Source organism: Culex pipiens, chromosome 2 (genome assembly GCF_016801865.2).
Source record: "Culex pipiens pallens isolate TS chromosome 2, TS_CPP_V2, whole genome shotgun sequence".
Lineage (NCBI taxonomy): Eukaryota > Metazoa > Arthropoda > Insecta > Diptera > Culicidae > Culex > Culex pipiens.
The window spans coordinates 9544889-10544059 of record NC_068938.1 but is presented as its reverse complement, the minus strand read 5'-3'; the positions used below and the strand labels follow the sequence as shown (position 1 = coordinate 10544059).

Genomic DNA, 999171 nt, shown 5'->3' with positions numbered 1-999171 from the left:
AGTAGATTGTAACAGTTATATTTAAATGTTTGTTTTTCTATCAATTCTTCTTTTGAATAATTTCAAGTGTTTTAATAGATAATGTTATGCATTTCAATTGAAAACTAATTTAATGAATAAATGGATGACATATTTTTTAAATCTTTTTGTATTTAAGGATGAGAAAATTGACAAGTTTCACGTAATTTTCCAATTTTGCGAATTTCATGCTGTCTGTGAAATCGGCAAAATTCATAAACCCTATTCATGACCTCAGAAGCTATTTTGCATTATTGGCTAGTACACTTTATTCAAATTCAAAATTACCGTTTTTTCAAGTTTCTCTACATAAAAAACCTTTTTGCGCAAAAACACTTAATTTTTTTTTCTTTAATGTTTAAGACGATAAAAATACAACTTTTGCTCTATGGCCCAGCAAGGGCATAAACATAAAGTGTTGCCAATTATTAAAAAAATCTTCGGTTTTTTGAAAAAAACTCGACCACGATTTTTGTTAAGGTCATTTTAGAATGAAAAAAAAAACTATTTTAAATAAAATTTGTGTAGTTTTTTTTAATAGTACTCATGGTTGCTCAAGTTTAAAACCACTGTTCAAATACTGATATTTCAATGATATATTGCTGATCTTGATTTAATTGTCATTATATAATCTTTCTGTTATTTATAAAATAATTAATTTCGGAATAACATTTGAAAATGTTAAAATATGAAAATCTTAAAGTCATGCACCGTTTTTTTTGAATAAAAGTCAATTACTCACGATATTTTCAGCTTAATAATAAGCTGAGTAAGCTTAATTTATAAGAAGCTTAACATGCTTCTGGTCTGAAATATATAATGTTGAAGACATTCAAATTTCGTAAAGCAAAACAAAATCATTATTAAACATAATTCCTTTCAAATCACCAGGTGCATACGGCCCTCAATCCCCAAGCTCCATTCCCATCCTCGTAACATCCCGTGGCCGTGAGATTGCTGTCCACAGATGTAGGTTTGGGAAGTCAGCCACAAAAACACTGACTTCTGGCTGCCGTCCAAAACAGACCCACTAAAAATTAACGCGAATAAAATCGAGCCTTCTGCCTGAACCGAACGTTCACCAACCAACCAAATGGTACCCATAAATTAGTTTCACACTCATTAAGGTAGCTGCTTCTTTACTGGCGAGCTCCTCAAGTGTGCGGGAAGTAGGTGGGGGGATGGGGTCTGATTTTATGATCTGAGTTCGATCGTTGAATGAGCTGTTTTGTCTTTTCCAACTTCATCGTCGAGTCGAGTCGCGCTTCGGATGCACCCTCTTGCAACTCTTGAACTTGGAGGGTCTCTCCTCCAACGAGCACTACACTATCGCTGCCCGGAGATCGGTTCTCGTTATAAATTTAAATGAGATCACTATCGGAGGTGCAATCTTTGGAGCCTTGGCTAACCACTAGCTCGGCGCTGCGCAGCGATGGACGACCCCGGCGCAGATCGTCGGATGCTGATGTCTACCGTTGCTGGGATGGGGTAGCGGTGGACCGATTTCCTCGGAAATCGGGTGACGAGATCTCGACGCGTATCACGTATATTATTGTGGATAGAGGCAGGCCAGGCAGGTCGGCGGTTTGGTTTTGGTTGTTCGAATGGATTAGGCTCTTGACACTCGCAACGTCGTTCAACGCCGTAACTCGAGAGATACCTCCCAGGTTGATGGACCACAATGATGGGAAGGGGCTGCTGATGGACGACGCGAAGACTTGAGTGACAAATTTCGACACGCGCAGAACGTCGGCATTGTCGTCGCGGAATGGAAACGGCAACTTCATGGGTGTCAATTTATGTCGTGAATATATCTTTTTTGGAGAAGAGGAGAAGAATTTAAATTTTAACAGGTTCAGAGTGGTTCGATATACTGAAGAGAAAGGTCTAACACCTCTGCGAGACATGATTTTGTAAACAAAATTGTTATAAGTAAATTATTCAAAATTTGTTAACTCTTATGTGACTCTGGACAAGGATTAAATAATAAACAATATTTGAGCAACGTTGTTCCACAATTTAAATCATCGTCAAGATTTACCCACAAATAAACCATCAAAGTAACCTTTCCCCTCGACAAAGTTCCACTAAACCAACCAAACAAATCATCCCGGCAAAAAGCTTCCACCGCCGTATAGTTACATCCATTTGCCACAAAACGGACCTCGTATCTCGTAATCAAATTGCATTATGCTGCTTTTACGACCGTTTATCTGTGCTAAAACTATATCCCTCCTCTACCTAGCTCAGCTAGGCAAGCTTTTTCGGGAGAAAAAGCCTCGTTCGCGTGACTTTGCCAGTCGGTGTGTTGTTTTTGGTAATTGCTCCAACTCTTGAGCGTTCCGACTTTGTTGTTGTTGTTGTAGCTAAGTAATAAAATTAGCCGAAAAATAAATTTCAGACCCATTAAAAAGTACCCCAGTTGCGAACTCTTGGCTAGAGATAGACGACGGCCGACGCCTCGTGTAAAAAGTGCCAAAATTGTTCGTCCGTGTGCAGATATCTGCAGTTGGTTGGAGTTGTGAAGCTTCGACGACGGTGGTGGTGGACGTCCGCAGGTAGAAATACTACAAAATATAATTAAAATAAACATGAATGAAAAATATGCCGCTATTACGTGTCCAGGATGCCATATTAATTTGCATAATATTTGTTGGGAGTGCGCTGCTGCGCTCTCTCACCTAGGAAGGGGGATGCACTCAAACGAAAGAAGTTGGACAGAAAATGTTGCGGGAAAAATTATCACCGCACTCTTGAAGTGGGCAACGAAATTAAACAGCTTCGTTTTCGACTATCTGAGCTTGTATGACTGGTTTATGCTTTTCTGTCGAAACCAGATCATCGTGGCGTAGTGGTAAAAAGTTGGATTAATAATCAAAGAGCTTGGTTTCGAATCTCAGTTTTTTGTTTTTTTTTTTCATTTATAATGTATCTTGTTCATAGAATCAACCAAAAATTTTATGTCAGCATGTCTTTTTTTGATAGACTGGTATAAATTTTATTTTAGTCCCAAAAAATTAAAAGAACCTCAAGGTCAAATTTCAAGCTCAACTTTCAAAATTTGTAAGCCAAAGGCCACAAAATGCTTTATATAGTATTACTGTTATGCTATTCCCGAAAAATTTCAAAATATCAATTTATTTATGAAAATACGTTACACTTCTTTTTTCGATCAAAGACCCAAAATTATGAATTTCCAAAAAGTCTAAATGTGTCCCATTTGATAAAAAATACAAAAAATTACGTAAAACAATTTATTTGAAATAATTTGTACAAGTTTTTTCAATGGAAATCAGAATTTTCAGCAATAATTTGTATAAGTTCATAAGCTCTTTAAATTTCAAATATTTCATGAAAACAAAATATCAAAAAAAAAATCGTTTTCTAAAAACTTTCAAAACACTTAGAAAAAATTGAGTTTGAAAACATGTTAAGGTGAAACGGGACGCCAGTTCTTGGACAAACCTATTGTAAACTTAAATCAATTTCTTGAATTTTGAAATTTTTTGAAGGGATGTTTACAAAATCATAAAATAAAATTTGCAATGGATCCACTTTAGAATTGTACAAAAAAAAAAAAAAAAAAATAAAATAAAAAGTTCAGAAAAAAAAAATTAAATAATACTGAAATCCATTTTTCCCCAATTGTCTCATAAGTTCTTTAAATTTTAAATAGTTTATGAAAACTAAATATAAAAAAAAACAAATCGTTTTCTAAAGACTAAAAAGTCTCAAAACTCTTAAAAAATTGAGTTTGAAAATATGTTAAGGTGAAACGGGACGCCAGTTGGAGCGAGTTGTGGCGCTTTAACCACTGCAAATAGTGTCCAGGGCATTTGTGGAAATACATTGTCCCATCCCCGAGGGTCCCGGAGCACCAAAACTTCTTAGCATGGTGCTCCCAACGATTAATTGCTCTTAAAAATAGGAACGTGAGCGGGGGATCCCTACGTTTCTTCCTCCCCTGTAGATTCAGAACTGTATTGCTGTTTGAACATTCGTGCTCAAACTCAATCCACTTCAACGAATCATCTTTGCGGTAAACTTTACGCAGTTGGCCTGGCCGCTTTAACGTTTTGTGATGTTTCAAGGCAATTTATTGCATTGGGGCACTGCAAATGTTAATAATGACAAGAGGATGCTAGGCGTTAATCAACCTAAGGCATTTTCCAGGATACTTTTGAAAGACTGGCTGCGCTAGGGTTAGATTAGATTAGATTAGATTAGAGGTGAAACGGGACGCCAGTTGTTGGACAACCTCTGTTTAATTTAAATCAATTTCTTGAAATTCGAACTTTTTTGAAGAGATGTTAAGAAAAACCTGGAAATAAATTTGCAACGGATCAATTTCTGAACTGTACAAAGTTTATGCTGAAATTATTTTTTTATTTTACCAAGTCTCTTCAGTTTTTTAAATTCAAAATATTTGAATTAAATTAAATATTCAAATCGTTTTTAAATACTTAAAACTCTAAAAACTGTCAACTCAAAAATTGGCTTTGAAAACATGTTAAGGTGAAACGGGACGCCAGTTCTCGAACAACCTCTGTTCAACCTGAATCAATTTCTGAACTCGACAGATTGCTTGCTTTCTGTCGATTTATCGTCTGCAACAGACCGAACTTGCTTAAGTTACGGCGTTTTCCTTAAAGGTGCTTTCAAAAACTCGAGTCGTGATTTCAATATTGCGTGGCCCTCCCGTTTCACCTTAAACTTCTGAAATTTCTAAAATTTGTTTAAAAATTCCAAAAGTTTCAAGAAATTTTTAAAAATGTTAAAAAAGGAAAAACTTATTAATTTTTTCACATCTTCTATATATATAAAAAAAATCGACGGTTTTGTTCGAACACGAATCAGTTCAATACGGAGCGTCGGATCGAGGTGCTCTTTGTTGCGTTGGGTTCGTATAAACCCAAGGAAGGTTTATACGCGAACTAATTGACACTTTGGCCACTCTGAAACCGATTCCGGAGCATCTGTAGAATGTATTGGAAATATACGTAAACTCAAATTTTGATCACGGAGGCTGAATAACACAGTAAAAAATAATGTAAATTTGGAAGCTGTAATTTTGGAAGGTTGAATATTACCTCTTTTATGATGAAATTTTAACTCAATCTAGACTGAAAAAGTGGCATTACACCAGAAAAGTGGTAAAATTACACATTTCCAGAGGTAAAATTACACCTTTTTTCTGACATAAAAGATGTAACCCTTCCCTGATGTAATATTACCATGATCTTTTTTTCTGTGAAGCAAGAAAATCAAAAACGTGAACGAACAAAAAACAACTTGTTAAAAAAGGAAAATTTTAAAAAAAATAAAAGTTCTTAATTTTTTTTAACATTTTTCTTAAAAAAAAAATCTACAAGATAAGATAAACTTAATTAAAAAAGTGAAAATAATTTAAATTTAGCCACCACTAGTTAAAAAATAAATAAAACTAAAACGTATAAGTTAAAATTGTTGAAATCCCCCTAAAACTTGAAATAAAATTTGCAATAGCCTTATCTGATTTTTTTTTTGCAAATTTGTCTCAAAATAAGATAATTCTTCTTTGGGTGTAGTTAGATTGGCAAAGCGAAGAAAAAAGTGGGGTTATCTCAAGCAGCTTCGCTGCAGCCGGCAGTTATTTCCCTTTCGTTGCAGGATTTTTTTTTCGGGAAGAATACTTCTGCCACTATCGCAGACGAATTCGACCGGGAAAGTGCTTTTTAAGGGTCTTAGGTTAGACGATTTCAGTTATAAAAGGCGTAAATATTGAATGCTCAAAATTTGAAAATGCAAATTAATCTATTTTTATGGAACTTTATCAACATTAATGTGATACAAATGGTATTAAATTTACACGAATTAGATTTGAAAGAGGGATATTGTTGATGCTTCACTTTTTTAAGATGACAAGGGAAATTCTCCAAAGTATTCTCAAAAACTAGGACTAGGATACGCTCTAAGCAAGCGATGTGACCAATAGAAAAATTTGATCAAGAGTTGTAATTTTACTCCTCAAGGCATGTAACCGAACTATAGGACTCTTCTATTGAAGTATAAAACGATAGAGTTGCTTAAAATATGAACCCCGCTGGGAGTGACTGCAAGCTTATCTGGTCTATCTTTGCACCTGCAAAAATATGAATATTTTTTCTTCCCACCTTCTCTCAACCCCTTCTGGACACCCGGAAAAGGCACCTCTCGCAGGAAGTGAAGATAGCGTGGAAGAGTCTTTGGCCTCGCTGCCGGCGTTGGTCTATCCGCCCTGGCAAAAAAAGAAAACTTCTTCCGAGCAAGTTTCAGCAGAAGATAAGAGAGCAGCACGTCATGCAAGTTGCAACCTTCGCGGTGAGCTCATAAATTATATCGACCTCAAGGTTCTTCCTTTTTTCGGGGCCTAGATGTGTGTCAAGAAAGTCTCCAAAGACGATAACACTCTTTCACAAAAATTGATAGTCATTTTTTGAGAGAATTCTCCTCACTTTCAGGAATTCGCAAAGAATTCCACAATCGTGGCACAAATCTGGTCCCAAAAGTCCCCATTCTTCGAAAAGCTGCTGCTGCTGTTGGGGGTCGAAGTGCACACAACAGCGCGCTGATCCGGGATAACCGTTGCAAGAATCCGTGTGTCCTCCCCCGAGGGACACCTTTTCCCCCGAAAAATCACACAAAACATATGTGCAATTTTCGAGTCCGAGTTCGTTTCGAGTGTGAGTGGGGCCGGCCACCACAACCTTTCGCGCCAAATCGGTTCCGAGCAATCTCGCGCGCTCGCGAGGTCCATGGCCACCGAGCTCGGCCACTCGGGCGGTATCAGTTTTGGCAGATCGCAGCCGGACCGCGTTCAACAGGGCCATCTCGTGTAGACCGACCGCGACTATTGGAGGGGGTGGTGGTATATTGTGGCAACATTATTAGGCCAGCAGCCCGGGCGCGCATCGGATCCTCCCGGATCCGATTGCATATATTGCATGCGAAAGGAAGAGGTGGCAGTGGAGGTCGAAAGTTGCGGGCGGATTGATTTGGAAACTCTGGTTTCAAATTCGGCTCGATTTAAGGAAAACTAAAAAAATGACACTTTTCATGGCAGCGTTGCTTGGAAGGCACATCGATGGACAACAGACATTTTTTTCCTTTCCCCATAGCATCGTTGCTTGGGTGGCACATCGACGAGGAGTTTTCATTGTGTTTTGTGAGCAACTTAATTTATCGTAGAACAAACGTTCTGTTCTGGTGTAGTTTCATAGCTCGAGAAACCGGTCGATTCGTCGTTGTGCCTTCGGAGCTATACCGTTATGAACGATACATGAACAATCACGTTATCTGCAAATAAGAATTTATGGAGCAGACTTATCACCATGCGTTCCCTTCCTTCAATCTTAAATTGCGAATCTTCTAAGCAAAATAACCAAATACTATACGTTTTTACCGATTTTGAAGATTCTGTTCTGCTTTTTTCGTCACAATTCTTTCAAGTTGTCGATGTGCCACACGAGCTACGATGCTACTGGGGATATCGGTGATATCTCTGCGAATATTTTTTCGAGTACCAAAATTATCAAATATCATGCGTTTCCATCAGTCGAAAATTTGCATGGTTAGTTTTGTTCGGTGATTCTGTCGATGTGCCACCCGAGCAACGATACTATGGTGAGGGCTTGAAACGAAATTAAATTTTAAAACAACGGTATATCGTCGATTATCGAATTTTAAGAATTGACATCAACGTCTTCAAGGAATGAAACACTCTTATAATTGTCTTTTCAAGAAACTTGACAATTTTTTTTCGAACCGCACTGTAAAAGTTGACACTGACCACATGGTTCTTCTCGCTGGCGCGAATGTGTGGCAGCATTACGCCAACCAGATTCGCGCCTGATGCGGTGGTGGTGATGTCCGGTGTTCAGGTCAGGGCAAAAGAAACGGAGATCCTCCTCCAGAAGAGGTTGGATTTGCTTAGCAGTGTGTGTGTGCGGAAAGGATCCACCAGCGATAAGGAGGGACCAACACCAACACCAAGCTTGCACTGTGGAGGTGCACGATTGTCGATAGCAATAAAAATAAATAAAACATAATAATGGGATATGCTCTTATTAAAATAATCAATTGTGCTATCGAAAGCGTGCAGGATAGTAGGACTTGAAGCGTGAATCAAGCAAATTTGGTTGGTTTTTGTTGAAAAATATTCGAGGGGAATAATTAACACAGTAAGTAGAAAATGTTACGGAAAATTACAATCTGTTTACAAGTCAGAAAAAGTTGTAAGTCTATAAAGATAAGTAAAATTATGATATTTTCGCGCAGTCCATGAATTTTGATAGAATCTATATCAAAATAGTTTAACCAGAAAAATGCAGGTCGCCTCAAACTAGTCATAAAAATGCCAACCGGTTACGAAATTACGGAAAAAGATTGAATACAATAAACCTAGAAGTCGTTGGCCGGCTAAGAAATTAAAGAAAGTTTTGAATTAGACGTAGGCCGACTAAGAAGTTACGGAAAATTATAATCTGTATCCAAGATAGAAAAAAATAATAGGTCAATAAATGAAAGCAAAAGCAGCAAGCTGGCAACGAAGTTATAATTTTCTTTATAATCTGTATCGAAATATTTAAAAAATAAAAAGTTGCCGGTCGGCTGCAAAATTTTGAAAAAATACAATTTGTATCCAAATTATCAAAAATTCCGACCGGCTACGAAATTATGGAAAAATATATTCTGAATCTAATAAACTTAAAATTCTGAATCCATAAACTTAAATTTGAAGGCCAGCCATGAAGTTGCAGGAAGTTATTATCCTTATCAAAATTAGTGAAGAGAGTTAAGCCGTCTAAGAAGTAACGAAATAATATAATCTGCCAACGAAATTATGAAAAATATGATCTCTGCTCTTTCAAAATACAATTTTTTTTATTAAATATAGCAATCCAAACAAACAGAAAAGTTGTAGGATAACAATAGAATGACATTAAGTAATCATCAGTTTCAAAAATTTTAAAGAGACGCAGGCCGGCTAAGAAGTTACGGAAATTATACTCTGTATCCAAGTTGGAAAAAGTCTTCAATAAAAGTCAAAAAGCAGGTGAATGGCTACGAAATTGCTATACTTTGACACAATCTATGAATTTTGATATATTTCTATCCAAAAAGTTCAAAAATCAAAATGTCTGCGAAATTTTCAATAATTAAAATTTGTATCTAAATCATTGAAAATGCCAACCGGCTAGGAAATTACGGAATAATATAATCTGAATTCATTAAATATTGAAGTCGTAGGCCGGCCATGAAGTTGCAGGAAGTTATTATCCTTATCAAAAGTAGTTAAGAGAGGTAGGCCGCCTAAGAAGTTACGGAATAATATAATCTGTCAACGAAATTATGGAAAAATTAGTATTTATGCTCTATCAATATAAAAATTCATAATTAAATAGGACAATCCAAACAAATATAAAATGTGTAGGCTAACAATTCACTTCAAAATAGCATAGCATAGCATAGCATTGGTGTCTACCCGTAGCTGCTACTTCGTTATTGACCAGGACCCCCAAACATTGCTCCGTGGACCACAGATGAAAAGTAGGAACCAATCATCACCCCTTCGCAATTTTCAAAGGTCCCTATCGTGCTGATCAATACCGACGCCGGCCACGACCAGTGGTAAGACACGGGGAAGTGGATGGGAATGTTAGTCCGATACTTGAGTGATGGGACCGCCAAATCGACTGCGTCTCCGACAAAGTATCACATGAGTTTTGAGGGGTTAGTAAGATGGGTATGAGGTCAGGATTCACTGTGGTAGGTGATGCGACCATGAGCAATTTGTTTACCGGTTGAAATTTTAAAAATCTTAGGCAGCCGGCTGCGGAAAGATACCTATCTAGGGATTTAAATATAGTATTAATTCGACCGCGATTCTCCAGAAATTCTCCGTCGGCGTGCCTTCCGATCAACGGTGATGTAGGAAGGGCTTCATTCATAAAAATTATTTTATATCATAAGCCTTAAAACATATCCGTCGACGTGCCTTCCGATCCTCGATGATATGGAAAGGACTTAATCCAGCAATACGACTTGCTTGTCTCAAAAAACAAAAATCGGATCGTTTCTATCGAAAACTATATAAAGAGAACAAAAATAAAATTCATCGGCCAACGAACGCGCGAACAAAAAATAAATGAAAAAAGAAGAAGAAGAAATCCAATCACCCCATGTACACAAATAGCGACACAAAAGAGACGGAAAATAGCACGAAAAAACAGGACTGAGCGTCCACACAGGCACCGCACTACTGATGCCATTATTTAATTAAAATGACCGATCACCTCATGCACTCGAACAGCGACATAAAAGAGACGGAAAATAACACGAAAAAACAGGACTGAGCGTCCACACAGGCACCGCACTACTGATGCCATTATTTAATTATAATGACCAATCACCTCATGCACTCGAACAGCGACATAAAAGAGACGGAAAATAACACGAAAAAACAGGACTGAGCGTCCACACAGGCACCGCACTACTGATGCCATTATTTAATTAAAATGACCAATCACCTCATGCACTCGAACAGCGACATAAAAGAGACGGAAAATAACACGAAAAAATAGGACTGAGCGTCCACACAGGCACCGCACTACTCGCTAACAATTCGCTTCAAAATTTGGAAAAAGACGTAGACCGGCTTAGAAGTTACTGAAAATTGTAATCTTTATTCAAGTTAGAAAAAGTCTCGAAATAACCTAACAAATCTAGTCTGAATCCGATCAACTTGAAAGTTGTTGACCGCCTATGATATTACTGGAAGTCAAAATCAGTTGAGATATGTAGGCCGGCTAAGAAGTTACGAAAAATTTTAATCTGCCTGCAAAATTATGGAAAAAAATCATCTATGTTCTATAAAAATATAAATTTATAATCAGATATAACATTTCTCTTCACAAATCGAAATGATTGCCCAGGAATGCTGTCCTGTCAAGTGACCACCGCCCGTCTCAACAAGTTTCGAGTTGACCAACCTGGTCAGCCTGACTGACTGACGAGCGAGTGATGATTGAAACATCTGATTAAGGGGTGGCAACTTTTACGCGATTTCTTTCAAGCGTGCAAAAGTGGCACATCAATTTGCATTTCTGAGCGACTTTTTTTCCTCTTCGGCGAAAAACCCCTAAATCAACGTTCCTTTTGCAGAAAAAAAGTACGACCACCGTAATTGATGGTAATTTGGTTTTAAAAGCACCAAACTTATGGGCTCTAAACTGGCGAAGAAACTGGCTGGGTTTCGCGATAGTTTCGAAAATCATTATTTAACGGATCTCCCTTCGATAATTCGATAATTTAGTGCAAAAGCGCTTTTCTCGCCGTCGTCGTCGTCGACGACGACTTGCCGAAAACTTGCCAATAAAATATATGCAAATCTATTTTTGATAACAAAATTTATACATTTTCTCGCCTCGATGCCGTCTTCGGACCTGCTGCTGTACAGAACGTTTTCTGTAATAGTTCGTTCGGATTTTTTTTGCGCCAAAGCCGGCTTCTCCCTGACGGTTTGGTGTTATTCTAGTTGAGGCCAGCGAAAAAAAAAGTGGAAAACTGTAAGTGTTCGGGGACGGTTCCGCCGACAAAAGTGTGGAGAAAGAAAATGATCGAAAGCGATGCAGTGGAAGAAAATCCTTTCGGAATTCCATCCGGTGTGTCTGCATTGCGCGTTTCTAACCAAATGGGTTTTTTTCCCTTCTCTTCTTTCCGGAGGGTAATGAATCACCCGGGCTTCGATTTGCGGATGAGAAAACGGACGAGGACTTTCATCAGAAATGTCCTTCCCTCCCCCGTCACCACCCCCTACAATTTCATAGAAGCGACATTTGTTCCGCCAAAGGGTTCGAGAAAAGTCGTAAATATTTCACGGAGCTTCCATTTCCACCTTTTTTACTCGTTCGACACCCACTAGAATTGCGCTACTATTAATTGCTACCAGGCCTGATATCGACCATCTGCGCGCTTACTAACTCATCAAATGGCCCAAAGGGGTCCTCGAAAGCCGCAGGACACATCGCGGAGAAGTGTACACCATAATTAATAAACCCCATTAGACAATGATGGGGCTCCTTTGTGTGTCCTCATCCATCCTTCCAGCGCGCGTTCGACGCATCTCATTGATGGATGACCAGCTCATAAACATAAACGCTGCTGCCGCCGCCAACCGTACGGTGCGCAATTCGTCAATGGTGGTGGCGAAAGTCAGGGTAAAGGGTTCTATTGTTGGCTGTTATAATTAAGCGTTAGCTAAAACGTTATCCATCAATTTTCAGTTGTTAGTTTTCATTAAGTCGTCATCAATTAGTAATCAGTTGTAATTCACTAGCCTTGAGCTTTGAAGCATTTAGCTTTAGTTAGTCTTTAGTCATTAAGCGTTAGCTTTCTTCTGATATTAATTTTGCCGTTAGACGTTAGTCCTCAGTCATGAGGCATTAGTCAATATCCGACCGTATGTCGTTCGTCTTGAGTCATTAATCGTTAGTCGTCGTTAACCGTCTGTCGTTTAGTCTTTAATTATAACCGATAGTCTTCTGCCGTTAGCATTGTGTCACGAAGCGTTAGCTGTTCTCGGTTGTCAACTTGTCAGATGTCTGAGGCCAATTTTCGTAACCAATAGTTTTCAGCCGCTTGCCATTAGCGTTGAGTTTTGGAGCGTTAGCTCTTATCAGCCATCAGTGATCAAACTTTAACCGTTAGTATTTTTGATGAGGCTTTTATCATTAGTCTTGCTTAGCTGAAGCGTTAGATATCTTCATGAAGCATTTACTATCGTCAGTCATTTAGTCTTTAGACCAGAGATGTAAGCCTCCAGTCGTTATTTTTAAATCATGAGTGATTATTTTTTCAGAAGTCAATACTTAACCGTAATTGTATGTAGTCTTCAAACTGGAACCATGAAGCGTTAGCTGTTACAAGCTTGTCTTCAGCAGTTTTTGTCAGTTTTTCAAAATTTTCCGAAAAAGTCACGATTCAGTAAAAATATTAGTGAAATGTTACTCTTGTTAAACATAAAATTAAAACAATCAAAATTTAACTTATTTTTTTGATGGTAATTTTTCCAGTTTAACTAAAATGGGAAACAAAAATGCTCAATTTTTTGTCTGATCGAAAAAAGACATAAAAAAATATTTCTTGAATTATCAACGTTTTTGAATATTTTTGGCTGCAACATAACTGTAATTTCATGATACTTTTTGATTCAAAAGTTTTTAAAATCTACCCCTTTAAATTTTATTTTAATTCAATTAAATTCATTAGTGGAAATTCAAGTTGAAATAAGTTTATTTGAAGTACATAAAGAGTTTTGAAAAATACAAAAAAAATATAATAAAAACCTTATTTAAAAAATACATGAAAAATCAATTTTCATATTTTGCAATGTAGTGTTCCAGTATTTTAGTATTTTCTACAGTTAAAAAAAGTATTTTTTTATGAAAATTGAAAATTTGATGGCTGAATATTCCCGTTTGTGTGTGTTTTATAACAAAATACTAGGTGAAAAATTCACAGGAACTTATGAAAATTTTCCAGTTCCTGTTGTAAAACTACTCTTTTTTTAATCAGAAATCATCGTGTTTGTTTTATTTTTTAATTTTTCAATTTATGTATTTTGTGTTTTTATATTTTAGTGTTTAAGACTTAACTTTAAGTATTTTAGTATTTTTGTATTTTAGTATTTTAGTATTTTAGTATTTTAGTATTTTAGTATTTTAGTATTTTAGTATTTTAGTATTTTAGTATTTTAGTATTTAAGTATTTTAGTATTTTAGTATTTTAGTATTTCAGTATTTTAGTATTTTAGTATTTTAGTATTTTAGTATTTTAGTATTTTAGTATTTTAGTATTTTAGTATTTTAGTATTTTAGTATTTTAGTATTTTAGTATTTTAGTATTTTAGTATTTTAGTATTTTAGTATTTTAGTATTTTAGTATTTTAGTATTTTAGTATTTTAGTATTTTAGTATTTTAGTATTTTAGTATTTTAGTATTTTAGTATTTTAGTATTTTAGTATTTTAGTATTTTAGTATTTTAGTATTTTAGTATTTTAGTATTTTAGTATTTTAGTATTTTAGTATTTTAGTATTTTAGTATTTTAGTATTTTAGTATTTTAGTATTTTAGTATTTTAGTATTTTAGTATTTTAGTATTTTAGTATTTTAGTATTTTAGTATTTTAGTATTTTAGTATTGTAGTATTTTAGTATTGTAGTATTTTAGTATTTTAGTATTTTAGTATTTTAGTATTTTAGTATTTTAGTATTTTAGTATTTTAGTATTTTAGTATTTTAGTATTTTAGTATTTTAGTATTTTAGTATTTTAGTATTTTAGTATTTTAGTATTTTAGTATTTTAGTATTTAAGTATTCTAGTGTTTTAGTATTTTAGTATTTTAGTATTTTAGTATTTTAGTATTTTAGTATTTTAGTATTTTAGTATATTAGTATTTTAGTATTTTAGTATTTTAGTATTTTAGTATTTTAGTATTTTAGTATTTTAGTATTTTAGTATTTTAGTATTTTAGTATTTTAGTATTTTAGTATTTTAGTATTTTAGTATTTTAGTATTTTAGTATTTTAGTATTTTAGTATTTTAGTATTTTAGTATTTTAGTATTTTAGTATTTTAGTATTTTAGTATTTTAGTATTTTAGTATTTTAGTATTTTAGTATTTTAGTATTTTAGTATTTTAGTATTTTAGTATTTTAGTATTTTAGTATTTTAGTATTTTAGTATTTTAGTATTTTAGTATTTTAGTATTTTAGTATTTTAGTATTTTAGTATTTTAGTATTTTAGTATTTTAGTATTTTAGTATTTTAGTATTTTAGTATTTTAGTATTTTAGTATTTTAGTATTTTAGTATTTTAGTATTTTAGTATTTTAGTATTTTAGTATTTTAGTATTTTAGTATTTTAGTATTTTAGTATTTTAGTATTTTAGTATTTTAGTATTTTAGTATTTTAGTATTTTAGTATTTTAGTATTTTAGTATTTTAGTATTTTATTATTTTAGTCTTTTAGTATTTTAGTATTGTTACTATTGTAAGTTTTAGTTTTAGCTGTACACCCAAAATTCAGAATCGAGATAATCGCTCTCTCAAAATTTATTGAGGGCTCAGTGCCAAAATCGAAAGAATAATGGTACCAACTCACACCATCATAACAAATGAGTTCATTCGTTAGTTGAATCAATAAATCTCCAACAAGTGTCATACATCGACTTCTGACTTCTCCATTGTTACCAAGCTGTGGTGGCCGAGGCAGCTAAGTCATTGGATTGGTTTGTCAAAGGTCTCTGGTTCGATTCCCGCCCATCTCGAGCTGTGTTCTCTGCGTCCGTGAATGGTACCACTATTCTCTCGACTCGAGACCATCATTCTCACGGACTAGCGCTGCCAGTTTTGGGTGTAAATATATAAATTTTTCAAATTAAATTTCTTTTTTTATTTTTTTGTTTCATTTCTTTTGCATTTTTGTGTTGAAAATCATTGAATGTAAAATTTTGGAATTTTATCTTTTGTTTGTTTGTAGTCTAGTATTTGTGATTTTTTTTTGTATTTTTGAAGTTCAGTTTTTTTTTGTTATTTGTTTTTTGGTTTTAAATTGTTATTTATTTTAGTTTTCTTTTATTTAAATACCAATTTTTTGACTTTAAAAAAAAATGTTTTTGATTTTTTTAAGTCCATAAATGCATAAATGTCTCACGTGGTGGGTTGGCATTTTCAAGCAATCTGGTCTAATTTTTTCATTAAATTGTTTTGGTAACATGGAAAAAAATTGAGAAATTATGTAGTCTAATCGTTCCATATGAATAAAATAACCGCAAAAATGTCCCATTGTATCTCATATTGTAAAGAAGAATTGGTGGGACAAGTAAGCGTTTTTGAGGCAACTGTAATGAGAAAAAACTTCACTTCACTTAGGATAAATTTGGAAAAAAATGTTAAAGTTATAGTTCTGCAAGCATCTCAATTTAAAGGTTCTGCCAAAATTAGCTCTCCTTACCCTTTTTTGTAACAATCAATAAATGCCAACCCAACAAGCCGAACTCTACTTATCACAATCCGGCACGTCCAACGCGCTTCGTCCTTTGGCCTTTCGCTAACACAGAGTGAATGTGCAGCTCGCCTAACAGCTCTACCAGGCCTCCGATATCCACGACTCCGTTGCTTGTCCCTAACAGCAGAGTCTGGATCCCCAGAAGTGATAGATCCAGTCGCGCGACACCGACCCGCCGGGCCAGCGGCTAATAAAATATTATTATATGATTATATAAATCTAGTAATTATTACGTCTTTATCTGACCACCAGGATCGTGTGGCGCGCGCGTTCGTTGAACGCAGCATTAATATGTTCGATGCAATGTTTCATTTTGGAGTCCGGTTTTGGTGCGTGGTTTACGACGAGGAAGTGTTTGCACAAATCTGCCGGCGGCCCTCTAGGTCCTCGGAATTATGGTGGACAATACCGTTGCTTGAGTCCAGCGGAATCGATCCGGGGGAAGATTAAGATTTATCGTGGACACAGAGCGTCTCGAGGATTGAGATATTCCAGCATCCTCTCCCCTCTTGCAACACGGCACGGTTTCGAGTTTTGGAAGGAAGTTGAACCGCCAAGCCAAAGTACGATTATATTATTGATGACCGTCGCTTATCGAGCGGCCATATAGTGGCCCGATAATGATGCTTGATGGTCAGCAATTTTGTCTGTTAGTTGTTGGTCTGTAGCTGAGAATACAAATCATCGCCACGACATCATGTTCAGGGCAGGGGGGGACCACACACAAATTCGACCGACCGAAGATTCAAATCTCGCGCGGCGTGACCCAGGCAGGGAAAATTCATACCTGATTTCGCTGAAATCGACAAGCGTCGCAATGTTCGACTTGTTCTTGTTAACGAGACCACCACCAAAAAACCGAAAAGCGATGGCATCGCGTTGATAGGCGGGTCGAAATTTCGGGGCGACGACACTTTTTGGGGCGGGAGGAAACACGAGTTGGCACGGCGGCAGCATCACACATAACATAAATTTTCAACGCGTCCGATTTGCGATTGGCAGCCGACGATAAGCTGCCAGGCATATGCTGAATTCGAAGTGAGTTGGACGAGGAATCTCCGCAATTGCTGGTTGGTCATTTTGAGCGAATTTGTTTGAGATTTGGAGGCAAGATTGTCGCGTTGTTGCGTTCGACCACCAGATGTCACTGCTCTTGAGGGTTAAGCTTGCATGCAAGCTCGCTTTCGCGCATTGCACGCAAGAAGCAATCGGAAATCGCCAATCGTTAGGCAGTTTGACAAATCAGTTGCTAATTTTTTGTCCCTACACTCTGCTCTTTTGCACTGCCTGCGGCAAACTTTTGCCGCGGTGATATTTGTTGGGTCCATATCTTCCGCGCAGAACCCGCGATTTCCTCCCCACCCTGTTTTAGTGCACCACGTGGAAAAAGAAGTCCCGCAACAAAAAAACCTTCTCATTTTTCCGCTGCATTTGCCACCGGGAAAGTTGTTTTTGTCGCTGCTTCATCATATTTTTTTCGGTTATCTCTCCGCTTTGGAGGTTTTCCTCCCCCCCCCCACCTTCCACGTGGGAATCTGCCCCGTTTTTATGCAACCGGTAGAGCGCGCGCGACGCCCAATGCAGCGCTCGTTTTTTTTGCGCTTCGCGCGTTGCCTACCCTGCAGGCGTGGCGTTGGCGCGCTCACTTTTATGATTGATGTAATTTTAAAACCGCTACCTGCGCTATCGGGACGTTATCTTTAATTTTTATGAGAGTTGCAACCCTCATTTTGGCCGGCTTTGCGCTTTTTTTTTTTGCTGGGGTTTCGGGTGTGTGTCCATTGGAGTGGTGGCCGCCGGACTGGAAGATACCGATTTTTCCGGACCGCCGCCGCGGAAATGTGGCCGCATGCAGTGCTCTCTCTCTCTCGCGCGCTAGGACATGAGAAGGGCTAGGATTTTTCCTGGGCTATATAATAATTTTGATGGCGAATAAAAGCGAACGAGCAGATAAGACAGTTTGTCGCACCCGTCGTCGACGACGGCGGAGTCGTTTGGGGGGCAGAGTTGCCAGGTGAGTTTTAGAACTGGGAAATTGTTGCCATCTTCACTGATGCTTAGTTTTAAATTATGATAAAGTCATTTGGATTATATTTTTGAAACAAAAAAAAGTGCAAACAAGTTTTTTTCACAAATCTGATCAACAAACACAAAATGTAAATTTGGCAACCCTCTTTTTCCTGTCCGTCACAGAGTTCAGAGTGGGTTTGTGGATGAAGCTTCACAGGAATTTCAGTGTTTGAGTGAAGTGTGGGATTCTAGCGAAGTCCATCTGATGGTAATTAGTGACATTCCGGAGGCGATTTTGGATTGGATTTTGCTTGGTTTTATTTCAAACTTTAGAAATTATTATTTTGTTGTGTTTTCGAACAAATTATGAAGGAAAAAATTATAATTGAAGAAACTGGTATCAGGCGGATATATATGACATTTCGTCGCCATCGTGCTAACTTGTCGTACGTGCATTTTGGGCCAAATTGAGTTAAGAACGCCATTTTGTGCAGCTCACAATGCCTCACCTTTTGACCTTCACAGATCCCCAAAATTCGATTTCAATCCTGAGATATTCAACAACAACCGAAAAAACTCCGTGCATTTTTGTCACTTTACACAGTAATTCCTCGTTCATCATGTTTTTCAAACTGTATAACTTAGGGCGTCCAATTTTCCCGGGTTTTGAATTTCCCGGGAAACGGGAAAAATATTTTCGAAATCCCAGGAATTCCCGGGATCCCGGGAAATTTTTAAAACAGTATTAAAATCTATGTTTTCATTATATTTGCATGTTTTTCAAGCTTAAAATCATAGAATTAGCTCAATACTATTCATTGGTGGTAATCTACCCTTCAACCTAAAAAAAGATAGCAGTTTTTAGATACCTTGAAAGATTTTTTTTCTTCTTTCTTGAGCTTTGGTTTCTTATTTTGTATCTTATCCAATGTGATTCAAATTAAATTAGTTTCTTATAAATACATTATTTTTTACATGTCATGACTAGAAACGAAACGAAACTATTGGCACTACGCCCCCGGGGCATGGCCTTCCTCTAACGTGGGATTTCTGCTCCAGCGCCTCTGACGAGACAGGAGAAACCGCGACCGACGTTTTACTTCACCATCCGATAGAAGCTCAGTGGATAAGGCGGGAATCGAACCCGCGTCTCATAGCATCATCGGGATCGACAGCCGAAGCCGCTACCCCTGCGCCACGAGACCCACATGACTAGAAAAGCCTCTTTTTAAATGTCTAAAATAACAAATAAAAAGACAACAAATAAAAATATAATATTTAAATTTTGGATAAGTTTAGACATGCATGTTGTATATAAAAAATATTAATCAAGTTGTCTTAAGGTCATTACCGCCAACTAGGGGAAAATCGGGACTACAGTCTAATTAGGTACAGGAGATTTTAGAGCAGTTCATTTGGAGATCGGTGTACTAATTGTTTTGCTCTGTTCCTGTTTTAACCGAAATCAATCAAAATAATTAAAACATTATGCAAAAACAATGACTAAAACAGCTGTCTTGATTCGATACATTTGTCTTGATTTGCCAAAAATGTTTCATGAAAAATAATTTAAAATGATATTATTTATTAAATTTAAAATCATAAATATAACTAGTCTTTCCAAAAATATATAAAATTTGATAAAAAATATTTAGATCGCTAGGCAATTTACGGATCGGTATTTTGTTTTACAAGTTTGCTTCATAAGTCAAATTAATGCTGATACCTTGTTTGGATAGGACCTATAAACATAACATAACAACGAGAGATGACTCTCATGCCCGCATAGCGTGCGTGACGATGTGATAATGTTGACGACACCAATGCTATGCTATGCTATGCTATACCTTGTTTGGATAGGTCCTATAAACATATGAAAACATAAAAGCTTGTAGGACCTTTTAAAAAAAACCCTGGATATATGCTTAATATATATTTTTTTATCGTTGTTCATCTATTTCAACAACAAAACCTAAATTTCCAGAGATTTTTTTTATATTTTTTCCTATTTCGGGAATTCCCGGGAAAAAATACAAAAAATCCCGGGATTCGGGAATTCCCGGTTCTGGAAAAATCCCGGGAATTTTGTCCCGAGAATTCCCGGGATGGACGCACTAGTATAACTTTATATTACGCTCCGCGTTCTCCGAGCACTCAACCTTAACTGATCCAGCACTTACATCAACATGCGACAAAAGGCCAAAGGGATTTCAGGTCAGGAAAGTCAGGATGCGTTTGACGCACGTACAAGCTAGACTACCGTAAACATTTGTAATTATAACTCGGGACTCCAGCAACCAACTTCAACCAAACTTCGGGATGCACAGAATGGTCAGCCAAACAAAACGTGTTTGTTTTTGTTTACATTGCGTGCTCTCGTTTTTGTATATTCAAGGTCAAACATTAAAACGCATTTTTCTCGGAACGTCAAAATGGCGGGTGCGACAAGATAGCACGACGACGTCGATTTGTAGATGTGTGCCCCTATTAGAATTGAGCAAATTTTGTCTCTCTCCATGTATCAAAACTATTCGGTCATTCACGCGTGCTTTGCTGGATCAGTTAAGGTTGAGTGCTCGGAGAACGCGGAGCGTAATATAAAGTTATACAGTTTGAAAAACATGATGAACAAGGAATTACTGTGGCGTGTCTTGGGTGTTGTAGGATGCATGATACTATTATCATGCTTTTATCTGTGCATGACTAAAAAAAAAAGTTCAACTTATACTAGCGAAATCCCCAAAAAGAGTCTTTGTACACCAAAGATACAACCAAAACAAAATTTGTATGAGAGCATACTGGAAGTTAAATACGTGCCAACAGCACCAACAATGTGCGACGACACCAAAGGGCATGTGTACCCATCAGCAATCCCATACACGGTGCCACTACCGAAACAAAACAACGACCACGAGCACTTCGACAAACTGCGCGATCCGACCGTCATGGAAAATGTACGCCTCTACCTGGCATACCTGAAGGACGCTCCACCGGCCGTCAGTTTCAAGGGAACCAGCGTCCAGTTGTTCCTGGCCGGCGAGGGCATCCCGACGTATCCCGGCACGCTGTTGCGCATCTTTGTCGGGTATCACATGTCCCTCGGAAGCACCAGAACCTGCGCGTTGGCCGACCTGGAGACGCTGAGCCGTTACGTGGCCGCGAAGAGAACAAAAGAGCTGCAGGAAGCGCGCGAAAGTCATCAAAAGTTTTACTATTCCTGACTTGGCGGAAAGTTTTTTACTATTCTGGTTTGGAAAATACTTTTTTTCTCATTTTCAAAAATCAAAATCAAATCTTTCTATCTTAGATATATCGATGCCAGTGTGCTCTTTTGTACTAAGCTTGCTGGGATTCCTACCTAGATAGTACAAAAGAGCACACGGCCATCGATATAGTATTTATGCAAAATAAAATTATGATTACAAAAAACAAAAATTCTCAAAAAAAATTATCTTAAATGAAATTTTCTTCGAAAAGACCACACCCAAAATATTAATACCTAGCTGCACGTTGGGCACAGAAAAAGTTTTATTATGTTAATGGTAGCTTAAATTGACAGAACGAGAAACTCATAATTGAATTAAAAGCTGCGAAAACCCGTGACAATGCCTGTGTGATGAAATAAATAACAAAATTTCGAGATTTTTCAATGCAGCTGAAAGGATCACTTGTGCAAAAAATAAAATAAATTCACGCGCGCTGATTATTCAATTAATATTCGTTGTCGGAATACACAATACAAGCTGTTCGTTCCAATTACCAAAATACTAAACACTTGCACGGAAAGTCAAATAATCATAGGAATAGGTAATATTCATCAGGAAATGGTGTCAATAAAAATGTGTAATATTACGTAAAAAAATCTAAAAAATCTAAAAAATCTAAAAAAACTGGCTGTTGACAGGCCAATTCTCTACCAAATGCGCTGATATTTGGTATGAGAGTCCTTATGAGTATCCACTACAAGGAGAACCTCGGTTTGCCGTAATCTGAGAACTTTTTTGTTTGGTTGAAACACCCTAATGAATATTCATCTGTTTTTGACGAATTTCCGTCAGGTTCACATTTTTATACATTTTTAAGCAATATTACTCAAAAAAGAGGTTATATTCAACCAACCAAAAATATTCAACGTTCAAAAATTAAACTTTTTTTTCTGTGTAAGCATGAGCATGAGCACGAGAGACCACCCATGGTTGCCCCTCCGTTGCTGAACAGAACCGTAATATCCTTTCAGCACTACTGATCATAGGCTTCGACGATCTAGTGGTTTTTCCCTTATCACCAGCATGTATGACAGCAAGCGATTCGAAAAGTATGAAGATCTGTCAAAAATATTGAAATTTCTATTGCGCAATTCTCACTAACTTGTACTTCGCCCTAAATTATTGCTATCGATCGCACTATTGCGACTTGTCAAACTGGCATGGGAAATTTTAATTTTCTCAAAAAATGATCAAAGCGAGCCGATGTTGCTCACCTGTCAATCGCAATTTCAAAGTGCGAATGTCCAGTTTGGTGGAAACTGCGACTGGAAATGTAAATAAACAACTGCTGGTTGCCTAGTTTTTGGAAATTTTGTTGTCAAAAGTGCGAGAGAAAAGTGCGGGCCAAATCCAAGTTACAGTGCAAGGATCAATAGTACTGAAATAGTATTTTTTGCAACTCCGCTGTAAAAATGGCAACTTTTCCTGTCCTTCTGGAGAAACGAAACGGCCTACTTTTCCTCACCAAAAATAACAGAAAGGAAAATTAATAATTTTCAATACCAGTGCTGAAAACTTCTACCTTTCAGCTCTGAAATGGGTGCTGAAAAGTTGAACTTTTCAACACTATTATCGAAAAGTAACATTTTTCTTTATTTATTTTTTTTGAACGGTGAATTTACTAAACACATGAATGTTTGACATAAAATTCCATTCAAGAAGCGTTTTTCGGAATTGCAAAAAATGTTGTAAGCAACTCGTTGCAAAACTTGTTTTTTTCAGCACTCCTCGTAATTATCTAACTCGGTAAACCTCGTTGGAAAATGTACGACTCGTGCTGAAAAAATCTTCTTTTTGCAACTTGATGCATAAACTACTAGGGGAACTATACCCTTTCTCAGCCTATTTCTATTATCGGCCTATCAGCACTTTGATCATGAATTACAGCTTTCATAAAGTGTTTTTGACTGTTCCAAAGTAATGAATAGCTCAAATAAAAGTGAGCAAGCAACTCTCCATTGTTGATACATCTGAAAATGTTGATTTAATAGCGGAAAACGGAAAAGTGATGAGAATTGGTCGAACGGCTTAGAGTGATTAGAATGGGCATATTTCCCCTATTATGTTCAAAATCGCAATGTTAAATACATGTTGTTTCGGAATGATAAAAACTGCTATTCTTCCATGCAAAGTTTAAAAGTATACTTATGGCAACACCTTGATTTAGCTCAAATTAGTCAGTCCTTTTCTGTGGCCGTTCACGTTGCTTTGTGATTTTTGCTTTGTTGCGCATTTTTGACACTGTATAGGATGACGTCAATGCTAGACAAATCGCAACTTTTGATGTTTTCAACCAATCTTTATAAAATTTTCAGAGTGTGTCCGGAATAGCTTTATAATTGGGATGGTGACTTTAATGGAGTCGAAATTCCGATTTTTTCAGATTTATTTTAGATTCAATGGAGTAGTTAATTGTGTTATTTTTTTACGATTTATTTCTGATTCAAGCATGAAATTATAGGTATTTTATTCTAATAATTTGATATTGGCGAATGACGAGTGACATAGTCGAAAGGCTCTAAAAGTGCTAAATGATACGCATTTGCATGCAACAATTTGTCGTCGCTCGTGTGCTATCTTGTAACACGTGTAGCACGTTATTATAGCCAAATTTCAATACAATTGATATATTTTTAACCAACTATGGGACAATATGTACTCCTGTATAAAACTTCAGTCAGCGATGCTTCCTCGGCAGGTTCCAACGGCATTCAGTTTGGCACTTTTGCCAAGTATTTAGTCAGCGTACAGTTTTATGGTTTACAAAACTGAGGAGATGAATGAACTGGGCGTGGTCACGATTGAATGTATTATGTTTTACTGTGAGGTAAACATTTTATCAGCTTCTTTTATTTCCTAATTCGTTTGGGAAAGAACAGCCTGTAAGTAAATTGAATCATGTATTTTTTTTTATAAACTCACATAATAATGATGACTCACTGTTTCGCAATTTTGTTGTTTCAATGCGTCCAGATCGAATAGAGGGTTGAATTCCGAGTTTCCAAGTGGCATGTGATAATAGATGAAATTTTATCCGCCCGTCCTTTTTAAATCGTCTTGATTGGCTACTTGTATGACTGTTGCATTTTCACACAGTGCTTGTTGCTGCAGTTTTAATGTGGCCTTTTCACACAGTTCTTGTTGAAGCAGTTTTAATAACACAGGCTGCATAGCATTGTGTTGAATAATGTCTGGCACATTTTCACGATTACGTTTGCTATGGCGCTTACGCCACTTAATTATAAAATACCCAGCGATGCAGCATATCAAAGTCAGCAAAGCTAACAGCAATATGATCGCTGTATGAAGATTTGCTTCATGTTTGAAATGAAAATCCGTATGTTCATCTTGCTTATCCGTAATGTTTTTAAGAGCTTTATGAATTGACTTTTTCGGAACTTCAGTGGTGGTGAATAAGTTACCCATCTTCCCGGATCACTAGTTCGTTCTACACTGAATGGTTCCCTCGTGAAATTGATCAAAATTAAGACTAGTACAACTACAAAGTGCGGGTTGACCAAACTGTCACCAACACAAACCAGACAATTTGGCCTATTAACGAACGATCCGGTCCATTAAGCTGCGAGTGATGCTTTAAGAGTGACGTCATAAGAGTGAGAGAAAGGAACATACTCTTTGTGAGAGGAGTAAATTAGAGTTTTATGTTGATTATGTTTTGAACAGGAGTACAAATGTTGTCCCAATATCTCCAGATTTTATCGTTTTATATTGGTGGTCATTAGTATTTTCTTTGGTTACATCGTTTATCGTTAAATATTTTAGATAATATATTATTACCGTGACGGCACCAAGGAGGGCATTAGTTCTACTGAGTTACATTTTTGAGTTTTACCGGGAGTTTTTTTTATTCGGTAAGCACAGGATCCTTGGTCCTTGGAGAAATTGCATGCAATATATTCTTAGGCATTCTTACGATGTTGGTAGCGTAGTAAAGTTGTTCATATTTTCTGGTTGTACGTGATGGATTTATCATGGGCAACAAACATTGTAGCACTTCATAACCATCCTAAAGCTCTGTGCTCTTCGAAATTTCTTCAAATGCATACTCAAAACCAACTTATGTGCTAACTAATATATTTCTGACACGTACCAGTCAATTTAGCCAATCAACAGCTAACTCAATATGGCTTAAATAAAAGCAATGTGTTTCTGTATAGGTGAGTATAGTAGTGAGATGTACAATTGAATTGCAAGATGTCTGATTTATTTTTGCAAATGTTTGACCGTGTTCATTCTGCGAAAAAGTTACTTTTTTGATATTTATGAAACATTACGTCGTTGAAAATTTCATGAACATTGTTAACCGATTATTAATAGTTATAGGCATTGTGTCCCATCCATTCAAGAAATAAATCTAACCATCTAAGTTTATCTGTAGCAAACTGGGCATCCCTGCACGCTCCTGGTTGATTTTCTGATGACATAAACGATTGAGCTTCCATATGATTGAAGGCGGTTTGAATGTTGTCTAATTGGTAAAAGACAGAGGATTCTGTTAGAACATTCATTATTAATATTGTACTATACTGCCCCTGTTAGCATAAATGTCCCATATGTTATTTTTTATCACTTTCGAGTTAATGATTAAGGTTGGTTCAAAATCATGAGGTCTTTTGAAAAGCTAAAAATATCAATTTCTTTGTTCAACATTCAATTGTATTATAAGGTGTACAATTTCGCTCTACAAAACCAGAGAACATCCAAAGTCAACTCGTTGCCAACGATCAACGATTTTCTCAGCATACTGTTTTTTTTTGTAAAATTGACATTTTTACGAACATGGGAAGTATGGCATGTTAGGAAGTAACAAAAATGACTTTTTGGCGGGCATTCAGGGGCTGGTTCCGGTGGGCGTACTGAGCCCAAATCAAAAATATGAGCTTGATTGGAAGTAACAAAAGTCGGTGCTCCGCCCTTCAATTTTAAATGGGATTTAACCCGCAACAATATTTTTTGCTCAAAAATGTCTATTTCTGAGGCACTTTGGCCAGCAATGCGTTTACCAAAAACATCACTGGCGTGTAGGCCAGATCCTTGCGCATGTTTTGGTATATATGACATTGAAGTTTAGAGCATCCTCGAGCTCTATACAGGGCTTCAAAGTTTGGCATTTTTTCGAAAATTCGCGACGCCCGAGACGTCATTTGAATTTGCTGGGGCTATTTTTTCGAAAAAATGCCAAACTTTGAAGCCCTGTATAGAGCTCGAGGATGCTCTAAACTTCAATGTCATATATACCAAAACATGCGCAAGGATCTGGCCTACACGCCAGTGATGTTTTTGGTAAACGCATTGCTGGCCAAAGTGCCTCAAAAATAGACATTTTTGAAAAAATGTATTTTTACGGGTTAGATTCCATTTAAAATTGAAGGGCGGAGCGCCAGCTCCTGTTACTTCCAATCAAGCTCATATTTGGATTTGGGCTCAGTACGCCCACCGGAACCAGCCCCTGAATGCCCGCTAAAAAGTAATTTTTGTTACATCCTAATGCCATGTACTTACATTTTTTGCGTAGTTTCCAGAATTTCCTCAAGAGTAAAAGTTGCGCCGACCTTCACGCACCATCTGCAACTGACACATTCTTTTGTCGACAGCGTGGCGTCTAAAAGCATTAAGATCGTTTAGAGCTTCGGATTCAGAGTTTCCCAAGGATGTGTGGTACGAAATGAATATGCGCAACAGTAGCTCGGAAGATATCGGAAGTCCGTGGGCCACCAGACGTAGTTTGATGTTCGCCAAAGTGTTTCCGTCATAACAGACGTACGAGGGTTGATCTTTAAGGAATGCTAAATATAGTCTAACATCATCAATTACAGCGGGGTCACCAAGTATTTCGGTGAAGCCTTTTACATCGACGTCTGGGTTGGATAAATCTATAATTGTTGCTTGATCTTTTTCAAGCGAATTGATTTTGCCCTTTTCTTGTTGATGCAGCTTCGGTGGCTCAGGTTTGTGCTGAATATGTGTTGTCAAATGTTTTTCCGCTGAGCCTTTTACATCGACGTTTGGGTTTGATAAATTTATAAATGTAGGGTATTTATTTTCAAACGAATTGATTTTATCCTTTTCTTGTTGATGCAGCTTCGGTAGCACATGATTGTATTGAATAAGTTTTGTCACATTTTCACGTTTAATTTTGTTACGATTGATCCTTTTAATACAAAAATATAGCACAATTAAGCAGAATACCAAAGCCAATACAATTTCCGCCAATTTTATAATAACATCCAAATTTAATGTATGACTGATGTGAAAATTCGAATGCTGTTTTTGGTTTCCCGAAATTTTTTCGAGAGCCGAATCCACCTTGGAGTTTGTGTAATAGAAAACCATTTTCACAGGTCGCGGGTTCGTTTGGAACTGACTTGCTCCCGCTTCAAATGGTCAATATCAAATACAAGTACAACTATATTGGGCTGACTGGACTGTCACCAACACATGGCAGACAATTCGGCCTATCAACGACTAGTTCTATGTAGCTTTATGCATGGCAATCGTCGTCGTTCGGCCATACTGATAACGATGATCTACATTTTTATGTGTATTCTCAACTTTTGTGTCAAGTCAAGATAGTAGTTTGATCACTCGAAAAAAAGAGCAACATCGCATTGGAAGAGTAAATTTGACTGAACCAGCGAGAGGAGCAAAGTTTTGGAAATGGATGCATTCAGTTTCTTGCTCCGAACTCAACTGTACAGATACCGGTGTGATTTCTTGCTGGTTCGGTTAATTCGGGGTCGATAGTTGCCTCTCACCCCACTTGGCCTGGATTCGATCCCAGACGGTCCCGGTGGCATTGTTCGAGACGAGATTTGGCTGATCACGCCTTCCGTCGGATGGGGGAAGTAAATGTTGGCCCTGGTCTAACCTAGAGGTTAGGTCGTTAGCTCAATTCAGATGTAGGAGTCGGGGAAAACAACCTGCCTCGGTAGTGTCGCTGGTTGGCATTTGGACTCACAATCCAAAGGTCGCCAGTTCGAATTCCGGGGGTGGGTGGGAGCTTAGGTGTAAAAAGAGGTTCGGATTGTCTCACCGCTTCAAACCTTCAGACACCTAGTTTCGAGTAGGAATCTTGCATAGAGAACGCTACGGAAATATGCTGTAGAGCGAACAATTCGATTTATTTTTATTTCAGATAGGATATTTTAATAATAGAGCATCAAGAAAGGTATTTTCAAAATGAAATCGCAAAAAAAAAAAAAAAAAACTCTAGCATGTCGCACCTGTCGCTTGTTCGTTGTTCCAAATTCAATGCACGCATGTTCACGAATTTGGGTACTGACTTTTCTCCGTGCACAAATTAAGGGGTTACATACATGTAGAAAATCACAAAATTTTATATTACAGAATATTTGTTGAATCCACTCAAAAGATGATTAATAATCACTCCTGAAAGTTTCATGAAGATATTTCGTCGCTCGCTAACATTTCAATAAGCGCTATGTCTCACGCAAAGCCTATGTTTATGACGCTTTTTGAAATGTTAGCGACGATTTCATGATTAAATTGAGTAAGAGATGATTTAAGCTCAAAATTTTGCCATGCGCAAAGCGGGCTGTCAAACTTTGTTGGCGTTTTGCCTTCCTCACTGAGGTAAGGCTATAATCCTGCTCTAAAAATGAACTTCGTATAAAAACGTCGTAGACCCACCTTCATGTATACGTATCGACTCAGAATCGAAAACTGAACAAATGTCTGTGTGTGTGTATGTGTGTGTGTATGTGTGTGTGTATGTATGTATGTGACCAACAAACTAGCTCATGTTTCTCGGCACTGGCTGAACCGATTTGACCCGAACTTGTTGCATTCGACTTGGTTTAGGGTCCCATAGATCGAGTTTTATACAGATTGAAGTTTCGATAAGTAGTTCAAAAGTTATGTATAAAAATGTGTTTTCACATTTATTTGGATCTCACTTAACTGTATGTAAACTATGTCCGGGTCCATCATCCGACCCATCGTTGGTTAGGTTATCAAAAGACCTTTCCAACGATTCCAAAACATTGATGATCTGGCAACCCTGTCTCGATATATGGCCACTTAAGTGATATTGATATACTTTTTTGGAGCCGGATCTCACTTAAATGTATGTAAACTATGTCCGGATCCACCATCCGACCCATTGTTGGTTAGGTAATCGAGAGACCTTTCCAACGAGTCTAAAATATTGAAGTTCTGGCAACCCTGTCTCGAGATATGGCCTCTTTAGTGATATTGATGTACTTTTTTGAAGCCGGATCTCACTTAAATGAGCATGAGCATGAGCATGGTTGACTGCCAATGAGCTGCTACTCCGTTATTGACAGATCAGCTGAAGTTAAACAATGAATCAAAAATGATCAGTGGGAGCCAAACATCCGTTCACTGTTTAAACCCTGAAGACCCCGACTTTATTAGTCAATACCGGCGCCCTCCCAAGAAGCCTGCAGTTCAACAAAAGGGAGGAATGTTAGTCCGATAGTTGAAGTTGCAGACTCATCAAGCACATAGTTTTTCGCTATATACTTGTTGATACCGCTTGAGACCGTTGAATCCACAGCATCTCCTTCAAGCATCACGTGATTACTATTTTTTGGGTTAGTAGGATAAGGTATTTGCTTTTCGATGCCTCCCGAGCTACGATGCTATGGGGAGGACTTTCATAACAAACCCGTCGGCGAGCCTTCCGAGCAACGATGCTATGGGAAGGTCTTTCTAATTAGCACACCAAAACACTCGCGCACAGGTATTTAAATACTGAATAAATGTAATTTTTCATCACGATTACCCAGACGACATTGATGATATAGGAAGGACTTTTTTACAGTCATTTACAGTAATACTTAAACTTATTTTAATGCAACAATTCACACGACGTCGTGCCTCCCGATCAACGATGATGTAGGAAGGACTTGAGCAAGCCAATCAGGATGAAACACGAAATAAAATTCTTTTCTATTCACACACAATGCCACATAATTGACCGCGCGTCACCACCCAACAAATTGAACTGATTTTTTTCTGCTTGTGGGCAAGCCAACCTGGATGAAACACGAAATAAAATTCTCTTCTTTTCACACACAATGCCACATAATTGACCGCGCGTCACCACCCAACAAATTGAACTCTTTGAAGCCGGATCTCACTTAAATGTATGTAAACTATGTCCGGATCCACCATTCGACCTATTGTTGGTTAGGTTATCAAAAAACCTTTCCAACGAGTCCAAAACATTGAAGATCTGGCAACCCTGTCTCGAGATAAGGTCCCTTAAGTGATATTGATGTACTTTTTTGAAGCCGGATCTCACTTAAATGTATGTAAACTATGTCCGGATCCACCATCCGACCTATTGTTGGTTAGGTTATCAAAAAACCTTTCCAACGAGTCCAAAACATTGAAGATCTGGCAACCCTGTCTCGAGATATGGCTACTCGAGTGATATTTATGCACTTTTCTGAAGCCGGATCTCACTTAAATGTATGTAAGTGATGTCCGGATCCATCATCCGACCCATCGTTGGTTAGGTTATCAAAAAACCTTTCCAACGAGTCCAAAACATTGAAGATCTGGCAACCCTGTCTCGAGATATGGCCACTTAAGTGATATCGATGTACTTTTTGGAAGCCGGATCTCACTTAAATGTATGTAAACTTTGTCCGGATCCATCATCCGACCTATTGTTGGTTAGGTTATCAAAAAACCTTTCCAACGAGTCCAAAACATTGAAGATCTGGCAACCCTGTCTCGAGATAAGGTCCCTTAAGTGATATTGATGTACTTTTTTGAAGCCGGATCTCACTTAAATGTATGTAAACTATGTCCGGATCCACCATCCGACCTATTGTTGGTTAGGTTATCAAAAAACCTTTCCAACGAGTCCAAAACATTGAAGATCTGGCAACCCTGTCTCGAGATATGGCTACTCGAGTGATATTTATGCACTTTTCTGAAGCCGGATCTCACTTAAATGTATGTAAGTGATGTCCGGATCCATCATCCGTCCCATCGTTGGTTAGGCTATCAAAAAACCTTTCCAACGACTCCAAAACATTGAAGATCTGGCAACCCTGTCTCGAGATATGGCCACTTAAGTGATATCGATGTACTTTTTGGAAGCCGGATCTAAAAAATAGATGAAACTTGTGTACAGCCATTGTTGTGAGGAAGGCTTCAACCACATAGGTGGATTAAGTTAGTTTTTCTCTAAACCCCGAGTTGGTTTACGGGTGCCACGATATCTCGAGATGGGATGGACCAAATTGGCTGAAATTTGAGGTGAAGACTCCCAAGATGTACCCCGTATGCATGACGAAGCCCAATTTTTAAAATTTGCTTTTTAAAAAAATACAAAAATCAAAAACTAACGGTTTTTTTATATGAAAAACACAAAAATAATTTTATCTTTTTCTAAAATAAACTTTTTGAAAATCAGGCTTCGTCATGCACACGGAATCAGTTTAACGAGTCTTCACCAAAATTTCGAGCCGATTTGGTCAAGACAGTGTTGAGATATCGTGGCACCCGTTTTTGAAACTGCTAACTTGAAATTGCTATATCTCGGCAATGATGCAACCAAATATCTTCAAATTTGTTTTGTTAGTAGGTGAAAATGTATATTTTAATGCCCTGAAAAAAGAATTAAAAAAAATTTGAAGTGTGTGCTCATACTAACCTCTGACTTTTTTTGCTGATATACATGTATGTAACCCCTTAAACCAACTGTCGTTCCGTTTCGTTCTAAAATGGAGCATTTTTATTCAACAACATGAACTTTCTCTGCTCAGTCGGGTTGACGTACTCGACTAGATAGGATCGTCTCTGCCTCAGTTTTTGACCACGACCGGCTTTAAACTGACTGTTTGGGATCTCCAAACAGGGCAAGTTACACAAGTTGATGAATTCAGCCGGCATTGTAATTTATTGTTTTTTTTTTAAAGATAAAATAGTTACCGAAAGTAGGTAAATCTTTACCAGTTTCAGAAAGGAACACCCTTACAGAGGATCAGGACTGGCATTTACATAGTTTTATTTATTAATATCATCACAATCAGTATTTGGAAATCCTGTCGGTAGAAACGGAGACATTTTTTTCTTCCTGTCCGTCCTAAGTTCAATGTAGCTTTACAAGACTTTTAGTGTTCAACACAAGTGTTTGTGTGAAGTTTAAGTTTTAAGGGAAGTCAATCTGATGGTAATTAGAGATTTCAAGTTAGTTTAAAAAAAGATGAGAAATTTAAAGATCAACATTTTTAATAAATCTTTATACCTATTTTTTTTTGCTTTGAACGCCAATTTAAATTGAACCAAATGTGTTTACTACCACTCCAAATTTAACGAATTCCAGAGTCCGAAGTCCGAAGGCCTCTTGCGTAGGCTATGCTGGTTAGTTCGGCTGTAGCATTAAAATGTAGATAGGAATGCTTTGCTTGTTCCTGATATGAACAGTAAATTTCCTTGGTCAAATTGCTCAAAAAATTGTGTTAAAAAATTATAACAAAATCAAAAGATTAAACTGAAGAAAGGTCTAGATGTTTTTTAGTTCACAGAAAAAACAATATGTCAATAAATATCTTTTTTTTTACTGTGACAACGTTCCAAATTGAGTCAATTGCTGTTAGTATCGTTCCGAATGGAACCAGTTCTAAATTTTCGACGCCTGTATAGGCAACTTGCTACTGCTCTACAGATCAGTCGGAATGAAGTACTCGACTAGAGAGGAACGTCTTCGTTATGTTTCTCAACCCAAAGTTCCAGCTATGAAGTTTATTGTCAGAGATGTTGTACACACATGAATAGAAACTGTCAGAAATCCAACGTTCCGATAATCCGAAAAAGTGGAATCTTCAAAAGTGACGTTACTACTAGAAATCGCGTTTCAACCTCATAAAATGTGCAACTCTATCAAAAGGAAACTGCATCGGCTGAATCCGCGGATCGTCGTGCTTTGGAAGTTTGCGTTGGACGTTGCCGGAGAAAAAGATCCAACGCGCCACAGGAATGGCGGGAAAATCATCAACACATTTTGAGTTGGTTTTGACTACTGTGGAAGTTGTAGTGTGAATGGTAAGTTAAAAGTACGAGAGAGAAATATTAAATTTGAACAAGTAGTCACTGTTAAGTTTGCGCAAAAAGTGTCAACAGAGTGGATTTACTAAGGTCTGTGATATATCCACACATATTTCAAATTTACAATTGCTTGAGATTATTCGACTATACTTCTTCTAAAAACAATGTAAATTATATTTTGTTTTCGAAAAACAATACAAATTGAATTGAAATCTATGAATCGAGGATCTGTCTGATACTTGCTTCTACGACGGTGCTAAATGACCTCGTAATTCGACCGCCAGGTTCTCTGTCATTCTAAAATGAGGGCTAACACCACCCAATACCGCGGGCTGTGATAAGCTGTATAAGCGTATCCTCGTATTATCGTCCGGTACAAATTATACTTTCTATTAATTTTGTTGCCGGCCATACGCAGATTTCAAACCCAAATATATATATACATGACATTTTTTTAAATAACTGGACACAAAACATCTAAATCGTGTACATTTTTTAATCGGTCTGTATGATCGATTGCATTTCGATACATGGAAACGTGCGTGTCATTTAATTAGCGCCGTTTTACGTCATCACGACTCAAGCGAGTAGCACGTGGTCATCGCCTGACAGGCAGAATTTTGAATAATTGTTTTCAACTGAATCAAGAAATTCATTGAACCAAATTGGCAAAAGTTCTGACCAAATATTCCCCTCTTCACAAACACAAACTACTCCATGATCGCGCGTTGCTTGTGATAGTGTAAACAGCGTATAGAACCCAATCTTGAGAACTGCATTCCGACATGGCCGGCGTCATTGATCGCCAGGACTAAAACTGTATTGTTTAGAAGCTTAAACATAATTAGAAAAAATAGCCTGAACATAAATTTGGAATTCAAAATCAAATTTAAATCCAAAAAATCAGATCATATTTTTTTTTATTTTGCTGATTTAAATTGGCTATTAAAAAAATGGGAATCAACTAAAATCCACACCATTTCTAGTCCTATGTGACGCGATGAACGATATGATTTCGTCATAATTTTTATGCAGTTGGACAAACCCCCTCAGCATCGTACAGCCGACAAGATACACAAAACTCAATTCAATTAACCTTCGTAGTCGCTATGTATATATCAATTGCCGAAACATAGATAGTTGTACGCTATTTAACTAGCTTAAAGTTAGACTACACAGGTGTTTGTATGTTTCGATTTTTTATAAAATTATGGCGATATGCCAAATTAAATTAAATCCAAAATATCTATTAGTTAAACATTATAAAATAATTCTGCATTTACCTTCATGAAGCAGTACAGCGAAGATCACATTTTCAGCTGATTATGATGAGCCCACCTATCATCATCATCATCATCATTAATGGTGCGTTTATTCTATTAACACCATCGCGTTTCGTCGTTGAGCCCCACAACATCATCATAATCAAATCGCGAGAGCATAGACACCAACTCGCTCGTCATCAGCAGCATAAATATGAGCGTTTAGCTCTTAAACGGTCATAAATTCAACACAACACACACAGGCACGCACAACCACGGACACCTGTTCCTTCGCACAGACATAAGTGTGGGCTTGGCAAAATCTCTCTAATCGCTAACCCAGGTGGTCCTCTTCTGTTCCTCTTATCGAACGGAGGTGAGTCACGAGGTTGGATAACGAATCGTCGGTGTAATGCTGTCTTGTTGCAACATTTCAACAACACAAAATCAGCAAATAGGGGAAATTCTCGTAAGTTTGGCAGGTTAAGCACTCGCTCCTAATTCCATCCAATTTGCTGATTTCACTTTTTAAACAACTTATTTAACAAAACTTTTGATATAAACTTGCTTGCTCACTACTTCTTGAGCTATTTATTACTCGATTTCAGTTGAAAACACTTTTAATAAGCTGTAATTGAATGTCAAATTGCTGATATGGCAACATTAAAGGCACGCTGGAATTAACTGCTGTTCCCCTATAAGCACATAATTTGAACAGTACTAGAAACTCGATAATCAGAAGCCAATTATCCAAAGCTTCGAAAATCGAAGTTCGATTATCCGAAAGTCAAGTTGGTGTGACGGTGTGACAGGAAAGTATGCCAACCAAGCGATCCCTCCTCTCATCGGCTAATTTGCGTTTTTCGCGATGCGGTGAGGACGCTTATTTTATTAACATTAATTTATTATTTACGAGGATCTTGATGCATGCCTTTAAAAATCTAAACATCCCGAAAAAAGGGTTGGGTGTCATAAACTTGCAAGGCGACAAGAAGCTTAAATAATATATTTTAATAATATAAAGTTTGAGAAAAGTGCTAATTGTGTAATTTAACCGTGTTTTGTCAGGTGAAAATTATTAGCGTGTGCACCACCCATGCCTACTATGTTTTGAAACTGTTGGCAAGCAGTTGAAAAATGTCGTGATGTTTCAGGGAACGCTGGAAGAGATTTTTCAAACCAGAAACTTTTTTTTTGATAAGGTCCAATAAAAATGTAAACATTGAGTGTATCTCGCCTACTACGATTGACACTGACATAAGGTGTGGGAGAATGCACTAAATAGTTACAGTTTTTTATTGGACCCGCAAAAAAAAAAAAATTGGCATTTGTAAAGTTCTCCAAAACTATGAATTTTGTCATAAGTTAGGCAAACTGTATTGTAAATAAATTTGTATTATATTGAAATTAATCATTTTTTTTTGTAAATATATATGTATTGACAAACTAATATATCGCAAATTAGGAAAACCATTTTGTGGTAACGCATATACCACGCGCAATTCCATTAAAACCAAATGGTTTGTTTATGTCAAATAATCACTCAAATGCATATAAGCAAAGTGATGTACAATCAAATATAATCAAATTTGAAGAATATCAGCCAACCAACGAGCACAAGGTTGTCTGTTGAGTCATGAAAATTTGGACGGTTCGCGAGCACTGCGGCAAGTCAATTCAATTTGCAAGGAACAGGCGTAAAAATCCGTGATTGTGTCGGTGCCGGTTTAGACTAGTGCTATATGCACATGTATACTGTAACAAAGTGTGCTCCCAGTTGAGAATTGAGGTTGGAGTTGAATAATTGGGCAGAACATACGAGCGGTTCTATACTAAATAAGATTGGGTACATGAGAAGTCCGGGGTAAAAGTGCGTACTAGATAAAGGTAAACACCTTATTGTAAACAAAATTATGAAAAATATGTTGATGCGGGCTTTTAACATCAGCTAAAGCACTTTGTCATACTTTTTGCTATTTAATTTTGACTTAAAATTTGATTCTCATTTGTTACTATTTTTGCTGTTATTGCAAAGTGCGTAATCATGTAAACTCATAAAAAACCCAAAATATTACCAATATCTTTATTTTGACACTTTGGCTCAACTATGAAGGCAGATTCGGATTCAGCGAGTAAAATTACATGACAACACGTAGTTGGACAATTTTCGAATATCGTCCATCAAGAAAAGAAAAATATCTCTGAAATATTTATGCATAGTTAGATTTTCTGAAAAATTAAAAATCTTAAAGTTGATAAATGATTTGCAATGGCCTTTTAACATTATTACTAAGTAAATTGGATCGTTTAAGCAGGCGTTCAATGGTTCTGATATTTTTCTATTTTAAGCTCTATATAGTGTTTCCTAATTAAAATTCATTCCAGCAACAAAGATAGAATTTGGCAACACCATAGCAACTGTCTGTTATAGCCGAACTTGTTCATCTCTAAATGTCTGTCCAGCGTTTTAGAAACCACCAAAATCATCTTTGAAGAAACAATTTTATCGCAGGAAGTTTGCCTACACGTCCATGTTACACGTCCATAATATTGAAATTGATCGCAAAAATGGCTAATGTGCTCAAAAAATGGCAAGAATCGAAATAGTGACTTTCACCTTGAAAATTGATACTTTCCTAGGCTTGGAATACCCAGTTTTCGACAAATCGAGTTCATACTTTGTCCTTAGAATCCCTGTTCATTACATAAACCGATCCAAAGAAAAGTAGTTCTTTTGACCATGCTCCCTTCACAACAAAACCGAATGCTAAAATTGTGCGTTACGCAATGATAAACGAAAAAAAAAAAACAAACCAATCGAGATCATTCGAAGAGACTGAAACGGGGGCTCGATCAAGTAGAGTTTCCGCGAGAGAAAGCTCTCTGCTCGCGAGAATCACACACATTTTGGCAGGAAGGGATGATTTTGGCCGTTTTTAGCGTGACATACTTTGTGGATGACGCCTATTACGTATTTTAGACATACAAAGTGCGATGGATTCGCGAGAGAGAAAGCTCTCTGCTCGCGAGAAGAAGCTTCACTTTTGTTTACAGAAGAGCATAAACTAAGAAAAAAAAGTGGAAACATATGGTCGGTTCCGTACGACGCCGGAATCAACGTAAACACGGTTCTTTGAAGTATAAACAAACACGAAACATGCACTTTGAGTCATTTGGTAGATTTAAGTACATTTTAGTATGGCGAAATATTAGATTAATGAATGTGTCAAGGATAAAAAATAAAAAAATAAATGAAAATAAAACAAATCAATAATTGATATAATAAAGTAAATATTTTATTTGGTTTCAATGTTGTATTCAACTCGGACAGGGTAATTGATTCAATCAGCACATACATTGTGCGGTGCATGTATATGAAATTCACGCAGACATTCTGGCACCCGCAAGATGGCGACGATTTTGGATTGCGCAATAGTTGCGTGCAATGTGCGTAGACCTGGATTCATAGTAATTGCGATACGTTTTTGTGAATATTTTAACAATTCTGGAGTAAATATTTTTTTTTCTTATTATCTATTGGTTAAATATTTTGGGGAGCTTTATAAATTATTTTAACCTGAACGTTTGGTTCAATTTTTTTCGATGTTCAACTTCAGGCACTTTTGAATGTTCTAAGTATTTTCCTAAGTTTCATCTGATTGATTCGGAACTAACCTACTGATGGCGTGTAACTTTGGTCAGCGATGCTCCCACGTGGTTGACTTCCCGACGTCATTGGATTTGGTGCTTCCAAATAACTACAGATGGGGGCGTGTCCTTCAAGTACACCAAATGGAGAGTTTTTTTTTGAAAAGGTCCTTTAAGCTATTGTATTTTATTAGCTTATAGGACCTTTTCAAAAAAAGCTCTAGAAATACAGTCTTACATTTTATATAATCGCTTCGTTACGAAGTTAGATCAATTGGTTCAGGTCATAATTCGTACGTTTCATTATTTGGCATGATGGTTTTCGGCATCTAATGTATTTTAAATTGTCATGAATAGAAGAAACTCCGTTAGAAAGTTTTCACTTTTTAAAATTATTTTACTTACATAAAAAGAATTGGTTTGATGAACGAGTATTGCAATTTCCAGAATTTCCTCAGCAATAAAATTTTTGGTGACATTCACGCACTTTTTGCATGCGCAACATGTGTTGGTTGGTAACATGGCGTTTGTAGGCGATCAAATCGTTTTGGGCTTCGAATGTCGAGTTTCCCACGGACAGATGCAATGCGATAAAGATGCGCAGCAGTAGTTCCGGCGATGTTGGAAGTCCTGCCAACGCCAGACGTAATTTGATGCTGGCCACGGTGTTACCCTCGAAGCAAACGTACGATGGCTGATCCTTAAGGAAGGCCAAATACAGTCTTGCATAATCCACTACTGCAGGGTCACGAAGTTTATCCACTAGTGCACATATATCGATGTCCGAGTTTTTCGCGTCCCCTCCTTCCTGGCAAGTCTTTGGTAAGACGACATTTTTTTTAGCAATACCTGGCACAATTGAAGGGATTTCAACCCCCTCCAAATTGTTGAATGGGGGTTTGGCGTAGTTGTTTCCCATCCTTGTAGCTCTCTGGTTGTTATATCACTGACTGCTCCCGGCGAGAACTTATCTGCATTTAAACTATAACGTTGTCACCAACACATACCGGGAAATTTGGCCAATAAACAACTACTAGACTCATGTAGACTCAAGTGATGATCACTCAAAAAAGACCAACATCGCATAGCGACACAGTAAAAATAATCATGGTGAAATTACATCTGGGAGGGGGTACATTTTTTATGCCAGAAAAATGTGTAATTTTACAACTTTTCTGGTGTAATGTCACTTTTTCAGTCTAAATTGAGGTAAAATAACATCATAAAAGAGGTAATATTCAACCTTCCAACATTACACATTCCAAATTTCCACAATTTTTTACTGTGAAGCGTAAATTTGACTGAACCAGCGAGAGGAGCAAAATTTTGGAAATGAACGCACTCAGCTTCTCGCTGCGAACTCGACAGTACAGCTACCGGTGTTTTTTTTTCTGGTTCAGTTAATATCTCAATTCAGTTAGGCTAGAACTATCGTGGCATTCCAATCGGTGCGAGAGTGTCAAGAAAGCAATAAATTTTAATTAGAAAGTGAATTCGGTTTTCTGCGGTGTACTTTTAGTTTACAAATAAATATTTTTATTTGTTACTTATTTTTTAAACTTGTTTTTTTAGGAGGATCATGATTCAGCAGCCGCTAAAAAAACTCATCGTGGAGAACACAGCATACAAAAGCATGGCCGCATGGTCAGCCCGGCGGCAGCTCGTGCTCAGCAAGGTGTCTCATTTGCATACATATTTGTACGCTGTGAGAGTGGATCCACGCTTATTCATCTTATTTCCAAATTTTTGCTTTGGCCTGAGAAGGTGGGTGAATGAAGAAATTTACAATTTTAGTTCACCATATGTTTGTGATAATTAGTTGAGTTAAAAAATGAGGATATTCTGAAATTAAATTTATGAAATTGGTTTATGATTATTTCGTACCGAGTTGATATTTTTTAATTCAAGCTTAACTGTTTGTGTTTAAATCGTAAAAAAAAGTATCGCTTTTCCGTTTTTGCCTTTAGAAAATTTGGGATAGTAAAAACTTTTTTTTGTAATTTACACGGTTTACGGTTTACATTTATGTTCAGTACTCACAATTATGCATGTTTTGATCAATTTGCTTTAAAAAATCAAATTTATCTTTTTATTCTTTTTTTTTAATCTGCTTAGAAAAAGATATTCAAATTACACAACTCGACGTTTTCCGTGAAGGTACCATGCGCACCCTTATTTATCTGTGAGGTTGCTTAAGATGATTCTATAGCATTTATACCCGAAATTAAAAATTTAATTTACTGACGGGAGATTCAATAAAATTCAAATCTGTCGATTGAAGCATGTCCAGTAGAGCGTCCCAAAAAAAAATGAAAAGTTGTCAAATCTTTGCTGCTCACCCCTAGAATGATAGATTAGGATGTCAGGAACAATGTTTTCATACAACAAAAAAAAAATCCCAAAAATGGTTTACAACTCGCGCGTGAAGTTTCAATGAAAAAAGTGCATTTTTCGTGTATTTTTCAGAAATACGCATAACAATAAGCATAAGCATAAGCATAGGTGCCCACCCGCAGTTGCTACTCCGTTATTGACCAGGACCTCCAGAAGTTACATCCACGAGCAGTGGAAGATGAGTGGGGGCTATCTTTCCTCGCTTCGCAACTTCTCAAAGGTCCCTATCATGCTGATCAATACCGGCGCCGGCCACGACCAGTGGTAAGGTCACGGGGAAGTGGATGGGAATGTTAGTCCGATACTTGAGTGATAGAGACCGCCCAATCGACTGCTTCTCCGACAAAGTATCACATGAGTTTTGAGGGGGTTAGTAGATGGGTATGAGGTCAGGATTCACGAGTGGCAGTGATATGACCATGAGCATTTTGTTTATCGGTTGAAAATTTCAAATCTTAGGCAGCCGGCTGCGTAAAGATAAATAATTGATTATTTCAAAAAGTTTTTTAATCGAACGCGTGCCAACCGAGCAGTAGTGCTATGGGCTGGACGAACTGAAACCAATGCATTCAGCTTATAGTGAATTTTACGGAGATCATTTAGCTTATTTTAACGTTCAATTTATGTTCACACACAGCCGAGATATTTGCATTTTAGTGAACAAAAAGCGACGAATTTTCAAAATTCTATAAGCGTTTTTAGCATAAATCATGGGCTACTATGATTACAAACGATATTTGTTAAAAACATTTCATGAAAAAACATGAGATTTTCTCACAATGTGACGTAAACGACATATTTAGTAGTACTGCTCTGTGATCTTCTCGATATGAACAAATAAAGCTCTAATGGGTAACTATTATTGAAACAATATGTTTTTTATAAATGTTTTTTTTTTTTCATTCGAATTCACATGCAAAAAAATCACGTTAACAGCTTGGAGATATGAACTTTAATAAAATTAATTTTGTTTTATGATTATTTGTCGTTTACGTCATATTGTGAAAAAATCTCATGTTTGGCTGCAATTTTTTTTGGCTCGTCTTGGGGAGTGATTTTTGAATTTTTTTAGCTAAAAAAGTACAAAATTTTCTCCCTAAAACGCTCTGCCATGCCCAAACACAAGCTTTTATGGACTATGTCTGTACAGGAATTTGTTCAGGGGACATTAAACTATAACTTGAAGTCCAAGGCGACCAAATTTGAATGACTTTATTATAGAGCGTCCAATTTCCCGGGGTTACAAAATTCCCGGGAAACGGGAAATTTTCAACAAATTTCCCGGGAAATCCCGGGAATTCCCGGGAAATTTGAAATTTGAGGAAAATTATTCTGATCCTGCTTCTGATCAATATTTTGCTACCAAATTGTACAGAACAGCAACTTTAATGGTCAAAATGAGTATAAGGATCAATTAATGGCTTGACTGCTTGTTTTTATCGATATTTTTTAATCATACAACTTTAAGAAAATATATAATTTTTCTAATTTTAAATGCCGGCCTTTAAATCGTACCAAATCAAAAAAATATCATGAGTATTTTTTTTGTTGAGAAATATTACTTTTTAAATCAAAGTGTTTGATCAGTGAGTAAAATCCATCCTCCTCAACCATAAAATTGCTCTTAAATTTTCGCAGTGAAAAATTCGAGGGCAGATGTTCAAGAGTAATATTGACAGATAAAGCTGACATAAAAAAAAACATGCAAAAATGATGTTTTTCAAGGCCAATAAGACAAACTTTTAATATATAAGAATGTAATATAAGAAAAAATAAACATGTTTTTCATATTTAACCCAAATATTTTTCAGAACCCTCTTTGATTTTTTTTATTAAATCAATTCAATTTTTATCCAATTTGATCACGGTAAACCAAACACGTTTATAAAATCTCATATTTAATCTTAACCTAACATCTTTTTTTATTAAAAAAAATTGCTATCCACAAGATGGTAACTTTTGTTGTCCAACAAATATGCAAGATCTATCCGCAGTTCTGAATGCTTCAGAAATAAAATTTATCTTAAATACATCTTGAAATGAAATTTACAGAGCTGATTAATGCACTATGAACAGTAGATTGAATAGAATAATATCAAGTTAGGTTCTCACATTATTATTTTTTGCAAATTTTCTAAACATTGTTGCAAAAAAGTCAGGAAAATGTATACTTTCACTTGAATTTCGGGAATTCCCGGGAAATTTACAAATTTCCCGGGAAACGGGAAATATTATTTTTCGGGAAATCCCGGGAATTCCCGGGATTTTTTTCCCGGGACGGGAAATTGGACGCTCTACTTTATTATGATTGTTATGCGTATTTCTGAAAAATACTCGAAAAATGCCCTTTTTTCATTGAAACTTCACGCGCGAGTTGTAAACCATTTTTGGGATTTTTTTGTTGTTGTATGAAAACATTGTTCCTGACATCCTAATCTATCATTCTAGGGGTGAGCACCAAAGATTTGACAACTTTTCATTTTTTTGGGACGGCCTAATGTCCAGGGAGCCCAAGTCTATCATACCTTGATAAAACTGAAGCGTTTACTGACAAACTACAAACTACAACTACAAAAATGTAATTATCTATGATTATGATCTATTAATCAATGACAACAGAATCTATAATGCTCAGTTTTTTTCAGGGCATTTTCCATTTACTACATCATTCTACTCAGGACATCAATACCATCCCAGGATGACGGAGCGTATTCCCGGACCAGCGAGAAACCACACTTAAAATTATAATAAATAACTTTATGATGTGTGGAGAACCGGCGGCACGTGTCCACCTGAGTGGCATGAAGCCGGGTATGCAAATATGACATACCAGAGGCGCTTTATAAGGAAGCGCCCTCGGCCCCAAAGCTCGACGTCCGACCCGGGTCCGGATAAATTGGGATAATTGAAAGTAATAAGGTGCGCTGCTAACCCCCCCCCGCCCCCCGTTGCGAGCGGAAGAGGGGCCATAAATAATGAGCCGACGACGGTGGACAACGACGACGACCGCGCGGCTACCGGTGTTGATGAAGCGGACCAAGGTGGAGGACACCAAGTCGACGATGATGAAGAGACCTCGCGGGATAAAGATGCTGGCAAGATCAACCGCGAAGACGGAGACCAGTGCAGAAGCGATCGTCGTACAAAACTGGTACACATCATCATCATTATGTTCTGTCCAACTGGCTGCCGGGTGGAGGGGGGATGCTTGGGAGACTTGGGCTGGTGCAAGCGACGAACCCCCGAAGGAGTGCAGAAAATCAAGCCGAAAGAGGACGGGCTCGGCGGTGGTGACTGGTTGTTAGTTTGAATTAAACATGCTGTCGTCGGTGGAGACATGCAAATGAACAACGACCCGAACCCGGACGGGAAAAGAGAGGAGTAACGCTGTGTGTCTTGTAGGTACACATGTTGTGCTTTCATGTTTGCATGTCGTTGTTGGATGAACGGGGTTGCCTTGCTGGTGGTGGTGATTCGTGAGTTTGAGAGAAGAAAGCCACCAATAATTAAGTGGGCGCGCGAAGGATCTCATGACAGATTGAGGCATTCCTTCTGGTTGGATGGTTGGATCGCTAGCTGGTAGAGCCGGTCTCTGGGGAGGACATTGATTTTTCGGGATTGATATACCACCCCGCACCTCTTGGGACGATGGTGCATTCCGTTGGCGAGAGGGTTCACACTGGTGCTCTCTTTGGTTGGAAGGGGATCAGAACGAGGGAAAAAGGTGATCGTGAACCGTTATGGAAGATCGTGATTTGAACGGGTTGGTGGTTGAGGAAAAGTAAATGTTATTTTTTGGAGGAATATTAGGTTCATACTCTTTTGAGGTGAAAATTGTAACTAAGTGTATTTTAATAAGCAAAAAGAACAGTGTCTGGTTGAACAAATGATATATAAATTGAAATCCCTCATTTAATTTTTGAAATGTTAAGTTTTCACAAGAGTTAATGTTAATGACTGAATGTAATTAGACATTTTATATTTGTTTGTTTTGAATGTTTTTAAACCATCAGTAAATCTCCGAAAGGGATGTTATTACAGCAAAAAAAAAAATAGGCTAAATGAGTCTTTTATCATAAAAGTTTACCATACACTGAAATAAAAAAAAGTACCAAATTCCTAAATTCTAGGAATTTTGCCTTCTTAATATATCCTTATTAAGTAATCTAAAAAACCCAATTACTAAATATGAAAAGGTGGCAAAATGTGTTACTTTTTTTAAATTTCAGTGTACACTTTTTTATACAAGATGTTTATTTATAAATTTGCAATCAATTTTGTTAACATTTTATTCATTGACAATTTTAGAAATATTAAAACTATAACTTTACTCCGTTTTTATACCACTATTTTTTTGTTGAAATTTTTAAATGTTTGTTTTTAAAGTCGGAAAACCATCTGTCAAATTTAACGATAAAAACATAATTTTAAAAGAAGTCATTTTGCATCATTCGTGAGTTTTCATACAAGTTTCCATACAATTTTACATTTTGGTCATACAAATTGAACGATTTGGTTTATTTGGCAAAATTGTAGGTTATGATTGAGTTTTTTAATAAAAAATAAACAGGAACACGGATAAGCTCCCAATCTTTTTATTTGACCTTTTATCTCTCAAAGTTGAATTTCCAAGATACAAAAAAGCAAAGTAATCCACTTTAACGACCCCCGGGTCTTTTTAGTCTCTGTTGCAAGTTTCTGCTCATTTCTAGGCGTCCGAAGGTTATGTGTGGTGAGTCATTCAAAAACCCTTTTTTACGCAAATGGACCGACGTTTTACTTCCCCATCCAATAGAAGGTCCAAGATACGTATTTTGTAATTTTCGATTCGTTTTGATATGTTTTGTGTGACTGGTTCCAGAGTTATGATTTTTTGAAAAGTAATGATTTTAGGGAAAAACCGAACATATTGTCATACAAAATTTGTAGAATCATTTCTAGATGCAAAATCTATTTTTAAAGTTCAAGTTTTCGAATTATATGCATTTTTTTGGCAAACATATAGCGAAGATAATATGCATTCCTGCGAAAAATATATGCAAGAAGCTTCGCAACCATTTTTTTTTTAATTTTTCCATAAAACTGGCGGAAGCTGAGATACAGTATCTTCAAGTTTAAATTTTGTGAAAAAAATCTTAGTGTTTTACCTTTTAACTAGTGATTTCTTGAAATCTATTTTTTTTTTATTTTCTGCTCCTTTCAATACATTTTTAAGAATTGTTTTCATGTCAAATTTTATTCAATTAATAAAAACACGCAAAACTAGAATTCCCGTAAAAAGTGATTTTTAGCGAATAACTCAGCTGGGAAAATCGAACAAGTTAAAAAATCAAAGTTTTAAATTCATAAAAAAAATATTTTTAAGAAATATTTTGTATTTATTTCGTATTTTTTTGGTGATTTTTTTATGTTTTACGATTTCTTACTTCTTGGAAGTGTTTAAAAAAGTAAATATTCCGTGGTCACACGACGGCATTAAAGTCACCTTGATTGTTTTCATAAGAAAATCGAATGTAATGAAAAATCAAAAAATAGAAACAACTTTTCTGAATCTTTGTTTATTTAAAACATATTAAAGCACCGTACGATCGGATTCGGCCTTTAAAATAATAGAATTGCGTAAATATATATTTGAATCTTTATTTATCAAAATTTCAAAATAAACATAAGCGAAGTTTTGCAGTTTACTTAATGAAATATTGAGTTTGTATTTCATTTTTAATGAAAACAAAGGTTGATAAAGCGATTATTGCAAATCTTAAGGTTTTTATTGTTGATTCAATTTTAAAAATGATAAAAAATAGCAATGATTAAGCTGCTGAAAAAAAAAAATATTATGTTTTATTAAATAAAATATTTCCGGAAAACAAAGTTTTTCTTTTTTTCAATATCACAATGTCCAATGTTGAATGCAGTCCAGACTCGATTATCTGAAGCCTCGATTATTCAAAATTTAGATTATCCGAAGGTTTGTATGGGATTTCGGATAATTGAATCATGACAATATTTTTTGTATTTTTGCCTTCCTCACTGAGGTAAGGCTACAATCCTGCTCTAAATTGAACTTTTTATTTAAAGCTCGAAAACCCACCTTGATGTATACATATCGACTCAGAATCGAAAACTGAACAAATGTCTGTGTGTATGTGTGTGGGTATGTGTGTGTATGTGTGTGTGTATGTGACCAATAATGTCACTCAGTTTTCTCAGCACTGGCTGAACCGAATTTGACCAAACCAGTCGCATTCGGCTTGGTTTAGGGTCCCATACGGTGCTATTTAATTGTTTGAAGTTTCGATAAGTAGTTCAAAAGTTATGTATAAAAATGTGTTTTCGCATATTTTCGGAAGTTGAATAAATGGCAGTAAACTCAACCAAACATAGTCATGTTATTCATCGTTAGTTAGGTAATTAAAAGACCTTTCCAACGAGTCCAAAACATTGGTAATCTGGCAACCCTGTCTCGAGTTATAACCACTTAAGTGATATTTATGTACTTTTTTGTAGCCGGATCTCACTTAAATGTATGTAAACAATGTCCGGATCAATCATCCGACCCATCGTTGGTAAGGTAATCGAAAGACCTTTCCAACGAGTCCAAAACATTGAAGATTTGGCATCCCTGACCACTTATGATACCACTTATGAGCCCTTGAGTGATATATGTGTTTTTTGTATTCCGGAACTTAACGAAATTAGACGAAATTTGTGTGCAAACCAATCATATCACATATCACCCATTGTTGGAAAAGAGTGAGGAAGGCACCAACCGCATAGGTGGTTTTTTGTTTAACATCAAGTTCAAGTTTTGCGACCCCGTTTTAGTTAATTATGATTTTTTTTATTGCCTTTCAAAAAAATGCATTTTTCAATATGTTATCACCGCCATTTTGGCCGCCATCTTGGATTTAAAAATTTTAAATTATTTTAGAGGAGTTTATGGGACAACGAAAAAAATTTTGTTCGTGATTCGATTATCCTAGGTGAAATTTTTCCGAGGCCTTCGGATATTCGAGTCTGGAATGTAGTTGTTCTCATCATGTTTTTGCTTTAAAATCGACAAACCAAATTTTTCCAAATTTTAGAAATCATTTTCTTTTCCTGTGAACAAAAATTGTGGATATAATATTAACAATACTGTCCATAAAATACAATTAAAATAAAGTGCCCACGTGGTCTGTGGATGGGCCCTTATGCAATAATCTTATTTTTAACAAATACTTAAACTAAAAAAAATCACTAGACTGATTCGAAAAACAAGCGATAAGTTAAAACAATCAGCTATCAAGATTGCTACAACTGATGAATAAATCAGCCACATCTTGTACAACTAATTATTCTTCACACCTTACCAACAGCTTTTTTCTTCACACAAATCTTCTCCGCATGTTCAGCAGAAAAAAGTGCACTTCCTCCAAAGCCACACAAATAAAAAGCGGAGTGCCAATTCACAACTTGCAACGCTTGTAAAACACATATCCAACTGACAAAGTTAGGCGTTTTTTTTCTTTTCCCGCAAATCCACTGGCAGCAGCAGCAGAACTCAACTCTGGCGGTGACCACCCCAAGAATTGAAAAACTCATCCTGTAAAACGCCAACCCGGTCGCATTGAAATGTCTATTAGCTGTTGGCTGGCTTTGATCACCAACCTCTCCACCAAACCAACCAACGTTTGTTCTTTTTGCTTGCATTTCCACTTATTTGCTTGTTGCGAATTTGTTTTCCCGCGATTGGACTCACTCTTGGTTATTTTTTTTTTGGTTGGTTTGTTTCACCATCATCACACTGATATAATAGGGTGGTGCCCCAAGGGGGGGGGGGGGCACATCCGCTCCACGTGTGATCAATTGATACTGGACCAACGTGCCGCAGCTTGGATCGTAAAGTTACACGATCTGCAGCTTGCGCGGTCCAGAAATGAGAAGAAAAACAAGTTTCCCCTTCTTCTGGTCAAAGATGTGCACTTTGAATCATAATATATGAAGGGAAACAATAATAGTAACACCAAGATAAGGACACGCACACACACACTTGCGCATGAGCATTCGCACATTTGGATATATCTTGGGCACCTTATTTTTTCCAGGAATAAGCCAATCCGGCGAGTGAGCACTGAAGGCAGAAGGCACACTGTCTGTTTAAAGTAAAAAAAAAGTACAAGATATTCCCCGACCGATAGGTTGTCGATTTTTTCTACCAGATTAAGATTATTATTTATGTTTTGTTTCCTTCCCCGGGTATGGGATTGTGGCGGTACAGTGAGAGTCCGTTTATAGATCACATTCAAAGACTTCAAAAATTCAACACTATTTATTCGTCAAAAAACATAACTAAGTTCAACTCCCAAAAACCATCCAACTCCAAGTTAAACTTGTTTGAAGATACCGTGGATATTTTCCCTTATCCCCTTAAAAAAGGTGGAGCAACAATTCCCGTCTTCCAAATCCCTTTCTTTGTCTTGGCACGTGGTGGAGATGGGAGTTCAACTTATCAGAACTAAGTTCTGATAAGCTGATAAGTTTAACTCTCATCTCCACCGCGTACCAAGACAAGGAAAAGGATTTGGAAGACGGGAATTGATGATGCTCCACTTTTTTTTAAGGGGATAAGGGAAAATCTCCACGGTATCTCCAAATAAGTTTCGCTTGGAGTTGGACGGTTTTTGGACGGTAAAAGGTCTAGGATACGCTCTAAGCAAGCGTTGCGACCATTGGTACAATGTGGATATTAGTGGATAAAGTTTATATTCAAATCTCAAAATTAACAGTCTTGTAATTTCGACAACTGATGAATCATAATTTAACTAAAAGTGTCCTATAATCCCAGACCGTCTGTCCATGCCCCGATTCCGCGCAAGACGAACCGGCGACTAACAATCCGCTCCGAACGCCGGCCGGCCGGCGGCTGCCAAGCCAAGTCCAGTCCCCGCCAAGTCTGAGCCGGTCCCGCGAATTTCTTTCCAATTCATAATTGTCATTTCAATGGTGGCCCTCTGGAGAGGTGCGTTGGTTTTCGTCGTTTCACTGCAATCTGCTTCACATCTCTCTCTTTTCGGAGTAGTCCATAGTTTGTTGGATCGGGACCTCTTTCCGCGAAGATCATCGCACTTGGCGGCGGCATGGCTTTTGGATCTGCCCAAAGCGGACAACCTGGTTCGATTCGTTGGGATGCAAATTGGGACTCGCCGATGGACTTTGAAAGAACGCGGGAGACATTCTGTCATTCTGAAGCGAAACTAACTAGAATTGCTGGAACGAATAAATTTGTTCGCAATTTAGAATAACAGGACTTGTTCGGCGCAGTTTCGAAGTCACGTTCATCAACTCTCTCGCTATCTCTCGCCCCACTCTCTCAAGGGAGTTGATACATCCATCTCCAAGGCCTGTTCCGGGGACCAACCCTCGGAATGTCGCGTGATAGCGCTGGTGCCACGTGGTATAGTTATAATTTCTGATGTCCGAGATTCGCCCACTGATACCGAGTGCCACCCACAAAAAGGGGGCCATCCAAAAGTACCACCCTATCGTGTGGTCAACCGGGAGCTGCCACAACGTCCGGCCACACACGTGTTTGGTCGGAAAATCAACGGAAAAACCAGAAAAAAAATTGTTGGACCTTTTTTTTGGGTGGTCACAGCGATACGGAAGAGGAGGACAAAAATGGCTACTTGTTACGAGTGTGTGTGCGTGGTGGTTCCAGTGGGTGTTATCTCAGGCACAGCCTCGCGCTAGGGCGAGATAAAAACAATACGACACATTAAAGTATTATGCTTTATAATGGCGCTGGAGGGATATAAATGTCCCCTGGAAGAACTGGGCCGATTTGGGGTAGGCATGTCAACGTTGGAAAAATTTAAAAAATTTAAGAAATTTAAGAAATTTAAGAAATTTAAGAAATTTAAGAAATTTAAGAAATTTAAGAAATTTAAGAAATTTAAGAAATTTAAGAAATTTAAGAAATTTGAGAAATTTAAGAAATTTAAGAAATTTAAGAAATTTAAGAAATTTAAGAAATTTAAGAAATTTAAGAAATTTAAGAAATTTAAGAAATTTAAGAAATTTAAGAAATTTAAGAAATTTAAGAAATTTAAGAAATTTAAGAAATTTAAGAAATTTAAGAAATTTAAGAAATTTAAGAAATTTAAGAAATTTAAGAAATTTAAGAAATTTAAGAAATTTAAGAAATTTAAGAAATTTAAGAAATTTAAGAAATTTAAGAAATTTAAGAAATTTAAGAAATTTAAGAAATTTAAGAAATTTAAGAAATTTAAGAAATTTAAGAAATTTAAGAAATTTAAGAAATTTAAGAAATTTAAGAAATTTAAGAAATTTAAGAAATTTAAGAAATTTAAGAAATTTAAGAAATTTAAGAAATTTAAGAAATTTAAGAAATTTAAGAAATTTAAGAAATTTAAGAAATTTAAATTAATTTTGAATTTTGTTCAAAAATAAAAATGAACATCCCTAAAACCCCAAACATTGTCAAAACATAAACAATTCGCCCGCGGTGAGCTACTACACATGATCATCACTTGCCAATAAGTGTCCCCTCTCCCGAAATGCACTTTTTTTTAAATATTTATATCGAAACCACCTTAATCTATCCCCAGCCCCTCTAGCTCTTCCTGTTGCCATCAAAATAGGCGCACAACATCAACAAATTCAAGTTTATCCCCAAAATTGGAGCAAAAAAGAGAGAGAGAGAGCTACAACATTTATCACAATTTTTTCGGCATTTTGAGCGAGCGTGCGGTTTTGTGGGGAAAAGGAGGGGGAAACCCGCGGAGAAAAATCAAATAATTTATAAAAATATTATCACAGCTTTGCGACACACACACACACAAACATTTATGGCACAACACTTTTTGTCGCTTGAATGTGTTGCACTTGTGTGTGTGTGTGTGTGTGGTGAAATGTTCGTAACTGGGTAACATATCTCAGTTTTTTGCCTTTTTTCCTTGTGTGTGATTGTGTGCGTGTGTGTGTGTGATCTGAGTAAGTGCCAGTTTCGAAAATATTTGTAATTTATTAAAATTACTACAGCCTTCAGTGCTGGGATGTATGAGTGTGTGGTCATTTTTTGGAGCTTTATCAAGGGTGTATTAAATTTTTGTGGTGAGGAAAAAATGGGAGTGAGAGTACATGCACTTATCTGCATCTGGATACTGAACTTGGTGATTGATGCTTCAGGAGATTACAATAACCATATGGGAAATCCTTGAAATTGGTTTCGATGCTTACCTGTAATGAAATGGAAAGAAAATCCGTTAAAAAACGTATGAAACCTCATAAAGTGTAATTTTTGTGAAATAATTGTAAACAAGTGATTTTTCCCAAAACAATTTTGTTTTTGGGGATTGAATATTAAATATTCAATTCTCGAATATGAATTTATTCATTTGGCATACACTTTGTGAAGAATTTTCAGTTGCTGAAAAGATGTTGGCAACACTGTCTAATCTTATGAATACTTGAGAGAAATCAATGGAAAATGACTTCCAAACCCGTTGTTTGTTCTACTCGAATTTATTTTGGAAAATCTTTTCGAAATGTCAAAAACTTTGAAGATCTAGCAACCCAGCTGCCAACTTATTTTGCCATTTTTAGACATTTAGTCACGTAAAAATGTCTAAGCCACAAGTAACGCTAAATATCTTGATGAATTGACTCAATTCCATCAAACCCAAACCAGAAAACAACTGTAAACAAACAACTCAACTCACTCTATCGCTCACACGTAGGGATTCAATTTTGTCACAGCCCCAACACAGTAAACGGTCAACGCGCTGCTGCCATAGCCGATCGCTCGCTTCCGATAAGACCCCCCCCAAAAATGTCCTCCGGAACGGCACCTTCTACGTGGCGACTTCCAAATAACGGCCGTACGGAACCAGCCCAGCTAGTTAGTCAGACCGCGTGGTGTTGCAAGCAATTAAAATGTATCGTTTTTTATTGCCATCCTACCCCCCGCCTCCTGGTGAAGCGCTCCCCGGGAGGGCTGTCCTACCTCTCTCGTGTTCGAAGTCGGCGTGCTGGAAATAAAGTCATAGACGTAATTTGAGCGCAACTTCCAAGTGGCTGGTCGCTTGATGAAAGGTTGTCCCGTCGTCGCTTTCGGCTCTTCTGGGTGATTTTATGGCGCGAAATATGATGATTATTACAGTTTTCGGGGACCCCAAGCGGTGGCGCAGTGCAGCAGCGCGTGATTTTGGGTGTGATAAATTTTGCTTCCGTTAAAAATTCGAACGAATCACGAAGCCCCATGAGGTGCACATAAAAATAAAAAGCAGTTGGCACGCAGATATGCCGGCGCTGCCGCCGAAAAGTAGTGCGGTTTAACGATTCTGGCCCGATAAGGTTGCATTGCCCGGGCGCGGTGTCGTAAACCTGCAGGTCCGGACATAAAACTGACAGTTTTGGCCTGGGACCCCGCGGGTTTGCCGAATGACCTTAAAAGTTCTTTGAAGTGGCCCGTTGAGATTCAATCAGCGCGGGTTGAAAGAGTACACGTTTCGCTGGAGCACGTGTTCTAAGTGGGTTGTCCGTCTTCCATATTGATCGTGCTCTAGAAGTTCTTCTTCGTTGGAAAGACTCTAACCCAGAATATCCATCATCTTTGATTAATGGCCAACGAAATCTTAATTAAGAACTCAACCGATACTGACAACGAAGAGAGACGAATTTCCGGCGCGAATCCTTTTCCGAACATCATTTTTTTTCTTCCCCATTTGCACACTGCAGAAGCGCAATACCGACGACGACGACGATTTCCAGCAGCAGCATCCTTCTCCTCGAGAGTGTGGTGTTACATCGCATTCCATTTCCGATGAACATTTGTGCGAGATTTGCATATCTGAATTATGTTTTCAATCTTCCTCGTGCCGCCGCCACACCACCAACCTAACCTCAAAATCCCACCATCCCGAAAAAAAAACCCGTAACCTTCAAGGAAGACGACAAATCGAGTCTTCTCCCGGGGAGTGAGAAAGAGTTGCGTCCGATTGCCGAAACGGAACCGAGCTGAAGAACTTCTCCCTCGGAATACCAACCAATCATCTTGCGCTCATCAGCTGGTGCTGGTAGTTCGAGGAAATGGAACCACATTATCGATAGTTTGTCGCGGAGCGAGCGGAATTTCGCCGGTTTAAGGTACACATGGAAGGCAAATCACTGGCACTGGCATTGAAGAATCGTGTAAGCATTTCGTGTTCTTGGATACACGCCTCCGGAAGATGGATTTGCCTTGGGAAAATATTTTAAAGAAATAGTTAAAGATTTAGGTTGCTCTAATAACACAACTCGAGATTTTTGAAGTTGGTGTCAGCAGCCATGCCAGATATACAGATTGATCTGTATTTTACAGATTTTTCGATCCCAAAAATTCCAAAAATCTGTATATATAGATTTTTTCAAAATGGTTATATTTGAAAGTTTCAACAATTTAGTAATTAATTTATGCTTTAATATGATTAAAAATAAACGCTTCAATTTCAAAATCATCTTAAGTTCGAAATCATCTTAATTTTCACAAAATTTACTTCGTTATATTTTTTTTGAATTCTCATTTCTAAACATTTTCTGATTCAAAAATCAAATTAACATTCAATTTGTTACTTTTATCCTTTAAAATTTACACAAATATTAATGATTTTTGGTAAGCAATCTTTTTTTTTCTATTTTAAATATATTGCACTTTCTTTCAAACAAAAAACATGTTGCTTCTCTTTTCGATTATTTTTTATCAAGCACAAACAGTTACGAATAATCAAAATTAAATAACAGCAAATATATATTTGTTTGCTAAATAACAAAAACTATGTTTTATCTCGACAATTTTTTTTTAAGCGTAACAACCTGCCGAGGAAAATAAATAAATAAATGAACATTCCAGCTTTATCTATACTAGACAAGATTTGAGAGATAGACCAGTGTCATAACATTTCCAAGTTTTAACAATTTGCAATGCTTCGAAAAAAATATTACAATCGTTCTGTTGTGTTATATAATGCAACATTGAAAAAGATAAATTGAACTGATGATTAAACAGATGATGATCAATTAGAGTTTAAATTAACAAAATTCGAATTTTATTCTTTCTCAATTCAATAATTCGATGAAGTTTTATGTCAAACCTTCCGCAAAATTTCAAAACCATTCTTGCCTCAATTTATATTTACTTTCAGTTTAAAATTTTTGAGTTATTTGAGATAAAATTCATTCAAAATTCGATTCATGTGGTGTTATATTTATTTTAAATTTGATTCAATTGTGTTATGTTTGTTTGAACATTTGCATTAAAAAAAATATTTACTAACTTTTTAACGACATCTACATCAATAATTTTTAGAAGGGAAATATAGCGAAAATTCAAAAATTTTAGATAAAATCTTAAAACTAAGGCTATTTTTTTCTGTTTGAAAAGAATTCTTTAAAAATGAAGAAAAATGAAGTTATTCCAAATTTTCCCTATACCTATGATGCTTCAATTTGGTCCAGGATTGATGACTTGATCTGAGTTTAATTTTGAAATTGGTCTGAAGTGCTCCACATAATCCTACCTGATGTTTATGTTGATTTTTTCTGGCATTTTCTGCTTCGTGTTTTTCAAATAAATAAAAGTTGTAATCTAAATTTAACAAAGGAATGAACGTTGAAATATCTGGAGTCAATTTTCCAAATGGGTTTTTTGCTTTTTGGGTGTTTTTGAACACCCCTGACTCAAGGCGGTTTCAAGAACATCCAAAAAGCAAAAAATCGATATTTTTACAAAAGAATGAATGTTTAAATTTTAACAAAGAAATGAAAGATTTTCAATAATTCTCCGCCAACTTACACAGTAGTTGCCCCGACCCCTCTTCGATTTGCGTGAAACTTTGTTCTAAGGGGTAACTTTTGTCTCTGATCATGGATCCGAGATCCGTTTTTTGATATCTCGTGACGGAGGGCGGTACAACCCCTTCCATGTTTGAACATGCGAAAAAATACGTGTTTTTCAATAATTTGCAGCCTTAAACGGTGATGAGATGGAAATTTGGTGTCAAAGGGACTTTTATGTAAAATTGTACGCTCGATTTGATGGCGTACTCAGCATTCCGAAAAAAACGTATTTTTCAACGAAAAAAAACACTAAAAAAGTTTTAAAAACTTTGCCATTTTCCGTTAAACGACTGTAAAAAATTTTGGAACACGTAATTGTCTGCTCTACAACTTTGTAGAACATTGTTACACTCTAAAAAATAACCCTGAAAAGTTAGAAAAAACACGAAATTTTAAAATGAAAAATATTATTCTAAATGAAAAAATTACCCTTCTGGGTCAATGTAGATTCGAAAAGTACATTAAGTTTCCCATTAATTGACATGTTCCAAAAAAATTTACAGTCGAGTAACGGAAAATGGCAAAGTTTTTAAAACTGTTTTAGTGTTTTTTTCGATGAAAAATACGTTTTTTCGGAATTCTGAGTACTTCATCAAATCGGGCGTACAATTTTACATAAAAGTCCCTTTGACACCAAATTTCCATCTCATCACCGTTTAAGGCTGCAAATTATTGAAAAACACCTCTTTTTTCGCATGTTCAAAAATGGAAGGGGTCGTAACGCCCCTCCGTCACGAGATATCAAAAAACGGATCTCGGATTCGTGATCAAGGACAAAAGTTATCTTTTAGGACAAGGTTTCACGCACATCTAAGAGGGATCGGGGCAACTTTTACCGATTTCGTGTGAGTTAGTAGAGAATTACCCAAATCCGAATAAATATTGTAGGTATTAAAAGTGAATTTAAAGTTTAAATTTTAATTGAATTTATATAAGAAAAAATATAAAAGAAAACTTGTTCATCTTTTTTTCAAGAGAACTTAACATGAGCCATTTAACATGAGCAGTTTGGTGTTAACCGACTTTATGAAGATTTGTAGAGTCCAGACTCGATTATCCGAAGTCTCGATTATAGGACTTCGAACAAATAAATCATTTGCAATTTTTTTTGTATTGTTTTATTTTCTTAAATTTAGCATCAAATTCGAGTTTTGCGACTCTTTTTTTATTCGAAGATCCGAAGAATCTAGTTTGGACTATATTCATTTATCCATTCTGACTATCGTAGGCCGGCTAAGAAATTATGGAAAAATAAAATCTGCATCAGACTAGCTTTATTTGTAACAAAATAATGAGCATTTGAAAAACATCTAAATTTTTAACATGATCAATCTAGAATCATATTCAAAAGATTCTTTTCTTTTTTTTTTAAATTTACTAAACAACACCCTTAAAGTCCTAACGAAGGACAATGAAAAGTTTGGTTGAAGTGTCACCAACTAGCAAAAGAAAGTCCTTCTGGGATACATTAACCGTTACTATCCTCCTTTCTTTTTCAATCACACCTTCTCTTGTTTGAGACGCCACACACAGTGGGAGAGCCCTTGGCACACTTGTTCATACTGATTTTAAGCCATACATTAACCTTTTTATGACCTGTCATTTAAATAGGTGGGAGAGAAAAGTGGCATAACACAGGCATAAACAAGGACACTATTGAATAATAAGCACATTCTTGGAAGTAAAGGGATTCAGGTAGTGCCCTTTTGAGATCTTGAAAGGTTTAGGTTGATTTCCCACAGTTTTTTTAGGTTGAACTTAAAATTGCAAAACAAAAGTCTTCAAAATATCAATCACTTGAAACCTAAAACAAAGCAAAGTTCTCATTTTAATCCCCGCAAGCAAGCAAACTAGTACCTTTACTCTAGCATATCGCACCCCACGATTTACGCCGCGCGTTTTCCTTATTATTTCCTCACACCACCACCAGAGTGTGTTAATTAATGTTTATTAGCGTAATTTATGCGCCTTAATCGCCATCTGAAAATCACACCTCTCGGCGACGACGATGACGATGGGCCCTTTTTGCATAGCCACCAGCACCTTGTCTCATGCTCTCTCTCGCGCAAGTACTTATTTTATCTCCCCGACTCACAGCATGCAAATCTCGGCTTGGCTGGTGCTTAAGCTTAATGCTTAAGGTGTCTACACGCGCACGAGAGTGCGAGAGAGCGAGCGGGAAAGAGTTTAAAATTTTATTGAGTATCATTTTAATATATGCCTCGATGGTTATCGCGCGACGTATGTACATATTAATTCGCGGTTTAAGCTTCTACTAAGTCGAGGGAGAAAATCTGCGACGGCAGACTTAAGGAGGAACCCCCCGTCGTGATCTCGCGGAGGTGTTAAGTATAGGGTGGCACAAATGAGGCGTGCACAATTTTCACACCTTGAGGGAGAAAAATAGAAAGCATGAAAGGATTTTCCTACCCCTCCCGTCCTCGCAAGAAGCCAAAATCTCAGCCAGGGAAAAGGTCACCATTGAAGACACTCGCAGGCTCGTCACGACCTGATGAAATAAATTTGCAAAAATTTACAATATACCCAAACACTTTCACGACCTCGTCTCGTCCTGCTCAACTCACCGATGAACATCGTCGAACCGACCCTCGGGGACGTTACCAGGCGCGCTCGGCCCGGAGATCGGTCCGGTGCTATAAGATCAGGTGATTACGGGACGGTGGTGGTTTCGCGCGCCCGGCCGGGACCTGGGTGTTCGTGTGTGTGCACACCAAACTTATTGCAAACGCGATCGTATGCGGTGCGGTGTGGTGTTGGTAAATAATGATGATGCAGGACGGGAGTTGGGAGAAGTATTGTAATATTAATATCAGTTTTAAATCACAAAATTATCAACCAAAGTAACTTCAATGTAAAATGCAATCAAAATAAAAGGATTTCTTCTTGGAACTCAATTTGGTGAAAGCACGATTTTGTGAACTGTTTAAAAAAAAAAGGCTTCTGTGATATTGTCAACTATTTTAATGATTTTGTTCATATTTATAGTCATTTTCAAACTGTAGCAAAACTATGACCATTTTTATGACATTTTGTGGCACATTTTGATAATCAAAATTGTATGAGCAATTCTCTAATTTTTTTTTATTTTCTTTTAGTATTTTTGATTTTGATGAAATTTTGTGTGTATGACCAAAGATGTTATTTTATATCATTGATTCGTCCATACAAGTCTCCAAAAACGTTGTCAACCGTTCATACCGTGTACTTTCAGAATGAATTTTTTAATCCATTTTTGAAATGAACTTTTCTTTTCATATAAAATATAATTGCGCAAAATAACCATTTCTCTTTTTTAGATATGTTTTAGAGGGCAAAAATGCCATCAATTGAGTAATGACACAAGTTGGTCAAATTTCTTTTGGCATTGTTGCCAATTTATGGGAAAAACATGATTTTCAAAATATTGAAATCTAGAGTTTTTTTGTTCAAAGATTCAATAAATAAAATTATATTTTTTGCTTTTTGGGTGTTTTAAAAACTTTCATTAGTCAAGGGTAGTCAAAAACACCAAAAAGAAACAAAATGTTTATCGGATTACAGAAACTCCAAATTAAATAAAGGCTCAAAAACTCCTATTTTTGACCATATAAATTAATAAAGATGATTTGATTTTTTTATATATTTTTATTTGAGAAATTCACAAAGTTTTACGATAATTTAATTTTATTTGTAAAGTTCTCGTCTTTAATTTTTTGACGCTATGATGGTAATGTAGAGAAAATTTTATTTTTCCTGTTATTGCCTTTCTTTCAGAGGCTGTATCTTTTTGATATTTTTGGAAAAAATATTTGCTGGTATAGTCAAGCATGCTCATGACATACACATGTAAAATGAGTTACGTTATTAGCAACAAAGAAATTTTAGGTGACTGTGACTTGAAAACGGAGCACGACATTTTTTTTTGTTTTTTTTTTGCAAATTAGATTTTACATCTTAAAAAAATAAGATAATTTTTTTAACGTTTTAAAAAATCATGTTTTTTCGAAAAATTGGCAACACTGACAAATAAATGTTGATCAACTACATGTAACATAGCTCATAAGATTGCTTTTTATCATCTTAAACATATCCATGAATCAGATTTTTTTGAAAATTTTTATTTTGCGCGTTTATTTTTTGTATAAAAAGTCCAATTTAAAAAAAAGGTTTTTAAGAGTGTACGAAATCAATCCGAAAATTCGATCGCAAGATAAAGATTTTACATATTTTAATAGCCTTTCCTTTTGGTTTATCCAAGAAAATTACAAACCAAGTTATATACAAATAAAAAAAAATGCAACACACCCAGACATACACAAAAAATAGCTTTGGAACGAATTTTAATAACATTTTTTATACCTAAAGCTTTTGGAAGCATTTATGAAATTTGGACTATTTTGCACAAATTTTGCATAGTTCATATGAACTCAACTCGATCAACTCTGGTCCATCATTATGTCTTTGGAAAATAACATAATACTCTAGAAAACGGGTTTTAACGCTGATTTAAAAAAGATATTCATTTTGCCATTTTAAATTTGGATTACTAATGAATCATTTTCCTTTAACAAAATATATTATTTTGATGAATCATTAGTTTCAGCAAAATTTTGTTTTGTTTTGAATACACCATCAATATTGATATTTTTAAAATGTTGTCATGCTTTGGTTGAAATTAAAAAAAAAATCTGGGGTTTTTTTTTATGGTATGATATGATAGTTAGGCTTTGATTTGCTATGCTATGCTAATTTGTTATTTTTTAAAAAATTATTTATGGTAGCTTGGAACATGTTCAATAATAGAATTATTGACCATGTTTGCAGTTTCTTCAAAATAATTAGTTTTTCATTAAATTTAGGTAATTTCTAACAATTCATGCAACATAATTAAGATATTATCTTTATTTCAAAAATATTTTAATTTTCTTCAAGATGAAACCTGATAAAACAACTTTTTGGTCACTAGTTTTGAAATTATTATTATAATTATATTAATTATTATCTGGGTAATTTTACACTAAATTACAGAGCAGTTGCCCCATAACTTTTCCGATTTGCATGAAACTTTGTCCTACGAGGTAATATTGATTTCGATAATGAATCCTAGGTCCATTTTTCGATATCTCGTCACGGTTTGGCGGTACTACTTCTTTCTGTTATGAACATAAAAATATGTGTTTTTTAAAAGATAATTTGCAGTCTAAAATGGTGAGGATTTGAAATAAATAAAATCACTGATTTTTCATCAAAAAATAGAAAAATAGCTTTAAAACGACTGCCATTTTTCGAACCTCAATTGTACAAAATCCGATTTCGTGTGAATTGGCAGAGAATGACCCTTTTTACGAATCACAATATGGCACAGTGAAAAAACATTTAATAATATCAGGTCCTGAGCCACCTCCAAACTGCATTATATTTTCAAATTGCAATTCAAAATTGTTTAAATATGTTTAAAATTTTAAGACCATCAATACTCAGGTTTGTTGTAAATCAATTTTGAGAAACCTCCAGAATCAACGACAAAAATCGTCTCGTTCAACCACAACTCAAAGCACTGATATTTTTTCGTACACTTGAAAAGTTTGAAGTGCTGATCAAGTGTCTGGAATGCGAGAAGGACAAACACGATCGTTGAACCTCATGCGCAACCGATTTACTTTGGACCTCAGCACATTTTTGTTGGCCGGCTCCTAGAAGTAAGTGACACCTTTGTTCGACGAATTTGCTTCAAGTGTCGATGTTTGGTATGCTATTCAATTTTCTTGAAATATTGGAAGAACATTGTTTTGAAGTTGTTGCTAACCATTTTTGCGGCTGAAAAAGTCCCCTTTTTTCCAAAAGGTGAATCGTTCCGCCCAAATCAGTTCTCATCTCGTTCGCTGCATATGCACAATGCGCATAAAACAACAATACCGAGAAATCACCTCCTTCACCAACCAACCCCGACCCCGTCGAACCCAAAGTGACCATCCCGGATCGAGGTCGCATCCTCTCGTTCCTCCAACGAACTCTTACTCGAAACCTCGACCACCACCACCGCCGCCGCAGCACGAGGCAAATCAATGCAAAAGATCAAAATAAAATTAAAATGCGAACGATTTAGCGATTTAACAAGATAACACCCTTTTTTTTTGCTTGTGCTCGTTTGCTTGGTTGGTTTGGGAAACCGCGAAGCCGGGTCGGGTTGTGCTGCAGAACATGTTGGGAAACAAAGAAAAAGTAGCAGTCTCGATGTTGCAACTGCTGCATCATCAGCTCGGAACACGCATCGCGGTGGGAGTAGGGTGGTCAATTTAAGGAAAATTGAGAAGGTTTTTTTTTATTTTTCCCGGATTTTTTTTTAGTTAAGATTAAATGGTTTTCTTCAGTAGATCTTTAAGTTTGCTACTTTTTTTTGGCCACCCTAATTGCAAACAAGACCACTCGTTGCAGAAACGCATATGGTACCCCTGAGGACGTGAGAGGACTCTCCGGGTCTGCTCTCGGTGGTTATCCAAGCGTTGGCGTTGAAGATCGGTCTTCCAGAAGATCCACCTGGCTCTGCTCCGTTGGTTGACCATGATCGATACTGGTAAACTGTACTTTTGTTCCCGTGCCAACTTTAAAAAGCATTTTTGAAGATTAAAAATTCATATTTTTTTAACTGCTCTGCTATAGTTATACGACTACTCTCGCTTGGGGTAATCTCCCGATTATCACCTCTTAGAACACATTAAGCCGACCTCTCTTCCCCCTCAAATCGCACCAAATTTTTCCCAATAACTCTCTTCGTGGCCACGGAACCGCGCGATAAGCATCGGCAACACAATGTGAACCCACGCCGAAAATTATAACCTTGGGCGGCAGGAGAGTTTCCGAATAACCCCTCGGCAGGTCATAAAAATATGAAACAAAGCCGCAAGAGAGCAAGAGGTCCAAGGCGCGATATAGATAGCAATTATAACCTTGTTATTGCCATGAATCATGATTTTGGTTAGAGCGCGCGGTCACTATCTTTGCCTCGACTTCCCCCCCCCCCCTTTCAGAAAACGGGGGTTTGTGGGTGGGAGGAAAACTAACGTCTAACAAAAAAACAAAAAAAGAGCATGCGATTAAGTGGTCAACTTTACGCGCCCAACGGGGTCGTTAGACAAATTTTTATTTCGCTGGTCGATCTTTTATGATGGCTTTTTTTTTCGCTTCTCTCTCGCCAGCTGATAACGGACAGAAAATCGCGAGCGCACTAAAAGCTTGTAATAACTTGGATGGGGAGTGCAGGTTGAACAGATTTTTGGTTGAGGTATGGAATTTAATCTTGCGATTTTTTTGGCTTTGTCGGAAGTAGTAATAACATTTCCAATACTAATTTCATATAATGATACATCAACTGAAATTACAGTTTTTTAAACTAAAATATTCCATTACCTATCTATAGAGCAATTCCAGCTCAAATCAGGATTTTTTCTGGAACTTTTTTACCCGACCCTCTCCGATTTCAATGAAACTTTTTAGACATGTTATCCTAGGCCTATATAAGTCATTTTTGTGTATATGGAGCCAATTGTACTCAAAAATGATATTTGAGAAGGGTGTATGTTATTTTAATATTTTTGTATTTTGTAATTTCAAAATTACTGTATCTCAAAGCCGTTGCATCGTATCAAAAAGTGGTCAAACACAAACTTATAGGAAATTGGACTGGCTTTCTGAAAAAATACAATGAAAGAAAAATACGCACTCCTCTGAGATTTTTTAATTTTAGAGTTTAAAATTTAAATTTCAAGGTGACGTCACGATTTTTTTTCGTTCAAAATTTTTGAGGAATTAGCCTAAAATATTACAAAAAGACTCATAAAAAATGCAGAATGGTATGTCTCTCCTAAAAAAATACAAAAATCATTTACTTAAACTGTTTTTTTGAAAAGTGGTCTACACGTAAAAATTTTGAAAAACCGACAATGAGAATCGATTTTCCAGACAATTTTTCATAAAAGTCTTCATATTGACCATTGTTTTAAAAATAAAAATGTTGAAAAAAAGGTTTTTTGATGGTTTTTGGCAATTTGTATATGACAGACTTGATTTTTCAGTCTCGAAAATATTTTTACCGATAAGCTCGTCGAATTTCCTATAAGTTTGCCATTGACAGCTTTTCAATTTAACTCGTTTTAATATTTACGTAAGCTTATTTACTATCCAGGTATCTACCACACTGAAAAAAATACACTTTTTCAGTTATGAGCAATGTGATTAAGCCTATATCTGTAAGCCCATACATCATTCCTATTTAAATTTATCAAATTCTCCTTTTTGCCTTCCTCACCTTACTGATGAAAGGCTATAAATTAAACGAAAAATGAACTTCTTAATTTGACGTCCTTGACCCATCTTCAAGTATACATATCGACTCAGAATCAAATTCTGAGCAAATGCGTGTATAGAGATGTTGATCAAAAACTTGTCACTCCATAATCTCCGGACTGACTGAACGGAATTTGACCGTTGTGGCCTCATTCGATCCGTAGTGATGTTTAGTTAAGTACTTCAAAAGTTATGCTAACAAGACGATTATGGATAAAGTTTGCAAGATTCTAGAGTGGTTTTCGAAATAAAACCCGGCATGTTATATATTTTTAGAAAGGTTTTTAAAAGACCTTTTCAACGAGTCCAAAACATTGAAGATCTGACAATCCTATCAAAAGTTTTAAGCACTTAAGTGTTATCTATACACTTGTTGGTGCCGGATCTCGGAAATTTTGATGAAACGTAGTTCGGATCTAGCATGCGACCCATCGTTGGACATTTCCAACAAGTCCTAAAGAATGATGATCTGACAACCCTATTTGAAGAAATGAGTGATAGAGCCTAACGTGTCAAACTTGTTAAAGGGGAATGATGATTTTTTTACTAAATGTATTCAGTGAGTAAGGTACAAAACACCTTAGGTTGGATTAAGAAACGTTTTAGAATAATAATTGGATTGTTTGTTATTCATTATCAAGATAAAGTTTCCAGTATCTTCCCACAACTAAATTTAACAACTAAACCAAGAATGGTTTTAAAACATATTAAAACATTTTTCCAAATTTATAATCAGCGATGAATTCATGTCCTTGCAACAATGCCAAGATAATAATTATTATCAAATAATGAATTTAAAAACGAGTCTTAAAAGTTGATTTGAAGATTTGTGCATTGTGTATAGAAACGTTTATACTATCTGAATCTCTTTACAAAACCAGTTGGTACAAAATCGCACAGCGATCTGCTATGCGAACTGTTACGATCCCTCGATTCCATTTCCGAGAAAGTACCTTTTTTTCATTAGGCCACCTACCACCATCAGCTCCAAAAGGTCGGCGGTGCCCTGTTGCGCCTCATCGCCCGGGAAGGATTGTGTGATTCCAGAAACATATCACGAAAACCATTTTGCGCGCCGCGCGATTTCCATTCGCGATCTTGTCCGCGCAACTTCCCCGCCGACGAACAACAACAACAACCAGCCAGGGGCAGAGAACTACAACGACGATAATAAAACATTACCTAATTAAGGTCTCGGTGGCTCCCGTCGTAAGGTAACCTCGCGCAAAGAGATATTTTCAAATTAAACGTGATGTTGATCGCCACGGCGGCGGGGGTGGTTCTGGGCGGCCACACGCATTCACTGTTTTATGAGATGGTGGTGACTTGGGGATCGCTACAACAAGCTCCACCGGGGAGGCCTTATCTTGGCCCGATGGTCAAAAACATTCACCCGGGGACGACCAACGGTGTAGGTCCTGGACGTGATCGTCGTGGTGCAACAAAGTGTCTAGAGAGAGAGTTCAACTAGGGTTAGCAGAAGCAGTACTGCTGAAGTGGTCAACGCGCGAAGAATTGCCGCAATGCTCTTCAAACGCGAAACGCGCGGCCACGTAATCGCTGGCGATCGATCTTCACCAAACGGTAGACAACGTTCTCGGGGCCCGGCACAAAGAGCAGACCACCGCAGAGATACTAATCACTTGCAAATTTCGACGGATTCCGGTAGCATTATACGCGCGCGAGGGCCCTTTCATGCGTTCCCCATTGTATGCAAATGTCCCACTTCTTTTCGGGGGAGGACACCGCGCGGAAGATGATCCTCGGGAGTTGCAGTTCTGTTTTGGTTGAATGCAACTGCTGCACGTCGAATGCAAACATGCCGCCACCACGCCACTGCACTGTACAGTCTGCAAGATCGGGCCCACCGATACGCAATTATGAAAGGTCCCCGCGCCGAAAAGGGGGCCACCTCAACAAGCCTTTTACTCGATTCTCGATCCTACCACGGTTACCTCACGAGTGGACCTAAAGTTTAATGGAATATTTATCTCCGAAATGGAGACTCTCGCGTGCTCGGCTTATCGTGGAATGAAAGTAACACACCGTCCTCCATGGACGACCTCCTCCCTACCCAAGTATCTCTTCTGGGAGGGCTTCGGGAAGTGATTGATCCGTCCTGCGACCAGACGATCACGCTGGTCTCTAAGCTTGAAAAATTGATCGAATTGATCGGTCTCGATGAAGAAGGCGGCGGGAGAGTTTTAATAAACGCCAGACGCAATCGCTCGATCACGACCACTCAACACCTCTTCTGGAGAGTGGTGGTGCTCGATTAGCTTTGAATTTTGAGAAAGGCAGCTACTTGATGGGAAACACGAGCACCGACTCGGTCTAATCCGGTAATAATGGAAACTAATCAATGTTTGAACTAGTCTGTTTTTTGTGGTTTGGTTCTGGAACAAATTGCTTGGAATTCGGCGCATTAACTTTGAACCCACAAGATGATAGTGAGGTACGAGACCTCTGCTATTCTTAAAAATCGCTATAACCAAAGTGTCAAAGATCATAAAGTCGTCAATTTATGGCTTATCCCAGAGTAAGCACGAACAACCAGACAGAGTGACTATGCGGCACAAGTAGTAAATAAAGAATTATAAGAATGGAAATCGTTGTTTGTGTCTTCTCTTGGCAGAGACCTTTTTGACACAACGTTCAGGAGAACATTTGAGATTGCTCAGTTCCGATCTGGATATGTGTTGCTTTTTTCTCAGTATCAATTTAGATTAAAAAAAAACTCGTATCGAAAATTGTTATGATGTATTAAGTACTTTAATAGTTATGCTAATAAATCATCTCGGCTAAATCTGACGAAACATTCCAAGATATAAACTCAATTTTAGAACATTTCAAGACCGATTGACTTCCAAGACAACTTTTTTGTGCATGATATTAGGCAAATGATTTACCAATGAAACTTTATTGTTTGGCAACACTGTCTTAAGATATTCAGAAAAACATAGAAATGTAAGCAAATCTTAACTAAAATCATAAAATTTAGCTTGAACATTACCGCCTTAATTTGAAGAACAATAACGAAAAGTCATAAAGTCAGACAATCTGGCAACACTATTAAAAAAACAAAAAAAAAATTGTTGAACATTTTAAAGAAATTTGTATATAAATTAGGCGCAGATCCTAATTAAATGTAATTTGTTAGGAATTCCAAAAATCATTTCGGTTACCAGATTTGTTCAAAAATTTGGCAATACAGATTCGATTATCTGATCTATCCGATCTACCGCTTACGAGGCGGTAGCGTCACCACCACATGAAATATTGAAACAATACATTTCGTAATTTAATAGGCAATTAACTATTCAATAGAGTCGAAGAACTCGATATATTGGCCATCTATATGTTTACATGATTTTTTTTTCGATTTTCGTCTATTTCTGTGTAATTTTTTTCACCGCATTAATTTAGGTAAAATGAAAGAAAATGAGGTCAATTTACACGTTAAAAAATTAAACTTGCTGTATTTCATACATTTTGTTAACTTTCACATTATAACGTCTGTTGTGTGTTATCTTGAGATTTTTGAAGATTGATGGCTATTTTTGCCAAAATTATGAATGATGGAGTCAAATTTTTGAATTGAATGCTTGAGAAACCATTTGAAAACAGACATGACATTCAATATAAAGATTTAATAATTTCACACAATTTTATTTATTTAACAAAAAAATAAAATTGAAGATTTTTTTTTATGGAAATTCTCAGATTTGTTATTTCATCAGGAAATGAGAGATTAGTTCATCAACTGTCATAAATTGTGTTTAGACGAAACCCTAATTCTTGAGGAAGGTCTTTACCAAAAACAGATGAATTTAAATAAGTTTTTTCAACTTTTCCATCAATTTTTATCTAAAGGAGTCCACATCATTGTAGAGTGCTAATTTTCACCTTCTCTACCTACTTGTTAAAACGCATCAAAAAAGGAGAAAAAGAGTGCCCATTGAGAAGTGTGTGTTGGCTGCAAGTTACTCTTCAGGGCCGATGCAAAAGGGCCTTCTGCGCTGCACTTCTGGCCGGTCGCCGTTGTTGTTGTTGGATAAATGCGTTCCAGAGCCTGAACCTTTTGCTTGCCTTGCCAGACTCGTTATCGGATGCAGATTCATCTCGATCGATTGTTATGCTTTCTCATGCTTGTTTGTCTTCTCTCTCTCTTGTTTCGTTGCTTCTCATCTCCTCGTTGTGGTGCACTATGGAATCTCTGAAAGTTGGAGGAGGGCAAACGGAAAACGAGGTAGATTGCGTAATAAATTGGGAAATTACCGAAGGAGGGTACTGTCTCTTTTCTATGCAATTTATGCAAACCATGTGTGACTTTCTTCTGCGTAAAACAATTGCCAACCGTCAACATCAATCCCGAAGACAACGAAGAGAAACAATAGCGCACCAAAAACGAGCATCACTTCTCTCGGAGATAGTGATCCTTGTGCGCAGAGAAAAAAAAACCGAGAAGAAGAAGCAGCATCACATCCTCTTCGTTTCTTCAATTTTCCCGGGCCGAACGCGCGAACCGAGCAAAACAATCGTGAGATATTTATTGCCCTTCGATCGTCGGCCCGCGATATCGGTTTTCAATTGGTGCAATCGTTTGTTTCGAGAACTTTATCACCGGCCAGCGATCTTTTCGCGCGTCCGCATTTTCAGCTGCGTTTCGTGGCTGCCGTTGCTGATCTTCTGCAGCTTCTCACTTGTGTGTGTGTGTGGTGGGTGCGGGGTGGTGGGGACTCGGTGCGATTCGCACATTTTCTCCCTTCCTCGGGATTGGATCTCCTTCGAGAGAGAGAGCAAGCGATTCTCTAGAAAATATCAGAAATGATAGTTTTCATTTGATAGTTTTTTTTAGCGATCACTGATTTGTTAGAAATAATTATTTCTGACAACATTTAGTGTTGATTTTAGAAAATACTCAATACGCCGCCATTTTGGTTGCCATCTTGGATATAAAAATTCTAAATCAATTTAGAGTAGTCTAGGCGTCATACTTAAGCCCAACAATAAAAAAATAAGATGATTATTCGAAGTGATTTTTCTAAGGCCTTTGTATAATCGAGTGTGGATTTCTCAAAAAAATCATTCTTGTTTAATTTTCTAGAGAACGACCAATCGCAAAAGGATTGTGGAGGGGGAGGATGCTGCCGCTGATATTGCCGCTGACCAGCGAGGGCGCGGGGTCACGGGACATTCCGCCACGATGTAGCTACATAATTGTGGAAATGTACATTTTGTGCATTTTTATAGCCGGCTACAAATTTATATTTATCGACTTGGTTCGGGGTCGGCTTGGGCCGTACGTGAACATACCGTTTCGTGGACACATCTTCGGAGTCGAAGAAGAAGAAGTGGAAGAATCGGTCGATCTTTTGTTTTTTTCCCCGTGCCTTTCTTGCGTAGAGTCGCGGTCACACTTGCGCGCGCGCGAAAGGACCACGAAGAAGCGACGAAGATCTCCTCTCCCGGCAGGCTTGATTTGAAAATCGCATTGTTTTGCGGTCGCGGTCGTTTTCGGGGGAATCTTCGGGCCAGACCAGCATCTTCGAGCAAAAGGGCCGTGTTAGACTCTTTGTCTCTGGCTGTTTGTGGTTCGCCAGGGGAAAATGGCACACCAGAGATCGGACGGAAACGATACCGGGCAAAAAGCACTAATTGATTGCATTCTTCGTGGCACTTGTTTGTCAGTTTATATTTGAAGGAATGTTGAGTGTTTTTATTTCGGCGGTTTGTCGGTTGTCGTGTTCTGTTTGAGGTAATAAAAATGTTCGATGAGCTTGCGAATTAAAATTGCTTTTGATTGGGCTCAGCAGTTTATACTTAAAGCAAACATACATTTGTTTAACCAGTCCACATAGGGAAACGGCAGATTTTTCCATTGGGCACCTAATGTTGGCATATCAGCACTTTGACGTTCGATTATTGCTTCTAAATAACTTTTTCAACTGATATCAAGCAAGCAAGTTTCTATAAAAAAAATTGCAATTATTATTTGTGATATTATGAGAATCTGCTAATAGAGCAATTCTCTACGAAAACGGTCTTTTTTCTTAAATTTTAATTTTTGTATTTTTTAATCCGACTGAAACTTTTTTGGTGCCTTCGGTATGCCCAAAGAAGCCATTTTGCATCATTAGTTTGTCCATTAAATTTTCCATACAAATTTGCCAGCTGGCCATACAAAAATGATGTATGAAAATTCAAAAATCTGTATCTTTTTAAGGAATTTTTTGATCAATTTAGTGTCTTCGGCAAAGTTGTAGGTTTTCCTATTAAAATTTTTGTCACTAAAACTTGATTTGCGAAAAAACACTATTTTTATTTTTTTTAATTTTTTGATATGTTTTAGAGGACATTAAATGCCAACTTTTCAGAAATTTCCAGGTTGTGCAAAAAATCTTTGAGCGAGTTATGAATTTTTGAATCAATACTGATTTTTTTCAAAAAATCGAAAAATTGGTCGCAAAAATTTTTCAACTTCATTTTTCGATGTAAAATCAAATTTGCAATCAAAAAGTACTTCAGTCAAATTTTGATAAAGTGCATCGTTTTCAAGTTAAATCCATTTTTAAGTGACGTTTTTGAAAATAGTCGCAATTTTTCATTTTTTTAAATTAGTGCACATGTTTGCCCATCCTTGAAATTTTTTTTTTGAAAAGCTGATAAAATTCTCTCTATTTCGCATTTTTGAACTTTGTTGATACGACCTTTAGTTGCCGAGATATTGTCATGCAAAGGTTTAAAAACAGGAAAATTGATGTTTTCTAAGTCCCACCCAAACAACACACCATTTTCTAATGTCGATATCTCAGCAACTAATGGTCCGATTTTCAATGTTAAAATATGAAACATTCGTGAAATTTTCCGATCTTTTCGAAAAAAATATTTTCAAAATTTTTAAACCAAGACTAACATTTTAAAAGGGCGTAATATTGAATGTTTGGCCCTTTTGAAATGTTAGTCTTGGTTTAAAAAAATTGAAAATATTTTTTTCGAAGAGATCGGAAAATTTCACGAATGTTTCATATTTTAACATTGAAAATCGGACCATTAGTTGCTGAGATATCGACATTAGAAAATGGTGTGTTGTTTGGGTGGGACTTAGAAAACATCAATTTTCCTGTTTTTAAACCTTTGCATGGCAATATCGCAGCAACTAAAGGTCGTATCAACAAAGTTCTAAATTGCAAAAAATAGAGTGTTTTCTCAGCTTTTCAAAAATATTTTTTTCAAAAGTGGGCAAACATGTGCACTAATTAAAAAAAATGAAAAACTTCGACTATTTTCAAAAAAGTCACCTAAAAATGGATTTAACTTGAAAACGGTGCACTTTATCAAAATTTCACTAAAGTACTTTTTGATTGCAAATTTGATTTTATATCGAAAAATGAAGTTGAAAAATTTTTGCGACCAATTTTTCGAATTTTTTTTTTAAATCAGTATTGATTCAAAAATTCATAACTCGGTCAAAGATTTTTTCTGAAATTTCTGAAAAGTTGGCATTTGATGTCCTCTAAAACATATCAAAAAATAAAAAAAATAAAAATAGTGTTTTTTTTTGCAAATAAAGTTTAAGTGACAAAAAAAAAAAAATCACCAAAATTTTTTTTACCTTGTATCATTTTTTCCAGTGTAGTCCATATCCATACCTACAACTTTGCCGAAGACTTCAAATCGATCAAAAAATTCCTTCAAAAGATACAGATTTTTGAATTTTCATACGTCATTTTTGTATGGCCAGCTGTCAAATTTGTATGGAAAATTTAATGGACAAACTAATAATGCACAATGGCTTCTTTGGGCATACCGAAAGCTCCAAAAAAGTTTCAGTTGGATTAAAAACTACAAAAAAAAAAAAAATCGAATGACCGAAATCTGAGAGAACTGCTCAATAAACAAAATTCCCACTGTATAAATCCAGTTCGAATGGTAGTTCCGAAATCGCAAAAAATGTATTCAACTCGTTGCGAAACATGGTATTTTCAACACTTTTCGTATTCATCCAATTTGATAAACATCGTTGGGTCTTTACCCATTATCTCTTATTGATTTTTTTGTAACCTTTTGCTTTTATTTCAGAATGAAAAAATCGGAATTCTTTAACAGATGTCATCACTATTTATCAATATTTATTATTATATTATTAACGAAATCGTTTCTCATGCATATATTTTGGTACTAATAAGCTTTTTTTTTCTAAAATCGAGTCTAATATTTGAAAAATGACGCTAGAATTTAAAATGCCGATTTCACGGTGTCTGCACAGAATTTCGAGATATGATTTTTGAAAACAAAAACTGGGCTTTTCGAAGCGTCACGCGTGAAACGGAAAAAAGACGAAATCGGGGAAAACGAAAATCTGCTTTTCACTCAATGCAGTTTCCTGCATAGATAATCATCTTTAGAATGATTGAAACAGTTTTTGTTTTTCGCCAAAAAAAATCGTTTTAAGTTTTTTTTTAAATAAATGATTGTTAAATAAGTATACTTATACACATTGAATTTCATATCACTTTTTTCATTGAAATGTTAAAATCGTGGCGAAAATTTTAATTTGATTTTTTTTATTTTCAGCAATGTTCGTTAAAACAAACTTTATGTTCTGTGATTCAAAATAAAATTTAGTTTTAATAAAAATGTCCTGATTAGAATAAAAATGTGATAATTCTGAAGTCCGTTTCGAGTAAATATTTATACAGCAATTCCCCACGAAAACAGCATGGAAAAAAACAAAAGTCCTCGGATCGGGATCAAAATTTTTTTTGGGGGTTCCCTGGCCGAAATAATTAGACCCGTATTTTTTTGTTTGTCCATTAGGGTGACCTACGCCGTGTTAGGGTGGTCTGAAAAATTGCCATTTTCGTCGATTTTCGCAAAAACCACTTTTTTCGAAAAATCATAACTCCTCGCCATTTTAATCGATTTCAATTGTCATATACGCAAATGAAAGGTGATAAGTTGGCCTTTCAAAAAAAAATAGCAAGAAGTTTCAAAAATCTAGCCTAACATATGAAAAGGGCGTATGAAACTTTAAAACGCCGTTTTGATGGTGTCTGGACCAAAGAGCCTATGTCTGGAAATATTTTTATCGGATTCCCCGGACATTTTTACATAACATACTAAAAAATTGGAGGAGTTCATTAACAGGATTCCGAGATATGATTTTTTGAAAATAAAATCCGTGTTTTTTGACGCGCCGCGCGCAAAAACCGGAGAATGACGAAATTGGCAAAAAATCTACTTTTTTCACTAAAACTGCGATAACTTTAAAATTTTAGCGATGACCTATGCATGTCTGGGTACCAAAAGTTGCATCTCTTAATTACAAAAAATTTGGTATCCAAACATCGCTGAAATTTTAAAGTTATCGCAGTTTTCGTGAAAAAAGTAGATTTTTTGTCAATTTCGTCATTTTCCGGTTTTTGCGCGCGGAGCGTCAAAAAACACGGATTTTATTTTCAAAAAATCATATCTCGGAATCCTGTTAATGAACTCCTCCAATTTTTTAGTATGTTATGTAAAAATGTCCGGGGAATCCGATAAAAATATTTCTAGACATAGGCTCTTTGGTCCAGACACCGTCAAAACGGCATTTTAATGTTTCATACGCCCTTTTCATATGTTAGGCTAGATTTTTGAAACTTCTTGCTATTTTTCTTTGAAAGGCCAACTTATCACCTTTCATTTGCGTATATGACAATTGAAATCGATTAAAATGGCGAGGAGTTATGATTTTTCGAAAAAAGTGGTTTTTGCGAAAATCGACGAAAATGGCCATTTTTCAGACCACCCTAACACGGCGTAGGTCACCCTAATGGCCAAACAAAAAAATACGGGTCTAATTATTTCGGCCAGGGAACCCCCAGAAAAATTTTGAGCCCGATCCGAGGACTTTTGTTTTTTTCCATGCTGTTTTCGTGGGGAATTGCTGTATATTGAGCTAGCAAACTTGATGGAATTAATGCATATTTTCATTTATTGAAAAATTCAGTAGTAAACAAATATTCGGTTAAACTTAACAAAATTATTCACGAAAATTTATAATTTTGCTCTCTACTACAATAATTTAAAAAACGTTATTTTGTCCTTTTAACACAATAAGAGATTTGTTTTTGGATTTGTTGAATTATCACAAGTTGAGAATAAATTTTGAATGTTTTTTATCTTACATGTTTGCTTTGAAGTGGTTCCACTTTTCTGTCTAACACTGTTGAGATATTAAAAAAAGTTAAGTAAGCTAAAAACCGTTTATTCCACAGTTTTCCACATTGTCGATTCTTAACATTTTATGAACAGTTAATGATTTTATTTAAGAGAAAGATTAAAATAAATAATTGATATTATTCTTGTCGAAATGATTTTATCCTCGGTCTTACTAGGTGGTTACGCAAAATTTACTCTATTTTTTTGTGAAATTACTTCAAAAAGAACCCTCTGAAAATTGTTATTTTAATAAATACATAAATTGAAATGCTTATATGTTAAACATTTCCTCACATTCGAGTTATTTACCATTTAATAAGCGTTCAGTACTCACTTGAACTCAGTTACTATTATTATCCACAATTTACGTAATCCGAAAAATCGCAAAACTCACCTGAAAATAGAGAAGAAAAATGCATAATATTAATACCTTGCGTCACCTCACCACTAAATTCACTATAACTAATAGTCCACAGATCTCGCACCCAACTCCATCACTGTCTCACAACTTGGTCACAGAACCTTCGAGAGGGTGTGAAAAATGCTTCCACCTAATTTGATAATGACGAGTAAAGTGAATCAACTGCCGGGGGTTTGTCGTCGCCCAGCTCGTTCGCCTACTTCCGAGTCAAGTTTCGCGCAGTTCTTTCTTCTTGCTCAGGAAGTCGCCTTTTAACGGGTGGGTGGTGAGGGGGGAAATGTGGGTGCAAATTGTCTACAAATCACACACCACCAGCGACAGATAGAACAAGGAAGACGTTGGTGGAAAAGAAATAGAGAGAGGAACCATCGTTCGTCTCCTCATGCTCAGAGCTTTTATCAGCATCACTCCTGTTGCCTTTGGTTTTTCCGGCGAGAAAAATCTAGCTAGAGGATGTGTATTTGTGTGTGTGTGGGAGGAAAACTCCCGACTGCCGGAAAAGCAAGAATGAATAACTTTTCCTCCTTTACTATTATCAGCAAAACACTCTCAGGTTGGTTTTCGTCCTTCAAGGAAGATCGGGATTTTCCTCCCAACCCCCCATCTTCTTTTGTTCTTTTCGTCGGGAAAACTCACAACAAACACACATCGTCGTCGTCGTCGTCTTCGTTGGTTGTGTTTGCTATCAGTCGGTGAGATCTTAAACTCCACACACCGCAGAAGAATTGGTCTCGTTTTTCCCGCCAATTTCCTCGAGCCCTCCCTGCTGCTTATGGGTGGCTTCAAATTCAAACCTCCGTGTGTGTGTGAATGTGTGTTTGGGTGATGTTTATTAGGGGGTTGATTATGTGCGGAAAGTAACTTGCCCGATTTGGCCGCGGCGACAATCAGCGATCATGATATTTAAATTGTGCGCTACGTGGTGCCGTTTTTTTGTGTGGAAGGGTAATTTTTTGCTCATTTATCAAACAAGTGGCGAATTTTGTTTGCCGAAGGAAATGAGGCTTTTGGCGCACGGTGGAAGTTCGACGGCGAGAAGGAATTGTTGAGTAAACAATATCAAGTAGCTTTGGCTTAACTGACCGAAAAAATTGCTTGTTTGCACGTTGGATTAAAACTGGAGCGATTTATGTTTATTTAGCAATCACAAAAAGTAAGACTGGATATTGAAAGTCGCCATAGTTTTCCAAGTTTAATGGCTTGACAGATAATTCGATAATAAACTTTCTGAAACTTCTTAAAAAAATATGATTGCAAACAGATTTATCAATTTTTCAATGTGAGAAGATGAGTTGATTTAAGTTTAAATCATTCATAAGCCGGAGAGAGAGTCTAAATAATCTTAAAATTTCGACAATTGTCATTCAATTTATTGACTTATATCGATAAAAAAAACAAGATTGAATAATTTATTATAAATTTCAAAAACTATATACATTCATGGTTTTATCAGTTTCTTAACTGTCAGCAAAAAAAACAAATTATTTATAAGTTCCTGGTAGGTGTTTATAATCTCATTATTGATATAATAAAAATTTTATGCTTTTTTGTTTTTATTTATTGTTAAATTTATTTTATTTCAAATTTGTATTCCTATCGAAATTTCCCCAAAAAATACAATGTCAAAAAAATAAATGCACAATATTAAAACTTCCATAGAAAAAAACTGGTACAATCGATTGTAAAATATTAAGGATTTAATCGCTTCTCGGCCTAAAGGCTGAGATCAGAGTGTGTTTTAAGGATTCAGTCAATAAGGTGTATTTTGTTCTTTTTCAATCAAGTGGAGCATTTTAGACTTTTCACATTTTTTTTTAAATATTGGGACCACACATGAAAAATTAAGAAAGAAAAACTATGATTTCATGAATTTATTGAAATTTAGATTCTTTTTGTCGTGCTATTGTTATTATTAGGCTTAGTGATTTTTCACGCTCAGAAATTGCAAATTTCACGGGGACTTTAATTTCAAAACGCCAAATTTCACGGAAATTTCGCGGAACGTGAAACATATAAAAATAGATATGAAAATTTTATGTTAGACTTACAAAAAGTACTCTTTATGCTCTATTGAATATTATTTTTCAATAAACTAAAAAAAATCATGCCACGTTAAGAAAACTAATTAAAAAAATCTTGAAAAAAATGATAGGCATGCGTATTTTCATTTATTGAGCTGCCTTTTTGATGTTCGTAACGAAATCTTCAAAATTTTATTTAAAATCAGAAAACGAAAAAAAATAACTTCCACGGAAATTTCCACCCAAATAATCAAATATCGCGAAAATCAAACAGCCTCAGAAAAAATCTGAAATGTTCTTAAAATGTGACTTTAAAGATAAAAAAAAAAAACATTTTTTAAATCTTGAATAAACCAAGCTTGAACCTTTCAACTTCTTTTAATAATATATCTTTCAAAATTCAAATTAAATAATAGTTAAATTTTTATAACGGCGAATGACAAAAATGATAAATTTAGTTAGTTTCCTAAGAAAACCTGACAAACTATTGTTTATTGCATCAAGAAAATAGCAATCTATTTTCTCAATATTTTCTTCCTCTTCTCTGATGGAATTACATTTATCAATCTATTTTTTTTTGCTCATCTGGTTATATCATTGACCGGAAAAAAGGGAAAGACGACTATTTTCACTGATTGTAACTTTTAAAGGAATGTTTTCTTTTAATTGATTTCTAAAAACAATTCAATACAACTTTAAAAAATCTGTGCAATCTTTAAAAAAAATCACAGTGACTAACAAGTTTTGGTTGAAAGAGACAAAATTAAAAAAAAATCCGAGAATATTTTTTTCTTTAAATAAATTTGGTTAACATTGTTTAAATATTCACTTATCAGTGAATGTTGTATCAATTTCATGTTAATATTTGTTTAACTAACAATTCTTCAAACGCTTTTCAATTGAAATCCAATGAAATTTACTTTAAAGGTCTTTATGAATGAAATATTTATTTTGTTGTTATTTTATTGAATTGATTTGAGAAAATTGATAAATTTCACGGGATTTCACGGAAATCTTCAAATTTTACGATTCTCACGCTCTCCGCGAAATCGTGAAAATTCACTTACCCTAGTTATTATATATTTGTATTATTTTCAGACTCGAAAAAAAATAAAAATATATTTTTTTTTATCTTTTTTTGATATGAAGATTCTTTTTCTGAATTAATTGGAGCTTCTATTGTTAAAGCAGAGTAAATTTAGATTACAATTCTACTTTGGGTTTCTCAACTAAAATATAGAGTTTAATATTATTTTTTAATGAAATTATAACAGTATATCGATTTATTCATTGAATTTTATTTAAGAAATTAATGCTTTGGTGCCTGTTTCCATTTTAATAAATGACGAATATTCAACGTTTTTTGATGTGACAAAATTTGCCAAGTAATAAACTGCCGCTCTAATCTAGTCCGTCCCATGTGTAAAAACAGCAAGCCGAGAAAAACGCAGGTCAAATTTGTCCCACTCATAAGGCTACGTGTTAGGATTTCACGAAAAAGTGGATTTTCTTCGTTTTTCTGGAACAAAGTACTAAATTTTATTAGGTTTTTTGATAGTTCACATGATTTCGAACCAAACTGCATCATTACCTAAAAAATGACGAAATGACATATGGGACGGACTTGATTCGAGCGGCAGTAAACATAATTTAAAGATAAATTTATGGTAATTTCTATACACAAACATTTTTAAAAAAATTCAGGACTTTCTTGTTTGCTCTTAAGTAGAATATTGATTTTATTCTTAAATCAGTATTTCAATAAATAACAATGAATCTTCTTTTTGAATAACATATTACCTTATCTGGAATTATCATTAAAACAAATGATTAACTTTTTTTTCCATTCGAAGCAAATTAAAGCCGAAAGGCAAAAATCTGTAAAAGCGAGCACTGCTTCTCAAAAATGTTATTAATCACCTTATTGGACCTTTGACAACATAAAAAATAAAAATCAAGAGATAATGTATTATTATTCATCATAAGTTCGAATTATTTGATATGATTTACGGTGATTTGAAAAAAAAAGAAAAATGCGTAGATGAAAATGCTTTGAAATTCATAAATATTCTCCTTCCGTTATCAATCTTCTTCCCAAAAACTCATAAAAATCGCACATAAAGGAAGCTTTATGACTTTTTAATCAATCTGGCAAAGTTGGTCTCCTCCTTCCAAGATAACCCTGCCCCCATAATCAAAAGAACCTCCCCAGTGTGCATCATCAGCCCGAAATGAATACGATAATGTTCCTTGTTGTTACCTCCCCCTTGCTCCTCCCACCATATCCCAAGAGTGACTTCCCGTTCAACTTCTTCCCAAAAGCAGCATACTGAAATTTCTGAAAATTATCATGTACCAAGAAGCCTCCAAGCACCAACAACCCAACACCATCACCAGCAGCAGTCAGCAGTTAATATGATAATAACAATAACAATCATAAACGTTAATGTAATCATATCTCTGGTTTGCGAGCCCCCCGACCTCCTGCTTCCTCTTACAATTCTGTAGGCAAAACACATATCACAGCAGCAGCATCCAATTGCTTGTTGTGGTGGTGGTGGTACTGCATCACACAATCAAGTGCGAACACACACACACACACCCACATCGGCGCGAAACACGAAACGTGATAAATTAAATGTTGGTACACACTTCGAACCCCGGTGTGTGTGTGTGTGCTAAGAATCATAATGACATAATAAGACGCCGATTGTCGGTCGTCGTCGTCGTTGGTGTGTGTGTGTGTGTGTGTGTGACTTGTGTGGAAGTGTGCGAACGCGGACTGCAAATATATCATCTCCTTCAGGACACGTGTGTAAGGATTGCAGGGGAGAGAAGAGTACGTGAAAATAGCTTTACACAGATTAATTATAGAATTTAAATCAGTTTTAGAAAAACATACAAAATAACCCAATCATTGAAAGCAAAATTGCTTTAAAACTAAGAGTTTTGAATAAATGAAATAAAATTTAAAAAATTAAAAAAATAATGAAATGAACACACACACACACACACACACACACAACCAGAGACATGTTTGAAGTTTGAATTAAAAATGAAATTTAAAAGATCAAAATAACAGTTCATTTTCAACCTCCCACAAACCCCTCTCTCCTCTACGCCCATTATTCCCAAACGGTTTATTGTTAACTTTTGCCTATCTTTGGGCGCCGACGACGACGAAGTTGTGCTGCGGATTCCGACAGGTCCGGGGTGCGCCCCGGGAATGGGAAGGACGACCTGGCCACGTGTCCTGGGCGTCGCGCGACATCGTCGTCGTTGACTTTGAAGGGGAAATGGCAAACGGGCTTCCGTTCGCGGCTCTGGATGTTGTTGTTGTTGTGTTCCTCCCACGCTTCAGCGGTTCAAATCATCGAGATAAACTTTATATGTGAAATATGGCCGCCCTGGTCCACACGTGTTTGTGTGAGTTTGCGGGGGAGGCTTAATATATGTAATTTCAGACGTTATTGTGCAATTCGATGAATTGTTGTGCAAATGAACTTGTGAAATCTTAAGAGATTCAATTTGATGATTTCAAAAATTTACACTCGCCAATAAAAAAGTTCAAATCTCCCTAAACCCCTCGTAAAAGAAACCCTCGCAACCCCCCAATCCATTATGACGGAAGATTACGACTGTCCCACAACCCGTTATCAACGGGACGCCACCTTGTCCCACCCTCTCCCTGCAGTAAAATTTCAATTTTTTCTAACCATCCCCCACAAGAATTCACACCTAATCTCGCCGTCCGATATGTAAATCTGACTTTTTAAATAAACATCACATTTGGCACCACAACCAGCAAGTGTGGCCAGAGTTTTGAATAAAAGTCAGCAGCAGCAGCTTATCGGTGCAAAGGCAAGAGGAACCCCGTTACCGGAAGGTGGTCTTGCCCAGACTTGGACTTGAGGTCGGAGAAAAAGATGATGGCAGAATTTTGGACCGAACCTGTGCTGTGTGGTGGAAGACTTGGAAAGGGCATTTTCTAGCTTGTTCCTTGTTTTGAAAGAGTTGAGCGGTGTGTTGACATCGAATTTATTGAAAAAATTAAGTTTGAAAAATTAAATAAAAATCTAATTTGACATGCTGGCATCACTGGAATTGAGGTTCGTCGCTTATCGTTGCACAAATCTTTCAAAGCAGAATTATCTTTATTTCTAAGGTGAAAAATATTCAGAAATTAATGATAAAGTGTTTTCTAAAATAAAGATTTTCAGCTGAAAGACACTAGCAAAATTTTAAAGCATAAAATAATAACTAGAAAACTTTGATAAGATTTGCTAGTTTGACGAAGAGGGATTTGTAAACTATTTTATTTCAAAATTTAAACAGCTGAGAACAATTAATTCTGCCTTTTCGGGATGAAGCCACACAGTTAAAAAAATGGTAATATTACATCTAAGAGAGGTCATTGTGTGTAATTTTACATCAGGAACTGGTAAAGTTTCTGTTGAATTTCACATTTTTATAATTATTTTAGGTAAAATTACTCAAAAATTAGGTTACAATCTGCTTTTTCAGGAAAAAGTTAAAAAAATAAAGGAGTTAATTACTTATACACTTTTTTAAGCTGTTTGACATAAATGAATTTGAAAAAAGGGAAATTACTCAAAAAATATACAAATTTACACACGGAGGTAAAATTATGTTTTTTTTTAACAAAAACTTTCTAAATTCCTTCAATGAATTTTATCATGAAGTTTATGTAATCTTAAAAACCAAGGATTGACTCTTCTGATACTTTTGGATAATTTTTCCAAAATGCAAATTTGCATCTTTTTCGATGTAATTGATATTTACCATGTATGCCTTAAATCTTTAAATAAATTCAAACAAACAAAAACAAGCAAAAAGTTTTGTTAAATGCATTTGATATATTACTGTCGTGTAATAAGGCTGTTACAAGTGTGATTTGAAGTTGTTATCCCTCGGTTTTGGTCAAAGTCAAAACGGGGTAAAAAAAATAAAAAAAAAATCCCAGAAATTAGCTAAACAAATTTGAAGAATGATTTTCGAAATTTTGTAACAAAAAGTATCACAAAATGCTTTTAAAATCATACAGTCATGCCTCTATATAAAATACGCAAAATATCAAATATTTTATGGAAATATATTTGCAAATTTGCATTTTGGAAAAATTATCCAAAAGTATTAGATGAGTCAATCCTTGGTTTTTTAGATTACAAAGACTTCATGATTTTTATCATTGAAGGAATTTAGAAAGTTTTTGTTCAAAAAAACATTATTTTACCTCAGTGTGTAAATTTGCATATTTTTACGTTTGAACTATAAATTAAAAATTTGCAGAGAGAATGAAAATCCTTTTTGAATAAAAATGCATGAATAAGCGTTATACAATATATTCTGCATGATTTACAATCGATTTTATCAATGAAAGTTTTAATTTTAGCAAATTTTTGGGAAAATCTTGTAGGACAAAAATTTGAAATAATATTCGGGCTCGGGAACTTGACATTTTAATTTCAAATTTTTTATATATATTTCAAAATAAGCCAATTCTAAACAAAATAATGATTTAAATTAATTTGGAATAGTTTTTTGTGCAAGCATAAAAAACAACGTTATTTTTGTGGAATATTTTAAAGAGACATTTTTAAAATATTTGCCTTATAAAATAAATGCCAAATATCTAATTTATCAAATAAAATCTCTAAACTCGAAACTTATGAAAAATTATTAAAAAAAACAAAATTTATAAATATGGAAAAAGGCTTTTATACATTATTTCTTCAGTAGAATCCTAAAACTATTTTGTCATTGATATTATCATGTTTTTTCGGTAGAAAATCGACATATTTTGAAGTTATGAAGTTTATTTTAAAAAAAGTTAAAAAACCATTTTACCTAAAATATGTGTTAAATTTTTACCATGATCAAAATTCACCAAAAACTGATGAAAATTCATCAGTTCCTGATGTAATTTTGAACTGTTTTTTACATAAATCTGTCACCATTCCCTGAATAATATTACAATACTTTTTTTCTGTGTAGTGCTGAAAAGTCTAACTTTCCAGTACTCTGTTTACCGTGTCAAAAATCAAAACTATTTTGAAATATTTTATTTTAAGATACAAGTGCTGAAAAGATAATTCGTTTGAGTGTTGAAATGTGAAATTTTCTAGCTCTTGTTTTGAAAGGTAGTAGTCCCGTTTCGTTATTCCAGAATTACAGGAAAAGTATAGAAATCATGAATGTATTTTAAAATATTTGCAGTTTTTTTTAATTTTCTAAGCAATTATAATTTAAAAATTAGTATTGGAATTCTCGTTTTTTTTTTAAATTAAATGTTTAAAAATATTGAAAAATATCCCAAAAAATATATGAATTTTGAAATAAATAAAATCAAAGCTATGCTAACATGATTGCTGTTTTCTTTTTTTCATAACTCGACAAAATATTCTAAAATAATCAAAAACATTACCACCGCTCCACCAAGATAAAGGGGGATGGTGGCGTCTAGTCTTCTCTTCCTTATTCCGAAAGACGCTCGTCGTCGTCGTCGTGGAAGGAAATAGGATAAAACACATATAAGCGACTGGCCAGCACTGATAAGAAACTATATGGGTGCCACAACCCTCCACTCCCCTTCCCCAGCAAAACCCCTTCTTCGCGCATCCAACCACACTGAAACTCACACGTACAAACACACATACACACGCAAGAATAAGGAGTTTTTCGTTTTATGTTTAAATTTATGAAACCAAGTGACGCTGGTCTTCGTCACTTTGTGACCAAGGAAGGAAAAGAGGGGGGAGGGGTCGCTTGGAAAAACTCTTTCAAGCCACCCCCTCCAACCACGTGGGTGGGTGGTTGTCTGTCTGTCTGTCTGTGTGTGTGCGGTTAGGATATGTTGAAGCTACAATTTTTGACATTTAGCTCTTTTCGCCTTGCACAACATTTATGAGGGTAAGTTTGGGCTCCCCGCGGAGCACCCACCTCTCCCCTTCAGGGGAGGGGAATTTGCACATGTCATATTTCGTTCTTTATTGACTTTTATTAGCATTTATTATTTTATGATGATGTATGCTTTTCTTCGCCCGCAGCTTCCGATAAGCGTTTTTTTTCCAGAGAGTGTCTCAAGTTCCCAAACTAGAGTGGCAGAAACGATTCCTGCGAAACATCCGTGCTGGACCAAGTCGGAAGTCGAAGGAAAAACGCAGAAGAAGACCAAGTTGGAGAAGCTGCACTTCTGGTCCTTATCAGCCACTGCACAGATGCATAAACATCTTCACACTCGAACCTCTTCTCGAGCAGAACGAGAGCGAGAGACCCATAGTAAGGAAACAAATTTTGCATAAAAGTCCATCGTTATCCTACCAACTCTTTCCTCATCCCCCTCACCCTCACCTTCTTTCCGCAAAGTCCGAATTGAAAGCGGTGGAGGGGGGGCGAAAGCTTTTGTAAAATCCGAGAAATAGAAATCTTGAAGCTTCCAGCAATGGCAAATGCATATCGTACTTTTCCGGGCAAACTGCAGTTGCAGCACCCTCACGCTCTCGTTCTTTGCGCAAATAAAGGCGAATCCTCGCCGCCTGGAAGCTGTTGTTATCGAGCGCCAAGTGGGGCGAATAAAAATACCACCCACCACCCACAAGTCCTAGGAAAAACTCTCGAAAAAAAAAAGAAAATAATATGAAACAAGCGAGAAAGAGAGATAATAGTGTGCGAGCGCGCGCGCAGCTTTGGTGAGCTTTTCCGATGCTCCCCCCGCCCCCCTCTGCCTTAAGGGGGGAGGGGGTTGAAGTCTTATCGCTGGGAAACATGCACTGCCCAGGCCACCTCCATCTCCCCGCACTGTACACTGGGAGGGATAGTGCCGGGGTATGATGCGCTTAAAAGGGGGCGAGCGCCACACTATCAAAGACGCGATATTTTATGCATTTTCCTTACGGCTTTCCGGATTGTTTGGCTGGCTGAACGCTGTGTTTATCTGGCGAGTGGGAGTTTTTTTTTCTCGGGCGGTTTTTTTTTGTCTGAAAGAGTTTTTTTTAGGGATTTGTCACTAGCCTGGAAGGGACACTTTATGATTTGTTCTGTTGTGACATTTATCAGATGCAGATTTGCTGAAGAAAATCAAGAGAGAGTTTGAGGTTTGTTTAGCGATTGTCCACGATCCATACAAAAAAGGTATTTTTTGTATGGACAATTGTCCACGAAGGGGGGGGGGGGGTAACAGATTCTCCAAAAAGTGTCCACGTGGTTTATGGATGGTCCCTTACCCATGGGTTCATCTTCAAAAAAATTTCATCTGTCAAAAAAAAGTACCGGTACCGAGACTTGAACCCAACACCTTCGGCATATTGAACCGTGCCTTTGCCGTATGGGCCACCACGATTTGGTGACTAAGTGACGGTCATTTGTCCATATAAGCCACTCAATAGGATGAACTGTTCCAAAGAACGAATAAACACGAGAGAGGACTATGCTCTCGCAAAATAGCACTTTCCTCACGTTTCTTTTCGTGAGGACTATCCCTTCGTAGGTGTAGATAAGGACTTTTTGGAAAAAATGGCCGGGAAAAATACTCATTTTCGGTACACTAAGCATTCAGACCAAATATCATGATTTTTGTAGTGTTCTGCAACCAAAACCTAATTTTTAGAGAAGTCAACTAAGGTGGGATGCTTTTATTTGAGTTTTTTATCACTAAGAAATAGTCAAAACACCTAATGTTAGCAGTAGTTTAAGGTCAATATGATGATAAGCCGACAACAGAAATGGGCTGAGAAAGGATATATTTCCCCTACACGGAAAATAATATAGATTTTTTATTTAACTTTTTATTACTAAAATAAATCACCAATTAAACATGTTTTTTTTTTATATTTTATGAAGGAAAAGCTCTCCAGATTTTTAATTCAAAATCTAAGACTTTTATTAAAAAAAATTCTCAGTGTCATCCATTTTTACAAAATGCAATATCTAGTAAACAATTTCTTCAATTAAATGTTTCCCGAATATATATTGAACATTTTCTTTTAAATATAAGACGATTGAGTAAACCATTTATTAGAGATGTATATTAAAAAAAGAATTATGAAATTAATAGAGATTCACAGATTTAAAAAAAATAGATTTGATATTTGGAGGATTAGGCCGATGCAAATATTTTTTGTAGCATTTTAGAATAGTTGTTTTGCAATCATTAGTATCCAAAAAAATTAAGAATTGAAGAAAACAAAAATTTTAGCGAAAACATATTTTTTGCGATCTAGTCATCGAAAATTTTTATAAATTCAAATGATTTTTTAATCAAACCAAACATGCTAAAAATGATTCTTAATGCAGGGGAATGCATTTTAAATTGGTTTCTGCTGGTTGCACTCAAATTTCCTTTGAAATTTTAGTGTTTTTTTGAAAAAAAAAAAATTTTTTTGCCCCCTGATTTTTCGAGCCAATTTTGAGGGGGGCAGCCTATGAGTATTAGAATATTCAAGGATTTGAATATTTTAAAACATTTTCTCATTTAATGATTTGAAGATTCGACAATTTTTCATTAGATTTGATATTTTGAGAATATTGAATATCTAAAGATTCAAAGTTTCAAATATTTGAAGATTTGAAGATACGAATTAGATTTGAAATTTTAGGAATTTTGAATAAATAAAGATGCAAAGATTTAAATATTTGATCTATATTCGATACTTTGAGAATTTCAAATATTTAAAGATTTGAAGGCGTAGAGATTTAATGATTGGAATTACATTTTATATTTTGAGAATTTTAAATATTTTTTTGCAATTCCGTCGTGAAACTACTTACTTTTCTTGTCATTCTTGAACGACGAAATAGCCTACTTTTCTGTACCAAAAATAACAGAATCAAACAACACTTTTCAAAATAAATGCTGAAAAGTTCTACTTTTCAGCACTTAAATGGGTGCTGAAAAGTTGAACTTTTCAGCACTTATTTTGAAAAGTAACACTATTCAACATTTTTTTGATTTAAACGATTTATTGACAAAATACATAAAAATTTGACATAAAATTTCACTCAGTGTGTGTTTTTTTAGAATTGCAAAAAATGTTGTATGGAACTCGTTGCAAAACTTGATTTTTTCAGCACTCTTCGTATTTATCCAACTCGGCGAACCTCGTTGGATAAATGTACGACTCGTGCTGAAAAAATCCTCTTTTTGCAACTTATTGCATAAACTACTATTAAAGATTCAACTGTTTGAAGGTAACCAAAACCAAAAAATATCTGAAGATTTGGTGATGTAAATTAAATTTGATAGATTAAAATTTTTAAATATAATTTGTTTTTTTTTTTAAATACTTTAAAAAAATAAACTTGAAGATTACAACAAACATTTCTGGCGAATGGATTTTCAAGAAATTGCATTCTTGAAAATAGTCTATTCTAAGAAACGTTATTCTGAATAATTGGGTAAAACTAAATTTGAATGGTTGCTTTACTCCGATAAATAGTAAAAAATAAACTCTGTACAGCACATTAAACAAATCTGTAGAGAAATGATTACCTCCATAAAGAACACTATCTATAATGCATCTGGCTAGGAAAAAAGTTTTTGTCATATTCCTGATGCAAAAGTGGAATAGAAAATCAACCATAAAACGAGGCCCGACCATGAAAAGCACCTTAATCTTTCATTTTGAGATACTTTAACAGCAGGGACAAATGCAAAGGCTTGCGATAAGAGTGGTAAATTTGAAAAGGATCAAATTAGGTAAGGTTGGTGTTTGTTTTTTATAAACTCCAATCATTGAACTGAGTTGTTTTTTTCGCGCCGGTCCATTTCTCAGCAAGGATTCGGTGCCGGTGAAAGACTTGGGCGCCAAACCATTAGAGTAAAAACTGCCCTAAATATCGAAATGAATCGTAAAAAACATCAGAAAATGTGTGTTTTAACTTAAAACGTCAAACGCTATCCTTCCGTTAATATCAAACCCATTTCCCGTTATCGCGTTTGACAGATAATGCCCCGCTGGGAACCTTACTTAAACTTGAGTTCACCACTTGACATCTCAACATGGGAAGGGAATGCAACACTTGAAAGTGCATCGTCCTTGTTCAAAAGGGACGAAACATAATTGACGTGAAATGGGTGTTTTTCTTCTTTGAGACAATTTTTTTTCCGTCAGTACTCAAAATCTCGATATGCAAACAATCTGGAAACAACCAGTTGAACAGTCTCAAAATGTGATTTATGTCACGCAGCTCAACAGGACGGATTTTCCGTCGATGGTCTTCGCCAAACAAGTATAAATATAAAAGTATCGAAAAGTATTAAATTTTATATCCGTTCGCCCACCACAATCCAACCAAAAATAGGACACCCTTCCGCGGACAAAGACAAGCTTCTTTCGGGCAGCCGATTAGATTTATTTATTCATCGACCGGTGATAAACAAAATTCAATCAGAAAACTGTCATAAATATGAGGGATGGATGGAAAATGGCTTATGCGAGTGTGAGGAATTTGTGGACCCAAAAATGGCCGATAAGGCGCTTCCGAAAATCGAGTGGATGGCGTATAAAAATAAAAATTATGATACACCCCCTTCCTTCCATCTTTTTTTTTTTGGACTTGTTTAAGGGTTGGACGCGCACGTGGTCTGCGCCCGGGAAAACCCGAAGATTATGATAATATTCTAATGTGAGGGGGAGGATAGCAAAAATGTCCGCGAAAAAGGAAGGATTGAGAAGCGAAGAAGGAAAAATCATTTTCCACGGATCAACTTTTTTTTCTTGTGGACTTTGCGAGGGATGACGACGGTGACGACGATGGTCGAAGATGGGGCCGGGATAAAGACCATGAGCTTGCATAAAATTGGCGCGATATTTTCCTAGGGGGGTTTGGCTTTAAAGGTGATGCAGGGAGGTTTTTTTCCAACTCCAAGAAAACACAACAAATTTAATGATGGTTAAAAAGTGGCTCGGAAGAAGATAAGGGTGCAAACTTTTCTTTTCACAGCCGTTATCGGACCATATTTCGTCCTGACCCTGATGCTTTTAGCCCCCCCTCACAAGGATGATGGAAAAAAAGGTTGGACATGTTTGTGTCGGTGCATCACCAACACCACCATGAGCAGGAGATAACATACCTCGGAACGACCGGTTGTTGGCGCGAGCTCCAGACATGCAATAAATCATAAATTCTGCAATCTTGATAAAATAATGCATAATAAATAGAGAAAGAGAGCGTGGTGAGGTTGCGTTTTCTCTTCTCTTCTATTTGTTGATGTAGACTTAAAAATAAACACGTGTTTGGGAGATTGGTTCAGGCTGGCATTAGAGCAACAGGGTATTTATTTATCGTGTTTTGAAAATAAACAGAGTTTGGATGAAAAAGGACCCGCAAAAAAACTATGTTTATGACCGCAAAATTGTTTTGCTGTCTAGTTTTAAGGATACGATGCGAGACTATTAAGACAACAAAAAATAAAACATATTTATATACAGATTTACATCTCAAATCTGTATCAAACCCGCTAGCCGGCTGCGAAATTATGAGAAAGTATAGTCCGTGACTTGGGTTATACTGATACAGCATATCTCGGAGGCAGGTTTTAGGTGGTGTTAGCCCTCGCGCTGTTTCAAACAACGTCTAGAAGATAAAGACTAGACGAGTCTATACAAAAAAGCTGTAAAAGCAGACAAAAATGCAATAAAATGAAGGGACATATGATTTCACAAATTAGAAAAAAAAAAACGTCAAAATGCCCTAATTTTTAAACAACCACAAAACTACTCTACTCATCCAAGTATGCCACGTTGAGTGCCTATCACAGTCGGGGTTCATTTGACCGATTCTTAGCGAAGCTACACCAAAATGTCACATTTTTAAATTTTCAATATGATTTTTAATATGAAAAAAATCATTTTTATTATGATGCAATAATTGCAATGTGCTTTAAATGCGTTTTCTTACCTTAAAAGCCAAGAACATTGACCAAAAGTGGTCTGCAAGCCATTGTACGGGAGAGGAGTTTTTCATAAATCTGCTCCTTTCGTAGTCCCGTCTCGAAAAGAAATGGCTGGCAAAAACTCAAATTTCATCCAATTCTTTCAGTTCAAGGAGCAAAAGATTCGTTTTTTAATTTGTGATAATGTGTAGAAGAGCAAAAGTTTTTAAAAATCAAACTGGCAAAACTGTAGCGATTTTTGTAGTGTGCCTTTTAAAAATCCAGTTTTAAGAAGTTGTCCCGTCACGCTACATTTTTATTTCAGGGGAAGCACAGGTACTATATGGTTCATTCTGCATGATATTTCTTTGTAGGAAAATCAATTATCTTTTCAAATATGTAATAACATTGGGGGGTTTCTTCTTTTATTTTGCCACTACAGCTAAAACGCTGAAAAAAACTTGGATTTTTTTTTTTCAAAAGGAGCCGAAGAATCGGTCATTTTATGGTTGATCCTTTAGCTTTTTTGCACAAGAAATGAACTGCGTTTTGTTGAGCTGAAAAAGAGAATGCTTATCTTCAAGATGAAAAAGGATTTTCTTCTCGAAATAAGAAAATTGAGCAACTCTCTACGCAATCGGCCGATTTCGACCATTTTTATTTTTTGTATTTTTTTATTTGATTCAAACTTTGTGGGGGCCTTCCCTATGACCAGAGAAGCTATTTTGTGTCATTGGTTCACCCATACAAGTCTCCATACAATTTTGGCTGCTGTCCATACAAAAATGGTACGTAGATATTCAAACAGCTCTAACTTTTGAGTGAATTTTCTGATCAGGTTTTTTTTTCACAAAAATTCAATTTCCCAAAATATATATTTTTTGATTTTTGAAATTTTTTGATATGTTTTAGGGGACAAAAACCCGCAACTTTTGAGCCATAGAAAACCATGGTCACAAAGTCTGCCGCCGAGTTATAATTTTTTGAAAAAATAGTGATTTTCGGAAAAAAAAATCGAAACTTCATGCAAAAACAAATTTGACGTAATTTTTTAATGTAAAATTGAATTTTCAATCGAAAAGTACTGTACAGATTTTTTGATAAAGGGCTCTGTTTTCAAGATATAGCCATCGAATGTTTGATTTTAGCGAAATATTTGCAGTATTTTGATTTTTGAAAATAGTGACTATGAGTATAAAAATATTATTTTTTTGAAAAGTTCAGAAAATTTTCTCTGAAATGGTCTAAGAGACATTGAATATTGGACCTCTGATTGCAGAGATATAAATCTCGAAAATCAAAAAATATGTATTTTGGGAAATTGAATTTTTGTGAGAAAAAAAATGATAAAAAAATCCGCAATTTTTTTCCCTTGTACCTATTTTTTTCTCAAAAGTCCTCAACAATACCAACAACTTTGCCGAAGACACCAAATAGATCAGAAAATTCCAATGACACAAAATAGCTTCTTTGTTCATAGGAAAGGTCCCCACAAAGTTTGAGCCAAATAAAAAGATACAAATAAAATCCATTTCAGGTTTTGGTAGAGAATTGCTCAATATTTTTTCTTCTTTATTGAGTGTTTTGAAGATTTTTCAATAAAAAAAAATCTTTCATTCCAAATTTACAAAATTGCTGCCAGCAAATGAAAAATACACACTTTTGCACAACCAGTCAAAAAATTTCTTCCTGAGACGAGAGATTATCTCATATCCCTTGCCAAGCTTTCAGAGCATTAAAAGGTTCAGACAATGCCGGATTTGTTTATTATTAATTTCATATTCGTTTGATTGCCCGGCCCAATGTGTAGGTAGTCCTTCAAGAAAAGTCAGCCGGCTTTTGCAAAGAATCTGCACCACATCTTGGCGATAGAAAAGCTGCTTTTGCAGAAGCTTCCAACTCTTCTGGGTCAACGTCTAATCTCGACACCCTGGAAGACGTTCAGGTCATCCTTCTTGAGGTCCGAGATCCTGTTGTTGTTGTTTGTCCTCAGAACTAGAAGGCAGGAATTTTCTTCCTCATTTGATCCGAAGCCCAGGGAAAAGCTCCTTCCTGCCAGTTCCAAGACTGGAGCGTGTGGCCATTGAACGATATGGGGAAAGATAAACACACGATAGCTGAATCCATAATTTAATTAGAATTTTAATGCTGAGATAAGCGTTTTGTCAGAGTGGTGTGTGCTTTCCTTGTGGTGGTCGAGTTCTTCTTATGAGCCTGGCCGGGACACACGATATGGTAAACAATTTCTGAGAAATGTCGGAGCTTCATTTTGCGATAGCAACACAAGCAACTCCTTGGCAAAGACGTTTTAGTTTTGACTACAAGTGGGTGGGAAATTTAAGAAAACACCGGCTTAGCCTGGCCTAAATCACACTTTGGTTTGGGAAGTAGTCCGGCGATAGAAATCATTCATTTGCTGATATTTTCCATTTCAATTAGAAACTTTAAGGTTTGGGACGTATCCAGTACAAGATATCCCGTTGGAACGAAAGGGGTTCAGTCGTTTAAACATTTCTTTATGACTGAGAATTTGTCTGACGATTGCTGTTTTTGTGCTATTTCTCAGCAGTTTGCGAGTCCGGGTCCTTCTTTGGAGAGCGGGGAGTACACATCACATCTCTGTGTGGGGGTGTTGCAAAAGATAAGAAAGCTGCAGACTCTCCAGTTTTTGCAGATGAATCCACCACATACACACGTGTGAGGATGTGGGAATGCTTGGCTGCGGGTCTTCTGATAAGCAAAAATATACCATCACCACCTTGGAACAATTGGCTCGGACACGGGCAGGGATCGTCCCACAGGAGAAATCCGGTGAGATATGGCGAGCATTGCTTATCCTGGACTCGGTTACGACAACTCCAAACGATAATCTTGGTCAAACTGCGTTGAAATTGCAAAACAGCAAGTTTTATAACTCAGCCAGATAAGTCCGTATTTATTTGCATTTCATTGTTTTGACAAACTTTTGGTGCGAATGTGTTGAGCAACGATAGTTCAACTGACGAGCTCGACTTCTCAAAAATCAATATTTAGAAACGAAGATTTATCCCCAAACAAACGCAAGAAAGTCATCTGCAGCATCCTCAAACAAGCGGTGAGAACGATGCAAAAGCACCTGTTTATCCTGTCTCGGGTACGTGACAGCGTCGTCAGAGTAGATCGTTAGTAGCTCCCCTGCTCCTGCTACGAACACAGATTAATCTGCAAATCCCCAACTGCTGTGCCAACGCACAACTTTCGGGACTCCCGGCACGAAGATAACTACGCTTCTTGACAACATCCTTCCGGCAGATCCTCCCACCAACATTCGCTTGTTTCAAACGGTTTAAAAGCCAATTATTGATTTCCGACCCTCCGAGAAAAAAAAACCCAAAAAATCTCTCAATTTTTAATAGCTTTATCATCGCCTCCTACCTCCTCGCCTCAAAGTTCTCCAAGCATAAAAAAATGTCACGTCCAAATCGCATAAAAAAATGACACGAGTTTCAATAATCACCCACACTCACTCATCAAATGCAAATTTCCGGATCGCAAAAAAAAAAAGAAACTTCGCTCGCGCCCACCCAAAAGGTCGTAAAATATAATCTCATTTCGACCAATTTCACGCGGTTTGACGGGGGGAAGACACTTTTTTTACTATGTCGATGAGCTGCAGTTGAGTGAATCGTTAAAATTGATTAAGGGAAACACTTTGAATGCGCGCACAGCCCTCCCGCACCATGAGTGAGAGGGAGATAATGCCTTGTTCTGAATGCTCCAACAAAGGCGTGTCAAACGAGGCGTGTGGTGGAAAAAAGTGATCTGGGGGATTTGCTGTTTTTTTTCCTTGGTGGAAACTGTCATAAATTTTCTCTTAATTAAAGGGATTTGATCAATCACTGTGGTGGCAATTGTGGGCGGACTGTAATTAAATTTATGATTGTAATTACCTTTTATGAGCACATGAAATCTTTAATTTATTTAGAATGTATTATTGATTATCTTAAAATATATTAATACAATGCGACGTTTAAATATATAGATATTTTTTATTTTGTTAAAGGGTAATTCTCCGCCAACTCACACAGCAGTTGCCTCGACCCCTCTTCGATTTGCGTGAAACTTTGTCCTATGGGGTAACTTTTGTCCCTGATCATGAATCCGAGGTCCGTTTTTTGATATCTCGTGACGGAGGGGCGGTACGACCCCTTCCATTTTTGAACATGCGAAAAAGAGGTGTTTTTCAATAATTTGCAGCCTGAAACGGTGATGAGATAGAAATTTGGTGCCAAAGGGACTTTTATGTAAAATTAGACGCCCGATTTGATGGCGTACTCAGAATTCCGAAAAAAACGTATTTTTCATCGTAAAAAACACTAAAAAAGTTTTAAAAATTCTCCCATTTTCCGTTACTCGACTGTTAAAAATTTTGGAACATGTCATTTTATGGGAAATTTAATGTACTTTTCGAATCTACATTGACCCAGAAGGGTCATTTTTTCATTTAGAACAAAATTTTTCATTTTAAAATTTCGTGTTTTTTCTAACTTTGCAGGGTTATTTTTTAGAGTGTAACAATGTTCTACAAAGTTGTAGAGCAGACAATTACAAAAAATTTATATATAGACATAAGGGGTTTGCTTATAAACATCACGAGTTATCGCGATTTTACAAAAAAAAGTTTTGAAAAAGTTGGTCGTCATCGATCATGGCCGTTCATAGTCACCCGCGACAGACACGGACGACGAAACGAAGAGAAACGCAAAAAGTAACTTTTTCAAAACTTTTTTTCGTAAAATCGCGATAACTCGTGATGTTTATAAGCAAACCCCTTATGTCTATATATCAAAATTTTTGTTATTGTCTGCTCTACACTTTTGTAGAATATTGTTACACTCTAAAAAATAACCCTGCAAAGTTAGAAAAAACACGAAATTTTAAAATGAAAAATTTTGTTCTAAATGAAAAAATGACCCTTCTGGGTCAATGTAGATTCGAAAAGTACATTAAATTTCCCATAAAATGACATGTTCCAAAATTTTTAACAGTCGAGTAACGGAAAATGGGAGAATTTTTAAAACTTTTTTAGTGTTTTTTACGATGAAAAATACGTTTTTTCGGAATTCTGAGTACGCCATCAAATCGGGCGTCTAATTTTACATAAAAGTCCCTTTGACACCAAATTTCTATCTCATCACCGTTTCAGGCTGCAAATTATTGAAAAACACCTCTTTTTCGCATGTTCAAAAATGGAAGGGGTCGTACCGCCCCTCCGTCACGAGATATCAAAAAACGGACCTCGGATTCATGATCAGGGACAAAAGTTACCCCATAGGACAAAGTTTCACGCAAATCGAAGAGGGGTCGGGGCAACTTTTCCCGATTTCGTGTGAGTTGGTAGAGAATTACCCTAAAATTTTTGAGGATTTTCGCTATGACCAGAGAAAACAATTATCTTCATTGGTTCGTCCATAAAATTAACTTTACAATTTTTGCAGCTTTCAAAAAAAAAAAATGACATTTGAATATTCAAAAATAAGTAACGCAGGAAGGAATTTCTAAGCGAATTAGTATCATCAGAAAAGTTGTAGATTATTTTTAGATTCAGAAAACAAATAGTTACACTCTAAACTAAATTTACCCATCTCTTCAATTTACTTTTTCACACAAATGACATTCTAAAAAACTTATTTTTTATGTGTTCTGGTGGACAAAAAGCCACTTAGAAGTATGGATAGATAACATTTCACAGAGATAAGTTTTTTAAACAATTCATGATTTTTTTAAATGCACACTAAAAAAATTGGAATATTACATTTGACGTAATCATTGAATTAACCTATTACTGAATCATGTAAACGTATTTTCGCTGTAATATTATGTATATTCTGACGTAAATTGATTAAATTCTCAAGGGCACACATCTACATTATGTGAAACCTAAAATTACATGACAAATAACCCATTGTTAAGATTTATTTGATGCAAGTAATAGGAGCATCAAATTTAATGTAATTTTACATCAAATGAAATTATAATTTTAAAAATGTACTAAAAAATTTCAGAGTTGATTTTCAGAAGCATAATCAAATTTGCATTTAAAAACTAAGGGAAATTCTCGTATGTTTCGCAGGATAAAGCACTCGCTCCTAATTCTATCCAATTAGCTGATTTTTACTATTTAAAAAACTAATTTTACAAAACTTTTGATAGAAGCTTGCTGGCCCTTCTGGGTTAATGTAGATTCGAAAAGTACATTAAATTTCCCATAAAATGACATGTTCCAAAAAAATTTACAGTCGAGTAACGGAAAAAAACTTTTTAGGGTTTTTTTCGATGAAAATACGTTTTTTCGGAACTCTGAGTACGCCATCAAATAGGGCGTCTATTTTTACATGAAAGTCCCTTCCCTGAAAAAACACATCTTTTTTCGCATGTTCAAAAATGAAAGAGGTCGTACCGCCCCTCCGTCACGAGATATCAAAAAATGGACCTCAGATTCGTGATCAGGGACAAAAGTTACTCCTTAGGACAAAGTTTTACGCAAATCGAAGAGGGGTCGGGCAACTGCTGTGTGAGTTTGCGGAGAATTATCCATGCATACAAAAAATTAAAAAAACGGACAATTTGGTACACAAATGCCCTTCAGCGATCAGACTGTCAGACATATATGAAACACTCTTTTATCTATACATGAGTCTAAGTTTTTTTTTAAATACCATAAAAGTTTTAGACTAGAATTAGAACTTTTTTCAGTAAGTAAACAATAGGAGAAAAAAACAGCGATAACAAAATAAGTTTACTATTCCAATGATCCGACATCCTTCGCTCCTCATCCTATCCAAACAAAGATATCCTGCAACACCTATGCAAATACAGGGTGGACGAAGGAAACGAGAGGAAACACTTTCAGTTTTGCCCATTATTTGCACAATTCACCTAATCGCTTCCTCGGCATCTTTTCTCGATGGCACGCCACAAGTCCTTCCTTAAGGACAACCTCCCGCACGTAGGTAGGTTCCAGATTCAACACAATATTCCAAAACAACAGCAAGCTTCCTCCATCGAAGCTTATCTCGCAGCCATAATTATTATAATCGTGTGAATGAGAGTGAGTTTGGTCCTCCTGCCTCTTTGGCGGACAGGATTAGCGCGAGAAGCGCGACTCCTTCGGGAAAGGATATTGCTGCTGAGTCAGCGTCACATACACACAGACAGTTAGACTAAGTCACTTTTGCTGGGTAGGTGTGATTGTGTGTGCGAAGGCGACTTTCCAGAGATAAAGACGATAGAAAGTAAACATAATTTATACCGAAAGGAAGCCGAGGCATATTCTACTCCGCCAGGATATGTTCGGGAAGTTGGGAATCTCGGACGCGAACACACACACACCGGCAATCACCGGCTAACATCTCCGGCGGCAGGGTGTTTGTCGAACGACAGTCTGCTGGTGCGATATGAGGAAGAAGCTACTCCAAGGATGTGAGGCTCACTAGCGCGCTCAGGCTTGGCCTAGATGAGATAAGACGGGAAGGCCCTCTTCTTTCCACACAGGACGACAACGACCGAGAAGGCGCGAGGTTCCTCGAGGTAATGTTTGCTGCTGATGTTGCTCCAACCAACTATAATCTATGAGTCCTGTGGCCTTAACCCAACCTCCCACCGAAAAAGACACATCTTCGAGGAGGACGAGGACGATGATGGGGTTTACTCACCAAACCACACGCCAAGATGAGCATTCAAAAATATAAAATTAATGGTTTATAAAGTTTTTGGAAAATATAAGGCGCTTATCGGGGCGTCGTTATCTCACTCCGGCACACCACATGAGAGAGCGCACGAGAGCAGCAGACGCTCCAAGAAAAGGATGTGTTCTTGCAGGTTGTCAGAGTCAGCAAAAACGAGACCGACGTCGCCATAGTCCTAGGGAAAGGGTTAATCTTGAATATAAAATATATAAACATGCATAATGAAGTGTGAAAATATAAGAAAAATCAGCTTCTTTGCAGGCAAGGACAACGCTGGTATGTTGTTTAGGGGTTTGAGGCATTATTTTTTCCGGTTAAATTGCTGATATTGCGTTGAGTTGAGAAAAGTTTGGAGGGGGGTCGTAAACAGGCAACACGAGTGTGTAATATTGTGAGGTGTTGCCGTCATCGGCGGCGCGGTAATGAAGAGTTTATCTAACGTGAGCTCACTCAATTTGGAGGAGATTATCATGTTTATGTTCAAATTTGTAAGTAAGAAGATTGTAGCCAAACGGAATAATTTGAGTTATTTGAACACAATGTATATTGAGAAGAAACATTAATTCACTAACATTCTTCTTCACATGTCTTTGTTTATTTAAATGTTAATTATCTATTTAATTTGAAACTGGGAAGAAGAAAATAAACTAATTGTAATAAATTTTTATTAACAGAATTTCGATAGGATTTCAACTTGTTTGAAACTTGATTTTTGAATGCTAACGCATTTTTCAATTTAATATTTCTGTGATAGCACTGCACATTGGGGTGTAACAAAATTATGTTTTGAAACTAGTGCGTCCATCCCGGGAATTCCCGGGACAAAAATCCCGGGATTTTTCCAGAACCGGGAATTCCCGAATCCCGGGATTTTTTTATAATTTGTCTCGGGAATTCCAGACAAAAAACAAACAAATTTTGGTCTGGAAATTCTGATTTGGTTGTGGAAATATATGAACAGTTGAATACCTCAGAATCGATAATTATTTTAAAGCATTATAATTTGTATTCGGCATATATCCGCATTAATTTAGTTTATTAGGGCAAACTGTTTAAATTTTAGCTTACCCATCTGCAAAATGCCTAGCGCTTTAAATATTTCATATTTGATTTTATATATTTTTAAAAGGTTGATATATCTACTTATATTTATGATTTAAAAGTTGAAAAAAAAAAATCAAATCAAATTATGTTTCATCAGGCACTGGTATGTGGGTATATGATTAGTATTTTTTTGCATGATGTTTTGAATTACTTTGGTTAAAACAGGAACAGAACAAAACAATGTCACAGAACACCGATTTTTTAATTTATTGTTCTAAAATCTCCTTACCTATTTAGACTGTTTTTTCCTAGTTGGCGGTAGTAACTTAAAAATAATTTGTAAATAGTAGTTTATGCAACAAGTTGCAAAAAGAGGATTTTTTCAGCACGAGTCGTACATTTATCCAACGAGGTTCACCGAGTTGGATAAATACGAAGAGTGCTGAAAAAATCAAGTTTTGCAACGAGTTCCATACAACATTTTTTGCAATTCCAAAAAACACACACTGAGTGAAATTTTAAGTGAAATTTGCATGTATTTTGTCAATAAATCGTTTAAATAAAAAATAAAAAATGAAAAGTGTTACTTTTCAAAACAAGTGCTGAATAGTTCAACTTTTCAGCATCCATTTGAGTGCTGAAAAGTAGAACTTGTCAGCATTTATTTTGAAAAGTGTTGCTATTCGATTCTGTTATTTTTGGTACAGAAAAGTAGGCTATTTCGTCGTTCAAGAATGACAGGAAAAGTAAGTAGTTTCACGACGGAATTGCAAAAATATGTTTTTTGAAATTGTTTTTTTGTGAAAGTCAAACATTTTAGCACTTATATCAATAAGTAAAATTTTCAAATTTTTTTTTTAATTTTAACGGTGAATTTATTTAACACATGGATGTTTGCAAAAAATTCACTCGAAAGGCGTTTATTCGGGATTGCAAAAGATGTTGTAAGCAACTTGTTGTAAAACTTGATTTTTCCAGCACGTCGTCTAGATAACTTTTTCAAAACAACAAATGCGCCAAGAGTTTCCTTTGTACATAGGACCTTTTGAAAAAGTAATCGAGATTTATCCGATAAATGTACGACTCGTGCTGAAAAAGTTTGAATAACATTGTAGTTCATTTAAAATCCAAAGCACAACAAAGAACAAAAAAACTTATTTCAATTTTATATAGGCTTTTTAAAAACTGTCGTTCTTGTATAGATTGAAGTGTACCCGGGAAATTTGGACGCCCTATTTAAAACCTTCAACCATAATTTTCAAATCAGTGAAGCGTCAATGGTTGGTTAACTACATCTTATCTTTAAATTTCTTTGTTTAAAATATTTTGAAGTTTTACTTTCTTTTATTCGAGATACCTATCCATTTTCTTGCATTGAAGAAATTACCAAAGCAGAAGAGTGAGATTTACTGCCACATGATTATTTGAGACAAATTTTTATTGCACTTGAAAGAGGCGTCAGTTTACCTCTAATCTGTTTTTTCACAGGCAAAAAATAACAAGCATACTTAAATTGCAAGGATTAATCCCGAAATTGTTTTATGACTGGAAAGCCCCCAGATCAATTTGCAATGAAAACAGCTGCCCAACATTTGTAATATTGCTATTGGAAGGGGAGGGTATGGCGCTGATTTAAAATTTTGCTAATTGTCATGTAGAAGAAATGAAGACAAAGAACAACAAAACCATTTCCTGGAAAAAGCAAAACAACACGGAAAGAAAATCAATTCTCAAAATCGTGAATTGTGTTCATGAATCGTGGTTCTCAAACGAAGGAACATATTAACGTTTATTTGTGATTTGTGATAAAATCTACATTTTTGATAAAATAAATTAAATTTGTGATAAAATCCACAAACGAATTGGTGCAAAGCAATTCAATTTGTTTCTGAATAAATTGCAAAAAAATGGAAATAAACCCATTTCGTCAAAATGAGCATCAGAACAACAAATTCATCAACGTGTCCCCGGCAATAAAATCATCAGATGAAAGTAGCAGATAACACCAACAGAATTAGATCACGTATTTGATAAAAACTACCCCCACAAAGGCAGTAATGTATTCACGACCATATCCGTCAAACGCGAAATTGACTCTTCCCCCTTTCAGGCAGCAACTTGATCCCGTCTTGGAAACTCAAAGTGCAGAATTTTATTTTGCGCACCACTCAAAATGATGACTCAGTTGGGAAACTTTTTGCCCTGCGACCGACAACCACGACGATTAACAGCAGAGCAAGCAGCACAGACACGAAAAGCATGTAAACTATGCCCTCAGCCGTGAACGTGGGGTGGGGTGTGGAGGCTTATGTTTTCTAGATACAGCAACTAATATGCGCAAACAGGCACAAGTGTCGGCAACGATGCACCCAGAATTCGAGTTGAAGTCAATCGAAGAAATTTAAGAAATTTTAGAAATTTAAGAAATTTAAGAAATTTAAGAAATTTAAGAAATTTAAGAAATTTAAGAAATTTAAGAAATTTAAGAAATTTAAGAAATTTAAGAAATTTAAGAAATTTAAGAAATTTAAGAAATTTAAGAAATTTAAGAAATTTAAGAAATTTAAGAAATTTAAGAAATTTAAGAAATTTAAGAAATTTAAGAAATTTAAGAAATTTAAGAAATTTAAGAAATTTAAGAAATTTAAGAAATTTAAGAAATTTAAGAAATTTAAGAAATTTAAGAAATTTAAGAAATTTAAGAAATTTAAGAAATTTAAGAAATTTAAGAAATTTAAGAAATTTAAAAAATTTAAGAAATTTAAGAAATTTAAGAAATTTAAGAAATTTAAGAAATTTAAGAAATTTAAGAAATTTGGGTTGATTAAAAAAAGCAAAAATCAATCGAGTTCCAGATCAGGGTGCCAACTTTCGTCAAGTGTCCCTCCAAAGTCCACACATGCGGAGGACGCCCAGGAAATGCTCGCACAAACAGCTCACATTTTTTTCTTCCTTCGCGCCCAAGTGTTTCATTTCGGGCCGCATTCTTATGTAAATAATAATTCAATACATAACTACACACAGAGTGGCCCTAGCTGACGATACTGACTGACTGACTGATGCTGATCAGGCAAGAAATTCTCGACAAAATTGCGTCGCGTTCCCAGCGATTCGTTCAGTTCTGGTGCGGCCTCCAGTGGAGGCGCCTGTCCGAAAATTTAATTTAGTACTTTTTTTTTGTTGAATTGTTTGAAGGTTCACCCACGACGCAACGAACGGGGTTTTACATAAGGACGAGGAGTGGTGTAGAAGGATCGTGCAAGAGGGAGCGTGTAGAAAAGTCGTAAATTTTACGACCTCCAGGATCTCTGGATCTCGCATCTGTGGCGCGTCCACAGAATAAAAGATTATGCGAGAAACTATTTTTAGTTCAGTTTGAAGTGAGTAGCGGAGCAGGGTCGACATGATTCCCGCGGAAGTTCTAGCGAGCGATCCGGCCATTCTGGAGAAGGCCAAGGAGTTGAGTGTGCGCCGGATTTGTCGGTTATGTTTGAGCGAAGAGGACGCTTTGGTGGACATGGATGTGGTGTGGAAGATGAAGATCCTGAGTTGTATCCCGTTGGTGACGATCGGCAGTGATAAACTGCCCAAGTTCATATGTGAACCCTGTGGAAAGTTCGTGAAGAGGTGCTTCGAGTTTAGGCAGTTGTGCAAGAAGGCGGAACAGTTGTTGGTTTCGTACCCGTTGACCGGAGGTTGGTCCGGGGAACTTGTGATTCCGCGGTGGCTGCACGACAAAGATCATTTCGAGCAGGTTCAAGTTAGCAAGAAACGGAAAGCTGTTGAGGAGCTGGTAGTACCGCAGGTTGGTAGTGTTCGAGTGAGATCCCACGAATCGATGTCGCTGCAATCTCCTACGATTACTCCCGGAACGGTAGAGCAAACTATGCAGGAGATGATGGTTGACTTACCGTCCCGCCAAGAAGTGATTGATTCGTTTCCATCAGTTACGCCAACCGCAACTTACGCAATCCCAGTTATTCAGAGTCAACCAGTGAGTCCTCAATACCCGTCAAGTATGCTACCCTACAATTCGCCATCCCAGTTCAGCCATCGCGCCCAAAACATCACGCCAGTTAATCAACCACCCCAAAAGATCCAGCGAACCAACAGTATTCAAAACGTGCCTCAACTACTCCTTCATCCCGGTTACACAATGCAACAGCACAAACCGCAGCTGCTGAACCAACCTCAAATTCAATCCTGCAACACTAACTTGAACAACATGAACAATATGCTGGCGCAGTTGTCCAGCTATCCACAACCTGTAGTTCAGCAACAACAACACCAGGCACAATTGTCCTACTCCGAATTGGTAAATCAGCTTCAAAGACCTCCACTTTACCACCAAAGCCAACAACTTCTGTCAACATCTATGAACCATCAACAACAACCGTCGATTACCATGACTCTAACCAGAAGTCAGAATTTCAATCAACAATCGATTCCCATGACGCCTACTAGATGTCAAGTTCCACCAGAGTCGCTTTCCATAACTCCAGTCAGAAGACAAATCACGCCAGCAATCCATCAACAACCATCGCTTCCCATGGTACCTTCCATGAGCCTGAACTACCATCAACCTTCAGCGCCCATGACACCGTCCAGAAATTCTAACCTCTATCAAAACCAACAACAACAAAATCCCTCACCAAATCAACAACCCCAACAACCACAACAGCCGCCCAACAATCCGGTCAATCTCTGGTGTCACGTATGTAACTTCAAATTCCTTACCGTGGACCACTACCAATTCCATATCCGCAAGCACAGTACGAGGCCGCTTGGTAACCTTACCGGCGGGCTGCCCGGCCGCCTCAGGACCTGCCGGTTTTGTACCGCCCCAAAGTTCCCGACCCAGGGTGACCTGGTGCAGCACCTGAAGCTGCACGAGCGGGTCGGCCTGACGAAGGCGTGCGACTTTTGCGCCAAGTACTTTGCCGACGAGGAGCGCCGCAACGAACACTACAGCAAGGACCACGCGGACGTGGTGCGGCAGACGTTGCGGCTGAATGATCAGTGAATCAGTGTGAAGAGATTTGTTTTGAGTGAAAATGTGATATTATGTTAGGTGAATGAAGTATTATAATTTTAAATAATATATTATGACTTTATTTGATGATTTAAAGATGCCGCATTTATTCTATATCACAATTCCCTAAGTCTTATTAAACAATAGGAAAGAACTAAGCCAAAGAAAATTTTGAAAATCAAGCAAAACAATGTAAATGGGCCAAAAAACAGAACATCTAATTCATTAAGATTGCGCAACATGGCCGTTTTATTTACAAATCCGTATTGGTCTATTTACAATGTTCTGCTTGAAATATTGCATACCAATTGACTGACTATTATTGACAGCCTCAAAAAGCACATCCTCTAAACTTCCCATGATCAATATAGTAATGTAACAATAACACTAAATCTCTACAAACAAAATTATCATATAAGAAATTGCATGCAAGTTGCATGCAGGATTTTGAGTCCGACTTCCAAGAACTGTGTTTTTTCCTATCCATCTTCAAGCTGGTAGCATGTTGAAAACCCAAACAAAAGCCATAAAACTAATTTATGACGATAGTTTCTGAATCTAGCTGGGACAAGAAAAAGTTTTGACAAACAGTGAATATTGCAGCCAGGGACAGGTAAGCATACTGATTCGATTGCGTAGATGTATAATTCATTAATGTCATCCCTTTTTCTTCGAGGAAAAATGGGAAGGAAGAAGGTAGATAGTTTACTTTGAAGCAATTCTCAGGGACTTTGGTAGACGATGAATAATCGTATAAATACAGAAGCAAATTTCCATCATCCTTTCGTTCATACAAGTTTTCATATTATTTAGGCTGCCCAGATTATGGGGCTTTTTTTTCAAAACCTCGCTCCACAAGCTGAATATTGTTCCTTGAGCTATTCGGTCACCATTTACCTATTGATACTGAATGGTGAATTTTTTAAAGAAAAAATCGAAAAAAATTATGAAAATCCCAATTTTCTTACGGTTTTGTCTGTAGCGTGCGCTGCTTTTATCAAAATAATTCCATAAGAGAGAAATTGAAAATGTAATGCTTGAGAAACATTTCCGATTGACCTGGTGTTTTCGGCAAAATTGTAGTTATATGCTTGGAAGAATCGAAAATTAATGATTAAACTACAAAAATTATCTTCTTTTTTCACTTGGCTGCTACATATTTAGAATAAAATACAACATATATGCAATATGCATGCCTAATTTAGCATTTTTTATCAGACATATACGTTTAGGACATACACTGGAGAAAGACGTAACACTTTAGGAATTGTTTTTTCGTGAAGGTTTTGATGTTTTGCAAACATTTGACTGTCGCATAACTGTAGTAATTTATAAAACATTTAGTGATACTATTGGTCTATTTTTTTGAAAATCAGGTTTAAAATTTGGAAAAATATTTATTCTTGAAATCAAGTTTTACTTGTTCAAAGGTCTTACACAACTATGTTTTGATCGGCTTACGCTTTGTATTTCGTCGATTTCTGTGTAGTCAAAAACTATCATAAACATTTTATTTCTTGATAGCAAAAAGCAAAAACATCTGATTAAAAAAAATGTAATCTTTGACCCCCCCAAGTGGGTCTAAAAGATGGAACTACAGCTTAAAATATATGTCCAAGGCAAATTTTCAGAAGTAGATTAATTATAGATGCATTAACCCTAAGTTATACCTGAAAAGGCAATTCCTTTTTTTATTGTTTAGCTTTTATTTTATTTGTTTAAATGATTTTTGTCCAGTAAATATTTTTTAATAAAAACCGTTGAAAATTGTTTATAGAATGCCGAATTGTATCTTTAATTGACTGCAATAATTAATTTTGCATTGAAAAATAACAGATTGTCAGATGGGAATTAAATTTACCAAAACATTTTTTTGCAGATTTCTCGAGGATAAAGAAATATGGAAATATGGATATTTATTTTAAATCCAAATCAAATATTTTTCTACAACGGTTTGAAGTTAAAATTCTGAAACCTGAAACTCAACTTATATGAAGAAAGGGTCAAAATTTGTCAAATTTAAGTTTTTTTGATCCTTCTAAAATAAAATCCGATATCGAAGAAACGAATTCAAAAAATGCTTAAAACTATTCATCTTCACGTCTTATAAATGCTCTAGACAATGTTACAACGTTTAAGCATAGAAATTATCATTTTGACTAAAATTACTCTTAGCTTTAAGAAGAATGAAATTACAAAAGCCGACTCGGTCCTATCCAGGTTTCAGTACCGAAAACCTAATAAAAATATTTTTATGAAAATAAAAAAAATATCATTTTGACCAACTTGTGTTTGAATTACGTTTAACGAGAAGCGGATTCAAAAACACCCAAAAGGTAAAAAGCAAAAGTTTGATCTATTAGACCTTTTAAAAAATCCTAACTTAAAAATTGTTAAATGCCTGTACAACACTTGATGTGTGTTTGTTCAAAAATGTAATTTAAATTAATTCAAATTATGAAGAGGAAACAAAGTACCAGATTTCACATTATTCAAGAAGTACAAAGAAGCCAGCAAGAGTTAAAATGTATATTGACGTTTGAAATAAATACTAAACATGCGTTTGTATTGCTTACAATCTACAATAACTTGATGGAAAATTGTCCTTCGTCATTTAAAATGTGGCTTCCGGCAAATCTAAAAGAATTAAAATTTGATTAATAATATATTTCAAAGAATGGTTTTCTAAAAAACATACTTAAAATTTCAATAAATGGCACAAAACTCCAAAAGGCAATCCAAATCAAATCGTCACATCCGCCCTATCGTAATTAATCAGCTGCCGCTCCCCACCATTGTGCGACTTCTTGTGCGCCCAAAACGACGCCTTGTGCACCATCTCGCCACACTTGGGACATTTCCGTGTGGGGTTATCGATCACGATGGACATCCTCGCCCCACCGCTTCGATTCTGTGGCGACGTGTGGTACGTCCGGTAGTGCGTCTCCAGCAGGGTCAACCTCGGGTAGAACTTGTCGCAGAGGTCGCAGTCGAAGATCTCCTCCGGGGTGGCGGCATCATCCGGGATCGCGATGGGTTTCTTGGGGGTCGTCGCCATGTTGCGATCTGCCACTACGGTGTCTTCGTCCGAAATTGGTTCGCATCCTGCGTAGATGTCCAGCGGTTGATCTTCGCCGTCGGATATTGGGTCGTACTCGCCGAATATGGTGTCCAGATCTGGAGAAGCGGGGGTTTCCGGATCGGGGGAAGCGGGGGTGTCCGGCATTCCAGCGATTTGGCGAAGCTGGGATTCGAGGGGGTCTTCATCGTCTTCGGCTCTTGGGGTTTGTGGAACTACCTTGTTCCGGTTGAGGATTGTGCTCCAGTTATGCTTGGATGAAGCGGACTTGCTGGGTGTTTCGGGAGATACTGTCAGCATTCGCATCGCTTCCGCGAAGCTTGGCTGGGGTGTCTTTGGCCTAAGAGAGTCGATTCGTGCTGGTTCTGGTGAGCTCGTTAGATCGAAGATTTCCAAGGATGGCGACTTCCGTGGATTGTCTACGTCGAAGCCAGTCACCAAACTACGCATTTCGCTTCCATCGATAGATTGAGCTTGCTCAAGATCGTCAGCTAGTAGCATTTCTTCCATTCGTTCGCGAAGTTCTTTGTTCGACACAAAACTGCACGTGTCCAGGGAAGAAGAATCCGAGTGCTCACTTGGACTTGGACTTGTCGATCGACTTTCGTCGGAGATGTCCAATATTTCAGAATTTGATACAGTATTCTCCTGAATGCTGATTGGCTCCTCTTCAGGTTGAACCTGCTCCTCGTTCTTGTGCACATCTTCACAAACCTTAGTACCACCAGCATCTTCTTCACCGTACAAGTCCCGCGTCAAGTCAACCAACAGCTCGTCGTCAGGTTCATCCGCCAGTTGCCAACCTTCGTCATCCAGATCTAAACGGAACTGCTCCACCGAAAAGACATCATCAACACCACCAGCATCACTCGCCACGGGTTCATCACACACCAACTCCTCCACCTGAACACCCACATCGACTCCAACAGCCCGTCGCTCCTCACTATCAAATCTCACCCGCTCAAACTTTTCCAACAGCGGCACCTTACTATGCTTCGAGGCCCTCAACAACAGCTCCGCCCTTCCACACTGATCCCTGAACAGCGCCAACTTCTCCATCAACTTCAAACACTCGGCGCAGATCGTTGCCGGAAGTCCGTCCTCGGGATCGACCTCCAAACTCAAACACGCCATGATCTTGAACGCCAACTCCACATCCTCACAAACGTTCACCAACTCCTCCTCCTCCGCCGAGGACCGCAGACAAAATCTACAAATCCTAATCTCAAACTCTGGACCATCCATCGCCGATAGAGTACAGGCGCAAACTGAGCGGAGTTCTAGGCCGCGCGTAGATCGTATCGAAAATTTTGAACACAGAACTCGGAAAGGGACATCCCCAGCAAATGAGGGTGTGAGGGAGAGGGGGAAAAAGTGTGTGCGATCCCTTTCCAACGCCCAGGACTGTTCATTTGTTTTTATATACAGCAATAACAGAACGAAGCATTTTTGTTTTGGTTTGCATTCTTCGACTGTGTGTGCCTTATGTACATTGGGAAAGTGCTAGCTGGAGATTTTTTTTTTGTGTATCAGTTTCACTTGCCACATGTGGTCGTGACGACGACAGTGGATAGCAAGTGATGAGGAATTTGGACTTACTTGCAAATTGTGTTATTTGAAACGGTCGCAACTTAGTGTGTTAGCAGCACACCCAAAACTAAAACACATTTGACTGTCGTCGAAAAATTAAAGAAGCAGTGAAAATTGAGCACTTGAAATTATTGTTCACAAAAATAATTTTAAACAATTTTTATTTTTATTTCTTGGCAGAGAATATATCAATATCAATATAAATTGATTTTTTTTATCAACAAAAATAAAATAAATAAAATAACAGAAATTGATTATTGTAATAACAGAAAATATTATTGAAAACCGGGCTATCACTCACAAATTATTCTCTGTTTCGCAGTCAGGATTTTGATGATTTGAAAAAGTTTTACAATGTCAAACATACCTGCAATGGAAAAGAAAGAAAACACAAATTAGTAATCGAGATTCAATGGTTGCGGTCTTGGTTGAAAACTTTCATTTGTAAACAACTAACCCTCATTCATTTCCCGTAATTAAATAATCGTGATTGACATAAATTGACATGTCAATTTATATTATGTTAACCAGGTTGGATATTTTTCAATTATATAAAGAATATTTTTGTTTTATTAATGTTGTTTTCCAAATTAGATGATTTTTACAAAATGTGATAAAAGTTTGATTTGTTTGAATTACAGCAATTGTGCAATAAAAGAAAAACTAGGCTTCTATTATTTTTTATAATAATTTATAAAAGTGCCCTTACCTAAACACAAATAAATTAATCATTTTAACCAGTTGAACGTTTATTTAAACCCTCTTTAACAATTTTTTTTGAGGGTCTGAATGTTTTAGGCGTCATCCATAAAGTATGTCACGCAATAATCGGCAACAAAATATTTTGAACAACAATCATATACAGTCCAGACTCGATTATCCGAAGGCCTCGGAAAAATTTCACTTCGGATAATCGAATCACGAAAAAAAATTGTTCGTTGTCTAATTTTTGATTGTTGAGCATAGGTATGACCCCTTAACTACGCTTAAATTATTTAGAATTTTTAAATCCATGATGGCGACCAAAATGGCGGTTATGCATTTCATTTTTTAAAAGCCAATCAACTATTAAAATTTGACTATAATGGGGTCGTGAACACAAATTTTATGTTAAAAACAAGAAAATGAAAAAATACGATTTTTTTGTTCGTGATTCGGTTATTCGAAGTCCCATACAAACCTTCGGATAATCGAACATCGAATAATCGAAACTTCCGATAATCGAGGCTTCGGATGATAGAGTCTGGACTGTACAAACTTTAAACATTATTGTGTTTAATTGTTTCATACTGCCCAGTATTTATTTATTTTGCTTGATTTTTTTTTATATGGACTAAATAAACTACATTATTAAATTTAATTAATTGTTGTTACTAACAGTTCAAAACTGAGTCTCATAAAATAACTAAACATGTACAATTGAAATAAAATTTCTTGTACCGCCCATTTTTTTTAAAATTTTTTCTGGTGTAACATCAATATTGCCACGTTTTAAGCAACTTTTGTTCTAAAAAAATCTTTTGCTTTATGTTTTTTTTTCAGTATATTTTTTGTGTTTTTAAATGCATATAGCATTAATCTTGTTAAGCTGTTAATATCGTTAGGGTGGTTCCATACACTTTGTAAGACGTTTTTATATAAAAATATCTCTAGTTTGGGTTTGTTCAAATATTACGTCCAGAGATTTTCTGGTTTGAGACCCCCCTTCCCTCCCCCCTGTTTGTTTTTAGAGCTTTAAAAGTGCCCAGATCATTAAATTTTCTCCAAAATTTAATTTTTAATTGCTCGTTAAAAAAACTCTTTTTGAGCGGTTGCTCTGATACTGTTATCAAAATTGAACGTAGAAAGCAAAGATTACGAGATAAAATGTTGGTGTTATCGGCAAAGATACTTGTATTGGCATTGCCTACAACTTTCTTAAAAAAAAAACCCCAACATATTCATCGAAAGTTTGATTTTCGTGAAACACCCTAATTTTCAACAAAGCCAAACCAACAACTCGTCTGAAGATACCAAAGCTCTAAAACGTCTCAATTTTTCAGAAAACCCATTTTTAATTAATTTTGAAATGTGGACCACTCTGCAATATTCCAAAAAAATTAAATTGATAAAATGATGGTTTTTTTTGGTTTGCGTTTGATAATTAAAATATTTGCACCGGAAAAAGTACTTTTCGAAGGATTTGTTCGAATTGTCAATCTAAATGAAAGTAACAACTTTTTTGGATTTTGTTTGTCAGAAAATGCAAATGTTTAAAGCTTGTCACAATCCAATACAGACTGAATAATAATAGATTGTTGAAGGATAAAATCGCCCAATAAACAATTTTACAAAAGTAATGCTCAATTTGAGCTACTTTCAAGATTCTCCGGTCATTCTCTCCTTTGTATTATCCCAACTATTGTTCCCTTGCCTTCTGTTGTCTTCCTCCAACACCCCAATCAGTGTATTCGTACCGTTGTGTCCGCGTTGTTAATCTACCATAAACATATCAAAACTTCTCCAAATGATGTCATCCCCCGTCAACCTAAAACACGACAACGCCGCCCTAGCCCGGAACTACATCCGGGCGCTTCACCTCACGCCAATGTGCCGCTTTTGCTTCCGTGAGGGCCCCGAAGCCAAGCTGAGCCGCATCAGCGATTCCCCGCTGCGGGACGCCGTGCACGAGATGTTCCCGCCATCGCTGTACGGATTGACGGAGGAGGAACTGCCCGACTGGTTCTGCGGCGTTTGTCGGAGGTCGCTCAATTCTTCGAAGAAGCTGCAGAAACGGGCGGTTTTCTCGCAGCTGAAGGTGGAAAAGGGGGAGACGGTGCGGAAGCGATCGGTGGATATGGCGACGGTCGTTCCGACTCCGATTGGGAGGAAGGTGACGAAGCAGCGGTTGAGCTTCAGTTCGTGCGTTTTGACGCCGGTGAGGAAGGATTGTGCGGAGGATTTGGTCGAAATTATTGACGACAAGCGGGTTCCGGACAACCTGACCAAGACGCTGTCCCAGGAGGAGCAACTGTCAGCTTGTTCAATCGCGAGGACAAACTCGGAGGAAGACTTCCCAATCAGCCTGCTGGATCCGAGCAACCCGTGCCCGCACTGCCGTCTGCTGTTCGCCACCGGTCAACAGGTGGGCTGGCACACGCGCGTTCACACCGGTCGCGGGCTGCTGCGATGCCGGCTGTGTCCGCAGAAGCTGGCCAAGGTGAGCGTGTACCTGAGGCATGTGACGCGACAGCATGCTGCGATTCGGCGGACGCAGTGCGCACTTTGTGACGAGAGTTTTGGAGGGAGCTGTAGGGTGGTTCACGAGCAGCGGCACGAGCGCACGCGGATGAAGTACGCGTGCAGCTTCTGTCCGCTGATCTTTAATCGATTCAAGGGCTTGCGGCAGCACCGCCAGCAGATGCACAACGACTGGAGGTTGATGTGCAGGAGCGGGTGCAGCGTGACGACTGATGAGTAATCTTTTTTGGACGGTTTGTTTTGTTATTTTATTGATTTGACCCAATTGTACATAGAATAAATGACGCGTTTTTAAGGCAACTTTAACTGTTTTGAATGCAAAGCTGGAAACTCGATTTCAATGCCTACCGATCAGCGATGTTATTGAGAGGACCTAAACAATCGTTTTGAATTTTGGTAAGTTGCCGTGCCCTCTAAGCTGCGATGTTAAGAGAAGGTCGTAATCGTGACAACATGCGACTCAAGAGAGTGGACTTTTTCGTCGGTGTGCCTTTTGATCAGCATTGATATGAAAAGGACAACTTTAAGCGATGCGTTTTGCTTTATTTTCGATATGGAGGTCGCGAATTCACATTGTTCAAATGCTTATCTTCACACCATTTGGTTCTTCTGTCCTCATCCCGTCTAGCATCGTGTGAGCCAGGATGCCTTTATCAAGAAGCGGACACTCTGTACACACATATTCAACAAAAAAATCGAGCAGCTTTCTCGGAGAGACACGTGGAGTGACATACACGTGCTCGCGCGCAAAAAGATGATGTTGCATATCTCGACTGGTGCAGCATCCTCCTCAAAGCTGCTGTTGGAGTTGAGTTTGTTGGAAAAGAAATACAGCACAGCACAGTGCTGACGCTGACTTGACGCTGCATTCCGGAACGACGTCGTCGTCGACGTCGTGATTTCCATACTGGGTTGGTGTTGAGGGTGGTCGACTAGGGGAAATTGGGGCCAGTGTCCATGGCTGGTGGGCACCAGCCGCGCCAGCAGATATGTCTGTCTCTGAGCTCGCAGCGCCACACCAGTATCTGTATATTTATTCTTTTATTTTTTGTGAAAAATTCAATTTTTATGCTAATGCGATCTATAAAAACGTCGGTGGTTGGTGGGGGAGGAAAAGCGCAAAACTCTTATCAGCTTCCTTCCATGCGAGAAAGTGAGATGATAGTGTGGCACTGGAATCACCAACTAAGAGGGGGGAGGGGGGTTGAAGTTTCGTTCGGAAAACTTCCTGCCATCAAGAATGCAAGGAAGTGCAGTTGGATGGTGGTGCAGGGGAGGCAAATGATGGATTGCGGCAGCAAAAAAGTGCATATCGGTTTGGAGAAGAAGCCACTTTGGAAAGATACTCAATCTTGAGCTGGCAGTGATTGTCGGATCAATAATGATAGTTTGCGAAAAAGGGGTGGTTTTTCGATTGTTTTGGAATACAAAATAAGTTGAAAGAGATCCAAAACATTGAAGAAAATCAAAAAATTAAATAGATAAAATCGTCTAAAATAGCCCTTTCGGTATCATTGTCGTTCAGAAGGCACGTCGTCGGGCTAGTTTGTTACATTTGCTCTTGTAAAGGGCAAGTTGACATTCGATTTAGACAAATCTAACGAGTTCGAGCTATTTTGCTGAACAGAACCCAAACAACATTTCTTTAGCATCACAGCTCGGAAGGCACGACGACTATTAAAAGTTGAAGAAAATTATGTCTCACCATAATAAACTCCTTCTCATGTCACGATAGTGTCACATCGTGCAACCAACCAACCTGCTGACACTATCCTTGGGTGCCTGTGTTTCGGTTGTTGTGCCACAGAGCAGATAAGCGAGCAAAAGACCTGGCAAAAGCCAACCTACCCCGTCGCTGAAGCGTATTAATCACGGTGTTGAAGGATTTGTGTAATAAATTAAACCCGCGGGAATGCCAGCCCAAACCCCCCGCTCCGGGAGTCACTTCCGGAATTCCTTGGAAAGGATTGATAGCAACCCTCTCTTCAAACACCAAAGTGTGAAAAAAGAAAGCTTCTTCTGGAAGAGCTTGCTGCAAGCACGTGGATAACAATTTCCATTTCTGGAGATCTGATAAGCATTTTGGTTGTTACTTTTGCGCTCTCCGCCGTGAAGATCTGACGCGAAAACACTTAAAACTTTCAACAACAGCGCACACAATAATCATAAATCTTCGCCTCGAGAAGGTGACGACGACGACGACGACGAAATTAAAAACCAATTAACGTTAATTTGATACGAAAGGTGTGATATCGCGACACGTTTTGCGCGAAAAAGCCCCCCCAAGGTGGGCTAATCCCTTCCTTTTTCGCATCTCTGGTAGAGGTGATGATTTGTCTGATTACGGGACCCGATGACGCGATGAGGTGTGGCGAGATGTTGGATGGTGTGGGAGATTTCTTCGTTGGACGTGAGCGTTAAGCAATGTAATGTTGTCCTTTTAATATCATTGCCGATCTGTTGGCACGTCGGCGGCTGAGATCACTACGTATAATCTGGTAACACCTCAGGTCGTTCATTGAACATGACCTTAAAAGCAAACTTTTGTCTATATTTGAACTGATGATAAGGTCTAAGCAACCGTCAAGGTGATTTGATAGAACAGACCCTCAACAATTTTTTAATGGGATAAGGGAAATTCTCCACTGTGCCCTACGTAAATTTCGCTTGGAAATGGACGTTTTTAGGGAAGGTTAAAGGTGCACTTTTTGTTGTTTTCATTTAATTTCTTTATTTCTGATTCAGTGTAGCTTTTGGCAGTCAAACTTTTTCCGCCCCAAAATTAAACCTTCAAATCCCCCCATTTTCCTCCCCCTACAAAAAGCTTATCTCGCCGGAACCGTACCAAGAAAAATTGCATTCGCTTTAATCATCTTTATCTGGAGCCCATGTCCGTGCCGGGCCCGGCCTTGCGCTTGGGACCGACGGTTGGTCGGAACCGCTTTGTAGCGATTAAGGAACAGCAGTTTTTGGAAAGTTTTCTCCCTCGGATATCCCTTCGAATCGCGCAAGGTAGACGGAGATGGCGGGAAAACATTTCAACTATTATTTAATCCACCTGAAAGTTTTTCCCTCTTCCCGGTGCTTTTTTTTTCTCCTAGTGAGAAGCGATAAGAAAATTTTCACCTTCCGTTTTTCCCGAATTTTTCTCCGCAACTATTCGCCAGAGTTGGACCTTTTTGGTCTTGGCTTTGGTATGCAGTGGCAGATTTTCCTCTTCAGCATCTCTCAACACTTGGGCAGATTGGCCGCGTGCGATGCTGCTGCTGCCGGGTGTAGTTTTCCGAATTTTCCTTTTTCCACGAGCATCGATATGCGGAACAGTGCCCAGTTGGTCGTTTTGCACTATCAAGAAAAAGAAGAAGAAATGGACGAAGAAAAAAGAACGGAATTGTGCATGATAAGGTTGCCTCCCAAGTTCTGGCTTAGGATTAAGAACCTTGGAGGAGCTCTGAGCTGAGGGGGTTTGCGATTTCAGTTTAGAAAGTTTTGTTTGGAAACAAGCGTATCAGTAGGAACACGATTTTTGCCCCTATCGCAACCAGACGTTCGTGCAGGTGGAAGTTCGTTGCTCGACGAGATTTAAAAAACAATAATAAAACAAACAAACTAGTCAAAGTGAAAAAAAAAATCTTGAAAATTTAGAATAATTTTCTTTTTATCAAACAAAATTTCAAAGCAAACAATTTAAAAACACAAGAAATAAGATTCAAAAGCCTAAAGAAAAGTAGAACGAACAAAAAGAAATAAAAATAAAAATTTACAACAAAGAGTAAGACAGAAAAAATTATGCAAAGCAATCAAAATGAAAACTAAAATGATTTATAAATAAAGAAAACAAAAAAATAGTATAGAAGAGACAACAGCAGAACAAAATGAACAAAATGAACAAAATGAACAAAATGAACAAAATGAACAAAATGAACAAAATGAACAAAATGAACAAAATGAACAAAATGAACAAAATGAACAAAATGAACAAAATGAACAAAATGAACAAAATGAACAAAATTAACAAAATGAACAAAATGAACAAAATGAACAAAATGAACAAAATGAACAAAATGAAAAAAAATGAAAATAATGAACAAAATTAACAAAATTAACAAAATGAACAAAATGAACAAAATGAACAAAATGAACAAAATGAACAAAATGAACAAAATGAACAAAATGAACAAAATGAACAAAATGAACAAAATGAACAAAATGAACAAAATGAACAAAATGAACAAAATGAACAAAATGAACAAAATGAACAAAATGAACAAAATGAACAAAATGAACAAAATGAACAAAATGAACAAAATGAACAAAATGAACAAAATGAACAAAATGAACAAAATGAACAAAATGAACAAAATGAACAAAATTAACAAAATGAACAAAATGAACAAAATGAACAAAATGAACAAAATGAACAAAATGAACAAAATGAAAAAAAATGAAAATAATGAACAAAATTAACAAAATTAACAAAATGAACAAAATGAACAAAATGAACAAAATGAACAAAATGAACAAAATGAACAAAATTAACAAAATGAACAAAATGAACAAAATGAACAAAATGAACAAAATGAACAAAATGAAAAAAAATGAAAATAATGAACAAAATTAACAAAATTAACAAAATGAACAAAATGAACAAAATGAACAAAATGAACAAAATGAACAAAATGAACAAAATGAACAAAATGAACAAAATGAACAAAATGAACAAAATGAACAAAATGAACAAAATGAACAAAATGAACAAAATGAACAAAATGAACAAAATGAACAAAATGAACAAAATGAACAAAATGAACAAAATGAACAAAATGAACAAAATGAACAAAATGAACAAAATGAACAAAATGAACAAAATGAACAAAATGAACAAAATGAACAAAATTAACAAAATGAACAAAATGAACAAAATGAACAAAATGAACAAAATGAACAAAATGAAAAAAAATGAAAATAATGAACAAAATTAACAAAATTAACAAAATGAACAAAATGAACAAAATGAACAAAATGAACAAAATGAACAAAATGAACAAAATGAACAAAATGAACAAAATGAACAAAATGAACAAAATGAACAAAATGAACAAAATGAACAAAATGAACAAAATGAACAAAATGAACAAAATGAACAAAATGAACAAAATGAACAAAATGAACAAAATGAACAAAATTAACAAAATGAACAAAATGAACAAAATGAACAAAATGAACAAAATGAACAAAATGAAAAAAAATGAAAATAATGAACAAAATTAACAAAATTAACAAAATGAACAAAATGAACAAAATGAACAAAATGAACAAAATGAACAAAATGAACAAAATGAACAAAATGAACAAAATGAACAAAATGAACAAAATGAACAAAATGAACAAAATGAACAAAATGAACAAAATGAACAAAATGAACAAAATGAACAAAATGAACAAAATGAACAAAATGAACAAAATGAACAAAATGAACAAATTAACCAAATTAACAAAAAAACGTCTCCTAACGTTCGCAGCACCTAAGAGGTCCTAATAAAAATAAGTGATGAGTAAAAAAACAGACTACCTACAGACTTTTTGTCAAGATTATACAGACACGGCCTTTGAGGAAAATGGCATCCCTCTACACGGCTTTTTCGTGGCGATCAGACTCGACCAGTTGAGGTTATGTGAATCAGACCATTTTTTAAACTGCTTGTAGTTTAAGATAGGTAAGTCAAATCTTGAAAATTCTTACTCCATCTAAATGGTCTTCTCATATGCTTTCTAAAAATATATAACATTAGGATGTAACAATAATGACTTTTTGGCGGGCATTCAGGGGTTTGTTCCGGTGGGCATACTGAGCCTAAATCCCAAATATGAGCTTGATTGGACGTAACAGGAGCTGGCGCTCCGCCCTTCAATTTTAAATGGGATTTAACCCGTAAAAAAAGATTTTTTGAAAAATGTAACTTTTTGAGGCATTTTGGCCACCAATACGTTTACCAAAAACATCACTGGCGTGTAGGCCAGATCCTTGCGCATCTTTTGGTATATATGACATTGAAGTTTGGAGCATCCTGGAGCTCGGTACAGACCTTCAAAGTTTGGCATTTTTTCGAAAAATCGGCCCCGGCAAAAAAGATATGCGTCGCACCTCGCGACGCCCGAGACGCTATTTGATTTTGCTGGGACCGATTTTTCGAAAAAATGCCAAACTTTGAAGGTCTGTACCGAGCTCCAGGATGCTCCAAACTTCAATGTTATATATACCAAAAGATGCGCAAGGATCTGGCCTACACGCTAGTGATGTTTTTTGTAAACGCATTGGTGGCCAAAACGCCTCAAAAAGTGACATTTTTGAAAAAATCTTTTTTTACGGGTTAAATCCCATTTAAAATTGAAGGGCGGAGCGCCAGCTCCTGTTACGTCCAATCAAGCTCATATTTGGGATTTAGGCTCAGTATGCCCACCGGAACAAACCCCTGAATGCCCGCCAAAAAGTCATTTTTGTTACATCCTAATATAACATGTGAGGGTTTCATGAAAAATCACCCTTTTACCATAATTTTACTTTAATATGAAACAGTTTTTTTAACATAACTTTTTAAATACATGATAAAACTGCATGAATTTAAATAGCAATTTAGGGGACGTTAAGACGGATCGATTAAAACCATTCCGGCCAAAATCGATTGAGCCTATGACGAGATATTCCAGTGACATTGATTTGGTACACATGTCTACGTACAGCCAAACACACAGACATTTGCTCAGCTGGTGATTCTGAGTCGATATGTACAAATGAAGGTAGGTCTAGGAGGTCTAATTAAAAAGTTCATTTTCCGAGTGATTTTATAGCCTTTCCTCAGTAAGGTGAGGAAGGCAAAAAAACAAAAATAACAAGTAAAGAGTGTAAAGAGTAAAGAGTTAAGAGTAAAGAGTAAAGAGTAAAGAGTAAAGAGTAAAGAGTAAAGAGTAAAGAGTAAAGAGTAAGGAGTAAAGAGTAAAGAGTAAAGAGTAAAGAGTAAAGAGTAAAGAGTAAAGAGTAAAGAGTAAAGAGTAAAGAGTAAAGAGTAAAGAGTAAAGAGTAAAGAGTAAAGAGTAAAGAGTAAAGAGTAAAGAGTAAAGAGTAAAGAGTAAAGAGTAAAGAGTAAAGAGTAAAGAGTAAAGAGTAAAGAGTAAAGAGTAAAGAGTAAAGAGTAAAGAGTAAAGAGTAAAGAGTAAAGAGTAAAGAGTAAAGAGTAAAGAGTAAAGAGTAAAGAGTAAAGAGTAAAGAGTAAAGAGTAAAGAGTAAAGAGTAAAGAGTAAAGAGTAAAGAGTAAAGAGTAAAGAGTAAAGAGTAAAGAGTAAAGAGTAAAGAGTAAAGAGTAAAGAGTAAAGAGTAAAGAGTAAAGAGTAAAGAGTAAAGAGTAAAGAGTAAAGAGTAAAGAGTAAAGAGTAAAGAGTAAAGAGTAAAGAGTAAAGAGTAAAGAGTAAAGAGTAAAGAGTAAAGAGTAAAGAGTAAAGAGTAAAGAGTAAAGAGTAAAGAGTAAAGAGTAAAGAGTAAAGAGTAAAGAGTAAAGAGTAAAGAGTAAAGAGTAAAGAGTAAAGAGTAAAGAGTAAAGAGTAAAGAGTAAAGAGTAAAGAGTAAAGAGTAAAGAGTAAAGAGTAAAGAGTAAAGAGTAAAGAGTAAAGAGTAAAGAGTAAAGAGTAAAGAGTAAAGAGTAAAGAGTAAAGAGTAAAGAGTAAAGAGTAAAGAGTAAAGAGTAAAGAGTAAAGAGTAAAGAGTAAAGAGTAAAGAGTAAAGAGTAAAGAGTAAAGAGTAAAGAGTAAAGAGTAAAGAGTAAAGAGTAAAGAGTAAAGAGTAAAGAGTAAAGAGTAAAGAGTAAAGAGTAAAGAGTAAAGAGTAAAGAGTAAAGAGTAAAGAGTAAAGAGTAAAGAGTAAAGAGTAAAGAATAAAGAGTAAAGAGTAAAGAGTAAAGAGTAAAGAGTAAAGAGTAAAGAGTAAAGAGTAAAGAGTAAAGAGTAAAGAGTAAAGAGTAAAGAGTAAAGAGTAAAGAGTAAAGAGTAAAGAGTAAAGAAAAAAAAATAGAATTTATAAACATAAAATCGGTTTTAGCTACTTTCAAAATAGCAAAGACAATGAGTTTCAAATTTACGACTTATTTTATGATTTTCCTAAGAGAAGATCCAACTTGAGTCTTCAACCTCACTTCATTACCATTAGATGAATTTTTCAGTGGAGTCACAATTGCACACACAACAAAAACGTGTCATTTCTGCCCCAATCAAACACGCACCAGGACAGTTCTTCATCATCTTGACCACTTGCGATTTGTGCTGCTGCTGCTGGGTGATGGTTGTTTGCTCAAACAACGACCACCAAGAGATCGTAATTTCGATAAGCAGTGTAGCAAAACGAGAAAAAAAATACCCGAGTGACATAAACCACACCAGTGCCGTCACTTCAGGTCATCCTGCCACCAGCCGGAAAGTGAAACCATAAAAAAGAGGCAGCATTTTTAATTATGATTATTTAAAACACATCAGTGTCATTTATCACACACCGTCCATTTTCCTCCCGGCGATGGCTGGCTGGCTTGCGACGACACCAACAAAAGCATTCCAAAACGCAATCTTCATCTGTGAATTTTCCACCCCCTCCTCAAGGAGGCGGGGGGAGGGACGGTGAAAAACTGCAATAAAATATTCATTGCACAGAGAGTGTGAGTGCCATAAAAAAAATACAAAAAACCAAAGTCAAATAGAAAAACGAAACGTGGCAGCAAAGGAAAATCTCTCGACTCTTGTTTGAACGAAGGTATTTGCGTTTCACACTCACACACACATACTCTCGAAACGAACGAACGGAAAAAAATCTCACTTTGATAAGCTTTCCAAGCAAGCAGCTCCATCTAGCACTAAAGCAGCACTAAAAGTCAACACTACTGCTAGTGTGCTTCTCTCAGTGAATGATTTTCCATCAGAGAGGAAAATGGTTGAGGCAGGGCAGGGAAAATCGCACACATAAATCGTGGCAGTAATGTATGGTTGCGAGATAGGTAGATTTATCTGGGGAACTTTATCAGGTGCCGCCCTAGTCAGTCAACGAGGTTGTTGGCGTTCTTCATTTAACGAAAAGAACTGAAAAAATAAAATGTTTGATTTTCGAAATAGATTAGAAAAATGAGTTTGGAATAGACCAAAATAGAAAACAACAAAAAATCATATTGATTCATTCAGTCACAATCACTCTTCCATCGTTTATCGTCCCTTCCATCCCAATTTTTCACCCCCACCCCCAAATGCCAGTAAATGTGTCTGCCTGCCGAAGGTGAGATGAATTGTAAATCTATGCAATCGAAGGAAAAGGGAAATACACCAACCAGACAGCAACCGGCTTTTTCGCGCGCGTATCTCTCACTTGCTCAAACTCCCACCCTGCCAGGAATTCTTCTCACACTCCTGGGTTCGGGATTTTGTACTGAGGCTGATAGTAAAACTGACTGGCTTTGGAATCTCCTGCTGGGGGTGGGGGTAGACTTACCGGCTCTGAATGAAGGACCAGGAGAAGTTGGTCAACATTTAGTAAAATTATCAGCAAATAAAAAAAGAAATTATTTTTACTATAGAATTAACAAAATACAAAGTATTTGTTCTCCCTTCCAAAAATTTCCATAAAATTCAAGGGAAAAGAATTGTTACATAATTCTGAAATTTTTATTGAAAAAACTTGTACAATCGATTGTAAACTATTTGGGATACATTGTTTAACGAATTATTCGTCAAATTTATTTTTTATCAAATGGGGAAATTCAAGACGGTTATAAATGTATAATTTTGGAAACACTTAGCCCACAACACTGAAATAGAAGTAGGAAAATATACCCATTCCCATCACTCTAAACGGTGGTGTCTCAATGATGCTCGATAATTCAGGGTGTTCCTTGAAATTAACTGAAATCGATTATGCCAACCAGTAGAGCAGCTTATTCGAATATTTCTGTTTAATTTGATTTAATATCAAAAGTTATTTTTATTACTTTTACCAGCATTTTTCAAAAATATTTTCAATGTCTATTCTCGTCTGACAATTGAGCCCGCGCAATTTTTATTATCAGACAACTTTGTTAATAGATATTTTCCAAAATTGTTAAAATAAGCGTTAAATTCGACAAATTATCTCTCTTTCAACTTCTACCAGGGTCGAGGAACAAAAACTAAAAAATGTAACCGCCATACAATGCTGAAATCATCAAAAACATTACTATTGTCAAGATTTTGTTTTTTTTTGCAGAAAAATATTTTTACTCAAGGTGTTTCCGATTGATTGTAATCAAAATCATAATTTTAAGCAACATTATTCAATGGCCAATTTCACAAAATTTAAATCGAAGGGTCAATTTTTTTTTAAATTATTTAACTATCTGGCCTCCGTTTACATAGTTTGGCCAAGCTTCAATTATTCAAACTAAAATTAATAACATTTTTATTTATATTTTTACTTGAATAACGTAGACCCACGTCAAACGGTCGGTTTCCTAAGTCGTCTCTTCGGAGTTGGTTTTTGTTGTACGATCTGTTGTTCTTCTTCTTGAATTTTTTTTACAGGGTTGAAATCTGATGGGAAAAGACAAATTCTAACATTTATTCTTAAATATCAGAATATGGGACTTTTTTCAAACCCTCGCTCCACAAGCTGAACATTATTTCTTGAGTTATTTTAGGACTCTGGGCCAAATATGAGCAAAATCGGTCAACATTTACTCATTCTACAACTTTGTGGAACATACCAAAGCTGTAAAACTCGATCCTGAAAAGTTATTCGTGATTTTTATATGTAATTTTGGCATGCACATTTTTTTTTTCACCGACTTCTTCTCGGGTATCACCAAGTTTATCTTTACAAATTTTAATTGAATTTTAATTTTAATTTATTGAAATTCTAATATTTTACATAACGTTTTATATAAAGGATTTTGTGATACATTTAGTTTAAAATCAAAAGAAACATCTTGAAATTGGTTATTTTTCTCCCCTTTGACAATTAATAGGGTAAGGGGACAAAAATCATTAACTTGTAATAGTCTAATCCAGTGGTTCTCAACCTTTATTGATCCATTCCCCTCTTGGCTGAATTTTAGGAACATCTTTCCCCATCAACTAATGGGTATCATTGCACAAATGTCATAATTATCAATGTTTGCAGAAACTTTACATTTTTTCTTCACTCGCAACAATTTACACATAGGGGAACAGCATCTGATTCCAGCGTGCCTCTAATGTTGGCAGGTCAGAACTTTGACATTCAATTAAATCTAATTAAAAGGGTTTTCAACTGAAATCGTGTGATAATTAGCTCAATAAGAAGTGAGCAAGCATGTTTCTATCAAGAGTTTTGCAAAATTAGTTGTTGAAATAGTGAAAATCAGCAAATTGGATGGAGTTAGGAGCGAATGCTTAACCTGCCAAACATACGAGAATTTCCCCTACTTGCAGCATTTTTGAAACGAATTTTCACTATCTGTGCATATTTAATGGAATGCAAAAGCTCACGAAAAATCTTTTTTTTAATAATCTATTTATAAATGTTCCTGTATGTTGCAAAAACTAACAGTTTTAGTTTTTATCAATCACAGACAGAAATCATGACTGATATTTTATTTAAAGAAAAATCCAAAAAAGACCTCGAATATTATTTACAAAATTCACAAATATATTTTATAAAAAGCTTCCCAGTTTAAAAAAAAACCTAAACTTAACAAAACCAAAGCAAAATTGACATAAAACAAAAATATTTTCAAAAATTCTCATTTTGAATGGAAATGAAAATTAGCTTGAATTTATTTAAAAAATACTGTGAAAAATTCACAAAAATTTATGCATGAAATTCCATTCTTCAAAAATTGCTCATGTTTGACAGAATGCAAATATTAAAAAAAATTACGGTATTATTCAGAACAATTTCACGGAGTTTTCTATCATTTTCGACAAACTTTTTTGAATTTTACTTTTTGTCAGCTATATTTTTGAAACACCTGCAAAGATGAAATCTAAAGAAATGCTGTTGTATTTTATCACAGAAATTCCCACACCCAGAACTGGGCATCGGCATACGAGAGAATAAAGAGCACGATTCTGTGTGCGGACGGAGAGGATAAATCCCGAAATTACCGAGAGTACTTTACTCATGGTTCATTTTCCAAAAAAATTCATTTTTCAAAAAAAAAGTACCGGTACCGAGACTCGAACCCAAGACCTTCGGCATATTGAACCGTGCCTTTGCCGTATGGGCCACCATGGTTCGGTGACTAAGTGGCGGTCGTTTGTCCATATAAGCCACTCATAGGATGAACTGTTCCAATGAACGAATGAACACGCGAGAGGACTATACTCTCGCAATATAGCACTTTCCTCACGTTTCTTTTCGTGAGGACTATCCCCTCGTTCTTTAACTTTGGGTGCATATATTTCAAATATATTGTGAACTTCAAAGGTTATAAAAATACAAACAAAGATTTATATATTTTTTTTATAAAAACGCATTGGATTTCTATTACATCGTCATTCCCCCCAAGAATGGCCAAATTCCCCCCCACGGTGGAATTTCTCACTGGTTGAGAAACACTGGTCTAATCAATTGGCCATCGATTTGAATCAAAATTCAAAATTTTTTAGTAAAAACTACAAATTTGATTGAAATTTGTTTTTTTTTACAATTGCTCATGTTTATCTAGCTTTATTTCAGTCAAGTTATAAAATAGATCCTTATTATTTGTTTTGTTTCCAAATTATTGAACAATCGCTCCAAAATAAAAAAAATATTAAATAAAATTTAAAATACCTGAGTTTTGTAACCTCTGTGAAAAAAGAAATGCAAATTTTTTTTTTTAAATTTTAGCATGCCAATTTTTATTAAAGTTTTAAAGAAAAAATATTTTTAAGGTAAGTTTTAAGACCTTTTCTGTCTTAAAGCTAAAAACTTCAAATTCTCAAATGTTTAAAAGGTGAAAAAAGATTGAAAATTAAAAAAATGTTTCCAAAAAAGAATATAAATAGTTGAAAATTCTCTTTTTCAATCATTAGAAATAGAACTAAATTTCGAATATGAAAACACCAAATTCTCCTAAAAAGGTATTTTTGAACAATTCTTGATAACTTAAATAGTTAGTGAAGCATAACTATGAAAATGTAGCTTATCTGATTTTGATTTTATGGTTTTAAATCTCAAAAATATAATGATTTTCTTTAAAAAAATTAATCTGATAAAGCTCTTTTTTTATTATAGACAATTTCTAATCAGGAGCCAATTTCCAGTCATTTTTATTTCGTTAACATTTTTCCAATATTGGATAATGTATAAGAGACCATATTTATTAATGTTTTAAGACATATATTAAAAAGCCAATGAAAACTTAGACTGTCAAGGCATCGAAACTAATTTTAATTACGAATAACAATTTTTTCCATTTTTATAATGAAACTTGCCCTACTGAAAATGAGTTTCCCAAATGAATGGATGGTCTAAACTATCCAGACTTAATGTCATTCCTACAGACCTAATTAGGGTTTGTTACTTCAAGTATTTTTTGACTAATTCAATTTCCTTAATCTTGTCAACAATTAACACCTTCCTCCTATTCCCAACCCAGCATTGGCATTGGCTACATTCGGAAAAACGCAACCCACCAGCATCAGCACCATCGCCACCCAATCTCTACGTGAAAAGCACTGGCAACCGACCGAGAGGGAGAGCGATGCCGATAAGGAACGAAAATTTATATTCTGAATTCGAAGGGGAGATTTTCCCAAATGGGAAGCGCCTGATAAGCAAACTGCGCGCTCGCTCGAGAGAGAGAAGATTTGCGCGCCACGTTTTTTTTTTCGTTCGCTAGAGCTCTTCTTGCGGGTGAGACGGGCGTGTTTGAGAAATGTCGTGTGTCGGGCGACTTTGTTTCGATTGCGATTTTAAGTTTGAATTTAAAGCATTGGTTCGACATTATTGGCGGCATTCGGTCGGCCGTGAAAAGTTTGTCGCGAGAGTGATGGAGTTTACGCGTTTTCTGGATTATTGTCGTGTTTTGATCGGTTTATTTTGCGGTCGGTGGTGGCGTTTCTGGCCATTTTTTTATTTTCTATCTTGCTTGCGCCGTCGTGAGTGAGAGCGAAAGCGTTGTGTTAGTGTGACCTGAGCTGAACACCGGTGTTCTACTTGCATGCAAGTGTTTTGCAAGGTTGTTAGTGCGTTGACAGCCCCGGTTGAGTGAGATGGTGTTGGTCAGCCGATGACTCCCCCTTACCACCGCGTTGTGTTGGAGGAAGAGAGTGAGGGTGTTTTCATTAGCTGCCTGGCGGACGCAAGGAGTGAACTTCTTTGGACGCGATCCTTGGCGATCGGCTCGGGGAGCGAGAGACAACGACGCAGGCTGGAGAGTGCAACTGGCGAGAGCAGAGCCCAAGCTGTTCCACCTGCTGCTAAGGGGAAGTTTGAAGAAGGGAGCTACTGCCAGAGGAGCGCAGGAAACTGACGATCAGTACTGTTTGTCGTGCGAGGGAAGAGCTCGCGAAGATCAATCTCTCAGCGATGCCTGTCGTTTCATCATCCTGAAAACTTGCCTTAGGGGTTATTCAAATATTTCATTCAGAGTATTTCGAGATTTCTGAACCACCCTCCCTTCTGTTACGCACTTTTCCTATCTTTAACATGGCCTTCACAATCTGCAAACCCCCTTCCCTCCCTTTATTCATGGACTTAATTTGTGAACAACCCCTTACAGTGCTTCCAGATTGTATCCTTTTCAGAGAATTCAAAAAATGTTTCATGGTTGATTTTTTTCCCGCGTTTCTTATTTCCATTTATTCTTCTCTTCTTTATAGTTATTTCTTCTGGAACTATCAAACTTCTCTTTAAATCTTTTATCTCAGTTTTTCTTACTATTATTTCTTACAATCTCTACATTTCTTCTAATCAAAAAAATGCTGTGCTGTACTCTACCTTATTTCAATCAATAACGTATAATTTTTCAGCTAATAATGAAGGTAATTCACTATATAAAATATTACTATTGATTATATTCATTGATTATATTTACTTTATATCATTACACTAAACAAACCCTACATAACACCAATGCAACTATAAATCGGAGCGTTTGGTACGGTATGTCCACGCATCCCTCCTCCCCTGTAGATTCTGTGAAATGTGATCCGTTCACAGAATCCTCTCTGCGGTAAACACAACGTAGTAGGGCTGGCCGCTTTAATTTTTGTTTTACATTTTCGGGTGTTCTCGGATGTACTGCAATTATTAATATTGACAAGAAAAGTGCTTGGGGCGTAATCTAATCACAAGACTTTCCAGCATGCTTTCATCGGACTGGCTACGTTTGTGTTAGATTAGATTAGATTAGATTAGATTCGTTCGCTAGAGCTCTTCTTGTGAATGATCTTGAGTTTGAGGCTTTGCGCGCGCGCCAATCACGATAAACAAATCGAGAAACCGAGTCCGAAAATGGATCCATTTGACAGTTGGTGGTGGTGTATTGGATTGGCCACAGATAACGGCGAGGGAGGCCGGTGAAATATTGATCGACTTGTGCTCCCAGGTGAGTTAGCGAACTTACTTGATTCGTGGTAAAGTCTCAGCAGTTTCGGGTGCATCACTTTGACAAAACGATGGTTAGCCTAATCTGGAAATTCTTGGAAAAGAGCACTTACTGGAGGGTTCTTTGCTATCGCGCGCGCACTTTGGTTTATCGATCAAACTCCACCGGCGGAGCGAGAAGAACTTTCGAAAACAGTCGAAACTGCCAAATACGACGAATCGAACTAAACGTCCAGCAAGAAGAGAGGCGACCAAGAAGGGAGCGATACAATCGATTCCAAGTGCTAGATAAGAGCTTCGACCAGAGTTTGGAACTATCGGGAATCGAAAAGACATTTTTGGAGAAGTTGGGGCTAGGTGGGTAGCAGGGGAAGTGCGGTATGTAAATGTCCGACCAAGAAGTTAAGGGAGAGTCCCATTGGGCACCATCACCGGGGAGATAGTGAAGGCTATGAGGCATTAGATAACGATTCAAACGACTGTGGCCGTGGCGCGTGTGGAATTGCCATTGAGAAGAGCTTCTTCGTCGGGCTGAAGCGGAGAGATATCGAAGATAAGCCCCGCGCGAGGACCCAAACGGGAAGAACGAACGGAGATAATGGGACAAAATATTCATCATCGGTCGCGGCCTTTATCGCTGTTCAAACAAATATTATTAACGGTGACAAGCGCCGATAATGTTCGAAAATGGGATTGGAGATGTGCGTGTTGTTTTGCTTCGAACTGTTCTGGAAGGTTGTGCTTTGGGCGAGGGTGTGATGTAATTTTGGAAATTATTGAACAATTGTCACGAATCAGGATTGTCTAAAACATCTAAATGATACGTGTTTCAAACTATTCTGTTGAAATATTATTTTTATCCATAGTTCATTGATATTAAATAAAATAAAATTAGACCAACTATTATATCTTAAGTTATTTTTAAAAAGGTCCTATAAGATATTGTGTTTTATATCTTTGTAGGACCTTTTAAAAAAACTTTAAATATATTTTTATCATAAGAAAACTATATCAAAGGAAAACTTTTTCAAATACATTTTCGAGCAATCATGTTTAATTTGTGTTCAAGCAAATTGAGAAATTGATGAGCTGTGGAAATAGATTAAAATTTTTATTTATATCTGTTTTTGTAAATAAAATGTAACACTGTGTTGAAACATGATAAAATTTGAACAAACAAAAGTTTTGTTATTGTTTCCTTAAATTGTTAAATAAATAACTTGTTTTTGTAGTTAAGATTTTTCATGTTGTTTATTGGATAATTTTTACTGCATTATAAACAGTTCATTGCAATGTTTTTGAAATTAAACCTGTGATTTATAATTATAAAATTTAATCAATTTTTCAACTTAAAGATCGATAAACTGAAACTATTGAGCTTGTTAGAAATTTACTAAAATGTGGTAGAGCAATTCTCTCAAAATAGAGCAATTGTTTTTTTATTTAGATGAAATTTGTGTAATTTTGCATCATTAGGACATCCATACAAAAAGACTATTGAAATATTTAAAAATCTGTATCTTGAGAACGGTTTGGTTGTTCGATTTAGTGTCTTCGGTAAAGTTGCAGGAAAAATTTAAATTTACTCATTTTTTTACTGGACTTTCACACAGATAATCAGATGGCCCAAAATAACAATTTTTTAACATTCTTATTTTTTTTTATATGTTTTAGATCATAAAAAACACTTTTTGAGGTTTGGCATAAGTTGGTCAAAATTCATATGACAGTGTTCCCAATTTTTCGAAAAAAATCATGATTTTTGTAAAAAGTTGAAAATAGTCGATTTTTGAAATTCTATTTTCATTTGACGCGATTAATTAGAGCAGTTCTCTCAGATTTCGGTCATTCGATTTTTTTTTTGTATTTTTTAATCCGACTGAAACTTTTTTGGTGCCTTCGGTATGCACAAAGAAGCCATTTTGCATCATTAGTTTGTCCATATAATTTTCCATACAAATTTGGCATCTGGCCATACAAAAATGATGTATGAAAATTCAAAAATCTGTATCTCTTGAAGGATTTTTTGATCGATTTGGTGTCTTCGGCAAAGTTGTAGGTATGGAAATGGACTACACTGGAAAAAAATGATATACGGTAAAAAAATTTTGGTGATTTTTTTTTACTTTTTGTCACTAAAACTTGATTTGCAAAAAAAACAATAATTTTTTTTTTATTTTTTGATATGTTTTTAGAGGACATCAAATGCCAACTTTTCAGAAATTTCCAGGTTGTCATAAATCTTTGAGCGAGTTGTGAATTTTTAAATCAATACTGATTTTTTCAAAAAATCGAAAAATTTGTCGCAAACATTTTTCAACTTCATTTTTCGATGTAAAATCAAATTTTCAATCAAAAAGTACTTTAGTGAAATTTTCATATTTTAACATTGAAAATCGGACCATTAGTTGCTGAGATATCGACATTAGAAAATGGTGTGTTGTTTGGGTGGGAATTAGAAAACATCGATTTTCCTGTTTTTAAACCTTTGCATGACAATATCTCAGCAACTAAGGGTCGTATCAACAAAGTTCAAAAATGCAAAATATAGAGAATTTTCTCAGCTTTTCAAAAATATTTTTTTCAAAAGGGGGCAAACATGTGCACTAGATTTAAAAAAATGAAAAACTTCGACTATTTTCAAAAAAGTCACCTAAAAATGGATTTAAGTTGAAAACGGTGCACTTTATCAAAATTTCACATAGAAAAATGAAGTTAAAAAATGCTTGCGACCAATTTTTCGATTTTTTGAAAAAAAATCAGTATTGATTCAAAAACTCATAACTCGGTCAATGATTTTTTGCACAACCTGGAAATTTTTGAAAAGTTGGCATTTGATGTCCTCTAAAACATATCAAAAAATAAAAAAAAAATCAAAATAGTGTTTATTGCAAATCAAGTTTTAGTGACAAAAAGTTAAATAAAAAATCACAAATTTTTTTATTTAAAAAATGTAAAGTGCAGCTTAAAACTTACTAAATTTTACCTGACGTTCAGCTTGAAAATTACTAGAAGCTTCAGTAGTGCTGTTTTCAGTAAATATAAGTGCTGTTTTCAGTAAATAAGCAAACCTCGGAATATGGTGTCCAAATATTGAAAAGTAACCTGATCTGATTGAAAGTGGATATAATGTTAGAAAATTTATTTAAATCAATTTACTTTAGATTGGAAAGCGTTTTTGGTGAAAGAATCAAAACATGAGTTGGTTTTTATTCTTTATTATAGAATTTTTCAGACGGCGGCTGGTTGAACTCTTTTAAACAGGATTTGTTGAAAAATTAAAGGTGTTTCATCGCAAAAAGAAGTGATTTTACTTGTTTGCTTCTTTGCTGATATTTGTCAAAAAAAAGTCAAATCTAGCCAGTTTTGATACTAGCAGCTGCACAAAATCTTAAAGAGCAATTCTGGAGTTTATTTTTGAAAAGGTCATATAAACCACATTTTCAATTTTTGCATTTTGGGTGTTTCTAGAACCGCCTTGAATCAGGAGTATTCAAAAACACCCAAAAAGCAAAAAAATGAAAACTTGGTTTATTATGGTTTATTATTTGGTTTAGAACCTTTTCAAAAAAACAAAACTCCAGAATTTTGTCTTCTAGTTTTTTCCTACAAATTACTGTATACTAGTTTTTTTTTCAGTTTTTGCGAAATTTTCTGATAATTAGAAAGAAATTTTACAAAAAGCTGCAGCAGAAAAAAAAACTAAAAAGTTGCGCTGTTAATTTTTAGTTAAATTTTTTAAACAAACGAATAGGAATATTTAGTTTGATAAAGTTCGATTTCTAGAAAAAATCTTTAATCAGTCCAGAACCGGATCGACTCGCCTACTGTTACTGCAGAGCCACCACAACATTTCAATTTATCTCTCTGTTTGCCCATATGACATTGCACTTTGATAAGGAAATCCCTATTGGTAATATAGCACCACATTAGTCTGATACAAAAAGTACGATTGTTTATCACTGCCTGGGGCTCGCGTCGCTCGGACTAGGTTATCTTGATAGGATACTGATAACGGAGAACCTGGACAGCGGGGAATGAAGCGTTACTCAACGCGCCCTGATAAAGTCGCAAAATAGATTGACATGTTATCTCATCGCTCGGAAGGATAAGATAAGGTGGAAAAACTTTTTAAACATGCTTTTTTTTCGACGTTGGTTGCGGGTTGGGGTGATAACGATACGCTGAGGCGTACGCGCCAAACACCTGGTTTTAACCTAAACTAACGGGTTGAAAAATTACGGCTGACAACAATCAGGTTCGTGGAAGCCGCGGTGCCATCATGGCACTATTTTTGTAGTGTTTCAAGCAAAAAAAAAAAAAAACAAAACAAAAAACTGGGCAGATAGCGCACGGTTTCGCAATTCCAAAGTGGCACGATAGTCGCATTTCGAGCGCGCTTAAACTGCCCGATAAGCAGTTGACAAACTTCGAATGCAAAGCAACAACAACAAAAAATGTGTGCGAGTGCGATTCAGAACAACTAGGCAAATGCTAACCGACTAACTAACTAACGCGTGCTGATAAAGTCTTTGTCGTTGTCGTCGTTCGAAAAAAAGCAAACACACACATTTCGCCTGCAAAACGAATAACAATCAGCAGCATGTTTTTACTATTGTTTTACGCGCGCACTCTTAAAAAAATGACGACTTTAGTGCGCAATTCGCAATACTCGCGCGCTACCTCGCAAAAGATTACAGTCAGAAACTAAAGTCATTTCAGCATGTTTAATTCCAAAACCTGGGGGCCGTCGCCGCCGCCGACCAGTCCTAGGTGAAAAGATAAAGAAATGCTGGTTCGGAGTTTTTATCAGCTTTTTTTTCTGTCGACGACGACGACGTGTATAGAGCGTTATAGTTTCAGGTTCCAGGTTCTTTTGTGCTTTAGTCTACCCTTCCCGGCGTTTCCCCCCTTTTCCACCGAACCTTAAGTACTTCTTTATCGTTTTGCTGTGGCGGGCTGCTGTCGAAAGGTATAACGTTTTTTTCTTGTGGTTGGTTCCGTTTGGCCGCGAGAATTTTTTATTGCTGTTTGACGGAACAGATTAGAGAGAGTTCCACCGCCAAAATTTGAATATCGCGCGAAATGCAGTAATGGCCCCGCACGTTGGCTATGCGCCGCCGTTATCAAAGCGTTGTACCTTAACCTGGAAAGTTTTGGAGCGGCACACTTATCGATATGACAACGGTTGTTGGTTAATTTAAATTATTTATTCATTTGAACCTGGTTAACGTCATGATTCGAATTCCCGGACGCTTCGAAACCCGGACACTTCATCTCTTTTATCAATTATTTGGATATAAATTCGCATTATGAATGTCAAAACTGTGTTATTTGATGAATTCTAACATCAACTTTCATTTCAAGTTTGTTTGAACGCTGCAGTTAATGTCAAAATAATTAAATAAAATAAAATTATAAAATTACCAAAAATGCGAAACATTTCACGTGAAATATTTCACAGGCGTCCGAAGCACCGGGAAGGCAAAGCAGAAATTTATGGTTTTGATTTCCTTAAATTCTAGCAAATTTTTATATAAAATATCGATTGTTTTGATGTTAACAGCTTATTTGAGACCTAAAGAATGCCATTCACTAACATTTCAGTCCAAATTTGTGCGATTCATTAGCAAAAATGAGTGTCCGGAATTCGAAGCAAAAGTGTCCGGATTTCAAATCAGCTTTTCTCAGTGTCCGGGATTCGAAGCACAACAAGTCATTTCAATTTTCAAATTCTGATGAAAAATTGTTAGAAAAGACATATTTTGCATGCATTCTCCTAAAAACTGTCTGTTAATACTACATCCTGATGATATTTCTTCATTTCCAACTCATTACATGACTTTTTGTCAGTTAAAACGAAAATGATATGCTACTAAGTGTCCGGATTTCGAATCATGACGTTATTATCTATTTTATTGCTTTTGGAAACTTTTCAACAACTTTGCTGATCTTTTCTAAAATAATGAATTTATAATTCTCTTATGAATTTATAAGAAACATTTTATCGAAACAAATTGAGAACCGTTAAGAAGAACAATGAGGGGCGCGTCTGATAATATAATCCATATATTTTTTCTTAATTAAAAAAAATGTTCGTTTAGTTTTTCACAACAAACAAAACTTCACAGAGTTAAGTGAAAAATAACTCATAAAAATGATGAAACTGTCTGAAGAATGCAAAAAAAAGTGATTTTTAAGATAAAAAAAACTTTTTAGATGTTTTAAAAGAAATAATTTTGTTTAAAAGAATGTAAAATCCTACTTAAAAAATATTACAGCTGCTTTGTTTCAAGAGACTGCTGTTGCTCAGTAGAATATAAAATACTTATAACACATAAGTAAAAAACTAATTTTATTGTACAATTCAAAGAAATAATGTTTACATAAAAGTAAAATCTCATATACTTTTTAAAACCTTTTCGTTTTAAAAGAACTGCTAATGTTCGAAAAAGAGGGTGAGGAGCGCGAAACCTGGGACACAAGCTTCGACAATTTTTAGGCCTCTTTATTTCCGGGAATTTTTGTCGAGATTCTAAGGAATTTAGATACCTATGCTGCTCATGTTCGCATAATTTTTTTCAAATTTTATTTATTTTTTACTTTTAACCATACATTTGACTTCTGCGACCCCATTTTAGTCAAAGTTGAATATTTGATTGCATTTTTAATCAAAAAATGCATTTTTCAATATTTCAGCCCAGCATTTTTGGCCGCCATCTTGGATTACAAAATTCTCAATCATTTTAAAGTTGTTTATGGGTCATACTTAAGATCGACAATCAAAAATCCGAACAATCAAATTATCTGAAGATTCGATTATCTGAAGGGATTTTTTTTTTTCGAGGCCTTCGGATAATCGAGTCTGGACTGTTTTTCATTATCTAATCACGACATCAAATTATTGAACCAAAAATAAAAAAAAAGTTAAAATTGTTTTTGAAAAAAAAAATATTTTCTAATAATAGCATTTGTTTAAAAAATGCTAAAAATACAGAATAATTTCTTTTTGGCCAACCAGTCTTATTTTAGAAAACTACTCATGTTGAACATAATGTGAAAAATTCCAGAAATGCACAAAAAATATCTTTTAGCAATTCCGTCGTGAAACTACTTACTTTTCCTGTCATTCTTGAACGACGAAACAGCCTACTTTTCTGTACCAAAAATAACAGAATCGAATAGTAACCCTTTTCAAAGCAAATGCTGAAAAGTTCTACTTTTCAGCACTGAAATGGATGCTGAAAAGTTGAACTTTTCAGCACTTGTTAGGAAAAGTTATACTTTTCAACATTTTTTGATTTGAACGATTCATTGACTCAATGCATGGACATTTGTCCTATAATTCTGTCCAAATGGTGTTTTTCGGAATTGCAAAAAACGTTGTATGGAACTCGTTGCAAAACTTGATTTTTTCATCACTCGTCGTATTTATCTAACTCGGTGAACCTCGTTAGATAAATGTACGACTCGTGCTGAAAAAATCCTCTTTTTGCAACTTGTTGCATAAACTACTATTTAAATATTCCAAATGACTTTTAATGTTTGACGAAATTTTCAAATTCACGTAAATAACGTAAACTTTTGATTAATTGACTACATTCTACCTTATGGAACTTAATAATAACAATACTCTATTAAAAAATATAAAAAATTCTATCATAATTCGACTTAAATTCTGTCCAGATTCTTACTTCATTCGATCTAAATTCGTTGTTCTTCCAACATAAAAAAATCTAAAATTTCAAGGCTAAACTGAGGAAAAAGAAGCTTCAGCTTAGAAACATGGCATTTCTATAAATATGCCTATAATAATTGCGTTTATTTTTTCTTCAAATGAATAGCAAAAACTGGATTTTGCTAAAACTCAAAAAAATGAATATCTATAGTAATCTCTATGTTTTGAATCGCTTAAAAGTGTCGCGTTTTATACAACATAGAAAATTACGGATTTTATTCCACTGGTACAATAGATTTTTTTTACCAATAGAGCAGTTCTCTAGGATTTCGGTCATTCGATTTTTTTTGTATTTTTTAATCCGACTGAAACTTTTTTGGTGCCTTCGGTATGCCCAAAGAAGCCATTTTGCATCATTAGTTTGTCCATATAATTTTCCATACAAATTCGGCAGCTGTCCATACAAAAATGATGTATGAAAATTCAAAAATCTGTATCTTTTGAAGGAATTTTTTGATCGATTTGGTGTCTTCGGCAAAGTTGTAGGTATGGATACGGACTACACTGGAAAAAAATAATACACGGTAAAAAAAATTTGGTGATTTTTTTATTTAACTTTTTATCACTAAAACTTGATTTACAAAAAAACACTATTTTTAATTTTTTTTATTTTTTGATATGTTTTAGAAGGCATAAAATGCCAACTTTTCAGAAATTTCCAGGTTGTGCAAAAAATCACTGATCGAGTTATGAATTTTTTAATCAATACTGATTTTTTCAAAAAATCGAAATTTTGGTCGTAAAAATTTTTCAACTTCATTTTTCGATGTAAAATCAAATTTGCAATCAAAAAGTACTTTACTGAAATTTTGATAAAGTGCACCGTTTTCAAGTTATAGCCATATTTAAGTGACTTTTTTGAAAATAGTCGCAGTTTTTCATTTTTTTAAATTAGTGCACATGTTTGCCCAGTTTTGAAAAAAAATATTTTTGAAAAGCTGAGAAAATTCTCTATATTTTGCTTATTTGGACTTTGTTGATACGACCTTTAGTTGCTGAGATATTGCAATGCAAAGGTTTAAAAACAGGAAAATTGATGTTTTCTAAGTTTCACCCAAACAACCCACCATTTTCTATCGTCAATATCTCAGCAACTAATGGTCCGATTTTCAATGTTAATATATGAAACATTTGTGAAATTTTCCGATCTCTTCGAAAAAAATATTTTTGGAATTTTCAAATCAAGACTAACATTTCACAAAGGCCAAACATTCAATATTACGCCAAAAAATAAAAAAAATTAAAAATAGTGTTTTTTTGTAAATCAAGTTTTAGTGATAAAAAGTTAAATAAAAAAATCACCAATTTTTTTTTTACCGTGTATTATTTTTTCCAGTGTAGTCCGTATCCATACCTACAACTTTGCCGAAGACACCAAATCGATCAAAAAATTCCTTCAAAAGATACAGATTTTTGAATTTTCATACATCATTTTTGTATGGACAGCTGCCGAATTTGTATGGAAAATTATATGGACAAACTAATGATGCAAAATGGCTTCTTTGGGCATACCGAAGGCACCAAAAAAGTTTCAGCCGGATTAAAAAATACAAAAATTAAAATTGAAGAAAAAAGACCGATTTCGTAGAGAATTGCTCAATAGTAATATAGTAAACACTTTTTAAAAAAGTTGTATAATGGCTTATTGATTTTTTTTAAATGAGCCACCAAAATAAATTAAAGATTTTCAAGTTGTTTGTATGTTCGTCGATGTTTTAAAACGCAATGTTTACGCAAACTAAAAACAAATAAAGAACAGAACAGAACGTATTTAAATATCTGTTTCAAAAAAGATTTTTTTTTCTAATCCAATATTGAGCAAACCCACTTAAATGTTAACATAGAAATTTTAAGTACAAGTACCTACTAAAAACGTGGTGTGACCGTTTCAACTATTGTTTGACTACACAGAAAAAATGGTAATATTTTTCAGGGAATTATGACAGATTTTGTGTGAAAAAAGGGTAATGTTACATCAAGAACTGGTGAATTTTTACCAGTTTCTGATGAATTTTTATTTTCAAATTAAAATTACTCAAAAAAGATGTAATATTCAACCAACCAAATTTTGAATCCTCAAAAAGTTATTTTTTTTTTCGCTGTAATTGCTTTTTGGTAACTCTCTTGGAGTTTAGAAAATTATTATAGTATGAACAATAAGTTGATTGCTTTGCAACTTTTTTCCATTATCATAAATTTTTCAATAATTTTGAGATTTCCAAAATAAATTATCATTTATGCCCTGTTTCTTTCATATTATTTTCATCTTTCTATTATCAAATCGGCATTAGTCAGCCGAGTCAAGAACAACTCACTCTGCTTGAACGAGTCTAGAACACCCCCTCCACAACCTTCCCGCAACATCCCTACCCTAGTTCGCACAGTCTCTCTCGCTCCCCCTATGCCATATCAGATTTGACCGGCTTGTCCGGAGTTCGCGAGCCCGGTCTCATATCTACAGTCCAGTCCGGCCCGGCCGCCGCCGGTCCGCCGATTGTAGATTACACGACCCGGGCCACATCGCCGTCGTCGTCGTCGCCGGCATCTGATGTAGCGCTGTGTGCCTGTATGAGTGTGTGCACTGAATTTATATTTCAGCAAAGATAAAACTCTATATCCGGAAATAGAATGCCAGATAAGCGCGAAATGCGATGTATGCGACTAGCGACGACGACCGCTGCGCTGAAGGAGAAGGAACTCCCGAGGAGGACCGGCTGTTTTTGGCCGGACCGACATACAACGGATGACACAAGATTGACCGGCGGAGATACTCGACGCACACCCGGAATTTTCGAGGGCTCCATCCTGCCGGCCGGTCACTTTCCGAGAAATTCGCCCAAAAGTGTCCCCGGCGTTGCACGTGAGTGATTGTGACTCCCCTCTGCCTCTGAATGGAGTCCCGGAGATAAGCATCAAAACCCCGCGCGGGCTCGCTCCGACTAGGTCTGGGTGAACTCCCTCTTGGGGACGTGGATCCGGTCGGGCGGACGGAGTGGAGTCGTGGAGGACGTATCGTAGTTATCGTAGCTGGAACATCTCTCATCCAACTCTCGCCGGCCAGCCAGCCAGGGCAGAGGGTTTCGTTCGCGAACGCTTCCAGAACGTTGACTGGGCTGGGGTTGCAGTGCAAGACTCAGTTTTTGGTCGCTTAGCTGGAGATACAGACATAAATATTTATGCATATGATGTATTTGCCGGGAATTTCATAAATGTATTTATTATCTGCTTAACCCTCCTACCATCTGCGGAAGCTTCAGTTTTTGGAGGGGGATGGAGGGGAGAACCGGGTTCGGTTGGAAGGGGGTTTTGCGATATGGTAAAGATATGACAGGCCAGATCGCTTGTAGAGAGTCGGGGAACCGGGATTTTTCGTCGGTCAGGGCCCGGCAAGGTCTGACGATGACTGATGGGAGTTGCTGGCTGAGCTGCATCCATTGGAGTCGTGGTTGGAAAGTTCAGCCTGCAAATTTACAGTGAGGTGCAGAGAAGGTGCGGGGATCGATGTCCGGTAATGGTTCAAAGTTGGCCGAGCAAGTTTGGGAACTGTAATTAAGGCCCCCGTCTCGTGACTCGCGCGCGCGTGGTTTATCATTTTTCATATTTGTTATATTATCGTTTTAAAAAATCCAAACACATCACGATTTAGAGAATTTTCTCAGCTTTCTAACTACGGGTTCATTTTTCAAAAAAAGTGAGTTTTTCTTCTCCATCGGTGCTTTTTAGTAAAATAGTTTTTCAAAATTCTGGGGTATTTCAAAATTTATCGCGATGACCTATACTTTTTTATACACCAAAATGTTCGTTGGGATGTGGGCAACATATGTCTAGAACATTGTTATAATTTTTGACCAAAATATATTGCCGTTTTTTAGTAAAAACTATAGCGCGCCATCACCATATTTTGAAAATATTGAAAAAGCTGGTTTTTACCTTGGAAGGCAAAAATCTTGAAATTCAAAGCGATGACCTATACTTTTTATCGATGGAGAATGTTCAGAAATATCCTAGAATCAATTTGTAGTACTTTAAAAAATATTTTAGTACATAAAAATATTTATTTTGGGCAAAATATTTAGAAAAATCATGTTTTTTCAAAGAAACTCAAATATTTTCCAAGTTTTTCTCCAATATCTCTAAATTCAAAGCGATGACCTATACTTTTTATCGATGGATAGTGTTCAGAAATATTCTAGAATCAATTTGTAGTACCTTGAAAAATATTTTAGTACATAAAAATATTTATTTTGGGCTAAATATTGAGAAAAATCTATTTTTTTCAAAGAAACTCAAATATATTCCAAGTATTTCGCCAATATTTCAAAATTTAAAGCGATGACCTATACTTTTTATGGATGGAAAATGTTCAGAAATATTCTAGAATCAATTTGTGGTACTTTGAAAAATATTTTAGTACATAAAAATATTTATTTTGGGCTAAATATTGAGAAAAATCTATTTTTTTCAAAGAAACTCAAATATATTCCAAGTATTTCGCCAATTTCTCGAAATTCAAAGCGATGACCTATACTTTTTATGGATGTAAAATGTTCAAAAATATTCTGAAATCATTTTGTAGTACTTTGAAAAATATGTTAGTACAAAAAAATTTTTATTTTGGGCTTAGTATTGAGAAAAATCTATTTTTTTCAAAGAAACTCAAATATATTCCAAGTATTTTGCCAGTATTACAAAATTCAAAGCGATGACCTATACTTTTTATCGATGGAAAATGTTTAGAAATATTGCAGTATTAATTTGTAGTACTTTAAAAAATATTTTAGTACATAAAAATATTTATTCTGGGCAAAATATTGAGATAAATCTCTTTTTTAACAGAAACTCAAATATTATCCAAGTATTTATCCAATAAATCAAAATTCAAAGCGATGACCTATACTATTTATTGATGGAAAATGTTCAGAAATATTCTAGAATCAATTTGCAGTACTTGAAAAAATGTTTTAGTACAATCATTTTTTTCCAAAATCAGCCTTGGCGTTCTCGATTTCGAGATTCCTACTCGAAACTAGGTGTTCGATGGCTTGATTGTTGAGGCAATTGCAAACCTCTTTTTACATCCAAGCTTCCATCTATCCCGAGATTCGAACTGATGATCTTTGGATTGTGAGTCCAACTGCTGACCAGCGACTCCATCGAGATAGGACCCAGGGAAACGACTTCTGGATTGAGCTAACGACCTACCCTCTAAGTTAGACCGGGGCCAAGATTTACTTCCCCGTCCGACGGAAGGCGTGATCAGACAAATCTCGTCTCAAAAAATGCCACCGGAACCTTTTGGGATCGAAACCAGGCCGCCTGAATGAGATTCAACCAGGTATACCCCTATACCACCGGTCCTGGCTTTTTCAAGTATTTTTCCAATATCTCAATATTACAAAAAACTTACCAGTAATTCAACAGAAGTTTGATTTTTTTTTAGAAACAGATGAAAATGGCCTGTAATGTTTCAATTTCATAACAATTACAGAGATTTAGAAAAGGTTGCCAAAATTGCACAGAATTTTTCATCTAAAAATTACTATTGATTTTTCTTCAAGTGCATTTGCGTTACCTTGCCAAAACATTTTTTTTTTTTTTCAAAAAATGTGTTGCTCAAGCAACATATATTTTTCTCAGAAAAATATATTTGAACATATGCTAACATGCACTTTTCAAATAGAATTGCTATATAAATTTTTTTCCTTTAATCTTACACTTTTTATTGACTGAATAACCAATTATGCAAAATTGTATGTGTGGACAAATAAAATTTATGAGGAATGAGTTTCCCCAAACGTTGGAATTCCTCATGATGAATGTATACAATTATATGCCATGTTTTTTTGCGATATATTTATGCTACAAATGAAATCATTAATTAATCCTAACAGAAATAAATAATATATTTTATAGTAAATAATCTTCCAGCCAGAAAAAAATATAGTTTAATATAGAAAATAATAATTTCAAAAATCGTGAACTGCTTACATGAATTTGAAAATTTACACAGAAAAAAAGTTGAATTTTGGAATGTTGAAAATTTGGTAGGATGAATATTACCTTTTTTTGAATAATATTACATAAAAAATGTGTAAAAATGTGAACCTGATGAATATTCATCAAAAACTGATGCAAATTCATGATTTTCTGGGGTAAAATTAATCATTTTTTTACACAACATCTGTCACCATTTCCTGATGAATATTACCATAATTTATTTTTTTTCAGTGTACGAAGAAACCTTTTGCTGGAATGTTGCAATTTCTCCATACTTATGAAAATCTTTCTTAGTAAATTTCAAAATTTTGCGAGGTATCATGTTAAACTTCACAGCAACTGGATAGAAACATGTTGCTGATTTGACGAGCTCTAGCTCGTTCAAGTACAATTATGGTCCAAATTCACTCATCTTTTGTTCCTAATCATTCTTATAAAAATATTTCTTCCAAATTATAGAACTCGAACTATACTCTCAAAATATATCTATATATTTCAATGAACAATTTAGCAATATATTTTCCAAAGCTAATATTTTTGTATCAAAATACTTTTCTGAAAAAACAGGGTTGTTACGGGAGAGTCGAAAAAAAATCCGCGCCAAATCCGCGCCGACCTATAATCCGAAACCGCGCGAAATCCGCGATAAATAAAAAAATATCGCGACCAACATTTAAGAAATTTTATTTTTTAATGAAGAAAACTAATTCAGAAACTATTTGATAAAAAAAAACTCGTTTTATGTTTAAAGGCTCCAAACGAATGAAAGCAATAAATCTATTTAAAAAAAATACCTCAAGAGACGGCCAAGGCAAGGGTCATGAAAAAATTTCAAAATAGAAAATACAATACTTAAAAACCTAAAATTTAAATTCAAAAATATAAGCTCAAAAATAAATCAAAATCTAATATTTTAAGATGATAAAATTTTTAATTTCGAAAGTCAAAAAATTCAAAATCTAAGAATTTTTATACAGTTTTTAATCCAAAATCCTCACTTAAATTTCACTCCGAAAGAAATTTAATTTCCGATATTTAAAATATTTTTTTCTCATAATTCATAAAATCTTTAACATAGAATATGACTTCAAAAATTGTGGCATTCAAGAATTTAAGAATTTAAGAATTTAAGAATTTAAGAATTTAAGAATTTAAGAATTTAAGAATTTAAGAATTTAAGAATTTAAGAATTTAAGAATTTAAGAATTTAAGAATTTAAGAATTTAAGAATTTAAGAATTTAAGAATTTAAGAATTTAAGAATTTAAGAATTTAAGAATTTAAGAATTTAAGAATTTAAGAATTTAAGAATTTAAGAATTTAAGAATTAAAGAATTTAAGAATTTAAGAATTTAAGAATTTAAGAATTTAAGAATTTAAGAATTTAAGAATTTAAGAATTTAAGAATTTAAGAATTTAAGAATTTAAGAATTTAAGAATTTAAGAATTTAAGAATTTAAGAATTTAAGAATTTAAGAATTAAAGAATTTAAGAATTTAAGAATTTAAGAATTTAAGAATTTAAGAATTTAAGAATTTAAGAATTTAAGAATTTAAGAATTTAAGAATTTAAGAATTTAAGAATTTAAGAATTTAAGAATTTAAGAATTTAAGAATTTAAGAATTTAAGAATTTAAGAATTTAAGAATTTAAGAATTTAAGAATTTAAGAATTTAAGAATTTAAGAATTTAAGAATTTAAGAATTTAAGAATTTAAGAATTTAAGAATTTAAGAATTTAAGAATTTAAGAATTTAAGAATTTAAGAATTTAAGAATTTAAGAATTTAAGAATTTAAGAATTTAAGAATTTAAGAATTTAAGAATTTAAGAATTAAAGAATTTAAGAATTTAAGAATTTAAGAATTTAAGAATTTAAGAATTTAAGAATTTAAGAATTTAAGAATTTAAGAATTTAAGAATTTAAGAATTTAAGAATTTAAGAATTTAAGAATTTAAGAATTTAAGAATTTAAGAAACTAAGAATTTAAGAATTTAAGAATTTAAGAATTTAAGAATTTAAGAATTTAAGAATTTAAGAATTTAAGAATTTAAGAATTTAAGAATTTAAGAATTTAAGAATTTAAGAATTTAAGAATTTAAGAATTTAAGAATTTAAGAATTTAAGAATTTAAGAATTTAAGAATTTAAGAATTTAAGAATTTAAGAATTTAAGAATTTAAGAATTTAAGAATTTAAGAATTTAAGAATTTAAGAATTTAAGAATTTAAGAATTTAAGAATTTAAGAATTTAAGAATTTAAGAATTTAAGAATTTAAGAATTTAAGAATTTAAGAATTTAAGAATTTAAGAATTTAAGAATTTAAGAATTTAAGAATTTAAGAATTTAAGAATTTAAGAATTTAAGAATTTAAGAATTTAAGAATTTAAGAATTTAAGAATTTAAGAATTTAAGAATTTAAGAATTTAAGAATTTAAGAATTTAAGAATTTAAGAATTTAAGAATTTAAGAATTTAAGAATTTAAGAATTTAAGAATTTAAGAATTTAAGAATTTAAGAATTTAAGAATTTAAGAATTTAAGAATTTAAGAATTTAAGAATTTAAGAATTTAAGAATTTAAGAATTTAAGAATTTAAGAATTTAAGAATTTAAGAATTTAAGAATTTAAGAATTTAAGAATTTAAGAATTTAAGAATTTAAGAATTTAAGAATTTAAGAATTTAAGAATTTAAGAATTTAAGAATTTAAGAATTTAAGAATTTAAGAATTTAAGAATTTAAGAATTTAAGAATTTAAGAATTTAAGAATTTAAGAATTTAAGAATTTAAGAATTTAAGAATTTAAGAATTTAAGAATTTAAGAATTTAAGAATTTAAGAATTTAAGAATTTAAGAATTTAAGAATTTAAGAATTTAAGAATTTAAGAATTTAAGAATTTAAGAATTTAAGAATTTAAGAATTTAAGAATTTAGGAATTTAAGAATTTAAGAATTTAAGAATTTAAGAATTTAAGAATTTAAGAATTTAAGAATTTAAGAATTTAAGAATTTAAGAATTTAAGAATTTAAGAATTTAAGAATTTAAGAATTTAAGAATTTAAGAATTTAGGAATTTAAGAATTTAAGAATTTAAGAATTTAAGAATTTAAGAATTTAAGAATTTAAGAATTTAAGAATTTAAGAATTTAAGAATTTAAGAATTTAAGAATTTAAGAATTTAAGAATTTAAGAATTTAAGAATTTAAGAATTTAAGAATTTAAGAATTTAAGAATTTAAGAATTTAAGAATTTAAGAATTTAAGAAGATTTTTTTAAATTTTAGAATTTTAGAATTTAAAAGCTTATGAATACTAAAATTATTTTAGATTTGAGAAATATTTTTTTGTTATTTTCTATATTGTTTTGAATTTGATATTTTTTAGTTTTTAAATTATGACTTTTTAATTTAGATTTTTTTTAAATCTTCAAATTTTTGATAACTCAATGTTTTGGTACTTTAAATTTCAGATTTAAAAAATTTTGAATTTAATTTAGTTTTTAAATTAAAATTTTAGACATTTCGAAAACAAATTAGTAGGTATTTTGATTTTTTTTGTTAATAAAAACTATTAAAACAAAAAAAAGTTTCGGATTTTTGAATTTCTTCAGCTTTGAATTTGGAATGTTCGGATTTTTTTTATTTTCGCCAAGAATGTTTAAATTTAGAAAAAAAAAATATTTCTACCGATTAAATTCCATCTCAAATTCTAAAGTGGAGGCCAGCTTCTGTTACGTCCAATCAAGCTCATATTTGGCGCCCACCAGAACAAGCCCCAATAATAGTTTTTGTTACACATTGTAATGTCTATATCTTCGGGAAAAGTTTGAAATATTTGATTTACAACATTAAAAATTGAATAAATCCAGTATAAAAGTAAAAATAAATAAGGTTAAAAACCATTACTCAAAACTCAAATGAAATTAAATATTCAGAGCCGGAGATGTTAAGAAATGACAAGAAACATATAAAAAATAATTTCTACATAATCTTCATCTTCATTTTTCGACGTTTCGTACTAAGACAATACAAACAAACAGTTTCAGAAGAAAATTCAATTAATAAAAAATATGAAATTCTTGCACCCAAAGGAAAAAAGCAATTTGTCGTAATTCCTGATAATATTTTTCTTAATAACTTGAAAGTAATTCTATCACTCTCAATTAACTTATTCATCAAAATTGCCATCCGCGCGAAATCCGCGCCTGAGCAAAATTAGCCAGCAAATCCGCGCCAGATCCGCGCTGTCCGCGCGAAACGCGCCATCCGCGCGATCCGCGCCATCCGTAACAACCCTGAAAAAAGGTCATTGATTTAAATTTTGAGTTAGGCCGTTGCAAATATTTTGAAATTGAAAGCCATGGTATAAACATTTGAATAAAAAAAAGTGTTTAAAAATGCATCTTCAACTTGCCCAGTTGTTTTGCAATCATTAATTTTCAAAATATCAAATTTTTGAGGAAAAAAATCGCAAAAAAAAACTTGTTGCGGTACTGTTCGTCAAAAGTTGATTAATTCAAATTAATTTTGAACATTTTTGCTAATTGTACTAAAATATTTTTCAAAGTACTACAAATTGATTCTAGAATATTTCTGAACATTTTCCATCCATAAAAAATATAAGTGATCGCTTTGAATTTTGAGATATTGGCGAAATACTTGGAATATATTTGAGTTTCTTTGAAAAAAATAGATTTTTCTCAATATTTAGCCCAAAATAAATATTTGTATGTACTAAAATATTTTTCAAAGTACTACAAATTGATTCTAGAATATTTCTGAACATTTTCCATCCATAAAAAGTATAGGTCATCGCTTTGAATTTTGAGATAGTGGCGAAATACTTGGAATATATTTGAGTTTCTTTGAAAAAAATAGATTTTTCTCAATATTTAACCCAAAATAAATATTTTTTTTTTTAATATTTTTATGTACTAAAATAGTTATCAAAGTACTACAAATTGATTCTAGAATATTTCTGAACATTCTCCATCCATAAAAAGTATAGGTCATCGCTTTGAATTTTGAGATATTGGCGAAATACTTGGAATATATTTGAGTTTCTTTGAAAAAAATATATTTTTCTCAATATTTAGCCCAAAATAAATATTTTTATGTACTAAAATATTTTTCAAAGTACTACAAATTGATTCTAGAATATTTCTGAACATTTTCCATCCATAAAAAGTATAGGTCATCGCTTTGAATTTTGAGATATTGGCGAAATACTTGGAATATATTTGAGTTTCTTTGAAAAAAAAATAGATTTTTCTCAATATTTAACCCAAAATAAATATTTTTATGTTTTTTTAAATATTTTTATGTACTAAAATAGTTATCAAAGTACTACAAATTGATTCTAGAATATTTCTGAACATTCTCCATCCATAAAAAGTATAGGTCAGCGCTTTGAATTTTGAGATATTGGCGAAATACTTGGAATATATTTGAGTTTCTTTGAAAAAAAATAGATTTTTCTCAATATTTTGCCCAAAATAAATATTTTTATGTACTAAAATGTTTTTCAAAGAACTACAAATTGATTTTAGAATATTTATGAACATTTTCCATCCATAAAAAGTATAGGTCATCGCTTTGAATTTTGAGATATTGGCGAAATACTTGGAATATATTTGAGTTTCTATGAAAAAAATAGATTTTTCTCAATATTTAGCCCAAAATAAATATGTTTATGTACTAAAATATATTTCAAAGTACTACAAATTGATTCTAGAATATTTCTGAACATTTTCCATCCATAAAAAGTATAGGTCATCGCTTTGAATTTTGAGATATTGGCGAAATACTTGGAATATATTTGAGTTTCTTTGAAAAAAATAGATTTTTCTCAATATTTAACCCAAAATAAATATTTTTATTTTTTTTTAATATTTTTATGTACTAAAATAGTTATCAAAGTACTACAAATTGATTCTAGAATATTTCTGAACATTCTCCATCCATAAAAAGTATAGGTCATCGCTTTGAATTTTGAGATATTGGCGAAATACTTGGAATATATTTGAGTTTCTTTGAAAAAAATATATTTTTCTCAATATTTAGCCCAAAATAAATATTTTTATGTACTAAAATATTTTTCAAAGTACTACAAATTGATTCTAGAATATTTCTGAACATTTTCCATCCATAAAAAGTATAGGTCATCGCTTTGAATTTTGAGATATTGGCGAAATACTTGGAATATATTTGAGTTTCTTTGAAAAAAATAGATTTTTCTCAATATTTAACCCAAAATAAATATTTTTATTTTTTTTTTTAATATTTTTATGTACTAAAATAGTTATCAAAGTACTACAAATTGATTCTAGAATATTTCTGAACATTCTCCATCCATAAAAAGTATAGGTCAGCGCTTTGAATTTTGAGATATTGGCGAAATACTTGGAATATATTTGAGTTTCTTTGAAAAAAATAGATTTTTCTCAATATTTAGCCCAAAATAAATATTTTTATGTACTAAAATATTTTTCAAAGTACTACAAATTGATTCTAGAATATTTCTGAACATTCTCCATCCATAAAAAGTATAGGTCATCGCTTTGAATTTTGAGATATTGGCGAAATACTTGGAATATATTTGAGTTTCTTTGAAAAAAATAGATTTTTCTCAATATTTTGCCCAAAATAAATATTTTTATGTACTCAAATATTTTTTAAAGTACTACAAATTGATTCTAGGATATTTCTGAACATTCTCCATCGATAAAAAGTATAGGTCATCGCTTTGAATTTCAAGATTTTTGCCTTCCAAGGTAAAAACCAGCTTTTTCAATATTTTCAAAATATGGTGATGGCGCGCTATAGTTTTTACTAAAAAACGGCAATATATTTTGGTCAAAAATTATAACAATGTTCTAGACATATGTTGCCCACATCCCAACGAACATTTTGGTGTATAAAAAAGTATAGGTCATCGCGATAAATTTTGAAATACCCCAGAATTTTGAAAAACTATTTTACTAAAAAGCACCGATGGAGAAGAAAAACTCACTTTTTTTGAAAAATGAACCCGTAGTTAGAAAGCTGAGAAAATTCTCTAAATCGTGATGTGTTTGGATTTTTTAAAACGATAATATAACAAATATGAAAAATGATAAACCACGCGCGCGCGAGTCACGAGACGGGGGCCTTAATTCATAATTCGTAGTGGAATGGACTCTTGTCGCTAGAGATTGAGTTTATTGGTTGAAATCTGTGGATTTACTGGATATGTTCTTTAGTTTTGAGTTTTCAAGGGTTTTTGAGGTTTACAAGCTAAAAATCTAATTTAAAAAAATGTGAAAAAAACTTAAAACATTGACTGTTATAAGAATTTCAACCAGAAAGTTTTGTCCTCTATACTTTATCTCTCCAAGAATCAAGCTTCTCTATTTCCGAGAGTTCGAGATACCACGAGGAGATTGAGATCTGTACTCTACAGACATTTAGTTCTAATGATGATGTAATGCTAATGACTAACTCTCGATCTCTGCGCTACAAATCTTATCGATTCAAGTGCAAGAGACACATCTGGTGCTTCGACCACAGTCGCTCCACAACAAAGACATTACGACAACCTTTCAAACGTAATTCCAGCGAAATCGACCCACCAACTGAACCGGACTGGAATGTGTACTACACACTCGGGGTTTCTCTCTTGATATTATCGTTGCTGCAGCAGCAAACCCAACTGCCACCCTGATATATCGCGGCGGCTATGTCCAAGTTCCGCGCTATCGCGCAGGTGTTCTACTTTGGAGGTTAAGTTCTCCTCCCGGTGTTCTACAGAAAAATAAAACTTTTTGAAATGCACACACCACCGTCCTGTGAACCAGATAAGACAGTTTCCCTCATGCTTATTTTTTGTTCAGTGTTTGCAACTCAAGTTACGAACAGATAAGTTTAGAACAACTTGGCTCCGAAACAAAGAACACGCGATGACTAATTCGTCAAACGACCACGAACAAGTCGGACTCGATAAGCAATCGCCACAAAACTTATGATGAGGCAAAACCAGCTGGAACAGTTTAAAAAACACAGTGAGTTATCGGTTACAATATACCTGGCTTGAACGTTACGTTGCTGAGGTGTGACAACAATTTATATTTATAAACATTCGCGCTTTTTGTTGTTGTTGCCAACACCACACCGGGGTTTGAGTGCGCTTATCTATGCAAATTTTGCAGCTGCCAACACCGGCCAGGCCAGGCCAACAGCAGTTGATTCGATTGGTTATCTAGGGCTTACCACCAAGTTGACGAGTTGACGTGCGTTGATTGGATGAGGTGGAAACATGTTGTATAACTGACTCCTAATTTAAAACCCTTTTTACAAAACAATAATGTGTACAATAACCACTTAAGTGCTCATAACATTTGATAGGGTTTCCAGATTTTCAATCTTGAAATGGTCTTTCGATTATTCATCCAACGAAGGGTTACGTGGTAGATCACGACATATTTTCTATCAAAATGTCTTAGTTCCGGCTTGGGAAAAGGGTATGAATAACCCTTAAGTGCTCATAACTTTTCTTGGGGTTATCACACGTTCAGAATTGAATTGGCTCATTGGAAAGATCTTTAAAATACCATTCTAAAAATAATATCTGATTAGTTACAATCGTATTATGCAAAGACCAGAAAAATTAGAGTCTTGATAAAAGTATTTGCGAAAATATTGAGCATGAGCATGAGCATGAGAGATCACCCATGGTTGCCCCTCCGTTGCTGAACAGAACCGTAATATCCTTTCAGCACTACTGATCATAGGCTTCGACGATCTAGTGGTGTTTCCCTTATCAACAGCATGTATGAATGCGCTGAAAAGATAAAACACCATGATTGCTAAAGCAAGATCAGTTGCGAATAGGTAACAGTCATTGGCCACCAACGGCGCCCGCCATGTCAGTTTGTAGATCTCGATTTTAAGGGACGGGAATGTTAGTTAGCGCAGGTTGCTACTAGGGCAGCTGATTTACTCTGTGCTTACACCTCACAAGCGCCAGGAACCTGAAAATTGGTTAGTAGGATAGGGTGTTTGGTCAGGATTCATCATAGAAGATGATGATGCGACCCAAAATCGTAGTGTTTGTTGAAAGGTATTATGTTTTATTCTCAAGGCAAGCAATCGGATGCTGCGGATGAGACATTTCCCGTTTAACTGTTGTTAAATTTTTAATGAAATGGTTTAATCTTAGACAGCCGGCTGTGGAAAGATAAAACCAAATAATATTTGTTTATAGTATGAGGTGTTAAACGCAATGCTGCCATGATAGCGTAGTCTGATTTTTAATTATATAATCATTTAGTCCATGAATTTGTTACGGAATAGACGCGACGAACTCAATCATCAAGTGCCTTCCTATCTTCTTTCTATTAGCTAGATTAGGTATTGATTTTCGTTGCCTCTCGAGCTACGATGCTATGGAGAGGGCTTAACACACAAACAAACGACGTCGAGCCCTCCGAGCTACGGAGCTATGGGAAGGTCTTTTCAACACAAAAAAGACTAGCGCACCACACGACGTTCTTGATGAATCAAAATAATTTTGTTACGCGATAAACCTAACGAACTCGGATCGTTTTTATCGAAAACTATATCACAATTCACGACAAAAATGCGAAACAAAAGGCACACACAAAAAAAAATCACTTTTCACTCCGAATATTTTTTTACGACCACGCGCTCCCTTTGCCAATTATGCACTGATGACGCTGCATTTTCAGAGGGTAATCTTCTCCTCGAAGCGCACAATTCACGACAAAAATGCGAAACAAAAGGAACAAACAAAAAAAAAATCACTTTTCACTCCGAATATTTTTTTACGACCACGCGCTCCCTTTGCCAATTATGCACTGATGACGCTGCATTTTCAGAGGGTAATCTTCTCCTCGAAGCGCACAATTCACGACAAAAATGCGAAACAAAAGGAACAAACAAAAAAAAAAATCACTTTTCACTCCGAATATTTTTTTACGACCACGCGCTCCCTTTGCCAATTATGCACTCTAAAAGTATTTGCGAAAATATTCAAGAAAAAGTGAAGTGTGGGCCAAAAACCAAAATCAAAAAAAAAATAGTAACGATAAGAAACACCCACTCAAACAATGCAACAAAAAATCCTTCTGAAATACAGAAGACACTACCAAAATGCAATAAAAATAAACGCATTATTTCCACTGCTAGCAGAGGGGGGGATCATCTGCAAATGTGCATGTGTGAAAGGTGAAACCTGATAAGGGCTTCCAGTGTTGTGTGTGTGTGTTTGTACTGCTGTTGTCGCTGCACGGATGGTGACAATAACTTTGTGCCACCCCCAACAACAATGGACCCCCCACCACGTGTATCATTCTGTAACTGTGTGCGCTCTAAAGTGCTTTACTGCATTATCAAACGTGCTGCAAGCAGGCAGGAGTTGTGCATAAAATGAACAGTGATATAAAAATGAGTTCAAACAAAAAAAAAAAAAAGGATTGTAAAATGAAAAAACAGAAAAAATGGCAACAATTGCCGCTCCTCCTCCCGCGAAATGGCAGCACTGCTGCGGGTTGGGTGAATTGCAGCTTGTAATAATAACAGCGCACTGGTTGCACATTGAATTGGCGCGATAAGGTGAAGGGGGTGCTAGTTAAAAAGGTTGGAATGAGATCTGCCACTAATTTGATAATGTTATATTGTTTTACTTCTGCACTCATTTATCCACGATTTTTATCACGGTCAAGTCACTTTCGAATCGCCACACGGTCGCCGGGGCTAATTCTAATCGTGCCTTTGCTACCGGTTGATATCTCGCGTAGAATTGCCATTTTTAAAGGGCTTTTTCCTACTCTCGGTTAGAAATACCTTATTTAGGTTGCTGCACGATTCATGACTTTGATAAATTTGAGAGAGAGAAAAAATGGCGCGACTATGACCAACTCACCTGGAAAGAAAAAGGAGAAGAAAAAAAGATAAAATTAGAAAAAATATGAACCACACTATATAATTGCTTGTGCGCGGAATCGTGTTTATGGTCGCGCGATATTTAATCGGTTATTCGTGTGGGAGAGACTAAGGCTAGACAGAGAGTGTGCAAAAAACAATCGAGGAATAGAGAAGGAAAATAAAAAAAAGCTTAAAGGGTAAAAGGAGTTAATTGGTTTGTAGTTTTACTGAAGTTGGATCAAGCCACCCCACAAGCAACCCCGTCACACCCCCCTTCAAGGTGGTGATAATTGGATCAGCAGAAACGATTTTTTAATCGTTAATTACTGCCACATTACAACATGTTAATGGTTTTGCTCCGCTTCTGCACTCTAGTGAAGCCCATAAAGCCCAACTCGAAACACCTTTCCCATGAGTCATCCCGGAGTCATCCGTGTCTCGAATTGGTCGATTTTCGGATCATTCCGGAGGCGCCCAGTTTTTCGGGCCCTTATCTTATCGAAGCTGATTTCGTCTTTCTCGTTTCCTTGGCGGTGTTATCTACTCCAAAATGGAAAAGGACACGCAGAATAAGGGGAAGGAACAGGAACAGAGTAGACGAAAAAAAAGCCCTTGAGCAATTTCCGCTCCTAATGTTGCCGCAGCGGAGACCCATTAATCTGATAAAGTTTTAGGCATTCTGGAGTGGGGTGAACTAAGGTGACGCTACTCAGAGGAAGGAGGAATTCCGATGGTCTGAGAAATGAATTAGATGGCTGATTTTGAATGAAACAAATTTGGTGATGTGTACATAATTGAGAAGGGATTATTCAAACCTTTTTTTAAACCTAACTTCTTTTTGATGGATATAATTTAATTGTCAATGATTGTTTTTTTTCTTCAAAAAATTATTAGGAAATCTCAAAAGATGGCTACTTGTATTGATTAAAATAGAGGATTTCTAAAGAAAATAAATTCATAAATCTTTTTATTGGTACAGGATTTTTTTATTCGATTTTCAATAAAATTCCTAATTAAAAAAAAATTGAAAATTGATATAAAATTAAATAATAAAACGTTAAACTAATTTTAAATGTTTTAAAAATTTTACAGTTTGATCATAATCAAACGTAGTGTTTCATTTAGTAAAAATTACAGTAAAATAATGAAAACGTAGAAAATTGTTATACAAATTGCATAGACTGGAATCAAAAACATCCAACAATCAAAAAATTAAATTCATTAAATATTTTAAAATTCAAAATCGATACAAAATAGAAAGTAATGAAAGATGAACTTTATATTTTTATTAAACTCGTACTGTCTAATGTTTTTAAATGATTTAAAAATATTTGAGTAGATTAAAAAAAATCACAGAAATAAATATGTTTGTTAAGTGAACTAAGAGAGTGTAGCGTCTTTATTGTAATCTATGATTCACTTAACCCAGTATAATGTTTCGATAGCGTACAAAAGCAGATTTTATAATTTTGTTTTGAAGACATAATGTTTTTTTTATTTAATGAAGACAATACACATTGAATTGGATTAAGCAAAACATTTGGAAATTTGATTTGGATTTTTTTTAGAATATTCATTTTTATAGATTCAGGTTTTCCCCCTCGCCTGCTTCACAAATTCTCTTGAAATCAGAAGGCAAAACGAATAATTATATCAAAACGAAATGAAATTCCATCGAGAAAACATGTAAACCATTTAAAATATTTATTTTTCTATTTTAATCAAATAGTGTTTTTTGCAAATTTTGAATTTTGGGATCACAAACCTTTAAACCGACCGATAAAAGACCTACAACTTTAGAATTACACATTTTCGATAAACTGTAATAATAATTAAAGCAAATGAGCTTTAAATCTAAAATTTAGTTACTTTACTTCCTTCTCTCGACCTTGACCTGAGCCGAGGAAAAAAAAACACTCCCAATAAAAATTGCACCAGCCTTATTTCACAAAAAAAAAGTTTTTTAACAAATTGCGATCTCAAAATCTCTAAAACAATTTGAAAAGTTGTATGAAACACATTAGAAACTATTTTGAAAATAAATTTTAAATCTTTGAACAATATTGAATAACAAAATAACAGAACCAAATCGTTTTATAAGATTTTTTTCCAAGGTGTTAATGAATTTATGAAAATATTTGTTTATAAACCATGTACTGCCTTATTTTTTTTAAGATTTTTTTTTACCGTGTCCATTTTGAGCGAAAAACTGTACTTCTCTTGTTTTATTTTTAGCATTTAAATTTGCATTTATCTTGTTTAGTTTATTTTTGATAGTATTTGGCCTATTTTACCAGTTCCTATCATACCATTTTGTCTAACTATTTTTTAAATATTTATACTGTAACTTTTTCAGTTTATTGCTTATTATTCACATTTTCTGCTATCATTTAAATTGTAAAACAAATGCGTAGAGGCACAGTCTGGGACACTACAAAAATTACTGCATACTTATTTCTACTACGAATACAGGAAATGTTAGTAAAAAACCCCGCCAAAGTTGACCCCTAAAAAAATGACATTTTTAAAAACATTGGCAAAGTCACATAAAACATGTCAAACTTCCAACCCTAAAATTTTCAAAATTTAAGGAGTTATTCTTCCCAAATGCTTGTTACAGATCGAAAATTGTTTAAAAAAAAAGATTTTCGACGAATTTTAAGATTGAAGCCCGTCTAGAGGCGGGGTTGGGTTGTACAGTCCAGACTCGATTATTCGAAGCCTCGATTACTCGAAGTTTCGATTATCCGAAGTTCGATTATCCGAAGGTTTGTATGGGACTTCGGATAATCGAATCACGAACATTTTTTTCTTTTCTTGTTTAAAACATCAAATTCGAATTCTGCAACCTCATTTTAGTCAAATATGAATAGTTTATTGCCTATTAAATAATAAAATGCATTTTGGGACCATCCATAAACCACGTGGAAACTTTTTTGGGAATCTTTTAACCCTCCCCCCCCCCCGTCGTGGCCAATTGTTCATATAAAAAAATACTTTTTTGTATGGATCGTGGACAATCGCCATAATCCCCCCCCCCCCCCTACAGTGCACTGCAGTGTCCACGTCTACACCGCCATATTGGCCGCCGTCTTGAATTTAAAAGTTTTAAATCACTTTAACGTAGTTTAGGGGTCATATTTAAGCTCGACAATACAAAATTGGGCAACGAAAAAAATTTTTTTTTGTAATTCCGTTATCCAAAGTTTTGATTTTCCGAAGTGAAATTTTTCCGAGACCTTCGGATAATCGAGTCTGGACTGTAGTTTGTAGAAGGTTAATTAAAATGTTAGTTTTTAGTTCTGTGATTTGAAACAACACTAAAATATAAATAAAAGTAAAGATTTTACATATTTTTTTTGATTTTTATTTAAACAATTTAAGCTTAACATGATTGTTTGAAACGACTTCCCGAACACGGGCAAAATAAAACCTTCAAAAAAAAAAAAAATGATCAGAAGAGGATTAAAGAGAAACAACAATTAATAAAAATAAAATTCAAGATTATTAATGAAACTTTGTTAAAAAAAGTTTCAAATTTTGAATCAGAAAGATGATTTCCTACAAAATTGTAACTGTGCCAAACCCAAGAACAATATTTTGCAAATTTCCTTTGTTTCAACGTTGGAAAAAAATCTCAATCCCCGCAGAAACCATTTACGACCGATAATGACTGTTCCCCTCACTCCCCATCAGAGTAAGGGAATACTGATAGCAACTCCCTGAAACCGCCCGACGAGAGACATTAAAATGAAAAAAGTATAACTCAAATCTTATCTTCCTGTCCTAGGAGGAATGAAAAAAAAACCCTCGCAGGGTTCCACCGGAAAGCAGAATGGCATTATAAAATCTCGAGGAAAAAAATTCAAAACAGAACACACGCACGTTTCATTCATGCAAATTCCCAACGCCAAGAACTTGCCATCGAGCGCGCGCAAAAACCAAAAAGCAATTATAATTAAACACATGATTATCACGCGGAAAACACTCTCGGCAATTGCCCGCGACTTGGTACTATGTGCTCTTATGTTGATGTTCTATGCCTCGTCGTGTTATTACAGGTGCCGCGTGTTGGGTATTCCTCGTGTCCATGTATTGGTAAAGGCGCCAGCAACACCACCACCGCCGTCGTCCTCCAATTTGCCAAGGAGTCCCACAGACCAAGATTGTCGTCGAGCAGGAGGTAGTTAAGGATTATAAACGCCGCAGTAATCCTTATCTCGGGTCCCTTTTCCCTTTGCCTACCCGATATTGCCCGGGTAGAGTGTCCTTTTACACATCATGTGCCGAGCTGTGCGAGTGTTGGTGAGTCGGCGAAACCACAGCACACCCCCCGGAACGGAGACACGCATAATGCTGTTTGAAAGTGACGCTTAAGGGGTTGCCTAACATTGAGTTGCGTGGGAAAAAAGTTTTGGGCGAAAAAAAGTTTGCGCCTTCGAGATTCGAACCCAAGCGGTGCGCGAAATGTAGCAGGGATTGCGCCCTTACCAACAGCGCTGCACGCGCTTCGCGCGCTACAGGCGCTTGGACGCAACAACGTTCAATTTAGCGAATATTGCGATTTTCAACTTGCAAGTGGTGTAACCCCTTAAAGAAAGGATCGACAAGGTTGGTGGATGTCGGCATCGTCGTCCGACTGCCGTATTGGCTGCGATATAGCGATTGTTATCGGAGCTGCAGTCACCAGTCACCAGACGAGGGCGCAGAACCAGCGTAGAAAAAAAACATCACATCCTTATCAGAACGCTACACGCTACACAGCTCACCCGGTCCGGTTCTTGGGCCAGCTGAGAAGAGAAGGGGCGGGTGAACTGGAATTAAAACACAATTAAAGTCATAAAAAATAATAGACTATTGATTTTTTTGCAACTCATTCCGCCGTTTTCAATTGAGTTCACGCAGCGTGCCCCTCAATTACGGCCACTATTTTTGCCATAAACATATTTTCACAATAAATAGCTTAATCCCCGCTCCGGTGGCAAAACAGGTCTACACGAGTAATGCGCCGAAAGCAGCCATTAAACAAATCAAAGTCCATTTAAACTTATAATAAATTGATCCAATAACAATAAAGCAGAAGCGGCGCTCACGAAATTTAGTTATAAAAATAAACCCTTCCCCCCAAAAAAAGCAAAACTTCAATTCCCAAATTGAGCTCTCCCAGAAACAATATGCCGCAGCGAAAGAAAAACAAATAATTTTTAACCGCCAAACATAAAACTAAAAATATTTGCTCTACCCCGTGCCGTGTCTCGTTCTCGTTTAGCGTGTCCCGAATTGGTCGTATCCCGGCGCAAATAAATAAATATCTAAATTGCAAAACAATAACCTACCCATTACGGTCGCTTCGGGCCCCAGCTCGACTGTCATAGCCAACTCGATTCGTCCGCGTTTGTTTTTGTTTTCCTTGTGCGACAAAAAATATAAATTCTACACTCTACCGTGGCGCGCACTCACTGTCACACTGTCGTTTGACAATTGTTTCACCACAACAACAAAGATGGCGGTCGGCCGCCCGCGCTCTTGCACACAAAATTTGTTTTCACCTCGTTTTTTGTTGTTATTATTTCATTTCGGCGATAACGGCGGTACGCGGTGTGTGCTCACGGCCCGGGAAGCGATCCGCGTGCGGATCTTGCTCCGGGAATCGACGGGTGGACCGTACGGGGTGGTCAAAATCGCGAGGTGGCAGGAGCTTGCTTTTTTATTTTGACGTTTATGTTTTTATGATGACTCGCCGCGCGCGTTGCTGCGTTTATGACTCATTGGTCGATATGACGGGCGAATCGCATAAAATGTGTATTTTTATTTATTGAATGCAGCGAGAATTTCGGCGGACGGTGACTGCGCTTTCGACACTTTTCTTCTTCTTCTTTTTTCTGCAGGTTGGGTATTGTGCAGTTAAAAACTCATCGCCAACTGCGATGATGCCGGAGACGGCGACAACACGCGAGACGCGAAGATTCAAACGGTTAGATTGTGATGGAAATGCTGATTTTGTTTTTGCTCGCGAGCGTTCACTCCGCTCCGCGCTCACTGACAGATCCTCTGCCCGCCGCCAACTCGCCGGTCTATCGGACTTTTTATCGCTTTCTGCTGAGTAACAACTTTGTTCACAATCTTCTCACTTTTATCGCCAGAAAAATATTTCAACTTTAATATTTATTACAAACATGAATAAAATTCAGGCATGGTCTCCATCGCGGCTCCTCTTGCAGAACAAAGAGACACGGCGAAAAAAGTGCTCCGCGCAAATAAACTTTTGTTTGACAGGTTGTCGGCGGGTGGTTGCACGTGCGAACCCCGACCAGTGGAACGCTATAAATTGCAACACTTTTTTGCTCCACTGCGCGCCACCAACACACCCAAACTTTGCCACACATACACACTCACAACGCTGCGCGAGAGCGAGAGAGCAAAACCCAATTCAAAACAGAACCGAGGAAAAACACCTCCACGGGAAAATCGCACTGTTGCGATAAAAGTTTGACATTTCCGTTTTGATGGCTATCGCGAACGCTGCGCGATTGATCGTTTCGGCCGATTACACGTCAATCAAGCTCGGGCTTCTTATCGTGATCACGACCGCTCTTCGTGACCCAAATCTACGCGCACACACACTGTTTCTAGCGGTTTCCTCCCTTCAAAACTCCCAAAACCACTCCGATTCATTCACCAAACGTCACGCTACGCACCAACTGTCAAACGCGACCGTAAATGTCAAACGCGTCGCGCTTTCCGAATCGTTGTTTCGCCGCAAACGCGAAGCCTACTGCTGTGTTTATGTGTGCTGCACACACCGAGAGCGACTAAAAACTAAACCTACGTTTGGGTTTCGTATTTTTTACAGCCCCTTGCGCGTCGTTCATTCTGGCCATGCTGGCTGCTCTCTCTCTTGTAGTGTTTCGCTCTCCCGCTCTCGCGCGCGCTCTCTCACTTTCGATATCACCGTGCGCCCGAAAAAGCCATCAATGGCTTCCCCCTAGCGAGAGAGCGAGGAGTGTTGCGGGACGCACGCACGCAAGGGGGTAGACACTAATGACTGTGTGTCGCCAGTGCTATCTCATGACAACATTCATTCCCTCCCCTTGGACCTATACCAGTCGCATGTCTGGTGCTGCTGCTGAGCGAGAGAATCAGCTTATCGTCTGGCGGATCGAGCGCGAGATATCATTCACAGACACAACTCTGTAGTTTCCCCTCTAATCAACACACCAGGCCTGCTTAGATGATGATGCTGTGGCGGTGACCGCGGAGTTCCCACCCGACCGTCCTCATCCGGCACGTGACTTTTCGAGGTAGGGAAATTGACACCCCACAAACTGGGAGAGTGCATTTACAAGGAGACCAGAAGTTAATCGGTCATGAGCACGTCCAATTTGGTCCCCTTAACCGGGTTGACACATACGGAGTTAGGAACCAAGTGTTAATCCCCTCTCTTATAAAAATCATAAATCCGGTCAATATTGGAAAGTGACGTGACTTTTGCACCGGGATGGTGATATTTTATTTGTCTCTTCTTTTTTTAATCAGATTTGCGGGGTCGCGTTGATTCCCACCACACACGCAATGATGATAGGGGTGTAATAATAAAACGAGCGGTGCGTGCATCAAATGATGCATCATTGAGTTTTGCGAACAGCTGAGATTATCGAGGGTTGTGGGACTACACAGAAAAAATGATGTAAATTTAGAACGTGAACAAATGCATGGTGTATGTAATATAACTTCAATTTATGTTGAAAATTAAACACAGAAAAAAATGATGGTAATATTCACATTGTTCACACACACACACACAAAAGAGGCAGTATTACACATTTTTAAGGTAAAATTACACATTATACGCTGCAAATGTTTTTTTACGGTGTAAGTGGTTATATTTTTTTGTATTTTTGATTTAATGTTATTGGATCAACCTTCAAGTTACTTTTGAAACCATATTATAAACCTATTACAGTACAAACTATGTTTTTGGATGCTCTATCAAATTAATGGTCATAGCGCTCGTTTAGGGCGTATTCCAGACTACTTACCTTCAAAAAATTATCAATTTCTAAGCGATTATTTGGGGATATTGTGGAAAGTCTCACAAGAGTGCAACTTCTGTAGCTACTTTAGCTTTTCGTAATTAGTGTTTATCCATTCCTACACGGAGAAAAATGAGTTCCGCAAATCGTCAACTTACGATCATGAAATTGGGAACCACGAACTATGTGTGGTGTGGTAAATTGAGTTTTTCAAACATATTTTTTCAGTCTCCATAGTTCGAGTCAAAGAGACTGTCTGTCGATATTTTTAATGTTTTGATAAATGTAAGCTTGATCGTATACTATTAATATTTGTTTTCAAAGGCGATCAAATTATTTTATATTAATTTTAAAATAAGGCAGCTTAGCTGAATGAAACTTATTTGTTTTTTTTATTTGCAAAGTTTATGATTGTCCCGTACAATAAATTTAATCTTTCTTCTCCACTACCTTCATAAGTTAAATTAATACATTATTATGTTGAATGTTTCATTAAGCACTAAGTATTATATTTTAACTCATTTATTTGAAATTTTTGGAGATAATATTTTTCGGGACAATCTATAAATTTTCTAAACCAAGTTAGGCCGTTGCAAATATTTTTCACAGTTTATGCCCCCCCCCCCTTCTTCAAGGTTGGCCTGAATAATCAGGGGGCAAACAAAATATTTTTTCGAAAAGCTTCAAAATTTTAATGAAAATTAAGGTTTAATCAACTGAAAACCAGTGCATTTTATCCCGCGTTTATAATCAAATTCAGCATGTTTGAACTCCTTTAAAAACATTTTAAATTTTCATGAAATACCAATGAAAGTTTTTTTTTGCGAAAAAAAAATTCAGTCAATACCTCGATATTTTCAAACCTAATCATTGGAAAGCAACTGTACGCCTGTAAAATGCATTTTAAAACACTTTTTCATCAAAATGTTGAAACCTAGGCTTGTAATTTCAATTTTTATATTTTTTAATTTCTTTGCCAACCCCTCCCCCCCCCCTCACTCGACTTTGGTCAGAGCCGAGGGACTTAAACTTCAAAAAATATTTGCAACGGCCTTAAAAGCAAAAAAAAAAAAATCGAAATTTCTTGTAAAAATGATCGATTTATCAACATATTTTGGAATCTAAATACTTTTTTAGGGAAATTTCAGATTAAATCCTTAAGAAAATTTAATTATTTAGTTTTTATGGTGTCAACCTTTAAAAAAATCAACAATTCAATACTGTGTTTTTTTTTAAAAAAGGAAAAAGATATATTTCCAGACATTTTTATTCAAAGATCCTATAAGATATGCTATAATTTTTGTTTATAGGACCTTTAAAAAAACTCGATTTGTAGGGTTTTTTTTAAGTTTTGCCTTTTGAAAGTAATCTGGCGTATTATATCAAAGAACTCTTAAAGCATGGTGACAATTATTTCCCCTCTCGATCATTTCACAATACTCATGCAGTCCTTGGAAAAAAATCACTTCGAATAATCGAATCACATTGTTTGTAGTTTGTGTCGTATTTTTGGTAGTTGAGTTCAAATATAACTGAAAAACGCTGTATATTGATTTGAATATTTCAAATCCTAGATGGGGGCCAAAATGACGGTGATAAAATATTGAAAAAAAAAAAAATGGTAATGTAAGAGGAATTCATCTACTCAAATGGGGTCACAGAACTCAAAATTAGGAAAGTAAAAATTAAGAAGAAAATTTTAAAAAGAATTATACTTATTATTGTTGCATTCTCAACAGTTGAGTACTTTTTACCTTTTTATCAATTTAATATTATCTAATTCTTTGCCCCAGAGTTTAAGAGAAACTTGAAAAAAATCGTAGAAGTTTTGTTTTTTTTTTTCACAATTACATAGTTGAAATTATGAAACTTGTGATTTTTTATTTCAAATTTTAGGCAGAGACAAAATCTTGAGTTTTTTATGGTTCCACAAATATTTTTTGTTTGCTTTTTGATTATTTTCAAAAATACCCAAAAATTTACATTTTTCTCTTGGACCTATTAAGAAACCTCAGAAACCAAATCATGGATTTGAATTTTTCAAATCCCATTAGAGAAGTTAAGGGGTCATACCCATGCTTGACAATCATAAATAAGACAGTGAAATTTTGTTTATAATTTGTTTTCCGAAATAAAAGTACATGATCATTTTTTTCTATACAAAAATAAATCGTCTAATGTACCAATAAAATATTTCAAATGATTTTATTGAAATTTTAAATCATGATTTGACTCATTGTGATCCTTTTATTCTACGCCTCACATCTCAAATTATTCCATCTAATGTTAATCCAAAACGCACTAAAACAACACAACTCAAAAGTTAGATGCCCGCGATAAAAGTGAGATTAGCCTCGTTGCTGCTGCTGCTGTGGGCCACTTCTCCAAAAGTGCCCAGCGAGTGCAACAAGGGCACTGACTTTAATACACGAAAACCAAGCCATCATTGCCATGCCAGGCCGTCGATCAAACCAGCCTGATAAGAAATTATTGTAGATCGCCGCGAGCGTTAAGCCAACTCTAGAACAACGGCAGCTCTCTCTCTAATGCAGCGTTTAGAACTGTGAGCAACTTTGTAATATTTACTCACTAAACTGCTACTGCTGGCTCGCGAGGAGAGCAGAGAGAGAGCAGCCGAGCAAATTGGAGCTGCGAGCACGTTTTGTTGTTTGTTTGGCTTTGCTGCCGGTTTTTGCTGAGCTTGGTGGGAGAGTAAAGTCTGCTGACTGAGCTGCAAGAAGGTAGAAGGAAGTGGCATGGGAAGGAGGTAGAAGGAAGGGGGAACACAGAAGAGAGAAGGCTGGAAATGATCTCCAAGTGTTGATAAGATTTTATTTATTGATAAAATTTTTATACCCAGGCAAAGCACAGGCTGGCAGGCGAACGAGGCAAACGAAGCACTGAAAGGCTGGCTGGTTCTGTGAGTTAAAGTGTATGTGTGTGTGTGTGTGCACACAGAGATGTTTGTCGTTGATAAGGTTTTCCGTAGCCCGGTGTGTGTGTTGGTGAATAAGAGCAAGCAGCAGCAGCAGTGTCGAGAGCACATGCATTGGAAGCACTGCCATCGGTGCTATAAGTACCAGCACTACAACAGACAGTAGGGCAGTTCAGCGTCGAGAAGCAATTCTATGGAAAATAATGATATTTATTTTGGAAAAATGTGGATAACACTAGATATCCACAAAACAATGATCTAAGTTATGTTTTAACAAACACTTAAACGCTTGTACATATTTTTTACTCTTTTCTAAATCATCTGATTTTTGACAGAATTGAATTGATAGCTTTTGACGTTCCGGTAGCCAACGATCTAAATTCAAAGCCTTTAAATAACATTTGTACCAATTTTGTTGTTTGTCAAAAAATCTAAACCTGTAAAATTAAAAGCCATTACTTTATTAAAAATGCATAAATCCATGTTGTTTAATGCATTATTTATCAATAGTTTATTATTGATCATACAAATTTTGATAAAGGGAAGACATTAACATCAAATAAAATTGGCATTGGTATCTTATCGAAACACCTTTAATGCCAATTTTATTAAATGTTAATGTTTCCCCTTCATCAAAAATTTTCTCAAGGGTTCGTCGCTCAAGGGTTCGTTAAAAAAATACAGCCATGAATAGAGAGAGGGGGCGGGGGTCTAGGGTGTTTTGCAGCCCCTGTTGAAAATGATCAAAATGTGTTTTTTTATTTCCAACTTTTTTTCAAGCTCAGAAGCTTTTTTATTTTCTTGCACATTTAAAAAAAACCTTTTTTAACTTTAAATATTTATGCATTATGCTATATTACAGTGAAACATTTTAAATATTGACTCAATCTAACTAGACTTTTGAATCAGACAAATTTCTGTTAGTTTGCTTGAAAAAAGAATAACCAATGTTTAAGCCTCAAATTATTTGAATTTATACTGTAAATCTTAAATCAAGTTTTAAATGAAAAATGCGCGTATGAGATTAAAAGACAACGAATCTAAATTATAGCAGGTTCAATATCGTGTAAAGGTCAATTTTTTTTTTGTTTTATTTTGTTTTATTGAAACCAAAAACAGATCTCGTAATTAAAAAAAAACGATTTTGTGGCATTCTAAGGTTGTTAAAACGATAACCTTGTCGTGGTTTGATAACGATAACAATACTTCAATCGTAATCACCAGAATGATAACGAGAGCAGTATATGAAAATCTACATATTTTTTTGAAAATGTAGCCAATTGTTAACAAAAAACTTTCTCAAAATACGGTTTGCATTGAATAACTTTATTAAATAATTTGCAGTACGGGGTTCAAAGGTACCGTAATCAATGTTGAAATTTGTATGGCTCAATCTCACCCCAGGCCCATTCGAGTTTTTAGTGTAAAGTTCTGAAATTTTCTCAAAATGTTGTTTGTTAAATACATTTTTTGCCGTGTTTTGCAGTATCAATTGGCGTGACTTTTTGTTTTGTGTAAAAAAAATAACAATTCAAAATGTTTTACCCGTCTGCAAATATTTAAAATTTATTTATTTTTCTTAAAAAAAAAGAAAATGATAACCATTAGAAATACAAATTTATCAAATAAAAAATGCATTGCAAAAATGCAAAATGCCTATTTTGAAAAATTAAGAAAATGTTATCGTCGTAAATCGTAAAAAATAATGTGTTTTCAAAGAATTGTAAAAATTTACTGTGTTTACGTAAACTTGGCTACATTATCAAAAACTATGTTTTATAAGCAGCTTGTTAAGTCTGGAAGGATTTTTTCTCAATAAATTCATTCTAATAAGCTAATTAAAAAAACTTTTTTTAAATTTAATAAACACATTAGCTTATAGGACCTTTACAAAAACTCTAGAAATGAGTTATTGTCGATTATATTATCGAAATTTAAGAACATAGCCAAAATTGTTGACCCTTTCACTGTAACTTTGATTTTGCCCGCACATTTCTCTCGCACTTTTGACAAAAAGATTTCGAAAAACTAGGCAACCAGTAGTTGTTTATTTACATTTCTAATCGCAGTTTTCACCAAACTGGACTTTCGCACTTCAAAATTGCGATTGACAGCTAAAAAGCAAGCGACAACCTCGGCTCGCTTTGATCAGTTTTTAGAAATTTTTGAATTTCCCTTGGCAGTTTGAAAAGTCGCAATAATGCGATCGATAGCAATAATTTAGTGCGAAGTCCAAGTTAGTGGGAATGGCGCAATATGTTTTTGATTTATATATTTTAGGGGACATTTTCAAAATTCCAGAAAGAACCAAAAATGAGTCCCCAGAGATTTTCATAAAAGAAAAGCATTTTTTTCGAATAAAATACCTCGGAAAAAATAATTAGTCCAAATTTGTAATGTAAAATCAAATTTGCAATTTGATTTTGATGTGAATTTTAATTAAGTGCACCGTCATTCAGTAGAATTAACTTTAGAAAAATCGCAGATTAAAATTTTTAAAATCAGTGCCCATGTTCACCGATTTTTGAGAAAAATATTTTGAAAAACTGAGGAAATTTCAAACATTTTGCTTTTATGAACTTTTTTGATACGGCCTATGGTTGCTGAGATATGGCCATGCAAAGAAGAAGAAAAGAAAAATGAGATTTTTTTCACGGTTTTGTCCAATTAGTTAAATGTTATAATTAGTAATAACATTTTCGAATGGGCTTAAACACTTAGGTTTCAAATTTTCAATTGTTACGCACGATTTTGAAATAATTTTAGTTGAAAACAGCCGAAAATTTCACAAAATTTTATGTTTACTTTCAAAAATTGAAATCCTTCCTAAATTTAATAAGTTTAACTTGAAAATAAAAAAATAAGTGAGTCTGAAAAGGAAAATTGGACTGAAAATTCTGGGTAAGGCCAAAAGTGCAAAACATTGCGATTTCCCAGAGAGCTCCCCTCTTAAGCAGTGTCCAAGGTTTTTTGGAAGAACTCATCGTCGCCGTCTTCGTCATCATCGTGGTCGTCAAGAGTGTTGAAACGAGCGCGAGTTTGAGCATTGTGTGAGGCTAATGAAAACAAGCCATCAGACCAGCTGAGTTGAGCTCTCTCGTGGAGGATATCACGATGTTAAGGAGAGGCACTGATTCAAGAATGAAAGACCAGATATAGAGGCGATGCGATCGCTTCCAAGTATCAATCCGCTACAACACTGTTGTGTGACTCTGTTTTTGGAGGAGAGCTTTGAATAATCAATATCTCGTCCATCGCAAACTCGGCCACGCCAACAACAGTGTCTGGTGCGCTAATGAAGTATTCGTTGCTCTGGCTTGGGGAAGGTCGGCTGGAAGCAGCAAGTAACAGCAAGGTGGTGTGAGATTATAAAAATCAGATTGTCATATCAAGATATTACGCGATGACGAAGAGTTCCATCCAAGTCGAGAAGGGGGGAAAAAAAAGTGCCAGACCGTGGACGGATGGATTGAGCTTGAACCAGCAGGTCGTGACGCTTTGAGGTTATGTCGTTGTTTGGGCGACCTACAACTGTAGTCAGTGCGGATTTGAATTGACCAAAATAGGTACTTTTACCCTACCCACCATACTTGGAACAATCCGAATCCGGATGGCTGAATCACGAGAAAGCGAGAACACTCCCTTATCAATCCTTAATCTGGTTCGCGGAAAGGCCAATGCGTCTGCTCCATCCTTCCAATCCTCAGCCCCAGTCGTTGGAGCCTCGAGCACACTGGAAAAAGCGGAAACAGCACCGACTCCAGCAGATCTTCCCGACCCGATACGGTTCTTCGAGTTTGAAGAGTTGGTCCGGGAATAATACGTATGCAGGACTACAGCGGACGAACGAGTGCTCCTGGGACACAATCCAGATTTGGCGAATTTCGTGTGTTCGTGTGATCCGTATCGACAGTCCCGGGGACTCTCGGCACACAGATCTTTGTCCATTGTTTGCCAAGCTAGCGGCTAGCGGCGGTTGCGTTGACCTACAGCGAGATAAGAGTTCAAAAGAAAGTCCTCGCCCGAAAAAGTTGCTTCTGGATCAGGGAGGGGACTCCAATTTTTCGAGATGTGGGTGGTCGAATCCTGTTAGTTACTTCTACTAAAGCTCACACGTGTGTGTGTGTGTGTGTGTGTTACGTCGCGACGCCGGGAGATGCCAACGGAACGTTTCGTTATCGCACCAGAACCATACACTTGGCCCGTACCCGTTATCGGATTTGTCCGATCAACAATTTATACACAATGAATGGCCCACACTCGCTCACTCACTCACTCCGTGATCCGGACTGGACCGAAGGGCTGGAGCTAGGCCACGCGTTGGTCGGTGGATTTTTTCGTCGCGCGTTTTTCGCGCCAGCGGTGTGATGGTGTGTTGGTTTGTGCTGTTTTTCTTTTGTTTTGAGTGAAAAGGAGCGAGTGTTGTGGAGAATTCTGGCTCATGGCTGTGTAAAAATCAGGGTTGGATCCTTGCAAAAAAAAAGAATGATTTTTGTTATCAATAAAGAAATCACATTTGATGGAAAAAATATAAAATGCAGGTATTTTTCAATTTTTATTTTCGACTGAGTGATGTTAATCTCTATTTTTTCGGCCACCGAAATTTTGATTTTTATTGAAGAAATAAAAACTCAATTGTAAATATTTCTTTTTTTTTCACAAAAATATCCTACATTAAAAAAAAGCCCCGGTTTAAAACCCGTTCCTTGTTCCTTCAAGTGTTTCTAGATTATAGTTTTTTTAGTGACTACTTAAAACTCAATTTAATTATTTATTCATCAAGATGAACTTATATTTCAAAAAGCATGAAATGATTTGGGCAAGTTATTGTTTAATAAAATTTTTCTGTGATAATCTTTTATTTATGAATTTCTTGAATATATTTTCAATATGTTTTAAAATATTTTAAATCAATTAATCGAGTTTTTTTTTTGTTTTGTGATCCACATTTTTTTTTTAATTTCAAAAGAATAGTGAAAAAGGTTCTCATGTTACCAAGTTTGTTGAAGATGTGACAGTTTTATGTTTGTCTAAATAATGTTGCGATTTTTTTTTCAAAGTTTCCCCTTTGAATTCCTCTAAAAAATTCAACTGTGTTGCGAGGAGTTAGCTGATCTATAAATCGAGCAGTTGTAGAAGATTCGTTCATGAAAATGCCTTGGAATCTTAACAATCCAACTGTTTTAAAAATCCATTTCAAATAGTTTTTCAAAAGATTTTGATATTGATTGAACTAAATAAATTGTTAAAATAAATGTTTAACTTACAGTTAAGTTACTGAAAACTGCAGTGATCTCAAAACATGAAAATATATTTTCTGATCGACTTGGTGTTTTCGGCAAAGTAGAAGTTTTAGAAAAATAGGAACATGGAGAATTATGGAAATATGGAGGAGAGAAACTGGCGAGGGCGCTTCACTGCGTGATCTCCAAGATCTGGGAGGAGGAGAAGCTACCGGAGGAATGGATGGATGGTGTCGTGTGCCCCATCTACAAAAAGGGCGATAAGCTGGAATGCGGCAACTACCGCGGCATTACGCTTATCAACGCGGCCTACAAAATCCTCTCCCAGATCCTCTGCCGTCAGCTGTCACCCCACGCAAGGAGGTTCGTGGGGCCCTACCAAGCGGGCTTCACTGGCGCGCGCGCCACCACGGACCAAATATTTTGTCTCCGACAAATCCTCGAGAAATGTCGTGAGTACAACGTGCCCACACATCACATCTTCATCGATTTCAAGGCAGCGTACGATACAGTCGACCGCGAGCAGCTATGGCAGATTATGCACGAGAACGGGTTTCCGGATAAACTGACTCGACTGATCAAGGCTACCTTGGATGGTGTGATGTGTCACGTGCGAGTGGCAGGGGAGCTAGCGGAACCCTTCGGATCACGCCGAGGGCTGCGGCAAGGTGATGGCTTATCCTGTGCGCTTTTTAACATCGTTCTTGAGGGCATCATTCGAAGGGCGGGCATTGAAACGAGTGGCACGATTATGAACAAGTCTTACCAGTTGCTTGCTTTTGCCGATGACATCGACATTGTGGCAAGAAACCTGGAGACGGTGACGGATGTCTACACCCGACTGAAGGTACAAGCAAGGCGTGTAGGACTTGGCATGAATACGACGAAGACGAAGTACATGAGAGGAAGGGGTTCGAAGGATGTCGGCCCCCCAAGTCTCACCCCTCTAACTGTGGATGGTGATGAGTTGGAGGAGGTGAGCGAGTTCGTGTACTTAGGATCGCTGGTAACCGCCGACAATGACACCAGCAAAGAGATCCGGACTCGTGTTTTTGCTGGAAATCGTGCGTACTTCGGATTACGGAAAACCCTTACTTCGGATCGAGTGCAACGCCGCACGAAGCTGACGATGTACAAAACACTGATTAGACCGGTAGTCCTCTATGGCCACGAGACTTGGACGATGCGGCAAGAGGACGAACGTGCCCTTGGAGTTTTCGAACGGAAGGTGCTACGAACGATCTACGGTGGAGTGCAGGTGTCTGACGGAGTGTGGCGACGACGCATGAACCACGAACTGCACGCGTTTCTTGAAGAACCGACCATCGCCACCCAGGCGAAGATCGGGAGGCTCAGGTGGGCCGGCCATGTCGCCCGAATGGACGAAAGCCAGCCTGTAAGACTGCTATTTGACCGCGCTGAACCAGCTGGCGGAACAGGCAGAAGAGCAGGGAAACCGCGCGCACGGTGGGGAGACCAAGTGAATGGTGATATCCGGAAGATCTGTAACCTGGGAAATTGGAGAGTAGCAGCACAAGACCGAGAAAGATGGAAGCGTCTTCTTGCTACAGCACGCGTACCTGGTGCGCTATGCTGATTGGTATGGTATGTATGGAACATGGAGAAAAAATCCCGATTTTGTAATTTACTTTATCAGTAAGAGTTGAATTCCCCTAAAACTTTCGAAATTTATTATAATTTTGTGCGGGACTAAAAAGGCATTTTTCAAACAAGTTTTTTTAAATAGAATAAAAAACATTGCCAAACAAAATTTTATAATTCAGTTTAGATTCAAAATCAAATTTTCAAATGTAATTAACTTTATGATTATTGATTGATAATGTGCATAGTTTTCGAGTAAAAGGCATTTTTAGTTATTTTTTCGAAAAGTGTTATTTTTTTTTACTTTGACCATGATTGTTGAAAAACCCGTTTAAATCTGTGAAAAACATTTTTTCTGTTTCATCTATTTATCACTCATTTTTAAAATCGCGATATTTTGGAAACTATTGGTACCATTTTCAATGTTAAAAAAATATATCTTCTGTGAAATGTTTTGCTCTTTTAAATTATCTTTTTTAAAAAAAAAATCTAATCTAGTCTTACATCAAAAGAGGGCTACCACACATGTTTTGGACTTAGATTTTTAAATTTCGAAATTATTTTTCTTAAAAAGAGCAGTAAATTTTACAAAAGTATCTTTTTTCACATGTATTTAAATCGAACCAATAATTCCAATATCTTTTTTTTTAATGTAACGTCATGATTCGAATTCCCAGACGCTTCGAAACCCGGACACTTCAACTTGTTTTATCAATTATTTGGATATAAGTTCGCATTATGAATGTCAAAACTACGTTATTTTATGAATTCTAACATCAACTTTCATTTAAAGTTTGTTTGAACGCTGTAGTTAATGCCAAAGCAATAAAATAAAATTATAAGATTACCAAAAATGCGAAACATTTCAACGGAAATATTTCATAGGCGTCCGAGCCACCGGGACGCAAAGCAGAAATTTTTGTTTTTGATTTAATTAAATTTTAGCAATTTTTTACATAAACTATCGATTGTTTTGATGTTAACAGCTTATTTGAGACCTAAAGAATGCCATTCGCTAACATTTCAGTCCGAATTTGTGCGATTCATAAGCAAAATCGAGTGTCCGGAATTCGAAGCAAAAGTGTCCGGATTTCGAATCAGCTTTTAACAGTGCCCGGGATTCGAAGATCAACAAGTCATTTTAATTTTCAAATTCTGATGAAAAATTGTTAGAAAAGACATATTTTGTATGCATTTTCTTAAAACTGACTGTCTATACTAAATCCTGATGATATTTCTACATTTCCAACTTATTACATGATTTTTTGCCAGCTATAACAAAAATAATATGGTACGAAGTGTCCGGATTTCAAATCATGACGTTATTTAAATCGAACCAATAATTCTGAGATATCAGGTTATCAGGAATGAGGGTTAGTAAGACGTTAGAGGATTAGAAGACTACTATTTCACAAAATTCGTACATTAAGAAGCTCAGCAACTGGAATCCTGGAGAAACAAATAATTCTAAAAAATAGGGGTTGCTTTTCCTTTTTTTATTGCAAAAAATAGAATAAAAATAATTTTTTATTATGTTTTCCAAGGATTTTTTTACATTAAAAAGAATATAATTTAAAACCGGTGCAGCATACAAAAAAGCCATTTCTGATTACAAATTGAGTTTTGCATCTAAGCATAATTTTTTGAAGTTTTGCCTGGTAATTATTTCGATTCAAATAAAAAAGGAAGATATTTTCCGTGTACCCGCACAAATGCTGTCCTCATAAAAATTGAAAATCGATTCTGTATCTTAGGAAGGATTTTTTTGATCGATTTGATGTTTTCGGCAAAGTTGTTGGTTTTGATGTTGCTTTTAAGATAGGTACACGGAAAAAGAGTTACCTTCTTTTTTATTTGACTTTTCATCAATAAAAATGCAATCCGGTACGAAAAATAAGAATTTTTGAAAATAATAAATCGAAAAAATTGTTAGACAAAAAAAAAATGCATTGTGTAATTTGCAATCGAAAATGATTTTATTTTTATTTTCGATATTGTTCACCGTTTATGTATGAAAAACTAATGATGTAAATTTTTTTTTGCAAGTTTTCATCCTAATAAAAAAATATTAAATTAAAAAAAATTAAAATATTTGCTACATTTTAGAGAACAACTTTAACTTTGATTCAATGTGTAATTTAAAATTATTCATGCTTAATTGTTAATTGAATCGTTTTTTATGGTTTTGATGAAAATCATTTCCGAGCATTGCGTCTAGATTCTAATGAAATTATCCCTATAAATTCCTTAGCTACAACCCTGCCTCCTCACATAACCTTCGACGAAAAAGGCCGAAAAAAGTCGCCGTTATCTCTCTCATTGGTCCTAGAACCCCCTCTCGTCCTTTAACTTTACCTCAACTTATCCGTCCAAATCAACACTCGGTCCGTCAAAAGGACTACAACGGCGAACGATTCGAGGGTCATTTCCACGCAACCCACAACCACCCCCTGATTGCCACCCTGCATTTCGTTTATCTCTGGCGTGGCGAGTTCGCGTTCGCGTTCGTGGGGGGCTGATTGATGGAAACTGATAGCGATATTATTATATTTTACAACGGTTCAGTGAACCGATTGGGGGAGGTGTAAAAGTGGGGAAGGTTTTTGGGGTAAATGGGGACATCACTTTTTGCGGTGTATTAGTTGCTGTGTTCAAAGAATTACTGAAGGTTTCAAAGTACAAAAATGTCTAAAAAATATGAAATATGAAATTTTGCTATCTTCCAGAACTCGGGTCATTCACTGTCTCCAAAGGACATCTCTTCCCCCTCAAACTACCTCCTCCACCACCACCATTAACCGGCGAAAGGACCACCAAAGCAATGAAAACGAATTGAAGCTTTTTCCTCTCCTTATCAGTTTTATACATTTTCCTATATATTTTCGGTCTTATCAGCTGGCAGCGATGAACGTTGCGATACCGACCTCCCACCAACCCTCAACTTCCTTCCGGCGGTGATGGTGGCACGTGGAAATCCAAACAAAACTCACACAGCGACAGGCCACCATCAGCTGGTCCTGGTAGTATTAGTGCACTCTCGTTCCGAGCGAAAAGCAGTAAAACCTCGACCTTATCAGATCGACTTTTCCGTATTTTCCCGCCAAAGTGCTGCTGCTCCACGCGAGGGGGGGACTCGAAGCGATAGCGACTTGGCCAAAAATTCGACTCGACTAGCCGAGAAAGGGAGATCCGTCGGAGCTGATATCCTTGGCAAAGTCCTGAACTCGCTGGCGATGCGATGGTGGTAGTGAGTGTCCTTCGCCTCTTTTTCGTTATCTCCTCGCAGCCCATCGCTTTTCATCACACAGGAAACGAAGCAGCAGATAGCAGCGTGGAGATAACGGCCGTGAACAACAGAGTAGAGTGTAGAGTGTAGAGTGGAGTGGTGCACTTTGGGTCTGCGGGAGTTACCTCGTGCTACCACTACTAGTATGTATAGTGTGTGCACTGCTCCTTCACTTTTATGTTGATGCCAGTTTTTGGTTCGTCGTCGTATCTATGCTCTTTCCCGATAATGCTGCTCAGGATCTTGGAGTGGGTTTGTTCGTGTAGTGAGGCACGGAGGGAATTTTCTTATTCAGTAAATAATGTTACAATTTTTTAAACAAACTTGAAACTGTACTTCTGTAATTGTAAAAAAAGTTATCTAAATTTGAACCATAATATCAAGCTTAATAACAATGCTCACGTCAGTTGATGTTTAAATTTGGAATAAGTACGACGCATTTTTTGCTTTATTTTTTCCAGGATAAATAACGGTAGAAAAATGTTTATAAAATCATTTTAAAATTTCAATTGATTTGACACTCATCTTTTAAATGGCCAATATTTGAATATTTTTTTGTTTTTGGGAATTCAACTTCAGGTAAAAAAAATCCGAGGAAGTTAGGAATATATTATCTTAAAATTGATGACGATGACGATAGTAGTCTTATTCTCGAAGGTGTCATTTCAACATCATCGTCATCACCGGATGATACTAATATTTGCTACCGTTATCAGGGGTGACATTAAGTCTGGGGGTGAGATTGGGTCATACAAAAATGCTGAGATTTGTATAGCCCAATTTCACCTATGATGACGGTATTTTTTTCAATTTCAACGTTAGCAAATGTGCTGGTTTTAAATTCATATATTTTTTTAATGTTATTTAGGTTCAATTTTTCGGATTGGAGTCCTAAATTATGAAAAATGAGTATCTAATCTTTTTTTATATAAAAAATATATATATATTTTATATATATTTCCTCCAATTGAAAAACAAGTTTGAAAATATGTTTCGACATACCTACTTGAATTTAGTTTTGACGAACCACTCAATATTTAGTGAGAATGATATTCCAACGTTTTCAATCGATATGGTTATCGTTTATATTTTTTTTTCATCCGGCATCATTGAAATACGTTAGTTAAATCGGTAATATCTATAGCATTAAAATAAACTAATTTAAATGACATCTTTTCTTTACTATTGATTTCATTAAAAAGGTCAGAAAACTTCACAAAATTTAAAAAAATTGTTTTCGAGATATCGTTGAAAAAAAACCAGGGATAATTGAGCAACACTAAGAATATCTCATTTATCTGTTCTGCATGGCTATATTTCAACAACAAAAGGCCGCATCAACATACTTCAAATAAGGCCGTTGCAAATATTTTTCAAAGTTTATGTCCACCCCCCTCCCCCCCCTTCCTTTTAAAATTTGTCCAGGGGTCAGAAAATATATTTTATGAAAAAACTTCAAAATTTTAGTGAAAATAGAAGTTAAATCAGCTAAAAACAATCTAAAATGCATTTTCGGCATCGATAATCATATTTAGAATAATTGGGCTCGATTACAAAAATTTTGAATTTTTATAATGTTCCAAACAAATCATCAATACTTTGATATTTTGGAAACTAATGATTGCAAAACAACTGGACAGCTGTTATAAAAATTTCAAAACATTTTTTTATTCAAATGTTGAAACCATGGCTCGTAAACTCAATTTTAATTTTTTTTTTTTATTTTTACAATAAAAACTCGGATGAGATCGGGTAAAAATTTCTAAATTTTCTGATACGTTTTGATTAAGAATAATGAAAACTAAATGTCCCATGTCATTTTTGGACGATTCTGACATTTTATCATTTTGAAGCTTAATTTTACGTATATTTTCAGAAAAACACATAAAATCTAGTACTTTGTTCAGAAAATCCTTGAAAACAACACCAAGTCTGTTTGTCCCATCGTTGAACTTCTACGCATAATTGTCCCACCAAGTATTTTCTATCACGAAATCATGAGTATTAAGAAGCATTTCATCTTGTGTACCTGTTTAGCTGTAAGAGGATTACAAATAAGGGTGATAAAATGTTAACCGGGGTGATTAGAGACATATAGGGCGAATAGAGACCCACGGGACAATTATGCGTACACAGCAAAAAATCCGATGGTAAAATCGCATGCAAAAGCATGCACATCACCTTCGTCAAAATAAACACTTAATATTACACACTGCATGTACATTTTTTGCAAAAACCAAAAAAAAGTTGGAACCGACGGGATTCAAACCCAGCACCAACAGTAAGGACTGGCGCCTTAGCCCACTCGGCCATCAGAACGATGAAACGTTGTGAGGATAAACGCATATATGAGCTTGACATTTCGGTCAAGTAGGTTTCCCATACTGATGGGCTACATATTTTTGGGTGTAAAATTACATCAAATTGCAGAAAATAATGCAATATTTTTTTTACAACCAGGCCTTTTACAGGCAGCTGGATTACTCCTTTTTTAGCTGTGTAGAAACACAGAAATCGATCAAAAAAAAAAATCAATCGCGTTTTTCCCTTTTTTGAACATGGGACAATTATGCGTAGAACGGCAGTACTTCCAATAATAATCCTCAAAAACTAAGGGGCTGAAAACACATTTTAGCTGATACTTGAATTGTTTGTTTACTATTTATAATACATTTTATAACGCTTTTCAATTGTTTTTTTATGCCTATTGCTAATTTTGAATTTTTGGGCAGCAGATACAATAGAAAATGTGAGGGCCTCGTGGCGCGGTGGTTAGCGGCTTCGGCTGCCGATCCCTAAGTTGCTATGGAGCGCGGGTTCGATTCCCGCCTTATCCTCCTGGCCTTCTATCGAATGGAGAAGTAAAACGTCAGTCCATTTGCGTAAAAGAGGTTTTGGGTGACTCACCACACACAATCTTCGGACGCCTATAAATGAGCAGAAACTTGCAACAGAGACCAAAAAAGACCCGAGGTCGTTAAAGTGGATTACTTCGCTTTATACAATAAAAAATAGGCTTTTAAAAATTACAGTAGACAAAGCTGGGCATGAAATTTAAATGTTTATTTTGCTCAAAAGCATAATTTCAAGTTAAAACTTTTAATTTTAAACACAAGGTATCACAAGATGCTAATATACAATAGAATTTCTTACAATAAAGTGGCAGCGAATGATCAAGAAGGATAAAACTGTCAGTAATAAATTAAATAACAATAAAAACTATCTTGAAGATGCTACAAATTCGATAAAAATCACGTCTTCTGAAAAATAAACAATAAGCCATTACAATTGATAAGAATGGAAAATCAAACAGTTTGCATTAAAGTAATCAAGTAATTCAAAGTAATCCACTTAAACAAAATGGTACGATTTCATCTTATAAAAGTTTATAAACTATATCTTCTCTACAAAGGCCAACGCAAACTTAATTTCGAGTTCTGCGACCCTATTCCTGCTAAATGTGAATGGATAAAGTGATTAAGAATTTTTAAATCCAAGATGGTTCCCTGTGAAATTTGAACGGTTAGGGTAACATCAACTGAATTGTTGAAGCCGGACGATATTTCCCTCCGTGCCATCCACTTTGCTATCAGCTCAGGATGGAGACACACCAGACAACGAACCGAAAGATCCATTCACTAGCGATAGCGAAAAATTGTATAAGGATTCGATTCGTGAGTGGTGGTGGTGATGGTGGCCTTCGAAGTACCACCGGACTTGAGCAAAAACAGATCGCACCATCATCATGCGGGACAATCTCTCTTTTTTCGTCAGTACAAAAATACAAGCATACACACATATGCATGCCACACACTCAAACAGAGAGATCTGAAGATCCGAAGGACGACGACGACGACGACGACTAGCCAAAAACCGTTCCGATTCAATATATATTTTATTTTATTCCCTTCGTTCGTAATCAGCCAAATAAAGAGATAACAACATTTATGTGTGCTGGTCCCATCTCTCCCTCTCTCGCTCTTTCACTACTTATCTTTCCTTTTTCTGTCTCATTTCCCCATCTTGAGCTCGAAGAGTTTATGCGACTCCTCAAGTCCTGGAATGCTTTTAAGAGATTCGGGCTATCTCTGGGACTGTTTTTTTCTTCTGTTGTTTCTTGCTTCCTTTTCCAACTTGAATGTTTTTTTGCGGATTTTTGCAAACTTCTCTCTCTCACACACACTCAGTTTCAGTCTCGTCGATCCCGGTGTGTGGTGTGTTGAGGTGTTATCTCCGAGCTGCAACTCAAGGACACTATCGGCGTACGAATGAGAGTGGAGGATGTGTGCGAATATTTTTTTTGTTGTTGCTAACTACCTCCTGTTGGTTGGATTGCATAAAATTGGATCTGATCTCGGAGGACTTTTGCGTGTGTGTGTGTGTGTGTTTTGTTGCGATTGTGTGGTAGGACTAGACGAATTGGAAAGCGATTTGGGAGAATCAGTTTCGAGTCGGAATGGAAAGAGGCTATTTTTATCGCACCGGGGCCAGACATGTAAGCGATTTATACACGCAGGGGAAGCAGACAGAGATTTTTACAAATTTGAGAGGTGTTTAATAAAATTTGAGTTGAGAAAGGTATCAGGATTTGAATATTTGAATAACAATTTTTCATGTTTTGTAGAAAATACTTGTTTGCTGACTATTTTTTGTTTATTTCTAATTCTTATTAAAAATATTTTTATATGTTTTGAATTCAGTATCATTCATTTTTTTATCCGTCCTTCAATCATAACTTTTTCAATATGCTTATTCCCCAAACTAACACAATTATACTTTTTGATTTCAGTGTTATTTGTTTATGTATTTTTTTGTGGGACTGTACATTGGTATTTTATGAAAATTTAAAATGTTTTCAAAGGAGTTCAAACCTGCTAAATATGATTATAAACGCGGGAAAATGCATTTTAACTGGTTTTCAATTGGTTATACTTTAATGTTCATTAAAATTTTGAAGTTTTTTCGAAAAAATATTTTTTTGCCCCCTGATTTTTCAGGTCAATTTTGAAGGGGGGGCGACATAAACTTTGAAAAAAATTAGCAACGGCCTAATATTTACATTTCTTCAAACTAAAACTCAGCAAATGTTAGTTGAAAACATTGTCATCAGTTTAGTGTCATTTTAGTCTACTAAAAAATTAACAATCTCACATAAAATAAGTCAAACATGAACAAAAATCATGAGGCCTAAAACATGTCCGCTGATTTAAAAAAAAAACCATCGATTATAGTTCCATAGATCATAAAGGGGAGAGTGCATGGCCCGGGAGCGCTTTTTTGCTCATCATGGAAATGCTGCCAGTAAATCAGATTTGATTTTATTAACTCAAATTAATTTTGAGAAAAGCTAAAAAAAAGCTAAAAAAAATTCAATATTAATTAGTTTTGGTTTAAAAACTTTGAAAATATTTTTATCGAAAAGATCGCAAAATTTCACGAATGTTTCATATTTTAACATTGTAAATGGGACCATTAGTTGCTGAGATATCGACATTAGAAAATGGTGGGTTGTTTGGGTAAGACTTAGAAAACATCAATTTTCCTGTTTTTAAACACATGCATGGCAATATCTCAGCAACTAAGGGTCGTATCAACCAAGTCCGAATAAGCAAAATATAGAGAATTTTCTCAGCTTTTCAAAAATATTTTTTTCAACAGTGGGCAAACATGGGCACTACTTTTAAAAAATCAATAACTGCGACTATTTTGAAGAAATAAAAATCTTCGAAAAAATAGTTGGTTAGTAGAGGGTTAAGTTAAAAAAACAAATATAATTACCTTTTATTTAAAATTAAAGATTTTTTAAATTTTTTTAAAGAATTGGTTTTATATTTAAAATGCAATTTTCAATTGTTTTTTTCCTTATTTTTTGATAATTTCAATAAGATAGTAGAAAAAACAACTTTAAACATAAACAAAGAATTTAAAACTAGTATTTTGTTTAACCAATTTGCCTAGGGACAGATCTGAGGGACTAAAACCGTCAAAAATATTGATAATGGCCTGAACATTGTTTAAAAAAACATGCTGTTGAAGTATGTGTTTTAAGTTTATTTTAAAGATGAATGCTGTCTGGAGGCTGTTTTATTGTACACCCAAAATTCCGAGTCGAGAGAATCGTTCCCTCAAAATTTATTGAGGGCTCAGCGCCAAAATCGAGAGAATAGTTTTACCAACTCACACCACCATGAAAATGAGTTCATTCGTGGATTGATACAATAAATCTTCTACAAGTGTCATACATCGACATCTGAACACTCCTTAGACACTAAGCTGGGGCGGCCGAGGCAGTTAAGTCATTGGGTTAGTATGTCAAAGGTCAATGGTTCGATTCCCGTAGTTGTCACTTTTGGTTTTTTGTTTTGACGGATGAACTTTTTTGCAAATGAACCTCGAGAGAATTATTCTTTCACCCATCTCGAGCTGTGTTCTCTGTGTCCGTAAATGGTACCACTATTGTCTCGTCTTGAGGCCATTATTCTCTCGGACTAGCACGGCCCAGTTTTGGGTGTAACAGAATTAGATAGAGTTTGCTAAACTTTTGAAACTTATCCTATTATCTAAAATAAAATTTTATTCCGTTGGGATTTAAATACATTTGTTTTTTTTTTAGTTTTCACAATTTTAAAAATGTTGTTGCAACTTAAAAAAAGTCATTGACAAAATTTATCCATCATTTTATCTTCATAGGAGATAAAATTGAAAACTGTCAAATTGGATTTTTTTCTGACTCCAATTCTAACCAATTACCTTATTTAGACCGTTGCTACCGATAATTGGATAAATAAAAAAAATCCCAATTTTTTAAGTTTTACAATTTTTGCGATATTTTTTTTATTTTTAAACAAAATGTTTTTATTGAAAATAATATTACAAAAATTCAAATCAATTTAAAGCAACATTTTAGTAAGAAAAAACATTGAAGTTAGTAACTGTAATTTGGTTAAAATTAACAAAAAAAAAATCAGATCATCATGTAAAACCTTCTCTATTCTTTGAATTCTTTAAAATACCAAGTGCTTGCAGCTTTTTAAGATTTTACACAGATAATTTTTCTAAGCAATTTACTAACGGTTGCAATAGTAATCTACCTACAATACAAAGCACTAATAGAGCCGTTTAAAATAGCAGATTTTATCTGAAAACGATTTTCAGATTATTTGAACGTTTGATTGCTCAAAATGACTTACAAACATTTTTTTTCAACTTCATGAAAACAAAACGCATTCAACCGATACAAATTTGGCAAACATAAAAGCATTCAAATTTCCCGGTTGATCCGATGGTTTAAGGTACCGTAACCTGCCATCACCTAGCGCAGACCAGCAGACTACTTTGATGACGAGATGATGATGGTCCATATAATCCGCTTCACTTTTTCGCACTCATCGTCGTCCAGCAACGGCAGCATCACCTCCTCCTCGCTGGGGGAGGTAATCTTTTTAAATGGATCAAATTTAATTTCCGTTTTCCCATTAAAGATGAGCTGTGTTATAACTGACTCTTTCGCTTCCTCCCGTTTCCCTTCCCCTTGAATGTTGTCCTTCACCTCTCCGACAAGCCAAGCCAAAAAAAAAAAGGATCAGGACTTGGCCGCGCGCCACTTCATAGATGGCTATTTCAAAAGAGATAAACACCGTCGTATAACTGCCACTTTTCGCCGCGCCACTCTCGGTCGTCGGTGTGTTCTGACACTTGAAGGTTTCCCGTTTTTTTTTTTTGCCGGGGTGATTATGGCGGTGGTCCTCGTTCTATGCTAAATCCAACCCAGCCACCTCTCCGGTGAAGGTGTAGGCGGGTAATCCTCCCCTCTTCGAAAGGGATGTGACTGTAAAAATGATAAACGTTTTGTTGCCTTTTCTGCATCACATCTTGGACATTACTGAAAGTCATCATATTTTCCATTTCCGGACCATTACAGGACGGATGATACTTTGAGGAAGCATTCTCGATTTCAAGATTAGTTCCTGCTTCCCCCCAAAAAATAAACGTCGGACAACTATCAAAAAGGCATTCCACCGTCGTTTAACCTAATTGTCAGCAAGTCTCATTTTTATTCAAAACTAACCCGGGTTTTGCTCCCACCCACAACCACGCAGCCATGAAGACTGTTTGAGGATTAACTCTGAGGGGGGCGATAAGCAGCAAACCTGCGCCTGGTCGCACATTAAAACCTCGTTCCCGCCAACACCGTTCCGTTTAATGGCTGAGCTGGCGGTGGTGAGATTCGGAGTGACCATTTTGGTTTCCCCACTTTCCAGGAGATGGGTTCGTCACGCGAAAAACTGGAAAATGAAACGACGTCTTAATGACCAAATGACCGACGCGTCGCGGTGCCGGCTTTGTTCAGGAGGGTGGGTAGTTAACGGTTGAAAATAGAATTTGAAATGCTTATTATTAATTATTATTTAAGATAAATTTACAACACAATTTTAGGAACATTTAAAGTAACAATTGGTAAATTATTTTAAAGGGAAACATATAAGGGTAATTCTCTACCAACTCACACGAAATCGGGAAAAGTTGCCCCGACCCCTCTTCGATTTGCGTGAAACTTTGTCCTAAGGGGTAACTTTTGTCCCTGATCACGAATCCGAGGTCCGTTTTTTGATATCTCGTGACGGAGGGGCGGTACGACCGCTTTCATTTTTGAACATGCGAAAAAAGGTGTTTTTCAATAATTTGCAGCCTGAAACGGTGATGAGATAGAAATTTGGTGTCAAAGGGACTTTTATGTAAAATTAGACGATTAGACGACGATTTGATGGCGTACTTAGAATTCCAAAAAAACGTTTTTTTCATCGAAAAAAACACTAAATTTTTTTTTTAAATTCTCCCATTTTCCGTTACTTGACTGTAAAAAATTTTGGAACATGTCATTATATGGGAAATTTAATGTTCTTTTCGAGTCTACATTGACCCGGAAGGGTAATTTTTTAATTTAGAACAACATTTTTCATTTTAAAATTTCGTGTTTTTTCTAACTTTACAGGGTTATTTTTTAGAGTTATTCACTGTGTTTTTTAAAAGGTTAGATTAAACACTGAAATAAAAAAAAACTACAAAATTCCAATATCATAGGAATTTTACCTCCTTTCCTTATTTAGTCATTCGAAAAATCCAATTACTAAATGAGCGAAGTAGGCAAATATCCTAGAATATAGGAATTTAGAATTTTATTTTTATTTCAGTGTAAATGTGCAAATTAAATTGATTACGTAAAATTGACATTTAACAAGGATTTTTAGAAAATTTGATTTTGAAAAAAAAAATCTAAAAAAAAATGTTTTGTTCATTAAGTTATAAAATAATTTAGATTACTTTAAAATTGCATAACTTTTGTATAAAAAGTTTGATCAAAATTATTCAATGATTTATAAATTGAATTTTCATAGACATACAAAGGAGAATGGGCAAATTTGTATGGGAGCTGGTCCAAGGATGTACACGAACGGGAACAACTTTTTTCGAAAGATCTCGCCGAGACATGAAAAAAAGTCTTCTGGACCAACTCTCCAAACCCCGGGGTTCAAAAGTTACAAGTTGTTGAAGTTTGAGCATTTTGGGTTAAAATGTACAAAAAATCGTATTTTTGCTATTTCTAAAATCTTTGATAAAATCTCTGTTTCATTATGGATTTCGATTTTCTTGACTTCATTCGACGCGTATCAGCAAAAACTATGAGTTCTGATATGTCTTAGCATGATTGAAACATGATTTCTCTTGTTTTTATCCGTTTGAACCGTTTGTGCAAGAGGCATCCCATAGAAACAAGTCGAAACTTCATGGTTTTGAAACCGGATCCGACCCAAACTGCCTCAGTGAGTATGGAAGGCTTCAGTGCAATGTTTAACAACTTATTGGGATGGACTGAGTCATCCGAGAACTCCTTGGAGTTAAGACCGGTGATTCTACCGCCGTAACAAGCAAGATGTCGGCGGTTTTTGACCACGGATCATACCCGCATGGCTTCAGACAGTATGGTAGACTGCTTTGTTAATGTGTTGGGATGTCTTTGGTCATCCTAGGACTCCCTGGAGTTTAGATATTTGGGTCACTGTAACAAGAAAAAGGTCGATGATTTTTAACCGCGCATCATAACCGCAAAGATTCAGTGAGTATGGCAGACTGTATTGCTGTTATGTTGGGATGTTCTGGACCATTCCAGGGAGTCCTTGTAACAGCCGTAGACCTACAGATCATAACTCCAGGGAGTCCTTGGATGACCCAGGACATCCTAACACATTAGCAAAGTAGTCTACCACACTCACTGAAGCTATGCGGGTATGTTCCGTTGTCAAAACCGGTCGACAATTTGCTTGTTACGGTAGTAGACCCACAGATCTTAACTCCAGGGAGTCCTAGGAGAACCCAGGACACTCCAACACATCAGCATAGTAGTCTACCATACTCACTGAAGCCATGCGGGTATGATCCGTGGTCAAAAACCGCCGACATCTTGCTTGTTACGGCGGTAGACTCACCGGTCTTAACTCCAAGGAGTTCTCGGATGACTCAGACCATCCCAATAAGTTGTTACAACATTGCACTGAAGCCTTCCATACTCACTGAGGCAGTTTGGGTCGGATCCGGTTTCAAAACCTTGAAGTTTCGACTTGTTTCTATGGGATGCCTCTTGCACAAACGGTTCAAACGGATAAAAACAAGAGAAATCATGTTTCAATCATGCTAAGACATATCAGAACTCATAGTTTTTGCTGATACGCGTCGAATGAAGTCAAGAAAATCGAAATCCATAAAGAAACAAAGATTTTATGAATGATTTTAGAAATAGCAAAAATACGATTTTTTGTACATTTTAACCCAAAATGCTCAAACTTCAACAACTTGTAACTTTTGAACCCCGGGGTTTAGAGAGTTGGTCCAGAAGACTTTTTTTCATGTCTCGGCGAGATCTTTCGAAAAATGTTGGTCCCGTTCATGTACATCCTTGGACCAAATTTGCCCATTCTCCTTTGTGTTCTCACTAAAACTAATCGTGCAGATTAATACAAACATTTCATTTATGCTTTTAAAATCGGTTTACAGAAAATTCCCTTTAAATCTGATGGTATGATTTTTGTTGAAATAACAGTTAAAACTTTTAGCATAGAAACTAATTTTATCTGTTTTTAGTATTAAATAGTCCAAAGAATCTGATAATTCAGTCTGATTTCCAATTTGAACTCATTTTCGTTGAGAAAAACATGACATTTGAGATTATTTAAAAGTTCTATTTATCATGTATTTCATAAGGATCTGCTACATTTCGCCGAATGTCGTTTCGCTGACGGTCATTTCGCCAAATGTCATTTCTCCGATTTGCCTAAAAAATTACCTTTTTGGTATAATTTATGCTATTTTTTCGCTGCGGTGCCACCTTGTAACTCACTAATGCAAACTCGAGAAAGAGTGGCAAGATAATAATGTAAAAATGTAAGAGGTAAAGAACGTCTCATGTTTGAAAGAATGCAAAAACTCACAGAAATAATATAAATAATCAGCTTAAAAAATGAAGAATGTAAAAACTATAATAATTGAAAAAATATGCTCAGTAAACAAATGCAAAACGAACAGAAATTAATCAAAATTATAAGCAGAAAATTAAAAGAACTACTCATGTTAGAATGAATGCAAAAACTCCCAAAAATTTTACAAATTATATGCTTTTAAAACAAAGAATGCAAAAACTATCAGAAATTAATTAAAGTTATAACTCACAGAAATGATTTAAAATTGTATGCTGAATTTAAATAACTGTTAATGTTTGAAAGAATGCAAAAACTTACAAAATTGTTTTTAACTCGATAATTTTTTAAACAATTGTTTATACATCTTATAATGTACAAACTTATAAAAATAACATACCAACAAACAAAAAATTAATTTTTTTTTAAATAATTAAAAAATCCCTAAAAGGTTTAAACATTATAATTTTTACAAAATATTCTTTATACAATTGTCCTTTTTATATAGTTTTTTTTTACGATTTTTTATCGGTTCGGCGAAACGTCGCATTCGGCAAAACGTTCCATGCGGCGAAACGATTTTCGGCGAAATGGCGAAACGACCGTCGGCGAAATGTCCCGCACCCTTTCATAATCATAAACGCAAACAAATTTTGAAATTAAAAAAAATAATTAAAAACTGCTTCTAGGAGTACTTTTTTTTAGGTTTTCAGACTCCATACTGTTTGTATTTAATTTGTATTTTTCGTTTTGCATAAATAACTTGCATTATGTTTTATTTGAAAGGATCCTTCAAACATTGGAAATTCCGATATTTAAAAATTTATTTGAATTTTTCATGTTTTTTTTTTTTTCATTTTAAACAGGGAGAAATATGGATAAAAACAAACTAAAAAATCAAGTGTAGGTTTTTGTAGAAGTCCAAAATTATCACGGATTTGATAACAATCAAGATAAGCCGTCAACTGAATGCTGTAATATTTTGAGTGTAAACACAAAACTAAACAATTTAAGTTGATCGAAACCCAAATTGAACCACTTGATATCATGATCGAAAAAATAGATAAAAACGTCAGCATTAGATGTTTGAATGCCTTTTGCCAAATTCAACCAGGCCAAGTGCCACTGTTTAAAGCTTCGAAAACTCAACATACAAATTATAGAAGATTTCTATTATTGATTTTTTTAATACCTAAAATTTTAACCTTGAAGAAAAATTATAAGACACACTTTTCCAATTTCGACAATTAAAAACTGCTCTCGCGATGGAAAAGCAAAGCGAAAATCATCGTCATCGCTTTGCTGATTCGTCTCTCTCAGGAGGGTAATTTCCCCCTCCCAACCACCCTTCAGCCATTTAAAGAAGGAAGGGTCAAGTTGTTAAAACGATTTCAAAATGATGAAAAGTAGCAGAAGGGTGGTGGGTGAAGCCTCTTTAGACTGGTTCGGGGGGATTTTAGACGAGAAGAAGCTTTTTCGGTGTTATTATCTCCTGGTTTTTATTCGCGCTCCGGACTCGAGGTTATCAAAATATTAAAAAAGTGAAAATCCCCCTTCTACTCAGGGGGAGATTTAACCCTTGGAAGACGGGGCGAGGGGGCAGGTCAAATAATCCTTGAGACGGTGTGGATTCTTCGGAGATAAAGAGGCCACTCACGGGGATTCATCGTCGTGTGCTGGCTGGCCCAGGGAAGAAGCGAGGAAATAATAGCAAATTATTATCATTTATATGCTAATCTAATATCGTTGTGTCTGTCTTTATGGCGAAGGGAAGCGTCATTAAAAATCCCTTTGCTCGCGTTTATCGGTGGGGATTTCTTGGCCTGGTTTTAAGCGGAATGATATTTGGCAAGCAGTTTTACCCCTTTTAACGTGAGGGGCGTTTTCGTCTGTAATTGTCTCAAAAGTTTGATGCTAGATAAGAGCAAATATTTGATTACTTATGTATAAAAATATTGTTGAAATTTTCAAGAAATTTTGGAAACTTACTGAAAAGAAGCAGCATCATCCTTCAAACCACCTCACCAAAAGCACCTGAATATCTGTCCCTGTACTGATAACCGTCCACCACGTAAACAAAAACCGTTGATGACCATCAGTATTTCATCCCAAACCAGGCCGTACTCGGACCTCTCAGCAAAGTCAGCAGGACTATTTCGGGACCGCAAATCCGGAAGTATCTTCCGTTGTTTACTGCTGAGTTCCACAACCACGTCATACCAGCTCGCCCTGGAACGTTTTCTAGTGTGGACCATCCGAGAAGAGATTTTCCTCGTTATCTCCGGCGGATCTGTGCATGGGGGACGGTGGTCCAAACAGCCAACGCACCCGGGTTGTAAAATCTTCCCGTGTGTGTGTGTGTCGAACGACGACGGTGTCTGATGTGGGATGGACTCGCCACGATGAGTAACGAAGTTGTTTACGTTTTTCGGACGCGGAGATTGTGGGCCCATTCCAACGCAGCCGGGCAAGTCCTTTTTCGCGGTATCGTCGCAGTCGTTGAACGGATTTGGGAGACCCGTTTGTCGCCGACCATATCGCGGAGATGAACGTGGGTTGTGGCGTGATGGTCCAGGTTGGGAAGAGTCTGCGTCTGCACGATCCTAGATAACGGTTATGATATAGAGTGCTAGTTTTAAGGGAATGGTGAATAAAGGTGAATAGAGGTGCATCGAAAGATTGGAGCATACTAACAGCAAAAAGTGGTTGGAAGGTATTTTACAACAAAGTTTTGAAACAGAAGGTTGATGGAAGTATGTAAACATCATGATTATTATTCGATTGAATTATCGTCTAACGACAATAATTATGATTAATGTTATCGTTATTCCTATAATTCTATTGGCGATAATATTATTGCCGATAACGACGGTAACTCATTTTTAATTTTTTTTTCTTAAATTGATTTTATCCATCAATATAATGTTAAATTTTTAATGCATTCCCTTAGAATATATTACACAAATACCAAAAAATAAAAACACAAAATACCGTATTTTTTTTAAATAATAAAAAACAAACAAATAATTTAAAATGCTATACAGTCGAATCATGAAAAATTGTTTCTTGTTTTTAACATTAAATTTGTTTTCAACATAAAATTTAGTTTGATTGCCTACTAAATGATAAAATGCATTTTTTCATTACTTCATCATTGAAATTTTCGGCCGCCATCTTGGATTTAAAAATTCTAAATCACATTAGCATAGTTTAAGGGTCATACTTAAGAGGCAGTTTTTGAAAATATTGCTCAACAATCAAAGACAAGGCAACGGAAAAATTCGATTATCCGAAGTGAACTTTTTCCTAGGCCAATGAAGCAAAATTTGGTATACTTTTTTTGGAATTAATGGCTCTAGTTTGCACAGAGTACCGTATTTCTTCGAACATTCTGATTTTTTCACAAAATATCGTTTTTTTCGAAATTACACACATTTTTATAATGCGCAATATGGGTATCAAACGAAGCGGAATACGATATGCTTTTTCACTTTAGTCATAGTTTTATTTTATTAATTACTAAAATTTACACAAAAAAAACTATTTTTATATTGCACATTATGAAAATTTGAGTATTTTCGAATAAATACAGTTTTTTGGTGAAAATTAGAGTATTTAACAAAACCAAAACCTAATAACAGTGAAAAAGAATATAAAATTTCGCTTGGTTTAATACCCATGTTGTAAATTATGAAAATTTGAGTACCTATTAGGGTAATTCTCCACCAACTCTCACGAAATCGGAAAAAGTTGCCCCGACCCTTCTTCGATTTGCGTGAAACTTAGCTTTAAAGGGTTATTTTGGTTCCTGATCATCCTGATCCTGATTTTTCGATATTTCGTGACCCTTTCATTTTTCTGTTATTTTTACTAAGACACGTTTTTCAGTGATTTGTAGCTCGCAACCGTGAAGAGATAGAAATTTGGTTAAAAAAGGACTTTTGTGTAAAATTAGACGCCCGATTTGATGGCGTACTCAAAATTCCGAAAAAACGTATTTTTCATCAAAAAAAGTTAAAAAATATTTTCAAAATGGCTGCCATTTCCCGTAACTCAACTGTAAACAATCGTGAGACATGTCATTTTATGGGAAATTTAATGTACTTTTTGAATCTGAAATAACCCAGAAGGGTCATTTTTTCAGGAGCCAAAATAACCCCTTAGAGCAAAGTTTCACGCAAATCGAAGAGGGGTCGGGGCAACTGCTGTGTGAGTTGGCGGAGAATTACCCATTATTATTTCATCAAAAAACTCAAAAAAAGTGAAAATGCATGCAAAATTTCAAATCGTTTGATACCCATATTGCAAATTAGGGGTCGTGCATAAACCACGTGGCCTTTTTTTGAAGAATTTTTGACCCCCCCCTCCCCCCTCATGGTTTTTCGTGGTTTCACGCCAACCCCCCCCCCCCTATATGACCACGTGGCTTTTTCCTCCCAGGTGAAAAATCTTTAAAAAGAAAAACAAAATAAGTATACATTTCAAAAAAGTTGTTTAGGTCAAAAAAAGATATTACTGTTCTTATTTTAACACAATAAAAACATTTCAAATTATATCGAAATAAATATTGTTGGGGAATGCTCCTGAATTTACCAACATTTTCCCAGAATAAGGCTAGTATAATCACACCTTTCATAAATGCCAATCGTTTTAAAATTAACTCAAACTCACCCTTTAGAGGAGGTGACATTGGGTCAAACAGAAAACATTTTAATTTGTGCAGGTGCTGTAACACCATTAAAACCAAATTAATAATATAGAAAAAAACAGAAATTCACTTTAAAATGTAAAAAAAGTATGCTATCACAAAGTTTAAGGTAAATAATAACAGTATAACAATTTATTGAAATGGTGCAGAAGGTAAAAAATACTCTCTTTAAAAGCATTGGAAAGAAGAACTCTTAAAATTTTAGAAAATTTATGGGTTGGAAGTTTAACTTGTTTTATGTGACTTTGCCAATGTTTTTAAAAATGTCATTTTTTTAGGGGTGAACTTTGGCTGAGTTTTTTACTAACATTTTCTATATTTTCAGTAAACAGAAGTATGCAGTAATTTTTGTAGTGTCCCAGACTAGGCCTCTACGCATTGTTTTGCAATTTAAATGATGATGGTGCCATTCTATAGCAGAAAATGTGAAAAACATACAAAAAATTGAAAAAGTGACTGTAAAAACGTGAAAAAATTAGATAGGCAAAATGTAATTATATTAGGTGATAGAATAGGCCAAATACTACCAAAAACAAACATAAACTAAACAAGATTAATGCAAATTAAAATACTAAAAATAAAACAAGAAAATCATAAAACAAGAGAAGTAAAGTTTTTCCTAGAACAAAAGTTGCTCAAAATGACCTCCTGAACACGGGAAAAATAAATATTTTCGAAAAAAAAATTTGGGCAGTAGAGGGTTAAGAATTAAAGCTATTTTGATATATAAACAGCATTCATGATTTAATTTAAATGCGCTTTAAAATATTTTCTTAAAATTGAAAATAATTAAATAGAAAAGTTTTGTTTCAGGAAAAAAATATTTTCAATTTATTTAAGGAAAATATCTAGTTATGAAAGCTCCTAGTTAATATTTATTTTATTCCAAACATTCAAAAAAATCCAAACTAAAGCAACTTTTCTTTTTAATTAAGCATGATTGATTCCAATGATTCAGTGTGTCCAAAAAAGTCGAGCTGTTTAATTTTTTTTCCATACAAGAATCAGAGACAGGGACAAACATTCAATATTACGACCTTTTGTAATGTTAGTCTTAATTTTTTTTTGAAAATATTGATTTCAAAAAGATCGGAAAATTTCACGAAAGTTTTATTTATAAACATTGAAAATCGCACCATTATTAGTTGCTGAGATATCGACATAAGAAAATTATGGGTTGTTTGGGAAGTAAACATCAATTTTTCTGTTTTAAAATCTTTGCACGGCAATATCTTAGAAACAATGCAACAAAGAATTTTCTCAGCACTTCAAAAATATTTTTTTTTCAAAGTTAGGCAAACTTGGGCACTAATTTTTTTAAATTAATAACTGCAACTAATTAAAAAAAAAAGTTACCTAAAAATAGATATAACTTGAAAACGGTGCACTTTATGAAAATTTCACTAATGTACTTTTAGATTGCAAATTTGATTTTACATCGAAAAATAAAATTGAAATTAAGTTGCGGTCAATATTTCGATTTTTTTTTAATCAGTATTGATTCAAAAATTCATAACTCAAACAACGATTATTTGCCCGTTCTGAAAATTTCTGAAAAGTTGGCTAAACTTAAAAAAAATAAAAATAGTGTTTTAGTGACAAAAAGTGAAATTTTTGAATTTTCATACATCATTTTTGTATGGAAAACTATACGGACAAACTAATGATGCAAAATGGCTTGGGCACCAAAAAAGGTTTCAGACGGATTAAAAAAATCAAAAAATTAAAATTTAAGAATAAAGACCGATTTTGTATAGAATTGCTCGAAAATCGATTTCGTGTCTTTGGAAAAGTTGTAGACAACGCGCTTAAAATACATTTTTTTTCAGTTGTTTAAATAGGCAATTATCTACGATTTAAGATTTTTGATCCAATTTTTGGTTGGAGATATTACCTCAAAAAAGGGGAACTATACCCTTTCTCAGCCTATTTCTATTATCGGCCTATCAGCAATTTGACCATGAATTACAGCTTTCAAAAAGTGTTTTTGACTGTTCCATAGTAATAAATAGCTCAAATAAAAGTGAGCAAGCAACTTCCCATTGTTGATACATCTGAAAATGTTGATTTAATAGCGGTAAACGGCAAAAGTGATGAGAATTGGTCGAACGGCTTAGAGTGATTAAAATGGGTATATTTCCCCTAAATACACGGAGAAAAAAGCGTTCCGAAAATCGTGAACAATGTGCCACGAAATCTGGAACAAGGTGATATTCCACGGTACGAAAACGTACCATGAACAATTTCCATGAACAAAAAGCAAATCGTGAACAGGTGTTCACGAAAAATCGTAACGCCAGCAGCATAACGCTTAGCTTGTTATCGAAATCATGAACACTGTTCACGATTTCAGGGAACAACGTGGGAATGTGTTCACGATTTAAAGAACTCTTTTTAAATGTGAAAAAAAAATATTTGGAGCTGATAAAAATGTTAAGTTTTCTGGATTGTGTGTTGAAAGTTTTAAGCATATCGAACAGCCGTAGTGGGCAAAATACAGTTTTTAACTAATAATGTTGGTAAGAAGCCGTTACTCACTGTGACGGCGGCTTAGGGATTGGCCTTTATTTTTTTTTAGAGAACCCCATATTACAATGGCTGTACAACCTGCACAATAATAAGATTATTATGTTTAAAAACGTAACGTAACGCTTCTTTACAATCGTGAACTTTAGTTCATGATTTTTATCATTTCTGTTCATGAAAACGTAGTTTTTTGTTCATACAATCGTGCACGAGTTCACGATTACATGAACAAATATTTTACGCAAAAACATGCACATTTGTTCACGATTTTCGGAACGCTTTTTTCTCCGTGTACAAAAAAAATATTAAATAAGTTAATTTTTCAATTTTTTGCAATATCTTTGAAATTATTAACACTGGGACGCCCAACGCATGTCCAATATAAACGGATGCCAAAGCCTCCCTAAAACGTTGGAACGGTAACTTCAACTCACAGGTTTTCGGGTTTGTCTCCGCGGATTTTCGGGCGATTTTTTTTACTAGAGCAAACAAAAGTTGGATCGACGTTTTTGATCGCATAAATTACAGATTTGATCATATCGAGTTCTGCAAAGTTTAAGGATCATCTGACATCCTTATAATTCAATCAAAAAAATGTCCCGGTTGGTTGAGTTATGCCCGAGAACCAGCGAGTTGAAAGCACCGTTCCATCTTTTTTAATGAATTTTATTTATATTGATCTTGACGGCATTGAATTGAAATTTATTTCACAAATTGATATCGGCATTTGAAAATTAAGTGACTCTTTAAAACTTAAATTATTTTAATGTGTCTATATATTTGAGTGGTTTTATCTCAAATATGAAGTTGAGGGTATAGTATATTTTCTCAGCTTAAAGAAAAACTAATATTTTCAGGAAAGGGCACCATTGGCACCAATTTTTAATCTTCAAATTAATTGAGAAACAAAAACAATGTTTGCTTGAAGCTCGTTTTTTTCTCTAAAAATCTAAAATGTTTGCCCATGTTTCTTTTTGGCTCAAGAGATGGTCCCGATTAACATAAAAAAAAACTAAAAAAAATACCTACAACTTTGACGATGGATAGTAATCGTGTATTTTATGAAATGTTATGTAAAATAACAATCCGAATTGTGTAACCCATGAAATAAGGAATATATTTTAGACCAAAATGTTCATCAAATTTTGTGGTGAATCTTAATGTATGTATCGTTCGTTTTTTTGTTACTGGTTATTTTTTAATGTTAGACGTTTCACTTGCAAATGAGGTAGTGAAACTGAAATTTTGCGCGATAATCCTGAAATTGGGGTTTTTAGTTTCTTTGTACTTAAAAAAATATTGCATGAGAGAGGAGATACAAGATATCTTGAGTTTGTTTTAAGTGTCAAAAGGAAATCTATCGATTAAGATTCTTCGATCACTTATAGGACCAGCTACGGTAATTAGCTAAGATCTGAGATTTTGAAAAAAAAAATTCGCAGAGAATCATTTTTAGACACTTCATTTATAATACATATTTAGTTTTTTGCCTTGTTACGAAAATCTTATAAAATTGTCAGTAATATTTATTTTTTAAGTTGTTCCAAAATAGAACTATCGAAGACTACATCTACATTCAATGCAAATTTGCAAGCACATTTTTAGCTACTTGATACCATCAACAAAAAAATTAAATTGTGTTTGCATTTTGGTACGCATTTTTTAGGGTATATTAACTTTGGATACTGTCACTTTATTTTTTAACAGCTTTTGAACTTTTGCAAAACGTAGTTACATGAGTATTAAAATGTGTACATTAAATTACAGGCTGGAAGTATTGATATGAATCTGCCGAAATATATAATTGAATTGGAAAATATTATGACATTGAAATATAAGTAATAATTTTAAACACAATAATTATATGTTTTTAAAGTGTAACAAAAAATGTATGCATGTAAGTAAATTTAAGGCGCGTATTTTTTTGTTTTTTTTTAAGAAAAGATTTTTTTTAAAAGGCCACGTGATCAGCCGTCGACCCCCCCCCCCCTCCCCCATGGCTTTTCATGGTTTTTTTCGGTGGGATTTCGGACCCCCTCCCCCCCCTAAGGAGACCACGTGGTTTATGCACGACCCCTTATGAAAATTTGAGTGCTTAAAAAAAGTATTTTGTGTAAATTTGTGTATTTTTAAAAAAAACTCTCAAATAGTGTACATGCAGGTAAAATTTCAAATCGTTTGTTACCCATATTGCAAATTATGAAAATTTTAGTGCTTTAAACAAAATCGGTATTTTGTGAAAATTTTAGTCTTTATAAATAAAACCCTATTAAGCTGAAAAAGCGTACCAAATTTTGCTTCATTTGATATCCATATTTAAAATTATGTAAATTAGAGTACTTTTAAAAAATGATTTATTTTGTGATTAATTTAAGAATTTTTGCTTTGAAACTTAAAATTTGAGTACCTAAAAAACGGTAATATTGTAAAATTTTATTATTTCATTCAAAAAACTCTAAAAAAGTGAAAATGCATGCAAAATTTAAAATTGTTTGATACCCATATTGCGAATAATAAAATTTGAGTATTATCAAGAAAAAAACGGTATTTTTAGTATCAATATTATAAAACATAATAAATTTCTAAGAGAAAGTTTTGAAAATTCAACATTATTTGGTTGGATTTAGTCAATTTTAGAAATACATGTATTAAAAAAAAATATCGGAATAATGATAACGATAAATTATCGTTATCGTCCCAACGATAACGATAGAATCATTGTTATCGTTATCGAACCTCGATAATTTTATCTTTAACAACCTTGATAAATATCATTAATTGTGCACCAAAATAAAAGGTTTTACAAAGTTTTAATCTTGGATCTTGAATTAAAAAATTCTAAATCATGTTAGCGTAGTTTAGGGGTCATACTTAAGCTCGACAGTCAAAAATAAAGCAACGGAAAAAATATTTTTTCCGAAAAGAATTTTTTCCGAGGCCTTCGGATAATCAGCTCCGGACTGTACCTTAACAATATTTTTGTTCGAAAAATCGAAAAAAATTACCATGGAATCATTTTTCAACATAGGAAATCGGACGCATATATGCATATAAAGTTGCTGAGAAATAGTCCCTCAAAATTCGACGCTTTGGTGATTGTTTCAGACATTAATGTGCCGATCCAGTTCATTGGACGAATGAAAATGATGGGTTCAAATTTGTTGAACAACATTTCCAAAATTAAAAAAGTTTGAATAAAACACACTTAATTTTTCAATATAAAGCAAAACATTTCAAAACTTTGGACTATTTTCAGCATTTTAAAACTTCAGATACAAGAAATAGCAGTATCTCCATTCACAAAAGACTTCTGCCAACCATTCTGTTTAATCGTACATTCTCTAACACGACGATATCGAACCCCCTCGTTTGTCCTTTCCTGTCCTGTCCGTCCTCTACGATGACGTCAGTATTATCGAATCCACTATTGACTGACAACAACCGGCAGCTACGTCTGTGTGTGTGCATCTATTCTGTGTTATTATTTAGGATGAGTGAAATAAAAAAAAATCATCACATCACATATCCTGTCTGCTTGCCACGAGGGGAAAAAAACTCTTCTCTCTGCCAAGTCAGCCTCGTCAGGAACTAGAAGCCAATTCCAACCAAAACTCAAACCGCACTCATCCACCAATTCGCTGGGTCCCAGATAAGGGATGAAGAGCTTGTTCTTTTTTTTGTTACTCTCATCCACCACACCAGCAAATGCAACCCTTTTCTCCGGGGAAAAATCATCCCACACACACCAACCGCCGCACACGTCAGAGTTGTAAAAAGAAACAAACGTCCCCGGGAGGGGACCGACCGATCTGATGCAACTCCCTCGCAGCACTCGAATTTCTGGGCACAAATCTCCGGCAAAACGCGCGCACAAACCACACACGTGGCTTTTGTACAAGGTATGCGAGGCGCTATCAGTGCAAAAAAGTGCAGTTTCGAAACCTGTGCAGGCAAAAAAAAAAACGAATTCAATTGATATCTGTCATTACGTCTTTGACGTACCGCTGTCGTCACTCGATTCGTCGTACCCGCGCCATAGCTGCGCTGCAACTCTTCAACTCATCACACAGGTTGGCACACGTGGTGCTACCACCACGTGGCGTGCAACGTGAGGCATGCACTTCTTGCTGGGAAAACGCAACGCGAACTCTGGGCTAGAACAAGGATGGACCAAAACCCACGTGGAAATCTCAAACGCAAATCAGGCGGACACGATTTGAGCTATTGCAGCAGGTTGGAAAAACGACCCCCGAAAAAGCTCGGTACGACGACGGACGGAGCAATAGTAATCAAATTTCCGCGAGTTGACTGGTTGGTTGGGTTCGCAGTTGATCTGGACAACTGATGGGGCGAGTTTGTGCACGTGAGACAAAATTGACCGCATCAAGTTGGGATGACAAGAATTTGGTTTTCAGTTGAGTTTCAATATTTTTGATGAAAAAATTGTGATTTGTGAATATTTGTTTAGTAATTGACGACGACCCGTACCACCAATTTATGCCTGTCAAATGTCAACTTGCTGACAATGCAAGTTGATTGTTCGTTAAGCACTCTCCAAGAAGTGCGCCCAAACTTGACACTATCAATCATCACATTTCTGGGTGGCATTTCACCACACTCTCGTACTCCTCAAGTGGCGTCGTCCTTTTCAGTGTGCAAAAAAAAACAGAAGAGTTCAAAATCAATGATTACAAGCACTGACTTCCCTCTTCCGAGCCGCTTTCGCTGGTTGCACTTGAAGGTCTTTGATGCAGCATCATCATCCCCCTCATTGTCCTAGGAAAGCCAAAAAGGATAACCCTTTTGCCAGTTTTTTTTTGCCCCGAGAAGATCTCCGGCGATGATTGGTCAGATCGCGCTCAGCCACTTGATGCCGCCGACGGTTCTTTCTTTGGCTCGGAAAGTGTCCTCCCCCACCCCGAAAGACAAGGCAACGGGTCGAACCCGATCTCGACATATAATCGAACCAATTTTTCGAAACAAAGTTTTCCTCCGAGCTGGAAGAGGATGTGCGCGCGCTTATCTGCAAGGATGCAGTGAGAGCAGCAGCCGAAACGCAGCAAAACTCTCTGCACACAATTCCCATTTTTGCTGCTCCATAAAGTTCATCATCGTTTCCTCATCTAGCTTCCGTTTCCGTCGAAGTGTTATTCGCTGATACATTTGAGGTTGGAGCTGGGAATGCAGGGGCGGTGACTCTATGGAGAGATGTCTTGGTAAAAGTTTTGTTTGAAATTGATTAGCCAGACCAAGTTTAAGAATACTCAAACAGAAATATGTACTACAGAAATATTTTGAAAAAAATAACATGTGTGTTTATGAAAATAACAAGTCTCACAAAATAGAAAAATATTTTTGATATATTTTTTTTATTGTGATAAAAAATATTTGGGTTCAACAAAAAGTTTTAAAGGTTAGTCAACTATACAATGTAAAAGCGTTTCCGTTCAAAAATAAAGATATAAATAGACTTAGTGATTTTTTACGCTTAAAAAAATGCAATTTTCACGGGACCACTATTCTAAAACACCAAATTTCAAGGAAATATCACGGAGCGTGAAAAATGCTAAAATAACCTTATACTTTTTATGTTAAAAACCGGATAGATTTTTGTAGATTTAATCATATATTAAACACATATGCTAAGTAATTTAACAAGCTGATAAATTCTTGTTTTCATAGGGATATCATATCAAAATGAAATCCTGCCACAAAAATTAAAATAAACGAAAAAAGGATTTTTTATCGATACTCAGCTTAAGAATACCGATATCAGCAACAATAAATTCTTGTTTTCACAAACGATCAAATTTCGTGATATTTTCACGGGACTATGAGCAGCCTAATATATTTCAAAAAATGCTTATTTGATAGATTAAAATAATAGAATGAAGCCCAAGTCAATTAAGCTTAAGTAAACCGAGTTTGAAGCTTCCATTTTCTTTTGGAATTCTACCTTTAAAATAAAATGGTAGTTAAATTGATATTACACTGAATTTCAATTATTGCATTAAACACAATGATTAGTTTTTCAAAATCTGAGTTCTCACGAAAAAAAATCATGATAAAAGCAGGATAATGCATTTATTTTAAGTTGGTTGATCTTCTATTTTCACTAAATATTTGAAAGTATTTTGAAGATAGGTTTGTTTTGCAACCTGAAATCTAATCCAAATTCAAGGATTTTTTTTCAATTTTAGCCAATATAGTATACATGGTTGCTATATACATTTTTACAGTTACATGCTACTGTGAAAAAATACAAAATATCAATGAAACCTTCAAACAAAAATCCCGGAGTGCTACGGCTATTTCTAATCTATGGTTCCGAAATTGCAGATCTATCGATTTTATAAAGTTGAGTAACGAGAAATGGCAGGTTTGCAGGTTTGTCTTCCTGACACCACATTTATATCTCTTCACCATCAGTGTTGCAAATGAGTGATAGAAAAGCTCTTCACCAAAAATATTCGAGAGTATAGCGGCCGTCACTACAGGGGGACGGCGTCGCTATTTTTAGACCACGTTTTCCACTTTTTCTCATCGAAACCGACTACCTTATCGACTTCATTTTGCTGGGCGAGATAGGACGCCGTCTATTTTTAGACAATGACTCAGCACTTTTCCACTCTTGCGCTTAAAAAAACCAGGTGGCAGCACGATGTAACGCCACGTCCCTATAGCTTGTGAGATCTCTTCTTGTGTCTCGTGATTCCCAGCGATGTTATTCTCTCTCTATCACTCCTCCCCTTTTCCTCGACTATGCGCTCTCACAGCTGAGTCTCTCAATCTCTGCAAAGAGAGAACGCGAGATGGCGATTGGGAGCCGACCACGCATTACGTCTCGTTAAACTGCGTTTGCGAAATTGGTTTTGTGGCGGCTTTTGTAGTTAAACGCTGTTGCGATAGGATGATCGTGGAAGCGGAAATGAGAGAGAAAAGGAAAATGTCAATCGCGAGTGTATAATCACGAAAACGTGTTCGGCTGTTTTCGGCGCTGAGAGTTTCAATTAGGTTTTACGCCGACTCGGTTTTTAGGTTAGAAATTTGACAGCTTGGCTGCACTGTTTACATTTTTTGCACGTGTGTCTCAGTAAAAATGTGTGTGCGTGTGCGCTCGTGACGTCACGCTGTAAAACCTAATTAGAAGAGAAGAGCAGTTGTATTTGAGGCATGAATATTCAGGCGGGATATTTGTAGATGCTGAGAGCTGATATTTTGATATTTTAGCAACCCTGCTCTTCACGGTTTCAAGCTAAAAATAATTGAAAATAGTAGCCAGTGAAAATCTTGAAAAATGAAGGGGTCATACCGCACCACTGATATCGAAGAATGGGCGTCGAGTTCATGATCAAAGATGAAAATTACCCCTTTAGGCAAAATTTCAAGGACATCGAATAGGGTTCTAGATATCTTTTTTTCTAATTTTGCGTAAGTTTGCGGAGCATGTCTTCAATGCATTTCCTGCATTGTTTCCCATTTTTAGAATGTTTTGTGTTATTTTTTAATGTTTGGAATACATTTCAAATTTTGTTATTTTTTTCCACTCTGATGTATATATGAGAAAATTTTTCAAAAAAGGACATAACCTTGTTTGAAAACGACATAAATTACGTCCCATCGTAAATTTAAAAAAAAAATGGCTTCAAGCATATAAGGATATTGAACTTTACACAAATGTATGCTTACAGTAATTAGATTGCACAATACATATTTTTATATGTTTGTTTAAAAAAAAACAAAACTTCAGGGAGGCCACTTAAATCTTTTTTCGAGACTTTTCCCCAACTTTTCAACAAAAAAATATATATATTTTTTTAAAGATTAGAAAATTTTACGAATATTTCATATTTTAACACTAAAAATCATATCAGAAACATATCAGAAAATTAAAAAAAGTGTTTTTTTTTTCGCAAATCAAGTTTTAGTGACAAAAAGTGAAATTAAAAATGACCAAAAAAATTTTTATTGGTATCATTTTTTCAGCACCAAAAATAAGTTTCAGCCGGATTAAAAAATACAAAAAAATCGAATGACCGAAATCTCAGAGAATTGCTTTGCTGCTATTTTTTATGATAAAGAGTGTTTGTATTGTTTCAAGCTTGCAATGAAAAATGTTTTTGATTTTTTAAATTGCTACGCGTTGCTCAAGTTTTCCTAAAAAATAAAAATCGTGTTAATTCAGAATTATTCCTGATGTTTTAGGCCGTTGCAAATATTTTTTGAAGTTTATGTCCCTCGACTCTGGCCAAAGTCGAGGGGGGGGGGCAACAAAAAAGTTTAAACATTGAATTTATGAGCCATGGTTTAAACATTTGAATGAACAAAGTGTTTACAAATGCATTTTACACCTGCCCAGTTGTTTTGCAATCATTTCCAAAATACCTAAGTATTGACGAAAATTAATTTTTATGCAAAAAAAGTTTTTGAGGTGCTGTACATTGGAATTTCATAAAAAATCAAAATACTTTTAATCCAGCCCAAACATGCTAAATATGATTATAAATGCAGAAAAATGCGATTCAGATTGGTTTATGTTGATTTGACTTCTATTTTCATTAAAATTTTGAAGATATTTGAAAAAAATATTTTTTTGCCCCCTGATTTTTCGGACCATTTTTAAAGGGGGGGAGTGGGGAGGGTGACATAAAATTTGAAAAATATTTGCAACGGCCTTACTCAAAAACAAAAATTGATTGGTGAATTAAATTCAACGTATACAAACTTTGGATAAAAAAAGCAATAGCCAAACTCAAATCGGAATTGATAATTTTTGAAAATAAAAATCATCATTTTTAATTACAGAAAAAACCTTTCCATCATCAACAAGTTTTGAATAGTAAAAAGAACCATTTTTTTTAATAAGGTGCTGAGGAAGAGTTGGTTTAAAAAATGTACAAAATCTTTAAAAAAAGTCAGTCACAGGATTTTTTTTTAGTTTTTATTTTAAGGCAAGAATTGAATATACTGTTGCTGAGATATGATTTTAAAAAATCTGATTTTTATGAAAATCGATAGAATCGCAATTTTCATTCAAACAGTTTCTTGTTTTAGCTTTTGGACAAGCAAACCTGAACAAATTTTAAATTTATTGTAGACGGACAAAAATCATTTCCTGAAACATGAACATCAGGGTGAAATTTCAAATCGATTTTCCAGCACAGCAATTTTTCAGTTCCTTTTGGGGTCCTAAACAACTTCCCAAAGTTTGTAAACGATTGGGTTAGTCCTCACTTTGCGCTTTGCGATTCAATTTTCTATGAGAATTTACATGGAAAAAAAACTTTTTTTGATTTTTAAATTTAAAAATTCACATTTCACGCTGTACTAAAACCGGATTCATATTCGGATGCTCTGGAAGGTGCTCTTCAACTTTCCATAAAAAAATAAAACTGGTCTATAACGTGTTTTTTGCTCTCAGATTAGCATTTATAAAAGAAAATTACCTTCAAGTTGAAATGAAATTATTGAAGAATTGTGATTAAATATTGTATGTAAAAAATGTTCAATAGCTAGCCCAAATGAAGATTAAGTGAATTAAGTTTTAGTTGTTTTATCAGAATTTCATCGGAAATTTTGTTTAAAACCTTCACAATGTATTACTCCTCACTTGAACTACTCCCATGACTTCCAATAGTTGTGTGAAGTTTCGTCGTTCAACTGGATGTAGGTTTCGGTATCAACGCGTCGCGTCTTCGTCTTCTAGCCTGGTCTCTAGTCTCTTTGGCTTCGCTCGTCTTTGCCAGGACGCCGTTCTGATAGCAGAGCTGATGTGCACAATTTCTCGTATCTCATAGTGAGGGAAAGTGTAAAGCGGCTTGCCACAACATCCTCAGACAAGTTCTTTTCTCCGAAGCGGAAAGCAAACGAACGAGGATGACGTTAAATATTATTTATAAAATTTCATATCACACAATTTACAACAAAACTGCATCCCGAAGATTTGTTCGACTGCGAATGCGATAAAGATGCTCGTCCTCCTTCTATTTGGTGGGGGTGGTGGCGGCATCCCGCAAATGCGATGCTACTCTCTTTTGCAGTGTTTGTTGTTTTTCCCCCTCGGCCGTTTTTCCCGCCAGTTGGAATAGTGTCCTTGTACTATAGACGACTAGAAAAGGGGTTGAGAAAGGGAGGGCTTTGTGGTTCCCATAAACGACACTTTATTTCCGCTGCAGTAATAATGCAATATGGGTGGGTGTGTGTGCGAAGGAAAGATTTTCTACGACAGTTTCCATTTCCGGAAAACTCCCTGAGAGACGAAGGCGGCTAGTACTGGCGTGACAGGAAAAGATAGTGGAACGCGCGCTTAGTTTGGCCGGTTTAGCTGGAACCGATTTAGGTTAGATGTATTGAACGTTTTTGGATGTTGCTCGTCATCATCTGGGAATATTTGTTTTTAATTTCATAATGTGTCCATAATTTTCAAAGAAAATTAATAATCACTTTGAAAAGAAAGTATTTTCATAACGAATTAAGATTCTTTCATAGCTGCTAAAAGATTAATTTGTGTAGACCTCCTTTTGAAAACCATCGATCTAGAACGTTTAATTTTCGCCGTCCAAAGGCCCCCATTAATGAATTCCACTCGTTTGATACTAAGCCACATCAGCACCGTTGAGCTCCAGCTTCAACGTCATCCTGCGTCCAAGAACCGATCTCGCTCATATCGCAGCCCTGACAGCAACGCAACAGCAAAACTTATTAAAACGCAACTTGGTCCTCTTCAGAGCAAGGCTTCCTTCTCGGACTCGGTCCTCCCTGACTCTGCTGGTTGTGAGGGTGGAATACATCACACAACAATATGCACACACACAATGCACATGACGTTTAATGGTTTAACAGTCCACCGCCTCCTCCTTTTTCGGGGGGAAGGCCGTCGCGGAACTCTTGGAAGCTCCCCTGCAGCAGCAGCTTCCGTTCCGGTCGTCCAAGAGGATGTAGAGTTGAAAAGATTTGTGCGGACCATCCACGATACACGAGAGGACCAGCACGACGAATTTGTTGTGCCAAGTCTCGAGGCATCAGCAGCGGAAGGAAGGGCACTGCGATGTCACCGGTGGTGTGCAGAACCGCGCGTAAGAAACGGTGCTGGAGCGCTGCGAACCCGTTGGCTGGTCGTCGTAGCAAAAGATCCTGGCAGTAAAATGTTATCAGTCTTCCGCACGGTTCCGCAATAATAGTGTGACACAGGAAGAGTGGGGGTGGCCAGAACTTGGGGGGTTGGCAGCTGCTTTTAACTACTTTGTAACCGGGGAGATTCTCTGAGCTCCGCTGAGAGTGTGAGTGTGTTCATGCTGTAGTTATGAAATTTTATTTTATGTGCCATTTCGCATACATACATACGAAGCCAACATGACGAGGACGGAGCTTTTACGGAGGACCTTCTTATGCGCGGGTTGGTTCGATTTGCTGCGAATACACCGTGGCAGGCCCCACGGTGATGTTGTCCACAAGAAGTGCAACAATATATCGCTTCATAAAGCACTTGCAGCGGTCCAACTTGCATGCATCACTTCAAAAGAAAAAGGGGGAAAAGCTTTTCGGACGAGAATATCAGCTGGAAATATGTGTGACATGGCGGGATATTAAAATGTGGACCTGCGGCGGTTTTATGGTGATACGAAGTTAAGGGAAATGTTGGAGGACAACACTTCCGGAAATGGAATGTTCATTTTTGTTTGATGGCAATATTTGATTGTGATTCTTAACAATTTCAAACAATCTAAAATATTAAATGTGCCATTCTCTGACAGCTTACACGAAATCGGAAAAAGTTGCCCCAACCCCTCTTCGATTACTTGTGAAATATTGGTTTATGGTGTAAACTTGGTTTATGATTACGAATCCATTATCCATTTATAGATATCTCATGACGGTGGGCCAGTACGACCCTTTAGAATTTTTTGGACTTTTATTATTTCAAAGTTGATACCTAACACTCAACCGAACGCTTTCAAAAGTTTTTTTTAGAAACTCGCCAAAAATTGCCGAAATTCTCACCTTTTCAAAAAATCTTTTGGTTAAAGTCTAGAGTTCTAGGAAAACTCCAAAAGCAGCAAAAGCTAGCCTTACATGAGGGTCCCCATGTAAGGCTAGCTTTATAAAGCACGGAAACTTACTGTTGAAATTGAAAAATTCCATGGCACTCCAAACTGGGGTTCACTTACCTGAAAAAAATAAAAAAAATAAGAATTATACTTAAATATTTAATATTTTATTTATGCAGACAAATAATGGACATCACACACTCATAATGATTGTTGCTTTTCTGTTAGTAGAATAAATAATGCTTCATTCAAAAACAGCTAAGATAATATTTCGAGATTGCTGGAATGTATAGACATTAAAGGAATACTTGCAACTTCTACTTGGAAACATAATATAGCATGATGAATGTATTTTTTGGTGTTGAGCCAAGGCAAGTTTAATTTCATGATTTTGTCTTCCCATAGGTACCCCTTATAATTAAATTAGCACTTTCAAGTTTTCTACAAATTTTGAATTTAGTAACTACCGATCGGTTAACGACATAACCAGGGTTGCGAATGAGCGAGCGCTCATGGAAGGCTTGCTCGCTCCAGCTGGAGCGTGAATTTTTATCAGGTAGCTCGTGCTCGCTCACGCTCACCGGAGCGTTTTGCGCTCACGTGAGCTGGTGAACCAAAGTAGGTAGTTGTTTTTTTCCTGTTGAAGCATCTGCCTGTTTGAAACGAAGTTTCTAGAACTATCTCAGCACAGGCAGCAAAAACAAACAAGAAAGTGGTTGGACAAACAAAAGTAGGCAATGAAACGGATTTGATCAGCGAACCGAAATTTACGTTCTATTTAAAATCTAGACATTTTTCGAACAAGGAAAAAAAACTAATTTCATAATGTAAACATTCATTGACGTGAAGAGATGCACTGTTTGTTCACAAATCAAATCCATATTGGACCATATTGTATTGTTATTATGTACAAAAATATTGACAATTTATGTATATTTTCTTTATTTTTAAATAATTTTTTAAACAGTTACAATCATCCTTGTTCAAAAAATCATATATAACTTGTAATTCTGGAGTTTTTTTTGAGAAGGTCCTATAAACCAAATTTTAATTTTTTGCTTTTTGGGTGTTTTTGAATGCCCCTGACTCAAGGCGGTTCTAAAAACACCCAAAAAGCAAAAAAATAAAATTTGGTTTATAGGTCCTTTTAAAAAAAAAACCTCCAGAATTGAATATTTTCAGAGGTTTGGTTGCAAAAGTCTTGGATAAAACCCACTTGTTGGAAGAAGAGCCAACCTTTTCGTGGTGAAAAATATTGACAATTTATTTGATTTGAGTCAAAAGGGTTATTTCAACCCTTAGGAATTTTGAGGCATATATTTAAAATAGAACTGTTTCAAAAATGTTACCCTATTTTCTAAAATGTTTGCCAAATAAAGACTAACCTTATAAAAATGATTAGCCGTTTCTAATCACTGAATCACTGAAAGATTTAATAAACGGAATAACTTTTTTTTAATGGTAGCTCATTCTGACCCGCAATCTGGAAATGTAGTCAAAACACTGATTAGGTACATAAAAACAGTTTAATGTTATATTTTAATCAAACAAGCATTTAACCTTGAATCGAGCTTACCAAAGCATAAATCCTCTTGAATCAATTCATTGTTTTGTAAGTTTTTCTAAGGTTTACAGGCCCTTTTATTTAGGCGTCTATACCCCTCCGCCCCTCTCTGCTACAATAAGGCCTTTGAATTCTAAAATATTTATACATTCGACTGTATGTCTAAAAAAATATTTGACCCTTGCGAATCCAACCTTTTATTTAAAAACATGATTGATCAAAATAAGCTATTCCAATTCATATATCATAAAATTTGTTCACAAAGTCATATTTCCACAGCCCTACTGCACCTGACGCAAAAAATCCATCTAGAATTGAAAAAAAAACTTTCTCATCATCGGGACTGGCAACACCAGCCAGCAACAGTCAAGTGTTCGGAGCTCTTCAAACTTTTCGATTTTTTCGCCGTAATTTACCGTGATTACCCGCGAATTTGCTGCTCCAGCATGCCAAGGGCCGGCCGTGGCCGTGGCAGCTCGAGTGCGGCCTCGAAAAACCCGCGAAGCTCATCTACCGGCAGAGTGCAGAAAGGTAAACACACCAACGCCGCATCGACCGCCATCGCGCACGGGAGCGTGCCCAGTGACGTCACCGATCCATCGTTTTTACACGTGTCATACCGTCCACGTGAGTCCCCTGTACGGACGAGACAATCGACTCGGGCATCCGGAAGCACTTCCGGCCAGCAGCAGCAGCAGCAGCCGTCCACAAGCACCACGACAACAACCACTTCCAACGTTCCCACCAGCAACGAATTTGAGATGCTGAGTGGAGAAGAAAACAACACCGCCAGTGACAGCAGCAGTGCTAGCGACGACGATGACGATGATGAACTTGCGCGCAAGCAAGAAAAGAAGAAAAAATGTAACTCTCCGAAGGAACGACGTCCACCTCCAATTTTTATTTTGGATACGCTGGCAGACGATGTTGACGAGTTGCTTGAGGGCCTCCAATATTGTCTGAAAATAGGTAAAACGTCAGTGCAAGTTATTACACTAGCGTGTCCCAAAAAAACACGAAGTCGAGGAATTCAATGTGCTCAGTTCTCAAATGATAGAAAATCATGTTAGAAACAACTCTCTCATACATGAAAACTTTCGGAAAAATCGTTTACCACGTTCCCTGGGCATTTTTTTGAAAAAAGTCAGTTTTTTCGACAATTTCACAAAATCTGCTTAGAAAAAATGGAAAATTTTAAAATTTCAAATAGCCTATACCATTAAATGATGGTCTGTGGTCCAATAAACAAGTTATTGTATCGATTTGGCCTTTTAAAACCTTTTTTTCACTTTCCCGGTAGCTTTTATGTCGAAAAATACGAGTTTTTGCTTTACTTTTTTTCAATCTTTTCCCTCGGTATTGAACACAAAAATTTCCTCATATGTGAAAATACATGCATCTTGTAGGAAATTTTCCGCCGAAGATTTTCGTCTAAGCAACTTTGAAGTTTCATCAACTCTGAGCTGAGATATTCCAGTTTTTGTGAAGAAAGAATATTGAATATTTGAAAATGTTGATATTAATCATCATTGGCATACAATATTAGGGATAATTTAAGCCTAATTTGAAGTGCGGCTGTATCGCATCTGTTTTTAAACATGATTGGTTCATCCTTCAATACTAAGGGCCACCTGGTGTTGTTTTCTCATGGCACACTACGTGTTAAATGAATGAATTACTTTTAGCAAATAACTCATATTTAGAGCATTTTGCATTTAAACCAATCGATGCACGTTTGCTGTGTTTCCATGGATACAAATAAACAAATAACAAATCGATGCATCTGTGCTCTCTTATGCTATCTAGATAGGAAAACCAGTAAGCTTAGTACAAGAGCACAGAGGCATCGAAATATATGGTTCGATTGTACGGGGTTGGCAATTGTCCACGCTCCAACCAAAAAAGTTTTTTTTATGGACAATTGACCATGAGAAGGGGAGGGAGCTGAGATTTAAAAAAAATGTCTACGTGATTAATGGATGGATCCCTATAGAATAAATTCCAAATATTAGTGATATTTTTAATTTACCTGAACATCGGATTTATCAACAGGAGTTATAAGAAGGGAGTGTAAACGTTACGTTGTGGTTCAGATCACGGAAATGCGTACAATTGAACCTTATATTTGTTATTTGTTTATTTGTATCCATGGAAACACAGCAAACGTGCATCGATTGGTTTAAATGCCAAATGCTCTAAATATGAGTTATTTGCTAAAAGTAATTCATTCATTTAGCACGTAGTGTGCCATGAGAAAACAAAACCAGGTGGACCTTAGTATTGAAGGATGAACCAATCATGTTTAAAAACAGATGCGATACAGCCTCACTTCAAATTAGGCTTAAATTATCCTTAATATTGTATGCCAATGATGATTAATATCAACATTTTCAAATATTCAATATTCTTTCATCACAAAAACTGGAATATCTCAGCTCAGAGTTGATGAAACTTCAAAATTGCTTAGACGAAAATCTTCGGCGGAAAATTTCCTACAAGATGCATGTATTTTCACATATGAGGAAATTTTTGTGTTCAATACCGAGGGAAAAGATTGAAAAAAAGTAAAGCAAAAACTCGTATTTTTCGACATAAAAGCTACCGGGAAAGTGAAAACAAGGTTTTAAAAGGCCAAATCGATACAATAACTTGTTTATTGGACCACAGACCATCATTTAATGGTATAGGCTATTTGAAATTTTAAAATTTTCCATTTTTTCTAAGCAGATTTTGTGAAATTGTCGAAAAAACTGACTTTTTTCAAAAAAATACCCAGGGAACGTGGTAAACAATTTTTCCGAAAGTTTTTATGTATGAGAGAGTTGTTTCTAACATGATTTTCTATCATTTGAGAACTGAGCACATTGAATTCCTCGAATTCGTGTTTTTTTGGGACACGCTAATTATTACACATAACAAACTGAATTTCGACATGGTGGTGAAGAAGTTGAAGTTGCGAAACTTCAATTTTTTTTACATTTGACCCTGCAGAGAAGGTCCCAATGAAGATCGTCCTTCAGGGATATCCGGACCGCCCGATCTCCGACCTGGAAGAACACCTATCGGGCATCAAGGTTAAGCCTCGAGAGATTAAGGTGCTCTCAAAGACGATAACGGTGACAGGTACGTACACATTGTACCTCCTGTACTTCGATCGTGGGTCCGTCAAAATCCAGGACCTTCGGCGGATCAAAGCACTGGACGGATTCTTTGTGACGTGGCGATTCTACATGAAGAATCCCGCCGACGCAGCCCAATGCCACCGCTGTCAAAAGTTCGGACACGGTTCAAGAAACTGCAATCTTCCGCCCCGGTGCGTAAAGTGCGGTGAGACCCACTTCACCGAAAGGTGCAATCTTCCGCGGAAAGACCAGCTGGGGGAAAACGCCCAGCAGCACAAAGCGCGCGTCAAGTGCGCGAACTGTGGTGGAAACCACACGGCGAATTTCCGTGGCTGTGCCGCGCGGAAAAAGTACATCGAGGAGCAGGACAAGAAGAAGAAAGCGCCAGCGTCCCGCCAACCTCCGAAGACTTCGAGATCGACCGCTGCAGCAGCTGGCGGCGGAGCGGCTCCATCGACCAACCCAGCGTTCCCTCCCGGTTGGGGAGGTTCGTACGCTAGAGTAGCCGCTTCTGGGGGCGGTTCTCCCCCGGGACAAGCTGATGTTACCGGTGATGATCTCTTTACGCTTCCTGAGTTTTTCGCCCTTGCTGGAGAGATGCTCACGCGCTTTCGTGCCTGCCGAAACAAGGCAGAACAATTCCAAGCTCTCAGTGAGCTGATGATGAAGTACATCTACAACGGATAAGCTGCCTTGTGCAGCGAAGTTTTTCGACGTCAACAGACAATACAAACTGTGATTTAGTTTTAAGCTTTTCCTATTTCTATCCTTTTCCTTAGCAAATCTCGAAGGTTTTTTTTTATTTTTCCTTCTCTTGCCAAATCCATTGTTAGAATATCCAATTACATCTAAATGAATTATAGTGTAAACCATAGTTGAAAGGAACTCCAAAACTCTATTAGGTTATAAGAAACACTAAATTGTAAATTGATTATTTACTAATAAACACTAATTGAATTGAAAAAAAATTGAAAACTTTCTCAAAAACGTTAAATGATTAGCGACACGTCCAAAATGAGCGCTCCGTGAGCGAAATACGAGCGCGAGCGCGAGCGTGGAGCAAACGTGAGCTGAAAAAATCGGAGCAAACGTGAGCGCGGGCAAATGTGAGCTAGCTCGCGCAGCGCTCCTCCTCACGAATGAGCGAAAAGTGAGCGCTCACGAGCGCGTGAGGAACGCAACACTGGACATAAAACTCCAGAAAAAAAAATTCCAAAATGTATTTTTTTTTTGAAATGTTTTGATAATATTAAAAAAAATATTGTGATACCTTTTGTTTGAAAATTAGCAATTTTGGAAACTTGGCTTAAAATCGTTTTTTAATCTATTTTCAAATATGTATTGCGCACATAATCGCAATCGTCCTTCACATTAATGTGAAATCACATCCGGAGAATAAACGACATCTTAAAATCAGCAAAACGACGAGTAGCCCATCGAAACGCACATCAAACAACAAAAATTGAGGGAAAAATATGTTGTTTACCATGCGATCGATCGGTCATAAATTTCGTGCAAGAAAATTTTCCAATATTAAGAAAAGGAAATTGGAATTTTTGCTTCCTTTCTCCAGCCAACATCAGAGCGATGACGACAGGCCAAAATCCTTTTCCGGGAGGACGCAGCGATTTATCTGATGCGGACATCGAAGCATCTCTTCTGGCAAGGGTGTTGAGCCGTGGATTGTTTGTCGTGTAACCCATTTCAAACGATTATTTATTGCTTAACGATATCCTTACGGTCTGTTTGATTTGTGCAAAATTTGGTTTGACTTTTAAAACAGGATTTTGCAATAAAAATACAAATTTTATCTTTTACAATTTTAAGGATTTATCAAGCCGTCTGCGGTTCCCAACAAAGCTGTCACAAGTTTTCCTGTGGAAATCCAGCTTATCCGACAAGGAAGCCCTCAGCCAACACACTTTGTTCCCGAAGTGGAGCAAAACTTCTGCTGAGAGGCACCCAATAGTGTTGGTCCAACTGCGATAAGCTCGCACCCGGAAAAGCTCGGCACTTTGTTCGAATTGAATTTGCCGTTTGCTGCTCTCTGGCCGAGGTGATATATTTATTCATAATATTCATACATACAGACACATATAAAATACAAAAGCCGTATGTTATAATAAAGCTCATCCGACCGATCAGGGAAAAAGTGTCAACCCAGTTGAAAATGTGTTGAATTGTTTTCCATGGTCGCGCGTCACGGGAAAATCATTTCACGCTTCGTGACTTCGCTTTTCCCCTCTCTTCCCTCGACCCCCTTAAAAAAGGGGGAGAAGGAAATTTCACCCCGGTGTCATCAGGAAATCTGGTCCGCCTCGACGACACCCAGACGCACGGACGGTCGTTCACGATAACATTAATATGATTATTGTTTTGCAATTTTTATAGAGTCCACCCACGGTTGAAAAATAAAATGTTTATATTTAAAGCCACCTTTTCCTTTGTGGGTGATCTTTGGAGCGTGTGGACGGTGCTGCGTTGAGTGCTGATAGGTCCCGGTTGTGGTGGCCTCTGGCCAGGTTGACTGTCATCGGGGGGAAAACAATGAACCTAGGTGATAACGGGTTGCCACCTTGACGTGGAGCGTACTGCTCTGAAATTGGTCACAAGTTGCAATTATGATCTTTAAAGGACATTTTCAAATTATTTTGAACATTTTTTGATAAAAGATTTTAAGATCATTTTTTTAATTTTTCGTTTTAATTGTGCAATCTGCCAAAACAGTAGTAACTCATTTCTTATCAGAACTTGAACATTAAAATGCCGAAAATAGGACTATTATTTAATCACGAGTCAACGATTTTTCAAAGTCGAACATAATTAAATTCCAATTGAAACAAAATTGTACTGTTATCCTTTTCCCATCCAACCACCTTTTACCAAAATGGCCTTTTGAGCGGTGGCATAATCGGCGTGGTGCCAACCGCCAATATGTGTGCAAAGTGTTGAAGTGCACCCAACTTGTTGGTGGGAAAAGGGGAGTGTGGTTCCATTTTTAATGTTTTGGTTTTGGTGGTATTTATTTTGGGTTTATTTAAATTCGTCAGGGTCAGCTTTAACGATAATGTTGTTTTTTAAAGTTAGTGCTTATTAAATAATTAAATAGTTAAAATTTTGCCAAAAATGTATAACCCATATGAATAGACTAATGGCGATATTCAACATAAATAAATGGCAAATGATTTCCATAGCCCTTGTTTTGTTGAATATGGAAAGAAATATCTGAAAATATGATCAAATATGTTTAACAAAGACGTCTGATTTTTTTATTCAAAAAACTTAAGATGCCCTTAAAATTAAAAAATAAATAAATAAATAATACTCTTGCCAGTAGAGCGTCCAATTTTTCCGGGTTTAGAATTTCCCGTGGAACGGGAAAAATATTGTTTGAACAACGGGAGTTCCCGGGATTTTTTTTAAACAACCAGCAAATCTATTTTTTTTCGTCATATTTGTTATGTTTTTTAAGCTAAAAAAAATAGTATTGAGTATTAATTTAATGATTATTTTTTTTCAAATTAGAGATCATAATTATTCAATTCAATTCAATTCGGTTTTATTGGTGAATAATCAAGATACAATAAGTTCTTTTGAGGTACATAACAGAGTTTTGGAGTTCCTTACAGCTGTGTGTTACTTCATAAACCATGCTGGAACAGTTATTGCTTGTAAATAATAGTGTCACCAAGAGTAATAAAAAAATAAAAAAAAACTTACTAAAATTGCAAGGGAAAGGAGATAGAAATAGAGAAAGCTTAAAACTAGATCACAGTTTTTTTTATCCTTTATAGATGTGCTTGATCATCAGCTCCCCAAGGGCCAGGAATTGCTCCGCCTTGTTACGGCAGGTCCGAAACCGCGTCATCATCTCCCCTGCGAGAGCAAAGAACTCTGGCAGGGTAAAGACTTCTTGCTGGGCGAGATCATAATTATACGTGATTTAAAACCCAGTCTAAAAAAATAAAAACAAGATAATCATTTTGCGGATACAATTAAAACAAAACCTTCATGTGCCAAATTAATGCTAATATATGCCAAACACAAATTGTAATGCTTTGAAATTCTTATAGATTACTAAGTATTCAGCTGTTTATCTATTTCCACAAATAAATCTGGATTTCCAGAACCATTTTTTTTTCAATTTCGGGAATTTGCAGGACAAAATGTAAAAATTTCCGGGGTTTTCCCGGTTTAGGAAAAATCCCGGAAAATCCGCAATACTTGCCAATACATTGCAAAATATTTAACAAAACATTTAATTTGCTTTTTGTCGATTTTAAAAACACCTTTAATTTATCAGGTTCGTTTTTCCTGGGTATAGCAATCTTACAAAACTTTACAGAAATTATAAAATATCACAAAAGTTAACAGTTTATTTTGATCTGCGATTATAAAAAGCAGACATTGATCAGACATTTGAAATCATAAGAATTCTTTGAATTCAGCATAACAAATAACTTATATGTAGTTTTCAGAAGCATTTTGAAGTATACTTTCTTCTAAGATTTCAAATTGAATTTATATTTTTTTAAATTTTATGTTAAAAACAATAAACTTTATCTTTGAATTATAATTTCATTCAGATGGTTTACTCATAATTTTTTGAGTTGCAATTCGTTTCAATTATAAATTCGTTCAATTATTTTTGCATAAACCATAAGTTGATTTTTATTTTTCTGTATTTTTTTATACTGAAGCTTTAAATTTCTTCACACGTGTTTTTAAAGATAATTATGTAAAACAAAACGAACCCCTTTTCTCCCTTTTTCAATAACAAATTCAACACCTGGGTCCCGCTTCCCGATAACGATCCCCACCAATAGAACAGCCAATTTCCAGCAAAGCCAACCGGGCGCGAAAAACATATTGCTGCCGCGACTCGCACACATTTTCCAACGCAACTACCCCCACGTGCTGGAACTAATCGAGCCTAGCCTTACGGAGTACGACGACGACGACAGGTCGGGTAATGTTCAGAAAATTGATAACGTCCTCTGCCTGATTGGACCTCTTCCTGTGCCACCACCAAAGTTTTGGAATGTTCGCGCGGACACATTCTTTTCCCCGGAAAGTCCCCACTCTGTGATAAACACTTATCCGATTGGATGTCCAACTCTTTGACTGGTGAAGCTGAAGTCGTCTTAAGTCTTTGGAGGGGAAATCGTTTTGCATCCGAACTACACACAACCCATCCCGATTGATCCCGTCGGAGTGACGTAAGGAAAATTAAAAACTTTTTTCCGCTGCTCCCTCCTTCACTGGTTGAACTTTGAGCCAGATCGACATCCATCGTCGTCGGATGTCGTCAAAAAGGGGGGAGGGAGGAAGGTTCTATTGTTTCATCGTTCACACAATCCCAGCAATGGTCCTCGAGGAGGGGGTCCGTCGATTGCGTGTCAAATCAGCCGGTGTTGGCTTCGATGACAGTTTCATCTTCAACTCTTCAGTGGCTCTCCACTTTTTGTACCAGTGCGCGAGTCAGAGTCAGAGATATCGTCTATGACCATGGAAAATCAATGGGAGGCAGGCAGGCCAGCGACAAAGGAAAAGTGCAATGTCGGCATTTGACTGCAGTTTTCTCTGCTCCGCTCTGCTCTGCCATCTTGCCACTTTCCAACGGAAAAGAGGAAGGGGAAGAAGGAAAGTTATCGAATGGTAAAACGTGATCTAACTTCAACCGTCCGTAATTGACACATTTTGCCAACTGGCTGTCTATCAGCGGCGCGGGCAGCGATGGCGGGGTACCTCTTCACGAGTGCCATTCTGTAGCAGAGGGGAGGCCTTTGATTCTCCAAATGAAATGTAGAATTTATCAGAATGAATTTACCAAAATTTGGATTTGAGTACGACATTTTTCACAGCAACCAGGGAAGTTTATGTCTTCTTATACCAAAATTGTTGAACTTACGGACTCAATCCTGAAATAATTTTATTATAAAGATTATCAAATTTATTGCAATCCCTTTTGGAGAGTGTAAATAAGGAGATGACAAAAAATATATCGATAGTTCTCTTAGTTTCAAAGCTGGGTGCAGAATAGTGGTCCGCAAAGTGGCCTCAATTTAGAACTGTCAAAGCGAAACCAATTTACTGTTCTTAAAATGACACCAAGAAGTGGCAAGTATTGTAATCGATCTATAATTTTTTTTTGTCGGTGGCGTCGAGCTTTTGAGGTCATGAAATCTTAAGAAGAGGGTAGAAATCGAGATTAGCATAACTTGTCGCTATCATTTCAATAAACGCTATTTCTCACGCAAAACCTATGTTCAGGACCCTTCTTGAAATGTAAGCAACGAATTATCAATGAGTATGAATGGCAAATACCAAATAATTTTGAATAATCTTAATCCAACATTATCACTGCGCTTCAAAAATATTTCACGCTTGAGCTTGAACATAGCCTTCTACTTTGTTTATGCTTACAGCTGAAGTGCAGTTGTATTAGTGGGGAGCAGTGGGGAGCATTCGAAAATCACGTTACGCATTCTGTATTTTCAGCACCCAGTTTCAAATTTACCAAAATGTATGTAACAAATATCTGGGTGCTCCAGACTCTGGTTGATGTGCACCGTTAAACATCAAATGATATAAAATGATATGACAACGAAAAAAAAAAATTTTTTTTTCGTGATTCGATTAACTGAAGATTCGAAGTGAAATTTTTCCAAGGCCTTCGGATAATCGAGTCTGGACTGAATATCATTTACAATCAGCGCCGTACCTAGGGGTTGGCGCAGTTGGCGACCGCCAAGGGCGCCAGCCCTTGGGGGGCGCCGAAAACGATGATTGTACAAATTTGTCATGTTATTATAAAATCCTAGAAAGGTATTCAGAACAAAAGGGGCGCCAAATTTTAAAGTAGGACTACAAAATAACTCGAAAATCTTGGTCGAAATATTACAAATATTACTTATAACACTTGGGGCGCCAAAATCAACTATTTCAATAATTGTACCAGAATTAAATTTAAAATTAAATTCTCTCAATTCATTTATCAAAGGGGGCGCTCAAGTGGCAAAAATTTCAGGGTTTTATAACAATTCTTTGAAATAGCTAGAGGTTTTATGTTCCAACTACAGTATATAAAATTCAATTTAAATTTCACCATTTTTTCCAGCATCAGGAACCATCAAGCTTTTTTATGTTTAGAAGTATTTTTTTATACAATCAGCTATTTAATTGAAATTTACACATTTCTATTGAAAATCTGAAATAAAAAGAATAAGATATTTCAAGTTTAAAGAAAATGGCATTTTAGATATTTTTATCGTTTTAAATGCAAACTTGTGCGTTGAGATTGGCCTACGTTTTCGAAATAATGAAGTGTTTAAATTGAATATTTCTAACATAAAAAATGCTTCGACTTTTGTTAAATTTCTAGCAAAATATATTTTTTTTAAACATAAAAATGTTGGTTTTTTAAGAGCACATAAATTGCTCTAAATATATTATATTCTGCTGCTTGTATTCTATTGCTTGTAGCAAAAGTGAAAAAGTAAAATGTGGGTGTCTTCGACAAAGTTGCATAGATTGGCATGCCCACCAACTTTTTAATCGTAAAAGTAAAATATTATACAATTTCTTGTATAATTTTGATTTGCAGAAACACCATTATCGTTGACCCATTAGAATTTAAACCAAAGCAAAATTCCAACTCCAAAAACAGCAATATTTTTTGGGAAAACACAAAGTTCCACTTAATATTGCTTCTGGGGTCAATAATTTGAAGAATGTTAGTAACATTTTCCTTGAATTTTTTTGTTTTGTTATGTTTTAATGGAATGGATAAAGTTGCTTATCTTTCACATACATTTTTTTTATTTCATGGATTCCATGTGTTGGGCTATCCAGTGTAATTTCGCCTAAATTTTCACATTTACACAAACGGTTCTAAAAGCTTTGTGTGTAGAGGGTGACTATTCTCGAGATTTTCAATTTCCCGGGAATCGAGAGTTGAATTTGGAAATTTCCCGGGAATTCCCGGGACCTGGTAGTGTTTATAACTATGCCAATAGTGCCAGTAATGTATAAAGAAAAGTTATAAATGTGTTTCTTTTCAATGAATTCAGTTACGATTTATTCATGCTTATTTAATGAAACGTTAATTAGTAGCCTCATTATTTTTGGGAACTATGATCTACTTCTTGATTTTTTTCTGAATCTGCAATACAACTTGTTGTAAAACAACAATTTTAATATTTTTTTTCTTTTTTAAAACTGTAAATATGCATTGAAGAAATAGTGGTCCGGAAAACCCGAATGTTCACATTTGGCGGACTTTACAAAGATTTCCAGAGTTTTTTTTCTTCTAAGATATAATTTAATATTGAGGTTTAAGCGAAACACAAAATTACTCCATGACATCAAAAAAGGAAATTACCTTGATACAGCGAAATTAAAATAATAAGAATAAAAAAAAAATGGATTATAAGAATTGCTATGATTGAAAACGGATATGAAAATTATACTCTTGGAAATAATAAACAAAAATATAAAAAAATAGACTTTCTTCTTGTGGCTAACTGCTAAGTATGCTTTAAGGTTAATTTTGGGGTCCAAATTATTTTAAGTTTTCCCAATTATAGTTATTGGAATTTTTAATAAGTTAAAATTTACACTTTCTGAATTAGAAGATAAAAGAAGCATTGGTTCATTCGAACTTGAACATCTTACATTGAACACCCAATGTTCTGAACAATTTCGAATTTTCAATTTTTTTATTTGTTTATATAATTTTGCTTCGACCAAATTTCCCGGGAATCGAGAGGTCCAAAAATGGTCGATTTCCCGGGAATTCCCGCTCGCCACCCTCTATTTAAGTGTAATGGTTTTTATACAAAATTTTAAGAAACTTTAGATGTTGAAAAATAAACACAAAAAATTTCAATGTGTTAAAAAGGTAAAAACTAATTGCCTTTGTTTGAAGCTATGAATTTTCGAAAAACAAATTTTAGGAATTTTATATCAATCAAAAAACACAGTCACAGAGAAGAGAAATATTGTTTTCAAAAATAAATTGAAAAAAATAGTTTCAAATGGAATCCATTCAAAAACAAGTTTGAAAAGGAGTCCATTTTCTAATCAGTTAAACTATTTTTTCAGGAATGCAGGAAAATGCTGATACAATGAAATTTAGGCTAGGTCAGATCAAATTCTGTTCATAACGATAAAACAACACTCTGCTATTTTCAGTCAACATTAATCCTAAAGCACCTTTTCGTTACAACCTATCTGTATTGGAAAGATATAAATCGATTGAAATGGTTTAAAAATAATAAAACATTAATTTGAATACTCTTCAAAGAATTAAATTGTGGTTGGATTTTTTAGCTGTTATATTTATTCAATCAATTACCATTATATTATTAAAACTCTTTGAAGCAATCGCTGAAAATTTAAGTAAACATATAAAAATGATGAAAAATTTGGAGGGGCGCCAAATTGATGCTTCGCCAAGGGCGCCGTGGACCCTAGGTACGGCTCTGAATTTACATTCAAATCATTCTAACATCAAATCTTAATTTACAAGCACTTTCTTCTTCATTTCTTTAGATAAATTGTTATGCATTTTTGAATTACTGATTAAACAATGCCAAAATGTTTGTTTGAATTAAAACACCACTGAGGAGTAGAGAGCCTATATGGAGATGCGAAATGTCACTCTCAGGGTTCAATCGAACTGTCAAAGCGGGGTTCCAATCGAGCATCAAGATCATGCAAGAACAAGGTCGGAATCAATATTAAATAATGTTGGCCAAAAAACGATATTTATAACAATCAAAAACATTGTAAAACTGGTAATTATTATAATTTGTTAGTTTTTGTTATGTTCGGTATAAGAAAAGTGCCAGCACCAAAGAAAAACTACATTTCATTTCCCTATCTAGGTTCCTACTGAGAAGCAATTCCAGAGTTTTTTTGAAAGGTCCTATAAGCTATTGTGTTTTATATATTTATTAAACCTTTTCAAATAAAACTCTAGAATACAGTTAAATTTCGCACATCATTGTTGGTGCTCCCAGTTTCCCCCAAACTCTCTTGTCATTTCGTTTCAAAGATCACCATGCTGCCCCTCACAGACGCTCGCAAATCTTGGGGTCTCTCTCTATCCCTCTCAAGTTTGTCTCTTCATCTCGCGTTGCGATGGTGTTGGTGAGAGTGACTTTTCTTGCGCGCGCGCGCCCCAAACAACCGACCAGCCGCGTTCCGATAAAACCCGGCTGCGATTGGCTATAAAAGAGTGTTTCCTCTTTCTCTTCTTTTTATTTGCCGCCTTTTTCCTTCTCATTTTGGAGCACTCTTTCCGCGTACCTTGGCTTGGGTCTTCGCCGATGATGATGGGGGGCAAGTGACGGAGTTGGTGGTGGTGAGCGCGATATCTGGCGCCGCCCCTATCTCGTTAAACAACTTGAAGTGCTTTTTTATCGAACATTTATCTCCGCGACCGACCGACCAGGGCCGACCGCGCGATTCGAGACTGTGTTGGTGGGGAGTCAACGCCGAGGGGCTGCCCGATCGTCACTGGCGACTTTTTATCTCCAATCCCCGTTTAAAAGTAGTCGAGCTTCACCAAAACAGAGTCAGTCTGGAGACCCCTCGACGACGACGACGATCGTCTGTCGGCGGCCGGCCGGTCGAGGGGATAACGAATGAGAAATGGTGTCTCTACTTTCGGCGAACCGCCGAGCCGCCGTCGAAGCCCCGTGAGGAAAACCAGTTGACGACCCCCGAGATCGGCGACGCGGTGAAAAATCCAAGAAGTTGTGGAAGTGCGAGTGAAATATTTTGCCACTTACCGGCATGACGGTGTCGATGTGTGTGTTTGTCTGAGAGTTGAAGCAGCAGCAGCAGATCGAAAGGTGATCGCGTGGTAATTGTGAGTGTAGGTGGAAAAGCTGGCCCCGGCGACACCAAGTGAGGTGAGGGATTTTTTTTTCAGAGAGTTCGATGTCGTGATTGGCTAGGTTTGGACACGTTGTGTCGTGAACGGAAAGTGACTGCCATTTTCTTGTGGACCTAGGCAGCCTTTTGAAACCATTTTTGGAATTTACGACCAAAAGAAGTAGATAAATGTTTGGGAAATCGTTTTGGAAAATTTAAACCACAGTTGATGCCCAAAAATTAATAAATTTTAATATATCGATGTGTGCTCTGTTGTAATATCAGAAAATCTGAAGGGAAATAATTGTCCTTGTTTGATAGACACAGTCTTTTAAGTGAAATTAAAAAAATATATATATGGGTAATTCTCTACCAACTCACACGAAATCGGGAAAAGTTGCCCCGACCCCTCTTCGATTTGCGTGAAACTTTGTCCTTAGGGGTAACTTTTGTCCTTGATCACGAATCCGAGGTCCGTTTTTTGATATCTCGTGACGGAGGGGCGGTACGACCCCTTCCATTTTTGAACATGCGAAAAAAGAGGTTTTTTTCAATAATTTGCAGCCTGAAACGGTGATGAGATAGAAATTTGGGTCAAAGGGACTTTAATGCAAAATTAGACGCCCGATTTGATGGCGTACTCAGAATTCCGAAAAAACGTATTTTTCATCGAAAAAAACACTAAAAAAGTTTTAAAAATTCTCCCATTTTCCGTTACTCGACTGTAAAAAATTTTGGAACATGTCATTTTATGGGAAATTTAATGAACTTTTCGAATCTACATGTAGAAGGGTCATTTTTTCATTTAGAACAAAAATTTTCATTTTAAAATTTCGTGTTTTTTCTAACTTTGCAGGGTTATTTTTTAGAGTTTAATAATGTTCTACAAAGTTGTAGAGCAGACAATAACAAAAAAATTGATATACAGACATAAGGGGTTTGCTTATAAACATCACGAGTTATCGCAATTTTACGAAGAAATGTAGATTCGAAAAGTACATTTTCCCATAAAATGACATGTTCCAAATTTTTTTACAGTCGAGTAACGGAAAACGGAAGAATTTTTAAATTTTTTTAGTGTTTTTTTCGATGAAAAATACGCTTTTCGGAATTCTGAGTACGCCATCAAATCGGGCGTCTGATTTTACATAAAAGTCCCTTTGACATCAAATTTCTATCTCATCACCGTTTCAGGCTGCAAATGATTGAAAAACACCTCTTTTTTCGCAAGTTCAAAAATGGAAGGGGTCGTACCGCCCCTCCGTCACGAGATATCAAAAAACGAACCTCGGATTCGTGATCAAGGACAAAAGTTACCCCTTAGGACAAAGTTTCACGCAAATCGAAGAGGGGTCGGGGCAACTGCTGTGTGACCCATATAGCGGAATTAAAAGGAACAGCTCGTTTTTTGTATTCATAGAAATGCATTCTGCTAAAACGCTCAACCAAACCAGAAAAAAATGCGCAACAATATTAGTAGGCAAAAGTGGTGCATTATATTTACCTTAGTAAGAGGTAGTGTTAGTCCTTTTTTTAGAAAAAAAATATTAGGATCGATAAATAAATTCAACAAATGATCTTTTTTATTTAAAAGTCGTATATATATACTGATATCTTCTGTTGAATACTGAATGCTTATAGGTGGCTTTTGCGTAATATAATTTTCCGTAGTATATTTTCTTTTGAGAGCGATCAGTTTTCTTATCACCAAATCTTTTTTTAAGGAAATTGCTGAGTTCTTCGTTAAAAACTGTATAATTTTGACTATCATGGCTATCATCATCAAGTATTGTAATTTTTTATTCATTTCAATTACAATATTAATATCATCATAAAGCCAAAAAAAATTTTTTTGTCAGACTTTCGTTATATTTTTCTAGTAAGGCCGTTGCAAATATTGTTCAAAGTTTATGTTTATGTTGGCCTGAACAATGAGGGGGCAAACAAAAACTTTTTTCGTAAAACTTCAAAATTTTAATGAAAATTAAAGTTTAATCAACTGAAAACCAGTTAAAATGCATTTTTCCGCGTTTATAACGATATCTAGCATGTTTGAACTCCTTTGAAAACATTTTAAATTAATGATTGGAAAGCACTTGTACGCCTGTAAAATGCATTTTTAAACACTTTTTTCATCCAAATGTTGAAACCTAGGCTTGTAATTTCAATTTTTATATTTATTTATTTTTTTGACCGCCCCCGCCCCTTTCCCCTTGACTTTGGTCAGAGCCGAGGGACATAAACTTAAAAAAAATTGCAACGGCCTAAGTAGTTTACAAACCAGAAAACACGTTAACAGAATTGGAGAAATATATTTATATTAAATGGACGTTTCTAAACAATCTTCAATTTTGGATTGAGACACCAAATTGATCGGAAAATCCCTGCTCAAAATAAAAAAAATAAATTCCTCGTAAAAAACTGATAATAAAGAATTTATTTGATTTACTTGAATAATTGAAAAGACGAATTGAAACCATGAACATGGGAAAATATATTTACAATCTAATAAATTAAAAGATTGCTGGCAGTTTTATTTAAATAAAAAAAGGAGGACGATTGAAAGTAAATATCTGCACTTTTCTGGAGTCAACTCAAACTCTAATTATTGCACACACAAACTCATTTATTGCTTATTTCGAGAAATGTAATTCGAATGTATATGTTACTGAATTCAATACTTTTGTAACAGTTTAAATAATAAAATTTATGAAAAGCTTTAGAAATATTCTTAAAGAGTGCGGAAAATAAATATATATAACTCCCCACCCAATATTTTGTATGCAGCGGATGGTCCCTAAACAACGGGTCCAAATAAAGTCAGTCGACTTCTAAAATGATAAGGGACCGTTCAAATATTATGCCACACGTTGTTTAACTTTTAGAAACTCCCATGTTTGAAAGTTTGTTGTGCATGCCTTGTTTACCTCAATCTGATGAAAATAAATGTCTAATAATTGTTGTAAATAAGGCTGGTACAAATATTTTTAAAAGTTTTTGTCACCCCCCCCCCCCCCCCCCCTTCAAAATTGGCCCGAAAAATCAGGGGGCAAAAAATATTTTTACAATAAACTTCAAAATTTCAATGAAAATTCAAGTGCAATCCGCTGAAATCAAATTAAAATACATTCTCCTGCGTTTAAAATTATTTTAGCATGTTTGGGTTTATTAAAAAATCTTAAGATTTTTTGAAAATTTTCGATGCAAAATCTTTTTTTTTCGATACAATTTTTGTTTTTGTCAGATCTTAGATTTTTTTGAAAACTAATGATTGCAAAACAACTGAACTAGTGTAAAATGCATTTTAAAACACTTTTTTCATTTAAATGTGAAGACTATGGCTTGTTATTTAAATTTTTATATTTTTTTATTTTTTTGCCCCCCCCCCTTGACCGCGGCCAGAGCCGAGGGACAAAAACTTTTTTAAATATTTGCATCGGCCTAATGCAATAATTAAAACAAAAGCAAAAAAGCCGCACCACATTTCTAGAGAAATTTTTCAAAGCGACCATTGTCTGCTTTAATTTTATTTTAATATGCTTTCGAATACATGCAATTTTGGACTTTCTGATAATGTTTTGATTCAGTTGATCTTTACATTTGATTTTTAAAGCACTTTTTCGAATTTTGTTTAAGGCTTGAATAATTGCTATCTATCTTCAAGATAAAGTTTGTATTTCTTTGTTTGCATCATGTTATAGTTACTTTTTTACAGTTTTCAACTTCTTTAAAGTTTACAATTATATCCAATTTAATGAATCAGTTTCATTCACCTCGAAGAAACCAAACAATCTCACCTCCCAAATCAATCTCTTTCCGCCCAGTGGCTCACGCAAATCACGCTCAGAAAAGGAAACGCGTCGCGTCGCTTCGATCAAAATTAGCGAGAAAGATGTCATCATTACCAGCCGGGTGACACCCCCAAAAAAATCTCCAACAGGGGGAGAAAGGGGCACACCCACTGAATAATAATTAATTCAGCAACATATTTTTTGGCGCATTTCTGGCGGCGCTCAACGGTTTGACCAGCAGAACCAAAAAAAACAGGTAACTTGGGGGGGGGGGGCACCATGATTGAGTAAATGAATAAATAATTGTTGTTTTCTGCGTGGGGTCAGGTGGAAAGGGGGGCGAAGCGAGGGGGGGGTGTCGAATGGGATTCCGAACTCGCGATGATCGCTTGCATGTGATAAGGGCCAGGTATAAATCAACATTACCTGCCGACTAATTCAATGTACTTGATGTGAGTTTTTGGTGCTACAAAGTGCCCACGGAGGAGGGCTTTTTAGAAGGGGGGTAGCAACTCGTCATCACTAATTCATGATGACCATTTAATGAAATAGTCACCTACTTACTGAAATATTGACTTGTACACTGTGGAAAATTGCTCTGATAATTTCATCGTTAATGTATTCAAATTATCTAGACTGATTTTATCTGTGTCAAAAAATGAACATAAACCAACATTAAGGGAAAAGTAAACCAATAATTTCTCTGCTTGATACAGCTTATCGGGCTTAATTCCATCTTAGTCACATTCAAACCAACACAACTGGGTGGGTGGTAATGAGTTTCAACAGTCGGCCCAAGATCGTGATCAAACAACTGCCGGACATTGGTTAGCTGTCGAGCGGCTCGATTGGATCAAAATGAGTCTATTAATCTTGCCGGGGCTCCAATGCCATTCTCCCCGGCGGACTCAGACTTTCGATTAGTTCCATTTCGAAAAAAAAAATCCCCTCGCCGAGTGATATCGATTGGTTATCTCGTCACCACTTAAAGTAATAAATTAAGCTCAACAACATCAGCGCCATCTGTCCAACCCGACTTTTTGTCCAGAATCTTTTTTGGATAGATCGCAAATGGCTATCCGATAATTCGAGCGCGAGTTCGAGACTCACGATATCCACTCCAAAATAAAACCTCGACTGGCAAACTTCCCCTCCCATAAAGCAAGATTAAAAACGCTTGTTTAAAATCTTAAATTGAGTATAAAATCCATTAACATTATTTACCATTAATCTTAAAATATTAACCAAATCGAAACGAGTGAAGTTTGAAACAAACGGCGCAAATATAAATACTTGTTTTTTTTTCTTTTCGGGGGCTGTCGTTTTTGCTGAGCACGCCGAAACGTGAAGGATTTGTGATATCGCAACTCTTTTGCTGCAGTGATATTTTCTGCTTTTAAGCAGATTTTCGTCTAACTTGCGCGTAAGATCTCCTCCTTCTCTTTCAAGGGGAGGGAAGATGAGCTTAATGCGCCATCCGTCATGTGAGGATGAGTCGATCTTGTTGAAGTTGACCTTTTTGAAAAATTATAACTATAGAGCAGTTCTCTACGCAATCAAAAAGTATTTTAGTGAAATTTTGATAAAGTGCACCGTTTTCAAGTAATAGCCATATTTAGGTAACTTTTTTGAAAATAGTCACAGTTTTTCATTTTGTTTAAATTAGTGCCCATGTTTGCCCACCGATGGACGACAACACTGCCGCGGTGAGCACTTCGCGTCGTCTCGTAGCTGCACGAAAATCGCGAAAAGACTTGTTTTTGATTACTTTCAATCGTGAAAATAGTGTTAATCGATCCGCCATCAAGTGCTGCCTAGGGATATTATGGAGTATAGCTAGGATTTTGTGAAGAAACGTGTTTTTTTGTGGAATTTATTTGAGGAAAAATTTCAGCCATCCTTTGTGATGACAGAAGGCTAAAAAAAGGAGCGAGAGAGAGCAAAAATAAGAGAGCGAAAGTGTTCGACGCGAGAAAAAATGTTATATCGTGCTCTGCTTAATCGAGTTCAAACATGAAAAAGTGCCGTGTGTGAGGGCGTATTGGTGAAGACGAGAAGGACACGGTTGTATTGGTGATGGCTGCTCTCTCTTTCTAGTGTTTTGGTCGCCGTTTCATTTATGCTCACGTTCTGCCGGAGTGTGGTCTTTGCACGGTTGAAAATGCGCGTTCCGACGCGGGTGTTTGAGCGAGAGAGAGTGTGCGCTTGGCAAACAATAAGCGTCTTTGGCCGGAAGATGACCTTGGACGAGCCGAAGAGGAGTCGAGTTGTGGATCGGTAAAGGGCGCCTTATGTTGGGGAGAGCAAGAATGGCTCTCAGTCCTGGCGGTGAAGAATTTTATCGGGTGAGTGCGTTCCTTGATGGAATAGGACGAAACGGCGAGACCTTTGTCGAGAGGTGTCGATTTAGAAACCTCTCTTTCTCCATGAATTGTGACAGATGTAACGTCTGGCATCTGTCGTCTGATAATGTCAGACAGATTTAAGTCAGTGTTGCTAAATACCGAGCAAAACTAGAAAGTCTGCAGGCTTGCAGACTTATGATAAACTTTTTTTTTTCTTTTAGCCAAAATAATGGTACTTTGTAAATCTGATGCGCTGGACAGGAGGAACCTAAAGAGCATTAGTTTTAAAATTATTTATATTTTTTATAGCTTCCTGGAATCATCTTAAAATTAACTGCTAATATGTATTTATATATTCAATTTATGATTTAATTATATTATACTATTACTTGTCCTATGCCTAATCCTTAATCATACCATTTCCCCATTTTATTTATATTCTATTTGCATAAACTAACGATACTGTAAGAGACAGCCATGGATCCATCTGGAGCATTTGTTTTTAAATTATTGCTATTTTTTACAGCTTCCTGGAATTACAAATTTACTGTCGATATGTTTATTTATCTATTCACAATATGATTTATTTAAATGTTCTATTCATTCTTTATCTTACTCCTTTTCATTAATCTTACAATTTCTTCATAACATATACACTCAACCCCCGGTGGTTGATCACCTTTTCGTTTGACACTTTTTTAGTTTGTACAAGGGAACCATCTGGAGCATTTGTATTTGAAATTATTGCTATTTGTTTTCAGCTTCTTGGAACCATATTGATTATATTTATTATATTTATTTGATTCATTATATTTATTATATTTCTTATATTTATTATTTATTATAATTACAAAACTATATGCTTACTAGATAATACACTACAGACTCAAACTTACACGTACAAACTTCCAAAACAATTATACATTACGCATTCAACCATTTTCATCGGCCCGATGAAATTCCCCTAACCCCCATTCCAAACCTCCCAAAAATATTCCGTTCACTTTTAAAAGTCGCATGGGTTCCCTGCACTTTTGCCACTAGTGAACAACAAAAACATCCCCTCCCAAATCCCCACGGGACTGTATGGGCGTAGCCTTGGAGCACAGTGTGGAAATTTACGTTCTTAGATATTTTTGGTTGTACCGGGCAGCAATCAAATTGTCTAAAAATATTGAATTGACCATTGTGGCACCCCCTACAGCGTGGTGCAGACCCGTTATGCTATGCTATGCTATGCTATGCTATTAGTGCCCATGTTTGCCCACCTTTGAAAAAAATATTTTTGAAAAGCTGAGAAAATTCTCGATATTTTGCTTTTTTGAACTTTGATGATACGACCCTTAGTTGCTGAGATATTACCATGCAAAGGTTAAAAACCAGGAAAATTGATGTTTTCTAAGTCTCTCCCAAACAACCCACCATTTTCTATTGTCGATATCTCAGCATCTAATGGTCCGATTTACAATGTTAAAATTTGAAACATTCGTGAAATTTTCCGATCTTTTCGAAAAAAATATTAAAAAAAAAATTAAATCAAGACTAACATTTCAAAAGGGCGTAATATTGAACGTTTGAAATGTTAGTCTTGATTTTAAATTTTTTTAAATTTTTTTTAGAAAAGATCAGAAAATTTCGCGAATGTTTCATATTTTAACATTTTAAATCGGACCATTAGATGCTGAGATATCGACATTAGAAAATGGTGGGTTGTTTGGGTGAGACTTAGAAAACATCAATTTTCCTGGTTTTTAACCTTTGCATGGCCATATCTCAGCAAGTAAGGGTCGTATCAACAAAGTTCAAAAAGCAAAATATAGAGAATTATTTCAGCCTTTGAAAATTATTTTTTTCAAAGGTGGGCAAACATGGGCACTAATTTAAAAAAATGAAAAACTGCGACTATTTTCAAAACAGTTACCTAAAAAGGGTTATAACTTGAAAACGGTGCACTGTGTGTGTGTGTGGTCCAATCCAATACCCGCTAGCCGGTAGCGAATTTATTGGAAAGTATAGTTTGTATCAGACTTGGGTTATGCTGATACAACTTATCTCAGTCCCGGGTATTAGGTGGTGATAGCCCTCGCGCAGCTTCCAACGACCCATTTCAGAATGACAGAGCTCCTGCGGTCCAATTCCGAGATCGTTGGGCATTGTCCGGCCCCGCCTAAACATAGAGCAAGCACCAGACGGGTTCTCGATCTATATTTAAACTTCCAATCCCATCAGGCAAACAGGAATCAGCGCGTATTTAATTCTTGTTGAAAAGAAGGCATCATTTTAAATTTTCAGTTCGGATAGATCTCACCAAGTTTCTGGATCGACTGGTTGTCCAATTTCTAGGCACCCGGACGTTGTTTTCTGTTTTGTTCGCAAGCGCCCGGAATTCCAGCTGCGAGCAGCTTGATCACATCTTGGAGTACAGATTCTCTGGAAATTCTTGGTCAGCTGCAGATTGGATACTGCGGTTTCAGCGCAATGTCCACCATTTCCGACCGACTTCACCCGATCGTAGAACTTAGTGTAGTTTCACTGATCTTCCAAGTACTTCCTCTTCATCTGCAACACCTCCTCCAGTGCTTGAGCGCAGCTTCCAGAAACCTTCCTTTGCACACTATTATTTTCTTTCGCACTTTTTTAATTTTTGTTATTTTAGGCGTAGAAAAAAAAACAGGTTGAATACCACCCTTAGAGCTAGCTAGCTCACATCTCACTACACTGAGCAAAACCTACACAGCTCAACGAAGTGTTCTACACATGATCTGGCCCTGCTGTACAGAGCACTCAAATATCAATCGCAAAACACTAGAAATTTCGGTGATTGGTCATGAAATAATGTCAATAGCCAAACACTTGAATTTTAAATGGTGTTGAAAAATAAAAGTACGTACAAGCGATTTACAGGCTCTCGCTTGCTAGTCGTGCACGCTACCACTGCGCCGGCCGGCCAGTTGAAGACGGGAGAGTTTTTTGTGCTATTGGTTCTTGCCTCGCTTCTAGCCTTCGATGAATGTTTAAATTAAATTCAAATGGAAAATCACGTTGACTTTGAATAGTGCCTGTTTTGGGTAGATCTTAAGATCAATTTCAAGTGTTTTGTTCATCAGTTTGAACAGTTCAAGACGGTGGGACAAATTCATAAGCAAAACACTTGGATAGCTTGAGACATCTGAATGAAAATAACCGGTCAAAAATATCAAAAAGTCAATCGCCCAAACAATTGCATTTGATAGTGGTTTGGATTCATATTGAAACAATAACCAATTAGATCTACGATGTGACTTTATTCAATCATTCAAGTGTTTGGGCACTTGAATAAAAAGTGTGGCATATTTTCAGTGTAATACAACTGCAAGACCGAAGCAACCGCGACGATTTGCTTAAACTGTCAAACCCGTGGCGTTGCCACATGTACAGATATTTTTGGCACAGATCAAACACTCAAACTAATTATTTTTACAGTTAAAATACACTTGAGTAGTTTTTGTAAATTGCACTAAAAAGATAAACATTTTTTGCATCTTTTTACTTGTTTAGTTTTTGATATAAATGATTTTCTTTAAAGTTATACTTGATTGAGTGTATATCTGTACGTGTGGCAAGCCTGCCGTCAAACCAGGCGTCGTAGAAATTAAAATCGCGAAAACTGGTCAAATTTATAAAACTAAAGGAAATCTTCACTTTCCACAAGTAAATTCACACATTTTACAATCTTTCCACTTCTTTCAAAGGTCATGACTATAAAATAAACGTTCAAATAATTGAAATGCCGCAGACCGCACAGCTCCAGCTTCTGCTCTCGATGGCAGGGCTCGGTTATAACTTGAAAACGGTGCACTTTATCAAAAATTCACTAAAGTACTTTTTGATTGCAAATTCGATTTTACATCGAAAATTTCTAGGCAGCTTTGTTGAAAATTTTTTGCGACCAATATTCAATTTTTTGAAAAAATCTGTATTGATTCAAAAAATCATAACTCTGTAAAGATTTTTTGCCCATTCTGGAAATTTATGAAAAGTTGGCATTTTATGTCCTCTAAAACATATAAAAAAAATTGTGTTTTTTTGCAAATCCATTTTAATGACAAAAAGTGAATTTAAAAATCACTAAATTTTTGCCTTCCTCACCTTACTGAGGAAAGGCTATAAAATCACTCGAAAAATGAACTTCTTAATTTGACCTCGTAGACCCACCTTCACGTATACCTATCGACTCAGAATCAAATTCTGAGCAAATGTCTGTGTGTGTGTGTGTGTAGGGATGTGGGTCTGTGCACCAAAAAATATGCACTCGATTATCTCAGCACTGGCTTAACCGATTTGGACCGTTTTGGTCTCATTCGATTCGTCTTGGGGTCCCATAAGTCCCTATTGAAAATTATGAAGTTTAGTAAAGTACTTCAAAAGTTAAGCTAAAAAAACGATTTTGGCGTATGTCCGGAAGATTGTAAAAAGGGTGGTTTTTGTAAGAAACCCTGTCATGTTATACATTTTCAGAAAGGTATTAAAAAGACCTTTCCAATGAGCCTAAAACATCAAGGATCTGACAATCCTATCAAAAGTTATTAGCACTTAAGTGTTATTTATATACTTTTTTAGGCCGGATCTCAGATATTTCAATGAAAATGATGTCCGGGTCCATCATGCGACCCATCGTTAGTTAGATAATCGAAAGACCTTTCAAATGAGCCTTAAACATTAAGGATCTGACAATCCTATCAAAAGTTATTGGCACTTAAGTGTTATTTATACACTTTTTGGAGGCCGGATCTCAGATATTTCAGTAAAAATGATGTCCGGGTCTATCATGCGACCCATCGTTAGTTAGATAATCAAAAGACCTTCCAAATGAGCCTAAAACATCAAGGATCTGACAACCCTATTAAAAGTTATTGGCACTTAAGTGTCATTTATACACTTTTTAGAGGTTTGATTTCAGATATTGTGATAAAAATATTGTCTGAATCTTCCATGCGAACTATCGTTGGATAGGTATTTTTTATCAGACCTTGCCGATGAGCCAGAAATATTGATGGTCTGCGAACCATATCAAAAGAAATGAGTAATAAAGTTGATTTGTTAAACATGTTAAGGGGGAATGTTGCTATTTTTACTGAATGTATTGACTTTATGAATATGAGGAAGGCACCAACCACCTAAAGGTGGATTAAGTAACGTTTTTTACCGTGTATCATTTTTTTTCAGCGTAGTCCATATTCATACCTACAACTTTGCCAAAGACACCAAATCGATCAAAAAAAAAATCCTTCAAAAAATACAGATTGTTGAATTTTCATATATCATTTTTGTATGGACAGCTGCAAAATTTGTATGGAAAATTATATGAACGAACTAATGATGCAAAATGGCTTCTTTGGGCATACCGAAGGCACCACAAATTTTCAGCCGGATTAAAAAATACAAAAAAATCGAATGACCGAAATCTCAGAGAATTGCTCTAAAGAAAGAAAGAACGGTATTGCCAGTTGCTTTATCAAATCAATATTTTCAATATTCCATCACCGCTTTATTGGCCATAATCTTTGAAAAAACGCTTAAAAACATTCATATATAAAATATATCTTTTGTTAAACACTATACTATGCAACCATTAACTAATCAACATTCTCCAATCTCTCCCACACTTTTTGCTCAGGTTAAACATTGCTCAAACATACGTGAATTGAATTTAGTTCAATTTCCTGTCTACTATCGCATTGCTGTCGCGGTTCAATAAACATTAGCCAAGTAGCAGCCTTTTTTCCTCTCTGTATCCAAATAGTCAGTTTTTACCCAAACTTGGAATCCAAAATATGACCACATCCCCACCGGAAGTACCAGCTTGTTCAAGCAGCGAAAAAGTATGCATTAACATAATAAGAACACACTGTTCTGTGTGTAGGTAAATGTTGTTGTTTTTTTCCAGTCCACCGTCATCATTATTATTATTGTTGGGGAAAAGAAACGAACCTGCTGCTGCTGCTACTTGTGCTGGTCAGCCAAATGCCAGTATTAATTTCCTCCGGAACATAAACAAGAGGCATAGATCCGTTGGTCGTATATTCCACGGTTGTTGTTTCCCCTTAAAGGAAGAAGAAGTAAGGAGACAGAACACCCGCATAGCGAGGCAAGAACCTTTCCTTTTTGCCTCGAGTGCCCATTTGTAGTGGAATTAATTAAATTACCTCGCGCGAAACATATGACGAAAATCCGTTTACAATAATTTCTGCGGTTTCCTTGCGGTTTTTTGCCCCGACGACCGGTGAAATGCGGAAAAGGTTGAGGGATTTTTTCGCTTCCCGACCTCCAGGATGGACAGGATGTTTAAAAACCCACTCGACTGTGGACTCCGGATAACCGTAATGTCTTATTTAACGAGGAATTTATTGCAAGACTTTGTAACACATCATCTGGCGTCACCACCTTAAAAGTCGTCGAGTCTCCGTCCGGTTCCGATAACCTGTCCCCCCCACCACAACTCCTGACTCATCGAATCGAACAAATCGATTATGACTGGGTGGAACACATTAGTCGCCTCCTACTCTCTCTCTGCCCAAAGCTTATCGTAATCATTATTTATGAATCGCACTCATCGAAGAGACACGTTCCGTCGAATTTCTTCGAACGAAAAAAAAAATCGATGCCCTACTCAAAAATTTCGAACCTGCGATGACAAGGCAGAACAGAACCCCCTTCAGCTACATAACACGGAGCGGGAGCTTAATTCCGTATTCCGAGCGTTGCGCATAATTTCCTGCGCCCGGTAATGAAACCGGAAAAAGGGTTGACTTAGACGGATGGCAAAGTTTTTCGCCCCAAATCGCTGGTCTCTGGATCTAGAGCTGGGAAGCTGGTCTGTGAGTGCCAATGTGATGAAGTGGGACCATAATTTATTATCATCTTCATCGCGATGCGGGGAATCATCTTAGATGCAATTTTGAGTAAGACCATAAGATATCGAAGAAAATGCTTTAAAAAATACTATACGGATCGTTTTTTTATTTTCATCATCTTGCAAGAAATTTTCCGAGAAATCTGATAAAAAATATGTCCAAATATGACTCTCTTTGGTTCAGACCCTACTCTTACAAAATTTTGTTTAATTTTCAAGCCTTTTTTTACGAAAAATAGTAGATATCAGATATTAAAAAATGGTTTGGAATATTTTAAGTTCAAAGTTCCCATCATGACTCTAGCGAATGGATATTAAACAAGCCAAGGATTTAACATTTCAGTGAAAAAAGTGTTTTAAAATTCATTTCACACCTGCCCAGATGTTTTGCAAATTGTTGATCGATCTCAAATTTGCTGAATATGATTTTAAACGAAGGAAAATGCATTTCAAATTATTTTCAGTTCATTTGACTTTTGAAAAAATATTTTATTTCCACTCCTGATTTTTCGGACCGATTTTGAATAAGAGGGGGGGGGGGGCGACATAAACTTACAAAAATATGGACTGTGTAAGCTAAATTGTATATATATTTTTTCACAACGGAATTGAAAAAAAACATGTTTTAACTCAGCAGTACGCTAGGTACATGTTGTCATTCTGTTAAAACTGACTTAGGAGTTCTACAGTCGACTCTCTGATTGTCAATATCCAAGGGACCGTCGAGGAAGAGAAGCATCAGTTTACAGAACGGTGCAAAATGAAGACTCGATTGAAAATATGTTTTTAATGGTACCCAGCTATGGGAGAGAATCATGGCAACGTCCAGCAAACAAAAACAAACTAATGTCAAACACCCTTCAAAGCTTCGTTTCGCAAAGAAAAATGTCTATGCAAGCCATGAGATAGTGACAATATTGACAACCGGAAGAGATTTTTTAAGCAAACAGAATCCAAGGGACCGTCGAGGAAGAGATCCTTCAAGCAAGAGAAAATATCGAGGAATAAAGACAATCAAAGTATGCAGTTTGAAGGGACTGAAAAATTCATCGGTACATGGAGTAATATTGATATCGAGAAGATCGACAGCCAGAGAGCCGGCTGTAACATGTAACTAGTCTTGCCAAAATGCAATGTTCAATTTAAAAAATTTAGTCAAGTCCCTTTTTTTTTGTTTTTTCAACGCAAATAAAAAAAAAATACAATTAGGCAGTTGCAAATATTTTCCAAAGTTTTTGTCGCCCCCCCCCCCCCCCCTTCAAATATGGTCCGAAAAATCAGGGGGCAAAAAAAATATTTTTTCAGAAATCTTCAAAATTTTAATGAAAATAGAAGTCAAATCAACTTAAAGCAATCTTAAACGCATTTTTCTGCATTTATAATCATATTTCGCATGTTTGGGCTGGATTAAAAATATTTTGAGTTTTTATGAAATTCCTATGTACAGCACCGCAAAAACTTTTTTTTTGCTGAAAAATAAATTCGTCAATGCTTAGGTATTTTGGAAACTAATGATTGCAAAACAACTGGGCAGGTGTAAAATGCATTTTTGAACACTTTGTTCATTCAAATGTTGAAACTATTACTCGTAAATTCAATGTTTCACCTTTGGTCAGAGTCGAGGGATATAAACTTCAAAAAATATTTGCAACGGCCTTAATTCAGTACAAAAAAAGTGCCTCAAATTTTGCTTAAAAATACAAATTCAAGTGTTAAACGAATATTTCCAATGAAATTAAGAGTTTTTTAAATGTTGTTTTTTTGTCTCCTGGTCTTTCGAGCTGAGTGGTCAACATAATTTAAAAACAAATATTTGCAAAGGACTTTATTATTCTTTTCAGTCAGCCAACAATTCAAATAATTAAATTAGCACTGGCCCTATTTAAAAAAAATGGGAAATCTATTAATAATAGATTTCCCATTTTTTTTTAAATAGTACCAGTGCTAATTTACTTCAAGTCTCCACCCTTCAGAATTTTCCTCAAAAATGAGGGATTAAAAAATAACCATTAACAAAAAATAATTTTTCTTTGAAAAAAGCTAGTAAAATAGACTGAATACTATTCGGAATATATAATAAAACGTTTATCGTTGTATTTTTCAACAAATGAAGACACATTTTAAATTTTCTTACCACAGAACAATTTTTAGAAAGTTCAGGGAAAAAAATATTTTCATCAATTTATTGATTTTTTTTTAATTTTTCATAGTAGCAGAACTGTATGACGCCAAGCCCAAAACAGGATTTTTAAAGTAATTTTTTACTCGGCCCTCTCCGATATCAATAAAACTGTTAGACATAGGCTTATATAAGCCATTTGTGTGAATATGGAGCCAGTTGCACTCGGGAACAACATTTGAGAAGGGCGTAAGATTTGTTTAAAATATTTTCGCATTTCATAATTTAAAAATTACTGCACATCGAAGCCATAAAAATACACTGAAATTAAAATACACGCCACTTCTATGAGATTTAACGATTGAAAAGTTTGAAAGTCAAATTGGAGGGTGAGCTCACGATTTTTTTATCGTTCAAGATTTTTTTATCGTTCAAGATTTTTGTGGAGATAGCCTAAGATTTACAAAATTACTCAAGAAAAATGTGTAGCAACTGTCATAAATTAATACAAAAACCATATATTAAAACTGTGTTTTTTTTCTAAGAGTGATCTAAACCTTGTTTTTCAGAAACCGAACGCGGGAGTAGTTTCTTCAGACAATTTTTCATAAAAGTCGCCATATTGATCATTGCTCTAAGGCATTTTTTTGGTTTTTGCCATTTCTTAATGACAGCCTTGATTTTTCAGTCTCGAAAATATGTTAGTCGGAATTTGTAAAAATCTAACAGACAATCAATAAATTACCATTACTCTAATAAAATTAATTTATTATTTGATCACGACAAAGATAAACTGTTATTCTTGTAATCCACAACATTTGAAAAACTGTAAAGATTCTTGGAATTTAATGATGATCTCAAATGATTGAGAAAATTGGGCTAACGCTGAAATATTGTTTCATAAGTATTTTTCTTGAAATTTAATGCATTCAGTTAAGATAATTTCGAAACAAAATATTCAAAACAAATTTAATTCCACATTTTTTTTTCATTTCTTAGAACTGTTTTTTAACAGAGCTCTAAACGTCAAAATTTTCAGATACCAAAAGCGAAAGTCGATTCTTCCGACAATTTTTCATAAAAGTCTCCATATTGACCATTGCCCTAAGATATTTTTTTTGATTTTTGGCCATCCCTATATGGCATACATGATTTTTCAGTCTCGAAAATATTTTTTCGGAAAGCTCGACCAATTTCCCACAAGTTGCCCAACTTTAATAAAATTTGTACAAACCTATACATCGTTATCATTGTATTCCACAAATTTGAAAAACTTTTTTTTAGTTATAGATGTAATATTTTGCTTTCTCCATACCGTGAGGGGTCAAAATAATTTTAAAAAAAAATATTTGCAACGAACTTTATTATTGTTTTCCAGTAAACCTATAATGTCGAGTTCTTTAAATATTTCAAAATAAGACCACTGATAATTTTATTTCAGGTCTCCATCTTCAGAATTTTTCTCAAAAATTAGGGAACAAAAACTAATTATCGATAACATTTAAATTTTAAATAAAGTATAAAATTTGACAGGCTTTCTAAAAAAAAGAAAAACACTGAAAGAAAAATAAACTCCACTTCTAAGAGATTTTTAGGTTTTTAAGTTTAAAAGTCAAATTTGAAGGTAAGTCCACATTTTTATTTCGTTTAACATTTTTGTGGAAATAGCCTAAGGTATTACAAAAATCTAGAGAGAAATACAGGTTGGAGCAATTCTCCTGAAAAAAAAAATCAAAGATCATTTATTAGAACCGTTTTTTAACAGTGCTTTAAATGTAAAAAAAAATCAGATACCTAAAGCGAGGGTCGATTCTTTCGACAATTTTTCATAAAAGTCTCAATATTGCCCTAAGATAGTTTTTGGTTTTTTGCCATTCATATTATATTATAGAGCAATTCCAGCCCAAAACAGGAATTTTTCAGGTACTTTTTTCTCGACCCTCTCCAATTTCAATGAAACTTTGTAGACATGTTATCCTACGCTTATATAAGCCATTTTTGTGTATATGGAGCCAGTTCCACACGATAATGACATTTGAGAAGGGCGTAAGTGTTTTAAATATTTTTGTAATTCTGTATCTCGAAGCCGTTGCATCGTATCAAAAAGTGGTCAAAGACAAACTTGTAGGAAATTTGATGGGCTTTTCGATAAAAATACACTGAAAGAAAAAAAAACACCCAACTTTTATGAGATTTTTTGATTTTTAAGTTTAAAAGTCAAATTTGGGGGGGAGCCCACGATTTTTTTTCGTTCAAAATTTTTGTGAAGATAGCCTAAGATGTTACAAAAAGATTTTAGATTACGTTTCGGCTTTCGGTCACTTGGTAAAATCAAACACCAGTTTGCTTTCTTCTCCGACGTTTCGGTTCATATAGAACCTTTTTCAAGGAATCTAAAATTTATTTGGTGGTAAAATTGGGCACAACATAATTACAAAGAATCTTACCGAAAAGAAGGTGCTTTTCGTCTGTTGGTACTTTTCCAAGCACTCAACTGTCAGGTGGTGGGGAAATACTAATAAAGGGTAAATTTTAATTAGCCAAAATTAGCATCACTTTTGTTTCCGTGTACTCACACGCTTGCGAGTCTGGCCACTCTCCAAGATTCGCTCGTCCCATGGAGATTTCGACTCGAACCACAATACGGTAGCACCAGAAAATTATCACACTTCTCATTCGGCGCGCCAACTTTTTAAGATGGCAGTACAAGTGAAAAAAACGACTATTGTGTGTGTTATGTAAACATTATGTGTTAGTATGTGTGTTGTCCCTACTGTTTGTGTTGTTTTTATTTGGTTTGTTTTGGTTAGCATTCCTTTTTGTTTTGATGTTTTTAATTTCATGTAAAATTCCAGCATATGCAGCATGTAGGTTGTCCGTGTCCGTCCGTTTGTTCACCAAAACAAACCAAATAAAAACAACACAAACAGTAGGGACAACACACATACTAACACATAATGTTTACATAACACACACAATAGTCGTTTTTTTCACTTGTACTGCCATCTTAAAAAGTTGGCGCGCCGAATGAGAAGTGTGATAATTTTCTGGTGCTACCGTATTGTGGTTCGAGTCGAAATCTCCATGGGACGAGCGAATCTTGGAGAGTGGCCAGACTCGCAAGCGTGTGAGTACACGGAAACAAAAGTGATGCTAATTTTGGCTAATTAAAATTTACCCTTTATTAGTATTTCCCCACCACCTGACAGTTGAGTGCTTGGAAAAGTACCAACAGACGAAAAGCACCTTCTTTTCGGTAAGATTCTTTGTAATTATGTTGTGCCCAATTTTACCACCAAATAAATTTTAGATTCCTTGAAAAAGGTTCTATATGAACCGAAACGTCGGAGAAGAAAGCAAACTGGTGTTTGATTTTACCAAGTGACCGAAAGCCGAAACGTAATCTAAAATAATTGTAACGGTCGTGAAAAACTACAAAGTTACAAAAAGTCTCACGAAAAAGGCAGGATGGAGCAACTCGCCTAAAAAAATACAAAAATCATTAACTGAAACTGTTTTTTTGAAAAGTGCTCTAAACGTCAAAATTTTCAAAAACCGAATACGGGAATCGATTCTCCAGACAATTTTACATAAAAGTCTTTATATTGACCATTGTCCTAAGTCCAATCCTTGTGAAGTTACAGCGGTTTTAAAAATAAAAATGTTGAAAAAATAGTTTTTTTATGGTTTTTGGCAATTTCTATATGACAGACTTGATTTTTCAGTCTCGTAAATATTTTTACCGGAAAGCTCGTCAAATTTCCCATAAGTTTGTCTTTGACCACATTTCAATTGGATGTATGAGCTTGCAGATATAAGCTAATTACATTGCTCATAATTGAAAACATCATATTTTTTCAGTGTAGTATAGTAACCTGGATAGTAAATTAGCTTATATCTGTAAGCCCATACATCCAATTGAAATGTGGTCAAAGACAAACTTATGGGAAATTGGACGAGCTTTCCGGTAAAAATATTTACGAGACTGAAAAATCAAGTCTGTCATATAGAAATTGCCAAAAACCATCAAAAAACCTATTTTTTCTACATTTTTATTTTTAAAACCGCTGAAACTTCACAAGGATTGGACTTAGGACAATGGTCAATATGGAGACTTTTATGTAAAATTGTCTGGAGAATCGATTCCCGTATTCGGTTTTTGAAAATTTTGACGTTTAGAGCACTTTTCAAAAAAAACAGTTTCAGTAAATGATTTTTGTATTTTTTTGGTGAGTTGCTCCATCCTGCATTTTTCGTGAGTCTTTTTATAACATCTTAGGCTATCTTCACAAAAATTTTGAACGAAAAAAAATCGTGGGCTCCCCCTCAAATTTGACTTTTAAGCTTAAAAATCAAAAAATCTCATAAAAGTTGGGTGTTTTTTTCTTTCAGTGTATTTTTATCGAAAAGCCCGTCAAATTTCCTACAAGTTTGTCTTTGACCACTTTTTGATACGATGCAACGGCTTCGAAATACAGAAATATTTAAATTCCGAATTACAAAAATATTTGAAACACTTACGCCCTTCTCAAATGTCATTATCGAGTGGAACTGGCTCCATATTCACAAAAATGGCTTATATAAGCGAAGGATAACATGTCTACAAAGTTTCATTGAAATCGGAGAGGGTCGGGTACAACCGATTCCCTATTTGGCATGGAATTGCTCTATATTATATTTATGGCATACATGATTTTTTATTCTCGAAAATTATTTTTTTCGGAAAGCTCGTCCAATTTCCCACAAGTTGCCCAACTTTGATAAAATTTGTACAAAAATTACAGTCAATCATTATACATCATAATAATAAAATTATCGTTATAATTGTATTCCACAAATTTTAAAAACTTTTTTTAATTATAGATGTAACCGTAATTGGAAATTAATAATGATTTGAAATGCCTGAGAAAATTAGGTTAACGCTGAATATTGTTTCATAAGTATGCATTTTTGAATAAACTATGCTTGAAATTTAATGCATTCAGTTAAAAAAAATTAAAACTGAGAATTCAAAACAAATCGAATCTTTAAATTCATTGCTAAATTCCGCTGAAGTAATAAAGCATCACAAAGATTACACTTTCCTCCATGCTTAATCCAATGAGCTACTACAATATCTCGCGGCAATTCTTCACACTCTCGTCCACCGTGGGTCCATTCGCGACGGCTTTCGACACGTGATCACATGTTTCGATTGGCTAATGGATCTCGGCTGAGCCGAACCGATCTCCGCCGGCGGAGAGGAATCGCAACGGCTGCGAAATTGAATCACCGGCCTGAAATCTTTCACCACCAGACTTAAGAGGCCTCCAAAACTCATCACAGCTGAGTCGAGTACTCTCACTATCAGCGCGAGTCTTTTGTTTTATTACTGATCTTATAAATAATATGTTTTTAATAAGAAATTGATTGATAAATATATTTTATGGGCTTTCAATCGGTTTCGGAGGATTGCGCCGTTGTCGTCGTCGTCGTCGTCGTGGGTCTCCCCTTAATGGGTGCTATATAGTGAGAGATTTAGATAGCGTTGCGCGAGCACCACCAGCGTTTTCGTTTCGGTTTTTATGGGCAGTTCCTGGCTGGTCATTGGCCACCTCTGCTGCAACGGCGGCTGCAGCTGCTGGCAGACTTTATCGCATCAACCCGCCATCTTTAACGGGTTTGAACTTTGAAAGTTGCGCGCGTAGACGCAGTTTGGTAAGAACTTGTTGTGTAGTTGAGGGTTTCACTGTGTGTTAACCCTCAACTGTTCATTTTTATTTGTTTTTAAAGATGGTTCAATTTTTTTTTGTTATTTAAATGGTTTTTCAATCAAAAGTGTAACAAATCAACCAGGCTTGTTGACGGTTAAGGGTTGCGCAAGTGACTCCAAGCGGAGCCTTGATACGCGCGATGCATCACTCCAGAACTCCGGGAGATGAGATATCCACCGAAACGTGGTCATAAATCAAAGTAATGTATATTTTTGCGAGCAAATTCCTTAAGATTGGCGCAAGGTTTTGTCGTGGGCAGAGCTTCGTAAAACGATAGCTGAAAGTAAGTTATGACTGCGGATGTGTAATTTTTAGGGCTCTCCCCAACCTGCCGTGTACGCCTGTTTGCTAGCCACACTTTAACGATCATATATTGTAAGCAGTTCGGTCCGAGCCGGTGGTGGGAGTGATTAAGTGTTTAATAATGCAGTTCTTTTTTTCTGATGATGTGGTTGTGGTCACAAGCTGGTGTTATTTGATTAGTCGTTTCAGCAGGTATTTATCATGAAACAGGTCGCTCAATCAACGACGCGGTGGTGGTGGCGCCCCAAATGGGTGGTTCAGACGACAATCGACGAATGGTTTGTGTAGATTTTATCACGGTCAAGACCTTTTTATTATTACTACTGGGTGTGTATTAACGGCACGCTGGAAATAAAATCTGGCTTCGATGTTTTTGTCACATTTACTAGGGTTGATCCCCTCGAAATTATCAAACAAATGCTACTTGTAACAAAAACTTTAACATACCAGAATTAAATTAAAAACAACAACAACGAGCCTTCGAAGAAAAATTACCTGAATATCATGTAAATAAATCTTCAACTAATCTAATCTAATCAGACCCTAGCGCAGCCAATCTTTCGAAGGGATCCTGGAGAGTGCCTTAGGTTAGATGACGCCTAGCACTCTTCTTGTCATTTATTAACATTTGTAGTGCGCCATTGCATCGGAATGCATTGAAACATCACAAGCGTTAAAGCGGCCAGGCCTACTGCGTAATGCCGTATCGCAGAGATGATTCGTAATTGGGTTGAGTTTGAGCACTGAGTGTTCGAACAACAACACAATTCTGAATCGACAGGGGAGAAAGAAGCGTGGGGACACACCACCATACGCTCCGAGATTTTGGTTGTATTCGTTGGGAGCACCATGCTAAGAAGGTTTGGTACTCCGGGATCCTCTGGGATGGGACATTGTATTTCCACGAATGCCCTGGACACTATTTGCCATGGAGCAGTTCTCTAGGATTTCGGTCATTCGATTTTTTTTGTATTTTTTAATCCGACTGAAACTTCGGTATGCCCAAAGAAGCCATTTTGCATCATTAGTTTGTCCATATAATTTTCCATACAAATTTGGCAGCTGTCCATACAAAAATGATGTATGAAAATTCAAAAATCTGTATCTTTTGAAGGAATTTTTTGATCGATTTGGTGTCTTCGGCAAAGTTGTAGGTATGGATACGGACTACACTGGAAAAAAATAATACACGGTAAAAAAAATTTGGTGATTTTTTTATTTAACTTTTTATCACTAAAACTTGATTTACAAAAAAACACTATTTTTAATTTTTTTTATTTTTTGATATGTTTTAGAAGACATAAAATGCCAACATTTCAGAAATTTCCAAGTTGTGCAAAAAATCATTGACCGAGTTATGAATTTTTTAATCAATACTGATTTTTTCAAAAAATCGAAATTTTGGTCGTAAAAATTTTTCAACTTCATTTTTCGATGTAAAATTAAATTTGCAATCAAAAAGTACTTTAGTGAATTTTTGATAAAGTGCACCGTTTTCAAGTTATAGCCATATTTAAGTGACTTTTTTGAAAATAGTCGCAGTTTTTCATTTTTTAAAATTAGGCACATGTTTGTCCAGTTTTGAAAAAAATATTTTTGAAAAGCTGAGAAAATTCTCTATATTTTGCTTATTCGGACTTTGTTGATACGACCTTTAGTTGCTGAGATATTGCAATGCAAAGGTTTAAAAACAGGAAAATTGATGTTTTCTAAGTCTCACCCAAACAACCCTCCATTTTCTATCGTCAATATATTAGCAACTAATGGTCCGATTTTCAATGTTAATATATGAAACATTTGTGAAATTTTCCGATCTTTTCGAAAAAAATATTTTCGGAATTTTCAAATCAAGACTAACATTTCAAAAAGGCCAAACATTCAATATTACGCCCTTTTAAAATGTTAGTCTTGATTTGAAAATTTTGAAAATATTTCTTCCGAAAAGATCGGAAAATTTCACAATTGTTTCATATATTAACATTGAAAATCGGACCATTAGTTGCTGAGATATTGACGATAGAAAATGGTGGGTTGTTTGGGTGAAACTTAGAAAACATCAATTTTCCTGTTTTTAAACCTTTGCATTGCAATATCTCAGCGACTAAAGGTCGTATCAACAAAGTCCGAATAAGCAAAATATAGAGAATTTTCTCAGCTTTTCAAAAATATTTTTTTCAAAACTGGGCAAACATGTGCACTAATTTTAAAAAATGAAAAACTGCGACTATTTTCAAAAAAGTCACTTAAATATGGCTATAACTTGAAAACGGTGCACTTTATGAAAATTTCACTAAAGTACTTTTTGATTGCAAATTTGATTTTACATCGAAAAATGAAGTTGAAAAATTTTACGACCAAAATTTCGATTTTTTTAAAAAAACAGTATTGATTAAAAAATTCATAACTCGTTCAATGATTTTTTGCACAACCTGGAAATTTCTGAAAAGTTGGCATTTTATGTCCTCTAAAACATATCAAAAAATAAAAAAAATTAAAAATAGTGTTTTTTTGTAAATCAAGTTTTAGTGATAAAAAGTTAAATAAAAAAATCACCAATTTTTTTTACCGTGTATTATTTTTTTCCAGTGTAGTCCGTATCCATACCTACAACTTTGCCGAAGACACCAAATCGATCAAAAAACTCCTTCAAAAGATACAGATTTTTGAATTTTCATACATCATTTTTGTATGGACAGCTGCCGAATTTGTATGGAAAATTATATGGACAAACTAATGATGCAAAATGGCTTCTTTGGGCATACCGAAGGCACCAAAAAAGTTTCAGTCGGATTAAAAAATACAAAAATTAAAATTGAAGAAAAAAGACCGATTTCGTAGAGAATTGCTCCATGGTTATAGCGCCACAACTCGCTCTCTGTAACAGTATTCCTAATTCCAGTCCAAGTTCACCAAGTCGTCATGGCCTAGTGGTTAGCATTTTTGCTTACCAACCCAAAGGATGGCGGAACGAACCCCGCCTCGAGCGACTTTGATTTTTCGTTCATATTCAACATTTCTAATTTCTGTGTTCTAATCTTTCTCGTTGGGAGCAGATGGGCATCGAACCCAGAACCATTCGCTTTCAAAGCGAACACCGTAACCAGTCAGCCACGGCCGCTCCCTATATCATGTAAATAAATCTTCAACAACAATAAATGGAAATTTTAAATTCGAAATGATTCATAACTCATTATAACACTAATTTTTAAATAAAAAAAAAATATATCTGCAATCATGCTATATGCTGATCCATCCATAAACCACGTGGACACTTTTTTGGGAATCTGCAACCCCCCCCCCCTTCGTGGACAATTGTCCATATATAACATATCTTTTTTTTCTGGATCTTGGACAATCGCCATACCCCCCCCCCCCATAAAGTGTCCACGTGGTTTATGGATGGTCCCTAATTCGACATTTCTTATCTTGCGAAAGAGTTAAATAAAACTTTAATATAAATATTTTCAGGAATAAATTCGGATATTGGAGTGACAGTAAGAGAAAATATTAGTTACGTTAAATAAAGTCAAAATTCGACACACCTTTGAGAAATGAATTGAATACGTTTTTCAAAATAAATGTTTTATAAGATGCTAGTTTTGCTATCAAATTGTCTGATGAATGAAACAAAAAGATTTGCGGTGCCATAAGATTTTCTTTCTTTTGCCTGAATTTTGAAATGTATTTCTATATTACCTCAAAAATATTTATAAAAATATTTAAATTATTTCATGTAAAACATTCACAACATTCAATGGAATTTCATAAAAGCTGTTTTTTGTTAACATTTTCATTAATTAATTAATTGCTATGCAAATATGATGTTGATCAATTTGACTGACAAATCCTCAAGAAAATATAATAAAAAAGAAAATAAAACAGGTTTGAGTAATTTTTATAGTTTTGCATGTCGGATTATTTTTGATTTTTTTCCTTCAAATTAAAAAGAAAATAGATTTTTAAAATTACATTTTCTGAATTTTCATAATATTTTCAAACAAAATAACAAGGATTGGACATAGGACAATGGTCAATATGGAGACTTTTATGTCAAATTGTCTGGAAAATCGATCCCCACTACTGGTTTTTAACAATTTTAGTAAATGATTTCTGTATTTTTTTTAGGAGAGACATACCATTCTGCATTTTTCGTCAATCTTTTAGTAACATTTTAGGCAATTTTGTCAAAAAATTTAAAAAAAAAATCGTGACATCACCTTTAAATTTAAATTTTAGACTTAAAAATCATCTCATAGATGTGGCGTGTATTTTTGTTTCAGTGTATTTTTTTCAGAAAGCCCGTCCAATTTCCTACAAGTTTGGCTTTGACGCAACGGCTTCGAGAAACAGTAATTTTTAAATTACAAAATACAAAAATATTTAAATACCTTACGCCCTTCTCAAATGTTATTTTCGAGTACTATTGGCTCCATATACACAAAAATGGCTTTTATAGGCCCAGGATAACATGTCTACAAAGTTTCATTGAAATCGTAGAGGGTCGGGTACAAAAGTACCAGAAAAATTCCTGATTTGAGCTGGAATTGCTCTATATGCAATTTCGTTTCCATGTTTTCACAAAGAAAATGAGTTTTTTTTTCATAATGTAATTTTTTCTAGAGATCTTCTTTTTATTGAATTTTGCTGAAGATTCAAAATCCTTATCAAGTTACACTTTTTGCATATTTTATAGCAGTTCTTTATGCACAGCTGGCAAATTTTTACGTAAATGTGTATGAACGAACGAATGATGCAAAATGACTCTCTAGTGAAAAAGGAACACCTCACACAATTCATATAATAGGAAATGTTTTTTAATATTAAATTGCTAATCTTTGAAACAATCGTTCAAATAAAAATGACTTTCAAAACGTCCTCAATGCTACCTTTTGAAAGCTATGATGAGAAATTAAAATATTTAAAAACGTCTGTTTAAAATTAATTTCGGGAAAATTTCAATTTTTTGTTGCTTTTTACTAAACAAAATTTAACAAGGTAATACTTTTCCAAACCCCTCTTATTTTCCAGATTTTTACCACTTCTGATCAAAGGTTCGGATTGCACAAAATTATCTCTTTCACTCGTGAGTTGCAACCATGAAATATTAAAATTGGTAGAGTTAGCCAAAAGAGTACCAGGTGGTTTTTCAAAGAATCGCTCTCTCTCTCTTTCACTCTCAATCTCTCTCTCTCTCAATCTCTCTATCTTTCTCTCTTTCTCTCTGAGCATGGTGTGAGTATCGCCCACGAGCGCAGCAGGCCGAGTAAATCATAAAGGATTCGGGTAGCTTTGTGACGCGATCGACCAAAACACCAACTGACTGCGAATCACAATTGATTGCAAGCTTCAAGCAATTAGATCGACATCGAGTGGGAAAATTATAATATGTAATAGTGATAACTAGGCTTAGTGATTTTTCACGCTCAACGATCAAATTTCGCGGAACGTGAAAAACGTTAAATTAACTCAGAAATTTTTTTGTGAAAAATACAGAAACTATTTGTTAAGCTTCATTTTAAATTATTTAAAACAAAATTCATTTCCAAAAAGGTTTCCACGTAGTTAATGAATTTGATATATACATTTTTTGAAACAAAATGTAGGGCATGTGTTTTTCCATGTATTGAATTGATTTTTTTTTATATTCTCAACTCATTTAAGATCCGTCCAAAATGATTTAAGAGGTTAAATACATGTATATTGGCAAAAAAGTCAGAGGTTAGTATGAGCACACACTTCAACTTTATTCAAATTCTTTTTTCATGGCATTAAAATTTACATTTTCACCTACTTTCAAAACAAATTTGAAGATATTTGGTTGCATCGTTGCCGAGGTATAGCAATTTTAAGTTAGCAGCAGTTTCAAAAAACGGGTGCCACGATATCTCAACACAGTCTTGACCAAATCGGCTCAAAATTTTGGTGAATACTCGTTAAACCGATTCCGTGTGCATGACGAAGCCCGATTTTCAAAAAGTTTATTATAAAAAAAGATAAAAATATTTTTTTGTTTTTCATATTAAAAAAAACCGTTTGTTTCTGATTTTTGTATTTAAAAAATACTAATTTTAAAAATTGGGCTTCGTCATGCACACGGGATACATCTTGAGAGTCTTCACCTAAAATTTGAGCCAATTTGGTCCATCCCATATCGAGATATCGTGGCACCTGTAAATCAACTCGGGGTTTAGAGAAAAACTAACTTAATCCACCTATGTGGTTGATGCCTTCCTCTCTTTTTGCCAAAAATGGGTATATGAGTGGTTTCATCATTTTTTTAGATCCAGAAAAAAAGAACACAATGTATAACTTATGTGGTCATAACTCGAGACAGGGTTGCCAGATCTTCAATGTTTTGGGCTCTTTGGAAAGGCCTTTCAATTACCTAACCAACGATGGGTCGGATGATGGATCCGGTCATAGTTTACATACATTTAAGTGAGATCCGGCTTCAAAAAAGTACATAAATATCACATAAGAGGCCATAACTCGAGACAGGGTTGCCAGATCTTCAATGTTTTGGACTCATTGGAAAGGCCTTTCAATTACCTAACCAACGATGGGTCGAATGATGGATCCGGACATCGTTTACATGCATATAATTGAGATCCGGCTTCAATAAAGTACATAAATATCACTTAAGTGGTCATAACTCGAGACAGGGTTGCCAGATCTTCAATGTCTTGGACTTATTGGAAAAGCCTTTCAATTACCTAACCAACGATGGGTCGAATGATGGATCCGGACATCGTTTACATGCATATAATTGAGATCCGGGTATTTGTGAAAACACATTTTTATGCATAACTTTTGAACTACTTATCGAAACTTCAAACAATTCAATAGCGATGTATGGGACCCTAAACCAGTCATGCAATTTGCACGGAACCCGTTCTGCGTTCGTTCTCGTTTTTCAGTGTGAACTGAACCCACAGCGCAGGAGCCATTGGTTTTCGTTCCAAAAACAGAACGTCACTTTTTCGTGCCGTTCTCTTTCAACATTTGGAACGCGTTCTGTGAACCGCCTGTAGCCAAAGGTTCTCCATGGCGACAGTTTGACTTATATTGACAATCAGTAGACTGACTTTCATATAGCTTGGTTAGATCGGTGGTAACATGAAAGTTTGGTAATCAGAGAAAGTGAGTTCGAATCTTATTTTGTTGAATTCATTTATTTTATTTGGTGTTTAGTTGGGTAGTGAAACAACTTTTGGACTTAAATTATTATACCATTCAAGGGAAAATCCAGGTAGAGAGGCTATGAAAACTAAAGCTAAACGATTTATATTTAAAAATGCATCTGAAGCTTTCAACTAAGAAACAGACGAAACCTTATGACCACCGTGGTTTTGAACAAATTTAAAGCTTTCAAGATTATGAAAAAAAATGATTCGAACTACACAAAAAACAAAAACAAATCATTCGAATTCTCGAACTCACTACCTTTGATTACTACACTTATGTGTTACCACTGAGCTAGCAGGGCTGATATGTCAAGGGGTGATTAAAAGTGAATGAAGTTTAGCTGGTCTACTGAGGTCCCATCAAAGGAAAAAGCTAGAGTTTGAACTGGGTTCTCCGTTCGTTTCAAAAAAGCCTACTGAACGAACGTTTCTTAGAGACGAGCGTTCGTTCTCAGAGCTGTTATTTTCCGTGTTGCTGTGTGAACTTGAACGAACGGAGAACCCGTTCAAAAGCATGGCTAAACCAAGTCGAATGCAACTGGTTCGATCAAAATCGGTTCAGCCAGTGCTGAGAAAACTCAGTGAGAATTTTGGTCACATACATACATACACACACACATACACACACACATACACACACACAGACATTCGTTCAGTTTTCGATTCTGAGTCGATATGTATACATGAAGGTGCGTCTAGGAGCTTTTAATAAAAAGTTCATTTTTAGAGCAGGATTATAGCCCTACCTCAGTGAGGAAGGCAAAACGCCAACAAAGTTTGACAGCCCGCTTTGCGCATGGCAAAATTTTGAACTTAAATCGTCTCTAACTCCGTTTAATCATTATTCATTTTTCAGGAGTGATTAAAAATCATGTTTTGAGTGGATTTATCAAATAATCTGTAATATAAAATTTAGTGATTTTCTACATGTATGTAACCCCTTAAATAACGTAAATTTTCTGCGACATTTTGCCAAGTAGATATTAATAAGGGTTTCGTCTCGCTTTTCAAAACCTATATTAAAAATCAAAATCAGAACAAAAAACAAAAAAGTGGTATTTTTTCAATCAAATATCGTGAAAATAAAACAGAACTCAGAAAAAACTGTAATGTTCTTAAAACGTGATTAAAAAAAATAATAATACTATTCACTAAATCTTGAGTAAACCAATCTTGAATCTTAGTATTTCTTATAAAACTTAATTCATTTAAAAACATTTATTACCGTGTATGAAAATATTACTAATAATATTTTGTTTCCTAAGAAATACTGTTCTTGATTCTCTTAATAGCAAGTTATTTCAGAATATTTCTCTCTAATCCAATGGAATTTAATTTTTCATTCTTTATTCAGATTGCTTGCTTTTCCAGTCAATTATATACGTTTGCATTTTTAAAAAAACATGTCAAAATTTACTTGTTCAGTCAACTTTATCAAGTTTTGGTTGAAAAAGCAAAAATTTGTAAAAAAATTAACATTTTCTTTTTGGTAAGAGAATAACTGCAATCAAATGATTGATGATTCCGAGAAAATGTTTTTACTGACTTGTCAACATCATAAAAGTACCCACTTCTCAGTAAATGTGGTAACATTTCTTTGTTAATGTATGTTTGCCAACAACTCTTCAAATGTTTTATATCATGCTTTTAATGTCATACTAATAAAATTTATCTAATAAGCCTTTATGGATGAAAGATTTATTATGATGCTGTTATTTCAAAGAATCACGGAAATCTTCGAATTTCACGAATTTCACGCAGTCCGCGAAATCGTGAAAATTCACTAACCCTAGTGATAACGATTTATCCTTTACAAGTAAAATCTATAGATTTTTTTTCAAACATTTTGTTTTACTGGCAAATTTGGAATCTTTGTGACTATAATTCTATGATTTTTTTTCGTAGACCCTGTATTGTGCGTGATTTATTTCTCGTTATTTTGATTGTGATTTTTGTAGGCTTACTTCAAATATTATTCTCATGCTAATCTTTTGATCCAAAGTTGAACTCCGATTAACTCATGCATATTTGAGCCACCAAATCTCAAGTCGTCACCCTTTTGTTCCGGAATAACCAAAAACCGCTAACCAGTAAATCATAGCTTACGGATGTAAATTGCTTGTACCAAACCGTGTAGTAAAACCCCTAACCCGGGAAATATATGGAACCTGCCATAATCCATCACGCCGGAGTAGTGACCACACGAAACCCCCGCCACGCCAGGCGAAAAACAAACAGGGACCATAATGCGATCAAGCCAGCGCCACAATCATCATCCGAAATCGTCGTTTAATAAATAATTAATGAGACAAATTGTGTACCGGGCAGCAAATAAAAATGTGTTAAATTTCAGCTCCCAAATCTACGCCATCATCGGTCATATAACAACATAATTACGTGGATTTTCGGGCGCTCATTCTTCGGTTTCGGTTTGCCTCCAATTGCTCTCATTTGAATATTCTATGGCTGGGGGGCGCCGAAATTATTACTCATTAGTGAGTGCTCGTGAGCGCGAGATCATTTGAATATAACGCGGGGCTAATTTCGAACGAGTTCCACATTTTCAGGGGGAGGTTGGTTCCCGAATCCGATAGGCATCAGCTCTCGAACCTCAGTGTAACTGTCATCGGCGACACACACCTAATCACTCTTCATCGTCGTGGTGTGGCGTCGATTGACGCCCCTCTTTCTTTCTCGGTCATGCCAGCTTTTGGGCACTTTCTCACTTTATGGTGCTACTTTGAGTGACTGAATCAGTTAAGCAATGTGACAAGTGGAATATTTTAGACGAAATTTGAACGTCAGATTCAATAAATTTCATAAATCAAAATAATTCAAACGACTGGATATCGGTCACTCAGCGGATTTAAATTGCAATTATTTGAACAATACCTTATGAACAAAGATGAAATGAAAAATGATAATTGAAAAAAGCCATTATTGCACGTTGCCAGCACTCAGATTCATGAGCACGCAACAAAAAAAGTTAATTCATTTTTTTCTACCCCCAACTCAATTTCATTCTGCTTACATTCATAATCTATTGAAAGTGAAGCGCTAATTTTTTTTTTATTTCATTAAAGATTGAACTCAAATGATAATCTAAAACAGTTTACTATATACTTATACATCCCGAGCATGGGTAAATTACAAGGGAAATGCGTAATAATACCTTTCTCTGGTATCAATACCAAATTTTGGTATTCCTGGACCCTTTAAAATTTGTCTTAAGGATTATGCAACAGGAAAATGTGGTATCATACCAATTTAAGGTATTGTTTTGATATTGCAAAATTGCAGAATTTGTAAATGGTCGAACACCACATTTTGGTATTCTTTTGGTATTACAGTATTTTATCAAATTCCTCTGAAATTATGGAATTTTTTTTACCAATTTTGACAAAATAATTATTTTTGCGCTAAAATGATGTCTCAAAGCGAATGCCTTCATTGAAAACCGGAAATTTCAAACATGATTTTAAACATTTTTGATATACCCCTTAAAGAAATGAATTGAAATTGTGGAACATTTTCAAAGTCAGGATGCCACATTTTGGTATTATTTGGGTATTGAAAGGATTATTATTTTGGTATTGAAAGGTTTAATCAAATTCCTCTGAAACTACGGAAGTTTTTTTTTATAAATTTTGACGAGATAATTAATTTTTAATTGACTTGAAACCCAAAAATGTTAACCCTGATTTTCATATTTTTTTGATATACCTTCTAAGATTTTTTAAAACCGTAGAAATTTCTCTAAGTTGGGATAACTAAATACTTTGAAAAACGAGTTAATCAACAGGTTATTGAATTTTGGTGAATTTCAATCCTTATTTTTCAATCTTGTTATTTTTTCAGAATCTTCAAGAACTTCAAGCACAGGCCGTTCATCAATGACAGATGAATTCGATGTGGTGAAGAATATCACTAAGAACAACATGGAATCATCAGGTGAGTAGATTTGGCTGTTGCATATGGATCATTTCCGTTTTTTCACTAACTGCAACTGCTGCACTAAAAATGGTATGAAAATACCAAATTTTGGTATTACTTGTGCAAATATCAGCGACCAAAATGTGATCTTGGTTGCTCAGTAATAGATGGTAAAATACCATCAAATCATACCAAAATAATGTATGTGGAAGACCACAGGAATACCAAAATCTGATTTTCCAAGGGCGCGGGAATACCTAAAAATTAAAACATGGCAATACCAAGTTTTGGTATTCAAGCAATGTTCAAAAATCCAGAAGTCCTCAACTTGGTATTGAAATGATTTTATTTTGAGGTATTATTTTACCCTTGGAATAACATTGTTTGGCATTGTTGTGCCCTTCCACGTACAAGACTTTAGTATGATTTCATGGTATTTTACCATCTATTACTAGGCAACCAAGCGCACATTTTGGTCCCTGTTATTTGCCCAAGTAATACCAAAATTTGGTATTCCCGTGTTATTTAACCCTGCTCGGGATGTTCAACACGTTTTAATCCAATATTTTGACCGAACATTATTTTTGGTTGTTGGACGAGTTATTTTTCTAAAATATTGGTTTAGTTAAGTTTGATCAAAATCGACCGAGCAGCAGTTGAAAAAATGATTTCCAAACAACAACATTCAACCAATTACCTCTCCAACACCCGTTTTTTTTCTGCAAATTGAATTAAATTTTTCTCACTTTCACGGCTCTAAAGCCCCACCAGCAGCAGAAGCAGAAATGGACAGACACACATCCATCAAGTTTCACACTCCCCCGCATCCGTTGAAAATATCTCTCACCCTTACATGTTCCTCTACGTTCTGGAATTTCTTCCAAGCATCGAACATCAGCCCACCGGTTGCCGTTCAAACTTGTTGCCCTGCTGTCTTGCAACAACAGCACACGTTTGCAACCTGTTCGCGAGCCAATTCTACACGCCTTGTTTTAAAACCCGCAGAACTTCACATCGCCCCAACCACACAGATATATATTTTTATTGTTCCGCTTTTTATGATCTCTTCTCCCCCCCTCCTCGCTGCAGACTCGAGGTAGATTGAGCATTTTCGCACATTTGCGCTCCAAACCGCCTCCAAGCCGTAATGCGAAAATCATTTGTAAAACATTATTAATACATCTGTAGCCGGCGCGCGCGGTTATCGGGGTTCGCTTCCTTTGGAGTTCTGCTCTGTTCTTCAGGTCTCTTATGCGTTATGCTTTCACCCTCCGGGGCTCCTCGGATGATCTTGGACGGGTTTCGTCGACGTGTGTTGTTGTAGACTGCTGCGCTCGTGGAAACTCACTCTTTTCACGCTGAATAATTAGTCATTAAACAGATCGTGAGAAGTGCTGCGCTTCAACCAGTTTTGTTTCCTTCGAATCGATTCGGAGCAACTGCAGCAGCGGAGGCTGCGAAGCCGGATATGGGTCCGCATACGGCACCCAGGCAGCCCAGGATGGGTGCACCCAAATGGAAGGGAGTTGACAGTGAATTACAGTGAACCACAGTGCACAGTTCCGCCTAATGCCTAATCAAGAAATTAGTAACGTAAAATCTGAATCAATTTCCACAGAAAAAGATCGCAGGTTTGTTTACCCAAAAAAAAAGTGAAAAATCTTCAAGTAAAAATTTCTGAAAAATAATTTGTTGACAGCCTCATCCACCGGAGATCGTTTTTCCCACTTGTATTTCACTTCGGATAATCGAAACTTCGGATAATCGAGTCACGATTTTTTTTTATTTCGTTGCCTAATTTATTATTGTCGAGCTTGAGCTTGAGTATGACCCCTAAACTACGTTAAAAAAAATTTAAATCCAAGATGGCAGCAAATATGGCGGTGTTAAAGTATTGAAAGAATGCATTTTATTATTTAATAGGCAATCAACTATTAAAGTTTTACTAAAATGGGGTTGCAGAACGCGAATTTGATGTTTAAAACAAGAAAAAGAAAAAAAATGTTCGTGATTCGATTATCCGAAGTCCCATAAAAACTTTCGGATAATCGAGACTTCCGATAATCGAGTCTGGACTGTAATATTTTAATCATATTTATACCGGACCCAAAAAAAGGTGATTCACCAGAAGTTTAAAATAGTAGTTTTTGCAATTCCGTCGTGAAACTACTTACTTTTCCTGTCATTCTTGAACGACGAAATAGCCTACTTTTCTGTACCAAAAATAACAGAAGCGAATAGCAACACTGTTCGCAATAAATGCTGAAAAGTTCTACTTTTCAGCACTCAAATTGGTGCTGAAAAGTTGAAACTACTATTATGCAACATGTTGCAAAAAGAGGATTTTTCAGTACGAATCGTACATTTATCCAACGAGGTTCACCGAGATGGATAAATACGAAGAGTGCTGAAAAAATCAAGTTTTGCAACGAGTTCCATACAACATTTTTTGCAATTCCGAAAAACATCCATTGAGTGAAATTTAAAGTCGAATTTCCATGTATTTTGTCAATAAATCGTTTAAATCAAAAAATGTTGAAAAGTGTTACTTTTTGAAACAAGTGCTGAAAAGTTCAACTTTTCAGCACCCATTTCAGTTGAAAAGTGTTGCTATTCGATTCTGTTATTTTTGGTACAGAAAAGTAGGCTATTTCGTCGTTCAAGAATGACAGGAAAAGTAAGTAGTTTCACGACGAAATTGCAAAAATAAGATTTTCAAGGTCAAATAGGATAAAAAAAAAGTTTTTATGAAAAATTTAATTTTGTTGTGTTGTATTGGATAGGGGAACTATACCCTTTCTCAGCCTATTTCTATTATCGGCCTATCAGCACTTTGATAATGAATTACAGCTTATATAAAGTGTTGTTGACTGTTCCAAAGTAATAAATAGCTCAAATAAAAGTGAGCAAGCAACTCTCCATTGCTGAAACATCTGAAAATGTTGATTTAATAGCAGAAACGGCAAAAGTGATGAGAATTGGTCGAACGGCTTAATGTGATTAAAATGGGTATATTTCCCCTACTTTTCAACGCTTGACGCAAGCATGTAAAAAGTGTTGGTTCATGGCAGGGTCTATTATTGTCTAATGTTCAGAATATTACCATTAACACCTAAAATCCCAATCCAAAAAAGTTGGAATCGTATTTTTTACCGTAGTCAACGATTTAACATCTAATTTAAGTCATTTTTAAATCGATCAACGAGGAAAATGTTCATTTGTTTACTTGAAAAGTTTAAAAAGTTTATTCTCACTTCAATAAAGTTAATAGCTTTGCAATCGTAAACTGGGGTCAATCGGGACACATGGTTCGAATTGGGACAGCAGTTTTTATCATGTTGGAGCACAATATTTTGATTTTTCTGGTTGGTTTCGGTTAGAACAGACTCAGGCCAACAAAATGTGTACATCCATTTCCAAATTTAAAAGCTTTAAGTGCTCTAAAAACTGCTGTCCCTATTCAGGCTGTAGTCCCGATTCACCCCAGATCACGGTAACTAAAGAGTTTAAGTGTAAAGATTCATTAGATAGCTTCAGTTGTTGTGGAAAAAACATAAGTGAAATGTGTATTCAGTGCTTATAAAACAGTCAGCGAACATCTTTTTAAAATCTCGGGAAAAAATTGGTTTCCTAACTTTTTAATGTGATTCTCATTGCTTTTGGAACTGTTTTGAAATTTCAGACCTCAAACACATCCCCTTGTGGACAATTGTCCTAACAAATAAAGTAGTCCATCTATCCTGGGAGTCAGAATTTCCGGGAATTTTCCAATTTTTAGGCTCTCTATATAAATATTTTTTTCGAAATGATCGGAAAATTTCACGAATGTTTCATGTTTCAACATTGATAATCGGACCATTAGTTGCTGAGATATCGTCATTAGAAAATGGTGGGTTATTTTGGTGAAATTAAGAAAACTTCAATTTTCGTGTTTCTTTTTCTTAAAGCGGCTCTATCTCAGCAACCCGAGGTCCAATCTTCAATGTCGCTTAGACAATTTTATAGCAAATTTTTTGAACTTTTCAAAAAAAAATATTTTTAGAAACGGTCACACATGGTCACTAATTTAAAAAATTGAAAAACTGCAAATATTTCGCTAAAATCAAACTTTCGGTGGCTATATCTTGAAAACGGAGCCCTTTATCAAAAAATCTGTAAAGTACTTTTCGATTGCAAATTCAATTTTGCATTAAAAAATAGTGTCAAACTTGTTTTTGCATGAAACTTCGATTTTTTCCAATTTTTTCAAAAATTCATAACTCGGCGGCAGATTTTTTGACCATGTTTCTCTATGGCTCAAAAGTTGCGGATTTTGTCCCCTAAAAAATATCAAAAAATCTCGAAAATCAAAAAATACTTATTTTGGGAAATTGAGTTTTAGTAAAAAAAAATTGATAAAAAAATCTGCAAATTTTTCTTTCCGTGTGCCTATTTTTTTCTCAAAAGTCCTCAACAATACCTACAACTTTGCCACCAAATTGATCAGAAAATTCACTCAAAAGTTACAGCTGTTTTCATATTTACATACCATTTTTATATGGACAGCAGCCAAAATTGTATGGAGACTTGTATGGATGAACCAATTACACAAAATAGTTTATTTGGTCATAGGGAAGGCCCCCACAAAGTTTGAGCCAAATCAAAAAATACAAATAAAATCCATTTCCGGTTTTGGTAGAGAATTGCTCAATGGTTTTAAGACGATTAGAAAAATATCCCGTGATCTTGCCAATTTTTAAAATAAAAAAAAATCACGTTTCCCAGAAAAATTCAAATCCAGGAAAGTTGGGAACATCTAAGCCAAATGCTTCAATTGCGGTGGCAACCATTCTACCAAGTATCGGAGCTGCCCAAAACGAGCCGATTCGTAGAAATTCAGCAGCAAGCGACGACGAGGCACCAACCAAATCATCGCAAAACACCAGAAGCGGGATCTGCTCGAGTGGTTCCAAATCTGCAACCATTGCCGTTGAATCAGCGGCAAAAAGTTGAAGAGAATACAACACCTCCTGGCTTCAGTCAGCAATCGAGGGAAAACTAACCAACATCAACGGATGAAGGCAGTAGTAACCTGTTTTCACCACAAGAACTTCTAAACATTTTCATCGAGATGACAACAACTCTGCGTGGGTGCAAAACTCGCCAGGAACAAGTAAGAACTCTTGGAGCATTCATCTTAAAATACAGTTCGTAGTTTACTCGTTCTAGTGATTTTGAATATTTCAATGGATTTTTTTTTAGTGTTAAGTTAGGATTAGTTGTTAAAGTGATTTTTCGTTTTTACCCAAATGTATTCGCTTCAATGCAAAAATGTAAAACAATTTGAAGTAAATAAATGAATGATATCAGTTAATAATAAAACGACAAATTCAACAAAGATGAAGCGCATTAATCCATACCACTTCTAAAATAAATGAAATTATCATAAGAAAGTTCAATAAAGACATATTTAATTTCATTTTTTCCCCAAATATCGAAAAATAAAATTTAGTTGGACCTAAAAAAACATAAGAATTTTAGTTTGTGCAACAAATTGGACTTAACTATTCGAACTGTTACAATTTTTTCAATGATTTTTTTTTATTATTTCCATATTTATCGACTTTATGTCAAAATTGGCCAACTCTCACTTGAGTGCACTTTTCCGATCTGCTATCACGCCTGGCCGATCTTCGCGAGCAAATTTAACGAAGGCTTCTCCTCGCGCTCGGTCAAAACCAATAATATCAAAGTTTTCGATTTTCTCTCCCGTCTCGAGAGGACCCCCGAAGAATGGGAATTAAGCAGCACCACCAGGGTACTGAGGCGGACTCGACCCAATCACGATCTCTCGTGAAGATTGGCAGATTTCGCCGGAACGAGATTTCGGTTTTTGCTGAGGTTCCGAGTATTTTCTTCAGTGCATTTGAGTGCGATCTTACAGGGGGGGGAGAGACCTCCAAAACCATATCACACTTTCACGGCTCGTTAGGACCGTTTCAGGTCGTGTTGCATGCAAGGTTGGTTCACAGAAGTTATGGCCCATGTGGACACTTCAATCAGGAGGGGAACTCGTTGAAGATTATTTTCGTTAAGGAATTGAGCGTTAAATTGAAATGTTGTTGTTGGTTCACATCATGATAGTTTTAATTTCAATGAAATTTTTGAAGTGGAAAGAAAACAAAATTTGACGAGGGACATTTCCACACTGAGGATGTGCATCCATCAAAATTAAAAGTACAGAGGGTGTAGCAAAACTCCTCGATATCATCCCAAAAAAAAACTCGATTTCCTTTTCCTGACCATCAAAAACTCAGCCTCCCTGCCCATTATCTCCACACACACCGGACTGAACACGAATCTGACGCTAGGTGGCGTGTCCTTTTCTGTTTCTGAAAGGACCAACAACTCAACTGATGTAACCGAATTCAAAAATATCAAAAGTACCTACACAAAAAAAAACAAGAAATAATAACACGTCCTCATCGACTGACCGTCGTCGGTTTCGCGATGGTGCAGGTACACCAAGTTGGGCGATATCTGTTGGTCCCCGCCGGAGGGACAACACTCGGTGATGACGATCCGACCATCGACAAAACCGGAAGTTGGCCACAAAAAACGAGGGAGAGACATAAACGACGACGACGGTGGCCGATTTGGGTGAAAATAAAGAAAACGACCGAAAAAAAAACAAAGGAATGATTTTTGCACTTGAGCGAGTTTTAATTAAAAGCTGTCGTATTCGTCATCGGGTGCAGTGGTTTTGTGTTTTGGGGCAGTCTACTTTTTTGAGGGGGAGGCTTCTCGACCGTTTTTTGGTATACTTCCGGTAGATCTTGCCCAGGGGAGAGGAAATCGACGATACGGGGGCTTTTTGGTGTTTAATGGCAGAGGTATTTGTGATCAGTTTAAACAGTTATGGCGGAGTTGAGTTTGTTTTTAGGTGTACCCCATTTGGCATAATGAACATTTGGCATAACGGGTTTTCAAGAAGGACGTTTGGCATAATGGACGTTTGGCATAATTGGTCCAAGACATCAAGGACGTTTGGCATAATTATTGCTAGATTTTTTTTGTTTTATTTTATTATTTCTCATTTTTACGAATGAAAATGTGTTGTTTATTTACCTTTTTATATAACTTTAAGAGATTATTATTATTATTTTCGAAAAATTAGGTATCTCATATTTTTCCCCAATAGTAAATTGTTTCCTTTTTGAATAATTCTCAATAAATCTTTTAAATGAAATTTTGATATTTTTATTGAAAATTTAGTTAAAAGAAGGGAATTTTTCTTGTTAGCTTTACATTTGCCCCTTTCAATATAATTAGCAATAATATATTTTAAATAAAAATTCTTTTATATGAAATTTAACTTAAAGATAAAAAAAACCTCTTCTAATCTTCGACAATTGAGCTGTTATAATGCAATTTTCCCTTCTTTTGATCATAATTCAACTTGAAGAAGGAAAAATCTCTAGATAAATTCACATTCTTCCCTTCTTATTTTGAATTCAATCTAAAGAACACCCAGAACTGGCCAGCACTCGTCCGACATGAGAGTAGCGGTAAGATTTACAGACGCAGATAGCACAATTCTAGATGACCGAGAGAATTATGAACTCGAGGCCATTTCAAGAAAAAAGTTCATCCTTCAAAACAAAAAGTGTTGTCTACGGGAACTGAACCAGGGACCTTTAATAGAATAACTCAATGACTAAACTGCCTTGGCCACAACAGCTTGGTGACACAAGAGTAGTCAGATGTCGATGTATGACTCTTGTTGAAGATTTACTGTTTTAATTAATTAATGAAAATAATTGTTTTGCAGGTGTGAGTTGGTACCATTATTCTATCGAGCATTGAGCTCTCTATAAATTTTGATGGAACTATACTCTCGACCCCTAGCTCGACCCTGTATTTTTTTTTTATGTCGATTCGGCTGTTCTTTAAATATTTTGCAATTAAGTTTTTTATGCAATTTTCCCATCTTTTTATATTCAACTTGAAGAAGGGAAATTCTCTTATAGCTGTTCTCTTTAAGCATTTCTCTCATTTTTGCACATTTTTTCTCTGTTGCTTTATTTTTTGCAATAATGTTGTTTATGCAATTTTCCCTTCTTGTATTTATTCAAAACTAATCTTGAAGAAGGGACAATTGATAAAAAAAATTGCTAATTAAATTGATTCTTTGAATAGAGGTACACAGAAAAAAAATTATGGTAATATTCATCAGGAAATGGTGACAGATTTTGTGGCAAAAAAAATAATAAATTTTTATCCAGAAAATGATGAATTTTCATCAGTTTTTGATGAATATTCTTCAGGTTCACATTTTTACACATTTTTTATGTAATATTACTCAAAAAAAGAGGTAATAGTCAACCTACCAAATTTTCAACATTCCACAATTCAACTTTTTTTTTCTGTGTAGATGAAAAACATAAAAAAAAATAATGCGATTGTCAAACATTTAAAGAGTGGCAAAATGTTAATCTTTAAAGAGTCTTTTTCATCTATAAGTTGAATTTTATATAAAAGAAGGGAACATTTCATAAACAAACTCAATTGTCAAATATTCAAAAAGATTTTTTTGGGAGTTTTCCCTTGTAAAAGTTGTATTTAAAATAAAAGAAGGGGAATTTTCATAACAATTCATATGTCAAATATTTAAAGGAAGAAAAAATGTACATCCCTTATTTTGGTTTAATATTGAAGAAGGAAAAAAATCCATAAAAAACAATAATTGCAAAATATTGAAAAAAAAACACAAACTGCACATCTTTTGAGAGATTTTGCCTTCTTTTAGTTTTAAAATAAAAGAAGAGAAGATTGGTTTAAAAATTTTAACTGCATTTCTTTAAAGAAGAGCAAAATATACATACATTCTTCAGGTTGAATTCAAAAAAGGAGGGATTGCATAAAATCTTGATTGCAAAATATTTAAAGACTGGCAAAACTTACATCTCTTTGTTAGTTGAATTTTAAATAAAGAAAGGATGGAAATTTAATACAAAGAAATAAATTCATGAAAAAATGCATTTTAAAGCTATATTAAGAAATATTCCGAAAAGGGAAAAAATTACATCTTTTGAAAGAAAATACTTGATTTCTTGAAAAGAAATCATCTTTTAAAGTAAAATTATATAAGTAAAATTAAAAAGCTATAAATTATTATTTTTTACAAAAAATAAATACTAATTTAACAAAAAAGCTAACAATAATTATGTCAAACGTCCATTATGCCAAACGTCCTTGATGGTTTTTGAACGAGTTATGCCAAACGTCCATTATGCCAAACGTCCCTGATGTCTTGGACCAATTATGTCAAACGTCCATTATGCCAAACGTCCTTCTTGAAAACCCGTTATGCCAAATGTCCATTATGCTAAATGGGGTACACCCTTTGTTTTTCACTTTTATAAATTTTTTATCTTATTTATTGATTGCCTGATTTTTTTTTAAATTTTTTTCTAGACATTAACAGTTTTTCAAAAAAAAAAAAAAACATTTTATTAATCAATTCTTTAAAAACGCATTGCTTGTGATTTTTGAAACTTTTTTTTTATTTTTTTCAAAAAAAGTAAAACAAGGTAATTGAACAACTCTTGATCCAGCACGATCGCATTGAATTCTTCACCTTTCCGGGACTTTGGCAACCAAAACAAGTTCCTCGATTGCATCTGCTGCTCGCGCCTTGCGAATTCTTCAAGATCAATCGATAATTTTCGAATATTTTCGTTGTTTTTTTGTTTCTCGCACAATAATTCCAACGACTGGATCGACCCCAGGATGCATTGCATCAGCATCATCATCAGCTCAGAGGTCACACAGCGTGCCGGGCAACGGTCAAGAAAATCGCAAAACCCATCAAAATCCACCTTCCTCCCTCAGCTCCCCCTCTTTCCCCAAGGAGGGTGGAGAAGACTCATCCGAAAACATTTCTAGATCGACAGCCGAGCGATAATTCTTGGGCAAAAATTCGATCAAGATATTGCGGTTTTCGCGAAGAAACTGCAACGACTGCGCGCGTGCAAGTGCAACAATACAAAACAAAACAACAAAAAAAAAAGCAACGAGTAATATCTGGACAGAAATAAGCTGCATCATGCAGAGTGTGCGCGCGCAAAAACACATAAATAATCGCGCGCGAAATCCGCGAAACATCCAACGCCGCGCGGACGCCCGCTTTTTTTTTCGTTCGGGCCTTATTTTAGAGAAGGTTTCCCCCCTTTGAGTTGATAATCTTCCCGAACCGAAGAGCGGAGGAGGGGGCTCGAGGGTGGCAACATAATAACAGCCCTTGCAGGCAATGCCACGAATCATCAATATCTCCGTTCGGCTCCGACTCCGGGGCTTCGAAGGTCCGAACTCCGAACGAGCACTTCTCACCCCGCCAATAATCGAATTATTTAATCAATTTTAATTTCAAAATAATAAACCATAATTCATAGGAAAATAATACATTTTTTACAAGGTGTTAATATCAACACATTATTGTTGTTACGTTTTATTGGCCTCGTCGTCGTCGTCGTCGTTTTGCTTTCGATCGTGTCCGGCCGGACAGACAGATCGTCTGTCGGTGTGAATTATAATGCTTGACTTGGATACTGGTTAGGGTAGAGTGACTTTCGGTTTTCGAGTCGAAACAATTTTATTCATATTACTAGAACGTTGTACGATATAAGATTTCATTAAATCACAATCGGCCGTGTGGCCTAATGGAGAAGGCGTCGGACTTCGGATCCGAAGATTGCAGGTTCGAGTCCTGTCACGGTCGACCGGAATTGTATTTTATTATTGCTATTTATAGTTTTTTTATTTGATGAGTAAACTAATAATTTTCTTCGAAAAGAGCAAAAAATGTGGTAAAAAAAATAACCTCCCCGACGGGGAATTGAACCCCGGTCTCCCGCGTGACAGGCGGGGATACTGACCACTATACTATCGAGGAATCGATAATAATTACAGTTTATAAACAGGAAAATAATCTGATAAAAGACAACCGTAGGAATTTAGAAGTTTATTTTTTTCCTGATTTAGCCAGATAATTAAATAATGGCATCATAGGGACGTGGCGTTACATCGTGCTGCCACCTGGTTTTTTTTTAAGTGCAAGAGTGGAAAAGTGCTGAGTCATCGTCTAAAAATAGACGGCGTCCTATCTCGAGCAGCTAAATGAAGTCGATAAAGTAGTCGGTTTCGACGAGAAAAAGTGGAAAACGTGGTCTAAAAATAGCGACGCCATCCCCCTATTGGTGCGCTGACCACGAGGACGCGCTGTCTTGTTTTTGCATGCTCATTTTCATTTCTTTTGTGTCGTTGTTTGTGTGCTTGGGTGCGTGGTTATTATATATAGGTGAAGGGATTTTATTAAATGATCATTATATAGCATTATTATATTTAATTAATTATATAACCGCACTATATTTTACACTTAACACATTATACAAAACACATATGAAACTGTAAACTGGAGCGTTTGGTACGGTATGTCCACGCATCTTTCCTCCCCTGTAGATTGAATGTGATCCGTTCTCAGAATCCTCTTTCGGTAAACACAACGTAGTAGGGCTGGCCGCTTTAATTTTTGCAATACATTTTCGGGTGTTCTCGGATGTACTGCAATTATTAATAATGACAAGAAAAGTGCTTGGGGCGTAATCTAATCACAAGACTTTCCAGCATGCTTTCATCGGACTGGCTGCGTTTGTGTTAGATTAGATTAGATTAGATTATTTTTTTCCTGATTTAGCCATTTTATTATACGTCCAAATTGTGAACTATGGTTTACTAATTAAACTGTTGACTGTTTTTTTATTTGTAAAAGTAATTTATAAATTAATAACATCGTTTTGTAACATTGGTTCATTTCACGTAATTTTAGATTTAGAAATAAAAAACAAACTTACAACTTTATACATAAAAATTTAAGCATTGGATGCTAAAAAATCGACATTTGGAAGTCAAGTGCCTTTTTGATGACATTTTACTTAATTTTTTAAAGGCTTGATAGATTCTCAGACTGGTTTGAGAGAAATTTTGGAAACGACCAAAAACAAAAATAATAACATAACATTGGGCAACCATTCAATTCAGCACAGTTGAAAAAAGGATAAAAATTTCATATTTCATCAAAATTTAACTGCTAGGAATCTTATTTCAAAATCGGTGAATATGACAATTATCTGTAAAACACTAAACGATTAATTTGTTCATTCTCGCTTACTTGGGGTCATCCATAAATCACGTGGACATTTTATGGGGGTGGGGGTTTGACGATTATCCACGCTACATACATGAAAGATTTTTTTTGTGGACAATTGTTTGAAGATACAAAAAAGGGTACACGTTTTTTTCTGGATGGTTCTTTTTCAAGAGGTCCTATGTACATAGGAAACCCATTGCCCATTGGTTGTTTTGAAAAAGTAATCTTGAATTTAGATTTAACATCTCTGAAAGGAGGACACAAATTGAAAAACCAATATTGTTTAAGCGGCTGTTTGAACAAAATTTAGGTTAAAAAAATCTAAAAAATAATTTTAATTTACCATTGTTTTACTAAAACACCACATCAAATGATTTAACAAAAAAAAACACCACATCAAATAAGCCATCAAAATAAAATCAGTGAAATAACTGTAAACATTTTTTGAATATATTTATGAATTTCACTAAAAAAATGATGTATCAAAAATAATAGGGAAAATTTCATCAAAGGCATTTTATTTAAAGCATTTATTGATGATTCCAAAACATTAATTCGTAAATTTATATCGCAAAATGCCACACAAATTTCATTTCTTCATGTATTATATTTATTAATTGAACGAAAAACATCATTTATATCAACATTATTATTTTTTCTAATTTTCTTGTCGTCACTTTTACAATGATATTTCAATCAGATTTACATTCATTTAAGTTTTGAATACCGTTCTTTCACATTTTTTTGTGAATTTTGAGGAATAAAGAAAAAATATTATGTGTTTAAATGCTTCAAATTTTGGATTGTATTATCCCTGACAAGAACTTTTTTCGAAGGATGTTTAAAAAATAGGCATAAATATAAATCGCAATATTTTTTTAAATTTTGTTTACTGCTTTCTAAATGCTTGTTAACAATCTAGTTGAGTGGTTGATAAATCAAAGGTTAAATACACAGCTAACAAAATAGTAATCTAGCTGCGTGTAAAAGGCCTGGGTGTAAAATTAATATTGCATTATTTTATGCAATTTAATGTGATTTTACACCCTGAAATATGTAAGTCAAGCTCATATATGCGTTTATATGGCCGAGTGGGCTAAGGCGCCAGTCCTAACTGTTGGTGCTGGGTTTGAATCCCGTCGAATGCAACTTTTTTTCTGTGTTTGCAAAAATTGTACATGCAGTGTGTAATATTAAGTGTTTATTTTGAGGTTATGTGCATGCATTTGCATGCGATTTTACCATCGGATTTTTTGCTGTGTACACCAAGAAGTATGCCAAGGAGCGATTGACAATTGATTGTTTGAAATTTTGCAGCATTTCACGGTATTTACCCAATTTTATGGATCACGCGGCTTCCGTGAAATCGCGAATAATCACTAGCCTTAAATATAGTGAATAAGTATTTATTTTCAAAAGATTTTTTTTAGACGCTAACACTGAGCTTTGGTTAAACAAATATGAGTTTTTTTTTTCATTATTCTTGGGTAATTTGCAAACAAATTAAAGCAACTGTTGGTTTTGAAATCAGTAACATTTTTACAAAACAAAAAATGATAACATTTTTTTTCTAGGCAAAAATAATTCAAAAAATCAGTGGAGAAATTTTGTTTTTAAAAAAGAGCTGAAAACATCCTGAAATATTTTTTTCAACGCTGCTGCACGGTATGGCGAAGCGAAATATTATAAATCGAGATGACCCATGGGAGATTTATTTGCAGAAAGTTTAGTTTGAACTTCCTGATTGGGAATAAAATATGTTCGATTCAAAATATTCTGTTGATAAAAATTACGTTTTTTAGAAAAAAAAAAAAGTGTTTCCCCATATAAAGTACCATGGGACGAGGCTCAAGAAAATTTTATAATTTGTAAAAAAGTCTTATTATATGTCGTGTTTCAAAGTGTTTTGCATTTCCTTAACCTTTGATTGTTATAAACTTTTAAAAAAGTTTCTTTAACCACATTTTTAATTTGTTTTAGTACCAGGCGTTTCCATTTGTCCATTTCTGAAAAACGCGATTTTTTTTACGTATAAATCTTCCAAGGGTCATGTTGATTTATAATTTTTTTTCCGCCAAACCGTGCGTCTTGTAACCGTCTTATATCACCACAAGGTCTGTGTAAATTGTCGCACTGGTCGTTTTAAACACGACAAAATTTTTCCAGAAATTTTTATCAAACGAAACTATGTTGAAAACAGTTTTATTTTGCAACTTGTGCAATAATTATTATTTTCAAATAACGTTTTCTTATACTCAGATTTTTTCATGTTCTGTAGTCAGGTAATATCTAAATTTTTGTTAGTTATTTTATGTTTTTGCTTGTTTTATTTTTATTTTTACTGATTTTTAAATATTGAAAAAAGAGGATTTGATCCCTTAGAAAATTATAATGTTTGTTTTAGCGATTTTCCAGGATTTTTTTTATTCTTATATAAAATGCTCACATGGTTTATGGATGGACCCCTAAGAGATTTCTTAAGCAAATAGAATATTGTTTCCTCTAAAAAATAAAGTGAAATGTTCTCCAAAAGATACATTGCAAAGCAAGTTACTATCTACAGAGAGTGATTTTGTATGAATGTTTTATGAACGCATTTTTACAACAAAAAGTCAGAAAAAGTCTGAATAAAGTAATTTTGCAATACAATTCGATATTTTCTTGAAATCTCTTTCTGCCTTTATATTTTTTTTACTGAACTTTGAAATGTTTGCGGCGGCAGCCTGAAGATATAGTTTACAGTTATTTTAAATGTAAAAAAACTGGAACACATCAGACTGCTGGATTTCTGCGCATCACCCTAGCAAATTCACTTCCACCATCAACCCCGTGATTCCGTTGTCGTCATCATCGACACTGCCATCATTTCTTGAACCAACCAACCTCTCAAGCCAGCACATTCCTGGCGATTTCCAGGTCCAGATCCCCGCACAGAATCCCGCATCCCGCGCGCTCTCAAGGGACGTAACCGGCTTAAGCCTCATTTGCAGCCCATTAGACTGTTGGAATATCTCCTCCGGGACTTCAACCCCTGGACCAGAATGTGCCCTGCCGAGGCATAAATCAAGCCCATAACGAGGCCCTTCCACCGCGAGAGGGAGAGAGAGCGAAAAGTGCAGCATGTCAGTTCAAAAGGTTATTCGCGAAATTCCCCGTCCGCCGTCGACGTTCTCCCGGGTCGAGATTGACCGCTTGTCCGGAGTTAAACACCGACATGTGTTAACCTCTGGGGCTCGCGGATCATTGCGGCGTGGATTCAACACAGTTGAAGGTGAGAAAAAAGCCATTGAACACTGCTGCTGCGGGAAGGCTGCCGTGGCCATCGATTTTGTGCCCATTTCTCGTGGAATTAATAAAAGTAAGGAATCACGATCTAGTGTGGTCGGGGGGAAAAGTGTACTGGGAAAAATGCCCCCCCGTTTGCTGAAGGTGCTGCTAGGAGTTTCGTGATTTACTGGCGATGGAAGGATGATATGTGTTTTGTTGTAGAAAGGATAGTTGTGGAAAGTGGCCGTTTTGTGATGGAAATATGGTATAGTACTCAGGTAAATTCAAGGGAATTTATGAGCCATCTGTTTTTAATAGTTATTTTTTCACACTTGACAAAAACCAAAGTTATTTAATCTTGAAAAAAACATTTTTTCAAATTAAAAATCGTTTAGAGCTAATTTCAAAACAGGAAAAAGCAGGAACTATCCAAACCACAAGCTCTGCTCAACTCCCCACCAAGTTCCGCAAAAATCACTGTTCAGAAGTAAACCACTCAACCAACCGGTGACCTGATAACGAGCCAGTCGGTCGGTCGGCTCTCTTCCCAACCAACCCAACTAAGCCCAAACTCGAACCATCCGGTCCACCACCAACCAACCAGCCAGCCTGCTCAACCTCTAACAAGCCAAACAACAAGAACAATATCTCTTTGGAAAACAATGTTGTAATTATCACAAAATTTCAATCAAGAATTTGTAGGAATAAGAGATCGAAATTAGCTGATAAGTCGCTTGGTTCGTTCGTTCGTTCGACTCTTCGCTCGTTTTAGGTTAGGACTAAGCCCCGTGCTTCCCCTTAACATCGGCAGCATCGTCAGTGTTGTCGAACGCGCGCGAGCAAAACTGTTGCTTTTATTCGTTGGTGAGTGGGGAAGAGGAGTCATCGCGCGGAAGTTCTGGGAAAAGTTTTGTCAAACTTTGCCACTTTGGTTGGTTGGGTGACCGTATGGCCGGAATTTCCAAGAGAGGGTGAGGACGAAAGTTTTCGGGAACCGATTGTTGACAAAAGTTTCGAAGCAAAAGTGATAAACAACTATTATGATGTTTTAGTTGGTGGGCTTTGAGCGGCTGGGCCGGTAGTCATGTGGGTGATTACGAACTTGGCGAAGCTTAATATGTTTCCTGAATCCGCTGCCGGATTATTGTTGATTATCACGAGTTGGAGCAGGAGTGATTCTCATCGTTATTGCAGTTTTTTCATATACTAATAATAAGTTATAAATATTTAGTATTGTTGAGAAAAAATCGGTAAATATGATAAATGTAAGAATTTGATTCTTCTACAAATTGTAAAAAAGTTTTTGTTCCTCGGCCTCGACGAAGTCAGGAAAATCATATAAATTTTGAATTTCAAGTTTAACTGTTAATATTTTCTATAAAAGTATCACAAAATGTGTTGTACAGTAAAACAGTTGTTCTGTCAACATTTACAATTCAAGAATTCATGAAAGTTAAAAGTTTTGGTAAAATTGCCTAATTTGATAACAAAATAAAAAAAATAAATAAACAAATTGCTTCAAATACTTTCCAATTGATTGCTCAAGTTTTTTCAATGGAAATTAAATATTTTAAAACTACCTATAACTATTTTTGCCTTCCTAATTTTTTGGATTTTCTTTAAGAGGTTGAGACAGAATTTTCAAAAAACATTCGAATTGGGATTTGAAAAATATTGCTATTTTTATGGAAGCTTATTCCAGGATCAGATATGATTTGGACGGACATAATTTTTAGGCTTATTTTTAAAAATTGCTTATTATCGCAATATAGAAATAGCTCAGACTCGTGATCGCACACTTGCTGACACATGGCACGAGAAAATGATCATCTTATTCAGTTATGGTCTTTTTATTTTATTTTTTATTATTTGTTGAACTTCTGATCCTCGGTCCTAACCTAGTCGCTGCACCTAAAAGGACCTAATAAAAATAAGTTGTGAAGAAAAAAAAATAGCTCAGATAAAGTTTTAAGCGTTTTTAAAGAAAAATGTTGATGTAATAGGGCAGACTCGATTTGATATTATTGCAATACATTTATCATCTTTAATTCTTAAGTGGAATTGAAATATGTTCAATAAACTTAAGCCATTAAAATTTTCATATAACGTTTTATGTCACCTTAAAAAAATGATTATAACGAAAGCTAAAAAAAATTCAAATTCAAATTCGGTTTTATTGGTGAATAATCAAGATACAATAAGTTCTTTTGAGGTACAAAACAGAGTTTTGGAGTTCCTTTCAGCTGTGTGTTACATCATAATCCATTTTGGAACAGTTATTGCTTGTAAATAAAGGTGTTACCAAGAGTAAGAAAAATTAAAAAAAAAAACTTACTAAACTTGCTAGGAAAAGGGGATAGAAATAGAGAAAGCTTAAAACTAGATCACAGTTTTTTATCCTTTATAGATGTGCTTAATCATTAATTCCCCGAGGGCTAGAAATTGCTCCGCCTTGTTACGGCAGCTCCGAAACCGCGTCATCATCTCCCCCGCGAGAGCAAAGAACTCCGGCAGGGTAAAGAGATCTTCCCCGGTGACTTCTTGCTGGGCCGCATTACCGCTACCAGCCGCGACCACGCTGGCAAACGATCGCCCCCATCCAGGAGGGTTCGCTGGGTTGTCCGCTGGAACCGTACGCTGGCCAGCTGCAGGAACGGCTGCACTCGTACTTCGTTGAGGAGGGTGGGACGCTGCTGCTTTCTTCTTCCTCTTTTCCTGCTCCTCGAGGTAGGACTTGCGCGCGACGCATCCGCGGTAATTACCGGTATGGTTACCGCCGCAGTTCGCGCACTTTACGCGCGGCTTGGTTTGTTCTGCGTTTTCCCCCAAGTCCGCCTTTCGTGGCAGTGCGCACACCTCCGAGAGGTGTGACTCACCGCACTTCACGCAGCGGGGCTGGAGGTTGCAGTTCCGCGAGCCGTGGCCGAATTTCTGGCAACGGTGACATTGCGCTGCGTCCGTCGGATTTTTGGAGTAAAACCGCCAGTTTACCCAAAAACCGTCCAACGCCTTAGTCCGCCGCAGGTCTTGAATCTTGACGGTGCCGCGGTCGAAGTACAACAGGTACAGTGTGTGTGTACCTGTGACTGTTGTCTTCCGCGAGAGGACTTTTATGTCTCGCGGTGTTATTCCGGCACCCGAGAGGTGCTCCTTGAGGACGGAGGTCGGGCGGTCTTGGTACCCCTGCAAGACAATCTTTACAGCGGTCTTCTGCTCGGGGTCAAATGTGTAGAATTTGAAGTTTTTACGCTTAAATTTCTCCACAACCAGGTCGAAGTTCTTTTGGTCAAATGTGAACACTTGCACTGACGCTTTACCTATTTTGAGGCAGTACACGAGGCCTTCCAGCTGCTCGTCAACATCGTCCGCCAACGTGTCCAAAACAAAAATTGGTGGTGGTCGTCGTTCCTTTGGAGTAATTACTTTTTTTGGCGTCGGCACTTTTTTCCGTGCACGACCATCGTCGTCGTCGTCGGCGGTAGTGCTACCGTCGGTGTTGTTGTAGCTGCTTTCCTCGTCACTCAGCCTCGCGAACTTGTTACTGGTGGGAATGTTGGCGGATGTTGAAGCGCCATCGGTCGACGGATTGCCGGAAGTAGCTGAACGGAGCCTAATAGGGCTGCGATCCTGGACGCGGTAATTAGCGTGTAGTAACTTGGGGTCGAATCCTTTGGCGCTCACACTCCCCGGCGCGATGGCGGTCGACGCGGCGTTGGTTTGTTTACCTTTTTGCACACGGCCGGTAGACGAACTTCGCGGGTTTTTCGAGGCCGCACTCGAACTGCCACGGCCACGGCCGGCCCTTGGCATGCTGTTAGAGCAAACTCGCGGCTAATCACGGTAAATTACGGCGAAAATTTTCGAAAAAACGATGGAGCACTGAGCACTTGACTGCTGCTTGCACTCGTGCGTACACGGAGGAGAAGCTAAAAAAAAAATCTGCTAAATTATGTAGATATTATCAAGAGCAAACTATTCAGTGACCACCTTGGGGAAAAATGGGAATACCGAAAGGAAATCGGGTTTTAATTTTCCGGGATAAAGACGGACTACTTAAGAATTCGACTGACAAGACGGGAAAATTTCATAAGTTGAATTAATAATTCAAACTTCTACTAAACGAATTCAATAGGTTTTTTTCTGCTTGAATATCATGAATGATAAAATAAATTTTCTGTAAAAATATATATGATCGAATAATTCTTAAAAAGCATGACAAAAAAATCAAGGTAGGGTATTTTAACCATAAGTGGACCCCCTAGTAGAGCCGAAACACATTTTTCACAAATTTTCAATATTTTAAGCACTTTTTCATAACTCTTTGTACAAAACAATGAAAACTGAAGTCTTTTGAAAAAAATTGACTACTTGTTTCATCAATTTATTTGTTTTTGAGCAGAAAAATAGCCATTTGAAAAAAAGTTTGTTTCGCCTGTTATGGACCCCCTTTTCCTATAGTAGACCTGGGTCCATAATCCGATTGTGGACCCGGGTAGGTCTAATGATAGATATAATGAATAAAAGATGGATTTTGCTCACTTTTCATCATAAACAAATATGTTTTGTTTACAAATTTGGCTTTAAACAACAAAATAACCTAACAGACATTTAAACACATTTATTTCCGAAAAAGATCAGAGAAAACGTTTCAAAAATCACTGTAAACATAAAAATAATAATAATTTTGATGCACATTTTTTCATATTAATCACATAAATGGTTGACCGAAAACTAAACAATGTTTACATTTGCTGATAAAACCACGCATGTTTATTTAAAAATAATGTTTTGTTTTTGATTTATTAATATAAAATATCATTTCAAACTGCAATTATGATGCTTCAGTTAAGTACAATTGACCATAGTTTTGATTAATTATATTTTTTACGGCTTCAGCATTTTTGGTACTTTTAACATGAAAACAGCTATATGTAAACTCATAATTGAAAAAAATATGCGTTTAGGTTGATAACAACAAGCATTTATTGTATGTTTAAGAGAAACTTTGCTTAAATACACAGTTTTCTTCATTTTTGAAGGTTTAATAAACAAGGGTCCACTTTTAGAACAGTTTGGATTTTCGTTGTCCTATATTGGGTCCCCCTAATTTTTGCTCGAAAATGAGCAGTTCTTCGCTTTATTTTAGTAAAGTTCCTTAAACTTGCATTATTTCGACTTGGTAAAGTTAAATAATCAGTCAAAAAGTGATTTAATAGTTAATTTAATCATAAAATATAAATGCAGTTTTGTTGTGAAAATGCTAGTGGCCATGGCTCATTTCAGATGTCGAACTCAGAACACTTATTTTGGTAAAATGGACAATTCAATATCAGTCAACATTGATTTAAATGATGCTGAACATGCACGGAGAAAAAAGCGTTCCGAAAATCGTGAACAATGTGCCACGAAATCTGGAACAAGGTGATATTCCACGGTACGAAAACGTACCATGAACAATTTCCATGAACAAAAAGCAAATCGTGAACAGGTGTTCACGAAAAATCGTAACGCCAGCAGCATAACGCTTAGCTTGTTATCGAAATCATGAACACTGTTCACGATTTCAGGGAACAACGTGGGAATGTGTTCACGATTTAAAGAACTCTTTTTAAATGTGAAAAAAATGATTGGGAGCTAATAAAAAATGTTAAGTTTTCTGGATTGTGTGTTGAAAGTTTTAAGTATATCGATCAGCCGTAGTGGGCAAAATGCAGTTTTTAACTAATAATTTTGGTAAGAAGCCGTTACTCACTGTGACGGCGGCTTAGGGATTTGCCTTTATTTTTTTAGAGAACCCCATATTTAAATGGCTGTACAACCTGCACAATAATAAGATTATTATGTTTAAAAACGTAACGTAACGCTTCTTTACAATCGTGAACTTTAGTTCATGATTTTTATCATTTCTGTTCATGAAAACGTAGTTTTTTGTTCATACAATCGTGCACGAGTTCACGATCACATGAACAAATATTTTACGCAAAAACATGCACATTTGTTCACGATTTTCGGAACGCTTTTTTCTCCGTGTGCCAAATAAAAGATTTGCAGGTAACAACACGATTGAAATTGTGATTTTATTGATTTTTTCATCAAAAACCCTTCAGAGGGTCCACCTTAGGAAAGGGGTCCACTAACGGATAACGTACCCTATTGTTACTTGGCTATAGATTCTTTTTGTATTTTTTTGTCTTTTCTGTTTTTTCCATGTTCTGAAATTTTGGTGATGGGTAAATGTTGAACGAATTTAAAGTTAAACAATTGGTTTAATTTGAGTGGAAAAATAAAATATAATTTTACATTTTAGGCATTTTCTTAATTTTAAGCAAAAAGAGTAACAAAAAGCTTCAAGCAAATCGACTAATATGCGTCTGTCAAAAATTTGCAAAGTATCTAAGAATTCACTAAAATATTCTTTCCAAAAGTTTTATGTTTTTAAATCTGTTTTAAGAAAAAAAATCAGGATTTAAAGTTTAAATCAAAGCTAAGAAGTGTCCCAGTTGATAAAAACTTAAAAAAGTATTTTGTTTTATTTTATTACTGAATTTAGAAAGTTTTTCCCATTTTGCAATATTTTTTGTGTCAACTGCATAAATATCGGTTGTCTTTAATTTATTTTCTATTTTAAAATTTGACAAAAGACTAAACAAAAATTATTCAGATTCCAGATTTAGTGTAATTTGCTGTAGAAAATTCTGGGAAAATTCTTTCTGGTCTTGGGAAAAAATCGGCAAAAATCAAGATTTTTTAAAACCAAATCTGATGGACAGTCTGAATTCATGACGTTTTTTTTTTTTTTTGTGGGATTTAAGACTACTGCGACCATTTAGTTGATCTATTGTAGTGTACCCCTAATTACTGTCGCATATTTTCAGGGTGACAAGTCACCATTTAGGGTGACCGCCACTGACTGAGGATGCGATATACCCCAGTTTGGCATTGCTTCGAGAATGAAGTCAACAACCGAAGTGGGATTTTCTGAATAAATTTCTGAGGGAGTTAAAATCCCTTTATTGAAAAATTTAATTCTTTTTGCAATCAGTGCACCACACTCACACAGTAAGTGCCTTGAAGTTTCCACTTCACAGTCACAGAGCCTACAGATATCAGTTTGACTTCGCGTTAGCTTTTTCAAGTGATACCGTGATGGGCAATGTCCTGTAATTAATCCAATGTATATGTTTAGTGACCGTTTATTCAGACCAAGTATTCGCGACGTTTTCTGATTGCTAGGGGTGATAAACAACTTGGATTGCTTTGCAGAATGCGAGGCAATCCAATTCTGTTGTATCATGGAATTTTCCCATTTTGTAATTTCCATTTTCAGAACGCATTTCGACACTCCACAGAATGGCTCCGGACCAACAAAAAGGTCATCTGAGCCTTTCCTGGCAAACAAATCGGCCTTTTCATTCCCTTCAATCCCGCAGTGGCCTGGAACCCAGTACAAGAATACTCGATTTTTATTACCCAGTTTTTTCAGAAGAATTACACACTCCCAAACCAATCTAGATTGGCATTTGGAAGAATTCAAAGCATTCAAAGCAGCTTGACTATCAGAGAAAATACAGATTGTAGAATACCTATAGTTTCTCTTCAGACACGCTGATGCACATTCTAAAATAGCATATATCTCGGCCAAAAATACAGTAGTCCAGCGTCCCATAGGAGCCGAAATACTTAGTCCTGGCCCCGTGATCCCCGCTCCTGTTTTATTACCCATTTTTGATCCATCCGTGTAGAATATGATTGCTCCCGGAGGTAGGCTTGGACCTCCTGATTCCCATACTTGGCGATCAGTTAAAATCACTTTGTATGTTATATCAAGGTTCAAGGTATATTCCATCCAGTCCTCGTTCATAAACACATGTGGATCTATGTTAAGTTCTTTTAAAATTCCTAGATGTTCCTTACAATTCTTGAATAAATTCTCATTTCTTCTTAGTCTAAGCGCACTCTTTCCAGCCTCCATTTGAACGTATTGGTACAACGGGAGGAGATGAAGAGCAGCATTTAGAGCATTCGTTGGTGTACTTCGCATTGCTCCAGTGATGGATATGCAGATTAAACGCTGTAGTTTTTCTAGTTTTTTTTTGCGCTGTTTTTTGTTTTGTTTTTGGCCACCATACCAAGGCAGCGTAAGTTAATCTGGGTCTTATTATGGCCGAATAGATCCAGGATATCATCTTCGGTTTAAGTCCCCATTTCATTCCAAAGGTCTTCCTAGATACCCATAATGCAGTTGTGGCTTTTTGAACAGCCTGATCTAAGTGTAAGTTCCAGTTTAATTTTGCATCTAGAGTGATCCCCAGATACTTCACATTCTTAGAAAATTCCAAAGCGGACCCATCTAGAGTAAGGATCTTTCTCTTACGAGTAAACGGGACAACTACAGTCTTCTTAGGGTTTATGTTAAGCCCTTCATTTTTGCACCACTCAAAAGTACAGTTGAGGGCATATTGCATTCTTTCGGTAATTATCTCTTGACGTTTGTTTGTTATTATATATTCATGACGTTTGTTTGTTTTTGTTTGAATCAAATCGGATAATTTTAATCATGATAAACACATATTTTTTCAAAACATTTTGATAACAAGGCTTTGATTTTAATGTTTTCATAACTTGCCAACTCGTCGCCGTTATGCTAACTTGTCGTACGTGCATTTTGGGCCAAATTGAGTTAAGAACGCCATTTTGTGCAGCTCACAATGCCTCATCTTTTAACCATCACAGATCCCCAAAATTCGATTTCAATCCTGAGATATTCAATAAAAACCGAAAAAACTCCGTGCATTTTTGTCACTTTACATATGAAAGAAGTATCAATCTCGTCGTGCTATCTTGTCACTCCCTGAAAATCGATGTAAGTGCGACAACTGGCCAAAGGGATTTCAGGTCAGAACGTGTTCGACGCAAGTTCAAGTTAGATTACTGTAAACATTTGTAATTATTACTCGGGTCTCCGGCAACCTACTTCAACCAAACTTCGGAACAATGCACAGTGTTTTTCTCGGAACGTCGAAATGGCGGGTGCGACAAGACAGCACGACGACGTCGAGCTGACCTTTAAAAATTTAATTAATTTTGTTTCATTAATCATTTAAAAAATAGAGTCTTTGGTAACTTTTCATTAATTAAAATAAAACCTCAAATTTAACAAGAAAATTATTTAAAATAACCATTTTCACCGAGAATGTCCACCCATTTGTCGACATTAACCCAAAACATTGCACAATCTGCCGCTGCGGCCGCAAGCCGGTTCGTGCCAACGGGAAAATTTTCCCATAAAGCTGTTCAATATGGCTGCGCTGCGCTCACACACACACACACATACACACGCGAATCAGCCAGCCAGATCGGATAGAGTCGATAATTCGATTCGCACTTGTCCGAGTGCCAGCTTAGTGTCAATTTGAATGGGGCCCGGCGCTGCTCACATGTAACTGGATCTGGCCAGCACGAAATTTCCCCGCCAAAAACTTGTACCAACTCTCGTGGCCGGGGTACCTCTTGAAGAAGGGACTCCAGCCAACGGTTGGCGGTTGCAACCAGTTTCAGCAGCTGAACAACAACACCAGTTAGAACCAATATAAACTTATCGGCAGCAACAAATCAGCAATCAAATCGAACATCGGACACGCGGACCAGCGTCGGCAGCGCCAACAAGTTTGTACTTCAAGTCATAATAAATAGCAGCGACCAATAGGTAAATAAATAAACACAGCACTTCAAGGGGAGTATGTTTTGTAATTTTCTATATAAATTGGTCTACTAATCGAGATAAGCTTACGGAGAGCAGCGATAGCGCGATGGCTGACCAAACTGAACCGAACCAACGGACGGACGACTAATAGAGGCAACGGCCCGGAAAATGCAGGTCAGCCGGAAAAACTTTCGATTTCGCAATCAACGCCCGTATTTAGACGCATAGAAATAACAACAAATAACTATACGGAAGAGCACACGCCGCCAGATAGTGTGGGAATGGGAATGTGATGGAATGATGGGCGCACGGATTGCGGCTTGATTGATAGCGATCGATCAATGGATTCGAGCCTCAATTGCTAGTTCTAGAGTTGTGATATTGATGATCAAATTTAGTGAAATGTTCTGCACTGCAATGCTGGAGCAATTTGAAAAAAAATCTGCAATGAACTGCTCCTTTATTTTTTTTTAAACATATGAAATCAAAAATTTGAACATTCTTTTTTTCCTATGAGCCTAAAAACTCAAAGAAACAAAGTTGGTAAAATTTGTATTTTCAAAAATATTGTGTTGATTATTTTTTTAATCAAATTGTGGAATGTTATTGTGTTGCAAAGGACTGCATAACTGCTTTCTACATAATTTTTTTTCTGATATTTTAAATATATTTAATAGCTATTCAACTACTAAAAAATTCAAGCCAAAATAATTAATTATATAATCAATTATTTTTATCTAAGTGAAATTTTTTTAAACATTCTATTTTATTCGTCTTTATTCATTCTTTTTTAGCAGCTTTACTTTGAAGATTTCCATTTAATTCATTTTAAATTCTCCATTTTTCATTGTATTCCTTAACTTCAATTGCAACATTTTTATCAGATAATAATTGGAAAAATAGTGCGTCCATCCCGGGAATTTCCGGGACAAAAATCCCGGGAATTTCCGTAAACCGGGAATTCCCGAATCCCGGGATTTTTGATATTTTGTCCCGGGAATTCCCGAAATTGAAAAAAAATCATTTTTTGGTGTTGTGGAAATAGATGAACAGTTGAATACTTAGTAATCGATAACATTTTTAAAGCATTAGCAAATTTGTATTCGGCATATATCAACATTTATTTGGCTTATAAGGGAAAATGATTAAAATTTTAATTTACGGATCCGCAAAATGCCTAGCGCTACGTTCAATGATGATTTTAAATTTGAAAAAAAATCATATTTTATTATTTATTTTTTTCAAGCATCGGCATCTGGGGCAATTTAGGACGATAGTAACGAATTAAGACAGCATAATGTTCTGATATTTTTTAAATATCAAAACAATTAGTACACAAATTTTCAAATTTATTTCTCTAAAAAATCTTATACCTATTCAGACTGCAGTCCCGATTTCCCCCAGTTGGCGGTAGTTACTTAATGATAGTATGTAAAATATGTTCTAAACTTTTCTAAAATTATACATTAACATTTTATATATTATCGTTTCTTGTTTTTTTTACAGTTTCAATGATTTTTTTTAGCTTTTGTAGTCATTTCATATAAAAAACTAAAGAAATATATTAATAAGAATTTTGTGATTATTATTATGAAATAATTTGAATCACATTAGATTAAAATTTATGATTCATTAAACATCCAAAGCATAACAAAGTACAAAAAAAAAAACAAACATTTTTAATATTTTTTAAACTAACTAAAAACTGCTGTTCATGTTCAGATTGAAGTGAAGATTATCACCAATTAACAGTATTGAGCTAATTCTATTATTGTAAGCTTGAAAAACATAACAAATTTAATGAAAACATGTATTTTATGACTGTTTAAAAAAATTCCCGGGATCCCAAAAATATTTTTCCCGTTTCCCGGGAAATACAAAACCCGGGAAAATTGGACGCCCTATGGAAAAATAATTAAAATTCTCATTTTAAATTAAAATCGCGATTTTACAAAATATGAAAAGAATCGAAAAATGCAGTAGTTTTACTGTAAAAAAACTGTGGCCTCAAAAATCAAAGCGTGTTAAAACCTACAAGTAAGTTAGCATTAGCATTAGCATTAGCATTTTAGGACGCCCTATCCACGGATGGCTCCACAACGCTTATCCCTCTGTTTGGTCTGGTTGTGTTAGACCCTCATCCGGAACAATAAAAAAAACACAAAACAACAAAAACACGGGAGATACCATGTCTTCATCTTTTGATGAGTGTGTAATACAGCCCAGGGCATAAGGGGGTCCTCGCCGGGTCCAAGCTATCCTTTGGGGAACGGAAGGAATGTTAGTAAACACCTATCTAAAGTGCGCAAGGATCCCTGCGTCACCTTAGTGGTATAGATGTTTGTAGGGTGGTTTTGGACTCAATGTTAGTAGGAGAGGTAGAACCCTAGGATATACCCCGAAAGGTATTGCGGGCGAATCAAGTAGAGTTAGTTTTTTATTGTTAAACATATACTTGTGACTGTATAGTGTAAAAGATGCATGATTTATATTTTTCATATTTTAAACCACGGCAGAAACAACGCGACGAAGCCGTGCACGATTAAATCGACTGTAGTATTACTAAACCAACCATTTTTTCTGGTGAAAGCAATGCTGATCAAACACAGTTTTAACTTGTCTGCTGTTAAACTCAAGCTAGGGGAAATTCTCGTATGTTTGGCAGGTTAAGCACTCGCTCCTAATTCCATCCAATATGCTGATTTTCACTATTCAAACAACTAATTTTGCAAAACTTTTGATAGAAACTTGCTTGCTCACTTCTTATTGAGCTATTTATCACTCGATTTCAGTTGAAAACGCTTTAAATTAGCTTTAATTGAATGTCAAAGTTCCGACCTGCCGACATTAGAGGCACGCTGGAATTAGATGCTGTTCCCCTACCAACTGTAAGAGTAAAGAGAAGTTTATATGTTCTTTTACATTTTGATGTGATTTTGAGCGAAATACGAGGTAATAAATGATTTATCACATCATTTCAATCTTGATTTTAAACTCTTACAGCGATGCGGAGTATTATATTATTTATTTATTTGTTTTATTTAAATGTAAGAGTTAGAAGTTAATTTAAACGACCGATTGAAAAAGCATAATTAGTTAACAATTAATTTATTTTGTGTCATGGGATTTATCAGCATATTTATATTTAAAAAAAATAAAGCAATTTTAATCGAAAGTCTTCACCAAGGATTTTAGCTTCAGCAGTACAGTAAAAACAACCCCCTACTCTATGTGCATTATTTGGATCGACCACCAAACCCCGAAGCAAATTAAAATCTACGCTTGGAGATTAGAAATAAATTAGAAAGTTACGTGTTAAAACCTACAAGTAAGTTATACAATTAACTCTATATAGTTTGCTGCGATCGATTGCTCATGTTTCAAAAAAAAAAGTGTAGAATGATGACAAACTTATTGTATAAGATTTTATAACATTAAATATGTTGATATGTCAAATTTAAGATTGGATTCAAGGTATAATAACTAATGATTTATTTTGCTCCACTCTTAATGCCCTCTGAAAGTAGTTTCTATTTACACTGGAGATATATTAATTAAAATACCTTTTTTTAAACAATTAAATTTAATTTCTACTTATTTGTAATACAAAGTTGCCCCTCAAATCCCATAGTCAAATTCCCGACTTTTCCAGAATCTCAAAAAATAAGAATTTCATGCCAAAAAAGATTGCGAATTCGTAACTGTTTTTTTTTTTATAAAGTCAACTTAAGCCATCGAACAAAATTACTTAATGATTAAAATAAAAAAAAACAGCTTTCAATAGAAAAAAAAACTCAAAAAAAGTTGAAAAAAAATATTTTTAATTTTATTTTAATCTTTAACTGCAGCTGTTAAAGATTAAAATAAAATTACAAATATTTTTTTTTCAACTTTTTTTGCGTTTTTTTTTCTATTGAAAGCTGTTTTTTTTTATTTAATTTAGCAGCTATTGCAAATATTTTTGAATGTGTTTGCCTTCCCCTGCGTTAAAAGTCAATTTTAATCATGTTTTAGTTAATATCATTTTAAGTTTTAGAGAATTTTCGATGTACCGCAAATTTTTTTTTCGTAAAATCGCGATAACTCGTGGAGTTTGCAACTAAACCCCTTGTGTAAACATATCAATTTTTTTGTAATTGTCTGATCTACATTTTTGTAGAACATTGTTACACTCTAAAAAATAACCCTGCAAAGTTAGAAAAAAACACGAAATTTTAAAATGAAAATTTTGGTTCTAAATGAAAAAATGACCCTTTTGGGTCAATGTAGATTCGAAAAGTACATTAAATTTCCCATGAAATGACATGTTCCAAAAATTTTTACAGTCGAGGAACGGAAAATGGGAGAATTTTTAAAACTTTTTTAGTGTTTTTATCGATGAATAATACGTTTTTTCGGAAATCTGAGTACGCCATCAAATCGGGTTTCTAATTTTACATCAAAGTCCCTTTGACACCAAATTTCTATCTCATCACCGTTTTAGGCTGCAAACTATTGAAAAACACCTCTTTTTTCACATGTTCAAAAAAGGAAGGGGTCGTACCGCCCCTTCGTCACGAGATTTCAAAAAACGGACCTCGGATTCGTGATCAGGGACAAAAGTTACCCCTTAGGAAAAAGTTTCACGCAAATCGAAGAGGGGTCGGGGCAACTGCTGTGTGAGTTGGCGGAGAATTACCCTTATATCCTTAAATATAATCTTTGAAGGTGTTTTAGAAATAATGCTGATAAAAGTTAAAAAAAATTGTCGAAAAAAAAATTAAAATTAAATCAATTTCCGTGAATTTTTACGTTATTTGAAACATGAGCAGAAGTAATTTTTTTTGTTACAGTTATCATAAATGAGCTGTACTTTTTTTTTTAAATTCAAAGAAGTGTCCATATTCTTTCAAAATGAGCAATTCTGTTAAAATTAAAAAAAAAAACAAACATATTTTTTGCTCGATTTATGTAAGTTTGCAAATCCTTTTGAGCAAAGTTCTATTGATTTGAAAAATAATTGAGATTTAAATTATATTCGTTGTAAAAGTAAATTTCTCTTTTCTTGTTTTTTTTTTTTTATTTAAAAAAAATGCTCCTGTCAAGATTCATGTTCATGATTAAAAATAATAAAACTTTAAGTGTTTGCATTTGCTACATTCAGAAACATTTCAAAAAAGATTATTTAACAATCGATGTCCTGAGGTTTTGTATTCCATTGAAAATGAGCAGGTAGTGAAAAATCGTCTAAAATGTTGCGAATTAAGAAAAAATCTTAAAATATTATTGACAAAATTATGACATTTATGTAATGATACCGGTCAGTTGGATTTTAATATTAAATTCCACATCTTGCTAAAATGAGTTAGGGGAGAGTGGGGAGACTTGATCCCCGGGGACACTTGATCCCAAGCCTGTATCTCGTCAGCATGTGGGTAAAACAATTAGCTTTATTCTAGAAAGTTGTGCGAAATTAACTAAAACTCATTGTAGAAAACAAAGAAAAAAATTAAAAAATGTTTAGATTCAGTTACACACATTTTTCTAAAACGAGCTGCAAAAAACTTCCAAGAGATTTTTTTTTCTTTGTATTGATATGTATAGAAAATACTCAAAAATTATTTAAAAAAATATTTTTTACACATGAATTGTTTGATAAACTTATCAACTCCAAAACCCTTACGCATTTGATGTTAAATTTATCGTCATACTATTTTTACAATCAATTGTTTAAAAAAGTGCGTTTAGGGAGACTTGATCCCAGCATTTTTACAGTCACTGGAATCAGCCTCAAGATTAATTAATTGAGCTGGGTTTTCATACATAGTTTCCTTTAGTATAGTTGTACATAACTTACTGCAGTTTGAACCATTTTTCAAAAGTTTCGTAAACAAAAATTTGCAGCTTTTGTAAACATGCTTAATTTTGGTCTAAAAAATAATATTTTAAGTTTTTAAATATTTAATATAATAAACTTGTTATATTTTGAACACAAACGTACAGGTTTTATGTGAAATTGCTGTAGCTTATAGAAAATTAAAAGTTTGGATGAATAAGAAACATTTTGCTTAAGATTTCTTCAAAATGTTGAAAGGAGGATCAAGTTACCCCTAACATTTTTAAAATGCCGGTTTAAAATATTTTTTTAAAACGCTTGGCATGATTCGAAGAGTTCATCTGATGAAATATCCTTATTAGCCAAACACAGATGAATGTTTAAGCTTTCAATTCATGCAAAAAGTTTATAGTTTTGTGAGAAATTGACAGAGTTATGTGCGATACAAAAAAAGGGGATCAAGTCTCCCCACTCTCCCCTAATTATGCAATCAATTCTCGACAGATTGAATATCATCCCTTTCATGGCCAGATTGTTGAACCCATTCCACTATATAATCAATGCATGCAAGTTTATCACCGCCATAGTCGCTCCCACTAAAGCTCCGAGCACTGATAAGATAAACTATTCCCTCAACCATCCAGCAAGTCCCACGCCACCACCACCACTCTGATGATGCTGCACGCGTGCAGAGACAACGCTTGGCGAGATAACGCGTCAAAATCGAGATAACGCGCGCATCGAAATTGATGAGCAGCTCGCCGGCCGTTTGCTGGACGAACAATTATCAAACAGTTGGTCCCAACTAGCTAGCGTCATAGTCTGATAACGAAAATGTGGACATTGATTACCGATAAGAGGTGGGGGGCTGAGGTGCTGATAGGGCTGGGAAATTGATGACCATTATATAAGCCTGGCGACTCATTGTTGATTTGCGCTTATTTGATTTATGGAACGTATCAGAACAAACTGCGTTTGCTGGAAAGTGACCAGTTAATTTTGAAAACGAATCACTCACTAGTCTGGTTGAGATAATCTGGACTCTCGTGTCGTCATTTGTTTCAACTCACCTGGAAAACAAAGAGAAAAAGAAAAAAGGGAAATATTAATTAAAGACATCTCAGTTGTTCGAACTTCGATCGTCGAAATCGCCGCGATGGCAATAAACTGAAAATATTTGCAGCTTCTGAAAGTAGTAAAATTCGAAAACGACCAAATTTGATGGTAATCAACGACATTGGCCTGGAGGACCACCTTCGGCGGTAACCAAAGGCAAAATTTATTCCCAAAAAGTTTGCTTCGTTGAGTTTCGTTCGCAGATTTAACGACCCAGCGATCGCAATCGAATCAGTGTAGTTTTGTCACGTTTTTCTAGTGCGGGACCATGTTTTCGGTAATGAAGATGACCCGATCGTCGGGGACCGACTAATTCGAGGTCGCCACCAATCATAATCCATCACGTTGCGTAGAATTGGTCAAAGTTGAGGGACTGCCCTCATTCTTGAAAGAAAAAAAACCCCGCAAATAAAGGAGTAATAAAGGGGCAGCCCCTAATCAGGGCCACAATCAATAAAATAATAAAAATCAATTTGAAACATGCAAAATGTGAGCGATGAAATCAATCCGGCTCGCGGTTAAATGAGAAAGACCAGTCTCTGGGCCGCTCTAGTTAAGGTTCTTTTTTTTTTTTTGCTGCTGTTGTGTTCAGCAGGTTCAGCTTGGCTTGTTGGAGACCGGAGCCGGCTTATCGATGATCTAGATTAGAGATAATATGGGCATACTAGGTCGAATGAGCTTGTTTTATTTTTATTTATTTTTTCTGTTGGTGTTACAACAAGTACCAACAAACACACACACACACACAACCATACAAAAAGTGACAGCACGTGTAGACTGTGTGTTTGGGTTGTGGCATGATGTGTGTAATCCGATGATTGACTGAGGCATATCAAAGGCCCCCTTTTCAGGTGAGTTGGTCTGCGCCTCATCACTGTCAGATCGTGTTATCCACGGTTGAACACCTTGTCAACTGGGTGTGAGTGCGTGTGGGTGTGTGTGTCATTGATTGGTCAATTATTGTGGTGGAGTAGTTTAACTGTATTATTTGATATCAAAATTATAATAAAGTACTAATTAAAAATGTATTGAATAACATTTTTACACCGTTAAAAAAATCAATAAAATTTAATTTAGTCAATTTGACCAATTTTAAACAACTTTTATTTATATCGAATGATTAAAAAAATGCTTGGGCAAAAAAAGCATATTAAAATAAAATTTAAATTCAATGTAATTTTTCAAGATTTTGTCTTAAAATTCGCTATGAAAATTACAGGGAAAATTGTTTTTTTTTTAATAAGTTTAAATTTCTAAGGTTTTTACTCAAAGGCATTAGGTCGATTGTCAACTATTTAGCCATAGTGAGAAACGTTTATTTTTATATTTTTATTTGAGTAGAGCGCCTTTAGGCTTTTTACAAATTATGAATCTGGGACTACACATCAAACATATACGTTAAACCTTAGAATTTCCTTTATTTATTCATTTATTGCTAATTGAACTATAGCATGAATAATACGATGAACAAAGCATTTTGCGATACCTTCTGTTAAAAAAATAAAAATTAAGCTTTAAATTTAAAAAATCGTTGATTTTTTTTTACAAATTCACATCATTTAAAACAATTTGAAACAACATCAAAAATTTCAAATTGTTTAAAACTATTTTAAACAATTACAAACAGATTTGATTAATTTCAAACAATATTAAATAATTCAGAACAAGTTTAAACAATTTTAAATAAATTCAAATAGTTATAAATAATACAAACAGTCTAAAACAGTTTAAAACAATTTAAAACAGCTTAAAACTATGTAACACTATTTAAAAATATTTAAAATAATTAAAACAATTTCAACAATTTCAGCAATATAAAACAGTTTAAAACAATAATAACAATTTAAAACAAATTCAAACAAATATACCAATTTAAAACAATTTCATAAAGTTTAAAACATTTTTAAACAATTAAGAACAATTTAAACAATTTCAAACAATTTAAAACCATTTGAAACAATTTTAAACTAATTTTAAACAATTTAGAACAATTTAAACCAATTTTGAAGAATTTTAAGCAATTTTAAACAATTTTAAACAATTTTAAACAATTTTAAACAATTTCAAACAATTTTAAATAATTTCAAACATTTTAAAGAATTTTTAACAATTTTTAACTATTTTTAACCATTTTAAACTATTTTTAACAATTTTAAACAATTTTTAACAATTTTAAACAATTTTAAGCAATTTTAAACAATTTTAAACAATTTTAAACAATTTTATACAATTTTAAACAATTTCAAACCATTTTAAACATTTTTAAACAATTTTTAACAACAACTTTACACAATTTTAAACAATTTTAAACAATGTTGAACAACGCAAACAATTTTGAACAATTTGAAACAATTGAAAACAGTTTTAAACAATTGAAAACAGTTTTGAACAATTGAAAACAATTTTAAACAATTTTAAACAATTTTAAACAATTTTAAACAATTTTAAACAATTTTAAACAATTTTAAACAATTTTAAACAATTTCAAACAATTTTAAACAATTTTAAACAATTTTAAACAATTTAAACAATTTTAAATAATTTTAAACAATTTGAACAATTTTTAAACAATTTTAATCAATTTTAAACAATTCAAACAATTTTAAGCAATTTTAAACATTTTTAAACAATTTAAAAAAATTTAAACAATTTTAAACGATTTTAAACAATTTTAAACGATTTTTAACAATTTTTAAAAAAATTTTCAACAATTTTAAATAATTTTAAACAATTTCAAACAACTTTAACAATTTTAAACAATTTTAAACAATTTTAAACTATTTTTAACTATTTTAAACTATTCTGAACAATTTTAAACAATTGTTCACAATTTTAAACAACTTGAAATTTTTTTAAAAATTTTAAACCATTTTTAACAATTTCAAACCATTTTGAACAATTTAAATCATTTTGAAACAATTTAAATTAATGCAAAACCTATTTAAAAAATTAAAACAATTTGAAAAAAATTAAACAATTTCAAACCAATTAAAACAATATAAAAAAAATTAAAACAATTTAAAAGGACTTAAAACAACTTGGAACAATTTAAAACAATTCTTAAAAAAATAAAAGAATTTAAATCATGTTGTAGCAATTTAAATTATTGCAATTTTTTTTTTAAATTTAAACAGTTTGAAAAAAATAAAACAATTTAAAGCAGTTCAAAAAAATTAGGAACAATTAAAACATTGCTAACGAATCCAACATAATATAGAATAATTTATAACAAGGGATTCAATGATTTTTGTTAACAATCCAGAAAAAAAAGATTAATTTAAAAAAAGCAATTCAATGTTTTTTTAACAATCCAACCAATTTAAAACTATGTTACATAATTTTTAGCTTTCTTCCATCTTTTTGACATATAAGCACAATTTAGAGCAATTTGAATTTGGTTTGTTTTAATAAAAAAAATAAAATACAAAAACAAAATACGAAGAGCAGTTTTGAATTTGGTTCAGACATGTTAATAATTTTTTTAAGCAATTCCCAGCTAAATAAACGTAAAACTCAGTTAAAAGTTGATCAGGATCCGCCCTTAGCAAGCGTAACGACCATTAGAAAAATGTCGTATTTTTTCGACTCTTGGAATTTGAAGAAAAAAAAATATTAACAATGGCAAAAATGGTCAAAGTCAACACCAAAAATGTCTTGAGAATATTTTTTTTACTATATTTTTTTTACTATATATCTTATGTATGGAGCCCGTCAAATGATAATAGAGCTATCTAAGCCCGATCTCACGCACACTAGCTTACCATTTGTTTTTGCTGGCGGGTACAAATTTTAACCTAAAAACCCTTCGTGTACGTACACGCAATACATGCGCACGTAGATAACTCTATAGGACCAACACAATTTATGGTTACTTTACCCTCTTTTTATAGTCGTAATACCTGCTCATGTGAATTTCAGTTAACATTTAATTTGAATTTAATAATATGTTGACAACACTGTGTAAGATATGTTAGTCTGATATATTTATGAAAAAGATACTTGTTCCCCCCACGAGACAAATTCCACAAGAAATCGTTTTTTCTCTCGTGCCAACCAAGACGAATTTATCACAAATCGATCGTTCGCAATCTGGCAGCTGAGTGCTGGTGGCAGACTGGCTGAACAAAAGAACACACAAACACATAAACCCATACACTATAAAAACAGGAAGAGAAATTGCACCAAGACATCCGACAGTCGCCGGCTCTGCGTGTTCCACATATTGGCTCAATCTGGCCGATACGGATCTAAATGGTATTTTTTTATATTCCTTTATTTTTTGATTAATTGGATGGCGCACCAAGATTACGAACTTGCTTTCCAGCTGCCGGCTGGTTGGCTGCTGAAACAATGGGCAAGAGCCGGAAGCAGTTTCGATTGGAAAGTTGGCAGTTTTAGACCGTTCCGGTTCCCCAGAATCTCTCCCCAATCCCCCGAAAATCTCTGGTAAGCTGGTGGTGGGTGGGTGGAAGGAGTCGCAACTCGCAGATCGTTGGATAAGGTCAGGCAGACAAGCATCCTACTCTCTTCTCTACGTGCGTACTAGTGTCGCACACACATACAGAACCAAGAGCCAGCATCAGAGATCCGCGTACACCACGGAGCTGAGCCGATTTAGCCGGAAAGATAAGCTGAGGCAGCAGCAAAACTCGCAACCTCGCAGTGTTGGTTGTTGCGTCGTTGATGACTACGCGAGAGCGCGCGCAAAAAAAAGAGCGAAATATAACAAAAGATAAGATTTCATTATAGATTAAAAAGTGCGCTCGAGTGTGTATGTGTGTCTGTGCTGGGGAGCGCAAATCCTGGTGAGGAAGAGAGAGGATTAGGGATTGGGGGGGGGGAGAGCCGGATGGAGATTGAAATCTGCTTTTCTCGGTTATGATACCTAATACGAGAGCAGTTCTCTGGAACTTGGGTAGTGACGGTGGAGCTAACCTTGCGTTCACTGGGGAGTGGGTTTGTTTGTTTATGACCTCTTGGGAAAGTGGATGGGAAGGGGGTTCTGGAGCTCTAATAAGGTGTGGAACTGCAGTCTTCATATAAATCTGGCAGTAGCTACTTGGTGAATACGGATATTCATTGAGAGTTTAAAAGTGACCAGTTATTTTAAACGATTTGTACTCAATTCATTCAATACTTATTTCGTAGATGATGAACGTTAGACAAAACTTCACTGATAAATCACAAACGGTCTTAGACGTCAACTGACAGCGCAAAGAAAAAAAAAACTTCACTAATAGTTTAACAAACTATTTTGTATTGTTCTTTTTCGCTTCGCTAGGAGACGGTGATTTTAGCGGATTGCAGACTGGATTTCGCCATGTTATGTGATGATTGTCTAAGCCGAAGTTGCCTAGGAATCGATAATTTTTTGAATAAAACCAACTCCACCTGAACCGAATTCTCAACACCATGACAGCCTCCATTGCCGGCCGCTCCCATCTCCACCAGGGACAGGGATTTGGAAGACGGGAAGTGTTAATGCTCCACTTTTTATTCTAAAACAAAACAAATAAAATGTTATTGTTTCAATATTTGACCCAGAGTCTCCAGGAACAAATACAAACAAATTGATTGTTTTTTTACATAAAGAAATTCTATTCATAATAAGGTACTCAATCCTTTCCAAAATTTGCAGTAGCAATCCCACAAACTGCCAAACAACTGTCCCCAGAACGATGACACTGCTTCGTTATTGTCTGCAAATGTTTTGCGGTAGCTCCCTCCCCCCTTCCCTGCCCGAACCCAAAAGTCCCTAAGTGGTCATAACGATCCGGCCAAAAGCGATACTCGCAGAGACGAAACAAGTCGGCCATCGACTTGGGCTGCAAAAGCAGCACTTTCTTATCTTTGGACACACTGCACTCTGGCTAATCTGGCAAACTTTATCTTTCCACACGACAACTTTTCCGGTTATGTTTGTTTCCTCCCGGAGAAAGAAGGGGAACCCCAAAAGATGATGATGATGATGTCCGTTGGCAGCAACTGCCAGCAGAGCTTCCTGAATTTTGGACGCACCATGACTCGGAATGGGTACAACCCATTTATTTGCAAATATATTGACCAACAATCGAAAGCGGTAGTTCGGCATTCAATGAATTCCGGCAGACACGTGTAGCAGAACTCTGCTGTAAATTTTAACCCGTTTCGAAACGCGTCCGGATAACTGAAAATGGAAATTTAAAATAAGATAACATTTCCTCTCTCCCTGTGTACGGAAAAACACGGAGTTTGTGCTCCACTGCCAAACAACCGAAAAGCTCGGGCGATAGAGCGCAAATAATAATATCAAATTGTAATAAATTTCGTTTTCCTCACTTTTCGAGGGACGCCGCCCAAACTGCAGCCGAAACAGGATATCGAGAAATATATATATAAGTTCTTGGTCGTTTCTTATTTTTCCTCGGGATAACGCCGGCGTCGTCGGCGTCGTCGTCGTCGTCGTAGTCGCAGTCACTCGCTATCGGGATCCGGAAAACCTTCCTCCGCTCCACCAGGACCAGATTTTGGTGTGTGTGCATTTCATGGCATGGCGCTTGGTTCTTGCACGAGATATGTATTAAATGTTATTGAATTTGTTTAATACTGCACCATCACTATCTATAATGCCGGTCGTCTTATGTAGTGAGCTCCGTTAGTGAAACCACTTGTCGTATCGTTCCGGAAAGATTGTGGAAAGTGTCATGTTCTGGAAGTTTTCGCGATACTGATATCGCTTCAAAAATATTTAAAACAATCGAAAAATTTAAAACTATCAAAACAAAATTGATAAAGAGCCCACGGTGTATTTTCCCGAGAACATCAAGAAAGTATATATATTTTTCAGTAAAAAAAGTATGTATTATAGTTTAATAACAGTGTTTGAACAGTGAGTTAATTATAAAATTGCTTATAAATTTGAGATAAATTTAAAAAAACAAAATTGATAAATTAGTTGAAATGAGAAAAAAATAATGCACAAAATTTGTTTTTCACGGCAAATATTTTTAACTGGTTTGAGGTCATGCATAATAAGCATTGAAAAAACCTTAAAAATCTGCTTTTTATTTGAAATAACATTTGATGCAATCACAAAACCAACGAGTTTTTGGAATATGTTTGCTTTTTTTCGGGCACCTTTTGTAAAATACGAAGTAGTTTTTTAATTTTTTTTTATGATTCAGCCTAATAAAAATCGGTTTAAGAAATTTTCGAAAAAAATGGCATTTGAGTAGTTTCATATTTAAACCTCTTACGCACGAGTGCTTTATGAATTTTCAACTCTTAACTCGTCGCCGTCGTGCTAACTTGTCGTACGTGCATTTTGGGCCAAATTGAGTTAAGAACGCCATTTTGTGCATCTCACAATGCCACATCTTTTGACCTTCACAGATCCCCAAAATTCGATTTGTATCCTAAGATATTCAATGAAAACCAAAAAAGCTCCGAATTTTTTTTCACTTTTCATATAAAAATAGTTTCAATCTCGTCGTGCTATCTTGTCACTCCCTGAAAATTCAAGTAAGTGCGACAATTGGCCAAAGGGATTTCAGGTCAGGATGCGTTTGACGCACGTACAAGCTAGACTACCGTAAATATTTGTAATTATAACTCGGGACTCCAGCAACCAACTTCAACCAAACTTCGGGACAATGCACAAAATGGTCAGCCAAACAAAACGTGTTTGTTATTGTTTACATTGCGTGCTCTCGTTTTTGTTTATTCAAGGTCAAACATTAAAACGCGTTTTCTCGGAACCCCAAAATGGCAGGTGCGACAAGATAGCATGACGACGTCGAACTGAAACTTTTAATCAAATTAAGTTAGTTTTTCATACACAACCCTCTTTCACACATACAGTCATGCCTCGGTTTAGCACCGCATATGGGGGATGCAAAACCGAGGCACAGAGCTTATGGGATTTTGGCTATATGGGAGACATTGGCTTTAATCGTACGAAAAATCAATACTTACATCAAAAAATTATAGTGTTTTGAAATCGGGATGATGTCAGCTATCCATTAAAATTATTATTTCATGACAATTTTCACAAAAAATACGTATTTTTCCTGTATTTCGAAAATGCATTTTTTTCTCTGAATTAACCAAAAATATATTGTTATTGCAGTATGGGTATCAAATGATCAGGTTTTTTCAATACATTTCGAATGTAATAACAACATTTTTAGAAAATACTCAAAATTTTCACAAAACTACGTATTTTCGAATAAAGTACTCAAAATTTCCGTTTTTACAATGTGGGTATCGAACAATCGGGATTTTTTCATGCATTTCGAATCTAATAATAATATTTTTTGAAAATACTACAAATTTTCACAAAACTACGTGTTTTCTGAAAAAAATACTCAAAATTTCCGTTTTTACAATGTTGGTATCAAACGATCGAGATTTTTTCATATATTTCGAATGTAATAACAAATTTTTTTGACAATACTCCAAATTTTCACAAAACTACGTTTTTAAAAAAAAATACTCAAAATTTCCGTTTTTACGATGTGGGTGTCGAACGATCGGGATTTTTTCATACATTTCGAATGTAATAACAATATTTTTTGAAAATAATCAAAATTTTCACAAAACTACGTATTTTCGAAAAAAATATTAAAAATTTCTGTTTTTAAAATGTGGGTATCAAACGATCGGGATTTTTTCATACATTTTGAAAGTTAAAAAAAAATGAAAATAATCAAAATTTTCAGAAAACTACGCGTTTTTGAAAAAAAATGATTTGATACCCATATTGTAAAAACTGAAATTTTGAAAAGTTTTACAAAAATACGTAGTTGTAAACATTGTAAAAACGGAAATTTTGAGTATTTTATTCGAAAATACTTAGTTTTGTGAAAAATTAGAGTATTTTCTAAAAATGTTGTTATCACATTCGAAATGCGTGAAAAAATCCCGATCGTTTAATACCCATATTGTATAAATTGAAATTTTGTGTATTTTTTCGAAAAAACGTAGTTTTGTGAAAATTTGGAGTATTTTCTAAAAAATTTGTTATTATATCCAAAATGTATGAAAAAAAAACTGATCATTTGATACCCATATTCCAATAACAATGTATTTTTGGATTCTTTAGAGAAAAAAATGCATATTCAAAATACAGGAAAAATACGTATTTTTGTGAAAATTTTCATGAAAAAATATTTTTAATGGATAACTGACATCATCCCGATTCCAAAACACTATAATTTTTTGATGTTTGCATGATTTTTCATACGATTAAAGCTCTGTGCTTCAGTTAAGCACTGGGCCGTGCTTAACCGAGGCAGCTGAACTTTGCAAAACCGGGGCAGTGCAAAACCGAGGCGTGCAAAACCGAGGCATGACTGTATAATGATACCAATTTATTTTTCATCCAATTTGATCATGATAAACAAAAACGTTAAAAAACTTAACTATGATCTTGACGATATAACAACAATTTTCGTTCAAAAAACTTGCTTTAATTTTTATTAATTTATTTTATTTTATTTATGTTTGGAAAAGATACATTCTTAGTTGTGAATGTTTCAGAAATTAACATCATCTGAAATAAACCTTGAAATGAAATTTTCAAAAAAAAACTAAAGAGTTTAATATGAACAGTAAATTGAATTTAATAAATTATGTTTAGTTCTTTCTTTGTTTTTATTTTCTTTGTAAATTAAAAAAACATGTACCAAAAAGTAAAGAAAATGTCTACTTCCGCTTGATTTTTTTTTAAATAAATAAAATAAATCGTGAAATTCAGAAATTTTGGAGAAAGTCCCTTTTTATTTTACGAAATTGGGCATATCTCTGCTTATATTGAACCAAAATAGATATTTTTTATGGAAATTGTTCAGAACACTATTCTCTGCAATGTGATTGATTCAAAAATGTTTTAAAATGTTATGGTGTAATATGACAGAAGATTGAAAAAATAATATGATGAACCTTTGTGTAATTGCTTCTAAATGAAATACTCTAAGTTTAGCAATGGTGTCAGCTCGAATTTGTATACGGGCAATCTGTTGCTTTATTTTTTTGACAAATTGTACAAAGATAAGAATTTTATTCGGTTGTTTTTGAGGTTTGGATGTTGAGGTTATTTCAAAGAAAGCTAGAAATCTGGTAAATTTGGGTTGGAAACAATTGATTTGAGGTCAAATATGTAATTTAGAGTGAATGAGTGAGTGATAAGTGAGTGAATGCGTGAGTGAATGAGTGTTTGAATGAGTGAGTGAGTAAGTTAGAGAACCTGAGAGAGAAGCGTCGTCACTCAGTGCAGCACTTGAATTACTTGTCAAAATTGAGTTCCTTCGTTTAAAAGCACACGAGCGGGAAAGAGACGGGAGAGCGATTTTTGTTGTGTTTGAGTGCCATGTCATTTCTCTTTGAAGGTTCTCTAGAGTAAGTAATAGAGGAGAAAATCGTGACGTCAGAAATGAACTCAAATCACTCAAAGTTCATTTTGTGAGTGACTTTAACATTTTGGCCTAGTTTGACAGCTACATCGTTCCCAGGTTTTCTGTGGGAGAGAAAAGGAGGCGAATACTTTATGATAATCATACCTGTCAAAATTCCTAGCCTCAAAATTTTGTCGCGAGTTGCTTTTCTCCTCTATTGCGTCCGTTGTATTGGGGACAGAACAAGATAGTGATTGTGTGAGAAACTGAGTGAATATGTTTTTGTGAGTCATCTAATGAACGATTGAGTAAATGAGTAAATGAGTAAACAAATAAGTGATCTAATGAACTAATTTAATGAACTAAGGAATCTAATGGACGATTGAGTAACGAATAAGTGAATAAATCAGTGAATGAGTACACAATACAATTAACCATGGCTTTTTTTTTTAAATAATGTTGATCCAAGTTTTGGTGATATTATAAAAAAATCCCTTCTGGGTGTACCACCACTACCCAAAAGCGTATTAAACCGGGAGAAGCTGAAGAGTAATCGATCATTTCGCTGCGACATTGACACAGCGCGCGTCGCGATATCTTTCGCAGCGACGGGAAGACTCCGTCGCAAAGATCGACTCCACCGTCGTCGTCGTGTCACAAGATGTGATTTCGATCTCGAACGAACGAAACACCTTCACACAACCTCAAACACGCACAGTAAGTGCACAGTGAAAAAAATCATGGTAACTTTACATCGAAAATAGGTTTACCTAATAACATTTGTTTATCGATACAATTTTAGTTGAGATAAAATTACAAACAAATTAACATTTTTTACTGCGAAGGCTGGAGGGACAATCTAAGCCCACGACATGTCAATCTCTGAGGCACAAATTGGGGTGACTTTGTAACACGTTCCTAGGAAAATTCATTATCACCATCTGAATGAATCGGGAAGGTGTATTAGATGCTGTGTATATATGAATGTGAAACCTGGCGAAGATATTGGGGAAGACGAGATTTTCAGCCTCCGATAGTGATGTGTGCGAATGAATAATAGAAGATTGTACTATGACGATTACGGGGTGGGGGATAGGCTGACGACGACAGTGAACACTTTGATGAATTGCTTCCAGTCACGACGACAACGACTCTGGTTTTGGTTGTGTGAAGTCGATATCGAGATCAGAGATTAGAGGGATTTTTTGGAGGGAAGTTGTTTTTGGCAACAAATTGGACTGAGTTTTCGAAAAACCGTACAATGTTCAGACTTTTCAAAACCAAATTTGATAAAACAATTGCTTTTAGCTCATGAGCAAACCAGCATTCTAAGTGAACAAGATAAAAGTGCATGCAGGTATCCTAATGAAACACGAAACAATTGTTTTCTCAGATTCCCAACAATGTTTCTTCCAACCTGTTCCAAACAAAGTATCCCTTCAACCGTCACGCTGACGAGACAACCAGAAATCCTTTGTCTTACGGGTTCGTTCCGCGACTCCCCCACTTTCCACAGAGATCCAAGGATTAAACCGACGGACTAATTAATCTCAAACTTTGTCCCCTCAACGACGACGGCGACGGCGACGGGTCATCGTAATCAGTCATCGAAGATGACAAAAGACCAAGGGGGAAAAATGAGACAAAACTTTGGCCCCCATCAGTTTTCCACCAACCCAGAGGATGGGAGGAAAGATGCTATCTTCCTTGGATGCACCGCGAGGAGAAAGAGTCATTTCCATGCGGGATTTGCGAGGAAAAATTGTGAAAATCCTAGACTGAGCGAATGCTTTTAATCTTCCGATTAATTCCTAGCTTTTTTCGCTGGGACAAGGAGGGGAGGTGAAAAACCAGTAAAAACTTTTCTTTCTTCCCGAGGTTCACATTTCCTTATCGACTTCTTGTGGGTGGTGCGGTGGGTAAAAACTACATGCGGAAAAGCTATCTTCCACGGTTCGCCACACTTTGTCGTGTCTCTTCATCGTGATGGACAAATTTTTGCTCCAAACTTGGCTCCGGGGAAGGAAAAAAAACGACCACCGACTTGAGGGAGGAAAACTTTTCTTTTTAACAAATTAGTCCCGCCGGGCGGTGTCAAATCTTGGTCCGAAAAGAACTTGATCCTCACACTTCCTTGACGATTTTACGGGTTTCCGTGATGATTTATTTCGACCATTAAAGGCTTAAACCCAATCCATTAGGGTGGTCATAATTGCACGGTGCCACAATCGGACGCCCAGATTAGACAGTCTGACATCTCGCGGGGGTGGTCCCCTCAACAACAGCAGCAGAAAAAAAAGTTGAAATCCAGAACCTCATCATCATACATCTAGATTTTTAGCTCCAATCCACTGAGTCTAAAAATCGCGGTTCTTCTCCTTCCCATTTGGTCCCGACAGCAAAATTTAAATTCCATCAACCACCAAACAGTCTGTTGGTGTGATACTTGAATCAGACCGCAGCTGACAGCGGAGTGGATTGGAGGAGGTAGAGTGATAGATAAACTTGTCTGGCTGCGGAATGGAATACCCCAAGGGGGGGAGATGTGATGGCCAGTGCAGAATAAAAATGCTTTCCAAAAACATCTGATAAGGATGTTTTTGTGGAGAGTAGCTTGGAAAAGTGAAGAATAAAAATATTTTTCGCTGAAATTTTCAAAAAAAGTCCCAACCAGCCCAGTTTAAAAATTAAGTTCTAAAGTTATTGAAATAAAACAAAGCAATATTTGTTGATTTATTTATCAGTTTTAAATAGTAAAAATAGACATAATTGAACATTTATGGAGTTTTATTTTTCAAAAGTTCTCAATAAAACACATTTTATTTTATGCGCAAATAGCGAAAAAAAAAACATGTTTTATCTTTAAAAAAAACACATGATTTATATTAAATATCTCTTTTAAGGAGGAGGGAAAAGGGACTCTGCCGAAAAAGCAACCAAAATACTAAAATATTTTTTGGATCATCCACCATTACAAAACCACATCTTAAGATTTCGCTATCTTGACCACCAAAACCCTCCCACCTGTTTTTAAACACTTATCTTTTGCGATATTTTCTTTATTGTTTTATTCAAATTAATCCTGAAAAATGTGCTATCATATCATATTTTGGGCTTTATAAATTCCATTTTCTTACCTCTCTCAAAGAACCAGTCCATTCTCCACGGTCGACGGACTTTGCAGATTGCGCCCTCGCGATCCCCCCTCGAAAAAAAAACTTATCACCTATTGATATCAACTTATTTATCATATTTATATTTCGCATTTTATTCCCCAATGCTGAGCTCCCCCGTAAGATGAAGTGGAAGTGTGAGGAAAGGGGCAAGTGGGGTGCGATAAACAAAATTGATTTCAAACATCGGCCAAACAGCGAGCATTATCCGCCTCGCGCGAATAATTTATGCAATATTAGTATTTAATGGATGGGGCAAAGCGGGACAAAGGAAGAGGGTGCGTTATCTGTTTCGCCGTCGTCGTCGTCGTCGGTCTTCCAAATCGGCGGCAACGGAAAGCCCAAAAGAGGTGATGCGATAAGCTTTTAGTTTGGCGGCAAACTTGAAAAAAAACGAACGCAGATCAAGATCTTGGTCTCCTTTTGGAGCGGGGTTCCGCGATTCGGTGGTTCAATTGCAGCTCGCAAGTTTTATTAATTAATTGATTAATTACCGCCGATCGGTATCAATGGTAATGCGGCACCGGCCAAAAGGGTTTTGCTTCCCCCCTCGGCGGCGGGCAAGTGTCGGTCGGTTGGACGACTCGAGGAAACGCCAAGGTCGACCAATTTGTCCGACTAGAATGCCGGCATTAAGAGGAACAAAGTTGCGGCCTGGCCACTGGGAAGCGATGGGAGAGGGAGGGTACACGGAGAAAAATGAAAGAATAATTTTGAAAAATTTAAGCTTTTTAAATTAATTACTATAAAATACGTCGTTTTGTGAACCTTTATAATTTTATAAGAAATATTTCTTACTACATTTTTTACCAATTTTGTAAAATCTAAAATTTTTAGTACTTATTCAAACATTCTTAGTTTTGTGAAAACTCATTCGAAATAAACGGGCAATGTCTCAACCGAAGCATCCAATTTGCTAGCATCGAGAATATATTTAATCTTGCCCCTTCGAAATATCATGCCAATGGTACCAACGCTTGCTTAGAGCGTATTAGACCTTATACCTTTCCAAAAACCGTCCAACTCCAAGCAAAACGTATTTGAGGACACCGTGGAGATTTTGCCTTGTCCCCTTAAAAAGTGTTGCATCAACCATTTTCCAAATCCCATTCCGTGTCACTAGTTTGCGGTGGAGATGGGAGGATTTGGTTCTATTTTCCAATTTCTAAGCAACTTGGGCTTAGTCAATCATCACACCACATGGCGAAATCCAGTCTGCAATCTGCTAAAATTACCGTTTTCAAAAAAAGCATATATTTCCTTTCGAAATGTCAGAAAAATCCCGAAGGTTAGATACCCATATTACCTTAAAAAAATAGTAATTTTTGGAGAACCATTCCATGTAAAAAACAGGAAAAACTCGTAATCGTGAGAAAAAATCATGTAATTTAAATTGAAATGAATAGCTGTCATCCTCCCGGTTCAAAACACTACAATTTTGAAGATTGGATGATAGCATTTTCAAAAAAAACTTCTAACTCTGACCAAAGTCGAGGGGGGGGGGGGGGTAAAAAAAATAAAAAGGTATAAAAATTGAAATTACGAGCCATGGTTTCAACATTTAATAAAACAAAGTGTTTTAAAATGCATTGTACACCTGTACAGTTGTTTTGCCATCATTAGTTTCCAAAAATAATAAAAAACTGAGTATTGAAAAAAAAAATATTTTTTGCGAAACATAAATTTTTTGCGGTGCTGTACATTGGAATTTCATAAAAAATTCAAAACATTTTTAAACAAGCCCAAATATGCTAAATATGATTATCAATGCAGAAAAATAAATTAGACTACTATTTTCATGGAAATTTTGAAGTTTTTTGGAAAAATATATTTTTAGCCCCCTAATTTTTCAGACCAATTTTAAGGGGGGGGGGGGGGGGGAACACATAAACTTTGACATGGCCTAATAAATAAAAAAAAATATTATTTTTTCGAAAACACATTGCTTTGTGAAAATTTTGATCAATTAAAAAAGGAATCATTATTTGTGAAATGTATAAACAATTCTCGATCAATTCATACTTAATTTGTTAAAACTCAAAAAAATAATGCCGTCATCTGGGGCGAATTGAGACAGCAGTATTAGCCATGTTTTACCACAATATTTAATTATTATTATTTTGGTTTCGGTTAGAACAAGCACAGAACAACAAAAATAGTACATCGGTTCCCAAATTTTGAGCAGCATTTAAATCTCTTGAAACTGCTGTCCCTATTCAGATTGTAGTCCCGATTCGCCCTAGCCGGACAGTGCAAAAACGAGAAGTACATTTTTTCTTAAATCGATTTTGCAAGGTGTTTCAGTGAAATTTTTAATTTCTTACAACACTTTTTTGTTTTTTTTTAGAAGAAGAAGACAAAAACTTGGAATACAATTTGTATTGGCAATTTCTTTTTATTCATTATCCTTAGTTTTTTCGATGTAACCTCAATTTATGATAAAAAAAAAAGCGAAATTACACATTACACTGATCTAAACTTTAATTTTAAGTTTTTTATCTTTACAGGTGTAAGAGATATTTTTTCTACAAACTGAGCTATCTGTGAATTTAATAAAATAAAAATACCAGCCAAATAAAAATTCTTTTTCAAACCAAAACCAGAAGGAACACATTTTTGACATCAAAAGTCCAATTGGTTTTGCAGATCAAATCTGGCGGAAAAGGTTTGACGATTTTTAGCATTTCTCGAGTTTTTTTTGAAAAGGTCCTATAAACAAAATTTTCACTTTTTGCTTTTTGGGTGTTTTTGAATACCCCTGACTCAAGGCGGTTCTAAAAACACCCAAAAAGCAAAAATTGAAAATTTTGTTTATACGACCTTTTCAAAAAAAAACTCTAGATTTGTTTTATTTTTGATCATTGTTTGATGCAATTATATTACTGCGGGCGTCAATAATTAGAGTTCACGCGCGGTGATACGACCGCAAGATAATGGTCGCATGACAGCCGCATGACAACCGCAGAACAAATTTTTGGCTGTTGTCAAAGGTTGCCTTGAGTTTTGAGCTGACTTTTTCGAAAATATTCAAAACAAACCAAATTGACAACTAAATTAACGCAGAATTTCAGTTCAACTAGCTGATTTGTACACTGCAGTAGTTAGGCGGCAATAACCTCCTGTCACTCACAGCGAAGGAGAAACGTGATTTTATCTCGCAATAAGCAATATTTAAATCTATATATATATAAAAAATGTCGACGGTTTTGTTCGAACGCGAATCAGTTCAATACGGAGCGTCGGATTGAGGTGCTCTTTGTTGCGTTGAGTTCGTATAAGCAAGGAAGGTTCTTAGCTAACTAATTGACACTTTGGCCACTCTGGAACCGATTCCGGAGCATCGGCAAATTGTATGGGGAATGTTACGTAAAATCAAATTCTGGTCACAGGAGGCTGAATAAGCAAAAAAGCAAAAAACGTCAACAAACGAAAAAAGGCAAAACGAAGTTTGTCGGGTAAGGCTTGTTTAGTAAAAATATGATTCTGAATAACAAGAAACGCAGAATTCTTTCCGTGTCTACCTTCCAACTTGACGCGTACAAAGTGGAAGTGAAAACGCCACCAGAACCCCCTCCCCTGGTGGAGGGGAACAGGAGCAACCAGAAGGGCGCTTAAAACAAAACTAAAAGCATCTGGTTCTGGTTGAACAACGACGACCGAGCAACGACTTCGGTGGCAACGCAACGCAACCGTGCCCGGATTGCACTGAAGGAAATGTGCAATCTCAGCCAGGGCCTGCGTCACTCTAGATCACGTTCCACGCGGCACATTTCTCGGTGTGAGTGTGTTTTATGTTAATTGATGTTATTTTTCATGCTGATAAGCGTGAGAGATATATCTCACTCCACAAATATATTCGTTTATCTCGCGTATATTCCATTTCCAGTGTCCCCTTCGCCTCACCCTTTTACGCAAAGGGGTTACCTCTCCTGTGGTTTAACATACCAATTCAGCCTCAGAAATCCACGCGTGATGTCACTCTCACGTGGTCTCTCCCCCGGCGAGAAGGAGGAGGATTCGCGGTTATCGCGGTCAGTCATCGGTTTGATTTTTGTCTAGGCCCCCTCTCTTAGTGGCACGAAATGTCAGATTTCCTGATCCCCCCCTCTCGAAGTGAGATGGGAGGGGAGAGGGGTCACTAATCTCCGATCGTTTAGAGCGAGAAAAAATGGGACCAAAAGAATGCTTTTTAGATAGCAATTTGTTGATGATGCCGCCCAGCCAGCCGGCCAGGCCAGTTGAGGGGCCACCACACACACACACTTATCGCGTCCAGACATCGGCCGGGGCAGCATCAGTCAGAGCGCGGTTCAGCAAAACACAGAGAGAAAGGGAGAGAGAGATGAGCTGTCCTCCCATTCCGCGATTGGGTGTGTGTGTGTCTTTGGTTGAGTGCGCAGGATTTGTTGGCGATAAGAAAGCGCGACTAATGTGAGTGCGAGAGCGATCGAATGGCACTTTTTCCCTTAACCAGGACATTGTGGAGATCTACGGAAAGGGACTGTCAAGGAACTGGAAATTGGTTTTAAATATTGTGTTTAGATATTTGTTTTAAACTTTTTTTCAATAACAGTAAGTTAGCAAGCAATTATGAACTCTCTTTTGTTGATTTCTCTAAAAATTGCGTTTTGATATCGGAAACTGCAAAAGTGAGGAGTAGGCTAAGTGATTTTTTACACTCAAAAACTGATTTTTTTTACTTTTATAATTTGAAAACACGAAATTTCACGGAACGTAGAACAGTTTAAAAAATAAAATTATGCTAAAATTACAGAAAGTACTTAATTTGACCATTTCTGACTTACTTCAGAGCAATTCCAGCTCAAATCAGGAATTTTTCTGGTGCTTTTGTACCCGACCCTCTCCAATTTCAATGAAACTTTGTAGACATGTAATCCTAGGCCTATATAAGCTATTTTTTGTGTATATGCCAATTGTACTCGAAAATGACATTTGAGAAGGGCGTAAGTTATTTAGATATGTTTGTATTCTGTAATTTAAAAATGACTGTATCTCGAAGCCGTTGCATCGTACCAAAAAGTGGTCAAAGACAAACTTGTAGGAAATTGGACGGGTTTTCTGAAAAAAAAAAAAAAATACACTGAAAGAAAAATACACGCCATTTCTATGGGATTTTTCAATTTTTATGTTTAAAAGTTAAATTTTAAGGTGAAGTCACAATTTTTTTTTGTTCAATATTTTTGAGGAAATAGCCTAAAATGTTACAAAAAGACTCACGAAAAATGCAGGATGGTATGTCTCTCCTAAAAAAATACAAAAATCATTTACTAAAACTGTTTTTTTGAAAAGTGGTGTAAACGTCAAAATTTTCAAAAACCGATAGCGGGAGTTGATTCTCCAGACGATTTAACATAAAAGTATCCATATTGACCATTGTCCTAAGTCCAATCCTTGCGAAGTTACAGCGGTTTTAAAAATAAAAATGTTGAAAAAACAGCTTTTTTGATGTTTTTTGGCATTTTTTATATGACAGACTTGATTTTTCAGTCTCGAAAATATTTTTACCGGAAAGCTCGTCCAATTTTTCATAACTTTGCCTCTAACAGTTGAATGATGTTATTTTTAAGCACTCATTAAATTTACATTTTTTACTTACCACAAAACTGTGAAAAAAGTGATGAGAATTAGTCGGAAAGCTTAGTGTGTTGAAAATGGCTATATTTCGCCTATCAAAAAATAAACACTGTAGGAGAATATGTTTTGAATAGTTTTCAATTCATTGCTATTCAAATTTCGTTAAAAATAAAAATTTTCTAAAAAAGTATTTTTGCTCCCTGTTTCTTAGTGATTATAATTTTGAAAATTTATTTTCTGACAATATTTTATTCCTGAAATTGAAAATAATTCATTCTTAAAAATTAAACTATGAATTTTATTCATATTCCTTTAAAAAGTTCAACTTCAATTTTAAGCAAACGTTGTCAAGATATTGAGAAAAATTTATTTGTTGTATTTGTTTATGATGTAATCAAAATTATTTTGTTTGATATAAATTCAAACAAAAAAAAAATATTTAAAGAAATTTGAAACAAAAATATGTAATACTATGCTTATTTTTCTTACACCCAAAGCTAAAGAACGAGAGGATAGTCCTCACGAAAAGAAACGTGAGGAAAGTGCTATTTTGCGAGAGTATAGTCCTCTCGCGTGTTCATTCGTTCATTGGAACAGTTCATCCAATTGAGTGGCTTATATGGACAAATGACCGCAACTTAGTCACCCAACCATGGTGGCCCATACGGCAAAGGCACGGTTCAATATGTCGAAGGTCTTGGGATCGAGGCTCGGTACCAGTACTTTTTTTTGACAGATGAACTTTTTTTGAAGATGAACCCATGAGTAAAGTACTCTCGGTAATTTCGGGATTTATCCTCTCCGTCCGCACACAGTACCATTTTACTACCGAATCGTGCTCTTTATCCTCTCGTATGCCGATGCCCAGTTCTGGGTGTACAAGAAGATACTCAACCGCTTCAAAAGCTACTTGATTCCGCAGCCCTAGTAATATGTTAGGTTAGATTATTTTTATTGAAAAGAATTGCAAAAAATCTATATTTTCAGAAAATTATTATCTATCTGTGCTTTTACGAATACAAATTTGAAATTTGTAATGATTTGGTTTAAAAATGATTTTTGACAATTGTGTTGGCCATATCTTCAATATTTTACAAAACATATCATCATTTTCAAAAGTTCCTTTCATTTTTATTTTTATTTCGTTGTGCAACGTGGGGAAGGGAAGTATCAGAATTCTAAATTTTGTTTTACAAACACGTTAACAAATCTTTATAAGTACCACCATGTTGGGGAGCGTTCTTTTAGTACGTAACGCAGTTGGGGGGAGGGGGGTGGGGGTCGGAGGCCGTGTTACGCTTTATACAATTTTTTTAAAATTTGTATGGAAATTTTGTTACGAGGGGGGGAGGGGGTCTAAAAATCCGATTTTTTGCGTTAAGTAATAAAAAAACGCTCCCTTGCCAAAGACCCTAGAGCAGCAATGGAAGAATCATCATCAAAAGAAAATCTTATTACGTTCATCAAGAGAAAAAATCGAAACAGAACATGACTCTCCTCTCTAGCGCACAAAAAACCGGTAAAAGGAATCTATAAAAATCACAATCTTGATGTTCGGCGGAACATCTTATCCACTACTACACTTGCAGGTATAACGTCACACGTCGAAAAATGACCTGTCACTATTTTGTAGATGGGCAATGTGTGTAAACGAAACTAAATATAGAATTTCAAGCGGTGCTAACATAGAAATTCACAAAAAATCTTCAACAGATTGATTTTCTTCTAGAAGTTCAGGAGCGATTTTCTATTGCGTGTTTCATCTCCTCTTTCTTTCACGCGTGAAGAATGCTTGCAAGCGAAAAAGATTTTTTTGCGATTATTCAATCCTTGCACCAGAGAGATCTGAAAATTTGAAGATTTTTTTACAGGATCATCTTGTATGACCAAAAAATTGTATGAAGACTTCTATAGGAAAACCAATGATGCAAAATGGTATCTGTTGACACAAAGTTTCAACGAAATCAAATAGAAAATTTCGAAAAAAAAATGCAAAAAACGCACAGAATTACTCATCTTTAAAAATAATAACAAATTGGACCACATTCCATCAATCGGCACCGATCTCGATCCGGTCTAGAAACACAATCAGATATCATCTCCTGCCATGTGGTCAACGCAATCAGAAGCCTTTTTTTCTTTTGTATCAACCATTAACTGTTGTTGTCGTAGTAAGACGTTACCGGTCACTGCGGTCACTCTGCCCTCCTACAAAGAGAGAGACCTCCCCTGCAGCAGGGGGGGGAGCCAAAACAACATCCATAAAGTAACACGTTTAATTACTAATGGGTGACATTTACGACCGGCTCTCCGACACCTCCTTCTTCTCCTCCTCCGGTAGTGGGACATTCCAGCGTGGGCAGAGGCAGGTGAACCTGGTGCAGTCATAAAACTAGCGCTAACGAGCATCATCGCCTACCGTAGAGAAGGGGACAAGTCCTTTTTCAGCTCCAACCTCCTCCTCCTCCATGTATAGTGTGAATGGATATGAATGAATGAGTTGGTTCAAGAACAACACACACAAAAAAACACGTTGCGGAATCGCGGTCAACCAGGCCGGCGGTCTAGCGTAGTGTTCTGAACCCCCGCTTCCGTCGTCGTTGCGGGGATGATTCACCTTGGACAAGCTCAATTTATCATCGTAAACCGCGGAGTTGGTGCTCCAGCGCCACCACCACCATCCGATTGTGAATCGATAAGGTCGGAAATATTTTCGGCGCCATACCAATAAAATTTCCAGACAACACATCCCGAACGTCCACGGTCGAAAGGGTTAAGCATCGGGAGGGAGGAAACTCTGTCTCTTCTGGACAGAATGCCAAGAGTGAACCAGATTGATAAGCGCGCGCGCGGAGCGATTTCGAGCGGAGGTTGGCCACGCATCGAGTTATGTGGTCGTCTGATGGTCGGCGAGGTACCGCCACCGTGTGCCGGGGGCATTCCCCAGGCGCCGCTTTGGAATTCTCTATTCTCTATTCTATTCTTTGTATTTTTTCTGCACAAAAATTTGTGTAGTAAACTATGTAATGAAAATAATTGTATTAGGCGCAAATTAAAAAAAAATCAAAGCGTTTCTAGTCTCATACCAATCAAACTGGTATCAGAAAATATATATAAAAAAAAGATGCAAGTGGTTATGTTACACATTACCAATATGACAAAGAACTTTGCATAAAGTTTTGAATATTATCTATTCCATTAAATTTCTATAATGTTGTTTTATGACCAAACACTGTGATTACACTAAAGTTTTGAAATTATTTTTATTCTGTAAAATACTGAATCACAAAAAATATTTCCTCAAAAAATTATGAGAAAAATTTACAAAAGTTTTATTTTTACCATTGAATACGGGATCAGTTGTTTCCAAGATATCGTCTATTAAAAAAAGAGGGCCCTTATAAATATTTATGATTTTTGACTCAATTCTGAGGGCAGATTTAGGTTCAGCGGGAAAAATTACATAGAAAAACATATAGTTGGACAATTTTCGAATTTCGTTAGGGTGGTCCCATACACTTTTCCCTTGAAAATTAGAGTTTTAAGAATAATACCTCTGGGTTTTTTCAGCGTTTATATTGCTAGATCTCCTCTTTCGAATGCAATTTGGCGCTTGAAATTTGACCTGCGCCTTTTCGAGATATTTGAGCTTTAAATTTGCATCTTTTTTACCTTAAAATGGCTGTAACTTTTGACCCTTAAGTCCAAATTGACTTGTCAGAAAATAAAAATGTTCGTTTTTCATAGCTCTAAAAGTGCTCAAAACTGCATCAACACTTTTCTCTAAAACTTTACCCTGAATTGCTACGTATAAAAAACTGATTGATTGAAGGTTTGCTCAGATGCTTTCTCTAAATTTGGTCGTAGAAGGCGTAGATTTCGAGATAAAATTTTGGTGTCTTCGACAAAGTTGCTTGGATTAGCAATCCCAACAACTTTTTAGAAGACGAAAAAATTTCTGGAAAGTTAGATTTTCAAAATCAACCTAATCGTGAACCACTCTAATTTTGAACCAAATCAAAAGTTGCCCTATTCCATTTGCAACAACGCTTCTGAAGACACCAAAGCTCCAAAAAGTCATAATTTTTCGGAAAATCCATTTTCCACTTAATTTTGCGTTCTGGACCACTGTGCAATGTCATAAAAGACTATAAAACAGTGTTTCTCAACCGGTGAGGAATTCCTCCCTGGGGGGGAATTTGGCCATTCTTGGGGGGGAATGAGGATGCAATAGAAATTCTTTGTTTTGAACGTTTTTTGCTAAAAACAAAAAAAAATCTAGGACACTTTTATCAATGTTTAATGCTTATAATTATTTTTAAACTGCTTGTGAAATATGTGAATTTCCTTGCCATTTTTTCGGTTTATTTTTGAAAATGTCTAAAATATAACGGGCAAAAACTAAAATTATGAATGTTTTTTCGAAGAAATAAATTTCTCTGAATTTTCATATTGTTTGAAACATAAAGAGTTCTTGAATATTGTTGTTCTAGTTTTCAAAAATTAGCTGTACTAAATGTCTGTGATACAGAATTCATTGACATTCTTTCAAACATGAGCAGTGCATTTTTTATAATTTCCTCGAGTACTGTTTTTTTGGTTATGAGCTAATCTTAATGTTTTTCTTTAGACATTTGCATTCCATTGACCATGAGCAGGTTATGAAAAATTGTTAAAACAAATCGCTGAGAATTTGTACTTTTATTGCAAGAGTAGAAAAAAATTTTGTGATGCAAAATTGTATCTTTCTACATAAATTTAACTAAATTTATAATTAAAGGTCCTGAAAAAAATCCAAGGGGGGAATTGGTCGAAAAAGGTTGAGAACCGCTGCTATAAAAACTCCTTTTTTATTCGATAGCAATTTGAAAATATGACCGAGCCACGTAGCCCAGTGGTAACGCTTCCGCCTTGATCGGGGTTCAAATCCCGGCTCGGACCAACACAACTGGTGATCTTTTCCCTTCTGGATTCGATTGCTTAGCCAGCTAATTGTCACATCTTGAATTACTTTTTGGTTTAATTTTACATCCAAAAATGAATCCTGATAAAAAATCTATTGTTATTTTTGAAACTTTTCAAAGTGTAAAAAACATGTTTAAAAAATTAGCGAAAATCTAGCTTTGGTGATAAAAAGTTAAATAATAAAATGAGGGAATTCTTTTTCCATGCATTATTTTTTTTCTGAAAAGTCCAGGTTTTCAAACATTTTCGCACCCAAGTTTGAATGGAGACTTGTATGGCGTCATCCATAAAGTATGTCCATGGATGAGCAAGTGTGACATTGCATGTTATAAGTAAAGGAAAAGCGTGACAAAGGGGGGGAGGGGGGGGGTAAATTTTGGCTGATTTTAGCGTGACGTACTTTATGGATGAAGCCTATGGAGAAACCAATTTTGCGACTTACAGAATCGATGGAAATAAAAAATTGCAAAAATTAAAATCAACGAAAAACTAGAGAAATGCTCTTCAAAAGAATAGATTTTGATTTTTTAAAGATGTGAACCAAAGTTAATGAAAAATTGGTTTAAATTTCTCAAATACTTTTCCTTTTAAATTTGTTACCAAGAAGGAGTTATGAATTGAAATTTATCACAAATATTGGAAATAGTGGTTAATAAAAGAAGAAATTCTTTTATTGAATCCAGAAATGTCTAAAATCCAAGCTCTCTACACGGAGAAAAAAGAGTTCCCAAAATCGTGAACAAGCGTTCATGAAAATGGGAACCATGAACAAAGTGTTAAAATGCCATGGTACGTTTTTCAAAATCGTTTGTTCACGATTTTGAGAACTCTTTTTTCTCCGTGTAATGAGCTACCATATGGAATCCATTGTATAATAAAATAAATGGTGATTTTTTGCTTCAATAGCTGATCCATTTTGCAAAATGTTTTACATTACGTGGTAAAATCATCAAGCAAAATTAAGCCAATACAGTAAATTCGAGTTATGAATTGTAAATTTATAATCAATTAATGCTTCTTTGCCCGACATTTTTAGGGTCAATTCATAGTTCAGGTAAAACAATCTGTGAAATCAGTGCAAACTCGGCATTTTTATAGAACAAAATTATTTTTTTAATAAAATCGAGATTTGTGTGTGTGTGTGTGTGTGTGTGCAACCAATCAAACGGGACCACGCGGCCGCTTCTTACAAATTGAGTTGTTTCCATGTATTTTAGAATTTGACATTCTATACATGCAAATAACTCGCATAGGCATTTGAAAGTGTTAGCTCTGCCGAGCTTCGGTGACCCATTTCTACGCTGGCTAGCCGAGCGCGAGGTACTTCAGCTTTATCGACAAGCCCCGCCCTGAAGAACGTTTGCATCAATCAAATTCAAACGTTATTCAGAACTTCCGAACCTTTGTCAAATGGACAAAGACCCAGCGCGTATATAGTTAGCAGTAACAGTATTCCTAATTCCAGTCATAGCTCATCAAGCCACGATGGACTAGTGGTTAGCCTTTTTGTTTATCAACCTGGACGGGGGATCGAACCCCGCCTCGAGCAACTTTAATTTTTCGTTCATGTTCAGGAGTTTCACGAATTTATATTTCTTTAACTTTCTCGTTGGGAGCAGATGGGAATCGAACCCAAGACCATTCGCTTATACAGCGAACACCGTAACCATTCAGCCACGGCCACTCCTTCAACGCTTGAAATTAAATAAGATGCAAAAAGGAAATTCCTCACCGGGTTTGAACAACATGATCTTGAACAGCCGTTCAATGCCGGAGGAAGCACACATCCAAATTACGACCGCAGGCGGCGATCCTGACGGATCCAAAAAATCAGACTTTCAGCTCCACGCAGTTGGCCAACTTCCAGTAATCCTCTTCAGACCAGAATTTGATGACTAACGCCACCCAGCACCGTCCGGTATAAAGCTGTCCGTAACGCGAATTCAGTAATTCTCTTGGTTCCCTTGGCAGTTTGATGGTCTCCTTCTCACTTTCACTTCCGGCGCGGACCAAACAGTTTCCTTCTTCACTAGGAGCACAAGTTTTAGAACATTCGCAAACCGTTTAAATAACTTCAAAGACATTTAAATTTTGCCTCAAACATAAAAAAAAAATCAAAACTCCATGTTAATGACAGGAGCACAAAAATTTGCGTCCGACCCGCCACGCGACCTACTTCGATCTCCATTTTTTTAATAAAATCGAGATTTTAGACAAAAATCTCTAAAACCCAAAAACGCCTACTTTGATTAAAAATGAAAATATTTGTTTCAATCAGATGTTTGTGGTAAAATCGGTAAAATCTAGAAAAAACATTTGAACATTCATTACTTTTTCAAACTGAATTTATTCAGAATGTCTTCTCCAACGTTCAAATCGCACGTAATGCACCCTTAATCAATGAATTAAATCACTTCTCTCTCGCTCACTCACTCTCCACCAAAGAAGACCCAAAACTAGAACATAGGTGTGGTTCCGCCGCGACCACAAACAAAACGTTTGAAGCGCTACTCTCAACACTAACGGCGATCGCTCAGGATCGCGGCGATAGAGAAACGTTCGCTCGGCGATGATGAAAACCAGAGCAGTGCCCTTCATAATCCGGCTTCAACGAGAATCCACCGCCAAGATAATTTCCTCCAACGTCGTCCCACTCCTGTGATCTTGAAGCACAGGCTCACTTAAAAACAAAATTTATTGTACGAATGAAAATCAATGTCTGGAAGTAAAATAAATATATAAGTTGAGAAAAATGATAAGATTAAGATTTGGTTTTAATGGACGGTGGCGACGACGACGACGAGCACCAAGTCAGCGCCGGAGTAACTTTGTGTACTTCTCGAGACTTCTCGATCAGTTGAGCGAAAAAAACAACTCGCAGATTTCGCACTGGGGTGTTTTCCCCTCACATGCGTTCTCGGCACCGAATTTCCCCGCCCTTCTGGGAGCTGGCGCCAATTCTTTTGTTTCTAATCGAAATTTTCCCCTCCTCCCAGAGGAAATTGGTGGTGACTCACTGGGGGCGACTGACTTAAGTGGGTCGATGGACTCATGAAGGGGCATTATCGGGGAGATGCAGCGATTGAAGCGGTGCGTAACAGGGTTGATCAACCCGCGGTGATCATCATCTCAGAGTCTGGTCTGTGGTAACAATCAGAACTGGGAAAGTACTCTAATCAGAATAGAGCCGGTTGTTGGATGACGCAAGGGAAACACGTTGAGAGACGCATTGTAATCTTAATCTGAGAACGTTGATGCCTTCTGGGTGATTCTGGTTCTAGTTGGGTAAAGTTCAACTTTGATTGCTTTTGTAATGTAGTGATATATTCATGGCAACAGAAAATCTTAAATTCGAATCGGATTTTGTAAATTACAATACAATAATCACTTTTGTTATTTTTTTTTTGTAACTCCCTTACTTGCAATATTGATTAGTAAAGTATGGCAATATTAAAGTTTGTAATGTGGTCTTTACAAGACTTGATTCCAAACATGAGATATTAAACTAAAATCAGAAAACTCCTTGCCTCAAGTCATAACAATTGAATTGAAAAAAGTTGCATTTTGTTACTTTGCACAGAATTCGACTTGATAATTAGAATTTAAAAAAACACACACGGGTCATTCTCGCCAACTCACACAGCAGTTGCCCCGACCCCTCTTCGATTTGCGTGAAACTTTGCTCTAAGGGGTAATTTTGGTCCCTGATCACGAGTCCGAGGTCCATTTTTCGATATTTCGTGACGGTGGGGCGGTACGACCCCTTTCATTTTTCTGGTTTTTTACTAAGACACGTTTTTCAGTGATTTGTAGCTCGCAACCGTGAAGAGATAGAAATTTGATGTCAAAGGGACTTTTGTGTAAAATTAGACGCCCGATTTGATGGCTTACTCAAAATTCCGAAAAAACGTATTTTTCATCAAAAAAAGTTAAAAAATAGTTTTAAAATCACTGCCATTTCCCGTTACTCAACTGTCAAAAATCGTGAGACATGTCATTTTATGGGAAATTTAATGTACTTTTCGAATCTGAAATAACCCAGAAGGGTAATTTTTCATTTAGAACAAAATTTTTCATTTTAAAATTTCGTGTTTTTTCTTACTTTGCAGGGTTGCATTTTAGAGTGTAACAATGTTCTACAAAGTTGTTGAGCAGAGAAAAACAAAAAAATTTATATAAAGACATAAGGGGTTTGCATGTATTCTTCACGAGTTATCAGAATTTTACAAAAAAGTTTTTTGAAAAAGTTATGATTTTGACCATTTTTGACCAGTTTTTCGAATTTTTATCCCCAAAAACTCAATTGTGTGCTTTTGAAAGTATTTTTTTCGGAAAGCTCAGCTATTTTTGCATAAGAATAACCCCTTGGACGATTGTTGTGACTCGTACATTGCGAGAATCAGTTTTTTTTTCAAAAAAAATATTTTTGTGATGAGTGAGTGTATCCGGTTTGTTTTTTTTTTATTTTCGAAAAATCCCCACATACAAGCAGTGCACAAGCCACAACAATCATCCAAGGGGTCATTCTTATGCAAAATTAGCTGAACATTCCGAAATAAATACTTTCAAAAGCACACGATTGAGTTTTTGGGGATAAAAATTTAAAAAAACTGGTCAAAAATGGTCAAAATCATAACTTTTTCAAAAAACTTTTTTGTAAAATTCTGATAACTCGTGAAGAATACATGCAAACCCCTTATGTCTTTATATCATTTTTTTTGTTTTTCTCTGCTCAACAACTTTGTAGAACATTGTTACACTCTAAAATGTAACCCTGCAAAGTAAGAAAAAACACGTAATTTTAAAATGAAAAATTTTGTTCTAAATGAAAAATTACCCTTCTGGGTTATTTCAGATTCGAAAAGTACATTAAATTTCCCATAAAATGACATGTCTCACGATTTTCGACAGTTGAGTAACAGGAAATGACAGTGATTTTAAAATTATTTTTTAACTTTTTTTGATGAAAAATACGTTTTTTCGGAATTTTGAGTAAGCTTTTTTTTTTTTGATTTTTTAACTTGTTTTGATATTTTTTAACTTTTTTTGATGAAAAATACGTTTTTTCGGAATTTTGAGTAAGTTTTTTTTTTTTGATTTTTTGAGTAAGCCATCAAATCGACCTCTTATTTTACACAAAAGTCCCTTTGACACCAAATTTCTATTTCTTCACGGTTGCGAGCTTCAAATCACTGAAAAACGTAAGTAAATCTTTCCCAGTTCCTGAGGGGAACACCCTTGAAGAGTATCGGGGCCGGCATTTACAAAGCGGATTCAGTGACAGTTTATTAATCAACTTAATGTTAACATGTTAAGTTTAATGTTAACATTCCATAGGTCGCCTGCCTAAGGTGTTGTGATAAGGTCCAGTTTGTGACGATACACTACCTTCCCTTTACTAAGCAATCGAATCCAGAAGGGAAAAGATCACTAGTTGTGTTGGTCCGAGCCGGGATTTGAACCCCGATCTACCGCTTACTAGGCGGGAGCGTTACCACTAGGCTACGTGGCTCGGTCAGCACTGAAAAACGTGTCTTAGTAAAAAACCAGAAAAATGAAAGGGGTCGTACCGCCCCACCGTCACGAAATATCGAAAAATGGACCTCGGATTCGTGATCAGGGACCAAAATTATTCCTAAGAGCAAAGTTTCACGAAAATCGAAGAGGGGTCGGGGCAACTTTTTCCGATTTCGTGTGAGTTGGTGGAGAATTACCCACACATTTTTTGTCTCAGAATCACACGAAATAACTTTACAACAAGAGAACTATTCAACTACCAAATAACTTTTGAAACCTACTAAGGTCACAGAACACAATACGCATCCAAACTGTGACCAACTTTTGCTCTCAAAAAATAATACGCCAATTAGTCACTGCCTCGCGTAACGAAGTGCAGTTGTCCGTGAACTTCACCAGTAAAAACAATCTGCTCGAAACAACACCCTGAACTGCGGTTCTTATCGCGTGCAATGCATCAAATCAACCGGACATACCGCACCATCCGCGAGCAATCTCCACCGCGGCTTACGGATTCCACACCAGGGTCACCAGCACCAACCTCCACCGACCAACCCATATGATATCGTCGGAACGGTTATAAAATGTGCACAATAAATAATTAACATAAATTTCCTTATCTGCAATAAAAATCAAGAGCGCAGTCCGAGTTTTACACTCCGAAACGCCCTCTGGGTTACGTACGACGAGAAGTCGGTAGAAGTACCCGGAATGTGTCCAGCAGCTGATCTTTGTGTCCTGTGGTTGGGAAAGTCCCCGAGCCCGAATTGCGCGCGACCAGCAAACAAACCTTTTTAACCCGATTCCACCCGGCCAGGGTGACATCATTCATCATCGCGAAGGTTCATTTTTCCGTGTAACTACTTAAAATTTAAACGATTCAGATGAAATATGACCCTCAACCGGTGACCTAAAAGTTCGTTCAAAATTACGATAAGCATCTGCTGAATTTCAACACGTCGGACAGTTGAGCGTTTATCACACTTTTCTGCCAACCCTTTGCACACTTCGTTGGAATCACACAAAACTGCCTGTAGTAAACGGAAGTCAGATAACAGATCTTAACAGACTAAAAATCGTGCTTATTTAGTGCTTGTACACTAGACAAATGCTCGTACACGTACGTGCCTATAACTAGCACCGATGATGATCAGCGCGCGTTAGGCCACTTCTGAGTATGTGTAACTGTTTGTATGTCTGTGCGTGTGTGATGGCGATTAATTTGACTAGATTGTTGACGTGTCGAATGGTCGTGTGTCGAGGGAGAGAGAGAGAGCGAAAAAAACAAGATTTATTCATCACTTAAATGCGTAGTACAAACAACTGGTTGACCTTTTGACTGGTTTTGAAGTTGGGTGCTATTTGTTTCAATTTGAGCTCATGTAAAAAACTATTTATTTGAAAATCTATATTTATTTAATTTGTAATGATATTTTGCAAATTGAGGCAAAAGTAAATTAATGTTCATGCAAAAATATTGCTAAAATCATTCCTTCTGAAAAAAAAACATAAATCATTTATTGTAATAATTTAAGAATGAAATGTATAACCTCTATTTTTTATATTTTTAATCAAATAATGCTTTCAACTATATTTGAATTTTTAGGACCACAAATTGCTAAAGACGAAAAACTTAAGAAATATTGCATTAATTAATATGTGGCAAATTTTGGATAGTGTACAAATTCATTAAACAATTTGAATTCAGTATTTACTCTTACCTAATTTTTATTTTTTGAAAATAATTCAGAAAAATTGATTTGTTTTAAATTATAATATACACAAATGGACCCAACATTATTTTTTTTTTTTTTTGATTTTGTTATTGCAAGCATAGAAAGCAATATTTTTTTGCAATTTTAACTCAGAAAAAAATAAGACTAGCGAAAAATCTTGCAATTTTTTTTTTTGCTTGTTCATCAGACATTTAGAATGAGAAGGATCGCCCATTTAAATTGTTTTGCATGAAAAAAGCTTTTTTTTAACTTACAATACTTGGACATTACTGGTTCATTTTCAATATTAAATTAATGACGTAACTTAAAAATGATGATCAACAAAGTTTAAAAATGAAAATTTTCATGCAATTTCTTAGGTTTTATAAAATATTTGTTTTCAAGAGTAATTTTTCTTACTGAAATATTTTTAAAATGTTAAAAAATGCACATCAATCCAAAATTACTTGAGAACCGATCATTTCATAAAAAAATGGTTGAGTAATTATTGATTGCAAATTTGATTTTGCATTTGAAAATTAATGTTTAATTGTATAAAGTTTTTTATGAGTATCATGCAAAATTGCTTATTTGGTCAAAGAGAAGCCTCCCGCAAAATTTAAGCCAAATGAAAAAAAAAATACAAAGGTTAAAACGTCATGAAATCGGCCGATTTCGTTAAAAAAAACTTTTTGCGGAACTGAAATTTCAAGAAAATTCGAATTATTTTTAAAGCGAATCATCTCAGGAAAATGCATTTTCAATTTTTTTTTTCGGTTGATTGGACTATTCCGTAAAAAAAGGTCACGCCCTCAAATAAAAAAACATTTTTCGAAATTAACTGTTTTATTACTAAATATTTAATTCCCAAAACCCTTATTTTAAGATATCATTTTTTATATGGACATAAAAAATACATATTCATTTTTTATGGACAAAAACTACAATTTTGCACGTTTTTGTGATTTCTAAATTTCTAAATTTTTAATTTAAGACTATGTTTTCAAAAGGTCACAATATTGTTTTTTTACATTTATAAATATTAGTTTTGAATCAGTGAGATTGAAAAAAACGGAATTTTATCTTTCCGTGTATTTACCTTCAAACAATTTTCTAAAATATGTGATAATAATCACAAAAAACTACTACTTCGATTGTTTCATATTTAACATATAAAGCACCCTCTAGGGGAGAGTGGAGAGAATTGATCCCCTTTTTGTATCGCACATAGCTCTCAGAATGTGTCACAAAACAATGAGCTTTTTGCAAAGCTTAACCAATGAACTATGTTTGGCCGATAAGAGTATTTGAATCGTCCCAAGAGTTTAAAAAAAATTAAACTGGCATTTTCAAAATATTGGGAGTAACTTGATCCTCCTTCAACATTTTGAAGAAATCTTGAGCAACATGTTTCTAATACATCCAAACTACTTTATGTCAGTTACAGCAATTTAACCTAAAACCTGTAAGTTTGTGTTCAACATATAACAAGTAAAGTATAAAAAAAATAAAAACTTTGAATATTCTTATTTAGACCAGAACTAAGCATGTTCAATTTTCTTTGCAGGCATTTTTTTTAAACAATTGATTGTAAAAATAGTAGGAAGATTAATGTAACGTCAATTGCGTAAGAGTTTTGTAGTGAATAAGTTTGTCAAATAATTAAATTTCAATTTCAATTTAAAACAAAAAAAAAATCTATTGTTTTCTATACTATACTCTACCAACTCACACGAAATCGGGAAAAGTTGCCCCGACCTCTCTTCGATTTGCGTGAAACTTTGTCCTTAGGGGTAACTTTTGTCCCTGATCACGAATCCGAGGTCCGTTTTTTGATATCTCGTGACGGAGGGGCGGTACGACCCCTTCCATTTTTGAACATGCGAAAAAATATGTGTTTTTCAATAATTTGCAGCCTGAAACGGTGATGAGATAGAAATTTGGTGTCAAAGGGACTTTTATGTAAAATTAGACGCCCGATTTGATGGCGTACTCAGAATTCCGAAAAAACGTATTTTTCATCGAAAAAAACACTAAAAAAGTTTTAAAAATTCTCCCATTTTCCGTTACTCGACTGTAAAAAATTTTGGAACATGTCATTTTATGGGAAATTTAATGTACTTTTTAAATCTACATTGACACAGATGGGTCATTTTTTCGTTTAGAACGAAAATTTTAATTTTAAAATTTCGTGTTTTTTCTAACTTTGCAGGGTTATTTTTTAGAGTGTAACAATGTTCTACAAAGTTGTAGAGCAGACAATTACAAAAATTTTGATATATAGACATAAGGGGTTTGCTCATAAACATCACGAGTTATCACAATTTTACGAAAAAAGTTTTGAAAAAGTTGGTCGCCGGTGATTATGCCCGTTCATGTTCACACGCGACAGACACGGACGACGAAACAAAGAGAAACGCAAAAAGTAACTTTTTCAAAACTTGTTTTCGTAAAATCGCGGTAACTCGTGATGTTTATAAGAAAACCCCTTATGTATACATATCAAAATTTTTGTAATTGTCTGCTCTACAACTTTGTAGAACATTTTAACACTCTAAAAAATAACCCTGCAAAGTTAGAAAAAACAAGAAATTTTAAAATGAAAAATTTTGTTCTAAATGAAAAAATTACCCTTCTGGGTCAATGAAGATTCGAAAAGAACATTAAATTTCCCTTAAAATGACATGTTCCAAAAAAATTTACAGTCGAGTAACGGGAAATAGGAGAATTTTTCAAACTTTTTTAGTGTTTTTTTCGATGAAAACTCAGTTTTTTCGGAATTCTGAGTACGCCATCAAATCGGGCGTCTAATTTTACATAAAAGTCCCTTTGACACTAAATTCTATCTTATCACCGTTTCAGGCTGCAAATTATTGAAAAACACCTATTTTTTCGCATGTTCAAAAATGGAAGGGGTCTTACCGCCCCTCCGTCACGAGATATCAAAAAACGGACCTCTGATTCGTGATCAGGGACAAAAGTTACCCCTTAGGACAAAGTTTCACGCAAATCGAAGAGAGGCCGGGGCAACTGCTGTGTGAGTTGGCGCAGAATTACCCACTTACAAACACAAAGAAAAAAGATGTCTTGGAGGTTTAATGCAGTACTTTTTAGAAAAATGTGTTTAACTCAATCCGATTTTTTTTTATTTTTGTCCTTTTATTCTACAGTGCGTAAAATATGACCAGATCGCTTGTCTATGCGACTCTTCAATTAGTGAATAATGAAAAGACCGTTCTAATGAGTTGATAGTCTCACAGTAATTTTTTTTGTAAATTTAGAAGGTGTAATTTTGGAAGGTTGATAATTACCTCTTTTATTGTGTAAATTTGCTTCAATTTAGACTGAAAAAGTGACATTACACCAAAAAAAGTGGTAAAATTACACATTTTCATAGGTAAAATTACACATTTTTGGATGTACCCCTTCCTAGATAAAATATTCCCATGATTTTTTTTACTGTACTAGTTAACCTACCTAGACATATAGTACTGATTTGTTGAAAACACAAATCTCAGTAATATGAAAGAATCAAGTCCGGTTCAGTAACATGTAAACTCGTTTTTTAAAATAATTTCCGCACATTTTACTTTTTAATGTTTTTATGTTCAAAATTAAAGCGCAAATTCCCAACAGGTTCCACAGTGATTGATTCACCGTTGGCTACCGTACACGCTCTGTAAGGTGTTGGCACCCATCTGCACCTCTCTCCGCACAACGACCTGATCAACGATGATCGTCGTCAACGTGGACAAATGATTCTGGCCACGGCGTTCAACCCACGTTGATCGTTTTCTTCGATGCTTATCTGCGGTCGCGCGTTGCGTTTTCTTGGTTGTCCAGAACGCAAACAAAAATGTTCATTTTGTCGTACATTTGTTCCGTCATCGTCCAACAACCGTGTTCGTTTTTTTTAGTTTTGGGTTGGGGAACCATAAAAAAACGTTCAGATTCAGGTGCGATTGGAGGAGATTCTCGTTTTTCTTGTTTCGATTAGGCTGCTGGGCCTGTGTTGCTGTTGATCGTGAAGATACGCCGACCCGTTTAATGACCAATGAAGTTATTTTGGAAGCCTCTTTTTAATGAACGCTTCAAATTAAGATTTCCGACGAATTTCGTGCCTTGGGCAGCGGCACATTCGATTATCGCCAGCGTTGGCCGCTGATAGCGCTTCAGAACGTGGCTCTTCGCGATCGGATGGGGCGGCCAATCGCTCTTGACATTTGACACCGGGACCAGATTCCGCTATCGCGAGCCGCGTTGATGCTCCACCAGAGTCAGAGTGGGATGATAAGATTCCGGGGAAGTTCAGCAGAGCCGGTCGATCCGAGATGGGTGTTTTTTTTCCTCCCTCCCATTCCAGAATCGACCATCAGCTCTGTTGCGACGTGGATCAAAAATAGCACTGCTGCTGATTGGCGGATTGGTGGTGGAACGTGTCGGTTATCTCAATCTCTACGGCTTGAGGAACCGTAATCTGGAGTGACTTTATTCGCTATGCAGTATAATTCTTTGTGAAATAGTGGACAACGCGACCTAAATCTGTAAAATTTTAAAAAATGGTCATTGATTTGTAAAGAAGGATTCAAACAATGTCACCCCCATTTACGGCAGACAACAACTCAAAGATCGCACCAGCATCCAAAAAGTGACCCGAAAACAACGCTTCAATCACAATCTGGTCAGATTTCGAAACATCGAAACCTTCGGCGGCCGTTATCAAGTGCCCAGGCTACAAAGAATACCACGCGCTATCAGGTCTGATGGTTCTACATATTTTGACACAGAGAGCGAAATCGCGGTGAAGCAACTCGGCATCAGAAGTCAGTCAATCAGAGGTGGCGGTGCCCCACGTGGTTGTAATCTGATCTGCTTTCAAAGCTGCTGCTGCAGCACCACACTTTGGACCGGTTAAGAAAACATTAGCCGAAGAAATGTCATAACATGCGAGCAGAGAAAGAGAGAGGAGTGGTGTTGCTACTCATGTTTTTTTTTTTGGGAGATGATCAATTCACCTATCGAATCACACCTAAAAAAAATTTTTTTGGTTGTACAAAGTATTTTAAAAAAATGTTTCTAGGTTTTTTTTGATAAATTTATTACAAAACAAATAAACTTGTTGAAACTTGATTAGTTTAAAACAAGAATATTTAACTTTTTAAAAAAGAACAACAAAACTTGAACCAAAGACTCAACGACTTATAACGGCTCTCCCCTTCTTGCTTCCCAGAAGCAAGTTAAAAAAAGCAGAAATACAGGAGTGAGTGATACGTCCATCAAAATCTGACAAAAAGAAACGAGATCGATTAATAACAACCCGAAAAAGGCGTCAAGCGCCTCGCGCAGCATTCCAAGTCGGCGTTGATCGATCGATACGATCTACCCCTGACTCCAGAAACTTGCCTTGCTTCTCGCACAAGGCACAAGCCAAAAGACATCGACACTCTCGAAGAAAGGTGAGGCCCGGGCTTTCTCCGCCGCGTAGAGATCCAGATCAGGTAGCAGTTTGCGGCTGTTATCGCGTTATTAAAATTCAAATTTAATTATTCACAATTTTAATTTTCTCAATCACCTGCTATCCACGCCGTTTCTTGAGCCGGATTCGCGGCACCTCCACGCGGGTCGTCGAGAGATCGTGGCCAGGAGGCGGGTCCTCGGACTGAAAGTGGAGTGGAGAGCAGAGAGTTATTTTCGGGGGGGATCGTGTCGAGATGGCGAGATTTCAATCATCACCTGGGCCCCCGAAATGTTGTTGTGATGGAGGTTTGGTTCAACGACAGGGGGAAGGATTGGCAGTGCACGGTAGCGAAACGGATGACCGCTGGTGGACAGCTTGGTATTGGGATTCATCACATTTTTTTAAATTTCATGCAATGGTTTCAACAACTTGAAGAAAAATAGGGTGTAGATTGCTTTATAACCAAAAATGTATAATTTGAGCAACTCTTCGCAAAATCTTGAAATGAGATTTCATTTGTATTTTTTTCATATTTGACTGAAACTTTGTGGGGGGCTTTTCTATGACCAAAAAAGCAATTTTGCATCATTGGTTTTCCCATACGAGTATCCATACAATTGTGGCAGCTATTTATATAAAATTGTATTTTACAATTATTGATTTTTACGAAAAAGTAGTTTATGCAACAAGTTGCAAAAAGGAGATTTGTTCAGCACTAGTCGTACGACGAGTGCTGAAAAAATCAAGTTTTGCAACGAGTTTTCCGAAAAAAAATCATTCAATGGAATTGTAAGTCAAATGATCATGTTTTTAGTCAACCACCGTTTAAATCAAAACAATGTTGAAAAGTATTACTTTTCGAACCAGGTGCTGAAAAGTTCAACTTTGAGTTCTGAAAAGTAGAACTTTTCAGCATTTATTTTGAAGAGTGTTATTATTCGAATCTGTTATTTTGGGAAGTGAAATGTAGGCTTTTTCGCCTTTCTAGAATGTCAGGAAATGTTAGTTGTTTCACGACTGAATTGTAAAAAAAAAATATTTTATTGGAAAAAAAATCTTTTACGGAATTATACAAACACATTCGAAATATTTTAAATTGATTCAGTTATGCTAAAAGTGCTTATCATTGCAGGAAAATACAATTTAAATGGTTTTCAGTTGATTGCCCGTCTAATTTCATTGAAATTTCGAAGTTGAAAACTTTAAAAAAAACAAATTACGTGCATCACATATTTTCCACGTAATTTTTTCATATTTTTTGAAAAGTGCACTGTTTTAAAGTAACTTTAATTTCAGTTTAAAAATACATTTTTTAATAAAAAATGAGTGCTCATTTCGAACATTATTTTTATAGAGAGCTGAACAAAGTTCACATAAAATCGTCGAAGAAATATTAAAGATTGCTCTATTTGTTCTTAAGAAACCAGCCACTCAAATATACAGAAACAATAAAATTAAAGTTTTTAAGTTTCACCAAAACAACACTCAATTTTTAATCTCGATATCGGAGAAACTTATGGTCCGATTTGAACTGTCGAGAAATGAATCACTCTCAACTCGTTTTGAAATTTTTTATTTTTTAAATTTTCTGAAAGGTAATATTTGTTTGCCCTTTTAAGATCAATTGATGATGATTTCAAAATAATCAAAATAAGTATTTTTCGAAGACATCAGAAATTTTCTTTAATGACTTATGTTTTGAAAATCGAACCAAGTGTTACACTTATCTTTAAAAAAAATTATTGCAATTTGGGTGACACTTAAACAACCTTTCTGTATATTTGAGTGGCTCACAGGAACAATAGACAAATCAAAATGATTGTTAAACAAATTTAAAAAAGAAATCAGCTCATTGAAAAAAAAAAAAACATTTTCAGAAATGGGGTTTGTGATCACTATTTTTAAATTTATGATTTTTCTCAAAATCGTGCTCAAAATGAATTTCAATATGGTAAAAAAATGTGCAAACTCCTTTTCGATTATAAATTCAATTTAACGTAAACAAATTATGTGAAAAGGTTTTTTTTTGCTAGTGAAATATATTTTTTCAAAAAATCACTGTTTCCCAAAATCTGTACGATCTGGAACAAGATTTGAAAAGGGCGAATCAGCATTATGACAGCTTGAACAATTTGGCGAATTTCGAGACAATAGTTAACTTTTCCTTAAAACTAGAAGTGTAAAACAATAGCTGGCCTCCCCAGCTACATTTCAACACTGCGAGAATTGTTAAATAGTTACCGATGGTCACAACATTTTCAAAATAGTTCCAGCTGTCAAATGTTTGTGCGCCCTTTTCAAATATGGCTCCAAACATGACGTTGATGATTCTTAACTGTTTTCTGTTGATTACGTTTCAATTCTATAACTATCAAGGGTGGCTTGACGTTCTTATAAAAATATTCGAAAATTATCAATTCAATCAGAACAGCTAATTTCTGATCGTAATAAGGTCCCAAATAACACCCTAAAAAAACAATCGGTGCAGACCCGGCCTTAAGCACAACATTTCTATTTTGTATGGAAAAAGCCAACTTTCTTATAATTTGATTTTTACTTTTAGTTTCGATCACCCTGCATCTTTTGCCAGGAACAAGATAGAACCATACACAGAAAAAGTCAATTCCCGTAATCGTGAATTATGTTCATGAATTTGAGATTCATGAACATAATTCTTGATTGCGAGAATTGACTTTCTTTCGTGTACTTTCAGTTTTTCAACTCGCAGAAAAATTAAAATCACAAAAAATCTAATCGTTTTTCTATGCAAATTCTCAAACAAAATTGATATGCTTTAAGGCAATCTGGGTCAGCTCAGATAGCTCTCAAAATTTAGGAGGTTGTCTAGCCTCAAGATTGTGACAACTTCAAAATAGTTGTAATGGTGGCTCGATATGCAGAACAGTACTGTTCTGCATATCGAGCCACCCTTGTAACTATTTTGAAGTTTTATGAAAAAAAAATGCCTCTGATTTTAAAGCGACAATAATGTTGAAAAATATTGGCAGCGACCTTAGAATTATAATTTTTCTATATTTAAAAAAAAAATTGTTTGTTAGTTCAAATCACCTCAAGGCCAAATTATGACGCAAAATCCCTCGAACCCCCACGTCATCAAAACTAGAGAATCACTTAAAAAATGACCTCCCGTCGAACACCACGACCACGACACGACCAGGTGATTGTTTTGAAAAGTAAACTATCAACATGTAGATATTTAACGCGATACATGACGGCGCACACACGCTGTTGGGTGGTACAACACTCACGGTTATAATGTTGTTTGTACACATTTCGTGAGCTTCTGTCGTTGTTGGGTGGATCGACGTTGATAGCTGGCTTGAACTAGGTAGGTTAGTAACAGCAGTTAAACATTTGGGGGAACAAAAAAAGAACTTTTTGCTTATCTCTTTGGTCTGGAACAAGTTTCAAGTTTTTTGACTACCTACCATCGTTTTAAGTTATATTTTAATTTTCTTTTTCAAAATTGTATGCTCTTTAATAAGAATTCAAGGAGTCGCATGGTCTTTGAAAGTATCCTTATCTCCATCATATTACGCAACAATTTTGATTAGCAACAAACTTCCCAGTACTTTTTTGTTCAACTTTGCCCACAATCAATCAAATCGTGAAAAAAAAGAACTCCGACAATCAGCATTTCTTAACTTTCTTTCCAATTTCTTTCGCATCAAGACAGCCAGATGAACAACTCAAAGCATCACTCTCCCTCTCCCTCCCCGGACAAGGAAAGGTGATAAGAATTTCTTCGTTTCGAATCCAGAATAAACCGTATGACTTCATCTGGGCGGTCTATCTGGTCCTCCCCTCTCCCCCCTTCGACTTTTCTTCCTCAACCCGAGAGGCCTATCAAATTATTCACAATTGCAATCACCGCCTAAAAGCAGACCTCCGGTCGACGTCGGCTGAAGATCTTGAAAAATACTGCCCGCAGAAACGCTTCATCCTGTCAGTTTGATAAAATTGTTGCTAGAGCCACTGATAACAGCTGGTAGTATTTTGCATCTCGCCTGGTGGTTTGAGCGATTTGTTGTCGGTTTTTTTTTGCGTGCTTACCGAAGAACGTGTTGTATTTGGTGCAAAATTGACAATAAAAACAACGTTTTGAAGGCATATGCAAGCGAGATTGTAATAAATATATTTAGGCAAGTTTTTTTCAGATGAACTTTTTTTAATTTCAAGGATTAAATAAAGCCAGATATTTTTTCAAAGCAATAGCTCTGCAAATATTGTTCAAAGAATAAATATGTCTAAAAATCTGAGTATATTTATTTTTCATTAAACTTCAACTATTTTTAGAACTTCATAAAGCAATTTAGAAACTACTCAAAATAAATTTTCCCATAGTATTTGAATATAAGGTAAATTTAAAGTCCTTTTAAAATATAAGTTTTTTTATTTTATGATTGAAAAACGTTTGCAAAGCTTTTTTAAATTGCTACTTAGCATTCTTTCCGGCCACTACTACTTTGGAATATAGGTCATTAATATCAAAAAAGTCGACTTTCATAAACTTAAACTACTTCAATTTATTTCTATTTCTTTGTATACTTTTAAGTGTGTTGACGGAAAATTCCTTTGGCAGAGCTACCTTTTTTATTGGAAATACAATCACACTTAATGTGATACAATTCAATTTCAAAGCTATTTTGTGATAAAAGGAATGTGTCAATTTTAAGTACCGTCATCTGGGGCGAATTGGAAAATCGGGACAACAAAATTAGTTTATCGATTTCAAAATTTGAAGCTTTTATGTCAGGGCTGCCATTTTATCCGGCCCGCGAAGGCTTTTGAAAATTGTTCAATGACTGGACCTCTAGGATGTTTATGAAATAAATAAATTGAATGTCTAAACTCTAAACAACATTGGCGTTATAAATTGTGTTAGAAACATTTATTTTTTTCTTATGCAATGTTGCTAATTTAACGAATTAAATGGACTTTGATTTTGTCTTTATATTAATATAAATATTGGTATACATTTTCCCTGAACATTTACGTCATTTACCGATCTGTAATCCCAAAATTCAAAACTTGTTAAAAACACTAAAAAGTTTTTACATGAATTAAATGCAAATATAAGCGTTATAAAATGTATTCTGAATAGTTTACAATCGATTTTACCAGTTTTTCAATGAACATTTTAACTTGAATAATGATGTTTTACCCTCTCATTTATCGGTAAAATTTTGGACGAATGGCTGGTATTTTCTTATTCGTAAAATTTTGAAATACATGAAAAAATGTTAAGATTGATCAAATGTCCAGAAAAATTAACTAAATTTAATGTTATAATAGTGAGAAAAAAATAATGAAATGATTTGAAAATAAATTATCAGTGATTAAATTGTGCTTTAATTATTTTTTTATTCTTCAAACTGAAAATAAAGATTAAAGAAGTAATCCCATTTAGCTTTACTTTTCAACCAATGATATCTTGAAATATAATAATATGATTTTCAGTGTCTCAAAATTAAAGATTTTTAGTAACTGCTGCAGTTTTTGTGAACTTTTTCTGCACTTGCTGACCCCATTATCATTGAAATTAAAGAAATTAATCGATTTTTGTATTAGCCGTAGATGAAAGGATCTCCATAACACTACATTATGTAATTAGTTAAACATAAAATTTTACAATGATAAGCATAAAATAAAATAAATATGAAATAAAAGATTTTTGTGGTTATCTCATCAAGTTTTCTGAAATTTTTTAATAACATTTCATAACGGATAAAATCAAATAATTTTGAAAATGCACATAAATCAAATCAAAAACAAAAAAAATAGTTAAATATTATATATAACGACCAAAAATAAGGAACAATCAACGCAATGTTAAATAATAGCCTCGCTTCCAAAAATTTAGTACTATTAAAATCACTCAAATTTGAGCAAAAATCACTTAAAATTTTTTAAGCGCTGTTTTTTTTTTAATTTAACTTCTTGTTTTCAACGTTTAAATGACAAATTACTTGAAATGTTGTTTTACAATCATTAGTTTACAAAATTTCTAAATATCAACAATAAAAAAATATTACTGAAAAAAGTTTTTTTTTGAACATTAAACATTCAGCGGTACTGTACATCGGAATCTCACAAAAAAAAAAAAAAAAAAAAAAAAAACAAAATATTTTAAGCGAGTCCAAACATGCATAATATGATTATCAACAAAGGAAAATGCATTTCAAATAGTATCCAGTTTTCAGACTCAATTTGAAGAAGGGGGAGTGTACGTGAACCTTTTAAAATATTCGCAACGGCCAAAAACATTTTTTTAAAGTAAATTAAAACTTGTGCAATCCAGGTTGAACCAAATGTGGAACAGCTAAGCATTTCTGGTCAGTACAATTACTTGAAGTTGAGACAAATTTACTCAAATGAATTACACTAACCCGAATTTCCAGCGCATCATATTATTTGCATTTCAAACCCAAAATTGTTGATATTTAGAGCAATATTCTTCCCATTATTACTCCCTTTTGAGGCGAAAAAAAATAGTAGAGCATTTCAAAATGGATCAGTAATAATTACCACTATTTACTTCCTATGGCTTGAAAATTTCCTGAAGATTTGTTTCGACGGAATAAGTTTTATCCATCGATCGTTTCCAAATGCTTAAAAAAAGTTTTAGTTTTTGCCAATTTGTTTTTTTGTTGTTAATTTTAGAAAACTATGCAAACTGAAAAAAACAAGAAAAAATAGAATTTGATAATCATTTGCTAAAAACCTATGAATTATCAGCCGAGAATTTTTTTGAATTGAAATAACGTCTCTTAGTGCGATTACTCTCTCTACAGAAATACTTTGTTACAGATTGCTCGCAAGAACTCTCTTCCAGCTTTATTCGCGGCGAATTTGAAACTCTCGATTGCTGATAAGGCCTGAGTCAGTGCAAAAGTAAGCCAAATAGAGCTGATCCGAACCAGAAGGGAAGTCAGATTTTTGTTTTCTTTCCTTTACAGAGGCAAAAAAAGTATCCAAATTTAAAAATCAAAACATTCGATGCGAAATTTTGCTGAAATTTCTCGAGAGGGGGTAAGAAGCTATTTGGTGGTGGTTGGGGGGAGGGGAGGCAATCGAAAACGAGGCTAATCTATGCATCAATTTCTAAAATAACAGTTTCAAACTCTGAGGAAACAACATCAGCACAGAGAGAGAGAGAAAAAAGACGAAGAACTTCAAATCAACAGCCAAACAGAGAATTCGTGACGGGCGTGAGGGGAGTGAAATAACATAAAAATGAATAAAAAAAAAAGGAAGGTGACGTTTGACAGCCGATTGAGCTTCTGTTTGGCCGGGACCCACTTTCCGAAATGTATTTATACGTGTATAAATAAACATCTGATTGTTGGCCGGTGATAGATATTTATATTTCTATAATGGTACAACAACGATTAACAAGTGCGATCGGAATGATGTGATTTTGGGAGCCGGTTTTATTTTTCTCCTCTTTTGTGTTATGTGTCGTTGTCTCCGTTGACTTTTTGACTCGTTAAAACGGTTTTTGAGCGAAATTTGCATGTGGGCGTGTTTTTGTGTGTGTGTTTGGGCGAGCTTTTGCGGCTTAAATTGAAATGTTGCCAACCAAACAAGCTTTCTTTTCTGATTGATCGATATCGAAAGGTAGCGCTGCCACTTTTATATTTAGTGATTAAAATGAGCCAAAAATAAAACTAATTTTTTTTTATAAATACTTTTAACTTTCTCCCCACAAATCTTAAAGCAATGAGTAGAATTTAAGCCCATCATAAATGTTCAAATCCAAATTATTCGTATAAAATCCCAACAATTAGTTACAACTGATCCAACTGAATTGGTGTGTGATAACAGGCCTCACTTTATCAGATTATATCACGACAACATACCATTTCAAAGTTGCTTATCAGAAGTGCTCCAGTTGTGCTGATTTCTTCTCGAAGCTGCCAGGTGAGACACCCGATAAGATAAGATAACTTCGTATGGTTTTCGTTGGACGTTGCATTATCGCACGTGGACATCAATCTATCACTCTCTGTTTGAGGTTGCTTTGATAACGATAATGCGTCCACTCTCTCTCGGGCGTTTGATCAGGAGAGTGAGAGTCGTGCGTTATTATCATGGCTCTTGTTTTTATTGGTTAGCAATGATTTTATTCCGTGCTATCATTGATAGCAATTCTGGTTCGATTGCTTATGATAATGGAAAGTGAATCTTACGCAATATCTTACTGAATTTGCCGTTTTGTTGAATTTTTCAAACATTGCAGATTAACATCATTTTTAACTTTAATATTAAACTCAAATTGAATCCGTAACTAAAAAAAAAAGATTTCTAACAAGAATTAAATTGAAATGGTTAAATATTCACAAGATTAAGACAATTTCTACATAATTTTTCGCGTTTATATGCCATAAACGTTTAGTGCGAATAGTTTTCATCCGTAATTTATCAAAATACAAATACAAAAAATACAATAAAAAGTGTTTTGCTGAAAAGTTCATTAAAATAATCAGGCTAATGATTTTTTATTTATTGTTTTTGTAAACCCACCTCCAACAAATCCATTTGAATTTTCCCAAAAATTCGGGAGACAAAAATAGTAATTCAATGCACGTGTGCTCTCTTGTACTAAATTTGCTGGGATTTCTATCTAGATAGCAGTTTTTAGCACCCGCCATCTTTTGCCAGATAGCTCCATAATTTTTTACGGGAAAATTTTATTAAATTTGTCTCAATTTAAAAAAAAACTCCGACTAACGTTCTAAAATGTGTCGATTAAATGTCTAGGCAGGGAAAAACAAAAAAAATATGTTTAAAAAAAACCTTTTTTTGGTTATTTGACAAATATGCTTCAAAATTCAATGAAGGCACGTATAACTGACATTTTTTGGTACGTATGAACAAATATCTCATCTTTCGATTGGACCGACATGTTTTTTAAAAGTAAACATTTTGGATTTGATCATTTCACTTAAATGATTTGATTTATTGGTGCCAAAGGGTATACCTTGATCGAAAATGTAAGTTAGCTTTGATTTTTAAACACCTTGTGTGAATAGTGGTTTACTTCCAGCGATAATAACTCAAATGCAACAAAACACAACTTTTTGAATTATTTCGAAAACAAATACCTAGACTGGTAAATTTTATTTAAAGTTTCTGTTTCCCCTCATTCAAAGTTGGCCTGAAAAATTAGGGGGCAAAAAAAATATTTTTTCAAAAAACTTCAAAATTTTGATGGAAATTTAAGTGCAATTAGCTGAAAACAATTTAAAATATATTTCTCTGCGTTTATAATCATTTTGAGCATGTTTGGGTTGATTTAAAAATCTTTTGAATTTCGATGTTTATTATCGCAAAAAGTTTTTATAGCTGATTTTTTTTGTTTTCGTCAAATAATACTTTTTTTGAAAACTAATGATCGCAAAACAACTAAACTAGTGAAAAATGCATTTTAAAACCATGCAAATGTTGATACTATGGCTTGTTATTTCAATATTTATATTTTTTGCCACCCTCGCCCCCCCTTGACCCCAGCCTGAGCCAAGGGACGAAAACATTGAAAAATATTTGCGTCGGCCTAAGTTCTTTAAAAATGTTGAGCTAATTATTTTATTTGAGACCATTTATCTTTATCATGACAAATCAACCAGAATTCAAAATTTTGAAGCAAAAAGTATTACAATACGAGGAGAAATTGGTGACTTTGCTAGAGAAGTGTTCAAAGTACCACAAGAAGTAGTATTCAATAAATTTAAAAAAGTTTTAAAATTTATTTAACTATAATTAAGGAAACATTGACAAAAAGCATTATTTTAAAACTCTCGAAGTGTCATGATTTTCCAAAAGGAAATGAGTTCAAATCGGAAAACGGGCTGCAATATCGGATTCTTTAGACGATTTTTTTTATCAGTATCAATTAGTTGATAAGTTACAAGTTTTGAAAGTTGTTGAAATATAATTAAAAAATATTATATACATTTTATATGCATTTTATAAAAAGTTATTGAACTATTTTAAATTACCATTTTATTGTTAATTACCAATTGTTACTATTGAAAACAACTTTTTCGTAAAAACAAATATGGACAATGTCAAGCCTACCTCAGCACATGTTTCAAAAATATAAATCTTGAGATAAGTCCTACCGTTCGAATAATATTTGAAAAATAAATTGAATTCCTATCATTTAAATAATATATAAGATGAGCTGAAATTCAAATTATTTCTTAAGAAATTTGTTACACTTACTGGAAAAAAAACTAAGTTTAGAGTTTTTTTCATTCAATAATTTCAATTAAAATTCCCATCATAGGATAAAAATTATATTGAATAAAAAGCATGTTTTTCGTGCCAAAAACATCATAAAATTATATAAAGGATGAGATTTTTTTATTGTTTCAACTAAAACTTGAAAATGCTTTCAAATTGTAATAACAAAGATTATCTTTTAAATAAGCAGCTTTTTGTATGAATGAATGAATGAAAAATTCATTTTAATAAACAGCTTTTTATTGAATTAACATAATATTGAAAAAGTTGTTAATTGAATGATAAAAATTTTAGAAAATATTTTTCAAGTACCAGTCACTTTACAGTTAACGAAGTATTCAATAGTTATTAAAGAATACAACAGGAGATACATTTGGTAAACAAACAAGAACATAACAAAACCAAAAAAAAAATTCCTTCTTCGATTACAGTCCAAACTCGATTATCCGAAGCTCGATTATCCAAAGGTTTGTATGGGACTTTGGATAATCGAATCACGAACAAAAATGATTTATTTTTCGCATTTTTTTTTATTTTCTTACTTTTAACATCAAATTTGAGTTCTGTGACCCCATTTTAGTCAAATTGGAATGGTTGATTGTCCATGTAATTGAGAAATGCATTTTTTTTATATTTCATCACCACCATTTTGGCCGCCATCTTGGATTTAAAAATTCAAAAACTTTAGAGTAGTTTAGGGGTCGAAATCAAAAATAAGACACGAAAAAAAATTTTTTTTTTCGTGATTCGATTATTCGAAGTTTTGATTATCCGAAGTGAAATTTTTCAAAGGCCTTCGAATTATCTAGTCTGGACTGTATAAATTTTTCGCTTAATACAAATTTTGTCTTTTTGTTTAACTTTTTGCAAATTTGTGTCCATTTGTATATAGTTTTTTTTAAGATGCACTTATAGATTTTTTTTTTTTTTTGAAAGGTCCAATAAACCAAATTTTCAGTTTTTGCTTTTTGGGTGTTTTTGAAACCGCCTTGAGTCGGGGGTGTTAAAAAACACCCAAAAAGCAAAAACTGAAAAGTTGGTTTATTGGACCTTTTTTAAAAAAAACTCCAGACTTGATTTTCGGTGCTATTAAAGATGATTTAATAAAATCGTAACTAACATTAAAAACAAATCATATTTTTTTTAATTTATTCACACACACTGAAAATTAACAATATGAAACATATGACAAAATACTAGATGACCGTTTCTATGTCAAATTGGCCAACAAAATCAAAACTTATGGTTTTCATCAATGCATCATAGAAATAAAATTTCCGCGGGTTTTGTTTGGATTCCAGATTTGGTATCATTTTTTTTAATAGCTTTATAAAAAAAAAATGGAATAGCTTAAAAAAAATATTTTTTTTAGCCAAAATATAACTCAGCAGTCCACCATTTCAAAATTAAAGGCTTATTTTAAACTTATGGATAATCATGCGGATTAAATAAAAGACCTGATGGAAATTTTCATATTCAAGAAACGATCACCTCATTTTGCCGTCGGCAGCGATCGTGTAACTTTCCAACCACTCACAAAAGCGATCATCGATCTTTCATTCACCAACATTCTCCACATTACACAAATGTCACCTTTTGCAAGAAATTTTACACGCTGCTGCAATTATCGCGCTTGAACCCTCAGGTAGGTTACTATGTTTTGGAAAAACCACACGTCCCACAACGTCAAACACGTTTTCGGTTTGCCATGCCCCTCAACAGCCAACTTGACTCAGCTCAACTTGGAGGGCAAACCCCAGCAACAACGCGACGACATTTAAATTTTGCGCAGCTTGAAAACGGTTACTTGGATAACTACTTACTTTTTTGAAGAAGAGGCTTTGGATTCGACTGCTTCCTACGTGACATTATCATTCAGCACCGAATGGTCATGTAATCACACATCGGATCGGGTAAACAATCTCTTGTTGCCGGGTTCTCTGCTACAACTCTGCTGTGCTAACGCTACTGGAACAAACACGAAAACGCTAACACTAAACACTGACCTTAGCACACGCACGATCAACACTCTTTCTTTTATGACACTTTTTGATTTTTTTCTTCGATAATATTTTTATAGATTTTTTCAACAATCTTCATTAAATTTCTATTTTTCTTAGTATTCTTCACAACTCTTCAATGTTGTTTTTAAAACATTCAGAATTTCACTTGTCACAGGAATCTCATCGATCACCGCCCAATTAGTCGAACTCCATGCCGGGAACAACTCCCCTTTTTTCAGCAAAGTCGAAGAACCCAAAAGGTTCGCAAGATCACGATCGCCAAAATTCGCGCAACCTCGTACAACACACACTTTCGGCAAGGTTGTCGAGTCAGAACACGGCACCGCATTCACCAAACCAAACGACCACGACCACCTACCACCGAAGACCAACAGTGTGAGACAGTGGAGCCACCGGCGGACACGTTCAACCTGACCCAACGTAACCAAACAACTGATGACGGAGTCGGCAGGCGAAAACGCCAGAAGAGACACCGCGGTCGTAATGGTCGGATCTGCAGCACAACACGTCGTGTTGTACAACACGCAACAACAGCTTGTGCAACACACGTCGGAAACGACAACAAAACGCGGAAACAGCAGAACCATCCAGCTCCAACAGATGGGCAGCAGACTCCAAAGACGAATCTCCACACAGAAAAAAAGAAAAAGAATCGCAAATCCCCCCGTGCAACACCTGTGCAACCCTTTTGCAACATCCCCCGCGAGTCGCACGACACGCCGGTCTTCGGCAAACATGTATCAAAACACGCGCGCGCCCCGAACTCGGCATCGGAATGCGGCCACGGGAAATTGCAACAAGCAGCGCTCGGGCCCAGCTCGGGTCGTAAATCATGTGTTGCATGGGCGAGAGTAAGACAACCCGCTCGCGAACGAGCGCTTGAAAACAAATGAAAGAGGGAGGGAGAAAAACGGTGCGACAGAGGTGTTGCGAGCGTACGGGAAACAGAGCACACTAGATGCAACGTGGTTGAAGCAACAGTCGGTTGTTTCATGCGCGGACGGGAGCCGAGCGAGCACGTGGTTTTTCGAAAGTGGCGGAATGCAGCGCTGGCGGTGTGGGGTTTACATAAAGGGGAGAAAGGGGGAAGGGGAGAGGGTTGTGTAGGTGTGATGGATACGTTGCATGAGGTGGTATGTTGCAGCGGAGCGGTGCTTATGTGATGGAGAAAAGCACGTGCTTCGGAGAGTTATGTATCACGGTTATGTTGTGTTATGTTTTTTTTTTGACCTGGTACATAAAGGGTGGGGGTTTGGAGAATGCAAATGATTTGGCTATTTTTTTGTAAAATTTGAAAATTTAGAAAGTAATTTCTCTTGAAAAAAAAATATCATTAAAACATTTAAAAATTGGTCGAAAAGACGAATCAAAATATTCACCGTCCTGGACTCTCATAGTCAAAGCAAAAAAATATTGGGCAAAAAAAATATGAACACTGAAATAACAAGCCAAAGTCTTAACATTTGAATGAAAAAGATGTTTTAAATTGCATTTTATGCTAGTTCAGTTGTTCTTCAATCATTAATTTCATTAATTATTTAAATAAAAACTAAGATTTGACGAAAACAAAAAAAATAGCAAAACACAATTTTCAAAAAAACACATCTAAAATTTTCAAAAACTCAAAAGATTTTTGAATAAACCAAACATACTAAAACTTATTATTTCAGCTAAATGCACATTAATTTTCATAAAAATTTTGAATTCTTTGAAAAAAAAAATTTCCCCTTGATTTCTCGGGTCGATTTGGAAGGGGGGGAGGGGGTGACAAAAACTTTTAAAAATATTTGTATTTGTACTACAATTTAGATTTCTATATAATTTCTGAATTGAAACACTTTACATATCCCCTTTTTTGAACCATTTTATAAATTTGAACAAATTGCTTCGATAAATGAGCAATTCTCTCCAAATTCCGGAAATGGATTTAATTTGTATTTTTTATTTGGCTCAAACTTTTTGGGGCTATCCCCTTGACCATTTATTTCAGTAAATATTCAAAAATCTGTATCTTTTGCAGACAATTTCTGATCGATTTGGATTCTTTTGCAAAGTTGTAGATATTGATGAGGACTATTCAGAAAAAAAGAATCAAAAAAACAATTTTCAATTTATTTAAAAAAACAACTGGCCAAAATTCATTTTTTTCCCTTTTTGATTTTTTTGTTAAATATTACGCCCTTTTGAAATGTTAGTCTTGATCCTAAAGCATTCAAAATATTTTTCTAAACGATCAGAAAACTTCACAAATGTTTCATTTTAAGCATTGAAAATTGACCAATAACGCCTGAGATATTCATATTTGAAAATAGGGGATGTTTGGACTCACTATGAAAACATAAACTTTCCTGTTTATTTGTTTTTTCGCTTTCGCTTTCCGATCTCAACAACCAGAGGTCTAATTTTTTTTAGACGAAATTGTAGGAAACTCACTGAACTTTTCGAAATGAATAATATTTTTTTAAATGGTCTGACACTGCAAATTTTCAATAAAAATAAAACTGTAAGTGACTATACCTCGAAAACGGTGCACTTTATCAAAATGTTTGTAAAATACTTTTTGATTGCTAACTAAACACATTTTTACAAAAATAAATCACAACTTGAGGTACGCTTCTCTCTAGCACAAAAGTTGCGAGTTTTTGTCCTTTAAAATATATCAGCAAAATTATCTATATCTATATATATAAAAAATTTCGACGGTTTTGTTCGAACGCGAATCAGTTCAATACGGAGCGTCGGATCGAGGTGCTTTTTGTTGCGTTGGGTTCGTATAAGCCCAAGGAAGGTTCTTACGCTAACTAATTGACACTTTGGCCACTCTGGAACCGATTCCGGAGCATCGGCAAATTGCAAGGAGAAAGTAACGTAAAATCATATTTTGATCATAGGAGGCTGAATAAGCAAAAAATCAAAAAACGTCAACAAACGAAGTTTGTCGGGCAAGGCTTGTTAAAAATGAAAAATACGGATTTTGGAAAATTAATGTTCTGTGAAAAAAATTAATTAGTCATTTTCTATTCTGTTGGAGCCCCAACGCGTCGATAAGATCGGCAACACTGGACAACGCGGTTTGACAGGTTTGCGATCCACCCTGTGATGTTTGCGCGCAATGGCACCCGTTGCTGCGATCGAGAAGGCGAAGAAAACGCGCGAAAAGAGGAACGACCGAGCGCGCGTGTTGTTTATGTCACAAGTCCTCTTCCACCAGTTGGAACGAAACATCCGCACTTTAATTCGAATAAATTAAGTTTAGTTAGTTAAAAGAAGTGCTTCTTTCCTTCGCCCACGGGCGCGTCCACCAGTCTACAGTCCGCCGAAAGTGTCCACCGTCGCTTTCAGCTCCGGCACACCAAGATTTGGTTGGTGCCATCTTCGCCGTTTTCGTGGGGCCAAGTCTGGCCCGAACACTATTCTTTTCGGAATAGTCCTCATCAATACCTACAACTTTGCCGAAGACATAACATCGATTAGAAAATTCCTTCAAAAGATGCATACTTTCGAATAATCAACATGGTAGCATGGACAGCTGCTAAAATTGTATGGAGACTTGAAAGTGTGAACCAATGACATAAAATGGCTTCTTTGATCATAGGGAATGCCTCCAGAAAGCTTACGCCAAATAAAAATGCACAAAATCTTCCTATTTCGTTTAGAATTGCTCAATTCTGTTATTTTGTATTCATGTTTGTAAGTCTCAAGAAGTGATTTTCATCATTATTTGTCCCTTTGCAATCTCAAAACTATATAAATTTTCTAAAATAGGAAACGGTTTTCTGATAGGTAAAAATACAGATCTTTAAACAGATTTAAACTTAGGCTGGTACAAATATTTTTAAAAATTTTTGTCCCCCCCCCCCCCCCCCCCCTTCAAAATTGGCCTGAAAAATCAGGGGGCAAAAAAATATTTTTACAATAAACTTCAAAATTTCAATGAAAATTCAAGTGCAACCAGCTGAAATCAAATTAAAATACATTCTCCTGCGTTTAAAATCATTTTTAGCATGTTTGGGTTTATTAAAAAATCTTAAGATTTTTTGAAAATTTTCGATGCAAAATCTTTTTTTTTCGATACAATTTTTGTTTTTGTCAGATCTTAGATTTTTTGAAAACTAATGATTGCAAAACAACAGAACTAGTGTAAAATGCATTTTAAAACACTTTTTTCATTTATGTGAAGACTATGGCTTGTTATTTAAATTTTTATATTTTTTTTATTTTTTTGCCCAGGGCCGAGGGACAAAAACTTTTTTAAATATTTGCATCGGCCTTATTGGATCGAAAAGTCGCATAATCAAATTTTTAGCAGATAATGACATAATTTTTTTTTCTTAGGTACACCGTTTTCATGTTATGGACATTATTTTTAATTAATTTTTTTTGCTTAATTTTTTTAAGGTACACCGTTTACACTTTATTTTATTTTTATTTTTTTTTTCAAAAAATTTAAATTTCTTGCTATATTAATTAAATCACATGAAGGAAAATATTTTTGAAGAGCTGCTGAGAAGTTTTTGACTTTGTTGATTGGAATGATGAAATTTTTTTTCTTAGTGTCACTTAATAATCACTTTTTTTCATGAGAAAAAGTGTAGTCAGCTTTGATTGGAAATTAGTTTCTGCTTTTTTTTATAAAAAAGTGTTTGACAATATTTTCTTTTTTTATCAAAAATAATTTTTTTTCATGAAATTTTAGCAGTGGTAAATTTTTTTAACGATCCTCGACTCAAGCGCAAATATGTCTTTTTAGTCCCCTAAAACAAACAACAAACTTCGAAAATTACCAAATAAAATATCGAACATAAAAAAATGGGATTTTTATCTTGTCTCTTTTAATAACCTTAAATCTTTGCCGAAGACACCAAATCGATCAGAAAATCTCTTTTTATATACAAATTTTCGAATAATTACATGCCCATTTTGTATGATCAGCCCGCAAAATTGAATGAAGGCTTGTGGCAAATTAAAAAATAGGTCTATCCAGTACTTATTTGTTATAGGATACAGTCCAGACTCGATTATCCGAAGGCATCGGAAAAATTTCACTCGGAAAATCGAATCACGAAAAAAAATTAAGCGTTGTCATATTTTTGATTGTTTAGCTTAAGTATGGCCCCTAAACTACGCTAAAGTGATTTAGAATTTTTTTTAATCCAAGATGGCGGCCAAAATGGCGGTGATGAAGTAATAAAAATTGCTTTTTGTTATTGAGTAGGCAATCCACCAGTCAAATTTGACTGAAATGGGGTCGCAGAACTCGAATTTTATGTTAAAAACAAGAAAATATTTATTTATTTTTTCAAATTTAAATACAGCAAAGATAAAAAAACGAACGAAGAAATCTTTCGACTAAAACTTAACCAACCAACAATCAAAAACTAAAATTGGACTAAAGCTTGAAATCTTTCAAAGCTCCCATTCAATTCGAAACACAAAGCATCTCACCAGCGTATTTCGAAAACAAACGCTCGAAACTGAGCTTTACCTCATTCACAAAGCTTGCTGCGATGCTGAGCGAAGCTTCATTCACTCTCCCTATAAGTTCCAGTGCTCACCACAAGAGTTCACCCCAACCCACTTTTCTCACCATATTTTTGTACTCGTTTGGCGGGAAAAAAAGTTACAACTTTATCTGTGGCACAACTGACCCCCTCAGATGCGGTGAGAGGAAAGAAGGTTCTTCGACGGAATAATCTGACGCAATTCGGTGCCAACATATCGCGCGCGCGCGATTCAAAAATAGTCCCACTTTCGAGAATCGGATATCCTTCACCTCCTCAGCTCGACAAATTGAATTTCATCAGAATATTTTTTTTCAAGCAAAACCAGCCCACAATGTTACGTACTATCACCAATCCCCTCTCCGCTGAGTTTATCTCGGGCCTCTGTTGCGGTAGAGAGACGTGGAGTATTCTGGTGGGTAGGTCGTTCGACTTCCTTGACCTATAAAAAGAAGCGTGGTTGGATAGAACAGTGATCTCGGCTGATTTTTTTCTAGATTTTCGCAGATACTTGTTGCTATGCTCTGCTCTGTTGCTTCCGAGTAGGTTGGTTCAACTTGATTGGGGTTGACGGTCGGTCAGAGTCAGAGTCGGTCCCGGTATCCACTCCTCCTCTCTAAGCAAGAATCGCGATAGAAGCTCGGACTTTGTGTTCAGAGCGAACATAAACTGCGATGAGGACAAGGAATGTGCACTGAGGAGTGCAACAAAAAACGGTCGGCAATAGGTGTGTCACTACTAATGTTTATTTATAGAACACAAGGCGAATGCGTTTGAGATGTTGGCTGAGTGCAGGGTTGAACCGATGAGTAAGATGCAGTTCTTGGAAATTCAGTTGAAGAATTTGTCATCTTTAAGGTCAGTTTGTCATCAGTGAGAGATTGCACCAGAGTTTATCGAACTGGATCAACAAAAGGGGTTCAGAGACAAGACACCATGAACTTCACACGACTCTTCAACGTCAACGACAAATGTGTTTGCTCTCCCTCAACAAAGTATGCCTCGAAGACGACACAATCGGCGCGAGTGTAGGTCGACGATATCGAGCATTGAGTCAAGGCGACCGGCGGTCAAAAACAGATAGTCAGTTGGCGGCGGCGTCGTTGACGGTCAAGCCAGTTCGAGCCGGATCGTGACCATCCTCGAAAAACATCATCACCGACGACACGCACGCGGCCCAAACGGAAGCTGTTGCCATGCGAAATGGAGATTTTTGCTGTTGTTTTTTTCGCTTTGGGCAGATTTTCTTAGAGGAGGTGTTTTCTTCCGAGAAGGGGGGTCAGATTCTGTAGATCACACCATGGGGACAGGGGCGTAGCATGAGTCTTCACTTTGATTAATAAGAATTCAGAATTTATAAGGATTTCACAACAAAACTAACGTCATGATTCGAATTTCCAGACGCTTCGAAACACGGTCACCTCATCTTGTTTTATCAATTATTCGGATATAAGTTCGCATTATGAATGTCAAAACTGTGTTATTTGATGAATTCTAACATCAACATTCATTTAAAGTTTGATTGAACGCTGTAGTTTATGCCAAAACAATTATATTAAATAAAATTATAAGTTTACCAAAAATGTGAAACATTCCACTGAAATATTTCATAGGCGTCTGATGCACCGGGAAGGCAAAGCAGAAATTTATAGTTTTGAAAATTCCTTAAATTCTAGCAATTTCTTATATAAAATATCGATTGTTTTGATGTTAACAGCTTATTTGAGACCTAATGAATGCCATTCACTAACATTCCAGTCCAAATTTGTGCGGTTCTCTTAAAACTGACTACACCCTGATGATATTTCTAAATAATATGCTACTAAGTGTCCGGATTTCGAATTATGACGTTACAAAAAATTCTTGTTTCTTGTTTCTTGTTTCTTGTTTCTTGTTTCTTGTTTCTTGTTTCTTGTTTCTTGTTTCTTGTTTCTTGTTTCTTGTTTCTTGTTTCTTGTTTCTTGTTTCTTGTTTCTTGTTTCTTGTTTCTTGTTTCTTGTTTCTTGTTTCTTGTTTCTTGTTTCTTGTTTCTTGTTTCTTGTTTCTTGTTTCTTGTTTCTTGTTTCTTGTTTCTTGTTTCTTGTTTCTTGTTTCTTGTTTCTTGTTTCTTGTTTCTTGTTTCTTGTTTCTTGTTTCTTGTTTCTTGTTTCTTGTTTCTTGTTTCTTGTTTCTTGTTTCTTGTTTCTTGTTTCTTGTTTCTTGTTTCTTGTTTCTTGTTTCTTGTTTCTTGTTTCTTGTTTCTTGTTTCTTGTTTCTTGTTTCTTGTTTCTTGTTTCTTGTTTCTTGTTTCTTGTTTCTTGTTTCTTGTTTCTTGTTTCTTGTTTCTTGTTTCTTGTTTCTTGTTTCTTGTTTCTTGTTTCTTGTTTCTTGTTTCTTGTTTCTTGTTTCTTGTTTCTTGTTTCTTGTTTCTTGTTTCTTGTTTCTTGTTTCTTGTTTCTTGTTTCTTGTTTCTTGTTTCTTGTTTCTTGTTTCTTGTTTCTTGTTTCTTGTTTCTTGTTTCTTGTTTCTTGTTTCTTGTTTCTTGTTTCTTGTTTCTTGTTTCTTGTTTCTTGTTTCTTGTTTCTTGTTTCTTGTTTCTGAAAACCCAACACCAACAGTAAGGAATGGCGCCTTAGCCCGCTCGGCCATCAGAGAAGAAAGGAATGAATAAACGCACTTAAGAACTCGACATTTCAGTCAAGTAAGTTTTCATAAATTTCATAAAATAATGCAAAATTTATTTTACACCTAGGCCTTTTACGCGGCTGGATTACTACTTTTTTGCTATGTGTTTCTTGTGTTTCTTGTGTTTCTTGTGTTTCTTGTGTTTCTTGTATTTCTTGTATTTCTTGTGTTTCTTGTGTTTCTTGTGTTTCTTGTGTTTCTTGTGTTTCTTGTGATTCTTGCGTTTCTTGTGTTTCTTGTGTTTCTTGTGTTTCTTGTGTTTCTTGTGTTTCTTGTGTTTCTTGTGTTTCTTGTGTTTCTTGTGTTTCTTGTGTTTCTTGTGTTTCTTGTGTTTCTTGTGTTTCTTGTGTTTCTTGTGTTTCTTGTGTTTCTTGTGTTTCTTGTGTTTCTTGTGTTTCTTGTGTTTCTTGTGTTTCTTGTGTTTCTTGTGTTTCTTGTGTTTCTTGTGTTTCTTGTGTTTCTTGTGTTTCTTGTGTTTCTTGTGTTTCTTGTGTTTCTTGTGTTTCTTGTGTTTCTTGTGTTTCTTGTGTTTCTTGTGTTTCTTGTGTTTCTTGTGTTTCTTGTGTTTCTTGTGTTTCTTGTGTTTCTTGTGTTTCTTGTGTTTCTTGTGTTTCTTGTGTTTCTTGTGTTTCTTGTGTTTCTTGTGTTTCTTGTGTTTCTTGTGTTTCTTGTGTTTCTTGTGTTTCTTGTGTTTCTTGTGTTTCTTGTGTTTCTTGTGTTTCTTGTTTTTAGTTTTTAGTTTTTAGTTTTTAGTTTTTAGTTTTTAGTTTTTAGTTTTTAGTTTTTAGTTTTTAGTTTTTAGTTTTTAGTTTTTAGTTTTTAGTTTTTAGTTTTTAGTTTTTAGTTTTTAGTTTTTAGTTTTTAGTTTTTAGGTCTTGAACAGGTTTTTGGACTCAACAATTTTTTGCATAAGATCCATCAAGGAGCTAACTGAAGTCATCATAGGCTAGATTTAACGTTATGAAATTAATTCGTTGAATATGTAAATAAGTATAAATGTATGTTAGTCTTCCTTATCCAACTCCCTGCCAACGACCTCCACACGACAACCGCATTGGATAAGCTCACTTTACGGGAAGCTAAGCCACATTTACGAGATGCTCTGCCCAGCCTCACCAAATCTTCAAAACATCTGACGCATCCACTTTTCTGGTGGGGATTTTTTTTTTCCTAAAATTCAATTTCGCACATCGCGTTGATTCGCAGAAACGGCAGACGGTGACGTCGTCCTTCGACGACCTCAACCGCGCGATTTTCAGGGGGGTGTTGCACGCTGCCTTGGGATGATCCCGATCGTCGTGGGACAAGATCATACGCGACACGACACCGCCGATTTGGGGGGCGTATTTATAGGACAAATCGAGGAAATTTTCAGAAGCGCTCTTGTTTTGTTGTTTTGGTTTTTGCTTTAATTTGCTTATTTCATTGCCGAGGGGCTGCGATAAACAGATGATAAAGAGAGGGAGTGTGTGCGAGATGTTATAAAAACAGAGCTGTTTATCTGTTTTTGATGGCACGAACGAACCCCCCTAGCAACTACCGCATGGTGGAGCACAGACTCCAAGCAGGTTCGAGAAGCACCCAAAAATCTGTGTATTTCAGCTGTTTGTTGGAACTCGCTAGTCATCGCGTTGACGCACTTCCAACCGGTGAATCCCAGTCCGCTTGTTTGGGGATAAACAACAAATCGCATAAACGATCATCCCCCAAAAAGCTGATCGCGATTGATCATCAACACCGTGAACTCATGACGTCAACCGCGGCGTCGCGATCGCACGTCTCTAGTGGGTTCAATTAATGCAGCGATTCTCAACCTTCTTCTAGGCCGGTACCCCCTGCCATGTAAATCAAGTAGGCCCGGTACCCCCATTGAGAATCGCTGAATTAATGGATCAACAAACGACGACTCATGAACAACAATACCTGGTCTTGTCTTGAACCCGAGTCTGACTGACGACGACGACTTGATCGCGGTTGACGTACGATTCATTGATGATCACGACCAGACTGAGTGCAGTCAGCGTTCGATTGCAGGCAGACCTTTGGCACTACTTGTTGGTATACTCAACGACGTAAATAACGAGCCTGAAGGGGCGGATTTACGTAGCGAGCGTTTACTATCGAATCACGAACAAGTAATTATATCAGAGAGTGGAAGGACGTCACCCCGCGGATTAAGTGATCAGGTGTGGCGGTGATTCGGGGGATTCACGTTCTGGGATCGAGGTTTCTAATTAAAAACGTACAGCGAAGCAGGAATAAAAGTTTCGTAATACCGTGATCCACTCGAATGGTGTTTGGTGCTGAAATCCGGATATTGGTTCTAATTTCAGCAGGAATTCAGGGGATTTAACATTTGATCTTACAACTTTCCCAGCTGACTGATAATTATAATTCAAGCTGCAGAAAGTAAAAATACGATCGAGCAGAAGTGCGATGTTGGCGGAGCGTACTTTGTACCCCAATATTTACTGTTTACAATTTTAACTGCCTATCAATAAATTGTGGCTGCGAGCGCAAACAAAAAATATTAAATATTTATATTGATGTTTGTGAAAGTCAAGCGGTTCATTTGAGTATGCTGATTAAGCCGACGTTTACACTTTAGAACATGTGCCAGAAGCACGGTTCTCGCACACCCCTTTGATGACGCAGATTCCAAGAAATGATTCTGAGTGAATATAAGTGAGTGTTATGATTTTGAAACCGGATATTTTTGTATTTTTATTTCAAAAAGTTTTATAAGAGTTCAACCCTCTACTGACCCTTTGCCTCATTTTGACTGTATTTATAATTTATTATGACATATTTTCTTATAGTATGAACTTCGAAGAAGTAATTTTGAATCATTGTTCACGCCATAGTCTTCACACATATATGGGGACTTCAGCCTCTTTTTTAATGATCGCATTGTTGGCATACATTCTCTGCAGGGTCAAAGGAAAGGTCGGATCAACAATGTCCAAAATAGAAAATTGTAGAGAATTGTCTCAGCCTACTTTTTGTCTACTAAAACATATAAACAATTAAAATAAATGTCGAAGTCGAGTTTTTGAGATAAAAACTTATTTAAAAAGGGTATTTTTTTGAGGAGGGTAACTATGTTTTCTTAAGAATCCTAATCACAACCCACAACTTTGCCGAAGACACCAACACGATCAGAAAATCCCATCTCGAGATACAGGTTATCGAATGTTTTCATAAACCCCCAAAACTTGTACGGCGACTTATATGACGAAACTAATGATGATGGCTTATTTAGACAGAATGTTTCAATTAAACACAAAAATACCAAAACAAAAAAAAAATTGGATTGAAAAAAGTTGCGCATTTTAGTGTAAACAAATACGGCATTTTTAGGCTTTTTTTAATTATGAATTTTGGGACCATATATTGAAAACAGGCCATAGATGTTTGGTAAATTATTAACAGTGGCACGAATGTAATAAAGCAGTTAGTGATACTTATCGGAATTGGGAATTGGGCTTGATTTTTCGAATCTGATTGAGGTTTCAGTTTCAGAGTCAATGATGAATATTATGGTCCATGAATTTGGTTTACATAGAATTATGTTAACACAACTTCACTTTTTTTTTAATTTCAGTTTCCCAGAACTATAGAGTATCTACATTAAAAAAAAAATGCAATAAATATATTTTTGACAGCTGTAATAATATAATATTCTATTTAACTAGTTTTATCAATGGAAAATTATTTTTAATTTTGTTATATTGCTTTTTGGAAAAAAAATGTAGGGAAGGTCAAACACCTTAATCAAAATTGTACTGATGATGATTATGAATAAAATTCTTGATAAAATAAAAAAAAACAATTTTTTTAAAGTTTGTCAGCAAACCAAAGCCTTTGAAGCAAATTTGTAGGAAATTTTCTGATCTAAGCAAAAGAAGATTTCCATTGGAAATTCTAAAACTGGTGGTTTAAATCGTCTAAAATTGTAAAATGCTTTTAAATTTAAAATCCGATTTTAATTAAAAAATCTAAATTTATTTCCATCCATAATTTTGTCATTAAATATTATGGTTCAAAAAATAAATACTACCGTAATCTGAGGTGAAATGGTTGTATTGTAGCATTGTTTTTGAACTATATTTTGATACTTTGGAATGGTTTCGGCAGAAGGAGAAAAAGAACAAAAAAAAGTACATCGGTTTCCAAATTAAAAAAAATCATTGTGTCAAAAAAAATGCAGTCCCTACTAATGTCAAACTATAGTCCTAATTTCAAGAGCTAAAAAAAATACATTCTTCTAAAATATCCGAAAACTATAAATAAAAACAATATATTTATGCAATCTGTATTTTTTGTGATAAAAAGTTTTTTTGTGTAACCCTATTTTTCCAATTCTCCTTACAATTCCATTTACATTTTTGCCAAAGAAATCATATCCATTGAACAATTATTCATATGATACAGACTTTTGCACAAATTTTTGGATGACCACTCTTCAATTTTGTATGAAAACTTGTATGGAAAAATAAAACATGAAAAATTACTTCATTCAAGTTTCCATACAATTTTGACAAGTATCCATACAAAAAAGCTATAAAAATATTCAAAAATCTGTATCTAGAGAAAAATTTAATGCCACAAGATGGTCAAAACTCATTTGGCAGGGTTTCCCTTTCAAAAATAAATCATGACTTTTGATAATCGTGGAAGTCGAAACAATTATTTTGACTTTATTTTCAGGTGCAATGTTCTTTGGTAATAGAAAAAAATGCACACAAGGTTTCATCCAAATAAAATATACAAAAATGGGGTCCTAAAATGAAGCTTAAATTTGTGATATTATTGTGCACACCAATTAAGCTTATTTTTCTGAGTACAATGACTCTTTGAACGACCGCCAAGGATTTAAAATGGATTTCTAAATCATTAAAAAAAAAATAACATCGCGGCCCTTCTTGACAGAAAAGGCCCAACTTGAGAGCTCGTTCCAAGGGGACCATAGTTGATCCATCAAAAAAATCTCGAGTTTTTTTTGAAAAGGTCCTATAAACAAAATTTTCACTTTTTGCTTTTTGGGTGTTTTTGAATACCCCTGACTCAAGGCGGTTCTAAAAACACCCAAAAAGCAAAAAATTAAAATTTTGTTTATAGGACCTTTTCAAAAAAAACTCTAGAAATGTTGTCTTGTCAATTCCGTAGTAGTCTATCCCTTTTGCTCAACTGAAACTTCACGTCAAGTATGAGGGGGATAGACTGCTTGTTTACAATCGCAAATTTGCCATATTAAACTGTTACTACGGAATTTATGTTTTTGCATTAATATAAAAAAAAAGTGATCAGAAATGGTTTTTGATCGTATTTTTTACCATTGTACATACAAATTGACATAGGGCTTTAGGACCCTATTATCGTTGTCCGAAGTCTCAGAGAATTGCTGTATGGTATATGTATTGATTTGTCTTTCAGTTCGTCTCTAATCTGCCACGCCCATGTAGACATTTTCAGATATGATATCAATAATTCTACAACCCTCTCAGAAGTTCCTTTTTCTGCGAACTGCGATAATCATCAGCTGCGCTGATAACCTCCACCCTCCCACCTCCACTATCAAACCCCAACGCACTCGAAGTCGAAAAACTGCCCACAAGCAAAATTCTACGACGCCACAGCAGCGCTATATTTTTTTTCTGCCCCTGATAAGCAACTGCAGCTTGCCACAATGTAAGTCCACGGGGGAACCAGCTCGTACCGGCCCGCCGGGTCCAAACCGGACTTGAAATTAATCACAATCAGCAGTGGCGTGGCTACGACTCCCTGGGCCAAAAATAGGACCTCCCCCCCGGCGTCAGGCGCGGTCCGACCTCCACCAAGCTGTGAAGCTGACTCTGCTGGAGCGCGCGTTGATAATCCCGGAGTAGCTGCTGGAGTGTACGCGGGTCGTTGATAACGATGGCCCACACACACACACAATCTGTGCTCTCTGTTCTTTTTTGTTCGAGAAGAGTGTAGGACCGTACTATGAAAATTCCCGGGCATTCCGTACTCGTCTTGTACAAGACACACAAGCTACAGCATCGAATTATCACGCTTTCGCTACCGGGAATCGGCGTGAGGGCTTCTTCGAAAACTCACGTCGTGGGCGCGTGACTCCCTGCGGGCGGGCGCTCGGACGGACGTCATAGCCGGTCGATGCCAAAATAAGGACCTGCGGAGGACTCCCACGCCGACAACAGAAACAACCGGTTTTACGCACACCACTTCACGTTCCAAGTTCACGAACATTCCCGGCCTTTTGCTTTTTCTGAATGGAGACGTAGTAGGACTCGGAAGGACCAACCGAGGACATGCGCACTCCAGGTCTTCGTCCTATGACGTCAACGGCGTCGATTCGGTACTTCGACCTTCACATTGGGCTCGCGTCATGGCCACTTCTACGCACCCTGCCGGCGTCGGCCCGACCCGGCCGGCCGGCCTAGCCGTTCATTCACAGAACCGCACAGCGCAATTTCACCCGGGCGGCCACCCTCCACTCTCTCTCGGCTTCAGCATTGACGTAAGCACCGCGTTTTGGGGCTCCATGGTAGAAAAAAAGGTTGTTGGGTTGAAAGGCAGAATAGCAACAAGAAAAAAGACGAGTCCGGAACGTGTATTTTGCTGGAAATTCCGACCCATTCCACTGGGCCCACCTGCCGCGTGCGAACTCGCTGGTTGAACCTCGTCCTCGTCGCTGTCATTTGGTGACGTTATTACCAGCGACGTCAATCGGCCGCGGCCGGGGATGACCGGCGAAAATGAAGAATTCATGGGGTTGTAATTTTAACCTGGGGCGCAAATTATTAATAAAAGGAGCCACTCTGAAACGTCGGCATCTGACCAGTTTTAGCTTTCACAGGATCTGAACTAAAATGTTGATGCTGATTTGACAGCATTGACTGTTGACAAAAATAGCAACCTACGAATACACTATGTTTTTAACCAAAGTCAACTGCTAAAGTTACTATTCCACTATTCCAAAAAACCTATAAGAAAAAAGTCACTCTATTGAATACTTGCATTCAGTGAGCTACTTGTTTACATCTAAGGTTACGCCCTTTTGGAATTTTGTTATTGTTTTGACAATTGACAGGAATGACAGAACTACACGTAGGAATACTTACCGATTTTCTGCTACCACAGCGACAATAGATAAAAACACTAACACTTCTCTTTCATAATAGGTTGCTCTTGGGTATATCAACTCTGGAGTCTGTGATTGGGAAGTGCATCGCAAATTATTCATTCTACTCATTTGAACATTCAATATCGTGTTATTTGAGGAACACTGACTGCTAAAATTATGAATAACAACTAAATATCTCAACTTCAAAACAAATAACATCCGATGACTCACCCAGCAATCCAATCAACCAACCACCCACTGCAAAAGGCATTTCGTCACACATGAAAATTTTCATTTTGCTTCGTCACTGAAAATCGGACCAACACAGCTTATCGCCGCGCTACAACCTGTTCGATGTGTGGATGACTCAGAGGACATGGAGCATCGCGTTGATTGTGGGATTTTCATGTGAGACCACGGCGATTACCGGACCAACGGACATCAAGAAGTGTTTATGATTTGGTGACGTGAATCACTGGATTTAAAATAAGCATTTAAAATCAACTTCTATTTACTTTTGATGTCGCATTTTTTTCTCAGAACCCCAAAAAAAGACGACGACTTCTGAATGAATGTGTTTGCCTTTAAAATGGCAAGCAAGATACTGTTTAATCTTATCTAGTTGCACAAGCAAAGCGAGCATAAAATGATTGCTTGTTTTGCAAAATTTCACTTTGTTGATACACACCGTGTGGAACGTTCTCTGGACAGGGAATAGAAATGTCAATGAACATCGGTGATGGGGATGCTGCTGCTGGTAGAGAATATATGAATGAAGCTTCTGGACCTGCGTAGAATGATGGCAAAGATTGTTTGCTTTTGGATTCCAATTACATTTTAAATCGTTAATTTCAAATCATGAAAATATTCGTATAAACACAGAAAAAAAATCATGGTAATATTACATCTGGAAAGGGGTACATCTTTTATGTCAGAAAAAATGTGTAATTTTACCTCTGAAAATGTTTAATTTTACCACTATTCTGGTGTAAAGTCGCAATTTCAGTCTAAATTGAGGTAAAATTACATCATAAAAGAGGTAATATTCAACCTTTTAAAATTACACCTTCCAAATTAACACTTTTTTTTGCTGTGAATAACAATTAGAAGAATTTCATTTCAATTACTTTATCTATATCCCAAAAATGTATTATATTTCAAGAAAAACTAATTTGACACTTAACAATTAATAAAGCTCTTCGTATAACTATACAGAAATATCTAAAAAAGATAAGGTTATAATAGTATAATTAACATTTTTTCAAACTGAAAAATCATTCATGGCTGGTTATATGAATATAAAAACAAAAAGAAAAAAAACATGAAGTCAAAAAAAAAAGTAAATCAGTTGTGCTCCGATTTTGGCTCAAATATGGCATTGCAGTTCCTTGCATTTCTTATTAGAACTTGTATTTTTTTTTTGTATGGCGATTAGGGTGGTTCTACCAGAAACGTTGTGGTCCAAAAAGTGGCATTTTTGACGAATTTCGTTTTTAAATAATATCGTTATTAAAAAATAATATCTATTTGAAAAATTCCTTGATGAGCACCTTGAATTTAGAAAATACATTAAATTTTTCAATTTTAAAACATATTACGTAATTACATTATTATTACATTATTTATGTAACTGTCGAAAATTTGCAATACATATTTCAATAAATTAATGAAAATCTGTGATCTGTGTCTCAAAAATCAAAATATAATGAAAGCCTAAACGTGCAAATTTTGCAAATAAATGTTATACAATGTATTCTAAATAGTTAACAATCGATTGTACACGTTTTTTCTTGAACATTTTTGTTTTCAACTATAATTCTGAAGCGAAATTCTGAAGCGGAAGAGATTTTTTTCAAAAATAAATGAACCCTTCTAGAGTGTTTCACGTGTTTGTAGGACCTATAAAAAAACTGTTTTCATTCCCATAAATATTTTGAAAATAAAGTATTTTTTCATTAAGGATCAATTATTCAACCCTCTACTGCCAATTTTTTTTTGCAAATTTGGCCATTTTTTGAAGTATCAATTATTTAAACTTCTACTTCCCATTATTTCGCAAATTTTAATTATTCCTCTGTTCCAATGTTTGGTATTCTTATTCGCATTTATCATGTATAGTTTATATTTCCAGAGTTTTTTTTGAAAAGGACCAATAAACTATTGTCTTTCATATGTTTATAGGACCTAATAAAAAAAAAACTCTAGATTTGTTTCTGATGGATTTTTTGTTTAATTTTCATTAAACCTAATTTTTTTAAACTTTTTAGTCACTTTTTAATATTTTTAGTTATCTTCACTGTTTCGTTTTTCAATCACAGTTTTTCTTTTCAATGCTTTTGCTTTGTTGAAGAATAAAAATTCGTTAAAAAATGTTTTTTCTTGCGTATTTTCAAATTGAAGTCCGACTAGAGGCAGGGTTGGACTATAGAGGGTTAAATTATTTCCTTTCAAAATTTATATTTTCTTGATTTTTTTAACTTAGCATACTACAATGATTTGACTCAAACATTGAAAAAAAAATCATAGAAAGAGTTATAAGTATGTTAAGTCACAAATAAACTGTTTTTAAATTGATTAAAAATTTAAAATTAATTATTCACTACAACTTCAAGCCCATTTCCAAAAAATATGCAAAAAAAAAAAACTATCCAAAAATGGTTTCTACATTGTTACAGTAATGAAATCTGAAATTTGCTAAATAACAATAAATTTATGAAAAAAAAAACATACCTGAAGTTGTATGTCATCTTTCCATGATTCCTTTTTGAAACAAACACATAAATACATTATTTTATTTTATATACTTTACTATCAATTGTTGATTTGATTCATTTGTTTATTTGATTCATTGATTCAAATTTTAGCAGTATTTTTTTTTGCTGCCCCTGATTTTTAAAGGATTTTTAAAGGTGACAGGGGGAGGGGGACAAAAACATTAAATTAAATTTGCAATGGCCTTACTTGGTTAAATTTACAACAAGAACCTTTTTTCAGGACTCTCAGGCCAATGCAAGTTCAAAGAGTTTTTTTTAAATTTATTTTTTGCTTATTGGGTGTTTTTGAAACCGCCGTGAGTCAGGAGTATTGAAAAACACCCAAAAGCCAAAAAGTAAAATTTTGTTTATTGGATCTTTTTAAAAAATACTCCAGATTTAATTTCAAGTTTTTTTTTTCAAATATAGAAATAATCAAATAATTAAAGGCATTTAATCTGTTTAAGATATGAATTTTTGACCCACAGTTCGGAAAGAATATGATCTAAAGGAAAAATAATATCAACTTGGGTTCAATGTTTTATTTTTAGTTCACGAGATATTGCTTTTTGAATGTTAGAGATTAATAATTTTCTTAATATTTTTTGTTTGAGCCTAACATTTCAAAAGGGCACAAAATTTTTGTAAAGTTTACAAAAGTTATGTGCCCTAATGAAATGGAAGGCTCGAAATATGCCAAAGTGCGCGGGTTGGCTCGTAGCTGAACAAAATCCTACCTGCTAGTCACTAGCTATACTAGGGGCGTCATAAATGTGTTCTAGATATGTAAGGGGATCATTCACAGATACCGTAACCACATATTTTATCGGTTCCAGAGATATCAGTTCAGTAGTTTTAACATTTTTTTTTGCGAAAAAGGCAAAAAAGGTGTCAAAAAGAAGGGGGGGGGGGCAATTTAGACGAAAATCAAGATTCTTGCATGTTTTGATAGTTACAACACCCCACCAAATTTGCGAGCGAGTTGTGGCGCTATAACCACGGCAAAGAGTGTCCAGGGCATTCGTGGAAATACAATGTCCCATCCCAGAGGGTCCCGGAGTACCAAACCTTCTTAGCATGGTGCTCCCAACGAATACAACCAAATCTCGGAGCGTATGGTGGTGTCCCCACGCTTCTTCCTCCCCTGTCGATTCAGAATTGTGTTGTTGTACGAACACTCAGTGCTCAAACTCAACCCAATTACGAATCATCTCTGCGATACGGCTTTACGCAGTAGGCCTGGCCGCTTTAACGCTTGTGATGTTTCATGTTTGTAAATGACAAGAAGAGTGCTAGGCGTCATCTAACCTAAGGCACTCTCCAGGATCCCTTCGAAAGATTGGCTGCGCTAGGGTCTGATTAGATTAGATTAGACAACACCCCACCAAATTTGAGCTTGATCAGAAAATATTTAAAAAAAATAAGATTCTTTTTTCAAGTGATTTGTAAAGATGATCCTACAACTTTGCAGAAATCGATTTGTTTTATTCCAACTTTGTTTTTGAGAGTGTAAAAAAATCGCTCAAAATTCCGCGGAGTTATGCCTGAGAACCAGCGAGTTGAAGTTACTGTTCCGTCTTTTTAGTCGGCTTGGGCGTCCGTGTAAGTTTGGCATGCGTTGGGTGTTCCAGTGTTTACAAGCTTTGTGCACAATAGTCTGTGGGAGGAACTTTAGAACAAAGGGGTTAAGACCAACAAATGGAAAGCTCATCAAATATGTATATTCACAACATTGTGAAATTCATCATCAATCTTATCTGGTGTACCAACCCACTCAGTTCTATAAAATTTCCCAGAATAACCAAACAGTTTGAAGCACTACATTTTGAAACATGTTCAACCTTCCCACCCATATCGAAAATAACAAGTTAGTTGTGATGAGACCGTAATTCAGCTCATTACTGATACTACTAGCACTTTCCCCACCAATCAAGAATGTACATATTTGAGCAGCAGCAGCAGTCTGCGATAATATCACGCAGCGCAGCTCGCCACACACGCCCAGATATCTCGCCACTTTCCCTCGATAAGCGACGCCAGAACCAACGCACGTCAGAAGATCTTCGCGCCGGTTTCGAACAAAAAAATAAAACAATTTCATCAGCAAACGCACCCGAACCTGTTGACGCGCGCCAAACCTGTTCAAACAGGATAACAACGCGCCATCCCACACCCATCGTTGCGTTGCTCTCTCTCACATAATCCAGTCACAGAAAAACCCCGATTCCATTCACACACCCCCACCGCGAGTCCGACCTGCTCTCGCTCCGTTCTTTCTCTGCCGGCTGCCGGAGTACGAAACAGACAAATAACACACATCTATCGACGACGACGACGACCCAATGACGTCATACGCTGCTCTACCTACTCTACTCTGCCAGCCAGTCACCTTGAACTGGTAGCGAGCGGCGAACACGTGAACAAGTACTGTTCAGCGGAGAGAGAGCTTCGTGTCGTCCGACCTCCCTCCTCCTTCGCGCCATGGAACGCGCGCAATCGATGACTCCTCGCCTCAACAAGACGACGACGACGGACGACGGATTTGCCAATGCAAGCGAGCCCCCGGCCTCTGATTGGCCGGCCGGCAGCACTTGTATCAGGCGCTGTTCACGTGAACAGCGAGTGATGTCGAATGTTCAGTGCGTGATCAGTATAAAAACACCGAATGCCGACCAATACAGAGACGAAGACGACGACGTCAACGCCGGTTCTATGGCGTGGACCAAGGGTGTGCGCGCCACGCACACACTGGCGAAGCTGTGCGCCCACCAGAATCACCGGGTGGTTCGCAAGTTCCGCCCAATGTTTACGCCAAATGACGTCAATCGGAATCTGAGCGGGGAATCACTCGGCCCGAACGTGACAGGATGGCTGGCCACGGGGTAAGCAAGATTCACTCGCCGACGGGATCGCGATCCGGTCAAATTCCGCGACCTGTGGCCGGGAGCACGGTGGTCACGACCCCGCCCTAAATCCTGATCCGCGATACGAGCAGTCTCATTCATCCCGTCTCGGGTGGTGGTATTTTTAGTTGCGGTACTCGCTCTGCTGGGAGGGAGCCTAAAGATAGCCCACTATCGCCGAACAAATGGTGTTTGTACGTTGGAAACCGTGGGCAGTTTGAGACTGGTGGGGCACCCTGTGCCGTGTGAAACACGGCGCAGGGTGACTGCTTACGGGGAGAAATCGGGCGTCGATGCAGATTGACGTCAGATATTGGTGACAGGGTTGACAGGATTGAACACTTTTGACAGTTCAGTATTTAAGGAGGGCTAGCTCATTACTTTTTCAGGGCAGAGACCATGAACTCAAAGGTAGTCGTAGACCGAAGCAGCTGACTTCTCATCACTCAGGGTTGGCATCACTACTCAGCGATTCACAGGACCACTTGTCACTGGTTCACACTTCACCGATTCACTTTTTACTATTCACTGGTTTAACGTTCACTTTTCACTGGTTAACTTTTCTGTATTTTTTCAGGGCAGATACCATGAACTTAAAGGTAGTCGTAGACCGAAGCTGCTGACTTCTCATCACTCAGGGTAGGCATCGCTACTCAGCGATTCACAGGACCACTTGTCACTGGTTCACACTTCACCGATTCACTTTTTACTAATTCACTGGTTCAACTTTCACTGCTTCACTTTTCACTAGTTAACTTTTCTGTATTTTTTCAAGGCAGATACCATGAACTCAAAGGTAGTCGTAGACCGAAGCTGCTGACTTCTCATCACAGGATCACTTGTCACTGGTTCACTTTCCACTGATTCACTTTTCACTGCATCACTTTTCACTTGATCACTCTATTTTCACCGGTTTGTTCCTCTGGGTATATCACTCTTGAAGTCCGTAATAGAGAAGCAAAAGCTCATTCGAAGCTTAGATTGCACTTACCGTCATAAATCTACACTTGGGCTTCTTAACTTTTGAATAAATCACTTCACCTTCACTTGATCGTTCCTTTGGGTATATCACTTTTGACGTCCGTGATAGAGAAGCGTTTCTTCATTCGAAGCTTATGTTGATAGTGCACTAGAATCAACTACTACAATAAAGTTGGATAGTTTCTAATCTAAATCTAATCTTACAAAAGAACCTAAAAATGATTTGCCTAACTAAGCTACGAATATTGACAGTATTGACAAATGACAGAGTTAACAGACTTAAACCTAAACAGTACTTACCGATTCATCACCATCGCAGCAACCTGGATCCACTTTAACACCTCGTCCTCGCAAGACGTCACCGTTAGCCATATCCTTTCCGACGTCCGTGTTCGGGAAACGCCCTCAAAACAAACTTCCAATGACGTCATTCAAAAAAGCACGACAAACCATCCAACGCCTACTGCTTCTCCCAAAGAGCAGTCACCCTGCGTCTACCACTCACACCACCGAACCACCGGGATTCGGGCAGAAGAGCGCGGCGCGCGATTCGTACTCCACACCACCACTACAGCGACGCTCGTGCACACTTCGGCTGTGTGTTGGTGGACCTCGCCGCAGCTATGAAGAGCAGTGTAAACCCTAAACAAAGGCTTACAACATTCTGTGCCGTCGAAGAAAGCGGACGTGTAAACCCGAGAGTCGGTGAAAATTGTGAGTGTGGCGCAAAAATTTCGGGCTACCTTGCCAAGAGTACTAGTACTGAGTCAAAGTGAATGAAGGAAGTTGTTCAGTGGTAGCCACTTGTAGTTCAGTGCTCGGAAGAGGAAGTGTGCAATCGCCAAAACTTGCGAGAGTGATAACGGAAGTCCGTGCGGACAAGTGCAAATAAAAAAAGCAGAGTATCAGTGAAAGGATTTGGGAATCCTTACGTGAAAGAGATATAAACTAGAAGAACTAAGCAAAACTTAGAAGACACAGACAGTGATGGAAGCAGTGAAGATGAGGGACACGGGAATACTACTGTCGCCTCCGGCGACTCCACCCCTGCAGGACCCCACCGGCAAAGACCCCAAGGTAAGGATTTGTTCTGGAACGAACTCGCGAGTTCAACGCCAAGTTGTGAAACAGCCTTCAACCCCGGAGATAACGGCCATGGTTCCCACGAATGGAGTAATTTTAAATTTCCCACAATTAATCAGAGCGTCGGAACCGTAGGAGAGAATTCGCGTTATCTGCGAAGGTTATTGTTCAACCTGAGAGATAGCAGCAGGCGCGGGGTCTTGGGACACGGTGACTTGCACACTTGCCAACTTTGACCGATTGCCAGCCGCAGGCCTTAGGACTTGAAGTGGCGGACTTGCGCTAGCGCTGCCAATCGCCAGCGAGCACACGTAGTCACGTGTCGTTCAATCTAGAAATCTTCCCAAAAGTTCACACTTCAGCAAGTGCAAGCAAAAAAAGGTGTGTCTATTAATAGTGACGGTCACCTTGCGAAATTAATCGGGGCGTCCTTTAGATCCAAGCGGGATATCATCCGCCCGGAGCATGATCAGCGGCCCAGCCTACTTCGCAAGCTTCGAGAAGAAGTGCAGCCAACTGCGCCGCACACGTTGGCACGGACCAGCCGGAGTTCACGTGTCCACTATAGTAGTGCACCGTCATACAGTAGGCTATTTTTACGCCGAATGTCACGACGGAAAATTTTCCACCAGACCTTAGTGCAAGTCATAGTTTTTGAACATTTTTTCTGATGTCGGACCTCGGCGGTGGCAGCTTTACCCTACCGTTTCAGCTGCGCTGAAACTAGAATATCTCTCTCAACAGCGCTATAAATAGTGCGGGCGCGATTCAGCGCTAAATTTAGTGTGCCATGAGATTGCAAAATAGCCCAAATTACAATACCCGATCCACGCGAAGCGCGCAGAGTACAGTAAAAACCCCAGAAATAGACACACAACACAGCGAGTGGTGGTGTGTACAAACCTCACTACCAGCAAACACAGGCAAACTACGTCAAACGGCCAGGCTGGCAATGCGAAGGGTGTGTGGCAGCAGCAGGCCATGAACCGTCGTCGTCGTCGTCGCTGTTTGCCTGCCTGCTCTGACCAGCGCAAAGTTTGAACACAAACCGCACCCGTCCCGTTCGCGCTCGTTGATCACGCTAGGATCACGCAGCCGAGCGGACGGAATCAGCTGGTGTTCACGTGAACGGTGCATGCCCCCAGTCTGAGCGTTTAAAAGGCGGACTTGTACTTTGGACCCGTCGTCGTCGTCGTTTCGTTGACTGAGCGGTGTCAGCGCTCAGCTCCGCTGAGCTCTGCTCTCCTGTTCCTTCTCAATGACGTCGCGCGCGCGTTCGGTTCTCTCTCTGGGGCGCAGTAAGCCATGACACAACAGACTTGGCGCGCGCGTTGTTACACACCCATTTTGCGCGGCCTGCTTTGGGCGCGCGTACGTGACCGATTGAACGCGTGTTTTGGTCACTTTCCAAGATGGCCGCGGTGCGCACTTTGCCCACTCGGTGGCCCTGTAGGTTCAAATTTGTTTTTTTTTTTGTACAAGGTTGTTTCCTCGATGAGCGTAGTGTGATGCTTCCGCGATACAGTCCAATGTCTAACGCCCTTTTTTGTGTTTTTGTTTGTTTTGCAGACTTCGCGAGAGGTTAAGCAGGCGCTCAAGCGTAAACTGGAACAGCACCAGGCGGCGGCGGTGGCTTCGGAGATGTTGTCCAAGGGATTTACGACCCCGATTCACTCGGATCAGTCGGAGGACGAATCTGACCTGCCGCCGCGGAAGCGGCTGTACGTGCGAGATCCGGTACAGCTGGAGCAGCACTACCATCACACGTTGACCAGCTCGATGACCCCGCCCCCGTCGGATCTGTCCGGGTCGGAGGACGAGAACACCAAGTCCGCTGAAGATAATGGACTGGCGGTTCCGCCGCCCCAGCGCGAGTCGGTCATTATGCGAATTAACAAGGACGGGTCGTGTACGGCCGCGCCCAAGCAAACCAAAGAAGACGAAGCGAATCTGAACGTGTTCCGGTGCGTCAAGTACAAGATGGGACGACGCTCGCCGTTCGAGAAGCAACAGTCGGAGCAACCGGAGGAGGTCACCGCCATTCCTAGTCGAGTATTAGAACCACAGCCCCAGCAGCAGCAGCCGCAACAGAAGAAGTATCCAGTACCTGTCGTTCCTTCCGCCGTACCTGCTCCAATGGCCGCGCCCAAGCTCCCTGTGATAGCGCCCAAGATTCCCCAGATCATCCTGGCCACCCAGAACGGCTTCATCCTGGTTCCGCCGCAAATCTCACAAAACCTGCTGGCCTCCAACGGCGCGACCACCACCTCCGGCAAGACCCTCCTAGTACAACACCAGTCCCAGCAATCCCTCGCTCAATCCGCCCCAGTCCCAGCCCCCCAAAAGCCCGAGCGGCGAAGAATCTACGAGTGCGAGCATCCCAACTGTGGCAAAAACTACTTCAAATCTAGCCACCTGAAGGCCCACCAGCGCATCCACACCGGCGAGCGGCCCTTCATCTGCAAGTGGGCCGACTGCGGCCGCCGGTTCTCCCGGTCGGACGAGCTGTCTCGCCACAAGCGCACCCACACCGGCGAGAAGAAGTTCGTCTGCCCGGTGTGCCAGCGGCGCTTCATGCGCTCGGACCACCTGTCCAAGCACGTCAAACGTCACAACAAGGACAAAAGCCAGAAGGGACAGCAGCCGTCCCAGCAGCAGGTCCAACCGGCCCAACCCCAACCCATCTACCCGGTTCCGGTGCAGTTCGTCGCGACGGCCGCGCCCCTCTACTAAGTCTGCTCTTAAGATTCTGTACATACACACCGCGCTAGCTTGTTGCACAACTGTTTCACAAGCGTTGCCCGCTTGTGCAACCGCCGTGCAACTTCTCGCAACTTCTGGAACTGACTAGATTTTAACCTTTTCGCGTCCCCCCTTTGACGCATCCAAGTAGCCGCATGTTGCACAGCCGTTCCGAAAGAAAACCTCTGTGCAACATGCCGGCTAATTGGCACTAACCGTGTGTTGTCTATTGTTTGTGGTGTCCCTTTTAAAAACTTTCCGGAGATGTCATTCCAAGTTAATACACACACACACGCAAACAAACTTAAACACTCTTACTCTCGGACAGGGAATGGTTACACACTGAAAAAAAGTGAGAGAAAGGAATCGTATTATCTGTACCAAGTTGCGTCGTAGAAAAAAAAACGTTCGTTTTCTCTGAGTTGTTTGTGTTTACAAGAGGGACAATTTCTTCTCTGAGGTTTCTGTTGTTTCTAAAAATTATCAATATAAAATACATCTGTGATCGTTTTAAAATTACATTACAATTAAGAGAGAGAAAAGTGAGAGTTCTATACTAACGGCGTAAAGTTTTAGTAACTTATTTGAAGCGCGCGAGCTTTTTAAGTTTTAGGTTTCACCTGTTTGTTCAAACTGAACTGTTTAGTAAAATATATAAAAAGTTGTTTTATTTGTTCATACCAACTAAGCGAAGCGGAAGCGCGTCAGCGCGAAAAGAGAAAAGAATTACAAAACAAAAGCAAAATACAGCAAAAAACTATCAAATTAAAAACAAAAAATCTTTCATCTCATCATTCCGATTAAATTATCACAAATCCCTGATTTCTTCCAAGAATCCAAAAAAAAATCCGTTGGTCGTCACGTTGGCACACGTGTCCGCAATTTTCTCCACTTTTCCAGCCTGCCACGATTTAAAAATAATCGCTCCACTCTAGCAAAAGCGGTTTGGGGTAGGGTCGTCGTGCTGACGTCATTGCCGGAATATCATCGTAGCAAGCGCGCGCGTGGGTGTACACGCCTCCACGCCGTGATAGTTGGGGCGCGCGCACACACACAGTAAGAGTCACATGTTCTTACAGCGTCGGTCGTTGGTGAATGAGTTTGTGGGAAATTTTTTGTTTTGATTTTTCCTTTTTTCTCTCGCTTACATTCTACGGAATGCTGTGAACAAAGTGGCTGCTTGCGTCAGTGTTTGTGCTTGAATGTGTGAGTGTTTGGCGAGCTTTTCGTTTGTTGAATGCGGGTGGAAGTTACATTTTGGGTGGGAAATTGAAAACGGAAGAGCTTGCCAGGATATTTGCTGATGTCCTGCTTTTTTTCTGAAAATCCGTTTAATTTTTTTATGCTTTATGGAAAAATAGACATTTTATTTTTGCTCATACCTACTCGAATTTAGAATTATTCGTATTCGTTTAGTAGACAAGTGTATCAGTTAATTTTAAATACTTTGTCAATTATTCCATTCTAAATTTTTGGTGAAATACAAACTGTTTTATGATTTCCTTATCTGTAGAAACAAATTAGTAGATTTCTTTTTCAATAAGGCCGTTAAAAATATCGCCCAAAAAATATTTTTTCAAAAAACTTCAAAATTTTAATTGTAAAAGAAGTTTTATTAACTGATAATAATTTGAAATGCATTTTCCTGCGTTTTAAATCATATTTTGCATGTTTGAAATTGATCAATAGCAAATTTAGAAGGTTTTTTTTTAAATAATTTTTCCTTCTGTTGGCAAATCCATTGTTAGAATATCCAATTACATCAAAATGAACTATAGTACAAATCATAGTTGAAAGGTACTCCAAAACTCTATTAGGTTATAAGAATTACGAAATTGTGAATTGATTATTTACTAATAAAAACTAATTGAATTGAATTGAATTGAATTGAAATTGATCAAACATATTTTGTCAATACTTAGATGTTTTGAAAACTAAAGTATGCAAAACATTTGGGCAGGTATAAAATGCATTTTTAAACACTTTTTTCGTTCAAATAGTGAAACCATGGCCTGTAATTTCAATTTTTATGTTTTTTTATTTCCTGTATTTCCAAAATCAAACTCTTTGGACAATTTTAATCTAAGCTAAGAACAGCTTAAATGAGTACTCTGTTTGTTTAAAATTCGTTGTGAAGTGTTAATGAAACAGAAATCCAAAATATCTTCAGATTTACAAGCATTTTTAGTAGAGCAATTTTCTAAACATATTGGTAATTTTTTTTTTTTTAGGTCAGGGTGACCAATCAAATCCCATTTTTAAATTCACGACTTTTCCAGACTTCATAAATATGTATTTCTTATCTGAAGAATAATTTCAAATTAAAAAATCTTTATAAAAAGACGATATAAACCATCGGACAAAATTTCTAAAACAAATCATTAACAGTTTTATTAAAAAAAAACTTGAATTTCAATTATAAATTCCTTAAAACTTCACTTCAAAAATTAAACCATCATTTTGTTTCAGGGTAGGCGAAATTCTCGTATGTTTGGCAGGTTAAGCACTCACTTCTAACTCCATGCAATTTGCTGATTTTCACTATTTAAACAACTAATTTTGCGAAACTTTTGATAGAAACTTGCTTGCTCACTTCTTATTGAGCTATTTATCACTCGATTTCAGTTGAAAACGCTTTTAATAAGCTTTAATTGAATGTCAAAGTTCTGACCTGCCAACATTAAAGGCACGCTGGAATTAGATGCTGTTCCCCTAAAAACATAAAAAATAGTCTTTGAAAAATAACCGAAAGTTTAACAAAACCTAAACAAACAAACAAAATTACCAACCATAAAGTTTTTTTGAAACTTCGTTTCAACTGGCAATGAAAACGAAATTTATAACAACAACATTATTATGATTATTCTATCAAAGAATTGAAAAATATCTATGAATTCGTTTAAAAGATATCTTTACTAAGTATGTATCCTTTAAAATTTGGAAAATTTTGAAATTTAAGTTTTTGAATCAATGTCGATTTATCGAAGTGTCAGTATTTAAATTTTAAAACTCATTTAAAAAACATGTTGTCTTTTACATGCTATATAGAAAACATGAAATAACGTTTATTAATAAATGCATTATCAAATGAAGGCTTTTTAAACTTTTAACAAATGTTGAATTTTGAGAGCACAAATCGGAAAAAAGAAGTAAAAATTCAGTAAAACAATATTTTCGTAAATTCATTGATAAACTAAAGATACCTGAGGGTTTAAAAACTTGAATAAATTTTTTACAAGCCTTGTTTGCAATCTCAGAATTTTTTAATATATTCAGAGCGTAAAAAAAATTCAACTTTTCTTATTCAGAACGAATAACCTTTGGATTTTTTCGATGTTTAAGTATTTGAGCAATGTGGCAAAATGAATCATAACTATACGCTGATGTTATCGTCAAAATTGAACTCTTTTTCAAATTGGCTTGTTTTTGTTTAAAGTTACCTTTAGTTTGATAAGCATAACAATCTTTTGATTCATAAAAAAATATTATAAAAAATTGGGTCAAATACATGGCAAAATAATCATTTAATATTTATTGAGATTTGTATAGTTTTAGGTTATAAATAGCCATTTCATTCTCATATAGATTAAAACAGTGAAAGGAACCTGAAATTTGCTGAAGACGAGTTGAGTGAAATGAATTTCAAATGTGTACGTAATATGTCAAAATTACTCAAGAGTTAGAAAATATTTTTTAAACAAAGATGCTAAGGATTTCCGACTTTTCCCGAGTTAATATTAAATAATCACAAATTCCAGATTTTTTTCCGATTATTCGTGGATTTTAGGGAATTCCCGACTTTTTCCCGACTTTCCAGATTTCCCGACTTGAGTGGCCACCCTGTGAAGTATGCTTCAAAATTGGTGGCAACAAACATTAATATTTTCATAAAAATTTATTTTTTATCAATGTTGGAACGTTTAATTTACCTACTCTAAAATTTACATGTAGTTTATTTAAAAATACAGACATTTATTTTTAGTTTTTTTAAGGAAAAATAGACGATATTTAAATTCACAGTAAATTTAAAATTGAAGATAAGTATATTTTAAATTCCTTTCGACATCCTAAAGTCCAAAGTCACAGAAATTATTTAATTTAATAAAAAAAAAGCTGCTCATTGATTATGGAATACCAAGCCACACCATTCTAAACAAACTTAATCTTTTTTTAGCTAAGGAATCTCCTGTAAAAATTATGCACACAATTCCGTATTGAGCAATACCATAAAGAAGTTAATCCGATCTATTTAAAAAAAACCTATAGAATAATAATAAAACCAAAAGCACTAAGATAACTATTATTTAAATTCTTATTTTGTAACAAAAAACTTCTTTAGATTTTGTTTAATTATACATATAGCACAACTGTACAAAATTCAATGACTAGGAACCAATATAGTGTTATACATAAATGTTTGAAAGCTGTTGGTACTTTTGAATTTAATTCAAATATTTTTCAAAGCTTTGGAACCTAAAACCTACTCCATCAAATCCAATTCAACAATCCCCTAAAGATCTGCCACTGCACCGGCCTGATGTATAAATTACTTGTTTCAAAGTCGATATTATTCATTTTCCCTGATTTTGATTGCTTGAAAACAAATGTGAAGAAAGAGCTTAATTATTGCAAACAACTGATCAAAAACCGTTTATCGATTGAAATTCACACAATTTTCAATTATTCCTCCGCCAAGTAAATTCTCTCCCCGCAGGCCACTCAAAGCGTGCGAATTGCCAAGCTCAAAAATTGCATTTCCGCCCATAAACTGCCCAAATTCCGGTCGGATTTTTTTTCCGATCTCATTCGAACCCGTTCCCGAGCCCACATGCCATGGGAATGGAGCCACCATACTGTTCTTCTTCCGGCTAACAGAATCCAGAGAGAACGAGCAAAGAGCAGCATAGAGAATGAGGAAAAGTCATTTTTGGCGCGTGTTGTTCAACCTGCCTGCCATTAGAACCCAGGCTCCGGCCGGCTCTCCGGGACTCTCCGGGAGGCTGTAACGGGGAGACGACGCCCACGTTTCGCGATGGACCGGCCGGCGAGTAAGGCACGGGTTCGCAAAATATGCCCAGTGTGTGGGGTGCAAGGCAGGAGGAGGAATGAGAGTGAAAAATACACACACACACATACACACACAAACACGCGCACACAAAACTCCAAGATCGAGGTCAAATACGGTTTTGCGTCAGCCCCCACGAGCCGGCAGCAGCAACGGGCGTCAAACAGCCCACCCTGTTGCCGGTTGATGGTTGATGATGAGGAGGGTGGAAAAGACCTTGACGGGAAGAGGAGTCGCCATGTTTGTAAGGCAACGTAAAAAAAAATTGTAAAATTATTTTATTATTATTTTACTGGAAAAAGGTGCAGGTGGTTATGTTACACATGACCAGTATGACAAAGAACTTTGCAAGATGATTGTTGAAATTTTCGATTAGAATGTCCGGTCCAAATTCCCCCCTTATAATAACCGTCCTATCGAACTAAGGGGACGGAAATTGCAAGTGGAGCTGAAATAGAAATCGAAGTGAAATCAATTTACTTTCCTTCAACACTCGAAAGTTACCAAGATGCGGGAATGTTTTTGCAAGGCTGTTGCAAGCAATCGGCGGCAGTAAAGGAAATTTGAACAGCAGACATTCAAAACTACCCTTTACAGAGCTCTTAATGATTACGAGATAGTTATTCTAAATTTCCAGAAACAGATTTTCACAGTGGCACAAAAAAATGTGCATTGCAGTAGTCTATTTATTACTTCCTGCCTTATAAGCAATATATTTTAACTGCTTAGCATTAGCATATTTTAACTGCTTAATTTCAGATAATGGCCAAATGCAACTTTTTATGTCCAGTATCAAAATCCCCGGGGCCTCCGGCCACTTCGGATTGTGGCCACTACTGCCAAAATGTCAAATTTAATGTCCGGTATCAAAAACCATAAAGTTTGATACCCATATTGCCCCAACTCCGGCAAATGTCCCCCCATCGGAACATCCCCGGGGCCTCCGGACACTCCAGGTGGTGGCCACTACTGCCAAAATGTCAAATTTCATGTCCAGTATCAAAATCCCTAAAGTTTGATACCCATATTGCCCCAACTCTTATGGTTCCGCAAATGTCCCCTTATCGGAACATCCCCGGGGCCTCCGGCCACTCCGGATTGTGGCCGCTACTGCCGAAATGTCAAATTTCATGCCCAGTATCAAAAATCATCAAGTTTGATACCCATATTGCCCCAACTCTTACGGTCCGGCAAATGTCCCCCCATCGGAACATCCCCGGGGCCTCCGGACACTCCGGATTGTGGCCACTACAGCCGAAATGTCAAATTTCATGTTCAGTATCAAATAGGGACCATCCATAAACCACGTGGACACTTTTTTGGGAATCTGTCACCCCCCCCCCTCCTCGTGGACAATTGTCCATACAAAAAAAACTTTTTTGTATGGATCGTGGACAATCGCCATAACCCCCCCCCCCCCAAGGTGTCCACATGGTTTATGGATGGTCCCATACCATAAAGTTTGATACCCATATTGCCCCAACTCTTACGGTTCGGCAAATGTCCCCCCATCGGAACATCCGCGGGGCCTCCGGCCACTCCGGATTGTGGCCACTACTGCCGAAATGTAAAATTTCATGCCCAGTATCAAAAACCATAAAGTTTGATACCCATATTGCCCCAACTCTTATGGTCCAGAAAATGTCCCCCCATCGGAACATCTGTGGGGCCTCCGGCCACTCCGGATTGTGGCCACTACTGCCGAAATGTCAAATTTCATGTTCAGTATCAAAATCCCTAAAGTTTGATACCCATATTGCCCCAACTCTTATGGTTCCGCAAATGTCCCCCCATCGGAACATCCCCGGGGCCTCCGGACACTCCAGGTGGTGGCCACTACTGCCAAAATGTCAAATTTCATGTCCAGTATCAAAATCCCTAAAGTTTTGTCCTATCCCTCGGTTTTTCCGCATAATGTCATTTGACGTTAGTGCGATCAAATGTAACCAATACCAACACATGTAAGAAAGGTATAAATAAAGAAGCGAACATGTATCGCGCCCTCTTTCCTTTTTGGACAACAAGCTGAACACATCTCTTTATTCCAAATCCGACGTCTACGCAGATACAGTACATTTTAATTAGCGACGAGGAATTAAAGAACTGCGCGGCGATAAATCGGTGATTTTCTTTCGTTGGAGTGACGGTGTGGACGGTAATAAAAGTTCTATCTTCCTCACGGGGGATTAAGTCGTTCACATTTGTGCTAGCGAAAAATCGCTGAGAAAACAAAAGCTGCAAATTCACCAGTGTCGGGACTGCTAGCGTCTCCGCGGCAACCATTTTGTTAAGTCGAGCAGCGAGCAGCGACGCCAAGTAAGCAGCGGTTGTTAAGCCAGTGATTGAACCGGAGTGCTGTGGTTTTGGGAGCAATTTTGACGTCGTTTGTTCTGCTGGTCGCGGCGGGCGATTCCCAGCGTGGTTTCTGTGTGGAACCGGCACGTTATCGGCGAATTCATGTGCTAAATTGATCTGACGGTGTGTGCGGTGCATTTTTGGCGTAACCGGCAGGAGGCGAGCAACTAGCGAGGAAAATCTGCGCACGGTTCAGGAACCGGCATCGGGAGTGTGTCACGTCGATTGGTGAACAAAAGGGGCTACGGTGCGGTAGTCGGTGGAATTTCATCATCGGACGCCATTTTGGACGCTGACTGGTCGGCGACGCGACGCGGCGAGCGTTGATTTTCTTTTGTTGTTGGAGGAGCTGAAACGCAAGTGGGGCTTATTGGCCACGGCGGAGTTTCTTCTGCTGTTCCGGGCACTGACGATTTTCGGTGTGCTGATCGAAGGACGAGTCATCTACTGGGGGTTTGTGTTGCTTGCTGGCAAAGGCCAGGACGGAGATCGGTGAGTAGAAAGCCTTTTTTTTTTGTTCGATCCCTGGATTTTGGAGTAATTGAGATTTTTTTCTCTCCATTTTGCCTTCTTTGGAAATTTTGATTTTATTCTTGATTTTATTAAGACATGGGTTCGAACGGGATTACTTCTTCCATTGAGATGTTCAGAAAAGGCACGTCGTTCACGGACTGGTCCGATCGACTAGCCTATATCTTTCATGCAAATCAAGTGTCGGATGATCGTCAGAAATCGCATTTCATGACGATCTGTGGTCCGTTTTTTTTTTCTCAATTAAAATTGCACTACAGCAAAGATGAGCTGGATAAGGCCTCTTATGCTGACATTGTGTTGAACCTAAAACAAAAATTGGACAAAACGGAGCCTGACTTAGTCCAGCGCTTTCGTTTTAGTCAACGGAACCAGCAACCTGACGAATCCAATGAGGATTTCGTGCAGTCGGTCAAGCTGCAGGCGGAATTCTGTGGTTTTGGGGCGTTTAAGGACGTGGCCATCATGGACAGAGTTCTGGCGGGTCTTCTTGACGGGAATCTCAAAGAGAATTTGCTGAAGGAGGAAGGTTTGACTTTGGACAAGATGGACAAGTTCATCACAACATGGAACATAGCAAAACAAAACGTAAAAGCATTAAACAATCAATCAGGGAAATCTCAATTGGGACAGTACAATTACTTTACACCAGAACAAATTCATTACATTCAAAAGACAACAACACAAAGACAAGGGTCTTCGCGGTACGGAAATTACAGACAAAATGATGGGTTGCAACGGCAAAATTATCCGGAAAGGCAAAACAATTCAAGATTTCAGCCTTATATAAACTACAATTCTAATTCCAACCGAAGGTTCAATAACCAAACACAACAACAAAGGTATTATGACAAAAGCTATGATAGGAGATATCCTCAGACTAGAATTTCGTGTGATTTTTGTGGGAAAATGGGTCATTCTAAGCAAAATTGCTTCAAACTTGATTACTTTAACAGACAATTTGTGAATTTCATGGGTGAGAGTACTGCAGATGATTATTCCTGCAACGAAGGTGGTGAAATTGAGTACGCAAATGCGGAAATGTTCAACCAAATAGAAAACCTTCAAGATAATAACGATCAATGCATGAAAATTTTTACTGTTTTGAACAAAACTTATGTTAAATTGGATGAAACACAAATAGAGGACCAAATGGTTGATTTGGAAGTTGATGATAGTTGCTTGTTAAATGACAGCACTTTTTCCTTACATGATGTTGATATTGATCTAAATTGTTTATTTACCCCAAATTGGGAGGATGATTCGTTTTTTGATTTAAACTGTTTGTTTGATAAAACTTTTTATGATATTGATGTAAATTGTGATAGTGCCCTGGATTGGGATGAAAAATTGTTCTGTGGTTTAAGAGTTTTAAGTGAAACTAAGGTGGAGGGTGAAATTGTGCATGCCCCGGATTGGGAAGAAAATTTTGATTGTAATTTGGATGAATTGTTTTTGATTTGTGATGATTTGGAAAAGGAGCAACATTTAACAGAGAATAATACAGTGGGTTCGATTGAACATGACAAATTACAGGATACAATTGAAGCTAATTTTAAACATACCCCGAATTGGGAGAATGATGAGAATCTTGTTTTGGAGTTTGTTTTTGAATCTTATAAAAACATGAAACATGTGCAATTTGACAGTTATGAAAGTTTTAGACAAAAATTGCTGATTGGCAATGATTTTGATTGTGCAATTGAGATAAATGTTGATAATAATCACGAAGATTTGATTTTAACTCCAAATTTGGATTCAATTGATGAAATTTTAAAGTGTGTTAGTTTAGATTACATTTTATTTGACAAGGTTCCTGAGAATTCAGAACGACAATTTGACAGCAACAATTTGAGTTTAATTGAACTTAAGCTATGTAGGCAAAATTTGGAAAACGAGTACACTATGCCAAACATTGATTTAATTCCAACATTTTTATTGATGATTTTTGTGATTTTATGCCGAGTTGGCTTTGAAGCGATGGAAAACATGTTGTTTCAGTACAAAATGATGGTAACATTTTTGACGAGCATTGCAAAATTGCAATCTATTTTGATTTTGTGTAAAGGATGTGCTAAAATTTTAGACAATCGCTTTGTTAACATTTTTTGTGGTCGGCATGATCTAAAATTTGTGGACGATTGCTGGTTGTTAAATGACAAAGTTGTAGAATCGCTGGATTTTCAAAGCGGGAATAGGAAATGCTTACAAGTCATCTATGCCAGATCAATGAAACTGTTTTGGAAAACTCATGTTTGGTACTATATCAAGAAACAACAAATGTTGGACATGAAATTGTTTGGCTGCAACAACACAAATGTCATCGTATTATCAAAATGTCTGCTTGAAATTCTCTTTATAGAGCCGATTCAATTGACGAATGGAGAATTCCATAATTTGTTTTTGTTGATAAATATTGTAAATACTTTTAACTTTTACGATGGTGGTCTATCAAAAGCGAAGCTGTGTTTTATAAAATTGCAAAGGCATCAAATAATGTATTATAACAAAATAATATTTAATAATAAAATTTTGGTAGAAAACCTGATATTTGAGAAAATTTTCTGGCATTGGTTGCTGAAAGTAAAAATATGTTGTTCCTTGCAAAGGCAAATTTTTCGAAGGGTGGTGAAAAGGGTGATTGCCAAGACTGGAATTAGAAAAGTTTCTTTTGCTTGTTTGATGAAACAAAACATAAGTATGTGCTACAAATATAAACAACATTACAATTTAAACACCTTTAAAACTGGTATCGTGATGAATGACGGATTGTCAAACTGCCTAGTTAATAGACTATGCACTTGTAATTCTGATTGTTTCAGTATCCAATATTTGTTATTTAATGTTGGAATTTTGATCATTATTATTAAATCTTATTTCTTATCATTACAACAGAAATGGAGCACACTGCAACCAAGAAGCGTTACCGTTGGAGTGGTGAATCATGGAATGTCGATGGGCATGCGGCTGGCCATGGCTGGTCGGATGCAACGTTCGGGTGGTTGCATTGGATACAACACGGTGTCGAGTCAGGCTGGATGTGGCCAGGAATATCGGTTTCGACGGGTGGTCTCGGCGAACCGATACAAGTCGATGTCGATGAATGGAAATCGATCAAGGAGCAGTACGGCGGTTTATTTGCTGGTGACCTTCTTTCGAAGAACTCAGAATTGTTTATTCTTAATTATTAGTGAACATTTAGGACTGTTTTGTTCTCATATCTAATTAACTTTTGATTTTGTTTTATATCTTAAACTGATAAACTTATTAACTGTACTTATTGTATTTTCCTATTAAAGGGTGAAGGAATTGTCCTATCCCTCGGTTTTTCCGCATAATGTCATTTGACGTTAGTGCGATCAAATGTAACCAATACCAACACATGTAAGAAAGGTATAAATAAAGAAGCGAACATGTATCGCGCCCTCTTTCCTTTTTGGACAACAAGCTGAACACATCTCTTTATTCCAAATCCGACGTCTACGCAGATACAGTACATTTTAAGTTTGATACCCATATTGCCCCAACTCTTACGGTTCGGCAAATGTCCCCCCATCGGAACATCCCCGGGGCCTCCGGCCACTCCGGATTGTGGTCACTACTGCCGAAACATCAAATTTCATGTCCAGTATCAAAATCCCTAAAGTTTGATACCCATATTGCCCCAACTCTTATGGTTCCGCAAATGTCCCCTTATCGGAACATCCCCGGGGCCTCCGGCCACTCCAGGTGGTGGCCACTACTGCCAAAATGTCAAATTTCATGTCCAGTATCAAAAACCATAAAGTTTGATACCCATATTGCCCCAACTCTTACGGTCCGGCAAATGTCCCCCCATCGGAACATCCGCGGGGCCTCCGGCCACTCCGGATTGTGGCCACTACTGCCAAAATGTCAAATTTCATGTCCGGTATCAAAAACCATAAAGTTTGATACCCATATTGCCACAACTCTTACGGTCCGGAAAATGTCCCCCCATCGGAACATCCGCGGGGCCTCCGGCCACTCCAGGTGGTGGCCAGTTGCAATGATCGACTCACGCGACCGGCATGTCTTAGCTGGTCCTTGCCTCCAAGCCATCTGCTCCCGGACCTCCAGGCCGTCTGCTACCGGGCCACCAGGCCATCTGCTTCTGATGTGTCCTCGCCGTCGTCCAGCAATAGAATGAATTTTCGGGACCGACCGAGCCGAGTTTTGTTGGCTCGTCGACGATCCGAAAATTATGAGGTGGAGTGGGTTGGGAGTGGGGGAGATTTTAGATACATCAATCTCACGTCTCTCGATCGACTGATTGGGAAACGTTCGTTCATCCAACCAGCGTGCACCAAAAAGAGGGGAAATTTGCCGAGAGGGGAATTCGTCACGTAACGTTTTCGCTTCGCGAAAATTTTGGATTGACACCACGTATAGAAACCTTAGGACAAAGTTCTTTGTCAATGCACAGAAAAAAAAATTATGGTAATATTCATCAGGAAATTGTGACAGATTTTGTGGCAAAAAAAAATTATTAATTTTACCCCAGAAAATGATGAATTTTCATCAGTTTTTGATGAATATTCATCAGGTTTACAGTTTTACACATTTTTTATGTAATATTACTCAAAAAAAGAGATGATATTCAACCTACCAAATTTTCAACATTCCAAAATTCAACTTTTTTTCTGTGTAGTTATTATAAATAAATCATTTCAACTACACAGCAAAAAATCCGATGGTAAAATCTTCGTCAAAATAAACACTTAATATTACACACTGCATGTACAATTTTTGCAAACACAAAAAAAAAGTTGCAGCCGACGGGATTCAAACCCAGCACCAACAGTAAGGACTGGCGCCTTAGCCCACTCGGCCATCAGACCGATGGAAAGCTGAAAGTATAAACGCATATATGAGCTTGACATTTCGGTAAAGTAGATTTCCCATTCTGATGGGCTACATATTTCAGGGTGTAAAATAACATAAAATTGCATAAACTAATGCAATATTTATTTTACACCCAGGCCTTTTACACGCAGCTGGATTACTACTTTTTTAGCTGTGTACACCCACAGGCTCATACAAAAATTGTAAATTTTGTATGGAAAAAAATCACGCAGGAGAGGGGGTGATTCAAAATTTCAGATTTTAATTTTACGTGGTGTATGCACGCACAGAAAAAAAAAGTTGAATTTTGGAATGTTGAAAATTTGGTAGGTTGAATATTACCCCTTTTTTGAGTAATATTACATAAAAAAAAGTGTAAAAATGTGAACCTGATGAATATTCATCAAAAACTTATGAAAATTCATCATTTTCTGGGGTAAAATTCATCATTTTTTTGCCACAAAATCTGTCACTATTTCCTGATGAATATTACCATCATTTTTTTTTGTGTAATTTCACTAAAAAAAGAGAAAATATCGGTAAACCAAAATTTTGAACTTCCAACATTCAGTGAAAAAAAAGTGGGCAAACATGGGCACTATTTTTAAAAAATCAATAACTGCGACTATTCTGAAAAAGTTACATAAAAATGGCTATAACTTGAAAACGGTGCACTTTATCAAAATTTTACTAAAGTACTTTTTATTGCAAATTCAATTTTACATCGAAAAATGAAATTGAAAAATTTTTGCGACCAATATTTCGATTTTTTTAATTGTATTGATTCAAAAAATCATAACTCGGTCAAAGATTTTTTGCCCATCCTGGAAATTTCTGAAAAGTTGGCATTTGATGTTCTCTAAAACACATCAAAAAATAAAAAAAATGAAAATAGTGTATTTTTGCAAATCAAGTTTTAGTGACAAAAAGTGAAATAAAAAATTACGAATTTTTTTTTACCGTGTATCATTTTTTTCAGTGTAGTTCATATCCATACCTACAACTTTGTCGAAGACACCATTGATCAAAAAATTCCTTCAAAAGATACAGAATTTCACATATCTTTTTTGTATGGACAGCTGCCAAATTTGTATGGAAAATTATATGGACAAACTAATGATGCAAAATGGCTTCTTTGGGCATACCGAAGGCACCAAAAAAGTTTCAGCCGAATTAAAAAATACAAAAATTAAAATTAAAGAAAAAAGACCGATTCCGTAGGGAACTGCACAACTATGAAAATTAGTGTCTGATATACAGCCTCACAATGAATTTCTTTAACACTGGAACGCCCAACGCATGTCCAACTTACACGGACGCCCAAGCCTCCCAAAAAAGTTGGAACGGTAACTTCAACACGCCCGTTCTCGGGCATAACTCAACCAATCGGGACGATTCTTGTTTCCAGTGATTTGTAAGAATGTCTAGATGATCCTAAAATTTTGCAGAACTTGATTTGAACAAATATGTAATTTCTGCGACCGAAAACATCGTTCCAACTTCTTTTAAACGACTGCCTCCGCGGAATTTTCGGCGAATTTTTTTTTACAAGCGAAAAATCGCAAAAATTACAGATTTGATCAAATTAAGTTCTGCAAAGGTCTAGAATCATCTAGACATCCTAACAAATCACTGGAAAGAAGAATCATCTTGATTGGTTGAGTTATGCCCGAGAACCATTGAGTTGATGTTACCGTTCCAACTTTTTTGGAGCCTTGGGCGTTGGAATGTTAAGTTTCACCTAAAAAGCCTGTAATTTTCAACTGATGATATCTCGGATACTATTGGGCCTATTTGCAATGTTAAAAATTGGAATGATGCAAAATTTTATGATCATCTCAAAAAAAAATAATTTCAAGATTATTAAATCAACTTGATGAAAAGGTCTAAAAAAGATAATTTTCCTTTATTTGACCTATTTTTCAATACTTTTACAGAAAAAAAAAAACAGATTATTTCACAAAAGTTTCAATTTCTAACATTGCAAACCGAACCATGTATATCGTCTGTTAAAAATTACAGGCTTATTAGGTGACACTTAGAGAAATTAATTTTCATCGATTCGAAACACTAACTGACAAATTTTCAAAGTCTCAGAGAGACATCAGCACATCAAATATTTTCTTCAGAGGTGCTTTTCTTACAAGAATTATTTTAAACTCAAAAAACCTACAAAATCGAAAAGTTACACACCTAATTTATACTTAACTTCGAAACGGTAAATTTTATTGAAAAAAAATGTTAAGTACTTTTTGATTGTAAAATTATTTTGCCTTAAATATTGTTCTTTTTTTTTGCCCACAGTACCGATATTTTTCAAAATATTTTATTTTTAGAAAATGATATCTCCTAAATCAGATTTTGAACAGTTCAGTGGTTGACCGCCAATGAGTTGGTACTCGGTTATTGACAGATCAGCTGAAGTTAAACAAAGTTTTAGCATGTCAGTGGTTATTATAAATAGGGAGCGATTTCATTAAGGGGTCACATACATGTAAATCGGCAAAAATGTCAGAGGTTGGTTTGAGCACATACTTAAACGTTTTCAAAATCTGCTTTCAGGGCATTAAAAGATATATTTTCATCTATTAACAAAACAAATTTGAAGACATTTGGTTGTACCATTTCCGAGATATGGCTATTTGAAGTTAGCAGTTTCAAAAAACGGGTGCCACGATATCTCAACATTGCTTCGACGAAATCGGCTCAAAATTTTGGTGAAAACTCGTTAAACCGTTCCTGTATGCATGACCAAGTCCAATTTTCAAAAAGTTTATTTTAAAAAAATATAAAAACATTTTTCTGTTTTTCATATAAAAAATCACCAGTTTTTGATTTAAGTATTTTTTGAAAATTCAAAATTTCAAAATCGGGCTTCGTCATGCACACGGGATATGTCTTGGGATTCTTCACTCAAAATTTCAGCCAATTTGGTCCATCCCATCTCGAGATATCGTGGCACCCGTAAATTAACTCGGTGTTCAGTGCAAAACGCTCAGAAAGTTAGACAGTTTGCTTTGCGCATGGCAAAATTCTGAGCTTAAATCGTCTCTTACTCAGTTAAATAATTAAATATCTTCATGAAACTTTCAGGAGTGATTGAAATTCATCTTTTAAGTGGATGTAATAAATTTTCTGTAAAATGAAATTTTGTGATTTTCTACATGTATGTACATTAGGGTGCCCAGAATATGGCCCTTTTTTCAAAACCTCGCTCCACAAGCTGAATATTGTTCCTTGACCTATTTTAGGACTCTGGGCCAAATATGAGCAAAATCGGTTATCGTTTACCCATTGATACTCGGAGGTGAAGTTTGTATGGGAAAAACCGAAAAAATGTATGGAAAACCCAAGTTTGTTACGGTTTGGTCTGCACGGTGCGCTACTTGCAACCAAATATTCCCAAAAGTGAGATTCTTATTGAAAATTTAATGCTTTACAACTTTGTAGAAGATACCAAAACTGTAAAACTCGACCCTGAAAAGTTATTAGCGATTTAAAAAAGTCATTTTTGTATGAAAAACATTTTTTTCACCAACTTTAGGCTCGGGTATCAATGGGTTAATCTCATCCAATTTCGCTTAAAATTTACACATATGCTTAAAATTACCCAAAAAATCGTTTTCCGCTTGTGGAGCAGGGGGTCATTTTTTCTGGGCACCCTAATGTACATTATTATATTTTATTGATTATATACCAACACTATATTTTACACTAAACACATATTCTCGCGGGCGTCAATAATTAGAGTTCACGCGCGCTGATATAACCGCAGAAGAATGCACTATGGGGTTTCAGGCGGCCATAAATCGAAAAACCGACATACTCTAATTATTTTTTTGGTATTTTTTTCGAAAATAAACATTCTAACTAAGAAAAATCCGGAGATTGAAAGTTGTAGGTTCAAAATTCACTGAATTGCAGACCTTCAAAGGCGAAAATGGTAAGAAAAAACATGTTTTTTGACAAAAAAATAATTATTTTTCATAGTTGTACTGTGTAGCTGTTTATGTATTTTTTCCTGCATCATTATATGTATTCAGAAAGGTAATTGATTCAATTATTCAATAACATTTCACAAAACACACTTTTACAGGCTAAAAAAAAATAATAAAAATAAAAAAGATGGATTTTTATTCAAAATTTAGTTTTTTTCAACTTTGTTAATGGAGTACTTTTTTTGTGTGCATTTGTGCGATCTGAAAATTTTGCAGCTTAAAATTTGAACCATGTCCTAACTTGTCTCCAAATTTCAAAGTGCACTTATGTGCACTTTTTGAGTTATGCCATTTTGAACATTTTGATTCATGCAAGAAAATTAATGGTTTCGCGTATACGCTTGGTTAAAATCACATTATTTACCTGCGGAGGCAGAAATGACGTACCTGCTATGTATGTTTTTAAATTGATTTTATATTCATGACTTTATTGGTACTTAGGTACGTTTAATAAAATTAGAAATTCCTATTCTAAGTATTTTACAGAAACGATTCGTCGTATATTTATATCAGTTCGTTGTTGTGTTGTTTTGAAAGTATGGATAATAATACCGTAGTGTCCCTGTACGATATAACGAAGCACTATTCTGAAAACGTGAGAACTGCTTTCGAGTATATTTGTAAGAATTATGGCCTATCTACAATCACCTAGCTTAGAAAATTTCACTTAGCTTAGGAATTTGAATCAATCGAAATGAATCTGAGTTTCTACAATGGAAAAGTAATCAAATTAGAAACTGACGTTTGGTTTGGAAAATTTCAAAATCTACGGTAAGTTGACGTTTCCATATCAAAGGTAAACAAACAACTGCATAGCAACGTATATCAGCCCAGCAATTTTTCTAAGTTGATTGTGGATGACGAACGTAAGTTGCAGACTTTCCTAAGTAACTACTTTACTTAGATGTTCTAAGCTAAGTGATTGTAGATAGGCCATTACAACATTGCAGAACCATCACATGATCAACTCAGGAAAAACCCACAGAGGAAAAACTACGCATGTTGTTCTGTAGCTTCAAAACGAGGTATACAAAATCCCATAGAAGAAGTTCATATTTTAAGTAATCTAACGACAATCGGTTACATAGTGATTTTGATTTAGAAGAATTTATCGTGGAAAACGTTAATTGTGAAAGTGGATCAACAAAAAACGTGGACGAGAATCCATACAATGTTCCATAAAATAAACCGTCTAAAATTCTAAAACACCGCAAAAATTAAATTTTAGTTGGAGGGGGAGGGGGGGGTCTTCAAAGAGAGGTGGATTTTAACTCAAGAAAAAGGGGAGGGGGAGATGGAACGTAAATCAGAAACTTTAACATAGCATAAACCGCCATTCCGTGCATCAAATAGACAGAGCAAGAATATTAAAATTCACCACTTTAATGCATGTGGCCTCAAATATATGAAAAAATCGAAAATTAAACTTTTTTTTTTGGAAAAATATCAAAATTCATTTTTTTTTTTTCATTATACTAAGTACAAACAACACAAAAAAGTCACAAAAAAGCAAAAAAATATTTTTGGCCGCTCGCTTATATGGAAATACCCCATAGTGGAATGGCCGCATGACAGCCGCAGAACAGATGTTCGACTGTTGTCAAAGGTTGCCTTGAGCTTTTAGCTGACTTTTTGAAAAATATTTAAAAACAAACCTAGTTGACAGCCAAATCAACACAGAATTTTAGTTCAACTTGTAGATTTTACCCATTCTGGAAATTTTTGAAATGTTGGTATTTTATGTCCCCTAAAAAATATCAGAAAATAAAAAAAAGAACTGACAAAAAGTGAAAATAAAAATCACCGAACATCATTTTTTCAGTGTAGTTCATATCCATACCTACGACTTTGCCGAAGACACCAAATCGATCAGAAAATTCCTTCAAAAGATACAGATTTTTGAATTTTCACACATTATTTTTTCAAGACTAACATTTCAAAAGGGCGTAATATTTAATGTTTGCGGGTTTTTGTCCCCTAAACTATATAAAAAAAAACTCGAAAATCAAAAAATACGTATTTTGGGAAATTGAGTTTTTGTAAAAAAAAAAAGTTGATAAAAAAATCTGCAATTTTTTTCCGTGTACCAATATTTTCTCAATAGTCCTCATCAATACCTACAACTTTGCCGAAGACACCAAATTCATCAAAAAATTCACTCAAAAGTTACAGCTGTTTGATTATTTACGTACCATTTTTGTATGGACAGCAGTCAAAATTTTATGGAGACTTGTTTTGAAAACTAATGATGCAAAACGACCAATTTGTCTATATTTTTAGCTGACAGATGGGGGACACATATGGTCCATTTTTACCGGAGATATTCCAGATTCCGTTGGAATGAAATTAAAAAAAGTACCAAATTCCTATATTCTAAGAATGATGCCTCCTTTCCTTATTTAGAAATTAGATTTTTTTGATTACTAATTAAGAAAAGGAGGCAAAATTACTAAAATTAAGGAATTTGTTTTTTTTTTTTTGATTTCATTGTAGGGTACTCGATCCTTTTATAGATATGGGGTATTTCCTAATACATCATCCTGCAAAAATAAACGACAGGATGATGAATTAAAGTTTTGTATCATTTGCGGCATTGTTCTGTGATAAGATTTTGGTAAATTAACCAAAAACCAACACAGGAGGGCCGAGGTACCCCAACGGAATCCGGAAGATCTCTGGTAAAAAATGACCATATTTGTCTTCCATCTGACAGTTAAAAAAATAGACAAATCTGGATCTTATGCAACTGAAAGCATCCAAATAAGTCAATTCTACTATAAGATTTTTAAGAAAAAAGGGATGAAACTGTGCAGTTGAAAATGGAACTTAGCCATTTTTCAAAAGTTAAACATAATCCAACAATATTTTGATGCGAATTTTTAAATTTATTTTTGAATAGAAGATTAGGGAAAAATGCTTTTTCCATTATAAAATCGAAAGATCCATTATATGGGAACCCCATTCAAAAATGATTCAGTACTTTTTACGCAAAATTTAAACAATAGCTCCAGATAACACCCCACGTTATGAATTAAACCACAATCAACCCGCAATCAATGCCTTTGCACGCAATGGGTAAGTGTCTTTGCCCAGATAAAAGCCATGTGAACTTTTTCACGCCAGTTGTTTACAAAGATATTGCTGATGACGCCCGGCATCGCAATCGAAATGACCCACCCAGATAAGACCATTCCCCCCTCCTCGTTCGATAACCAACCAGTCTGGGCAAAAAAAAAAATGGGCTAGTCACGCGAAACTCTGATCACTCGGTCAGGGCGTGCCAAACCTTCGAGCTCCCGTCTTATCTCTATCGTTCTGTACGTTTGATTGCGTTACGTGATAACCTCACGGCGGTCCTCCCTTCGGTTTGGACGCAGGATTTGAACCGAAACGAGTTCAATTGCGTAACTTGCTCAAACTGCGTAATTTTCCCGCCACCTCCGAGGTCTGGAACGTTCCCCGAGGTATCCTGACGTCAAGCAGAGCTAAGCTGAGTCAAAGTTTGCTAAAAACGCAATACGACCTTCGACTTGGGCGCGCGATAACCGGCTGCAGCAACCCGGCCGTGTCCGCTGGTGGCTTAATCCGAAAGGGGGGCGGCACTGGGAGGCACTAATCGACCAACGTTTTGTAAACAAAAACAGGCACGTCTGCTCGCGGCGCGGCACTTCTTATCAGCTGATGTTCATGGCTTAAGCCGGGGTGGGGAGCTCATCCACCAGCACGAGATTCTCCCCAGCGTGTACGAGGTCGTAGGCCTACGCGATCAACTCCACGTCCGCGGCGATCGACGCCAAAGTTGCGCTGCTGCTGCTGCTGCTGCTATTTTGTGCTGATGGGAGAATCACGTGAACGAAGCGTGGTGGTGTCGGGGAGTCCAGTACAGTCCAGTTAGTGGTGGCGTTGGACAAACCAGAGCACGGAGAGTAGAATCCGATTATGATTTGAACAACAACATTGGCCCCGGCCGCAGCGATTGGGAACTGCTATTGAGGAATTGAAAACAGTAAACAACTCGTGATTTGGTTTGGGTTGGCTGGGAGGGACGTGGAATAGTTTGAACGCAGTGTTTTCGCTTTTCTTTGTTTACTAGAAAATAAATGAGCCAATCTGGAAGATACTGGATTCTGAGATGTGTTTTTCTTGGTTGGCTGGACAACATCTATGGGTTGCGTAATTTGTTTTGCAGTGATCAAGAAGTGGATGGAGAGATTTAATATACAGCAATTCCCCACGAAAACAGCATGATTCGAAAAAAAGTTCTCTGATCGTGCTCAAATTTTGTCTGGGGTTTCTTTGGCCAAAATAATTAGACCCTTATTTTTTTGTTTGCCCATTAAGAAGACCTACGCCGTGTTAGGGTGGTCCAAAATGGCCATTTTCGTTGATTTTCGCAAAAATCCACATTTTTCAAAAAATCATAATTCCGCACCATTTCAACCGATTTTGGCTGTCTTGGGCGCAAACGAAAGGGTATTAGATAGGCTTTTAAGGAAAAATAGTCCAATGATTCAAATATCTAATCTAACATTTGAAAAGGTCAAATGAAAACTTAAAATGCTCTTATGAGGGTCTCGGGACCAAAGAGCCTATGCCTGAACATATTTTTATCGAATTCCTCGGAGAATTTTACTAATCTAATCTAATCTAATCTAACCCTATCGCAGCCAGTCTTTCGAGGGCATCCTGGAGAATGCCTTAGGTTGATTAACGCCTAGCATCTTCTTGTCATTATTAACATTTGCAGTGCCCCATTGCATTAAATTGCATTGAAACATCATAAACGTTAAAGCGGCCAGGCCAACTGCGTAAAGTTTACCGCAAAGATGATTCTTTGAATTGGATTGAGTTTAAACACGAATGTTCAAACAACAATACAGTTCTGAATCTACAGGGGAGGAAGAAACGTGGGGATCTCCCGCTCACGTTCCTGTTTGTTTAGGCAATTAATCGTTGGGAGCACCATGCTAAGAAGTTTTGGTGCTCCGGGACCCTCATGGATGGGACATCGTATTTCCACGAATGCCCTGGACACTATATGCCAAGGTTATAGCGCCACAACTCGCTCACTGTTGGTAGATTAGATAATATTAATTAAAAAGTAATAACATAGATCACCAATATCTGGTGAGTATATAAAATTAAAAAGTTAAACTTTTTTTGCTAAATTGTGTGCACGTGTAATTATTCTATGTTGTAAAAAAATAATCAGACTCACCTTTAAGAAAACTGCTGAGTTCAATCATCTGAAAAGGAAAAGCATACCTGAGGAGGAACACAACCCTCTTGATCCCCTACCGTTCAGATTCCAGTGTAGAAGAGACTCTCTCTCAATTGTTCCCTCCAGTGCCAGCAGGCACTTACAGTCGTGTAAGTCTTGTGGTCCAGGAGTCCAACGTTCCGGAGGTCATTCAGCAGGGCCTGCAGCTCGGTCAACTTGGTGCCATTCTCCATCACAACGTTGACGATGGTCGCCGGATTCATGTGCACCACGAAACCAACCTTGTGAAGCGTCTGGTCGCTTGTTCACCCGTCCGGATCTTTGGCTACGAGCAGGAGCTTGCAGCGCGAAACCTTAAAGCAACCCTCTAGCGCCGGTTCGTAGTGCGGACAAAACCGGCACGCAACCCATCGTGGCCTTGATGGCGTTCGTCATGCCAGCGGTTTCTCGTACAGCACGTCCAACTGCTCCTGAGTCAGTGTTTTCACCGAGATCCTATACTCCCTCATTCACTTCTCCGTACCTCTTCCACGCCACTGTCCTGCCCACTGGGCCACTGGCCTAATCCAAAAATGTTCGCGTTGATCTAAAAACTTGAGAAAACCTTTTTTTTCCTTAAAACTCGTCGTAGAAAAAAAAAACGACAGCAGAAAAAAACACGTCTCTCGAATTCCTCGGAGAATTTTACATAACATATCAAAAAATTGTAAAGTTATGTTTTTAATATTTCGGGAATACGATTTTTGAAAATAAAAACTGGGGTTTTCGACGCGCCGCGCGCACAAAATGGAGCATAAAGAAATCGGCAAAAATTTGCAATTATTTTCATTATTTTCATTTCAATTACAAAATGTTTGTTACCCTAACATGCATAGTTATACGTTATCGCTGAAATTTTCAAGTTATCGCAATTTTAGTAAAAAAAAGTCGATTTTCTGTTGATTTTTTTATTCTCCCTTCCGTGCGCGCGGCGCGTCGAAAAACCCAGTTTTTATTTTCAAAAAATCGTATCAATTTTTTAATATATTGTGTAAAATTCTCCGAGGAATCCGATAAAAATATTTTCAGACAAAGGCTCTTTGGTCCCGAGACCCTCAAAAAAGCATTTTATGTTTTCATTTGACCTAGATATTTGAAACTTTGAACTATTTTTCCTTAAAAGCCTATCTAATACCCTTTCGTTTGCACCCAAGCCAGCTAAAATCGCTTGAAATGGTGCGGAGTAAAGTGCATTCCCCTGCATTTATAACCAATTTTAACATGTTTGGTTCATTCAACAAAACTTTGAGTTTTTGTAAATTTTCGTTGACCAGCACCGGAAAAACAATGCATGCTTCAAAACATTGAATTTTTGAAAACTGATGATTGCAAACCGACTGTACTGCAGTACTACGCTTTTTCCATTCCTTTTTACATGGAACTGTTTAAATTCTGGCTTGTTATTTCAATTTTGATTTTATAAAATATTTTCCGGGTACCGGCCTCAATTAAGAATCATTTTTATAGCATGTTTGGGTTGATTTGAAAATGTTTTCAATTTTTGAAAATTTTCGATGTTTATTATCGCAAAAAGTTTGCTTTTCGCTAAAATTTTTGCTTTCGTAAAATTTTTATTTTTTGAAAACTTATGATTGCAGAATAACTGAACTAATGTGAAATGCATTTGGGTAATTCTCCGCCAACTCACACAGCAGTTGCTCCGACCCCTCTTCGATTTGCGTGAAACTTTGTCCTAAGGGGTAACTTTTTTCCCTGATCACGAATCCGAGGTCCATTTTTTTTATATCTCGTGACGGGGGGGCGGTACGACCCCTACCATTTTTTAATATGCGAAAAAGAGGTGTTTTTCAATAATTTGCAGCCTGAAACGGTGATGAGATAGAAATTTGGTGTCAAAGAGACTTTTATGTAAAATTAGACGCCCGATTTGATGGCGTACTCAGAATTAAAAAAAAAACGCATTTTTCATCGAAAAAAAAAAAACTAAAACAGATTTAAAAATTCTCCCATTTTCCTTTACTCGACTGTAACAAACTTTGGAACTTGTCATTTCATGGGAAATTTAATGTACTTTTGGAATCTTCATTGACCCAGAAGGGTCATTTTTTCATTTAGAACAAAAAAATTCATTTTAAAATTTCGTGATTTTTCTAACTTTGCAGGGTTATTTTTTAGAGCAGGCCTGTCCAACGTCCGGCCCGTGAAGCCATTTCATCCGGCCCGCGACGGCTTTTCAAAAATAGTTCTATGACCGGCCCGTAAGGCTGTTCATGAAACATTAAATAAATAAATTGATTGTCTGAATTAAAAAATAAGCTTCAGATCAATTTTTAACGCATCATAACAATATTCTTCATGTTTGAATTTAATTCTTATATTTTCTAAATGCCGGCGCCGGGACCCGTGGTGTAGGGGTAAGCGTGGTTGCCTCTCACCCAGTCGGCCTGGGTTTGATCCCAGAAGGTCCCGGTGGCATTTTTCGAGACGAGATTTGTCTGATCACGCCTTCCGTCGGACGGGAAGTAAATGTTGGCCCCGGACTAACCTAAAAAAAAAAGGTTAGGTCGTTAGCTCAGTCCAGGTGTAGGAGTCGTCTCCCTGGGTCCTGCCTCGGTGGAGTCGCTGGTAGGCAGTTGGAATAAAAATCCAAAGGTCGTCAGTTCGAATCCGGGGTGGATGGAAGCTAAGGTGTAAAAAGAGGTTTGCAATTGCCTCAACAATCAAGCCTTCGGACACTTAGTTTCGAGTAGGAATCTCGCAATCGAGAACGCCAAGGCAATGCTGTAGAGCGAATAATTTGATTGATTTTTGATTTTCTAAATGAAAATGGTGCCAGAAAACAAAATTTTCCATTTCGTAAAATTGAAAAATCTATGAAAAAACATAGATTGTTGTCTCAAAATGTACAAAAAGACACTAAATTCAAATTTCTTTCAGTTTTAACTGTATTTACTTCAAAATGAAGTTGTTTTTCGATTTTCCTAAATAAATAAGTCGTGCTTGCCATTTCAATAGGGCACATAACTTTTTTAACCAAGAGTGTGTCCCTTTCACACCTTATGTAAACTGTCATTTGAGTAAAAGGGATACACTATAGTTTACAAAAGTTATAAGCCCTTTTGAAATGTTAGGCTCCAAGTAAGCAAAAACATATGTGTTTTTCCACAACAACTTTTCAGTGAAAAAGTTTTTTTGAAAAAAAAACTTTAAAAAGCAAATTATTCATACTGAAAAAAGATCGTTGCAAATATTTAGAAAACTTAAAAAAATGTCGCCGGACCGTGGTGTAGGGGTAAGCGTGATTGCCTCTCACCCAGTCGGCCTGGGTTCGATCCCAGAAGGTCCCGGTGGCAAATTTTGAGACGAGATTTGTCTGATCACGCCTTCCGTCGGACGGGAAGTAAATGTTGGCCCCGGACTAACCCAAAAAGGTTAGGTCGTTGGAAGCTAAGGTGTAAAAAGAGGTTTGCAATTGCCTCAACAATCAAGCCTTCGGACACTTAGGGGAAATATGCCCATTTTAAGCCTAATAAGCGGTCGTGTTTGAATGATGCTGGATAATCTGGATTGCTCCTTGAAATTCACTAAAACCAAGTACACCAACGAGTAGAGCATTTTTTTGTGAACATTTCTGTTTATTTTCACTTTTATTGAAAGTTATGCTATTCCTTTTACAAGCATTTAAAAAAAATATTTCAAAAATGCATTCTAATCAGTCGAGAGCATTGGGCCACGCCCATTTATCTATTTTCAGCTTAGTTCTTTTTCTTCCAGCGCTCTTTTGGGTCTGCTTAGTGCTGCCAAAAATGATGAAATTTTAAGTGAACACTCACGAAAAGTAGCATTCATTGAGAAAGTTTCCTGGCATCACTTGCTCACTCTAACAGGCGCTGCACCAGCATGTTGGTGGTGTAGGTGGCCACCCTTTGTTCTTTATTTGCTTTCGCTCCTCGCTCGGTTTCTTCAGCCTTCGATTGGAATGGATATTCAAAATTGAAATGTCAAAAGACTTAGCGCGTTTGTTTTTTTGATGGTGCTTGCTAATTATTTACATGTTTCGGGATTATTTTTCAAGTGAGTGACTTAGTAATGGTCAAAAGAACATGTTGCCGGTATTTGGAAGCAATTTTATATCTTAAGCGCTTTGAAATCGTTAGCGCAAGTGAAAAGATATTGATGGCGACTTTCGTTAAGCAGTTAACCTTTGATCTTGGAGTGGATGTGTGTGCCACCAAAATGATGAGAAATGGTCACGCAAAATAGAAATTATGATCAAAGTGCATTAAATTTGATCTTTTTGGCCAGTAAATGGCATAAATTTGCGTGCTTACTCGATGCGGTGCTGTTGCTGGTAAGTTTACAGCCTAAACAGTATTTTTTGAGCTTTAATCGAGCATCAAACTCTCCATATGACGAAGATAGGTGTTTGATTAGAAAGGGTATATTTCCCCTAGTTTCGAGTAGGAATCTCGCAATCGAGAACGCCAAGGCAATGCTGTTGAGCGAATAATTTGATTTTGATTCTCAAAATGAGTTATGATATCAGGGAACAAAAAATATATTTTTTCATAAACTTCAAATTTTTAAGAATAACGAATTGAAATTATTTAATACATATTTTTTACACTTTTTAAATTTAGTGTGTGTTAAAAATCGTTTTGAAATATTTGAATTTGAATAAAGGTGCACAACAACAACCCAAAAAGTTATTTTTGTAAAGGATATTCGAATGCAAATTTCGTTTCAATAAATTATATCATGTCTCATTGATTCTTTATATTGTAGTGTTGAGAAAATTGAAGTTAAAAAATTGCAACGATCATTGAAATTGGAATGTTTTTTGTCAAAAAGTAGAACAGACAGATTTAATTGCAATCGTCAAAAACAATAACTATGCAATTTTAAACAAACAAAATTTTAAATAAGTCAAATAAACACATTTTTAAAAGTTATCTTTGTTTTCCAATCTTCAAATCAAGATATATGAATCTTATTTGCAACACATTTTTTTTTATTTATTTACTTTAAAAGAACCCAATCATAAACACAATTGAAATAAATCTGTTTACTTTTTCAACTTTTATCAAATATTAGTTCCGGCCCGCCACTGCTGTAGAAAAATCAGATCTGGCCCGCAGGGCGATTTTAAGTAAAAAAGTTTTGAAAATTTTGGTCGTCGTTGATCATGGCCGTTCATGGTCACCCGCGACTTACTTTTTTACTTTTTTTTGTAAAATCGCAATAACTCGTGATGTTTATAAGCAAACTCCTTATGACTATATTTTCAAATTTTTGTAATTGTCTGTTCTACTACTTCGTAGAACATTGTTACACTCTGCAGGGTTATTTTCCCTGCAATGTTAGAAAAAACACGAAATTTTAATATGAAAATTTTTGTTCTAAATGAAAAAATGACCCGTCTGGGTCAAAATGTAGATTCGAAAAGAACATTAAATTGCCCATAAAATGACATGTTCCAAAAATTTTTACATTCGAGTAACGGAAAATGGGAGAATTTTCAAAACTTTTTTAGTGTTTTTTTCGATGAAAAATACGTTTTTTTCGGAATTCTGAGTACGCCATCAAATCGGGCGTCTAATTTTACATAAAAGTCCCTTTAACACCAAATTTCTATCTCATCACCGTTTCTGGCTGCAAATTGCAAATGCAAATGGAAGGGGTCGTACCGCCCCTCCGTCATGAGATATCATAAAACGGACCTCGGATTCGTGATCAGTGACAAAAGTTACCCCATTAGGACAAAGTTTCACGCAAATCGAAGAGGGGTCGGGGCGACTTTTCCCGATTTCGTGTGAGTTGGTAGAGAATTACCCATTTAAAAAACTTTTTACATGCAAATGTTGAATGTATGGCTTGTTATTTTAATATTTATATTTTTTTTTGGTTTTTTTTGCCAAATCAAATCAATCAAAAATCCCTTCTCAAGATACATTTTTTTCCATTTTGTGACATGTATTGACATGCCCGCAAAATAGTACGGAGACTTGTATATGGAAAATCACATAATGAAAATGGCATTTTTGACACATATTTGAAAAAGATTTGTTCAAAACAAAAATATAAAAATAAAATCTCGAAATAATTTTTGCAATAACTCCATACAACAAAATCAACACGATTGAGTTCCGATTTGGTCAATCGCTTGAAACATCCAGATCATAATCAATTATTTTGTTGCTTTTGCCCAATCTACCAGTAAAGTAATCCATTTCCTCGAATCTTCCCGATAGATATTTAACACCCAATTCCTCCCGGTCACGCTCACAAACCCACGGGATTCAACCAGTATAATGTCAACTCATCATCCGTTCAATCGCCGCCCAACAATAATAGCAGCAAAAACCCGGACAAAGAGGGGTCGGTCAGTCCACAACGTGCTTACGCCAGTTGCGTCACGTTTGCCACTCCCACGACTCAAGGACTTGCCAAGTTTGTCTCCGTCCGGCCAAGATTCGATGCAACCAACGTGCAACGTGTCCGCCTTGGAAAACTTCCATGCAAGTCGGATGTCGGACTTCTGGTCGTCGTCGTTGTTCCGCCCGGGTTGCACCTCGCCAATATTGACTGCTCACGAAGAGTCTGTTTGCGGTTTCTTTTGGCACTTTTTGAAGCACAATTTGCTCTGCTTTGAGTTTTTGCTCGATGGCGTCATCGTTTTGGTCGTTGGTTGAATTCCGCGAAATGTCTGTCTCTGATGTTGGAGAGTGGTAATTTTCGAGATTCGCCGGAATTTGGAAAGGTCGAGTTTGGTTACTCAGCATCAGGGCGGGAAAACCTGTTTATCCCCACGAGAAAAACAAAATCCAATTCTTCGTAAACAAACAAGTACTGTTGCATCAGAAATCACCAATTCTTCCGAAGGCCTCCAATCTCTCTTGCTAGTACTCTGCGTCCAGTGCAGAGTTCTTAGACGCAGCTTTGACTCTCTCCTGCTGCGCACGAGACTCTAGAGTCTGCTGTCCAATAATGTCCTTATCAGCCCCCCTCTCTTCCCGGGGAGATGGTCACGGGCCACTTGGAGTCGTCGTCGTTTCTTGATATTTTTAGAATTGTACGCGCGGCGTTCAACCACCAGTTCATGGCCTAAAGTAGGTCGATTGTGCAGTGACTCCCTCTGGAAGGGGAGTCAAGCTCCGATTTATGAAGAGTTCTTTCCGATTCTTCGCCAGAGTTTGAACTTGGTTGGGGGGAAGTGGCGCATTTCTGGTCGACCTCGGCGCGTGTCGACCGTTGGCATTGTGCATTGTCATCGACCTCTGCCAGACCACCAGACCAGGCAGGTCTTCTCTGCTATACCTCTGCACCACCTCCAGATAGATATAGATATCTACACAGTATAGAGAGACTCGGAGTCGTGCTCGTATTAATGTGTTGTGTGTGTATTTTGACTGTGTCAATAGCACGAGAACGTGCGCGTCCCTGACTGACTGTGTTTTGCCTGTTGATGTTGTTTTTTGCTGTTTTTTTTTTATTGTTTTTTTGCCACCGACTTTGTCTGTCGTCGGGTCGTTTGCTCTTCCGACAATATCCGATTTTGTTACTTTTTAAGTGTTCACGTGGTGGAGGCGGTGGTATCCGGTTTTGAAATATGGGTGGAATTTTTTGAGTTCTTTTTTTGACGATTGGTAGATATATTTAGGTTAGTAGTGTTCAATAGTAGTTCGGATCAAACATAGCAAAAGCACAACATTCCGTCAACGAAATTAGGAACTTGAAAAATAAAAATACATAAAATGTTATTTATTCATATGCCAAACCATATCAACACAAAAAAATAATCAAATTTCATCAGATAATTTTAAGAATTAAAACAGTAAAAAAATAATCAAAAAGAATCCAAGAATCAGAAAAAAATATGATTGTTTTATTTTTCGTTAAAATAAAAAAAATAATAAATAATTTGTTAAGAAAGGTTCAAAATATTTATTTTGAAATGAAATAAAAAAAAACAAAACATACACATCTGAGAACCAAAAACGAAACTGAGTCTTTTTAGAAGAATCGAATGAAATATTAGAAGGCAGAAACGGCCGTGGCTGACAGATTACGGTGTTCGCTTTGTAAGCGAATGGTCCTGGGTTCGATTCACATCTGTTTCCAACGAGAAAGTATAGGATCAGGAAATATAAAACTTGAAACTCTGAACATGAACGAAAAATCAAAGACGCTCGAGTCGGGGTTCGATCACCCGTCCTTTGGATTGATAAGCAAACATGCTAACCACTGGGCCATCGCAACTTGGTGAGCTTATGACTGGGATTAGGAATACTGTTACTACCAACGATATACGCGCTGCACGGTGCTCAAAATACCGTTACAGTCGACTCTCTGGCTGTCGATCTTCTCGATATCAATAATTCTCCATCTATCGATGAATTCTTCAGTCCGTTCAATCTGCATACTTCAATTATCTTCTTTCCTCGATATTTTCCCTTGCTTGAAGGATCTCTTCCTCGACGGTCCCTTGGATTCTGTTTGCTTTAAAAATCTCTTCCGGTTGTCAATAATTTCACTTTCTCATGGCTTGCATAGACATTTTTCTTGGCGAAACGAAGCTTTGAAGGGTATTTGACATTAGTTTGTTTTTGTTTGATGGACGTTGCCATGATTCTCTCCCATAGCTGGGTATCAAGAAAAAAAAATATGTTCAATCGAGTCTTCATTTTGCATCGTTCTGTAAACTGATGATTCTCTTCCTCGACGGTCCCTTGGATATTGACAACCAGAGAGTCGACTGTATTATGAAAAAAAAAATTGGCAATCCGAGATTTTGGGGTCTATCGATTCCTTACACCATAGCGCACCTCTGTGCAAAAAATGAAAACATTCGCTGATGTAGTTTTCGAATTACAGCCATTTTAAAATGTTATTTCCATTTTTTTTCTAAGAAAATCTATAAAATCAATACAATTTCAGCATTTTGAAGAATATGCAATTCGAGATAATAATGTTTTTTGCTTCAAATGACTGTCAAGTATCTTTGGGCCAAGTTTCAGAAGATTTGCTGATGTAGTTCTCGAGATACAGCCATTTTAAAATGTTATTTCCAACTTTTTTTCTAAGAAAATCTATAAAAACTATAAAATTTCAGCACTTTAAAGAATATGCATTTCGAGATAATGATGAATTTTGCTTCATATGACTGCCAAGTGTCTCTGGACCAAATTTCAGAAGGTTCTCGAGATACAGCCATTTTAAAATGTTATTTTTGACTTTCTCTTAGAAACTCTTAGCTGGGTATCAAGAAAAAAAAATATGTTCAATCGAGTCTTCATTTTGCATCGTTCTGTAAACTGATGATTCTCTTCCTCGACGGTCCCTTGGATATTGACAACCAGAGAGTCGACTGTATTATGAAAAAAAAAATTGGCAATCCGAGATTTTGGGGTCTATCGATTCCTTACACCATAGCGCACCTCTGTGCAAAAAATGAAAACATTCGCTGATGTAGTTTTCGAATTACAGCCATTTTAAAATGTTATTTCCATTTTTTTTCTAAGAAAATCTATAAAATCAATACAATTTCAGCATTTTGAAGAATATGCAATTCGAGATAATAATGTTTTTTGCTTCAAATGACTGTCAAGTATCTTTGGGCCAAGTTTCAGAAGATTTGCTGATGTAGTTCTCGAGATACAGCCATTTTAAAATGTTATTTCCAACTTTTTTTCTAAGAAAATCTATAAAAACTATAAAATTTCAGCACTTTAAAGAATATGCATTTCGAGATAATGATGAATTTTGCTTCATATGACTGCCAAGTGTCTCTGGACCAAATTTCAGAAGGTTCTCGAGATACAGCCATTTTAAAATGTTATTTTCGACTTTCTCTTAGAAACTCTTAGAAAAAGTCGGAAATAACATTTTAAATGGTTGTTACTCGAGAACTACATCAGCAAACCTTCTGAACCTTGGTTCAGAGATACTTGGCAGTCTTATGAAGTGAAATTCGACATTATCTCGAATTGCATATTCTTTAAAATGCTGAAATTGTATTGATTTTATAGATTTTCTTAGAAAAAGTTGGAAATAACATTTTAAAATGGCTGTATCTCGAGAACTACATCAGCAAACCTTCTGAAACTTGGCCCAGAGATACTTGGCAGTCTTATGAAGCGAAATTAAACAAAAAAATATTTTCAAAATTTTCAAACCAAGACTAACATTTTAAAAGGGCGTAATATTGAATGCTTGGCCCTTTTGAAATGTTAGTCTTGGTTCAAAAAAATCATTTCTTCGAAAAGATCGAAAAATTTCACGAATGTTTCATATTTTAACATTGAAAATCGGACCATTAGTTGCTGAAATATCGACATTAGAAAATGGTGTGTTGTTTGGGTGGGACTTAGAAAACATCAATTTTCCTGCAAAATATAGAGAATTTTCACAGCTTTTCAAAAATATATTTTCAAAAGTGGGCAAACATGTGCACTAATTTAAAAAAAAATAAAAACTTCGACTATTTTCAAAAAAGTCACCTAAAAATGGATTTAACTTGAAAACGGTGCACTTCATCAAAATTTCACTGAAGTACTTTATGATTCCAAATTTGATTTTACATCGAAAAATGAAATTGAATAATTTTTGCGACCAATTTTTCGATTTTTTGGAAAAAATCAGCATTGATTAAAAAAATTATAACTCTGTCAAAGATTTTTTGCACAACCTGGAAATTTCTGAAAAGTTGGCATTTGATGTCCTCTAACACATATCAAAAAATAAAAAAATAAAAATAAAAATAGTGTTTTTTGCAAATCAAGTTTTAGTGACAAAAAGTTAAATAAAAAATCACAAAAAAAAATTTACCGTGTATCATTTTCCAGTGTAGTCCATATCCATACCTGCAACTTTGCCCAAGACACCAAATCGATCAAAAAAATCCTTCAAAAGATACAGATTTTTGAATTTTCATACATCATTTTTGTATGGCCAGCTGCCAAATTCGTATGGAAAATTATATGGACAAACTAATGATGCAAAATGGCTTCTTTAGGTATACCGAAGGCACCAAAAAAGTTTCAGTCGGATTAAAAAATACAAAAAAAAATTGAATGACCGAAATCTAAGAGAATTGCTCTATTGTTTTCTGAACAGTCCTCATCAATACCTAAAATCAATACCCAAAGACACCATCGATCAGAAATTTCAGAAATCAAAATGTCCATTGCTGGTTTTACTGTAAGTCATATATCTAGTAAGTTCAAATGTTTTAAGGACATTGACGGCAACTTAAATAGTAGTTAATGCAACAAGTTGCAAAAAGAGGATTTTTCAGCACGAGTCGTACATTTATCCAACGAGGTTCACCGAGTTGGATAAATACGAAGAGGGCTGAAAAAATCAAGTTTTGCAACGAGTTCCATACAACATTTTTAGCAATTCCAAAAAACACACACTGAGTGAAATTTTATGTCAAATTTTCATGTATTTTGAAAATAAATCGTTTAAATCAAAAAAATGTTGAAAAGTGTTACTTTTCGAAACAAGTGCTTAAAAGTTCAACTTTTCAGCACCCATTTGAGTGCTAAAAAGTAGAATTTTTCAGCATTTATTTTGAAAAGTGTTGCTATTCGATTCTGTTATTTTTGGTACAGAAAAGTAGGCTAATTCGTCGTTCAAGAATGACAGGAAAAGTGAGTAGTTTCACGAAGGAGTTGCAAAAATATTTTTCAGTTCGCACAGATTTGTCGTGACCTTTCTTATCTCAGCCACTGCATCTGCCATTTGCATTCTAGAACATTTCGCAACAAACAATCTGCACACAAGGAAGCAAAAAAAAAACCAGAGTCTTGGTCATCGCTGTGTTTATAGTTATGGGTTATTATTCCACTGGGCGCTGTGTCTGATTGGCGCGCGAGAGGGCGTGATATTTATCCACAATCCCGCGAGCGCGAGAAGACCTTGTTGACCGTGGCGGAGTTCCCCTGGTTCACTAAACTTCCGCTCGTGGCCTTTAGCGGCAGCGGCGACGGGTTCGGTCGGTCAGTCGATCGGTCAACGCTGCAGAACTGGGGTGAGGGAGGACAATGCGCCTTCCGGAGGTCGTGCAGATTCGTTGAGCCCGTTGAGCCTTTGGGGTAACCCTTGGCTGCCAGTTTCATTTGATAAATAAAATTAACAAGAAAGTAATTCAGGAAAATAAGTTGAGTTTTTTTTAACAACGTTGACTTGATATTTTTTTTCAGATTAGAATAAAAATCTAAAAATAAGTCATTACAGGGTTAAGTAGCTTTGAGTAGGCCAATGACTATCCATTCCACCAATCAATGTTGAACAGAGGAGAACTCTAGTGGTGACGACTGTCGAGTGAGTCTCTCCAGGGTGATTTCGTAGGCGGTTACCATAATGACACACTTGAACCGACCCAGGGTCGTCCAGCGAGCTGGGATTTGCTGAAATGAAAAATGAAGACGCGACGCGACTTTGAGCTTCGTTTGACGCATGTGAGACTTAATGGGATTGAAGTCACCCTCTTTTTGCTACTTGTTACAAATTTGCGAAAACGTGCCTCACGAACGCCAACTCCTGCCAGCAATCGACGTCACTTTCAAGTTTAATTGCGGCGATAATTGACGATGTTGTTACACCTTTTTTAGGGTTGTTTTCAGACGTAAGTTAAGGGATGACATCATTGCATGGTGCAGACGTAAAGAACCCTAAACCAAAGCAATCTTCCAACAAAAAAGGAATGCACCCAGTAAGCGAAATCGAAGTCGAATTCTGACTAACAGAAGTCGTGTTGAATTCGGAAACTCGAGCTCACGATCCGATGTTTACGAATTTGCGTGTGAGAACCGGAAATAAACAAAATGTCTGTGTTGTCCACTTAGTAGGGGAGTATTAAAACAACAACAACAACAATGGCAAACCGCTCGACCTTAACGTTTTTTTTTCGTAAATGTGCGTGACTTGGTTGTGGAAAATGGGTACGAAGTTTGGATTTAATTTGTGGGAGGGTGTTTGAAATTTATTTTGCAATTTCAGCTGATTTTTTGTATAATTCAAATTTAGCAAATAAACTCAGATTTTAAATGGGCTTGAAATAAGTATAAATAAGTACTGGGGAATTTCATAAAAATTCAAAACATTTTTAAACAAGACCAAACATGCTAAATATGATCATCAATGCAGATTAGCCTGTCCCATTTTGAGGTCATGTCGAGGAATTTCAGGTGCTCACTTCTTAAATGATAGATTATGATGTTAGGAACAATGTTTTCTTAGACAAGAAAAAATAATAAAATACTTTCTCACACCCCCTAGTCGATTTACTGAAAAATGTCACTTTTTTGAACAAATTTTCTAAAATCGCTTGGAATCAATACAAAAATTGATTCGATCTGGTGAGTATTATCTTCAAACGATAGGTTTTTGTCCATAGATTAAGATGCACTATCAATATTGGACCAAAATCTAAGTTTTTGGACTCTCCCAGGCGGATTTATGTCGAAAAAATCGCATTTTTTTGAAACTTTTTTCAGAATTTCTCATTTAATTTAGGGTAGCCTATTTTTCCCAGTAAAACCAATACATGCAGCTTGTAGGAAATTTCATGGTGAACATTTTTCCCTCTGAGAAAATGCAATTTCGACACTCCAGAGCCGAGATATTTGAGTTTTAGTGAGGATAAAAGTGCCAATTTTCAAAATTTCTCAGAATTCAGAAGCAAGGCCTATTAATTACCCGATGTTGCAAGCATGTGTCGCAAAGGTCAGGGTATGCTTTCTTATAGTAATTTTGGCCGCTGAATCCGAATCTGAAATCAAATTTCGTGTAAACAGTGATGTTTTGTAGCTACACCCTTTTGGAATGTTATTTGCGTGACTAAATCGCTGCCATTCAAATTGCTTGCAAGTTCGGTCATACTTTTCTCGGTTTTCGTTCCACTTTGATTGATTTTTTACTTACAGATCTGTTAAATGTTTTTTACGTTTTGATTATCTTAAGCAATTCGAAAAATCGCATATTGTTATTTGGTGGTGGCTTAGGGACTATCCATAAACCACGTGGACACTTTTTTTTTAATCGCTGACCCCCTCCTCCCCAATTTCCATACAAAACAAATCTTTTTGATATGGAGAGTGGAAAATCGCTGAATCAAAGTGGTATTTACGAAAACCGAAAAAAGTATGACCGAACTTGCAAGCAATTTGAATGGCAGCGATTTAATCACGCAAATAACATTCCAAAAGGGTGTAGCTACATAACATCACTGTTTACACTAATTTTGATTTCAGATTCGGATTCAGCGGCCAAAATTACTATAAGAAAGCATACCCTGACCTTTGCGACACATGCTTGCAACATCGGGTAATTAATAGGCCTTGCTTCTGAATTCTGAGAAATTTTGAAAATTGGCACTTTTATCCTCACTAAAACTCAAATATCTCGGCTCTGGAGTGTCGAAATTGCATTTTCTCAGAGGGAAAAATGTTCGCCATGAAATTTCCTACAAGCTGCATGTATTGGTTTTACGGGGAAAAATAGGTTACCCTAAATTAAATGAGCATTTCTGAAAAAAGTTTCAAAAAAATGCGATTTTTTCGACATAAATACGCCTGGGAGAGTCCAAAAACTTAGATTTTGGTCCAATATTGATAGTGCATCTTAATCTATGGACAAAAACCTATCGTTTGAAGATAATACTCACCAGATCGAATCAGTTTTTGTATTGATTCCAAGCGATTTTAGAAAATTTGTTCAAAAAAGTGACATTTTTCAGTAAATCGACTAGGGGGTGCGAGAAAGTATTTTATTATTTTTTCTTGTCTAAGAAAACATTGTTCCTAACATCATAATCTATCATTTAAGAAGTGAGCACCTGAAATTCCTCGACATGACCTCAAAATGGGACAGGCTAATGCAGATATATGCATTTTAGATTGTTTTCAGTTAATTAGACTTCTATATTCATGGAAATTTTAAAGATCTTTGAAAAATATTTTTTTTGCCCCCTGATTTTTCAGATCAATTTTGAAGGAGGGGGGGGGGGGGGGCGACATAAACTATGAAAAATATTTGCAAAGGCCCAATTATTAATATTTATCTTGAAATCAAATTCATTAAGTTATGTTAAATATGGTTAATGATTTACTGATTTAAATCCTACCAATTTGTCTCATTTTAAAATTTCAATAAACTTTTTTTTTTCAATGTGGTACAAAACCTAAAGATATTTTTTTTGTTTATAAAGCAGAATACATTAGCAATTCTCTACGAAATCGGTCAATTTTAATTTTTGTATTTTTTAATCCGACTGAAACTTTTTGGTGCCTTCGGTATGCCCAAAGAAGCCATTTTGCATCATTAGTTTGTCTATATAATTTTTCATACAAATTTGGCAGCTGGCCATACAAAAATGATGTATGAAAATCTGTATCTTTTGAAGGAATTTTTTGATCGATTTGGTGCCTTGGCCAAAGTTGTAGGTATGGATATGGACTACACTGGAAAAAAAATGATACGCGGTAAAAAAAATTGGTGATTTTTTATTTAACTTTTTGTCACAAAAACTTGATTTGCAAAAATACACCATTTTTATTTTATTTTTTTTTTTTTTTGATATGTTTTAGAGGACATAAAATGCCAACTTTTCAGAAATTTCCAGAATGGGCAAAAAATCTTTGACCGAGTTATGATTTTTTGAATCATTACAGATTTTTTCAAAAAATCGAAATATTGGTCGCAAAAATTTTTCAACTTCATTTTTCGATGTAAAATCGAATTTGCAATCAAAAAGTACTTTAGTAAATTTTTGATAAAGTGCACCGTTTCCAAGTTATAACCATTTTTAGGTAACTTTTTTGAAAATAGTCACAGTTTTTCATTTTTTTTTTAAATTAGTGCACATATTTGCCCACTTTTGGAAAAATATTTTTGAAAAGCTGAGAAAATTCTCTATATTTTGCTTCTTCGGACTTTGTTGATACGAAAGTTGCTGAGATATTGCAATGCAAATGTTTAAAACCAGGAAAATTGATGTTTTCTAAGTCTCACCCAAACAACCCACCATTTTTCAATGTCGATATCTCAGCAATTATAAATCCAATTTACAATGTGAAACATTAGTAAAATTTTCTGATCAATATTGTTAAATCAAGACTAACATTTCAAAAGGGCCAAACATTCTTTATTACGCGCTTTTAAATTGTTAGTCTTGGTTTTAAAATTTTGAAAATACTGTTTTCGAAAAGATCGGAAAATTTCACAAATGTTTCATGTTTTAACAATGGAAATCGGACCATTAGTTGCTGAGATATCGACATTAGAAAATGGTGGGTTGTTTGGGTGATACTTAGAAAACATCAATTTTCCTGTTTTTAAACCTTTGCATTGCAATATCTCAGCAACTAAAAGTCGTATGAACAAAGTCCGAAGAATCAAAATATAGAGAATTTTCTCAGCTTTTCAAAAATATTTTTTCCAAAAGTGGGCAAACATGTGCACTAATTTAAAAAAATGAAAAACTGCGAATATTTTCAAAAACGTCAACTAAATATGGATTTAACTTGAAAACGGTGCACTTTATCAACATTTCACTCAAGTATTTTTTTGATTGCAAAAAGCTTTACATTATTCCTATTTCGAAAACATGATTAAACAAAAAATATAAAATTATCCTTTTTTCCCAAGAACATAGTTATTGTTTAAATTAATCCTCTGTTGCGCAAAGATTTAAGCAACTTTTGTTCTACGAAAATTTTTACTTTTGATGTTTTAGATTGTTATTTTTAGACCTATTGTACAACATTTTTGTTATCTTTTGCTTATTAGCTGTTTACCAGAACTTTCCAATCACTTTTTCGATTATTTTTAGTATTTTTCACATTTTTTTTTTAAAAACAACAAAAACCATCAGCTATGAAGCCGCAACAAAGTGCATAAGGCTAGTACATTTTTTAAGGTGTGATTTGTCGACTCTGGACAAGGCCAAGAGGGTTGCAACAATAAAAAACGAATTACAAAATTTTGAAGCAAACGTGAATTAATGATTTTTTCCCCAAGGGATGTCTTTTTGCGTTCTATGGATCAAAATTTCAAAATTTGCAAAATCTCCTTCTTGATTAAAAGTGTTATAACTCGATTACCCGAAATCTCGATTATCCGAAGGTTTGTATTGGACTATGGATAATCGAATCACGAACAAAAAAATCGCACTTTTTCATTGTCTTACTTTAATTTGTGTTCTGTGACCCAATTTTAGCCAAATTTGAATGGATGATTGCCTGTAAAAAAATGAAATTACAAGCCAGAGTTCCATCATTTTAATCCAAAAAGTGTTTCAAAATGTTATTTCAGTTGTTTTGTAAAATTTCATGAAAAAAATTGCAAAAAAAAACTTTTTGGAATACTAAACATATTTTTTTTTTTTCAAAAATTTAAACAATTTTTAAATTAACCCAAACATGATAAAGTTGATTCTAAACGCATGAGAATGCATTTTAAATTGATTTCAGCTGATTGCACTTAAATTTGTAATTTTGAAGTTTTTTGACAAAATATTTTTTTGACCAGCTAGGCTATTTTTTCATGATTCGATTATTCGAAGTGAAATTTTTCCAAGGCCTTCGGATAATCAAATCTGGACTGTATCAATGTATTTCAAATAGTTTACAATAAAACCTAATTTTTTTTTTATGTTCACAACAATAAAGCTTATTTTTCTGAGTACAATGACCCTTTGTACGACCGTTGATAGTTGATCCATAAAAAAAATTGTCTTGTCAATTGATTTTTTGCATCAAAATGAACAAAACTGATCAGAAATAAAAATGGTTTTCAATCGTTTTTTACCCAGTGCACCTAATTGGGCTTCAGGACCCTACTTTCAGCAATATTTTTTGCCCCCTGACACTTATGAAGCATCCCCCATTGAAATTACATATTTTCAGAGGTAAAATTAAAATTTTTACCATGATTTTTTTCTGTGTAATTTAGGATAAAACCTAAATTACTGAATGTTGACATAAAAGGTATGACAAATTAGGTAAAACAAGTCCAAAGTTTTTGCATTGGCAAAATAATATGAAACGAGGTAGAGTCTAGATTAAATTTTCAAAACAATACAGATAGGACCTTTTGAAATTTTAATCTAGAAGTCATCATTCTTTTAGAAATTGAGTTTTTTCGTTTCTTATGCTGTTTTGAAAATACAAAATTTGTGAAAAAGAGGAATATTGACGAACTTTTCGATCGAAGATCGTCTAGAATCGGGGTTGGTTCGCATCTTTAAGAGCAAATTAGTGTTACAAGTTGCATGGATAATCGGTTCAATTTCTTGATTTTTAACAGCAAATTCGATTTCGAAGATTCCAAACGCCTAACCTGTACTGGACAGTTCCCAAAAAGCCAAGTAAGTCACTTTAATCATATCGTTGATCCGCAAAAGGTGGGGCTTCCCCTAAAAAAAAAAAGGTTGAACCCATCATCATCCGGATGGGTGTTTGCATGCGGCCGCGGCGGTTACCGACCTTCGGAACTATTCTGTAAAATTCCGCTGACACACAAAAATAAAATGCTCTCCGCAAGCATAAAATTAACCAATACAACTTCACACTGCTCGGTGCGTGGAGTGCTTAAAAACATTTTCAAAAAACAACACCATCAATCCAGAGAGGGAGAGAGAGAGAGAGTCGGAGGTAGGAGAAATACAGATATAAACACACACACACACTTTGGCGAAATAACACGCGCGCGCAAAATAAGGTAAACAAACCAAAGTTGTGAAGAAGAAACCCCCCAAAAAAAGGGGGGCGATAGAGAGGGAGGGGTGAGCCCCCCCTTCGGAGCTTAAGCTAGCTTGGAGAGCAAGCAGCATGATTTGCAATTTTTGACTTGAGGACGCACGAAAAATCGAGAAATCCGGATCGAACCGGTTCGAGCCCCGCGCGATCGGTTGTTTTTGTCGGTCGCTTAGCCGGTTTTTGCGTGATTTTTTTTTTTTACTTTTGTTGCTGCTTCATTTTTTGTTGTTGATGGCTTCCTTCTTGAGAGGTTCGAGAAGAATTTGCCTACCGATAAGTGGGGCTATTTTTAGCGGATCCCAACAACCAAGTGCACGCGGTATTTTTATGGGAATGAATAATTAATTAGGCATGGTTTTAATTGGGAAAGGACGGGCAATGATTCCCGGAATCCAGAATTTGACTTTTTGGTCATGTCTCTAAACATTTTTAAATTTGAATTAAAAATAGCTTTTTTCGACAAATCTGGAGTTTTTTTTTTAAAAAGATCCAATAAACCAAATTTTCAGTTTTTGCTTTTTGGGTGTTTTTTAATACCCCTGACTCAAGGTGGTTTCAAAAACACCCAAAAAGCAAAAACTAGAAATTTGGTTTATTGGACCTTTTCAAAAAAAAAAAAAAACTCCAGAAATCTATTCCAATGTAAGAATTTAGTCGATTGATAATGGAATAATTTTTCTAATATAATATATATAATAAAAAAATATCAAAATCAGTTGAACAGCATAAATTAATCGACTTGTTTTTTTTTACTATTTCATATTTGAAACTAAACACAATTTTGAATCAAACAAAAACTCTTTTACAGATCAACCTTTATTTAAGAAAATACATGTTTAACGAATATTAAGCGATATAGATAAGATCATAACGATTTTTGCGTAAGATGACTTGCAAAATCTAAAACACACGTTGCACGTTCTTTTTACATAATTTACACGCGCAGATCGTTTTAAATAGAAGTAAAAAATAAACAGTATTTTGAGCGGCTTTCCGCATTTTAGAAACATGCGTCATTTCAGGATTTTCCTCGGTTGCCTGACATATTTGAAGATTTGATCTTTTAAAAATTTGAATTGTTCATTTTCTCAATTTTATGAATTTCTGCACCAAAAAGCCGGTTGTAGCTTTCTGCAAGGCACTGGAAGACAAAATTATAAATTATTTGATGCATCATGTAACATGTTATTTTGTATTGAATTGGGTCCAAAAATTAATCTTAAATTTGTGATATTATTGTCCACAAAAGCTCATTTTTCTGACTACAATGACCCTTTGTACGACCGTAAAGGATTTAAAATGGAATGTAAAATCAATTTTGAAAAATTAACTACGCGGCCCTTCTTGACAGAAAAGGTCCTACTTGACAGCTCGTTCCAAGGGGACCATAGTTGATCCATCGAAAAAATGTTGTCTTGACAATTTTTTTGCGTTAAAATTAAAAAAAAATCATCAGAAATGATCGTGTTTTTTACCGTTGTTAATAAAAATTTACATAGGGCTTTAGGACCCTATTAAATAAGAATTCGAAAAGTGTGGACAACGGAAAGTGACGTTTGAAGTTTTTTCGAGCGGTTTTAGTTTTCAATACGTTTTGTTGAAAAAATATATAAAATAGATTTGCTTACAAATATTCTTGTTTTCAATACGTTTTGTTAAAAAAACAAATGGATTTGCTACGAAAAAATTATTAAAGACACAAAAGTTAAGAAAATTTACAATTTTGAAATCAAAAATACAAACATTAATCATTTTAGAGATTTTTGAATGTTTGGATTAAAAGTTTAAAAAAATCAAAAATTCACATTAAAAATATAAAAAATCAAATAAAAAAAAAACAATGAAAAAAAAGATTTAAACTGAAAAATTAAAAAAATATATGATCAACAAAAATTAAAATGAAGAGGTAAAATACATAAATTTGGAAATTTAATAAATAAAAGAAACGTAAAAGTAGAAACACAAAAATCAGCAAAAATCTTAACACACAGATCGTACTTGAATTTATTTTATTTTAAAGTAACAGAAACGGAAAGTGACGTTTGACGTTTCTACGTTTTAATGAAAAAAAAAGGATTTGCTTACAAGAATTCAAAAAATTAAAAAAAATAGATTTTTTTTTAATTTTAAAATCAAAAATACAAATATTAAATTCAGAGATTTATGAACAGAAATATGAAAAAATAAATTAAAACCCAAAATTCAAGACTTCAAAAACTTAAAAATTTGAAAAATAAACTCAAAGTTTTTAGAATAGAATTTTATTCCTCAAAATTTTAGTTCCTTACCTAAAATACGACTCTAAAAGTAGTAATCTTGTTTTATGCAATCTAAGATGTCGGTAAAAATGGTGGCGTTTAAGAACATTTAAAAATTCTAAAATATAAGAATTTAAAAAAAAATTAAGAATTGAAACATTTTTGTCTTATGATTTTAGAATAAGGATTTTTTGGATTTCAAGATTTGAAATTTTTATTTTTTTTTATTTTGATGGAACTGTCCAGTCATTCCCTAAATTCAAAGTATCCATTATCTTGTTGGGGGCTGGTCTTACAAAATGAGTTTGTAAGTGTATGAAATTCTGTATCTTGAGAAGGGATTTTCTGATCAATTTGGGGTTTTCTACAAAGTTGAAGGTTTTTATAAAGACTTTTCGGAAAATTTCTGATTTTTTTATTTCTATTTTTATTGCAAAGCAATCTACTTCAACGACCCCTGGGTCTTTTGTGGGCTCTGTTGCAAGTTTCTGCTCATATCTAGGCGTCCGAAGGTTATGTGTGGTGAGTCACCCAGGTGAGCTCTATTTTTATTGTTAAACGTTAAATTTTCAAAATACACATTTTTAAATTTATTTTTTTTATATAGTTTATGGTCAAAAAAAAACATATGAGAAGTTCTCTACGAAATCGGTCTTTTTTCTTCAATTTTAATTTTTGTATTTTTTTAATCCGACTAAAACTTTGTTGGTGCCTTCGGAATGCCCAAAGAAGCCATTTTGCATCATTAGTTTGTCCATATAATTTCCCATACAAATTTGGCAGCTGTCCATACAAAAATGATGTATGAAAATTCAAAAATCTATATCTTTTGAAGCAATTTTTTGATCGATTTGGTGTCTTCGGCAAAGTTGTAGGTATGGATACGGACTACACTGGAAAAAAATGATACACGGTAAAAAAAATTTTGGTGAATTTTTATTTAACTTTTTGTCACTGAAACTTGATTTGCAAAAAAACACTATTTTTATTTTTTTTATATGTTTTAGAGGACATAAAATGCCAACTTTTCAGAAATTTCCAGGTTGTGCAAAAAATCTTTAACCAAGTTATGAATTTTTTAATCAACACTGATTTAAAAAAAAAATGAAATACTGGCTTCGAGATACAGTAATTTTTAAATTGCAAAATACAAAAAAAAATATTTAAATAACTTACGCCCTTCTCAAATATTATTTTCGAGTACAATTGGCTCCATATTCACAAAAATGGCTTATATAGGCCTAGGATAACAGGTCTACAAAGTTTCATTGAAATCAGAGAGGGTTTTGTACCCGAAAAAGTACCAGAAAATTCATGATTTGAGCTGGATTTGCTCTAAAGTAGAAACACAAAAATCAGCAAAAACTAAACATACAGATCGTACTTGAATACAATTTTATTTTAATGTAACAGAAACGGAAAGTGACGTTTGAATTTTCTTCGCACAGTTCTACGTTTTAATAAAAAAAAGGATTTGCTTACAAATATGCAAAAAATTAAAGAATTGGAAAATTTTGAAATCAAAAATACAAATATCAAAATTAGGGATTTATGAAAAAAAATATGAAAAAATAAAAAAAACGAAAATTCAATACCTTAAAAATTTTAAAATTTGGAAAATAAACTCAAAGATTTTAGAATAGAAAAATAGAAAAAAAAAGCTGCCAAATTAAATAAAATCAAGCTTAAAAAATCATGAAAAAAAAAAATAAAAAAAGCAAAAAAAAAAAATCAACAATCAAAACATGGGGTTCGTATTCAGATCGATCGAAAGTCCTCGCTGAAACTTTACTCCGGACGATCGAATCAAGAAATTTTTATTTTTCTCAAAAACCCTAAAATACGGCTCCAAAAATGCTCGAAAGTATTATATTTTTGGGGGCTGGTCTTGAGTATGTAAGTGTATGAAATTCTGTATCTTGAGAAGGGATTTTTTGATCAATTTGGTGTTTTCTATAAAGTTGAAGGTTTTTATAAGGACTTTTCGGAAAATTTCAGATTTTTTATGTGTATTTTTATTATTAAATGTTAAATTTTCAAAATACACATTTTTAAATTTATGTTTTTTATATGGTTTATGGACACAAAAAAAATATTCTGAGCCATAGTGCGGGATGGTACAAAATCTGTTGTAGGAGATTTGATTTTAAAAAAATCGTGGTTTTTCAAAAATATGGAAAACCTGGACAAACAATTATCGAAAATAATTTTGTTAAGCAAAATCGATATTGCAATCGAAAATTACTTTACAGTTTATTATGAAAATTAATTGATATTAAGCTGCTTTTAGGTATACATTATAAGTTTTGATGAGATAATAAATTTTGCGCTAAAATGACTTGAAACCCAAAAATGTTAAAGCTGATTTTCAATACCCGCTAAGATTTTTTCTAAAAAACGTTCAAATTTCTCTAAGTTGTGATAACCAAATACTTTGAAAAACGAGTTAATCGACAGATTATTGAATTTTGGTGAATTTCAATCCTGTTTCATTATAATAACACTTATTTTTCAATCTTGTTATTTTTTAGAATCTTCAAGAACTTCAAGCACAGGCCGTTCATCAATGAAAAATGCATTCGATGTGGTGAAAAATATCACTTCGAACAACATGGAATCATCAGGTGAGTAGATTTGGCTGTTGCATATGGATCATTTCCGTTTTTTCACTAACTGCAACTGTTGCACTAAAAATGGTATGAAAATACCAAATTTTGGTATTACTTGGGCAAATAACAGGGACCAAAATGTGCCCTTGGTTGCCCAGTAACAGATGGTAAAATACCATGAAATCATACCAAAATCATGTATGTGGAAGGCCACAGGAATACCAAAATCTGATTTTCCAAGGGCGCGGGAATACATAAAAATAAAACCATGGCAATACCAAGTTTTAGTATTCAAGCAATGTTCAAAAATCCAGAAGACCTCAACTTGGTATTGAAATGGTTTTATTTTGAGGTATTATTTTACCCTTGGAATAACATTGTTTGGCATTGTTGTGCCCTTCCACATACAAGACTTTGGTATGATTTCATGGTATTTTACCATCTATTACTAGGCAACCAAGGGCACATTTTTGTCCCTGTTATTTGTCCAAGTAATACCAAAATTTAGTATTCCCGTGTTATTTACCCCTGCTCGGGAAGTGCGAACATATTTTTTTCAGGGATGCTTTACTTTCAAGAATTCTATTTTAACCACGATAAACCTTGTTGGATAAATCTTCGATTTGTGCTGAAAAATCTTTTTTTTTTTTGCAACTTGCTGCATAAGCATAAAAGATTGTACCACGAAACAGTCCAACTTGACCCCCACAAACGGTACTTCACCACTATAAACTCACAAGCTTAGGTCGATCCCCGCAGGTTCTCCTCTATCTCTCTAGCGCTAACGCGAATATTTCACGTGTGCTGCTGCCCCTCACCGTGATCCCCTCCCTCATGATGCTTTGAAGAGGGGCTCGCGAGAGAGCAAAGCCGGCTCAACCTGTCGTTGGTGTTGTTGTCGAGGAGTTTTGAGATGAGGCAATGAATTGTGATACCTACTTAATAAAAACCAATTTGCATGCGCCCAATCCGGTGCGATCCGGTTCAGGCGCTGCTGTTGGGTTAGTTTTGAGGGGCTCAATTTGAATAACCATTATCGTTCGCGATCGCTGAGCGAAAAAAAAAAGCAGGTTGTCATCGATCGATCGATCGTGAAGCAGCTGATCGACGAATTTTGTTTTCGTGTTTACGACGAAGAGCTCCACTGTTTACTGCGAATTTTGTTGTTTTGATTGGGGTTGGGGGATAAACCCAAAAAATAACAAAAACATCCTTGTTTTTCGTTTGTTTTGATTAATCATACGTTTAGATTTTTATTTGGGGGATTCAAACTTTCCAGATACACATCATCATCATGTTTTGCGCTATTATTTTCTTTTATCATAAGTTTCACTACACCATCAAACATTGCCGTTACATTTACTGTTCAATTTCGTAGCGTTTTGAAAGAGACTTCTAATCTAAGCCGATTCATTGCCGGAAAACTTATTGAAACTTAACAAACGATAAAATTTCTTAATTCGTGCGATCGAAAATGTTACAGGAAAAGGCAATCAATCTCTCAGGTAAGCAGCTTCTTCCAGAACGATACTTTTACTTTTACATTACATCGTCAAATATTTATTCACTTCATTTCGTAACTTCTTCAACCGAATCCAACAATTAATTCAAAAAGAAAATCTAAAAAGGATTATCAAACAACTAAACCTGTCTCAAACTGAATTAGATATCAAAAAAAAAAGATAGAGGATGAACAGCGGGATCGATTATTCCCGCGCGGCAACGCCAAAGTAAAAGGCCACCTCGTCTCACCCGGCCACCTCCTCCGCACCCGGCTCAAACTCCATCTTGACCTCGGACGAGGACAGGCCCTCGACGTCCGCTTCCGACTCCTGCACGTTCAGCCGGTTCAGCGTCATCATCATCTGAAAAATATATATATATATATATATATATATATTTCCAAATTTGTGTTTTTTAATTAAATGTTTATTTATGCGGAAAAAATGAGTGCCTCTTCTGCAGAATTGATCACTTTAAACCTTCTAACGCCCATGGTTAGTTCAGACCAGTGCTAAATTTGAACGACTAGGTAGTTTTTTTAATAATGTAATAATTTAATACTTTAATAATTTAATAATTTAATAATTTAATAATTTAATAATTTAATAATTTAATAATTTAATAATTTAATAATTTGATAATTTAATAATTTAATAATTTAATAATTTAATAATTTAATAATTTAATAATTTAATAATTTAATAATTTAATAATTTAATAATTTAATAATTTAATAATTTAATAATTTAATAATTTAATAATTTAATAATTTAATAATTTAATAATTTAATAATTTAATAATTTAATAATTTAATAATTTAATAATTTAATAATTTAATAATTTAATAATTTAATAATTTAATAATTTAATAATTTAATAATTTAATAATTTAATAATTTAATAATTTTCGCAATTCGCAATTCGCAATTTTCAGTGTAAGAACGGGCCTTGACCGATCTTATGCACCAGGTTCCCGACGAACACGCACTGCCCTTACACCTACATCTCACCCTTGCTCTGAGTCAGTACGAGCAGCACGCTAGAACACGCTTTGAGTGTTCGTGCCAGGCATGCACACCTTCTTTTCCGGTTACGCATTTTAACTCGGCCGGGGGTGGTACATTACGTAGGGTTTGATGTAAGTATAAGCGCCTAACCATTTATAGTGTGCCTATCAACTTTCATTAAAGCAAAAACTGTTTGAATTCAAAAACTAGTTGTTATTTTACTGTGTTTTGTTTTCTCCTGAAATCTTTCCTAGTGTTGAGTCGTGTTTTTATGTTGCTATTTCTATTTCTTTTGTCGCGGTGTTTTGTTACAACTTTTGGTCCTAAGCATTTTATAAAAGTTTTTCAAAAGTACAATAGTAATATTTGTGTTAATTCTTTGATCACTCCAAAAATTGAGTAAGGGCTCGAACCTCACTTGTTTGAAGAAAAGGGTGAAGATTGAAAACAATGGACAGTGAAAGAAATATACTATTTGAAGAATCAATAGTAAAAGAAAGATAGTAATTTATGAAGTAGATAAAGAAATTAACAATAATTAATAAATAGAGATAACAAACAAGCTTAGATTGTATTGAGGGCAATTTATAGGGCAAATGAAAAATTATTCAAATAGATAAATAAAGAAAAGGCAGATGATAACAAAATTGACATCGCTGCCAAATTAAGGGAAAGCAGAAAGTATGTTACAGCAGCATCAATTGGTAAAATAGAGTGAAAAAGCGTTGAGAAATAAGAGAATCAAATTAGTAAAATCGAAATCAAATGGAGGATAGTAAACAGAAGCCGCGTTAGAAAATCAGTGAAACAAAATAAACAGAAGATAGGTGGTAGCTGAGAATGAAGAGAAGAGAAACCCCGTTGTGCGATGTTTCAGGTACATCCACAGCAGTTGACTCAACATACTGCGAATCAAAACAATACCGTCTACAATCACAAATTACTTCCCTTTCCCACATTGTCGCGCCCCTTTCTTTTAGCCGTCTCGACTTTGACTTTGGTCAAAGGTTTACGATCCGTTTCCACAGGCCACCAGCTAGGTCATCATGAAAACCAAGCCAACGTGGAGGTAAGAAAATAGGACACTTGCAAGGAACCAGAGCTATACTGTCTTGATCAAGTATGATCTAACAGGACTACGGACGTAGTCAGTGACGCTCCTTCCAGGATGTTCCTCGCCTGAGCGTCAACTGAAGAGGTATCATCAGCATCATTCGCACTTGGCCTGCAATTTAATAATTTAATAATTTAATAATTTAATAATTTAATAATTTAATAATTTAATAATTTAATAATTTAATAATTTAATAATTTAATAATTTAATAATTTAATAATTTAATAATTTAATAATTTAAAAATTTAATAATTTAATAATTTAATAATTTAATAATTTAATAATTTAATAATTTAATAATTTAATAATTTAATAATTTAATAATTTAATAATTTAATAATTTAATAATTTAATAATTTAATAATTTAATAATTTAGGAACTTTCTTAAAAAAAATTAAGAATTTCAGAATTAAAAAAAATCCATGTTAATGGAGCACCCGCAGTCGAGCAGTTTTTGATAGTTCGCTCCATAAGAAATACATTGTAGAAAAAAGCAAAAACTGCTCGAATGGAAGTGCTCCATTTTTTTTGTTATTTTTCAATGTATGAATTCATATTTCTTTTTGCGTTTTTGAGTCTGTAAATTCTGAAATTTTCAATTTTAGTCGGAGATTTTAGCAGATTGCTAAGTGAATTTCGACATGTTTCGATAATTGGGAGTAGAAACAATTCTACCTGAATCAGAGTGGCAACAGACTCTTTCAATTTTTAATAAACCACAAATTTCAAAATTTAAATTTTAGATTGAAAAAACTCAAAAAATCAAAAAACGTCTAAAGCTTTTTGAAATACTGTATTTAAAAAAAAATCTAAGGGTTATATCCAATCCGGAACATACCCAAAGAATCATTTAAGTACATCCTTATGTTAATATCTTTGGAAAAAGTTTAAAATATGAGTAAGAAGATAAAAATTAAATGTATCATGTGAGTAATAATAGAAAAATATTTAAACCAGGTCAGCAAATGTTTAAAAAAAAATTGAGATGTAATGCTATGTAAAATTTATATAAGAAATCTCAATACATTTAAAAATAAACGCTTCTTTAAGATTATTTTGAAGATTCGTTTTAAGAAAAAACAATGAATAATTTAGAAAATTTTGGTAGTTTCGAAAAAAAAGTAATACAAAATTTCGCTTTGTTTTAGAAATGTGAATATTCTGAAAAAAAATCGTACAATTTTGTGTATTTATACTTTGAAACAAACTACATTTTCCCAAAATATATTTTAAGTGAAAGCATTGAAAATATTACATGATATGATTGAATTTAGTCGATTTTAGAATGATTTTAAAAATGAGTTATTGTAGATAGAATTATCGAAATGACGATAACGATAACCATTATCGTTGTCGTTAGACGATAATATTATCGACGATAATTTTATCGATTAACAATTAATATTTTTACAACACTGTTTAACACTGTTGATCCTATTGATGGTAACTGTTAAGGCATTTTTGGTAACTGTTAAGGCATTATGCATTATATTGTTAATGTTTTTGTTCCTCGGGGTCCCTGGGAGCCAAACAAATATAACAATTGAAATTACAAGCCCGAATTTTAACATTTTAATGAAAAAAAAACTACTGGAAAGTTTATTATACATTGGTATGCAATACTTAGATTTCAAAAAATGTAAGATTTGCCAAAAAAAAATGTTTTCGCCGAAAAAAAATATTTTTTTTTGCCCCCTGATTTTTCGGGCCGATTATGAAAAAATGTACGAGCCTAAATAAATTGTCTAAAACCATAAAACTCCCGAACAAAATGTAACTTTCCCAAACGCCGACGTGAAATTCAAGTATCTAGAATGCATAACACTTTCCACTGAAATTGTACTTCCCAAACACAGATGTAAAACTCAAGTACCTAGCATGGATACACATCTTTTACTTACATCAGAAGGTTTGTTTAAATATTCCTGGGTGGCCACCGCTGTTCCGGGCGCCGCGTCGAGGTCCTCCTGCTTCACAATCAGCGTCGTCTGCTGATCGGTCCCACTCGTGGCCGGCTGCACCGTCTGCGGCTGCTGCTGAACGAGAATCGTTTGCGCAGGCGGAGTGGCCAGTTGCTGCTGTTGAACTTGTACTTGAACTTGGACTTGCTGCTGCTGTGGCTGTTGCTGCTGCGGGGGTTGCTGCTTGATCTGTATTCCGGCATCTTCAAAGGCTTTCTTTTTGAGGGTTTGCCGGATTTGTGACCTACAAGTAGAGGGGCATTCAGCAATGTTTAGTCCGCGGCCTCTTTCAAACAGATGAAGAAGCAGAAACTTACACCGTCCGTCCCTTGATCCGTTGGCTAACCTTGTTCAGATCTTCGCTGAAACGCGTCACGGCCGACCGGAGCATTTCTATTTCTTCATCTGTCCATTTGCTCCTGCGGGCGAAGGTGGTCAATTGTGAATATAAACAAAAACTGTGGAGGAATGCTTACCCGGTCGGGGAATCCGACGACGGATGAAGCTGCATCGTGAGTTCGCCCAGCCGATTGAAGGCCGCCCCGGCGGCGGTGAAAATTTCACCCACCTAAACGCAATCGTAATTAAAAACAGCTTTCCTTCAAAAAATACAACAGATTACTTACTTTTGTGGCCGAATTCATTTCGATTGTGTCGATTTGTCCGCAAGAAATCACTATTTTTCGAACGAGCGCCACTATTTTCTTTTGTAAATAAACAGGGAAAATTTTGCTTCTGTCAAACCGAACTGCCAAAGTGCGCTTGGCAGCCCGAGCAGAAGAGGAGAAAAATCGCGAACGACAAAATCAAAAGGGCCTGATAAGAACTTTTTGTTGCACGGAGAAAAATTGAAAACGAAAAAAAAAATCTAAATTTGATTTTTTTTTTTATTTCTCAGGAAAAATGTTTTTTTTTTTGCGTCCAGCTGATTGTTGCCACTAAATGGATTTATTTTTTTACATTGAAAATATTGAAAAAAATTTATTTTGTTATCGAAAAAAATATGTAGAAATCTAAAAAAAAATTATTGAAAATTTTAAAAAAGCAAAATCAGTTGATAACGTAAAACATTATTTTTTTTATCCGTTGATTTTTGTTTTATAAATCATTTTTCAATCGCTTTTGCTGAAATTTCAGTTGTTTTGACAACCCGTTAGCTGAAGTTTCAGTAAATTATCAGTCAAAGTGACAAATGTCGGAGAGACAAGCATTACTAATTCTCTCCCTCGTTCGCGAGCGAGCAATGCTTTCCTTCCGTATGTAAAAATGGAACGGCGTCTATGTTACACAGCTTGGTTGTAAAAAAGGCTCACAATTTTCTTCTTAACTGCATAGAATCTTGATAAAAGGGAATGTTCGGATCATGTAATCGAGCCTTTTTGGATTTCTTTTTATTTACGATCACACCACGTTCAGTTACGATTACTTACAATTTGACTAGTTTTGTGCACACATTGTTGCTAGTTTTTGGCAAGGAAGTTAAGTATTTGTTAGTATAATTCTATAAATATTGGCACTGGGTTAATTTACTACGACGTACATTAAAGTCTCTTCGTTGGTTAAATACTGAACTAAATCACACGTATAAATACTGGTATTGCATGAAAAAATACTCCTTACGACCCTCCCTTCGGCCTGCTATCAATCATAACCGTAAACCCGTGCTTCTCCTTGCAGTGCAGTTTGTACTTGTGGTACACGTTAAACCCCGCGTTGCACCGCTTGCAGTTGTACAGCTTCGCTCCCGTATGAACCCGCTCGTGCAGTCGCAAATCTCGCTCCCGCACGAATCCCTTGTCGCAGAACTTACAGCGGCACGGCAGAATTCCCTTGTGCACGGTCATCTCGTGCCGCTTCAGGTCCGGTTTGTGCGCGTACGCACTGGTACAACCCTCAACGGCGCATGCGAACTTGCGGTTGCCGTTGTGCGCCTCGGAGATTTTAAAATGCCGATTGAGCGTTTTTACGTCACGGAAGCTGTACCGCTTGCCGGCTTTTTTGCACGATTCGCACTCGTGCTTGGTTTGCTTGTTGTGGATTCGCCAGTGGGTCCAGAGGCCTTCCTTGTTTTTGAACGTGCGCTCGCAGATCGAGCAGACATGCTCTTTGTCGTGTCCTTTGAGTTTGTGCTTGCGCAGATATTCCGCGTTGACGAACGTGCACGGACATTCGTCACATTTGTAGTCACGGGATCGAAGCCCGGAGGAGTGGACTTTTTTGAAGTGGGTTTTAAGGTGGAACGCTGAAACGTGAGATTCCTGGCAGATTTCACAAATGAATCCTTTGACTTTTGGTTGGAGGTGCTGTTTGAGTGCGCGTCGGGTTCCAAAATTACACATGCAAATCGAGCAAACGTTGGTGGACTTTTTCCGACGCATCTCGTTCTCCAGCTGCTTCATACGGTGGACTTGATCGACGTGTTCCATCAGCGCTTTCTTCGAGTCGAACACATCCAGACATTTTCGGAAGCAGCAACGACGTTGTTTGTACTCGTCAACGGTTTCGCTCGTGGATTGCTCGTTCGCAAGCGATTCGTGATCTTTGCTGCGCATATGGAATTTGGCAAAATTTATGTTCGGTGTTTGGTAGGTGCAAAACTCGTGCTTGCAACAAAATATAAAGTCCATTTTTGCATTTTTGACGTGCAAATCGTACTTGTGCTTGTTGCGGAAGATCTGGTGACAATCCTGACAAAAATAGTGACCTGTATCAAGCTCGGCATCAGCTTCCGTTTTCGGACGTTCCGGATGATGAATTTCTTCGTAATGCTTCTGCAATTCATCGTCCTTAGGAAACTGATGATAGCACTCACAACACATCAATCCTTTGATTGGAAGCTTGTCAAAAACCTGCCCAACTTTATCCAACGCCGGCATCGGCTTGTCATGAATCACCGAAGATTCCAGGTGTCGTTCCATGACGGATTCTTCCCGGCAATTATACTTGCACAGTTTGCACGAGAAAATCTCCGAAAAAGCCCAGACGTGCATGTGCTTTTCGAGCAGAACCGGTCCCCGAAACGATTTGTAGCAGTGCGGGCAGAAGAAATCGCTCGGAACTTCGTCCAGTTGGTGGACTATTTGGCAGTGTTCCAGTAGCTCTTCCTGGTTTTTGAAGTACTGATCGCAGCCACAGCACGCCACTCCAGAGTAGTGAATCACGTCAAAATCACCGTGATCTGCTTGTTCAACAATCATGGCTTTTGGTGGGAGAACGTTACCACTTCGTTTCCTCCCAACCGGTTGTTTTCTAGCAACAGTTTCCGTCTGATCAATTGAAACATCTTCGGATTCCTCCGTAGAATCGTCCTCTTGGACTTCCAAGAAGTTGAACTGTTCGATTTCACTTGGAATCGGATCGCTTAGTACCGGATCAACATTGGTGGGCTCATTTAACTGAGTTTCGTTGTTGTACTGATCAAACACCGATACCATCGTGTGATACGTCCGTTCCTGACTCTGCTCATCATCCAGCATCTCTACATTCTGTTCGCTAGCAGTCAAAATAACACCCAAACCGTCCTCCGCGATCAGCAACGGTTCGCCGTCAAAAATCGGCAACTCCTGCAGCGCAACTTCTTCCTCGAAATTTCCCACCTCAACTTCATCCCCGAACGAATCCCCATCGCTAAAATGATTCTCCTCGATAATTTCGTCAAACAGCTCGTCCTCCCCGGGAGTCATGAGATCGACCAGAATTTCGTTGCAATCTTTGGCCGTCGTCTGCCGTAGATCGGGCAGCTCGATCAGCTCCTCGGCAATTTTGTCCGGAAGCTCGTCTTCGGTTTCTTTGTTTTGAGAGCATTTCAGTCGTATTGTTTGCTCCGCCGAGCGACATTTCATACAAAATCGGTAGGTTTCGGTGAGCTGAACACAACAAACCGTGCAAATGATTTTTGGCAAGTCGGTTTCGTTTGAGATCTGTAGTTTAGTGAAAGAATTTATATTGTTTTAATGTTGAACATTTTAAAACGAGTTCTACCATGCAGACATAAAAATCCACAAACATTCAGAAAATTTGTTTTGAAATTAGTCATGCTTTACAATTTTCAGTATTTTAAAACGAAAAAGAACAAAAGGTGAAAAACAACAAAATTTAACAGCAAATCAAAAGCAAGTACAACAAAATTAAGGAATGGTTCTTTCAATTCTATGCAAATAAACAAACATCATTGAGATTTGCGGTTAAAAGAATTTGAAGCAAAAAATATGTTTTATTTAAATAATTTTCTTAAGTTTTAACTTGCTACTTAAAAACATATATAATTTAAAAAAAATATTTTCATGCATAAAACCAATCATGAAATTGAACGTCCATGAATTTTAGCAACATTGAAAGCGAAAACTTCAAAAAATCAACTTACCTCAATTTGTCCGCAAAACGCCACCATTTCCAGGTAGGATTTCTCTCCGTGCACCTCCGCGAGCGAAACGTACGGCCGATCGCGACAATTTTCCGCACAAACGCGACACAGCTGCAGATCGCCAGTTTCCTCCATCGTGCCGACCGGCGGCCACCCACGCGGAACAATTTTTTCACCAGATTATGGTCATTTTCGGGAGATTTCGCCGGATTTTTGTAGAAAATTAGGGACGCACAGAAAATTTTCACTTTTTGTTTATGTTGACATTTTTTTTCTCCGTTTGACAGTTTCGAGAGGGGGAAGGGTTGGCAGATTTTTTAAACTCTTTCATGAATCTGCTGGGTTTCTGCAGATTTATGCATTGCTGTACAAGAATCAGCAAAAAAAGATAATTATGACACATTTATAACAAAACCAGGATTATTTTGTTTGAGGTCCTCTTAGGGCTAGAGCTTGAAATTGTCAACGAAATCAACTAATTTGGATTTACTCATTTGAAAGCGAGTTCAAAATTACAAACGCTTAAATAATTTTGTATTTAGAAAACAATATTGAAAATCCAGACTAACCTTAAAATGCATAAATTTAAATAAGTAACAAGTAATTTTCTCGCAAAAAATGTGAATAGCCAGAATTTAAAAGCACAAATATTTAAAACTATTAATGATTTTGAATGTAAAAAAAAATCAGAAATTGAAAAATTAAAAAAAAGTTCAACGTTTACAAATTTTAATATTCTAAAATTAAATTTGGATTTGCTGAATTGAATGTGACTTGAAAACTACAAACGATTGAATAATTTTGTATTCGATAACACAATACAGTAGTTGTTCGGTAACTGGGCTGAGAACGTAGCCCAGTCACCGAATGTTGCTCGTTAACTGGGCTGAACAAAAAATAACGAGGGAACCACCGATGGAAAATATTTTCCAGATGAAGTATAAAAATAAAAGTAACTCAAATTTATTTACAATGCTTACTTTTCATATTTCTTTAATTGTAACTTGAAATCAAACAAAAGTTTGAAAAAAGTTTTTTTTATTTATTGAATATGATTTTTGCATCCATTAACCCCTCGGCCATTTTGGTTTGTTTTGGTTTTTTGACGTTTGTCTGCTTTTTAACTGGGCTACGGCCCAGTTATCGAGCGCCCAGTTAAAAAGCAACCCAGTTAAACAACGCCCAGTTACCGAACAACTACTGTATAAGACATCTAGAACTACCTCACGCAAACGCAAAATTTTAAAATTCTGAAAATTGAACTGACAGATTTTAATTTTTACTCAAAATAAATTAAATATGAAGGAAACTCACAACCTTAGTGACTTGACTCTTGCAAAAATTTAAATAATCAAAATTTTATAAATACAAACATTTTAAACTTTAAGATTTCAAACCTTAAAATATTAGAAATTCAAAACCATACAAGTTTTGAGAAACAAATCTGGACTTTTTTTGATAAGGGATTTTTGATCTTGGAGATGTTAACATTGAGCTACACTCTTTCAGAACTTTTGTCAATGTCCATTGGTCTTATACACTCAACCCTCGGTGGTTGGTCACTTTTTCGTTTGACACTTTTTAGTTTGTACCCCGTTGGTTTGACAAAGTAAAACTAAAAAGTGACGAACTGTCACTTTTTACACGGCGCTCACTCACACTATCAAAACAAACGTTTGGGAGTGTGTGTGAACTCCGTGTAAAAAGGGTGTCAAACTAAAAAGTGACCCCGTTCGTTTGACAACAGTTGGTGTCAAACCAACGGGGTTTGAGTGTACCAATAAAGTCAAGTGTTAACATTTGTTTTTAGGACCTTATTAAAAAGTCGACAAATTATCATAATTTCAAAGATCAAAAGAAGTTAACATTATACAATTTTAAAATTCTAAAATAAAAAAAATAACCACGGTTTGTACTTGATTATTCAAAATTCTCGCCAAAATTTCACTTCGGATAATCACAAAAAAAATATTTTTTTTTTGCATGATTTAAGTTTGTTTAATGGTAAGAAAAGTAAGGTTCTAGATTTTAAAATATATATTTTTTTTTAAATTCAATATTTAGAAATTCTGAAATATTTACATTAATTTTAAAATAAAAAAAAACATTTTTCAAATTAAAATTTAAAAAACACAAATTCAAAAACTCAGGAAACTAAAAATTACAAAAAATCCAATGAATAACACAAAAATTCAAATATAAAGATAATAAATTCAGTAATTAAAAAATCGGAAAAACGCAGTTCATTCCCGATTATTCTAAGTTTTCGTAAAAAAAAATCACTACAGATAGGGGAACTATGCCCATTTCAATCACTCTTAGCCTTTCGACCTATTATCATCACTTTTGCCGTTATCCGCTATTTAATCAACATTTTCAGATATATCAACAATGGAGAGTTGCTTCTGCGACGTTGCTTGCGACCGAGCTATTTATTATTGTGATTTCGGGAATAAATCGAAATAACAACGCGAGTGTGTTTCATCTCGCGAAGCAATTTTGGGTTGTTTCTTTTCTGAGTGTATCTCAAATGTCACATTCAAAACCAAAACAAAATTTCGCCGCGGCACCAAACTGAAATGTCGCGAGTGGAGTTGCGAAGAGACTAGCGCCGCAACCAAAAAGGATCAAGGAACCGACCTCAAAGTTCTGCCAGGAATCGCTTTATGGATGTGAATTTGATGGATAATTCCATGAAGTACAGCCTAAAAAGGCTGATGACGGCGAGTTCGGGTTTCAAAAGGTCAATCCAAATTTTATATTTTCATGAGCCCACCAAATCAGCAACCAGATCAACTCGTGACGGTACTAACGGACCAGATTGACGGCCACTCGGTAATCTTGTTGAGGCCGGATGTCAACCCAGCCCAAGATTGTGACCAAAACTCTTGATATTCTGTGTCTCCTCCTAGAGCTGGGAACAAACTCAAAATCATCACATGACTTAACCTTAACAATTCAGATGCTAGTTTGAAACCCTTATGTACCGGAACATAAGATTTTAATCACGAATTAAACATAATTGTCCCAATTCTTCTTAAATCCACGTAGAACTCCACGATTTATTTCAACGACTCAAGCAAAACCAAGCAATCAAAACAAAAAAGCTAACACACTGATTCAAAACAGCTTGACAGATATTTCGCGACAGAAAATCGTCGCGAGAGTTAAACTCGCTCAATTGGGTCCTAAAATGAAGCTTAGATTGCTGATATTATTGTTTACAGCGATAAAGCTTATTTTTCTGAGTACAATGAACCTTTGTACGACCACAAAGAGTTAAAAATGGATTTTTAAATCAATTTTGAAAAATTAACCTCGCGGTCCTTCTTGACAGAAAAGCTCCTACTTGACAGCTCGTTCCAAGGGGACCATAGTTGATCCATCGAAAAAATGTTGTCTAGTCAAAAAAAAATTTGCATTAAAATGAAAAAAAAGTGATCAGAAATTGTTTTTAATCGTGTTATTTACTGTTGTACATAAAAATTGACATAGGGCTTTAGTACCCAATTCGGTTTAGTGCCGCGGCGACAATAATTTGGTCAAAAACACTTTATGAAAGCTGTAATTCATGGTGAAAGTGCTGATAGGACAATCATAGAAATAGGCTGAGAAAGCGTATGGATCCCCTAGTATTGTTTCTCAAAATTATAACTTTGAAAAATATTTGCAACGTTCTAAAAACTTTGATTTTGTTTAAATTTTATTTAATTTTCATTTTGATCATTTCTGATATTTTGAATGTGAGATTTTACATATTTTTAGAGTTGTCATTAGGAATGTTCCAGTGTTTTCATCTTTTCATTGTTTACCCAAAAATCTCAAGCGCACCCACCGTCAAACGAGCTCGAACCGAACTTTAACCTCAGGTAAAAAAAAAACATTTTTTCATTCTGTACAAACACTGGTAAACAGCATTACACTTTTTTCAGTTCACTTTTACACACTTGTAATCATACTTGAACTGAAAAATCCCATACAAGTGTGTAAAAGTGAACTGAACAGTGTGTAATGTTGATTATCAGTGAACGTTATCCAAACATCTGCAACCCTAATCCATGCCCCTCCTGAAATCCCACCGCCCATGCTCTCTCTCTCAAAATAAATGGCAAAGTGACAGTTTTCTCTCCCGCACGCGAGGCTCGTTTCAACCTCGTGTTGCTGTTTACATTTTCGTGTTTCGTTTCTTCGAATCCGGTGCGGCGCGCGAATTCCTCGTTAAAATCCGGCCCAAAAATCGCGAACCACACGTCTGAACGTCGGGTACAATGTGCATAGAAAGTGGTACGACCGTCGCGGAACAAGGTGCGATAGTGGACAGAAAGGGTGCGGGTCGACAGTCGTTGAAATCAACCTCGGAAGATATGCCGGGCGACGGGTTACGGATTCGGCGGATTGCCGGAGGTTGTATGGTCAATCATGCGCCGCTGTTTTCGGCCAATGGGGAGTGAGTAGTGAGTTGGGGGAGGTTCGTTGATTGAGGATTAATTTATGGGTTTACTTTTTTTTTCAGGATAATTTACGTGATTTGGGAAAATACGGTGCGGGCTTTCAGTGCTACGACCGGAGAGTATGTCCGGGATTATGAGGGTACAGACCAGAATATTGTCGGTATTGTGACCATCAAGAACAGTCCCAAGCTGTTGTACGGCTGTTCTAGCCATGGTCACATCTTGGGATGGAACGTAGAGTCCGGAGTGCTGCACGAGAGGAAGGAAATTCTTCACAACACAAAATTTCAAGTGTCCTTTTTTGACGTCATGTACGATGAACACGACGTTCCGTTGTTCCTGGTGGCCGGAGAGTCAACCAAGAAGGTCATTATGACTTACTGTCCTATCAAGGGCAAGATCACAGACACTTACGCGCTCCACGAGGGCGAAAAGGACGGCCAAATAAAGCTGGCTATCGGCGCTCCGGGACTCAACTTCTTCGCCTTCATTACGACCGGTGACCAGCTGTGGCGCTGGGGCAAAGTCCAACCGCGCATCAAGGCCCACCCCCGACGCCACTGTAACGGCGTCCAACCCAAAGTCGTCGCGTGCCATCCCAACGAGGACATCGTGGCCATCGGAGACGCCATCGGTCGCGTTGTCCTGTACAAACACTTCCTCAAAACGGGAATGGCCATCCCGGAGACCTACCACTGGCATCCGAACCCGGTCCAGAGTGTGACCTTCTCCGCAACCGGAACGCACTTTTACTCCGGTGGGCTCGAGCGCGTCCTCATCAAGTGGACCGTCGGCAAGCAGCAGGAGAAGGACATCCTGCCGCGGCTATCGGATTCTGTGGTCCAGATCTCCGTCGCGCCGGAAAACCTTCGCGTTGCGCTTTGCACCGCCGATAATGGGATTCAGATTTTGAACGCGCTGCAGAAGCAGACGGCCGTTGTGCAGAGCTTTTCGCGTATTTCTGATGATTATACCGGGCAGAATCCGTACCCGGTGGGGATTCGGGTTAACCCGAGGACGCAGGCGTTGATTCTGAACGGGAGGATCGGCTGCGTGCAGTTCTTTTCGACGTACACGAGGAGTTTGCTGTACACGGTGAGTGACTTTTTGGAGCTTAATTTTTCACAGTTGAGACAGCTGAAACCCCTTTCTGAAGGTTTTATTTAGGAACTTCGTGCTGAAATTGCGCAAAAATGCATTTTGTAGTTAGCATAACAAATTTTAAAACTTGTTCCAAAAGTACTGTAACATTCTCAAACCATTTAAAAAAAACTGCAAAATTCTTATGTGATCCAATTGATTGTTAAGTCAATTATTTAAGTTATCACACTAAAGAATTACCGGAATTACCCTATAATAGGTTCCATTATATTAAAATTGGTAAGGTTGGTACAAATATGAGGAAAAAATTTCAGAAATGAGTTTCAGAATCCCATTCTTTTAATTTTTGATTTTAAATACTCTTTTTATTTTTGGAATTTCCGAAATTATCATTTTTGGAATTTAAAAATTGTTTGAATAAAATGTTTGTTTTTATTTTTTATTTTTTTTATGTAGATTTTCTGAGTTTTTTTTTTATAAATTTTAGATTCAAGTTTTTCCTATTTTGTTAAAACAACATGTTAAAAAATTTTAAATTATGATATTTTTGATCTCGGAATTTTAAATTTGTAGAATTTTGTTTTTTGAAATATATTTTTTGGATTAAAAATTTGTTTTTTTTTCTAATTTTAATTTTAAAATTTTTTATTTATTATTTTTTGTAATTTTGAAATGTTTGAATTATAATTTTTTTTAGTTTCAGATTTTTTTTAAATGTTAAGATTTATGTTATTTCTATGTTTCTGTAACGTCATATTTTTTTTTTTTCAATTTTTAATTGTTTAAATTTGCATATTTTGAAAACTTATGGTTGCAAAACAACTGAACTTGTGTAAAATGCATTTTAAAACACTTTTTTCATTCAAATTTTGGGACAACGGCTTGGTATTTCAATTCTTATATATTTTTGATTTTAATCTCGGAATTGTATTTTTTTTTTGATTTATTTTAATTTGTGTACTCTTATATTCAGAATTAAATTTCCTGTAACTGTAGATTTAACATTTTTTGAATATTTAAAATTTAGGATTTTTTTTTTAGTTTATAAATGTTTGAATTTTTGAACTCCAGAATATTATTTTTTTATTTTAAATTTATAATATTTTTTTCGTTTTTGGAATTTTTGAAATCATATTTTTTCCAATTTAAAAAGTGCTCTAAAATTCTTTGTGTAAATATGGGTATTCGGCGCCGTCGCTCCGTGCCATACTTTCATACACTTAGAAGCCCAGGGCGGCGAAGTCCTTGTAGATAAAAGGAAGACACTAGTGGTTGGTACTAGCAATGGTGGCCGACAGCTATAAAGTCAACTTCGTTTTTCGTTGAATAAAAAGTTTGTTTTTTTTTTAATTTATAAGATTTTGGTTGCCTGTATTTTTAAATTCTATTTTTTCCTATTTTTAATTTTTTTTATATAATTTTGTTATTTTTTATATATAAAAAGGTTTGATTTTTCTTTATTTGTAAAATTTAAATTTTCTGATTTTTTTAAATTTTAAATCCGGATTTTTTTCTTTTTTTTTCGAAAAAATTCTGGATTTTTTTTAATTTTAGTTTTTTTAATGTTGAAGGATTTAGGCCGATGCAAATATTTTTAAAAGTTTTTGTCCCAGAGTCGAGGCTCCCATCCCCCCCAAAAAATATAAATATTAAAATAACAAGCCATAGTTTCAACATTTGCATGGAAAAAGTGTTTTAAAATGTATTTTACACTAGTTCAGTTGTTTTGCAATAGAAGTTTTCAAAAAATGTAAAATTTGACGAAAACTAAAATTTTAGCAAAAAAAAAACTTTAGCGATAGTAGACATCGAAAATTTTCAACAATTCAAAAAATTTTTAAATCACCCAAACATGCAAAAAATGATTCTAAACGCAGGGGAGTTCATTTTAAATTCATTTTAACTAATTGCACTCAAATTTTCATAAAAATATTGAAGTTTTTTGAAAAATTTTTTTTTTGTTCCAGCCTTAATAAAATCTATTCTTTTATTTTACTGGAATTTTTGAAATCATTTTTTTTCAATTTTTAAATTTTAAGAATTTTTGAATTTTTTTTAAATCATAGAAATTTTGATTTTCCATTTTTTTTTGTAAATCTTAGAATTTGAATTCCTTTAGATTTGATGTTGTTTTAAATTAAATATTTTTTTATGCATTTCCATTTTTTTATTATTTTTGTTTTTTTTTTAATTTTAATGTTTAAATCCTTGAAATTTTAAATTGTAGGATTTAGAATTTTGCGATTGTTTTTAATTCTGGAATTGCCGAAATATTTTTTTTGAATTTTGAAATTGTTGGAATGCATTTTTTTTTTCTTTTTTAAATTTTGATTTTACTCGATTTTATTATTCTGAACTGAATTGAATAAGGCTTTCGAGACCAAGTGGAAAAAATATAATTTAACCCAGAAATTACTAACTCCTCGTCAGAGTGTCGTGGTGCAAAAAATGCTCTAACTGGTTTTTCGCCTGACAAAAAAACTTGCTAGAATAAGAGATAGGAAATCTGATGCAAACAACTGAACTTGTGTAAAATGCATTTTAAAACACTTTTTTCATTCAAATTTTGGGACAACGGCTTGGTATTTCAATTCTTATATATTTTTGATTTTAATCTCGGAATTGTATTTTTTTTTTTGATTTATTTTAATTTGTGTACTCTTATATTCAGAATTAAATTTCCTGTAACTGTAAATTTAACATTTTTTGAATATTTAAAATTTAGGATTTTTTTTTTAGTTTATAAATGTTTGAATTTTTGAACTCCAGAATATTATTTTTTTATTTTAAATTTATAATATTTTTTTCGTTTTTGGAATTTTTGAAATCATATTTTTTCCAATTTAAAAAGTGCTCTAAAATTCTTTGTGTAAATATGGGTATTCGGCGCCGTCGCTCCGTGCCATACTTTCATACACTTAGAAGCCCAGGGCGGCGAAGTCCTTGTAGATTAAAGGAAGACACTAGTGGTTGGTACTAGCAATGGTGGCCGACAGCTATAAAGTCAACTTCGTTTTTCGTTGAATAAAAAGTTTGTTTTTTTTTTAATTTATAAGATTTTGGTTGCCTGTATTTTTAAATTCTATTTTTTCCTATTTTTAATTTTTTTTATATAATTTTGTTGTTTTTTATATATAAAAAGGTTTGATTTTTCTTTATTTGTAAAATTTAAATTTTCTGATTTTTTTAAATTTTAAATCCGGATTTTTTTCTTTTTTTTTCGAAAAAATTCTGGATTTTTTTTAATTTTAGTTTTTTTAATGTTGAAGGATTTAGGCCGATGCAAATATTTTTAAAAGTTTTTGTTCCAGAGTCGAGGCTCCCATCCCCCCCAAAAAATATAAATATTAAAATAACAAGCCATAGTTTCAACATTTGCATGGAAAAAGTGTTTTAAAATGTATTTTACACTAGTTCAGTTGTTTTGCAATAGAAGTTTTCAAAAAATGTAAAATTTGACGAAAACTAAAATTTTAGCAAAAAAAAAAACTTTAGCGATAGTAGACATCGAAAATTTTCAACAATTCAAAAAATTTTTAAATCACCCAAACATGCAAAAAATGATTCTAAACGCAGGGGAGTTCATTTTAAATTCATTTTAACTAATTGCACTCAAATTTTCATAAAAATATTGAAGTTTTTTGAAATTTTTTTTTTTGTTCCAGCCTTAATAAAATCTATTCTTTTATTTTACTGGAATTTTTGAAATCATTTTTTTTCAATTTTTAAATTTTAAGAATTTTTGAATTTTTTTTAAATCATAGAAATTTTGATTTTCCATTTTTTTTTGTAAATCTTAGAATTTGAATTCCTTTAGATTTGATGTTGTTTTAAATTAAATATTTTTTTATGCATTTCCATTTTTTTATTATTTTTGTTTTTTTTTTAATTTTAATGTTTAAATCCTTGAAATTTTAAATTGTAGGATTTAGAATTTTGCGATTGTTTTTAATTCTGGAATTGCCGAAATATTTTTTTTGAATTTTGAAATTGTTGGAATGCATTTTTTTTTCTTTTTTAAATTTTGATTTTACTCGATTTTATTATTCTGAACTGAATTGAATAAGGCTTTCGAGACCAAGTGGAAAAAATATAATTTAACCCAGAAATTACTAACTCCTCGTCAGAGTGTCGTGGTGCAAAAAATGCTCTAACTGGTTTTTCGCCTGACAAAAAAACTTGCTAGAATAAGAGATAGGAAATCTGATGCAAACAAACCTCCAGCTGCCATGTAAATATAATTTGAACTTATTTTCCTTTTTTAATAAATTTTTTTTTTTAGTTTAAAATGATTAAATTTTGCGTTTATAATTCTAGAATTTCTTGATTTTGAAATTTTTAATTTTTAGATTTTGATTTTTTTGAATTTTTTTAATAAAAAAATGTTTTTGTGTTTCCAAATTTAAGATTTTATGAATGTTTATTTAATTTTCAAACTCTTTAATTTTCTGAATTTTAAAAGCCAGGAATGTTGAAGTTTATGAAAATGATTTTTTTTGGCTTAAAGCACACAAGCAAATTAGATATATGTACCCTCCCTATGTAACTTCCTGCAGCAGAATTGGTAAATTCAAATTAAACACCAATTATTTTAAAATTACAGAAAAAAAAATCTCTGGAGTTTTTTTGAAAAGGACCAATAAACCAAATTTTCAATTTTTGCTTTTTGGGTGTTTTTTAATACCCCTGACTCAAGGCGGTTCTAAAAACACCCAAGAAGTAAAAACTGGAAAATTGGTTTATTGGACTTTTTCAAAAAAAAAAACTCCAGATCTGAGTTGTCGAGCTTTGATTTTTTTAATTTTGGATGTTTAATATTTTTGAATATATGTATTTTGTTTTTTTTTTTTCTTAATTTCTGTATTTTTGAATCATGTTTTTTTTTCAAGAAAATTAAATTCAAAAAAATGAAAGATCTCGACTGTCCAATATTTAAACAAATTATTTCAGTTTTCTTTAAGTTGGATTTGTAAGAGGTGAATTTGAGAAAATTATGTTTTCTAAAAATTAAAAAGTGCAGGTGGTTATGTTACAGACATAACCGACATGAGAAATAACATTGTTAGAAAATAAAAGAACACAAAATGAAACCATCCAAAATTATTCAACAATAATCGGTCGAACTAAACTCAATTCTGCGAAAGAATAATAAAAATGAGACTACAAAATGGTCTGTTTTCGGACTTGTTCCACCCCCGACCCATCTTTGCCGGCATGCCTTCCAAGCAGTGATGCCATAGAAAGTGCTAATTAAAGCGATTTTCATAACGACAATTTTCGTTTCTTTATTCTAGCTCGACATCACGCTTAAAAACTACAACACGCTCGAGCACAAGAGCGTCATCTACAACACCGTCGTCACCGGCGTCGCCGTCAACGCGCACTGGCTGGCCACTGCCGAATGCTGGAACGACAACTGCTACTCGTCGGAGACGCGTCTCAAGTTCTGGCGGTACGACGAATCCCGCCAAAATTACGCCCTCAACACGAACGTGGAGAATGTACACGCGGGTGGCGTTGCCGGGTTGGAATTTTCGAGCAGTTCGAAGGAGCGGGACGTTCTTTGTGCGAGCGCTGGGAATGATCGTTGCGTGAAGGTTTGGGCGTTGCAGGAGGTTGAGGTGACCGGGGGTGGGGAGAAGCTGATTTGGAGTTGTGTGGGGAGGGTGGAGTACAAGAACTTGGTGGTGAGGTCGGTTTCGTTCTCGCAGGATGGATCGCTGTTGGCGGCTGGGTTTGGGAATGTTCTTTGCGCGTGGAACGCCGAGACGTTGCGGTTGAAGTGCGTGTTGAGCGCGCCGGCTGGGTACGATGGAGGGGTGAATCGAGTTGTGGTGGCGGTTCCGGGCAAGAAGAAATTGGGGGTGAAGAAGGCGACCTTTTTGGCCAAGAAGGCCGAGGTTGTGAAGCAGATGTTGGAGGTGCTGGAGAAGAAGGACGTTTCGGCGCTGTTTAAGAACGTCACGGAGAGCAAGAGGAAGCGATATCTGAGTGTGGAGACTGGGGGGAAGCCGGAGAAGTTGTCCAACGAGGAGAAGAAGCTGGTCTTCAAGCGAGTTCAACTGCAGAACGAGCTGACGTTGGCGCAGAAGGCGGAACTGTTCAGCAGGTTGCGAATTCAGTGCAGAACCGCTGGTGAAATGAAGGAAAAGATCGCGGAGAAGTTGGCCAAGGCCAAGCGAGTGTCCGCCCAGGCAGAACGCCGTCTCCAGAAAGCCGTCAACGAACTCAGCTCCGACGTCAAGTTCCAGAGCAAACGCAAGCTGCACAACTACGAACGCCGCAAGCGCCCAAGCCCCACACTCTCCCAGCTGACAAACGTCTTCAACTCTACAAATTCACCCAAAAAAGCCAAGAAGAAACCCGCAAAAGCCCAACCAACCAACCCCATCAAAACCACCGCCCAAATCCGGCACGTCCTCTTCTGCCACGGCGAGTACTCGCACCTCGTCGTAATGGCCACCGAGAACCGCCTCCTGGTCTGGAACCTCCTAACCCTCCGCATCCAGGTCACCGTGAACCTCACCGTCACCCACCTCTCGATCGACTCGTTCACCAACCTCATCGCGGCCTTCACCCGCGACCACGAACTGTTCATCTTCCTCCCGAACATCCCGATGCCGCTCTACCACCGGAAGAACCTCCCGGCGGTCTACGGCGCCGCCTGGATCCCACGTCGCTACCCAAAATCCCAATCGCTGAATGTCGATTGGCAAGCCATCTCGCAGCTGTACTTCCTGAACGAAAATCAAGAGCTGCTCCACCTCGTTTCGGACAGCGATGAGGAATCGCTTGGGCCGGTTGTGTACATGAATGAGGCCGTCGCCGGAGGGCTGCCGAATACGCCGTTTGCGGCGATGTTGGCCAAGCAGAGCGCGGTTGGTGCGTCGGGAGTGACGACGAGTGCTGGTGGTGGTGAGCAGGTTGGAGTTATTGGAGTTGCGGGGAAGAACGGGATTAGAGAGGTGAGTGCATTTTTTGTGTTTTTCGGGGGGTGACTTTCATAAGTATATGATATTTTATCAAACTATTTTGAAAAATGTATTGCATGTCACAAATGGTATTTGAAACAGTAAAAAAAATCAGCTAGATTCCGCCGTCTACAAAACTTAACAAAATCACGCTAAATATTTTTCAATAATTATTTGGCCATTTTGAAATATATTTTCAAAAGGATAAAAACATAACCATTTTTCGGCCAATTTATGCCCTATTTTATTTTTTGTATTTTTTATATTTTGCCCAAACCCTATGACCAAAGAAGCCATTTTGTGTCATTGATTTACCCGTACAGGTCTCCATACAATTTTGGCAGCAAAAATGGTACGTAAATATTCAAAAATCTGTACCTTTTGAAGGAAATTTCTGATCAATTTGTTGTTTTCGGCAAAGTTGCAGGTTTTGATGAGAGAGAACTGTTTAGAAAAAAATAGGTGCACGGAAAAAAATCTTGCCGCTTAATTATTTAACTTTTTTTTCACAAAAACTCAATTTCTCAAAATTGGTATTTTTTTATTTTCGAATTTTTTGATATGTTTTAGGGGACCAAAACCCGCAACTTTTGAGCCATAGAGTAGTATGATCAAACATTTTGGCGCCCGGCTATGATTTTTTGAAAAAGTCGAAATTTTACACACAACATTTTTTTGACTTCATTTCGAATTTTGATTTGCAGTCGAAGAGTACTTTACAGATTTTTTTCACAAAATGCCTCGTTTTCAAGGTATAGCCACCGAAACTTTGATTTCAGTGAATTATTTGCAGTTTTCCGATTTTTCAAAATAGTGACCATTTCCGAAAATATTCTGAAAATGTTCGTGAAATTTTTCGATCTTTTCAAAAACAATATTTTGGAAATTTTTGAAGCAAACATTTTCAAACTTTCAAATCTCTGAAAATTGAAAAAAATACGGCTAGGATTTTTCTGTGAAAAAAAATAATTAACGATCCATTTGCGTAAAACAGTAAAAGAGGTTTTTGGTGACTCGTTTTTTTATGAACGAGAATGGCAAGCATCGGGTTCAGGCTGTTAAAAATCTGATTTTTTAAGTTTACTTATTTTTTCAGAATCATTGTAGCAGGAGCATGAGCATGAGCATGGTTGACTGCCAATGAGCTGCTACTCCGTTATTGACAGATCAGCTGAAGTTAAACAATGAATCAAAAATGATCAGTGGGAGCCAACCATCCGTTCACTGTTTAACCTCTGAAGATCCCTACTTTATTAGTCAATACCGGCGCCCTCTCAAGAAGCCTGCAGTTCAACGAAAGGGAGGAATGTTAGTCCGATAGTTGAAGTTGCAGACTCATCAAGCACATAGTTTTTCGCTATATACTTGTTGATACCGCTTGAGACCGCTTCAAGCATCACGTGATTATTATTTTTTTTTTTTTGGGTTAGTAGGCTTTTCGATGCCTCCCGAGCTACGGCGACTCGACGATCCCAATTATCAGTGCGTCTTTCGATCATTATATAGATATGGCTTTTTCACCGCAAATAAATAAAACCTCGAAAAATTTAAACACAATCCGTCCGACGCCGTGCCTTCCGATCAACGATGATATAGGAAGGGCTTTGAAAATCACAGAACAATAAATTAAGACACACACAATTTATGACCAAAAACACACAAAAAAATCACTTTTCACTCCGAATATTTTTTTACACCACCTTTACAAATTAAACACTCACCCCATACAAATAACGATACAAAAGCACACACAAAAAATTAACCTGAATAATCACGACTTCGCGTCCCCACTTCCAGCGCACCAATCTTATTTTTTTCTGAATGATTCTCATTAATATTTAAAACTTTGCCGAAAACACCGAATCGATCAGAAAATTCCTTCAAAAGATACAGATTTTCGAATGTTCACATATCATTAAATTAAAATATAGGCAAGAATTAAAGTAAAGGAAACAAAGATCATGATACAATGAAATTTTAAGACAATTTGATTTAACGTAAAAAACTAAAATAGAATCAAAAATAAAAGTTTATTTGATAATTTTTTTAAGCGAAATAAAAAAGATGGATGCAAAATTCAATCAGCTGTTTAAGTTAAAAGAAAGTATAAACTAAACTTCACATAAAATTGAAGCAAAATTGAATTATCGTGAAACATAAAAAAAGAAAATAAAAAGCAAAGTTAAATGAAAATGAAGCAAAATCAACATAGCAATCTTATAGAATAAAATAGAATATAAGGTCCGGGACCATGGTGTAAGCGTGGTTTTATAAATAAATTTGTTTCATTCGAATGTACATGCAATAAAAATCACGATCACAGCTTGGGGATATGAACTTGAATAAAATTAATTTTGATTTATGATTATTTGTCGTTTACGTCACATTGTGAGAAAATGTCAAGTTCAACTATCGTTTTTGAGCGAGCAAAATAAAAATATCCAAAATATATACCTTCTCATTTGTAATCATAGTAGCCCATGTTTTATGCTAAAAACGCTTATACACTAAGAATATTGAAAATTCGTCACTTTTTGTTCACCAAAATGCAAATATCACAGCTTTGCATGGACATAAATTTAATGTGAAAAAAAGCAAAATGATCTCCGTAAAATGGCCATCTTGGCTGCAAATTTTTTTGGCTCGTTTTGGGAGTGATTTTTGAAATTTTTTAGCTAAAAAATACAAATTTTTCTCCCATGCTCCCATGCCCCATGCCATGCTCACAAGCTTTTATGGACTATGTTTGTACAGGAATTTGTTCAGGGGACATTAAACTATAACTTGAAGCCCAAAGCAACCAAATTTGAATGACTTTAGTATGATTGTTACGCGCATTTCTGAAAAATGCTCGAAAAATGCACTTTTTTCATTCAAGCTCCGCGCGCGAGTTGTAAACAATTTTTGTAAATTTTTGGTTGTATGAAAACATTGTTTCTGACATCCTAATCTATCATTCTAGGGGTGAGCAACAAAAATTTGACAATTTTTCATTTTTTTGGGACGCCCTAATGCGGGATTGTGCAAACACCAGATAGAGACCGATAATTCTTTTTGACGAGAATTTCGCAACTCAACGAAAACAATATTTTAAGAAATCGTAATTTTGTTTACAATAAATGTAAATTTAAAAGAATTTTATTTACTAGACAGTTTGACGCTCGTTTGGTGTTACACTAAAAAAATCAATCAGCTTAATTTTTATAAAATAGTTTCGCTGTAATTTCAAGAGTTATTTTGTTAGATCTGATGATGAAATTCTAGAGATTTTTTTTGAAAAGTTTTGTATAAGGATTGCCGGGACCCGTGGTGTAGGGTTGAGCGAGGTTGCCTCTCACCCAGTCGGCCTGGGTTTGATCCCAGAAGATCCCGGTGGCATTTTTCGAGACGAGATTTGTCTGATCACGCCTTCCGTCGGACGGGAAGTAAATGTTGGCCCCGGACTAACCTAAAAAGGTTAGGTCGTTAGCTCAGTCCAGGTGCAGGAGTCGTCTCCCTGGGTCCTGTCTCGGTGGAGTCGCTGGTAGGCAGTTGGACTAACAATCCAAAGGTCGTCAGTTCGAATCCCGAGGTGGATGGAAGCTAAGGTGTAAAAAGAGGTTTACAATTGCCTCAACAATCAAGCCTTCGGACACTTAGTTTCGAGTAGGAATCTCGCAATCGAGAACGTCAAGGCAATGCTGTAGAGCGAATAATTTGATTTTTTATAAGGATTGTGTTTATTAGAGCGTCCAATTTCCCGTCCCGGGAATTGCCGGGATTTCCCGAAAAAAAAAATATTTCCTGTTTCCCGGGAAATTTGTAAAATCCCTGGAATTCCCGAAATTCAAGCGGAAGGATACATTTTCTTAATTTTTTGGAACTATTTTTTGAAATGCTCTGAAAAAAATATAAATGAACAAACACAACATGATTTTGCTAATTTGAATGTATTGTTTGGTTTATATATTATTAATCAGATTATCAGAAATAATGATATCAGAATTATTTCTTATAATATTAATTTTTGAAGCAACTGGGAATAGATTTTGCTTAAGGAGTATTAAATTATTACAATTAGGTAAGCTTTTAACAGATTGATGTTATTTCATCAAAACAATATAAACTCCTTAAGCCCAAATTAAAATTGAGATTTTTTTACGTTTTTGTTTACCATGATCAAATGAGATGAAAATCGAATTTGTGCAAAAAGAATTAGTTCAATTGGTTGAATACCTAGTACTAAAGAAATTACAATTTCAAGTAAAAGAATTATGTAGCACTGGTGCAACTACAGGTGTTAGAAGGTTAAATGTGAAAAATAGAAGACTTTTTGTGGAATGATGTTAATTTATCGTATAATTTAAATCATGTTGCATAATAGTACAAAAAAAAACATTGAAAAATTACTTTCTATTGTTTGTTCTCAAAAAAATGCAAAAATATATTCAAAGCTTGCTTCAAATATTTGTGAACATTGGGTTGTTTGGAGTAAAACCAACACTAAAAAGCTTTACCATTTGTTCAAGAGCTTTCAATAAGGCCGTTGCAAATATTTTTCAAAGTTTATGTCGCCTTCCCTTCAAAGTTGGTCAGAAAAATCAGGGGGCAAAAATAATTTTTATTTCGAAAAACTTCAAAACTTTAAAAAAATTAAAGTTTAACCAACTGAAAACTAGTTAAAATGCATTTTCCCGCGTTTATAATCATATTTAGTAGAGGTGGGCAAAAAAAGAGCGAGCCGCTCAAAGAGCCGGTTCATTAAAAAGAGCGAACGAACCATGGCTCACAAAAAAAGAACCGCGGTTCTTTTTTAAACTCCGGTCATTTGAAAGAATCGTTCCAAAATGGTCCAAGTTTTAAAATTTACTTGTTATAAATATAATTTATTGAATTTGTAACAAATTTGTATTTGTAAAAGTTGTTTTTGAGAATTGAAAATACAATTTCAAATATTTTAATAATTGAAAAAAAGTACTTTTCAAGTACTTTAAAATTTAAACGGCATGTTAATGAGGAGCTATTTTCAGAGCTGAATCGTCATATTTCATTGGCAACTTTCTCTTCAATATATATTGAAAGACTCTCAATAGCATTGATGTCAATCTTTGAACACCGCTTAAAAGTTTTCAAGCATATATATTCAGTTTCCTGCTGTTTTTTTTTTTTAATTTCAAAAGTATATGAATTTTTAAAACAAAACGAAGAAACTTTTAATTGTATTCATCGTACATCAAAGTATTACCCGAATACAAATTTGAGCATTTAATTTGCATTACTTGTAAATTATTATCAAAAATCTACTAAATAGCTTAGAGATTTAGGGAAAAATAATTCCTCCTGCCCGAATAAACTTCAGCGTTTATAAACATTATCGATCAAATCAGAATGGAGAAAAGAGTTAACAGAATATTTAATAAAATATCAGCATAAGTTTAATGTTCGCAGAAATAAACGCCATTTTAAAATTAATAGCAATTTCTTCAAAGTCCTAGATTTAAGTTTGGATGCAATTCAATAATTCAAACGTTAAGGTTCAAGTAGAAATTTTGACATAGAGATCGCCAAGACCTATGATTTTTAAGGGCATCTTTTCATTTTTAGTTATTTTTTTTATAATTTATATAAATCCAATGTGAAATAGTTTTAAAAATTACATCATTTTGAAAAAGAACGAAAGAGCCGTTCAAAAGAGCGGCTCTTTTTAAAGAGCGAACGAAAATGAGCGGCTCCTAAAAAAGAGCGATTTTGCCCACCTTTAATATTTAGCATGTTTGAACTCCTTTGAAAACATTTTAAATTTTCATGAAATAGCAATGTACAGTCCCACAAAAAAAAAATTTTTTTTGGGGAAAATATAATTCCGTCAATACCTCGATATTTTCAAAACTAATGATTGGAAAGCAACTGTACGCCTGTAAAAAGCATTTTAAAACACTTTTTTCATCCAAATGTTGAAACCTAGCACCTAGACCTAAACCTAGACTTGGGTCAGAGTCGAGGGACATAAACTTTGAAAAATATTTGCAACGGCCTAAACTGGTCACAGAGGCAAGTTTAAAATTTCTCATCAAAAAATACCAAAATACATTTTCTTGTAGTTGAGTGATTTTTTACATGCAGTCATGCTGTTAATTGATCTTCACACTTATTTAAACCATTAATGTTGATGTTCTGTACAATTTTGTTGCATAATGTTTATTAAAACCAAGATCATAACAATTTTCAATAAATTTAAAATTTCCCGGGAATTCCCGGGAAATTGGAAATCTTTTTTGATTTTTTTTTTGAATTTGAATCTTTTTTCAAAATTACATCACCGCCATTTTGTTCGCCATCTCGGATTTAATTTTTTTAATTACTTTAGAGTCAAGCTCAACAATCAAAAATGAGACAGCAAAAAAAAAATGTTTTTTTTCGCGGTTCGATTATCCGAAGTTTTGATTATTATTGATTATTCGGATAATCGAGTCTGGACTGTACTGGTTTACAGGACGAATTGGAAAGTATTTCAAAGAAACTCGGCGATGAAGTACAAAACAAACGCGACTTGAGTTTATTCAAAAAAATGAGCAAAACTACAGCTAATTGTCAAGTTAAGTTCCAAAAATTTAACACAGGTTCCGATATCAAATGACAGGGTTGCCAGATCTTCAAAATTTGGAACAGTATAATTTTCATCAAAACTGAAGAGTCCGGTCGTGATGAGAAAAAAAGAAGTTTAAGTGGAAAACCGTCGAATTTGCCATGGCTGTGATATTACACGATTTAATCAACACCGTGTTATCCAATAACAACTAAGAAGTGATTCAATTTCTGTAGCCTCGCCTAACAATGATAAATGTTTAATTCACAGCAAAAATAAATAGTCACTCGTTACATCAGCAGCGTGTTTTCTTTTTTACATGCAGTTGTACATAAATGTGTGACACCATCTTCTTACATATGTAGTGTGTGTGTGTTATTTTCATACAAGGATTAATGCCAAATAATGAGTGTTCTTTGATGAATGCCACTGGATAATTTTCATTAGATTGTGCTACCCACGCATTTTTGTTTTGTTTAAATTTAGTTTGTTTTCCCTAGCACTGACGATAGAGATAATTGTATTGTTTGTTTATGCCACCAAATCATACATTTAACTAGTTTTTTAATAAGAATGTTTATCACGACTGTTTCCGATATTATACACATTGTTACCGACTATTAGTTTGTATATAACTTCATGCGCTTCTGTTTCGTCAACACAACAAAAAGAGAGAGAGAAGATCTTTTTTAAGGAAGTCTTTTTTAACACCTTCTGCCTTAATTGCCGTCCCAGCCCGGTCGCCGGATCGAGTCCTCGAGCAGGATGCCCCGGACCATCTCGCGGGTGTCCGCGACCAGGTTCTCCGGATCTCAGATCATGTCGTTCGGGCGGCGCAGCATGTGCATGCGGTAGTTGCGGCAGCGCCTCATCAGGTGGATGTCGTGCTTGAAGTACCGCAGGCAGTGCCACTGGGGAATCTCCCGCAGCGAGGGGCCCGGTTGCTGTGAAAGAGGGTGGAGGGGGAAATTTGTTATACAATCTGGCAGTGACATTTGGGACATTTAGCTATCTTGTTGGAAAGGGAAGAAATAATTGATTGGATGGAGGAATTTTTTTTAATAATTTGAAAAAAAACAATTGAGGCAAAAATAACTATTTTGAGATTGATCTATGATACTTTGAACAGTCTCATTTGAATAACATATTTTTCTCGAGCTATTTCTATTCTAGTAGTTCAAAGTGTCAACTATATTTGCCCGACTTATCAACTGTCAGAAATCTAAGAGGAAAAAAAAATCCACGCACTCTCTATGCCCCGTTTTGTAAAGCCAAAACACAATGCAAATTTCCAAAGTCACCATTCAAAAACCAGTGCCTCGTTAGTAAACCAATTAATTGACCTCAGCATGTAATACAGCAAGTATGAGCCCTTGACCCTGTTTTCTTCTCTCTCTCTGCACAAGAATTGTTGATTAAAAGAACCCATTCATCGTCAGGCCGGTCTTAATCAAGAGAGCTGCTGGAACAACCGGTGTTGGCGTGGTGCTACCACCACCGGTCAAGATTCATTATCCTGGCTGTTTGTGCTACATACATAAAAAAACAAACAAACAAAAAGGCCTCTGAACGAGGGTGTTGATGGTGGCGTAGAGAAAATGCAAGAATGTAACGGGGAAAGTGCTAGAATGTATAGTGCACGATGTGGATATTTATGAGGAATACGAACGAGCTGAAAATGAAGTTGATAGGGGAAGCTGACTAGTTTCCGATTGGAAAAAGTAAAACATATCGAAAAAAACAAAGCATTTTAAAAGGTCCTATAATTTTTTGACACTTGAGCAATTCTCTACGAAATCGGTGTATTTTTTAATCCGACTGAAACTTTTTTGGTGCCTTCGGTATGCCCAAAGAAGCCATTTTGCATCATTAGTTTGTCCATATAATTTTCCATACAAATTTGGCAGCTGTCCATACTAAAATGATGTATGAAAATTTAAAAATCTGTATCTTTTGAAGGAATTTTTTGAGCGAGCATGAGCATGAGCATGAGAGACCACCCATGGTTGTCCTTCTCCGTTGCTGAACAGGACCATAATATCCCATCAGCACAACCGGTCACACGCTTCAACGATCAAATGATGTTTCCCTTATCAACAGCATGCATGAATGCGCTGAAAAGATAAAACATCACGATCATCAAAACTAGAGCCGGTGCGAATAGGAAACAGTCGTTGACCACCAACGGCGCCCGCCATGTCAGTTTGTAGATCTCGAGGGAATGGGACGGGAATGTTAGTTAGCACAGGCTGCTGCCAAGGGTGGGTTCTATACGATATCCACACCCCCGCGTGTGCCGGAAAACTACTTCTACTTGGGATTTTGTTAGTGGGGAAGGGTAATGGCCAGGATTCATCATAGATGATGATGATGTGGCCCAATAATCAATGAATTTTGTTTAATGGTGTGATGTATTATGCATTCTCAAGGCAAACAGTCGGAGTATGCGGATGAGACTATTCCCGGTTATTTGGTGTTGAGTTTAGCATAAATGATTTAATCTTAGACAGCCGGCTGTGGAAAGATAAAACCAACTAAAATGCGAAAACGCGAAACCGCCCGGATCGAAATACACGCACAATCGGGGGGACAACAAAGACGGAAACGGCAACGAAAATCCTGCGCGAGGACCGCGACGCGCACCGTTCAAATTCTCCAACTCAACTGTCAAACATCCCGAAACCGCCCGGATCGAAATGCACACACAATCGGGGGGACAACAAAGACGGAAACGGCAACGAAAATCCTGCGTGATGACCGCGACGCGCTCTTCTCCAACTCAACTGTCAAACATCCCGAAACCGTCCGGATCGAAATACCCTTTTGAAGGAATTTTTTGATCGATCGGCCAAACATTCAATATTACGCCCTTTTAAAATGTAAGTCTTGATTTGAAATTTTTGAAAATATTGTTTTCTAAAAGATCGGAAAATTTCACAAATGTTTCATATTTTAACATTGAAAATCGGACCATTAGTTGCTGAGATATCGACATTGAAAAATGGTGGGCTGTTTGGGTGAGACTTAGAAAACATCAATTTTCCTGTTTTTAAACCTTTGCATTGCAATATCTTAGCAACTATGGGTCGTATCAACAAAGTCCGAAGAAGCAAAATATATAGAATTTTCTCAGCTTTTCAAAAATTTTTGTTTTAAAAGTGGGCAAACATGTGCACTAATTTAAAAAAATGAAAAACTGCAACTATTTCCAAAAAAGTCACTTAAATATGGATTTAACTTGAAAACGGTGCATTTTATCAAAATTTCACTAAAGTACTTTTGCAAATTTGATTTTACATCAAAAAATGAAGTTAAAAAAATTTTGCAACCAATTTTTCGATTTTAAAAAAAAATCAATATTGACTAAAAAAATAATAACTCGGCCAATGATTTTTTGCACAACCTGAAAATTTCTGAAAAGTTGACATGTTATGTCCTCTAAAACATATAAAAAATTAAGAAAAATAAAAATAGTGTTTTTTTGTAAATCGAGTTTTCGTGATAAAAAGTTAAATAATATTTTTTTTTTACCGTGCATTATTTTATTCCAGTGTAGTCCGTATCCATACCTACAACTTTGCCGAAGACACCAAATCGATCAAAAAATTCCTTCAAAAGATACAGATTTTTGAATTTTCATACATCATTTTTGTATGGACAGCTGCCAAATTTGTATGGAAAATTATATGGACAAAATAATGATGTAAAATGGCTTCTTTGGGCATACCGAAGGCACCAAAAAAGTTTCAGTCTGATTAAAAAATACAAAAAAAAAAAATCGAATGACCGAAATCCTAGAGAACTGCTCACTCACCCCTAGCGCAAGGATCGAGAACTTCCTGTCCAACGTTTGCAAACAGAGGGAAATGAAACCACAGCAGCACATACCTTCACGTTGTTTAAATAATTTCCGCTGTGGTGTATGATTTATTAGTTCAACCAACAATGAAATCACAGATGCCATCAGCTGGGAAAGGACTTTGAAAGTCTGCTTTCGCGTGAGTAACAAATTGTTGTTTTCGTCAACCTGCCAACAAGTTGTCTTCATAATCTAATTTGATTTATCTCCATTTACCGTTAACGGTTGGCACGTGCCTCGTGGGCAGATTTGGGCGACTTTGATAAGCAGCTGGAGGTCACCGTAAAATGGAATGTCAATTCTAGAGTAAATTTTCAAAAGAACCTATGCTATGCGGATAGGACCTTTTCAAAATTTAATCTAGAATTGCAGTTTCAAGCTGTGTGATGAAGACTAAATTTCATGTGGTATTTTTTTTTATGAATACCGTGATGTTGTCAATGACGGTGCAAAACATACACTGAAATAAAAAAAAAGTACAAAATTCCTAAATTCTAGGAATTTTGTCTCCTTTTCTTAGTAATCTAAAAAACCCGATTTCTAAATAAGGAAAGGAGCCAAAATTCTTAGAATTTAGGAATTTGGTACTTTTTTTTTTATTTCAGTGAGTGCTCACAGAAATAAAATTTTTAATTTTTGTTGGTGTGTAAATTTGATATTAAAATAATGTAGTTAGGAAATTTTGCGGTTTCAAAATTTTTAAATTGAATAAAAAACCGAAAACAACCTCGCTTTAAATTCATTATGAACTCTTCAATTCCTTTATATTCAAGGATATTTACACTTTTTTACTGGTTTCAAATTCATTTTAGGACAACGATTTTTTTGGATATTTTGTCATAGTATGCATGTCGGATTTCCAAAACAAGGAGAAAATAGAATGTAAATAAAAAACATCATTTATATTTATATTAATATCATGTATAAATTAGTAAATTGAATCCATAATTTATTTAAAAATAAAACAACAAACAATTGAAGGACAAAATTAAAAAGTTAAAAATATAATGAGGGGTACTTTGAATGATTTTTACGTTTGAAAAAAAATTAAAATAGGAAACGTGTTTTTCTTCTGGAGCAATGTAAAATTTAGGTAAAGCCGATACAAACATCTTTCAAAGTATTGGTCCCTCAGCTCTGACCGAGGTCGAGGAAGAGAGCAAAAAAATAAAAATATATGATATTAGAAATTACCAACCAAAATTTCAATATTTCAATGCAAAAAGGCATCGAAAATGCTATACAGCAGTACAGTCGGTTTGCAATCATCAGTTTAAAAAAAACTTATTTTTGAAAAAAAAAACATTTTTTTTTTGCGGAAAAAATACTTTAGCCGGTATGTATATTAAAAACAGCATAGCATAGCATAGCATTGGTGTCTACCCGTAGATACTACTTCGTTATTGACCAGGACCTCCAAAAATTTCTCCGTAGACCACACATGAAAATTAGGTCCCTATCATGCTGGTCAATACCGACGCCGGCCACGACCAGAGGTAAGACACGGGGAAGTGGATGGGAATGTTAGCCGATACTTGAGTGATAGAGACCGCCCAATCGACTGCATCTCCGGCAAAGTATCACATGAGCAGTTCTCTACGGAATCGGTCTTTTTTCTTTAATTTTAATTTTTGTATTTTCTAATCCGGCTGAAACTTTTTTGGTGCTTTTGGTATGCCCAAAGAAGCCATTTTGCATCATTAGTTTGTCCATATAATTTTCCACACAAATTTGGCAGCTGTCCATACAAAAATGATATGTGAAAATTCAAAAATCTGTATCTTTTGAAGGAATTTTTTGATCGATTTGGTGTCTTCGGCAAAGTTGTAGGTATGGATATGGACTACACTGAAAAAAAAAGATACACGGTAAAAAAATGTTGGTGATTTTTTATTTAACTTTTTGTCACTAAAACTTGATTTGCAAAAAAACTCTATTTTTAATTTTTTTTATTTTTTGATATGTTTTAGAGGACATCAAATGCCAACTTTTCGGAAATTTCCAGAATGGGCAAAAAATCTTTGACCGAGTTTTCAATTTCTTTTTTTTATTTAAATTGAATTTGCAATCAAAAAGTACTTTAGTGAAATTTTGATAAAAGGCACCGTTTTCAAGTTATAGACATTTTTATGTAACTTTTTTCAAAATAGCCGCAGTTATTGATTTTTTTTAAAACAGTGCCCATGTTTGCCCATTTTTGAAAAAAATATTTTTGAAAAGCTGAGAAAATTCTCTATATTTTGCCTTTTCGGACTTAGTTGATACGACTCTTAGTTGCTGAAATATTGCCATGCAAAGGTTTAAAAACAAGAAAATTGATGTTTTCTAAGTCTCATCCAAACAACCCACCAATTTCTAATGTCGATATCTCAGCAACTAATGGTCCGATTTACAATGTTAAAATATGAAACATTCGTGAAATTTTCCGATCTTTTCGAAAAAAAAGCCTTGATTTAAATTTTTTGAAAATATTTTTTTCGAATAGATCGAAACATTTTACGAATGTTTCATATTTTAACATTGTAAATCGGACCATTAGTTGCTGAGATATCGACATTAGAAACTGGTGGGTTGTTTGGGTGAGACTTAGAAAACATCAATTTTCTTGTTTTTAAACCTTTGCATGGCAATATCTCAGCAACTAAGGGTCGTATCAACAAAGTCCGAAAAAGCAAAATATAGAGAATTTTCTCAGCTTTTCAAAAATATTTTTTTTCAAAAATGGGCAAACATGGGCACTGTTTTAAAAAAAATCAATAACTGCGGCTATTTTGAAAAAAGTTACATAAAAATGTCTATAACTTGAAAACGGTGCCTTTTATCAAAATTTCACTAAAGTACTTTTTGATTGCAAATTCAATTTAAATAAAAAAAAGAAATTGAAAACTCGGTCAAAGATTTTTTGCCCATTCTGGAAATTTCTGAAAAGTTGGCATTTGATGTCCTCTAAAACATATCAAAAAATAAAAAAAAATAAAAATAGAGTTTTTTTTGCAAATCAAGTTTTAGTGACAAAAAGTTAAATAAAAAATCACCAACATTTTTTTACCGTGTATCTTTTTTTTTTCAGTGTAGTCCATATCCATACCTACAACTTTGCTGAAGACACCAAATCGATCAAAAAATTCCTTCAAAAGATACAGATTTTTGAATTTCCATACATCATTTTTGTATGGACAGCTGCCAAATTTGTATGGAAAATTATATGGACAAACTAATGATGCAAAATGGCTTCTTTGGGCATACCGAAGGCACCAAAAAAGTTTCAGCCGGATCAAAAAATACAGAAAAAATCGAATGACCGAAATCTCAGAGAATTACTCACATGAGTTTTGAGGGGGTTAGTAGATGGGTATGAGGTCAGGATTCACGAGTGAAAAAAAAGAAGGGCTTATTAAAAATAAAATATCAAATAAAAAGATCTGAAAAACACGATACAGAGTAACCGCGGGGTCCCGCTACTCACAATCGAATCTTAACAGCGATAAAACGAAAATGGAAGAGATGGAAATGCAAAAACAAGTCTGGGCCTTCTTGTGGCCTGCGCACTAATTTTCTCTCCTAAATGTCAGCGTGTTTTTCGATAAACGATACTATAGAAATTACTTTTTTACCGTGAAAATTAAACGCATTATTTGAAAAATTAATGCACAATTTACCCGAATATATTTTTTTTTTGTTTTTAACTTTGCAGGGTTATTTTTAAGAATGTAGCAATGTTGTAAACATATGTAAAGCAGACAATTACAAAAAATGATGCATAAACATGAGGGGTTTGCTTGTTAACCATCAAGAGTTATCGCGATTTTACGTAAAAATGTTTTGATAAAGTTAAAAGTAAAATTGTTGTTCTGAATGAATAAAAATTACCCTTCTGGGTTATTGCAGATTTGAAAAGTGAATGAAACTTTTCATAAAATAACATGTGGACAAAAAAAATTACGATTTTTTTTTTAGAAACAAATTTTGTTCAACACTTTGATTTTTTAAAAACACCAGTCTAACACCATTCAATAGTTACCAGTTAATGTATTTTTAACAGCGATAGACGAATCATCATTTAACGAAAATCTTATAACGAAAAATTGGTTCTCCTCTCTCACGCACGAAAGATTGGTAGAATAAATATCAAAAATCATCTTCTTATTTATTCAGCGGAACATCTTGCAGGCGTAACGACACACGTTGAAAAATGATTTGTCATTTTTTGCAGATGGATAATGTGTGTAAACAAAACGAAATAAATAATTTTAAGTGGTGCTAACAACGAAATTCACAAAAAATCTACAACTGATTGATTTTCTTGGAGTATTTTGGGAGCGATTTTCTTAAGCATATTACTCTCTCTCTCTCTCTCTCTTTCTCTTCCGCTGCTAAAGAAAGTTCCCAAACGAAAAAGATTTTTTGCGATTATTCCATCCCTGATTTTAAATCAAATAAAGACTAAATAAATTGGAAAAAGTAAAAAAAATATTTCCATAAATTCACTGTAATGAAATGTTGTGCTACTTTTCCCTACAATTAAAAAAACAGATTTGAAATTTAAAATTTAGTTTTTTTTTCAAATATTATTTGCAACTATTTTATGTCCCTTAACATTGATCAAGGTTAAGCGATGGGATTGGAATTGAAATTCTACCAATATTGAAATTATTCTTAAACAAGTTTAAAAATGTTAAAAATGTTTATAAGCCTTTTCAACATTTTAGAAGAATGTGTTGTAATTTTCAGACTAATTTTTAATGGGGAAGGGAGACACAAAGTTTGAAAAATATTGGCGGTGGATTAAGCACAATTGTTTGCGAATTTTATAGTTTAACTTATTTTGTTTTACAAAAAAAGCATCTAAAAGAAAGGCTTACTTAAAAAAATAAAGCAAGAATTCATAAGCTGAAATGATCTGTGTTCTAAAATTTAAAAATATAGTAAAATTTTCCGAAGTTTCGAATATCCAAAGTTCGATTATCCGGAGATTTGTATGGAAATTCAGGTAACCGATGCATAAACAAAACATTTTTTGTTTTTTCCTATTTTTTGTTTTCTTTCTTTTAACACTAAGTTTGAGTTCTGCGATCCCATTTTAGTTATATTTGAGTAGTTGATTGCATATTAAATTACAAAATGCATTTTTCAATATTTCGTTACGCCATCTCGGATTTAAAAGTTCCATATCATTTTGGAGTAGTTAAGGGGTCAAACTTAAGCTCGACAATCAAAAATAAGACAAAGATTTTTTTTGTGATTCGATTATCCGAAGATTTGATTATCCAATTTTTTATAGGGCCTTCTAATAATCAAGTCAGGACTGTACACAAAAGTGACATTATGATAATGGTAAACTTATTTCAATCTAATTTGAATTGATTGCAAATGTTTTTCCATCGGAGTTTGAAAAATATAATTTTTGCTCTTCAAGGTTTCCCAACCTGTAAAATAAATATTTCTATTGACCGGATCCGTCCCAAATTTATCATTTTTTTAACACTTTGTCCCAGATCACTAAATTCACACTGGCACTCCTCGTTCTCACCTGTTCCGCGTTGCTAAACATGAAGCTGTCGATTTCGGGGTTCGACACCGGCCAACTGCGGACCGTCCCCACGCAGCAAATAGCCGCCACTATCACCGTTATCAACAGGCCCACAATCTGCATGTTGATGGTCTGAAGTTGTTGCCCCACGGGGTTAATCGATCTGAACTAGGGCACAAAAGTTCGCGTGAGTCCTTTTTTGTGGTGGATTATTCAAGAACAATGTGTAGTACCAGCAACCAGCACACACTAACACTTTTTTTTATTATTCGCTTTACTGTTATATATATATTTTATAGTTCAAGTGCCTTTGAGTTGAGGGTGGTGGGGGTGCCTACGCCAAGTGGCCACTTCGCGAGCAACAAGGACGAACTTGGGCTCTGAATATGTAATTCGTTGCTCGCGGAAAAGAACTCCTTCTTTCTTTTTTGTAGAACACCTTTTAACCTTTTTCACTTGTTTCCCCGTGATTACACTGTAATCAACGGTATGTTTTTTTAAAACAACTCTTGAAATATACAAGCTGTTGCCTCGTCGAACGCCGGGCTGCGATTGATTGATAAAGCCCGCCGGAACGGTTCTTTTATAGGTGGAATCGTCGTCAGGACCTCACTCCTTGTCCGACTTGTCAGAGCCAGCAGCTAGGAATCGACTGAGCTGAGCTTGAGCTGAACGTGGGAAAAATGGCTCAAAATAGTTCGGTTGGATTGTTGCGCGCGGGTGCTGCTCTTATGTAAATATCGGAATGAGTGGACAGCACAAAAAGCACACTAATTTAACTGCGAAAGTACTGGATAATCGATAGTTTAGAGCTTAGAACGATGAGTAATAATTTGCTTCTGCAAATCGATTGTCTCTTATTCTCTAAAAACATATTACAGTGAATTCCGCTTACATCAATCCCAATGAAAACATTCTACTTCCAAATTCCGACTCACAATCCGCAGAGAATTGACTGTATTAGTCCATTTTTTATCCTGTTTTATCCTTATGCAATTGCTTGATTTGCTGTCGGGTGCAGTGATTTTAATCTTGCATTCCCTACAGCTTCCTCTCTTCCATCAAAAAACCGCTCCCATTTATTGCACAATCGAAGTGGAATAATCTGCTGCTGCTGCTCCCAACACAGTATGAATGATATCTGATATTTGTAATTACAACTTTTTACATCTCCCTCCCTCTCTGTGTTGCCAAGTTATGGCTGGGATCTATAGATACTTGCTTTTACCAAAACGTAACATAGTTGCAAAATGGTTTTTATATATTCGCTCTAATTTGAAGAGCTCAAGCCGGGATTTCCAAACACACATTAATTAGCTGTTTGGAATCGCGGAATCCGCCAGCTTACAACTTTCAGGATCAGGGTCACCATACAAAAAACGGGATAAAAACGTTACCAAAATGCAACGATTTGTATTTTGATTTTCGAGAACAGTTTTCAGACACATTCTCAAATAGTTTCGTGTAGATTTGAATCATGATGATGCCAACACCGTTTGGGTGTAGAAACAGAAACCGAGTGATAAAGTTTATTAAGTGTAAGTCAACTGCAATTTAATTAATCCCAAATTAAATCAGATGGCAAAATGAATCATTTTGGTAAAACCAGTGAATCAACTGAGCAATTCTCTACCAAAAACCCAAATAGATTTTATTTGTATTTTTTGATTTGGCTCAAACTTTGTGGTGTCATTGGTTCACCCATACAAGTCTCCATACAATTTTGGCTGCTGTCCATACAAAAATGGTACGTATTCAAACAGCTGTAACTTTTGAGTGAATTTTCTGATGATGTGTCTTCGGCAAAGTTGTAGGTATTGTTGAGAGAAAAAATAGGTACATGGAAAAAATTGCGTATTTTTTGGTTTTCGAGATTTTTTGATATATTTTAGGAGACAAAAACCCGCAATTTTTGAGCCATAGAGAAACATGGTCAAAAAATCTGCCGCCGAGTTATAAATTTTTGAAAAATAGTGGTTTTTGGAAAAAAAAATCAATATTTAATGCAAAAACAAATTTGACATTATTTTTTAATGCAAAATTGAATTTGCAATCGAAAAATACTTTACAGATTTTTAGATAAAGGGCTCCGTTTTCAAGATATAGCCACCGAAAGTTTGATTTAGTGAAATATTTGCAGTTTTTCAATTTTTAAAAATAGTGACCATGAGTGACCGTTTCTAAAAATATTTTTTTTGAGAAGTTCAGAAAATTTGCTATTAAATTGTCTAAGAGACATTCAGAGGCGACGCGTGGCCAAAATGTTTAACTGTTCAAAACATCTTTTCAGTAATTTTTGAGTTTTAGTTTAATATTATGAAAAAATAGCTTTTATACATATTAAAGAAAAAAATCAATTATGTTTGGCAATGTTATTGTGATAATTGTTGATCACCTAATCACCTAACTTTTTTCAAATTACAGTAATGATCATTCTTTTGGTAATAAGCATAAAATTTAAATGGTTTTTACATTGTATAGTTTTCTTAAATTAGCTAGTTTTTCAAATAAAAAAATCGAAACAAACTTGAGGCGTAATCCAACCACAAGTTTTTCCTGGTAAACTGACTTCTCTTATGTTGGATTAGATTTGATCAGAGCAACATTTATTCATTATTCGCACTAAGCAAACATTCCGGATGTTGACCATTATAATCTCGAAACCGCGTGCTCTAGTTTCCTGATAAAAACAATTTCACTAAAAATTAAAGGGAAATAAAGGCAAAAAATAATATTGATGGAAATTTTAATTTTCATTAAACAAAAACTCGTGCAATTGATTTAACGTAGTATAACGTTTATTTTTGCTTTCATTATCAAAATGGGCTTTTAATCATACAACAAATTTTGAATTAATAGCCACAAAAAAAATAATAGCCTTAGTTAAGTATAAAAAATCTCCGATTTTTTGTTATTTTGCTGCATTTCATATCTCAATATAAATCCATAATAAAAAATACAAACAACATGTAGAGGAAATTATTGTATATTTGTTAGATTAAACATTGCGTTCTATTTCTGTTCTATTTCTATTCCAAAGCATTTGGAACCTGTCGATAGAAACTTGCTTCCTTACTTTTATTGAGGTATTCCTTACTTTATTTCAGTTAAAAACGCTTTTTGGTAGCAACATGCCATTCTCCTGTTAATAACAATTAAAAAAGTTTTACAAAAACTTTTGAGCGGACACGCCAGCTCGTCTTGGAATCGTTAAACAGCCAAGAGCATTCGTACCATAAAGCGCTCAATGAAAATCTAACGCGCACTGAAAGTTCTTCCAAGCAACCGCCAACCTGTTCGAATTTCTCCATGCACGGGTTCCCATACAAGGTATCCAAAAAATACACTGAAAATACTCCCATTTGTACACGCTGGACGTATGAATGTGGTAGTTCAGGGTGTGCATGAAAGTTTTTGGACAGTCGACATAAAAGCGCGCGAGCCGAGACGCGAGCATGGAGAGAACAAAGTTCAAAGAGAGAGAGAAAACTCCATATTTTGCTCTCTCCATGCTCGCGTCTCGGCTCGCGGGCTTTTATGTCGACTGTCCAAAAGCTTTAATGCACACCCTGAACTACCACATTCATACCGTCCAGCGTGTACAAATGGGATTATTTTCAGTGTATTTTTTGGAGGCCTTGTATGGAGAAATCCGAACAGGTTGGCGGTTGCTTGGGAGAACTTTCAGTGCGCGTTAGATTTTCATTGAGCGCTTTATGGTACGAATGCGCTTGGCTGTTTAACGATTCCAAGACGAGTTGGCGTGTTCGTTCAATTATTTTAATGAACATAATTTAATTCTTACTTCATATAAAAAATCAAAATGATCACCTGTCCTATGAGCAGGTTGAACAGGTGGACGCGACGCCTCTGGAGACATTGAAGATTGGACATCTGGTTGCTGAGATACAGCTGCTTAAAGAAAAAGAAACAGGAAAATTGAAGTTTTCTAAATCTCACCAGAACAACCCACCATTTTCAAATGTCGATATCTCAGCAACTAATGGTCTGATTTTCAATGTTAAAATATGAAACATTCGTGAAATTTTCCGATCTTTTCTAAAAAAATATTTTGAAAAAAAAATAAATCAAGACCAACATTTTAAAAAGGCCAAACATAAAATATTACGCCCTTTTGTAATGTCAGTCTCAAAATATTATTTTCGAAAAGATCGGAAAATTTCACGATTTTTTCATGTTTTAAAATTTTTTAGAAATGATCACTCATGGTCAATATTTTTAAAAATCGAAAAATTGCTAATATTTCACTAAAATTAAACTTTCGGCGGCTATATCATGACAACAGAGCCCTTAATCAACAAATCTGTAAAGTACTTTTCGATTGGAAATTCAATTTTACTTAAAAAATTACGTCAAATTTGTTTTTGCATAATTTTTTTTTCCAAAAATCACTATTTTTTCAAAAATTCATAACTCAGCGGCAGATTTTTTGACCATGTTTCTCTATTGCTCAAAAGTTGCGGGTTTTTGTCCCCTATATATAAAAAAAAATCGAAAATACAAAAATACGTATTTTGGGAAATTGAGTTTTTGTGAAAAAATGTTAATTAAAAACCGGCAATTTTTTTCCGTGTACCTATTTTTTCTCAATAGTCCTCAACAATACCTACAACTTTGCCGAAGCCTTGATCAGAAAATTCACTCAAAAGTTACAGCTGTTTGAATATTTACATACCATTTTTGTATGGACAGCAGCCAAAATTGTATGGAGACTTTTATGGGTGAACCAATGACACAAAATAGCTTCTTTGGTCATAGGGAAGGCCCCAACAAAGTTTGAGCCAAATAAAAAAATAAAAATAAAAACTATTTCCGGTTTTGGTAGAGAATTGCTCAGATGTTGATAGCAAGGTTGTTAATCGATAGAATTATCGTCTTAATATTATCGTCTAACGATAACGATAAAGGTTATCGTTATCGTCGTGGCGATAACGATAATCTATCGATATCGTTATTTCGATTCTACCGGCAATAATCTTATCGAATTAGAAAAAAATAGTATTTTGAGAAAATACGGTATTTTGAGAAAATTTTAGTACTTCATTCAAAGAACTTTCAAACAGTGAAAATGCATGCTAAATTTCGAATCGTTTGATACCCATATTGCAAATTATAAAAATTTTAGTATTTCCAAAAAATACGGTATTTTGTGATTTTTAGTATTTATGCTATAAAACTTACCATATTATCAAAAAAAAAAAATACTGAAAGGAAACTTGAAAATTCAACATAATTTGGTTGGTTTTAGTCTCGATAATTTTATCGTTAACAACCTTGGTTGATACCAATGTCGGCTGTCACAATATTTAGCAATCTGAACATTTAGATCGGATTTTCTGATCAGATGCCAAGTCTTCGGCAAATTGGAGATATTGCTTAGGACTTCTCAGAAATATATAGTTGCACCTTCAAAAAATATCAATTTTTTTATTTGACTATTCACACAAAACATCAAATTGCGTAAAATACATTTTTTTTATCTCATTTTTGGATATGTTTTAAATGAAAAAGTTTAGTCAATGACGGAGTAGCAACTATGGGTAGACAGCATGGCTATGCTAGTTGTAAAATGAAATTCGTTATCAAACGTATTTACATAAAATTTCATATCGACTATTTTTTACATTTTTCGAACATTTATTTATTTATTTTTTTTTTTTGGCAACACGCAAAATAAACGTTGACCAATTTGTGCCATAACTCAAAAGATGCCATTTTTTGTCATGATCAAAAAATGAGAATTTTCATAGATGGTTATTTCGCGCAATATTTTTTTTAGACTGTAAATATTTTGTTCAGTAGAGTTTTAAGCAATGCCAAAGATACCAAATTTAACAGAAAAAAAATCGTTCTCACGATAGAAATTTTTGAATATTTTAATAGCATTTTTGTATGCACAGCTGCAAAATGACGACTTGAATGGACGAACTAATGATGCAAAATGTCTTGTTTGGTCATAGAAAAGGTACACGCAAGGTTCACTCAAATAAAAATATTCATCAAATAATCGTTGTCCGAAGTTAAAACAAAGAATTGCAAAAAAATAAAAAAAAATATAAAAATTGAAAATCGAAAAATATTTGCAACCGCCTTATCAATTTTTCATAAATCATTTTTTTTTTTCATAAATTCATTGATATTTTGCAAGTTTTCGATAGAAGCATAACTTGGTGTCCAAAGCAGTTCCAGATTTTGGGGAAATTTTAAAAGGTGAGCGGGAAAAACCTGAAATACAATTAGCAATGGCCTTATCGAAGAAACAAAACTGATGCTCTTCTCGCCTGCCTATTTAATTTTGCTTTTTTATAATTTCAGAAATAAAATATTTTTGTTTGAAAGATTATAAAAATTGAATCTCCCTGAACATGCAAATCATTTTTCAAAAAAACAAATGCGTATAAAAGCTGAGAACAAAAATCATTCAAACTTATTCGGGAAGATTGGTCTGTAATGGTACATAACATAATAAAAATAAGTAATTTTAGAACCAACTTAATGACGTCATTGTTTGTTAAGAACGTCACATTATAAATAATTTTAGACAGATTACGTCCTGCTGCGGTTTGTCGCTGCATTTGAAATTCACATTTCTTTATTGATACATCAGTTCATATAGCTTCGCAGCCAGCAGGATACCTGCTCACATTCACCACACATACCTGTCACCAACAGAGCGCGCATCTAACGATGGAAAACTTTCCTGTCTCTCCAATTTTTTTCCCGCAGATCGTCGGATCCTCCGCACACATGATGGCCCCGATCAACCTTCTCTGCAAGGACTTTCTCAAATCGCTGCTGCTGGTCGACGAGCGACGACGTCAACGTGACCCGGCGGAAGTTGGTGGTGACTCACATCCAGTCCAATCCACCTCGAAGCCTAGCGGTGACAACGGGCAGGACCAGGAAGATGACGAAAGTGGCTCGGATAGTGAGGCCAGTGGAAAGCAGCGGGTCAAGCTGGCTGCCCGGAAGGCGGCCCTCGAGGCGATCGAACGGGCCAAGATGCGACCGGCGACGAGGACGGAACAGCTCGGCCAGGATGATAAGCTGCGGAAGCTGCTGGAGGAGGGAGTGGAGATTGAGTTTTGAGCTGGGGGAGCTGGTGTGGCTTGGAGTGGAGCGAAAGTGAGTACATTTATTACATTTAATAAATTTTGATTGTATATTTCAAAGTGAGAGGGGACTTTCTTGGGAATAGGATTGAAAGAAGGCCCTTGCTTTAACTTATAACCATTTTATGAATTTGTTCAATACTGTTTGATAAGTTGTATAATTTAAAATTTGATTTGACTGCAAAACAATAAAAATCTTTAACATTAATTTACTGTAAGTATTCATTGAAGAAATATTTACAGTTATCAGGAAAATCCATATTTTCACAAAAAAAAACTAGATTATAAGGATTGCTATGCTCGAGAGAAGATATGAGAATTGAACTTAACTCTTAGAAATTATATTCGAAATAAAACATTTGATTTCATTTCTGGGGGGCGATTCTAAATACTTTTTAAGGTAAATTCTGGGGTCCAAAATTGTTTTGGCTTCTCTCAATTATAGTTTTTGGAATTTTTGACAAGTTAAAATTTACAGTTTCTAAATAAGAAGATTAGAGAAGCATTGGTTTATTCGAACTTGAACATTGAACATTCAATGTTCAAAACAATTTTGAAATTTTCAAATGCTTTTTCTGATTAGTTTATATAATATTATAAGTTAAAAATTGTCCAAAAGTGATCGATTTGCCGGGAAATTTTTCCCGGGATTTCCCGCTCGTCACCCTCTAGTCTCCGTACAATTTCTCGGGCTGTTCATATTTATATTTAAAAATCTGTATCTTAAGATGGTATTTACTAATCGATTTGGAATCTTGAAGCAAAGCTGCAAGTTATAATGATGATTAAAAAAAAGTTAAACGGATAAAAATTAATTTTCAGAATTAAACTTTTTCTCGGTTAAATTTTGAACATAATATAGTTTTTGGAAAATATCTATCATATGGTCAAACCAACATTTAAAGATTAAAAATTTCATGCACAAATTTGTAAATTTTTAAATAATGTACACCGTTATATACTTAAAATGTAGATAATAATTTTTTTAAGCAATTTAAAAATATTTCATGAAGCGCTCATGCCAAAAAATGTGTTGGTATTGCTAAAAAAATTTACTACAGTTTTCCTTCCAAGCCTTAGTTGATCGGAAACTATATTTCAATGTAATTTTTTTTGCTCTTTTCGAAAAAATAATTTAAAATATCATTTTAAAAAGTTACAAACACTTATATTCGACATTTTGAAGATTTAGAAAATTCACATTTTTTTTTTCTTTGCCCAACAATGTCCTTCGCAGCGGTCATGTCTATAACATAAACGCCTAAACTTTTTTTCTCAACAAAATCTGATTTTTTTATTAATTTATTCTTATTTCTCTTCATTCTCATAAATTTCTTATAAGGCCGATGCAAATATTTAAAAAAGTTTTTGTCCCTCGGCCCAGGCCGAGGTCAAGGGGGGGAGGGGGCAAAAAAATAAAAAAATATAAAAATTTAAATAACAAGCCATAGTCTTCACATTTAAATGAAAAAAGTGTTTTAAAATGCATTTTACACTAGTTCAGTTGTTTTGCAATCATTAGTTTTCAAAAAATCTAAGATCTGACAAAAACAAAAATTGAATCGAAAAAAAAGATTTTGCATCGAAAATTTTCAAAAAATCTTAAGATTTTTTAAAAATCCCAAACATGCTAAAAATTATTTTAAACGCAGGAGAATGTATTTTAATTTGATTTCAGCTGGTTGCACTTGAATTTTCATTGAAATTTTGAAGTTTATTGTAAAAATATTTTTTTTGCCCCCTGATTTTCGGGCCAATTTTGAAGGGGGGGTGACAAAAACTTTTAAAAATATTTGTACCAGCCTAAAGGAAAAGAAATAAAATTTTCTAAGTATTCATGGAATTATACGTAAATACTACTACTGTTTTAAAATATTAGATTAGCTAACCAAGGGGCCATTCGTAAATAACGTGAACAATCAAAAAGAGGGTGCCAAGAAAATATGATCCCCTGCTCCTTAAGCGGAAATTTTTTTTTTTGTTTTTTGGGTTATTTTAAGCATCTGTGTGAATTTTGAGCGAAATTGTTTAAGATTAACCCAATGATACATGAGTTTAGGCGTCATCCATAAAGTATGTCACGCTCTAGGGGGGAAGGGGGGGTCTGAGCAAGTGTGACATTGCGTGTTATAAGTATAGGAAAAGCGTGACAAAGGGGAGGAGGGAGGGGGGGGGGGTAAATTTTGGCTGATTTTAGCGTGACGTACTTTATGGATGAAGCCTTAAGAGCGAGTTTTTCACCGATGTGAAACAGGTCGTATCGAGGTGCTCCGATTTGGATGAAACTTTCAGCGTTTGTTTGTCTATGCATGAGATGAACTCATGCCAAATATGAGCCCTCTACGGCAAAGGGAAGTGGGGTAAAACGGGCATTGAAGTTTGAGGTCCAAAACACATGAAAAATCTTAAAATTGCTCGCATTTCCGTAAAACTTCTTCAATTCCAACTCTCTTAGATGCATTCGAAAGGTCTTTTAAAGCCCTTCAAAATGTGCTATAGACATCCAGGATTGGTTTAACTTTTTCTCATAGCTTTTGCAAATTACTGTTAAAAATGGATTTTTTTAAAACCTTAATATCTTTTTGCAACAGCCTCCAACACCCATACTCCCATAGGTCAAAAGACAGGTAATTTCATGGACTATAAGCTTACGGTATTAACTTTTTGGCTAATCGCAGTTTTTCTCATAGTTTTACGATTTTTCTAAAACAAACATTTTACAACGTTAGTTTTTGCTCTGTAGGCCTCCATAGAGGCACTTTTTGGTCTCAATTTTGACATATTCGGAATCCTCAGAAAATTTTACATTAGATTGAGGTGTTGGAATTTTGAATTTGATTGGAAAAAATGGCATTTAGAATTAATTAAAATATTATTTAGAATTTTGTCGCATTAGGGGTAAACAAGTTTTCGCCTACTTGATACAGCATTTGACGTATGGATCATAGGGTAAATAAGATCTATTTCTTTTTTCAAAAATGTTTTATTTAATTATTTTTTAAATCAAAATTACAACTCCAATACTTCTAACTTACGTGAAATTGACCGAGGATTCCGAATATGACAAAATTGAGACCAAAAAGTGCCGTCTGCTTGGCCTACAGGGCTGCCTGACGTATGGCGTCGCGGTGTTCATAAAGCTTTCATAGCATGCTAAGGAAAATTTGATGCTTTTTGGGGGAAAACCGTTGATTTCGGAGACATCGGATTGTTTGCCGATGCGCCAGGTCTAGGGACAACGAATCCATATGCTCTCTTCGGGATAATGTTCTCCACACCATTCCCCATAGGCCTGACCATACCAGAAGTTGGCGCGTGATTTTCCCAGACCTGTAGGAGCGTTTGAACAAAATTTCCAATTTTCCCATAGTAATTCCCATGTAAACTTTAACCCTGATGCGCGCAGCCAGTTTACAACCAAATGAGCTGATATTTGGCATGAAAGTCCCTATGGGCATGCCCTACAAGGGGAACCATACTAAAACTTGATCCGAGAACTTTTTGAAAAACGTACCCACCCTAATATTTATCCACAAGGGGGAGGGGATCTAGAATTTAAAACAAAATATCACGTTGTTTATGGAAGGTCTCTTTACTGAACTTTGTTTTTTTTTTATTTTAATGCATCATAATTCTTTTTAACTTAAAAAAAATAATTCTTTTTAACTTGATATAAATAACTATGAAAATCCCTAATATTGTTCAAAAGGATTGTGACTTTTGAACATTTGAATTTTTAATGACACATCACAAAAATCTTTAAAATAGGTACTAGAACAAAAAAAGAACTGTAAGTAGTTGTTGCTGTTGTTGTTATTTCATTTATTTCTGGCAACTTTAACCTTCTTAGTCATTCGCTGCCCGACTGTAAGTCAATATCATTCATATGAACCACTTTTAATACATTTTACACATATTGATAATATTGATATATCATGATATAACTGTCAGATCTTTAAAGTAAAAAAATCTAAGAGCTTTTTGAAATTAATTTGATTGAAGCTCAGATTTCTGTCCAAAGATGTAAAATTAACTAACATCAAAAATCAAGATGTCTTAAATGTTGATTCTTACGGAAGTTTGAAATTCTTCAAATAGATCATAAAAACTGATCATCTGGCAACACTGACAGACAATTTCGGGATAGATATAAACATTTTATTTGTGAATTATGCCAAGTTGGTCGACAATTCATTTCGAAATCACCTATGGTTTGGCAACCATTTTTTAACCGAAGCCAGAATAAAACGAAGCTGCAATGTATCAATTTTATTCCCGTCAATTAAAATTTTTACAAGAGCTTAGTTTCCTTACACCAAATCGAACACTTCGTACAACGTCTCAACAATATCAACCACTCGAGAGCGATATTCTGCATCTTCATCGAACGCTTTCAGACATTTTTCTGTTTTGAACTTTTCATCAAACCGCTCAAACTGCTCCGCACTGGAAAATGTTTCGTCTAGCAAATTTCTCGGCAAAAGCGTGATATGATTGATGATGAAGCTGTCAATTGCTCCAGCTTTTTGGTAGAACTTGCAAGATTCCCAAAATTCATCCTTGGACAATATTTGCTCGATATTTAGACCGTGGCGAAGAAGTTCCGACTTTAGCGATTGGTAGTAGAATCCTTGTAGGAAAGTTAGGTGTTTCCTTCGAAAATCTCTAGTAGTTGTCAGTGCTGCCAGCATGTTGAAATCGTACGCTGGTGGGACGTAACGAGTTAGCTGGAAATCCACCAACAGACAGTCGACCGGAACTCCAGACTCGTTGTGTTGAAACATGATGTTGTTGTTCCAAAGATCGCCGTGGCTTACCGCGTTCCGGTAGACTGTTGAACTTTTGACCAACTCGAAGAGTTGACGGACGCTGTCTGGAATTTCACGGAGTAGTTCTTTCTTACGTTGTTCGACCTTCTCGTGATGTTCTATGACCGCACACAAAGTTTTGATGACAACTTCCAACTCCAACGTTCGAGCGTGGTTCTCCTCATTCACCCAGGCATTCTCATCCAAAATCCCTGGGAACGCTTCCACCAACGATCTCCCAAGTTGCGCTTCCAACGCGAAAGAAGCCGCGTGAAGTCGCGCCAGCGCTCGCAAAACCTGCTCCAGGTGGACCAAATCCAGCAACCCTCGGTTGCCGTCCAAAACCTTGAAACCCTCCACCCCGACGTTCTTGAACACCAGGAGTTCGTTTTCCTTCTGGAACAGACATTCCGGGCCGAACCGTCCAAATTCCAACAGTCGGGGCAGCAACTCCCGGAACAGTTCAGCTTCCTTTGAGAAGGCTTTCATTTCAACCAAATAAGCCGCCAACTTTGGAATCCTCGTCGGTAACTTTTTCGCGAAGAAGGTAATCTCACGACTTTCATCTTCACCAGAATCGATCACGATCGTCAGCAGGTGATGATCGCCCAGATAACCCGTCCGTTGTTCTTCAAAGGTGGTGACTCGGCAGGATTTTATGGTGAAGCTGGTTGAAGAATCTTTGAAATAGTGCTGCAGGATGGTTTGCCTATCAGCGTACGTGAGTCCGAGCTGGTCCTCCGACATGATCGAGTTTGACGATCACTGGTAATTCCTAAAAAAATCAATAATGCCTTTGATTTTATTTTGATTTGGTTGAAGCTACAGAGCAAATTACCTAATCATTAGGGGACATAAAACAAACTATTTACATTCTTGTGAGTGCTGCAGTGCACTAGCGACAGCTTTGTCATGATCGTCGTCAGTTTGAGAGAGTAATTCCTCTCTTTCGCTGTAGAGATAAGTGGTTTGCAATTTACTGCAATTGTGAGTAGTACCTGTAACTTCTCAGATGTACTAAGCTGTTGTAGACAAATGTCACATTTTATGAATTGTAATGACGGAAAATGTTTGAAAGTCAAAGAAAGCTTACTTTTTATATTTCGTTAAAAGTTCTGTTGCCCTTAACCTGTCTTTGTTTGACGATTCAGTTATAAACTAGATTTACATTACATAAATCCCTTAAATATTCGCTTCGCTTCGTATGGAGACGGTAATTTTGACGGATTGCAGATTGGATTTCATCAAGAGACAAGTAAAAGTGATTTGAAAGATAGAAATTGTTGATGCTCCACTTTTTAAGGGGATAACCCGAGCAGACGGAAATAACTTGGGAAGGTTAGTTATTGATATTGTGAGAAGATCGAAATATGTTATTGGGAAGATCGAATTAGTTGTTAAAATAACAAAAATCAATAACAAAGATTTGTTCGAAGAATAACTTAAACTGTTATTATGTTGTTATTGCAAAAACAAACCAATAACACAGAAGGAATGATGAAGAAATAACAGGAGTTGTTATTTTGAGCGGAGAGGTGGAGCAGCATAATAACAAAAAATGTTATTAAACTTGTATGTCTCCGTAACAAAAAAAGTTATTGTTTTGGTTTATTTGCCATTTGCAAATAAACCTGCAGTTGCCATAACTCTTCTGTACTAGTCAGGGCTGCAGAGTCGGGTTCCTTCAAGCGACTTTGAATCCATACTTTGGAGACAACTCCGACTCTGGATGCAGGATATGACGTCAACGCCGACTTCAGCTCTCCAAAAATACCCGACTTCACAGATTCCGACTACAAGTGAAAGTTGCTGAAAATTAGCTGAATCCGATGCCGTCTCCGAGGTCTCACTCCAGCTCGAACTTCAACGTCAGCTCCCACTTCCTCGCTTTTTGAAAATAATAACAGTTTTTGTTATTCACATTTCAAAAATTCTCAATAAATAAATCAATTCCCTTAGAGAATATAACAAACTTAAAAAAAACATTTTTCAAAAGTTAATTTTATCAGATTAATTTAAGCTTAAGGACCCCATTTCATGGTCAAATAAATGACCCCGACGAAAATGGTCAAAATTATCCCATAGTTCTAGAAAATTTTAGTAAAGTCCCTTAGGTTGTGTATCAAATAATTTAAAAAAATCAACTTTCAAAATTTCAACATTTTAGAAAAATTTTAGCTTAAGGACCCCATTTCATGGCAAAAGTAATGACCCCGACAAAAATGGTCAAAATTATCCCATAGTTCTAGCCAATATTAGCAAATTCCCTTAGGGGATATATCAAATAATTAAAAAAATCAACTTTCAAAATTTCAACTTTTTAGAATAATTTTAGCTTAAGGACCCCATTCATGGCCAAAATAATGATCCTGACGAAATTGGATGAAATTATCCCAAAGATCTAAACATATTCAACAAAGGAAACAATAATATCAGATTGTGTTTTGGACACTTAAAAACATTTCCATTTGTGCGATTTATATGGTAATTTTATTTCTAAATCAGAATACCAAACGAATAACAAATCTTGTTATTAGGAGAGTTTTTGAAATGTATAACATTTCCTCTTATTAGCGTGTTATTAAACGTTCTCAGTATAATATCACTTTAATAACAAATCTTGTTATTTTATCAGAAACTGTTATTATTTTTTCTCCTTGAAGTTGAACTTCAGGATAAAATAATAACACTTTTTGTTATTTTAACAGGATTTGTTATTGAAAAATTATTAATTGTGTTATTACCGTCTTCCCGGGAAGGGAAATTCTCCATAAAAGACTCTTTTGTTTGAAAAATTGTCCGCAAGGGGGAAAGTCATTTCCAATGAAAATGTCCATGTGGTTCATCCTGGATTTCGTATTCCCAGGTCATATTGGACCATACAAAGTTCCATAGATTTTACTTAAAAATGTGATTTATTTCTACAGAGTTTCCAGAACTTCAGTCTTCAAGTCATGTCTTACCAACTTTATAGCTTAACTGCTACTGAATATATATTTACTCTAAGTTTACTTGCGTGAAGCAAATGTTCAAAGTGCATTTCCGCGTATTATGATATGTCGTAATTTACAAGGTGCTAAACTAGATGAGTCCAGTACAAATCTTAATTTGAATTCTTCATGTGCGTGCGACATGTAATCTCAAAACAATTCTTAGTAATGAAATTGTAACGCATTATCATCAGGGAAGGTATTTGCCGATGGGCCTCCAAAAAGCTTTTTAAATTTATTTTCTTCCAGTTAAGGAATTTACTATAATCATGTATGGAGCACTTGTAGATATTTTACTAATGAACAACTTTGTAGAACATTGTTTTGTTCTAAACTGAATGCTGTTGACATTAGAGCGTAAACAAAAATCCCCTCACCATCGCGAGTGAGGGACGCCGATGGTGGCATTTTTAGACATTGTTTACGCTCTAGTGTCAACAGCATTCACTTTGGAACAAAACAATGTTCTACAAAATTGTTCGTTTGTTCAAAATCTACAATTGCTTCATACATCATTATAGTGAATTCTGTAACTGGAAGGTAATAAATCAAACGAGGGCTTCGCGATGGTTTTTTGCCATTTGCCTACCCTGATTATCATCATTAAATTCGGACTCCCAGTTCCGTAGACTTACGGAACACTACTTATTTCAATTATCTTAGTTACAGAAGCTGATTAGAAGGGTATTAGCTGAAATATAACCCCGTTATTACTCGCATGTCAACAGCTGATGACCTTACTATAAATTGAATGTGACAACGGTTGAAATCCAGCTTAGCGAACAATCCATCACCCGCGCGAGGTGAAATTTTCTAATACCGGTGATCCTTCTTGTCGTAAACTATTGTAAATCTTAAAAGAAAGTAGCATGTAACGGTATAGTTTCGCCACACTCCAAGCAGTACCAATAATGGCAACCAAACCATCCGACCTGGGCCTGGACGGTGCCGATCTTCAGGCGATCGTTCGCCGCCACTTTGGAAAGTCCGTTGCTCACTTCACGATCCAGAATGCCTCGGTTGAACCGTTCGGCGGTAGCCCCGAGGGATTCCTGGCGGAGTATTACGCGCTCAAGATCCGGCTGAACCTGAACGGATCCCGGATCGAAGAGCTGTCGCTGTTTGTGAAGGTCTTCCCCACGTCGGCGACGGCGTTGACCAACTTTGTGATCGAGACCAGGTGCTTCCGGAAGGAGACGAATTTGTATGAGAGGGTTATACCGAAGATTCAGGAATGCGTTCCGGGGGAGCACTTTATTCCGCGGCATTTGCTGACGAAAGAGGATCGGTTAGTCGTGCTGGAGAACGTGAGGCTGCAGGGGTACGATATCTTGAGGGAGGTTGGGGGATCGTTGGATTACGATCACTTGAGGGTTGCGTTTGAGGCGTTGGCGCATATGCACGCGGGGTCGGTACTGTTGGAGGAGAGGGAGTCCAAGGGATTGCCGGAGCTGTTTCCGGGTGCGTTGAAGGAGAACAGCTGGACGGGGGAGGCGGGAACGATCAGGACCAACGATATCGAGAACGCGATCGTGTTTTGGTGTGAGGTTATGCGAGTGGTTGAGAAGGATTTGGTGAAGTTGGCGAAGATCTGCGCTGGATTGCCTGGAGTTATGCGGAAGCTGTATGAATACGTGAAGCCTTCGGTAGTTTGGAGGAACGCCTTCAGTCAGGGAGATCTTTGGAACAACAACGTGATGTTCAAGCATGGTTTGAGAGGGGAACCTGTGGGATGTATTATTGTGGACTTCCAGCTAGCTCGGTACACACCGCCAGCATACGATATCAATCTGCTGCTGTCGTTAACGTCTACGAACGCGTTCAGATCAAAACATATGAACGCCTTACTGGATCACTATTACGAAGTCTTTGTAGGACATCTTTCCCAAAATGGTATTGACCCTTCAAAGATCTACACGAAGCAATCTTTTCTAGAAAGTTGCCGTTACTACCGACTTGGAGGTCAAATCCATGGTTGTGCCATTGCTCCGGAAGTTCTGCTAGCACAGACTTATCTAGACGAGATATTCCTTCTGTCCGAGGATGGTTTCATGACTCCGTCCAAGGTGAAGATCTGTTTGAAGGCATTCCAATTGGACGCGGTATACCGCGAACGAATGCTGGACTGCGTCCAGGAGTTGATATCAAGCATTTCTTGAAATTGTTACGAATCTTGTTTGTTAAATAAAAACAACTCTATTTTTAAGAAATTTTGTTTGATTAAGGTCGCCCTCAATCAGCTGCTCCATGAACTCGCAACAGCTGATTCAGCAGCACGCGTTTCTCTCTCTTCCTTTTCACAACTACACACCTGTTTGAATGGAACTCCGGTTGAATTCCTTCATTCTCTTCCATACATACACACATAGTCCGCAGTATCGATCCAGAGAATATTTGTCCAGCCAGTCCGTCGACAGTCATGTAGTGGTTAGCTTATCAATTTAAACCCCGAATACCACTCGAGACGTAATAAAGATGTAAACAGAACTGATTCAGTGCGAGTCGTACGGCAGTGAAGTTCGCAACGCCAAGATGACCCCGGAACAGTTTAACCTGCATCGACCGGAGCTGGAGGGCATCGTGAAGCGGTACTTTGACAATCCCAAGCTGCGCTGCAAGATTCGGTCCGCGGAGGTGACTCCGTTCAGCAAGAGTCGTGTCGGATACCTGGGGGATCACTTCGTGCTGGAGTTGGTTGTTCTACGGGTTGGTGAGAGTGAGGAAGATGCGCTGAACTTCTTCTTCAAGATTCTACCGAGTTCGATACCGGCGTTGAACGAATACCTGAGCGGCATTGGGACGTTCCGTAAGGAGTGTCGTCTGTACAGCGACCTCTTCCCACGTCTTGCCCAGTTTGCCCGGTTCGCCCCGAAGTCTTATCTGGCGAAAGATGACCGGCTGTTGGTGTTTGAGAACCTCAAACTGCAGGGCTTCACCACCATCAACTGCGCCGAACTGGGAATCTTCGATAAGGCACATCTGGAGCAGGCACTGCGTGCCCTGGCCAAATTCCACTGCGCCTCGTTGATGGTGGAGACCAAGACGGGGAGGACGCTACCGGAGCTGTGTCCTGGCGCACTGGACGAGAACTGCTGGATTCGTCGGGATGACAATCCACGCGTCCAGGAGTTGGAGAACGCCATCGAAGTCCTGGGCGAACTCGTCAAGGTCGTTGAAAGGGATAACCCTAACCTGCCGGACATCCTAACCAAACTGCCCGACTTTATACTTCAAATCTACGACCTCGTGAAGCCATCCGAGGAGTTCCGAAACGTCGCCTGCCACGGCGATCTTTGGGGCAGCAACCTGATGTTCCGGTACTCAACTCCTAACGGACCGCCAGAGGACTGCCTGATCGTGGACTTTCAGTTTGCGCGGTACGCACCTCCCGCGTACGATGTCAACATGCTGATCCACCTTACGACCACTGGGGAGTTCCGGAAGCAGTATTACGACGATCTGATCGATTTGTACTACCGTACAGTTCGAAGTCACTTCATTGCGCAGTGCCTATCGCCGGAGGAGATCTTCCCGGAGCAGCAGTTCCGGCAGTCTTGTGACAAGTATAGGATCTCCGGATTGATCGACAACTTCCTGATGAACCACGTAACCTTGTTGCCGAGAAGCTGCGTAGATCAGATCTTTTCCTCTCCGGAAGAGTACAACAACTTCAGCGGGAAGGACAAGATCCGGATGTGTTTGAATGTTCTAAATAGTGATGCGCAGTACAGAGCGAGGATCACCGGAATCATCCGGGATCTGATCGCGGCATTGTAGTAGGTGTAAGTCCCGCATACGATACATTCCACTCAAACAATAAAACGTGTTTTTCGAATCCCACGAAGTTTCATTTACCCAAAAGATCTCCCTTATCTCAAACTACGCAAAGTCAACTAGCCCCGTAATCTCGCACGATAAGTCACAGCCGTCCAAAGACGGATCCAACCCAACAGTCACCGATAGCAGTCCACCCAGCGCGAACCATGGTAGTGAAACCGTCCGACCTTGGCCTGGTTAGTGCCGATCTGGAACTAATAGTCCGACGCGTCTTTGGCGAGTCCGTGCTTCACCACGCGATCCAGCACGCCTGGATCGAGCCGTTCGGTGGGAGTCCGGACGGCTTCTTGGCGGACCACCTCGCGCTGAAGATGCTCCTCACGTTGAACGGATCGCGCAACGAGGAGCTTTCGCTGTTTGTGAAGGTGATTCCGGCGGCGAACGCAACGTTGGCGGGGTATTTGGTCGAGATTGGGAGTTTTAGGAAGGAGATCGCGCTCTGTGAGCAGATTATACCGAAGATTGGGCTGGCGATTCCGGGGGAGAAGTTTGTTCCGAAGTATTTGCTGACGAAGGAGGATCGACTGATCGTGATGGAGAACGTGAAGCTGCAAGGGTACGATATCTTGAAGGGGAATAGCGGACTGATGGACTACGATCACTTGAAGAAGGCGTTTGAAGCGTTGGCGCATATGCACGCGGGATCGATTCTTTTTGAAGAGCGGGAATCAAAGGGGTTGCTGGAGCTGTATCCGGATGCGTTGAAGGAGAACGCCTGGACGGGGATCGAGGGGAGCATCCGGACCCGGGATGTCGAGAATGTGATCGTGCTGTGGTGTGAGTTCTTCCGAGTGGTTGAACGGAACTCCGGTAGGCTTGCGGAGATTATAGCAGCGCTTCCCGGAGTGATCCGGAGTCTGTATGGATACGTCAAATCCTCCATTGTTTGGCGTAACGTCTTCTGTCACGGCGATCTCTGGAACAACAATGTGATGTTCAAGCATGGTTCCAGCGGTGAACCCGTAGGATGTATTCTCGTTGATTTCCAGCTGTCCCGATACACGCCTCCGGCGTACGATCTCAGCCTACTTCTATCGCTTACCACAATGTACGAGTTCCGATCCCAACATATGGACTCCCTAATAGATCACTACTACGAAGTATTTGCGGGACATCTAACTGCGAACGGATTCGATCCCGCAAGTATCTACTCGAAGCAAGCGTTCCTCGAATGTTGCCGGTACTACCGCCTAGCCGGTCAAATCCACGGCTGCATCATCGGTCCGGAAGTTATGCTGGCGCAGTGTTACCTGGACGAGGTATTTATGTTGTCGGAGGACTGCGCCGGATTCATGCCACTCTCCAAGGTGAAGATCTGTTTGAAGGCGTTCCAAGCGGATGGGGCGTATCGGGATCGATTGCTGGACATGATTCGGGAGTTGCTTCCGAATGCTGAAGAAACTTAAATATCTTAATGTAAATCTTACAACATAATAAAACTAGGGATTTTAGTGAAACTAAATTTATTTAAACCCAAACAAGTATTCCAATGTTTCGTCCACCGTATCCAACAAGTTATCCCGATAGTAGCGATCCTTGTCCAGGAACTCCTCGATCACCTTATCCCTACTTACAAGACAGAAGTCGTAGTACGTCTGCGGGTGGTTCACCCGAAGGTCGTGCAGATATCCCTCGGGAAGATTCACGAACGCCAGCAGTACTCCGGACCACAGCAATCCCACCAAGCGGTAGTGATCGAGACTTTCCCTGAACTGATCCCACGGAAGAAACGTGTTAATATCTAGGTTGAGCTTCTCCAGCTTGTCCGTTAGCGTTTTGAAGTAATGCTCAACATAGGATTCGTAGAACTGATCCCGGTGGGATCTTCGGGTTAGGAGGTAGATCGCGCAGTGGAAGTCCACCGCAGGTGGAAGGTATCTTGCGATCTGGAAATCTAGTAGAACACAGCTCGAAGGATTGTCGTAGTCTGAGGCTCCTGTACTAGGATTTTTCGGGAATCGGAACATAAAGTTGTTGAACCAGAGATCTCGGTGGACTACTACCGATTGGTATTGCGTCGATGGTTCGACAAGCTGGAAGATACGATCAATTTTGGAGTCCATTTCCGTTTCAATTGTTTGCTTGTAGGAGGGATTCTTTGAATACTTCGATGCGCAAAGGGCAGCTTTTTTGATTCCCTGAAAGTAATATGGGATGTTATATTTTCTCAATATATCTGAAAATGTCATCTACTTTACCTTCAAGCCAGACATAAACCAAGGATTATCCATGAACGTCGTTTCAAAGAGCATTGATCCGAATTTGTCCTCTAACTTGATCCCTTTCATCTGGTTGATCTCCAGGTCCAAACAACACGCATGCATTTGGGCCATCGATTCTATAATCCGCAACATATGCCCTTGTCCAAACTCTTTCCGATACGGCATCCCTTCAAATCCGTTGTCCACGAGATCCTCCATCACCATCAGATCATCCCTAGCAAGCCAGCAAGCCGGCTTCCACTTTTGGACCTTTTCCGACCCTTGTTCAAACTTTGGAAACATCTCCCGGTAGCACACCGCTTCTTTGGTAAATATTCCGATCTCTTCGATGATCTTTCGCTGCGTCAAGTCCGTTATCGGTAAATACTTGACAAAGTACCGAAAATCTTGCAAATCACCATCACCCTCCTTCACGCTCACAACCAAATGCGAGTACTCCCCAAGATATCCGGGTTGACCGCCCACCCTATCGATCCGATAGCTCACCACATCGAAGGAGCCCGCGACTGCTTTTGAATTTCGCACCACCGCGGCGCACTCTTCGATCGTGACCAGCTGATCCATGGCTTGCTTTGTCTTCTAGATCCAAGATGGGTGCCAAACCGAACTGAACTGACTTGGTGACACCGACTTGTGCGAAAAAGGCATCTCTGGTAGTAGTAGCAGACTCTCCTCTGAGCATGATTGTTTAGTATATCAGTGCACCGTAGCAATTGTACTGACCGCTTTTTGTTTTGTTTGGATAAGAGAGCGATAAGAAAGTTGTGCGGTCGTAACTCATTAGCACTCAAGGAAGAAGTATTACACTTTGAATGCAATAAAATAAAAGGTGTTATTTTTTACAGTGTCGTAAAGTTAAACCTAGTTGAATTAGAACTGATGAACGTGCCGTCGGACACATTTAGATTGCTTCGTTATTTTCGTGTCAACGCCGGCTTTGATCACTTGCGCTGCGATGGGTTTTGATTGGATGATGATCTTTATGAGGTTTTTGAAGTTTCTTTTGTAAATTAAAACGATCATTTTGATCACATCTGATTTATTTGCAAAATTATTTAAATGCAAAAATGTATTCCAAAGTTTCATCTACCGTGTCCAAAAAATTATCCCTAGAGTAACGATCCTTGTTCAAGAACTCCTCGATGACTTGATCTCTACTAACGAAAAAGAAATCATTATAGCTCTGCGGATGACTCCTCCTTAGATCAGGCAGGTACCCCTCAGGGAGATTCACGAACGACCGCAGCACTCCAGACCAAAGAAGTCCCACCAAGCGATAGTGTTCGAGGCTTTCCCTAAACGAATTCCAGGGAAGAATCGTTTTGATGTCGAGGTTGAGCTTTTCCAACTTGTTCGTCAACGATTGGTAGTAGTGATCTACGTAGGACTCGTAGAACGCATCCCGGTGGGATCTCCGAGTCAAGATGTAGATTGCACACAGCAAGTCCACGGCCGGTGGAAGGTACCGTGCCAGTTGGAAGTCCAGAAGGACACAGCTCGATGGAGTGTCGTAGTCTGTGATTCCCGATTTTGGATCCTTTGGGAATCGGAACATAAAGTTGTTCGGCCACAGGTCTCGGTGGACCAATACCGATCGGTATTTCACTGAAGGTTCGAGTAGTTCAAACAATTGTTCCATCCGGGAGTCCATTTCTGTTTCAATAGTTTGTTTGAAGGTAGGATTCTTGGAATACTTCGATGCGAAAAGGGCAGCTTTCTTGATTCCCTATAAAAAATACAAGATATGTTATAATCGAACTAGATATTTAAGTTTTCTACGATACCTGTAAACCGGCCTTGATCCACGGACTTTCCCTCCTAAATATCGTCTCAAAGAGCATTGATTCGAACTGTTTCCCCAGCTTGACTCCGTTCAACTGATTCATCTCGAGATCCAAACTACACGCATGCATCTGGGCCAACGAATCAATAATTCGCAACATATGCCCTTGTCCGAACTCCATCCGATACGGCATTGCTTCAAATCCGTTGTCCACCAGATCTTCCATAACCATCAGATCCGCCTTAACAAGCCAGCACGATGGTCTCCACTTTTGGACCTGCTCCGGACTCTGTTTAAATCGCGGGAACATCTCCCTGTAGCACTCGGATTCCTTAGCATGATAGCCAACTTTTTCAATCAGCTTCCTGTGCGACCAGTCCGTTATCGGCAGACTCTTGACAAAGTACCGGAACTCTTGGATTACACGATTACACTTCACGCTCACAACCAAACGCGCATACTCTCCCAGATAACCGGGAAGACCGCCCACCTTATCCAGTCGATACCGGACGATATCAAAGGAGGCGTTGCTTTGTATTGCTTTCGAATTTCGCACCACCTCGGCGCACTCTTCGATCGTGATCAGTTGGTCCATGGCTTGCTGGCTGGGGAAGTGCTTATTCAACGACGGTTTTCTAACTAATCTCCGAGCTTAGTTACAGGCGTTGTGAAAACAGTAGCTTTAGAGGTGTAATTGCTTAGCATATCAGCGTGGTGTTAAAATTGTACATGCCGCAATTTGTCTTGATAAAAGAGATAAAAAAAAGTTTCAGCGTGATAAAGCACAGCCACCTTTGTGAGGAAGGTCACTGAAAAAAGTTGCAACCGATGGGATTGAAACCAGCACTCACCGATGGACTGGCGTCTTAGCGCGCTCGGCTATCGGATCGAGATTGACTTTTCGGTCAAGTTAGTTTCCCATAGTGATTAACATTTATAACTTTAGACCTTTTTAAATGTTTTGAATGATTTTAAAGTTTTAAAATTATTTTTATTGATAAATGCAGAAAATTTCACAAAACATTTATTTTTTAACATTGGAAATTATAGCGTAGTTGTAGGGATTTTTGATTCAAAATTTAAATTTTTATCTTAAAAATGTTTTTTTTTATCTTTGTTGACAATATTTTGGACTTTTTCCAAAAACATTTTTAAAATTATATCAATTTCGATTTTTTTTTTATTTCATATCTCGATTTTGTTTTATTCTAAACACAAGCGAAAAGAAGATTTTTTAGTTCCCAAAAACATTTCATAAAAAGTCTAAAATAAAACATAACGTCGGCGTCGGCCTGGGTTCGATCCCAGACGGTCTCGGTGGCATCTTTCGAGACGAGATTTGTCTGATCACGCCTTCCGTCGGACGGGAAGTAAATGTTGGCCCTGGACTAACCTTAAAAAAAAAAGGTTAGGTCGTTAGCTCAGTCCAGGTGTAGGAGTCGTCTCCCTGGGTCCTGCCTCGGTGGAGTCGCTGGTAGGCAGTTGGACTAACAATCCAAAGGTCGTCAGTTCGAATCCCGGGGTGTATGGAAGCTAAGGTGTACAAAGAGGATTGCAATTGCCTCAACAATCAAGCCTTCGGACACCTAGTTTCGAGTAGGAATCTCGCAATCGAGAACGCCAAGGCAAAGCTGTAGAGCGAATAATTTGATTTTTTTTTTGAAAACATAACGTATTTTGGAAATACAATCTCAAACCTGGAAAAGTCTAAAAAAACAGGATTTTTTCAGTTATTCTTTTTTTTTACTGAAAAGTCTTAACCTAGGCTTTGTAATTAGCTTATATCTGTAAGCCCATACATCCATTTGAAATGTGGTCAATGACAAACTTATGGGAAATTGGACGAGCTTTCCGGTAAAAATATTTTCCAGACTGAAAAATCAAGTCTGTCATATAGAAATTGCCAAAAACCTTCAAAAAACCTATTTTTTCAACATTTTTATTTTTAAAATCGCTGTAACTTCACAAGGATTGGACTTAGGACCATGGTCAATATGGAGACTTTTATGTAAAATTGTCTGGAAAATCGACTCTCGAGTTTGGTTTTTGAAAATTTTGACGTTTAGAGCACTTTTCAAAAAAACAGTTTCAGTAAATGATTTTTGTAATTTTTTAGGTGAGTTGCTCCATCCTGCATTTTTCGTGAGTCTTTTTGTAATGTCTTAGGCTAATTTCACAAAAAAATTGAACGAAAAAAAATCGTGGGCTCACCTTTAAATTTGACTTTTAAACTTAAAAATCAACAAATCTCATAAATATGGCGTGTATTTTTGTTTCAGTGTATTTTTTTCGGAAAGCCCGTCAAATTTCCTACAAGTTTGTCTTTGACCACATTTTGATACGATTCAACGGCTTTGAGATACAAAAATATTTAAATTACGAAATACAAAAATATTTAAAACATTTACGCCCTCTCAAATGTCATTATCGACTGTAACTGGCTCCATATACACAAAAATGGCTTATATATGCCTAGGATAACATGTCTACAAAGTTTCATTAAAATCGGAGAGGGTCAAGAAAATAGTACCTAAAAAATTCCTGTTTTGGGCTGGAATTGCTCTATAAGGCCAAAGCAATTTTATCTTGGAATTTTCACTGACATTCATAATAGTTTTGAACAGACAAAATCTTGGTAAAAGTCATGATAATTGCATCTTACTTATCCTTTTTCAATTAGTTGTACTTTACTTTACAAAAAAAAAAAAAACATTACAAGGATTAAGATTTATTTAGTAGAATTTTATTTAAATTGAAGCAAAAATTACACTTATATGCTTTCTATACTTTTCAAGTAACATACTACACTGTAAAAAATACAAAATATCAATGAAGTCTTCTATAAAAATCCCAAAATCCTATGGTTAGGGGAGGGGGCAAAAAAAAGCTTTGTTCTAGAAAGTTGTGCGAAATTGACTCAAACTCATTGTGGAAAACAAAGAAAAAATAATCTTCGGATTAAGTTGCACACATTTTTCTAAAAAGTGCTGCAAAAAACCTTCCAAAGATTTTTTTTTGTTTTGATATGTATAGAAAACACTTGAAATTTATTCAAAAAATATTTTGAATACATGAATTGTGTGATAAACTTATCAACTACAAAACTCTCACGCATTTGACGTTTAATTTACAACGAATTGTTTAAAAAAAGTGCAATTATGGAGACTTAATCCTTGCATTTTTACAGTCACTAGAATCAGCCTCAAGATTAATTGAGTATGTATTACATGGTTTCCTTTAGTTTAGTAGTTATTTATCGCAGTTTGAATCATTTTATTTTTTTTTAAACAAAAATTACCAACTTTTGCAAACATGCTCAATTTTGGTCTAAAAAGAATATTTAAAGTTTTTAAATGGGGGATCAAGTTACCCCTAATATTTTGAAAATGCCGGTTTAAAATATTTGTTTTAAACGCTTGCCATGACTCAAAGAATTCATCAGATTAAATACGCTTATCATTCAAACATAGTTGAATGTTTAAGCTTTCAATTCATGCAATAAGTTTATAATTTTGTGAGAAATATGCGAAACAAAAAAGACGATCAAGTCTCTCAACTTTCCCATATATATGAAATATGTGGTCCCAAAGCTCAAATTTTGGAAACTTCTTTAAAATGCCAAATTTTATTTGAATTGCTAAAATAATCGAAATACAAAACAATAATTTTTCTATGAAAATATATCCCGAACAGACGGTAATAACTAAATTCATGCCATTTCAATAACAAATACTATTAAAATAACAAAAAGTGTGATGGAATATTCTTGCAAAATCCATTTTAGCATAAGGGTTGAACAGTTGAACAGTTTATGATATCATAACAAAATTTATTATTGGTATGATATTGATTGAATGCCAAAACAACTTTGGAATAAAATTTTTTGTTATGGAAGAATACCTCCAACTGTTATTGGGATGATCGGATTAGTTGTTAAAATAACAAAAAATAATAACAAAGATTTGTTCGAAGACTAGCTCAAAATGTTATTAGTCTGTTATTACAATAACAATCCAATAACAAAAAAATCATAACGGCGAAACACATAAACTGTTATTGACCTAGTATTTTCAAATATCAAAAAATGTTATTCCCACGTTATTCCCGTCTGCTCGGGATGATCAAAAATATTTTTTATTTTGCATATTTACATTTATAACCTTTATGGATAAAATATATATATTTTTATGTTTGGCAATGTTTCCAGAAAATCCAAGAATTTTACGGGATTTCGCGAAAGTTGTGGAATTTCACGAATTGCATGCTGTCCGCGAAATCGTGAAAATTCACTTACCCTAACCTCATTTCCCGTTTTCGTTAAAAAAAACCTAAAAAGCAAAATAATTATACATAGAAAATGAATGAATTATACAACTCAAAAGGTTAGTGTTTAAATCATTTCAAAGTGTATTTGATTTTTTAAACTCAGCTGTAGTTATCTTTTACAAGTTTATCAAAATTCAAATAAATACTCCAACATCTCCTCAACACACTCGGTCATGGTTTCCCTGTAGAACGTATCCTCCCGAAGGTACCTTAGCATCAACTCGTCCCTATTTTCGTTGCAATACCGATGATACCGTTCCGGCTCATTTTGGTGCAAATCGTCCAACACATTCGCCGGCAAGTTAGTGAGTCCCAAATAGATTCCGGTGAACACGTGCGCAATCAAACGGTACTCTTTGAGGGTCGTTTCTAGTTGGGATTTTGGAAGGATTTGCTGCGGGTCTAGCTTGAAGGTTCGCAGTTTGGTTGCGAGTTGATCGTGGTAAAAGTTGAGGTAGCGATCGAAGAACTCGTCTCGGTGGGATCTTCTAGTGGTAAGGTAGAGTGTGAGCAGGAAGTCGATAATCGGAGGAAGGTAGCGACAGATTTGGAAGTCCAGGAGGACGCAAGCTGTGGGGGATTGATCCTCGTTGAACTGGAACATTACGTTGTTCAACCAGATATCCCGATGAACGAGGACGTTCTGATACTGGTGGGTTGGCTTGACAATGTCAAACACCCGATTCAGCTTGCCTTCCAATTCCTTTTCCATGAGCTCCTTTTTCGCAGTATCCTTGCAATACCTGGTTCCATTCAACGCAATCGCTCGAATACCCTAAAACGGTAAAAAAACTCGTTTTACTCCGCTAATCCAAATCTGTATCAAGTCAAGTTACGCTTAATCCCGCCATAAACCATCCATTATCTCGCGACACCGAAGCCTCAAACAGCACATCTTTGTGCGACTCGTCCAGTCTCCGTCTTCCGGCCAGATTGTACTCGTGATTCAGCGAACAGGCATGCATCTGAGCCACGGCATCCAACACCAGATGCAAATGAGGCTGATCGAGTGCGGTTTTGTAATGCACCATGGTGAATCCATTGCGCCACTTTACGTCCTCAAGCACGATCAGATCGTCCCGCGTGTAGTAGCAATCCGGGCGCCACTTGGACGATCCCTCGTTGTTGCCGAACTTGGACAGAATCTCCGAGTAGACGCGAACCTCCTTCCGAAAGAAGCCCATTTCTTCCATCATCTCGCGCTGGTTCTTATCGCCCAGTGGGAGCGATTTGATAAAGTACCGCTGACTCGATCGTTGCCCATTGATCTGCTTGGAAAACACTGATTAGGTCGTATAACTAAGTAAGATGGTCGATCTTACTTACCTCAACCTCCACGTTCAAATGCAAATACTCTCCGAGAAATCCCAAATGTCCCGGAATCTTGGTCAGCTTAAACCCCAAAATCACAAACTCTTCAACCTTGAGTGAATTCCGAACAATCTGTTCGCATTCACCGGCACTGATTAGATCGTGGTACAGACCGTGAACTTGATGATCGCTTGACGTTGTCATCGTTCTACCCTACTCTACTTATTGTTGAACTTGGTCTGTGTAAAGCTCAATCCCGACTGAGAGAGTTTGCGTCGCGGCGTGTTACTCAAGATGCTCTCTCGCGTCTCGCGGAAAGCTCCAGCAGATCGGTTTCGGTGAGAATCCCACTTTTGAATTGACTTACGAATCAAGTGTCGCGTGTGATGTAAGGAGTTGCGATCTTGAAAAGTGGCTGCTTCCATTCAAAGGAGGATTCCTATACTTGAATCATTGATAAGAATCTGTTATAAGATTCAATGGCTTGCGATACAAAGAATTTGAATTTTTATGTATTTTTATATGGAAGATTAGTTTAGAAATTTTGTCGGAAAATGGTATAGAATAGTTTCAAACTGTTGTCAACTTGGAGATTCGCTTGCTGAACAACTTCGTCAAAGACAACAAATCTCTCCGAGTTGATCCACACGGAGAGACCGGTCAGGGAAAATCTAAGAAAATCTTGGTTAATTTAACTAAAAGTATGGGTAAATTTTTTACACAGCTTTTTTTTCCACAATCGATTGTTCATTTTGTTAAACCGGCATTGCTGACCACCAGTAACTAAAAAATAGTTGGAATTTCCATTTGTGTTGGTCATTTAGGTCGAAAAAACATTCTAGCAGTCGACTGCTAGAATATTTTTTTCAGAAAATTTACTATTTTTTTTTTGTTTTCAGCTGAAATATTGTGGAATATTCTGTAAAAAACAGGCTGGACAATATTTTTCAACTATTTTTTAACATTTTTTTTTCGTTGTATCAACCGAAATATTGTTGCATGCAGCAAATTATTAGTGGTTTCTGACAAAACATTTCTTAATAAAACATAATTTATGTTAGTGTCTATATATATTTTCTTTAATTATTTAACGATGCAGGCTGGGCCGAATTTCTAGCTATAATTTTTACTAATGTCTTACTTGAATACAGAAAAATATTCGTACATGTAGTCAATAATTAGCTGTTGTTAGCAATATTTTTATTGAATTTGCAGTAAATTTTATAATAATGCCTCACAAGTAAATTTTGATAATATTCGTATTTATTCTGCCTAAAATTTTAACTTTTTGTACTAATTTGATTTTTTTGCATGAAGTTGTTAAAATACTGTTAAAAAGCATAAAAACAAAACTTTTTTTAACCGTTATTATAAAACATGTAAAGTTTGATTAATGTTTCAGAAAATTATAATAAAAAAAGCATATTTAAAATTTTGTTAAACATATTTAAAAAAAATGTTTAATTTCTCGTGAATTCCTTAAAAATAGAAATCGAGCAAAATTTTTACCAGGTTTTATGCTTAAATTTTTATTATGTTGTATAAAATTAAGTGTTGTACTCACTTACCATCACTGTAAAATCATCCGATAAGTCATCATCGTCTACAACGGTCTCAGGTTTAGTTATTTTTCTTGTGGTCGGACACAGAATTTACACCAAACGAACCTTTTGCTGCAAAAAGAAATATGAAATGTATAAGTAATTATATACAAAGTTCTTAATTTCGGCTATAAACTGATATAAGCAACATAATTAAATGTAATTATAATGAGGAATGAATAAATATCAATAATACTTTTTACCAAGCCTTCATTAATTTAATAACTACTTTGATTTACTTCGCATTTGATTCAATTTATTCAACGTATTCCGATTTCTGAAAACAATATTTTGAGTTATACTTACCAGTTAATTGAGCAGTCTTTCAACAGCATTTTCAAAATATTGATATCTTCATTTGTATACCTTTAATAATTTTTTTTTTAGACGTTTCCCATCATCGAATTTTTATTTTGATATTATGTATACGCATTTCCATGTATTTTATTTTTGATGATTCTGAAAAAATAATGATTCATCCATCGTAAGCATGAAGGTTTTAATGCAGGGGTGCTCAAAGTTTTTGAATGCCGGGCCAAATTTTAAGCTCAAAAGAGCTTGCGGGCCAACTGTACAAAATATATTATTTAAAAATTTAACTACGTTTTTTTATTTAAAATACAAAATAGATCTATTTTTTCTAATAAATATCAAAATAGATGTTTTTTTTATAAAATAAATTGTTTTTTTTGTAATTTCTGTTATTTTTTGAACATTTTCGTTATTTAAAAATAATAGAAAATAGAAAATGACAGTTTCCCATAAGATTTATTGATTTTATTGTTTTAGATATTGGAAAAAATAGTATTTAGTTGAATGTACTTGTGTTTTTATAGAAATTTTGAAGTTTAATTTATTTTGAAGACATAAAATCTGAACAAATTATGCGACGGCGTAATTTTATCTTTAGATTATTTTGCAAAAATCGAGCCCTGTGTAAATTTTTATGTACAACGGTAAAAAACATAATTAAAAACCAATCCTGATCACTTTGCAAAAACATGCAAAAAATAAATTGACAAGACAACATTTTTTCGATTGATCAACTTTGGTCCTCTTGGAATGAGCTGTCCTACTTGACAGCTCTTTTTTTGTCAAGAAGGGCCACGAAGTTATATTTTTTTAAATTCAAATTTATATCTTTTGCAGCCGTTCAAAGGGTCGTTGTACTTGAAAAGTAAGTTTTATCGTATTGAACAATAATATCAGAAAGTTAAGCTAATTTTAGGACCCAATTAGGCAATAATGGAAAATATTTCAAAAAAGTTTTAAATTGATTTCAGCTGATTGCATTTAAATTTTCATTGAAAGTTTGAAATTTTTTGAAAAATATTTTTTGCTCTTATTTTTCGAACCGATTTTTATGGATGGGAGGGTTGGGGTGACAAAAGCTTAGTAAAATATTTGCAAAAGCCTCATTCCTCAAATTTCAACATTTTGCCTGCTAGAATCAGATGGTAGTCAATCAGATTCGTTATCCAACTGTCATGAATTCGAATCCCGAGATGAAAGGTTTCTAAGTGCAAAGTGAGTTTGATGCTCACTTCATTAAAAGGGTTTTAACTATTATTACAGTTTTCTACCTAAGTCAAATTTGAACGTTTCATAAACATTTCCAAAAATGTTTGATAAAAATTTAGACGATATTAACTAGTTGCACTTACATTGAAACGTGTGGAATTTTTTCAATTAGAAAGATTTTTGAACAAAATATTTGTGTTGTAAAATGAGGTTCAAAATATGGATAAATGTTTAGTTTTATATTAGCAAAAAAAAAAAAAAAACGTTTAAAATTAACTTTCATTTTGAAAAACAATAACTCACTTTACAAATGGTCAACGGGCCATTTTACATGACCATTCAAAATGGGTCCGCGGGCCACAAAAAGACACCTCGCGGGCCACGTTTGGCCCGCGGGCCATACTTTGGTCACCCCTGTTTTAATGATTCAGTTTACTAATCAAAATTACAATAGATAAATTGTTGTGTAAAAATAAACCCATACTTACTTAGATTAACCAACATTTTGCTAAATTTGCCCGTGCAAGTAATGTCGTGCAAGAGTTCGCCCGCCTCTTCCTTTCACTGCCCTTCCCTTTCCTTCAAACATACAGTAAAAAATTGTGTAAATTTGGAAGGTTGAATATTACCTCTTTTATGATGTAATTTTACCTCAATTTAGACTGAAAAAGTGACATTACAACAGAAAAGTAGTAAAATTACACATTTTCAGAGGTAAAATTGCACATTTTTTCTGACATAAAAGATGTACCCCTTCCCAGATGTAATATTACCATGATTTTTTTCTGTGCATTGTCATGAAGTCCCCTCGCATCAGAGGTCCTCATTGCGTATGTCCTCGTCTTGCTCTTCATAGTTCATAACCTGCAAAGAAATCATTAACAAGCTTACTCACCTATTGCACCTCCACAATTGTAACAGTTTTCACTTTGATTTGCCACTTCAACATTAGTTAAATAGTGTAATTTTCACCTTTCACATCCTCTCACATCACAATTAACAACACAAACTCAACAAATCGACCGCTCTTGTTCGAATCCGGACGTAAACAAACTGAAGTTCATCTTTTAAATATTCAACCAATTGTTAATTATATTCAACCAACAATATTTTTGATTTTCCTAAAACCAAAGCTAACAGTCGAGCACGTTTATTCGACCATTAATACCGAAAAAAAACTATTGAATTTGAAAAGAATGCAAAACAAAACAAACAATTCATTTACTCAATAACGGATGTCTAAAAAGTTTGTTTAAAAATAGATTTCAAGTTTTGATATCCAATATGAATTGCCCAGTAGCGAACGTGCTGAATTAACGGAGTTATGTAAATAAAGTGATAAAACCAAGGATAAAACAATACAAATTGGTCCATAGGGACAAACAGTTTTCTACCCATTTCTCGTTAATGCGTGTCCCAAAACCTTTCTATGATGTATACTGGTTGATTTAGTGTGCAATGTTGATGTTGATTTTTGGCCAACATTTTCTAAATTATCTGTATTTATATTTTCTTCAATAAAATTTCATTTCATTTAAAATTTATAAATATTTTTGTACTGTTATTTTATTTGTTACGATATCTTTTTTGTACGCTTTAAAATGTCGACCCATCATTCCAATTAACTTCAATTTATCATCACATTTCAATAAAAACCGCCAACCCCAGCATGATAAAATCGCTCCTCCGTCCCAACAACAGCGTGCGCTATGTCCCGCGCTATATTTTGCGCAAGTCATCAACTCAACTCATGTCGTTATCGATGAGCGAAAAGCGAAAAATTTGAGCGAACCCGTAGTAGTGTCCAACACGACTCGTGAGAGAGTAGACAAACATCGTTCCTACAGCATAGAGGCATAGAGTGCAGGAAGTAAAGTGTGGCTGGTTTTGCACACGCGAAACAGCAGAGTTCGGCCGCCGCGTTCCAGTCCGTGTCGAGCTCAGCGCAAAGTTGGCTTACTAGTCGAGTGAGTCTAGTTGTGCGAACTAGTGTAAACTAGAGAGAGAACATGTGCAACACCATTCAATAATGCCAAAACAGTTTCACCGAGAAGCAAATGTTTGAAGGTATGTAGTGATTTCGAGGTGAATGAGTTGTCTGAGTGGTGCTTGTTGAATTTCAACCGATTCCGTGACGTTTTAGGACGCTGAGCAGCTAGAAAATCAATCCAAGGACCCATGATTTCACGCAGTAGGACGATTGCAAAAAAAAGGCAACTTTGTTGATGACTTTGGTGAGTAATTATGTCACACTTTGCTTTCACCCTGACCCGTGTTTATCATCTGTCAAACAAATCTCATGGAACAAGGCGCTTCAACTTTGCAGGTATGCGTGCGTGAGCAGGCCATGCGTTACGTTTCCCCTTAAGGTTGGTGTCTTCGCTAGACCCATTCGGTTGTGTGAGTTTGGATGATTTTTGCTGGTTTTATCATATTTTTGAATGAATTCAATTTATCTTATCTGGATTTTCAGACTTACACAAAAAGGCTGCAGCAGGACGCATTGGCTTATCAGTTGGTCCGCAGCCTCCGTACTTAAGGCACGTTTTTGCCCACCTCGGTCGTTTATTCGGTTATCAGTTCGCGTACAGTGTCTCTTGACCGCGCCATGAATCTTACCACGTGTGGCCTCACCGAGGAGGACGTCGAGCTGATAGTGAAGCGCTTTCTGCAGGAAAAACGTGACAAATATAACGCAAAATTTCGAGTGCTTTCGTATCGCGTCGATCGGCTCAGCGAGGAACCAATCGGCTACCTAGGAGATCATTACTTTTTAAACGTTGTACTTAGAGAAAAAATGGTACACTACTCGGAGGAGGAGGAAGAGTACGCGGAAGAGGAATATCTCAGCTTCTTCATGAAGATCCTGCCCGAGCAGGTCCCAAAACTGGCCGATTACGTTAAAGAGATGGGTTGTTTCAAAAAAGAAATCCAACTCTACACCCACTTAATCCCACGCCTTCAAGACGTGGCCATCGGCACCAAACCGTTCGCCCCGCGAGCCTACCTCACCAAAGAGGACAAAATGCTCGTCTTCGAGAACCTCAAAGTCGAAGGCTACCGAATGGTGGAAAACAACAAAAGTCTCCTGGACTACGCCCACCTCGAGGTAGCACTCAAAACCGTAGCTAAGCTACACGCCGCGTCCCTCGTCCTCGAGGAACGCACCAAACAACCCATCACCAAACTCTACTCCGGACACCTCAACGAAAACGTCTACATCGACGACGAAAAGTACGTCCGCAAAACGAACCTGGACAACGCCATCAAAGCCCTCAGCGAGCTCATTAAGCGCATCGACAAATACAAAAACTCCGACCAGCTCGGGCTCATCTTGGAAAAGTTCCCCGCAGTGATTAGGAAAATTTACGACTTTGCAAAACCTTCCACGCGGTATCGCAACGTGTTTAACCACGGCGATCTGTGGAACAACAATCTGATGTTCAAGTACGAGGAGCTGGATAAGTCGTCACGCGCAAATAGTGATGCTGGTAGGTATCGGACGAATCTAGCAAAATGTGCATCTCCGTCATAATACAAACTAACACCAGACACAGGGTGGCCACTCAAATCTTAAATTTGGGAAAGTTTCAAATTAAAAACAAAAATAAGCAACTAATTCATTACAATTTTGTTAAGACCTTTTTCGAATTTCTGGACTCAACAATATTTATTTAATTTTTTATACTAAAATTGCGTACAAAAATAGAGTAATTCTTACGAAGTTTCAATTTTTTTCAAGATTTTTTTATTCGGGTGAAACCAAGGTGAAACTTTTCCTATCTAATCTAATCTAACCCTAGCGCAGTCAGTCTTTCGAGGGCATCCTGGAAAATGCCTTAGGTTGATTAACGCCTAGCATCCTCTTGTCATTATTAACAATTGCAGTGCCCCAATGCAATAAACTTTTCCTATGTCAAAAAAGTAATTTTACATCATGAGATTTTCATTCAAGGCTCCATGCAATGTTGTGAGCTGATCATACAAAATGGGCATGTGAAATTTCGAAAATCTGTAACTTTTATTTTATGATCGATTTTATGTCTTCTGCAAAATTGCAGATGAAATCTAGGACTTTTCAGATAAAAATAGGTGCACTGAAAAAATCCCATTTTTTATTTTACTTTTTATCACTAATATTTAAATTTCCGAAAACGTAGTTTTTAAATTTTATATTTATTTTTATATCGTGCAAAATCTGGTACCAAAGACACGTAATTTAAAAAAAATGAAAAAAATCTCAAATAATGATAAACAAAATTTCGAAAACCATTTTCAGATTCCAAATCAAATTTGCAATCGAAGATGACTTTACACATTGTCTGATAAAGTGTACCGTTTTCAGTTTTTTTCTGCGTTTTTTTCCGAAAATGTTCAGTTTTAGCAACTAAGAAAAAAAAATTCATAATTTAGTTTGAATTACTGAAAATGATTTCTAAAATTTTGTTTAACTATATTTCAGATTTTTTTTTAAAGTCTAGATTTTTTTTAAAGTATTACATCCTCCTAAACATATTGAAAAAAATCCAAAATTAAGAAAAATGTATTTTGGATGTTCTGTTTTTAGCGATAAAAAAGTCAAAAGAAAATTCGGGATTTTTTTCCGTGTAAATAACATACAGATTAAATTTTAATTTTCAAAGTTTCTTTTAAAAGTGTTTAAAATCATGGGGCAAAAAGGAGATTAAAAAAGTCAATCCTAATTCAAAAATCAAAAATACATTAAGCTCATTTCAAAATATTTTTAATGATAGTGATATTATATACTTTAGTAACACAAAATCCGCTAACAAAAAAAAATAAATGTTCCCAAAAACTCAATTTTGTAGTGGTGAGATATGTTTTTTGCAATGCTTAATAACTGATTTTGATATTGTTTTCTGATTATATGCTTAACCTAAAATTTATATTGGCTTGGTTCCAATTGAATATTACATATTTTCAAATACTGAATAAAATCAGTAAAAATTAGCTGACGGCTTACAAATTTTGTTCAAGATTTGAAAAAAATAACAAATATCAAGTGAGCAAATATCTAAAATAGTAAACTTGAAGAAAATGTTTGAAAGTTCTCAAATGTCTAGAAATGCAAAATAATAATAAAATATTTCGCTATGCACACTTAAAAAAATTTCAAGCAAATTATTGTTTGTTTTTGGGGCATATCAATATTTAAAAAAAATCAACTTAAAACAAATTCACTAACATTTTTGGTACAAAGACCACTTTTCATCGTTATTATTATTGTTCTTGATAAAATTAGTTAAAATATTATCATAGTTCTAGTCATTTAAAGTTACTTATTTTTAGTTTTTGTCTCCCCCTTCAAAGTCAGCCCGAAAAATCAGGGGGCAAAACAAATATTTTTTCATAAAACTTCAAAATTTTAATGGAAATTTAAGTACAATCAGCTAAAATCAATTTAAAATGCGTTCTCCTGAGTTTAGAATAACTTTTAGCATTTTTGAGTTGATTTATAAATCTTTCGAATTTTTGAAAATTTTCGATGTTTAAGTTTTTTTCGCTAAAATTTTTGTTTTCGTCAAATCTTTCATTTTTTTTAAATTAATGATTGCTAAACAACTGAACTAGTGTAAAATGCATTTTAAAAAACACTTTTTCCATGCAAATGCTAAAACTATGGCTTCTTATTTCAATATTTATGCTTTTTTTATGCTATTTATTGTTAGAAAGGTATTTGAAATACCTTTTCAACGCGTTCAAAAGATTGAAGATCTGACTACCCCATCAAAGTTATGAACACTTAAGTGTTATTTATACACTTTTTGGAGGCCTGACCTCACATATTTTGAAAACGTTGTCCGGATCTATCGTGCGACCTATCGTTGGATGGGTAATCAAGAGATCTTTCCAAAGAGTCCGAAAGAATGAAAATCTGACATCCCTATCAAAAGATATAAGTACCGTAAACCGGGGTGACTTTGATAGGATTTCAATTTGTTTTTAGAATATTTTCCAACAGGTAAGGTTTTTCTCAAGATTATTATTTTTAAAACATGTACTGGGGTAGGCCACACAAAGTCCATGCACTATTTTGGAAAAAAAGTTTTTTCAATAGTGTTTAGAAAAATAGTTACGTTAAAAATTCTTGGTTTTAATTCCGGGGTGACTTTGATAGTCATAGTTTTTCTTGTTAAAATCATATTTAAGATGTTCAAACTTTATTTGTACGTTAAATGTACCATCACTAAAGTCTATGAGATATGAGATTTTTTTTTAATTGTGTTTCAAAAACACATATTATTTATTATTTACAAACTTATTTAACCTTCTCCTAGTGGAAAATTGTCCAAAGAATCCGAAAATGCATTCCGTTTTCCGATTAAAAATCATGTTCATTGAGAAAATCATGACACTTTGAGAAGTTTAAAATAATGACTTTCATCCACATTTTCTTAACTATAGTTAACTAACTTTATAAACTTTTCAAAAATTTATGAAAAGTTCTTCATGAGGTACTTTGAACACTTCTCTACCACGGTCAGTATGTTTCTGAACCATTCCTTACGTATTTTAATTGTACTCTTCATTTTGCGGTAAAATCGCAAACCTATCAAAGTCACCCCGGCTATCAAAGTCACCCCGTTTTACGGTACTTTAGCGTTTTAATTAACTTTTTTTTGAGGCCGGATCTCAGTTATTTTAATCAAGTGTTATTTATACACTTTTTGAAGGTTGTGTAGTGTATTCACTTTATTAATGGGAGGAAGGACCAAACCACCTAAAGGTGGATTAAATAACGTTTTTTTTATTAGGTCCTATAAACATATGAAACACAATAGCTTATAATTAACAACATGTACAACAAAAATGTGAGTACCAACAGCAACTGCTTAAAACCAGGGAAAAACTAAAATATAATAGATATTTCCAAAAACGAAGAATAAATAAAATTGGTTGGTAATTTATTTATTTAGTTATATTTAAAAATTCGTAACGCGAGTGACCACCCTATAACACATCTGCTTATCACACACACAAACTAACCCTCAACGTGCTTTGCAAATTGCAGTCCCAACCAACGCCCTGCTCGTCGACTACCAGTTCTCTCGTCTCGCCCCGCCGGCTTACGATGTAATGTCGCTTATCATGTTGTCCACGCTAAGTCCCTTCCGGCAGTGTCATCTCGAGTCCCTTAAATCGGCCTACTACGACGCGCTCTGCTCGATTCTGCGCCAAAATTCCCTCCCCGCCGACGTGGACCAACTGCTTTCGCGGCAAGTTTTTCTCGAATCGTGCTCGGAATACCACCTGGCTGGTTTGATCGAAAGCTGTATGTACTTTCACTGGCCACCGATGCCCGACTGTTACGAGATGGCACCCGGGACAGACTGGTTCGACGAGTCCCGGAAGCCGGAGGTGTTTGTGAAGGCGTGCATCAACGGGTTCGAGCGGTACGAGGACTATCGGCATCGGATAAGTGATATGGTGACGCAGATTGTGGACGGGTACATTTTAAGCTAATAAAACTAGGAAAGGGTATTGTTGTATAAAATTATTTGTTTTTAAAATCTCTGTTGTAGCCTGTTTTTAATTATATACATATATAAATGGAGTATTTCCTACAACCAAATTGGTGTTTTCATTTCGCATTAATCGTGTTTTGTTATCGTCACCTAACTCATTTTCATAATTTTATTCGAATTTAATAGAGCCACTCTGACGTTGATAAAAAAAATTGCTAAATGGGAAAAAAACTAAACAAAACAAAATTACAAAAAGCACAAACAAAAAGTTGACCATATGTTCTTTCTGCTGTTTATAACACTTGTAGCCCCAACGGGGTCAAAAAAGTTGGAAATGCAACTTCACCGGCTCTTTGAACACTTGTAAAAAAAGTTGGAAATGTCTTTTTCATTTGGATCTACCTTGTGGTAGGTGATTCTTGACATCCTTCCGGATCGAATGCAATAATAATCCAAATCGGTTGAGTTTTCGCCGAGATACGACCCCATTTTAGTCAAATTAGAATGGTTGATTGCCTATTAAATTACAAAATATTTTTTTCAATATTTCATCACCGCCATCTTGGATTTAAAAATTCTAAGTTACTTTAGACATTAAAGTTTAGAGTATTTTAGGTGTCATCCTTCGACTCAGCATCAAATGTAATCATCGAAAAGAAAAATATGTTTTTCAAAATTTGATTATCCGAAGTTGCGATTATCCGATTATTTTCAAAGCCTTTGATAATCGAGTCTAGACTGTAGTGCATGATGCAAAACCTGGTTCCTAAGATATGATTTTTTGTGTTTTTTTAAAATATCGAAATGCAGTCAAAAAAAATTTAATCGAAAATTACTTTTTCAAAAATCACCTAATTGGCCGCCGTCATTTTCAAGTGACTTTATCTCGGAAACAATTGGTTCGATTTTCAATGTTAAACCAGATTTTTTTTTGTGAAATTCAAAAAAAGAATTTCCGAATTTTAAAATCAATCATAACTTTTTAAAGGTCTACAAATAGATAAAATTTCTCATTTCATATTTTAAACCACATTTTAAAATATTGAAATTGTTTCAACTGAAAAATTAGACAATGTCACAAAGTTTCATTTTAAAAATTGAAATTCAAACCAATAGTTTCCGGCATATCACTAAAAACTGTACACTTAACACTTAAATAAAGTTTTTTTCATCGATAAATTTTTTTGTAAGGCTTTTTCACAGAAACTTTTTGTCAAATAGAGAAAAAATTAGGAATTATTCTCAGCCTTCAAAAATTTTTGTTCAGAGATGGCCTTCATTCATGAAGTATTAAAAAAAATTAAAAATGCTAAATTTCCGAAAATTATAGCCTAAAAGTTACAGTAACTCCAAAACGGTGCACTTGATCAAAATTCAGTGAAGTACTTGTAGATTGTAAATATGATTTAGCTTCTATTTTTTTATCGATCACATTTTGAAATTTTTCAATTTTTTTTTTTCAAAGAATTATGTCGCTGGAACTAGATTTTGCCCCATCATGGACTATGGGTTGAAAGATGTAGTTTTGAATCCCGTAAAACATAATACAGTAGTTGTCCGGTAACTGGGCGTTGTTTAACTGGGCTGCTTTTTAACTGGGCGCTCGATAACTGGGCCGTAGCCCAGTTAAAAGCAGACAAACGTCAAAAAACCAAAACAAACCAATATGACCGAGGGGTTCATGGATGCAAAAATCATATTCAATAAATAAAAAAAACTTTTTTTCAAACTTTTGTTTAATTTCAAGGTACAATTAAAGAAATATGAAAAGTAAGCTTTGTAAATAAATTTGAGTAACTTTTATTTTTAAATTTCATTTGGAAAATATTATGCATCGGTGGTCCCCTCGTTATTTTTTGTTCGGTCCAGTTAACGAGCAACATTCGGTGACTGGGCTACGTTCTCAGCCCGAACAACCGAACAACTACTGAATATAGAAAATTAAAAAAATGCGTTTTTTGGGAATGTTAAGTAAAGAAAAAGTAAAATAAAGAAATGGATTTTTTTAGAGTGTAATAATTTTTTTATTAGTCTTAATAAGAATCTAAAACTTTGCCCAAAACGATCAGAAAATCCCATCTCAGTATGCATACAGATTTTCATATATTTACGTACCCATTTTGAATGACCAGCCCGCAAAAATAATTATGCAAAATTGATGCAGCCCACAAAAAAAGTGGTCCTTGTTTAGTTGTAATGCGAAGTTTTTGTTTGAAAAGCAATTAAAATAAATCGCACGTGAGTTTCTCTCATCCTCTCTTATCAGTGCTTGTTATCAAGCGTTTGTTTGTGCGTCCATGAATCATGGCAAAATTCTTTAAATTTTCCGCTAACCAAAGATTCGTCTACAATTCACTCATCACGTGTTGCTGTATCATGCTTTGCTTGCTTGCTTGCGTATCTGAAACCATGACAACAGGCGCATTATCACCTCGCGGAACCCTACAAAGTCACATTTCTGCGCCGCATAGTCAACCGGCGATAATCCAAGCGCAAACTTGTTTCCAGGTCTAACCATCGAAGGAGGCGCCGCCGAAGGAGCAGCAACAGCCGCCCCCCATGGTGAGCGTCGCCGCCGGAAACGGTCCTCCGTGGCTCGGCCAAATCCGTTTCAATTCGAAAATCTCATCCTCCGACCGGGAACCGTCCCGTCGAACTGCGTCATGATCGACTTTCAAATTGCCCGCTATTCCCCGCCGGCGTACGACGTCATGTCCCTGTTGAACACCACGACCACGAGTGCCTTCCGGGCGGTCTATCTGGACCGGCTGGCCGCGCAGTACCACGAGGCGCTGCAGGCCGAGCTGGACTGGTTCCAGATTAACGTGGACGAGGTGTTCCCCGGGGACGATTTTCGCGAGTCGTGCGAGGAGTACAAGCTGGCGGGGTTGATCGATAGTATTCTGTTTCGCCACCTGACGCTGCTGCCAACGGAAATGGCGTCGGAGTGCAAGGAGTGTCCGGTGCCGGTGTCGTTTGAAAATTTGATGGAGAATTCCATCTCGGAGATGAGCACGAAGGCGTGGGATTCGTGTGAAAATTATCGCTACTTGATGGGGGATTTGCTGGCGGACTTGGTGGATACCTATATATTGGCTGAATAAAAACGTAAATTTACCAACACTCTTGGTATTTTAATTGGCTGCCAAATCAGAATGATAAAGTATCATTAATTGTAAAATAATCATTTTCTGATCATAAATCATTTCCCAAATCAATCATACTCATCAATAATTTTCCAAATCATCAGAAGAATGCATAACAAAAGGTCGAATGTTAAAAAAAAAATTAGAATACTTTTTAATTTTTCCGGAAAATGGGTTAGTTTTAAATAGTTAAATAGTTGAAAACGAAATGCATTCGAAAAGTTAATTAAATTTGTTTTGTTCTATGTATCGTTTTCAAGTTTTAGCCATTGAACGTTTAATGTAAGGTAAGATCTGTGCCTTAAGACCATTTCAAATGATAGGGATGCCTCAAAAACTTGTGACAGGAAAACATTATTGTAATAATCGATACAAGAGCTATAAAGTTCTACTTTTCAGTACTCAAACGTATACCATAAAGTTGGATGTTTAGCAAGACTTTTCTGCTCTTTCACAGTTATATTTTGATTTGATTAAATACATGAACGTTTGACTAAAAATCCTATGCAAAGAGTGTTTTCCGGAATTTCAAAAAACGTTATGTGAAACCCGTTCCAAAACTTGATTTTTTTTTTCAGCATTCGTCGTATTCATCTAACTCGGTAAACATTGATGGATAAATGTACGACTAGTGCTGAAAAAATTTAGCAATTTGTGACAAAACTGCCATTATTAAAAATTTCACAACCTTAAAATAAAATTGGAGAAATCACTTAGAAAACTCATTTTTATATATTTTGCAAAAAAATGTCCGATCTTCAAAGTTCATAATAACAAAATTGCAAAAAATGTTCTCTGGGCATCGGAAAAATATTTTGAAAAATAACAGATTTTTTTATCATTCCAGAAAAAAAACTCACATTGGCTTTTATTTATTCCCGCAATTTCTAGAAAAAGCATTTAAATAAATTAAACTTACTGTTTTAGCTCCAGAAAATAGATATCATAAATGTAATTCGCCTGCAATAAAAAAATTCAAAGCATGAACAAATTTGCCGGAAATTTAATATTTGTATTTTTTTATGTGGATGAAACTTTGTGTGTACTTGTTTTAAATGCCTTAAGAAGACAATTTATTTTCCATAAAAAAAGATAAAGAGTTGCAATATTTTTTTTTAAATTCGACTTTTCATCGAAGATTTGTGCAAAATGCCTACTTTTGAAAATTCTCGTATTTTGGATACAAATTGCTTCATTTGACTAGAGCACAAATTGGTGAAATTTCATTGGACAGCATTTCGAATTTTTGGAAAAAAACATAATTTTGATCATTTCACTTTTTGTCTTAATTTTTTATGTAAAATTATAAAAATCGATTTCGTGCACAATTTTCAAGTCAAAGCTACTTAAAACTGATTTTATGTTTAATACGTGACTTTTTACCTGTATGAGTCATGTCCGTGCATGTTTTTCAAAGAGATCAGAAAATATCCTTTAAATTTGCTTCAAAGACATTGATGATTTGACCAATGCTGCCTCTGAAGGAAAAACTAACATGAAAACTGAGGTTTTCTTTACTTTTTCAAAATGGCGTTGATTTTTTAAGTGACTATAACTCAGCAACTATGCGTTCGATTTTTAGTGTCTAGAAGTGAAACTATCATGAAATTTTCCGGTCTTTCGAAAAAAATACTATCCAAATTTTCAATAATTTCCACTTCATATTTTGCAATGTTACAACCTTGCCAAAGACACCAAATCTAACAGAAAATGCCGTCTTTGGTAGAAAAGTTTGATCAAAATAAAAAAAAAATACAAAAAAAACATTGCCCTAATCTAAAGGATTGTTCTTATAAAAAAAACTAAAAACAGGGACAAGATGAGTTTGAAAATGTTCTTTAAAAAAAATTAGCCACTTCATATTTTTTGAGAAAATTGATTTTTTTTCTCGAAATATTGGCTGAATGGCCATGGCTCAAAAAATCTATTTTTTGTCACATAAAACGATCCCAAACCAGGAATATTCGAAAAAGTTAATTTTGTGCAATTTATTAGTTGTGTGAAAAGTCAAAAAAATAGCAATGTTACAACCTTGCCAAAGACACCAAATCTAACAGAAAATGCTGTCTTTGTTCATAGAAAAAAGCTAAATTTGATCAAAATAAAAAAATACCCAAAAAACATTGCCCTAAGTTAAAGGATTGCTCTTATAAAAAAAAACTAAAAACAGAAACAAGATGAGTTTGAAAATGTTCATTAAAAAATTTAAGCTGTTTCAAAAAACACACAAAAACATTTAAAATCAAAGGTGATTTCACATTCAAACTAGCGGTCTCCTACCTTTTGGCGTCATTGTCTCTAGGTTCAGATTGCATCCCCCAGTTGTTGTTTTTCAAAATTTGTTTAAGGTTGAGACATCTTGCAATTTCAGTTGTTCTTTTGTAAACAGTTTAAATATTTAATTAAAAATAGCAATGTTGATATCTTTATTTGTCGATCTTTCTATTGGTTGACTTTTTCATGAGGTCACATTTGCCTTAGTGTGTAATTTGACTATACAAATTGTGGTGAACCGTTGACCATTTTCAGGACTTCCAACCCCAACCGGTGGCATAATTCTGGACTTTCAACTGTCCCGTTACGCCCCACCAGTGCTGGACGTTTTCACCGTAATTATGCTGAGCACCACATCCGAATTTCGCACCCTCCACATGGAATCTCTGCTCAACGTCTACTACGATGCCCTAGCCGAACACGTGGCTGCTCAATAGCCTGTCCCATTTTGAGGTCATGTCGAGGAATTTCAGGTGCTCACTTCTTAAATGATAGATTATGATGTTAGGAACAATGTTTTCTTAGACAAGAAAAAATAATAAAATACTTTCTCGCACCCCCTAGTCGATTTACTGAAAAAAGTCACTTTTTTGAACAAATTTTCTAAAATCGCTTGGAATCAATACAAAAACTGTTTCGATCAGGTGTGTATTATCTTCAAATGATAGGTTTTTGTCCATAGATTAAGATGCACTATCAATATTGGACCAAAATTTAAATTTTTGGACTCTCCCAGGCGGATTTGTGTCGAAAAAATCGCATTTTTTCGAAACTTTTTTCAGAAATGTTCATTTAATTTAGGGTAGCCTATTTTTCCCAGTGAAACCAATACATGCAGCTTGTAGGAAATTTCATGGCGAACATTTTTCCCTCTGAGAAAATGCAATTCCGACACTCCAGAGCCGAGATATTTGAGTTTTAGTGAGGAAAAAAGTGCCAATTTTCAAAATTTCTCAGAATTCAGAAGCAAGGCCTACTAATTACACGATGTAGCAAGCATATGTCTCAAAGGTCAGGGTATGCTTTTTTATAGTAATTTTGGCCGCTGAATCCGAATCTGAAATCAAATTTCGTGTAAACAGTGATGTTTTGGAGCTACACCCTTATAGAATGTTATTTGCGTGTTTAAGAGGCAGTTTTTGTAAATATTGCTCGGTTTGTTCTAGAGGTCGTATCAAGGTGCTCCGATTTGGATGAAACTTTCAGCGTTTGTTTGTCTATACATGAGATGAACTCATGCCAAATATGAGCCCTCTACGACAAAGGGAAGTGGGGTAAAAAACATAAAAAATCTTAAAATTAAATTGCTCGCATTTTAGTAAAACTTCATCAATTCCCACTCTCTTAGATGCATTCGAAAGGTCTTTTGAAGCACTTCAAAATGGGCCATAGACATCCAGGATTGGTTTAACTTTTTCTCATAGCTTTTGCAAATTACCGTTAAAATGTTTTTTTTTTAACCTCAATATCTTTTTGCAACAGCCTCCAACACCCATACTCTTTTAGTTCAAAAGTTAGGGAATTTCATGGACTATAAGCCTACGGTAATAACTTTTTGGCCAATCACAGTTTTTCTCATAGTTTTTCGATTTTTCTATAACAAACATTTTACAACGTTAGTTATTGTCCTGTAGGCATCCATAGCGGCACTTTTTAGTCTCACTTTTGTCATATTTGAAATCCTCAGAAAATTCAATCTTCAATGCCCGTTTTACCCCACTTCCCTTTGTCGTAGAGGGCTCATATTTAGCATGAGTTCATCTCATGTATAGACAAACAAACGCTGAAAGTTTCATCCAAATCGGAACACCTTGATACGACCTCTAGAACAAACCGAGCAATATTTACAAAAACTGCCTCTTAAACACGCAAATAACATTCCAAAAGGGTGTAGCTCCAAAACATCACTGTTTACACGAAATTTGATTTCAGATTCGGATTCAGCGGCCAAAATTACTATAAAAAAGCATATCCTGACCTTTGAGACATATACTTGCTACATCGTGTAATTAGTAGGCCTTGCTTCTGAATTCTGAGAAATTTTGAAAATTGGCACTTTTTTCCTCACTAAAACTCAAATATCTCGGCTCTGGAGTGCCGAAATTGCATTTTCTCAGAGGGAAAAATGTTCGCCATGAAATTTCCTACAAGCTGCATGTATTGGTTTCACTGGGAAAAATAGGCTACCCTAAATAAAATGAACATTTCTGAAAAAAGTTTCGAAAAATGCGATTTTTTCGACACAAATCCGCCTGGGAGAGTCCAAAAACTTAAATTTTGGTCCAATATTGATAGTGCATCTTAATCTATGGACAAAAACCTATCATTTGAAGATAATACACACCTGATCGAAACAGTTTTTGTATTGATTCCAAGCGATTTTAGAAAATTTGTTCAAAAAAGTGACTTTTTTCAGTAAATCGACTAGGGGGTGCGAGAAAGTATTTTATTATTTTTTCTTGTCTAAGAAAACATTGTTCCTAACATCATAATCTATCATTTAAGAAGTGAGCACCAGGAATTCCTCGACATGACCTCAAAATGGGACAGGCTACTGCTCAAGGACTTGCTTTGGCCCAGCTGCTTCCTCGCTCGGAGTTCGACGCCTCCTGCGATCACTACCACCTCGCTGGCCTCATTGAAAACTGTCTCTTCTGTCATCTCATCCTGATCCCGATGAATCTCGCCAAACCGATGATGGCCACGTCCGAGTCCTTTGACGACTTTATCCGCAATGGCGCCACCAAGGTCCAACTCTGCATCGATTCCTACGAGCAGGACGAAACATTCCGCACCCGGCTGACCGACATGCTGTCGGAACTTATCGAAAAGTACATTCTTTGATTTTAATCTCGAATAACCCTCGAAGCGCGCCCACACGCACGCACCATAATGAATAATTAATCGCCTACTGTAATTAAAAGCAAATAAAACACTTGTACCCTGTCAGAAAACAAAAATCGACGATTGCTTATCACACACCTCCTTATTTGTATTCTTGGGTACGATTGTGATTTAAGCGCGAACGCGTGTGTGACCACCAAACTCCAACCTTATAGCTTAAGTCAAGTTCGCGCGACAGGTTGAAGACGTTCGACGCATCAGCAAAATGCGTTTCGTGGACATTGTCAAGGAGTATCTGTTCAATTCGACCATTCATGGCGTTAAATTCATTGCCGACGAGTCGTATCATGTGGCGGAACGGTAAGGAGAAGGACGAGAGGGAGGACGTTAGAATTAAATTGTTTGCTAAGTGGTTTTGTGATTGCAGAAATCTTGGATTTTAATTTGTTTTTGTACAGTCCAAACTCGATAATCTGAAGACTCGATTTACCGAAGAGCTAATTTTTTGCGTGGACTTTAATTACACAAATTTCTAGAATACTTAAATTAGTCAAATTATTCAAATTACTAAATTCTTTTTCTAAAATAACTATAATTACTCAAGCGAATCAAGTTACTCAAATTACTCAAATTACCACAATTAATAAAATTACTCAACTTGCTTAAATATTTTAAATTACTCAAATGAATAAAATTACTTAGGGGAACAGCATCTAATTCCAGCGAGCCTCTAATGTTGGCAGGTCAGAACTTTGACACTCAATTAAAGCTAATTAAAAGCGTTTTCAACTGAAATCGAGTGATAAATAGCTCAATGAGAAGTGAGCAAGCAAGTTTCTATCAAAAGTTTTGCAAAATTGGTTGTTTAAATAGTGAAAATCGGCAAATTAGATGGAGTTAAGAGCGAGTGCTTAACCTGCCAAACATACGAGAATTTCCCCTAATTGACAAAATAATTAAAATTACAAAAAATAAAAAAATACTAAAACAACAAAAAAAATGCAAATAAAAACTAAAATATCTCAAGCTACTCAAATAACTCAAATTACTCGATCACTCAAATTATCAAATTACCAAAATTTTTAAAGTTACTCAAATTAGTAAAAACAAAACTCAAATAACACATTTAATTTAATTAACTCAAATAACTCATTTATTCAAATAATTAAAATTACTAAAAATACTAAAATTACTAAAATACTACAATTATTAAAATAACTAAAATTACTCAAATTAATAAAATTAATAAAATTACTAAAATTACTTAATTTACTAAAATTACCAAAAAATACTAAAATTACTAAAATTACGACTAAAATTAGAAAACTACTTAAATTATGACTAAAATTAAAAAAATACTGAAATTCCTAAAATAAATAAATTTGATAAAATTGCTCAAACTACTCAAATTACTAAAATGACCAAAATGCCCAAAACCACCAATAATACCAAAATCACCAAAATGATCAAAACCACCAAAATGACCAAAATCGCCAAAATGACCAAAATGACCAAAATGACCAAAATGGCCAAAATTACCAAAATGACCAAAATAACCAAAATGATCACAATTACCGAAATGACCAAAATGACCAAAATAACCAAAATGACCAAAATGACCAAAATGACCAAAATGACCAAAATGATCTCAATGATCGAAATGACCAAAATCGCCAAAATGACCAAAATGGTCGAAATGACTGAAATGACCGAAATGACCAAAATGACCAAAATCACCAAAAAGACCAAAATCACCAAAATGACCAAAATGATCGAAATGATCGCAATCACCAAAATGACCAAAATCACCAAAATGACTAAAATGATCAAAATGACCAAAATGCTCGAGATCGAAATGACCAAAATGATCGAAATGACCAAAATGACCAAAATGACAAAAATGACCAAAATGACCAACATGACCAAAATGATCGAAATGATCGAAATCACCAAAATGACCAAAATCACCAAAATCACCAAAATCACCAAAATGACCAAAATGACCAAAATGATCAAAATGATCGAAATGGCCAAAATGATCAAAATGACCAAAATGATCGAAATGATCAAAATGGCCAAAATGATCGATATGACCAAAATGACCAAAATGACCAAAATGATCGAAATGATCGAAATGACCAAAATGACCAAAATCACCAAAATCACCTAATCATCAAATCACCAAAATGACGAAAATCACCAAAATGACCAAAATGATCAAAATGACCAAAATGATCTCAATGATCGAAATGACCAAAATCACCAAAATGACCAAAATGATCAAAATGACCAAAATGATCGAAATCACGAAAATGACCAAAATCACCAAAATGACTAAAATGATCAAAATGACCAAAATGATCGAAATGATCGAAATGACCAAAATGATCGAAATGACCAAAATGACAAAAATGACCAAAATGACCAACATGACCAAAATGATCGAAATCACCAAAATGACCAAAATCACCAAAATCACCAAAATGACCAAAATGATCGAAATGGCCAAAATGATCAAAATGACCAAAATGATCGAAATGATCAAAATGACCAAAATGATCGAAATGACCAAAATGACCAAAATGATCTAAATGGCGAACGACTGGACATGGCGTACCATAGGTACTTCGAGTACCGCAGGAATAAAATAGACCCACCAAGTTGTCCATTAGCCTCTTGTCCAGTAACTCCGATACCCTGGCCTCCTCGCGGCGCTAGCCGGGATACTAGTAACCATTGGAGAGATCGGGTAACCAACCCCGGTGGGAACTATGGTAGTATGCTGACAGGGAAGGGGGGCTCCATCCTCTTCGGAGGGTGTAGCTATTCCGTTAGGCCTCGAGAGAAAGGCCCCCGTTACGGTGTCGAGAGAAAACCGGAGCTGGGTCTCGGTAGCTTCAAGGTGGCAGCCCCACCCCGAGACTAGGTATCGCAGCCCCAATCCGGCTGCATACCGAAAATTCAAGTATTACGAACAATCAAGAAGGAATAAGGATCCGGAACAAACGGCATAGACCTAGGCACGAAAAGGACACCGATTGGAAACTCGGAACATGGAACTGCAGATCGCTACGTTTCGATGGGTATGAGTACGCTCTGTTGAACGAGCTCAAACCCCGCAACTTCGATGTTGTAGCGCTGCAAGAGATGTGCTGGAAGGGAGCGAAGATGTGGGAGGATGATGCTTTGGAGCTCACCATGTACCAGAGCGGCGGAGCCGAAAACAAGCTGGGAACCGGCTTCATAGTGTTGGGCAAGATGCGGAGTCGTGTGATAGATTGGGAGCCGATCGACGACCGGATGTGTAGATTGAGGATTAAAGGCCGTTTCTTCAACTATCACATCTTCAACGTACATTGCCCACACGAGGAATCATCCGATGCCGAGAAGGAAGCGTTCTACGCGAAGCTGGAGCAGAAGTTCGACAGCTGCCCGCAGAGGGACGTCAAGATCGTCATCGGAGATATGAACGCCCGCATAGGAAGGGAGGAGATGTACAAGCCGGTGATCGGGCCGAACAGCCTGCACACCGTCACGAACGACAACGGCCAGCGGTGCATCAACTTCGCAGCCTCCCGCGGTATGGTGGTACGGAGCACATTCTTCCCCCGGAAAGACATCCACAAAGTCACCTGGACATCGCCTAACCAACGAACAAAAACACAAATCGACCACGTCCTCATCGACGGCCGATTCTTCTCGGACATACGGAACATCCGCACGTACCGCGGTGCGGACATCCACTCGGACCACTACCTGGTGGGTGCAAGCATGCACTCAAAACTGTCGACGACGTATCACCGACGACGGAGCCGGCTCCCACCGCCGTTCAACACCGAGCGGCTGCAGGACACGGCTGCGGCTCAGCACTACGTGCAGCAGCTGGAAGCGAGCCTGCCAACGGAGGAGGAACTCGGCGCTGCCTCGCTCAACGATGGATGGAGCAGAATATGCTCGGCCATCGGCAGTGCCGCTGAAGCCGCGCTAGGTAGTACGGTCCGAGTTGGAAAGCAGCGCTGGTTCGACGAGGAGTGCCAGCGGCTACTTGACGAGAAGAAAGCAGCTTATGCGGTGAAGCTGAGAGCTGCAACTGATGAGAACGTGGCCAGATACAAACAAGCGCTGAAACAGCAGAGAACGGTCTTCAAGCTCAAGAAGCGCCAGCTGGAAGATCGCGATCGCGCCGAAATGGAGCAGCTGTTCCGGCAGAACGAGACGCGTAAGTTCTACGAGAAAGTTAACCGGTCCCGCAAAGGCTATGCGCCGCAAGCCAACACTTGTCGGGACGCCGAGGGAAACCTTCTTATGGACAAAGGCGAGGTGTTGAACAGGTGGCAGCAGTTCTTCAACGAGCACCTCAACGGCGATGTAGCGCATGGAGACGGCTTTGAAGCCCAACTTGGACCGCCCGCTGCTGACGAACAGTTCCCGGCACCTGATCTGGAGACGGTGAAGAAGGAGATCAGGCAGCTGAAGAACAACAGGGCCGCCGGTAAAGATCGGTTACCCGGTGAGCTCTTCAAATATGGAGGAGAGCAGTTGGCGAGGGCGATCCACTTGGTGATTTCTAAGATCTGGAGGGAGGAGAAACTACCAGCAGAATGGATGGATGGTGTCGTGTGCCCCATCTACAAAAAGGGCGATAAGCTGGACTGCGGCAACTACCGCGGCATCACGCTTATCAACGCGGCCTATAAAATCCTCTCCCAGATCCTCTGCCGTCTGCTGACACCGTACGCACGGAGGTTCGTGGGCCCCTATCAAGCGGGGTTTACTGGCGCTCGGGCCACCACGGACCAAATTTTCTCGCTCCGGCAGATCCTCGAGAAATGCCGTGAGTACAACGTGCCCACACATCACATCTTCATCGATTTCAAGGCAGCGTACGATACAGTCGACCGCGAACAGCTATGGCAGATCATGCACGAGAACGGATTTCCGGACAAACTGACTCGGCTGATCAAGGCTACCTTGGATCGTGTGATGTGTCACGTGCGAGTGGCAGGGGAGCTAGCGGACCCCTTCCAATCGCATCAAGGGTTACGACAAGGTGACGGCTTATCCAATGCGCTGTTCAACATCGGGCTTGAGGGAGTTGTGCGAAGAGCGGGTATAGACACGAGAGGCACGATTTGCAACAGGACAGTCCAACTTCTTGCTTATGCGGACGACATTGATATTATAGCGAGAGACCTAGAGACGGTGAAAAGGGTTTACACCGCCTTAAAGACGCAAGCAGGACGAATTGGATTGGCCATGAATACGAAGAAAACAAAGTACATGAAAGGGAGGGGCTCAAAGGACGTTGACCCCCCAAGACTCACCCCTCTAGCTGTGGATGGCGATGTGCTGGAGGAGGTGAGCGAATTCGTGTACTTGGGATCGCTGGTAACGGCCGACAACGACACCAGCTTAGAGATCCGGACTCGTATCCACTCCGCGAATCGCGCCTACTTTGGATTACGGAAAACCTTGACATCTGATCGAGTGCAACGCGCCACGAAGCTGACCCTGTACAAGACACTAATTAGACCGGTTGCCCTCTATGGCCACGAGACCTGGACGCTGCGGCAAGAGGACGAACGAGCCCTTGGAGTTTTCGAACGGAAGATGCTGCGAACGATCTACGGTGGAGTACGTACAGCTCAGAACGAGTGGCGAAGGCGCATGAACCACGAACTGCACGCGCTGCTGGGAGAACCGACCATCGTCACCCTGGCGAGAATCGGGAGGCTCAGGTGGGCCGGCCATGTCGCGAGGATGGACGAAGACCATCCTGTCAGGATGCTCTTTGACCGCGCGCGACCGGATGGCGGCACTGGCCGAAGAGCAGGAGCGCAGCGTGCACGATGGGGTAATCAGATCGAGGCGGACCTAAGAAAGATCTGCAACCTAGGAGACTGGCGAGCTGCAGCCCAGAACCGAGCAACATGGAACAACCTTCTTGATACAGCACGGGCACCGCGTATGGTGTTCTAAGCTGTTTGGTATGGTATGTATGATCTAAATGATCGAAATGACCGAAATGACCAAAATGATGAAAATGACCAAAATGATGAAAATGACCAAAATGACCAAAATCACCAAAATCACCTAATCACCAAATGACGAAAATCACCAAAATGATCAAAATGATCAAAATGATCAAAATGGCCAAAATGACCAAAATGACCAAAATGATCTCAATGATCGAAATGACCAAAATCGCCAAAATGACCAAAATGGTCGAAATGACTGAAATGACCGAAATGACCAAAATCACCAAAATGTCCAAAATGATCAAAATGACCAAAATGATCGAAATGATCGAAATCACCAAAATGATCAAAATGACCAAAATGATCGAAATGATCGAAATGATCGAAATGATCGAAATGATCGAAATGACCAAAATGACCAAAATGACAAAAATGACCAAAATGACCAAAATGACCAAAATGACCAAAATGATCGAAATGATCGAAATGGCCAAAATGATCAAAATGACCAAAATGATCTAAATGACCAAAATGACCAAAATGATCGAAATGATCGAAATCACCAAAATGACCAAAATCACCAAAATCACCAAAATCACCAAAATGACCAAAATGACCAAAATGATCAAAATGATCGAAATGGCCAAAATGATCAAAATGACCAAAATGATCGAAATGATCAAAATGACCAAAATGATCGAAACATTTTTGACAAATTTTCTCTTAGTGCCTTCTGGATCGTCTGCGTGATCGTGTCCTGGATCGGTTCGGCCCTCCTAATCGAGGCCTCCCTCGAGGCGTTCCGAACCAGCGCCATTTCGTTCGTGGTGGAGACCAGCTACCGCGACTGGAACACCAAGTTCCCTGCGGTCGTGGTCTGCGAAATGCGCAACATGGAGCGGATTCAAGCGGTCGCGGATGACCTTTGGGGACCGGATCATGACTTTGCCATGGAGGAGGTCCTCAATGAGATTAGCTACTTTCGGGGAGAGTCGTACCATACGTTGAACGAGTGTGGTGGAGAGGACACGACGGAGAATTGTTTTTTCAGTAACTTTTCGAGCTATGCCCGGTTGGTGAGGAGTTCCTGCGAGGACACTTTGGAGGAGTGCTACTGGAATGATAAGCCGTTTGATTGCTGCAAGTACTTTCAGCCGATGGAGACAGAGTTGGGGCTTTGCTATGCGGTCAATTCGCTGCAAACAAGTGCGAAGAATCCGCTGAAGATCGATATGATATCGAACAAGTATACCGGGCCGGGGAAGTTGAGGATTTCGGTTTTGACGGAGGCATTGATTTACACTTTGGGTGAGGAGGACGTGCCCAATTTGATCACACCAAAGTCTGAGGTTTTGCTGATTGATTATTACATTTCGTACAAGTTAGTAAATTCTAAATCAATTGTTTCGATTTTTTTAGTCTCATGGCTTTAAAATCATTTTAGAAGACAAATTTCCATCAAGGACATCGAGAATGATCCTGAAACGAAACAGGTTAGTGTGGAGCAACGAAAGTGTCGATTTCCGGACGAGAACATTCTGGACGTTCATGCGTACTACAGCTACAGTGCATGCTCTGTCCAGTGTAGAAAGGATAAGCAACTTAAAACTTGCAACTGTACGAACCACTTGATGCCGAATTCAGGTAAGTTGATCAAATTAAATTATGATTTCTTTATGAAATACCATGCGCCTCCTTCGATGCTCGATTTTCTTCCATCAGACCCCGCTCAAAGATGTGACATGGCGGGCCTCGTCTGTCTGAACACCAACTACGAGGAGCTGACGATCGTCATCCCGAGCTGGTCCACCGGGAAGCGCGGGGTCGTGTGTGACTGCCTGCCGTCCTGCACCGAGGTGGACATTGCGATCGTGCACGATTGGCGCGAAAGCATTTTCAACCCGGAAAAGCGCTACTCGACGATTGAGATTGAACTGTCGGCGCTGCCAACGGAGCGGTACAAGCGGAATGTGGTGCGCGGCCGGTTGGATTTGGTTGGTGAGTGTGAGGGGGAGTCTGTGGGCTTAGGGTGGTGTCCAACATTTTATCCCTCAATATCAGAATTATTTAAATCAGCAGAATTTTAAACCAATTATTCCATTCTTCAGTAGAAACCATTTTTTTGCGATGTTGAGTCGGATTGTAGCTGTCGACCTTTTGAGATATCAATATTTCTTGTCAGTCCCTTCCAACAACATGGTTTGCTTCGTTCTGTAATTTGATACCTCCCGCTCTGGACTTCCCTTTTCAATACCTACACAGAGAGAGTTCACTGTAGTAATAATATAGGGGTAAAATGTTTCACCTTTGTCTTATTTTTCAATTTTTGGTTTGTGGAATTTTCGGCAAGAGAGTTTAAATATTAATTTTCACCTAAGCAGCACGGCCGAAAACAAAAGTGCTCGGATTGGACTCAAAATTGGAATAGGAATTCCTTTTCTAAAATAATTGTAAAATTGCTGCTAACATTGCTTAAATTGCTGAAATTCGCAAATTTGCTAAAAATGCTGAAATAGCAAAAATTTGCAAAACTGCTGAAATTCCTATATTTGTTAACATTGCTAACATTGTTGAAATTGCTTAAATTGCTAAAATTCTCAAATTTGCTAAAATTGCTGCTAACATTGCTAAAACTGCATAAAATCTCAAATTTGCTAAAATTGTTTAAATTGTCAAAATTGCTGCTTACATTGTTTTAAATTGCTTAAAACTCTTAAGTGCTGAAATAGCTAAAATTTACAAAACGGCCCAAATTCCTTTATTTGCTTACATTGCTAAAATTATTGAAATTGCTAAAGTTAATAAAATCATCAAATTTGCTAAAATTCCTATATTTGATAGCATTGCTAAAATTGCGTGTATTGCTCAAATTGTTTAAATTGCTAAAATTGTCAAAATTGCTAAAATTGCCAAAAATGCTGCTAACATTGCTAAAATTGCTAAAATTGCTGAAATAGCTAAAATTGCCAAAACTGCTAAAATTCCTATATTTGCTAAAATTGTTGAAATTGCCAAAATTCTTAAATTTGCTATAATTGCCAAAATGCTAAAAAAGCTTAAATTGTTGAAATTGCTAAAGTTCTGAAATCTGCTAAATTTGCTGAAATTGCTTAAAAAGCGCAAATTTTTAAAATTGCTAAAATTGTTGAAATTTCTTAAATAGCTAAAATTGTTGAAATTGCCTAAATTCTAAAATTTGCCAAAATTTCTGATTTGCTGAACAAGCTAAAATTGTTGAAATTTCTAAAATATCTAAAATTGTTGAAATTGCTTAAATTGCTGAATTGGCTAAAATTGCTAAAACTGCTAAAATTTCAATATTTGCTAACATTTCTAAAATTGCTGAAATTGCTAAAAAGCTCAAATTGTTGAAATTGCTTCAATAGCTAAAATTGTTGAAATTGCTAAAATTCTCAAATTTGCCAAAATTGTTGAAATAGCTAAAATTACCAAATTGCTAAAATTCCTATATTTGCTAAAATTGCTAAAATGGTTGAAATTGCTAAAAAAGCTTAAATTGTGGAAATTGCTACAATAGCTAAAATTGTTGAAATTGCTAAAATTCTCAAATTTGCTAAAATTGTTGAAATTGCTAAAATTCTCAAATTTGCTAAAATTGCTGAAATTGCTAAAAAAGCTCAAATTGTCGAAATTGCTACAATAGCTAAAATTGTTGAAATTGCTCAAATTCTCAAATTTGCTAAAATTGTTGAAATTGCTAAAAAAGCTAAAATTGCAAAAAAATCTCAAATTTTCTAAAATTGCTGAAATTTCTTAAAAAGCTCAAATAGTTGAAATCGCTAAAAAAAGCTTAAATTGATGAAATTGCTAAAATTCTCAAATTAGCTAAAATTGCTAAAAAAGCTAAAATTTTAATTGCTAAAATAGCTAAAATTGTTGAAATTTTCAAAATTCTCTAATTTGCTAAAAGTGTTGAAAATGCTCAAAAATCTCAAATTGCAAAAATTCTCAAATTTACAAAAAAACTAAAATTTCCAAATTGTTGCTAACATTGCTGAAATTCTCAAATATGCTAAAATTGCTGAAATAGCTTAAATTGCCAAAACTGCTAAAATTCCTATATTTGCTAAAATTGCTAAAATAGTTGAAATTGCTAAAAATCTTAAATTGTTGAAATTGCTACAATAGCTAAAATTGTTGAAATTGCTAAAATTCTCAAATTTGCTAAAATTGTTGAAATTGCTAAAAAAGCTAAAATTGTTGAAATTGCTAAAACTCTCAAATTAGCAAAAATTGCTGAAATTGCTAAAAAAAGCTCAAATTGTTGAAATTGCTTCAATAGCTAAAATTGTTGAAATTGCTAAAATTCTCAAATTTGCTAAAATTGCTGAAATTGCTAAAAAAGCTCAAATTGTCGAAATTGCTACAATAGCTAAAATTGTTGAAATTGCTCAAATTCTCAAATTTGCTAAAATTGTTGAAATTGCTAAAAAAGCTAAAATTGTTGAAATTGCAAAAAAAATCTCAAATTTTCTAAAATTGCTGAAATTTCTTAAAAAGCTCAAATAGTTGAAATCGTTAAAATAGCTAAAAATGATGAAATTGCTAAAATTCTCAAATTAGCTAAAATTGCTATTTAAAAAAGCTAAAATTTTAATTGCTAAAATAGCTAAAATTGTTGAAATTTTCAAAATTCTCTAATTTGAGTGTTGAAATTGCTAAAAAATCTCAAATTGCAAAAATTCTCAAATTTACAAAAAAACTAAAATTTCCAAATTGTTGCTAACATTGCTGAAATTCTCAAATATGCTAAAATTGCTGAAATAGCTTAAATTGCCAAAACTGCTAATATTCCTATAATTGCTAACAATGCTAAAATTACTAAAATTGCTAAAAATCTTAAATTGTTGAAATTGCTACAATAGCTAAAATTGTTGAAATTGCTAAAATTCTCAAATTTGCTAAAATTGTTGAAATTGCTAAAAAAGCTAAAATTGTTGAAATTGCTAAAACTCTCAAATTAGCAAAAATTGCTGAAATTGCTAAAAAAAGCTCAAATTGTTGAAATTGCTTCAATAGCTAAAATTGTTGAAATTGCTAAAATTCTCAAATTTGCTAAAATTGCTGAAATTGCTAAAAAAGCTCAAATTGTCGAAATTGCTACAATAGCTAAAATTGTTGAAATTGCTCAAATTCTCAAATTTGCTAAAATTGTTGAAATTGCTAAAAAAGCTAAAATTGTTGAAATTGCAAAAAAAATCTCAAATTTTCTAAAATTGCTGAAATTTCTTAAAAAGCTCAAATAGTTGAAATCGTTAAAATAGCTAAAAATGATGAAATTGCTAAAATTCTCAAATTAGCTAAAATTGCTATTTAAAAAAGCTAAAATTTTAATTGCTAAAATAGCTAAAATTGTTGAAATTTTCAAAATTCTCTAATTTGAGTGTTGAAATTGCTAAAAAATCTCAAATTGCAAAAATTCTCAAATTTACAAAAAAACTAAAATTTCCAAATTGTTGCTAACATTGCTGAAATTCTCAAATATGCTAAAATTGCTGAAATAGCTTAAATTGCCAAAACTGCTAATATTCCTATAATTGCTAACAATGCTAAAATTACTAAAATTGCTTAAATTGTTGAAAATGCTTAAATTCTCAAATATGCTGAAAATGCGAAAATATCTAAAATTGCAAGAATGCTTAAATTACTGAAATTATGATATGATAAAAAATGGGGTTTTCGACGCGCCGCGCAAAATGTCGAATGGACAAAAGGTCGAATGTGAGAAAACAAAAAAAATAAAATAACAAACTTTTAATACAAATAAACATTATTCCAAAGCAATGTGTTTTTGTTAAAAATCTATTTAATATGAAATGTTTTTTTTTTTTTGTTCCTGACAACATTTTGTCATAATAAAATTTCAAATTGCATGGGACGAAAAGATTGAGAAATATTTGCATCGGCCTAATCTAAGAATCAAAAAGGGTCCTAAAAAAGAAAGTTTCGGATTCTATTTTTGTAAAATTGATGACGTATTTTTAAATTGTTATAATTCGATTCAATTCAATTCGGTTTTATTGGTGAATAATGACGCTACAATAAGTTCTTTTGCAGTACACAACATAGTTTTTGAGTTGCTTTCAGCTGTGTGTTTCATCATAATTCATTTTGGAACTATTATTTTTTTAGCTGAGGCACTAACAAGAGCAAGAAAAAAAATTTAAAAAAAGTTGTATCATTATAAAACATGTTTTAGTTATTTTTTTGTATAAAAACTTGATGTTGAAAGTTTAAACCACGAATAAAAATTACAAAAAATATAAAAAAGAACTTTTTTTTAAATAAGGCTGGTACAAATATTTTTAAAATTTTTTGTCACCCCCCCCCCCCCCCCCCCATCAAAATTGGCCCGAAAAATCAGGGGGCAAAAAAAAATATTTTTACAATAAACTTCAAAATTTCTATGAAAATTCAAGTGCAACCAACTGAAATCAAATTAAAATACATTCTCCTGCGTTTAAAATCATTTTTAGCATGTTTGGGTTTCTTAAAAAATCTTAAGATTTTTTGAAAATTTTCGATGCAAAATCTTTTTTTTCGATACAATTTTTGTTTTTGTCAGATCATAGATTTTTTGAAAACTAATGATTGCAAAACAACTGAACTAGTGTAAAATGCATTTTAAAACACTTTTTTCATTTAAATGTGAAGACTATGGCTTGTTATTTAAATTATTATATTTTTTTGTTTTTTTGCCCCCCCCTTGACCTCGGCCAGGGCCGAGGGACAAAAACTTTTTTAAATATTTGCATCGGCCTAATCATCAAAATCGAAAAAAAGAAAAAAGAAAAACTTTTTCTTAATTTTTTGGAAAAATTACAAAAGATTCTGCATTAGATTGAATTGTTAGAAGAAATGAACTTAAACTTGATAAAATCAATCGATCGGATTTAAGCAATTCATAATCATGTCCAATAAATAAAAGCTTCAAAAAAATATAATAATAATAATTCACCCATTGGTTTTCACTTTTTCTACATAAATGTTTAAAGTAGTACAAACTGATTTAATTGCTTTGTTTTAAAAATTGTTTTGAAATAATACTAAATAATGTCCCAAATTTTCAAATCGATGCTTGCAATATGAACTCATAAACTATATAGGTTGTAAATTAATACTACCATGAAAGTAATTTTTAAATATTCTTTATGACCGAATGAAAGAAATACAAATAAAATAAATATGTTGCACCACCCTTCCAATCCCACAACCTCGTAAAACTGCAATTGGTTCGCAATTTAATCTAATCGAACATTTCATTTCTATTCATTTTTCTCCAAACGCAAACTCCGCAACTCCCCGCCAATCTCAGTCTCGGTAGGTGGCACCACCGGTCTGTTCGTCGGCGCGAGTCTGCTTTCGTTCGTCGAGATCATCTACTACTTCACGATCCGGCCCTACGGGACGGTCTTTATGCGGAAAATCCGAACCCGGCTGCACCAGCACCAGCACCAGTAACTGCCGCCGCTGGGCGGTTCTTGTCGTCTCAGTCTCCCAGACTCAGTCGTCGTCGTCGTTATGCAAACGCTTTTCAATTAATGGGCGTTCGGTTGAGAAATGAAAGATGATAGAAAAAATGTGTCAGGAAGTTTAATTGCATAAATCGGTGTCGTTTGAAATTGGTGCACTAATTGTAACTCGAAACTCTTCTCAAAAACAATGCAAAATAAAAAAAAGTATCCACGGTCAAACAATCAACCAATTTGACTTGGCTTTCCTTAACCACTTGACAATGAAGTTCGATCTACCTGAACCTCCCCCCTCTCGATTGGTTCAAGATGACCCTAAGAAAGGTAACCGAAACCGGCTTCAAACGACCTTTGATGGGGGCGGTGGTTGGCGGTTGGCGGTGCAGTGCATCCAAGCAAGCTTTGCTGTTCGAGGCAAATTGGACCTGGCGTTGGCTTGGCAATACTACACAATAAACTTATAATAATGCAAAGTGTGCGGTGTGTATCGAAGTGAAGTAGCTTCAACTAACCTACAGAAGTAAACAAGCAAGCAGAAGCCACTTCATCACATGCATGCAAAATTGTGGTAAGTTCAGCGCCAACCACGATCATTGGAGAGTTGAAGACTTGGAGTTGAGAGGTGAGGATAAGTGTGAGAGAGAGAGAGAGAGAGAGGTGCTCACGACGATGACGTCGATCGGTTAGTAGTATCGTAAAGGAAACTGGGGTGTAATTTAATTTGTTTATTTAACACTGTGGAATTTAAAAGTACATCCCTGGCATATTCATGTTCGTTAGGGACAGTGGTGTCCAAAACATGTTTTAAGCGATGTTTATTATTTTTAGCTAAAATTTCAACTGATTCCAATAAAACAAAATTAATTTTGAAAATAAATAAATTAAGTCATTTTCAAGAGCGGCCAAATTCAATTTACTTTGAATATTGTAATTATATTCAGTTTTATTCACACTGTTTTTTTAAGAGCAATTCCAGGCCCAAAACAGGAATTTTTTAGGTACTTTTTTCTCGACCCTCTCCGATTTCAATGAAACTTTGTGGACATGTTATCCTACGCTTATATAAGCCATTTTTGTGTATATGGAGCCAGTCAGCCACACGATAATAAAATTGGAGAAGGGCGTAAGTGATTTCAATATTTTCGTAATTTAAATATTGCTGTATCTCTAAGCCGTTGCATCGTATCAAAAAGTGGTCAAAGGCAAAATTATAGGAAATTTTACGAGCTTTCCGAAAAAATACACTGAAACAAAAAAACTTTTATGAGATTTTTTGAAGGTGAGCCCCCGATTTTTTTTCGTTCAAATTTTTTTGAAAATAGCCTAAGATGTTCCAAAAAGTCTCAAGAAAAATGCAGGATGGAGCAACTCACCTAAAAAAATACAAAAATCATTTACTGAAACTGTTTTTTTCAAAAGTGCTCTAAACATCAAAATTTGCAAAAACCGATAGTGGGAATCGATTCTCCAGACAATTTTACGTAAAAGTCTCCATATTGACCATTGTCCTAAGTCCAATCCTTGTGAAGTTACAGCGGTTTAAAAAAAAATGTATAAAAAATAGGTTTTTTGATGGTTTTTGGCAATTTCTTTATGACAGATTTGATTTTTCAGTCTCGAAAATATTTTTACCGGAAAGCTCGTCCAATTTCCCATAAGTTTGTCTTTGACCACATTTCAATTGGATGTATGGGCTTACAGATATAAGCTAATTTACTATCCAGGTTACTATACTACACTGAAAAAATATTATGTTTTCAATTATGAGTAATGTAATTAGGTTATATCTGTAAGCCCAAATGTTTAGTGCACTTTAAAAAAAACAGTTTCAGTAAATGATTTTTGTATTTTTTTAGGTGAGTTGCTCCATCCTGCATTTTTCTTGAGTCTTTTTGTAACATCTTAGGCTATTTTCACAAAAATTTTGAACGAAAAAAAATCGTGGGCTCACCTTCAAAAAATCTCATAAAAGTTGAGTGTTTTTTTTGTTCCAGTGTATTTTTTTCGGAAAGCCCGTGAAATTTCCTATAAGGTTGTCTTTGACCACTTTTTGATACGATACAACGGCTTCGAGATACAGCAATATTTAAATTACGAAATACAAAAATATTGAAAATACTTACGCCCTTCTCAAATGTCATTATCGAGTGTAACTGGCTCCATATACACAAAAATGGCTTATATAAGCGTAGGATAACTTGTCCACAAAGTTTCATTGAAATCGGAGATGGTCGGGTACAACCGATTCCTTATTTGACATGGAATTGCTCTTCAATCTCCTGCAAAAGTTAACACTCTGCAACCCAATCCTATACGGGCTTCGGTCTAAAAATTTACCAAAATTCATTTTTTTAAAGCTTTGATATTTGAAACGCATTGGAAAGAAGAACTCTTTATATTTCAGAAAATTTTAGGGTTGAAAGTTTCACTTGTTTTATGTGACTTTGAAAATGTTTTCAAAAATGTAATTTTTCTGGGGTCAACTTTGGCTGTTTTTCGCTTAAATTTCTTTTTTTTAATTTTTTGTTTTGTAAAAATAAGTATGCAGTATTTTTTGTGATGTCCCACACTATGCCACTACGCGCTTTTCTACCATTTAAATGACAATAGTATTGTTCTATAGCAGAAAATTTGAAAAACAAGCAAAAAAATTAAAAAGGTGCTGTAAAAACCTGAAAAAAATTAAAATAAAGCAAAAGATAACTATAGAAAGTGAAAGAATAAGCCAAATACTACCAAAAACAAGTATAAACTGAACATGATAAATGAAAATAAAATACTAAGAATGAAACAAGAAAACCCAACACCAGGAAGTAACGTTTTTTGTAGAACAGAAGTGGCTCGAAATGGCTTCTTAAAAACGGTGGAAATAAAAAAAACGAAATAGTAGTTTATGCAACAAGTTGCAAAAAGAGGATTTTTTCAGCACGAGTCGTACATTTATCCAACGAGGTTCACCGAGTTGGATAAATACGAAGAGTGCTGAAAAAATCAAGTTTTGCAACGAGTTCCGTACAACTTTTTTTGCAGTTCCAAAAACACACACTGAGTGAAATTTTATGTCGAATGTTCATGTATTTTGTCAATAAATCGTTTAAATCAAAAAAATGTTGAAAAGTGTTACTTTTCGAAACAAGTGCTGAAAAGTTCAATTTTTCAGCACCCATTTGAGTGCTGAAAAGTAGAACTTTTCTGCATTTATTTTGAAAAGTGTTGCTATTCGATTCTGTTATTTTTGGTACAGAAAAGTAGGCTATTTCGTCGTTCAAGAATGACAGGAAAAGTAAGTAGTTTCACGACGGAATTGCAAAAAGGGTATATTTCTCCTATTTTAAAACAATAAATTGTTTTATTTTAAAAATGTGAAAAGATTTTTTTCTTTCAGAACCATGCTGATTGAGTCAGAGGTTGTTTTGCATGTTTTCTTTGTTCTTGAAAAAACCTCTAAAAAAACTTTTCTTTGTGTTTTTGCATAGCTAAGTATTCTTTAAACTTATTTTCGTGAGTTTTTTTTGCAAATTTTCTAATATTAGCATTTCGTTTGGGAATGGTAAGAAGTACATTTTTTATATTACATTTAGTTTAATGTTTCAAACTCAAGAAGTTGTGTTAGTTAACCAAATAATGTTGGTTTCATGTAATTTTTTTTTTTGCCATGTTTGAACTAAATAAGTTGCAAATTTGAACAAGGCAAACCAAATTTAAACGGGATTTAACCCATAAAATCAGTACAGTTTTGTTTTTGACTTCTTTTGGTTCATTTAAAAGCTTTCAGATTTTCCAAAAACAGATAAAGCCATTAGAAATTTTATGTCAAGTTCAAAATAAGAACAAATCAAATTTCTAGCCCAATTTTTTTAATTTTGACACAAAAAAAATAACAAAATGCTTTTAACAGCATTACTGGTAATTTTTGATAGTTATTTTCAAAGTTTCAATGAATTTATGAAAATATTTGAACTTTTATTAAAACCTTGTAAAAATATTAAAAAGTGTTTATTGTATTAAAAATGCATACTTAACGTGAAGACTTCCATCATTGTCATGATTTTTCCTTCAAAGATATAAATTTTGCGTCGCTTTCAATATTTTGACAAAATTTCTTCAACAAGTTGTTTAGAATAGTTCCCTACACATGCTGATTCCTTTTGGTAACGATTATCCCATTTCTTGTAAAGTTATGGAAATCGTCATTAATCAATGATTGCCAGCTAGGACGTCAATGACTGTGCCACAAAATTATATAAATTTTGAAGCACAATTGATTTAGATCAAAAATTCCTTCAGTGGTTTCAAGCAGGCAGCAACCGGCACATGCTGATTCATTTTGGTGCTGAAATTCGTTAAATTGAATTTAATACACAATTTTTTATAGTGATGATTAATTTTCTTCGAAAATGATCAACGGCTTCACCTTAAGCGTTATGCAATGTACTATGAAAAGTTTATAATCGAATTTACATTTTTTTTTCATTTTCAAATACCGTCAAAAATTTCTTTGGCTCCCTTTTTTTTCAAAAATTATGAAGAGGGCATTAAAAAAAAGTTTCAGTGGCTTAATTCTTTATAGCTACAAAAAATCTTTCACACTTATGTGGTACACAATATAGTTTCAAAGCAATGTTTTTATTAAATGACGAAAATTCTATTGAGGACAAAATAAAATAATTTAATTTCATATGAAATGTATGTGACTCACAAAAAAAATTAAAACGCTGTTTTTTAAAGTCAACCCTAAAATCTAATTGAAGTGGGAGCTTCCTGATATTAAAAAAAAAAAATACTCGGGAAACATTGTACTTCGTGATTTTTGATAAAAAAAGACTTAGTTTGTTTAGGCCTATGCCAATGCCAATTTAATTTTGTCATTCCCTTTAAAATTTTTGCTAAATATTGCGAAGAAATTGAATATTTATAACTCAATATGAACTATTTGGAATACATTGTTCGTTAATTTTTCATTTTGTTATCAAATGAAGAACTTTTAGGCTTAATTACAAATTTGTAATGTTAAGTCTACGGATCGGGAAGGAACTCATTGATTTTATGGCCCTTGTTAAATAAACCGATTTTAATAATTTTATTTTATTTGATTTGGATTTATCTAATTACAAATTTGTAATGTTAAGTCTACGGATCGGGAAGGAACTCATTGATTGTATGGCCCTTGTTAAATAAACCGATTTTAATAATTTTATTTTATTTGATTTGGATTTATCTAATTAAATCTAAATATTTGCAAAAATGTTTAAACAATTGTACGGCCAATACAACAAAAAATCTTAAGAAAATATGGAGGCACAAAAAATAAATTGTTGATACTTAACTTTTTTTTAATGTGCAAAAACTTTTAAAATTTTTAATTCAACATTGTTTTTTTTGCATAAAGCACAAAAGTATGCACATTGAATTAATTAAGTCAAATTGATAATAAGTAAAGCCATAGTTAAAAAATGATTTTAAAGTTTATTTATTTAAAATTTACATTAATTAGAGTAAGAACAATAAAAAAATTCAAGTTGGATTGAAATGCGTTAAAAAAAATTCTCGTCTGTAAATTTTTATTGCTATCAATCAAATTTCGAGCATAAGTCAATTTTTTTCCAAATTTACTAAGTGCTCAGTTTAAAATAATCCAACGAATCCGATACTGCAGTCAATTATCTGATTTGAACTCATTTTCATTGAGAAAAACATGTCACTTTGAGAAAAAAAATAATCCTATTTATCAATATTTTCCTAACTATAGTTCACTAACTTTAAAAACTTTTCAAAATGTGTTGAGGCCTTCTTGAAATATCTAAATCATTGTGTAGCAGACTCAGTATGCTTCCACACCCTTCCGTTTGTATTTAATTCGTGTTTTTAATTTTCTAAAATAAATCTGCGAAATTATATAAATAAATTATCGATACCTGCCAAGGCGAAAAAAGTTTGATCAAAAATCGGATCAATTTCTTTGTTGGGAAATGGAACAATTGCTAGGTTGTTATTTAACTCAAGGTTTAATTTTAATACCGAAATATTTAGATTAATTCTTAGTCCTACTGACAGTTTACAGTGAGACATTAAATCAATTCTTCCTTATTGAAACAAATCAAAAAAGTTTATTTCAATACTCTAACCACGACAACAACTAACCTACAACCAACGAGGAGCAGCGAAAAAACAAAAACAAGACAAAAAAAAAAGTCCAACACAACGCACAAACACACACGACTTTTTCAAGAAATGTAAGGAAATGAGGTAAAAATCCACGCTGCTGCTTCTATATTTGCCTATTAGAGTTTGTGGTGCTGCTCCCCCTCCCCCACCTGTAGTAACAGCTCAGACACGAAGAAGAAGAGAAAAATGAAGAAAAAAGCCGAGCACCCGCTCTTGGTCGCAGCAACCAGAAGCAAAACTTTAAAGCTCTTTGCGCGCCCAAGAGAAGAGGGTTCGTCGCCTACTAGTTGGTTGTTTCAGCTAAAGATCTGGCAAGAAAAGAAACCGCGCCGTCGTGCGACGTCCGCCGTCGCGTGTACTATCAGTTTTCAATTTGCGCTCCGCGAAGATACACGTACAATTGGGTTTGGGAGGCGCGAAAATTTTTGGAAAAGAAATTACACGATTTTTGAGGAGTGGAAATCGAAAAAAAAATTCAGGAAAAAATCAGTTGAGTGTTTTGGAAAGTGAATATTCGACAAGTTTTCAAATATTAAAAAATGTAAGTAAAAGAAGAAAAGTTGGAAAATGATGGCAATTAGTGACAATGGTGAAAAGAAGCTAATCAGGGATCAATTTGTGACCCAGCATGCAACGGGAATTGCAAATGATGGGAAAAATTGCGCAAAAAACAAAATCCAAGCATGATGAAAGGAAAAATTAAACATCAAAGCAGAAAAGTGTCATAAGAAGAGAGGAGAAGAAGATAAAAAAAATGCAACATGAACATCATGCAACGTCGAGCATAGCTCGGGCAAAGTGCAAAGTGTATTCGAACCAAACTGCAAGCATCTCGTCCATCAAATGAAAAAGAAAAAAACGTTGGAAAATGTTGTTTTGCAAAAAAAAAGGAAAGGAGGAAGGGAAAATGTGAATTCACATGGTGTAAGGTTTGCTATTTTTCCCATATAAAATGCTGCCGCAACTGCAGCAGTTCATCAACTGCATAAACGTTGCCTTCGTCAAGCGGGAGAGGAATTTCAGCTCAAGTGTTTGTTTTTACAACCACAAATTTAGTTGATTGTGATAAAACTCGAAAAAACGCAGACATTGACTAGTCGTGATTGCCTCTGGATGGAGAATTGTGGTTCGATGTGTGTTATTGATTGCTAAAACGATTGACGAAAAGCGAGACGACGAAGATTTTTTTTGTTGGGGGAGACTCAGGTTTATGTGATTGCTGATAAGGTGATGACGATAAATTGCTTTAACTGACCGTGAATGAGCGCGTTTTGCACAACGCGAAGACGCTGGAAGCGAATTTGAGAAATGTGAAACTGTATTTTTTTGGGTTTTGTTGTTGATTGCGATTTCTGGGTGACGTTGAAGGTAGACATTTGGGTGACATTTTTAACTGCAGTGTCATTGAAGAATTTTGGCAAAAATAAATGGCATCAAAATGCCAATTTGGAGTAAAAATTTTGGATTTTATTATTTGAAAAGTTATGCTTGCTTTAAATTGAGTTTGGATCTGATTCAATCAAACTATTTGCGAAGTCATGTCAAGAGATAGAATACAATTGTATACGATTATATTACCATAACGAAATGTTTTGGTCATTATGAAAAATGTTTGTTTTCGATTCGGCCAATGCAAATATTTTTCAAAGTTTTTGTCCCTCGGCTCTGGCTGAGGTCGAGGGGAGGGGAGCAAAAAATTGAAATAACAAGCCATAGTCTCAAAATTCGAATGGAAAAAATGTTTTAAAATGCATTTTACACTAGTTGAATTGTTTTGCAATCATTAGTTTTTAAAAAATATAAGATTTGACGAAAACAAAAATTTCAACGAAAAAAAAAACTTTTTGCGAAACTAAAGATCGAAAATTTTCAAAAATTTAAAAGATTTTTAAATCAACCCAAACATGCTGGAAATGATTCTGACTCAAGAGACTGCATTTTAAATAAATTTCTGCTGATTGCACTTAAATTTCCATGGAAATTTTGTAGTTTTTGATAAAAAAAAATTTGGCCCCTATTTATTCGGGAATCATTTTTGCAAGGCAAAATCATGTTTCTGGAAACATTATCATGAATTCATAATGATTCATCAAAAACAATTGTCGTAATTTATTGGTAAATAAAGGACAACAACTTGAAGTGATTGCGCATTAAATTTTATGAAAGTTTAGATTCTTTAAAAAATAAATCATCGGTTTATTTTACTGTCAACGTAATCTTATAATAACGAACTGTTTAAATATAAAGCTGTGATTGCAAAGCATACTGGAATTTGTCTACATTAAAATAGCATTATTGTAATTACACAAATTTGAAAAATATTCTTTATTTGCATAATACAGTGGACTCTCTCGTTGTCGATATTGAAGGGACCGTCGAGAGCGGGAGTTATCAAATTATAGAACGAAAAATAAAAGCAATCTTTTTGAAGGCACTAAAAAATGTATTGACAGCTGGAGCAATATTGATATTGAGAAGATCGACAGCCAGAAAGTCCACTGTATTGATATTTCCATGAACACAGTTTAAAAACACTGTAAAATTACTTGTAAGAATGGAAGAGATTACCTAGAAAAATGTTGTTACAATTAGTTAGTTTTTAATTTAACAATAATTTTTTGTACTTCGCTTTTTGCCTTCCTCACCTTACTGAGAAAAGGCTATAAAATCACTCAAAAACTGAACTTCTCAATTAGACCTCCTAGACCCACCTTCATGTATACCTATCGACTCAGAATCAAATTCCGAGCAAATGTCTGTGTGTGTGGTGGGATGTTGATCAAAAAATTGTCACTCGATTATCTCAACGTTGGCTTAACCGATTTTGTCCGTTTTGGCCTCATTCGATCCGTCTTGGGGTCCCATAAGTCGCTATTAAAAATTATGCAGTTTAGTTTAGTACTTCAAAAGTAATGCTAAAAAAAAAAATTTACCAAAAGTCCGGAAGATTGTAAAAAGGGTGGTTTTTGTAAGAAAACCCGGCATGTTATACATTTTTATAAAGGTATTTAAAAGACCTTTTCAACGCGTCCAAGACATTGAAGATCTGACAACCCTATCAAAAGTTATTAGTACTTAAGTGTTATTTATGCACTTTTTGGAAGCCGGATCTCAGATATTTTGATGAAAATGATGTCTTGATCTATCATGCGACCTGTCGTTGGATAGGTAATCGAAAGACCTTTCCAACGCTTTCAAAACATTAAAGATTTGCCAACCTTATCAAAAGCACTCAAGTGTTATTTATGCACTTTTTCGGAGCCGGATCTCAGAAATTTTGATGAAAACGTTGTCCAAATATATCATGCGACCTATCTTTGGATAGGTATTTCAAAAGCCGTTCCAACGGGCACGTATTGAATTGGAGATTTGACTACTCTATCATAAGTTGTAAGCACATAAGTGCCCTGAGATATGAAGATCTGACTACCCAATCTGAATGAATGAATAATTAGTCAAATTGATAGAACACTTAAAGGTCCGCCCTATTTTGGATAGCATTACCTTTTAAATGTGAGGAAGGCACCAACCACCTAAGGATGGATTAAGTAATGTTTATTTGTAAAAAAATACTTTTTTAAAAAAGATTATAACATACTTAGTCAAATATTGTTGGACCTTTGTGAAGTTTTCTGAAAAGATGGCATATTATGTCCCTTGAACCTAATAAAAAAATATATTGTTTTATTGGGAATCAATTCTAGTGACAAAAGTTATAGAACAAATCAGCCACCTACAACTTTGCCGAAGACACCAAATCGGTTAAAAAATATTCATCAAAAAAATATAATTGAATTTTCATTTTATTTTTTTTTATTGAATAGCTGCCAAATTTACATGAAAAAAAAGGTTAATCTGTAAAAGCAAAATGACTTATTTGGGCATATGGAATGCATCCCAAAAAGTTTCAGCAAGATTAAAAATGCAAAAAAAAAATAAAACTAAAAGAAGGCTCATTCATTTCTGAACGTTTAGGCATTTTAGGCGACCAATTTAATCAATTTAGATAATTTAAATCAATTATTTTTTTTAAGTTAAGCAAAAGAAATTTAGAATTGTTGATTTGTAAGAACTTGTTAGAGATTGTTTAATTCTATGGCAAAGTATATTTTTTAAATATAACCAAAATCTATGATATTAAATTGCAACTCCACACAAAAAGATTCAAATTTAATTTGGGTTTTATCACTCACTTTCTGAGAAAAAAAAAACTTTTCCTGAAGGAGTTTTACCCAAGGGGTTTTATTCAAATCCTGGATTTTATGTTTTAGGCCTTTTGTGAGAAATGAGATTTTTTTTATGGATTTTATTTTCATTCAAAAAATGCGTCGTTGTGGTTAACACAAGGCCCTGGAAAAAAATTCAGCGAAATCGGGGCAGATTAGGGCTTAAGTCTCAACCTTGCTGATTTAATTCTTTTTTAATGTACAACTTGAATGTAGTATGATTAATTAGATCTTCAATTGCAATTAAACACACATTTTACAAACAAAGTCGCACAAAGGTAAATTCGAGGAAATGCTGCCCTAAAAGGTTCACCTCGAGGCAACACATTGTGGTTGCCTTAGTGACCTCCTCCCCGCACTACCGCATTTCTGTTGGTCCCTTAACGTAAACGACATCTCATATATGCGCGGGTTATTACCCTCGACACTTTTTAACCCCTTAACGTTTTACGATCTTTACTATACCTTAAGGTTTACGACGCTGACCACCAACAACAGACTGCACCTAGTCCCTTTTCCGCGTCCCATTTAACTAATTTTTAAGTGAACTCTTTTCTCTTCGGTGCCTTCAATGTGTCGCGTGGAGGAGGTCAGTTGTGTTGCTGTTCAAAAACATAAAAAAATCCAAATTTAAATTTTCATTAGATTTTTGATTTTATTTTCAAAAGACCTTTTGCGAAAAAAAAAGATCAATTTCATGATTTTATTAAAACTTATTTTTTACTGTTCAAACAAAAACAGCCAAACCCGCCATCGTCATCGCCCCAAGGGTTTCCAAAGTGGCCAACTTTAAGCTAGTTAAGTTTGGCACGGCACGCGCCCGGTGACTTGGACGCCATAGCCGTCACAACAGCAGCAGCAGCAGGCTGACGACCGTTAAAAAGAGTAAACAAATCAAGTGGCGCTTGTTCGGGGGGGATCGCCTTGCATGGCTTGCTGAGGTGACAACAAACTACAGAGGGAAGGAGAGGGTGGGGGAAGTCTCGATTCTTCTGCTCCTTCAGACAAGGCCATCTCGGCGAGCATCGGTTGGTGGGTTGCTTGGATGGTTGGATATGACAGGTTTAAGTGCTCCGGGCAATTCAGAGACCTTCGGTGGAGCGCCGACTTTGTTGTTGTGGGTGTATTTCAAGTGCTGGGCTAATGGCGGGCTTTTCTTTAGGAAGGATTTGGCTTCTGGGGTTTGACTGAATGTTTGATGCTAATTGAAACATATTTTAAATAACACCGTCGATCCCAAATAGAACCAATTATAGACACTTTTCTTTTTTATATATCAAAATGTTTTGCATTATAAAAAAATGTTTGGCATTATTTTAGCATTTATCATCAAATTCGAGCTATGTGACCCCATTTTAGTAAAATTTTAATAGTTGACTGACTTTTTTAAATTCCAAGGCATTCGAATAATTGAGTCTGAAATGGACACGGAAAAAAATGAGCAAATCTCTACGAAATCGGTCTTTTTTTAGAATTTTATTTTTTGTATTTTTCAATCGGGCTGAAACTTTTGCATCATTAGTTTGTCCATATAATTTTCCTTGCAAATTTGGCAGCTGTCCATACAAAAATGATGTCTGAAAATTCAAAAATCTGTATCTTTTGAAGGGATTTTTTGATCGATTTGGTGTCTTCGGAAAAGATGTAGGTATGGATGAGGACTACACTGGAAAAAAATTATTAATTTTTTTTGGTGATTTTATATTTAACTTTTTGTCACTAAAACTTTATTTGCAAAAAAACACAATTTTATTTTTTTTTTATTTTTTTATATGTTTCAGGGGACATCAAATGCCCACTTTTCAGAAATTTCCAGGTTGTGCAAAAAATCTTTGACCGAGTTATGCATTTTATTAATCAATACTGATTTTTTTTAAATCGAAATTTTGCGCATTTTTTTTTTTGGCACATCCTAGAAGTTTCTGAAAAGTTAGCATTTCGACGTCGTCGTGCTATCTTGTCGCACCCGCCATTTTGACGTTCCGAGAAAAACGCGTTTTAATGTTTGACCTTGAATATTAAAAAACGAGAGCACGCAATGTAAACAATAACAAACACGTTTTGTTTGGCTCACCATTCTGTGCATTGTCCCAAAGTTTGATTGAAGTTGGTTGCTGGAGTCCCAAGTTATAATTACAAATGTTTACGGTAGTCTAGCTTGTACGTGCGACAAACGCATCCTGACTTTCCTGGCCTGAAATCCCTTTGGCCTTTTGTCGCACTTACATCAATTTTCATGGAGTGACAAGATAGCACGACAAGATTGAAACTTCTTTCATATGTAAAGTGACAAAAATGCACGGAGTTTTTTCGGTTTTTGTTGAATATCTCAGGATTGAAATCGAATTTTAGGGATCTGTCAAGGTCAAAAGGTGAGGCATTGTGAGCTGCACAAAATGGCGTTCTTAACTCAATTTGGCCCAAAATGCACGTACGACAAGTTAGCACGATGGCGACGATTTGATGTCCCCTAAAACAAATCAAAAAATAAAGAAAACAGTTTTAGTGACAAAAAGTTAAATAAAAAATCACCATTTTCTTACCGTGTATAATTTTTTTTCCAGTTTAGTCTTTATAGAAAATTAATAGGTATATTTTACATATTTTACAGATATTTTACAGAAATAATTTATATTTAGTTTTTTATCAGGTTTCATAGAGGTAAAGTGTTTTGAAAACATAACTTTTAAAATTTGAAAAACAACTTGAAAATTGATACTCAAACAATTTGAAAATTTGTGAGTAGACGATATGATGTGGCCTTATTTTGTGTCGGAAAGTATGTGAAATTTGTATCTTTTATGAGTAATTACACAGTATAAAAATAGCACAAAAATTTACCTTTTTTTATCAGAGATCAACTACTAATAAATCTTTAATGTTTGTTTTAGAGGACGAAAGTTCTTTTGTATTTTAAATACTTTATATCCATAACGTTTAAACCCCAAAAACGATCCAATCCTACACAAAATTAATTTAAGTGAGAGTGAAAAAAGCAGTTTTATAACACCTCCATCAGCGCCGCCGCTGCTCGTTGTAAAGTAAAGTGGGTGATGATCATCCGGTGAACCGGCGGCGCTGCTGCCTTTTATACCTAACGATGCATAATGAGGGTAGGAAAGGGATCGAGTTGGTAATGCTGCTGGTTAGCGCGGTTCAACTTGCCGTGTAAAGGCACTTGTCAAACTGTCCGAGGGCCTTTTAATTACGGTCCGTTTGAGGCTATACGGGCGGATGCTGAGCTCTAAGGGCTGTTTGGTTTTTTTTTTTTTTTGAGGTACTTTATTACGTTTAGTTTGAGGAAATGTGCGTTTTTTGTGTATAAGGTTAATTGAGCACATTCCGTGAGCATAACGTTGAAAATTAAGGTGTGAATCACGACATTTAAGTTTGTGTTATATGGCAGGTTAAAATTTCACAATTCTTTTTAATGTAGTTTTAATTACACTGCAAAATGGGGCATTTTTTCAAATTTGTTTTCTAACAACATAAAAAGTGTCATAAATTGATTTCCATTACAGCAAGGCCAAAATTGATTGGCAATATTCAGTTACCTTGCGTTGAATCGTCTTGGTACCCCCTTCAAGTTTAATAACTCACCGAGGCACGTATTGTATCGACACGTGTGATGAAGGGATTTTCACCGCTTATAATCTGCTCGAACGGAGAGCGAGTTTGGGAAATAAATCGCGGGATTTGAGCACGACGACGACGATCGTACGTACCATTCTACTACTTTGAAAACGTAATGTTATGCAATCTTACCTTTAAGTTACCTTGCCATCATCATCGAGCAGTTTCCACGGCAGTTTTGTGTCGCGCGCTCGCGGTTTGTACCATCATCATCGTGGACGTTATTACGAAGAGACGATGAAGTTGGCGACTTCAACTATCGTCGTGCCCGGTTTAGTCACCCGGTCTTAAGTTGAAAATTATTGTGATACCAAAGGCATAGACAATTGTAAGTGTCATGGTATTAATCGTTTTCCGTGTATGTTGAAAGCCGAAATAGATTTTTGAGCAAAATAGTTCCTTTTTGATTTATTAACTATTGTACTTACTTACCCCAACGAGACAACACAACAACAAATCTGGTTGTCTGTTTCTTCATTTGTACTATGCCTGCAATACAAGTTGTGATTAAGTGATTCGACAAGATCGGATCTGCTACTGCTGGTGGTGCTGCAGTAGCGAGGATCATGAAAATGAGTTTTTTTTTGCAAGTTTAATTATCGCTCGACATTTGCGCGATACAAAACGAAGCATCGCAAATCTTGAGGATTAAGCAATTTTTGGTATCAGGTAAATTCTTTTCTTGACTCTTAAAATCAGACCTATTGTTTCCGAGATATCGCATTTTTTTTATAAATCGAGTGCTGTTTTGATGAAAATAAAAAAAATCTTCAATTTTATTTTTTCTCTAGCGGCTGTATCTCAGGAACATAAAAACCAATCTTCAATGTTCAATGTTTTCTCAGTTATTTGAAAAACAAAATATTTGCAAATTAGTACATATGGGCACTATTCCGGATGTCGCGTAATCCGTGAAATTGGATCTGTGACGTGAATATTTGTCAATGCCGCAAAATTAGAAATAATCAACTAACAAATCGCTCCTCGTTGTATTTGAACTTTTTTTTATTCAAACACATCACATTTTAAACAGGTATTTGGAAGCAGTTGTCAAAAAATATTTATTGAAGATTTAGGCATTTTCTAACATGTGAGCATTTCATAAAATTGTTTTTTTTCATTTATTTTAAGAAAAATCAAACGAAGAATTAGAAATTACCATTCAAAGTCAAATTGTTATTCAAAACATCAATGAAAAAACACGCTGGAGCATTTTTTCCAAGCTTTAGGTTTAAATGATGTTCCGAAACTAACAGCCCCAAAAGTTACTAAATCTATTTTAAATTGAATTATGCTTAAACTTTCTGTAATACTGTAATATTTCCCATTTGCCATCAAACAGACGACACAGAAAAAAAAATGTAAATTTTGTAGGTTTAAAATTAAAAGGTTTAATATTACCTCTTTTATGATGTAATATTATCTGAATTTAGACTAAACATATGATTTTAAAACAAAAAAAAAGTGAAATTACACGTTTACAATTCCATATTTTTTTCACATAAAAGATGTTTCCTGTCATTCCCAGGTGTAATATTAACATGATTTTTTTACTGTAAAATATTGTTCAAATATTTTTCTGATTTAACATGAGGTTAATATCTCGTTTACACTGAAATAAAAAAAGCATAAAAATACTAAATTCTAGGAATTTTTCCTCGTTATTTCCTTATTTCCTTATTTAGTTATCAAAAAAAAACTATAACAACATGAGGAAAGGTGGCAAAAAACCTAGAATATAGGAATTTGGTACTTTTTTTTATTTCAGTGTAGGACGTGCTGTGTTTTGCAAATATTTTTGACTATTATTCTTATATAAAAATTTCAATAATCTCAATAAAGTTAGGACAACTACATCGCAAATTCAGCTGTTAAAAATAAGATATATTTCACAAATTTGAAATCCTAATCAATTTAGGCCAGGGGTGCTCAAAGTTTTTGGATGCCGGGCCAATTTTGAAGCTCAAATGAGCTTGCGGGCCGTATGTATAAAATTGGTTATTAATGTTAAGAATTTACGTTATATAAATGTAAAAACTAAGAAAATACATCTATTACTTGAAGTTTTTGTTTAAATTTCTGTTTTTTTTTAACATTTTCGTTATTTAAAAGTAATAGAAAACGTAAAATGACAGTTTTCCATCAGTTTTGTTGAAATAATTGTTTTGAGTACCGTAAACCGGGGTGACTTTGATAGGATTTCAATTTGTTTTTAGAATATTTTCCAACAGGTAAGGTTTTTCTCAAGATTATTATTTTTAAAACATGTACTGGGGTAGGCCACACAAAGTCCATGCACTATTTTGGAAAAAAAGTTTTTTCAATAGTGTTTAGAAAAATAGTTACGTTAAAAATTCTTGGTTTTAATTCCGGGGTGACTTTGATAGTCATAGTTTTTCTTGTTAAAATCATTTTTAAGATGTTCAAACTTTATTTGTACGTTAAATGTACCATCACTAAAGTAGCTGATATAGTTTGTAAGAAAAAAAAATCAATGCTTATATTAAGTTAACTAAGTTTATAAGCTTTTTAACAAAATACATATAAATTTTAGGTAAAATTGTTAAAAAGTCGGAATTTTGCCTGCAATTTGTTAAAAATAGTTTTGTTTATAAAATGATCGATTTATATTGCATTTTATACTGAATTCGAAGCACTAATCACAAGTTTTCACATTTTACATGAAATTTGTTCAACTGAATTTGCCTATAAATTTGGAGATTTTTTTTAATTGTGTTTCAAAAACACATATTTTTTATTATTTACAAACTTATTTAACCTTCTCCTAGTGGAAAATTGTCCAGAGAATTCGAAAATGCATTCCGTTTTCCGATTAAAAATCATGTTCATTGAGAAAATCATGACACTTTGAGAAGTTTAAAATAATGACTTATATCCACATTTTCTTAACTATAGTTAACTAACTTTATAAACTTTTCAAAAATTTATGTAAAGTTCTTCATGAGGTACTTTGAACACTTCTCTACCACGGTCAGTATGTTTCTGAACCATTCCTTTCGTATTTTAATTGTACTCTTCGTTTTGCGGAATAATCGCAAACCTATCAAAGTCACCCCGGCTATCAAAGTCACCCCGTTTTACGGTATTTTAAAAATGGTATTTAGTTGAATGTACTTGTGTTTTCATTTGAATTTTAAGTATTGTCTATATTTTGAAAATGATGGCATAACATCAGAACAATTTATGCTACGTCATAATTTTATCTTTGAATTGTTACACTCATGAAAAATGGTTCAATTTTTTTCCACCAATATGGCCGATGCAAATATTTAAAAAAGATTTTGTCCCTTAACTCTGGCCATAGTCGAGGGGAGGCAAAAAAAATAAAGAAATATAAAAATTTAAAATACAAGCCAGAATATTCAACATTTCAATACAAAAATTGTTGGCAAATGTTAGAAAAATACACTTAGATTTACAATCAAAATTTTCAAAATATGTAAGATTCGACGAAGAAATTATATTTTTGCGAAAAACACTTTTTGTTGCAAATCGAATGTTTACTAAAATTCAAATTATTTTTGAATAAACCCGAGCATGCCCAAAACGGTTCTAAACACAGAGGAATGCATTTTAAATGGATTTCAGCTGATTGCACTTAAAAAACAAAAGCTTTGAAAAATATTTGCAACCGCCTTATTCCTCCGATTTAAAAATCTGCCTGAATCAAGTGTGTTGAGACAGGCGGGAAGATACTCCTCCGGGCACCGATTTCGTAAGCAGGGCAAAATAAAATTCTTTTATTTTCCACATGCCACAAAACTGGAAATGTGTATTTCCTAATTAATAACATTCAACAGTTCACAATATTACATTTACTCACAGATTTGGTGTTTTTACGCAGCTGACCTGTCCAGCTGCGCCCGTGCTCCCACTTGCTCAGATAGTTTTCAACTTTATTCAATTTCAAGCGACAGCACGGGCACCAGTCAAACAATACACAAACACTGACACTGACGCAGAACAAGGGACTGCTTCGGACGCTCTCCGTCGCAACAAAGTGGTATTCAATCAGTTTCGTTATCGAATTGTCATGAGTTCGAATCCCAAGGTGGAATGTTTCTAATTGCAAAGTAAGTTTAAGGCTCAGTTTTTTGAAATGGTCATAATGACTTTTAAATTAATATGTAATGCCTATATTTTTGCAATTATTACAGTTTTATAAAAAAAGCAAAGCAATCAAAACGGTTCTATGTGGTGAGTCACCCAAAACCTCTTTTACGCAAATGGACCAACATTTAACTTCCTCATCCGATAGAAGGCCAGGAGGATAAGGCGGGAATCAAACCCACGCCCCATAGTAACTTAGGGATCGGCAGCCGAAGCCGCTAACCACCGCGCCACGAGGCCCTCCCAGTTTTATGCCTAAGTCAATTTTGAACGTTTAATTTACATTTCCAAAAATATTTCATGAATATTTTGACAATATTTACTAGTTTCACCACGAGTTTCACTCACATTGAAACGTGTGAAAAAAGTTTCAATTAGAAATATTTATGAAAAACATATTTTTGTATCGTAAAATTAGGATAAAAAAAGAGTAAATCATTAGTTTAATACTAACGAAAAAAACAAAAACAGATTAGCACTAAAAATTTAAAATGAAGTTTAATTTTGAAAAAGTTTAAAATCATTCTACAGATGGTCAACGGGCCATTTAACTTGATCATTCAAAATGGGGTCGCGGGCCACAAAATATCACTTCGCGGGCCAAGTTTGGCTCGTGGGCCATACTTTGGTCACCCCTGATTTAGGCACAACATATTTAATATTACCTCTTCACACATTGGGTTTTGGATCATTACTTATTTTTACATTAATTTTCCTGTACACCATTGTTCTTAATAATGCACTTCAAATCATTTTAATTCATTGTTTTTTTTTGGCTTATCAAATTTAACACACTTTAACATTTATTTCAAGAAGTTTTAAAAGAATACAGTAAAATTCTGATGTTTTGTAATTGGCATGCCTCGAATTTGTTATCTTTTTTTTTGCTGTGAAAAATTACTAGCTCTCGTCATAGTCTCCGACAAAGTTTAAAATTCATAAATACAAATTAAATCCATTTATGGTTTTCGCGGAGAGTTGCTATGTAAGCAAATTAGATAAATGAGACAAAATAACAAATTTTTTTTTTTTTAATTTAATTTGAAACCCATCTGCCAAGTTCAAAGTCAATTCTCGAAATAATGAATTATGTTCATGAATTTGATAACCACGAAGGAATATATTCACGTTTATAGTTCAAATGCACCATACTCATGAATAAATTCCTTCGTGGTTCTAAAATTCATGAACACAATTCACGATCACGGGAATTGATTTTATTCTGTGTATGAATTTATCTTTATGGCTCTCAAACTACTTTACTTGCAATAAATTTTGATTTTGATTTGATAATCCATTTCTTTACACCCTAATTTTCATGCAAAAATTCAAAAAAAAGGAATATTTGATTTCAATGAAAAAATGATTTAAGATTCTTTTAAGGCGAATGCTTTAAACAGGAGAACAAAAGAATGATTTTTTTTATCTTTAACCTATGCAAAAGGAATTTACAAATCAAGTTCTAAAAGAGCAATACCCTACAGAAACTGGAATCGGATTTTATTTGTATTTTTTTTATTTAGCTTAAACTTAGTATGGGCCTTTCCTATGACCATTTTGGAAATTTAGTTTTACCTATTTTTTAATTAACTTTTTTTTTACAAAAACTAAATTTCCCAAAATACGTATTTTTTGATTTTCAAGATTTTTTGATATGTTTTAGGGGACAAAAACCCACAACTTTTGGTTTATTAAAATTATGCAAAAAAATATTTACACTTTCACTATAGAGAATCGTTCAAAATCATTTGCTAACCTGTATGAACGGATAAACATGAAACATTCATTCATAAAGTTAACCTCGTGTGACATTTACTAATTTCAAATCTTGCAATATAACACATGTCGACGTCGTCGTGCTATCATGTCGCACCCGCCATTTCGACGTTCCGAGAAAAACGCGTTTTAATGTTTGACCTTGAATAAACAAAAACTAGAGCACGCAATGTAAACAATAACAAACACGTTTTGTTTGGTTGACCATTCTGTGCATTGTCCCTAAGTTTGGTTGTATTTGGTTGCTGGTGTCCCGAGTTATAATCACAAATGTAGTCTGACTTGTACGTGCGTCAAACGCATCCTGACCTGAAATCCCTTTGGCCAATTGTCACACTTACATCGATTTTCAGGGAGTGACAAGATAGCACGACAAGATTGAAACTACTTTCATATGTAAAGTGACAAAAATGCACGGAGTTTTTTTCGGTTTTTGGTGAATATCTCAGGATTGAAATCGAATTTTGGGGATCTGTGAAGGTCAAAAGGTGAGGCATTGTGAGCTGCACAAAATGGCGTTCTTAACTCAATTTGGCCCAAAATGCACGTACGACAAGTTAGCACGATGGCGACGATGTGTCGGCTCACTTGGCTCACATTACCAGTAATGGGCGTCCGTACAAATTGGCACCACAAACACACACTAAAACGAAACAAAGTACTCTCATTCACAGTTAAAATTAGTGTCCATTTCTACCTGTCTGTCACACAGTCCCGGTGTCCGTTTTGGTAAACTGCGGCAGTGTCATAATGAAAAGCCCAAGGAAATAAACCTGTCTAAGGTAGTTACGACCGCCGCCGCCGCCGCCGCTAGAATTATGTAAATTATTAATTACACCTTTCTTTCCCATGCTCGTGGGCAAAACGGCCTTTGGGGGCTTTAGTTTTCGACCGACGACGACGATCTCGTTTTAGTGCGAAAAAGCACTTAGTAGGCCGAGCTTGCGAGCAGAGGTTGCTAATCCTGGTGCGGCATCGCTCTATCTCTCACTCGTATGGAATATGGGTGGTACTGACTGTTAGTACTGGGGTTGCCTTCCGTATTAACCTTCTAGTGATCAGTTTGTTATTTGAGCAGGATTTTTTTTAATTTAATTAATTTCATGTTTGATAGACATATATAGAATTGAACATTTTAAACAAAAAAAAAGTTTGACACTCAAGGGTTAACTCAAACTAAGCCTCGCCAGCGGCCCAGCCAAGACGATGCGTGCGAGCATTACTTAGTTGATGTGCAGAGAAAATTGGCAAATTACGCGCTCAAAGACTTTAGTGCCGACCTGTCTCAAGGTACTCGAGGAGAAAGACTAAATTGCACCGTTTGGACACCGCGCAAGCTTGACCGACAGTCGGACAGGTGTGAAACGTGGTAGACAACCCTATTTACATTTCACGCCTCGTCATTAGTGTCTCAACAGTGCGATTCGTTGCGCATAAATTATGCTTTCGGAAGAGTTTTGTTTTCTGTACAACTAAACTGGGTTATTTTTCCACGTTTTCAAACGTAAAGCCACTTTTTCTTATCACTTCATCAGTTATGGCGTTTATGATATATTGGAGCAAGCGCAAAACTTGCTTCACGAACGACAACCAGAGGCTATAAAAGTAAAATAAAATGAAAAAATTAACCAACCATCATAAGCCATGTGACTATTCGTAGGATGATGGATAAATCCAGGTTCGATTAAGCTGGCGCGATAGCCCGAACCGCAGCCTCTATCCCAAGAGGTGGTGTGCTATGGCTTGAAAGCCGTGTGCCCTGCAGACTCCCAACTGACTTCCTATAAAACGAACCCAGTAGTGGCTGATTGCTGCTACACAGTCAAAGGAGAAACTTGAAACCATCAATTTTCTTATTCATATTTGTCCAAATTGGCGATAACGTCAACTGCACCTAGTTTTCTCTTTGGGCTTGATTTTATTACATGGACGTGAGCAGCTTTTTATTGGCTTCCTTATTTTAACATTTAATAATGGAGAACAGTTGAATATGGTAGACTAGTCTTAGGTTTATAAATATTACGTTACTTTGAAGTAGGTGTAATCCTTGAACCGTAAGTTATATTGTAATAGTAGTTTATGCAACAAGTTGCAAAAAGAGAATTTTTTCAGCACGAGTCGTACATTTATCCAACGAGGTTAACCGAGTTGGATAAATACGAAGAGTGCTGAAAAAATGAAGTTTTGCAACGAGTTCCATACAACATTTTTTGCAATTCCAAAAAACACACACTGAGTGAAATTTTATGTCAAATTTTCATGTATTTTGTCAATAAGTCGTTTAAATCAAAAAAATGTTGAAAAGTGTTACTTTTCGAAACAAGTGCTGAAAAGTTCAACTTTTCAGCATCCATTTGAGTGCTGAAAAGTAGAACTTTTCAGCATTTATTTTGAAAAGTGTTGCTATTCGATTCTGTTATTTTTGGTACAGAAAAGTAGGCTATTTCATCGTTCAAGAATGACAGGAAATGTAAGTAGTTTCACGACGGAATTGCAAAAACATTATTAAAAAAAGAACTTCCAAAAATTTAAAAAAAAATTTACGTTATTGCGCAATTCTCACTAACTTGGACTTCGCACTAAATTATTACTATCGATCGCACTATTGCGACTTGGCAAACTGGCTTGGGAAATTTTAATTTTCTCAAAAAATGATCAAAGCGTGCCGATGTTGCTCACCTGTCAATCGAAATTTTAAAGTGCGAATGTCCTGTTTGGTGGAAACTGCCACTGGAAATGTAAATAAACAACTGCTGGTTGCCTAGTTTTTGGAAATTTTGTTGTCAAAAGTGCAAGAGAAAAGTGCGGGCCAAATCCAAGTTACAGTGCAAGGATCAATAACTTACAGGAAAACATTGGACAACAACTTTTGCAATTATGTTGTGAAACTACCTACTTTTCCTGTCACTCTCAAATGACGAAACGGCATACTTTTCATCGCCAAAAATAACAGTATTGAAAAGCAGTTTTCAGCTTTCATTTGAGTGCTGAAAAGTTCAACTTTTCAGTACATGTATTAAAAAGTAGTACTTATCGATACTCGGTAAACCTCGTTGGATAAATGTACAACTCACGCAGTTTAATTTTTGCATTTCGTTGCATAAACTATTATTAAATTTTTCTTCGCTGTCGATTTTATATACCTATTTCCAACATGAAACAATATGAAAATCGTGAGTTTCCTGTATAAACAGAGAGGAAGAGATAAGAGAAGGTTGTATTAAAACTTGCCTCTCTCGCCAAGATGCAGACAACACAAACATAACAGTCGGAGTGAATCAGTCAACTGACTAACATCGTTTCTCAAGTTTTTAGATGCGAAAATTAGTCATCGGCTTTTCCACACTGCAAAATGGTTAATCTGGGTTTGTATTTTAATATAATTGCTGCTTTATTGCGCAATTCCCACTAAGCTGGACTTCGCACTAAATTATTGCTATCGATCGCACTATTGCGACTTGTCAAACTACCTTGGGAAATTTTAAATTTCCTAGAAAATGATCAAAGCGCTCGCTTGTTTTTCAGCTGTCAATCGCAATTTCAAAGTGCGAATGTCCAGTTTGGTGTAAACTGCGACTGGCAATGTAAACAAACAACAACTGGTTGCCTAGTTTTTCGAATTCTTGCTGTCAAAAGTGCGAGAGAAAAGTGCGGGCAAAATCCAAGTTACAGTGCAAGGATCAATATCATGATAGTATTAAAAAGTATAACTTTTATACTACAAATATTTAATCAAATAATAATTATCAATTCAAAACGATTTTATGTAGGATTCTCCACCAACTCCCACAGCAGTTGTCCTGACCGATTTCCGTGAAACTTTGCTCTAAGGAGTAATTTTGGTCCATAGTCACGAATCTGAGTTTCATTTTTTGATATCTCGTGACGGTGGGGTGGCATGACCCCCTTCGTGTTTCTGAATTTTCATTAAGACACGTTTTTCAGTGATTTGTAGCTCTGAACCGCAAAGCGATAGATATGTGGTGTCAGAGGGACGTTTGTGTAAAATTGGACGCCTAGTTTGATAGCGTACTCAACATTCCGAAAAACATATTTTTGATCAAATAACAGTTTTTAAATCCGCTGCCATTTCTCGTTACTCAACTGTCGAAAATCGAGTGACATGTCAATTTATGGGAAATTTGAATGTGGGTAATTCTCCGCCAACTCACACAGCAGTTGCTCCGATTTGCGTGAAACTTTGTCCTAAGGGGAAACTTTTGTCCCTGATCACGAATCCGAGATCCGTTTTGTGATATCTTGTGACGGAGGGGTGGTACAACCCCTTTTATTTTTGAACATGCGAAAAAAGAGGTGTTTTTCAATAATTTGCAGCCTGAAACGGTGATGAGATAGACATTTTGTGTCAAAGGGACTTTTATGTAAAATTAGACGCCTGATTTGATGGCGTACTCAAAATTCAGAAAAAAACGTATTTTACATCGAAAAAAACACTAAAAAAGTTTTGAAATCTCTGCCATTTTCCTGCCATGGCCGTTCATTGTCACCCGCGACAGACACGGACGACGAAATAAAGAGAAACGCAAAAAGTAACTTTTTCAAAACTTTTTTTTCGTAAAATCGCTATAACTTGTGATGTTTATAAGCAAACCCCTTATGTTTATATATCAAAATTTTTGTAGTTGTCTGCACTTTTAAGAACATTAGGTCTATTCCCGTACTGCAGAATTCTGCAATTCTGCACAAAAACGGCAGCAGAGCTTTCCCGTACTTTTCTGCAACAAAAGTAACTTTTCTCTCAGGCCTCGTCTCAGGCAGAACTTCTGCAGTGAGAGAGGTAGAAGTTGCAGCAAAACCGTTCCCGTACTTTTCTGCAAGCTCTCTCTTCTCTTTCTTGTTGAAAAGTTACTGCAATTTGGTGTGATGGATGTTGACTGAAATTAAGCATTTTATTTTAAGTTGTTATAATAAATGATTTTGGGGTAGTTTTTTTTATGTCTGGTTTTATTGAGAACGATTTTTTTTGTCAGCGATTTCAGGCTTAGTTCATTTATGAATAAAGCAATTTTTTTAGAGTTAATATTTTTACCTGATAAAAAATTGATAACTTAAGCCATAGTATTACAGCACGGCTAGTACCCCAACAAAAAACTGTACTATAAAAACAAATTGTTTTTACAATCTTTTAAAAGACACATTTCTTTTGAGTTTAATAATTTCAAATAAATATTTGTTTAGGAATAATTTTTGATCTTCAATTGTTTTTTAATATACCTCAGATTATACTAAATATGTATGTTATAACAGGTAAATTTAATTGGCAAATAATTAATTATACCTTTAACGGGGCTACCAATTTGTATTCTTATATGAAGCAAAAAAAAGTTATTTTGTTAGTCATAGAAAAAGGCTTTAGCGAAAATAAAGATTAGGGAATATGAAAATTTGGGAAAATTTAAATTTAAATAAACGGCAATTAGCGTAAGTGTCACATCGGGGAAATGGCATTCGGGGAAATGGCCGATTAGGGGAAATGGCATTCGGGGATATAGCCGATTAGGGGAAATGATATTCGGGGAAATGGCATTCGGGGATGTGGCTGATTAGGGGAAGTGGTATTCGGGGATGTGGCCAATTAGGGGAAATGATTTTCGAGGAAATGGCATTCGGGGAAATGTCATTCGGGAAAATGAGCTAGACCCGTTCATTTCTGGGAGATTTTTTAACTGAATTTTCCAAGATGATTTTTCATCATTTGTATTCTGAGATATTGCAAAAATATCAAAAAATTAATTATTTTCTTCTAAAAAATGCATAATATTCTACTTTCCTCGCCCATTTGTCCAATCAACACCTTTTTATCTAACCCAAACGGGTCCCTCCTTATTAAGTGCCAAACCATTACCCCGTTGATAGTGCGACTCTCATCACACACGCGGAAATTCAAGCACGTCGCCAATAAATTACGAAAGAATCTCTTCCTTGGTTCGGTCAGACCCAACCATACTCTGCTCAACAGGTGCATTAAAACCTAACCTAACCCAACCGTCGGTCGCGCAGCACATCCAAATTAAGCGAAAACACGTTTTGCGCCCCTGCGACTTGGCTTAAGAAGTCGTCGTCTGTTTTTTTTACGGCTCGCCAAGGGGGGCTTAATGGGCATGGGAAACGCGCGGAGGGAATTCCCCGAGTTATTTAAAGAGTTGCTGCGATACGACGACAACACTCGAAGAAAGTGAATCTCTCCAAGAGGTTCAGCAGATAAGTCGCGATCGATGCCCAATAAAGCCAACAACCTGGTTTAAGCCGAGCCAGATAAATCACGCACGAGTGCCGTGTATTGCGTGTTGTCTGCGATTTTTATATGCAAGAATGTTACCGGGTTCCCCACTGACTTGGTGATGTTGCACAAGACTCCCGGGAGTTTGAACCCCCCTCTCGCCTAGTTGATGCCAAGTCAGGAAATCGTCTTAAGCTGTACGTAACTCTATAGCGATTGGAACCCTCTCGCAACGAGGAGTGATTATGATGGCTTTTAGTCTAACAAATTGCAATTACAGAACAAATGTTTAAAGGATTTCGCAATTACCTCCGCGATATACTTACTGTTGAACTTTGTGCTGAATAATTGCACCTCAAACAGGTTCTAATTTTAGAGCGTCCGCTAGCAATTATGAGGAATCACCCTCGAAGAGCGTTTAACTAAGGGTAAGATCTCGCGTGAAGGACCTTCGGTCATCGTCGTCAGCCCTTCGACCAGTCTCATTACTCTGCACGTGATTCCAACCGGCGTCGTTGGAGATTTATTGCCCCCCTCTGAATAACAACAACAACAATCGAAGTGATGCCCCCGGGTCGAGTTCATGAACTTATCCAAGTGCCCGCTCGAGAAGGTCTTCCTACTGTTACCCATCAAAAAGGTAGACCTTCTCGAGTGGACTAAGAAATCGTCAAAATCTACGACAAGGTAATAATCACGACGACGACAGTGACACATACGGCTCCGCGGGATCAATTTATAATAAAAACTAGCTTTTAATTACTTCATCAGATGATGATTACTGCCGGCAGCCACTTCACTGACTGTCCATCTGGCTGGCCTGCAGAAACGTGATCGATGATGTCTCCGAGCGAGCGAGCTGTTCGTGTCACTCGGCGGCGAACCTGTTCGCCCCGTGATTAATAGGCCTATGATTGGTTTCGAGGGGGACGCGCGCGTTAAGGGTCCGAAATTTCATATGTAGAGTGTATTAAAAATTAGCCAAAAATGTATTGCTCAATTTTGCGACCATCCATAAACCAGCTGGAAACTTTTTTTGATTTTTGCCTTCCTCACTGAGGTAAGGCTATAATCCTGCTCTAAAAATGAACTTTTTATTAAAAGCTCGAAGACCCACCTTCATATATACATATCGACTCAGAATCGAAAACTGAACAAATGTCTGTGTGTGTGTATGTGTGTGTGTGTGTATGTATGTATGTGTTCAAAAATCTTGCCAAGTTTTCTCAGCACTGGCTGAACCGATTTTGATCGAACCAGTTGCATTCGACTTGGTTTAGGGTCCCATACATCGCTATTGAATTGTTTGAAGTTTCGATAAGTAGTTCAAAAGTTATGTATAAAAATGTGTTTTCAAATATATCCGGATCTCAATTATATGCAAGTAAAAGATGTCCGGATCCATCATCCAACCCATCGTTGGTTAGGTAATCAAAAGACCTTTCCAACAAGTCTACAACATTGAAGATCTGGTAACCCTGTCTCGAGTTATGACCACTTAAGTGATATTTATGTACTTTTCTGAAGCCGGATCTCACTTAAATGCATGTAAAAGATTTCCGGATCCATCATCCGACCCATCGTTGGTTAGGTAATCAACAGACTTTTCCAACGATTCCACAACATTGAAGATCTGGCAACCCTGTCTCGAGTTATGACCACTTAAGTGATATTTATGTACTTTTTTGAAGCCGGATCTCACTTAAATGTATGTAAACGATGTCCGGATCCATCATCCGACCCATCGTTGGTTAGGTAATCAAGAGACCTTTCCAACGAGTCCACAACATCGAAGATCTGGCAACCCTGTCTCGAGTTATGACCACTTAAGTGATATTTATGTACTTTTTTGAAGCCGGATCTCACTAAAGTGCATGTAAACGATGTCCAGATCCATCATCCGACCCATCGTTGGTTAGGTAATTGAGAGACCTTTCCAACGAATTCTCAACATTGAAGATCTGGCAACCCTGTCTCGAGTTATGACCACTTAGGTGATATTTATGTACTTTTTTGAAGCCGGATCTCACTTAAATGTATGTAAACGATGTCTAGATCCATCATCCAACCCATCATTGGTTGGGTAATCGAGAGACCTTTCCAACGAGTCCACATAATTGAAAATCTGGCAACCCTGTCTCGAGTTATGACCACTTAAGTGATATTTATGTACTTTTTGAAGCCGGATCTCACTTAAATGTATGTAAACGATGTCTAGATCCATCATCCAACCCATCATTGGTTGGGTAATCGAGAGACCTTTCCAACGAGTCCACATAATTGAAAATCTGGCAACCCTGTCTAGAGTTATGACCACTTAAGTGATATTTATGTACTTTTTTGAAGCCGGATCTCACTTAAATGTATGTAAAAGATGTCCGGATCCATCATCCAACCTATCGTTGGTTAGGTAATCAATAGACCTTTCCAACGAGTCCACAACATCGAAGATCTGGCAACCCTGTCTCGAGTTATGACCACTTAAGTGATATTGATGTACTTTTTTGAAGCCGGATCTCACTTAAATGTATGTAAACGATGTCCGGATCCATCATCCGACCCATCGTTGGTTAGATAATTGAGAGACCTTTCCAACGAGTCCACAACATCGTAGATCTGGCAACCCTGTCTCGAGTTATGACCACTTAAGTGATATTTATGTACCTTTTTGAAGCCGGATCTCACTTAAATGTATGCAAACGATGTCCGGAACCATCATCCGATACATTGTTGGTAAGGTAATCAAGAGGCCTTTCCAACGAGTCCACATAATTGAAAATCTGGCAACCCTGTCTCGAGTTATGACAACTTAAGTTATATCTGTGTACTTATTTTTCTGGACCTAAAAACATAGCTGAAATATGTGTCCAAACCACTCATATTACCCATTGTTGGTAAAAAGTGAGGAAGGCATCAACCACATAGGTGGATTAAGTTAGTTTTTTTTCTAAAATTTATGCACCCTATGTGAATAGAACTCTGAAAGTTAGGAAATACAGTGGACTCTCTCATTGTCGATATTGAAGGTACCGTCTAGAGCGGAAGGTATCAAAATATAGAACGAAAAATCAAAGCATGCTTCTTGAAGGGACTGAAAAATGTATTGATAGCGGAAGCAATATTGATATCGATATATATTGGATCGACAGCCAGAGAGTCGACTGTATCTTCTTAAACCTTGAAAATATATTACTGCTTGGGTTTTGCCTTCCAAACTGAGGTAAGGCTATAATCCTGCTCGAAAAATGAACTTTTGAAAAACAGCTCGTAGACCTATATTCATGTATACCTATCGCCTCAGAATCGAAAACTGAACAACTGTATGTGTGTGTGTGTATGTATGTTCCCAAATTTCTTGCCAAGTTTTCTCAGCACTGGCTGGACCGATTTTGATCAAACCAGTTGCATTCGACTTGGTTTAGCGTCCCATACATCGCTATTGAATTGTTTGAAGTTTCGATAAGTAGTTCAAAAGTTATATATAAAAATGTGTTTTCACATATAACCGGATCTCACTTATATGCATGAAAACTATGTCCGGATCCTCCATCCGACCCATCGTTGATTAGGTTATCATAAAACCTTTCCAACGAGTCCAAAGCATTGAAGATCTGGCAACCCTGTCTCGAGATATGGCCACCTAAGTGATATTTTATTCCAGATCTAAAAGAAATATGAAATTTGTGTCCAACGGTTGGACTCCAACCCCATCATTGTTGGTAATGAGTAAGGAAGGCTCCAACCACATAGGTGGATTAAGTTAGTTTTTTTTTTTTTCAATTTACGCCAAATATTCAGAAATTCCCCATGAAAACGAAAGTTCTCCGATTGGGCTTAAAAATTTTCTGGTGGTTCCTTGGCCGAAATAAACAGGCCCGTATTTTTTTGTTTGCCCATCATTAGGGTGACCTACGCCGTGTTAGGGTTGTCCGAAAAATGGCAATTTTCGTTGATTTTTGCATCTTGAGTTGATCTTCAGCGCAAACGAAAGAGCTTTTAAAGAAATGAAGTTACAAGTTTCAAATATGTAGCCTAATATTTGAAAAGGTTAAATGAAAACTTAAAATGCTCTTTTGAAGGTCTCGTGACCAAAAAGCATATTTCTGAAATTATTTTCATCAGATTCTTTGGAAAATTTTCGTAACATGAGCATGAGCATGAGCATGAGAGACCACTCATGGTTGTCCTTCTCCGTTGCTGAACAGGACCATAATATCCCATCAGCACAACCGGTCACACGCTTCAACGATCAAATGATGTTTCCCTTATCAACAGCATGCATGAATGCGCTGAAAAGATAAAACATCACGATCATCAAAACTAGAGCCGGTGCGAATAGGAAACAGTCGTTGGCCACCAACGGCGCCCGCCATGTCAGTTTGTAGATCTCGAGGGAATCGGACGGGAATGTTAGTTAGCACAGGCTGCTACCAAGGGTGGGTTCTATACGATATCCACACCCCCGCTGTGCCGGAAAACTACTTCTACTTAGGATTTTGTTAGTGGGTAAGGGTAATGGCCAGGATTCAACATAGAGGATGATGATGCGACCCAATAATCAATAAATTTTGTTTAATGGTGTGATGTATTAAGCATTCTCAAGGCAAACAGTCGGAGTATGCGGATGAGACTATTCCCGGTTATTTGGTGTTGAGTTTAGCATAAATGATTTAATCTTAGACAGCCGGCTGTGGAAAGATAAAACCAACTAAAATGCGAAAACGCGAAACCGCCCGGATCGAAATACACGCACAATCCGGGGGACAACAAAGACGGAAACGGCAACGAAAATCCTGCGCGAGGACCGCGACGCACACCGTTCAAATTCTCCAACTCAACTCTCTTTGGAAAATTTTCGTAACATATAAAAAAGTGAAGTTATGTTTTCAATATTCCAAAATACGATTTTTTGAAAACAAAAACTGGGGTTTTCGTCATTTTTCCGTTATTGCGTACGGCGAATAACGGAAAAATGACGAAATCGGCAAATACAAGTTTTTTTTTTCACCAAAAATAGCGATAACTTAAAATTTCAGTGATGATACACATACATGTTTTGGTATCAAAATTTACTTTATTGAAGACGCAACTTTTGGTACCCAAACATGTAGTTATTAATCATAGTAGTTTTAGTGAAAAAAGTTGTTTTTTTTTTACCGATTTCGTTATTTTTCAGTTTTTGCGCGTGGCGCGTCGAAAAACACAGTTTTTATTTTGAAAAAATCATATCTCGGAAACGTACGGTTCGACATCGCAAATTTTTGGAAATGTTAAGGGGTTATATACATGTATATCGGCAAAAAAGTCAGAGGTTAGTATGAGCACACACATCAACTTATTTTTAATTCTTTTTTCATGGCATTAAAATATACATTTTCGCCTACTTTCAAAACAAATTTGAAGATATTTGGTTGCATCGTTGGCGAGATATAGCAATTTCATGTGAGCAATTTCAAAAAACGGGTGCCACGATATCTCAACATTGTCTTGACCAAATCGGCTCAAAATTTTGGTGAAGACTCGTTAAACCGACTCCGTGTGCATGACGAAGCCCGATTTTCAAAAAGTTTATTTAAAAAAAAAAGATAAAAATATTTTTGTGTTTTTCATACGAAAAATCGCTAGTTTTTGATTTTTGTTTTTTTTTTTAAAAGCTAATTTTAAAAATTGGGCTTTCTTGAGAGTCTTCACCTCAAATTTCAGCCAATTTGGTCCATCCCATCGCGAGATATCGTGGCACCCGTAAATCAACTCGGGGTTTAGAGAAAAACGCCAACAAAGTTTGACAGCCCGCTTTGCACATGGCAAAATTTTGAACTTAAATCGTCTCTTACTCTTTTTAATCATGACATATCTTCATAAAACTTTTGGGAATGATTAATAATCATCTGCTGAGTGGATTTAACAAATATTCTGTAATATAAAATTTTGTGATTTTCTACATGTATGTAACCCCTTAAGTGAAATTTTCCGAGGAATCCGATAAAAATATATATTTTCAGGCATAGGCTCTTTGGTCCAGACACGGCCAAAAAGTCATTTTAAGTTTTCATACGACTTTTTCAGATGTTAAGCTAGATATTTGAAACTTCGAACTATTTTTCCTTAAAAGCTTATCTAATACCCTTAAATCGGTTGAAATGGTGCGGAGTTATGATGTTTTGAAAATTTTTAAAAATACTGTACCTCGAAGCCGTTGCACCGTATCAAAAAGTGGTCACAGACAAACTTGTAGGAAATTGAACGGGCTTTCTGAAGAAAATACACTGAAACAAAAAAACACGCCACTTCTATGAGATTTATTGATTTTTAAGTTTAAAAGTTAAAATTTTAGGTGAAGTCACGATTTTTATTCGTTCAATTTTTTTGAGGATGTTACAAAAAGACTCACGAAAAATGCATATCTCTCCTAAAAAACTGTTTTTTTAAAGAGTGGCCTAAACGTTGAAATTTTTAAAACCGATTCCCCAGACAATTTTACATAAAAGTCTCCTTATTGACCAATGTTCTATGTCCAATCCTTGTAAAGATACAGCGGTTTTAAAAATAAAAATGATGAAAAAATATATTTTTTTGGGGTTTTTGGCAATTCTTAAATGAGCGACTCGTTTTTTCAGTCTCGAAATATTTTTACCGGAAAGCTTTCCCAGAAGTACCAGAAAAATTCCTAATTGGAGCTGAAATTGCTCTATAGTATTAATTTTCTCATTGAAAAGTGCCGGCGACAAAATTGGGCGAAAAGTTCACCGCCCGGAGATATCATAACTGTAATGATAAAGCATATTGTGATACTATCCGCCTAAAATTTGGGAAAATGTGGCTTTAATGTTGATTTTTTTTGTTACCCCCTCGACTAGAGCCGAGGAACGAAAACTTTAAAACTTTGGCTAATCATTTAAAAGAAACTGGGAATAAGTGTTGCAAACTATTTCGGAGTTCAACCCAGTTCAACGGACGTTCAAGAGCACTCAATTTTAAACTACCAGACCACAAACAAACACCCAATCTTGGCTATCAAGCGACCATCACCACGACTAGGAGATGGCGTCTCGTCGAGAAACAAATAGCACCGTATTTATTTTTGCATATCCATCAAAACGCGTTGCTGCTGCTACTTCTTCGTCGTGGGGATCTGATAAATTTACCGACGAGGGATGAAGATTTCAAAACATAATGCGTACCGCCACACTTAGCAGCAGTGATTAAATGCTGCTGCAGTTGAAGAAATAGGCAAAACAGAATCGTGATCATCGCTGTGCGAGGATAACATTTGGCTGGCAATAAAATTCACTAATTGAAGAGCTCCAGGTACTAATGGGATGATGATTTGGCAGATTTCCGTAGGAAGGTTTTTATTTTGTTGAGTCTTGTTAAGGAGATTCAATCCATCGAAGCGGAACGAAACATTTTTTATCTATTGTCTAAGAGGTGTGTAAATTATTTCTTAATTTGCAATTTGTATGAGCATTTGCATGTGTCGTCATATCAAATTCATGTCAATAAATTGGGTAACTTAATCCTCAATCCATTCCATCACGTACTCAATTTGACCCACATTTTATTCCGTTCCAAACGGACGTCGAAGCATCTTCAAGGACTGCAAGACTGCAGCAAGGTAAGATGCAATCGTTGAATGGGTGAACTATGGCCATTCCTCCTCCGACCGATCGTGATTGTAATATCTGATTTCTACGAGCCGATATCCGCGGCGTCACGTAAACCACGTAAATTGTCAACGAAGGTACGAGCGAATCCATTCACCCACGCAATTTTGAGAGTCACATGTGATGGCGGTTCTGCTCAAAAGATGATCTAATTGACTGGCAAAACAAACAATACCTTAATAACATTACTTAAAGATCCTACAAGAAGCAACGAGGATCACTTAGTGAATAATTACACGCTAAAAGGCACTGACTAAGACTTGCAATTTAAGCCGCAAAATTGCTCTCAAATTGGTTCATAATGCGGCGTTATAGTCGGCGCAAGCCGCATCCAACGGAAGTAGTCATTTAGAGTCAATCACAGAGAATCATCGCCACGTTCGTTCGACGATGATTTAACGCACTAATAGATTTCTCATTACCTGACTGGCCGGAGTTGATTTATCCTGTCGCCAAGTTGACCAATCTTCCGTCACATTACCGTTTGCTGTAGAGAGTGAGATATTTATGCGAATCGTTTGGGTAATTGATACACTCTCCGCGAGTTGGAAACAAGATATCACATAAGTCTGAGGGGGAGCCGGTTTCACTTGAGCTCAGTCCGGGTTCGAGCTTCGGTGGAAGCCGGTCGATAAAGGTGCTAAATTATGCTTGAAGCACTACGCAGGCTGCAGGTCGTAGCAGGCTTTGATCGGAGAAACTCGGTGACGTTGTTCTATCTTGTTGAATAATAAATAAAATGGCATTTGTTTCCTTTTGGAATTGATTAGATTATTTATATTGCCGTGAAACATATACCAAAAATCAAATTAAATACATTTACATCTGAAATTTATACCACAGAAATAAATAACGATTTATACATCGTAATTATTTGATAACACTCAATACAATTTAACTCTGCCTCTACTACGCTAAAAAATACATGGTTTTTTAAATTTATTTTAATTAAAAAAATATATCAGGGTGGACTTAAATATCTCGACAAACTCTTGCATAGTCGCGATTCAGATTCAACGGGCAAAAAGTCTGAATCTCGACTTCGTCGTGCTATCATGTCACACCCGCCATTTCGCCGTTCCGAGAAAAACACGTTTTAATGTTTGACCTTGAATAAACAAAAACGAGAGCACGCAATGTAAACAAAAACAAACACGTTCTGTTTGGCTGACCATTCTGTGCATTGTCCCGAAGTTTTGTTGAAGCTGGTTGCGGGAGTCCCGAGTTATAATTACAAATGTTTGCGGTAGTCTAACTTGTACGTGCGTCAAACGCGTTCTGACCTGAAATCCCTTTGGCCAGTTGTCGCACTTACATCAAATTTCAAGGAGTGACAAGATAGCACGACAAGATTGAAACTACTTCCACATGTAAAGTGACGAAAATGCACAGAGTTTTTTCGGATTTCGTTGAATATCTCAGGATTGAAATCGAATTTTGGGGATCTGTGAAGGTCAAAAGGTGAGGCATTGTGAGCTGCACAAAATGGCGTTCTTAACTCAATTTGGCCCAAAATGCACGTACGACAAGTTAGCACGACGGCGACGATCAGCTCCCAAAATATTGATTAAAATTGATTGGTTATATTTCGGGTTTTTCATGTAAAATTGTTTGTAGTGCTGCATTTCGATTGCAACCTGGCGCTTTAGATTTGACCTGACCTTTTCAAAATGACCTTAAAACTGCTGTAACTTTTAACCCTTAAGTCCAAACTAACTTATCAAAAAATAAAAAAGGTTATTTTGTGGGGCTCTAAAAGTGCACCGAACATTACATTTCTCTACTTAACTTAACCCACATTCAAAAAATTGATTTTTGGCGGATAGCTTTGATACTTTCTCTAAATTTGTACGTAGAAGGCGAAGATTGAAATAAAATTTTGATGTCTTCGACAAAGTTGCTTGGATTGGCAAGCTTAACAACTTTCTAAAATACAAATAAAATATTCCTGAAAAGTTAAATTTTCAAAAAAAAACCCTAACGTGAACTACCCTAATTTTTAACCAAAACAAAAGTTTCATCTTCAGTTTTACTTCATTTTCCACAGAATTTTGGGTCTGGACCACTTTGCATTGGTTTATGGATGGCCTCATTATCGGAATTATTTAAAAAAAAACGAATCTTTTTTTATTATTGCCTTTAAAAATTCCAAAACACCAAAAATTCTCAAAAAAAAATACGCGAAAAAATATTTGTGCATTTAAAACCTTTTCAAAAATTTGAAATTAAAAAAAATAGTCCAAATAGTTTTAAATTAAAATGAGTGGTAAAAATATTCAAAACGAAAACCTTCAAATAAATAATTTTTAATAATTTAAACTGTTAAAATTTATTTATTTGGAGGTTTTCGTCTTTGAAAATAAAAAAAAATACCTAAATTTTCGATCTCACTAGATTTTTTGGCCAAATGTTCCCTAGTTTTTGTTTAATTGCAATCGAAGAAGCTTCTGTTACCAAGCGATTAATGCAAAAGCAATATTTGCAAGGAACACCAAATGTCTATGAACCAGGCATTCACACAAATTGTAAAATTATTATTTCGGTAAATAAAATTAATTAAATTGAATTAAATTGAAAAAAAAATTCAAAAATTTCGATATTCCAAAATATCCATATCCATTTAGGCCGATTTTCGCGAAAAAAAACTTGTTGCGGTACTCAAAGATGCTAAATAAAATTCTCATCGCAGGTAAATGTTCCACTTCCATTTCCATTCTAATTTTGAAGTTTTGTTATAAAATATTTGTTTGCACCAACGATGCCAGATTATTTTATGGGAGATCTGTATTTTCTTAAAAATAAATCTGTATTTTATCTGTATCATGTCGATTTCGAAGCCATAGAAGATATTTTTCAAAATTTAACAGCAGATTTAAGCTTTTTAATCATATAAAAGCATTACTCAATAACTAAATTGTTGATATTTTTAAATATAATCATTTAAAAAATCTGTATTAACAGATTATGGTGTTTTCTGGGATCGGAAAATTTGTAAAATACAAATTAATCTGTATATCTGGCATGGCTGGTTTGCAACCTGATTTAAAAAGCCCGATCATGAAGGGAGGGGGGAGGCATAAACTTTGAAAAATATTTGAAACGGCTTTATTTTTTATTTAAAAAAAACTAAGAGATTTTTACTATTAAGCTTTTAAGAATTGTTTAAAATTTTAAGGTCTTCAATATTTTCTTTAAAACGTTTTAAACATTTTTTTGATTTTTTGTCACTAATTTGTTAATGGTTCATTTTATTTTATTGTGAATTTTACCGATCTAATCGTAAAACTGCTTATAAAATCGACATTGATTTTTGGAAAGTTTATTTACAAGTTGTTCAAAAATATGTTTTAGGATCATTTTTACTCGAGAAACATTTAACCAAATTCTAGCAAAAAGCTACATGTGACAAGATAGCATTACGATGATATGTTACCGATGGTCCGTAGTTCCACCGGAGCCTCTGCTTCGATCGCCGAAGATTTCAGCAAACCAAAACACACACAAGCCTGTAGAATCTTCACTCCGTTCTAAACGTCCGCTCCATGCCACAATCCAAACTCAACTGCCAATTGACATCTACTCTCTCGCTCCTCTTCGTTCGTTCGTTTGACAGATCTCTTCGCCTACACGCTGAACTTGCTTTACTCATTTTATGTGTTGGTTTTACACTTGGAATAACTCATAACTCTACATCTCTCTCCTTGTCCGACGAAAATAAACGTGAAAAAAATACTCCCTCTGATTCAACATTTATTAACAAAGTCTTACAACCACATATTTGTTGAGTAAAAAAAATACTTCAATCAAAAAAATCAAATTATTCGCTCTACAGCATTGCCTTGGCGTTCTTGATTGCGAGATTCCTACTCGAAACTAGGTATCCGAAGGCTTGATTGTTGAGGCAATTGCAAACCTCTTTTTATACCTTAGCTTCCATCCACCCCGGGATTCGAACCGACGACCTTTGGATTGTGAGTCCAACTGCCTACCAGTGACTCCACCTAGGCAGGACCCAGGGAGACGACTCCTACACCTGGACTGAGCTAACGACCTAACCTTTTTTAGGTTAGTCCGGGGCCAACATTTACTTCCCGTCCGACGGAAGGCGTGATCAGACAAATCTCGTCTCAAAATTTGCCACCGGGACCTTCTGGGATCGAACCCAGGCCGACTGGGTGAGAGGCAATCACGCTAACCCCTACACCACGGTCCCGGCATACTTATCTAACTTAATTTCCACAACTTTTAACACTTTAAATAACTAAAGATTGTTTAGTTCCAAAATAACCAAAATACTCACAATACTCAAAATACCAAAATACTCATGAAGAATCCTAACGGCAACTTTCAATTCAAATCGAATGCTATAATTATCAAAACTACTGCCCCTCATCTTAACCAAACTCTCTCACTCATTTTCAATTTGAAGCAACTCCAATACAGACCGAGCCACGTAGTCAAGTGGTAATGCTTCCGCCTAGTAAGCGGTAGATCGGGGTTCAAATCCCGGCTCGGACCAATCTCGTCCCTTCTGGATTTTTGCTTAGTAAAGTGAAGGTAGTGTATCATTACAAACTGGACCTTATCACGACACCTTAGGAAGACAACCTATGGAATGTTAACATTATCCTTTACATGATAACATTAAGTTAATTTATAAACTGTCACTGAATCCGCTTTGTAAATGCCGGCCCCGATACTCTTCACGGGTGTTCCCCTCAGGAGCAGGGAAAGATTTACTTACAACTCCAATACATTCTTGACAGGCATCAACCTGAACTAAAATTGCTTATTGAACATCTCTTCCAAAATGCGTCTGTTGAAAGATTTTGTCACGAGTCAGAAACATAGTGAACCGTCGCGCTTCCGAAAAACTAAATAAGGCAGTTCAACATTCTATCCGTCTTGCATAAATACAAGACGTTACATAAGTGCAATATGATATCCCTTAACCAAGCCAAAGAAACTTCTTTATCAAGACTACCTACTCTCAAATACAGAGGCTCTTATCAATCATTCCTTTCTCTGACCGCATTCACCAACGCTCAATCTACATAATACCTGATGGGAACTTCTTCTGAGATACAATCAAAACTTCTCCACTTCACCTTCACATGCTGTCAACTGTCTTCTTCATGGTTTATCGAACTTACTGGATGCGCAGTTCTATGCTGACACATCATAGCATATAGGTGTTGGACGCTCCTTTCCCCTTCACGGGACAAGACAAAAATTAACATAAACCGTCCTCAGCCATTCCTCGAGAAGCCCCGCTCTTCAACTAAATTTGTCAATAACTGACACATTCATCCTCGACGGGCCGTATCCAAACTTTGTTTTACTACAAAGTCCTCCGTCTGTCAACGCAAGTTTCACTTGAAGCAACTTCAAAAACATGCCTGAATGGGTTTAGGAAACACCGTCAATTTATCGAAACCTTCCGTGTCCTTTGTCTCACTGACAACCTACAAATTTCACGACCACCACACAAAAGTCATTCATACATTCTATATGAACTCACATACAAACAAATAAGGTCTGCCTTTAGTTACAAACAAAACCGAAGTCAACCGCAATCCAACCCGAACTCTTTCACAATCTTGCTAATCAGGTTGACTCCATCAAGTCAGCACAATCTGCTTAATCACTTATTCAACTTCCCTTGGCGCAACTATCAGAGCCACCAACAACAAAATAAGTATGCTGCATCACGCACACATTCAGCCAAGTTTGTTAATAAAAGGCAAAGAACAGCCAGTAGTTTAACGGAATAGAAACTCGCGCTGAGAACAAATCATCCTGGACACCAAATCAAAAGCTTCTCTGAGTAGCTTCACCTTGTGCCCCGCTTTAACGTCAGCAATGTTTTCCATGTTTCAAGTCAGAACAATTCAATCACATGTCACACCACCTCAAATGTCAAGCTGTCAAACCTCTCGCACTGTTTTCGAAAGTCAACTCAAGCATTTCCTCCTCCGGACGAAATACACTCCTTATTCGATATGCGGCCATCGGTCACACCATCTTTAAATTCATTCACATATCAATAGTTGGGAATCCCAACCAGAGACCTAATCAGCGGATACTTTCTTCAGCCTCTGCAACTTTCAAAGCTGCAAACAATTCATCAACATATGTACTGCATCTTTGCCACTGTCTGTCCCTTCGGCCTTCAACCGATTTCGCTCCTGTCTGGCCAAAATGACCGGACCACTCCTTCTTTGACTTGGCGCTTCGGGCTTCAACCGGTCCCGCTCTTCTGTTCATGTGGCGCTTCGGGCTTCAACCGGTCCCGCTCTTTTGTTTATGTGGCGCTTCGGGCTTCAACCGGTCCCGCTCTTTTGTTTATGTGGCGCTTCGGGCTTCAACCGGTCCCGCTCTTTTGCTTATGTGGCGCTTCGGGCTTCAACCGGTCCCGCTCTTTTGTTTATGTGGCGCTTCGGGCTTCAACCGGTCCCGCTCTTTTGCTTATGTGGCGCTTCGGGCTTCAACCGGTCCCGCTCTTTTGTTTATGTGGCGGCGCTTCGGGCTTCAACCGGTCCCGCTCTTTTGTTTATGTGGCGCTTCGGGCTTCAACCGGTCCCGCTCTTTTGTTTACTCTCAAACAGCAAAATAAACATCAACAAAACAAATCAATCGGCCTCGACCAGGAAGGTGCTGTGTCCTATCCCTCGCCTAGACCAGACCAAAATCCATGATAAAACTGACAGACCAAATCTGTCAGACCAAGACTGTCAGACCAAAGAGCAAAAAGTAAACAATCTTGGTCTTCGATTTAGGTGCACACAAATCAAGAAAAGAAAATTTGAAAAAGAATTTTATTTTTCCAATTCAATGACTGGGTTTGGACTGCAAAATTGAATGTATACGTCAGAAAATGATTAAACAGTGCGGCGTCCTGTACACCGACAATTAAATAAGCAGTTAAAAGCCTTAAACTTCCATTTTAATTTTAGATCGCGTTTTCGGTTTACACCTGAAAAATCTTGAAATTATTTATACGGATTTGTGATTCCTCTCTTTCCATCATTCCCTTGGCCTCGACACTCTTATCCTTTTGCGCCTTTACCATGTTTTCCTCCTCACCAGGATCAAAACATGTCCTAGGTCATCCACTAACTTACCAATCGCAAAAGCAAAAAAAAAATCACCAGAACAAACTAATTGATCGTACCGGCTGCGCCAATTGTAGAATCTTCACTCCGTTCTAAACGTCCGCTCCATGCCACAATCCAAACTCAACTGCCAATTGACATCTACTCTCTCGCTCCTCTTCGTTCGTTCGTTTGACAGATCTCTTCGCCTACACGCTGAACTTGCTTTACTCATTTTATGTGTTGGTTTTACACTTGGAATAACTCATAACTCTACAAAGCCCACGTGAACGCGAGTGAGCATAGATTAGTATGATTAATTGAGGAAAATTGCCCACACGTCTCTGCATCGCTACAAGTGCAACATAAATAATAGCATTTATCGAGAATAAATTTCCCAATCAATTACAGGTTGTTTGCAGCTAATTATACGCCGTTTACGATTTGCCATTTTTCACCGCGTTTGACGGTTCGGCGCCATAATCGCGTTGTACGATGCCCCATCAGCTGTCAAAAATTTATGGCAAATGCAAACTAACCTAACTTTTTTTTTGCTTGCTTCCCTCAGGTGGCTCATCAAGCTGCTGGTCCTGCTGCAGACGGTGCTGCTGGCGGTGGGCGGCCTGTCCCGGTACGCCCATCCGGCCGTGCTGGAAAACGACGCCCAGGAGGCGCTGCTGCCGGACTATCTGCGCAATCCGTTCTACCGGACGCCGCGGGTGGCAAACGCGCTGGCCCGCTTCAGCTGGTTCGGCCCGGGCGAGGAACCGGTCCGGGAGCGCCACGCCGAGAAGATCTCCCGGGCGGACATCTACAGCGTGCTGACCCACGCCGGATTCGTGCCACGGCGGTTCCACGGGTTCAATCATCACTCGTAAGGGAATTTGGAAGGATTGTGGATTAATTTTGGAGTCGCGTCAACTTTCTGTGAATTTGACAACACTGCTGTCAAAATGACGTTTGGCTACACGCTCATTCGACAACACTTAAAATAATCAAAGTTTAATTTGTGAAGCCCAAAAATCGTGTAGGTGCTTTAGTTAAGCTGTAGAATGTGTCCAACTTTTGAAGCAACTGCCAAAAATGGGTTATTTTTTAGTAGCAATGTAAATAGACAGCGTTTAGCGCCAGTTAGTTTCAAAATAGCCATTTAGACGATAAATTGTTCTGTTATTTTCTGTTTAGGGTAAAATCAAACTTTAGCCTAGCCCCTAGCGTAAATCTAGCGTTAAGTAAGACCCACAATGTTTCGTGAGCGAGTGCGCGTGAAAATCGGTACCCGAAAATTTGCAGTTTGATCGACTCGAATTAATTTTAAGCATTCGCACCAAATTTCTACTCTCCAGGTCTGCAACAAAAAGGTGTTCAATGCCTCTGTTACATATTTGTAAATTTGCAAACAATCAACAAACCAATTGTTGCACAATGACGTAAAAGCGACCGAAATAAATATGGGAGGGAGGAAAAGAGGGTGATTTCAAGAGAGTTATCTTACTTTTCAGCAGCTCGACTTAAAACTCTGTGAAACAATCGTTCAACGAGCTCTGAGAAGAAACACACAAAAAAAGAACAGTGACCAATAAATTGAATGGTTATTATAGGCGCCGGTGCGTTTTTTGTTTATCTGACCAATTTGAAGATAGCAGCCATTTTCGTACCGTGACGAACGCAACGCAGATCTTCGTCGTTTTTTTTTGTTTTGTTATGCTTTATTGACCATTAATCACTACCATTAAGTGCGCAGAGTTGGGAAAAAAGTTTAAGAATTGACGGTTTTAAAGCGCGGAGAAACATAATTGCTCACGACTAAACGGTCGACCCCAGTCTTTCGGGGAGGTCCAATGAAACCAACCATTATTTACCAACCTATTACTTCTAGCTGGGAACCTATTTTGGAATGGAGTTGTAGAAAAAAACAACCTTGCGCGGTTCTGATCAGAGTGTTGCGAAAATAGATTGGGAGGTTTAGTAAGAACGTACGCAACTTGGAATGGATACACAAATGATGGTAATATTCGTCAGGAAATGGTGACAGATGTTGTGGCTAAAAAAATGAATAATTTTACCCCAGAAAATGATGAATTTTCATCAGTTTTTGATGAATATTCATCAGGTTCACATTTTTACACATTTTTTATGTAATATTACTCAAAAAAAGAGGTGATATTCAACCTACCAAATTTTCAACATTCCAAAATTCAACTTTTTTTTCTGTGTAGAAAGCAATTCCCCATGAAATCGTTACGTTGTCCGTTCGGGTCAAAATTTAGGGTGAGGTTCTATGCCTGAAATAATTAGGCCGAAATTTCTTTATTAACTATGTTCAAATATTGTCTCTATGGAACCGAGATTTCCAAAACACTCTAAGTTTTCATACAATATTTTGAAGGCTACACAAAAAAAAATGATGGTAATATTCATCAGGGAATGGTGACAGATTTTGTGTCAATAAAATGATTAATTTTACCTCAGAAAATGATGAATTTTCATCAGTTTTTGATGAATATTCATCGGGTCCACATTTTTACACCTTTATTATGTAATATTACTCAAAAAAGAGGTAATATTCAACCTACCAAATATTCAACATTCCAAAATTCAACGTTTTTTTTTTCTATGTAGGTTTTTGAAATTTAAGCTTGAATTTAGGATTGAAAGCCCAACTATATCAATGCTACCGGAGCTATAAAATAGGTAGAAACGAAGCAGAGTAATGTGATTTATTGTTAAAAATAGGTTTTTGCGAAAATCGACGAAAATGTCCATTTATCGGAATACCCTAACACGGCTAGAAATCCTGTGAACAAATCCGGTAACTCTATGTTTTCAAATTTGTAAATATATGTTTCTATTTAGAAATGTTTCCAAAATCGTCAAAAAAAATTTTCGATTTCGCTGTAAATGTTTTAAAATCGACATCATTGTGTGTCTAGGTCAATCATGGATTACACGTTAAAAAGATAATAATAAAATCCATTGAATACTTTTTACTATTCTTAAAACCAACCCTGATAGTGATTTAAATTCCCTAAATTTTAGAGTCAACTTCTTAGCAAAGAATTTGTTGTTGAAAGAGTTATGTTTTTTTCGCCGAATTAATGATCGTTGAGAATAATTGCAAAAAACAAACATTTTAATAAATCCAGATTTATTTGCAATGTCAATCAATTATAAAAACAATAGACATTTCCTCAAAATCTTTTTGCTTGTTTTTCAAATTAAGGCTTATTTTTGAAATATTTTAATTCAATAGATTTGAAAATTTCACAATGTTTTTATTTTTAACATTGAAAATAAATAAATATTTGTCGGAAGGCGAATTGGAGAACGCTGGAGCAATACTTAAAGAAATCTACCGGTTTCCATTTTTTGTATTTTTTTATTTAACTCAAACTTTGTCCTGCCCTTTTACCAAAAAACCATTTGTGCCATTGCATTGCACGGCGCACAAAAAGTTGAATTTTTGAAGGTTGCAAATTTGATAGGTTGAATATTGCCTCTTTTTTTAGTAATATTACATAAAAAATGTGTGAAAATGTGAACCTTATTAATTTCATCAAAGAGGTAATTTAAAAATCATCACTTAGTAAATTATAATTTTCTCAATTTCAATTCTTTACAATTCTCTATTTCGACATCTATTGGTTCGATTTTCAAATACTCAAAAGGATAGCTATAATAAATTCTACAAATTTTGTATGACCCAATGTCACCCCAACTGATTATACATTTTAAAAAACTTTGAAAATTCAATATCTGTTTAAAAATTCATATCTCTGTGAAATTTTTTTACCAAGCTTCTCTGTCACGGTGTATTTTTCCGAAAACATTAAGATAAATAATTCGGCAGGTCTGATATTTGGCACCATGAAAGAAGGGTTCTTTCCCGACATTTTGCGGGGTCCGGCGAAATATTTCGTTGGGGGTCTAGAGCAACTTTCTTTTGAAGATTTTTTTTCGATTTTATAGGATTTTTCTTCACAAAAGTCGATAGAAATCGATGGGTTCATGTTCATATTCATCAAATTTCTGATGAATGTGCCTCAAGCGACTCTAAATTACATATCTGACCTCAAATCAAAAGTTTCCAACCCAAATTTATAAGATTTTTAGCTATCTTTGAAATAACCCCAACATTCAAGCTGGAAACCTCAAAACGACCGAATAAAAATATTTTCTTTGTACAATTTGTCATAAAAATACAGCAACAGAATGGCCGGATACAAATTCGACCTTAAACCATTGCTAAACTCAGAGTATTTCATTTAAATTCTATTTATTACCCAAAAGGTTCCCAACATTATTTTTTCAATCCTCTGCCATACAACACTAAAATATTTTAAAACATTTTCGAATCAATCACATTGTAGAGAACAGTTTTCTGAACAATTTCCATATAAAAGTATCAATTTTGGTTCAATATAAGCAGAGATATACCCAATTTCGTAAAATAAAAAGTGTCTTTCTCCAAAATGTCTGGATTTAATTCCCATTCAAACGATGAACACTGCCTGCTATGATATTTTTAAGGATGAAAACATTAGAGATGCTCTCCTCTCTCGCGCACGAAAGATCGGTAAAAAGAATCTAAAGAAATCATCATCTTGATTATTCGGCGGAACATCTTTTCAAGTACTACCCTTGCAAGTGTAACGTCACACGTCGAAAAATGACCTGTCACATTTTGTCGATGGGCAATGTGTGTAAACAAAGTGAATTAAAAAAAATCACAAAAAAATCATCAGCAGATTGATTTTCTTGGAGAATTTCGGGAGCGATTTTCTTTTGCATGATTTGCCTTCTCTCTCTTTCGCGAGTGAAGAAAGTTCGCAAGCGAAATTGATTTTTTTGCGATTATTCCATCCCTGCATAGGAGGTGGAGGCTGTTGCAAAAAGATGTTGAGATTTTGAAAAAAATCCACTTTTAACAATAATTTGCAAAAGTTATGAGAAAAAGTCAAACCAATCTTAGATGTATATAGCACATTTTAAAGTGCTTTAAAAGACCTTTCGAATGCATTTTAGAGAGTTAGAATTGATCAAGTTTTACGAAAATCCGAGCAATTTTAGGTTTTTTTATGTTTTTTGGACCTCAAGTGCCCGTTTTACCCCACTTCCCCTGGTCGTAGAGGTTTCATATTTGACATGAACTCATCTCATGTATAGACAAACAAACGCTGAATGTTTCATACAAATCGGAGCAGCTCGATTCGACCTGTTTCACATTGCAAAAAAAAGAAATACAAGCCATAGTTTGGAAAAATGCATTGTATACTAGTTGCGTTGTTTAGCAATCAATTGTTTCCAAAATATGTAAGATTAGACGAAAACAAAAATGTCAGATAATAAAAATCTTTTTGCGGTAGTGTACATTGAAAATTCACAAAAATTCAAAGTATGTTTGGGACTCAAAATGATTCTAAACGCAGGGGAATGCATTTTTATTGATATCAGTTAATTTCATTTAAAATTCCATTGAAAATTGAACCTAAAAAAAACATTTTTGTCCCCTCATTTTCGGGGCAACTTTGAAAGGGAGGGGGGTCTAAAAACTCATGCAGCTTATTTTTTTAAAATAAAATCTTCTTTCTGCAAATTGTCAAATCGATCTTCCTCATTTAGTTCCAACCCCAACTGTTTCCCAACTCTGCGCATGTCCTTCATTTTTTCGTGAATCTCTGTCCACGGCTTCCTTCGGTTTTCCCGATCCCGTTTCCAAAACATTGCCTTCGTCCACACATTTTCTCCACACTCGAAAACATTTTCCCAGTCATCGTCGAGGCTCCACTCGGGGTGGTCCGGTTCGGAAAAATACTAGCTTCTCTTCATTATCCGTCGGTCTCGTGTGTGTACTAAGTACTTGTGCAAGAGTTTCCGAGCTTTGGTGACAGGAAAAATTCCACCACATCGTCGTCGCCAACCAAACTGTGTGTGTTTCCTGGTTGTCTGAGGCTGGTTGACGGGGCTGAGCCTGAATGTCCCATGTGAGAATTTAAAATTATGTTTCTATGAAAAAAAAGAAGAAGAATGAAACGGAACAAGCGAAACCAATATCATGGTCAACGCACTTGCATTCAAAATATTTTAAGGGATGAGGGAACCCGCCACGTGGTGGGAACTTAAGGGGGAAGGGGTGATTAACACTTGGACTGCCAAGATAACTGAAGCTTTTCTGGATTTTTAAATTAATTTTGATTAATTTCGAAACAATTTCGAGCAATACTATTGACTTGAATAACTATAAATAGGACAATTTACCCTTCATAAATCTAATAAGTCAATTTTGTCAGCCTGATAGTCCAGGTGTTAAGGGCAGATTGTGTGACTAATAGCGATTACATGGCCCAACCTGGCTGGCTGCGTCCAGGGCCTCATATCTGTCCCACTTAATCAGTGTTTCGTGCCAAGTGACGAACACCATTCCTGAACCCCCCCTTCGATTCAATGTCGTGATGAGCCGTGGGAATGTGTGCGATATTTAGAATCGATTAGTTCGTATTGATTGGGGCGACAAGGTTGGGACACACGCACGTGGAGCGAGGGTGAAGGGCTTTGTTTGGTCGCGCCAAAGTGGGACAAATTGGCGGATGATGAGCTTTTCGGCGAGATTCTTTTGAGTGACGACGACGACGACGACGTGAAAAGACTACCAAAAGGCGAAATTGTTGGATCGATTTTGCCTCATGCAAAATTTAGCAGCTCATCGCTGCTCGTTGGAATTGCAGTGAAGTTGAAGGGATGAAAAAAAACTCGTGAAATACAACACTATCCAGAATAGTTCCGGTTTTTGCCTGGTGCTTCGTGTTAGGGTGCAAAAAATACAGCAGAAAACGGTTAGTGGCATCGGAACAGGAAGTAACCAAGGAAGAGCTGGCATAGGGGAGTATCGTGGATAGTGAGCAAGGATGCCAGATGCATAGATTTGTCTGTACTTCACAGACATTTGAGCTTGAGCCTCACATTTTTTGAGGTACACTAGAGCGTCCAATTTCCCGACCCGGGAAAAAAAATCCCGGGAATTCTCGGGATTTCCCGGAAAAAAATATTTCCCAGGAATTCCCAAAATACAAGCAGAAGTATACATTTTCCTACCTTTTTGGCACCAATGTTTTGAAATTATACAAAAGTAGTAATTGGAGAACCTGATTTGATTTTATTTATTTCTGTATATTTCATGTCAAGGTTTAATTCAGATAATATTTATTTCTGAAGAATTCACCACTAGGAATATTGTTTGCCTATATATGTTGGACCACAAAACATACGCTGTTATGGAATGAATATAAACGATTTTATTTTTGACAACCTTTTTTAATGTTTTTTTTTTGTAATATCATTTGAAAATAAGATATTTACATCTTCCGGCCAAGATCCACATTGAGATTTGTTTGACTTTTTTTACCTTGAACATGTTGGATTGGAATTTTTAAAAAAGGTTTGTGTGAGAAGAATTTGTTTCTAAGTATTCGAGAAATTACAGATTGAAGTTATAAATTTATGAAGCCCGTGAGCTACCAAGGGCGTAAGAGGGTTATATATTAAAAAATATCGTTGAATTACAACCACTTTTAAATACTCAAAATTATTTTAATTTAATTAATTTATTAGGCTGAATACCATATAACTAAAATCATATCATAAAACCATGAAAAACCATCAAAAAACAACTTCGTATCATATGAAATTTACCCAAAGAATGCATCTATATTTCAAAAACTCGCTCCAAATATTTGAAAACTTTGAGTTGTGATTTCATGAAATAGTGTTTCAAGTTAAAAAGCGCTAGAAAATAGATTTTTAAGGTGAATTCAATGATTATTCATTTATTCACAAGTTGAATTTTTTGGTTTTTTTTTTATTTTAACTTTATGGTCACTGAGACAAATTTAAAAGCAATTTTATGGTTGTGGAGCATAGATTTTCACTATCCAAACACTTTGATTTAAAAAATTCTTCTCAACAAAAATACTAATAATATTTTCTTTCATTTGGGACGATTTGAATGCTTTAAAAATTAGAAAGTTTATATATTTTCTCATAGCTGCATGATTTTTTACAAGCAGTCAAGCCATTAATTGATCCTCACACTCATTTTGACCAATAAAGTTGCTGTTCTATACAATTTCGTTGCAAAAGATTAATCAGACACAGGAATGAAATATTTTTCGTTAAATGTCAAATTTCCCGGGAATTCCCGGGATTTCCTGGGAAATTTGTTGAAAATTTCCCGTTTCCGGAATTTTGTAACCCCGGGAAATTGGACGCTCTAGGGTACACAGACTATTAATAAACTTCATTGAATCAATATTTTGTAAAAATATCAAAAAAATTTCAATCTGGAAATAATTATTGAATATCTAGGAAAAAATTACCATCAATTTAACAGCAAGCTTTGATTTGAGAAGAACATTTCAAACGCTTTCAAAATTTCCCACAATTTCATCTTTTTTTAATGTTTTCCATTTTTTTATAAATTTTATATCAATGATTTCCTTCTATTAACCTGATTCTAATGCTTTGAAGTTAAAAATATGTTTATTTTTTTTTATCTCTTTGAAAACAATATTGTGTAAGACATTAAAACTTGCTCTAATTCGTTAGTGATGCACTTTAACAAATCGTTACCGATGATCTCTTCTAAATCCGAAAATGGAACTAATTATATTTTGTAATTTTTTTTATTATTTGTATTAAACTTCATGGGGAGCTTTACCATTACTAAAGAGGACATTTTGCATGATTGGTTCGACCATCTAAGTTTCCATATAATTTTGGCAGCTGTCCACCCACACAAAAATAATACCCTTAGCCGAGGTGATTTTGATAGGATTTCAATTAATTTTTGCATTCTTGTACCAATTGGAACATGTACTGAGGTGTGGATTCAAGGCTATGCACATTTTTTGGAAAAAAGTGCTTTTCAATCGTGCTTTAAAAAAGTCGCGCTTTAAAAAATCGGTGTGACCTTGATTGACATAGCTTTTCTTGAAATTGTTAGTAAGTTGCAACTTTTACCCACAATTTCTCAAGATTTTTTTATAAAAAATTGATTTATATTGCCCTTTGAACTGAATTCGTAGCAAAAATAAAAGTTTTTCATATCATATGAAGTTACTGCCCGTGGTCGAGCCCCTACCCTTAAAAAACTAAAGAAATATAATTATTGAAATAACAAGTCAGGATTTCAACATTTCAATTGAACCAAAATGAATTATACATCCGTACAGTTAAATACGATCAATAATTTTCAAAAAATGTGAGATTTGACGAAAAAAAATGTTTGCGAAAAACAAATTTTTGCGATTTTGTACATTGAAAATTCGAAATAAAATTTAACTGCCCAAAAAATGTTAGAATGATTCTAAACGAAAAAAAAATAAAATTTTTGAAAACCATATTTGTTGTTCCCCCTGATTTTTTGGGGCAACTTTGAAGGGAGGAGAAAAAAAGGTGGAAAAAACTACAAATACAATTTGTATCAGCTTTATGAATATGTTTTAGACAACAACAATTTGCAACATTTAAACATTAAAGAAAGCCAAGGAAGTTTTTTTATGTAGACAGTTTTTTTTGGAAAAAATAATCATTTTTCAAAAATATTGAAGACAAAATCCCAAAAATCCTTTTTGAATAATGTAAATTTATGTCAAAATATTTGTGTATGGACAACTCCCAAAACTGTATAGACTTAGTGTCCGTAGACTGTGCCAATCATGCAAAATGCATTCATTGGTCAACCCCTCAAAAAATATCAGTAAAATAAAATATAATTGTTATTTATTTAAATCGACCTATATTTTAGAAAATTTATCAAAAAAACAAATTGTTTGAGTTATACATATTTGTCTCAAAATTTTATTATAGAAAAACAGCTTCATTTTTTATCTTTTGAAACCACTTTTTAATAAATTTATAAATCGGCTCTAAGAAACTATCAAGCAATATGAGATCTCACTAATTGTATTTTTTGAAAAGTGTACCTTCTTTCTGAGATGTTCTAGGCCTATAAGTTAAAAAGCTATCAGAACAAGATTTAAAAATAAAAAAAATCCAAAACATTCATAACTAAATTTGCTTCGAAACTTTTATGGATGAACTAATTATCCAAAATGTATTTTTACATAACAAATAAAAGAACAAATTAAAAAAAAATCGATTTGCTAAAACGTTTGCTCAGAACAAACACTGCAAAAGTACAGTCATCCCACATATTCGGAACACCCACAAATTCGGAACACTTTTGTGGTAATTTGTCAAAAGAATGCAAAATGCAACTTTTCTGCCGACCATGCTATTTTTAGGGCCTTTATTTGAACATTCTCTAGCTATTTCACTAGTAAAAGTAATACTTTTTAAACAAAAACTGCATTTCAAGACTATTTTATCCAGAGCAGAATAACTCTGCCTCCAAATTGCCTGTTCCATGATTCTGGGATGTTATTGTGCCTCTAACAATTGTGGAACACCTGAATTTAACTGATATTTATAAGTCTGATATATGTTATCAGTGTATTAATCAACATTTTCAGATGTTTCAACAAAGAAAAGTTGCTTGCTCACTTTTATTTGAGCTATTTATTACTTTGGAACAGTCAAAAACACTTTATGAAAGCTGTAATTCATGATCAAAGTGCTGATAGGCCGATAATAGAAATAGGCTGAGAAAGGGTTCCCCTATTTGTAAATTGTTTAAAAGATGTGAAACATTATGGTCAATTATTTCCAATAAAAATATTGGATATTTTTAGTTCTGTTCATCATGTAATACCTAACTGAGAACATTTTTATTCCGTAATCCTGTTCCTGTTTTCTGAGCAGCGTTAAGACATTTTTTTAATAATTATTACATATTAGTTTAAAATTATTTTTAAACGGACATTTTTAGAAAATCAAATAGTGATTAATTGTTTACAATTCTCCCCTAAATTAACGATATTCGTGCCACTACGCTACAAGCAAATGCTCTATAACCAATGTACTAAACTTTTCTGCGAAAGTTCAAACGGTGAAATCGATGGCGCAATTTAAACGTAAACTTTCCCGGATAACCCGATGAAAGCTAAAGCCATACCCGAGGACGGTACCTTATTAAGTCAAGTGGAAACTGTACCCCTCATACTCTCATACTAGTATATATCGACTGAAACCGTTAAAGGAGCACACAACGAACAACGAAACGACGATCCACAGTAGTGAAGAGCGTTTGCGGTCGCGGACCAATGAACACATGCTAATAATCCCTATCGATTTTTGACGACGGCCTCTCGTAAGTGACTTGACTCGATGTCTGGGAAGGGGACTTATTCCGAGGGGAATTAGCTAAACTCTTTTTACTATTTCTATTTCAGTATTCAATTTATTTGACCCTTCTTAAAGCTTTAAACAGTTTTCAGCAAGAAAAATTCTGCATGCAAAAAAATATAAATGTTCATCTCAAAATTAATGAGCAAAACTCCGACACAGAGTGGAAAATTACCGTGAGGGGCGCGAATTTTCCCAGAAACCTTCCAAAAAAATTACCCATTTTCATGGGAAATTAACTTCCCACAACCGGTTATCTACCTCCAGGGGGGAGAGAGTGAAACAACCCGTCAAAGTGACTAATATTGCGACGAGCACACACACACACACTCTTTTTATGTGTCCTGTCAAAAGTCTTACTTTATCTCGAGAGCGGCTTGGGTTGTTGGAGAACAAATTGAGGTGAATGAGGTTTTGGGGGGAGGAAACACCAAAATTTGAGTGTACTTACAAGATATGCTTTACCTGCCACGTGCCTCCACCCCACGAGGAGCAACGCCTTTTTCCCAGAAGGGACCCCTCTTTTTGGACAAGTTAAATTGTTCAATGATGTGGTTGGTTTCACGTTTAAATCGTTTTTCTGGCTTGAAGAAAGGGAAAATGAAGTCATATCCAACCAATCTTATCAATTTCAAACTATATGTTCCCAATCTCCCAAATAAAAAAACAAATGTTAAGAAAATTCTCTAAAACAAAGTCCCACTTTACCCCACCTTTCCCTTAACCTTCCGTGGAAATCCTTTTCGTTGACAAAGGAAACACTTTCGCGCGACACGAGATGAATTGTGTCGTTTTGGTTGGCTGGGTTTGGTTCTTTTGTTGTATAACGCCAGTAGGCTATGTGTGTGGGAGGATCAGCCTCGGAACGAAGCTGGTGAAAGCTATCACAGTTTAAAAATTATTTTGGCTTATTCAAAAATATCCAAAAACAAAAAAAAAATATAATTCCGATTATTGGACTTTTTTTTATAAAAAAAAAAGCTTCAAAATCATCTTTTTGCCTTTCTTACTAAAGAAAGGTATAGGTTTTACTTTAAGCCAGGACGTCATTTCCAGCTTCGTAAATATGTCGATTCAGCATGAATTTTAAACCGAAAAATCGCTAAAAAATCACACTGCATCGATTTTCGACGCTCTATCGATTCACCTTGATAGAACTCGTCTATCTCGAACCCTCGAATTTTGAGAAAATAAATTCCGTGGAGGTCGAGTGATGTTCGTATGTGGTAAAATTTTGCAAAATTTTGTGTCGCGCCGTTCTCAGCTCCCATAAATCCGATTTCGATTCTCCTAAATGCAGATGAAAGCTAGTGTGCTGAACCTGGGCGAGTTGCCGCGCAAATTTCGAAATATCCATCTGTTTTCGGATGCGGCCAGACTTTTCCAGAAAATACACAGTTTTCAAATGAAAATATGGTCCAATTTTTTCATTTTCATATCTTTTATTTATCTCAAAAATTGCATTTTTCGAGCTCTACAACTTCCCAAATTTTCATCCAGATTCATAATATGGTTCTGGAGTTAGAGCCGTTTGACTGACCTACCATAAGAAACAAAATCCCTAAAAAAAGGTAAAAGCCCACCTGGTGACCTTCGCCCACATTTTTCATTTCTGATTTTATTCGAAATTTCTTGCTACATTCATAGTACAGACCATGAGTGAGCATCTGAAACAAATTCGACATCGATCGGCAATCCCGATCAATTTTTAGAACGATTTACTTTTTGCCTTTCTTACTAAAGAAAGGTATAGGTTTTACTTTAAGCCAGGACGTCATTTCCAGCTTCGTAAATATGTCGATTCAGCATGAATTTTAAACCGAAAAATCGCTAAAAAATCACACTGCATCGATTTTCGACGCTTCGTCGCCAAGTCGACAAGTTGTCAAGGTGAGCTTTGACGCGAGAATGCTGGCGCATATGTTTCGGCTCGACTTATACTCGTTCGTAGTAGCTTGTCTACCGATGTTTCCTTCAACATGTAAGATATCGTAGCTTTTCGGTTTCTTTTGCTCTGTCCGTTTTTGCATAACTGTCCAATGTTAATGCAAAAACTTTTTTGATATAGGACATTCATCCGGGTACAATCAATTTGTTTTCCGTGTGCTCCTAAAATCGCCTTTAAGTAGGCTTCATTTGTCGTGTCGTTTTATTTAACAGAGTTCATTGGATTCCAATAGGAGCTTTCGAAGCTTCTAAGCTTTATATCGTTTTCAAAGTTTTCAATGCTCGCGACGCCAATGGCTATCTACCTAAGGTATTGCGATTGAGTGTGTAGTGGTGCGGTTGTAAAAATATCTATCTCTGACCAGACATGCATCGGCACTATGAGCTCTTTCTAACGGCACTCAGCTTGTTCTAGATGGCATTTTCGTTTAAAGCAATCTTATGCTTGTTGCTAGGTAAAAATCTCTTGTTTTTGGTTTGAATAATGTGTAGAAAACATTGGTTCATTGGAAAAACCGATTTTAGGTATATTTTCATGTAAATGTTCTCTTAAGCTCTCAAGAAGAACTTCTTAAAAGCTCTTTGAGTGCAATTAAGAGTTCTTAACCTATATCTCAGTTGGGTTTCAAAATAATCTCTCAGGGTCTTCGGGAGCCTTAAAGACAAGCGTAATTAGCGTATTCTAAACACTGGCACAACATGCTGGGTATCTTCTACGTGAAATGCCAAACAAGTTCTTCTAAAAGAGGAGTTAGAGCGGATGCATGTCTGTCTCTGACTCTCTCACTTTCGTAGACGCTGAATGGTAAGCTTCCCACTGTGCGGTTAACTCGGTTTTGCTTTGCGCCTGCTTTGTTCGGTTTTTGGGCTCGTACCAAAACTAGAAAACCAAAACCGCGGTGTGTGTCGTCACTTGCGCATTGGAAGCTAAGAATTTGTAAGATTAAAAATATTCGATAGGTGAAAATTGCGTTTTCAATTTCTTTTAGAAAACACATCATTAATAATACCTTGCTTTCATCATAAGATTTTTTGTATCAAGTCGATGTTGTGAATTGAGAGAAGTTATATTCTTTAGTAAGAAAGGCTCTATCTCACCCCTGGTGGGATTAAATCAGGTTTTTAAAACATCAATCGTGTTTAAAAAAATCGTATCTTTGAAATTGATAATGTTTTTAGCTTCAAATTTTAAACCTTTTTTTCATTCTATATTTTTTACTGTCTAACATGCGCACAACAAAAAGAAACGATTCAATGTATTTGTGGGTGTGTTCTGGTTGTGTGAAATTTGCCGGGGGAAAAGCTTTTCGCCGGAATCAAGTAATCGGTGCCGAGGGATGTCAACAAAGGGGTGGAGGTGCAAGGTGGTTTACTGTTATGGGAATGCATAAAAATCGTAAAAATGAGCACAAATCGGGTGTGATTGTGTCGCATCGTAAAATAATTCATTTGGGGGAGTGTGTATTTGTCAATTGTGTTTTTGATGTTATTGATTAAGTTTACGAGGTACAAAGTGGTAATTCTTGTTAAGAGAACTTTTTCTCGGAGAAGGTGTCATAACAAATTTGTTTAAACAAATAAAAATACTATGCCATCCCGTTTATGGCAACACAACGTGATTTTTATGTTGCTAGAACAGGGATGTTGCAAAATGGGGAAATCTTAAAAAGTGTATTTTTAGAAAAAAAATATCTCCTAATTTATAGGCAATTTCAGTTAAACAAATTTAATGTAAAATGTTAAAACTAGTGATTCATGCTTCGAATTCAGTATAAAATGCAATATAAATCGACAATTTTACCTAAAATTTACATTTATTTTGTTAAAAAAGCTTATAAACATAGTTAACTAAATATAAACATTGATTTTTTTTTCTTAAAAACAATATCAGCAACTTCAGTGATGGTACATTTAACGTACAAATAAAGTTTGAACATCTTAAATATGATTTAAACAAGAAATACTATGACTATCAAAGTCACCCCGGAATTTAAACTATGAATTTTCCGACCCAAATGACTCTTGAGCTAAGTGGTCCTTAAACGCAAATAAAAAAAAATAAATAAACTATGAATTTTTAACGTAACTATTTTTCTAAACACTATAAAAAAACTTTTTTTTTCCAAAATAGTGCATGGACTTTGTGTGGCATACTCCAGTATAAGGCTACCAACTGTACGGATTTTTTCCTTACCATACGGATTTTCGAACCTCTTCGCGGATTTTTAACAGGCCGGAATTTTTGTAGGGAATTTTACGCATAATACGGATTTGTAAGGAATTTTAACAACTTTTTAATCATTGAATCGCTTTTTTGATGTGATCGAAGCTTTTGTTAACTAGAAATTTTTATTTTTCTGTGAGTTTGATTTAAAAAAGGAGTTTTCCAGGGTTTTCTCAATCCAAATTTAATTATCAATAATTCTAGAGTTTTTGAACTATTGTCTTTCATATAATGATAGAACCTTTAAAAAAACTCTAGAATTGTTCTTTTTGAAGTTTCTTACTAAATATATTTATCCCTTTCCAAAGGCTTTCTAAAACTTGTGGAAATATTTGAACATTTGAATTAACAAATCTAGAGTTTTTTTAAAGGTCCTATAAACTGTTGTGTTTCACATGTTATAGGACCTTTTCAATAAAAAAAACTCTGGAAAAGGGTTCGTGAAAATACTAAGAACGATATTATTCGTAAAAGCAAACTTGACATTTCGTAAACTTTTAAAGGTTAAACAAAAAATTGAAGAACATAATGATTTGATTCAAATCACGGTTTATTTTATGAATACTTTTAAACGTGCAAGTCATAAGCACTCTGATAGCATTTTGTGAAATTTGTAAGCTGTAGAAACGACACAGTTTTATATTTTTAATTCTCAAATTTATTAAATTTAATTTATCTAAATAAATCATTGACAGTTTTTGTTATACCATGGTGTCATATCGGCAAAGTGTACGGATTTTTGCTCAGCAAGAGTTGGTAGCCTTACTCTAGTACATGTTTAAAAATTAATAATCTTGAGAAAACCCTTACCTGTTGGAAAATATTCCAAAAACAAATTGAAATCCTATCAAAGTCACCCTGGTTTACGGTATTTTCTTTTTGAATCTGTAACAACCCAGAAGTTCCTTTTTCATTTAGAACAAATGTTTTCATTATAAAAATTTCGCGTTTCTTGTTACTTTGCAGGGTTATTTTTAACAATGTTTTACAAAGTTGTAGAGGGGACAATTTAACAATTTTGATGTTTAAACAAAAGAGATTTGCTCATTACCATAAACAATTATCGTGAATTTATGAATTTCATTCCTCAACAACTTGTTGCATAAACTATAGTATACTATTCTGAAAAGTTGAATTTTTCAGCACTTTATCGAAAATCAATACTTTTCGATACCGTTTTGGATATTGAATCTTGACTTGATAGCAAATAACACTCAAGTGGCGAAACGAAAGTTTCACATACAATCCAATTCAAAGGGAGTATTCTAGAATTTCAGAAAATGTTGTATTCAACTCATTGCAAAATTTACGACTCGTGCTAAACAAATCATATTTTATTTCGTGCTAAACAAATTCATATTTTTATTTTAAATGGCCTTAGTTTCAGACCCCTTTCTATATAGGTAGTAGAGTTATTCAATACCTTCTAAAAAAAATCAGGGCAAAATATAATATTATGTTTATGCCTATATTATCATAACATATTTTGCGACTATTTGGAAGTTAGTTATGAAGTTAATTTGCAAATCTAAACTTAAAAACTGGTAAAAAGCTCTTTGAATTCGCTAACGATTTTTTTCATTTTTTTTATTTATTTTGGATAATGCATTTTCCATATTTTCTATCGAATGAAAAGAAATAAGTTTTGTTTTGAATAACTTTAGTTTTAGCTCTTTATTTACAAAAATGATACACATTTGTTTAAAATTTCAGGAGAAGTCTTCGAAAAGTTATCTCTAAGTTCACGTTCCGAATAAGGAATGTTTTATTGAAGTTTAATTGAATAAACCTATTAAAAAGTTCAAGCAAACACGAAGAAAATGTCTACCCTCAACTCACAGCTCATCATCAAACTACCGTAACAAACCATAAATCCGTCCCAAAACAACAAATCAGCATTCATCCGCCTCCGCCCAATCACACCAAACAAGTTGAACAACACCCGACTCAGAACACAGGAAGCACACACACACCTACAAATACACGTGCGATTCTCCGTTCCTTAACAGGAACCAGAAAAGACCAACAAAACTGCAAAGCACACAAACACAAAGTCATAACATCACAAAGGTAAGCGCAATTCAGGCGTTTCAGTTTTCGCGCGTCGTGAACCACCGTCCTGAGCATTTGCCACCTTCTAATAATGCTCAACCTCCCTAGACTTGGTGGGGCATGGTGGGTCTAACTCTATTAAATTTTTCATGAAATATATTTTTTTATTTTATAATTATTTTTTGTTAAAGTTTTTTTTATAAAGTTAGAAAATATAATGTTTTCAAACAATTGTTTTGGTGTAAAACTATATATTTTTAATTAGTCAAGTCACACCGTCCCCCCTCTGTTTGGTTGGTTACTGTAGCCTAAACACAAATGGATTCGGCAAACACTGAAAGTTTGAGGAAAATGGTGCTGGATTGGGAGGGGAAGTCGGAAAATGGCACCGGAGAAAGAAATGGGGGCACAGCGGCTGGCCGGGGATTATTAGCCTGCGAAGAATATACATTTCAAAAGTGGGAAAGAAAAATCGACGTCAACCGTCAAGGGTGCCAATTTTGTCCATTTTTTTATCTCAAATTTGCAGAGCAGTTTTTCTATTGAAATTTGTTTTTCCACAAAAATACAAAAGTAATGAAAAATTGCGGTTTCATTCAAAGCCTTCTGCTTCTGACAGCCCCAATCAATAAGCAGATTTGAGGAAAAAGTACCGTTGTTTACATAACACACCTTGCGTTTCCACCCACCCTCTCGGCGTCCGTTGCTAGGAGCACTCAAGCAAAAAGCAAAGTTTAATTTAGCCATTCCTCCCCCGTGGGGTTGGTTCGCTCTAGTCTAAAGCTATCGCTCTCAGCAAGCGGTGCGTCGTCGTCACCGCCAGTATCGGCTTGAATAAACAAATGGAAAAGCTTGACTAGAGAAATTAAAGGGTCTAATGAGGAAAATTGTTGAAAATCTTTTTAACTAAATTTGTAGAACCAGAAAATGCAAAAAAGGAGATAGAAACTTGCTTATAAAAATATGAAAAAATATCAAATGAAATTTTTAATGAAAACCAGCCTGCTGTGCCTGTGAGTGGGAAAACCTTTCAAATGAAAACATCAACGCTTTCGCCTACTGTGTTCTTTATTTCGCGTGTGTGTGTGTGTTTGTGTCGCGTGTGGGAGTATTTTTCCAGTCGCAAGCTGTGAGGCAAATCGAATCGAAATTGATCACCCGGTCCCAACCCACCAGCCTTTGAACCATTGATTTCCCTCCGAGTTGGGGCAATAAACAAAAATCTATTTTGCGCAAATCTTCCATTTCCGGACGCAGCAAGGACCAGCGCGGCGGAAGCAAGAGGGAAAATGAATGGCAAAGACGAATCCTAATAAGTCGCGTGTGAGCGGAAAACTAAACCCAAACAAATCCCCTGAGGAAAAGCTAAGCCCGTAATTAAATATAAATCAACCCGAAAGCAACCCGCAACCTCGTTGGTTGGTGAGGGAAATCATCGCAGGAGGCCACGACACGAAGGAGGTGGTGGAAAAGCGTAATTTTCCACCGAAAAAAGCACTCTAAACATGTGAGTATAGACGAAGTAGAAAAAAAAACTGTTCTTATTTCTAGGTTGTGTTTAAAAATGTGATTTTTCATATTTTTCATCGAGCGTTTTTTTATTTTTGCCATCCCAAATTCTGTTTTGTTCTTTGCTTGAGAAAAAATATTCTATATCATTCCCTACAGCAGCGATTCTCAACCTTCTTCTAGGTCGGTACCCACTGCCATATGAATCAAGTAGGCCCGGTACCTCCGTTGAGAATCGCTGCCATACAGGGACGCAGTTTAGAAACTTTAAGTATCATTTCAAATTGTTCTGCTTTTATTCTAAGCACTTTTTTTATTATCTCCTAAAAACGTGTTTTCAACCACCGTTTCTTACATTTTCTCCATAAAATGATTGAAATTTCGATATCATTTTAATTTATTTTGTTCGATTTTTTTTTCGTTGAGGGAAAAAAATACTTTTTTCTTTTAATCATTTTATTCAGAAATTTTGTTCAATTAACAATTATAAGACGAATAGGTTTCCAATCTACCGTTTCTTACGTTATATCCTTAAACTGCCTGAAATTTCCAAACATACTCCAAATAATTTAAATCGTTTTTTTTTTTTTTTTTTTTTTTTGAAAAACAAATCACTTCCACATTATCGCCAACAAAAATTCCATTCTTAATTCTCCATTATCATCTCGATTATCATTCCAATTGTTTTGTTACTCTTTCACGATAAAAAAACGTTTATTTAAGTTTTCTCCAGAAACTCAGTCCAATTTTTAAATAAAGGCGCATAAATCTCAAAACTAACGTCTATTATATTTTCTCTTCAAACTTCACCGAATCCTTTTTTGATTTTTTTTTTGTTTAAGGGACCATCCATAAACCATTTGTTTTTTTTTTATTTAAAAAAAACACGTTTATTTAATAATATCCAAAAAACTTGTGTTTTACAATCACAGTTTCTTACATTATCTCCTTAAACTGACTGATATTTTCAAATTAATCAATCTTTTTTTTTTTTTTTTTTTTTTTTTGAGAAAAACAAATCAACTCTACTTGATTTCCTCCGAAAATTCCGTTAAGCATTCACCAAAATCATTCCAATTTATGTTGTTGCTCTTTTATGATGGAAAATCACTTTTATTCTATTTCAGATCTCAAAATCAACGTCTATTGCATTCTCGCTTCAAACTTTACCGTTCCTGTCATTATTATTTTTTTTAAATCATTTCCATTTAATTTTTTTTTTGTTTAGGTTCTTATTAAACCGTTTGTCATGTTTACTTATCAACCCATTTTCTTTTAATCCAACTCACGCTCAGAAATCAGTTGAGGTATTCGTCAACATTCTTTGTGTTCTCCAAACTAATGTCTATTAAATTTTCTCTTAAAATTTTGCCATTTTCATTTGATCCTCAAGGCGTTAAAATCTCAAAACCACAACGTCTTTTACGTTTTCTCTTCAAACTTCATCGAATCCTCTTTTTTTATTTTTTTTTTTTAAGGGATCATCCATAAACCATTTGTTTTTTTTTATAAAAAAAAAAACACTTTTATTTAATAATATCCAAAAAACTTGTGTTTTACAATCACAGTTTCTAACATTATCGCCTTAAACTGACTGATATTTCCAAATTAATCAATCTTCTCTTTTTTTTTTGAGAAAAACAAATCAACTCTACTTTATTTCCTCCGAAAATTCCGTTAAGAATTCTCCAAAATCATTCCAATTTATGTTGTTGCTCATTTATGATGGAAAATCACTTTAATTCTATTTCAGATCTCAAAATCAACGTCTATTGCATTCTCGCTTCAAACTTTACCGTTCCTGTCATTATTATTTTTTTTTTAAATCATTTCCATTTAATTTTTTTTTGTTTAGGTTCTTATTAAACCGTTTGTCATGTTTACTTATCAACCCATTTTCTTTTAATCCAACTCACGCTCAGAAATCAGTTGAGGTATTCGTCAACATTCTTTGTGTTCTCCAAACTAATGTCTATTAAATTTTCTCTTAAAATTTTGCCATTTTCATTTGATCCTCAAGGCGTTAAAATCTCAAAACCACAACGTCTTTTACGTTTTCTCTTCAAACTTCATCGAATCCTCTTTTTTATTTTTTTTGTTTAAGGGATCATCCATAAACCATTTGTTTTTTTTTTATTAAAAAAAACACTTTTATTTAATAATATCCAAAAAACTTGTGTTTTACAATCACAGTTTCTAACATTATCGCCTTAAACTGACTGATATTTCCAAATTAATCAATCTTCTCTTTTTTTTGAGAAAAACAAATCAACTCTACTTTATTTCCTCCGAAAATTCCGTTAAGAATTCTCCAAAATCATTCCAATTTATGTTGTTGCTCATTTATGATGGAAAATCACTTTAATTCTATTTCAGATCTCAAAATCAACGTCTATTGCATTCTCTCTTCAAACTTTACCGTTCCTGTTATTATTATTATTTTTTAATCATTTTCATTTTTTTTTTTTGTTTAGGTTCTTATTTAACCGTTTGTCATGTTTACTTATCAACCCATTTTCTTTTAATCCAATTCACGCTCAGAAATCAGTTGAGGCATTCGTGAACATTTTTTGTGCTCTCCAAACTAACGTCTATTAAATTTTCTCTTAAAATTTTGCCATTTTCATTTGATCCTCAGGGCGTTAAAATCTCAAAACCACAACGTCTATTACGTTTTCTCTTCAAACTTCACCGAATCCTTTTTTTTTTTTTTTTTTAAGGGGTCATCCATAAACCATTTGTTTTTTTTTATTAAAAAACACTTTTATTTAATAATATCCAAAAAACTTGTGTTTTACAATCACAGTTTCTTACATTATCTCCTTAAACTGACTGATATTTCCAAATTAATTCCGAATTATTTCAATCTTCTTTTTTTTTTAGAAAAACAGATCAACTCTACTTGATTTCCTCCGGAAATTCCGTTAAGAATTCTCCAAAATCATAATTTTTTGTTGTTGCTCTTTTATGATGGAAAATCACTTTTATTCCATTTCAAATCTCAAAATCAACGTCCATTGCATTCTCTCTTCAAACTTATTATTATTATTTTTTTAATCATCACCATTATTTTTTTTTAGGTTCTTATTTAACCGTTTGTCATGCTTTCTTATCAACCGATTTTTTTTTAAATCCAATTCACGCTCAGAAATCAGTTGAGCCATTCGTCAACATTCTTTGTGTTCAGTTGAGGCGTTCGTCAACTGTTTTCATTTTCTCTTCTTTTTTTGTGCAGTTGAGGCGTTCGTCAACTGTATTTTTTTTTTAAGTGTAGTTGAGGCATTCGTCAACTGATTTTTTTTTTGTTTAGTGCAGTTGAGGCGTTCGTCAACTGATTTTTTTTTATTGTGCAGTAGAGGTGTTCGTCCACTCCATTCCTCTCTCTGCTATTAAAATCCTCACCATACGTACCTACCAACTGCGCCATGTGGTAAACTCACGGCCAACACTTAAAAATTGTCGTCAAAAGACCGTTCGCTAGAAATTTGCAAACAAGACTGAAGACCTTCCCGGCAAAAGCCACTCTCCACGATCATTCTAAGAGCACACTCACACTTACGAGTCTTTCGTTTCATTTCTCCCGCGCTGCCCGATTCCGACACGACGCTCGAAAGCTTTGCAGCCATCGCCGCAATCGTTCGTTATCTCTCTCTCCAATTTCTCTCTCTTTTATTTAGCAAAGCTTTACGTTGCGCAGTAGATCCAACCTAAACGAAGCACTCAGTGTACACGTTGCTGACCAATTTCTTGGTACACGAGGGTGCTCTCGCTTTATGTGCGTCGCCGTTGCTTTTCAGCCAACCAAACACAATCGATTTTCGGCATTAACATTTGAAACGGTCATAATTCATTTCTTTGTCATTCTTTCCATTTAATAATTTATTCATTTAAGTGCTTTTTATTGCAAATTATTATCCTGGTCTTATTCTCTACATAGGTTAGGGTTGAGAAGGTGGATTTTTTTCCGTTAGATTCTGGGAAATTATTATATCACAGCGACGAGAGCAATTTAGACGTCAGCTTTTTTGAGCGCTCTAAGAGAGCAGCAGCAAACCCGTCAAAGCAACCTGTGCTGTGATGGGAATTGTTGATTCAAGCCGGATAGACAAATTATTAATTCAGCGGCGAGAGCGCGATCGTTGAGCAGTCGAAGCAGCAACTGAAAGGGGCTGATGACTATTTAATTCGATTGATGCATTTTGAAGCAATTTGAGGAATGCTGATATTGGGGTGATTTCTACCTCTAAAGAATGCATTTTTAAAGTATTTTCTTAATTGGTTATTCAAAAAATATTGCTTTCTATATTTTTTTTATTCAGGCCGTTGCAAATGTTTTTTTTATGCAAATGTTTTTCAAAATGTATGTATTCTCTTCTAACCTTTTTAAAAAAGTTTAAAAGTTGAATTTACATGTCATGTTTTCATTATTTTATTAAAAAAGCGTTATGAAATGCATTTTACATCTGTCCAAGTGTTTTGCAATCATGAGTTACCAAAATATTAAAGTATTGACGAAAATTTTATTTTTTACGATTTTTTTTAAGGGGTGCTGTGCATTGAAATTTCATTTAAAAAAATCCAAATATTTTTAATCTAGTCCAAACTTGCTAAATATTATTATCAAAGCAGAAAAATACATTTTATCAGTTGATTTGGCCTCTATTTTCATTTAAAACGATACTTAATCCACCTTGGTTGGTGCCTTCCTCACATTCATAAAGTGCCTTCCTCACATTCATAAAGTCAATACATTCAGTAAAAAAAAAAACATTCCCTTAACATGTTTAACAAATCAATTTTATTACTGATTTCTTTTGATAGGGTTCGCAGACCTTCAATTTTTCTGGCTCATCGTCAAGGTCTTATAAAAAAAAACCTATCCAACGAAAGTTCACATGGAAGATTCAGACAATATTTTTATCACAATATCTCAGATCCGGCCTCCAGAAAGTATATAAATAACACTTAATTGCCAATAACTTTTGATAGGGTTGTCAGATCCTTGATGTTTTAGGCTCATTTGAAAGGTCTTTCAATTATCTAACTAACGATGGGTCGCATGATGAACCCGGACATAATTTTTACAGAAATATCTGAGATCCGGCCTCCAAAAAGTGTATAAATAACACTTAAGTGCTAATAACTTTTGATAGGATTGTCAGACCCTTGATGTTTTAGGCTCATTTGAAAGGTCTTTCAATTATCTAACTAACGATGGGTCGCATGATGGACCCGGACATCATTTTTACTGAAATATCTGAGATCCGGTCTCCAAAAAGTGTATAAATAACACTTAAGTGCTAATAACTTTTGATAGGATTGTCAGATCCTTGATGTTTTAGGCTCATTTGAAAGGTCTTTCAATTATCTAACTAACGATGGGTCGCATGATGGACCCGGACATCATTTTTACTGAAATATCTGAGATCCGGTCTCCAAAAAGTATATAAATAACACTTAAGTGCTAATAACTTTTGATATGATTGTCAGATCCTTGATGTTTTAGGCTCATTTGAAAGGTCTTTCAATTATCTAACTAACGATGGGTCGCATGATGAACCCGGACATAATTTTTACAGAAATATCTGAGATCCGGCCTCCAAAAAGTGTATAAATAACACTTAAGTGCTAATAACTTTGGATAGGATTGTCAGATCCTTGATGTTTTAGGCTCATTTTAAAAGTCTTTCAATTATCTAACTAACGATGGGTCGCATGATGGACCCGGACATCATTTTTACTGAAATATCTGAGATCCGGTCTCCAAAAAGTATATAAATAACACTTAAGTGCTAATAACTTTTGATATGATTGTCAGATCCTTGATGTTTTAGGCTCATTTGAAAGGTCTTTCAATTATCTAACTAACGATGGGTCGCATGATGAACCCGGACATAATTTTTACAGAAATATCTGAGATCCGGCCTCCAAAAAGTGTATAAATAACACTTAAGTGCTAATAACTTTTGATAGGATTGTCAGACCCTTGATGTTTTAGGCTCATTTGAAAGGTCTTTCAATTATCTAACTAACGATGGGTCGCATGATGGACCCGGACATCATTTTTACTGAAATATCTGAGATCCGGCCTCCAAAAAGTGTATAAATAACACTTAAGTACTAATAACTTTGGATAGGATTGTCAGATCCTTGATGTTTTAGGCTCATTTGAAAAGTCTTTCAATTATCTAACTAACGATGGGTCGCATGATGGACCCGGACATCATTTTTACTGAAATATCTGAGATCCGGTCTCCAAAAAGTATATAAATAACACTTAAGTGCTAATAACTTTTGATATGATTGTCAGATCCTTGATGTTTTAGGCTCATTTGAAAGGTCTTTCAATTATCTAACTAACGATGGGTCGCATGATGAACCCGGACATAATTTTTACAGAAATATCTGAGATCCGGCCTCCAAAAAGTGTATAAATAACACTTAAGTGCTAATAACTTTTGATAGGATTGTCAGATCCTTGATGTTTTAGGCTCATTTGAAAGGTCTTTCAATTATCTAACTAACGATGGGTCGCATGATGGACCCGGACATCATTTTTACTGAAATATCTGAGATCCGGTCTCCAAAAAGTGTATAAATAACACTTAAGTGCTAATAACTTTTGATAGGATTGTCAGATCCTTGATGTTTTAGGCTCATTTGAAAGGTCTTTCAATTATCTAACTAACGATGGGTCGCATGTTGGACCCGGACATCATTTTTACTGAAATATCTGAGATCCGGCTTCCAAAAAGTGTATAAATAACACTTAAGTGCTAATGACTTTTGATAGGGTTGTCAGATCTTCAATGTTTTGAGCTCATTGGAAAGGTCTTTTTAATACCTTTCTGAAAATGTATAACATGATAGGGTTTCTTGCAAAAACCACCCTGTTTACAATCTTCCGGACATACGCCAAAATCGTTTTTTTAGCATAACTTTTGAAGTACTTAACTAAACTTTCTGCGTATTTAATATAAATAAATTGAATATCAAAATTTATAGTTATGAATTTCTTAAAATAAGTTGCATATCAAAATGGCATTATATTTAAATAATTTTAAACCAAACCACTTGTTCATTCACAAAACCCATACGATACATTTAACTATTCATCAGCCGTGATTCGCTTGTTTAAACTACTCTCGAGTTCAGTTCAGTAACTTAATTACACACTATTCCTAGTCATTCCACCCGGTGCAATAATTCGTTTTAATTAACCTCTCGAACTTTGCGTGACTTCCTCTCTCCCCGTACAATAGGGCCGTCCCATCGTCCTCGTCCCGCTCGATGTGGGACGCCGTCACCAGTGGAACCGGCAGCCGGTGGACCCTGGGCACGCTGGTATTGGTGCACCTGGCCGCGTACAACGAATCCGGCGGCCCGGGCACCATGATCGGAATGGCCGGTGCGGCCCTGTTTGCCGTCTTTGCAGGTACGTACGTGACTTCTCTGTATGAAATTGGAGGACAAAGTTTTAATTAAAGATGTGTGGCAAATTATTAAACTTGTTTCTATTGTCTATTCGTTTTCTGAACAGGGGTGTGCAAATCCAGCGTAAAGTCCCTGCAAATGTACTACATCCGGACGACCCACCGGGTGGACTTTTTCGTGCTCTTCCTGGCCAAGTGGATGGAAATTTTGGCCCTCTTTTCGGCGTGTGCCGTCCTCGTTCGCACCCTGAGTTCCTCCCTGGACGCCATGACCGGTGGGCTGGCAAGAATGTACATTTTAGGTGAGCAACTCAAATTAACCTAATTACGACCCCCCGACACGCAACGCAACGCATGCTTCGATGTGACCCTTTTTTTCCTTAAACAGGTCGAAATTCCCCAGAAAATGAGCCCTGGCCAGACGTAATCGGAGTGGTGGTCATCTTTCTCATCACCGGGATGTTTATGCTCGGGCTGGAAAACACCAAGATCTTCACCCTGCTGATGGTGGCCGGCGTGGTGACGGTGGCCACGATTATTGCCGTCATAACCGGGCTCCGGGGGAACTTTGAGCTGTTTCGCAGTGAGGCCGTGCTGCCCAGGGGAGTGGCGGGGGTAAGATTTTATGTTGGATTAAGACAATGTCTGCTCCATTTCATTAACATTGTTAAGTACCACATGGTGACTGCTCAAACGAGGAAACATGATAGACATTTATCGTCAATTTTGTTTCATTTGATTTTCATTTAGTTTTCATTAAATTTTTATTAAATTTTCAATAATTTTTCATTAAATTATCAATAAATTTTCAATAAATTTCCATTAAATTTTCAATAAATTTTCAATGAATTTTCATTAAATTTTTGTTAAATTTTCAATAAATTTTCCTTAAATTCTCATTATGTTTTTCATAAATTTTCATCAAATTATCCATAAATTTTAATTGAATTTTTATTTACATTTTTATTAAATTTTTCTTAAATTTTCCTTAAGTTTTTCTTTAAATTTTCCTTAAATTTTCATCAAATTTTCAAAAAAAATTCATTGAATTTTAATAAAATTTTCCTTAAATTTTTCCAAAAATTTTCAGTATATTTTCATAAAATTTTCATTAAATTTTCCTAAAATTTTCATTAAATTTTTCATTAAATTTTCATTAAATATTCATTGAATTTTTATTAAATTTTCCTTAAATTTTTCTTTAATTTTCATCAAATTTTCATTAATTTTCAATAAATTTTTATTGAATATTCATTGAATTTTTCTTAAGTTTTCATTAAATTTTCATTAAAATTTCATTAAATTTTCATTAAATTTTCATTAAATTTTCATTAAATTTTCATTAAATTTTCATTAAATTTTCATTAAATTTTCATTAAATTTTCCTTTAATAAATTTTCATTAAATTTTCATATAATTTTCATTCAATTTTCCTAAATTTTCCTTGAATTTTTCCTTAAATTTTCCTTAAATTTTCTTCAAATTTTCAATAAATTTTCATTGAATTTTAAATAAATTTTTCTTAAAGTTTCATTATATTTTCATTACATTTTCAATAAATTTATATTGAATTTTCATTAAATTTTCCTTAAATTTTCATTGAATTTTCATTAAATTTTCATGAAATTTCAATAAATTTTCATTAAATTTTCATAAAATTTTAATTAAATTTTCATTAAATTTTCATTAAATTTTCATTAAATTTTCATTAAATTTGCATTCAATTTTCAATAAATTTTCATTAAATTTTCATTAAATTTTCATTAAATTTTCATTAAATTTTCATTAAATTTTCATTAAATTTTCATTAAATTTTCATTAAATTTTCATTAAATTTTCATTAAATTTTCATTAAATTTTCATTAAATTTTCATTCAATTTTCATTAAATTTTCATTAAATTTTCATTAAATTTTCATTAAATTTTTATTAAATTTTCATTAAATTTTCATTAAATTTTCATTAAATTTTCATTAAATTTTTATTAAATTTTCATTAAATTTTCATTAAATTTTCTTTAAATTTTCCATGAATTTTTCCTTAAATTTTCCTTAAATTTTCATCAAATTCATCAAATTTTCAATAAATTTTCATTGGATTTTTATTAAATTTTCCTTAAGTTTTTCTTAAATTTTCAGTATATTTTCATAAAATTTTCATTACAGTTTCAATAATTTTTTATTGAATTTTTATTAAATTTTTTCTTAAATTTTCATTAAATTTTCATTAAATTTTCATTAAATTTTCTTTAAATTTTCATTAAATTTTCATTAAATTTTCATTAAATTTGCATTCAATTTTCAATAAATTTTCATTAAATTTTCATTAAATTTTTATTAAATTTTCATTAAATTTTCATTAAATTTTCATTAAATTTTCATTAAATTTTCATTAAATTTTCATTTAATTTTCCTTAAATTTTCCTTAAATTTTCCTTAAATTTTCCTAAAAATTTTCTTAAATTTTCCTTAAAATTTCCTTAAATTTTCCTTAACCCCTTCCCGCCCAGAGCAAAATCGAGATTTTTTACGTTTTTCACCATAACTCGTAATAGGATCGACCAAATTTGATGAAATTTTAACGGCCATAAGCTAACAATCTATATAAACTAATGCAGGTTGAATCAGGTCGAAAAAATGCATGGTTGCAGAGAAATTTAATTTTGAAGACAAAAATTAGTGGTGCTCTGGAGTAACCATGGGCGTTAGAGGGTTAAATTTTCCTTAAATTTTCCTTAAATTTTCCTTAAATTTTCCTTAAATTTTCCTTAAATTTTCCATAAATTTTCCGTAAATTTTCCTTAAATTTTCATCAAATTTATCAAATTTTCAATAAATTTTCATTGGATTTTTATTAAATTTTCCTTAAGTTTTTCTCAAATTTTCAGTATATTTTCATAAAATTTTCATTACAGTTTCAATAATTTTTTATTGAATTTTTATTAAATTTTCCTTAAAGTTTCATTAAATTTTCATTAAATTTTCATTAAATTTTCATTAAATTTTCCTTAAATTTTCCTTAAATTTTCCTTAAATTTTCCTAAAATTTTTCTTAAATTTTCCTTAAAATTTCCTTAAATTTTCCTTAACCCCTTCCCGCCCAGAGCAAAATCGAGATTTTTTACGTTTTTCACCATAACTCGTAATAGGATCGACCAAATTTGATGAAATTTTAACGGCCATAAGCTAACAATCTATATAAACTAATGCAGGTTGAATTAGGTCGAAAAAATGCATGGTTGCAGAGAAATTTAATTTTGAAGACACAAATTAGTGGTGCTCTGGAGTAACCATGGGCGTTAGAGGGTTAAATTTTCCTTAAATTTTCCTTAAATTTTCCTTAAATTTTCCATAAATTTTCCTTAAATTTTCCTTAAATTTTCATCAAATTTATCAAATTTTCAATAAATTTTCATTGGATTTTTATTAAATTTTCCTTAAGTTTTTCTTAAATTTTCAGTATATTTTCATAAAATTTTCATTACAGTTTCAAAATTTTTTTATTGAATTTTTATTAAATTTTCCTTAAATTTTCATTAAATTTTCATTAAATTTTCATTAAATTTTCATTAAATTTTCATTTAATTTTCCTTAAATTTTCCTTAAATTTTCCTAAAATTTTTCTTAAATTTTCCTTAAAATTTCCTTAAATTTTCCTTAAATTTTCCTTAAATTTTCCTTAAATTTTCCTTAAATTTTCCTTAAATTTTCCTTAAATTTTCCTTAAATTTTCCTTAAATTTTCCTCAAATTTTTGTTGAATTTTCATTAAATAGTTATTAAATTTTCATTTAATTTTCACTTAATTTTAATTTAATTTTCATTTAATTTTCATTTAAGTTTCATTTAAATTTCATTTTATTTTCATTTAATTTTTATTTTATTTTCATTCCTTTTTCACTTAGTTTTCATTTAAATTTCATTCAATTTTCATTTAAATTTCATTTTATTTTTATTTAATTTTTATTTAAATTTCATTTAATTTCCATTTAATTTTCATAAAAATTTTATTAAAATTGCATTATTTTTTTCGTTGAATTGTTATTTAATCATCAAGTAATTTACATTCAATTTTCATTTATTATAAAAAATAAAATAATAAAAAAAACTATTTGGGAGGTGACCAAACAAGTTTCAATAACAAGTCCTGTTATAAAATCTGATTTTGTTGTTAGAAATTCATGACCATTAGTGATAAGATGAAAAAATAATAGCATCCCCAATACTAAGGCTAAAAATTGTTATTAAACAGATCTTATGAGAAAATTCCAGATAGTAGGAAAATAATAACACTAGTGGTAAACATGGAAAATCATTCAATGATTGATCGCATTATTCATGTGATATTTCAACATATAAAAAACAATCAGCAGCCACTACAACATCTAGGATAATTTTTTCTTTAATTTTTTTTATGCTGGGAATTTTTTTTATCAATTTTCCAAAACCAAATTTGTTTTTTTTTTATTTTGATATTATGGAAGAATTTTTGTTATACTCCCAAGGATACCAATAATATTTTTCCATAACCCGATTTGTTTATATTTTTTTCGATAAACATGACTTGAACAATGCGAAATTTTTGACCAATTTTATTATGGATATTAATTTGGCCATAAAATGTGATTTTTATACTACAACTTATATTAAAATTTAAAAATATGTTTTTTAATAAGTGAGATAAAATCCCACCAAGTTTTTTATAAATTAGTTCGCAAATTTTAAGAGTCTGTAACCCAATTTATTTTTATTTTTATTTAGTTGAATATGCCAAACTATGGCAAAATTTTGAACAAGTTTATCAATGACAATACTTTGGTCGTAAAATGTGGGTTTCAAACTAAAACTTTCATAAAACTTAAAAAAAGGAAAATTGATTTCTTATTTTTTTCCTAATTGAAGTACTTTCTAAGGATATTTTGTCAGATTTTTTTTTAAGTTTCATAGCAAAATACACAATTATTTTTAATATTGGTAAAACTTATGGAAAATTCAATTGCATTATTTGCTAAATTTATGATTGTAATAATTGTTGATAACAGAATTAATCATTTTTCGAACAAATCTAAGTTTTTATTTTGTGTTAGTATAACAGCTGATCTGGGTGTTCCAATAACAAGAACTTGAACTCTTTCAGCTATTTTCACCTGCTCGGAAAGGTGTTGTCCCATCTTCCAATAATACCATGGACTAAATGGAATCATGTTGATTGCTATTATTATCTTCATAAAGTTGATCCAACTAAAGTCACATTTTATTAAATAATTTCTAAGATTAGTAAACACCCTGACCACATTTAATTCCTCTCACACGTGTAGTTTCGGCCTCTCATCTCATCAGACAGCCCAAAATTAACCCAATTTCTTCGCTTTACGACCTATTCTCCCTTTAGCTTCTCTCCGGTGCAGCCCTCACCAGCTTCAGCTTTTCGAGCGACGTCCTAAACGGCAATTACTGCAAACGACTGTTGGGATTTGCCGTCATCTTCCTGGTGCTGCTCTCGAACGGACTAATTGGTGCGTGCTTGACGGCACTGATAAAATTCAGGTAATATTTAACCACGTTCACCGGCCGTCTAAAGTGTGCTAACAAATGTGTCCTCAAACAGCACCGGCCACGAGTACGAGGCGGTTCCGATGTTGGCCATCCTCGAGAACAAAGACTTCCACAAGGCCATTCCGGCAGTTGCCTGTCTGTTGGTGTTGACCTGTTCCGGTGCCCTGTTGGAGCTGTTCCCCGAGATGTACAACCAGATCGTGCAGCTGACCACGTCCGATTGGAAGATACTTGCGAAACAGATTGGCTATGAGAACCGGGACAGTGGGAGTCCGATTTTGGCGGTTTTTACTGGGGGTAGTTTGTGTGCCATGTTGGCGTTTGCGTGTCCGCTGCAGAATTTGGTGTATATTTTGGCCGCTAGTAATCTGCTGGCAACGTTCCTGAGGGCGTTCTACTTGTTGTATATTCCATTCCGGCCGCAGTACATGGAGCAGCAGAGTGAGTAATGATCTTAGAACTGATTTTTAACATAAAATGTTCAGTTTTAAATTAATTTATCTTCACTTCACACTACTTTAGTAAACCTTTTTATTAACAAAAAGGTTAACTAAAGCAAGTATCCAGACTTAGGTTTACAACAGTTTTATAGCATTACAAATAGAATTTGGATAAATTAAAATTAACATACATCAAAAAGTGTGAACAAAGTTTTTCAAAGTCAAGAATTAAAAGAAAGTTGATAAAAAATATTCAAACATGATTTACAAATACCTAATTTAAAAAAAATAGTTTCCTTCACATGTGATTTAAAAACTGTTGACTAATGAAGATTAATAAATATTTCTTTAAATTAAAAATGTAAACAATTCAATTATTTATTTTATATTTAATTCTTGATAATGTATTGATCCTGAATAATTTTAAAATAAGATAAAACTTATTTATGATATTTTTTTCAATTCACCTTTGAAAGCAGGATTTCATGCCGTTGCAAATTTTAATATTTATTTATAAATTTAAAGCTTAGCACATTAAATTTTGATAATTACACAGCTCGACATTTTTGAAGTTGATGTCAGTGAATTTAATGTTATTTTAGATATTTTTTAAAGATTGTTTAAAAAATCTGAGATACCCGGGCAGACGGTAATAACAAAATTCATGCCATTTCAATAACAAATACTGTTAAAATAACAGAAAGTGTTATGGAATCTTCTTGAAAAATCTTATTTTGCATAAGAGTTTGATAACAGTTTATGTTATCATAACAAAATTTGTTATTGGTTTGATATTGGTTGAAAGCCAAAGCAACTTTGGTATAACATTTTTTGTTATGGAAGAATACCTCCAACTGTTATTGGGATGATCGGATTAGTTGTTAAAATAACAAAAAAGAATAACAAAGATTTGTTCGAAGAATAACTAAAAATGTTATTAGTCTGTTATTACAATAACAATCCAATGACAAAAAAATCATAACTACGAATAACAAATCCTGTTATAAATAACATAAAATGTTATTGGCCAAGTATTTTCAAATATCAAAAAACGTTATTCCCAAGTTATTTCCGTCTGCTCGGGTAGTGTGTGATCCTCAAAATAACATAAAATGTCAAATGTGAGGTATAATTGAAAAAATAATGTTGGAAAAAGTATTATAGTTATTTGTAGCTATTTTGACCGGATTTCAATTTTTCTTTTTATTTTTTGATTTAGATAAAACTTTGTCCACTATTGATTCGTTTCTCAATGCTGAAAATGTAAAATTTTGTGAATTTTTCAGCTCAATCAATAAAAGTCATTTCTAAATTTTTGAAAACTATCTCAACGTTTGGAAATTTCAAAAATAAGTATTTTTTACCCATCAAAAAAGTTGTTCTTGATTATAACATTCCGTAATATTTTAAATTGAAAAAAGCAGAAAAATTACAAATTATCAGCTATTCGAAAAAAAAATTCCCGGGTGCTTTTTCCTTCAAAAAATATTTTTAAATTGCGAAAAAAGTAATTTTTTTGATTGCAAGTTTGAATTCAAGATCTTGTTTGTTATTTTACATTTTATTCGACAACATTTTATAATTTTTCCAAAAATTTTTGTTTTTTTTTTCAATATATACAAGATTTTACACCATCCTCGACTCAAACGTAAAATATGCCTTTTTTAGTTCCCTAAAACATATAAAAAATCCAAAATTGAAAAAGTATTTTGGGAATTAAACTATAAGTGATAACAAGTTAAATAAATAAACTGAGATTTTTTTTCCGTATACCCATTTTCCTGTAAACTTCCAACACCAGATCGATCAGAAAATCTCATCTTAAGATCAAGATACAGCTTTTCGAATTTGCCCTTCTGTATTACCTGCCCTCTAAATTTTACGGGAATGCACGGGCAAAATTTCATTCGATTTTTTTTTAATTTCAAATTTTTACTCCTTTGTTTTCTGCAACATCTTCAAATAAAATGCATAAGAAAATGTTATCTTGTTTCTGCTTGAAATTAACAATGGTAAACTTAATTAAAATTTTACAATAGTTCTCTCGATTGCAAATTTAATTTTGATTTGATATAGCCATAAAAAAACTCAAAACTATTTATTAAAAAAATATCTTTATGAATTTAAATTAAACTTGGTAGACAATTTTCAACAATTAAATTTTTTTATAAAAATCTGAACCTTAAAAGGCAATTCCTTTCTGTAAGTTTTTTGAAAACTTTTTCTTACTCTTGTCAATTCCATAGTTATAAGTAATAATTTTTCGATTGAATTACGATGTAAAACACAGCTGAAAGGAACACCAAAACTCTGTTATATACCTAAATGAACTCATTGTAACTTGGATTATTCACAAATAAAACCGAATTGAATTGAATTGAATAAAAGGCAATTCTGATCAAAAATCAAAAAATCAAATTTTTGTCATATCTTCAAAAGAGAGTTATTTTGACCAACTATACCAGTGGTTCTCAACCTTTATTGATCCATTCCCCCCTTGGCTGAATTTCAGGAACATCTCCCCCCCCCCCCCCCTTAACTAATGTCATAATTTTGGTATTATTGTTTGCAGAAACTTTACATTTTTCACAACATTACATTTTTTCTTCACTCACAACAATTTACACATACTTGCAGCATTTTTAAAACGAATTTTTATTATCTGTTTATATTTAATGGAATGCAAAAGCTTACAAAAAAACTTTTTTTATATAATCTGCAATATTGCAAACACTACCAGTTTTTGTTTTTATCAATCACAGACAGAAATTATGACTGATATTTTATGTAAAAAAAAGACGTCAAATAATTTTTACAAAAACTAATATTAGATGCTCGATTATTTTTCAAAGTAATGGAATTTTGCCCAAAAAGATGCGAAAACTCCCAGAAATTAATTAAAATAATGTTCGCAAAAAACGAATCAAAGCAAAAATTCACAAATATATTTTATCAAAAGCTTCCCAGTTTAAAAAAACTAAACTTAACAAAACCAAAGCAAAATTGACATAAAATAAAAATATTTTCAAAAAATTCTCATTTTGAAAGTCAATAAAAATAAGCTTGAATTTATCTAAAAATATTAGTAAAGCTTATTTCTGAAATTGATTACGAAATATGCTCATGTTTAAAATAATGTGAAAATTCACAATTTTTTTATGAAATTCCATTCTTCAAAAATTGCTCATGTTTGACAGAATGCAACTATTTAAAAAACTGATGGCATTATTCAGAACAATTTTACGGAGTTCTCCATTATTTTCGATAAACTTTTTTGAATTTTAGTTTTTGTTAGCTATATTTTTGAAACACCTGCAAAGATGAAATCTAAAGAAATAAAAATTGCGGTTGTATCCTATCACAGAAATTCCCATATATTTCAAATATATTGTGAACTTCAAAGGTTTTAAAAAAATAAGCAAAGATTTATATTTTTTATAAAAAAAAATGCATTTGATTTCTAATACATCGTCATTCCCCCCCAAGAATGGCCAAATTCCCCCCAGGGGGGAATTCCTCACCGGTTTAGAAACACTGAACTATACAAACCTTGTCATTTGCAATTTCATTGTTTTAAATTTTAAATATTTTGTTTTTCAAACTTTAACAAAGATGTTTTCTAACGTTTTTATTTCTTTTAAATATTTATAAATATAAAAAGGTTTTGTTCAATAAAATAATTAAAAAAAAGAATCTAAAATTGAAAAACAGATTAAAAAATTTCTCACCACTTTTCCCAGACGACTCATCCCTAGCCTACAGCCGGCTCAACACTTCCGCCAAACCACCGGCCAAGCCACCATCCTCCTCCAGCAACGGCAATGGCAGCGCCAGCAGCACTTCCCACAAATCCAAGAAATCTGTCTGGTTCTTCCGTAAACCCTCGTCGGGCTCCGTCCTGGCCGGAGGTCGCTCCAGCAAAACCCCGAACGGAGGCCCCCACGACCAGGAACACGAACGCGAATGGCTTCTGCTCGGGGAACCTCCCTCCCCGAAGGCCCCGGACAGTCCGCCGTGCGTCGAGTCGACCATCCTGTCGGACCAGGTGTCGGACATTGAGTGCATTGCGGCGTCGTTGGCCAAGCCGGAAAACACCGACAGTGACGAGGCGGAGGAGGACGAGGACAGTTCCACGGACATCGATGCCATCGTGGACGAGTACCGGCAGAAGGTGAAAGTGTCCGCGGCAGGTCCGCTGGATAGTAGCACGTTACGGCTTCCGACGACCACCAGCTGGAGGTTTACGGTGATCTTGATTGGGTTGATTACGGTGGGGAGTGTGATGACCGCGTGCGGGTTGATGGTTTGGGAGACCAACACGGTTATGGTGGGAGTTAATGGTGAGTAATCTTTTATTAAAATTTCGCTCTCAAAATTGTTATTATTTCCTCTTTCAAAAGTGGTTTTCATTCCATCCGCCATTTTGATGCTGTTTCCGAGGTACGACCAGACGACCTCGACCACGCCCGCGGTGCTCACCTGTGTGATTACACTTCTTGGGGCGACCGTGCTGTTTGCCGCTTCCTTCGTGCTGTCATGGCCTGCTCTGGCGCTGTGGTTCATGGCGGGTGAGTAGATGAATAATAGCTAGAACAGTGACTATGCGTCTCCATCAAAAGACTTGTGACGGAGGTGGATGGTTTAAAAAAAAGAAATCTAATGTAAATAAATGTAATAATGTAAATCTAATGCAAAATTTCCATTTTTTAGCTTTTTGGGTACTTTTGGAACCGCTTTATGTCAGTGGTACTAAAAAAACCCAAAAAGTAAAAAAAAGTTTAAAGGACCTTTAAAAAATACTCTAGAAATAGTAATTATGTTCCTTCAAACATAAAGATTTACAGCAAATTAACAAAAAAAAACTCAGTGTGACCCCTAAATAAAACTTCATGTTTATATTAATTTGGACAGAAAATAGGTACAAGGAACAAACAATTTCCGATTTTTTATTTAACTTTTTAACACTAAGAGTTAAATTCCCAAAATAAGAATTTTAAAATTTTCTAATATGTTTTATATGTTTAAGGTTACCAAAAAAACATCTTTTGAGCCATTGAGTGAGCGTGTGTCAAATCAATTGAAATTAATTAAATTTCCCCGATGTTCAAAAAATTTATCTCCTAAACCAGATTTTGCATCATTATGTACGGCTCAAAAGATGTCTTTTTAAGTACCCTTAAACATATCCAAAAAAATCGAGAGTTAAAAATACATATTTTGGGAATTCAACTTTTAGTTATAAAAATTTAAATAAAAAAATGGAGACTTTTATGGAAGAACTAATAATGCAAAATCATCCAAATAAAAAAATAAAAAAAAAGTTAAAAATCGCAGCTGAAAAAATAACTTTTTGTTACGTTAAGCATTCCATCAACATTTCGATGCCTCTGTTTTCTCTCATGCTAACTAGATAGGAAAACCATCAAACTTAGTACAAGGGAGCACAGAGGCATCGAATTGAGCAATTCTCTGCGAAATTGGCCGATTTCGTCCATTTTATATTTTTTTATTTGGCTCAAACTTTGACTGTTCATACTAAAATGGTACGTAAATATTCGAAAATCTGTAACTTTTCAAGACATTTTCTGATCGATTCCATTCCTTGGGCAAAGTTGTAGGTATTGATGAGGACTATTGAGAAATAATAAGTGCATGGAAAAATTGAGATTTTGTGATACTTTTTTTAATTTAATTTCGGGACCATCTTTAAATCACGTGGACACTTTTATCACTTATATTTAGGGTTAGTGAATTTTCACGATTTCGCGGACAGCTTGAAATTCATGAAATTTGGTTATTTCCTTGAAATCCTGTGAAATTTAACTATTTTCCTTAATCGATGCATCGCGATGCTTACATTTAAAAAAAAAATCATCGGAAAGGCTGTACATTATGTTAGTTGAAAAAATTTATCCTTAATAACTTGATATAGTAAATAAGAATCAAGAATAGATAAATAGGAGATAAAAATGAGCATTTAGAGATCGCATTTTGAAGCATGGATTGTATTTCATCGAAAACTTACCAAATTTTCAAAAATTTCTATCAAAACAATTTTTAACATTGAAAATTGGACCATTAATTTTTATTTTTTTATTTTTCTTCTAACAATTTAATTTGAAGGTACAATTACAAAAGGAATGATAAGTTTTAAACTTTGTTTATAAAATATATAATTCTTTATCTAAACCACTGGGTTTTTAAGAATAATAAAGATTTTTCCTGACTCTCTCAAAATACACGAAACTAGTTGATTTAGTTAAATAGTCTCTGTGGAAGCTGTAAATTTAAAGAATTAATTTTTAATTCAATTGTAAAGATTTTGTTATAGAATACATTTTGCATCTTGTTTATTTAAGAGATAGAGTACTCGTTTTGCAGAGCTTATGATAAGGACGTTGCAAATATTTTTTGAAGTTTATGTCCCTCGACTCTGGCCAAAGTAAAAAAAATAAAAAAAAGCATAAAATTAAAATTATGAGCCATGGTTTCAACATTTTTATGAAAAAAGGGTCCAGTTGTTTTGCTATCATTAGTTTCCAAAATAGCTAAGTATGGACGAAAATTTAATTTTCTGCGAAAAATAAAATTTTTGCCGTGCTGTACATTGGAATTTCATAAAAATTCAAAACATTTTTAAACAAGCCCAAACATGCTAAATATGATTATTTTAGATTGTTTTCAGTTGATTAGACTTCTATTTTCTTGGAATTTTGAAGTTTTTTGGAAAAATTTTGGTTTTGCCCCCTGATTTTTCAGACCAATTTTGAAGGGGGGCGACATAAACTTTGATAAATATTTGCAACGGCCTAAATGTGTTTTACACATTTCACTCTAAATGTTCGCTTTAGTTCTATTTGGTAAACAAAAACACGTTAAGAACATACCTATTACGTACGTAACTAAAAAGACCAAAAAAATAGAAATGATTGGTGAAATTGGTGAAGAACATTTATAGCTGATTGAAAAATATTATTAATTAAGTTATAAAGAGTACTTTGTGTAATTTTTACATAAGATTTTCAAGGTTATTTTAAAAAATTTCATGTTCCGTGAAATATGGTGCTTTGGAATTTTGGCCCCGTGAAAATTGCAATTTTTGAGCGTGAAAAATCACTAAGCCTTCTTATGTCCAAAAATAATGTACAGATTTTATGATAAGGTGTGCAATTTTCAAGATAAAGACACTTAAAGTTTAATTTTAATTGGAAAAATCCCACTTTTCGATTTTTTAAAACAGTGTCCATGATCGTGCATTTCTGAAAATATTTTTTTTAGAAAAGTTCAAAAATTTACATCAAAACTGCGTAAGAGACATTGAAGATTGTATCTCTGGTTCCTGTAATACAGCAAATGAAAGAAACAAAAAACAATAAATTTTAAGTCTTTTTAGTCTCATCCAAAAATCCTGGTCACTTTTTCGTTTGACACTTTTTTAGTTTGTACCCCGTTGGTTGGTCAAAGTCAAACTAAAAAGTGACGAACTGTCACTTTTTACACGGCGCTCACGCACACTATCAAAATACACGTTTGGTAGTGTATGTGAACTCCGTGTAAGAGGGGTGCCAAACTAAAAAGTGACCCCGTTCGTTTGACAACAGTTGGTGTCAAACCATCGGGGTTTGAGTGTATTTTCTAGTAGATACTAATATTTGAGAAACTAATGGTTCATTTGTGAAATTTTATGATCCATTCGAAATAAATATTTTGATTTTTTTTAAATTTAAGAATACAGTTTAATAAGCGTAATGCCAAAATTTTTAAAATATTTTTTTTTCAAAGAGATCATAAAAGTGCATAAATGTTTCAATTGTCAACATTGAAAATTGGACCATTGATTGCTGAGATGTTGCCATAAGAAAATGTGCGAATTTGGAATGATTTAAATACAGGAAAACTTATAATTTTAAATTCCCATCTGCTGCAACCTTCCATCGGCTGAGGAAGTAAAATGTCGGTCCCGGCCTTGGTTGTTAAGCCGTTAAGTCATTCCAAGTGTAGGAGTCGTCTCCATGCTATAAGTACAAACAACACACCAAAACAAGCCTACTCCGGTGGAATCGCTGGCGGCGGTTGGACTCGCAATCCGAAGGTCGTCAGTTCAAACACTAGGGTGGAAGGTTCCTTGGAGTAAAAAGAGGTTTGGGTGCTCTCCCCATTCAAGCTTTCGGACTCCTAGGTTCGAGCAGAAACTTGCAATAGAGACCACAAAAGACCCGGGGGTCGTTAATGCGGATGGTTTGATTTTTTTTATAATTTTAAATGTTATAAAATAAATATGATTATCATAATCTAAAGAAGACATAAATTTCCAGGTCTCTTCCTCTTTATCCGCTGCGACACGTGGTGCTGCCTGTGCTTGGAACGGCCCACCTCGCACGCCATGCTGATCGCTTCATCTTCCGGCCCAACCAAGCGCACCATCCGGGTGCCCCGCCCACCCAAGGGTTCCATCATCTCGACCCGGATCGCCGGCCACAGCTGACACTCGGACAGCTCCGAGAGTGAGTTTTTAGTGGAGGATGACGACGAGGACGAGCAGGAAACGGTGGAGGAGTGGACCGACTGATGGGTTTAGAGCTCGGGCGAGAGGATTTTTTTTCTGTCAACATTCTTGGTGGTTCGTGTCGTGACCCAAAAACCTTGAAACAATCCGATCCGAACAAAAAAAACAGAATGCGTGTTTGCTCTCCCCCGAATGAAGTTTTGAAGTTTAGCTAAGTGTGATTTTACAATAAAAGAAACATTAAAATTATATTTAAAAATGTGATAAACAGCGAAAATTTGTCTCTTCAATGTCAATTTTGAGTAAAAAAAATGTTAACGACTTAAGTGCAGCCACTTTAATATTGAAATTAAAAAAACGAAACAGAAATCTAATAATTATATACGTGTAAGCAGAAAACAAACAGAAGCAAGCAAGCAATCATTGCAAAAGAAGTATTATGCAAAGCAAAGTTAAACGCGGCTAAAATGATTTTAATTAGAATACCAAATCACACAGGAATAAACCAAACAAAAAAAAAAGCAAGAAGACGAGGTAGATTCAGCGATAGCATTTTTATACCGTTTTGCAGAGACTTAGAGTGTAGGTGCAAATTTGCACACAGAATGCTATTTATCAAATTGGAAAAGATTGTTTGAAAAAAAAAATCTCACAGAAGAGCGGCCTTTCAGTAGGGTTTTATAAAACCAAAAAGTTACACACAGTCACAGTCAGTGCAGAGGAAACCAAAGAAAAGTAGTGTTATTTTTTTAAAAAAGAAGCTTGCAAACTAAAACATAAATGGGTAATTCTCCGCCAACTCACACAGCAGTTGCCCCGACCCCTCTTCGATTTGCGTGAAACTTTGTCCTAAGGGGTAACTTTTGTCCCTGATCACGAATCCGAGGTCCGTTTTTTGATATCTCGTGACGGAGGGGCGGTACGACCCCTTCCATTTTTGCACATGCGAAAAAAGAGGTGTTTTTCAATAATTTGCAGCCTGAAACGGTGATGAGATAGAAATTTGGTGTCAAAGGGACTTTTATGTAAAATTAGACGCCCGATTTGATGGCGTAATCAGAATTCCGAAAAAACGTATTTTTCATCGAAAAAAACACTAAAAAAGTTTTAAAAATTCTCCCATTTTCCGTTACTCGACTGTAAAAAATTTTGGAACATGTCATTTTATGGGAAATTTAATGTACTTTTCGAATCTACATTGTCCCAGAAGGGTCATTTTTTCATTTAGAACAAAATTTTTCATTTTAAAATTTCGTGTTTTTTCTAACTTTGCAGGGTTATTTTTTAGAGTGTAACAATGTTCTACAAAGTTGTAGAGCAGACAATTACAAAAATTTTGATATATATACATAAGGGGTTTGCTTATAAACATCACAAGTTATCACGATTTTACGAAAAAAAGTTTTAAAAAAGTTGGTCGTCATCGATCATGGCCGTTCATGGTCACCCGCGACAGACACGGACGACGAAACAAAGAGAAACGCAAAAAGTAACTTTTTCAAAACTTTTTTTCGTAAAATCGCGATAACTTGTGATGTTTATAAGCAAACCCCTTATGTCTATATATCAAAATTTTTGTAATTGTCTGCTCTACAACTTTGCAGAACATTGTTACACTCTAAAAAATAACCCTGCAAAGTTAGAAAAAACACGAAATTTTAAAATGAAAAATTTTGTTCTAAATGAAAAAATGACCCTTCTGGGACAATGTAGATTCGAAAAGTACATTAAATTTCCCATAAAATGACATGTTCCAAAATTTTTTACAGTCGAGTAACGGAAAATGGGAGAATTTTTAAAACTTTTTTATTGTTTTTTTCGATGAAAAATACGTTTTTTCGGAATTCTGAGTACGTCATCAAATCGGGCGTCTAATTTTACATAAAAGTCCCTTTGATGCCAAATTTCTATCTCATCACCGTTTCAGGCTGCAAATTATTGAAAAACACCTCTTTTTTCGCATGTTCAAAAATGGAAGGGGTCGTACCGCCCCTCCGTCACGAGATATCAAAAAACGGACCTCGGATTCGTGATCAGGGACAAAAGTTACCCCTTAGGGCAAAATTTCACGCAAATCGAAGAGGGGTCGGGGCAACTTTTCCCGATTTCGTGTGAGTTGGTAGAGAATTACCCAAATAACAAAGAAAAATCAAATGAATGTGATCGGAGCAGAGTGGGTTGAAATCGAGTCCAAAGTCTTCTCAAAGCTGAACAAAATGTTTCTGTTCTTATCATATTTAATCTACTTGATGGAACTTTAAAAAAAAAAACACACATACTGTAGACAGACGTTTAAATGTTTTTTCCTCGTTAAAAAGCGACTTATTGCTGTCTTTTTGATCGTACCCCATCGTCATCAAACTTCACCAGAAGCGCAGTTTATCCTATTGTTTGTAACGAAACCACGACCCGTTAATGTTGATCATCACTGTACAATGTTTGGACGACAGAGTTATTTGCGGAAATGTGTGATGTTGAAAACAATAAATAAGAAGAAAAAACAACTTTTTTTGGATATGTCTGGAGTTTTTTTTGAAAAGGTCCTATAAACCAAATTTTTATTTTTTGCTTTTTGGGTGTTTTTGAATACCCCTGACTCAAGGCGGTTCTAAAAACACCCAAAAAGCAAAAATTGAAAATTTGGTTTATAGGACCTTTTCAAAAAAAACTCCAGATGTGTTTTTATTTACTGTAGAATTTAAGAGAAATACGGTTAGAGATTGCTTTTTGTGTATCTTACTGGTAATTGTGCATAACAATAATATGGTGGAAAGAGGTTCACCTAGGGGTTCACAAATATACTAGCTTTCAACGATCACTAGCCTTTATGGTAACTGTTTTCTAATCCCTTTTTTGACGGTTTCAAAAAAAATAAAAACTTTCATCAATTAATAGAATCATAACTAGAAAATCCAACTCTTTTGACAAATTTGATGGGGAAGAATAGGTCAATAGGGTCCTCCAAAATTGTTCCAAAAAGTCAGAGGCAAACATTTTTTTTTTTTTCAAAAATCTTCAAAATTTTAATGAAAATAGAAGTCAAATCAACTTAAAACAATCTAAAACGCATTTTTCTGCATTTATAATCATGTTTTCTGCTCTTGATTAGCGACAGTACGGGCACCATATAAACAATAACAAACACTGACACTACGCAAAACAGGGGGTTGCTTCAGCGCCGTACGAGGGACGCGCTCCTTCGCAACTCTTTCTATAAAATTGGTCGTAGAAGGCGTAGATTACGAGATAAAATGTTGGTGTCTTTGACAAAGTTGCTTGGATTGGCAAGCCCAACAACTTTTTAGAAGACAAAAAAAAATCCAAAAATATTCCTGAAAAGTTAGATTTTCAAAATCACCCTAATAGTGAACCACCCTAATATTCAACCAAACCAAAAGTTGCCCTTTCCATTTACAACAACTCTTCTGAAGACACCAAAGCTCCAAAACTTTACCATTTTTCGGAAAATCCATTTTCCACTTAATTTTGCGATCTGGACCACTGTGCAATGACCTTTTCAACGACTGCAAAGGATTTAAATAGTAGTTTATGCAACAAGTTGCAAAAAGAGGATTTTTTCAGCACGAGTCGTACTCGGTGAACCTCGTTGAATAAATACGACGAGTGCTGAAAAAATCAAGTTTTGCAACGAGTTCCATACAACTTTTTTTTCAATTCCGAAAAACACCCATTGAGTGAAATTTTAAGTCAAATTTTCATGTATTTGTCAATAAATCGTTTAAATCAAAACAATGTTGAAAAGTGTTACTTTTCGAAACAAGTGCTGAAAAGTTCAACTTTTCAGCACCTATTTCAGTGCTGAAAAGTAGAACTTTTCAGCATTTATTTTGAAAAGTGTTGCTATTCGATTCTGTTATTTTTGGTACAGAAAAGTAGGCTATTTCGTCGTTCAAGAATGATAGGAAAAGTAAGTAGTTTCACGACGAAATTGCAAAAATGGACTTTTGATTCAATTTAAAAAAAAATAAAATGAAAAAAGTGATCAGAAATGATTTTTAATCGTGTTCTTTAGGGACCATCCATAAACCACGTGGACACTTTAGGGGGGAGGGGGGGTATGGCGATTGTCCACGATCCATACAAAAAAGTTTTTTTTTGTATGGACAATTGTCCACGAGGGGGGGGGGGGGGTTGAGATTCCCAAAAAAGTGTCCACGTGGTTTATGGATGGTCCCTTACCGTTGTACATTAAAATTAACACAGGGAGTTATCAAGATCAGGAGATATCAAGATTACTCTGAAATTACTAGATTAATCCGATTGAAAAAAAAAAATGTTCAAATTATTTTCATTAAAACCTACTTGTTTTCAAAGAACTGCTTTTATTTAAAAAGAACTGAGCATGTTAAAAATAATGCGAAAACTTATATAAATCATTTATTTTTACAGAACAAAATCTTAACCAGGCTCAACTTTAAAAGATTATAAAGTCGTTATAAAGAGATTATAGACTTTTTTCAAAACCAATTTATTTTTCATAGAACTAGTCTGCTCATGATCGCATAAATGTCCCATATGCATTTTCATCGTTTTTAAGTTAATGATGCAGTTTGGTTCAAAATCGTACTTTAATCTAGAAATCAGGAGGAAATCCAGTTTTTTAACGAAAACTTAACACGTAACCTTATACGTGGGACAAACTTCAAATGCGTTTTTCTCAGCTTGCTCTTTTTGCATATGGGACATTTATGCGAACATGGGCAGTAGTCATGTTTTAAAAAAAGAATTACCCAATATAACTTTTTTTACCGAATTATTTTTAAAGAACTTGTTATTAGAAAATAATGCAAAAACTTCTTGAAATTATTTAAATTATACTTTAAAATAATCGAAAAAAAATCTGATTGATTGGAACAATGCAAAAACTATCAAATTATTTTTGAAGAACTGATTATGTTGAAAAGAATACGAAAACTCCTATCTGATAATTAAAAAGTAGGGGAAAGTGGGGCAAGTGTAACAAGCTAAGGAAATGCTCGTTATAACCCATTAAAAACGTAAAAAAATCTGTCGGATTTTTAATAATCATCTTATACCAGGTCTTGGCTGAGACTTTGATAGCACAAGTTTTAAAAAAATCTTGTTTTTAATGTAAAAAAATGATTTTAAAATTTTTGATTTTCCTTACGTTTTACTCAACTAGTGGGGCAAGACGAACAACCCGTTGGGGCAAGAGGAACAATGCATGAAACAGCATGTTAATTGGCTAACAATTGAACTGTTATCACTTAGATACATCAGATTAGAATGTATTTTAAACGTTTCTTAAATTTTTAGATTAAAAAATAATATTTTACTGAAAATTTAATCGTTTTTACGAAAAAAGTTATTGCTTAGGGGTAATTCTCCGCCAACTCACACAGCAGTTGCCCCGACCCCTCTTCGATTTGCGTGAAACTTTGTCCTAAGGGGTAACTTTTGTCCCTGATCACGAATCCGAGGTCCGTTTTTTGATATCTCGTGACGGAGGGGCGGTACGACCCCTTCCATTTTTGCACATGCGAAAAAAGAGGTGTTTTTCAATAATTTGCAGCCTGAAACGGTGATGAGATAGAAATTTGGTGTCAAAGGGACTTTTATGTAAAATTAGACGCCCGATTTGATGGCGTAATCAGAATTCCGAAAAAACGTATTTTTCATCGAAAAAAACACTAAAAAAGTTTTAAAAATTCTCCCATTTTCCGTTACTCGACTGTAAAAAATTTTGGAACATGTCATTTTATGGGAAATTTAATGTACTTTTCGAATCTACATTGTCCCAGAAGGGTCATTTTTTCATTTAGAACAAAATTTTTCATTTTAAAATTTCGTGTTTTTTCTAACTTTGCAGGGTTATTTTTTAGAGTGTAACAATGTTCTACAAAGTTGTAGAGCAGACAATTACAAAAATTTTGATATATATACATAAGGGGTTTGCTTATAAACATCACAAGTTATCACGATTTTACGAAAAAAAGTTTTAAAAAAGTTGGTCGTCATCGATCATGGCCGTTCATGGTCACCCGCGACAGACACGGACGACGAAACAAAGAGAAACGCAAAAAGTAACTTTTTCAAAACTTTTTTTCGTAAAATCGCGATAACTTGTGATGTTTATAAGCAAACCCCTTATGTCTATATATCAAAATTTTTGTAATTGTCTGCTCTACAACTTTGCAGAACATTGTTACACTCTAAAAAATAACCCTGCAAAGTTAGAAAAAACACGAAATTTTAAAATGAAAAATTTTGTTCTAAATGAAAAAATGACCCTTCTGGGACAATGTAGATTCGAAAAGTACATTAAATTTCCCATAAAATGACATGTTCCAAAATTTTTTACAGTCGAGTAACGGAAAATGGGAGAATTTTTAAAACTTTTTTATTGTTTTTTTCGATGAAAAATACGTTTTTTCGGAATTCTGAGTACGTCATCAAATCGGGCGTCTAATTTTACATAAAAGTCCCTTTGATGCCAAATTTCTATCTCATCACCGTTTCAGGCTGCAAATTATTGAAAAACACCTCTTTTTTCGCATGTTCAAAAATGGAAGGGGTCGTACCGCCCCTCCGTCACGAGATATCAAAAAACGGACCTCGGATTCGTGATCAGGGACAAAAGTTACCCCTTAGGGCAAAATTTCACGCAAATCGAAGAGGGGTCGGGGCAACTTTTCCCGATTTCGTGTGAGTTGGTAGAGAATTACCCTTAGATGATAAATAGTAAATTTTCATGATATCACTATAATTTGCATGAAATTTTTTTTTAACAATTGTTTATCAGTTTTGAAGTACTTTTATGTATTTATTTCACAGTAAAATATGTTGTTGCAGGAATTCGTATTTTTTTTTTCATACTAAAAATCCATATGGTACACTTGCCCCACCTAAACATGATTTTTTAAAAGCTCTCAACAAAAAAAACCAAAAGTTAAATCATACTTTATAATTGGTGCAAGTCATTAGTAGGGACTCTACTGATCTAGGAAAAATAGCATTTCGATAAAATGAGCCTTAAAACGAACCTTAAGCCTTATTTTGTTCTTTCCAAAAATTACATGAAAACTAAGGTTTTGACAAAAACTTCATTAAATCTTATGCCCAGTGGCGTTTACGTCGTTTTGGCAGTTATTTGGTTGTAGAATAACCCTCTACAACCTAACCCCGCCTTTAGACGGGCTTCGATCTGAAAAATCGCCAAAAATCCATTTTCAACCAATTTTTAATCTTTAAAATGCATTGGAAAGAAGAACTCTTGAAATTTTAGAAAATTTTAGGGTTGGAAGTTTTACTTGTTTTATGTGACTTTGCCAATGTTTTTAAAAATGTCATTTTTTTAGGGGTCAACTTTGGCTGTGTTTTTTACTAACATGTCCTATGTTTTAAGTAAAAAGAAGTATGCAGTAATTTTTCTAGTGTCCTAGGCTATGCTTCTATGCATTTTTTTACAATTTAAATGATGATGGTGCCATTCTATAGCAGAAAAAGTGAAAAACAAGCAAAAAATTGAAAAAGTGACTGTAAAAACATGAAAAAATTAGATAGGCAAAATGTAATGATAGGAGGTGTTAGAATAGGCCAAATACTACCAAAAACAAACAATAACTAAACAAGATAAATGAAAATTAAAATACTAAAAATAAAACAAGAAAAACATAAAACAAGAGAAGTGAAGTTTACTGTAGAACAAAAGTTGCTCAAAATGACCTCCTGAACACGGGAAAATAAAAATTTTCGAAAAAAAATTTGGGCAGTAGAGGGATAAGCTAATTGCATAGCTAGCAACAATTCCTCATACTGGAAATAATCAAAATTGTAAAAATTACAGCCGTACGGGCGATTGTTCCTCTTGCCCCATATGGTCGTCTTGCCCCACCTTCCCCTACTAATAACAAGTCACGTTTGAAGAAAGCAAAAGCTACATAAATTATTTTTTCTTTTTTTGAGAAACCATTTCATTTTGAAAGATTTGGTCATGTTGAAAAGAATGTGAAAGCTCTCAGAAATAAACAAATAGTCTAAAATATGAGTAAACATTTTGAAAAATGTTGAACAAATTTATTCTTTGCAATTCATTCGCCAAAAGTATTGCCTGCACTGACTTATCAAGCGAGCCAGGCCTACTGGGGTAAGTTTACCGCATGGCCGACTCGTCCAAACAAACAAATGTAAACAAAAAACTATTGATCATTGAAGCTAGTTCCAACTCTTTCCTTTCTATTCTACCAAGCGAGGGCAAATCGTTGCTCTACTTCCAATGATTTCTTATTTATTTTTTCAAGAATTTTGTTCTACCATTTATGCCGATGAAATGTCCACTACTTGCTGCGATGTTTTCGCACACACTCAAACACTACAACACGATTCGATCTAGCAGAACAAAACTCGGGGCTCCCCATGTCATATTTCCACCCCTCCTACGGGACCCTTCCGCTGCATGGTCGAGTTGTTCGATCCGGATGTGCCCGTTGGCTTGTACGGCGGCGGTTTCGGTCTCAGGTAGGAGTTGGTGAACCGTGGACTTCCCTCGCGGTAGAAGCTGTCCGATGGGCTGGAATTTTGAGGATTTTTTTTTACAGAAGTCTCTTTAAACTAAATTTTGATCTATACCTGGCAGAACGAATGCTTAAACTTTCATCCTTCGGAGCATCTTTGAGACTCTTCAACGTTCCGGTGGGTTGAACTGGGGCTTGCTGGGAGTACTGCACCATCTGAACCGGTTGAGCCGGCCGGTACTCGTGCCTGTAAGATTTTTTCAACCTATTAATCGAAACGGCATCTGAGCGTTTTCCCAACGAAACAAAATCTACGGCAACCGGTTTGCAGTTGCGAGAACGAAAGAAATCACCTGAAGAAATCTGTACAAATGTTAAACAGAAAATCGAAATAATATTCGGAATCGTCATCCTTCCTACAAAAGTATAAGAATCGAAATGAATTAAGGAGAAACAAAAGAGAGAAACTATCGTTAAAACATCAAATCTAAAAATTACAACAAAGAACAAATTAAAACATCAAAAATTAACCCAAATAGTTCTTACAACTTCTCGTGCTGGAAGCACAGAATAACCGTCAAAACGGAAAGAAGCAGCGCGAAAACCATGCCCGGAATGGCGAACGAAACGGCAAACTCGTCGCTGTAGTTGCGCTCCGGAACTTCCGACTTCATCGGGGCGTCCCACTTGTCCAGGTGGGCCGTGCTGCTCAGCTCGGAGCTGCTGCCCTGTTGCTGCTGTTGGTGGGAATGGCCACTTGGAGAACGGTGAGCCTCGTTTGGGTGGTGCGGCATGGCCGTGATGTCGTCGTCGGCAGCGTGCTGGAAAAGATAGAATATAAATTTTAATATAGAGTGATCGAATACTTCAAAATAAAGAAATGTAAACATTTAATTTGTAACAATACTCAAAACTAAATGTCCTACTTCTCGAAAAAAAAACTAAAATTCATTATTTTATAATTGAAAAAATAAATAAATAAAAACAGTGTATATCATACAAACCTGACAAATAAATATTTTAATAAAACAAGGAAGACGAGAAAAATATATTTGATTTAAATTAAAAATCAATTTTAAAACAACTTTGTTCCCATTTTTATGTGAAGTTCTTTAAAATTCAAAGAGCACAGCATTTTAGTTATTTCAACTTTTTCCATATGAAAAAAATCAAATCAAAAAATAAAAATCGTGATTTGATTTATCATCGATTACGGGTTTTGGCAAAATAAGCCACAAATCTAATTTTTCAGCTTTCTCTTATACGAATCTATATTTTTTTTTGTTTGAAAAACAACAATGTTCTTTGTCGTACTGGTTATGTCTACACCATAGCATCCTGCACATTTAGAACAATTTTGAAGTTGGAAAAAAGGAAATATGTTTAACTATGCCATCGTTTAATATTAAATTTGCAATAAAAAAAAACCATCGCGAAATTCTGAAGAACTTACACCGTTTTAGTCGTTAAAATGACGTGAAAAAAATCGTAACAATCAAAAGCTTTAAAATGGCATCTAAAGTTCGAATCACGAACTAAAAAAAAGAACGCACTTGTTAAAGAACAAGGAATTTCTTATACTTGAATATTTTTTCTCTGTTATCGGATTTTCTTGTAATAATTTTTAATAACAGATTGGGTTATTTTTCGAAAAGATATCTGTTATTATTTTGTGTCATTATATAGGTGATTTCAAAACAAATCCTGACCTTTTGACAATAATAAAACCATAACTTTTCAGTTATTTTCACCAGCACGGTTATTGAAACTGGATTAAAAATATCTACATATTTTTAAAGCTTAAAGATCCCACAAATCACACTGTTTCTAAAATATTACCAATACAGTCCAGACTCGATTATCCAAAGCTCGATTATCCGAAGTTTCGATTACCCGATGATTTGTATAGAACTTCGGATAATCGAATCACGAACAAAATTTGTTTTTAACATTAAATGTGAGTTCAACGACAAACGAATTGGAGTTGTTAATTGCCAATTAAAAAATAAAATGCATTTTTTCAATATTGCATCACAGCCAACTTGAATTTAAAAATTCGTATTCATTTTTGCGTAGACAATGGAAAAAAAGCTATGGAAGTGAACAAATAAACAAATAAAGTTAAACATTATTATAAAAATTTTATGAGCTATTGAGACAGAATTAAAAATATGTACACTTTTAGACATTTTTAGCAGGTTGTTCCCGGACAGACGGTAAAAACACAATCCATGCCATTCCAATAACAAATTATGTTAAAATTACAGAAAGTGTTATGGAATCTTCTTGAAAAATCAATTTATGCATAAGAGTTTAATAACAGTTTATGTTATCAAAACAAAATTTGTTATTGCTCTGATATTGATTGAAAGCCAAAACAACTTTGGAATAACATTTTTTTATTATGGAAGAATACCTCCAACTGTTATTGGGATGATCTGATTAGTTGTTAAAATAACAAAAAAATTATAACAAAGATTTGTTCGAAGAATAACTAAAAATGTTATAAGTCTGTTATTACAATAACAATACAATATTATTGACCTAGTATTTTCAAATATCAAGAAATGTTATTCCCAAGTTATTTCCGTCTGCTCGGGTTGTGAAAAAATATGATCAATATTGAAGTAAAATCTGTTAAATTGTGATAAATATTATTATTTTAATAAAAAATTAAGGACATATTTTTTCGAAATATGTCTCGTTTGATATCAAAACATACCCCCATGTCCCTAACATAAATATTAAACAATTATTTAAGAAATCTGCCGATTTCGACCATTTTTATTTTAGCTTTTTTTTTTTTATTTGGCTCGAACTTTTTGGGGGCCTTTCGAAAGAAGCCATTTTATGTGAATTTTGTGTGTGTGAGTAAACCAATGTCACCCATAGAGTATCTACGTTAGAGAGCCTATATGGAGAGGCGAAATGTTACTCTCAGGGTTCCAATCCAGCTGTCAAATCGGGGTTCCAATCGAGCAACAAGACCATGCAAGAACAAGGTCAGAATCAATTTAAAATAATTTTGGGCAGAAAAATTAGATTAACAACATTAACAAACATTGTAAAACTGTTGTTTTTATTAAAATGATAGTTTTTGTTAAGTTTGTGCTAGTTCGGTACAAGAAACGTGCCAGCACCAAAAAATACTACAAGTTTTTCAACCTTAAATTTGAATGATTTTGGGTGTTTATAATTTCTCTCAGAACATTTCATTTCCCTATGTAGGTCTCTAATCTACGTGCGTATGTATTGCGTGTACGTACACAAAAATAAAGTGAGGTTAAATTTTGTCAGGCTGCAAAACCAAATGGTTTAACTTTTGAAGGAATTTTTGATCAATTTGGTGTCACAAAAACGTATTTTCCTAAAATTCTAAATTTAGTGAGCACAGCACTTTTTCAGTTCCGTTTGGGGTCCTAAACAACACCCCAAAGTTTGGGACCATTTGGTTTAGTCCTCACTTTGCGCAAAGCGATTAAATTTTCCTTATAAATTTGTATGGAGAAAACCATTTATTTTATTTTGATATTTATTAAATCCACGTTTCATGCTATATTAAAACCGGACTCGTTTTCGGATGCTCTGGAATGTCCTCTGAAACTTTCCGGAAGAGAGTATGGTCGACGACGTCGGTATGGTGCTAGCGTGCCCCTGAAAAAAGATACAGTGTGTTCAAAACTCGTCTAAAACGTGTTTTTTGCTCGAAAATCACGTTTTAGACGAGTTTTGAACACGCTGTATCTTCTTTCAGGAGCAAGTTAGCACCATACTCTCTTCGATAATGTTGTAGAGCACATTATAGAGCATCCGAATATGACTCCAGTTTTGATATAGCATGAAACGTGGATTTGATAAGTATCAAAATTTAAAAAAATGGTTTTCCCCATACAAATTTATATGGAAAATTCAATCGCTTTGCACAAAGTGAAGACTAAACCAATCGGTCTCAAACTTTGGGGAGTTGTTTAGGGCCCCAAAAGAAACTGAAAAAGTGCTGTGCTGGAAAATCGATTTTGATATTACACCCTAATGTTACATATCTAATTCTCATCCAAGCAACCCGCCATATTCTTATGCCGATGTCTCAGCAACTAGAGGTCCGATTTTCAATGTTAAAAAATGAATCATTCGTGAAATTTTCCGATCTTTTCGAAAACAATACTTTCAAAAAAATTGAATCAAGACTAACATTTCAAAAGGGCCAAACATTCAATACGCCTTATGAATTGTTAGTCTTGATCAAAAACAAACAAAGTTCACGCTTTATCTTTTATGAATATTTATAATATAAAAAAATATAATAAGTTCATCAAAATAATAATAAGTGTACTTTGCTTATGAAAACCAAAAAAAATAATACAAACAATAACTTACCATCTTGAACGCGCACCAATCCAGCTTGAACCCGGAATTCTCAAACGTGGTCTGCACCGACGTCCGCTTATAATTACACGACGCAATCTTGTACAGCGGCTTGACCTCCTCCTGCAGATCCAACAACCTCGACGAAAAATCCGCCCGACTTCCCAAGTGCACCACCACGCCCTCCCTCTGCTGCGGCTTCAACGGCAGCCTCGCCCCCAACTTGACCGCCGAATCCATAAAAATGATGTGCAAATCCTGCCGGCTCTCCTGCCACAAATCGTTCCGGAAGATGTTCTTCAGGTTCTCGATCCGCCCCGGGTCCATCATGTGCACCCAGTTCAGGTTGTCGATCTTCATCTGGATCACGTTCCGCGGCGGAAGTTTCCGATGGACGGCCAAAATCAGCACGATCCGCTTGGTTTCGTAGGTTTGTTTGTTCAGTGCGATGATCTCGATCGGGACCTTGCTGTCCGCGGTCCGTTCCGGCGGAGTTCCGTACAGAAACCCGGAGTGATACTCGTGGCTGTACATGTAGCGAACCCAGCCCGGTAAATCCGGATAACCCTCGAGGGAGGGGCGGTACTGGAACTGCTCCGTGAGACCTTGGAAGGTCCAGTTGAACATGCGGGGTTCGACACGGAGGGAAAATAGCTCCGAAACGAAAACATCATCCGTGAGGTAGGTCCCGGCGGATGGTTGGAGATGGCAAGCGAAGATCAACAGCACCAGGAAGGTAATCGATTTTCCCGACGACATTGTTTTGGCGGTGTTGTTGTTGGAATTTTCCTACCGAAATGGGAAAATCACTTTTCCTATGAGAAATACTACTTTTTCTTCAACTCTTTATCACTAATTGATAAACACTAATTTAAACTATTAATTTGTAAGCACATTTCGCCCAAATAACTCAAATCTCCCTCAAAAATACACACTATTTTCAGCTGGAGAATTTTCCACAGGTCGGAAAATTGTTGGGAGAAAATTTTGACAGATCTCTGTGTGTAAGGAAAAATCAGTGGAAAATCTCGTTCGACCTTGGCTCCCCAATGCCTCGGGAAGAACGCATGCGCATCAAAATCTTGGGGGGAAAACGAGCGCGCCAAACAAATCCAAGTTGGCGTTGGAAACACATGCACAGGGAAAACGGGCGACGCGACGTCTCTAGAATTGAAGAAGGTTACTTATAAAATATTACAAAAATGTTTCAACAATTTGGAAACCTAAATATCATTTGTTTACTATTCTTAAAATTAAATTACATTTACAAATTTTGTTACACCTAATAACTAATTAAATTCAGGGTGACTACACATTTTCAAATTCTCGACTTTTTCAGAAAATCAAATACCTAATAGGCAATTTCTTACCTAAAGAATGATTTGACTCCAACAACCATACAAAAAGTCAATATCAACTATCAAACAAAATTTCTAAATAAAGCAAAAAATGTGACAGAGAATAAAAAAATACAGATTTTTTTTTATTTTGTTGAATTAAAAATACGCTTTTAACATAATAAAACTTGTTTTCGCTCAAGAATTTCAAAATATCTGGTTTTTCTTTTTAAAAAATGTTTTATTAAGTTCCCTTTGGATCTGGAAACTTAGGTATTTTATTTAATTGAATCTATGGTAATTTATCGAGTTGTCAGCATTTAAAAGTTCCGTCATGAGGAGTGACATTGGGTCTTAGGGGTGAGATTGGGTCAAACAAAAATTGTGAAATTAGCGGAGACAATTTGTTTTAAACATTATTGTAATAACCGAAACCGAATATTCTTGAATTATTTTTTTGTAATTTTAAATATTTTTTCATATTATCAATACCGTCATAAGGGGTGACATTGGGCGGAGGGGTGAGATTGGGTCATTACAATTTCTGGACTATTGCATTATCCAATCTCACCCCCAGATCCAATGTCCCCCCTGATGACGGTACGTTAAAAAGTGTTTTTTTATTATGAAAAACTATTAGATTTTTCCATACTTAGTTTTTTATATAATTCCCACTAACTCGGAATTCGCATTAAATTATTGCTACTGATCGCACTATTGCGACTTGTCAGACTGGCTTGAGAAGTTTTGAATTTCCTCAAAAATGATCAAAGCGAGCCGAGCTTAATCGCTTGTTTTCCAGCTGTCACTCGCAGTTTCGAAGTGCGAAAGACCAGTTTGGTGGAAACTGCGACTGGAAATGTAAATAAACATCGAACGGTTGCCTAGTTTTGTGAATTCTTGTTGTCAAAAGTGCGAGAGAAAACTGCGGGCAAAATCCAAGTTACAGTGAAAGGATCAATAGTGTGGTATTTACATTTGTTTTTAGAGCAATCAAACACTTGGGAAATTACAAAGAACTTAGGTTAACATTGAAAAATATTTACCACAAAAAAAAACTATTGCTAAACTAAAGTTGAAAACGTTTTTTTTTTTAAACCTTCGAAAAATTAGAAAAAAATTAATAAAATCAAAATTTGACGGTGGTATTATTTTCTGTTTTATTTGGTAGTCAATTAAAACAAGTTTGATTAACTTAACAAACTAACGTTTATTGACACGACTGTACTGCTCGGCACTCGGATACAGAATGAATGAAAAGTGAGAAAGAAAGAGAAAGCGCGCGTGAATGAATGACGTTTGTAGGGAGTGTCCATAAACTACGAAACTATGGCATGGTAATAAATAACGTAATACAACATCTTCCCTGTTTTATCAAAAAGAAAACTAAATAGAACTGTGCTTGAGAATGAGGTTAATGTGTAACTAAAAATAAAGACCTAAAACTAAACCACAAAATGCTGGATGTTTCTGAGGACCACTGGAGCTTGTTCGGATGATGTGTGACTGCTAGAGGCATAAAGCTTGATGACTGGTATCGAGATTTGGTGGGTTACCTTGGGCGTGTTGGGTTCATTACGTGGATCCGGACTCACCAAGTCTCGAAAACTTCGTGTAGCGGCCAAGACCACAGCTAGCACCATTCGTGCTTCGCCGTGCGCGGACTGGATCATCCGTCTGCGTCTGCCGCGGGCCGCCTGTCGTACAATCACAGCGGTATCTCACGTGGCGCGTTCTTGTTGGTTGACGATCTTGCCCGGCAACGCAACCTGCACACTGAGCCTCAATGCGGCAGATGCTGCGCTTGGTAGAAACCGGCATGTTGACGCGAGTCATTTTGCCGAACTCTAAGAAGCCCAAAGTGCGACACACGTGCGCAGATAGCAACGGACCTTGCTCAACATCGACCACTTGTAGGACTAGGTTGTACTTACGGCCGTATTGTCGACAACGGATAGTCGTCTGACCGATCACAGGAATTTCGCCGCCACCAAAGCCATGAAGGCGGTACTTCGACGGTTGAAGATCACTGTGGGCTTTCCCGGTCATCCGCTGTAACCAACTGTGTCCCACGAGGCTGGCGTTTGCCCCTGTATCCAATTCGCACTGAACTGACTGCCACTTTCCAGCGATGCACATGTCTAGATTAGCTTCAACATGCCCACCACTTCCATCGGAAACTTTTCCGATTGTTGCACTTTCGCTGCTCGTCGACTCCGTCTCCGTCAAGTCACCGTCGGTACTGCTATCCACAAGCACTTTCTGCACACGAGACTTCCGCTTTAGCTTCTTCCGACGCTCTGCCTTGCACACTGCTTCGAAATGGTTCTTTCCGCCACAACGATAGCACCGCTTGCCGAACGCTGGACAACTGCCTTTCGTGAAGTCATGCATTTCGCCACAAAACTTGCACTTTTTTGCATGCTTCTTCACTTTGTTCACGCTTGCATTTCGTTGCTCGGAAATCGGGTGCTGCTCGGCAATTTCCTCCGCGTGGCAAAAATCAACTGCTTGTGCCTCCGTCAGATTCTGCATCGTCAACAGCTTCGTGCGCAGCTTCGACCATTTGATCGACGTAACGAGCTTGTACTTCAGCAAATCTTCTTCCAGGACTCCAAACTTACACACCTTCGCTTGCGACTTCAATCGACACAAGTAGTCATCGATTCTTTCCTCCATCCCCTGAGACAGCGAGAAGAAATCAAACCAATCGATGAACTTGTTCCGCTCACGTACAACTTTCCGCTTGATCGCCGCCAATGCCAGCTTCGGGTCCTTCTTCTCCACGGCGGTCAGTTCGAAGTTGAAATACTTCTTTAAAGCCTCCGTTCCAACCACCGACAGCAGGATGCTGGTTTTCTGCTCGTTTTGAGCCTCTGGCCACTTGTCCATCCCAACTGCACTGGCGTAATACTTCCAACTTTCTTCGAAAAAATCGAAGTTTCTCTCCATGTCTCCATCCAGTTCCAGCGGAGGCGGAAGAGGAACCGATGCCACTGCCGCCGGTCTTTCTACAGGCGCAGCCGGCGCCTTCTTCAACGATCCAATCATCTCCTGGAACTTTCCCATAAACTCGGCAAACTGCTTTGAATCCATTTTGTGGGAAAACACTTCGCCTCGACACGACGTTAAAGAAAAATATGGCGCTGGACAGTATCAAACAAGTTCGCTCTTCACTGCGCAACTGCTTCGCGATCACTTCCGCTGATGATTTTCTTCGTCGCTCGATCGAACTTTTCCTCGCCGAACACTTTCCGCGATTTCAAATGACGCCGGAAATCACCTTTAGTCCACGAGTGCTTCTGACACCATGTTTTATTTGGTAGTCAATTAAAACAAGTTTGATTAACTTAACAAACTAACGTTTATTGACACGACTGTACTGCTCGGCACTCGGATACAGAATGAATGAAAAGTGAGAAAGAAAGAGAAAGCGCGCGTGAATGAATGACGTTTGTAGGGAGTGTCCATAAACTACGAAACTATGGCATGGTAATAAATAACGTAATACAACATTTTCGAAATGATGTTTAATTTATTATTGGTTTACCGTTAGTTTTGTTGTTGTTTGCAGTCAGATGTTACCTTTTGTTTGATAAGCTTAGTCAAAAACAAATAAAAATTATTTGATTCATAAAAAATACTATGTCAATCATTGTCAAATGCATGCAATAGAATAAAAAACTAAAGTTTAAAGTTTAGTGCTTTAGACAAACAGAGTGAATTGAATTCGAAAATTATTCAAAATGTTATAAAATTATTCAAAATAAGAAAATAATTGTTAAACAAGTATGCTGGAGATTCGCGAATTTCCTAACTTTTTGATAAAAAATGGAAAATTCCCGACTTTTCCGATTTTTTTGCGGATTTCCGATTTCCCGACTTGAGTGTCCACCCTGTTTAACGTGAAGACTTCCATCATTGTCATGATTTTTCGTTCAAAGATATAAATTTTGCGTCGCTTTCAATATTTTGACAAAATTCCTTCTACAAGTTGTTTAGAATAGTGCCCTACACATGCTGATTCCTTTTGGTAACGATTATCCCATTCCTTGTAAAGTTATGGAATTCGTCATTAATCAATGATTGCCAACACGGACGTCAATGATTGTACCACAAAATTATATAAATTTTGAAACACAATTGATTTAGATCAAAAATTCCTTCAGTGGCTTCAAGAAGGCAACAACCTGCACATGCTGATTCATTTGGTGCAGAAATTCGTTAAATTGAATTTAATACAGAATATTTCATAGTGATGATCAATTTTTTTCGAAAATGATCAACGGCTTCACCTTAAATAAAATAATAATGCACTGCGAAAACGTTACATAATCCACCTTTAGGTGGTTGGTGACTTCCTCTCATTTAAAGACTACCTACAGACTTTTTGTCAAGATTATACAGACACGGCCTTTGAGGAAAATGGCATCCCTCTACACGGCTTTTTCGTGGCAATCAGACCCGACCAGTTGAGGTTATGTGAATTCAGACCATTTTTTAAACTGCTTGTAATTTAAGATAGGTAAGTCAGATCTTGAAAATTCCCTAAAAGGTCTTCTCATATGCTTTCTAAAAATATATAACATGTGAGGGTTTCATGAAAAAACCACCCTTTTTACCATAATTTTAATTTAATATGAAACAGTTTTTTTTAACATAACTTTTTAAATACATGATAAAACTGTATGAATTTAAATAGCAACTTAGGGGACGTTAAGACGGATCGATTAAAACCATTCCGGCCAAAATCGGTTGAGCCTGTGACGAAATATTCCAGTGACATTGATTTGGTACACATGTCTACATACAGCCAAACATACAGACATTTGCTCAGCTGGTGATTCTGAGTCGATATGTACAAATGAAGGTAGGGCTAGGAGGTCTAATTAAAAAGTTCATTTTCCGAGTGCTTTTATAGCCTTTCCTCAGTAAGGTGAGGAAGGCAAAACGTCTTGCTTATTTATTGATCAAAAAAATGTGATACATAGTTTTGCTAACGAATTTAAGCTATCCCTGTTTCTTTTACAAGAATTATACAAAAATATTTTTAAAGTCCATTCTCGTCTGACGAGTATGAATTGTTCCCCACGCAATTTTTATAATCGTCCTACCTTTTTTTTCTTCCAGCGCACTTTTGTGGCTGCCAGTTCACGTGATTTGAAAAGTGTTTCTAGAAAAAAGTCTCCTGGCATCAATGGCTCACTCTTGCGCATGCAAGACTCGACGAGAATAGGTAAAACGTCAAGTGGCTCAGGGCGTTTGTTTTTTTTATAACGCTTGGTAATTTATTATATGTTTCAGGATAATTTTTCACGTGAAAAGCTAAAGCAAGTGAAAGAGAATACATTGCCAGTAGTTGGAAGCAATTTTATATCTTTTGCGCTGTGAAAACGTTGGCGCAAGTGAAAAGATGGTTATGTCGACTTTCATTGAGCTTACAGCTTGTTTGTGAATGTGTGTGCAATCAAATTGATGAGAAATCGTGTGAGAAATGGTGCCTTAAAATATAAATTTTGATCAAAAGTGCAAAACATTACATTTTGATCTTGTTGGCTAGTAAATGGCAGAAATTTGTGTGCTTACTCGACGGGAAGCTGTTGCTAGTAAGTTTAGGACCTAAATAGTTACACTCAAACCCCGATGGTTTGACACCAACTGTTGTCAAATGAACGGGGTCACTTTTTAGTTTGACACCCCTTTTACACGGAGTTCACACACACTACCAAACGTTTGTTTTGATAGTGTGTGTGAGCGCCGTGTAAAAAGTGACAGTTCGTCACTTTTTAGTTTGACTTTGACCAACCAACGGGGTACAAACTAAAAAAGTGTCAAACGACAAAGTGACCAGCCACCGGGGATTGAGTGTATTTTGGAACTTTAATCGAGTAACAAACTCTCCATATACCGAAGAAAGGTAATTGACGTATGAGAATTTGTTTTTAATTCTTTTACAGTGTTTTGCTGTCAAAGAAAACTGATTATGTTCCGGAGCATAACAAGGAAAATTAGTTTATTTGAAAAAAAAGATGGCGCCATTTTTTCAATAGAAAATCCCAAATCCCTTTATTTCAATAAGCAAAACAAAAACTCAAATATAAACCAGTATAGAAATAAACAAGAAAATAAACAACATCAACTTTCTCCTTACGCGCCACGTCGAACCACTCCATGACAGGTCAAGTTATGCTCCCGGTGGATTTCCCCGTTCGGAAACTCGCACGGACAGAACTGGCAACGGTGCGGATTCAGCACGGCGTGTTTCTTGGTTATGTGGTTCTTCACCTTGTAAAAATAGGCATAGTCTCGCTTGCAGTACGGACAAACGAACCGATCGCCAACCTTTCCCTTGTCCGGTTGCTCCTCGACGTGTTTGATCAGGTGCTGGGCGTACAGCTTTTGGGTGGTGAAATCCTCCGGACAGCACGGACACCGAAAGTGCGGTTCCGCACGTGGTTTTTGCCTGTGCCACGCGCGATGGGCCTCAATGTGGACGGTTTCCGCTATGGTCAGATCGCACGACTTGCAGAAATACCGCGGAGTGTCGTCCGGGTTCGGGCGATCCTCGTCCAAGAAGGCCAACGACTTTGGGAACTCTTTTCGGATGTAGTCCAGATGGCACTTCTTCAAGTGATCGTACATTCTTTCTTCCGTCGACAGGCCCAGATGGCAGCACTTGCAGATGTAGAGGAACCCCAACGGCTTGGTGCTGAGTGACCCAACGTCGTGAACCCGAAGCCGGTGCCAGACACACTGCTGGATGGTGTGGAACCGGGCGTCACAATAACCGCAACCGATCTTGGCATGGCCTTGCAAGTGCTTCCTCATCTGGTTGAATTCGAAGGTCGTGTAAGTACGCGGGCAGTAGTGGCACTGGTGCTGGTACAACTCACGCCGGGTGTGTCCGTACACCGGATTGCTGAACGTCAACGGAACGCCTTCGTCTAGGTTAGTTTTGTCCACCACTAGGGCGAGCAGGTCGGACCTGTCCATCGGCGGTGCCTGATTTGGGTTGCTATATTCCCGAATGGCACGCACCTGGAAGCCATCGCCAATATCAACCCAACCGTCCTCTGGGCGGATCTGGATGCCTAAATATAATTTGTTATTGGTTTATGATAAAACAATATCACAAATATAACTTAATTACCATATTTACCGCAAGGTCCCATGGCAAAATAAAACACAACAAGAAAACGCAAGAAATATTTGGAATAAACAATAGAATTTGACACTTCAAACGTAAACAAACAACAATCCAAATTTGACAGGCATGAGGGAATATTCTGGATTGATGTAAATAAGCTCCAATGGTAAAAAAACAAAATTGTTAAATCTCAGAAGAAAAAAAATAATATTCATATTCAAGACGAATCGCATGAAATCATGGTTAAGGTTCCAGCAATTTGAACACGTGATTGAAGTCCGTGCTTTTGGCAGTTACCAAGTTGCTCGATTTGGGTCATTCTCTGTCAACTCACACAGCTCTTTTCCGGATCACTCTTCGATTTTAGTAAAAATTTGTCCTTAGGATCAATTTTGCAGGCCAAGGGTGAATGATGCTGATGATACCTCTTCAGTTGACGCTCAGGCGAGGAACTGACTACGTCCGTAGTCCTGTTCTCATTCTTGATCAAGACAGTATAGCTCTGGTTCCTTGCAAGTTTCCTATTTTTTTACCTCTACGTTGGCTTGGTTTTCATGATGACTTAGCTGGTGGCCTGTGGAAACGGCTCGTAAACCTTTGACCACCGCGGGTCAGAATCGAGACGGCTAAAAGAAAGGGGCGCACCAATGTGGGACAGGGAAGTAATTTGTGATTGTAGACGGAATTGTTTTGATTCGCAGTATGTTGAGTCAACTGCAGTGGATGTACCTGAACATCGCAGAACGGGGTTTCTGTTCTTTCCGTTTTATCTACCATTAGAGAGCCTGGAGCTTATTAGAGAACGGACATCTCAGGGCTGAGGTACCAATCGAGTCACGGGAGCTATCAAACGGAGGTACCTATCGAGCAAAATCCTTTGTCGTTTGCTCGATTGGTACCTCCGTTTGACAGATCTCGTGCTTCGATTGGTGCTTTTGTTTGTTTATTTATTTTGTTTGTTTATTTATTAAATACAGCGATTGGTGCTTTTGGTTTGAGATGTACATTCTCTAATAAGCTCCAGGCTCTCTATCTAGGGGAAATCTACCCTTTCCAATCAAACACCTATCTTCGTCATATGGAGAGTTTGATGCTCGATTAAAGCTCCAAAAATACTATTTGGGCTATAAACTTACCAGCAACAGCACCGCCTCGAGTAAGCACGCAAATGTATGCCACTTACTGGCCAAAAAGATCACATTTAATGCACTTTTGATCATAATTTGTATTTTGCGAGACCACTTCTCATCATTTTGTTGGCACACACAGTGACACACACGAGAATCCCTCAAACGCTTAATGAATATCGCCAAAATTAACTTTTCACTTTCGCTTACTTTTTCACGGCGCTTAAGATATGAAATTGCTTCCAACTACCGGCAACATGTTCTTTTGATCATTAGTAAGGCACTCACTTGAAGAATAATCCCGAAAAATGTAATAAATTAGCAAGCGCCATAAAAAAAAACAAACGCGCCAAGTCGTTTGACGTTTCAATTTTCACTTTGCATTCCAATCGAAGGCTGAAGAAAACCGAGCGAGAGACGAAGGCAAAAAAGAACAAAGGCTGGCCGTCAACACCACCAGCAGCACAGCCAGCGATGCCAGGAAACTTTCCCTATAAATGCCACTTTTCGTGAGTGTTCGTTTGAACTGTCAGCGCAAATGGCAACACTCGACAGAGTGTTGGAAGAAAAAAGAACTAAGCCGATATTAGAAAAATGGGCGTGGCCCAATGCATTCGCCTCGATTAGAATACCCTTGGGAATTTTTTTTTGTTAAATGCTTGGTAAAGAAATAGAATAACTTTTAGTGAAAGTGAAAATAAATAGAAATGTTCACAAAAACTTGCTCTACTCGTTGGTGTACTTGGTTTTAGTAAAATTCAAGGGAGACTCTAGATTATCCAGCATCATTCAAACACGACCGCTTATTAGGATTAAAATGGGTAGATTTCCCCTACCATCTATATTCTGTTTATTTTGTTTCACTGATTCTCTAACACGCCTTCTGTTTATTATCGTCAATTTGTTTTCGATTTTATTTTCTTGATTCTCTTATTTCTCAACGCTTTTCCACTCTATTTACTAATTGATGCTCCTGTAACAAACTGTCTGTTTCCCTTAATTTGGCAGCGATGTCAATTTTGTTTATTCAAAAAGATAAATAAAGCTATTTGAATAATTCAGCCGAATTTACAGAATCTACTTCATAATTTACTATCTTTCTTTTACTATTGATTCTTCAAATAGTAAATTTCTGTCACTGTCTTGTTGACTTGTTTTCAATATTCACCCTTTTCTTTAAAACAAGTGATGTTCGAGCCCTTACTAAATTTTTGGAATGATCAAAGAATTAACACAAATATTACTATTGTACTTTTGGTGAACTTTATAACATGCTTAGGACCAAAAATTGTAACAAAACATCGCGACAAAAGAAATAGCAACATATAAACACGACTCAACACTAGGAAAGATTTCAGCAGAAAACAATACACAGTAAAATAACAACTAGTTTTTGAATTCAAACAAAAATAAAACAGTTTTTGATTTAATGAAAGTTGTTAGGCACACTTTAAATGGTTAGGCGCTTATACTTACATCAAACCCTACGTAATGTACCACCCCCGGCCGAGTTAAAATGCGTAACCGGAAAAGAAGGTGTGCATGCCTGGCACGAACACTCAAAGCGTGTTCTAGCGTGTTGCTCGTACTGACTCAGAGCAAGGGTGAGATGTAAGTAAGGGCAGTGCGTGTTTGTCGGAAACCTAGTGCATAAGATCAGTCAAGGCCCGTTCTTACACTGAAAATTGCGAATTTAAACAAAAAGAAATGGGTATGATGTTTAATACTCAAATTTTTCAGGAATTACGACATTTAAAAAAAATCAAATTTTAAGTATCAAACGAAGCAAAATTCTTAAATGATTTGCATTGCATTCCAGTTCTTTGTGTTTACTACTCAACAATATTTTTAAACTCCTTATAGATTACTCCTAAGAATTCGTTCAAAAATTACGTCCATGAATAGGGGGAGCGAGGTGGTGATATTAATTTCAATAAAGTAGATTGTTGAAGTTAAACTTATCTACTTATTTACAATTCCCTCTTTTATCGACAATCATAAATATACTTTAAGTTACATCTACTCGATGTAAATCGCTCTATTCTTCCCGTTTTCCCCCAACGTTCCGACCACTCCCACTCGTTTATCTCTGCTCCTCTGTTGCTGCTTCTCCAATACCTTCCTCTTCCGCTCAACCTTCCCCACCGGAGCATGCCACTGCTCGTCGTGTTCCTGACATTCAAGCGCCGACCGAAACACCTGATCACACTTACCGCAGCCGAATCCCTTGACCGCTCCGTGCTCCGCCCGGCAGTGGGACCAGTAATGTTCGGCCCGTTTCAACGTTGCCTCGCAAAATCCGCACCGGATCCGATTCGGGACGGCGTGACTTAGCCGGATGTGGATGTCGAGAGTGTCCCGGGTGCGAAACATTTTGGTGCAGAAGCAGCACACCGTTGAGGAGGGATTTTTGGCAGCGTGTTCGTTCAGATGGTCGATCAGTTTGCCTCTCGAGAAGAATTCTTCGAAACACTTGATGCATCGGTAGTCCCGAAGCTGCTGGGGAGGTTCAACGATTCTCTTTTCCTTGTGCAACCGAAGGTGCGCCTCAATGTAGCTTGTTCCAATGAACAACAGCGAACAATTCTTGCAAAAGAGCTTCGAGCTCGCTTTGGATCGGTTTTCCTCCGTGCGCTTCCTGGCCACCAAAACGTCCAGCGCTTCCACCCGTTCCGGAAACTCCGCCTCGATGTAACCCCGATGGCAGTCGTTCAAGTGCATCAAAATGTCGTCCTCGTCCGCAAACCTCAGGTGGCAGCACTTGCAAATGTGCAACATTCCCAGCTCTTCCGCCTCCCAGTCGATCTCCTGCCCGTGGACGTAGTGCCGGTGCCAGCTGTGTTCGCTCTCCAGGTGAAACCGTTGCTCGCAAGTCCCGCCACCAGCACCGCACTCGATCCGGGCGTGCCGCGCCACATGGCCCCGGAACTGCTTGTTCATGGCCATGAACCGGCTCACGCAGTAGTGGCACTTGTGTACGAAATCGGTCAACGATGTCGATGCTGGCGGGGTTCGTTTGCTTGGCGGGAGTTCCGCCACGGTGAGCGTCGTGCATTCCGGATCGTCCAGGTCGAAACGTGCTACGAGGGAGATGGGTTTTGCTGGTGCGTCTGGTTCGAGGTGGTCTTCGATGTAGGTAGTTGGTTGCTCTTCATCGTCTTCGTCGTCGTCGGGAACAAGAATCTCGAACCACTCGGGGGAGGCTGATTCTGGTAGGATTTGTTCCGGCGGCGGGAGATCGTCGGGTTCTTTGAGTGAAATGAGTTTGCATTAGAAGGGAAATTTTGAAATGCCTCATGTGTTACCTATAATTAGTGGCTTGTGCTCGATGATCAGCTCATCTGATTCCATTTTAGAACAATAAAGAAACAATTTTTGAAAGTTTTCTACAAGATTTTGTAAAAACCGTACACATAACTACTGCAGTGAAAACAAACAGCTGTCAAAACAAACGAGCAAGGTGATTGCATCACTGAAGGTGTGATAGTTTTGAACTAAACTAGGGGGGAGACACCATCACCATTTTGATATATTTATCTTTTATTTTCAAAAAATAATTCTGTAAATCAATATTGTTGAGTTCTGAAAATACATATTTAAAGTTCTAATTAGGAAAACTTCATAAAATTAAAATAGGGTCCTAAAGCTCTTTGTAAATTTTATGTACGTTGATAAAAAAAACATGATTAAAAACCATTTCTGAACAGCTTTACTAACAGCAGAACAAAGGAGAGGGAGCGTTTTCTTGGGGCTTTTCTTTACCCTGTCTGGCTTGCTTTCACTGCCGCTGCTGCCCATTTGAAATTTTTCTTGACCGGTTCCTTCCGAAGTGCATATACAAACAACTTTAATGCAAAGATTAAATTGACAAGACAATTTTTTTCGATGGATTAACTATGGTCCACTTGGAACGAGCTGTCAAGTTGGTCAAGAAGACCTTTTTTGTCAAGAAGGGCCGCAAATATTTGTTTTAAAATGATTTAAAAATCAATTTTAAATCCTTTGCGGTCGTAAAACAGTTTTAAGAAAAATGAGCTTTATCGTTGTGAACAATAATATCACAAATTTAAGCTGAATTTTAGGAGCAAAGTTTCAAAACTCTTAAAAACATAAGTTTAACAAATCCAAAAATCCAAAAATTATAAATTTTAAATTCTGTAATATGTAAATTAAAAAAAGGCGTTTAAAAAAATTCAATTTTTGAGTTCCGTTAGCTTTTTTGAAATATTTTTTTGCTATGTTTTTATTTTAAGATTTTTAATTTGTTTTCAAATACGTTTTAATCCTCTTTAAAAAAAATATCATTTTTGAAAATGTTTTTATTTTATTTTTCAAGCCAATAGCAAATATTATTTTTTTGCGTTTTGGATTTTTTGAAAACTTACGATTTCAAGACAAATTTACAGCTGAATTATAATTTAACAACTTCTTTTTCAAATTTTGAAATGTTGAAACCTTGCCTTGTAATTTCATTTTTTTGTCCATCCTCCACTCGACATCGAACAAAATCTTAGAGAAATAACGGTTTAAAAAAAATTGCATCGGTTTTTTATTATTACTATAACTCCGAAATTTTTAAATTCTTAATTTCAATAAATTCCAAGTTTAGAAAACTTCAAGATAAGACATTCAACAATAATCAAAGATAGTAAAAAATTACAAATACAAAAAAATGGCTACCGTAATCTGGGGTGAATCGCGACTACAGTCTGAATAGGGACAGCAGTTTTTAAAGAACTCAAAGCTTTTAAATTTGGAAATGGATGTACACATTTTGTTGGCCTGAGTCTGTTCTAACCGAAACCAAACGAAAAATCAAAATATTGTCCTCCAACATGGTTAAAACTGCTGTCCCAATTCGCCTCATGTGTCCGGATTGACCCCAGTTTACGGTATGTTTTTCACTAATATTTTCTTTATTATATGTAAAAATAAGAATGCAATAGTTTTTGTAGTTTCCAAACTATGCCTCTAAGAATGTTTAAACAATTTAAATAATATAGTTTTGATTTTATAGTAAAAAATGTGAAAACAAAAAAATAAAAGTGGCTGTAAAAACATGAAAAAACTTAGACAAAGGTAATGAGGAGGTGGTAGTATTAGCACAGAATACTATCAGAAACGAACATAAAGTAAACAAGATAAATGCAAATCTGGAGTTTTTTTTTGAAAAGGTCCAATAAACCAAATTTCCAGTTTTTGCTTTTTGGGTGTTTTTGAAACCGCCTTGAGTCAGGGGTATTGATAAACACCCAAAAAGCAAAAACTGAAAATTTGGTTTATTGGTCCTTTTAAAAAAAAAACTTCAGAAATATAAATACTAAAAATGTAACAAAAAGAAAAACATAAAACAAGAGCAGTTAAGTTTTTCCTAGATCAAAATTTGCTCAAAATGACCTCATAACTACGAAAAAAAAAATTCGAAAATTTGGGCGGTAGAGGGTTAACAAGAATTTAAGAATAACATTTTAAACAATAAACCAAGCTGTGAATACCCAATTTTTTACATTTTGTTTTCTCAAACACATGCCTTGAAATGTTGAAAAAAAAGCATTGAAAATTAAATCCCCAATAATTAAACAACAACAAACTAAACAATTTTTCGGGTTTTGATTATCTAAAGTGAAATTTTTCCATGAACTTCGGATAATTCAATATACTGAATTCAAAAATTGTTTTATTTATTATCCAGCAAAAAATATATCTCATGGATTTAATGTTTTGAGCACAAAACTTTTACTTCTTATCTTTAGTTTAAACAATTCTTTTCTGCCGCAATGTAACTCCTCAAATAATTTCTTAAAACTACAATTCCGTGATCAAAGCTTCTTTTTGTGCACTTCCGCATCGTGCGCCGCGCGCTCCTCCACGGTGTCAAACATCTGCATACAGTGCCGGCAGAACCGCTCCCGGAACTCGAGATCTTCCCTGTGCGCCTCCCTCCGGTGCTTGATCCGTGCCAAATTGGACGAAAATTGCTCGCCGCACGATTCGCACTTGAAGCTGGCCCGAACCCGGTGCACGTGCCACTTGTGCTCGGCCAGCGATTTGAGGTGCGTGAACGCTTCCGGACAGTACGGGCAGGCGACGGTGAGGGCGGTCGTGCGCACGTGCTTCTCGAAGATGTGCCGTTTGATGCCACTTTCGGTTTCGAACCGTTTCTGACAGAGCAGGCAGTAGAACCGGGTGTCGTGGATCTTTTGAAGCGCGTGTTTCTTCACGTGTTCGCTGTACTCGTCCAGAAACTTGAACCGGGGACTGTCCACGCAGTGGAGACAGTCGAAAATCGGTACCGCCGTCGTCTTCCGGGGATTCCGGTGATGCTCGTTGTGTTCGGCGTTGAATTTCACTCCGGTGATGAAAACGTCACACGAGTCACAGTAATACTGCCAGCATTTCGGATCCGAAAACGCGTCCGAACAAACCCGATACGTTTGCGGTTCCTCCACCTTGGAACCGCCCTCAATCACTTTGGCTTCATGCTCCGGAAGTGCCGCCACGAGGAACTCATCGTGACACGCGTACAAATGCTCGCAAGCGTCGTCCATCGACAGAAATCCGACCACGGCACAAATCCGGCAGAAAAACATCGAGCCCATCCGCTTCAGGAACTCAAAATCTTCCCCGTGGATCGCGCGTCTATGCCAATCCAGCTCCGGAATTGTGTAGAATCGTTCGCCACACTGCAGGCAGACGGTCCGGGCGTGCAACTTCAGGTGGTGCCGCATTGGGTCAACCGACCGGAAGCGACTCTTGCACACGAAGCACCGGTGCAGAGTGTCCAGTTCTAGCAGGTCTTTCGGAATCTCACGCACGGCCAGGTCGCGCAAGTTGGCGTCGTCCAAGTTCACTTTCTCAACGAAGGTGGAGGAGGAATCTGTGAGCTCCGGTTCCGAGTCGGAATCGATCACAATTGGAGCCGGTTCTGGTTGCGGCTCTGGACCCGGTTCCAATGCTACCTTGCGCTCTTCACAAACTGTTCCGGATTTTGTGATTGAAGAAACGGGGAGCATTTCTTCGAGATCTGCGGAATAGATTGCTTAATTTGAGCTTCGAAAACAAGCTGATAGCTTTACTCACCTAATACCGAGTCTATATTCATTTTTTAACTGAATCTTTTCAGCAAAAAAGGGTTTTTTTCAGCTTGGCTTGCAATTTGAATGAATTTCTCACTCTGCTCAGCTTTGAATTTTCTAGTGTTGTGACGTTTCTCTCGGCTTGTTGGCTTTTTTGTTTGCATGTTTGTGAAGTTTGCTGTGAAGCATCAGGTCAACAAAACAACAGCTGACAGCCCACATTGAACGGGATCCGACCGACCCGGTCGATCAGGATACGCACCAAAAGCGGGTAAAAAGTTAGAAATTAAAATTAACTTGAAATTCAAGAATTTTATGAATTTCAAGAATTTTAAGAAAATCGAGAACTTTAAGAATTTCTGGAATTTCAAGTATTTCAAGAATTTTATGAATTTTATGAATTTTAAGAATTTTAAGAATTGGGTACTAAAGCCCTATCTCAATTTTTATGTACAACGGTAAAAAACACGATTTAAAACCATTTCTGATCACTTTTTTTCATTTTAATGCAAAAATTTTTTTTGACAAGACAACATTTTTTCGATGGATCAACTATGGTCCCCTTTGAACGAGCTGTCAATTAGGAGCTTTTCTGTCAAGAAGGACCGCGAGGTTAATTTTTTAAAATTTATTTAAAAATCCATTTTAAATACTTTGTGGTCGTACAAAGGGTCATTGTACTCAGAAAAATAAGCTCTATCGCTGTAAACAATAATATCAGCAATCTAAGCTTCATTTTAGGGCCCAATTTAAGAAATTTAAGAAATTAAAGAAATTTAAGAAATTAAAGAAATTTAAGAAATTCAAGAAATTCAAGAAATTGAAGAAATTCAAGAAATTGGGTCCTAAAATGAAGCTTAGATTGCTGATATTATTGTTTACAGCGATAAAGCTTATTTTTCTAAGTACAATGACCCTTTGTACGACCACAAAGAGTTTAAAATTGATTTTTAAATCAATTTTGAAAAATTATCCTCGCGGTCCTTCTTGACAGAAAAGCTGCTACTTGACAGCTCGTTCCAAGGAGACCATAGTTGATCCATCGAAAAAATGTTGTCTTGTCAATATATTTTTTGCATTAAAATGAAAAAAAGTGATCAGAAATGGTTTTTAATCGTGTTTTTTACCGTTGTACATAAAAATTGACATAGGGCTTTAGTACCCAATTCAAGAATGAGTTGCTTTGGAGAATTTGAACGGTGCGCGTCGCGGTTAACAAGCCGGATTTTTGTTGCCGTTTCCGTCTTTGTTTCCCCCCCGATTGTGTGTGTATTTCGACCCGGGTGACTTCGCGATGTTAGATCAGAAATTTCAAGAATTTCAAGCATTTTAAGATTTCCAAGAATTTCAAAAATTTCAAGAATTTTAAGAATTTCAAGAGTTTTAGAAACTTTAATAATTTCAAGAATTTCCAAAATTTATAGAATTTTAAATTAAAAAAAAAATCAAGAATTTCCCTCGGAATTTCCAGTATTATAAGAACTCAAGAATTTCCAAAATTTAAAGAATTTTAAAAATTGAAAAAAAAAATCAAGAATTTTAAGCTTTTCAAGAATTTTAAGAATTTTAAAAATTTCAAGAATTTCAAGAATTTTAACATTTTTTAGGAATTTCAAAAAAATCAAGAATTTCATAAACTTCAAGAATTGTAAGAATTTCAAGAGTTGTTAAACATTTTTAAGAATTTTGAGAATTTCAAGAATTTCAAGAATTTCAAGAATTTTAAGAATTTCAAGAATTTCAAGAATTTCAAGAATATCAAGAATTTCAAGAATTTCAAGAATTTCAAGAATTTCAAGAATTTCAAGAATTTCAAGAATTTCAAGAATTTCAAGAATTTCAAGAATTTCAAGAATTTCAAGAATTTCAAGAATTTCAAGAATTTCAAGAATTTTAAGAATTTCAAGAATTTCAAGAATTTCAAGAATTTCAAGAATTTCAAGAATTTCAAGAATTTCAAAAATTTCAAAAATTTCAAGAATTTCAAGAATTTCAAGAATTTCAAAAATTTCAAGAATTTCAAGAATTTCAAGAATTTTAAGAATTTCTAGAATTTCTAAATTTTCTAAAATTTCAAGAATTTCAAGAATTTTAAGAATTTCCAGAATTTCAAGAATTTCAAGAATTTCAAGAATTTCAAGAATTTCAAGAATTTCAAGAATTTCAAGAATTTAAAGAATTTCAATAAATCAAGAATTTTAAGAAATGCAAGAATTTCAAAAAATTCAAGAATTTCCAAAATTAAGCCATTTTTTTGAGAATTTTATTTTTTTTAAGAATTTTAAAATTTTTAAGAATTTTAAAATTTTTAAGAATTTTAAAATTTTTAAGAATTTTAAAAAATTTAAGAATTTCAAAATTTTAAGAATTTTAATAATTTTAAGAATTTAAGAATATCAAGAATTTCAAGAATTTCAAGAATTTCAAGAATTTCAAGAATTTCAAGAATTTCAAGAATTTTAAGAATTTCAAGAATTTTAAGTATTTTAAGAACTTCAAAAAATTCAAGAATTTCCAATATTCATAGATTTTTAAAAATTTAAAAAAAAATCAAGAATTGCAGGAATTTCAAGAATTTCAAGAATTTTAAGAATTTCAAGAATTTCAAGAATTTCTAGAATTACAAAAATTCCAAGAATTTTAAGAATTTTAAGAATTTTAAGAATTTTAAGAATTTTAAGAACTTTAAGAATTTTAAGAATTTTAAGAATTTTAAGAATTTTAAAAAATTTAAGAAATTCAAGAATTTCAAGAAATTCAAGAATATCAAAATTTCAAAAAATTTTATAATTTCAAGAATTGCAAGAATTTCAAGAATTTCAAAAATTTCAAAATTTTAAGAATTTTAAGAATTTTAAGAATTTTAAGAATTTTAAGAATTTTAAGAATTTTAAGAATTTTAAGAATTTTAAGAATTTTAAGAATTTTAAGAATTTTAAGAATTTTAAGAATTTTAAGAATTTTAAGAATTTTAAGAATTTTAAGAATTTTAAGAATTTTAAGAATTTTAAGAATTTTAAGAATTTTAAGAATTTTAAGAATTTTAAGAATTTTAAGAATTTTAAGAATTTTAAGAATTTTAAGAATTTTAAGAATTTTAAGAATTTTAAGAATTTTAAGAATTTTAAGAATTTTAAGAATTTTAAGAATTTTAAGAATTTTAAAAATTTTAAGAATTTTAAGAATTTTAAGAATTTTAAGAATTTTAAGAATTTTAAGAATTTTAAGAATTTTAAGAATTTTAAGAATTTTAAGAATTTTAAGAATTTTAAGAATTTTAAGAATTTTAAAAATTTTAAGAATTTTAAGAATTTTAAGAATTTTAAGAATTTTAAGAATTTTAAGAATTTTAAGAATTTTAAGAATTTTAAGAATTTTAAGAATTTTAAGAATTTTAAAAATTTTAAGAATTTTAAGAATTTTAAGAATTTTAAAAAATTTAAGAATTTTAAGAATTTTAAGAATTTTAAGAATTTTAAGAATTTTAAGAATTTTAAGAATTTTAAGAATTTTAAGAATTTTAAGAATTTTAAGAATTTTAAGAATTTTAAGAATTTTAAGAATTTTAAGAATTTTAAGAATTTTAAGAATTTTAAGAATTTTAAGAATTTTAAGAATTTTAAGAATTGTAAGAATTTTAAGAATTTTAAGAATTTTAAGAATTTTAAGAATTTTAAGAATTTTAAGAATTTTAAGAATTTTAAGAATTTTAAGAATTTTAAGAATTTTAAGAATTTTAAGAATTTTAAGAATGTTAGGAATTTTAAGAATTTTAAGAATTTTAAGAATTTTAAAAATTTTAAGAATTTTAAGAATTTTAAGAATTTTAAGAATTTTAAGAATTTTAAGAATTTTAAGAATTTTAAGAATTTTAAGAATTTTAAGAATTTTAAGAATTTTAAGAATTTTAAGAATTTTAAGAATTTTAAGAATTTTAAGAATTTTAAGAATTTTAAGAATTTTAAGAATTTTAAGAATTTTAAGAATTTTAAGAATTTTAAGAATTTTAAGAATTTTAAGAATTTTAAGAATTTTAAGACTTTTAAGAACTTTAAGAATTTTAAGAATTTTAAGAATTTTAAAAATTTTAAGAATTCTAAGAATTTTAAGAATTTTAAGAATTTTAAGAATTTTAAGAATTTTAAGAATTTTAAGAATTTTAAGAATTTTAAGAATTTTAAGAATTTTAAGAATTTTAAGAATTTTAAGAATTTTAAGAATTTTAGGAATTTTAAGAATTTTAAGAATTTTAAGAATTTTAAAAATATTAAGAATTTTAAGAATTTTAAGAATTTTAAGAATTTTAAGAATATTAAGAATTTTAAGAATTTTAAGAATTTTAAGAATTTTAAGAATTTTAAGAATTTTAAGAATTTTTAGAATTTTAAGAATTTTAAGAATTTTAAGAATTTTAAGAATTTTAAGAATTTTAAGAATTTTAAGAATTTTAAGAATTTTAAGAATTTTAAGAATTTTAAGTAAGAATTTTAAGAATTTTAAGAATTTTAAGAATTTTAAGAATTTTAAGAATTTTAAGAATTTTAAGAATTTTAAGAATTTTAAGAATTTTAAGAATTTTAAGAATTTTAAGAATTTCAAGAATTTTATGAATTTTAATAAATTATAAAATTTTAGGAATTTTGAGAATTTTAAAGATTTCAACAATTTCAACAATTTCAAAAATTTCAAGAATGTCAAGAATTTGAAAAATTGAAGTTTTGAAATTAAGAAAAATATTTTTGTTTTGATTTTCAAATTTTTAAAGTTAAGATTTATAATTTTTATATCTTTCAAAGCAGAAGAATTTTATGTGTCTTAAACTAAAGGGTATTATTATTTTAGATTTTTTTTTAAAGAATTTTAAAATTAATATTTAAAACCTAGGGGCGAGACAATAGTAAGAAATTAAATTAATTAACTGCCGAAATTAATTAATTAACGAGAAGTTAATTTTGTTTACGATCCAATCATCGCCACCTCTTCTTACACCACATTGGTTTGACAGTTTGACCTCACGCGTATTTGTTTTTGTTTTGAACTGTCGCAAAAAAAAATTAAGCAGGAGAATTCAGGTGGCGCAGGAGATCAGGAAATGTTGCTGAAACAGGAGATGCTGGCCAGAGGATCGATCTGGGAGGAAAAGTCCTTCGTTTTTTCGGACAGTGTAGTTGATCGGTGAGGACCGCATCGTGATTTATCCGATTGCATTCAAGCGCCCAGCAAGCAAGCTTCTTTTGCTCCCCGGTATAGATGGCTGGGATGGATTAGCCTTTGGCAACAACTCCAACGTCCTGATCGGATCCGGCTCAAGCTGTTCAATCATCCCGATCGGAAAACTTTCTGCTCGCGTCATCATTACAGCAGCGCTGGTCCAATCGACAGCGGAATAACAATCTCGTCCGCTTCTTCCTCTTCAGCGGCAGTAGCGGTCATCGCCCAGCAAGTGGAGTCCAAGATCAACAACAACCTTCACGCGAATGCGCAAGGGCACGAGTTTAACGATTCGTAGGGCAGCAACCAGTGGCCGAGCTCAAGTGATGGTGCAGGATGCGGCGGAAGTGGTGCCCAGTATCATCACAGTGTTATCTATGTCACAATTAATCACGGTGTAGTTGGTGGGGGCATCACAGAGGGACACACCACCACTATCAGGCGCAACAAGTCGGAGGAGGTCGGGGTTAAGGACACGAACCCGGCGGATCAAATGGCGTTGCCGGAGCTTGAGAACGAACCGATGCATGTAGGATAAGTTAGTGATTATGTGGAGTTTCACGAGTTAAAAAGTTTCTTGTTTTATGTTTCTCATCAGCTCCAAAGCATCAAGCAACTAGACGACACCACCTTCCAGAAGTTCACATCTTAGCAGAAGTAACAGTAACAACAATCACAGCAGTCTCAACTGATGACAGGACCTCCAACGAGTAGCAGTGGCCATATGCAGTCACACATGCGACAACAACAACACCAGCAGCTCAGTCCGGACCGTAGGTACACGTCGCCAAACGAGCAGAACGTCATCATACATCCACATCAGTCGGGTCAACCGCCGAGCGGGTTAGCCGTGAAACACATCGTCCCAGATCCGATCAATTGGACCGGCAAATTACGTAGACTTGCAGTAGTGCTTGTAGGCGATTTCGGTCAGCCACGAAATAAAATACCGAGATTAAATCAATCGAGAGTTTATTAAAAAACGATGTTAACTTTAAGAAGGTTAGAACTCGAATGGAGAACAAAAGAGAATGCGCGCAGCGCGAGTGCGCTACAGTTTTGGTTATCCGAAGTTGGCAGCATTGCGTCAGGGGTGGGAGAAGGGGTCGTCCACTGCTCCGTTAACACTCCTCCTCAGGGACGGCCCGTCGAAACAACCCGATCTTCTCGGATAGAATCCTCTGCTTTACAGCTCCCAGTGGTTTTGTCAAAATGTCAGCAATCATGTCTTCCGAAGGACAGTACGTCAGCTGAACCTCGCCGTGCTCACAAAGATTGCGGATAAAATGTTCGCGAGTATCAATGTGCTTCGATCGCCGAGTTGATCTTTCTGAGTTAACAAAGGCCAGACAACTCTGGTTGTCTTCGTAGATTACAGTACCTTTGTTTTGGGCAAAGTTGAAGTCCAGCATGAGTTTACGCAACCAAATGACTTCCTGACAAGCTTCGCTTAAAGCTGTATGCTCGGCTTCCATCGACGAAAGGGTCACTGCGGTTTGCCGTCGACTTGCCCAACAGATGGCTGCTCCGCCGAGCAGGAAACAGAAGCCACTTGTTGATTTTCGCGACTCATGATCACCTGCCCAATCCGCGTCACAGTATCCGGTGAGATCTCCTGCTTCGCCGGTAAAATGCAAGCCGTGGTGCTTGGTTCCGATCAGGTATCGAACTGTCCTCTTGGCAGCTGTCCAATCGGCTTCACGTGGGTCGCCGACTCGCCGTCCTAGTATGGATGTGCTGGCAGCAATATCTGGTCTGGCATGTACTCCAATGTACATGAGTGCACCAACAAGACTACGATACAGCGTGCCATCGATTGGGCTTCCACGATCCTCCAGCTGAAGAAAACCACTGTCCATCGGCGACTTAGCAGGTTTTGCGTCCTTCAATCCAAAACGGTCTGCCAGCTGTGTTATGTAGCCACCAAGTGAGATGCTGTACGTTCCGTTCCGCCGTTCAATCTGCATGCCCAGGAAGTACGAGAGATCGCCGAGGTGCACGATATCGAATGACCGCTTCAATTCGTTGTATACGTTCTCGCTAGCTGCGTCGTCTTTGCAGCCAACAACAATATCGTCGACATATACTAACACGTAAACAGTGTTTGTGCAGGTTCCAACAGATTTTGTGTACAGACAAGCGTCAGCTTGCCCTGGCTTGAATCCCATGCGAACCAAAACCTCCTGCAATTTTTGGTTCCAGCATCTGGCCGATTGTTTGAGCCCGTAGATGGATTTCTTGAGGCGACAAACGAAGTGTTCCTGCCCAGGTTCGACGAAACCGGGCGGTTGTCGCATGAACACTTCCTCTTTGAGGTCACCGTGCAAGTAGGCGGTCCGTACATCCAGGTGCTTCAAAGCGATGTTCTCTTTGCTTGCAATAGCTACAAGGGCACGGAAAGTTGACTGGTTGGCCACCGGAGCGTAGACTTCCTCGAAATCTACCCCAAATTGCTGCGAAAAACCTTGGGCAACAAGTCGTGCTTTGTGTCGAACGGGTACTCCAGCTGCATCTCGTTTGACCTTAAAAACCCATCTGCTTCCAACAGCCTTCCTTCCTTCGGGCAAACGGACCAGTTCCCAGGTCTGGTTCTCTTGGTGACTCTTCAGCTCGGATTCCATTGCGGCTTGCCACTCCACAGCATCAGTTGATGTTCTCGCTTCCTGCAAATTCCGTGGCTCAGCATCTATCTCCGTCCATACTGCGTTAGCTTGATCTCGGTACCGCGCTGGCAGTGTCCCTTTAGTTGTCCTCTGCGACCGTCGAAGATACTCTTCCGGACGGAAACCCCTGAACGGCGAGTCGCTGCTGGTTTCTCCCAAAACTTCCGCTGCGCTGTCGTCTTCCAGTTCGGGGACGATGACTGCTTCGAGATCCTCGTCCGGGGCCACGATTGTGCAAGAAGGTTCCGGCTCCTCCTGAAGCCAGTGATCCTCATTTGCTTCTGTGCACATCTCCGTTTGTTGTGGTTTCCGGAAGCTTCTGACCGATTCCTGTGGCTTCAACTCCATCTCGAGAAACAGGGCATCTCGACTGACAACAATGCGACTAGTCTCTGGGTTCAAGAATCGATAGGCTTTTCTGTTTTCCTGATATCCCACGAAGACCAACGGGATGGCTTTTGGGTCCAGTTTCTGCCGTTTTTGATCGGGAATGTGTACGTACGCCATCGATCCAAACACCCTCAGATGGTTGTATGTTGGTTTCGTCCCGTGCCAGTGCTCGTACGGTGTTCGGTCAATCGAAGCGGACGGTAAACGATTAAGCAGATAGTTGGCCGTCATCACAGCCTCCCCCCAATACTTCTTGTTGAGACCGCCCTCAAGTAGCAAGCATCTGGACATCTCAAGCAATGTTCGGTTTTTCCGTTCGGCCTGGCCGTTCTGCTGCGGGCTGTACGGTGCTGTCTGCTGGAGCACGATTCCATTTTCGCTCAAAAAGGTTTGCAGAGCCTTGCTGTTATACTCCCCACCGCCGTCGCTTCGCAGAATCTGCGGTCTGCGATCAAACTTGTTCTGGACGAGGCTTACATACTCTTTGATTTTGTCGGCGGCCTCGGATTTATGACCTAGAAGATAAACAACCGTGTATTTACTATAGTCGTCTATCATGGTCATAATGAATCGTTTACCTCCAGGCGTATTCACTTCCAACGGACCTGCCAAATCCGTGTGTATCAGCTCAAGCACTGCACTCGACTTGGACGAAGAATCTGGAAAGGGCTTTCGCGCAAGCTTCGCTTCACAGCAGACCGTACACACCGACCTCACGCCACAGTCCCGCAGCTTAAGATCATCGCCTAGTTTCTCCGCCTCGATTCGCTTGACTGCGTCCTGGTGACGATGCCCCAACCGACGGTGCCAAAGGTGTAGACAACGGTCCGAGTGGCACACGGACGAGAGCATCGACTGGTATTGCGGTTGTTTAAGATAGTAAAGACCACCTTTCCTTTCGCCAAGGAGCACCGGTTTGCCGTTCTTCAAAAGCTTGCAGTCGGAGCGGGTAAACAGCACATCGAAGCCTTCATCAGCGATTCTAGCGATCGACACCAGATTACTCGCCAGCTCTGGCACCAGGAGCACTCTTTTCAGGGTTACACTTTTGCTTTGATCACTTTCGTTTAGCACTTCCAACTTGCTCGAACCGGAACCTCTAGCAGGAATCTTCTTCCCGTCTGCTAGACACACTGAACCGCCACTGGCCTTTTCAAGGCTGAACAGATTGTCCACATTGTTCGTCATATGGGCACTTGCCCCAGAATCGAGGTACCACTTATTGTCACTTTCAACGTCACCAGCCGCAAAACAAAACTGGTCTTCATCTTTGTCTTCTTGGCACAGTTTTGCATTGGGCTGCGTGTTTTGTTCGACACTGCTTTTCTTCTTCAACTCAGAGAGCTTTGGACAATGGCGGACAAAATGTCCCTCTTGCTCACAGAAATGACACTTAGGGTTGACACTTTTCTTCGGCTTAAAGCTCATTTTCATCACTTTCTCAGGGAGCATGTTGTCACACTCGTTGTCATTCCGTCTGCGCCACTCGTCGAAAAGCTGCCCCTTCACCATCTCCACCGTCAGCTTGTCGTCACCACGACACTCCAAGGCCGTGATTACTGGATTGTACGAGGGAGGAAGACTCGACAGGATGACCGCGATAATATCGTAGTCTTCAACATTCACTCCAATTCCTTTCAGCCTGTTCACCAACATCGCAATCGCTGCGAGATGATCCGTCATGTTGCCGTTTTCCACCAGTCGAGTTGTGTAGAGTTTCTTTTTGAGGTGGAGCCGGTTGCCCATCGACCTTCGCTCATGGTATCCCTTTAGCGCGTTCCACATGTCGAAAGCAGTTTCCGTGTGCACCACGTGGCAGAGCTGATTGTTCTCCAGCGACAATCCAATCGCAATCCGAGCCTTAGCGTCTTTGTCGGCCCACGATGCGTTCGCCAGCGGCTCGTTCGTTTGCGGTCGAGGCTTTATCACTGTGTCCCAGACGTTATCCTTCATCAGCATGAGAGTTAACCGAAACTTCCAGCTGATCCAGTTGGAATCATCCAGCTTCTCCACAGAGACCTTCGCGTCCGCCATTTTTGATGCCGCTCGATGAACGCTTCCTTCAACAGCTCGGACCTCGCGGTTTTCTCTACCAATTTACTTTACAAGTCGCGCCGCGTTGTTGGGCCTCATAACCTGTAGGCGATTTCGGTCAGCCACGAAATAAAATACCGAGATTAAATCAATCGAGAGTTTATTAAAAAACGATGTTAACTTTAAGAAGGTTAGAACTCGAATGGAGAACAAAAGAGAATGCGCGCAGCGCGAGTGCGCTACAGTTTTGGTTATCCGAAGTTGGCAGCATTGCGTCAGGGGTGGGAGAAGGGGTCGTCCACTGCTCCGTTAACAGTGCTTACCACCGTTCAATCCGTGACACCCTCTGGCCCCGTGATGACCACCATCACCGGTACGACCTTGAGCCCGGCGGTCCAGCAACATTTGTTAGACAGTTAGAAAACAAGTTTATATATTTATTTAAATGGTTTCCATTATAATGAAAAACAAATTAATTATAATCAATAAACAACTGCCAAAAGGACCCAGACCACTTAAATCAAATTGAGCATGCTTGTCGGGACGGTGCTTTGTGGCGGTTTGTGAAACGCGAACAGATAGTAATCACCATCGGGTTGACGTCTTGACGATCTTCCTAGAGTCGAATCACCATTCCAGTGAATTCACCGTGATTTCCGCAGATGAATCCATCTTCATGAAGATAGAAATGAACGACAGGTGACGACGCCTGCTGACGTCGTCATTCTTCGAATCGTAATCCGGACTGGTCTTGGGGGCACTCATTCCGAGGCACATCTCAATAAATTCATCGCACAACTCTGGATCAGTCGTGAAGCTCAAATGAAGACGCCTGAAATAAACAGTAATTTGCTGACTGCGTTTTTTTTTAAATTAATTTAAAATACTCACGGCATACTGCCGTTTGAAGAAACTCTTACCAACAGCGTTCCGAATGCACCGGAGAAAGCTTTCCCCGCCGTCCTTGAGGATGTCAACTTCCGTAGAAGGAAACTCTATGTACTTTCTTGCTCAATTTGTCGTAGGTTTGGTCTTCAACGTAGTAGGCAGGGTAGTCGGCTTCTTGGTCTGGTTCGTGTTCCGTGAGGACTTGTTCCGGTCTGTGTTCCGTGGCCACCGCCGCGGACGGGTCGTCCGTATTTGCGCACTCTGCATTGAGAATAATGGTGTAGACGTAATCTGGTTCCGAGGAGGTAGTAACTGCGGTGGTCATTGAATGGACCGTTTTGACTTGGACCGGAGACGCTTCCAGCGGGACGAATATCTTGGAGGGTGATCGTTGCTCACTGGGTGACTTTATAGATTGGATTGCAACAATTTTCCTGTGGTCACTGCTTCCGCCGTCGAGTTGGAACCATACGTAGAACGTGTACCTCGTTTGAAGGTGATGTTGGAGTTGGAGCGAGAGTTTGAGTCTTTGGTGGGCGATAACTTTTGAAGTGGCCAGATTCCAGAAAAGATGAAAGTTTGTTTTGGAAGCGAAATTGGGTTCAAAACAAAAATAAAAACAAATTTGACAGTCGCACGCAAAAGCAAAAACAAAGTTTTCAACAAAGCAGGTTTGGCGCTGTCAAATGTCAAATTGCAAGAGGTATTTAATTCCTTAATATATTAAATGCGAGCATTTAATACATTAAGGCCTTTGTCACGCCCCTCGTTTAAAACTGTTGATGAATTTCAGAATTTAAGAATTTTTTAAACCCTCGATCGTCACAGATTTGAACTTTTTCAATGTGGGGATTATTCACATCTTTTGACAGCTCCTACCAAACTTACAGTAGCGGCCGCTCAGAATGTTTGTTTTCTTTTTGCATCAGCCGCTGTCAGTCAGATTTTTTTTCTTTCGAAAAACCGCCTCAAATTCAACTAAAAAAAATTCCAAAACACGAAAAAAGTGCAGTGCGTGGCCAAAAAAACAAGCAGCGTTCTGTAATCGTCAATTTGAATGTGACTGTTTGTGCCGCTGTGTGATAAGAAACGACTGATAAGCCAGGGCAACGTGAACTCTTAACAGGATTAGTCGCGGCAAACAAGGAAAAACATGAATCAACTGGTTTGAGGGGACTTTTCTTCAGTGCCTACTCCGTTCGGCAGGTTTGTTTACCCTTTTTTAAGGATATCGATTTCCGGTGAAATTAATTTAGTTTTGTTTGTTCCGACAGGATGTCGTCGTGGGAGTTTTCGTGGACTGACGTGTGTCCGTCGGGGCTGCGTCCCTGGGTGAAGGATTACAACGATTTGGCACCGTGCTTTCAGGAGATTTGCCTCCAGTTGCCGATTTTGGTATTGTTTGCGGTGTTTTCTTCTTACTATTATGGGTCGCACTTCCGGTTGGTGTTCCGGAGTGGAACGCAACGGAAGGCTATACGAGTGCGGGTGGCGGCTTCGATTGGGCTGGGGTTGATTCCGGTGATGAAGATATTCTACATTTTACGGACGCACGGGAAGATCTATCCGATTGATGTGCTGCTGTCGTGCGTTCAGTTTGTAGCCTGGTCGGTTCACGTTGGGTTTTTGGTAAGTTCGCTGAAGAGGGGATCGTTGAGTCAACGTGGGCCGCTGGGGATTATCGTGCTGTGGACATCGCTGCTGGCGTTGGCCAGTATTTGGGTCCACACGAACATCCATTCGGAATATTGGGTTTGGTACGTGGCGGATTTGGTCGTTTTTGGGTGTTACGGAGTGACGTTGATTGCGCCTGGGAATGCACACTTCATCCGGGTTCAGCGAACAGTGGACGAGGAACGCCAGGCGCTGTTGACCCACACTTACACGCGATTCTTCGAGGACATTGACGAATCCGTGCTGGGACCGATTCAGGACGATGCCAACTTCTTCTCGCGACTGCTCTTTTACTGGGTTAAGCCGTTGATCTCCAAGGGTGTCGCTGGAAAGTTAAGGAAAAGTGACGACCTGTTCGATCTTCCCGAATGCCTCAACATGAACCGAGTCGTGGAGAAGCTTCAAAAGCAGCTTACCGCCTCGGCATCCCTCTTTAAAGCCCTGCACAAAAGTTTCGGCTGGGAATTCTACCTAATTGGACTCCTGCGACTCTTGGCCGATCTCTCCGGCTTCGCCGGACCAATCCTGCTAGGAGGGCTGCTTCGCAGTGAAAACTTCCCCAACGTAACGGAACCCGCAACCGACCCCGACTGCGACTCCTGCCAGGCCACCGACTTCCGGCCGTACTACTACGCGCTCGGCCTCCTCGCGGCCACCCTCATCAGCTGCTTCGCCGGCGTCCACTTCAACTGGAAAATGACCCTCGTCAGCACGAAAATGCGCATGAGTCTCGTAACGGCCATCTACCGCAAGTCCCTGACCGCCAAAGGTCTCCAAAGTGCCCGCCCGGAAATCCTCAACCTCATGTCAACCGACACCGACCGAATCGTCAACTCCTGCGTCAGCTTCCACTCCTTCTGGAGCATCCCCTTCCAGCTCTTCACCACCCTGTACCTGCTCTACACCCAACTCGGGCTCGCCTTCCTGGCCGGCGTCATCTTCGCCATCGTCCTCATCCCGATCAACCGCCAAATCGCGCTCAAAATCGGCCAACTCTCGCAAGGCCTCATGACCGCCAAGGACGGCCGCATCGCCATCACCTCAGAAACAATCGCCGGCGCCAAACACATCAAAACCAACGCCTGGGAGGACGTCTTCCTGAACAAGATCGAACGCATCCGCGCCGAGGAGGTCGGCTTCCTGTCCCGCAGGAAGTACCTGGACGCGCTCTGTGTTTACTTTTGGGCCACGACCCCGGTCCTGATGTGTCTGCTCACGTTTGGGACGTCGGTTCTGCTGGGCAGTACTCTTACGGCGGCCACCACCTACACCAGTGTGGCGTTGCTGAACATGCTGATTGGACCGTTGAACGCATTTCCGTGGGTGTTGAATGGGCTGGCGGAGGCGTGGGTGTCGCTGAAACGCGTGCAGGAGCTGATTGAGGTGAGTTTATTGTAGGGGTGACCAAAGTATGGCCCGCGGGCCAAACATGGCCCGCGAGGTGATTTTTTGTGGCCCGCGGACCCATTTTGAATAATCATGTAAAATGGCCCGTTGACCACTTGTCAAGTGATTTTATACTTTTCCAAAATCAAGGTTTATTTTGAACTTTTTTATGATAATCTTTTCTATTTTTTGTTAATAAAAAATGAGGTATCAATATTTCGATAACCAATTAAGGATAAAAATATGTTCGCAATTCGCAATTCGCAATTTTCAGTGTAAAAACGGGCCTTAACCGATCTTATGCACCAGGTTCCCGACGAACACGCACTGCCCTTACACCTACATCTCACCCTTGCTCTGAGTCAGTACGAGCAGCACGCTAGAACACGCTTTGAGTGTTCGTGCCAGGCATGCACACCTTCTTTTCCGGTTACGCATTTTAACTCGGCCGGGGGTGGTACATTACGTAGGGTTTGATGCAAGTATAAGCGCCTAACCATTTATAGTGTGCCTATTAACGTTCATTAAAGCAAAACCTTTTATATTTTTAGTTTGAATTCAAAAACTAATTGTTATTTACTGTGTATTGTTTTCTCCTGAAATCTTTCCTAGTGCTGAATCGTGTTTATATGTAGCTATTTCTTTTGTCGCGGTGTTTTGTTACAATTTTTGGTCCTAAGCATGTTATAAAAGTTTATCAAAAATACAATAGTAATATTTGTGTTAATCCTTTAACCATTCCATAAATTGAGTAAGGGCTCAAACCTCACTTGTTTGAAAAAAGGGTGAAGATTGAAAACAATAGACAGTAAAAGAGAATTTATTTTATAAAAATCAAGTATCAATAGTAAGAGAATGATGAGCGTATTTTGAAGAATAAAAATGAGAAGCTAGATGTATTAGATGTAAAATTAGACAATAGTTAATAAATAGAGATGCAAAACAAGCTTAGATTATAGTAATGATAATTTATAGGACAGATAAAGAATTATTCAAATAAATAAATTCGCAATAAAATCAAAAAAGATTAGGCAAATGAACAATAGACTTGATATTACTAGTACATTAAGGAAAAGTATATATTTAACGAAAAACACAAAGTTTTTACAGCAGTATCAATTGATAGAAAAGAGTGGAAAAGCTTTGAGAGATAAGAGAATCAAAAGTTAGTAACATTAAAATCAAATGTTGGATATTAAATAGAAGAATCAGTGAAGAATTGGGAATCAGAAGAGCAAAACAAAAATAGGAGATAGGGGACCATCCATAAACCACGTGGACACTTTAGGGGGGGGGGGGTATGGCGATTGTCCACACTCCATACAAAAAAGTTTTTTTTTGTATGGACAATTGTCCACGAGGGGGGGGAGGGGGTTTGTGATTTCCAAAAAAGTGTCCACGTGGTTTGTGGATGGTCCCTAGGTGGTAGCTGAGAATGAAGAGAAGAGAAACCCCGTTGTGCGATGTTTCAGGTACATCCACAGCAGTTGACTCAACATACAGCGAATCAAAACAATACCGTCTACAATCACAAATTACTTCCCTTTCCCACATTGTCGCGCCCCTTTCTTTTAGCCGTCTCGACTCTGACCCGCGGTGGTCAAAGGTTTACGATCCGTTTCCACAGGCCACCAGCTAGGTCATCATGAAAACCAAGCCAACGTGGAGGTAAGAAAATAGGACACCCGCAAGGAACCAGAGCTATACTGTTCTGATCAAGATAGTTCGGATGATCTAACAGAACTACGGATGTAGTTAGTTACGCTCCTTCCAGGATGTTCCTTACGTGGACGTCAACCCAAGAGCACGCAACAAGGTCAGTGCCATTGCATGCTCTTAGGTATCAATCCTTGGCCTGCAATTAAGGACAAAAATATGTTGTTCAAAAATCTTAATAATTGAAACAATTTCACAAGTTTCGAAGTGAGTAAAACTAGGGGGCAAAAATGTATTTTTGAAAAACCTAAAAAAAATCTAAGTAAATATAAGTGCGTTTAGTATCATTTGAGCATGTTCGGGTTATTTATTCAAAAGTAATTTGAATGTTAGTGAATTTTCGATGTATAATAGGTGAAGCGACATAAACTTTGAAAAATATTTGCAAATGCCTTACTTTTAATCAAAGAAAATTTTCAAAAAATAACAGAAGTTAAAAAAAAACAATAAAGATGTATTTTCAATTCTTTTAAATAAAAATAACGAAATTTCATTTGTTTAAATTACTTGTTTCGCAAATTTGGCCTGCAAGCTCATTTGGGCTTCAAATTTGGCCCGGCCTCTAAAAACTTTGAGCACCCCTGGTTTATTGGCTTGATAATTCCTATGACCACAACAAAGCTTAAAAATCCTAAAAGTTATTTTGGAAACATTTATAATTACGTTTTTTAATATTTAAATTTTAAAATTCTAAAATTCACTTTTAAAGTTAAAAACATAACAAACTAAAATTTCTAATTTTTTTTGAGATTTTAAAAATTTGAAAACATCTGCAAAATAAACAAAATCACAATTAAAACAAATGAAAAATTTTAAAATATTTTTTTCCATAATTTAAATAAATTGTATAAGTGAAAATAGTATTCAACTCAATTCAAAACAATTTTAAATGCATTTTTCTGAATTTAAAATTATATTTAGCATTATATTTAGCATCAAAAATACTTTGTTTTTTTTTCTATTTAAATTTCGTCTGTAATTAGATGATTTGAAAACTAATGATTGCAAAACAACTGGACAGGTGTAAAATGTATTTTGAAACACTTTTATTTTATTTAATTGTAGCTTGGCTTGTAATTTCAATATTTGTATTTTTTTATGTTTTGCCTCCTTCTTGACTTTTGTCAGAGCCGAGGAACATACACTCCAAAAAATATTTGCAACGGCCTAAAAATAAAAAAAAATATGAATATCCAAAATTATTTTTTTTCTCAATTTTGGATATTTTTTATTTTTTTTTAATTACAAAATTATAAAAAACCTCAAAGATTTTAGATTTAAAATTATATAATAAAATATTTTTGAAATATAAATAAACTTCACAAAAAAAAAAAAATAAAATAAAAAAAATATTTCAAAACGTGATTTTTTTTATGTTTCAAATCTTTAAAAAAAGTTTTAGAGGCTTTAAAAATCTTAAATTATTGAATTGACTTCAAACATTAAAACAAATATATTAAAAAAAAAAAACAAAAATCTAAATGCCTAGATTTTTTGTGTTTTTTTTTAAATTTTTTACGATTTTTAATGAAACTTTAAACTTTAAAATTCAGTAAACAAAAAAAAAATATAAATTACAAAAAATAAGCATATTTTTTTCAATTTTGGATGTTATTTTGAATAGAAAATAGAAAATTGTAAAACATTAAAAACCTCAAATTTTTAAGACATTTTTATAATTTAAAAAAATTCAACCATTTAATTTTTTTTATATTTTTAGAAATTTTAAACATTTTAAAATTATTATAGAAATTTAAACATTTAAATGATTTTAAACATTTTAAAAATTTAAAATTAAAAGGAACATGAAACAAAAACAAAATTTTCAAATAATAAAATTTTCGTATATTTATATTATTGAAATCTAGTAATAAATTGTTTTTTTTATCATCCAAATTTAAGAATTTTTACATATTTAAAACTTTTAATATTTAAATTTAGTTTAAAAAAAATCAGAATATCACTTTTTTTTTATTTTGTATTTTTTTTTTACTAGAAAATTAAAAGTTACAAAACTTTAGAAACTGAAATTTTTATTAATAAATTTTATAATTTTAAAAGATTCTAACATTGTTTTTTTTTTAATTTTGGAATTTTAAAGATTTAAATGATTTCGAACATTAAAAAATATATATAAAATTAAAAAGAACATGAATAAGAAAAACTAAATTTTAAATGTTTATTGTTTTTCATTTTCGGATATTTATATTTTTGAACTTTCGTTTTTTTGTTTGTTTTTATTATTCAAATTTTTCATTTTTTACATTTTTACAACATTAATGAAACTTTTAAATTATGAACTTAGTTGACAACAAAATTATAAAATTAAAAAAAATTAATAGATTTATCTGCTATAAAAAAATAATTCAAAATCCTCAACAAATTTTAGGAGATTTTTTTTGGAATTTCAATCATTTTAATGATTTTGAACATGATCAAAAATAAAATAAAAATGAGCAGAAAACAAAATTTTCAATGTTTATTATTATTAGTTTTGGATATCTATATTTTAGAAATATTGAAAAAGAATCGTGTTTTTTATCATCCTAATTTTTTACATTTTTTCAACTTTTGCTAACTTTTTACTACTTTTACTAATTTTAAATTTTTCAATTTAGTTAACAAAAAATAAAAAAATATCAATAATATTTTCTAATTTTGTATATTATTTTCACTAGAAAATTAAAAATTACAAAACTCTAAAAACCTATTTTTTAGAGATTTTATAATTTTAAAAGCTTTTAGAAATTTTATGCATTGAAATGATTTTAAACATTAAAAAAATAAATAAATTAAAAAACATGGAAAAAAATAAAAAAAATCAATGTTATTTTTTTTAAATTTTAGGATATTTATATTTTTAATTTTAAACTTTTTTTACGATTTTTTATTACTATATGTTTGTTTTTGAGCATTTCTACAACTTTTAATAAAAAATCCAATTTATGAAATATGTTAACATAAAAAATATAAATTACAAAAAATAAGAATATATTTTTTTTATTCAGGATATTACGTGATATTATTTTCAATAAAATATTACAAAATTGCAAAAGGCTCATTTTTTTAGAAATGTCAGATTTGAAATTTTTGAAAGTTTCAATAATTAAAAAAAATATTAAATGATTGTGGATTGAATGTTTGAAATTAAAAAAGGTTTATTTAATTTAAAAAAACATGAAAAAACTAAATTTTAAATGTTTATTTTTTATATTTGGATAGTTATATTTTTGAAATTTAGTTTTTTTTTTTAGTTTTTCTATTATCCACATCTCTGATTTTTCTTAAATTTTTACAGCTTTTAATAAATTTTTGAATTCAGCTAAAAATTTCAAAAACCCAAAATTTTCTGAGATATTAGAGTTTTAATTTTTTAAAGCTTCCAACATTTTAAAAATATTGTTTTTTTTTATTTTTAAGCATGTAAATGATTTCAAACATTAAAAAATATAAAATAGAAAAGAACATAAATAAGAACATAAAATTAGACCATTTTCAATTAACACCTAAACTCCCAAGCTCGAGAAAAAGGAGGAATTTCCATACAAATTCCCTCTTTTTCTTGAGCTTGAGAGTTTAGGTGTTAAAGACACTAAAACGTTCAAAAAACTGAACTGAATCTAAATTTTAAAAACTTGACCGAAGTTGAACTCAAACTCAGTGAAAACTTTATCCCATTGCAGCTGCCCAACATCAACCTGTCCGAGTACTACAAACCGCTCACGGAAACGGAAACGTCCTACTCGGGTGCGTCCCGCCGGCCGGTGGTGATCGCCATCCGGGACGGCCACTTTGAGTTCGACATCCGGCGCAGCCGCAAGGAGGTGGACCTGGTGCAGGAGGACATTGTCGACTTCCGGTTCGAGAACCTGTCGCTGCAGATCCGGCAGGGCGAGCTGATCTGTTTGGAGGGACCGGTGGGTGGGGGGAAGACTTCGCTGCTGGAGGTCGTGTTGGCGAACTTTAAGTGCACGCAGGGCGTGGTGGCGCTGGGTAATGTGGAGGAAGGGTTTGGGTATGTGGCGCAGAGTGCGTGGTTGCAGCGCGGGACGATCCGGGAGAATATTTTGTGGGGTGAGATGTACGATGACGCGAGGTACAAGGCGGTGATTCATGCTTGTGCGTTGAACTATGATTTGAACTTGTTGAAGGGGGACGGAACGGGGGTGGGGGAGCAAGGTCGGACGTTGTCCGGTGGACAGCGAGCGAGGGTGGCGTTGGCCAGAGCGATCTACCAGAACAAGCAGATTTATTTGTTGGATGATATTTTGTCGGCGTTGGACGCCCATGTGGCGTCGCACATCGTGCGGCACTGCATCTTTGGACTGCTGCGGGACAAGACTCGGATCATCGTGACGCAACACCCGATGGTGTTGAACCAGGCGAACCAGATTCTGCACGTGGAGAATGGGAAGGTCAGCCAGAGTGACATCACGAGTGCCGCTTCGTTGATGAGCGATTTTGAGGACGACGGAGAAGATTTGGCGGGGACGCATCTGAATGCCGAGTACGAACCGCAGTGCACGAAGGGGGACGACACCAAGAGTCTGGACAGTGTGATGGCGGAAGAGACGCACGAGTTTGGCCATCTGGATAGGAAAGTGCTTGGGGCTTATTGGAGCGCTACCGGGAGGTCACTTGGGTTTTGGGTGGTGTTTTCGGTGCTGCTGATGCAGGTTTCCCGGAATTTGACGGACGCGTGGCTAGCGTATTGGGTTGGAGCTTCCTCCGGAGGAGTTCCGCCTCCTCAACCAAACGACACCCTGCTGGAACTGACAAACAACGACACAATCCAAAGCCTCTGGAACATCGACTCCTTCCGGAGCATCCTATCGATGGCCCAGGACTTTCTGTCCGCCCTCGTCAAAGGAGTGGACCACGACTCGGAACTGGCGGAGGAGCTACAGCAGGAAGCGCTCCTGCCGGAAGTGAACAACAAAACGCTCACGATGTACTACCTTGGGGTGTACAGCGCGTTGGCCGTCGGCAACTCGCTGATTACGCTAATCCGGGCGTTTCTGTTTGCCTTTGCCGGCATCCGGGCCGCCAAGTACGTGCACGACAAGCTGCTCAAGAGTGTGCTTTATGTGAGTATCTTTGCTGTCTTGTTTTAATTAGGTTAAACTTTCTTCAAAACTGTCGATTTAGAACATTTACCTTCAAAATCCTGCCGAAAAGAAACACTGAAAAAGTTTGACAGTTGTGTGGAAAGCTTAACGACAATTTTTGACAGTTCTTGTCTGCCCCGCAAAATTTCGATACCCAGTCGTGACAAGTCAGCTCAATTCGGTTAAATTTCCGTCCGCGCCTACTAACGCTACCCAGTCGTGCAATTCTTGACAATTTCCAAACAAATTCGTTCTCTCCCATTTTAGACCAACTTCCAGTTCTTCGACGTGGCCCCGCTCGGGCGCATCCTGAACCGGTTCTCCTCGGACGTGTACACCATCGACGATTCGCTCCCGTTCATCGCCAACATCCTCCTCGCACAGTTCTTCGGCCTGCTCGGCGCCCTCTCCATCAGTCTGTACGCGATGCCCTGGCTCGGGCTGCTCGTAATCCCGCTGTGTCCGATCTACCTGTCGCTGCAGAACCAGTACCGGTTCGCGTCACGGGACATCAAGCGGTTGGCGAGCAACGCGCTGTCGCCGCTGTACGCGCACTTTACCGAGACGCTGCAGGGGATGGGTACGATCCGGGCGATGAGGGGGGAGGCACGGTTCAGGCGGGACTTTAGCTTCAAGCTGGAGGAGAGCATTAAGGCGCAGCTGTCGGCGTCGGCGGCGCAGCAGTGGCTGGGACTGAGGTTGCAGCTGTTGGGAGCGGTTTTGGTGGGTGGGGCTGGCCTGTTGGCGGCGATTACTTCGGCGCACTTGACGTCGCCGGAGATGGTGGGGCTTACGATTTCGTATGCGTTGTCGATTACGGGGCTGCTTTCGGGGTTGTTGAACGCGGTGTCGGAGACGGAGCAGGAGTTTGTGGCGGTTGAGCGTGTTCAGCAGTATTGTGAGCTGGAGAAGGAGCCGAATGCGGATGGTTCGGCGGATCCGCCGTTTGGATGGCCGTACCAGGGGGTTGTTCAGTTTGAGAATGTGTTCTTGAGGTACAGAGAGCATTTAGCTTGTGCGTTAAAGGGATTCACGCTGCACATAACCTCTTGCGAGCGGATTGGCGTGGTCGGACGGACCGGAGCAGGTAAGTCCTCTGTGTTGGCGTCTATGTTGAGGGTAGCTCCGCTGGACCAAGGTTCGGTAACGATTGATAATGTTAACATAGCCACATTGCCGCTGGACGTGCTGCGAAGTCGCGTGGCCGTCGTTTCGCAAGATGCGTTCCTCTTCAACGGAACCATCCGGGAGAATCTTGACCCGCGGGGTTTGCACCTAGATTCAGAGATCTGGGAAGCCATTACTTGCTGCTTGGCCTCTCCGTTAGTGCAAGCTTTGGGCGGTCTCAACGCCAAATTAGACCCGTCCGGGTCGAATCTGTCCGCCGGACAGAAGCAACTGCTCTGCCTTACGAGAGCCCTGCTGAAAAAGTCCAAAATCGTCCTCATCGACGAAGGAACCGCCAACCTGGACTGCGAGTCCGAATCAGCCATCCAGATGGTTCTGAAGAATGCGTTCCGCGGCCGGACCGTAATTCTGATCGCCCATCGACTGAACGGCCTGCAAAACACCGACCGGATCGTTGTGATGCGGGACGGCGTAATCTCCGAGCAGGGAACGCCCCGGGAGTTGGCCGCAAACGAGGAAAGTGCATTTCACTCGATGCTGCTGGAACAACAGAACACGGCCTTTGGCCAGCTGTAGAAGAGTCTGCTAGTCATAAGAGAGAAATAGCGTGGAAAGACTGAAAACATTTCCACAAATATTCTGATTTTTAAGCTAAGTTTTAATTTGTGCTGTGTAAAAAGTGCAAGTTTTGTCTTTCTATAATTCCTTTTATTTCAATCGTAGTTAGGTCAAAAAATAATCGTTATAATATAAACATCATTCACTCAAAGCAAAGATCATCAGCAAACACTTTGGTTCTATATTCTGGAACGGAAAAAAGAAATCTCCCTCACCCTCTAGGCCACATGCTTGACCCGCTGCAGCGCGATGTAGCACCGCTTCGTGGCCAGGTCGTGGTATCCGACCGGGCCGATCTCGCAGTCCGCACAGATCAGGTACTTGGTGTTGGCGACCGTGTGCGAGAAGGCAATGTTCTCGAAGGTGAACATGTCCGCCACCACCCAGAAGCGCGTCAACTTCTGGCAGGCGAGTTCCGGTTCGCCGCCCGCGTCCGGTTGACGTTTCTTCTGGCGTGGTTCCGGCAGGTCGTACTGGAAGATTGTAAAACATATAATTTAGTAGAATTTTCAGTTAAATTTACAAGAAAAATTCAATTTTCAGAAGATTATTTGAATTTGCCGAATTGGTTCTAAAGGAGGCAAACAAGGCAAAATGTATGCAGGCTGTCGTTTGTACAAACAAATCCATGCAAACAAACAAAGCAGGCAAACTGTCAAAAAGTGCGAGTTTGTTTGTTTGCCGTAGTGTAATAGCTACTTAAGACCTTCGTAGTAGCTGTTTTTCACAACTTTTCTAGACTGGGTTTGGCAATAAACTTTTTAAACATTTACGAGTCAATACAGCTCCAATCAGTTCTGTAAAATTAACCAATATCTGGATTACTAAAATCTTAACTAACACTAAAAGAACCAAAAACGACTGAACAAACATGGTTAAAATCGATTTTGAACCGGTTGAAAGAACTCAACTTCCCAGTCAACTCGATTCGTGTTTTGGAACGGAATTCGATTATAATCGGATGCGTATTCCGTTTTAAACACAACAAGCGATACAAACACGGAACCGGAAATTTGTATTGAACAGACAGGGTTTACCTAGAATCTAGTAGAATTTTAACAGACTTTAAGCGGACGCAAAGTGACAGTTCTGCGCATTAAGCAAAAACGTTCTTAATTTATATATCTATTGAAATTTCATCAAAGTTAGCAAAAGTATAATTTTTTTTGTAACCTTCCTAATTATCACAAAATTATGAATTTGTTAAGATTTTATCAACCTATATTTTTTGAGAACATACAGTTTACTGACCTTATAACTTTAGACACAACAAAAATCTTCTAATTAAATTAAACCTGTAAATCTTAATTATAAACCCTCCAACTCACCTCAACTTCAACGTAATCTGCACAGCCCGGCTTCAGCATCAGGGAGTCACAGTGCGTGCACCGGACGTTGGTTTTGTTCTTCTCCTGTTCCGTCAAATCGGCCACGTTCAGTGCGGTCTCGTCGGTGGTGCTCATGCTGGATTAAATACTGTTGAACTCGTTAACTTGATTTGCCGGAATTATTTACTGTTGGTGAAATTTTATTTCAACCGGAATGATTCGTGGACGTTGCGTTGGTTTGTTTGTAAACAGATGATAAACGGTGGAGAATTTTCAGTTTGACGTGTTGTTGTTGACGTTTGGATTTTTTAGGGGGTAGGACACTTAAAATTCTGTTTGAAAATCTTTTGAATAAAATATTTTTTAAATAATGTAATATATATTTTTAAATGTAAAATTGTAAAATGTTTTCCAAAAAATATTATTCTTATTCTTCAAAATATTAGAGCAGGGGTGTCCAACCCCCTCAATTCAATTCGAAATTTATTCAGCAATTATTTTTAAAACAACATTGGCCAAATAGTGTTAGTAGTTTGCGATATGTTTTGATGAAAAATAAAATATTTTGGATTTGCTTATTTGAACGCGACTGAAAATTACAAACGTATCAATAATTTTTAAAATTCTCAAATTCCATATAATTATAATCTTATAATCTCAAAATGCAGAATCCTAACATTAAAAGGACGGATTTTATTAATTCCTCGAAATAAACTAAACTAGAGGGATAGCCCAACAATTATTATTAAATTGTCTAACAGAAAAAAAATAAAAAAAAAAAACCAAAAACATTTAATTTATTTTAAACGGAAATTAAAAAAATTGACATTTTTTTAATTTCAATCAAAAAGTTAAAAAAATCTTAAATTTATTAATTAAAAAATAAAAAAAAATAAAATATGTACCAGAAAATTACTTACAAAATTAAAAAAAACTTAAAATCCAAATTTAATAATCCAAAAATTCAAAAATTTTAAAATTCTAAAATTTAAAATTCTAAAATTTTAAATAACTTTATTTAGTACAGTCGACTCTCTGGTTGTCAATAACCAAGGGACCGTCGAGGAAGGGAATCATCAGTTTACAGAACGATGCAAAATGAAGACTCGATCGAAAATATTTTTTTCTTGATACCCAGCTATGGGAGAGAATCATGGCAACGTCCATCAAACAAAAACAATCTAATGTCAAACACCCTTCAAAGCTTCGTTTCGTCAAGAAAAATGTCTATGCAAGCCATGAGAAAGTGAAATTATTGACAACCGGAAGAGATTTTTAAAGCAAACAGAATCCAAGGGACCGTCGAGGAAGAGATCCTTCAAGCAAGGGAAAATATCGAGGAATGAAGATAATTGAAGTATGCAGATTGAAGGGACTGAAGAATTCATCGATAGATGGAGAATTATTGATATCGAGAAAATCGACAGCCAGAGAGTCGACTGTATATCTAAAAAAATAAATAAAACGTGTAAATCATCCAAAATTTTAAAATAAAAAATCTAACTTCAAAATATTAATAAAAAATATTAAAATTATCAAACTCAAAAGTTGAAAATTCAAAATTTGATTGCAAAATTGGTTAAACAACAAAATTGTCTTGAAGATCCTAATATTCTACTCTATCGGTCAATATAATAAAATTCTATTTTATATTATATTAATTTTATTTTTTGGGAGGCTTCAGGATTGACGTTCAGAGATTTTCGGGATTTTAGATCCCAAATTGATGAGGTTTATTTTTAAATTAAAAGTTACACTCTTAAATAAAATACTTATTTATTAATACACGTTCTTCACTAAGAGCGAAATTTGCAAAAAAAAACCTATTTTACTTTTATGGGACCAAAAAAAGAACTTTTGGAGCTTATTAAATGCATGAAAAAAAAAATCACGGAGGTATGAAGTTCTGTAAAATCATTATTGCTGTTTTAAAGATCTTTTTTAACGGAGCACATCAACAAGAGCTTTTGCACCAAGATTTTTTGTTACAGACATTTTAGAATCTGCAAAACTACGGGAACTTTCGATATCATTTTTTATTCATCCCCTAAAGTACTGTCTTTAACGAGGATTAAACTCAAAAAATGGTACAAGAAAAGAATAGATTTTTTTTAATTCATTCAATTTAATTTTAATTGCTATTGAAAACGGAGATTTTTTAAACAATCGAAAACATTACAAAAATAATACTGAAGTTTGACTGAATAAAGAATAAATTTTAAAGAAAGAACATTTTGAGAATATTTTGAAAACCGATTGTGAAGGGCGTCTATGTGAAGTGTCTCTACAATCGCTTCTCATTTCCGTTGCTTCAAAGGGAGAGGGAATCTCATTTATTATATATTTTTAGTACACAAAAGAACAACACATTTTCGGATCCATTTGTCGACTTCTCAATTTATCATTCTTTATTGTTACTCAATAAATTAAACATAAATCACTTTTAAATAAATAAATTAACTAATCCAACCTATAATACACAGACAATCGGATCGCATCGGATCATCACACTCCCACCTCACTCAGTCCTTGCAGTTCTTCTCAAACGTACAGTACTCCGTCTTGGCACAGTACACCAGCTTGTTGGGGCAGGCCATCCGCGTCTTGATGAACTTCTTCGGATTCGCCTTGTAGCACACGTAGTAGTTGTACTTGACCGCCGGATCCGGGATCTTGCCGTTCTGTTTGCACTTGGGCGCTTTCGGCACGGGGGTCGTCGTTGGCGCCACCGTCGTTGTCGTCGTACCAACGCTCTTCGTTGCGGCCGTTTTGCCCTTGATCCGCTTGGTCGCCGTTGGTCGCTTCTTGTGCGTGCTGGCGTGCTTGCGTTTGGGCTTGGTTCGCTTCTTCGAAGCGGTGGTCGTGGTTGAGGTAGAGGTTAGCCCTGGGGTTGTGATGGTTGGGGAGATGGCGGTCGGGTTGATCGCGGTGAGCTCGGTGAGGAGTTCGACGTCTTCGTCGTCTGCGGCGAGGGTTTCAGTGGCCTTGGTTCGGCTGAGGATCTTGATGGCTTGGTGTTTGATGAGGTCGACGTACTTGTGGGCGGCCATGAGTTCGCTTTGGAGTTTGCTGGTGTCGGAGTTGATCTTTTGCTTGAGCTTGTGCTGCTGGGCTAGTCGGGAGAGGGCGGTTGAGGGGGGTGTTGGGCTGTTGGGTCTGGCCTGGCAACTCTTGAAGGTGGCCATGTCGCAGACGCGGCTTTCGGCGTTGAAGGCGGTGAATGAGGGGCAGGTGAAGGACTGGAAGGCTCCGTTGTGGGGGTTACACACGTAGTACTTGGTGCAGTCGGTCTTGTTTGGCTGGCGTGAGCCGAGACTGCACGTGAGCACGGAGATGCGGACATCGTCCGGGTTGGCGTCCAGTAGAGGAAGGATGCTGTCCTTGTAGTCGTTGAAGTTGAGAGTGGCTCCGCCAACGGAGATTAGCTTTTTGGTTTCCATCATGTCCTCGACGTCGTCTTCGTCGCCGTTGGCTTCGTTGGAGTTTTGGAGGTTGATCGTGGCGGTCGCTTGCTTCTCGGGAAGTTCGGCCGAGATGGGCGAATCGTCCTCTTCGGCGTCTTGCTCGTCGGAGATGACGTTCTCGTTGGATTGGGACTCGACGTGTTCGTAGCCGATCGTGTTTCGTAGTCGGTTCAGGAGGGCTTGTTGAGGGGATTGTTGTTGGGCTTGTGGTGGGTTGTAGTACGGAGCGGGTGCGGGATAGCTGGGATAGCTTTGCTGCTGGCTAAAGACCGGGTAGGCCATCGTCGGTGGGTACGGATACATGGGGACGTTCGGCATGGACTGCGGCGGCGACGGCCCCGACTGGTAACGGTTACCGTAGACATCGGCCATGGTGGCCTGGTAGTTGTAGTACTGCGAATCGTTCATGACCTGATCGCGCAAATTGTCGTAGATTGTCGCTTGACCTAGAGTATAAGGGTTCGTTATAGTAATACCAATCGGTTTAGCGCTAAACTGAGTGGTGTTGTTGGAAAGCGATGGAAACAGCTGGTGGAACATGATCTTGCTCGGTTTGTTCGGGGTGAAATCTTGCGTGGCGGAGCTCACTGAAATCGGAATGAAGATCGGCTTCACGTACATCTCCTCCTGGCTCTGAGTCTTCTGGTGAGCCATCATTTGCTTCGAAATCTCAATTATGCTTCTGATCACATCTTCCGACATAAACGGAGACTTGTGGGTCTGCGTCTCTTCCGGGATTCGCTGCGGCGCCACGTTAAACAAGACCGACCCCTCCGGACGGCTCGTAAACACCGGTTGATCCGAAAACGGAGACTTGTCCCCTACTCCACCGGTCGGGTCTTCCTTGAGCTTAAGCCGCGAAGCTATCCGATTCAGCTTCTTCTGCTGAGTCAGTATTGCCGTCAGGTGTTCCGGGTGAATCTTCCCGTCCGCTGGCAGCGGAAGTTTCGTCTTGGTCTTGGTCCTTGTCTTCGTCGTCACGGTTGTCGTCGGTGTCGGCGTACTTCCCGTCGCCTTCAGCGTGTAGTCCGCCAAAAACGAGTTCAGCTCGTTCTTCGACAGCTCGGTTGTCTTTTCGCTGAAAACCCCCATCGCCGTTGTCGAGTGCTTCTCCATAGTCTCGTAAGCCGGTGTCGCCGGTCCCTCGTCAACGTCCAGCAGCACCAGTCCGTCCCCACTGGATTCCTCGTCACCGTCCGGGTCGTCAAAGTTGTAGGTGAAACCCCCACTAGTGTTGTCCTCGTACTGGTCCCGGTCTCGGTTTTCGGTCGGCGGAACCGTATGGTAGTACGTCGTTCGATTGTTTCCATCGCGATCCAATACTATATAGTAACCACCTTCGTTGTTCCCGCTGACGGTGGGAATGTTTGCATCGGTAACCGTTTCCGGCCGTCGTCGCGGTGGCGAAGGCGGGGGAGCAGCTGCCGTCGGACCCGTATAAATGGCCGCCGGCAGATTGTTGATGCCGTAAACGTTCTCGCCGCTTTCGTCCGTGCCCGTCTCCGCTGACAGATTGCACTCCCAGTCGTCACCTGTGCGCAAAAGAGAATCATAGAAGGCGCTGGCTCGTGAAAAGGTGAAAGTACATATATTGTTTGGAAGACAGACGTTTCACTCCGTCCTCGGAAATTAGCACCGTTTTGTTAGTGGAGCGAGCACAAGCGCATGTTATCGATATGTGGGATGGGAAAGTGTTTTAAGTGGGGTAGAACCGGGTTAAATACTGTCTAGATTACTATTGGTTCAACAATGTTTAAACTGCATTAACGAAGTCTTAATACCTGCATAATTTCGTCGCCAGTCAACGAGTTTTGGAATTTCCAATCCACACACATAAATTTAAAAAAAAATATGACAAAAAAAAAATATACATTGAGTCAAATATTTGTCCGTACCCCCCCGTACGGGAAATGTTTGTGATATAAAAGTACATAAAATTCGACTAAAGTGCCATGTTTTATACATCAATCGACGCCGCAAAATGTCTTCTTTAAGACACTGTCATTGGATTTGCAAAAAACTTTTTCTTAAAAAATACAAAAATTGTTTACTGAAAAAAGTAAAAAAAAAAAGGTCAAATAATTGTCCGTACCCCTAGTAAAAGTACAAAATCTGATCGATTTAAGTGAATTCATTTATGAAATGTTGTTTCAGTGTCAAATACTAGTACCTTTAACCAGTTTGTGACAACTTTGAACTTCTGATAACTTTGTTTAGTTAATTAATATTAAAAATTGGATTAAATTTAGTTTTTTAAAGTAAAACTTATCAAAACATTAGTTTATAAACAACTATTTTTATAAAATTGCTATTTTGTGTTGTAAGAGTCTCTATTGAACAAGTTTCAACAATATTTGTTCAAAATATACATTGTTTTCATCTTTTTTATTGACATTTTTCGACCAAAAAAACTGTTTCGGAACAATGCCGTTAAACAATCCGGATTGTCCCGGAACCGGTTCAACCCCTCGGAGGGAAATTTTGTGGTTATCACATAGAGGACAAAAAAACCCACCTCTTGCAATTTGAAGCATCCAATTTCGTCCACTACAGCCCGATTACGAGTCCCTAGTCTGAAATTTGAAATTTTCGAATTCCCCAAGCAAAACATTCTGACCCAGAACGGTACAGAAATTCTCAGCACGGAAAGTGAAAATTTCAAATTTCAGTCTAGGGACTCGTAATCGGGCTGTAGTGGACGAAATTGGATGCTTCAAATTGCAAGAGGTGGGTTTTTTTGTCCTCTATGTGATAACCACAAAATTTCCCTCCGAGGGGTTGAACCGGTTCCGGGACAATCCGGATTGTTTAACGGTATTGTTCCGAAACAGTTTTTTTGGTCGAAAAATGTCAATAAAAAAGATGAAAACAATGTATATTTTGAACAAATATTGTTGAAACTTGTTCAATAGAGACTCTTACAACACAAAATAGCAATTTTATAAAAATAGTTGTTTATAAACTAATGTTTTGATAAGTTTTACTTTAAAAAACTAAATTTAATGCAATTTTTAATATAAATTAACTAAACAAAGTTATCAGAAGTTCAAAGTTGTCACAAACTGGCTAAAGGTACTAGTATTTGACACTGAAACAACATTTCATAAATGAATTCACTTAAATCGATGAGATTTTGTACTTTTACTAGGGGTACGGACAATTATTTGACCTCTTTTTTTGACTTTTTTCAGTAAACAATTTTTGTATTTTTTAAGAAAAAGTTTTTTGCAAATCCAATGACAGTGTCTTAAAGAGGACATTCTGCCGCGTCGATTGATGTATAAAACATGGCACTTTAGTTGAATTTTATGTACTTTTATATCACAAACATTTCCCGTACGGGGGGGTACGGACAAATATTTGACTCACTGTATACTGAATCGACCCATTTGTGTATCATCTTTTAATAACTGACAGTTGAATTTCTTAAACCTGTACTATTGAGAAACTCTCCACAAAAACCGTTAGTCGATTTAATTTAATTTTATTGATTGCACCTTGATTTTCCCGCGGGTTTCCGTATTAGCAAAGCCATTTTGCATCATTAGTTTTCCCGTACAAGTCTCCATACAAATCCATAGGCTATCCATACAAAAATGGTATGTACACGGATAGAAATCCTGAAAATCAATCCGGTAACTCTTTGTTGTCGAATTTGTAAACATTGAAATGTTTCCAAAAACGTCAACAATTTTTCGAAAGTTGAGCAAAAATGTTGTCGATTTTGAAAAAATAAATAAATCAAATTGATTTTTTTTAGACGATATTGAAATTATTTCAAATTTTACAAATTCGACAACATAAATTAACCCGTTTTGCTTACAGGATTTCTATCCGTGTAATATTCGAACATATGTATTTTGGGAAAGAAATATCTGGTCGATTTGGTGCCTTCGGCAAAGTAATAAATATTGTTTAGAATAAATAGTTACACTCTTAAAAGAAAATTGTTTAATCGACTTTTATCACTAATATTTGAATTTCCAAAATCATCAATTGTGTTAAGTATAAGTATAAGAAAACAATTTGAAGAAATAATGATTAAAAAAAGAAATTTAAGCAAAAAAAAAAAACGTTTTAGAAAATTGTTTATTGTTGAACATAATTTGCATAAAACATTTTTTAAGCCGCTTAATATTTTTGTTATTAAGGCTGCTACATATTTTATTTTAAGTTTTTGTCACGCCCCCCCCCCCCCTCCTCCTCTTTTCAAAGTTGGCCCAAAAAATTGCAATGGAAATTGTATTCAGCTGAAATTGATTTAAAATGCATTCCCCTGTGTTTAAAATTATTTTTAGCATGTTTGGGTTGATTTAAACATCTTTTGAATTTTTTAAAATTTTCTATGTTTAGTATCGCAAAAAGTTTTTTTTTTTTTGCTATTTTTTGAAAACTAATGATTGCAAAACAACCAGAACCAGAGTAAAATGCATTTTAAAACACTTTTTGCATTCAAATGTTGAGACTATGGCTTGTTATTTATTTTTTTTATATATTTTCCTAATTCCAGGATATTCTCACGGGTTTTTTGAGTAGAAAAAAGCTAAAAATACTGGCACCTTGACCTTGACCAGGGAAAAAGTTGTAAACTACATAACAGGTTATCGATATGAATAAACGCACAAATTACAAATTTAAATAAATAAATATTGAAAATAAAAAAGGACTTTCCAAGCGTAAATTTGATTAAAAAAAATAAAATCAATAATTCGAAAATATTTGTAAAACAAGTTTTTTTGTTTAAAATTTTATTTTAAAAAAGCTATTTTTCAAATTCATGATTAAACTTTTAGTGATTAAAATTAAATTTATAAATTGGTATTTTTAAGAGTGCAACTATTTTTTCTGAGTTGTCCTACAAATTTGCAGAATACAACAAATTTGTCTGAAAATTATTGTCTTTAAATGCCATTTTTGTTGGATAGCCCCCAACATTTTTATGGAAGCTTGCAATGCGCTGATGGCTTTTTTGGTCATAGGGAAGGCGTAAATCAAATTGAAAAAAAAATACAAATACACAAAGGTCATGAAATCGGCCAATTTTGTGGCAAATTACTCCATGACGAAAATTTTCTGATTTGTTTTAGGGGACCAAATAAGGTATTTCCAGAACTTCTGCAAAAATTGTTATTTTTAATAAAATAAAGAAAGCTGTTTCAAATAAATTACCAGACAATGTTTTTTTTGTGCGTTTATTACAGTTTCCTATTGAAAAGCATTTTACAAAAAAGATTTTGACGATTTTTTTTATAGTACACATGGTGTCGATTTCTGGAAAAGTCAGGGAAAACCTGGAATTGTCAGGGAATTTTATTTGACCTGGAAAAGTCAGGGAAAGTCAGGGAATTTTAAGCTGGGTCAGGGAATTTCGATAATCTTAAAAATATTACTACAAAATTTCATTTCTTTTTGAAAATTCGCCCTTGATGATGTATTTGAATGTATTCCCGGCCAAACTTTGCCACATTGTGTGTAGGCCAGATCCTTGCGCATCTTTTGGTATATGTATACATGTTATAACATTGAAGTTTGGAGCATCCTGGAGCTCGGTACAGACCTTCAAAGTTTGGCAATTTTTCGAATACATGTTATAACATTGAAGTTTGGAGCATCCTGGAGCTCGGTACAGACCTTCAAAGTTTGGCAATTTTTCGAAAAATCGTCCCCGGCTAAAAAGATATGCGTGTCGCACCTCGCGACGCCCGAGACGCCATTTGATTTTGCTGGGGTCAATTTTTCGAAAAATGCCAAACTTTGAAGGTCTGTACCGAGCTCCAGGGTGCTCCAAATTTCAATGTTATATATACCAAAAGATGCGCAAGGATCTGGCTTACACGCCAGTGTTGTTGAAAATAAACACTTTAGTGGTCAAAATGCCTCAAAAAGTGACATACAGTAGTTGTTCGGTAACTGGGCTGAGAACGTAGCCCAGTCATCGAATGCTGTTCGCTAACTGGGCTGAACGAAAAATAACGAGGGGACTACCGATGCATAATATTTATTTGATGAAATATAAAAATAAAAGTTACTCAAATTTGTTTACAATCATTACTTTTCATATTTCTTTAATTGTGACTTGAAATTACAAAAAGGTTTGAAAAAAGTTTTTTTATTTGTTGACCATGATTTTTGCATCCATTAACCCCTCGGTGATTTCGGTTTGTTTTGGTTTTTTGACGTTTGTCTGCTTTTTAACTGGGCTACGGCCCAGTTATCGAGCGCCCAGTTAAAAAGCAGCCCAGTTAAACAACGCCCAGTTACCGAACAACTACTGTATTTGAAAAAATCTTGTTTTATGGGTTAAATCCCATTTAAAATTGAAGGGCGGAGCGCCAGCTCCTGTTACGTCCAATCATGCTCATATTTGGAATTTGAGCTCAGTATGCCCACCGGAACAAACCCCTGAATGCCCGCCAAAAAGTCATTTTTGTTAAACTCTAATAAAGATTCTAAATTTTGAAAATACTGAATTTCTGATATTTTGGAATTGTTGATTTCTTATTTTTTCAAATTCTTAAATTCTTAAATTCTTAAATTCTTAAATTCTTAAATTCTTAAATTCTTAAATTCCTAAATTCTTAAATTCTTAAATTCTTAAATTCTTAAATTCTTAAATTCTTAAATTCTTAAATTCTTAAATTCTTAAATTCTTAAATTCTTAAATTCTTAAATTCTTAAATTCTTAAATTCTTAAATTCTTAAATTCTTAAATTCTTAAATTCTTAAATTCTTAAATTCTTAAATTCTTAAATTCTTAAATTCTTAAATTCTTAAATTCTTAAATTCTTAAATTCTTAAATTCTTAAATTCTTAAATTCTTAAATTCTTAAATTCTTAAATTCTTAAATTCTTAAATTCTTAAATTCTTAAATTCTTAAATTCTTAAATTCTTAAATTCTTAAATTCTTAAATTCTTAAATTCTTAAATTCTTAAATTCTTAAATTCTTAAATTCTTAAATTCTTAAATTCTTAAATTCTTAAATTCTTAAATTCTTAAATTCTTAAATTCTTAAATTCTTAAATTCTTAAATTCTTAAATTCTTAAATTCTTAAATTCTTAAATTCTTAAATTCTTAAATTCTTAAATTCTTAAATTCTTAAATTCTTAAATTCTTAAATTCTTAAATTCTTAAATTCTTAAATTCTTAAATTCTTAAATTCTTAAATTCTTAAATTCTTAAATTCTTAAATTCTTAAATTCTTAAATTCTTAAATTCTTAAATTCTTAAATTCTTAAATTCTTAAATTCTTAAATTCTTAAATTCTTAAATTCTTAAATTCTTAAATTCTTAAATTCTTAAATTCTTAAATTCTTAAATTCTTAAATTCTTAAATTCTTAAATTCTTAAATTCTTAAATTCTTAAATTCTTAAATTCTTAAATTCTTAAATTCTTAAATTCTTAAATTCTTAAATTCTTAAATTCTTAAATTCTTAAATTCTTAAATTCTTAAATTCTTAAATTCTTAAATTCTTAAATTCTTAAATTCTTAAATTCTTAAATTCTTAAATTCTTAAATTCTTAAATTCTTAAATTCTTAAATTCTTAAATTCTTAAATTCTTAAATTCTTAAATTCTTAAATTCTTAAATTCTTAAATTCTTAAATTCTTAAATTCTTAAATTCTTAAATTCTTAAATTCTTAAATTCTTAAATTCTTAAATTCTTAAATTCTTAAATTCTTAAATTCTTAAATTCTTAAATTCTTAAATTCTTAAATTCTTAAATTCTTAAATTCTTAAATTCTTAAATTCTTAAATTCTTAAATTCTTAAATTCTTAAATTCTTAAATTCTTAAATTCTTAAATTCTTAAATTCTTAAATTCTTAAATTCTTAAATTCTTAAATTCTTAAATTCTTAAATTCTTAAATTCTTAAATTCTTAAATTCTTAAATTCTTAAATTCTTAAATTCTTAAATTCTTAAATTCTTAAATTCTTAAATTCTTAAATTCTTAAATTCTTAAATTCTTAAATTCTTAAATTCTTAAATTCTTAAATTCTTAAATTCTTAAATTCTTAAATTCTTAAATTCTTAAATTCTTAAATTCTTAAATTCTTAAATTCTTAAATTCTTAAATTCTTAAATTCTTAAATTCTTAAATTCTTAAATTCTTAAATTCTTAAATTCTTAAATTCTTAAATTCTTAAATTCTTAAATTCTTAAATTCTTAAATTCTTAAATTCTTAAATTCTTAAATTCTTAAATTCTTAAATTCTTAAATTCTTAAATTCTTAAATTCTTAAATTCTTAAATTCTTAAATTCTTAAATTCTTAAATTCTTAAATTCTTAAATTCTTAAATTCTTAAATTCTTAAATTCTTAAATTCTTAAATTCTTAAATTCTTAAATTCTTAAATTCTTAAATTCTTAAATTCTTAAATTCTTAAATCTTAAATTCTTAAATTCTTAAATTCTTAAATTCTTAAATTCTTAAATTCTTAAATTCTTAAATTCTTAAATTCTTAAATTCTTAAATTCTTAAATTCTTAAATTCTTAAATTCTTAAATTCTTAAATTCTTAAATTCTTAAATTCTTAAATTCTTAAATTCTTAAATTCTTAAATTCTTAAATTCTTAAATTCTTAAATTCTTAAATTCTTAAATTCTTAAATTCTTAAATTCTTAAATTCTTAAATTCTTAAATTCTTAAATTCTTAAATTCTTAAATTCTTAAATTCTTAAATTCTTAAATTCTTAAATTCTTAAATTCTTAAATTCTTAAATTCTTAAATTCTTAAATTCTTAAATTCTTAAATTCTTAAATTCTTAAATTCTTAAATTCTTAAATTCTTAAATTCTTAAATTCTTAAATTCTTAAATTCTTAAATTCTTAAATTCTTAAATTCTTAAATTCTTAAATTCTTAAATTCTTAAATTCTTAAATTCTTAAATTCTTAAATTCTTAAATTCTTAAATTCTTAAATTCTTAAATTCTTAAATTCTTAAATTCTTAAATTCTTAAATTCTTAAATTCTTAAATTCTTAAATTCTTAAATTCTTAAATTCTTAAATTCTTAAATTCTTAAATTCTTAAATTCTTAAATTCTTAAATTCTTAAATTCTTAAATTCTTAAATTCTTAAATTCTTAAATTCTTAAATTCTTAAATTCTTAAATTCTTAAATTCTTAAATTCTTAAATTCTTAAATTCTTAAATTCTTAAATTCTTAAATTCTTAAATTCTTAAATTCTTAAATTCTTAAATTCTTAAATTCTTAAATTCTTAAATTCTTAAATTCTTAAATTCTTAAATTCTTAAATTCTTAAATTCTTAAATTCTTAAATTCTTAAATTCTTAAATTCTTAAATTCTTAAATTCTTAAATTCTTAAATTCTTAAATTCTTAAATTCTTAAATTCTTAAATTCTTAAATTCTTAAATTCTTAAATTCTTAAATTCTTAAATTCTTAAATTCTTAAATTCTTAAATTCTTAAATTCTTAAATTCTTAAATTCTTAAATTCTTAAATTCTTAAATTCTTAAATTCTTAAATTCTTAAATTCTTAAATTCTTAAATTCTTAAATTCTTAAATTCTTAAATTCTTAAATTCTTAAATTCTTAAATTCTTAAATTCTTAAATTCTTAAATTCTTAAATTCTTAAATTCTTAAATTCTTAAATTCTTAAATTCTTAAATTCTTAAATTCTTAAATTCTTAAATTCTTAAATTCTTAAATTCTTAAATTCTTAAATTCTTAAATTCTTAAATTCTTAAATTCTTAAATTCTTAAATTCTTAAATTCTTAAATTCTTAAATTCTTAAATTCTTAAATTCTTAAATTCTTAAATTCTTAAATTCTTAAATTCTTAAATTCTTAAATTCTTAAATTCTTAAATTCTTAAATTCTTAAATTCTTAAATTCTTAAATTCTTAAATTCTTAAATTCTTAAATTCTTAAATTCTTAAATTCTTAAATTCTTAAATTCTTAAATTCTTAAATTCTTAAATTCTTAAATTCTTAAATTCTTAAATTCTTAAATTCTTAAATTCTTAAATTCTTAAATTCTTAAATTCTTAAATTCTTAAATTCTTAAATTCTTAAATTCTTAAATTCTTAAATTCTTAAATTCTTAAATTCTTAAATTCTTAAATTCTTAAATTCTTAAATTCTTAAATTCTTAAATTCTTAAATTCTTAAATTCTTAAATTCTTAAATTCTTAAATTCTTAAATTCTTAAATTCTTAAATTCTTAAATTCTTAAATTCTTAAATTCTTAAATTCTTAAATTCTTAAATTCTTAAATTCTTAAATTCTTAAATTCTTAAATTCTTAAATTCTTAAATTCTTAAATTCTTAAATTCTTAAATTCTTAAATTCTTAAATTCTTAAATTCTTAAATTCTTAAATTCTTAAATTCTTAAATTCTTAAATTCTTAAATTCTTAAATTCTTAAATTCTTAAATTCTTAAATTCTTAAATTCTTAAATTCTTAAATTCTTAAATTCTTAAATTCTTAAATTCTTAAATTCTTAAATTCTTAAATTCTTAAATTCTTAAATTCTTAAATTCTTAAATTCTTAAATTCTTAAATTCTTAAATTCTTAAATTCTTAAATTCTTAAATTCTTAAATTCTTAAATTCTTAAATTCTTAAATTCTTAAATTCTTAAATTCTTAAATTCTTAAATTCTTAAATTCTTAAATTCTTAAATTCTTAAATTCTTAAATTCTTAAATTCTTAAATTCTTAAATTCTTAAATTCTTAAATTCTTAAATTCTTAAATTCTTAAATTCTTAAATTCTTAAATTCTTAAATTCTTAAATTCTTAAATTCTTAAATTCTTAAATTCTTAAATTCTTAAATTCTTAAATTCTTAAATTCTTAAATTCTTAAATTCTTAAATTCTTAAATTCTTAAATTCTTAAATTCTTAAATTCTTAAATTCTTAAATTCTTAAATTCTTAAATTCTTAAATTCTTAAATTCTTAAATTCTTAAATTCTTAAATTCTTAAATTCTTAAATTCTTAAATTCTTAAATTCTTAAATTCTTAAATTCTTAAATTCTTAAATTCTTAAATTCTTAAATTCTTAAATTCTTAAATTCTTAAATTCTTAAATTCTTAAATTCTTAAATTCTTAAATTCTTAAATTCTTAAATTCTTAAATTCTTAAATTCTTAAATTCTTAAATTCTTAAATTCTTAAATTCTTAAATTCTTAAATTCTTAAATTCTTAAATTCTTAAATTCTTAAATTCTTAAATTCTTAAATTCTTAAATTCTTAAATTCTTAAATTCTTAAATTCTTAAATTCTTAAATTCTTAAATTCTTAAATTCTTAAATTCTTAAATTCTTAAATTCTTAAATTCTTAAATTCTTAAATTCTTAAATTCTTAAATTCTTAAATTCTTAAATTCTTAAATTCTTAAATTCTTAAATTCTTAAATTCTTAAATTCTTAAATTCTTAAATTCTTAAATTCTTAAATTCTTAAATTCTTAAATTCTTAAATTCTTAAATTCTTAAATTCTTAAATTCTTAAATTCTTAAATTCTTAAATTCTTAAATTCTTAAATTCTTAAATTCTTAAATTCTTAAATTCTTAAATTCTTAAATTCTTAAATTCTTAAATTCTTAAATTCTTAAATTCTTAAATTCTTAAATTCTTAAATTCTTAAATTCTTAAATTCTTAAATTCTTAAATTCTTAAATTCTTAAATTCTTAAATTCTTAAATTCTTAAATTCTTAAATTCTTAAATTCTTAAATTCTTAAATTCTTAAATTCTTAAATTCTTAAATTCTTAAATTCTTAAATTCTTAAATTCTTAAATTCTTAAATTCTTAAATTCTTAAATTCTTAAATTCTTAAATTCTTAAATTCTTAAATTCTTAAATTCTTAAATTCTTAAATTCTTAAATTCTTAAATTCTTAAATTCTTAAATTCTTAAATTCTTAAATTCTTAAATTCTTAAATTCTTAAATTCTTAAATTCTTAAATTCTTAAATTCTTAAATTCTTAAATTCTTAAATTCTTAAATTCTTAAATTCTTAAATTCTTAAATTCTTAAATTCTTAAATTCTTAAATTCTTAAATTCTTAAATTCTTAAATTCTTAAATTCTTAAATTCTTAAATTCTTAAATTCTTAAATTCTTAAATTCTTAAATTCTTAAATTCTTAAATTCTTAAATTCTTAAATTCTTAAATTCTTAAATTCTTAAATTCTTAAATTCTTAAATTCTTAAATTCTTAAATTCTTAAATTCTTAAATTCTTAAATTCTTAAATTCTTAAATTCTTAAATTCTTAAATTCTTAAATTCTTAAATTCTTAAATTCTTAAATTCTTAAATTCTTAAATTCTTAAATTCTTAAATTCTTAAATTCTTAAATTCTTAAATTCTTAAATTCTTAAATTCTTAAATTCTTAAATTCTTAAATTCTTAAATTCTTAAATTCTTAAATTCTTAAATTCTTAAATTCTTAAATTCTTAAATTCTTAAATTCTTAAATTCTTAAATTCTTAAATTCTTAAATTCTTAAATTCTTAAATTCTTAAATTCTTAAATTCTTAAATTCTTAAATTCTTAAATTCTTAAATTCTTAAATTCTTAAATTCTTAAATTCTTAAATTCTTAAATTCTTAAATTCTTAAATTCTTAAATTCTTAAATTCTTAAATTCTTAAATTCTTAAATTCTTAATTCTTAAATTCTTAAATTCTTAAATTCTTAAATTCTTAAATTCTTAAATTCTTAAATTCTTAAATTCTTAAATTCTTAAATTCTTAAATTCTTAAATTCTTAAATTCTTAAATTCTTAAATTCTTAAATTCTTAAATTCTTAAATTCTTAAATTCTTAAATTCTTAAATTCTTAAATTCTTAAATTCTTAAATTCTTAAATTCTTAAATTCTTAAATTCTTAAATTCTTAAATTCTTAAATTCTTAAATTCTTAAATTCTTAAATTCTTAAATTCTTAAATTCTTAAATTCTTAAATTCTTAAATTCTTAAATTCTTAAATTCTTAAATTCTTAAATTCTTAAATTCTTAAATTCTTAAATTCTTAAATTCTTAAATTCTTAAATTCTTAAATTCTTAAATTCTTAAATTCTTAAATTCTTAAATTCTTAAATTCTTAAATTCTTAAATTCTTAAATTCTTAAATTCTTAAATTCTTAAATTCTTAAATTCTTAAATTCTTAAATTCTTAAATTCTTAAATTCTTAAATTCTTAAATTCTTAAATTCTTAAATTCTTAAATTCTTAAATTCTTAAATTCTTAAATTCTTAAATTCTTAAATTCTTAAATTCTTAAATTCTTAAATTCTTAAATTCTTAAATTCTTAAATTCTTAAATTCTTAAATTCTTAAATTCTTAAATTCTTAAATTCTTAAATTCTTAAATTCTTAAATTCTTAAATTCTTAAATTCTTAAATTCTTAAATTCTTAAATTCTTAAATTCTTAAATTCTTAAATTCTTAAATTCTTAAATTCTTAAATTCTTAAATTCTTAAATTCTTAAATTCTTAAATTCTTAAATTCTTAAATTCTTAAATTCTTAAATTCTTAAATTCTTAAATTCTTAAATTCTTAAATTCTTAAATTCTTAAATTCTTAAATTCTTAAATTCTTAAATTCTTAAATTCTTAAATTCTTAAATTCTTAAATTCTTAAATTCTTAAATTCTTAAATTCTTAAATTCTTAAATTCTTAAATTCTTAAATTCTTAAATTCTTAAATTCTTAAATTCTTAAATTCTTAAATTCTTAAATTCTTAAATTCTTAAATTCTTAAATTCTTAAATTCTTAAATTCTTAAATTCTTAAATTCTTAAATTCTTAAATTCTTAAATTCTTAAATTCTTAAATTCCTAAATTTTTAAATTCTTAAATTCTTAAATTCTTAAATTCTTAAATTCTTAAATTCTTAAATTCTTAAATTCTTAAATTCTTAAATTCTTAAATTCTTAAATTCTTAAATTCTTAAATTCTTAAATTCTTAAATTCTTGAATGCTGCCATTCTTGTTACCATCTTAGAAAACCTGATAAAATTTGAAGTATTTTTGGAGTTATTTTTTTGGTTAGAGAAATTTTGAGAAGAAGATGTAGGAAAATTTGCTTCGATTTGTTTAAGTGACGCTTTGGTAAGATCATCGAGTATGAACTGTATCTTAAATTTAAAATCTCAAGATCGAGGATTTATTACAATTTTAAAAATTTTATTATTTTTCTTTATTTAGATTTGATTCAGTTTTAAGATCTTAATTTCTAAATGTTGAAATTTTTTATTTTATTTTTTGCCAAAATGTTTGTTTTGCCTTTCCCTCTAGTTATATTTTGGTATTTTCAGCGTTTCTTGATTCTGCCTTCTGAGATTACAACATTGAATTTATTATGAAACTCTTTTGTATGTTTGTCGCAAAATTATTTTTCTTAAAATGACGCGGATTTTGCGCGGATTGGGGTGGCGCGGATTTTTTTTTTCGCTTTCTCCGTAACAACCCTGAATGGAGGAATTTGAGAGTTCAAGAATTTATAAATTATGGTCTCTTCGGAAAGTTGTTTCAACTTTAATTAAGATCCAGCATCTGAGATTTCATAGGGATTGAACAACTACATTTTACATATTTTTCCTAAACAACATTCAAGGGCTTACAAGGAGGAGTTTCCGTGGTCAGATCGAGCTTAAATTTGTAATCTATTCCAAAACACCCAAATGTCTAAGTTTGATAAATAATGACTTTTTGAAAAGCTCGAGCTTTTATTTGTTTTTATTTTTATAAAATGTATAGATCGTGTGAATGATCGTCTGTAGGCTCTGGTCAAGGCAGAAAACTTTTTTTTTAATTTTATAGCAAAAATATTATTTTGTATAATTATCTAAGAAGATGTTATCTTCAAATAACCAGAAAACCGTTTACTTTAAATACAAACATTGTTGAAAAAGACCTAGATCTTTTTTTAAAACCGTAAACATGAACTTGTTTTTCAGTTTTTTTAATCTTTCTTAAGGTTCTGCAAAATTACATATTTATTTCAAGTTTTTGTCTCCAAAACCATTAATTTTTTTTTATAGAAACACAATCAAAAATAGCATCGGCCTAATTCGTTTAAAAATTCGGCAAAAGGCAACAATTTTAAAATTAAACATAACTTCTTACTTTAATTAAAATTTTCAATTGGTTTTTTTTAACTTTAAATTTCCTTTGGGAAATGAAGTGAAATCAACTAATCGCAATTTGAAATTTGCAACAATTTTAATTATTAATTATTTCTAGAGTTGTTTTTTAAAAAGGTCCTATAAGCTATTGTGTTTTCTATTTTTATAAGACCTATTAAAAAAACTCTAGATTTTTGGTAAAGGGCAACATTTAAAATGACATCACCAAATAATAAAACATAGGAAATTTTTATGGTTGCTCATTTTGGATGTTCGATAAGAAAAAAATAATTGACAAAATAAAAAAAAAGTTTTTAAGTTTTTGCAGAATCCATCGTTAGAAAAAAAAATAAAATAAAATAGTCATTGAAGTTTTTAAATATCATGAATTTCCAATATTCAAAAAGAAAAATGCATGAAACCATAAAAACGCTCCAAACAATATGTTAGTAAAAAACAGAAAATAAAAAAAAAAATGGTGGTCTGGAGAGGTCAGGGAAAAGTCAGGGAATTTTATTTTGGGATTTGGATCGACACCATGAGTACAGTTCAGACCCGATTATCCGATGTTTCAATTATCCAAAGTTCGATTATCCGATCGATATTTTCTATATTTTTTTAATTCCTTATTTTCAACATCAAGATGAAGTTCTGCGGCCTCATTTCAGTCAAATTTGAGCGTTGCCTATAAAAATTACAAAATGCATTTTTTTTTTAATATTTCATCACCGCCATTTTGTCCGCCATCTGTGATTTTAAAATTCCAAATCATTTAAAAAAATAATACATCGATTTTTTTTCGTTATTTGATAATCCGAAAAGTAAATCCAAATAATCCGAAAAGAAAAGATCTTAAAATTTATTTTTTTGCAATTCCGTCCCGAAACTACTTACTTTTCCGGCCATACTTGAACGATGAAAAAGCCTACTTTTCTGAACCAAAAATAACAGAATCGAATAGCAACACTTTTCAGAATAAATGCTGAAAAGTTCTACTTTTCAGCTCTGAAATGGATGCTGAAAAGTTGAACTTTTCAGCACTTGTTTCGAAAAGTAACACTTTTCAACATTTTTTTTTTATTCAAACGATTTATTGACATATACATGAACATTTTACATATAATTTCACTCAGTGTGTGTTTTTTGGAATTGCAAAAAATGTTGTATGAAACTCTTTGCAAAACTTGATTTTTTCAGCACTCTTCGTATTTATCCAACTCGGTGAACCTCGATAAATGTACGACTCGTGCTGAAAAAATCCTCTTTTTGCAACTTGTTGTATAAACTACTATTTTGCAATTCCGTTCCGAAACTACGTACTTTTCCTGTCATACTTGAACGATGAAAAGCCTACTTTTCTGAACCAAAAATAACAGAATCGAATAGCAACCCTTTTCAGAATAAATGCTGAAAAGTTCTACTTTTCAGCATTGAAATGGATGCTGAAAAGTGGAACTTTTCAGCACTTGTTTCTAAAAGTAATACTTTTCATTTTTTTATTTAAACCTTTAATTGACATAGTACATGCCCATTTGACTTATAATTTCCTCAAATGGTGTTTTCCGGAATTGAAAAAATGTTGTATGGAACTCGTTGCAAAACTTGTTTTTTTTAAGCTCTCGTCGTATTTATCCAACTCGGTGAACCTTGTTGGATAAATGTACGACAAGTGCTGGAAAAATATTTTTTCTGCAACTTGTTGCATAAACTATTACTTGAATACGCCTTAAAAAATCTCTACCTTATTTAAATTGTCTGTGGATTTCTAAAGTAAAGAAATATTTTGATGAAACTTCAAGTTAACATGTTATTCCCTCAAATGCCATCAAGTTTTTAGTTATCAATGATATCACTCAGTCTGCACTTATCATATTCACATTTTTTCGCAATTTTTCCACCACCAAAATTTTCCTTCCCCACATACTCCACCGAAACCTTGCAATTTCTACAGTTCACACACAATCACCTAATCCCAATCCATTAGCAGTCCATAATTCAAAACGAGAGCGCACATGCGCAAAATAATGAGCTATGCAAGCATTGCTGTTGTGCACTTTACCAGGTTCAGCCAATTTTTCAGTTATTTCCCCATTACTGGCTAATGCACACGGCTCACTACTCAGTACTTTTTCAGTCCAATGAAACAAAATGTTGAAAAAAAAACGCATTATCATTATCACACACTCTCTTCCGATTTTTCTTCTTTCTGTGCGGGGAGGAGGTCTCCATGCAATCAAAATCGACCTCCGCTCGCGATCACATACGACGACCAAGACTTAATTATCACTCACACCCGCTACTTTTTTACATTTTTTTCGTCTTGAATTGCTCGAGTTGCATAAAAAAAAGTGGAAAATTTAATGTACAGGTTGCACTTTTGATTTCACCGTCACCAAGTTTTTTTTTGTTGAAAAGAAAAGTTCCAGAAGTCGAAGATCTACAGAAGCGTTAGTGCAAGCGTTAGCGTTAGACAGGACGATCCCAACGGCCACCTCCCAAACACACGCACACTCAACTCACCAGGCAAAACACAGGTCTTGAGCTGTGGTTCATAGATTAAGCCTTTGGCGCACTGCGTCGGCACCCAGACGTGGGTCCTGGACGGGAGCAGCACACAGCGAAAGTACTGATCGCAACGGGTCGCGTGCGGTCGCGTCTGCTCCGGGCAGGACTCCCCGGAGGTCGCTTGGGCCGTCGTGGCCACGACCCCGAGGACAACCCCCAACGCCGTCAACAACCGCAGCCTGATCATCTCCAGCAAGTGTTCGTTGATCCTCTCTCTTCAAAGTTCTTCACTACTCCAAGATTCTTCAGCTTTCCAAGATCCTCCTCCCGATCACTGATCCTTCATCGTCCAGCAAACTGCAATCGCAATCCGTTAGCCGAAATTGAAATCGCGAGAGACGAGCCAAAAACCTCCAAGATCGTTCCGTTGCGCGTCGCGTTTGAAATGGAAATGAGCGGCCGGAGCATTCCGAAACGGGGCTCAACCCCGCAACTCTTCATCGGCGATCCATCAAACCAGCCAGCGCGATGTAGCGCCGTCGATCGAGTAAGATCAAGTAGGCTGGGTGTGGAAGAGTTGCAATGGTGGTGGCAGTAGCAGCACTGGCTACTAGATGAGCTTGGAAAGAAATTGTTTGCCCTTTGATTTAGCATGGCTGTGGTGATCTGCGAGAGTGAAAAATGCCGTCGCCGAGGTGTGTGACGTTCACGAAGGATCGCGTCACGATCGTGGTTGCAGTTGTGGGGATGTTGTTAGAGGAATTTGAAATGTTTAAAAAAATCTTGGACATTTTGGAATTATATAAACCGAGCATTTTCAAATATTTTGTTGAAAATAAGTACAATTGAATTTTGTTTATATCATCTGTAGAGATGAACAAAAATAAAACTGGATTTTTTTCTAATATAAACAACAACTTCATTACAATTCATTACAACTTCATTAGAGAATTTCAATTAAAAAATAGACAAATGTTCAGTAAACCGATTTGTTTAGTCGAAAAAAAATTGATGAATGCACTGAGTTCGGTTACACAAAATCAAAGTTTGCGAATTTTTGTTTAGTCCATTAGGCCGGTACAAATTTTGTTTAAAATTTTTCTCTCCCCTTCCTTTGAAAATGGCTCGAAAAATCGGGAGGCAATTTTTTTTTTTTCAAAAAACGTCAAAATTTCAATGGAAATGCAAGTGCAATCAGCTGAAATTTAAAATGCATTCCCCTGCGTTTAGAATCATTTTTAGCATGTTTGGGTTGATTTATAAATCTTAAGAATTCTTAAAAATATTGGATCTTAGTTTCACAAAAAGTTTTTTTCGTTGAAATGTTTGTTTTCATCAAATCTTACATTTTTTGAAAACTAATGATTGCAAAACAACAGAATTCGTGTAAAATGCATTTTAAAACAATTTGTCCATGCAAATGCTGAACCTATGGCTTGTTATTTATTTTTTTTGCCTTTCCTCGACCCTGGCCAGAGGTACAAAAACTTTGAAAAATATTTGTATCGGCCTTATTTTAAATTTTGCTTTAATGTCTTGTCCCTCAGTCATGATATAATTTCAACTTAATATTTTAATTTTTTAAACTTAAAATATTAAAAAAATGTGCTATGCATGATGACAATTATGCTACAACAAGTTAAATTATTCATGAATTCATGAAACAAGTAATTTCCTAAAGTTAAACAAGTGCGTCCATCCCAGGATTCATTTCTAGTTTTTTTTATTTATTTATTTTTTATTTTTTTTTTAGATTTTGAATTTAATTTTAATGTTTTTTTTAAATAAAGATTTCTAGTTTTTAATTTAATTCAGGGTGGCCACTATGAAAAAAGGGATAACTGGGAGAAACTCTGGAATTCGACAACGACAGAAAATATTATTGGTTGAGTAAAAATGCAAAGGTATCTTGTTTAAACAATTTGAATATGTATTTTGAAAATAGGTTTTATTAGCATTTTAAAAACATTTTTGGGTATCGGTTAACATACTCAATATACCTAACTTTTTTGAGTACTTCTTAATGTTTGAAATATTTGCAATCTATAGCGAACAAGTTTTAATTATTTTAAAATTTGTTATTAAATGAAGCTAAAGTTTTCCTTATCAAATGATCATGAGAATATCAAATTTCGCTAATTTACGCAAAATTTACGCACTTACACTGGGACCTTACACTGCGACTGGGACCATCGAGGTTTGAATTACCTTGAACAAACAACACACACATTAAAAAATGTCTATTTAGGGATTTCGAGGTATGGAACATCGAAAAACCGATAGTGGAGCATTTCTTAGGATTTCTCAGAAAAAAATAATTACACTCTAAAAGAAATCACATTTTTTTCATTCGACTTTTCACACAATATAATGAATTGAAAAACGTGGAAAAACTTTTTTGACGTAATTTTAAGATTAGAGATCATTTTTTTTTGTTTGTTGAAAAAGTGACATTTTTTTACATGTAGAAGCAAAAAAAACTATCCACAAAATATCATAAAAAATTAATGTGACGTTAACTAAGAAAATACGCGTCTAATTATCAATGTCAAAACATGAAACTATCAAAAAATTGTCTTCCGTTATTCCGAAAAAAATATTTAAAACATTCTTATATCAACATTGGAAAAGGCCATATTTGAGCCAGCAGATGTAACGCTTGATAATAAGAAAGTTATTTTTGAGTCGGTCCAATCTTCAGACAATTTGTACAGCAAATTTTCTGAACATTTCACAAAAATATTTTGAGAAATGGACAATCTTAGACATTTTTTTAAAAAATCAAAATACCGGAATTTTCAGGACAAATATTTGAAAGGCTATTTTTTCAAACGGTCCATTTACTCAATAATGTTGCTGAGTACTTTTTGATTGAAAATTTTATTTTAAAAATAAAATTTGGTAAAAGAAAACTTTAAGTACAAGATTTATTTTTTTTACAAAATTCACTATTTTAAAAAAATTATAATTTGTCGGCAAAGTTTTCGTCCATACTTCTATGGCAAAAAAGATGCGGTGTACCCTAAAATAAAAATAAAATACGGATTTCGAGAAATTGTTTTTTTTTTGTAAAAAAATGTTATTGAAAAACCATCAAATAAATTTTTTTTGCGTACGTATTTTTTCTGAATAGTCCTACAATTTTGCCGAAGACACCAAATCAATAAAAAAATCCTTAAAAAGTTACAGATTTTAGAATATTTACGTATCAATTTTGAATAAACAGCTGCCAAAATTGTATGGAGATTTGTATGGGTGAACCAATGACACAAAATGGCTTTTTTGGTGATAGGGAAGGTCCCCACAAAGTTTAAGCCAAATAAAAAAATACAAAAAAATAAAGATGATCGAAATCGGCCGATTTCGTAGAAAATTGCTCATATTTTCAAAATTTCATTCTATAAAACTTTGAATCTATTTTATAATTAAAACAATATTAAGCATCTCTCCACCCATTCCAACACTTGTTCAATCTGCTCCAATCACTGACCAACACAGCCCGACATCACTCCGGATCAACCGTGGAAATTGAAATTATAGGCCCTTGACGCTTCGACTTCTTCCGTTGTGATACACCTTACCAAGCCAACCAGCAGAGTGACGGATTGCGACGACGCCTTCATCGTCTCCGCGACGCACCGGCCAAAGGGTTTGTTTTACTTTTTTTTACAGACCATCACGTACCACCAAGAAGTTTGAGAGGGGGTATGGTCTTAATGTGCATGAAATTTGCATTCCTGAGCTCATCAACATTGTGCGTTTGTGACGAAAGTGATGCCCATTTGGACTGATCGATCCCTAATTACACAGGGTAACGGAACGAAATGTTGGCCGATGTTGGTTGGCAAAAGGTCGTAACTAGACGAAATGACCGGGCGCGGAGATGCCACCTAGCGCCGTGCCGGAAGCACTTAATTGGAGACAACTTCCCCCCTTTCTCGGAAACACGTTTGGACACGAGGGGTCGGGGTTGAAATTTGCATCATACCCTATTATAAGCGACCGGAATTGAGTGACGATTGTGTAATAATACTGCGGTGGAAGTAACTGGCTGGGTTAAAATGTCCGCTGACCACCGAAGACTTATTAAGCCCAGTGTATTAAGTAAGCACAAGACAAAGCAATTTACTTTAGCCAGGCGCGCAGCGAAAGTTTCCTCGCTTGTTGCGGCGTTCAAGTCTCCGCGGTTGTTGCGTTGCAAAGTGTAGCAGGCGACGCTTCGCGTGTTGCATTTGTGTGTGACATTTTTTTTTTTGTTTTTGTGGGGTGCTGCGACGTAAGCAATGCATCACGCTTGTGTTTTTATGATGATTGAAACATGCTTCTGGAGCAGATTTTGTGAATTTATCGTGAAATGTTATTCGTTTCGCCCAGATAAATATGAAAATTTTTGTTGGGAACAGGGGCGCCGACTGTGGAGGGGCAAGGTAGTTTTTGCCCCCTTAAAATTGGGCAGCGGGGTCAGCCCATATATTGTGCCCCCCCCCCAATTTTGGAAAAAAATAATCTTATTTCAAATATTATAAAAAATACAAAAAAAAAATTAAAAAAAATACACAAATAATTGAAAATAATATTAAAAACTTAATTGGAACATTGTTTGTACACACGGATAGCATTAATGTAAGCAAATCTGTAAAATAGTTCAAAAACATTTGTAGTTTTCGAAATCAGTGAAAATTTTTGAAAAAATTCGTTTGCAACTTTCTGGATTTAGATGCATTTTTGTGTGTTGCGAATAAGATTTCTATCTGTGCATGTTGTTCCAAAAACAAAACCACTTTTTCTATAGCACCTCATCTATAATCAAACCTACGCAAACTCTTGCGAAAACAATCATCAAGTTTTCAGACGCAACATTCTGCGATTCGCCATTGTAGATCATCTTGCAAGATTTAGCAAAAATAATCTGAAACACTTTCCAAAATGGTCTTTTGTTGACTGCTTTACTTGACAACAGAGCTGATAAATTCGCGAATTTTTTAAGTAATTTTAGAAAAGATTTACCGAGAAAGCGTTTTATACCGAATTTAGCCGATTTTTTTTCATAAAGTAAATTTTTGAAAACTAGCGCAGTGCTACTGAGAAACCGATAAATTTAAACAAAATCTGAGACAATTCCACATTAAAATCTTGAACAAAACACACACGCCTTATGGAATTTATGATCGATTTAGAAGAAAAAAAATATAAGGCTATAGAAATTTTAACTGCACCCTTAAAAAGTTTGCCAATAACTAAGGGGGTAGAAAATAATACTACAAATAGAAAATTTTCACGAAATTAGCATTATTAAGTATTGGGAATTCATTTAACAAGGTTTTTTTTTGCAATTATGATTAAATGATCAAATTTTAAACTACAGTAGCGGATACAGATGTGCAACCCTAGGATATTTTGAAAACATTTAAAAAAAAATACAAATTTATGGTCGTATCAATTTGTCATAATGCTTTTTTTCATTTTATAAATACCGTTTGTGTATCTTTTTTGGTTATTCTTAAAATTTGAAATTGAATTCTTAAATTCTTAAAAAAAATTATTAAACATTGAATTTTATTATAATTTCTAAATTTCTAATTGTTTGAATTCCTGAATTTCTACTTTTGATTTCTTATAATTTCCAAGCCAGGAGTTTGTTTTTCCTCTAGAATTTTTATAATATTTATTACAAAAATTTTTTATTTTGGAAAATTTAATTTTGTGTATCTGTTATTTTTTTCGAAATTGCAGATTTGAAAAATTGTTGGTTATTTTGAATGTGTATTTCTGGAGTTTTTTTTGAAAAGGTCCAATAAACCAAATTTCCAGTTTTTGCTTTTTGGGTGTTTTTAGAACCGCCTTGGGTTAGGGGTAAAAGCAAAAACAAAAAAAATGGTTTATTGGTCCTTTTCAAAAAAAAAAAAAAACTCCAGATTTGTATTTTTAAATTTCTGAAGTTCTAATTTTTTGCTTAATACTTTTGTTTTTATTTTAAGAATATTTGTATTGTTGAGTTTCTAAATATCTGATTATTTTTAATTGACTGTTACTTCTGGAAAATAAGTTATAATATGTCAATTAGAAGGAATTCGCCGTAAAAACATATAAAAATTCCCCCAAATAACTTTTTCAATCACGTTTTAATAATTTAGCTTTTTTTCCAAAAAAATGGATTCCGGATGAAAAAAATCGTATCACATCGTTAGTTTATTCGCTCCTAAAGTTTAATTCAGATACACATTACCTCCTTGCCCTGATATACCGTGTTAACTAACAGGATATCAATTACAATATTCAATTTAGTAAAATTCGTGATATACAAGAAACATAAATATCTAACTGACACTCTAACCAATCGATTTCGGAAAACAACCGTGCCCCCCCCCCCCTACATTTTGGACTAGTCGGCGTCTCTGGTTGCTAATGTTATTTTAATGATTTTTGAGTTGTAACATTTTCAGTTAAAATGAAGTTATTTTATCATTAACGAGAGAACATAATAATCAGTGTTTATGTTTTTTGATCCTGGTCAGAAACGATATTTTTTATAAAACGGTAATTTCATAAAATTACCTTACAAGTATTCCAAAAAGTTAGAATTACTTTGTAAAATATAATGACGTTAATCCTATCTACCTATCACTTAGGTGAGGTGAGATATTATTTAGAGAAGACTTTCATATAAGTTTGTCTTTGAACACTTTTCAATTTAACGCTTATATACTATCCAGGCTGATACCATCCATTTACTTCACTGAAAAAATATCATGTTTTCAATTATGTGCGACGTAAACAAGCTAAAAATCTGCGATTTTTACATCCAATTGAAATGCTGTCAAAGCCAAACTTATGGGAAATCGGACGAGCATTTCGGTAAAAATGTTTACGAGACAAAAAATGGATAGGACAATGGTCAATATGGAGACTTTTACTTAAAATTGTCTGGAGAATCGAATTCCACTATTGGTTTTTGACCATTTTGACGTTTAGACCACTTTTCAAAAAAACAAAAACAGTTTTAGTAAATGATTTTTGATTTTTTTCAAGGAGAGACATACCATCCAGTTTTTTTCATGAGTCTTTTTGTAACATTTTAGCCTATTTCCTCAAAAATTTCGCATGAAAAAAAATCATGACATCACCTTAAAATTTACCTTTCAAGCCACGAATCGAGAAATCTCATAAAAGTAGGATGAATTTTTGTTTCAGTGTATTTTTTTCAGAAAGCCCATCCATTTTACTACAAGTTTGTCTTTGATTATCTTTTATTTTTATTCTTACCTTATTTTTATTAGGTCCGTTTAGGTGCTGTGACCAGGTTAGGACCGAGGGACGGTTCAAAATAATTGTGGATAAATACATTACAAAAAGTTGCTCATTTTCCTCCATATTTGCGGAGCATGTAACTAACCAGTCAATACAACGGCTTCGAGATACAGTAATTTTAAAATTTTGAGATACTAAAATGTTCAATAACATACGCCCTTCTCAAATGTAATTTTCAATTGCAATTGACTCCATATACGCAAAAATGGCTTATATAAACCTAGGAAAACATGTCTTCTATGAAACTGTGCAACATAAAATTTGTTGCGCTGCAAGCCGCACTTTTTTTTTGGTTTATTTCTGATCGAACTTTTTCAAAAAAGGACCACAAAAAAGCTCCCTTTTTTGCAAAGCTTTTCTGTTTCGCAATACGTTGCACCGTTGCAGGATTCCTCGCAACTGCGCAACAGGATGCGTTTTTTTTCTGCGTGCGATGCACGCATGATACACATCTCAGAAATAAAAGTAAAAAACCAACGACATTATTTTTTGTGCACCAAATTTGCGCCTCCTTTCTCGGCGATTCTGCTGCGTGTGGCAATCAAATTTTCCCCCCACGCGTGCCCATCTCATGCGAGAAAACGAGTTTCACTTACCGTTTTGTTTCCCACTACGCCCCAGAAATTTTTTTTGTGAATTTTTGAATTAAGCTTACCGGTCCTGATTGTGGGTGATTTCGGAGCGCTGGAGCTAGTTGTTTGCATGCATTCTTATTAAGTCTCGTGGGGGCCGAAAATTGCCGACCACAAAGAAAAACAAAACCAGCGATAATGAGGAAGTTTTTCGCGCAATTTGCGTGGACGGCGGCGAACAAAACGGTTATCGGGGGAGAGTCGAGATGGCATTCAAAAGAGAAATTCAAATCAAGTTTTTTTTTGGAGAAATAAAGATGTTACAAATTTTTCAAAAAAAAAGCTCACCCTGCCAGGTGGATCGCTAATTCACTGGTGCCCACTCAATACCGTAACTTTACACTTTGAAGAGCAACAAGAATGAAAGTGTACTCGATTTTTGCCCGCTGGCCAAGTACCCAGGCACTTTAATGGGTTACATCGATGAAAAGAACAACATAATGGGAAGGTTCTTGCTTAGTCATTTTGATTTGCAAGAATTTGAAGAGCCAAGACGATGAGGGGCTTTTTTCCTGAGTGAGGCTGTCCAGCGGTCAACTTCTCTTCGTACTGTACGCGGGGAATGTTTGTTTTCGTACTGAATAAGCATCTTTGGCTGAAAAAGATGTAATGTTGGGGTGATTTGAAAAAGAAAATTAATTTTCAGGTGTCAAGCCTATTTTTTCAATAAAAAAAGTATAAGGTTATCACAGTAATGCTGCTGAATTTGCAAAATATTGACGAATTAACGAAAATATTATTTTTTTCGTTTTACATCTTTTTTGGTCTGCAGTCGCAAAATTAAAAATGTGGTGAATAGATTTAGAATATGCTGAAATAAACGATGTACAATGTATTTTTCATAGTTTACCATCAATTTAACAAGTTCGTTCAAAGAAAATTTGAAAGTTTATTGATGTTGATGCCCCCTGTTGAAAAAACAGACAGATTTGTGTGACAAAACCCCAAATTACACTGGCATATAAATGGTTATATTTGAAAAAAAAAATGTTTTGGATGGTTCAAGAAAACAAACCTTTAAAAATGCAAAAGCCCTTTTTTGTGCAAAATTGAGTTTTCAATTAAAAAGTACCAAAACGGTTTTTTTTTTCAAATTGCATCGCTTTTGAGTTTTAAACATTTTTTGGTGATAGCTCTTCCCTTGTGTGCAATTTTGGGACACGTTCTATCTGTTACAGCAGACTTGTTACAAGTTAGCACACAAGCGGCGAGTTCCTAAATTTGTATAGATACTTGTATGGAGAATCCAATTATGCAAAACTTGAAATTTGAAGTATTTTAACTAAATTTCTAATTTCAGCTTAATTTTATTTTTTTAAAGCAAAAAGCGTCACAAAACGTTCTTTTTTCAATTATCAAATCACGGTGTATTTTTCCGATAACATTAAGATAAAAATTCGGCATGTCTGATATTTAGCACCATAAAAGAAGGGCTCTTTCCCGATATTTTGCGGGGTCCGGCGAAATATTTCGTTTTTTTTAAAAGATTTTTTTTCGAATTTATAGGATTTTTCTTCAGAAAAGTCGATGAAAATCGATGGGTTCATGATCATATCCATCAGAATTCTTATGAATATGCTTCAAGAAACTCTATATTATATATTTGACATCCAACAAAAAGTTTCAAACCCATATTTATCAGATTTCTAGCATTCTTCGAAATAACTCCAAAATCCAAGCTGGAAAACACAATACGACAGGATAAAAATCTTTTCTTGGTACAATTTGTTATGAAAATACAGCAACAGATTGCCCGGATACAAATTCGACCATAAACACTGCTAAACTGAGAGTATTTCATTTAAAAGCTATTTATTACCCAAAAGGTTCCCAAAATGTGTTTTTAATCCGCTGCCATATAACACTATGAAATTTTAAAATATATTCGAATCAATCACATTGTAGAGAACAGTTTTCTGAACAATTTCCATATAAAAGTATCAATTTTGGTTCAATAGTGGGTAAATTGGGTATAATTTCGTAAAATAAAAAGTGACTTTCTTCAAAATTCCTGGATTTAATTCACATTCAAACAATAAACACTGCCTATTGAGATATTTTTAATTCTGAAAATATTTTTGAAACATAAAATAATATCAAATGTTGATTAAATGCATGGAAATTATTATTATAAAATTAAAAAAAAAAAAAAAATTCAATGTTTCGGGGTATATAAGAAAAGAGGGGGGGGGGGGGGGGGGAGAGGTATCTTGGAAACTATGGGAACTTGTATAAATTCAAAGTTTAGTCATTTCTACAAAACAAAACAGTTCATTTCAAATTATTCAAATGTCTATGTTTGGTTTGCAAAATGCTTAAAATGTAATTTGATAAAACATTTTTGCTTATACAAAAATTAAAAATATTTTGATTGTATTTTTTTACTAAGCCCGCTGACTTTTTTTTTAAACTGTCACGTTTTAGAAAATACAGTTCAGACTTGATTATCCGAAGACATTGAAAAAAAAATCACTTCGGATAATCGAACCTCGACAAAAATATAAAATATATTTATTTCAAGTTCCCTTCAACCTTATTCAAAAATTCCCTCAAACATTAGGGGGCAGAACAAATCTGGAGTTTTTTTTGAAATGGTCCAATAAACCAATTTTCCAGTTTTTGCTTTTTGGGTGCTTTTGGAACCGCCTTGAGTCTGGGGTATTAAAAACACCCAAAATGCAAAAACTGAATATTTGGTTTACTGGACCTTTTTAAAAAAAACTCCAGAAATATTGCTGAAAATATGCGAACTATTTTTAAACTTTTTGGAAAATTTTAATTTTGGGACTACAAATCGGAAAAATAACACAATTTTGTAGAATTTTTTAATAAGTTTATTGATATTTAACTTTTTTTTGAAGTTCCATAACTGTGATAAAATGTATTCAATGCCATCCCGTTTTTGGCAACATGACATTTCCACATTTCCTCAAAAATGATGGATGAAAGATTCTCTACCAAAACCGGAAATGGATTTTATTTGTATTTTTTGATTTTGCTCAAACTTTGCCTTCTCTATGACCAAGAAACTATTTTTAGTGATTGGTTCATCCATACAAGTCTCCATACAATTTTGGCTGCTGTCCATACAAAAATTGTATGTAAATATTCAAACAGCTGTAACTTTTGAGTGAATTTTCTGATGAATTTGGTGTCTTCGGCAAAGTTGTAGGTATTGTTGAGGACTTTTGAGAATAAAAATAGGTACACGGAAAAAAATTGCAGATTTTTTAATCAACTTTTTTTCACTATAAATCAATTTCCCAAAATACGTATTTTTTGATTTTCGAGATTTTTTTATATGTTTTAGGAGACAAAAATCCGCAACTTTTGAGCCATATAGGAACATGATCAAAAAATCTGCCGCCGAGTTATGAATTTTCGAAAAAATAGTGATTTTTGGAAAAAAATCGAAGTTTCATGCAAAAACAAGTTTGACATTATTCTGTAATGCAAAATTGAATTTGCAATCGAAAAGTACTTCACAGACTTTTTGATAAAGGGCTCCGTTTTCAAGATATAGCCACCGAATGTTTGATTTTAGCGAAATATTTGCAGTTTTTCGATTTTTAAAAATAGTGACCATGAATGAACATTTCTTAAAATATTTTTTTTTGAAAAGTTCAGAAAATTTGCTATAAGATTGTCTAAGAGACATTAAAGATTGGACCTCGGTGTAGTGGATGAGATTGGTAGGCGATGAATAAATAAGATACTCATACAAGCTAGTAATAGGAAATGTCACACCTTGCTTCGAATATACATTGGTGTTGAGTTGTGTGCCTGTGCTTGGTTGACGCGAGAGAGAGAAAAGAATAAACAGTCTTGTGTTATGTTTTGGGCCTAAACAACGCGTGTTTCTGTGTCTCCGAAAATAATCCGAAATAGTCGGAAAATCTGAAGGAAATCCCGCTCCAGTCACGACACTCGGGTTGCTGAGATAGAACCGCTTTAAGAAATAGAAACACGAAAATTAAAGTTTTCCTAATCTCACCAAAAAAACCCATTATTTTCTAATGACGATATCTCAGCAACTAATGGTCCGATTTCAATGTTAATACATAAAACATTCGTGAAATTTTTCGATCTCTTCGAAAAAAATATTTTGAAATTTTTTAAATCCAGACTACCATTTTAAATGAGCGTAATATTCAATATTTGGCACTTATAAAATGTTAGTCTTGTTTTAAAAATTTTCAAAATATTCGAAAAATTTCACGAATGTTTCATGTTTTAACATTGAAAATCGGACCATTAGTTGCTGAGATATCGTCATTAGAAAATGGTGGGTTATTTTGGTGAGATTAAGAAAACTTCATTTTTCGTGTTTCTTTTTCTTAAAGCGGCTCTATCTCAGCAACCCGAGGTCCAATCTTTAATGTCTCTTAGACAATCTTATAGCAAATTTTCTGAACTTTTCAAAAAAAAATATTTTAAGAAATGTTCACTCATGGTCACTATTTTTAAAAATCGAAAAACTGCAAATATTTCGCTAAAATCAAACATTCGGTGGCTATATCTTGAAAACGGAGCCCTTTATCAAAAAGTCTGTGAAGTACTTTTCGATTGCAAATTCAATTTTGCATTACAAAATAATGTCAAACTTGTTTTTTCATGAAACTTCTATTTTTTCCAAAAATCACTATTTTTTCGAAAATTCATAACTCGGGGCAGATTTTCTGACCATGTTTCTCTATGGCTCAAAAGTTGCGGATTTTTGTCCCCTAATTTTTTTCCGTGTACCTATTTTTTCTCAAAAGTCTTCAACAATACCTACAACTTTTCGGAAGACACCAAATTGATCAGAAAATTCACTCAATTCACTACCATTTTTGTATGGACAGCAGCCAAAATTTCTATGGAGACTTGTATGGGTGAACCAATGACGCAAAATAGCTTATTTGGTCACAGGAAAGGCCCCCACAAAGTTTGAGTCAAATCAAAAAATAAAAATGGTCGAAATCGGCCGATTTCGTAGAGAGTTGCTCATACTTCATATTTCTTCTAAATTGTTCAGCGAAAACCAATCTAAAACTTCACATAATAATGAACAATTTAAAAATTGACGGTGATTTTTAGCAAGCAGGAACAATTGAAAAAATCTTGTTGCCAAAATTGGGATTGCACTGTAAATCATTTTGTGATCTTTTTTGATGCAAAATTTTGAACTTCTTTTTTGATTCCAAACTCGAACATGACCAGAACCGAAGGACATAAACTTTATGTAATATTTGTACCAGCCTATGTTAAAAAAAGAATATCACGATTATACGAAGTATATTATTACGAAGTATATGTTATTCCAATGAAACCAGATCAAACATTCAAACCAATAATTCACATCTGCTTCCCACGTTCCAGATGTCAACGTTTTTGTTCCCAAACATTCAAATATCGAACTGACCACACACCGCGTGATCGTATACCACTTTCCGTTTGTCCAAACCCCGGTAATTAATATTTTTATGAAGTAATTTCATCCGCCCGGAAAATGTCCACCGGCGGAAAAAAAAGATCGTAATGTCACGTGAAACTAATGCAGCAAAAAACACAAAACGACCGCGCTTAAAAAAAACCAGAAGAAGCAGAAGAGTGAAGAAAAAAAAAGTGAAATCATTTACATACCCCACAATTAGAGCTGTGGCGCTTAATTTAATCGTTTATTTACGTCCGTTCTGCTGCTGCTGCCTTGTTGGTTCGTTTTTGTTTACGGGTTTTTTTTTCGGTTGTTTGCTCCTCTCCTACATGGGCAGCAGTATCATAAACACTTTGTCCGATTACGTGTGAAAATTGCAGCTAAATTTCGTTGGTTTGATCCAGTTTTTGCTTTTGTTTTAAAAATTGAAAGTTTAATTGAAAGTTCTTCAAGACGTTTCCCCGTCATTAAAAGGTCAGTTTTCGTGATCCTTTCTTCCTGGATACTGAAATCGAAAGAAAAAAAACCGGTGAACCGGTTCCATGTGTCCAAATAAATGTTCCAGCTGACCAGCGCAGCGCAGCGACCTAGGTTCCCGTTACTTTCCTAGCTAGGCAAGTCCAAGAATAGGGTTAATAAGCAACCCTCTTCCGTTTGTTTGTTTGATTGATCAACGAAGGTATAAGGAAACGTGACCCTTTTTTTTTTCTTTCTTATTCCACGTGGTGTGTTGTCACCCCTTTTCTTTTCCCTGCGCAACCTTAGACCGATGAACCTCTTCTATCTTTGCACGAACGCACAATTCAAACAATTTTAATGATTTAAATTTCCCTCAGGGCGCGCCGGTCAGCTGGTTGGCTTGGGCAAGGACCTTGACCAGTGTCCACCAGTCTACACATCCCCGGTGACGTCTTTTTGGGTCGTGGGAAAAACTGGACTTTCTCGGAATAATCCTGTTTGGTCAGTTTTTTTTTTCAACTCCACGGTCATAGTTTGGAACTGTCCTCGGAGCATTCTTGGTCAGTCAACGGTTTTCGGTTGGGATTGTTTGGCGTTTTTTTTTTCAGGAACGTCTCAAAGAAACCTTTGTCGTATTCTATTTTCGGACAATACAAGCGAATATAACACTAATTTGCATAATTTCACAGAGAAGACTGAGCTTGATGATTAGACGGTCATTTCGGTTGGTCCGAAGTGACCGTTAGAAATGTGTGATGATCGTGAGAAATTCCTAAACCTCTTAAATTGGCTTGACCCCGGCCTGGATTGTGATTTATGGTGCAATCTACGGGACGTCAAGAATTTAACAATTAAGCTAATAGTGGGATAGTTAGTTACCATCCATAAATGATGTTGAATAATTTTATAAATAGTAATTTAAATAATGTTGTATTTCGAAGCCTTTGCATCGCATCAAAAAGTGATCAAATACAAACTTGTAGGAAATTTGAGCTTTCTGAAAAAAAAACACACCACTCCTATGAGATTTCTTTGATTTTAGGATTTGAAAAATACTTTCACGTTTTCACCTTTTTTTTTCGTTTAAAATTTTTGTGAAAATAGCCTTATATGTTGCAAAAACCCTAACAAAAATGCATGCGGTATGTCTCAAAAAAAAAAAATACAAAAATACAAAAGTCATAAAAAAAGATTTTAAGGGGGCCTGAACGTCAAAATTTTCAAAAAACAATCGCAGGAATCGTCGTTTAACATTTCTTAAAGTATTACAAACATAGCCTTTGTGTGAGACATATTTGAAATAGTGACGAAATGTCTCCATATGAGCAATTCTCTACGAAATCGATATTTTTTTTCAGAATTTTAATTTTTGTATTTTTTAATCCGACTGAAACTGTTTTGATACCTTTGGTATGCCCAAAGAAGCCATTTTGCATTGTGAGTTTGTCCATATAATTTTCCATACAAATTTGGCAGCTGTCCATACAAAAATGATGTATGAAAATTCATAAATCTGTACCTTTTGAAGGAATTTTTTGATCGATTTGGTGTCTTCGGCAAAGTTGTAGGTATGGATATGGACTACACCTGGGTGCTGAAAAGACATAAACAAAGTAGAAGGCTATGTTCAAGCTCAAGCGTGACATAGTTTTTGCTGCTTAAGTGAACTGTTTTGAAACATTTTGGATCTGTTGATATTAAAGTTTTCACTGAAAAATTAAGTGCTTTGTGCTTTTTTTCTTCGTAGACTAAACGATGGGAAACCAAAAGAGGCCTTTTTTGTTTTCCACGTGATGACAAAACAAAATAAATTATAGATCGATCACAATACTTGCCACTTCTTGGTTGCATTTTGCGAACAGTAAATTGGTTCCGCTTTGACAGTTCTAAATTGAGGCCGCTTTGCGAAGCACTATTCTGCACCCAGGACTACACTGAAAAAAATTGATACACGGTAAAAATTTTGTTTCGTGATTTTATATTTAACTTTTTGTCATTAAAACTTGATTTGCAAAAAAAAACTATTTTTATTTTTTTTTATTTTTTGATATGTTTTAGAGGACATCAAATGCCAACTTTTCAGAAAATTCCAGGTTGTGCAAAAAATCTTTGACCGAGTTATGAATTTTTTAATCAAAACTGATTTTTTCAAAAAATCGAAATATCGGTCGCAAAAAATTTTCAGCTTCATTTTTCGATATAAAATCAAATTTGAAATCAAAAAGTACTTTACTGAAATTTTGATAAAGTGCACCGTTTTCAAGTTAAAGCCACCCAAACAACACACCATTTGCTAATGTCGATATCTCAGCAACTAACTTTTCGATTTACAATGTTAAAATATGAAACATTCATGAAATTTTCCGATCTTTTCGAAAACATTATTTTCAAAAAAAAATAATGAAGACTAACATTTCGAAAGGGCCAAACATTCAATATTACGCCTTTTTAAAATGTTAGTCTTGGTTTAAAAAAATGAAAAAAATTGTTTTGAAAGGATCGGGAAAATTCACTAATGTTTCATATTTTAACATTGTAAATCGAACCATTAGTTGCTGAGATATCGACATTAGAAAATGGTGTGTTGTTTGGGTGAGACTTAGAAAACATCAATTTTTCTGTTTTTAAACACTTGCATGGCAATATCTCAGCAACTAAGGGTCGTATCTACTAAGTGCAAAAAAGCAAAATATAGAGAATTTTCTCAGCTTTTCAAAAATATTGCACTAATTTTAAAAAATGAAAAATTGCGACAATTTTCAAAAAAGTTACATAAAAATGGCTTTAACTTGAAAACGGTGCACTGTATCAAAATTTCAGTAAAGTACTTTTTGATTTCAAATATGATTTTACATCGAAAAATGAATTTGAAAATTTTTTGCTAACGATATTTCGACTTTTTGAAAAAATCAGTATTGATTAAAAAATTCATAACTCGGTCAAAGATTTTTTGCACAACCTGGAAATTTCTGAAAAGTTGGCATTTGATGTCCTCTAAAACATATCAAAAAATAAAAATAGTTTTTTTGCAAATCAAGTTTTAATGACAAAAAGTTAAATAAAAAATTACGAAAAAAAATTTTACCGTATATCAATTTTTTTCAGTGTAGTCCATATCCAACTTAGCCGAAGACACCAAATCGAACAAAAAATTCCTTCAAAAGATACAGCTGCCAAATTTGTATGGAAAATTATATGGACAAACTCACGATGCAAAATGGCTTCTTTGGACATACCAAAAGCACCAAAAAAGTTTTAGTCGGATTAAAAAATACAAAAAAAAATCGAATTACCGAAATCTGAGAGAACTGCTCATAACTGTCCTAAGTCCAATCCTTGTTAAGGTACATTTAAAAAATAAAAAATGATAAAAACAAGGGTTTAGCCCATTTTTTGCGGTTTTTGGCCATTTCTACATGACAGATTTGATTTTTCGTCTCGTAAATATTTTTACCGGAAAGTTTGTCCAATTTCCAATAAGTTAGTTTTTAATTGCATTCCAATTTAACTCGTTTTACAGTCCAGACTCGATTTCCCGAAGGTCTTGATGGCGCCTTATTTTACACATTTTGTGCCAACATGCAACTGCATTTTGTGTGAGGTTTGCAACATCTTAGGTTATATTCACAAAAAAATTTTCCAAAAAAATGGTGACGTCACGTTCAAATTTGTTGTTTCAAATTATAAATTAAAAAATACCACGCCACTTCAGGTTTTTTAAATCAGTTTTTATCAGTAAGCTCTCCAGTTTCCAACAAGTTTATCTCTGCAACGGCTTTAAGATACAACAATATATAACTATAAAATTATTTGAATAACTTACTTCCTACTCAAATGTAATTCACGAGTTAAACTGGCTCCATATACACAAAAAAGCTCATATAAGCCTAGGATAATATGTCTACAAAGTTTCATTGATATTTGAGCCCTATTACCCCTATTTGCCCCTTCGAACAAAACTTCAAACAAAACAAATCATCAAACCTGACCCATCAACCCATTTATCGGGAATTTTTCAATTTCACCAAAGTTTGGCAGCCAAACCAACCAATCGCTATCAAAAAACACCAAAAAGAGCGCGCGCGCGCTCAGCCTCAAAATTAGCTAATCAGGAAGCTTATGTTGTGGATATCTTCAGCTCCGTCTGCTATATAATGAATCAATGAGCATAATCGCTGGCGGGAAATCGCTCATTCACACACTCACGTGGTGAACTATTGACTCAGATTCCGAATCCGAATAGACCAAGAACCGAGCAGTGGAATTGAAGGTGAAAACAAGAAAAAGAAAAAGTGTAAGAAAATCGTAAAAATATAGCTGGACCGTTTTTTTGGGTGGAGCTGCCAATTGGGTCAGTAGTGGCAATCGATCGCGATGTTCCAGGTCGGCGGTGCCAAACTTGGAGTTTGGAGTGAATGTGCTAAAAGGTGTCAATTGGTGCACCTTGGAGAATGCCCTTTCTGTAAGCAGGTCACCGGTTGTTTATGCAAATAATTGCAGTTGTTCTTCTACGAATGTTGGGAATTTCCGTTCGATAGGAAACTCTGTACTCATTTTCGTTTCGTTACCCAAATTGGCTCAAACTACATCAGTTTCAGTAGCTCAGCTCATGAGACTCCGTCAGTAGCGGAAGAATAAACATGATCAGTTCATTAACACCGGATTCTCTTTCTTTTCTCGCACCTCGGTCGGGCGCATCGGATCGGTTACGGTTTTCAGTGAGCTGTGAGGCTGTGAGCTGAGTTGGTCTTTGTTGTTGAGTTGGCACAGGTCGAGCGATTCTTCAACCTTTTTTAATGGCCAATAAAACCTGGTCACGCCGCGCCAACATTTGATCTTGCGGTTTTGCCTGCTCATTAATTCTCCGACCAACGACGTGAAATGCAACTCAGTTGACAAGTGAGATGTCCGTTTTGATGGGGAAAAAGTATCAAAGGTTAACTCTAGCTAAGCCCTGATTGAACTGACTCCGTCCGGATAATGTCGTTTTGATTACCAAACACGAAAGGGAAAGTTATGATCTCCGTGTGGCGCAGGTGTAATCATGATTAACACGTTGCACGTAATTGATATGCTTCAGTAGTATGCTAGGAGGTAGTCAGCTTATTGGAACGTGTAAGTTTGTATCGGTTTGAATGGGTTTAGTTTTAGGTCCGTTTAATTGATCTAAATAGGAGACATAACATTTATGACATAATACAGTCCAGACTTGATTATACGATGTTTCGAATATCCGAAGGTCTGTATGGGATTTCGGATAATCGAATCATGAACAAAAAAAAGCTTCGTATTTTTTTATTTTCATGCATCAAAACATCAAAAGCGAATCCTGCGACCCCATTTTAGTTGAGTTTGAATGGTTGATTGCCTAGAAAATTACCGAAGTCGAGTCTGGAGTCGAGTATTGAAACAGTAATTTATGCAACAAGTTGCAAAAAGAGGATTTTTTCAGCACGAGTCGTACATTTATCCAACGAGGTTCACCGAGTTGGATAAATACGAAGAGTGCTGAAAAAAATCAAGTTTTGCAACGAGTTCCATACAACATTTTTTGCAATTCCAAAAAACACACACTGAGTGAAATTTTATGTCAAATTTTCATGTATTTTGTCAATAAATCGTTTAAATAAAAAAAAAATGTTGAAAAGTGTTACTTTTCGAAACAAGTGCTGAAAAAATCAACTTTTCAGCACCCATTTGAGTGCTGAAAAGTAGAACTTTTCAGCATTTATTCTGAAAAGTGTTGCTATTTGATTCTGTTATTTTTGGTACAGAAAAGTAGGCTATTTCGTCGTTCAAGAATGACAGGAAAAGTAAATAGTTTCACGACGGAATTGCAAAAAAAAAATTTAAAGCAAATTTCAACATTTTTAAACATAACTCAAAAAAACGGTCAGGCCATTGCAAATCTTTGTTCAAGCATTTGTTTAGACACTTTTCCTCGTTTAACAATCTATGATCTTATTTCGGGCAAATAAAACAATTGTTTTTTGGAATTGTTTTAATATTGAAACTTATCTCATCTCTAGGGGGGTTGCAATCTAAAAGATCCTGCGTAATATGCACCCCCTAAGGGAAAACTGTGATTTCTCAACCATTACAGCATTACTGTGGAAGAATTTTGTTCGATGTTCTAAAACAACTATTATTTTTCATCATCCATGTGAAGAAAGTTTAAAAAAACCTCAAAATTGTTCGAAAATATCAAATTTCTAAAAACATTTTTGATTCATTTCAAACAACCATGCGGGGCAATATGCACCGCAACAATGGGGCAAAATGCACCACAACAATGGGGCAAATTGCTCCGGGTAAAAGCAGTTTTCACTAGTCACCACTAGATGACACCGCTGTTTTTACAAAGGAGCTTAACAGCGGTGCATTTTGCCCCGACCACGCCTTTTGCAGAAAATTTAATTAAAAATGCATTTTTTGATGTTTTTGGCCTCATCTATTTACAGAATAGTGAAGATTATGGCAAAAACTATATACCTCAATACTTACAATAACAATAAATACTTTTTATATTGTCCAAAAATCATAATGAAAGTTCTACGAAAATTAGATTAGCAAATAACTTAAGCTGTTTTTAAACTACGATGCTCAAATTTTTCCAGCATGGTTTAGCAATGTTAAGCTTCCAATTTCTATGAGTTTCTCCCCGGAAAATTCTTCAAAATACCTAGAAAAGCAGGGGGTGCATTTTGCCCCAGGGGTGCATATTACCCCCTCTCCCCCTACTAGAATAGTATAGGTTTGGAATGATGTTTGGCCTTATTTTTGACAAACAGTTTAGTCTGAAGCATTGATGTTTGTTTGGGGTCATCCATAAACCAAATCCAAATACAGGAAAAAAAATCAGCACAGATGTGAGAAATATGCATAAAAAAAAGAGTTACCGTAAACTGGGGTGACATTAATAAAAATTTGACTTGGCTACTAATTTTGATACAACCAAAGTAAAGGTCGCATTTTTGCATACATGTTCGATAATAAGCTACCCCTAAAGCTTACAAATTTAAAATTATCAAAAATGTTTAGATATTGATTTGACGGGCATTTGAAAAACCTATCAAATTCACCCCGGGCTATCAAAGTCACACCGGTTTACGGTACTTAAAAGGAATTAAAAAAAAATTAAAAAGCTATCAAACTTTATCATGGAAGGTTGTAGAACAGTTCTTATACTATCGAGTAAAATGAAAAACAAAACAATATAAAATAACATTAAATTACAAAAAAAAAATAAAAATATACCTCAAATCAATACAAACAAACCTTCCGTAGCACAATAGTAGCTCAAACCGAACTCCTAAACACACCTAAACAACCTTAAAAATAGCAGTGGAGCTTTATTATTTAAAATACATTCAAGACTTCAAGACAAGACTCGATTTCTCTTCGGATTATCGAACCTTTGTATAATGGAATCTCAAAAAAATCTTTGTCTTATTTTTGATTGTCAAGCTCCAGTATGACCCCAAACTACGATTATGTATGGGATTTATTTTTTTTCAATTCAAGATGGCGGCCAAAATGATGAAATATTGAAAAAATGCATTTTGTAATTGTAGGCAATCAGCTATTCAATTTTGACTAAAATGTGGTCGCAGAACTCGAACTAAATTTTAAAGAAAAAAAAGCACGGAAAAAATATGTTTTTTGTTCAAGATTCGATTATTCCATACAAATTATCGAATAATCGAACTTCTGATAATCGAGTCTGGACTGTATTTAGAAATAAACCCAAATGCATTATGATGTGGGAAAAGGCATTTTCTATCGTATTCAATTGTTAGCATTTAATCAATTTATTAAAATTTGGAATCATGCGAACAAATATTTGTTCGCCAAATTTGGTTTTTGGTGACATGAATAACTGAAATCGTTGAAATCGAAGGATAATTGAGTTTTTATCTTCTCATCCTAATGCCGATGCAAATATTTTTATGTTTACATAAATATTTTAAAAAATATATTTTTTTTAAGTTTTTCATCTCGGTTGCTCACTTTGCAATCAATAGTTTTGCGGTACTGTACAACAAAAAATCACAAAAACTTTAAATATCTCAAACAAAAAAATCAATAAATCTCTTTTTACACTCATCTGATAACATTATTATTTAAATATTAAGTTTATAAAGACAATTTTATGCTTAAAAAAATGAATGTTGGTAGTAGAGTATGTTCAAGCTCAACTGTGTTACTTTGCTGCTGAAGCGATCTGTTTTGAAACATTGTGGGCAAGTAACAAAAAGTAGCGTAATTTTTTGAATTTTTGATAAAAAAAACACTCTCATGTCCAATATTTTTTTAAGCTTATGCCGGAATCGGATAAGAAAAATTGTTTCCAACAAGTAACGGTACAATTTTTCTATATTTGTTTTATTAATTTATAAGAAAATTGGGTACTAACGCCCTATGTCCATTTTATGTACAACTAGAGGGTGACGAGCGGGAATTCCCGGGAAAAAATTCCCGAGAAATCGATCATTTTTGGACCTCTCGATTCCCGGGAAATTTGGACGAGACTCCCGGGAAATTTTATTCTTATAAATATGAAAGCCAAATTATATAAACTAATCAGAAAACCATTTGAAAAAATCGAAATTGTCCAGAACATTGAGTGTTCAATGATCGATATTTAAGTTCAATTAAACCAATGCTTTTATAATCTTCTTATTTAGAAAGTGTAAATTTTAACTTGTCAAAAAATTCCAATAACCATAATTGAGTGTAAATAAAAGTTACAATGAAGCATACTTTGCAGGTACACCCCAGAAATGAAAATCTCAAGTTTTTTTTAAATATAATTTCAATTTATTATTTCTAAGAAGGAAAAGCATTTTTAAAATAAGTTCATTTTCTTTATCATCTCTCGAGCATAGCAAACCTTATAATTTTGTTTTTTTTTATTCTAAGTAAGTTAATTTCGCTGTATCAAGGTAATTTCCTTTTTGATGTCAACAGTAGTATTGAGTTTAGCATCAACCTCAATATTAAATAACATTTTGGAAAAATAACTCTGCAACTCTTTGAAATGTTTAGGTCCGCAAATTGTAAAAATTCTGGTTTTCCGGATAACTGTTAATATTTCTTCATTTAATATTTACAGTTGGCCCAAGAAGGAAAAACAATTTTAAATTGTTGTTTTGAGTCATAATTTATAAAATTGCAAAATAAAGGTACTGGGAAATTATATATTAGCTTATTTTAAATTTTTAAAAATCTAATATCAAGTTCATGCAAAAAGCTTCAAAATTCAGAAAAAAATATCAAAATGTAGAACTGTGAACTATACAACGAGGCTACTTAAATTAACGTTTCATTAAATAAGTTTGAATTAATTGTAACTGAATTAGTTTATAACATAACATGTTACTGAACAAATTTATTACATTTCTGTTAAATTATTGGCACTATTGCATAGTTTAAAAAAACTCCCGGGTCCCGGGAATTCCCGGGAAATAGCAAAATACAACTCTCGATTCCCGGGAAATTGAAAATCTCGAGAATCGTCACCCTCTATGTACAACGGTAAAAAACACGAGCAAAAACCATTTCTGATCACTTTATTCTTCATTTTAATGCAAAAAAATATTGACAAGACAACATTTTTTCGATGGATCTACTATGGTCAAGTAGGACCTTTTCTGTCATGAAGGAACGAGAGGTTTATTTTTTTAAATTGATTTAAAAATCCATTTTAAACTCTTTATTGTCGTACAGAGGGTCATTGTACTTAGAAAAATAAGCTTTAACGTGGTGAACAATAATATCAGCCATCTTAACTTAGTTTTAGGACCCAATTGTAGAAAATAAAAGAAATGTGAATGAGTAATGATATAAATCGGTAGAAAATACAATATCACTTTTTTCTATCTCCTTGGTTTCTTCTTGAAGCAACCCCAGCTCGTTAGCACTTTCCAGATGCTTACGCCAATCACCAATCTGCAACCGAAAGAAAATCGCCTCAAGCCCGATATAAATTCTGCTGTTACACACTCCTTACGGAGATCGCAATCAACATTTTAACAATTTAGCGCAAAAATACAACTGCCAACCATTTGCGTACACCATCCCAGCAGTCCAAGCGCAATTGATTGATATATGAGCCCGCGCAACAACAAAAACAAAACTGAAAACGCCAAAAAAAGTGCGCACTTGCAGCAAGTGCAATTGCCCCCGCGCGTCACACCGCCTACTGCGATGAAACCGTGAAAGAAACAGGTGGTTTGCGCACGTGCAGAGTTCGGGTTCGGTTTGTTTTATTGCTTATTAGATGTGGACGGCGATATTGAAACAAACTTTGAGTTGAGAATTTGAGGAGGGAATTTCTTTCAATACAGATGCGAATGTTTTTATAGTAATAAATTAAAAGATTGTTTTATTTTTTTTTCTTTTTACTACACTTACTCTTACTTTGGTTTAGTTCGCGCGATTTTCTTAACGTTTCTTTTGTTATCTCTCTAAAATTAAGTTAAAAGTCTTCAAATAAGGAACGATTCTTTTGTTTGGTTGGTTGTTTTGTTTTTTTTTTACATTCTTGGTTGCACTAGTTACATTCGGTTTGATTTCTAAAATTGTTTAAATACTACAATGTACACTAAGGATTTTGGGCATGCATACAAACACGGCGATTTCTCTCTTTTTAAGGGGAATACTGGTCTGGTTTTAGGAAGATCCCACTTCTGGGGACTCTTTACGATCATCACCGTGCTGTTTTAGGTGGTATTTGAGAGCATTCTTCTGCGCGAATGACCTCCCACAGTGGACACACTCGAAGGGGTGAACTCCGCTGTGGATTCGCCGGTGGACAATCAGGTTGCTAACGCTCGAGTACGTTTTGGAGCAGGTTTCGCACGGTACACGAATCTTGGCGTGCACCGAGCGGCTGTGCTCCTGCAGGGCCCGGCTGTCGACGAACGCCTTTGGACAGCCGCCGGCCGGGCACTTGTAGGGACGTTCCGAGGTGTGCCGGCGCCGGTGGATGACCAGGTAGCTCATGGTGCTGAAATTCTTACCGCAAAGTTCGCACTAAAACAGGTCAACAGGGCGTTGTAGACAACAGGGGCAAGGTCGGCTACGGCCACGGGTTGGCGCTTACCTGGAACGGTCGCTCACCGGAGTGGGTCCGCCGATGCCGTGCCAGGTACTCGGCCGAGCGGAAGAACTTGTTGCACACTTGGCACTTGACCTGGCCGCCCGTCTTGGCTTGTTGGTCAATTTCAGTCGACGTGGTCGTCGTCGCTGCCGTCTCCAGCTGATCCGACTGCTCCGAGTGCTGACTCGAATCGCTGTGCTTGGACTCGTCGTTCGTGGTCGTCGGAAGGTTCGCCGTGTCGTGCTTCTTCAGGTGGTACTTCAAGGCCGTAGACTGGGCGAACGACTTTGGACAGTAGTCACACTTGTACGGGTGAATTCCCAGGTGGATCCGGCGGTGCACGATCAACCCGCTACTGCTGGCGAACGTCTTCAGACAGATGTCGCACGTGACCTGTTGAAGAAACTTGGGTTAGATCTTCATCAACCTTACAAACCAAGGCTGCTTACCCTCTCTCCGGTGTGAAGTCTGGTGTGAACGGAAAGTGCCCTCGAATCCACAAACGCCTTCTCGCAGTATTTGCACTTGAAGGGTCGTTCACCTGCAAAAAATCAAATCTTCAATATCCCAACCCTCCAAACCACTCAACCTCAAACAAACCTGTATGTCTCCTCCGGTGAATTATCAAGTGGGACGACCGCGGAAACACCTTCGAACAGAACTCGCACTGATTTGGTCGATCCTTGCAGTGCTGGTTCAGATGACCCTGGAGATCTTCCGAACTCCCAAACGTTTTACCACAAACATTACACTTGTAGTCCAGCGTTGTCGTCGAAGACGACGTCGACCCGGAACTGATCCCACTGCTACTGCTACTCGTTGACGAGAGGTTGCTGCTCGTGCTGCTGTTGCTGCTGCTCGGGCTAGCGATCGATTCCAGGGTGGTGGACGTGCGGGAGCTTTCTGATGCGGTTGGGACGACGCTCGTGGTGGTCGTTGTGGCCTCGTGCTTTTTCATGTGGTGCTTGAGGTTGTTGTACTGCGGGAAGGTTTTGTCGCCTGGAATTTAAGAATTTTAGGTTAGGTAACAATGGTTCAAAGGTCATCGTAGGAATCAACTTACAGATTTCACATTTGTACGGGTGAACGCCGGTGTGTAATCGGTTGTGGACCGTTAGGGCAGATGCGCTCGAGAAGGTCTTTTCGCATTTCATACCTAGAATGGTGAAAAAAGTTGTTTTTATTACTAACACATCATTTGGAAATAAAGCATTGGTTTTTTTTAATTCAATTATTTATAGTAGTTAATGAAACGAGTTGCAAATCCTGAATAAATACGACGAGAGCTGAACCAAATCGAATTTTATACAACATTTCTATACATACAACAAGTCTGAAAAAAAAACTTTTGAACGTGATTTTTCTGTGTTTTCTGTTTTTATATTTAATAACATTACATAACTCGACATTGTTCAAGTTGATGTTAGTAAACGCTTCAGATCCGTCAAGGTAAGATAGATTTGGGCTCCCTAAATACACTCCAATCGACAGAATTGAATTTTAGTTCATTTCCTGCGAAAAAATAAACTTGTAAATTTGGAGTATACAAAAGCTAAAATAATCATTTCCTCAATTGAACTTTTTTCTCTTTCTCAGAATGAAACCAGGGAGCCACCTGGCTTCTTAACACGGAATCATATAATTTGTACCCGAAATTTACAAATTTATTCTTCCGTTTTCTATCATACCCTGGATGCTTAATAGTGGTTCGCAAAACGGCCTCAATTTTGAACTGTCAAAGTGGAACCAATTTACTGTTGCCAAATGTAGAGAGTATTTTCATCGATCTCTAAAAATTGTTTTTTTTTTAAGAATCAAAAATTTGTGGATTTTGAGGACCTGGAGTTGAAGTCAAGAAATTTTATGAAAGTTGAAGGCGAGATCTTCATTTTTTATTAGTGAAAAATTTTCTCTGTTTGTTGGATCAGCTTCGCTAGAATTAGCGATTTTTTTCGCTTAACCAGGAAAAGCTGCAGGATTCCAAAATCAGCCAGGGAATTTATCTGCGACATCGCAGAATGACACTCTCGCACACACAATTTTCCATCAAAAATAGTACTGATCATAAAACAGCACATTTACCAGTAACAAAAAAGTCATGCTTGTGCTTGAACAGCCTCCAACTTTGTAGAAGTAAACAAAGTGGGATCATTCGAAAATCACGTTACGCATTCTCTCTACTAATCACCAAGATCATACCTTGAAAAAAATGAAGCACTTAGCAAGGGTTCTTTTATTACTCAAAGCAAAAATATGGATTTTTGACCCACTATCCCCTCGTTACAACATTTTCATACAAATTTAAAAAAAAATAAGGAAAATAATACGGACCTCGATCTCCCTCTCAACCAACTGCGTTACGTTATAAAAGAACGCTCCCTTAATGACATCAACTTAAAAAACGTTACTTAATCCACCTTTAGGTGGTTGGTGCCTTCCTCACATTCATAAAGTAAAGACACTACACATCCTCAAAAAAGTTTATAAATAACACTTATTTTTTTTATCAAATTATCTGAGATCCGTCCTCGAAAAGGTATATCAAAAACACTAAAGTACTTATAACTTTTGATAGGGTTGTCAGATCTTCAATCTATTGGGCTTGTTGGAAAGGTCTTTTGATTACCTATCCAACGACAGGTCGCATGATAGATCCGGACAACTTTTTCATCAAAATATTTGAGATCCGGCTTCAAAAAAGTCTATACATAACACTTAAGTGCTCATAACTTTTGATGGGGTTGTCAGATCTACAATCTTTTTAACGCGTTGGAAAGGTCTTTCAAATACCTTTCTAATAATATACAGCATGATGGGTTTTCTTACAAAAACCACCCTTTTTACAATCTTCCGAAGTTTAGCTAAAATCGTTTTTTTAGCATAACTTTTGAAGTACTTTTCTAAACCTCATAATATTAACTAGGGTTTTGTGGGATCCCAAGACGGATCGAATGAGACCAAAACGGTCCAAATCGGTTCAGCCAGTCCGGAGATAATCGAGTGCATATTTTTCGGTGCACGGACTCACATCCAAACACACGCACAGACATTTGTTGAGAATTTGATTCTGAGTCGATAGGTATACGTGAAGGTGGGTCTACGAGGTCAAATAAAGAAGTTCATTTTTCGAGTGATTTTAAAGCCTTTCCTCATTGAGGTGAGGAAGGCAAAAATCAATTTCACCTCTGATGACGGTAATATTGAATGTTTGTATCTTTTAAAATGTTAGTCCTCATTCAAAAAAAAAATCTAAATATTGTTTTCGAAAAGATCGGAAAATTTTACGAATGCTTCATGTTTTAACATTGAAAATCGGATGTTTCTTTTTCTTCAATGTCTCTTAGACAATTTCAAAGCAAATTTTTGAACTTTTAAAAAAAATGTAGAATTTGTCACTCATGGTCACTATTTTCAAAAATAAAAAAACTGCAAATATTTCGTTAAAATGAAACTTTCGGTGGCTATATCTTGAAAACGGAGCTTTTTATCAAAAAAATCTGTAAGGTACTTTTCGATTGCAAATTCAATTTTACATGGAAAAATTATGTCAAATTTGTTTTTGCATGAAATATCGATTTTTTTTCTGAAAATCTGTTTAGTTTTTAGTTTTTAGTTTTTAGTTTTTAGTTTTTAGTTTTTAGTTTTTAGTTTTTAGTTTTTAGTTTTTAGTTTTTAGTTTTTGGTTTTTAGTTTTTAGTTTTTAGTTTTTAGTTTTTAGTTTTTAGTTTTTAGTTTTTAGTTTTTAGTTTTTAGTTTTTAGTTTTTAGTTTTTAGTTTTTAGTTTTTAGTTTTTAGTTTTTAGTTTTTAGTTTTTAGTTTTTAGTTTTAGTTTTTAGTTTTTAGTTTTTAGTTTTTAGTTTTTGTTTTAGTTTTTAGTTTTTAGTTTTTAGTTTTTAGTTTTTAGTTTTTAGTTTTTAGTTTTTAGTTTTTAGTTTTTAGTTTTTAGTTTTTAGTTTTTAGTTTTTAGTTTTTAGTTTTTAGTTTTTAGTTTTTAGTTTTTAGTTTTTAGTTTTTAGTTTTTAGTTTTTAGTTTTTAGTTTTTAGTTTTTAGTTTTTAGTTTTTAGTTTTTAGTTTTTAGTTTTTAGTTTTTAGTTTTTAGTTTTTAGTTTTTAGTTTTTAGTTTTTAGTTTTTAGTTTTTAGTTTTTAGTTTTTAGTTTTAGTTTTTAGTTTTTAGTTTTTAGTTTTTAGTTTTTAGTTTTTAGTTTTTAGTTTTTAGTTTTTAGTTTTTAGTTTTAGTTTTTAGTTTTTAGTTTTTAGTTTTTAGTTTTTAGTTTTTAGTTTTTAGTTTTTAGTTTTTAGTTTTTAGTTTTTAGTTTTTAGTTTTTAGTTTTTAGTTTTTAGTTTTTAGTTTTTAGTTTTTAGTTTTTAGTTTTTAGTTTTTTAGTTTTTAGTTTTTAGTTTTTAGTTTTTAGTTTTTAGTTTTTAGTTTTTAGTTTTTAGTTTTTAGTTTTTAGTTTTTAGTTTTTAGTTTTTAGTTTTTAGTTTTTAGTTTTTAGTTTTTAGTTTTTAGTTTTTAGTTTTTAGTTTTTAGTTTTTAGTTTTTAGTTTTTAGTTTTTAGTTTTTAGTTTTTAGTTTTTAGTTTTTAGTTTTTTAGTTTTTAGTTTTTAGTTTTTAGTTTTTAGTTTTTAGTTTTTAGTTTTTAGTTTTTAGTTTTTAGTTTTTAGTTTTTAGTTTTTAGTTTTTAGTTTTTAGTTTTTAGTTTTTAGTTTTTAGTTTTTAGTTTTTAGTTTTTAGTTTTTAGTTTTTAGTTTTTAGTTTTTAGTTTTTAGTTTTTAGTTTTTTGTTCAACTAACGCCTCTTCAAAAAATACTCACACTTCAACCGATTCCCCGGTGTGTGCAACCTCGCGTGCACCGACAGCGCCCGGCTGTCCACGAACGCCTTCCCGCAGGTCCCGCACTTGAACGGCCTCTCGCCGGTGTGCCTCCGCCGGTGAATCACCAGATAACTGCTCCCGCTAAAGTTCTTCCCACAGATCTCGCACTGATTCGCCCGGATGCCTTCGTGCGCCCCCTTGATGTGCGCCTTCAGGTTCTTGTGATTTCGGTATGACCGCTCACAGATGTGACACTTGAAGGGGCGGTCCGGGGTCACGCCGGAGGAGGGTTCCTTGCTGGACGAGTCGCACTCCTCTTCCTCGGTTAGGTTGGTGGACATTGCCGGGATGGTCTCCGCGGAGTTGAACGATGGGAAGGTTGGGATGACCGCGTTGCTGCTGGTGTCCACCAGGGTCTCCTGGATTGGCAGCTCGGTTTTGGCTTGCTCCTGGTTGGGCGATTTGGCATAGGGTTCCTGTTGGTGGGAAGAAACGAGAGGGAAAGTTAGTATGGTTTGGTTCGTCGGCTGGGAGGTCGTATTTACTATTGGAACAATAGCTTCATCTTCAGACATCGACGAGTAGTCCTCGTCCTCGTACTGGTCGTACTGGTGCAGGCTGGTCACGCCGGATTCGCTGCTGATTTTGGCATTCTGGAGGTAGGAACCGGCATTCATTTCCGAGTTTGCAAGCACGTAGAAGGTCTTTGGAAGGGGTTCCACGACCGGAGTCCCCTCCGTCAACAGTTCACTGATACACTCACTGTCCGCTCCGAACGGTTCTTCAATACCGCCGAGATCACTTCTCTCCATGGGACTTTCGGAGGTCGTCATCTTGGCATAGCTGTTGGCCTCCGCCAGCGCAGGTCGTCCGACCTGCCCGTAAAGGGTCGTCGAACTCGTCGTCGTCGTCGTCGATTGCACATAGTTTCGATTGCAGATATCACATTTTGCCCGGGCTCCCTCCAACAACCCCACTCCAACACTGGGTTCCGTCCGCGACGTTCCGTACTCCCTTCTACAAACTTCACACCGGTAGACCTGGATGTCCGTACTCCCACAGCGATGCCGGTTAAAGTTTCCCTGACTGGCAAACCCCTCGCCGCAGAACTCGCACTGGAACACGTGGTCCACGCCGCCCAGACTGATCCGGTTCGCCTGGAGATACTCGCAGAACTCGCACTTGCAGGTCTGCTGCTGAACCGCTGGAGGTTGGGGCTTGACCGGTTCCACTGGGGACGCGGCCACGTTGGCCACCTGGGGCACAACCGCTTGTTTTGCATAATCGCTACTGCTTCCACCGGCCACCGAGAGCTCGTATCGTCCTTCACCGGATTTTTGCTGCAAAAAAAGAGATCAGAAAAAAGTCGTTGAGAAAAAAAAACTTCCCATTTTTGTAATTTAATTTGTTTCAATCTGTTCATTTGCGTGCGCGATCCGCGTTTTTTTTTTTGAAACATTTTTTTTCCTCGACACTCTCCATTTGGACCATTTGGACGTGTGAAAGAGAATTGTAGCAGTAAAAAAGCGGCAGCAAAAAAAAAAAAGTGAAAAGAGTTTGTTTAACAAATAAGTGTGATTGCTGCCGCGAAGCGAAACCGTGGAATGAAACGGCGGGAGGGAGGGGGTGTGAAATTTTGGGGGAAAATGTGAATGAGAATCGTCGCCGTTTTGGCGCGCAACAGTTTGGGCAATTTTTAAGTGTAAATGATGATGATTTTGGGGCGACGAGGTGAGGAATGCAGTTTATTGTCGAACAGTTTCCTTTAGTAGAATTTTACAAAATGTTAGACTTATTTGTGTAATTTTTCTGCTTGATAAAATATGTTTGGTTATTGTTTTCATTTTTAATTTGACTTAGAACATTTTGACCGCCGATTTTTTTTACAAGTATACATACAACTATTTTCTAGTCTGTTTCCAGTAAGGCATTCTCTAATTCTAATTTTATGAAACAAGAAATATTATGTTAAGATATTTACTCACGTTATTTATCGATTCTTATCACGGCTAAAGGCTAGTATGCAGATCGGAAGGAAAGGGGTCAAGAAACAGCTTTACTAACAGCAGAACAAAGGAGAGGGAGCAATTTCTTGGGGCTTTTCTTCACCCTCTCTGACTTGCTTGCACTGCCACTGCTGCCCATTGGATTTTTTTTCTTGACCGGTTCCTTCCGAAGTGCATACCTTACATAAGAGAGGAAAATATAGAAATTCTGCTTCTGTGACAACACGTAAATTTGTTGGACTAAAAGTTGTGAAAATTGTTATTTACATATATCATATCTTTTATAAGAAATAGCTGATTGGATTAGAAATAAAAGCATGTGTTTTTGCTGGGCACCAAATATTGATTCAAACAATAAATAAACTGGAAAAAGGTTTCTATCTAGTTTAGAATATAATGAATTTTATTTGTAATGTTTTATTATTTAAGTTTGTTAATCATTATTTTCTGAAACTGAATTCTTTTAATTTGATAGTGTTATCCGTAAAATAGTCAAAAAATACCTCTAAAAATGACTTTGACCACATAACTTGTCGAAAAATCTGAATTGAAAAATGAAATGTTCGTCTCCGACTACACGGCTACAAATCTGCAATATAAGATTGTGGGTTTTACGAGCGGTTTTCCAATGATGGAAGACACACATTTTTAAGAGCGGATGCAGACATCGGACAAGTATTTTAGAAAAAGAGCTCTCAAAAATCAGGCTTTGAGTTCCGGGTTTCGGGCCAAAATTCATTCGAAAGAGCGCATCAAAACCTTCAAGTTAGTAAAAGTTTTTTTTTCTGGGACGATTTCCCGCCGTGCACGATTTTTTAAAAAGATTTCTGAGAAAAGCGTTTTTCTAAAAGCAAACCTTAAGCCTTTCTTTTGTAAGAAAGACAATAAGTGAACACGCTTTAAAATATGGATATTTTTTTTAAACATTTTTAAATTCACAATTACAAAAAAATCTCGCTTGAAAGTTTTTTATTAGAGATGAATTTTTGGCAAAGTAATATTTTTTTTTTGCAATTCCGTCGTGAAACTACTTACTTTTCCTGTCATTCTTGAACGACGAAATAGCCTACTTTTCAGTACCAAAAATAACAGAATCGAATAGCAACACTACTAAAATGGGTGCTGAAAAGTTGAACTTTTCAGCACTTGTTTCGAAAAGTAACACTTTTCAACATTTTTTTGTTGATTCAGACGATTTATTGACAAAATACATGAAAATTTGACATAAAATTTCACTCAATGGGTGTTTTTCGGAATTGCAAAAAATGTTGTATGGAACTCGTTGCAAAACTTGATTTTTTCAGCACTCTTCGTATTTATCCAACTCGGTGAACCTCGTTGGATAAATGTACGACTCGTGCTGAAAAAACCTCTTTTTGCAACTTGTTGCATAAACTACTATTTTGAAAACTGAGTATTTTGAAAAGTATGACATTTTATATTCAAAAATATGTGTTTAATTTTAATTTAAATCGATTTTTTCCAAAACGAGTATTCGATTTTTTGAAGTAGTGTTCATTCATAAAAAACTGTCGTATTGTACTGTCTACAACTTTCATGTTAGGTCATCGCTGATCTAACATTTGCTAACTGATTGCAAACATTGAAATTGAGTAAAAATAGTTTTTTTTCTATTGTTACACATTAAGCCTACAAATTCCAATCAACAGTACATTTGAAACAATTGATTCGATTATCAGTTATCAAAAATATAAATTTCGAAATATTGTCTCATACGTTTATGCCAGTTTGAAAAATAAGATAAAAATCATAAGGATTTAAAAAAAAACATATAATTTATGGCATTCGTACTAGAATAAAACGTTTTTATGACATCAGCGATTCAAAATTACTAGCAAAATAGGTTTATTTTCAAAAAAAATCATGTTCATATCCAATCATTGGACTAAAAATAAAATATTTTAAAAAACGTCTAAATTTGCTGTAAATGGTCGAATTGAATTCAGCTTGTCAAATCTGAAATAAAACGCAAGGAAATTATATCCAACCAAAGGGACGACCCATAAGCCACGTGGAAACTTTAGAGGGGGGGGGGGGTATGGCGATTGTCCACGAGCCATGGAAACAGTTTTTTTGTATGGACAATTGTCCACCGGGGGGGGGGGGGGGGGTTAACATATACCCAAAAAAGTATCCACGTTGTTTATGGATGGACCCAAATCGATTGTTTTAAATAAGGCTTTCTAGTCACAAATTTACCAACACATTCAAAGTATGTTTACATGACAGCTGGAAGTTTGTTTGCATCAAGTTTCCTATCTCTTTCTAGAAAAAGTTTTTTGTTAGGCGACTTCTAGCTGGTTTTTTTGACTGGCTGCCCGATATGTCAGCCAACATACTTCGCAGGGCTGTGACAGCTACAGCTCGATCATTGTTTGCATCAGGACACTGTGACGAGGAGTTCGTCATTTTTGAGTTAAATTATATTTTTTTCATAGGGCCTAGAAAGCCTTATAGTTTTTATTCAAATGGGGTGTTTTTGAATATCCCTGACTCAAAGCGGTTCTAAAACACCCAAATAGCTAAAATCTAAAATTTTGTTTACAGAACCTTTTATTTAAAAAAAACTGTAGTGTTGTTTATAACATCAATTCTTTGAGGTGATTTATTTGATTTGGCTTAAGGGGTTAAATACATGCAGAAAATCACAAAATTTCATATTACAAAAAAAATTAATGGAATCCACTAAAAAGATGAGTTCCAATCACTCCTAAAAGTTTCATGAAGATATTACATGATTAAACTGAGTTTGAGACAATTTTAAGCTCAACATTTTGCCGTGCGCAAAGCGGACTGTCAAACTTTCTGAGCGTTTTTCTCGAAACACCGAGTTGATTAACGGGTTACACGATATCTCGGGATGGGATGGACCAAATTTGCTGAAATTTGGGGTGAAGACTCTCAAAACATATCCCGTGTGCATGCAGCCCGATTTTAAAATTTTGCTTTTTTAAAAAAAATATAAAAATTACAAACAGACGATTTTTTATATGAAAAACACAAAAATATTTTTATCTTTTTTTTTAAATAAGTTTTTTTGAAACTGATAACTTCAAATAGCTATATCTCGGCAATAATACAACCAAATGTCTTCAAAATTGTTTTGAAAATATATGAAAATGTATGTTTTCATGCCCTGAAAACAAATTTTAAATTAAATTAAGTGTATGCTCACACCAACCTCTGACTGTTTTGTCGATTTATATGTATATAACCCCCTTCTTTTTTCTATTTTGGTTTATCTAAATTTTAGTATCCAGATCGGTTTCTCGGACAAAAATCAATTACAAAAGCATATGTTGGGTTTATTTTAAATGTTAAAACAATTGTACAATTTTCTGATTTTTGCGGTTGAATTTTTTTTTAATTTTTCTAGATGTGCTAAAGACAACGTAATTTTATCATTTCTATGAAAAAGCATTGTTTAAAAAATACCAAAATCATGGAAATAACGGATTATTTATGGTTTTATGCCATTTTAATTATGCTATTGCAAACTAAAAATTTGAAATTGACTTGAATTGGATTTGATGCGTGGAAAATTTAAACAATTGAGTACTCGAATAAACTATATCTACTTTCTAAAATTATTTTTATTGTTTCAAAACCCCTGTTAAAATCATTCCATTAATCCCACTTAACTGCCAAAACAAATCGCAAAAAGTGAATCTCCCCAAAAAAAAAGGAACTCACAATCGCAAATTAATTCAATTAATCGCTTTTCACACACTGTAATCACTTTACCAGCCACACCGTCGTCATCGTCCTTGTCGTTCGATTGGTGGCGATTTTCTTTTATTGTGTTATGTTGAGGTATTTTTTTTTTGCTGCCTTCATCCGAACCCCTTCCCAAGTTCTGTTTCTGTTCTGTTGCATGTCGGTTTTTTTCCTCGTTTCGTTCACTGCTCTGGAAGGATATTCTCTGACAGAGTGATAAAATGAGGCTAGGGTAAGGTGACCTATGTTTTGCTAAAAGTTAAATGTCAATCTTGAAATTTTAATTACCTGTTCAAAATTTTACAAATATTGAAGATTTAGATTTTTTTTTTCAAAAATTGCTACAGTTAGTCTGATTTTTTCTACCCAAATTTCCCGTCCACCAAAATCAACAAGTGTCACAACTTTTTTTTCTCTCTCTTCCCAAATTTTTGGCGCCTCTGTTTATCCGCCCAATCCACACTTTGATCCGGTGGCGAAACCAACAACCTTCCCCGAAAAAAATGCAAGCATCCCCTTGAGTGTGGCCAATATTGCCCAGGGTCGGGTGGACCTTTTTTAACGCAGCGGAAAAAAAGTCCCCAACCTCCAATTTTACCCGCGCGTGGATTCGCCGGGAAATCCTGGTGGGATATTTTGGTCTATTCAACCGGTGCGCACTGCCCTCCGCCGTGGGATGAGCTAATTGTTTCACTTTTTTTTCGGTTGGTCCTGTTTTGGATTTTCCACCATCATTTGCATGGTGGTTGATAGATTTTTTTTTGCTGGTCCGGTCCTTGGTCCAAACCACCGTGATGATGGTCACTTTGAGGGTTATGTTTTTGCGCCGCAGAGTGAAGCCGAACGAAAAAAAAAAACGTGTCGTAATCTCCGCGCAACCCCTGCTCCACGTGGCCGCGAAGTTCTTGTTGCCATAGTTGTGTACAAAGTGGTCCCAAATGTATCTTCCTCACGGGGTCCCTGGGGACTGTGTTCCTTCTTGGCCAAGGTTGGTCGGTTTGGCTTGTTGAAACTGAATCCTTGTAGGGGAAGGGGTCGTCCGTTCCCCGACACTGCTGTCCCTCTGATGGTGGTTGAATCTTTTTTTTCTACTTCTCTTGAGCATCTGCTTTTTTTTGGAAACGACCATAACAAACGGCGCCGGGACGGAGTGCCGGTTGACCATGGGAGACACAGGACGTGGAGACGAGGAGTTGGTCAAAAAGAGGGATTGTGTTTTTGTGTGCAAAATCGGTTTTGGTGGTCAGATTGGCCAAAGAGAGGCCAAAAGGAGTAGATTTTAAAGGATTGTTCTAATTGAAGGAGACAGCTTCGTTCTGTTGTGGATACCAGAGTCATTTATTTGGTGAGATTTTGAAACAATTGATTTAACTCAATCAAATAAAAAACTTAAGATACGTTCTTAAAACTCTTTAAAAAACACTGAATCAACTTTACATAATCATAAACAAAAGAAAATATTTTTTTAAATCAAAAATTTATAACTTTCGACCAAATTCGTTAAAGTTCTTACTATCAGCACATCTATCCACTTCCATTCAGTTTCGTTGAATGTAATCATCCCGCAGCATCCCTTCACGAGTTGCGAGCACATCACTCCGCCGCAGACATTCGAGACGCCGGGGAGGAAGAAATCTCATTTGAGTTTCACAATGAAACCGCAAACTTTTCGCTATCCCACCGGAGAATAACGACTACGAATTTTCCGCTCTCCTCCCGGTAACCCCCTCATTTCCATTCCAACTTTCACCTATAATGATCAAAAAATGAGTTAAATTTTTACCCGTTGAAAATTCCACTTTTCAAATTATGGGTGGAGTGAAAAGTTTTCTCCTCACCAAATGATATTTCCCTTTCGTGCTCGGAAAGGTTTATTTTCTTTCCTTCTTTCCCATCAAATTATCCGAAAAGCGAAATTTCCACTTTTCGCTTCGACGAAAATTTTCTATGCCAGGCTGGGCTGCTGGCAAAGAAAGCACGGCTCTCATCTCTCGGTTGGCTGCTGCTGCTAGTTCGGGTAACCATAGTTTCACGCTACTTGGATGGTGGATTTCAGACTGCAGGAAAAAAAACAGTGCCTTTTTCTGAAGGGCTCCTTTTTTCCTATTATGTTACCCCCCTCAAACCTCTCTGGTGAAGTTGGGTGGGTTCTATCAAGCACGTCAACGAAAAGTTTCGCCCGCCATGGAAACTCACTAGAAAAGTTAGTTTATTTTAAAATTGTTCAGCTGCTCTCCCACTCAAGCAAACGGATTTCCATTCAACCTTCCCAAGGGGGCTCTACACACCTTTTTTTAGTGTTCTTTTTGGCGAGATGATGGTGATGGGTCTGAAGTAAAAACGTAGATTGGAAAACTCTCTACGATAATGAGTTGAAACTCTTCAAAATTTCATCTTTTATGAAAACAGAAGTTGCCTAAAATTCTTGTTTAGATAATCATATTTAGCATGCTTGAAGTCGTCCGAAAATATCTCGATTTTTTTATAATTCAAATGGACAGTACAGCATTTTTTTTGTTTCCGTGAAAGCAAAACATTTCTTCAATGCACAAGTTTTTAAAAGCTAATGATTGCAAAACAACTGAACAATTCATTTTATTATTTTTTCGTTCAAATGTTGCCATTATGGATTGTTATTTAATTTCTTTTTTATTTACTATTTGTCGCCCTCCCGTCCCCCCTTAACTTTGGTCAGATATGAAGGACATGACCTTTAAGAATATTTGCAACGGCCGAATTTCAAGAATTTGAATAAAAAAAAAAGATTTTTTTTTGCTGTCTTTCAAACAAAACAGAGTTGCGATTTGAACATTCATTAAAAATAGTTTTTGCATAACACCTAGACTCTCAATATCGAGAAAAAAGAAGAGTTTCTATAGAAATTCTGCCCTTTTTCTAGAGCTAAGTAAATAAATATCCAGTTATTATTTTTGGTTCAGGAAAATTATGAGCGAAATCAAAAAAAAAAATATCTAAATAGTTACTGCACTGTTGTATTTATTTTTTTCAATAAAAACTTGTAAAAACCAAAATCTAAAAACTGTCTAAAGATTTTTAGTTTTTGTACAGCAACAAAAATTAGATGTAATGCTAAACTTTTATTATTCGAATTAGAAATTATGAATCCTGTTAGACACTTTTCAACCATATTTTTTTATAAATAAGCAAGATTTGCCACTATTGAAAAAACAACTTCAGTTTGTTTAAATTATAAAAAAAATCTATTATAAATATGAGGGTGTTTTTTTTTATTTTTTTGAATAAATATGAGAGTACAGTCATGCCACGGTTAAGCACCTCATATGGGGGATGCAAAACCGAAGCGTGCAGAACTGAAGCACAGAGCTTATGGGATTTTGGTTATATGGGAGACATTGGCTATAATCGAATGAAAAATCATGCAAACTTAAAAAAATTACAGTGTTTTGGAATCGAGATGATGGCAGCCATCCATTGTAATTTAAGTTCCATGAAAATACGTATTTTTCCTGTATTTTGAAAATGCAATATTTTACTCTAAAAACCCTCAAAATATTTGTTATTGCAATATGGGTATCAAATGATCGTGTTTTTGTCATACATTTCGAATGCCATACATTTTTTTTGAAAATACTAAAAAATTTCACAAAACTACGTAATTTCGAAAAAATACTCAAAATTTGAATTTTTGCAATATTGGTATCACATGATAGCGATTTTTTCATACATTTCGATTGTAATTTTTTTTGAAAATACTCAAAATTTTCACAAAACTACGGATTTTTGAGAAAATACTAAAAAATTTAAGTTCAAAAGATCGGTGTCAAAGGCAAACTTATGGGAAATCGGACGAGCTTTTCGGTAAAAATATTTACGAGACTGAAAAATCAAGTCAAACCTACTTTTTCTACATTTTTATATTCAAACCGCTGTATTTTCCCAAAAATTGGACATAAGGGAATGGTCGATATGGAGATTTTTTATGTAAAACTGTCTGGATAATCGATTCCCACTATCGGTTTCCGAAAATTTCAACGTTTAGACCACTTTTCAAAAAAATAGTTTTAGTAAATGATTTTTGTATATTTTATTAGGAGAGACATACCATCCTGCATTTTTGTCAGTCTTTTGATAACATTTTAGGCTATTTCCACAAAAATTTTGAATGAAAAAAAATCGTGACATCACCTTTAAATTTAAGTTTTAGACTTAAAAATCAAAAAATCTCATAGATGTCGCATGTATTTTTGTTCCAATGTATTTTTTTTCAGAAAGCCCGTCCAATTTCTTACAAGTTTGTCTTTGGTCACTTTTTGATACGATGCAACGGCTTCGAGATACAGTAATTTTTAAGTTGCCAAATACATTAAAAAAAAAAAAACCTTACGCACTTCTCAAATGTTACTTTCGAGTACAATTGGCACCATGTACACAAAGATGGCTTATATAGGCCTCGGATAACATGCTGAAAAAGTCACATTGAAATCGGAGAGTGTCGGATACAAAAGTAACAGAAAAATTCCTGATTTGAGCTGGAATTGCTCTATAACAACCGTTTTTGAAAATACTGAAAATTTCACAAAACTTCGTGCATACACTCACTGTTTATTTTCGAATTTATGTAGTTTCGTGAAAATTTTGAGTATTGAAAAAAATATACTATATTCAAAATAGTCCCAATCATTTGGATACCCATATTGAAAAAAAACTTAAACTTTGAGTATCTTTTTGAAAATACGTAGTTTTGTGATTTTTTTTTAGTATTTAAAAAGAATGTTTTTAATACATTCGAAATTTACAAAACAAATCCGATCATTTGATACCCATTTTGTGAAAAAAATAAATTTTGAGTATTTTTTCAAAAATGCGTAGTTTTGAGAAAAAATTGAGCATTTAAAAAAATGCATTATAACTTGCAAAATGTATGAAAAAATCCCAATCGTTTGATACTCATATTGTAAAAAACTAAAATGTTGATTTTTTTTCAAAAATACGTAGTTTTGTGAAATTTTTTAGTATTTTCAAAAAAAAAATAACATTCGAAATGTATGAAAAATCCCGATCATTTGCAACCTATTTTGCAATAGTAATAATTTTCAGTTCTTTTTGGAGAAATATAGTATTTTCAAAATGCAGGAAAAATACCTAATTTTTGTGAAAATTTGCATGTAATCATAAGTGCAATCGATAATTGGCATCTCCCGATTCCAAAACACTATATTTTTTGATGTTAGTATGATTTTTCATACGATTATAGCGATGTAGCCAACATCCCGTAGTCGTGCTTATCCGAGGCAGTGCAAAACTGGGGCAAGACTGTATATATTTTTTTAATACTTTTACTTAAAATATTATGCAAATATTTTTTTTAAATTTAAATAACATTCAATTTCTGTACCTCACTACAAATATTGCAAGCATCACAAAAAATGTAATCAAAAATTCAAAATTGTTGGTATATAATGAGAAAGTAAATGTAAATTTAAAAAAATCATAAAAAATAACATCATAACGTCACCTCTATTCAAAAATTTGACGAACAATTAGTTAGCGTATAAACCTTCCTTGGGTTTATACGAACCCAACGCAACAAAGAGCACCGACGTTCCGTATTAAACTGATTCGCGTTCGAACAAAACCATCGAAGTTTTATATATATATATATATAGATTACAACTGTGCTACTTTCAAAAAATTCAAAATTCCAATGAAATTATGAAGACATTATTTTCCTAAATTATCACGTCTGTTTTTGATTTGAGGTCCAAAAATTTAAATTTTGTCAAAAGATTCAAAATAAAAATTTCAATTATAATTTTATAAGGGTGTCAAATTTTCTCAAGTTTTGAACTTTCCAGGAAACGGGAATCATATTTTTAAAATCCCGGGAATTCTCGGGATCCAGGAAATTTTTTGAAATGATCTTAAACCCCATTTTGTAAAGGTTATAAATCTTGTAATCATAACAATAGTTGATTATCATTAACTGTTGATACTTTAGCCTACATTCTATACAGGGATATCATTTTATAAATAGCTTAAATGCATTTTTTTTGTAATTTGTAATTTGTAATTTATTGGAAACGATTGCCTGTTATTTTGTATTAGGTTAAGGAAGGACGTTGAGATGATTAATTTAGATAAAAAATAAATAAATTGAGAAGTATGTGCTTTAGATGATTTGGGTTTGAAATTTACCTTCCCAAAAAAAGCAGTTCTCAAAATCGTGAATTAAATTCACGAATGCGAGAACCACGAAGGAATATATTTTTTATATTCTATGCAAATAGAAAAAGCATTTTTGTTTTAAATATGAAGGGTTTGTTATCAACTTTCAACTGCATGTTAAAATTCTGTTTACGAAAACTAAAATTACAGTGGAAAATTGAAAAAAAAAATAGTTTAATACGCTTTGTTTTCCAAAATGGCCAAAACCATTTCAAAACTAAATCCTTTGAAAAAATATCTTTCAGTTCCCTTGGGACGTTAAACTTTATGTGGGACCGCCTTTTCTTCATTTTTAGAACTCCACGCGTTCACTTTGGCTAGCGATGGTAATGGAAGTGAGAGATTTTCCCTTCTCTTCTTACATCCCATCCGAAAAAAAAAACGCAAAAAGGGTTCTAGACTATACGGGATGAAAAGCATAAAGTTTCGAAATTAAAAAGGGGGTGTTTTATGTGCTGCGAAGCACACTCACTCACACTTTTGTAGGAGAGAACAAATTCCTAAAAAAATAATCGACAGCAAAGTAGTGGAGGGAAAAAAAAGGTCCGGAAAAGCGACACTGAAAAGGTGCTTTTAGTGGCGAGGGAGAGAGAAAGGGAAGGTGGAGGTCGGAAAACTAGTTTTCTATTTTGAAATTAAAATAACAGGAATGCCATTCGCCGTGACCGGGATGCCATCCAAGTGTGCGCTTTGGTGAAAAGTTTTTCGAGAGGGTCGAAAATAGGGAAAAAAATCTCACTCCCCCCGAGGGAGAGAGACCTCGAAAGCTGGTCGTTAGTGCGGGTTATTGTCTTTTAGTCGGACTCTTTTTTTTCTCTATTTAGTTTTTATACGAGCAGAAAATAGCGCTGCAACGGAAAATGAGTTTTACGCTTTTGGGTGATAAAAAAACAGAGTTGAATCGGAAACCGGACATTGTCCATCTGGTCCCTGTCAGGGCGAGGTTTTTGTAGTTTCTAGTTTTAATTGGAATGAGACAATGAAATATTTACGATGGTTTTTAGCTAGATTTGATCGCTTCGTCTTAAAAAATGAGCTGTTTTAAGCTGTTTTGATAGTTTTGTTGATGTTTAAAACTTTGTGAGTATTTTACCAAACGCTCCAGTTTGTAGCAATGAAAAATGGCTAAACCAAACCTTTTGCCGATATTTCCATGGTTTAATTTATTCTGAATAGATCAAACAAGTTAATCTAAACACTGATAACAACATAACATCATCGCAGCTTGTTCTCAGCACGAACGCAATATCGATAATTAATAAAATTGAAAAAAAGGTCTAGCTTCGCGATATTGCATTGTTTAGTTCGACCACCACTCAAACAGCACGTCCACGCACAAACACAAAGTTTTCCACACCCACCAATGCATCGCGCCGAGGGATCAGAAACATTTCCGTGCATGTGTGTGTGTGTGTGTATGTGCGTATGTATGTGTGCCCTTGTATGAAGCCCTCTTCTGGCAGCGAGGAAAAATAGGCTCGCCATAAATTTTTCATCCAACGCATCCGATCCGCACCTTCCACCGTCCAGAAACACCTCGCAAGTCCAGTTTTATGTGCACTTTTGCACCACTGCAAAACTGCATCTCGTCGAGATCTATATAAAACTCCGAACAAAAACCCGCACACTCTTTTCGCTCTCCTCTTTTTCCCCTCTTTTTTGTGAGGTCCCACAAGCGAATTCCTGACGCTTTTTGAAAAACGTAAAATAATTGATTTTTCTTCGCCCCTCGGCGACCCTCATCGAAATGATGCTGATGATTCGGAGGCGGTGGTGGAGAGGACGACATTTCAAACGAACGACCGCGAACGGTGCCTGAGGATCGCGTGGACATGTGCCGGTGCATTCGGGGACCCCTCGACGGTACCACCCACTCAGCCACTCACTGCACTTCTGCTGCTGCTGCTGCTGCACTCACGCACCATGACCGACGTCGAGATCACCGCAGCAGCAGCAGGCTGTGGAAAACGCAGTGGAATTGGGTTCGTTTGAAAAAGAGCCACTTTTTCTCGTGTCAGCGGGGGAAGGATTGGGGATTTTTTGTTCGGTTTTGATGAAACGGGAAAGGTTTTGTGCTCAGTTAAAATATTGCTTTGATTTAACTTTAATTTTGAAAAATCATTAGTTTTCATTAACACTCCAACTCCCAAGCCTCCAAACAAGATGGAACGGTAACTTCAATTCACTGGTTCTCGGGCATAACTCAACCAATGAAAACGATTATTTTTTCCAGTGATTTGTAAGGCTGTCTTGCTGAACCTAAAATTTCGCAGAACTCAATTGGATCAAATCTGTAATTTCTGCGACCGAAAACAAAAAAATCGCCGGAGGAAGTTTAAAAAAAATTGGAACGATGTTTTCGGTCGCATAAATTCTAGTTCTGCGAAATTTTAGGTTCATCTTTACAAATCACTGGAAAAAAAATCGACTCGATTGGTTGAGTTATGCTCGAGAACCAGCGAGTTGAAATTACCGTTCCAACATTTTAAGCGTCCGTGTAGTTTAACATACGTTGGGAGTTCCAGTGTTAAAATAAAATTGATTTCCAAGTTAGAAAAAGCACCAGTTATGAGTAAATTAACTTTCAACTACAAAATTGTAATAACATTACTTTGCTTATTTTCCATTGTTTTGTAAACAATTGCATATTACATTAAACAAATATCAATTTAGGCAGAATATGGTCAATTTTAATGACTATCCACTAGTATGTCCCAAAAAAAGACAATTTAAGAAAAAAACGAGCTCACCCAAATTTTGATAGGTTTTTACTCCAGGAACAATGTTTTCATACAACTAAAAAATCCTTAGAATTGCTTAGAAATCGCGATTTGCGATTGTCTCTCAGAAAAGTTTATTGGATTTTTTTTAAGGTAGTTGCAAATATATTTTGAAGTTTATGTCCCTCGACTGTGATCAAAGTCGAGAGGGGGAGGGGGGGGGGGGGGCAAAAAAAGCAAAAAATTGAAATAACAGGCCACGGTGTCAACATTTGAATGAAAAAAGTGTTTAAAAATGCATCAAACACCTGTCCAGTTGTTTTGCAATCATTGAATTCCAATATTTCTAAATACTGACGAAAATTTTATTTTTGCAGGAAAAAAAAAATTGCGGTGCACTGTACATTGTAATTCTATAAAAGTTCAAAGTATTTTAAAACGAGTCCAAACATGTTAAATTTTTTATCAATGCAGAAAAAGGCAATTTAAGATTGTTCTCAGTAAACTTCTATTTGCATTGAAATTTTGATATTTAAAAAAAATATTTTTTTTTGCCCCCCCTGGGGGGGATTGAACATAAAAAAAATAATTTCAGGGATGGACAATCATGTACACTATTTAAAAAAATCGAAAATTTTATTTTTTTTGTAAAAAATAAACTTAAGGTAGCTATATCTTGCAAACGGTGAACTTTATTAGAAAGTGGGGTAGGGTAGTCAGCAATGAGACACTTTTGGTTTTTGACTTTGAACGATTTTTGTATTTTTTTCATCAGCATAATTAAATGAGCTTTTTGTTGCATTTTCTTTCTTTTAATGTGTTCTAACATCCCGAGCAGACAGAAATAACGTTGGAATAACATTTTTTGATATTTGAAAATACTGGGCCAATAACATTTTATGTTATTTATAACAAGATTTGTTATTCGCTGTTATGATTTTTTTGTTATTGAATTGTTATTGTAATAACAGACTAATGACATTTTTGGTTATTCTTCGGACAATTCTTTGTTATTATTTTTTGTTATTTTAACAACTAATCCGATCATCCCAATAACAGTTGAAGTTATTCTTCCATAACAAAAAATGTTATTCCCAAGTTGTTTTGGCTTTCAACCAATATCAGACCAATAACAAATTTTGATATGATAACATAAACTGTTATTAAACTCTTATGCGAAAATGGATTTTGCATGAATATTCCATAACAATTTTTGTTATTTTAACAGTATTTGTTATTGAAATGGCATGAATTTTGTTATTACCGTCTGCCCGGGATTAATCAAAATATTAGATCGATCCGACCTCTATAGCCAGAGTTATTCAACTGTCTCATTGTAGACGCACTTGGCAGGAACAATGAGACAGCTGGGGAACAATGGGACACTCTACAAACATCAATACTTTTCTAGTAAAACATCATGTTTTTATATTGTTCCATTGCAGGTGACTTGCTTTGAACATTTTCAACATTAAACTTCAATTAACAAAAGTATTAAAGTAATTAACAAATAAGTATTTAAATTTTGTAAAAACCATGTATATGAAGAAATAACATTATTTTTTTGGTTAAATGAAGTTCAAACTCAATAAATATTGCAAAAATCACTTCCAATTCATGTTTTGAAAGATTTTCATAGATTTTGAAAAGTTTAATGAAGAAAAGTCCAAGTGTCTCATTGTTACCCGCAAAGAGTGGAGAACAAAAAGACGCAAAGAGTGGAGAACAAAAAGGCAGCCCTGAATTCTGGGTATATTCTAAATTTTGGTCAAACCTAATAAAAGAAAATTGTAGCCCAACTAATGCCCTGTGAAATGACGAAAGAAATTTGGAGAAATATTAGTTTTTGTGTTAATGGCAGCCAATGAGCGAAAATGTTATTTTTAGTCACCTTTCCCCAAACTATGAGCCTTATCATTGTTCCCCGTGTCTCATTGATGACTACTCTACCCTACATATGTAAAGTACTTTTCGATCGCAAATTTTTTTTTAATTTTGAAAAGTCAAGTCAAAAAAATGTTATAATAAAAATTTATATTTTTTCCAAAGAACACATTTTTTCCAAATAATTATAACTCGGCGGCAAAATTTTTGTCCTCTTAATTATATATTTAAAAAAAATTAAAACATACGGATTTTGGGATATATTTTTTCTGGAAAAAAATAATGTGAAAATCAGTAATCCGCAGATCCTTTTTTTTCTGAATACAGTGCCATCCCGTTTTTGACAACACGATTTTTTCAAACATTTCTGCTTGTCAAAAATCAACGTCAATTTTTAAATTGTTTATTATTGTGTGACGTTTTAAATTGGGTTTAAAAAATTAAGAATACAATTTATTTCAGTCTCATTCATCCGTCATTTTAAACAAGAATAATTATAATGCCGAAAAGTCGGGCTGCAACAAACAGGATGGCGCTGCAGTCTCATCAATACCTACAACATTGCTGAAGACACCAAATCGATCAGAACATTCCTTAAAAAGTTACAGATTTTCGAATATTCGTCAAAATTGTATGGAGTATGTAATTTTGGTCATAGGGAAGGACTCTCTAAGGTTGCTCTAAGGAGTTCTTATTTCAAGTTGTCTTGATAAAATGAAGAAAAGTTTTCTTTTTCAAAGAAATATGATAAGAAAACATTTTCCATAATTTTCGAACATCTCTGTAAAAAAATATTATTTCACCCTGAGTTTACATTATCAATTTTGGCATCACAGGTGCAACACTGTTCTGCTTTCTTTCAGGTAAGACGAGATAACTTAAAAAACATGTAAATCTTGTATATTGTATAGTTTAATCTAAATCTGTTCAAATTAATAAAAAAAAAATGAAAATAATAGTAAAATGTTTCAAACAAAATAGAAAGCTCAATCAAGGTAGGTTTAAAATAGAGTTTATTTAAAATGGTAAATATGTCGAATTGAATGTTTTTTTTTTGCACAGGAAATTTCAGAAGCCTGTTTAGAATTAAAATAGTTTTTTCAACAGATTATGTCAGTATTTTTTGACAATTTTAATATCGTTTTTACTACTTTTATTTATGGTCCACATGCGTCCCTGGATTCCTAAAAAAAGCCAAAATTACATCTAGCTTGTAACCAGGTCTGAAGCATAAAATTTTGAAGATTTTTTAAACGATTTTATTTTATTTTGGCAATGGTCCTTAACGGAGCCGTCAACCAGAGCTTTTGCACCAAGATTTTTGTTACAAACATTTGAGTATTTTGAAAACTACTTGAAATATCGGTATGATTTTCATTCATCCCCTAAATTACTGTCTACAAAACAATTTATTACTAATTGGGTTAATTTGCAACAGTCCCAATACCTTCAAATTTACAACAAAGTTTGACTTTTTTTTTACAATCAGATTGTTGCAGGTTTGGGTCGGTAAGAACGACAATATTGGAATTAGTAGACAACAACTTTCTTGGATGTTGTGCATCCTTATGCTGTACTTATTTAGAATTCAAAATAAATATTTTGTTATTAGAAGACTTATATTAATGATTACTGTAACATGTATTTCAAAACTTATGTTTAAGGAAAACCCTGATTTAATCGGTTAATATTTTTTCCATGAAAATAATAAATAGAATTAAATTCCTTGAAAGGTCACAATAAACCTAGGGGAAAACAGGACCGTTCTTTTTATCCATCATCATCATCGCTGCCGTCACCGACAGCGCCATCATCATCGTCATCGGAGGAAAAACGCATCAGTGCGTACATGCAGAAAAGTGCACACTTTTCAATGTTTCTGTGCAGCAGCCGCCCTCCCAGCCACTCACTCCCGCACTCTCACGCACTCTCGCGCGCGTCGTCGTCGGCCGTCGAGTTTTTCCGTCGATTTTTCCGGGCTTCGGCCACACACTTTTTCGCGCGCGCCACTCGCAGGTTCCGGGGTTTTTTCCCGATCTCCCCGGTCGATTCGTCGTCGTCGTCGTCGCTGGCGTCGGTGGCCATGTACAAAAACGAAACGCAAAAATAAGGGGGAAGTCCTGGATGCGTTCTGCAGGCAGATTGGGTGGCCAAGAGGAAAAAGAGTTACCCCACGCTCGTTTTGCCTTTCCCCGTGCGGGGACTCACTTCTCCTTGCAAGTGGGGGAGCTCAGGGGGAGGATCGTAGTTGGCTGGGTTGGCTGATGGTGATGACCAGCCCCGTGAGCCTGAGTGGGGTAGAAAAAATCATCCTTTTTGAGCTCGGAAAAGGATCCGCCTTCCAAAGTTTTTTCTCTGCCTCAGAAACCGTTTCGAGTGGACAAGAAACGATAATAATTTAAACCTTTTTTAAAAAAATTAAATTTGGATTATGGATCGAAAACAGACAAGTTAATTGACTAGAATACTATTCATGAATCCTTGAATATTTCACAAACTTGTTGCAGAAGCACTGTTCCATGTTTAACTTATCAAGGAAGTTTTCCTACAGGTATTCTTGAGCGAATCCATTTTTTTTAATCTGTCTGATATTTTAATACTGGTAGAAAAATCTAAATAAAGGTCATTCCAGGTCAATTGGGTACACTTTTGGACTCGACTTTCACCGATTTGGACCAAACATAGAGGGCACGTTCAGCTATCGATAGTTAACAGAAATCCCAAGTTTGGTCCTGATTGAACCATCCCTCTAGTTTTGCAAAGCCCTCTTTTTGGACAATTTTCGGAAGTACATGGTGTACTTTTCAACAAAAAGGGATGAATCCCGCATAGTTCGGTTTTTTTTTTATGTGAGAAACTTATTTCGGATTTGGATTCATAGGGCAGAGTGCTGCACAAAATCAAACTTTTTTCAGTAAAATCGCTGTATCTCGCCAATAGTTCATTTTAGTTTTAGGTTTACATTGATTTTTATGTAAAATTACCCGGGGAACACGATGGTGATAAAATAAAACAAATAAAAATATAAGGAATTGGTCAAAACTGAATTTTAATACTTCAAACGTGAAATTTTAATTAAAGGGTTAAAATTTTATTTTTTAATCGAATTCCTTGGACAATTTTCTATAAAATGCAACATGTAGAAAATCTTTTGCTTAAATAGTTGCAAAGTTATGATTAAAAGATTTTTTTTTAGTAAATCGTCAAAAAAGAGGGTGGTGTCAAAAATAGAGGGATGGTCCAATCAGGACCAAACTTGGGATTTCTGTTAACTATCGATAGCTGAACGTGCCCTACAAGTTTGCTCCAAATCGGTGAAGGTCGAGTCTAAAAGTGTACCCAGTTGACCTGGAATGACCCGTAAACTAATTTCTTGATGAAACGGTACTTATTTTTTTGCTGAGATTTTTTCAGTTAGACGGATCCACACATAAATCTGAAACCGAACGCAAATTTGCACTTAATATTTAGTCTCTTTTCAGATCAAAAATTAAAATTAATATTGGTTTATCTGGAAAATTTGGATGAACTGATTAACTGCAAATGTGAAATGCTATTGTTAAAGCATTTAAATCTTTAGAAAGAATAGGTGGCAAAATTCCTAGGATTTAGGAATTTGGATTTTTTTTAAATTTGTAAAAAATCGTCGTCAACCGACTCACCAGGAAAGAAAACCAAAAACCCCTCATACGATGATGCTTTTATTCACCACAACAAAATTCCTAATCTCGGATGCACATGCACCGATGCAAGTCACAACCGTGCGTCGTCAGAACCACAAACCAAGCCTTCACCCGGGCAGGCAGTCCCGGTGTCCTCCCCCTTCTAGGTTATATCCCCCAAGCCAAAAGCCATAATTTCTTCCCGACCGCACCACCACCAGCAGATCGTCCGTCGACCGCCGCCATCAATTCCGTCAAAGCCCAAGCAGACTTGCATAACGCCCCCCCGTTCTCGCCGTAAGTCATGTGCAGTCGCACGTCAAACGACGTCTCTGCACAGTTAGACCGGTGGCCAAAGGAGATTTTAATGAACAAATAGTACGCACACACTCACGCACAGCATCTTCAATCCCTTCAGGAAAATCGCCTGTGGAAAGATTTGCATCCTTTTGAGTACTTTTCCCCCCCTAGCAAAGGACGTCGAATATTTACAAAACACCAAACAAAGTAGGCCCTCCCCTTGGTGTAAAGCCTTTTTCCATTGCCAACTTCTTGACCGTGTTGTGCGCAGGGGGGTGGCCGACGTCCGTCGTCGTCGTCACAAACATCATCGTACCGCAAAAGCCAACGAAATGAACTTTTTGGTCTTGGCCTTAGGAGGCCTCCAAAGTCTGGTTTTGATTTAATAGGGTGACCAAAGAAATCGTTTTTTTTTTAGATTTAAAACCATCAAAAGTGTGATAACAATTGAAAAAGCTAAATTTGCTGGAAAAAATGGTCCAAAATATAACTTTTTATTGGCTATTTCAGAAATAATATTTGAACACCCTAAATCAAGGGGTTGCGGCAACGCTGCTGTTTGTCCGTGAGCAAAATGCATTTTTCCTGGGGTGCGTCCACCACAGCCTACTACGACAGGCTAGGTTGGACCAGAGAAGAAAGTGGAGCTCCTGTCACCAACGCCTACTTTCTTCCACGTTTTTCCTGATCCTCCAACACTGCTGGTTTTGGAGGGTGGTTTTGGTTTCGCTCGACGGATCCAGGATGCACAAAAATGCACGGCTTTTTCTATGAAACAAAAATGCATCCCGAGATGACCCCCTCTCGCTCTGTTTTTCGCTTCTATGAACTGCACTTTGGTTGTTTTTCTCGCTTTGTCCCGTGTGTGATGAAGGGAAGCTTCATCATCGTCAGCATCATGCACTTTTGTGCACTGAATGCAGTTTTCGGGGGCAGTTTTTGCGGTGTGTGCAATTGAGTTAGGGGTTTACGTGACAGGCAAACAGGCAAGAGGGGGAAAACGTGCCGTGATTTGTGGTTCGGATGGGGAAGAGAGACAGAGAGAGGGCCCCATTTGACCACCCCACCCACCACTTTTTTGGTTCAGGAACTGACTTCAAGTTCTTTCGTCTAGAAATTGTTGAGCAAATATGAAATCGCGTCTAAATACTGTTTCAAAAATATAAAAAAAAATTTTTCAGAGGTCAACAACACTACTTTTGAACTGGGTGATGAATAGAGAGAATGCGTAACGTGATTTTCGAATGCTCCCACTTTGTTTACATCTACTAAGTAAGAAGCTGTTCAAGCACAACCATGACTTTTTTCTTACTGGTAAATGAGCTGTTTTATAATCAGTAGTACGTGTTTCATTTTGTCTAGTTCTTGATATTTTTTGCTGAAAAATTGTCACATTTCGATCGGTTAGAAAAGATTTTTCCTTTTTACGGGTTACGAGAGTGTCATTCTGCGATGACGCAGATGAAATCCCTAGCTGATTTTGGAATCCTGCAGCTCTTTTTAGTCCTGCGAAAAAAACATCGCTAATTCTAGCGAAGCTGATCCAACAAACAGAGAAGATTTTCACTAAACTAGGTTTCAAACGGATCAAACAAGAAAAAGAGCTTCTGGATGGATACAACCACATAGACTCCATAAACAACTTCCATTCATTATTATAAAAAATGACGATCTCGCCTTTAACTTTCTTAAGATTTCTTGACTTCAACTCCAGGTCCAATTTATCATGATCGATCAATTTTTAATGATCGATAACAATACTTTTTACTTTTGGCCAATAGAAAATTGGTTTCACTTTGACAGTTCAAAATTGAGGCCGTTTAGCGAACCACTATTCAGCACTCAGCTTTTGAAGACATAAATAAAAGATAAAAAGCTTCCTCAACAATTTATAGAGGTACCACCATCTGGGGTGAATCGGGACTACAGTCTGAATAGGGACAGCACATTTTGTTGGGCTTGAGACTGTTTTATCCGAAACCATTAAAAAAATCAAAATATTGTAAAATACTTATTGAAAAATATCCATGAATTCATAAAAATACATTTTTTCCGAAACTTTTGCGTCTTTTACCGATCCGTGGTCCCAAAATTAGTTAAAATATTAAACAGTCTTTTTTTAGTGAAAATGTCTAAATTTGCGTTTTACAAAATCTGGAAATAAAACTTTTAATGACCTAGTTGGTTTAAGAATAAGGACATTTTTGGCAAATAAATAAATCTGAACAACTTAGGGAATTGCAAGGGACAAAAAACACTTCAAAGCATTATGATTCACACGGGGAATCCCAAAGAAAGCAATACACATTTGTCACCGTAATGGCCGAAAAAAGCCAACCTGCAAGAATCTTTTTTCTGCAACCTAAAAAAAAGTGCTCCCAAACACCAACAAACTACTTACTGACTTTGAACAAATAAGTTGTTCAACCATCCAAAAGATTAAAATCATCAGAAGCATAAAACTACGATGAATCTCAGCCATCGACGGACAGCCGGTTTCTCCGCTGGTTTGTTTTGGTCGTACTGGTTGAAGGAATGAGCGAGCAAAAGATATTTTTATTCTCGTGTATTTCTCTTTCACTCCTCAATAGTGTTGCCAGTAAAATCGGGGAAAATGAAGCAGTGTTGCTAGGAGCTGCATTAAAACTGCTGCATATCAGCTAACCCGAGCAGACGGAAATAATTTGGGAACAACATTTATTGATATTTGAAAATACTAGGCCAATAACATTTTATAATATAACATTTACTAATTACATTTTTAGTTATTCTTCGAACATTATGCTTATACAAAAATGGATTTTTCAAGAAGATTCCATAACACTTTCTGTTATTTTAAAATATTTGTTATTGAAATCGCATGAATTTTGTTATTACTGCCTGCCCGGGAATACCCAAGCATTGGGCTTAGAGCTGATTTGTTTTCATCTTAGCTATTTTATGCCTGATTAGCTGTAGAATGCTGGTAAACAGTACATTTATGATTTCTCTTAGTGCTGGATGGTTACTTTGGTGGTGGTATTGGAGGAATCTGCCGTCTTTGATGTCTACTTTAGTAGATTCCCAATTTGGGTCCGGTAAACAAACCGGCAAAGTACTAGCTATTGTATGTGTCAAACGAACCATACAAAACCATCTCCAAATTGGCCGTGCGGGATCAGGCTCGAAAACTTCCACTCATCAGCGGCATCAAATCGTCGACATCTCAATTTCAATCAAAAAATCTACTCCTCAGTTGCTCAGCTGCGTCGGTAATGCAGTTGTGTACAAAACGAAAATAGAACGAAAGCGGGAGATGAAAGAGAGAGGGAGAGAAACATTTTTGTTTCTCCCAATAGGGGGATGGCGTCGCTATTTTTAGATCACGTTTTCCACTTTTTCTCATCGAAACCGACTACTTTATCGACTTCATTTTGCTGGGCGAGATAGGACGCCGTCTATTTTTAGACGATGACTCAGCACTTTTCCACTCTTGCACCTCAAAAAACCAGGTGGCAGCACGATGTAACGCCACGTCCCTATGTTTTGACGTTTTGTGCAGGGTTGGATCAACAACAGTAGAGGCTAGCTGGAAATCAGAAATAAAAAGTCCAAAACCAGTTGCTTATCAGCTGTAAAAGCGCATTCAGTGCAGATGTCAAAACAACTTAGCTGTAACCCACAGCTGGTAAAGCGCTTCTAGTGCTGCAATCTGACTTGTTTTAGTGCAGTTTGGTTACTTGGGTAAATACGAGATTGGTACAACTCTATATTCTAATATTCTCGTTTAAAGGCTTTCCATAAAATTCAACAGTTGAGCAATTTTACAGTTACATCTAAAATCATATGTTCCGCTAATTTGCAACCCTCCTCGCAGCTCAACCATTCCGACCACCCACTGCCACGGCTAGTCCCGACGGCCGGCACCGGTTAATTGGCTCGCAAAACGGCGGCGCTTCCTTGACCTACATTCGCACTCGATTGGAACCAAAACAAACACACCGGTACCGGTCGTCCCCGACGGATGGGAAAGGTCCGACTCCCAAGTCACTTTCTTCTTCCCAATCCCATATGTGAAATTTTAGCAACCCCCACAGCACGTGGTACACAAGGGCAGGGGGGTGCGGGGTTTATTTTGAACACTTGACCAACTTTTGGCACACGGTCTGTCCGCCGCCGGGACTACTGACCTGTACGACGTGACCCCTAACGGGAGCTCGTCGCGCCCCGGCAATCCAATAATACAACACAATTTGGCCAACCCGCGGAGAAGAGAAGGAACGCCGCCGTCTGCCGTGGTCGTCCTCCTACACAGGCACTGGTCTACAACTGGCACGAGGGTCGTCGTCGTCGCGTTCAGACGGAAATTTCGCACCCTTTTGCCGGGCCCAGATGCCGCCGCGGACGAGGGAGTGTGTGTAACAGTAACCGGATAATAACCAAAAACCTCGCTTCGAAGAGCACCGCCAAATAACTGTACCGGCGACCGACCTTTAATTCGTCCCCTTACCCCCCCACCAACCCACGTGGACGATCCACGCGCGCGTTTTCGGTCAAAACTTTTGCCCAAACATGACGAACCACATGACCTAGTCCTGGTGCTGTTGAACGTATTGTATGTGCGGCATATTGCAAATGCATTTGCAATGAAATTTAGTACGGTGCAGAAGGCACACAGTTTCGAAAGTGTGCCACAATTTGGGTCGGGCAAAGGTCACGTGGGTTGTTCTTGAAAGGAAGTTAAAGGATCCACTCTGAAGATCCGAAAAAAAATTACACATCAAAACAAATTAAGAAGGGAAAGTGAATTTGGGTCAGTTTGGTCAGCTGTTATGTGTTTATTTTTAACTGCTGAACTGTTATCTTAATCAGCTGTTTCGAAAGAAAGAAATAACATTTGAGTCTATAAATAGCTAAAGCATTCCAACAAGAGACCAGTCACATTTCTTTTGAAACGCAGTGAGCTAAAATTAGTTCAGCCGTCCCAAAGCTAAGTTCTGTTTTAAGTTTGGGGAAATCGTTGAATAGCATTTTTTTACCACGCTGTTTCGGCAAGGCCCTCCTAATTGTCCATAAAAAAGTAAAGGTCTAATTATTATAGCCAAGAAGCTCCCATGCCAAATTTGAGCCAAATCGGAGCACTTTTGTTCTGGATCTTGCTGGTTTGACGTGGAATCGCGTAAAATTTCCATATTTTCCCTATTTATAACAATATTTTCTAATTTTCGCACTCATGTCCAAGTTTTCAAAATGTTGTTTTTTGCTGTTGTATATGGGTAATTCTTTACTAACTCACACGAAATCGGAGTTGCCCCGACCCCTCTTCAATTTGCGTGAAACTTTGTCCTAAGGGGTAACTTATGTTCCTGATCACGAATCCGAGAACATTATTACACTCTAAAAAATAACCCTGCAAAGTTAAAAAGAACACGAAATTTTAAAATGAAAAATTTTGTTCTAAATGAAAAAATGACCCTTCTGGGTCAATGTAGATTCGAAAGGTACATTAAATTTTCCTTAAAATAACATGTTCCAAAAATTTTTACAGTTAAGTAACGGAAAATGGCAGAGTTTATTGACCCTTTCACTGTAACTTGGATTTTGCCCGCACTTTTCTCTCGCACTTTTGACAAATAGATTTCGACAAACTAGGCAACCAGTAATTGTTTATTTACATTTCTAATCGCAGTTTCCACCAAACTGGGCTTTCGCACTTCAAAATGGCGATTGACAGCTAAAAAACAAGCGACAACCTCGGCTCGCTTTGATCAGTTTTTAGAAATTTTTGAATTTCCCTAGGCAGTTTGACAAGTCGCAAAAATGCGATCGATAGCAATAATTTAGTGCGAAGTCCAAGTTAGTGGGAATTGCGCATAAGAATACGTTTTTTCGGAATTCTGATTACGCCATCAAATCGGGCGTACAATTTTACATAAAATTCCTTTTGCCAACAAATTTCTACGTCATCACGGTTTCAAGCTGCAAATTGTTGAAATACACCTCTTTTTTCGCATGTTCAAAAATGGAAGGGGTCGTACCGCCCCTCCGTCACGAGATATCAAAAAACGGACCTCGGATTTCGTTTCGCGCCAATCGAAGAGGGGTCAGGGCAACTGCTGTGTGAGTTGGCGCATATGAAATTTTCCAAACATAAAAAAACAATTCGGAATTCAAATCGATCAGGAAATGCATTCCCATGATAATGATTTAAAAACATAAGCAAAACATTTTGTATGTAATCTCATAAGTATGAATAGATTTAGTCATAATAAACGTGTATGCAAAGTTTGAGCCAAATAAACCAATATGAATATTTATTAGGGTGGGTACGTTTTTCAAAAAGTTCTCGGATCAAGTTTTAGTATGGTTCCCCTTGTATGGCATGCCCATAGGGACTTTCATGCCAAATATCAGCTCATTTGGTTGTAAACTGGCTGCGCGCATCAGGGTTAAAGTTTACAAGGAAATTACTATGGGAAATTGGAACTTTTTGTTCAAACGCTCCTACAGGACTGGGAAAATCACGCGCCAACTTCTGGTATGGTCAGGCCTATGGGGAATGGTCTGGAGAACACTTTTCCCGAAGAGAGCATATGGATTCGTTGTCCCTAGACCTGGCGCATCGGCAAACAATCCGATGTCTCCGGAATCAACGGTTTTCCCTCAAAAAGCATCAAATTTTCCTTAGCATGCTATGAAAGCACCCTCCTAGCAAATTTTCCAAATTCCGAGGAATGTTGGTTTGATAAATATCGATCCTAGTGTGATTGGACGTATCAGTGTTGCCAATTTTATATTGAATTGAAAATGTGAGCTTTTTTTTTTTGCACATCACCTTCGTCAAAATAAACACAGGCAGTGTGTAATATCACAAAAATATAATGTAAAAATGCAACTGACGGGATTCAAACACAGCACCAACAGTATGGGCTGGCGCCTTAGCCCACTCGGCCATCATACCGGAAAGCTGAAAGGATAAACGCAAATATGAGCTTGACATTTCGGTCAAGTAGGTTTCCTATACTGATGGGCTAAATATTTAATGGTGTAAAATCACATAAAATTGCATAAAATAATTACACCCAGGCCTTTTACACGCAGCTGGATTACTACTTTTTTAGCTGTTTAGGGTTAGTGATTTTTGACGATTTCGTAGACGGCGAAATTTTTCAATTTTCTTAAATCATGTTTGTTTTTCAAAATAACAATATAATAAACATTTCATCCATACAGACTATTTAAGTAAATTTTATTGGTTATCGATTGAAAAGCTTGATATGAAACATTTGAAGAATTGTTCAAATTGTTCAGTGTTTTTACAAACTAACTAAGTTTATTAATATTTTCATTCACTGTAATAACAAATTTACTGCTATTTGAAAGGTATAGTTTTAGAAGAAAATTATAGAATCATGATTTGTTTTAATAAAAATAAAATGAAAGCTTTGAAACCAACTTTTAAAAACTTAACAGATTTTTCTGAGTCCTGTTTAATTTTAACGATATTTGATTATTTGGGTGGATAATTCCCATGAAAATTTTAAAAAATACTACTTTTTTTGTTTTTGTATTCATTTTGATAAAAAAATTGATTTCGTTACAAATTCTATTATTTTTTACTTTTGGTTTTAAAATTTAAATGGTTAAAAGGGAGATAAAAACCTTAAACAAATGTGAATTTGCTAAATGTCGCAAAAAACCAAATTATTACATTCATTTTTGCTGGAAAAAATTGTTTAATCTTGCTTTGATATGAAATCCAATAAAATGAAGCAAATCAGCGAAAACTTTTTAATTTTATAAGTCGAATATAAAAAAACAGTTCAATAAATGAGAATACGCATGCCTTACATTTTATTTCAAAATATATTTAGAGCCCATCCATAAACTAGGTGGAATCTTTTTTGAAAATTAGGAGAATTCAAATTTATGAAAGATTTGTTTGTTTATTGAAGAATAATATATAATGAAGCATGAAAAGTAGTTTCTGTGATTCAAACATAAGATTTTCAGAGTTATTTTAACATTTTCCACGTTTCTCAAAATTTGCGTGAAATTTGGTATTTTGAAATTGAGGTTCCCGTGAAATTTGCAATTTTCGAGCGTGAAAATCACTAAGCCTAGTTATAAGCTTGAAATGATCAATATTTTTTATGCAATTCATTCACTTTCTTTCGAATTTGTGCTCAAGTCAACGAATCGCGTTTCACGAGTCGCACTGTTCCCACCTGCATGCTACTTCCGAACACAAACAAAACGTTTTGTTTTTTCGCTGTTCGTTTTTTCCATTCCTGTTGCGTGACCGATATAATATTTGGTACAAATTAATTTGGTCGACTCGTTTGTGGCATAATTTGTAATCGTTCCGGTTTTCAGCGGAATCGTCATGGGGACACCATGGGGAGGGGGCTAACGATGCAATTAATTTCATTATAAATGGCCCCTTCCGGTGTGAGGCAAGTTTGTACAAGCTTAAATTGATTGTGATCAGTATGTTGTCAAGATTCTTCCAGTTTCTCATAAAAAAAGCTATTCAAACTTTTAGTGAATGAAAACCCCATGACAATTTTGAATTAGTCTCAACCTGCAAAAAAGCCAAACTAATTCCCTTTAAGCATTTTAAATCCCCCTCAATTAGTTTAAAACAACATCAATTAATTACGTGACGATTGCGTTTGCCCGGTATCAATCAGCTCAATCAAACTCGACCAATCTACAGAGAGCGAAAAAAAAACTCCTCTTTCAAACATTCATTTTTTGCTCCACCAAAACCGCGCACTCGCGTTTACCAGGTGTTAAAACACCAAAAATATTTTCATTCACTCTCTTTTTTATCGCCAGGTTTTTTTTTCGTCCCTTCAATCGTTGACCAATTTAAGCGCGATTTTTTTTTGGTGCTCGCAAAGTGCCAGAAGCGAAAAGAAAACAAAATTAACTCATTCAAAGCCATAAAATGAGTCCTGGGAGTTCGCTTTACCAACGAAAAAAAAAAACAAGAAGGACGAAAAAACAAGTGGTGGCACTCGCATATGGTTACAAAGCGATTTTTCGAACGGGGAATGAGAGAAAATAAAAAAAACTGGCGATGAATCGGATGGTCCTGGACCCATTCAGCTGCTGAGGACCAGGTTTTTTTTGGGGGGAGCGCAACACCGTGGATCAGAATGATGGCAATTGCTTGTACCATTCCTGTCATAAAATAGGGTGGTCCCTAATATTTTTTTAATAAGAATTATTTAAAAGAAGTTGTTTTTACATATTGACCTTTAGGTTTTAAGTAAAGATCAATTTGAACCACCCTAATCACAGCTTCCAGTTTGAAAAAAAATCACTGGAAGCCAACCAGAAAGTAACTCCTTTGACAGCAGAAGGAATAGCGAACGGAAGGGCGAAAAAATACACCGTGTTATTACCACCGATATAGTCCCTGCCATTATGTTTGTGGAAGTCGTCCTTTTCGCACGTGGTTTAAAGCTGGCGGCAGCCAGCAGCGGTTTGAGACAGATTTTTTTGTTGCTGGTCAACACGTTTGTTCCAAAGTAGCAAAAAAAACAACCGGCAATTCATTTCAATGCTGCTTTTGAGGGGGGAAATCCCCAACTCCACATTGCTCAAACTGAATGAACTGATTGCTCCTATTTAGGAGGTAATTTTTATGTTACTTTTGGCACCTTCTGTTTCGGAGAACGCCAACCCCAACTGCGTTGTTGGGGATAATTTTTCATCGTTTAATGGCATTTAAGAGGGTAATGCGTTTTCGAGAAGATTTATTTGCTGAAAAATTTGAATTGGACATAAGAGAGTATTTGAAAATGCTTTAAAATGTACATTGTGTAGCAAAACTACTCAGAAAATAAGTCAAAAATCTGTTTGGCTTATTTATCTTCATAGTAAAAAAAATCATTTGAAAAATCATCTTTGAAGCATTAAAATCCAAATGATTTTTAACACATCCTTGAAAATTTTAAAGGATTTAAAGCAGGGGTGCTCAAAGTTTTTGAATGCCGGGCCAAATTTTAAGTTCAAAAGAGCTTGCGGGCCAACTGTACAAAATATATTATTTAAAAATTTAACTACGTTTTTGCCTTCCTCATCTCAATGAGGAAAGGCTATAAAATCACCCGAAAAATTAAATTCTTAATTTGATTACCTAGACCCACCTTCACGTACACATATCGACTCAGAATCAGATGTTGATCAAAAAAATTTGCACTGGATTATCTCGGCACGGGATCAACCAATTTTGTCTGTTTTGGTCTCATTCGATCCGTCTTGAGGTCCCATAAGTCGCTACTGAAAATCATTAAGTTTAGTTAAGTACTTCAAAAGTTATGCTTAAAAAACGATTTAAACAAAAGTCCGGAAGATTGTAAAAAGGGTGGTTTTTGTAAGAAACCCCGTCATGCTATACATTTTTTTAAAGGTATTCAAAAGACCTTTTTAACAAGCTCAAAAGATCGAAGATCTAACAACCCTATCAAAAGTTATAAGCACTTAAGTGTTATTTATGCTCTTTTTTTAGCCGGATCTCGAATATTTTGATGAAAACGTTGTCCGGATCTATCATGCGACCTGTCGTTAGGTAATCATAGGTAATCAAATGACCTTTCCAACGAGTTCAAAAGATCGAAGATCTGACAACCCTATCAAAAGTTATTAGCACTTAAGTGTTATTTATGCACTTTTTGGAGGCCGGATTTCAGATATTTTGATGAAAACGTTGTCCGGATCTATCATGTGACCTGTCGTTAGGTAATCATAGGTAATCAAATGACCTTTCCAACGAGTTCAAAAGATCGAAGATCTGACAACCCTATCAAAAGTTATAAGCACTTAAGTGTTATTTATGCTCTTTTTTTAGCCGGATCTCGAATATTTTGATGAAAACGTTGTCCGGATCTATCATGCGACCTGTCGTTAGGTAATCATAGGTAATCAAATGACCTTTCCAACGAGTTCAAAAGATCGAAGATCTGAGTGTTATTTATGCTCTTTTTTTAGCCGGATCTCGAATATTTTGATGAAAACGTTGTCCGGATCTATCATGCGACCTGTCGTTAGGTAATCATAGGTAATCAAATGACCTTTCCAACGAGTTCAAAAGATCGAAGATCTGACAACCCTATCAAAAGTTATTAGCACTTAAGTGTTATTTATGCACTTTTTGGAGGCCGGATTTCAGATATTTTGATTAAAACGTTGCCCAGGTCTGTCATGCGACGTATCTTTTGATAGGTAATGAAAATACCTTTCCAACGAGCTCAAAAGATTGGAAATCTGACAACCCTAACATGAGTTGTAAGCACACAAGTGCACTGAATTATGAAGATCTGACTACCCAATCTGATGGCATGCATAATGAGTCAAATTGATAGAACACTGGAAAATCCGCCCTTTTGTGTCTATTTTAGATCGCATTAACCTCTTAATGTGAGGAAGGCTCCAACCACCTAAGGGTGGATTAAGTAACGTTTTTTTATTTAAAATACAAAATAGATCTGTTTTTTGCTAATAAATATCAAAATAGATGTTTTCTTTATGAAATAAATTGTTTTTTTTTAATTTCTGTTATTTTTTGAAAATTTTCGTTATTTAAAAATAATAGAAAATAGAAAATGTCAGTTACCTCTAAGATTTATTGATTTTATTGTTTAAGACGTTGGAAAAAATAGTATTTAGTTGAATGTACTTGTGTTTTCATATAAATTTTGAAGTTTAATTTATTTTGAAGACATAAAATCTGAACAAATTATGCGACGGCGTATTTTTATCTTTAAATTATTTTGCAAAAATCGGGCCCTGCGTAAATGTTTATGTACAACGGTAAAAAACATAATTAAAAACCAATCCTGATCACTTTGCTTTAATTTTCATGCAAAAAATAAATTGACAAGACAACATTTTCTCGATTGATCAACTTTGGTCCTACTTGACAGCTCTTTTTTTGTCAAGAAGGGCCGCAAAGTTATTTTTTTTTTAATTAAAATTTATATCTTTTGCAGCCGTACAAAGGGTCGTTGTACTCAGAAAAGTAAGTTTTATCGTATTGAACAATAATATCAGAAAGTTAAGCTAATTTTAGGACCCAATTAGGCAATAATGGAAAATATTTCAAAAAAGTTTTAAATTGATTTCAGCTGATTGCGTTTAAATTTTCATTGAAAGTTTGAAATTTTTTGAAAAATTTTGCTTGCTCTTATTTTTCGAACCGATTTTTATGGATGGGACGGTTGGGGTGACAAAAGCTTAGTAAAATATTTGCAAAAGCCTCATTCCTCAAATTTCAACATTTTGCCTGCTAGAATCAGATGGTAGTCAATCAGATTCGTTATCCAACTGTCATGAATTCGAATCCCGAGATGATAGGTTTCTAAGTGCAAAGTGAGTTTGATGCTCACTTCATTAAAAGGGTTTTTGCTATTATTACAGTTTTCTACCTAAGTCAAATTTGAACGTTTCATAAACATTTCCAAAAATGTTTGATGAAAATTTAGACAATATTAACTAGTTTCACTTACATTGAAACGTGTGGAATTGTTTCAATTAGAAAGATTTTTGAACGAAATATTTGTGTTGTAAAATTAGGTTCAAAATGTGGATAAATGTTTAGTTTTATATTAGCAAAAAAAAACGTTTAAAATTAAATTTTATTTTGAAAAACAATAACTCACTTTACAAATGGTCAACGGGCCATTTTACATGACCATTCAAAATGGGTCCGCGGGCCACAAAAAGACACCTCCCGGGCCACGTTTGGCCCGCGGGCCATACTTTGGTCACCCCTGATTTAATTGTTTATTTTTTTGCAAATTCTGTGGAAAGAGTATCGTGTTCTTTATTATGACATTTAATTATTGTTGAAAATTGAAAAAAGGTCGAATTAATAAATCGTAAACAAAAAGAGAGCTAGAGCTTCGTGTCACTTTATCCCACCGTTGACGCAAGGTGGACGTAAGTGAAATGTAGCGATAATGATTGACGGTGGACTTTTTCGCAACAGCTACAAAAGTTTTGAACGGTGAATATTTATTCATACAATTTTTTGAAAGCTTCAAAATCGATTACCTCATAAATTCATGAAATACTCATGAACAAAACCAGTACGCACTATTACTGCAATTTACGATCCACCCCTTTGGCACATTCTTTTACGTTTGCTGGCAGACCTTTGATAACCACTTTTCTTTCTGAATAGTGCCGATAAATATTTACTACTGTTTGCTTTTTATTCACATTATCCCCCACAAACATAACGTAACACACAGCACAGGTTCTCTCTGCGGTCCCAGTTACATTCTACCAAAAGTCGTTTTTATGAGTTATTATAATGCCCCTCATGGTCGTCGTCCGAAAAACCCGATCCGATTTTAATTCTAAAGACCACCACCCTCACCCTCCCCAAACTCCGAGGGGGTAATAGTTTTCCTCCCCAGTAATAAACGTACTCGTGCTCTAGTATTTGTTAGTTTTGAGGGGGACACTAATACCACGTTACCAAAATCATGTTTGTGTTTGTGTGAAATTCCTTACGCACACACACCAATAAATCCTGGCAAAAGTGTTTAGAAATTTAGCATCTAAACGGAGAGGAAGAGAGAAACAAACAAAATCAATTTTTAACGCATTTCCTCCCCCGGGGGAGGGGGAAGAGTCCCCTTCTCAAACACAGACTTCCTGTCCCCCCTGGAAACCAACCTCCAGCATCCGGAATTTTCATTCCGACGCTCACCCCCTCACACACATGGGTTTCGGCACAAGACGAAAGTGGTTTCATTTTGAAAGGATTCGTCCCGTTCTGCGCCGAGCGAGAAGCAGACTTTTCAGAGTTTCCTTCTAGGGCTGTGTGAGAAGCCTTACCAACAGGGAGATGCATAAAATGTTGACGTCTGGAAAAAGGATGCTTCAGATTTCTCCAAACTCATCCCTACTTTTTAGAGGGGGAGACTGATGTTGTGATAACGGGGGTGATGACGATATAAAATTGGTTTGTTCGAGTTTTCGGGGCAAAATCGAAAGTGAAAGCTTATGTTTTTCCAATGGAAGTGCTGATGCTTGGGCCACGTGCTTCGTGATACTACATACGCACACACGATCAGGTTTAAGAAGATTTCTATGAATTTCCACACCTCAGCTCGAGTAAACAGAGTTTTGAGGGTCGATTGGAAAAGCACGATTTGAACGGAAGGAAAGAAAATATTTTCATTTCAACGTGTCGTAACAAAATGCTTGGGCTCGAATCTTACCACAACTACAACATTTTCAGTGAGCGAAAGAGGTTTGTACACAGAAAAAAAATATCTTGGTAATATTACATCTGGGAAGGGGTACATCTTTCATGTCAGAAAAAATGTGTAAGTTTACCTCTGAAAATGTGTAATTTTACCACTTTTGTTGTAATGCCGCTTTTTCAGTCTAAATTGAGGTTAAATTACATCATAAAAGAGGTAATATTCAACCTTTCTAAATTACACCTTCCAAATTTAAGCTATTTTTTACTGTGTTAAATCTTGCTTCGTGCATAGAAAAACAACATTTTATGGCCACAATAGTTAGGGATATAGCATGGATAAAGCAGACGATGTTGATTTTGAATTGTCCTTGCCGACGGTTAAAAATATCATACATTTCATATGCGTCCAAAAGAGAGAAAAAAAATTAAAATTGCGCGGGATTATTATTATTTGAAAATTGTAGTTTTTGCAACCAACCAACAACATGGCGTAGGTCTAACTAATGCCAAAAAATACGAGTTCAATCATTTCGGCCATTAAAACGGAGATGCTTTTCTTTCAAAAATTATTTGAGCCAAATCGCTTTAATGGCCGCTATTGCTCATTAAAGCTAATGAAAAAAAATCTTTTCATTAAAAATCGTCTTTTTTTAAGTACTCTTAACTTGTCAGGGTTAACTCGAATCGTTTTGCGGTCTACGACAAAGTTGATTTTCATAAAATTTTACATAAGATTCTCAAACTTGACTATGATCCGACAAATTTAACGAAACTTTTTGGTGGAATTTTAAAATATTTGCTTTTTCTTAGGCGTCATCCATAAAGTATGTCACGCTAAAATCGGCCAAAATTAACCCCTCCTCCCCCCTATGTCACACTTTGTCACGCTGGTTCCCCCTTGAAAAGTACGTCACGATTTGTTGGACCCCCCCCCTCCCCATCATGACTTTTTGTACAATCTTTATTAAACTTTCAAAAGGTCCTTTCTGCATAGGAAGCCCATTACTCATAGGTTGTTTTGAAAATTTGATGATTTATATATGTAGAATTATTATTTAATTCGGAGTTCAATCGAGGAAATTTTTTTTATTTTTAAAGGTTGTGTTTGGATTTTTTTAAATTTGATTTTTAAATATGATGATGTAAGCAAATTAAATCTATTATCAAAAACTCTTTTTCTTAACGTGAAGACTTCCATCATTGTCATGATTTTTCCTTCAAAGATATAAATTTTGCGTCGCTTTCAATATTTTGACAAAATTCCTTTAACATGTTGTTTAGAAGAGTGCCCTACACATGCTGATTCCTTTTGGTAACGATTATCCCATTCCTTGTTAAGTTATGGAAATCGTCATTAATCAATGATTGCCAACTAGGACGCCAATGACTGTACCACAAAATTATATAATTTTTGAAGCACAATTACAACCGACACATGCTGATTCCTTTTGGTGCTGAAACTCCTTAAATTGAATTTAATATACAATATTTTATAGTGATGATTAATTTTCTACAAAAATGTTCAACGGTTTCACCTTAAAGCCTTGTATTTTGTTTCATTTATGAGTAAACTTTATCAAACATTAAACTTCTTTTTAAATATAGTTAAAGACTAAATTTTCATTATTAAAAAAAGTCTTGCGTAACGTCACAGTCTCACGAACCCCCCTCCCCCCTTGTCACACTTTGTCACGCTTGCGAAACCCTCCCCCCCCCCCCTAGAGCGTGACGTGCTTTATGGATGACGCCATTATACATTTTTTAGATTTTTTCCATACAAACTTCAAGGATCAAAAGCGACCCTTAAACCTACACCGATTTGGCTCAAAATTAGCACAGTTATGTACTTATTTTTGCTTAAAGGGCCATAGGGTATCTCTTAAGATTTTATAAAATTTCAAATTTTCTTGTCACCAAAATGAATTGTATGGAAACTTATATGGAAAAACTAATGATGCAAAATGAATGCTTTTGACAAAGTTAATGCATGGTCAATGTTTCGTCCAAATCAAAAAATGAAAATTTATAATTCTCGAACAAATTTGCAAAATCTTGGGAACTGCTCAATTTTAAGTTACACGTTTTTTCGGTCTTCCCGAGCAGACGGAAATAACCTGGGAATATTTTTTTTTTTTTGATATTTGAAAATACTCGGTCAATAACATTTTATGTTATTTATAACAATATTTGTTATTCGTCGTTATGATTTTTTTGTTATTGGATTGTTATTGTAATAACAGAATAATAACATTTTTGGTTATTCTTCGAAAAAATCTTTGTTATTTTTTTTTTGTTATTTTAACAACTTATCCGATCATCACAATAACAATTGGCGGTATTCTTCCATAACAAAAAATGTTATTCCAAAGTTGTTTTGGCTCTCAACCAATATCAGACCAATAACAAATTGTGTTATGATAACATAAATTGTTATTTAACTCTTATGCAAAAATGGATTTTTCAAGATGATTCCATAACATTTTATGTTATTTTAACAGTATTTGTTATTGAAATGGCATGAATTTTTCGCAGCCCTGATAAGGCTGCCTACCGAAAAAGAGGATCGCGAATGGCAAGAAGGCTAGAAATCCGGAACAAACGGCAGAAGCCCATAGAAAAGCAGACCACCGATTGGCGACTCGGCTCTTGGAACTGCAGGTCTTTAAATTTCTTGGGTTTCGAATTCGCCTTAGCGAATGAGTTGCAACCTCGCAACTTCGATGTTGTGGCACTGCAGGAGGTGTGCTTGGTGGAGGAGCAGGTGCTCGACTGGCCAGGTCGGCAGACCAATTCCCGGTTTTATCTGAGCGGCGGCAAGGACAAGAAGCTGGGTACCGGCTTTATCGTGCGGGGCAAGATGCAGGATCGCGTGTTCGGCTTCACGGCGATCAGCGAGCGGATGTGTAAGTTGAGGATAAGAGGCCGTTTCTTCAACTACAGCATCATCAACGTGCACTGCCCCCACGAAGAAAAGACCGATGATGAGAAGGAAGCATTCTACGCGACGCTGGAGGAGGTGTACGACGGCTGTCCGCGGCAGGATGTAAAGATCATCATTGGGGACATGAACGCTCGGTTCGGAAGGGAGGAAATGTTTCGACCGACAATAGGCCCAGAAAGTCTACATGCGGTCACGAACGACAACGGCCAACGCTGCATCGACTTCGCAGCCTCCCGTGGAATGGTGGTCAGGAGCACCTACTTTCCTCGCAAGGACATCCACAAAGCCACCTGGACATCACCTGACCAACGGACGAAAACGCAAATCGACCACGTCCTGATCGACGGCCGATTCTTCTCGGACGTAACGCACGTGCGCACCTTTCGCGGTGCGAATATTGACTCGGACCACTACCTAGTTGGAGTTGACATGCGCTCAAAGCTGTCGACGGTGTACAACCAACGCCGAAGCCGGCGGGCCCCTCCGTTCAACACCGCGTGTCTCCAGAACGGGGAAGTGGCCCACAGTTACGCGCAGCAGCTGGAAGCGAATCTGCCAGGTGAGGAGGAACTTGGCGCAGCCTCGCTCGAAGATGGTTGGAGCCGTATTCGCTCAGCCATCGGCAGTGCAGCGGAAGCCACACTGGGTAGTGTGATCCGAGTCAGTCGGAATGATTGGTACGACGACGAGTGCCAACAGATTACCGCCGAGAAGAAAGCAGCTTACGACAAGAAGCTGCACAAGGCGACGAGAGGGAACGTGGAACGATACAGGCAGGCTCGGAATCGGCAGGTCGCGGTCTTCAAGCTTAAGAAGCGCCAGCAGGAAGACCGGGATTGCGCAGAAATGGAGCAGCTATTCCGAGCTAACGAAACGCAGAAGTTTTACGAGAAGGTGAACCGGTCCCGCAAAGGCTTCGTGCCGCGAGCCGACGTGTGCAGGGACAGTGGTGGAAACCTGATCGTAAACAAGAGCGAGGTGTTGGACAGGTGGAAGCAGTACTTCAACGAGCACCTCAACGGCGATGAAGCGAACGGAGACGGCGATGGAGTCAACCTTGGAGTGCCCGCAGCTGATGAACAGTTCCCAGCACCTGATCTGGAGACGGTGAAGAGGGAGATCAGGAAGCTGAAGAACAACAGAGCTGCCGGAAAGGATCGGTTACCCGGTGAGCTCTTCAAATATGGAGGAGAGAAACTAGCGAGGGCGCTTCACTGCGTGATTTCCAAGATCTGGGAGGAGGAGAAGCTACCGGAGGAATGGATGGATGGTGTCGTGTGCCCCATCTACAAAAAGGGCGATAAGCTGGACTGCGGCAACTACCGCGGCATTACGCTTATCAACGCGGCCTACAAAATCCTCTCCCAGATCCTCTGCCGTCAGCTGTCACCCCACGCAAGGAGGTTCGTGGGGCCCTACCAAGCGGGCTTCACTGGCGCGCGCGCCACCACGGACCAAATATTTTGTCTCCGACAGATCCTCGAGAAATGTCGTGAGTACAACGTGCCCACACATCACATCTTCATCGACTTCAAGGCGGCCTATGATACAGTCGACCGCGAGCAGCTATGGCAGATTATGCACGAGAACGGATTCCCGGATAAACTGACTCGGCTGATCAAGGCTACCTTGGATGGTGTGATGTGTCACGTGCGTGTTTCGGGGGAATTAGCGGAACCCTTTGGATCACGCCGAGGGCTGCGGCAAGGTGATGGCTTATCCTGTGCGCTGTTCAACATCGTCCTTGAGGGCATTATTCGAAGGGCGGGCATCGAAACGAGTGGCACGATTATGAACAAGTCCTACCAGTTGCTTGCTTTTGCCGATGACATCGACATTGTGGCAAGAAACCTGGAGACGGTGATGGACGTCTACACCCGACTGAAGGTACAAGCAAGGCGTGTAGGACTTGGCATGAATACGACGAAGACGAAGTACATGAAAGGAAGGGGTTCGAAGGATGTCGGCCCCCCAAGTCTCACCCCTCTAACTGTGGATGGTGATGAGTTGGAGGAGGTGAGCGAGTTCGTGTACTTGGGATCGCTGGTAACCGCCGACAACGACACCAGCAAAGAGATCCGGACTCGTATTTTTGCTGGGAATCGTGCGTACTTCGGATTACGGAAAACTCTCACTTCGGATCGAGTGCAACGCCGCACGAAGCTGACGATGTACAGAACACTGATCAGACCGGTAGTCCTCTATGGCCACGAGACCTGGACGATGCGGCAGGAGGACGAACGTGCCCTTGGAGTTTTCGAACGGAAGGTGCTACGAACGATCTACGGTGGAGTGCAGGTGTCTGACGGAGTGTGGCGACGACGCATGAACCACGAACTGCACGCGTTTCTTGAAGAACCGACCATCGCCACCCAGGCGAAGATCGGGAGGCTCAGGTGGGCCGGCCATGTCGCCCGAATGGACGAAAGCCAGCCTGTCAGACTGCTATTTGACCGCGCTGAACCAGCTGGCGGAACAGGCAGAAGAGCAGGGAAACCGCGCGCGCGCTGGGGAGATCAAGTGAATGGTGATATCCGGAAGATCTGTAACCTGGGAAATTGGAGAGTAGCAGCACAAGACCGAGAAAGATGGAAGCGTCTTCTTGCTACAGCACGCGTACCTGGTGCGCTATGCTGATTGGTATGGTATGGTATGAATTTTGTTATTGCCGTCTGACCGGGTTGTATACAAGCCACCCGTGCCAACACAACCCATATCATACCGATAACAACTTTTGTTATGATAACAAATGATTATGCAAAAATAGATAGAAATAGAAATGGAATAAATTTGGTTATTACCGTCTGCCCGGGAATGTAATTCTGATAGAAATGTTCCGATATATTTTATTGATTATCATGAAATTGAATTTATAGCCTCATATGGCTAGGCTATCCAACATTTGATAAAAAATATTCTTCATAAAATATTGTTATAGTTTTTAACTAAAAATTTATTTAACCTATTCAACAGTACATTGGATAGGATCTTGCAGAATAACTTATATTTAAACATCATTTAAAAGATAACTTAATCCTACATCATACTCTAAAAAACAAAACGTTGTGTAAAATTGTGTGTTCGAAGATAAATATCGTCTACCTTACTTCATGCGCAATAATAAAATCCCAATTTGCTACGCGTCAAACGACACTTGATTTGTTTAAAAATAAACCGGTACAAGTAAGCAAAAAAAAAAAGAATATAATTGTCTCACTTCCCACACCGTTGACTCCCGAACCGACCAGGAAAATTAAAATAACCGTCATCATATGAAAACATAATTTAATATTATACAGTGAGTGATTCAGTTGAAGAGCGCAAAAAAAAGTCCTGAACCAGCAGCATCAGGACGACATTCCGTCAGCTTTTGCACCGTCCGACCGTCCAAACGCGCCCATATTTACACAACAAATAATATAAATGTAAAAATGTGTTTCTGTCCAGGGTTTTCCCCGGGACACATCTCCGGGTGGATTCCGGGGCGGGTTGCGCGTACTAGAGCAGAAAATAAATTTAAAAATTTATTCGCTTTCGCCTTCTCTCATATGTGAGTTTGTGTGTGATGAGCGAATAAAGGATCACTTCCACCGCCAAACCTCTTAGAATTTTTATTCCATATTTTTTGCTTCCATTAGATGGTCAAACCCTTCTTGGTACAACAAAAAAAAATAAAAAATAGAATGAGAGGATAAAAAACGGTGATGGATTTTCCCTCCCGAATCCCTCGTCATTTTCACCACCGCATGTGTGGAGGGAGGAAGGAACCAAGTCCAAGTAGGCGACCGGCCAAAGAGGACCTGGACTAGCAGATAGGATTTATAAAAATATATAAACTCGTATAAAAGTTTTTATTGAAATTAAAGGATTTGCGCGGTGGTTTGGTGGAGGCGGATAAGGTTAGAGTGGAAAAAATGGGTCCTTTTTCCACCTCCAAAAAGGGAGAGCAACGGAAAGTCGTTTGGGAAGGGAACTTTCACATAATTTTTATTCAATTTTGTGTATGGTTTTTTTTATGAATCTTTCCATTTTCTGGAATTAATTGAATTTTTCGCTTAAGGAGCAACGGATGGACGACGTCGACGGAGTCGACTGAGTGGTCGTTTCACGGTTTTCTCTGTTGGACTTTGTCTGTACAGACAGACTGTTTTGGGTTGAAAAATGAAACTCTTTGCACAGGATGAATGGGAGAAAAATTGGGAAAACCAGATAATTATATTATCTGCTTCGTTTTTGTTTGCTAGCTCTTTATTGATGGAATGTTTCAGAGTTTGTAGAAGTATTTGGAGATTCAAATTTCAAATAAATGAGAAATTTCGTTACAATAAGATAATTTGAAGAGCGAGTTCCTGTGTTCTTTTTTAAATTGTTATATTCTTGTTCATAGTAAACTGAGATAAGTATTTCCTTTAAAAAACTACAAAAGTGAAACAAAATTTAAGCACGTGGTCTACGCTGACGCAATCAGTTTCGCAAAAGAAACTTAGTTTTTATCTTTGGAGGGCTATTCCTCGTCATTGTAGTCTGATTTGGTTTATTCAGAGATCTGCAATGTTTCTTATGAAAAATTGTCCGGGTAACGGGTAACGTGGTGATAAAATAAAAAAATAACAAAAATGTATAATTAAGGCACGTTTCAGAACTAAAACTTTGGAAAAAATATAATCGGGGGGCATTTCAGTGTTAATATTTTATAGAATTTCTTAGATAATTTCCTAATGTGAACCGAAAGCAAGTCTTTCGATCTAACAGTTGAACGTTCCCTATAAATTTGGAACAAATTAGTGAAGATCATGCCCAGAACTGTACTCAGTTGATATGTAATGGAATACTAAAGGGGGTATTAGACTATGACAAACAAACTACACAAGACAGAAATTGTCCACGAGGGGGGGGGGGTCTGAGATTTCAAAAAAGTTTACACGTGGTTTATGAATGGTCCCTTTACCAAACCAAATTCTTTGCACATTTTTACAAAAAAAAAAAAAAACATTGGTTAAGAACAGGGCCGTGTACAAGGGGAGGGAACTAATTTTAGTGTTATAATCCAAAATAGTCATTCTTAACCAGGGCCGTGCACAGGATTTTTGAAAGGGGAGGGTTTTCTCGAATGGGGCGCATGGGGTGCTTGTTTAGATTGCGAAAGGGCGCTAACAGTCAATCTTTAAACGCGTTAATTCGGAGTTTGACCGAATTTGAGATTTTTGCGAAAATGAGAGTTTTGGAGTAAATCGGAAGAGGGATGGGCCGTTAACTTGTGGAGCGTAAAACGGGGTTTTAGTGAAGGAGTGTAGCAGTAATTGCTCAAAACAAGTTTTCATAAGTTTACTTTTTTAATATTAAGAGTCGTTCTCTACGATTTCGCCATTTTTTCACGATTTTTAACTATTCATTTTTTTTTATTTGGATGAAACTTTGCCACTCACCATGCATTCTCTATGTCAAAAGAAGCAATTTTGCATCATTCGTTTTTCTATACAAATGTCCATACAATTCTGGGGGCTGGTCATATTAAATTTATATGCAAATGAATGAATTTCTATATCTTGACAAGGGATTTTTTGATCGATTTGGTGTCTTGGGTAAAGCAAAAAATCCGATTTTTTATGTTTTAGGGGACTAAAAAAGACATCTTCAGAGCTTTAGTGATGCAAAATCTGGTTTAGGAGATATGATTTTTTTGAAGAAAAAAAAACCGAAAAAGTGGACAAAAATGATTGAAGCAATTTTGTTAACAAAATGTACCGTTTTCAGGTTAAATTTTAGGACTGCATTTTCAATTTATTTTGGTTTCTTTTTATTTTAAAATAATACTTCTGGAATTTAAAGTACCCCTAAAAATTATTTTTGAAGAACCAAAAAAATTTGGTACAATTTTCTCTCTGAAACTTTCAAATCGAGCAATTTGTTTCTGAGATACACAATCTCAAAGAAATAAAATCGATTAACTTGATTTTTTAAGTGTTAACCCTTTACTGCCCAAATTATTTCGTTTTTTTTTATTTTTCATTATTTTTTTTTATTTTGTCATTTTGAGCAACTTTTGTTCAACGAAAAACTTTACTTCTCTTGTTTTATGTTGTTTTTGTTTCATTTTTATATTTGCATTTATCTTGTTTAGTTGATATTTGTTTTTGGTAGTATTTGGCCTATTCTAGCACCTAATTTGTCAAGTTTTTTACAGCCAATTTTTCATTATTTTTTTGTATGTTACTCTAGAAAAAAACTTCTACCATTTAAATTGTTAAAAAAGGCTTAGATGTATAGTCTGAGACAATAGAAAAAAAGTACAGAAAATACTAGTGAAAGACACAGCTAAGGCTGCAAATTACTGAAAAACACCTCTTTTTTCGCATGTTCCAAAATGGAAGGGGTCGTACCGCCCCTCCGTCACGAAATATCAAAAATATGGACCTCGGATTCGTGATCAGGGTCAAAAGTTACCCCTTGGGACAAAGTTTCACGCAAATTGAAGAGGGGTTGGGGCAACTGCTGTGTGAGTTGGCGAAGAATTACCCCTATAGTTAACTAACTTTTTGAACTTTTTAAATTTTTTTGAAAAGTTATTTTTGAGGTACTTTGAACACTTCTCTACCACGGTCAGTATAATTCTAAACCATTCCGCACGTAATTTAGATTGTAATCGGTCTGTTAGCCGAGCGGGCTAAGGTGCAAGTTCTCCATGTGTGTGCTAAGTTTAAATGTCGTTAGTTGCAACTTTTTCTTTGTGTACAAAAACTGTCAATTCAGTGGGTAAATCGATGTTTATATCATTTCAATGGACAAATCGAAAAAAAATGAAAAAATTGCGGTTGCAGAACTGTAAAATATTCTTCAGTGTTGTGTGATAAAGTATAATTTTGTCCTTCCCTAAAAATCATTTACTCATTAGATGTTTATTTTAATCTCAATAACTGCATTTTCGCAAAATCATATTATTCACCGCCGAAAGCAAACCGTCCCCCTCCTAACAAAGCATTCTGACCAACCGGGACCACAGCCAGATCCCGCGGTGCACCATTCCAACGGTACCACGTTCCTCACTTTCTCCCGAGATTTTCCCCTTCCTGGGCCTGTAAAACTCTGCCATAAATGCAGCAGCAGCAGCAGCATAAAAAAATCCTGCGGCCTGTGCAACGGCTTCGAATAAATACAATAAATAAATTATGCGTGCACCCACGGGAGGAGAGAGTGAGACCCCCTTCTCACACCCCCCGCTAATGCTTCTGACGAGGACACCTTCAAGTTGGCGCGCAAATCGATGGCAAAAAATAAATAAAATGCTGCAAATTTGTTCTGGGGAGGAACATCTAGTCAGTATTTTCCACAAAAGTGGGAGACCACGTGGGAGGTGGCTTAGGGGAGGTAGGTGCAATCAGACATGTACCACCGCGAGCTCGGAAAAGTGCACTTTTCCAGGGACTGACGTTCAACGAGGTTTTTTTTTTGTGTGTTGTATTGTTTGTTGCATCCAACCCCGACCGCCATAACCATCATCATTGTGAGCTGATGATCATCATCATTATCATTAACGCACATGCCGGGTGCGTGTTATTTTTGAACCGCTTATTTACTGCTTATTCAACCCCGTGCCACCCACTTTTCATCATTAGGGTGTAGAGTGGGAGAGAACTCTCTTTTATTGCTTGCAACTTTGCCTTCAAACTTTGTGCGTGTGCCTGTGTGTGTGTTTCGTATCTATTTTGGCCCTAGCACAAACAGATTAGGCAAATTGGAAATCAGACTGCACTCTCTAAGCTCGGAAAGCTTCCCCGTTTGTTTGTGGAAATGTTGTTGATTTATTTTTTTCCATTTTCTAAAATTTTCCTGTTTCAAAACATACAGACACACACACATTTCACGCAACATAACAACAATTTGCACTTTTTGGGTGGGCCCAGAAAAGCGGGGGCTTTCAGCATCGACAGGCCGGATTGTGCGTTCGTTAGTTTTTGTTTAGGTGTTGCATTTGGAGGAGTAACAGTAATCTAATCAATCACGTAGAAAACGAATTGCACCAAAAAGCGCCAAGCAATCGCAAATGCAGCAGCAGCAGCAATAAAACATTGTTTGATTATGATCCGGTTTGTGCGTGCGGGGGCTTTTTGTGTGATGAAATATGCGGCGCGGCATATCATCAAATGCCACTGGCTGGCGGCGGAAATTGGTTGCATTTGTTCGCTGGCAAGATTGATCGATGGCAAATATGAGTTCCGGTGTTTGAATAGCGTTGAAATAATAAGGAAGGAAAGAAAAAAAAAATCAAGCAAATTTGTTTCATTTGGTATTGAACTGGAAGCAAATTTAAAAAATATATATATTTTAATTGGCTTTTAATATGCTTGCCCTATCAAACAATGTTAAATTTCAAACTTCTTTTCAAATTCTGCTGTGCAAAATTAATTACGAATAGAATGGTACACAGCAAAAAACCCGATGGTAAAAAAAAGTTGCAACCGATGGGATTCAAACCCAGCACCAACAATAAAGACTGGCGCCTTAGCTCGCTCGGCCATCAGGCCATGTAGATAATTGTTCAAAGTACATCAAAAAGGAAATTTTATCAAATTTTAAAATGTTTGATATTTATGTGTTGAAAATCCTTTTCAAATGAATTTACATCAAATTTGTATTCTTGATTCAAAAAAAAAGTCAATGAAAAACATTTGCAAATAAAAATTTCTGTCACTTGGCTTTGGCCATGATTTCAGCATTTTATTTGAAAGTGTTGAAAAAGACATTATTTATCATTTATGATTTGTTTTTAACAATCTAAATTTCCACAAAAAAATATGCGATGCTGTGAAGTGGAATTTAATGGAAATTCAAAAAAATAATTTAACTGTATATTGTTTTTTTATGAGGATGCATGAATACAAAATGTAAAAAAGAACAAGCGTGGCAATGTTGCTAAGGTTTTCGAAAATTGAAAATTATAGGGGAGCGTGGGGTAATTTGAACACCCTAAGGAAATTGCTCTGCCATGGGTTGTATGGATATTTTAAAGGAATGTGGATGACACCATAGGATAATAGAGACCGTATTTTATGGAAAAATGTCATTTATTTCGATTAATTTTGATGAAAACCCCATATTAATCGCAAAAATTAAAAGGTGTCCAAATTACCCCCACATTTTTGTGTGTGGGTAATATGAACACCCCTATGGAGTCATTTGAACATGGCTTGTGGGGTAATTTGAACACCTTTTTCGGGGTAATTTGGACACAGGTTGAAGAATAAGTTTAACGTTTGATTTTTTTTGAGCATGTTTTATATCCTTCAACCTGGTTTTGTAATTGCTTTATATTTTTAAAAGTGGTTTTGCTCAAAATATTTCATCAAAGGTTAAAAAATAATGATTTTGTGATAGAACTATAATTCAATAGTAAGATAACAAAAAGTTCAGTGTAGTAAACATAATTTAATCATTCATTCTGAAATGATTTGAACATTGATTCTGGATTAGGCACAAGTATAGTTTTTAGTGATTAGGGTATCGTTTAGATTTATCCAAACCAATCTTTATATAGAACTTATTAACCAGAAAATATCATGTTTTAAATCTTACATTCCGTAGCCCTTCAAATTTAAATATTATTGTAAACCAGCATATATAAATTGTAAATGTCACAGAAATTAATTAAAAACAATCAACATTAGAGTCTAGTTAAAAGCCAAATTTGCAGAAATCAGATTTTCATCCAGTCGAATATTAAAATAAATTTATCGAAATAAAAAAAATAGAGGTTTTCTGAAAATGTCACATTCCTTTTTGAGTGTTTTGACATTTTAGATCCCTCTAAATTTATTTGAATCCCTTTTAAAACTCAACCAATCATGAAAGTTACTTTTTTTGCCTGACAGGTAGGTCCAAATTACCCTAAAGTCATGTCCAAAATACCCTCATAGCATGTTCTATACAAAATTTCTATTTTTGATGATAAAAATGGATAAAATGCACAATATTTATATGTACATATCTCAGGCATCGTCCAAGCAACCCCCTCAACGCGCCAACCCTCAAATATTAGAACTTAAGGCAGTGCCAACCGGCCTTTGAAAACTTATACATATTATACCAAAACTACTTAACCCATTCCATTTTTTTTGGTTTGTTCATACTCCTAGGCCATTACTAGTACTAGCCTTATCACTTAGATTGTTGTCCTATAAACCAAATTTTCAATTTTTGCTTTTTGGGTGTTTTTAGAACCGCCTTGAGTCAGGGGTATTAAAAAACACACAAAAAGCAAAAAATTAAAAATTTGGTTTACAGGACCTTTTCAAAAAAAAAACTCCAGAGATGATTTATGAAGGGGTGTCCAAATAACCGCCGCTGTCCATATCACCCCAAAACTCCCCTATTGAAGTTTAGACCTCAAATTTTTTAAATAAGGATATATTACCCATGTACGCATAAATGTCCCATATATGATATAGGCGCTTTTGAAAGAGCGCACGATTTCTAACCAAACTACATCAATAACACAAAACTGATGAAAATGCATTTGGGGCATTTATGCGATCAGGAGCAGTATTTAAATCATATTTACAAAAAAATAATTACAGTTATAAATATTGATTTAAACAATCTAAACCAGGGATGGCCAACCTTCTGACCTTGCGGGCCAGATTTGATTTTTCTGAAGAAATTGCGGGCCAAGAATAGTATTTGAGAAAAGTTGGAAAAAAAGTTACAACACATACATAAAAAAGTGTTGCACATAAGATTGGTATATTTAGATTTTATGAAAAAAAAAGGAATTTGGTTATGTATGTATTCAATTTTGAATACAATTGTTTTGTATGTTTTGTTTTCTATTGCAATCAAAACCCAAATTTAGATTAGGCATGATTGTACAGGAAAAAATATACAGCATTGTTTTTATTTTTTGATTTCTTGAAAAATATTTGCAATGATTTTTATTTTTAGAATGCAGAAATCGCATATTTGTACATTCGAAACTTCTGTTCCCGTATTTTCATTTGTTTCTTCTGTACAGTTGCGTAATTCAATTACGAAAATTTTGGTACCTTAACATGTATAGGTCATTGCTGAAATTTTTAAGTTATCGCAGTTTTAGTGAAAAAAGTCGATTTTTTACTGTTTTCGTAATTTTCCAGTTTATGCGCGCAGCGCGTCGAAATCCCCAGTTTTTATTTTCAAAAAATCGTATCTCGAAATATTGAAAACATAACTTCACCAAATTATGTAAAATTTCCGAGGAATCTGAAAACATGTTTTCAGACATTGGCTCTTTGGTCCCAAGACCTTTAAAAGAGCATTTCAAGTTTTCATTTGAACTTTTCAAATGTTAGGCTAGATATTTGAAACTTTTAACTATTTTTCCTTTTAAGCCTATCTAATACCCTTTCGTTTGCGCTCAACACAACTAAAATCAGTTGAAATGTTGCGGAGTTATGATTTTTTGATAAAAATGGCTTTTGCAAAAATCGACGAAAATTGCCATTTTTTGAATCACCCTAACACGGCGTAGGTCACCCTAATGGCCAAACAAAAAAAATCGGGTGTAATTATTTCGACCAAGGAACCCCCAGAAAAATAAATGAGCCCGATCGGAGAACTTTTTTTTCGAATCATGCTGTTTCCGTGAGGAATTGCTGATATATTTCACATGATTTTGTTTCTTACTAGTGCTATTTTTGAATTATATAATTGATTAAAAAAATAACTACTAAAATCAAATAAAAAATAAAGCAAAATGTTGAAAATACAATTTAATATATATTTTTTGCCTCCTCTCTCGATTCTCATTTTTTTCTAAATGTTGTTCAACCGTGGCAAATTGTGGCTGTCGTCTTAATAGTTTAAAATAGTACAGTTTAGAGTCTATGTTAACGTAAACATAGTTTTTTTTTAGTATATTTTCCAGCCAGCTAAAATTATCGAACGGATGCAGTTTTTTTTGAAAATCATCCATTTCTAATTGAAAAATCGCCTCTTTCCATCAACAGCAAAAAAATCATACAAGAGGCAGAAAATCCCCATCCCCTAAATCATCGTCACCACTTCATCATCAATCCCATCCCAACCCATTCCCAAACCCCATCATCATCGCCAGGGTTGTCCACCCACCCACAAGGGGGAGACAGGACCACCCCCGGAATCGACTGGTGCTGGTCGGAGGAGCTCCAACTTTCTCTCCACACTCCACGTGGTCGCACAACTCTTCACGCACTTTCCAGCACGCATTATCTCTCTCTCTCTCCTCATTGTATTGTATTCGAGAGCTGGGGGAGGAAAAACATTGAAAGTGCATTCTACACACTTTTCCGATTTAATTTCGATGTTTTGCCTTTTTTCCTGCAGACGCATTCGTACACGGTGGCAAGTAGGTAGGTATATAAATAAATTTTGAAATCTAATTTTGTACACCCACACAAAAAAAACGCTCCTCTTGGGTTGAGATTTATTGCAAGAAGATTGCTTGTGCTTGTGGTGGTGGTGGAAGAAGGAAGATTTACATGAAATTTTAATTCCGGTTCGTGAAGAGAGGGAAACAAGAGTGCAAAATTTATGCAAAAGGGGTCCGTTGCACAAATATTATAAAGGACGAAGTAAGGAGAAGAAAGATGCAAGGAGGTGAGCGAAAGAGTAGGCAAATGTGAAAAAAAAGAGAGAAAAAATCGCGATTTCAACATATAAAACTCAAAAAAACACATAGCAAAAGGCAGGTAAAAAGTGCGTGAGGAATGACCGCGAGGGAAGAGAGAACAATTCAGTGAATATACACGGTAAATGGGAACTTCTTCACTTCACTTCCCTATTTTGATCGTCGTCCCTGCGCTCTCGAAATATCTCTCTCAATTTTACTCTCATTTTGAGAGCGAACGGTTGCAGCTGTGGATGTACACAAATGCACTTTTTTGCATTCGGGCGCTAAGCAGTGCATCGTTGAGTTCGAAGCGACGCATACATGCTCAACACTGTTACAGGCAGAACAAAGTCAAAAGGCAGCAGCTAATGATATTGTGGGAAAATGATTCAACATCAGCGGACAAAATTTAACTACAATTTATTCAAAAAGTTAAAATTAATGATTTAATAATCCATTACAAATTTGAAATTGCCTAAAAAGTGAGGTAACAGAAATATTATTTACTAAAATTTGTATTTCCATTGGAACAGTCGTTTGTAAATTATTCACAATACGTTGTAAAACGCTCTTTTAGGCATTTTAAAAGAAATAAATACTTTTTAATAATTTAACAAATTTTGAATTCTGGAGCCACAGGTTGGTACTACACAACGTAAAAGCTAAAAAAAATTTCAAGAGTCCATTGATATTTTGCATATTTTTGAAAGAAGCATAACTGTGAAAATGTACAAAGCATTTTGTGATACTGTGTTTCAAAATTTCTAAAATCTTTGCAACCAGCTCTATTTATACAAAACAGCAAGTTTATGAATATTTTTTGTAATTTTTACAATCATTGGAACTACTTTAAAGTTTTATTTATTCGTTTATTTTTTTGCAGTTGGATTATTTATAAAAAAAAAATACATAGCATTAAAAATTTTAAGAAAATTGTTCACGGTATTTTATCAACAAAAAAAATCAAACTTGCCCAAACTTACACAAACGCTTTTCATTCTTAGAAATGCGATAGAGACGTGACAAAGTTTGGAGATTGTGAACTGTTGTCAAAATATAAAAAAATGAAAATTGAAAACATAGAAAGATAATTTATATGTGAATAAGTTTTTTTTGTTAAAAAGTCCAATGATACAAAAATCTTAGTTCTTGGGTGTTTTATCATACCTCTGACTTAATGCGGTTTCAAAAACATAAAAAATTGAAAATTTTGAGTACTATCCATATCTAAATTCAAAAGATATTAAAGAAATATTTACTTGTTTGTAACATTTTTTATTTGAAAAAAAAAACTCTTGATTCAATTGTTGTTCATTCTCTAGCAACAATTCCCCACGAAACCAGCATGATTTGAAAAAAAAGTTCTCCGATCCGGTTCAATTTTTTTCTGGGGGATCCTTGGCCGAAATAATTAGACCCGTATTTTTTTGTTTGGCCCTTAGGATGCTACCTTTGCCGTGTTAGGGTGGTTCGAAAAATGGTAATTTTCGAGAATTTTCGCAAAAGCCACATTTTTCAAAAAATCATAACTTCACGCCATTTCAACCGATTTTCGATGTCTTAGACGCAAAAGAAAGGTGATTAGTTTGGCTGTTTAGGGAAAATAGTAAGAAGTTTCAAAAATATAGCTTAACATTTGAAAAGGTCGTATAAAAACTTAAAATGCTGTTTTGAAGGTCTCGGGACCAAAGAGCCTATGTCTGAAAATATTTTTACATAATATAGCATAAAATGGTGAAGTTATGTTTTCAATTTTCTGAGATACGATTTTTTGAAAATAAAAACTGGGTTTTTCGACGCACCACGCGCAAATATGGGAAAATGACGAAAACGGGAAAAAATCGACTCTTTTCACTAAAACTGCGATAACTTGAAAATTTCAGCGATTCAGCGATTCATGAATAGGTCATGTAAGGGTACCAAAATTTTCGTATTTGAAATACGAAACTTTTGGTACCCTAACATGCATAGGTCATTGCTGAAATTTTCAAGTTATTGCAGTTTTAGTGAAAAGAGTCGATTTTTTCCCGTTTTCGTCATTTTCCCATTTTTGCGCGTGGCGCGTCAAAAAACCCAGTTTTATTTTCAAAAAATCATATCTCAGAATATTGAAAACATAACTTCACCATTTTTTGATATATTATGTAAAATTTTCCTAGGAATCAGGTAAAAATATTTTCAGACATAGGCTTTTAGTGCCGGGACCTTCAAAACAGCATTTTAAGTTTTCATACGACCTTTCCAAATGTTAAGCTAGATTTTTGAAAATTCTTACTATTTTCACCTTTTTTTTGCATCTAACACAGCTACAATCGGATGAAATGGCGCGGAGGTATGATTTTTTGAAAAAAGTGGTTTTTGCGAAAATCGACGAAGGTCACCCTAATGGCCATAGAAAAAAATACGGGTCTAATTAATTCGGCCAAGGAACTCCCAGACAAATTTTGAGCCCGATCGGAGAATCGGAGAAGTTTTTGGCCTTGGAATGTGTAAAAAAAAATGTATTAAACAAAACTTATAATCACACTATGCAATCAAGTTAACTCTATCGTAACGTAAACTGGGGTGACTTTGATAGCCCGGGGTGACATTGATAGAAATTTGATTTTGCCACTAATTTTGATACATCCAATGTAACAGTCACATTTTTGCATATATGTTCGATAATAAGCTACCCCTTAATGCTTTCATACTCAAAATTCTCAAAAATTTTTAGATATTAATTTGACGGGCATTTGAAAAACCTATCAAAGTCACCCCAGTTTACGGTACCCTTGACGCAAGGTAATGCCTGATGCGTGCACCAGAATCAAGTAGGCTGTAGGGTTCGAACCCTCACCCTTTCATCTCCAAACGCATCATCAACATGCCGCCTGATGCCCGATCTAGTCACCAGGGACGACGCGACCGACCAACACCACGGCCAAAGCCAAAGGACATTGAGTGTTGGTATGCAAGGACTACTAGACGGCCGACCGATGCACAAATTGTGCATCAAATGCAACAAAAACTTCATCTGCACACATCCTCGTTGTGTTGGTGACAGCGCACCGGCCACGTGTGCGCACGTATTTGTGCACGTTTCGGCAGTGCACAAAGAAGAACCAAGAAAAGAGGGCAAAACACGCACGCACGTGGTGGGTTTGAAGAAAAGAAAGGCTTTCCACCGCCCACCACCCACGGCCTACTGTGCTGTGCTGCATCCTTGCACACAGGACCAAACTCTCTCTCTCTCACTCACACGTTTTCCTCTCTCATTTCCCGAAATTGATAGGGAGCGTTTATGTACTGCTGCTGCTGCAATAAATCGGCTGACGTTTTGTTGGTGGTGGCAACTCACACACACACACCCACACACCGTTTTACGTACACACACACGTTCACGTTTGAATTTTGTTTGCCAAAGGCGAAGAATGTAAAGTTTTAAGATTTTCCTTTTGCGCACCCGTTCTGATGGGGGTGGCAACACCGGATGCTGCGCCTGGTCTGCCTGCCATCTTTGAAAATGATGGCCGGGGAAAATGTGCCAAACTCTTGCGATTTTTGCGGATTTTTTTCGGGGCAAATTGAATTGGATTCGGGGATGTTTTGATAGCGATACGTGTGTGAGTAGCATTTTTTGGCAAAAGGGCAACGACCTGTTGGAATGTGGTGGGCGCTCACATATGATTTTCGGGGGTTAGATTTTTTTTACTCGTTTGTTTTTCGGGTATCCCGAGTCGTCTGAGATAAAGAGATGTACTGTTATTGTAGACTTTTTGTCATTTTCTTCTAAAAAAATGATAACACTTACAGATCCAAAACTTACAACTTTATTGCGGTCAATTTTCAATATCAAATATATCAAATATTTGATTTACTAACCATGGTATTAACACAACATCGCAATCATTAGTTTTCAAAACATGTATAAGTTTTAAAGATTGTTTTTGGCCTAATAAACTTTTTGTAGTATTGTACATTGGAATTTCACAAAAATTAAAAATATTTTAAACCGATCTCAAAATTGCTAAACATGATTTTAATTATAGGAAAATATATTACAAACTGTTTTCAGTTGATTAGACCTCTTTTTCTAATTATTTAAAAAAAAATGGGCAACGGCCTAATGATTATTGATGCATTTGATTTTGGAAGATAACACCGACCAACAACATTTCTGCGCAGACTCAACTTGATTGGAAGCACTTTGAATTTTTCAAAAATATTTAGACAGACCTGAATGGGTTTTCTCCAAAGTTTGTATGGAGAATTAGGGGAACTATACCCTTTCTCAGCCTATTTCTATTATCGGCCTATCAGCACCTTGATCATGAATTACAGCTTTGACTGTTCCAAAGTAATAAAAAGCACAAATAAAAGTGAGCAAGCAATTCTCCATTGTTGAAACATCTGAAAATGTTGATTTAATAGCAGAAACGGCAAAAGTGATGATAATTTGTTGAACGGCTTAGTGTGATTAAAATGGGTATATTTCCCCTAGTTTTGGACGGGTTTCTGGGGACCCCACAGTTCATGCTTCTCCTCGAGTTGAGCCTGAGCAGTCATTTTTGACGATTTTTGTAGGTCAGTGTTTTCGAAATGGGTTTCGAAACAAATAAAAATATGCAACAAAAATCACATAAATCTGCCAAATTGAGATTTTGCTATTTGTTGTTTGAAAGTTGAAATTCCCTCTCTTTGGTGTTGAAGGTTTTTAAATAAAAAAGTAAAAAATACTTTTGACTTATCTGAAACCAAAATTGATTAATAAAAAACCTTTGAGCATATATCATATTGTTCATCATATTCGAAAATATTTAATTCAAAAGGATGAGAGAATCCGATTCACACAGCAACCAACGGTCAACGTCCACAAAAGCCTGTCCCATTTTGAGGTCATGTCGAGGAATTTCAGGTGCTCACTTCTTAAATGATAGATTATGATGTTAGGAACAATGTTCCGAATTGCTAAACACATTGTTAAAACATAATCAGAACGTAAAAAACATTACACATAAAGAGTTCTGTGAGTAAAATAACAATCAAAGTGGTACGAAAACCGAGAAAAGTATGACCGAACTTGCAAGCAATTTGAATTGCAGCGATTTAATCACGCAAATAACATTCCAAAAGGGTGTAGCTAAAAAACATCACTGTTTACACGAAATTTGATTCCAGATTCGGATTCAGCGGCCAAAATTACTATAAGAAAGCATACCCTGACCTTTGCGACACATGCTTGCAACATCGTGTAATTAGTAGGTTTTGCTTCTGAATTCTGAGAAATTTTGAAAATTGGCTTTTTTCTAACTAAAACTTAAATATCTCGGCTCTGGAGTGTCGCAATAGCATTTTTTAGAGGGAAAAATGTTCGCCATGAAATGTCCTACAAGCTGCATGTATTGGTTTTACTGGGAAAAAATAGGCTACCCCAAATTAAATGAGCATTTCTGAAAAAAGTTTCGAAAAAATGCGATTTTTTCGACATAAATCCGCCTGGGAGAGTCCAAAAACTTAGATTTTTGTCCAATATTGATAGTGCATCTTAATCTATGGACAAAAACCTATCGTTTGAAGATAATACTCACCAGATCGAATAAGTTTTTGTATTGATTCCAAGCGATTTTAGAAAATTTGTTCAAAAAAGTGTCTTTTTTCAGTAAATGGCCTAGGGGGAGCGAGAAAGTATTTTATTATTTTTTCTTGTCTAAGAAAACATTGTTCCTAACATCATAATCTATCATTTAAGAAGTGAGCACCTGAAATTCCTCGACATGACCTCAAAATGGGACAGGCTAGTCCACAAGCAAATTGTAGAGAATTTTCTCAGCTTTTCAAATATATTTTTTCAAAGATGGACGTGGATTGATACTATTTTTAGAAATAAAAAAAAAACAATTTTGTTAAATTATTTAACCTAAAAATGACAACAACTCATAAACGTTGCACTTAATCAAAATTTAACCAATAGAGTGTTCGTTTCAGAATTCAGTTTAACATTTTTTTTGCCATATGCCATATCCCATAGACTTTTTGTTAGAGCGTCCAATTTCCCGTCCCGGGAAAAAAATTCCCGGTAATTCCCAGAAAAAAATATTTTCCGTTTATTTTAAATTTACAAATTTCCCGGGAATACCCGAAATTCAAGCGGAAGTTTACATTTTCCTAACTTCTTGGCACATTTTTTTCAATTTGCAAAAAAAATTAAAACACTCAATTTTATTTGATTTAATTAAGTTTCATGTTCTTATAACTTATCATCAGTTCGTCTGAAAATTTCACGTCAAGGTATATTTCAGATAATATTAGTTTCTGACTTGGTTTCTGAAGCTTTTACTGGGATCTTGTTTATTCGTAAAGCAACAAAAATGGAATAAAAATTAACTATTATAATTCTGGTTAGTTTTTTAAACGAAAATTGTTGTTATATCATCTAAAAATATGGTACTTCTTTTTGCCAAGATCAAAATTAAGTTTTTTTTTCACGATTATGTTTACCATGGCCAAATTGGATGAACATTGAGAAAAAAATATCATTTGATGTTTCAAAGAGGGTTGTGCAAGAAGAATTTGGTTAATTTGTTTAAAAGTGTTTACAGTTTAATATAAAGAATTTACACTTGAGCTAACAGAGCGTAAGCGGAATTAATATGAAACAGCGTCTAAACTACTTTTATTACTTTGAAAATTCTTTTATCCGAAATCATTTTTTAAGCTGAATCATTAAAAAACTACTTCGTATTGTACAGAAGGTGTACAAAAAATGCATACATATTTAAAAATCTAGCTCCAAATATTTGAAAATTTGGAGTTGTGATTTCATAAAAGATATATTTTTAGTGAAAAGGCAGCTACACCCAAAGGAAAAATATATCTCAAAATCTGCAACATTGGATTTGCTGCAGAAAATGTCATATTTCATAACATTTTTTGCAGCAAGCCCGTAGATCATTTATGCCCGCGTGTAAAAATTTCAGCGATCTGCAGTTCTCACCAACACATATAAAGCTGGCCCGTCCCCGAGCAACACTCCTAAGAGAAGCATATCTTGGTGCTCTTTCACTCACTTTTTATCAAGCGTCCATGGCGCGGTGGTAGCGTGTCGGATCAATAACCAAGAAGATGGTGGTTCAATCCTCGTTCTGCTAAGTGTTTTTATGTTAAATACAATCAAAAAGCCGTCGGTAATGTCGATAATTGTCGGTAACGGGCAAAAATGTCATACTCCTATATCGCAAAAAATGCATGAGGACAGATTTCATGCAGATTCTGATATACTTTCATGCCGCCATGCATCACAATCATGCGACTGCCAGTTGGGTGTGGTTTGACAGAAATTTTAAAAATCAACGTTGTACAATTAAAACAACGAACAAACCGAAATTACAATTTCGATCATTTTCGCAAAACCATTTTAATTTTTCTTTCAATGCCAAAAGGTGGAAAAAATACTTAGCAGAATTCTTGAACTGTTTTTCAAGAATTTTGATACTGAAACTAGAAAAACAAAAAAAGACCATAAATGATAACTTAAAAATAAACAAATTGCAAGACTTTCTGAAATTATTCAGGATATGAAAGCTTTCATTTTTAATTTTGTCAAAGTACATCTAACAGATAAAATTTAAATTCTGATGGTCAATTCAACCAGAGAGGATGGAAAGGTACAAGATCGAAGATCCTGCCACCCTCCACTCTGTATTGTCTCCAAGGTTTCAGAAAACGCATCCCTCATCCAGTTCCGATGCGCGTCAATCACGAAGCACAGCATCGCGCTTTTTTACACACATTTTGCTCTCTTTCTAAACCTCCTTTTTCCTATACTCTCTCTCTCTCACACACTCTAATGCACATAGTAAGGCGAGAGTCTGAAAAAAGCTTTAAAAAATCATCCGTTGAACGAGGAATCGATCGCCATTCGTTGGTTGTTCTGCGATTTCGCACCACCAGCACAGTTCGTTCGGGAAAAACTTCGGCCAAAAACGGCAAAAAGAAGTGTGCGGCCTCGGATTCGCACTTTTTCGCACACGCACACGCACTCACACGTGGGCAGCGCAGCGAATCCCGCGCGCCGACGAAAAACTATTATTATTGGTGGTGAGAGTGAGAACGCAAAAAGAGAAAAACGTCGCCGTTTGCCGTGCACATAGGCCGAGGTTTTCTAATTTTTCCGCCCAGTTTTTCCTAGGCCTACGCCAGGCAACTCCGTCCGTCCACTCCGGACCCCCGGAACTAACGGACTCTGTAGAGAAGGCCCTATGTACGACGCAGCATCCACCAATAGACAATTTTTAAAACTCGCTTGAGAGCGCAGGCCGAGTCGGGGATTTTTTTTTGTGTTTCTAGTCAACGATCCTCCACGATGATGATGGTTGGTACTGGTGGCCAATGAACAGGAAGTTAGCAATCGGAAGGATATCACCATCCCGGGATGGATGGCCGGAGTTGGGGGGAGGTTTGTGACTTTTTTGCCTCCCGGGTGCAATGTGCATATCCGTCCTTCCGTCCGTCCGTTCACACGTGTGGTGGTGAGTGCGTTTTTTCTCACTCGCTCGCTGGGGATGCACTAACTCACAGTTGATTGGAAACATAGAAGCGGATGCACTGTGTTGTATATCAGAGCCGTAGTTATGGCTATAGATTGTATGTCCGAGGTTTTGTAGTGTTTCTTGTAAAGAATTTAGGTTGTAAAGTATATTTTGAGATTTTTGAAAACATGACGTGAAAAAATAAGATATTATTGAACTTTTCAAATTTTGTTCTTAAAGTTTTTAATGACCATACAATGTCGGAAACGTTAAAAAAATTAAGTTTCAAATAATAGGTAGTGGAAACCCTACCATATCGGAGCACATAACATTCATAACAAACCGTCAGTAGGAGTGTGATTGGGTCAGAGTGATTTCTAACGGGTTTTTGCAACATCTCATAATCTTATCGAAAAAAAACTTAATTCTGCTGAAAGAGTCATGTTGACGACATGTGCAAAAAACTTCTTAGAACAAATCCTGTCAAATTAACTAATGTTTCAGGTTCATGTACATTTTGCCTGGCATTTGCAGTCCCAAATATGGACTTTGTAAAATTATTTTGTAATTGCTTGTACAGTAATTAAATATAAAAAAAAATGTTTTCAGTTTTATTTGGACAAATGTCAAATGATTGGCATTTAATGTAAAGGTTAAATTCAGACGAAAAAAGTTGTTCGATAGGAAGGATTTTAGTTTTAAAAATCATGAGACAAACACATCGTTATTTTAATGGGTTTAGATGTGCAAATTGATGTATCTTACACTTCAGTTATGTCATAATGTTATTATTAGTGCAGTTATACGGGACCGTGGTGTAGAGGTAAGCGTGGTTGCCTCTCACCCAGTCGGCTTGGGTTCGATCCCAAACGGTCCTGGTGGCATTTTTCGAGACAAGATTTGTCTGACCACGCCTGCCGTCGGATGGGGAAGTAAATGTTGGCCCCGGTCTAACCTAAAAGGTTAGGTCGATAGCTCAGTCCTGGTGTAGGAGTCGTCTCCCTAGGTCCTTGCCTCAACAATCAAGCCTTCGGACACCTAGTTTCGAGTAGGAATCTCGCAATCGAGAACGCCAAGGCAATGCTGTAGAGCGAATAATTTGATTTTTTAGTACAGTTATTTAGCTAATTTTATTTAAATTAAAATTCAATACTACAAAATGGTTGAACAAAGTATTAGTGCTCAAAACGACACCGCACTTGATTGAAAGCCAACTTGAATAATAACGAATATTCTTAAAGAAAGGCTTCAAATTTAATTTTAATTGTTCAACCGACCTCAATCAGTGGGATATAATCTTTACAAATATTTGCAAAGGCCACCATGATATTTAGCCTTTTGAAGCAAAAAACAAAGGAAACTACATATTTATGAAGGTTTCAATAGTCTTGCCCATAAATTAACGAGATAAAAGTTTTTATCGGATTCCTCGAATAATACCAAGACATATCCAAAAATATAAATGAAAATTCCCAAGAATCTATAACTGTTAAAAAAAAGATAACAAATGAACAGCATTAGTATTAGAGCAATTCCAGCCCAAAACAGGAATTTTTTAGGTACTTTTTTCTCGACCCTCTCCGATTTCAATGAAACTTTGTAGACATATTATTCTACGCTTATATAAGCCATTTTTGTGTATATGGAGCCAGTTACACTCGATAATGACATTTGAGAAAAAAATATTTTTGTATTTCGTAATTTAAATATTGCTGTATCTCGAAGCCGTTGCATCGTATCAAAAAGTGGTCAAACACAAACTTGTAGGAAATTTGACGGGCTTTCCGAAAAAAAATACACTGAAAGAAAAAACACTCCACTTGTATGAGATTTTTTTATTTTTAAGTTTAAAAGTCAAATTTGAAGGTGAGCCCACGATTTTTTTTCGTTCAAAATTTTTGTGAAAATAGGATTTAACAAAAAGACTCACGAAAAATGCAGGATGAAACAACTCACCTAAATAAATGCAAAAATCATTTACTGAAACTGTTTTTTTCAAAAGTGCTCTAAACATCAAAATTTTCAAAAACCGAACACGAGAATCGATTCTCCAGACAATTTTACAAAAAAGTCTCCATGTTGACCATTGTCCTAAGTCCAATCCTTGTGAAGTTACAGCGGTTTTAAAAATAAAAATGTTGAAAAAATAGGTTCTTTGATGGTTTTTAGCAATTTCTATATGACAGACTTGGTTTTTCAGTCTCGAAAATATTTTTACCGGAAAGCTCGTCCAATTTCCCATAAGTTTGTCTTTGACCACATTTCAATTGGATGTATGGGTTTACAGATATAAGCTTCGGTTCGGTTTTTGAAAATTTTGATGTTTAGAGCACTTTTGAAAAAAACAGTTTCAGTAAATGATTTTTGTATTTTTTTTAGGTGAGTTGCTCCATCCTGCATTTTTCGTGAGTCTTTTTGTTACATCTTAGGCTATTTTCACAAAAATTTTGAACGAAAAAAAATCGTGGGTTCACCTTCAAACTTGACTTTTAAACTTAAAAATCAAAAAATCTCATACAAGTGGTGTGTTTTTTTCTTTCAGTGTATTTTTTTTCGAAAAGACCGTCAAATTTCCTACAAGTTTGTTTTTGACCACTTTTTGATACGATGCAACGGTTTCGAGTATTTCATTTATGAAAACTGAACACAAGAAATACTTAAAAAACTACAAAAAGTACATAAAAATCAAGTTTCAGCTAGATTTCTTGAAAATCTAGATAAAACAAACAAAATTTTGCTGGATTTGCATAAAACCACAAATAATTGTTATTTTTTTTGTTGATTTTGAACAAAAGAGAGCCGACATTTTTTTGTTCTCCTATCTCTCAAAAAATCTAAGTGTCTTGTATTGCTTGATGCATATTTTGAAACATAATAGTTTATACGACAGCAAGGAGATGATTAAAAATTATTCAAAATATCACCGCATAATCAAATCAAGTTGGTTGTAACAGAATGTGAAATATGTTTTATTAACAAAAAAGAAAAAAGTCTGCTAGAAATAGTTATTTTGACGTAACGAACAATGAAAGCAAATTAAAAAAAAACAAAAGAAATGTTCTTCTGTACTTGATTTCTGATAGACAGCAAATAAACATCAATTGAATATAAATAAAATTATATTCACAAAAATTAATGTTCTTTTGGTTCTTTTTTCGCCAAAAATCATCAACTAAAGCCATAAAAAAACAAAAATTTTTGGTGATCAAAACTATCATACCAAAAGTTATGTGTATAAAGACTAAATATATTATTAGTATGTTTCAACGTGATTTTTTTTAATTAAATCATGATTTCAAAAACAAAAGTTTGCTATTGTTTTGAAGGCAGCACTTTTAGAGCACAATATTTCTTGTCTTGTATTTTACGAAAAACTCCGAATATTTTAGGTTTCAAAAGACCAACCTGAAGAAAACTGGTTAAATTTATAGTGCAAAATGCAAAAAAAAGAAAACTAACTGGGAATTGTATAGCTGACTAAAAAACGCTATAAAATAAAAAAAAGTAAAAATTAAAATTGCAAAAAATTAAGGAAGATATGTGAAGTTTTTCTAAAATCATTAGAACCCTAAAAAATAGGAAGTATAATAATATGTTTATTAAACATTTTTATTTTCGATTTCTTAGGCAAAATATAAGACGTAGGGGGGGGGGGGGGTAATATGCACCCCCGGGGCAAAATGCACCCCTTGCTTTTCTCGGTATTTGGAAGAATTTTCCGGGGAAAAGTCATAGAAATTGGAAGCTTAACACTGCTAAACCATGCTGGACAAATTTGAACATCGTGGTATGAAAACAGCTTAAGTTATTTGCAAAACTGTAGGGGGAGAGGGGGTAATATGCACCCCCTAAGGGAAAACTGTGATTTCTCAACCATTACAGTATTACTGTGGAAGAATTTTGCTCGATGTTCTTAAACAACTATTATTCTTCGTCATCCATGTGAAAAAAGTCTTAAAAAACCTCAAAATTTATATATATATTTAGTATATATTTTTTGCCATAATCTTCATTATTCTGAAGATAGATGAGTCCAAAAACATCAAAAAATGATTTTTTAATTAAATTTTCTGCAAAAAGCGGGGTCGGGGCAAAATGCACTGCTGTGAAGCTCCTTTGTAAAAACAGCGGTGTCATCTAGTGGTGACTAGTGAAAACTGCTTTTACCCGGTGCATTTTGCCCCATTGTTGCAGTGCATTTTGCCCCAATGTTGCGGTGCATATTGCCCCGCATGGTTGTTTGAAAGTAATCAAAAATATTTTTAGAAATCTGTTATTTTTAAACAATTTTGAGGTTTTTAATGACTTTTTTTCACTTGGATGACGTTAACTAATAGTTATTTATGAACATCTAACGAAATTCTTTTACAGAAATGCTGTTATGGTTGAGAAATCACAGTTTTCCCTTAGGGGGTGCATATTACCCCCTGTCCCCCTACAAAGACGTTTTCTTTCAATCGCTACTAACTTGTATGGGTTTACTCGGATCGCTTTGCGGTCCTTTACTAAGTTAATTTTCAAACAAATTTAGATAAAGATTTCACATTTGACAATGATTCGACACATTTAACGCCACCTTTTTTGTGAAATCTGTTAATTTTCGCTTTACCCTGTCCATTTTTGCGGACTTTCTCATACAATTTCAGCTTTTTAATAATTGTATTAAGTTTTGGTCAGACTGCAAATCATTGGTTGACATTCAACTTATTTCCTTTTGATATAATTCAAATAATGTCAAAGACTCACCTGTTCCACAACACACTTTTGCGGCGGAATAATCGCAAACTGTTGTTGCTGCTGCTGCAATTGCATCTGCTGCTGTTGAGGCATTTGAATTTGTTGCTGCATTTGCTGTTGCTCCACCTGCGGCTGTTGCTGTTGATGTTGCTGTTCCGCAGGATAAAACATTGCACTTCCACTCCCGCTAGCGGTGGCAAAGTGCAGAAAATCCTGCGCCATGATGTCCGCGTCGTCGATGCTGGTCATAAAGTCCAGCGACGGATCGAGGAACACGTTCGACAGGATCATGTCCGGGTTAAAGTCCGACGACACGTCAAACACGTCAATCATCGGGTTTCTTGAGGTGGGATTAAAGAGAGAGATGGGTTGAGGTTAGTTTTTTGGGTTGACCTCTATTTAGATTTTAATCTTGTTACTACTTACTCCTTCATTTTGAGCCGATCTTGAAGTCACGCTGGTTATCGATTATCCTGTTTTCTTGCAGGTTTTTGCGTGTGGGGTTGGGATTTTTCCCGGCTTCCGGAATGGCCACCCCCCTCGAAGAGGGAGAGAGTAACACCTCCTTATTCTTAAGGAGTAACACCACCACCACCACCACCACTACTAGTTGTGCCGAGAGAGTGCGTCAATGTGTGCGTCGAGTGTTTTTGCATCCTTTCTTTCTGTACACACGGGATCTTGCCTGTATTGGTTGGCAACTCCTTTAAGAAGTTTCACTTTGTTCTAGCTTTTCTTCCAAAGGGAGAAGTTTTTGCGAGATGATTGTTCCTTTTTTCGAGATAAAAAGTGGTCCGTTTTATTGCACAATTTGTTTTAAATCGTTTAGTTTTAAGAGGTTTGGTTTTGATTATTTGTTTTAAAATTGCGAGTTTGGTTGCTACATTTGGTTACTTTTTACATTTGATTGAATTATTTCTATTAAATTATTTTTTTACAGATTTTTACACTATTCGTAATACTCATTCCTTTCAGTAACTTTGTTTCCTTTGCATTGACACTAAATTTCCACCTTTTTCAGTCTTATCATTAGTTTTCTTCCCGAAAATGACTTCAAAAATCGCCGGAGGGCCTTCTCTGGCACGCACAATCCAAATTATGCTGTTCACTTCCGCGCGTGCCACGTGTCCACAACCCCCTCTCTTTCAACGGTCTCCAGATCGCACGCACGAAGACCCCGGGAAGAACCAACGTCTTAGACGACCGAACACCGTTTGATCTTCGGCGTTCGCATCTTCCAACTCCTTAGCATCCCTTGGCTACCGTCATCCCGCTCCTTGACCCGCCACGTGTCCGCCGCCCCCACCCTAGCACGGTATATAAGGATGGCCAGCCAGCCAGCCAGCGCGGGACCAGGAGTCAAGTTCGCAGTCACTGGCCGTCGCGCGCCACCGACGCCGCGAGCGAGAGAGAAGGAGAGAGCCAATTCCCGCTCACTCTCTCACCAATACCACGAGCCCTTGACACTCGAGCTTGCCCGTCACCGTCACCGGTGACCGTTCCGATTCACAGTGTCCTTGCTGGTGGCATTAGGCCCAACGGAACTTCCCTCGAAACGTCCACGCGCACCGAATCTGCAAGAAACCATAAACACTACATTAGTATCACTATCGCCCAACAGGTGTCGCTAAGCGCGCACTATTCGCCTACAGCTATGCAATCAGCGCGACGCGAAACGTCCTCATCCAAGTAACCCGCTCGAATCTCAAACGGAGAATAAGCCACGGCAAAGTCGTCGCCGTCACCGTCATCGTAGCAGACAAGGCAAGGTAACGATGACGGAGCGCGGCGGCCACACGGCGGCGCGCCGTGGCACCTCGGACCATCCAACCCGGACGACTGACCGGCCACGTGGTGAGGTGGTGCTCCCGCAACCGGTCCCGATGGCCAACTCCAGAGATATACATAAGTCCACGGTGGCCAACATATAAGCAGCATATCGCACACACACTCAAACTCACACTTTTATGTGAGGTTTTTCCCCCGTGGGCGAAAAAGTGCATCGGAAAATTGCATTTTATTATTCCGAATGCAGCCCGCACCCACCCACGCGCGCACGCACGCACGCACTTTTCCCACCCACCCTTCTTGGAGTTCCGAGTCCCGGGTTGCTTGGTCTTGGAAAAAAATGTTTCATTTTTCGTTTTTCGCTCGACGCATCAACGACCGGATGGAGTGCGTGATTTTGCACGGGAGAAGCGAATTTGATTTGCAGTGCAACCTTGTTTGGTGTTGTATTGTGCAAATGGCAACAAAAAAAGGAGGGAATATGACCGTTGAAGAGGGTTTTGAAGGGCTGCCTGGAATTTTGCAATTTTGAAGCGTGAGGGGCTCGGATGACAGCTATCTATTTCATCAAAAGTTGGAACAATTTTCTTTTTTTTTTTTTAACAATTTTGTTGATCTACAATTTGTTCGATTCTGAAATGATGAATCATTTTTTTAAGTTTCAAAAAAATGATCCAGTATTTAATATTGAAAAAAATGAAGGAGGAACATAAATTAACTTTGATCTTGAAAAAATACTAGGTAGTAGTAATGATTGTAAACTGAGTGAGCTTTCGATATCGCTACTATCTAACATATCAATACGTTTTAGTAATTTGCAATACTTTAGGTGAAAGATTATGCCATGTCATTCGATAGTTTAAAATAAATGTCAGTTTGTCTTTGTTTTTAAGCGAATAGGGCAGAATTTTGAATATCACAACTCTAGTAAAAAATTTCCCATCTTTTTATATTCTCAAATATTTTTTAAGAAGGTATCTCCACGAGTTTAATTATTGTCATAAAAATAAACAATTCAATTTAAAAATAAAACAACAGCGTTAAACATGTCTGGTAAATGGTTCATTCTGGAGAATGATTTATTCTGAGTTATTAATCATTTCTGGGAAATTATATTCTGTGGAATGATATTGGACTGTAATTGGACACTGCATTTTTTTCATTTTTCTTAAACTCGTTCCAAAGATACTACAGTTAAACCTCACATAGTGCGCAGGTGTAACGCTTAGTTTTTCTTCGATTACTCCGAAACGACATAATATTTTTGCATTCTTCTTGAAGCTAATTGTAGATTGGAACATGACGAGCAAATTGCTTGAAAAAAATTGCAAAATATTATATCATTTCAGAGAATTCGAAGAAAAACAAAGCGTAACGCCTGCGCACCATGCGAGGTTTGACCGTAATTTCTGAATGTCTTCATACAAAGAAACCTCTTTTTACGCGGTGCGTTACGTTTTTCTAATTTGTCGATTTTTTTGGAATATCGCAACTTTCTTGCAATCTTTAAAAAATAATTTGTAGCATTTGTTCAGATCTATAATAGAGCAATTCCAGCCCAAAACAGGATTTTTTAGGTACTTTTTTCTCGACCCTCTCCGATTTCAATGAAACTTTGTAGATATGTTATTCTAGGCATACAGTATGTCAAAAAAGTATTTACACCCCTTGGGCACTATGCACATTTTGTGATGAAACATGTAAAAAATTTAAAGTTTGACAGGAACCTAGTACTACGTTTTGTTCAGAAACTCATGCCAAACGTTTTGCTACAAAAAGCTCATGAAAAGGTGATTTCTATAAAAAGTTATATAACAAATACTATTACGAAAATAAAAAAGGTGCAAAAAAAGTTTGTACACCTTTCGAAAAATTAACATAAATAATGTAATTTGTTGACAAATCACCATAAATCCTGTCTCCCAACTCCAAATAGGCATCCTTGACTGATTAAAAAAATAATTTGGAATGAATATAAAGTTTACTAACTACTTAGTATAAAAGTTTATATAACTCTGGAAATTCTTTATAAAACTTATCTAAACTTAATTTTGCAAACTTTTAATTCAAATAAATGTCAATATATTACCATAGACTTGCTAAATAAACATTTTGGAGTGGGTATAACATCGTTTTGGGGGTATTTGTATCGACAGAATAGATTTTTCGTTGGAATTTCGTACAAACCCGGAATTACGTCGTCGGAAAATCCGCCGGCATCCGAACCGGTCCACAATTAACAAGTCAACCTATGTGGCATCGGAAAGGGCATAAAATTTCCGATCTTTTGATACCCAGACATCTAGGTTTTCTATAAAACCCACGTTTTTAAATACCTAGGCAAAAACGTTGTTATGGTTTCGTTTGAGCAACCTGCCAAAAATGTATGGAATTTCGTAATTTTTGTTCTCGTGGATCAAACTTACTTTTTCCCCAGGTATTTAAAAACGTAGGTTTTATAGAAAACCAAGATGTATGGGTATCAAAAGATCGGAAATTTTATGCCCTTTCCGATTCCACATAGGTTGACTTGTGAATCGTGGACCGGTTCGGATGCCGGCGGATTTTCCTACGACGTAATTCCGGGTTGGTACGAAATTCCAACGAAAAATCTATTCTATCGATACAAATACCCCCAAAACGGTGTTATACCCTCTCCAAAATGTTTATTTAGCAATTCTATGGTAATATATTGACATTTAGTTGAATTGAAAGTTTGCAAAATCAAGTTTAGATAAGTTTTATATAGAATTTCCAGAGTTATATAAACTTTTATACTAAGTAGTAAGTAAACTTTATATTCAATCCAAATTATTTTTTTAATCAGTCAAGGATGCCTATTTGGAGACTGGATTTATGGTGATTTGTCAACAAATTACATTATTTATGTTAATTTTTCGAAAGGTGTACAAACTTTTTTTGCACCTTTTTTATTTTCGTAATAGTATTTGTTATATAACTTTTTATAGAAATCATCTTTTCATGAGCTTTTTGTAGCAAAATGTTTGGCAAGAGTTTCTGAACAAAACGTAGTACTAGGTTCCTGTCAAACTTTAAATTTTTTACATGTTTCATCACAAAATGTGCATAGTGCCCAAGGGGTGTAAATACTTTTTTGACATACTGTATATAAGCCATTTTTGTGTATATGGAGTCAGTTACACTCGATAATGACATTTGAGAAGGGCGTAAGTGTATTAAATATTTTTGTATTTCGTTATTTAAACAAAACCGTTGCATCGTATCAAAAAGTCGTCAAAGACAAACTTGTAGGAAATTTGACAGGCTTTCCGAAAAACATACACTAAAAGAAAAAAACGCTCTACTTTTATGAGATTTTTTGATTTTTAAGTTTAAAAGTCAAATTTGAAGCTGAGCCCACGATTTTTTTTCGTACAATTTTTTTGTGAAAATAGCCTAAGATGTTACAAAAAGACTCACGAAAAATGCAGGATGGAGCAACTCACCTAAAAAAATACAAAAATCATTTACTGAAACTGTTTTTTTGAAAAGTGCTCTAAACGTCAAAATTTTCAAAAATTGAATACGGGAATCAATTCTCCAGACAATTTTTCATAAAAGTCTCCATATTGACCATTGTCCTAAGTCCAATCCTTGTAAATTTACAGCGGTTTTAAAAATAAAAATGTTGAAAAAATAGGTTTTTTGATGGTTTTTGGCAATTTCTATATGACCGACTTGATTTTTCAGTCTCGAAAATATTTTTACCGGAAAGCTCGTCCAATTTCCCATAAGTTTGTCTTTGACCACATTTCAATTGGATGCATGGGCTTACAGATATACAGATATTTGTCTTTGACCACTTTTTGTCGGGTACAACCGATTCCCTATTTGACATGGAATTGCTCAACAAGCTTTTTGAAGTTTGCTATATTACTATATGGTTTTATAGATATCGACGATACAAAAAGCGTAACGCCACCGCGTAAAAAGGGGTTTATCTGTTGAACTAATGATGCATAATGTAAGTTACAGTTACACAAAGCATTTATGCAACTTTTTGAAATCGGCGTTTTTTGGTATTTTTAGTGTTGAATGAAACTTTATCCATTCAAAAGAAGCCATTTCGCAAATTTCGCCAAATGTTTATTTTTTAACAAAAGTGTCCACGTGGTTTATGGATGGTCCCTACGGTTTTTAAAATAGTTTAATCATTTTTGGGTGAAATTTTAGATAAAATGAGGAATTTCGTGATTGTGGGAGGTACAAAAAGCCCACAATTATAGAAAAGGCAATTTGGAGTCCGTGTTTTGTTGCTCTTGACAAATTATCACAAAATTGTTCCGAGATTGAGTGTGTTCCGAGTATGCGGAAAGAAATTATTTTTTTAAGCATTACATAAAACAAGTCAAACTTCCAACCATAAAATAGTGTGAAATTTTATGAGCTCTTCTTTGCAATGCTTTTTAAAACCAATCAATTGACTTTTGAAAACTTTTAAGATCACGGAAAAAAGTCAATTCCCGAAATCGTGAATTATGTTCATGAATTTGCGTACCACGAAATAATATATTCACGTTTATAGTGCAAATGCACCATACTCATGAATACTCATGAATAAACTCACGATATCGAGAATTGATTGTTTTCTGTGATTGATGCCCGCCTAAGGGCGAAGATCTTTTGTTTCCCCTTTGATTATTTTCAATGATAATGCATTCAAAACCGAGATTGTATTTTCCACCTGATCAGAAATGAATGTTACAAATAAAAGCCCATCTAGCTATCGCATTACTTTGTTATGCTAACACGGCTATTTGTAACAATTTAATCAAAGTTTAACTACATATTCCATTTGATTAATATTTTAATTAAGCATTTGCAATTCTGGCAGTGCTGCCTGCTAGTCCGTTTTTATTATCCCCGCGCTCAACTGACGTAAAATTTAATACACACACATACCATATACCTATATGTACAAATTGTACAATACAAAAACCGCGCAACCGTATTCTCTTTCTCGACTCGCTCGTTTATCACTGAACTCTATCTACAGTCCGTCCACCCTCCCACCCCTTCAAGTACCCCTATCAGCTCTTGTTTCGATTGGTAACGCTGATGCAGAAAAATTCCAGCCCAGAAGAAGGGATCAAGGTGTGACGGGCGCGTCTTCACAAACCTCCTTCTTCGTCCGTCATGCAACGCTTTTTTCACTCTCCAGCCCGAAACATTATTGCATCGCGATGGAACGATTCTTGGCGGATGGCCACTCCACTCCCTCTGGATTGGAGGGTGGTCCGAGTGGGAGGATGTGATCAAACTGGAATCGAAGTTACGAAAAAAATAGGATATTTTCACACAAATGTGCGATAAAATTACCATTTTTGAAAAAAAAAAAAGCTCGACAGAATCACTCTACCAATTACTACATCTTTGATAACTTTTCATTAAAAGTTATCTGATATAATTCATCAGAAATCCTGAAAACAAATACAAATAAAAAAAATCAAAATAGTATTAAATTTTCAATTTTAAAATCTGTATTTATGTATACCGCCCGTGTGGATCAATCGGACCGCGCACTGGACTCACAATCCAGAGGTTGCTGGTTCGATTCCCGCGGCGGGCATGGATATAGGCCAGGGATGAAATAATCGCGAAAAAATCAATTTCGCTTGCGAACTTTTTTCACCCGCGAAAGAGAGAGGAAGCAAATCTCGCAAAAGAAAATCGCTCCCGAAATTCTCCCAGAAAATCTGCTGATGATTTTTTGTGAATTTCCTTGTCAGCACCACTCAAAATTATTTTTTTTCACTTTGTGTACACACATTGCCCATCTACAAAATGGTAGTGCGGTGCCTGTGGGGACGCGAAGTTCTGTTTTTTTTCGTGTTATTTTCCGTCTCTTTTGTGTCGCTGTTCGAGTGCATGGGGTGATTGGTCATTATAATTAAACAATGGCATCAGTAGTGCGGTGCTTGTGGGACGCGCAGTCCTGTTTTTTCGTGTTATTTTCCGTCTCTTTTGTGTCGCTGTTCGAGTGCAGTGTGCATAATTGGCAAAGGGAGTGCGTGGTCGTAAAAAATATTTGGAGTGAAAAGTGATTTTTTTTGTGTGCCATTTGTTTCGCATTTTTATCGTGTATTGTGTGCTGCGAGGAGGAGATTACCCTCTGAAAATGCAGCGTCATCAGTGCAAAATTGGCAAAGGGAGCGCGTGGTCGTAAAAAATATGCGGAGTGAAAAGTGATTTCTTTTGTGATTTTCAAAGCCCTTCCTATATCATCGTTGATCGAAAGGCACGGCGTCGGGTGGATTGTGTTTAAATTTTTCGAATAAGGTTTAATTTTTTTTTTCTGCGGTGAAAAAGCCAATTCTATTTAATGAACGAAAGACGCACTGACAATTTGGATCGTTGAGTTAATAGTGGAGCAAAAGAACTGTGTGTGAGTGATTTTGTGTGTTAACCAGAAAGACCTTCCCATAGCATCGTTGCTCGGAAGGCTCGCCGACGGGTCTGTTATGAAAGTCCTCCCCATAGCGTCGTAGCTCGGGGGGCATCGAAAAGCCAATACCTTATCCTACTAACCAAAAAAAAAAATAATCACGTGATGCTTGAAGGAGATGCTGTGGATTCAACGGTCTCAAGCGGTATCAACAAGTATATAGCGAAAAACTATGTGCTTGATGAGTCTGCAACTTCAACTATCGGACTAACATTCCTCCCTTTCGTTGAACTGCAGGCTTCTTGGGAGGGCGCCGGTATTGACTAATAAAGTCGGGGTCTTCAGGGGTTAAACAGTGAACGGATGGTTGGCTCCCACTGATCATTTTTGATTCATTGTTTAACTTCAGCTGATCTGTCAATAACGGAGTAGCAGCTCATTGGCAGTCAACCATGCTCATGCTCATGCTCATGCTCACACATTGCCCATCTACAAAATGTTACAGGCCAATTTCCGACGTGTAACGTTACACTTGCAAGTGTAGTAGTGAAAGAGATGTTCCGCCGAATAATCAAGATGATGATTTTTTTTAGATTCTTTTTACCGATCTTTCGTGCGCGAGAGAGGAGAGCATGCTCCCTTCGGATTTTTTCTCTTGATGAACATCCAATGATTTTCTTTTGATGATGATTATTCCATCGCTGATATTGGCCTTTACCAATTTTATTTCAAGTTTTTGTTCCCCAATCTATTCAATATTTCCCCCAAAGATCAATGGGCCAAAAAAATATCACTAGCTGAAATTTGTTTTTTTTATTGAAAAAAAAAACTTTAAATCGATTGTAAACTGTTCAGAATACATTGTTTAACGCTGATTTATGCATTTTTATTCAAATGAAATAAGAATGAAATATTTTACAAATGCTGAATTCCGAAAGCACAGATCGGTAAAAGTCGTAATTGTTGAATAAGAAGTTACACAAAAAAAAATCAAAATAATACAACTGATTCGTATGCTTTTTTTACAAAAACATTTTTGATCAAATAGTTATCGTCTAACTTTTTTTTTTAATTTACTTATTGTCTTACTATTTTTGATTTTTTTTAATCCTTTCAAGATCTTACACATTAACGTCTGTTTTGAATAACGGTTTGGAGGATCATCCGAAAAACATTCATCAATATTGAATATCTGGTCAAACAAAGCTGATTTGCTTTAGAACTGTATTTGAATTAGCGAACCCAAAGCATGACGATTCCGCTTTGAATATGGTTCATCGGGACTAAAAGTGTTATTACTTATTCCCTGAGAAAATGAAATTAATAACGTCTTTGGCAAAGTAAAAAAGTATTGAGAACATATTTTATACTGACCTTTAAAATCTTCAGCATTAATGTATTTTAACTTGATTTCATCTTAAAATACAGAACGCAATATATTTTTCAAAAAGGTACAACATTTCGTTTTGACAAATCTTAAGTTTTTTTAAAAGGTCCTATAAACCAAATTTTAGTTTTTTTTTTTGTTTTTTTTTATGTTTTTGAAAATCCCTGACTCATGGCCGTTTTTAAAACACTCAAAAAGCAAAAATTTTAAATTTTGTTTGCAAAACCCTTTCAAAACAAAACTCTTGAAATGTATTATTTTGAATCAAGGTTAATTTTGGCAAGTTTTTTTCAGAACGTGTAACGATATAAAAACATCAATAAATTTAAAAAAAACATAAATTTTATAAATAGAATATTATTGAAAAAAATTCTGTAAGTCCTTCTGAAATGTAAGTCGTGATTTTTAAAATCTGAGATTTGTTTTTGTTTTTGAAAGTTGAAAATTTTCACACGAGTTTCAAAATATAAAATTAAAAATCACATTATTAAAATACTAGTTTCCAATATACCATCGATTTAAAACTGGGAACCTGAGGGTAGTACTTAGAAAATCATATTTTCCGGAATTTTTTAATTTTTGCAGGGCAAAAGCTCAGCAACAAAAGGTTGGATTAACAATGTCTATAAAAAAAATTGTAGAGAGTTTTACAAGTTTTTCAAATATATTTTTTCTAAAGGATAGCACATTTGTAGGGACAGCCCCAAAATTTGTATTTGTAACCAAAGGTAAAAAATGGCTTATTTGGACCTAAAGAATCGATGGACAAAGTTTCATCGAAATAAAAAAAATAAACAATTTAAAAACAGATTTTTTTTATTTGCGAAATTCTAGAGTTCTTGAATTATTTAGAACATGTCATTTTTCAAATCATCATGTAAATTCGCAATTGGCATTTTCGCAAACTTAATTTTATTCATAATTTTGATAAATGATTTCATTTGTTATAGCAGAATCTTTTGATGAAATTATCATATGCATTCAGAAAAAAACAATCAAAATTTTAGATAAATTATACCCAAACTAACAATTAAAACTTCCTTCTACTCGGGTTGATCCTTTCTCGCGCCACCCCCAGTCTTCGCGCCTTTGGACTGTGCTGTCCATCCGTTCACATCTCAACTGCACTTGCTGCACAGCATCCGTTATTGCACTTTTTCCTCCCCACATCCCCACTATCAACCCACCCCACCTAACCCTTTAAAAACATCATCCCAAAAGCATCATTATCATCATCATCATCATCATCATCGGCGCAGCATCCCTGCAAGTTCCGTGGTTCGTCGATGGGTGGAGGTGGGCGCCACCCTTCTTGACCACACTTTCACCTGCACTGCCTTCATCTTGGCTTGACTCTCATCCCATCGCGCGAGCTCTCCCTCACTCTCTCTTTCAACCGAATGTCCTTCTATCCCTCTCTCTCTCTCTCTCTCTCTCTCTCTCTCTTTCCCCTTTTTGGCTTGCCGGGCTGTTTGATTATAAAATCCAGCCCCCAAACCACCCCCCTTCAGCCCCGTTTCTTCTTGAGTTGCTTGATTTCATGTGCATCTACCGCCCCCCCACCCCTTAACCTCGCTTCTTCTTGCGGGACCCCTCCCTTAAGCTACGATGATGATGATGCATCCTGGGGATTCATCGAACCGCGCCACCACCACCACCACCACCCACTTTTTGCCACCTTCTGCACTAAAAAGTAAACCCTGTCGATGTCGATCGAAACGTCGACGCCGAAACCAGCGGAAATCGAGCGCTCCTCGGGCACGACCCCCAGTTCCAACCAACCCCCAAGCAGTAGGCCGTGGCGATTCTTCTTTCGTCTGTGATGTGTGTTTGATGATTTTGAAAAAGCAGCCACCCCCAATCCACCAAACCCAAATCAGCCTACTAGGACCATGGGCGATGATGATGTTGGTTGGGCTTGGCAGGCTTGGCTGACTCACTACACAGGATGAATTATTACTACGACGGGCTGCTCGGATCAGGCCGACGGAAATGGTCGCGGAGCAACAAAAAAAATGACGCCATTTTTGCACTGTTGAACTGCAACTTTATCGACCGTTATCAGGCGCAGCGAAGCCTTCGCTGGGATGAGCGCAATTTTTGATATTTACTAGCTCGGAGGGAGGTGGATAACTTTTAGTTTTTTTTTTCGCCCGTTGTTGTTGCGACTAGAGTTTTGAACCTGGCTGACGCTACCGGCCAACGAGATACGAGAGAGCTGTCAGGAGACGCTGATATTTTTAATTATTCATACTGGAAAGAGGGTTAATTATGAAAGTTTGGACCGGTGCACGTGAGACCACGTCAAAGTGGCAGTTTTTTCGAGTTCTAGAATAGTTGCTTAGTTGTGGTGAAATATTCATTTCGCCGTTAATTTAAGTTAGGTTTGGTGTATCATTCTGAAAACTGCTGTGTTATTTTTGTGCATAGCTGATTTAAAAAAATGTCAGGCTTTGAAAAGGCATGTTGAATTAAATAGAATCATGTCGTTCATAAACAGGTTAAAAGCATAGAAATACAAGCTTTATTCGAACTTCAAACTTAATTGAAAAAAAACATTAAAACAAATTTGAAGCTCAAATGACTTTGCGGGCCAAATTCATAAAATAGATTTTTTAAATAAATAAAATTATTAGAATTTATAAAACTAAAAAAGTTAATCAGTTGAAGTTTTTTTGAAACTTTTTTTATGTTTTAACATTTTTTTTTTTTTTGATAAAAATAATAGAAAACACAAAGTGACAGTTCTCGATCACTATTGTTGATTTTATTGTTTTGAGAATTTGAAAATAAAAATTTGGTTGAATGTACTTGTGTTTTCATTAAAATTTAAATTATCTTTGAATTAGGTGTAACTAACGAAAAAATAGTTGAGAGCCCGAATTTCAACATTTGAATGAGAAAAATGTTAGAATATGTTTTAAACATCTGTTGATTTGCAATCATTATTTTCAAAAAATTTAAGATTCGACGACAAAAAAACATTTAATCGAAACTTATTGCCTTACTGTTCATAAAAAAATTACTAAAATTCAATTTATTTCTAAATGAATCCGAACATGCTCAAAATGATTCTAAACGCAGAGGAATGCATTTCAATTGAATTCTGATAATTCCACTCAAAAATCATTGATATTTTAAAATATTTTGAAAAAAATAATTTTTGCCCTGATTTTTAAAGAATTTTTTACAGTGTGTTGTAAAATAGGAATCAAAATATGAATAAATCATTAGTTTTTTACCAAAAATAGAAAAAATTAGCATAAAAGAGATTAAAATAAACCTTGAGGCATAAAATCACTTTAAAAGTGGTCAACGGGCCATTTTACATGAACGTTCAAAATGGGACCGCGGACCACAAAAAACATCTCGCGGGCCACGTTTGGCCCGCGGGTTATACTTTGGTCACCCCTGTTGTAAATAAATTATCATATTCCGAATAACTTAATATTATTAAACATTGTAAGATTATATCAAGGCTTGTTGTTATGTCATGGTTTTATTCGAGATATTTTAGGAAAGAGGCTCTCATATTTACAACTTTTACTTTTCAAAACTATTGTTTTTTGGTTGTTTAGGAACAATTTTTAAGATTCATCGAGTTTCTAAGTCCCGATTCGTTCGTCAAGCATTCATTATTGTTCTCTTTCGTAACGTTACAACTTTTTGAGAATTTATTTGCATCTTTTTCATTTTCATAATCTTTGAAGACATAAGATTTGTTTTGTTTTGGATAAAAAAAAAAACATTTTGATGAACTGATGAGATAAAAGTGTTTTTAAAAGTTTCATAAAAAGTCATAAACCAAGCAAAATTAATCTGTGAATGTGTTTTACAATGTTTAATTGGTTAGTTATCTAAAAAAAATATTTTTTCATCATTTTATCGTTTGAATTATAAATTCATATTAAAAATTCTGTCGTTGAACCAAGGAACGCAGTGATTTATGTTCAATAAACCAGCTAAATTTTAAAAAAAAGTTGGTTTTAAAGTTTTAAAATTCAACAGGTTTCAAAGCCTTGGCTGAAAATTTGAAAAATATATTCTGTAACTTATTAGGCTGGAACAAATTTATTTTTTGTTCTTGTCTAAAACCCCCCCCCCCCCTCCAGCAATCAATTAAAAATGCATTCCTCTGTGTTAAGAATCATTTTTAGCATGTTTGGGTTAATTTAAAAATCCTTAGAATTTTTCAAAAATTTCGTTGTTTATTATCGCAAAAAGATTTTCTGTCGCTAAATTGTTTGTTTTCGTCAAATCTTACATTTGTTGAAAACTAATGACTGCAAAACAACTGAACTAGCGTAGAATACATTTTAAAACACCTTTGAAAAAAAAATGTTGAAACTATGGATTGTTATTTCAATATCTATATTTTTTATTATTTTGTATGATGACTTAATTTGTTTCACGAGACTTTGATAATATAATGATTTTTTTTCGGGTCAATTTTGACTCTGTTTTAACTAATATTTTCTACTTTTTATGTCAGAATAATTATGCAATAATGTTTATGTCTCAGATAATGTTTTTTCACATTTTCTTTTTACTTGAAGCTTAAATCTGAAAATAATATGAAAAACATTAATAAAATCGAAAAAGTGGCTGAAAAAATATGATCAACTTCAAATAGGCAAATAGTAGTTTATGCAACAAGTTGCAAAAAGAAGATTTTTTCAGCACGAGTCATACATTTATCCAACGAAGTTCACCGAGTTGGATAAATATGATAAGTGCTGAAAAAATCAATTTTTGCAACGAGTTTCTTACAATATTTTTTGCAATTCCTAAAAACACCCTTTGAGAGTCAATTAACCGTTTAAAACAAAATAATGTTGAAAAGTATAACTTTTCGAAACAAGTGCTGAAAAGTTCAACTTTTCAGCATGCATTTCAATGCTGAAAAGTACAACTTTTCAGCATTTATTTTGAAAAGTTTCGATTCTGTTATTTTTAGTAGATAAAAGTAGGCTTTTTCATCGTTCAAGAACAGGTTTTAGAATGGGCCTAAAACTACTGATAAAAAATAAAATCAAGAAGATACATTCTCAAAACAATACTAAAAAATGATTGTAGAAAAACATAGTGAAGCTTTTCGTAGAGCAAAAGTAGCTCAAAAAGAACTCCTGAAAAGAAAAAAATAAAAAAATTAGACGTTGAGGTTTTACCACAACCAATTAATTGTTTGGTCTCCTGTCATTCAAAGAAAAAAACAAGAAGGTAAATAACAACAATGTTAAAAAAAAACAATCAAATATAAATCCATGAAATTAAAGCTAAATGCAAATTATATAACATAAAGTTTTTGTTTAATTATTTTGATTTAAAAGACAAAATGTTTTCATAAAGAATTGCCAAAGCCTGTTGATGTATAAAATATGAGTAATTATTAAAAATTGGCATACTTCAGTTAAATCAGTTTACTGCATTTATTGACATTGGGATTTGTTAAGGAAATGTGTTAGCCGACGGAAGATTATAATTTAATCCAAAAATGAATTGTACTGCATTACAACAAAATTGTTAGAAAACTATGATAAATGTTAAATCAAAGTTGACTGTCAGATTTTGAACTAATTTATTTTTATCGGAAAAATACATCCTTCGAATCAAGCAAATGTTAAATAACCTTACAAATAACTATGGAATAAGTAATTATTTAATAATTTGTCTTAATCATCTATATCTATAACAGTTCAAAAGATTGGTGGAACATCATAACACAAATAAAGGATTACTGCAATATAATTTTCATTTGTTTAGATTTTTTAAGGCATTGGTAATGATGATAATTTCAAATCGTTGCATTGGTAAGAACCCTTATAAAATATTTTTTATTTAAAATAATATTTGAAAATAATAATTAGTTTGTTATTATGAGAGAAAATAACACATGCTTTGAATTGCTCTAGCATTCAATAAAAAAAAATAGACTTTTAAGTCTTTCAAGACTATCAAATCATTAGAGAACTTAATACATCATAGAATCATTTTCCAAAATTTCATTCTTTTATCATGTATTTGACATTGTCGAATAATATTAAGATGCTGTCACGACTCACGATTAATCATTAGAACTTAGTAGGGTAGAGTAGTCATCAATGAGACACGGGGTACAATGATAAAATGGCTCTCACAAGTCGTAGTTTCAACCAATCAGGCTCATATTTGGGGGAAAGGTGTGTCTACTAGATACACGTCTGCCATATTAGTAGCTTTGGTTATGGACGCTCCCTTGAAAAGTAATTCATAAATGTTTGATTCTGGGGTGTAAAAGTAAATTATGGACAAAAAAAACTTTTTCACTCGTAGGCTACCATTTACACCAAAACTAATATTTCTTAAAATTTCTTTCGACGTTCTATAGGGATTAAGTTGGGCTACAATGTCCTTTCATTAGATTTGGCCAAAATTTAGAATATACTCAGAATCCAGGGTTGTCTCATTGTTCCCCACTCATTTCAGCCCATGGGGAACAATGAGACACTTTGATTTTTTTTCAATAAACTTTTCAAAATCGATGGAAATCTTTCAAAACATGAATTAAAAGTGATTTTTGGCATATTTATAGAGTTTAAACTTCATTTAACCAAAAATACAAAGTTATTTGGTATTAATATATGGATTTTACAAAATTGAAATACTTTTTAGTGTAACTTTTGTTATTAAAAGTTTCATGTTGGCAAAATTGCTCTAAAATGCTCAAGGCAAGTCACCTGCAATGGAACAATACAAAAACATGATGTTTTGCTAGAAAAATGTTGATTTTCGTAGAGTGTCTCATTGTTCCCCAGCTGTCTCATTGTTCCTGCCAAGTGCGTCTACAATGAGACAGTTGAATAACTCTGGCTGTAGATGTCGGATCGATCTCATATTTTTGTCAATGTTAGAACACATTAAAAGAATGATAATGCAACTAAAAGCTCATTAAAACATGCTTATGAAAAAATTAGAAAAATCGTTGAAAGTTGAAAACCAAAAGTGTCTCATTGATGACTACCCTACCCTATACATATCTTGAAATCTAAATTGATTTTACACTCGACGAGATCTTAACCTGAGTGATGAGCCACAAACTTGAACAAATATTGGCAATGGCCCACTTGAGAAAATATAAAAAATAACCAGAGTAAAATCAGTTCAAAGTCTTTTAAAATGCATTTTACATCAGTTCAGTTGTTTTTCAATCATTAGCCTTTAAAATATCTAAATGCGACAATTTTTATTACTCAAAAAAAAATGTTTTGCGTTACTGAACATAGGAAATTCTCAAAAATTCTAGATATTTAAAAACGAGCCCAATAATACTAAATATGATTGTCAAGGTAAAAAAAAATGCATTTGTTTTAAGTTCATAAAACTTTTACTCGAACTCGAATGAATTTAGTACCAAGGCCTGAGAAACACGACAAAAAGTTTTAAATAAGCTATTGAATCGTTTTTTTAATTTTTGCCGACGGCATAACGATTTCATCTTTTCTGTTAAGATAACAAACAAACATGCAATTATTACTTACTTCATGTGTTTTCGGCGTTGCTGTGTGTCACTAAAACTGCTTCTATTTTTTGCTTTAGTTATTCTCTTCACAAACTCCTTATCATTGGATGCATGCACTTTCTTATGAACCTGTTTTAAATGCCCAATTCACTTGCTTTTTCATTGCACCCTTATCAAGATTTCACTGGCAAGTTTTCACCATCCAACTCACACACATTTTCATCCCGCACTCATTGATCTTGAACTTTTCCTTGCAACTATGCGACACCACTTGACTGGAACTGGTCCCCCATGGTCTTGTGTCTGGATCCTGGAATGTCTTGGACACAAATCTTTGCCGAACCGGTTCCGTAACTTCCCGAGACTTGTTCCTCCAAGAACTGGTTCGCGACTGCCAGAGGGTCGACAAGATTCAGGTTTTTCTCGAGACGCCACCACTTTTCTTCACCTTTCCCATCGTGGTTATATCCTTTCGGGCAAAAAGGAAGAAAGACACACAATAAAAAAAAGGAACCACCTCACCAACTCCTTACCCCTCCGACCACTCACAGGCACTACTCCTGCCCGGCTAAGGATCTTCGAAGAGTGCTCTATCCCTTTCGAGCATGCTCTCGCTCTCTTTCTCTCACTCACACTCACACACTCACTTTCGCCCGTGTGGTCCGTTCCGATCGACCGACCAACGAGCAAAGCAATAAAGCGACCAAGGCTCAAAAGAAAATTACAAACGTCTCCAGAATATTTACACACACACACCCACATACATCCGCACGCACACGTACAAGCAGACAATGTACATACTTTCTCATTACGACGAGCCCGAGAAAGGACCTCCACCACTCACTCTCCACTCTCGCTGCGGGGTGCGATAAAAGAAGAAGGTCCTTTCTCTCACACTCTTTCTCCTCTTGCGCCTTTCAGCAGGGTTCAGGCAAGGGAAATGAGATTGTTTTTATTCGACGTTCGTTTTATGCTTTTGAATGGTTTTGCTTGAGTCGTACAGCTGGAACACATAAGCACCAATACTAGGAATGGGTCAGGACTCAGGACGAAGATTTTGCTTGGCTTGAAAGAACTCTCAGTTGTCCGAGCCAGAGCGACCGGTCTCTTTTACTTCTTGGAGTCGGTAAAGGTGGCATGAAAAATGGTTTTGCAAAAGGGATCAAAATAGATTTGCTATTGGTTATTATTGCAAAAAAAAAAACAAAATTTTGTGAAACAGCTGCAATTAAATACTTACTAAAAATTACTAAAAGGTTGTTAACTTCGCAAGAGTCAATATACATTTAAGCCAAACTTTTTGTTCTATTTCTGTGTTTTCAAATACAGTCCAAACTCGATTATCCGACGGGCCTTGGCAAAATTTAATTTCGAATAATCGAATCATCAAAGAAGTTTTTGTTGTGTTTTTTATTGGCGAGCCTAGCATAACCCCTGAACATCTCTAAAGTGATTTATCATTTTTAAATCCAAGATGGCGGTTAAAATGACGGGGATGAAATACTGAAAAAATGCATTTTAAAATTTAATAGGCCATATCAAATTTGACTAAAATGAGGTCACAAACCTCGAATTTGATGTTAAAAGTAAGAAATTAAAAAAAAAAACAAAAAACTGTATCCCCAATATATCAGGAGACAAAAAAAAACTTGCATTCATATTATACATTTGTATTATAAATTTGCACAATCGGTTGTAAACTATTAAGCATTAAAAAACGTAGTTAACGTAATTAACTAATTAGCTATTTTCCCCAAGTAACGGAAATTTATTCATATATTTCGATTTGACACAAACTTTTTGGTAGCCTTTCCTATGACCAAAGAAGCCATTTTGTGTCATTGGTTCACCTAAACAAGTCTCCATACAAATTTTGCATCTATCCATACAAAAATGGTACGTAAACATTCGAAAATATGTATCTTTTAAAGGAATTTTCTGATCAATTTGATATGTTAGGCAAAGCTGTAGGTATTCGTAAGGTCTGTTAAGAAAAAAGGTGCCGATGTTGTTTTTTTTTAAATCAGTTTCCCGAAATCCTTTTTTTAATTTTCCATAGGTGTTGGGGGACAAATCCTTGCATCTTTAGAGCCTTTGAAAACACGAACAAAATTCCGGGGTTGTTTGAGCAGTAATAGTAATAACTTTAATTAATGTTTTGTCAAAATTAGACAATTAAGTGCTGTATGCCTTGCAAAGAATACAAATGGAAAAATAGGATTTTCTAAATGTTATCTAATTATCCAACTTAATTTTCAAAAGGAGGATAGTTTGGCAACAAATCGTCGGAATGAAAACGAAACGTTTGTGAAATTTTCCAATCCTCTAAAAAAAATATTTTGATGATTTTGAAATGGTCGCATACCATATCAGGAAATTTTTCAAACAACGGCTGGATTTTAAAATATGATGATTATTCGAATTTTTTATTTGGTCAAAGAAGCCATGTATCGTCATCCATTCGTTTCATACACTATACTTTGTAAGTGTTTAAAACTTGTATCAGAGGAAGGAATGTTCTGCAAAGTTAAAGGAATAAATTGAGATTCAAATAGCTCTGTATATTATGAAAGTGTGAGCGTTTAACACACTGTAATGTTCTGTTTATCATTTCTTATTTGACTTTGGTGTCAACCCAAATTGGAATTCATGAATTCCATTCCTCAGAATCCCACTCCCCAGAATGGCCCATTCCTCAGAATGACCCATTCCCCAGAAATATTTAGGACCTTGAAAAACATGTTATGTTTCCCATTTGGTAATGCCATTTAGCATAACGCCGTTTGGCATAACATAATTTGGCATAATGTCACATAATGGTCAATTGGCATAATGATATTAAATTTTCAACATTAATTCAATATTGAAAGCGCTTTAAAGAAGACATCGTGACTTGTGATAACTGCTGACACTAATTGATTTTTTTTTTTCATTCTTTGAGTTGGGAAAACTCTCTTTACTAGGGATAACTGCTAAAGGAAAATTTAACTTGTGTCAGCATGCTGCAGTTATTACAAGGGAGTTTATAAAATAAAGCGAAATTTCAACTTTTACCCGCAGTTAGACAGTCAAGGGAGTTTTCCCTTCTTTAAAGAAAAAACTCAACAATAAAGGCGAAAACCGAACACTTCACACTTTAAACTGATCACTTTTTAAAATGAAGTACATTCATAATAAAAATAAAACTTTTAGGGAGAATGGATCATTCTGGGGAATGGGATAGAACCAAAATTTGTTTTCAACTTTTTATTGAGTCAAAGAAAAATTTACGAATTATACGGTATTATGAGAGAAAGTGTGTTTTTTTATTCTTCAAAGAAATATTGAAATTGAACTGCAGAAAAAAATAATGGTACTCTTAAATTTATTTTTCTTGTGATAAAATTCGATCCCACACAAATTCAAATTCAAGGATGATTTCATGTTATAATACCAAAAAAAAACCGTAAAACGGGGTGACTTTGATAGGTTTGCGATTTTTCCGCAAAATGAAGAATACAATTAAAATACGTACGGAATTGTTTAGAATCATTCTGACCGTGGTAGAAAAGTGTTCAAAGAACCTCAAAAAGAACTTTTCATGAAATTTTGAAAAGTTCAAAAAGTTAGTAAACTAAAGTTAAGAAAATTGTGATGAAACTCATTTTTTTAAACTTCTCAAAGTGTCATGATTTTCTCAATGGACATGATTTTGAATCGGAAAACGGAATGCATTTTCGGATTTTTTGGACAATTTTCCACTAGGAGAAGGTAAAATAAGTTTGTAAATAATAAATAATATGTGTTTTTGAAACACAATTTAAAAAAAAAACTTCAAATTTATAGGCAATTTCAGTTGAACAAATTTAATGTAAAATGTGAAAACTTGCGATTAGTGCTTTGAATTCAGTATAAAATGCAATATAAATCGATAATTTTATAAACAAAACTAGTTTTTGCAAATTTCAGGCAAAATTCCGACTTTTTAACAATTTTACCTAAAATTTTTATTTATTTTGTTAAAAAGCTTATAAACTTAGTTAACTAAATATAAACATTGATTTTTTTTTCTCAAAACAATATCAGCAACTTCAGTAATGGTACATTCAACGTACAAATAAAGTTTAAACATCCTTAATATGATTTTAGCAAGAAAAACTCTGACTATCAAAGTCACCCCGGAATTTAAACTAAGATCTTTTAACGTAACTATTTTTCTAAACACTATTGAAAAAACTTTTTTTCCAAAATAGTGCATGGACTTTGTGTGGCCTACCCCAGTACATGTTTTAAAAATAATAATGTTGAGTAAAACCTTACCTGTTGAAAAATATTCCAAAAACAAATTGAAATCCTACCAAAGTCACCCCGGTTTACGGTACTAGTATTTCACTTTCGCCGTATTCTAAGACTCTTTTCAAAACATTAATAGTAACAAAACAAATATGCATTATTAAACGATACTTTTTACTCAAAGTTCAGCATAATTTGTGTTGTTTACATTTCTATCAGATTACCATTATGATAAGCTGCCAGAAATAAATTAATTAGCAACAACATCCATTACGATGCATCATTACACAAAAATTAAAGAAAAAAAAGATTTTTGTTTATAAGTTCAAAAATCAAATTATTCGCTCTACATCATTGCCTTGGCGTTCTCGATTGCGAGATTCCTACTCGAAACTAGGTGTCCGAAGGCTTGATTATTGAGGCAATTGCAAACCTCTTTTTACACCTTAGCTTCCATCCACCCCGGGATTCAAACTGACGACCATTGGATCGTGAGTCCAACTGCCTACCAGTGACTCCACCAGGACAGGACCCAGGGAGACGAGTCCTACACCTGGACTGAGCTAACGACCTAACCTTTTTTAGGTTAGTCCGGGGCCAACATTTACTTCCCGTCCGACGGAAGGCGTGATCAGACAAATCTCGTCTCAAAATTTGCCACCGGAACCTTCTGGGAACGAACCCAGGCCGAATGGGTGAGAGGCAATCACGCTTACCCCTACACCACGGTCCCGACTTGTTTATAAATTCTTATGTGTAAATCATTAATGATTCTAAAGATTTTAACAATAGTTGATTGCGATTTTAATTTAGATTTTTTAAATGTAAAACGACTATTTTTTTAAGCGTTGATAAAAATGCAAAAGATAGTTCAACAAGGCACATCTACGCTCACCAGAGCAACCTTTCTTTCGCTTGGCTTCCACATTTTCTTCTCTTACGCCGGTGAAACGACGAACCGTTTTCTGCTCCTTACTCACTAACTTATGTATCCTCCTCACGCCAGCAAAATATCCTTTTCCCTAATTATGCTTCACTCAGCTCAACCCTTTCCTCCCCGTCCGTTTCTCATCCCTTACTTATCAACGTGACTCTCAGTAGAGTTACGCGAGAGTGAGATCCTCACCACTACACTCTCAGCAACATATATGTAACGATTTTGCTTCTCCCATTTCAAGCCATCTTCGCTCTTTCTCTCATCTGTTCGTCCTTTTGGCAGGGCTTCCTTCGATGTCTCTCGGTATTTCCTGCTGAGGACGTCGACGACCAGCGAAAACTCATTAGAGAGGTGCCTCACTCCACACACCACAAGTCTCGACGACGTCGTCGCCTGCTGAGAGAAAAAAAAGCAACTCGCAAGCCCGTCTTACAGTTTTATTCTGCTGGCAGGACAACAGGACGACCGCCGCCGCCGCAGCATCCGCGCCAAGGATTTTCGCGAGAGAAAATTTGCTGGAGAACAAAAAAAAAGCTAGTTTGTTGTTGTGGTGGTACTTTTGTGTATGTGTGGGTCGCGCGCTCTCCCGCGCTGATTACAAGTGCGATATTGGTGGTGGTGGTGTTTTCTTAGAAAAATCGTCCACTTTAGGAATATATCAAGAGGGGGAGGGGGTGAAATTTTCTTATCTACCCTCCTCCCGCAACCCCCTCTTAGGGGTTGGTTCGCGCGACATTAGATGAAATTCGTGATGATTTTTTTGTCGTCTTCGCTCTCAGTGGTGGTTGAAAGAAACATAACCGAGATAAAGGAGCTGTACACGAACATAAGAGGGTGGTGCGCGCGCGAAAAATTCTTTCGGGAAAAATTCCTTCGGCGAAAAGAAACGAACGCTCTGTGTGTGTGTGTGTGTGTGTAGGTGGTTGTGACTAAGAGTGTAGTGTGTTGTACATATGGAAGGTAGAAGAAGCAGGGATGCTGGGCACCCAGGGAAGTTCTTGGGGAGGTCCTTGGAAAAATATAAAAGAAAGGATTTTTAACTACTGCTTTGCTTGTGCGGATGGTGGTGTTTGTTCGCGTTCGGGACGGGCTAACTCGTTGAGATGGAAAACCGTTGGGTGGTGTGAATTTTGACAAACTGTTTTTTTGGACGTTTTGGAGGGAGAGTTCTTAATGTCCCATTAACATGGGCTCTGTTAGCCGTTTTAAAATGTTAATACATTTTTGACGCACAGCAAAGTATAAGACAGATTTAAAGACATTTTTAAATTATTGCCAAAAAAAGTTTATAACGTTTCTCCCTGATAAAAATTAGCGGATAAAATGAGGATCATGAATCTTCAAAACAGTTACATCCTGATTCAGAAATCAACTTGATTTTAAATCCAATTTATGTTTGGATCTTTAAAAAATGTTCTAATATAATTTCTGACGCATGTGGTATTTTATATTACATAAAATGATACTTATTTTACTTACAGAATTAAAATCAGCAAACAAATCTAAACGAGTGGATATGACCGTAATAAAAAAAAATATTATGAGATAAGCGCAGACAGTTCAGACTAGATTAGTTTCAATTTTGTGTCTTCAAATCACGACAAAAAATAAATTTTCTGTGTTTTTCAATCTCTTTCTTTTAACATTAAATACGAGATCTTCGACCCCATTTTAGTTAAATTTGAGTGGTTTTAGAGTATTTTTGGGGTCATATTCAAGCTCGACAATCAAAAATCATCTAGCGAAAGACAAATGAATTTTAAATGTATCAAATGTTTTTTAAATAGTTCATCAAAACTGGAAATGAATTTCATTTGAATTCTTTGATTTGAATAAAATTTCCAGAAAGCTTCCCTTTGACAAAAGAAGCCGTTTTGCATTATTAAAATTCTCCATACATTGTTGGCAGGTATCCATACAAAAATGGAATGAAAATATTCTAAAAACTTTATCTTACAAAGGAATTTTCTGATCAATTGTCTTCGACATAGTTTTAGGTATCTAAAACCCCTAAAATTACCCATTAAAAATATTTTTATCTCAAAATTTAAATTCACAATATCTGTAAATTTGGGAATAACTTGAGTAGTTGTCTGTTCAAAAAAATTCTTGACGGTATGACATTTTGAAGAGATTTTTTATCGATATTTTTTTCAGTAGGCTGAGAAAGTTTCCATCATTTCAAGAGTTTTTTAAAAGGTCCTATAAACCAAATTTTAAACTTTGTTTCCTGAGGCATAAATATAAAAAAAGTAAAATTGAGATTTTTTCAGTATCAAATAAACAGCGCACAATTTTCAAATCCAGATATCCCTGAAATATTTGGAAGATTTTGAAAAACACAAAGAAAAAAAAAGTAAAATTTTCGTATCCACTCAAAACGAAACATTAAAAAAAATGAATCAGGAAAAATATTTTTTAAACAAGAATAACATTTCAAAAGGCCTTAAAGTTTTTTTTTTTCATTTTAACCATGATTGTAAATAAAACAAAAATCTTGATGTCAGCCAAAATTTTAAAGAAAAAATCTTCCAAATTGTATGGAGACTTGTGGGACCATCCAAAAATCACGCGGACTTTTTTTTTTTTTTTTGAAAACGTCAGACGATTTTTTTGCGATTTGCGAAAACCACATTTTTCAAAAAAAAAATCATTGCTCCGCACCATTTCATCCGATTTAAGCTGTCTTGAGCGTAAACGAAAGGGTATTAGATAGGCTTAAAAGGAAAAAGATTCAATTATCTAGCCTAACAATTTAAAAGGTCAAATGAAAACTTAAAATGCTCTTTTGAAGGTCTCGGAACCAAAGAGCCTATGTCTGAAAATATGTGTTGTGGACAGAACCAGTGCGCGGAGTGCCCCCACTTTCCGCACGTCGCTGGCTCACAAGTGGCTGCCAGTCTGTCACTATGTGACGCAGGACAGCGCGTCAATATTTTATGCTAGCTGTCATGTTTGTTTGTTGTGCCCTTTCATTCTATTTCCGGATCTTAACAAGAATACACGCGTTTACATTTTATTATAATTACTGTGTTTTATTTGCGTATCGTGCGCTGATTCCGTGGCCCTGTCGTAGGTTCCCACGCGAAATCACGTCCCGCGCACCGGATACGACAGTGGCGACGAGATCTGTCGAATTTTGCCGGATTTTCCGCGGTTTTACGAAGGTGGGCGCCACCTAACCTACAAATCCGGCACCCGCGTGCAATCGAAGGAGGAGCCCCAGCAGCATGAACGATTGGCATGCTCAGCTCCCCGACATGGAGCAGCTTCAAATACGTCGGGAGCAGCTCCAGCAAGAACCGTTCCACCTTGCAAATCATCAACAGCAGCAGCTTCAGCGGTCTCCTGAGCAGTTGATCCGGATGATGCAGACGTTCGAGCAGCTGGCCAATGCAGTGCAGCAGATTGTCCAGCAGCAAAAGGATCTCATGGAGCGGTTCACAACAGACGCAGCCCAGCCGCCTCCAGACCCGGCGCAGAACGTCGACACGCTCCCCGGGAACACGAAGGCTTTCCAGACGGACACGGTCCGCAGCCACGCGGTGGTGATCAACGAGCACTCGGTGCAGCAATGGCGGAGATGCGCGTCGGTCGATTTCGGTGGGACGCCGATCCGACTTCCATTAGACGCCGCATCCGGCGGCCCAAAGTTATCATCACCCTCTGCTCGCGTAAACACGGCTTCTGGAATGGATTTGTCACTCGACGACGAGTTCCGATGTGACACCTCCATCACCGGAAGCAACCGCAACGAGCCGACCATCGTTACCGAGCTCCACGTATCCAGCTTCCCCGACCCGTCGCCGGTGCTCGAGTCAGTCCTCCACAAGGTGTTCAACGAGGAACTCGGCAAAGAGGTGAACTTGGAGCTGAAAGAAAACCACCGACCGACCGTCTGCCCGAAATGCTCGGTGGCCTACGCTGTGGTTGAGAACGTCGACCACGAACTGGACAAGCAGCAGCAGCAGCTCAACATCACCACTCCGATCGTCTACTCGGAGTTGGCCGCCCCGATCGTCGGGATGCGGAAAGCCATCGGTTCAAAACCCGTCCTCAACGCTACTCTACAGCCGCGCCTGTACCCGCTGCTGGTCGAAAATGCACCCGGTGCATACCAGCAGAGCATCGCCACCTCGCTGGCCCGAGAACCCGGAGCGTTCTACCATCTCGAAGACGGCACAACCCAGAACGAACACGACCGCAACCTGGAAGCCGTTCTGCACCATTTTCAAGACTACGCCCTCACGACGCGTCCCGACAACGCACCGCAGCATCGCATCGTCCGGTTCGAGGCAGACCGGAAACGTTTCGCATCACACTTCGCACTGTACCTGCTCCTCTACGACTTGGCCTCCCAGTACGTCTCCACCGACCAGTTTGGGCACGCCGACGTGCAACGATTGATCAACCAGCACGTACGACCAGAGGAGGACTTTGCTATCGCCAGAATTCGCCTAGAGGACAACAGCACCCAGCCCGATCTACTACTCCGCAAGATTCGCCGGTACGTATTCGAGGGTTGGCCAAAAACGAAAGTCGCTGATCCGAAGATCCAGCGCTACCAGACCCGTGCCGACTTCGACGACGGAAAAGCATGCCAGCTGTGCACCTCCGTAGCACGGTCCCCACCGCACTCACTTCCTGTGCTATGGCCGAAACCTGCTGGCCCGTGGCAGCGCAGCTGCATGGATTTTGTGGAACCACCCAACGACGACTACGTAGTCCGCACGCATCGCATCTCTGCCCTCCCAACCATCGCCATCCTCCGCCAGATTTTTCCTCAACTCGGTAAGCCTAACCTAATCGTGAACGACAACCGAACGCAATTCCCGAGTGTCAAATTTTCTTCAAACGGCGTTTACCACACCGCGACCGCCCCGTACCAGCCGCACGGACGAGCAAAACGAGTCGTGGACATTCTCGAGCGTGCCGTCAAGAAAATTTCGGAGGGGAGAGGCCCTATCGCAAGAACTTTGAACATCTTTCTGTCGGCGTACCGCTGCGCACCTGAAGTGCTCGACCCCGAACCGCACCAGAAGGAATTCCATCGTCGAGGCATCGCCATGCGAGATGACAACCAACGCGTCACCCGCTCGCACATCAACCAACCGCAAAGTCGCTTCAAGGCCGGACCTGCTGCTTCACCATCGGCCAAACCGAAAGCGCTCCCGTTGGATGTCCTGCTCGGTGAGTGGAAGCTTGCGTCGTTTCCCGAGCTGCCACCATTGAGCCTGATGCAGTTGACGCTGCGTCTGCCCTCTTCTCTACCTGCGATTCCAGCTGAACCAAACACACGCGCAACCTGCACCCGATCTGGATCGCTGCTTCTACTAGAACCCGGTGCAACACCATCTCCATTCCCTGCGTCGTCGTCTTCAACGAGTTCGTCGCAGCTGGCACTCTTCTCCGGCGCACCGACAGCGCTTGCAAGAGCCGACCAGCTGTTTTAAGAGGGGAGATGTTGTGGACAGAACCAGTGCGCGGAGTGCCCCCACTTTCCGCACGTCGCTGGCTCACAAGTGGCTGCCAGTCTGTCACTATGTGACGCAGGACAGCGCGTCAATATTTTATGCTAGCTGTCATGTTTGTTTGTTGTGCCCTTTCATTCTATTTCCGGATCTTAACAAGAATACACGCGTTTACATTTTATTATAATTACTGTGTTTTATTTGCGTATCGTGCGCTGATTCCGTGGCCCTGTCGTAGGTTCCCACGCGAAATCACGTCCCGCGCACCGGATACGACAATATGTTTATCAGATTTCTCGGAAAACTTTGCATAACATACGAATTTTTGAAAATAAAAACTGGACGCGCCGGGCGCAAAAATGGAATAATGACGAAAACTTCAAAAAATCAACTTTTTTCACTAAAACTGCGATAACTTGGAAGTTTCAGCGATGACCTATGCATGTGAGGGTACCAAAAGTTGCGTATTTCAATTATGTTAAGCAAGATTTTCGAAACTTCTTACTATTTTTCCCAAAATAGCCAAACTAATCACCTTCTTTTGCGTCTAAAACAGCTAAAATCGGATAAAATGGCGCGGAGATTTTTTGAAAAAAAAAATTTTTTTTGCGAAAATCGACGAAAATGATAATTTTTCGGACCACCCTAACACGGCGTAGCTCGCCCTAATGGGCAAACAAAAAATAATGGTCTAATTATTTCGGCCAAAGAACCCCCAGAAAATTGTTGAGCCCGATTGGAGAACTTTTTTTAAATCATGCTGTTTTCGTGGGGAATTGCTGTATACAAATTGGACTAAATTGTAGTTGCAAAACTCGAATTTGATGCTAAAAGTAAGAAAAAACAATGTTCGGAAATCGATCATCTGAAGCTTAATACAAACCTTCGGATAATCGAAAGTAAGTAATTTCAAGTAAAAGCAAATTAAATCCAGTAGTTTCGGAAAATCGTTCTAATCACAATTTGATGTTCAAATTGTGTTGAATAAAATTGGGATAAATCACAAATTTTTCAGAGAAAGAAACAGTGTTAACAGTGTTATTCTTTATTGAAGTAAAATTTATCATAAAAAGCTTATATCCCAAGTAACATTTTAGGCTTTATCAAAGCTGTCACAACCGCTATAAAACCTATCAGCCAAAACCAACATTAAAATCCCTTGGTCGTAACAAACTCCTCAGAACCTTGATAAACCCCACTGAAAACCCAAAAGGAGCTCCGCAAAAGGCCTATTTATAAAACCTACATAGGAGTGCAAGGCTTTACAACTGAATCCTAACAACATCCTCAAAGCCTTGATAGAACCTTTGTTAAAACCTAGTCAGGAGTTATGGACAAATGGCATTTCATACGTCTTCAAACGTCTTATGCCAAATAGGTTTTATTTTGGCAAAAATAAGTCTTCGTCTTGCCAAATGAAATAATGGAGATGGTTGGTTTCTCGCAATTGATGGCTCAATTTCAGCTGCGGTTGAAATTTTATTTAGGGGAGATAGAGCCAAAAAATTCAACTCGCTTCATCAAAAATCAATATTTTGTAATCATAGTGTTTAATGTTAACAAATATTTTATTGCAATTGTATGAAAAAAATGTTCAAAATATTTTTAAACATCTATCGCTATATTAATCATACCAGAAATTCAGCATAAATGTGTGTTTTCATCGAATTTAAATCAAATTTTTCAGTTTTCTATTTTTCAATCCAGATGGCGGTCAATCATATTCAATCAGAGCACGCGTTTAGCGCCATATTTATGCACTGCTATTTGGCCGCGATAAATGCTCTTTTAGGAGCTTATGGTTTTAAGTGAGCTTTTTACATCCATAATGGCACTTGACAGCTACAACACCCTAGGTTTTAACAAAGCATGCGATAAAACCGTTTGGCATGGCATTGCCATCTGGGTTCAAAGTCTCTTTTAAAACCTTCATAAAACCTTATTGAAAGCCAGTCGGCTTTTATTTCCACCCGGTTTTATGTCCGAGGCATAAACCCTGTTAGAACCTATTAATTAGCTCTTGCTTGTTGGTTGCGGTGAATGCCCAAATAAAACTATTAAGCAATCAAGATGCTACAATAAAACCATAATAAAACTTGGTGGTGGCTAGTTGGTTTAAAAATGTTACTTGGGATTGTATCTTTCAATTGTTTAACTCCCGTTTTTTTGCCGTGTAATGTGAATTGCGAATAATTTTAAATACTTATATTTTATATATAATTAGGGGGTTTAATTTGTAAGGTGCGCATCGATTTTGAATTTTATTTTCTATTTTTACTTTTTTTTTTCAAGACAATTACACCGTCTTTGAAGAACGAACGTTAATATTAAACGCAACAATCAATGAACGAAAAACTCCAGGAAGATCCTATGTCAATAGCTTTGCGCGCTTTACTGTTTGTAATTTAGTTCACAAAATGATAAAAAAAATTAAAAACGTTTTCAGCATAAAAATACTATGTTGAGATGAGTAAATGCTTATCATTTAAGACTCTGGTCTGCATATTGTTTTCTAAATTAGCTTTCCCTTACTGTTGTTACTTATATTTCCACCACCAAAGACAGAGTTTTTTTTCCTATTTTCAAACGTCGTCACCTTCGCTCGCGTCCAAAATCGATCCTTTTCTCAAAACCGCACACCCAGCATCAGTGCCGTCCATGTACTCAAGTTTGCTCCTGTTTGGTCCTTTCGCAGGACCAACATAAAAAAAAATCCATCCTCTCGCGAATCTTATACACACCATCTCAGGCTCATGGCCTCCTTCGTCCTTTTGCACCGTCGTCACTGCCTCTCAAGAGTTAATAAATTAAATATTAGTGCCAGTGCCAGCCCGTGCCTGTACCGGTGGTGGTGGTGGCGCGCACTTTTAATGTTTTATGAAGGCGTGGCTTATTTTTTTATTCCTCCACTTTCTCGAGAAAAAGGGTGTTGAATTTTTTTTCTCCCCTCCTCCCTCTGTCCCTCCTATGTTTCTCTTTTCACCCCCTGTTCGCACCACCACCAGTAGCCTGCTTCGTTGAGCGACATTATCCTAGAACGGAGCAGCCGGCAGAAAGGATATCTCTACCATCGCAGCAGGCTGGGGAGGGGGAAAACACACGTACACGACGCACCACCACGACGACGTCGTCGTTCAGCGCCTGAATGTATACACTTGACTCGCACACTTTTTTCCACTTTTTTTCTTTTTTTTTATTTCCTTCATTATTCTCCATCAGCCTGCGCCTGCTAGGACGCCGGAGAGATCCTTCTTCACAAAGAGCAGCACAGAGTTGAGAGGAAATGGCTCCCAAGTGGGGGTGGGCGAGAGGTGCGAGAGGGACTTTTGTAGATAAAAGGTTCGCCTTTTTCTCAGACGCTAGGGGATTTTTTCCTAACGTTTTTCTTCGCCGTTCGCGCCCCACACATACACAAGTTTTCGGGGCACACATACATTGAAAAGTGGATTTTTTTTTCTTGTTTTGTGGGGGATCGCTTTTTTGTATTCGCTCTTATTTCCTAGAGTTGCGCTGGAGAATGCCGTTTTTCCTCGTAGGAAATATCACTCTATACTTTGCAGGTTTTATGTTTTTTTTCTACTAGGTAAAGCAAGGAAAATGGGTTTTATATGTGTGCTCTGTTGCTGGACCACGTCAGTAGTGGAGCGCTCGACGACCGATGGTGAGGATTCATTTTCAAGTTGAGTGATCTTGAAGAGATGAGGTCGGGAAAATTATTTTAATTTGGATGTTTAAACAAAGGAAGCAGGACCTGACTCGGTGAAAGATGGTTGAATAAATATAGATTTTTATACAGTTTAAGGGTTTCTTTAAAATATATTTTGATAGTTGAATATGAGCTTGAAACACAATATAGATTTTTCTCCCGGGTTCAGGCGGTTTTTATTGCAGGACTCCTACTTGAAACTAGGTTTCCAAAGACTTGAAACGTTGAGGCAATTGCCCATTCGACACTAACCGTGATCATACAAATCTTGTCTCGAGAAATGCCTACGAGTTCCACTGGGATTGAACCCAGGCCAACTCGGTTGAGAAGCAACCACGCTTACCACTACACCAGACGAATCAATCTATGTAAACTCAATAAAAAGAATTTAAGAAAAGGTAATTTTATATTGGGTCCCTTACGTAAACCAAAAAAAAACTAATTCGATGTCAACCTTCTCCGATCGCTTTCAAAATCCAGTGTTTTGATTTGAGAGAAATCGTTTTCATAGCACAGTGATTGCTAAAGCTTGAGAGATCCCTCCGTTTTTTTTAAATTGTGATTGCAGAAAAATAAGGTGGTAGCATGAAATAAGAAAAAAAAACACCTTTTGAACAAAACCATCTAACAATATTAAGAATTTCATTCCTTACACGGATAAACATCTGTTCACTGAATCATGAACAAGCGTTCATAAATTTTGACGAAATTTGATCACTTTGTTCTAGGTACCCAATTTTATATTTAGTATATCAGCAATTCCCCACGAAAACAGCATGATTCGAAAAAAAAGTTCTCCGATCGGGCTCAAAATTTTTCAGGGGGTTTCTTGGCCAAAATAATAAGACCCGTATTTTTTTTGTTTGGCCATTAGGGTGACCTACGCCGTGTTAGGGTTGTCCGAAAAATTACAATTTTCGTGGATTTTCGCAAAAACCACTTTTTCATATTTCATAATCATATCTCGCCATTTCATCCGATTTTAGCTGTCTTAGGCGCAAAAGGGACCAAAGAGCCTATGTCTAAAAATATTTTTATCAGATTCCTCGGACAATTTTACATGACATATCAAAAAATGGTGAAGTTATGTTTTCAATACTTTGAGATACGATTTTTTGAAAATAAAAACTGTGGTTTTCGACGCGCCACGCGCAAAAATGGGAAAATGACGAAAACGGGAAAAATCGACTTTTTTCACTAAAACTGCGATAACTTCAAAATTTCAGCGATGACCTATACATGTTAGAATACCACATTTTTTGTATTGAAATACGCAACTTTTGGTACCCTAACATGTATAGGTCATCGCTGAAATTTTGAAATTATCGCAGTTGAAAAAAGTGGTTTTTGCGAAAATCGACGAAAAATGTCATTTTCGGACCACCCTAACACGAAGTAGGTCACCCTAATGGCCAAACAAAAAAATATGGGTCTAATTATTTCGGCCAAGGAACCCCCTGAAAAATTTTGAGCCCGATCGGAGGACTTTTTTTCGAATCATGCTGTTTTCGTGGGGAATTGCTGATATAATATGTTCACGATTGGAACAATTTTTTCCGTGTTAAGATTGATTCTTTAAAAAAATTGGAAACAATATTTATAATTCTTTTGCCTTTCTTACTAAAGAAAGGTATAGGATTTGCTTTTGGATTTGACTGTAGATCACTCTTTGAATTTAAAAAAAGAACTGCACAGTAAAAATAAATGTAAATTTGGAAGCTGTAATTTTGACAGGTTGAATTATGATATAATTTTACCTCAATTTAGACTGAAAAAGTGACATTACACCAGAAAAGTGGTTAAATTACATATTTCTAGAGATAAAATAGGTGTATTTTCTGACAAAAAAGATGTACCCCTTCCCAGATGTAATATTACCATGAATTTATTTCTGTGTGTTTAAGCCTGCTTTTAATTTAATTAATTTAAATGAAACTTATTTTTACTTGAAGTTGAAAATGACTCTGTGTATGACGTATTGTTTTTTACATAGACAATTTTTGTTTAAGATTTTTAGCAAATTTTCTCTCATACATTTCAGTTTTGGTCAAACTTGTTCTTTCATTTATTCAACATTATATTTCAGATTCCCTAAATCATCAAATAAGTGAAATAGTCCGTAAATCCATAAAGAACAAGGGCTAAGACATTTAACTTCTTTTTACAGCGGTGCATTTTGCCCCGAAAACGCATATTACATAAATTCAATTAAAAATACCTTTTTTAATGTTTTTGGACTCATCTATCTGTAGAATAATGAAGATTGTGGTAAAAACTATATAAAAAACACTTGGAATATCAATAAATGCTTTTTATATTGTCCAAAAATCATATTGGAAGTTCAATAAAAAAAAGTTTTGCAAATAACTTTGGCTGTTTTTAAAATACCATGCTCAAACTTTTCCAGCATAGTTTTACAATGTTAAGCTTCCAATGTCTATGATTTTTTCCCCAGAAATGTATTCCTAATAACGAGAAAAGCTGGGGGTGCGTTTTGCCCCGGGGGTGCATATTACCCCCTCTCCCTCCCTCCCCCTAGGGGAAGATGGGATAATATGCACCCCATAAGAGAAACTGTGATTTCTCAACTATAACAGCATTTCTATGAAATAATTTTGTTTGATGTTCCAAAACAACTAATATTCTTCGTGATCCGTGTGAAAAAAGTCTTAAAAACCTCAAAATTGATGGAAAATATCAAATTTTTAAAAACATTTTTAATTCATTTCAAAAAACCATGCGGGGCAAAATGCACCGAGTTAAAGCAGTTTTCACTATTCACCATTAGATGACACCGCTGTTTTTACAAAGGAGCATTACAATTTGCGAAATCAATTCTTTCAAAATCGTAAACAGTTTTGATGATTTCGGAAACAGACAATGTTTTCGAATTCATCGCGAAATTTTTTCGGATCCGCCGGTCGGATTTGTTCAGTGCAGCGGTGCATTTTGCCCCGATCACGCTTTTTGCAGATAATTTAATTTAAAATACATTTTCAATGTTTTTGAACTCAACTACCTAATGAATAATGATGATTATGGCAAAAACTATATAAATCAACACTTACAATATCAATAAATGCTTTTTATAATTTCCAAAAATCATATTGAATGAAAATTAGATGAAAAACAACAAATTTTGCAAATAACTTAAGCTGCTTTTATACTACGATGCTCAATTTTTTCAGAATAGTTTTGCAGTATTAAGTTTCCAATCTCTATGATTTTTTCCCGGAAATTTTTTTTTCAATACCGAGAAAAGCAGGGGGAACATATTGCCCCGGGGTGCATATTACCTCTTTTCCCCTGTATGGCCTATTCACCACTTACTATCATTACCAAATCATTACTTTAAGCCTTTTTAGTTTTTTCACGTTTTTACAGTCACTTTTTTAGTTTGTTGCTTGATTTACACATTTTCTGCTATAGACAATTAAAAACATTGGCAAAGTCGCATAAAACAAATCAAACTTCCAACCCTAAAATTTCCTAAAATTTAAATAGTTCTTCCAGCCCATGCTTTTTTAAGATCCAAAACTGGATGAAAATGGGTTTTTGGCGAACTTTTAGATCGAAGCCCGCCTTGTTTTCAAAATTGCACCGAAAAATGCTGGAATAATGCAATATGTTTTTGAGTATGCCATCAAATCGGATGTCCAATTTTACATTAAATTCCGTTTAACACCAAATTTCTGTCTCATCATCATTTTAAGCTGCAAAATAATTTTTTTAAGTCATAAATTTCAGATCAACCAAATTAAAATCTAAAGAAAAACAAACGAAATTTTGTCTCAAGGCAAACAACAACTGCGTTCAACTTCTTACGAGCTGCTAATAGCCCTTTTAAAGTAATAACTATAATTATCATTATTACGAACAACTGCATTTACACACTCCCCTGAATTCGCTCCCCCCAACACAAAATATTCTTCAAACTAAAAAAAAGTGGACCCATTAATCCTTCCCGAAAACGACTTTCTCCGTTTCATCGTTTAACATTGCAGTTCCAAAAGGTTCATGTTAATTCTTGATCCACATATGTTTTCCTTGCCCACGTGTCCCTGTGCGTTTACGTTGCAGCTACAGAGTGCATCGTCGTCGTCGTCAAAACTGTGTATGCAATCTGTTCTGACGTTGGCTTTTTTGGCCTTTTCACTGGCAAAAAAGTTGTTCTACTGGATCCACACTTGGAAAAATTTAGGGGCGCGTGTGCCCACTTTCTATTCGGAGTTTTTTTTCAGAAGTGAAAAAAGATCTGAAAAACAGCGATGCGTACGTGCCACGAATGTTTCCACTTGTGTGACGTTTGTTGTAAAAGAAAAGCTTTAAAATTTACATTTTTTTGCTATTTCAATGTTTTTTAGACAAATTCCTTTTGAAAATTTCTTTCCATGGTGGTTGTGATTTTAAGATTGTTTTACTCATTTTATTTCGATTTCTGAACCAAATAGGTGAATTAATCGTAGATTTTTTTTTTGCTCAAAACTGCATCAAACACAAATCGAGTGAAAAAGGGTTAACTTGTTACGCTCGGCCGTAGGCCTATCATATCGAACCGGCTCACCACGTTTGGGTGATGTGAGGGGATGATGAGTGTGTTATGTTGAGCTGGCGTCGTCGTCATAACACAGTGGCAGCATAAATCGAGGGAGGAAGGACGAAAGGGGTTTGGCTGCGTAGTTGGGTTTATTTTCGTGTGTACTTCAACTCTCTTTTTTTCGGGGGTTTCCCGCGTTTTTATTTTTTATTTTGTGTCTTTTTGGTGTTGCTCCCCCTTTTCGCGGGGTTTTTCTCCCTGCCGCGTGTGTGGGAACATAAATTATCCAGGTCAAAGGACAGTGACCGCCACTGAACGAAGGAAAGGGTTGACCAAGGGAAAAGGGGACTTTGCTTTGAAGATTGTAACTGGGTTTGGGAACGATTAAAGGCATGCGAGAATTTGGTGCTAATTTGGATTAGCTTAATTTGGAGCAATTATGAATTTGTGGAATTCTGCAGAAGAGGATTGAATTACATAAATTATGTACACAATTGAATGTGACATTGTGATCATTAAGCAAAGTTAACTAAAACTTAGAATTTTGCTTTCGCTTGAATTCTTGATTGTATTACTCATCAAACAAAAAATGTATATTTATACTTATGTTGAAAAGATAAATTCTGATTAGGCCAATATTTATATTTAGTGATTCTTGAGATGAATTAAGAAAAAAACATTTTTGGCTCTAAATCATTAAATGGACTCTCACAAATAAAAATGTTATTTAGGAATATTTTTAAACATGCAAAAATATTTTGAATTTAGAAGGTAAAATAGAAGATGTAATTTTACCAAAATCTATGAGCTACAAAATTCCAATCATACTAAGCAGTGTTGCCAATTTCGGGGAAAAAAATCACAAAGTAAAATTTCGAAAGAAAAAAATCCTTGAGGATTGTACCACTGTCAATAGTTTAGATATAGAAAAAAAAAACCCAAGTAGCAAAAAGTTTCTGAAGTTCTTCAAGAACTCTCAAAAAATAGCTAAAGCTTAGCAATTTGGACCGTGGCAGGATAAAAATCTCTTCAATCAAACCTTCTGCAAGAGTTCTGCCGCAGTCCAAACTGCTATGCTGTAGCTATCTTGAAGAGCTCTTGTAGAACTCCTGGAAAAAATGTTACTTGGGTTATCAGCAAATTTGCAAAATATTTAGGATAACATTGAATTAAGCAACTTGATAAATGATTGAAACAAAGCCGATCGCAAACTATTTTGAGTCAGCTTTGAGCACCATAACACTCTCTGATCCATTCGCTGTACTAGCCGATTCGAGTGAGAGTGAGAGCGAAAGAGAGAACTTTCAGTAGCGATTGGTGTGGAAGTGACAAACGATAGGAAACGGTCAGTGCAGTTTTGCGTCGCGTTCGATTTGTGCTCGCGAGTTGATGATTCTTTCTGGAGAAATCAGGAACTTTGCTTGGGATAAGATATCGGAAAATTCAGTTTATCAAATAAAAATTATTTTTTGTTTTTTCAAATGTTAGTATCTCAAGACAAAATGGCCCCATAAAGACCAAATTTTTTAAATTGCTATTCCCGATACCTTATCAATCAGTCAGTACCAAATTACAGTAAACAGAATTAATCAAAAATCAATACAATATCTTTTGCAATTCCGAAAAACGCTATTTCATTGGAATTTTATGTTAAACATCCATGTGTTAAATAAATGCATCGTTCAAAACATAAAATACTGAAAAATGTTACTTTTCGATTCAGGTTCTGAAGAGAATGACAGGATAAGTAAGTAGTTTCGCGACGGAGATGCAAATAAAAAAAATTAAACAATTTTTGGTTTCCTCTTTTACGGATAACCCGCTTAACCCTTTCAGCCCTGAATTAAAAAAAATGGTTAATGATGGGAAAATTATTTTTTTGACCATACGGAGATTATAGATTTGGGTATTTTGATATTTGGGTAATATATAACCCATCAGGCCTGAAAGGGTTAGGGTTTTTTGGATCGATTTTATGTTTTCGGGAAAAGTTTAAGGATAAATGTTATGACTGAACTATAAGTAATTTTGTTTCATAAAACATGTAAATTTACTTGTTTTGAGCATGGACATAAGCATGGTTGACTGCCAATGAGCTGCTACTCCGTTATTGACAGATCAGCTGAAGTTAAACAATGAATCAAAAATGATCAACCAACCATCCGTTCACTGTTTAACCCCTGAAGACCCCGACTTTATTAGTCAATACCAGCGCCCTCCCAAGAAGCCTGCAGTTCAACAAAAAAGAGGAATGTGCACATAGTTTTTCGCTATATACCCGTTGACACCGCTTAAGACCGTTGAATCCACAGCGTCTCCTTCAAACATATCATGATTTTTTTGTTATTAGGATATGGTATTAGCTTTCCGATGCCTTCCGAGCTACGATGCAATGATGATGACTACCATAATAAACCCATCGCCGAGGCCTCTGAGCTACGATGCTATGGGAGGTCTTCTAATTAGCACACCAAAACACTCGCGCACAGATATTTACATACTAAATAAATGTAATTTTGCACCACGATTACCCAGACGACTTAAACCGACAGCGTGTCTTTCGATCAACGATGATATAGGAAGGACTTTTTTACAGTAATTTAATCACTTTGAACACTTAAACCTATTTTAATGAAATAAATTACACGACGTCGTGCCTCCCGATCAACGATGATGTAGGAAGGACTTGGGCAAGCCAACCAGAATGAAACACGAAATAAAATTCTTTTCTTTTCACACACAATTATCCGCGCGTCATCACCCAACAAATTGAACTGATTTTCTTAAAACATGTAAATTAACCTGTTTTAAGGAACAATTAGGGTAGATTAGTCATCAATGAGACACGGGGAACAATGATAAAATGGCTCTCACAAGTCGTAGTTTCAACCAATCAGGCTCGTATTTGGGGGAAAGGTGTGTCTACGGGATACACGTCTGCCATATTATTGGCTTTGGTTATGGACGCTCCCTTGAAAAGTAATTCATAAATGTTTGTATATGGGGTGTAAAAGTAAATTATGGACTAAAAATACTTTTTCACTCGTAGGCTGCCATTTACACCAAAACTAATATTTCTTCAAATTTCTTTCGACGTTCCATAGGGATTGAGTTGGGCTACAATGTCCTTTCATTAGGTTTGACCAAAATTTAGAATATACCCATAATCCAGGGCTGTCTCATTGTTCCCCACTCATTTTTGCCCATGGGTAACAATGAGACACTTTGATTTTTCTTCATTAAGCATTTCAAAATCCATGTAAATCTTTCAAAACATGAATTGAAAGTGATTTTTGGGATATTTATAAAGTTTTAATTTCATTTAACCACACATACAAAGTTATTTGGTATAAATATATAGATTTTACAAAATTTAAATACTTTTTAGTATAACTTTTGTTAATTAAAGTTTCATGTTGAAAAAATTGCTCTAAAATGTTCAAGGCAAGTCACCTGTAATGGAACAATACAAAAACATGATGTTTTACTAGAAAAGTATTGATTTTCGTAGAGTGTCTCATTGTTCCTGCCAAGTGCGTCTACAATGAGACAGTTGAATAACTCTGGCTGTAGATGTCGGATCGATCTCATATTTTGGTCAATGTTTGAACACACTAAAAGAAATAAAATGCAACAAAAAGCTCATTAAAACATGCTGATGAAAAAATTAGAAAAATCGTTGAAAGTTGAAAACCAAAAGTGTCTCATTGATGACTACACATTTAAACATAAATTGATAAAACAAAAGCAGAGCCTAACACACGTCTGACACGAACGAGAGCATTCACAATATTTTCAATGCATCTTTTTAAATTTCATTGGTATTGCTTTGGTTGCCGATGCGAAAAACTTAACGAGAAATATGCCCATCTAATTGGAAATCTACTTGACAATTTTTGACCAGACAAGTATTTAAGTTTACGATTTTTCTGAATAAATCTAATTTTGGAACGGATGACACCAAACACACGTTTGTAACCAATAACAGATTGTTCGACAATGTGTTCACCAGACAGCACAATTGTAAGCTGCCCACAACGGTGGACGTTTAGTCATCCGGACCAATCCAATCTCCCACGCCAAACCGACCGACGACGACAGACAGATACAAATCTGAATTAATGCCTAATTTGCATAACCGTCCATATCGGTTTCGGGTGCGGGGTTTTCCACGTGGTCGGAGGTGGGGCACACACACACGTGGTGCGATGATCCTTTTCGGCACCCTACAGTCAACCCAACCTGCAGCAGGTACCTCCCGGTGGAGAGAGAGAGAGAGAGATGGCTTGGTTGGTAAACTTTCCCTCCATCATCCGACGTCTGGGTTGGAATCTGGGTTACCATCAGCTGATGTGATTTTCGGGGAGTTTCCGTCTGGCTCTGGTATTAAAGTCAACCTTGTCGGTTCCTCGAATGTGTGCCAATGATTTTCAACGGAACGATCCCCGGCAAAGGCCAAATCTCTCGAGAATCTTCCTCCTTCGAACAGCAACAGCTATGTGTGTATCTAGTTCTAGTCTCTAGTCTACATGTTTCACTTTCAACCAAACCAAAATCTAAACTGAACCAACTAAACACAGACTGAGTGTGTGGATGTTCTGGTTCGTCGTCGTCGTCGTCGACTCGTGTAGTACTACAGCTCACAGCCCTGGCGGAAGCATTCTTGTTCGGAGGCCATGCTGGATGCAATCCCAGCCAGAGAGCATTGCACTAAATGTCTACGTTATAGACACGTGTATAGAGCATTATTCCACACACTTCTCATTCATTGATAAGTTTGTACACACTAGACAAACTCGAGACCTTCAACCCCTTTCAACCCTCCACACCGCTCCCCACCCTGAACCACATGCTCCCCCAACCACCAGACTAGACAGAGGTTATAGACAGAGTCTCCTGCAACCTCGGCAGCAAATGTTCCCAAAGTGAAACCGAAAACTGTTGATGCTGCTCAAAATTCATTCATAACATCCCAAAGAGACCCCGGAAGGAACCCCCTCTGGTTGGAAGAAGTGGGTCGAGAGGGTGCAGTTTTACCCACAAATCGGTTCACTGGGTTGCTGCATCAACCAATAGCCAATTTTGGGACTAGGGGACACACACACACAGACTCTGAATCTCCGGAAAGGGGTGTGTTCCTTCCGTGGTTGGATGTGGTGACGGGCTCGATTAGATGCTTTAGTTTTGGTGGAAAACATATGATCGAGATTTTTTGATTGGGAAGGTTCAAGCAGGACTCCTGCTGGGAAAAAGGTTTTTTGGTCCATGTGATGGTGGCCATTGCTGTTTTGGTTATGAATTCACGATTAAGAATTCTTCATTTTTGATTCTTCTGAAATTCTACTTTCAGTATAAAATGATAGCATAATTCTAGAGTACTTTTCCAAAACTACCAATGCGCCATGGGTTTGCTATGTACATAGGACCTTTTGAAAAAGTAAGCGGGAGTTTTTAGCCTATAGGGTATAAAAATAAGTATTTGAATAAAATCTTTTAAAACACAATTGATTTGCAACGAGCATTAAAAAAATTTATCAAAAAGAATTGCATTAAAAAGATGTAAAGTTGACATACAGATTAATCATTTTCATAAAATAAAATATCAAAATCAAGGATTCCCAAAACATCAATTTGAAAACTGCTGAAATTTGCCAAATTTTATTAAAAATATATTCAATTTTCAATTCAATTAGGTTTTATTGGTGAATAATCAAGATACAATTAGTTCTTTTGAGGTACATAGCAGAGTTTTGGAGTTCCTTACAGCTGTGTGTTACATCATAATCCATTTTGGAACAGTTATTGTTTGTAAATAAAGGTGTCACCAAGAGTAAGACAAAAATATAAAAAAAACTTACTAAAATTGCAAGGGAAAGGGGATAGAAATAGAAAAAGCTTAAAACTAGATCACAGTTTTTTATCCTGTATAGATGTGCTTGATCATCAGCTCCCCAAGGGCCAGGAATTGCTCCGCCTTGTTACGGCAGGTCCGAAACCGCGTCATCATCTCCCCGGCGAGAGCAAAGAACTCTGGCAGGGTAAAAAGATCTTCTCCGGTAACTTCTTGCTGGGCCGTATTGCCACTGCCGGCAGCGACCACGCACGATCGCCCCCATCCAGGAGGGAACGCTGAGTTGTCAGCTGGAACCGTACGATGACCAGCTGCCGGCACGGTTTCGCTCGTACTTTTCTGAGGAGGGTGGGACGCTGCTGCTGAGCAATTCTCTACGAAATCGGTCTTTTTTCTTCAATTTTAATTTTTGTATTTTTTAATCCGGCTGAAACCTTTTTTGGTGCCTTCGGTATGCCCAAAGAAGCCATTTTGCATCATTAGTTTGTCCATATAATTTTCCATACAAATTCGGCAGCTGTCCATACAAAAATGATGTATGAAAATTCAAAAATCTGTATTTTTTGAAGGAATTTTTTGATCGATTTGGTGTCTTCGGCAAAGTTGTAGGTATGGATACGGACTACACTGGAAAAAATAATACACGGTAAAAAAAAATTTGGTGATTTTTTTATTTAACTTTTTATCACTAAAACTTGATTTACAAAAAAACACTATTTTTAATTTTTTTTATTTTTTGATATGTTTTAGAAGACATAAAATGCCAACTTTTCAGAAATTTCCAGGTTGTGCAAAAAATCACTGACCGAGTTATGAATTTTTTAATCAATACTGATTTTTTCAAAAAATCGAAATTTTGGTCGTAAAAATTTTTCAACTTCATTTTTCGATGTAAAATCAAATTTGCAATCAAAAAGTACTTTACTAAAATTTTGATAAAGTGCACCGTTTTCAAGTTATAGCCATATTTAAGTGACTTTTTTGAAAATAGTCGCAGTTTTTCATTTTTTTAAATTAGTGCACATGTTTGCCCAGTTTTGAAAAAAATATTTTTGAAAAGCTGAGAAAATTCTCTATATTTTGCTTATTTGGACTTTGTTGATACGACCTTTAGTTGCTGAGATATTGCAATGCAAAGGTTTAAAAACAGGAAAATTGATGTTTTCTAAGTTTCACCCAAACAACCCACCATTTTCTATCGTCAATATCTCAGCAACTAATGGTCCGATTTTCAATGTTAATATATGAAACAATTGTGAAATTTTCCGATCTTTTCGAAAAAAATATTTTTGGAATTTTCAAATCAAGACAAACATTTTAAAAGGGCGTAATATTGAATGTTTGGCCTTTGTGAAATGTTAGTCTTGATTTGAAAATTCCAAAAATATTTTTTTCGAAGAGATCGGAAAATTTCACAAATGTTTCATATATTAACATTGAAAATCTGACCATTAGTTGCTGAGATATTGACGATAGAAAATGGTGGGTTGTTTGGGTGAAACTTAGAAAACATCAATTTTCCTGTTTTTAAACCTTTGCATTGCAATATCTCAGCAACTAAAGGTCGTATCAACAAAGTCCAAATAAGCAAAATATAGAGAATTTTCTCAGCTTTTCAAAAATATTTTTTTCAAAACTGGGCAAACATGTGCACTAATTTAAAAAAATGAAAAACTGCGACTATTTTCAAAAAAGTCACTTAAATATGGCTATAACTTGAAAACGGTGCACTTTATCAAAATTTCAGTAAAGTACTTTTTGATTGCAAATTTGATTTTACATCGAAAAATGAAGTTGAAAAATTTTTACGACCAAAATTTCGATTTTTTGAAAAAATCAGTATTGATTAAAAAATTCATAACTCGGTCAGTGATTTTTTGCACAACCTGGAAATTTCTGAAAAGTTGGCATTTTATGCCTTCTAAAACATATCAAAAAATAAAAAAAATTAAAAATAGTGTTTTTTTGTAAATCAAGTTTTAGTGATAAAAAGTTAAATAAAAAAATCACCAAATTTTTTTTACCGTGTATTATTTTTTTCCAGTGTAGTCCGTATCCATACCTACAACTTTGCCGAAGACACCAAATCGATCAAAAAATTCCTTCAAAAGATACAGATTTTTGAATTTTCATACATCATTTTTGTATGGACAGCTGCCGAATTTGTATGGAAAATTATATGGACAAACTAATGATGCAAAATGGCTTCTTTGGGCATACCGAAGGCACCAAAAAAGTTTCAGTCGGATTAAAAAATACAAAAAAAATCGAATGACCGAAATCCTAGAGAACTGCTCTGCTTTCTTCTTCCTCTTTTCCTGCTCCTCGAGGTATAAAAATATATTCCCAACATAAAAAATGCATAACTTTAGTCAAACTCGTTTTTCAATTTGATAATAAAGCAGGTACAAATTTTATTAAAATTTTTTGTCCTCCCACCTTCAAAGCTGGCCCGAAAAATCTGGGGGCAAAAACATATTTTTTTCGAAAAACTTCTAAATTTCAATGGAAATTGAATTTCAATCAACAGAATTTAATTTAAAATGCATTCCCCTGCGTTTAGAATCATTTTTAGCATGTTTGGGTTGATTTAAAAATCTTTTGAATTTTTGAAAATTGTCGATGTTTATTATCGCAAAATGTTTTTTTTTTTTGCTAAAATTTCAGCTTTTGTCAAATCCTAAATTTTTTGAAAACTAATGATAGCAAAACAACTGAACTAGTGTAAAATGCATTTTAAAACACTTTTTTGCTATTCCGCCGTAAAACTACTTACTTTAAGTGTCATTCTTGAACGACGAAATAGCCTACTTTTCTGTACCAAAAATAACAGAACGTGTTGCATAAACTACTATTGCCATGCAAATGTTGAAACTATGGGTTGTTATTTCAATATTTTTTTTTCTACTTCATATTTCGATGTAAAATCTAATTTGCAATCAAAAAGTACATTAGTGAAATTTTCACAAAGTACTTTAGTACTTTGTTGATACAACCCTTAGTTGCTGAGATATTGCCATGAAAAGATTTATAAACAAGAAAATTGATGTTTTCTAAGTCTCTAATGGTCGATTTTCAATGTTTAAATATGAAACATTTGTGAAATTTTCTGATCTTTTAGAGAATAATATTTTCAATTTTGAATTTGAATTGAATTGAATTTTGAATTTTGAATTTTGAAATCGAGACTAACATAAGGGTCAAACATTAATTATTACGCATGCATGTTTACATGGCAGCTTTGTTTGCATCACATTTCCTATCTCTTTCAAGCAAAAGTTTTTTGTCAGGCAACTTCCAGCTGGTTTTTTTGACTGACCACCGATATGTCAGCCAACATATTTCACTGGGCTGTGACAGCTCGAGCTCGATCATAGTTTGCATCAGGACACTGTGACGAGGAGATCGTCATTTTTGAGTTAAAGTATAAATTTTTCACTGTGACTTGAAAGCCTTATTACAAAAGACCCATCACAATAATTTCCTGAAAATTGATTCCATCAAGCACTCGATGGCCCATTTAAAGCTTATTAACGCTAAATTTAACCTATAAACCGAATTCCCCACTTGTGCATATGCTGCGGCCTCTGGGAAGGGGCGTCGGCATCCCAAATTAATGTAACCCAGTTCCATATATATTCCCGGCCATTTAGAGAGCAGCAAAGGGTTTGGGGGTTTGGGAGGGGGTTCACCCACAAAAATATTAACCCTCACGCGCGGGCACAGGGAATCGTCAAACCACTCTGTCACTGTGTCATCATCACCCTCCGCGGAGAACCTGTCTGTCCCCCCACTATAGAAATGGTAGCAGTAGCATCAAACATAGTTCGTCCTTTTTGGCGGCGGTGGCAGCGACGGCGACGACGACGCCGGTGTGTAATTGCAAATTTTGTGAGAATTTCCGAAGGGAATCGTCCCCCAAACCACCCTTTTACCTCCTCGTTTATTGCATCAACGACTTTGTTTAGAAATTAATTTTCCTAAATGGAATTTACGTACTCCCAGAAGAAAATTAAATTATACGTGTATCGTGTCAGGTAGGACCTCCCACCTAAATGGCGACTGGGTACCATTTGGTAAGAAGTTAGGCGTCTTGAACAGTGATAATTTATATTTGCTTAGGAAATTTATATGTTTTTTTTTTTGTTTAAAAAACACAATCGACTCTTGAATCTCATAAAGTATCCTTCCCACTCTTCATCGGTTTAATGGCCGAGCGGGCTAAAGCGCCAGCCCTTTCTGATAGTGCTGGGTTTGAATCCCGTCGGTTGCAACTATATTTTGTGTTTTCAAAAATTGAGTAATATTAAGAGTCTTTTGCTGTGCAGACTACGAGGCCTCTATTTTGTTGTACTCATTCTGATCACATTCGATTTTTTTTCTAAAAATGCTATCCCAGTAAATTCAGCAACAAACTATTTAAGTTTCTATTCCACAGGAAAATCAAGTTTAAAACAAACTTTCACAAACTCGCTCACACACAACACGAATTCAACCTCAAAGTTTGTCCTGTCCCAAATTCAAAACTGGGCCAACCGGTTCCGATTATGCCGACAGCCCATAGGGGACACCCAAGTGTGAGTTTTGAACACCCCGTCCATCACCCAAAACCCATCCTGCAAACTCAGCTGTGACGAGCTGCAGGACACCTTAAATCATATCGGTTTTAGCCTGGCCGTTTCCTGAGTCCCGTCTCCTGTCTTCAAAGACGCCTCCTCGTCATCATACATGCATGTCCTCCTCGTCTATTCCGGCTAAACTCCACTCTGTTTGGGGCCAGCCACTCTTGGCACTAACTAACTAAACCATACGCTTTTCGGTCGCTTTTGTGTATAATAGTAGATTTTACCGGGGGACCGGATCACAACACACACACACACAGCCCAACCGGTTTGCGTCCAAAACACATGAGAAGGCCGTTCAACCGACTCCGTCGTCCCAAGTTCGACCAACAAAGGGTGGTCGGTGGACTCTGGTGGAAAGGGGTTTGCGAAATTGTTGCATTTGGTTCTTCCGATATATTATATGGGTTCGTTAGCCTCCGACCGACCGACTTTGAGGACAGGACCGACCTACCCGGGGAGGAAGGGTCAACCTCCTCCCGGAGAAGGGTTTTTGGCCGGATTTTGAAGGTCGTCGCATACGGGCGGGCGCTATGATGGACGTCCAGGGTGCGCCGTCGGAACGTGTTTTGGGTGGGCAAATTAGGCCACACTCTCACGCAGCGCTGAAGGACGGGGCCATGAATTTTGCGGACGGGCAGGCTCTGACGTAGGGACAAGGTGAATCGTTCGGTTATGACGAGGACACGGTGAAGGTATCTCCGACCGGACGGTGATGTTGGGCGACGAGTTGGGCCAGCTGAGCTGGCACAATTTTGGCACAGACGATGCTAAATGGATTACTCAGTCGATGGAATTTGATGCAATTCATTACACATGAATAGGTTTGAACAGTACTGGAATTGTTACATACTGGCTTCATTCATAAAAAGAATTTAGAATTTTGCTTTAAACTTCCAGGAAGAGATGTCCTTGTTCGAGTGTTTTTTTTTCTAATTTCTATGTCAATCGATATTTTTAAGTCAGTAATGGTTCTTTTTCAGCAATTTTTAAAAGCATACCATGGCTTTACAATCTATATTTTTGGTGAAATCAGAAAATTTCCTACACAGAAAGCAAAAAAAAATCCATCAGTCGGTGAGCTAACTTTCGTCCTGATTAGAGCGACCAATTTCAGCTTGAAGTGAAACATTCATGGAGCACCAGTGCTACCATGAGCGTTTAGAGAGTTAAACATGAAAAGTCCTCCCAACCTACGACCCGCGATGTCTTTTTGGTCAATAACTGGCCCTTCGAACCCTTCATGAAACACATGAGTTATTTTTGCAATGTAATTTAAAATCTATATTGTTTGTTTTCGATCAAATAAAATTTTAAAGCTTTAAAAAATATTGTCTAAAAATGTCTTTTGGTTTATTTTTTTCATTCATAATTTAACACACTTCAATTTGATTCATGGCTTTGTCATATTGGTCATGTGTAACATAACCACTTTCATCTTTTTTAGTCTCTCTCCATCTTCTTCGCCAAATTTTCCCTTAAATACATTGTTTTCTAAGACCCACCATCAAGTATACCAGCTCAGAATCAAAAACTTAAAAAAATGTATGTGCGTATGTATGTATTTATGTATGTATGTATGTATGTGTGTATGTGTTTGTATGTGCGTGCCGATTTTCATGGAATCCAAAATTCTAGCCAAGTTTTCTCACAACTGGCTTGGGAGGTTTCATTCAATCCGGTGTTGTGTCCCATAGATCGCTCTTAATTCTTTTAAAGATCTGGCAACCCTGTCTCACGGTATGGCCACTTAAGTGCCATTTTTAAGCTTTTTTCATAGATTTCAGTAATATTGATCAAAGCGATGTCCGAAAAAACCATGCGACTTCAGTGACATTTATGTAGTTTTTTGAAAACGGATCTCACTTAAATGTATGTAATGGTAACGATAATCTATCGCTGATAATATTTTTTTTAATGTAGTAATTTTCAAAGCATAAATACTCAGAATTGTTTACAAAATACCGATTTTTTCCAAAGTACTCAAATTTGGCAAATTTGCAAAGCGAAATTTTACATGCTTTTTCGCTTCGCTAGATTGTTTTTTGCAAGAAACTAAAATTTTCACAAAATACTGTATTTTTTCGAAAATACTCAAATTTTATAATTTGCGATATAGGTATCAAACGGAGCGATTATAAGAGTTTTTTTGAAAAATATAAAAATTTCACAAAATTTCGTATTTCATTGAAAATACCCTAATTTTAAAAATTTACAATATGGGAATCAAACGAAGCAAAATTTGATATGAATGATAATTTGAGTATTTTCGAAAAAATACGGTATTTAGTGAAAATTTCTGTATTTTCCAAAAAACTAATAAAGTTTTTTGGAAAATATAGAAATTTTCACTAAATACCGTATTTTTTCGAAAATACTCAAATTTTCATTTTTGTAAAGTGAGGTTAAAAAAAATCAAAAAATGTTATGAACTTTCACTTTATTAGAGTTTTTTGGAATATACTGAAATTTTCACAAAATACTGTATTTTTTCAAAAGAACAAATTTTTTTTAAACTTCTTTTCGTTTTTATAATATTTGATTGAAAATTGGGTATACACTGTTGAGACTGCATTGTCGAATGTTAATTTTCCATGTTTGACAAAAAATACACGGGACCTAAGAAAATAATTTTAGAAAATAAATAAAATACAGTGTTCATTTCTTTTATACATTTTGCAAATTATAAACAGTAAAAACTGTAGAATCAATTCCAACTCAAATCAGGAATTTTTCTAATACTTTTGTACCCGACCCTCTTCGATTTCAATGAAACTTTATAGACATGTTATCCTAGGCCTATATAAGCCATTTTTGTGTATATGGAGCCAATAGTACTCGAAAATAACATTTGCGTAAGGTATTTCAATATTTTTGTATTTTGTAATTTAAAAATTACTGTATCTCGAAGCCGTTGCGTCGTATCAAAAAGTGGTCAAAAAAAACTTGTACACAGAAAAAAAAAGTTGAATTTTGGAATGTTGAAAATTTGGTAGGTTGAATATTACCTCTTTATTTGTGTAATATTACATTAAAAAATGTGTACAAATGTGAAACCTGATGAATATTCATCAAAAACTGATGAAAATTCATCATTTTCTGGGGTAAAATTTATCATTTATTTTGCCACAAAATCTATCACCATTTCCTGATGAATATTACCATAATTTTTTCTGTTTAGACGTGTTTTTTCTGTGTTCGACGGGCTTTCTGAAAAAATACACTTTAACAAAAATACACGCCACATCTATGAGATTTTTTGATTTTTATGTCTAAAACTTAAATTTAAAGGTGATGTCACGATTTTTTTCGTTCAAAAATTTTGAGGAAATAGTCTAAGATGTTACAAAAAGACTGACGAAAAAAGCAGGATGGTATGTCTCTCCTAAAAAAAAAATACAAAAATTATTTGCTAAAACTGTTTTTTTTTTTTTTGAAAAGTCGTCTAAACGTCAAAATTTTTGAAAACCGGTAGTGGGAATCGATTCTCCAGACAATTTTACATAAAAGTCTCCATATTGACCATTGTCCTATGTCAAATCCTTGGAAAGATACAGCGGTTTTAAAAATGAAAATGTTGAAAAAACGGGTTTTTTGGTGTTTTTTTTTAGATTTTAAAATCAAAAAATCTCATAGATGTGGCGTGTATTTTTGTTCCAGTGTATTTTTTTCAGAAAGCCCGTCCAATTTCCTACAAGTTTGTCTTTGACCACTTTTTGATACGACGCAACGGCTTCGAGATACAGTAATTTTTAAATTACAAAATACAAAAATATTGAAATACCTTACGCCCATCTCAAATGTTATTTTCGAGTACTATTGGCTCCATATACACAAAAATGGCTTATATAGGCCTAGGATAACATGTCTATAAAGTTTCATTGAAATCGGAGAGGATCGGGTACAAAAGTACCAGAAAAAATCCTGATTTGAGCTGGAATTGCTCGTAACTTGTTTTTGCTTTATTTTGCTACAAATTTGTGAAAATTATGTCAACTGAAAACAATTAGAAATGCATTTTCCTTTGTTTTAAATCATATTTAGCATGTCTGGGATCGGTCAAAAATATTTTCAATTTTTGTGGAATTCCAATGTACAGCACCGTAGCGAATTTTTTTCCGGTGAAAGAAAAATTTCTTCAATAATTGGATATTTTGAAAACTAATGATTGCAAAACAACTGGGCAGGTGTAAAATGTACTATTTCCATTCAAATGTTGAGACCATATCTTATTATGTATTTCAATTTTTATATTTTTTTATTTTTTGCCCCCACCCCTCCTCGATCCCGACCAAAGTCGAGGGATGTAAACTTCAAAAAATATTTGCAACGACCTTAGTTCAGTGAAATTAACTTTTCTAAAATATAAGCAATTATTCTTATGCAACGAGATGAATATTTTTATTTTTGTTAAATATTTACCAAACTTCTCATTAAAGACCAATCTTTGACGCTTTCCAAGTATCTAAAATTGATCAAATTTTACCAACTATAATCATATTAACACAATTTCAGGGTGCGTCAAATCTATCTTTCTAAAGTTCAAGTGAAGAGAACTAACTCGCTAACAGGCAGATGTGTTTTGTAACGCAAAACTCTGGCGAAAGCTGTCGTCCTACAGAGAGGCACCATTTCGGCTCGTTACTGACTGAGTTTTCGACGAAAAGCGCTCAAAAACTAGGCGCGCGCAAAACTTTAATCACATTTAGCCCCCCGCACACAAAGAGCGGAGCCCAAACTATCTGCTATAAGTGTATGTGAATGTCGGATCGCAAACGCAATCATCATTAACGAGCATCATGATTATGGTAATAGCATTAGATAGTGTAAAATTTTATTTCACGTTACTGACATGCCTTGCGGCATAATGGCAGTCTGAGCTGACACGGATTTGGGACGGAATTTTGTTGTATTGCAGAATGCTTTTCAAAAATAATTGTCAAAATTTCAAAAAAAAACTAAAATTTTATCTATAAACAAAAAAAGAAGCTCACAAAGTCTGCTCCGCGAACTTTGCGCCTAACAAGCAAACTTCCGTTCCTCACCAATCCCGGACACCAAGTTCGCTTCTCCGACTTCCTTCCGATGGGCCACCCAACCCAAGCCTTCAATTTATGTTCCAAAGAACCAACCAACCCGGGTTTTTCCTCGAACCCGACGAACACTTGCGCTCGCGGGAAAAAAAAACTTTTCTAATTTTTGCGCTCAGCGCACAAAAGTTTATCTTCGTTCGTTTGTGGTTGCTCTCCCCTAAGCCTCCTTCCCCCAGCTACTTCCTCCTATGGGTTGCTGGTGCCGGTCCATTTCTTTAGTTTAGTTCTTGGTGATTTTAATGCTGATACCAGCAGCAGCACCAGCTCCAACGAGTTCCTCCCAGGGCCAAGTTTGCTCTCGTCGCCGGTGCTCGTTTTCTTTACATTATATTAACAATTCTGTGGCAACCCGGGTTGGAGGGGGAAGGGGGTTTTCCCCTCAGCACAGCACGCAACACACCGAGTTTTTCCACCCACCCGAGCGCGAAATGAAACTTTTTAGCCCAGAGGAAAATGTGGTGCCGGGCCGGGCGTCGAAATCAGCCAGCATCAGCATCTTATGCTCAGACACGAAACTACTCAAAACTCGCTGGAAAACTCGTTTCTTCGCGCTAAGCCAGCCAAAGTACAATATCACTGATGGCTGCTGGTTCTGGCGGCAGCTGCTGTATTTTTGATTAGCTCCCGCGCGAAATGTTTCTTTTTTTTTGGGTCGTTCTTAGCCCGGAAATGGTATTAGATTTACCCTCAAACAAAATTAAAGCAATCAAAATCATCAAAATATCGATTCAACTGCACAACACAACAGTTCAAACATGTTCCTTTAGCGATTGATAGCATGTTGTTTGTATCGTTACAGTATAACTTTAGGCGTTTACCAAATTTCTTGCAATAAACGCCTAAAGATATACTAAGAAAAGCTCAAAATCGCTACCAGCTGAATCAATCGCAGCTTTTTTCTTCATCCACGTCGAATTTCCATCACCATTTCGTTACATTTTGTGGATCAGTGAAAACTTTGATGAAGTTTTCCGCACCCGCCACACTTTGGCTGATGGTTGACGCCCTCAACTAAAATGCGAAAAAGAATACATTTCGCTCTCCTCGGTGGTGGGATGATGATGGTGAATAGAAAATCAGCTTTTCTTTGGCAGTTTTCGAAACTAAGTTTTGCTGGAGAAACATCTCCAGCTGGCAGCTGAGTTGGAAATATTGCAATTAAGCTGGTTGAGCGGGATGAAACTTTTGGAATATACATTTTTAATTATTAGTTTCGGGGATCGCGACCTTTTGCAAAGTTTTGGCGGTGATTGGTTTTACTAAAATTTCGTATTTTATTCAAATCATGATGAGCGAACGCAGCTGGGCTTAGGGAATTAATTGGGTTCATATTTATGTTTAAGTACCAAGTACCTTAACTCATTTTTTCAAAGTTGTAAAAATCCAAAGCCCAAACCAGTAATTCCACTAAACAACCCCCGGACAGACGGGACAGTTCCCCCTCTGTCCCGGGGCCTTTCGTGTGGGGTCACACACTCGTGACCTGGGAACAGATGGCCACCGGCCCAAACGGTTCCCGAAAAACTCGACCAAAAACTAGTTTTTTCCTATTATTTCCAACGATTTTTCACTCGGACAATCCCAAGAATAAACCGAAAAAAACAGGATTTCCATACGTGCAACTGTCCCTTCAGGGAATTATAGCTCGAAGTCCCATCATTAGGGTTAGTGAATTTTCACGATTTCGCGGACAGCGTGAAATTTGTGAAATTTGAAGATTTCCGTGAAATCCCGTGAAATTTACCAATTTTTCTCAGACCAATTCTTTAAAATAATAATATAATCAAAATTTCATTCATTAAAGACTTAAATTTTATTAGTTTTCAATTGAAATATGTGATATGAACCATTTAAAAAAATGTTAGCAAAACCAACATTAAGATGAAATTGATACAACATTTACTAAGAAGTGAATGCTGCGAAAACTTAAACGATGTTAACAAAAATCAGTCAAAGAAAAATAATATTCACGTTTTTTTTACAAACTCTGTCTTTTTCAACCGAAACATGTTAAATTCGATTAAACAAGTGAATTGTGATATTTTTTTAAAAGATTGCACAGTTTTTTTCTTTAAATTTTATTGATTTTTTTTTGAAATCAATTAAAAGCAAACAATTTTTTTTAAAGTAGCATTCAGTGAAAGAAGTCGTCTTTCCCTTTTCCTCCGGTCAATGAGTATACGGAGGAGCAAAAAAAAAAAACAGATAGAAAAATTCTAATTCATCAGATCAAAGAAACATATTGAGAAAATAGATTGCTCTTTATTTGATGCTCTAAAAAATATTTCATAAATTTTACTTAGGAAACTTAATTAATTTAGCAATATTTTCATTAATTTTGAAAGATGTTAAAAGATTCATGCTAGGTTATTCAACATTAAATTAATATTTATTAGTTGGTTTTTTTTCTATCGGTTTTTTTATCTTTAAAGTCACCTTTAAGAAAATTTCACCTGTTTAATTTTCACGATATTTAAATACTTCGGTGGATGGCTCCCGTGGAAATTAAAAAAAAAATGTTTGTTTTCTGTTCGGATTTTGAAGATTTCGTTACAGATTAAATTACTTTTGCCTATCGATTTTAAATTTAGTTTTTGAAAAGTGATGAAAACTCTAAAAATATGTTCAACTGGGCAAAATGCTATAAAAAAAAGTTAAAGTTGTTTTGTTGAATTTGGCTTTGATATGAATTTCAATAAAATGTAAAGGATAAAATAGTAGCAAATCAGCGAAAACTGTTTAGCTATATTAGTCGAACATTAAAAAAGCAGCTCAATTAATGATAATTTGCATGCCCTACATTTTAGTTTCAAAGTAGATATAGAGCCCAACCATAAACCAAGTGGATTTTTTAAATTACTAAAAGTTTTTTTTTAGTGCCACGTTGAACGTTAGGAATTTTTATTTTTATTGAAAACAATGTATAATTAAGCAAAAAATGTAGTTTCTGTATGTTTAACATAAGATTTTGATAGTTATTTTAACATTTTTCACGTTCCGCGAAATTTCCGTGAAATTTGGTGTTTTAAAATTAAGGTCCCCGTGAAATTTGCAATTTTTTAGCGTGAAAAATCACTAAGCCTACCCATCATCATCGGCCACGCAAAAAAAAAAACAAGTTTGACCGCTTTGGCGGTGAACAAAAACGGCATGCAACATTAAATTTCGGTTATTTTTATTGATAGCCCAAGAGAGTGACCGATACCGGACCCCGGCGACGGAAGACCACTTCTGGTATGTCACTCTCGTAGAGCAAGGGAAGAAAAAGGGGTGCGTAACTGGCCGCTTGTCCCAAAACTGGACAACGGTCAGCTTAAAAAGGGATAGACCTTATTTTCGTTGGATATTCTTTTCTCACGCGTAAACGTACCCTTTCGGTGAGAAAATCGTGCTAAGAATAAATTCTTCTTAAATCTTTTCTTTCTGGGATGATAAACGGTAAAAAGGAAGATTCGTAAATTTTAAACTGCCTTTGTAAGTGTTTTGATTTGGCCATTAACCGTTGACGGTGTGCTCTCTATCATTTGTGGGACTGATTCTTCGTGCGACGGTATTGAAATCATCACAGCAGGCGCCGGCGGAAAGTGTTACCAGCGCTAATAAAAAATATTTAATTAGCTTTTGTAATTCCGTTGCGAAACTACTTACTTTTCTTGTCATTCCCGAATATCCAAACGGACTACTTTTCACCGGCAAAAAAAAATTTTTTTCAGCATCCATTTGAATGCTGAAAAGTACTACTATTCGCCACTTGTATTGAAAAGTAATACTTTTTGATACTGTATCTTGATGGCAAATAACATTCAAGCGAGGAAACAAACGTTTCACTGATTTCGTTGCACAACTTGATTTTTTCAGCACTCGTCGTATTGAATGTCTGTCCCGCCCGTGTGGATCAATCGGACCGCGCACTGGACTCCAATCCAGAGGTCGCCGGTTCGAATCCCGCGAAGGGCGCTCTGAAATTCTTTGTGTAAATATGGGTATTCGGCGCCGTCGCTCCGTGCCATACTTTCATACACTTAGGAGCCCAGGGCGGCGAAGTCCTTGTAGATAAAAAGGAAGACACTAGTGGTTGGTACTAGCAATGGTGGCCGACAGCTGTAAAGTCAACTTCGTTTTTCGTATTAAATTATATGTGTTAAATTAGATCAAACACATTCATTTACCTACACTAAGATAAAATATCCTCAGCTCCTCCACAAGCAAAAAACTTTTTTTTATTATTTTAAGCATCTGTGCCAATTTTGAGCGAAATTGGTTGAGACTAACCCATTGATACCCGAGCCTGAAAAATTACATCAAAATTAACATTTTTAATTCGCTAATAACTTTTTAGGATCGAGTTTTACCGCTTTGATATTGCACACTTTGCACCAAATTCTCCACCCTTGCAAATCGTAACTGCACACCAAATATTTGCACACTTGAAATCCTACCCCTTCTCCCCCCCCCCCTTGAGCTTTGTTGCTTTCGACCACTTTAGAACAGTTTCAAACTAGGGTGTGTGTCTTGGATAGTTTTTATCTGCTGTAGTTTGAGGTGTGCACTTTGTTGGAGAGCTTTCCACAAATTGCACGATTGTCTAAAAATCTCTGAAATCCGCAATATGTTCTAAAAAGTTGTAGAGCATTACATTTTCAATGAGAATCTCACTTTTAGGAATATTTGGATGAAAGTAACGCATCATTCCCAAACAAAAATGGGTAAATGTTTACCGATTATTGCTCAAATTTGGCCCAGAGTCCTAAAATAGTTCAAAGAACAATATTCAGCTTGTGGAGCGAGGTTATGAAAATGGCACCCTAATGTACACGGATAGAAATCGCATAAGCTAATCCGGTATCTCAATATTGTCGAATTTGTAAACATTGAAATGTCTTAAAAATCGTCAACATTTTTCCAATTTTGAACCGGAATTGAATCGGAAAAATTGTTGACGATTTTGAAAACATTTCAATGTTTACAAATTTGACAACATTGAGTCACCGGATTAGCATATGGGTCATTCCATCTGAAGCGGAACAGCATTTGAAAATTACCCTCTCCGATCTTGCTCAAATTTGGCAGGGCTGTTGATACTATCAAAACATGCAAGAATCCCGAATTTCATCCAAATCGGACCACCCCCTCCATTTTTGTACCTCCCCAAAAAATCGACTTTTTGGCGATTTTTGACCAAACCTCCTAGTTTCAAACGACGATAACTCAGGAACCACAAATCTTAGAGGGTCGGTCTTAGACTCAATTTTGAAGGAAATTGGACGTAGAATCCATTTCCGTGATCAAAATATTGATTAATTTATTTTTTCTACCTGTATTGCGCAATTGAAAACTTTAAACGGCCGTATCTCAAAACACCCCAACTTATTTTTTTAATTTGACCTCACCATCGTGTTCCCCGGCCAATTTTACATAAGAATCACTTATTGACAGAAATGAATATGTTTCGTTCCAGAGATATCGAATTTTAAAGTTTTGTGTTTTCGAGATTACCTACATCAGCTTCATTCGCCGCATCTGCTAGAAGCACACAGGCGGGCCGATCAATAACTGCTACCTGGTCATTTATTGAAATAATATTTCATCATAAATAATCTTTACCAAATTGGGCAAAAAATAACTGTATAACACTGTAGGAAACTGGAGTTTAATCGCGAATGTTTATTTGCTCAAAAAAAATAATTAAGTGAATTTCTGTGCTAACCCACAGGACAGAGCAATAACGACACACAGTAAAGGGCAGAATTGGATTCCAACGAAGCGAGCAGGAAAATGCAATTAATCTTGTTAGTAACACTGAACAATAAGTGCACGATACATTATTGAGTAAAAGATATGAATTAAAATGAATAAAATTTGTTGATACGTTGTACTCCAGTGAAGGACGATCACAAGGAGTAGGAAAAGGATTTTTGGAAATTATAAAACTGAAAAATGTAAGAAAATCACAAAGTTTGATCTGCTTCAAAGCGGCTAATTCCCCAAATTTAGTTGCGATGATTTCGACACCGTCCGAACAACAGTGTTTTTTCTTCTATCACGGCTGCTGTCCTCACGTATGAAGATTTTTTTAAATTAAATGTACCTTGACCAAAATCATCTTTCAATCAAATGGAGCTGGCTAACAATATAAAAATTGATTTAATATGATCAATCTTTTAACCATAAATCAGATTTGCCAAATTATGGTAAAGTGTCAATAGTAAACTATAATAATGATAATAATAAAGCAGGTTTTTGGGTTTTTGCTGAATGGCACTATTTTGCTACCGCCCATTATAAAGGCCCTAGTCATGGCCTCGGAGGTACTCTGAAACGGTTAGCAACACGTAAAAAAACGGTGCATTCAAAATAACCCAATAAATATTCCTTTCACAAAAATAGATTGATCAAGGTAGGTATCAGCCATTTGAATAAATATTTGCGTAATTTTTTTAAAATTTAAATTAAATTATTCATCTCCCAGAACACCAGGTAGCAGTTATTGATCGGCCCGCCTGTGTGCTTCTAGCAGATGCGGCGAATGAAGCTGATGTAGGTAATCTCGAAAACACAGAACTTTAAAATTCGATATCTCTGGAACGAAACATATTCATTTCTGTCGATAAGTGATTCTTATGTAAAATTGGCCGGGGAACACGATGGTGAGGTCAAATAAAAAAAAATAAGTTGGGGTGTTTTGAGATACGGCCATTTAAAGTTTTCAATTGCGCAATACAGGTAGAAAAAATAAATTAATCGACATTTTGATCACGGAAATGGATTCTACGTCCAATTTCCTTCAAAATTGAGTCCAAGACCGACCCTCTAAGATTTGTGGTTCCTGAGTTATCGTCGTTTGAAACTAGGAGGTTTGGTCAAAAATCGCCAAAAAGTTGATTTTTTGGGGAGGTACAAAAATGGAGGGGGTGGTCCGATTTGGATGAAATTCGGGATTCTTGCATGTTTTGATAGTATCAACAGCCCTGCCAAATTTGAGCAGGATCGGAGAGGGTAATTTTCAAATTTGCACTTTTTCGTGCACAGTTGAGATGGATTATATAGGATTTCTATCCGTGTATACAGCGATTCCGCGTCAAACCAGCAGGATCCAGATCAAAAGTGCTCCGATTTGGCTCAAATTTGGTATGGAAGTTACTTGGCCACGTATGTTTTTGTTTAGTGATTAGGGTGGTCCTATCCGAAAAAGAGTGGTCCAAAAAATTGCGTTTTCTTCCGATTTTCGCAAAAAAAAACACGTTTTAAAAAAATCATATTTCCTAAATGGCTGAACCAATAATTTTTTTTAAGATTTCGGGACCTTATATCTCACAGCTGAGAATATCTTTCTATGATTTTCAGAGTTTTTTACGTAACATATCCAAAAATGGATCCTGGGAAATTATGAGGGTCTTATTGTTTGGGTTATGGAACTCTCATGAAATTTTTTGCCAGAACGGAGCACTTTCAGTCTAGATCCTGCTGGTTTGATGTGGAATATATTGTTTAAAATAACAAATATCTTGGGCTTACCAGATCGTGTACTGTTGAAAAGTGCGCAAAATAATAAAATAAAAATAGCAGTAGAATGGAACAAAAGCTCTATGCAAAACTAGAGTATAACAAAAATTACTTTTTGGTGGGCTGAATGTTTACGGGTTGAAAGTGCCATCGATAAGGCAGGTTAAGAATTTAGTCCTATTTCCATTATAATTGAACAGTTTTCAAAACATTTTTTTTTTTCAATTATTTCTATTAATTAAAAAAAACTTTGATTAGATTTGATTTAATTAAAAAAAACTTTGTCCATCGATTCATTATGTCCGTATCAGCAATTTTTGTATGATTTAGATTTGCATGCAAGTTTGGGGTTTAGTTAATTTTCGGATCAAGACACCAATCCTTTAACAAAGTTGTAGGTTATTCTTAGGTCTATTCAGAAAAAAAAATGTTGCAACTCTGGTAAAAAATATTACATGTGGTTGAGTGTTGAGCAAACCATTTCTAAAATTACATGATTCAAAATTCTACCGATAATCTCTTTTACTTTATTGACAATATCTCATTTCTCAAACATGAGTTTTGAATTTGATTTCATTTTTATGAAGTTTCCTATAAAATATTGGATTTTCCAAAGAAATGAGTTTAATTACATTTTTAGATTTAGATACATTTTAGAAAAAATGCACAGCTGGGCCAAATTTTGTAAAATTTTCAAAACAGGTTTGGAAACCATAATAATGTTTAATCTTCTCCTTTTAAAATCCTCGAAAAAACAATCTGCCAACACAGCACTTTTTCCCAACCTTTGAGAGGGTGGCCGCGGCATGATGGCGTAACGACGCACCAACGAAAAGTTGCCATTATTTGCCGCTGCCTACGCAACGTGCTGTGCGTGTGTGTATTTGTGCGTTTTAAGTGCGTACGAAGAAAAATGATGGAAGACGGTGTGCGCCCAAGTGGAAACAGTCCCACCCCCTGCGCTTACTGCTTCTGCTACGCTGAGAGTGGAAAATCATGGCCTGCTTCGTTTCGCAAACGGGACCCTTCTTCGTTCTTTTTGGTGGCGAGGGTTGCTTTGCTTTTGTGCTGTGGGTGGGGTGAGGGTGCGTAATGCGTATACGTGTTTTATGAAAGAGAACGCGCCGTTGGAACGCACCATCATCGGATCCTGAAAAGCCATTTTTGGCGAAGAGATTTCTGGTGCGTTAGATTTTATGATGGAATTCGAAATAGGGTGATGGGGTTGGATGGAAAAGTGTGAGGAAAAAAGGCCGCAGTTGGAAATTATAAAAACACAACCTCCCAAAACAAGAGGGAAATAAGAGTAAGATGTTTATTGATCATTAAAATTGTGTGTGCCGTGCCGTGCCGCCGAGAGCGAGCAGTATTTTTTTACGGCAAACAAAAGCCGAGAATAGGGTTGTTTCGTCTTTCGATTTCGAACCCTTCTTGATTTCAGCAGAAAGACCCGGAGTTCAGGGGGTTCACGGATTTGAGCGGGGTGTAAAGGGTAAGACCAGGGGCAGGTATTTGTTACCCGACGGCGGAGATATGAGAAACGGGATTTCTCGAGCACAAAAGTTAGGGGGTCGTTATCAAGACATATTACGGGCGGGGTATCAAAAGTCATGACACTCGTAAAAAACGAGAAAATGTGGATCTCATTCGCATTCGTCATCTCGTTTATTGTATATGATAGGGGGTTTTTGACATTAAATAAAGAATAATCAAATTTGCCGAAAACAAAAGCAAAACAAAATTTTGTTGGTCACTTTTAACCCTCTAACGCCCATGATGAATCCTGGGCACCACTCATTTTCAACTTCAAAATAAAATATTATCAAAAACATATCATCGTGATGCAATGCATATCCACCTAGAAGTGATATTTGGTAAAAAGCGTTCAATATTCTATTGATGGAATCAACCAAATTAAACAATGAAATCATTTTTAAATTACATACAAAACTTTTATTTAAGAAATTGTTGACTAAATTGAAATTCCAGTATGTTGCCAGCGTTCCAGTTAGATTGAATAAAATTTCAATATCGTCTTCGCACGATAAAAGAAAATCTTCTATCTGTTTAAAAAGTTTCCAGTGAACACATTCCGCTGCTCCCTCGAATGGTTTCTTTCAAGAACGAGGAAAGCCAATTCTTTTCCTCGAAGCGTTTGTTGTGGGTGTTTCTTTCGGTTAAACATCCCCGGGAAGAAATTGGATCCCCACCCCCTCCCCTCCCTCTTACTTCCGGTCTACCCCCTCCACCAACCCGTTTCTTCTTATTCTTAAAGTTCCTCTCAATTTTGCGTGTTATATACAGGTTTTGTGTGTGTAGATTTCCTTTGGTGTGTACACTTTGAGATAGATGAGATGAGCAAAGCGCCGGGGCCAAAGGAATGTTCCTTTTTATCAAATTATGTAAATCAGCCTCTTTTGCCTTTGTCTTGCGAGACAGCTGGAGAGGAGGAAGAAGAAGTAGAAGTTTTTCTTCCCACACCCCCTCTCAAAATTCTCATTCGCCTAAAGTTACGTTCTGTGCCGCCCCCGCAAGGAAGAAGTAGAGGTTGAGTTTTTGGAACGTGATGTTGAATTTTCTTTTCTTGCTGAAAATTTCCATTTTCCTGCGATGAGGGTGTGAGCAAGGAGAAAAAGGTCCCGGTGCGGCACTTTGAGGGATTAATTAGCATATTTTGGGTGAAAAATTAAACTAAAGTGGCATGTTGAGCCATGCTGCTGGCAGGCTCGTAGATGAAAAGTTCAAGTGTTTGGTTTTGCCTTAAAATTTAAAAGTAATTTTAATTGGGTTTGGCTTTGAAATTTCCTCCATTTCCGCGCTCGCTCTTAAATTGATTAGCGGAAGTTCACAGTTTTAATTTAGTTTCTTCCCTTTTTGGCGCTTTTGCAAATTTTCCGCCGACTCGCTAGTAAGTTCTGTGCTTTTCTATGTATTTCACCGCACATCCCTGGAAGGAGATTGGAGGGGGGTGCTTCTCCAACATAGAGTTGCGCACCTCCCCCATTTTTTTCTTCCATCTTACCTACTTGCACACCCACACATTTCAACTCACACAGGAAGAACCACTCACTTTTGCGTATTTTTTGTGCTCCAACTGTTTCCGCTTCGTATATTACACACACAAACGCTTTTTTTTATTGCCCTCAGCACTCAGCTCAGCTCAGCTCGCAACAAATAGAGGATCTCGTAAAAATAATGTACCACCCCCGCAGCAGGTCCTCCCTTTCCTAAAGAGGGGTAGTTTTGTGTTATTTTTTTTCCTTTTATACATGTTGGTGGGTCTCGTGGCGCAGGGGTAGCGGCTTCGGCTGCCGATCCCGATGATGCTATGAGACGCGGGTTCGATTCCCGCCTTATCCACTGAGCTTCTATCGGATGGTGAAGTAAAACGTCGGTCCCGGTTTCTCCTGTCTCGTCAGAGGCGCTGGAGCAGAAATCCCACGTTAGAGGAAGGCCATGCCCCGGGGGGCGTAGTGCCAATAGTTTCGTTTTTTCAGTGTTGCAATACCAGAGAGAGATTCTGCTTAGTGTGGACAGGATGTGATAACAGGAATTTAGTTTGATTGTTTAAAATGGATAAAAATAAATTGACGGTTTTTAGCAGTCACAAAATTTCTGTGGATAGCAATGAAAGTACCAAGTATCAATAATACAAAAGCCTCTTTAGTACAACAAATCGAACATAAAAAAATGTCATCAAAACGAAGGAAAAACTACTAAACTTGTCAAACATACTTGTTGTTTTCATATTACTCCTGAGCAATTCTCTGCCAAAACCAAAAATGGATTTTATTTGTATTTTTTTATTTGGCTCAAACTTTGTGGAGGCCTTCCCTCTGACCAAATAAGCTATTTTGCGTCATTGGTTCACCCATACAAGTCTCCATACAATTTAGACAGCTGGCCATACAAAAATGGTACGTAAATATTCAAACAACTGTAACTTTTGAGTGTATTTTCTGATCAATTTGGTGTCTTCGGCAAAGTTGTAGGTATTGTTGAGGACTATTGAGAAAAAATTGGTACACGGAAAAAAATCCAGATTTATTCATCAACTTTTTCTAAATCTAATCTAATCTAATCTAACCCTAGCGCAGCCAGTCTTTCGAGGGCATCCTGGAAAATGCCTTAGGTTGATTAACGCCTAGCATCCTCTTGTCATTATTAACAATTGCAGTGCCCCAATGCAATAAATTGCTTTGAAACATCACAAACGTTAAAACGGCCAGGCCAACTGCGTAAAGTTTACCGCAAAGATGATTCGTTGAATTGGATTGAGTTTGAGCACGAATGTTCAAACAACAACACATTTCTGAATCGACAGGGGAGGAAGAAACGTGTGGGATCCCCCGCTCACGTTCCTGTTTGATGAGAGCAAAAATCGTTGGGAGCCACCAGCTAAGAAGTTTTGGTGCTCCGGGACCCTCGAGGATGGGACACTGTATTTCCACAAATGCCCTGGACACTATTTGCCGTGGTTATATCGCCACAACTCGCTCTTATTCATCAACTTTTTTATGACAAAAACTCTATTTCCCGAAATACTTATTTTTTGATTTTCGAGATTTTTTTATATGCCAAGGCAACTTTTGAAGTTACAGAATTTACCTATCACGTGACTCAAAGTCTATGCTTTTCATAGACCAGTGTGCTTTAAAGGCTGTGTTTTTCAACCGGTGAGGAAATCCCCCCTGGGGGGTAGTTTGGTCATTTTGGGGGGGGGGGGGGGAATAAGGATACAATAGAAATTCTTTGTTTTTAACGTTTTTGTTATAAACTAAAAAATTAAGGGCACTTTTATTAAAGTTTAATGCCTAAAATTATTTTTAAATTTAAATGAAATATGTAAATTTTCCTGTCATTTTTTTCGGTTTGAAAATGTCTATAATATAACGGGCCAAAACCTAAAAATTATGAAAATATCACCGAAAAAATCAATTTCTCTAAATATTATTTGAAACAAGAAGAGTTTTTGCATATTTCTGTTCTAGTTTATCAATAAAATAGCTGTACATAATGTCTGTGAAACAGAATCCATTGACATTCTTTCAAACATGAGCATTATTTTTTTATCATTTTCTCGAGTTCTGGGTTTTTTCGGTTATGAGCAAATCTTAATGTTTTTTTATGTTTTTTTCAAAATCAAATTTGCAATACAAAAAGATCACAAAATTTCACGAATGTTTCATTTTCTAACATTGAAAATTAGACCATTAGTTACTGAGATATCAACGTCAGAAAATGGTGGGTTGTTTGGGTGAGACTTAGAAAACATCAATTTTCCTGTTTTTAAATCTTTGCATGGCAATATCTCAACAACTAAGGGTCGTATCAACAAAGTTCAAAAATGCAAAATATAGAGAATATTCTCAGCATTTCAAAAATATTGTTTCAAGAGTGGGCAAACATGGGCACTCATTTTAAAAAATGAATAACTACTACTATTTGGAAAAAAAAGTTACCTAAAAATGGCTATAACTTGCAAACGGTGCACTTTATCAAAATTTCACTAAAGTACTTTTTGAAACATCGAAAAAAGAAATCAATTCCTTCCAAAAATACATATTTTCGAATTTTCATAAATCATTATTGTATGGACAGCTGCCAAATTTGAATGGAAAATTATATGGACAAACTAATGATACAAAATGTCTTCTTTGGGCATACCGAAAGCATCAAAAAAGTTTCAGTCGGATTAAAAAATACAAAAAATAAAATTAAAGAAAAAAGACCGATTTCGTAGAGAATTTCTCAGCATTGCGATAATTCGCAATATTTTTAAATTAGACTGGGTGTATTTTATCAAAACAAAATAAGGCAGTTTTCGATGGAAAATTTTATTCTAAAAAAGTTCTCTTTTCAATTTTATTATAAATATTAAAACCATTTTTTCAAAGGTTTGTTTATCTCCAGGCGAAAAAATATGATTTTTTTAACCTTCATTTTCTAATAAGAATTCCTAAAAAAATCGCAAAGAACCCAAATCGGACGAGTTCCTAACATTGGACTATGTAGTTGGAAATTTAGTTAATTTATATAATTTTCGAGCTGAAAAAGTGCTATCGGTTTTGAAAGCTAGTCACCTTTACCCAACATTTTGACTGTTTTAGCTTGTTTTTCAGCTGTTATGGCTAGATCTTAATGCCCTTGTGCTCTCATTTTTTTTTTCTAGATAGGAATCCCAGCAAGCTTAGAACAAATAGCACACCGGCCTCGATTTGTTACTGTACGATGTAGTTTTTTGGTTATTTAAGAGCGAGTCCATGAGCAAAGCATACCCATCTCGCATCGACCTCACCAAAACTAGCATCTGGCCAAAATATGAGTACTTTAGGTCAACGGGAAGTGGGGCAAATTGGGACACCAAGTTTGAAGGTTCAAAAACGTCAAAAATCTTAAAAAGGCTATAACTCGGGGAAATTCAATTAAATTCAAAATTCAAAATGCATCTTAAAGAACTTGAAAAATGTAACAAAATGCGGGGTAGAGCATCCCAAATGGTTAAATTTTAAGGGAGTTATTGGCATTTTAGTGAAAAAATATTATAATTTTAAAACTCAAATAAAAAAGTGTTCCATCCAGATATCAATTCGGTTCGACCTGCAGCTTGTAGGGGACATCTAGGACTACCATCTGAGGATGAGAACGCTTTGGGTAAAGCAGTTTAACATATTAAATTGACACTTTTACTTTTAGTGAATTTTTTGGTTGTAAATTTTTGCTCGGGGAACCCCTTAGATCCCATTTTCTGGTGATAATTTTTTCATATTCGTGTTCCCGAGACAATTTCACAATAGAAACATGCATAAAAATGTTTGTTTTCATCCATTTTCACCATTTTGAAGATAGCTAATGCAAATTGGCATGTGTGTGGTGAGATAATTCGGGCTATTAAATTCAAATAAAAAAATAAAAAAAAAATGAAGGAAAATATTTTTCATTAAAAGCCAAGTAACCTCACGGATCTCGCCGCTTAGTCCCATTTTTCACCCTTCCTGAACTAAACACGAAACCGAGCAAGAACACGCTCAGCTCCTTTTTCCTGACTCAAGCCGCTCAATGGCATAATCATCATCATCATCATCTGCGAGCACACAAAAAATAAGGAAAGAACCATCAGCTCATTTCTCACAACACAAAGTAGTGAAACTTCAACTTGGCTCAAAAGAAGAAAGATTGAGCTTGGGGGGTGGGTGTGGGTGTGGTATGGGAAAGCAATTTACATTTTCAAAAGAAAATACCCCCTTGCCTCCAACTCTTCCTTGGATGCTGGTTGTTGGCACACGCAAAAGACGGATGAGCTGTCGGTCCTCGGGTCCTTTGAGGCGGAAAACTGGAGAAAAACGGAAGAAAGCATGACTGGGTGGGATTTAAGGGTTTGAAAAATATACCCAACGCGACTAAAACTTGCCTCCTTTTTCCGTATAAGCTGAGCTGTGTAGAAGAGGCAAAATGAGTACGGGAAGCTTACATGAAATATTTTTCTGCTTGAAAAAGTCGTTTTCTTTTTTTTCGCCTTCGTCATCATCACCACTTGGAAGCAAGCAAGTAAGAGGAGAGTCGAGTGGAAAATCGATATTTTCCTTGCTTCTTTTTTGCTCCACCAACCAAGAGTCGTCGGTTGGCTGGTTGGTTACCCTTTTGCGCAAAATTTTCTTTTGCTGCGGAAAATTCAACGACCCAGCAGCAACGGCGGATGGGCGGATGCTGGCTGAGGAAAGATGACGACGACGACGACGACGACGGTGATGATGATTTTTCTTCCCTCGAAAAGAAGGGAAATGTGTGTGTGTGTGCTCGCTATACACACTGAGGCAAAGCGAAAGCTCATTTTAGGGGCTGATTTATGGTCCAAGATAAAGATGAATAATGTGCTGGGACGGAGGTGGGTGACTCTGCTGTGTGTTTGTGGGGAGGGCTTTTCTTTAACGCGCGGGATGGTTCATTTGGTGAAGGTACAGATTTCTACGACCTTTTTATCGCCGAGTGGTGTTTTGGGAATTATGTGAACGTTAATTCCACAATCAGGCTGTTTGAAAAAGAAAATTTTTAACAGAGAAAAATAAAACCCCTTTCTTTTTTTAAATTTGTACATCGTCAAAAGTATAAATTGAAAGTGATTTTTGGAATATTTTTTAAAGTTTTTACTGCACTTAATCAAAGATTGTAAGTTTGATGGTTAAATTATTATGTTTTTTAGATTTTTATTGTGTGTTTTTACGCAATCCTTATCGCCGAACAAAAATACGGGTCTTATTGTTTTGTCCAAGGAACTCCCCTGCCAAATTTGCGTCAAATCGGTGCACTTTTTATTTGGATCTTTCCTGTTTGACGTGGAATCGCTATTATGTAAATATTCAAAACTGTACCTCCGCAAGGGATTCTCTGATCGATCTCTGGCGAAACTATATTTGAACAATCCGGACAAAAAGTTAAGCTCGAAAAATTACACAATTTTTGAATTAATTTTTTTAACAAAATGTGAAATCCCCAGTTTTTTTTATATTGTGTTCAATTTTTGATATGGTTTGGGTAAGGCAAATTTCAGCCACAGGAAGTAATGACGTGAAAAATCACAGTGATGATTCACTGTTTTGATTTTTTTTAAGTATTGAAAATTATGCTTATTTTTACCAGAAATATACTTTCAAATGGCTATAACTTGAGAAAAAGCATTTTATCTAAATGTAAATTATTGAATTGCAAATAAGATTTTGCTTTTGACTACTACGGCCTTTAGTTAAACGCGTTTAAATAGCGTTTGAATGAATTTCTTTGAATATTTTCTATATTTTCTTCGACTTTTTAAACTAATTGTTGACCATTTCAAAGAACTGAAATTTAGAATATGAGCAACTCTCTACAAAATCGGCCGATTTCGACCATTTTTATTTTTTGTATTTTTTTATTTAACTTAAACTTTGTGGGGCCCTTCCCTATGACCAAATAAACTATTATGTGTGATTGGTTCACCCACACAAGTCTCCATACAATTTTGGCTGCTGTCCATACAAAAATGGTATGTAAATATTCAAACAGCTGTAACTTTTGAGTGAATTTTCTGATCAAAGTTGTAGATATTGTTGAGGACTTTTTAAGAAAAAAATAGGTACACGGAAAAAGAAATTTGAACTTCATAACTCGGCGGCAGATTTTTTGACCATGTTTCTCTATGGCTCAAAAGTTGCGGATTTTTGTCCCCTAAAACATATCAAAAAATCTCGAAAATCAAAAAATACGTATTTTGGGAAATTGAGTTTTAGTGAAAAAAAAGTTGATAAAAAAATCTGCGATTTTTTTTTTTTCGTGTTTCATCCTGGTTGGCTTGCCCACAAGCAGAAAAAAAATCAGTTCAATTAGTTGGGTGGTGACGCGCGGTCAATTATGTGACATTGTGTGTGAAAAGAAGAGAATTTTATTTCGTGTTTCATCCTGGTTGGCTTGCCCACAAGCAGAAGAAAATCAGTTCAATTTGTTGGGTGGTGACGCGCGGTCAATTATGAGGCATTGTGTGTGAAAAGAAAAGAATTTTATTTCGTGTTTCATCCTGATTGGCTTGCTCAAGTCCTTCCTACATCATCGTTGATCGGGAGGCACGACGTCGTGTGAATTGTTGCATTAAAATAAGTTTAAGTATTACTGTAAATGACTGTAAAAAAGTCCTTCCTATATCATCAATGTCGTCTGGGTAATCGTGATGAAAACTTACATTTATTCAGTATTTAAATACCTGTGCGCGAGTGTTTTGGTGTGCTAATAAGAAAGACCTTCCCATAGCATCGTTGCTCGGAAGGCTCGCCGACGGGTTTGTTATGAAAGTCCTCCCCATAGCATCGTTGCTCGGGAGGCATCGAAAAGTCAATACCTTATCCTACTAAACCAAAAAAAATAATAATCACGTGATGCTTGAAGGAGATGCTGTGGATTCAACGGTCTCAAGCGGTATCAACAAGTATATAGCGAAAAACTATGTGCTTGATGAGTCTGCAACTTCAACTATCGGACTAACATTCCTCCCTTTTGTTGAACTGCAGGCTTCTTGGGAGGGCGCCGGTATTGACTAATAAAGTCGGGGTCTTCAGGGGTTAAACAGTGAACGGATGGTTGGCTCCCACTGATCATTTTTGATTCATTGTTTAACTTCAGCTGATCTGTCAATAACGGAGTAGCAGCTCATTGGCAGTCAACCATGCTCATGCTCATGCTCATGCTCAAAAAAAGTTGATAAAAAAATCTGCAATTTTTTTCCGTGTACCTATTTTTTCTAAAAGTCCTCAACAATACCTACAACTTTGCACAAGACACCAAATTGATCAGAAAATTCACTCAAAAGTTACAGCTGTTTGAATATTTACATACCATTTTTGTATGGACAGCAGCCAAAATTGTATGGAGACTTGTATGGATGAACCAATCACACAAAATAGTTTATTTGGTCATAGGGAAGGCCCCCACTAAGTTTGAGCCAAATCAAAAAATACAAATAAAATCCATTTCCGATTTTGGTAGAGAATTGCTTATATGAAAAATTTTGCAACCTCTCGAATAAAAATATTTACAAAATATCATTATTCAGCATAACATTTCGAAATGGCATAATTTATGTTTTAAGCCAGTAAAAAACGAAGAAAAATCACTTTGGATGACTGTGAATTTAAAAAAATTAAAATTAAATCGATATTTCAAATTAAAAGTACGCTGGAAATTTTTTTTTTTTTTTGTTATCGAGTCTAAGCAATTTTGAAGTTTGTTTTAACTTATTCTTTAAACTAATTTGGTCTCAATTCAATTCAATTCAATTAGTTTTTATTAGTAAATAATCAATTCACAATTTCGTAATTCTTATAACCTAATAGAGTTTTGGAGTACCTTTCAACTATGATTTGTACTATAGTTCATTTTGATGTAATTGGATATTCTAACAATGGATTTGCCAACAGAAGGAAAAATTATTTTAAAAAAACCTTCAATTTGGTCTCTATTTTCTATTTTTCGCCGTAATTGATCCAAGATATGACGAATGACTTTGATTTGAAATTAACTCTAAAACAGGGGTGCCCAACCTTTTAGTCTTGCGGGCCAGATCTGATTTTTCTAAAACAGTGGCGGGCCGGAACTAATATTTGATAAAAGTTGAAAAAATAAGATTTTTCATGATTGGGTTCTTTTAAAGTAAATAAATAGAAGATCTAGTGTTGCAAATAGGATTCATATATCTTGATTTAAAGAATGAAAAACAAAGATAACTTGCAAAAAATGTGTTTATTTGACTTATTTCAATTTTTGTTTGCTTAAAATTGTATAGTACAATTAAATACCTTGATATAATATTTAAAAAAAACATTCTAATTTTTATGGTCGTTGCATTTTTTGTTAGTTTAATTTCCTCAACACTACAATATAAAAAAAATAATGAGACATGGTAACATTTATTCATACGAAATTTGGATTCGAATATCCTTTACAAAAAAAACATTTCGCGTTGTTGTACACCTTTATTCAAATAAAAAAAATCAAATGATTTAAAAAAACACAAATTTAAAAAAGTAAAAAAAATAAATTATTTTATTTTTTTTACTCTTTTAATTTTTTTTTAAATTATTTTAAATATTTTTTTTGCTATTCTTCGAAATTCAAAGCTTATTAAAAATATATTTTTTGCTTCCTAATTGCTTGACTCATTTTGAGACATTTTTTAATATTTAGTACAGTCATCCCACATATTCGGAACACCCACAAATTCGGAACACTTTTGTGATAATTTGTCAATAGCATACCAAATGCATCTTTTCTGTCGACCCTATTATTTTTAGGACCTTTATTTGGACATTCTCTTGTTATTTCACTAGTAAAAGTAGTACTTTTTGAACAAAAACTTTCATTTCAAGACTATTTTATCCCTAGCAGCAAAACACTGCCTCCAAATTGCCTGTTCCATGATAGTGGGATGTTATTGTGCCTCCCACAATAGAGCTTTATGACGTTTCGTGTACACACACTAGCGCACCATTTGATTTTGCTGTCTGGACAAAATTTAACCTCAATCTTTTTCGTGTACGTACACGCAATACATGCGCACGTAGATTACTCTATTGTGGAACACCTGAATTTAACCGATATTTTCACAAAAAAAAGTTATCACACCATTCATAAAACTTAACTAAGCTTGAATTTCGTTGGTTTCAGTGCGTGAAGTCATTATTTTGTAAAAGTTGTGTACCGTAAAACGGGGTGACTTTGATAGCCGGGGTGACTTTGATAGGTTTGCGATTTTTCCGCAAAATGAAGAGTACAATTAAAATACGTAAGGAATGGTTCAGAAACATACTGACCGTGGTAGAGAAGTGTTCAAAGTACCTCATGAAGAACTTTTCATAAATTTTTGAAAAGTTTATGAAGTTAGTTAACTATAGTTAAGAAAAAGTGGATGAAAGTCATTTTTTTAAACTTCTCAAAGTGTCATGATTTTCTCAATGAACATGATTTTTAATCGGAAACGGAATGCATTTTCGGATTCTTTGGACAATTTTCCACTAGTAGAAGGTTAAATAAGTTTGTAAATAATAAATAATATGTGTTTTTGAAGCACAATTAACAAAAATCTCCAAATTTATAGGCAAATTCAGTTGAACAAATTTCATGTAAAATGTGAAAACTTGTGATTCGTGCTTCGAATTCAGTTTAAAATGCAATATAAATCGATAATTTTATAAACAAAACTATTTTTAACAAATTTCAGGCAAAATTCCGACTTTTTAACAATTTTACTTAAAATTTATATGTATTTTGTTAAAAAGCTTATAAACTTAGTTAACTTGATATAAATATTGATTTTTTTTCTTATAAACTATATCAGCTACTTTAGTGATGGTACATTTAACGTACAAATAAAGTTTGAACATCTTAAATATGATTTTAACAAGAAAAACTATGACTATCAAAGTCACCCCGGAATTAAAACCAAGAATTTTTAACGTAACTATTTTTCTAAACACTATTGAAAAAACTTTTTTTCCAAAATAGTGCATGGACTTTGTGTGGCCTACCCAAGTACATGTTTTAAAAATAATAATCTTGAGAAAAACCTTACCTGTTGGAAAATATTCTAAAAACAAATTGAAATCCTATCAAAGTCACCCCGGTTTACGGTACTCATGGGGAGAACCAAAGTTTGTTTACATCCGTAAGAAAAAAGTGTTCCGAATTTGTGGATTTCAAGGGTCAAAGTTTTTCTTCAAAAACTTGATATAAAAGTTGAAATTTGCAGTTGTTAGATACAGCATTCGAAAGATCCCAAGAAAAGCTTTCAAATGAAGGTAACAGCGAATCATTACGTTCAATTATCGATTTGCTATGATTTTTTGAACATTGGCCGATCTGTAAACTGTTCCGAATATGAGGGATGAGTGTATTCAGTATGAATTTGCATTTTAAAGCTTTTCTCAAACTGAAAAGTTGTTCTGGAAAATACATTAGTTTTTGCTTACATATTTATTCAAAAAATAGAAAATAGAAAACAACTTCAACTTGAAAAAAAACACAGTTAAAACTGAAAAAAAAATTAATTTAGTGTCTTTTTGTAAATTTTTAGACAACAATCCAAGTTTTTTCATAAATTTCTCAATTTTACGAAATGGACAAGTTTTCAGTTTAAAAATATCAATAAGGAAATTATAAGAATTAAATTCAAACATGAAGAATGTTGTTTAGACCGCGGTAGGAAAAAACTCTCTTCAAGTACTCTTCCAAACTCCTGAAGAAGTTTTGAAGAGAATTTTATCGTACCGCAGTCCAAACTGCTATGCTGTAGCTATCTTGAAAAGCTCTTGTAGAACTCCTGGAAAAAATGTTACTTGGGATGTTTAAATTTGATCTCAAGCTTATTTTGTTTATTTCAGACAATCAATTTATTTATTTAATATTTCATGAACAGCCTCAAGGGCCGGTCATAGAACTATTTTGAAAAGCCATCGCGGGCCGGATGAAATGGCTTCACGGGCCGGACGTTGGGCAGGCCTGTTTTAAGTGCTCTAAAACACGCTGTCCCTATTCAGACTGTAGTCCCGATTCGCCCCAGGTGACGGTATTGTGAAAAATTAGAGTTTGAGGGTACCTTTACTTTTAAAAATACGTACTTAGGAGGGTAAACTGTTGATCTAGCGCAGTAATTGAAAAAAAACTCATATTTTTTTATAATAAATTTTTAGAATTCTAAAATAAATAAATTAAAGATAAATTTAACGACCATCAATAATCTCAGGCAAATGGAAATCCTTCCACAAATAAGAAAAATACTCATCACGAGAGTCCTTTTTGTGTTACCGAGCATGATAAGAGGTAGAAGATAAAACAGATAAAAAATAAACCCAGAAGCAGCGTCGACTCAGTGAAAACCATCAGAAAGGACGACGAGCTGAACTCTTTTTTTATCTCCATGCATTCACTAGCACACCACTACATGATGAAGGAGTAGTGAGAAGGATAGCCTGTGAAAAGGGGGTTATCTTTCCTTCTTCGACCTCTCTCGCGCGGGACGACCCAGGGTGGTGGTGGTGGAAATTGTGAGGAGAAACTTTTTCTCCAATCCGCGAGCGGGAAAAACTTTTTTTCCTAGCTGTAGTTGTAGCTGTATATTGCGTGCGCTATGTGACTAGCAGTGGAACTGGTGGGAAAATGGCAATAAAAACTGGTCTTATGTGGTTTGAAGGAAATATATTCTTTTTTTAGCTTTATCTGTTATCAAATTTCTGGACAATTTGAACTTTTTTTTGCAAAATTGTCTTCAAGTTTACATTTTCTTATCTGGCAGATGGAATAAAAGAAACGAAATTTAGATCCTTCTCAAAATTCCATTCGTTTTTCTGGGTATGTTTTTCCTAGTGGCAAAAGTAAAACCATCTTTTCCTTTGTTTCCGGTCCAACCACTCACAGCTCGCGCCAGAAGGTAGCATAATATTTCAGCACACTCTTTTTTTCGCTTCTTATTTCCCGTTGTATATATCTACACCGAGAACGGTACAACGGTACCAAGGACGAAGCGCTCCACTTCCGCTTGACTGGCTGCGTTTGCCTTCTTTTTAGTGGGTCCAACATCCACAACCCCCTTCCTTTCAAGCACCTAGATCGCGGGGGAAGGGTACCACATTAGCATAAGGATTCTTCGCCGACGAGATCCTGGCGGAGAAGGTACCTTTTTCATCTAGAACTCAATGTGAACCTCAATGTGCTGCGTTGGCTCTTAAGTATGTAGGGTAAGGTTGGTGACTTTGAAATTTATAAAATGTTCTTAATTTAGAATTTACTCCGTTTTTTTAATAATTATTGTTATTTATATTAAATAATTAATAAAAAGATCAGTCAAGTTTTTGAAATGCAAATTTAAACAACATTTGGACTAAGCAACAAATGTAACATTATTCTGAAACTTTATAAAGATAATAATAAACCAACTCACATGGAATCGGAAAATGTTGCCCCGACCCCGTTTTGATTTCCGTGAATCTTTTCTGGATGTTTAGTAAGACACGTTTTCAGTGATTTGTAACTCGAAACCATCAAGAAATAGGAATTTGGTGTCAACGTGACTTTTGTATAAAAGTGGAAACTCGATTTGATGACGTACTCAAAATTTCAGAAAAAATATATTTTACATCAAAAACTTTTAAAAAATGTTCTAAAATTGCTGCCATTGCCCGTCCCGTGTCGTTAAATTTTATGGTAATAACTCAGAGAGGTCTTTTTTTTATTTAGACCAAAAACTTTGATAAAAATGTTATACAGTGGACTCTCTCGTTGTCGATATTGAAGGGACCGTCGAGAGCGGGAGATATCAAATTATAGAACGTAAAATCAAAGCAATCTATTTGAAGGGACTGACAAATTTTATTGACAGCTAGAGCAATATTGATATCGAGAATATCGACAGCCAATGAGTCCAATGTAATTTGCTTATAAATCTCAGAAATAAAATTGATTTCAGACCAAAAACCTTACTTAATCCACCGGAAGGTGGTTGCTGCCTTCCTCCTAAAAGCCTTGCAACCACACACTACGAAAGCTTTGGCTAACGCTTACTTAGTAAAGACACTATACATCTGAGTGCTGCCATCTAGGTATGATAAATTTAATGAACCATTTGAAAGCACTGCAGTGTTTGTGTGCGTGCACTGAGCGTAAAGTTCCGACAGCTATCCGCCGGAGCTTTCAAATTATGTAAATAATGACCCTTTTTAGTATCAACCAAAACAGTTTTTCGAACATATCTTTTAAAGTACTGCACCAAGCCGGATGAAATTTAAAAAAGACTTAAAGAACCAGAAGGCAAATCCAAAAACATAGATCCGGACAAAATCGGTCGAGCCAGTTCCGAGAAAAGTGAGTGAGAAAAAAAATTCTACGTCCATCCACACGCACAGACATTTGCTCAGAATTTGATTCTGAGTCGATATGTATACGTAAAGGTATATCTGGGAGGCTTATTTAAAAAGTTCAATTTTTGAGTGATTTTATAGCCTTGCCTCAGTGAGGTGAGGAAGGCAAAAACTGTAAATTCTTCTATAACTTAAGAAATATGTAGATTTTGCTGAAAGAAAAACAATTGTAAATGTTTTGCTGAATTTCAAAAATACTTTTAATATTTGACTTTACTCAGAAAATATTGTGATTTAACGTAAAATTGATATTTTGCAGAATCTCAGAAGCATAAGGGTAATTCTCCGCCAACTCACACAGCAGTTGCCCCGACCCCTCTTCGATTTGCGTGAAACTTTGTCCTAAGGGGTAACTTTTGTCCCTGATCACGAATCCGAGATCTGTTTTTTTGATATCTCGTGACGGAGGGGCGGTACGACCCCTTCCATTTTTAAACATGCGAAAAAAGAGGTGTTTTTCAATAATTTGCAGCCTGAAACGGTGATGAGATAGAAATTTGGTGTTAAAGGGACTTTTATGTAAAATTAGACGCCCAATTTGATGGCGTACTCAGAATTCCGAAAAAACGTATTTTTCATCGAAAAAAACACTAAATAAGTTTTAGAAATTCTCCCATTTTCCCTTACTCGACTGTAAAAAATTTTGGAACATGTCATTTTATGGGAAATTTAATGTACTTTTCAAATCTACATTGACTCAGAAGGGTCCTTTTTTCATTTAGAACAAAAATTTTCATTTTAAAATTTCGTGTTTTTTCTAACTTTGCAGAGTTGTTTTTTAGAGTGTAACAATGTTCTACAAAGTTGTAGAGCAGACAATTACAAAATTTTTTATATATAGACATAAGCGGTTTGCTTATAAACATCACGAGTTATAGCGATTTAACGAAAAAAAGTTTTGAAAAAGTTACTTTTTGCGTTTCTCTTTGTTTCGTCGTCCGTGTCTGTCGCGGGTGACCATGAACGGCCATGATCGATGACGACCAACTTTTTCAAAACTTTTTTTTCGTAAAATCGCGATAACTCGTGATGTTTATAAGCAAACCCCTTATTTCTATATATCATTTTTTTTGTAATTGTCTGCTCTACATCTTTGTAGAACATTGTTACACTCTTAAAAATAACCCTGGAAAGTTAGAAAAAACACGAAATTTTAAAATGAAAAATTTTGTTCTAAATGAATTTTTTTCTAAATGAATGTGTGATGATTTAGATTGGATTTCGATCAGCAATTAAAATGAAACTTGAAAAACTATTGTCTAGCTCCCGTGGTGTAGTGGTACGGGTTTCGCTTTGTAAGCGGAAGGTCGATGGCTTGAAACCCATCTGGCGAGGCAAAAGGGGTAGGTGGCGGTCGAGAGGGGATATCGGCTACTGCGGGAATTGACTTTGTCAAGTCCCAAGCCTCCCCAAAACCCATCCCATCCAATCTCTCGGACGATCTGTTGGCGACTGAGTCTGAGCGTTGAAGAACTCTGTAACAATACGCAGAGAAGAGCTTCAAATGCTACTTTCGACTCGGTCACATGCTCTCAGGCAAAATTCGAGCTGAAGATTGGGCTATATGATCGGTAACGATCTCTAGATGGGTCAAAAATAAACGAGATTTCCCCTCAATCTCGCTCATCTCCACGTCCTCCGATCGGTCTCTCGTGCTCGTGTGGCATGGCATTTGGGGGATTGGTCTGGGGAATGAGAGGGGGCAACTGCTCGAATAATTCGTCAAATACTGTCTCGCTCAAACAATAGCGCTACGGAAGACGATCGTTCGGCAGGCTGTGTATAGCAGCAAAACAGAAAACCTGAGAACAGATCATACTACAATAGATACGCAAGTGTCGCAGTGGTCCGTGTCTGTTCACAGTAAAAAAAAAAAAATTGTCTAACTTTAGTCTCATTTATCAGACATTTTTGACGAGAGGAAAAGTGTCGAAAAGTCGTGTTGCCAAATCGGGATATTATTGTAAGAAGAACTAAGAAGAACAAATTTACGTTTTGTTGAAATGTTAACCAAACATATTTATTTTTGAAAAGGTCTAATGAACATATGAAACACAATAGTTTATAGGACCTTTTCAAAAAAAAAACTCTGGATATGTTGAATATATTGAGATTTTGTTGCAACTCAGAAAATTAAACACATTTTGCTGAACTCAAAAAAATATCGAGAATTGGCTGATACTGAATGTTTTGCTGAAGCTCTTATCATATATTTTGCAGAACCTCTGAAAATATTGAGAATTGAAACATAGAAATATGAAAATATTTCTGAAACCTTTTTTTGTTGTTTTGGCCGCGATTTTTTTGCTGATTGAAGAAAAATAGTTCAAAATTGACATTCCACCCTAACAGTGGGTGTTGAAAGGAGAGGGTTGGTGAAAAAAGGAAAAATTTCAAAACTCAAATATACTTTCCATCGCAACTGCTGGCACAGGGATGCTGTGTGCGAGAAGGAAAATAGTCAAACTGCGATGGTGTGTTGGTGGGGGGGTTGAGCATCGTGAAACGGGACGAAATTTTACGTTCGGTGGAAATGGCGCAAAAAAGTAAAAAAAAAATCGTTGGTTTTCTGTTGCTAGAGCGAGAGAAGAATACTTGAAGATGCTCTGGACGACGTTAGACTGGTTGCAACGCGGCTCTACTTTGTTCTAGCTGTTTCATTTTTCAAATAGAACTGAAACAGACCACCCGCAACGCGGAGTTGCAGTTTTATTTTTCGAGCAGTATTTTGAAACCGGAATAAAACTGCTCGACGAGTTTGTTTCAAACGTGAGACGATTTGGAACTGGAATAGAACTCAGTTTCAAAAAAATCAGCTATATGAAGATATCCACGTATTCTTACACACACTATCATGCTGTGTTGATAATCATACGCACACAATTAAAAGCATTTTTTTGAAACAACATTTAGATCAGCGCGTTGCGAGCACCGTGTTCTAGTTTCATTTCCGCCAGTTCTAAAAATTTAAAACTGCTCGCAATTTGAAACAATTATAAAACTTCGCGTTGCAACCAGTCTTATGTACAAGTTTTTTTGCAGTATATTTTCGCTGATATTTATTTTATTTTTTTTTTTGGCGAAGGAAATTATTATATAGCGCTGTAAGAAATTTTCCATGGAACCTTCCAAGATGATATTTTCCCTTTTGGTAAAGGTGTGCAAAAATAAACTCTTGAGGATGAGGTGAATTAGTGTTGGTGGGAAGAAAAGGATCGTTCCCTAAGGCAGAGGAAAATTTGTGTGCGAAATTTTCTCGGACAAAGACAGGGAATGGGTATTTCAGCGAGCAACTTGAATCTTTCACAGCGTTGGTAAATGACTTGGGAGGTCGTGACGGGTGGCAGGTTTCAAATTATGAAGGAACAAGTCATTAAAAATGCTGTTGATGCTTTTTGTAGGCTTTTCCTAAAATAAATTGAATTTGTAGAACTTTGCTCTGCGAAAAATAAATCGAGAAAAAAAAATAAATAAATAGATATAAAATAAATAAACGAATCAAACGACTACAAAGAAAAAAAACTGTACAAAAAGTTAACGAGCATCAACACGTTATTTTCCCAGCTAACAAAAAAAAACGAAAGATAAAAAACACCCCATCAACAGATCAACAGACTCCCACGCGAACCGAAAAAAAACACAACCAAAACCGGACCAAACCCCCAAAAATCTGCAACGGAACCGCGGTTTTCCCATGTCGCGTCCACGCCCCTCCAACCGAGCCGGACCACCACGTGCCACGTGGCGTAATTGGTTTGTAATGACGTTGTTTCATCATCATCATCTCCTAGGATCGGACAGTTGGGTGGGCAGAAAAAAAATGCTGAAGAAAAAAAAACGGTCATTTTCTCGCGCCCAACCGCGTGAGGGACGACACGACTCTTGAAAAAGTGGTTTACATTAACTGAATTAGAGGGTTTTTTCGCGGTTTTTACGCGTTTGTATTCCGCCCACGCGCCTAGACCACGTGGACCGTCCGGGAATTTAAAAAAAAATCTGTGAAAAAAGTGGTGGTGAGAACCCTGTAATGGTCATCGCAGTTGGCGAGGGAGGAAAATTGGAAGGGAAAAAAATGTTTAGCCCTTTTTCCCTAATGTCCTCCTATCTCAAGTGGACTACTGCGATTGCGAGTAAATTGAGACTCTTGTTGCGGATGGTCTTGTAGGCAAATTTGCCTTCTAGTCAGAAATCACGTGGGCAACCCTATGATAGGGAAATGGAGTATATTCTGACAGTTTGATCTTGTGTAACTTACAAAAATAAAGTTATCCCAGAAGTTATCTGAAATTTTAAAGAAAACAGAAAAGCAATTTTTAACTCAAATTCAAATTAATCCTGAATGGTTAATAATGATATCATTTAATTTATGTTCCAAATTATACAAATTTGAGAAAACTTCCCCTAGCAGGTCACTTTCGGGCAGCATCGTTAGGACGTCGGCGTTGCATTTTTTTACGTTGTTTTCACACTGGTTTTGGAGGTTTTTGCGGGAGGTTTGATATAAAGAGGATACACAAAACACCGGACCAAGTGCGGTGTAAACAAGCCATCGTTTGTTCCGCACCCAGTAAGTAGAAATGCGCGCAAATGAGAAAATAAGCGGAAAAATAGAAACATCGACGAAAAACGCTCTGTCCTGGGGAACCGGCAAGGTTCGCTGCGTTTTTCCGACCCCTTTGGCTTAAGGGAGGTGAGAGTGCAAGAGTGGGATGATGTCGTTTAACCGCAACAGCGCCAAATAGCAGGTACCAGCCTCACCACAGGGAAGGAAGAAAATACAAAAAAAAAAATAGAAGGAAAACCAAAGGACCGTATGTTTGTTACGACGTCCAAAACCAAAAGTATCAGATTTATGGTTTTATTTGATTTTAAATAGAAGTAAATGAAGATAAATGTGGCGATGGTCTGGAGGGAGTTGTTTGTTGTCCGGTGTGGTCCCTCAAACTTTTTTTTTCGGTGGATGTGGGAATTGATTTTTTATTCACTTGACACATTTTAGCGCCTTTTGACCTGTTGGAGAACAACAACGCAACCTTAAAATAAAATATTCAGAATACACTGTATAACGTTTCTTTATGCATTTTTAATCAACATAAAAATGTAAATATCTTAAAAATTTAGAATTTTTAAGAACCACAGATAGTTAAAAGAGTTAAATGCCTGGGAAAAAATATTTTCAATTGAGTACTAAAGTCCGATATCAATTTTTATATACAGCAGTAAAAAACACGCTTAAAAACCATTTCTGATCACTTGTTTTTCATTTCATTGCAAAAAAAAAATATCAAATTGAAATAACAAGCCAACGTTTCAACATTTGCATGGAAACAGTCTAATCTAATCTAATCTAATCTAATCAGACCCTAGCGCAGCCAATCTTTCGAAGGGATCCTGGAGAGTGCCTTAGGTTAGATGACGCCTAGCACTCTTCTTGTCATTTATTAACATTTGTAGTGCGCCATTGCATCGGAATGCATTGAAACATCACAAGCGTTAAAGCGGCCAGGCCTACTGCGTAAAGCCGTATCGCAGAGATGACTCGTTAATTGGGTTGAGTTTGAGCACTGAGTGTTCGAACAACAACACAATTCTGAATCGACAGGGGAGGAAGAAGCGTGGGGACACACCACCATACGCTCCGAGATTTTTTGGTTGTATTCGTTGGGAGCACCATGCTAAGAAGGTTTGGTACTCCGGGACCCTCTGGGATGGGACATTGTATTTCCACGAATGCCCTTGACTCTATTTGCCGTGGTTATAGCGCCACAACTCGCTCGTTTCAACATTTGCATGGAAACAGTGTTTTAAAATGCATTTTACACTAGTTCAATCATCATTCATCAATCTTCATTAATTTTCAAAAAATATAAGATTTGACTAAAACAAAAATTTTAGCGCAAAAAACCTTTTTTCGATACTAAAAATCGAACACTTAAAAACAAATATTTTTAAATCAACCCAAACATGCTAAAATGATGTTTAATGCAGAGGAATGCATTTTAAATTGATTTCAGCTGACTGCACCTCAATTTCCATTGTAATTTTTGATCTTTTTGAAACCATTGTTTTTGCCCCCTGATTTTTCGAGCCAGTTTTAAAGGTGGTGGAAGACAAAAACTTCAAATAAAATTTGTACCACCCTAATGTACTGTCTATAAAATAATTTACAATAATGTTTGACTATTTTTACAATCAGATTGTTGCAGGATTGGGTCCGTAGTTTGACAACTTCAGTGTGATTATGGTTAACCAATAGAGTAATCTTAGCCTGAGCTCACGCACCCTAGCACCCCATTTGTTTTGCTGGTGGGTAAACAAATTAAACTCAATCTTTTCCGTGTACGTACACGCAATACATGCGCACGTAGATAACTCTATATACATATAAAAATCATTTTGTTATCATTTTTATTTCTGTTTATTAGAGCTTTTTGTACTTTTTTTTATAAATGGAATTTTTAAAATTATCAGATAGGGGAAAGTGGGGCAAGTGTAACAAGCTAAGGAAGTGCTCGTTATAACCCATTAAAAACGTTAAAAAATCTGTCGGATTTTTTGACAATCATCTTATTCCAGGTCTTGACTAAGACTTTGATAGAGCAAGTTTTTAAAAAATCCTGCTTTTAATTGAAAAAAATTTGATTTTAAAATTTTTGATTTTCCGTACGTTCTACTCAACTAGTGGGGCAAGCGAACAACCCGTTGGGGCAAGAGGAACAATGCATGAAACAACAGTTGAACTGTTATCACTTAGATACATCAGATTAGAATGAATTTGAAACGTTTCTTTCATTTTTAGATAAAAAAATAATATTTTACTAAAATTTGATCGTTTTTACGAAAAAAATTATTACTTAGATGACAAATAGTAAATTTTCATGACAAAACTATATTTTGTATGGACAATTTTTGTAACAATTGTTTATCAGTTTTTAAGTACTTTTATGTATTTATTTCACAATAAAATATGTTGTTGCAGCAATTCGTAATTTTTTCTATACTAACCAAAAGTTAAATCATACTTTATAATAGGTGCAAGTCATTGGTAGGGACACTACTAATCTAGGAAAAATAGCATTTTGATAAAATGAGCCTTAAAACAAACCCTAAGCTTTATTTTGTACTTTCCAAATATTATAAGAAAACAAAGGTTTTGAAAAAAACTTCATTCAATCTTATGCCCAGTGGCGTTTACGTTGTTTTGGCGGTTATGTGGTAGTAGAATCAGCTAATTGCATTGCTAGCAACAATTCCTCATACTGGAAGAATCAAAATTGTAAAAATTACTGCCGTACGAGCGATTGTTCCTCTTGCCCCATATGGTCGCCTTGCCCCACCTTCCCCTATTTGTGAAAATTTATAGAAAGTCTATATATTTTGCACTCAGAGAAAAAACATGTGTTGATAAGGTCGATCAACATTCAACACTCAATTTAACATTTGTTTATGGGACCTAATAAAAAAAACTCTCGAAATTTAAAAAAGTAGTGTTGCAATAGGATTCATATCTTTTTAACACTGGAACGCCCAACGCATGTCCAACTTACAAGGACGCCCATCCCTCCCAAAAAAGTTGGAACGGCAACTTCAACTCGCTGGTTCTCGGGCATTTCTCAACCAATTGTGACGATTCTTGTTTCCAGGGATTTGTAAGAATCTGTAATTTCTACGACCGAAAACATCGTTCCACCTTTTTTAAAAAGACTGCCTCCGCGGAATTTTTGGCGAATTTTTATTTACACGCGCCAAATCGGATTAAGGGTCGCGAAAGGGCAAAAAAACTTTTGCGGGATTGTACACTGCTTTTTCAATAAAATTCAATAAATGTTTAAAGGAGTTTAAACATGCTAAATATGATTACAAACGCATGCAAATTCATTTCTCGTGGTTTTCAATTGCTTAAACTAATTTTTTTATTTAAATTTTGAAGTTTAAAAAAAATCTTCACCATAAATGTTTAACCTGACTTTGAAGAGGGGCGACATAAAGTTTAAAACAATTTTGCAGCGGCCTAATTAATATTTTTCAATCAATCAGGGAATAAAAATATTTTTTTAAAAACTTCAAAATTTCCATGATAATAGAAGTCTAATCTACTGAAATCAGCCTAAAAAAAGTCAAAATTAGTTTTTTTGTGTGTACACGATTTGTAACTCTTCAATTTTACTTGTCCTAATTTAAATTTTGTACACCTCCTTGCCTAAAAAAATTGAGACAATAGATAACTATTTAACAAACCCGTAGTTTTTAAAGGTAGCCATGGAGGCCTGAGCTATTGTTGTACATTTCGAGTTTGTGAAAAAGTGACCTATTGTCACAAAATTTGCAAAATAGTTCAAGCTGTTAAAATGCTTATCCGTCCTTTTCTCGTGATGCTCCATCCGTGATCCATCGTTAAATGTTTTCTTGTCAATTTATATATTTTTTGCATTAAAATAAAACAAAGTGATCTGAAATGGTTTTTTAAGCGTGTTTTTTACCGTTGTTCATAAACATTTACGTAGTGCTTTAGGACCCTATTACAAAATTAAAGATTCTACTTTTTCTCAGTGCTCATTTTTGGCTGCGTACTTCTGTCAGTTCAATCCCATCCTGAGCCCGACCCTGTCATGCAAATCACCTGTCAAAACAAAACGCGCTGACAGAAGCGAAACATTCGACCGTGTTGTTGTTCCCGCACATCTCAACTCGAATCAAAACTCGCCGGGATTTCGGAACGAGGAAAAAATCGGTCCTGTTTCCATTCCCACGGTCACATTCCACCGCCGTAATTGTACAATAGTGCTGAAGTGTTGTTCTAATTGTTAGTTAACCTTTTTAAAAGTGATTGAATTGTAATGTTAAAACCGTTGTGCCTTCTATCGTGAATCGTGTGTCAAAAGCAATAATCCGGAATGGCCTCAAAACGACACGGTAATTTTCAGCTGAAGGTGCCTTCGGCGTCGTACAAAAAAGCTCGGCTGGACATCGAGATGGTCTCCAGTCAGCACTATCAACGGCAGCAGCTGCAAGTACCGGCAGTTCGAACTCCGACGACGGTTGTTCAATCCTCGGACAGTTTGTGGGGCGAAGAGGACGATGAGTTTATTATGCTGGCATCGCAAGCTGTGGAGGAGGTCGAGATGTTTCAGAACTCGCAAACGGGGGACGTAACTTTTGGGAGGTTTGCGAAGCAGTCGGTTCCTTCGAGTACGCAAGCGTTAGACTCTGATGAGCTGATGCCGCCGCCTTCAGCGGTTCCGGGACCTTCGAGGTCGAAGGAAAAGGTGCTGCCGGAAGTTATTGATTTGCTGACGGACGATGACGATGTGTTCACGGAGAACTACGACGACATCGAGAAGCACATGGAGAACTTCTTCAACAACGGGGTGGATGATGATTTTAAGCTGGATGAAATTCGGCAAGAGGATGCTGGGGAACCGGTGCCGGTTGAAGAGCCGAAGCCGGTTCAGGCGGGTCCGTCACGACCACGGTATCTCCCGAGCCAGCGTCAGACTCAGGTCGATCGGGAAGCCCAGCTGAATGCGGCAAAAAAAAAGGAACACGCCCAGGACATTCAGATCAAATTCCTGACAAAGCAGTTGGAAATGGCCAGCAAGAAGACGGAGCAGATCCAGAAGGAATGCAACGATGCGATGGAACGGCTTCACACCCGCGAAGGAGAAGCTGCCGTGCTGCGGTACCAATTGGACAACGCCAAAAGCATCAACGACCAGCTCCGGCTGGACAAGATGAAGGAGAGCGAAACCATGACCAAGGAGTGGGCCAACAAGATCAAAGACCTGAGCAGCGTGATCGTCGCTCAGCAGTCGGAGCTCGAGTTCAAATCTCTCGAAATGATGAACCTCCGAACGAAACGGATGAGCAACTCGTTCCGTGGCGGCGCCGCCGACAAATCCATCGTCCATGAACCTCCCGTCACCAAGGAAGACTTCCGAATACACCAGCGAAGGGTCAAACTGTTCCTCCAACAATCCACGCTCTCCTACGAAATCGACCCGAAAATCTTCGACCGCTCCCTCGAAAGAATCTCAAAGTTCAACACCAACAGCCGAATCGCGACCTTCTCCAAAGGCGACTCCGTCATCTCGCAGTGCCTCGGCTTGCTCCAAACCCACCTTTCCCAGCTGGCCGCCCAACGACGACCTCCCCCGCCAGAATCGCTCGACGCCATCACCACAACCTCAGCCCGAGCCCTCTCCGAAATCCTAAAATACGCCAACCAGCTCAAACTGGTCCGCGTCAAGTACAAACACCTCGGCCCGAAGGTGGCCTTCGAGTTCCTCTGCAAAAACGCCAAAAACAACCGCCTCAACGGAGAAGTCAACATCAACCAGCGGGACGCGATCTTCGCGGACGAGCAGGCCGTGCTCACGCGGAGATTCCTCGCGGCGTTGGCGATTCTTGGGAGGTATTTGGCCCCGTTGGCGGTTAGTTTGGTGCGCAGTCACTGTACGGGAGTGCTGGGGAAAGCGTTGAACAAGCTGGGTTACGCGGTGGAGTTGTACCAGCATCTGGGGATGGTGACGGCGGCGGCGGCGTTGTTGAGTAGTCTATGTCATCATGTTGGTGCGATGGAGGAACGGTGAGTGACTTTACGGATTTTTTGGGTAAGGGTTCTGAAGCGAATCCCTTTTTTTATCCAATGAAGCCTTAGTCGATCACTCCCAAAATCAATCATTGGTAATGGTCAGCCCAACTGCGTGAATTCAACCGCAAAGATGAATCGTCGAATTCGATAGATGATTGTGTCACATTCCCCAGAAAAGCTTCTTTCACGAAAAATATTAGGAAAAGATGCAAAGTAATTTCAAAGATTAGATTTTTTTTAAATATCATAGAAAATATAAAATTGGAAAAAGTAATTTTATTCATGTCAAGAAATTTTCCTTTCTTTTTTGACAACAATTCTTGAGAAAATAAAAGAAAATGTATATTCGGCCTTTGACTTGTTCTTTTATTCTAAATATTTTCCCTTCTTTTTCAGTCATGTTAAATTTGTTATAATTTTTTTGCCGAATAAATTGCAGTTTCTTTTTTTTTGTAAATTTTGAAAAATTTGGAAATTTTGAAAAAAATTAAGAAATTTTGGAAATTTTAGAAATTTTGAAAATTTTAGAAATTTTGAAAATTTTAGAAATTTTGTAAATTATGTAAATTTTGTAAATTTTGTGAATTTTGTAAAATTTATAAGAAATTGTAAATTTTGAAAGTTTTTTTTATTTTCAAAATTTTATAACATTTTCCAATTTTTAAAATTCTTTGAAAATTTCTAAAATTTTCACAGAATTGGAAATTTTAGAAGCTATGAAAATTTTTAAAATCTGGGAAATTTTGAACAAAAATTGTAAATTTTGTAAATTTGTTAATTGTAAATTTGAAAACTTTAAATTTTGAAAATCTTGTAAATTTTGTAAATTTGGTGAATTTTGTAAATTTTGTAAATTTAAATAAATTATATAAATTTTGTAAATTCTGTTAATATTGTAAATTTTGATTTTTTTCAAATTCTGTAAATTTAAAAAAATTTTAAAACTTTTAAAATTTTGGAAATTTTAAAAATTTTGCAAAATTTTGTAAATTAAAAATTTAAAAATTTTAGAAATTTGTAAGAAATTGTAAAATTTTTAGAAATTTTAGAAGTTTTGAAAATTTCTAAAATTTGGGGATGTTTGAAAAAAAATATAAATTTTGTAAATTTGTTAATTGTAAATTTGTAAACTTTAAATTTTGAAAATCTTGTAAACTTTAGTTTGTAGATCTGGTGAATTTTGTAAATTTAAATAAAATTTGTAAATTTTGTAAATTCTGTAAATATTGTAAATTTTGTAATTTTTGATTTTTTTTTCAAATTCTGTAAATTTTGAAAATTTTGAAAAGTTTAAAAATTTTGCAAAATTTTGGAAATTTAAAAAAAACTGCAGATTTTTGGAAATTTTAAAAATTTCCAAAATTTTGCAAAATTTTGGAAATTTTAAAAATTTAAAAATTTTAGAAATTTGTAAGAAATTGTAAATTTAGCAATTTCTTGATTTTTTTTTTAATTTTTCAAAAATTCAGAAAATTTCTCAAAATTTTCAAAAATATTCTCCAAAAATTTCTAAAATTTAAAAAAAAAATTTAGAACATTTTAAAACTTTTGAAAATTTTGGATTTTTTTTTAAATTTTAGAAATTTGGAAAAAAATTCAAAAGTTTGAAAATTTCCTAATTTTTCACTTTTAAAATATTCCAAAACTTTAATTTTTTTTTTAAATTTCAGTTTTTTTTATTTTTTTTTAATTTTTGAAATTTTTTTTTTTTAATTTTCAAAATTGTTAGAAGTTTCAGAAATTTTAGAAATTTTGAAAATTTTAAAGCAATCTTGAAAATATTAGATTTTTTGGAAATTTTGTATATTTTTTTCATAATTTCCCCAATTTTTCAAAATTTCCACAATATTTTTAAATTTCAATAATTTCCAGAATTTTTAAAATTAAAAAAAAACTAAAAATTATAAAAATGTTAGAATTTTTTTATTTTGAAAATTTTGATACTTAAGAAAACGTTGGAAATTTTTGGAAAGTTTTTGTGAATTTTGGAAATGATAAAAATCACCGCGATAAATATTTCTGGGGAACGGTACATTCTAGGGAATTGATTTCTGGATAATTATTCAAGATCTTGAATATTTTATCTTAATTATAATTAATTATTCATGTTCTGTTTAAATTGCTCATAGTACCCTTTTTTTGGAATTTTATTTTCATTTTTTTTTCAAAATTGACGAAAGTTCAACCTTTTGCTACTTGAATTGATTCCCACCAGGATTGCCTCCGAGTCTCGCGCCGCGCGTAGCAAATCAGGTACTAAATTTGATCTCCCAAGCGCCAGTTGTGATCATAGCAGTTTTCCCATCAGTTCTCGATCAATTCCGAATAATCAAAATCAAAAATGCTTTGAACCGTCCATCTGCACGTCCTGTCCATCTGCACGTTCAATGCTCTTCACTGAAAACAATGAAAATTTGATTTATTTATTTTTTCTTAGAAAAAACATGTGTCGCAGGTCACGATGGCTGTTATGATTAATTCTTAAATTCTTAAATTCTTAAATTCTTAAATTCCTAAATTCCTAAATTCCTTAATTCCTAGATCCCTAAATTCCTAAATTCTTAAATTCTTAAATTCTTAAATTCTTAAATTCTTAAATTCTTAAATTCCTAAATTCCTAAATTCTTAAATTCTTAAATTCTTAAATTCTTAAATTCCTAAATTCTTAAATTCTTAAATTCTTAAATTCTTAAATTCTTAAATTCTTAAATTCTTAAATTCTTAAATTCTTAAATTCTTAAATTCTTAAATTCTTAAATTCTTAAATTCTTAAATTCTTAAATTCTTAAATTCTTAAATTCTTAAATTCTTAAATTCTTAAATTCTTAAATTCTTAAATTCTTAAATTCTTAAATTCTTAAATTCTTAAATTCTTAAATTCTTAAATTCTTAAATTCTTAAATTCTTAAATTCTTAAATGCTTAAATTCTTAAATTCTTAAATTCTTAATTTCTTAAATTCTTAAATTCTTAAATTCTTAAATTCTTAAATTCTTAAATTCTTAAATTCTTAAATTCTTAAATTCTTAAATTCTTAAATTCTTAAATTCTTAAATTCTTAAATTCTTAAATTCTTAAATTCTTAAATTCTTCAATTCTTAAATTCTTAAATTCTTAAATTCTTAAATTCTTAAATTCTTAAATTCTTAAATTCTTAAATTCTTAAATTCTTAAATTCTTAAATTCTTAAATTCTTAAATTCTTAAATTCTTAAATTCTTAAATTCTTAAATTCTTAAATTCTTCATTCATTTTTTTAATTTAAATTCTTTTATTTTACATTTTTTTATTTTTTTTTTCATTCTCAAATTCTTCAACTCTTTAATTTTTTAATTCTTAAATCCTTGATTATTCGAAGTGAAATTTTGTCAATGCCTTCGGATAATCGAGTCTGGACTGTATGTTTTAAGCCGATGCAATTATTTTCCACAGTTCACAGTTCTCCCTTTCAAAATCGGCCCGATAAATCAGGGGGCACAAAATATTTTTTCTACCAAAATGTTAAAGGAAATTGAAGTTTAATCTACCATTATCTGAGGTGACATTGGGTCTGGGGATGAAATTGGGTCATACAAAAATGCTGAAATTTGTAAGACCCAATCTTACCCCTGGGCGGTACTGAAAACAATTTGAAATGCATATCTTTGGGAGGGAGAGCTTAGGGATTTTTTCGGAACCAAGTAAGTTTTCAGTACTGAGTATAAGAATCAACATTTCAACAGATTTTCCACATTTTTGCAACAAACTTTTGTTTTTTTAATTATCCAACATTGTTCTTCGTCATGTTGGTCATGTCTATAACATAACCATAAAACTCAGATTGAGATAACCCATATCTCGAACTAATGGCTAATTTAAAATCCATTTCAGTGCAGTCGCGTTGATGAACCTGTTCAAATCGATCGTCTACTGCCGCCCGGACAGCGCTCTCACGCTAACGTACCTCTCCGAGGCCCTGTGCAGAATATCGAACCATTCCATCGACCTGCTGAACCAACTCTGCTGGCGCTCCAAACCCGAGAGCTTTAAACTCAATGAAACCTACAAGACGATTCAGTTTACAAAGGGTAAATCTAGCTTGTCTTATAAAACTGTTTGAAGAAATTGTCAACCTTCAACTCTCGCTCTCAGATTCCTGCGTCCTCCAGATCTACGCCGCCCTCCTAGAGTGCTCCGTTCCCCAGAACCGCACGCTGACCCGGCTCGAGGTGGACCGGCTGGTGGCCAACACGCGGCACACCATCTTCTTCCTGCGCAATGCCGTTGCCCGCCCGGTTCGCTGGATCCGGCACTTTTACCGCCACCCGGAACAATCGTCACGTGTGCCAACCCAGTGCCAGTGCCACATCCGGATCACCAACGCGTTCGTCGTGCTGCTGCACCAGGTTCTGCGCTGCTGGAACCACTGTCCGCTCGATATTCGTAAGATTCTTTGCACTAGTTGAGATTTTTAAGTAATTGAAGAATTGTTCCGCCTTTCCAGCGAATCACAGCATGCTCCAGATCGCTCAGGATGGAGTCCTGCTGCTGTATGATCTGTTTCAAACAGTGTATCGGGGGATGGTTTTGCGGGTGGGAGGCCACGCGATCGAATGCCGACTGCAGGCCAGCTGCAACTGGCTCGTGCAGCACCAGGACGACTTTCGTTTTCAGGATTCGCACAGTAAGTCAAAGTGTATCAACTTGTTGAAATTTCAGAGGCTACAAATGGTTCATCGTTTTCAGAAATGGCCCTGCGGAAGCTCGATCTGCGGTTGGTTATGGACGAACCGCTCAAGACTGGCGGCGAGGGGGCGTCTTCTGCGAGGACAGACACGGACAGTGAGCGGGCCGATCAGACGCGGCAGTTGTACGAGGAATTTTTCGACTGTAAGAATTTGGCGCTGTGGAAGATCTGAGAGGAAGGGGGAGAGGAAAATATATGGTGCAAAAAAAAGAGCTTTGGCTGTTTTTTTTTTTTGGTACAGTGAAATCATTTATCATAACTTTTCTTGTTAATATCATGTAAGGGTGCACAGCTGCCAAGGAAGTTGTTGTCTTCTTATTCTAAAATTGTCAAATTCACGGACCCAAACTTTGCTGCAAATTATTGTTCAGGCAGTACCTTAAGAGATGAATGAAAAGTTTTATCAATAGTTCCAGTTACTAAAATGTCTGTAGCAAAAATTCTTGGTGCAAACGCTCTGTTTGATGTGCACCGTTAAACCAGGGCTGTCCAACATCCGGCCCGCGACGGCTTTTGAAATTGTTCAATGACTGGCTCTTAGGCCTCTTGAAATATTTTATAAACAAGTTTGTGATTTTAGCATCAGCAATATTTTTTCAGATCCGATTTTCAGGGTTAATATTGCGCTAGAAAAAAATATCTAAAATATATTTAAACAAATTTATCATTCTTAAAAAAGTGATTGTTGCACATATTTTTCAAAAATTAAAAAAAATCCCAAGAAATCAGAGAGCAAAAAAATCTTTTCTTTGGGCCCTTGCAAATCATTTTTGAAGTTAATGTCCCTTGACTCTAACCAGAGGAAAAAATATTAAAAAAGAACAAGCTATACTTTCAACATTTCAAAGAAAAAATATTTTAAAACAAACAAAAATTGAAAATAAAAATGCATTTCTAAATTTTTTTTTTTTTTAAAGATAAACTTAACGTTGGAAATTTGTACTTATTTTGAACACAAACCTTCTTTTAAATTTTTTGTGATAATTGGATGATTGAGTCTGGCCCTAGGTCCTAGGTCTGGATCGTATTATAAAAGAAATGGTTTTTGCCTCAAGATCAGGCCTGCAAAAAGGCCTCAAGATACCGCTAAGGTATTGTCCAAAACATCCAATTGTACATGGTTTGCCCGTGAATTCTAGGAATTGTTTTCAGACTCTCCAGCCTCTTTTTTTTTTTTGAAGTTTTATAGAAGTTTGCAAGATTAGTTGATATTAAAGATTTTATTTGAGCAATTCTCTACGAAATCGGTCTTTTTTTTTAGAATTATAATTTTTGTAATTTTTAATCCGAATGAAACTTTTTTGGTGCCTTCGGTATGCCCAAAGAAGCCATTTTGCATCATTAGTTTGTCCATATAATTTTCCATACAAACTTGGCAGCTGTCCATACAAAAACGATGTATGAAAATTAAAAAATCTGTATCTTTTGAAGGAATTTTTTGATCGATTTGGGGTCTTCGGCAAATGTGTAGGTATGGATATGGACTACTAGGGTGTAATATGGTTGTATGGAAAAAAATAAAGTTGTCCAAATTTAGCGAGCACAGCAATTTTTCAGTTCCTTTTGGGGTCCTAAACAACTCCCCAAAGTTTGAGAACGATCGGTTTAGTCCTCACTTTGCGCAAAGCGATTCAATTTTCCATATAAATTTGTATGGGAAAAACCATTTTTTTGGATTTCGATATTTATAAAACCCACGTTTCACGCTGTACTAAAACCGGATTCATATTCGGATGCTCTGGAAGATGCTCTACAACTTTCTCGTAGAGAGTATGGTGCTAACTTGCTCCTAAAAAAAGATACAGCGTGTTCAAAACTCGTCTAAAACGTGTTTTTTGCTCGAAAATCACGTTTTAGACGAGTTTTGAGGACGCTGTATCTTCTTTCAGGGACATGCTAGCACCATACTCTTTTCGGGAAAGTTGTAGAGCACCTTCCAGAGCATCCAAATATGAATCCGGATTTAGTACAGCTTGAAACGTGGATTTTATAAATATCAAAATAAAAAAAAATGATTTTCCCCATACAAATTTATATGGAAAACTGAATCGCTTTGCGCAAAGTGAGGATTAAACCGATCAGTCCCAAACTTTGGGGAGTTGTTTAGGACCCCAAAAGGAACTAAAAAAGTGCTGTGCTGGAAAATCGATTTTGATATTACACCCTAATGGACTACACTAAAAAAATTATAAAAAAAAATTTTAGTGATTTTTTATTTAACTTTTTGTCACTAAAATTTGATTCGCAAAAAAACATTATTTTTGATTTTTTTTTTATATGTTTTAGAGGACATAAAATGCCAACTTTTCAGAAATTTCCAGGTCGTGCAAAATATCTTTGAACGAGTTATGAATTTTTTGATTTTTTCAAAACATCTAAATATCGGTCGCAAAAATTTTTCAACTTCATTTTTCGATGTATAATCAAATTTGCAATCAAAAAGTACTTAATAAAATTTTGATAAAGCACACCGTTTTCAAGTTAAAGCCATTTTTTAGTAATTTTTTTGAAAACAGATGCAGTTTTTCATTATTTTAAATTAGTGCACACGTTTGCTCACTTTTGAAAAAAATATTTTCGAAAAGTTGAGAAAATTCTCTATATTTTGCGATTTGAACTTTGTTGGGCAAACATGTGCACTAATTTAATAAAATGAAAAACTGCCACTATTTTCAAAAAAGTTACTTAAAAATGGCTTTAACTTGAAAACGGTGCACTTTATCAAAATTTTATCAAGTACTTTTTGATTGCAAATTAATTTTACATTGAAAAACAAAGTTGAAAAATTTTTGCGACCAATATTTCGATTTTTTGAAAAAATTATTATTGATTCAAAATTTCATAACTCGGTCAAAGATTTTTTGCACAACCTGGAAATTTCTGAAAAGTTGGCATTTTATGTCCTCTAAAACATATCAAAAAAAAATAAAAATAATGTTTTTTAGCACATCAAGTTTTAGAGACAAAAAGTTAAATAAAAAATCACCAATTTTTTTACCGTGTATCATTTTTTTAGTGTAGTCCATATCCATACCTACAACTTTGCCGAAGACACCAAATCGATCAAAAAATTTCTTTTGAAGGAATTTTTGAATTTTCATACATCGTTTTTGTATGGACAGCTGCCAAATTTGAGGTTAAATTTTGTCCGGCCAGCAAAATCAAATGGTGCGCTAGTGTAGGTACACGAAACGTCATAACGGTCTATTTTTTGACAGCTGGAAGATCCCACCCTTTCTTATCTAATCGACAAACCTTGGTCACTGCCCTGCGAAATATGTTGGCTTACATATCGGGCTGTCAATTAAAAAAAACCATCTAGAAGTCGCCTAACAAAAAACTTGCTAGAAAGAGATACCAAAACTGATGCAAACAAACCCCCAGCTGCCATGTAAAAATTATTTAAATGTGTTGGTAAATTTTTGACTAGAAAGCCTTGTAAAACAAAACCTCAAACATCAAAATTTAGCTGACATTTATTTGCTAGCAGAAAATCTCGAAACCTAACCTCAAAAGAAAGTGGAACTATGACAGCTTGGAGTGTTAGTTTTTTTTCTGTAATTAGAGAATCTCAAATCAAGTGTCCATATCACCAATTTTTTTGTTCGTCGAATCCAATCGTTGAACCTGCAATCATCTCTCCTGCCACAAGGGAAACGGTGATGACAGCTGTCAAACTAGAATTGAGTCTTGTATTCATTCATAACGTTAAGAATTTGAATTCTTCAATTTGAATGCAGTTGATTTCGAGTTAAAATATTTTTTGAATGAACATGAAAAACTTTATTAACAATGCAGAAGACTGAAACGAAATGCACTTCAATTGAAGATCTTGGCGCCAAATACCACTGTTGACAAAACCGTGTTCTGTAAGTGCTAAAAAACGAATGGCGGTCGAAAATAGACATTTTGGGACTTAACAAGGTATCGTTATCACAATAATTGAAGTGTGTTAATTGTATTACTATGGATTTATTCCACATTCAAATCACGCTTTTCAAAACGGTGTATATCTGCAAATTTCGTTTGCCGAGAACGCTTTAAAATATGGGTTGTATTCGATGTACTTAGAACGAATCATGCTAAAGAAATCGGAATGTTGGAATTTGCCTCTCTCTATGAAAAGTACATCTCGAAGTCATGTGGCACAATTGAGTCGTTATCGCAGTTCATTCAAATATGTTGTTCAAATTTAGTCAAATTTGCTCTTCAATTTATCGTTCAAGCGCCAAAATTCGCTACACACGCTGCCATCGCTGTCGGTCCCCCTTCATTGATGTCTACGACGTATATAAAACCGTAACCCCCGTCCAAAGTTCAGTTTCGTAAAAATGTTCTTCACGCAAGCATCGCTGGTGCTGACCGCAATCTGGCTGCTGACCGATTCGCCGGTGGCCGTCTCGTCGATCGACATCACCTTCCAGGAGCACATTCGTGATGCGCAGAAAAAGTACCTGCTGGTCAACGATAAAAAGTCGTTCTTTGGAGCGTGGCAGGACTGTACCTCGTTGGGGCTGAAACTGGCCACGGTCACGTCGAAGGCGGACGCGGACGAGCTGGCGACGGCCATCGGAAGCTACAATCCGGAGTACAAGCAGCAGTGGTGGATCGGGGCGATCGCGTTGAACCACAAGGGGTACTTTATGTGGATTTCGACGAGTCGACCGTTGATTTTCCAGAACTTTATGAAGGGAGAGCCGAACAATCAGGACGGGAAGGAGGATTGCGTGTCGATCGGGCAGTATCCGGACTACAAGTGGAACGATGATGAGTGTGAGAAGTTGAAGCACTACATTTGTGAGGCGTAAGAGTTTGGGAGGCTGTGAGATTGTGTTAATTATGAGAATATTGGAATAAAATCTGTACTTACTTAACTTACTACAAATCTTACTGTCTCCTTGTTACACTTAAACCGCGATGGTTTGACACCAATTGAAGTCAAACGAACAATGTTACTCTTTAGTTTGACAACCTTCTTACACAGAGCTCACACTTACTACCAAACTCTGTCAAACCAACGGGGTACAAACTAAAAAGTGTCAAACGAAAAAGTGATCAACAACCGTTTATTGAGTTTATACCCAGTAAAAATTTTGGCTCGAGCCAAAATTCTCACTGGGAACCTACAAATTGAGCAATAAATTTCATTGACATGAAATTGGCGAAACAAATAATTTTTCAAATGACTTTTCTAACATTTCGTCTTGAAAAATATAATTAAAAATCACATAAAGTCAAGTAAAATGATGAAAAAACAAAAGAAGAAATTTAGAACTTAAGAATTTTAGAAGATTAAAGTTTTAGAATTTTAAAATCTAAGAATTTTAAAATTTTAGATTTCTTTTAATACTGAAATTTTTAAGATTTTATAATTATAAAATTTAAGAATTTTTTTAATAATAGAATTTTAAAGTTTTAATTTTTTTTAAATTTTAGAATTTTAGTAACCTAGAATCGTGATTTTTTTGAAATTTTTGATTATAAAATTTTAAAATATTGGATTTTTAAAAATTTTAGAGCTTTCAAATTATAGAATTCTTAATTTTTTTAAGTTCAGAATTATATAAATTAAGCATTTTGGAATTCTTATATTTTTTTAACCTTAAAAAATATCGAATTTTTGAATTTTTAAATTTAAGAATTTTAATTTTTTTTTGAATTTTGTAATTTTAGAATTTAAGAAATGTAGATTTCTGGTGTTTTTTTTAAAGGTCCTATAAACCAAATTTTCATTTTTTGCTTTTTGGGTGTTTTGAATACCCCTGACTCAAGGCGGTTCTAAAAACACCCAAAAAGCAAAAATTTAAAATTTGGTTTATAGGACATTTTCAAAAAAAAAAACCCCAGAACTTTAAAAATTTAAAAAAAGTTAGAATCTAACAATATCAAAATTTCAATTTTCTCCAATTTTTAAATTCTAGAATCGTAGAATTTAAATTTTTTAATGCTTCAGAATTTTTAAATTTTGGAAATATAGAACTTTGGAATACCAGAATTTTAGAATTTTGGAATTCTAGAATTTCAAAATTTGAAATGGTTTAAATTTTAAAATTTTAGAACTTTGGAATTTAGAATTTTACAAAATGGAATTTTGGAAATTTAAAATTTGTGAACTTGAGAATCGTAGGATTCAATATTTCAGATTTTTTAAATTTTAGAATCATGAAATTTAAAAATTTGAAATTTTAGAATTTTTAAATTTTAGAGCCTTGGAATTTTGAAATTTTTGAATCTTAGAATTAAGAATTTTTAAAAATTTGGAAATTTTAGAATTCTGGAACTTAAGAATTTTTAATTTCTGAATTTTTAAGAATTTTTGAATCTTCAAATTTTTAAATCACAGGATTTTAAAATTTTAGAATTACAGAAATTTATAATTTTAGGACCTTTTCATTTTTGAATCATAGAATTTTAAAATTTTTAATTATCAGGCTGTTAAAATTATAGAAATTTTGAATTTTGGAACTCTAGAATTTTAGAATGTTAGAATTAATAACTATAAAATTGAGAAAATGTTATTTTTCATTGAAATTTTAGAATTTCTGAATTTTAGAACTTTTATATTCTAGAATTTCATAATTTTAATTCAAGAATTTTAAAATTTTGGAATCATTGAATTTTAGAAATTTAGAATTTTAGAATCCAAGAATTTTAAAATGTAAGAATCTAAAAATGTTAAAGTTATAATATTCTCGATTTTTTTAATTTTAAATTATAGAAATATGGAAACTAATTTTTTGAAATTTAGTATCATAGAATTTAAAAATTTTGGATTTTTTAAATTTTTTAATTTCAGAATATTGAATTTTTTTTAATTTTTAAATTTAAGAAATTCCGAATTTAAGAATTTTGAAATGTTAGAATCAATGAATTTTGAAATTTCAAAATTTTAGAAATTGAGAATTATAGAAATTTAGAATTTTGGAATTCTTTTGTAAGAATTTTAAAAATTTCATAATTTGGGAATTTTAGAAAGATAGAATTTTGGAATCCAAGAATTTAAAATTTTAGTATTCTCGAATTTTTAAATTTTAGAATTATAGACATTTAGGGAACCGTGGTGTAGGGGTAAGCGTGATTGCCTCTCACCCAGTCGGCCTGGGTTCGATCCCAGACGGTCCCGGTGGCATTTTTCGGACAAGATTTGTCTGATCACGCCTTCCGTCGGAAGGGAAGTAAATGTTGGCCCCGGTCTAACCTAGAGGGTTAGGTCGTTAGCTCAATCCAGGTGTAGGAGTCGTCTCCCTGGGTCCTGCCTCGGTGGAGTCGCTGGTAGCCAGTTGGACTAACAATCCAATGGTCGTCAGTTCGAATACCGGGGTGGATGGAAGCTTAGGTGTAAAAAGAGGTTTGCAATTGCCTCAACAATCAAGCCTTCGGACACCTAGTTTCGAGTAGGAATCTGGCAATCGAGAACGCCAAGGCAATGCTGTAGAGCGAATAATTTGATTTTTTTGTCATTTAGAATCTTGATTTTTTTTTTAAATTTTGAATCATGGAATTTTAAAATTTTGGATTTTAGAATTTTTAAATCATAGATTTTTTAAATTATAGAATTTTTAAATTATAGAATTTTTAAATTATAGAATTTTTAAATTTTAGTATTATATAGATTAAGAATTTTGTAACTCTAGAATTTTTGAATGATTAAAATTCTAGAATTTTTAAAGTTTAACAGTTTTATTTTTTTTTTAATTTTAGAATTTTTGAAATGTTAGAATCGAAGATATTTAAAATGTTAGAAATTTAGAGTTGTAGAATTCTCGAATTTTAGAACGTTAGAATCAAAAAACTATAAAATTGAGAAATTGATATTTTTTTGTTAGAATTTAAGAATTTTAAAATGTAAGAGTCGAAGATTTATAAAATTTTAATGCTCGCGTATTTTTTAATCTTTTAATTATATTCATTTAGAATTTTAAAATTTTTGGAATTTTAAATCATAGAATTATATAATTTTGGATTCTTAGAATTTTTAAATTTTAAAATTATATAAATTAAGAGTTTTGGAATTCTAGAATTTTTGAATCATAGAAAATTCTTAAATTCTTAAATTTAAGAATTTTTCAATTTTTTGAATTTTAGAATTTAAGAAATTTAGAATTTTAAAATGTTAGAATCGAAGAATTTTTAAATAAAATTTTAAAATTTTAGAATTTTGGAATTCTAGAATTTTAGAATGTTTGAATTAAAAAACTATGCAATTGAGATTTTTTTTGTCCGAATTTCAGAATTTAAAAATTTTAGAATCTTAAAATTTTAAAATTTTAGAATCGAAGAATTTTAAAATTTTAATATTCTCGAATTTTGAAAGAATTTTAAAATTGTAGAACTTTATAATTTTGAATTTTCAGAACTTATCAGAATTTAAGCATTTTAAAATAATAGAATTTTTAAATTTAGAACATTACAATTAGGCTTTTTCCGTTGGATTGCTTAATTTCGAGGTCGAAAGTATTTATTTTTCAACGCGAAGCAAAATATTTCTGTCAGTGATAAATTTTAAAGTTGGATAACAAACAAGGCAGCTTCGAAACAACACTTTATTGAATCAAGAGTTCTTTAGCAGCAATAAGTTATGTACATTCATTATAGGATTCGAACTACACATCTACAAATATCCGGCGCCGGAAGTTGCTTCCCACCGAATCGTCGGTCGATACTTTTTTTGTTTCACCAATCATATATAATTTGTATTATAAATCATTCATTTAAAAACTTTTAACCTACCTTCTAACAAAGAAAAAAAAAATATATAGATGAATCATGCACTTTTGTCCAAACACAAACCAGAATGCAGCGACGGCGACGGCGGCGGCAGCTACAAAAGCGCAAAATCAAAGGCAAATCCACGACGACAATAACCCGGTTGTTTTTAGATCGGCTTGTACAGCAACGTCGTGACGTACTTCTTCCGGTAGCGGTGCGTCGCACTGAGGACCATCACGCCGTCCTTTATGGACAGCGCGTACAGATGGTTCAACATGACGTGGTTCGGCTCCGGCAGCAGAGTCGGTTCGCACTTTTTAACGAAAAGAAAAATGATTAAAACGGAGATTTTTTCCCAAATTGGCCGCCCAAACTCACCGACAGCGGCGTGTCCTTGTTCAGGATGACCTGCAGCAGGTGCGGCGGCAGAACCGGCGGGCCGGACTCCTTGCCCCACGGCTTGCTGGTCGGGATGTCCTGGCTGTACTCTTTCGTTTCGTCCTTGCCGGTGTCCTCGCTGTCCTTGGCCAGCGCCTGGAAGACCTCAAAGTCGGACTGGCGCACCGAAACCAGGTTGTTCTTGGTTCCGACGTCGTTCTCGATGTTCTTCAGCTTCGGATCGTGCCTCCACTCGCCGTCCACGCAAAACTTGTACTGATGTTCCCCCTCGGGCAGATCGATAATCGTCACAAAGTCCCCGTGGCTCTTGACCATCGGCAGGGCCTTCCACTCCGAGAACGTCCCGCTGATGTAGACCTGCTTGCCACCGCCATCCCACTTGAACACCGTCGGCAGTGCCGTCTGAACCTCGTCCGTGTCGTCACCCTCCGGCTCGCCCTGCAGCGCAGAATCCTCCGACACCGTGTTCGACCTCCGACGGTGCTCCCGCAGAAACTCCGGCTCCGGAACCGACTTGGAGTAGTACGGTTCCGCGGCGTCCTCCTCGCTGCGCTGGAACACCAGCCGATGGGTTTGGTCCGGTTTCTTGTCGAACACAAACGCCTGACCGTCCTTGAGCGGCGATCCCGGAATTAAATCGTGCGAGCCTTTGTGGCGCTCCCGCGGGAGGTTGCTTCCGGCGTTGCCCATAACGGAACTGAGGGTATTTCAAGTGGAACTAGTGTGAAAGACTCAGGCGAATCTGTGGGCGGTTGAAAATTGGACGCAATTAATAAATTAGCGGAGAAAAATTACGTTTTTCGCTACGAACACTCACTTTACTTTTTTTTCTACTGCGATTTACGCGACTTTTATTTTGATTTGAAGTTTCTGGCGACAGATTGAAGAAAGAAGTGTCAGCACGCAGCCAGTTGGGTGGAACTGACAGGAGGATGCACGGTGGGACTGGAAGCGTAGTTAAAACTGTTCAAAACAATTAAAATTATAAAAAATATTTAATTAAAATAAATAAAAATGAGCACCACTTTTGTTAGCATTTATTCCCTTTAATTTCCTAGGTAATTTGCAGAAAAAAATTAAAATTATGATTAAATGTAATGTCTCACGATTAGTTACATTTGAGTAACAGCAAATGGCAGGGAATTGAAAAATACTTTTTATTAAATTTTTGGATGATTTTTTGTTTATTTCACATAAAAAGCCAAAACTTGTATCTTTTATCGATTTCGAGCTAGAAAACATTGAAAGTCGTAAATTATAACTGGAATTCAACATTACTGAACTAACTTTTATTAAAAAATATGTTTCAGTGTACAATTAGGTCCTAAAATTAAGTTTAAATTGCTAATATTATTGTTCATTATTATTGTAACTTCACGGCCCTTCTTGACAAAAAGTCTGGAGCAACATTTGAAAAGGGCGCATAAGCAATTTGACAGCCATCACGATTTTGCAAATTCTGAGCCAAGAGTAAACTATTAAATATTATTAAATTTTAACAAAACCCGCAGTGTTTAAAGGTAGCTGGGAAGGCCAGCTATTGATTTACATTTCGAGTTTTGTGAAAAAGTTACTTGTTGGCTCAAATTTTGCAACATTGTTCCTGCCGTCAAAATGCTTATCCGCCCTTTTCTCGTGTTGCTCCAGAAGTCTTCTATTTGACAGCTCGTTCCAAGAGGACCACAGATCCATCATAAAAGGTTGTTTTGATATTTTATTTTTTCGCCTTAAACAAAACAATCAGAAATAGTTTTTATGTGTGATTTTATACGTTGCACATAAAAAAATTAAAAGGGCTATTTTTAAGGGGGTGCAGTAATAAATAACGTAGGGTCTTGAACATAAATCTATTCAGTAATGTATCACTAGAGTTGGGGTTGCCAGATAAATATGAGAATTCCAGATATTTCAAATGTCAGCAGAATAAAGATTTATCATTCCCTGTTCCAGATTTTGACAAAATTATCAAGATTTTTCTTTTTTTGCAAATTTCTGAGCAACTTTTTGATTAAAATAAACGAGTTAAAAGCTTTGATTTAGTCAAAATTAAATTCAACCTTTCGAGACCCACACATTAATCAAACCATTCTAATGTGACAAACTTTTGAATTGATTCATAACATTCTTCCCTTCCTCTTAATAATTGTTTGCTTTTTGTCAGCCCGATTTTTTATCGATAATTTAGCCTGCGTATGCCATTGACAACTAACAAGCGCAAATATGAAAATGCTTGCGTCCAAGCTTTGACCTGTCGACTTATCGATGTTTGCTCTTTTGATAAAAAAAAGCACTCACACAGACATCCTTCAATCATTTCACGCCGCGGATCCTGGAGCTCAGGGATGTATTTTTCGGCAATGATTTTTTTACCAAATTGAAAGAACTCACCAAAATCAACAAAATTAACACCATGAACATATAAAGTAGACTTTTTTAAGTTAAAATCCAATACCTTTCTTACGTAAGAAAGTCAATTGTAATAAATAACGAATGGTTGTCTTCGGCAAGTTTTCAATAAAGCGTCATCCATCATCCACAATTCATCGATGTCGAGCTAACTTGTCGCACGTGCATTTTCGGCCAAATTGAGTTAAGAATGCCATTTTGTGCAGCTCACAATGCCTCAACTTTAGGCATTCATAAATCTCCAAAATTCGATTTAAATCCTGAGATATTCAATAAGAAGAAAGGTTATATCTTGTCGTGCTATCTTGACACACCCTGAAAATTGATGTAAGCGCGACAGCTGGCCAAAGGGATTTCAGGGCAGAACGCGTTTGACACGCGTACATGCCCGACTACCGTAAACATTTGTAATTTTAACTCCGGCAACCAAATTCAACCACACTTCGGGGCCATGCACAGAATGGTCAACGAAACAAAACGTGTTTGCTATTGCTCAAATTGTGTGCTCTATTTTTTGTTTATTTAAGGTCAAACACAAAATGCGTTTTTCTCGGAACGTCGAAATGGCGAGTGCGACAAGATAGCACGACGGCGTCGAATTGACGAATTATTCAAATCGAGGAAACTAATTCTGTTTTTTTTTATCTTCTTTAATTTTGATTGACAGTAGTCCCATGAAACGAAATCTCAAACAAAATACTTTTTGCGATTGTGACCTGATATTTTCAAGATTAATTTTGAACATCCATTATAAAACTTTTTGTTTATGCACGAAGTATCAGCAATCTAAACTCAATTTCAGAATCCAATTAGTTTTCTAGCAAACATTTCTCAAATAAACTCTAAAAATAATTTGTAAGAGATATTTATTGGATTGTTTTATTGAATAAATTTATAAATGCTCTCAAAGTAATCTGGTCCCAGTTCTAACAGTTGTAAGACAAAGTGGAACTCATAAATTCAGCGATAAAAATTAACCAAATGTAGCCCTAACTCAAAGTACTTTCTTCACACATCAAAACGAAACTCAACGCACAGGCAATTAAAATTAATAAATTTAAACGCGTGTAAACTCCACTTCGCCCAGACTTGTGCTGGTGCTCGCTCCAATTGATGATTTGTTGGATACACTTGAGGGCGAAACATCACCAAACAAACCGATCCAAACAGCCGGTCTCAACTTCCTTGGAAGCTGAAACTGAGAACTTATAGCGAGAGAAACCACCCATCAAGACTCAAATCGTTTTAATTTAATGCTATGTGTAGCGTGTGTTTGCCCACTGTCGTAGTCCATCATCCGTGGGTGACGAAGAAACGACAGGTTTTCCACGTGTTTCAAGACAAGCCGACACTTTGGGTGTCGAATTCATAACGAAAATATCTTCCTTTACATGCCACAGTACAAAATTTATGAATGTTTTTTTAAACAATATTTTTTATTGACATTGCAATTATGTAACCTAATTTGACCAAATAATATTTGTTTATAAATATTTTCTCACAGTTCAAACTTGATATCGCCTTCCTGTCGGCCCCTTTCATGGTGTATAATTTTCCCAGGAAAACCGCCGAACCCCACGGGGAGACGAAAAAAAAAAGAAAGGTCAAAAACACTTGCATTTTCCGCCCGAAAACTCTTCCGCATGAAAAGGGGGAGGAGAAAATAGAAAGAGAGAAGTGAGTCTGAGTGCGTATTTAAGCTTCACGCAGGATTATTTAAGGGATACGCATCAGAAGAGATGCGATGGGATGAGTTGCAGCTGAGTTTGGTGGATTATGTTGTGGCAGCAGCATAATACTGATGATGATTTGAGTATGCGCGCGCGGTTTCTCGGTTCGAGGGAAAAGCATATTTTCGGTGACGAATGGGCATAATTAAAAACATGTGCGCAGCATTTCTCTTTGTGGTGCGATGATATTTATCATCTAATGAATTTGTTGTTCGTTCGACATTTGTTGAAGTGAATTTTAACATCAACATTAGAGAGAAAACATTTAAAATGAAAAAAAAAATACCTTTTTAAAGCACAGTTTTAATAAGGTAAGTTTTAAATATTGATTTAAATAATTAATTTTGAAAAAAAATCAAGATATCAGAATTTGATAATCTAAATTATAAATTTTAATGTTTTTTTTTATTGAATCCATAATGTTCAAATTTTATGTTAGTTTTCATAGTTTTAAATTCTAATAAATTAAATATCAGATAAATGCAGTACAATTTCTTTTTATTTCAGTTTGCTTCAAATAAAAACTATTATTTGTCAAACCATAAAAAAGAAATCAATGGAACTCTAAAATTACATATTTCGCTTTGTAGGCTTGGGTTTGATTAAATTTGCATATTTTAATCTTTGAAAATGGTAGATCATGTTGAATCTTCCAGCAAAATATCGCAATATTTCTAATACTCCAAAAATTTCCATCAACCGATGGAAGAACTTTTCTTCGAATCAAAGATTTATTTGGATTAAAGGAGCAAATCTAGATCATTTTTGTAATTTATCCAAAATTAATGCGTAAAAAAGGGGAATTACATGGACATATGAAAATTTCAATAGAGTAATTCTCCACATTTTCACAATTCGACTTTTGTCCATTAATTCCCTTTGTTGTTGCATTGATGGCGTCATCCATAAAGTACGTACGCTCTTAGGGGAGGAGGGAGGGGGGGTGGGGTTTCCCTAGGTGTGACAAGATGTGACGAAGGAGGGAGGGGGGTTTGCAAGACTGTGACGTCACACTAGGTTTTTTTTATGATTGCATAATATTAATTCGTCTCGCCTGTGTGGACCAATCGGACCGCGCACTGGACTCACAATCCAGAAGTTGCTGGTTCGAATCCCGCGGCGGGCGCTCTAAAATTCTATTCTCCGTGCCGTACTCAAACACTTAGGAGCCCAGGGCGGCGAAGTCCTTGTAGTTAACAGGAATACAATAGTGGTTGGTACTAGCAATGGTGGCCGACAGCTATAGAGTCAACTTGTTTTTTTTTTTTAATATTAATTCGAAATGTACACAATTAAATTAAATCCTGTTTACTAAAATTTTTTGCTTACTATTATTTATTAGCACCGTCATCAGGGGTGACATTGGGTCATACAAATTTTTGCATTTTTGTATGACCCAAACTCACCCCAGACCCAATGTCACCCATGATGACGGTATCACATTATAATTTATTATATAGTCACACGGAAAAAAAATCCTAGTTTTTTTATTTGATTTTTTATTACAAATAGTTTAATTCCCACAATACGTATTTCTTCAAATTTTCAATTTTTATACATGGTTTAGGAGCAAGACTTAGCAAGAGTTTAGGTTGGTGCAAAAACTGGTACCGAAAATGTATTTTTTTTGAAAAACAAAGTTTTTTGGAGAACAAAACAAAAATATTTGCAAACAAAATTTCATTAAAAAACATTTTTCAAATCAAATTTGAAATCGAAATTGTTTCAAATCTTTGATAAAGTGCACCAAGTTATAGGCTTTTTATGACAAAAAAACAAAAATCTAAAAATGTAAACAATTTTGTACTTTAAAAATAGTTTATGTCATCAGTTAAAAATGAGAGCTGATCAGACAATACTGAAAAAATTTTCTCAGCTCCGCAAAAGTGCTTTTCCGTCATCACATATTTTTAAATTGCAAAAAAAAGTACATTTTTGAAAAATTCAAAAAAGTCGATAAAACGATGCACTTTATCGAAAAATGCGTCATTTCATTTTCGATTGCATCTAAATGATTTTCAAAAAAAAAATTTGACATTATATTTGACTTTTTCCAAAAATTACCAATCACCAAAAATCACTTATCATTAAAAATCACGAATCAACGAATGTATATCATCAGTTCACACAGTAAAAAAGAACTCATTGTAATATTGAATCTGGGAATTTTGACATTTTTTTTTAATTCTAGAGCAATTCTCTCAGATTTCGGTCATTCGATTTTTTTTGTATTTTTTAATCCGACTGAAACTTTTTTGGTGCCTTCGATATGCCCAAAGAAGCCATTTTGCATCATTAGTTTGTCCATATAATTTTCCATACAAATTTGGCAGCTGGCCATACAAAAATGATGCATGAAAATTCAAAAATATGTATCTTTTGAAAGATAATTATTTGCTTATATTGGCAATTTGCGGCGAGAAATATTAAGCTAACCTAGGACAGAAAGAGGAGAGACAGAATTGAAGATCGCGACAACAGTTTTTTTCAAACCTTTTGTCACATGGTGGATAGATCCAGACAGGGCGCTGGCAGTTATAAGGGGAAAGGAGGTGAAGAAGCTAAGGGCCATTCATTCTAAGTGTAATATTTGGTTGAACTAGCTTTTTAGGGGTCTTCCATTAACCGACACAGAAGGTGTCGGAGAATGTCCCACATAGTTGACACACGATAATTTCTTTTCGTGTTTCGTCATCTATGGGACGACCCCCAAAGAAAGAAAGAAAGAGTTTTTTGATCGAATTGGTGTCTTCGGCAAAGTTGTAGGAATGGATATGGACTACACTGAAAAAAAAATGATGCACGGTAAAAAATTTTTTGGTGATTTTTTATTTAACTTTTTGTCACTAAAACTTGATTTGCAAAAAAAAACTATTTTTAATTTTTTTTTTTATTTTTTGATATGTTTTAGAGGACATCAAATGCCAACTTTTCAGAAATTTCCAGGTTGTGCAAAAAAAATCTTTGAGCGAGTATGAATTTTTGAATCAATACTGATTTTTTCAAAAAATCGAGAAATTGGTCGCAAAAATTTTTCAACTTCATTTTTCGATGTAAAATCAAATTTGCAATCAAAAAGTACTTTAGTAAAATTTCGATAAAGAGCACCGTTTTCAAGACTAACATTTCAAAAGGGCCAAACATTCAATATTACGCCCTTTTGAAATGTTAAAAAAAATCAAAATCAAATTATTCGCTCTACAGCATTGCCTTGGCGTTCTCGATTGCGAGATTCCTACTCGAAACTAAGTGTCAAACCTCTTTTTACACCTTAGCTTCCATCCACCCCGGGATTCAAACTGACGACCTTTGGATTGTTAGTCCAACTGCCTACCAGCGACTCCACCGAGGCAGGACCCAGGGAGACGACTCCTACACCTGGACTGAGCTAACGACCTAACCTTTTTTGGTTAGTCCGGGGCCAACATTTACTTCCCGTCCGACGGAAGGCGTGATCAGACAAATCTCGTCTCGAAAAATGCCACCAGGACCTTCTGGGATCAAACCCAGGCCGACTGGGTGAGAGGCAATCACGCTTACCCCTACACCACGGGTCCCGGCTAATGTTAGTCTTGGTTTAAAAATTTTGAAAATATTTTTTTCGAAAAGATCGGAAAATTTCACGACTGTTTCTTATTTTAACATTGAAAATCGGACCATTAGTTGCTGAGATATCGACATTGGAAAATGGTGTGTTGTTTGGGTGGGACTTGAAAAACATCAATTTTCCTGTTTTTAAACCTTTGTATGGCAATAGGTCTATTCCCGTACTTGCAGAATTGCAGAATTTCTGCAGCTTCTGCAGAATTCTGCAACCCGCATAAGTCACTTTTTTGCAGCACGTTCCCGTACTTTTCAACTCGCTCTCTTCATCTCTCTCTTTTGCAGAAGTTCTGCAAGGAGAGAAGCAGCAAAAATTTTGCCTGGGTAGCGCGTTCCAGTACTTTTTCTGCAATATTGTACACAGTTGAGTGGATTTACTCAAATTGGGTATTAAAGTTATTTAATGATTTCAAAAATTTAAAATAGAGGGATTGACGAGGGGATTGAGAAAAATAGTAATTGAAAGGAGTTTGCCTCTAGAACGGGGGCATTATTTTTTTATTCAACTTAATATTTTATTTAAAAGCATGCACCATTTATTAGGTAACTAGAAATTAATTATGCTTAGGTAGAAATTATACATTAAAAATGATTCAAAACTTTTACATTAGGTAAAAAATAGTGAGGGTTGCAGGTACGTTTTACAAAAATAATTAAAAAATGACAAACAAAGGTACCATAAATACACGTTTTAATAGCAAAATGTTTGAAATATTATTCAGGAAAACATAAATAAATTATAAATGGATGTCACATGGAAGAACAACGGTGACGCAGCGAAATTGACAAATTAAAAAAAAATAAGTGAATCACAAACTCATAAATTTAGAAATCTAGACATTTAGAAATTCATGATTAAAAATATTTACAAAAAACTTATATTTTCAAATTGAGAAACTTAAAAAAAAATCTGATATTTGAGAAATTAAAAAATGCAAATATTTATATCAGAAAAAAATAAATAAAACACAAATTCAAAGCCTCGTTCAAAGCTTGAAAAATACAAATAATTAAAAATAAAATATATCAAAATGTTCAAAATATCAAAAAAATCATAGATATATCAAAATGTTCAAAATATCAAAAAAATCATAATTTTAAAAATTCAAAATAAACTTAAAAGTTCCTAAACTTAAAAATTCTTATATTTTGAAATTCTGAATAAAAAATCAAAAGCTTGAATATTTCAGAGTCCAGAACACCAAAAATTCAAAAGCTACAATAAAAAAAATAAAGCTGCTAAAAAATTTCAAAAATAAGTAATGTTTTAAAATTCTGTGAATCAAAAATTTTAAAATTCAGATATTAAAAAAAATAGAAACAGTTAGTACTCTATTTTCCGAAGAACTTGTCAAAATTTCCAACCTCTAAAACCTCTAATCTGAGCTTCTAACCTAAAATATGACTCCAATAAAAATTGTACTTTTTATGATTCAAGATGGCGGCATTTAAAAATTTCCGAATTTTAGAATTTAAATTTCTTAAAATAGAAGAATTCGACAAAACTACATCAAATTTTTTTGGTTCATATAAGAAAACGAATTGGTAGCACCGTTAAATGTACAATGTATTATTTGCCAATTAAATTTACCTATTATTTAAACACACATATTTAGTCTTTTCACAAACAATTGAAGATCAAAAATTATTTCTAAACAAATATTTATTTGAAATTATTAAACACAAAAGAAATGTGTCTTTAAAAGATTTTTAAAACAATCTGTTATTATAATATTTTTTTTGTTGAGGTATTAGCCGTGCTGTAATACTGACTTTAGTTATCTTTTTTTGTCAGGTTAAAATATTAACACTAAAAAAATCGCTATATCATAATGTAGTTCAGCCTGAAACCCATTTCAATAAAAACAGACATTAAAAAAACTACCCCAAAAATCCATTAATTCAAAATATACAAACTTCCCTTCAAAAAGACTACTTCAATTTAGTCAATAAAACATAAAGTTTATTGCAACTAATAATTAAATTGATGATTTCACCCAACTTGCAAATTTTACGTAAGCGTGTACTCAACGTCCATCACACCAAATTGCAGTAACTTTTCAACAAGAAAGAGAAGAGAGAGCTTGCAGAAAAGTACGGGAACGGTTTTGCTGCAACTTCTACCTCTCTCACTGCAGAAGTTCTACCTGAGAGAAAAGTTACTTTTGTTGCAGAAAAGTACGGAAACGCTCTGCTGCCGTTTTTGTGCAGAATTGCAGAATTCTGCAGTACGGGAATAGACCTAATATCTCAGCAACTAAGGGTCGTATCAACAATGTTCAAAAAAGCAAAATATAGAGAATTTTCTCAGCTTTTCAAAAATATTTTTTTCAAAGGTGGGCAAACATGTGCACTTATTGAAAATAGTGAAAAACTGCGACTGTTTTCAAAAAAGTTACTTCAAAATGGCTTTAACTTGAAAACGGTGTACTTTTTCAAAAATTCACTGAAGTACTTTTTGATTGCAATTTTGATTTTACATCGAAAAATGAAGTTGAAAAATTTTTGCGACCAATATTTCGATTTTTTGAAAAAATCAGTATTGATTAAAAGAAGCATAACCAGATCAAAGATTTTTTGCACAACCTGGAAATTCCGGAAAAGTTGGCATTTGATGTCCTCTAAAACATATCAAAAAATAAAAAAATAAAAATAGTGTTTTTTTTGCAAATCAGGTTTTAATGACAAAAAATGAAATAAAAAATCACCAAAATTTTTTTTACCGTGTATCATTTTTTTCCGAAGACACCAAATCGATCAAAAAATTCCTTCAAAAGATACATATTTTTGAATTTTCATACATCATTTTTGTATGGACAGCTGCCAAATTTGTATGGAAAATTATATGGACAAACTAATGATGCAAAATGGCTTCTTTGGGCATACCGAAGGAACCAAAAAAGTTTCAGTCGGATTAAAAAATATAAAAATTAAAATTTAAGAAAAAAGACCGATTTTGTAGAGAATTGCTCTCTAATAATGTGTAAATTTAAATCTTTTTGATTTGATGTCAAGGTAATTTTACTTTCCTGCTTAAATTGAAATTACAAAAAGAGGTAATATTCAACCATGAAATTTTTCAACCTTCCAAAATTTAACTTTTCTCCTCAAGATAAAAAAAAAACCTCGAACTTGAAAAATATGCAGACAAAATTGCTTGATACATCCACAGTTAATTTTGAAATGTTGGAAATTTGATGTTTGAAAATTACCTCTTTTTCAATATAATTTTAGAATATGTAAAATTACACAAAAAAGACGCATTTTTTTTTCATTAAAAAAATACGCAAATTTACACGTTTTAGAGATAAGAGTAAAGTAATGCTACAGTAAAAAATGTTGAATTATCAATTAAAAATATGAAGAAAAAAGAGAAAATTTAATTGAGTACAGTACAGTTGTTCCGCAATCATAAATTTTCAGAATATCAATGTAACTCTATTTCAAATTTGATTCTTTTTAATACAAAGTTGTGTTTTACTTCCTGAGTTTTGGACTGTTAAAATGAACGCTTATTTTTTCAAATTTATTCCAGTATTTCAAGAAGTGGTGAAATAAGCTTCCAATCTCGCCCAATTACTCCATTATGTTCATTTCGTGGACAAGATCAAATTTCTCGCTCACAGAAATCATCATAAAACCGTTGTCAAAATGTGGAATTGATCAGGGACAGTTTTGTACGTCGTCAAGTCCCCACATATATAAAATGATGTGCGTTCCGCAATTCATTCAACCACAATTGACATTTTGACTCCAGACACTGTCGAAATATATTCTTCTAGGGGAGCGTGCCTGATGTCGACAGATTATTATTTCTATCAAGTGGCATTAGATTTAAAGAAAATATAACTAAACATATTTGATATGTTAATGGTAATTGATATTAAAAAATATGGATGAAAATTGATGATTTTCCCCTTGCATCGAGCCCAGCATCCCATTTTCAATTCCAGGCAATTAAAATTTCGACTCATCCGAAGCCAGTGGAAAAGCATAACGAACCGCAACATGTGGAGGATTCAAATCATTTGCTCCCAGCAGCATTTCCTCCCTCACTCTCTCTCTCTCTCTCTCTCTCTCTCTCTGGCTTAGTACCGCTCAGAGTCTCAGACTCAAGATTCGGATGCTGGTTCTGGCTGGTTCCTTGAGTCAGTCGTGTTCGGGTTGTCGAGTAGATCGGTCGTGTTTTAAGTGGAGTGGAGTTTCGTCTTAAGGCTAACGCCAGTGTTGAATGGATCCTGCCAAGCTGATAATGAGTGTACTCTTCCTCTGGTGAAACAGCAGCTTAAGCCTCGTTCAGTGCGATCAGTGATAAGGTTACTTAATCCGTACCGCAAAGGGAGAGTGATTCAAGGGATTACCAAATTCGAGGAACAAATATCGTCTATTGTCTAATCAAATGCCAAATAGAAGCAAGTGACTGCACTGAACGGTGAATCACAGGATGAAGATTCTTCTGGTGGCGGTTCTTGGACCTCTGTTGGTCCAGGCGATCGGTTCCCGAGACCTGTACAGCTACATCAACGAACCGAGCGAGATCCTGCCCCGTGGTGATGAGGAATTTGCCGAGGTCAAGCTGGACACTCCGGCGCACTTTTACTCCGAGAAATACGACACACTATACGTAAGAGCAGAAATTTTGCCCGCGAAAAATTGCTTCAGAAAGAGTGAATGAAGCATGCGGTTATCAACGGTTTTTGAGCGTGTTCTAATCTTGACTTTCGTCGTGTCGTGACCTTTTGGGTGATTTTTTGGTTGAAGAAGGCGCCATCAGCAAACCGTTAATGAGTGCAAAATAAAACAGCTGGCTACACTTTATCAAATCCTTTACTGAAAGTGAGGAAGACATTGCGAGTAAAAATGCGTGGGAGTGAGAGTTTACTGATTATGTGAAGAGTAGTGTGTGTTTTGCAGTGCAATTGCGTGCAAATTGGTTATCAAAAAAAGTTATTTCTGTGCATGTTTTATGCTGAGGAATAATGCACTTGGTGAAATGTGAATAAAACTGAAAAACTAACGATGCATATAAAATCATCTGCAGCTAAAAAAAATCACTGACCTGATAATTTATTACATTTGAGCATAACTCATAACGAATGTACAGCTAAATCTGTTAAGCTAAACAATACTTACATCCATTTGAAATGTTTAAGTCGAAATTGATCTGATTTTTCTTAAGATCCGACAAAGTTCAGCTTTTCCACAACAAACCATTACTAAATTTTCAATCAAAAAAATAAAAGAGCTTATCGCACATTTTTCCCGAAATTTTGACCATCGAATTTTTTATATCCTGAAAACCATTTCGCATCAATACAAAAGTGCTATGAATTCGCTATGAAGCTATTTTAAACATCTGTAGTACACCCAAAATTCAGAGTCGAGAGAATCGGTCCCCTCAAAAGTTATTGAGGGCACAACGCCAAAATCGAATGAATAATGCTACCAGCTCACACCATAATAACAGATATGTTCATTCGTTAATTGAAACAATAAATCTCCAACAAGTATCATACTTCGACATCTAACCACTCCCTAGCCACGAAGCTGCGGTGGCCGAGGCAGTTAAGTCAATGGGTTAGTGTGTCTGTGGTTCGATGCCCGTAGTTTCGACACTTTTGGTTTTTTTTTTGACGGATGATTTTTTTTTTGCAGGTAGCAAGGAAATAATTCTCTCGCAATGGTACTGTTATTCTCTCGAACGAGCGCTGCCTAGTGTTCGGTGTATGAGGTTTTAATCAGGACTTTCCATTTAAACAAAATTATTCTTTGAAAAATGACATTTTTTTCTAACTTTTTATTCCAAAAATTAGATTTTGATAAACATTGCCTCCTCTGATACTAATTTATTTTTTGATATGTTTTAATTTAGGAGACTGCAAGTGCCAGGGTGTAAGCTATAGTCCATGACAGACGATTTAATTTTTCATGAAAAGTGTGTTTTAATTAGAGAATAAGCTTTTCAAATTTAAATAAATAGTGTCCATACTTGACGATATCTGAAAATGATATTTTAAAAAGCTGGATTTTTTTACTGCTGTTTAAAAATTACTTAAAATTAGTGACTGATTTTTCTCTGCTTTCCAGGTTTGCGAATTATGTTAAAAATTAAAAATGTCTGTATGTTAAGTTTAAAATTCACTTTGATATTAAAGAGCAATTCCAGCTCAAATCAGGATTTTTTCTGGTACTTTTGTACCCGACCCTATCAATTTTCAATGAAACTTTGTAGACATGTTACCCTAGGCCTATATAAGCCGTTTTTGTGTATATGGAGCCTATAGTACTCGAAAATAACATTTGAGAAGGGCGTAAGGTATTTAAATATTTTTGTATTTTGTAATTTTAAAATTACTGTACAGTCATCCCACATATTCGGAACGGTTTACAGATCGGCCAACGCTCAAAAAATCATAGCAAATCGATAATTGAACTTGATGATTCGCTTTTACCTTCATTTGAAAACTTTTTTTTTTTTTAATTTATATTTGTTCAAATTTCTTTTCCATGTACATTTATTCAGTTAAAATATTATTGAGTGTCCAATCACAAACGATGACTTTTCACCTCAATTTTAAATACTAGCAACTTTCATTTATTCATGAAATATTGTAGCTTTCGCTATTCAGTGATTTCAAATGTAGGAGGTCCTACATGTACAAAAGGGAAAAGGGATACCTTAAAACTAACTTATAAACTATATAAAGAGCGGATCAATGCAGCTGAAGACTGCAATGATTTTTGTCGAAATGCATCAATTATCTTATTGGACATAACATCCAAAGTGTCAACTTCGGCTAATTGATGAAGTTCACTGGTGCTGAACCAGGGAGGAAGTTTCAGAATCATTTTCAGAATTTTGTTCTGAATCCTCTGAAGTTTTTTCTTCCTGGTTAAGCAACAGCTTGTCCAGATCGGCACAGCATAAAGCATGGCAGGTCTGAAAATTTGTTTATAAATTAACAGTTTATTCTTGAGACAAAGTCTAGAATTCCTGTTTATAAGTGGATACAAACATTTAATATATTTGTTACATTTATCCTGGATACTTTCAATGTGATCCTTGTAAGTAAGGTTTTTGTCAAAACCAAGTCCAAGATATTTCACTTGATCCTCCCACTTTAAATTTAATTCATTCATCTTTATAATGTGATGACTTTTTGGTTTAAGAAAATCAGCCCTTGGTTTGTGAGGGAAAATAATAAGTTGAGTTTTTGCAGCATTTGGAGTAATTTTCCATTCTTTCAAATAAGAATTGAAAATATCCAAGCTTTTTTGTAATCTTCTTGTGATGACACGAAGGCTTCTGCCTTTGGCGGAGATGCTTGTGTCATCAGCAAAAAGTGATTTCTGACATCCTGGGGGCAAATCAGGCAAGTCAGAAGTAAAAATATTGTATAAAATTGGACCCAAAATGCTTCCTTGAGGGACGCCAGCACGTACAGGTAGTTGATCAGATTTGCTATTCTGATAACATACCTGCAGAGTACGATCCGTCAAATAATTTTGAATAATTTTCACGATATAAATCGGAAAATTAAACCTTTTCAATTTCGCAATCAAACCTTTATGCCAAACACTGTCAAATGCTTTTTCTATGTCTAGAAGAGCAGCGCCAGTAGAATAGCCCTCAGATTTGTTGCTTCGAATTAAATTTGAAACTCTCAACAACTGATGAGTAGTTGAATGCCCAAGGCGAAATCCAAACTGCTCATCAGCGAAAATTGAATTTTCATTAATGTGCGTCATCATTCTATTAAGAATTATTCTTTCGAATAATTTACTAATAGATGAAAGTAAACTAATGGGCCGATAGCTTGAGGCTTCAGCAGGATTTTTATCCGGTTTCAAAATCGGAATTACTTTGGCATTTTTCCAACTACTGGGAAAATATGCCAAATCAAAACATTTGTTGAAAATTTTGACCAAGCAACTTAAAGTTGCTTCTGGTAATTTTTTAATTAAAATGTAAAAAATGCCATCCTCACCAGGGGCTTTCATATTTTTAAATTTTTTGATAATAGATTTTATTTCATTCAGATCCGTATTAAAAACTTCATCTGATGAAAATTCTTGTTCAACAATATTCTGAAATTCTATATTTGAAAACTTTACTTGCGATCTTTCGAATGATGTATCGAACAACAGCAAATTTTAACTTTTGTATCAAGTTTTTGAAGAAAAACATTGACCCTTGAAATCCACAAATTTGGAACACTTTTTTCTTACGGATGTAAACAAACTTTGGTTCTCTCCATGAGTACATAATTTTTACAAAATAATGACTTCTCGCACTGAAACCAACGAAACTCAAGCTAAGTTATGTTTTATAAGTGGTCTGATAACTTTTTTTGTTAAAATATCAGTTAAATTCAGGTGTTCCACAATTGTGGGAGGCACAATAACAACCCACAATTATGGAACAGGCAATTTGGAGGCAGTGTTTTGCTGCTCTGGATAAAATAGTCTTGAAATGAGGTTTTTTGTTCAAAAAATACTAATTTTACTAGTGAAATAGCAAGAGAATGTCCAAATGAAGGTCCTAAAAATAGTAGGGTCGACAGAAAAGCTACATTTGCCATGTTATTGATAAATTATCATAAAAGTGTTCCGAATTTGTGGGTGTTCCGAATATGTGGGATGACTGTATCTCGAAGCCGTTTCGTCGTATCAAAAAGTGGTCGAAGACAAACTTGTAGGAAATTGGACGGGCTTTCTGAAAACATACACTGAAACAAAAATACACGGAACATTTATGAGATTTTTTGATTTTTAAGTCTAAAACCTAAATTTAAAGGTGATGTCACGATTTTTTTTCGTTTAAAATATCTGGCAAACTTATGGGAAAGTGGACGAGCTTTCCGGTAAAAATATTTACGAGACTGAAAAACCAAGTCTGTCATATGGAAATTGTAAAAAACCACCACAAATCCCATTTCTTCAACATTTTTATTTTTAAAACCGCTGTATCTTCCCAAGGATTGGACATAGGACAATGGTCAATATGGAGACTTTTATGTAAAATTGTCTGGAGAATCGATTCCCACTACCGGTTTTCAAAAAAAATGACGTTTAGACCACTTTTCAAAAAAACAGTTTTAGTAAGTGATTTTTGTATTTTTTCAGGAGAGACATACCATCCTGCATTTTTCGTCAGTCTTTTGGTTATATTTTAGGCTATTTCCTCAAAAATTTTGAACGAAAAAAAAACGTGACATCACCTTAAAATTTATGTTTGATACTTAAAAATCAAAATATCTCATAGATGTGGCGTGTATTTTTGTTTCAGTGTATATTTTTCAGAAAGCCCGTCAAATTTCCTACAAGTTTGTCTTTGACCACTTTTTGATACGTCGCAACGGCTTCGAGATACAGTAATTTTTAAATTACAAAATACACAAATATTTAAATACTTTACGCCCTTCTCAAATGTTATTTTCGAGTACTATTGGCTCCATGTACACAAAAATGGCTTATATAGGCCTAGAATAACATGTCTACAAAGTTTCATTGAAATTGGAGAGGGTCGGGTACAAAAGTACCAGAAAAATTCCTGATTTGATCTGGAATTGCTCTAAAGCGTAATTTTTAAATTCTGCGAAAAAAACACAAGGTTCGCAAAATTTCTCAAAGGAGTAATGCTCTACGAAATCGGCTGATTTTTACCATTTTTATTTTTTGCATCTTTTATTTATTTGGCTCAAATACATGTCTCCATACAATTATGGCAGTTGTTCATACAAAAATGATACGTAAATATTAGAAAATCTGTAACTGTTGGAGAAATTTCCTGAACGATGTGGTGTCTTAGGCAAAGGTACAGGAAAAATTGGTTTGCGAATTTCTAAACCAAATTTTTTTTTCACAAAAATTAAATTTTTCAAAAAAAAATTGTATTTTTAAAATTATTTGATCAGACACAGAAAATTTGCCTCCGAATTTGGCCGATGCAAATATTTAAAAAAGTTTTTGTCCCTCGGCCCTGGCCGAGGTCAAGGGGGGGGCAAAAAAATAAAAAAATATAAAAATTTAAATAACAAGCCATAGTCTTCACATTTAAATGAAAAAAGTGTTTTAAAATACATTTTACACTAGTTCAGTTGTTTTGCAATCTCTAGTTTTCAAAAAATCTAAGATCTGACAAAAATAAAAATTGTATCGAAAAAAAAGATTTTGCATCGAAAATTTTCAAAAAAATTTAAGATTTTTTAATAAACCCAAACATGCTAAAAATGATTTTAAACGCAGAAGAATGTATTTTAATTTGATTTCAGCTGGTTGCACTTGAATTTTCATTGAAATTTTGAAGTTTATTGTAAAAATATTTTTTTTGCCCCCTGATTTTTCGGGCCAATTTTGAAGGGGGGGGGGGTGACAAAAACTTTTAAAAATATTTGTACCAGCCTTATTATCTAAAAAAAAATTTCTGAAATAAAAAAAGTCAACAATTTCTAACTTCAGTTTTTGATGAAAAATCAAATTAGCAATCGGAAAGTACTTCACATTTTTTTATTAAGTACACCGTTTTCAAGATACAGCCGCTTGAACTTTAATTTCAACTGAAAAATTCCTGTCCATTCCTAAAAATATTATTTTCATGAAAATGAGAAAATTTCCAATAAAATTGCTTAAGGGGTTACATACATGTAGAAAATCACAAAATTTCATACATATTAGGGTAATTCTCCGCCAACTCACACAGCAATTGCCCCGACCCCTCTTCGATTTGCGTGAAACTTTGTCCTAAGGGGTAACTTTTGTCCCTGATCACGAATCCGAGGTCCGTTTTTTGATATCTCGTGACGGAGGGGCGGTACGACCCCTTCCATTTTTGAACATGCGAAAAAAGAGGTGTTTTTCAATAATTTGCAGCCTGAAACGGTGATGAGATAGAAATTTGGTGTCAAAGGGACCATCGATGGTCGTCATCGTTCCAAAAATTTTTACAGTCGAATAACGGAAAATGGGAGAATTTTTAAAACTTTTTTAGTGTTTTTTTCGATGAAAAATACGTTTATTCGGAATTCTGAGTACGCCATCAAATCGGGCGTCTAATTTTACACAAAAGTCCCTTTGACACCAAATTTCTATCTCATCACCGTTTCAGGCTGCAAATTGTTGAAAACACCTCTTTTTTCGCATGTTCAAAAATGGAAGGGGTCGTACCGCCCCTCCGTCACGAGATATCAAAAAACGGACCTCGGATTCGTGATCAGGGACAAAAGTTACCCCTTAGGACAAAGTTTCACGCAAATCGAAGAGGGGTCGGGGCAACTTTTCCCGATTTCGTGTGAGTTGGTAGAGAATTACCCATTACAGAAAATTTATTTAATCCACTTAAAAGATGATTTTCAATCACTGCTTAAAGTTTCATGATTAAACTGAGTTAGAGACTACTTAAGCTCAACATTTTGCCATGCGCAAAGCCAACTGTCAAAATTTGTGAGCGTTTTTCTATGAACACCAAGTTGATTTATGGGTGCCACGATATCTCGAGATGGGACGGACCAAATTGACTGAAATTTTGGGTGAAGACTCCCAAGACATATTCCGTGTGCATGACGAAGCCCGAATTTGAAATTTTGAATTTTCAAAAATAACAAAACTCAAAAACTGGCGATTTTTAATATGGAAAACAAAAACATATATTATCTTTTTTCTTTAATAAACTTGTTAAAATTGTTAAAATTCGGCCTTCGTCATGCACACGAGACCGGATTAACGAGTCTTCACAAAAATTTTGAGCCGATTTGGTCGAAGCAATGTTGAGTTATCGTGGCACCCGTTTCTTGAAACTGCTAACTTCAAATAGCTATATCTCGGCAATGATACAACCAAATGTCATCAAATATGTTTTGTTAATAGATGAAAATGTATATTTTAATGCCCTGAAAACAGTTTAAGTTTGTGCTCAAACCAACCTCTGACATTTTTGCCGATTTACATGTATGTAACCCCTTAAGATACATTAAAGATTGAACCTATGGTTGCTGAAAAAAAAAAAGATAAAAGATAAAGAAACAAGAAAATTGAAGTTTTTTAAGTCATCCAAAAAGCCTAAGTGAAAGTAGCGATATCTCAGAAATGGATGGTCCTATTTTCAATGTTAAAAAATGGAACATTTGTAAAATTTTCTGATCTTTTGAAAAAAACTTTTTTGAACAGTTTGATATTAGCTCATAGGGCGAAATATTGAATATTTTATTATTTTTAAATGTTAGTCTGTATTCTAAAGCTAGAAAAATATTAATTAATTTCAAAATAAATTAAAAAATAAAAATATCTGTTGACTCGTAAAATTAACCATTTAAACTGCATTTTCCTGCTTTGACGGCCTACTTTTCTGTACCCAAAATTAAAAGAATCGCAAAGTGATACTTTTTAACAAGAGCTGAAAATTTATACTGAAATGGGTACTGAAAAGTTAAACTTTACGGCACTTGTATCGAAAAGAAATACTTTTAAATATTGTTTTGATTTGAACGGAGAGTTGACTAAACACAAGGACATTGCTAAAAATATTGTTTGCCGCTCGTGGCAAAACTTGATATTTTTCAGAACTCATCGTATTTATCCATTTTCCTTGACATTTTCAAACCATAGTTTATAATTTAAATTGTTATATTTTTTGTATTCTAAATCAGTTAGTTTTAAAGTAACACCCACATCCGATTAGGAGTTTGGAAAAATAAACCAAGACTTTGAAAAAAGCAAGTGTAATTAAAATAAATAAAAAATCTAAATATTTTCACAATCATCCACCGACAAAGAGGCAAACTATGCAGGGGTTGGCACAACCACAATCTATCAAAACGGGCAATCTAAGTATAGACAATGTATTCCAAAGACGCTTACGATGCGTTATTATCGCTCGACGAAACCAGGACAGATCACCACACCACACTGAGTCGATGTTTGTAGCGAATCTTCATCGCAATGCCAAACAACGAGCTGCTTAATGTTACGCAAACAAACTTGATACCCGAGAACCACACACGCACAAAGCCCTGATAACCCATTCACAAATCCGCATGAATGAACGCTCTCTTCGATTCCCCGCAGATCAACACCAACGGCATCCTCTCGTTCGGGTCGGAGTTCATGAACTTCCTCAACCTGCCCTTCCCGATCGAGTACCCGGCGATCGCGCCGTTCTACTCGAACGTGGACACCACCCTGCCGAACGACACCGCCGCGATCGTGTACTTCCGATCTGCTGATGGGGAGCTGCTGGACCGGGTTGGGGAGTTGGTTCGGAGTAGTTTCGCCGAAGCGGGGGACTTTGAGGCAAGGGAGGTGTTTGTCGGGACTTGGGAGCACGTTGGGCACTTCAACATGAAGAACGACGTCACGAACTCTTTTCAAATGGCGTTGATCCTGGGCGAGGAGGAGACGTACGTGCAGTTCTTGTATCCGGAGCATGGGATCAACTGGATTCAGGGCGATACGGGGGATTCCGGGTTGCCGGATGTGCGGGCGCAGGCTGGGTTCATCTCGGAGGACGGTCGGTTCTTCCAGCTGCAGGGATCGGGAACGGATAATGTTAGTTTTGTGGTTGATGATCGTTGATGGGTTGTTAAGAGTAATGGTTGGTATTCTTTGTAGATCAAGCACTTGACGGTATCGTCAAACATGGGCGAAGCTGGCTCGTGGTTGTTCAAGGTCGGACCGCTGGATCAGGAGGAGAATGTCCTGGAGCCGAACATGATCGATGAGGGTGCGCTGAGGGAACCTCGAACCTGTGCCGAGGGTGGTCACTTTAAGTGTCATTCTGCGGCGTCCTGTACGGACACACGCAGTGGATACTGTTGCACGTGCAAAGCTGGATATTACGGTAATGGGTTCAGCTGCGTCAAGAACGATGTTCCGCTGAGAGTTGTGGGAGCTGTGAAGGGTTCGCTGAATGACTGGACGATCGATACCCAGATGCAGTCGTACGTGGTCATGGCTGACGGAAGGACATATACGGCGCTTAGCCCGTTAGAAGACGACATCGGTACTACGCTGCAACTGGCTCAAGTGATCGGTGCCAGCATTGGATGGCTGTTCGCAAAACCCATTGGAAACGTGCTCAACGGCTACCAGGTCACCGGTGGAAAGTTCAACCAAACAACCACGATCAGCTTCGATGGATCCCACGACAACCTGCGAGTTGACCTGATCTTCAACGGCTTAAACTTGTGGGATCAACTGGCGGTAGACATCCACATCGAAGGCCAAGTTCCGCAGATCCCACTTGGAGACAAGCTCCACATCGAAGACTACGCCGAGATCTACCAGAAGGCCAGCAAAGATCGCCTGGAGTCTTACACCTCGCACAAGGTTCACATTCCGTCGGAGGATCGCGAGCTGTCGTACACCATCCACCAGGTGATCACGTTCGAATCTTGCAAGTTCCTGGAGACTGACAGCGCAGCGAATCGCGTCGCAACGCTGAAGACCAGCAAGATCAACCTGGGCTACGAACCTCGCGAGAAGGCAATCCGCATGGGAATGCTGAGCAAGGTCACCTCCGGAGAGCGGCTGAACCCTTGCGACGACGCAAACTGTGGAGCAAACACGGTCTGCGTGCCGAACGGAGACGATTCGTATGACTTAAGTTCCAACTTACACCAATGATCGATACCCCACTAACCAACCTTGAACCATTTCAGTGCAACTGCAAGAACGGCTTCACGTACGTGCCGTACGCGGCCAACGATCGCGTCAACTGCGTCGACATCGACGAATGCTCCGGCGTGAACATCTGCGACGAGAACGCGCAGTGCATCAACGAGCCGGGCGGCTACAACTGCGTGTGCCATCCGGGCTTCGAAGGTAACGGGTACCAGTGCGAGCGGGCGAGATCGTCGACCAGCTCGGTGATCGTGGTTACGCCGCCGAACACGTACTACGAGGTGGACACGCCACGGGAACCGGAACACCGGGAAGCGCCGCAGGAAGACGATCGGTGCGAAGTAAGGAGATACATGATCGTGACTTGTTTTAAAAGGATAACCATGGTTTTTGTAGTACTGCTCGGAGTTTGCGGACTGCATCAACGGACGCTGTGAGTGCAAAACCGGCTACGCTGGAGATGGATTCGTGTGCGAGAACCCGTGCGATGCGGATCACGTGTGGAACGGTGAGACCTGCGTTCGACAAGGCTCCACTGAAGAGTGTAAGTTTGTCGTGGATTCTACCTGCTAGTTGTTACTATGAATCTTCTGTTTCAGACGAGATCGCGCCCTTCTGCACAGTTCAGGGTTGTACCTGTCCTACCGGATACGCCTTGATCGAGTACGCATTCGATCAGATCTGTCGGCTGTTGGAGGCTCAGCCGGAAGATCCGGATCTTCCGTCGTGTGACGTCGAGAACAATTGTAGTCCTTCGGCAAACTGTGAGTGGGACGAGCATCAGTACCGGTACCAGTGCGTGTGCAATCCCGGATACGACGGTAACGGTTACACCTGCGTTGAGAAGGAGGTGTCCTGCCTGGACGAGGAGGACATCTGCGATCAGCACGCGACCTGCAACTACATCGTCAGCTTGAAGAAATCGATCTGCGTGTGCAACAAGGGATACGAAGGAGACGGTCGAACATGCCATCTTGCTCCAGAATGTGCCGAGGACGATGACTGCGGAATGAACTCACTCTGTTCGGACGGACTATGCGTTTGTCAGGACGGGTTCGAGCGGGACATTTCCGACTTTTGCGTGCGCACCGGATCTTGCGGAGGAGCGTACTGTGCGGAGAACGCCATCTGCATGCTGGAGAGAAGACAAAACATCCAGTACTGTCACTGTCCGGACGGATTCGTTGGAGATGGAATCCATTCGTGCAAGTCGATTCCACCTCCCTGTAACATCCGGAACAACTGCGGACTGCACGCATCCTGCGAGCCGGACTACAAGTAAGCATGATCGACTTTTTCAACACAGGATATCTAACGTACTCCCATTCCAGCAATCCCTCTGTCTACGAGTGCAAGTGCAACGCCGGATACTTCGGAGATGGATTCCTATGTACTCCGGAACGGAACTGTCGCAACATCCCGAGCTTGTGCGATCCCAACGCCAAGTGTGTTTCCACGACCAGCGGATACCAGTGCATCTGTAACCAGGGTAAGACCTCCCGTACGATCCCATAATCAGCTTGATACCACGATCACCTTCCACAGACTACATCGGCAACGGAAGCGTTTGCAGCACTGCTCCACGGCTCGATTCCGGATTCCTGCTGATCAGTCAGGGTGTCGCCAACGTTAAGGTTCCGTTCAGCGGAGCTCGTGGTCTCCCGGTGACCATGGCCCAGATGGCGATCGGAGTGGATAAGGACTGCGCAACGGGTCGCATTTTCTGGAGCGATATCTCCGCTAAGCAGATCTTCAGCTGCAAGTACGATGGAACCGATCGCAAGCCGTTCATCACCAAGGACATCGTATCCCCTGAGGGAGTTGCTGTCGATTGGATCTCACGCCGTCTTTATTGGACGGATTCAGCAAAAGACACGATCGAGGTGGCGAGCTTGGACGATCCGGACCTCCGCACGATCATCGTTTCCAAGTACCTGGTGAACCCGCGAGGTATCGCCGTTGATCCTCACCAGAGCAAGCTGTACTGGTCGGACTGGAATCGCGAGAGCCCCAAGATCGAGTGGTCCAACCTGGACGGTACCGAACGGGAAGTCCTGGTCAGCGGACCCCAGGTTGAACTTCCCAACAGCATACAGGTTGCACCGGGCACCGGCGAGCTCTGCTACGCCGATGCCGGAACCAAGAAGATCGAGTGCGTTGATACCTACTCCAAGCGCATCCGGACCGTGGCGAGCAACCTAACCTATCCCTTCGGACTCGCCATTACGGACGATCACTTCTACTGGACCGACTGGACCACGTAAGATTCCGAAATATCCCAACTCAAACCCAATCTAACCCCCTTTCAAATTCCAGCAAAAAGGTCGAATCGATCAACACGTACGGCGAGCGGCAAAAGGGCATCCCGTCGCCCGTTTTCGGCAGCCACAAGATGTACGGAATGACGGCCGTCACGGACAAGTGTCCGCTGTTCCACAGCCCGTGTGTCATCAACAACGGGGACTGCCCGGAGAAGCGCATCTGTCTGACGAACCCGCGAGCGCCGTCCGGCCGGGGCTGCAAGTGCGCGGACGAGTCCAACTGTAACGATGTTATTATGGACTATTGAGCGAGGATCCTGTGAGGATCGAAGGAGTGTTTGCAGCAAAATGGAGGGAGAGTAAAGAAGTGTCTTTGACAGTAGCATTTAAGTTTAAGCAGATGGAATCATGGAAATGTATACTTTTGACACCGTAATGTAGTTCGTAAAGTTAGTACAATAAAGTCGATTCAAAACGTAAAGTGAGTTGTTATTTCTGGGAATTAAAAACAATCTTTTGATGTACAATTTTCAGAAATATCCTGTTTTTAAGCATTTTAGTAAGCATTTCAAATATTTTAAATGTATACCATCATCTGGGCGAATCGGAACTGATAGGCCTATTCTAAAAATCTGTTATTCAGCCTTTGTTTAGTATTTCTATAAAGTACATTTTAATTTTTGATTTGTCGATTTAAAATTAAAGAAAAATAATGGAGTGAATTTTTTTCAAGGAATTCGAATTTAAAAAAACATAAAAAATTATATTCAATGTTATAAGTTACACTTTTGGGGAATTTTTAGCTTTCTTATTTTTTTTATTTGAGAATGTAGCGTCACATTCTTAAATGTAAAAAATAAGTGTTTTAAGCACTATCAAACGACACATACATACATTTGTTCAATTTTCGATTATGAGTTGATATGTATACATGAAGGTGGATCTTCGAGATTTTGATAAAAAGTTCGTTTTTAGAGCAGGATTATAAGGCAAAAAGGAGAAAAAAAAATCACAGAACTTCATTTGATAACACTAAAAATTGAACCAAAAGTTTCCGAGGTATCGAAAATTGAAAACTTATGGTTTTTAGATGACACTGAGAAAATTTGTTTTACGCAAAATTTTAACCAATCAAGAGGCTGCGTATCTCAGTACCAACACCGTACAACAAAGCAAAAAAAAGAAAAGTGGGATATTTTTGTTCAGTTTTTCTAAAATACTTATGGCACGTGTGCTTTTTCTTCATATAGTCTTTATTATCGCAAAAAAATACATTTTTCGAAAAAAAAGTTATCAAAAATGCATAAAACTTGAAAATGGAAAACGGTATAAGAGTTGTAGGAAAATTCCTTCAAAATTATTTATAAATTGCACAAAAAATGAACATTTTTCAAGATTTTTTTTTCTGATAATGCATATAACTTGAAAACGGTGTACTTCGGTGAAAACATGAAAACCGACAAAAAGTCGAGAATTAGACCGGGCAAACCGGAAAAATACTATAACTATAACAGGTCAGAACTTTGACATTCAATTAAAGCTAGTTAAAAGCGGTTTCAACTGAAATCGAGTGATAAATAGCTCAATAAGAAGTGAGCAAGCAAGTTTCTATGAAAAGTTTTGCCAAATTAGTTGTTTAAATAGTGAAAATCAGCAAATTTGATGGAGTTAAGAGCGAGTGCTTAACCTGCCAAACATACGAGAATTTCCCCTAGTTATAATTAATAAAACTTCTCCTAAATGAATTCCTTTTTTTTTCTTAACATTTCCTTTTTTTTTTTTTTGTAAAACCATGTTTGACATTGTGTAATAGACTAAAGAAACTTGGCTTTTGATTTGTTTCTGTTAAGTATGTTATAATATTTATTAGCTTAAGCGAAACTAATTTAAAAATTCAAAATTGCAAATGTACATAGTTTTCCGTATTTTAGATAAACCTATTTTTGAATTCAATTAGCACAATAAACAAACGCATCATTTTATCATTTTTATTTTATATGAATGTGTTTGAACCAATAAGGCAAAAAGTATCACAAAATGCTTTTCATAACATTCTAGTTATGCCTCTGTTACAAATTAGCAAAATACCAATGAATATACGAACATATTGTTCCCTCTAAGTTCCACGTCTTTTCCGATCTGTGGTCCCAAAATTCAAAATGTGTGAAAAGCTTTAAAATGCTCTATTTGATTGAAATGCAGAATTAGAATTAATGGTTAGTCAATGTTACCTAAACAGTTTACTACCGATTATACAAGTTTTTTTCAATGTAATTTTTTTTTTGCGACCTTTTTTTTGCATCTGATTTTTCAAAGCACTTTTGAAGAGGGGTAGGCCAAAACTTGAAACAAAATTTACAATGGCAATATCATTTGAGAATAAAGACTTCATTTTATACGTTTTCAAAAAAATTAGATTTTTTTCAAAATAAAAATGCATCTTGTGTTAAATCCTTAAAGACAGTTTCAGTAAATGATAACATCCAAATTTGATTATTTTACGCAATTTTATATTCAAGTGAAAAATGAAAAAAATGTCCTAAATACAGAATTAATCGGAAGACATTCGTTTTTAAGGTACCAATTTTTGAATATTTTCAAAGCAACTTCATATGAACAGCTTTCAATATTGTATGAAGATTCCTATGTTATTGACAGTATCATGATAGTAGATGAATTATCGTTTTTAAACACAAAACAACATTATTTAACATATTCCACACTGGTTCCAACCGATTGTACAATGGCTTTCAATAAAAGTTTCAATTTTATATAGCAACCGAAAATATGTGGATACGTGGAATATAACAAAAAAACAAACTCCAAAGAAATTTTTAAATTGGAAATAAAACCATATAACATGTAAGGTTTTTGGTAAAATTTGTTTTTTTAAGAAACAATATTTTTCCATTCTTCAATAAGGCCGTTGTAAATAATTTTTGCAAATAAACTTTGAAAAATGTTTGCAGCGGCCTAATTACAATGGCATTATTTTAATTTTATGTAAATGATAGTAAAATAGTTAACGGAGCACATCAATAATAGCTTTTTCACCAAGAATTATATTACAAACTTTTTAGTATCTTCAAAACTACGTTAACTTTAGATATAATGTTTAATTCATCCCCTAAAGGAATGTCTACGGAATAATGTACAACAAAGTTTCACTATTTTTATAATTCAGACTTGTTCAGGATTGGGTCCGTAAGTTTGACAACTTCGAAAGAAGAAGACAACAACTTACTTGATGTGTACCCTTAAATAATACATTTTTACACATCCTAAATACTGGAAGCAAAACAATTAATAAAAATTATATGAACGTTCACAGCCAAATTCTGTAAATCATCTTGAAAAATATCAAAACTGCACTAAAATATTTAAGTTTTTTCATATTTTTCAAATGTCTGGTCTACAAACTCACCACACCTAACAAATTCCACCACGCTGCATTCAGCAACCCACTTTCATCGGTTTTTATTTTGCCTGGCCTCAACTACCTCCCATCAGCTGCCACCCAGGCACATCCCTCCCTTTTCCTACCATCACAACACAGCTGTCAGTTGTCCCTAGCCAACACACACAGTTCGTCGCAGTCTTTGATCGAAGGTGCATCGCCAGTGCAGTTCCGTGTTGTCGTTTTCTCTAAACACCCCTCCCCGGCCATGTTCACCAGCTCAGCTCCATAGTGTGTTGTGTGGAAGATCTCTTACAAGCAAAAAAAAACATAGAACCGAGTGTTTTTGGGATTTTTCTCGGCGAAACTAGTTTATTAAAATTAACGTGAAACTGTCTAGCTACGTCGACGGGCCACATAAGATGGCAATAAGCGAACAATACGTGCTCATCATTAATTTGAGAAAAAGCTTTTTAATAGACTACATTTAAGGCCTCTTTGTGCGAGGAGGGCTTAAGTTGGTGGTGTTAAGGGGAAGTACCAGGAAGGAGTGCAATACCATTTCTGTTTTTTTGTTGGCTTTAATTTTGTTTGTTCCTGTTGAGTTCTTTGCGGGGAGGTTCAGGAGTTTGGCCGAGGCAGACTTCGAATGAATTCCGTGGTCCAGATCGCAACGCAGAAAGTCGACCTGGTTCACCTGGTTAGCTGGTGTTGTAGTAGTTGTTGTTGGTGGTCCATTACATAATCATGTTCCGTGGCCTCATTGCTTAAATGCGGAGAAATAGCTCCAGTCGTAGGCCCAATACCGTCATCGTCAAACACCCAACCACACATCTACACTACCAGTGCTGGTGTACGGCTATAGTAGTACTACAGCGGCTACTATCACCATCATCGTCGTCATCAATACTCGACACTCGACTGCTTCTGTCTACCCACCGACCACAAACCAGCAAGACTTCAACAGCCTGAGCCTACGACGCACCGGAAAGCGACCTCGATTCACGCCAAAACAAGTTGTGCATTCTTCGACATCCCAGGAAGAGTTAAGACAGCTGACGACGTCCCCAGAACGCGGCGTCTTCTTCAACAGCGTCCCTAAGGTAAGCCACCCTATATACTGTCTAAGTACTCTAGCGACACGCGGTTGAAGGTGAAGGTCTTCTTTATTTATAAACAAGTTCCGCCTAACTTTGCTGCTTGCTGGCTCATGCTCGGGCTTGCATCTATTGGCGAATCGAATCAGTTACGAGGTAGATTAGCATCGGTGAACATCTCGGAGTGGGTTGATCTCGCTAGACCAAGTGTTCCCTCGTCGGAAAGGGTTCTAATATTTAAGGCGTTACAAAAGATTACAGAAAATCGTCAAGCAATGCAGGCAGCGGCAGCGACGAAGCAACGTGAGTTCAAGGAAGGTCAAAAGCTGTTACAAACTACATTACAATACGAGCACGCACCCGTTCAAGTTATGCAAAAGCTGCAGGTCAAAACATTGTATCATCACGGTGTTCGCGTACGGTTTTGTAGAGGAAAGTAAAAGTTGGCAGCCAAAGTGCATGGGGCTAGACTAGTTGGTTGGTAGTGTGAGATTATATTTAGAACGCATCCGCTTGTTTGGCAAAGGGATGCGCATCCTAAAATAGCGCTTGTGCAGATTCTCGTGAATGTAGTTTGAAACTTGCAGCAGCAGCAGCTGGCATGTGATTGGGTGGTAATTATTGATGCTTTTTGGTGGACTAGAAATAGCATTGTTCTGGTTAAGATATGAAGAAGAGTAGTAACCCAATCAAGTTAGAAGTAAAGGAAAGGAAAATTTTGGTCAAGAAAAATGCAATATTATTAGCGAACAGAATCACAACTTTTAGCTAACTCAACTAATATTTGGGCCATGTAAATCTATAAGGTCTATTCGAGTCAATGTGATGACTGTACGGGACTAACCTTAAATCAAGTGATTTTTAATTTGAGCACAGTTGTTGTCTCTCTCAAAGTAGAAAAGTGAAAAAAATATTTATGAGTTTTCAGACATAGTTACATTAACTCTACTGTCAAAAAAAAGTTCAAGATGGTATGTCAGAGACATAACCGAAAGACATAGGACCAAACAATTTGAATGTGTTTTTGGATTGCTAGTGAAATCTGAAATAAGATTATTTTATTTTGTTTCATAGATTTGTCGGCAAAATTGTAATAAATGTTCTCCCAAGGTGAACCTTCCATGAGGGCACCGGCAACTCCAGGTTGTGGCCACTACGGTCGAAATGTCAATTTTCATGTTCAGTATCAAAAACCATGAATTTTGATACCCATATTGCCACAACTCGTATGGTTCTGTTAAAGACCCTCCGGGCCCCGGGGAAACCTGCTTTGAGATCACCGGTCACTCAAGGTTGTGGCCACTACTGTCGGAATGTCAATTTTCATGTACAGTATCAAAAACCATGAATTTTGATACCAATATTGCCACAACTCGTATGGTTCTGTAAAAAAACCTCCGGGCCCCGAGGGAACCTTCTTTGAGGGCACCGGCCACTCCAGGTTGTGGCCACTACTGTCGAAATGGCCATTATTATGTTCAGTATCAAAAACCATGAATTTTGATACCCATATTGCCACAACTCGTATGTTTCTGTAAATGTCCCCCCAGGCCCCGGGGGAACCTTCTTTGAGGGCACCGGCCACTCCAGGTTGTGGCCACTACTGTCGAAATGGCCATTATTATGTTCAGTATCAAAAACCATGAATTTTGATACCCATATTGCCACAACTCGTATGTTTCTGTAAATGTCCCCCCAGGCCCCGGGGGAACCTTCTTTGAGGGCACCGGCCACTCCAGGTTGTGGCCACTACTGTCGAAATGGCCATTATTATGTTCAGTATCAAAAACCATGAATTTTGATACTCATATTGCCACAACTCGTATGTTTCTGTAAATGTCCCCCCAGGCCCCGGGGGAACCTTCTTTGAGGGCACCGGCCACTCCAGGTTGTGGCCACTACTGTCGAAATGGCCATTATTATGTTCAGTATCAAAAACCATGAATTTTGATACCCATATTGCCACAACTCGTATGTTTCTGTAAATGTCCCCCCACGCCCCGAGGGAACCTTCTTTGAGGGCACCGGCCACTCCAGGTAGTGGCCACTACTGTCGAAATGGCAATTATTATGTTCAGTATCAAAAACCATGAATTTTGATACCCATACTGCCACAACTCGTATGTTTCTGTAAATGTCCCCCCAGGTCCCGGGGGAACCTTCTTTGAGGGCACCGGCCACTCCAGGTAGTGGCCACTACTGTCGAAATGGCCATTATTATGTTCAGTATCAAAAACCATGAATTTTGATACCCATACTGCCACAACTCGTATGTTTCTGTAAATGTCCCCCCACGCCCCGAGGGAACCTTCTTTGAGGGCACCGGCCACTCCAGGTAGTGGCCACTACTGTCGAAATGGCAATTATTATGTTCAGTATCAAAAACCATGAATTTTGATACCCATACTGCCACAACTCGTATGTTTCTGTAAATGTCCCCCCAGGCCCCGGGGGAACCTTCTTTGAGGGCACCGGTCACTCAAGGTTGTGGCCACTACTGTCGGAATGTCAATTTTCATGTACAGTATCAAAAACCATGAATTTTGATACCAATATTGCCACAACTCGTATGGTTCTGTAAAAAAAACCTCCGGGCCCCGAGGGAACTTTCTTTGAGGGCACCGGCCACTCCAGGTTGTGGCCACTACTGTCGAAATGGCCATTATTATGTTCAGTATCAAAAACCATGAATTTTGATACTCATACTGCCACAACTCGTATGTTTCTGTAAATGTCCCCCCAGGCCCCGGGGGAACCTTCTTTGAGGGCACCGGCCACTCCAGGTTGTGGCCACTACTGTCGAAATGGCCATTATTATGTTCAGTATCAAAAACCATGAATTTTGATACCCATATTGCCACAACTCGTATGTTTCTGTAAATGTCCCCCCAGGCCCCGGGGGAACCTTCTTTGAGGGCACCGGCCACTCCAGGTTGTGGCCACTACTGTCGAAATGGCCATTATTATGTTCAGTATCAAAAACCATGAATTTTGATACCCATATTGCCACAACTCGTATGTTTCTGTAAATGTCCCCCCACGCCCCGAGGGAACCTTCTTTGAGGGCACCGGCCACTCCAGGTAGTGGCCACTACTGTCGAAATGGCCATTATTATGTTCAGTATCAAAAACCATGAATTTTGATACCCATACTGCCACAACTCGTATGTTTCTGTAATTGTCCCCCCAGGCCCCGGGGGAACCTTCTTTGAGGGCACCGGCCACTCCAGGTTGTGGCCACTACTGTCGAAATGGCCATTATTATGTTCAGTATCAAAAACCATGAATTTTGATACTCATATTGCCACAACTCGTATGTTTCTGTAAATGTCCCCCCACGCCCCGAGGGAACCTTCTTTGAGGGCACCGGCCACTCCAGGTTGTGGCCACTACTGTCGAAATGGCCATTATTATGTTCAGTATCAAAAACCATGAATTTTGATACCCATATTGCCACAACTCGTATGTTTCTGTAAATGTCCCCCCAGGCCCCGGGGGAACCTTCTTTGAGGGCACCGGCCACTCCAGGTTGTGGCCACTACTGTCGAAATGGCCATTATTATGTTCAGTATCAAAAACCATGAATTTTGATACTCATATTGCCACAACTCGTATGTTTCTGTAAATGTCCCCCCAGGCCCCGGGGGAACCTTCTTTGAGGGCACCGGCCACTCCAGGTTGTGGCCACTACTGTCGAAATGGCCATTATTATGTTCAGTATCAAAAACCATGAATTTTGATACTCATATTGCCACAACTCGTATGTTTCTGTAAATGTCCCCCCCCCCGCCCCCCCTCCGTCCCGAGGGAACCTGCTTCGAGGGCACCGGCCACTCCAGGTTTTTTCCACCACTGTCGAATTGGCCATTTTTCATGAGAACCGCCGCATCATAGCGACTTCCAACGGTCCGCTTCGCTCGAATTTCCTCCTTCTGCTGCCGGTGGTTCTTCCTTCTGGTTGCTGGTCCTCTTCTTCTATTGGCCGCTGCTGCTGCTGCTCCGTGCCGGCCCGACGTGCACAGTTCGAGTGCTCGTTCCAAAGTGACTTGCTTTTGCGAAATTTTCTGCTTAAATAGCGGCACAGCCGGAGAACGGTACAAAAGGGGCGCGGCCTCGAATGCATACGCTCGCTCTGATTGGTCATCTGTCCGATTTGTACTGAAAAATTACTCATTTTGATTGCATGTTTTAAGTGCTTTAACTATGTTTAGTCAGACTATCTATGTAGTTAAACAATAGCTGAAGTCTTCCTCTTTCGATTGGTGGTCCAACCGTCTGGATTGATTCACAGGGAAAAAAGATATAAGCGTTCAAAATGTCCCCTTTTTTAACGCTTAAATGTGACGCTTTGGATCGAATTTCTGAACTGGCCCCCCAATATAGTAAGTAGAGACATAGTCCTATGTCAAAATTCAAAATGGTTCTACACGTGCTGGTATTCAATCAGTGCTTACGAAATTCGGGCGGCTGCTTAAGTGGTGCTCACTTTTCGTTCGTCTCGTCTTTGTGTTTACGTTCACCGACCGTTGCTAAGCAATGACGAGCACGATAGACGCGTGTGTCAGCGATCAAATTTCATGTTCGGAAATGATCGCTGTCAGAAAGTTGTTTCAAATATCGAGCAGCCCCAATCAGTGACAGATCAGTTTTGAAGCATTGTTTAACACCCAAATTTTGATATTATTAATCTCCTAAATATTTTGGAGGAAATTGTAGTAGAATTGATTATATTCTTTTTTTATATTTTAAATAGTAAGTTTAATTTACAAAACTTGGAGTCATTCTAAAGTTACGTAACGTCATCAGAAAATAATATCTTTTTCGCGAACAAAGCTGAATTTGGATACAAGCTGAGAAAAAATAAATAAATATAATGTTATATGTAAAATATTTTCTTTAATAATATATGGATAACCCCTTAACCTTGAAAACGAAGAGGTTAACGTTGCGTTTTTTTATGATCTTGAATATACGCTTACAACGAATTTCCCGATTTTGACAACATGCCTGTTTTGACAACTTCACTATATTTTCCAAGTCAAAACATGTCAGTAATTTTGTATAGCTTTCCCATTTGTTAAAAAGAGATAAAAAAGCGATTAAAAATCATTTTATAACCTGCAATAAGGCTGGTACAAATATTTTTAAAAGTTTTTGTCACCCCCCCCCCCCCCCCCCCCTTCAAAATTGGCCCAAAAAATCAGGAGGCAAAAAAAATATTTTTACAATAAACTTCAAAATTTCAATTGCAACCAGCTGAAATCAAATTAAAATACATTCTCCTGCGTTTAAAATCATTTTCAGCATGCTTGGGTTTATTAAAAAATCTTAAGATTTTTTGAAAATGTTCGATACAAAATCTTTTTTTTCGATACAATTTTTGTTTTTGTCAGATCTTTGATTCTTTGAAAACTAATGATTGCAAAACAACTGAACTAGTGTAAAATGCATTTTAAAACACTTTTTTCATTTAAATTTGAAGATTATGGCTTGTTATTTAAATTTTTATATTTTTTTATTTTTTTGCCCCCCCCCCCCCCTTGACCTCGGCCAGGACAAAAACTTTTTTAAATATTTGCATCGGCCTAACCAAATAAAAAAAAGGAGGTTTATATTACACCTCACCAATATGACAAAGAACTTTTCATGAAGCATCTGAAGTTGAATCTATTTCATTAAATTAGAATATTTTTCTATCCAAATTTTCTACAAACATAACCAAGATTTCCAATTTGAAGCTCTTGATCCACCGTGACCTCCGACACTAATTTTCGTTTTTCTTCAAAATGAAACAATATTTCATTTGTTTTTAATTTAGGACACTTGAAGGACGTGTAGATGAACAATCTCAAGCATTTTTGTAATTGGTTTATTGTAAGTAGGTCGAATACCGATGCGAAAAAGGCTTTGATTACCAATGGCTCTTACGGCTTTTTGAAAACTCACCCGAGACTTTTTCTATTTCTATTATCTATCTATTTAAATTATGTCGGTATTCCGGTACACTAAACCATCAGAGGTTTGACACTTTTCGGTTTGTAGCTAGTTTGCCATGACAAAATTTTCGAAATTTCAAAATCTAGCTCAGGTATTGAAAATGTTCGAAACAAGTGACCCTTATAAAAATTAATCTTGATTTTAAAACTTCGAAATTATTTTTATAGAAAAGAGCAGAAAATTTCTCAAAAATTTCATTGTTTACAATAAAAATCAAACCCAGTTTCCAAAATTTCTTCAGTTTAAAAATTATGGCAAATTAGTTGACACCGAGAAATATTCTTTTTTTCATAAAAAATCAAGCTTCAAGAGAATGTATCTCATCAACAAAGCCATCGACTAAAAATTGCAATAATTGTTTTTTTTGTGAATTTTTGCCTTAAAAATGTCTTGAAAACGGTGCATTTAACAAAATAATAATAAAGTCATTTTCGATAAAAAAATTGATTTTGACAATATGTTTTTAAAATCGTCAGTAAGATGCCTTTTTAGTCCCCTAACACATATGAAAAAAAAATCGAAAATTTAAAAATACGCATTTTGGGGATCCTAAATTTAGTAATAAAAAGTCAAATAGTTTTTTTTTACGTGTACATATGTTTTCTGAAAATCTTCAGAATTCGGGTATCATATTTTGCACTTCAGCGCATAAGATGCGTTTTCAACACATATTAAAAAAATCGAAAATTTAAAAATATTTATTTTGGAATCCAAAATTTAGTAATAAAAAGTCAAATATTTTTTTCCGTGTACATATTTTTTGGAAATTCCTAAACATAGCATAAAACATATCTTACAACTTTGAAGGAAACACCACATCGAATAGAAAATACTTTTTGAAGATACAAATTTTCTAATATTCACATGCCCATTTTGCACAAACTGTATGGAAAAACTACAAAACCAAAATGTCATTCAATAAAAAAACAAAACAACAATAATACGAAAAAATGGCGCATTTCTCAAGAATTGTTCAGTTGAAAAATATGTTTGAACAAAATAAAGGAAACTACTCTGCAACAATGTATGCAAATTCAATCTTCTACCAACAAATCCGTCCCAAATAATTCAAAGCTCACTCAAATTACCCCACATTGATTACCCGTCACTGTCTATGAATCAAGCACTATACTTGTACCTACCAACAGGCCATAATCCCAAACAAAACCAGACAATAACAAAGCACGAGGTAGCGTCCTGCGTCCTACCTCCTTTCAAAGTTCCCAACTTCCGCCTACTTTGCTGTCCTTTTCTGCTTCTTCTTCTCTAGGTCAAACCAATTTGCTCGAAGCTCACCAACTGCTACCGCTGAGTTTGTCGTTAACACAATCAATGACCAATAAACCAATATGCTCGAAGCATTATGACGTAAATGCCTCCTCTTCCCTATCTCACTCTTTTTGCTCCACAAAGACCATCGATTGGGGGCGACACAAAAAGGACATTATTTGCTTCATTGTGTAAAACCGGCATGGTATTGAATCTTTTAATTAACTTTGGATTTATTTTGAAAATTGCTTTTTGTCTAACAATAAGGTTAGTTAGTAAATTACTGATTTTACCATTTTGAAAATAAGTAACCTTACCCTAAGAAACGTCAAGCACACAAAACTGGGGGCTCGTCCCAAGCCGGTTCCGCGTCATCGCCAGCGAGGAGCTTATGTTTGGTATCGAGCTTGACGTGGTCCCTCCCCAGCGCCACACAAAAACAAACTTTTTTGCCTGCTTGAATGAACCTGGGGTACGAACGTACAAAAGCGAGGGAAAAATACGAACGTAATGTACACTAAGCGCCAGCACACAATCAGTCGATAATACGAGGTTTTACGGCCAAAAATAACCTCGTGCTACTATCAGAGCAAAAACAGAAGAGCATGGTCCGATGGGGGTTTTCTGGGGTGAAATTTAAGACGCAATTCTTTGTGGGGTCGCAAGTCCGCAAACATGTCTTTTTTACGGACTTAGCATTGTTGGATGCTGTACTGGTATTACTAGAACTAGAGACAACCAGAGAGTACATCACATGTGGATATTGATTGCATGCTCTTGTTTGTTGTATTGGCGCGCGGGCTTTCAAGGAAAACATGCGACACAGCCACTGCAAGGTCGAGGACGTTGTTGTCACCGTTCGTCGTTCCACAGCTGGTTGGGTGTCTAGTTCCTAGGCTTCTAGTCTCTTGATAGTAGCTCAGCTTGTAAACAGTGGAACACGTGGTGGTATGTTAGTGTTGTGCTCTTTGGGATGGAAGTTTATATGAGTGTGAGGTTACGTAATGGAAGTGGTTTTGTTATACTGGGTTAATTGAAATATCAGGTGACGAGAGTATTAGACGAAGCAAAAACTAATTAATTTCAGTAGTCTATCGTTTTTATGTGGTCCTACAAACCAATTTTCTCAAAATACAAAGCATGTTTAAAATATATAAAAAAAAATCAGGCTTGTAACGGTTAAGCTTCTGATTTCGGGCGGTAGAAGAATATTTTTATTAAAATATCAAATAGAGTCGAAATTAAACATTCAGAAAATCGAATCACGGAAAAATATATATGAGTGATCCCAAATAATTAATATTTGATTTGTTACAGTTTATAATCAAATAGTATTTCACCACTTCTATATTTCAATGCTTCTGTGCTCTTTTGGTTTAAGCTTGCAGGGATTCCAATCCCGTTAGCATAAGAGAACACAAAGGCATTGATTTGTCGCCATCTTGGATTGCATATTCCCAGATCACATCGGAACATTTTTGGAGCCATTTTTTAGCTGAACAACCCAATACACAGTGATGTTCGCTAAATAAAGTGGACACTTTATTTGGTTTTGGAGCTTTCAGAGAAGTTGTTGCAAATGAGAAGGGGTAACTTTTAGCTTGGTTGAAAATTAGGGTCGTTCACAATTAGAGTGTTTTATAAAATGTAACTTTCCACGAATATTTTGAGGATTTTTTTTCTCTTCTAGAAAGTTATTTTTTATTTTAGTTGCATTCCAAAGGGGAGATCAAGCACTATAAACGCTAAAAAATCTCAGGAGTATTTTTTCTTTAAAAAAAAACGATTTTTGTATAAATTGGGTTTTTTTATGATTATTCTACATAGAAACGAAAAATATGACAAAAAAATCAATATTTTAACAAATTGGCTTAAATCTGAGGACAGATTGTGGATGACAAAAAATCGAAAAATAACAGTCATATTTTGTCCGATTTTTCATTATATTATTGTTATTATTATTGATTTTATTAAAGACACTTCGTGAATTTTGTTTCATTTATTGGGTTGTTTTGGCAAAAAAAATCAGTGCAGTAATTTAGGGGGTAATATGCACCCCCGGGGCAAAATGCACCCCCAGCATTTCTCGGTATTGGGAAGAATTTTCCAGGGAAAAAATCATAGAAATTGAAAGCTTAACATAGTAAAACTATGCTGATAAAGTTTGAGCATGGTAAGATAAAAACAGCCAAAGTTATTTACAAAACTTTAAAATGTTGTGTTTCGATTTAATTTTTTCAACTTTTAATATGATGTTTGGACAATATCAAAGGCATTTATTGATACTGTAAGTATTGATTTATATAGTTTTAGCCATAATCTTCATTATTCTATAGAATGATGAGCCCAAAAACATTAAAAAATGTATTTTTAATTGAGTTGTATGTAATAAGCGTGGTCGTGGCAAAATGCAGCAATGTGATGCTCCTTTGTAAAAACAGCGGTGTCATCTAGCGGTGACTAGTAAAACTGATTTTACCCGGTACATTTTGCCCCATTGTTGTGGTGCATTTTGCCCCGTTGTTGTAGTGCATTTTGCCCCAATGTTGGGGTGCATATTGCCCCGCATGATTGTTTGGAATGAATCAAAAATGTTTTTAGAAATTTTGCATTTTTAAACAAATTTGTTGGTTTTCAAGACATTTTTCACATGGATGAAGAAGAATAAGAGTTGTTTTAGAACATTTAACAAAATTCTTCCACAGAATTGATGTTATGGTTGAGAAATCACAGTTTTCCCTTAGGGGGTGCATATTACCCCCTCTCCCCCTACCTAAGTTTAGATATGGGGTGCCTTTTAACAGTTAGCTAATTCAACCGGGGAGAATGAACTGAGCAGGGAAAGAACAAAAAACGTTAAAAAAGCCTTAAAAATGTTCAAAAAAGTTACAAACTTTACCCTCTATGATGTGTTTTAGAGGACAAAAAAGCTACAGTGTACGATGCACTAAATACATGAAAAATATATTATTTTTTTTATTGCAATTCCGTCGTTGAACTACTTACTTTTCCTGTCATTCTCGAACGACAAAACGGCCTGCTTTTCTATTCCAGAAATAACAAAATGGAAATTAAATCGATTTCAGCATTAATATCGGAAAGCATCATTTTTCAATATTTTTTCGGGTTGAACGGTGATTTTTTTTCCATCCGTGTCCGACTCTGAAATATAGTTTATCCAACAAGTTGTAAATAGAAGATTTCTAAGCATGATTCGTAGTGCGTCCATCCCTGGAATTCCGGGGATTTTTTCCAAAACCGGGAATTCCAGAATCCCGGGATTTTTCATAATTTGTCCTGGGAATTCCCGAAATTTAAAAAAAAACCATTTTTAGTCTGGAAATTTAGATTTGGTTGTGGAAATAGATGAACAGTTGAACAGATAATAATTTTAAAGCATTATAACTTGTATTCGGCATATATCAGCATGATTTGGTGCATTAGGGAAAACTGTTGAAATTGTAGTTTACCGATCTGCAAAATGCCTAGCGCTTTAAACAAAGATTGAGATATCTAGGTATATTTATGATTTAAAATAAAAATCAAATCAAATTATTTTCCATCAAACTCTGCCACGTGGGGCAAATCAGAACAAATGAAACGAATCAAGACACTTATTTAGCCATTTTTTGCATGATGTTTTGAATAACTTTGGTAAAAAACAAGGAAGGTGCTGTGTCCTATCCCTCGCCTAGACCAGAAGGCTTTCTAGTCACAAATTTACCAACACATTGAAAATATGTTTACATGACAGCTGGACGTTTGTTTGCATCAGGTTTCCTATCTCTTTCTAGCAAAAGTTTTTTGTCAGGCGACTTCTAGCTGGTTTTTTTTGACTGGCTGCCCGATATGTCAAACAACATACTTCGCAGGGCTGTGACAGCTACAGCTCGATCATTGTTTGCATCAGGACACTGTGACGAGGAGTTCGTCATTTTTGAGTTAAATTATATTTTTTTCACTGGGCCTAGAAAGCCTTAGACCAAAATCCATGATAAAGCTGACAGACCAAATCTGTCAGACCAAGACTGTCAGACCAAAGAGCAAAAAGTAAACAATCTTGGTCTTCGACGTAGGTGCACAAAAATCAACAAAAGAAAATTTGAAAAAGATTTTATTTTTCCAATTCAATGACTGGGTTTGGACTGCAAAATTGAATGGACGTCAGAAAATGATTAAACAGTGCGGCGTCCTGTACACCGACAATTAAGTAAGCAGTTAAAAACCTTATTCTTCCACTTTAATTTTTGATCGCGTTTTCGGTTTACACCTGAAAAATCTTGAAATTATTTATACGGATTTGTGATTCCTCTCTTTCCACCATTCCCTTGGTTAAAACAGGAACAGAACAAAACAATTTCACAGAACACCGATTTTTAAATGTTTTGCTCTAAAATCTACTAACTTATTCAGACTGTATTCCTGTTTTTTTTTTCCTAGAACTTAAAGATAATTTGTAAAATATGTTTTTTGCAAAAGTTTTTTTTTGTAAAATTGAACTTTTAAATACAAGTATCAATAAGTAAAATTTTTATTTTTTTTATTTTCAACGGTGAATTTATTTATCACATGGAAAAAAATCAATTCAAAAGACGCTGACTCAAATTCAAAACTTATAAAAACTTATCTAAAATTTTACATTGACTGTAGTCATTTTGTTTGTTGTAGCCTCTTGTTTTTTAAAGATATTTTCAAATAAATTTTTCAAGCTTTCCTGATCATGTTACATAAAAAAGAAATTTGTTTATATAATCCAAATCCAAATCACAACAAAGAATATAAAAAACTTATTTTAATTCTCTAAGATTGAAGAGTAGATTATCATTAATTAATAGGATTGAGATAATTCTATGATTATAAGCTTGGAAAACATAACAAATATAATAAAACATAGATTTTATGACTGTTTCATAAATTTCCCGGGATCCCGGGAATTCCCGGGATTCCAAAAAAAAAATTTTTTTCAAAACCCGGGAAATTTGGACGCTTTAATGATTCATATATCATGCGCATACGACGTATGCTAAAAAAAAAGTTTTGCAACAAGATAAATTCAACATTTTTTGCTATTCTGTAAAACACCATTAGAATTGGATTTTTTCTAATGAAACGTTTGTTTCCCTGCTGAAATGTAATTTGCCGTCAAGATAAATCTCAAACTCCAAAAGCGTTTCGAAAAGGTCAAGATTTCAGCACTCAAATTGATACTGAAAAGGACGTATCAGTACAGTATTTTTGGCCATGAACATTACACACTCAGCTCTAATGTTCGATCGACGATATCGTCAATGTTCGATCAACGATATCTTCAAGAAGAAGAGATAAAGAAAAATAAAAAAAAAAACATTCTAAATTTTAAAGTTGAGATTAAAACATTATTTGCTGTCACATAACTTTTTTTATTTATCTATTAAGCGTTGAAAAATAAGTCTTACAATTAGTTAACATTTTGATGGTTAGTTGATTTATTAACAATTCTCATTTATTTCTAGAATGTTTGTTCAAGCCTTAGAAGAAAATCTTGAACGATTTAAAAACTTTCTTCAAAACTCTTCGAAACGGAAAATTCCAACCGGAAACGGAAAGCAGTTTGTCTAGTTTCCAGCTAAATTTAGACCGTCAGAATCAGAACCAGCGCCGGATACTGAGCGAAGACATTCTCGGAAGCGAGCAATCAAAAAAAAAACCCAACAGTCACGATGGGCAGCACCGGCTGCCGAGCCCGGTGCCCTTTCATTGCACCTTTTGGGCACACGACGACACGAGCCAGAATCGAGTTATTTCGTCTCATCCGGTTTCACCCTTCAATTGAAATGCGTTTGAGGAACTCTTTTTAAAATGTTAGTTTAGCTTAAATTTTGTAAACAAAACTATGTACTTTGATTAATCGTATTTCGACTTTTTTCAGTATTCATGAAACTGTGTGTAACAAGTCTGTCAAATGTCTTATGCTTTCGAGTCAAATCAGTTCTAACAAACCACGAACGAATTCGTCGATGCAGCTCGTATTAGGATGCAAGTAACATATTCATTAGACACACTCTTTGCATGTTAATACACTATTGATCGATTTCTTTTAACGGGGATAAAACGTCATTGTCACTGTTTGGCAAAATCGGCAAACATTATTATAGAAAATTTAAGAACAAAACGAAATAGAATAGTCTGAAATGATCACAATATTTATGTATGGGCCATATTGCTGTTCAAATTAATTATTAAGCATGTTATTTAAATAAATGCAAATAAATGGAATTCTACGCACTTTTTAGTGCCTTGGATTTAAATGAATTCATCAAAAAAATAGTATTTGAAGATGGTTTTGAAATAAGCATTAAATTCCCTTAAAATAATAATTGTTCAAGTATTGTCATTTTTTGCTTAACAAAAAAACCTAAATAAATCTCAAAATGGGAATTATAGGGTTGAAAGGTTCATGGTATGTACATCGCCTCAAATTGACGAAGTCTGCTTCATCGCGTCACACCAAAACGACGAATTGCTTCTGCTGCTGGCACGTGTAGGCTTGACGCGCGCGATACACCTGAACTCATCAAATCCTTCACCGTTTCATGGTGATGCGTTTGATTGGTGGAAGCTTAATTGCAAAAACGGTCTACCCACCACCACCACCCAGTTTAACGTGTATCGCAAACTGATAGGTTATTCATAGAGGCCGAACCAGATCGAGCCCATTTCTTATCGCACTCACTCGAATAAGAGAGGAGTTGAAGGCAAGGCAAGAAGAAAAAAAATGTGATTATAAATCAATCTACTCGCGCCATTCGCGTTCTCGCGAGAGTGTCCATCATTCTCCGAACGTCGTCAGCTCAGCTGTTTTGAGCCGAACAACAGAGGCTCAGTCAGTCTGGAAGAAGACGCTGTTACGGCGACGACGTCCCGTATCAGTCGCAGGTCGTCAGTCAGTCGTGATAATGAATTTCACTCGCGAAGGTTAAAAAGATTTCTTCCCGCGCGCGCGCTCTCAAATCTACGCAAATCTAATTCCAATTCTTTTTCTCGATTCCTTCCAGCTGACGCACCTTCCGTTCCGGAAGTAGGACCAACTTCCGCTAGTGGCACCGGCCAACCCGTGGGGGACACAGCCACGATGCAGCAGACCACGCGGACCGAGATGCGTCCGGTCAAGTACCACTACGCGGACTCGTTCTGGTGCACGTATTTGATTTCGGTGTTTGCCGCCAGTATCGCCGAAACGGTGACCTACCCGCTGGACCTTACCAAAACGCGCCTCCAGATTCAGGGTGAAGCGGCGGCAACGGCCGCGGCGGGAGGACTTAAAAAGGTGAGTGTTGTGGTTACAAGGATTACAAAACATGAGTGGGGTTATTTTTGTAAAGAGCATATTGTGTTGCGATTAAGAACGAATCGCTGGGATTTTGCTGAATAGCATATCAAGCTCACCTCGGATTGTATTCTTATCAATTCTCCCATGTGCTCGTTTTATCGGTACAAATTACACAACACAAGCTTTGCGTGAACTCAAAACAGTAACATCAGATTATGTTGTTATCACTTTTTTCACTTTTCTTGTATGATAACTTTGAAAAGGGGTTTGATGAGCATGAGCATGAGCATGGTTGACTGCCAATGAGCTGCTACTCCGTTATTGACGGATCAGCTGAAGTTACACAATGAACCAACAGATGAATAGTGGGAGCTAATCATCCTCACTGTATAACCCCTGAAGATCTCTGCTTTAAGTCAATACCGGCGCCCCCCCAAGGAGATGCAGTTCAACAAAGGTAGGAATGTTAGTCCGATAGTTGAAGTTGCAGACTCATCAGACACAGAGTTTGTCGCTCTATACCTGTTGACACAGCATGAGACCGTTGAATCCACAGCATCTCCTTCAAGCATCACGGGAAGTGGGGGAATTGTGTTAGTAGGGGAAGGAAAGGGAAGGTCAGGATTCATCTTGGTAGATGATATGACCAGAAAGTGAAACAATCGTTGCCTTCCGAGCTACGACGCTATGAGAAGGACTTATCAATCGCGTATTATTACTTCTTACCGCCGGCGTGCCATCCGAACAACGATGCTTTGGGAAGGGCTTCAGAACGAAATGTAATTATAATTAACGTTTTGTTCGGCGACGTGCCGTTCATACTATAATATCACGAAAATTCCAAATAGTGCTGCTCAATAAAAAAAAACTTCACGATTTTTTACCGACAAGAGCGCAAACAACCGGCTTGTAAGCAGAAATTAATCTCACAAATGACGATGCGAATCTCTATTTCAATGAATTCACGAAACTTCCACTACGTCTCGCGGGTTCTTACGCGTCGATCCACACTCCGTCCAACGTCTCTGACCACACCGCAACCTCTTTTTTCAATGATTTCTAGACCTGTCTACCACTTTTTAACGGGTTCTCGCGCGTCGATTCACATTTCGAACGATCAAACGACTGATGGCCCAACTTCTCTGGCCACAGCGCGACCCCTTTTTTCCACTTTGAAAAGGGGTTTGATCAAAAACAAAAACAAAAAACCTATGCTATTAAATCGTTAAAATAATTAGTCTGAACTCTGATAAAACGTCTTCTATTAAATTTAGATTAAAATTTGTTAAGTATTTGAAAAAAACTTCTGAGCATTTATCTGGAATTTCGGCCATCGATTTTTTATTAGGATTAACTTTGTGAGCACGGCTTGTCTCAAAGTCATTTTTATTAAACTTTAATGAACCTCGCCAATTCAACGTTTTTCTTAGGGTCAAGAAAAAGTTCCCCAAATTTGGTCTTGGATTTTGTGCCCAAAATGGTCATAATTCAAGCAAAACAATGTAAATGGGCCAATGTCGAAATGTAAACAAAGAGTCTATCCTGCTCATGTCAGTAGATGTTCCAATTACGTTGTTTTGCTAGAATTATTATTATTATTATTTTTTGCTAATATCGTCAAAATTGTCATTTTGGCCTACCCTGATGTGGCAGGAACCACCCTAATGTCCTACCAAACCTACGAAAATTTCCCCTAGGTACAGTTAACAATAATGAAACATAAATGTTTTTTTTTTTCGAAAAATCATTTTTTTAGAAAACTTTGGGACAAAGGTCGAAAAACATTTTTAAACTACATAAGACGCAAAATCTGATTTGAAATGAGCAATTCTCTACGAACTCGATCATTTTAATGCATTTTCATTCCTGGAGATTTATTTTTGACTCAAATTTTGTGGAGACCTTGTGGGCCCATGAACCTTTTGAATGAATTTTTAAATCGATTTGGTGACTTCGGCAAAGTAGTAGACCAAGAAGACTGTTCAGAAAAAAATAAGCACACGGAAGAAATATTGCCGATTTCTACATTAACTTTTTTACGAACGAACAATGTGCCAAAATCCGCTTTTTCAAGTAAAATCGGATTTGCAATTTCAGACATTTTGATATACTGCATAGTTTTTGAGATATGGCAACATAGGAGGTATCACACTTTGACAAACAGGCTTTCAATGTTTGACTGTATTTGTTTGCAGAAACGTCAGCCTTCATACATTTTGCTTTGTTTGCGAGTTTGTCGCAAACTATCAATCATTGCAAATATTTGCAACGGCCTTAAGAAAAATTTCTAAAATTTCGTCTACAAAATATTGAAGAATTAGTCCTCTTCAATACCTACAACTTTGCCCAAGACACCTAATCGATCAGAAAATTCCTTCAAAAGATACAGATTTTCGAAAATTTAGAAGTGCCATTTTGTGTAGACAGCTGTTCAAATTATACGGAGACTTGTATAAGTGAACTGATGGCACAAAATGACTTCTTTGGCCATACACAGGTCCTTAAAAATTATGAGCCAAAAAAATATAAATAAAATCCTCCAACTCAACTGTAATCAGGGATGCAATAATCGCGAGAAAATCAATTTCGCTTCCGAACTTTTTTCACCCGCGAAAGAGAGAGGAGGAAAATCACGCAACAGAAAATCGCTCCCGAAATTCTCCAAGAAAATCAATCTGCTGATGATTTTTTGTGAATTTCCTTGTTAGCACCACTCAAAAATATTTATTTCACTTTGTTTACACACAATGTCCATCTACAAAATGTGACAGGTCATTTTTCGACGTGTGCCGTTACACTTGCAAGTGTAGTAGTGATGATTTTTTTAGATTCTTTTTACCGATCTTTCGTGCGCGAGAGAGGAGAGCCATGCTCCATTTGGATTTTTTCTCATGAAGAACATCCAAAGATTTTCTTTTCATGATGATTATTCCATCACTGACTGTAATAATGTATAAAGGATTTAACTGTCATTTTTTTAAAAGCACGAAATTTGTTTGTTTTTTTTGTAAACTCCTACCCTTCTTCTTTCTTTTTTGTTATTTTTCTTAATTGAGTGATGTTATATGCCTGCAAAGTTCCATAACTTAAAGAACTAAAAAAATCTCTAGATTGGTTCATTATGCTGAGTACGTTTGATTTGTTTTTTTTTTCATTTTTTCATTTGTTTCATTTGTTTCATTTGTTTCATTTGTTTCATTTGTTTCATTTGTTTCATTTGTTTCATTTGTTTCATTTGTTTCATTTGTTTCATTTGTTTCATTTGTTTCATTTGTTTAGTTTTATTTGTTTCATGTGCTAAGTTTTCTTCAATATGTTCAGTATGTTTAATCTGTTACTTTGAAGACGACATTCGAAGATAAACGACAACTGGTAGTATCAATCTATAATTTGTTTTAATTTGATACATTTGCAATTTATGTTTTAGAATATTACATCTGTTTATTTTTTTTAATTTCCTTGGTTTCCAATATTTACAAAATGTCTATAAAAAATAAAGAAATAAAATTGGAAAAAACTTACGCTAAAAATATAACATTTCTAACGCTTCAAAAATAAATTTTAAAATTAAAAAAATAAACGAAAATCTGGAACTTCAAAAATATTTTAAGAATCTTTAGTTTCTCATTTTTTTAAACATTTTAATATACATTAATGTTTTTGATTTTCGGATACCTTTAAATTTCTAAGCTTCTATGTTTTTATTTTATTTTTAATTTTTCTGAGATAACTCCTTTACAAATTAAGAAATAAGTTTAAAAAATCTCAATTTATTTAAATTTTAAAAACTGTTTTAATTATCTGTCACCCATTTTATGAACAACAATTCACGATTTCGGGAATTGATTTTATTTCCGTGTGTTGAATAACGGCGCCGGCCATGCTCTTATGCAGATCTTGAAAAAAAAATAACATATTTTGAATAGGAATTGAAATACAGGACATAAGTAAAAAAAAGTCTGTTCTACTGTACTTTCGGAATAATACCTCCAAATCTTGTTGAAACAATCCTGAAAGCGGTAGACAGTATCTTGAAGCTACACAGAAAAAAAAATCATGGTAATATTACATCTGGGAAGGGGTACATCTTTAATGTTAGAAAAAAGGTGTAATTTTACCTCTGGAAATGTGTAATTTTCCCACTTTTCTGGTGTAATCCCAGGTAAGTTGAGGTAAAATTTCATCATAAAAGAGGTAATATTCAACCTTCCAAAATTACAGCTTCCAAATTTACATTATTTTTTACTGTGTACCGTTTTAGCACATGCTTAATTCAATCTGTTAATTATCACCACTTTTGATTTCAGACCAAATACCGCGGAATGCTCGCGACCGCCAGCGGCATTATCCGCGAAGAGGGCGCCCTCAAGCTGTGGCAGGGTGTCACTCCGGCACTGTATCGACACGTTGTTTACAGGTAACTCGGCGCTTTAGATAATATTTACAATTTATTTAGCACGCTCTAATTTCGGTGTTTTTCCATCTTCTAGTGGCGTCCGCATCGTAACGTACGACGGTCTCCGGCGCAAGCTCCGCAACGGCAACAACGACTTTGCGCTGTGGAAATCGGCGGTGGCCGGAGTTGGGGCCGGTGGGCTGGCCCAGTGGTTGGCTTCGCCGGCCGATTTGGTCAAGGTGCACATCCAGATGGAGGGCAAGCGGCGGCTGATGGGGTTGGAACCGAGGGTTCACGGGGCGGCCCACGCGTTCCGGGAGATTGTGGCCCGCGGTGGAATCGCCGGGTTGTGGAAGGGCAGCATTCCGAACGTGCAGCGAGCGGCGCTGGTGAATTTGGGCGATTTGACCACGTACGATACGGTGAAGCACATCGTGATGAAGCGGACGGGGTTGCCGGATTGCCACATGGTGCACGTGATTTCGTCGATCTGTGCGGGGCTGGTGGCGGCCACGATGGGAACGCCGGCGGATGTGGTCAAGACGAGGGTGATGAACCAACCGACCGATTTACACGGAAAGTGAGTGATTCCTTGAAGAGGTTATGTTAAAAGTTTTAAATTGATCATCTCTTTTCAGTGGACTTCTCTACAAGGGCGCGATCGACTGTCTGCAGCAAACGATCGGCAAGGAGGGATTCTTTGCGCTGTACAAAGGATTCCTTCCGGTTTGGATCCGGATGGCGCCGTGGTCGCTCACGTTTTGGCTTTCGTTCGAGCAGATCCGCTCTAGTCTCGGTGCCGGAGGGTATTAGACGAAATATCCCTAAATTTTGTAAGATTTAACCCCGTTTTCGAAACAGACTCGCCAACTTCTGTTGCCGCACTTGCGTAATACTTAGAGTTCATGTCGTAGTTGTTTCGAGATTCGCAACCCGGATAGAGAAGAAAAGGCACAAATTATTCTACTTTGCACAAAGCTTCAAACTTTCTTAGCAACAAATGCCACTCAACTTAAGCTAAACTCACACGTCGACGTCGAAAAGAGTGCCATCTTTATGTTTTCGCTGAATAATTACGAAATATTATGTTCTTTCTCCGATACTAAGTCAAATCCCGCAATGCATCACTCTCTGTCAAGAAAGGAAGGAAAAACAAAATCACAGTTTGAGACATATCCACCCGAGGTTGGAGAAGGACTATAATTTTTGATCTGTGATTTAGTCGTAGCCGTTAGGTTTAAGCACACACCTTCAGCAAAACCTGATTCAACCTGTTGAGTTTAAGTCTCCAACAATATCTTCATCGAAATCATCAAAGCAGCGTCACTAGAATGTCATCCAAACTTTGCCTCAGAAATGCGAGACGAATTATCTCAGGGACGCAATTTCGTTTGATCCTCAACCTTATCTTGATACTTTCAGATTTAAAAATATTAAGTCCTTAACAAAGTTACTCTTCGGTTAATTTCCGGTCTTAAAATATGTGTCCTTAACGTAAGGAAATATAATCACGCCTTGTTCTACACTGAATTTCAAAAAATATACATTAACTATACAAACTACCCATTTGTGACAATACCAAATTTTACCATGTTACATACTATCCACTCAAAATACTTTGTACTGGAAATACCTTAAACAAAACCCTGTAGACTGCTTAATGGAAGCCCCCCGAAAAAAAACCCCACTGACTGGAGAAAGTTCGAAGCCCCCGATCCTGAGAAGAGTTATACAAATTGCTAAGTAGGTAGTGTACAAGTTCTATATAGAGTTAAGAGTAAAAAAAGAAGCATAATTAACTAGATGTACGGAGGAAACGCAGTTGTGTAAGCTTGTGTGCGTGTGCCGATATTCGGGAGGAACATGGTGTTGTAATAAACTCGTATTTGAAGAAATAAACTGATTCATGGGTTGAAAAATAAACTGAATGCGTTTTCCTTTCTAGTGAAGAAGTCAATGTCAATCCTCTATAACACAATTTCTTTAATCAGAATTTTCATCAAAACTCATGTATTTATCTTATTTTGCTTTCCTCACTGAGGTAACGATATAACCCTGCTCTAAAAATTAACTTTACACAAAAAGGTCGGAGACCCACCTTCGTATATGCTTATCGAAAACTAAACAAATATCCTTCTGTCTGGGTGCCCATAATATGGGTATTTTTTTCAAATCCTCTCTCCACAAACTGATTTTTTTTTAGCTATTTTAGGACTCTGGGCCAAATGTGAGCAAAATCGGCCGTTGACACTCAAAGGTGAAGTTTGTATGGGACAAAATGCAAAAAAATATGAAAAACTCTTCTTTCTTACGGTTTGGTCTGCAGGTTGTAGAGCGTCCAATTTTCCGGGGTTTCAAAATTCTGGGAAACGGGAAATTTGCAACATATTTCCCGGGAATTCCCGGGAAATTTGAAATTTTTCGAAAATTATTCTGATCCTGTTTCTGATTAATAATTTGCAACAGAATTGTATAGAACAGCAAATTTAATGGTCAAAATGAGTGTGAAGATCAATTAATGGTTTGACTGCTTGTAAAAATCATGCAACTTTGAGAAAATATATTAATTTTCTAATTTTTTATGGTGTCTCTCAAATCGTACCATACCAAAAAAATATTAGTATTTTTTGCTGAGAAGTATTTTTTTAAATCAAAGTGTTTGGACAGTGAAAATCTATGCTCCACAACAATTAAATTGCTTTTAATAAATACAATAGCTGAGACAAATGTTATCATCATTTATCATTCCAGAACAAGTATTTTCAACTTGTGAATAAATATACAACCATTGAATTTGCCTAATCTCTAGCGCTATTTAAATTGAAACACTATTTCATGAAATCACAACTCAATGTTTTTTGAAGCGAGTTTTTGAAACATGGTTGCATTCTTTGGGTAAATTTTATATGATACGAAGTTGTTTTTTTAATTATGTTTCATGGTTGCATTTATGGTATGATTTTAGTTATATTGTTATATGGCCTAAAAAATTAATTAGATTAAAAAAATGTTCATAGTGTAAAAGTGGTTGAAATTAAACAATATTTTATTCATATTTAATCTTCTTAAACTGTAATTTCTCGAATACTTTTAAACAAATTCAATTATATCAATTCAATTTTCATCCAATTTGGGAAAAATTAAACAAAAATGTTGAACAAATTTCAATTTTGATCATGGCCGGAAGATGATATGATATAACATAAAAAATCGTTAAAATAGGTTGTCGAAATAGAATAGTTTCTATTCATTCCATAATAGCGTAATTTTTGTTGCCCAACGTGTAAGCAAACAATATTCCTAGTTGTTAATGCTTCAGAAATAAATATTATCTGAATTAAACCTTGACATGAAATTTTCAGACAAGCAGATTAGTTAAAAATGAAAAGTAGATTGAAATGGATAAAATCAAATCAGGTTCTCTAATTATTATTTTTGTATAATTTCAAAAAATTGGTACAAAAAGGTGAAAATGTATACTTTAGCTTTTATTCGGGAATTCCCGGAAAATTTACAACGGGAAACGGGAATTATTTTTTTCCGGGAAATCCCGGGAGTTCTCGGGATTTTTTCCCTGGACGGGAAACTGGACCCTCTAGCAGGTTGCAATATTTCCATTCAAATATTCCCAAAAGTGATATTCTCATTGAAAATGTAATGCTCTACAACTTTGTCCAACATACGAAAGCGGTAAAACTCAATCCTTAAAAGTTTATAGCAATTTAAAAAAGTCATTTTTGCATCAAATTATTTTTAGGTAAAATCAAACTTCGAGTGGCCATTAGGGTGTAATATGGTTGTATGGAAAAAAAATAAAGTTGTCAAAATTTAGTGAACACAGCATTTATTCAGTTCCCAAGTCTTGAACAACTCCCCAAAAGTGATTTAGAATATTTGAACCCAAGATGGCGGTCAAAATGACATCGTTGAATACTAAGAAAATGTATTTGATATGCGAAAAAGCAATCAACAACTCTAATTTGACTTAAATGGGGTCACAGAACTCGAATTTAATGTTTAAAGCTGGGAATCTTTTTTTTAATCTTGATTCGATTATCTGAAGTCCCATACAAACCTTCGGAGAATCGAACTTCGGATAATCGAAACTTCGAATAATTGAAACTTCGGATGATCGAGGCTTCGGATAATCGAATCTGAACTGTATATTAAAACCGGAAGTTTGCCCAAAGTGAGGACTAAAACAATCGTTCCCAAATTTTGTGGAGTTGTTTAGGACCCCAAAACGAACAGAAAAATTGCAGTGCTGGAAACTCGATTTTGATGTTACACCCTGGACTTAATAAAAAATTCTTTGAAAACTTTTCAACGGTAAATTAAAAACTGCAGTCCTAAAAAAGGGGTAGATTTTAATATTTTGCCGTTTTTTTCTATGGCTCAAAATTTGCGGGTTTTTTAACTATAAACTCATCAAAAATGAAAAACAAAAATAAAAAAAAAGAATTTTGTGAAATTGTTTTATAGTGAAAACAATTATTTAAAAATTAACCAAAAAATCAGCCAAATAGAACAATTAAAATGCACAGTCTGCGAAAAAAAAAATCGCTTGGGATAACCAAATCACAAAAAAAAAATTTAGTCGTTTAAAATATCACCAAAAAATACTCCAAATTCATAGTGAAGATGGCGGTTGCGGAATATTGATAATATTAATTTGGTTATGTAACATGTTTTTCAGTGATTCGATTAGCCGAAGTTTCTTAGAACTTTGGATTATCGAACTTAGGATAATCGAGGCTTTGGATAATCGAGTATAAACTATATTGAAAATCGATAAAATTTTGTTCAGTAATCCATCTCTCAAAATTAACAAAAAAATATAGAAAATCGGTAGTAAAATGAACAGTATTGAGCTATACTTTCGAATATCGGTTAAATTTTAACGATACAGTCCAGACTCGATCATCCCAATATTTTTTTCGTGCTTGTTATTTCAATTTAATTTTTTTTTTTGCAATATTGAAAAAAAAAACATGGCAAAATGCATCATAGAAAATTACAGTTATCAGTTACAGTTTTGCTTAAATTCTCAGAAACAAAGTCTCCGATACCAAAATGTTGGCCGCTTAAAAGCTTTTAAGATATTTTCAAATAACAGTATTTTAAACAATTTAAAGACCAAGTCCCCACCATGCTCCGCTCTCAAATTGTTTCAACCTAACGAACTCAAATGCTCACGTTCGCATCTCATCGCCATACATTTTCTCTCTCTTTATAACGAAGTCGTACCCATCGGAATGTTTCTAGTCTTAATTTAACCGCCGGCGAGTTTGGATCAAAAAAAAACAGCAACTGTCGTTCAAACCCTTTCGCATTTCGGAAATCCGCAGCAGAACAACAACAATACAAAAGTGCAGTCATCAGACTACATTCGAGAAGTTTGTGAACCGAAACAAGAGGCAGTTAAAAACCACGAAAAATGAGCAATATTGGTAAGTGTAATTAGTTTTTGCTGTTGGTGTTTTTTTTTTTACTTCTTTCCTATTTGGTTTACAAAGTATCTTAAAATTACCGTTACTTTTTCGGGCGTCGTTTTACTGCACCTTTTGCCAAAAAGTTCGATGCTTTCTAATGTGGAACACGTCATGTGTGAAGAAAGAGAGGCGAAATTGCCGGGACGTTTGCCGGTCGTGAAAAATCGAAGATATACCGAGAAGTGAAAAACCAAACAAGTTCACCCAGAATTCGAGGAAAAAGCTAAAGAATTGTCCCGAGCAGACGAAAATAACGTGGGAATAACATTTTTTGATATTTGAAAATACTGGGTCAATAACATTTTATGTTATTTATAACAAGATTTGTTATTCGTTGTTATGATTTTTTTGTTATTGGATTGTTATTGTAATAACAGACTAATAACAGTTTTAGTTATTCTTCGAATAAATCTTTGTTATTATTTTTTGTTATTTTAACAACTAATCCGATCATCCCAATAACAGTTGGAGTTATTCTTCCATAACAAAAAATGTTATTCTCGAGTTGTTTTGGCGTTCAACCAATATCAGACTAATAACAAATTTTGTTATGATAACATAAACTGTTATTAAATCCTTATACAAAAATGGATTTTTCAAGAAGATTCCATAACACTTTCTGTTATTTTAACAGTATTTGTTATTGAAATGGCATGAATTTTGTTATTACCGTCTGCCCGGGTTGGGCGAGGAAAATGAAGCTAAAAATAATTTAAATTTCCTGAACCAATTTGTCGAGTTCTCGGCAGAATTGCCTCCGCTTCTTGGAAAGCGACAATTTCGTGATTCACTTTTTGGGGTCAGCGTAAAAATCAATACAAAACACGATGTAATGAAGATTCTACTGAACCAAGAAGAGTCGAGTAAAGTTCCTTAACTAAATCGACAACAACACAATCATTGGCACATGAATGTTAATAAGAAGTCGACCTCGTTTCCCCTAGTACTCGCCACTCCGCAATGTAACCACTAGTAGCGGGGTACCTTCCAATGACGCCGAGGTGACACGTCTCATGTATCATCCCACCGATCTTTGCCGCTTAGCTTATAGACTTAGCTATAGAGAGAGTTGCAAACTGCTGCTGCTGCTTGAGGCATGACATCATCACTATCATTGGCTGTGTTGCGATTTTTTCAAGCGTTGATTTGGTGAACAAATAACAACATTAATCTGCGCTGGGAGAGGAAGTTTGGGCAGATTTGGATGCTGCGGTTGAGAGAGCAGATCAATATTTGAGGAAAAATATAAATGCTTGACGTTAATTTGTTTATTTGTTCAGAAGCTGTGTTTGAAATTCTTTCAATTCTATTGAAATCACGTAATTCGCAATTCGCAATTCGCAATTTTCAGTGTAAGAACGGGCCTTGACCGATCTTATGCACTAGGTTCCCGACGAACACGCACTGCCCTTACACCTACATCTCACCCTTGCTTTGAGTCAGTACGAGCAGCACGCTAGAACACGCTTTGAGTGTTCGTGCCAGGCATGCACACCTTCTTTTCCGGTTACGCATTTTAACTCGGCCGGGGGTGGTACATTACGTAGGGTTTGATGTAAGTATAAGCGCCTAACCATTTATAGTGTGCCTATCAACTTTCATTAAAGCAAAAACTGTTTTATTTTTAGTTTGAATTCAAAAACTTATTGTTATTTACTGTGTATTGTTTTCTCCTGAAATCTTCCCTATTGTTGAGTCTGTTTATCTGTTGCTATTTCTTTTGTCGCGTCTTTTGTCTATTGAAATCACGTAATTCTGTTAAAATTTATTTTCTTTTTCTTTCTTTTGAAAAACCCTTTGAACAGCATACTTTGCTAATTAATCACTTCCTCTTCAATCACAGAAGTTTTTTCTAACATATAAGCACGATCTGCTAAACTAACTGGAGCAATTAACATATTTGCACTAGTTGACCTGTTGTTGCAGTACTGTCTTATTAGCACTCGTTATGTTAAAATAGAAATAAAATAAATTTTAAAGATTTGTTTTATAAATTGTAACAGAGTAAGAAAATTGTAAGCTTTTTAAACAGTTGCTAAAAACTATATTTTTCAAATTCTTTGGATTAAAAATTCAAAACAAAATGTTTAAATAAAGATGGCATTGATGAGAGAAAAAGGTACAAATATAAAATGTCAAGATTAAAAAAAACATATTTGATCATAATATTTATAAAAAAAAAACAAGCCTTACCCGACAAACTTCGTTCTGCCTTTTTTGTTTGTTGACGTTTTTAGCTGGTTTGCTTTTTAGCTGAACTGGCTCGCGTTCGAACAAAACCGTCGAAATTTTTTATATTTATATATAAAAAAATAAGTCATACTAACTGATTTTTTTTACCATTTTTTTCCATACTTGTTAGGTCCATGGCCCAATAATAATGCTATAAAGAAATTCTTAAATTTATGTCAGCGGAAAGCTTTTTGGCTAAAAATTACGAAAACTTATTGAAAAATAACCAAGAAAAATTCAAAAAATCTATTATGTTAAATCCATAATCAAAAAAAAATATGTCAGGCACAAAACAATAACATTTTGAATGTCAGTCAAAGTTTTTGAATATTTTATATTTTCAGGGTGGCCACCGGATTTGGATTTTCAATTTCCCGGTTTTTTCCCGGTTTTCTCCCGAGGCCAGAAGGATTTTTTCCATATAGTTTTAAATCAAATTACATCTTTGTAATTGTAATTGATTGTTTATTTGTGACGAGAGCCATCTTGTTTTTTTTTATAGACTGACGTTAGTATCAAAATACTTTTTGAACGCATACATTTGGTTCAATAATTTTATTTCTCAAGAAAGCTTTCAAATTGAGTACAAAAAGTAAGAATCCGTTATTAAAAGTATTTAGTCCAAATCCTTAATTTCCATAATGCTTGTGATTTTTCATCTCCATGCTCCGCAATTTTTCTTAACTTAAAATCAATAAAAAATCGTATTGTATTAAATTTATGAATAACGTAAATTATTACTGGAAAATAGGAAATAGCATTTACAATGTTTAGTATGAGTATAAGTAAAAAGCTTTAGTAAATTCAAGAAGAATGATTCTTCCAAAGAAAAAGTGCCATATGTTTAAACAATCGATTACTTAAAACATTTTTTGCTGATCGATTTAGTATCTTCGGCAAGGATTTAGGTACCGATGAGATGATTTCTAGAAAAAATGTAACTGTCAAAAAAACCCATCTGAGTTGGCCTGTACTCTAGCCTGTACTTCAACCCCTCATCGTGACTCGCAGATCGCGCAAACATAAACATAATTCTCGATACATCCTTTGTGTGAGCCGTGCCAAATTTATTGAAGAAAAAGAAAAAATAAACATGTTTGGATGTTTTTAAATTTTTGAGTAACACAGAATGGTAAAAATCAATTGCCGTGCTGCGATTTTCTGAACAACACAACAGTCAAAATTCAGTAATTTTTTTTTTACAGAATTTTCAGATGAGAATTAAATAAAACCCAACAAAAACTCATTTTTTGTGTTTGAATAAAAATGTTTGTATTGAAATGACTACTATGCAGTTGAACTCTGAAAATATTGTAATTTTAAAACATCTGAAAAATTTATTTAAAATTTAAATTATAATTTTAAAATAAATTTTAAAATAAAGATATTTTTTCAAATGTTCTGAATTTGAAGATAATTTGATAGGCATTTAACTGTAGAAAGATTCCCAACTATATAAAAATATCTTAAATACCAAATATTTCCGACATTTTAAAATTATACAAAAGTACTCAAATCTGATTTAAAAACACAAGCACAAAGTTTCATAGCAATTTGTCCTTAATAATTTGTTTAACTGAGAAAGCCAAAAATCATCTTATAAAATACTACTGAAAACAGATTTTTGAAATTCCACCAAATTGAACAATAAAAAACAATTCGTATTTTTTTATTTTCTTACTTTTAAAATCAAATTCAAGTTCAGCGACTTAATTTTAGTCACTGTTGAGTGGTTGATTGCCTATTAAATTTAAAAATGCATTTTTTCAATATTTCATTTCAGCCATTTTGACCGCCATCTTTGATTTCATAATTCTAAATCTTTTAAAATAGTTTAGGCTGGTACGAATTTTATTTAAAGTTTTTGTCTCCCCCCTTCAAAATTGGCCCGAAAAATCAGGGAGCAAAACATTATTTTCAATAAACTTCAAAATTATAATGAAAATTTAAGTGGAATCAACTGAAATCAATTTTAGATCCATTCACCTGCGTTCAGAATCATTTTTAGCATGTTTGGGTTGATTTAAAAATCATTTGAATTTTTGAAAATTTTCGATTTTCATTATTTTCATCATTTCGTTAAAATTTTTGTTTTCGTCAAATTTTACATTATTTGAAAACTAATGATTGCAAAACAACTGAACTAGTGTAAAATGCATTTTAAAACACAATCTCCATGCAAATGTTGAAACTGTGGCTTTTTATTTCAATATTTATATTTTTTTCCCCAGGAAAATCGGGTCTGAACTGTATTCTTATTTTTAACGGCGCACACAAGCTAAGCTTTTTGCACCACGATTTTCGGTACGCAAATTTTAGTATCTTCGAAATTATGGGAACTATTGGTTATTTATTCCCTGAAGTTACTGTCTACAAAAAAAAAATAAAAAAGGATTTTGACTCTTTTTACAATCATATTGTTGAAGGGTTAAATCCGTAAGAATGACAAAGAAATATATCATGGAATACTCAATTCAATTAAAGCTAATTAAAAGCGTTTTCAACTGAACTCGAGTGATAAATAGCTCAATAAGAAGTGAGCAAGCAAGTTTCTACCAAAAGTTTTGCAAAATTAGTTGTTTAAATAGTGAAAATCAGCAAATTGGATGGAGTTAGGAGCGAGTGCTTAACCTGCCAAACATACGAGAATTTTCCCTAGCTTGAGTCTATTACACAAATTCAAATATTATTTTCCCGAATTCTTCATTTAATAATATTCTAATGGAGAAAAATAAACGTTGAAGTCATTTAAGAGGAATTTTTCGAATTTTAACTAAACTTAAAATATTTTCCCGGTTTGTTAGTCGAATTCCCGAGTTTTTCCCGGTTTTTTCCCGGTGGAATAAATTCCCGGGTTTTTCCCGGTTTTCCCGGTTTTTTCCCGAGGTGGCCACCCTGATTTTGTGGAAATTTGGGTGAAAAAACAAAACAAAATTCGTGCAAAACTTATAAAATATGTTTATTTAAAAAAATCTATTTAGTGAAAGCTATAAGCATAATTCGAGCAATATTTTGTTTGATACAAGGTTGTTCGTAATAAAAAGGTATTTCATGTTCAAAACAATAACATTTTGAATATCTGTTCCAGATTTGTCTTCGGATATTTTATTTAAAAAAAACTATTTATTTAAAAAAAAAGTGTGTAAAAATCGATGATTTGTGGAAACTTGGGTGTTTTTGAATACCCCTGGCCTGAGTCGGTTTCGAAAACACCCAAACGGCAAAAAAAAATCGATTATTGAACCTTTCAAAAAAATACTCAAAATTTTTACCAAATCACGTTTTGCTTGACACCCATATTTAACTGTTGTACGCATCATTGTCTCACATCACTTTAAGTTTTATGTACAAAAAAACGAATTTTATTTAGACATAATTCACATAATACAATAATTATACGTAGAAAAGAGCAAACATAAAATTTAAGTTTTTTTTTAAAGGAAAGTACGGGATTTTTTTAAATTTAATAAATTGGCTTAAGCTAGTCAAAAATAGCCTGAAATTATTGTATGATCTTAACAATATTTTTCCATGACGGAGTCAATAATATTGATCACATCATCGCTGCAAATAAAATAAAATGTTACTTAACTTGAATAAACAATTAAGAGAACTTTATTTTCCACGACCAATGTACACTAGAGTAAAATGTAGACAATTTGATACTTCAAAATTATTTTTTTTTTTAATAAACCGGTTTTCGAATGCAGTCTAGTCCAAGCCCAAACGAATTAAAAAAAAATGCTGGTGATCCGGAAATTTTTAATCCAAGATGGCGGCCAAAAAGACGATGATGAAATACAGAGAAAATTCATTTGGCAATGTAAATGGCAACCAACCACTCGAATTTGACTAAATTTGGATCGCACAACTCAAATTTGACGTTCGGATAATCGCAATGGAGAACCCGCCGTAGAGCAGTTTTTGCTTTTTTTTTTCTACAATATATTTCAATTTCTTATGGAGAGACTGTCAAAAAAAACTGCTCGACAGCTGGTACTCAATTTCGGATAATCGAGTCTGGACTGTATTTTATATTAGGTCTCCATGCAATTTAAATTGTGAACACGTTTTATACAAAAATAGTATGAACAAATTTAAAACCATGTTTCCAGAGAGAAAAAAAGTGTGCAATTTCGGCATATCGAAAAATTGTGTTCACTTTAAAATGTTTTCACTTAGGCTGGTACAAATACTTCTTAAAGTTTTTGTCGCCAATTTGTCGTCAATTTACAAAGGATTACCCTGTGTTAAGAATCATGTTGAGGATGTTTGTGTTTATTCAAAAAAAAACATTTTTTTATGTAAATTTTCGATGTAAAGTACCACTATTTTTTAGTTTGCTGAAATTTCGTTTTCGTCAAATCTTACATTTTTTGAAAACTAATGATTGAGTAATTCCATGTCAAATAACTTGTAACTTGTAACTTGAAACTTTGTAGACATGTTATCCTATGCTTACATAAGCCATTTTAGTGTATATGGAGCCAGTTGCAATCGATTATAACATTTGAGAAGGGCGTAAGTGTTAAGTTTTTTTTGTATTACGTAATGTAAATATTGCTGTAACTCGTAGCCGTTGCATCTTATCAAAAAGTGGTCAAAGACAAACCTATAGGATGGATGTGCTTTCTGAGAAAAAAATACACTGAAAGAAGAAAAATAGCCTAAGATGATATAAACACATTTAGTTGCTCTAAACGTCACCATCCTTGTGAAGTTACATTTACAGTTAATGTTGAAAAAAATTGAGGTTTTTGGCAATTTTTGGGCAATTTCTATGGGAGAGACTTGGTTTTTCAGTCTCGAAAATATTTTCCGTGGAAAGTTCGTCCGATTTCCTACAAGTTTGCCTTTGCCAGCATTTCACTTGGAAGTATGGGCTCACAGATATTAGCTCGTTCCTGAAATGCTCGTTCCTCGTTCCTGAAAACAAAATATTTTTTTCAGTGTAGTAAAGTAAATTAGCTTACATCAACAATAAAACGAGTTATTAAAGGTGGTCAAAGACAAACTTAGTGTGATTTGCATTTTAAAATACTTTTTTCATTCAAAAGTAGAGACTTTGGCTTTTTATTTCAATGTTTATATTTTTGGTTGAATTTCAAAATTAAAATCAAATTAAAACATTCTGTAAAGCATATAAGCCAATACAACTAAAATGTTCAGAACATCGTTGATGCATTGTCCAGCCATGTAAGCTCAGATGCAACTGATAGACAGGTGATGTGTAGGTGTAAGGCTAGCAGGGGCACAAATTATTCACTTCATTCATTCCGCGTGGTTGTCAGCCTCAGCACGTGCATTCATAGACAATGACGTAAACGTTAAAATATAAAGTTTATTGCAAATTCAAGCTAGTTATGGTGTGACCATTGCAACTGTTGTTTTTTTTTGTTTGTCTCATGCCTTTTTAAGGCGACATAAAACATGTTTACTCCTAAATTTATACTTTGAACAATTCTTTTAAATTGGGTCCTAAAAAGAAACTTAGATTGCTGATATTATTGTTCACAGCGATAAAGCTTATTTTTCTGAGTACAATGACCCTTTGTACGACCATAAAGAGCTTAAAATGGATTTTTAAATCAATTTTGAAAAATTAACCTCGCGGTCCTTCTTGACAGAAAAGCTCCTACTTGACAGGTCGTTCCAAGGGGACCATAGCTGATCCATCGAAAAAATGTTGTCTAGTAAATAAAAAAATTTGCATTAAAATGAAAAAAAGTGATCAGAAATGTTTTTTAATCGTGTTTTTTACCGTTGTACATAAAAGTTGGCATAGGGCTTTAGTACCCAATTAACTAAAAACAAAGTTCAGCACGAATTATTTTGCGTGCCCTCATTGAATATGCAAAGCTCATCCAATGGCAGGCAACCCATTTGTAGTGTACAACTGCATCATTGAATTTTGCAATGCAAGCTGATATCACCTGGACAAAACATTTGAGGTAACCTTTAGCTTATCAATAAATTTTGATAAATTATTTCGTCCTATTCTTTTAGACTCATTAAAATCATATTTTTTCAAAAAAGATAAAAAAATCAGAGAATTTTTTTTTAATTAGGGCCAATTGGATATTAAAAACCCTATGTCAATTTTTATGTACAACGGTAAAAAACACGATTAAAACCAATTTTTGATCACTTTTTTTTTTCATTTTAATGCAAAAAAAAATTGTCAAGACTACATTTTTTCGATAGATCAACTATGGTCCCCTTGGAACGAGCTGTCATGTATGAGCTTTTCAGTCAAGAAGGACCGCGAGGATAATTTTTCAAAATTGATCTAAAAATCCATTTTAAACTCTTTGTGGTCGTACAAAGGGTCATTTTTCTCAGAAAAATAAGCTTTATCGCTGTAAACAATAATATCAGCAATCTAAGCTTCATTTTAGGACCCAATTGCAGCTAACCCGGGCAGACGGTAATAACAAAATTCATGCCATTTCAATAAAAAATTCTGTTAAAATAACAGAAAGTGTTATGGAATCTTCCTAAAAAATTCATTGTTGCATAAGGGTTTAATAACAGTTTATGTTATCATAACAAAATTTGTTATTGGTCTGATATTTGTTGAAAGCCAAAACAACTTTGGAATAACATTTTTTGTTATGGAAAAATAACTCCAACTGTTATTGGGATGATCGGATTAGTTGTTAAAATAACAAAAAAGAATAACAAAGTTGCTCGAAAAATAACTCAAAATGTTATTAGATTGTTATTACAATAACAATCCAATAACAAAAAAATCATAACGGTGAATAACAAATCTTGTTATAAATAACAAAAACTGTTATTGGCCTAATATTTTCTAATATCAAAAAATGTTATTCCCAAGTTATTTCCGTCTGCTCGGGAAGAGGGTAACCCAACTAAACCCCCCAAAACCTTCCCACCATTTAAGTAGCTTGTTTTATTAGTTCCACCTTTCTTGTTCATACACCTTTCCATTTCCTCATGCATGGCTACCCTGATGGCGGCAGTCCAAGCTTGTCTTACGATTTGGTCTAAAAATAATGTCTGACTCACCCAGCGTCATCGTCATCGTCATCGTAAACGACGTTCTGCACCACAACCCAGATTCTGTCCAGTTCGTGTTTTTTTTTCGCTGTTGTCTTTGAAAAATCGCACCGCTTCATATATTTTCTGACCTCCCCACCCGGTCGGGCGGTGATAATGTTGCAATGCAGTTGACCGTTTTCGTTAGGGTGGTCCGATTTTGGTTTTCGGTGTCGGCTACTAACAATCATGTGTTGTTTCATACTTTTTTTAATGGTTGATGTAATCATGCAATTATTGAATGTAAGACCTTCTGCATGCCTCTCCCCAACCTTTCCGTAGTCGTTGTCGTAATGCGTTTGATTAGCTTTATTGGAAGTTCAAGCCCAGGGTCATTCCGCACACCCAATCGCACCCAACATTCTTCTCCATCATCAATCCAGGTGCCCCCCCTCATCGTCGGGTGAAGGAAAAGAAACGTCCCAACGAGGAACAAGCCCCCGATGTAACTAACTCGTCCGCCGAGCCAAGTCCTTCCGAATCGTCGGAGGATCGATCTCAAGCATTTGTAGAACCTTCGCGAGCCCCTGAAGCTTCACAGCAGCAATCAGCGGTTAGGTTGATAGGTAAGTTTGGAATTTTCGGTCACATGTTCGTTGCCAGAACCGGTTCGAGCGTCAGAATTTGCCAAATTTGAATATTTTAAAAACCGTCAAAAGTCACATGACTCTGATGTCGACACACCTCTCCCGGCGGAAAGCATCGCCATTTCTCAAGTCTCAAGTAAAAACGCTAATGATGCTGTGTGACAAGATCGAATCGGCATGCGATGGAGATGCGACTGGCTGGAGTGATTCACTGGTGATGGACGGGACGTTTGGACGTTTGACACGTGTGTGTTTGTCCAGAATGAAACGAGAACACAAGCAATTAGTGTCGAGACAATTGTTGCTCTTGATGAAGTTATGTGAGTGGGATGGCTATCGCGGTGGAGATTGATTGAAGTCCTCAGCAAATTTTATAAGGGAGAACCAGCAAAAAACACGAAAATTAAATTTCCAAACGAATCTTCAAATCTAGAATCATTTTTTTTTTTTTTTTTTTGCTGGATGCATTGAGAACAAACATTGAAACATTCATTGTTTATCAATTCAAAGTTTTACGTTTGGGAAGCCTAACCATCATTGAAAACATCTACAATTTTTACTTTTACTTAAGAAAAAATAGACATGGTCAGATATTCAACTCATTACTCATTGGAGTATCTTCCTTTCAAAAACCATTCAAAAATGAACAGGTTTCGAAAAATAATACCATGAAAAGAAATTTACACAGCAAAAAAATGTGTAAATTAGGAAAGTTTAAAATTACCTCTTTTATGATGTAATATTAACTCAATTTAGAGTAAAAAAGTGGCATTACAACGAAATAACGGTTAATTTACACATTTTTAGGGGTGACAAAATTACACATTTTTTCTGACATAAAAGATTCCCAGATGTAATATTACCATGTTTTGTTTTTTTTACTGTGCAGTTAAAGCAAAAATAATACATGGGTTATTCTCTACCAACTCACACGAAATCGGGGGAAAGTTGCCCCGACCCCTCTTCGATTTGCGTGAAACTTTGTCCTAAGGGGTAACTTTTGTCCCTGATCACGAATCCGAGGTTCGTTTTTTGATATCTCGTGACGGAGGGGCGGTACGACGCCTTCCATTTTTGAACATGCGAAAAAAAAGGTGTTTTTCAATAATTTGCAGCCTGAAACTGTGATGAGATAGAAATTTTGTGTCAAAGGGACTTTTATGTAAAATTAGACGCCAGATTTGATGGCGTACTCAGAATTCCGAAAAAACGTATTTTTCATCGAAAAAAATACTAAAAAAGTTTTGAAAACTCTGCCATTTTCCGTTACTCGACTGTAATTTTTTTGGAACATGTCATTTTAAGGAAAATTTAATGCACTTTTCAAATCTACATTGACCCAGAAGGGTAATTTTTTCATTAAGAACAATTTTTTCATTTAACGATTTCATGTTTTTTCAAACTTTGCAGGGTTATTTTTTAGAGTGTAATAATGTTCTACAAAATTGTAGAGCAGACAAATACAAAAATTTTGATATACAAACATAAGGGGTTTGCTTATAAACATCACGATTTATCGCGATTTTACGAAAAAAAAGTTTTGAAAAAGTTACGTTTCTCTTTGTTTCGTTGTCAGTGTCTGTCGCGGGTGACCATGAACGGCCATGATCAACGACGACCAACATTTTCAAAACTTATTTTTCGTAAAATTGCGATAACTCTTTTTTTCGGAATTCTGAGTACGCCTTCAAATCGGGCGTACAATTTTACATTAAAGTTCCTCTGACACCAAATTTCCATCTCATCACCGTTTCAGGCTGCAAATTATTGAAATACAGGTCTTTTTTCGCATGTTCAAAAATGGATGGCTTCGTACCGCCTCTCCGTCACGAGATATCAAAAAACGTTTCGTGATCAGGGACAAAAGTTACCCCTTAGGACAAAGTTTCATGCTAATCGAAGAGGGGTCGGTGCAACTGCTACGTGAGTTGGCGGAGAATTACCCACATCGAATTATTACTAGCCTTAGGTCCATAAGCCCTGAAAAAATAAATAAAATAAATCTGAGAATAACATTTATAAATATGGATATAATTAATAGTTGATATTTTTTAAAACACACATTTTTTTATCAACTCTTCGTAACACAGATCCGATTCGCCGACTCGACTAACTGCATTCGAATTAACGAATCCAAATTAGGTAATTTGAATGACTGACAGCTGAATTTTGTCACGTGAGTGCATTTTAGTTCAAATTAGTAATAAATAATTCGAATTACCACAATTCAAATTGAAATTATTCATCATCGGAGAGTTTTTTTTAAACGTATGAAACACAATAGCTTATAGGACCTTTTCAAAGAAAACTTTAGAACTCTAGTAGGTGGATTCAATTGATAGTATCAGTCAGCGGTCGTGGACACGAACGATTCCCAAATGATGAAAAAAGTGAATTTAAAAGAAGTTCGTTTTTCGTTTTCGTTTTACGGAGCAAGGTGGGGGACGCGGCCTCAAGTCAGTCCAAGTCCGGTTTCTTGTGGAAAAAAGGGTAGTGGCCGAACTAGTATTGCATACCAAATGAACACCACCGGAAGATATAGGGGATCGGGAGGGGGGAGGTGAAAGAAAATTAGTGTTGGTGTGAGTGGTAAGAACTTGGATGACTTGAGCAGTTACGGTAATCTAAGTTTAACACTGAATAAAGAAAATCTGAAATTGTGATTCAAAGTAAGAAGGCCCGGAATAAATTAAATTATTAGTTAATTAAATAAGAAAATGTAACTAATCGGAGATCTATACAAAAGAAACCTATGATGTATTCCAAATTTAAAGGAAATAAAAATTCTAGAGAAAAAAAGATGAAAACTAACTGCCGACCTGTCACGTCCGTCAATAGTCTTGTCGTACATTACAACTAGAAACAGATCTGCCAATGAAATGTTACACTTCGTTCAAATCAACTAATCATTTAAGTCCAATTATTCATCTACGGAAAACTATCTAACTTTAATCAACAACCTAAACTAAACTGTCTGAAAGTAAATTTAATCTCAAATCCCCGAATGTTTTATTATAACGCCAAATAAGGTAAAGGATCTTGTTTTTAAACCAGTCTTGCCGCTTCCAAAAACCAATAAACATAAATGAATAGTTCATAAGTTGAACACTAGTAATTAAGACGACTATTTCATGCCTTTCATTTCATTAGGGCATAGAGCTTTGCAAACAAGAGTGCATCTCTATTATACCTTATGTTAACTGTCATTTGAGTGAAGGAGACACACTCCTGTTCACAAAACCCATGCGCCCTTTTGAAATGTTAGGCTCCATTTGATCGTCAAGGCTCCAGTAGACCCTCGATTCGCAACAATGGTCGATACAACCATAATCCGAAAACCGTTAGTTCAACAGATTAACGAATTTTGTCCGATATCATCGCACTATTGATTGACCGAGACTCTATGGAAATTTTGACATATCAAAATGCTACGTAATAATATTTTTTTAAAAATAAATTTCAAAATCTATTCTATCCTACAATGCCTAGAAGAGGCCTCTGTTTCTGTTGTGAGTAAGCGCTGGTTTCAGAGTTCATTTTTCAATTTAAAAGGGGTGGGAGACGACTAATTTGCTTCATGAACTCCTACTCGGCCTTAGGACCACCTCTTAAGACACTGATGGCTCCTAGCTAGGAATTAAACCTAGACACAGCGTCGAGGCCCGCTTCGCATGGCAAAAATGTTGGCTGGGGGGAAGTGATATTATCACGAAATTTTATTTTAAAGCCAACATTGCTAACGGCGTCGAGGTCCTTACTCATGTCCAAGGAAAAAAAAAAGTGAATTTAAAAGAAGTTATTCGCAATTCGCAATTCGCAATTTTCAGTGTAAGAACGGGCCTTGACCGATCTTATGCACTAGGTTCCCGACGAACACGCACTGCCCTTACACCTACATCTCACCCTTGCTCTGAGTCAGTACGAGCAGCACGCTAGAACACGCTTTGAGTGTTCGTGCCAGGCATGCACACCTTCTTTTCCGGTTACGCATTTTAACTCGGCCGGGGGTGGTACATTAAGTAGGGTTTGATGTAAGTATAAGCGCCTAACCGTTTAAAGTGTGCCTATCAACTTTCATTAAAGCAAAAACTGTTTTATTTTTAGTTTGAATTCAAAAACTAATTGTTATTTACTGTGTTTTGTTTTCTCCTGAAATTTTTCCTAGTGTTGAGTCGTGTTTATATGTTGCTATTGCTTTTGTCGCGGTGTTTTGTTACAATTTTTGGTCCTAAGCATTTTATAAAAGTTTTTTTCAAAAGTACAATAGTAATATTTGTGTTAACTCTTTGATCATTCCAAAAATTGAGTAAGGGCTCGAACCTCATTTGTTTGGTGAAGATTGAAAACAATGGACAGTGAAAGAAATATACTATTTGAAGAATCAATTGTAAAAGAAAGATAGTAATTTATTAAGTAGATAATGAAATTAACAATAGTTAATAAAAAGAGGTAACAAACAAGCTTAGATTGTATTAAGTGCAATTTATAGGGCAGATGAAAAATTATTCAAAAAGATAAATAAAGATAAACAAAATTGACATCGCTGCCAAATTAAGGAAAAACAGACAGTTTGTTACAGCAGCATCAATTGGTAAAATAGAGTGGGAAAGCGTTGAGAAATAAGAGAATCAAATAAATAAAATCGAAATCAAATAAAGGATAGTAAACAGAAGCCGCGTTAGAAAATCAGTGAAACAAAATAAACAGAAGATAGGTGGTAGCTGAGAATGAAGAGAAGAGAAACCCCGTTGTGCGATGTTTCAGGTACATCCACAGCAGTTGACTCAACATACTGCGAATCAAAACAATACCGTCTACAATCACAAATTACATCCCTTTCCCACATTGTCGCGCCCCTTTCTTTTAGCCGTCTCGACTTTGACCCGCGGTGGTCAAAGGTTTACGATCCGTTTCCACAGGCCACCAGCTAGGTCATCATGAAAACCAAGCCAACGTGGAGGTAAGAAAATAGGACACTTGCAAGGAACCAGAGCTATACTGTCTTGATCAAGAAATGATCTAACAGGACTACGGACGTAGTCAGTGACGCTCCTTCCAGGATGTTCCTCGCCTGAGCGTCAACTGAAGAGGTATCATCAGAATCATTCGCACTTGGCCTGCAAAGTGAATTTAAAAGAAGTTATTGTTAAAATATTTCATCATAAACGACTTAAGATTACCCTTAGGTTTGGATCGATGCCACCATCTTTCGGTCACCTGCTCCGTTTGTTTGTCAACAAAGCTGCGGCTGGATCGTGAGGGGGAAGAGGTTTTGACATTTGGAGCTTAACATTTCAAAAGGGCACATAACTTTTGTAAACAATAGTGAATCCCTTTCACTCGAATGATAGTTTGCATAAGGTGTGAGAGGGATACACTCTTGTTTACAAAAGTTTTGTGCCCTACACGATTTAAGAGCCCCCATCAGATCCTCCGGTGGTTGAAATTTTTTAGTTTGTTTTTAGTTAGATTGACAAGACAACAAACATTTGGTTGGGGTGCTTGAGCGCCGTGTAAAAATGGCGTCAAACTGAAAATGAAACCCGACGGTTTGACAAGAAACATTGTCGAACCATCGGGGTTTTAGGGAAAAGAGTTTTAACCGATTCTATAATAAAACAAATTATTTTGTATTTTTTTTTTTTTTTTGGGAGGGTGATCCAGCCGCACATCGTTGATGTCGAAACCTCTAAACTGGGCCCTCGTCCTGTCACGTCCGTCAGTAGTCTTGTCGTACATTACAACTAGAATCAGATCTGCCAATGAATTAGTACACTTCGACCAAATAAACACTGACGCTGTATGGATCTGACTCTAGAATAAATGCACAGTTGTGTGTTATTCATAAGTCCAAAATGTTCAATTATTCATATAAGTCCAAATATTCATTTGCGGATAACTACCTAACTTGAATTGAATACAAGATTTAAAGCAACCTATCCGAAAGCTACTCTTATCTCAAATCCCCGACATTTTAATTATTAACCAAAAAAAAAACGTTTCTTTTAAAACCTGTCTGGCTTCTTTTAAAAAAAACAAAAAAAAATAACAGTTGATATTTTACAAGTCGTGAATTGAAAAAGAGACGACCATTTGTTCGTCAGAATTCCAGTAGATCCTCGATTCGCAACAATGGTCGATACAATCATAATCCGACAACCGTTAGTTCAACAGATCAACGAATTTAGTCCGATATCATTTCACTATTGATTGATCGAGACTCTACGGAAATTTTGACAGATCAGAATGGTTTTTATGCTACTTGAATGAAAATCACCGATTCTGATAGAATTACTAAATTCACTGTTACTAATTTTGTCCCTAAATTACTAAAGGCAAAGTATAAAAAGTTGATATTTATAGTTAAAATCCTAAATTCTACAATCACTATTTTTTTAAACCCGCATCCTAACCTGACACCCACATTAAGATAGGGGAAAATCACATATGTAGCGGTTCATTGTACAAATGTGATATTTCCACTATCAGAGAACCTCCTTGTCTCGATGACAGCTTACCGGCCATCGATTAAGCCCTGAGACTACGCCAAAGTGGGTTCTCGCAGCATGAAGTGGTGTCCATGTGTAAAAATGGAAGCTTCAGCAATATACTGAACACTTCGATTTTAATTCCACATCGAATCAAATCATACTCTTTGCCAAACAAGCATCAAACCTATGACACTCATTATGACAAAGCCCAGGGAATAAAACAAATTATTTTGTATTAATATTAAATAACTTAAAAAAGTATAACACACATTTAAAAAAAACCATAAACCTAAAAGAAATCCAAATTTCCGTTCCCTTTCCAGAAATCGAAACCGAGGACAAGCTGGAGTACCAGTTCCACCCGGCGACGAACGGCGTGGTCAACTTCAAGGTCCGTGCCAACAACGATGCCCATCTGGCGCTGACCAGCGGTCCCGCCGAGTCGGACCCCATGCTGGAGATCTTCATCGGGGGCTGGAAGAACACCAAGTCGGTCATCCGCAAGAACCGCACCAAGCCGGACGTTTGCGAGGTCGACACGCCCGACATCCTGAACGCGGGCGAGTTCCGTGGATTCTGGGTCAAGTGGCAGGATGACGTGATCACCGTTGGAATGGAAGGAGCCGCCGCGGCATTCCTGTCCTACGAGAACACCTCCGAGCCGTTCCCGATCAACTACTTTGGAGTTTGCACCGGCTGGGGAGCGTCCGGCTCGTGGATCATCGAGCAGAACGCACCGGCTCCGTCCGCTCCGGCTGCTCTTGTGTCCAGCGGAGGTGCCGCCTGTTGGGTCCCGGCCGCCAACGGAGAAGTTCCTCCGAACGCCGTTGTCGGAGGAGCCGACGGTGAAGACATGTACATTGCACGGTCCCAGCACGAGGGTGCCATCATTCCTGGAAAGCTGGTGGCCTCGCACGGATGCGCTTATGTCGCCTGGGGTGGAGTCGAGAACCCGAAGCAGGAGTACGAAGTTCTGTGCGACGGAAACGGAACGTTCGTGAACACCAGTGGTGGCGAAATTCCACCGAATGCCATCCCTGCTGGAGAGTCCGAGGACGGCGAGCCGCTGTTCATCGGACGGGTTAACCACGAGGGCACGGTGACCGTGGGCAAGGTTCAGCAGTCCCACGGCGTTTGCTACATTCCATACGGCGGCCAGGAGTTGGCGTTTGCCGATTATGAAATCTATGTCAGCCAGTAAGCAAGGAAGTAAAGCCATTTTGGAGCAGCTACATGAAGTCAGCAGAGAATCTCTTGACCGTATAATGCGGAATGCACAGCTCAGATATGGAGCAAAAACACAAAATTAAGCTCGCTAAAAAGCATGAAACCACATGATGCCTGCACATTTATATTTATTGTTGTTTAACGAATGTATTAATTTACTAGTAGGAATAAAGAAACACCAGCTTTTGAACCACAATAAATTGTTTTTCTATTTAAAAAAAAAATACACAAATGTTCTTTCTTGTTTAGATTTTCTTGTTCTGCATTCAACCTACAACTTATCTCAGTTTGGTTAGTATCGAGACAAAACGGGACACATGGAGCGAATTGGGACAGCAATGCGAAAATCAAGATAATTTCTCTGCTCAGAAGCGGGTTAAGCTCTTTTTGCAAACAATGACATATCAATGCAGCGAGCTGATAAAAGCAACACAGCTGGATTCAGGAGATTCAGTTTTGCATCAACAGTCGTAGCGGGCGGATTATTGGAATTCCATATTTTCCTCAATAATTCAGTAGCAAGTAAGTACAACAACTGGAGCGATTCTGGTTCTGAATTAAAATTATTCGCATACTTGTTTGATAGTAACTTAATGAAATTTAGGAACATGACTGAATGAAATAGTAATGAATTTTAAATTAACCCTCTACTGCCCAAATTTTTTTTTTCGAAAATAGAATCGCACCTTCATCATTTAAATTGCAAAAAAATGCGTAGAGGCATAGTCTGGGACACTACAAAAATTACTGCATACTTCTTTTTATTGAAAATATAGGAAATGTCAGTAAAAAACACTGCCAAAGTTGACCCCTAAAAAAATTACATTTTTAAAAACATTGGCAAAGTCACATAAAACAAGTTTAACTTCCAACCCTGAAATTTTCTAAAATTTGAAGAGTTCTTCTTTCCAATGCTTTTTAAAGATCAAAAATCGGTTGGAAAATTGATTTTTGCCGATTTTTTAGATCGAAGCCCGTCTAAAGGCGGGGTTAGGTTGTAGAGGGTTAAAACATCGTTACAGTGGAGCAATCAACCGGAACATCAGACGATCCGGATGTTGGGACCACAAAAACCCAAGACCCAACAATCTCATGGTATCCCGAGCATGGGTAAATAACAAGGGAAATGCGTAATAATACCTTTCTCTGGTATCAATAGAAAATTTTGGTATTCCTGGACCCTTTAAAATTTGTCTTAAGGATTATGCAAGAGCAAAATGTGGTATCATACCAATTTAAGGTATTGCTTTGATATTGCAAAATTGTAGAATTTGTCAATGATAGAACACCACATTTTGGTATTCTTTTGGTATTTAAGTGTTTTATCAAATTCCTCTGCAACTATGGGAAAATTTTGACCAATTTTGACAAAATAATTAATTTTGCGCTAAAATGATGTCTCAAAGCGAATGCTTTCATTCAAAACCAGAAATTTCAAACTTGATTTTAAACATTTTTGATATACCCCCTACAGAAATGACTTGAAATTGTGGAAAATTTTCCAAGTCAGGATGGCACATTTTGGTATTATTTGAATATTGAAAGGTTTCATCAATTTTCTCTGAAACTATGGGAAATTTGTTTAAAAAAAATGTACGAGTTAATTAATTTTGCGCTAAAATGACTTGAAACCCAAAAATGTTAAAGATGATTTTAAAAATCAGTGTGATATACCCACTAATATTTTTTTCAAAAACGTTGAAATATCTCTAAGTCGGGATAACCAAATACTTTGAAAAACGAGTCAATCGACAGATTAATGAATTTTGGTGAATTTCAATTGTCATCTAGGGAAAGGCTCAGGCTTATTCCGGATTTCTGAAGCTTTTCGTCCAGCTGAAAAAAAACATAAACTAAATTTATTTTAATTTTAAATTCATCTCTCTCTAACCTTCAGTTTAAGCGCAGAATCGTTCACCGTTTTGGCCGCACTTTGCTGTTTTTTCTGACGTTCTGTTAAAATAAAAAAAAAGAACATCAGTCTGAGGAACACTTTTAGGTTAGGTTTGGTTTCAAAATTTTCACCTTGGGGCTCCGCCCCCGCCTTCCGGGAACGCTTTTGTTGAGCACTTTTGGCCGTAATCTTCACTTTTTTTGGGTTTTCTGGAAAGATAAATAATAAATATTGTTTATTAGATGTGTAACATTGAATCTAAAACAAATTTGCTAAGTTACCTTTCTTCGTTTGGCCCATTTTAATGACGAAAAAAAATTCTGCAGCAAATGGCGACCGACCACTATGATGGAGACTGACGGTTTGATTTTTGTTGGTTGCACTCTACACACACACACCTCTTTTTTCATGGGTACACTCTAAATTTTGTCAAGCACGAAAAAACATAAACTGTCAACTTATAAGGCCATATAAGGATTAATATAACGTAAAATTAATGTGTTAAAAAATAAAATTGTTGAATTGCTTTCGTCTGAACCAGTTTTTTTTTGTTCAATTTGCAGCTTTCTCTTGTGCCAAATTTCCCATACTGTATCAGATTAAATAACCCTTCATGACATCGTTTTTACATTGCAATATGTTGTTACAATAAAATCTACTGTTAAATCATCAGTTTTGATTGTTACATTATCCCAGGGTGTTACAATGATTTAACAGTAAATAATATATTAACAACAAAAAACATTGTAAATTCATTGTTTCTACAATCAATTCCACTGTACCGTTTTGTCCGGGTGGGGCAAGACGACCATATGGGGCAAGAGGAACAATCGTTCGTACGGTAGTAATTTTTACAATTTTGATTATTTCCAGTATGAGGAATTGTTACTAGCAATGCAATTAGCTGATTCTACTACCACATAACCGCCAACACGACGTAAACGCCACGGGGCATAAGATTTTATGAAGTTTTTTTTCAAAACCTTTGTTTTCTTATAATATTTGGAAAGTACAAAATAAGGCTTAGGTTTCTTTTTATGGCTCATTTTGCTATTTCCTACATCAGTAGTGTCTCTACCAATGACTTGCACCTATTATAAAGTATGATTTAACTCTTGTTTTTTTTTTGGTTGAGAGCTTTCCAAAAATCTTGTTCAGGTGGGGCAAGTGTACCATACGAATTGCGACAACAACATATTTTATTGAGAAATAAATACATAAAAGTACTTAAAAACTGATAAACAATTGATAAAAAATGTCCATACAAAATATAGTGATATTATGAAAATTTACTATTTATCATCTAAGTAATATTTTTTTTCGTAAAAACGATCAATTTTTTAGTAAAATATTATTATTTTATCTACAAAATGAAAGAGACCTTTCAAATACATTCTGATGTATCTAAGTGATAACTGTTCAATTGTTAACAAATTAACATGTTGTTTCATGCATGGGTTGTTCGTCTTGCCCCACTAGTTGAGCAGAACGTACGGAAAATCTAAAATTTTAAAATCATTTTTTTACATTAAAAACAGGATTCTTTCAAAGCTTGTTCTATCAAAGTCTTAGTCAAGACCTGGAATAAGATGATTATAAAAAAATCCGACAGATTTTTTAACGTTTTTAATGGGTTATAACGAGCATTTCCTTAGCTTGTTACACTTGCCCCACATTCCCCTATAGAAAATTTTAAAAGTTTACCTGAGCATACTAACACGGACATGGACAAGTCAGAGCATTCGCTTAGTCATATAAATTGGTCATATCATTTATAAGCTTGACTGTGCGTGCTGCCCACCACTGAAAAAGAACTAAATAACATTTGCACTTTTGTATTGCAGTCAGTTCCTAGGCCTCCTAGGATCAATAAAAATTAAATTTCACAATTGCCAGAAGTGTTTATAGGATGTCCAGATATGAGCATGAGCATGAGCATGAGAGATCACCCATGGTTGCCCCTCCGTTGCTGAACAGAACCGTAATATCCTTTCAGCACTACTGATCATAGGTTTCGACTATCAAGTGGTGTTTCCCTTATCAACAGCATGTATGAATGCGCTGAAAAGATAAAACACCATGATTTCCAGAACAAGATCAGTTGCGAATAGGTAACAGTCATTGGCCACCAACGGCGCCCGCCATGTCAGTTTGTAGACCTCGATTTTAAGGGACGGGAATGTTAGTTAGCGCAGGTTGCTACTAGGGCAGCTGATTTACTCTGTGCTTACACCCCACGAGCGCCAGGAACCTGAAAACTTGTTAGTAGGATAGGGTGTTTGATCAGGATTCATCATAGAAGATGATGATGCGACCCAAAATCATCGTGTTTGTTGAAAGGTATTATATTTTATTCTCAAGGCAAACAATCGGTTGCTGCGGATGAGACATTTCCCGTTTAACTGTTGTTAAATTTTTAATGAAATGGTTTAATCTTAGACAGCCGGCTGTGGAAAGATAAAACCAAATAATATTTATTTATAAAATGAGGTGTTAAACGCAATGCTGCAATGATAGCGTAGTCTGATTTTTAATTATATAATCATTTAGCTCATGAATTTGTTACGAAATAGACGCGACGAACTCAATCATCAAGTTCCTTCCTATCTTCTTTCTGTTAGCTAGATAAGGTATTGATTTTCGATGCCTCTCGAGCTACGATGCTAAGGAGAGGGCTTAACACACAAACAACCGACGTCGATCCCTCCGAGCTACGGAGCTATGGGAAGGTCTTTTCAACACAAAAAGACTCGCGCACCACACGACGTTCTTCATGAATCACAATAATTTTGCTACGCGATAAGCCTAACGACCTCGGATCGTTTTTATCGAAAACTATATCACAATACACGACAAAAATGCGAAACAAAAGGCACTAACAAAAAAAAATCACTTATCACTCCGAATATTTTTTACGACCACGCGCTCCCTTTGCCAATTATGCACTGATGACGCTGCTTTTTCAGAGGGTAATCTTCTTCTCGCAGCGCACAATTCACGACAAAAATGCGAAACAAAAGAAAAATCACTTATCACTCCGAATATTTTTTCGACCACGCGCTCCCTTTGCCAATTATGCACTGATGACGCTGCATTTTTAGAGGGTAATTTTCTTCTCGCAGCGCACAATTCACGACAAAAATGCGAAACAAAAGACACTAACAAAAAAAAAAAAAGATCAATTATCACTCCGAATATTTTTTACGACCACGCGCTCCCTTTGCCAATTATGCACTCTGTTTATAGGATGTCCAGATATGTATTACAAAAAGGAATTAAATCTAGAGTTTTTTTAATAGGTCCTATACTGCCCCTGATCGCATAAATGTCCCATATGCATTTTCATCGATTTCGATTTATTGATGCAATTTGGTTCAAAATTGTGTGCTCTTTCGAAAGAGCATATAACATCCAGTACTTTGTTCTAGATATCAGGAGGAAATCCAGTTTTTTCGCGAAAATCTAACTCGTAGCTTTATGTATGGGACAAACTTCAAATGCTTTTTTCTCAGCTTGCTGTTTTTGCATATGGGACATTTATGCGAACATGGGCAGTATAAACATATGAAACAAAATAGCTTAACCCTCTAACGCCCATGGTTGCACCAGAGAACCACTAATGTTTTACTTCAAATTGACATTTCTCGAGAACTATTGAATGAAATGAACTCATTTTTCCTATACATTGTTAATTAGGATGTTAACTGCCTCCAATTCCAATGTCAACCAATTTGGTCAAATCTGTAAAAAATGGCAAGCAAACACGTAAAAAGTCTCGATTTAAGTCTGGGCGGGAAGGGTTTAAAATAAAAACTTTAAAATGATTTTTTTACACTTTTGCAATCCCTCTGGGATGGGACATTGTTAGGGCTTGTGATTTTTCGCGATTTCGCGGAAACCGCGTAATCCGTTAAATTTGCCCTTGACCGTGAAATTTCGTTAATACCGTGAAATGCCGCGAAATTCTAATTAATTAATTTACCAATTGTCCCTAAGTGTATTTGAATATCGAGTTTTTTTTTTATGTAAGCAATACACAAGAATTTCAATAGGCATTTTGAGACTCATTTTCGAAAATATTGTTTATTACTATGTTTTACGAAAAGTTCCAGCGAAATAAGCTTTGGTTGTAACATGATTTGGATAATACAATTTGACGTTCAAAGCATGATTTAACATTTCACACAAAATGTGAACGGACGATTTTCAAAACTGCAAAGAAAGAAACTGCAGAGCAGTTTTGCTCTTAATTTTTGAATCTCTGTAAAAACGAAATTTTGTACAAAAATAAAGTTGTTTATGTTTCTAGAACTTGTTTTAAGCACTTTGCCACATTTTCTAATTTTCCGGACTTATCAATAACGAATCGTCGCTTGTGACACGTCCTTTCTTTTTTCAGCAGACGCGTCACAACAAAGCACACAAACGACGAAATGGTAAACAAAACTGTTTTTTTTTTGGCTAAATACTCAAATTTCACTATTCCTGAAAACCATTTGCAAACAAAATTTGAATGGATTTATCGTATAGCTGTGAATATTTTTTTATTTATATTGAAGGATGTACTTCGTTTAAAAGATATTTTAGCAAAATAAATTTAAAAAAATGTATTAGTTAAATTAGGATGAATCGTAAATTCCTATAGTAAAAAGTTGGCAAAATTTCACGAAATTGAACTCACAATTTTCGTACTGTCTTAAAAACATTGTGTCAGGGGATAATATTTGTATCTTAAACAACTGATTACTTTTTTAGTAACTTTCCTGTACACAACTACTCTAAAATAACACAATTTTGCGTTAATTTTAGGCAGATTTTTGAGTACCGCGAAATTGCCGTGAAATTCCAATGTTTTGAAATTGGCATGCCGCGTAATTTCATTTTTTTCGCCGTGAATAATCACTAGCCCTAGACATTGTATTTCCTCGAATGCCCTGGACACTATTTGCGGTGCGCCACAACTCGCTCTCTGTAACAGTATTCCTAATTCCAGTCCACGCTCACCAAATTGTCATGGCAGTGGTCAAGCAACTTTTCGTTCATATTCATCATTTTAAATTTATGTGTTCTTAACTTTCACGTTGGGATCAGTTGGGAATCGAACCCATAAACTCTCTGTCGACTTTGTCGATCTATTTAAAACTTGTAACATGAAAATCGAGAGTTTCCTGTATAAACAGAGAGGAAAAGATAAGAGTAGGTTGTTTGAAAACTTGCCTCTCTCGCCAACAAGCAGACAACACAAACACAACAGTCGGAGAGAATCAGTCAACTGACTAACATCGTCTCTCAAGTTCGTTAGCGTGTCGGTTTTAGATGCGAAAATTAGTCATCAGCATTTCCACACTGCAAAATGGTTAATCTTGGTTTGTAATTTAATATAATTCCTGCTTTACAATTGAATACAAGCTTATTTGGTTCTAGTTTCCGCCTCGCCGAATAACAACGTTGAACAGAACTGGGGCTGGCACGGCCTGTGGGTTCCAGACGATGAACCGCACTTGAACCGGCAGACGCGATTGCAGGTTCTAATTCGCCGCGACCGCCAGTTTGGTCTCCGTTGGGTTTGGGCTAGCAACGGGCAGGTTCCGGCAAATGCCTTACGCACAACCGGCCCTACCGGTAGTCGGACGTACATCGGTCGCGCTCACTTCCAGGGATCGGTGACGCCTGGGATGATTGTCCCCGATCGGAAGGCCTGTTGCATAGCTTGGGGAGGTAACGAGCATTTGATTAAGATCTACGAGGTGCTGTGCTCGGAGGGTAGTTTTGTCCAGGTAACTCAGACCGATGCGGATGCCCTGCTGAGGGCCACTTCCGGAGGAATCTCCGAAAGTGGCGAGCCGATTTTCATCGGACGGGCCAAGTACAAGGGCAACTGGATAGCCGGTAAGGTTCAGCGATCCCACGGATCTCTGGGAATGTGTTACATCCCGTACGGAGGCAAGGAGGTGGCCCGTCCCGAGTACCAAGTATTCATAGCGGTTCCGCCGGAACCCGGAACCGTCGGCCACTACTGGCGGTCAACGGAAGAGTTCAGCATTCCCGCAGACGCCACCATCGGAGGCTCGAACGAGCACGGTCCGCTCTACATTGGCCACGCGAGCCATCGAGGTTCGTGCACACCCGGTCAAATCAGCCGGGTCACGAATCGGTGTCACATTGCCTGGGGCGGAAGTGAACATCGTAAGCCGACGTTCGAATTTCTGTGCAACTGTCGGGGCAGGTTTGTGGCGTCCCAGGAGGGCCAGGTGCCGGTCGGGGCGATTCTCGGCGGTTGGTCCGAGTACGAAGGCGAACCGCTGTTCGTCGGACGCGTTCAGGTTAAGGGACATTGGCTCGTGGGGAAGGTTCAACCCTCGCACAAGGTGTGCTACATTCCGATCAACGGGAAAGAAGTGGCACACAAGCATTACGAGATATTTGTGCAAGATGGAATCTAGAGTGGTTGAAACTGAATAAATACGTAAGACTGTAAAGATTCTAAGTGTTGAAAGATCTGTTATCAAGCATTGTACTGTATTGCATTGAAGATTAAACTTTTTCATATTTACAAACAGTTGTGAAATGTGTTTCTTTCTATGGGGAGAAGAAATGTGCAATTTAGAGAAAGTTGGTTGTATTTTGCGATGCACGGCTTGCAGTTAGAAAAGGGCGATGTAAACAAAACGAATGAATGTAGAAACAAGGTCAAGTTGGATAGTGTGAGTGAGATATGACCAGGGTGTCGACAAAACATTTTGTCTGGGATCAATTTGATACAAGTTAAAGCCAGACAAACTTTGAATTTCATAGAGCTATCTAAGCCCAATCTCACGCACACTAGCTTACCATTTGTTTTTGCTGGCAGGTACAAATTTTAACCTAAAATCCCTTCGTGTACAAACACGCAATACATGCGCACGTATATAACTCTATTGAAATTCAGTTAAGGAGCTATTAGACTATGGCAACAAATAAACATACTCGCACTTTTTTGTGTAAGACAGTTTTTCCAAACTCGCAAACAAAGCCAAATATTTGCAAGCTGACGAGAGATTTTGTTTATCAATTTCTGCAAAATATTTAATTTTTCAAAACCGCACAGAAGGTATGTTTAAATAATCTTATATTTTAAAAAAACAAATTATAGAAAATGATTAAATGATTGAAAGAATGAAACACTCACACTGACTAATTAAAAAATTCAAATATGTCATTTCAGCATACAAATATAGAGTTGGTGTGAAACCATCGTTTCAGTGATATTTCTTCGCCGTTATTATGTCCACCATCTTGAATTTAAAATTGTCAAACCACTATAATTCGACGCCGTCGTGCTAACTTGTCGTACGTCGCTTTTTGACGTTCCAAGAAAAACGCGTTTTAATGTTTGACCTTGAATAAACAAAACCGAAAGCACGCAACGTAAACAATAACAAACCCGTGTTGTTTGGTTGACCATTATGTGCATTGTCCTGAAGTTCGGTTGAATTTGGTTGCTGGAGTCCCGAGTTAAAGTCCAAACTCGGTTATCCGAAGCCTCGATTATCCGAAGGTTTGTATGGAACTTCGGATAATCGAATTACGAGCAAAAGAAATGGTTTTTTTTTTCTTTTTATTGTTTTAAACATCAAATTCGAGTTCTGCGACCCCATTTTAATCAAATTTTAATAGTTGATTGGCTATTAAATAACAAAATGCATTTTTCAATATTGGCCGCTATTTTGGATTTTTTTTTTCAAATCACTTTAGCGTAGTTTAGGGGTCACACTTGGCTCTACAACCAAAAATTAAGAATGACAAAAATCGTGTTTCAATTTTCCTAAGAGAAATTTTTGCATGAACTCCGGATAAACCATCAAAGAATGCCTCATGTTTTAAAGAATTGATTACTTTTTTGTCGTATCCGAAAGAATGCCATGGTTAGTTTTTGCCTAGCACTCTTCTAGCCAAGTTTGCAGTGCAGTGCGCCATCGCATTTAAATAAATTGAACTAAACAAACATTACATCGGCTAGCCACTATTGCGTAAAGTTTAAATTTCAAGCCTATCAAAGTATCAAAATAGTAGTTTATGCAACAAGTTGCAAAAAGAGGATTTTTTCAGCACGAGTCGTACATTTATCCAACGAGGTTCACCGAGTTGGATAAATACGAAGAGTGCTGAAAAAATCAAGTTTTGCAACGAGTTCCATACAACATTTTTTGCAATTCCAAAAAACACACACTGAGTAAAATTGTATGTCAAATTTTCATGTATTTTGTCAATAAATCGTTTAAATCAAAAAAAAATGATGAAAAGTGTTACTTTTCGAAACAAGTGCTAAAAAGTTCAACTTTTCAGCACCCATTTGAGTGCTGAAAAGTAGAACTTTTCAGCATTTATTTTGAAAAGTGTTGCTATTCGATTCTGTTATTTTTGGTACAGAAAAGTAGGCTATTTCGTCGTTCAAGAATGACAGGAAAAGTAAGTAGTTTCACGACGGAATTGCAAAAAAAAACATTATTTCATTTTTAGGCCTCTTTTTATCTGTGATCCAAAAATACGACTTGCACTAAAATAATCTTTACCTAAAAATCTTAAAAATTTTGCTCTGCGCTAGTAAAAAATGACAGTAAATATGTTCCGAAAAGCATAACATTATTCCACGATATCCAAAGTCGACACCCTGCCTCACACCACTGTCTCGAACGGCACCTCACGAGCTATTTCCGTAGATCTCTGTGTTCTATACAGCTAATCGCCACGACAGAAAGTGAAGAAGGTGTATCGCTCTAAATTTCTGCCACATAAAAGAATGCTCAGATATGGTTAACACAAGTAAGTACGCTCTGCGATCTTCAACTCGTCCTGTTCTAATCGAACCCCGCAACGTTCCAGTTTCCCCACCGGTGCTGTACCAGGTGCAATTCCTGGCCGGCCTCGGTCACATCGGTGCGGATGTACCGCTGGACCGGACGGCACGTCAACGCATACTTCAGCGACGCGATCACAACTCGGGCCTGCGATGGATCTGGGCAAGTGACGGTGAAGTTCCACCGAATGCCGTCAAGACCGGCGAGGGTTGCTATCTGGGACGGGCGTTTCACGTGGGTTCCGTGACACCGGGCCGGGTGGACCCGGAGAAGAAGGCTTGCTGTATTCCGTGGGGTGGCGATGAACATCTGAAGAAGGTCTACGAGGTGCTGTGTACGGAGGGGGAGTTTGTTCGGGTTACGCCGGACAGTACGGAGGGATTGCTGAGGGCGACCACGGCCGGGATTTCGGAGCAAGGGGAGCCGCTGTTTATTGGCCGGGTGTGGTGCGATGGGGGGTGGGTGAGCGGAAAGGTTCAGCGGTCCCATGGAGTGTGCTACATTGGGTACAGAGGAAAAGAGATGGCATATCCGGAGTACGAGGTGTTTGTAGGGGTTGGCGAACCACTTCAGGATGAACACTTTTGGGTGAACAACGTGCTGAGCATGCCCCAGGATGCGTCCGAGTTCGAGTCGTGTCACGTTGGTCGAGCTCGACATAGGAATTCGTTGCTTCCGGGAACGGTGGACCTTGTTAAGCTGCAATGCCACGTAACGTGGGGCTCGGAAGCGCACAGCAAGTCCCGGTTCCAGTATCTGTACAACTGTCGGGGTAGATTCGTACCGACCAAGGATGACCACATCCCGGTGGGTGCCGTTCAGGGTGGATTCTCCGACTTTGGTGAACCACTGTTCATCGGTCGGGTTCAGGTTGGGATGAAGATGCTCGTTGGGAAGGTGCAACCATCGCACAAGGTGTGCTACGTTCCCATGTTTGGTGGAGAACTGAAGTATAGCGAGTACGAGATACTGGTTTTGGACTTATAACTTTTTTATTTATTATTTAAAGCGACAATAAAAAAAAATCTTCAAGGATTTGCGAATTTTGACTTCCTTCTAGCTTCTTTATCACGGCCATTCTCTTATTCGGTGTTGTTGTTAGATTTATTCATATTACGTTTACACAAATTCGAATTTTATAAAAATTAATGGAAATATCTTCCGAGATTGAAAAGCACTTACTTTAAAATTCTCACCAAATTTATGTGATGTAGACATCGTACTCATGTGACGTCATGTAAATGGTTTGCGTTTGAATTCTGATCTGAACAAAAACTGGTGACTCATGTTCAATATCTTAGGCACGCATGCATCACTTTATCTCAACAATAACCTTGAAACTGCATGCGAACTAACGAAGCAAAACGTGTTTTTCCAAATAGAAAAAAATGGCCACGATTTGATTTTGGCACATTCGCGCTTGATCACCTACCATTGAAATTGAAACAAACCTTTTGTTTTCGAAGCAGTCATAAATTTATTACAAGAGCACCCATCGACCACCTCCTCCCTCCCCTCAACTTAGCTTGATTTGATGTAGATCTCACTCTCAAACACAAGCCGCTCCACTTCCCTGTTCTTGTACGGCAGATAGCAGAAAAAGTAGGACCTCTGAATTTTGCCCCCAATCAGGGCTCCCTGATGGCTTGTGCGGCCAATGTAAAGCGGTTCGCCCTGCTCCGAAATCCCACCGGGCGTTCCCTTGAGCAGTGTCGTGCAGCAATCGATCGGGACAAACTGGCCCGGTGTGCACAGGACTTCGTACGTTTCCCGCTTGTGGGACTTGCCGCCCCAGGGCACGTAGCAAGCCTTTCTGTGCGGGTTGACCACTCCGATGGCCACCGAGCTCATACACTCGGCCCGGCCCACGTACAGCGTGTGGCCGTCCTGGTGGCCGGCGACGACCGCCCCCGGCGGAACCGCTCCCTTCGAGGCCTCGATCCACGTCATCCCGTTCAGTTTGTCCCAGCGCCGGAGGAACTTCCATTTGTCGTGGTTGTAGGGTCGTTCCGCCCGGTACCGGTACTGGTCGTCGTACAGCGAAGCTGACCAGGGGAGAACACGTGGATTAGAGTTGGGACTACTTTGATTGGGAGGACTTACCGTACTGGACCATTTTTTGACAGGTAAAAACGGGAAGAAACGACGCGTTCTCGCGTTTTTTTGGCGAATGACTAATGTTTTGTTCCGTTTGTTTGACCGTGCTCCTGCTTTGCCTCTGTCTGTTTTGGCTAATGCAGAGAGACTGGCGGGTAGAAAGAACAAACACTTCTCTCACATGCTCAGAGGAAGTCACTCTCTCCTGGCTTGAAACACATACAGGTGGGAGATTCTCGGCGTTTTTCTCAGGTAAATAAGGAGCAACCTTTTTTTTATCACATGGTGATTTTTACTGATAGAATTAAAATTGATGTTCACGTTTCATTTATTTTCTCCAAAGTTCATATCGCAAAAAGTCACAAACAAAAGTATACAAAAGTATTCTGCTTCTATACTTTACAGATTTTTTGATAAAGGGCTCCGGTTTTCAAGATATAGCCACCGAAAGTTTGTTTTAGCAAATATTTGCAGTTTTTCAATTTGTTTTTTTAAGTTCAGAAAATTTGCTATAAAATTTTCTAAAAGACATTGAAGATTAGACCTCGAAAAGAGAAACACGAAAATTGAAGTTTTCTTAATCTCACCAAAAAAAAAACACCATTTTCTAATGATCGTATCTCAGCAAATAATGGTCCGATTTTCAATGTTAACACATGAAAAATTCGTGAAATTTTCCGATCTTTTCGAAAAAAATATTTTGAATTTTTTTAAATCAAGACTAGCATTTTACAAGGGTGTAATATTCAATGTTTGGCCCTTTTAAAATGTTAGTCTTGATTTGAAAGTTTTCAAAATATTTTTTTCGAAAAGATCGGAAAATTTCACGAATGTTTCATGTTTTAACATTGATAATCGGACCATTAGTTGCTGAGATATCGTCATTAGAAAATGGTAGGTTGTTTTGGTGAGATTAAGAAAACTTCAATTTTCGTGTTTCTTTTTATTAAAGCGGCTCTATCTCAGCAACCCGAGGTCTAATCTTCAAAGCAGACGTGCATTGGCACGCTCTGCACTGGAACTTCAAATTTAGCACTTGCACCAAGTTCTACGCATGCTACGCGTTGCACAGTGCTAGTGCTATTAATTAGCACTCCCAAATAGCACGCCAAAGAAATTAGTTTACTTGTCGTTGGCGCCAGAACAATTGAAACTATCTGCGCAACTACCTTGTAAAACGACTCACAGATCTTGGAGGGCCTTTTTCGCTTAAAGTTCTTCTAGGCCATTGACTTCTGAAGGCTGGGATGAGCCCATAAACGGTATTTTCTCTCTCTTTAATTTTTTTATTTTAACTGGCAGCGTTAAAAATTGTGGACAATTTTTGATCCGTTTTCTTGATTCTCTGGTCATTTCTCCGCGACAATCGAAAAGAAAAAAAAATCGTGTAATAATCTAAAGAAAAAAAAAACACTTCAGAGAGAATAGAACCATGAACCTTTCACATCGAAACTTTGCACGCTTGCAATACACCAAACTTTCCGATGAAAACGAATGAAATTACTCGCATCACTATTTTAATGTTGGTGACCGTTGTTTTCTTGTCAACAAATGGAAAAATCAACTTAGTTACCAGTTTAGTTAGAGTGCGAGGGCGAGTGCTTTGATCAAAAACGCAGTGCTATCCGTAAAAACAGCACGCGTGCTAACCAAGTGCAGTGCCAATGCATGTCTGCTTCAAAGTCTCTTAGACAATTTTATAGAAAATTTTCTGAACATTTCAAAAAAAATATTTTTAGAGATGGTCACTCATGGTCACTATTTTTAAAAATTGAAAAACTGCAAATACTTCGCTAAAACCAAACTTTCATTGCATTAAAAAATAATGTCAAACTTGTTTTTGCATGAAACTTCGATTTTTTCCAAAAATCACTATTTTTTCAAAAAATCATAACTCGGCGGCAGATTTTTTGACCATGTTTCTCTATGGCTCAAAAGTTGCGGATTTTTGTCCCCTAAAACATATCAAAAAATCTCGAAAATCAAAAAATATGTATTTTGGGAAATTGAGTGTTAGTAAAAAAAAGTTGACAAAAAAAATCTGCAATTTTTTTCCGTGACCTATTTTTTCTCAAAAGTCCTCAACAATACCTACAACTTTGCCGAAGACACCAAATTGATCAGAAAATTCACTCAAAAGTTACTGCTGTTTGAATATTTACAAACCATTTTTGTATGGACAGCAGCCAAAATTGTATGGAGACTTGTATGGGTGGACCGAGCCGCGTAGCCCAGTGGTAACGCTTCCGCCTCGTAAGCGGTAGATCGGGGTTCAAATCCCGGCTCGGACCAACACAACTGGTGATCTTTCCCTTATGGAATCGATTGCTTAGTAAAGGGAAGGTAGTGTATCGTCACAAACTGGACCTTATCACGACGCCTTAGGGAGGCAACCTATGGAATGTTAACATTAACCCTAAACATGTTAACATTAAGTTGAGAATGAAACTGCCACTGAATCCGCTTTGTAAATGCCGGCCCCGATACTCTTCAAGGATGTTCCTTTCAGGAACTGGGAATGATTTACTTTACTTTTACTTGTATGGGTGAACCAATGACGCAAAAAAGCTTATTTGGTCATAGGGAAGGCCCCCACAAAGTTTAAGTCAAATAAAAAATACAAAAAATTAAAATGGTCGAAATCGGCCGATTTTGTAGAGAGTTGCTCTGATCTATTTTTTAACATTTTAAATTCAGTTTGATAAGATTCAATGTTTAACCACTTATTTTAAGCGAAATGTTCTAAGGGACAAATTCTTTAAACATATTTTCAATAATTCAAAATTTCATGGATTTATTTTTTGAAATTAGGTCCTAAAATTAAGCTTAAATTTGTGATACGATAAAGCTTATTTTTCTGAGTACAGTCATCCCTCATATTCGGAATAGTTTACAGATCGGCCAATGTTCAAAAAATCATAGGAAATCGATAATTGAACATAATGATATGCTTTTACCTTCATGTGAAAGCTTTATTTGAGAACTTTCGATTGATGTATTGACAGACTGTAATGTTTTACGTTTTATAACCAATTTTCAAAGAATCATTGACCATGAAATCCACAAATTCGGAACACTTTTTTCTTACAGATGTAAACAAACTTTGGTTCTCTCCAGGAGAATATATTTTTTATCAAAATAATGACTTTGCACACTGAAACCAATGAAACTCAAGCTTAGTACTGTTTTTTAAATGGTCTGATAACATTTTATGGGAAAATATCAGTTAAATTCCGGTGTTCCACAATTGTGGAAGGCACAATAACATCCCACAATTATGGAACAGGCAATTTGGAGGCAGTGTTTTGCTGCTCCAAATAAAATAGTCTTGAAATGCAGTTTATGTTTGAAAATTATTACTTTTATATAAGTGAAATAGCAAGAGAATGTCCAACTAAAGGTCTTAAAAAAGTAGGGCCACCAGAAAATGTGCATTTTGTTTGCTATTGACAAATTATTACAGAAGTATTCCGAATATGTGGGATGACTGTACAATGACCCTTTGAATGACCGCAAAGAATTTAAAATGGATTTTTAATTAATTTTTTAAAAAATAACTTCCCGACCCTTCTTGACAGAAAAGGTACTACTTGACAGCTCGTTCCAAGGGGACCATAGTTGATCCATCGAAAAAATGTTGTCTTGTCAATAATTTTTTATTTTCAAATTAAAATTAAAAAAAGTGATCAGAAATGGTTTTTAACGTGTTTTACCGTTGTACATTAAAATTTTCATAGGGCTTTAGTATCCTTGAATATTTTTTTCATGTTTTCAAATCGTAAACAAACTTTTCTAATTTTTCTTTCAGAACGAACGATTATACAACAACGATTTAATTTTATTCGATATCTAAGTTTCCCGATAACTGAAAATTAAGTTTTATCTCAAGTTATTTTAGCCACTCTTTTAATACCTTTGTTATTATTTCAAGTTAGATTTTACCTCTTGTTTTATAAACAAAAACTAATAAAAATCTGTTGATTCATAAGTTCATGATGTTCATGAATCAAATAGATTCAAATTGAAAGGAGCCTTAAACAAAAGATATGTTACTAAAGAAGAATTGAGTGAATTTAATTTGAAAGTTGTACAAACAAGTATGCTTGGAATTCTCCAGTTTTTCCGACTTTTTGACAAAAAAAAACTAAATTCTTAAATTTTTCCCGATTTTTTGTGGATTTTGGCGAATTTCCGACTTGAGTGGCCACCCTATGATATGTTTTGTTTTGAAGTAATCAGTTTTTCAAACAATCTGCCCAGTTTTGTTCACGAAGTTTTTAATATTCCGTACTCGGGAGGTTATTCTAAGCGAAAAACTTGACTTTCTATAATTAGAATCAACAATTTTACAAATTTGCTATAAAAAATGTTCTGCTGAAAATGCTTCAAATCTTAAAATATTTTCAATAGCAATTCAAATTTGTAACCAGCCATGGAAGAAGCTTCATAAAAAATTTGCAAAAGAAATTTTTTTAACGCTCATCAAGAGAAAAAAAAAATCAAAAGGAAAAAGGGTTTCCTCTCCTCTCTTGCGCACGAAAGATCGGTAAAAAGAAAATCAAAAAATCATCATCTGGAATATTCGGCGGAATGCGTCGAAAAATGGCCTGTCACTTTTGTAAATTGACAATGTGTGTAAACAAAACGAAATTGACTAATTTAGGTAGTGCTAACAATGAGAAGCACGAAAAATCATCGGCTGATTGATTTTCTTCGAAAAGCTCAGGAGAGATTTTCTTTTGCGTGTTTCGCTTCTTCTCTCTTTGCGATTATTCCGTTATAACAGTTCAATAGGGTGAAGCTGCGTTTGTAAACAAGAAGTCTATCCCCCTTTGACTTTACGTGAACTGTCACTTGAGCATAAGAGATAGACTGCTTGTTTACAAACGCTGATTCGCCCTATTAAACTGTTACTACGGATTTCATCCCTGCTTTGCAACCTAAAAACTATTTAAACTGTTCTTAGTGAAAAATTGTCAATAGAATTCGATTATGCAGTCCGTTTTTTCATTGAGACACTACTACTTGGTACTTTGGAAACCTAATTTACGAGTTATTTATTATGAAAACATTTATTGATGTTATCATTTTTAGCCAAGAAGGAATGTTATATTTTCTTCAGAAATATTCTAGTTTTAACGATCATTTTAAATTCTCTTTCCACTGAACTGTGAGAGAGAGTACAGGCAGGCAAACTGCAATCAACCATCCATTCCCCTGTTTCTACCTGTGTCGTTGCAGTCAGCCAGCTGTCCAACAACGAAAGTCGCAGTCAGTCTCTCAGTCAGTCAGTTCAGTTCAGTATGTCATCCCCTCAAAAGTGCACAAAAATAATAACAAAGCTGACGATGATGATGATGTGAACAAAAGAAAGAGTGTTCACTTTTGCAGTTTCATTGAGATAGGCTACCCCCAGAAAAAAAGTGAGGAAAAAGAGTAGCAAAATCTTGGCATTTTTCGTCGAAGGTTGTTCACGTCATTCTGAGGAAGAGTGGATTTTACAGTTTTGTATGGATCAGTGACCCAAAAAGGATCCGATCGGAGTGTCCCTACGACGTAGAAAAACGGGGATCTCAAGTTGTTGAAAAGCTGTCTTCGCCACCGTCGTCGTCCCATATTGTGGCAGCCAATGTTATCAGCTGCGGAAAGTTGGCCCAACTAACGACCAAGACGATCATGGATTACATGTTGGATGCGTACGTGGGCTACGACATCGGTTCCGTGGCCGAACCCGACGACATCCCGCGGACCGATGACACCGTGTGGATCCTTGGCAAGCAGTACCGAGCGATTGAAGGTGATTGCCATTATTGACCAGTCTTCCAAGGTTCAGCCCCCCTCCAGAATTAGTGCATAGTGTTGTGTGTTGAGAACTTCGAGGACAGCCGAGCTAAAGTCCAAAAACAAGCAAATCCACCAATACAAGTGAAGATGACTCACTACCAACCCATGAGTGATGTGTGTATGTGGTGGACAAGAGATATGTTTTGGTTTTGGAAGCCATGAATGGGCGACGACGATGTTAATGCACTGAATTGGATTTGAATTGAGTATTGTTATTGTTGTACAAGTGGTGATGAAGAAGGTGATGGTGATAGTGTTTGGAATGTTTAATTTTTATAATGTTCAGCAATGTTGATTTGCCATTTAAACACAACTATTCCACACACACAAAAACAATAAAAAATATTTTTAAATGAATTGATGAACTATTGTCATTTTTGATGTTCTAACAGTTTTATTTTTTAAGAATCATTCAAATGTTTCAAAAGTCGATTATTTATTATAAAATAAGTGTTTTTTATATACCAGTAAATTTCACTGAATTTTCATCAATTGAAATTTCCAAATTTGTACTTGGAAGAAAATTGACTGAAATTTCAATTGTAAAACAGTTTTCAAAACAACTAAAATTAAAACAATGATATTTCATTTTGCTTTAATGAAAATTCAGCAACAGTTTGAGCGATCATTTGCAGAAAATTCAGCAATTGTTGCTGGTATTTCTGTTATCATGATTTGATTTTTATGTCGAACTAAAAAAACTGAATGTTAGCATTGAGGTAGGGGAAATTCTCGTATGTTTGGCAGGTCAAGCACTCGCCCCTGAAATTTGCCCGAAAATGGTCAAATTTCCACTTTTCAGCAATTCTTCATAAAAAATCCGGGTTTCGTGCTAACTATTTTGACAGCTGGAAATTCCCGCCTTACCTTATCCAATCTCGCAAACAAAGCAAACTGACGTTTCTGCAAACAAATGCAGGCAAACAAACAAAGCTCGAATTAAAAATTCTATATCACTTTAGCGTAGTTTAGGAGTCATACTTAAGCTCGACAATCAAAAATAAGTTATTGAAAAAAAATCATGATTCGATTATCCGAAGTTTTGATTAATCGAAGTGAAATTTTTACGACGGATAATCGAGTATGGAGTATTTAATAAATATAATCGTAAACAGATAACATATTTTCCAAATTTTAGGATATTTTTTTGTCATGTTATTTTTAAATTTATTTTTTTTTACATTTTTTAGACACCTAAAAAAATGATAGGGAAAAACCTCGTGTGTTTGACAGGCTAAGGACTTTGTCCTATTTCCATCAAACTTCATTTAAAAAAATATATATATTTATCTTGGCTTTGATAGGGTGGCCACTCGGGAAATCGGGAAAGTCGGAAAAAAGGTCGAGAATTTGCCTTACTCCGCAAAAAATCGGGGAGGTCTGAAATTTGCCTGAAAAGTTTGTTTGTAATATTTTGTACAATTTTCAACTCAATTGCATCAGATTCGTTTTGAGCATATAACAAAAAAAAGGATTTTATTTGTCGGTTTACGGATCGAAGTAGTCATGCGCGAGATCGGACGTGAAATTTGTTCGGTGCCGAAAATTTGACGTTTTTCTTCGGTTTAGAGTTATTTTTCATTGTCAAATTCCAAGAAAGTTTTTTTTTTTTTTTTTTGGGAGGGTGATCCAGCCGCACATCGTTGATGTCGAAACCTCTAAACTGGGCCCTCGTCCTGTCACGTCCGTCAGTAGTCTTGTCGTACATTACAACTAGAATCAGATCTGCCAATGAATTAGTACACTTCGACCAAATAAACACTGACGCTGTATGGATCTGACTCTAGAATAAATGCACAGTTGTGGGTTATTCATAAGTCCAAAATGCTCAATTATTCATATAAGTCCAAATATTCATTTGCGGATAACTACCTAACTTGAATTGAATACAAGATTTAAAGCAACCTATCCGAAAGCTACTCTTATCTCAAATCCCCGACATTTCAATTATTAACCAAAAATCGTTTCTTTTAAAACCTGTCTGGCTTCTTTTAAAAAAACAAAAAAAATTACAGTTGATATTTTACAAGCCGTGAATTGAAAAAGAGACGACCATTTGTTCGTCAGAATTCCAGTAGATCCTCGATTCGCAACAATGGTCGATACAATCATAATCCGACAACCGTTAATTCAACAGATCAACGAATTTAGTCCGATATCATTTCACTATTGATTGATCGAGACTCTATGGAAATTTTGACAAATCAGGATGGTTTTTATGCTACTTGAATGAAAATCACCGATTCTGATAGAATTACTAAATTCACTGTTACTAATTTTGTCCCTAAATAACTAAAGGCAAAGTATAAAAAGTTGATATTTATAGTTAAAATCCTAAATTCTACAAACACTATTTTTTTTAAACCCGCATCCTAACCTGACACCCACATTAAGATAGGGAAAAATCACATATGTAGCGGTTCATTGTACAAATGTGATATTTCCACTATCAGAGAACCTCCTTGTCTCGATGACAGCTTACCGGCCATCGATTAAGCCCTGAGACTACGCCAAAGTGGGTTCTCGCAGCATGAAGTGGTGTCCATGTGTAAAAATGGAAGCTTCAGCAATATACTGAACACTTCGATTTTAATTCCACATCGAATCAAATCATACTCTTTGCCAAACAAGCATCAAACCTATGACACTCATTATGACAAAGCCCAGGGATTGTCAAATTCCAAGAAAGTTTCTGATTATTTTTTTCGGATTTGTTTGTGCACCGGAACGGAACGGCAAGACCAGAAGTTGTTCACAACCTGCAGATGCCTGGATTCAATGATGTTCTAGTGAAGCAACAGCATCGTATTCGATGTATATTCGGTTTGTCGAATGCTTTGGAGACCCTTGGTGAGATCTTTCCATCCTTTTTTTTTTTTTTTTTGCTAGATAATTCATATTATATTCTATTTATCAAATGCAATATCCTTCCTACCCCACCCCATCTACCATGTCCTCAATCCAGATTCAACCCCCCACCCTTCTCCCTTTTCCCCCTCCATTAATAATAATAATTACTTGCCAAATTTACACTTACACACCCAACCACAACTCATTCGGAGCATTTGGTACGGTATGTCCACGCATCCTTCCTCCCCTGTTGATTCTGTGAAATGTGATCCGTTCTCAGAATCTGTCTCTGCGGTTAATGCAACGCAGTAGGCCTGGCCGCTTTAATTTTTGCAATACATGTTCGGGGTTACTCGGATGTAATGCAATCATTAGTATTGACAAAAAGGACTTGGGCGTAATCTAACCAAAAGATCTTCCAGGATGCTTTCTTCGGACTGGCTGCGCTTGTGTTGGATTAGATTAGATTATATGTCGGTTTAGCTAATATCTAAAATCACTAGAGCTCAAAATTCAACGATTTTTGACCAAGGTAATTTGTTATTCTGTTTTCATTTTTGATTTTTTTTTTCAATTTTAAGAACACGGAAATTGAAAAAATATGAAATAAAAGCAGATTTAAGAAAATTGAATTTAAGCCTTTAAAAAAAGTTTTAAAAGAATTTGTTGCTTAGAAAATTTCGCATACTATGAGAAATAAAATAATAATTCTTATTTAACTAGATTATGTTAACAACGTTAAGCTTTCATTTTTACAAAAATGTCAATCGTTTGTTTTTTTGTTCGATTTTAATGAATTTTGTTCGATGGTCAATATTAACTGTTTTCTAAACAGTATTAATTCTATGAGGAAATGCCTATTATCTAAGGTTCTGGAAAAGTCGATAATAAGTGCATTGGCTGAATCTATTTTGGCCAGGATATTGTTCGTCATTCACTCCGACTTGATGTCCCATAAATCCTGGAAGTTGCGTTGAGTTAAACTCATCAACACATTTAAAGAAATATGTAAAACTAAAATAAATTACAAATTATAATATGCACTCAATTTAATTCGCACAACTTCACAATGACATTTTGTATTTTACCGAATAAAGGATCCATTACATTTCCGCAAACAAACAAACAAACTCGCAAACTTATTTGCGGCAGACTCGCAAACAAGGCAAAATGTACGCTGGCTGACGTTTGTACAAACACCAGGCACACAAACAAATCAAGCAAACTGGCAAACTGTCAAAAAGTGCGAGTTTGTTTGTTTGTTTGCCGTAGTGTAATAGCAACTTAAGTATACCTTTCCATTACCCATGAACTTTGATGATCTTGCAGCACTGTCAAGAGATATCGAGATTTAAAGTGGATTTCTGGAGTATTTTTAAAGGTCCTATTAATCAAAATCACCCAAAAGGCTTGAATTGAACATTTTTGTTTATGAGACCTTTAAAAATAAACTAGATTTTTTTTTTGAAAATATCAAGGTCAGATGTTGTACATTGTGTTCTGACATAAATGAAACCTGTGCTGCCCTTCTGATAAAATGTTAAAAATATACCCCATCTTCCCCCCTGCAACCCGCAGACCTCGACCAAATCCGCCGCGACGTTCAGAGCCGGCTGTGGTGCACCTACCGGCGCGGTTTCGTCCCCATCGGCGGCTCGCAGCACACCAGCGACAAGGGCTGGGGCTGCATGCTGCGCTGTGGCCAGATGGTTCTCGCACAGGCCCTGCTCCAGCTGCACCTGGGCCGAGACTGGGAGTGGACGGCGGAGACGCGGGACGAAACGTACCTGCGGATCGTGAACCGCTTCGAGGACAACAAGGCGGCACCCTTTTCGCTGCACCAGATCGCCCTAACGGGGGAGTCGTCCGAGGAGAAGCGGGTCGGCGAGTGGTTCGGACCGAACACGGTGGCACAAGTGCTCAAGTATGTTAGTTGGGACTTTTTGGAGATAATCTTTTCAATGATTTTTTTCTTTTAAGGAAACTAGTAAAATTTGACGACTGGTGCAGCGTCGTAGTCCACGTGGCCTTAGACAGCACGCTGGCCACGGATGAAGTTGGTAGGTTCTGTAAGCTCAACTTTAGTAGAAATTTTCTAATTTTAAAATTTCAACAGTGGAACTGTGCGAGGACAAATCCGACGCGGGAACCAGCTGGAAGCCCCTGCTGCTCATAATCCCGCTCCGGTTGGGCCTCAGCGAAATCAACCCAATCTACGTGGCAGGCCTTAAGAAGTGCTTCGAGCTGGCCGGAAACTGCGGCATGATCGGAGGGCGCCCTAATCAAGCCCTCTACTTCATCGGGTACGTCGGCGACGAGGCGCTCTTCCTGGATCCGCACACCGTGCAACGATCCGGCAGCATCGGGGACAAAACCGCCCTCGACGAGCGGGAAATGGACGAGTCCTTCCACCAGCGGTACGCCCGGCGGATCAACTTCAAGGCGATGGACCCGTCGTTGGCGCTGTGCTTTCTGTGCGCGACCCGGACAGATTTCGACGACCTGCTGGCGAGGTTCGCCGAGGACCTGAACGGCGGCAGCTGCCAGGGCCTGTTCGAGGTGACCAAGACGCGGCAAGCGCCGTGGACGCCGACGACGGCCTCGTCCACGTCCTCGCGGAAAAACAGCGAACCAAACGAAACCTTCAATGAAATCTCCGCCACGGAAATCGTGAATGAGGGTAACTTCCGAATTTTCCCTAAATTTGGTACAAAAAAACTCAACAAAAGGCTTTCTTTTCCCACAGAATTTGAAGAGGTGGAAAGCAGACCGCTGGACGAGTCGGATGAAGAGTTCGAGATCATCGCGTAACGAGGCGACCGGAATCTGTACCGATCAACGTGTTTAAAAGTGCTTTTACAGGAACAAAAAAAAACACAGAACTCTCAGCTTGAAATATCGCACTCTGAATCACATAATACTTTTTTGTAATGAATCGAAATATTTTTAAAACTGAAACCATTGTTTGATCTTTTTTATCCGGTACGATAAGCTTCATGAATGCAAATACTATTTAATATTTAGATTGGTGTTAAATGCACGACTTTTATTCTGTTAACCAAGGACTAATTAAGGAATACTTTTTCGTATAATAAGAGAGAAGCTTTGCCAGTCGTTTTAAGTGTAAAAAAATAAATATTGGATAAAGAAAGAGGGGGTAAAACAACTTGCAATTTTGTAAAGTGCATCATCGATGGGAAGGATTTGTATACACGAAGGGACCGTGCGAGGATATTGCATTATGAGGAAGAATAATAATCATGTTAAGGAAATCGGGTTTTGACTGTGACTTACCGAAAAGGAGTTGAAGAATGCCCTCTGATCTGCTCAGGAAGAACGTATTTCAGGACCTCTATTTGATTGTCCACTCACTTAATTATAAAACTCATTAAACTGTTTCACAATATTCAACCATCTTACTTTAATTCACCGTATTTATTGTTTAAAACTTAAAAATATTCATCCGGAAGCCGAACACGAGTGGTTCTAAATTTGCGCGCCGAAAACTGAACAAATCCAAAACATTAGCTACACCCTGACTAAGTTCTAATCAAATTTGAAGCAAAATAACCCGCAACCATCATGTCTTTACTACACCCTTACCAAAAATCATTCAGTTTCCGTCAAAACCGAACCAACTCAGAAGTGAGTAAGTGTGGCATCAGTGCGACGTGCAAACACGGCCTGAATATGCAACAAACCGATTGGTTTTTGTGCCAGACAGCTGTGAGTTATTCCGCCAGATTTTCGCCAGATTCGTCGGGCGTCACGCGGAACCTGGCTAAAAAAAGTGTGCCAAATGTGTCTGAACTGCACGACAAACGTCCGGCTGCGCCAGACACTCAAATTTACCTGATTATTTTCCGACCGGGGCGTCGTGAAGTTATTATGAATTTTAATGAATGAATAAGCAGCCCTATCTTTTCAGCACTTTTGCATGAATAAGGAACTGATTAACCACTCAGGGCATCTCCAGCGCTGGGGTGCAAATCAAATTTGCACCCGGCTCATGAATACCGAGATCAAATTTGCCACCTTGAAAAAACTCCGTCATCCCCACCGCTAGGGCAGCAAATTTGCCACCGAAACAAGCCCACCGCGGGGGGCAAATATGGGTTTTTATCATTTTTTGCTCTCGTTTACCTTCAAAATCAATAATTATGTGTTGATTCATGCCTAGAAATGCTAAAAGTTTATTAAACTTTTTAATCCTTTTGAAAATTTCAAAGAATTTCATTTTTCGAAAATGTTGAAAGTTAAACCATTTGCTACCCGATTTGATTCCCACCAAATTTGCTCTCGAGTTTGCCCCCGAGTCTCCCACCGCGCGTAGCAAAGTAGGTATCAAATTTGATCTCAAGTTAATCTGTAGAAGAAAAAAATGTGTCGGTACCTGTCGGGTACTCATTTTCTGATACCCGACAAGTACCGGCAAGCCGGGGGCAAAGTTTTGAATGCGTGTTTCGGAGATTTTTGTATGTCTGCTCTATGTATGATATGATGTATGATTCAAAAATTCAAAAATTCAAAAATTCAAAAATTCAAAAATTCAAAAATTCAAAAATTCAAAAATTCAAAAATTCAAAAATTCAAAAATTCAAAAATTCAAAAATTTAAAAATTCAAAAATTCAAAAATTCAAAAATTCAAAAATTCAAAAATTAAAAAACTAAAAATTTAAAAATTCAAAGATTTAAAAATTCATAAATTTAAAAAAATAATAATTCAAAAATTCTAAAATTGGGTCTTAAAATGAAGCTTCGATTGCTGATGTTATTATTTACAGCGATAAAGCTTATTTTTCTGAGTACAATGACCCTTTGTACGACCACAAAGAGTTTGAAATGGATTTTTAAATCAATTTTGAAAAATTATCCTCGCGGTCCTTCTTGACAGAAAAGCTCCTACTTGACAGCTCCTTCCAAGGGGACCATAGTTGATCCATAGACTAATTAAAGACTAAACACTCCGAACATTTTTTAAAAAAAATATGACTCATATGCTGTGAACCGCGTGAACCACGTTGAACCGCATCGGCTTACCCCCCGTATGACAGATTTCCTTGGCCGCACTGCCTTTTTCAATTTTGCTTTGTGCTGTTTTGCGCGCGCATCGCATCGAGGCGCGCATCGTGTTTGTTTTTGTTTTCGCATCAGCTGGGCGGTGGAATTTTTGTTTTTGTTGCCGAACTCCTTCGATTATTATTCAAACAAAATGGTAAGATTTAAGTGTTGTTAAATAGCACAAGATCAGTTGAGTAGTTCAAACTCTTCTTGCGATATGAGGATTTGAACATATTAACCAGATTTTCCTATCTTAAGCGAGAAATCATTTGTCTCTTTCCAGGGATTTCGCTGTCATGTCCTTGACCACGCCCGTGCACCGGCCTCCCAGATAAATGGAGCGGGGTCATTCGGTGCCCACTACCACCAAAACAAGTTGAAGGAACTTCAGTTGGAAAAGCAAGAACTGGCGGAGAAGAATGCTCGAGGGAAGGCGTGAAATGACCAGGCTGAAGAGTGCCGTTACCGTTCCTCAAGGACGTGTGCAAGAAGAAGGCTTCCCTACCAACGTAGACCCTGCCACCGAGAAGAACCGCATCCGCGAGGGGAAGGCCCAACCTGGGGCTACCGCAGCCAAGTTGTCGACTTATGTGTGGTGTATTTGTGTGTACGTTACTGATGTAAATTTGTGGTTAAGTTTTAATTGAAAATATATAAAATTTACAGCTTTTTGTCGATGTTTTAATCAAATATGCCGTTTCCCGAGCTGTTATGTTAGAACCTGGTTTTAAATTCCTTAGCCACAGAAATGTCTTTTGATGACCGTGACTTAGCAAAATACAATTTGATTGAATTTGATTGTAAATGATGATTGATCTAATCAACACTCTAGACATCTTTTTTTAGTTTGAATGAACTTTTCGATTTAAAATTTATTTAATACTAAACAACTTAGAGCTATATCAGTTGGAACCTTGGTTGGAATTGTCCTGTAAGGTGGAGTTGGACAGCATGCTTATCAGGAGGTCTTGCTTCTAAGAAAAGCTGCAGCGTACCCTGGTTCCGATCGGTTCAAATACGTTCGATTCTACGACTTTCCCCGGGGTTCCGTGTACCGGAACCGGAAGCTTTCACACCGACCAACATCGTGTTCATTCCGGCAAGCACACAAGCCTTTTGCAATCGTTGCTCTCGCGTGCTTAATTTCTTGTGAAACCGGTAATCGGAAGTACCAAGGAATGTTACATGACCGAATGCAGCACCTGCTGATCAACCCAGAACCGATGCCGAAAGGCCATTTGTTCCATCGGCGACTTATTACGGAATCGACGGAAATAGAAGGCAAAATCAAATTAAAAATTATGGCGATCAGCCTGAACAACCTGTCGGTCGTTTCGGTTCTCCGATATTATTGGGATGGCAAATGCATCCTCAAATAAATCGAATGTGTGTGTTTGTTTAGATTCACCAATCAAAAAAAAAAAAAAAAGAAACGTCAGAAAATCGTCAGTGGAGCCAGTTCTTGACATTTTGATCTGTCATTTTTGACAGTGAACCGGCCCTGCCGAGGGGTCATAAAAAGGTTGAGTCATGGCTCAGATCCCACTGTATAGTCTTTTATTAGTCTATGGTTATAGCGCCACAACTCGCTCTACAAGAGTATTTTTTAAATTGCATTATTAGAAAAAGTGAATCATCTAACAAAGATAAATATATTTTTTTATTTTGCCCGCATCTATGATTACTAAGATACCTTAAGATGGTTTAATGGACGTCAGCCATTAAATCATTTTTCAAACTAGAAAGATTGTTTGCGGATTATTTACCGTCTGTCAAACAAAGAACTTTAAAAAATACGGCCTTTTAAAAAAAGCTGCTTTTAAAAACCCAAGTCGGGGAGTACGTAGTTTTGACGATTACAAACTCCTGATCAACTTAATTAGATTTCTAAACTCGACAGCTTGCTTGCTATCATCCTTTTTCTCGTCTGCAACAAACAATAAAATGTAACCTTATGGCATTTTCTTTAAAATTGCTTTTGGAAAACTCGAGTCGTGGAATCAATATGGCGGACAATCCCGTATCCCCTTAGCCAAACTAAAAAAACTCCAAATAAAACAAGTAAAACTCTACTATTTTATAGCATCTGGGCACGGGTATGAATCTTCAAGTAATTTCAATATGGCGACTTGTATCAGAAGAAAGTGAGGCATTTTCGCTAGTTCTCACTGTTCTGTGTTCTGCGTGCACGTCCGTAAACATCGACCACACACATACTAACACAAAGCGCCACCAAGAGGCAAAAGGTGAATACGAAAATTTTTGGCACTTTCGTTAAAAATATGCGGTTTTGCAAAAACAAATAACAAAACCAACTTTTAAGTGTAGTTCAACCTCGAGTTCAACTGTGAAACTTGTAATTCGTTGCTGATTTGCTCGAAAATCTGTTAAAAATAATAAGTTTTTTTGCAGCACCCCTTTTGGACGGACATTTCTGTTGTCACCTTCTGGTTCCTTGGATTGGCCATGGAAAATTTCACAGTGTAATAAACAGGGCAGCTACCACTGTTTCGAATGAGAAAATGATACAGGTTTTTCAGACGAGTTTCAATCCCGTGATCTGGGGCAACACTAGAAAGGATGGATAAGCATATCGACCTACTCGCTTCCCAGGTTTCAATTACCCCACGAAATCGCTTTCTTTCCTTTGTTCTGCTGTTCGTAATATTTTTTTTGACCCCTTTCCTTTGGAGCTGCACACTGGCTCATAAAGTGTAAAGTCAACCTAATTTATGGTTATTTTTATTCTTTGTGTAGCACACTTATTTTTGGGTGCTGTTAATTTTGTTCAAGAGTGTATAGTAAAAGTAAATTTTCCGCAAACTTTTTATTCTCTGCTCAGCGTGCAAAATGCGCCGATCAAAACAGAGAGCAAACAAAACCAAAACAACTCGCCAACTGTCACCGTTCGCGAACGTGGTGCTCGTCGCGGATTTTTAGTTTTTAGTTCCGACTGCGCGGTTAGAATCGACCTCACGATGGGTGTCCGCGGTCTCACGACGTACATCGCCAGCAACGCCGAGCGCTATCTGGACCCGCACGAGCTGCACGACACGGCGCTGGTCATTGACGGGGACAATTTGTGCATTCAGCTGTTCGTGCGATCCGAGGCACGGATGAGTCCGTTCGGGGGGAATTATGACCACTTTGCGCGGGCCGTGGTGGAGTTCTTTGAGCTGCTGCGGAAGTGTAACGTGCGGCCGTTGGTGCTGCTGGACGGTGGGTACGAGAAGAATAAGCTGAAGACGGTGCGGAGTCGGATGTTGGGGCGGATTCAGTTTGTGGCCAGGGTGAAGGCTGGGTCGAATCGGTTGATAATTCCGCTGCTGATGAGGGAGGTGTTTGTGGAGGCGTTGCGAGTGGCGAAGGTTCCGTTTATGAGGTGCTTGTTTGAGGCGGACAATGAGATTGCGGTGCTGGCGCGGAAGTTGGATTGTCCGGTGCTGAGTTACGACAGCGATTTCTACATTCACAATGTGAAGTATATTCCTTATGTGACGGTGAACCATAAGGTTTACAGGAAGGTCATCGGGGACGAGGAGAACTACGAGATTGAGCTGGTGGACAAAAGGAAGGGAAAGCGAGCGAATCGAGTGCTGGCAAAGCAGGGTGAAGGAGTCGGGGAGGAGTCTCAGATTAGTGAGTCTTACTACTATCTGGATTGTAGTCTGTACACGATAAAGAACCTGATCGGAACGGAGAATCGGTTGACGCCGGAGAAGTTGCCGCTGTTTGCGACCTTGCTTGGGAACGATTACATCGAGCGGCGGGTTTTGTTCAAGTTTTACTCGTCGATGAAGGTGGGCAAGGTGAGCAAGAAGGTTCCGGTGCCGCAGCGCAGGATTGTGGCCATTTTGAGGTGGTTGGAGCATCATTCGGTCAAGTCCGCGACGAAGGCGGTGCTGAACCAGGTGCGGGAGAGGCATCGGAGAGTGCTGTTGAGGCAGTTGCAGGGCGCGATGTACGGATATAACTGTGAGGAGTGCGCGTCGTACGAGTATTTCGGGTTTGAACCGGCGGAGGAGAAGGGTGAGGACGGGGAGAAACTTGAGGAGTTTTTGAAGGGGGAGAATGAAGCTGTGGAGGAGCTGGAGTTGGAAGAAGTCGGGGACGAAGAGGTAGGTTGAAACGCAGGGTGGCCACTCAAAATAGGAATTCGGGAATGTCGGTAATTTGTCAAATCGAGAATCTTTGTAGTTCTGTTCATCGATTTTTTTAAAAAATCACGATCGCTGCTTGATAAATGTCGATCAAAGTTTGTAATAGCATTTTTTGTATATTTTTTTACACAATAAAAATAAGAGACTTGATCAAAATTTAAAAAAATAGATCGAAAACTTCAAAATTGAAAGATATTAATTATTAAAAAAAATCAAAATAAAAAAAAAGTAATAAACAATTTAAAAAATCAGGGCAGCGAATAACTAAGAAGGTTAAGGCTGCCAGAAATAGATGAATTAATAGCAACTTTAAAAGAACGCAAAATTTACATTCAAAAAAAAATATTAAAACCACATACATATTTCAAAAACATTTTAAAAATCATAGATTCTTATCTACAACATTTAAATTTTTTTTAAAGTTGCAAAATTCAAAGCCAAACAAATTTGAAAACTTCATACATTTTTTTTAAATTTAAAAAAAATCAACAATTTTATTAATGCAGCAATTCCATTTTGAAAAGAGAATAAACCGAAAAAAAAAGTTCTACGCTAGAGCTCAACATTTTTCTGAATGTTTCTTGGGCAAAATAATCAGACCCGTTTTTTTCGTATTTTTTGTTTGCCCATTAGGGTGACCTACGCCGTGCCATGGTTGTCCCAAAAATGGTAATTTTCGTAAACCACATTTTTCGAAAAATCATAACTCCGAGCCGTTTCCGATCAAAGCTATCTTGGATCGCAATTTTTCAAAAAAATGTAACTCTTGGACGCAAATAAAAGGTTCTTACATGGGCTTTTAAGGAAAAATCTGGATTTTTTAAAAGGTACAATAAACCAAATTTCCAGTTTTTGCTTTTTTTGTGTTTTTGAAACCGCCTTGAGTCAAAAAAAGCAAAAACTGAAAATTTGGTTTTTTGGACCTTTAAAAAAAAACTCCAGAAATAGTTTAGTGTCCAAAAATTCAAACCTAGCATAGTCGTATGAAAACTTAAAATGGAAAATTTCATATAACACAACAAATAAAAATGGGAGGAGTTCATGAACAGGATTCCGAGATATGATTTAAAAAAAATCAAAACTGGATTTTTCGACGCGCCGCGCGAAAATACCGAAAAATTAAGAAAGCGGAAATAAACACTTTTTAACCTGCGCTAACTCGAAAATTTAAGCGATGACCAGTACTTTTTTGGGTCTTTCAATTACGAAAATTCAAGTGTTAGGCTAGATTTTTTGGACACTAAACCCTTTAAAATCCCATTTAATAACATTTAATTTGCGTCCAAGAGGTGATTATTGAACTCGATCGTAATTTCTCGATTCATGATCGAGATTTTTCGATTGAAATATTACGATCGTAATTTGTCGATGGTAGGGGAACAGCATCTAATTTCAGCGTGCCTCTAATGTTGGCAGGTCAGAGCTTTGACATTCAATTAAAGCTAATTAAAAGCGTTTTCAACTGAACTCGAGTGATAAATAGCTCAATAAGAAGTGAGCAAACAAGTTTCTATCAAAAGTTTTGCAAAATTAGTTGTTTAAATCGTGAAAATCAGCAAATTGGATGGAGCGAGTGCTTAACCTGTCAAACATACGAGAATTTCCCCTAAGTCTTATTTTTTTGATTTGTGATTGAGATCTTTCAATCGTAATTTCTCGATCTACCATCGACTAATTACGACTGATGATCGAGAAAATCTCGATATGGATTCACAGCTCGTTTTAAAAATCTTAAAAAAAATAAAAAAAATCAAACATATTCAACTAAAAAAAAAATCCAAAGATTTGAAAATTTAAAAAAATACTAAACTATAAAAAAAACAAAATATTTTTAAAAATTTAAAAAATTTCAAAATTGAAAGTTCTCAAAAATTGACAAAATAAATTAATAATTTTAAATAATTCAATAACTTTAGAGCTGTTGCATTTTTCCAGTTAGGAATTTTAGAATTTCTTTTTTTAGTAGAGCAGTTCTCTACGGAATCGGTATTTTTTCTTTAATTTTAATTTTTGTATTTTTTAATCCGGCTGAAACTTTTTTGGTGCCTTCGGTATGCCCAAAGAAGTCATTTTGCATCATTAGTTTGTCCATATAATTTTCCATACAAATTTGGCAGCTGTCCATACAAAAATGATATGTGAAAATTCAAAAACCTGTATCTTTTGAAGGAATTTTTTGATCGATTTGGTGTCTTCGGCAAAGTTGTAGGTATGGATATGGACTACACTGAAAAAAAATTATACACGGTAAAAAAAAATTTGGTGATTTTTAATTTAACTTTTTGTCACTAAAACTTGATTTGCAAAAAAACACTATTTTTAATTTTTTTTTATTTTTTGATATGTTTTAAAGGACATAAAATGCCAACTTTTCAGAAATTTCCAGAATGGGCAAAAAATCTTTGACCGAGTTATGATTTTTTGAATCAATACAGATTTTTTCAAAAAATCGAAATATTGATCGCAATAATTTTTCAACTTCATTTTTCGATGTAAAATTGAATTTGCAATCAAAAAGTACTTTAGTGAATTTTTGATAAAGTGCACCGTTTTCAAGTTATAACCAATTTTAGGTAACTTTTTTGAAAATAGTCGCAGTTTTTCATTTTTTAAAATTAGTGCCCATGTTTGCCCATCTTTGAAAAAAATATTTTTGAAAAGCTGAGAAAATTCTCTATATTTTGCTTTATTGAACTTTGTTGATACGACCCATATTTGCTGAGATATTGCCATGCAAAGGTTAAAAAACAGGAAAATTGATGTTTTCTAAGTCTCACCCAAATAACCCACAATTTTCTAATGTCGATATCTCAGCAACTATAGGTCCGATTTACAATGTTAATATATGAAACATTCGTGAAATTTTCCGATCTTTTCGAAAAAAATATTTTCGAAAATTTAAAATCAAGATTAACATTTCAAATGGGCGTTATATTGAATGTTTGGCCCGCTTGAAATGTTAGTCCTGTGTGTGTGATCCAATCCAATACCCGCTAACCGGTAGCGAAATTATGGGAAAGTATAATTTGTATCAGACTGTGTATATGCCGAATGCTGATACAACTTATCTCAGTCTCGGGTATTAGGTGGTGACAGCCCTCGCGCTGCTTCCAACGACTCATTTCAGAATGACAGAGCTCCTTGCGGTCCAATTCCGAGGTCGCTGGGCATTGTTCGGCCCCGCCTAAACATAGAAGCAAGCATCTGAAGGAAACTCGATCTATATTTAGACTTCCAATCCCCTCAGGCAAATCAGGGATCAGCGCGTATTTAATATGAAAAGATAACATGTTTCAACACTACGGATCAATTCACTGCTAGAGTGTAAACCTTCTGATGGTCGACTGCTTAGCGTCCCAAGACCACCAATCCAAAGTTGTGAGTTCGAATCCCACCTGCTTCATTTTAGTTTTTATCCATATTCAAATTCCTAATTCCTAATTTCAAAGGTACCGACCGGGATTTGATCCCTGAACCTTCTGCTTGGGAGACAGAAGACGTAACCATTAAGCCACGGAGCCGGTTTCCGCTTGAAATGTTAGTCCTGATTTAAAATTTTTGAAAATATTTTTTTTCGAAAAGATCGGAAAATTTCACGAATGTTTCATATATTAACATTGTAAATCGGACCTATAGTTGCTGAGATATCGACATTAAGTTACCTAAAATTGGTTATAACTTGAAAACGGTGCACTTTATAAAAAAATCACTAAAGTACTTTATGATTCCAAATTCAATTTTACATCGAAAAATGAAGTTGAAAAATTTTTGCGATCAATATTTCGATTTTTTGAAAAAATCTGTATTGATTCAAAAAATCATAACTCGGTCAAAGATTTTTTGCCCATTCTGGAAATTTCTGAAAAGTTGGCATTTTATGTCCTCTAAAACATATCAAAAAATAAAAAAAAATAAAAATAGTGTTTTTTTGCAAATCAAGTTTTAGTGACAAAAAGTTAAATTAAAAATCACCAAATTTTTTTTTACCGTGTATATTTTTTTTTCAGTGTAGTCCATATCCAAATCGATCAAAAAATTCCTTCAAAAGATACAGATTTTTGAATTTTCATTCATCATTTTTGTATGGACAGCTGCCAAATTTGTATGGAAAATTATATGGACAAACTAATGATGCAAAATGGCTTCTTTGGGCATACCGAAGGCACCAAAAAAGTTTCAGCCGGATTAAAAAATACAGAAAAAATCGAATGACCGAAATCTCAGAGAATTGCTCAGTAGATTCAAACAGTGAAAATTCAAAATTTTAAAAGGTCAAAGCAATAAAATTTTTTTAAAAAATATTAAAAGTTTAAAAAATCAACTATAATTCAAAGAATATAAAGAAATTTAAATATTTTTTTAGAATTTTCGAATTTTTGTGTTTTTAAATTTAGGAATATTGGAATTTTAACATTTTTCCAATTTTGGAAGAATTTTTGAAAACAATATTTAGCAAGATTTTCTCGTTCGACAGTCATAATTCGTCGATGGTAAATACATAGATTGAAAATTTTCAATCGAATGAAATTTCGATCGTGGATCAAGAGCCAGTGCAATAGTTTTTTTCTCAGAATAAAAATTATGATTTTTATTTAACTTAAAAATGAAAACCGATTTTTCTAAATTTATTTTGAAATGTAGTTCGATAGTTGATTTTTTTAACATTTTATTCAGGTAACAAATTGTTATTACTTAAGGTTCTGGAAAAGTTTTTTTTTTTATTTTTTTTGTGAATTGAGTGGCCACCCTGCCAACGACATTCGACTTATTTTTTTAACGTACTTTTTAACTTCATAGGAATCCACCGCAGACCCGGAAGAAGAGGTCGACGAACCGGAAGAGGCCGAAGAAGCTGAACCAGAGGAAGACGACGAGATTGCAGCGATTCCGGAGGACACGTTCAAGTGGGAACCGTGGCTGTTGGAGATTTACCAGGCCGCGCTCACTCCACGCTTCGTGGCCGATCTGTACCACTCCAGCCTGTACATCAACTACCCCCAGGTGGAGGACATTGCCCGGTCGGACAGCAACGAGCTGTGCTACGACCTGTTGAAGTTCACGTTTGCTTTGTTGAAGAGTTCGAAAAAAGGACAAACCTTTCGTTACTTGACGCGGCACGAGAAGGTTGCGCAGTATCGGTGGATCAAGTTCCAGGAAGTGACGCTGCCAGAAGGGGTGACGTTCAATCCGAACAAGCCGAAAAATCTTGGATTGTTTAAGGTTGCGTTACGCGAGTTTGAGGACTGCGATCAGATCATTGATCGATTGCAACTTTTACCAACCAATTTGCAGCTGTACTTCTTGTGCCTCGTCTTCTGGATCAGGAAGAGTCCTCACGTGACAAACGTCCACGTCCACGCGCTTATCCTCTGCCTAATCCAGCTGCAGATCATCGACAAACGGCTCTCCAGCAAGTCACGCGACCCGAAAGTGTTCCAAAAGAACCAAAAGTCCTACCTCGAAGCCCAGAAGAAGTCCTTCCAAAAACCCTCGCACGAACTCGCCGACCCCGCCCTAATCTCCAAGCACTCGTTCAAGCAGCTGACCTCGGCCGTAACCAAACCGGAAGCGGTCCTCACCTACGAACTAACGCTGCCCCACTTTGGCATCGCCGAGCGCCACCAGCGACGGAACGCCGAATTTGACCGCGCCACGGCGCACACCTTCGCCGAACTGCAGGCGGTCGTGCTGAACCTGCTGTCGCTGAACGCCCTGCTGCGCCATCCGCTGGAACCGGCCCGGGTGCACGAACTGTACAGTGGACTGTTTCTTCACAATGCGTTCCACACGATGAAGTCACGCGCCGATCCGCTCGAGTACGTGCGCAGTACGGTGTTTCGGTACTCGGGCACGCTGTTCCAGATTCACCGGGCGTTGTACGGATGGCTGGTGGAGACGGTGCCGGATTTGGCGGAACGCAGAACGCTTACTGCGAAGGCGAAGAGACAGCTTAGGAACAAGGAGGTGGTGAAAAAGGGCTCGACGAGTCATGAAGTCGTGGAGAATGATTGCGTTGAAAGGGAGGACAGTTCGGACGAGCAGCAGGACGAGTTCAACGACTTGAACAACCAGTTTAGTCAGCTGTTGATGGCGAGTTAAGTTCACCTTGTAATTCATTGGCATAATAAGGCAAGAAAGACTTTCAAAAAAACATTCGTCATTCTTTTTTCTGGCTGCTAGTTTCAGCCATGGACCGAAAAATGTCCTTCTTTGGCAACACAAATTTGGTCTTACGTGCCGGAATCTTCTGCTTTCTACGCTTCGGTTCAGCTTGCACCGCAATTTGAAACTTTCCGTGCGCGACAAACGAGTGGTCAATCAGCTCCCTGTCGGAGGGAAAGTGCTGTGGAAAAAAAAATCCTAAAATTATTTCAACTTCAAACTACCGATAAATCTTTTGAAGCTTACCTGTCCACACGTTTTACACTTGTACGTTCCGGCCCGCAAATCGGCGTGCATTTGCACGTGTCGACCAAAATTTAGTTGACTCGTAAACTTCTTCGGACACTCGGAACACTTGAGCGATTGACTCTGCGTAGTTTCTGGTTTTTGTTCCAGCTAAAAAAAAATTGAAAAAGCGCGTTTACAATGAGCTCAACTTAAATCGATAATCCAACACAAATTACCCTCTTCCGCGCGTGCGATCTCAAAATAATGTTGTGAAAGTGAACGTGCCGAAGGCAGAGCTCCTTCATGGCAAACGTTTTGAAGCACTTTGGACAGATAAAGACGTCCCCGTCCTGCAGGATTTCAACCTCGGAAATGATTTCGCACTCTTTTTCGTGTTTTTCGAACAAAGCCCTACAGGTAAATTCCTACCAAGATGAAAGTAAAAAAAAAACGTTAAATTCACCAGCCCACAAAGTACAAAATAAAACAAACCTTTTTGCAAAATTTACAGCAGATTTTGGTGTGGGACGCCAAATGCATATGAAATCTGGTACGGTCGACGAAAATTTTGTCGCACCTGGCACAGTAAAAATCACCGAAATCGGACACCAATTGCGGCTGCTCCTGCTTGACGACGTCCGCGACGCTAAATTCCTTCTTCGTCTCGCAGACCGGATCCGTTTGCGGGCAGTCCATGGCCCACGACGGTTCTCATTGATTAAACCCAGCTTCCGGTCAGATCAACAGAAAACAGCTGTTTTGCTTTGTTTGATTTTGTTTTGACGTTTCACACTTTTGTTTACCACCGTACACGATGAGAGATAATTGCACACAAATTAAATGGGATTCGGAATCATTTACACGCTCATTCAGATCGCTTGTCTGGCAGAGCTATATGTTTTCAGTTCTTGTAAATTCAACCCAAAATAGGATAATGGCACTAATGGAGCGTTCTTTTGTTACACTACTCCACTTTCGTACCAGATGAGCGATCCCCCCCCCCCTTGCTCGAAATGAAATAAACCAGAGGAAAAAGCAAAGAGAATGATGGAACAAAAGAAATCACAAATCCGCCTAACTATTTCCAACGAATCTATGACATTTCCCCGAAACCCACATTCCCGAAGAGACATTTCCCCGAATGCCACATCTCCGAAAAGACACTTTCCCGAAATGTCATTTACCCGAAAATCATTTCCCCGAACGATCCATTTCCCCGAACGGCTACATCCCCGAATGGCGACTTCCCCTAAAAACCATTTTCCCGAATGGCCACTTCCCCTAATTTTCCACATCCCTGAAAATCATTTTCCCGAATGACCATAATCCCGAACGGCCATTTCCCCGAACGCCACTTCCCCAAACCCGGTCAGGCGGGTATGGCCGTTGCTCAGAACCGCGCGCGGTTCTGGACAACGGCCATACCCGCCTGACCGGGTTCGGGGAAGTAGCGATCAATAAAGTATCATGTCCACAATAGAGCTTTATGACGTTTCGCGTACGCACACTAGTGCACCATTTGATTTTGATGGCAGACAAAATTTAACCTCACTTAATTTTTGTGTACGTACACGCAATACAAACGAACGTTGATTACTCTATTGAACGTTCAAAAAATTCCGAGCTTCACTTGAATTTTGAATATTCAAATTAATGTAAATGCGACAACTGGCCAAAGGGATTTCAGGTCAGAACGTGTTTGACACACGTTCAGGCCCGACTACCGCAAAAATTTGTAATTGTTACTCGGGACCTTGGCAACCAAAATCAGTTGTCGAGCTTAAGTATAGCCCCTAAACTACTTTAAAGTGATTTAGTTATTTTAAATCTAAAATGGCGGTGATGAAATATTCAAAAAATGCTTTTTGTAATTCAATAATTAACTATTTAGATTTGATTAAAAGTGTTGGTCGCAGAACTCGAATTGGACGTAAAAAAATAAAAAATAATTGTTCAAAGCCTTCATCTAGCCAAAATTGATAAAGACAAATTAGTTCAGTTAAACAAAATCTAGAACAAACTGAATCCTGCGCATCGAGTCGTCGCATGAAGCTATCGTTGCTGTTCAATCCTTACCACGTAGATACCGTTTTGGAAAATTGTCCTTTGCTGAAAATGGCCGCTACAAAAAAATTTTTTTTTATGGAGCGTGGATGATCTCAATACCCCGCACTCTTGAAGTGTCCGCGTGGTTTATTAATGGCCTTCTACGGTAATTTGTTTTTTTTTAATCTTACAAAACACGTAGGAGAATTTAATATTAACGTCATACTTTTATAAAAAAAATCCCTAAATAACAATTTAGTTTATATGTAGGTCATCATTCGGAAAAATTGATATTTTGGTGAAGTAACCATTCGGGTATATGTAAATTCGGGAAAACGGCAGTTCGGTAAAATGGCCATTCAGGTAAATGACATTCGAGGATATGGAATTTTCGAGAAAATGATTTTCGGGGATGTGGAATTTTCGGGAAAATGATTTTCGGGGATGTGGAATTTTCGGGAAAATGATTTTCGGGGATGTGGAATTTTCGGGAAAATGATTTTCGGGGAAGTGGCACTTTCGGGGAAATGATTTTCGGGGATGTGGAATTTACGGGGAAATGATTTTCGGGGATATGGGATTCGGGAAAGTGGGATTCGGGGATAAGGGATAAAACCATTTCCAACATTGTTTAGGTGAACACCGAAAATGCAAAACCAGTTAATGAATTGGGTACTAAAGCCATATGTAAATTTTTATGTACAACGGTAAAAAACACGATTAAAAACCATTTCTGATCACTTTTTTTTTCATTTTAATGCAAAAAAAAAAATGACAAGACAACATTTTTTCGATGGATCAACTATGGTCCCCTTGGAACGAGCTACGAGTACGAGTACGAACTTTTCTGTCAAAATTCAATTTAAAACTCTTTGTGGTCGTTCAAAGGATCGATGTCATCAGAAAAATAAGCTTTATCGCTGTAAAAATTAATATCAGCAATCTAAGCTTCATTTTAGGACCCAATTGAAAAAATAAACCTGGTTTCAAATTGTTTTTTATTACATTCACTGCATTTTACTTTTTAATCTAACAGATTTGGTCTGACAAATCTAACATGGATTTTGGTCTGAAGCAGACGAGGGATAGGACAGAGCTTGCACCCTTACCAAAATTATGATTTTCTGAGTTCAATATCCCAGTTTTCATACGATTTTTTTGAGTTTAGGTACTACAAACATAAAAATGGTTATATAAGGCTTTCTAGTCAGAAATTTACCAACACATTCAAAGTATGTTTACATGACAGCTGGACGTTTGTTTGCATCAGGTTTCCTATCTCTTTCTAACAAAAGTTTTTTTGTCAGGCGACTTCTAGCTAGTTTTTTTGACTGACTGCCCGATATGTCAGCCAACATACTTCGCAGGGCTGTGACAGCTACAGCTCGATCATTGTTTGCATCAGGACACTGTGACGAGGAGTTCGTCATTTTTGAGTTAAATTATATTTTTTTCACTGGGCCTAGAAAGCCTTATTGGCTGAACTGAAAAATTTGAGCCTAACATTTCAAAAGCGTCTAAACTTTTGTAAACAATAGTGTATCCCTTTCACACGTATGACAGTTTGCATAAGGTGTGAGAGGGATACACTCTTGTTTACAAAAGTTGTGTGCCCTAATGAAATGGAAAGCACGAATTCGCATGAAAAGTGGGATATTGAACTCAGAAAATCATGATTTTTGGTAGGGTGTGGGAAAATCCAAACAATGATCATAAAATTATTTGGTTTTTGCTTAAAAAATCTTTAAAAATCCTAAACTAAAACATAATTAATGAATTTTAGAATTTTAGAATTTAAGAATTTAAGAATTTAAGAATTTAAGAATTTAAGAATTTAAGAATTTAAGAATTTAAGAATTTAAGAATTTAAGAATTTAAGAATTTAAGAATTTAAGAATTTAAGAATTTAAGAATTTAAGAATTTAAGAATTTAAGAATTTAAGAATTTAAGAATTTAGGAATTTTAGAATTTTAGAATTTAAGAATTTCAGAATTTAAGAATTTTAGAATTTTAGAATTTTAGAATTTCAGAATTTTAGAATTTTAGAATTTTAGAATTTAAGAAATTAAGAATTTAAGAATTTTTGGTCCTATAATGAAGCTTAAATTTGTGATCTTATTATTCACACCGATAAAGCTTATTTTTCTTAGTAAAATGACCGCAAAGGATTTTAAATGGATTTTTAAATTTGATAAAAAAATTACTTCTTGACAGATAAGGTCCTATTAGACAACTCGATCCAGGGGGACCATAGTTGATCGATCGAAGAAATGTTGTCTTGTCAATTTATTTAAAATTTAAAATGAAAAATAAAAAGCTATCAGAAATGGATTTGAATCGTGATTTAACCGTTGTACATAAAAATTTACACAGGGCTTTGGGTCCATCTAAGAATTTAAGAATTAAAAAAAATAAAATTGAAGAATTTAACAATTTAAGTATTTCAGAATTAAGGAATTAAAGAATAAGAAAATTTAAGGATAATATTTTTTAATTTTGAATGCTAGAATTTAAAAATTTGATAGTTTTAGAATTTAAAGATATTTGGTTTTTGAATTTTGTTAAAAAAAAATTCGGTTCTTAAATTTTTGATATCTCAAATTTTGTTTTTTTTTATCATTTTAGTATTTTGAATTATTTGAATATTTTAATCATTATCTCCCAAGAATCCCAAGCGCACGCACGGTTCAATATGTGCTCAAACCGAACCGTTATTCTGTAAAATTGGAAATCAATGAAGACCATTCCCATTTTTTTACCCCGTCACGCATCAAATTTTCCATAAAAATATTAGGGTTAATCTGCGTGTAAATGAATTTTGTTTTTCAAGATTTTGAGTTGATCTGTTTTTTCGTGTACTCGGTAAACAAAACAGAAACGTCAAAGTAGCGAACGAGAAAGTTGAACAGCTGCTTTTTGTTGATGCAGGTCGCAACGACGGAACAAGCAGATTGGGAGCAGAATTTCTCCAGGATCGAAGATCATGGACTTGTTGCCGAGTGAACAGGTAAATAGAATTTGTTTTGGAAAAAATAATTAAATTCAATTGCCTTTTGATTTTTATAGTTGCTAATGAAAATAAAATCCGAAGTTGAAGAGGTATTCCCAAATGGTGAAGTTTTGCTCAAGCAAGAACCAATTTCTGGAATCGATTCCATTGTGGTAAAGAAGGAACTCCTTGTGGAAGATGTGAAAACGGAACCACCGGATGTCGTCCCCGAGGGATTCGTTATAACTGTGAAAAACGAACCAGTCATTTTAACGCCATCGACAGCCTTCGAGTCCGTAGCCAAACAAGAACCCATCTCCCAAAGCTCTCCCGACCTGCACTGCTTCAAGTGCGACAAATCGTTCGTCACGCTGGATGCGTACCACCTCCACTGCGTGAAGCATACCAAGCAGGTTCGCGGCTCGTACTGCTGCCGTTACTGCCAGAGGGTCTTCCCGTGGCACAGCGAGCTGGTGCGGCATCAGGAGCTTTGCGCGCAGGACGTCTCGCCCCGGCTGGAAATGATCCAGGACGGGGACCTCTTTATCTGCCCAAAGTGCTTCAAGTCGTTTGCGATTCGAGACTTTTGCATTCTGCACATCAAACGACACACGCGAGAGGTTAAAAGGAAACGACAGCTGGAGGATGAACCCGCTGAAGAAGGGGGGATGGCCGAGAGGATATTAAAGTGTTCCGAATGTTACAAGCAGTTTAAAAGTAAGGCGAGCTTTGAGCGACACTCGAGCGTGCATCGCGAAGCAAAGTTGGGACTTTACAGGTGCAAGATTTGTGGAATGGTGAGTTTTTTCAAGTGTAATTTTTGAACAATTAGAAATAAATGATTTTTTTTCAATTTTAGGATAATGAATCAAACTACGAGCTGACGAATCACTCGCTGAAGGTGCACGGTAAGTTTCAAATGGCGCCAGCGTCGACAAAGAGTACCAAGTCTGAAACCATTGGTAGGAAAAAGAAGCCAGCGATTGAAATTAAAAAACTTATCAAGCAATAAATATAGAAATTCAAAAAATAATTTTATTTAACTGCGGATCAACAAAACCTTGTAAGCTCCCCTTTTTTCAACCTTTTTCCGATCGAGGGCCGTGTTACGCATCATACAAAAAAAAATGTATGAAAAATGTGTTACGAGGAAGGATTTGTTTCGTTACGTGATTAAAGAACGCTCCCTAAACAGAACACAATATGCAAAAACCATTCTTAAATACCAACCCACAAAGTTCATAACGTAAATTTAATGACCTTTACCATTTCTAGCAATTCTAAACGATTAAACGGCAGTTCATTCTTCACATTAACGTCCAAGTTCGCCTGCGGAGAAAGCGGTTTTCGTTAAAATAATTAATACACTCTAAAAATAACAACATTACTACCCCAACTTACCGTTAACGATCCCACAAAACAAAAGTTTGTTTACCATTCGTTACACGCAGATGGCGAGCTGATCAAGTATTTATTGGTAACAACCTGTTGCACGTTGACATCTTTCTGACACAAATATTGCGCGTATTGTCAGAATTCGAGTTTGATGTTTTGTCACATCAGCTGCTTCCTTCCCGCACAATCAAATACCAAAGGTGAAACTGCCCAAATCATAAGAAAATTAACGACGATAACCTAACGACCTATTTAATAAATTGTAGGATTGTTTGGGGAATGGAAAATGTACGGTTGCACCCTATTTGGTGTATTATCAAGATCATTTAGGACAGTGTTTCTCAACCGGTGAGGAATTCCCCCCTGGGGGGGGGGGGGGGGGGGAATTTGGCCATTCTAGGGGGGAATGAGGGTTCAATAGAAATTCAATGTCTGGAATCATTATTTGAATCATTCTTTGCAACTTCCAGTTTCTTTGATTAGTAATAACAACATTTGTTTTTTCCCAAAAAATTGTTATAAGGCTTTCTAGCCCCAGTGAAAAAAATATAGTTTAACCCAAAAATGACGAACTCTTCGTCACAGTGTCCTGATGCAAACAAAGACCGAGCTCGAGCTGTCACAGCCCTGCGAAATATGTTTGCTGACATATCGGGCGGTGAGTCAAAAAACCCAGCTAGAAGTCGCCTGACAAAAAACTTTTGCTAGAAAGAGATAGGAAACCTGATGCAAACAAACGTCCAGCTGTGATGTAAACATACTTTGAATGTGTTGGTAAATTTCTGCCTTATTAAAGTTTCAATTTCTGTGAATTTTGACATTTCTTGAAACAATAAAATGATTTTTTTTTAATATTTCTGAGGTATTTGTATTTTTTGGACTCAAGCAGATTTTTTTGTGACAGATTTGCTGGTTTCTGTGAGATTTTTGTACACTTTTTAACAAGAATGTTTTATTGAATAATTGGCAGTTGACAAAAAGTTTTTCAAATATTATTTAAGTTTGTTTGAATTCTTCACATTTTCTAGAGTAATCTGTCTTTTGCCGCTAATAATTATTAATTTTATTAAATATTTGTACATATTTTATAATTGTTTTTTTTTTATTGTAATTTCAACGAAAAGAAGCGCAGAATAGTGGCTTTTCATTTTTTTTAAATTAAAATAAAACATTTTCAAATACCATCTATAGTTTTTTTGTTATGAAAACTGTAATCTTTTTGCAAACCTAAAAAAAATATGTTTGTGCATTGATACCAGTAAATTAAAAATAAGGGGGGGGGATGAAGTTCTTGCAAATCAGTCAAGGGGGGAATGGATCGCAAAACGTTGAGAAACACTGATTTAGGAAAAATCATTGGACAAATGGTGACTGTATGGTTGTTGGCTATGCGGGTTGCTCTGAAGAAAACTGGAACAACATGTGAAAATTGCGGATAAGAGTTGGAATGGAAATGTTATAAAAAGTGTAAAACAAGCCCAATTTGGAAGTTTAACGCAATTTTGTGCCTCATTTCACATGGAATAATGCAATATTTGCAAAATATTCTCCGTTAAGTCCAGAGTACTATTGTTAATTTGATTTGGTTATCCGTGGTGGATTTTCTTGAAATAATTCGAACTGTCAAAAATCCACCCAAGGCATCTAACGGTGGATACTTTTATACCACAGTTTTTTGTGCGATCAATGTGGTAGATGCTTTGGTGGATTTTTGACAGTTCGAATTATTTCAAGAAAATCCACCACGGATAACCAAATCAAATTAACAATAGTACTCAGAATTCGCAAAAGTTTTCAGGTAGCTATCAATATGTTTTCCCCCAGTTTCATTTATTGTACCAGAAAGTTTCTCAGCAACTGCAGCTGCGCATCTGTCAAATCGTCTGTTTGACAATCGCTATTTAATTTGTTTAAGGTTTTACACCGTGACGTCATTTTACAGCTCGTGTGCACTGTTTACATGGTCTTGGTCGATTGTCGACGAACAAAATCGACGACCGCATCGAACTGTGCTAAGTCCATGTAAACAGTGCACTCCTTTCTAACCTCCAAATCGAGTCGGCGTAAAACCTAACATTTTATTAAGTCCCAATTTTTTATATTTTTAAACGTGGTGATTATTGCATTCGATCGTAATATTACGATTATAATTTCTCGACTCACGATTGAGATTTCTCGATCGAAATTTGTCGATAGTAGATTGAGATCATTCGATCATTATTTCTCGCTCTACCATCGACAAATTATGACTGACAAACGAGAAAATCTCGATATGCGTTTTAAAAAATTGAAGCATTCAAAAATTAAAAAAAAATCTAAAATTTTAAAAACTTCAAAAAAGTTTAAAAATAAAAAAAATGTGAAAAACTTCAAAAAAGTTTAAAAATAAAAAAAATGTGAAAAACTTAAAAAATACTTTTTCTTTATTAAAAAATAAAAATACAAAAAAATTGAATTATTATTTTTGAAATATTTTAAAATTTAAAAAAAAAATCAAAATTTAAAAGGTATAAAAAATTTGGTAAAAAAACACAGGTAATTGTCGTGACTGAAGCCCGATATTACATTTAATTTCACAATATTACGGATCAGGAATAACAACACGTCGTTTCAAGTCCAAGCAAAACACACGACTGCTTTATTTCTCGTTTCCTCACGCACACATCTTCAACGCCTCTCTCGCTTGACCTGATATCTCTTGCTCTCTAATTTCGATTCACGAACTCTCTCGTCTCACTCTCTCTCTCTCTCACTCTTCTCTGCCACACTCATTCACTACATCCTCGTTCTTCCCTACTCTAATTTTTTTTTTTTTTTACTGTTGCCTTCATGTTTACTGATAGAAAAAGCCTGAGCAATTTATCAAAAATACATATTCAACTGCAATCTAATTCCCAGCTTGATGATCTGTGGTATTCTGGAAACACTGCTCATCCCAAGATTCAGCTCCAGCACATGCTTCTCCGGTATCCTTTTCCGTGACACGTAGAAGCCAATCCAATCTCCAATATGATTACCTGAAATTAAAGAAATAAAAAACGACAACCTCGAAAGTTCTCGTGTTATTAATTGTTTAATAAAAACATATGAAATTATAACTCACAATCATCCCAGAAAATGTATCATATCTCAAAAATATATCAAAGAGATTAAAATATAAAAATTCTCTTATAAACTTGTCCAACAATCCATAACAAACATCTTTTACTACATCTTCCTTAAAATCCAAACATAAGGTCAAATTTAGGTCGTATAGGTTATGAGTCTATCGATCCTTAATCATCACTTCCAAAAGATTTAAAATTTGAAAGATCTGTTACCAACTTGTCCAAAAATTATTAATGTATTTTTTTTTATCCCTGTAATCCAATTAAAAATGTTTTTTTTCTGTAATCCAATCATGATCACAAATTTGAGTCGTGTATGTTATGAGCCTATCCTTTCTTAACCCTCTATCGCCCATGGTTGATCCAGAGCACCACTTTTTTTTTACTTTACTACTCATTCTTCCTGCACAGTGTTATTTAAGATGTTCACTTCCTCCAATTCAAATTCCATCCAATTTGGTCAATTCTGTAGAAAATTAAGGAAACCGTAAAAAATCTCGATTTTGCTCTGGGCAGGAAAGGGTTAAATCATTACTTCAAGAGATTGAAAATCTCAAAACCCTGTTACCAACTTATCCAAAAATCATTAATCGTTTTTCTATATCTTCCCTGAAATCCAATCATGAGCTAAAATTTAAGCCGTGTTGGTTATGAGCCTATCGATTCTTAAATCCTCACTTCAAAGAGATTGAAAATCTGAAAATTCTTTTACTAACCTGTCCAAAAAATTATTAATGTTTTTTTTTCCGTCCCTGTAAAAATTTAAGTCCTGTAGGTTATGAGCCTATTGATTCTTAAATGATGACTTCCGAAAGATTGAAAATCTGAAAATTCTTTGACCAACTTGTCAAAAAATAATGAATGTTAATCTTTTTCTATATCTTTCGTAAAGTCTAATCATTAGCTCAAATTTAAGCCGTGTAGGTACGAGCCTACCGTCTCTTCTTTATTTATTTCACTTTATAAAAGATTGAAAATCTGCCATTTCCTTTATTTACCATCTTTACGGACTAGTTTAAGTTCAAATCCGTTCAAATCGTTCAGGATTTCGCTTTTTTTTATATCGCTTCTGAACAGAATGAAATTCTGAAATTCCTTTACCATCTTTTTCAACCAAATTCTTTCATCACTTTGTTTGCAGACGTTTTAATATATCATTGAAGAAACATGCTGCATTTCAAACTGTATAATATCCATCTTTTCTTCCCCAAGAAATTTTAGGTACAAATTCTAACATTCACGATTTATCCTCAGAACTTAAAGAATTTCAAGACTCTCCACCCTCACAGGGGACTCAGGCTAAAAGACTCATGATTCACGCTCTATCCTCACAGGGGACTCAAGCTCAAAGGTTTATTGTCCACGCTCTACCCTCAAAGGGATCTAAAGCTCAAAAATTCATCATCCAAGGTCTACCCTCACAGGGGACCCAAGCTCAAAATTCATCATCCACGCTCTATCATCGCAAGGGACTCAAGCCTCAAGATTCAACATCTGTGTTCCACACTCACAGGGAACTCAAGCTAAAAAAAATCAGCAACGTCTACCCTCAAAGGAAACTCAAGCTCAAAAATTCATCATCAACGCTCTACCCTCACAGGGGTCTCAACCTAAAAATTCAACATCTATTCACAGGAGACTCAAGGTCACAGTTACATCATCCACACTCTACCCCAACAGGGGACTCAAGCTCAAAAATGTAATCACCAACGCTCTAACCTCACTGGGGACTCAAGCTCAATGATTCATCATTCACGCTCTACCCTCGCAGGGGACTCAAGCTCAATGCTCATCATTCACGCTCTTCCCTCACAGAGGACTCAAGCTCAAAAATTCATAATCCACGCTCTACCCTCGCAAGGGACTCAAGCCTCAAGATTCAACATCTGTGTTCCACACTCACAGGGGACTCAAGCTAAAAAAAAAATCAGCAACGTCTACCTTCAAAGGAAACTCAAGCTCAAAAATTCATCATCAACCCTCTACCCTCACAGGGGTCTCAACCTAAAAATTCAACATCTATTCACAGGAGACTCAAGGTCACAGTTACATCATCCACGCTCTACCCTCACAAGGGACTCAAGTTCTATGATTCATCATTCACGCTCTACCTTCACAAGGCACTCAAGCTCAATGCTCATAATTCACGCTCTACCCTCACAGGGGACTCAAGCTCAATGATTCATCATTCACGGTCCACCCTCACAGGGGACTCAAGCTCAATGCTCATCATTCAGGTTCTACCCTCGCAGGGGACTCAAGCTCATCATTCACGCTCTACCCTCACAGGGGACTCAAGCTCAATGATTCATAATTCACGCTCTACCCTCACCAGGGACTCAAGCTCAATGATTCATCATTCACGGTCCACCATCACAGGGGACTCAAGCTCAATGCTCATAATTCACGCTCTACCCTCACAGGGGACTCAAGCTCAACAATTTATAATACACGCTCTACCCTCGCAGGGGACTCAAGCTCAAAGGTTTATTTCCATGCTCTACCCTCACAGGGGACTCAAGCTCAATGATTCATCATTCACGCTCTACCTTCACAAGGCACTCAAGCTCAATGCTCATAATTCACGCTCTACCCTCACAGGGGACTCAAGCTCAATGATTCATCATTCACGGTCCACCCTCACAGGGGACTCAAGCTCAATGCTCATCATTCAGGTTCTACCCTCGCAGGGGACTCAAGCTCATCATTCACGCTCTACCCTCACAGGGGACTCAAGCTGAATGCTCATAATTCACGCTCTACCCCTAGGGGCAGGACAACTTGGTCGATAGACTAATAATAGTTCGTTGATTGTTTTATATTCGTCAATACTTTAACGCGACCTTACCTGGGTTTGTAGATCCTTGAGCCTTTGACAAATAGAAATGTCAAATGAACATAAACACAAACACAAACAATTTTGGCGGTGAGGATTTTCATGGAAATTTCGGAGGGAAATTTATAAGTGGCAGAAATTGGACATTTCTTCAGCGTGGACCATGCTCCGTCGGCCAAGAATGGTCAAGTTACTACTGAAAACGCCAAAGAAGAAAAATGCAGTGGACCGGTTTACTGATTCCTCTACGTCCCGCTACGTTGAAGTGTTACCCGAAAAGTCATGTCCACCTAATCTAGCCTCCTCCTCTTGCTCCTCCTGCTCGACCTGTTGCAAAAGTAAGATGCCATGTTCCGGGATCAGAACCCGTCCTGTTGCTTCCTCCAGCATTTATGAAGCAACAATGAACCCTCGATGAGAACTATAATCATTTAAACATAAAACTTCTCTTTTTTCTACGGAACCTGGACAAATTCTTTGCACAGGCCGGATAACATAACCTAACATTTAGAGCACAAAGAAAAAAATGCTAGAACCGGTGACTTTCCGGATTGGTCCAACATCATCTAAATGGTGGAAGGGAAACAGCTTTCCTTTAAAATAAAGGAACGATTACCGCACTTTAGTATATCCCAAATCCGATCACCAAATGTGGCCAAATTAAACCAGCGTCGAAGGAGGAAAAAAATCACCAACGAGACCAATTGCCTCCTTCTTCAACCGCGCAAGAGGAGAAAATGTGAACATCATCATTATCATGACCGCTAGTAGAACAGTTGAAGCGAAAACCCGGAGAACCCCGGATGGAACCGTAAATATTGCCTCCTCCTTCTTCTCGAACTGAACCAGAGGGCAACGATGGGTCAAAGACAAAGCTTTCGCCTACTTCCGCAATCCTCCTACCGTTTGAATTCCGTCAAACCTCGGTCGAAACGCCACATACTCCATTGCGGCGGAATCTTCCTCTTCCTGTGATCGTATTTGGTCAAGCTGCAACTGAACAAAGCATTTTTCTCGTTATCATTGGCGAACAGCGTGCTTTAGAATGGAATACAAATTTGTTTCGCCAAAATTATTATTTTTTCATCTGTCAACTGTCAAATCAAGGTGTGCAAATGTAGGTCATTACATTTTTCGTTAATCTATTAACCAATATATCAATAACAACGTCGATACATTGACGAATGGTAAATATATTGACTCTGTACACCCCCTAGCTCTACCCTCACAGTGGACTCAAGCTCATCATTCACGCTCTACCCTCACAGGGGACTCAAGCTCAATGCTTATCATTCACGCTCTACCCTCGCAGGGGACTCAAGCTCAAAGGTTTATTTCTATGCTCTAACCTCACAGGGGACTCAAGCTCAATGTTTCATCATTCACGGTCTACCTTTACAGGGGTCTCAAGTCTAAAGATTCAACATCTACTCACAGGAGACTCAAGCTTAAAGTTACATCATCCACGCTCTACCCCAACAGGGGACTCAAGCTCCAAAATGTAATCACCAACGCTCTAACCTCACAGGGGACTTAAGCTCAAAGGTATATTGTCCATGCTCTACCCTCACAGGGGACTCAAGCTCATCATTCACGCTCTACCCTCGCAGGGGACTCAAGCTCAAAGGTTTATTTCCATGCTCTACCCTCACAGGGGACTCAAGCTCATCATTCACGCTCTACCCTCGCAGGGGACTCAAGCTCAAAGGTTTATTTCTATGCTCTAACCTCACAGGGGACTCAAGCTCAATGATTCATCATTCACGGTCTACCTTTACAGGGGTCTCAAGTCTAAAGATTCAACATCTACTCACAGGAGACTCAAGCTTAAAGTTACATCATCCACGCTCTACCCCAACAGGGGACTCAAGCTCCAAAATGTAATCACCAACGCTCTAACCTCACAGGGGACTTAAGCTCAAAGGTATATTGTCCATGCTCTACCCTCACAGGGGACTCAAGCTCATCATTCACGCTCTACCCTCGCAGGGGACTCAAGCTCAAAGGTTTATTTCCATGCTCTACCCTCACAGGGGACTCAAGCTCATCATTCACGCTCTACCCTCGCAGGGGACTCAAGCTCAAAGGTTTATTTCCATGCTCTACCCTCACAGGGGACTCAAGCTCAATGATTCATCATTCACGGTCTACCTTTACAGGGGTCTCAAGTCTAAAGATTCAACATCTACTCACAGGAGACTCAAGCTTAAAGTTACATCATCCACGCTCTACCCCAACAGGGGACTCAAGCTCCAAAATGTAATCACCAACGCTCTAACCTCACAGGGGACTTAAGCTCAAAGGTATATTGTCCATGCTCTACCCTCACAGGGGACTCAAGCTCATCATTCACGCTCTACCCTCGCAGGGGACTCAAGCTCAAAGGTTTATTTCCATGCTCTACCCTCACAGGGGACTCAAGCTCATCATTCACGCTCTACCCTCGCAGGGGACTCAAGCTCAAAGGTTTATTTCCATGCTCTAACCTCATAGGGGACTCAAGCTCATCATTCACGCTCTACCCTCGCAGGGGACTCAATCTCAAAGGTTTATTTCCATGCTCTACCCTCACAGGGGACTCAAGCTCAATGATTCATCATTCACGGTCTACCTTTACAGGGGTCTCAAGTCTAAAGATTCAACATCTACTCACAGGAGACTCAAGCTTAAAGTTACATCATCCACGCTCTACCCCAACAGGGGACTCAAGCTCCAAAATGTAATCACCAACGCTCTAACCTCACAGGGGACTTAAGCTCAAAGGTATATTGTCCATGCTCTACCCTCACAGGGGACTCAAGCTCATCATTCACGCTCTACCCTCGCAGGGGACTCAAGCTCAAAGGTTTATTTCCATGCTCTACCCTCACAGGGGACTCAAGCTCATCATTCACGCTCTACCCTCGCAGGGGACTCAAGCTCAAAGGTTTATTTCCATGCTCTACCCTCACAGGGGACTCAAGCTCAATGATTCATCATTCACGGTCTACCTTTACAGGGGTCTCAAGTCTAAAGATTCAACATCTACTCACAGGAGACTCAAGCTTAAAGTTACATCATCCACGCTCTACCCCAACAGGGGACTCAAGCTCCAAAATGTAATCACCAACGCTCTACACGGAGAAAAAAGAGTTCCCAAAATCGTGAACAAGCGTTCATGAAAATGGGAACCTCGAACAAAGTGTTCAAATCCCATGGTACGATTTTGAAAAACGTACCATGAAATTTGAACACTTTGTTCGTGGTTCCCATTTTCATGAACGCTTGTTCACGATTTTGGGAACTCTTTTTTCTCCGTGTAACCTCACAGGGGACTTAAGCTCAAAGGTATATTGTCCATGCTCTACCCTCACAGGGGACTCAAGCTCATCATTCACGCTCTACCCTCGCAGGGGACTCAAGCTCAAAGGTTTATTTCCATGCTCTACCCTCACAGGGGACTCAAGCTCATCATTCACGCTCTACCCTCGCAGGGGACTCAAGCTCAAAGGTTTATTTCTATGCTCTAACCTCACAGGGGACTCAAGCTCAATGATTCATCATTCACGGTCTACCTTTACAGGGGTCTCAAGTCTAAAGATTCAACATCTACTCACAGGAGACTCAAGCTTAAAGTTACATCATCCACGCTCTACCCCAACAGGGGACTCAAGCTCCAAAATGTAATCACCAACGCTCTAACCTCACAGGGGACTTAAGCTCAAAGGTATATTGTCCATGCTCTACCCTCAAAGGGAACTCAAACTGAAGAATTCATCATCCATGCTCTGCCCTAAAAGGAAACTTAAGCTCCAAAATTCATCATCCAGCCTAAAGCTTCAACATCTATGCTCTACTTTCAAGCTCAAAGGTTCATTTTCACGCTCTACCCTCAAAGGGAACTCATGCACACAAATTCATCATCCACGCTCAACCGTTTATTTTTCACGCTCTACCCTCAAAGGGAACTCAAGCTCAAGAATTCATTATCCACGCTCTACCCTCGCAGGTGACTCAAGCCTAAAGATTCAACTTTTATGCTCTACCCTCACAGGGGACTCAAGCTCAAAAATTTAATCACCAACGCTCTAGCGTCAAAGAAAATTCAAGCTCAAAATTTATCATCCCCGCTCTACCCTCGCTGGGGCCTCAAGCCTATAAATTCAACATTTATGCTCTACTTCCACAGAGTAAAAAAACCCTGATTTTTTTTTATCTATTAGCTTCATATTTTTAAAGTATGTTTAGTCCAACGACTATTGACAAGTTGTCTTAACCATTGAAACATTTTAATTGTGATAATATTTTTTTTTTTGCCTTTGTTTCTTACATTTTCATATTAAAGAATTGATTCTCTTAGAACTCAATGCGATATTTCAGTCAACCTACTCAACACTTGCTCATTTTTTTTTTGTAGCTGGTGACACTGACATTGACAGCCATTGACACAGAATCAACCCGTTCACACTTTACGACACAACCATCATATAGAAAACACGCACTACACGCAAATTCTGCCTTCAGCCATGGCTAACCAACATCGCATTCTTTAATGCCCCATTATCAAAACAACTACATTATGTGTCAACAAAATAAGTCACCAGCAAGCAGAACGTTGGTTCTCCAAACCAGGGTTACAAGGTCTGAACAGAAAATAATCTGGCAAAAAAACTGGCAAAAACCTGGCAAGCCGCTTTTCTCAAAGTAGTGAGCGAAACAGTGTTCAAAAATTGTGTATTTTCACTTTTTATGCATTAATAGCTTCACAAAATAAACATCATACTTCAATTCAACCAAGTCTGGAAGAAATAAAAAAAAATAAAATTTTACAAATTGCCACTCAAAAAAACTGGCAATGCCAGATTTATCTGGCAACCTGGCATCCCTGCTCCAAACATTCCTGACAGTGAAGTAAAAGCCACAATAAACCGGCAGTACATAACAGAACCAAAACAAATAATCACTTTTAGATCACTCATTCAGAGCACTGATTGCGCCTGCACTCCATCAAGATTAAGTCTAATCGTCACTCCGCATCAACATTCACATTGATTAACTGTCCAACATCAGCCTGACATCGGTCCGATAATAGAGCGTATTTCAGAAGAAGATGTGCACAGGGGTCGGTCCTACATCGACCAGGAGTTTGAACGTCTTACCTTTGCGGGAAAATTCTGTCAAAACATTTGATGTCTGTGTTACCACAAATTTCGGTCGAAATGCTCCTGCTCGAAGAGCTCCTTCAAAGTTACCTGCACATAATATCGCATCACCCTTAATCCGACGACCTTAAACCAGCACAATTTTTCTGCTGCAGACTTTCACAATTTTACTCCTTAGCCACTGCAAGAAAACGCCGACGCCATCTTGGCGCACTTCGGCAGCAAGCAGCTTCTTCGGAATTTGTCACAAGTCACCACCGTAATCTAGATGGAACACTTAATTTTCACAAAACAAAAGAAAAAAATGTACGTAGACCGCGACGGGAGCTTTTACTGCGCCAATGTCGTGACTGAAGCCCGATATTACATTTAATTTCACAATATTACGGATCAGGAATAACAACACGTCGTTTCAAGTCCAAGCAAAACACACGACTGCTTTATTTCTCGTTTCCTCACGCACACATCTTCAACGCCTCTCTCGCTTGACCTGATATCTCTTGCTCTCTAATTTCGATTCACGAACTCTCTCGTCTCACTCTCTCTCTCTCTCACTCTTCTCTGCCACACTCATTCACTACAGTAATGACATTAAAAAAAACATTGGCAATGTCTCATTAAACAAGTAAAATTTCCAACCCTTAAATTTTCTTAAGTTTTAAGAGTTTCTCTTTCCAATGCATTTTAAATATAAAAAAAATATAAAATTATTGAAATTTTTCAAATATTTTTTTTATATTTTGAAGTTTTTTCATTGTTTGAAATTAAAAATAAATTTATTTAGATTTCTTATTTGTTATTTTTTAAGTAAGTAAGTCAATAGTAAGTCGTAATTTGTCCATAGTAGATCGAGATATGTCGATCGTAAGTCGAGAAATTACGATCGTAATATTACGATCGAATGCAATAATCACCACTAAAATTGTCAAATCATTGTATTTTTTTTACACAGATTTGTGCTATCTGAATTTTGCGTGAATGCCATACAAATGTATTGAAGCAATCTTTAAAAATAAGTTATGCTGATTCTCCTTGTGATTCTCAGTGTATGTACGGACGCACTGTTTGATCGACCTACAGAAAAAAATGCGAAAAAAGGTAAACAAAATAATAACTTTTTTCAATATCAATTTTCAACAAATTTTGAAACTGAATCGCCAATAATATAATAGAATTTGCCATCAGGACCATAAATGACGGTATTTTTCATGTTTTTTTTATTTATTTACTTCCTATGGGCTACCACTCGACAGCTCGTGCTTTTGATGTGAGCTCTCATTTGACAACCGTACCAATGAAGACTGCTGTCAGTTTACTTCAGCTGAAATCGGGTTGCCACCCCCTGCCAAGCACTGACAGGAGTACGTAGAATGCAACGTCTACTGAAAAAGCGCTTCCCAAACACATAATTGAATTTCTAGTACCTATCGGTGAACTAAACTAACATGGCCAGCGTTATTCAGCCCCATTCCGGTAATGTCACGGCATAACTAACTAACTGACTTTTGTTTTTGGAAACACGAAGACGAGCTTTTTGCGGAAATGTCAGCTAAAATAGAAACGGAAGAAGGGGTCGATTGTCCTCAATTCCACACCGAAACCATTGTGAAGGAAGAGCTGATTCTTGAGGATGAGCTGCCAAACGAGAGCGAAGAAATAACCATCAAAAATGAACCACTGGAGGAGGCGGAGGATGAACCCGTTGAGCAGTTTTACGTCACGGGAGAATCTGCCTTGAGATGTGACAAATGCAGTAGGAACTTTACCACGCAGCGCGCGTATAATGAGCACATGCTGAGGCACCGGAACATCGACAGCAAGCGATATATGTGCGAGCCCTGCCAGAAAGTTTTTGGTAACTGGAGCGAGTTGGACCGACACCAGCAAATGCACGAGGGCAACCTGGAGTTGCAGTACAAGTGCAACTTCCCGTCGTGCGATACGGTGTGCGAAAACAAGAAGAGCTTCGAGAAGCATTTATCAGCGCACAGGAAACAACAAAGACAGGATAAAAAGCGACATCGGTGCGACAAGTGTGACCAGGTGAGAAGTTTATATCGCTTTACGATCGCTCGTAATAATCAGGAATTTTTACCTCAACAGATCTTCGATAAACGAATGTCCTTGAAAAGACACTGGAAGCTCAAGACTTGCGACTCGACGCCGATAGCCGTGGAGGAGGAAGACGGCACCTTCAAATGTCCCACGTGCAGCAAAACGTTTTCCCAGCAGCACCTGATTGACCAACACATCCGAACGCATCAGGGTACGCATAATACAAGGACACGAGCGACGTTCCAGTGTGAAACTTGTGGATTGGTATTTTTTTTAAACAGTTGGAATGCCCAATTCATCTAAATCAAAAATGTATATTTTCAGTATGTTGCCAGCAAAAAGGAGCTCGTGCAGCACGCCGCCAGCAAGCATGGCCAGGTCAAATCCGATCCGGTAGAACTCGGTGAAAGTGACGAGCAAGGCCTTTTCGTGTGTACCGAGTGCACAAAAACATTCACGCAACGTGATGGGTTGATGCGCCACCTTCGCAGACACGAAGTGTTAAACAGTGGCTCGTTCCAGTGTAAAGTTTGCGGAAAGGTCGGAAAGTTTCTCCTAATTATTCATCTTTTGCAGCAAAAGTATATACACTAAACTCAAGAGTTGACCAAGTTCCTGAGAGCGTGTAAAGTTTGACAGCTGTAACGCTGTCAAATCGTTACACGCTAACAGAACATAACTTATTTTATGTCTAGTAACGCTTTTTTCTGCTTGTGTTGAAACGGTCAATGTTCAGTAAGCATGAGTAAAGAACTGCAATGTGCCTTTCAATTTAATCTTTCCAGTGCTTTGCCCGAAAAGCCGAGTTGATGAAACACTCGGTTGAGAAACACGACGAGGAGCTAATCGTGCCAAAGCCCGAAAGGCCGGAAATGGACGCCAGTGGGCGCTTCAAATGTACTCGATGTGAGAAAACATTTGAACTTCGCCACTCGTGCGTGGCACATATCCGTAAACACAAAATTAAGGACAGTGGACGGTATCAGTGCAAAAAATGTCTGATGGTAATTTTTTTTTAATTTGAGATATTTTTCTGTTATATAATGTACTTTTTATTATTTGTTTCAAGTGTTTCGTAAAACCAGAGGAACTGGTACGTCATGAACGTGTTGCTGCAACGCAGACAGCAAGTTTATGTACCAAAAATGTCAAGTTGCTTCAACTAAACAAAACAAAACTCGCCAGGAAAACGGACAAAGCGAGGGACAAAGAAGAGCATCACGCGATAGAAGAAAATGGATTATTTATTTGCTCGACGTGCGGCAAAACGTTCCTGAAGCGTAGGTGCTGTCTGGCCCACATTCGGAAGCATGTCCACATGGAGCAGGAAAGGTTCAAGTGTAAAACGTGTGGAATGAACTTTGGCACAAACAAGGAGATTCGTAGACATACAGCCCTGAAGCATGGCCAAGAGCAAGGCGCCAGTGCGAGCGTTGATAAACCGCAAAAAATAAAAAAAGAATAAAAATCATTTAATAATGGCGGACAAAAAAATATTTTTAGAGATTGAAAATTGAAATTTCCTGCAACTGAAAATTAAAAAATCAAAAATTATTTTTTTATTCCTGCGATTAAAAGATTTTAAAAATATGCCTCACGAAAAGTATGCGCAATTTTTCTTAAACAACGTTCCTTCCGAGCTCCAAACCAACTACTTTATGAAACATAAAAACTGTAAAATGTATATGGGCAAATTTGAGTTCAATAAAATTGTAAAAACTGACACGGTATGTTATCCATTAGCGGACCCCTTCCCCTCTAAAGGATTTTTGATGAAAAATTCAATAAAATTATAATGTTAAGCGGGTATTTGTCTACAAATCCTTTATTTCGCATCATTGCAAACAACTTTGAGTGAAATTTAATTGTCCTTTTCGTCAAAATAATTGTTTTAAGTTCAAATCAGCCATGGCCACTAGCATTTTCACAACAAAACAGCATTTCTCTTTTAAGGCCGGTACGCAGCTCGAAAGGAACGCAAAACGCCCAAGGAACGGTAAAGGAAAGGGTCACGATTTGTGAAGTGGCATATGACGTTTCGGTACTTATTTGCAATATATTTTGGATTTGCTTGTTTAAATGCGACTGAAAATATTTCGTATTCGATATTATAATATAGCAAATTCCTAATTGTCTTAAAATGCCGAATCTTAAAACGCAGAGTCTTCAAATTAAAAGGACAGCATTTATGTTGTGTTTGAAATAAAGTTAACTAAAGGAATAAATTTAAACAGAATTCAATTTTCGGGTAGTGAAATTCAAAAAATTTAAAATATTAGTGATTTAAAAATTTGGAAGCACAGAAATTAAGAAATCCATAAATCAAAAAGAAATACAAAAATGCGAATAAAAATTGAATTTCAAATAAAAAAAGCATTTTTTTTCGAATTGAGGAATTTAAAAATATTAAACATGTATTCAAAAGTTTTAACATACGAATATGCATGCAAATTTATTCATTTACACATTTAAAATTAAAAAATCTGAAATTCTTTTTTGATGAATTTCAAAATCAAAATTTTTAAAATTATTTATTTTTGCAATTAAACCAATTTCGAAGTATAAAATTAAAAAAACTCAAAAAAAAAACGAAGCTCTAGGATTTTTTTTTTTAAACAATTCGTACTTTTATTGCCCGAAGTTCTCGCCAAAATTAATAATCTTTAAATTTGAGAATTTAAGAATTTAAGAATTTAAGAATTTAAGAATTTAAGAATTTAAGAATTTAAGAATTTAAGAATTTAAGAATTTAAGAATTTAAGAATTTAAGAATTTAAGAATTTAAGAATTTAAGAATTTAAGAATTTAAGAATTTAAGAATTTAAGAATTTAAAAATTTAAGAATTTAAGAATTTAAGAATTTAAGAATTTAAGAATTTAAGAATTTAAGAATTTAAGAATTTAAGAATTTAAGAATTTAAGAATTTAAGAATTTAAGAATTTAAGAATTTAAGAATTTAAGAATTTAAGAATTTAAGAATTTAAGAATTTAAGAATTTAAGAATTTAAGAATTTAAGAATTTAAGAATTTAAGAATTTAAGAATTTAAGAATTTAAGAATTTAAGAATTTAAGAATTTAAGAATTCAAGAATTCAAGAATTTAAGAATTTAAGAATTTAAGAATTGAAGAATTTAAGAATTTAAGAATTTAAGAATTTAAGAATTTAAGAATTTAAGAATTTAAGAATTTAAGAATTTAAGAATTTAAGAATTTAAGAATTTAAGAATTTAAGAATTTAAGAATTTAAGAATTTTAGAATTTAAGAATTTAAGAATTTAAGAATTTAAGAATTTAAGAATTTAAGAATTTAAGAATTTAAGAATTTAAGAATTTAAGAATTTAAGAATTTAAGAATTTAAGAATTTAAGAATTTAAGAATTTAAGAATTTAAGAATTTAAGAATTTAAGAATTTAAGAATTTAAGAATTTAAGAATTTAAGAATTTAAGAATTTAAGAATTGAAGAATTTAAGAATTTAAGAATTTAAGATTTTAAGATTTTTTTTTTTGAGGGTGATCCAGCCGCACATCGTTAATGTTGAAACCTCTAAACTGGGCCCTCGTCCTGTCACGTCCGTCAGTAGTCTTGTCGTACATTACAACTAGAATCAGATCTGCCAATGAATTAGTACACTTCGACCAAATAAACACTGACGCTGTATGGATCTGACTCTAGAATAAATCCGCAGTTGTGTGTTATTCATAAGTCCAAAATGTTCAATTATTCATAAAAGTCCAAATATTCATTTGCTAACTAACTTCAATTGAAAATCAAAACTTTAATCTAAAATCTTCTAAACTTAATGTTCATAGCTAAACAAAAAATCCGTAGTTCCTCGATTCGCAACAATGGTCGAAACAAACCTAATCCGAAAACCGTTAGTTCAACAGATCAATGAATTTTGTCCGATATCATAACATTTTTGATTGATCGAGACTCTATGAAAATTTTGACATAAAATATGCCTAGTAGTCTACATCAATTAAAGTTTATTGACAGCATTACTCTAGCTTAACAATTGCAACTAACTTTAACTTTAAATAGATTTTGAAAGAATACAGATTTATTTTAAATGCTTATGCTAAGCAACAAATCAATTATACACTCAAACCCCGATGGTTTGACACCAACTGTTGTCAAACGAACGGGGTCACGTTTTAGTTTGACACCCCTTTTACACGGAGTTCACACACACTACCAAACGTTTGTTTTAATAGTGTGCGTGAGCGCCGTGTAAAAAGTGACAGTTCGTCACTTTTTAGTTTGACTTTGACCAACCAACGGGGTACAAACTAAAAAAGTGTCAAACGAAAAAGTGACCAACCACCGGGGGTTGAGTGTACTATCCTGAAGTCCCACCTAAATCCCACATTGTGATAGTGAAAAAGTCACAGAAGCAGTGGTTTCTTGTGCAATTGTGATATTTTCACTATCAGAGAACTACCTAGTTCACGAAGACAGCTTATCGGTCAACGCTTATGCCCTGGGGCTGCAGCAAAGCGAGTTCTCGTAGCATGAAGTGGTGTCCATAGTGCTTATAAAAAAGAATAGGTATATACCCAAATTTTAACTAATGCACTAGGATCAAATCATGCCCTGACTTTACAAGGCCCAGGGAGAATTTAAGAATTTAAGAGTTAAAGAATTGGGTCCTAAAATGAAGCTTAAATTTGTGATATTATTGTTCACAACGATAAAGCATTGAAAACTTGTGAAAAATGCTTGGATGTCCACAAATTGTTAAAATACCATAGAAAGTCAGTGGATTCAAATCACTTTAATTTTACTCGAATTTTGAGTAGAACTTGGTCGAAGTGTAAGCGGATTGGTGCACTGTAACTGAAAATCACATTTTGCTGAGTTCGTTTTCGCACTTTTTCATACGATTTTTTCAGTTCGACTGCGATTACACGCAAAATTCAGATAACACAGATCTGTGTAAAATTTGACACAGATTGCCCAAAACCTGGAATACACAGAATCTGTGTAAAAGCCTTGTACACAGATCTGTGTTCAGCCGTTGTCTGTCAAATCTGTGTAATTTTATAAAAGCAATCTGTGTAAAATTTTACACAGATCTGAGTAAAATTTTTCACAGATCTGGGTAAAATATAACACAGAAATGGTTAAAAATATATATTTTAAGCCAGCGATCTGTGTAAAATTTTACACAGATCTGGGTAAAATTCCACCCCGTGCGATTTTCAGTTATACAGTGTGGGTGGTTTAATTTGTTTTTACTTTTGAGCAATTCAGTTTAATCGTGCATCGAATAAACAACAACATTCAAGTGATGTCAGTTTTTTGAGTTTGCCAAAAAAAAAATTAGATAACTTTTGAACAAGCACCTGGTCTTGTTTCGTGTGATAAATCATTTAGAGGCTCATGGAAAGTAAAGAAAACGTACGTTTCGCGTTATTTTGACTTCGAATTTGATGAAGTTTAATTCCATTTGATTGAATTTTTAGCTTCTTGTCAAAATGTCAGCTCAAATCAAACTAGAAGAAGGGGTCGATTGTCCACAATTCCACACTGAAACAATTGTGAAGGAAGAGCTGATCCTGGAGGATGAGCACCCACACCCGGAACCGACATCCCACGAGAACGTAGTCATCTCGGCATACGGTTACGAAATTACCATCAAAAATGAACCTCTGGAGGAGGAGGAGCCTCTGGATAAGGTCGTCACGGAAGAACCTGCCTTCAGCTGTGACAAATGCAACAAGCAGTTCACCTCGAAGCGCTCGTATAGCGAGCACCTGCTGAAGCACCGGAACTTGGAGAGCAAGCGATTCATGTGCGCGCCATGCCAGAAACCTTTTGGTACGGCAGGCGCGTTGGACACACACGAACGGCGGATGCACGGAGGTGTAAAAAGTGAGCGACCTTCGGAGGAGGCTGAAAGTGCGCCAAAACGGTTCCGCTGTGACAAGTGCGACAAGCAGTTCGACGTGGCGATCTCGTTCAAGATGCACCGCAAGCGGCACCGGGACCTCGACAGCAAGCGCTTCGTGTGCGCACCGTGCCGGAAAATTTTCGCGACGCGGCGCGAGTTGAACCGACACCAGCAGAACGTTCACGGCGGAGGGATTGGCAAGTTGACGTTGCAGTACAAGTGCCGGTACCGGTCGTGCGATACGGTGTGCGATAACAAGGAGAGCTTTGAGGAGCATTTGGAGGAGCACAGGACAGGGCAGACACCGGACGGAAAGCGGCATCGGTGCAAAAAGTGTGACAAGTTCTTTGCCAATGGAACCTCTTTGAAACGACACTTGGAGCTCAATATTTGCGACTATAGGCCGATAGTGCTGGAGGAGGAAGACGGCACCTTTAAATGTTCCACGTGCAGCAAAACGTTTTCCCAGCAGCACCTGATTGACCAACACATCCGAACGCATCTGGGCCGGCCGGAGTTTCGCTTTGCAACGCTGGATTTTACTGAGAAACAGGCGGAGGAGCTGGGCACGGATCCGATCGTTGTGGAGCAGAACGGAGAAGAGTTTTTCAAGTGTCCTATGTGTTTGAAGCTGATTCAACAACACGACACTTGTGTTCGCCACATAGGCGTGCATATCACAAAAGCACGAGCCACGTTCCAGTGTGAAGCGTGTGGATTGGTAATTATCTGAAATTTGGCTTTCCAAGTCCTCCAAAAATCTGGAATTTGTAATATCTCTTTAACAGTTCGGAATCAAGAACCCAGTGCACACTTATTTGTAATAGTTTGCAGTGCTTGAAGTTTAAAAAAAAATTGGGTACATACTATTTTTGAATCAACATTTATTTTGACTGGTTATAAAATAATGGTTTTTTTTTTGCATTTTAAGCTAGAAACTAATCTTCACAAAATTTTCCGTCAATTGATACCAAATAATCAAAATTTTAATATTAAAAAAATAAGGTATTTTGTGAAAATTTTAGTGTTTTACACCGGAAACTCTTTTCAAGCTAAAATTTGTTTTTTTTTTTGTGCAGTCCTTGTTATCCGAAGGTTTGTAAGAGACTTCGGAATCACGACTATTTTTTTCATTGTTTTTTTTTCTTAAGGAGCTATTAGACTATGGCAAACAAACAAACAAACTTGTTTGCGGCAAACTCGCAAACAAAGCCAAATGTATGCAGGCTGACGTTTCTGCAAACAAATGCAGGCAAACTGACAAACTGTCAAAAAGTTTGTTTGTTTGTCGTAGTCTAATAGGGGAAATTCTCGTATGTTTGGCAGGTCAAGCACTCGCTCCTAATTCCATCCAATTTGCTGATTTTCACTATTTAAAAAACTAATTTTGCAGAACTGTTGATAGAAACTTGCTTGCTCACTTCTCATTAAGCTATTTATCACTCGATATCAGTTGGAAACGCTTTTAATAAGCTTTAATTGAATGTCAAAGTTCTGACCTGCCAACATTCGAGGCACGCTGGAATTAGATGCTGTTCCCCTACTTCCTTTACTTTTAACATGAAATTTTATTTCTGCGACCCCATTTTAGCAAAATTTGAAAAGTAAATCGCCTATTAAATTATTAAGTGCGTTTTTTTCTAAATCAATTTGGAGTAGTTAAGAGGTCATACTTAATATCGACAAACAAAAATATGGCAACAAAAAAAAAATCATGATTCGATTATAAAAAAGTACACGAATATCACTTAATTGGTCATAACTCGAGACATATTTTCAATAACATAACCAACGATGAGTCGGACGTTGAATCCGGATATAGTTTACATACATTTAAGTGAGATCCGGATATATGCAAAACACATTTGTGTACATAACTTTTGAATTATGTATCGAAACTTAATAAAAATCAATAGGTACGTATGGGACTCTAAACAGAATCGAATTCCAAAATTTGAGCAAAATCGACATTTGTTCAGTTTTCGATTCTGAGTCGATAAGTATACATGAAGGTTGGTCTACGAGTTCATTTTTAGAGCAGAATTATAGCCTTACCTCAGTTAGTAAGGCAAAACGGTGTTTTGTAAAAAATTAAGTATTTTGAAATCTGAAATCGATAGCCTTGTTGATTTATATCAATCGTAATTTTTTGTTCTATTATCGACAAATTACGGATAACGATCGAGTCAATCTCGATATTTAGAAACTTGTTTTCAAAAGTTCAAAATTTCTTTTTTTATAATTTACTTTTTTTTATAATTTAAAATATAAAAAAAAATAATAAAAAGTATAAATATTTCAACATTTGAAAACCCAAAAAACTAAATTCTTTTCAAAGTTTAAAAGCTGGAAACCTTAAAAGTTAAAAAAAAATGAAGAAAAATTACAAAATTTACAAAGTAAGGCTTTCTAGGCCCAGTGACAAAAATATATGACGAACTCCTCGTTACACTGCCCTGATGTAAACAAGCTGTCACAGCCCCGCGTAATATGTTGGCTGATATATCGGGTGGTCAGTACCAAAAAAAAACAGCTAGAAGTCGCCTGACAAAAAATTTTTGCTATATATACAGCAATTGGGTACTAAAGCCCTATCTAAATTTTTATGTACAACGGTAAAAAACACGATTAAAAACCATTTCTGATCACTTTTTTTCATTTTAATGCAATTTTTTTTTGACAAGACAACATTTTTTTGATGGATCAACTATGGTCCCCTTTGAACGAGCTGTCAAGTAGGAGCTTTTCTGTCAAAAAGGACCGCGAGGTTAATTTTTCAAAATTGATTTAAAAATCCATTTTAAATACTTTGTGGTCGTACAAAGGGTCATTGTACTCAGAACAATAAGCTCTATCGCTGTAAACAATAATATCAGCAATCTAAGCTTCATTTTAGGACCCAATTCCCATGAAAACAGCATGATTCGAAAAAAAAGTTCTCCGACCGGGCTCAATTTTTTTCGTGTGGTTCCTTTGCCGATAAAATTAGACCCGTATTTTTTTGTTTGGCCATTAGGGTGACCTACACCGTGTTAGGGTGGTCCGAAAAATGGCAATTTTCGTCATTTTTCGTAAAAACCACTTTTTTCAAAAAATCATATCTCCGCGCCATTTCATCCCTTTTTAGATGCAAAAGAAAAGTGATTAATTTGGCTACTTGGGAAAAATAGTAAGAAGTTTCCAAAATCTAGCTTAACATTTGAAAAGGTCGTATGAAAACTAAAAATGCTGTTTTGAAGGTCTCGTGACCAAAGGGCCTATGTCTGAAAATATTTTTATCGGATTCCTCGGAAAATTTCACGTAACATACCAAAAAATGGTGAATTTATGTTTTCAATACTCTGAGATACGATTTTTTGAAAATAAAAACTGGGTTTTTCGAAAAAAGTGGTTTTTGCGAAAAATGACGAAAATTGCCATTTTTCGGACCACCCTAATACAGCGTAGGTCACTCTAATGGCAAAAAAAAAAAAAAATACGGGTCTAATTATTTCGGCCAAGGAACCCCCAGAAAAATTTGGAGCCCGATCGGAAAACTTTTTTTTTTTTGAATCATGCTGTTTTCGTGGGGAATTGCTGTATAACGAGATAGCAAATCTGATGCAAACAAACCCACAGCTGCCATGTAAACATTCTTTGAGTGTGTTGGTAAATTTCTGACTAGAAAGCCTTATTATAAAATATTAAAAATTAAAAAAAAAAAACATTTTTTTTTATTATTATTTTTTTTTTTTTTTTTTTTTTTATTTTTTTTTTTTTTTTATTTTTTTTTTTTTTTTTATTTTTATTTTTTTTTTTTTTTTTTTTTATTAAAAATATCAAGTGCAATTTTTTTTTTTTTTGAGACCGGCCCGTGGCTTAATGGCTACGACTCCCGCCTCATAAGCGGAAGGTTCCGGGTTCGATTCCCGACCGGTCTCCTTGAAATTATTCGACTATAATTGAACTTTGAATATGAACAAAAAACGCATGGAATCAGGTGGGATTCGAACTCACACCTTTGGGTTGGTGGTCAGATGCTTTAGCCACTCGGCCACCGAGGGGTTGACAACCCTTGAGTGAATTAATCCGTAGTGGTGAAATAATGTCACAAGGTCATTTACTATATAATACAACAATCCCTTTCCCAACAATTCCCCTACACACACTACACACCATATTCTATAAATAACTCGAAGTGGTTGGTACGGTATGTCCTCACTTCTTCTTCTTCCCCTGATGATTCCATGAAATGTGGGTTCCGTTCATAGAATCTGTCTCTTGCGGTTAATGCAACGCAGTAGGCCGGGCCGCTTTAGTGAGTGTAATACATTTCGGGGGTTCTCGAAAGTACTGCAATCATTAATAATGACAAGAAAGAACTTGAGGCGTAATCTAACCATAAGTTCTTCCCGGATGCTTTCTTCGGACTGGCTGCGCTTGTGTTCGATTAGATTAGATTAGATTAGATTAGATTAAAAATATCAAGTGCAATTTTGATTGCTGTAATATTTTAATTTTTCGGAGGTTTCTAGCTACCTGCTTAAAACTTTTGAACGTTTAAAAAAAAAATGATTCCTTAAAAAAACAAATACCAATCACTCGATATCTCAATGTTGATGGTTAAATTTAACTTTTTTGTGAAAAGCTTTAATTATTCGATTTGAGTTGCAACCCTTAAAATTCTTTAAAGTTTTAAAACGTTTGGAACCTTTTTATTTTCAGTATGTTGCCGACAACAAGGAGCTCGCGCAGCACGCGGCCGCCAAGCACGGCCGGGTCAAATCCGAACCGACCGAGCTCGGTGAATGTGACGAGCAGGGTCTCTTCAGGTGCACCGAGTGCACAAAAACATTCACGCAACGGCGTTTGGTGATGCGCCACTTTCGCAGGCACGAAGCGATGAAGAAGGGCTCGTTCCAGTGTACAATTTGTGAAAAGGTTGGAAAGGTTCTTCGTATTATTTATCCCATGCAGCAAAAGTTCATTAAACTCAAGAGACGATCAAGTTCCTGAAAGCGTGTACAGGTTTGACAGCTCGTTGATCTCTAATCAAAAATGTGCTGTCTCAATGCTGTCAAATCGTTACACGCTAACAAATCAAAACTTATTCTCTGAGTTTAAACGATTTTTGCTGCATGGGTCAAAACATGCGTTTCAACGTAATCTTTCCAGTATTTTCCGGAAAATGCCGAGTTGATGAAGCACTCGATTGAGAAACACGGTGAGGAGCCAAAAGCGCCGAAGACGACCAAGCTGGAAAAGGACGCCAGTGGGCGGTTCAAATGCACGCAATGTGAGCAAACATTTGAACATCGTCAGCCGTGCGCAGCACACATTCGTAGGCACCAAATCAAGGACAGTGCGCGGTATCAGTGCAAGAAATGTTTGAAGGTAAATTTTACAATCTTATTTTTTTTTGGTAAAATATAATTTCCTTTTTAATATTTTCAAGTGCTTCGTCAAACAAGTCGATTTGCAACGTCATGAACGAGCAGCTACCAAGCTGACGGAGAGTTTCTGCAACAAAAATCTAAAGTCGCGCCAACTAAACAAATCGGAGCTCTTAAAGCAAACCGGCAAACCGTATCAGGTCATCGAGGAAAACGACTTATTTATTTGCTCGTCCTGTGGCAAAGTGTTCCTGCAGCGTCCGTTCTGCGTGAGCCACATCCGGAAGCACATCGACCTGGAGCAGGGCAGGTTCCGGTGTGAAACGTGCGAAACGAACTTTGGCACAAACACGGAACTTCGCCGGCATGCGGCCCTGAAGCATGGCACTAGTGCGGGCGTTGAAAGACCACGGCTGGTTCCGATCAAGCTGGAGCAGGACGAGGACGGATGGTTCAAGTGTCCCGAGTGTCCGGAGCGGTTTCAGCAGCGGGTGACGTGCACCAAGCACGTGAAACGACACGAGAATCTTCGCAGTGGAAAGTATCGGTGCGACTTCGAGTCGTGTGAAATGGTGAGAGATGGCGAGGTTGATTTTGGAACAAGACTAAACAATTGATTTATTTTAAATTTCAGCGTTTCGGATCGAATTTTGAGCTAAAACGGCACGTGTTAGTGCACACAAATGGCCAACCTGCGAATGAAGCTTCTACGTCGAAGGCACCAACTAATATAAAAAAGGAAATTCCAGAGGAAATCGTTTCCGACGCTAACTAATACATTTGATTTTTTTTCCTCCATACCAAAGACGTTGTAGATCAGTCTATACATTAAAAATAAATTTAAAATTGTTTTTTTTTTTGTGGAGATAACCCACTAGGCCAGTGCTTAAGATGAAGGAAGAAGTGCAAGTCTAACGATACAATTGTCATGAAACGAATTAACTCCAAACCTTACATACGTGTTTTGTTCACTCTCTTCAAAAACCAAATGATTTTTATTTGGGAATCAGAAAATTGATAGCCAAATAGTCGTGATGAAAAATCATCACGCAATCGTAATAATTCGTTAATATTTTTTCGATATATTTTTCGACAAATTACGGCTAACGTTTTCAAATATTTATAAAATAAAAAAAACCAAATATAATAAATTTATTCAAAAATCCAAAAATCGAAATTCAATATTTATTTATTTATTTATTTATATATTTATTTATGTATTTTATTTTATTTGGGGGGGGGGGGGGGGGAAGTGGTGTCCATGTGTAAAAATGGAAGCTTCAGCAATATACTGAACACTTCGATTTTAATTCCACATCGAATCAAATCATACTATTTGCCAAACAAGCATTAAACCTATGACACTTATTATGACAAAGCCCAGGGAAAAATCAAAATTCAATTCAAAACTTAAAAACTTTAAAATCTCAAAATTTTTACTTACAAATTACCAAAATAAACAAAAGTAACAAATAAAAAAGAAATAATCAAAAAAAAAAAATATAGAAATTTCAGAAAATTATAAAATTGAAAAATCCTAACATTTATAAATTAAAAAAATCCAACCCATTCAAATTCAAAAATCTATAATTTTGAAATTTAAAAATCTTAGCATAAAAATAATAGATCCAAACATTAAATGGAGCAACATTTAGTCCAGACTCGATTATCCAAAGGCCTTCACTTCGGATAATTGGGTCCTAAAATGAAGCTTAGATTTCTATTATTATTGTTTACAGTGATAAAGCTTATTTTTCTGAGTACAATGACCCTTTGTACGACCACAAAGAGTTTAAAATGGATTTTTAAATCAATTTTAAAAAATTAACCTCGCGGTCCTTCTTGACCAGGGTGGCCACCTCGGGAAAAAACCGGGAAAACCGGGAAAAAACCGGGATTTTTATCCACCGGGAAAAAAACCGGGAAAAAACCGGGAAAAACTCGGGAATTCGACCGAGAAACCGGGAAAATATTTTTAGTTTATATAAAATTTGACAAAAGCCTCTTTAATGTATTCAAAATGTTCTTTTCTCAAATAGAATATTATTCCTGTTATTTTAAATGAAGACTTCGCGAAAACTTTGTTTGAATTTGTGTAATAAACTCATGCATCTTGGCTATGGATTTTTTTTCTGATGTAACCTATGATATTTTTACTTGGTGAATTTGTTGTTTTTTTTTTAATATAGCAAATTGTTTGCTCTACAGCAGCGGTTCTCAACCTTGGGTACATGTACCCCTGGGAGTACCACGAACGGTCTCAGGTGGTCCGGAAGACAAACCCCGTAATGGCGGACATTTGTCCCAAACAAAATATTTAAGAGACAAAAAATAACAAATTGATTTGAAGCAACAAACTAACAACCATATTTAAGGTGCAGTGAATAACGGGTGAATTTTTAATATTTAAATGATAAACCTATAATTTGCTTTTTTACATTCGTTAAGCAATTTTAAGAATTTGAAGAAAAGTCCACCGTTTTTGAGTTTTTTCTTCTACGAATATTTGTTTCAAATTTGTAAATTGTGCCAACTACCATTTAGGTATTTCAAACATTTAAAATGTTAGTAAAAATATCTTATGTTTTATAATTTGGATATTGTCAATTCGACCTTTCTTTGCAAAAATATTAGTTTTGCATAAAGTTAAAATTGGGATATTTTTTAAATTTAAGGTTCAAGATTTGTCACTCAAAAAACACACTTTTAAAATATTTTTCGAGGCCCCAAAAGAAGTGTTCAAGTGTTCAAAAATGAAAGCAGTTAAGAATTTTCTAAACCATTCAATTTTTTAGAGTTATAAAAGAATTATTATTTTTTGAAGAAAGCAACAGCTTCTGAAAAGTACTATTAAATAGCATGTATAAATCTGAAATCAAAACAGTTCGTGAAAATCTTTTGAATGTATATTTTGAGCAGTTTCAAAAACAATTCGTCCGTCATTAGAAATTTACATAAAATAAAATTCAAAAAGAAATATGGGAAATGTTTGCGGCAATGAAAATTTGGTTTACAATTATGGAATATTGGAATATCTCCGTTTTTGAGTTTTTTTCTTCTACGAATATTTGTTTCAAATTTGTAAATTGTGCCATCTACCATTTAGGTATTCAAACCATTCAAAATGTTAGTAAAAATATCTTATGTTTTATAATGTGGATATTGTCAATTCGACCTTTCTTTTCTAAAATACTAGTTTTGCATAAGGTTAAAATTAGGATTTTTTTTTTTATTTAAGGTTCAAGATTTGTCACTCAAAAAACACACCTTTAAAATATTTTCCGAGGCCCCAAAAGAAGTGTTCAAGTGTTCAAAAATGAAAGCAGTTAAGAATTTTCTCAACCATTCTATTTTTTAGAGATATAAAAGAATTATTATTTTTTGAAGAAAGCAACAGCTTCTGAAAAGTACTATTAAATAGCATGTTTAAATCTGAAATCAAAACAGTTCGTGAAAATCTTTTGAATGTATATTTTGAGCAGTTTCAAAAACAATTCGTCCGTCATTAGAAATTTACATAAAATAAAATTCAAAAAGAAATATGGGAAATGTTTGCGGAAATGAAAATTTGGTTTACAAATATGGAATATTGGAATATCTCCAAATTTATTGACATTTTCAGTAGATAGTTTAAAAGAAATAAAGGAATACATTTTATTTTGAAGCTTTATTAAGAAAACTGAAGGCGTTGTTTGGCCTATCCAGTACAAGTTTTTAAACAACTCTAGAAACAAGATTTACCTTTTCAACCATATTTAATTTAGCATTGAAACACATTTTTAACGACATTTTCAATGCTTCAAAATTCAGGTCTCAATCAAACATCAATTAAAAATTCAGCAGTGCAAAACAAATAATAGAAAAATTTATAAAATAAGCCATTGTCTCAACATTGAAAAAATGTTTAAAAATGCGTTTTACACTAGTTCAGTTATTTTGCAATCATTAGTCTTCAAAAAATGTAAGATTTGACGAAAATAAAAATGTCAACGAAAAAAAAACTTTTTGCGAGACTAAAGATCGAACATTAAAAAAAACAAGAGATTATTAAAAAAATATTTCAAGGTACCTACCGATTTTTTATATTTGTATGGCAATTTTCCTGCACTGCTACCAAAGTGTATACATTTTTGTTTGGACTAATGATGCAAAAAGACTTTTAAAAAGAAAGTACCTACTCACATAATTTAAGCCAAAAAATAATAACTAATTCACAGGAATTGATAATTCATGGAAAAATCGTTCTACTTGAATTCACAAAACATTTTTTCAAAGAAAATTTACGAGAATTTACATAAATGTTGATGACAATTTTTGCAAATCTTTTCTTATAAATTCTATTTCCGGCTTTCTAATAATGATTAATGTTATTCTAAAAAATAAAAACGTTATTTTTATTTATTTTGAGTTAGTAAAATCTGTAGAGCATGATGATGAAAAATTCCAATCATTAGGGAAATTAGAGGTTTGGATTGGAAACAAATAAAAACGGCTTCGTTTACAACTGACTAACTTTGTCCTCAAGATATTTGAAAGCTTTCTTTATGAATTCAAACTTTGAACCAAATGTATGCGTTCAAAAAGTATGTTGATACTAACGTTAGCCTAAAAAACATTGAAATTTGTTTTAAAAACATTCCGGAAAATTTCTTCTGGTCTCGGGAGAAAACCGGGAAAAAACCGGGAAATTGAAAATCGAAATCTGGTGGCCACCCTGTTCTTGACAGAAAAGCTCCTACTTGACAGTTCGTTTCAAGGGGACCATAGTTGATCCATCGAAAAAATGTTGTCTTGTCATTATTTTTTTTGCATTAAAATGAAAAAAGTGATCAGAAATGGTTTTTGATCGTGTTTTTTACCGTTGTACATAAAAATTTACATAGGGCTTTAGTACCCAATTGAATCAAGAAAAAAAAATGTTTTTTCCTTGTCATCGAATATTCCAGATTTATTAATTCAAAAATGTTAAGATTTAAACCCAACAAAAATAAAAAAAATAAAAATTCTAGAATCGTTTATTTAAAGATTCAAAACGTTTAAACGTTTAAATATTCTAAAATAAAAGTCAAATTCGAGTTCTGTAACCCCATTTTACTCAAATTTGAGTGGTTGATTGCCTATTTAGGTACAAAAGGCCTTTTCTTAACATTTCATCACCGCCATTTTGGCCACCATCTTGGATTTTTAAATTCGCAATTATTTTAGAGTAGTTAAGGGGTCATACATAAGCTTGACAATCAAAAATCAGACAACGGAAAAATAATCGTGATACGATTATCCGAAGATTTTTTTCCGAGGCCTACGGATAATCGAATCTGGACTGTGTTAGACGGGACTATCTGAAGGCCTTGGCAAAATTTCACTTCGGATAATCGAATCAGGAAAAAAAATTTCGTTGTCTTATTTTTGATTATTGAGCTTAAGAATGGACCCCTAAATTACTCTAAAGTGATGACCAATATGGCGGTGATGAAATATTGAAAAAAGGATTTTTTTTATTTAATACCTAGGTAATCAACCATTCTGGGTTGTATTAGTACATTTGACAAAAATGGGGTTGCAGAACATGAATTTAATGTTAAAAGCAAGAAAATAAAAAAATACGATTTTTTCGTGATTCGATTATTCGAAGTCAAACCTTCGGATAATCGAAACTTCTAATAATCGAGTCTGGACTGTATTTTGTTTCAAATTTAGGAAATTCATGAAATAATGTAATTTTTCGATACACAATTGAGATTTCAAGTGCTTATCCTGTGACAACGATAGCTAATTATTGGACACTTTTATCTCCACTTTAGATCCCAAATCGATCCAGGTTTTTTTTTTCCTTTGTAAATGATTTCGAGGATGGACCTTAGGAAACCGAAATATGGTCGGATTTTCACCGGAATTTTTATTCCGACTATCTGAAGGAGTTATTAGAGTACGGCAAACAAACAAACAAACCTGCATTTTTTTTGCGTTTGACATGCAAGCGTTGACTCTTTGCAAAAAAAAATCGGACAAGCAAACTGTTAAAGTTTGAAAATAAAATAAAAAGATAAAAAACCAAAAAAAAAAACAAATAAAAATCTGAAAATTCAAAATATAAAAAATCAAAAATTATTTATTTCTAACTCAAAAATTATTTAACTAGCAGTTTAAAAAAAAATCCAGACATTTATGAACTTTAAAATGTCGAAGTCCTAGATCAACAAATAAAAAATCCCAGAATTTAATACTTTAAAAACGAAAAAAAAATCAAGAATATGGAAATATAAAAAAAACCAAACGTTTATAAATTCTAAAATTATAGATCCAAAAATTCTAAAGAATAAGAATCCAGAAATAAAAAACATTAGACTTCAAAAATTCAATTCAATTCAATTCATTTTTATTTGTTATAGGTACTTATCAGAATACAATTTGCTTAACGAATGACAGAATGCAGAGTTTTGGAGAGACTTACAACTACAAATAAATTCAATACAATCAATTGGATGAAATAACTTCCATAAATTTCAGTCGATTAAACGAGAGCAGAAAAAACTTTCTAAAATAACTGCTACTATTACTAATTAAAAAATTCAAAATTTTTAATGCTGAAATTAAAATTCTACACAATCAGATTTTTTACAGAATTCGAAAAATTTTACCGAATTTTCAATTGCTTAACAGTTCGGTAAACCGAAAATTACCGAATTCGGTAAAAAAATACTGAAATTAGTAATAAAGTTCATAATTGTTCATCGTACATCCAAAATTCGGTAAAATTTTGTTCATTTTGACAGATTGTTAACCGATCTAAACTTTACCGATTTTTCAACTACCGAGTTCGGTTAAAAAATCTAAGTGTGTGTGGTTTCGTAAATTTAAAAAGCTCATAATTTAAACATTGTTCATTAGCAAAATAAACTTGGAAGGATATTTTAAATGGCCTTGCTTAAAATATCACAGTTTAATTTCTATTTCTTTTGTAAAAAAATTGAAATACAAATTTTAATTTTTAAAATAAAAAAATACAGCTATTTCACGTATTTAAAAAAACAAAAATTTAAAATAAAAAAAAATATTTTTTTTAAATATTTACAGATATTAAGAATATTTAACAACTCAAAAAAATCTAAACATAAAAAAATATATTTTTTTAGTTCAAAACTTGTAAAATTAGGGAATTAACGAAAATCCATAAATTTATAAATTCCAACATGTCAAAATT

General features: G+C 35.8%; 40 protein-coding genes, 3 long non-coding RNA genes and 2 other non-coding genes across 57 annotated transcripts in view; 23 read left to right on the top strand and 22 right to left on the bottom strand.

The window, feature by feature from the left end:
- The window catches only part of LOC120423982 (zinc finger protein ush), a 188257-nt gene extending 30010 nt beyond the window's left edge, over positions 1-158247 (bottom strand). The window contains exon 1 of one of the 2 annotated variants that reach the window (XM_052708407.1): positions 156788-158247. In XM_052708407.1, the coding sequence (XP_052564367.1) occupies positions 156788-156824 (37 nt within the window). In that variant the 5' untranslated portion in view covers positions 156825-158247. Of the gene's footprint in view, positions 1-126817; positions 126970-156787 lie in introns of those variants that run through there. The other variant, XM_052708408.1, reaches the window with a different exon arrangement.
- On the bottom strand, positions 23583-27741 carry LOC120418730 (uncharacterized). Its single transcript, XR_005605613.2, has 3 exons — positions 26903-27741; positions 24320-25868; positions 23583-24259 (listed from the first exon to the last, which is right to left on the bottom strand). It is a non-coding gene; the product is annotated as an uncharacterized LOC120418730 (long non-coding RNA).
- Positions 101389-103134, top strand: LOC120418689 (bromodomain-containing protein DDB_G0280777-like). The gene is made up of 2 exons (XM_039581153.2): positions 101389-102997; positions 103057-103134. Exons 1-2 carry the CDS (start codon positions 101687-101689, stop codon positions 103072-103074), a joined length of 1329 nt encoding a protein of 442 aa, XP_039437087.1. The 5' UTR covers positions 101389-101686; the 3' UTR covers positions 103075-103134.
- Positions 105831-110532, bottom strand: LOC120418688 (uncharacterized). The gene is made up of 3 exons (XM_039581151.2): positions 110441-110532; positions 106014-108351; positions 105831-105952 (listed from the first exon to the last, which is right to left on the bottom strand). The coding sequence occupies exon 2, from the start codon at positions 107637-107639 to the stop codon at positions 106059-106061; it is 1581 nt and encodes a 526-aa protein (XP_039437085.1). The 5' UTR covers positions 107640-108351; positions 110441-110532; the 3' UTR covers positions 105831-105952; positions 106014-106058.
- A 103628-nt stretch (positions 158248-261875) lies between the features above and the next one.
- Positions 261876-261948, top strand: Trnar-ucg (transfer RNA arginine (anticodon UCG)). The gene has a single exon. It is a non-coding gene; the product is annotated as a tRNA-Arg (tRNA).
- A 102-nt stretch (positions 261949-262050) lies between these two features.
- Trnad-guc (transfer RNA aspartic acid (anticodon GUC)) lies at positions 262051-262122 on the bottom strand. The gene has a single exon. It is a non-coding gene; the product is annotated as a tRNA-Asp (tRNA).
- A 92834-nt stretch (positions 262123-354956) lies between these two features.
- On the top strand, positions 354957-358293 carry LOC120418691 (Krueppel-like factor 10). Of its 2 annotated transcripts, none has more exons than XM_039581156.2 (2): positions 354957-355374; positions 356950-358293. In XM_039581156.2, the coding sequence occupies exons 1-2, from the start codon at positions 355285-355287 to the stop codon at positions 358111-358113; spliced, it is 1254 nt and encodes a 417-aa protein (XP_039437090.1). In that variant the 5' UTR covers positions 354957-355284; the 3' UTR covers positions 358114-358293. The 2 variants fall into 2 exon arrangements, with proteins under 2 accessions (XP_039437090.1, XP_039437089.1); XM_039581155.2 differs by lacking the exon at positions 354957-355374 and adding an exon at positions 355724-356829.
- Positions 358294-405008: 46715 nt separating this feature from the next.
- Positions 405009-410151, bottom strand: LOC120418722 (uncharacterized). Of its 2 annotated transcripts, XM_039581195.2 has the most exons (5): positions 410001-410151; positions 409851-409942; positions 409692-409793; positions 409315-409618; positions 405009-405651 (listed from the first exon to the last, which is right to left on the bottom strand). In XM_039581195.2, the coding sequence occupies exons 1-5, from the start codon at positions 410016-410018 to the stop codon at positions 405535-405537; spliced, it is 633 nt and encodes a 210-aa protein (XP_039437129.1). In that variant the 5' UTR covers positions 410019-410151; the 3' UTR covers positions 405009-405534. The 2 variants fall into 2 exon arrangements, with proteins under 2 accessions (XP_039437129.1, XP_039437131.1); XM_039581197.2 differs by lacking the exon at positions 409692-409793.
- A 579-nt stretch (positions 410152-410730) lies between these two features.
- LOC120418721 (zinc finger protein 420-like) lies at positions 410731-414004 on the bottom strand. The gene is made up of 2 exons (XM_039581194.2): positions 413738-414004; positions 410731-413294 (listed from the first exon to the last, which is right to left on the bottom strand). Exons 1-2 carry the CDS (start codon positions 413870-413872, stop codon positions 410991-410993), a joined length of 2439 nt encoding a protein of 812 aa, XP_039437128.1. The 5' UTR covers positions 413873-414004; the 3' UTR covers positions 410731-410990.
- Positions 414005-417908: 3904 nt separating this feature from the next.
- LOC120418697 (WD repeat-containing protein 75) lies at positions 417909-449347 on the top strand. The gene is made up of 4 exons (XM_039581162.2): positions 417909-418184; positions 418251-419283; positions 424584-426254; positions 448962-449347. The coding sequence occupies exons 1-4, from the start codon at positions 418006-418008 to the stop codon at positions 449322-449324; spliced, it is 3246 nt and encodes a 1081-aa protein (XP_039437096.1). The 5' UTR covers positions 417909-418005; the 3' UTR covers positions 449325-449347.
- Positions 433048-442796, bottom strand: LOC120418719 (uncharacterized). Its single transcript, XM_039581192.2, has 2 exons — positions 442215-442796; positions 433048-433769 (listed from the first exon to the last, which is right to left on the bottom strand). The coding sequence occupies exons 1-2, from the start codon at positions 442335-442337 to the stop codon at positions 433638-433640; spliced, it is 255 nt and encodes an 84-aa protein (XP_039437126.1). The 5' UTR covers positions 442338-442796; the 3' UTR covers positions 433048-433637.
- A 4254-nt stretch (positions 449348-453601) lies between the features above and the next one.
- Positions 453602-457030, bottom strand: LOC120418710 (uncharacterized). The gene is made up of 2 exons (XM_039581178.2): positions 454994-457030; positions 453602-454930 (listed from the first exon to the last, which is right to left on the bottom strand). The coding sequence occupies exon 2, from the start codon at positions 454900-454902 to the stop codon at positions 453658-453660; it is 1245 nt and encodes a 414-aa protein (XP_039437112.1). The 5' UTR covers positions 454903-454930; positions 454994-457030; the 3' UTR covers positions 453602-453657.
- Positions 457031-457792: 762 nt separating this feature from the next.
- LOC120418709 (uncharacterized) lies at positions 457793-459488 on the top strand. The gene has a single exon (XM_052706880.1). The coding sequence runs from the start codon at positions 458057-458059 to the stop codon at positions 459302-459304; it is 1248 nt and encodes a 415-aa protein (XP_052562840.1). The 5' UTR covers positions 457793-458056; the 3' UTR covers positions 459305-459488.
- A 117-nt stretch (positions 459489-459605) lies between these two features.
- On the top strand, positions 459606-487239 carry LOC120418728 (uncharacterized). Its single transcript, XM_039581203.2, has 9 exons — positions 459606-460921; positions 461065-462373; positions 462560-462670; positions 469720-469965; positions 470204-470551; positions 476286-477237; positions 480780-481215; positions 483742-483795; positions 486909-487239. The coding sequence occupies exons 1-9, from the start codon at positions 459678-459680 to the stop codon at positions 487153-487155; spliced, it is 4947 nt and encodes a 1648-aa protein (XP_039437137.2). The 5' UTR covers positions 459606-459677; the 3' UTR covers positions 487156-487239.
- On the top strand, positions 461085-462466 carry LOC120418707 (uncharacterized). Its single transcript, XM_039581176.2, has one exon. It carries the CDS (start codon positions 461129-461131, stop codon positions 462386-462388), a length of 1260 nt encoding a protein of 419 aa, XP_039437110.1. The 5' UTR covers positions 461085-461128; the 3' UTR covers positions 462389-462466.
- On the bottom strand, positions 462446-463783 carry LOC120418706 (uncharacterized). Its single transcript, XM_039581175.2, has 2 exons — positions 463181-463783; positions 462446-463120 (listed from the first exon to the last, which is right to left on the bottom strand). Exons 1-2 carry the CDS (start codon positions 463766-463768, stop codon positions 462446-462448), a joined length of 1263 nt encoding a protein of 420 aa, XP_039437109.1. The 5' UTR covers positions 463769-463783.
- LOC128092632 (uncharacterized) lies at positions 464241-465762 on the bottom strand. The gene is made up of 2 exons (XM_052706879.1): positions 464989-465762; positions 464241-464930 (listed from the first exon to the last, which is right to left on the bottom strand). The coding sequence occupies exons 1-2, from the start codon at positions 465580-465582 to the stop codon at positions 464256-464258; spliced, it is 1269 nt and encodes a 422-aa protein (XP_052562839.1). The 5' UTR covers positions 465583-465762; the 3' UTR covers positions 464241-464255.
- Positions 469382-470973, bottom strand: LOC120418705 (uncharacterized). Its single transcript, XM_039581174.2, has 3 exons — positions 470640-470973; positions 470150-470581; positions 469382-470088 (listed from the first exon to the last, which is right to left on the bottom strand). Exons 1-3 carry the CDS (start codon positions 470826-470828, stop codon positions 469441-469443), a joined length of 1269 nt encoding a protein of 422 aa, XP_039437108.1. The 5' UTR covers positions 470829-470973; the 3' UTR covers positions 469382-469440.
- A 2523-nt stretch (positions 487240-489762) lies between the features above and the next one.
- LOC120418720 (sodium channel protein Nach) lies at positions 489763-503242 on the top strand. Its single transcript, XM_039581193.2, has 5 exons — positions 489763-489857; positions 496203-496856; positions 496920-497119; positions 497198-497473; positions 502812-503242. Exons 1-5 carry the CDS (start codon positions 489763-489765, stop codon positions 502955-502957), a joined length of 1371 nt encoding a protein of 456 aa, XP_039437127.1. The 3' UTR covers positions 502958-503242.
- A 5975-nt stretch (positions 503243-509217) lies between these two features.
- LOC128092633 (uncharacterized) lies at positions 509218-545501 on the top strand. Its single transcript, XM_052706882.1, has 2 exons — positions 509218-509674; positions 544467-545501. Coding segments are annotated over exons 1-2 (312 nt in total). The 5' UTR covers positions 509218-509672; the 3' UTR covers positions 544777-545501.
- On the top strand, positions 526124-932449 carry LOC120418713 (uncharacterized). 2 transcript variants are annotated; one of them, XM_052706881.1, is made up of 2 exons: positions 526124-526264; positions 931315-932449. In XM_052706881.1, exons 1-2 carry the CDS (start codon positions 526252-526254, stop codon positions 932331-932333), a joined length of 1032 nt encoding a protein of 343 aa, XP_052562841.1. In that variant the 5' UTR covers positions 526124-526251; the 3' UTR covers positions 932334-932449. The 2 variants fall into 2 exon arrangements, with proteins under 2 accessions (XP_052562841.1, XP_039437118.1); XM_039581184.1 differs by lacking the exon at positions 526124-526264 and adding an exon at positions 931098-931256.
- LOC120418702 (probable cationic amino acid transporter) lies at positions 549672-585645 on the top strand. Of its 3 annotated transcripts, none has more exons than XM_039581167.1 (10): positions 549672-549882; positions 562680-562929; positions 570194-570366; positions 570472-570666; positions 570753-570979; positions 575754-575908; positions 575970-576358; positions 580098-580697; positions 580758-580925; positions 584673-585645. In XM_039581167.1, coding segments are annotated over exons 2-10 (2079 nt in total). In that variant the 5' UTR covers positions 549672-549882; positions 562680-562927; the 3' UTR covers positions 584843-585645. The 3 variants fall into 3 exon arrangements, with proteins under 3 accessions (XP_039437101.1, XP_052562838.1, XP_052562837.1); XM_052706877.1 differs by having other exon boundaries at positions 549726-549743; XM_052706878.1 differs by lacking the exon at positions 562680-562929.
- On the bottom strand, positions 593113-598747 carry LOC120418703 (epsilon-sarcoglycan). 3 transcript variants are annotated; one of them, XM_039581171.2, is made up of 5 exons: positions 597736-598747; positions 593905-594179; positions 593712-593774; positions 593474-593605; positions 593113-593414 (listed from the first exon to the last, which is right to left on the bottom strand). In XM_039581171.2, the coding sequence occupies exons 1-5, from the start codon at positions 598480-598482 to the stop codon at positions 593264-593266; spliced, it is 1368 nt and encodes a 455-aa protein (XP_039437105.1). In that variant the 5' UTR covers positions 598483-598747; the 3' UTR covers positions 593113-593263. The 3 variants fall into 3 exon arrangements, with proteins under 3 accessions (XP_039437105.1, XP_039437104.1, XP_039437106.1); XM_039581170.2 differs by having other exon boundaries at positions 593474-593623; positions 597736-598746; XM_039581172.2 differs by lacking the exon at positions 593712-593774 and having other exon boundaries at positions 597736-598738.
- LOC120418714 (zinc finger and BTB domain-containing protein 40-like) lies at positions 605113-606364 on the bottom strand. The gene is made up of 2 exons (XM_039581186.2): positions 606211-606364; positions 605113-606151 (listed from the first exon to the last, which is right to left on the bottom strand). Exons 1-2 carry the CDS (start codon positions 606230-606232, stop codon positions 605208-605210), a joined length of 966 nt encoding a protein of 321 aa, XP_039437120.1. The 5' UTR covers positions 606233-606364; the 3' UTR covers positions 605113-605207.
- Positions 609262-610798, bottom strand: LOC120418704 (zinc finger protein 423-like). Its single transcript, XM_039581173.2, has 2 exons — positions 610640-610798; positions 609262-610582 (listed from the first exon to the last, which is right to left on the bottom strand). The coding sequence occupies exons 1-2, from the start codon at positions 610683-610685 to the stop codon at positions 609354-609356; spliced, it is 1275 nt and encodes a 424-aa protein (XP_039437107.1). The 5' UTR covers positions 610686-610798; the 3' UTR covers positions 609262-609353.
- LOC120418712 (zinc finger protein 91-like) lies at positions 613043-614547 on the bottom strand. Its single transcript, XM_039581183.1, has 2 exons — positions 614415-614547; positions 613043-614358 (listed from the first exon to the last, which is right to left on the bottom strand). Exons 1-2 carry the CDS (start codon positions 614434-614436, stop codon positions 613154-613156), a joined length of 1227 nt encoding a protein of 408 aa, XP_039437117.1. The 5' UTR covers positions 614437-614547; the 3' UTR covers positions 613043-613153.
- Positions 626601-637395, top strand: LOC120418696 (ATP-binding cassette sub-family C member 10). The gene is made up of 4 exons (XM_039581161.2): positions 626601-626802; positions 626871-628653; positions 634056-635459; positions 635748-637395. The coding sequence occupies exons 2-4, from the start codon at positions 626872-626874 to the stop codon at positions 637182-637184; spliced, it is 4623 nt and encodes a 1540-aa protein (XP_039437095.1). The 5' UTR covers positions 626601-626802; position 626871; the 3' UTR covers positions 637185-637395.
- LOC120418718 (guanine nucleotide exchange factor MSS4 homolog) lies at positions 637295-638784 on the bottom strand. The gene is made up of 2 exons (XM_039581191.2): positions 638555-638784; positions 637295-637699 (listed from the first exon to the last, which is right to left on the bottom strand). The coding sequence occupies exons 1-2, from the start codon at positions 638687-638689 to the stop codon at positions 637445-637447; spliced, it is 390 nt and encodes a 129-aa protein (XP_039437125.1). The 5' UTR covers positions 638690-638784; the 3' UTR covers positions 637295-637444.
- On the bottom strand, positions 640932-660162 carry LOC120418700 (uncharacterized). Its single transcript, XM_039581165.2, has 2 exons — positions 659645-660162; positions 640932-643550 (listed from the first exon to the last, which is right to left on the bottom strand). The coding sequence occupies exons 1-2, from the start codon at positions 659874-659876 to the stop codon at positions 641077-641079; spliced, it is 2706 nt and encodes a 901-aa protein (XP_039437099.1). The 5' UTR covers positions 659877-660162; the 3' UTR covers positions 640932-641076.
- On the bottom strand, positions 683919-754750 carry LOC120418698 (zinc finger protein 813-like). 2 transcript variants are annotated; one of them, XM_039581164.2, is made up of 10 exons: positions 754540-754750; positions 753327-754474; positions 752910-753240; positions 689913-690707; positions 689366-689843; positions 685612-685704; positions 685149-685547; positions 684998-685089; positions 684552-684941; positions 683919-684481 (listed from the first exon to the last, which is right to left on the bottom strand). In XM_039581164.2, exons 2-10 carry the CDS (start codon positions 753332-753334, stop codon positions 684119-684121), a joined length of 2949 nt encoding a protein of 982 aa, XP_039437098.1. In that variant the 5' UTR covers positions 753335-754474; positions 754540-754750; the 3' UTR covers positions 683919-684118. The 2 variants fall into 2 exon arrangements, with proteins under 2 accessions (XP_039437098.1, XP_052562835.1); XM_052706875.1 differs by having other exon boundaries at positions 754551-754750.
- LOC120418701 (ATR-interacting protein mus304) lies at positions 837035-848162 on the top strand. Of its 2 annotated transcripts, XM_039581166.2 has the most exons (6): positions 837035-838986; positions 842861-843057; positions 843122-843412; positions 843474-843653; positions 843716-843859; positions 847943-848162. In XM_039581166.2, exons 1-6 carry the CDS (start codon positions 837296-837298, stop codon positions 848017-848019), a joined length of 2580 nt encoding a protein of 859 aa, XP_039437100.1. In that variant the 5' UTR covers positions 837035-837295; the 3' UTR covers positions 848020-848162. The 2 variants fall into 2 exon arrangements, with proteins under 2 accessions (XP_039437100.1, XP_052562836.1); XM_052706876.1 differs by lacking the exon at positions 847943-848162 and having other exon boundaries at positions 837036-838986; positions 843716-845498.
- Positions 852589-853741, bottom strand: LOC120418716 (5'-AMP-activated protein kinase subunit beta-1). The gene is made up of 3 exons (XM_039581190.2): positions 853642-853741; positions 852804-853566; positions 852589-852738 (listed from the first exon to the last, which is right to left on the bottom strand). The coding sequence occupies exons 2-3, from the start codon at positions 853512-853514 to the stop codon at positions 852592-852594; spliced, it is 858 nt and encodes a 285-aa protein (XP_039437124.1). The 5' UTR covers positions 853515-853566; positions 853642-853741; the 3' UTR covers positions 852589-852591.
- LOC120418690 (nidogen) lies at positions 864716-877921 on the top strand. The gene is made up of 9 exons (XM_052706874.1): positions 864716-865187; positions 873626-874105; positions 874169-875159; positions 875219-875520; positions 875576-875723; positions 875779-876457; positions 876511-876668; positions 876725-877439; positions 877496-877921. Exons 1-9 carry the CDS (start codon positions 865008-865010, stop codon positions 877746-877748), a joined length of 3906 nt encoding a protein of 1301 aa, XP_052562834.1. The 5' UTR covers positions 864716-865007; the 3' UTR covers positions 877749-877921.
- LOC120418711 (mitochondrial uncoupling protein 4) lies at positions 881036-902828 on the top strand. 3 transcript variants are annotated; one of them, XM_039581182.2, is made up of 5 exons: positions 881036-881940; positions 896235-896506; positions 900817-900926; positions 901000-901485; positions 901544-902828. In XM_039581182.2, exons 2-5 carry the CDS (start codon positions 896312-896314, stop codon positions 901716-901718), a joined length of 966 nt encoding a protein of 321 aa, XP_039437116.1. In that variant the 5' UTR covers positions 881036-881940; positions 896235-896311; the 3' UTR covers positions 901719-902828. The 3 variants fall into 3 exon arrangements, with proteins under 3 accessions (XP_039437116.1, XP_039437113.1, XP_039437114.1); XM_039581179.2 differs by lacking the exon at positions 881036-881940 and adding an exon at positions 882087-882237; XM_039581180.2 differs by lacking the exon at positions 881036-881940 and adding an exon at positions 896004-896154.
- LOC120418715 (uncharacterized) lies at positions 906155-924192 on the top strand. Its single transcript, XM_039581188.2, has 2 exons — positions 906155-906355; positions 923093-924192. Exons 1-2 carry the CDS (start codon positions 906343-906345, stop codon positions 923968-923970), a joined length of 891 nt encoding a protein of 296 aa, XP_039437122.1. The 5' UTR covers positions 906155-906342; the 3' UTR covers positions 923971-924192.
- Positions 925713-926101, bottom strand: LOC128092634 (uncharacterized). The gene is made up of 3 exons (XR_008211939.1): positions 926022-926101; positions 925888-925949; positions 925713-925832 (listed from the first exon to the last, which is right to left on the bottom strand). It is a non-coding gene; the product is annotated as an uncharacterized LOC128092634 (long non-coding RNA).
- Positions 932450-934512: 2063 nt separating the features above from the next.
- Positions 934513-935770, top strand: LOC120418693 (uncharacterized). Its single transcript, XM_039581157.2, has 2 exons — positions 934513-934692; positions 934753-935770. The coding sequence occupies exons 1-2, from the start codon at positions 934680-934682 to the stop codon at positions 935712-935714; spliced, it is 975 nt and encodes a 324-aa protein (XP_039437091.1). The 5' UTR covers positions 934513-934679; the 3' UTR covers positions 935715-935770.
- Positions 935771-936179: 409 nt separating this feature from the next.
- Positions 936180-936986, bottom strand: LOC120418694 (uncharacterized). Its single transcript, XM_039581158.2, has 2 exons — positions 936831-936986; positions 936180-936772 (listed from the first exon to the last, which is right to left on the bottom strand). The coding sequence occupies exons 1-2, from the start codon at positions 936841-936843 to the stop codon at positions 936249-936251; spliced, it is 537 nt and encodes a 178-aa protein (XP_039437092.1). The 5' UTR covers positions 936844-936986; the 3' UTR covers positions 936180-936248.
- A 5133-nt stretch (positions 936987-942119) lies between these two features.
- Positions 942120-948794, top strand: LOC120418725 (cysteine protease ATG4B). Its single transcript, XM_039581200.2, has 5 exons — positions 942120-942621; positions 947097-947442; positions 947499-947578; positions 947635-948198; positions 948265-948794. Exons 1-5 carry the CDS (start codon positions 942501-942503, stop codon positions 948327-948329), a joined length of 1176 nt encoding a protein of 391 aa, XP_039437134.1. The 5' UTR covers positions 942120-942500; the 3' UTR covers positions 948330-948794.
- A 1474-nt stretch (positions 948795-950268) lies between these two features.
- LOC128092960 (uncharacterized) lies at positions 950269-951251 on the top strand. The gene is made up of 2 exons (XR_008212120.1): positions 950269-950734; positions 950864-951251. It is a non-coding gene; the product is annotated as an uncharacterized LOC128092960 (long non-coding RNA).
- Positions 951252-953460: 2209 nt separating this feature from the next.
- Positions 953461-960893, top strand: LOC120418723 (protein asteroid). The gene is made up of 2 exons (XM_039581198.2): positions 953461-954698; positions 959538-960893. The coding sequence occupies exons 1-2, from the start codon at positions 953559-953561 to the stop codon at positions 960837-960839; spliced, it is 2442 nt and encodes an 813-aa protein (XP_039437132.1). The 5' UTR covers positions 953461-953558; the 3' UTR covers positions 960840-960893.
- A 4-nt stretch (positions 960894-960897) lies between these two features.
- Positions 960898-961897, bottom strand: LOC120418724 (zinc finger protein 57-like). The gene is made up of 4 exons (XM_039581199.2): positions 961623-961897; positions 961367-961555; positions 961149-961298; positions 960898-961083 (listed from the first exon to the last, which is right to left on the bottom strand). The coding sequence occupies exons 1-4, from the start codon at positions 961824-961826 to the stop codon at positions 960898-960900; spliced, it is 729 nt and encodes a 242-aa protein (XP_039437133.1). The 5' UTR covers positions 961827-961897.
- Positions 961898-966052: 4155 nt separating this feature from the next.
- Positions 966053-967199, top strand: LOC120418695 (zinc finger protein 225-like). Its single transcript, XM_039581160.2, has 3 exons — positions 966053-966184; positions 966244-966963; positions 967026-967199. Exons 1-3 carry the CDS (start codon positions 966161-966163, stop codon positions 967176-967178), a joined length of 897 nt encoding a protein of 298 aa, XP_039437094.1. The 5' UTR covers positions 966053-966160; the 3' UTR covers positions 967179-967199.
- Positions 967200-980017: 12818 nt separating this feature from the next.
- Positions 980018-982423, top strand: LOC120418732 (zinc finger protein 600). Its single transcript, XM_039581207.2, has 5 exons — positions 980018-980688; positions 980749-980964; positions 981025-981240; positions 981486-981704; positions 981770-982423. Exons 1-5 carry the CDS (start codon positions 980188-980190, stop codon positions 982163-982165), a joined length of 1548 nt encoding a protein of 515 aa, XP_039437141.1. The 5' UTR covers positions 980018-980187; the 3' UTR covers positions 982166-982423.
- A 3550-nt stretch (positions 982424-985973) lies between these two features.
- Positions 985974-993099, top strand: LOC120418731 (zinc finger protein 845-like). Its single transcript, XM_039581206.2, has 6 exons — positions 985974-986105; positions 986171-987319; positions 991303-991518; positions 991753-991971; positions 992033-992542; positions 992605-993099. Exons 1-6 carry the CDS (start codon positions 986088-986090, stop codon positions 992743-992745), a joined length of 2253 nt encoding a protein of 750 aa, XP_039437140.1. The 5' UTR covers positions 985974-986087; the 3' UTR covers positions 992746-993099.
- Positions 993100-999171: the final 6072 nt, after the last annotated feature.

Bases quoted from the DNA above. Each gene is read 5' to 3' on its own strand.
- LOC120418703 (XM_039581170.2), bottom strand. From the start codon at position 598,482: ATGTCGTCGGGAAAATCGATTACCTTCCTGGTGCTGTTGATCTTCGCT. The intron at 593,624-593,711 runs GTGATTTCTTTC...TTCGATTAATAG, and splicing joins ATTTGTACAGATTTCTTCAG to GTTGAAAAAATCTTACAGGC. The intron at 593,415-593,473 runs GTATAGATCAAA...TCAAAATTCCAG, and splicing joins TTAAGCATTCGTTCTGCCAG to CCCATCGGACAGCTTCTACC.
- LOC120418706 (XM_039581175.2), bottom strand. From the start codon at position 463,768: ATGGATCAGCTGGTCACGATCGAAGAGTGCGCCGCGGTGGTGCGAAAT. The intron at 463,121-463,180 runs GTAAAGTAGATG...TATTACTTTCAG, and splicing joins GGTTTATGTCTGGCTTGAAG to GGAATCAAAAAAGCTGCCCT.
- LOC120418705 (XM_039581174.2), bottom strand. From the start codon at position 470,828: ATGACAACGTCAAGCGATCATCAAGTTCACGGTCTGTACCACGATCTA. The intron at 470,582-470,639 runs GTAAGTAAGATC...TTTTCCAAGCAG, and splicing joins ATTTGAACGTGGAGGTTGAG to ATCAATGGGCAACGATCGAG. The intron at 470,089-470,149 runs GTAACTTGACTT...TTACCGTTTTAG, and splicing joins GGTTTATGGCGGGATTAAGC to GGTATTCGAGCGATTGCGTT.
- LOC120418719 (XM_039581192.2), bottom strand. From the start codon at position 442,337: ATGCAGATTGTGGGCCTGTTGATAACGGTGATAGTGGCGGCTATTTGC. The intron at 433,770-442,214 runs GTGAGAACGAGG...CCTCTTTCACAG, and splicing joins TGTTTAGCAACGCGGAACAG to CAACCGGGCCCCTCGCTGCG.
- LOC120418700 (XM_039581165.2), bottom strand. From the start codon at position 659,876: ATGATCAGGCTGCGGTTGTTGACGGCGTTGGGGGTTGTCCTCGGGGTC. The intron at 643,551-659,644 runs GTGAGTTGAGTG...TTTTGCGCACAG, and splicing joins CAAGACCTGTGTTTTGCCTG to GTGACGACTGGGAGTGCAAT.
- LOC120418728 (XM_039581203.2), top strand. From the start codon at position 459,678: ATGACCCCGGAACAGTTTAACCTGCATCGACCGGAGCTGGAGGGCATC. The intron at 469,966-470,203 runs GTGGGTTGGCTT...AGCCTCAAACAG, and splicing joins ACGAGGACGTTCTGATACTG to CACATCTTTGTGCGACTCGT. The intron at 481,216-483,741 runs GTACATTTTAAG...ACTTGTTTCCAG, and splicing joins GTGACGCAGATTGTGGACGG to GTCTAACCATCGAAGGAGGC.
- LOC120418723 (XM_039581198.2), top strand. From the start codon at position 953,559: ATGGGTGTCCGCGGTCTCACGACGTACATCGCCAGCAACGCCGAGCGC. The intron at 954,699-959,537 runs GTAGGTTGAAAC...TTAACTTCATAG, and splicing joins AAGAAGTCGGGGACGAAGAG to GAATCCACCGCAGACCCGGA.
- LOC120418707 (XM_039581176.2), top strand. From the start codon at position 461,129: ATGGTAGTGAAACCGTCCGACCTTGGCCTGGTTAGTGCCGATCTGGAA.
- LOC120418711 (XM_039581179.2), top strand. From the start codon at position 882,210: ATGCAGGCAGCGGCAGCGACGAAGCAAC. The intron at 882,238-896,234 runs GTGAGTTCAAGG...GATTCCTTCCAG, and splicing joins AGCGGCAGCGACGAAGCAAC to CTGACGCACCTTCCGTTCCG. The intron at 901,486-901,543 runs GTGAGTGATTCC...ATCTCTTTTCAG, and splicing joins CCGACCGATTTACACGGAAA to TGGACTTCTCTACAAGGGCG.
- LOC120418701 (XM_039581166.2), top strand. From the start codon at position 837,296: ATGGCCTCAAAACGACACGGTAATTTTCAGCTGAAGGTGCCTTCGGCG. The intron at 838,987-842,860 runs GTGAGTGACTTT...AATCCATTTCAG, and splicing joins GTTGGTGCGATGGAGGAACG to TGCAGTCGCGTTGATGAACC. The intron at 843,058-843,121 runs GTAAATCTAGCT...TCTCGCTCTCAG, and splicing joins GACGATTCAGTTTACAAAGG to ATTCCTGCGTCCTCCAGATC.
- LOC120418698 (XM_039581164.2), bottom strand. The intron at 689,844-689,912 runs GTAAATACGACC...TCCCACCAACAG, and splicing joins ATGAAGCTATTGTTCCAATA to GAACCCTATGCCAAATCGCC. The intron at 684,942-684,997 runs GTAAGCAGCCTT...TTTCTTCAACAG, and splicing joins GACTTCACACCGGAGAGAGG to GTCACGTGCGACATCTGTCT.
- LOC120418722 (XM_039581195.2), bottom strand. The intron at 409,794-409,850 runs GTAAGCATTCCT...CTTCGCCCGCAG, and splicing joins TCGTCGGATTCCCCGACCGG to GAGCAAATGGACAGATGAAG. The intron at 405,652-409,314 runs GTAAGTAAAAGA...TATATTTTTCAG, and splicing joins ATTTAAACAAACCTTCTGAT to ATGATGATGACGCTGAACCG.
- LOC120418710 (XM_039581178.2), bottom strand. From the start codon at position 454,902: ATGTCGGAGGACCAGCTCGGACTCACGTACGCTGATAGGCAAACCATC.
- LOC120418696 (XM_039581161.2), top strand. From the start codon at position 626,872: ATGTCGTCGTGGGAGTTTTCGTGGACTGACGTGTGTCCGTCGGGGCTG. The intron at 628,654-634,055 runs GTGAGTTTATTG...ATCCCATTGCAG, and splicing joins GCGTGCAGGAGCTGATTGAG to CTGCCCAACATCAACCTGTC. The intron at 635,460-635,747 runs GTGAGTATCTTT...CTCCCATTTTAG, and splicing joins TGCTCAAGAGTGTGCTTTAT to ACCAACTTCCAGTTCTTCGA.
- LOC120418732 (XM_039581207.2), top strand. From the start codon at position 980,188: ATGTCAGCTAAAATAGAAACGGAAGAAGGGGTCGATTGTCCTCAATTC. The intron at 981,241-981,485 runs GTCGGAAAGTTT...TAATCTTTCCAG, and splicing joins AGTGTAAAGTTTGCGGAAAG to TGCTTTGCCCGAAAAGCCGA. The intron at 981,705-981,769 runs GTAATTTTTTTT...ATTTGTTTCAAG, and splicing joins AGTGCAAAAAATGTCTGATG to TGTTTCGTAAAACCAGAGGA.
- LOC120418691 (XM_039581155.2), top strand. From the start codon at position 356,686: ATGACACAACAGACTTGGCGCGCGCGTTGTTACACACCCATTTTGCGC. The intron at 356,830-356,949 runs GTAGGTTCAAAT...TTTGTTTTGCAG, and splicing joins TTTGCCCACTCGGTGGCCCT to ACTTCGCGAGAGGTTAAGCA.
- LOC120418714 (XM_039581186.2), bottom strand. From the start codon at position 606,232: ATGGGACCTTGCGGTAAATATG. The intron at 606,152-606,210 runs GTAATTAAGTTA...AATTATATTTAG, and splicing joins GGGACCTTGCGGTAAATATG to GCATCCAGATCCGCCCAGAG.
- LOC128092632 (XM_052706879.1), bottom strand. From the start codon at position 465,582: ATGGACCAACTGATCACGATCGAAGAGTGCGCCGAGGTGGTGCGAAAT. The intron at 464,931-464,988 runs GTATCGTAGAAA...TATTTTTTATAG, and splicing joins GGATCAAGGCCGGTTTACAG to GGAATCAAGAAAGCTGCCCT.
- LOC120418689 (XM_039581153.2), top strand. From the start codon at position 101,687: ATGATTCCCGCGGAAGTTCTAGCGAGCGATCCGGCCATTCTGGAGAAG.
- LOC120418697 (XM_039581162.2), top strand. From the start codon at position 418,006: ATGTGCATAGAAAGTGGTACGACCGTCGCGGAACAAGGTGCGATAGTG. The intron at 418,185-418,250 runs GTGAGTAGTGAG...TTTTTTTTTCAG, and splicing joins CTGTTTTCGGCCAATGGGGA to GATAATTTACGTGATTTGGG. The intron at 426,255-448,961 runs GTGAGTGCATTT...TTTTTCCCGCAG, and splicing joins GGAAGAACGGGATTAGAGAG to ATCGTCGGATCCTCCGCACA.
- LOC120418688 (XM_039581151.2), bottom strand. From the start codon at position 107,639: ATGGATGGTCCAGAGTTTGAGATTAGGATTTGTAGATTTTGTCTGCGG.
- LOC120418712 (XM_039581183.1), bottom strand. From the start codon at position 614,436: ATGAATATAGACTCGGTATTAG. The intron at 614,359-614,414 runs GTGAGTAAAGCT...TCTATTCCGCAG, and splicing joins GAATATAGACTCGGTATTAG to ATCTCGAAGAAATGCTCCCC.
- LOC120418720 (XM_039581193.2), top strand. From the start codon at position 489,763: ATGCGTTTCGTGGACATTGTCAAGGAGTATCTGTTCAATTCGACCATT. The intron at 496,857-496,919 runs GTTAGTAAATTC...AAATCATTTTAG, and splicing joins GATTATTACATTTCGTACAA to AAGACAAATTTCCATCAAGG. The intron at 497,120-497,197 runs GTAAGTTGATCA...TTCTTCCATCAG, and splicing joins CCACTTGATGCCGAATTCAG to ACCCCGCTCAAAGATGTGAC.
- LOC120418702 (XM_052706878.1), top strand. The intron at 570,367-570,471 runs GTACGTACGTGA...TTTTCTGAACAG, and splicing joins CCTGTTTGCCGTCTTTGCAG to GGGTGTGCAAATCCAGCGTA. The intron at 576,359-580,097 runs GTGAGTAATGAT...CACTTTTCCCAG, and splicing joins GCAGTACATGGAGCAGCAGA to ACGACTCATCCCTAGCCTAC.
- LOC120418716 (XM_039581190.2), bottom strand. From the start codon at position 853,514: ATGGGCAACGCCGGAAGCAACCTCCCGCGGGAGCGCCACAAAGGCTCG. The intron at 852,739-852,803 runs GTGAGTTTGGGC...TTCGTTAAAAAG, and splicing joins ACAAGGACACGCCGCTGTCG to TGCGAACCGACTCTGCTGCC.
- LOC120418725 (XM_039581200.2), top strand. From the start codon at position 942,501: ATGGATTACATGTTGGATGCGTACGTGGGCTACGACATCGGTTCCGTG. The intron at 947,579-947,634 runs GTAGGTTCTGTA...AAATTTCAACAG, and splicing joins GCTGGCCACGGATGAAGTTG to TGGAACTGTGCGAGGACAAA. The intron at 948,199-948,264 runs GTAACTTCCGAA...CTTTTCCCACAG, and splicing joins CACGGAAATCGTGAATGAGG to AATTTGAAGAGGTGGAAAGC.
- LOC120418709 (XM_052706880.1), top strand. From the start codon at position 458,057: ATGGCAACCAAACCATCCGACCTGGGCCTGGACGGTGCCGATCTTCAG.
- LOC120418724 (XM_039581199.2), bottom strand. From the start codon at position 961,826: ATGGACTGCCCGCAAACGGATCCGGTCTGCGAGACGAAGAAGGAATTT. The intron at 961,556-961,622 runs GTTTGTTTTATT...TCATCTTGGTAG, and splicing joins GCTGTAAATTTTGCAAAAAG to GAATTTACCTGTAGGGCTTT. The intron at 961,084-961,148 runs GTAAGCTTCAAA...TTTTTTCCACAG, and splicing joins AGTGTAAAACGTGTGGACAG to CACTTTCCCTCCGACAGGGA.
- LOC120418718 (XM_039581191.2), bottom strand. From the start codon at position 638,689: ATGAGCACCACCGACGAGACCGCACTGAACGTGGCCGATTTGACGGAA. The intron at 637,700-638,554 runs GTGAGTTGGAGG...ACAATCTTCCAG, and splicing joins CAGATTACGTTGAAGTTGAG to TACGACCTGCCGGAACCACG.
- LOC120418704 (XM_039581173.2), bottom strand. From the start codon at position 610,685: ATGGAATCAGATGAGCTGATCATCGAGCACAAGCCACTAATTATAG. The intron at 610,583-610,639 runs GTAACACATGAG...TTTCACTCAAAG, and splicing joins GCACAAGCCACTAATTATAG to AACCCGACGATCTCCCGCCG.
- LOC120418731 (XM_039581206.2), top strand. The intron at 991,972-992,032 runs GTAAATTTTACA...AATATTTTCAAG, and splicing joins AGTGCAAGAAATGTTTGAAG to TGCTTCGTCAAACAAGTCGA. The intron at 992,543-992,604 runs GTGAGAGATGGC...TTTAAATTTCAG, and splicing joins ACTTCGAGTCGTGTGAAATG to CGTTTCGGATCGAATTTTGA.
- LOC120418721 (XM_039581194.2), bottom strand. From the start codon at position 413,872: ATGGAGGAAACTGGCGATCTGCAGCTGTGTCGCGTTTGTGCGGAAAAT. The intron at 413,295-413,737 runs GTAAGTTGATTT...ACTAAACTACAG, and splicing joins CGTTTTGCGGACAAATTGAG to ATCTCAAACGAAACCGACTT.
- LOC120418690 (XM_052706874.1), top strand. From the start codon at position 865,008: ATGAAGATTCTTCTGGTGGCGGTTCTTGGACCTCTGTTGGTCCAGGCG. The intron at 874,106-874,168 runs GTTAGTTTTGTG...TATTCTTTGTAG, and splicing joins AGGGATCGGGAACGGATAAT to ATCAAGCACTTGACGGTATC. The intron at 875,521-875,575 runs GTAAGGAGATAC...TGGTTTTTGTAG, and splicing joins AGGAAGACGATCGGTGCGAA to TACTGCTCGGAGTTTGCGGA.
- LOC120418695 (XM_039581160.2), top strand. From the start codon at position 966,161: ATGGACTTGTTGCCGAGTGAACAG. The intron at 966,185-966,243 runs GTAAATAGAATT...TGATTTTTATAG, and splicing joins ACTTGTTGCCGAGTGAACAG to TTGCTAATGAAAATAAAATC. The intron at 966,964-967,025 runs GTGAGTTTTTTC...TTTCAATTTTAG, and splicing joins GGTGCAAGATTTGTGGAATG to GATAATGAATCAAACTACGA.